The sequence below is a fragment of the Anser brachyrhynchus genome (genome assembly GCF_964034855.1).
Source record: "Anser brachyrhynchus genome assembly, chromosome: 4".
NCBI lineage: Eukaryota > Metazoa > Chordata > Aves > Anseriformes > Anatidae > Anser > Anser brachyrhynchus.
In genome coordinates, this window is record NC_137698.1 from 49,370,495 (window position 1) to 50,523,927 (window position 1,153,433).

At 39.1% G+C, this 1,153,433-nt stretch overlaps 16 protein-coding genes and 7 long non-coding RNA genes across 101 annotated transcripts; 13 read left to right on the forward strand and 10 right to left on the reverse strand.

The window, feature by feature from the left end:
- Nucleotides 1–11,132: 11,132 nt before the first annotated feature.
- ADAMTS3 (ADAM metallopeptidase with thrombospondin type 1 motif 3) lies at nt 11,133–171,329 on the forward strand. 4 transcript variants are annotated; one of them, XM_080591577.1, is made up of 35 exons: nt 11,133–11,774; nt 12,216–12,325; nt 14,075–14,151; nt 15,425–15,580; nt 19,046–19,289; nt 20,656–20,830; nt 22,460–22,581; nt 32,118–32,621; nt 33,319–33,418; nt 34,480–34,654; nt 37,094–37,241; nt 39,252–39,383; nt 44,571–44,634; nt 48,016–48,043; nt 55,991–56,397; nt 88,508–88,664; nt 132,579–132,778; nt 144,828–144,911; nt 146,455–146,611; nt 148,636–148,741; nt 149,520–149,663; nt 150,509–150,641; nt 151,127–151,240; nt 152,334–152,479; nt 152,618–152,701; nt 153,045–153,220; nt 154,322–154,455; nt 154,970–155,093; nt 158,851–158,931; nt 160,540–160,703; nt 161,300–161,465; nt 162,231–162,363; nt 162,632–162,839; nt 163,574–163,691; nt 168,491–171,329. In XM_080591577.1, the coding sequence occupies exons 16-35, from the start codon at nt 88,514–88,516 to the stop codon at nt 169,066–169,068; spliced, it is 3,201 nt and encodes a 1,066-aa protein (XP_080447703.1). In that variant the 5' UTR covers nt 11,133–11,774; nt 12,216–12,325; nt 14,075–14,151; nt 15,425–15,580; nt 19,046–19,289; nt 20,656–20,830; nt 22,460–22,581; nt 32,118–32,621; nt 33,319–33,418; nt 34,480–34,654; nt 37,094–37,241; nt 39,252–39,383; nt 44,571–44,634; nt 48,016–48,043; nt 55,991–56,397; nt 88,508–88,513; the 3' UTR covers nt 169,069–171,329. The 4 variants fall into 4 exon arrangements, with proteins under 4 accessions (XP_080447703.1, XP_080447704.1, XP_080447702.1 ...); XM_080591578.1 differs by lacking the exons at nt 11,133–11,774; nt 12,216–12,325; nt 14,075–14,151; ... (9 more) ...; nt 44,571–44,634; nt 55,991–56,397 and adding an exon at nt 46,927–47,221; XM_080591576.1 differs by lacking the exons at nt 11,133–11,774; nt 12,216–12,325; nt 14,075–14,151; ... (9 more) ...; nt 44,571–44,634; nt 152,618–152,701 and adding an exon at nt 46,928–47,221.
- On the reverse strand, nt 146,502–181,286 carry LOC308194945 (uncharacterized protein). Of its 4 annotated transcripts, XM_080591581.1 has the most exons (11): nt 179,384–181,286; nt 179,103–179,300; nt 178,814–178,977; nt 178,353–178,429; nt 178,097–178,207; nt 177,852–177,901; nt 166,302–166,353; nt 165,502–165,574; nt 162,874–162,994; nt 158,856–159,001; nt 146,502–146,679 (listed from the first exon to the last, which is right to left on the reverse strand). In XM_080591581.1, the coding sequence occupies exons 1-9, from the start codon at nt 179,485–179,487 to the stop codon at nt 162,879–162,881; spliced, it is 945 nt and encodes a 314-aa protein (XP_080447707.1). In that variant the 5' UTR covers nt 179,488–181,286; the 3' UTR covers nt 146,502–146,679; nt 158,856–159,001; nt 162,874–162,878. The 4 variants fall into 4 exon arrangements, with proteins under 4 accessions (XP_080447707.1, XP_080447710.1, XP_080447708.1 ...); XM_080591584.1 differs by lacking the exons at nt 146,502–146,679; nt 158,856–159,001; nt 162,874–162,994; nt 165,502–165,574; nt 166,302–166,353 and adding an exon at nt 170,718–175,135 and having other exon boundaries at nt 177,852–177,890; XM_080591582.1 differs by lacking the exons at nt 146,502–146,679; nt 158,856–159,001; nt 162,874–162,994; nt 165,502–165,574; nt 166,302–166,353 and adding an exon at nt 177,011–177,441 and having other exon boundaries at nt 177,852–177,890.
- A 3,952-nt stretch (nt 181,287–185,238) lies between these two features.
- Nucleotides 185,239–199,034, forward strand: NPFFR2 (neuropeptide FF receptor 2). The gene is made up of 4 exons (XM_080591586.1): nt 185,239–187,547; nt 196,066–196,405; nt 197,167–197,266; nt 197,840–199,034. Exons 2-4 carry the CDS (start codon nt 196,078–196,080, stop codon nt 198,678–198,680), a joined length of 1,269 nt encoding a protein of 422 aa, XP_080447712.1. The 5' UTR covers nt 185,239–187,547; nt 196,066–196,077; the 3' UTR covers nt 198,681–199,034.
- A 65,709-nt stretch (nt 199,035–264,743) lies between these two features.
- Nucleotides 264,744–284,935, forward strand: LOC308194951. Its single transcript, XR_013951092.1, has 3 exons — nt 264,744–264,965; nt 266,047–267,259; nt 283,728–284,935. It is a non-coding gene; the product is annotated as an uncharacterized lncRNA (long non-coding RNA).
- A 35,278-nt stretch (nt 284,936–320,213) lies between these two features.
- Nucleotides 320,214–601,981, forward strand: DLC1 (DLC1 Rho GTPase activating protein). 9 transcript variants are annotated; one of them, XM_080591590.1, is made up of 19 exons: nt 375,040–375,170; nt 375,611–375,648; nt 390,377–391,541; nt 431,752–431,901; nt 434,492–434,632; nt 469,968–470,001; nt 576,018–576,089; nt 578,605–578,686; nt 585,627–585,690; nt 588,552–589,978; nt 591,013–591,189; nt 593,154–593,313; nt 593,571–593,769; nt 596,146–596,359; nt 596,711–596,825; nt 597,977–598,198; nt 598,911–599,128; nt 599,297–599,470; nt 600,037–601,981. In XM_080591590.1, exons 3-19 carry the CDS (start codon nt 390,489–390,491, stop codon nt 600,155–600,157), a joined length of 4,623 nt encoding a protein of 1,540 aa, XP_080447716.1. In that variant the 5' UTR covers nt 375,040–375,170; nt 375,611–375,648; nt 390,377–390,488; the 3' UTR covers nt 600,158–601,981. The 9 variants fall into 9 exon arrangements, with proteins under 9 accessions (XP_080447713.1, XP_080447717.1, XP_080447716.1 ...); XM_080591587.1 differs by lacking the exons at nt 375,040–375,170; nt 375,611–375,648 and adding an exon at nt 320,214–320,712; XM_080591591.1 differs by lacking the exons at nt 375,040–375,170; nt 375,611–375,648 and adding an exon at nt 328,035–328,308.
- Nucleotides 364,292–374,914, reverse strand: LOC308194953. 2 transcript variants are annotated; one of them, XR_013951094.1, is made up of 4 exons: nt 374,733–374,914; nt 374,208–374,368; nt 371,241–371,296; nt 364,292–370,896 (listed from the first exon to the last, which is right to left on the reverse strand). It is a non-coding gene; the product is annotated as an uncharacterized lncRNA (long non-coding RNA). The 2 variants fall into 2 exon arrangements; XR_013951095.1 differs by having other exon boundaries at nt 374,208–374,914.
- LOC308194952 lies at nt 437,398–463,162 on the reverse strand. Its single transcript, XR_013951093.1, has 3 exons — nt 453,266–463,162; nt 442,910–443,016; nt 437,398–441,829 (listed from the first exon to the last, which is right to left on the reverse strand). It is a non-coding gene; the product is annotated as an uncharacterized lncRNA (long non-coding RNA).
- A 19,842-nt stretch (nt 601,982–621,823) lies between the features above and the next one.
- On the reverse strand, nt 621,824–739,093 carry TRMT9B (tRNA methyltransferase 9B (putative)). 8 transcript variants are annotated; one of them, XM_080591600.1, is made up of 6 exons: nt 739,034–739,051; nt 733,414–733,464; nt 655,098–655,258; nt 633,428–633,582; nt 630,097–630,270; nt 621,824–626,759 (listed from the first exon to the last, which is right to left on the reverse strand). In XM_080591600.1, exons 4-6 carry the CDS (start codon nt 633,579–633,581, stop codon nt 625,723–625,725), a joined length of 1,365 nt encoding a protein of 454 aa, XP_080447726.1. In that variant the 5' UTR covers nt 633,582; nt 655,098–655,258; nt 733,414–733,464; nt 739,034–739,051; the 3' UTR covers nt 621,824–625,722. The 8 variants fall into 8 exon arrangements, with proteins under 8 accessions (XP_080447726.1, XP_080447728.1, XP_080447724.1 ...); XM_080591602.1 differs by lacking the exon at nt 733,414–733,464 and having other exon boundaries at nt 739,034–739,093; XM_080591598.1 differs by lacking the exon at nt 739,034–739,051 and having other exon boundaries at nt 733,414–738,998.
- On the forward strand, nt 647,402–655,087 carry LOC308194954. Its single transcript, XR_013951096.1, has 3 exons — nt 647,402–647,525; nt 649,172–649,280; nt 653,193–655,087. It is a non-coding gene; the product is annotated as an uncharacterized lncRNA (long non-coding RNA).
- Nucleotides 701,624–723,150, forward strand: LOC308194955. The gene is made up of 2 exons (XR_013951097.1): nt 701,624–701,689; nt 702,862–723,150. It is a non-coding gene; the product is annotated as an uncharacterized lncRNA (long non-coding RNA).
- A 47-nt stretch (nt 739,094–739,140) lies between the features above and the next one.
- On the forward strand, nt 739,141–755,267 carry LONRF1 (LON peptidase N-terminal domain and ring finger 1). Its single transcript, XM_080591596.1, has 12 exons — nt 739,141–739,843; nt 744,512–744,630; nt 746,960–747,082; nt 747,796–747,942; nt 748,388–748,625; nt 748,715–748,805; nt 749,676–749,790; nt 750,315–750,436; nt 751,559–751,717; nt 751,817–751,979; nt 752,382–752,534; nt 753,993–755,267. The coding sequence occupies exons 1-12, from the start codon at nt 739,156–739,158 to the stop codon at nt 754,149–754,151; spliced, it is 2,277 nt and encodes a 758-aa protein (XP_080447722.1). The 5' UTR covers nt 739,141–739,155; the 3' UTR covers nt 754,152–755,267.
- Nucleotides 755,268–761,260: 5,993 nt separating this feature from the next.
- Nucleotides 761,261–812,699, reverse strand: PAICS (phosphoribosylaminoimidazole carboxylase and phosphoribosylaminoimidazolesuccinocarboxamide synthase). 9 transcript variants are annotated; one of them, XM_080591144.1, is made up of 19 exons: nt 812,501–812,699; nt 801,033–801,432; nt 796,119–796,205; nt 792,316–792,795; nt 791,185–791,274; nt 785,884–785,967; nt 782,567–782,638; nt 781,533–781,934; nt 780,154–780,219; nt 778,751–778,941; nt 769,417–769,468; nt 768,698–768,895; nt 766,483–766,661; nt 765,715–765,894; nt 765,511–765,624; nt 764,667–764,750; nt 764,364–764,544; nt 763,135–763,293; nt 761,261–762,471 (listed from the first exon to the last, which is right to left on the reverse strand). In XM_080591144.1, exons 2-19 carry the CDS (start codon nt 801,418–801,420, stop codon nt 762,305–762,307), a joined length of 3,174 nt encoding a protein of 1,057 aa, XP_080447270.1. In that variant the 5' UTR covers nt 801,421–801,432; nt 812,501–812,699; the 3' UTR covers nt 761,261–762,304. The 9 variants fall into 9 exon arrangements, with proteins under 9 accessions (XP_080447270.1, XP_080447271.1, XP_080447272.1 ...); XM_080591145.1 differs by having other exon boundaries at nt 812,485–812,699; XM_080591146.1 differs by having other exon boundaries at nt 792,316–792,762; nt 812,501–812,697.
- PPAT (phosphoribosyl pyrophosphate amidotransferase) lies at nt 769,680–818,256 on the forward strand. Of its 3 annotated transcripts, none has more exons than XM_080591153.1 (12): nt 769,772–770,038; nt 770,617–770,700; nt 803,158–803,224; nt 806,631–806,837; nt 808,240–808,352; nt 808,444–808,589; nt 809,855–809,927; nt 811,040–811,191; nt 813,499–813,626; nt 813,903–814,124; nt 814,585–814,705; nt 816,135–818,256. In XM_080591153.1, exons 1-12 carry the CDS (start codon nt 769,911–769,913, stop codon nt 816,308–816,310), a joined length of 1,617 nt encoding a protein of 538 aa, XP_080447279.1. In that variant the 5' UTR covers nt 769,772–769,910; the 3' UTR covers nt 816,311–818,256. The 3 variants fall into 3 exon arrangements, with proteins under 3 accessions (XP_080447280.1, XP_080447279.1, XP_080447281.1); XM_080591155.1 differs by having other exon boundaries at nt 813,903–814,032; XM_080591154.1 differs by lacking the exon at nt 770,617–770,700 and having other exon boundaries at nt 769,680–770,038.
- An 8,360-nt stretch (nt 818,257–826,616) lies between these two features.
- Nucleotides 826,617–846,039, forward strand: AASDH (aminoadipate-semialdehyde dehydrogenase). Of its 2 annotated transcripts, XM_080591142.1 has the most exons (15): nt 826,618–826,765; nt 827,880–828,133; nt 830,179–830,299; nt 830,745–831,085; nt 831,913–832,105; nt 833,030–833,271; nt 836,148–836,254; nt 836,709–836,881; nt 837,630–837,822; nt 838,320–838,438; nt 839,745–840,585; nt 841,807–841,970; nt 842,541–842,666; nt 843,672–843,803; nt 844,701–846,039. In XM_080591142.1, the coding sequence occupies exons 2-15, from the start codon at nt 827,904–827,906 to the stop codon at nt 845,106–845,108; spliced, it is 3,390 nt and encodes a 1,129-aa protein (XP_080447268.1). In that variant the 5' UTR covers nt 826,618–826,765; nt 827,880–827,903; the 3' UTR covers nt 845,109–846,039. The 2 variants fall into 2 exon arrangements, with proteins under 2 accessions (XP_080447269.1, XP_080447268.1); XM_080591143.1 differs by lacking the exon at nt 844,701–846,039 and having other exon boundaries at nt 826,617–826,765; nt 843,581–843,719.
- A 368-nt stretch (nt 846,040–846,407) lies between these two features.
- CRACD (capping protein inhibiting regulator of actin dynamics) lies at nt 846,408–976,223 on the reverse strand. Of its 16 annotated transcripts, none has more exons than XM_080591126.1 (14): nt 972,156–976,223; nt 971,514–971,786; nt 955,546–957,147; nt 917,242–917,384; nt 904,104–904,175; nt 887,464–887,632; nt 873,664–873,799; nt 864,432–864,596; nt 862,112–862,180; nt 860,639–860,821; nt 855,585–858,678; nt 853,698–853,888; nt 852,506–852,671; nt 846,408–849,621 (listed from the first exon to the last, which is right to left on the reverse strand). In XM_080591126.1, exons 5-14 carry the CDS (start codon nt 904,126–904,128, stop codon nt 849,461–849,463), a joined length of 4,359 nt encoding a protein of 1,452 aa, XP_080447252.1. In that variant the 5' UTR covers nt 904,129–904,175; nt 917,242–917,384; nt 955,546–957,147; nt 971,514–971,786; nt 972,156–976,223; the 3' UTR covers nt 846,408–849,460. The 16 variants fall into 16 exon arrangements, with proteins under 16 accessions (XP_080447252.1, XP_080447251.1, XP_080447250.1 ...); XM_080591125.1 differs by having other exon boundaries at nt 917,242–917,380; nt 947,509–957,147; XM_080591124.1 differs by having other exon boundaries at nt 947,509–957,147.
- Nucleotides 976,224–976,369: 146 nt separating this feature from the next.
- On the reverse strand, nt 976,370–1,009,080 carry CEP135 (centrosomal protein 135; the record flags this gene model as incomplete). Of its 10 annotated transcripts, none has more annotated exons than XM_080591136.1 (27): nt 1,008,944–1,009,080; nt 1,007,656–1,007,777; nt 1,006,315–1,006,454; nt 1,005,485–1,005,675; nt 1,004,803–1,004,970; nt 1,003,632–1,003,773; nt 1,001,965–1,002,049; nt 1,001,447–1,001,575; nt 999,434–999,649; nt 998,857–998,922; nt 997,692–997,842; nt 996,520–996,713; nt 995,893–996,036; nt 995,184–995,327; nt 994,463–994,540; nt 994,150–994,301; nt 992,310–992,425; nt 992,085–992,239; nt 991,546–991,601; nt 990,271–990,439; nt 987,035–987,145; nt 985,091–985,276; nt 983,986–984,195; nt 982,800–983,002; nt 980,090–980,194; nt 979,550–979,696; nt 976,370–977,865 (listed from the first exon to the last, which is right to left on the reverse strand). In XM_080591136.1, the coding sequence occupies exons 3-27, from the start codon at nt 1,006,425–1,006,427 to the stop codon at nt 977,844–977,846; spliced, it is 3,453 nt and encodes a 1,150-aa protein (XP_080447262.1). In that variant the 5' UTR covers nt 1,006,428–1,006,454; nt 1,007,656–1,007,777; nt 1,008,944–1,009,080. The 10 variants fall into 10 exon arrangements, with proteins under 10 accessions (XP_080447262.1, XP_080447258.1, XP_080447260.1 ...); XM_080591132.1 differs by having other exon boundaries at nt 1,006,315–1,006,479; XM_080591134.1 differs by lacking the exon at nt 1,008,944–1,009,080 and adding an exon at nt 1,008,663–1,008,893 and having other exon boundaries at nt 1,006,315–1,006,479.
- Nucleotides 1,009,081–1,009,252: 172 nt separating this feature from the next.
- On the reverse strand, nt 1,009,253–1,034,228 carry EXOC1 (exocyst complex component 1). 6 transcript variants are annotated; one of them, XM_080588731.1, is made up of 19 exons: nt 1,034,088–1,034,228; nt 1,031,244–1,031,377; nt 1,030,236–1,030,366; nt 1,029,355–1,029,514; nt 1,027,527–1,027,714; nt 1,026,381–1,026,608; nt 1,025,999–1,026,131; nt 1,025,701–1,025,810; nt 1,022,390–1,022,539; nt 1,020,916–1,021,021; nt 1,017,790–1,017,834; nt 1,016,460–1,016,623; nt 1,015,856–1,015,966; nt 1,015,310–1,015,386; nt 1,014,511–1,014,739; nt 1,013,164–1,013,347; nt 1,011,260–1,011,459; nt 1,010,736–1,010,930; nt 1,009,253–1,009,901 (listed from the first exon to the last, which is right to left on the reverse strand). In XM_080588731.1, the coding sequence occupies exons 2-19, from the start codon at nt 1,031,365–1,031,367 to the stop codon at nt 1,009,749–1,009,751; spliced, it is 2,688 nt and encodes an 895-aa protein (XP_080444857.1). In that variant the 5' UTR covers nt 1,031,368–1,031,377; nt 1,034,088–1,034,228; the 3' UTR covers nt 1,009,253–1,009,748. The 6 variants fall into 6 exon arrangements, with proteins under 6 accessions (XP_080444857.1, XP_080444856.1, XP_080444858.1 ...); XM_080588730.1 differs by having other exon boundaries at nt 1,034,035–1,034,171; XM_080588732.1 differs by lacking the exon at nt 1,034,088–1,034,228 and adding an exon at nt 1,033,074–1,033,145.
- LOC308193740 (uncharacterized protein) lies at nt 1,034,157–1,093,372 on the forward strand. 12 transcript variants are annotated; one of them, XM_080588740.1, is made up of 7 exons: nt 1,034,157–1,034,291; nt 1,034,423–1,034,628; nt 1,045,073–1,045,192; nt 1,085,514–1,085,563; nt 1,086,472–1,086,516; nt 1,088,611–1,088,738; nt 1,092,595–1,093,372. In XM_080588740.1, exons 2-7 carry the CDS (start codon nt 1,034,602–1,034,604, stop codon nt 1,092,690–1,092,692), a joined length of 468 nt encoding a protein of 155 aa, XP_080444866.1. In that variant the 5' UTR covers nt 1,034,157–1,034,291; nt 1,034,423–1,034,601; the 3' UTR covers nt 1,092,693–1,093,372. The 12 variants fall into 12 exon arrangements, 9 of the variants coding, with proteins under 9 accessions (XP_080444866.1, XP_080444870.1, XP_080444873.1 ...); XM_080588744.1 differs by lacking the exon at nt 1,034,423–1,034,628 and having other exon boundaries at nt 1,034,282–1,034,408; XR_013949890.1 differs by lacking the exons at nt 1,034,157–1,034,291; nt 1,092,595–1,093,372 and adding an exon at nt 1,087,674–1,087,834 and having other exon boundaries at nt 1,034,390–1,034,628; nt 1,088,611–1,090,955.
- On the reverse strand, nt 1,037,475–1,045,629 carry EXOC1L (exocyst complex component 1 like). Of its 2 annotated transcripts, XM_080588739.1 has the most exons (4): nt 1,045,323–1,045,456; nt 1,042,825–1,042,986; nt 1,041,868–1,041,998; nt 1,037,475–1,039,951 (listed from the first exon to the last, which is right to left on the reverse strand). In XM_080588739.1, the coding sequence occupies exons 3-4, from the start codon at nt 1,041,967–1,041,969 to the stop codon at nt 1,039,688–1,039,690; spliced, it is 366 nt and encodes a 121-aa protein (XP_080444865.1). In that variant the 5' UTR covers nt 1,041,970–1,041,998; nt 1,042,825–1,042,986; nt 1,045,323–1,045,456; the 3' UTR covers nt 1,037,475–1,039,687. The 2 variants fall into 2 exon arrangements, with proteins under 2 accessions (XP_080444865.1, XP_080444864.1); XM_080588738.1 differs by lacking the exon at nt 1,042,825–1,042,986 and having other exon boundaries at nt 1,045,323–1,045,629.
- A 1,040-nt stretch (nt 1,093,373–1,094,412) lies between the features above and the next one.
- Nucleotides 1,094,413–1,111,440, forward strand: LOC308193817. The gene is made up of 6 exons (XR_013949955.1): nt 1,094,413–1,094,790; nt 1,094,880–1,095,972; nt 1,096,070–1,096,142; nt 1,096,916–1,100,165; nt 1,104,635–1,110,050; nt 1,111,314–1,111,440. It is a non-coding gene; the product is annotated as an uncharacterized lncRNA (long non-coding RNA).
- Nucleotides 1,098,618–1,118,314, reverse strand: LOC308193818. Its single transcript, XR_013949956.1, has 3 exons — nt 1,118,012–1,118,314; nt 1,105,304–1,111,764; nt 1,098,618–1,098,743 (listed from the first exon to the last, which is right to left on the reverse strand). It is a non-coding gene; the product is annotated as an uncharacterized lncRNA (long non-coding RNA).
- Nucleotides 1,116,174–1,133,724, forward strand: NMU (neuromedin U). Of its 5 annotated transcripts, XM_080588860.1 has the most exons (11): nt 1,117,329–1,117,393; nt 1,118,323–1,118,407; nt 1,120,288–1,120,346; nt 1,124,044–1,124,091; nt 1,124,188–1,124,247; nt 1,125,185–1,125,214; nt 1,125,321–1,125,371; nt 1,127,407–1,127,481; nt 1,132,357–1,132,410; nt 1,132,949–1,132,988; nt 1,133,538–1,133,724. In XM_080588860.1, the coding sequence occupies exons 2-10, from the start codon at nt 1,118,404–1,118,406 to the stop codon at nt 1,132,982–1,132,984; spliced, it is 417 nt and encodes a 138-aa protein (XP_080444986.1). In that variant the 5' UTR covers nt 1,117,329–1,117,393; nt 1,118,323–1,118,403; the 3' UTR covers nt 1,132,985–1,132,988; nt 1,133,538–1,133,724. The 5 variants fall into 5 exon arrangements, with proteins under 5 accessions (XP_080444984.1, XP_080444983.1, XP_080444986.1 ...); XM_080588857.1 differs by lacking the exon at nt 1,118,323–1,118,407 and having other exon boundaries at nt 1,116,176–1,117,393; XM_080588859.1 differs by lacking the exons at nt 1,117,329–1,117,393; nt 1,118,323–1,118,407 and adding an exon at nt 1,117,501–1,117,765.
- A 1,148-nt stretch (nt 1,133,725–1,134,872) lies between these two features.
- PDCL2 (phosducin like 2) lies at nt 1,134,873–1,147,146 on the forward strand. The gene is made up of 6 exons (XM_080589486.1): nt 1,134,873–1,135,304; nt 1,138,303–1,138,423; nt 1,140,104–1,140,194; nt 1,142,722–1,142,865; nt 1,144,468–1,144,676; nt 1,145,033–1,147,146. Exons 1-6 carry the CDS (start codon nt 1,135,299–1,135,301, stop codon nt 1,145,194–1,145,196), a joined length of 735 nt encoding a protein of 244 aa, XP_080445612.1. The 5' UTR covers nt 1,134,873–1,135,298; the 3' UTR covers nt 1,145,197–1,147,146.
- Nucleotides 1,147,147–1,153,433: the final 6,287 nt, after the last annotated feature.

Genomic DNA, 1,153,433 nt, shown 5'->3' on the forward strand with positions numbered 1-1,153,433 from the left:
TCTTTTTTCTTTCTTTCTTTTCTCTTTTTTTTCCTTTTTTTTTTTTTTTTTAAGCATATTACAGGTCTTGGCAGTAGGGTATTTTTGGCCTTCAAATTACAAAAATACTTTCAGCATAGATTCAGGTATAAATTCTAATATTCTCCAGAATCCATCATTTAAAAACGATACCAATTACAAACAAACAAAAATCTGACCCTCCTTCCAGTCTGGCTAACCAAATTTATGTTATACCCATTTCTTTTCAGACTTAAAAAGCTCTTTCCTTCCATCCTTGTAACATGGAATGTATTCTTTTATTCTTGTTTTGATAGGCATTTGTGATATGTTTCTCCCACAAAATTAGGATGTCATGGTAAAGCAGTATGGGTGGGATTTCCAAAGCACTCAACCTCAGCCTAGTCTTCCTCTCATTCAAGTCAGTGGGATCAGCGTTTGGCTCACACAGGGTGCTTTTGAAACCTTACTGTTACTCAGACAGTTTGTGTTTGTTCATTCATTTCTTATAATACACTTTGCATGAATTGACCTTGAATGCCTTTACTTCATACAGACTTCTCAGCATATATCACTGGACAGTGAACAAAACGAAGACAATATATAGTGTAATACAGTGAATTTTAGGAATTATTGCAGATTTGCTCCTAACTTGTATGAGAAGATCCAAAGCAACTTCTCTTCTCAACACATCTTCGACCTTATTAGGAAAGGTATAGGGAGAAATTCAAGGGGCAGATATTTTAAAAGCTGCCAAACAAGCACATTATTTTTTTGGGGTGGGAGAAATCATCAGATATGAAAAGGCAATCACTGTGAAAATAAAGTTGTTGTTTTTTAATGAGTTATTCTGTGTATACTTAAATAATGCTAATTTATAAACAAGGAGATTTTGTAAAAGCCACAATATTTTTGATAATACAGTTTTAATCAATGTACATTTCCCAAGTTTTATTTTTAAATGAAAAACAGATGCAAAAGTAGCAACTAGGGAGCTGGTCAAACCTGAAAAAGAGCAACTTTGCAGAAAAGGTCTACTTATCCTATCAAGGTCTTCAGGCAACTCCCTCAAGAAATGGTATTTATAAGTGTAAGCCTTCCTCAGATTGGTATGAGAAAATTTGCTGTGTGGTTAGATGCTTGTATAACAGTAGTATTAAAGGTAACAAGAAATCACTCACTTTTAGTAAAAGATTAGATGGGTAAGTGTGATGTGGTGTTTGGGATCTTATGAAATCTGATGTTGCTCTTCTAAATTTCAGTAATTTTCCTTGAGATGATTCATCTTCCTGAAGTTGGTAAAAGTTTAAGTGCTTGGAGTTGTTTTTTCTTTAAAAAAAAAATGTTCATCACTGTTGCATATGTTATTATAAGAATCAGAAAGTCATCATCTTCTCTGTGTGGTGAAGTTCAGTTAAGTGCTGTTCCTGAACGACATAGCTCAACTGTCTGGATGGTGGGAAGAAATGCAGACTCCAAGGAAAATTCTCTATTACTCATGGTTCCATATTTTCTATGTTAAAGCCTATTTTGTCATTAATGGGTTAGTTCTGGATCCCATTTTGTTACGGCAAATTTATGACAGCTTTAAACATGACTCGTGCTCTTCTAACAGGAGTAAACGCTCCCTGAGGGGCACTGCAGCAAGTCTCCTTGCAGGCAGAGGTAATCTCCCTTCAAGCACCCTGACTTAGCAGAAGAACTTGTTATGGGACAGCACTAGCAGGGACTTTGTATATAAAAAGAGCTTTGCCAATAAGAACACTTTTTGTTCAAATTCCTGCTCCTCAGCTATAGGACCTACAGGCCAGTCCCCTAATGCTGCCAATCAGTTTCAGAGAAGGAGGTTTCCTGCTTCTGACCAAATGTCAATAATCTCTAGGATTCATTTTGAACAAGCTTTCAGGAGCAGTTGTAGCAAGACTTAAAATCACAAGGAGATAAAACTTGTATGTCCTAGACTGTTCTTGTTACACTCAGAGCCTCTAGAAGTCCTGAGATCTCCCGTGGTCATTGTGGATCTCCTGTAGTGATTTCTACAGGAGTCTTTAGAGCGGTCTGGCTCTCTCACAGAAATCTCCTGGAGGTAATGTTCCTGCTAACTCGCCTCAGTTGTACCCTCTCATTTCTTGGAAGGACTTCTGAGAAAGTGGCAGCTGACCGACTCTAACAGGATCAGCCCTCCTTCAGTTCTGTAACCACCAGCTAGTTGGTGGTTTGGGGAATTATTTGAGGCCAGGTAGATGAGGACTTGTGAGCAGCACAGTGTTCTTTGTTAGAGCGACTAGAGTTCTGAGTAGTCTTGCTCAATGCTGACTATCTGACTCTGTTGAAAAGGATGCGGGACATAGAGGGAGTGAAAGATTTTTCTTTTTCAGCTGGATGAACTAATTGCTTTCAGTGAGTCCCTGGTTTTGAGGGTTGGTTGCTCTGTCTCCCACAGTGCCTTTTAAATGCAGAGTTTCACAAACTTAAACTTGCTCACCTTGTTTGTTCAGTTACTTTGCTAAGCCTCCAGCAGTGAACTTGAAATTAGAATGCTAATTGTGTTTACAGTGCTTAGCTAATTGTCTTCTTTCCCTGGGTCTTTCATGTAATAATGTGAGCCCTTGGCGTTCCTTCTGTACCCGAGGTGAGTGATTACGTTAGTTCCTCCAAATAAGCAGTGAGATACAAGGAGGATCTCTTGAAAACAGACATTAGCTCCAGTTCCTAGTGTCATCTGTCAGTCCAGACAGCAGTTCCTCTTGTGTCAACATGGGGCTCAGACCTGTGGGCTTTTGACTCACTTTTCATGGCCAGATTTCAAATGTCTGCATTTAACATGGAAGTCTGAGATTTCCCTGCAAGATGTTATATCTACCTCATTATATCTACATCGTTATATCTACCTTCCTCTGCCTTTAGAAAGTTGTGCTGTCCGTTCTGTGTCTGACCTGCAGCATGTGCATTCTCTTCTAAGTGCTTGTGCTGATTGCATGACCTCTAATTACATTAGCCCAGGAACTGAGGTGCTAGGAACAGTACCAAATATTACAGGAGCTGCCAAGAGTAATTTCTTCCAAGCACTGATGCATAATCTCAGTTTATGCTGAAGTCAAGATGTATTTTAGCAGAAATTCTTTCACTCTCAGCTACAGTGTTGTTTGAGTTATGTTCTTTTAACAGGTAAAGTGGAAAATGCTGGAGAAATCACAGAATCACAGAATTGTAGGGGTTGGAAGGGACCTCAAGAGATCACTGGGTCCAACCCCCCTGCCAACGCAGGTTCCCTAGAACAGGTTGCCCAGGTAGGCATCCACACAGGCCTTAAATATCTCCAGAGAAGGAGACTCCACAACCTCCCTGGGCAGCCTGTTCCAGTGCTCCGTCACCCTCACTGTGAAGAAGTTCTTTCGCATGTTGGTGCAGAACTTCCTGTGCTCCATTTTTTGGCCATTGCCCCTAGTCCTGTCCCCAGAAAACACTGAAAAGAGGTTGGCCAAATCCCACTGTCTCCCACACTTAAGATACTTGTAAACATTAATAAGATCCCTTCTCAGTCACATTAATAAGATCCCTTCTCCGTCTTCTCTTCTCAAGGCTGAACAGGCCCAGGTCTCTCAGCCTTTCCTCATAGGGGAGGTGCTCCATCTTTGTTGCCCTCCACTGGACTCTTTCCAGGAGATCCCTGTCTTTTTTGTACCTGGGAGCCCAGAACTGGACACAGTACTCCAGGTGAGGCCTGACCAGGGCAGAGTAGAGGGGGAGGGTCACCTCCCTTGACCTGCTGGCCACGCTCCTTTTAATGCACGCCAGGATCCCATTGGCCATCTTGGCCACCAGGGCACACTGCTGGCTCACGGTCAACCTGTCATCCACCAGGACCACCAGGTCCTTCTTCTCAGAGCTCCTCTCCAGCAGGTCGTCCCCCAGCCTGTACTGATACGTTGGGTTGTTCCTTCCCAGGTGCAGGACTCTACACTTGCTCTTGTTAAACATCATTTTGTTTCTTCCTGCCCATCTCTCCAGCCCGTCCAGGTCTCGCTGAGTGCAGCACAACCTTCTGGCATGTTGGCCACTCCTCCCAGCTTTGTATCATTGGCGTACTTGCTGAGGGTGGGCGCTATTCCCTCATCAAGGTCATTGATGAAGATGTTGAACAAGACCGGACCCAGCACTGACCCCTGGGGAACACCACTAGTCACAGGTCTCCAGCTGGACTCTGCGCCGCTGATCACTACCCTCTGAGCTCGGCCAGTCAGCCAGTTCTCAACTCACCTTACTGTCCACTCTTCTATCCCACACTTTCTCAGCTTTGCTAGCAGGATGTCGTGGGAGACAGTGTCAAAAGCCTTGCTAAAGTCAAGGTAGATGACATCCACTGCTCTCCCCCCGTTTACCCAGCTGGTGATGCCTTCATAGAAGACTACGAGGTCACATTAAAATAGATAACAATAAGATGAAAAATATTGGACTCTTGCATTTTTGTAGAAAGGAGTATATAAAAGACCTAGAACAATAACCCAGCAATAATTCTTTCCCAAATAGCAAAAACAATGATGTAAATAATCAAGTAATGTATACTAACATCACTCTACTAAAGTCAGTGAATTTGTCTTGATGTAGACTAGCTGAGTGTCTTAACAGATGTATCAATTACTTCGATACTTACTGTTTTACTATGTTTTACGAAGAGTCTGTCAAAAATGCAGTGCTGTTGAACTCTTTACTCATCTTAACTTGTATATAATTCCAGTTATCATCAATCCTAGTTCATCAAATTAAATGTGTGACATTATTTTAAAAATTGGTGAACTCTATTGATGACAAAACACAGTTCTTATACTAAGGCAAGTTGTACTTCAGAGATGTACATAATATAAACTCAAGGTAAAAAAAAATGCAATAAAATGTAGAAAAGGCCTTGTCACATGGTTTGAATTTCCCTGTCCTGTAGCCAGCAGCCGTGAATTTGATTTGTATAGCAGCAAGTCACTGGAGACCATAGCATTTGTTTTAAAATGCACTTAACTGTTAAAAAGCAGCATGTACGGATAGCATATGATCAATTACCAGTTTAAATAGAATTACCCTACAAAAATTGCCAAGAAAACTGCTTTATGCATTGATATGTTCTGTTTTGTTGTTTCTTCTTTTTTTCTTTACTTTTCTTGAACTTAACTCAGTGCCTATCCCTAAATCTTCCAAAGTGGAAAAAAGAAGATGTTTTACATCATTGTAATAAAAACTGAAAGACATAGCAACAGAATTAGCCCATTTATTACAAAAAGGCTTTAAGGAATCAATAAATACAATTATTTTAACTAATTCCATAAAGGAAAAAGGCCAGCATGCTGGAAATGATTCATAGGCTCATAGTTCTGACTTATTTCATTACATTCTGCATTGGAGGAACATACAACTGATTTTAATGGAGAAAACACAAGTAGATATTTTTGTTGGAGATGATTTTGTAATTGGTTACCACAGACAAAAACAAATTTCCCAAACAAAACATTAATTTCAATATATTTTCCTTGCTTGTAATAGACAGATGCTTTAAATTTAGATCAGACAGTTCATGTGCAATACTTGTGAAGTGGCAGGGCAGGGAGTGGGAGGATAGAAGGAACGAAGTCAAAAGGGAAATTGCCAGGTGAAACAATGAGATGGAGAAACTGTAAAGGGTTGTTTTTTTTCTCTGACAAAACAACTGCCAAGTAGTTTCTTGACTTAAATATTTTGAAAGGCCAGAGTGAGACACTTTGGGTATATCCATACCTCAGTCCAAACTAGGGTTTAAGAGCAGAGCTGTGCTCAGCAAACTGAAAATATACTACTACGCTTCAGAGACATTGCTGTTTAAAAATTTTGTAAGTTCTAATATATGGACTATGTTTTTCTTTGTTCCAGGAAAAAATATAAGAAATGTAAATAGATGGAATCAGAGTGCAAAAATCTTCCGCCTCAGGATTTCAGGAAATGGTTCTCACTGGTGGGAAGGGAAGAGTGCGTGGAAAGGGAAGGTGATAATCCTCTGTGGTGTGCAAGAGCACAATACCTGTACTGGCAGATAACTCCAGAAATGGAAAAGGGAAAGCAGTAAGTCATGCATACATGGTTTCCACAGTTCTGCCCAGTTTCCTGGTTCAAGCAGGAATGCTGGTGCTCTTGGCAGAGCATCTTGGGGCTGTGATCAAGTTGGGTGCTGTGGTTTGCATTTACAGGCTTCGGTCAGTTCTAGCTTGGCATTTTCTGTGCTCTGCCTTGGAGTTTCTTTTCTTTTACATTTCCGTGCACTGTAATTGTTGTATTTGCACAAGCACTGAATTCATCTTTTGTTTTATTTGGGCAATTCCTCCTCTTACCCATGTTCCTTTCTACCTTGCTATCCCAGGAATTGGTTGCTCTCCTTGGAGCAATGGTGTGAGAACATCAGCCATTCTCCCTCTTGAGTCAGAGGCCTTGGGTGTCCAGAAGCCAATGTTCCCTTATTTTTGTTTTCATACTATCATTTAACACACTCCAAATGCGTGCATCATTTCCACAGGCTGACATTCCTTACTGCATGGTTTAATTTAGATAATGTGAAGGAAAACAAAGCCAGTAGGCACCACTGAAAGCACTGCCTTATCTGTGCAAAATGATAATGCTCTTTCTGAACTGTCTAAATGTGAAGGTGTTTCTGCCCAGCTTCAAAGCCACCCAGATACTATGCATTTGGAAGTCTATTTTCCAGTTCAGAAAGGGTATTGAATTTCACTTAAGAGGGTGACTAGAGTGACACAGATTGAGAAGGGAATAATCTAATGGCAGAAGATGGCAAAAGAGGATAAAAGTGGAGAAGAGAGGGCAACGAACAAGCCTAGGAAAGAAACATACGGAGTGTGAAGAGAAGAGTGTAGGAACTGACAGAAGAAAAATGAGAATCAGGTGCTGCAAGAAAGAAATGGAAAGGGAGAAGCACAAATGGTGGAGAAATTACACGTTTACAATAGTAAAAATTCTAGAAAGGGTGTTTATGTGTGATAACTTCTATTATGGTACTTCCATCTTTCTTACCATCTCAGGCTTCTTCTGAGTTAAACCCTTCTGCCTTTCTGTGCCCCCCCCCCTTCTTTTTTATTTATTTTGAAAGGCAATATGGTGAAGAATCTTCCAAACCTAACAAGCTTAGTCCCTTATCTTAGAATACATCAGAGAGAGGAATCTCTTGGGAAAAAAAATACTTAACATGTTGGTTGCTTAGAGGTGTTTCTTATTTTGTCTATGTCTTCATTGTTAGAACCCTTTTGGAGTTTTGCCCAGGCTTTTAGTAGGAGCACATTTAGACCTATTAAAAGAAAGCAGTAGTATGAAAAAAGAGTAACAGGCAGGAATTGGCCTCTTGGGAAAAGGAATTCCAATTAAGTGCTAAATTTCAGAATATTGTACAGCCGTCCTTAAAATTCGAAAGTTCTAATTTTAAACTGCTGAAACTGGTGAAGATCTTGGCTCTACCTAAGCTGATCAGCTCCCCAAGGGCTCTTTTTCATCCTTCCTGCCTGTTACTTTATGAAATTATTTGATTCTGAGGGGAGACCTTAGTAAAACACCTCTTTGATACATTTATAGTTGGACAGCACAATATTTTTCCAGAAACAAACTGACAACAATTAACAAACAGCAACAGCAGGAGCCTACTTAATTTATGCAGAGCAATAACTCATTTCAGGAGCAGTCAAAATGTAAGGCTGATGATTGAGTTGTTACAGTGGAAAAATGGAGGTGTCACTTCTGCTTTGGCTGTCAGACAAGGAGTGAAATTCTTTGGTACTAATAACGATCAGGACAGAGTCATTTATGTATTAATAGAAAAATATTTTTTTCCTGTCTCATACAGCCACGCATAGCTGTGTTTTGATGCTCAGACCACCCAGGCTCTGAGGTGATTACTGTGGCTGTCTAAATTCACTTCCAGAACATGGCCAAGAGGAGTAAGAGTGACAGAATGAGTTAAAAAGAGAAGTGCAACGAAACCTGTAGAGACTACTACTGTTCTGTATTGCTGGGGTACAGCCAGGAGGGCAGGATTTATAAATACTGAGGAAGAGTGGGTGAAAGAGAATTTAAACATATAATTACCTAGCTGGTCTGGAAAGGATAAATCCTAGATGGGATGTGAATGATACATGTAAAGCAATCCATGCTTACTTCTTTTTTTTTTTTCATCCTTTCCTAGGTGATGAAAACAAAGAGTTACCTGATATAGTAAAAGGACAGTGGGCTTTGAAAAAATGCCCACTAAACATCTTAGGCATGTTGAGGAGCTGACTTAAGTGTCATAGAATAAAAGGAAATGCTGAGGTTAGATTTGCTGACAGGCTACATAGTTTGATGGCTACTAACAATGTCTTTAACATGGTGATACTGAGGACTGTTACATCTCAGATTTATCCTAAGTTTAATTCTAAGGTATGTGTGCCGAAGAGTGGTTGCCTTCTTTTGTCTGGAGTATATAGTGCACAATATTAGTAGCAGCCAGCATTATCAGGGGACTAGGAAAACAAGTTATCTGATTCCGCTTGGCTAATTCCGAGTTAGAGATAATAAAGGACTAGTAGTTAAAAATTTGTTTAATATAGGTGGTTTTGTGTTATTAGTGGGTTGGGAGTTGTGGATGGGATATACGAAGTTTGCTTACAGCTGCTGTAGAGGAGTCATGGAGGGATGTTATCTTGGGACAGAAAGCACTTTGCAGGTTACATAGTAAAATATTTCTGTAAAGTGTAGGACAGTCAGGGCATGTTTATCTTTGTTCCTTTTCCATCCTCAGGCTTCAGCCAGCTCCTGCAAAGGGACACTGCTATTGGCATCATCCCAGGCCCTGCGCAGGAGTTATCTTGTGTCCTTCCACAGCAAGAAATAATCTGTTTTTTGGTTTCTGCCTTCCTTGTGGGAAGAGCAAATGTGGCCAGATTATCTCTGCTTCCCTTTGTTCTGAGCTGATGGAGGCATTAGAGCTTTTCTTTTAAATGATTAACGTAGGAGAAGAAATCGTCGCTGACGATAGAAATGAGAGAAAATCAAATGTGTCTTGTGTTAAGGAAAGAGGTAGGAGCACCAAAGCTGCCTCAGCAACTCTACACAATGTTGATCTATAGTGTACTGTTGTATTGATCGTGCTATCTTTGTCTTCTGACTGGCTTGGGCTGTCTTCCTTTAGTTTATGGCAATACAAAAATATATGCACTATGATATAAAAAGTGATTTACTGGTGCACAAGAGCATGTGTAGTAATAGCGATCTCAGGGTGGAGGAGGCCAGTAGATCTGGGAAAGAAAAAAAAAATCCAGAACTTACTGAAGTTAAGTGGATTGAAGCCAGATTCAGCTATCAGAGTAAGTCAAAATACGGAGAGCCTTGGTAGGAAAAGAGAGGAGGGGAATTGCTCACAATATTGTTTCTCTTTGACTTTTTACCAGTGGAATTCAACCTAGTTTTGCAGAGCTAATGCAAGGATGTCTGAAGTAATCACCCAAATGGGAAGGAAGACAAAGATGTAGTGTACAGCAGGAGCAGTCAGGAATCCATTCATTGACAGTGTGAAACCAAAATTGACAGAAATGACTGTCTTTTATCTGAGTTCTCCAGTATATTAACATACAGCTCTGAGTGTTCATGATTGCAGGTGAACCTCGACGAGTTGCTTTTGTTTAGTTAGGAGAGTGAATCGTTAAAAGCATAAACACTGAAATCTTTATAGAAATAGCAATCCCAATGCCAACCTCCTTTTGCTGTGTTGTGGAGGTGCTTAGTTAATTGAAACTATGACAGTGCTGTGAATCTTTTTTTAAGCAATGCCCAGTTTGAATGATAGGATGTTTTCATTAAATATTCCACTCACTCTGGGTAAGGTTGCAACTAAACATAATATATGACTAAGAAGAAGTGAGCCCTTTCCAGTCTGATGAGAATGAAAGTAGTCTGCTACTGACATATATAGTACACTAATTCAATAGTCCAGTGCTGCCATAAGCAGATCCTGAGAAAAGTGTTGCAAATTTCAGAGTTTTCAGGTATCAAGGTGCAGTAGTGCCTGTGTTTGTTTTGTCTTCTCTAATTTCTTTTGGTCTGGAGTTGCTGAGACAATGTCTATGTTTTAGTGGAATCTGAATGAAGTCAGATGTTGAAGACTTAAGAAAACCCTGCCCATGAATTACAAGTAATGCTGTAGGGGCTATTCAGAAAACTTACATTAAGTTTTAATATTTCCAGTAGAAATAATTTTGGAAGTAACACTTGAATCCATCATAATTTTTGTGTTTCTTGGGCTTTTTATTTTCATCTCCTCATTTTGATTCTTCTTCTCTAATTAAATGTCTCTGCCTTTTCATATTTCACTCCCTGATGTTTCTGTTCCCTTTGATATTCTCTGCTCTTAAACACCCTTCAAAGGGAAGCATGAAAATTCAGTTGTTAGTACTGTAATGATTTTTGTAGTGTGGTTTCAGATCTTAAACTTGAAGCTCTGCCTTGCTTTACTCCTGTTGATAAGTTCTTTCTGATTTTCTGCATTGATCACAAGGTAACTGATTATTTAGCATAACTGTGGAATTGGGTCTTAAATTTTTTTCATTAATCTTGTCGTAGCTGAACTGGATAAAGTCCTGAGCAACTGACTCTAGATGATTCTGCTCTAAGCATGGGGCTGGACTAGAGGCTGGAAGGGACCTCAGGAGATCTCGACTCTGCTGTGATTTTGTGATGATCTAATATTCCACCCAACTCTTCAGCCTACTAAGATAATTTTCTTTTCTGAAAGCTGACATTAAAAAATAGATTTCTCTGCCATTGACCTCCACAAAAGTCAGCATTGAATGCACGCTTTTTCATCCAAATACATCCCTCCTTAGCCAAACTTTTCAAGATTTATTGTCAGTTAAATGTTTGGTCAAATTCTTCACTGATTGCTTTTGGTCAGTGTGCATTCTTAATATATCCAAAATAAACTCCACAGTCTTATCATTTCAGCACACCTCCCCATTGTCTTAATAGGAAAACCCAGCTAAAAGATGACACTTTGACAGTATATAAAAGATATTTTCATTAGGACAATATATACCCTCCTTCAAATGTTTACTTTTTCGTTATATTATATTAATGCAAGTTTTTGGGCTTGTTGTTTTAACAAATGCTTTTTTTTTCTTCTTTTCTTTCTTCTTAAAATTAATAAGATGTCTGTATGGTGTGTTTGTTTAAAATATTTTAAGATGTGAGACCTATACAGATCCAACTTGAGTCTCATTAAAAGAACTTAGCCAAAAATGGAAAGCCTACAGAGGCCTATTACTGTGAATTATAGAAATTAGAAGCATGAATTCTGTCTAACAGCTCAAACTGCTTCAGTTAATCTGGATTTTTCCCAAAACCTGCAAAAATTTAAGGGCCAACTTCTGTCCAGATAAAACACTGTCTTGGCTAAACAATTAACGTTGTTAATAAGTACTCTGGTTTCAGGTTCTTTACAGTCCACAGCACCTCTGTCAACAGCAGAAGTATCAGGTTGGTCCAACACTGCCTACGCTTCTGTAGAAGCAGTGATTGTAAGCACAGACATAAAATTGCTCTGAAGGTGCCAGTGTCTTTCACTATTACAACTGCCATTACAGAAGCATCCAAAGGACCCAACAGTGATTAAGAACCCAATGTTGTCAAACCTGTGCACACTCAGGACAAGAATTCTCTACCTGGCTTCTGCATGCCTGCTTACCAAGACAGAGAACAGCAAAGGAAAGCTAGTGCAGCAAAGGCAAGTGATGTAACTGAGCTTATACATAGAAAAAAAAAAAACACATCTTCATTCCTTGCAGTGCTGTGCTGTCTCTGGTAGATGTATATGCAGAATAACATTAAAAAAAAAAAGCTTAGGTAATAGCAGAAACTATTTTGGCTTTGCTTTAGTTCTGTACATGTGAAATGGTGAATCCTCTGTCTTTTCTCACAGAAACAGGCCTTCTTAGCCTTCCAAGGATAAACCAGAGTTCAATGGGTGCCTTCCTTTAGAAACCACTCTTTTGTGATCTGTTCTTTGGGCGACTCTCTTCTTGGGACAAACAGGCTAAGGAATTCCCCAGGGGAATATAACATTAATTTTAGAAACAGGTTATTTAAGTGTTCAAAGGAAGAGAGAAAAGCTGAATTAAATGCATTAAATTGTTATCGTGTCATGATGAGTTGTTATTCTTCACAGAAAGCTAAGCAAGATACTGAAAAGTTCTTTGAAGAAACAGAGAATTAACATAAACAGATCAAGGTTTTGCATCCCCTCTGAAGAAAAAAATTGTTTCTTCTCCAAGTTTATCAGGTAAGTATTGTGTTTCTTTGCTCTCTGCCTCTCCCAGTCAGCCTGTTCAGCTTTCTCAGGAGTCCATTTTCCCTCTTTAGGTATTTCCTCTTTCATTTATATATTTAAGGAGTTAACTAGCTTGGTCTTATCTACTCCAGGTAGTTCTTAGGTTTTTATATCATAATTAATTAAATAAATTGATTTAGAATTGTGTTATGGCAGTTTTTCAGTATGATACATCCTTGTCTTCAGATAGTTGTCCTCCTGCTGACAGTGGAAGGTTATTTCACAGTTCCAAGCTACTCTGACTTGTTTTAAACAGAAATCATATTTTACGTTATACATCCGAATAATACAGGATAACAGTATTGGTTGAGTATCTTATTTCAGGTCTTTAACAGATAAATTTAAGAGCACAAAAAATCGCTATGTTGTTATTATCTTCTGACCACATTAAAAAAAAAAAAGCACCACTCCTCTTACTTGCTTCCTCTTTTTTCCAGCTTTTCTTCAAGAAGGACTTCAGCAAAGGATGCTCAAAGATCTAAATAATACTCTATTATCTGCTTTCCCCCAAAGTATCTAGGCAAAATGGAGTTGAAATAGTCTTCATTCTCATACATCTTAATTTTCTGTTAAGTCCTAGTTTAACACATCTAGTTGTTTACATTAATTACGTTAATTGTTACACTCACTCTATTTCTAGATCTATTTTCTACAGCAAGATCAAGCTGCTTTTGTCTCTAATAATAAGTATGGCTCAGGAGAAACTGTCCTGTGAGAATAAAACAACAATTGGTAAACATAGAAACTCATAGCTAGTTAGATAGTGGTGATCAGAGAACATTTCTGTTGTTTAATTTGGTTCATTCAAGAGGACAAAGGAAATAGCATTTGCACTTGGATGGTAGCAAATTCTACTTTATGTCACTGGATCCTAAGCAGTGGCATGTGGTTTTCTGGCACATTCAGTTAGGTTTTCTAAAGATCTTGTAGCTATGTTTTCAGGGACTTAACAATTACAGTTGGGGACAGAGTTTTGAAGGCACTGTGTGCAAAGCAGGTTCCACTGGGACAATTCAGCTTGGCTTTTTTGACTTAACTTGGAGGTATCGCCCTCACTGTAGCTAACTTCCTCTGAACCTCCAGCTTTAAGATGTAATTATAAAATATGTGAAGCATTTCATCTTCCTGGAGCAAATCAGCCTCCATGGACACATACGCTCAGAAACCTTTGGTCTCATTACTATTTCTGAAAAAGAACTTTTCTACCTCTAATAATTTCATAGAGGTGAGCAGTGGGAATGTAAAATCCTATCTTAGTCTCCGTGAACTATTCAGGATGATTTAAAGCATAGCAGTGAGGGTCCAAAGGAATATATTTTTTAATTTTGAATGTAGTCTCCCTAGTGTTCCTGGCACAAGGTTTTAGGTAAATGTTCACAAAGAAAAGTGTCGCATTGTGTAAACTATCTATACATTGCTCTTTTTAATTATAAGAGCATCAAGTGGCATTTCCGTGCCCATAAAATTCCTTAGCCCGATATTGCCAGGTGTGGCAATAAATCATGTAGCAGTGAATCAAACGAGGCCCTTCTTTCATAACACTAAAAGCTACAATTCTCAAATAATCTTTGTCATTGCTTCCCCCTCAAAATTAGAAGGTATTGTTATGAGGTGATATGCAAATTTTACTCTCCAGTTCTTTCTCAAATTTTCAGACACTGATAAGCATTTTAAACAGTTGATGTATTACTTGTTTTACAGCACTCATTTGGAGTTAGAACAGCCTGGAGTGGTGCCCTGGAACTGATTCCTGATGTACCGGAACCGTGTCCCTGGCTGTATGTATTAGTCTTCTGGCACCTCCTTCCTTGCAAAATTAGCTATGTTTTTATGATGTTTTACATACTGCATACGTTGATGACATCCATCTGTTGATTTATGGTGATTCTGAGAGCAATAAAAAAATGAATATAAAAGCTGGAAAGGTAACTAATCCTTTTGAAACCCACTTGCAGATTCAAGTGACTTTCCATGTAGGGTTGTTGGATAGAGCAGTTTTTCATTCAAAACTTAACATGGAAGTTCCATTTCTTATTTTCTAAATAAGGAAGTTACCTTCTTGATTCTTCAGTCTGATTCTTCTTGATTCTTCAGATCACATGCATCAGGCTGAACTGTTGTCTTTTGACCAACATGAAAACAAACCCAAACTTTTAAAATATATAAATAATTAGTTTCTTGCAGTGGGAAACTATAGCAAGCATTAGGCCCTCAATCTCTGCCCTTTTGTCAAAGCAGATTGCAGAATGCTTGCTAATACGTGATATTTAAATGTTTCTTTCTTTGCCTTCAGATACATTGGTGTCAGCGGGCAGTGGGGGAAAGTAAAAGAGGAAATTGTTCGTACAGAGGTCAGAGAGATCTTTTGAGTATTAGTTTGACGTCACTGTGTCTCCTGATTTAGAACAAAGACAATGTTTAGTATCCATAGATATTCATATGCACAAGATCAACAACTGAGTGCTTAACTCCATTGCAAAGTAGACTCAACGAATCTGTCAAGGAGGGTGGAGTACTGTGACATATGTTATTGAATGGAACTAGAATAATTCTTGTTCCAGTGTGGACTGTAATTCTTTGTACTGTGGAAAGTTTAAACCACAGTGGGATGCAATGATATAGATTATATCTTCGTCATATTCTGTGACAGGACTTTTTTTTCTTATTCTCTGTGACTAACATTTCCATAAATTTGTCTGTCTCTGGTACCATAGCAATAGACTTTAACTGGTGTTGAAATACTTGGTTGCACTTTTTTATAGGATATAACTGTTGTGATTGAAAGAGCTGATCATGGAACAAGGAAAAGATTGCTACTGCTTATGTGAGAGTAGACACTTGATTTCAGTGCAGAATTGTGTCACTGCAACATCAGAAGTAAAGAAGGAAATAAAAAACTGTAAGAGCATGAAACCACTGCAGATTTTCTGAACTGTGAGAAATGGTTTCAATGGATATCCTGTAGGTGGTTTAGATGCTACCTTTGGGAAAGGTGTACAGCTGCAGATAATTTCTTTAGCTTTTTCTAATCCTATCTTTTCTCTGTTATAGGGCAACTGAGGCGGTTGCATGTGTTTTCTGTGGACTGAGTGCCTGACTTTCTCATTGTCTTTTGCTCATACTGGATTTTTCCTCTTCCTAAAATAACTTGGTCCTGGGAATGAACCATTCAGCAGCCTGGAACTTGAAACTCAAACTGAAAAAAAGGTGGGCACCATCACTTCATACTAGTGGAATAACTGTCCTGAATTTAATGGGGTTAAAATGGTATAAAATTGTTAATGAGAGTAGAATGCAGTTTTAAACATACCAAGTTGAGTGTATTTTAAGTGGTTGTCTTAAAACATTTAAGCAAATGCCTTTTTATTATGCAATTGCATGACAAAACTTTGACATGTTGAGGCTAGGTAGAAAAATATGTTGTATTTTCTATAAATACTGTTTTATACATAAGCTATATATTTGTGAAACCATACCAAGTTAATAGAGGGATTCCTCAATTTTATTACATGCTGGAAATATTGTTCTAAAAATGCTTGAAGTGATTGAAACAATTGATGTACAGACATATGGGAAAGAATAAAGGTGCAGATAAATGTAATAATGTCTTTAGATTGCTGTGCTTAAAAGTAGCATGCTGCCAAGTAGGTTAAATAGCACCATCTTTGAATGAAAAAGCTGCTGAGCAGCTTGAAGCTGCTGATTATAGTGCTTTTGAGAAAGCAATGCCTGTTCATTATAGAGGACGTGCTTTATGAACTATGAATCTTTTTTTATCTCATGCAAAACTATTTTAGATTAAGTCTCTTTCCAATTTGTATTGTTCAAATAATTATACTTAGCTGGGGTCAGAGTTTGGATAATGCATTCCCAGCCCCTAGGTTTATTAACTGGCTCCACAAGCAGACCACAATGTCAAACAGCCCAAAGAGGTTTCCTATTTACTCTGCATTTTGGGTATTTTCAGCTGTGTTGCTCTTTCGTGCTGTGGTCTAATCAATTTAGCCATTTGATAAGTGCTTCTCCATTATGTGACTCACCTCATTTACTGAAGCTTTTCTTTCCAAACAGAAACATACACTTAAAAAATGCATTTAAGACTACATTCTTCAGAATGAACCACTTCTCAGTTCCAAGTAGTAAACCACAGTTAAAACAGGAATAGAAAGATGGTGTACTCAGTGAGGGTCCAATCTGGGGGAACATCTGGGTTTGTTAGTGTGAGCGGTTAAAGTATGCTGAAGTGTTTTATTTAGAGCAGACTTTTCTTTGTGTTTGGCATTTTGGTCACTCTGTGTGCTTGCTTCATCTGAGTAACTTTAATGGGAGGTCCAGGCAGAACAGGGTAGCACAGTAACAGAGCTGAAGTCTGTTGTGGGATTAGAATGAACCTCTGCAAATGCAGTTCTCTCCATATCACAACCAGCATCCTGAAGCAACCTAATGCGTTTGCCTTATTGTTACATCAAGCCTGCTTCATGAAGTGCCCAGATAGTTTCAGTTTTGTCTGAGTCCACGTTTCATTTGAAGACCATTTGCTCAAATAACATATCTTCTTCTGTCCCCTGAAATATGTGAAAATTTTAAAAGAATTTCCCCAGGTCATTTGAGCTGAGAAGAAGGGCTGTTTTCCTCTCCAAAGTTGTATAGTGATGGATCTTAACATCATTGTTCTTCTCATCATTTCTGATAGTTTGGAGCTCTGATTTCAAAAGCAGCCAGAATGTGACAGTGGCTCCTTCACTACTAGTCTGTGGACATTAAGACTCTCATGCAATTAGTATGGCCTTTTGAGGCTCACTTTCCTTTAGATGGTGTGATGAGACGTTGGTCAGTACTTCTTTTACTGTTGATACACTCAGTTCTTCCGGACGCTTGCACTGTCAATCTGTTATCAGTAGTTTCCGAGAATGAGCTGCTGTGACATTTCAGGAAAAGTCACTTGAACTCAGTGTAATTTGCTTTTATTCAGTGACCTGTGTACATGAACTTCCAATGACTGTTCTCTTCCAAGAAATAAAAATTAGAAAATAACATGCTTGGTTTGCCTACTGATAAGACACCCTTCTGGAGGAACAGGAATTGGAAAACCAGATGGATGTGGATTGAGATCTATATTCCTATGCCAACTCCCTGGCACTGGATCACTTAGTTAAACTGTGCATCTCTAATTCCATTTTCTTTCTTTTCTGTGTATTTTACCTCTAAGTTTTGCAGGTCCAGGAGTGTCTCTTTTCACTTGTTTACATACAGTATCTTGCACAATAGAGGCATAGTTTTGGCTCGCACCTCCAACCATGATGCTAATTCAGGTGAATAACCATCTGTTGCTTTCCTCAGACATGGTTAAATCTGTGTTCATATATCTTTGCTATGTTAAAGTAGGTTTCTGATGAACATAAGTTAATTACTGATCAGAACTGGATGCTATGTCATAAGTTGTTCAGAACATCTGTGTTGTCCTGAGGCTAAGCTTTGCACTTTGAATGTTCTTATAGCCTGAGAAGTATCCAGCAGACTGAAAGAAACATGAAGACTATCTCTAAGTTTTGCTATGTCTAAGTGATTCTCATCTCTTTTGGCCTTCTGGTATATGCCATTAACAATTCAGGAGGCCAGCGACTAACATATGGCTATAATTTGTGTTGAAACCAAGGGGTGCAATTATTTGTTACGCAGCAATACGTACCTTCCCATTTGCAGCAGTACTTCTAAACACACACAGAGGAGAGGCTACCACATGTATCATGGCAGGTATTAGGAAAGATTTGTGTACTTTGGTTTAACAGTTTGATTTTATTCTGGAAGTGTTGAATATTAATTAGACTCATTTGCATCATCTGTATAGTGTATAGGGCCCTCCTATTACAAAATATTACTATGAAATACACAGGCTATGTAGTATCCACCTTATTTTGTTGAAATCTACTGCTTGCCGTGCAGTAAGCCACTGTGGAAGTAGATGTCACCTGGCAATTGTAATGATAATGTTGTTATGCTACATATGATTGAGGACAGAAGTAATTTGTTACCCTGCCTTTCTGCAGTACCACAATGAAAGCGTAGAGTCTCTTATCTCCAACAAGGGTTTTGTCCAGAAAGTAGTAGCTGACTCAGCTCTCTGCACTCAACAGCATGTGCTGTTCCCCCATGCTGACAACTTTGAACCTGGAAGCAAAACATAAACGTCTGTTTCACTGGCTACTCCTCGCATTGAGCTGAAATCTGAAGCCTCTTACTGAGCTGTAGAACAGTTTCATGGAGCTGCAGACCGTTACTCATGTAACACTGGTGAATGTGTGCAGCTTTTTCTTCACCCCTGCACAGACCTTAGACAGGGAGGAAAGTAATCTATCACACATGGGCTGGAGGGAGCATTTCTTCAAGTCAACAACCCTGTCTTTAAACTGAACCCTGCTTGGTCTTTTAGGTAGAACTACTTTGCTCTACCTCTTATATGGCAAAGCTACAATTTACCCAACGCATTTAGAGAAATTATTGCTTATTTCCCATACTTAAACTACTTTTTCTACTTTTTCTTTGTGTTTAGATTCAATTTTAGATGTATTTTAAAGTGAGTCTACTGGTGTGTTGCATGTTTGCAACAGTTAAATTAGTCGCTCTGTTTTGTAGTGTTTGCTTGAACTTAAAAATGTTTCTCCCTCTCCCTAGGGCAGAAAGACTAGCAGTGGTTCCATTCCAATTGAGTCACCGACTTCCCTTCAAAGACTGCTTTCAAATTGGTTCAAGTTACAGTAACAATTTTCATGGTAGAAACACAGGTTTGGTGAGAACTGGACTGAATCTTCCAAGTGTCTGTTTGCTCTTCTGTGACTGTATAAGGATGTTTTTTCCACCTGTGATGACTGCTCTTGATTCTTTGTTGGCCTTCTCTGAGTTTTGGTTCTGAGGTGAGGTGAGCATTTGCATTGACTTGGCAAAAACTAACCCTTAAGGGTCGTCTTCTTAAAAGATGGAGATTGGCATTGTGGAATTATACCAGTTCAAGGAATAGAGCAAAAAATCTAGAGTTAAAATCACTGACTGTGTTCATTTGATACAATTCGGTTTTGAATGTTCCCATTAGAGAAGTAAAAGAATAAAACAGCAGGAGATCGTGTCTCTGAGGAAAGCCAAGTTTAATAGTGCATTCTCTGCTTCATTGCTTATTCCCAAGTTATTAAGTTTTGCAATCTTCTTGTGTGCGAGAGTTGAGAAAAGAAAATGATTTTTTATAAATTTGGCTAATATCATGTATTGATGGAGGTTTCAGAGCAACTAAAATCGACTAAGTTGAAAGTTTGCGATGATATTGCATCTCTACAACTTTCCCTTTGCTTATGCAGATTGCTTGCATTTCACTTCTATGCCTAAACACATGACTTGCATCAACTTCCAATTCTTTGTACCCCAGTGCTGCCTAACAGCAGCACACAGGTTCAGTGCTTTCCAGAAAGCAGAAGATTGTGAGTTAAAAACGGGGGGTAGGAGTGTGGGGGAAGGGCTCTGTATGCCTCCATGTTGTTAACAAGGTTGTGAATACAGACTGGTTTCTGAAGGAAGCATTCGAATGAGCAGGATGCATATAAACTTCTGATGGGAAGATGAATATTCTTGTTGTTGAGGTACCCTAATGTTGGGTATCTCAGTTGATTTGGAGGCCCTGGCATGGGCCTTTTTTATGATACAGGTTAAGTCATCCCTCTCTGTATTTCCATTTTCTTTGTGCTAGTAAAGTAAGGGTAATATTTACTTGTAATAAACATCCCCATCATCTGTGTGTGTTTGTCAATTATTTGTCTCTGATGTGCAGTTTTTTGTCATGATTAGGCCATGCTTTCTGTTGAAGACATTCGTTAGTACTGTCATACCAGCAAAATTAAGTATTGTGTGATGTGTCCTCATCCAGAATGTTTATAGTAAAACCTAATTAAGATTTGTTGGAACATTTGTGTTCTCTCTTGCGTTCTATATGCTGGAGCTTTTGTGAGCTTGGGAGTCACATAGAGAATCTTACGCATTTGCCAAAAGATGATAAAAGATAGGCATTGTTTGAGAAATTTTCATTTAGATCTGGTACATTATAGCCTTCCCCTTGCCCCTATAGAGATGCTGTCATCAGTTTCTGTAGTCAAACTGCTGTATTGTACTGAATACAGCCCTTGTATCTGAAAATATGCATCCTCTTCCTAAAAAAACAGAATTCACAGGTTATATTGCTAAGTGACATTTTCTGTAGATGTTTGTACTGTTGAACAATTTGTTTCCTTTCTCCATAAAAGGTTGTAAAATGGGTGAAAAGCATTTCATGTCCAGACATGCAAAAGGGCTTTCAAGTAGCCTCTCCCCCAGGGACAGGAATGTCTTCTGTGGTGGTGAATTGCTAAGTGATGGCTCTTCCTGTGTAATGCTGGAACAGGATGCAGCAGGAAAGTCACATGCACACAAAGTCACCAGGTAAGTTTTTTAATATCTCATTAATCAGTGCAGACACTGTTTTTCCAGTCCATAATGAAGAATCTTGGTTGCACATGAAGGCTTTGGGAGCTTATCCTGGGTACACTACAGCTGCTGACCAAGGTAGAGGAGAAAGGAAGGAGGGAGAACAGAAGGAGAGAGAGAGAGAAGGAAGTTTTGATTTGGGACTGCAGCAATAAAAAAGAAGCAGTGCATCTGACTTGCCTTTTTTTTGCCATTTTTACAGAATAAGTAACCTGAGGGACAAGATTTGTAACACATTTGGAAGTTTTTCAGGCAGAATTGTAATCAGACATGCCTTTGTCCTCTCTTGGTTTCTTCCAGTTTCAGAAAACTATCACCATCTTGACCAAATTAATTCCAGCCATCACTGTTGCTGTTTTTGGAACCACCCTCACAGAGAGACATGAGACAAAATATCTCTCTTGTTACATCCTATCTTTTGTTCTGATAATTGACTGGATAATTGAGTGCCTTTAAAGGCACAACTTGCAGAAGCAGCTGAATCACTTTCACACTGGGCATTAGGTACTTTAAATAATCTCTAGTTTGGTGACAAGTGAAGAAACTTTAGCTCCTGTGGAGAATAAAGTTAGACTCTGATTTGTAGAAAAAGTTTTTTCAAGGATTGGCACCATATCTTTCTGTATTAGTTTCAACAGGAAATTGTGAGGTACTTAACACTGGCAAACGAAGCTGGTTGCTTATGTCTGGCTGGTTGCTATGCCATTTGGTTGACATAAGTCAACGGTTGTCCCCATAAGTTTGTGTGCACCCCTTTATATGCTTGATGTAGGCCAGAAAACCTTAGTCTTGTGTCACATCTTCCTGAATGATGCCTGTTGTGAGTCAGCATAAGGGTCTTGCTGTCACAGCAGTGTAAACCAGGACCATTCATCTTCAAAAAGCAGGCCCTACCAAGACTCCCTAATCCGACTGCTACAATTAATGCCCACTTTTCTAAAGCAGTGTTTTCAACTCAGGATTTTCATAAGTCATGGTTTTAGTACTAAATGTAAATGTGGTAAATTTCATTTCATAGTTTGGATTGCACCCAACATTGTGATTTTATCTCAAGTATTTGACACATCCTATTTTAAAATGCAGAGCTTTTTGTAGTGCACATATGTGAAGTAATGGCAGGCCAGCTTTGCTCTTAAGTGATGAAAACTAGTTTCCTGGAAAGGTAGCTGTAAATTTTATCAGAACTTTTAGGTATAAGAATATTAAAATGTATCACTTACGGACAGGTTTGTATTTGCATTTTCTTTGCAGCTCCTTCTCACTAAATTGTAACCCTAAGTTAGAATTTTAGTCTAAGAGCAAGCTTTGACCAGAATTGAAACTGAAAAAAACATCCAACTCTGTTTTGAAAAAACAATAATATATATATATATATATATATATATATATATGATCAATTCGGAGCCCCTGTTTTAGACACAAAATCACTAGGACAAGATTTCAAGTCAGTAAGACTTAATTGGTTATTTTTTTCTGTATTTTTGCTCCTGGGATATTTGTAAGTGTAAACACATGTTAATTGTATTCATCCTGCTTTCCTTCATCTAGAAAGCTGAAGGAAAATCCTTTTGCTTATCGTTACAGGCAGCTCAGTCTTGAAACACCTACATCAGAGCATAGAGAAGTCTATTAGTGCTTTGCTGGATTTAGTCCCTTCCTGCAGTCTTGTTGCTGTACATTTCCTACACCTACCTCAGGGAACACAGGTCAGTTGACAGTTCTGCCTTCTACTCTTCACTGTTGAAGTAATCACAACGGATTTGGTAATGAACGGTTTAATGACAGGATATAAAAAATGGATGAAAATGTTTAAAGGCTCTGTGATTTGAGAAGAGTTCAGAACCAGCAGATTTATGAAGTCATCAATGTATATCAGGTACATGAAGCTACAGGTGGCTTTCTACATTGAGAAGCAAACATATTTAGCCTGCCTTTAAAGGAAGAACAGGTACAAAAGCTATTGGTTTTACACATAGTGATCTTGATTCTGTGCTGTAGTTTTGAGCTTCCAGTCTAGAACACATACACACATACACTCCTATTCTATACGGAACAGCATATGTTTAACTTTATAACTTCACTAGTCCCATTTTTGACAATATTATCTGCAGATCTAGCTTTGTATTTTCAGATCTTGCAAGTGCCAGCTGCTAGGCACAGATATGGAATTCTGTTTCTTTTGTTTGATCTCAAAATCAAAATTGTGTCTTTAAGAAAACATCTTTTAAAATGGTTAACATTTAAATCATTTTTCTCACTTCCTGTCTTTACGCCGAGTGAGTCTGTATTTGGCATTGAGTTCAAATGATGTGCATGTGAACTAGGTTAGGCCTGCCCCTCAAAGCACTTGAGAATCTTAAAAAATAAGAGTACTCAGATGGAAGTGTATATACTTCAGGTTCTTTACACACTTCCATTATTTTGCTGTAGCATAGGGCTTAAAAGATGCTCAAGGAAAACTTCTGACAAGCATTAGATATAATCTTACTTATCTATCTACAGTGAGTACCTCTAGTATTTAATACAAATTTCTATTCAGGCTCTTATTTAACATTTGTCTGAGAAGTCAAGACACAATCTCTGTAGATTTCATTTAGGAAGTGTTTCTTTGTATGTGGTTTGCATCATTGCTCCACTAAAATATACTAAGTGCTTAGGTTAAACTGTACTGTAGAAATATTAAGCATCTCTCCCAAGATTATCAAAAGTGACTTCTGATTTTAGATGCCTATTTTGAAATACAGTATACGGTAAAGAGCTTGGTTGTAAACTTTCTTTCTAGTGTCCCAAACTGTAGTTATGAATATTCATTTTTCTTCATTACTTCCGAAAGGGGGCCTCCTTTCAGGGCACCTGTGTACGTCTCTTTAGTGAACACATTATGTCATCATATGAACAACATTGTATGTAGGTTAGGTTCTTCCAGCCAGTGTTCAGAGGAGTGGAGTTGAATTCCCATTGCCATGCAAGTCTCCAAAACTTAATGCCAGCTCTGCACTTCAGTTGTGCATTCAGTGTGAATTACAGCAAAGTCCAGAAAAATATGCTGATATTTGTCCTGTGTGGAGTCTTTTTATGCTTACAACGTCACCCTAAAAAACACAGACCTCTACCTGTGTGTTCAGCAAGTTTAGAATTATCCGTCAGAAATAATCATTTTAAAAAAAACTAGGTCTGTTTGGAAAGGCCATTTCCTAATAAGGAGTGGGGTAAAAATGCTACATTCCAACTGACAGCATTTCAAGATTTTAGCTCAGCCTTTTTTTACAAAGCTAACCTTCCCTGCTGTCTAATAAAATGAAATAAGAGTGAAAAGTTCAAATATTAGACTTTCCTGTGGAGCTGGTTTCATGGTAGCCTGACAGCCAACATCAACAGTATGATAGTAGGGAGTTCATGTTTCTGTCTAGTCTGTGGTGGCCTGCTGAGATGGCATATGCCTGGGAGTGAATAAAAGCCCTAATGGGAAAACCTGACTTGTACCTCATGTAGATCTCTAATTCAATGACCGAAGGAGATTTTTCTTTTCTTCTTCAATATCTCAAAGTAGGTATCATTTATTTGTATGCATGGGGGAAAAATGGGAAGCACATCACGGCTCAGAGAAGTGTATTTTAGTTTGTGTAAATAGCTAAGGAAACCTCAGTCTTGGATCCTAAATTCTGTTCTCAGCCAAATTCAGACAGTTGCCTTGAAATCCATAGAGGTGGTTGAGAGAAATGAGAACAGAAGTTTACCCAGGTAGTGCATGTGAGGGAGAATCTCTTGTTGTTGTGATTTTTTTTGTGTGTGTGTGTGTGTTGATGCAATTAAAAAAATAATTTCTTAAACACATAGATTTCTCCCATGGAAAAGAAACAACATTAGATACATTGAATTAGACAAAGTTTAATGTGGACGTTGCTATCTAAAGAAGAAACAACTTAAATCAAGGCTTTAGAATAGAGTGGAAAATAGAGAAAGAAATCTTCGTAGCGTTGTTCAGTTAGAAGGCCTCCACTGGGCCTTTTTTTATGTTTGTGTTGTCGTTAAAGGAGTTAAGCTATATTTTCACTTAGTCTGCTAAAAATAGTGTCTAATCTTCCAATGAAGAAAGTTTCAGGACAAACAGAGTGGCTGAAGATGAGTGATGAAGTATAAGTTTATGTCCTTCTTTGAGCATTTGACTGCAGTACTTGAGTTGTTTATAGCTGTTGTCTTTGTCGTAAACAAGATTTGGCCTCGCCGCATGTGCTGTGAGGATGCAGAAAGATGCTGAAACTGAAAAGATGTGGACATTGTAAGAAAATAATCGTGCCTGTCTTTTATCAACAGAACCTAACGTGCAGGTTTTGTGAAAATGACAGTAAAGGGGAGAGCCTTGTCCTTTTTTTTTGTTGGGTGGTAAATTCAGGAGAAATGTGAAGGAACACAAATTCATAAGCAGAGTTCTGGGGAGTCTCTTGCAGTGTATGAGAAGTAGACTTGTCATTCCTATTCAGCAGTGATGAGCTAAATTAAGTGGACAGTGACTTCTGTTATCTATTATTCAGCTACATAGACGAAACACAGCTGTTCAGGAGAAAAGCAGACAGATACCTCACTAGGCAGCAGACACTCCTCTTTTTCAGTTCATTCCTGAGCTTTTCAAATATGACTGTGGGAGATGGTTCCAGCTTTACACTGGATTTAGCCTGGAATATAATACTTTTTCCTCATGCAGTAGCTACATTGTAGGGAAGAGTTGAATGCTCCTTTTAACAACACTTGAGAAATATAGTTATTGAAAGCACTAAAATTATATTGTTCAGTCGTGATGATCAGGAAAGCCCAGCACAATCTATTATATGATGAGTTACTTTTGCATTCCATTCTCTTGATGTGGTCTCCTGTATCTTCATTTTTTAAGATTACAGACATTCACTGAAATTAAATCCTCCCCCGTAGTGACTAAAATCCAAATGTTAACTTTTTGGGTTTTTAAAATGCAAACAGTAATTCAAGTATCTTCATTATAATTCTAAAGAAAAAGCAGACTGATGATTCTAATTCTTTCAGGAAAGATGATTCAATATGATTTTGAAAACCAATGTAGTAAGTTTTATAAACTCCCATTATAAACTACACTGTACAATCAACGCATACAGTGACTAAAGGATATGATACAGTAAATAAAAAAAGTAACTAAAGTATATTTAAAATTAGCGGTGTGCCCCAGAATCCAATTAGAGGGTTTCTTAAATCTGCATCTGGATCTGCATTAAACAACCACACTGCTTTTAGTTTAGTGATTTTTTTCCTTAAAGTAGGCTGTTGTTTTTCTCTGTGAGGAGTTTATAACTAAGCCTGTAAGTAGAAACAAAAAAGGGAAATTTATGTATATGTAAGAATATATATATATAAATAGGGATACAGTAAGATTTCAGCATAGTGTTTACCTTGAAGCATACTCTGTATCAGGGACATGCAGCCAAATGCTTGAGGATAAACACGACTCACAACCACGGGAAAACTGGCTCACCAGTCGTTCTGTCTGTGAATTTATCATTAATTAAGTAGTTCTGCAAGCATCACAAGCCTGGTGTTCTAACAAATTTTTTGTCTCACTGGTGACTGATTTTGGAGGCTAAGAAGATGCTTGAACTGAAACTTTGCCAGTGGATGGGAGGTTTTAGGACTCCTTTCTCTGTGAGGTGATACTGCAGCTTTTCTTTCAGGACACTTGGTCTTTCTCCTTTACCTTACTGCATATGTTACAAAATTTGCAAGAATATAGTTATCTTGCAGATCTCTATTCATCTGCCAAATTTTGGTTAAAATTGGGTGAGGAGATCAAAACTTATTAAGGAAGCACATATGTACAGACAGTAATAAAATAGGTCCTGCTTCTGTAGTAAATTAGGGGGAAAAAAAGGACTTATCAGTCATTTAGCTTACATGTAATAGATTTCCAAGAGGTCTTAGTTGCCCATATGTTGATTTCCCTTAACCAGCCGGTGGCCATTGTGAAGATGAAGAACTTTCAAATCTAGCCTATAGTGACAGATCTATAGCATGTGGTACTTGTGCCGGACTTACATAGGAGTTTAAGGTGGCTGAGTGACCTCTTCTAGCTAGCTTGAGGCTTCTGCATGACGTGAGTCTGCCCTAATAGCTCAGATTAGAAAAAAGAAAATCTAGAGAATCATTTTGTGTGTCTGTGTTTTGTGTCCATGTTTAATGCCCACACAAGAGCCCGCATGAATGTTAAATAGTGAAAAAGAGAGCCAGGAGAAGGAATGAAGAATTAATGTTGGCAGTGGCATATGGAAAGAGATTAATAGGAATGCAATAACAGCCACCCTTAATGTGAGACAGAGACCTCTCCAATTTAAAATAATGAACAGAAGTAAGTTTTCCCCTTACAAAATGTTGAAGGCAGAAATCATTACTTAGACAAATGCTGGAGCTCTGGGGTTTTAGTACATATGTTTTGAAGTTTTCCAGTCACTGGGAGATACTGGAAAATATTTTCCTAGATATTAATATTGTTCTTGTAAAATATATTCCTAGACAAAGTATTCATTTTAGAGGACTATATCAAGTCTCCGTTTTCATTAAAAACAAACAAACAAACAAAGACCTTTCTTCTATTAACGGCAGATGGTAGGCAAAATGTGAATCTCCAAGAAGAGGAAGGGTCTGGACTCTGCTATAATAATTTCAGAAAAATATACTTTGGGTTGTATGGTAAATGGCAGGAAAGCTTCTCACTTCAATGAGATTCTTTTAAATAAGAGATGAAAGCCAAGAAGGCCAAGTCTTCTTTGTAAGGAGCTGCACCAATCAGCAGAATGTTTTCCAGAATTGTTAGCTTTTTTGAAGGCTTACGGAGAAGTGTTCTTTCCTCCTGTACTTCTTTTCACTCAGTGCCTCTTCTCCTGTTGTTTCTTCTAGCTGCAATAACATTTTTTTAAAAAACTGTTTTGTAGGATGTTGAAGACCTTTATTACCCCTTAGAGGTTCTTACCCCTTGAAGAGGTCAGACACTGCCTGGTAGAAACCCATTGTTTCCTAAGGAACTATGGTAGTGTATACTACCTGAGCTTCTGTCCTTCTCCTGTATAATGGTATACAAAATTTGAATGCTCTGGTTTAGGTATAGTGGTATTAACCTAAATAACCACATGGATACTTGGAAAAGTAATCTGAAAAAGAGCAGTATGTAACTGATGAGTTGCTGACTCATCAAGGGTGGGCAGCTGCAGTTATCAAGGGCCAGCTGGATACAAACAAGTGCAGATGGATAACATCAGTGAAAGCTTAGATGAAAAAAATGCAAGGATGCTGGGCTGGGACAAGAGAAGAACTGTGAATGATATTACAGCACAAATAAAAATGAGAATAAAACATCACTGCACTGTCAGCACTTAAAAGCAATCAAGAAAGTAAGTCGAAGTCCAGGGCAGTTAACAGCCTCCTATTGCCTGCTACAGTCTTTGGACTGGCCCCACCAAGTGGGCTCAATTTGGTTTCCAGCGACTAGGTATAAAGGCAGCTCTTATTCCTCAGTTATTTTAGAGGCTATTTTGGGCAAAAAGACAAATATTTTATTAGACAAACATGATTGTCAGTCCAGAATATTTCAGGATATTTTCAATGCTGGTTTCTTTTTTACTGTAGCTGGTTGAAGGGATAGTGTTTCTGCACACTGTCACAGTTTTTTTATGTTCACCACTTATCTTGATGCCAAACCATAACTTCATTTCTTTGGGGTTTTGACTGGCAGCCGAGTAATTTGGTGCAGCTGAACAGTGTAACTATGTGAAATGCAGGTGGAGACCAAACATGTCAAAGTAAGCAGTACAGTCAAAGCCTTGGTGCAAAGGAAGGAACCACAGGTCTCTCTTCTGAACCATTAAAATGTATTTGCCTACAGGAGGATTTGAGCAACGAGAAGAAAATTAGTACTCTAAGAACTGGGGAGCGGGGTGCTTTTCCAGGAAGATTTAAGGTAGAATTTAATTTTACATGGAGCCTGTCATACTTGAGGTATCCCAAAGTGTTTTATACAGTAAGATGTTAAATATAGAACAGTGACTCGGTAGGCAAAACAGAGCAACCACTAAATCACTTCACACATATGCTATATATGTCCACACATTGGACAGTAATTGAAGGGCTTTAGTAGTAGCAGGACTGTGATTCTTGACCTCTACCAGCTCCTGCTGAGGTGAATTTAAGAGGTTCCTGTTTACTGCTTTCCACTCTGCCCCTTATCAAAGGGAGACAGCTCACTCCTAGCAAAGGAGGCTGAGGAAGGTAACTTTTAAATCATCCCCATGTACCTTGCCAGAGCTTCTGACTGGAGGAGCAGTGTGGTACATATGAACCAAATCATTAAGAAAAGACACCAGCTCCTTTTGGAGGTAAACTGTAATGCTGGACAAGCCAGAGTATTCAAAAGCTGCATTTCTGTTGTTTTTACGGGGGGTAAATTCCAGGTAGTGTCTCATTAAACATCTTGTGTTGTTGCGTCCTTGGTAAAACAACCGAAATGTGAAGATGCAGAGTTGGTAAATAAGAGACTGCTTAGCATAAAGAGAAGGCTGGGGGGATCTTACCAATGTATATAAATACCTGAAAGGGTGGTGTGAAGAAGATGGAACCAGGCTCTTTTCTGTGGTGACCAGTGATAAGAAAAGAGGCAATAGGCACAAACTGAAATACGAGAAGGTCTATCTGAACATCAGGAAACACTTTTTAAATTTTTTATTTTTATTTTTATAAATGGTGTGGATGACAGTGCACAGGCACAGGTTGTCCAGAGAGGTTGTGGAATCTTGTTCCTATCTATCTTAGATGTGGATGAAATTAGGGTAATTGGTCTACCGCTCATGATTTTTTACAAAGCTGACTATCTTTCTTTCTTATAATCTGATGTACTGGTGCCCTCTCCCAGCCCAAGGCAGATACCACCAATGTTTTACAAACCTACTGAAATAGATCTGTCATTTGAGAGAGAAGAAACTTATTCCTTGAGAAGTGTATGAGTATTTTCTTGCCCTCATTTCCTGACCCATTAAACTACAGGTTACTGCTTTCTCAGTTGTACAAAAATGCAAAGTTGCCATCTACGGGCATGTTACATTTATATAGGAGCAGGAAAGAGTTTGGGGAAGGACACTTTGCTATTATTTTTGCTAACAAGCTAAAATTCAAAATCTTGTGGAAATTTACCACTAGGATTCAACAGATGCAAGGGATATTTGTCATAGTGGTCTGGTATTCAGGTGAGCAGTTGTGTACAAATTTGTCTGCTGATTTTGTACTCATATGTTTGGAACCCAAAATTTCATGATCTGTTTTTCAGCCAGTTCTCAAGACTAGTCTTTGGGCAAGCTTTTCAAAGCCAGCATGTTAGTTAACTATGAAAATGTTTGCTTCTTCCATTTTCACTGGTCAGCTGAACATATGGCATCATTTGCTTGGGCATAGGCCAAATTTGCATTTGGACCTTTTATTTTACTATTCTTTTTACACTAGCAGAAGTTGTATTTGTATATCAGACATTTACTGATTCAGTTTGATATACAAAGATTGGCTGAGGAGTCTGTGTGCACAATTTCAAGTTCATCTGGTTGTAAGAGAAATTCTTCGAACATTTGACTCTTCGTATCTCTACAGAATCTGGTTTATGTAAAATGAAATGTTATCCTGCACCACTTGTTGGTAGTAACTAGAACTACACAAAATATTCACAATTAAACCACAAATCATATATATACTGCATTCATATTTCTTTATGGTCTCAACTTAGCAAAGCTTTTTTTAGAAACTTGGTCCAATACTTGAAGACCTTTTAAATGACCTGGGCTGATGAGTGGTTTTGCTGTGTAAATCATATGAAATATGTAGCTCTGCACAGCTGTAAAGCAAAATAGATAAAATCCTGCAGTTTTTGTTATATTTGCTTTTCAGGTGTCAGATTCAGTAGATTCTGAGATTCAAATAAAACTTGAAGCATGCCAACCCATGTGGATCACCACCAAAAGTTGTTTTTTGCATGACTTTTGCATGTTGTAGCAATCTGTAAGACATAAGGGGCTGGTTAGTAGTCTGTTTCCCTAAACCACTGTAATAAGAAATTCTTTGTATGTCTAGAAGGGAATGCATACGCTGTGGTCACAGAATTGACTGCAAGGTATTGTAAAGATTCCTGAGCTGGTTTTAAGCTGGATAACTGTGATGCTCTGAGCAATCTCACTACCACAGTCTGAACCTCAGCTCAGACTGATTTATCTAGTCTTTATATTGCTACAGCTGGACTTCTACCTAAAACGGAGTTAATGTGAAGCTACCTTGGATACAGTGCTGCATTGCATTCATTCTTGTGCATTGAAAAGAGGAGGCATCTTTCTGGTTTCAGTCAGAAAATTGTGTGTGCTCAGGAAACTTCAGGATCAGGGCCATCTGTGAATGGAACCAAAATTATTTACTTTCAAGAAAAGATAAGTGTTTGGAGGCAGCAGGATCAACTTTCAGGAGAAGCATTATTTAATGTCTCAGTTTCTCCAGAACATGCATGTAGTTACAGAAGAGGGAAGAATAAAGGGGAAGAGAGGTGGGGTGAGGTGACGCCAAGTGACAGGACTCTGTTACCTCTAGATAATGGTCTTGCGGAAGTCTGCATTGTATATTAATTCTAGTTAATGAACTCAATTCAAAAGGGCATAATCAATGAATGTGTTATTTTAGCTATGCCCCGAGGTTCACAGATCCTGAGAAATGCAAGGCAAGAAAGGGAGTCAATGACCATGACACTTCTTAGTTATTCCATGAAGTACAGATACTTCTACAGATGTTCACAATGTTCATTCTTTGTGCATTCTATTTCCATTGCCTCTACAAGCAGGAAAGAGCTGGGCTACACTATTGCATGTATAATATCTTGGATTTTTTTGTTTGCTTTCACAAGAGATTTTTTTTTCTTAAAAAAAAAAAAGCAGGCTCAGAAAAAAGCTCAGAGAGAGCCCATAGGAATTACGAAGCAAACGAGTCCATTTGTAGAGTAGAGTTAGCAGAGCTATTGACAGTCATCTCAGACTGAAAAGCTGAGGTGTATGAGGGAGTTTTAAGGTGTTTTTGTTTTGTTTTGTTTTGTGTGTGTGTGTGTGTGTGTATGAGATGGTGTGAAAACTCTTAAAAAGGAAAAGATTCTTGCTTGAATGCTGATCTGTGTAGACCTGCAGTTCCATCAGAGAATCTGCTCTTTGAATTTCAGGTGAACCTTCACCAAGCCACTGCTGCACATTCTGTAGTTTCCCTTGCTGACAAGAGCCCAGATGGTTCCAACTTCAAGTAAGAGTGTTTTGTTTTGTTTTTAAACAAACAAACAAACAAAAAGTTAGGAGTCTTAGCTGATGTTTGAAAAACTGGCCTTACAGCAAGCAAATTAACACATTGGATTAATTTGGCTTGTCAAAAGAAGAGCAAGAGGAGAGTAAATTACAACATGTTTATATGGAAAGCAAATATTTGTCAGAACAAGTCTCTTCAAACTGTGCTACATCAAGATGAGTGGGGAGCTCTGGGAGCTGAAACAATTAAAGATAATTCAGTTGATAATAAGAAAGTTGAACTGAAGATAGAAATTATGATTTTGGAGGTAATTAACTGTTTGACAGCATATCACATGTTGGATTTTCCTTTGCCTTGGAGGACTGTGTGTAAGCTCAAATAATTTGCAAGGATTTGCCAAATTACGAAGGGAATTAAACTACCTATGGTAAGTATGATGTAAAACAAAGTGATGATAGTTATTCATTTTACTTTTGTAATCTAAGCTGGAGGAGAAGAATATGTGATTTAGGACGTTAGGTTCAAGGCTTTGAATCTAAGAATGATGGTATACAAACTTCTTATATTGTCTGCTCCCATGTAGTCCTCCAGAATTGGTCTCCACTGATTTGACATGGCTTTAGTGAAATAAAAGCAGACAAAATGGATTGAAGAAATCACTACTGAAAGAAGAACAAGCTGTTGAGGGAAAGTACTTGGGACGCTTAGAAGCAGTTCTTTACCATTTGCAAAAGACTGGGGACAATGTACCACTGAACTTAAAAGAGAAGTCAGTGAAATGTACAGTTGCTTGAGCCAAAAGGGTTCAAAAACAATCTAAAAAATACTGAGACTAAAACGTACTGAGATGTCCCATCATCTTTTAGAATTCTATGTGCTTGATTTTTAGGCTTTGCAATTATGGGTTTTAAATATTCAAGTTGTAACATGTAAGCCTGAAGTTCAGAAAGTATTTTGATTTTTATCTAAGTAAATTTGAAAGTCTATGCTTGTATTTCATCTAGGACAGTTAGAAACACCATGTCCTGTGAGACTTGCTGACACTGAGATGACTGAAAGGCATGTTGTTTGGTATTTTATATACATCAAGGAAATTTTACAGCAACTGCTCTCTTTATTTCCAGCTAAGACCTCTGCTCTGATGCAGAATGAAAAGGATGCATCAGGTAGCAGTTCCCTTTCACTCAGAAGTGCTAACTCTTCTTGCTTTTCCTGGCTGAGCAAGTAGGTATATGATCGCACCCCCTACCAAACAGACTACTGAAGTATTTGTCTTTCTCTTCCTTCACCATGTACCTGGCTGTCTGTAACCCCTTCTGTCCTTGCTCCCTTCCTTCATTACCTCTTGTCTGTTTGCAATACACTTGCTGGGTAGTCTTGAACATGCTCCAGCAGTTGGAGCTGGACAATCTAATTAGCTAAGTTTGCTCTGATGCTATACGTTACAAAAACAAGACTGAAGGGCTCATATACTTGCCTGGTGTATCCTGCTCTGTGGTTTGTGTAAGTAGTAAGTGAAAGGGAGCATCCTAGATCCTGGTATTGCTAAAATTAAGGAGCATTTTCCACAGAAAGCTAAAACAACAAGGGGAACATTGAAACATATTTTCTGATTTTTTTTGTTATATTTTGTGCTAGTGAAGTTGGATGGTTCTGAAATCTATATTCTTTGTAAGCTTTTCCCCCCAGCCTCACTGTGTGTTTGAGTTAGTTTCATTTCTCTTTGAACAAATAGAAACACAGCAAAAACTATTCCTTAAATACAGAAAACTTGAGAGAGACATTAAGCATTTGGTAGTTCACTGTGGCAGCATTTATTCTGTTTCAAATGTAGAATTGGTGAGTGGCGAGTTCTAGTAGAGTGTAGAATGAAACCCATGAAAAGACAGTGATAGCAAATGTCTCTTCCAACAAAGCAGCAGGGAGCAAATAGCAAATAAATAGAATAGACAAAGGATCATTGTGCATGTTGCAAGCTGTTGATGCTTCAGAAGAATCATTAGATGAGACCTTTCCTATGGTATTTTATATAGAATAGTGATAGGCTAAGCCCTTTTTCTGCCTTTGAGATTTTAAATCTGTTTTTTTTTTTCTTCCTTTAAAACGAAGTTCTTTGCTAATAAGAATCCAAGTTCTTAAAGTCTGATGACTCATATATTCAATAAAGGGCATTATGTTATTGCTCTGGAGATGACAAGGGAAAGCAAGCTAGGTGAATGATGACGGCAGCGAGTGAAACAAACGGATGGCAGCAGTTATTGATATTATTGTAAAGTTGTCTTTAGTTTCCTTAGGTGATGGGCTTATCTGAATGAGGCTGAATACTACACTTGAGTTTTGGACCTCCTCCTGTAATTTGTCCTGAAGTCAAAATCTGCTCGACTGAATGTGGAGCTCAAGAGAAACTGAAGAATGTACACTGGAAAACCTAAGACTTTAAATTTAATGTGGGAAACTGAGGTAAGGAATCATCCGAGGAAGCAGTTTTAACTGTAGCAATATGATTTAATCATACTTTCTTCATTATTACTTAAGAAAGTCCACTAAAAACTGAAGAATGTTTGGGCCCCTTTTGAGCTCATGCTTATTCACGTTCTTCCACAACTTCTGAATTCTTTGGCTGAACCCAGTTGAATCTAATAAATCAATACAGGTATCAGAAGTAATGAAGTTTCTACAAGTGACACAGTGTAAGAGAAAGGCTGCTGTGCAAGTTCACACATAACTGCACACAAGAACGGACTTGAGATAGAGCCTTTTTACATGTACAGTCAAAGGAAAAGCTGCAATCAGTACTCGCAAGCATGTGATGTGAACCTGCAGGAAATCAGGCTTGATTAGTTCCAGTGCTTGGGCAATTACTTGTATTTATTTCCATTCTTTTCTCTCCTGTTTCTCTCATGTTCTCTCAGCAGAGTGGAGAAATAAGAACATTACAAGACAGTTTTTGAGATTAGGACTACATTTAAAAGTGAGGTCTCTTCTTTTTAGTTATTGTAGTAGTGCTTTTAACTTAACCTGCACTTAAATGAAACTGCTAGGAAGAAATGCAGATAAAGTCTAGTGAGTTGTAAGCCTACTGCACTAATGCCTTTGGCATCAGGTAAAAATGCTGCACTGTTTAGATACTGCAAAATTGAGATTTCACTTGTGAAATACTTAAGATCTGAATGGGATTTTATGGAGAAATGTTTATGGAGGTAAGGATCCAGCAAGCTTTTCGTGTATTAGTAACAGGTACATGTTAGCTTTTGATCTCCTCTGAACAGTAAGTCTCCCAGACTTTGTAATCGCTTCCTGCTGTCTGAGTACTGTTTGTGAAATAAAGATGGAAGGAGGACAGATTGATACCCCTTAATTATTGCTGATCTTGAGAGAATGATGTCCTATTAGAAATTATATTGGACATAAGTAAACCTGAAAGTTTTTTTATTCTTCAGATGTTTTGCTATTTTTGATTTTTTTTTTTTTTTTAATTATGCTGCATGTTGCTGAGGCAGACAATGCTGTAGGGCATTTCCTGTAACCAGGGGCCAATAAAAGTAAGTAATCCAGACTGGATGAAAGTGTGCAAAACAAGTTAATGGAGTTAAATGGAGTAAATAACTTTTTTTTGAGGAGGGGTGGGGGGGTTGTTTTTCCATATAGTTATCATATGAAAGGGAATGTGCTGTTCTTTAAAAATCCAGAAAGGGGGGGGGGGGGGGGGGGGGGGCTGAGAGGGGAATAATTCAAGTAAATCTGCATACAGCACTCATCTGATTTTAAAAGGATGCCTCAGAATGTATTCATACTGCTTGACTGTCAGCACAACACTTTTTATATCTGGATTTGATGGTGAAGCTGGACTGGTTTTCATAGCTCCTTTTTTTTTTTTTTTTTTCAGATATTTTCCATCCCTCTTCTTTGGTACATGGGATTGGAACTTCTGCTAGAAATTGCTTAGAAATTCAGCAGAAATATTGGTGTGCGCTTTGCACATGAACTACTGACTGCCTCTGCCTGAGCACTACACTCCCACCGGAGTGTGGGTGTTCAGGCAGGTGAGCCTGTGAGATGTCATACTCAAGTGTAAACGCTGCTTCAGAATCACTCTTTTTTTCACTGCATCTCCTCAGCCTGACAGCTGGGATAGCATTCTCTATATAGATTTGCTCTGTTTATTCAGTCTTCCTTGGTTATTGGACGCTCACAGAGGCAAAATATGGGGCATTTGGTCTCACGTGTTCAGTTGTTCTTATGTTGCCATATTTTTATTTGCCATTTTCTGTTCCTGCATTTAGAATTACATTGCTATCACCGTGCCAGTGAATAGGATTTTCTGTTTCTTTTTTTTTTTTCTCATGATATCTCTCAGAACAGATATGAGGTTCAGAAAATGAAATTTTGTGGGGAGCTCTGCTTTCCTTAGGAACCCTGAACAGCTCTCGCTTTCCTTTAAGCATGTTATTTGCTGTATTTATTATGGACTTACTCAAGTGAATAAATATTAGTTAGATAGAGGTTTAAAAACAGAAGGCCACTGATGAAGGAAGAAGTTTGTCTTCTAAAAAGCTGCTTCTGCATCTCACTGGAGTGCTTCCTTGGTTTAAATGCCAGTAAGGACAGTTGAAGTCCTTTGCTTTAAATCTGTTAAATCCTTATTTGCAGTACTCTTTATCACAGCTTGGTCCTTGTTGGATATGCTCTCGCCTCTACCCTATGTAAATTCATTAGAAACAGGTTGCTGTGGTAGTTTCCCCTCTTAAACAGTATACAAGTTATTGTTTCCTCTTGCAAACCCCTTCTCTTCCTTTTCCCAGAAACAGTGAGCAGCTATATTGAATAGATTTCCCTACAAGGTTATTTTACAGGTCAGGAGGTTAGCTTACTTTTGTCTTTTTACTTCAACTGTTTCAGAAGAAATCCTCTGTGTTCTCCTGAATTGTAAAGGCTGGTAAGAATGAGAAGCCTAAGTCATCCGTTAATCCACAGGCAAAGTACTATTCAAGCAGCAGCAGTGAAAGCTCTCACATGCTGCCCTGGAAATAACCCCAGCCTTGACATGGTAAGACGACCCTAGGTAAGGTCAGAAGCTCAGTTCTCATGGTTTTTAAACAGTATTTGGAGGTGTCCCTTGTGTTTTTGATGATCTCTTAAAGCAGTTGGATCCTTATGAAGAGAAAGTGGAGAAGTGAAGTCCAGAGAGGCTGAGGTTTATTTGCTTAAACATTGCTGCTCTCTCATCTCAACTTCTTGTTGATTTGGCTTAAATATTTAACGACCATGACCCCATGTGAGAGCAGCAAGTGGTATCAGGATTTTAGCTTAAGCTGCTTTGCAGAGACAAAGCACCTGTTTTAATTCCTCCTGGAAATGGAAGTGATTTGGAAGTGTCCCAGCAAATTCAATTAAAGTGGCAATACTTGCCTACTTGTATACTTTCCCATGAAGTGCCATGAATTTGAATGATCTGCTTATACAGTGTAAGAAATGGAAGCTCATGGCTGGGATTTTCAGGAGGGCATAAGGAAGCTGGGTGTCTCTGTCATGATGGCCTCAACACTAACTGAGTATAGCACTTAAATGAGCCTGAGGTCAAACCTCTTTCAACTTCTTTGAAAATCCTGCCTGTGCTAGCCTTCCATGTGCACTGGGGTCAGTGTGCAGTGCAGAATGTGTACTAAAGTGAGTTCAGTGATTTTGTGTATAAAACTGTCTATTTAGATAAAATATGCATCTAATACAGTGCTAGAGATAGACTGTGACTTCACCATCTGGTCTACATAACATTCACAGTGCAATGTCTAAGCTGGCACAAAAACAACGATGAAAAATTCCAAGTGCAAAGTAGCAATTTCTTGTCCTATTATAAGCCTGCCTATATTAGAGAGGGAAAAAAAAATCCAGTAAATCAGCCAGTAGTAGAGGCAGTACTTCTGACTTAAGGCCCGTTATTAGTACAAATAGACTGCTAAGCAGTAAATATGAACACTCATTCCATATTTCAATCGTAAAGATTCAAGAACTTTCAGAAAGACTTGTCTCCGCTGCAAGTTTAAAAGTAAAACTCATCAAGATCTAAGACTGTTGAACTTCAGTAGTCTTAGCAAACTCTTTAGTAACAACACCTAGAAAGTTCTAGCAGTGTTAGAGCCTGTTTGTGAGGCTTTCTGAATAAAAATGATGTATTTCCAATGTAGTCATGTATGGTCCATTGAAAACAGAAGCTTACTAGTATCTTCTGTCAATTATAATAGCTAACAAGAAAGTGATTAGATAGGTGTGTATATGCAACATGTACATATTGTAAAAATAATACTTGCATTTCAACTTTCTGCTTGAATCTACCTATAATATTACTGAAGGTTCTCCTATGCCAACAATATTTACAAAAGTATTTACTCTGATGTGCTGTTTCTAATTTATGCCTAGATTCTGCTAGAAGTGGTCAGATGTGCTAACAGCTCTGAAGCCTTTCTTCTCTTTTACATTTTTCATCCGGTTTTGATCCAGGCTGTGTTCTTGTATGTGAAACTTACTGTATGGGTCAATATCCACAAGATTTACAGCAAGAACTTTGTCTGTGGTTCTGTTATATTTATTTGCACTAGACAATTTTCCTGCTTCCATCCAGAACTGGGGTTGTCCAGAAATAACAGTATTCATCTGCCTCTGCCATTGTATCCATAGTGACAGCTCCTTTATTTTCCACACTCGTTATCACAGGATCCTGGTTCGGCTTTTTACTGGTGTTATTGACTTGAGTATGCATGATGGCATAGATAAGTACTTTAGATGTGATACTTGACTGAAAGAGATTTTAATTCCTCGTTATCTCAATGATTCCTTCTGGAGAGAATTGTAGTTCAAATGTTTAACAGATGAAAGTAGTTTGTGTGTGATACTGGTGAGATGAATGGCATATGCATGTGCAGTAACACGGCTCCTGCCTATTGCACACAGGGAAGAAGTGGGGTGGTTCTTTAATGGAAACTAACCTTAAGCATTTAAAGCACCTGATGGGAAAGCTGACTTTCTCCTGAGCATGCATTTACAAACTTTCACACTGTTCCAGGTGTCAGCTACCCAACACCGCCACCATGCAGCGAGTGGACACATCTGAATTGCTTAACACTGAAAATGTGCTAGCTCTTCAGAGCTCTAGCAGCCCTCCCCAGAACTGCAGGCAATTCTACATTCACTCTAGGTGAGTACTTTATACGCTGAGTCTACGTGGAGGTTATATAGAGAATCATCCATCCTAACTGTGGGGAGAATTAATAGAAAAGAGTTAAAACTGACTTGGAGCTTATTCTAATTTTCTTTCAGCTTTGGAGAGAACAACTAAGATGCAAAATGCATTCAATGCAAAGGTAGCAGCATAAAGTGCTTGCCTCTTTTCTTTGTAAGTGCTGGCATAGTAAACTCTGGAGCTGATGTGTCGGGGACGGGAGATAGCTTGCAACTTCACATGGTCCTAGTTAAAATGCCCTTTGAGCCATTGGCAGTTTACAGGAACAGTGGTGTCTCTTGGGTTCCAACTGTGGTCATTATTAAAATGCTTACAAAAGAAGGCACTACTAGCAACCATCCTCAAGCTGTTATTTTTGTTCTTATGACATAGAATGACCTTTTGTAATAGAATCAAGGAAATGGAAATAACAAAAACTACTGACATGACTGACTTGTAGTGTTTTGTGAGGTAGTAAGATAACATCATAACCCTTTGGCGTAGGCAGCTTCAAATTGGAGCTGAATCAGACATTCTCAGTGGCTTGGTTTAGGAACAGTCTTTTGACAAGATATTATTGATTTTTATATTTCATTTTATTTCTGTGGTGCTGCTTTTGTCTTTTCTGGTTTTAGGGTGAAAAGCTAGAATTATCATTGTGTTTCTGAGAGGTAAGGGAATGCCTAAGTGTGAACCCTCCCTCTCTCCTTATGGAAACTTTTTTTTTTTTTTTTGTGAATCAATGGCAGAAAAGGAATCAGAGTACTAAAAAATGATTCACTTCCTCTCTGTGCAGCTACCCATCTCCCCCAAAATTTCTGTAAGAATGTGACTGAAACCAAAGCACTCATTAACAAGTTATAAGGGAAAAGTGTTGAGTTCATGAAGCCAACAGGAAGGGTACATGCAATAAGGCAAGATGCTGGTCTGGCTATATTCTGGCTAGTCTTATGGTTTTATGGGATTACTCACGAATCAAGGGGCTTGATGGAGTATATGGCCTTTATTGGAAGGTGTTACGGTATCCTTGTTGTCAATCAACAGCATGTCTGGCCTGCCACAAATTAAATTTATGCAGCGTGTACTTTAGGGTTTGGGATTGATTCAAAATAAATTACATGGATGTGCACAAATGATAAGTAAAAAGTTGTGGAAAATGAGAAGCTGCAGTCAGTCCTCTCAGCAGCGTGGTAGGTAGGTGAGTATCTTCCTTCTTCAGTGGGAACAAGTCTTATGTCGATTATTGGTAATGGCTAGGAAAGGGCCAGCACTGTATTCAGCACAGTTGCTTCAGCTGAACACAAATTTCTTGAAAGAAGGAGACATTTGGGGGATTGTCTGTAAATCTCTTGCCCATAAGGAGATTTTAAATTGGGATGTATCTCTGTGGCAGGGTGGACACTACACTCAGAGAACATCTCCCAGCATAATTTTCTTCTGTAGTAAACTAGCATTGATGGCACTGCTTTTCACAGAATTCTTAGAGGACTTTAAAAACCCTTTCATGTCTTCCCCTTCTCTGTCCTCTCTCTTCTTATGGCAAGTTTGTCTTTACCTGCTCCTATACTGAGAATTTATTTCCTGTTCTGTCCAGTGATTGTTTTATGTGCTGTTTTTGTAAAATGCTGCTGATCACCTTTGCTTAAAAATACTAGTATTTTCATATACTCAATGTATGTCTTTTGGGGCAGTACTTGGCTACAGAAGTAATGAATGTTAGTGCCTAAATGCTTATCTTAGGACTGCAACATTTGTCATACTTTCATTACTTATGACCTTCATTGGTTATGAAGCCCTGGGAATTAAATGTTACTGAAATCCAGTTCCTCAAGCCTGGTTGGCTGCCCTAGCAGAAAGGTTTACTTTGATAATTCCAGAAATTTAAACATGCTGTCACACTTTCACTTACAATAAATGGTATGGAAAGAACAGCCACTCTGTGGTCATTATAGTTATAGCATCTCTCACATTTTGCAACGGAGATTTCAAGGAGCGTATTGGACATTTTCTGCGTTACTTAAGTCCTCAGATTGTGCACTTGCCAGTAGAAGGCACTGTTCTGCTCAGTCAGTTGAATATATGAAGGGGAAATGAGGTGGGGGAGGAGGGGTGGGAGAGCAACCTCTGGAAAATATAATCCTTTTTTAAGACCCTGAAGGGCTGATTCCCAGAAGCCAATAACTGCTATTTCTCTCGTGTCAGTGGAAAAATTACTGAGAGTTGTGTGAGTGGCCATCTCAGTGCATCCAGCCAGTGAGGCTGAGCACTATACGTGTATATCATGTCTATATATATAAGGAGATTACACAGCACCCTGCTGTCCACAAGGTAGTATGTATAAAATCATAAATCGGGAATTTCCACAACCGGAAAAATGCTAATGAAAATAAGTATGGATAACACACAACAGTTTCCATACCTCCAGCATACAGGTACAATTTAAGTAAGTAAAACACTTATGTATGGGCAATTCACTAGGGTTTTTAAGGCACAGCACACGCAAACCACGTATTAAATGCACTAACTGTACAGGACGATAAAGTATTTTCCATCTGTATTTTCTTCTGAGGACTTAAGTTAAGCAGAAGTATTTAATGGGCCTTTGGCCCTATCGGAGTCTATACAACTTGTGAGGGTCACTGCCTCAGCACTTCCAGGAACCTCTTGCAACACCAGAACCACAGGTTTCTGTATCAATACCACAGGCCATTGAAAGTTTGGTCTGATTGTTTTTAGCATGATTTATGGGTATTTGTTTATTCATTTCTTTTGAGGATTTGAGGCGGTTTTAATTGCATTTTGTTTGGCACACATCATTTCAAAATGAACCACCTTAAAATAGGAACAATTTTATGGAATGTGTCTAGTATATGAAGTTGTCACAAGTACTGCCTCTTATATTTCTACTACTTCTTATTTTTCATAACATATTTTACAACTGTAATTTTCGTGTCTCACATTTTTCTCTCCAGTTTCCTATGTCCTGTGGTTAAATCTTGACTGTAAATCTTACGCTGCTTTGTTAAAAATAATAGGTCTACTATGCTTCTTCATTTAACAATCTGCTAGATTAATAGTGTATTTAAAACAATTAAATACAGTTGCATGGTTTAATATTCCCAACTGTAATGCACCATGAAGGGGAAACTATAGCCATTTTCATTTATAAAGTGCTTCCATTTCAAGTGCTGTCTGGCAATTCTTGTCTGACACCCTGGTAAACAGACGAAAAGTGTAATATCCAGAAAAGCTTCTTGTGCAGTTTTGGAAATCAGAGCACAGGAGTGGTTGGGTGGCAATTTAGGCTGTAACATTAAATGTAGTATCTCGGCAAAAAGGGCTCTTGCAGCTGTGGGCTGCATGACTAGAGTTGTCATATCAAGGAGCCAGAGAGGAGGTAGTCTTTTGGAATTTAATGTCAATATTAACACTCCTGTGTGATGGTAGTGACAAGCTCTGGAGCTGCTCCTGGCACATTTGTTGTCTGAACGATCCTGACAAATTGCCTGCAGAGCAGAAAAAGATGCTTCAGCTGCAGCTGAGACCTTGCTGCACGAGGACAGTTGTAAGACTAATTGTACAAACCTGCAGCAAGGGATGGGTTTCTGTTTAAGAACGTAAAATTTGGTTCTTGTATACCCCAGGCTTTTGGGGTTTGTACTTTTTGCAGTAGTATGACTACAGTCCTTAGACTGAAAGGTCTTTGTGCGTGGCCTTTTTATTGTGTGCGCTCACAATGCCTGCTACAATGGGGCTCCAGCCCATGAATAGGACCTCAGGCATTACTGAAATGCAAATAGTAACGTATTTTAAAAATGAGGTGCAGGCGTTCTTTTCAGATGTATCCTGTTCTAAGAATGTGATTTATATTGCCTTAGGTTTTGAGATTGCACTTTAGGCCTCCCGTGTCTCTAATTTGACAAAAATAAAAATGAACTCTACTTTTCATTAAGCAAACTGTTAGCACACTGAAAATCTGACCAGGTTGTTGTTGAGCTTGGGGAGGAAAAATGAATCCACACTAACGCTGAGCTTATAAGCGCGAGGGGTGCGGTCTTACTGAGGAGGGCTACAGCTTTTCTCGGTGGGAGAACTGCAGGCTGAGAGCCATGAGAAACCTTGGGAACAAGCACAAGCCGAAGAGGGTGCCCTCCTGCATGCTCTGCAGTCCATTGCCTGTGGCCAGCTCTGCCCACAGCACTTACCCTGGTGCAGGCTACAGAGGAGTTGCACAGACACTCTGGTTCCATGGGAGCACAGTCTGGGGCTCGTCTCCCTGGCTCGCTGAGGATTGTGCTTTGGTTACACGTACATCAGGACATGCCTCACAGTAAAGGAGAACCCAAATTAGGCTTTGACAGAAAAGCTGAATTTCGGCAGAGCTGGTGTTTGGATGTTAAGAGCAAACACTGCTTTTAATGGTAAAGATGGAATGAAAGAGAAAAGTCCAAGCATTGTGTAAGAGTTGTGATCTTTAGGTTGTGGCAGGTGACAAAGAAGGGAAATGAAACTGTAACTACCTTCTCTGGATGGTCTTGTGCCTTTTTTCTGAACCAGCCAGCAATAACATTTGTTCTAGAAAGATGTCCTCCATGGCCCGCTGCTTCTATGAAAATAGGCAACCATCTGCACAATACTTAGAAAATATTTTTAGCTTTCTAAAACAGGCATTCAAAGTAGATGTCTCTGTCACCTTAAATTAAATAAGCAGCTTGTTTTACCTCTGGCTAATTTTTAGTGATGTGTCTATCTTGGAAAGAATAGAATTAATGCTTTCCAAACTGGCCACTACTGAGAGAGGTCGTCAACTTACAGACTGGCAAAGAACATAGTAGGTCAGAAAGTCAATAAATTATAACGGGGAGAAGAACTTTATTCCTAAATTTCAGGAAATGTCACTGCAAAACGGAATATTAATACGTGAGTACATGCTCAGTGAAGAGAAAGTGATTTGTCTAGGTTATGGATTTATTCACAGATGTTATACTCAGGTTTACCAGCGGCTTGTCGCAAAATATGTTAATATTTGGAAGCTGATATTAAACAGGAGTGAAAAAACTATGGTTAATTTCTTGGTTTCATATAGAGAATATTGTTCTTTAAGGTTTCTCTGTTTGAGTTAATGTTCCCAGTAAAACTTGCTTTGAAATTGTTTTGTTGCAGGCTCTTCTGCTGTGAGAAGTAAGGAGATTTCATAGAAACCATGTCTTAGAGCCCTTTTAATCAGGTAATACCACATTTTACTTGCAGCATTGAGTGCTTGCTCCCATAAATATTATTCTTGCTATTCAAATACTGCTGTGCTCTTCACGCTCCAGAATCTGGCCCCATACAAAACTTTTTAGTTTTCTGTTCCTCTTTGCTTCAGGGCCTAACCTCAGATTCATAAAATATTTGTAACTGTCAGTGTAGTGCATCCACAGAAACTGCACAGACGCAGAAAGCCTATCTGATGTAGTGTTAGCAGGAAGAATTTTAGAACTGCAAATACTTAACGGATTTTTAAGATACAAATATGTATGTGCACACATATATAAATACATACTTTTTTTGTGTATACTTTGTCTAATATATGATTTCTTTGATAATGGTATGTCCCAACTGTGTTGTTAGAGATGAAAAATGTCTTTAACAAATTAAGACAATTTTGGGAAGTTGATTTACATTTGTATATTTGTGATACTCAGTCGTATTTCATATTAGAGATATCTGATAAGATGTCATTTTAACACCTTATTGCTGGTCTATTATAAGGCCATTAAACCTTGGTTCTTTGCTCTCAAAAACTGCGGAACAGAATATCTGCTCTGGTCTCCAGATCTGTCTTTGATATATTTTTATGTTTCTTTGGTATTTAGAAATGTTTTGAGCTAATTGGGAAAGGCAAGTGAAACCACCTAGGATACAACACCCAGCTTTATTGAAAGACCGTGTTTAGGATCACATTACAAAATGCCTGAAGTTTGGCTGTTGGTGTGCACTGTGTCGTAGCTTTCTGCTCAGCAGTGCCCCATCCAGCACCTGGGTGACAGGGAGCAGTCAGAACTGGTTCTCCTGCAGAACGAATCACTCACACCAGCTCCTCACAGGTATTCCCCACTATGGGGAGCCTGATCTTGCACATTTGTAAAACTGTCGGAAAGAACCTGGCTTGGAACTTCAGAGTGCTAGATAAAATGGGAGAAAGAGATCCAGTCGGGAATTGCTCCTGTAATTAGCCTAACTGCAAAATAGAGATTGTGCTGGTCCTTAACTTCACCACAGAAAATGGATGGCTTGCAAAGCACTCAGGTATGTTGTGGTGCACATAAACCCACAAGGAAATCAATGCGGTGGTTTTCAGGGTTTGAATAATGTACAATGAGTAAGGCCTGAGGTCACATAACAAACATCAGAGAGGGAAATAAAATGTCAAACAGCCATATGTTAAGGGAATGGCACATAATATTGTGGAGGAAAGAAAGCATTAGCTTGGCATTTCTGAATTGTCAGTTGTGACTGACAATTTTAATGGATAATTATGTAGCTGGCATTTACAGGATCTCAGCTTTCTGACTGTGGTCTTTCCAAAAAGTGGCTCTTCTGCAGTGTGCATGTGCCCAGTTACAGCATGCTGATTGCAGCAGGCTGCTGTGCGTTTCCTCATTTCCTTACATACAGAAATGGTCTTGGTAATAACAGGCATTAGATTTCCAGTTTCTTGGAAAATTGTTTTTTTTTTTCTTTTTTCTTTCTTTCTTTTTTTTTTTTTTTCCTGTATGAGAAAAGTGGGTGCAGTTGGGGAACTGTTTTCTCTGGGGCAGCAGGGCTGCTCCGCAGCCTGGCACAGGCTTGAATTAGTTAAAGGCTGCAGGTCTGGCTCTCTTACATGCTGCTATGAGGCAACTTGGGTTTAGGAGAACCAGCATTTGCTTTCTCATGTAGATGTGACGGATTCTGACAAGCACCTCAACTTAAAATAGATGATTATTATGGTTAGGCTTTCACGCATTTATTCTGAAAACCTTCAGGTAGTGTTGATCTTGATTGTGCTAGCTGGAGGCCAACGGGCTCACTTTGGTCAGTCATGAGTTTCATGTGAGTAGGAAATAGGACTTGTTATCCTAAAGGTCTGTCAGAACAGGATGATTTTAATTTGGATCCAGATGTTCCTGTGTTACCCATCTCTAGTTACAGGAGATAATCCTGAGCCTGGCAAATTTCAGTCCTCCTTTTGAGTACTGCAGGGGTGTTTCATCTTGGCTACTTACAAATAAAAACCGCTTGTAGAGCTTTTGGCCTGTTTCCCCTTGGGGCTCGCTCTCCATGCGGGCTGGGCCGAGCCGTTTTGTGGGGCCGGGGGGGTCCCGCTCCTCAGCGGCGCTGCCGGAGGGGGAGCGGAGCGCGGCCGGGGCCCGCCCGCCTCAGGTACAGCCCGGGGCCGTGCCGAGCCGTGCCGGGGCTGTGGGCCCCGCCGTGGGTGTGCGGGGCCGCGCCGAAGGCGGAGCCGCGCTCGGGGGCCGGTGCGGCTTTATTAGCGCCGCAGGTCGCGATGCGCGGCGCAGGCAGGGCGCAGCGAGCAACAGGAGGCGGCGCGGGCCCGCAGCGCCCAGCCCAGCCCAGCCCAGCCCAGCCCGCCCGGCTGCCGCCGGGGGCCGGCCGAGGCGGGAGCCGGGGGCGAGAGGGGAAGGAGGGGAAGCGGCGCGGAGAGCGAGGAGGCGGCCGGAGGGGGAAGAGCGCGCCGGGCGGCGGGCCGCCGGCTCGTGATGGTGCTCCTGCCCCTGTGGGTAGCGGCAGCCGCGCTCCTGGGGCTCCGCGCTGCAGCCGGCCGGCAGGTGAGTGGCGGCGGGGCGGCGAGCCGAACCGTGCTGAGCCGAGACAGGCGGCGGAGAGCCGGGGGACGCCGCTGGGGTCCGGCGCTTTGCTCCCCTCCTGGGCTCTGCCCGCACCCCGGGGTCCCTCCGGCAGCCCCGGCCGGCCCCAGCCCGGAGGGGCCGCTGGGGAGCGCTTCCTGCCCGGTCTGTCCCTTCTCTCGTCCCGTGCGCGGCTTTTTCCTTCCTCTGCCGTCTACGGCGCGCACCCCGGCTCTCCCCAGCACCCAGCTCGGAGCGGAGCATCCCCAGCGCTGCAGAGAGCAGCTCGTCCCCTGCCGCACCGGAGCTCCGGGGACAGCTCACGGAGCCCTGGGCCCACGCTGGTGGCGGTGGCAGGCTGGTGTCCCTGTCCCTGCTGTTGGCTTTCTCACTCCCCTGGCAAAGTGCCGAAGGAGAAGTGTCAACACGCCTGCCCTGCTGCCCCTCAGGACTTATCCCCTGCATTGACCTTAAAGTCTTTTTTTGGCCACCGAACTTACTTTGCGGCACGGTAGATAGAATGGCTCATTCAGAATCAGGATTCCTTAGCTGCTCGATTTACGCTAAACTTATTAAGGACTCTGTTAATATATTGGTGGAAACAGCTATTTATTCGGCCGAGGAAAAGTGCCATCCCTGAAAACCAAAAGCAGAATTGCAAAAAATGGTGCAATGCAAAGCAAGTAATTTTTCAGCCTTCTAGAACCATTCATCTGTCACACGTTGCGTAGTAATTACACTAACGACTTTGTGCATGTGTCTCTTCTCTTCTGCAGGCTAGTAAAGAGCAACAGATCCAAATAGGTAAGTCTTTTTAACTATTATTGCTGCTACTGACAAAAATATAAATGAAAAAAGTAAGCTCAACAAACTAGTTGATTTTCTGGAGAAATGATCTGTATGCAGGCAAGCGTTCCCTTGTGTATCCCCACACCATTACCACCCAGGAGCATTTGTAGTCTCACACTGCTGTGGCATGACTTGAATTCGCATGCCTCTCATTACAAGCTCTTGCATCCCGATAACTCCGTGCTTCCCTTTTTAAAAATAAAACAACAAAAGTTCAGAATTGCAGCATGCTTAAACTAGTCTTCTGAATGCCATGGCGCTCTGGGTCAGACACTGTTTTCATTTCTGTCTTTCTGAATCAAGGAGGAAATGTCTACTCCATTTGGCCAGGGCAGTCCAAGTCTTTGTACCACTTTTCTTCTGTACTGGAAGTATTTGCTGGAAAAATTTTGTTTAATGCCAAGGTCTCTGTGTATTTTGTTGATGGCAGAGTGTGCTGGCTGCAAGCCCAATGGTGGTAGTTGCTTTATAAACTGATACACACATAAGGAAGTGCATCATAGGCTTTGACATCCATGATGAATGAGGGTACTGAAATGAAACGTGCTCGTCAGTGCCCATGGGGTACTTTGTATTGCAATTTTAAGCCTGACTCTTTCCTAAAAAAAAAAAAAAACAACCAACCAAAAAAAAACCACACCAAAAACAGGAAGCTTCATATAATTAGGAGCACGTGCACACAATTAAATTGCTGTAGATCTGTGTTGATTTAAACTAATAGATAATTTAGTGCTGTGTGGGATGGAAGAGGTTATGGAATGGTGCCGCAGTCAGTGTTCTCTCCCTGAGCATCAGTGTGAGGGTGTGTCATCTCACCTGCCCTGTAGTTCGCCTGGTTGTGCAATGAGCCTCTTCAGCATTTGGCCAAAGTTGTTGTCAAGCGCTAGTGTCTTTACAATGCTCTGGAGCTTTTCAATGAGAGGAGCGGTAGCCATGGGAAGGGACCCTAGGGAATTCTATTTCCAGTTGCCATCAGACTTCCAATTTTGAGGTTTCGGTTCAGGTTTTAATCTGAGGGATTGCTCAGAGAAGAGTTTCAAGTATTTCTCTAAATTTTGGAGGTTTTGTCTCAATTTCAGTTCTGGCACTGCATTCCTTATAGGCTTAGGTTGATTTCCACTGTCATCAGTGAATAATGGGAGTTGAGACAGTTAGGTACATTTAAACCTAGCTGGCAAACAAACTTTTTTTCCAGTGGTATGCTGATCCTGTGTTTTATTTTTGGTCGTTTCCATGAGAAATGGATTGTATTTGAATTTCAGAAACCATAAGCTATACAGGAATGCATCTTTTAAATTATACAGTACATCAGACAAAAATCTTTAACCTGGAAAAGTACTTTTTTTCCTTTGAATCTTTTCTTTCTTTCACGGTTCCAGCATTGCTGTAGTCTGGGAACCTTTGAGGCATGCAGGAACCATGGGAGAGAGGTGACGTTGCACAGCAGAGGATGAATCAGGCCCACAGACAAAGCTCCCAGGGACAGGGACAGGGCTGCATGCTGCCAGTGGGACAGGCTCCAGGCACAGCTCTCAGGGTGCAGCGGAGCCCATGCAGTTGATGCGATCTCACCCTCCTCTGCCTGAGGAGGGGCATCTGGAGATGGGATGGGCATGGGCTGGTGGGTATGTCTGTTCACAGATCCACGGGTCTTTGGACTCAAACGTCCCCTGGTGCGGTTCAGCAGCACAGGGCCTCCTTGGGATGGGTCTCGGTGTTGGTAGGTGCCTGGCAAGAGAGAGCTTGCTGTGTCTCCTCAGCACAACTGCCCAGCATCTCGGTGGCTTTTTGTCCAGTCTAGCACGGCGGAGAGTTCCATATCTTCCAAGACCAGGTTGCCTATGACTAGCACTGCCTTTTGAGCCATTGATAACGTTTTGCTGAGGGAAAATGTGTATTGTGAAGGCAGAACTGTCTACTAAACACAGATGTTGGGATTTGTCCTCCTCTTTGTGTTTTTTAACTGTTAATATTTAAAGTAATGTTTTATCCTGTAAATTTTGATTGAAAAAGCATGGCCTACTCAGTTTAGAGGTTTAATGACTACAGTAAAACCTGCATTAGGATTGCCTCCAAATGGGCCGTCCTACTTTTAAGTCCCTATTAAGTGTCACTTTGCATTGGTGTTGTATATTTTGATTTGGCCCAGGGCTGGCTGCTGTCAGCAGCTAATCTTTTTTTGTAGCCTGGAAAGTCACTTAGGACAAATTAAAGCGTATAGGATTTTTTTTTTAAACTAGTACAGAATGTATTATATAGATAGGGAGTTACCCGAGCTTAATTAACTGCATTAATGCATAATGTACTGCAAATGCCTGGAAACTGTCAAGAGGAAACCTTACTGTTGTCTCTGGTGAAACAGTAAGCCCTGAAGATGCTGGCACTCAAGGTGGTGCTACCTCTTCACTTTTCGTGCCCCTCAGCCTCCCACACAGCAGAGCCTCAGCACTGCTCTGTGCTGCTTTTGGAAGAAAACTCTGATGTCTAACCTGGAAAAAGCAGGGCCAGGCTGCCCTGGAGCCTGGATAAAAGAAGCTCACTGGTGTTGTGCCAAGGGACTTTGCTGTGAAAACATCGTGAAGAATTTCTTGAGTTGCCTGTATTCCTGGGACAAGTTGACAGTGAAGGAAAGGAATGAGGACACCAAAGAGAGGTGTATGCCATGTGAGCCTGTATTCTTGCAGTCCCTTGCTTTTATTCATCCAACTCGCAATGTCTAGCACCGATGTATGCTGCATAGCCTCATCCCTGTTTACGTGCAAAATTGTGGGAAAATCCTCTAGAAGTCCATCCTCCCCCTTTGTCTATCTTTTCTTTTTATTTGGACATTTCTGCCACCTAAAGGCAGTCAAATACAGAGTGAACGATAGCTTGGAATTGATTCTGGTTGTTTGAAGAGAGGGACCAGAACAATTACTTCATTTCTGGAAACCACCAACCAAGGATGAAGGCAGAAAACACTGATGATGAAACCCCTGCTAGAATTGTCTGGTTTTGTTACAGCACTATCCTTTCTTGTTATTGAGCAGCGCTTGGCTAAGTAACTGAAGAAGCTCTGTGCTCATCCCATTACGGTTATCTGTGGAATGGAAGAGTAATCTCTCAAAACATGGGAACTCATGACAGTCTTTTCGTTTAAGTACTGTCCTTTTAATTCCTGCAGTAACAGGTGGTATTTTATGTCCCAGTGCTTCTGTTGGAAAGCTGAATGGTTTTGACAACCAGTCATCCGATTGCAACGAAGTTTTTGAATTGCATTCAGAAGATGAAGGCACAGCGATGCTCTTGAGGTGTTAGGTTAGCTCCAAGCTTTTTGCCAAGGTTGCTGATCTTCCTGACTCTACAACCCATGTTCAGATGGATCCTCCAAGAGAAAAGGGAGCTCTGGAAGCTGACGGTTGCTGTCTCATCATCCCATCTTGTCAGTTTGGGCAAGTCTGGGTCTTGGCATGCAGCCCAGTGTTATCAAGAGTTCCTGCACATTTGTTTCCCTGTGCAGTGCCCAGCCACAGCATCATCTTTGCCAAAACAGTTGTGCTTTTGATATAATTTTGTAGGTTTACGCATTGCTATTTGTGATTGAAATATATCCTAGCAATCTGATGTGGCAGGTAGTTACTGAACATAGCAACTCATCTCATTGCCACGGCACAGAAAATGTTTGGGAAAAAAATTATGCTGCTAGCACTTGAGTTAGTGGACCTGAATTCACAGGTAATGGGTGAAGGAGCCCCTGCAATCAGAAAATTACTTTCTTTGTGGCAGCTGGTCCTCTGCAATGCAGAAGGCTGGAACATGGAGAGTCCAGTTATCCACACTTATTTACATGCAGTGTGAGCAAAAACCCCATCCGAATAATGAATGTTAAATGGCATTTCAGTATTTTGTTAAAAAAAGAGAAGTCATTTCTTCAAAGTTGTGTAGCTGAGTCTAGACATGGAAATAATTTGTCTGGAGTTTCAGAAATTCCTGCTTTTCTGCTGTTTCCACTGATTTCTATTTAGACTAAGCTTTTGAAATCTTGCTTAAGTGGATATTTATGAATTTGGAATTCTGCTGTTGACATCCAAATGCAAAATTTTTGATCAATGTATTTCAAAAATCTTTTGCCAAAAACTGATCTTCTAAATACAGCTGATTAAAAAAAAATAGGGCTTTTGAACCTCAATTATCCAATAGTTTTACAGTGCAGAGACAACTACTGTGAGCCAGTGGTGTTAATTCTTCAGTTTATTGTGTATTTGGGGGAAAAAATTATGGATAGACTTCTTCAGAGGCATTCTCTAACTAATTATGTTTTGGCACACAATGAAAGAATGTGATGTTCTTTCACAAGTGTTTCCTTTCAATTTAAACATTGTGCAACTGGAACAGCACTTAAAAACCAGATGAAAAAAGGAAGAAAACTTGAGGTTAAGTGCTTTTTCTATTTCTCTGTGTTCTTCTCTGGTCATTCCTGTAAATTCTGAATTAGCAGTAGAGAGTGACTGAAATTTTAGCAAAGGAAAGGGAACACCTACAGCTGGCATAGAGTTTCCTAAGACCATAGAGTCTGTGGAAAAAAGAGTAATAGAAGTCAGTGGAGGATTTTAGATGTCTTCAGTCATGTCACATTTAATTTTAATTGCCTTTGAACAAAAAGCATTTCCTTTTTTTGCTTTGCGTTTAGAGACTCTGGACAGGGCTTTTGCTGACTCAAAAGCTTGACAATTCTTATTTTCCACCCTTTGTTCCTACCTTCTTGTGGCTAGCTGTCTGTTCTTGTTATTAGCAAAAATCTTTTTTTTTTTTTTTGTGCCCCTGCAAGAAGAAATCTGTGGATACTGTTGCAAGATGTGCAAAGCAACTTCTGAATTGTACAGTGAACAAAGAATTTGATCACTGGAACTGTGGTCTCTGGCATTGTACATCCTACTTTGAGAAGGGGGGAAAAAAAAGAAAAACTGTGAAGAATCTCAGTGAGGTAAAAGGAGTAATGTCAGTCTGTGAATGAAATCTCATCACTGAAGCTCAGGGAATGTGAGGATCTGGATTTTAGCTTTGACCCAGTTAGGATATACAACCCAGCAGCTCTGTCTCCTGCTCTTGGCCTGATGTCTAATTAATAAAAAAATGAGTGTAGAGTTTTAATTTGGTACCATCTCTAAGGAGGAGGGTTAGCAAGCCCGACTCAGAATTCCCAGTGATTAAAATGGGAATTATCCTAAGGATAATATCCTAATTAGGATACCAGTTTTAGAACCTAATCTTGTAGGTGTATGGCAAAAAAAGATTGAGTTCGCTGCTACTGAGAAACACACTGTGACTGCTAGCAGTGGGACACAGAGTAAGTTTTCAGAACAAGAAACTTAAAAATGATAAAGAACTTTCCACTCACCTGGGATATAGTATTTATGTGTTATATAAAGATTCTTATAGCACAGAAATTTATATGTCTATACCTTCCACTGTAACTACACATTATTTTTCTGTCAAATCCCTCAGTAACTGGAACAAAAGCAAACTGGAAAAAAAACAGCCATATGAAGCCATTAGAGATGTTTTCCTACAAAAGTCTCATAAAATAAGCAGCCACTGCTTCCGGGAGAGATGAATTACCTACCAAGCTTTTTATCTATTAATTTTCAGTTCAAGTGCAATTCACTCTGGGAATGGATAAAATTTAATTCATTTTGTTATTTTTATTGGAGGAATTCTCAGTGGCACTTTGTGGTACCATCTGAGCTACTCAACCCTGGAGTTCTTTAATACAAAAGGTATCAGTAATATCACTCTAATACTGCTTTAGCCACTTCTCTCAGGAAAAGAAGATCTAGGGAATAATTCTGTCCTGAATGTCTTTTTAACTCTCACATAGTGTAATAAAATGTAGTAAGACTTCAGCTTTGGTGCAGCTTTCAGCAGCGTTTTGGTCCACAGCTTGGCCTGGCCTGGGAATGTGTCTCCTTCTCCTTTTACAGGATGAAAATTGGACACCAAATATCCTGATTAATCCCAGGTTACAAAGGTCTCACAGAAAAGATAAACTTGTTTTACAGTGGTGTAAAATTACCTTAGGGCAATGGGAAACGTGTGTATGTCCTCTGATGCGTGATAAGTGATAACAGCAGAAGACCTTTCTCTGACCAAAAGAGATTTCTCTTAAGCACTAAGAATGCTATTTTCAGGATGATGTGGGTAAGGGACTATACAGAAAGACAGAAAGGGGCTTTTTCCCCCCCCCTTTTTTTCTTAAGTATTGTATTCACATATAATATATACACATAGGCAAATTCAGAACCAAATGGAAAGTTTACAAGTCAGCTACTGTTGCTGCTAATTAGATAGGAATCTTGATTTGACCTGTAGTAATCAGGCAAAAATGATAGGAGAGTGATCAGAGGTAATTACAGCAATGCTCTACCCTTGGAAGCGTACCCTGTGTTTAGGGCACATTGCCTTAGCTAAGGGTCATGCCCTTGAGCTACTATAGTATTACCTCAGGATTTCTTTAGGCAGACAACAAGAGTTGTTCTGCAGTTTTTATAGCTTTTTGTGTATTGCAGGAAGATGCAGGATTTAGATAGAAATTTGTAACTTTAAAAAAAATAAAAGCTCATCTGTTGCTTTTGAACTCCATCGCTCAAGTTGCGCAAAGAGGAAGGGCAATAGCAAGTTGCTGGGTACGGAGATTTATCAGAGGAGATCTACAGAGGGAAAAGTTACTGCTTTTACTACTGCTGACCGATATAATTTATCGGTGATATGTGATACCTACTGGATTCTTGTCTCTGTTCCAGTTTTCTGAGACTGCAGAAATGTGTACGCGAATTGCAGTTATATACCAAACATGCCACTTGATTTTCAGCATCTTAATAGAGATCTCAATGCAGGGGCAAACAAGTCCATTTAAGGTGTATGATGGAGTCGCAGGGCATTTCTTACAAGAGAATTCAAAAGGGTTGCTGCCTCTTCTTTGGCTGTAAAGCAAACCTAAACCCCATGAAAATCCCCAGATAAATATAAATGAATATTTCAGGGTTTTCTCTGCAAGTTTTATGAAAATAGAGTCATGAAAGACCTGCTTCTTGAAAAATTTGGCATATGGAGGATATTTTGCATGCGCTTAATGTGTATCCTAGCATCTGTGGTGTGTGTTTATTTGAGGTGTGTACCTGGGCACAGCTTCTTGTGTTCATCCACCTTGGCATGGTCCATGTGCTTTTCCTAAGGTTGAAATGTCCTTCCTGTCTAATTATCACCGTGATAACATGATGATCTGTAAATACACTTCTTTCTTATATCTCCTCTGTGTTTTTATGTGATAGTGCAAAGCATTTTTATGATAACGATTAATGTGTTACAAGTGTTACAGGCCTTGCTGTAAGGTACCCAAGTGAAGATCTTACAAGCTTGAGCGTGGTAAATAAAGAGAGCAGCTACACGTATTTTACATTTGCCTACGTTAGATTGGTTGGTTTATATCCAGACTAACTATCTAGCACACATCATCTAATGCACATTGATGGTGTGGTGACATTGGCTCCCATTGTTTTAAAAATTATGCAAAGGTTTGTATTGGTCTCCAGCTGAACTTGCCAGTGGAGTGCTTTAGAGTAGCTCTAACAGGAATCCTAGATTGGCAATACTGGAAGCGGAGGTATGAGTAGGAGGGGTCCAACATGCATTGCATTTGATGTTAGGCCTAAAAACTCAGTAGTTGTATGTTGTATAATAAATTGGCAGTAGCTGAGTGTTTTCTGCATGAATGTCACCCGTGGCAGTCTGGCTAACGGCTTGTTGCATCCTTGCATCACTCTTTGCTCTATTGGCATACACTTCTGCAGCTCTGTATTCAGTCTTAAGGCTTGTTCCATGTTCTTGTTCTAATTTTAGTTTGTTTTGGGGTATTTCTCTTGGCAGAATTACCAAAAAGCAGACCAAGACCGTATGGGTTAGTGATTCCAATTAGTACCAATGCAGATGGAAGCTATATCTCCAATATACTCTCTGCAAGCCATCAAAGAAGATCAACGCGGGAGGTATCCCAAAGCCCCAAGCAGCTGTATTTTAACGTCACTGCATTTGGAAGGGAATTCCATCTCCGGCTGAAACCCAACACTCATTTAGTGGCTCCCGAGGCGGTAGTGGAGTGGTATGAAGACTCTGTGGAAACTGGAAATGGAAATGATGCTGGTAACGCGAGTCAGACTAGAACTGCTACAGAGAGGTTATGGAAAAGAGAGCCACTGTGGACCAACTGTGCATACGTGGGAGACATAACTGACATCCCCGGAGCTTCTGTTGCAATTAGCAATTGTGATGGTCTGGTAAGGCTTCTTCAGTGGTGTTCATGTCAGGTGTTTTATCACTTTGCACACAGCTTCTATTGCTTTTGAGTACACAGCGCTAATGATACCATTTTAAAAGCTTAATTTCTCAAATCCCTTAGAAAATGCCTCAGTATACATTTATGCATATAGTCTTTTTGCTTTACTCTGGTATAATTGCTCGGAGTTTGATGAACAAAGTCCATAATGTTGCTCGGATAAGAGAGAAAGAAATCAAACCTGCTATTTGTTGGTTTTCCTTTTTACTTTCATGAGGTGTTACAAATGGGAAAATGAATAATGAAGGTATTTTAACACTTAAAATAAGATCTTTTGGTGAGTGAGCATAGAATCTGGTGTCCAAATCACACTGTGTAGTTCTCGGGCAGCAAATTTGCACGCTGCCCTGTAGCCCAAGAATAGCAACAGATTTAAATTCAAAAGGGCTTATTAATAAAATAAACATCCTTTTTTTTTTTTTTACATGCAGTTCTGTTTTTCTCTGAAGGTATCATGAGAATCAACTGGTTCACATCTATAAATGTTTTGTTCTCAAAACTGTGCTGGCCTGACTGCCGTGTTAGTTAAAAATGCGTGATATTTGATTGTGGCTTCAGCAGATGCAGTGACTGCCTTGGTACACAAATCCTATATTGAAAGACTGGGAATATATTGAGTACACATACCATTCGTTAATTCAATCATGCGGTAAAGAAAGCTAACAATACTTACCTTGTACTCTTTAAGTAGCAGGAGCAATGGTGGAACATGACTGCAACATCCAGGAAGATTAATGTAGTGGTTACTCTATTGCTATTCAGGAGAGGAATCATATGAACAAGTCTGCAACAAGAATCCCTTCTTGGAACTAGGTTTCCCCCTTCCTGTCACATGCCAGAGCTGTTAATGATTTGATTCCATTTTATGATAAGTGCTGGCTAGCAAAGCTCCTAGCTTCTGCAGTGTGCCTCTCCTCTGCTGTACATAATTTATTTCAGGTAAAGCACTCACTGTATGAGCATCCACATAAATGTCTCAAACTCCTGATTCAACACTTAGGGCTATGCACAACCAAAACTCCTTGACTTTCCTTACTTGAAGAAAAAAAAAAAAGGTGGTGTTTACATCTGAGGTTATCAGCTACTGGCAGTTTTTCTTTTTTTTCTTTTCTTTTTTTTTTTTTTTTTAGTGGAATCTGTTGACAGTGTGCTGTGTTTACAAAGATCATGCAGACATCTGCCTGGACAGATAGAGCCTCAGATGCTGCTCTCACGATGAATGAGACCATTGGCCCGAGAGCTGTATTTTAGCAGTAATCCTGAATGAAGTTCTTGCGTTAAGTGACAGAGCACTTTAAGACAACAAATTGGATTAAATGGAATTAGATTAAGGGGTACAGCAACATCGGCAGAGATCGCCATGTGGCTGACAAGCTGCTTTGTGGTGTGCTTTCAGTTAACTGAAATGAGGTAGTTACTGTCTTCACAAACCTCCACATATTTAAGAAGAAGCTAACAGGTACCAAAAGGATCCTAAATAAAGAACAGGAGGTTTCTGAGTTGTGTGTCATGTTGCCACAGCACCCAGGAGAAGCCCCTCAGGTGCTTTCCAATGTTTTATGGACTGAACTAGGAGAAAATGTGCTTTTTGTTGAGGAGGAGAGTGTGTAAATGCTTCTGACTCTCTGTTGTTTCTGTTCATCTCAACCCAACCTGTCCTGTACAGTCTTTGTGGGACTTCTTCAAGCCCCTGAGGCACCCACCACACGGCAGGGTTGGAAACCACCATCAGAGCATGGACATAGTGAGTTGTCTGTGGCAAACTGTGTTGCCAGGACTGCTCCCTGACCTGCCTGCTTATGCACCCCTCTTGCCAGGACCAGACCTCAGCTGCCACTTGAGCTGCTGTGCTGCATTTCATGTTGCTGCCAGGGGGCTGCTGGGCTGGCAGAGAGCTGCTGCAGTGGCTTTACTGCTGCCTGTTTTGGACAACTATGAGAACAGCTCATGTGCTGAAAAGTATCTTTTTGGAGAGCTTTTGCTTGCTTACTTCACCTAGCTGTTGTCGCAGTCTTTAGGAGCTCTAAGCAAGTGCGTGTGAAATAAATAATCCTCAAGATTGATGGGATTTCAGTTGGCTTTTTTTCTCCCACCAGCTCCAAGGTTAGCAGAAATAGCTTGAAGTTAGCATTTCTGGCTTCTCTGCTGCTGTACTATGCCTCTCTCAACCAAGCTAGAATATTTGATCCTCAGTGTATCCTGAAGATGTGAAGGGTGAGATGATATGGCTTAACAGAAACTGGAACAACAGTGAGAAATTCTAGGGCCATGTGTCTATTTGAAAGATTTATTTTCGACTTCAGAGGAATTTAGATGCTTGCCAGTGTAGCCAGCTAGGTTGTTACCTTTTGCGAAAAAGAAAAAGGAATCACTATGGTTGCAATTCACACCGCGTGTAGCTTATAAAGCAAGTTTGTTATCATCAGTGACAGATGAAGAGCACTTGGCTTGCCACCAGTTAGCAAAAGCCCTCATAAATTTTATTTTGTGCATGAGGAGATTTTTAATTATGGCTCTTAAGACACTTGCTTATAGTTGGGCAAAATTATGTATTGCATTAACCTATACTTCATAAAGAGTGCTCAGTTTCATATTATTTAGGGTTTGCTCTCAGCACTAGCTGTGTGAGGTTATGAGGAACACAGCAGTGCTCACTTTTGATTCCTTGATTGCAAATACACAGAATTATTGGCATTTACGCTAGTAGAGCAAGGTTTTGTCCATGGTCTCTTCCTGAATCTAAACTTAGGTTTAAAAACCAAAATACATGAACGCTTTTGTTATGAAGCAGTTTACATATCTGCTTTTGCAGTAAAAGTCATCTGCATGCCATAAGTTTTGCAAATTCCAATCTTCACATCTGTTTAATATCCCTTGAAAGTAACTTTGTTACAAAAATCACATGCATGTGCGTGCACTTGTCATAGCAAAAGAACACTTAATTAGTCATGTAGAAGCTGCCCTTTGTTTTCATTACTGCATTTAAAAATGTGTTAGTGAGTAACTGACAAATGCTATGAAATGTGAGCGACAAAATACGATAATAATAAAAGAAACCCTGCAAAGTAGCACTTCCTAGTTTCCATATGTAAAACTCAGGGTGGATAGATTTGTAAAGCTCATTCTAACTTTGATGTTGTAAGGGTAGTGCTGTGCTGTGTTTAAGAAAGCTGGTGTTTCCTCAGGTTTCTAGGGTACATTTCTCCAGTTATTTTCATCACAATTGCAGTACTTGTTGTCAAAGTATGTATAGAGCTTGTCAAATATTTGCCAGAGTTGCAGCAAGACTTGTAACTGAGTTGCAGACATCAAGCAAAATCATCCTTCCCAGAGTCTAGACAGCATGTGGAGGAGTCCTGGCTTGTCTCAGGTCAGGAGGACTGTGTATTTTGTAGCTCACTGCAGTAATTTCATCTCTTCTGTATGAAGCTTGCTCTGCAGTGGCAGCCTTTTGAAGTTAAGATGGTTCTGTTGTCGTGCAGCACTGGTGATCTGGCACTGGGAAGGGAAGAGTGTTGATGAAAAACCTAATGCTTTTCCTAGAAGTTTACTCTTGTGTCATTCTGACATTCATCAGCTGAAAATAACAGCACCCTTTGGCTCTGTGGGCTTGAGAAACTGAAGCCTGTGATCTCTTATCAGAGAAGGGTAAAAGAAGAAAAGCTCTTAATAACTTTGATCTGCAGATGATGAAATCAGTTTCACAGACAGCAGCCTAGATTTAAGTCTACTTGTTGATCCTTTGCCTTTTCTTTATTTGGCTTTGGCTTAGTAAATGTGCAGAGGCAGAACGTGTTGCAGTGATGGAAGGACATACCACTGCAGGGGCTTGGCAAGGCCAGGAAGAAGGCTCCATTTACCCAAACAGCACTTGCGGGGTGTTATCTCCTTCCCTCACACGTTCACAGTTCTTCAGTTCTTGCATTCCTGTTTTTCATTCTGTCTCCTGCCTGCTTTTCCTTTCTTTCAGTGCCTGTACAACATGTCACCTTGGTGCTCTTCTGTCTGTCTCGTCAGACACGGACTTAACAAGGAGAGCCATGGTTATGAAGGGTTATGGCCAGCTCACCTGCACAAGTCGCATGGCCCCCTCCTATTTACATCTGAGCTGCATCTTCCCTTCTGTCCTCCTCATAAAGACCAGATTGTGCACAGTCACAAACAACTTAATATATTCCAGTCAGCTTGACAGGCGGCATTAATGGTGCCTTCTCATCTGGATAACTGTGGGAATGGGTTTTGTGTGTCTCTGTACTAATTTAAATGTTTAATTTAATGTATACACACAAGCAGAGTAGCTGAAGTTAATCTGCTCCCAGGTGAGCATACACAGGGCAGCGTTCCAGTGTCCGACTTAACGGTAAGTTTCCTGTTCTAAGATGCTACAAGGGGCTTAAGGGTTTTGAGTAGTTAACTGCTCAAAAGTTACTGAAGTTTCTGGCCTTGTAATTTTGTTGCTAAGGAAGTATGTTTCTAGAGCAGCATGTGGTTTACAAAAGTGGCAAAATAATTGCAAGATGTTAAAGCAGGTGGAAGTAAATCAGTTCAAAGCAGATTTCACAGAACGCAGTTTTCACATATTGCTTGTGCCTGGTACAGTGCTGCTGCAGAAGATGCAGAAAATGACGAGCTTCAAACAACCACTACAGATGTTTGAGACTGTAAATAAGGAGAACACAGCAGACTTTATGTTTAGAAATAAGAAAGCAGAGACTTTTAAGTAAGTTTCTGCCTTTTGTTGTAAAGAATTACTTGAATTTCTCAATTAGCTTTCTTCCTCTTCTAACAAAATCCTAACAGCTGTTGGTATGTGATACATTAGATTGCACTTACACTGTAGGATCTGTCTTTATGGACATATGTCTACTTGTTTGAGTTATGATCTAGTTTATATTTTCTTTATGTAATGCCAGAAAAGTGTGAATGTCTTTGTTTTGTTACTTGAGCATTAAGCTTACTTGCTTTAAATGAAAGGGCCAGACCCAGTACGCTAGATTTTCGATTGTTGACTACCAAGCAAAATGTCACTTGCTTTATCAGTCAGCCATGGCCTTCGGGTCCAGGGCTGCATACACTCATTTGAAAGAATGACTGTTTGCAAATGAGAGGTCTTCAGCAGTCTACCTGTCTTTTCAAGTGCAGCTGTTGAACAGGGGGAATCCTTAAAGACAGGCAAACTGTCAGGATCTGTCATTATTCGTGACAGATGATTCCTTGCTTATTGTCATCCCTTTTTTGTGAGGATGTCAAAGCATGAAGGAGCTTGTGTATGTCTTTGAAGCTGTTACAAATCAATACTTCTATGCAAGTTTATGTTTAGCTTTTGGTATTTTGGGAGTCTCAGTATATCCTGAGTGTTTGGTTTTGAATATTTGACATTACAATCCCCTAGCACAGATCTCTTGAAAGGAGGAACAACTTAAATGTTAGTCTTTAACTTTGTGCCTGAATTTCACCCTTCATGAAAGGAAGCTAATGGAGGTTTCCTACCCTCAGTGGTTTTGGCATTCTTTATGTTACTGGTTACAAAGTGTTTGAAGTGTTTGAATGGTGGAAGGATGTGCAGAGATGCACACAGTTAGTTTCCTTTGGCAAATGTGCTGGAGATATTCAGGCTAGAGAGACTTGCACAAAGATTTAAGTCTCGTTCAGGAAAACCCATAAAAATATGCATAAGTTAAGGCAGGTGGTTAACTGCATACTTAGATCTAAGCAGTTTCAGTGTTTTGATTTGTTTCAAATGCTTTTTATTACCCATTGTTCCACCAAGTCTTGAGTAAAAGCAGGTTTCTTGTTCACGTATTGGCACTAATGTATTGTCTCAACGTGATTTCCTCCACACTGGTGAGGTTACGTTACTAAATGAAGAACTGGCTTTCTAGGAGCTGGTGATCCTTTACTCTCAGCATATTAGAAAAGCATTTTGGAGGCAAATGAATTACTGAGGAGCATCTGGTTACAGCATGTGGGAAGCTCTTCTGGTTAATACCAGTGTCCTTAAGAAGGATGTTATTAGGGACTCATAATCAAGCAGGGCTGTGTGTGCTGTGTTTGCTGCTGGGATCATGGGAACGCCTTGAGTGCAGAGCCTCAGCACAATGGCGGTGAGCATGTGGTGGGAGGCGTGGGTGTGGGTGCTCTCGGGAGGGTCAGGACGCATCCCCAGGCCCCTCGAGGTCTTTCCTAGCAGTCTCTCCTCTCTGAGGGCAGCATGGGAAGTTGTGCACTTCCGCTGTGGCTGAGTGGACATCTGGTAATCCAGCACCTTCTGGGAGTGCGAAACACAGGGAAACAAAATAAACAGCTACAGGGAGATGGAACCACGCGTTGCTTTGTGCAGACGGCCGCAGTGTCAGACCAACTTAACGTTTTTACATTCGTGCTACCTGCTGTATCGCCTGCTTCCCACAGTAATTACATCCCTGCCGTGAACTCCCTTGACCTGCCATGCCTGTTCTTACCAGTTACATTTTGCTGTACTTGGCAGCCCTGCAGACTTATTAACTGGGCTTGATACGTTGCAGCTGCCTCTTCGGATTGACGGCCGTGGTCTGGTAGCCGCGGTCAGTCCTCCCAGTCTGGGTCAGTCGCCGTCAGGCTGGGTTTGGACCTCGTCCCTGTCACCCCTCCAGTACGTAGCACTTCCCAGAGGCTGATGCAGCCTTTTCAAACACAGTAATCCCCAGTAAAAATGATTTCTCAAAGTTCAGGAACTTGGAAAAATGCAGTGCCATCATGTTGTCCATTCAGGATTTAAGGCTTCTTGCATAAAACACTGAGGGTAGGAGTATCGAGAAGGGAAGTGATAGTGATGGTAGTAAAATGTTGATGTAGTGCAAAGTAATACAGTGTGGAAGATTGTTATATTTCTAGTTTGCCTCTCCTTGAGGCTGTCACTAAAAACAAGCTGATACTTCATCTTTACCATGTGTAATGTAGTCAGAGTTTATGCTGGTGTTTTCTCAAGCTCCATTTACTTCTTGTTTGATTTTATACGTTTTTCTAATGGGGTTGGATTTGGGCCAACAACGGGTTTGCCTCTGCTTCACATAAGATCTGACTCAGCCCATGTGTGTCATCCTCTCCTGTCCTACAGGTGTCCCATTCTTGCTAAGAACAAATTCCCTTTTCCCGTGCAAGACCTACCTTTTTCTTCTTCCAAAGCCCTCAACAAACTCATTTTTGTGAAGCTTCTTCTGTGGCAGGAAAACGCCAAATAAGTGCCTGTATTGTCCTCAGAATGATAGATACCGTAGGTAGATGCATGAATCGCTTGGAGAACATTTGCAAAAAAAGATGGAACCAGATGAGAGAGTGGGGAGGAGACCTGAGGCTTTCCAAGTCCCAGGAATCCCTCTCCGCCTCCCCTCCCTGTACATTGGGACTGTTACCTCAGCCTATTACCAAAGTAAAATTAAACCCAAATAAAATGAAAGCTCTTTTTTTTCGGAGATGCAAGGCTAACTAACCTCTTTGCTTCAGCAGGTAGTTTTGGAAGCCTATTGCTCACACCAACTTCCTGCCTGCCTGTTTGAGGATGGTGAAATGGGGAAACCTCCGTGCTCTGTGCTTACTGTACATAGTAAAAACGGTTGTGCTCAGAGTTTCCACTTGGTTGTATGCTTCATGTTTTCAGGGCTGATTCACCCGCTAAGTCCTCCTCTGAAATGATCATTTTCCTATGGGTTGCAGTTCTCTCTCCCTGTTGTTCCAAGAATTGCGTGGTCATAGGAAAAACTGAATCGACATACAGTAGTATTGCTATGGACTTAATGTAGATCAAGTTAGGCCAGGATATAAGGAGCTGCACAAATATCTTTCATAGCACGGAAATATGTGATCAGTTTGGGTAATAGGTTTTCCAAATGGAAAAAGATGTCGTGTGTTTTTAAAATGGAGCACAAAAGCAAAAGGCCCGACAGTCTCACTGACCTGAAGAAATCCCTCCTGCAAGAGCTGTTTTCCTCCTGCGTGGAAAGGGGCAGAGGCACCCCTATCTGCTTCCTCCGTCCTCTACAAAAGGTGCTGAGAAGAATCCCCCAAAAGAAAAAAACAGGAGTGTGGGCAGATTAGGTTAAAAACAAAATGAAAAAAAACCCACTGAAGTATATTACACATCCCCTGGTCCCTGTCTGTCCAACTGATGATGCAGCAGAAAGAACTGCTGCCATGACAAAGAGAGAGGAGACTGCAGAGGGATCACAGATCTCTTGTGCTTTGGAGGATGAATCAGAACCTTAAAAAAACATTTCTTGTGAGAAAGGGGATCATAGACAAATTTGAGGGTTTTTTTTTTTCCATCTCCTGTAGCCTTCTCCTGTGTGATCTCTCAGGTGGAGAAGGAAAGAGCAAGATCTGGGACTGTAGGCAGACCTGAGTGGGATAGTTGAAGGTTACCTTTGAAGTAACCCAGTCATCCCCCTCATCGCTTTAACTGCAGTTATTCCATGCACAAAACAGGGCCTCGTGATTCCTGACAAAACGCTGGGCTGCTGGTGCCTATGTGGTTCCTACAGAGCCCAAGCCAGGGTCCATGTGCAGCACCACTGTCATTATGGGCACTGGTATTAGTGTCAGCAGTGTACTTGACACTGCTATTTCTTTTTTCCAAGGGTCTTGACAGCCTTCTCTATGAGCTATACAAGCTTAAATGCTTGAAGTTCCTTCTTCGGTTATGCCATGGTGTGAGTGATGCTTGAGCAGGAAAAAGGGGAAGAAAAATCCTATGCTCGCTTAAAAACAGCCAACTTTACAAAGCTGTCTGCTTTAATGGTACTTAAGGTTATTTTTGATTGAGAAAGGAGCTTTTTCATACTTAACAGCACATCCATTTGAAAAGGAATGTATTTATGAATCTTTCCACATTATTAGCCAGGTAAAACATGCCTGAATACATCAGTTACTGCTATATGTATTTGGCTTCAGTGTAGTCCGTTCAGCCACACAAACAAGTTTAAGATAGCAGTTTTAAACTGTGTTTAAACGTACTAGGTAATATTGTGTATGCCTCTGTCTTAATTCTAAAGGAGTTACAGGAGTTAATTCAGCCTGCTTTGATTAAAATCACTTTATATGTTACCAAGATCCTGGGCTTCGTTACATGTTTTTTACATTTAACGCAAGCGTTACATCACAAGCGTGCTTCCTCAACTTCTTGTGGGAGAAAATTCATTGCTTTATCAGAAAATATCCTATTTTAAATACAAATGTATTGCTCAATTTCTGTTCCCATCTTTTGGTGCTTTAATTGTTCTTTAATTCCTTCCCCACTCAATTCTCCTGCCCTGTTCCAGTAAGGCTGTGGTGTCTGGTTTGTGCCCTCTGCTTACTTCCAGCTTCCTTACTGGGGTGTTTGAGGGTGAATGTGTGGGCACATGCTTGCAGATGTGCATGTATGAATATTTTAGAGAGAGAACAACCTTTTTGCTATCTGAGGGCAGCGTAGCAGTAAAACTTGGAAATAGCCTATATTATCTTAGTTTATTAGTTTATTTTTGAATATTTCCATGTGGCATATTAAGGAAAGGAAGTCTGTCTAAAATATATTTTAATTCTGTGTGTACCCATCTGGAGGTGCTGTGTGTGTTATAAAGCAGAATGACTGTGTTCTTATCATCTGTCTTTACTTACTCTTCGTTTCACTGATAGAGTGGCTCACAGAGACGAGAAAGCGGTTAAGGTATGAAAGGGATGCTTGTTTGTGACTATGAATATGTGAAAATAAACATCTCCCGTGCATAATTTGGACAGTTTTGAGTTTATATTCCAACAGCGTGTCCCTACAGAACAGTTATGGTTTTACAGCCCTTCTTGAGCTAAACTTGACAGAAAATAAATTTTGCTAAACTGCTCCTTTGCCCTTACATTTAGAGTATGCATATGCTAGCATTTTTTCGGTATGCGTGCTATGCAGAGAAAAAAAAAAAGGAAAGTTGCCCTTATTTTTGTATAATTAAACAAGAACAGTCTCCCTTCATTTCACCCTCAGAATACCACTGAGTCTGCTCTTGAGTCTGGACTTTCCTTGACTCTGCAGAGACCAGGTGGAGCGTGTGCGGGTGCTGAGCACCTCACATCGGAGGCAGCGGTGGGTGTGATGGAGGTGGCTCACTAGCGCTGACTTCGGTGTCACATCAGTGTCAGGGTCCTCAACTCCCCATTTTGAGTTTCCTCAACCTGGCATTTGCTTTTCTAAATAACCTGTTTTGTGAGTAGCAACCAAGTGAGATTCAGTGCTCGTTTCATCAGTGCTTATTCCATGAGTATCGATCGCTCTAGTAAATAAACTTTTGCTGTCATTTGTGATTAGCTAGTGTATAGCTGAAAGTGAGGTTGGTTTGAGACTTACTTGTGCTGCTTCCAGATATTGCAAGAGGTTCACTTAAGCTTTCAGGGTTTAGCAATGGCTTGCTCTAGCATCCCAAAAGAGACTTTCTAGCCTCCTCAGTACCAGCTTGCAGTCACTCTGTGGCAAAAGTAGCGATGGACGGGTACTGTAGGATGCATGCTTGGGTAGTCTTCCCATGCCATCTTCTACTTTCTGTGACAGAGCAGGACTCAGGGACACATCCCCTCACTGTGGGGAGGTTGCAGCCAAATGAACCAAGTGCTGCAGTGGGAGGCTTTGGCTGCTGGAGCGTGCTGCTGCTATCAGAGGCACTGCCATTAGGAACGACCCATACTTTGCTCACAAAATGAGATAGCTGGGAAACTACGATGATCCTTCATGGTTTGTGTGCAATTCAGGGTCGAAACAAGGAGTATAACAGGCAAGGGCTACGCACGCATGTTCACAGACACCACTGCATGCGTGTCTTGCAGCACCTTTCTGGAAATAGTCCTGTGTCAAGAATACCTTTCCGTCAGCACCCCTGTGCTGGCAGATTGTGATGTCCTGATGATGGCCTTGTGCAGGTTCTGTGTTTCAGGAACTGCTTGCTCACCTGTGATATTTTCTTCTTACGGGACTAAAATAATTCCTTGGCACAACAGGCTTCTTTGGGAGCAGTCATCTGCAAATGGCAGGAATGACTGACAAGGCACTTTTTTTTTTGCAGTATTGACGATAAATTCTAATAAATAACTAAAATAGGTCAAAACGATATTTTTGCCTCTGTATTTCATGTCACCTCAGGGCAGAGGTGGTTAGATGACTTCTGTATTATTTTTCCTGACCCAGAGCTTGACACAGAGACCTGAGGGCCAAGGTTGTCTGAGGTTTGCCCTGTTCTTCCGATGGCACTAGACTGAAAAAATGAGCTCCAGAAGTAGAACAGCCTTGGGAATATCCTGCCTTGTTGGCCTGCTGCCTCCAAACTCTTCTGTTTTCCCTTCCTTCCCTGGAGCTCCTTTCTTCAATCCCGGGCAAAACTCAGAACATAGCAGGGATGGAAACTGTGCAAACTTCTCATGGGACCGTATTGAGAGACTGCATATGTAGTCAGCCCGCTGCTTTCCTTCATCTCCAGCTCCCTCTGAAAGATCACCAGGACAAGTGGGGCTGCGGACAGAGTGATTGTAGGGTATGGTGGTGTACAAGGTGCTGGCATTCGTGTGCTTTTTCCTTGGCAGGCTGAAAGGATATTGTCCTCCTGGGAGTCCTTTCTGCAGATGCTTCCTTGCAGTATGAAAGAAGGTTGGAATGAATAAGGGAACAGTTTCCAGCAGACTGCTTTTCAAGTTACCAACACTTTGAGGTTTTGAGGTGGTGTTGTGCTTCTGCCCAACCCAGCTGTCTCTCTTCTGCCTGTATCTTTTGCAAGAATGTGTTGTTTTATCCATAAGCGACTGTATCAAATATAACTTTATCTAGGGAAAGGCCTTTTTATTTGAATACCTTCCCAAAGTGTTACTGAAAGATTCCATTTCAGATAGAATTATTTTCATCCTTGTACTGCACGGGAAGTTAGGTGCACCAGCAGTGCAGAAGACTGACAGTAGCCTAAGAGAGTAGAGACTGACTGCTTGTGAAACAGGTGTTGGGGGTCTGGCAGAAAAATTAAGGGAAACAGACAGAAAAAAACATTTGTGAATACATAGGGCTTCCTTTATCGCACTGCATCGGTTGCCTTGATTTATGTTCACAATTGCTATTGCTGCCTTTCCATTTGTCTTTTAAAAGTTTCATAAAGTCCACATAAATTGTAATAAATGTCTGTTAAAATGTTTTGACTGCATTTCTGAGCCCCTGCTCTGCTGTGGCTGACCTTAATAAGAACTGAAAGCCTTCACCATCTGCTGGCACCTCAAAGGGGGACAACCCTGAAGCATGACTCCGTTTAGTAAATGCCTAGAGGCTTAGCAGAGCAAATGTGTTTTTCACATGTTAAAGGATCACCCAATTTTAACTGTTAGAAAAGTTTTGGTACCAGCGATCCCTTTGCAGCTGGAGACAAAAAGGATATTTTCTTGGTTGTTAGCAGAGAGAGCCCATCCTGTGGGCAAAGCCTCTTTCCAAATCCGCACAAGTTCAGATTCTTTTCTCACCTAACTGGTAAGCTGCAGTAGCCACTTGGAAGGTCAGTAAGCCTTTCTTCTACCTGAATTGAGAATTTTTATGGATAAGTGCTTCATGCTGAAAATCAGCCTCCTGACCTGCATGGGATCTGCGGCCCTGGCTGCACTCAGAGGAGAAGAGGGAAAAGGTTTCTTCCCTGGTGTCTTAGGAACAAAGTGTTTCCTTTCTGCTACATTCAGGGGAAAGGCTTGCTTTCAGTGTCTTGTTAGTACTATATCATGTATTTCTGTAGGTTTTGGAGAAAGTCAGTTTCCAGAGGTCTTTTGCAGTCTTCTCCCTTCAACTATATCCATTCAAAAAAGGTGAGGGTGGTTTAGCTTTTTTTTTTCATTGGAATGGGCTCATAATGAGGAAGCGTCTATATAGGACGCTTTTTGGAGACTGAAAACAGAGTTTTGATACTTGTCTTACAAAACAAGGTCTCAATTGTCCTGTCAGCAGAAAGCGGCAGCAGGATGTTAAATAATTGAAAGCAAGGCTGAAAGTGGAATCACTCCCTTCTGTTTCACATTTCTGCATAATTCCTCATCCTTCAATTAAGCGTGGATAAGACGACTGGTGCCCAAACTGTTTATTGCTGTGTCTTTTAGGCAATGCTTCACTACCATTGACTTTTTTTAGGCTTTCTGTATGTCTTTTGCCATAGCAGCAGCAGTGAACATAGTGTCCTGCATGAAAGTGTATTTGAAGAGAGTGAAAATAACACTGTTTTATGATACCAAAGAAAAAAGAAAGCAGGTTGGAAGCTAGAAAAACAGCCTTGATTGGAATGCACAGAAAGGCCTAATTGTTAAACTGACTTTGAAGAACATTTCATCTGATTGTAGAAAGTTGCAGTTCCAGGAGGTCTGTGTATAACGAACTGGCAAACCTCTTTGTCTGAGTGCAGAATCTGATGGGAGCAAATGTCTGCATGAGCTGTTGCTGCACCAGGTGATGCAACTCTTACCTTGGCCATGGAATGGGCAGAAGCCTTGACACCAAATGGGCCAAGGAGAGCTCATGTGCTGCAGCACGAGGAGATGCTCTGGTTTTGATAATCCTGAAGATGGAGGTGTCTTCCTCAGATAACCTTCTCTAAAAAGGGATTTAAGAACAGGAATCTGGAGAAAGTGTGCATGAAAAAGCTCCAGCTCTTAATTAAACTAAAACGTCCCAGCTTTGATTGCCAAAACTTCTAGACTTTTACTTCTAGTTTACTTCTGAGTTCGAAAAAATATTCCTTACGGTGGAGCATAGTTTTATGTGTAATTGATAACTTCTAAACAATAGATTTAGGGGCTCAAGCTGCTGTGTGTAAGTCAGTATAATGCTCCCCAGTTTGTCCTATCATGAGACTTAAGAGCAGAAACAGTAACTACTAGGGCAGACTGAAGTGTGCTGTGAAGCTGAAAAATGGGGATTTACATATTGCCCATGTTTGCATCTTCTCTGCTCTAGGTACTGCTGCTTTAGGGATACCTTCTATTTCACATATGAAGACCTACTCAAAAGTCAACAAGGAAGAATATCCAGTACTACATTCTGTATTTAGCATGTAGAAGATAGACCCACGTTTGGGGAGGTGGAGACACACCAGTGAGTGCATCTGAGCTCAGTTAAATGATAGTGTCCTTAGTGTAGGTGGTTAAAAATGGCCTGAAATGAATCAGCGGTGGCTGGTGCTGCTCTGCATATCTGTTTTGTAGCTGTTACTGAATCACACCCTTTAGTCTTGGCTATGTATTTTCACAAAACAGTGTTTTTAAGGCAGTTTGACAAATAATTTCCTTTCTGGATTTTTGCTTTTTGTTACCAGAGTAACATTAGCTTCTTAATTTTTTTTTATTCCTGGAGACTCACAGCTAACAGTTTATAAAATAGCCCAAGCTTATTAAAATTAGTACGTACAACCCTTTTTTATGGTTTCAGTAATAAAAAACAGATTGTGTGACTTCTGTGGACCCTTGATAACACACATAGTATACGTGAATTGGGCACTCATTCACATGCTGCCTTCACATATCACATGCAGTAAAGTGTGTCTCAGTAAAAAAAAAAAAAAAAAGTAAATAGATACTGAAATAGTCAATGTTCTCAAAACTTAATCCTTGTAACCTCTCAAAGTTCTTACTGACTGTAGTATTTGTACTGAATTTGAAACTGCATTTTGTAGAGTAGAGATACAGAAGCCATATTCAGTAATGCCTTTTTTTGATGTTCCTTGTTTATTCAGCACTGTACTTACTTGTATCTGGAATTTGACCTCAGAGCTGCATGGTCTGAGGTTTGCAAAGGCAGTAAGAAGCAAGACAGGACAAAAAATACCATGCAGCATTACTGAAAGAAAAAGGAAGAAGCGGAAAGCAGGCAAGATGGATTTGTCTGCTCTAGGAACTACTCATCTGCATTACAAGTTCTTACCTTAATGTGGAAGGTCATGCTGGAATTCTAGTCATCACTCTCTCATCTAGGCTCTGAAAGAGTTATGGGAATAAAAGTTAGTCACTTTGACCTCCTGACCTCATGCTTCATCGGGAGTTTCTTGAAATGATGGATAAAACTAAATCACTATTGTTCTTGTTAATGGGGCGAAATATTTTCTTCACTTAGATTTATAACTGATACCTAGTTTTCACAGACTACTTTTGCAATTTGCTTGATAACTTTGACTTTTTTTTTTTAAAGCAGCATTGGTGCAGCAGTGAATTAACTTTCTAGCCTCACACAAATCAGTCATTTGCTTTTCATGTTTCATACCTGACTAAATTGCTAATGTTTAAAATTGCTTTTCCTTTGGGAGATTTTAGCATTTTATTTTTTTTTTTCCGAAAAGATGTAGAACCAATTGAAAAGAATGAGCCTGTTGTAAGTATTGCTAGCTTTGGCGTTTCAGTACTTTGAAATGGCACTTCCTAGGTTTTGATCAACCGAGTATTTCCATTCAGAGTAAAATACATCAATTTGCTGTTTCTTCTCTCTGGTTAAAAAAAACAGTAACTGTCTAAGGAGATCTCTGCATTTCACCTTAGTTTTGACAAAATTTTCTATTATCTTGGAGAGCCTTTTATATAGGGACAGTCTTTGTTATCTGTGTTGATAGCTTGCCAGTAGCACTGAGACCCATGTAGCAAAGGACAAGTGAGTGCAGCCAAGCTGACCCTGGTGAAAGGCCAAGTGCTTTGCAAAGCTCATTTATGTGCTTTTTACAACGTACATTAGCAAACCATGTAAGTTGATATTTGTGGAAATGGAAATCATTAAGGTTGAACTAAGCTGTCCAGTGTCTATCCACTTTCTCAGGAGCATGTGAGTTATCAGAGTTCATTACCTTTAGTCTAGTCTAGAGCTATGTAATTATTATTCTATACTGTTTCTGAAAATGACTCATAGAAGAAAACAGATCCATGGGTAGAGAAACTACAGCCAACTGTGCAGAAAGCAGCCCATAGGAAAGTCTCTGTATGAGAATGCATATCTCTAAAATCAGTGAAGATGATGAAAAAAATAAGTTTCTACTTAGTAAATACAGCAGAGAAGAGTCAGGAGAGGTCTGTGAGGTAGTCTGGAGTACCCTTCTGCTGGAATTTGATGGGTGCCGTGTGGGAGATGCGGTCTTACGGATTCATGCTGGGTGTGTGTTAGGGCTTGAGGTACTTCATACCTTAGAAAATCAGAGACATGATGTCAGTGTTGGAGCACCTCAAATGGCTTTGTCTTCCATGGTGTTGAATGCTCTGTGACGTGAAACGCATTGCATGACCTGGGATTTCTCAAGAAGAGGTAAAAGCACGAATTTGCAGGTCTGCAAACACACGTCCAGGTAAGCGGCAGAACAGGCAGACAATGGATGTGATCGCACAGATATCAGTAACAAGAGTGTGTTTGAATCACATCATCAATCCTCCTGAGCCTCCCTAGACAGAGCCAGCAGGCGCAGCGGCCTGTAATGGGGTGCAGGAGAAGAGCTGCCAGATGAGAGCTGGCCCTATCTCTCCCTGCCCCAGGGTGAGAGGGAAATGGCAGTGCGGGACCTGGTCAGCTAACTCATGACTGCTCTGTGGGCAGGTGGACCACACAGATACCTCAGCATTGCTTGCTGCAGTAATTTGTGTGTTACTCTGCATCCAGGATGTTGGTACCCGCTGATAGCTCTGTGGCATCATTCCTGGTTATTGCGTACAGGCAGCAGATAGACAAATATTCCTTGTGTGCGCCACAACAGGCATGTGCTGCTGACCTCAGGTGTCCCCTTTTCCATTCTTCAGATCATGAGATGTTAATATTACGGTGTTCTTTTCATTTTCTTTGTAGTTTTGGAGTATTCAGCACTTGATTGGGAGCTCTTATTTTTCTTTCTTTGAAGGCTATCAAATGTCCTTGCTTTTCATTTTCCTTTCCACTTTTTGAAGGAAGCTATGACTCTCATGTAATCCCATGACTCCAGGAGTGGGGAAAACACCAAATTTACTGCAAGCACTGGCAACCTCGCAGATATAAAACTTACCTGTAGCGATGGGCCTGAGCATCTATTGTCATACACCCACTTCAGGCTGCTTTCACAGAAGTGAATTTTGCCATCGCAAATACCCTTTCACCATAAAATAGTTATTAGCATAGAGCTGTATTTGCCACAAAGATAAAAACTTGTACTCAGTAAATATTTCCACAGAGATATGCTGTGCTCAGGGAGATGCCTGACTGCGCCGAGCGTGTTCCATGCATACTTTTCAGTTTTTAATAACTGATATTTTAAAACCACAATTCCTTCTTTAAGGACAAAGCATTTTGCATGCCAGTTTTGCGCCGTTAAAATGAATCTATGTAGGTTTTCCAAGAACAAAAAATAGAGACATATTTTTCCACATAAAATCAAAGTTTGTTTTTTCTTTTCGCTTTCATATAACTCTTAAGCAGTTCCATTGATTTTTTTTTCTTAGGATTTTTGAAAAGGGGGGAAAAAGAAACCCAACATTTGGATTAAAACCAAGCATGAGAAATTTCAGCATAAAGGAATTTTCCTATGTATGTTTATAGAGGAGACTAAAAGCTTAATTTTAGTCCTGCGCAATGACCCAGTAATATATTGCCATTTTCTTTTCTTCTGTGCAAATTCAGCAGACTATTGGTTAGTTCTGTGGCTCTTCTGAATGTGTTTTCTCCTTATAGCGATACATCAATGAGCGCGTTGAGAGCTTCTGTTCTGCAGAGAAGGATGCAGAAATTGTGGGAAGATTCTGCTCTCACATCAGATGCAGACATAGACATGGAGTAGTTTTAAGCCCCATACGTTTTAAATGTGGTTGCAGATTTCTGTGGGAACATCAGTTCATTTTTACAGTCCAGCCTGGAAGGTCACAGGTGTCATCAAGAGACTCTCACCACCAGCCGAGGCCCCCAATTGCACCAAGCTGTAGGGTTTAGAGACATGTCTGTCTTGGTTCAAACCTACTGTTCCTGTTATGTTTGTCATGGCACTGAATGAGTATCTTATTTTTAAAAACAGTTATGAAAGATGTGTATGATTCTGATCCAAATTCATGCAGCTCAATTCTCTGTCCTCTGTCTTTATTTCTTCCTTCGCTTTATTAATGGACTGTTCAGAGATCATGATCTCTTCCTCTTATTCCTAGTTCTTACTTCTGTACGAAATTGCAAAATGGTCAGTCGTGCATGGCTTTTGTCTATGCTGTTTTTCACAGGACAGCATTAAATTAGATTAGTAAACTTAAAATGATGTTTACATTATTCAGATTACATAGAGTGCCCTAGATGTGTTTAAATGAAGAACATAACGTGTATTTATTGGAAATTAGTTTATTAACCACAGGAAGAACTCCGCTTTTAGTAAAGGAAATTAGTGTATTGTTTCTGGTCAGCTTGACATTTGGTATTTTAGTAAGCATGTTATCTTAATTTCTTATTCCTAAATCATGTCCATTGTTTGCAAGAGGATAGTAAATATTCCTATGTTTTCATCCTGGTTTTGAGTTTTCATCCTGGTATTCAGTTGAACAAGTAATAGTTTTCCTTGTAACTGCAGCAGATGTTTTTGCTTTTGAAAAACTGCTATTAGATGATTAATCAAATAATTCAGCTTGTCGTGATACCTGAGTGGCAGGTACTGTTTGAATATTTAATTTGATTCAAAAGCATCACCAATATTTTAAAAGAAATGCTATCTTACTCTATGAACTAGTTTAATTTAAAAAATCTTACCCTTCTCTTTGCTGTCCGTGTTTAGTAGCCTTCAAGAACCTAGAGCAAAATGATGCAAGAGCTCTTGCTTTAATTCTGAAATGCACTGCCAGGAGTTCTGCAAAGATAAGACTTGATATAACTGTGATTTTATATCACACTGATCGCTGAAAGAGGAAAAATTGCCTGTTGAATTCCTGTTGCTATACGAGAAATAGCTCAAAGGGGGTCAGTCCTGAAGAAGCCAGCAAGTGCGGATGTGTTGCCTCACAGCCTGCCTAGAGCCCAGGAAGCCTCGGAGGGGTATGTGGGGACTGGAGGCCCATCCATGGTGGGAACAGACTTCATGTGCAAACCTCCTCCTTCCTTCCCTCTGTAGGCACCCAGCAATTGTATCAATAACATCTGTTTCTCAAAATGTACAGAGTACTGCCATATTACTTTTTTCCAGCATTCTTCTAATGTGTAGTATTTTTTTATATGCCAAGTATGTCGAGGCCATAAATACTTTAACATGCAGAAGATGTGCAGCAAGAGAAATATGTCCTTTTGGACGGCTTTCCCCCTTCCCTGCCAGCCCCGCGAGACGGACCTCGGCAGGGGCCTGGATCCCCTTACGTGCCCGAGGGCTGGGCTCTGCCAGAGCATGGGTGGCAGCCTGAGCATCGTGCCACCCACTGCAAGTCCCTGGGGCAGCCCATGCCCTCACCAAGGTTGGAAACTTACTGGTCTGTGCTGCCGCCTCGCCTGGGCTCGCTAATTCCTTTGGAGACTGCCTTGATCTGTCTTGCTCCGCTCACAACTGCTGCATGTGGTGGCAGTGTATTTATAGTGGTATTGTCACAATCTCGGTATGTCATGTTTTCACCTGCACCAGCAAATGTTTGATGGAAAGACTTGCTCAATCAGCATGGAAGAGTGAGGCTGTGTATCTAGCTAACATATCAGATCAATACCGTACATTGCAATACAGTAATATGGATCAGTCAGTCTAAATTATTGAGGAATGTCATAAATAGAATAAAAGGTGTGATATTTGATTGCTCTCACTTTATTTTGATAAAGAACTATGTTGATCTATGCAAGCAGTGACTAGAGGTAAAATAAATGGAAAAAGAGCAAGAAGTAGGTAAGTATTAGGGAGATCCCAGTAGCATTATGAACAGAAGGGGAGCTATACGCTGTTTTGCCAGATTTGTTTTGTACATAAGTAATGGGACTCGTGTATGTATTAAGTTACTTAACTCCAACTATCCGCACAAGTCTCACCAAACTGAGATTTATGACTTGTGCTGTAAGGGTGTTAGGAGGATGGCTGAGTTAATCATTTTTGGTACAGAGCACTGCTGTGGACAGAGACTACAAAACAATGATGCTTTGGGAAGGGAGAAAAGGCTTTATCCACAAAATCTTTTATCTAGCAGGAAAATGCATCTGTGCGGTCAGAAATGTATCTGTAGGCATTCTGCCACAGACTTTAGCCCTCGCAGATGATGGACATCCTTTTTTAGTATCAGTCATATGTGATTCTGTGCTAGTTTAATAGATGAGGCCATGGTGCTATACAAATGTGCTTCTATTTGCCTGTCCTCTTTAGTGACAGCATTTATTCTGATACTATTTTTTAAAATTGCTATTACTGTTTTATTTGTATGGCACATTCTTTAGCTAAAATTTGTATCCCTTTTTCCTATGGTGTCAGGACTTGGCTGTGTATGTCAGTGATATGCAGCTGTTCCAGCAAGGGTTAGTGGCTTGTCCTGTATTTATTTAATAGGTGCGATACTTGTTGTGATTGCTTTACACAGCACCTATGATCAGGTAAATCACCTCGCTGAGCTGCCCCACCAAAAGCTGGTGTCAGGAGTGGCCTGCTTGTACTGCAGCACCTCATGCCAGCTGGTCTTTGTCTCTGCTTTTGTCAGGAGCTGGCTGGCCTTTCCCCATGGTCAGCAGTGCATGGCTGTGGTGTGATAGACCAAGCAGACAGAAGGGACTCTTGCAAAAAAGCTAAGGCCAGCCATCAGCACCACATTCACCAGGATTTGTCAGAATCTCAGCCCAATTCCTGCCTCCTTGCAGGAATCCAGAGTCATGCCCACTGACAGAAGCCAGGGGAAGTGAGTCAATTCACAAGCCAGGGGAATTATCCTGCCACGTTGTGTGCGTAGCCCTGATGTATCTATGTGTACGGTTGCACCTTTTTGTGTTTATGTCCTTAAGCTTCTCAAAATTTGATCCTCCCCAGCCTGTCTCCATGCCTGGGCACATGGGTCCCTGTCTGCACAGCAAGGGGTGCACGTGGGCCTCTCAGGTTTGCAGGTTAGCTGGTCTGCCCAAATTTTGAGATCAGGTGCCTGTCTGCAGCAGAGGCTCAAAGAAGACACCACCGGCCATGTACCATGAGGCAACCGCCTGCACTCGTAATGCTGAGCTAGCACAAGGTAATGCGGTGTGATGTGTTTTGTTGTGCGCTCTTACCAAAATAGATGTGTTCGTGGTGCACGAAGACATTCTGGAAAATAACACTTCAGTTGGTAGTTGTGAACTGAAGAGGGACATCATCGGGCGAACTGTGCAACTTGAGAAATGTCTAGAAAATGTCACTCTTCTTACCTTGCTTAAATGTTTTTAAAGAAACCTGGAGGATCAGTTGATTCTTGACAAAATCTGCGTGTCATGTCGCATGAGAAATAATATCCGCACAGTGCACTGAAGGTATAACCCTGGAGCTACACATGTAGGAAACTTATAATCAATTCCCACCTACTGTAGCTCTGTTTTGGTGGAGGCAGGCAAAGGGAAATGTGCTGCAGGCAAAGCATCCTTCTTTGCTTTTATTTTTCTTCCAATAAATCAACCAGTGTTCAGCGCGGCTCCAAAAAGTTTTCATCTTTGGATTAAAAAAGTGAGCAGCAGGTAGCTGTGACGCAGGTTTTGCACAGTCATTGAACTGAACACACCTTAAACTAACAGAGAGGGTGAAAGGTAGTAGTGTTTTTTGCGCTGAATCTGTGTTTTTAGACGAGGCAGCACCTTTTTTATAAAAGCATGTTTATATCGACTCCTTAAGAAGTTTAGACTAGAGGGCTGTCTCCAGAAACTGCCCCCCTCCCCTTTTGCCAAGTCCCATATGTTTGTCTTGGCAGGATGCAGTGTCTGCTTGGCGGGTGCTGGGATATTAAATTGAGGGAACACAGAGCTCTTGATGCTTTTCAATGGGGCTTCTATTTAGTTAGCGGCAGGATAGAGCTGTCAGCCACCTGCAATTGTCCAACCGGGAAAAAGGGAGAAATAAAAGGGGTGGGGGGAGAGCCCTGTAAACATTTTCCAATTTTTTGGATACAATAGTCAGAAGAAAGCATTTTTAAGGTAGCAGCTTTGTGTTGGTTCACTTTTCATTTAGTTCCATATGTGCAACTGTTCTGAGTCCTTCTGCTGTGGTTCTGGCTTCATCGGCATTGGTGGTAAGCGAAACAAATGAGGTCGCTAGCTCAGACTACTTGGGTTGGCACAAGCAATACTCATTTAACTTATCACGTGTGGAGAATGTGTTAAGAGATTTTGTTAAGAGCCGAACAAGCAATTTGTGGCTCGAAGTGAGAATAGATCCAGATGTTCCAATTCTGACACTTATGAATACTGTGCATATTTCTGCATTTCGTTCTGAAGGCATGTGCATGGTGATGGATTCATTTGTTTTACTGCGTAGGAAACCGAAGTGTTGGATTTCCATCTTGGTTACTCTTAGATAATGCTGGTGGAAGGCAAACTAGACTTGGCGTATGTACTGTCCCTTTTTGCTAGATAGCAACACTTTTGGCATTCGTACAAGAGAATGATACTCATCTTCTCTCAGACAAATAAAGCCTCCTTCCTACCCCATCAAATGCTTTGAAGGAAAAAATATAAAGATTTGGAGAAATCTCCAGAGGGAATGGGGAAGGAGTAATTTTTTTGTATTTTTGCACGCTTGAGCAGTATGTCAGCGTTTGTCTTTATTCTTTCTTTGGCTTGCTTTTTGTTGGTATCTTATTTCTCTCTCATTCAATAAGAGGATGTGTGAAGAGTCTGTTTGCCTGTACTGTTCTACTTGAAGAAACACCTTGTTTTTGGAGATGAGAGGCATACAAGGTGAGACAGGAGGGCTGATATGTAGCATTGACTGATACCTTGCCTAAGAGGTTGTGTATTTTTCACGTGAAAGAAGAGTTTCCTTCCCCTGTTTTTAAGGACAGATGTCAGGATGATGGAGGAACTGCCTCCTAAGCAGGTTTGTCAGCTCTTGAAGACAAGCTGCACACTTGATAGCTGTCACGCAGGCTCGCCAAATAGTGAAGTATGTACTTAGGCAGTTCTATAAATATTTGGGCCCTACTCCCCTGACCTTGGGTAGTTAATAGTCCCTTTGCTCCCACTCAGATGACAATTGATCTGAACAGTTGTGGGCTCCAAAGGTCCTATCACACTTTTTACAGACAACACGTCACTGTGTTTCCTGATGTCCCCACAAATGTCCTCACATTGGATTTAGATCTTATTCTTTTAATCAAGCAGATGAGTCATCCTCCTTAGCATGGTCTCCCCAAAAACAGGGGAAGCTGATTGTGCAGGTAGTTTTCCCCTTTCCTGCTGAATTCTTAGCTGTCCTTGGGCTGGAAGGTAACTGTCCTCGCTCTTTTGCACATGGCTGCTTCCCTGTGTGCTGTAGTGAGAGCTGTTACCTTCTCATTTCCACTTCCCTCCTAGGTAGAGTCCAACTGAGTAGCCTCTTCTCGTTACTCCATATTTGCAACTGTAAGCTACCGAAGGGTCCAAAGTTGGAACTTTCCTCCAGAAGGAAGGTGATTTTTGCATCCTCAGATCCCTGTGCTTATGGCTGATCTTTTTCTTCATGGTCTGAGCATTTCTTATCGAGGACTATTACCACAGCCTGATTTCATAGAGGCAGCCTCCTTCTGCTGAGCAACTCCAGCTTGCTTTTTAATCTGCTTCTTTTATTATTGACAGCCCACTCCATTTAGAGATGAAAGCAGGGCCTCAAACATGATGGTAAAATTCAATTTTGTAAGCTTTTAATCTCTTCTTTTTGAAATCTTCACACTACGGACGCAGTATGTGGTATTTCTAAGTTGCTCTTTATATTACAGGAGAGTATAAGTATCCTAAGCTGGATAAAAGATGCCTGTAATACAAATGAAGATTGTTATGTAGCAAAATGCAGTGAAGCTCTATTGATCATGTATCCCTCATGGTGCAGTGTAATCAATTATATATTGGATGACTGACTTTTTTAGATCACAAAGTTTTATGCCTCGGGTACAGATAAAGTAGGTCTGTAATGTGTATTCAGCTGGAGCAGTTGCCATTTTGCTAAAAGCCTATATAATAGTTAGTGGTGAGAAAGCTACACTGAGTAGGTAAACATTTGATTTTAGGATACCAGGAAGGATTTTATCTCTCTGTTCACTGTATTCAGTATAGCGCAAAACTCTGTGTGAAAGTAATTGAAAGCAGACAATAAAGCATTTAATCAAGGAGTGTGAGCTCATACAGAGGAATACAAAGCTAGTCAGCATAGCATGGCATGTGTTTGTGTACTCAGTATCATCACAAGAGAGTGGCATTTGATGTTTATCTGCTGAAGACCCACTTTAGCACCAAGTGCACCACTGAACAGGTATTTGCACCCAGTCTCCAGAGCTAACTCTAACCTATTAGACCTGGTGTATCCAATACAATGCAGTGCTGTTTGTCGTCAACTGGCAAAAAACTTTGACTAAAGATGTAATCCCAATTAACTGCCAGAAGAATACTTACCTATTGCTCCTATCTTCCACTAGGGAGGGGATAAAGGACAAAAAAAAAAAATTATAATAAAAATAGAGGTTTTAAGTCTGGAACAAGCCTGGAGACAAAGGAGTTGGTTAGAAAAGTCTGAATGGAGCACAGAGAGCAGGTATAGTGTGAGAAATACTCTGTCCTTGAGAGGGACATTTAAGAATGTGATCTTTTCTTTCTCACCTAAGTAAAAAAAAAAAAAGTATATATATATATGTATATATTTTTTTTTTTTTAAGAGAGAGAAAGAGAAAGAAAAGAGGGAGAGGGGGAGAGAGAAACCTAATGCGAACAGCCTTCAAAAGCAGCTTGGCAATATCAGTGCTCTTATTCTACACTTGACTCCCACGCATGCCACATTGGTCTGGGAGCAGCCATGTCACAATCTGTAAATACTTCAATATTGTATTTCTGGCTTGCTTAAGGCAGCCTTATACGTTCAGTTCCCTCACTGTTCAAAGCTGGCCTAGGAGAAATAGCTGCTAATTAATGCCTCTGTTCCCCAGAGTATCATGTCAACGTTTTAAAAATTACTTCTGCATAGTACAAAGGCACTAGGGGCAAGTTAAGAACATAAATGGTATATTACCTTTGCTGTGGCTGATTCATTATGTCTTAGATAAAATGCATGCAACTCCAGGGTTTTCAAAATATAGATAACAGCTGAAATCTAATATTGTGAAGGTAAGTAGATACATAGATGAAAATAATAGTAAAACCACAAAAACATGGGGATGAAAGCATTCTTCACTGAAAGTGATCAATGTATTACATATTCACTGTCTTTAAAGTCAATGGAAAAATAGTTAAACTGGTTTGAATTCAGCTATAATTCATTGTCATTCTACTTAAAAATATGTGGTGTTAGTGATATCAAAATGGGCGGCACAAAAACCCCTGAGGCTGAAAGTATGTAGTGCTCCTGGTGATCACGATGCTGGTGTCCAGATGTCTTCCTCAAGAGCAGAGCAGGAAGATGTCCGTGTTACTGGCTTCTATTTCCAGTAGCAACTCATTTACAGACAGTGTCGGGAAATGCATCCTGAACCTTTACAGCCCAAACTGAAAAATGGAAGACTTCTCCCAGTTGTATCCTTTAATATTTCTTTTTGTTTGTTTGTTTGTTTGTTTGTTTTTGTTTTTTTTTTCTCCCCAACTTTGAGCCCTTCTGATTGAAACCTAAAGCTTGCAGGTTTATGTCCTTCAGGAGTCAGCTGTCTCTGCTGAGCATGGCTGGATGGGGGTGCTGCCAATAGCTGGTCTAGCTGGAGATTTGTAGAGAAAAAGCAAGAGTGAACTCTTTCCCAGGAGGGGTTTATGTGACACTCGGTCACTGAAACCTCTGCTCACGCTCTCGGTGATCAATACACTGGTGTTTTCTGATGAGCAGCATAGTACAGTCACCCTGCTCCCCTCTAAGTGTTCCTTGCTGCTTAGGTTAAGTGGTGTGGCCTCTCTAAGGAAACGGAGTTGGAAGGAGCGTGCAGGCAGGCCAGCGCTGCATAGCTATGGTTGTGTTGGCCCTGCTGCTACCAGGGAACCGCTCACCTTCTGCAGCACGGGGTATTGCACCAGGCCTGGGTTCCTGCTTACAAAGCTCCTGGGTTGCTCTAGGGAAGAGGCACCGCATTGTGTTTTGCTTTCCCTGCTCTTTCCCTTGGAGCCCACGGTGGCCACTGCTGTATGAGATCCAGGAAAATCTGTGAACTGGTGCTTGACTGTCCTGGAGCCCGACTCCTTGTACCGACCTCCGTTCATTCACATTCCCAGTTCACCAAATGCTCTGCACTCGGAATTCCATTAGCAAGAAAGCAGTACGTGCTGAAGCTGTTAGAAGATCCGACGGAGGCTGGTAACACAGTATGCCTACTTGGATCTGCTCTAAACATGGACTCCTTGAATCATTTCAGTTGTTTGGTGTTTCCCATTAAAGATTCTGTGCTCTTTCCAAGCATTTATACGTAGATGGTTGTAATACTTGTTTCCTATTGACAGCATGCCTGTAGTGTATTTGGTATAGATCAGCATCTACTGATGGGTCAGGTATCCTTCCATGCTAGACGCTGTAGTGACACAGCACGTGAAGGTAACTCCTGCTTGGAAGAACTTACAGATTTCAGTGAGAGATAGCAGGGAACCAATGCAGGTAGGGCAGGAGGTGGGAACAGTGAGACACTATTGATGAGTACAGCAATAGAGGTCTTAGCACTACAGTAACATAACTTTTGTCCTACATTTTCATGGGCAGTTAGGCAAATGAGTGTTTTGTAGAGGGATCTGTATGAAAAAAAAAGAAGCTGTGGCTTTCATTTTTGGAAACACCATTTCTCCAGTAGATGAGGACAATGAGAAGAAAAAAAGAACCAACTTGCGAACAGAGGTGGGCAGTGGAGACTGGCATCAAGAAGTGAGTGCATTAACTGACCTCTAGGTATTCACCCTGCAATGATAGGTAGGATGGGGATACTGTCACAGGTTTATTTTGTAAAATAAATGCTCTGTAGGTTTTAACAACTCAAAGCATTTCCTACTCTCCGGTAACGCTCAGGAGCGAGTATTAGGAACACTTGATTTGATAATGGCTGATACTGTGACTCGGCTGCCTTGCTGAACAAATGCTTTCACTTTCTGACATTTGAGGGTGGGCTTTTCAAAACACACCTGAGAATTAAACGACTTGCCCTCCTTGCAAACCACTAGAAATGGGGCATTTAACTTCCTAAAATACTTTTGAAAATCCCACCCGTAATGTTTACTCAAATATTGAAGTTAAATGTATCCATTCTTAAGGGTCACTCCACAGTTCTCTGTTGTACTGCTCTGAATGAATGGTTCTTTCCTCTCTTGCAGCTAATACCCTATGCATATTTATACAGAATCATGTTCCCCCTTAAATGCTGTTGATTTTGGCTCAGCGACTCCTTATTTAACCTGCCTTTGTGGGCTAGTTTCTCAAGGCTTTATATCATTTGTAATTCCCTTATTATTATCGTCTGTGTCTTTTTGCATTTGAAAAAAATCCCCCAGTTTTCTAGGTTTTGTTTTATCAGGATCTTCCAGTAAGAACACGTCCTCTGCTGTCCTCTGGGAAATCCTCCTGGGTGGGCTGCCTGTGCCACACTGGATTTGGCCTTGCTCCCAGTCACCTTTTATTACGAACTCAGATGGGACCTGCTCCTGCATCTGCTTAAATCGGCAGAAAGGCTTTCCCTCGATTCGCTATGCACCATTACTTCTGGACTGGGGAGGGCGGCGAGGAGAGTTGCAGGGATGATGTGGGTTACTGGTCAGGAGTCAGCTGAAGACAAAGTTATAGATATTAGGCAGCAGCGGGGGTGCAGAGAAGGTGCTAAACAGAACTTGAGCCCGTTTCCCCTGTAGTACCCTTCAGTGGAGGGGTATTTGCTGCCCTTTTAAAAGTGGGAGAAGTGTCTGGAAAAGGCTGAGAAATTAATCCACTTCCCCAAGTCTCAGTCAGGGTTGAAGTAGTGCTGAGAACAGGCGGGTTTATTTCCAGGCCTTCTCAGTCACTGTGCCACAAAGGCTTCTTTTTGCTTTTGGTAGCTTTGTTGTGTTCTTGTTTTCACATTTTAAGACTAGTGAGGACAGTTCTAGATAAACTTAACAGAAGCACAGATTTCCAACTGCATCCTTCAGTTGATGGAAATGTTGAACATTACTAATTTGTAAGAAAAAGTAGTAAAATTAATAGCATTCCAAGATTTCAGACTGTGCTTTCCTGTATTGCTCCATAAATGTGCTTTTGTGGAAAAAAAAATTCCACTACATACTTCTTTCTTGAAAATCCACCACAATCTTTTCTCCAAGTGAGCCTTTAAAAATATGTGCTCTAAACACCTGCTTGCTTTTCTGGCTGGTAGGGAAGAAAATGCTGGGTTGACAGTAGAGTTTACAGTGAAGATTCACTTGGAAATGTAATACCTGCTTATGTCCCTCTTTCTCCATTCATTTGGAAAACTTGAAACTCTTTATTGATGAAATTTTGGAGAAAAAAACACAGAAGGGAAAGAAAGCTGGATTTTGCATTCACACTTGAGTGTAGGCTGTTAAAATGCACCAAAACTGTTCCTGTTGGTTCTACATTTCATTTTCCAATGAAAGGAAAAAAAAAAAAGGTTATTTATAAAAATGTGTTGTCTGTTGGACACAGAACGTCATTATAGTAATTTTAACTCCTATGTACTCAGTGTCAGACAGAGCGTGTTAATATTTATACTGTTTGTTGTAGTAGTAAAACATAGCAAGGGTGAGTATCTCAAAACTGGGTAAATTCTGTATTCAAAAGTAGATGAAAAAACGTATTGAACTTTCACACAAGTGATAAAAAATCAAACCTGCAAATGAAGCAGAGTATAAAACAAGGCTGAGAAGTGTGGAAGGGATGAGGAAGAAAGTCAGTGAGTTATGTTGTTGAATAAAAACCAAGTGTGTTCCTACTAATATAACTTTTTTTTTTTAAAAAAAAATCCACATTCAGTTTTCCTTCCTCAGCCCTTTAGGTTTGGCCCTCTGACGACAAAGCCACAATTGCCTGCTTTCCACTGTAATTCTTCCTTTCTCTCTTGGGACTGTGGGGAACACCGTTCTTCCAAAAAGCACAACGCTGCATGTGGTAAATGGTCTGTGTATGCTGCCTTCAGCCTCTGCGAGCCATTTGACACTGTGTATTTTTAATTAACTTCCCTGCTGCGCCAGGGGGAGGTTGTGACTTGTACTGGAGGTCAGGTCATTGGCCTTGCTCTGGATCTGTGGGAGTTATCGTTCGCTAGGAAACCCACGTTGCTGATGACCAGTCTGAAATCCGGCCTTTTAGCTCCATTTGCAAATTTTGCAGAGCAATTGCATCATGTTTATTCGTGATTGTGGGCCTGAATCTCCTCAAAGAAGTTCCAATCCACGGAAATTAATGGAGTTATCATCTTCTATGTGACCGAACAACAGGTAGAGATAAGCCATCTGTCTGCATAAATACTCATCTCTAACAACTGGTTAAAAAAAGAAAGTCGGTATGCACTACCCTTTGATTGAAGCGGCATCTAGCTAGGAAAAGGGGCACAACCTGATCCTGTGTGTGATTCCAGATATGTGCCAAGGCAAAAGAGACTGCGCTGCATCTTCTACAGAAAAATGGTGTGTGCTGCAGTAATTGTGCCAGATAACAAGCAGCCCTGTGCTTTGTAGATTTAGATGCTAGTCTCTTCTGCCAGATGCCTTTGCAGGGAAAGGGATCTTTGTGCGTGCTGTTAATCTCAAAATATATACTTCTTCAGTTTGCATTTTTTTCTCATGAACCATGATTAGTTTAGCAGGATTAGGTGAAATAGGTTGTTCACTTGGGGTACTTCTCTTATTAATTAGTAATTAGACTTGTAAAATAGCTACTGTTTCTATCTGATATTAATACAGCAGGGTTACCAGTATCTGTGAAGTTAGTAGGAGTCTTTTCAGGCGTAGATAATGACTTGGAGCTTAAGGGGGGTGCAGTGTCTTAGGTCTGTCAGTGTGTTTTATGGAGAGTTGTAAAAATGGAAACTACTTGATGCTTGCAGATTATTCTTATATTCCTTTCACAGAAAGGCACACCCATTCTCAAAAATATAATTGTGGGCTCTGCAGATTTAACACAGACAAGAAGCATACACATTAAAGCTGGAAAGTGAAGCCAAGCTTCACTTCCTCACTGAGGACTTCGGATAGAACTATGTTCAACTCATAGGCAACAGCTTCATAGAGCACTTTTTTCCTTCTTTTCTTCTTTTTTTTTTTTTAACCAAAAAGTCTTTATGCCAAGATAAGGTCTTATATCAGTAACATAGCAACTGTGCATACAAAACTTAGTTCTGCTTAGAGAAATGCCAAGCAAATAAGCCATTAACATGCTAAGGAGCCTTGTTAATTCCCAGTCTAATTATGTGTACTTACATGAAAAAATGACTTGTGATGCTAACCTGAGTTATTTCTACCAAAGATCTCACTTCTTATTGCTATTCATGTAATGAAAAGAAAGGGAAAATACAGTATTTAGATTTATGCACTTTAGCTAATATTTGAAGAAGTTATTAACTGAAAAAGTACGTAGATGTAAGAAAAAGCATGGAGCATGTAAAGCTTGTGGTGCAGTACCATTTGTGCCATTTTGAATACCTTGATTAAAATATTCATTTTTATACACTGTTACATAGTTTCATAATTCTGTCTACTTGTATCTGACAAATTATGTAAGTTTGTGCAGAAAATGACTCTGGCACCCTGCAGTCCCACTCTGCCCTCAATGCCACCTCCTCTGCCCCTCAGCAGGGAAGAGCCAAAATGGACAGGGACAGGGCTGCAGAATCGTCTCTTCCTGTCCGCTCCCTCGACAAAGGGACAGGCACCCCTGTCAGGAGGATCTGGTGGGGATCAGGGAGAAGTACCCTGGGAGCCATCCCCATATCATCTCCTTGCGAGAACAGCATTGTATAAAAATAAGGCCAGATGGGTAATGCTTGTCAGTAGTTGCTCTGCTGCATTTTATATACAGGTTCATGTTTTGTAAGTTAATCCCTTTGAAAACAGCTTGCAGATTGCTCAAAATGTGTATCCCATTGGTGTTTTCCACTGTCTTCAAATACTCTGTACCTGATTTTCACCCTATGTGATGTTCCCACTTTTACTGGCTGTGTCGGAAGGAGTGCGGTCCTACTGCTCTTAAAGGCAGCTTCAGAATTGAAGGCCTTCACTAAGGGTTTCCCAAGTGACTGTTACCTTGAGCGTGTTGCCAGATTTCCTTCTCCGTTATTTACTGTGATTTATATTCAAATACTGACAAAGAAATTTTCCCTCCTGAGCTTGAGTCTCTTTTCCCTTAGACTGGACTTAGGCAGGTGTGACTACTCTGATGAGTGTAATTGTGGTAATCACCAGGATCAATCTGCCTTCTCTGTAAACCTGTTGCACAGCTTTTTCGGGCGGAAGACATAAAAAGAAAATAGTCTGAAGGATCATCAATGGCTACATGGTTACAGGACGGAGCAATATGCATTTAAGTAGGAAACCATATGGCTTCTACTGATTTTAATGAAGTAAAATGAAGGGTCTGAGCCATGAGAGGTTCAGAATACTTATGAGTTCAGGATTTGCAGCACATAGTGCTCAGCATACTGTACATGGGTTACAAATTAACTGTGTATAATGTGCAAGTGATAAACTCCTCTGTGACTTTGGTCTTGGTTGTGTTTTTGAGGGGGTAATGTCTCATACCCATACAAGATTTTAACTTAATGCCTTTGAACATGGGCCTCAGGCAGATGAACAGCATCAGAATGCAGAGGATATCGCCTCTGGCCAGGAGTCCAGAGGAACTACCAAAGTTCCCAGCAGTAATTTGATTCTTACAGTACAGTAATATGCTGAGTGTTTTATAATTCACTCCTCTTGAGATTTGTTTTTAAAGCATCAGGCCAGGCCTTTGGGCTCTCAAATGACCTATGTGTGTGCTTTCTCTCTTCCTCACCAGGCTGGAATGATAAGAACTGATAAGGATGAATACTTCATTGAGCCTTTGGAAAGAGGAAAACAAATGGAAGAGGAAAAGGGAAGAATCCATATGGTGTACAGGCGATCAGCTGTAGTGCAGCACACTGCTGATATGCTCCCCGATGTCCACACAGAAGGTACAGTACACCTGTGTGCTTGTTTACAAATCTCTTCCAGGTAACTGTAGCCTACTGTAGCTTTTGAAAGAGGCAGTTTTGACTGAGCTGTTTGAAAAGACACTGTTTAAATATTTTGATGAAATACGACATCAGTGTCAGGTACACAGTTTCTCTGCCAAGAGCAGTACTTGTGCATGCATCTAGGAGGTCAGAACCTAGCCATGTGGTGTTCCCTTCAAGAAATGCTGCAAAATGCTTGTGGTTTTTTTTTTTTTTTTTTCTTCCTTAAGCCAAAGTTTGTACAGATTTCAGCTGAAACAAGTCTGAGCTCTGCCTAATTTGTTATGGTGTTGTGGGACATGACATGTTAATAGAAATGCTCACGTGACTTCAGTATTCTAAGTTGTTATTAAGGCTTGCTTGTCTATACAACTTCTGTTTAAAATCTGGGTCTTATTTATTTCCAAGTATAGCTAAATTGTGCCAATGACTGATAACTGTTTTCCTACTACTACTGGCTGCAATTAATACAGTTTGAAAGCAATTGTCTTGATCGAATATATCCTTTGACATATCCAAGAGTTCTGCTGGGTCTTAAAGGTCACATAGTTGATCCACCTGAGAATAATTACCATGTGGTTCAATCCATTCCATGTTTTTTTCCCTTCTTTTTAATATTCTACAAATCCTTACAAGCCATTGCATTGCGAAGTAAATGTTGAATTTCTGGATGCTATGGATTAAAGAGCAGCTCCTCTCCCTTTCAGCAGTTTGTCTTCTTTCAGCATCTCTCAGCTTCTCAGATTCCTCTTTGTACTTCCTTGTGTTCATATGTTCTTGCAACTTAAAAGGGTTTGAGAACAAGTACAACACCAGAATTAGAACTAGATACAAACATTAAACAGAGAGGAGTTAGCACTCCCTCATCGTCAGTCCTCAGGGGCTTAAATTATTTGGTGTGTTTCTGCAGTCCTGTCTCTGAAAAAGTAGGTAGGAATTGCCAGTCATTTCAAATAAAATCCTGTCACGCTTCTGTTACCTTATCAGAAGGCAAGACCACGCTGCTGACAGCAGTATGGCATGACACTGTCACAGCAGGCTCGGAGACCAGCAGCAGTCTGTACCATGCAGGCTAATCGACCTAGCTTTACTCTGAGCTCTGTGCTGCCAAAGGTACTTTGCTTTTGGTACCCAAATGAGGTCATTCAAATGTAGCTCATGCACCTCTGTCATATGATTGACTGAACAATGCCAAAAAAGCTTTTATGGTAGTGACAATGGGTTCAGTGCTACGTTTCTACCTTGAAACCACCTTGTCGGTTAGGCTGGCGGAGTCAGACTGGTCACACCACAGTATGATTTTGATGATGGAGCTTCTGGATGTGCTTCGGTCAACACAACATCTTGTTCCTCTACCATTTTTCATGTGCTCACAGACTTTATATGAACTCATGGAAGCCTTTGCAAATTTCAGGTAGCTATGACACGAGGAAGGTTAGCAGGAACACATGATAGCCGAGGCAAAGTATTCACAGCTCCGTGGAAGAATTTGTAAATTGCAATTCATAATATATGTAGATTAAGGAGACAGTGAATGCTGAGTCCTGCCTGAGAGTCTCTGAATGTTGTTTGGCATGCAGTCAGTGTCTTGAGAGTCTTAATGCTTTCTGGTTTTTGCATTTTCTTCTGTTTGGTCAGTGGGAGCACTTAAGAACAGCAGCTACCTTTTGGCGACTAGTCGTGATCCTCTTAGTTAGTGTCAAAGCCTTGTGTCTGTATCTGATTTCTTGGTGATCAAGAAGTTCAGGCTGTTTCTTGTAGATCACTTTATTCCATCCTTTGGCAAAGGAGATCTGTTTCTATGATGCTGAGCGTTGTTATTTTAGCATTTGTCTGGAAAAGATCTATGCAGTACATAATAGAGCCTTTCTTGGCAAGGGGAACCAAGAACCACAAAGGCAGATGTGGATATCTGGAGGGCATTCAGTGAAAAAGGAGCATCATGAAATGAAGCAGAACTTGATCAAGATACATAGACATGCTTCCCAGACTACGGGAACTTGCTATGCCACCAGACGATTCTGAAAAAGGTACAGCTTTTTGCTTTAAATGGAAATGGAGGATAGGAGAGAAGAGTTGCTTGTGTCTGCCACTGGGGTACAAGGCTTGTCAGTCTTGTACTGAAGTAGCTGAGTGCAGCGTGATGTTTCTGGGAGCACTCTGAAGCCTGGTTGGTGCTGTAGGGAGCTGGGCAGTGCAGACCCTGGGCTACCAACTTGTTCACTCCTGGCAAAAATGAACAAGCTGAAACCTTCGATTATGGTATGATCCAGCAGTCTGTGTTCGTGGTAAATTCTGGTAGGTGCTTTACTGATGTACTACACAAATGCTTCTGTATTTCAGCTTGCCTGATGCAAAGTCGTCTGATGAGGGAGCTCCACCAAAGCTATCGCTTTGTCATTCTTTCTGTGACTGGTATATTAGCGTTTGCTTCCTGGCCATCTGCAAGATACTCTCTTCCCTCTCCTTTCTCCTATAATTTGTAATGCAAAACCAAGGAAAACTGTTTTGTTCGCCCACTGTGTTTGCAAGTGACTTGTTGATTGATGTGTTTTGAATTTGAAGTTCCTAGAAGTAACAGCCACAGATTCCTGGATGACTCACACACGTAACTATACCTAGGTGAAAGTGCCTGGTGATGCCAAGGTATGGTCCGGTCCTGTAGAACATGCAGCTTATTGGGGTAGGAAAAGCGGGGGGGGTGCCTTATAGCAGATCTATTTTAAAATATTTTAAAAAGAGCTTTGTTCCTCTAAGACACCCAGACTATTCCATTCCAAAAAGTTATATTCTGAGGTAACACTTGACCTAACACGAAAGAATTTCCACTACCAAAGAACCAATGTTATATGGACTTCTTAGTTTCCATATGTACAGAATCCACCACAATGTCAGTTTTGCTGATCAATTCCTTTACTGTGAGCTGACTGAAAACATCATGTCCTTATCTGTCCCTGTGAGCTAGAACAAGCTTGCAAGTATTGGTAAAGTGTCTTTACAGTAGACTTTTAGCCTCCTTTCTAATAGGTAATATACACAGAAAAACTCCCCTTGATTTTTGCCCTGCCAGACAGTTCAATGTACTTCCAACACAGCTCATTTGCAGATCCAAAGTGGTCAGAGAACCTCTCGATAGTCCATGTATAAGAACACTGGCTCCCTTGCTAATCCTGGCATAGAAAAGAGAATGACATGCCTGGGCTTTTGTGAGAATGCTGTAGGTGTTTCGGTTGCTATTGGTATCTTGAACTTTCTCCCGAGACGGTTTCTTATGTGTTAAATAAGTTTTCTTCTAGAGGTGAGCTTCCACTGATCTGTAATTTTCAGATCTGTCTAAAGGTTTCCTTTCCATGGTGCCAGGATGTAAGCCACTGTCCAGTCTGCTGTGAAAACTGCAAGTCTGTCCAATCTTTCCTGGTTTTCACTGAAAGATGTTAGATGGAGGCTGCCTAATTTTCCCTCCTGGTTTCTTTTTGGCTGGAATTATTTCTCTGCTTTTAACCACCTTTCAGAATTACTAGCTATACGCAGTTACTGACTATTCCCAATAGGGCCAAGACTGATCCTTATTACACTATTATCCTTAGTTGTATAAGGTAAACTGGAGCCTTGCCTGTACTGTTGTTTCGTAGTTCCGTCTTGGCAGAGAGTAGGCACAAGAAAGCAGTAAGTTATATTGGCTTTACCCTTATGTCTTCAAAATGCTTTTTTGAGATGCAAATACCAAGGTAAAAGCAAGCTGCTGAAGCCTGTGGAGCCTGAGGAAATGTGTGGCCCACATGATTGGTTAATGTAGCAGCTCTTCTAACTAAATAAATAGTAAACATTACTCAAGTTCACGGGAAATCTTTCTCACTTACTTTTGACAGCTTAGAGCTTTTATGCACATTTGAGTTCAGGAAGTACATCTGCATATTATGCCACTGTGAAACAGCCGTGCTTAATCAGTCTAGCTCATACAGATTCATGAAAATTCTTCTCGATCTCTCCTGCCCCTGTCCTCCACTCAGGCCAGAGGCAGAAATGAAAAGTACAGTCTGCTGGCGGTTTAGAAGTTCAGCCACGTCTTTAGCCAACACAGACAAGAGTCCAAGTTTTTAGTAATAGATGACAGATGACTCAACAAACTAGATATTAAGATGAAAAAGTACATAAAATTGTTGTTATCAGTGAAGCGGGAAACGTTGTGTAAAATCCCTCTACCACAATGAAATAGGATATACTGCATTGTGTTCCCTCTAAAAGAAGTCAGTTTTATTTGCAAGATACCATTACCATAAAAGCTTTCAACCCCAGCTATACAGAAGAGGCTTTCAGTCTCACAGGACATCTGGTATTCCTGCAGGATTTTATAACATTTGGGAATTTGTTGGACGGTTTTTCAAAAACAGATAGAATGAGATTAGGAATTCTAAGTCAAGAATATTACCAGCTTAAGATCAAGATATTAGCAGTGATCGCAATGTAGTGGAGTTTTTATCAGTTCGCGTACTGTGTCCTCATATAAACAGATAGACATATATGATCTGTCTACCTCTCTTTCCTGTTTTTATTGCAGTTATTTGTGATAAAAATTCAGTGAGCTTTCTTGGAAAGGAGGGAACCATAAATCTGGCTTTCTGGAGAAGATATTAGGATGCCTCAAGCTATTGGATACTGTGGGGTAGCCTTCCCCCTTATGCAGCAAAGTAATCTTACCCTCGAAGCAGCACCCTGTGCTGATTCCAACTTACCGTATCCATGGCTATCTATAGCCTCTTTAGGGAATGACGTCTGGTGTGCACCACTGTGTTGTTTTCATCATTTGCTTTGTGGAAAGACTGTTTTCAATTCACTGCATTAACTCACAGGTTTAAGGAATGATGTTTATCTGCCATATGGCAGGCAGGTTTTGTTGTTGTTGTATGCTTAGAAAATGCCCCATCTGCCTACACCCTCACCCTGTGATATCAGGGAAATGTGAATAATTTCTCCATTTTTTGACAGCCTGGTGGCAGGAGTGATTATTTTTATTTCACGGAGTGTTAATTTTTATTTCATGGATAATCTGTCTGCTAATTCAATGGGTTTTGTCCTGCTGTATTTCTCAGAACCTGATCTTCCTTCTGCTAACGTGGGGCAATGAAGGCACCTACATGCAAGTTAGTAGAATGACCCCAACAGTTCATGTTAAGATGAGTACAAAAAAAAATCAGAATGAATTGGTACCTGTAGTCTCCACTGCACTGGGTGCGCCAGTTTGCTGGTTTGAAATTCTGAGCCAGTTAATTCTAGTTAGTGCTGTTGGACAGCGGAAGCTCTTCCTCTTCAGCAGGATGGTAGCCAAGGCCTCCCCCGGGAAGTCCCAGCCATTGAAAACCACTTTAACATGGGAGGATGTGATACAGCATCAAGAAACATCAAGCGGATTTCTCCCCTGGGAATAGGAAAGAGGCTTGATTATTCTTCCTTGCGAACAACTGGGTCAGATGAGTTACACAGAAAACCGTGTATAAACTGGTCAGCTCATAATGTTTAATGTAGTCATGACCTGGAACAAGAATTTCCATACCATATATGCAGAATACATCTACTGTCCTGTTTTTTTTTTGTTTGAATTTGAGAAAATGACTGAAAATTTGTATCTGTGCTCAGAAGGGAGGTAGAATCAACCACCGTGCACCTGGTAGCAGAATATGAATGAAGAAGTATATGCTTACAGCTAGTGACAATGAGTTGAGACAGGCTGCTGAGACTACAGAGGACTTCCTCATTAGGCTTAGAAGGAATATGTGGATTTCTGAGTTTCACAGAAATTTCCAGTTAATGCAGCATGTTTTCCTCTCACTTGTGCTAGGGGAAAAAGGCATCCCAGAAATGCATTTATTGACAGTGGGGACTTTATAGCCCAGAATCGTAATGAATCTTTTCGGCTTTAGAAAATGAGATAGATGAACAAAGGGAAAAAGAGGTATGATTTCCACAGCCAGCAGCCTCTGACCATCCATTAGTCTGGCAGGTGGAAAAAGGGGCAGCTCCTAGTTTGAGCTATCATGGGTCACCATCTTTAACTTACCAGTTACTCTTAGGTTGAAATGAACGAGCTGCTTAGAGAATAATTCCGTTCCTAAATATTGCTACTTTGGCATTATCCATGTCTGGTACTTTATCTTGAAGGTGATTTGTGCAAAGCTCCACACTGTTTCTGAAAATACGTAAGTAGTTGATATACTGTAGGAGCCATACGGAAAGCTCTGTGACTTGGTTAATGCAGACGTACCTTGTGGGGCAGTAGTTTGCAGGATGCCACCAAGCACACGTTCTGCTCTAGCATTTGGTTACGCTGCAGGGTCACTGGGGAGCAGAAAATGTTCTGCTTGCTGTGTGAGTGCTGATGCTCAGTCAGAAGTCTGCTGGACCAGTAGGAGGGAGTACGGCTTCTGAAACTTTTTTTAAAGGCACTTGAAGTTTGTTTTTAAGCATTTGAGATGAGCGTCTGGTTAGGTATAGTCTGGAAATCCTATCATAGAACAGGATGATCTCTAGAGTTCTTCATGGGTGTAAATATGCCTGATTGTCTCCTAACGGCTTTTCCATATTAGATTGCCCTGGGATGACATTTTGTAAGCTCCACTTCCCCAGTAATATAAGTCTTGATCCTAAAGATACTGAACATCTGTGATTCTCATTTTAGTTGAATACTACAGGTACTCAAGATCAGTGTTCACGTCATGAGTGTTATTCCCAAATAATGTCTGTTAAAGAAAAAACACTTAAGGGCAAAAATAAACAAAGATAAAAAGATTCTACGTAGGGGGGTGGAGGTTCGGGGGGACAGAGAGAGAGCAAGCTATGCACACAAAACAAACAAACAAAAAAAAACTAAGAATATATGAGACTGTCATGTTAAAACGTTATTTAAATAAATCTTTTAAGATTTTATCACCAAAATACTGTTTCACTTAGGAATGGAAAGAAATGCTCTCTGGACAGGCCTGAGCTGGAAGGCTTTGAAAACATAATAATGATATCATTCTGTCTGGACGGGATGAAAAGAATCTGTCTTCCTTTGTTAATAAGCTGACAAACATCACCGAGATGTGCGATCATTAACCTTGTTCCTTGAAAGCATTCAAGAAACAATAGAAACAAGCAAAGAACTGAAGAGCTAGAATCAAATTTGCACACAGGAGGCCTTCTTTGCAAGCTCTTCTGAATCAGGATCAGGATTATGGTAAAAATAAAATCCAAATCGTATTTCTCAAAAATGTAAAAGCCTGATCCAAGTCCAGTGGAGTCAGTGAGAAGACTCAGATTTACGTCAGTGGGCTGATGAGGCAGGTTTTGGATCATATTCTACTTGAGCTGATCACAAAGAGTTTGATTTATCTTTCCTCCTGTTCATTCATTTATTTTTTCCATGCACTTTCTTTTCATATAGTATAATGATGACAACCAACCTTTTAGCTTGGAATTTACACAGCATGTTAATGTACTCAAAGTTTTCCAATTTTATTTTCCCCTTCACATTGTAGTATTTTTTTTAAATGACAACCTATTCACCCAGAGAGCACTTCAGATTAAAGTATTTTTGTAATTACTTCCTAACAGTGGGAAACAAGGAATAGGAGCCTTTATCTCCCAGCTTCCTTTCAGAATTTTCATTTTCCCTAAAGAACCAAAGTGCTTGTGTGGCTGATGGGGTTGCCATGGCACTGGGTTCAAGTGTCTTTGTCCCAGGTGGGAAACATGTAGGAGGAAGAAATGATTTGGGAATTGCTCCTGGTTGCCGGGGAATGAAACCCTGGAAAAGAAGGTAGAAGAATAGGAAGACTATTGCTTGCTTCAGAGACCTCCCTGAGCACTTCCCCAGGCACATTAGTATTTCTTAGAACCGTTGTTGTGCCAGAAGGTGTCTGAAGCCTTTCTCAGCAGAATTTCTCATGACCTGTGTTCTGATGGAGGATATTTTAGATACCGCACAGCACACAACACAAGCTTGTAGCACAATAATGGGAAAGATGGAACTGATTTCTGTGGAGACTTAGTACAACACATTTTGTAACATGTTACCATATAAGCATTCTTCTGTAAGTGGTATTGGTGGCAATAACCTCTGTATATCTTCATCTGAAGACATCCTTTCTCTTTATCCAGAACTGCTCAGGTAACAGTTGGCTTAATCAAAGGGAAAGTAGTCAACAAAGTAGTTTTTCAAACAGGAGCAGCACAGTGTGGTACAAAGGAAAATGAGTAATGGTGATGGATGCATTTACAATACATGGGGAAAAAAGAGAGAGGATCTGTGGAGGAGGAAGAGTGGGAGGAAAAATAATGAAAAAAGCATCAAGCACATCTAGAAATAGAAGTAGACAAGTAATATCTTTGACTGCAATGGAATTAGAGCCCTCTCCAAGGGTTTGAGTGGGTGTGTTTGCACTGCAGACAGAAGTGTAGTCTCATCCTGCTTAAGCATAACCTGAACTAGATTTAACCTCACTTGCATGGATATAAGTGTCGGTATAAATGTGGAGTCAACTGCTAAGTGCAAATACAACCAAGAAGCTGAGTGTATTACTGGGTTCTACAGGGCCACCATTGCTTTGGTCTCAACCCGGAATGCTCCTGGCGAATATGACCCAGGATGTCCATCCTCTGTATGCTTTCATACTGAGGTATGGGTGTCTAGCCCGTGATTAGGCTTCAGACCTGCTTTCTATGCCCTCAAGGTTCACAGTTGGGCTTGGCCCACTTGTCCTCAGATGGAATTTAGGATTCATCTTGTTCTTGGAAAGTGTCTTGGATTTAGTATTTCCTGTTTTTTCCTCTTTTTTAATGGTATCTGTCATCAGAGACACGTAGGGAAACCAGACAATTGGGTGCAGAGTTGAGTTAGTGAGATGTTTTTCCTCTCAGACTGAGTTAGTGGACTTTGTGTATTTCCACTAATGTGGTGGGCACTGCAATTTAGCATCTAGTTGCCAGAGTTCAGCGATGAACACTCTTGTCTTCATGTGTGCAGGCTATGTACACCTAGCTTCAAAACAAACAAACAAACAAACAAAACAAACAAACAAAAAAAACAAAACAAACAAACAAAAAACCAATTCTTGCTTTAGGTGAAAATCCAAAGTTTGTGATGTGAATGGAGGAAAATTAAGGTGCTTGTTTGTAGGCTGTGCATTAGATGCCTCTCAGTTCCCCTGGTGCGTTTATCTGTTTCTCGTCTGTAGCTCAAAAGTTCATAGGATCAAAGCACAGCAGCTCAGCAATTGTTTCTTTCTTTTTTTTTTTTTTTTTTAAATATCTCCCAGGACGGAGATGCCAAAACCTTTCCAGGACCCTGTTCCAGTGTTTGATTACCCTTGTTACAATTTTTTCCCCTAATATCTAATCGGAGTTTCCCTAATTATGACTAATATTCGCGACCTGTCATCCAACAACAAGTTTTTGAGAAGAAATTATCACTGTGTCTAGAAGTTCAGTACGCAGTGAGGTAGCTGGATGTTTCCTGGTATAGTCACCATCCAGCCTTGCCTTTTCAAAATTGATTTAACAATTGCTATACAATAAAGGTTCTGTTAATATACATAAAGCATTTGCTTGAATTATAATGATATATTAGCAGGGATGAAAAGAGTTTGTAGGTAGTAACTAACTTGCAGAGAAAATTATCTGCTGTAACCAAACAGGAGATTTGTGGCAAAGCTAGGAATAGAAACGTGTACTATAAATATTTTTCCTCATTTTTTAAAGATTGATAAGATGTAGTGAGATGTATTGAAATTGTATTCCAGGTACATTCAAGAAATTATATTAATTAAGTGCACTGCTTTAGAGCTGCCGTTCTGCTTGTCAGCAAGGCTGTGACAAAGAGGCTCAGAGCCACGCACAGCTTGGGGAAAGAGACCTTTCAAGGTAGCAAGATAATTAAGAAAATTATAAATAGTTATATGATCCCTGGTCTCTGCTGTGCAGGCTTGATCCTGTTTGCTCTGAAATGTGTATGAGTGAAAGAAAACCCAGACTTTTCAGAGCTGAATAGAAGCTTGTAAAACTTTGAGAAAGAAAATCTTGAGCAGGAATGGATCAAAAGGTGCTAGAAAGTGACTTATATACTCAGTCTCTATGAGGGAGGTTACGCTTACCTCCTGACGATGGGAGTAGGGACATCCATCTGTTTAAGTCGTCTTCAGTTCTTGGCAATAACAAAGGAAAATTATTCTTAAAACCAAGGATAAAGGCTTGATTCCCACCACAGGCACCCAAAGCCAGAATAGTAAAGCACACACAAATCTGTATGAAGGGAAAAATGAAAAAAAGAGAAAGATCAGTACATGCAGCCATTCCAAGGCTTGTGCAGCTTCCCAATAAAAATTACACATGCACCCAAATTACACAGGAAGAAGATAACATTTGACAAATGGTGGTGGTAACGGACAGCAGAATTTTTTAAATATTCCCTAAACAACAGTTCCCATGTGAGGGGAGCCTGTTTGGATTACAGATGATATTCTCACAGCAATTTCTAAGGTGGAGTCACACCAAAGTAAGAACCACCCTTAGGAAGGGAAGGATAATATTAATATAGATAAACTCTAAATGCTGGACAGCACTGCAGAACCGAGTTCTCTAGTTCAGATGCAAAGTAGCTTGTTTCGATTGAGTTTGATAAGAAAGATGCACATGGGAGAGTTAAAAATGCTTTGAAATTGGCTGGGTAAGATAGCAATGAGAGCAGGGGGGCGAGGGTTGGGCTACCCAGTGGTGTGTGCGGGATTTGTTCTGCCAGCTCTGGCCAGTCATCTGCCCTTCCCCAGCTCCGCTCACCTCGAGCTCTTCAACTGGGTTAAAAAGGAGGAGCTTTGCTGAACCTCAGCGTATGTACCAGGACAGTCCTTGCCTGAGAAAACATGCTAATTGGAAGCAGAAGGGCTGCCTTATCAGGATGAGTTTATGTGAATTAGAGGTCAGGAACATGAGGAAATGAATCCTCCTACAGCTCGCGGGGGCTTATGCTTGTTTATGTGTTTTACATGTGCATCATACAAATTTAGTACTGAAATGGGATACTATGAAAGCACCAAGACCCTCTCCTTCACCCAAAGGAAATGCTCTTTTTTTAATCAGTCTGCGTTCTGCAGGTTGATTTTTCAGCCTATGTCTTTTATGGGACAAATAATGAGAATATAGCAGTTTGTAGTACAATACAAAATTTTACTTTTCATACCACATGACCAGCGCTGGATTTTTTCCCCCTGAAGTTTATGGAGTTATGGCATTTTTTTCCATTGTGAGATATCTCATGTCAGCTGGTTTGTTCCTCAGTATATTCTACAAAGATTTTAGAAATGCAGACGTAAGTAAGAATCCAAACCTAGGGGAAACTAGGCAACTTCAGTTAAAATCTCCAAAAATTTCTGGATATTACATTGTCATGCTTGGTTTATGTTAGATAAGAAGGAAAGCTGATCTCAGGTGTACTTTGAGCAATTTGGATGCTCCCAGAGACTGGCTGGCAGCCGATGCTCCCTGCTCCTCCTCCTTTCAGTAGAACTTTTCCTTTGTGAGGGCCACATGGCGTTCGAGCGCAGTAACTCTTGCAGTATTGTATGTTTAGCATCGATGCCCTTCAGAGTTCACTGAATGCTTCTGTTTGTTCTTCTAAAGCGCTATGTAGATGAGTAAGTAATCTTGTTTGTCTTATGCGGGGTGACACAGCATTGGGCAACTGAAGCTGATCGGAATGCGCACAGAAACGACTAACGTGAGAACATCCTTGCAGTTAATTTTGCTCCCAGTGGACTGAGTTTCTTCAGATCCATTTCTGGTTTACAGAAATGCGTAAATCTTTCCAAAATGCAATAGTAAAACATAGCAAACTAACAGCATGACCCAGCTGTTGTTTGCTGTGAAAACTGTTTTTTTTTTTTTCCAGAATGCCTTGTCTAATAATTCTTCTGAGTATTCCAATAACATGGGATAAGAATGTCAAGATAGGATTCTGGAGGTTACTGAAAGACACACAAATCTGAGTCTGCAGTTTGAGTTGGAAAAGAGAAAATTGCTATCTGAGGGAAGTTGGCTTCTCCTGCAGTAATGACAGGGAGGGGCTGACCTGTGGGAAATCTGGGTTAGACTCTGTCAAATACTGTGTGGTTTGGGAAGAAAGCATGGTGCGTGAGGAAGAGGTTTATTGGCTTGTGCTGTTAGGAATAGCTAAGGAAAGCTTTCTGTTTGTGCGTCTTCCTTTCTAGTATGACTGGCAGTGCCATTTTTTAAAAATTCCCTGGAAAAATGAGAACATTTCTGGAGAGATGCAACTAAAGGCTCTGGTATGTCTCGGTGGGGCTGTTTGTATCCTTTGGAATCTCAGCACTTCCCACAGATAAAACGCAGGCTGCTTTAGCTGCAAAGTTAGTGACACGCATGCCAGAGAGCAGGTTTATCCCAGGCCAGGATAAAGTAGCTAAATGACTCCTGAGACTAATGAAGGTAGAGTTGACACTCACTTTTCTGACCTTGTCTTTCTTATCACCCTCTGTAAGTCGAGGAAGAATAATTGTGCAGGGCTCAGCACATGACACAGTTCAGAGGCCTTTCTCATACTCAAATATTTGCTCATGCATGACTTGTACAAGGAAAAGCTCTCACTTCTGTTGTTAATGGCAAACAACTCAGTCCATCAGGTGGCAAGGAATAGTAAGATTTTCCTTCTTCTCCCATATTTCTGCCTGGCCTACCTAACCAGGTACCTGGATATACTTGGATTCATGCACTTTTATCCTCCAGGGAGAGCAGGGAATGGTGCGATGTGGGTATGGGCTGCACTGAGGGGCTCGTTTAGCTGGGCCAAACAAAAGGACAGACGAAGTACTGCGGGGCCAGTTTGATATCAGTTGTGCTCTGGGAGCAGGGGAAGTGTGGAGGACTCACATGTGCTTCTCCGACACACTGTTCTCTGGTGTGTGTGTTGGGACAGGCGCACTGCCAAAAAAATCTTGCTCAGTTCTTAAACATGTCTTAATGTAACCTAGGCCTTTTGTGTACCTTTACATGCTCTTTTTCTCCCCACCTTCTTTTACAAGAAAGCGTATAGAGAACATGCTGTGTATTAAAGCCTAGTTATCTAAGTACGAGGTGGTGCACCTGCTCATCCACTTCAAACAGTTCCGTAGATCCAATGGTGACTTCAAAACCTTGTTTCTGCTCTTTCTTCACTTTAATGCATAGACAGCTGCTCTGGTGTCTGTTTCTGCTTGGGAACTGATCAGCTATTGCTAAAATTGGACGGATTCTGGCTCTTTTTACTTGCTGCAGGAACAGAACAGATTTTAGATTTTTCCTGAATAAAGCTTTGTTTTTGCTTGCTGATTTTATCCTAATAGACAGCAGGAGAAATTCTGCTCGTGTCTTTGTAAAGGCTGCCAGTAGACTGTGAATCGTGGAGCAGCTAAGCTAAAAAGGGTTATCATTTGCCACAGTCCTGTGTTAATGAAATTGTCTTACAGAATTAAATGTAGTGGTCCAAATTAGTGTGACCTGTGTATTCAAAAGCATTTGAGACCTCCATATAACATGATTGTTTGTTGCCTTGATGGTAGGAATAAGCAATAGAAAGTGCTTTTGTTCAGGAAAAAATGTAGTTGGGCTTTTACTTCCTCAATGATAAATCTGTTAGTAATGTTAAAGAACAGGTAGTAACTCTGTTAATTATTTTCGAAAGTCAAAGAATGGTGTGACGGTCAGAGACAGGTTTGTGGCTGTTTCCTGCCCTGGAGCATCTTATCAATCATGTTGGTGTGAAGTTTTCGGGCTTGTTTTTACCTTTCATGTAAAGGTGGTAATAGTTTACCGATGTAGTAGATACTGTTTCCTTTGATTCCATCTCTTCTGGAATGTGTTTCAAATTTGTGCAAAGTGTTATCCTTCTATTTGAGAGGATCCACACAAGCACATACTCACGGATTTTATTTTTTAGGATGTTGGTTCCGGCAGTCCACCATTTGTGTTTGCAACAATTGACCAAGTGGGAATGAGCTAATGATTCAGGAAAAGCCTTTAGGGCCCAATTTGAACCAGATATGTAGGAGGCGCTGTCCAGCTACCATGCAAAACTGGCCAGACTGCTACTCAGCATGTGCAGGACGACAATAGTTCCAGCTAAGGGCTTGCCTGGCAGCCCAGTACAGAAGCGCTGGGAGCAAATGTTCTCAAAATCGAAGGCTCATTTGTCCAGCAGGGCATGCTGAGTCATATCACCTCTGCCTCTCCCAGCAGCTCAGCCCTTTTGGGAAAGAGAGATCAAAGCACGTAGATTAGAGAAGGCTCTGGGGAACAGCAGCTGCTGCTGAGGAGGTTCCTTGGGAAAAATGAAAGTGGCGTGAGAGAACCACTGTGGATGAATATCGCAGTCCTTGCTGTAAAGAAAGAAGGAAAAAAAAAAAGACCAGCATTGCCAAGAATGATGACTGGCCCTGAGGAAGTTGTGGTTTTGAGGTGGTTTGTCCCTTAAAGAAAAAAAAAAAAAACAACAAAAAACAACTGTTCTGTCAGAGGCAAAGCCTGTCCTTCTGTCCCTCTCTTACTCTTTCAGATAGTTGAATAAAGTCTGATTCTTCACAAACTTTTCATAGCAGGAACTGGCAATGACATGCCTAGGCTCGTTTTCTTCAAGTATGGATCTGGTCTTCACCCTGCTGCCTAGAGCTGTTCTGCTCTCACTACTGAATGCTGCGTAGTGACAGGGTGATTGGGACATTTACTGTCATGTTTTAACATGGGGGAGTTAACCTGGAAAGCTTCTCAGGGGAGAGCAAAGAACGAGTCCCAGAGAAGCCAGTTTCCCAAAGAAGCTCGGATAAATAACATAGTTCCCACTTTATTAACATGTTTTTGAAGTTTAGGTTGTTAAGAAGTGATTTTCCCATAGGGAAGATTTTTGGATCACTGAAAAAAATCATGAAAGTAACAATATCATTTTTTTGAGAATTTGAGAACTTAGGATGTTCACAGCTAAAAGCAGTTGAAAACACAACGTAAAGAACTCATTTTAAATCAAGTCAATGTTACCTTCTTAGAATATAAAACACATTTAGTAATTGATACTTTTTTGTCCCTATTTTTCACATAGGTCTTGGACTTCCTGAGTCCAGCTGGAAATTAGTGTCTTTTGCTGCTTCTGTTGTTGGAAGTAGATTTTCATTTGGCTTTTTCAAGTATCTGTAATTTGATGATAAAGCATCTTCTTTAACTTGCTTAGAATGGAAAGGAGGCCTTCAGCATTTTTTTCTGCAAGATCAGTTCTTTCTGAAGCAATCCTGGAGTAGAACTGGAGTTTTTTATTTCCTCATCTATGTGTATGAACTGTGGTGTGCGTACCACAGCCTACTTGAAAACCTTATGCGCAAGCTACCCAAGCTGGGTTGCACGAGGCTGATCATTCATGAGCACCATCCAGGCCAGAGCTGGGTGCTGCTGCCTCTGCCAGCAATACCTGAGCTAGCAGAGTCTGGGGACACCTGCCAAGGATGGTTAGCAAGCTGCCTCCTGCTTGGAAGAAGACTCCATGCCATAGGGGGAAAAGTATTCAGGTTAAGTCAAACTGCTTCCTGAGCTTTCAAGGGTTAAAGTCAACATTAATATCTTCCAGGTTTTCTCATAACATTGAGTACACATATCAAGCTTAACTTAAAAATCATGTTGTTGAACATTTCCTGATACGTCACGTCCAAAATACTTGGTCCTTTGCACCCGTGTATTTGCAAGAGTCAAATGTCACGCACTTGATTTTCTCCAGATTGTAAATAATGTCTGTTGCTCTCTTTACACACATTACCCTTTTCATATGGAAGCAGTGTTGGTACTGAGCTGATCCGAATTTCAGGTGCCAGATATAGCATGCTTGTAAATTTTCCTTATTGTGTTTCATTCTCACCTGGTGTTTTCTCCTGGTTACCTGTTTTAAGCTTCCTTTATTATTCACCAAAGCTCAGTTTGGCATTTCTGGAAAATTGACCTGGTACTTCTAGACTGAGATTACTTTGAGGTGTGTCAGTTGCTTTAATTTGATCTGTGGCAAAAATCCCTGAAAAATATCTTTAAGCATGCTCAGTATGCTTGGTGGGTTGTAAATACAATATATTTAATATCATCACAGGTTGTATAATTAACAGCATCAGAGCTTTTGTTGATTTTCAGAGAAAACCTTGATTTCTTTCTTAGAGCTGTGATGCAAACAGAATCCCAGTTCACAGAATAATTTATCTGATTTTTTAGTTGTTTTTTTTTAAACTCTCAGTTTTAACCAATGTTCATTAACTATCCAGAAACTATGTAATTAATTACAATAAGTATTTGTCCTTGCCAATGCTGTATAACTCTGTTCTGCTTAGGTTCTTCCAAAGCCAAATAAATGGTTTTTTTTTATTATTATTTATTTATTTTATCACTAATCGCAAGTGAATTTGCAGACAGATGCCTTTGTGCTTTGCTATTTTAATGGTATTTCTCAATTTGCTTTCATGGGGTTGACTCTCAGTTTGTTTCAAGTCCTCTTTCTTAATCAGTTTGCAGAGTTTCCCTGCCAAGAATGAATAATGATATATTTTCATTACTTCCAGCACTTGAGAGATTCCAAGTTTCTGATGCCCAGAACATTAACAACTAGAGGAAAAAAAAATGTCTTCCTGTAGTTAACAGTTGCTCATTAATAGGGAACACAAGGTGAGATAAATCAATTAAAAGAATCTGGTATCAAAGTGACTGGCAGTTCAGTTCTCGTAATGCCACGCAACGTTTTAGTGGGTGATTACGCGCTAACTTAATTGGACAGAGGCCGGTGAAGCTCTGACATCCTCAGATCTGCTTTGTTTGCTTTTTTTGTCAAACATGCTTTTTATTTTTGCTGGCGAGACAGACTCATCGTTCATATTTATTTTTTACATCTGAAATTTGTCAGGCTGCTTGGAAAAATATGACAATGAAAGACATCTGGGCATCCCATCCACTTTTCTATTTGGAAACATCTACATCGTTATTAGGAACTTCTTAGTAGCACTGCAGCGAGCAGATGGATTCTCTTTCCTTCTCCAGGCTAATTGCTGGTAGTGAAAGAAATTCAATAGGCACTAAAAAACAAATCTCTGTTTCTTGGCCAGGCTTTTTAATACCACATAGTTAGGATGCCTTAATGTTTGTTCCTGCGTAAAGAATAAATTTGTGGCATTTGAGGGGGAAGAGGGAGGAAGCAGTAGAGAAAAGCATTGTCTCCCTCAGGTTATTCACTGGCTTTATCTATAGGACTTAAAAAGCTAAGTAGTTGTATTCTTGAATCTTTGCCATGCCAGGTTCATTCACAGCTGTTCATCAGATGTAATGCTCCTTGTAAACCCAGAGTTCTGTCTCGAGCTGCCCTTCCTTCATTTTTAAAGCCTAAGAAGTCTGAATTAACATAAAAAATTCCTTTCTTTTTTTGCTTAATAGGGAAGAACTCCTGAACTGTAGTGGCTACCACTGGAAAACATTGATGAAGCTGGGCTTTCACGGTGATACAGTAACATACACTGAATCATGTATTTACAGGAACATAAGATTGTCCATCCAGAGTTAAAGAGCTGTTCAGTTCAGTAACCTGTCCGTGACATTGGCCAGGAGCTGATGGAAAGACAGTGCATAGGAACAGCATTCAGATGAAGCCATCCTCGGATCCTTCAGCAGTGTTAGGTTTTCCAGGGCGCCGTATATGCCAGCCACCCCTGGATCGTTCCTACCTTCATTTGTTTAATTCTTTCTGACCTTTTCCTGCAACAATGACTTGAACAATTCAGTTAGATGCTGTGGAGCACTTTTGCTCATTTTAACCCTGCTACCTGTCCATTTTATTTGATCCATCCGATTTCTTGTGTTAGGAGAATATTATCATATTGATCTTGCTTATCGCTCCTCATTATCTCTTTACCAGTCCAGAGGAAAATATTTTAGTTTATCTCACAGTTTGCAAGCAGTTCCTTACCTGCGGCTGCTGCTGTCACTTCTTCACAGCTTTTCACCCCTGGAGATGGCAGTACAGATGGACTGTGTGCAGTGCCCACGGTGTGGGCGTGTTGTGGGTTTGTGCAGTGGCATCGTGGTTTGCTTCTGTGCCTTTTTGTAACAATTGGTGCCTTTTCACCTTCTCAGTTGAAAAAAATCATTTTCTGAGAACTCTATGCATTGGGTTTAGCGTCCCTTTTCTGAGACACCATAGGTAATGACACTGCATGTGTATGTTTCACTGAGTGTATTCTCAGCTGTCAGCATTTCCTAATAACTCTGTATTTTGCAATCCATGCAAGTTCTTCATTTAGCTTTAGATGTGACTGCTTTAGTAATCAGAAAACTGCATTGTCTTACTGTCTATTACCTTGTCCAGGTATAAATGAATATCTTGATGTGTGCAGCTCCCAGTATAGATTTGTATGGCCCTTGTAAGAGTGTCTGTTAACATGGGAGGAGTTTTATTAGAATGAATGAATAAAGAGTTGGGGCTTAAGAATGCAAACTCATTATTTAGTTTAAAAAAATTAGAAGGTTTGATAGTGAATAGTGAACATACATAGTACGGTTTGTGGGTAACGTCCCTTTGACCCAGAATGACCTAGAATGACCTCACTTTGTAGACTTTGTTCCTTCCGTAGTAAGACATTGAACTGGCAATGTACTGATTTTCTAAAATTGGACTTGATTTAGACTGGATGGAAAAACTTGTGATGCAACTGATGAAATACATGAGTCTGAGTTTAAAATGTTTGAAATGATGAAAGGGAATCGAATATAGCATTATAACAATGACAAGAAATCCTGTTTAAGGTATGTACCATCAAGAGAGTAAGATATCTCAAGTCACAAAAAAAAAAAAGATTTTTTGTTTTTTCCCAAGCAGTTGTTCATCTCATTTCATTTTTTTTTCCATTTCATTTGGTATTTACTAAATGTATACCACTTACTTCCCACAATAATGTGGATGTCAAAGGTAAGAGGAACAAATGAAATATACTTAATAGATGTCACAAATGCAACCAGTATACCAGAGTACATCATACCGACTAGTGTTGTACTGACCAGTAGAAGCCATTCTTTCAGACTAGGACACTGTATGTTATCCTTATGAGCCTATACAAAGTCCAGTGGAGTTTCTTAGGGAATGGTATTGTGGACACCGCTGGGGTGATGGTAGAGAAATCAGCTTCAGTAAATTCAGACGGACACCAAGCAGAGGGATCCGTTACTGTGGGAGGGCTGCTGTTAAGGGGGCTCTGGACAGGCTGGAGAATTGGGCTGGCAGGAACCTCATGAAGTGTGACAAAGGCAAAAGACAAAACCTGCACCTAGACTGGGCCAACCACATGTACAGGCTACGCTGCCTTGACAGGAAGCAGCTTTGGAGAAGAGGACTTGGGGATTGCTTACAGCAGTCACCAGACTCAGAATTATAGCAGGAACAAATTGAAGCCTGACGGTAACGAGTACAAATAGGCTTCTGAACTCTTCTTCCTTTTCTCTAGTGTTCAGAATTTCTACAACATCTGTAGAAGAAGGTATTCTATTCTTCTTTGTTCTTTAAAGCTCTTTGTGTTACAGTCAAGAAGAAATGTGAAGTGTTGTGTTACTAAGACTGAAGATAGACTTCTGTGGACAAGGCTACCCCGACTGCTGCTTGCTGTTTGGATGAAGTTTTAAAATTTCTGCTGCTTCATGTTAGCTTTTGTCTCCTTGATTCTTTCTGTCCTTCATTAACCTAAGAGAAATGACCTATTGATTTGTGGAATTATTTCATTGCTTGAAGGTTAGTCCTTAATTTGTTAGATGTACGAATAATCTTTGTTTTGGGATTATCCCCTACGAGGGAAGATCAATAAGCAATTACCTCCAGAATTAAGTTTGTCTTGAGGGCTCATAGGTGAGAATTACAAAATGGAGATCTATTTCCAATTGAACATAGAAGTTGCTTCTACTCATCTCTGTGTTTACTGTGGTGTCAACCAGCACCTATGATAGCCAGAAAACCTTTCTTTACCAGGAGACTGCAACATGGTCCAAGTTTTGTCTCAAGTCTCACAAAACAGTCACTGGGTTTGCCTTTTACTTAAAGCAAGTAACACTTGGTGAAGCAAAAGCATGATGTTTACAGGTCCTGTAAATTCTTTTTTTTTTTTTTTTCATTTATTTATTGTTTGTTTGTTTCTCAGTCAAGTGTTCTGTCAGGTAGTGTGCAATTATATATTTTCTTATTTTGTCTACTTTTCACCATTATTCTGCATCACAGTCTGAACAGGCCGCAATAACTTTAGAAACAGCGTGAAAGAACTTAAGTATGTGGAATGACTTTGGAACCACATTTATGTGCCACTGAATTCATTTTTTCTAAATATTTAAACATAAATGCTTTAAGTTACTTTATAAAAACATACCTCCGTCTGATTCACACCATGAGGAATACTAACAGCTGTCATTACAGGCTGTCAACATGTAACCCAGTAGAGCATTTCGAACCCTCTTTGTTTATCCCCATACCTCATGGGGATCACACAGTTTTTGTGACACTCTGGTAGCCGGTGGCACATTCCAGCGGCTTTCCATCTCTATGCTCTACTTGCCTCAAGTCCTTAAGGTCCCTTTTAGGGACAGAATGCGCTATAGAGGACAAGTGGTTGTCCACACACACAGGTGTTCATAGATGTATTCACGCAGTAAATCAAAAGACTGAGATTTTACTCGTTTGGCATAAATAGCAGGGACCTTTGAACCTCAAGTGTTTTCTCTTAGCATTTAAAAAACGTACCGTACCATCCCAGCCCCAGTCCCTATTGATACCGCTGGCTTAGCAGCAGCATATCAACACTCAGAACGGAGAGGCAGGTATGTGTGTGTGAACCTCCGGGACTTGAGTGAGCCGGGGTGTTGGTGAAATGAGAGACAGCAGTAGTAGGAAGATTTTGTTGAGTGACTTTATAAGAAGAAGAAAAAAAAAAAGTACATGTCCAGTGTCTGAGATCTGGTCTTCTTCTAAACAGTACAGCTGTTCTTGGTACATTATCCTTGAGCCAAAAGCATCTGCCTCTCCCTCAGGAGGTGGACATTTGCCCTCCTTTCCATTTTCTACATTAAGCAAACAGTTCCCTGGCCCATTTCAAGCTACTGCAAGGGGGAAAGACAGGATTCTGGCTCTAATGTGAGGGAAACCAAGGCAGCAGCCGGCTTTCTGAAGCAAGGAAAGCCAGCTTCCTAGAAGGAAAGCCAATTTCTTTGCTGGGTGGGGAGCTGTCTCAACAAGGAAAAGGCTTCAGTCATTTTCCTCTTAGCAAGTGTTCCCTATTCCGTATTAGGTCTCTTTTTTTCTTTATAAAAGGAAACTCTCTTTTCCATTTTTCCTTGGAAAAGCTGGACAACAAGTTGGACAAAAAGAGCCTCCATGAAACCGTTTGGTTCCTTGAGACATAATAAGCTGCTCTCACCACCTTCTAAAAAGGTTAATTTAGGATTGTTACAATAATTACACTTCGGGTAGGATTTTCAAGGAACTGCAAATTATTAACGCAGCTTTAGAAGCAGGTAAGTTGATATCCAAGGTCAGGAAGAGACTGCTCCACAATCAGTGGCAGAGCTTAAAACCCAATCCAAATTGCCTGAGTCCCAGGTCCTCCAAATTGCACTGCCTGTCTCACTAATGGTTACATCAGATTTCAGCTGGCATAACTGAGAGCTGATTTTGATACTGTTCTTCAGTTCAGAAATAGAATAATGTTTTTGCTTAGTTGTTTACTGAAGCTTTTTTGTTGTCTTGATTAAGCCCAATAGCTTGCATGTGCAGATCAGCATGTTTTGTTGGTGCACCCCTTTCCTCTTTTTATGTAGTGTTCGAGGAGAATGGCTTCATACACATTTTTGCCGTTATTTTGGACGGTATCATGGTACATATAACGTTTGGAAATAGCTTGGATTTGGAGACATTCGTTGGTCTTGGAATGCTAACTTACATGGAAAAAAAGCAGGAACCAGAGTTCAGCTGCATTCAGTGATAGTTTATAGTTGGAGCTTTTCCTTTATATTTATGCCAATGGAATTTTGAAAAATGGTTAAACTTCCATGTGGCAAGGAAAAGAGGCTTACTATTTGTGACCAACACTTAGATTTTTATTTTTTTTAAATTGGTATTTTTTGCAATTATGCCACTTTTACACTTCTGCTACATTGGCTGATTCTGTTGTTTCATCATTTTAAACAGTTTTTCTTCTAGCTTTGGTTGTTACTCTTACATTACTCATGCTGCCATCTTCTTTTGGGGGTCTAGTGCAACCGCACTATCAAATCTGAATCCAGAGTAGGGATAAACTTGTTTTTGTGTTAGTAATTGAATCCAAGCTGGAGTCTGGATTTTTAGATGACAGTGCTGAAATTATGTGAATTCTTCAAAACAAAGAGCAGAAATGTCATATGGACCTTTTTTAGTTTGTTATCTGCCTTACTCATTCAAGGTAAATATTTTCCAAGATCAAGAATTACCACTTATTAAAGTAACTTTTAAATCAAAACAGAAAAAATGTGTTTACTGTAACTTAGAATCTCAGTTCACTTTTAGATCTAACTAACATTGCTCATCACTCCAAATATAGGCCACCTTTATGGTATATGGTTTGACAGTCCATTGCTTGCATCTATGTTAATATGCAACAGCCTGGAAACACAGGAGATTTTTCATATACCAGTCTATTATTTAGAATTTAATTGAAGATTAAAAACTGGGCTAACATTCCCAGAAGAATTCCTAGAGAAGAGTATATGTGTGTGCAAATTAGAAGGCTTTTTTATTTCTGTGTTTCTCTAAACCCTTGTGAAAAAGTGACTGATTGACATCACTGTTAAATGTACTAGGAGAGGCACAACTCTGCTTTTTCTTCCTCCATTTCACTGCTGGACAGTTGAAAAAGAATCATGCTCCTGTTGTTGGAAGTAACAGTGTAGATACTTGTTAGATGGGATACAGTGCAAGGTAAGACTCTTGCTTTTGCAGTGGTCTCTGCAAATGTAGTAGGGGACTATATCCGAGATGGCTCCGAGTCTGGAAAGGCAATGTGGCAGAGCCCGTGTCAGCACTTGGAAGGTGAGAGAAGGGGGGTTGAAATAGTCAGCTGTTGCATTTTGATAGATCAGGTCTCCAAGTTCCAGTATGAGTCGAGAGATGGAGTGCTCTTATAAGCAAGTAGTGCTGCTGAATGGGGGAAGAGCTGCCCAGTGAAGTGACTGGTAGTGAGAGTCCTACATCTGTACTCTGGGCAATTACATCCAACCAGCTGCAGTGTGGGTGTGTGGACCAAGTACCTGATGCTCAGGCTTCTTTTTGGCTACACACAGCTCACTCCTGTGCATATGTGTTCACTGTGTTCACTTTTCTCCTGTGAGCTACTTTGTAATTATCAGCAGTGAATGTCAGCTGCCAGTATCTGCTTAATCAATGTATGTTACTAGATTCCTCTACAAGTCTTCTATTACTTTTACATGTGACACATGGCTTTTTGTCACTTTACATGTGACACCGTGCTTTACTAACCACAAAATTTATCAGGACTTTCTGCTGTACTGTTAAACACATACAATGATGTAACTCAGTCGCACAGGCTATCAGGATATTTGGCTGTGCAAAAAGAAACTATCCTCTAAATAACCTTGTGTTCTCTTCCAACACCTGCTTCAGCTTTCCATAAACCATGCTGTTCATTTCTTTTGGTGCCTCGGATTGTCTTTGTAGCTCGTATTTGTGAAGTATTTCTGCAAGACAAATAATATTTGACTAAGCATTTTTTCTTTGTAATTTTGTTTAAAAAGCATGAAAAGTTACTGATTAACATTAGCTTAAGAGTTCCTTTTATGTGTCTAAAACTGGCAAAATGAAGACTAAAAACTCAGCACCAAATTTGACTGTAAAACGTGGTCAAATGTGGACCTCCTGTTCCTGCAAGTCAGAGATAATCCTCAGGAGTTTTCCCGTTGATATGGCTTGGGCATCTTAACCGGCCTCATTCAGTTTAGGACTGTTAACAGGCCATCTGATAAAGTGAAACTTATATACTCAAGACCAAGACATAATTTCTGTACACTCTGAAACAGCTCTTGTGATGTGCTAGCCATCTTTATTTCCCTTCTTCACCCCTGCCCACCCCAAGCAGTGTGCACACTGGGGCTTTTTTCTCTATAGCATTCAGTCATTTGTGGCGAGTTGTCCCTTTTTGTCATATGTCTAGTCAGACCCATTGTATATTCTGTGGAAAACTCTTCTAAATCTTCTCCCATCTCAGGTTATCCTTTATTATTATTATTATTATTATTATTTATTTATTATTATTATTTCACTGTCTTTGTTAGCTTTCCACCAGACTGCAGGGCTCATTAAAGCATACTGTACAGGAAATCGAGAGAGGCGCAAGAATGGGACCCTTCTCGCCAAATAGGGAAAGTTGGCAACTCTCCTTTAATAGGGAAATTCCTTGGCTTCAAAGAACAGCTTCACACAGAGGGAGTGCTATTTAAGAGGTATACAGGGCAAGAAATGCTTCTTGAATGCCATTCCACAAATAAATGGCACTGTGGATACTCACGCATTAGGGTGAGATTCCCTCAATATTAATTTGAATGTAACTGTTGGAAATGTATGGTGTTATCCGAGCAGTCTTAAAATCAAACTGCAAGTGTCAGGAGGCAGAAAATCAGTTCTGAGCATAAAAAGTTAACAATGTGTATAGTAATCTCATACAGAATGTGTTTTCAGCATACTTCCCCTCCATTGTTGGACAGCACACGCAGTGCAGAAATGAATTTATCTGAAAAACTCAGTTTAGCTATTGCTTTTTCAAGCAAACGTAGACGGCACTGTCTTTCAGGCCAGAAAGAGGTGGAGGTCAGAACGGGAGAATTTATGGCTCTGTGCTATTTTGGATGGGATTGGGATGGGGGGAAAGAGAGGGGAATGATCAAAATATCCTGTGTGGAAACACTGGGAGTTATATTCATAACACATCTGTGCGAGGTACAGTCAAGGTTGGCTCACTAATAGGAATTTGGTGAGATGGAAAGAAAAAAAAAGTGCCTCTTTGTGTAAGAATCTATATGAAAAAAGGAAAGTATTGAAGGGTAATGAATCCATGATGAAATAACTTCTGTTCCAGTTGCTGAGGCCATGGTGTTTTGGGCCTTGCAGATTTTTCCCTTCCCTGAAAGGAAACAGGAAGGCTAATGGGGGATTCTCTTCTGTTTGTAAACCAGTTTTGTAGTATTACAATCAAAATTAAAATTCATAAGTTGCCTATTTGCTCTTTCTTTACTGACCATACTGGGACATCAGTATGTATGTAATGTCAAGCTGTATGCTTTTTATAAGTATATCACTGTTGGGTTGCACTGTATAATTATAGCCATAGTCAGGCAGGAGAGGTTCTGCTTCATTAGGAATTGTGAGATTTGACAACTGGCTTCTAATTTAGGAGAGCTCCCTCCCCTTTTTAGCCCTTCCAGTTTTTAAGTTTTCTCTTACAGAAAATGAATCTCTTGGGTAGGCTTTCACTAATGTGCCATGGTTTCACAAAATCTGCATTAGTGTGTACGTGTGACATCGGATGTTAGTTTGCAATGAAGAATCAGAACTTTTCAAAAGCCAGAAAGGCTATCTGGAATATATTTATAATCCCCCACCTCATATATTTTTTTCCAAATCAAACCTTACAGTTGCTGTTGAAAAATGATTCAGTCTAAATCATTCCAGCCAGTTCTTGTGTACAAGTTACATTAAAAAAAAGAAAAAAGTATTTCAGCTTGACATAGGGGTTGATGGGCAAATGAAACCATCCTCAGAATCTCCATTTTATACACCTTAATATCTAAACATTATAATCTAACGTATCTCTATGTATGTATTGTGTATATAGGTGTGTGTGTGTATTAGATGGTGCTGTTTAAGAAAGATAACTTCCTTTATATAGTTTCTTTGTTACAATGTGGTAATGATGTGCAGCACTTACTAGAAGATAAGACGGTTCAGATGTTGAAATGCACCACTTTGTATCTTAGGTAGCCCCTGCATGTTTTGATCTGTCATCCAAACACATCAGGAGTCTTTGCATGGAAGTCACCAGGCTGTCAAGTAGATCCACAGCCTTTAATGTTTGCCAAAGTCAGGGTTTGCTGGGGACTTTCAAACAGAAATTGCCACACTCCAGCTGCTGCTGGGAAACCTTTGCCAAGATCATCCCCAGTTGCAATCTGTTGTAATCTTCTGGGGTACATGCTTGGAGCAAACAGTTTTGTGTCCCTTCAGCAGCCTGTCATGCATACAAACCTTTATCTAAATGCTGGCTTCTGATGCTGTCTGGCAGTTGGTTACTAGCAGTGAAGGAACCTTGCCTTGGACTTCAGTTGGTATCGCTGCAGGTGCATGGGCCTGTGGAAAGGCCAGTCTCCAGAAAACCGCTGTTGGGCTTTGTAATGTCAGAAGGCTGGAATCCACTTAGTGACAACTGAGCAATTCAGGACAATTATGCTTTCAGCTACATTAACAAGTAACTCAGTAGTAAGGCACTGGAAGGAAATGACCCATTGTTGAACACTGGAGTAATTTGTGACTCATGGTATCATTGGAAGGGTGTTTGAAGTTCTCTTTGTTTTGGTAATATGGGCCTGTAATATTTTCCCACATTCTTTTCCAGTCATACACACTCAGTTATTCCTTTTATCCGACTGAATACTGTGAATTCCTGTCTTCTGTCTCCTTTAAATGTTTATCTCTACATAAGCCATCTAACAGCTGAGTCTGCCCATTATGTTCACCTCCTTGGCTTTTGGCTGCACTGATGGCTATGTGAGGAAAGCATGCTTAGAGTCATGAAGCGAGTGCTGTTCCCTGAAATGTCCTCTGGAAAAATGCTCTCTGTCCTGGGGCTGTGATTGGTAAAGCAGTGGCACATCTAGCTTTGGGAGATGAAGTTCACTGCTGAGGCAGGAAGTGCCCATCTGTGACCTGGATTTTCCCAGCAAAGCACACTAAATGGTGTCTCAACACTTTTTATAGAATTAATTGAAAAGCAATGAAGAAGGCACAAAGATTGGACAGGAGAGATTTTGAATAAAACCCTATAATGCACTTTCCATGCCATTGTTTTATAGTTTGTCAAATGGATGTTGCGGCTTTTTCTTGCCTTTCCTGTCTTTTTAATAAATTAGCGACTAAGTATCATTAGCAGTTTTTATCTTTAGCAGTAATGCTCTAGCATTTTAACTTTGTCTCTTCAGTTGTTATTGTATCTTGCCTTTAGAATGAATTTTTCATTCACCGTGACTTGAATGCAGCAGTTAAAAGCACTGTTTGCAGTATTTACCTGGGTGTAACTTAACTCCAAGCCGTGGTCACGTTGCATTTTAAAATATGAATTCAAGAAGGTGTTAAGCCAAGCCACGGTGCTTGCTTGTGCTCCTGTGGTCCATATTAGCATAAATTATGAGAACATCTTTTTCAGTATTTAGGTTCAATATTTTGTCCTTTCAGCTCCCGTGATTTAGCTGAATGTTTTTCCCGTTCTTATTTTTCTGAAGAGTAAACAGTTTCTCTTAGAAATGAAGCTGAATCCTTTTCATCGATTTCACTAGCACAAGAACTAAGTGTAAATCTGAAGTGTGATGAAAGTGGAAAGTTATTGGTCAAACATGGTATTTTTTCCTAATCTGTGGTATGATTACCTCCTACACTGCTGGATGGCCATGTAGGCTGTCTGCATGGATGTCATGTATTTGACCTCATTCTTAGTATGATATCACTTCTGCTAGTGCCGATTTGTTAAAAAGCCAACATTAAATATCTCTTCTGAAATAAAATATGAAGTATAATAATACACAACGACACTCATTTATTCTGACCAAGACCTTACATGTATGACCTAATCTACCAAAGCTACCCTTGCAGACAAATCAGCCATTCTGTAAGAAAGGAAGATGAGTGTCATGTCTGTGTGTCTGGGTCAGTATCAGCTGATGCCTGGATACGGTCTGAAGAAAAATTTGCAGCCCTGCATCTGTTGTAGCCACATCAGAAGAGAGACTGAGGATGTTGAAGAATAATTTTCCTTTTTATACCTGTAAAGAGGTTCCTTTAGTTCAGAAGGGAAACAGGCCTAGCTATTCCTTCTACAGCTGTTGTGTGGACACGTGAACATACAAGAGCTAAGAACTTATTTTGATCCCGGTAAGTTGAGAAATCTTTCATTTCGTTATTTGCAAAGCTTCCAGCTTTGGCATTTTGACAGAGCTTCATCTCTTCCCTCTTCCACTTCTCATTCTCATTCAGACTTCAGGTGTTTTATTGCATCAGACTGAAGGTCTGCTACAGCCAGTGTCCTCCAACTGCATTGGCCAGGCTTCATAGCTCTATCTGTACAGGTGGGTAGGCATCAGGGAAGGGTTGTTATGGCAGCAGAGAGTAGAGAATGCTCAGCACTCACAGGTCCTTTCTTAAAAACTTGTGGTGTTAGTGGTTTGTTTGGACTCGGAGGTTCAAGAGAACTTAGAGCAGTGCAAGTCACTGAGAAATGTGTTTATGTTTCTTTCCTTCTACAAAAAAAAAAAAAAGTATATTTTGGGTTTTCCAGTGTGTTGCTGTGTGAAATGTTCTTGTACTTCAGCATTTTTGAAGTAGCAGGTTACCATGCCCCACCTTTTCACAACTGACATTTTTTCCTTGGATTTTTATGATGTGTTTTCACTGTTGGTAATTACATTAATGGAAAAGCTTAGCTGCATCATCTTCAGCTTTTCACAGCTCTCCTCTCCAGCTGGATAGAAATTTTGGCTCAGTCTGTGTTAGTAAGGCATAGCCATGGAGCTCTCCTATTGAAGCATTTTAGTGAGGGAATCATTCCTTCTGCTTCTCTGTGGGCAAGAGAATACAAAAGCTGTCCTGGAAAATGACATAGACTTTTTCCTGAGCTGATGAGAGAGCTTTCCCCTTGCAAGGGGCAAACTGACAGGCTCCCATTACAATGACTTTATGTAATTTGGGAAGCTGGTCACGGCACAGATTCTGAGCTATTTACTTTCAGGTAGACCATTCAATTGCATGTTGGTGGCATATACAAGGCCCTCTAGTTAGTTACCAAGCTCGGCACCTTCCATGAGAGTAATTTGTCTATTTACTACTTCCCTGCTTTTGGCAAGGCGCTCCTCCCCGTTCCAAAGAAGGCCCTATCAAATGGAGCTGATGTCTTGCTGTTCTGTCTGGCCACTGTAGTAGGCTTTGCAGACTTTCAGAGGCTTAAGGCAGATAAAGAGATGATTAGAATGTAATTGTTGTTGACAGTAGACAGTGAGCTTCTCAGTACAGATAATAACTGTGGTTGGGAGTACAGATGAGCACAGGCCACGCCAGGCTCCTGTTACACATTTACTGTTGCAATAACAGGTTCCACATGTTTAGAAACAAATTCCTTTCAAAGCATTTCAAACTAAGCAACTGTATATAAACACATCACCCGCTTCATCGAAGCGAAATGAACAACCAAAGCAGTTAGACGTCCAACAAAAGGGAAGATGTAAGAGCCCCCTTAATGAGGGAAAATGATACATAAGCAAAAATCACAAAGAAAGTCTATTCCAAGAAGAATTGTTAGGCTTTTATGATTAAGGAATTGGTTGGCTTGTTTTTCTGATTTTTGCTTTTCCCCTTTTCATGCCACCTGCAGCTATCTATTTATAAATGGGGTTTACTGCTTTTTTGATTTGTTTTGTTTTAACCTCATGGCAAATTTTTCCTATTATTGCTGCCTTCTGTCACATCAGAGGGTTAGAACTGCCACTGCCTGTAGTGACCTTGGGAGTGATCAGTGGAAGGTCTAAAGCAGCAGTGGTGAGCAGTCCTGATAGGGCTACCTCGTGTCCTTTCATCGATGTGTCAGGTTAGCTTCGATAGTGAGTTAAGTTTACAAGAAAATTGAACATTCCATGGTTGAAATAAAAGAGAATAAATGCCGTTTTGACTTAAGCAGCGTCGAATAATAAATAGGCAGTTCTTACTTCTTCAAAGAGGTTACAGTTCATCCAGAAAGTACTCTCATGTCCCCTGATCTGTCCTGATTCAAGTCTCCAGTTTCAACTCTTGCGCTGGGGTCATTTGTGCAAGTTAAATATCTTAGCTGCCAGCTCTGCTAGGCAATGCCAACAGCCTGCCTGCCATAGTCCAGTGTGCACTGAATGCCTACTAGAAACCATACTCTGACACCAAAGTTTGACTAGCAAAACTACATACATATATTCCTTATCTCATTCTCTGATGAAGGAAACTAAAATGAACTACTGTTTCCTCTCCTAGGGATAATTGCTGTGGGATTTGTCAGTGGATAAATCTCTTCTTTAGTCAGAGCTTCTTTTTTGGAGAGCAGGAGTTTGTTGCTAAGCTTTTAAATGGGGAAGCTACTTTTCTGGAAGGTGACTGGAAGGATCCTGCTGTCGCTTCAGGAAGATGGGAGAACCTTTCTCCATTAGCAGTTTGTTCTGTAGCTGTTGACTCTGTGCCCAGGCACCATAGCTCTACTTCTCTTTCAGGTTATCATGATGGGCAGGCAGAATACGCTTTGCGTGGATACAAAACAACTAAAAATTATTGTTAGTCTAATTAATGTTTTAACAACCTGATCAAAATACAGCTGTTACTTCAAATACAGTAACAATCCTACTACCATGTGCAATTCAAATTATCCAATTATTTTAAAAATGCAACTAAAACTGATACATGGAAGCCTGCAAACATCTGCCCCATTTTTTTTTTTTTCCCTCCCCCTTGCTGTGTTTTGCTGCTCTGAGTTGCAGTGGTGTGAGCTCCTCACTTGGAGGCCTCTGCTCCTGATGGTGGATTTTTTTTCCTTGTTGGTTATGGGCCCGCTTGGTGTCACTGATATAGGTTGTCAAGCAGTCTGCTTCTAACTCTTTGGTACAGGTCTGCAGATAGCGTTATCCCATGATCACTTTGATTTGTTAGCTTTTTTCTATATATAGAATAAGTCTTTATAGTAACAATGAAAGGGGGAAGCTGAAGCTAAAACAATTTATCCATTAATCATCAGACTATTGGATAACTTTACTGTTGCTGTTAGACAAAACAGACAGCAGTCATCTCTTGATGGGCAGTGCGATGTTACAGCTAAAACCAAGCTAAAAATAAGGTCAAGAGCAGATGAGCCAGGGCAAGGCCATACAAGTCCTGAGGTCCATGTTAAGCTAATGCAGAGCTGTGATCTTGTGTTCGTGCTGGCAAGGCAAGGTGCTAATATATTCCCTAGGCCACAGGGCTATACAGAAAGTAGGCTGTGGATTTTTAGCATTACTTCTCCTCTTTGCTGCAGTAGTGGATATGGAGAGTGTCCTTACTGTGCTCTTAAGCTTCTGATTGCCAAAGTAGAAGCCAGCAGTCCTTGAGCAAAGACTGGCAGCATGTTCAAATTGAGCTCAGTTTGATTCTGAGACTTACGCGGCATCTTTTTGACAGCATTTTGCTAAACCCTGAGGTATCTGAGTAGACTTGTATTTCACATCCCAGTGCACCTGTGGCACTTTATTTTTTATTTTTTGCAAGTCTGAGAGCCTGCATAGTGCCGTGTGTGTGTGTCTTTGTGGTATTTCTAACAGCAGATTCGGAGTGGTGACAGCTGTTTTTACTTAAAGCTGTAAAATGTATTGAAGGAGTTTCCAGCATGCGTAAATACCAAACCAGTTTATATCATGTCAGGACTATGGAAGGAAGGCCTTTTGAGAAATGATCTCATAGGCATTCTTTGGTGCAGATCTGGCACATGCCATGGACTTCATTCTTTTCTAAAAACAACTCCTGTCTTTCAAGTTGGCATGCCTCAGATGTATGCCTCCTGCTTGCTTTACATGAACCAGACTCACTCTGGCTCTGCAAGCTAAAGGCTACAGGTTTATTCCATAACTTTTACATCCAATTATTTACGATAGCACTGTGCCTGCCAGCACCCCTCACCCACGAATGTTTTCTAGCTGCTTCTTATCTTAGTATGATTGTAAGTGTTACAACCTCACAGTGATATTTGCATTTCTAGCAACACTTCTTTTATGCTTTCTAAGTCCTAGGGCATGGCAAGTTCACAGATGAATCTAAAATTGCTTTCACCAGGAATCATCTGAACACAGAACTGTTGCAATGTTAGCATATCAAGTGTAAGCTTGCTCTAGCAAACTCACGCTCTCCAGTAGTGAGAACTCTAGAACCAGATGAAGTTCTTCTTTTGGTTTTGGTATTACCAATTTCTGGTCATAGGATGGAAAACAAACAGTTAAAAATTGACTCAAACTGAGACATACTTAATTATAGCTTCCGTAATCCCATTTAATTTCTGGCTTTGTTTTGTGTATGTTTGCTGTCAGGTAAGGATAACCTACATTTCTAGCAAAACCTCGTGCCAAGTAGGGAGTTGATGACAAGAAAATTAGGGGGTAAAATTCTAGCAGATTGCATTGGAAAATTTATCCCAAGCTGGCTCTAAACATAGTCAAATATATACAGAATTTGGTGGTTCTGCATGGCCTCCTGAGTGTGCTGCTGGCATCAATCTGTCACATAAACAAGTGCTAAGAAACATTTTCACTGATGATATGATTCCTGTTGTGTCAGGGCAATGCTGACTCTGCAGAGCTAACAAGGAATATAGTGCAGGAAATCTTCCATCCTTCCTGGAGTTCTGCAACTAGATTTACTAAGGTACCAAAGAAGCAAGTATTTTATGGAGTCAGTCAGCACTTTCATTTTCATTTCTCTTCAAAGTCTAACAATAAAGTAAGATAATAATTTATGTTTGTGGCCCATTGAGCTCATGCAGTTAATGAATAATCCTGCAACCCAGAGATTCAGACCTGCCTTTAATTCCCATTTGTTTGCAATTCTCTGAGCCATTGTCACTCTAAGGATCCCACTGAAGAGGGTATAAACAGAGTTGACGCTCCAAGGGGCAGCTCACTTAGTCATCAGAGGAAGTTGGAAGATAACCAGAATGAATATGAATTTACAGGATTTTTTTCTTGCTTTTTTCCTTGGTTCCTCACTGTGGTTAATGTACTGTGAAAGTGGAGTTGTGTATGAACCTATTAGCTGCTATTTTTATTTCAGAGGATAGTTCATCAGACTAGGTTCACCATTAGCTTGGAAGTGTAAGCAGTCATCCTGTAGGCTGGGAGGTCTCTCTTCCATTTTGTTGGCGTGTCTTTCTCCGAGACTTCCCCTAGGCTCTCCTCACTCCTAAGAGCTCTAAATTACCTATCACTCCATTTTCGTCAAGAAATGCCATAGCATCTTTCTCCTCTGCTAATGGTCCACAAATGCCAGTTCCATTTCCTGTCATGTGATCTGAAGATCTGAGTATTATCAAACTCAGAACAATTGTTTCCAGCATGTACTCTTGAATGATTATTGCTTCTGTTTCAAAAAGCTTGTGTGCTTGCAACGCTGTCAGGATTTTTCAGTTCTGCTAGCTTGCTTTACAAGATGTGACGTTTACCAACAAACCTTGCTTGTCACGTTATTAGATGCTCACTTCAATACATACGTGGTGTATAACATACAGCAGAAAGAACAGCTGATGCGTGGTCATTTCTTTAATTTTGCTTTCCTGTGCCTTCATTTTCTTGGCATCTTCTGGGCAATGTTACTGAGTTTTTCTTCTTAATTCTTTAACTCCTACATATCTTCAGTTAATATTTAAACACTGTATTATTTAATCTGTAAAGTGATACCTATATTTTTGTAGGTTTTCGGTATTTTCAGGCGACTTCTGTGTCTGTGCTGTGTGACCAGCTTTTTATTTTCACCATCCCTTTGGATACCCTCATGTGAAGATTACTTTATGTAAATATATTTCCAGTACCCATTGGCTCTGTTAGGCTTTGGGATGCAAATAAATTCCCTTTCTTTTTTTAAGAGATAAGTATTTTGTAATTTGTATTTTTTGTATTTGCCTTTCCCAGGATTTTTACTTCACTTTTGAATTTAATATAATTTCAGTCAAAAAGTAGCCAAAAAGCCTGGAGGAATTATGTGTTTAAAGATTCTGGGCTATATTTACCGTAGGGTTGCAGCTCTCACATGATGGGCATGGCTTTTCAGCTGTTTTTCTCTGCCTGGCTCTGCCATTGAAAGAAATAGGGCACTTTGAACTTAGTGCTGTGTGGTTTTTGTACAAAACCTGCTGATTTTTGTACACAGATCTTTAGGCTTATCACAGTGCAAACAATAAGACTGTGACCGCTACTTGTTGAGATTTCAAGCCATTTTTTTTAATAGAAAAGGTTCTCACCTTGGTGGTCCCACAGGAGCTCTGTTTTCTTCACTATCCTCTAGTGTACGTCTTGGTGCCTCTGAGACTCGGTCTGCCATTCATGCACAAATCGACCTCCGATGAAGAAAAAGCCTATTGCTCTTCTAAGACTTTTCAGCAGTCTTCCCTCCCATGTCTGACTCTTCCCAGTCCCTCTTCCCACCCATGTCTGACATGGTGCTGACAGCAGCTCTGAAAAGTAGGAAACAACTGAAATCTCACCCATGTACCTTCTTAGCCTGATGATCTGAGGGTGCCTAGCAATTATGACCATTTCATGTTTATTTGGGTAGGACTTAAAAAAGCAAGGTTAATACCTAGCTCCCACTGCAACTTGTTTTAGATGCCTTTGAACACCTGCCTGAACAGTACTATTCAGAATTGACTGAACATGATACCAGCTTCCCATTGGTTTTGTTGGGTGGTTGACAGAGCAGCACAACTGGGAGTCACATCCAGGTAATTTTCTGACAGCTTGCTTTTCTACTATGCCCATCAGTCTTTTTCCAACAAATTTACAGAAGTCTTCAGAGAAGAGGAGGAATGACTTGCAATGGTTATGTCTCCCTTAAGGAAAAGGTTAAATCTGGTTCTCTCCTCTCTGTATCTCCACACTATGTTTCTGCAGTAATAGAACTGCTTTTGTTTAAGTGTTATCAAAATTTAATCGACAATATTTATTGTGACATAACACAGAGGGACACCCTGCAGGGTGTCCTTTGGCTTCTAGAAGCACATACACTACCATGTAATTCTTTTGTCTGACTTGCTTGGTAATACTTGTTGCAGATACGAACTCTTCCTTTTAGCTGAGTCCCCCAAAAACAAACAAGCAGAAGTTTTGGCAACAATTAAGCAGTGAAGAGTAGCAACAAACTTGCACACACATTCCAAAAAGACAATAACAATATTAAGGAACTGGCTCTCGGTGAAGTTTGCAAGTCCCAGTGTATGTGTTTTGTGTGGGAAGGGGGGTTCAGGGCAGTGATGCTTAAGGATGGGCTCTGCATGTGAAAAAAACAGTTGTGATATTGTTAGAAAGTCATTCTAACTCTTCTAGAGTTAATAGGTGATTTCATGCAACTCTTCAAGAAAAGGTAAGGGAGCATGGTTAACGATAGAATTTTTTTTGAAGGACCTAATAAATCAAAGCACACAACTTTCAGCGCATCCCAGAATCTAATGAGAACATCCTGACATAATATTTTCCACATGACAATCTGGGTGGTTTCTTTTGCAAGCACTGATCCCTATTAAATGGACTGTGCCAGCAGTGCCACAAAAAATAAAATAAAATAAAATAAATTGTACATAGTTCCTGGGGAAAATAAGTTAGAAATCATAATTATTTTGGCATCAGCGTTTGACCCAAGTGACAATTCTTTTGTTCCTTGGCTTTTCAAAAGGCAAACTTCAAGATAAGCCTTAACAGACAGAGAAATCACGGGCTTCACAGATTTATTGAAGTGCATATATTGACCTTTGTTATAAATAAGCAGCCTGCTGTTTCTCATGGTAATTATTTGGTAAACTTTCTGCAGAAGCCAACTGGTATTCTTGTATTCCCAGATGAGTCATCACCTCCTGGTATCTCTTGTTTCCTATCTAAAGCATCAGGTCTTTAGAAGGTGCCAACATCTTAGGTTTTTCTGTAGAGGTAGTTGGTAGGGAACAAACCACGTAGTCAGCAAAGTGTGTTGTGCAACTGTTAAAAATCCACTGTAATACTTGAAATTCTTCTAAATCAGGCTGAGTTTCATGTGTGCATTTAAATGGGAGCTGAGCTTTTGTATAAACCAAGTTGCTGAAGACAATCTGTTGTACATGCTGCATAGCTAAAATCTAGATAAAATCTCAGTCTTTAATAGGTTTGAAGCTACTGAATAACTTTTTTATGACATCTTTTTTATGTCTTGAAGGCACTCATGTCTGAGTGCTGTATAGACCCCTGGAAAAAGACAACTAATGTGTAAATATTTGGAAATAACATTAGGTACAGGGGTTATATATATATGGAAGACATCTCAGAAATGGGTAACAAAAGAACAAGAGGCAACAACCACAAGCTGGAACACAGGGAATCAGAGTAAATATTAGGAAAAAATTGTTCCCTGGGAGGGTGGTTCCCTGGATCAGGGCCCAGAGAGGTGCTGGAACCTCCATCCACCAAGAGCTTCAAAATTGCCTGGATGAGTCTCTGGGCAGCCTGCTGGAACTGTGAATTTGGCCCTGCTTCGAGCAGCAGGCTGGACGGAGCAGCCTCCAGAGGGCCTTTCCAACCTGAGCTTTTCAATCATCAGATCTCCCTCTTACTGACCTCGCTCTAAGATCAAAACGGTGAAAGGTTATCTTCAGCTTGTTTCTTCAGTGATCAAGCCCTGGTTTTACCTTTATTTGTTTGGGTTTTTTTTGACATGTTGGTCAAAGATACTGAAGGCCTTCCCTCAAAGTCAGCCAGAAGCTGTAGGTGTTGTTGTCCTGCCTGCAGATGCACCAAGTTCAACAGAGAAAAATAATGCAATTGACTAAGCTCTGTAGCAGCCTGAAAGATTCGAGCATTGAGACAGGGAAAAGGGGTCAGAGAAAAATTTAACTGTGAATGCCTGTCTCCACCCTGCTAGCAAAGGTTTTGAGAGCTGAAGAAAATACAGAGTTTCAAGAAACTCTAACTAGGGGAGAAAGCAATCATGCAAACACATTTGTCCAGCCCTTAACAAGTAGAAAAATGTGCAACGGCTACTTAATGCAACTTTAGAAATGACATTATGAGTTGGCCTGGTTTCCTTTCTTTGAAAATAGCATAATGGATGGATGTTTTTTTGTTGTTGCTGTTGCTACAGAATACAGCTGTCTTGGGGGACATTTTGTGTGTTAACACACCTGTTAAGAAGGGATATACATTGATCCCAATTTGTTCCAAACTGATTTCTCATTTATTTTCATTATGAATTTGTGGAGCCTCCTACACTCCACTGCCAAGTGTATTTTCAGGAAAAGGTTAAATTAGACAAGAGAGTTCTTGCTTCTCCTAAATTTGTCAGTAGGTCCTAATATTTTGGCAAAAAGAAATTCAAACTTATGGGTGACTCTGTGACATCATCCTGCTCCTAGAGTCTAAATGTGTGGCCCATATACCTGCTGTGCAGCAGTGGGTGCGGGGACACAACCGGAGCTCACACACTGGCCTCACACACAGTTTTACCAGTGTGCCCTGACGTACAGCTGTCCTCCTCTGGCACCACTGCTGGGCCTTCACCAAGCTCAGAAGAACCTCACTGAGATGTTTGCAGGCCCCCGATCTCTCCATTCCATCTTCACTCATACTTCCTTTCTCTCCTTAGATCTCATCTCTGTTGACCACTGTTTTCATGCTTAGGATCCTCACTGAAATGCAATTCTTCCTTCTCTGCTCATTTCTCTTTTCCTTTTAAAAGCATTGCTATTAATACTAAGCATTAAACCTATGCCTAAATGGCGTAGGTCACCGTTAAGTTATGACAGTCTTGCCCACTCCATCTGACCATGTCCAGCTCAAGATGCAAGAGTGTCCATATGGGTGGAAGGTGAGCCAGGCTCCTCTCCAGATAGCAGTTAGTGTTTAGGAGTGGAGCACGAGTCCTGTCTTGCTTTGCCACTGTTTCGGGACATTCTCCTTTTTGTGCATGATTGAATTTGATCCACTTGTCTGCTAGCTCAGACACGTTGAGATGAGAGAAGCACCTCCAAAAGAGACAGATTTAGAAGATCATAGAGATCCTCTGTGAGTCTGATGTCCAGGAGAGGTATCACCTCGCTCTTCAGAGCCACATGTGAGTTGAAGTAAATAAGTGCTGTTACCGTGGAGAGGTACGTAGTTATACTGCATTAACCTCTGCCTTCTGCTTATAGAGGTATTTCTTAGAGCCTGCATGTTTCCTTGTTTTTTGAGATGCCTTTGACACGGGAAAGTCAGGGATCAAGCAAGGCTCATCTAATTCTGAAGATAACTCTTCCTGCTGCTGAAGAGCATCTTCCTGCCTTCTTTCTCTTGCCTCAGCTAGCTGAGGTCTCTAGTACTGGTTCAAAATGAGTGAAGTGTTGATATGTCACACTCAGCTCAACTTCACCAAGCGAAATGTGTGTGAATGCAGCATCCAGCTGTGTCTTGTTATTCCTTAGACAAGTATATATAAGGAACATATGTACATGGATACATAAAAGGAATGCTGCTGATTTCAGTGGCATTGCCAGGCAGTGCAAGTATCATACAATTCAGCCCACATATTTTAAAGTATAAAATAATATTGTAAGAGTCTTCCATTTGAAAAACTCTTAGGGTTCTCTCTTGAGGTATAGAGAGGTTTGACTGATAACAGCATTCATTAAATTGGACTTGGGCAGATCACAGCTTTAATTAATATAGTAGGGACACAGCTATAGTTTCACTCTTCTAAGTTATGCTCAAGGAAAAAGTGAACAGATTCCTTCTGTGACCCAGAATATATGTTATTTTTAATATGGGAGAGCATTCAGGAGGGGTACAGTTGTGCCTGACTTTTGACGTAGGTGTTTATGTGAAGTGTCCGGTGTTTCTGAAAGAGGATCTGAAAGGGAGGCAGACTTTATTGGTCTGCAAAGGAGTTGTCTTTTTGAATACACCCCTCTGGGTTCACAGAGAGGCTCTGCAGATATATGCATGCTTGACAGAAACTTACCTTCTGATTCCAGCAGCATGGTTCCAAGTCTCTAGAGGTGGCACAAGGCGAGGCTAGCAGCTGTGGTTTTCAACAAAATACGATGACAAAGCATGTGGGGGTGATTCCCTTTTGGTGTGTTCCTGTTCCATTTCCACTACTTCATTCGCTACATTCACAGAACTCCTCCTGCCTTTTCTTGGCAGAGAAACCCCAGCTGGACTGGAGGAAGATGTCATTCTTTGCTCTCCTCATTTTTGCTGCATGATGCATGGTAGACAGGCTCTGATGTGTCCTGTGGAAAAAACAAAATAAAAATACACACCTGCATATGTGCATGCAATCTTGTATGTTTTGTCTTGCTACCCAAACGTTTACATAACCATTTCACTTGGTGAAAGAGCATGGACTAATCTTTTCCTGACAGGTAAAGTCATGAAGTAAAAGATGCAGGTGACTAGCAGAATAAAAAAGGAAGAGATAATGAACCAGCTAATTCCAGAATGAGATTAGGAAGGATTAGTCTGTCTAGCACAAATCTGCAAACAAACAGACTAGTTTCCTCTGTGCATAACAAAGAATTGCCATCCAACAACAGCCCTGCCTCCTCAGTGTGCTAGACAGTGCATTCAAAGCTGCCCGGTAGGCTTTGTAGATTAACCTGCAGAGGACCTTTGTCTTCAAATGATTAATCTAAATAACTCATTTCAGTAAGAATTGCTGTGATCTCTTCCCACTTGTCATAATAAGGGGGGTTCTTTCTCCCACTTCACTCTGTGTCTGAATTACCTGCTCTGTGCTCTGGAAGAGTTTTGTTAGGAAAGATTTATTTCTGCATTACCTGTTGACAGCAGCTCCAAAGTGCAGATAAGGGGGTGTCCAAAGGCACTCCCCTAGCACTTGGCTAGCAAATCTATAGGGCTACCCTACGTGTTAACTGTTTTATCTCAATGCCAAAACCACCTCTGGTTAGATATATGCAGATGATGTGCTCCCTGCAGTGTAGATATCTTTTGTGTTTGGGGAGAAGGGGTTAGAAAGGAAAAAGGTGGTTGTATTTGTTATTTATTGCAGTATTGATGGGGGCTCTGTGAAAGCTTTGCCAAGCCACAGACAACAATCTTATTTCTGCATTAACCAAGATTTGTGCAAGAAGCCTTCAGGCTGAACTCTGCCCTTGGATTGCCAGTGCGTGTTAGTACCTACAGAAAGAACTGAACGGAGAATGCCGAGGTCTTCCCTGGCTGTAGCAATCATACTGCAGAGTACACAGCTCTATTAACATTTTTCCGTAAGGTTTCCTCCTCCTGCAGCTTCCACAATGACATTTACATCAAAAATTTTCAAAGAACTGTGAATCAGAGGGGCTGTGGCCTTCTAAAAAATCACCTTTCCAACGTAGGGAAGCTCTCAGTAATACTGAGAGGAGATAAAAGATGGTTTTCACTAAAACTTTACTGCAAACATAGGTATTGGCTTTGTCACAGGTCTCATTTGGCACAATGCAATGCATAGACCAAATGTAAACAACTTGGACAACCGTTCTGTTTTCTGTAGAGCAGATCAGATACAAAAATGTAATGTGTTTGTCTCTGCGTCCACCTGCCTGGGAGGTTCCAAATTACATGTGTGTATTTTGTATTTCTAAGAATAACAGTGCTGTCTCCTGAACAGGACACATCTGAGGACACTTTCTGTGCTGCTCAGAAAGGATGTCTACTGACCCTCCTCCCCTTTGTGTCTGCTATAGCTTTTTAGAATTACCCAGAATGAATGATCCAATTATGGTAAAACCCTTCCTGTTGATTGAGGTATTTCAAACAGTCTTCAGTCCCATGCAAAGCTTCACCAAGTCTGAGAGCTCTTCTAAAATTTCCACAAGTGCACTAGTACTCAGCTGAATCATGAATAACAGAGTAGTTTTAATGAGTGGGTTATGGGAACACAGGCATCTTCTCACTTTGTGCTGCCGCTCTCGTGTCATGACATCATCCTATTTGCCTTTGCAGTCTATACAGTGTTTGGCAACAGATGCGGGTTGCAGCATTTGTAAACAGAGCTATCCTTAGTATGTATAAACCAGGCTTTTATCTGGTTGGTTAACTCTTAAGTCACTGGAGTGCTAGACTATGGAAACTAGGCAAACAAGAGAACAGATAAATCATTCGTACTACCCTGGGTTTTTCAGAGAGGGTACAGCACTTCAAAGTGAGCATGTTTAGGGAGATGACTTATGAAATCAGAGAACCATAGAATATCCCAAGCTGCAAGGATCATTGATTCCAGCTCCTGGCTCCATGCAGGACCACCCAAAAATCAGACCATGTGTCTGAGAGTGTTGTCAAAATGCATTTTGAACTCCAGCAGGCTCGGTGCTGTGACCAATTCCCCGGGGAGCCTGTTCCAACGCCCGACCACCCTCTCAGTAAAGAATCTTTTCCAGCTTTGCTTCCCAGCGCAGATGTGAGGAATGGCAACTCAGAGGATGAGGCTAATTAATTATTGGCTGATAAGTAGCTCAGATCAGCTTTAAAGCTGACAGTTGTTGTGCTGCGTTAGCAGTTCTCTGTTAAGGAGTCCTGTACTTAACGGAGAGTCAGGAGCAACAGACAAGAAGTTAAAAACCAGTTAGCACCAGAAAAAAATGTAGAGAGTGTGGGTACTGCTTGATATCCAGAAAAGTCCTGGTGCATTTCATGGAAAGTGCTGCATGCCAGGGTGAGTGAAATGGTGTTGGTTGGTTGGTTGTTTTTATCACTGAGCCCAGTTCGAGGGAGACTGGGGTCTTCTATACAAAGAAGTATGCAAGTTGCATTTTAGGGGGCAGGAGGCTCAATGCTTGAAAATGTTTCTGGTACTTTTTTTTCCCTCCAAATCTGGGCCAAAAATGGTCAATACATTTCTTCCTAGAGTGAGTTTATTTTTTCTTGCTTTGTTGGGATTGCACATGAAAAAATTATCTGGATATGTGTATGGAAAATGTTGGCATATTAAGTGTACCTTTACCTTCTGTGTGCACAAAGTAGCTCCATATTAGAGCGGGGTGGGGGGGGTGGGGGGGAGAGAAATCCTTTCTGACTCCTCCTGCCCACTCACACGTACACAAAAAAGAGATTCTCCTCTTCCTTTGAACCACAAAACCACCTATTTAGTAAGGGAAGTGACAGCCAAACCAAAGGTGCTGCACAGTGCAGATAGTTGGTTCTTTCTGAAGTGATCTCAAGCTATTCCATTCATGCTGCGGGTGTAGTGATATGATGACATTGCTGGTATATTTCCGTTGGACACTGCGCTCCACAGCTTTGCCAGCTGCAGCAATTTTTAGAATTGGAGCTTGTCTATGAATTTCCCACTTGTGTGCTATCACAGGGTTTGCATTCTTGAGTGTGTGAGGACTTGTGGTTGAATTGTAAAGCTGTTTGCAGACCTGGTCTCTCACCCACAGTGACGGGCTAAGCTTCTGAAAACAACTGGGGACAACCTTGCCATTTGATGTGGGGTTTGGGGAGAGTTATTTATGTGTTGCTGTGAACCACTGTGGTACCTGGGAGGGAGAGGCTGCCCAGCTAATTGAGCTGGGTGTTGAATCTGCTCAGGATGAATTACAAATTTCATCGTGGCCACCCAGCACATTTCGCAACATTGGCCCTGGTCCTGCTGTCCTTCCATGAGCAAAACTTGCATGCAGTTTACTGGGAGTCTTGCCTGAAAGTGTGTGAAGGTCTACTTCATGTACTTGCAACTTGGCCTTTCATCAGCTCCAGTGTAGAGAAATAGGGCTTGAAAGCTGTGCCATCATTTGGGGAAATGCCCCCTTCTGATACAAGTCAGTGTTAGTGGACAGCAAAACCTTCCTCTCCTTTCTGTCCTTTTGAAGCTGGTTGCTTTTGCAGGGTTCGTAAAGCAGGAATATCTCTGTGTGTTTAAGGGCTGGATTGTCTGTTTCTCCTGAATGGAAGACCTGGGGGAACGGTGATGCTCCCTGACTCTGTCGCAGAGCCAGAGACTCAAGAATAGTCCAATTCCTAGTGAGGACTGCAGTATTTAGCTAAAGATTTGCAATGTAAGATGTTCCAAACAGACATCTTTATTGTTGTTTATTGCCTAGAGCCTGTTGATGTGTTGGCTTGATTTTTGGAAGAATTAAGCAGCCTACAGCTGTGACTTTTTCCTGACAAAAATCCATGATAACGTTTTGCTTTACTGTGCTAAGGGGAAGAAATAGCTTTTGAGTCTTCAGATACAAGCTACTAAACATATACCCTTAAAAGCCAATTCAAAGTGATTCATCTTAACTCTGCCCATTGATCCATGTCTTCAAGGGATTCTTCTAATAATCTATGATATTCATGGGATAGGGTTTTCAAACATCTGTTTTTTTAAACAATATTAGAAAGAAAAGAAAAAAAAGGAAAAAAAAAAAAAGAGAAATTCTTGCCTAGATGTTCCACGGATTGGGTATGAGGACGCTGAGGCCACAAGTTAATTATTGCACAGGCACTCTGTAACACATGCCTGATGTGTTGCAGAAAAGGAAGGGGGAAATTCTGGGTTAGGAAGTAAAGCATGTGGTCTAACTTGTCCTTAAGGATGTTTTTTATGTTGGAAATGAACTGTGTAGTAAATTATAGAACCATATGGTGATTGATATTTTTCATTGTGTCTCTGATTTCCCCTACCTGTAAGTACATAGAATAATCTCTCCTCTTCCAAGTTCCCGATTTATTTTTTCCAAAGTGGTGACTATATAGGCGAGGATGTTGTACGGGGGGATGTTTCTGAAGTGGAATTGGAGTAGATGTTTATATCTTGCTATTTCATTGTAGAGTCTCTTACTGGGGGCCTTGGAGACCTGAGTTCCCTGTACAGCAGTGTAGAGCAGCAAGTGAATGAAACCCTGAGACGACGCAGGCACGCGGGAGATGATGACTACAACATTGAGGTGCTGCTAGGTGTGGATGACTCTGTCGTCCGGTTCCATGGCAAAGAACATGTTCAAAACTACCTCCTCACCCTCATGAACATAGTGAGTATCTTCCACAGTGCTGCGCTGTTTGTTTTGAAATGTTAAAGGCTTTTTTAAATTCTTGCAGGAATATCTAGGAGACCATGCTTGATACCTATATAAAGATGATAAATTTGTCTGCTCTTGGATTTGCTTTTTTCTTCTCAAGATGCTCAACAGTTTTCTAGGGCACATTCTAGGATAATTCCAAGAATTTGTCATCTTTGACCCTCAGTGAAAGCACAGTCCTTTGTACACCTTACAGAGTCACACAGAATAATTCCACTAACCCATACACTCAAGGTGTGCAAACAGACTCTCTTTAAACTAAAGCTTGATGAATTCTGTGAGACTGTATTAGTATGCATCCTTTTAACATGTAATGTGCTGTGTCACATTCTCCTTCCTTCATAAAATTTGGTTATACAGAACTAAAGAGGGCAGGTACTAACAGTTTTGTTGATGCTTTGGGCAGAAGAGGTTTGGTTAAAAAAAAAAAGAGGGTCATTTAAGAACAGAAACATGCCCATATCCTCTTCCCAAACCTCAAATCAAAAAACAAAACAAAACAAAACAAAAACAAAACAAAACAAAAAAACAGAAAAATGTCTGAATCGTTGGATGATGGCAGATACTGTCCCATACATGAGGCATAGAATTGCCACTCCCAATAAATGGTTTTGGTTGATAGATGCCCTCTGGGTGATGTGAGCTCATACTGGCCAAAATTCCCCGTGTTTTTGAGTGCGTTTGGAAGGAGTTCATGATAGTGATTAAACTGGTAGGCTCTTGGCTTCTACAAGCTTAATTAACTCCTGTGTTAGTTGTGTTATAAACACAGCAATGATATCTAGCAGGCAGTGCTAATCACACTCATCATCACAAGATAGCTTCTATTCTCACACTCTTTCTCTGCTGCTTGGCTAAACAAGAGGGTGTGAATATTCCCTAGCACAACATGAGCCACGTCTGCTGCCATTTAGGAACTCCAGATAGCAAGATGTTTATTCTGTAAATGAGATTTTCTGGGAGCAGGCCAAGCAGACTTGTCAGGAGTGTTCAGTGCTCCTGGGTTTTTTAATTTTCATTCTTATTGCCCAAGCAGAGGAAAGCGGGAGAACTGGGGCAGTGACACCATGCATTTGTGCTCCATTTCTTTAGGAAATGCCTTGGGGACTAGAGTTTTGGCATCCTATGAAATTGCCTTTGTGGGGCAGGTGTTGCCAGGAGAGATTATTCATGCAGGAAGGTTCTGCAAACTTTTTATTTAAAAAAATCTACTACTAGGTCTTTGTATAATACTTAAATGATTTTACAGTAGTAAAAGATTTTAAATTGGAATATGTCAACTTACACGTATCATTGTACTAACAGTGTTGTTGCTTCTGCCAATACTACTAGTTCAAAAAGTAGTAAACTTGCAAAACTATTTTAAAGATTTTGAAGTTTTTTTACCTTTAATTATCCTGTTGACTCAAAGTCAACAAAACTATAGCAAAGGTGTACTTGTCTGACAAATTGCCATTGGTTTCAGGGGGATTTTGTCTGAAAGACCTGGATTAGGACCTCTGGACATGAGTCTGTTCCTACTGTACTTATACAGTGAGAGGATATAGTTGAAAACCACTGGGAAGAAAGAGGTCTTCTAATATCCTCAATAATTCCTAGCTTCTGCTGCAGCACGGTTTTGAAGGAAAACCTGTTTAAAGAATAAACATGCAGAACAAAGAACTGCTCTAAATAGTAAATGGCACTTTAAAAAGAAAGCAAACCCTCTAGTTAAGTCTTTTGCTTAAATGCTGTGGCAATATGAATAGAAACTCCCAATAAAATCTAAAGAAGCAAACTCACATAACTCTTTTATAGTGTATCCTCTAGGGTTAGCAATTATTTTTTGTCTAGATATACATCTCAGGCTGTAAAATCAGTGGCAAGATACTATCAGATTCTATGGAAATGCACAGTACAGAAGAGCACAGTTCACATTGTACATTAGAAGTCACATAGTATACCAGCACTGAACACTAGAATTGTTCAAGCTTTCATGTTTTCTGTTTTTTCCATCTTAGGAAATCTAAAAAATGTATATATGAAATGAATGTAAAGGGAGATGTGTAATCCCTTGCAACATGTGGCCTTTCCTTAATGCATGTCAATGTCAAACCTGTATGGATCCATCTTAGAAGCTATGGGGGTCATAAGGTTTTCCAGGAAAGAAGAAAAGATAAAGACAGGCTTAGGAAAACAGGTTTACAATTAATAATGATTTGATCAATGTAGGAATTAATCAATGTGGTTTTTTTTCACTCACCGTTTTATTTCTGGAAGTCATTTCAAAATGATTTCTTAAGGCATACAGATCCTCTTTACTCTGTGTCACACCAGCCACCATCATTCCTGAGTAAGAGAATTAAATCCTTTCACTGCAAAGCATCAGAAACACCTACTCTCCCGTATCAAAAAAAAAACAATCTCACCTCTCCTTAGTACACATCATTCCACTTCAGGAGGGACAGCCAACGTGAATTTGGCCTTCAGTCCTTGTTTTATGGTTAGTTCATATGCTTGTGCTGATAAATTTTTCTTACACGTTTTCTGCTAATAATTTATTTAATTGCTCCAAACTTAATACCATTTTGACTGCCGTGGCAGGCACTGAAGCTCAGTTACTCTTTTTATGTGCAAGAGCCAAAGAGAAGCTTCAGTGCTTCTCACTTAGTTCTTTTAAGCCTGAATTATGTAAGGGATGACTGGTGATTGCCGGGATAACATGCTCAACTCCACTGCACTAATCAGGCCAGGGGAAAATCTACTCTCAACAAGTTCATGGAAGAGGTGAGATCGGTGACAATGTGAAGTGATTAGAAAGCAAGTGGCAAGACTCAGCACTCTACGCTAGACTTCTCAGGGACACCACCTTCACAGTGGACCTTGTGTAAAACATACAACACAGAAATGATGCACTTAGAATGGTCAAGGCGTTACTTCTCTCCCATGTCCTTTCCCTTTGGTCCAAGCTTTGATTCATGTGTCTTGTATTGTAATATGTCCTGCCCCGAGCACCTTTACAGCTCCCATTTAGTGCACTGTGCAATGGTTGCGTCATATTGCTGCTACTCAAGCATGGAAAGCTGAGGCTGAAAATGTTACCTCTTGTGTTTCAGACTGAAAATGAGCTGCAGTATCTAGAGAATGTCTCTTGGCTCCCTTTATAAGCTCCTCAGTCATCTAAATAAGCTCACTATTCATAATGAACTGTGCTGCCAATAACACAAATCCTACATGTGTGAAAAACTACGCTGCTTAGGTGCAGACGAAATCTCTCAAATACTGTGGAGGAAGTATAGGGCCAGGATCGGAGTGTACCTATTGTTATGCTGTTATTGTCGTAAGACCCCACTTACCTTTTAGATGTTTAGAGCCAGGTGCATTTAAAAAAAGTTCTCAGCACCAGGTACCTGTCACAGTCCAGTCTCAGTTTTCCAAGAGCACCTTTGAAAATCTGCCCCACCTTTTGAGCTCCCAAAATGAGGACCAGCAATTTAAAAATCTAATCCATAGAATTTGACAGGAAAAAAAAATCTCCTTGGTAAGAATTTAAACCAACTGATATCTTTTCCAGTGAAACTCTGTGTAGAACTGTAACAACTCTGTATAGAATTATACTCTGCTATAAATCTAGAATAAGAAACTCCAGACATAACACACACATTGTAACAGAAAAACAGAATTCAGTCTGCTAAGTTTACAACCTGGCGCTTTGTTCAGACTGACGCCTTTCCTACTGTTTCTCTAATTGGGAGCTTAAATGTTTTAGTGGTATTTCAGCATGCATAAGGAATTGCTCTCTAACAATAAGCAAATGGATGCTGTAGAATCTTGATTTGATGAAAAGGGTCTGTTGAGTAATGTCTGTGCATTCGGTTTTGGAGCCCAAGGCATTCAATCATAACTTCCTGCCTTCCTCTGACATGCACACAGAAGGCTTTTGACTCGTGTGTGTTAGGAAGCTGAGTGTTAAGATCTTTGAGGAGAAACAAGCCACTGAACCTGGACTGCTCTGTGGATTACTGCTGAGACAGAAGGAAATTGACAGCAAGGCTTTGGTGGCTGTGAATGCATGTCTAGTAACTGTGTATCTTTGTTGCTAGCAGAAGCTTCTTTTTTAGGCTTGAGGGAATTAGAAAGCACATGAGCAAGCCTTTGCTTGTTCCTAGAAGATCATCAGCCACTAGGACTGCAGCTGTTGCAGTCCAGTGCTGCACTGGTGACATCAACAGATACAATTCAGCACAGCTGAATTTGCATGACATAAATGAACCCGACTTTTGGGTTCAGATTGTTTATGTTTGGATCTAGCAGTGTTAAGTTTCAAGATCTGAACTTTGCATATCTGAACCTGTATCTTTTACTATTCCTAGAAATTGGGGGAAGAAGACAATTTGTGATGTTACTAGCATTCATGGGGATTTTGCAAGGCTGATGGTAACTTGCTGAGTCTAACTTGCCTTCCCAAGCAGGGAAATTAAGGGCTGTTTTGCCATATGTAATGCAGTATGTGCAAGATAGCTCCAGATTAGCTTCAAAATAATATGCACAGGCAGCAAAGGCAACGCTATTTAGCTCAAGTTCAAAAAAGCAGTATTAATTGCATTCATTCAACCCTGTGCCACGACTGGTTATCCTGGGCGCAGTGCCATGCTGACACAACTACACTGCTCTCTATGCCAGAGGTGGCTTGCTGAGAACCAAGCACTGCATGGTCTTGAGATGTCACTGGGAGCTCTAGAGCCAGAGGTTCAGTTTCAGCTAAAGGAATGCCTGAAATGATTCCCTGTATTCAATATTTATGTGTACTCCTGGCTTTAGAAACAGGGAGAAAAAGCCAGCATCAGAGATGCATCTAAAACAGCTGTTAAGGGACAGAACTGGAAGTCAGAAGCCCCAGTGGGCTCATCTACTCCAAAACAAAAAAATCTAGTGTGGTCTCTAGCTCATAGGTGAAGCTGTACCATTATCTCACAGCATAAACTGTTGAAGTCACTTACAGCCTGCTTTCCAGAAGGGCTGATGGCTAAGTCACCCACTTGAGAGAATGTCATTGCCCTGGAGTTGTTTTTGTTAGCTCTGTGGCCTGGCCAGTACTGAGCAGTTTCAGCTGAATTCCTTGAGGTCACACAACTGACATTTATTTTCTTGATCTTACCTTTACCGGGAGCATGTGAGGGGTTCTAGGCTCCATTTCCCAAACCCTGCCATAGCGCCGGTGCCATTCCTAATCCCCAGTCGAGCATCCATTGGAGAACCTGCAGAAGTACAGGGGGAAGCAAATAGAGCGAAGATGGGCAGAGGAGTGGGAAATGGGGTACTGCAGGACTGAGACTGTCCCCTTGCCCTCCTTCCTCTCTCCCTCCATTTGTTCCCCTACCCTGGTCATGCCCCAGAGCCAGGCAGCCTCCCTTGACTCAGTGGGTCCCTCAGGAGCCAGGCCCTGTCTTTGTAAGCTGGAGGGTTTTAGCATTGGTTTTGTTAGATCTGAAATTCAAGGTCTCCTGTATTAGGAAAGTGACCTTTGTTATTCCTTTGGTGCCTACTTAAGACAAAGTTTCCCTGGATTAAAGTATTTAGACCAGAAAGATAGCACAGAGACACCAGGTTATACTCGGGGGTTCTACGCAGGTTTGAACTCGTCAATATTCACATCTTTCCTTTCTTCCTTCTTGAGAATAAACCAAAATTAGCTAGTAGAGTGATAGTTCTATGCATCATTCATTTTCAAATCGCAAGCTGCTTGACAGACTTCTGCTTTTGGCAATCACTACCCACCGAGCACTGCAGGTTTGTGGTACCACCTCCTTCCTAAATAATAATTCTAGATTGTTGCCCATTGACACTGTTTATTGAGCACAGAAAAAATGTCCACATTTAATGTCAATTCTGGTGCAAATACTATTTCAAGGAGGTGAGTGTCAGGACTGCTTAGTGCTCACTTCTGAAGTTGATAGGAGCTTTACGATTAACTTCAGTAGGAAGACAGTGCCAGGTATGTCTCAACCTTCTGCCATAGTTCTCCATGCACACCCTATACCTGGAGCTTTTGATCTATCCACTTTGTCTCACTTAGATTTTTTAGAATAGAAATAGGATAACCATGAATTTTAGTGTCTTTCTCATTCAGAGTGGCTAGAAGTGCATAGTAGGGCCCAAACACATTAACTGAGAGATCTCTTCTGACTTCTGGTTTCTAACATGATCACTTGCCTGGATGTTATTATCTCAGATAAAGGAGAAAAGTCAGATCAGGGCTCATTCTTTTCTTTGCAGTTCAGTGTGGAAACAAGAGCTAATGCTGGCAACTGAGTATAGTATGCATCAAGTAGCAGGTAATCTGCAGCATTTTTCTGTGCAGATCTGCTGGACTGTTCTTACTCGCAGCATTTCAGAAATGCTAATTCCAGATTTTCCCTGAGCAGTCACTTGTGACTACGCTAAACTGCACAGATAATTTATATTGCTGAAGAATGTGAAACAGGAGTTAATGCAGTTTTGGCAAACGTGGAAGTAAGTTAACACTTGAATCCAGAAAGTTTGAGATGAAAAGTTATAATTCCTGTGAGTAACAAAATATCCTTGATACAGTACTTTGCAGGGAATTGTGTTTTTTACCACGTATCTCATGGAACATCAACACAAACATGTTTTTTGAGCAATTGTCTTCTCTTTCTTTTACTGGGAAAGGAATCTTGAAATAAGCAATCACTGAGTGTTGTATTTTGAAGTTGTCATCTCCTCTGTGTCTTTAATTCTAGTTGTTGGCCAACTAATTAATTCTAGTTATTAATTTTAGTTGTTGACCGCTATTGTGGCGGAATTAATAGATACAAGGTATTGTAAAGCGTTGTCTTTATGTTTGTTCTTTGCATGTATCAAAGCAGTGCATTGTTGGCAGGAGATGAACTCCAGAAAATAATCTGTTCTATTGTTTTTCCACTCCGTGGTAAAAATTCATTAAGGAAGATTTCAGAGTATTGGCTTTTTACTCTTAAATCATTTAGCTTTGTAAACAGCAGAACTGATAAACTGAACTGAAGTGCTTTTCTTATACATCAATGGCTCCATCTACTGGGAGTATGTGTCATAAAGAGCAGGTGCAAGCTGAAACACTTCATCCATGAGAAGCTGTAGGTCAATTACAGTAAAGACTGTTACCTTTTTTAGATGTAATGACAATCTAGTCATTTCTGTCAAGATTTTAACTACTTTGGTATGAGACTTAAACAGCACACAGGGAAAACAAGAAATGAGAAGAAAAACGTCATGCAAAATAAAGGCTGGGAAAATAATCTTAAGGGAAAGGTTGCCAGAAAAGCCCAAGTTGATCACTGTTCCTGCCCATTCTTTTGCCTCTGCTGAGTGACATTCCAGGAGGCTTATCTGTATTGCAGACCTACACATCTGAGTGTTTGCAGAGCCCGGACACCTACAAAAATCTCACAACAGGAGTCTCACTGCCGACTTGACCAGGCTGTGGGTTGGGTGTTGAGTTGGAAGAGGAGAATGGGGAGGAGGCAGCTTCTGTTCTCTCATTTGAAACCTTTGAACTGTCATCTCCCAGTCTGGCTTTCTGTGGAAAACAGTTGTGCTAGAGTGGCACAGTTCAGAAGAATCTCTCTGCTTATTTCCTCACGTTTCCACATCACGGTGAGCACTGAAGGATGTTCTTTATGGGCAAATAGCCTGTTTTGTAGATACTGACTTTTTCTTAGGAGTTTGAGAGTCCTTGTCTTGCTTGACATCCAGCTGTTGGGTTACACACTGTGGAGCTAAATTGGGTGGCTTCAAGAATGTCTCAGGCCCTCTCTCTTCATCACAGGACTAAAGAGGCTAAGACAGCCTCTTTCAAAGTCCCACACCTTCTAGTCCTAGAACCGTGAGTGTTAACACACACAGTTTCAGCAGGGTTCTAACTTACTTCAGTGTCTGTCAAGGTTACTAGTTAAAGAGCTATTTCTATAGGATGCACCCATCACATACTCCTCCTATGTATTAGTTTGTTAGTTTTAATCTAATTCTACCCTCAGACTTTGGTAAAGTATAATGGCATGCAAAAGTGTACCAAAAGAGCTCAGCTCATTCCTTGCCTTTTCATCTAGTGGTTTGTACCTGTGGATGGTCTGTAGACCAATAAGGACTTTATTTTCAAGCCATTTTCTTTCCAGTGATGCAAACAGTACAGCAGATGATGGCATTGATCATTACATTCTGAAATACTCGACTCTCCTTCAGTATAGAATGCTAATTAAAAAACTGCACTTTCCTCTGCACAAGTCAGACACAGAAATGTCAGTAGTTTAATCAAGGCAGAAAAAGAGTCACTGAGGCTTTACAGTCTCCAAAACCCAAGGACAGTCACATGAAAGATCTGTTGTAAGCAGAGAAGAGCTTGCTGTGAGTGAGCAGAGGCAGGAAAATACCAGCAGATTGCTGTGTATTAGCCTGCAGCCCCCACCTGCACACCATGGAGGTCAGTCCATGGGCAACCCTGAAAAGGAATCGCATGCTACCACAGAATCTCAGAATATTAGGGATTGGAAGGGACCTTGAAAGATCATCTAGTCCAATCCCCCTGCTGGAGCAGGAACACCTAAATCATGTCACACAGGTACCTGCACAAAAGCTGCTGTGCAGCTGCAGCTTTCTGTCTGTCCCAGATTTGAAAGGCCAGCTACCATGAATGAGCTTGTGCTGCAGGAGGTACTCAGAGGAATCACCCAATGTAACCTGGGGATGTTGGTTGGCTGTAGGTCAAGAGGCAGCAATTTCTGTGTCAAGTAAGAATCCAGCCACATTTCTTTTAGGGAGCACAGTCTGGCTAGGGTGTGTCTTTAATTTCACCTTTGCTGTTTTATGAGTACATCAGTTTGGGAATGTGGGGTCACCCATGACATTGGTACTGTGTAAACATAGGTGAGTTTCCACAGAAACCCTTAAGTCCCTTTGTTTGTGGTTATCTTCCTTTTCCAGTGCTCTCTGCTGCAGCTGTAGGGTTCACTGCCAGGTGCATTTATTTTGTCTGTTTGAATAATTATTTATCCACTCAGTAAACAGATACTAACCCACTTTGTATGTGGAGTCTCCCAGCTGTCACTGCTGTCCCAGTGAGAGTGCTGATTTACTTCTTTGTGTGTATATTACTGTTGAATTCAGTCTAACTACTTTTTTTCTCATAAATACTACACCAGAGGCTACATGGCCAGTTGGAAATCTGTGATGTGTTTCCCAAGTTCACATCAGACAAATCAAGTTTCCTGAGGCGTGATTTATATATGCATTTTGTACCAGTACCAGTATCTTGGAATGCAATTTGTTTTGCCAGTATAACCACAGTGTAGATGCAATTACAGCAATCTGAAAGCGCTGCAGTCTACACTGACAGTTTTCAGCGCTTATTTTGATTTGTGACCTTCTAGCGAGGTTACAGTTTCCAGAATTTCCTGTATCTAGGTCACAAGAGTATATATGAACTTGCTCCTTCCTCGTGGGAATCCTGTGTTGGACCCTTCTGAAGCAGTCCACAGAGAGAGGTGTAAAACAAAAGGTGTTGTGGAGAAATCTTGAAGAAAACTTGAATCTTCAGGTCAATTCCAGGACCCTTTCTGTCTCTATGAAAGTCACTCCTGGGGAGCTTGTTGTTTCTTGGCACAAGGGAAATTGTAAACGTTTTTCTGACATAAACTTTGGTGGGAGCAACAGTATTGCATTACTGAGGAGAAAATATGAGATGAATAATTGAACTTTGGCATAATTGCTTCACAAGGCAGGCAGTCTAAGTTATGTGCTCATTTCTTGTAAAACTATCCTGCTGACAGTCTGTTCTTGGTTGGTCCTAAAAGGGATTGCATTTTTTAAAACCATGGACTGAAGTCATTGTGCCAGGTCCCACAGTCTGGACAACTTAGAATGACCTTTTTCCCTGAGGGGAAGGCGAAAGTTCTGTTTAGCATGACTAAAAAAAAAATTAACCTCTAAATTCTGCTCAAGTATACCATCCTTACTCTGAACAGTGGTATTCATTTTCCACCAATTACCCATCATGTAATATTTATTTTGTTTTGATGGAAATAAGTAACTTCAGTGATGAACTGCAGATGTTTTAGTCCCCTAATTTATACTCTGGTGGAAGGACATTTCTCACCTTCCCAGGCACAAAGAAGGTCCTCAAGAAGAACAATTTCTGGCCCATCTGCACAATTCTGTTTCTTTTTTTTTTTAAAAAAACATAATTTCTACAAATACTCTTTTTAAAATTATGTGTTCACATTTGTACTAATTTATATTTAAAAAATAGGGCATGAGTATTAGCTGCTTCTTAAAGAAAGTCTTCAAAACAACACAGTGAAAAATTTCATCTGTTCAGGGAGCAGTGGAACTGCCATATTTCCTCTGGATTTCTGTCATATGGCTGTGCTCTCTAACAGGATATAAGCTTCTCTCATGCTAGGAGAGTTCAGAAGCTCCTGTGCTTGTGCAACGTCTGGGCTTCCACATGTGTATGTGATAAAGGATATGCAGTCTTTGCTTCCATAGGAGCAGGAATAGCATTGTTATTTCCAATCAGCTGCTTATTTTCGGAAACTTCTACATATTTGATTTCTTTGAGATCTTTATTTGCAACTGTTACTGGAAAGTGGTAAAAAAGGCCAAAATTTATTGGGACACTAGAACTAACAGGAAATTACTATCTAATCTTTATTTATTTGGAAACCAGACTGAAAACATTGAAATAAAAATTCTGTCTTTAAATTATGTGTACAGATCTTACTGTAGACCTCTGCAAACCTAGTTTGGTGCAACGCCACGGACTCTTTTGTGAGGGCACCTTGTGAGCTTTTAATTTTGCTCTTCCTGTGTGTTTTCTGCAGCCCCTGAGGATGAGTTTTGATGTCTCATGAGGTTGTCTTATGTATGGGTGTTTTCTCAGGCTAGCAGTTGTTTTTATTGTACTAAGTCTCTCCAGGTCCCGTAAATGTTACATGCTTTCATGCAGTTGGTGAACTTTTTAAATGGAATGTGTTGACTTGCAGAAATCAAGCGTATTTGGAGATATCATTACTCTGTGAGGTATACTACAGGGTTTATGTCTCTGGCAACGCTGTTGACTGTAAAACTTTCAGATGAGAACTTCCAAAGCATTTCTGGGATTTGGAAACGCTTTGCTCATTAATTTTAAGATTGATTTAGAATCAGGAGTATTATTCAAATCTTTAAAGCTAAACACATGCCTACATGTATGCAGAAATGGAGCCTCATTGATCGTGTCATTGCCTGAATATTCTAGAGCTTCAGAATGCAAAAATGGCTCAAAGCCAAATCCTCAGGTATTTTCTGAGGACAAACCTATGCTCAAGTTAATGGCATATTTCCTTGAGTGAGAGCTAATGGCAGCAGAATCTTTTACAAAATGAAAAATATGCTCTCATTCTCCCCACTAAAATACTCATCCCATGTGTTTAAACTGATTGAAGTGAGACAAATGGTTGACGAAGCAAATAGAAACAGGATTGGGAGTTCATCCAGAGTTACAGTGGCCAGATGGCATAGCAGAGGTGGTGACCATGCGGGCTGGATGGTGATGGCTTTATCTGTTGTTAAAACAAACTCTTATCTGCTTTTAAATCCCACAGTGAATATGAACACACTGCTTTAACCTTGCTTTCAGGAATAGCTTCATTTCCCTCATTATGTTTATCAAACAAGTGAAATCGAGTGTTCAGATAAGTATTTGCAGGGTTTGAGGTCTCTCTTTTCCCAAACAACTCTTCTATTGGCCCTGCTCCAAAGGCCATTATATTTGAGAGGAGTCTTGAAACATGCTTCAGAAAGTTCTCAGTGAGGGGTATATGATGACGGGAAGGGTAGCCTACATTTCTCACTGCATGGAAATGATTTGAGTCTTGAATCCTTCTCTGAGAAGACTGTAGTAATATAAGCACTTGAAATGACAGATACATGGCCTTGGAAGATTCCCTATCATTGGTGATTTTTTCAGTTTTTCCTTTTATTTTTTCAGGTGAATGAAATTTACCATGATGAATCCCTGGGTGTTCATATAAATGTTGTATTGGTCCGAATGATCATGTTGGGGTATGCAAAGGTAAGCAAGCCTCTGACCCAGTTCTTCACATTTACCTTCTTTGTAACCATAGTCCATGGGAGCTACGTGAATGGGTGCAGAGACAGAGGTCTACTGAACCACTAGTTCCAGAGAACTGCATTCCCTGTTTGGCACGTTCTAAATGTGCTTGTGCCCTCATACCTGAGACTGATTATCAGTGTCCCTTCTGTGACGCAAGTGTACAACCGGTTGCAGAGTCACTTTACAGCTGATTTATCAATTAGAAGCTGAAAGACTGCAGCAACCGAATATTTGTCATATCAGATAGATTCAGTCAGGTGGAAAGCTCCTTTTCCAGTGTATTCTTTTCATAATGTCACCAAGTATCTGTGTTTAAATGCAAGGTTGCAGTGACTGGATCTGTCCTGATGATGTACCCCTGATGATGCTATTGAGGGATGGGCATGGGCTGAGAGGAGGTAGGGAGCACCTCGACCCACTGCAGCCCCCACTCCTGGCAGAGCTCAGCCTGCTTGGGTTTGCAGCCTGAATTCTGCCCTCAGGAAGAATTACCTCAGGTAGTGAAATCAGTTTAGTAGAAGCAATTATCTTGACTGACCAACACAACTTGCTGGTGCCCCACCTGCAAGCAGGCTGCTAGGGAAACCATCTCCTTTTCTCATTGTTGTGTACACTCCTTTTACTGGGTCATAGCACACTCCCCTGCTTTTTGCCCTGGACAGTACTAGTTGATTTCGTTGGTAAAATACATTCAGAGAGTTTTCAAACATGCTTGTTAAGTTGTTCAGGATGAGAGGAAAGTGCTAGTGCTCTTTAGTGCTATTGCTGCATATCCCTTCCACTTAGACATTGAATTTGGGCAAGGCAAAAGACCATTATGATGTTGGTCTTGTAATTAAATTCAGTCACTTCCTTTTCAACTACTGAGCTTGTAAGCATGCTCTGTAGCAAAAATCTCACAGAACCAGATGGTTAATCTGTGTTAATCAGTACAGATTTACTGGCGCTACAGGGTTTTGCACCAGTTGTGAGGCATTGTCCTCTGTGTTTATATTATTCACTTCCTCCATACAGGCTGTATGTTGTCACTGTGCTCTCATTTAACTCAGAGTCACGTTGTCTTCTGGCAGTCAAGAATGTAAGCAAGTCCCAACAAAGGAAATAAAAATGTCCTTATTCAATCCTAACATCATGTTGTGTTTTTCTCCTGCACATTACAGGCTATACACAGAAAGGCCATTAGTTTGTAGATGATGTAAATACTCATTATACTGTCTTCAAAAAAATATCCTAAAGATGCACTATTACATATGCACACCCCTTTGGCTCTGCCTGGGGATCAAAGACAATGAGGCCAAGAAGGAATATCGGTCCTGTGTTACAGATCAATGTCCAGCTGTACTTGTTTTCTTTTCTCATAGGAAAGAGGACTACCATTGCTTAGAGTGATAGGGAAATAGGGAAAGAGAAATAGGAACCTGTTTGGTGCTCCAAGAAAATCAAAACTTGTCTGAATTTCCTACCTTTAGGAGCTCCCGGGTCTAATGTGTTTCTTTTTCAGTCCATTAGCTTGATTGAAAGGGGGAATCCCTCGAGAAGCCTGGAAAATGTTTGTCGCTGGGCGTATCAGCAGCAGAAGTCAGACCCCAATCATTCAGAGCACCACGATCATGCCATCTTTTTGACAAGGCAAGATTTTGGGCCTGCTGGTATGCAAGGTAATGCTGCTGACCTGGAGCTTTTTTTTGTTTGCTTGTTTTGTTTTGTTTTGTTTTTTGTCTAGTGCCTGTCCAAAAAAAAAAGGAGAAAAAAAAGAAAATTGCATTGTTATATGATCCTGAGACAATAAGGAGTATTGGCATTGGCTCAGCAAGTACTTAAGTGTTCCATTTTAAAAATATATATTGAAACTTGGTCCTGTTCAGGAAAGCATGTACGCTCACAATAACTTTCAGTTTCCTATCCTAACTTTAGGAAAGGCCCACATAGACAGCCCAAGAATGAACTCATTACTGTGTTTTGGAGAGAAATTATTTCCTCTATTTCATTTTACCTACTTTTTCAAAAGCAAGTAGTCCTTGCCATGATAGACCTTGCTGTTTATATCTAACTGCAGCAGATGATGTTTCTTACCTTACAGATGTAAGTAAATAGCTGTTCACTTCCATCAAACAGTTTGTGGTTTTGTGAGTGCATGCAGGGAATATTAGGAACTCTCAATATACTTTGCATTCAACTTTGCTTTTATTTTGTTACAACAGTGTACCAGCTAGTTTGATACTGCACTACTCCTTATGATTCAAGGAACTAATGATAATGGGAAAGAAATTCCATGTGATTTATGTCAGTGCAGAAAAATAGGAGTCGGGGTGAGGCTTCTGAAATGTTGCTGCTCTGTGCAGCTCTGCAAACCGGTCCCTTTTTTATTTCTTCGTTTCTTATGTAGTTACACTGCAGAATATGCACCTCATAATGATTTATCCAGACCAAACAAGCAATTTCATCACTTGTGCTGTGGTCTGTGGTAGGACCAAGGGTTCCTCTTAACTGAGACATTGTGGTTTTGTGTGCTTCTTACTTTGCTTGCAGGTGGAAAAGAGAACTAGAAAATTGAGCAATATCTGAAACAAAGCTGTCCAGCTAAGTGTAATGGCCTCCACCGCAATAAACGTAGTATTAGACAGTCAAACAGGCCCTCTGTCTTTAATGCCTCAATTTCCACAAGCCCACTAGCAGTACTGCTTCCTCGCTCATGTTCTCTGTGTCAGTCCACAGAGATTGTCATAATAAAATCCTGCAGCTCCTCCTGGTGCCTCAGCCACATGCCCAGCTCCAGTGCTGCAAATGGTTCTTTGGTTCCATTCCTTCTGCCAGCTACTACAGTCCCCTTTAGTGCTTGCTGTGCCTATCTTCTGTGCCTTTGACTCAAATCCTGCAACTTGTCTCAGAAGAAAAGGCCACAATTCATTATCCAGTCATGGAGAAGCAGTGTAATATATATAATTTAATATGGTACCAGTAGTACGTTCAGGTCAAATGTCCAAAGTTTACCAGTCTTTGCTTAGCACATGGTAAGAGTGACATGTTTTCAGTCAGAAATGCCCTTTAGCAAGAAGGTTTTTCAGTTTTATGCTGGTGAACCCTTACTGGTTGACGTACATTTCTGCTTCTCCACATAGTTTTTTGAAAAATGTACCATGTTCTGGCTGTCCAGCTGGAGACGTCTTAAATGTTTGTGTTCAGTTGCTTCACCCTTCAGGATGAGGCAAGGGCACTGAGTCTGCTCTCAAATCTGGACTAGCGTGCCTGGAGGGAAACTGGTTAGGATGAGATGTTAGGCAGAATTCCCTGTCTTCAGAAAGATTTCATCTTTTACTGAGGAAACGGTATGCAATATGCACCAAGCAGAATGCAGATGAAGGTACTACTATGAACACATACTAACAAACAAAAAAACAACCAACCAACCAAAAAAAAAACAGCCTATTGCTCTTCTGTTTAATTGAACAGGAATCGTGTACATTTTTGGTGATAAGAGTATGAGTACGTGAAGTAATCCAGATAATCTGCAGAACCAAACCTAGCTTGTCAGTAATTGCAGACAGTAATTGCAAAGACAGAAGAAAAATTGACAAACAAAGAAAAAGAATTCTAGGTTCTTCTCAGGTAATAAATTTATTGAGGTGTCTAGTTTAAAATAAATATAATGGGTAAAAGAATCAGACATGGTTTCTCTCAATAGGATATGCTCCTGTTACTGGCATGTGTCACCCGGTTCGAAGCTGTACTCTCAACCATGAGGATGGCTTTTCATCAGCTTTTGTTGTTGCTCATGAAACTGGTCACGTGTAAGTCTAACTTATAAAATTAGATTACCAGCAAAATGGTGCTCCATCTTCTTTTTATTTGAAGTGGTTTAATTTTAAAAGGTCTGTACTGATGTGTTAATTTGGCACTTTGTAAAGAATGATAAAATGGGAATAACTGATCAAGCAAAGATCTCTGTTAGCTGCTGGGTGAATTAATGTCAAGCACTGAGGATCTGCTTTTTTGTCCTCCTTAATTAGTGCAGGCTACTTGTTCAGTTCACTCTTCTGTTTTTTTTTTCTGTCAGCATTGAAATAATATAGGAGGAACTTAGATGAATTTGAGATGACCAAGTCATTTCCATGTCAAGCTGCACCAGATGCACACTTCAAAATTTAATGTGTTAACCTAATTAGCTCTTTGGATGTGCAACATGATAACTACGTTAATTCTAAGTATAAATAGGTGCTTTAGATAAGTGAGTATACTAACACGAACAATTCAATGTCTGAATGAACTGACCACTGATAGCAGAACTGTTGTTTTCCTTTATCTGAAATGGAAGCAGAAATCATCATCTAGGTAGTTCATTTCTGGTATTAACAAATAAAATGAAGTATAAATGGAAGAGTATTCAGCGAGTCCTTATAGTCTGGCATCAAAGAAGATCTGTTTGAAATGTAGGTGCTATCTTTAGAACGCAGAGAACAATTTCATTTTGAATGATTACGTGTGCATGAGAAACCGTTTTCTTTACAGCTGTTTTACCATTTGCAAAGCAGAAACTACTGGGGCTCTTATACCCATTCTTTGTTTCAGGCTAGGAATGGAGCATGATGGTCAAGGGAACAGATGTGGGGATGAGACAGCAATGGGGAGCGTTATGGCTCCCTTGGTGCAGGCTGCCTTTCATCGTTACCATTGGTCCAGATGCAGCGGCCAAGAACTCAAAAGATACATACAGTAAGGACCTGTCAGCACTCATCGGTAGTTGTTTTACTAAAGGAAACGGAAGTCTATGCAGTTCCCTGGGATGTGGGGCCAGTGGGGGGCCCTCCATTAGATGGCAAAGAAGAGAGGCCCACCAGGAGCAGACACAACTGTCATAAATGGGACCTCTGTCTGTGAAGTCCCTTTTTATAAACACAGGGGTACGGGGGTTTCCGAGATGCTGGGGAATGGGATCCTCTGGTGGGGGCTGCTCTCTGCTTCCAGACAGGGATTCAGCATTCAAAGGCATTCCAGTAGGCTTCACTGTGACTCACTGCAACAGCAGTACGCCGTAGATTTCAGGGCCTGTTCTCAGACTACTGTCCTGTTTCAAAGCCCCATGAAGTCAGTGGAAAGGCTCCCTTTGACTCCAGCAGGCTTTGTGTTAGCCCTTGTATTAGGACGCGTGCAGTAGTTTGAAGCATACTGAGAAACTGAGCATACTGAGAGACTTTGGCACCGAGAACTGGAAGTGTTTGTTTTCTCCCTCTGGTGACAGGAAAGTAAAGCACAAATTCCGTATGTACTGTTAGGGCAGGGAACAGCAGAAGATGCTGCTCCACAGTTCCTAGCAAATGTGGGGATTTTGCTGTCAGATCTTCCCATCCAGTGCCCAGTCACGTTGTGCTAGGCAATATTCTTACAGAAGGGACTGTCTGCACTTCAGAGAATAATACCCATATATAAATAGGGCAGAAAATAGGTTAGAATAAAGGAATATTGCCAATATTGACATCTAAGAAAAAATACTTGGATATTACTGATCAAAAAAGTGATTATTATTTTCTTGCTATTTTTTTCTGTGCATCTTTCCACAGCTCCTACGACTGTCTTCTCGATGACCCTTTTGAACACGATTGGCCAAAGCTTCCTGAGCTGCCAGGCATCAATTATTCCATGGATGAACAGTGCCGCTTTGATTTTGGTGTTGGCTATAAAATGTGCACAGCGGTATGTCCAGGACAGTCATTGTGGAGACAAACATTCATTCAGCAAGTCGGTGTTTGGCCTTATTTAATAGCTGCAAAATATGCATTTTCTCACAGTTGAAGAGCAGTTAATGCAGTAGTTTAAACAGATATACAAGGAGGAGAGAGAGATTTATGGGTGAAACCCAATCATCTGAGTCATTTGGTTTAATGGTCAGGTGGACAGCAGCACAGTCGACAAGACACAGAGTTGTGGCACGAAGCCTGTGATCCCGAGAAAGAAGGGAAAAAAATCATCTTCCTCCCACTTCTGGGGCCTCCTCCTTCCCTCTTCTTGCCAGTTCAGGACCAGGGTATGCAGGGAATAAGCACTACCCTTCCCCTTCTGAAGATACTTCACTTACTGATAGCTGTGGTAGATTAATTGACTGGGTAGATTGAATCCTTATCCAAAAAGCATCAGTAACCTAATTTTGAGTTTCATCTCATAAATGTCCTCCATTTCAGTTCCGAACGTTTGACCCATGCAAGCAGTTGTGGTGCAGCCATCCAGATAACCCGTACTTCTGTAAGACTAAGAAAGGGCCTCCACTCGATGGGACAGAATGTGCCCCTGGGAAAGTGAGTACTGTGTTTTTGCTATGTTTGTATTAAAAGAAACAAAATCAACTGCGTTCGTTTGGGTCAAAGGGAAAATAGGAAAATAGGAAATTGGCCAGCATCACCTGGGTGGAGCCAGAGGAAAAGCAGGAGCTGTGCTTTCCCACTGTGGTGTTCTGTGAACTGTTCGAAGTTGGTTGTAATACGGACTAAATTTTGGATGTTGAAGACACTGAGCCCTTAGTTCAGGTGTAGTCCACTCCCATCCTCTTCTGTGGCATTTTAGTTACGGGTTTGTTTTTTGGTTTTTTTTTTTTTGATTCTTCTCCCATCTGCAAAGTGCCCATAAAGCGTCATTAAGAATCCCTGGCAGCAGATGATGCTGTCACTGTAGGACAGGAGTATGTAATCCCAAACTCTTCTTAGTGCTTGTGGTCCAGACATCCTGTGGCTAAATGTTTGTGTAGACTTAGGATTGGCTTTTATTTTTGCCTTTTAATATCCCCATTAGTGAATGTCCTGCTGCTAATTCATTTTTAATTATACAATTATACTCAAGCAAATGTTTGTTTAACAAATTCCATGTAAAAGAGAGCCACTTATACTATCTGGATATGCCCTAGCCAGCAGCAAAAAAATACCCTGCCCAGTGACTAGCCCTCTGTTCCAGCTTATTTGCATGAGTGTTTTATTTGGCCAGTACGAGGAAAAAAAGTAAAATAAAAAAACTACTAATCCTGATCAAGAACTTCATCCTGTGATACAGTAATGAGAACATGAAAATTCCTTTAAAAAGATGGTAGCAACTAAGACTCAAACAAAGCAAAGAATTATTTAAATCAAGTGGAAAGAGTATAACATGTTTTGTGCATCTGCCGGTGAAAGGATACAGGCTCAGGTATGGCAGTGCTGCTCATTGGGGAGGGGGATCAGGCACTGCTGGGCCCAGAGTACAGAGACCCTCACCCACTTTGTCCCCAGGAAAGTCTCTGTTTGCAGTCTGTTTTCTGAGGCATCCCTTCTTAGCCCCATGAGCTCACCTCTGTGGACTTTTAACTTTACTGTGATTATACATTTGGTTTGGTTTCTGTTTTCCTTGCCCGATTTCTCTCAGTGGTGCTACAAAGGTCACTGCATGTGGAAGAATGCTAACCAGCTGAAGCAGGATGGCAACTGGGGACCCTGGACAAAATTTGGATCCTGTTCACGAACCTGTGGAACTGGAGTTCGCTTCCGAACACGCCAGTGCAACAATCCAATGTAGGTCCTCTGCCTTGGTGGTAGTTCCAGTGACTGGTAATCATTGTAGGTGTTGGCTGAAATGGCATTTACGTTTTGGGATGGAGTCTGCCAAAATTCACGTTCTGTTCAAGCCCCTTGAAACATGGCTTTTTGCAGGGAGCCAGGATCATTCTTGAAGAATTCAAGAATTTCCAGAGGAAAGCCTGTGGAAAACCATCCCACGAAGGATTTAGCTGATGTGTAAGAGTGAAGAGAACATAGTGTGCAAGCTCAGCAAGCTGCGGGATAAACTATTAGATGATCCCTAACTGTAAATCAACAATTGGCAGCGTATATGTGCACATGCATTGCTACTGCATTTCAGCACATGACTTTGGGATGTTTGGGCAAGCGTGGAGGTTACATTGCAAGTGCGTATCTGTGCAGTGTAACTGCTCTGTTTCCATTTCTGTCAGTTCACACCCCTTTTTTTTTAAATTGTTACTTACAATTGAGTGTGAATTTCACTTTAAGATTGAAGGAAAAAAAAAAAGAAGTAACGTTCAGAGGGCTTTAGAATCTCTTGAATGTTTTCTCCTCACAGGCCGATTAATGGAGGTGAAGATTGTGCTGGTGTCAATTTTGAATTTCAACTCTGCAATACAGAAGAGTGTCCAAAGCACTTTGAGGATTTCAGAGCACAGCAATGTCAGCAACGCAATTCCCACTTTGAGTATCAGAACAGCAAACACCACTGGCTGCCATATGAACACCCTGACTGTAAGTTCTGTTATTTGTGTTTATTACAAGTCAGTCCTCAAATCTTGCAGAGCTTGTGGCAGTCTCGTTCCAGTCACCATGCAGAGACTGGAAATAACTGGGGTATGAGCGAGCGTAGCTGAGACTAAAAAGCAGGAAAAAAGAATGGCCCAAAAAGAAATTTCTGAAATTTCTGTACTTTCTCCAACCCTAGCCCAGCTAGCTTCCCCTAACTTTCATCCTCTTCCTAGTGAGAACACAGTGTGAAAGCTGAGGCTTGCAGCTCTCAGCTGCTGCTGGAATAGTTGGTGGGTGCTCATTGCATTTAATGCCCCTGACTGTTGGGGCCAAGTGTAGAAAGCTGTGTTCAGGTCCTGAAAGACTCTTCCTGCCCTCTCTCCCATACAGCTGTTTGTCTGTTTGAGTGCAAAACATTAATGCTACCACTACTAGTAATTTGCACCAGAAGTAGTATTTTTTTCTAATGGCACTACTGGAGAAGTCCTTTTGTAGTATTTTCCCACTCTTGTATGGGTCCACCTGCCAGAGCCTGATTCTTCACTCCTAACTCTAATCGAACCCAGTAACTACCCTGAGTAATGAGGACAGCTCAAGCACAAAGTTTCTTAGCTCACTGAAAGGTGTTTCAGAGCTGCTTTGAGCTGCTGGCATTTTTTCCTCAGGTATCTCCGGAGAAACCCTTTATATGCTTGTCTAGGGAGTCAGATTCAGATAGTGACCAGGAAATACACATTCAGCTGGTATTTTCCAAAAAGGCTAAAGAAAGTTAAAGACCCATACCCTCTGTTCTCTTCATGTGATATCATTTCCTAAATTCAGCCCTGTTCCCAATAAGATCAAAGTGAAAGCTACTTGCAGAGTATTGGGGAACACAATTCTAGGAGCCTCTTTGGAAGGGAACTGATTTCTTTGAGAATATCTCAAAGTGACAGGCCCATAATTCAGAGAAAAGCAACTTGCTGTTTGTTTGTTTTTCCCCACATCTGTCTGTTTAAGGTCCTTTCTGTCTTATTCTCTGTCTGCCTTTAGTGGGATTTTTTTCTGAAGCTCATCTGGGTTGCCGTTAACTTACGCAGTTACTTCTGTTTCTCTGCTACGCAGCTAATAAGAGATGCCACCTGTACTGCCAATCCAAAGAAACAGGAGATGTTGCTTATATGAAACAGCTGGCACATGATGGGACTCGCTGTTCCTATAAAGATCCCTACAGCATTTGTGTTCGTGGAGAATGTGTGGTGAGTGGCACCTTCCCAAGACCATCACTGAATTTGAACTGTGCTGTTACCTAACAACTCTGTTTAGCAGCAATCAGAACTCTGTAAATAGTGCAGAGATAGACTTTGCAGATGTTTTAAAATTAAATATTTGCAGCATCACATTTCTCATTATTACTTGAAATTTAAATTAAATTAGAGCAATGGCACGGATTTGTTCCATGGAAATACTCCACTTTTCTTCAACTAATGGTTTCATTTGCCTCATTTACACTTAGTTTCCTGTCTGAAAAGAATTTCTTTTTCCATCTTTCCTAGTCTTGATATAGAGTGGATATAACATAAGAATCAATTCTTGTTCTTCACCTAGGAAACATCACGCGGCACCAGGCTTTCAAGTAATTTGTGTTTAAATAAAATAGATCAGTGCTGGGTGGCGATTTCCTGAATGCATTGATTTTGAGATTGCTCCCTCTGTAACTAAAACTTACAGCCTACAATAAAGACATCTCTCTTTTTGCTCTTCTTTCTGCAGAAGGTGGGTTGTGACAAGGAAATTGGCTCCAATAAGGCTGAAGATAAGTGTGGTGTCTGTGGTGGAGATAACTCTCATTGCCGAACTGTGAAAGGAACCTTTACCCGCACTCCCAAAAAGCTTGGTAGGAATAGCATTTTCTTGCCTATAAATGTAGTTTCTGTTTTCTCTGGTATTTCTGTCATGCTTACTGCTTTTGCAGACTGGTCAGAAATTCAACCTACATCAAGGTAGCAAAATAAAAGATTTAAGTGCGAAAATACTTTAGTCTTTGATGAAAAAATTAGATCTTTTAAAACACTGGAATGTTTCTGTCTTTTGAAGGACTGATTAGAAGAAAGTTTGATTAGTCTGGTGTATTCAGAAACACTCACCAGGCAGAACATGTTTAGTTCTTTGTAAATGCTGAAGCCCAAACAGACAATGTTTGTGTTAAGTGGGGATACACCGAGTTCTGCCAAACAAAAATGAACTATTCTTCTTAACAGTGAAATTCAGAAGAAATTGAGGTACTTTACTTGATGCTAAGTGTAACATACTTCCTTTATATGTAGGACGAATAGAAGAAATACTTTTTTTCCCTTTGAAGCTTTTCACAAGTTTTTCTTCTCAAACCTAAACTCAAGTTTTAAGTGGAAGTCTGAACTTGTTTGCATATGAACATGTAGATCCTCCTATCAAATTAGTCTTGTCACAAATTACAGACTTTTAGTCAAATAAACAAATGAAAAATAAATTCAACTTAATTCTGAACCAAATATAAAAATATTTTGGAAGAAACCCTCATTTCTCTCATCTTTCAAGTTGCATAACTGACATCCAGTGAAACATATGAAAGCATTCTGTCAGCTCTGAACTAAGAATGTGCTGGTTAAAATGCTCAGACTAGACTGGAGTACGTTGCAGCACATCTCATCAATAATAATTTAAGATCTCCTTGGACTTCCTCAGAACTTTATATTTAGTCAGTTATTTGTTAAGTCAGGGCAGCATTATCTTGTATATTTCGCTGAGAATATTTTGCATTTCAGGGCTTTCCTATTATTGCTTTTATTTCAGTCTGGGGAAGCTACTCAGGGATATGAGTATGTATGACTGGGAGCTATTTCAGTTATACCTGTTTGATAGAACTAAGTGCTCTAAGACAGAGTGGAGAAAGGCTTAGGGAGAAAGACAGTGTGAATATCTTCTTTAACAGTTCAGAGGCTGGTAATTGCTGCCATGAAGAAAGCTTTGCTGCAGCATCAGTAACTAGTTTTGGACAGTAAGTGAGCAGCCAAACTAAACTTGGACAAAGACAAGTTAATGTGTGAATGGAAATAAAATATATAAAATATTCTGCAGAAAATACTTATTAATTATTACAAATCAACAGGAGAAGGTTACTGATTATAATTATCAAAGCTAGTAGAAAACCTTTCTGAAAGGGATGACGGGGCTGATGGATTAGACACAGAATAATATAAGAATTACTCAAACTTAAGACTATAACTTGAGCCTCATGTATAGACCTGTGTATTTCTTGAGCAGGGAGTTACTATGCTTTTCTGAAAAAAAAACAAAAACAAAAAACAGACCAAACACCTCCTGTAATCATCAGAAATAAGTGCTCAGCCTTCTAAGTGTGCTTCTAATCTTTTTCACTAAGAAAAATGATTGTACTTTGAGGGGCAGGGGAATAGTCATGTCACAACTTTGGATCCAGTCCAGGAAGAGCTTTCTCTAATGAGTCCGGTTTCTATTTTCTATAGCAGTGGTTTGCAGCTCACAGCTTGCAGTCAGTGTTACCTACGCCTGTGGTTTGGCTTACTGCCTGGGAGATAACAGGGCAAATGAGAGGCCAGCAGAGGGCAAAATATGCTATTGACCTCATCATGTTTTGTCTCAGCATTTTTGCCTGGGGGCCCTGAGTAATACTGCATTGTCTTACAGGGTGATAGTGTGTGACTGGATGTTTTCACGATGTTCTCAGTGCCTGGAAAGCACTACAATTCAAAGTGACAGACAGTGCTAGGATATGGTTCAGGAAAGACTGCTGTTAATCAGCCACTTCCAAATGTTAATGAAAGTGATGAAGGTGTTTGTGAAATGTTTATTGTTTTACGGTAACTTTGGCAATCTAGTCATTAAAAGGACTAATTGACCTCTTCCAACAGGAAAACATTTAAGCAAGAGGTGCCAAAAAGAATTCAAGTTTCTGGAAAATGAAATCTGCAAGTATCCAACTTAAAATCACCTACCTGAATTTTCACTGGTCTAATTTTCATTGACTATTAAAATTTGCTAGATGTGTCTAATACTGCTTTAAATGCCTTTGAACCCAGAATGTTAAGTTCTACTTTATATTTGTTAAGACCATCTGGCTGACAATGTAGTCAATGAAATAACAGGACTTGGCTCCCATAACACTAATTACAGACGTTCTATTTAAGGGAAGACAAGAGGAGCATTTACATTGCCCAAAGGAGCTCGCAATATTTCCCTTTCTGAAACAAAGGAGTCTAAAAATACTCTGGGTAAGTTTCAAGTGCTTGCAGAAAGAGCGGCATCCATGGCAACTCGAGAGTTCTTGCTATAGTTCTCATCTTCATCTAGACGTTGATAGATAACACAAAATCAGGCAAAAGTTTTGTGTTTCATATGCTCAAAAGACGGTCAATAAAAAGGTCAGCAAATGCTGCTTTTGCATTCACTCATCAGCCAAGACCACGATTTTACACACTCATAGTTCATTTTCGTCGCTTTGATTATCCAAGCAGCTGTACTATGTCAGACGCATGGCAAACTACACATTTATTGGTTAGTCCTAGAATCCCCCAGATGAAACAGTTACTTAAATGCTAAATCTTCTGTTTGCAATGCACAAATACTACAAGTCTTGTCACGTCTACAGTGCTTTGGTAGCAGGAAATTACATTTTGGAGTAAAAATCAGAGGAAAAACTTATTCAGCTCTTTAAAAATGGATACAAGAAGATTTATCATAATTAAATATGCAGGTGTTATAGGGAAAATAGAGGAATATGAAAATGCTATGAACTCAGAGTTTCACATCCTATCATCCAATTAATTATGCATTCACTTTGGTACCTGTGTAGCTCTTCTTTAAAACCTTAAATAGAAGTGCCTGTTGACAGGTTCTGAAGACGGATTTTAGTCTTCCTAAATTACAATAGTATGTGCTTAACATCACGCTAATTACTTGTGGTTTGGACTGATAAATAATTAAAATTTAAAATAAGAATTCTTGTCTTTGGGAACTGTTTTTTACTCTTAGCTATAGAGAGTTGAGTTCAGCCCTTTCACCTCAGCAGTAATACTTGAATTGATTCATTTTACATTTCACAGTTGTCAATAATTAACTTCCACATAGACAAGACCTTCCTTAAGTGTAGCAACAATACATTCTGTACTAAATCCAACTTTCTCTAGAGTCGTTGATGTCTCAGAAGTAAATAGACACACTTAAGACATAAACGTGTAACAGTACAGAAAGTAAATTCAAATCTAACAGTCTGGCTGATGGGTGATCTGGAAAAAAAAGTCAGGAAGACTTGTTTTTCTCCTTTGTATGCTCAGAAACATAGGAAACATATTTTTGCCTGAATTGTTAATCATTATGGCCTATAGCAGTGTAGCTAATCAAGCGACAAATAGATTTGTAACTGGTTTCTCTTTTCTCCCTGAAAGAGGAAAAGCACAAGGAAGTCCTGCCAAACATGTTACAAAACTATTTGATCAGTTTCTCTCTGGCACTGCTTCTCAGTTGATGGATGCCCTCTTCTGCAAGTAGAAGCTGGATGATGTAGAGCGCTCCTAACCATGGCTATTACTTTTTCTTTCTTCCTCTTCTTTCTCCATTGACTACTACACATGCCAAAGGGTACCTTAAGATGTTTGATATCCCTCCTGGTGCTCGACATGTGTTTATCCAAGAAGACGAGGCTTCTCCTCACTTTCTTGGTAAGTGTTTCTCTCCTCAGGTTTGGCTTTGAGGCATGATGAGAAGCATGGGGCAGTCATGCAAAAGAACCTGAGAAATGAGATAACCAAATTAAAGTATTTAGGGTAAATATGTGCATTCAGAATTGCATGTTAAGGACTGAGTTCAACAGCATAAGCTTAGCAATCAAATTTAATTCTCATCTGAATTCTTCAAAATATTAAACTGATCCCAATTCGCATGCTTACTAATAAAAGACTATCATCACTCATATTTAAACTGGCGCTGCCAGAGTAAAAAAAAGATGCATCCTGTTTTGTGAATGAAATTCACTATCTTTAATTATTCTTATTCGCTGCAGATTGTAAGCAACAGCATTTTTAATGGAAAGAAAGACTGGAGAACTTGTCATATAATTGCAGTCCCTTTCATTTGAGATTTTTCTTATGTAAGAAATACCATATTGTTGTTAATCAGCTTGTATCTTGCTACTTACCACTTTCTAATGCTTAAGAGATTTTTAGCTTACACTAGAGGGGTGAGATCATCCGTTGTTTCTAACATACTTCTAGTCAGCTCTTTCTGTGCTAAGGCACTGTCTGAATTTTAAACTCTTTAGGCAAAGTTAAGTCAGTTACTAAAAAAACCAAAAGAATAAAAAAGAAAAAGAAGAGGCAATAGTTTTGGCTGTGCTCATGTCAGAGAAAAACTCCTGGCTTTTGAGGTCCAAGATCTTCATTTCGACCAAGCACAGCCTGCTAATACCTTTCAGGGGATAGCTTTGATTTGGCAGTAAGTAGTTTCATCACACTTCCAACTAGGTACTGCAGAGCTCCTGCATTTTGATTAATCATAAGAGCATGTGAGATTTCTGCATATATTTTATCATGTTCTATGGTGATTTGCAAAATTTGCACAAAAGAAAAAATGAGAGTCCATCTCTCAGATTTCTAATGTAATGGCTTGTAATCAGAGCGCAATAATAATCCTTGCACTACATGACTTTCAAGGTGTGTTGCAGGAACCCAAAACCAGTAAGTTTCCCGGGGGTTCAAATGCCTCAGCTCTTTGCTTATTGATTTTAGCATCTGGTACTTAAATACATATGCAAAAGACAGTGAAATACAGAAAAAAGCTGTCATTTTTATAACCCGAGGAATATAAGAAATGCATTTAGAGTCTCCTGAAGTGTGTATTCCCAGTGATGCTGGTTTGGTCTTATGCAAATGAGGAGGAAAGGAAACTGAAGATTTGACCTGAGTTTCTTGCTACTACCCATGCTTCCTGGGAAGTAAACCAATATGGAAAATGTGCGTATTATTACACAGGAAGAAGTTTTTCAGTCCATCTCTAGCTCTGTATCTGTATCTAACTCATATGGATAAGGAGGTCCAAAATTGAATCAAACATGCAAATGTGTCTATCATCAGAGTGGAATTTGGAGGCTAAATAAGATGGTCTTGGAGGGCCTTTTTCTGAGAATGCATCTATAGCATTTCCTAGTGTTTGTTTGTTTGTTTTTTTGTAAAAAGCTTTCTGTAATATCTCCGGTCAAGTTTCACATAAGCCACTACGATTGCAGACGCTATGATGGAAGGCACGACTGCCACTCTTTTCAATCCTTTCAGCAATTAAGAACCAGGCTACAGGACACTATATTCTGAATGGGAAGGGGGAGGAGGCCAGATCCCGATCTTTCATCGACCTGGGCGTGGAGTGGGAATACAACATAGAAGACGACATAGAAACTCTTCACACTGATGGGCCTTTGCATGATGCAGTAGTTGTGCTGGTAGGTTGTATGTCAAGCAGTGGGAACGTGATGGTTTTGTCTTTTGTAAAAGTGCACAGTCAGCACGGAGATTGTGCTGAGATAAACTTTGCTGTGTTAATGCCTGTCAGAAACACATATGCTGAGGAGACAGCTGGTAGGCTGAAATCCTTTCCTCACTAGCTGTTACCCTCCCTTGTAAAATGCTGCCTGTTCATGCAGTGGTGAAGTATCAGTCACAAGCCAAATATTGTGGTCTCTGACTTCAGTGGGACACTTTCAGTGGACAAAAAAAGGCATTGCACGTCAAACAGTATTTGAGACCAACCCTGGTCTCCTGCCAAGTAGATGACTGGGCCACTGCATCGTTTCATCCCAAATGATGGTGTCCTACTTGGCCAGCCTAGAAAGCTAGCTTAGAAAGGCATCTCATTTTAAACAGCTCTCTGTTGATCTTACTATTGTTAGTTCTAACTGTGAAGATAAAAGAAGACTTTTTTTTTCCAATTAGCTAACCAGCAGTTTCCACGTGTCCTTAAGAGGCCATAGTTTCTTTACAGTACAGAATAAATAATGGCTCTGGTTTTCTACCACTGTTTGCATTTGATTATTAATAGATCATTCCTCGGGAGAATGACACAAGATCTAGCCTGACTTATAAATACATCATTCACGAGGATTCAGTGCCAACTATCAACAGCAACAACGTCCTACAGGAGGAAATAGATACTTTTGAGTGGGCATTAAAGAGTTGGTCGCAGTGCTCCAAACCCTGTGGTGGAGGTAAACAGATGATGTAGCACCTTCTAGTAATAAATGACAAGTTACCGAAAGTGGAAGAGTAGAAGGTGGGGGAAGTGAATGCTTTAGAAATCTTGGGCTTCCTTTTTTAAAAACAGCTTGTTATTTGTTATTTTGGGTGGCCAAGCTTAAAATATCTGAAATGTGTGATTATTCAAAAGTGTAATGCTTCAGCCTAGAAAGAAAAAGTCCTTTTTAGATGTTTAAATGCAGCACCCAAAGCCTCTTCGGATGTACAAACCCAGCCATTTATGCTACTGAGTGTTCACTTTACTTATGGAATGCACATTACTCCTATACAAATAACGGGAATGTAAATTTCTAAGTAACTTTAAGACTTTTGTACAGCAAATGAGTGGGTGATGTCATCCGGCAGCAGGAACACTAAAATAAGATTTGGGACATGGGTTTATTCCCTTTTTAGTCAGTGACCTGCCACTTGACAATAAGGATGTAATTTCTACCCTCTCTTTGCCAAAATCTGTATGTGCAATACAGATGTTAGACTAAAGGGTCTTAACGGTCCTTTCTGGCCTTGAAAACCTACCGTAGTGCCATGTTTTAAACAACATCCACAGAGCACTCTGCAACAATGTAGTGCCTGGAAACTGAACAAATTGTGAGCATGTTTAAATACCTTGTAAATATCTGTCATGTAAAACCATTTAATAGTACATAAAACTTATATTTAAACCAAAAAATCTAACAGGAACCTGTTTTCCCTGATTTTTCTGAAATATGTTCCAGGGTTCCAGTATACCAAATATGGGTGCCGCAGGAAAAGTGATAACAAAATGGTTCATCGCAGCTTCTGTGAAGCCAGTAAAAAGCCAAAGCCCATTCGTAGAATGTGCAATCTTCAGGAATGCACACAGCCTCTGTAAGTGTGTCTTAGAGATAAGATACAAACGATTGCCTTCTGTGGTAGGTGTGGAAATCAACCCATGCCAGATTTGGGACGCTATCCAATAGCTATCTAGATTGGAGTTCCTGTGTTCTGGATGTTTTTTCCTACCTGTGTAAGACTGGTTACTGAACTGAGCGGTTTCACCACCAAAAAAAATTGCGTGCTAAGGGCTGCCTGAGCTGACAGCAGTTTGGATAACGGGTAAAAGTTCTGATGGCATCTTATTCTTTTTACGCCCCAGGTGGTCAGCAGATGAGTGGGAATACTGCACAAAAACCTGTGGGAATTCAGGCTACCAGATCCGTACTGTGCGTTGCATTCAACCCCTCCATGATGGCGCAAACCGCTCTGTCCACTTCAAGTACTGCAGTGGAGATCGCCCTGAGAGTCGCAGGCCATGCAACCGCGTACCATGCCCCGCACAGTGGAAGGCTGGACCCTGGTCTGAGGTAGGTGAGCAGCAGTCACGAGCAAATAACATACCTCTGCTAACACCTTGTGCCTCCAATGTCAGAGCTGGGCCTGGGGTGAAAGCTCCTGACTGCACTTCGTCGGAGTTCTCCAAGACATGAAACTTGGCAGCAGATAATACCATCCAACTTCTCTAGAAACCAACATGGAAAACATCCACAATATTAGATATACAATCCTGCAAAACAAATATTGAAATTTTGCTTTTCTCCAACTTTCCAATTTTTTATTTCCCTGACTCTGAGGACAACTTTATGGATAGGTGTTTATTTGTTTGTTTGTTTGTTTTACCAACTTGGACTGTGGTAGAATCTCAAAGTTTCTGCAATTGTCAGTATTCTTATGATGTCTTAGGAACAAACAACTGAACTTTACAGCTAACTCAGCAGGCACTGAGTTAGAATTCCATGCCCTTTGTGTTCTCTTTGTTATACTGTCAAGATCAGGAATTGGCTATAGGAAGATGAAGTAGAGATATTCATAATATGCTCTAATAATAAATTTAACATTACAGGAAGGAAGAACTGCAGAAAATACCATCCTCTTTCTTTGCTTATTTTTCCATTATGCCACCCTTCACTAAAGCCTGCTTTCAAAACAAACTGCTGGAATGTATAGCCTAATGTGAAAGACAGCCTTGGGCTATTTTACACACGTTAACTGTTGCACATTGCTGTGAAATATCCTGAATTGTCTTGTGTCTGTCTCATAGTGTTCTGTGACTTGTGGGGAGGGCACCGAGACCCGGCAGATCATATGCCGTGCTGGTGACCATTGTGATGGAGAAAAGCCAGAATCAGTGAGGACTTGTAAACTCGCTCCCTGTAATGGTAAGCGAACAACTTAATATGACTGCATCAGATGAGGGTAACAGTCCCTGTCTCAGGGCAGCATGTCAGGGCATAGCAATGTTCTGGGATAGAGATGGTTAAGACTTTTCATACTCATTAAATTCCAGTGAAAAATACTAGACCTGTATTTAATCCTACCTAAAGCGTCAGATGACAACCACACAACACCATTCACTTCTTGCATTCTAGATAATACATCATTCACTGGAGATCGCCTTGCTGTGTTCCAGCTAGAGGCACCCTGTTGTGTAGTCCAGTCTATTACTGATACCTTAACTCCACGGGATTGGTGTTCCTCACACACCAGGGTTGTTCTCTCTTGTAAACATGCTGAAATAAGGGGGTTTATAGACATGTTAGCCTAAGTTGCATTTGCAAAAACTCGTGCCAAAGGTGAAGGTCAATCCAAAGAAGACCCTGCTTGACCTTTAGATCACAGGAAGAGTTTTACAACTCTGCCAATTGACAGGAAATGAAAATACAATACAATTTTTTTGTTTTTTGTTTTTCAATCTCTCATGATAGTCCTAGTAGAAAAAAATAGAGTAAGAGTTCTTAGAACGTGCAGTATGCTCTCCCACAGGCTCAATCTAACTGCTTGCCACAGGTCTGGTAAAAGTGTCTACTTTGCTCTTTTTCTCTTCTGCTGTTGCCAGTGAAGGAACTCAGGAGAAAACAATTCTCAGAGCAATGAACAGTTAAGAAGTGGTGGGTCCACTAGGTGGGAGCAAATCACTATTTGTGACTTTAAAAACAAAATTATCTATTCATTAAGGACTGATTATTCACTGGTGATAGAAACATTTCCAAAACTAAAATAAATAAGGGTTACATCTTCACAAAACTATTCAGATAAATTTGATCTTGTGCTTTAAGCATTAGGTTAAAGAATCTGTTCTTTAAGCATCACCTGTGATTTTCTGTAATAGACTGTTAAATTCCAGCCATTCAAAATTAAGTATCACGCAGTCTTTTTTCTCCATGTGAGTATTATGTTCTCCCGCAGCAATACTCAGTGCCACTGACCTGCAACACCTAGGATCCACTAATATGGAATGTAAGCAATAGATGGTCTTGTAGAGACCCTCTACAAATTGCAGTTGAATCACCTTGGTTAATACTTGTTTTATTTTTATTTTTTTGGATACTTAATATGGACCCCATCTCACATGCCCTGGTGAATGAAGGATTTCTGTGGTCACATATAGGCACTGGGGGTGCTTAACAGGGTTCTGAAGCCCTAGGCCCATTTTCTCAAGAGAGAGATCTACCTGGCCTTGCTGCAGCAAACCTACAGCACAATGTGGGCTTTATGAAAATGCTTCTAACTACAAGGGCACGAACAGCTGCATCCAGCCAAGTCCTTCATCCTTTTGAAAAAACCACAGGGGCCCTGTGGGTTCTGTTCCTCAGCCAGACTTCATACACCCGACTCTCCTCTTTGAGCACAAACCTCTCTACTCTGCTCAGGGATTAGGGCCATAACTTTTACCAAGCACTGGGATTTTCAACCTCTGCACTAAGTAGCTGCCAGTATTCCTTCAGACCAAGTAGTCTATCTTTTTCACCACACTCTTCTGATGTGGTTTCTACCGCACTCTATGTTTTGGGGGAATACAGCTAATATATAAATAGTGTTCTGTAACATTTATGTAGATAAACCCTTTATGTAATGTGTGGTAGACCTTTATTTTTAAGTCTGTATAGCCTGGATTATTATTTTGATTTTCAGGGCTTTAGACTTAGCAAAACATTAGTCTATATTACATGTTTTTGACCAGTGATTTACCGTATAAATGCACAGTTGCTGAGGATTTCATCTTAATGGAGCTGGGATGGACACGCCATAGCTGGTGTGATTCCTTTTATGTTATGTTATGTTAAAGCTTTTCTGTTTCATTTCATGAAAAAACATGTCTGCATACAGAAGAGTCACCAGCTCTTCCTCAGTGAAGCTGAGTTTTGTAGTGTAGAAAAATGAGGACACCTGCCGTAGATATTTCTCTTACTCTTCTTAAGTATTTGTGACTAGAAGGAAAAAGGAGGCAAGATTTTACCCTTCAGGTTCATAGCAATAATCTGAGCAGCAGTCATGTTTCTGTGGCTGTGCAAATGTTACCATCAAACTTCCTTTTTATCTGTCCCAAATTAAAAAAATGATTTTGTGGCACTGACACGAACTGATGAGCTTCATGTAAGAACCCTGTATGAGGAAGCCTTACTTTGCCAGATGTGATATGGCATGCATGCAGAAGTACCCACCTCCTGTTTTAAATTTTAGAACCTAAATAGCAACTTCCAGCTCAAAGCAAGATTTCTCAATGGGATGTTGTCAGCAAACATCCCATTGGATATACAGTCACCGTGATGCCTTTTTTAAGAGATATGTCAAATCTAGAATCTAATGTGAAAAATTTGAGTTAATTTAAATTCTGTTCTAGTTTCATAGTTTCATGTTCTAGTTTCATCTTCTAAAAAATCCCTAGGGAGCCGATACACTTTCTTGTGTCTTCTACTCTTAGTTACCATGAAGCAAGTAACAAATTGTGAAAAGGAGAATTTTTACCATGAACATCAGCAGAAGAATACAAGCACTTCAGTACTGAATAGGAAATGGTTGACTAGGTTGTGCAGAATTAACCTAAAAAATAAAAAACAGGGATTATGCGAGTATCTAGCTTCAACATTGTACTTACGGAACTTACTGAAAGTAGACAAGTACAAAACCAAATCTTTGCACTACCGTGTGAGTCACAAAATCTAAACCATTGCAAACCAATACCAGAAAAATTAGCCGTGAGAGAACAGGACTAAATGCATTTGTCATTGTGGAATGGCAAAAATAATTCTTGGTACTTTATTTTTGGATTTGTTTGTCATTTTAGCTCATAATGTTTGCTTTCACTTATATATTGATATAAATCACAGTGTGTTAATAAGGTGACTGCCATAATTTTCCAGATCAGGTGCTTTCATTTCCATGAAGGCATAATTACTACTTTATATATGATGCAAAGATTTGTGTTTCAATATTAGCTTTTCTAGTTTAGATGAATTATGAATACAGCCCTTGAATTTCCCATGCTAATTCCTGCTGAAAATAGTCTTATAGTGCCTCCATGGACTACATATGTTCCCAGGCAAAGCTGCAGATTTAATGCTAGGCTTGTCAAGAACCAATAAACACCCGTCCAAGGAAGCACATCAGGACTAGGAGCAAGGAAAAAATTTATATTACGTGCTGAAGTCATATAATTTGCTATTTATAAACAACACCCCACAAGCCCACTGACGTGTGTAATTTTACTGAATTCAGTGGAATTAAGCTGATTTACACTGATTGAGGGGTTGGGCTACAGTTAATATTTTAAAATAGGAAAACTCGGTTGCCTAATGTGCTGTTGACATGTGGTGAGACAGCATCTGTACACCAGTGAGAAAATATCACAGGACAGAAAGCTAATTTAATTTCAGAGTTTAATAAGTGGCAACACATGCCATCTGTTGCTCGTTAAAATGTTGACTACATAATTGCTAACTATGAATTGAGGACTAGACATGGAACAGATATTCTCAATCGTTAGGGTTAGCTTTTGGCCTTTTACATTATAATTTTACATGCTTCTATTTTAAGTAAAATCCATCAATACTATTTCAAGTAAACTGTGATATCTTAGGAAAATTCTGTTAATGGGAATGTTTTGCTGGTCTCTTCCCAAAGTATTTGAATAGTTACTGGATGTACTGAGCAACTCACTTGTCCTCAATGCTGGTTTTCTGTCCTGTGACGTATTACACATTCCTATGTTCCTGGTCTGCTTCTGAACTGCTGCTAGAGCCTCAGCACCAGATTTAGGTACTAGTACAACAGATTAGGAACATAAAATTCTCAACATTGCCACCTACTGATGCGCGTTAGAAACTGTCAGTGTTTGTCCCAGTCCAGGTGTCATTAAAACTTAGAACTTTGCAAATGAGTTCATGTGACAGATCATACTCTGAAGAAGACTGGGTACAGATGTGCTCTTAGCTAAATATAAAAGCCTTATTCTTCCTTTTTCATATTCTTGCAATGACCACTGCATTTCTATGTGTCGAATACAAATATCCAGCAAATGCTCAAAGAAACTGACATTTTTGAGACCCTCCAGTACATCTTTGACTTCTTTAAGATCTTTTCTCTGACTGAAAGGAATGCCATGCACAACTTGAAGGCATCTGAACTATCTGTTAAAAGCTTTCCATCGGTTCTCTAGTTATGTTTAGATCACTGAAAAACTAAGAAATGTATTTAACACTTTATTTTAAGAGATTGTATAAAAGGCATCTCTGAGAATTACTACTTGGGATTTCTTTAAGGGAAAATATAATTGTTTTTAATGTTGCTGATAGACAATGTCCTTAGGCTAGAAGGGAAGGTGATTTGGGGTGGGTAGAACGACAACTAGTGGGGTATTTGGGAGTTATTAGGTTATCATTGGAAATTGCTGTCTGGCCCTCCAGAAATAGAGCATGACTTTCCTCTCCTCATGACTGGTGTGCACAGAATCCAGCATTTTCAGAGTGAACAATGATTTTTTTTTGTTCCCAGCTAGGCCTCTTTGAAGGGGTTGGGTTATTTTTACGGGGTGGGGTTGGTGAGTTCTTTGATGGATGAAGCATCTCAGACTAGCCCATCATTTTGGAAACATGGGCAGAACTTTATCAATGCCCATCTAAATTCCGTCCAGGCACTCTTCAGTGCTGGGTTTGTAATCAGTATTGGATTTGTTTTGCAGATGAACCCTGTATGGGAGACAAATCTATCTTCTGTCAGATGGAAGTGCTTGCACGGTACTGTTCCATCCCTGGCTACAACAAGCTGTGCTGTGAGTCCTGCAGCAAGCGCAGCAGCACCCTCCCACCTCCATTCCTTACCGAGGCTGCTGAAACTGAAGAGGAAGCACTGTTTGATCACAGTGACCTGCCTAGGGCTTTGGCGATGCCAACACCGTCAGTGCCCCGCTACGCAGAGCTCCTGCCTGGGCGAAGTTCTCTGGGCAGGCTTCGCTTCGCAGAAGAGGATGCAGATACACGCGTCTCCCCATCAAACACTAAGCCTAAAGGTGCTGAGTTTCTGCGATGGAGAGTTCCTCAGGCAAGCAAGACTTCTAGGCTGTTTGCTTTTCTACACCAGCCACCTGCCAACAGCAGCAGTCTTGGCCCTCGTAACGCCCTTGCTTTGGCAGCAGCAGTTCCTGTGGTGCCACTTAATAACACCATGGTGGGTGCTCCTTCTCCATCAAGAACATCACGGAAGGGTGAGAAGCACGTTGACAAGGGATGGCCTTCGAGGTCCTCCACTGTGGAAAGATGAACGCGAATGCCATGTGGAGGATAGTAGCAGAAAGAGGCTTTGTTTGGCTTTGTGTTTCAGTTCTTTACTTCTGGACACTATGGTGCATGCTGCTTTCCACGAGCAGGACACTGCAGATCATCAACTCATTTCTTGTAAATACAAAGAACGAGAAGTGCTGGTTCACTTTCTAGTTGCTCCCATCCTCCTCCCATCCTGCGTCACCTGGGTAGCGTGAATGTGTTGGAGGAAAGCACCAAAGAATATTCCTAACAGTGAGAAAAAGTTGCTGAGGGCATTGGTCAAGCTCTAGTACAGGGAAAGCAGCCCTGATGGTCAGCACTCACCTCATTATTTTTGTTTTTAAACACATGTAGAAAACGCCCCACTACAAGAGGTACCAAACGTTTACACTATACAAAATACTTTTGCAGTGGAACAACCGAATCCATAAGACTTGTTTTGCTAATTTATCTATATAAATGGATATTGTATGAGCAAATTTGCAGCTGTTGTGTAAATACTGTATATTGCAGAAAATCAGTATTATTTTTAAGAGTTTTGTGCTGTCAGACAACTGTTTACCTATGTTACGTTCTGGACAATTGTTAGGTGCCTGCCATTGAATACTGCCTTATTTACATTCCACAAGTTGATTTTTTAAGCAGCGTTGTCATAAAAGGAGGAGTTCCATTTTCATATGAATTACATCTACTGACACTAGGAAAGAGTTTGGTTTTTATTAATATCAACAATGTGATGCTTTCTTTTGAAATAGGGGGGAAAAAGTATAATCCTCAAGGTATGAGTCTACTTATTGCCACCTGCCTGTTAAAAGTAGGTTTAGAAATTTTAGTGTAATTCTAGTCACAGGTTGGAAAAACAATTGTATGTGCCTGTGAAATGAACACTGACACCCACGGCCCACGCTGAGCAGGCACTGCTTCAGTTTAGGAGTAGCAGTGCTGTCCCTTCAGACTCCTTTTGCCTACAAGGTCAGACCAGTGTAGGAAACCATGTATATACTGTAAGTACTGTAATATTCACAAGTCAAAAATGAGTTGTGTTTTCCAGACGATCCGGTTGTTTTTTATGAAGCTGAAAAAGCATCACAGTGGTAGAATAGGCACTAATAAGAAATAGCTGTGGCAAGACTTAAAATAGATTTTTTTTTTCCTACTGGAAGCATTGATTTAAAGGTGAGAGAGATATTTATTTTTCAGCATGGTTCACCTCAAAATCTCCACAACCACAATGCATCTGACTGCAATAATGTACTAGTAATTTATGTCAATAACCATCTTGTTCACAGTCCACCCAATCACACTCTCTCCTGTGTGTTGCTGTAAAGTACTTGTATATAGGATTGAGAACTAAAGATATTTATTAAAAGTTGAATTCTTGATAGTATTTTATGTACTAAATATTTACACTAAGGGCAGTTGACTATTCTTTTTGCCATGATAAAATAGAGAGATGTAAGTAGATACCTGTACATGCTATGTCATACGGATAGAACAGAAATTTAAGCTAACTAAACTACTGTAGAGAAATTGTTGATCTTATTCTTAAAAAAAAAAAAAAGTCTTATGACATTTCTTTTTGTTACAGGCATCTTTAATTTCTAAATAGGCTATGAAAGATTCATGTGCAATTTTTGGCTCCCCATAAAAGGTCCTCATGATTGACCCATTTATAAGGACAGTGATTGTGAACCTCTAACATCCTATAAAATAGCAGGACTCCAAATTGGGACTCCAAAGGCTAATTGCTAGATAGTAACTTCCGTAGTGATTATGCAAAATCACTATGATGAAGTAAGGATGAAAACTGTTGTCAGAAGACTTTTAAGGTCGATGAAACTTTTAAGTAGATGAATCCTGTTCAGGGAAGTATAGGGTCACTATGCAAGACGCAGCTTGCATTGTGATGTGCATAATCTAACCCACTAAAGTATTGACTCAACACCTCTAAAGAACTGCTGCTACCTTTCTGCAAGGCTTTTGAAGGTCAAAGAAATTAGTATTAAATAGATTGTGCAGACAATCCCTGAGCCTCAAACAGACAAATAGGGTGTGTTTTGTTCCTTGGAAATTCCCCAAATGTCAAATTCTCTTTCTCTGTCTGTATCTTCTACATATATACAATGTGGGTGTAGATAATCCTTGTACCTTTTTGCTTTCTTTTCTACCAAGCTAATTTCACTTTCATTAAAGTGTACACTACTGATCCTGTTTGTTGTATTGGGGAGCACGTAGCAATAAAATCTTTAACATAACAAATCTTTCTCTGGTTTGCTTCGTATGGGAGAGTCTTTTTTTTTTCATTAGTTTGCCTTTTGCAAAATGAAGGAACACTTACATCCCAAAGCTTCACTCCCTTGAAAATTAAAAATTAAAAAAGAATTAAAATTTTGATTTTTAAAAATACATCCTGTTTTTACCATTATAGAGGAATAAGCGGGGAAACTGGGGGAAAGGAAGGAGTGAACGTCCTGTGATCTGGAGTCTTCCTGGTACATATGTATATGTCCGGATAGCAGCTCCAACCCTTTTCTCGGGAACATGTAACATTTTGGGCTTTGCTGTATGAAGAATGGTATCTAAGAGATTCTGCACCTGCTGAACAGGAGGCATCTGCTCTCCTCTCCTTTAGCTAGAAATGTTTTCTGAGTAGGTGAGAAGACTTCAGCAGCCAGCCACTGAAGACTTAAAAAAAAACAAAACAAAGAAAAACCTCACCCATGTTATTTTAGTACAGGTGCACGTTCTGGCCTTCTGGTCCATCTGTCTTTAAGCAGTTTTGAGACCGTATATCTGCAAGAATGCATCCTTTGATGTAATTGCTGTTTCTCACTTGACAAGTACAGGCTTCCATGTATAGTTAGCATTACCTAACGTCACAACTTCTCTGTGACCAGCAGATGGTGTGATACGGGGCAAGAGGGGATGCTCGATGGGTTTATGTATCTGTGGGCCGGCACACAGTCCCACAGATTCACACCAAAGGTTAAGGAAGTAAAGCTGCCTTGTCCATAGTACCCCATGCTCTGGTTTCACTGCTTGAGGTAGGTCATTTTGGGATTGGCCTAAGAGACTTATGAACATTTTTCTCCATTTCCAGTTGCCCATTTTCAAGAAAAGCAAATCCAAACTAGAACTTCTAGAGTAAAACTAGTTTGATAAGGGAGATCTTAATCTCTACATAGAGACCAGAGAAACTGCCTTCTTAAGCCAGTTGTTTTCAAAACCTCAGTGCTCTCCACAACTTCCTGAGAAGGTGAAGCAGAGAGGGAGGTGCTAGTCTCTTCTCCCTGCTAACTGATAACAGGATGCACAGGAATGTCACAAAGCTGCACCAGAGGAGGTTCACACTGGACATTAGGACAAATTTCTTTACCATGAACGTGGTCAAACACTAGACTAGACTTCCCAGAGAGGTGGTTGATGCCCCAAGCCTGTAAGTGTTTGAGGCATATGGGTAATGCTTTTAATGCTTTAACTTTTCGTTAGCCCTGAAGTGGCTGGGCAGCTGGATTTGATCTTTGTAGGTCCCTTCCGGCTGAATTAGTCCAGTCTTGTCTATGACTTCCAAGTTGCTTTGATTCTTCTTGCATTTTAGTTAAAGGAATTTGCTAGTAATGCACACTACATAAAACTTGCTTAAAAAAAAAAAAGTGGGGGAGGAGACTGCATTTTATTCTTGTCCTATTTTTTTCAGCCCACACAGATGCTGAGCATTTCACTGGGAGATGCATCAATTAGTCCAGGGTGGGGTGAGGGGCTTCTCAGGCTTTTCCACAAACTGTTTCCTTGGGAATCGAGCCAAAAAAACACACACTAGTGATGCTTACAGCACACAGAGTTGCTTGCAATTTTAAAAGAATTTGGCTGGCCTCAAGCTGAGCCAAATTTCAAACCAGGGCGTATGGGTTACAAAGGGGTCACTGAGAGCCACACACCAGAACACAGGACAGAAGTGGAGATATGATGCCTGGGATACTGTCAAAGGAGAGGCAGGTAATACTTCAGAAAGAGTAGGAGCCTTTTCTGTTTGACACCTGGTATTCATTTCACAAATGTACCTTTTCTGTGGGGTTCGATGCAGAATATTTCAGTCTGTTATTTTAGCCTTGCTTCACATTGTAAGTAAAAGGAGAAACACCTTTGAAATCAGAGGGGTGATCAATCTGTGTGCATACATGCAAAGGAAGAAAAGTGACTTACTCTGTGGGGAAGTCTCAGCTCATTTCAGGATGACTGCTTTGCATTGAATGTTCAGATTACATATGGTTGTGATAAGGATAATTACACAGATGCTCATGAAATCAAATTCTCATTGCTTGTTTAAGTAAACGATATACATTTGGGGTGTTTCACATTACTTGGGTCCTGTAGCCAAACAGCAAGTCTTTTACACTATGACTGCTCTCAGCAGGGTACAAGAGGAACTCTCACATTCTTGCACCAATCCCAAATTATTTTACCAGCTCTGCAGAGTTTAAGGCAAGTAATACACAGGGCTTCCTATGCTCAGTTTGTCCCAAGCCACACTCAGATTGCCAGGCCTGAGACAAGAGCACCTCTAGGAGATACTTAGGACTCTTCACACAAAAACTCAAAGACAGCCCAACTCTAAGACTCAACCTCAAGCCACAAGTTGAAGCTGTCCTCCTTTTACTTCCTCAGAAACCTGGTGCCTAGGAACAGGCATACTAGCCCCACATCTTCATTCTGGCTGTAGTCAAAAAGGAACACTTTGAGATAGTCCTTCTTCTCAAAGATTAGTTCTTCTTTAAATAATGACTCTATGCACAAAGAAAGCATCGTCTTTCTGTTCCCTGACGGTCTTTCTGCTCCATGTGTTTTGTCCTCACAACCCCTTACAAAATTTCTGTTATTTACAATTAACAAAACTGAACACGCAGAACTGAGTTCTCATTGCACAGTTGTTTTACACCATGTACTCCACAAATTTAACCTCAGTGCAAGTGGCTCAAGGTATTTCAGTGCCCACTGTGGAAGTTCATGCTTCTTTCTGAAGAAAAGCAATTGCCTTCACCATGTCTTTCTCTGGCAAACAGTTATATTTGACACACTTTCAGGTTCCTGTGACTCGGGAAAAGGGTACTACTAAAAATCACTGACAGTAGGCGAGGAAATCTCTTTAAAATCAGAGTGCTTTCTGAGTCAAAGTAAACACATTTTGAAAGTCCTGAGCAGCTTGCTTAATCTCCCCTGCCATTGAGAATATATTAAACACTTTCAAATGTTTCCAAAGACTCTTGATGCACTTAGGAAGGGGAAAAGGCATTAGCAAGGAGAAACTAAAAGCAATGCTATTAAAAGCAAACTTTCAGATACACATATGCAGCTCGCCCAGGCCTCTGCAGTCACAGGCACATAAAGCATTCTTGGACGTGAAATAAAAAGTATGTTTAAGGCCAAAAATGGATGTACAGGAGCCTTAGCCTTTCCTTTTTGGGTACTACAAAATGCCTTGTACAGCTCTGGCTATCTCCCGACCTCTTCCTGAGACCTTCCTCCAGCTCTGAGCCTGTCCTTCTGGGGACACACACCCTCATCCTCTACACGTTCCATTTCTGCTGAGCTCCATGGAGTGTTCAGATGCATTCATCCCCTTGTATTGCCCCATGCAGGCAGCCAGCGAGCTGGATACACAAATAAGCTATGTTGTACAGTAAGTGCCCAAGAACATAATAAATATTCTTTCTCTCCAAGATCTGTGCATGGGGGGATAGAACAGAGCGGCACTACAAGGCTGTGTTCTCCCTGAGGATGGAGCAGCAAGGATCAAGCAGAGGATCTGACATTGTGAGGGATGATGTGCCAGCCCTCATTGGGAAAGAGAAGTTCATAGTGGGTGCAAAACTGAATGTGGCATCGACCAGACTGGAACACAAAGGAAGAAAAGTGAATAATAACAGGTTTGCTGCTGGCTGCTTTCTCCTTTGAATCAATTCCATGAACTCTGGCATGTTCCTGTCACACAGTGACACATTTGAACTCCATCTGCAAAGAGGTACAGCAAATTCCTGTTCTGGGACAAGCTGAGTTGCTTAAATCATCTAGGAGAGAACAGGACTGGTGACTGAGCAGTCGGTTCCCATCAATTTAGACAATTTCTGCAGAATACAAATCAGCGCATTTCCTCTTCATGGGGACTGCTCTGTGACTGCCGTGCCACAAACTAGTGGAAGAAAAATGTACTGAGGCACTACTCGTTCAGACCTGTAACACTTCAAAAGACCACAATTCCCACTTGCCAGGCTGCTAGATCACACGTCCTCTGCAGTTTGTGGTTAGCCTGTCCTTGTGAGGTGTTTATTCCCCTTGGCTATATGTATGAAGCGTTACATTTACCTTTGCATCATTCTCTTGAAGCAGAGATAATGTATCCATAAACTGTTAGATCTTACCTGCTGATGTGGCACTGTGGGTTAGTTTGATTGTTTATTTATGGAAGGCAGGGTACATGCAGGTGAAAATAACTATGAAATCAACATGTAATTAGTGCAGTCTGTGATACTGGAAGGACGTTCCCTTTCAAATGCTACAATAAAATAAAATTGCTCTGCACTGTGTGCCTGTTTTCCTCACTAACATGTTTAGTTGCCATACAAATATTGAGATATTGCTTGCAGACTATCCATTACTTTTAAAGACATATATTAACTTTCATAAAGCACCCAAAACACACTTAAAAGAACAAGAACCGAAAATATTCCTAACACTGTGAAGACACTGAGGAAAGAATCCCAGTTTGTCTTTCTGGAGAAATGGTTTAAAGAAGAACCGGATGTGATTTCTCTCTCAGAAAAGTCTTAGAAAATTCAAATGCTCTTTGGGGGAAAAACCAGAATCCTATCTGGAGAGATGGAGGGACCTGGGGTTAGAAATACAAGGCAGGCTGAGCTAATTCAGCTCCTCAGACTTTCAGCTGAAAACATTTCCTGCTTCTCCTGCCCATTTTTCTGAGCAGCCCTAGCAAACTTCGAAACAAACACAAATGTAGGGCTCGTCTCTGGTGGGTGTACATCCAAAATGTAATTTCAGAGCTAAATACTGACATCTTACCTTATTTTTTTCTCCCAGGTGAACATCCAGAAAGCATGTTGTCTTTAAAGAGTGAAGGATTATCCTCATTCGTAGTTCCAGTGTCCCTGCAGGCATGGTCTGTGCTCCTGACTCATCACGACTGTTCAGCAAATACTGACAAGGCTTTCAGGTAGAATTTATACCAGAAGGGGCATTCTACACATTTAGGAGCAGTCACCCCCAGCAACGATAGTGCCGGTTCTTCTTTAAACCATTTCTCCAGAAAGTGGTGCTGCGTGGTATTGAGAACAGAGGCCAAATCCCACATTTTGGGGATTCAGAACCAGGTCCATTTTGGTTGTTTTGGTGCTCAGAGAAACAGACCAAGCTGTGTGTTTGGGGCTGGGCAAAGAGCACAGCTGCTGTGCATTGGGCTCGGGGCTGGAGCCTACCTCAGCTGTTCTGGGGCCAGCCGTGCAGGCGGGGCAGACGCGTGCAGGTGGGAGCCGGTGGCTGGGGCCCCCACAGCCCCCTGCAGCTCCCCTGGTGCCTACCTCACAGAGCCACAGCCCCGCGTGTGGGGCGGGGACAGGGCCCATTGGGCTGGTCAGGGGCTCAGAGGCACGGCGCTGGGTGTCTGTGCCAGCCTTTGCCACAGGCCCACTTCCGTGCTCCCCAATGGACCGACCCAGTGCCATGGCTGCAGGGCTCATAACGGCCTCGTTCAGCTGGTTGTGGGGCTCAGAGACGGAGACCGGGTCACTCGGTTTGGGGTGTGCAGCATGGACCAGTTTCTGTGTGGTTGGGCTCAGGAACGGAGACCATGTTGGCTGTTTCTGGGGCAAACCTTGCACCCCAGGGGCTGGGGGGCTGTGAGGGTGGGTTGGAGGGGAGGTGGGAGGGGGGTGGGCTGGGTGCATGGACCCCAACCGGAGGTGGGGGTCTGGTTGTGGCGGTCCCCAAAGTCTGGGATGCTGGCATGCACCAGGCCAAACAAAGTGTTCGAAATAGTCTCTGGGCAAAATGGTGCTTTCCCGCTTCCACTGCTCATTCATTGTACCCAGTGCAGAATGGTTACTCCCTTAATTGTGCAGTATTTAGGCAGTTTCTGGACAACTATGACAGTTCATATTAGTATTCTGATTATGACTGGTTGATTTATAGCTCTGTCAAAAGAGCACCTTTTTTTTTTTTTTTTTTTTAAACAAGCACAAGTTCTAAAGAGCTTGAGCCAGAAACAAGCTGGAGATAGCCAGGAGACTTCAACGGCTGGAAAGATCCAGGAGACATGGGGCTGGAAACTGCAACAAGCTGGAGACAGCCAGAAGACATTGAGCTGGAAAATGGAACAAGCTGAAAATACCCAGGAGACAACCAGGGCTGGAGCCATCCATGAACACAAAGAGCTCATTAACGAAAAAATACAAACCATATACCAAAGCCTATACTTTACACCATACAAACACAACACATGCAGTGTTGAAGCTGTGACAGTGATTGATTTACGACCTTGTCTAAAGCCCACATTGTTGCAACAAGCACAAGCTGAACACGTCAAGGGCTGGACATGTCCACCAACTATAGCCGTGTCCAGGACTAACAGATCAATACAAACTAGGTTGGTCCATGTCTGTACAATGCACAACTGCGCCATTCAATATTAATATTTAAGTTACAAAAGCGATTGATATATGACCTCGTCTAAAGCCCAGATTGGGTTAACAAGCACGAGCTGTGTTTATTTACCTGGAGCAGAAATCCAGCTGGGGCCATCCAGGGCTGGAGCTGCAAACGAGCAGGAGCCATCCACAAGGGGGAGACACAGGGAGACAGAGATGTCCAGGGCCAATTAACCAATAAATACAATGCAAACCAATTAGTCAATACCTAGGCAGTGTACCGTAACATTAAATTCTCACATTCGCAGTACTGATTGATTAACAAACTGGCCTAAAGCCCAGGCTGTTGTAACAAGCACAAGCTGTAATTACCTGGACGCATCCAGGAGACTCCCAGGGCTGGAGACATCCATGAGCTGGGGGTGTCCAGGGCTGGAGCTCCAGGAACCAGAGGCACAGCGAGCTGCAGTTGCCCAGGGTGAGCTGATCAATAAACACAAACTTATTTGTCAATATCCATACAGTGCTCAACTAGGACATTCAATATTAATACTCTGGTTATGACAGCAATTGATTTACGACCTTGTCTACAGCCCAGAGCGCTTCCACAAGCACGGACTGTAATTACCTGGAGCTGGAGACGTCCAGGGCAGAAGCCACGTTCCACGCAGCCTCTAAGGGAGAAGCCCCTGCCACGCAGCCCTGCTGCACACCACAAACAAGAAAGGAGGGAGGAATGAGAGCAGGAGAACAGAAAAGCCGTTTTACTTAGAAGAGCCGATGAGAGGGGATTCTGGTGCAAAAACCTATCTGATCAGCAAAGTTAACAGCACAAAACAGCAGCGAGCAGTCAGCTCTGAAAGCTGTGAAGAAGGAACAAAGGCAGTGTTTGTTCTGGGAGAAGGAAGACCCCGAAGGAAGGTGCCAGGGGGACAGTACTCAGGCACCTCTCCACCAGGCAGGTGCCAGCCCCAGGGGAACCTTCAAGTTTTGGGGCCAGGCCCAGGGACAGGGTCCCCTTCCCTCCCCTGGCACAGAGTCGAGCCCGGAGCCCCTGGCTGGGTTGCTGCAGCACGAAGGGGCTCATACTCATGCTGGGCAGGAAGGTGCACGAGGCCTCTGCAGCATCTCCATGGCTGTAGCAGGCAGCAAAGGACAGGAGCTCCTGGGCTCTGGTGGGAGCTGCCAGCCTCCCCAAGCCAAGCGGCGCCTCCTGATCCACCCACAGGAGCTGAGAGGATCCGTGCCGAAACCTGCATGTGAAGAGCGCAGTGAGCAGGGCCTGGCCCACTGCAGGGGTTGTGCTGGGGACACCTCTGGGGCCGTGGGGGACCTGAAGCCCCACGCACCCCGAGGGGCAGCTGCCCCAGCCCCGCACCGTGGCTGTGCCCTGGGGCTGTGCTGGTGCCAGCCTGCGGCTGGGCAACGCAGAAGCAGGAGCCGGCACCGTGGCCATCGTGGGCACCATGGCCACTGTGGGCTCCTGGTGAGCACCTGACAGCTGAGGGGCAACAGGGTCACACACATGGACAGAAGGTTGCAAGGAGGGACAGGGAGCAGCAGCACCCTGTGTCTCCTGCAGGGAGAGAAAGGCGCTGAGAGTCAGTGTGTGACTCAGGATCAAAGCCCCCAGCTTTAATCTCAGCTCCAACTTCACACCTGAGCTGTAGGCAGTCAGTAACAAGCAGGGGACCTGCAAACAGCCACTTAAACACTGTGGCTAAACAATAGGTTAAGAAAAAGTAACCATCAAGGCATTTCATTCAACCCTTGGGAGCACCAGGGCCTCCTGCTCCTCCCAGGGGACTCCAACAACTGCAGCAACCCCAGACCTGGCTGCTCCTGCCCACCTTCCTGCAGGGGGACATAAATCAGGTCGCAAATTAATTGCCACCACCTGAAGCTGCCAAGTAGTGATTGCCGACCTCCTACCGACAGAGCACAGGTGGAACCCACAGGGGTGTCCCCACCCCTCGGAGGGTCTCCAGGTGCTGCCCACTTCTGGCCTTGAATTTTTGTCAAGTTTTGTACTGACTAAGGGAGAACAAGACACATCCCTCAGAGAAGGATGTGTCCATTCTGCAAACAAGATAAAGATGTACAACCTACAGACTAGTGTTGGTCTGCTTGAAGTGGGGTTAAGTGTAGAAACTCACTGTGGTCGTTCCCCTCTAAGCCTTGGTGAGCAAATAAAGCATCTTTTGTTGTGAGACACAAGGTGGGAACGAATTAACACCTAACACCTTAATAGCCTGGCTGCTTTTTTTTTAATGCTACATGTTGACACGTGCTTAGAAGCATTCGGGACTCCCACGCCTCTGAGACAGTAGCTGAAATCTACTGTCTACTGAAATCCCTGTAGCTCAAATCCTTTTTTCAAGGCTGTCCAGCATAATGTCACAACAGGGTAATGAAGTAAAATGCTAAAGGTCTAAAGGCTCTCAGATTGAACTCGGCTGTTCTGAAATAGCCCCACATCTTACATCCTGAACACACGTGTACACGCACTGCTGAGCCTGCCAGAACTTCTGGCCTCACTTTGCTACATGTACCGCATCATTCCCCCTTAGAGTTTCCTTGCAAATTCTCATCTAATAAAAGATGGCGAGAAAGGGCAGTGAAGCCATACAGAGTTTAAGAGCCAGCCATTCCAGCTTTTGAAATATCATTCAAACAAACCTTTCCACTATGAGCTCTTTTCTCACCTGCACAGGTCAGAGTCTGTTTGCTGACACCCACTGAATATCCCCGTGCCACGATGGCTTCCCAAGAGTCTCACTTCGGGTACTTTTGGCTTCTGTTTTTCCCATGGAAAAGACTTTTAATTTCCTACTGAATTTGCTCATTGCCAGCTTATACCCAACATGTACTTTTTCTATATTTTCTTGTAGGTAAATATCTTCACTGTGTTTCCCACTATTTCCTTCTGAGACTGAAGAACACAGAAAACTGGGATCGTGCCTCAGCACGTGCCGTACAGTCTGCACAACAGGGAGCTCTTTACAGTTTCTCTCCTACAAAGAGTGTCCTCATTCAGTCCTTCAGCAGTACCTCTGTGAGTTTGTTTGATTTTAAATTCACCTTTCCTGGATGCGTGGGTTTTGAGTAATACACACTATCCCACCGCAAGTCTTTCTAATATCCTGGGGATTTCTCAAAGCTACCACCTCCATCAGAAATACTTCCTGTCGTGTTGTCCTAAGATCCTGCTGAGTTAATAATCACTCCTGCTTTCGGTGGGTTTGTAATCCCTGAGCTTCCTTACTCCCTGACATTTCTTCCTGATGAGCTTCCAGACTAAGCAGTCACAAATCGCTGCTACAACTTAAATCATGGCCCCACACTCAGTATGAAGTTTGAAACCATTTTAATGATTTCATCTGCCAGTGACATCCCATCCTCTCAGCCATCCCTCACACAACACGCACTGATTGCACACGTGCCTGGGACACTGTGCTGGAGGGGACAGGCAACCCCCTCTAACGGGTCTGGTGGCAGACCGAAAGCAATCCAGCTGAAGTGTGTGTGCACACACACTGGTATTGGGGAAAAAAAAAAATGCACTTACCCTGAGCTGGATATATTTTGGGAACCATTGCTCTAATATCCCAAGAAGAGAAGACAATTATCCTCTAAGGATATCAAGAGCATCTGCAACCACGTCCCATGCAACAGCAATGTCCCAGGCTGCTTCAGGACCTGCAAAAACAAAGCCACCGCAGAAACTGCAAGCCCAAGCATACCTCGTGTCCTGCATGGCAACTTCCCCTTGACAATGCAAAGGCTTTCAAATTAGGAGAAGAAATTAGATCACACGGTAGCTCCTCAATGCATCAACTCTTCGTGAGCCACTCTGAGGAACAGGCAGCAAACATTCACACCATCGTGTGTGAGCACCTCACCCGGGACACAAACCTGAGAGTGGCACATCTGAGTTAGGCACACACAAAAAACAGCACTTACAGCTGAAGAGGGATGCTTCTATTTTTTGCTAGTGGAACAGGCTTCTTTTGAAAGAGGTCTTTCAAATTTCAGGGGAATTATTTTCTTCCTCAGGTCAGATGGGACTCCTCAACAGTCACAAGCCTCACGATGTATCTATCCTGAGGCGTATAATAAAACATAAACACCTGAGTGTGAGACTGATGCTCCCATCGCCAGGCAGCCTTCTCAGAGACCTTCTCACTTCTGCTGCAGCCAACTATGTTGCTGGCTGCAAATCGCGTCAGCCTGGAGCTTGGGGTGGGACTGGGATCTGGAAAAGCTGAAAAAGTGTCTTCCTTGACCGGCTGTCCCCACTCTTACTGATTGAAATGGTCCCTTCTCATTTCAACTGTTGTTGATTGCCTTGAAGGAAAGCAAGCAAATCAGGTGGTGAGCATTCAGTCCGTAGTCTGTGTTTTCCTACCATCAGGAAAGAAAAGAGGATTGAACTCACCACAGAGATCTTATGACATGTATCACAAAGACCAACGTGTGCAGGGTGTCAGCAGCACATTTACCACACACGTTTCTCACTGCTCGCCCTCACTGTGCATCGCTGCACAGAGGATGCTTCGACCCTCCCTAAACTGGGATGACATTTCCACCTCATCCTTCGGTCCCAAGCATGCTGCCAGCTCGTGTCACCCATGCATTGCCAGGAAACCACCAGGGAGATGTCAGAGCTGCTGGGTTGTGCCTGCTGATCCAGGCCTTCACCCTGACGGCCTCACCTGGGGCCCCCGCTGCCCACACACACCTCCCCATTGGTCCCGGTGCTATATTTAAGCTTTGGCTGGGGGGTCTGACTTCTCACTGCAGTAGAGAGTGTGCTGTGAGTGCTCTTCTGCCTTGTTAGCAGGGATGTTGTAGTGCTGCTCTTCTTTTCTACCTTAGTCTGAGCAACGTTGCTGGGCTGACTTGAGTCCTTGTATGGGTGCTCTGGGGCTACCCCTAGTGGTGGAAGCACTGTTTTTCTTTTGTCTTTAGATTTAACCTTTATTTTTTGTCTTTTTGCAGACCAGTTTTGGTGTGTTCTGTCTCCATTAGTTAAGTACATGTTAGTATGTCACTGAATACTTACTTCCTTTCTGATAGCTTATGTAAATACGGTTGGAACACGTTCATTTCAAAACATGCCTGATAATTCTTGTCATTGTGATTGGTCTCAGAAGTGTTCTACCTTTATTTTGGTAATGGATGTTAGTAGTAAACCTTATCTTTCTGACTTCTGGCAAGGCTTCTATTATCCATTTCAGCTGAGTACAGTGTAAAGGGCACCTTTCTATTACCTGTCCCCGTAGAGTAGCACTCCAGGAACCCCCTGAAAGTTAACAGCAGAGCAGGGGCTTTTATCCCAAGGCTAAGCCAGAACCCTGGAGGTGGATTTCTTGCTCTATGTGCAGAGAGTAAAGGCTAGATCAGAGCCCTCCTTGGCCTTCCTGTGACTTCCTCTGGACTCCCAAGGAAGAAGGCAGCTGTGGTGGTCCTGGGGGGGATGAGTACTGGCACTTTGGCTATGGGGCTCAAGGGCAGTTGAGTTTCCCAGGGAAGGGAATGCAAGAAGTAAAGCTAAAAACTGTAATCCAAAAAGTCCATGTACCAACTAGTTTGACCAGGACAGTACAGGTTACTCTTTTCCCCAATTTCCCACTCTTGATTTAAAAGCTAACCCTGCCTTATCTCTGGGAGGGGGGGGTGGGTGATCTAGATGTTGGAGCTCAGCATGTAGAACAGGAGCCTGTGTGGTGCTGTGCTGAGGAGTGCTCAGTGCATCAGAGATGGCTCTGGATTGCTGCTGCCCCCTCGGGTGTGATGGCTGGGGTGGTAGAGTTAGGTCTGGTACCTGGGGAGAAAATCGTTAGCCCCAGCTCTGCTAAAGAGCTTTCCAAGGGGAAATGATGCCTAAAAAGAACAGGAGGAGGGTCTATAAAGAAGCACGTGCAAGAAGCACAGCCCTGACGTGCCAAGCAGGCACCCCCTCTGCCCCAGGGTAGGGATGGCTGCAGGTGACAGCCCCCTGGCCCCAGGGCTCAGCAGCCTGGCTTTGGGCTGTTCTCTCCAGTCCCTCCTTCTCTCTCTTCCTCCCTGCATCTGCCAGGCACTGCCAGATCTGTTCCCTCTCTGCCGCGCTGAGGCTGCAGCCTTTCTCCTCACAGCGCTGCACCAGTGGCTGCTGTGGAGCTTTCCCTGCTGTAAGTGGGGGATCCTGGGCGAGGAGGGCGGGGGGCTGGCTGTGACTCGGGCTGGGCTGTTCCCCTCTGCTCGGCTGGGAGCTGAGGTGGAGCTGCCAGTGCTGTTAGCAACAGGTCTTGTGTGTGTGTGCAGGGGAACGCTGATCCCGCTGCCTGAGGTGGGAACAGGGCACGGGCTGCGTGGGGTTGCTGGTGGTGCCTGCCTCAGTTGGTCCCAGGGAGGGTGATGCAGCCATCCTGACCAGTTTGTACTGGTCAGCACTGGGACACTGGGGTACAGAGCTTGACAGTGGATGTCTGACACCAACAGCTCTGTATCTCAAAAGGGAGGTGGGGGACACCCATGCGTCCCCCAGCAGGGATGGCTGGGCAGGGGGAGCATCTGTGTAGCTGCTGCTGGAAGTGTATACCTACACGTGGCAGCCACTTAACCCTTGTGCAGAGGTCTGGGGCTTTATGGAGAAAAGCCTGCTCCCAGTAAGAGCACCCCTGGGGAAGAAGGTCAACAGCTAGAGCCATCTGTCTAACTGGACCTGTTATTTTCCCTGACTGACTATATATGACAGCCAGTTTTAAAGGGCTGAAAATATTTCACAGGGCAATTGTCAGTGCTGCTAGCTAACAATTGCTGTGCCGAGTCTAGTCACTCTCGATGCCAGGAATCAGAGGTACACTTTGCTGCGAATGAAGTTGCTGCATGCCTGCTATAGTATTTTGGAGCAAGTTTCTGGTGGTTCTACCTGCACTTGTCCATGCTGCACTGCTGTTAGTGCTACCAGTGTAACTGCATTCAGAGTGAACATCAGGTGTGCAAAAGGATATGGAAAACTCAAGTTTTTTTGGGGGGGAGGGAATCATTTTTTAACTCTGCCTTTTTACAGGTACAACTTACTCTTTAGTGAAGCAGAAGCAATTGTTATATTTCAGTTTCAGTTATCACTTCTCAAACAATTATTTTAAGAGGTAGAGAGGACTCTCAGTCCGTGAGCTCAAGCTAATTCCGATGGAGTTCTCAGTACAGTTGCAAAACATAACAGTTTTAGAGCTCAAAGGGGGAGCTCCAATCACCTGCATGATTAACTTGGATTAGGTATATGTGTTGGTGGTTTCTGGTATCTGTTTTCACTGATGTCTCTGAGTTGTGGTAACTTTCTGAAACAATCCTACACACTAATCAATGTCAAACAAGACATCATTGGGAAAGCAGGGGTGACAAAGCAGGACACCTTACCTTGTCACTAAAACTGCTGGGTGCATTCATGTCACTAGTGCTGCATGCCCTTCTCCTCCAAGGTTGCAGCGCACCTGCAAAACAGCACAGGAAAAGAGGCATGGAGAGGTATCTCAGAAATAGCTTATGTTAGGACAGAAAACCTCAAAAGTTAGGGTTTGAACCCCACAGATTACTGAGGGGCAGGGCAAGTTAGCATGTAAGTGTGTAACATCCCTGTTAGAGGCACCTTCTAATGGCATCCAAGTGAGGCTTAAAATTTGAGTGCTGAGTGTTCAGTACACAATGAAAATCAAATCACTGGGGCAATTTACTGTGTGGAGTTCGAAGGAATAAATGGATTCAAAGGATTAGAGCAAGTCACAGAATGAATCAGGTGTTTAATCTATCAGTGACTATTTACAGTAACTGTAAGACGCACGTTGGTTGCTAACTGAAAGCCAACTGTTAGCAGTGAGAAGGTGTAGGATGACTTCAATTCTTGCCTGTTCTGCAGATTTGTAAATGAACTATGTGTTTGTTGCAGGTAGACTAATTAGACCACCTACATGAGTATTGTATTTAGATAGATCTTTCAGCTACAGGGAAGAAAGGAATAAATTCCCGATATGGGGCTCTGTGTGCTTTCATATCTACTTTATATCATGCAACAGCACATCTATGCAAAAGGAGATTTAAATCAATTATGGCTCTTGCTTGTTTTTCAAAGTAAGTACAGATAATATGGGGCAGGACACCAAGATGATATGCTATTTGCATTAGTATTGCTTTGGTTCAGACTGCTGACTGGCAGCTCACATGTTCTTGGGTGGGAATAAAGCAGGTGGAGAAGTACAAGATGCTTCATTCCACTTCTTAAATTCCAGTTAGAAACCAATTTTCTGGGAAAGTACATACATTAAAAAAATATCTTTTGCATCTTTTCAAGCTGTGTCTTACAACAAGCCATTTATGACCTGATGTAATAAATATGGCTAACTTCTATTGTCCAAGACTTTTGTTTTATAATAAACACTATCCTGTTTAGTTTTAAAAGCTTGTATCTTTGGATTCAACACAGCACTTTCGGAAGCTGCCCCAAGCACTATTTTTGAGTTTATACTTCTTAATTTGTTTGCACAGAGTAAGTGTTTTTGACTTAACACTGCTTTTTACACTGTTTGCCACAGGAAGAGGAACTTGTCAGCTGTCAATCAGATCCTGAGTTTTTTTTTTTTTTACTACAATGTATCAGCACAAAAACTCATCAGGAAAAGGTAGTATTGGACATGGACAGCTGAAAAACTTGTAGAGCAAATCGCTTTTCATTTCTTAGGCTACTGAACTGAGTAGTTAACTTCTTTACTACTCAAAGGCTTCACTTTGAGTACCATGTCATTGCATGGACCAGTGAAACCTGGCTGCAAGAGAAATCTGCCTCCAATACATCTAGGAAGCACACTGTCACCTGCTGTAAACTGTATGCTCGGAAATAGGGAAGATTGCTCTGTGCTGGTATGTCAAGCCCCACATCATCAAGCACAATGTTTTGGACACGGTTCATAATTTCATAATCAAATGTGAGGCAAAACTGGGACCTCTGTCTTTCAACTGCAACACTGTCACTCTGGTATGAGCTGGGAAATGAAGAATTTGATAGGCTGAAGGGGCAAGGAATAGGCCTTAACCAGCACATAAAATGAGATGATTCATCCTTGTGCTTACCATTCAGCCCATATTGAAGGTCTGGGGTTGTTACAAGTCAGCTGCTGTGCCTGACAGTTGGCTATTTAGGAGGCACATCTGACAGTAGCAACATAGTATTGCAAAAAGCCTAGAGGTGAGTATTTATCTGTTTGTACAGCTTAATCCAAAACACTCACCGTTAAGTGCTCAGGGGAGTCTCTTTCCAGTGAAATAGCTCAGACTGGTTCATGTTACTTTTACTGGGTTCCCTAGCCAATTTCCTATCATGGATGGGAAGCTGCTTCCTGAAGATTAGACCTCAGGAGGACTTAAAATAGTTTTATTCTATCAAAAGCTTCTCTACCAGTGTGTTTGAGGTACTTATTTCCCTCTTCTGAGTTCAAGTAATGTCTTAACAAAAATGTGGCAAATGGAGCAAGGTGTGAGGGGAATATTCAGATGGCACCAAGCATATTATGTTTGACGTCTGTCTTGCAGGAGCAGTGGACATTTTTGATCAGTTCTCCTTAACTAAGGAGAAGAGATCAATCCAAAAGGCTTGCTACCTGCTATCACAACACTGTTAACACAACTGCACTTGGTTGCTGTTCGTGCACTGGTGATCAGGGAGAATGTTGCTCTGGCTATAGTAGTCTTTTTCTGCAGCACCTTCTGTGAAGAGCCCCAAAGACCCACTGAATTTAATGAGAATCTCATTACTTCTCTACGAAATGCACATCTCTGAGCAAAGGTAAGGAGTAGTGAGTACACTTCTGCAGTCATGATTTGAATTGCCTTCATTCCTTTCGTAGAGTAAGTCTAACACGCCTGTTGGTAGTGCTAGATGACAGCTGGGGGTGGTGGGAACCCCTCCGAAGGGGTCATCTCTTGGGTGAGAGAGGTGTTTGTACTAAGCACCAGGTAAACTGCAGAAACTTACAAAGGTCTATTTTTCAAATCCTTGTTTTCTGTATAACACTGCATCAAGAAAATGAGAATGCTATCGTGACATAACAGAAGCCACATCAAGTGTGTGCTTTAACTTAGCCTCAATACAAATTGATAGCTTTCAATTAGTTATTGTGCATCTCTTAGGCATATTCTCTCCCATATGTGCTAGGCTTCTGACTCCCTAGCTATCAATGTAGGGCTTGGGCAGAAGTCTTGTTTATCCTAAGCAAGCTATGTCCTGTACTGAATGGGTTATATGACTTCCCTGCAGTTTACTTAATGCGTGCTTACCTGATAAATTTTTTTCCTCCTGTGCTGCTGACAGTAGTGGTAGTGTCATCCTTTTTTCGCATCCTGCTGATGGTGGAGAGGACTAAGGGTAAAAAGACTCCTTAGACTGCTTAGTTGCAAAGAGGCTGCAAATAAATTGAAGACTGAGACTGGGGATATGAGTGGTCTTACGGGAACAGTTGAGAAAATGGCAAAAGCCATTTCCAAGTATAAGAGAGCTAATATATCTCAGGACTTGCTAGGCTTCTTAATGAAGTGGCTGGATAAATGTGCCTGCATGGGGGAAATCTTTCTTTAATCTTGTTTTGGGGAACAGTTGGCTGAGGTTTTAGTTCAGATGTAAGAGAGATGCCTGTGAGACATCAAGAGGAAACACTACAAACTCAGAACCTTAAAGGCTGACTAAGCATTAAGCAACAGAAATATTATAATGAGAAGCAATAGTTAAACTTAGCTCAACTAAACTCTACTTGTCCATCAATTCATGTATGGTAATGTACAGCCATCAAATATAACATGGACACAGAAAACACTTCCTCTGTGTGCCTTTGCTATCAAAGCATTAAGTAATCACACTTTACTGTGTAACCAAGAACCCTATCAGCTAACACAAAAGCCCTGTCACTGTACCTGTGTTTATCCTATTAGTCCCTGTTGTCTCCTGTGTGGCATGGCATGCAGCTTCATGATGGATAAAAAAGCCAAACAAGTTAACTGACCAGCTTTTATCCCAGGTTTGACCTGTACTCTAACTGGGAACTTCACATCTGGAATCTTTCTGGGCAAAGTGGTGGAAGTCACAAGTACGTTTAAAGAGAATGCACGTGGGTGCCTTAAGGTCACCTAATAGCAAAAGGCAGAAAATGGTTAGTTAGAGCGAGGCTTTCTTATGGTAAATTTTCAGCATTCATATTCTTCATTCAGTGTGGCAATAAAAACGTTATTTGATTTAAGCTGTGCAATATTTGAATGCTAGAAACATGAAGCAAAGTGAAAATTTGATGTCCTCAAGACACACAAACTTGCTGTGAATGCCTCACCTGCTATACCATCCTTTGATTTACATTTGAATTTGGCTTTTTGGCAAAGGGTTTTATAATCCTTGCCTAAGTGGATGAGTAATTGACAGTTAAGTTGTTTTGTCTATTACAGCACTCCTACTGATAGCATTGCTCTTTGTAATTAGGGCAGGAAAAGTAAGATGAAAAACAACAATAAGGAAAAAACAACCAACCAATAAATCTTTGACAAAATGTTTCCTTTGGTCCCAAATCAGATTTCCCAGATGACTGTTAGGAGAAGACAGACAGTTCAAGCCCATTCATTAGAGCTCTGCATGGAATCTCAAGCTTGGTATGTCTCCCAGGAATTGTCCACTTATGCAACGAGAAACAAATTTCTCATTTATACTTTTGGTTCCTGGAAGTATATGGCAGTAAGAATCAATTAATTTTCTGTTGCAACTTGATGGTTTTAGTCTTTTCTATCATAGCTTTTTTCTTAGCTGAAAGCCTGCCCTTTCCTTGTGACATACTCAGTATTTAATTTGAGATAAGAAAATCATAGGTATTTTGTACAAATGACCATGAAATTAAGATGTATGAAAAGGTAAAGGAAATGTTAACTTCCAAAGTACTCTATTTGGAATTGCTACGTACAAACTCTAAGGGTATTTATGAATTAAGACTAAGGGTATTTATGAATTAGTACAGACTAAGCATTTCTGCTTGTAGTGGAAAATGACATTAAGTGCAATATCAAGTTAAAACATCCTTTGTAACAAGTTCCAAGAAGTTAATTGTACTCTGTAATGAAATCTTTTCTTGACAAAGACACTTTTGCTTGTGGCATTTAACTTGGCAAATCCAGATGCTCTGTTTTATTGGGAACAGTTTCTGCACTTCTGCCTGTTGCATGCTTCATGAACCTCAGGCTGGAACTTGGTCTCTGGCTGTTGAGGACTTCTTCCTTTTGAAAGAGAAGGGAGAGATGAGTCCTGCTTACAATGTATTGCAGATACATGCCCTTCACATCCAACCTTTTTGAAATGTAAGATGCTACGATGTAGTTCTGAAACCATTAATAAAATGGAAGAATGTGTTGCCATCCCTTTGTAAATGTTTCTTTTTCTTTAGATGAAATGGCCCTATAACTTCCACTGTTTCCCTCTGTTGTACTCTTGAGCCCCTCGATCTTTCCTGTAGCTTTCTTTTAGACTTCCTCCACTTGGTCCAAGTCTGCATTGAATTAAACTGACCAAATCTACATGCAACAGATTAAGTGAGCCCTGGGTAATCAACAACACTGGAGGTATTTCATGTGTTTAGTCAGCTATTGTCACACGTATGCGCTATAGAGTACTTGTTTTGCAGTGTTATGCTGCTACTGCCTGACTTTCAGCTAGTAACTTCCTACAAACCATAGATCCTTGTACCTATATTGACACACAACTAGTTGTTCACATTTTTTTCCTTCTTCACTGAGTATTGCTCTGTAAGTTGCCCTTGTTGAACAGCTTTTTGAATTTAGGCTCTTTTCCATATGAAATGGTAATGTGCAGCCAAAGTGCCTGGTTGGCGATTAGACCTTGTTCCTTGCTGTTGCTTCGATAGGTGTCTTTCCCCTTACTCCAAACATCTTTTTTCATAAAGGCAAAGATCTTACAACCATTTTCCATTCTCACATTCTTTTACAAGCCCCAACTTAATTGTTACAAATAACTACTAATAATGTCCACAATTGACGTTCTCATGATTTTGTAGGCAAGAACAGTTTGGACTTCTGTCAGTAACACTTCTGATCCACTAAGGTATAGGATAACCTGTGCATTAGTCTTTTCTTTGTTTTCAATATACTTATAGAATGAGGTGCTGCTTTTTTTTTTTGCCATCCCACAATGTCTGCATTTTGAAAGGATTTTCTCATTTTTCAGCAGAACAGAGACGCTCTCATTTTCCAGGAAAAAGATCTCCAGGAAATTTCTGCAGTTAACCCATCACTGAGTGTAGAGCTCTGGACAAAGACACAACACTTCTTTTAGAACTTACCACAGTACATTTTCTTTTTCCATTATGTCTGTCTTTAAGTTCTTCAAAGTTTCCTTATCATTGTTTCCTCTTCTGAGCCCCCAGAGGATTCTGTGATGAGATTTCACACGCACAAATTAGGATAACAGAAACAAATAGTTGTACACAGAGGTGAAACAGTATTGGCCGGCTCCCATGGTTTCCAGAATTCTTCTGTGTGGCCAACATAAAAGTAATTACGTTGACTTCATAATTACCTTGAATTGTTATTGTTATATGGGAAAATTAATTTTCCATATTTGATGGCATAAGACTGTCCTGGTTGCACTGATTTAATCCTGCATATTTGTCTACAGACGTTGTTATTGACATTTCACTAGTGTATCAGTCTAGCATGTTTTAAAAACAATGCGTGGGCAGTTTTTCAATAGTTCAGGCTCTTGCTTTATTTTTTTTGCAGATTTTCCTCTGGCATATTAAATAAAGTACTGAGGCCATGCCCTTATCAAATTACCATGTGGAAGCAAATTGCTTTTATTTATCATCTTATGATATTTATGCATTGCATTATTTTTTCCCTTTTCTTAGATGACTTGCGCTGCCATCTTCTGTACGTCGCTCAACTATTTATCACTGTCTGTTTAGCTTGTTAAAACACAATGCACTACCTTCATTTCTTCTTCCAGCCAATCCTATCCCCCTCAGCTTCAATATAATAAAAATTTGTGTATTGTGCCATCTCCTGTAAGATACCGTATTTGTACAGCAAGTTCACTGTATTTGGTACAGCTTCAGTGGTACAAAGTTTAATTTGTGCAACTGTGATCAGTCTGTGTAAGACAAATAGGCACAGCTCCAATTGTGCCTTGAGGTTGTTTGCAGTTTCATCAGTTACAAACAGAAACTATTCCAGAGTTCCTTACTGAAAAGATTGAAAGTGGTTGCTTTATAAACACATTGTCAGAAAGCGACCAAATCCAAGAAAAGCATCCAAAGAATAATATGTAAAGTATTCTAAAATTATGTTTTTAATATGAAAAGGGATAATTTCAGTTGTATTAATGAACGGAATTCAATTGAATTCATTGAAATACTGCCACTGCATAAGAATGACCCACAAAGTTTTGTATTCCTGGGACCAAAGTTTCATATCAGTACTGTGTAGCAACTTGTAAAATGCCCAGCAAAGACCTGTATAGCCTGTGAACTGTTGTGTATATATGGTTCTAAGCAGCAAAAAAATCTGAACCATAGATATTCCTCCTGTTATTACACAGAAGAACATGTTCTTCTACCACAGAATGATAAAGAACCTCTCCCTCAAATAATCAGCAACCCCCAAAAAGCCATACTGCTGGAAGCAAGGAAGGAAAGCCACCCCTACCTCATTGGTAGTGCTGCTTCATGACAGCACAGGTCCTGTCTGTCATGAGGACTGGGAACGCAATGTGAAGCAAACGCAAGCTTCCCCAAACTGGAATATCTTCCTTAAAGCACTACCTCTGGAAGGCAAGGGAATATGGAAGAAAATTAGCTTCCATTTACAGTAAAAATAAATACATTTGTAGCTCTTCTTATTGCAGAGAAATGCTGGAGAGCATGAACTTGGGTGAAACCTCAGAGAAACCAACAAAAAAAGAAGCCAAACATACATCTATTTTTGTTAGATGGCAAGAGGCCTGACTTTTTCCAAACTTCTGGTTGGGTTTGGATGGCTACTCTTTGCCAAACCCAAAAGCTGGGTGTGACACCTACCAAGAGCACTAGTCTCATGCTTGCTCCGTGTAGAGCAGAACTCCCATTTTCTCACACCATTGTATTTACTGTGTGAAATGCAGCAATTAGTCTAGGGGACCTTCATCTGTTGTTTTGTTTCCTCCAAACATATATCAAGTGTCAGATTACTGGCACCGTCTGCTCCATTCCTATTACACCTCCACTGTTAAACCAAACTCTTGCTTACTCTCAGCACTAGCCATCGGATAACAGTGGCTGAACCCAAGAACCCTCGCATTTCTAACTTGATTAATACTGTTGATGGCAGCCTTATAAATGACTTAGAGCTACAGGCCAAATGCTGACATTTTAGACTGCTGGTACGTGTTTGGGCCTCACCCAGAATAGCCATGCCAAGCAGAAAGGTCACCCCACTGCCTTTCCTGGTGAAGGAAGCGCATATGATAAGCACTGCCTCTCATCTAGACTGTCATCTCCCTGGGCACGGAGAGCTTGGCCTCCTGCACTTTACTACCCTAAGAAGCTGTCTGGGGTAGAGGAGCAAAGTGAGCAACAATAAATCTATTTCTTGTCAGGAGCCAAAAGGGAGCACAGGAGATGCTGAGCTTTAAATGGGATTTTAGTGACATAGCACCTCCTGAGATTTATAAAGCACAGCTCCAAATCTGTGATTAAGTGAACGGTGTAAGCTATTGTCTAATTTTTTGAATTCTGCTCTCACTGTTCATCTTGGGCATGTTTGTATGCAACTTCATTAGTAACTGCTTTCTTAAGTGAATAATAAAATTGGCATTAAAAAACCTTCTGCAGTAGCTGACTGATCTCTGTCTAGTTAAAACATCGGATACATTAAATATTTGAATAAAAATATTTTCAGTTGTTTTGAAACTATTTTGAATTTAAAAAAAAAATCAAAAATACAGTCTTTCTGCATAAGAGCAACCAAAAAGAACATACAACTAGTACGGCTAGTTTGTATATACTGATTTGTTAATATATATAAAGAATATATAAAAATACAGACCCACTGCAAACATTGTATTGTTACTGACGTCTAAAAAGACAGAAGATACGATAAAACTCTGTTTTTTTCACTACTCTGCTTGTTCCAAACAAGACTTGTTCTGCATTTGTTACTGGAAGTAAAGCACTTACAGAGGTTTTGATGTTGCTGAATTTCACTGACAAGCAAAATATATATTTAAAAAAAAAAACAAACAACAACAAAAAAACACACAAAAAAATGAATTACTTTCCTGACAAACAGATGTGAATAAATATACCAGGGAAAAACAGGCAGAGACAGAATCTTAATTAGAAAGTCTTCAAGTAAAACCCAGCAAGAAGAATGAAGAAAAATACCCTATCCTTTTGGCAACATTACCTAACACTCATTTTCTTTTTCTGGGGAGAGGTCTGCTCTACTAGAAATGACAGCAGAATATCACCTTCTTTCGTTACTCCATAAATATGGGAAAACCACCTTCAGCATTTGGAATCTGGGGAGGCAGCTGAAACCATAGTTGCACAAAAAAGACCCCGCTCTGAATTTTCCTTCATAAGGAAAGAGATAAAGTCAGCACTTTGTTTCCCTTATGTACAACCTCATCAGGATTTGGATCCTTGTGCCTCAATTTAAATGCAATTTATAGTGAAGAATTTGGGAAGTGTTCTGAAGTCACCTGCACCCACACATTAATTTGGTGCCTTTTGCCAGGAGTTAGTTTTGCTGTTCTTTTATGTCAGGGACAGTTCCTTCCTTCTGCCCCTTTAGGTATCTATATAAATACGCCTGTTTAAGAAATATAACCCCAGAGCCCATTTTAATTAAGTGCCATCCAAAAGCCATCAGCAGATGGAAATGTGATCGTTTTCCCTGCTCCCTTTACCTAAGTTTCAAAGTCTCCAACTGGCAGATAAAATGAACATGGAAAAATATATTTGAATGCTTCTCGCAAGTTATGTTACCTGGTGTCAACTGTAAATATCAAGAAACTGGTGCTGACTTGTTACAGGAGGCTGATACAATTTCTATATATATAATAAACATGTTAAAAGTTTGCCATGGTTAAGATTTGATTTAGAATTTTGGTGCAGTGTCATGTAGAGTTACAGGTTTTACAAGGCAAGAAAATAGTTCGTAGCCTACAAAGTTAAGTTCAGTGAGTTACGTTTGGAAGTTAGTAAGTTCAAGGCACACAAATTCTGTACCTGATAAAGTGATTCTTGCGCCAATACCAAGTGGTCTAATAAAGAGTCTTGTACCCCTTATCTTTGAACCATCCCACCAGTAAAAACATTGCTACTACAACACAAAAGGTATAGATACTTGAGGCTTGAAACAGAGAAGGTATCAATGTCAAGCGAGTTCAGACCTGAAAATAAGTGTCTCCAAGAAAAAGCCTGTAGATTTTGCCAACTGGAATGTAATACTCTAATTTAATAAAATATTTTCTTTACAGAACGAATACCTAATGTGGGAAAAGTATTACCCAGGCTTTTTAACAATTAAACCACAACATGAAGAGATTATGAATTCCCTCAAATCACACAAATTCAGCAGCAGAGATAGAAAACAAATCTTATGCTTCTGTACATTTTAAACCCAGAAGTATTCTATGTTTCCTGACTTTTCTCCTGATCTACACAGATTGTAAGCAGGAAAGGAAAATCAATTGTGGCCTAATATCAGTTGTACATATAAATATCTCCTTTTCAGTTAAATGGGTCTGGATTTGGATACATTCACGCCGAACGTTGGTGCCTTCTGAAAGCTTTAATTTAATTACTGTTTTTAATGGCTCAGCAGCCTCACTGTTACCTAAGCGTTAGATTATTCAAGCTGTTGAATAAATGGATTTCTCAAGAATTCTGATTTTTTTCCCTCAAAATAAACTGTTTAGGTTGTTTCTTTGTTTACTTGACACATCACCATAGGCTTGTTTACATCCTGTCTGGCTTTACTCTTCTTTGTGAAGGGAAGGACTTCATTTATGGAGATTGCAGAAAGAAAAAAAAGACTTTAATAGTCTTACTGATCACTTTTATATGACTGCATTGTAAAATCAAACTAATAATATTTGTTGCTTTTCCTGTCTGGGGAGGATTGGGGTGCAGAACATGGACCATTAAAGTAAGGTGCACAGAGACGAGTATACATACAGCTTTGCATGAATTTCAGCACACTGCATTTCCAAAGTAGTCACATTTCTTCAAATCCATTTCAAACATACTATAACGACCTTTTCAAAAATATGTTTCAAGGAACATTACAACATGAGTAAGAAAATGGACCTAAATTCTTCATTCGACTGGCCTCACTTGCTGAGTTATAATGGAACATACAAGTACCTCTACTTTGAAGGCAATGTCTCCTACGTGGACTTCTACCTTCATCAACCTTCAGTGGCAGCTGTCTTCATCGTCTCATACCTCTTAATCTTTCTGCTTTGTATGGTTGGCAACGGAGTGGTTTGCTATATTGTTCTGAGGAGCAAACACATGCGTACAGTCACAAATCTTTTCATCTTAAACCTGGCTGTCAGCGATTTACTGGTGGGAATCTTCTGCATGCCCACCACCCTCCTGGACAACATCATTGCAGGTATGCCAGCTCACACCACATAGCAAAAAGGGCTTGAGGGGGATTTGCCTTAATTTCTGAGTCCTCCCTGAAGAACCCAAGCGTTAATTGCATGTGACAGTAACCAACATAAATTGTTCTTTTACTCTGTCCCTGGCATTCAGAATCCAAACCCCAGTGAGAAAGCTATGGACAAATGTGAAGCCCTCATTTTGCAGGTTGGGCTCAAGGGGTTCACTATGCAACGTGTTTATTGACAGAGCACGAAGCTCACCTTAAACTGAGACATCACTAGCCCCACTTGCACACTACCATTTCTGAGGGAGCTCCACAGGCATTTCAAGTTAGGGGATGGAACAGGTGAGGAAGACAAGCCTCTAACCCACCTTCTGACTGGGGCTGTCCTTGCTGATTTCCACAACCAGCACCTTTAGCAATGAGTTATCCCACTACTAGGTTATATGTTAGGAAGTCTCAGTGGATGCTATGAGCCACATGAAGAGAGCAATCAACTGTAGTGGTCAATCCCCTTTCTTATCTTGACATCCTGTTTTAATGGGATGTTAAAACACAACGTTGTTTTGCTGCTTTTTGGAACATCAGAAACTTACCTAGACATCTGGCAAAGCATTTGTTTACATAACTTTTAACTTCCTAACTCCTACTATGTCCTGCCAAAGCAAAATAAATGTACTAGTTCTGGGGCAAAAATTTCCTCTTATGCATATAAGAATAGTGCTGCAATGAAATGGAGGCAATTTCAATAGCCTGTTTCCTTCCAGGATGGCCATTTGGGAGCATGGTTTGCAAGATGAGTGGGATGGTCCAAGGAATCTCTGTCTCTGCCTCTGTCTTCACTCTGGTTGCGATTGCTATGGATAGGTAAGATGATGCAGAAATGGCAAACTGTCACTTCCATCTTCCTCAGGCCACACGATCATACTGAGATGGATTCATTAATTCATGCAACCCTGCAATAGATTAAATTGGTTTAGCTCCTAAATCTAGCAAAACAAACAAAAAAAAGTGTGCCAAGGTCTAAAGAGCAGTCGCAGCAATTTGTTCCTCAACTGGTATCTCTTAAAAATGGTACACCTGGGCTATACCTGGCTGCCTAGAGTTGGTTAGCTCCCCAGCTATTAAGCTAATAGAAAAGACAACAGAAGCACTGGTACCTGCTGCCATGGTTAACTGAAGCAGCAGCAGCAGGCTGATAAGGAGACAGATCATAGCAAAGAAATTTTAACAATAAATGTGACTTTTTTTAAGATTGTTTTTCTCAAAAAAACTCTTAAATGGAACAATTAAATGCAACTCCACTGCTTTATGCAGCATGATTCCATCCATACCTCTAAAAAAAATATGCAATTTTAAAACCACGTATGTGTTTGCCTGTTTAATTAAGCCTTCTCTAAACATTTTATCCACATATGCCCCTGGGTGTCTTTGCTGCAGGTTTCGATGCATTGTTTATCCATTTAAACAGAAGCTGACCGTCTCAACTGCAATCATTATTATAACAGTCATCTGGATTTTGGCCATCACAATCATGTGTCCTTCGGCAGTCATGTTGCAGGTACAAGAAGAGAAGCATTTCAGGGTGATCCTTGGCTATGGCAATGAAACCCGCCCTGTATATTGGTGCCGGGAGAACTGGCCTAATGCAGGAATGAGAAAGATCTATACAACGGTTCTGTTTGCCAACATCTATCTTGCTCCCCTGTTGCTCATTGTTATCATGTATGCTAGGATAGGCATTGCTCTCTTTAACACAGCAATGCCCACAGTGGGAAAGCACAGCCAGGAGCAGCCACACAGCGTGTCTAAGAAGAAACAAAAAGTCATCAAAATGCTCATTATCGTAGCTTTGCTTTTCACCCTGTCTTGGCTTCCCCTGTGGACTCTGATGATGCTCTCAGACTACGCCAACCTGTCAGATGTCCAGTTGCAGATCATCAACATTTATATCTATCCTTTTGCTCACTGGCTGGCCTTTTTCAACAGCAGCGTCAACCCCATCATCTATGGTTTCTTTAATGAAAACTTTCGCAGAGGCTTTCAGGCAGCCTTTAAACTTCAGCTCTGCTCTAGGAAGATCATTCACAGGGACACCTATTCCCAGCGAGGCCAAAGCAATTCCATTTTGCCAGCTGCCGCCTACCAGACACCCCAGGATCAAGCTTGTCAACATGCCAAGGTGGAGGGGAAGCCAGTTCGGAAAGGAAATTGGATGAATAACCAGCAAGATTTGATGATGGAGGATCTCGAAGAGCCCTGCAATGATGAGATTAAGTGATACATGCTATGAACTCTCTAAAAGATTCATGCCTAGCAGAATTTCTTTACTGGGATGTGAAATTCATGTTCCGTAAGGGATTTGTAACAAAATAAAAAATGTCAAGGTGTTTCTGTTTAGAAAAAGATATGCAGCTTGCATACTACCTGAACTTTAATACAAGAAAGAAGCAAAATTCAGCCTTCTTTGTCACCAGCTTAAGCCAGGGACAACCCCCCTGCAGTCAGTGATGGCTCACCGCTCTTGAACTGAGCTGCAGCAAAGACCTGATTAAAATGGGATTACCTTCCCTTTACTGCAAAGTAAGAGAAAAAGAGAACTATGTTTATGTACCCTGACACAATTATACCTGATACTCACCAATGGAGAGGAGAACATTCCTTCATTTGCTTCTATGAATTTCTCAGAGTGGCTGAAACTGAGTTGTTTGAACAATATTTATGGTAACATTTCAGCTTGTAAGGCTAGTTGTTACTAATGCCTACAACTTTCTTCTGATCTCAGGCAACAAAAATATCACTGCTGGTGTAGCATCCAGCTAGACCATGGAGCTGGGTAGCCGAGGGGATCATGAGACTTGGCAGGGCCCTGAGCACACGCCCCTTCCTTGGGTTTTGAGTGCCGGGGCTCAGGACAGCTCTGTGCCATGCAGCCAAAGGCATCCCCCTTCCCAATGGTGACCCTGAAGAAAGGCTCTCAGACAGCTGTGGGGACACCACAGCCAGCACCGGGAGCTGCTCTGACACTGCCAGTGTTCATCCTTCACTGAAACTACGGCACTCACTGCATCTCAGCACTGCCTGGGCCTGGCATGGGCCTGAGCGGTCCAGGCACTAACCCCGACCTGCAGACTGACTTCCCGGCCTGATCTCAGACCTGCCTCATCACCATAAACTTCTCTGATGATCTGGACTCTCGGCCAAACCTGGCTTCACATCCAGCTCCCTGACTGGGGGCAGTGGGAAAGGCCCTGGCTGGTGAGAAGCCTGCCCTGCCAGCCCCACAACACCCCTCAGCCTCTGTGGGGAGCACCTGGTCCTCGTGGCACCCAGACCAAACTATTCCCTTAGAATATATTAATTTACTGTTGCATTAAAAATATGTTTATCTATAGACCAAAACACCTCCTAATGAAATTTATAAAAACATCCTCCACTAAAAGCCAAACTAATCCAATAAATCCATTTCTTGATTTACTGTACTCTATTTCTGTTTAGCAATGGACTCTTGGTACTATGCTTTTAGGTGCTTCAGTGAAACATAAGCCTGTTCCTAGAACTTGTCAATTTGTTATTCCATTACACTCAGTAACTCAAATATTGGAGATACAATCTGAAAATCTGAACTTAGCTCACCTGTTCCTAGGTCTTCATGTGGTTGTACTCATATTACTTCCACCTGGACTTTCTGAACACCAACCCAGTTCCTACCAAATGGCAAAAGCATCTTCAGTCACATTCTCTTTACTCACTTTTCTGGTTTCTTCCTTCTTGTCAATTCTGTGATATTAATTGTTGTTGCAGCTTGAGAAATAAATAGGAGTGAAAATTTGAGAAATAAATGATGAAAAATGGCATTTGTGTTACGTTTTTTATGGTTATCTCAATTTGGTTTTGTTTATGATTTGAGGTGGGGAGGAGTATAAATCACCTAAAATATTGCAACTTAATAGTAGCAGGAGAGAAAACGCTGTTAGGGCCTATTCAGTCTGACAGAGCTCAGCACATACAAAAGCAGCCCAAAAGCATCTCAGTGAGGCTCCTGCAATCAAGGAGGCATGCAGGTTAGGGGAAGGATCAGCCTTCGCAGATCTGCCACAAGATTAGATCATCACCGTGTGTTAGCCTGTGAGGATTTCTGGGGACCAATTACCTGGTAAGGTCATTTCCTAGTGCTTAGGAGGCATCCTTGTTCATCTAACTGCAGTCCTTCAAGTAAACTGGAGTACCTTTCTGATCTTGTCAGATTTACAGAGTCAAGGAAAACTGACAACTTCTCAAGGTGTGCTGCCACAAACTTTGTACCTTTTTGAGCTACCATAAAATAAGGAAAATATCCAAGAAGTAATGTGCGAAAAAGCTGCAGCAACAACTCTGATTTTGCAGTTTTTTGTTTATAACGCATTATAGCTAGGCTGGTGTTTTCAAAGGATCTAATCAAATATGGATGCCTCACCCTGCTGTGCTCTGTTGAAAACCCCATTACAAAGGGTTTATGGAATCCTAGGTATTCCACAGCTCCTGCATCTCTTCCATCCAGTCCTTTTTCCTTCACTTGTACTTTAAGAAAATGAGACCCATTTTACCTGTCAAAGTTTGACTTCTCTGGATTCCTGAAGTTTATAGCTATGTCTCCCCACTCTTACGCAAAAGGCTAAACCATATATGGCTCTATCTGGACTGTCATTTTCTTATGGCACAGCTCATATATATGTGATTCAAATGCAGAGATTTCTGGTGAAAAATATCCAGGGTCTCATAACATAATCTGTTCTGCTTTTGGGTTCTAGATCTGAACAACTACCAAATCTCTGAAAGATAGATTGTTTCACTGCAACAAGAAATACAATTTGAATCACATATTTTGTCATGGAAAACTATGCTCTTTAAAAATCAAATTAAATGGATACACCCTGTTGGCTGCTTCATGACATGCAGGTCATGTCATGTATTGGTTGTAGAGTGACATTTAATATGCTAATAATTGAGACAATTTCTTTTTGCAGTATTTTTTTTTCTTTCCCCAAAAGCATTTGCCAAAGATGTTTTCTCATTAAAGCTAAGGATCAAATGGCCTCCGGAGGTCCCTTCTAACCTGTATCTTCCTGTGCTTCTGAATGATTCAGCAAACCGTTGAGAATATTTTTATATATAAGTGTATGCTTGCATTCATCCCAGTTCAGCAAAGCACTGAAAAACGTGCTCAAAATAAATGCCAGGAAGGCATAAAAATGTCCCCAAGTGTTTGTCTGGCTCAAGGTGGTGATTCTCAAGACAGCCTTAGCATTTCACTTTTATGCAAGGATGCTGAAGTATAAGCCATTAAATGGTTTGCCTTCCCTAGACACTCACCTGTGCTAAATGCAGAAGTTATGCTTAAAGACTATTTCAAAACTAAAAAGTTTGCTTTTTTAAAACTGAATTTCAGAATGTTCTCTGAATGCTGCAACAAAAACATCCCACTGACACTGAACTATGCGTAACAAAATGTAAAATGGTGAAAGAAAAAAAGTATTTTAAAAAGCAACATTTCATTCTGCAAACAGTTCCTTATGAAGTAATTAGCCTGTGGGGGAGGAACTGAAAGGATACAGAGAAAAGGCAAAGAAATTTGTACAAGCTGACAGGATTTCATGAGTTATTCCAATTTTGCTAGGAGTACACTTTCTAGTTGAAAATACAGCCATCAACATTTTCCCATTTCCTTTACTTAAAATGCACATTTGTAATCCAATGTCACTGAAGAGACCTCATCCTCCAGATTCCTGATGATTCCTGCCATAATTAGATAATTATTTCATTTACTGTTTTTTCCTCTCTTTCTTTTTTGTTGTTGTGATTCCAGTAGCAATAGTGAGAAGTCCACCTATTTGGTTATGTGTTTCAAAACCACACAGCCATTTAGACATCAAGGTACCTTCAACTGGTAGCTGAGAGTTTAACCATAAAAATCCAAGGCTTACCAAACTGAGTTGTATTCAAGAGATGTTCTTATTTCCTCTCATTTTGTGAACACAGGAAACCCCACATTGGCAGCTATTTAGGACTGGTTTAGAATCTGACCTGCCTTAACCCTGTTGAAGTCTTTTTTATATCTGTTCAAGGCAAGAGGTGCTCTAACAACTGATATATTTCAATAAATGCAGGAGCAGACCTAGGTTTCTTTTTCTTCTACTGTACATGCCCAGAATGCTCACAAGCAGACTTTTTAGGACATACCCAATTGACTTTTTCATCAGCACTAAGTGACTGATTCAAAAGCAAGAGTGTCTAGTACTTAGTTACGGTCTTATTTTTATTACGTAAGATCAGTACAGAGAACTTGGCACCACTTGCTTGTCTTAGCAGTTCGCTGTCCTTGGAACCAGAAGCATTTGTGCATTACAGCTCAGAAGACCACAGACCTCAAAGCACTACTGATACAGTTATCATTTAATCAATGAAAAACCAAATAAGTATATGCCTTCCACTTTCAAAATGAGTTAAAATCAATCATCTTTTGTCAGAAGTAAGGTACTAAGTTTCCATAGTCTAGTGTGTTTTTATACCCTGCATGTAGGGTACGAAAACCTGTTCCTGAACACATTATTCCTACACACTTAAAATCCCCACATATTCATCATCTTTTTGAGCCTAAATTCCATCCATGCTTCTTCTTGTACTACTCTGCTTTTAGCCAAGTGCCTCAAATATTGTTAAATAACTTGGAAATCCAAGTCATCCAATCCAAATCCCTAACTGAAATCTATAAATGTATTTCTTCACCTAAATTTGGGCCAGAGAAGTATTTCTGCTCCAATCTACTAGACAATGCTTACAGGTGTTCAGGACCTGATACCTGTTATCAGCCATTCCTGGCTATTTGATTAACAAGAAATCAAGTCTTCAACCACATGTGCCAGACTAGCAGATGACACATAGAAATAACTCTCTAATCTCCTATTTGGTAGCAATCTGGGGTCTGTTTTTTTGTTTCTTTTTTTCTTTTTTTTTTTCTCTCCACTGAGGAAATAATGAATGTTTCATCTCTCTGGGCATGTGCTTCTAAAGCTGTCAGCACCCTGGCTCCATAAACGAAAGGAAAACATCTCTCCCCATAGCTCAGCCAAGGGCTCCGACTGCATTTTTGGCCATTTTCTTCAGTCCTCATCTGTAGCAAACCGTTTCATGCAGTATTAGAAATGTTCTTCTACCCCATCCTCTAGGCCTTCCACAAACAAAGACGGGCAGTAACAAAGGTCCCATGAAGCTGGTACTGACTGCTTTCTTTAGCTTATGAGGTACAGTTGTACACAGAGTGACAGCACAATTCTGCTGAGAGAACAACCTTCATTTCTTTTGCCCAGGGGACTGCAGGAGCATCAGACACCAGCAGATGCCACAGATGGCAATTCACACCGTTTGCCATTTGTTTGGTGTGCACATGTATTTTTTTCAGCAGCACTGTCATTGTTCCACAGTTACAGCCAAGTAACATGAAGAGATGTGGGAGGGGTGATACAGCAGATCAATCCTCAATCCTTAATATGCCACATCTCTTACACTCTAAATAAAAACATTCTGCTTTGCACTTGTCCTGGATCTAGATGAAGTTCCAAAAGTATGTTTAAGAGCTCAAAATCCAAAAGGCAAATAAAAAGAACACAGTGCTTCTTCATTTTTCAAGTAGAAACAAACTGAAGATTTCTCAATATTTCTCCTTCTTTCTGCACACTCAGGACTGACAATATCAACGTGCTGCTTTGGGCTTTATACCTCTGGTACTCTCTTCACTATTTACCTGTTTGTTGCCTTCCATTGCAATCTTTTGGGTGCAAGGGCTGTTTCTCATTAGGCATCTGTATCTATATGTTGCCTAGTAAAAGGCATCATGCGCGATGTCTGTAGATGTACTGTTAATATTAACAACTGACTCATCACTATACTGCTAAGAATTAAATGACCATTTTGTCTACTTCCAAAACCCGAATATTTCATTGTATGTCTCATTTAAAACATAAATAGAACCTGTCACAGGCATTTATAATAAAATGATTCAAAACCACTTACCAAACACCCTGTAAATCTGGAAACATAATCAAGAAATTCATGGTGCTTCACTTAAGCGTTCACTGCTTTCCCATTCTGCTGAGAATACAAAGCAAACAGATAAAATTTGTGTCATAAGCTAAAAACAATGTTATAGAAAATAAGCTGCTGTTAAAAAAACAAACAAACAAAAAACTAATTTGTAGAATTAAACTGACAAGAAAAGTAAACAATTGCTGAATGGTGGAAAAAAAACAGGTCATTAAAATTAAATGATCCCAAGACAGCAGAATATCAAGGGAGTAAAGCAAATTATGCAGTAATAAATGTGTTAAAATCCCTAGCAAGGCTATCACTGTATTCTGTTTGCTTTTGCATTGCTTGCTTTTGTTTCCCTAATTAAAATTTAAAAGTTCTGCTTTAAGTGATCATTGGACAACAACTATATCTTTACAAGCTCTTAACCTCAAAAGAAAAACATATTCCACTGAAGCCTGGCTTTGTAAGTTGCCCTTATTGATTTTTAAACCCCTTTCTCAAAAACAGTCTTCATAGCCAACAACATATGCAATTGTCACACAATTCCTACAGAGAAGGTGATGACAAAAAGAAGATACAAGCCATGCCACTTAACGTACCCAGATAATAGGCTTTTAGAAAAGCTTAGGCCTTTTTATTAAATGAACATTAGTAATGTGATAGCTCTTGTTAGGACCTCTCTGTCAAGATTCAGTTACATGCTGCACAGGTGTCTTCTCTGAAGGAGACATTACAATCTACCATCCTACCTCCATAAACATTCAGGTGACAGGCCATTTGTGTATTTATGTATTTCCTTTAATGCTAGAGGAATCTGTAACAGTCAACAAATTTATACACCAAGCATTATAGGTTGGGACAGAAGGAGGAGAAGAAACAGCTGCTTTGTCCTGGCTAGGAACCACTCACATACCTGGAAGAGTATTGATAATAAGCTCTATGGTGTTTCAGCTAGACAAGTGCTATCTGCACTTCTGTATCTTTCTTGTAGTTGTTTGCCATCACAATAACCTATTAAAAACTAAATGCCAAGTAATTACCCATTATAGTCAGTTACCAACATAATAACACATGCACATTCATGTCCAAATGTCCTGCCAGAAAAAGATCTCGTGTGTATGTGCATGGATCCAAACACAATCTCACGGGTGCAGAAAGCAAATTTTCTTTCCCATTTGAGCTCTGACTGCGAGTAAAGCTCATTAGCTGACACCAGTCATCTCTGCAGCCATTGCATTTCAGAGGCCAAAACGCAAAAAGAGTCAGCAGGGCAGGCTATCGGCTATATCCTGTTTCTGTATGCATAGGACAAAATCCAAACAACAATGAGCTGTTTTTTATTGAAACCTGCTCTGACTCATTTTGCTTGCTGCCTCTAAAGCGGACTTCTGTTTCATTGGAACGAATAGATACCTACCAGCAGCAAGTCAGACAAAACCAATCAAGAAGAAAGAGAAGGAAAAAGCACCAAGTCTATCTGTGACAGGGGGTTACTAGTACATGTTACATGACACAACTTCGTTTCTGTGACAGAGCATATTTCATTTAAACAAAGAACATTTCGCCAAACACCCAGACCAAAGAAAATGAGTGAGGCATTCTGATGGAAACCTTGCCACTTAGTCTTATTAAGTACAGGTAGAGTGAAGCTGATTTCACAAAAAGAGCTTGGGATTATGGAAAGGATCTAGTAAAGTGGGCAACTCAGTCAGAAGAGCTGCATCCTTTCCAAAATTCAAGGCAAACAACAAAAAACAAATGAAAAATGATACCCCCAAAAAAGTACACTGGAAGTACTCATCCAGGATATTTTTCACAGTAAAAGACACAGAAGAATGTTTCACAGCCTGAATAACCTTCATGCACATGCCGCAACAGTCAAGATCTTCGCATTCTGAAGTCCAGACACATACTAGAGATATTACTATTTTAAGTGCACCTGTTTCAAAAAAGAAAACAGGAAAGTAATGATAATAGTCACTTACAAACACCCAACTCACTACCCAAAAGCACAAGTCCATTTTCAGGAAAGAAAGTCGGAATGGCTTAAAATAATTGGCTTGCTACAATGTGCATTAAACGAATAGAAGAGGAAAGACAAGTGTAAGGCAAACCACAAGCTAGGAGCTGTGGAAATTGATGCAGCAGGTGAAATGACATAAAGAAATGCCTGTACATTCAAAGGCAACGTGGGGGGGGGGGGGGGGGGGGAGTTAAGCTAGGATTTTGGTGCCATACTTATTACTTTATGGCTCTGATGCTTCTTGGAAATCTGAGGACTATTTGCACTGGCAAGAAAGAAAATAGTTTGTGGTCTACACAGTAAGAGGCACCTCTACACGCCCCTAGCTGGCACTGCCCAGACATCTACTCAGATAACTCCATGGTCAAGAAGAGGACAAAAATAGTAATGAAATTGCGTCTTTGAGATGTTTTATGCCTTTTTCAGCAGTGAGGAGGTGGTAGAGCTGGCCCTGCAACCCATCTCACACCCAACACGACTTACCATCACACAGTAGTTTAAAGAACTGCAGCTGAGCAGATTGATGGCCAGGTGCAGCAAGAACATAGCACACTTCCAGAGAGCAGAGAGGGAATTTCATTATCCAAAAGGAGGAAAAAAAAAAAAAAGGTGATTTTACATTTTAAAGTTATTCCATCCAAAACACTTGTTTTTGATTCTTGTTATGGGAATAATGACTGCTGGACACAGGCCATAACAGGTTTTGGTTGCTGAATTTAACACTGACATGCAAATACTTCAGTCCAAATGATGGATTTTTACAAGTAACTGACAAAAGACCTACCTGCCCAGCCAATGCCTCAAACTGGGAGCCGAGTCCCTGGTCAATTTTACCCACTGCCTGATTGCCTCCAGCTCCCTGGCAACTCACAGTCTTGGGAGTTTGCTCTGCTTTACTTCAGCCTCTCCAGAGAGGCTGTTCCTCCACAGCTTTTCAAGCCATGCTCCAATTTAGCTCAACCAGACACCACTGGGTCTGATAAATGAATGATTAAATGATGATTAAGTTATACAGCCTTGAGATAAAGTTATGCAGCCTATACAGACAAAGACAGACTGCATGGTCAAAAGTGTTTCTCTAGCCATAAAAAAATATTTTATTCTCTGAAATTGCTGTCTTGAACAAAAACTGAAATGCAGGAAAATTTGGGCAAAACATTTTTTCTGTGAACTAAATCAAGATTTTAACATGCTCATCATGTATAAGCAGGAAGTTAATGTCTTACATTTACTTACAGTAGTGGATTTTGTGAGTCAATATGAAAAGGAAACATCACAGGTTAAAAAGCATAGTCATACTTGGAAAAGAGTTTCTTTGTCTGCAAGATACTGGCAGATTAATGGGGAAAAATGAAAAAGTCCATTTGCTTGTACTGAGATAAATTCTCTACAAAAATTCCAACTCCACAGATATCTTCTTTGACAGACTCTTTGTTCCTAGAACTGGGCAATTATTTGGCCTAATTCATTATGCATGTTTTGTTAAAATTCAGGTATTTCGTTACAAATTGATGATTTGAATGATGCTCTCTAGGGAAGGACTTGCTGTTTTTCTAAGTGTTTTGCCTGGCTGATTTCTGAGAAGGTAGACCACATTTTAATTCCAATACAATTCAAAAGCAGATTACAAAAATTCAGAAGTTGTTACAAAGTGGAAAATATATTCTCAAATCATCTTGGCCCATGGTTGTGCTACTAATCTGCTTATCTTATTAGTATTTGCAAACGACAATCATGTTTTTCCCTATTTTCCCATTTCTCATTCTGCAAAAATTTAAAACATCAGTTAGGAAAAGAAGCCAGCTATTTATACTTTCAAAATAACCCAAACAATCATCAGAAGACTGTGGAAAGACTTGAAGCAAAACTCTGATATTTGGTGATTTATTTGCAAGTCAGAAAACCTCTTTCAGTGAATAAATACTGCTTCATCTAATAATATTTGGCTAGTCATTTTCGTAGCCTATGTGGATATTGCAATACTTAGGTTGCACATGCAGGCTGATCTGTCAACACTATCTTCTCAAAACAGAATTATGGTCTCCTTTTCAAACTGTCTGTGTAATTTGGTTTTCTCAAAGAGACATTAAGAAATCACTCATAGAAGCTTGGAGATTAAGCTATCATGATTGAAAGTAAAGAATAAATATTCATTTAACAGCCTTTGTGATTTGTTGGACTGAATTTAGAAGTTAAAATTCTGCATTACAAATAGATGAGAATCCCAAATAGAAAACAAAGACTGTGAAGTGGTGCATGAAAGCACCAAAGTTTGACAAAGTGATTTATTTTTTTTTGGTGACTATTCATTCAAACTTTTAATCTGACGAGGCTAAATTTTCAACAACGCTCAGTCCTGTCTGGAAAAATAAGAATATTCACACATATGATGCATTTAAAAGTACATTTTCAAACAGTATAGAAGGGATAAATGTAGGCTTGTATTTCAGGCTGTGAATAGCTGCAAGAAGTAAACAGCTCCCCAAAAGTGAGGTAGCATGGCATTTGCAGTGACAGCAACTCAGTTTGTCTCTGAGTAATAAAGTATTAAGCAGCATGAGCAGAGCACACACAGCATTTAAGTTTCCTGAGGTCTTAAATGTCATGCTGTCCCTTATCCTCAAAGAAAAGCATTCCAGGCCAGAAGGGCATAATCAGGGCTTCTTTTGCTACTCTTCAAAATAACCACATCCAGAGTTGTGAACAGAAAATCTCAGCTGAGTAAATGGGTACAGGATGTATCTAATTAAGTTAGACAGATGCACCAATCCTCCTTGTGAAATAATAGGTTATATTCTTCTACAACGTTTTGTAAGCAGAGTGGTAGACAAGACCCTGACCATAAAGGAGAGCATGGTGTAAAACTGTAGCATGATCAGCTTCATTTTAGTAAAAAATCAGCTTCATCTTTAGCAATGAGAAAGTAATTTAGGCATAATACACAGTATGGCCTTCACTTTTTAAATCTATGCATGAGCAACGAGCTAAGTGACTGTGTGCACAGTATACTCACTCAGTCCATTGGATTTGAATTTGATGAATAACCAGGCGACTTTTTAAACTCGGACTCTGAAAGAGGGAAAAGGGAATATTTCTACCACCTTGATTCACGTCATCAGAGGGTGAAAAGCACCTCTGGAAATAGTCTGGATATTTCAGATTCACAAGGCAGAGAAAAACAAAGCATGGAATATGTTCTTACTCAAGAAGTGTTAAGATAGTATCTCTGATTAAACAGGCTCCCCACATCTCCTAAAGCAGACTTTGAAGTGTTGACTTTCCTTACAGGATAGTAAAGTTTCATCAGTTACTTGCACTTCTAAAGGCTAGACTAGTCAGACTTCATGGTGTCATTAAGGGTAACAGACACAGCGTACTAAGATGCTCAAAGACGTTACAGGAATACTGCTGTCCTCTTTCCTGCAATTACAAAAGTTTGTATGTGGATTATGTATTTTCTGCTGGTAAAAGCACCAGGGAAGGAACGCAGAACACTGGACTTGTGACTGAGTAAGTATTATATGCCACTGGCTTGTAAACTACATCACAATTCCTTCCATCAAAATTGTATGCATATGATATTTCTGCCTATATTGCACTGTGCTGTTGACATCCATAGAAACAGAGATAGGATGAAATAAAGTGGAAAAGACAGAAGCATTTTTCAGGGAAGGAAAATTAAAGCACTGGAGCTACATATACATATTAATGTGCTTTATCACAATGCCTAAGGTATCTTCAGCCTGATGCTCTCCTATCTGCTTTAAAATGCTTGGAGGCCAACTAATGCCTGCCTTAAATCTACATGGATCAGCAAAGTCATGCCAGATATGAATTAGATTCCACAAAGGCTTCTGAATAGCAGAATACCTTGTGGCTAAGATCAACCTGAAGCCTTAAAATTGAGTCCATCTCATTCCTGACGCAGCAGCTATCTGGAAAAATATAATAATTGCAGAGCAGGATGCAGTAAGCTTTCCATTTGTAAACTGCTTAGAAATACACAGTTGAAATCAATTGTATATTTGACTGTCCCTATAGTCACAGAAGTAGGCATATCAATATGGCCCATTCCATTTTATTCTTTGTCCCACAAGCACAAAAAAACTGAGCTAGCAAAAGGAGTTTTGCCTTGTAGTAGACTTTTGGAAGCCGCACATGATCTGTGAAGACTGGTTCAAAAAAAAAAAAATCCTTTAGCTCCAAGTCAAAAATCACAAAATACAATACATTTTGCTGCTCTACAGACTTAACAGTAGATGTTAAGGTTCTAAGAAACAGTTACGCCTTCCCAATGCCTACCTTGGACACCAGAACAGGCTTTTAATTATCTGCCTCACAGATCTATCTTTCTTTAACAGATCAGGAGAGGTTTCTCTGACAAGAGCTGCAGCACTTATTTCCTATGCATTTACAGTTGCTACTGTTATGAGGCAAAGTTCTTGACAGACAGGATTATGTGACACAGCACATGAGAAACCTTCACTTTTTTTTTTTTTTTTTAAAGTGAGCAACACAGGGAAAAAAAGATACTGCTCTTTCAGGGTTAAGACTCGGAGAAAACCATGCTGTCTTCCCTTTCCCACTCTCACACACTGGTATATTTACACATGGGTAAGCTGGATATCATTTCCAATGGATCTTCAAAATGCTTTGGAGTTTGGCCAGCAGATGCATCACTCAGGGTTGCTAAACAAACAATGTGGAAAAAAGGAAAACGACAGGGACAGAGAGAGACAGAGATGGACCAAGCATGAGGTTCTTCTTCTCAGGTAAGAGGAGATGTCACCCAACTCTAAAACTACTTCTCAAGTCACCTTGCACCGGGGCACTCTTCAGCAAGCTGAGCCTTAGGAAATCAGCTGTGCAGGCAGGAACTGGTGCTGTGCCCATTGCAGTGCTGGGAAGCATCACAGCATTAGCAACACACTGCCAGGAAAGCAGAGAGGTGGTTAATCTCTGGAGATGCCGCGACTGCCCTGTGAAATGTGGTACCAGGCTCAGCAGGAGCACTGAGGGACTGCAGGAAGGCTGCATCTCTCACCAGAAAAAGGAAGCACGACATGAGCACGTCCTTCCACTAGGCTCTTTACAGTTGATCCACACTTCAATCACTGCACGAACTTCACTGCACGAACTCCTGCAAGGAACAAGGTCTGTATCGTCTCAGATGAGAGTTGTTATTTTGTCTCTGCCAGAGCCGCTTTGCTGACCCCCATGCAGACATAACCCCGAGGCTCACTCTTCACATCCTGACATTGCTGGCGCTATAAAACATCATGGGAAGTTCAACGCCCCTCTTCCCACTGCCATCAATTTTCCCTCAGTGATTTTTTCCATTGTTCAGAACTCCTTGCAGCAGTCAGACTATGGACCTGTGGCATATTTTCCTCTCTATGCTAATTTTATCAGCTGACACAGCTCACCTGTATGTGGCAAAAGTTATCAAAGACAATTTCCTCACAAAGGTAAAAACACATTACCTAACAAGCCCCAAAAGCTCACAAAAAGCCCTACGAAGAGAGAGGAAAAAAAGGAGTCAATTCCTTCACCACCCTGTGGGTGGTTTATAAACTTGTCATGCATGGTGGGCAAATAAGAATGTAAGTACAGCTAGAACAAGAAAAGAAAATCCATTAATGAGAAACATGCTGAGCATGTTAGCAGTGCAAAGTAGAAAATCAAACAGATGCTGTTACTCGGAACTCTGTACTACAACACTAATGTGAATTCAACAACTCCTCAACAGTTAATAGTCCTTCTAAAGTACTGAATAAATGGTACATAATTTTTCACAAAGATTGTTTTGTAGCTAACGGTCACATTCTTCATCCTGAGAGAGCTACACTATTTGTGATGAGAGCTGATGAGAATTGGTCCTGAACACTGAAACTGTGAGCCCTTCTGGGTTCTCCATTTCCAAAAGACATACAGAAAACATTATGAAACTCTTCAGTGCTTTTACTCACTGCTTACTCTCAGCCAGCCACCTTCAGTGGAACTCTTGGTACCCGATATTCAACCTACTCTAATACTGACAGCACTGAGCAATACTGTCACACAGAAACTTTTCTTAAACAAGCAGTCAAACCCCCATCACAACAGTTACATCAGCAAAGGTGAAAAGCCAGCTCTAATTGTATCATCTCACACGTCACTTTCTGTGGTTAGCCTTCCCTGGGTTCTGTGGGGGAGGAAGATCATGCCGTTGTGAGGAAGGTGGCCTGAGGTTCTCTACAGTTGAGTTCACAGCTTTTCCTCTCCTGCAAGTGGAACTAGCCACTGCCAGGCACAGAGTAGGGGTCTGAAAGGGTCATTATGCACTCAGGCATGGGACTGTCTGTAGACAGCTGCTTTATTGTCTTCCCAAAGGCAAACACACATGCACATACACATTTGCAAAGCACTTGTGGCCTATGTAAATAATGGGCAGCCCAAAGACCCTGTCCCATGTGAACAAACCTTGAGGGTTCAGAACCCCTCTTATTCCATCCATTCCTGCCTTTGTACATACCTCCCATCCTCCCCGGCGTACCTTTTATTCTTCCAGTGTCCGTAACAGCCCAGGCTTCTCATTGGCCAAAATTTCCACTATAACATGTACATAATCACATTAGCCTTATTAACATGAAAATTATTCTGCACCAAGTATTACTACAAGAAAGAGAGCAATTCTCATGCATGAAAGTGCACACAAGATACATAATCAAATTCAAAGGTGTATCCATCATATACATCCATGACTAAGTCCAAACATGTTGAACCGTGTAGGTGCCTTGCTCCTGATGTCAAATTAACCCTACTGACAAGACACTGCCTTTCCTTAGCTACCTTTCATGAAGCAGGCACAAAGATCTCAAAAACCTCTGGGTATCCGGAAACCACAGGCTTCTTCAGTCACCACTCTACAATTAAAAAGCTTGTGTTTTTTTTTTCTTTTTTTCAGCAAGGTCCATTCAAATTCTTAAAGTTCTTTAGAATGGTACTTTGGAAAAGTAGAAATAATCATCTCAGTTTTACTGTTGTAGAACTCAAGTGCTAGATACTAATGTGTACACACTGATATCCATGCCAGAACATCAACAAAATGTACAGGGCATTCAACTCCAATGATAAACCCTTCTCAAAAGGGCAGGAAAAAAAGAAGGAACACAAGAGCGGAAAGAATATTTCAGTGGAAAATACCCCCAGTATTATTCATCACCTCTGCAGTCCCTGCCACATTCTGTAGCTGCTTTTTGAAAAGTGTCTTCTCATGATCTGGGCCGTTCAGCACCAGCCCAACAGTATCACAGAGAAGCCTTGTACCACACATGCACACAGGAAAGCAGATGGGACTCCATACATTGCACCTCTGCACACAAAGTCAGCTCAGTCTGCTGATTTCACATGCAAAACCTGGAACCTTCTTCCAACATGAGAGAGCAGTTTAACCAGAGCTGTCACACCTTGAACAGTGAAGTGATTTTGTGCTTGGGGCCTTCCTCATCTGTGCAACATGTTTCAAACCCATGTGGTCTGAAGAAGGCTGAAAACTTGTCCCCGCTGCGAAGAGCATGACTTGCCTGAGCCCTGTTTACAGTAACAGTCATGGCATGCAGGATGCATTCTTAGGTGACAATCCCCTGGTCACTGGAAGATGGAGTATGACGGGCAGGCAAGCTGCAACGGCTTGCATCAACTCCCTACCCTTCAAGTTGCCTGCGTCAGCCTGGGCTAGTGATTCACGCACCAACCTGTTATGTTTCCTTGAGCTGCCAGCTCCTTGGAGCAGGGGCTCTTTTCAAGCCTGCGGACATGCAGTGCCAATGCAACGTCTCTCATATCTAAGACTATGCAGAAGGTGCACTGACATCGGCTGGAGTTTTTGCCTCAGCTGGAAACGTAATTACCCTCCCACTGCCTGGGAAGCGGTTTCTGCAACTCAGCCTGGGCACTGCTGAGTAGCTGATCTGCAGGTGTTCCTGTAATGACAGCCAGGGTTGAGCTGCAAGACTGATACCCTCTGTAGTGTCTTCCCAGGCAGTTCAGATCAACTTATTTGCAAAAAATAAGCAAGCACATAAATCAGCACAGTTTTAACAAGCCTACTTCCTTACCCTGCAATCAATATATGTTCTGTACTCTTTTTTTTTTGCTACTTTCCTCACAAATGATGTAAATATTTATCTCCTCAGTAAGAGGCCTCACAGAAAGCCTATACTTTGAATAATGAAATTTTCATTTAATCGAAATGTGTGCTAATGCTTTTGTGCTCCTTTGCGCACAATAGCCCAAAGGTTCAGATCTTTGAGAGATGGTATTTATTTTCTATTTCAGCATCAAGCAATTAAAAGAAAGAAAATTTCTACACAATGTATTTTTCAAACTGATGAACATGATACTGTAATTCTCCTAATGACATTCTACATTAGACCTTAAGGTAACTGCTTAATAAAAAAAAACACATTAATGGGCTTGATTTTCAGAGAAGTTAATGAGAGCTAGCTTTACTCAAAAGAATCTATGATGACACTCTCAACAGCAAATTACTGAGCATATAAATCTCACTCTGGGCAGCATTGGCTGGTGAGTATTTGGTCTGAGAAAACACTACGAAGGAAGGCAGCACAAGGAGTTTCCCATGTACCGTAGCAGTGTAGTTCCCTGCACTGTAGCAATGACCTCCAAAATAGGGATTACTGCAGCATCTGTTCAACTTCTGACACGGTTTCTAGGCCAAGTTTACCTTGAACTCATCCAACCACCACCTTCAAGATTTCAAGGCTCAAGTCATAAACTTTCCTTCAAAGGAAAACTGAAATATTTCCCTACCCTCCAAACAGCTCATGGGTTGCAGTCCTCAGTGTATGGAATACTTGTGCCTTAGGAGTGCTGCCCTGCACTCAAGCCTGCTATTCTATCCCATTTGTGGTGTTTGAAATCAGGCTCTCATCTCCCCAGGATTAATGGTCGGTAGGTTTTCTGGTTAAATGGTTTCTGGCTTATTTAGACATCAGGGATGGGTTTTGGCTTATTTTGTCAATGAAGAGAAGGAGTAGTTGCCCCAGAGTGATCCTCCCACAGCGAGAGGAACGCTTCCTGGATGTGCGCAGAAAGTAGGGAAAATAAGTTCACATACCTGACTATGGTAAAGCCTTCTCCTTCCTGACACATGAACTCATGCATATGAAGTCTCCACAGAGCATCAGTCAAATATAAGATGATAAAGAGCACAGGAAAAGGAAATACACCTGTAATTTATAAGCAGATCTGGGAATAGAAAGAACAGCATCCCTATTTGTAGCAAAATCTGTTACAGGGTGCGTCTAACCACATTTATTAACCCGCAATTCAGGGGAAAGGTTTCATCTGCAAACGGTGGTTTGCGCATACCTAACTGGCACTCAGTGTACAAAATACTCTTTCCTGATTTTGTTGGAATCACACAAAGTCAGCAAAATCAAGGAGTGGACCACCCCTAATAATTGAGTATGGTCTCTCTTTATATGTACCATAATCCTACTTACTGCCACAAATCTGGGTTATTTTCTTTGCCATGTTCAGTGCACAGAGTATTTCTCCATAATATCCTTTTTTTTTTTCCTGATAGTAATTTTTGCAGTACATGGCATCAGGTCTGCTTTTCTGCCCACCATTACAAAATCTGCTTTGAATATTGAGGTGTCCATTTTCTTGCCATCTTTCTGATAGTATGAGCACCACACCATCCAACTGGTCCATAATAATTAATCATTTCATGTTCATAAAAATATTTTATAGTTTAGGAGCCAAAGCACAGTGGTAGCTTTGAGATATTAGATATACATATATATATATTAGGTATTTGATAAACACACTTGTTTCAGCATCCAGAGTGAAGTGTCTGTGCTCTTTTTCTTTGGAGAACTTGTTACTGTTCTTTTAGCAGTTTAGACAGAGCATATCCACTAGCTTTCAGCTGTGACTGTCCTCCACAGCTGTCAATCAGACCACAGAATATTTGCTCAGGCACCTAGCAAATGCAAAGTGGGTCATCACTGAACACCTGCAATATTAACACAACTTGTCCAACATCAGATAAAGACTGCAACAAGAACACAGTCTATTTTTTCATCCCAATCATTTTCTGCCTTCTGTAAGAACAAGGCGGAACAAGGTACAGCATACGCATCCCTTGCTGTTTTGGGGACAGCACCAGAATGTTCCTTTACCCGAGGAAGAAAAAGCCAAATTCTGCACAGCTACCTTCAAATCATTTGGGCTTTTTCTCTCCACTATTTTGCTTTGTCACTTGAATTCCTAGCATCTTTTTTCTATTACAACGTTCTCTGCCGGTTTTTACTTTAAATATAGGAAGCATTAGGTTCTTGTGCTTACAGGCATCAGCACACACATTAAGAAACAGATAAATGGTTTGATAACAGTAATTGCACAATGTCTTCAAAGTGACATCTTGAAAGATGCCCTGAGAAAAAGCGTTAATTCTGGAAAAGCAGATCATCAGCTGTCTTCTAGTACCTCAGCTGACACAGTAATTGCAACACCATCTACTATGCCCATTCCTGTAGAGCAGACATTTGACTTCTAACACAATAGTCAAGAGGAACCTGACAGCTACTTGAGTATAAATATTTTCCTTTTCTGTACTTGTACAATTAAAATTGAAAAGTTGTAAGGGAAAAATATAGTGCTGCAACACATCTTTACTGATAATTACTAGGAGTATGAATTGCAAGAAGTATTTTATCACCGAGATATAAATGCATGTTTCAGCCTAGCTATGACAAAAGCTATCTGATATGTACCTTTATCAGATACTTACCAATACTAGCTTGCACCTTTTGCCCTGCCACGGCAGCAGCTATCTTCCTTTCAACATTTGCCACTTCCTTACTAGCCTCATCTACAGAAATTTCTTTAATGGCTCACAAAGAGAAGTCAGTATCTGCATTTTTCAGTGTGTTTCACTTCATTTTACTGTGTCAGCTGATGCACCGAATAACATCCCTTAAATATGTGCCCACAATATCTGGCCCTTTGGATGCAGACAGAGAGAAGCCACAGCTGCGTCAATGCTTACTGGCTCTGGTGACAGACAGAGGCACGGTCAGATAGTTCTGCCCTGACCCCTTCACATTGACCAAAGGTCACCAGAAATGAGAAGCATAAAGGGCAAGTCCAGGACTACTCAGATCAACAGGATCTCAACTCATTTGTCAGTCTGAGGTGGGGATGAGAAGTGCATCTGCGGCAGGAGTTGAGCGCATCTTGCCAGACTGCCCAGATTACAACCAAGACTGACCCAATGCCTAATGTAACCTGTAACGGGGAAAAACAGGGCTGGTTGCAGGCCAGTGCAGTTAATATATCACCCAGTCAATTCACATTAAAGCATTCAACTGATGCCTTTTCTGGGACAGTGAAAATAAACATTCTATGCGTAAGAGGACATATATTTCCCTTTCCTTGTATACCAAGCATAAAACAACCGGGATTTGCTTTCTTCAAATATGTAACTGAACTTAACAAGATCTCCCCTGCAATTTTTCCCCAGTGTTGTTTAAGCTGGTGAACTTTAAAAGCAAATCTAATGATAATCAGGGAATATGCTAACTTCCACTTTTGGACATAATAAAGCATTGCTATTTCCATCTCATTTTTAGGGTTTCCAGGGCTTGTTAAAGCAAACTGCCTGAGGTGGATGCTAATCGTGACAATAGGAAATCCTGAAGTATCCAATTTAATGGCAGAGAAAGCCTTACAAGTCGTCCTCTTTTCCAGATAGGAAAATTTAAAGATTTGTTCTCTTCATTCCCTGCAGAATTTTACTAGCAGCTTTTCCTGTGGAGGAATTGCAGATAGGAAAAAAATGCAGACTCATTCTGGGGCATTTAATTACATTTAGGAGCCCATCAGTAACCCCGGCTCACAATTAATAAGTACACAATTAAGAAGAAGTGCCGTGTGATGGAAGTTACAGCTCAAATGCTTTGCCTGACTTTTGCAAGTCTTCCACGAAAGACAAAAAAAACCTTGTGGGTTTGGGTGCTAGTGCTGAAAAGTATAATTTGGAACCACATTTGGAAGAGGACTTGGATTTTGAGAATATTGCCCAAATCCACCATTCAGTAGCAGAGAATTTTTTTACTTTGCAGCCTACCCTTCTTCCCAATTCTCTTTAACACAAACAGATTTGGAATTTGCCTCTCAAAAAAATACATCATAGTGAAGAATTCTGTATAGAGGACAGAATTTCTTTGTTTCAGACAGGTTTGATTTTCCTCTGAGAATGCTTGATGCTCTTTTTTTTCTGATAGCTGTTTTTAACTTTTTTATTTTTCAGCAGTACCTTTTGCCATTTTTTTTTTCCAGAACAAATTGCCCACAGACAACAAAATAGCAGAGAAAAACGCCAGCAACACCCACGCAATGTCCAGGTTTACGTCCTGTTTGCTCAGATGCAAACATCCTCCTCCACAACAGCTACATGTCAGGAGGAAATCTCAGGGTGAGGGAGAAAATCCCAGGATGTAACAAAATGCAGCTGTCCATCCTTGACTCAGCTTCTCCATTAAAAAGCAATCTCTGACTGAATCCAGAAGACAAGAAACAAATTCTCATCCTTATCCTTCACAGAATAAGGAGGAAAAAAAATAAATAAAAAAGAGGAAGCACATCTGTACAAATCCTACAGTTTCTACAGTTTGGGAAGAGTGTAAACATCAACCTGGCAGCTAAGGTATACCATACATAGTCCATGCAGCACAACAATCCAAAGGAAGAAGGGAACTGATCCCTGTCTGCCACGGTGTTATTGTACATTAGCTGGAGTCTAGTCTATGATAGACACGTTTGTCATGTGTTATGTCAAATGAGAAGCAATGTCTCTCCTTGGTCTCAAATGTTGAAAGGCTCTATTATTTCCTAATTTTGTTTCCCCTGATTTTCTGACTTACAAAGCAACGATGTGGTTAATGCCACTTGTCCTAATTCTGGTCCAAATCAGCATGTAGACCCAAACCTTAAATTTCAAGTTAAACACTAACCCTTACCTGATTCAGTTTTAATTACAGCACAGTCAATTCTATCAACACAAACCTTTCACTACTCATATACAAACACAGAGCCCACAGGATCTACATATTTCTTCTAGTGGAAGCCTTTCTGTGCCTAAGCAAGGTTCCTCAGATCCTGCTGAAATAAAACCTAACCCTATCCTTTAAACTGATCCTAGGCTTACAACCTGGCCAGTCTGCACACAGCCCACCTGAAACATTCAGCTCCATCTCTATCCAGAAAGAGCAAAAACCTAACACCAATCTCTATGCATACCTGCAGCCCTGTGACCCTAAAGACGCTCCAAGAGATTGCACCAAATTAATTATAATAAAGACCACTTTGTTAAGTGTTATCCTTTGGCTTTACAGGCTGCAGCAACCAAGGCACTTCAGCCTGTATAGCCTGAAACCAGAAGAAATCTCTAAACTGAAATTCTGCACTAACAACATCCCAGTAACAACCGAGAAAAGAAAATATCAGAAACCAACCGCCTCTGCAGCTACTACTTCAGCTTAATGGCATAGATCCTGCAACATTTAGCAACAAAGTTCTTCAGCTCCACTTACCATGAAACCTATTTCTGATTCCAAGTGTGACCCAAGTATTTAATTAAAAAATGTGCTGAAATACCCCCAGAAAAACAGAAAACAGGGAGCCCTGTGTTTAGCACTGTAGCTTTGAAAGCTCTACTAGAGCAAATGCTATCTTTTAGTAACAGCAAACCCCACCAGCAAGCTTGCTGCACTTTCATCAAGATGTCTAACATGTACCCAGCAAAAAGCAATAACAATTTTGTGTTACTTTTACAAGGCCTCATCTCAGCCTTTTAAAAAGCAAGAACTTCGTGGTCCCTGCTCTTCAGAACGTGCTAACCAGAAAGATGACCAGAAGGCATTAAGCTTTACTGATAAAAAAAAACTCAACTGATTTTCTGCAATTTGAGCAAGATCCAGCTAGAAATGGCGCTCTTGAAATATACTTGAAAATTTTCTATCATTATACCTTTAAAATAACAAGATAGCTCCAAACTGCAACAACTCTTGTTACAACTCAGTAACTGGAAGAGTCTTTTTCCCAGTCCTGCAAGACTTAAAATACACACTCATAAACAAATAAGTGGTCATCCAGTCCTTGCTTTCAGAATTCCTAGTCCAAAGCCTTGACTTTACTTGCCTTTTCTGCCCATAGCTGCAGTAAAATCTGAAATAATAAACAACTGTTGCTATTATATGAGGGCAGTCATCTCTAGAGTCATTCGGGTTTTGTAGCGTACTGTTTCCAAACCCCAAATTCTAAACCGAAATCCAGATTTCTACAGTTAAACAATGTACATGCACCCCATAATCTGCCCTGAATTACATAACGTCACAAAAATGATTTTGACTTTGCAAGAGGTACTGGAGGACAGCATGCCCAAGCTCTAGGGTTCACAGCCACTAACCCCAATTCCAAAACAAGATCCAGTGATGGCAGAGTAGATGGGACCTTGGCATGACCCAGAGTCTCTCTGAACACTACAGGCATTACAAGACGTAACAGTAATGGCAATCTTCACTTCTTGATTTTAGAACATAAAGCATGCTTGCAGAAGTGTTCCAACTGTTCTCTTGTAAGGCTTTAGAATAAACAGAAACACTTAGTGGAGAAAGAGTTTCATGCCAACATTCAGGTTAATTTTTTTTCCTCATTATTTTAATGTTACTACAACCAAGTAAGTGCAACAAATGAAGAAGCAGCAGCTGTTGTGAGAGCTTTTGACCAGAAGCACATTTCTTACCATACCACCAGAGAGCTATGCCAACAATGCCTCGTAAAGAAAGCACTGACTTTTTCATTCAAGAATCTTCATAGTAAATCATATAATTAAAAGACTGCACAATGAGGAAAAACACTTCTTCCATTTCAATTAGTTGGTGTGTCTGAAAACCAAAAATAAATAAATAAATAAATAAATAAAACTGAACGTAAGAATAACAGTAGTTCTCTAATATGAAGTTACCATGTTTCACAGAAAGGTCGGAGAAATCATGATCTTGTTGGCCCTGGAAAACATAGAGATTTAACTCATTATATTTTTGACAATAACTTCCTAAATTTACAAATTAACAAACACCCTTGGGTGATCCAGAGATCCACTGACTGCACTGAATTAACAGAAATACTGCCGTGACACCAGAGCTGGGCAATGCTTCCCAAATTGCTTCCAAATGCTTTGGTGTGGCAGGGTGAAAGTCACAAAATCAGAGGAAATGGAGAAATGGCTTAGTGACAATCCTTCCTTCCCTTCTCCACCTCCAAAGGATAGGAAGAGATAACTCTTTTTCCTGCTCAAAGGAAGCAGATGGCAAAATTGCAAGTAGAACGGCAGCGCCAAGAGACTGGTGGGAGGTAATTCATGATTTTAATGAGATCGCTATATTTGATATCTTGTTTCTTATTAGAACCCTGACTGTACACCACCTTTCACAGTTTCAGGGCATTCATTTTCTTTCTCCCTTGGTTAGCTTCTGTTCCTTTCTTTCCTCAAAAGCCTCAAACTGTAGGAGCGACTCTTTGCAGTCAAGCGGCAACAGGGTTATTATTAATACTTAAGTCTCGAGCACTGTAATTACTCGGACAACTCTGCTAGCACTGAGCTACTTGCTATGCCTTGAGTGATTATCGTGAGGAGTGAGATAGTGGCCTACTTCCATTTGGGAAGAGTCAAAATAATCAAAAATAATTTCATTTATCTCTACCTAACCCCATAATCAAAGTAGTCATGGCATGACATAGACTAATCATGGAAGAAAATATTAAAAACTTGCAGAAATATCTAGAAAAACACCAGAATATCAATTTGTTTAAAACAGCATAAATCAAATGAAAACAACACAAGATAAATTAATTTGTCAGATTAATTAATTAAAAATTTAATTATCTTTGCACACAAATACCAATGATAGACACTTATGTTCCAAATACCATGCTCAGCTCAAGCTCGTCACCTAGCAGGAGCTGACAAAGCCAATCTAAAGCTAATGGACTCCGTGCAAAGTCTGCTATGTATAATACTAGCCAACGTTTTGCTGCTGTCTGCAGCTGAGCTGCTGAAACTGAGCACGTGCAGGACACCAAACCAACTTGTAAAAAGTTGTGTTCAACAGTAATATCTTCAATGATAAACTTTTGCAGGAATAGGGGATGCAGATTTTTCACTGCTTATAAATAACTCAGACTTCCAGAATCCCCAAAGTCTCAATTCAGTTGGGGAAAAAAAAAAAAAAAGTGAAAAATCTGTGCTTCCTACTTAACATGAGCATACAGAACACATTTAAGCCAGAGGAGAAATGATGAACCAGAAAAAAGGCAAGAAAAAAATGAGGGGGAAAAGGGAAAGAAAAAAAAATGAAAACAGATAGAGTGCCTCAAGAAAACAACATTGTTTTGCCAGAATTATTTTGCCACAGTCTTCCTAACAGCTCCTTTTAAAGTTGATTCAAACATTCTGTGTAAAAATTCTTTTTTTGTTGTTGTTGAAAATTACAAAGGAAATTAGCTATGTAGCAAAAATGATCACTAATAGTTTATTTTTGTTGTTGTTTTGTTTTTTAAATGAATAACATGGCTTTCTGTTCTCTTTTGACAAATCCAAATGGATGTGGTTTCTGTTTGTTTTTTGTTTTTTTTTAATCATGTAGCCACTGCTAAATGATTAGGTTCAGCTCCTGCATACCTTTGTCATACAGGAGCTCTCTAAAGGAGCAGCACGCAGGTTTAATTGCTCCAAAGCCAGCAGACAGGAAAAACAGAGCAGTGGGTTCACCAGCAAGACCAGCCCTGCCTGACAAAAGCCCATATTCATTTTGACCCCACCACACCATTTATCAGCGAGCCTCCTACACCGGACAGCTGGATAACAACTGTGGTTATGGCACAGCAGTGCAGATCCTTCTCCCAGAGGCACTGCCAAGTCATGCAATGAGCAGATACACTCCATCCCTTGTTCCCAAACAACCTCTCTGCAGCCCCAGTCCAATTTCTCACAGACACAAACTAAATGAGCATAAGGCAATTCTTCGATCAGCCCCTGGAATTAAGAGCACCCTGTTACCTTGATTGCTCATTGAAAAACCTCATAGCAATCTTGACAACAGTTAAGAGATGTCTGAAGGAAAACACTACCTGGTATGACAGTTCTGGCACCAGATTTTGTCTTATTTCTGGTGTCATGAAAATGCAATGATAAATATAGTTCCTCGGGCCTGGACAACTCCTGTCTGACCAGGCCTACAGTCAACTCCCAGGAGCTTTGCATCTTTGTCAGACCATAACCCTAATCTCAGCCTTCACCCCTCCTTGCTGTTCAGTGATTTGTCCTTACATCAAAACCAATACCACTCTGAAGGTTCAGCCAGCAGGGTATGCCCTTCACAAAGCTTTGGCTGGAGAACAGAGAGGGTAGGTTCAGTCAGCAACCCGTGGGACATACCTGCTTGTGGTGGACATTTCAGGGAGATGCTGAAAGTCCCAAGTCTAACAAAGCAAGGAAAGAGAGGGTCCTCTGAGCCTGAAAGTTGTACCTGAGGACCCTTGACCTGGTTCAAGAAGGTATCACAAAGTAAAATTATCATCACTGGGAAGAGAATTAGTGTGATGCTACCATTAATTTCACTAAGACCCTTCATTATCTCATGACTAACGACCTGTGTTGCCTGAATTTGACCTAAACACCCACCAAGAAACTTAAAAGAATCACTCTGTGAAACTGATGCAAAGCAGACTCCATCTCAGGCCACATCGGGTCTGCAGAACTGAAGAATGGAAAAGCAATTAGGTAAAATTTCTACATCACCCCAGCAGGTATAGCGCGATTATGTAATAGGTACATATATATGGAACATGGTCAAAATAGACACATGTTGAGCATTCACAAAGAGGAAGCAAAGTCCTGCTATTATGCAAACAAGTACTATTGACAGGAAGAACAAAGACTGTTTCTTAATGTTCTGGACACATAGCTCAGTGTAATATTACCTAATTTTAACTCCTAAATTTTTCTCGCACATAAAATATTCAGAAAAGTTCTGAAGTCATTTTGTTCTTGAAATCTTTCCACTCAGTGTCATCTTCCGGGCAGAAATGATAGAGTCAGGAAAACTGTTGTGCAAATCCTGTTACTGCTGAATCCTTCATCCATAAATGAGCAGTCTCGATCAAAATGCAAAGAACAATGCAGCTCTGACCTCATTACTCTCAGTGTGTCCGTGATATTTCTTTTATAGCTGCTATTTCTGAGATCTCTAAACCATCCTCCAGGCGATGGTTTGGAACAAGACGTACGGTAAGTTTTATGCAATTTGTAGGCTTTTTTCAATACTCAGCTGTAGGTGGGGAAGGGAAACAGCAGAGAAACTCAAAATGCAAACAGTGGTGCAAGCAAGATGGGAATGGAAGAGGAGAGAAATGCTCATTTGGGGTGGTGGTACCATCCCAGTGAATACATTTTGAGGCTGATCAGCTCACATAAATGATCTCGACTCCATTAAAATAATGATGTTACAAACATAAGAACAAAGGGTCTATCCCTCTGTTTCTAAGCTACAAACATGCACAAGACAACACATCCATAAATTTGTCTTGACTTAATGAGCAAAGCACACTTTTCTGTTAAACTGTTTCAACACTATTAATCACAAATTTAACTTTGTCATGTGCAAGTCCTCTCTCTAGTAAAACACAAACACAAAACCAAACAACACTCTTTCTGTAGATGCTGTCAAACCTTTGAAAACACCCACATTTGATCTCTGCCTGTTGGTCACAGACCAGTGCAAGAAACACCACACTGCAAGTATTTTCCCCTCCTTCTGCAGAGATTGTTCAGTCAGGGGGCTTCCATGTCATCATATCATTTGGCAGTAATGGAACAAAAACACTCTCTCAGTGAGACTGGTGGTGATGATGCATGTCTTTACAACCAATGCGTTTACGAAATGTCCCAGACTTTTTGGATTGAACCTTTCCTGCCTCAAACATGCAAGACCACAAGGGCAAGCAGAAAATACAAGAAAAATACCTCCAATGGAATCTAGCTACATGGAGTATAGGGGGGGGAACCATGAAGAGAAATACCTCAAAAGCATGACAAAGAAAGATTTCAAGATGTTTCAGAAAACAGAAATATAGTGATGTCTTGTCAGTCCACGCTAACTCTATGTCAATGTGTCTGATTTGTGCAGTTAAGGCAAATGCTCATATTTATCTTGGGTAAATACTGCATAACCTTATCTGGATGCTAATCCAGGACAGCAAACATAAAGAGCTTTTTTAATGCAAAGTTGAAATTGCCATTCCTGTTTGAAAAAGTGTGTTCATGATTAGCCTTTCAGAAATTTTGGACTAGTTTAACAACATCAATTTATATAATAAGAGGCTAATCATGTCCCTCCAGCCCAACTGATAACAGAAAACTAAATGAAATGCATGTAAACCAGGCCTGTTATTGGCACTTATTTTCTATAAGGACTTCTCTAAAGTTGGATGCTCTTTGCTTCATTAAATTGATTCATCACTGTGTTGTGATCAAATTAGCTATTATACTGAAGTAGTTCTTTGCTTCTCTCTCTAAAGGATGGTGCTAAGGCCCATGAATAAAGGAGAAAATTATTAATCAAAACAAGGGCAATGATTGTGCCCTAGATACATTTAATAGGGCACATTTTCAAAGCATCACATTACTAACCAAGTCAGGCCGAATACACTCATGCTTTCTTCTTATACCAACATGGAGTAATCAGGGAAAAACACCTATCTATTAACATTCTTGAATTCTTTCCTTATGTCTTCCCTAATATTATGCTCTAATATAACTAATACACCTAATCACCCAATATAACACTCTAAGACAACGCACCGGAGGTCTGATTTGCACACCAGCAACTATCTATATAACTATATATCTATCTATAACTATAATCATTTTAGCTTGCCATCTTTTTCTTCATCGTGTGCTGGTTATAGCTAATAAAAAAGGAGCCTGAGATTTTTACTGGAGAACTTGGGCAGCTACAACACCATTCTTTTTTTTTTTGGGGGGGGGGAGGGGGTCAAAAAGATAAAAATGTATCACCGACTCCAGATTCAGTTAAGTAACAGCATGGGAAGAACAATATAAACTGTTAATACAGTAGCTTGTAAACGCCTTCCGTTATGTGAATGCTTTCACTGGATTGAGTGAGGATATGAACCCAAAGATTATTTATGCTCCTTGCTGTTTTGGAATTAAACCTTAACGCTAACGCCAATAAAAACAGCACAAACAGGAAAAACTGCTCTGGGAAGAAGAAGCAGCTGACAAGCAAAACATGTCCTTACGCTTAGTGCTTGTAATGTTCCCAATGTTTAGCTTTTTGTACAATACTAAGGAGACTGGTGAGCACCCTAAGTTACACCTTTTCTGAAAGCTGCTGCCTTTGTTCAGTGCTGAACTTGCCTGAAGCAGTGCTACTTTCCTAACACAGATTAAATGACCATGTGGTCTTAACCCTAGTACAAACAAACAAAAAAAAGCACTATTAAATCATCCCTTGACTCTCATTTACTTAAAACGCCATAACTGTTCCTCATCCTGTTTCACTTGATGTAGTGAACTACAGACTCATTTATCAAGATGCTGTATTGTCAAAAGAGTCATGTCTTCCTTATATATTTTTGGTCTCTTCTACTCCGTGCAGCCCTTGAGCTGGTATTTTACCAGTTACCCAAGAACTGGGATAGTTCAACAGCTCAGATTAGCCATTTTGACACACCAGAATAATACTAGTTTCTCTCCCTCCTAGGAAATAGAAAGGAAACAGCTTCTTAGTAGAAACTTCACTCTGATGACCAGGGTTAATACTTTTATTCTCAATTAGAAAGGGTTGTTTTTAATCCCACCTCTGGTGAGAACAAGGTAAACTGAAAGCATTGAAATTTATGTGCAGGAAGATAAATTTCAAGTAAGGGAGTTTGTTTTATTACACAAGAAATCACTCACAGTAAGCACTGAATTTGACTTTATTAAGCTGCAACAGTGATATTCAGAACAGGATACTGGATGAGTTTAAGACCACAAAAACAGCATCTGGGAGTTCGGAGATCTTATCAGGTTAAGGAGGCAGAGAACAACATCTGGGAAAAAGGCCTTGCTGTCTGGAAAGGAGCTGTGTAGTGCGGCTAACCCAAGGGCTGTACTTGGTCTGCAGCATGAATTCCTGCACAGCCAGTAAGTAAATCCAGACAATTTGACAACAGCAGGAGCGGGATTTTCTACCTCTTATTCAAATGTTACCGAGGGCTGAAGCTGAAGTTACTACATCTTGCAAGACCCTCAACCTTTTACCAGACTGAACTAGTACTTGCATATCTGTGCCAGCCAGGCTGAATACTGGAAAAGTAAGACATCAGCAGAAAGAAAGAAAGAAAGAAAGACGACACAGCCCTCTGGAAAACATATCAGAAAGCAACCACTTTGCTTGCTGTAAGCACACTTGCATCCCAGTTATGTCTATTGGTCTAATTTTCATTCTTTCACCACAACTGTTCTGGCAAGGGACCTTTTAAGCAAGTCTAAGACAGTAGCCAAATACGTCTGGAAACTAATCAAGAATTTATTTACACAAAAAAATTATTTCGAAGTTTAAGGAGTTTTAAACTAAGAATCTATAAAATGCAAGCTTGATGGATGATCTGGAGTTACAAAAAAGCACCTGAGTTTAAGATTGTAAACGAAATAGCAGTATACAGCTTCCTCTGCTTGTCACTTGCCATTATAGCAGGAAATAGAGCTTTCCTATAATTTGACATCAAGTGTATCACTGAGCTAAGCAAAGGGTGAACAAAGAAATCAGTAGTTTAAAATGCATCTTCTTTGTTCTTCAAGGAGCAAAGACCTAGCAGGAGTCATTAGAATCAAAGGGTAGATCTAAAAAGCCATCTTCCTGCCTGGTGCTTTCTACACATTTTCTTCAGGTAGCATACACATGCCATTCAGAGGCAAGAAAATGGCCTTTCAATTCATTACAAAAACTGTTTTAGAACAACAACTGGTACTGGAGCTTGACTTACTTGTTTCTGTTCAAGCATGTTTTACTTTTGTCTTCCATTGCTCGGATTCTTTTCTGCCAAGCTTGTTTCTATATTTTCATCAAGAAAAAAATTCCAGCAAAGGTTAGTTTCTGTGGTAACAGTAATTGTCATCTGGAGAAACAAGTAATCCTCAACCATTAGCTGTTTAACATGAATTAGGTCTAATCTGTTGAAAAAAAACTATTTATGCTGTGAGTACATTTCATCGGCTTGTAATTAGCTAGGACAACTGAGGAATACAAACCTCATCAGGTTGCCTTTATTTCACAGATCTAAGTGTAGTTTTTCATTAGGAAAGTTTCATCTTTTTCTTCCTGTGCTAATCTTTGAGTTCTCTGGTGCTAGCCCTCACCTACACTTCCTACTCCCCTTCTGGAAAAAAAAAAAGTTTCCTTTCAGTTTCTCCTAGCTACCATATCCCATTTACTTTATCTATCTTGGACCATTTTGCTATCATTTCAGAAAACCATATATTAATCTGAGCAACTATGGCCTGTTCTGTAAGCCCAGCAAAACACACAATGGAACGTAACCATTAGATCATGTTTCTGAAGCCAGAACTGGCCTTCCTTCATAAGTTGGTGCCTAGACAATTAAGCCCCTTTCAGTGCTTTGCAAGCACCAACCAGAAAATTAAAGATAACGGTCTCATCGGAGAGAGGGCTGTCAGTGCCACACAAAGGATTCCAAGGCAAGCCTGCCACTGGTAACCTTTCATTTCTGAGCACCAATCCAACTGGATGAAACATTGTACAATATGACTCTAAGGTCAACTAGAAAGATCACTTGACCAAAGCAGAGCTGTGGAAGGCCCATTTCAAGGTTCTAGAGGGTACAGAACAGAGAAAATGCTCTTGTTGTAAAGTGGTATAAACCTTGCATTCACCAGTGAATGTCAATGCAGGAATACTGGTTTTAGAAATACCTCAAGTCATCTAGAAGGTAACACTGGAATTGAACTATTTCTCATGACTTGTATGGTAGACTAACAAAACTATGACCTTTACAGATAGAAAAAAAGCATTTATTCATCCAGTAACAGCTCAAATAACAGTACTGAGTAAATACCTCAAACCTACATTAAAAGAAAAGTCAACACCTCTGGAAGCACTTAATTTTTGGAGTAATTTCTAAAGCAGAACATCATAAATGCTTTTCAGAAGCATGGGAAAGGTCATCCTATTTTATTTTTAGAATAGCTGGGACTTAATTTCAACCTCTTGATGCTCATTACTCACTGTTAATTTGCACAAAGCCCTCAGCATTACAGCTAGTACTGCAAATATTAAATACAAATAGTTTGCCTACAACCTGCCATTCCAGCATTTCTGATGAGTATTAACTAATCCAAGTGTGGATTTTTAAGTCTCACGGCTATAGACGGAAGACTGGATATGACAATACCAAATGCCAAGCAAAGAGAAGACCACAGCTAAATTCAGCAGCATTCCCATCAGTAGTCCATGCACTATCGGACTTCATTTGCCAGATACGTAGGGAATAAGGATCACACCTTCTCTTGACTAGCATCAACCCCAAATTAACACATTAGCCCCAGACCTACTATGAGGAAGATGTGCAGCCATGCTTTCAGGCTTTAAATCTCTGATCAGGCATAATTTGGTATTAAAGGAGGCAAATGCTGAGAAGGAGACAGCAGGTGGAACTTTTGCAACCGCAAAGCCATTTCTAGGAGTCACTGCCATATACCTGAAAGCAGTAACTGTTGCACAGACAGTCCAGGGCATATATAGGCACTGCAAAGCTTAGAAAACAGTAGTAAGCTCTTTATTACAGTATCAAGGAAACGAAAGTATCAGCAAGTACTCATGTCAATGAGCAAGTCTACCATTCTGTAACATTTTATCCCAGTTAATAGCCATTTGAACGCAATACTCAAGATATGTCTTAACACTGCTCTCTAAATTAGTTTCACAGCAGTTGAGGGTACTTACCTGTACAGAATGACGACACCTGATGTCCTGTATTTGTGTTTCAAGTTTCAACAGCATGAGCAGCATTAAGCATACCCTTCCTCTAAATATACTTGTATTATTCAGCCTTTTTAAGGCTGAAGAAAAGCATCCCAAGTTAGTTTTACTTTCTATTTGCAAGCTCTCAAAACCAAAAAATTAAGCTCAAAAGCATTAACCTCTTCGGATGCCTCAAGACAAAAGAATTGGTTCTCATTGACTTCTTACAGTCACACAGAATGCTTTATCTCTTTGCAGAGAGAAGCAATGTAAACAAAGTTTCTACCCTAATTACTCTCAGTTTTGCCTTAGGCATTAATTTAAAGCAGTTCATTTTCACCAGGAGGGGCAATGACAGCTGTCTTAAGGAGACTACAGATGTCAAGGTTGGCTGGGCTGAGTACACAGCAAGCACAGCCAGTGCAGCTCACCCCCTGCTTACCAGCCAGACCATCACTAATTTTGAGAGGGCTTTAAGATTGTCTCACTGACTCCTCTATTTTGGATGTACCAAAATACATTTCCATAGTAAGCACAGCTCAGTCTACTTAAATGCAGAACATGCTGCCTATGCAAGGAGACAACACATTCAGTGTTGAAGAGCTCACAGCATACCACCTGTGCACTCCCCCATCAGAGGTCTTTCCCCATATTGACTAGCAACTTGACCCCTCTTTTTCCAAGCAGTTCTGCCTGGCACTGAGAAACGGTTCAAGAATTTCCTAATAAATACAGATATTTGAGCAAAAACGTCCCTCCATAACATATTGGTACCTTGCCCTCTGTTATTTCATAACACCATCCAGCCTGGGGCCCCAGCTGAAACACTCAGCTCAGCTATGTAGCTTCAGGACATTCATTTCCCCACTCTATTTGTTATTGGAAGCGTGTTCACAGAAACAACATTTTAGCAAGATATGACAAGAAAAACCCTTTGACAACATCTTTCAGCAAGTAATTCACAGTTCTTTCTACTCAAGTCCTGGTAACTCATTTCAATGGCATATTACAAATCCGGCAATCCAGTGTGCAGGTTTTCCCTGCTACTTTATTATTCTGCAGGTGGTGTTATTTCAAGGGTGTTGAGCTGTACAGGATGCAGTTCAGGATGCAGTTGAATATGCTTTCTAGTAGATTTCCACTAGAGCACAAACACTGGGACCCACGAAGCCAAAATTTTTCATAAATAAATATTTTTGTAGTCAAAGCATTTAATAGCTGCTGAGCAGTCTATGTTAAAAAAAAAAAACAAAACAAAAACAAACACAACAAAACCCTATTAGGTGCTCAAGCTGCCCAGACTATTTAAGACATTCATCCTCTAAGCTCATCTTCTAATGAACAACTTGTTCATGCTCCCCAAGAATGAACATGTAGAATAAAACAATGCACTTCCAAATCCACCCTTCCAAGTCTACTAGTAAGCAGTGCCAAGGAGCAAAACAAGATTTTTGACAAGTACCATATTTTTCTTTATGCTGCATTTTTGCAAAAAATCAAAAATCCCTTCCAAGGATGTCTACTAACACCTGCTTTCCAGTGGATTCAGCTTTGATTTTACAGAGCTTTTCTAAGTACTGCAGTTCCAAGTGTCTATTCATAGCATCTTACATGTGCTAAATTGTAGTTGAAGGGACACTGCTACTGTCAGGGTCTCACAAGAGTTGTTAAGAAACAGACCTCAACCCTGTGAGGTCACCCCAACAAGATGACCATAGCCATTTTCCCCTCTGTATTGTGGGAAAAGATCTTGCAAAACATTAACTTATCTTTTCCTTATTGAGCTCCCACACTACACATACACCACAATCATACCATGGCTTGGATTCAAAGAGACCTTAAAGATCATCTGCCATCACTAACTTTGTAGGGCTAAAACTCGAGTCTTACTACACTTCACATCTATGATGTGGACTACCAATTATCGAAATATTATGGCCATGTGGAGCTGGTTGCAATTGCCCACCCATATTTTGCTAATAGAATTATAACAGAAACTGTCCAATATCAATTGGTTTCTGCAACAACTGAAGTAAAGTCAAATTACAAAAAGCAACCAGTCAGTGTGATTATTTCTGAAAAAACACTATTTCTGGAACAACCCACATCAAATGTTTATTCAAAGCAGTGGAACCACTTTTATGTGACAAGGGAGCAATTAACTGAAGTATTAACATAGCTGGTCAGGTTTAAAGTTGGGTAATATAGTACTGAGATAATTAAGAAGCATCCACCATACAAGTCCAGTATTGAATCAATTACCTTGAATAAGGAAAAGTTCCCACATAGAAAGAAGGCACTACGTTAAATGCAAAGACTCAAAAAAAATTTTTAATAAATGGCAGAAACATAATGACCCCATGCATAGTGCAGGACTGTGTCCAAGACCCAGTAAGAATGTTGGCTTTCTGTTATGAAAGCAGCAAGCACTCCTTCTAGTATGAAAAAAAACACCTTACCTTTTAATTAAATTGTCTTGACTTTGTAGATTGCAATAAGCAGACAGGTTTTGAAGCCAATACTCAAATGTTTTCTAAGAACACTGGACTTTTATCTGTAAGAAGAAAAATGTTTCAGATATCCAGTTCCATGAAAAAACTTTGGAGTAGTTCTTAGTTGAAGACACGAAAAAGAATAAGTCTCAATAATCTGCTAATGTAATTGAATAGGTAACTAATACAGATACCTGCTTAAGGTATATTTTTCAGCTTGACTCCCAACAGTGACCTAGTATAGATGTGATTTGATATATGTATGATTTACTTCCTGCAAGGTTGAAAAGAAAGCTATGTATAAGACACTGATTTCTCCAATGTCGGTTACTAAGACATAGCACTGAAGTGCAACAGAGCTGTCTTTAGCATCTCCTGCCTGAGTACTGCTCAGATAGAAAGTTATTGATGTAAAACCAAAGGACAGCATATGCAGCCTTGATCCCACCTGCTATTCCACCTGAAGCCCTCAAGATACATCAGAGGTACACAAAGCCTTCAAAGGAATCTACACTCCTTGGAACATACTATGCATCATCAAAATTCATCTTACTGCTTCCTTCCTGATGGAGGACACTAAGAAGAAATCAAAGCATTAAGGATCCAGATGTCTGAAAAATTACACCAAAAGTTCCATAAAGACTATAGCCACCTGGGCATATGCCTCAATTTAAATTCAAGTTGGACTTCACATTTTTATTAATTTAGCTCAAAAAAATTACTCAGGCAATACTAAACCCCATAGGATGCTGCTTGATCTTAGACTTGCTTGAGCTTAGAGACTCAATTAACACCTCTGATCTGAGCAGTTTTAAGGCTAGTCATTAAAAAAAGCAATGGTTCACTCTAGTTTTCTTCAGCAAACACCACAAAGTAGTGCACTTTTCCATCACCACAGTATTTTCACTGCATACAAAAATAGCTCTCATTAGGTGGCTTTCCAAGAAAAGGCAGTTTCACTTTTCGCTTTAAAATGAAGCTACCACTCTTGCTGTCAGAATCCCATCAGTCATCTTCAGTGGACAGCCACATTGCAGTACTAATGCCATTTTATTCCTGAGACTCTGAGACAACTATGAGAACTCTATTGAATCAAAGCTAAAATTAAACTACAAATTCAGAATGCTTGCCACTCCTAAACATTTCTTTTCTTTAGACCTTTGATTTCTACAAGTGAGAAGAGTTTTATTAACTAATGAAAGGCTTTTTATTTACCTGCTACTCTCTATGCTAAGAAACATAGGTCTTTTCAGGTACAACTCCAAAGTCTCCATCACAGTCAGGTTCTCAGGAACACACCTCAGACACCTGAAACACAAGAAGGTAAGGATAAAAGGATAAAAATATTTGATGGATGACCTATAGCCTGCAAACTCTTGAATCTTGCAGATTGAACTGTATCAATCCTTTCTGCTGTCTACAGTACGTTCTTACTTCTGTTCCTAAAATAAATTACACAGAAAAACAACTGTAAAGCTGCACTTGTGACAAAAACCTTTTCAACTCACTGAAAAGAATAGGGCTGTGTGACATTTTAAACATTCCAATTCTACACTAAACATCAAGCTCCTATGGATTATCCGAACAGAAAATTAAGTAAGCTGTGAACAGCTCCCACTCAAAGGCTTATGTTTACAACATAAAACAGGCAGATGAACAGCTTTGCACCAGCAACTTTCACAGAATACTTTTGACTAGAAAGAAAGCTTACAGACAAAAGCTGCTTCTTCAGGGCTGTCTTTGTGCCAGTCACCATAGAGAGGGTCATCGGGATTTCTCTGGGACATTGGTGACTCTGTGAGGGGTCTCAATTAAGTCCATGGAGTCCACATTACACTGCCTGCAGTGAAGGGTACCATCTTTCCCTATAATCCAGAGAGAATTCTGAGGACACTAACTGCTGTCCAGAAGCTTCTTTCTTTCCACCCCTCCGCTGTTGCGCTTACCTTCAACTACACCTGTTCGTTCAAAGGTCATTGACATTAACTAGGAAGTAAGTTATTCCAAGCTGTCAAATCCTTTGGCAAAAAAGGCATGATATACCATCTTCCCCCTTTACTGTCCACCAGAGGACATAAGGCATCTTGCTCTTCAGTTGTCTTCATCACATCAAAGTTCACATGTAAAAAACACTAAAAGGGTACACACTACACAGCTTTTATTGAATCTCTTTGAAACTCCTAAAATTGTTTGGTCCCAGGCTTCCATTACTTTGACCATCCATGACTTGTTGATAGACCTAGGGTCTCCAGTGTCATCCTGTGATCCTTTTGCTACCAGCCCTCAACCGCACACTACATTACGTGCCTTATCTATCAGTACTTCCGCTATCACAGTAGACTAGTCTCCCACACTACAGCATGAAGTACCACGAATCTCATTACACAGTAACAAATAACTATTCCACAGCCTAAATACAAATTACTGTTATACTTCAGTTCTAAAATAATACAGATATTAATCAGCTTAGGCAACAGCACAAGATTGGCTACTACAAGGTTGTCATCTGCCTACTACCCATCCCATTTCATATTCCCTTTGAAGTCAAAATTAGTTTCACCTTGATCCTTATGATTCTGTACAGCTCCATATTTCCGCAAGTGCATGGTGAACACAGGACTGGTGTCTATAACAAGAGCTGGTGAAGTAGATGGAGCAGTGAGGCTCACACCAGTGCTGAAACATCTTAGGGCTGTCTTCTACTGGCTGTGCAAGAAGTGTCTGAGCAGGCCTGCTTCCTTTTCACTAGGAGTAAATAGAAAGCATCAGTTTGAGGTAAGAAGAAATCTATCACAGCAAGCCTTTGCTTCAGTCCAACTGCTTCCTTATCAATATCAAACACCAAATGCAAGCATCTTCAACACACCCCTCCCTTCTGCCCTGGACCACTGTGAACTACAGAGATATGGTGCCACCTATGCATTAAATAGCCATAACCCCATAAGGCCACATTGTTCATAATGAACCCCATAAGGTTCACACTGTTATTGTGAACCTAAGGGTCTTTTCTCCTCCCACTTTGCACAGCGAGACCTACTCACTTTAGCATCTAGAGGTCATGTGAATCTAGTCCTGGACTGCGTAACAAGAAAATGACAAGGAAGTCCTGAAAATCATCCCTGCCTTAAGGGCACCCAAGGCCTGGGAGAAAGTCCTTCTCAACCCGTTTGCGTTTTCCTTCCCTTCCCTGACACTTAACCCTTCTCCTATTTCCAGAAATGTTTTTTCCTGAGGCTACATTACATTATTAAGTTCAGTGTAGACATCTGGTGGTCAAAATGGCAATGGCAACTGAACATCAGTGATGCAGTCTGACCAGCGACCAATAGACACATGTCCATTGACTACTTAAGAAGAGTTTGTGAGCTTGTTGCTGCAGGGATGCAGAATCAATTCTTTTGTGGCCTTACCAAAGAGTAGAGAAAGAGGCTTATGCAGTAAGGATGTTGCCTAATCTTCCTTCTTAAACCACACAACTCATTTCATACTCAGGCTTCAGAGACCTGCTACTGCTGGGTCATCAGAGGAAAAAGTTAAGTGGTTAATATACCTTGTAAATGCATATCCACCCAGAGAGGAAAACAGGCTTGGATTTCATCTGTATACCAAACAATGCATTCCCAAGCAACATTAGCTTCTTAGAAGCTCCATATTGAAATAACTGCCTCAGTCAAAACCATATGGGGGGGGGGGGGGGGCAAATTAGTGGTTTTTTTTTTTTTTCCTTCCTCTAAGTGATGGGGGAAAATTAGCTATGAGTAATCAGTGTTCTCAGCTAACAGCCCTCATGGGCAGCCACATTCCTACTAAAGATAATGCCTTGCCCTATTATTGTAGGCTACTGCAAGCCCTGTGGTACTAGGATTTAACAACTAAGCTCAGGGCAGCAAAATGTAGCTGTCACAACTTACTGAATTAACTAAGAGACACTGAAGTGTTTCTAAGTGCATAAAAACCTAAAAGGAAAAGGTGCCAAGCACAATGGAGCAGAAGACAAATCAAGCACAGGGTCTCCCTACTGGGGAAACTACTGGGAAACTGTCTTGAATTCACAGTCCCAAGGACCTTCTGCACTTCTGGGGTAGCTATAATTTCTGGCTATATCAGGAATAAAGTAGCTATTTGTCCTTACCTTGAACACACTTTGTGACCAAAAGAACTGGAAAGGTGTGCAGCAGTCGCTTGCTCTGGAACTCATGTCACTTAAGTCATTTTGCGAGACATATAGCAAATAACTGAGATGCACGTGGACAAGCATGAAAAGCTGCTAGACAGTCATCATCTTGGCATAAGCATACTACTGGAATAAGCGAGAGAACACAGCAGGAAAAGAGATACCATGACACCATTTATCTTCCTAAGTGCTTTTTAAGTAGAGCATTAACACTATTTCATTGTTGCCCTGAGTGCTTCAAAGGAAAGGAAAAACATATTAAGCCATCAACCAAAACGTTGAGTTTATTACACTCCTGTCAGAAATGCTCCCAAGCAAGTTTTCTGCGGTAACCTTAACAGTTCCAACTGAAACAAAAACATATTTACCTGAGCTGTCTGAAAAGCTACACGTTACTGTAAAGCAGTCACTGGCATAGGAAGCTGACACCACATGCATTCGTCTGGGTGTCTGCTGTCTGCAGTTTCAACTCATTTGAAACCATTCTTGGAAAGCAGATGAGGTCATGCAGTGACAGAACAGCACTACATCAGGAGCACCAAGACTCTCCAGAATATATTTTCTATAGACCATCCATTCCCCTCTCTACCATCGTGAGCAGCCTCTCACTTTTAGCTATCCAGCCCTTCATGATTACAAATTTTTAGATTAGAAATAACGTCGTTCCTTTGACTGCTCTTACCAGAAGCAAACTGCCATGTGGAGGGCTACTGCCTGCTGACAGAGCTGTAACAAGGACAGATGCTTAACTGAAATACTTCAACAGCACTGTGAAGATCAGACACATTATCAGTGTTTCATTTTTTAATCTTAATTCCTAAAGGGATTCCAAAAATCCATATATACATCCTAAATGGCCTCTATAACACGTAAAGACCACTAAATCCATTCAGATAAACAGAGCTCCTTAATTACATTTCCAAGTGCTCTCAATCAAACAAGATCCACATTCCTAGTGTAGGATGGGCTTCAGCACTTTCTTAAAGAGACGATACCAATTTGCTTTAGATAATTTTGCCATAAATAGAAGATGACATTTGGACAGCCCTGGAAAATTAGTCTCTCCTTACCCCTGGAAGCATGACACTTTATACCTCACCTGTACTGACTCAAGATGCTCCCCATACCACAGGCATCATCAGCTTTCCCCCTTATTGCACAGCATTCATGGCACAGCTCTGCAATAACTCAGAAGCAAAGTACAGACTTAACTCAAGAGCAAAAATTCATGCAGGGGCTCAGAAACAGAAGCAAAGTGTCACTGACAGCAAAGCACAAGACAAATCCTACCTGACAAAAAAGCTGAAGTAGGTCTCAGCTTTTTTGGTCTATTTTCCAGCCAATCTGCTTGGCAAGCCAATGATGTACTCATGCTCTAAGCCTCAACCTGGCTGAAAAGCAGCACATTACAAATAAAGCTAATTTTAACCTGAAAAAGAATCATCTTGCAAGGTAACATTAACCCAGAAGTTTCAGTGGATCAACTCTGTACATGACCTCAAAAACTGCAGTTTTATTATTGTATGAGGATAACCGCATTGTGTCTAAGATCTGTTTCTAACTAGTGCTACCTACATTACCCACTTATTTCACAAGTATTCATTCTAAATAGATGGTTAAAAGCAAGTAACCTGAAGCAGATCTGGTCAAGGGTAAGAAGCTTTAATATCAGCTGTGTAGAGGCCATTGCTGAAACCAGTATTTGTGTTCTGACATGCTTCTGCATCTGCATCTGTTCCCACACTGCTCTAGGTAAATGGGAAGCTTCACCAGTCTCAGGAACAAGTTCTGCGTAACACGTGATGTATAAAGTCAAATTTAAGACTTCTTACCTGCATACAGAAGGTAATAGAAAGCCAGCTGCATATATTACACATGCTACCTTAGTTTTAAGTTGTCAATACAGTGAATCTGCATTTAAGTGTATCTGATAAAGATACTAAATTAGATGACTGAATAACCATACTTGTATCTCCCAGGGCACTACCAGTGAAGATACTCCCAAACCAAAGTGCCTAGATAATTCACACAGACTGCCTCCTGTGGTGGTTTCACCCTGCTGGGCAGCTAAACTCCACACCACTCACTCACCCTCCTCAGAAGTACAGGGGAAGAAAATTCAACGAAAAAGGGCTCGAGAGTTAAGATAAGGACAGGGAGATCAGTCACCAATTACCATCACAGGCCAAACAGACTCAACAGAGACACAGTCCTTCCTGAAGTGATCCTGCATGGGCTTCCCACAGGCTGCAGCTCTTAAGAGCTGCTCTAATATGGGTCCCTACCACAGGGTCCATCCATCAGGAGCAAATCGCTCCAATATAGGTCCCCCACAAGCAGCAGCTCCCCCCATTATCACCTGTTCTTGCGTGGGCTCCTCTCCACAGTCTGCAGCTCGGGCCTGGGTCCTGCTGCTGCAGGGACTTTCCACAGGCCACAGCCTCCTTCAGGCCACATCCACCTGGTCCACCATGGGCCTCTACACAGGCTGCAGGGGAACTTCTCCTCCAAGCAACTGGAGCACCTCTTCCCCTCCTTTACTGACCTTTGTGTCTGCAGGGCTGTTTCTCTCTACATTTTCTTACTCCTCTCTCCCAGCTGCTGTTCCACAGTATTTCTTTCCATTCTTAAGTCTGCTCTCACCAAAGTGCAGCATTGCTCATTGCCACAGTCTTGGCCAGTAGCAGGACTCTTCTGGTGCCAGCTGGAACTGGTTCTTATCCAACATGGGGCAGCTTCTGGGCTTTTCTCAGAGAAAAAAATGTCTTTCATCTAGAAACTAGTCAGAAAAAGAATCAGGCACATGTACACCCATGACAGAGCTCAGGCAATCTCCAGGGAGTCATTTAAACCCAAGATTTAATGGTGCTCCTAGCCAACAGGCAGAGCTAGTGAGTAAAGGCACCAGGTAAGGCTTCTTAGGCCACTTAAGGCTTCTTAATGCCATCAGAGCTCCTACAAACTCAACTCCCAAGCTTTTCTGGCTCTTGTGAGGGTGTCTAGTGTGTGAACTACATAGGTCTGCTATACCCAGTCACTCAAAGAGCTATCAAGTGTCTAATGAAAGGAATCCTTTAAGGAAATGTTTTCACTATTTTGAGTGAAAAGAAATTAAAATCCTCAAACAGCACCTCATCACACCTCACAATACATGTTGCTAAAGAACATCCACAGACCCGTGTGATAAAACAACCAAGCAGACACTCAAAGCACATACTATTATGAATGTTTACATGCATTTACACTTTAAGCACATTTTGCCTTTGCAATTAAAAGCAGAATTACCTTGGCATCCAAAAGTGGGACTGACAAGAAGTTTTAGGTGCACATGACTGAAGTGCAGTATATTGAATACTTTCAGTTTTGAATATACATGTGTGTGAGCAAGTGATTTTGGATATTCTGCTCAGTAGAGTGCATTTTTCCAAGGAAATAAACCAAACAAATAAACAAACCCAACCCAGCATATGTAGTATTGTTAAAAGTAGAAAACATGTATCTTGCTCTTGACATAGCTCTGTCTTGAGGAAAGGTACTTGGGCTATACTATTCAGCACTATTAAGATTTGACTGTCTTACAGGCTAACTGTGCAGTTGGAGTAAGTGTTGACCAGAGCCCTCCAAGCAAAAGTAAAATACCCCATGACTCAGTGCCAGTCATTCAGCACACCTGACTGATACTGTCACCATCACACGACTTCACAAGTTTCAAGTCCACCTTGATTTAATACCCTGCCACTGGGCCCTAGGATAAGGTGTGCTGGGAGCAGTACCAGCCAAAGAGCCATTATGCATTGCGTTAGTCACCTCTGCTTGTCAAAGAACCCCCCTCACCTCAGCGAAGAAAGGCAGCGCTGTGACTTGCAGGTTTTGTGAGGGGGCGTGCGGCCATGGCAGGAAGGTCTGTATTAGTCACATGAGACGAGCAACGCATGGAGCAGCACACTGCACACAGAGCACAAGCAAGCGAAGTGGTCAGGAGGGAAGGCCATTGGCCGCGGCCCAAAACATCCCCTGCTGCGATGCAGGCACTGCCCTGCCTCCCAGGAGAACTCCCTGTGCACATAGGAAAGGTCCTGCGGCTGCTTCCCGGGGCACAGCCACCTGCGGGGAGGTGAGATGCGGTCCTGGGCTCTCACCTGGTCAGGAGCTGCACAGCATTGCAGTGCATCTGAGGCATATCCACAGATGGCCACACTCCGTGCCTCCACAGCACCCCCTGACACCTCTCGTCCAGGCATCTCCTCAGCACTTGTTCCAGGGAAGCGCAGTAGAGTCTGGAAAAAAAAAAAAAAAAAAAGAAATCTCTCATTGTGGCAAGGAAGCAGGATGCAATGAGGAGGGCCCTGAATATTTCCACATGCGTTTTTTTCTGTGAATCCAAAGTTTTCAGATAAAAATAAAGTCCACGAGGGTCATTTATAGTCCCCCGAAAAGGAAAAAAACCTTCTAGTTCCAGAAGCTAGTGACATTTGCTTCAGCGGTGAAAATCAAGTGCCTAAACGGGGCCTACAGGGAAGCTGGGAGGCACTCCGTAACAGGGAGTGTAGCGTTAGTACAATGAATAATGGCTTTAAACTGAAAGAGGGTTGATTTAGGTTAGGTATAAGGAAAAATGTCTTTACTGTGAGGGTGCTGAGGCACCGGCACAGGCTGCCCAGAGAAGCTGTGGATGCCCCATCCCTGGAGGTGCTCAAGGCCAAGCTGGATGGGGCTTTGGGCAACCTGGTCTGGGAGGAGGTGTCCCTGCTCGTGGCAGGGCAGTGGAACTGGAAGAGCTTTAAGATCCCTCCCTACTCAACCCCTTCTGTGATTTACAAACAGAGCCCCCCTGCCCAGCAGGGTAGACCTCGGCAGGCTCCAGGCCACCTCTGCCGGAGCCGCAGCGACCTGCCAGCCTGCCCAGAACTGAGCTCACGGCGCGCCCCCAGCCCGCGACGCTTTTCTCCCCGCTACCAAGTCCCTGCCGCGGCCACGGTGCAGCTGTGTGCCGCCGACGACCGCCAGAGGCCGCTCCCGGCCCAGGCCCAGCCCCCTGACAGAAGCCCTCGGCAGGGCCGGGAGCGGGACGCGGCAGCGCGGGCCGGGCACGCGGCGGCCGGCGGCCATTTTGTGTTCCCGCCCCGAGGGCCGCTGGCGAGGGCCGGGAGGGAGCTAAAATGGCGGCGAGGCAGCCCGGGGCACGCGGTCCCAGCGCCGACGAGCAGCGGTTGAGGAGGGGTGGCAGTAGTGTATCCTGAAACGGATACAGAAGTACAAAATAAAAAGAGGAAATAGAAACACTACTCGTCTCCTCTTAATATTAACCTTTTCCATTGCTGTATTTCAGAGTAAGTGAATGTTTACATAAAAACCTTCATCATGGTCGGATTACAAAGATCCACTTTTAAGCCATGTTTTAGTGGGATGACATTTTCTTCTAGGTTGTTTGGTGAACTCCAGACCACGCTGTCCCATTCCGATTGCTCTGAGGGATGTTTGCCATCCACCCCAAGATGCAAACAACATCAAACACTGTCCACCAGTTTATTATTTTTGTATTTAAAAAAAGGAAAAAAACAGGAGTTAAGGGAGAGTGGTAGAAAAAGTTATCAAAATACAACCAGAGATGTCTTATGGATTGCAAAAGATACTCACCACCGCAAACCCAGGCAGTAGCCCATCACCTTCGAAGGCGCAGCAGACAGTCCCCCACGTCCTGGCCAGCACTGTCTTTCTATAGTGGCCCTGTTTTTTTTTTTGCCTGGTTTCCACGGTAACGGCACATGGGCATTTCAGCACTATGCATGTTCTTACAGCGTTTGGTTGAGACCGCTGTCACAGTGCAGGGGGCCGCCCAGCACGCAGCTGGCACAGGCAGTGTGCTCCCGTCTGGCCTTCTGGCCTGGTCTGGCCCCAGCCATCAGTGAAGGGATGCGCTAGCTGTAGGATAGGGCTGTGTTGCTAGGCAGGGAACTCTGCAAACAATATGGGAGACAATAAATACTGTCTTCCCCACACAGTAATATGAAATTAATGACATCATTATGCCTCAATTAAATCTCTTGGGCTTCCAGGAACATCTTTAGTTCTTCTAAAAGGTGACATCTCCCAACAACATTTCTTGGCCAAAGTTATGGGAAATAGCATGAATATGTTAACGATTTCTTGAAAATCTGATGAATATGTATGTTTTGATTGTATATGACCCCCATAGCTTAAACAACTCAGCGTGCATACTAAGGTGGAGTGATCCCATGTGTGTCTGGTGCTGCAATTAAGGAATTCCTGCTTTCTAAAACTCCAAATTGAGTTTTAGAGAGTTTCTTTGACCCACTTTCACGGTAACACCCCCACCCTGCTAGGAAGGCCTCAGCAAAACTGCCATCAAAACAAATGATGGTTAGTAAAACAGTCTTTTTGTAACAATAGACAAGGTTAATGCAGTTTGGAGATCTTGATTTTCAATACTCACACTCCCATACTCGGAGATTAATCTTCCTTTATCTCTTTACTTTGCCATTATGATGTCGATCTTTCCTTGCTGCCACTGCATTTGCCCTTCTTTTCTTCCTCTGTACTCATATCACCACATGCGTAGGTGTTTACACAAAGGATGTCCTCCTGTCCTCCAAAAGGACAGAAAAGAGCCCAGATATGCTTGTTGTTTAAGAAGACAACATACACACGTCTGATCCAAGGGCATCAAATAATAGACAAACCCAGTGAAAGCTTTCATGCACTTCCAGTTCTTAACTGATGTCACTATTAACAGCTGTTATTTTTCATTAACATTTATTTTAAATCTAAAAGTCCTGTCGTCCTAGCCTAAATCAAAGTGCTTTCACCCCCACCCCAATGTAGTTACTTCTACATTACTGCCAAATCACATCTCAATCAACTTCATGTTTGGCTGAACAAGTTGAATCCCACTTTAAGACCCCATGGATATAATCAGAACTTGAAAAAGTAGCATTCCTTGTTAATGCATTTGTGACAATAAAATAGTAGTGTGCTTGATAATTATTTTTGTTTTACAGCAAGGCTCTGAAACATTCTGAGACAGCGATACCTGAAGATGAAGTTGGGCACAGTTTCCTCTCAGCATCAGTGGGATTGTCTTGAAGATGAAAAATTCCCAGACAAGCTCTGCTGTCACTCCTTGCCCCACACACCTTCTGAGGCAATTAACCAGCAAACCCCCTAACTGTAGGAAAGGGATAGGGAAGACTATCCAGGCTAAGCTTGTTAAAAGTAAAATTGTTCCATGCCTTGTTCTTTCCAAACATTAGTTAATGCCATGAATTCAGTTCATCAAAATGACACAATGCTTCACATCAGTCTAAGCACAGAGCAAAACAGGAGGAATCCCAAACATGACTGGATCCAAGAGGTGCTCTAGGAATGCAGATGATGGAACAGGTACAGGAACAATGAATTCTAAGCGGAGTTGGTCTACAAAAGAAAGAGCGGGAAAAATGGTTTAGTAATACAGCTGATGAGCAGCAAGGTAGACTCTGTAGAACTGTTAGCTGATTTGGTATTGCTGAGCTGGGGAGGCTGTCTGATAAGAAGATGCTGCTTCTATTTCAACTTGATGCCATTTTGGGAATATTTCAGGATGTGCATTACCATGTACCAAAAAAGAGGATTTAACTTCTTTAAAGCTAGAAAGCTGCCTGGGAGGGAAGGAGGGAATTAACAGAAAGAGCAGCTGGTCTATTGGAAGTCTCCAAGTCTTTTTCAGTGCTTGAGCTCTCTCTTTTCTGCAGTGTGCTGTGATCTGGACTATAAGAGAAGAACTGGGAGCCACTATCTCAAGTTCTGGGGAGTTCTATGGATTATGCTTTGAGAAGTGCGAAAGGGGTGTTCAGCAGAGAGCTTTCGATGTTACTGGGCTATTGCACGCAGTCCTGTGATGACAGAGGTCTCGAGCCAGCGGTGAGTTTGGCCTCTCTTGCTCCTTTATTGCTGGCAGTGATCCACACAGCCAGTCCCATCTCCTGTACTGTGTTAGGACTCCAAGCACATGCCAGTAGCTAAACAACTGTCTTGCTGGGAGGGGGGAAGGTGTGTGTACAATGGAGATACTTGGCATTAAGATGCTACCTACAAGGCAGTGTAGAAAGTTTGTTATATTGATGACCCCTGCCCTAGGGATTTTACATGTCTGGCTGTGCTGTTCCCTACAATTTCCTTATGCTGAACACTGATAGTGATGTCAAGAGCTGTTGTATAAGCATGGAAGTGCACTGCAAATTTCAAAATCATCTTCACTCTTAAAAAGGCATCAAGAGCTTTTCAGTCTCCAATTCAAGGCAGTAATGTTATTCTAGAAACACAATTCAGATGAAAAGCAAATGCTATGTTATCTTAACTTTTACAGACTTGAGGTATTTTCAAGTATCTCATGCAAAGAAGAACACTTCCATAATCACATAAAACACTTCCCAGATCCATTTTAGTATGCTCAGAAATAAATAAACAGTTGACTGCTCTGTGGAATCGTGTTCCAGGCGAAAAAATCCGGGGACCCGGAGCTCCAGGGCTCCCCTTGCCTTTTGGGACAGCAACTGTCTTCTCAACCCCCTTTTTCCCCATTAGTTTTTGTTGTTTGTTTTGTTTTTGTAACTCACTTACCTGTGAGTCTAGTTTCGACGTGGATTTTCTATCCTTTTTCCTGATATCCTCTTCGTGCTGACATTGCGCCAGCCACGGGGTGCCATGGGCTGTGTACCCAATCTGTCATCTTCCTTGCACAGAAAGACGCTTACCCCAATACCTCAGACACTGGTTTGTACAGGTTGGGAGGAATCTAAGTTCTCTAATTTGGTGGACCTCTTCCAGAGGTTTTTCCACAGGAAAGATGCAGGCCTGTAGGGAAGAGGAGAGACTTTCTTCATACTGCCAGGGTTTTTTAACTTATTCATCCACCCTGGGTTTCTCATGGTCTTTCCAGTGGAGTTGCCCCGCTCTAGATGCTCGTAACTACCCTGCCTCAGGACAGATCTCTGGATGACACTCTTGAGTATTTGTTTAACCTTAGACAAAACCTGAAGTGTATTCAGGAGACATAACGATAAGTACATGCTGGTCTGAACATCTCAAGGGGAGTCAAAGTTTTGGAAAGCTACCATAACACTCCTGGAGGACAAGAAGGGGAGAGCAAACAAGTGGGAAAAAAACACCTTCCTGTAACCCTACCTCAGAAACTATTAACAACTACACCTTTCACACTTTCTTCAGGGAGCCAGTCTACAGAGGGGTTGGGGTAAACATCCAACAATAGTTTCTTTCTTTAAAGTTATCTCCTTGAAGCTATAACTTCTGGTAATCTAAAGGCTTCTGACTTGCATATTGTGAAAACGGCATTTCTTTTATGAACAGCACATTCTCACAATTTCCACTTAGTGAAAGTAACAATAGTGCCACCAGTATTTATCCAAATCTGTTTCTATTACCACTAGACATAATTTGAGTTCACATTAAGGCACCTTTTTCACACAGCCTGTTGTTCAGTTTTAACAAATACTTAAGAACATTCTTCAAAGTCAGGCTCACCTGTAAGCACTGGAGCTTCTGAGATTTTTTTTTATATTATTATTATTATTTTATTTTTAAGGGCTGGAAGGAGAGCTTAGTATCCACGTAAGTAATTTCACTGAAAACAGACAAAGTGAAGGAAGTACTCAAACTCCTCAACATTAAACAACTGTAGAACCCAGGAACACTTACCTGCCAGCTTCTGAACTTGAGTCACTTCTAAACTACTTCACAGTAAAGTCGTGCCACCAGGGTTTTACTGTACTGAGAAGGCACCACCAACATAGCTAGCTCATAGAGTCACTAAAACTATTTCACAGAGGTAGTAGAAAACACAAAGAAAAAGCAGCCTACTGAGCCCATTTCACCACAGTAGAAAAGCACCGTAGATAACCCAAACCTCAAACTCCCCTGGGGATACAATTCCCTATCCCTCCTCATGCTTCCTATATAGCAAAGGTCAAATGATCCACACCTGGCAGATTTCACTTAACAAGGCTGGAGCCAAGAGACCTTGTGGAATAGGCTCATCTACCTGACTTCAGTCTTTTAAGGCCAATTGCTCCTTATCAGTAATAGAAATAACTTGACAAGGGGCTTAGTGGTTAGAGTTGACCTAATGAATTAACTACAAAAGGTGCGCAAGGGTCATGTTTCTGTTAGTCATTCTGTGAGGAGAATTAGTACAGAGCCTGTTAAAATAAATAAATAAATAAATACAAGAAATACAAGAGAAAAGAAAATGACCTTAAAGGCAAAATTGCTATCATAGATTTTCATCTGTCTAGTCACGACAGGTAAAGACTATAGCAATCAGAATTACTTTTCTTGACATTAATGTTATTTAAATTTGTTTTTCTGAGATCTCTTCTTTATGTTGGACTTTTCAAAATTTAGCCCCGTGACCTCTGACTACACTATTTACTTTGGCTGCGTATAAGCTATCACGTATAAATGCCAGGTTCCAGATCCTCACTCACTGTTCAGATCAAGGCCTGGGCTGAAGGTTTGGGCTTTAATTTGGTTACATGCCTACATTGCTGTTTCCTGGCAGGTCATGGGAAGAAGATCGGCTGGCTTGGGGGAGCTTATGTACACATGGCTTTTAGGCTGCAGCCAAAGTGTTCCTCTAGATCTGGAAGTTTGAGGAGGGTTGCAGTCTCCAAGCTCAGATACAACCACATATTAGTCTGGCGCAACTGATTTTTGTGTTCCTTGCACTAGCTGTTCCTTCACCTCCTCTTCAGAGACAAGGACATGCGTCTCTTTCGTGCTCCTTTGTTAGTAAACAAACTGGGATAGATTAAAGCCTCTTTCTTCAAGGCAGTAAGATACTGGGCTATAAAGATGGTGAAGGGCCTAGAGGGGAAGACGTATGAGGAGCGGCTGAGGTCACTTGGCCTATTCAGCCTGCAAAAGGGGAGGCTGAGGGGAGACCTCATCACGGTCTACAGCTTCCTCACGAGGGGGAGTGGAGGGGCAGGCGCTGATCTATTCTCTTTAATCACCAGTGACAGGACCCACGGGAATGGTGTCAAGCTGAGGCAGCGAGGTTTAGGCTAGACATCAGGAAGAGGTTCTTCACTGAGAGGGTGGTTGCACACTGGAACAGGCTCCCCAGGGAAGTAGTCACTGCACCAAGCCTCTTGGAGTTTAAGAAGCATTTGGACTGTGCACTTAGTCACATGGTCTGAATTTTTGGGTAGACCTGTGTGGTGCCAGAAGCTGGACTTGATGATCCTTACGGGACCATTCCAGCTCAGGCTATTCTATGATTCTATACCCGCCTTTGGTTTCAGCGAGAATTCAGGCCCTCACAACTGAAGTTTCTTCCGGATGGTGCTTCTTCTGAATAAGATAATTTCATTTCCCATTTGAAGACTTACAAGGATGTAATAACAAAAGCAAAGGCATGAAACAGTACCTGAGGCATAGGCTACTTTTCAGCCTGCAACAGGCTATAGGTATGATATTATCATTTTGGACAAATATGATCTACGTAATGTGAAGTGTTCCGGCATGCTTACAGTCTGCCAAAGGCCAGAAAATGGGACCTTCATTTTAAGACTGTATGGAAAAGAAAACAAAAACAACAGCAACGGAGAAGGAACTTTTCCTTCATCTAAATTTTATTATTATTTTGCAACTCCTTCAGGTGTCCACGAGGAATTTTGCCCCTCCCCCCCCCCCAAAAAAAAAACATATTGGCATAGAAGTATAATTTCAGATTTCAGTTCACACCAGAAGACATTCTTCTCACTGAAGTACAGTTAAGCCCCACAAAGTGCCAAAAATCCTGCCCAAAAGTAATGTATTTACAAGTTAGTTTTACATGTTGGCGTTATTTACTTGTCTTGTCTTGCATTCAGGGCTTGATCTATCTGGGGGGTATAATGGGATATGCTGTGCAAGATTGTTTGGTTGTATGACTGACAACATGACTTGAAAATTTTGAACTGTTTGTATAGAAGCAAAATACAGAAGAGTACACTATCCCCAAGGGAAACGTAGAAACTACCTGTTGCTTCTCAGATTTAAAGTTTAAAGGTGTAAGCATCTGTTAAGGTGTAAGAAAAAGTGTAATCAGCTGTTTGAGCACAATTCTTATGTATACATGAACATTTTCCTCTCCACTTTCCAACTTGGAGTGCAACATTTTTCATCGTACTCTTAGATGAGGATTCTGATTCTAACACTGGTTCCTAGTGCAAATTTCCAGAGAAGAGAGAAGCAAACCAGTCCTGACTGCTTTGAATGAGATGGAGATCACAAACAAATGTAAATGAAGAAAATAAACCTGTTGGAATGTTTTCAACTAATTGTCATTGTCTAAAAGCTTTAAATTGGTTGAATCCTTGAAAGTTAATTACTGTAAACTCCGGTTGCATCACTGAATTTGAAGTAGTAAGATAGACTTGCACCACTGCAGAGCCTCGGTCACAGTTTAAATCGGCACTGCCTCTAACTTCACAAGAATGAAGGAGAAAAGCACATCTTTCTACCTTGTCAGCTACTGGCAGACCTAGAGAAAGAAAAAACAAAAGTGGTTAAAATTAAAAAGTAATTTTTTTTTTTAGGACATTTCACCGAATATGTAATGTGGAGTAGTAACCAGACAACAAATGAAAGGGAAGATGAAACAGTAGAAGGTACTTGCATGGCCTTAATTTACATGGCAATTGACAACAACCACAATCTGCAATGATTTCTAAGTGCCTTACACCATTCACCCCTGAGACAGAAAAATGGGATTCCCATACCATGTAAGGGGAGTGCAATCCCTCTGAAAATACGAGAGTCTGGGGTACGCAACTGAATACTGAAAACCTTAAGACTAGGCAGCACCAAAGTCAACTGAGAAGGGAGGATGAGTCTCTCTGGATGTTTACATAACAGAAAGGAAAGTCAGATTTTAGGCCAAAGCAACTGTTTTTAGAGACAGGCTGGGAACTAGTTCTTTTCAAGCCAGGGACAATTTCAGCATCCTCAAAGCTAAAGAAGCAGTTGACTGCTCTGTGGAATCGTGTTCCAAGCGAAAAAATCCTAGGGACCAGATCTGGGGACCAATTTATCCACTGTGGAGCCAATTCATCCACTGTGGATTCCTCGTGGTCTTTCCAGTGGAGCTGTCCCCTCTCTAGATGCCTGCCCATATCCTCCCACTCTCCCTGCCACTCCCAACTACCCTGCCTCAGGACAGATCTCTGGATGACACTCTTGAGTATTTGTTTAACCTTAGACAAAACCTGAAGTGTATTCAGGAGACATAACGATAAGAACATGCTGGTCTGAACATCCCAAGGATAGTCGAAGTTTTTAAAAGCTACCATAACACTCCTGGAGGAGAAGAAAGGGAGAGTGAACCTTGTGTATTTAATATATAAAAAGATGGGAATTATTTTCTTATGGATACTATGCAATATGTTTGTAAAACTGCAATATTACCAAAATTACAAAAGCTGTGCTTTTCTACTCTGTTGCTTTATGTATAACAAATCTTTTTTCTATTTAACAGATTGTCTGTCTTATAATTGTAGATAACATTATTCAAAAGCAGTACACTGAAACTTTAAGATTTTTTATTTCATTTTCCTTGGATTTTTTATTTTATGCTAATAATAGCAAGGTTTTGGAAGTTTGAAATTTTTTTCCTTTGGAAGACAGAAATTTTACAACGTGTAATTAACATAGTCCGTTTGAAATCTCTCCGTCTTTCTTTCATTTGATTGTAGCATATTCACCTGGTGCTACTATATAACGACAAATAAATGTGATCTATAAAATAGGAAACATAATCAGAACTCATTTCAAGAATAATTGAATGGAAAACTTTCCATTCCTCCAAGAGTGAGAGGAAGATGTAGGATAGCTGATGAAAAGTGTTAGTTTTTCTGTATATTTATATTTATTTTTTGCATTCTTCTATCTACATTAGGTGTATGGTAATGGCTTTTCTTTTCACGTTTTTCTCCTCACACACAATATTTATTTTATTAAAGTTTTATAGCAAAAGTATTTTTGAAAACAGAAATGTATACTGTTGTGAAGAAAACCAAAATCTGAAGACATATAGGTTTTATTTCTGCATCAGCTTTACTAAAGTTAAGACTTAGAGTCCTGTATCTCATGGACTGTAAAAGTATATTACACTGCTCAGGTTCCTTTGTACCCTGCCAGAATAAACATAAGCTGTATGTTTAAACTGCACCAATTTACAAGCCACTTGGCAATTACACAGTCATGTAAAAGGTCTTGTAGTGATCTCATCAATGTGAACAAATCCTACCTACATTTAAATTGTATAGTGTGATTCTGCTAATCATGTAGCCTTGCATATACCTCTAGCAAAAAGCAGAGTAAGCATGTGGGTGGTTTGTTCGCACTAAGCTACTTGATGCCATGTTATGATTTTAGCAATATCCACAGTAGCCAAAGGATAGCTAGCTGATAATGCCTAAAAAATTGTATTTTCTGTACAAGAGCAGTGGTGTAGACCTATGCAGGTCCTGCTAAGCCTCATGTGACTAATACACAATAGCTGATACAGCAAGAGAAATTACTCTTAGCCATTTTATTCAGGATTGGACAAGCCCAACCCAGGAAGAGCTAAATGACACACACACACACACACACACACTCACACACACAAACACACACACACACACAAATAATGGAAAGTTTAGTGAAGAAAAAAACCATAAACATTATGTTGATTCAACACAGTCCATATTGAGACTACAATTTAATACAATTTATTTTTTTTGTGTAAAAATAAGGTCTCCTTTGGAACTTTGATCTTTAACCAATACATTTCTTATACAGGCCAGAACCAGGACAAGTTTCGGAACAGCCAAGGAAAAAGCATATATTCTGTGCTTGGTCTGATTCAAGTCAGTGTTACATATACTACCAATAAGACTAACCTAGTTATCTGAGGGAAAAAAATGGAATAAGAAAGTTTCCGTCAGTTTTGAGAAAACTTTTAAACATTAAATCTTTTAAGGGCATCTTTTAAGTTGACCCTCTGAAGGAATGTCCTGCTCTTCCAATTTCTCTAGTTCTGAAGTGTTTAAGTACTTAGGCCATTTATATTATCAAAAAAGTCTGGCCTTTGGCTTAGCCAAATTCACTGAATGCATGACTTGATCTGAGAAAAAAAGGTGCCTTTTTATCACATGTATACTTCAGTGTTGTTGAGACCTGTGAGGGAGAAATTCAGCTTCCAGCATAATCTAGAGCATATTAAAGAGTAGGACTTATGCATAAGAGAATCATTCCTTAAAATCAGATATCATATTTTCTGTGCTTAATGTACTTTGGGAGCTTGCATAGTCATTCTGCAACCCTGAGAGATCTTCATTCTAGCACAATAACCTATTTCTGAGTATTCTGTTTCAGAACTGTTCCGAAAAATGCATTATTGTTTTCTTTCCAGGTGATATTTATTCAGTTTTCTTACCTAAAATTCTGCAGCAGTTAGTGAAAGCAAAATCCTCCCCCTTGGCCGCCACCAACTCATACCTTTTCAGCTGAGCTCCAGCAGTTCCCCTTAGCCTCCTTCTTTCTTCCCAAACCACAAAAGTATAGGCACCAGAAAGGATTTTGCTAAGTCTCTTTATCAGGTTCCTGTGTAACTTACTGGAACTGTATCAAAGGGGAAATTTATATCAAATAGGAAGATTATTTGCTTAGTGTAAACATAAGTTATATAAGAAGGAAACAAACACAGGTAAATACCAATTTTAGCTCAACTTACTAGAGTGAATAGTGAAAGATTTGGGATTACAAAGTCCTTAGTATTTTTTTTTATTTATTTCAAATAACGTTTATCATTTAATGAATGTATTTAAAATACCATAAAAGAAATATGCAAACCATACTATCCTATTAACATTTTCATTTTTTGAAAATACAACAGAGAAGTAATCACTGAACTCATTGTTTCCCCTCTCTACTAATGTATTCATTTACTTCAACAAATTTGAGTGAATAAATACAACCTAAAATGTTACATAGTGAAAATCTAACTATTAAAAAAAATACTAGAACCAGAAGATATTGTTCTTATAGGTCACGGGTGACATTCTCATTCATCCTAGGTTCTTTTACAACAGCATGCTTTTCTGTTGTTTTGTGTGATCTTTGGGAGATTGGGAGCCCCTGATGATGAAGGAAATACAGTGTCTATGTAGTAGCAGAACCAGCTGTGGTAGCATCTCCCACACTTACGATGGCACTGAACAAAATGTGGGAGCACATGCACTTACGTGAGCAGGGAGGGCCTCCTAGGTTTAGCTTTGTGAAGTCAACAGTCAGGATGCTTTCCAGCCCTGTATTCACCAGAGTGAATAAGAGATGACATTGCAATGACTTGGGACAGACTGGCAGTGTTGTATTTCTTCTGCATAGGAATGGTAGAACAGTGATACAGATGTAGTGAAGCCAAACTGCCCAAGTTGCAACAGTACAAAAAAAGAAATATAATTGAAAACTGGATTATTTTGTTTAGGTGAAAAAGCAGTCACTAGATTTCCCTAGGCCTAATAATAACTGAGAAAAATGGACAGAAAGTCAGGTGGAGGTGAATCACTTTTATGTCTTTATATCCATGGAACTTTCCCTTTACTTTCTTTTCCTGAATCTTTTTAAAAACACCATTGGAAAGGAGAAAAGCATAAAAAGGTATAAATTTTGTACTTCTCAAATAGAAGGTGACAGTGAACTCTCTGTGTATAAGTGTCTGTGGTTATGGCAGAAAGAGCTGAAAATAGCCCAGTACACGAGGGTGGATTCAGACACTGTTAAAGGGAGTAGGAACACTGACAAATTCCATGTCTTTAGATTAAGCTTTAAATGTTCATTAAAGCTTGTGCAAAAAAAAAAAAAAAAAAAAAAATCATGTTCCATGATTTTTTATACTGCATTTCTAAAATATGTCATTAACATTAATATGACTTTCCCTCTGAATATTGTTCCTACTTCTAGCTGCAGGTGCGCTACTTTGACTCCCACACATAGAGAGCTCTAAACTGAATGTGTAGTCTTCATTCATTTGTTAAAATCAAATTAACAAATTATAAGATGTCCAAGACAAGTCATAAAAGGAAATGGAAAAAAAAAAAAAACAGAGAAGGAGCATAGAAAGAGAATAAAGGTGTGTGCAAAAGAGACAGAGTGGTATTAGAAGACATTTACAATTTAAAGGAGAAGATAATAATTTGGTGTTAAAATTTCTCCTTATTTCTCTGACCTAGACAATTATGTCATGCCCTAAGCACGAGCAAAGCTTCAGGATACCATTGGTTCAGAAATCATTTCCAAGACCAAAAATATGCTATTCATAACAGACAATACCACCAAACCTCTGTTGCTACTCTGGCCATGATGAGAGGTGCAGCTTTGGACCCTGTATGGAAGCTACGTAGAGGACAGAAGGCTGTATGTACAAAAAGACAGTCCTGGGCAGAGAAGGTAGTCACCGAGGCATATATTAGCCTAAAGTAGTGCAGAAGGAAAACAACTGGAGCAAGAGTTAGAAAATGGAGACCTGTCTGTTGAATATTTATTTATTTATTTATTTTGAGGTAAGAATCTGGACGGTAGGGTATTTTCTCTATTAGACTTTTTTTTTTTTTTTTAACAGCATCTAGGGGAAGTGTTAATTTCTACTGAGATTTGTTTCACAGCAGACAAGAAATGCATATGCATACCTATAAATATATAAGAAATTAGGCCTACTTTGAAAGCATTTTAGAGATAACAGCAGCTTTCTTTTGTTATGGAAGTTAGACACACCAGCTAAAGAACTGGGCTGCTGAAAGATTTTGTTTGTAGTTTTTTTGTTTGTTTGTTTGTTGACACACAATACTTTTATATCTACACACATGACATTTCACAACTCTAAAGCCCAGATGAGTCCTCTTACAACACTTTGTAAGGAAATAGTTTCTCTCTCTAGTTACGAGTTAGATCATATACAGTGCAAATTTTACGTAAGAGTATCTATTCTCCATGATGACTATTGCCACCTCGTCTTCATGTGTCCTAGTATCAACTGCTAGATTATGGTAGACCTACTAAAATTCTGATATTAAACTACTGTTACTTCTAGTTTTTTGGGGGAAAGTCTAGGACACTGTACCAGCCCCTTCTTTGATAATAGCCATGTCTTCTCATGCATGTTAGCATACATTTGTGAGTAAGTCACCACGTGATTAACCAGATTATGGAGCTGCTTCCTAGAATGATTTGGTTATTTAACTCCAGTTTCCAAAATCTTGCATGGCTTTAATATAATGTGGGTTTTATCTTTTTGTTTAACTGTAGTACATTACATACTTTTTAAGAGATTTAAATTATATATCTAAACCACAAAACTTTATTAATGGCCATATGTTTCTGAGAACTGAAAGGGAAAAATACATTTAAATCACATTGTCTCAGATTTTACAGAACAGTATAATTTCAGTTGATTTAGGCAATTTTCCTATCTATTTTTAGGACACCTAGCAAGCAAACATTTAATTAAATTTGACCCTGTATGGTTTGCCAAACAAATACCACTTCAGTTAGACTATTGTGATGACAAAGTATTTACATTCCAAAGAAAAATTTCTAAATGGTGTATTATTCCCTTTTAGAAGTATATAATGTATTATCATGTTGTGACATATGACAAGTTAAGTTATATCGATTTTTAAATAAACGTAAATAAAAATCTTTAGTATAAACTTCTGTGAAATGTGCACCTTCAATTTATTGAACTTTTCTATTAACATAGTTTATCCAGAAGTTACATTAAGCTACATGTTAAGCTATGTACATACTTTTCATGTTTTATGTTGCTTTCCATTCTTTCACCTATCCTTTGTAAGAGTGGGTTATGCTTATTAATGTTTGCAGTATTTTTGTGTGCAAACTTCATATATTTTTGCTCTATTACTTAATGTAGTATCAATTTATCCTTTGTATTTATTTATCCTGAACACTATTTTGTCACTACACTTAACATTTAGGTTAAGCTCCCTCAAAGCTTTGCACATGTATTTAACTAGAATATGTGAGTCCCTCCAGTAAGCTTAATGGAACTTCTGAAGTTTGAAGTTGGGAGCATGTTAATTTTTTTTTCTTGATCAGTCTTCATAAATCAAGCACAGTAAGGCAATACCTTGCAGAGCTAAAAATTACTTACTATAAAATAGCAAAGGTGAAAAACTCTTCTGAATATTACAGTGTTTCACTTTTGCTTAGTTTAGCTGAGTAAAGCCACTGTTGAGAAGATACATTAATCAATATTTCCTTTTTCAGATGTTTGACTTCAGCACACTGTTTGTCTGCATCATACCCATTTTTACTTTCGATTTGAATTATATCAGCATCTATTATGTTCAAAGTGTTCTGTGCAAGTCCTAAAAAACCCTGCTGACTTTATATGAACATACTCTATTGTGTCTTTGAGGATAAGTGCCATCAATCAGCAAAGTGAATCAGTGGCATTTGGCTATGTTTCACATATACAGATCTAGAATTTTTCTGTGTTTGAAATCTGAAAACATGGATAAAACCTTTACCCTGCACAAAAAGGGTAAAGGCGGCTTGATTCACAGTTCATCTGCCAGTGCAGTTTGTTCATGCTGATGGTCTCATGCTAAAATTGTCTTCCCAGCTCCATTGGATAGTGTGAATGCACATCATCAGGCAATGAGCACCCCTTAACTCCGCATGCTAGGCTGAAGAAAATCAATTTGAACTCTCAAAAGATGAAGGTAGTACAGATGGCCACTGTATGTTGCCAGCTGTTCCACAACACTGGAGTCTTGGAGAGGGATTTAAAAAAAAAAAAAACAAACAAGAAATTGGTTTGTAAATTGTAGCAAGCTATTGAGCTGCATTGCTGCCCTAATTATCACGGGACACTGAAGAGCTCAGACAAGTGGAGAAAAGAGTTTTCTTCACACCTGCAATAATCAGTAATCACGGTATGGTGGAAGGGAGAAGAGGATGTAAATACCAAGTTTCACAGCCTTGCCCCCATGAAAATGTCAGCTCTATAGTATAAGATTTCATGTGGAAAGATCTGGCTATCAGCTGTGTAAGAATTGACTATATCTTGTCAGCTGTACTGCAGGGATAACAATTTTCTGAACAAAATTTTGGTTATGTATTTTCAATCATTTTAATTACTCTGCTTGTGCCTTCTCTTTTTCTGCTCTTTAGTCTAGTAACTCCTTAGGACTCTTTCTTTAAGAGTCTGTAGTAAATACTAATATTGTGAAAGTTCTGCAGGCTAATGGGCTTACCTTGTCAAGTTTAGTAGAAACAGTGCACAGAAGTGATGTTTCATTTTACAAGCCAAATTTAAAGGTCTTGCCATAATTCTGAATCAAACAATCCTAACCGCCCCCTGAATGAAATACCTTTGATATCACACTGAGTAGTTTTCCTGTTAGCATTTCCATTGCTAACAGAGTTCTGTGGACTCTGGAGAACCAATGCCCAAGTCTAGGTCAGACCAGTCTCTGATAGTGGCAGCAGGGGATGGTATTTAGGGACTGCATATGAGTGCCCAAGTTACACAGCACCTTCCCCACAGACTCCCCTAGTAGCCACAGTTGTATTCCCCACCCGTACCTATAGTGTCTGTTCATGGCTCTGTTGTCTGTGAGTTTCTCTAATTCTTTTGCAAAGCTGCTGGCACAGCTGCCTTTTTTTTTGGCAGCAAGTTCCTAATATTCATCACCTGCTGCTTAGAGAAGTGCTTTCTTTCATCACCTTTAAACTGATCTACAGATAATTTTATACAGGGCCCCTATTTTTGATATTGTGGGATTTGATGAAGAATAGCTCTGCAGCCACTTTAACCACCACCTCCATGATACCATAGAGGTTAAACACATCACCTTCAAGCTTTTCCAAAGGCTCTTCAAATTCAAGAGTCTTAATCTTCTCCTCAGTTTCTTCTTATAACACTCCAGAACTCTCAGATAAATCCCATCCAGTCCTGGTCACTTGCTAACACCTAATTTATTGGGTCTAATCCTTCTTCTACATTTACTCCCCAGTGACCTAGCCCTTATGACTTAACTGCTACAGAGAATGTGCTCACTGCTTGTAGGACCCTGGTACCATCAGCAGTTAAGGTCTTTCTGTCCCTATCCTTTGTGCTGGGCTTGTGGCCCTGGTGAAGAAGGACTTGTAAATTTTGCCCTTGCTCTCTTGTTTGACATTGCACAAGCCAGTTGGCCTGGCTGGCTGGCAGGCTGGTTTGTCTACTCTATTTATTGTGAATTTGATGTTTATTCCCTCCTGGCCTTTCAGAGACACATTGAACATTAACTGCATCCTCTCAGGGGTCATGTGAGTCTGAACCAGGTGCTCTTATGTGCCTGTTGGCTTTCACCCAGCTCCTAGCATACTCTTCTACAACCTTTTTAATTTTCAGTGCTAGCAGACTGGCTCCATTTTGATTAAAGTACAGTCTTAATAGGACCACTGAGAGTTTTTAAAATCTATTACTCTCAAAGTGTTGGTGCAAAGGGTACATGTGTTCCTCCAGCATTGTTCATCTCTCCTGACAGCAAGGGTCATGCACATTCCGGGGTTCCAGAGGTTCTGCAGAAGCTTGTAGCCACCCTTCTCAAAGCACGTGAATCAAGTTTTGCTGGAAATCTAGAAAAATATGGACTTAGAGCACTCTTCAGAGCTTTTGCTCTCTTTTTCCCAACCTGTGTTAAAAGCACATTGGTGAAGCAGCATTTTTAGTTTTGTTTGACCATTTTGTAGTTTAGCAAAATCTGGTTTAAAATAACTTCTGATAACTTCCTCCTTTCTTAGTAATTACTTTTCTAATTTTAGTCTGCTTATCTTCATATTCTTAAAATGTTTATGGCAATAAAAATGACAATTATAAAAGCTGTCACATATATTGAGTTGGCATATAAATTATGTTCCTTTCTGAACAGTCAGCAAGTTAAGACTTTTTTTTTTTCTGGTGTGGGGATGAAGGGGATTTTTAAAAAATGATACATTTAGAGGACATTAAATGGCATTTAGGGAATATTAGAGGAAATTCTGCATTCTGGGCAGCTTGATGAACTTCTCTTTTTCCAAGTGCCTGACAAAGGACTCATAGTGGGATTTATCCAGTATGGTTTCCAGCCCCATTGGTCTTGTGGAAGGTTGTGTTTTTTTTTTTAACTTGGGCAGTAAAGGATATGACAACATAGTGCTGAGTATCAGAAAACAAAGAACTTCGGTCATATAAATAGGCAAAATCCATCTTGGTTTCATTTGCATTTTTCTCTAAACCTAGACCAAAAAAAAAAAAAATCCCAGGTTTGTCTCTACTATGATGTATATACGAAGAAGAATAGAAAAATATTTAGATATATAAACAATAACAAAATAGGAATGACATTGTTTTATCTGTTAGGAAATCTTGCCAACTATCTTCTCTTCTCTCTCCCTAGTATGATCTGTCAATATCATTTCTGCAAGTGTTTCCATAATGTAATTCACACACATTTCCAGGCAAGTTCTTTATGTCCTATGTATTGTTAGAGCACAATTTATTTTTCTTTGAAAAGAATATAAAAATGGTACCATATGGGGAGAAAAGCAAAGCACAAAATAGATCTACAGCTATACCTTCTGTCTGGTATCAAACTGCACGAACAACCTGCTAGCAAGCAGGAAAATGAAGAAGAGGCCTAGAGGTCACATCACAGTTTAGCTTTTTACTCATCATTGAATGGTCCTGTGGGAACCCACTGGATCACGAAAGACAGCTAGCAGTTCAAGGTGTCAGGTTAGAAAGGAAGACAAATATGAAAGCTGGGTAAAAAGCTCTAAGATTCTTGCAGGAGATGTAACAGCTGCATAGAGAAGATACAGGATAAAAGACATGTCTTTGAAAATAAATAAATTGGAAATCTTAGACCACACAAAACTGCAAAAGTTACAGGGTAGTCACTAATTCTACCTGTAAGAATGACATGTTTTGTTCAGAAATAATATATTAGAGATGTGCATTTTTTACAGTAACTTTTATAGTGCAAGTGTACTCTATGGAATAAATTACATAGGCTTATAGATACTTTGTGATGAGTGAATTGAGGCAGGCGTTTTTAAGACCAGGGCAGAGAGGGGTAGCAAAAAGACATACCTCAAATGGAGATTTTAAAAAACTGTCTGATTTACAGAGCAGAGAGATTGTAAAAGGCTGCAGGAGGTGGCATCTTCTTGGGAAAAAACTTTCATGCTTTGCTGCCCTGCCCTCTCTCCCCTGTGAAAAATGGAGGATGGGTTGCAGAAGTTGTTAAAAACTGGTAATATTTTTGAAAGACTTTTTACTTGGCTAGTCAATGAGTCTTGAATGCACCTGCTGAATGACAGAAAGGGATGCAGCTGTGGCCAAATAAATGACTGTGTTGTGCAAGGTGCACCAAAAAAGCCAAAAGCACAGTGTTCTGGAATCAGACATGCACCAATTAAAGCATACATTGCATATCAGCTAAGATATGAAGAAAATTGTTAGGTGCCCCAGCAGCACTGAGATGCTCTAATTCTTTGTTTATTTTAGTGAAACTGTAGTGATACGGTGTTCGGTTCTGGGACAAATAGGTGCAAACAGTATGTTTAACCTTTCAAAGGCATGAGTTGTACTCACTCTGAACCCAGGCTGGACTGGAGCTTACAGCTTCATGATTTCTTCCCCAGGCTTATGATACTGTTTTTCAGGAAAGAGTCTGAACCAACCAATCTGAGCAAGAAATAAAGTGGAAGAACCTAGCCCTTCAAAAATGGTCACAAGATGTTTGATGTTCAAAATCAGTAGGGAGAATGAAATATTATTTTCAAGGCTGTAAGGTTTTCAGTAGTGCAGATGTACGTACTGCGAAGAACAGAATGAGCACAAAGCTATTTGCTGCAGGGTGAAAAACTTTGACAATACATTTGCATAATGTATTCTCAGAATCTTATATGGCTTCATATTACTTATGCATTGTACTGAATTTCTCCCTTCTTGAGTTTTTATTCTTTTTCCCCCACAACATACAAATAAAGCAACATATGTTGTGCTGATATTTACACAAGAACATTTTCATGTGTATGCATGCTGTATACAAATCTTTTTCTTTAGTAGTAGTATTTTTTTATTTCTAACATTCATGTATTATTCTCTTGTCCATAGTAAAATAAATGTTGATATTTTGGTTTGCTTAGCTGATTTCTCTTTCCAACAGGTGGCTAAGTAGCTGGCACCTCAGCTACCTCAGATGTGCTATGGCTACATCTCACATTGGTAATAGGGTCAGACGTGAGCGCTGCAGGAAAGAATGCATATTGCTTAAAGAATGTACATTGTGGATTTGGTAGATACGGTTCGGGCTGTTGATAGAGCTCCTGTACATGAACTTGAATGTGGCAAGACACAGGTTTGAACGAGATTGTTCTTAAGATGGAACATAAGCTTACATATTTTTGCTGGAGTGGAAGTGTGAGCCTGCCTGTCTTGGACATATTTTAATTTAATATTTCTCTGGTTTCAGTTACTTATTTTTCATTGTTTCCGATGCTGTCTTTTAGCACTAAGCAGTTTTCTTTTCTGTGCCACTCATCACTATGTCATAAAGATGGATAGAAAGATTCCTGTATTTAGTCTGAAGGTCTTCAAGACTAACTTTGAGGAAATCCAGCATAGAGACAGAACAACATAGATTGGCCATGATGTTGCCATTTTTTCAGAGGTGTGCTGCTTCTCCATTACGACTTTGGTATAGCTACAATCTGAGCTTCAGGGGCTGATGCAAGAGCACAGATTCACCTACATTATTAATTTATATATATTCAATTATTGTTCTTTTGGCTATAACCTTCCTGATTAGGCTAGCTGCCTGTTATTGAAATGAGAAAATGTATCCTTCTCCCCTCAACCTATGAGATTAACCGTGCTAAAACCAAAAACAAACTAACAAACAAACAAAAAATGGAAAACAAAAAAAGATCTGAGAAGGAAAGATGGAGAAAGTGTCATCATTATTTCTTTAAACTTTTTTCTTTCCCAGAGCAATGCTCAGAGCATCACTTTCCCCTGCTGGTGGCAGGGCTTGGTGAGGAAGGAGAGAAACCACCAAGAACAATCCTGGTAGCATCTGTGCCAGGTTTGAAAGATTCTCCTGTCACTGACCAGAAGGAAGACTTCTGAGCTTCTCATCAGCAGTAACCAGACACACAGGAGGAGTGCAGGTTTAGCCTCCACTGTGGCTACACTTCTAGAGAAGGCAAGCAGAGCCGTTTGAAGTTTCCTGATTTCTAATTAAAATCAGTAGATAAGGAAACCAAACATACAGAATGCTTTGTTCTATAGTGAGATGGTCTCTAAACAGGTGTGCAGAGGTGTTAGGTTTGGGGGCTTTTGATCTTTTTAGTTTGGCTGGTTTGGTGTTGTTTTTTTCATTATTATTATTCTCCTTTGCCCATTTGGTTGACATTGGATTGATATTGCCCCAGATATATTCTCCAGTGAATCAAGAGAGTGATCAAGAGAGTGGGCTGGCTTTACATATCAAGAAAGGTTATGCACATGGCCTTTTCAAAAGAATGCAGTAAAACAAACTATGAGCGTTTATGTTGGTGTCCTGCTTAGATGGATAAAAATATAGTTCCATATATTTCAGAAACAGTTATTTTAAAGACTTTTTTTAGTCTAAGTGATGAAAACTTTTTTTTTAAGGATAGTAGAGGGGCTTTGATCCTCATAGAATAGACGGTAATCTGCTTGTGATAAGATACATCTGTGATGGACAGATTTATATATTTAGTGGTGGGTTTTGGAGCAAAGTGAGCTCTGTTCAGCTCTTGGGATGCTATAGGTCAGGACTGGGGATGCAAAGAGAACAGCTTCAAACTGAACTGCCATGCCCTAATCAAAATATCAGTTCCTTGACATGTTTTATCTTTTTCTGTTCATTTTTAAAATTAATCTGTTAGTCATAAAAACAGCTGGACTTGGCAGCATTGTAAAGCAAACATTGCTGTAAACCCAGTGCAGGCATGCCAAGCAGCGCAATACGAGTAGCACAAGTTTCCCTGCAGCTGTCCAGTTTTTGAAAAGTCTCACAGAATTAATCTTAACTTAATCTACAGAAACTGAATGGAGACTCAGGACACCTCTTTCTCTATGAGTGATTACAAGATTAGTGGCTACTTGATATCCACCAAACAAGAGAAATATATCATCTCTTAAAGTCACTTGCAGCACAAGAATGAAACCAGATTGAAACTACTGATGCTATTCAAACAGAAATTTTAATATGCATTCTATAGGTCACTCGGATCATCTAGCTCAGTTTTAGACAGTGAGTTAATTTTAATCTTTGTTGCCTGTCTGGCAAAATCATGTTGGTCAGAGCATTGCAGAGACTGCACCATCTTCTTTAAAAGAGAGCACACTTCTCCAGTTTTCAAGTTTCCAGTTTTTCAAGTTTGACTTTATTAGAAAACAAGCAAAAATAAAGCAGCTCTGAAAGCAGAGTAACAAACAAACAGATCTTCTAAAAGACAATGCAATTCTAAATGGTTTGTAAACAAGAGGACCCACAACCTTCAGGCATGGATTCTCCTTCTGCCTCATTGGAGTTAAGCTTGTGAGCAGGAAACTTTACCCTCCACTGCCAAGAAACATCATTTTTTAAAAAGAACGTGACTTTCGGCAATATATAATAAACCACGAACAAACGAAGGAATTATAGCATCCCTCAGACCCTGGAAAGTACTGGTGTAGAATCTCAGCTTACTGAGCTATAGCACTGGCATTTGTGGGTGCTTGTCTGCATCTTTCTTCTGGTTGTACTGAATATCCTTGCTAAACTGTGATAATCAATGTGAACAGAGCATTTTTTTCAGTGAACATCTGAACTCCCATATACAAGTATTTGTGTCAATTTAAATCGCATTTTGTATCTCTGCTTTGACTCATAATCACATTCCCAGACAAGGATAATTTTTTAAAGATATTCTAGTGTTGACAGAATTAGATGCTGTTTTTATTTCAGTTACAAAATAGAACTCAAATAGCTTCTTTTTCACAATTAAGAAGTGCAATGTGTATATTTGATTATATTAAAATGTATCTACAGAAGTTCTCCTATTGGATTTTGATATTATGAATACCAACTGATTACAGCAGAATATTTTGTAGAATTCTTTTTCTCTCTCTCCCCCTTTTCTCTCTCTCCCCCTCCTCTTTCCTTTTTTCTTTTGCAAAATCAACTTTGTACTCACTGCTTGCTTTTCTTATCAGGCTGACCCCATATAACTTCCCTGATGTTGATTGGGAGATTAGATAAGTGTTGAACCTTTCTGCTGAGGTTTAACCACAAAGGAATATGAGAGAGCATATTGCTTTATCCCAGTTTAAAAGTCTCCCGTTGGCAATGGTTGATCCTAGAATGCAGATTATCTGTACATTGAAGTCCTCTGGATTTATAAGACCTTAATCTGCTACAGCTATGTTGCCATGACCTGGGAGTTTATCAGCGCAAGAGAATGAAATAATGGTTAACCATTACCAGTGGTTAAATAGGGGGCTTTCATGGAAGATTTCTGTCAAAGTGTTAGAGCTTCTCTCAGCTGGAGGAGTTTACTGGGATGAAGCTGGCAGCAGGTATATTTAGATCATACAGTTATGAATTCTCTTTCCTATGGAAGAATTTTCATGTTCCTATAATAACCTATCAAAGCAATTGAACAATTCTAGCTGATGACCATGAAGCAGCCTCTAGCCCTTTAACATATGAAAAGTCTATGCTCCTCATATGCTACAGAGCTGAGGAACTATCTCAGTGAAATTACATGGTTCTTATATATGTTAACCCTAAAACTGTAGACAAGGTTTTGGCTGATCTCAAGAAGCTATTGAAACTCATATGAGAACAAGATAGCTTCACCAATGCAGTACTGCACAGGCACTCCCTGCAAGTCAGGGTACAGCTCCTTGCCAGTGCTTTAAGTATGCTATGCTAGCAGTATCTCTGCCTGTGCAACAGCAGTGCATCTTGCATATACATTAAGCTATATATAATCACCTTGGCATGCACCTGCAGACTCCCAGAAGTCTGGATTCTTCAAATCAAGTTTCTGACTACTGACCTCATGAGACTTTGCAGGTTGCATTATGCAGATTCGGGGTACGTAGAAACAATAATGACAATAATTTCAGCCTTGTAATATGAAGGAGATATTAATTGCCTGCAATGTATTATTCAATATTAACACTGCAGTGTATTATTCAATGGCTCACACTTTGGTCTGTTAGAAAAATAAAGTTGGATATGGATAGTATTATGAGTAAGCTATAAGAAAACAAAAATACGTTTTCTTTTACATGACTGTTCAAAATCTTGTATTGAAAATTGTTGAATGTTGTGGTGTTTTGTTTTTTCTCTAGATATAAGACTTGTATGAAAATGTATGAAATATATGAATCCAAGATATAAGTGTAAATCAACATATGCTCACCCATCAGTGCACTCTAGTAATTACATGAAGGAATTATTATTGGAAGTGTTTTTCAGGCAAGCTTCCAAAAGCAGAGCGGTGCTAATAATGTCATTTAAAGTCAGGGTTACCTTTATGGATCCCAGTGATACATATTTCTGAGTAGCTAATAATTCATTACTGTCATTTCATGGCTAAAATACAGAATGGTATTTGACCTTCTGCTCTATAACTTCATTCCATTACAGACACACTGGCGTTATTTGGCCAGGTTATAGTTGTGTGTGTTTAGCAGACTGTCAGTGGAAACCAGGCAATGAAAGGATTAACTGTCAGACTTCTGAAAACTACAAGCAAGGCTTTCTTGCTGCAGGTCAGAGACTGGAATAAGGTGTCATTCAGACTGGAGCTTCTTTCAAGGTAAAAAATAAAAATTACATTTTATACTAAGGGTTGTAAGGAAAGAAAGGGTTCTTGCTGCTTAGATGTGATTTACATTGAGTTTGAACAAACATTATAAAGGAACAAGAATATTTGTCAGGAAGCCTTTTTTTATTATATAAATCACAGGTTATTTAAAAAATGCACAAGCTGTTGGATTTGGGATGAGACCAGCCTGACCAACGCAAGGTGAAAAAGAAAAAGGTATTTTCATATTTTCATATATAAACTTCGTATATTTGACTTGCAAAGAGTGAAAAAAAAATATCTGCTAGTACGTTATATTCTGGTACAGCTTGATATCAAAGCACAGCCCTATGGTTGATTTGCTTATACAGCATAAGTTGCAATTGAGTTGGAGAGCTGATCTGTTATTATGCAATGAGGTGGCTAGGAAATTGTCTTGCCTATAATGTGTTGCTGATCAGCTGAGGTAGGCATGCAAAATGATGAGTCAGGACAGAAGGAGACAGGAGGTGTAAACAGCAATTTATTGACATACACAAAAAAAATTAATAGTGGTTTATGGCTTCCTAAATTTCAGATGCACTGAGGCAATCAAATTCATTACTGGAGAAAGCAAAAATGGGCCTGAAATCAGTGAAGGTGCACCTGATTGTACAGCAAAATCCTGTTGCCTTGTGACTTCATTACCTGAGAGCTGAATCCCATATGCTCACCATTTACAGCAGCAGTTTCTGGTTTTGTGCATTCATGACTCCTTGAATTAGCTACAGCTGGCCTAGCTTGGGGCCCAGTAGCTTCCAATTTTCAGGAAACAGCTGACACATTTAGTCTCTTTTTGTAAATCACGCTGGTAAGGGGAACAATTGCCTGTCTGTTTCCTCTCTTTCAAATGTGAGTGTCCTTACCATCAAAAGTTAGCAAAAAAAAGGGAGGGGAGAAATTAAGCAGAGGCTCTTTCATATTTAGGACATGCTAGCCATTTCTTGCTGTATTCAATGTTAATTTTGCTGAGATACAACTTTGTTGCAGCTATCTACTTATGTCCTGAAATAGGTAAGTGAAATGTTAAAAGTTAATTTTCTTTTTCCTGTAGAGAAGGCTTTACAAAATATGAAACTTTACAAGGGTCATACAGCAAGTAGCCACCTTCAAGTATATGATGGTATGGTTTAAAGCCCTCAGCTAAAATCAGGTATGATTTGTTAGACCAGCTTGAACAAAAAAATGGTAAAAGTGATGAAGAAAAAATGAATGGTTTTTTGGAAAGAAACTGTGAATATAATCTGAGTATACAGAATCCCAGTTGAAAGTTACCTGTAGTAGTCTAGATAATTTTTTATTAACATCTGTGTCACTTGCTTAGGCTAAGTGAACTGAAAGGCTTATTGTATGGGAAAACTCTAGTAACCTAATTTGTTGACTAAGCTGCAAAATGAAGATAAAGTACTGTTAAATTATGGTCTCTCTGACTAATTAGTTACATACAATGTTAATGTTGCAATAACAACTTAATTGTGATAATATCACAAGAGTTAATGTATGTTTGATAAAACCCTAAACAAGTGGTTGAGTACCCAGCAAGACATAGGTAAACAAATACATTAAATGGAAATTGTGAGGAATGCTTAAACTGTTTTAAACCTTAAAATAAGTTAGTGGATATTAGTTTTAGAACTTTCTTCTAAGCTTTACTGATACTCGACAATCCTGCTAGATGCATTTTGTGGACAAATTTGCAAGTGTGACAAACTCCTGGTATGAAGAGTAATTCAAATTCATCTAAAATGAGGCAAACCTGAGATCAAATTCATCTAAAATGAGGCAAACCTGAGATTAAATAACTTAAATAATTTAAATATCTGTCACAGAGAAGAAGAAACTGTGAAACTGTTGTTTTCCTTGGGAAGCTCAAAATACTCCGCATCATTTGATTATTACTGTCTTTCACTCAGTTATGAAGTGGCTCTTGTGCTCTTTTCGTTATAGCTGGTTTCTAAGTGTTTCTCTTACTTTTGAGTTCTGGCAGTTTGTCATAGATTTATAGAAAAATAGGGTAGAAATGTCATTTTTGAACTTATTAGTTGGGCCTACTGGATAAGTGATCTAAGCACAAAACAGTTCAACCCTAGTAGTCTAGACCATGCTATGCGGTCCATCAACCACAACTCTGCAGGTGAAACAATTGAGTTAATTTCCTTTTTCATTTTTAATATCACATTCAGGTATAAATATGGGGAATGACAATATTCTGCTTATTACTGTAATTATTACAGCTTTTATCATTGAATGTTTGTTTGTGGCTTGGTTCTTTAATTGTATGGTCATTAGTGATATGGGAAAGGTCTGGGTTAGACAGGTGCTGCCAACTTTGTGATGGAGGAGAAAAATGCTGATTTCTTTATTGAGCTGTTCAAATCAGTAGTGAAAGCAAAGATATTATCATCTTCCAAAAATTTTAAATCCTGGAAAATAAAATGATTGTTTACACATTCCATGTTACAGTAAATGAGTAAAATGGTATTTTAAATTGTTATGCAGCAGCTGAAGAAAAGCAAGAGAGTTTGTGGCTTTCCTGTTGTCATCAGGCTTCATTGGCTCTTTCTTAAAGAGGGATTGTTTGAAGAGAGATACTTGCTATCAAAAGTAGCATACGTGTTTTTTAACTGCTAACATGATAGAGTGATAAAACATCAGTTTTGTTCTCTGCTGACATTGTCTTGTAAGGTCATCTTGCCTGTATTTGAAATGTACCTACTGCAGAATGCTGTGGGTATACTTATAAAGGACTTCTGCGAAGCCACTACTAATATGTTAGCAGTGAAGTCTCTTACTCAAATGCAGAAATGATTGATTGGGAAAGAAGTACAAATACAGTAACACATACAAACCCTTTTATGTTGAGAATTTCAGTAGATCTTAATGTCTTCTCAAACTTAGAGTACCCCAGTATCAAAATCAGTTCAATTTCTGAAACACTTAGCATTAAACATCGCAGCTAAACAGAAGTTCTATGAATTGCTCATGAAATGCTTTACTTATTTAATTTAGATTAGTACATTAAATCTTTATCTACAGTATCATAATGACTTTCATTCCTGATAAAGTTGCTTAAGCTCTGTAGTATGGTGTTAAAAAGGCTGGTAGTTGTTTCATCAAATAAAAAATGTAACAAGACTATACCTTTAAAATTGCTGAAATGATTGTGATTTCTAAAATACGCATTAAATCTGCTTTGTGAGTATCAGTAACTTTCAGAGTAAAGCAACTCAATTTAAATTGTAGGAGTCGGCCACTCTTTATAGGAGTTATTTTTATAGCTCTTGCAAAATGTACTAATATCTGGTTGACCACATTTATGGAGTGTAAAATTCTCCTTTAACATTGAGTTCCATGAATTTAACTGTGTTTTTATCTGAAAAAAAAGACCAAAAAAAAAAATGCATGTATATACCACATCTTACCATATTATTTTTTACTTAGAAGTATGTTCGAGCTATAAAAATTTAAAAATGAATGGAAGATATGGTAAAGTAATTTATAATTAAAATTTTAGTAAATTACTGTTTCTATTCTTACCTTCTCTTTTAATAATATTCTGGCTCTGTTGTTAATGGCCTGGTTAATCATTAGCTGCTTCTGAAAGAACACTCTAAAGTGAGTTATAGTCCTATAAAGCCTTCTAGCCTATAGCATATTCAGCAAAATCATGTTAAAGGCTACAAGTTAAATTCTTTACCATTGCTGCTAATGCTTCTGATAAATGATTTTCAAAAGAAGTTTCCAGAAACTAAGCTCTTCAATGTAAAGATAAATTATTTTAAAACATTACAAAGTCTACAGCAAAATGGTATTTCTCTTGATTGGTTGACATCTAGAAGTTACTGCAGATCATTCATTTCCATAGTACATCTAATTGGAGATGGGAAAATATCTGTTCCAGATGCATATATGATGCATAGAGTTAAGCATGCTGAATGATTTTTTCCTTCACCCTTAGAATCTGTTTTCTGTAGAGGCAAAGATGGCAAGAAATAAGTCTCCCCCTTTTACAGCAGAGGACCAGACAACAGTTCAGCATGACTGACCAACATTGTCCATAACAGGTCAGGAGTATCAATGAGTACTGTAGTTTGTATTGACAATAGGCTGATATGTGGCTTTCAAGCTAAAGAGGTCAGGATCATTCATTCTGAATTTACCCTTTTAATTCTTAGTGACATTTCCTAGCTGTAGCACAGTGGAAGCTGTCTCTTACTTCAAGTAATATTTGGTGAGGTATAAGAACTTTCAAGTAAATAAAATATTGCAATATCATGTTGTCTAATTTCTTTGTGACAAACAGGATTAAAATACTGCAAACAGCCCTCAAGGCTGTCAAAGTCCATTGGTGCTTTTTACCACCCTGTATGTCAGAACTTTCCTGGACATTCAGAGTCACCAAAACAATTTTTTTCCCTCTACAGATCCTTGTGATGCACACTTATAAACAAGGAACGCACACCTTCTATGTAGGCTGTTGGAACTCCTGGGCAGTTAATATAGTCCATAGATTTGCCTTACCTTTAGGTAAGGAATACCTCATGTAAGTCCAGGTGAAATCATGCTTAAGTCAAGGCGGGTTAAAAATATATACTATCTTTTGTTTCTTGCAATCACAGAGTTTGCCCAGTTATAAATCTTCAGAGGAGATTTTTCTAAAAACAAAACAAAAGCCTGTGCTTACATATTTTTCCTTCCCCAAGATCAGATCTGACTTGCCGTGGATGTTTGGTTCATTCACTTCATCAGTGTTTCTCATGTCTGAATGTATCTCATCTGAGGTTGTAGTCATAAGGCAGACTGCACTCCTGTAGCCTTTGCAGCAAATCCATTTCCTGGAGTTCTGCAGGGTTTCCATTTAAAATGATTTTTTTTCCCACACTGTCTTAGCTTATCAACACCTTACTTAGCAAATGCCTCTGACAGTTCTCTTGTCAAAAAATGCTGTCATCTAAGGTTTTATCATGCGCTGACATCTACATCTGATAGCTGGCCAAAGAATACTAGCTAATATTCCACTAGCTTAGAAACAGCTTTTCCATTCAAGCAAAGCAGCTGCTACTTTTCTTCTTTTCCTTTCCTATGACCAGCATATTTATACTGATATGAGGTGATAGTCACTGGGACTTATTTGTCAATATAAGGCATGATATAAAAGATACATTTGCTAGGATCATCTAAATGTGATTAATGCATTAATCTCTCTATCCAGTTAAGACTGATTTAAAAATCACTTTTTTTCCCCCTTTAAGAAATAACATAAAGTAGGCCTTTAGACACTTGCTTTCCATTTATCTTATGATACCCTTGCTGATCTTCAGGCTCCAGTGAGAAATTTAATCCCTTTTAAACATGTAAGATGCTCTTGGTGACAGTTATTTCTTCCTTCCCTGAGTTCTGGGGATGATATGGATATGTATGTGGATATCATAACTTTTTCCCCCACCACAAATCATATTTGCATGCTTGAATGGCACCAGCTTTGGGTGAGAATTGCAGATTGATAATCTTCATTTTCTTAAGCAATAAGCCAAAATTCAAATTTGTATTCAATTAGACGGACTTACAAAATATAGTTTGAGACTGAGGTAAGTTAGCATAAAATATTGATCATTTTTTAAATGTATTTTTTTCAACTTTTTAAAGGAAAATCATTGCAGGTTATAAAACTTCACTTTTTCATAAACATCTAGGGCAGTAAAAAAAAAACACGCAGTTGTCTTTTAAACAGTTAAGTCCAATAATTTTAGATTCAGAAGTGCTTTTTGCGTTGTCCTCTGGAAGTTAATTACACTTACAAAGACTGTTTGTCAGTAATGTGGATTTAGGCATCCAATTACTCTAAAATTTTGCAAAACACTTCATACTGTAAAAGCTTGCTGCTATAAAATAAAACAAAATACATTATAGGGAGCATAATGTGAGAGGTTTTCTAATGGGTTTCCAGTTATCCTGTCTGAAAGACTTAATGTCACCTCTTGAAGTATCCAAATTGTTCTGTAATGAAAAGTGAAATCTTGGTGTTACAAACACTACTAGTTATTGACAACACGAGCAGATATTCATTAACTTTAATGGAGTTTTATCTACTTGCAAAAGGACTGAACTTATGCCTAGAATGTTTAGACTAGATCACCTATGCAAAAGCTTGATGTGGTTACTCAACCATCAGGAACTGTAAAGTGTTGAATATTGGAAAGAATTTATGGGACTTTCAGAAAAAGAAGTTTTAGACATCACTTAAATCCTGAAATCATCTATTTGTTAGGACTTTGTGAACTACCTTGAATAATTGCTCTAATTATAATGTACCAAAAATTTAATGTGATTTATCATAAAATCTTCATAAGCAAAAACTTCTTTAGAATAAATTCTGCTTCCAGAAAGGGAAATGCTATTAAAAATATCACTTTCATTATGAACATCAGGAAAATCCACACTAGAGAAGTCACTGAATAATTATTTCATTAACCAGCACTTGCATACTGCAATCACTTCTTTTACTTGTAGAAACAGAATAGCATTTTAGTAACAAATGGAAAATTTCATTTTGTAGAAAACTTAGTTTTGTAATTAAAAGCAGCTAAGAGGAAGAAAACAAACTGAGAGCATCTATGCTACACTAATGTATAAGGTGGAAAAATAGTAAGAACTCTTGCATTTTTTCCCTGACAACCTATCTGAAAATTTCAGTTTTAAACCCTTTAAAAAATCTGACTAATATCTATATCAGTTACTAAAGCAATAATACAATTTTTTTCACTGACACTTTAGTGTTGAACTGACAGTCAAATACATGGATAACCAACATGAAAGACTTACCTTGATCAAAGATGCCCCAAACTTGATTTATTTTTTCCACGAACTAGAAAGTTCACCATGGGCACTTGAAGGTAACCTCACAATAGAAGCAAAGTAAAATGATGTTCTACAAAGAAGTGTTTGAAGTTAAATAGATGACAGTCTGATGAAGGCTTTTTGTGAGAAGTGTAACTCCATAAATTGTTTTATTCCTTTTATCAGCATGATGCTCTAGCTGTTGACAGTCTAGATTTATTTGTAGTTGTGACCTTTCTGACTGAGGAATGTTGCTCTACAGGGATCAGAGAAATAGCTCAAATATGAGAAATATTCTCTTCAAATTTTTTGTTTTAACAGTCCTTCAATATTTGTTTCAAATATTGTAGCAAATGTTGCAAAACCTGTTTCCTCTGAAAAAAATACATTATTGTTAAATAACATTTCTGTATTTTTTGTGAAATAAAGTGGAGTAATCTCAAGCAGAGTCTATGATATCACTAAAGACAGGAGAAAAATGTTTTCTTAGGTACTTAAGTGGATCCCATCACAATAATAGACAGGCACTAGAGATTTATATAGTTTTCCAGATCCTGTGATGACCTTGTGCTTGTTGTCTCACAGCACTGTGCCCTCTGCTTTTTGCAATGGGCAAATTGCTTTTTTGTTTTGTTCTGTTTGTTTGGTTTTGTTCTTGTTGTTGTGGGGGGGGAGGGGGGACGACTGGGTCTTAGAAGGGAAAGACACAATCTATAGCCCCGTTTCTTATTCTGTCTTCTCTTTGTTTACAAACTATCTGATATAAACTGGTGAAATGACAGGTAATTTAACTCTACATTAATAAGGAATTGTCAAGTGGCAAAATCAGCTCAACCACATTATGCTAATGAGAGCAGCGAATGAATTTAGGCTACTAGCTGCTTTAACTTCTTAATGTGATGGTGCCATTAGTGATTCATATTCCATCAACCTCAGTTCCAAGGTATTCATTTTGTCATATCTTGCTGTCTACCCTCATCTCCTTCCCCAAGGGAGACTTGGCTTACTTACACAGATCAGCTGAACTGTTTCTTTTGTGGCTTGCTACTCTTGATTACCTGTTTTAGCTGTCAAATTAGGTAATGGAGTCTAATTGATATTTAACTGGAACAACTGAGGCATTAGGTGTACTGGTACAAAATTCCATTGTTGCTGAAGACAGATCAAAACTAACCGGAGAGAGTCTGAAATACTGAACAGTCTTCAGGAGATAATCAAATTAAAAATATGTATTTCAGGAGACTTAAAAATAAAAAATAAAATAAAAAAATCCAAGCAATTAAAAATAACTTTTTGATAAAATGTCTGTTCTTGAAATCAACCTTTGTTTTTGCCCAGTTTTTCTGTTAATTCTTTAAAAACTTAAAACATAAATGCTTTATTATTCATCTACCTTTCCGAGAAAAAAAATAGCTTTGCTTTTAACATTTACTCGTACACAGCACAAGCAATGAGTGAGTGAACAAGGACATGAGTAAATATGAGATGAAATTATTTCTGACTTCCATATATAAAAGCAAGTTGTTGGATATTTTTAATCTTGTCAAATCATAATTCACTGGGGTATGGGAATGAGTGGGCGTGGAAGGGGGATTCTGCTTGAATTAGAACTGTTTATGTACTCAGTATTTGTTATTAGAGGACTCATAACACAAATTGATCTGCAAACCATGAGTGCAAATACATAGATATAAATTCATATTTGTATGAATTCAACTATTTAGATTCAGTCACTGCTACACCTTTGTTTAATCTACTAACATCTGTTTAAAATTGAATGATCTTTTGTGTGTAACTTATAATATTATGTCACTTTTCCTTTAAACTTTAGTGTAAAAACATTAAAGTACCAATTTGAAATTCTTTTCTTAAAGATTTTGAACTTTGTCAGTTATGATTCAAGTAAGGAATTTTTTTCCAAGTTATTTTTGAGCAATGAACACTGTAAATATAAATAAATTCAGACTCACTAAAGCTCATTTATGGGATAGATCAGCACTTAGACAACATTGCAGTGATGTCTGTCTGACAAGATATAGTCAAGTTATTAACTATGTACAGTTGTAATCTCTGCTAAATACCATATAACTTTCCATTCACATTAAATTTCTATATACAGTTCAGGTGCATTTTAAATGTTATTGAGAAGAATCTTATGAATTATTCGTGAAATTGTGTGTACTGATTTTTTTTTTGAGAACGAGTGAAATCTTGCTTAAGAAGAGGAAGCTGGCTACAGAATACCATTACCCCAATGGAGATAGTCATTTCCTGTCTCCATTGGCAATTTGGGTTTTTACCTGCTGTTAGACAGTGTTTTTTTCATGAATTTCTATTAAAAAAAAAAAAACCAAAAAAAACACAAATCTTTAAATATCTTTCAGTGATACCTTGTCCAACTGGAGAATGGGCTGGTTTAAAACAACTCTTCACTTTGGAGTTTTGGTTGGGTCATTGGGTGTTCTTTCTGAGTCAGGTGGTAGTGTTTAGGAGAAGCTCTCTGTCCATCATTGAAAACCCACAGAAAGAACTAGAGACCCTAGTGATCAAAGCCCTGTGACCGCGAGTAACTATGGGACATGGCCTCAAATACATACCAGTATTCAGGAGATTCAGCAAAAGGTCATCGGAAGGACTGCAGAGAACTTTGGTACTCACCAAAGTACTGGTTACCTTTACCAATGGGCAAGTCAATGATAATTGCTGAAAGTTGAAAAAGCCAAGCATGGATTCAGAGCTCCCTGAGGTTCAAATAGTGTGTTATTTTTTTAAAAATCTATTATTTCATTTCTAACTTTCAGAAATAACCCAGCCTAGTAATTTGCACATCACTGTTTTCAGTACTATTTGCTTTAGAGGACATACAAATTGTTTGTAAAGAAATTAGATGTCAACACAATGGGGAGGCCTTTAAGGACTGAGTAATCAGACAGTCTCAAGATGCCAGCAAGGAGTTCGTAAGGGTTACTCAGTTATTGTAAACTGGAAGTACATATAGACAATGAAATTGTATATGCATGCTTTAGCAACGAAGGTAATTCAATGGGTTGGATAGTGGTTGTTGGGAAGGAAAAATAACATACCAGTACCTCATATATATTAGCTGATCATATTTGGATGGCAGCGTTGCTTTGTCACAAAACTCCACCCCCCCCCCCCCCCATTCCTAAGTGCTTTGGAAGGATCTATATGCTTCATTTGTCTTGATATATCAGATGCCAAGACTGAGGCTTGACTGTTTCAGTGACCAACAAAGCTTTTCTTCATGTTGAAAGTAGGCATTCAAGACGCATTTTACCTGCAGTTGAATTCAATTTTAAAATGCTGCAAATGTCTTGAAATATCTGATGGTTTGGGGATTTGGGGGGGGGGGTGGAATTCTGTATTTTGATGGCTCTGAGGTGCCACTTTCTTTTTATACAATGACAATGCCAGCATCACAGGACTGCATTAACTTCCATATCAATACAATAGCCTGAGTTTTTATATACTTTTGTTTTCTCTTTCAACTCCTAAGGCACCTTTCTTTAACAAACCATTAATTTTCACAACATCTTGCAAGGTTTTGCTGTTGGCTTGCTTCTATCTCTTATAATTTGCAGAAATGTAAACTGAATCCAAAATGTTGTGTGCTATCCTTCATAAAGAACCAGAGCTATATTTATATTGGAAAATGTAAGTTGAGAGACGAAATGTTGAAAGACATGTTCTTCTTTTTTGTGTATCCCAATAGCAGCTTTAACACTTTGAACTTATCACTTGACAATATTGTAATCTAACTGTTGTTGTCTTATATCACCAAAATTACCTTTGCAGAATTTTACATAAAATCAGTTAGAACTGATATCTATCTATATTTTATTGCTTTATATATTCTTAAGTGTATTAATAAAATAAAAAAAAATAGATTTGATTCTAAGTAAGTGTAGCAGAATAAAAAGGCTCACTTTTTAATACTATTACACCGAAGGAATAGACTAGATCCTTCCACAACTGAGGAATTCAGCTCTGTTCATCTGGAACACTGCTCTTTTGCAAGACAGAAAAGAAACAACAACAAATACCAACAGAAAATGAATTTCCAATACACATCTCTCTTTTCAGCAATAAAAGATGGTCTACATTAGTGTTCTTTTGGCTTGAGAAAAATTGGGTTGGATTTTATGCCCTTTTTTGAGTTTGTCCATAAGACCTTACTAGGAATGGAAGAGTTAATGAATGTAATGCTAACTTAAAAAAATAATAATAATAAGCAGAAAAAAAAATTCACGTCCAATTGACAGGCATAGTGGGATAAAATACACAAAGCAGATCAGAGCTGCAAGCTACATCAAATAACTCTCTGTCCTCTTGTCAGGATTCAGCTAGTATGCTCCATCCAGTGGAGGGCACTGCATTTCTAGTACAGATGTGAACCAGCTGAGAATGTCTAGTATAATGTAAGAATAATCAAAGTTCTTGTTTTTTTAGACAGTATAAGAAAAGCCTGGAAACTCTAAAAGTAACTTAAAAAATCAGTATGAAAGAAAAATGTAGGGGAAGAATGCAAGTCTCATAATAGACCAGAGCTCTGTGTTAGCTCTTCTGAACTCAGTCTCTCTGCTCTGTAGGAATGTTTTGTGCCAATTTTCTTGGGAGGGGAGAGGGTTAAACACAAAAATAAAACCGAAGAACTATAATTTCTTATGTTAAAGAAATTCTTTTTAAATCGGCTGTTCTCTGGAGAAGTAGAAAAGAGCCAGCCCATCCAGGTGCTAGGGGAATAAGGAGACATTTCTTTATGTCTTCCATTTACAGTGATGTAGGTTCACCATGAGCAATATGTGTTTGTACTATATTTCTTTCTCATGTGCTAGAGCTAGGTTGCAGAGACGTTTGGAAGAAACTTCATCGCAGCATGCACAGCCCTTTTCAGTGTCCCTTTGCCATATATGCTGTTGGAACTTGCGTCCCTTAACTAGCTCATAACTAGATCTTTATAGGATAACATTATTTCTATCTGTGCTATTTGCAGCGACCTCCTGTGTTCCAACTTGATCCTGTATCAGATGTACAGTTCTACTCAAAAAATAGCTTAATCCAGAGTAGGACCATTAATAACTGTATTGTTGACTCCAGGATCAAATTTGTGAATTAGAAGATTAATCTAGTGCAATTAAAATAGCTTTCTCTCTTTCTGCTGACAGCGTGTAGTCTCTGAGGAGGCGTGCTCTCAGTTTATATCACCTACCTTCAAGTTTGCTTCTCAGTAAAGCATGTAAAATCCTATTAACTTCAGAGTTGCTTCATCATCCCCTCTATCCAATTTAAATTAGTGCTGCATTCAGATCATCAGACCTTCATCAAGCTCATAAAGGGGAGTGGATAGACATTTAAAATAACTATGAGCTAGATTATTCATTGTTCTAATGTCTTTAAGCCCTCTTGTATAATTGCATGGGAAGTATGGATGCTCAGCAGAAGCCAGACAATTTAATGTGGCATAGGTTACCCATTGTACATTGTTTTTATAGAAAACCAGCTACCTAAATGTTTACTTTATTGGTGTTTAATATCTATTTAAGTAAATCAGTTTTCTGAAATACTGACTTTAATTAATAAATCATGTTTTACATCTAAGTACTTCTTTATATATGTCTATTTTTTTTGAATCAAATACTATCAATCTTATTCTCATGAGTGCTTCTGCAAGTCTTGTGATGTAAAATGGGGGGGGGCAGGTGTGGAATCTCCTCTTGCACCTGTATACAAATCTTTTTAGGTGTATGTATAAGACTTTTATCTTTAACTTCAGTGCAGAAATTCACAAATCTAACTGACAGCACTCCTATTAATTCCAGGTTATTACAGTGTGTTTATTGTATTTGCTGAAGTACATGCTGTTGGGAAAAATAGTTGAGCAGCAATCAGTGGGTGGATATAAATGGGATGGTAACAAAAAAAAATAGTGGCCCGATTTGAAGAAAGCAATGGTTTTTGCCAGCAAACTGTTGTATTGTAGTTTACACTGCATTATGATTAGAGAGTAATAAGGAAAAAAATACAGTAACTCATAGAACTATAATTTTCTTCAGATAAACATCTTCAAAGCAGGCTAGATGAGAACAATTGTTTTCTACGTAGGAATTTATACTAAAAGTAGGAAATGCAGACATAATTTTCAAAGACATTGCTAAACTTGGGAAGGAAGAGGATAGGATTATCTCATTCTTGAAGCCTCTTCAGGCATTCCTAGAACTTCTCATTCATTAATGTTGAACTTCCTATAAGTTTGGGGAAATTATTGAGCATCTGCTTTAAAATAAATAAAAACAGGAAGAAAAAAGAAACTAATCCAGAATCTCTACCCACCTTGTAGGATCTCTTAAGCTAGACAGAAAATTGCAACAAAATCTGTATTTTGAAAATATTTATATATGTATCAAGCCATATGGTGGAGTGTCCAGATTTGGGGAGTGGAGGGTAACAAAGGATAAGCAAAATGAACCAGATATAAATAAAATAATTTTCACTCTTATCCCACTTTGTTCTTCCTGCAATTACTAGCTCCTTCCTTTCTCTTTATCTGTGTTAGTGTATGTATATATATATTTCTTACTCATAATGATAGAATTATGCGATTTTGTACTCATGCGATTTATTACTGAAACTGTTACAGCATGAGTCTCCTTCACTAGCAGATAATGTAAGTGAACAGGTGAAAGACTGAATTTCTTCCTGCAGTAAGTGTGAATTATTCTGTCTGGAAGCTAGTTAATCGACGTTTATTCTTTGGTCTGATCAAAACTCTATTCAAGTGCTCTACCATTTCAAATCAAGCATCTTGGATACTAAGAAACTAGATTGTGTCATAATCCTACTCTCAGAATTAGAACTCAAGTATCAGGTTCAAGGGGAAGAAGAAAGAGTAACAAGAACTAGAGCTGTCAAGGACTTAAGCACAAGCTGTTACTTTAGTTGTATTGCTGAGTTCCAGAGTACAAGAGTACAATGCTTGACTAAGCATTAAATGTGAAGTTCAGACACATCTACAGAACTCATCTACAATGTTTTTACATCTCTCTCCTTCCAACAGATGTATAAATGGGCTTAGAAGCCTTGTTCTTTCATGTTCTTTCATGTTCTTTGTGAAATCAACGATCTCCTTTTCATATATACTATACCATATTATAAATAGTTCTTCTATGTTAAGATTATCTCTGAATTTAAATAATACTTCCCTTTCTGTATTGCTTAATGTCACAATTTTAAAGAAGACACATCTTTAGATTGTCATCTTCCTTTTTGGTCTTAGTTTTGCTGGAATAATCGAAATACGTATATTTTAGCCTTCTATTCTAAGACAGGTCACCTGTCCCACAGATGATTTTTTGCCTATTTCCACATTTATCTCACACTGTTCTGCTACCTAAAATGATTAATTCTTTACTTTATGCATCTATTTTGCCTCAGCCAATTACATCGTCTTCCTATAAATGTTTCAACAATGCTCTTTGATTGACCAAGATACACAAATCTTTCTCTAGCTTTCCACTGGACTAGCTCATTTCATAACAGAAATTCTTCTTTTCCCTGAGTGCATGACCTCTATGCTTTTAAGTTTCTTATTTCCTTACGTCATTAATATTTAATGAAAACCCACCATTTTTTGCTCTCATAGCCAGCAGCCCTAACTGCAATACGTATGTTCCAAGATGATTACTGTTCTGAATTTTCTATTACCCCTGACTTGAAATCAGACAGATTCTCGCTCCCACGCTTTGAAACTGTGACTTCAATTAGTATGTCAACTTTGGAGCTAATTATTTCTAATGTCGTTAGTACTCTGTTTTGTATCAAAACCTTTTGTAAACCAAACTGTATTATGCAAGTTGTTTCTACCAATTTTGAAGTATATTTTCCTCTTAAAAAGAAATAAAATACTATTAGAGTAAATTTTACTTCCTAGTGGCAGCAATTGCCATAAGGTGAAATCTTTCTTTGTTCATAGGTCGTTTTATGTGTCCTTCCCATAGAGAAACAATCCCTTCTCAACACTGGTAAAAATATAATAATAATTAAAAAAAAAAAAACTTTTAAGGCTGCAAACATTACCAAATGAAAATGGGAAGATAAATACTTCAAGCAAAAAGGCACTAAACGTGGAAGGTTATTAACATCCTAACAGCAAAAAGCTCAGACAACTTAATATTTCACTTGGTTTATGACTAGCGTCTTGCTCCTTATGTCAGAAGCTGTGATAGTCTTGGAGGCATTTATAGCTCAGACTCATTTGTATTTGAAATTATGTAAGTTTGGCAAAGAACAGTCTAAGTCTATAATTGTCAAATTCTGAAACAGATATGTCTTTAACTTAAATCAACATAACAAAGTGTGTGCCTAGGTATGAAAAATTATGGGTATATATGTCAACAGATATATATGCTTCAAGTATGTATATATATATATATATAAACTTTTAGCATATTGTAGAACTCGTAGTTGGCCGATTCATGCAACATATGAGAAGCTCATTATAATCATTTTTATACAGGAATGAAAATTTTGTGTCCAAGATAGCTGAAAGAATGTTTACAATTCAATCCAAAGTAATGAGGTAAGAAATGTATTTTATCTGTCCTCTTCTCTTCCCACATCTAAGTTCTATGTATGTTCAGTGCCTTGTTTCTGTGGGTGCTGAGGTGAACATTCCTTCTCTCTTCCAGAATAGTGTCGTATACTAGAGTTTGGGATATAAAAGTCTACTTGCAGCCAGAAGTCCATAATTTAAAACATGAAGGTCTCTGCACATCTCTTATCTTTTTCTCTGCCATTTCATGTCCCCCCAGCCCCACCAAATGTTTTTACTATAGATGAGAGAGAGAAACAAATTCTATAGTCTATAGATTTTACTCAAGATGCTTCTGAATGCTTTTTATCTGCATGTCACAGAATATCTGTAAATTTATCCCAAAATAACTTAATCCAAAACCAATAAAGGACATTGCTCTGATAACAATACATTTATTTTTAGCCTAAAGAAAGAAAAAAACCTGCTTCTGAAGAACTCAGATAATGGAACAGTTCCGATACCTTAAGTACCTGAACTAGAATTAGACCTTGGGCATCCTAAATGGTATTTATCTGAAGAATTAAGGTTCTTCAGACCTAAATACAATACTCACAATACCTTTCTGGGCAACAAAACATCTACATGAAGATTCTAATTTTTTCTCTACTGAAATGTTAAAAGACTAGCCCCATCTGACTGTGTTAATTAAATCCTACTTAGTTAGTTCTAAGATTTTATTTTATTTTTTTATACCTATTCTTAACAGTTTTCTCTTAAATGTTTTTTATTTAGTTTAAATGTTTTAATGAAAGCACACTTTCCTAAACATTCAGAAAAATCAAGAACTGTTTTGTCAATAGGTTCAAAGTTTTTCAAAAACCTTCTGTTAATGAAAACGTGAACAGCAACTACACTATTACGGTGTAGTCGAAAAATTCTGCTTTGTAGATGTCAAGTGATGCCACACACACACACAAAGTATTGCCTCAGGACATTCGGCTCTAGTGCATTAATTTTCTTTTCCACATTCTAGAAGATGTCTTAACTAAAAGTTATGAGAATATGCCACAGACAGTGCAAAACAAGCCCCAAATAGCAGGCACTGCACAATAAATCAATATGGTACTGTGAAATCATCAGAAGAGAAAGCTGAATATTTAAAGCACAGATTATGTTCTAGACTTTAGTATGATGAAAGTAAAAACAGTGACTAGTTTGTAATAAATGGCATAGAAAATTGACTATGTTCAACAAAAATTGAAACAGGACTAACAAGCAAAACCTTTTGCGAGGTAGCAATTATTTTTTTTGCTGTTTGTGTTGTTGTTGTTTTTGTTTTGGTTTTTGTACTTTACTGTCACAACACTGAAACTGCCTGTTCTTTGCCTGTACGTATTTGCTTTGTAGTAACACTAAAGCCAAAGACCAAATAAGACCAGAGCTCAAATTGAGTCTCCAAAACCATATATATAAATATTTTTCATCTGCTGCTTTCAGCTGGTGAGGCAGTATCTGCTGGCAAAATTTCTTTGCATGTTACTTCTTAAATGTGTTACTTCAAAGTTAATGAATTTTATCTTGTTTCTATTTCTCTGTTTTATAAAAGCAATCCAGTGTTATCTGGCTATTTTACTCCTTTCTGAGATCTTTGAGATCATAATGACTCCCAAATATTGTGCTGTCACTGATCAATCAACATCACTGATTTGGTATCCAAACCTTCTTGTTAGAAGACATTAATGATATTACGCGTTGTTCCTTATATAGACCCAGGAATACCTCCCTTAATAAACTGCCTCCAGTCTTGTATTTCCCCTTTCAACATTAATGCCTTGGTTTTGAGTGGTATTTCTCTCCTAGAAGGTATTTACTACACATTTAGAGCAGATTTAGTAGACCGATTGAAGGAAAAAAAAAATGGACACTTTTAAAATATACTGAATTCAAGTGTCTAATGAGATAGCAAATCTGTACCTAAATATATAAATTAGTCCAATTTTTTAGAATGCTGCTCAAAATTCTGATTTCCATCAAAATGTACAACTGTTCAGATGTTCAGAATGTAATGAACCAAATATATCTTTTGAAATTCAGCTTTTTTGCAGCTCCAGATACTCCGGATACTGAGACTGGACAAGATAACTTCCGTGACTGAAAACAACGGATGACATTACTCCTCATCAAGGAATTTATCCAGGACTAGGTGTTTCATCTGAAAACGTTTGAAGATTTGGCATATACATTTATATCCAGAAGAGAAGAATCCATCAAAATGGATTATGGCTAAAGGAAACTGTCTTTGTGTCTTCTACCTTATGTAGAACTCTCAGATTACTTTACATATACAAAGTAGAAATTCAGATTATAGAAACAGAATTGCAAAGGACAACTTGGTGGTAGAATCCAGTCTAACAGGCATTTACATGTGGCCATGTTACATCATCCCTCTCACTAAAAGTCAGAGTTAGCTTAAAACTTCAGTTTAAGACTACCATTGTAGTGGGTTGTATTCCTCGTTATCTCTATTGCAATGCTACATCAGAAACACCCTCACTTTTGCATTGTCCAGTGTCTTTTTTTCATTCTCATTTTATTGTTATTAACACTTGTTCTCAAGCTATTTCCTAAGCATGAACGTTTCTTCTGATTTACACCTTTAACTCCCATCTTTATTTTAACAACACAACTCTTACGGGCCCTCTTTATCCAGCTTTGGACAGTGTGAATATATCTTCCTTACACATATTTCTCACAGGTGGGTGACAGGTATTACACATAATTATACGTATGCCTTTATATTCATACAAAGTGTTTTATAATGGCACTACTACCAAATGAATGTTGTTAATTGTTTAGTTGTAAAACCTTAAAGTATATCAGCATTTTTGCTGTTAACATACTTTATGTTGTGGTACTCCAAGCTGAACCAAAATTCCTGTATCAAGTGCTGCAAGTGCACTTGGGCAAACTCATAGTTGAATCAATTGTAGCTTCTTTTCTCTGAAGGAGAGAAAATTCAGGTCCAAAGTTATAAAACTTTCATCAAGGAGGTTTATTGTCTCAGCATTGTTGTTGTAAGGTAGCAGTAGTATTATTTTATCGCTTACCTTCAAACACTGAATTCTACTAAAGCTGTATAAAGCTTCAAGTATCTGCAGTTTCTAAAATACAACATTTGTTCTGACTGGAAATGAATTGCAGGAATAACAATCTTTTTTGTTGTTTGGTTGGTTGTTTTGTTTTTTTCATCAGTAGGAAGCACTGAATGTTGTTCAATATTATCCTTACAACAGTCACAGAGCCAACTTATTTTGTTAGTTATAGCAGAATAATTGCATGTCAGGCATATAATGCTTCGCATGTACATCGTCTTGGTATTTGGAAGGCAATAATATGAAACAGTGCCAAATAGTAAGAGACTGACAACGAAGCTGTGTTCTGGCTTTCAAAGTAGGTAATGTTAAATTAAACACTTGCATATGGTACCTAATGCAACAACAAGTGCTATATGTGAGATTTTTATTCTCTTTGAGCAGCTGGTTTTAAACCTATTGCTCATGGATAAACCTATTGCTTACTGGATAATCTGTCAGAATTTTCTAGATCTTCTTTTCAGTGAAGTAGATAAATAATGTTTATTTTTGAGATTACTGAGGCATTGTGATATCTACAAGGGCATGCAGAAATGGGAAAACAGCTCAGCTTCAGTAATTTACTGCCTCTCAAAAAATGATTAAGTCTATTTTTAAAATACAGATAAATTTAAATTCTTCTTTTTTTAATGAATAAAAAATCTTCCACAAACATAAAAGAGCTTGTTTTCTGTAATGGTGTTTGCATTTGTTTCCTTTATCATAAAAACAACTACACATGTCACATATTTCAAATATGTGAAATATCTGGAAGCTTAGTAGTATACAAATACCAATGTTGAATACAAGGAAAGCTCCCTTGTGTATTCCGTGAAACTGCTGTAAACCCTGCAGATAACAGAATCCCTCTAACTCAACAATTGATTGATGGTTGGTATTTCTAGTTGGCCAATAGGTATATTGAGAATATGTTGTGGCTACTGCTCCTAGCACAGGGTAAGGGTGATGGTTCCTATTTTCAGGACAGGACACGTCTCCATGCCACCCACTCCAGGTGCTCAGCTCTCGGAAAGGTCAAGAATTCATGGACCTGGCAGGTTCAGTGTTTTCGCAGTAAGTTCCTATTGAATTTATTATTTTCTGGCCCAGGTGCACACTGGACTGTTCCTTTATGCCATGTGGAAAAGGGCAGATGACGATGTCTTTTTAACTTATATCTCATTTTCTAGGTATCTTTGTTCCTGCAATTTCTGTCTTTCTCCTGAGTCTGTTACCCAGCTTGATGTTGCAGCTATCTTAGAAATAATCAGAAAAGCTTGATTATCGTGTTATGCCACTGGAAAACAATAAGAGATGTGTAATTAGAATAAGACCGAAGTTAACGTAAGTATCAGTATGTTCAGTGTTCTACTTTTTCTTTAGTTTCCAAAGTTCTAAAGTGATGTTGAAGTCACAGCACGCTGGTAAATAAAACAAGGATGTCTTGAAGTATAAACTGTTTTTCCAGCATGCAACATACAATTTCTTTTTAAGGGGCAAATAAACATTCGATGACTAACAGCTTTGTTTTACTACATGTTAAAACTGACCTTGGTTATAAATTATTTAAATGATCAGTGGTGAGGTGCAAATAATTACAGTAGTATCATTTATGGATGCTGCAAATTACAGTGCAGCATTTTTTAAAAGGAAATTTTTTTTAAAAAAAATCTATTATCTTCTTTCCCTATTTCCCTTGTTTCCATCAGCTCTTGAACTTTATTTTTATTTTTTGCCACTTGACTGCATCCAAAGTCAGGCAGAATGAGAGACAATCTTAAAACAGATAAGAGGTGATTGCAAATGCATTCAAAACCAAATAATAAAATCATCTGTTGGTGGTGGTGAAGGAGATGTTACCTAAACAGAAATTATGCTGTAAGTAATTCTTTTTTGTCTGTAATTTCAATCACTTCTGAATACTTAATAAATATTAGGAAGATATTAATTGGAAGAAAAGATGAAATATAAAAATAATGCCAGGGCTTGACAGATTGCTTAAACTGAAAAGATGTGTCAATTCATGAATTACCACAACGATGTAATTCACTAGCTAAACTGCTCTGTTATAAGAAATAACACTAAACTGAGTATAACTTTTATGGCCATATGTACTGACTTTTAATGAAGAAATTGTTTTGTGAACAAGTATGTAATTCTAGATAAAAAAATATTTGTAGAAATTTTGATTGAAAAAAAAATTCTGCTCATGATTAAAAAAATACAAAAAGATTTAAAAAGAAATAAAAAATATACAAGAAACTCACCAGCAAATAATGGAGTTACATAACAGTTTGATAGACTGAGGGTTTGCTAGAAAATTATTTGTGAGTTAACATATTTCAACATAATTTAATTTACATCATCTACTTTATTCCAGTGCACAGAACGGAGACATGTAATAAGGCAGAACTGCAGTGGGTATGGGTATCACAATACTGATGTTTTCTAACTCCCAAATGTTTACCTTTGCAGCCTAATATTACAGTAAATCGCTTTCATATTAGCCAAAAAAAAAAAAGTGAGTTAGAAATAGAGGCTGACCATAAAGTCTCTTTGATAGTGTAAAGCTTTCTTAAAAGAGCTGATGGATTTGACAAGGTCACCCAACTGACCCTCCTTCCCAGGATGCCCATACTGCTGTGGTCTCTGAGAGAGCCACACTGGTTTTACATGGGAGATAAAAGAATAGGCACTAATTAGTCCTGCTGGAAAAACTTTGAAATCAAAGCTAATATAGTAGGTAAGCACAGAGTTAACTTATCTATCTATACTGCTACTAGTTTTGCAAACTACTTTGTTCATAACTAACTTGGAAATAGGAGACTGTACTACGCAGTTGTTATGCTCCACAACTGTCAAAGTAGGTTCTGTGGATCTGTTTCTTTTTTTTTTTTTGCTCTTAGTTCCCTCTTGTAAATGTGACATAATGACCTAACCTATCTCTAGTGTCAGAGCACCTGACATTATTCCTGGTAATGCCACAAGTCATCTCTTAAAATTAGATGCTTAATGAGCTTCAAATTGACAAAGGGGAGGACATTGCCTCTAGTTTTGTTTCAATCATAGCTAGATTGGCTTGTTACTGTTGCAGATCCTTATAATTCATAAAATTATGATTAGCTTCAACTTCATGCGTGAGCACATGCAAGAGAGCATCACACATCTGTATGAATCTGAACATGATGGAAGGAGCAAGCTATTTTAACAGATTACTGTAACATCATTCAGCAGTTTTCAGGGAGAAGGTAATTGCAGACTATAACTGCACGACAAAAAATACTTCGTGTTGTAAATTGTTGTGCTCACCTTTGGTCTGGTTCCATGGCCCCACAGTAGAAGCCAGCTTTATGTCCCCTTCTTCAGACACCAGTAACAGCTTGGCCACAGCAAGCAGCCCAGACTTCATCCTGAGCTTAGTGTTGTTCTTGCATGTTCTGTGCAGAATTTGCAACCCATGTCAAATCATAACATCATAAAAGCCCTGTTGGCCAGGCTGCTAGTCCACCACATTTGCTGCTATGCTTCCAACAGGACAAGAGGAAATGGTATTTAAGGAGAATACCTGAGCCTGGCCTCTAGCTACAGGTCATTCCCTTCACAGTCCCCAGTGCAATTGACTACAAAATCCATGTATTACCTGTTTATAGACTTGTTGTCTATATATTTCTCCTTTTTTTTCTGATTCTGTTAATACCATCTGCTTCCACGACCCCGTTGCAGATAGTTCCAGAAGTTCACTATTTGCTGTGTAATACAGTACTTCCTTTTGTCTGTTTTAAACCTACATGACACCAGTTTTATCAAGTGACCTCTAATTTTAGTATTAAAGGTTTAGTGAAGGGCACTTACCTTTTCGCCACCATTCTGACTTTGTGCACCTCTTTCATAACCCACCCACTTTGCTCTCCAAAGTGAAAAGAGGGCAGAAGAAAATGCTGAGAGTTAAGACAGCTACCCTTTCAATCATTCCAGTTGCCCTTCACTGTTTCTTGTTCAAGTACTCCCCTCTTGAGATGCAGAGCACAGCATTACTCATATTCTTAGTATGTGTACAGTCTAATTTAAAGCTGGATCGGTAATGTAAAAGGAGACTAGGAAAAATAAACACATTTTAGATGGTATACCTTCAGAGTGACACTTCAAACTGATGCATCAATTGAACCAACAGATAACAAAGCATAAAAGCCTTTTGTAAAGCTGATACAAGACCCAGTGTTTTACTTCTAAAATTTCTATAGGAATTGCACATAAAACTGCTACAGAAACTCTTATGTAAATGGCTGCTTAATCACTAGAAAGGTATAACACAACTGATGAATGTATCAGATAGGTAAAGATAGAAATGCAATGACTGTTTTCAGTAGTACAAAACTAAGTAGACTTATTTTCTTGGATATGGAGTTTTATCACTTAGACATATATTACCAGAGAATGGAATAAATCTATGTCATTCTTAAAATGTTATTTAATTTTCTCATGTCTACACCTATGGTCTCTTTTTAATGGGCTGCTTATGTCAAAGGTTGTCACATAAATAGATAACCTTCAGCTTGCATGCTCAGCTCCTTTTTTGATTTGTATTACAGCAAGTATACCAACCTGTAGGCTGATCATAAAATAATACTTTTATTTCAGTGGTGGAAGAGAATTTGGATGTCTTTTTAATTATGTGGCGGTTTTTTTTCTTAATAGCTATTATAAAACAAAGATTGCACATTTTTCCTTGAGAGAATGAGACACAAATACCTGTGTATTTTTAGTAAAAAATACTCTCTCTTTTTTCATTGTTTTTGTTTGGTTGTCTGTTTGTTTGCCTGGAAATATTATGTATTCACGATTAAGTATTTGTTTTAAGTATTCAATAGTAACTGCAGGCAGAATACAACCATCAGTGTGCTAAGTGAAGGCTGAGGTCTATCCTGCTTCTGTGGGCTAGATTCATTCCTGTCCTTCTTGGATACACCTGTAATGGAACTAAAAACAGAATCAGTGGAGTTACATGGGTGTAATACTGGTATAATGAGACAGTGAAACAGTCATGTATTAGATATTCCCAGAAAGCTTTTAAACAAATGCTGTGGTGTTGCTTTTAAAGAGGTTATTGATGAAATCTACTAAACATCATTTTTTTATAACACTTCTTAAGTACAGTTTGGTGGTCCCCTCAGGGATGCATTTGTTTAGCCAAGTGCAAAAATATAGGTTGCAGCAGATACTTTTAAATATCATGCCTGACAGCTTGACGATAAAACAGGCACAATATTTAAGTGCTTCATATTACAGAGGGACAGGATGAGCTGCTTTCAAAACTCAAGGTTCATTTTCCATTGCAAAATATGTACATGCAGCCATGAATAAGCAAAGGCAGACAATAGGCATTGAGTCTCAACTGAACACTGTTTCCTCCAGAATATTTCTCTTCCAAATTTCTCTTTCTCTTTCAGGCTGAGAGTATGGCCCTTTGCAGAGGCTTACATCTTTGTGTAGCTTACAGCGTGTTTGCACACTCTTTGGAGGCTGACCCGCGCTTGCTCCTCCTGGTCTCTAAGGTAAATGGATGTACGCCAGCGCTGATGCAAAGGCAGCATGCCTGAGCCAATACCATAATCTCTGCTGAGAGCACAGTGGTTTTGGATTGGAGCTGGTGGGCGTCCAGCCAGCTGGAAGGGAAGGTGGAGCAAGGGCAGGTCTGCCTGCCAAAGACAGTGATTACAAACCTGTAGGCTAAAATTAGCTGGTCCTCAGGATGAAAAAAAAAAAAAAGGCCTGAGTCTAGTTGGAGATCAAAACTTGGGTCACAGCTCTTGATCAAGCAATGTTTAAGTGCAAGTCTGCCATCCGCAAGGAGCATGCACATTTTAGAAACTTATTTTAGGCAAGGACACTTAATAATTTAGTGAGTGTTATTTGGAGAAGTTTACACTTTCAAATCTAAGTTGACATGATTTTATATTTATATATGTGTCCAAAAGGAGAAAACAGCTTTACTCTAACTTGTCCATTGCACAAAATGAGAAGCAATATATGATATCCACTTTGCAGTAGGCTCAATGGCTATGTAAGGGGAACACTAAACTGAAATTAGGCTGCTTTATTTGGCGAACAATTTTTAAAAGGAGAATGAAAGGAATATCTTAGAATCAAGTCAAGGGTACCCAGGTAATTGAATGTTATTAACACATGGGTTGTTTTGAGTGAGGTTATATTTTTTTCATTAAAAAAGAAAAAAAGTGAGAAGATATTGTCTGAAGAAGCTGAAAACTACCTTGTCTTGACCTAGGAACATGACTAGGAATAACAGATAATTTGAAAGATTCAACTGCTTTTTTAAAGCAGACAAATGACTTTTGTTCAACACAATAAAAAATTAAATATCCTTTTATTCTTGTTTTTGGCTACAATAACTTGAACCACCCCTTGCTGGATGATGAAGATCAGTTAAAACACTTATTTGGATCACTTACTCAAGTGAAAAGTATGTATAAAAAATACCTAAAATATTCTAACTGTTAATCTTGATTAGGCTGCTTCATATTAAATATATTCACATAACAATAGAAGTATCTTTTTTTTTCTTTTTTTAGAAACAAGTTACTGTACTTTACTAAAACAGTCTGGAAGTGACAGGAGATCAAATCTGGCATTGCATGTTGTGGGTTTGCAACAGTCAAACTATCCATTCAATGCAATGGTTGCAGCTCCAAAAAAAAAAAAAAAAAAAAAAAACAAACAAACAAACAAAAAAACCAGACTGAGTATTTTTAGATGTACAGAACATATTAACATTTCATCTGAAAGATTTTTTTTCTTAAAATTGCTCTGTCTTTAATGTAAGCCTTGGGTTATGGACAAAAGAGCCTCCTACATGTTTATGTGCATGTACACACACACATTAGCACACAATTGTATTTCTTCAAAGTTTTTTTCCAAGTAAATCTAAGACAGGCTGCAGAATACTGACAGATAATTACAGGGAATACAGTACATCAGCTTTTCTGTCAGTGGAGTGAAGAACTATGCTATAGATCAACTGCAGCAATGTAACTAATTAGTTTGTAATATGTAGTGGTGTAGGTTTACAATGGAAAGAACGATTCAGTAGAGGTGAATAACCTGTGCGTAAATGCAAGAGGTATGCATGGAAGGAAGCAAAGGCATGACAAAATTGCCCACGTAAAAAATAAATAAAAGTAAAATTAAAAAAATAATAATAATAAAGCCAATGCAATAAACTTTTAAAGATTTCTGGGGACTGGGGTAAAAGCTGTTTTTAGATAAAACAGATGGGGCATGCTGGAAGGAAGGGAAGCCATCCAGAGGGACCTAGACAGGCTGGAGAGGTGGGCCTGTGTGAACCTCATGAAGTTCAAAAAGGCCAAGTGCAAGGTCCTGCACCTGGGCCGGGGCAATCCCAAGCACAAATACAGGCTGGACAAAGAATGCATTAAGAGCAGCCCTGAGGAGAAGGAATTGGGACTGTTAGATGAGAAGCTCAACATGAGCTGGCAATGTGAGCTTGAAGCCCAGAAAGCCAACTGTATCCTGGGCTGCATTAAAAGAAGTGTGCCCAGCAGGCTGAGGGAGGGGAATCTCCCCTTCTACTCTGCACTTGTGAGACCCCTCCTTGTATTTCTGTTGTTCATTTGTGCAGATTCTACAGCTCGGTTTAGACCAATGGAGAAATTTAGTAACTTTGCTAATGGGGCAGGTGTCTCCAGCCCCATATATTTCTAAGCCATTTTATCACTAAGGCACTTTCACTGTGATTTGTATGAATATTAATTTTAATTTAATATTCTCAATGCAGTTCTTGCTGAAGAATTTGTTAGATCCATTGCCTTTTTAATACACCATGATCACGCTTGGAAAGCATATGCTATTAATCAAAGAAATCTTGTCCAGATTATAAAATCCTGGCCACTTTGCATTCCTTACATATATGGTTTAGCATCACTTGCTTTCTGTTTAAACTTAACAGTGAATAGTAATAAAATGAAAATGGCCTAACTATTTGAAGTACTGTCTCCTTACTACTTTTGGTGTTTATTACTATTATTATTTATTAATTCTGTTGTCTTCAAATTATATTCCTGCTTCTTATGTACATATGTTTGTTTGAAAGTTAGCATCTCTGATGTGGATAGAATTTAAAGTTGAAAAAGGGTAGTTGTGATCTAAAGTTGTTCGGCTAGTTCTAAACACGTTCACAAAACAGAGCACGTATCCTAGACAGGCTAGAAAATAGGTAGGTAGCCAGTAATCGTGTGGAAGACACAGTAAGTTATATAAAATGAAACTGAAATTTTAAGATGTCCTATTTATTATAGAATAACAATAATTTCACGGTGGACTATTATTTGGGAATCAAACTTTTTAATTTAATAATGTAATTTTTTAATGTAATTTAAACAAAATATGTATTGTTCACAATGATTTTACATGAAGTTTGTTTTTTTTAGAAATGCTCTTTTGTCAACACAAGTGGAAACAAATTGATCCAATATTTTTTCCAATTGAATTTTAACGTCAGTATTCCTGATTCACATTCACATATTCTGATTTTTTTTTAAGAAAATTAATAAAATAGAATCAGGAATAGATTTTTAAGGGAAGTCATCTTACCTTTTAATTTTCAGACTATTGCATAAAATGATACATAAAGACAGTATAACGATGTTGGTATATCTCATGGGTATATTTAAATGACATACTACTGTTAAGACTTGTATTTGAGTCATTTGCATATAAATCAGAGAGACATGTTCAAGTTGCTATAATTTCAGTCACAGAATACCTAATTAAACTGCCTTTTTTTTTCCCCATAAAATAACTTCCTAGCTCCTTTTCTCCCCTCATAGCCATATAAAAATAAAGCCTCAGATGGCTCTTCTGGTGTGTCCCAAAAAGGGCTGAAAGCAACGTTTTAACTTATCAACAAAATAAAGAGTTATGCAGACACAGTGTTTTTCCGTAAAGCTTTGATTTTGTTCTGAAGCAAGGGTAGATTCTGTACCTATTTTTAGCAGTATGGAATTTCAAATTGTTGAATTGCATTCAAGACAAATACACAGTTACATGTAGTATAGTACATAGTTATGAGGTGTAAATCTTGTAGAGCATTTTTACTGCTACTGTTAGCTTAAATATTACTTAACTTGTTCTTTAATGATCTGGAAAAAAGCAGAAATAACAATTATATTTCATTCTTGGCTCTTAAAAAAAAAATAAATCAGGGGGTATACAGAAATGCCAAAGTAAAGTGTAATTTGGGGAGTGATCCTTTTCTATTTATGAATTGTGACAACTATTTTACTGCCTGGGAGCACCCGTAAGGAAATAATAGTTATGTCTCTGTATTTGGGTAATAAAATAAAAAGAATTTATTGCTCATATCTCATTTTAAACAGTCAAGAAATGTCTCAGTCACCGGGAGGCCAAAGAGGGGGACAATCACTCTTGGCACCTGTTTTCTGTGAGAAAAATGTCTGTGAAAGAATGACTTAAAGTAAAGAGGATGCTCAAATAAGCAGATGTGTACTTGTGTATGACACAAAATCTAGGGAGAAAGCATGCCTCAGGGAGTAAGGAGATGTCTTAGGCAAGCATGGGGAAAAGAGCCCTTCTGTCCCATACGGACAGAATTGATTGCCTGCATGGTAGAGATGCCTTAGTCTGTAGAATCATTTCTCTTCTATAGAGACTGTAAGTGCTTGGTGGCAATTTTTGGAAGAGATATTAAAAATGTATTTGCATACAGCTATGTACTGAAGTGTGCACGCTTGCAAGTTTCCATGACTAATCACATCGTAACAGGCTTTTGTGTTCCCACAGAGCATCTGTGACAACTTCTGTGCTACATTTGGGAGTCCATTCTGATGAGGAGTTTTACAAGGATTTCTATGGATCTTTTGCATCCTCTTCTGCTGTCCTGTGTTCTGAGACGGGTCTCATTTCCACCAACAGATAGAATTTTGCATAACACAAAAAGGAACTAAGGTCAGAGCAATTTCACCAAGTGTTATCTTCTTTTCACTCTTTTCTTTTTGAAATTTTATTTCTTTTCATGTGTGCCTTTGAAAGACAGTCTAATTTTAATTCAAAAGACACTCTTCAGTGAACTTATGGCATACTGGGTGTAATAAGAGATAAAATATTTGATATTAAGTGTAACCACTGAGAAATATAGGCATTTTAGAAATCATAGCTGACAAGGAGTTTCAGACTGTCTAATACCTTATGTGCAGGCACCAAACAATTCCCTCGGGGGATGAAATGATCAATACAGAAATAGATTTTATGGTATGTAAAAGTGGTATGTAAAATGGTTCAAAGAAGGTCTTTGAAACTCTGTTATGCAGAAGCAGTTGAAAGAGGAGATGGATTGGAAAAGTGACCTGATTCAAAAAGCTATGCTACACTAAAAAAATACACAAAAACTCATATATATATGACCAAAAGGAATACATTTTAAACTAAAAATTGTGATTCACCCAGTCATTATTAAAAAAAAATAAACAAAAAACTTTCAGGTATAAAGTAACAATAAATGTGCCATAATTTCTATGCTTGCTAATTTTTTTCTGGAACTTCTGGCAGTGGCTTTTGAATATGACTTCAAAGAGGCTTTCTTATGAAACAGGAGATAGCAAAACTAAGAATCAGTCCAGAAGGCTTTTAGTATTAGTAGAAGTGGTTATAATATCATAAAAAGGATAGAAAGCACAAGTCATGACTCAAACTTTGAGTCGGTGTTTTTGGATATCCTTGTCTCACATATTAGAGAAGTGGGCTCAGAATGCAAAATTTCTATTTTTGCTTCAAATGCACTAAGTGTAAGAAGCTGTTACCCTAGTTTGTATTAGAGTACTTTGGATTTTGTGAAATATAGCTAGGTTAATATGCTTTTGGATTTCTTCTGTAGATGGAGTAGCTCCTGAGAGTTACTTTGTGCCGACAGACAATTTTAAGTTCACATTTGTAAGGTTTATTATATGAAGCAGTAGTGCTGGACCCAATGAAATTCTTGGGTGACTTACACTAAAGTAGTTACTTCTACCGCAAGTAGATGAACGTCTGAGTTACTGCAGCTTTTCACATGCTCTTTTTTCATGTATCATATGTCTATGTCAGAAGAGGTTTAATGCCAAGTACAGAAAGAGGAGGAAAGAAAAGGAGATAAAATGATCTACTGGAAGGAATAGAGAAGAAGGAAAGCTTGCTTTCTCATTCAGCTCTTCAAGCCAAGACTTGGCAAAGGAAGGACAGTGCTGTACAAGGTTGGTAAAATGAGGAAACCTAGCTTGAAGTGTAAGCAGTTCTAAAATTCAGCAGGGAGACTAAGCAGTTATAACCAGAAAGCGGAACATCAGTCCCCAGACTGGGAATCCAATGCCAGGGGATGGGAAGCAGATTAGGTGCTGCGTAACTGAGAAGGGTAGAGTGGGCAAGAATTTCCAAAACTTTGCCTGTGCCAAGTCATTTTCCTTTCATGGTGTGCCCTGGACCATGTCCTGACTGCAGTCTTGCACGTGTCCAGGACACAAAGGAAGCCAGCAGGATGTTCCCCATAGTTAAGCTTCAAAGCTAAGTAGGAGGGTAAGCTGTTTTACATTTTCTGTCTCTCCTGCCACATTCTAGTTTCAGTATTACAATCACAGGTGCAGAAAGATTAATGCTAGAAATGTTCATTAGACCAACTAGTCTGGATTTGTGTATCTTAGACTGTTTAAATTTCACATGATATTTCAGAGCCCAAGAATTAGTTTGCATTTGACCTAAATGATCTTTCAGAAGAGCGGCCAAGCTGAAGAGATGAAGAAACTACCAAAGTTCTTAGAAGCTTTTTCTAATAGTTCCTACTTTTTCCTGAAAATAAAATGTCTTCTCTAGCATCACATTTCAGCAATTTGTTCTTGTTATCCCTTAGAAACAGAAGCCAGATAGTACTTACTTTAGGCAGTGTTTTGTTGTGTTTTTTTGTTGTTGTTGGTTTGTTTGTTTGTTTGTTTCCCTCTGAAGTGGTACACTGCAAGTAGATCTCCTTTCAGACCTCTCTTCAGAAGTTAAATACGTTCCTCTCTTTAAATGCTTGTCTTTGAGCCATGGGGTTTATTTGAGAGCCAATTCTCCATACTTCGTAGCTCCCAAATTTTATATCTTGCCATTAAAATTATTTTCACCATTTTTTTCTAAATTATACATGACATCTACCTTTCACTACTGTGATAGGCCTTGAGGTCAAAGTATTCCTCTTTATTGAATGTGGAAACTTTTGTTTTTGGGAGGTAAAACCATTCTCAAAATATTTCTGATTTTTAGTATTCATTTCTATCCAGCTCTTTCATTTAATTTATTGCAGATGGAAAGGGAAAACAAAAAACACAGAAAAAAAATCATTTTCAATTAATGGGAAGTAGTCAGTGTAAAGTTAAGACAAAGAATCAAGCTATATAAATACATGTAGCATTAAACACAGGAAAAATGAACAGTATATCAAGATGTATACTGATTCGATACAGACTGTAAGATTTCTCCCAGCAGTTTTCGATAGGGTCTTAGATCTTCCATAGAAATAATAATTGTGTTCCAGGTTTTAACTCAGCTTAGATATCGATAATGATAAAAAAAAAAAAATTGATTACAAAATATTCAGAATATGAGAAAATAAACTCGGGGGGGGTGGGGGCGGCTGGAACGTAAATATTAATATAGTAGATCTCATGGTACTCAAACAAGGGTTGATATTTTCACTTAATCTCCAAGTCCTTAACACAAGTCTCAATGCCAGCACATCCCACAGTCTCTTCATTCTCCTGCCTGAATTACTACCTAAACATTCTCCCATGTGTGGAAAACAACCTCATTGCCAAAGAGCAGAAGTGGTAGCTATGGTGGGATCTCCATCAAAGGCAGACATGACAAGGAGGCCCCAGGGACATTACCAGCTGCCACTCTTCAGAGAGAGAAGAGGGCTATGAACACAGGGAGCAGCAGAAAAAGGGAGGTTTCAGAAATCTTTAGGTTCAAAGATTTTCATCATGAAAAACAAATCATGGAGAAGAAAGGGATGACCACAGCCTGACCTCATCAAAGAGGGAGCTATTGTTTTCCCAACTGGAAAAGGGGGAGGAGAGGAATAAGACACTGAATCAAAAAGAAGACAAGCATGGACAAAGCAGAGCTAAAAGATATCCTGTATGACTTTGAAAAAATGCTATGTCCTAAGAAACGTGCTAGTTTTTTTAAAAAAGGAAGTGAAAATAGAGTTGACTGAAATAAATTTGATACCTGGATTCTGACTGTGTTTGAAATACATCACAACATCAAAGATGAATCCATAGGGTCAGCAGAAAGGTATCATCCTAGGGAGTTCAGCCAAAGACAAATGGCACTTCCGAAAGAGAACATTTTGAAATGGAAAGAGAGGAAAAGCACTATGCAACAAGCTTTAGCACTGTGGGACAGCTCATTTGCTGAAGTAGATCCACACAGCAGGATAAAAACAACAGCATGTTGTCATAAAAAATGCATATAAAAGGAAAATAATATTGGAAAAGGAACTAGAAAATAAATTACAACAGTAAAATCTTTGGATTAAAAGTTGAAATTTACTTCCTGATGGAAATACAGAAAGTTTAAAAAAAATAATCTTGCAAGTGCTTCAATTACATTGCCCCTGGGAGCCAGGGACCACTGAACCTTGCTCTAAGCCAATTAATTTTATTTTTTATTGAGGTGAACTTTCTGATATGTGGAAAGAGCAACCATTGCCAAGACAGCTCAGGGAGCAGGATCCCTATCTCAGACAGAGACTTTCCCATCGCTGTTTTAGAGTAGCTACCGGCTGTTCAGAGGTTCCTCAAACCTGAGAGGTTCAGTGTGTCAATCGAAGCTGGAGAACAAATGGCAAAGCATCTTTCTCCTCCTATCCCCAATCAAAAATGTCTGTTTCCAGCTGGCCATAACAAACAGATCTGCTGCTGCTGCATCTGAGGGAATCTGTTGTTACTCCTCTCAACTGGGAGATTCTAAAAAGCTTGGGTGCTCTGGGGTGTGTACATGTGGAGAGCACTTGTGCTCCATAAATGATGTTACGAACAAGAAAACCCCTCAGAGACAGTATTACCCAGCTGGATGCACAGTGTCAGGTTTCTGTTGGTAAGCAGTTAAAAGGTGTTAAATTAGTCTACAGCCAGGAACACTTTTGAGAACCTTAAATGAATAACTTAGCACCAATAGTAGATGTACAGTAAACATTAGATAGATAAGCACTGGAAAAAGCATTGTAATATTCTTAAGGTTCCCCATTCTGACAATACAAAAGGCTGGTGGAATCAGCTGTTAAAATACAGCAAACCTTAATTCACCATACTTACATCAATGTATATATTTTATAGTTATGAATTTCATATATTTATATGTTTAATGTTATTTGTGCTTTAGTATATTTCACATTAATATATTTATATTTGTGTGTATAACATAATCTGTTTCTATATTTATTTATATACTTACCCTACTGGTGAACATTAATAATAAGTCAAATGATTTTCCTCATTGATATTTGTGCAGAATACCAAAAATCAGTCTGTTTTCTCAGCATTACTGCCCCATTTGTGTCCTCATTCCCTGCTTCTGCCATTCATCACTACAGCTTTACTTCTGGACATGGGCACAGGTCCCCAACAGTTCACCATCTTCTTTGCCTGCTTTTCCCTCTCACCTTGTTTGCAAGGTTCTCATTTTGGAAGCTCCCTCTTTCATTTCACTCTCAAAATTTGCTACCTTGCCCTCTATTTTTATAAGGGCAAACTTACTCATTTCTATACCACAATCAGGTGCTTCATTAAGCTCATCAAGATGTACTGATCTTTTTCCTTTCAGTCTGCTTTTTGATCGGTTTGTTTCTTTTGCATTGAATTTATGGAACTAATTCCTTTTTTTGTGTAAACACCTTCATATTTTCCTTTCCGTTGCGCTTTGTTTTCCATTCTTAAAACTTCACTGAAGCTCTCATTTCATTTTCTTTTAATTATTTTTCCCTTTTTTTAATTATTGTAAATCTGAAAATCTTCAAATCATTTGTAAGTATATTCGAGAATAAAACTGCTTCCCAGCCAAGCCCTACAAGTATAAATTCCTTCCCATTTCTTCTGATAGGAGTATATATAGAAATATCCTATTTTTATATATAAGTCCAGTTCTTAATGGACCTCAAAAACAATAACTATCTGCTTTTTATTCAAAGAATAGTATCAAAAAAAAAAATAAATTTGAGCTGTGAGTCACCACTGCATGTAATAGCTTCTTATCACTAACATGCTGTTTGTGAGATCCCACCAGTAACTTAACTAGTCTGTGATCTCTGGATAATAGCTACAGTGTACAGAATCTGACTTTTTAGTTACCAATGTTTTTTAATTCCATGTTTTATACATAAATCAACTATTCCTATCTATTTATCAACATTTTTATATGCATTTAGACAATATGTATTCTTAATCCGTTCTTTTAATTGTTTTAATTTGCCATGATATGCAGGGGATCAGACAAGTATTAAACCTGTAGTCCTCTTCTGCTAAGACCTTTTAAAATTCAAAGGCAGACATGATTGCTAATTCAGAAAGGGTATAAGATTTGGTCTATCTCAGCTTTTGTTATGCATATATTTTTACTTGAAAAGTCCTGTTTGCTGTTCCTTTAAGAACTCTTACTCTCTCAAATTCTTTCACTTAAGACAGGTTTGTGCTTTCCAAAGTCATCTTTCTTTTAGATAAAGAAATCTCAACAACTTTAACAGTAATAGTAATACTAATTCTAACAATGTATTAACACTTGTGATCAGAGATAATCTTATGAAAGACTGTAATGAAGAAGGTAGCTTATGCTGCTTATAAATATTATATTAATATATATATTATATATTAATATGCATTTCTATATTCTAAATGTATCATAAATCAGCTCTGTTTAATGGTTACATTCAGTATATCTATTACAGATTCCTCTGTGACAATAAGCTCTCTTCAAAGCCACACAACAAAACTCCCAATAAAAAGAAATTCTGTCAGGTATTTTGCTAGTGCATTCACAGACATAGCTAGTTGGCTTTGCCAGCTTAGATGTATAGTGTTATCTGCAGAAGCCTAGGGAATTTTGTCTTTATCAACTACAGATTAAATAGAAACCTATGTCCTCTGAATATCCTATAATTCTACAGAATGCTGTGTCTGTAAAACAGTGATTGAGAAGACAATTTTCCCCTAGCATTAATCACGCGGCTTATGGAAGTACTCCCATGCCTGGTAAAACTAGATCAGTACATTAAGGCATCCTGTCAAATACTGGCTGTTTAACGTTCTTTACAATCCACTGGTAGGCTCCAAGGCTGCCTATGAGGATTAAGATCATGGTCCTCCTTTGCTCACCTTTTTTTTTTTTTTTAGATTATTTTTGTACATCTGCTCTTCTGGCTTAATCATTCAACCAAGTAAATATTCATACCTTCTTTCAAAATGAGAGAAAAAAAGTTTTATATAGTTATTACTCTGGTAGGAAATAACTAATAACATAAAACATAAAGCATATATTGCATTTGCAGGTAGCTAATACTATGTCAAATCAATATGATTCTGTCTATCCCTTTTGCCATGACCTGAAGGAAGACGACTTATGACTTAATATTTACAGATCTCATACAGGGAGTGTGATTTGTGTAAGGCAGCAGTGTTCTTCATCATTACATTTTGATTATATCTTTTTTTGGAGCTTTGTGTTGCATAGTTTTTAAGTACCCTGCATTGTTAGGACTGTCAGATCTGGTGTTCCTTGTCATATGACTGTGAAGTCTACTAACAGATTATTTTTCACCTTTATTCCAGTTAACATTAGCTGCATCTACCTTATCATTTTGGTTCAGAGCAGTAGTCCAGGTTTGGCATCCTTAGTTAGTGCACACTGGCTGCGTGGACAGAATGGTTCTGGTACTCGATAGGTACGTCCTCTTCTGAGGAAAGTAAGTCTGCAGTTCCATAATAGGCACATACTAAATATGATACTCAATATACTACATGAAGTGTTGAACCAGTGACTGATCAGCTTCACAGCACGTGTATGGGGAGAAAATTTGGCTCAGAGGACCCAACCAAAGCTAATGCTAAACACCCAAACTACATACAGGCTGGTTGCAGAGCTTCCAACCCCAGCTGCTTCAATCCAGTGATCTTCCCCTATCTTGCTAAATTACACACTAGCATAGATGTAGTTATATTCTCTCAAAAACACTAGGTTTTTCTCCTTTTGTTTTAGCCTGAAGTGTGAAAGTATTGCAATAAAAGGCTACTGAAAAAAGTGTTCTGTTTGAAGGTTCCTAAAATTTTTTAACCATTAAGAGTGATTTCCACATTTCACAAAGAAAAAATAATGTAATATATACTACAATAGTTTACAAAATCTCCTCCATAGCTTTAAATATAGATCATCTACATTTAGTTGTTTAAATAAATTGAAAACTGCTGTCTCCAGCATAACATCTGGAAAGAGGTGAAGGACTGCTTCTTTATGTTTCAGTAACTGAGCGTGGCAGCCTAATCTCAGGACTAAATACAGGCTGCAGTCTTCACAAATGCAGAATAACTTTATTATTTATGTGACTTGCTTTTTGCAGTTCAGTATTAAGACCATTAATTCCCCCTGCCCTGGGGAGCCTGTCCCAGTGCCTGACCACCCTCTGGGTGCAGAACCTTTCCCTAACCCCCAGCCTGACCCTCCCCTGTCCCAGCTCCATGACGTTCCCTCGGGTCCTGTCGCTGTCCCCAGAGAGCAGAGCTCAGCACCTGCCCCTCCGCTCCCCTCATGAGGGAGTTGCAGGCTGCCATAAGGCCTCCCCTCGGCCTGCTCTTCTCTGGGCTGAAATTATATTTTAAACTTCAATACTGGATTGGAATACTGTTCTTCCTTGGCAGACATACCACGTCTTTGCTTATCAATGTAACTACTCTTTTGAAACCTTACAGAGAGCATTGGTTATTCTCAGAGAGCTCAGCGCCTGCCCCTCTGCTCCCCTCGTGAGGGAGCTGCAGGCCGCCATGAGGCCTCCCCTCAGCCTGCTCTGCTCTGGGCTGAACACATCAAGGGACCTCAGCTTCTACTCATATCAGAATACCCTTCACCATCTTCATAGCCCTCCATTAGACACTCTAATAGTTTTATGTTCTTCTTTTATTGTGGTGCCCAAAACTGCACACTGTACTTGAGGTAAGGCCACACCAGCACAGAGTAGAGCAGTAAAGTGTCCACATATGACTCCACAACCAAGAAGCTGTTGACTCACAAATGTACGTTGCATGTTAAATCCGTACTCTGCGCTAACAATATGCATAGGAGAGCTTTTCATTAGCTATTCTCTGAAGGTGCTATTAAATCTGTGCTCCAGTGTGGCTAACAACTTTCAGTGAGGAAAAACCTTGTGGGGATTATTATAACCACACAGCTGTAAATAGGCGGATAGATAAAGGTCACTCAGAAAAGGTAAATAATACACACACATGCATCATGCTCCAGTGTAGAACTAAATCACAGTAGTATAATGCTGTTTTCTAATACAAAATCATGTTCTTTTTTAGGTAAAGTACCATAGGACCACTGTAAAAATTCTTACTGGAAAGCATAGGCAAAACACGTGCACATATTATGTTTTGAACTGGATTTTAAAACTGAGGTAGTGTTGCCCCAAATGGACTTCTTCTTTTCTACTTTTTTTTCCACTTCAAAATTTCATAATCTTGTTAAAAATGATAATAAACTACAGAAATAATTATTTAATTAAAAAATTCTGGCATTCCAAAAAGAGTGAGAAATCTGTAGGGCAGTCATTATGTCCATAATGTAATCATTATAACCAACATGCAATAAAACAAACTACCATAATATTTGTAACTTAGTTTACATATTCATAAGCACATGGTTGAAGAAATCACAGATCTCTTATCTGGATTTTTTTCCTTCTTTCATCTGCCTTGTAGAGGCTGGCATTTTCTTTTGACTTTTTCCTGCTTTATTATGTCTGAATTTAACTCCTTCCCATATCATTCTTCTGCCTCGTCTCTTCACAAAGCCTGGAATAAGAAAGGCATAATCCTTTATAAACTTTTTTTCATATGAGCAGTGGGGCTGCACTAGTGGAATCTACATTCTGATTTGTTATTATAATGTAACAGAATAATTTGTTTTCATATAAATCTATTCATGTTATGCCATTAAAGTCAGTATGGAATTTGAGGGAAGGAATTAGTAGAAGAAAATTTCATTGAGTCTATGAAAAAAATAAAGACAAGGACAACACAGTAAGGATTTACTGCAGGCCTCCTGTTTAGGAGAATGTAGATGAGGATATTTGAAAGCAACTAAAACTTCCAGAGGGTTTGACATAGTAGAGCAGTTCAAAACTTCTTGAAACATTCCTGGCACAATATTCCATTGGAAGTTATTCAAAAATTTTAATGCAGAAGAAAAAGAATTGTGATGATTTGAAGTAAGTTTTAGTAAGCAGTCTGTGAATGATTAAGAAATAAGTTTTACAGAAAGAGAATCACAAGAACAGCAGACTTCAAAAAACACTTCAATAGACTCACGAACACAATAGGTAAGTCTCAACAAAAATTGTCAGAGGCAGAAGGAAGAACATAGAAGCACTGACATCTTCTAAAGAAGACATCGTCTATGAATAGCCAAAATGTATAGTATGCAGGAAAAGATTAGAAGAAGACAAACACATCTATAAGGCCTTCCTATAATGACTTCCAAGTAGGGAACCAAAAATGGGAATAGCACAAAAAATACAGAGTAATTTCGGAACAGTGAAGCTGCAAGGTAACTTAACATTACCAAAGAACATAGAATAGGAACAAGAAATGTTATCTGTGTTTCTACGCAAACATGTACATATCAGGGACTGTAGTGATAGGACAAGTAATAATGGCTTTAAACCAAACGAGGGTAGATTTAGATTAGATATAAGGAAAAAATTCTTCATGATTAGAGTGGTGAGGCACTGGAACAGGTTGCCCAGAGAAGCTGTGGATGATGCATTCCTGGCAGTGTTCAAGGCAGGTTGGATGGGGCTTTGGGCAACCTGGTCTAGTGTAAGGTGTCCCTGCCCATGGCAAGGGGTTGGAATCAGATGGTCTTTAAGGTCCCTTCAAACCCAAACCATTCAACAAATCTATGATATCTATGTTAGAAGGGAAAGAAAATAAATGCATTTATTCTGTACTTAGGCAGACAGAATTGTAAGTAAGGGATTAATGAAATACAGAAGAGTGAAAGTGTCTTTTTTCATCTATTAATAAAAAATATTAATCATTAAAATGACATTTTCAAAACAGAATAGAAGTGTGGATAAGAAAAAAAGAAACGAGGTTGGAGAATACTTAGATGCTCAACTTCAGAGGTCTTGACTAATTCACCTGATATTGCCACAAGAACAGGTTACAACTGTTTAGCTATGCTATACCATGCTAGTTGCCATTAGCAGTAGCAGACGGGGAAGGGGGAGAGTAATGCAGCAGCTCTCTGTAAAGAACAGCGAGCGTGAGGGGAAGAAACTGGGGACAATCCTGTTCCAGCCAGTCCAGCTTCATTTTTTGAAGAACACAAGCTCATAAAACAGCCCATTTGTGTGTATTTAGCAAACAGTGAGACAACATTAGAATAGTGTGAACCTGTCAAGAACGTGTCCTGTCAAAAACTATTCTGATTTCTTTCATTGACAAGGTAACTGAACTAGCAGATAAAAGGGAATCCATGGTTATGTTGCACCTTGACAACAAGGTGCAACAATAAGGCTTATGACACTGCTTCTCATGACATGTTCATAGGATTAGTGTTAACAACCTGGTTCACAGAACTGAGAGTATACTTATTAAATTTAATGGTGACACCAAGCTGGGAATATTTGCAAGCTCTTTGGAGGACAGAATACAAAATCCAAATGATCTTGAAAAAGTGAACAACTTGCGTAAAAACGTCAACAATCAAATTCAGTACCAAGTACAGCAATTCACTCAACTGACTAATAGAAAAGAGAATCCTAAGAAAGAACATGGTGTAGCAAGGCCTTCAATATGTAAAATAGTTACAAAGAAGATATAAAGTATTGTTCTTGTTGGTTCTGCATGGTAAATATAAGGGGAAAAATGGCTTATTTTAAAGTAAAGAAAATATGCTAAATAATAATTTGCATTTTTGAGGAAAGTATTCTAACTGCAGCAGTCCTCTTCCTCGACTATGGTGGTGCTTTTAAAGAGTATCATAGGTAAATATCCAGTGGGGATGATGTAGGAATATTTTATTGTGTGCCAAAAAACAAGTATGGACTGGATATTCCTGAGACATCCCTCCCTGTTGTTCCATCATTTCCACTGTAAAATATGAATGTAAGTGTATTGCTAGATAAGATATTATTGCTGAAAAGAGCCTGAGTGGAGACAAATCATCTTAAGATCTCTATCATATCTCGTTCTTGTTAAGGTAGAAATACCATGACAGCACATTTGCTTGCATTTTTTTTTCATACTTGGCCATCAGACCAGAACCAGTGAATGTAGGAAAAAAAAAAAAAAGTTTAAAACATGTTTTTTAAATATTCTGTTGAATGTTTTGAAACTTGCTGAGCTTTCCTTCTATTCCAGTTTTGGGTTATTTACTTTTTTTATCACCATTACTTCTTCCTAGAGTTAACATCTTATTTAAACAGCTTCTCTGATGTCTTCCCTGGTATACTGTATTAGAGAAGAGATTATTTCACAGAAAAACTAAGACTGCAAGATTCGTATCTGGGCATGCATCCAGGTAGTTTGGGGAGGATTTTCCAGAATATTATTAAGCTGTCTGTATATTTCCTTTCTACTCTTGCTTATTTTTCTCATGAATAGAAATGGGAGAGATGGGGAGAACTAAGGTAGAATTTGGAACAAAACAAATCAGACATGTGTAATGCAGTTTTCTTGTGGTCACTCTAGTCATAGGAAGATAGAACAAACACACCTAGAAAAGCTCAGACAAGTTGTTTCCTTTTTTATTTTTTTTATTTTTTAAAGAGAATACTGCTTTCTGATTTATTTTATTTTATTTTGTGCAAAATCAAATGACTCCTCTGAGCGAGAAAACTTGGATTAAAATTAATAAAATTAACAGTGTTTTCTAAGGAAAAAAGTGTAATGATTTGGTTTGGGAAATAAAGGATTTGCCATGAGCTAAATCTATATGTTACCTTAACAGGTAGTATTTAGTTAAACATAATAGAAATAAGGAATCTGCCAAGGCATACAAATGATAAATGGAAATTTCTATCATGGTTATTATAATTCTGAATAACATTTGCCAAGAATACTGCACTTGAAGTCCTTTCCCATTTAATAAAATAAGGAAACACATTTTAAAAGACTTTAATGGAAAATGAATTTTCAAAAATGCCAGTATTAAAATGCACTTTCAAAATTCAATAAATAGACATAATAATAATAACTGATTTGTCATTGACAAATGTGGATCTCTGTCAAGTATAAGCCTCTGGCTATGTTGCAAAGTAAAACCGGGTCCCTCACAGCTTATTACAAGCACCTCACTACTCCAAAATTTTGTTTAAGTACAGTTGAGAGGGCCAGCAATAGTGCTGTGCTAAGGCTTTTTTTTTTTTTTCAATAACCAAACCTAGTGTTTTAGTCACTGCACAATGCACAGACAGGACTTTGGAGGTACGTGAACTTTATCAGCACTGGGTTACGATTCTCTGTAGTGGACTGACTAGGGTGAATTAGATGCATCCTTATCAAGGTTATTGGGAAATTAGTGATTGGCAGCTTAGAACACCGGGCACCTGGGGGAGCCATTTTGGGCCTTGCTACAAATGAGAAACAAATTCAAAGAGGGGTGTTACCTTATTTCAGGTAGGAGTTTATTTGTCTGTGATTAAATTCAGTGCATATAAAAAATTCAGGATGTTTTCTTAATAAATTGGGAAAACTCTGAAGTGAATGCAGAAGTTTATAAACTTTGAAAGATACTGTGGAGTTCAGAAGGGACTGTGAAGTAATCCCTCTTCAGGGATTGCAATGCTGCAGGTCAGTTTCTTGGGTTATCGCTCTCTCTTGGTTAATTTTATAACATCTATACCCTGAAAACACAAACTCTGAATTACAGACAAGCTTTCTTTTCAAGCCCTGCTAAGCCTGGACTGCCACACAGAAAAGCAGCCAAACCTCCTATCACTCCTGGCCTCCTACTCCCACTTTATTATGGCCTTTCTCGGGTGTTCCTAAAAGCATTTGGTTGCACAGTGAACACAATCCAGGAATGAAGCTATTAAATAATCAAAATAATGATTTTTATGTATTTATTTATTTATTAAAACCTTTCTCCAGCCTGGCTTACTGTGAGGCCTGCATTGTTCTACCATGAGGAGAAGGTCAGGAATTGCTTTGTGGCAGCAGCAGCTAACCAAAAACACGCTCCAAACCTACAGCTAAAAGGCCTTCAAAGCATTACATGGTTTACAAGTACAGCCTGTCCCTTTATGTTTGTGCAAAGATGTCCATAGGGAACCTGCTGGCTCCATAAACAACACTGCTGTTGCCTTCCTCTCCTAGCCTGCAGCCTTTGTCTGGGAATCCATACAGCGGCCATGAATGCCTGTGCTTTAGACACTCCCCTCTCTGTGCTAAAAAGCCAAGGGGAAGAGAAAGAAAAAAAAAAAGTAAATGGGAAGTATTCTTTCAGAATATGAACAAAGGATTGGAACAAAATTTGTATTTGTTTTTTCTTGTGTTACTGGAATTTAGCTTTCCAGTTTATGCATAATCATGCACATTCCAAAATTAGAAAACAAGGTAAGCAATTAGGTTAATAAATGAGCCTGCAGGCACATATGCAGTTAAGATAAAATTCACTCAAACCAAGCCTGCAAGAAAGGCACCTCAGCCACGCTGCCTAAGCCTTAGGGAGGAAGGGACAGTGTAAGAAGGGACTGTTCACACTCAAACTCATTGTCAGGGGTAATTACAGGATGAGCTGCCCAGATCTTGGGCATGTTCTGTAAATATTATCTGCCATGACAGCCAAGTTGTAGTTTGATCTTTCTTGAAGCTAAGTCAGTCACACCAAAACTCTTAATTTGGAAACATCAGTACCAGGACCGATGTGTCCGTTGGTATCAATTAGACATTTTTCAAAAAAAAATAAATGCACTGGGACCTAACTTTGAATTAGAAAAATTCCTATTAGTTTTAGAGTGTGATACTGTATTTTACTCATAGACAGAAAAAGAAAATAAGGAAATATTTATTCATTATATTTACGTATATTTAACTAGCAGATTCAAACAAAATTCAAGCAGAAGCAGTAATTCTTCTGTCTTCAACTTTGTAATTTTATGTTATGTTTCACCTGAACATCACTTCACTTTTTAATATAAGTTATATATATAATATATATGTCTTATATATTATAAGACATAAAGTAGCTTCTTCAAAATTTTAAAGTGTTTTTCTGCTGATGTTTTTGTAATGGTATGGCAAAGTAGCTTCTAATTCAGGCCCATCTACAGCAATCTGTTTTATTTATAATTACAATATTTGAAAAAATATTGACTTCAGTGCAAGTGCCTACTCACAGACCTCAGAAGCTCTTTAGAGGTAGTGGCATAAGTAATTAACATTAAAAAAAAAAGTTTCATGAATGATTTGGTATTGAGTTAATCAAAAGATAAGCAAAAAAACCCCAAACATGTTGGAATGCATTCCTCCATTGTCATTTCTCTTAGATGAGTGCAGCTTTTTTATTTTTTTTAAGTATACATGAAAACCTACTGTAGTTCTGTAATGATTTTTTAAAAACAGATAATTAAGTATTTACTTTACTTCTCAGTTTGCAGTTTCAACAATCATACAGACATCTGTTGGTACTTTCCTTATTAAATTCCTTAGAAATTCTGACATATTAGTAGGATGCTGTTGCTGTCACACTACCACCTCTGGCGTGTTCCTTTTACTTTTGCCCTACATTGTTTATTTGTCATCACTTCTCTGATTAATATTCAAATATTAATCAAATATCCAGTTGCTGGGAATCTGTTTCTTGCCAAACACATAGAGTTCAATTAACTTTCTGGAGGTTGTAACCTCTCAGTTCTTTGGAAAATTAGTTCATTTATTTACAGTGATCACTGTTTAAAAATCAATAGCATCTGCAGTGTGGGGGTTATTAGAAACAAAAGTTAACCCAAGATAACACTTGAATTGCACATCTAGTTGCAGTGTGATGCCTTATATGTCAAAATACTTCCCAGATTTTGAAATCTTAAACCAAAGACTGCCTCTTTTATATAATTTCATAAGAAGTTCACGAAGGAGGAAACTGACTTCAACAGTTTGAGTGGCCTAAACCATAGGAAAACGAAACAAAACAAAACAAAAAAACTAGCTTGTTATTCAAGGGAAAAACCTGATTCAACTATGTTCCAGAAAGCTGCACACTGTGAAGCTTCATAGGTACAGAAAGGCAGTCTCATTAATAAAGCTCATGGGACTTTGAATTATTTCAATTAGTTGAAGAGCACCAAAATATTTTTATACTTCTCAATTTTAACGGTGAACAGTAATGCTGAGAAATGGTAGGATCCCAAATCATTTAAAGAACATAAGGAAACCATTAAATGATGTTTGTATTAAATATGCAGCTAGCTTCAGCTGTTTTCACAACTACCTGGGTGCAGTATCGTGCTCAGAAACTACTCTCTTATACTGTAGTGTTGTCAAGTATTACTAAAAGGGGAAAAAAATCATGATAAATCATCTTTAATTGCTAACATTTATTTTTTTCAAATTTAGGATTTTTAAAGCTATTTGAGTCATCTTTAAGTATTCATGTAAGACAGCCTGGTGTCTTACATGACACCCTCAGGAGAGGATGGTTTTCACAGATTCCTTATCCTTTGCTTCTGATGCATTGTTCTTAACTGTGTTGCCTTCAGATCCTGTGACGTTTTATATAGGAGTAAACAAAAACATGGCAAATTGAGAAAAGTAACTTGTAATTGCTGTGACATAAATTACAGTAAGAGATTCAGTAAACTCCCATCTCCAAAATCACCTTCTAGAGAACTGGGACTTGTATCTCCTAAGAACTGAAGGAAACACTGGAAAGATTTTCAGTTCAGTTGTCATTCAAAATCAAATTGGAAAGATCTGGTGCAAAATATATAAGATGTTTAAGTCACTGCTGGCAGTGTAAAGACTCAGTAAAACTGCAGATTAAAAAAAAAAAAAAGTATTTCAAGTCTAAAATGAACATTCTTTCAAAAAAGAACTTATGATTGTTCACATGCACTGGGCCAGGGAAAGCCTCAGAATTACCCTTCTTCTTTAGAAGAAAGGTAGCCTACAATGCCCCAAAGCTGGTAGTCATTCACACAAACCAAAATGAAGACCCACAATTGTCGAATTTCAGATTTAATTGGTCCAATTTTGGATTTAATTCTGGATTAAATTAAACTAATTCTGGATTGAATTAAACTAATTAGAGTAAATATAGCATCTAGATGCTCACAGTCAAACAGGAGATTGGCATGTTCCCTCTCTTAAAACTTCTTCCCTATTAAAAAAAAAAAAAAAAGAGAGATTCAATTTTGTTTTATATAATACTGTCTTTGAAAAGCTAGAACAGGAACAAAGCCCAGTGATTTGGGTATGAATGCACACTAGGGAATCTTCAAACTCTGGTGTTAAGCACAGCAGGGACTAAATGCAGCACACCTTGCTAGCTAAACAGTGGCATTCACATCCTGATTTACCAGGATCCCTGTAGTTGGAGGGCAAACAGCAAGTTTCCTGAAGAAATCAATCAGAATTTTGCAGTCAGAGCCTGCTCAAGCATATGGTTTTTCACTCATCAGGCATATCCAAATCACGCTTTTGCCTAACTCGCTCTTACTATACTCTGTCTAGACTAAGTCTATCCCTGAGTGTCCTGCCTAGCAGGCGGAGGTTGGCCCTGAGAATATGGACAAGGACAGGATGTAGTGGAGTTTGAAAGCAACTTTTGCACCAGACCTAGTCTTTTCTGAGTAGGCTGGAAAATATGTTCCTCCCCATTCACTGGGAACCTCCTCTCTTGCTCATGACAACAGCCCTTTATCTGGTAAGCTTAACTGGGTGATCAGCATCCTTTATGAGGGAAAGTTTTAGTCTTTCTGATGACATAGTGTCTTCCATTTTGTCCACAAAACAAACAAACAAACAAACAAACAAAAAACTTTTTGGTAACTTTCAATAATGGATTAACTAAAAGGATATAATTTGACATGGATTTTTTTTTGTTATATAATGCTTGGTTTGTACTGAATAATCAGTTTATTTTTGTGTGATAGTGTTACTGAAAAATATGTTTTGTATGGTAGCACATAAAACAACAAAACAGATTTTAGTTGGTGTATTATAGGATGTGCTGCATAGAACATCTCTCCTTAGACCGAACCTGCTAATAGTGCTCATTCTTTATCTGGGTAAGGATGCTTGCTTATGCTTTAAAACAATTTTGACAAAAGTAATTTTATAGAGATTGCTTTCAGAGATAAGTGTATTTAAAACGTTAGACTACTAATTTAGATCTCTTTTAGAAAAATGACTAGCATTTATTTTAGTGTCTGATCTACATTATCAGTAAGTTGGGAAATACTATTTTGAACTTATAACATGAACATTTTTCAGGCAAAATACCAGTTATGTTTTCCTCAGAATACAGATGATAGCTCTTCTGATAACACAAGAGTGTTAAGCTGTCATAGGTTAAAGAAGCACAATTTTGTCACCTAAACCCAAGAGAATTTGCTGTCTTTTTTATAAATAAATTCTAAAGGCTGTAAGTTTCAGAACCTAAAGGTGGGACAGGAAGCATGTGAAACTGCTTCTTAAAGCACTGCTTGCTTCTTTCTACATCATTTATGCTCTAGAACTTTTTATTCATACACTTCAGAGGGCTAATTTCAACATGCTTTAGAGTTGTCTGCCACCTGCTGGGGCTCTGCCCTTGTTTCTTTTTTAAGGAGGTCTTGAAGGGGCAAGGGGATGTGGGCTTTGTACTTTAATTTCATAAAGACTTTAATATAAGTTGTGGGTGCCTAAATATATGAATTTAGGAATAAATGACTTTAAAACAGAAAGTAAATGTCCATACCTGGTGAAATATGTTTAAAAGGAAATAAAAATCATCCCCTCTGGTGCTTGTCAGATGTGGGGCTACTATTTGCTGAATCAGCAAAAAAGATGTCCAAGCTACTGAATAACCTCCCCTAAGGCAATACGAAACAGCCAAAAGATCCATTCCTTTTACCAGCAAGAGGAAGCTATATATAAAATCATCTATAATTCAAAACAATTTACTTTAACAACTATAAAAGCTCTGCATTGCAATGAGATTGCAAGAAATTTACCCAAGAGCATCTCAGCAGTTAATGAAGACAGGATACACTATATCTTATAAAGTGCTCCTGCTTGTGGACAGTGGTACCAAGAGCATCAGCAAAACTATCAAATGCCCAGCACCTTGTAGAATCATGGCCATAATTATGGACAAGAAATTCTTTTTTATTGTATGAAGTCAATTATCTAATATCCCTGCAGTTTGCAATGCCAGTGTGAGACCCTATAAGTCCTTCTCCTACCAGACCCTTTGCATTCTTGAGAAGTAGGAGGAGGACAATTAAATCACGGTTTAAAACCCCAAATTACTGGCTTTTAATGGTAAACACAGCTATCTCAGCTCACCAACCCTATCCCACCACTGCCGCCTTCTGGTCATCTGCGTGTAACTGATGTGCTGTCAGTGTCATTGCCTGAAAAGCTGACCTTGTGGGTTAAAGTTACAGTCAACTGTTTCAGTCAGCCTGTTGGAGAAACCCTTTACAGGATGACAGAGCACTGCCCTCACCTGAGAATCGGTCTCTTAAGCTGCAGGCTCAGTGAATGCTCTTACTATGTAAAGACAGCCCTTAAGAAATGAAATAAATCTTCCCTAAGCTAATTAATGATCTGCTCAATGAAGAGAGAGGCAGAACTCAAGAAATAATGTTCCACACCTTTCTCTTGATTAATAAAGACTCATCCATACTACAAATTTTGAGTGCTTTCAGCTCTCAGTGGACAGAAGTAAAAATCTGGTATCCAGGTGCTCTACCTAGATTACCTGAGCTCAGTTTCCAGGTGTGGGTTTTAAGGAAAAGTTGGACCTGGCACTTAGGGACGTGGTTTAGTGGGCAACATTGGCAGTAGGGTGATGGTTGGACCAGATGATCTTGGAGGTCTTTTCCAACCCTAGTGATTCTATGATTCTATGATTCATCCCAGCCACAGCTGGGCTCCACTGCAGAGAAAGACCTCCCTGTGTAGGAGCCTCATCTCATCCTCCTTTTCTAAGAGTCACCAGTCTGCCAGGGAATCACAATGTGCCAGGAAGATACATTTCCGTTTGGTCTATCTAGAGGAACATTTCAGTTTAGAACCGCTTTTTGCTAGGTTTTATAAATACAGAAGTTGTAAAGTAGTGCTGATGGTTACGCTGTAATTAGTGACACCTCGTCACTGTTACAGAGCTCCTTGAACTGGAGCTACGCAGAGTGAGGAGGGATTTTTTGGTCCCTGAGGTGCAGGAGGTATTTGCATGCGTTGGTTCAAAAGTGAGATGAGACAATATTATGAAACATTATTTTGGCCTGAGGGGTTACAAGGTTCAGCAAAAAACAGATGAATTGTATTACCAGGAACAGTGAAATAACTTAGGGGAATCAGGAGCAGATAGAGCATGCATTCCTAGTGACTGCGTGTTTCAGCTTCGTATCTTTGGTCCATCACTGCAGAATTTTTAAGGACTATGAAAAAGAAAATGTTATGAATCCATTGAAGTAAGTTAGTACAGTAAGTCTTACCGAGATTAAAATAAATAAAACAAAGCAAAACAAAAAACGCAAGAAAAAAGATGAAGGGATGCATGACACGGACTCCTGATGGCTCTTGAACAGCAGACGTTTATTGCCCTTTTTCACTACTACATATAGTTTCCCCGTAGCCCCACGCGCTGTCCACGCACCCGAATCTGTCTTACAATTGGTTAGAGACCCTCAGACACGTGCCTCAAGCCAGCCAGCAAGTGGCCACTGCCCAAAGCTCATCTTTAACACTGTAGCCAATTTACTTTATCTTGACCTTGCTCAAGTTTTTGGTTCTACTGCTGTTTTCCTCATTAACTCAGGGATGTGTGAAACAGCACAAAGCTCCCTGCGAATTCCTTTCCCACAAAAAGACACACACAAAAATATATCGTGTTTCCTTATGCTACCATTAAAATATAATAGTTCAGAATTAAAAGGGCAGCAAACATTGGAAAGCTCCTCTTGGAGCAAAACCTAGACTTGAGCCCACTAACTGCCCCTCCTACTGTTTGGTTCAAATCTAACAAGCGTCCAGCTGCTAGTACATACCTTGTGAACAGATGAACACATCAGTGTGTGTACTACCCTATGAGCAGATGGTGTATTATCACGTGTAACTGAGGCAGTACACTGAGGCTGTCGCTTAGACATCTCGCAAAAAAGCTTGCAGGCAGTGGCCTGCCAGGCAGAAATGTCCACAACAGCACTGCACGACCTCAGTACGGGCAGAGAGCAGGACAGTTGTCTTGTCAAGTTGCGGGCTGTGGGGCCAGGCTGTCCCTCAGGAACCAGACTGGTGGTGCTCTTCCCCTGCACGGTGCAGGGCCCACTGAGGGAGAGCTAGCTCCCTCTCCCACATGCCAAGGAGGTGGGCCGTGCAAATATTCACTTCCAGTCTGCAGCTCTGCTCTTCCTGTCCTTCTTTTCTCTTTCCTCCTCTCCCTTCGTCCACCTTCTTTTGTAACGTTCACTTCTGAAAGACTAGTCTTGGGACCAAAGTGAATATTCATGGCTTCAGTCTTTGCAGCAGGTTAGCAGGACTCCTCTTCCAAGGGTACAGTAACACCATATCAGCTCCTTTCAGCAGCCTTCCTTTATAGTCTTTTGTCATGTATCCTGAGATATATTTTTATCTGCTAAGCAAAGATGACATACATTAACTATATCTCTCAGTGCAATGTCACATACATTGTTGTATTACACTGCCAAGTAATTCTTACCAAAAAAAAAAAAAAGTAGCACTAAGGGTTAGAAGAAAAGCCATGTTGTCAGCTTGGCTAGATGTTTTTATAATTTCTTCTTCACTCAGAAGGTACCTATGCAGCTTTAGTCCAGAGATAGATATCACATCTTATCTTGTCAATGAATTTACAGTTGTAATAATATTTAAGCAAGTATCCTTTATTGCTGCCCAGAGGTTTTGTTTGTTTTTGTTTTGTTAAATATACCTTTTTCCTTGAAATTCTTTGCAGATAGCATTTTCCATACTAAAGGCATGTTGACACTGCAGTTTGCAGCAGAAGTTCTCAAACAAGTTTCAGACAGCCCAGCAGCAGCAACACAGAGTAACTCATGAAATAATCTTCTTTTCATGCTAATATTTAAATAGCCTGATATTCTAATTTTATTTAAAACTCTGTAGCAGAGACATGCCTTTAGAGTTGTGATGGCAGTCACATTCAGGGACATAGCTGTGCTTGCGGCAAGTTAAAAAGCAGCTAGCGATCTAGGCATGCAAACAAACTCTAATTCTATGAACTTCTTACTTTATGAGTGTTTTTTCACATTTGAGGAAAACATCTGAAATTATCATAAACCTCCTCTTCCAGTGTGAGTTTGTGACTTGTATCTGCTTACCTATTGTGTGCACAATAATTTTTCTTGTAGTCAGTTAGCTAACCTGTCTGACAAATGAGGATATTTTTAGTAGAAGTAGGTAGCAAGTAATTGATTATTTTCACCTCTGCAGTCTTTGACTAAAATCAGTGTGCTTAGGGGGGAAAGTCAACAATCATTCCTAAACATATACAAGTATTTAATTGTGGCAATTAATTTATCTATACAACTCAGTGTACTTTTTAAAAGCTTCTTGCCTGAGACTGAATGCCTCATCAGTCTTATATAATATAACTGCCTGAAAGAACAAGTCAGTAGAATAACAAACAGTACTGCAGAAAACGCAGGCATTTGCAGGAAACAAAAAGATATTTTCAACTCTGCAAAGCAAAATTGTGAAGAATTTGACAAATAAAGGCAGCAGAAGGATAATCAACAGGTAGAACCACAAAAATGAAGTAGATCATTGTTTATATTGCCATGTAAAGGAAATGGAGAAGTAAAAGAGTCTTGAGTTGTAATTACTAAAGTGATTTTGTAGGGGAGTTTGAAGAATGCAGTAGTTACGGATACCAGTTTTATAAACGTCATGTTCCCCATCAGTTTATCTGTTCACTACAAATGAGTATGACCGTCAGGATCAAATCAAAGAAGACAGCTAATAGAAAACAAATGTCTGGAGAATGGCAGTAAAGATGGATAAGTGGCTTCTGAGAAATCATTGTGACAATGGCTGTGCCATTGGTTAGGAAGAGCAGACAAGCCTTTGCAAGCCTGCATGCTTCACCCTTCCTAAAGACGACATCCTAAATAGGTACCAAATATCCTGTGAGTGTGGATCAGCATGAAAATGGGCTGCATTTCTGATATCTCACATTGAAGTTGCTGAAAAATAGAATTTCATCTAGAAACTAATGTAACCACCTATGAAGTATACCCAGGAGAGACTAAAAGGGTCTGAGACATAGCTCAGTGATAAAGGTACTCCTGCACAAACAACTCTATTTCAGCAGGATTTACTGCACAGCTTAGATCTTTTCTTTTTCCTCACAGGAAGAAGAGATGGAGACCAAGAGACAACGACAAGGAGGTAAAAAATACAAACTGCATGTTTTATTAACTATTTGTACGTTTCCTCTAGCTCCACTGAACTCCTTGATATTCACTGTTAGTCAAGTGTAAGAGGTAATGCCTGTGACGTTAGTACCAATTAGTATCAATTTTCCTCACATAATCAGACATATATAGAGACAATCTATTAGGAAGCATACCTTAGATGTCAGCCATGTATATAGCCATTTTTATCTTTCACAGTTTTTTGAGGTAGCATGATTTTACTGTGTATTTTTGAGAGACACAATAGCATTCAAATTCTTTTAGAAGACAATTCTAGGCTTTTCCAGGATTTTTTCAAAAATTGAATCTAAAATGTTTAGATAAGACCTTGCAACTTCTTTTGATGTTTGTTATCAGAAATAAGCATTTCAGCAAGTGAATTCCAGGATTATTTATTTATTTATTTATTTGTTTGTTTGTTAATGAAGGAGAATGCTTGAATGGTTTTTGTTTGCTGTACTGTAGATATTCATGTATATTTGTAGTCTTCTTTTTCTTTCCATTGATATCAGTCATTAATATTTACAACATCTGTTGTAAATATCCAAGGAAATTCTTAGGATTCCCTGAGGAGAAAGAGAAAAAGGGAAGTATTTTTTCCCGCATGAGACAGAACTGCTGGTGCAGACAGCTGGCTGAAATTGTTCCCACAATCTTCTGAAGAGCGGCCAGTCTCAAGATGAATCCCGTCACCTGATCCAAACATGATGTAGTTCCAGGTTGAACAGATGACTTCAGATTTCCTTGAAACAATACAAAAATTCAAGATTCCTGAGTGTGAAGTGCAGACTTCATTGATAATTCCTCAGTCCCTTTTTATATTTTATTCCCATAGTCTTTGCTAGCACGCTGAAAAAGATTAATATGTTGGGGTTTTCATTCCTTTATGTCATCAGTGTTTAAGTACAGACCTAATGGTCCCTGTCATTGCAAGCTCTAACAGTATGCCAGAAGGTAATAAATGTGCTTGACAAGAACAAGGAAGGTCTCCGGAGGGCACAAATTCATGTTCATGTGAAGGTGCAGAGCTAGCACAGTTGATGGTGGAACTAGCCATAATAATGACAGTGTAGATATAGTACATTAACATAAGTGAAGAGAAGCACTACAGAGCTCTGAATGCATCTTTGATGAGAATTGGGAACTACAATCAGAACTACTACAATTGGGAATTACTAGGCAGATCAGATGCAGTAGGGTTTTTGTCTGGTTTTGCTACACACGACAGGAGAAAAAATGTTTTAGAAAAAAAAAAATCAATGCGAGAAGCAGTAGCCTTATTTGTTATATTCCAGGCAGGCTGGTGAATGATGATGAATGGCAGAAGAAATTAAATGTTTCAGTTATTTCACTGGATGTACAGGCAGGTGTCCAGAGCTTTCATTTTACTTGTTCTTCTGGATCTACTTGTACATAAACCATACTATTGAAGGGGATTCTGAGTCAATTAACCATTAACGAGATCATTAGCCAAAGATTAAAAAAAAAAAAAAAGTAAAAAAAAAACTAATAGAATACTGGCACACAATTTAACTTGGCCTTGTACCAAATATTAAGTATTGCACTAATAATGGAGTACTGAAAATTCAGCAATGAATAGAGAAGATATACAAAAGAAATTTAGTAGAGAAGAACAACCATTCCATTTCTTATATCAGGAAAGATGCAGATACAGCATTTATTAAACTGGCAATGAGAAAATCAAACACTGAATGGATGTTTTCTTTTTTTGTGAGTGAAAATAGATGTCTGATCTAATGGGCTGAGATCAAGAAAACAGCAAAAGAAACGTGTACAACTGAGTGAAAGAAAAGAACAGGATTTAGATCATGTTTAGAATAGGGCAAAACAAAAATAGCTCTTCTGAAATCTATAAAAGTGGGCAATATAAAATAGGTGATAAGGAAATTATTATCCATTAGCCAAAGCAAAGCAAAACAAATGGTAACATGGCAACTTATTTTATGAAAATAACCTGTAATTAGTAATTTCATGGTGTCTTTAAAATGTGGCCTTATTCTCTAGAATAATTTCCACCACTTAAATTATTTTACAGAGAAATTATTCATATTGTTTGATAAAGATATTTTTCTGCTTGCTTTAGATTTTAAACCATGCCTGAATTTCTGGAACACATTGATGTAGATTACAGGCATATCTTTCTTTTTTCAACACGGTTAATATTAAAACAATAAAAGCTTTTTTTCCTTATGTTCTGCAAAATTTTTGGTCCTTAATACTCTCTACTTTAATTTTCTGTAGTTGTGCTGCAAATTTTTTGCAAATATATCCTCTTCATAGAATTATTCCTCTACCCAGGCTGAAAGCAAAATAACAGAATTTGCTTATGAAGTCTTGAGAGAGGAAGATACAAACATCCCAGACCTTAGAAGAGTTAACCAGATACACAAAATAATTTTAAAAAATAGTGAGCTCCTAGCACCTGGAGAGCTGCCAGGTGCAATTAAAGGTTGGTCTCAGCTGTGACTGGTTATTAATAAAGGGCTTTTGTAGGAAGTGAAGTTTTGAGTCCCCATAGGAGGTCTTAGTGTTGTGGAGAGAGTGGTTGGTTGGTTATATTATTTTTGTTATTGATGTTAGAGAAGGTTGGAGGAATGGTGGTAATGTTTGTGGTAGTGATAAGGTCATAAAGAGAGGTGTTTCTGAGCAGGTGTTCTTCCTAGATATAGTTCAGAGAAACTGCAAGGCTTATGGGAGGATTCATCTTGATTGTGAAGGTGTCTCTGAGTCTGAACCCAAACTTGGATTCCAGTTTTAGATGCTAGGAAAATTCAAGTTCTTCTTGAGGACTCTGGGGAGAGTGAAATGAAGTTACTAAACTCTGTGTCTGAGGTTGAAGAGTTGGTGTGAGACTTTGGACTTCCTGCATGTGAAAAAACTTGCATCAGAAGTCAGCTATGGTTCCACAGACAACGAGAGAAGAAAAGAGTTGTTGATGAGTGGCTGCTAAGGGAAGAGCTTGTCTTTGTTACGTCCAGCTATCATAACGCATATGGTAAGTTTACCTTGCATGAACCTAGGTGCATTTGCTATAAAAGCTGTGAAAATTCATGTCTTTTATAATGTTACGAGAGTAACATCGAAGGTTCTTAAGACACTTACTCTGTAAGTGTGCAGAGATGATGAAATAATGGACCCAAACCATGGCCTTGCACTTTCAGAGAAGCACATTTACCTAATTTTATTTCCCCATACTATCTGCAATAAGACTAGTAGCTCTGCTGTGTGGATGCCTCCTCTTGTTGCGTCCTTTAGTTATCAATCTTCTAGGCAATTCTTAGCCAAAATCAAACCACAATTGTACCCTTATCCTTATGGGTAAGGCAGCACCCGCTGGATTCTGCTGTCTGCAAGGGAATACCAATTTTTATTCCTGAAAACTGGTGAAATGATTAAAACTGTAAGGAGACTGAGGGTTTGTAAATATTATGCTGAGGGAGGAAAGGAGTAGGGGGAGAATGTACGTTTAGGTTTCCTCCTCTTCTACTATTAAATTGCTGCTAAGCTAGTTAGCAAGCAGTAAGTACTTACCTAAAGCAGCACCTTTTTTTTGGGTGATGTAAAGCAGGTGAAGCCAGACAAGAAGGGCTCTTCTTGAGAAGAAGCCTCTACTCCTACTAAAACATTGGGTTACAAGTAATGAGTAGACAGGGTTGCCAGAAAAACTAGTCATAAACTCATGCTATACAGTTGTGGTACTCTATAGTCTATTCATATTTTTAAGCTAGCAGAAAGATGGATGGGAAAAAAAATTGGAGATCCTTCTTGCAAGATTAGTCTTCCTAGTTCTTGAGAAAAATGTATTGCTCTCACTATAAGTGAATAGGAATGAAAAGAATATCGCTATTCCATAAGTAAATTAATATATTCCATGCACATAATATATTTCCTTTCATAAAACATGTTGCTAAAAAGGAATTGTGTTCATGCTTATGTTAATCATAACTGAATTTTGGAGCTTGTAGTTTCAAGCTGAATGATGCTCGAGTTTTTGACTTTACCATGTGAAAGAGCTGCCACGGAACTGAACTGCATCATTACATCTCTTAATGCTGTTCCTGATGGTTGTAGAAATAAGCAAAATTATTTCACAAGTGCTGTTACAAAAGTAGGTATAAGTATTTCTTTTAATGTTTTAGTTGCTAGTGAAGATTTTATAGATAGGAATTGATAACCTCTGAAAGCCAGCTGAAGGTGTAATATTGAATATATTTCTATCAGCTCTTTATTAATGGTTGTCTGTGATCCATGTTCTGGTGCTGTAGTGTTGACAGTTGTCCAAAATTGATGCTGGTTTGTGTAAAGGAAGCAAACTTTAGTATAGGAGAAAAGTCATGGGAAATCTGTAAGGGGCTGGGAGGTCAAACTTAATTCTGGTTGCTTCCAGCTGGCTTCCCACTGTGTGATCTGCTGTGAGAAATGTTCCAAGGAGGATGAAGTTTGGGACAAAATAGAACTCTGTATGTCTAATAGGCACAAGTCTTTCCATGCATACGTGGTAATTTAGATCAGAATACAGATAGGAAAAAAGATAGGAAACAGCTGGCCCATATGGTATGACTAATTTTGGGTATCTGCTTTGCAAAAACTAAGAGATTAAAAGTTCAGTGCAAAATGATGGTCTTATCATGTGCACAGACCTTGTGGTGCTTATTTCTTAATAACAAGATATGTGAAGCTTTTATGGCATGGATTTTGGAGATGAGTGAATTAGTACCTTTAGGCACTGAAACACCTGAGAAGAAATAGAAAAAGATATAGTTCAGCTTTGTGAAGAACTGTTACCCTGGAAGCTTTAACCTTATTATTTGGAGAAATTTTTGTGTGTTTAAAAAAAAAAAAAAAAGGAAGTCTTCAGTGTCATTTTACCTCTTCCATGAAGAGATGGTTTGCTTAACATATAATTGAAGTTTGACAAGTCTTTTATGCAGAGCATGTGTAGCTCATTTTAGATAAGCCTCTAGAATTGCTAGATTTCTAATGTTTTCAGAAGTACTGTGCAAACCAATCTCTAAACCAAGTGCTGTTTTGAAAATAGCATTGTCAACACAAGCATCTTAATGTTTGTACTCAAGTAGATGCTAATTTGAATTATAAAGGATCTATTTGCAATGCATAGTATTAGTGTAAAAGGCAAAATAACTCTGGAATTTAGAAGCAGTCAATATTCTTACTGAGTTCTCATTAGCAACATTTCGTTGCAGTTGTTAGAATACACTTTGTTCTTGGGGAATGTCATCATTCCTGAACAACGATGTTGTCCCTTCTGCTAGTGGTATCTGGCTTGACAAATCCCTGGCATGACAAGATGATATGACAGTGAGGATTAAGCATGGAAGTTGGGGGGGGACTGTCGGCATGAATTTAAGGTCAATTTAAGGTTTTCTTCTGTGTGTTTCTAGAACTACAGAAACCTAGAAGAAGCAGGGTAAAATCAGATTCTCTTCATTGTCTCACTTCTGGTTAAGTTGACACAATAATTAGGAAATTAAATGAAGCTTGTCACTGTCTGTCTTAGGAGCTCACATTACTCAGTAGTGAGCTGGGGGAAGGATGCGCTAACCAGCATTTCCATGGAGAACTGTAAGGATGTGAGAAACACAGGTCTACACAATATATGGCCTTCCGATCCATGGGAGAAAATAGCACTGCAGAGGAGAAATAACTCTATGGACAATGTAGCTGGTTGGACCTAAAATATTCTATTTGTTTCATGCAGTGTATGAATACTCTAAAGGTAAGCTAAGTGTCTTGGCTTCTATTGACAAATACTGAAAGCATAGCATCCTATCACGCAATATGAAATCGTCTTTGGCTTCACTCTGGGAAGTTGTGTCACATGTCTGCTAATATCACGTTCTCGTTAGTCTATTTGACCTTTCTTTTTCCTCCCTTGTCCCGTTTGGTGTTCAGAAAAGCATTGATGAAGTATTCTTTCTAGCCTGGTTCTTGTGCTTTCCTTAAAATAGCTTGTGTGCATGCCCTCTAGAAAACACAGATAAAAATTCATAGCTTGCAGCTAGCAAATATGGTGATACTGGGGGCAGAAGAGCAGATCCATCACTAGCAAATATATTGTCAAAATCCAGCTGTGTACATGCTGTGAAATACCGAGAAAATATCTTGTCTAAGACCTGTGGACTGCATGAATAAACCCTTTTTAACTCCTGTGCTGTGAATTAATAAAAATCCCCTATGTGTTACCATTCCTTAGGCACAGTATGATTCTGCAGTCCTAGGAAGTACAAGCTGTCGTTCTTCTGTCTTGAAGTCACTAACTACCCACCTGGGTATTATGTTCTAGGAGATTTCAAGCTATAAATATGGCACGTGGCACTTGTCACGCTGGCTAAGTACCTGACAGAAAACAAAAGCAGTTAACTCTGTGGAGTATTTCCTAGAAAGAAACTAGACTAAAAATAGTAAACTTCTATCTCATTTCATAGATAACTGCTTGAAGAATAGGACTGTCTCTGTAAGGTAGCTCATTTTGCGTGTTTTAAGACCAAGCTTAGAGCAGTGCTAAACATTGTTCACAATAGTGGTGTCATTTGGAGAAGACTTTTCTCCAGGACCGAAAGGGAGAGAGCAAAGTAATTACAATTTCAAGAACTTTAGCTCACTGGTAACTTCCTAAGAGGGCAAGCAGAGTTTGATGGAACATTCAAGTGGCTTACATGTATTCTTTTTTTACCACAGAAAATAGCTTTTCCATGACATTAGTGATGTTATGTGTTCAGAAAAGACTGTTTTATAAATGTTCTAAATACTGGCTGGGCTTTCTGTTAGGGTGTTTTTAAAGTCACTACTTAAGCTTGTTCCTAATCTGAATTGTGGCTTGTTAATTCTTCTAACCTCCCTTAAGAATACTTTCCAATGAAAACACTGAAGATTCAAACACAAGGAAGACCACAAGTAGTGCTTCTGCTTTACTTATGCTGATTTAAATATTAATAATTACAGCCCTTAAAAATGGGCTGTTGCAAGATATTTCTAATAGGGACTCTGAGAAGTGTATTGTAGGAATCTTGCCACTCGGTGGCACTGTTTGTTTTACTTTTATTGTGGTACGCTCTTAACACAAGAGTTGATTCAGACGTTGACATACCCATGCCACTAATAGTATGAGTTACTCTCAAGTGGTGTGCAAAACATAGGGAAGGTGGACGCGATTAAATCTATTGATTAGGGAGAAAGGAGGTTTTCTTTCTTATCTTCCTGTCCACCTGAAGAGTCAGGAGCTGTTTCTGATTCGTCCTCTGGTACAACACAATTCTGTCCCTGCTCCTAGTCAGCGCAAAACTACAGGTCTTCATTCCAAAATCACGTATTTTTTTGTTTTTACATAGTCTACAATAACCAGAAGGTACACAGTTTACGTATTCACAGAGAAATAATACGCAAAATTACATTACTAACTACTTCTCCCTTGACATGGTGGACACCTGGTATCTGGAAATTTAGGCTCTTCCTGGTTTGCCTGTGACTCTGCTGTTTGCCAGAGAAGGTCAGAATTGAAAATGTGTTCTGCTGTTTCTTAGGTGTTACATGTAGGTGAAGTGCCTTTCCACTGGAGTGCTGTTACAGGAAATGCTTAAGAATTAAAACAAATATGAATTAATAACTAAAACACTTTTACTTCTGAAGAAGTTTGGGCATCTAGCTCTTCTCTTAAATAATAGTGCTTGTAAACAAATATGCTCTTACAGTTTATATCTATTTAATTAACCTAATCTTACCTAGACAGGAGAACTATCTAGAGAAACTGTGGAGGGGAGCCTAATAGCTCCCAGCTGATTTAAGCTTGCATACTTCTGTGCTCTTTTGTAACTCAATAAAAGCTCTGAGCCTTCATTAAGGAATCACAATATAGAGCTTCATAGCTTTCAATGTTTGTATCAACTATTAATGTAATAATGAGATGGTCAGAAAAGAAATAGTATTTTATGAACTACTATACTTTGTCAGTTAAGAAATATTAAGTCTTCTGATGTCTTTCAGTTTCCAGGGTCCTAGTGGAATAAAGTGTACGTAATATCATTTGATCAGAATAACGTCTGATGCGATTTGCCAACCTAAATGGAGTTATTTTACTTGTGAGGCTTCTTAAGTTACTGAACAAAATGTCTTGTAAGAAAATGTTTTTCAAAACCTTTCTGTAATGAATCCCTACAACAAATTCTGTATGCAGGAAAATCTTGGAAACGCTTGTTTCCATAGAATATGGTCAAGTCATAGGTAACTGCTGAAACTGTAACTGCTGTAAATGTAACCTGTAACTGCTGAAAGTGATAACATAACAAACTTCAGTAGAAATAATCCTTTTTATTGGTCTCTTGGACTATACAAACATGTATCGGACTAAATTGTTTTGTCCTAGATTATTCAACTTGGCCATTTGTGAAATTTCCTGAGGTTAAGCTTTGTAGTAATGAAAAATACAAATACTTACTTGTATAGACTGTGCATGGTGGATAACATAAAAAGTATTTTTTTTTGTTTATGTATGTTCTTAATGACAGCTTGGAAATGGTCATACAGTCTTACAGAATTGCATTAATGCAGTATAGTAAGCATCCACCTGCTGAGCTGCAGTAACTCTATCTGGATGCTTCTAGACTGTAGCCTGCAAAATGTGACACACTAGCTTAGTGTCTTACTGCTGTATTTCACAGCAGAAGGTGTGAAGTTCTCTTCATTGCCGCTATTTGGGTGGCTTGTACTGAATGCCGTTCAAGTGTGCATTCACATCTGCATGATGGACAATTGTGTTCTACAGTATTACTCCACAGTGAAAACAGTCTTGAGACTTTTGATAACTTCAAAAACTTCTTTATTTTGGCCAAAGAAAGATTATGAAGTTAGAAGATCACGTCTGATATTGCCAATATGATAGGACGATGATGATATCTAATTTCTAGATGACTTCTAGTACAGCATACTCTGCACAGTTACCTTTTTTTAACTAGAATTGGGTGAAGACATGTACAAACATCAATCAAGTCAGTTGAACTAACTGCCAGAGATGTTCTGTGAATGCTTTGGTGTGAGATCACCCATGCTTTGACATAAAAACACTGTGCTGGAATTCTTTGAGTAAAAAGAATACCTGCACTACTTCTCACTTTTTAACGTTCAATTTCAGAAGGATTTTAACAAAATATACACTAATCAGGTAGCAATGGAAGAAACAGTTGTGAGAACTGTTGCTCACAGTTCGTTGAACGTGGGATTGGCATCTCAATTGCAGGAGCAAGTCATGGGCATGACCTGACTGGCACCATGAGTTTCCCTTTGGTTATTTAAGTTCTGCTTGAAAGGCTTGTTTCCCTTCTCTTGAACCAGAGTACTTGGCTTACAGTGTAATAGTTAGAGGAAAATTTTTTTTCTAACCAAGGACCTAATGAGTGGGAATGCCTCAGGATGCCACTGCGTAATAGGAATGTGCGCTCTCACTTCAGAGGAGTGAGCCTAGAAATATTTGGAAGATGATGATTAACCTTTTAACCACAACAGATGGGGACAAGTACTCAAATTATTTAGCTGTAACTTATTTCCTGGATGACTTACTGACAAAGAATAGGAAGATCAATAAGGAAGGAAATTCAATAGAAACAGGCTTTCCACTCATCTGCCCATCTATGTAGGTACATATTGATCTTTCTGCTAGGACAGAAGGAGAAATGTGGCTTCAATCTGAGTAATATGTCTAGAATCACAAAACTGTCTTGTATTAACAGCAAGCTTGGTTTTACATGGAAGAACTAATCTTTACTTGGTGATCTAGCAGGAGGATTTCTCACTTCCATATTATGAGATGACTAGCAATACATGGCCAGTGTCTTGTATAATGCAAGCATTAAAGCTATAAAAACTGAGAGTTAGTACTGATAGTTACAAGCAATTTTGCATGTTGATATAATGTCCCTTTTAAAAAGAAAAGGTATATGTTGCTCAAAAATATAGTTAGATCAACAGCAAAAGTTTGAATGCAAGTAGTAAACAAACATGATTTTGTTGTCCCCTTTGGCAGCTGAAACAAAATGATATAGTCAGTTCTGCCTTACATGTCCCAAGTCACGTGTTATTTGTGACTCATCTCATTTCTACAACCAGCTCTATTGTTCTGTAGAACACAACAGAATGAAGTGATGCCAATTGAAATGCAAGAAACAAGCATTGCGTTGTTAGAAGGAAAAAAATTGTTTTAAAGCCATTCATGACTTCATCTTTAGAGATATAAGACGATGAAACTGTTCTTCTAAGAGTTGCTTCTCTTGTTTCTGGTGAGGATGGAAAATACAAATCTATATTTTGACGTTGGTTGTAACCATTCCCACTTTAACTTCATCCTTAGATATAACTGCAGGTGTAGCAGTTCATAAGGGAAGGGAGGTGGGCCACACTGTTTTTATCATCAGCTTTTTTCTATAAAAGCACTACTAATGTAATGGAACACTGAAGTGACGATATAGAAGAGGACTTTCTTGTCTGGTGCTGCAGAGGAAGAACCACATCTCTGCCCTGACTTCTACTAGGTGTTCTACACTTTTGGTCAGAAACAAGAAACTTTCAGGGGTGGGACGCTGAGGTGAGCTTGGTTTATATATTCCTTCATACTTTTTCAAATATATATTTCTAAAGAATTTGGCAGAATATTGTCCATTTTAAGTAGCAATTGCTTGCTTATTTGTTATTTAACACTCAGAATTGTTGAGTTTAGTTTGATGTAACTGGTGGTAGTTGGCCATCAAAGGATGATTAAGTTGGTGTTCAAGTAACAAAGCTGCCTGGCCAATATCAAAAGATTAACAGGATCAGAGTATGTCCTGCATTGTTAATGCTAATATATGAAGGATGCTAAGGTGCCATTGTTTTTTTTTTTTTGCAATGGTGATTGTGTACAATAGCTGTAAATAAATGCTTTAAGAAGGGGTGCTGTGAAAATGACAGCTGTGTGATTGCTCTGTGTGGGATCTATTTCTGGGAACTGGAGTGTCAGGTACTGTCTACCCTCGTATTTCAGTTAGCGTATCTGTCAGGTGTCAGTGGGTGTCTTGAAAATGCTCTTTGTGTCCTGACACAAGGATCACTGATTACAGAGTGTGGATCAAGCACTGCGTATCACTGTTGTTTTCCACTGCGTACAAGACTTGAGGATTTAAACTGTTCTATGGAAATGAAGATAAGGGGCTATAGCAGGGCTGGGCATAAGGATAAATTTTTCATGGTTTGTTTCTTAAACCTTGTCTTAGTACTGTAAAAGGGCGTTTTAACGTCTCTAACTTTTTAAGTCCTTTATGTGTTGCTGGAGTCTGTCCAAGTGTATTTGATGTTTGTTGTTATGGTCTGCGTAGATGGCTGCTCTTGTCTATTTTCATTGAGTGGCCTTTCAAAGACGTTTAATAACAATGGTTAACATTTTGACTGCCTTCTCTTAAAATGTGTCTACCAGGATGTTATAAACTTCACTGGGCAATAGCGCTGTCTAACTGGGGCTCAACAGATATAAGTAAGGCAACAATATTTCTTGCATTGTGTGACTCCAAGCTAAGAAGGAAACTGATAGGATGAAGAAATACTAGCATTAAAATGAAGTGTAAAATGTGATACGTTTGGAATATTCTGTGTAGCCAAGAGAGCTGAATAGGGCTTAGGCCCTATTAAATTACATTCCAGTATGCATAGTTTTAAATTAATAACCAATGTAACTATAAGTTTATATCCCTGAATCACTACATGAAAGTGATGCAAGATAAATCTTCTTAGATACTTGGCAGGACATATCTAAGATGAATTAAAAAAAATAAAATAAGAAATCCAGCAGCTGAACCATCTCAAGTTATTGCTAAAAAATACTTCTTGCATTTCTCTTCTAAACAAACTCCTTTTCTCCAGGGTAGCATATTTACAGTAGCTAATTTTTAATGAAGCTAAACTTCGAGATGTATTAACAGCATTAATTGATATTATTCTAATTTATTTTGACTTTTTTAATTCTTTAGAAAAAAAATTCTTCCAGCCTGTGTATCTATGTTCATAGTCTCAAAAGAAATACCATGCAAGTTCAACCCCTTTAATTTTGAGATCCTGAAAGGTATATTCTCATGCAACTGAAAGATCTTTTCTAGGGACAAGAAGGTAAGGTACGATGTCCTGGGATAGAAGCTTAAAAGATCTAAAAGTATCATCACAAGTGACATGTGGAACACTAGAACAACTTTTTCCTTTCTGAGATGTAGTCATAGTGTTCTAATAAGAAAAATACACATCAGTAACTTTGTTTCATCTCTTCCTTCAGAATCCCTTAACAGGAACACAACTGTGTGGTAATACTTAAATTCAGTTTCTAATTCTTGAAAACAGAGTTGTGGAAAAACTACTGAAATCTAAGCATGGTGTGTACATGTAAATACCATCTGGTAGGAACAACTCCCTTGGGAAGAGGAAATGCTCTACAGAGCTATGTGAAAATAAACTTGGAATAAATAGCAGGACAAGTAACAATGCGGTCGAATGGACAAAGTCCAGATGTGCGTTTGCAACAAATCTCTGACAAAATTATAATTAGAATATGCAGGCTGAATAAATGCTGAATCAATCTTATTACAGTTCTTGTCACTAAATAAAAGCACTTCCTTTCATTTCTGTGTCCACTTAGGTTCTTTATCTTGCTTGCTTCATCTATTTTCTTAGTCTTGCAAGCTCTGAAGTTACATGTCAAATTACCATGGAGTTCACCATAGGGCACCTGAAATTGTACTTTTAAAAAAATGAATAGATAATTCTTCTGAGCAGTGCTGTGAAATGATTGAATTGAGGTCAAGAAATAAATAGGGAGTAAAAACAAATGAGAAAACCAGACCTCCTATTTCTAGCCCAAAGCTTGGTTTCCTAGCATATATAACAGGAATTTAAACTTTGTTTTGACTTCTTAATAAAGTCTTTTACTCATCTATTTAAACAACAGTGAGAATAACAAGGATAATATCATAGTACAATACTTATGAGGTAGCTACTTGTGATTAGCTGTAACTAATGTGGGATCATGTTGTTATATTTTACCACCATGTTACAGCTCTGATTATCTCTTTCCCTAGGCAAAATGGGCTGTGAATATGGAAATATGGAAGGAAGAAACGCTGTTGTGTTTCCTTTCTGTGAGGTGTCACTCATGCATGCTCTGTCCTTGCGCCCTTTGCAGCTTTGGGGCTGGAGTGCAGAGCATCTGTTCAGCCTTTCAGCACGGTTTCTCTGGCAGTGGATTTACATAGATCAATAGTTTGAACTTCAAGGCTTACCTTGGCTACATAGGTAGCCTATGTAATAGCCTTACATAGGCTAATGTTGTGCTCTCATAACTGTGAGACTTCAGGACATCTCTACCTAATTTCTTTTTTGTTGTTTTTTATCCAAGCTCAGAACTTCAACACTAGCAGCTACGTAATGATTCTTTGCTGGGGGAGGGAAGCAAGGGGTAGGAAGCAGCAGAACAAAAGATCTGATCCTGAATTTTACCCTAGTGCTTTTTATCTATTTATTTATTTATTTTAGTATTGAGGGGAAAAAATAACACTGATTTCAGATCAGCTCCATTACAAAAAAAAAGTCCAGGACACAATTAAAACTTAAAGTTCCCATACCCGCAAGCAAATGCGAGTGGAAGAGAGAACAGGAGAGAATAACAATATATGAAAAATAAATTTAATATAATTCTTGTTTGAGTTGCAAGTTTTCATAATGAACCCCCCCCCCCCCCCGAATTTTGTCCTTGGGTTTTTCTCAGAAATGCCATGTTGATATTTTGTTTTTTAAAAATCTTGCTGCAATTGGATGCAAATGTATGAAACTTCTGCCCGTTTACTGTCATTCCCTTCTCTCCCTTAAAACTGGAGAGAGAGGTGATAGCTTGCCACATGTCTCTGCCATAGTAATATATTCTCTCACTACTTATTGAGGTAACTGCCTTCTGGAATATTTGTTTGCTTTAACTTTAAAAGAAAATGTGGTGAAAGCCCATTGACACTTCTGTCTTGACTGGTGAGAGTGTGTTACATGAAGATCTTGTAAGACTTGATCTCCAGTCTTATAATCTATGCAGGGAATAAGTTAGGTCCTAGTCTTTTATTTTCTTCACTTAAGGGGTAAATTATAAATTATACCTATTGCATGTTTGTTAGTTTCAAAGTAGTTATGTCAATGCTAACATTGATCCCCTATATTGCTTTGATGTCAATACCTTACAGGGAAAATTTGGTGTTGTAATTAGTCGTGATAAATAACTTAAAGTAGTATTTAACATTGAAGAATGACTGAAATTGTTTGGAAATCTTGACAATTGTTCCTCTGTGGAAAGGGAGCATTATTCAATTTTTGCCACGGAAGCCAGTGGAAGTGACCTGCCAATGTCAACCAAAACCACGCTGCATACTAAGCATTACCTTTATTTTTTAAATAACTAGTAGAAGTCTTGTTCTGCCACACACCACTTGAAATGAAGAAACAAATACTACATGTTAAGGAGACACTTATCTAGATGAGAAACTGGATGAGTTTCCCTGTCTGGCATCAGGTTTCATTAAGAACATTGCCTTGGCACATTTCTAAGAAATAATGAAGGTTGTATAGAAGCAATTTTCTCTGTTACTTATGGCCCTCCCTAATCTATGTCAAACTTTATCAGAAATAGTAGTTATCTTTATTTAAACTTCAATGTACTCACCCCTGTTACTTTTGCTTACTTTCTACCCTTTAGCATAGTAGATGAAGTTTAGTTCAAGTGGTAAATCTGATGGAAGTCTCTTGTTTTCTATGGTTATATTAGCAGCTGGTGTAGAACTTTGTCACTTCCTTGGTCCATTTTGGTCTGTTGGTTGTTCTCCCTCTTTGCAGTCTTGTAGGCACATAACTATTGCTGGGGCAAGGGTACGTGGCTGACTCTTTCTCAACTTGCTTTCTAGTTATGCCCTTGGGTTCTCCTCAGCTGCCAGATCAGTCTGCAGCTGGCCTCTACTTTGCAATGCATGCAGTTGCTCTGTGGTTGTCCCCTGGGCACACAACTTCTGATTTCTTTGAACATCAGGAGGTTGTTCTTGAACTGGTCCTCCAGGGTACTTGAGTACTAAGAAGCAGTCCTGCTCTCCTCCAGTGTATCAGCCAACTTCCCCATGCTGAACCTCATGATAGTGTCCTTTTTAAGTTTTATGACTTAAAAATAGTTCTAACCTCATTACTATCTTCAAGGAGATGCCACTTGCAACCAGCTGTTAGACCAAACTGCTGACAGCTCAACTGAGTCATTCGGGCTAGTTCCAAGGAGGCAGATTTGCTCCAGAGGTGTTTCTTCCTGCAGAATGTCATGGCAGCAAGTCATGCATCTGAGAATTTTAAACTTGAGCATGAGAACAATTTCACTAAAATGGCAATTATGTGCATTGTGGTTGTCTGCACCAGGGACAGATGAGAAGTTGGGGAACTAACTATGATGGCCCAGATCTTACTGAGTTCTTATGTGCTTGTAGATCTTGAAGTTAATAGATGCACTTCTAGAAACTTCAGCTTTGAGAGAATTACCCAGTGTGAAAAGCAGCTCTGAAGTAAGGATGTTCTTGAATCTGTTTACTTGACACAACACATACCTTGGAGACTGTCCCTGCCTCTGTGCAGGAAGATTTGTTTTATTTAAATAACCTCAAGTTGCTGGAGAAATCCAGGAAGATCCTGCTTAAAAGAGAAGGTTGTAAAGGGGAGCTTTAAATCATGGGAAATCGTGCACAACAAATTTTTAAGTGAGCTTTTCTTAAACAAACAATCTTATATTAAAAGGGGAGTGAAGATTTTACTTCTATATTTGTTTTGACATCTTTTTTCTAAAAGGATGTTTACAAGGGGAAGAAAAACTGAAACACCTCTATCCTACTCTTGCAGTTACCATTGACCCTGGCTTCTGCCACCCTGAAATCTCCTCAAGCCAAGAGAGGGAACCTGGAAAAGACCACCTATGGGGTAAATGAAGACCTCAGCGGGGGCACAGGGGGACTATTCTCTTTGAGCTTAAGGGACTGACTGCTTATCTTTTCATTTTTGAGACTATGGGACCCAGCTGCCACGCCACCAAACTGTTTTTCATTTTGGCAGCTGTTTCCAAGTGCTGTTAATTTTACAGGAGAAGCATCAGTAGCCCCTCCAAAAAGCAGCAACCATAGAACCCGTGTCTTTCAGAAGAGATCTCTAGGGTCATTGGGGTGGGGGTGGGGAGGAGTACTATAGGTTTAAGAGGATACTCTGAACATCCTTTTTCAGTTTATCCCATGATACGCTCAGTAAGTGACTGGTGCAATCTAATAGACGATTCAGAAACAAAATGCTTTCATATTTACCTACTTTCAGAGTATCAAAAGCTAATGGCTAGACAAATGTAGATGTTTAGTAGCAACTGTGCTTTCATATAAGGAAAGTTAATCTGCAGTCCATTCACAGAATATTTACACCCTGCTCCAGGCCTGGAAATCTTCAACTATGAAGAAGCTATCCCTGGACATTTCTTGTTTTAGGTAAATAGATCAGGCTTCTTTCAGCCCCATTGACTTTACCCTTTAGTCACTACATCATGTTGAACACTCAAGTTTAGTTATTCTCTGATTCCCTGTCAGCACATGGTATGAATTTTTATATTTTCTGTAGATATCTTACTGCTACTTGGAAGATTGCTGTAGCACACTGGAAAAATACTACTTTACCAGTTACACAACTAAAGCAACTGAAGACAAATAAGACAACTAAAAGCAAGTAATCCAGCCCTCTGTAATTTACCATTTCTGTATGAAGCTCTCCAAATATTTGTTAAATCTTGACTTCTAAGCAAGGCAAAACAGTTCATCTAAATATGAAAAGATGAAGCTAATTCCCAAATAAGCATGGGAAAAAGGGGGGAGGGGGAGTAAGGGAATGGAAGAACAACAGAATGGTCTCTAAATACCAGTCTTAAGTCTGCTTTTGGCTTTGTTCATTTTCACAGAAACCAGGAGAGGTGGAAAAAAAAAAAAAAACCCTTCTGAAAGGTCACTGAAAAGATTTGAGATGGAAATCATGGGAAACAGGAAACTCAGAAATGTTACAGTATTTTGATATCAGTCTATGAATATCAAAGTGAAAGTATCTACTTAGTTATTCATAAGAAATGCAGTAACTTCTGCACTATCAAGCGTGAGGAACACTTTCCATTGTCTTTGAAGCATGATAGAAAAATTGTAGTCTGCTCTTACTTCAGCCACAGTGGTCACATGGGTTTAGATTTAATCCATGAGATTAAATTCAGTTTACCTGTGTCTCAGGTGGTGTTGCTTTTTTGGAGGAGGGGAAGGATGAGGTGGGTTTGTTTCTTTAAAAATAAGTACTTAATTTGTAGCATGATGGCTGAAAACCTGGAGCTATTCAAATTAGTGACAAGGCCTTTGTCAGTATTATGGGGTCATGATTTTATTCAATAATTAGTTCTTCATCTTTAGTTATACTGCCTGTAGATGTATGAAAAGTGGAGCTTGACTTCAGAAAAAAAGATGGGCTCTCCTGAGTTTAATTTGTCTATCTCTCCACATTATATCTGGTCTGTTTTTCCCCTACTTCTGTCTGAAGATTCATTTTGCTAGATGATCTGGACTTCAGTCTACACTCTGCATCATGATGTGCATCTAGATATTGTGTAACTCAGCAAAGATTTTTAGCGATTTTCACCTAGGAAATGTAAACTGGGAAAGAAACAGCCTGAGAAAAATTTTTTTTTCCTCTGTGGAAAGGGTGATATGTCTTGGCTGACTCTATCCCTGATCAGATAGAGCTGTAGTCTGTAAAGTGTATGTCTCAAACTCATTAGAGTTAGGAGTTTTTCTCACCTGAAGAATAAGATCAGACAGTTGTTTTTTTAAAAAAAAATGGAAGATCCCTCTGGAGGTAATCTAGTTATCTAGTTGAACATGATTCTTGAATAGAATTCTTTATCCAGAAGGCTTGAAAACTTCAAGGATGGGAACTATGCAGTGTCCTTGGGTAACCTGCTCCAGTGTTCACCACCCTCTTGGAGGAAGCCTTTTTTCTGAATTCCAGTTCGAACCTCCCAAACCTTGATTTGTGGCTGTGACAGATCCCTCTTACTACATTCAGTGCCTCTTGCCTGAAAAAATTCTTAGTCTATGCTCTTCAGCCTTGATGAAAGGAAAACAGGAAACCTACGTTCTGATGCCTATCTAAACTGTATCCTTTGATCTGGAGTCTCCACTACTAAAAGTTTTAATTTCTAGACTTGTAAATGTTCTGAAATAAGTTTTTGTCTAACATTGGTCTTTAAAAAATACTGCTATATATGAAATTGCTTTTTTCCTGTACCTGGCAATCTTCAGCTGAGTTCTGGTTTCTGTTCTAATGAAAAAATAACTTCAAAAAATAGAAGTAAACATGAGATTTAGCATTCCCTGTTGTTTTTCCTTTCCTACCTTATTCACCAGAATGTACTACATAGATTGTGGTAGTAAGGATGATTTCCTGGAAGCTACTTTTGGAACATTTTGAAGGTGATCCTCCTTAGTGCCAAGAGAAGCAAAGCAGTTCCGTGTTGAAATGTTGAGTGATTATAATCAAAGAAAATACATCCAGTGTAACTAAATGTCAGCTTTGTGCAAATAATGTAAGCAACTTAACCACTCAAATTCAGAGTTCTTAATAAGTAAGGATATTTTTAACTCTTCCATATTTTATCTATTATATTATTGCAGTGTGCTATTTAAGACATAGCAGTGTTTTCTGTTATTTTTCTACTAGTCTGACACCTAATGTGCTTTTCTTTGGGTTGGTAGAAAAAGATGATTTCAACGGCAATTCACACTTAAAAGAAGAAAAGCTGTCCTTCATTTTAATGACTATTGAACCACATTATGCCTTTTAATTAAACAAAAGATTTTGAGTTTCCTCTAATGACACTGGAGACTAAACTCCTCTGTAGAAAGAAGTGTCAGTAAAGTGTATTGTGTGGCTTCCATTTTAGTCCCTAGCTTTCAGAAGGGGTGTTAATTTTTATTCTTGCAATACAAATAGAATGCCAGTGCAATGTTCTTGGTGCTGGCAAAAACTGATGCTGCCTTTGAAGTACTACACGTGATCAGTAGAGAGGAAGTACTGCCAACGCATGCAGGGCAAAAAGTTTAAAGTAACTTTTTAGTCAATAGGAAAAATGGGTGTCCTTAGAAATATGCATAAGTGATCTCATCTGTGAGCTGTAAATGAACTGATCATACCAACAGGCATGCATTAAGGGTTGTATTGATACTGCAAAATTTTGGCTTAAAAACTGCATAATAAATGTTGAGGAAGTGGTTTGTGTTCAGCAGTATGCTAGTGCAGTGATGCATCTCCAGGAAAATGCTGTACAAAGCAAAGCATGTCTTTAACTTGAGGAAATTTCTAAGAATCTTAGACTGGCAGTAACTAATAATCCTACACAGTTGTGTAAGTCATCTGTAAAACGCTGAGGTCTATGCTAGCCTTCTCTGCAGCAGCTTATATAAATCTCTGCAGCCTCTTTTCTTAAAGTAAGACCAAGTCAGCAGAGTATGGCTTCTTAATTTAAAAAAGAAAAAAGATTTCTCTGAACAGAGTAAATATGCACAGTGGTATTAAATGTTTCCCTGTATAATACTGGTATCAATCTTTGTATTCCAGTGTACATATAGTGAATACACCTGTCTTGCAGTCCCTTCATTTTCCTTCCTATAGTTATGACTTTCTGAAATTGTTTTAACAGAAAACATGTTTATGGTAACTGTTAGTATAACAAGCTGCCTAGGGAAGTAGTTAGGTCACCATCCCTGGAGGTCTTCAAAGAAAAAAAAAGTAAAGATATAGAGCTTAGTGATGTGGTTTAATGGTGGACTTGGCAGTGCTAGGTTGAAGGTTGAACCAGATGATTTCAGGTCTTTTCCAACCTAAATGATTCTGTGATTCTTTCTGTCCCCTCCAGACTTCATTAGTTAGGCTAGGCATACTATGTAGCCAAACTTCTGCAGAGAAAATATCTTTTTTTTTTTTCAAGGTACTTCTGCTGTAGAACAAGACGTTTGTTTGGTTTTTGAATAAGCTTTTTCAAGAAGACTCAAGTGTGGTTCTGCAATCTCATTAGTTAGAAACACCAAGGTGACTGCACAGACTCCTCTAACTTACTTTCTGAGAGCCCTTGCTACAAGGAAATCTGAAGTGGGCTCTTCACAAATACCAGCACTCTCTTTCCCAGGGAAGTGGAGAGAGTTCTACTGTCTTCCTACTGATAGACTGTATGGGGTTTACACATAGTCAAAGTGGAGTGACAGAAACACACCATCAATATTTTATTTAAATTGAGTCCACAGGAGCTTCGTCTAGGGTGTGAGTCTCTCACATTGTCTGTACGTCAGCTTGGAAAAGTAAAGAAAACTGTCAAACATCTTGCATGTTTTCTATAGGTGCATATTCAGCTCCTCTCCTGACTGATAAGGGGAAAAGAGCAGATAAGCCTTCTCCTGTGTTATCTTTGGTGTTGTTAAATGCTACTGAACAACAACTCTATTCGAATTTGCTTCTGACAGCAGGAGTCTCTCTTTACAGCTTCTAGATGAAATGCACTTTCCAGTAACTGAAGTGCTTTGTGTCATTCACTGAAGCATTCATTGGTTTGATGCTGTGCAGGTATTGCTCAACAGTGGTTACATTTCTCCAATATAATACCTGTAAATCAAATCTGTGTTCGCAGAAAAATGTGTTTTATGAAATTTAATTTTCTGTATCTAAGGAAACATTCCACTTACAAAATGCTACAATCAACAAACAGCTATAGAGGGGACTTGTATCCTTTACTGACTAGTAACAAAGACCAAAAGTGTAACTGAAAATTTGGATATCCAATAGTAACAAGGAGACTGCATTCCTTTCCTTTTTTTCCTTAAAGGACAATGCCTGTGCTGTCTGGGGTCACTTTTTCTACAAAGTAATCTGTAAAGTAGATGAAAACCAGTTGGACAGTAATTTAATACAAGCAATGCACAAGCCAGAAGGTGAAATAGCATTTCAACTGTATAGTAGATCAATAAAAGAAGGTCTTAACTAAAATCAGTCTGTTAAGTCAGAATAATTAAGTTCTAGGATCTACCGGGGTTCAATTACTTTGTACAAAGAGCAGAATAAAAATACTGCACCTGACATGAAGATTTTCTTCCCAGAGCTATGGGAATCAGTCCAGGAATCAGAGTCCAGGTTTCTATATACAATTGAGAAAAGAACAAGGTTAATTTAGGTAAGCTTCATTTTTTAGCTATTTTAAAGTGAAGGTAAATGCTTTTGAATAAATGAAGCAAGCATATTAAAAGCAATATGACACCAGTTTATCATTTTATCTTAAGCTTATCAGCAGGGTGATACTCATACAGATGATTCTTCTGAAATTTTTTTTACTAGTTAAAAAATTTTATACTTCATTTTTATTGAAAATAATTTTATCCATTCTTTGTTGTTGCATGCTAAGTACTCAAACTTGTACTGAAACCTCTGTGTAGAATGGAAAACCAATTGCACCCAGATTGTTTGTGATCATTTTGTTCACTATGTTCTTAAATGTTCCCCATCAAACTACAGACAGACCACAGAGTCCGTCATTACTGGTGGATCCACAAATATGTATTGGAAAAAAGTCTTCCTGCAACTTAAACCCCTTCCTTGTCATCTAATCTGCTCTAAGGATGGGAACAAAATATTCCTTTTACTGTGTTCTGGCTTTTGACATAGCTCAGTATGTTCTCTTCCTTCCCTGCTCCTTCTTCAATTTTTGCTCTATGATTCAAGTAACTGTAAACTCCTTCCACTTCTCTTGAAATAAAATCCTCAAAACTCAACTCTACCTCTAGGTGAGGTCCTTACCTGCTTGAGCGTATGCTCACGTTCAAACTTTCTAGTATGTGGTTTATTCTTTTGGTTTGTCTTAAAACTCGAGAATCTGAGCCACTTGAATCTCTGTTTGGGCAGTTTCAAAAGACGGTGTGGTAGACACTCAGACCTCTTCATGACTTGATGGTAAGGGCACTTGCACAGAGCTGGGAAGTGCATGTTGGAGTTGAAGGCAGGGGAGCTGAATTTGTTTTCTGCACCTTGAATGAATATTGTACTGGAGGAATTGATACAGAAGAAAGGTATGATTGTTAGTACCTGTTTTGATGTAACAAACAAGAAAACTATGATGGGCACTTGAAGGTTTTAGGGAAAGCTATCTTCTGGTCCACCTCCACATTTTGGAAGAACTATTTGGTAAAACTCTTAACCTTGTCATCCACCAAACATCCATGAATCTAGAGTTATATAGGCAACTTTAATGTAGTTATATTACGTTGTTTAGAGGTTTTCCTGATTTAGACATTAGCAAAGATTGTGGATGGGAATTGATTTTAATTTGGGTGTATTAAAATCTATGCAAGTCCAATTTTTAACTTCTTTTTTTTAGACATACATTTTGCTTTGTTTTGCTTTTGTAGCTTTTGTAATCGTAAATGAGATGAGAGAAATGTTAGATGATTTTAACTTAATAAAGACGGATATGCTCATTTAGTCCATAATGGGTTCATATGACCTTTTTATTTAGAGCTTCACTAAAGTGGCTGGCTGAATACTGGGACCTTTGTCACATTCACTGCTGTAACCTTGCCAGATACATCTCTCTCTCAGCAGTCATATACGTCTGCTCTCACATGTTTGTCGTCTGTTCTAATTGACCACACGTACTCTCCACGGTTATTTGCTCATAGATCTTAATCTTAAATCTTAATAGTAATAACCATAACCCATTATAGGTTTTCTTCATTAGATCTGTGCTGCCACTGTACAGGGGAAATTGGTGATTGCCAGTGGGCGGATGTGCATCTGCTTTTCATGCAGCTCATCATTTAGGATTAAGAAATATTAAAATAAGTTTTAAAGTATGAATTTGCATTTGAAAGTATGTTTTTTAGTTTCTGCTTCTCAGATTAAATGGTTAGAAATACTAATCATGCCAGTCATATTGGTATACGACATCCATACAGACTAGATGAGCAATTTTCTAACTTACTTTGTGTGTATATACACATATGCACACATTTCCCTGTAAAGCATAATGCATTTTTAACATGTCAGTGTTACTATATACAAAATACTTGATTCTGCATAACTATATGTACGTACGTGTACTTGCTCCCTGTGTCTTAACCTAATCATCCAAAAGCTCATGACAGCAAATGTAGAGTGGTTTCCTTGTCTGCAGCAGTGTTCTCTGAACAGGAAGATTCCCTGGTGAATTCATTATTACACAGAAGTCCCACCCCTATGAAACTGCTGTAGACACATAACAGGATTACTGTTCAAGAGTTTACTAGGATGCAAGTAAAATTGTTTCAGTCAGAAGCAAGCATCTTTGACTAAGGTAGGAGCATGATTTTTATACACCTTGTAACAAAATAAGAAAGCATTTCTCATTTATTTTTCTGTAAATAATATTCCTTTAGATATTGCATTATCAGTTCAGTTCTTATGAAAAGAGGACCTCTTTAAAACTCTAAACCTACATTTACTTAAAAAAAAATCTTGTTTGAATTATTATATTTCCAATTCAAACAACCAATAAATGTGAAGATTGTTTTACTGTTTGGAGAAGTATGTTCAAAAACATATAAGAATGCTGGAGATTGCTTTTGTACTTCATAAGCTATTTTTTTATGATTCTGAGAGTGTACTTAAGGGGTTTTTGTTGCTCAACATTGCTTCCTCAGTTTGTATTTCTATCTTGTAATTTCAGAGCAGCATTAAAATGACAATTTTCAGTTTTAAAATACTGTTCATTGTATGTTACCTCAAAAATGCAAGTACTTTTTACATCAGTATTTTAATAATAGTAATTTGTTATATGTATAAAAAGAGGTTGATGTGAATCTTCAACTTTCTTAATCAGCTAATGTGCAGGATGTATTCATGTAAATCTAAGAAAACAAATTAGCCAGATCTAATAACCTAATGGCATAGCAGCTCTCTCAAAATGCAGAGCTGCCTAATCGATGTGGTGACAAATGAAATGATCTGTGGCCTTCAAGGCTGGAAGCTAATTGAATGAACGGACAGCATTTTTTTTAAACAGCTGCTCATATATTCCTAATGGAGAGTTTGGTTTTATTCTTCCTTAAAGTAATTGCACATTCATCCTTAATTGAAATTCCCTGGTTTTATCCAGCACGGTGCTTTTAGACAGGGCAAGGGTCTTTGACATTTATACTTTGGAGATTTAAGTTGTCAATATGATGTATAGCGCACCTACTTATAACTGTAAGAGACTTGAAGATCGTTTTAACCTGCGCTTGAAATGTTCCCCTATTCACAAATTCTAAAAGCTGAGCGAGTGGATGCTGGGAAGTATCTCAATTTATTAAATATGTTCCATGTTTCAGACACTGCTTGCTGTATGAGGGGAAAATACAGGTTTTATTAGTGAAGCAGGTTTCTTTGTGTACGTAATCAGCTGAAGTGTATATGACTTCATTGCCAGTTATGTATAGAAGGCTATGTAATAAGATCTAGACACTTACAAATTAGTTTTCTTGTTAGGATTCTGACATGAGAAATGTTTTAACAATTAATGTTCATGTGATCCATGTCCCCAAAAAGTTTGGAAAGGCAGCTGCCTTTCCTGTACTTCCTCCAGCTACCCTGTCTCTTATTAGTGATTAGAAGCACCTTCATTTTCAGCTGTTAACCTTGCACAATCACTTGGCGAGAGCCTGTATCTGTCACTCAGTTCTGGCCCATGTCATGGCTTCTCAGTGCTGCTCCTCCACCCTGAAAGTCTGGATGCAACCTCTTCTCAGAGTGGGGAAAGGAGAGAAACAGATTCAGAAAAGACTGCTGTTCAGCTGCAGAAGCATAGATGGAGTCACTAACTCATGTTCAAATGTCACAACCAATGTCCAGTGAAATGCAAAATGATAGCCATGAGAAATAGCAAGGAACTGCATGCTGCCAGTGGTCCAGCTGCTTATGTTATGATCTGAACAGGCATTTGGCATGAGGTAACAGTGACCTCCTTTACCTCAGGTTGGTGATACACTGAAGAAGCAGAAGACACCATGATAGCAGCAAGTATGAACCTCTGCCCAAAACAGATACAATTGTAATATAGAGATCTGAATGAGACTATAAGGAAATGGACTTAAACTGATAAGGGCCTTTTAGGCCCTTAAAGGGCCTGGACCTAAAGCCAAGTGGTCTCTAGTACTCAACAGCAACAGAGCTCCAGAAATTCTTAGGGCTTGCTGTAATATGGATGTGTTACTGTGTTAAAAGTTAATGCTGTGATATCATCGACTCTTTCCTGAAGACACAGTCTGGGGTGCAAGTTAATTGTTATGATTTTTGGCAGTTTTCCTTCAGTGTCTCTTCAAAGCATGGTGGGGATTGTCTTGGTGGCAGACATGTTTCATGACAATCAAAGCCACAAAACAGTTCGGCAGCCCTAGTTTCACCCCTGAAACCTAGCACCTTTTCTGGACCAATCCAAACATGTTGTTGTTCAGAGCGTGCAGAGGCATAAAGCATGTGCCAGACAGCCTGTGATTGGTAGGTTAGCTTTGCTGCCTGTTTTTTTAGATATTAATTTATACCAAATCCAGAAAATAGTTCATCATTGGTATACTACAGCTCTCTGATTAAAAACAAAAAAAATCACTTTATCAGTTTAAATATTCCATAGGACACAATATTGATAAGGACCTAGTAACTGTTTCTTTTGTAACACCAAAATTCAATTCAGAAAATGGCTATTGGCACAGGAATTTTGAGCATGTTTTGGGGTTGTACGTATTTTAGATAAAAACAAACAAAAACCTCAATATTACTATTGCCAGATCTAACTCTGCCTCCTGGGCTCTTGATCATGGGTGGAATACATTTCAGCTACTTATTTTCAGAGAGATACCAGTCGAGAGCATGGTATGTATTTCTGCGTCATACAGAATCTGATATTAATAGGGCTGCCCCTTAGCATATGCAAGCAGGTATTCTTTGTTTCTTAATTATGTAGAGTTTTGGACGTATTTGACACCAACAGGATTGCCTGCTGGCCTTAGCAGGCTTTATCCTGCAATCGTGGTTTGTCTGTTCCCAAAATCACTTTATTTTTCTTAGACTTTACCCCATGGGTCCTATAGCTCATTGTAGTATACTCTAGTGCTTAGCACAGCTGTGACTGGGCAGGTTCCCACCGTTCCTGTATCTTGTAAGAAAGCTTTGGGAATGTTTATCTCACAGTTCTGCTGTGGAATAAAAACTCTTCCTGGAAATTTGCCAATGATTAGTAACCTGTCCTTTGCTTTTCACACTTCAATGCCATCCATATCCAAAATTTGTGAGAAGTTTATACATTTTTTGCCTTATTCTCTAGATTTTCTCCACTCTCCTCTCTGGAACAAAGCAGACAACACATAAGTGCCTTGCACATTTTGGACCAGAGATGGCTTTCCAGCATAACGAACAGAAGGGGTGGGGGGGGTGGGGGAGGAGGAAACAGCAGAAGTCAAAGGAAGAGGCTTCTTGTGGCTCGTACCCACAAATGAAGTTATCCCGTTTATGAATAACTCTTTTTTTTTTCCAAGCTGTTAAAATGTGAGTTCCTACATACCTGCTTCCACATCTTTTGCTAGCCTTTGCTCTGGCCAAAAACAGTTACTGTAAAGTGAAAAGACAAGTTCTGTGACTTCATGGGGGTATGCAAACATTTTGCATGGAGAGTGAGAAATCTTTCTACCCTTTCCATGCTCGGTAAGAAAGAACCTGTTGCTAGTTTTGTTGCATGAAAAGTGGAGATGCTGGGGGAAATTATAGTAGTAATTGATGTAGTTCATGTGCAGAGCCTTGAGGGCACGCAGTTTTAAGAAAATATATTGATGGTGGTATCTTAACACATCTCAGTTTCTACCAAACTGGTTGGTTGATGGCTAACAAGGCTATTAACTTCCTGACATTGATAAAGGCACCTCAGTGAATGAGGGAACTCTCATAATGGTATTTGGCCTTGCAAATATGTTTATTCCAGGCCACCAGAAAAAAATCCATTTGTTATGCTGAATATTCTGGATTCCATTTTATATATCTGAAATTACTATACAATCCTTTCCCAAAACTCATTTTTTTGTAAAGAAATTAAGATAGAAGTTACTCTGGGATTCAAAAAAAAAAACTTTTTGGAGCATTTTGCTCTTGTTCCAGCTCTGTCTTGTTGTTTACTACCATATGCCCTTCACTTGATTCATCTTCAGAGAGAAAATAATGCAATTACATTATTATATATTATTTAAGCAAAGATAGAGCTGAAAGTACTTGTAAATGCAGTGATTAGCTACTGGATGCCTGGGCACTTCCCAGACCCATGTCAAGTAAATCTGCACAAGTGTGGAATATTTATTTTAAATGTGCACAAGTTTCAGTGCACAAATATGGAGTATTTTTTTCATGCCTGGCTGCCTTGAAACAGGGTCTATCTTTGAAATGCAGTGGGTTTTCTCATATAGAAACCATCCCCTAATGCCAAAGGAGACTAGTAATGTAGAAGAGCATGTTATAATAGTATAGCATGTAGTTAAATCACACTTTGGGGAATCCTTCTCCTTTGAAAGTGGAAATATTTAGTAAAATAAGACATAATCCTGTAGTTGACTACTGCATGTAGTGTCATAAGTAGGCAGCAGCGAGGAAAATACAAATGGAGTTTGACCCAACTTCCTCCTACTTCAGGTATCTACTTCCACTCCTTTCTTTGTTTTGCATGAGCTAACTTCCTACCAGTTAGTTTGAAGCAATAATTCTGAAGTATTTTCCTTTTAAGAAAGTTTTCTTGTGTGATGAAAAACTTTCATATAGTACAAGTATGTGCATATGTATCAAGAGACTCAACATGTTACTTGAGTTCTAACAACTTCAACCAAAGAAAATCTCTTCTTGCTTTGGGATGGAAGGGCTAAATTTTCTATTATACGTGATTTATTTTCACTGAAAATTAAAGGACTGGGAAAGTTTACAACAGGATTTTGCACTTGTTTTTCTTACTAGTCGTCTGTAAGCTAATGAGCTACTTGTCTCCTAAGCTTTATTAATCCTTGTATGTAATATAAATATATAAATAGGTGTGCTTTGGCAAACTTAGAAGCAGTTGTATGCTATTTAAAACATATACAAATGTATTTAGATTTCTAGTTTGTTTTCACAGTGCAAACATTAGCATAGGAAAGTATGAAGCGATGAATTCAGGTATCAATTCATGTTTCTATGGAAAATTCTGATTTTATATATGATAATTTTCATGTGTTTACATAAAGTAAGAATAAACCTTAAGTCTTTTGAAATGCAAAGATGTCCTTGAAATGCAATGCTTAAGTGCTGCTTAAGTAAGATGTGCTTTTGAAAGGATATTTAATGTATCACAATCTGTATTGATGCATGCAGGAGCAATGAGCTAGCTATTCATTATGTACATAATGCACTTAGCGTACTTGCAGCCTTTCACCCATATTTTTATTTACTTTATGAATAACTTCCCTGTGGTAAAGTCTTCTCAAAAGACTTCTAATAGTTTTAACAGTCATTTTTACAGAATCGCTATGGATAAGGTATCTACACTGTTAATTCTATTTTGGCTTCCACATTGCACCTTGAAGTTATCCCTTAGTGCTACTGAGAAACATCCACCTTTATAGGAGCTTACATTCTGTAAATTGAGAGCTCTATTGATATCAACAAAGTCACATAAATGTAAAAATGTAATTAGGTATATCTCACTAGAAACTGGAATAAACTAGGGCAATATTTTTCAGCCAACTCTGATACTGATGTTGTGCCAGAATTTTATACCTGTGAAAGTGCTTGATCTCAGGCATGTGGTGGGTGGTCCCAAGGGTGTCCTGCCTGACCAGAAGGGAGGTGAATTTCCTAGAAAGTTTGATACTTTTTGACATCGAGAAGAGCAGTAGATGCCTAGGTGTAAGTAACTGAATCTCAAGTTCCTTTATCTAGAGGTTTTCAGTAAATGAACACACTTGCCAGCATGGCTGCTTTGCTCATAAATTTAATCTGAGGTGGCTCTGTGCCTCAACCTCATTTTCTTATTCTAATTTGGAAGCCTCCAAAAGTTTCAGTAATGTAAACATAACTTATACTCTCCATTCTCTCTGTAATAGCTGTTGACAATAGAACTCTTGAGTGCTACAGAAGATGTAGCTATGTGTAAGATGAAGTTGGTGGTTTGAGGCTATTAAATATAATGCTATAATTTACTGGATTTTATGCATTTGCTAGTCATGTTATTTATGAGTTTTATCAAGCATGCAATTACCAGATTTTGCTCGACAAAGCTGTAGCACAACATGGGCTTACTCCTGGCGCTTTCTTATGTTGACATTTCAGTATTAAGGTCTCCCCTCAGAGTTTTTCTTTTGGCTCAGCTTGGTACAGAGCTTTGATCAGGCTGAGTGGGCAATACTTTGGGCACGTTGCTAAATGTCAAATGTTACAAATGCATTTCCTACCATTAGTTAGGAAGTACTCTGGGTCTGCCCTTGCTGCTTCAGCATTCCTTCTGTCACCCAAGCTGAGCTTCGAGGGCTCTGCCCCAGTTAGGACTCACAGGCCAGACAGGCACCCGGATTACTGTAAATTAACTGTGGGTAGTGCTGCTAACTAGCACATATCTACAGTTCTATAGTGCCTCTTTCTGAAAGATGTGGCTATCACACTTTTTAAAAGTTAATAAATTCACAAATCAAAAGCAGATTCCAGCCTTTGTGGGTCTGGAATTGTTCTTGGCAACTAAATTCTGCTTGAACTAGAATGCCTAGTGTGTGCAAAAACTGGAGACATTGTAAAGCAAAAAAGTTGGGAGAAACTTCTGTAGCTATTTTCGTATGTCACAATAAGAGAGCATTTACCTGAGTTGTCTTTGTCAAGACTGGGAAAAAGGATTGTGAAGGGAGTGAAACCGTAAGAATGATGATTTTGATTTTTGAAATAAATGAAGGAAAATAATATGCTGTTAAGGTACTATGTAGATCTTTTTCTATTCCCCTTGATTTCAAGATTCAGATCTGACACAAAAGAGAAGCATTTTCTTTCTTTCTCCTGCCAAGAGTCATCAAGTAAATCTGTCAGGTGAATCTCAAGCTTGCAGAAAAGCAGTTCCTGTAAGAAGCATCCAATTAGCCTACTTATGTCACTTAGTACTCTGTGCTTCAGTGTTCTTTGACTATAGCTTAGTTTCTGTGCTCTAATTCCTGCCATTAATATTCACCCACCATAAGCTTGCTTCACTATGCATTATTTATCAAGTTTAGAAAGTGTTATAACTTCTAACTAGGAAACAGACAAAAATATTGTCAATTTTTTTTAACTTAAACAAGAAGAAATATGAAAAATACTATTAAAAATAGTGCAACTGGTATACAGGTACAATGTCATGCTGCTACTTTTTATCTATCCATGTAGCCAGGTGTTTTCTTAATCTTAGTTCTGTTCTTAAAATTTATATTGACCCTGATTTGGAAAACTGGGAGAAAAAAAATCAAAACTTTACCGAAGAATCTTCCTTACCAAAAGAGAAATCAACCAACTAACAGTTAAAGGAGTCCTTATAGATGCTTCTGTAGACTTCTGTGCAAAATACAATCAGATCCTGTAGCTAACGAATGTAAATCTATCAGTTGGTCTTTGCTGTCATTCACTGAATTACATTCATTGTTTTGACAATGTACCTGGAATTAGCTTAGAACAGAAAATTATAAGAACTTCTATGTTTATGAAGAATGTTTGGATTGGGTGCGAGAACAGAGGTGTGCAAAATTCTCCCGGGGAGTACAAACTTTTGCAAGGATTAGGATAAGGCCAGTCACTAGTTTTGATGAGAACATGTGAAAGCTGCCTCAGTTAATGTGTGTTTTGGAGCTTGTTAAAACTCAATTCAATTTAGCAGTCATTGAAAACACAGGGAAACAAACATTGGACTTCTACTTCTATGTATTTCATGGGACTTCTGTGGCAGCCCCCTCTCAAAAATGCAGTGGAAGACTAGGCGCAGTTAGTTAAGTGAATTTAAGATAAATAAATTGATTCCTTGGATGTGATTTAAGTGAAATATTTATTTGATTATTCAACTAAATGTGTCTAATTCCATTAAATACATCGCCAATGGGCTTATTGCATCAAGTATCTGTTATATGTTATGTTAAGAGCAAGCTAGATGTATGAATGTGGGAAAGCAGTTCAGAAGAATTTGATTAATTTTTTCATATCTAAAGGAGTGATATGGTTTTATATATATATATATATGAATATATACATATAAGCACAGACAAAAAGATGTAACCTGCAGGTATGTGAATAGAAATCAGGATGTTGCGTTAAACATCTAGAAAAAGTGGTATTTAAACATTTGAGGAAGAAACGTTCAGGAGAAGCTGTCAAAGCTATGCTTAAGGTATAACTGGTGAGGACATAATGAATAGCCTGTTAAAGCAATAAAGTATTAAGTCGAATATTTGTGTTCTGCCTCATTTCTGTCTCATTTCAAGCAGAAGGCTATTAGATATCTACAACAGTTATAGCTCTTAGTACCCCTTGGTACCTGCATTTTTTTGAGCTTTGTAGTACATTGTGTTGATCAGAGACACTACTGAAGGTTTTACCACCATCCATATATTCTTAGTCTTCAAATTTCTGTAGCTTACATTGAAAAAGAATGGTTTTGAGCTGAAGCTACAGTGGAAATTGGACCCACCATAGCTCTAATTCTAATATGTTTGCTTTGACTTAAAAAATATTTCTGTCATTCAGAATATCTGGCACTTAGGATTTGGAGCAGAAATATGTGATTTGGAGAAAGTGAATAGATTTCTGGTCATTAGTTAAGCTTTAAGCTCCTATAGGAATATCTTAGAGCTGATGTAATGCGTGAGTTGAGGGAAATTATAAATTGCTGGAGGATATTGTCATAGACTTATCCGCAGTTGTGGTTTAAGAATACATCTAATGTTGACTTTGAAAAGCTGGTTGGTTTTTATGAGTCATTTTTAAGGCACTTCATATTCATATGAAAGTGAATTGAAATTTTACTGACTGACTTCTCTATAAGGGAAAAAATTGCTTTCTTAGCAAATCAGTAATTTGCTATTCTATTACAGTTGATAATACAACATGTAGCCCCAAAACGTGGTTTTGAAATTATAAAAAATTATTTTGGATTTCTGTGTACCTGACAGTACAATGCCCTACAAATGAAGCAAGGCATAATGATAATATACTATTGCACCTCTAAACCAATCAAGAAATTAGAAGGTTTGTGTTATTTCATTTACAAAGATTTTGTTCTGTGCAGAAACACAGCTTATTCTATTTCTGCCATGAAACATCTGCTTTAAAGGTTTGTGAAGCTTCTTTAAATACAGTGTTTAATGCTTCAGCTTTTCAAAATCTAAATCTTTAAAAGCTTTAGCTGTATCGTCGGGCAGCACAAATAAAAACAAACTGATGATGCCTGGAAATGAAAAGCAGTGTGCTTCCCTGTATCCTGCAGTGCACCCTGTGAATCAGTCATGCTTTCCAAGCATTGAACTCAGAATTTATGTAAAATATATCCTGTTACTATGTTTCAAACAGTAAAAAAATGTTTTTTTATTTTTCTTGCAATGTTGCCATAACTAACGACAATGCTAGAATTAAAAGGGGAGGAAGGACTCTACCTGAGCTGGAAACAAACTCTGTAGGTATGAGCCCTATTAGCTGAAACTTTCTTATTTCCAAGGAATGTCTCTAATTATTCCCTCAACACTCACATCTGTCATAATAGGTGATCATGATTCAGTGATATGAAACCAAATTCTGCTATTTTTCTTGTCATCTCTTTAATATCTTGTGTGATAGGATATTTCCATCTCTGTTCATAGCTGGCAGCCTAGAAGTTTTGAAGTTCTAATCTTGTTTTCTTCATGGGACACCTAAATTACTCCGTAGCCTCAGTGGTGAGGAGGAGGCTAACTCAGCATTTGAGAAAATCCTTTGCTTTTCAATGGATTACTCTATCCTATGCAATGTTCAACACTGTTCTGGATGCAGAAGAGTTAAGCAGTATGCCTGGGAAGATGATGAGCATTGGTTTCAATGCTGTTTCCAATTATGTTTGATAAAGAATTATATACAAGAGAAACAGTCAAGGGCAATGGGGAGCTGCTTTAGAAGAAAGAACAGATGTTGAAGATGACAGATTTATGCTCCAGGTGATTGGTATAATAAGCTAGAGGAAGTAATGCAGCAGAAAGCAAAGCATTTTAAACAATGTTCGTTTTTTTTTCTGTGCTTTCTCTGCATGGGCTGCATTATTCTGTGAAACATCTGATATGCTGCAGTTCTGAATGTACCTACACCTATTCTGGGTGGGAAGCTGCAGTTGACCCAAGTCACTTGAGTATTAGCGTGTGTTAGATACCAAAATAAGGAATGCATTTCTTGCTCCATTACTGCTTTTTATTCTTATGGCCAAGTTGAGAATTCAAGGCAATCTTCTTTTAAAGATATTTTTGCATCTTTCATTATTAATTTTTCTACTTTTAAGACCTGCCAAAAAGCATGGAACCAATTCCTACTGTCTACCTCTGCTCTGCTAAAAGCTACTCAATGGAGTGGGGCTGGATAAATATCTGGGAAATTGGGGATGATCTAATTAGCAGTAGGTTAACGGCTGTGGGTTAGGAATAGGAATAGGCTGTTGATCCATGGAAACTGATGAATTAGACAAATGTAATGTTATGTTTAGGGAACTTACTGATAAAAGCTGAGTGCACAAACAAAGTAAAATAAGGAATTAATTCCTTACTTCCCATCAGCAGGCAGATGTTCAGCCACTTCCTAGACAGCAGCACATCTAATGGTTAGTAGGGAAGATAAATGCTATCATGACAAGTGTCCACCCTTCCTTCTACTTTCTGCAACTTTTTATTCCTGAATGTGTCATGTGGCATGGAATATTCCTTTGGCCAATTCAGGTCAGATGTCCCAGCTGTGTCCCCTCCTAACTTTTTGTGTACCCCCAGTTATTCACTGTGAAGGCAAGTGGGGGAAAAAGAAAATCTCAGTGCTGTGAAAGCACTGCTCAGCAACAGCCAAAACACTGGTGTATTATCAGCCCAGTTTTAGTCACAAATCTAAAATACAGCAACATATGGTCTGCTGTGAAGAAAACTAACTCCATCCCAGCCAGACCCACCACAGGAGGTTTAGGTTTGTCTTTTTGTTTGTTTTAAATCTTGCTTTTAGAAATACAAGTAGTTGGTATACTGTGCAGTAACATTGTTGAGCATGAGGGCTCACAGGAGTTACAGGGTTTCCTAATGTCAAATGGACAGGCAGTTCAATGCTCCTTTATATGTGAGGCAGTAGTAGATGTGATGGATGATTACCACTTGATAGAATAGTTCTCTAACATCTGTGCTGTGTAAAGATGCTCTACTTTGCCAAATAAGATAAAAGCCATGGCAGAGTGAACTACTTAGGTGTGGATCCTATGTAAGGTGAGAAAAATAATTACCATGAATTACTCTGTTTAACAGTTTTCTCCTCAGCCTTAAGATGTCACATAACAATTTCCTAATGGTGAGAAACTGAAAGCAATATGTTGCTTTCCATGTGCTTTCAATCTCTGGTGCAGTAAATTCTGTATATAACCTCTAGATGTCTGAGTTTTGACTGTCTGTCTTTTGTAAGCTATCGATACAGTGCTGGTCAGTTTGTCTGCATCTCCTAACAGCTCCTTGGCAAGAGTTTTGTTTGAGGAAGGGAGAACAGGGACTGGATTTTGTACAGTCCTTGGCAAACTCGGGTTAAAAGAAACGACTATTTCACCAAGAAGTTAAACTTCAACAGGAGTTTTCAAGAGTTGATGACAAGATACTTGAAGATTTATTGAGATATGTGGAAGGCTGAACAGAGCTTCACAGAAAATACATTGAAGTAGACATTGGGTCCTAGTGATGATTTTTATGTTTAGAAGGGCATCACAATCTATTTGAAGTAATGAAAAAAATCCCTAACATGCTCATTGGTGCTTTTTGAGTGTAATGCATAAATTTATCTCTTACAACAATCACAATACATTGGTGAAATCTGAGAGCAATACGTGAACTGCGTTATTTCAGACATTTGGAGTTTCGTGCAACCAGATCTTACAGTTCTAAGCAGGTTTCTTAAGCAGAGTTTTATTAGAAATATAATGTAAATGCAAGTTCTGTACTTGGAACTGGGGTGGAGAGAGATCATACAGCTGAAATGTTTCAATTATAGCATGCAGGAAAAAATACTTAGAGAGATTCTGTCATGGTTCTAGTATATTGTAAAATGTTAATTCCCAAGCCCACTACATAAAATTGGGTTTTGCTCTGCACAAAACATATCTTGTGGTCCTCAGTTTGAGTAGATGCAACAAAAAGATGGTGTAACTGTGAGCTTGCTGATAAAAACAAAGGGATGGATAGGATATACACTGCAGTAAGAAATAATTACTATGAAGTTGTTTAGTGAGAAAGTGGGAGCACGGCAGAATTGCTGTAGAAATGACAGGAAAACAGGTAAGAAAAGATTAGCAAGCTTTATAATGCTGACTTTTATTTCAGGCAGAGGCATTGGTGTACACAGGAAGAACTACATTCTATATAAATCTTGCAATCGAGTTGTTATTTTTACCATGTGGAATCCAATGTGGTAATTCTCAAAGTATAAACTGGAAAAGTAAATGAGAGGCATTCCCTTAGCAGAGGATACCACTTACTTATTATAAAGTCTATTAAATCAAAAGATAAATAGCTACTAGCTGACACATCCAGGAAACTGGGTAGTCATGTCCACTTTGGGCTATATGGTACAGTCTCATGCATAGCAAAGAAGTCTTGGCCGTTAGTCAACTTTTCCTCTTCAGAGTCAGCAGAAGCTGTCTTCGTCTTTTCTTCCTTTGCCTAAATTGGTAATATCTGCCCAAACCTCAACCTGCAGTGTGTCTCACAGCAAAATCTTAATGTGGGTGGATTGTGTGAACGTTTTTAAGGCTAGATTCTCATCCTTGTTCAAATTGTTGCTTTTGATTTGGCAATAAATTATAACCTGGTTGTGACTCCATCCTTTTAGCAGTTCTCTCAATCTATCGTGGTTGTTCTGTTTCATTTCAGGAGCTTACTGAATCTGACTGTTCTTAGGCTGTGTGGAAATTTATCTGCAGTTAAGTATACAAAGTGCAGTTGCAGAGTAATCTGAAGCCTTATGCTTGCTTTTGGAGCAGGTACCCTCATTGCTTTTTTGTCCTGACTGTAGACAAGCAGGTGATATCCAAATATATTGATTCCCAAACAGCAGAGACTACACTGGTATGTAGATTAATCCATTCCACAGGGATGTAAAGAACCATTGGAAGACAGATGCAGTATGTGCAAACATCAATTCATCCCAATTTCATATGTTTCCTCCACTTTTAGATACTCAGATTTATTAATGGATGTTAACTGTGATACCTGAACTGAAGGTAATCTGGGTGGCACACACCTGACTGTCTAAACATTCATGTTAATTTAATATAATTAAATATATTCTAGACTGTTTTTCCTGTGTGATTTCTGGTTGTGGGATGTAGTTGCAGAGCAGCTGAAGTGTTATGGCATACATATGGAGAATCAGTTTGAGCTTTCTGCTGATCTCAGGGTAATTCAGCTTCAAATGCCAACTGCATCATTACAACAGCATTGACTGTGGCATGTCATAGTAGGCTGTCTAGTTTTAGAATGAAGCTTTGTATTTTTCTATTTTTATTTATTAATCATAGATGTCTTTCTGTCTATTCCTGGCTTCCATCTTTCTTGAGGTCATCACCTTTATTAATAAATTGACTTATAAATAATTAAATCATTGTGGAATAGGCCCTTATGCTTTCTTAGCTTTTTGTTGCTAGTATTTATAGATATCTACGTTATTCATGCATTTGTCATGTAGCAAAGATACATATTATGATTTCCTCATAATATTTCAAGTTACCTTTGCTATTTTTACCTTTTTTCTCTGAATTCCCTTCAATTTGCAAACAGTTTTTGGACAAAAAATACTAAAATAGTGCTACTCTCCGCTACTTTGATTGTATGACTGAGAAGAAGGGTTATCAAGAAAGAGTAAGCTATGCAGGAACATGCTTAGTGTCTGATTTTTTTTGTTTTTTTTTGGTGGTTTCCACTTTTCTATGCTGACCACATGGACTCTGACCAGTCAGACTGAAATCTCTTTGAATGAGCTAGAAACTGCCTGTATCTTAGTCATACTGACTGGCCACCCACAAATCCTCAACAAAATCTTCATCTACCGTTTTTATTGTCCTGGGTCCAACAAATAGAATGACCTGGATATTAGTCACAGATGTATGTGCTGCTTTGTGGTGAGCAGGGGCACTGCCCATGTTTTGCTTGTACAAGAGCTTTCTGGGCTCCTGTAGTACAAATTGCAGGAGGACTTGGGGGGGGATGAATATATATATATATATATATACACATATATATATATATAAAGCTCATGTGTGAGTGAGCTCATCATCCAGTATTTTTCAGTGACTGGCTTTGGGAAGATTTACTGAAGCAGTTATATTTAGGTATGTTTAACTTTTTGTGAGCATACAGACAAATATTTGCAATAGCTCTATTTCACCTTTCACATACTATAGTATATTAAACCACAAAACCACACTGGCATAGTTAAAGGGTGGATATTTAATATTAAAGCTCTTCTTGGAATAAATGTGCTGATGGGAGCAGGGGTTGTTTTCTGTGTGCTTTTTTTTGCATGTGTGCTTTTTTCCCTCTCAACTGTGTGCATGCCTGATAGTAGCTACTCTTCATCATAATGTTAAAATTTCACCGCTAGTCATGCACCACAATTTAGATGTTCGATCACAGCGGACAAAACTATAAAACTGCATATTAATCTTTTTTATAGTCATTTTAATGATTGACAGTGCATCAAAACTGTCTCACAATGCAAGTTTAATGCAAAAAAAAATGCACCATTCCATAATTACTTTCAAAACTATTGGATGTGAACATTGTTCATAAGAAATCATCATGAATAATCTGAAAAAATAGCAGGATTCAGTATAGTCTATATTACTGTTGGCAACATTAGTACAGTTGGTACTAATTGGGACCAATGTTAGTAATGTGTATTTGGAGTTGCCCTAGAAATTTTGATAGGAAATATGAACGGAAGAATTGAACCAAGTATTAATTGCTGTTTTTTGCAATTTGTATCTTTGACTTCTGCTTCTTGAGTCAAGCATCTCTTGGATTTCCCCGTTTATTAAAGAAGAGGAGTTAGCATCTATTGAGAGAGACCTTTTATCAAACAGGTGTTTCCTGAAACCCTTCTACTTTTGCCTCAAGACCAAACACTTTTTGCATGAGTTCACTTGGTTTTGCTTTTGTGGCTGCTGCATTCTTCTGGCACTCTTACTCTCAAATCTTTTCCTCATCAAACTCTTATGCTTCCTTAACGTACAGAAATACCAGTTGACGCTATCCAAGTTTTCATTTAGGATCAGAGTCACTGACTCCTGTTGTCACAGATCTCAGTCAGCAAAGCTTTACCAGGAAACTCATCAAATACTAAGCTCTAACTCAGGGGCAGAGTTACAGAACATTATTCTATATATTGTACTCATTTGTTATATATGTTGTTTTTTGTGTGATTAAAAAGCACAGGTCATGGAGATAAGCTTGTGAAGACACAATTTTAGTTAATTCGTCTATGCATGTCCTTTTATGATTCCAATAATAACTAATTCATTTTCCTGAATGGCACAGGAACATACTCTTCCACAGACAATTTCAGTTGAATAAGAAAGATGCATGAAACTTCTACTGTAGATCTTTAGCGTAATTAAACTTTATAATAGGAAAATGTTTGCTTTTGAAGTTACCTTATTAGGCCTGAATCATTGCTAACAGTATCTTCTTCTACCTGGTTATTGTTCTTACCTCTCTAAAAGCTCTAGTAATAGAACGAACTATGCAGCTAGACGCAACACTGAATGTCGTGCTATCACTGAACTCTGTAGATTTTGTTTAGCTCCCAAACTGGTAATGATATCTTATTTGTATTCCTAAACTTGTATTTTGAACAATAATGAAGACTTTGTGAAAATGTCATGAAAATATATTATAAGATATGACACAAGTGCAACCTATGCAGTGATCTATTAAAGTGCATAATATGTAATTACTTACACTGTTGCATTGTGTTCTTTTCATAAGGTGTTTACCTTTTGAAATGTTACCCCTTCGCATCCTCTTTGCTGAATATGTGCCAAACTGACAACTGATTACCAAAAAAATCATAAACCTCACTGGAAATGTGGGATTGATGTCACTGAATCACTCTAAAATGTCTTTTTCTAGTAACAAGAGAACCTGCAACAAGAATATTTGTAAGTGAAAAGAGATGATTTTTTCCACTAATATACAAAGTATGTACTTATAGTCTTGTTAGTATTGTGGTTGTGCCCCTGATAAGAAACCAGAAGATTCTTTCAAACAAAATAATTATCAGGCAGCACTGGGGAATTGGTCTCTGCTCCTTTAACAGGTTGATCCTTTGTGTTCTGGAGATGATCACCTGATCAAAGATTCTTGGTTTTGTATAGAGTTTTACCCATTTTTAGGTCAGTATTGTTCCTATTCAATCCTTAAGCTGCTAACTAGCAAAACAATTATGCTTCTGAGTTTAGTTTTTCATGTCTTGCATGGCTCCAATTTATGCACTTTCTCATACAGCTGCTACTTACATACTTGTGCTTTAATAATTTCTTCAGTAAAATTGGGCCAGCATCACAGCTGTTCTGCGCCACATTAGGCCCTGAATTACAAATGAAAGCCCAGTCTCAGGTTTACACCTCATTCGATTTAAAAAAAAAAAAAAAAAAAAAAAAATTAAAAATTACCCTAGGAATCTGCATTTATTATTGCGTATAATCCAACATACCTCTGCATAGTTTATGTTCCTCTAAGTTTGCTGGGTGGCTACAGCACCCACCCTTTAGGATGTGTGAATGTAGCATGCTGTACCAATATGAATTTTGGATCTTGGAACAAGTCAATAATTCCAAGGCATGACTGTTAGATGGGTAAAAAGTTATGGTGAGGGGATGTACGTTTGGTATCTGTTTCCACTAATTATGGTTTGGTGTGTTTAGGCTTTCCTTCCTCCATCTGTTTGCAGTATAAAATAAATGGTATAAATAATGACTAGAGGAAATTATAATCTGTAGACGCATCTGATGTGGGTGATTGACCCCATGCCCTATCCTCTGCAGTGTGTCTCATTAATCCTTGAGTGTCCACAAAGAGCAGAGCTTCTGTCTTTGCCCCTTCATTGTTAATTAACCCTGAGGACTGGAGGCGCTTCCTTAATGTTCCCATACTGTTTCCTTGTTCTGCTTAACTTCTGCGCTGACCCAGCATCTTGATTTGTCAGGCTGCAGAAGTCAAGTCACCGATGGAGAAAGATCTCCATCTATTCTGGTCTCGGCCTGCATGTGCAAGAAGAGAGACAAGCAGCTTTGACTAATGAGAGGGAGGAGAGTGTAAGGGCCTCTTTGAACTGGATAAAAGAAGCAAGGAAGAAAACGGCAGAGTATTTTCATGACTAAACTTTAATTCTTAGAAGAAGCAGAGGCTTAACCTTCCAAACAGTGACTAGCAGTATCTGGAACCTACAAAGAAAAGAGATCAAGGTGGAAAAAACCTTTCAGAATGGAAGCTCTCCCAGAAATTGCCGTTTGTCAAGAGAAAGTGTTGGGAGTTCATTTTAACTTCTGTATATCAGTCAGGATGAATCTCCAAGTCTTCCAGAAGTTTCCCATTATGAACAGGCTTTATACGTGCTGAATTCCATTTCAGATCCCATTGGAATGGGGAAATTCTACTGCAGTGTGAGTAAAAGCTCATGAGCTGAGAAATTTTGGCCTCAGTCGCTGAGCTTGTAACAAATCAGTTCTCAAAAATCTTTGTCCTGCAAACCAGCTCATTTTTCAGGTTGTCTGAGACCACATATGATAGATGATTGCTTCCATCTGTTTATGAGTTTAAATTTCTGAACTGTAAGTGTACAAGGATAAATTCAGTTAAGCATGTTGTTAACTGAATAAGTCTACTTAAAAATGTTTTGGATTTGTTTTTAAAACATTTTTTGTGAGTAGTAGTCCCTGTAAATCTTTTACTGCATTAATTTATAACTGTGATATAAATATAGTATAAGACTGCGTTCTTTCTAGATTTTAAAATTATCTATTGTGTTATCAGAAATGATAAAGGGGCTACATCTGTGTGAGGGGAATCTTCCAAGCATTATGGTACTTGATGACAACTGCTGAGCTGACTCTTAAGAAGGTTTTTCTGTTTCTCCCTTACTAAAGAACATAGCTTAAAGTTCTAAGACTGACAAATCTCAGGATTTGTGTTATTTGGAATGCTTACCTAAAAAAAAAAAAGTTTCAGATTTTTCAATTTTCCATGAATTACTAAATCATAAAAAACACATTCTAATGGTGTAAATAGTTGAGCTTTGATTATTAGCACTGGAGTTGGTAACAAAGGGAAATGTAAAAAAAAAAAAAAAAAACAAAAAAAAAAAAACATTTAATGTAGGTTGTGTTTAACAAGAAGGCTATTACTGAGATGCTGCAATATTTCACCTGTTTAGTTGGAATGGACCTTCTTTTGAAACATTACATTTTCTTTTCAGAAGAACTTCTCTTTCCTTCATATGCCACTCTTAAGTACTTTTTCTGGTTGTCCTCCAGTAGGAAACTTACTTTCAGTAGCTATAGAGCTCTGTATCAGACTTGGCTGTGATGATTTGCAGATCTTCCCTTCAGTCCTTTGGAATAAAGATTTTCTTCCCTTGCTCCCTGAAGTTTAGTTAGGAAGCATGGGAATATAGCAAGGATGTCCAAGGAGGCTTAGGGCTGACTAAAGTGAACAGTTCTTTATCAACCTTTCATGTTGATAAGATGCTTATGTCACTTGCAAGGTTTACGTTACCTTATAAATCACAGCAAGAATTACATCCATTGTATACAAACATAAATTTGGCATTGCTAACTCATCACAGAGCCTGCATGTAATCCAATAATACAGGCAATACATTCAGCATTTTTGTTGAAGAAAGGAAGAGGAAAAATTAAGGCTTGAAGGTTTTGTGGTGTAACAGCTAGCGCACTGGTGAAGAATTTGTCTTCATGAGTTTTCTCAAACTATTCTAATCATGAGGGTTATAATGTATCAAGAACACCTCTCCAAAAGACAAAATTTTATGAGGAGGACAGTAACAGTTAGATGTTCTTTATAACTCTAAGATGGGAAGAGGATCAAAACTGATTTGATCTTTGGGAATTATACATAACGAACCTCGTGGGTAACTTAGATATGCAGAAAAGCAAACTTCAGTGTTTCCACTCACATTCTGCTTTGAGCCTCCCCTAGATTAGTGCAACAACCCCTGCTAAGCGCTTTACTTTTGCTTTTAGGTATCTTTTAGGTAATTATAGCAGGTAGTGCTGAATCATTGTGTATTTTCTTGAATGATAATGAAGGAAGAGTATCCCTCCTTAACAAGCAAAGGGAACTGACTCACTGGGAATTTACCATAGTATAAAGAAGTACAGCTTCTTTAAAGCTATGCTGATAAATGTCAGAAGGCTGAGTTCTCTGAAAACAGGGTGCTTGTCAGCCTAGCCAAGACAAATAATCCAGCCATTGATCTTGGTTAGAAGGACAAGTGTCCCTGTCCAGTGTGCAATGCTGGCTTTTTCTAATTCAAAATTTGATTTATTAAGAACAACAGAAAGCATTGTAGAATTCAGCATATATGAAGGTGTTTGATATCTCATACTCTGATAGATATGTGTATGTGAATAAACATGAGAATGGATGAAACACATTCGTTATAGCCCTAATCTGTATACCTGTGCAAAGTTTAGTATCGGAGCATAAATGACTCCCCCTTTTTTTTTCCCCAGACATATGATTCATTAGCATGTGTTCTAGGACAAACCCAGAAATGCGGTTGTGTTGAGAAAAGGAACATCCCACTGCTCCCTCAGGCGATTATGTTTGATCTAAGTGAAACATAGAGTTTTTAAGGAAAGAGATTTACATCTTAAAAATTCAAGAACTTCCCAACTTGCAATAAAAGCTTCATGTGAAGTCATACAATGCATGTCTTTGCTATATTTATCATTTTGAGCAAATAGAAATTTTGTTTGAAAAACTTATGATGTCCGGAAAACATTCCTGATGTCTGCCTCTCTCCCAGAAAACTGTTTTTAATCTATTTTTTCTTTAGTTTGTAGAGGGTGTGGGCCCACTTCAGTGGGGAACTAAGCCATAAGATTTCAACTAATTTTAAAAATCTAGTATGGGGCATGAAAGTAGACCTATCAAACCAATAATCTTGCTTTATTCTTCTTTAACTACCTGGTTGACAAAAACTTGTCTAAAATTGTCCTTTTGGTTAAATTTAACTTATGGGTAAAGCATATCATATTTTTGATGTTTCTTTTAACCATTGGTTTGCTATGGCAGGCAGGGTGAAAATAGTTTCATTGCTTTACCTTGAATATGTCATCAGCTGAATCTTCAGGTTGCGTTCAGGCCAGTTTTAGGTTAGCACAACTCCTGGTGAAGTCCTCAGATTTTAACACAGAATGCTCCTTCTCTCTTCCTTTCTGTTTTACCAACGTCTAGGTTCTTTTTAAAAACATGTAACTGTAATCTTTTCCCCTATGTGTTGCTAGTTGTTGATCATCCTTCAAAATATCTGATGTGTAATTCTTTACCGTTTCTCAGATATCTTTTCATTATCTTCTCCCAAACCACATGATACAATCTTTATTTTCCCCACTTTCACAGCATGATGTGTTTTCCTTTCCTAGAGTCTCCTTGCTTGTTTTGTCCTTTAGAGAAATCTAATTAGTAAAGAAGCTAATGATAGGCTATATAAAATAAAATAGAATTTTGCAAGCAATGCTGAGTTGCACTGTGTGCCAGTGTCATTTTGTTCTAAATCTGGATTGTTTTATCAATATAAACTTCTGTTTGAAAGACCAAATTCTACAGTTATCAAAGTAGCTGAGCTGGGAGGTTCATTGCAATGTAAACATTAATGTTTATATAGAAAAACTAATTGGAGTTGCTATTATAAATGATGGAGTATAGAAGTAGAACAGATATTTCTGCTATCTATCTGAAGTTTCCGTTGCCTTCAAATCTCTGAATAGTTTCATTCTTTTAACGAGAAATAAATTGATAAATTGGAGACAATGCTATTAAATTGGAGACAATGCTATTATTTTCTCCAATGTTTTATTTATTTTCCCCTCGTATTTTGAGATCAATCCTCTCTGAGGAAGAGTCATTTTTTCCTCAAGTATTACAGAAACTCAAAACCTGCTGTTGTGATTATCCTGGTTTTGCTTAAGTTAAACATACGGTCTTGGAAAAAAAAAAAAAAGCTGTGAAAACAGTCTTTATCATTGTCAGTTTTGCCATATCTAGAAGGACTAGCAGCTGGGAAGCTCTGAACAATAATGGTAGCCAGAGTAAGAAAAGTAGGAAATCTGAGAGAGGGGGAAAAAATGTCTTATTAAGCTAAATTTGGAGAAATATGCTCTATTTTAAAATACCATGCAAGAACCAAATATTGCCAATGAAAATATCAAGAATGGAAAGAGGAAGAAAGCATCAGCAAAGGATGAATAGAATATTTGTTCCACAAAAATGGAAGCAGAAACTCTTCAAGACTAAAGCAGTATGTGATATTTTCTACAGAGAATCAGCAATACAATTTTAGTGAAGAACTGTTATAATGGTAATTATAATGGTTTCAATTAGTTGCATCTTGAAAGTCAGATTAGCAAATCACCCTAGTGTCTAATCAAGATCAACAAGGGTAAGCTCTTTCCTCCCCGAACAAGAACAAGTCTTCCCTTGAGACAGTTTATTTCAGAAATTCCCTTACTGAGTTTTCTTGATCTTCTTTCTTTCCAAGCACCTCCCACTTCTGGTGCATCTACATTAGCAGGTTAGTGCAAATCAGGAGCATAATTTGATGCAAATCTTCCAGTCATCCTTATTCACAACGTTTTAGGTTGCATTACAGAGCAGACTCAAGGAGTATCTCACACTTGGAGATGATACTAAACTGCACTGCATGGAGCATACCTAATAAATTCAGCCCAGGGCACCCGACCGGCACTAGTTCAAAGAAACAAACCTCTGAAATGTGTGTAATGTAAACCTCACTTTCTCAGCTATTTTCCTCTACAGGTTTACGTTTTATTGGTCGACACTACTTACCAATGTAGACATAAGCACTGTGGTCCAAGACCAGACTAAATAGACCACAAGATCAAGTACACACTGGTACAGCAAGTGCTGCATTGAAAGCTCTGTGAATAGCTGATGGTTTTAGCTCAGTGGCGGTTTTGAAAAGAAAAAGGAAAGAGGACCTGTATGGGTGTAACACTTTTTATATGAATGGAATCAAAACATCTCTAGTGTTTTACATTATTACCAGTTAAAGATAAATAATAAGGAAGGATGCTTTAAAAGTAAGATCAATTGGAGTAAAAAATCCTAATGTTCATTTTAGAAAAACATGGATGAAATTTTCTTTCAGCTTTTTTTCTGACACTATCAATGCATTTCTGCTGTTTAATCTTCATTGTTTTTTTCAAAAACAACTTGTATAGGCCTAGCTTTTCATTCAAGTTCCTTTCTATTTAAGGTCAGTTTCTTAAATAAGCAAGATGTGTGCAACTTTGACTAAGTCTGTCTTGTGTAACTTTTGAATCTACTGGTTAGTTGCTGACAGTTTAGGAATACGAGTCTCAAAGCAACTTGAATGAGAGCAAATGCTGCTGAGAGATGGTTCTATGGCAGCTCAAATCCTTAGACAGTGAGAGTCTAACTATAAGGAAATGAAAATCAGACTTAATTATCCATGCTGTTCATGGAGCAACTTGCCATTTGGGAGAATTAGTGAACTAGCTAAATGCTATGCAGAAATGATAAATTCTGAGTTATCAGCATTTTCAGCAGTTACATTTCATATTTTGTTTTGGATCATGAAGACATTATTTGCATTTTATTTTCATAATGAGATCTGGGAGCAGATTAATGTGGAAACCACCAAATTCTCTAGTTTTCATTTAAAATGTTTTTTTGTGTGTTTTGTAAAAAAAAAAAAAAAAAAAAAGCTATTCTAAGAAATACATAGTTCAAAATACATAGTTCAACATAAGCTGAGATGTATGCAATGTGGTTGCACTGGTATGCAATGTATGGCTGTGATCTCCCAACCCACTTGGCATTCATGTTGCAGATATAACTATCCTCATATCTATTATAGTGAGTGTATGTCCTGATCCTCTTACAGAATCTTCATTAAGTGATTGCACTGTCCCTGTAGAGCCCTGTCCCATTCCTTGATGGAAGATATTTGAAAAAAAAACTGCTGCAGCTATTGATGGCCTCTTTCTTTTCATCACAGTGTCCTTCTAATTGCCATCTGACAACTAGAAGGACTATGATAATATTTTCACACTTGAGTCATTGCTTTCTGTGCTTCTGGCACACTCGTATTTTGAAACACCTCTTAGATTACCTCAAACAGTGCTGTAGGGAGGTAGTGGGGTATACGAAGCAAATGGGTTTGCCCGTGATGGGTTTCTGATGCCCATCATTCTGAGGTTTCAGTATTAACCACCAGTTGTGATGAGAGATATTTCTTCAGTTAGGTGCACTGTAATACTTGCTGGAGTTAGGGGAAGGAGAAGGAGGAAAAAAAAGCCAGATATTTTTCTTCTAGCATCATCTAGCTCCACGGTCTGTGGATCAGATTCTGTCATAGAATCACAGAATGATTTGTGTTGCGAGGGACCTTAAAGACCACCCAGTTCCAATTCCCTGGCATGGGCAGGGACACCTCCCACCTGACCAGGTTTCTGCCAGGGATGGGGCATCCACAGCTTCTCTGGGCAACCTGTGCCAGGGCCTCACCACCCTCACAGCAAACATTTTTTTCCTTATGTCTAATCTAAATCTACCCTCTTTTAATTTAAAGCCCTTATCCCTTGTCCTGTCACTCCACTCCCTGACAGAGAGTCCCTCCCCAACTTTCCTGTAGGCCCCCTTTAGGTACAGGAAGGCTACTATAAGGTCTCCCCAGAGCCTTCTCTTCTCCAGGCTGAACAACCCCAACTCCCTCAGCCTGTGTTCACAGGAGAGGTGCTCCTCTAGACCTGCTCCAACATGTGCATGTTCTTCTTGTGCTGGGGGTCCTAGACCTGAACGCACTATTCTAGGTGGGGTCTCAGAGGAGCAGAGACAAGACTAGAGGAAGCCTTTCCCAGGAAGTGTCATGAATCGAATGACGAAATTGTCATGCAAAAACATTAATCCTTTTAATCTTTTAATCCTAAATCCTACTTTATTTCCAAAATAATTCAATTTATCTTTATCATTACCCTTTCCTATGTATTTTTAATATTTGTACCCATGGAATTCCTAATAAAAACAAAAAGCATGCATCTACACCACACTTTTATTTTTTCAGTAATTCTTTCTCATTCCTCTTTCCTATGTGAAATCTAGCCCATGTCTTGTAGAATGTCAATCTTTGTCCATCTTTTGTAATTGGTATAATCTCAAAACTAAGCATGGTGCTAAGAGCAATTTTATACACAGCTGGGAACCCTCATCTATAAATAGTAGCAATTCTTGGAACCAAATCTGTGCTTATTTATATGGCTGTTGATTTGGATTTTCTTTCTTGGACACCGTGAGTAGTAAGTCTTGGAATACTGCAAAAAATACTTATAAAAACAAATATTAAAATTATCATTAGGGAATTAAATGGCATTTCTGAGACTTGTATTTGTCTTCTGGAATCTCTATATCTGCATGCTTACCAGAGTTTCATGTTGAAGCAAATTTTGGAAAATTCTTATTCTGCCTCTCTTCATGTAAGTAAAAACTGTACATAAAAAATGTCAAAAAATGGTGTTAGCAAAGAAGGGATCATCCTTCATCAGAAAGTCATAGTTGAAAGTAGCTTAAAGATTAGAAAACACAGATGTTATGGAATCTAAAATGCTATCCAGATCAATGTCTGAAATGCTTAAATTACTTTTGTTTGCTCCTATTATCTGAGCTCACTTGCTATTTTCTTCTATTCTCTGATCTACACCAAATTTTCCAAAACCAAACCAAGTCTCTGAAGGATGGAGAACTCTGTTTTCATTGAGTGCTCTGGAAAGCTGTGGCCTGAGGGGGGGGCCAGGACAGTGTGAGACAATGTGCTTTCACTAGGGTACATGGACAGGGCTTTGGACTCGCACCTGGTGTGGGGATGCAGTCAGCAAATTCCTTTTTGTTTCCATAACTAAAACTCAGTATGAGGCAACACCCCACACTGCGTGTACCTGAAGTACCACAATGACAAGCTTTGGACCTACCTCCAGAATTAACTTGCTTCCCATTCAAATCTATGGGTTCTCATACACTGAGACTTCACTGGAATAATGTGGCCAAATTTCATCCATGTTCCACATGCCTCATCAATCTGCCTAGCTTCAAGGCAGATTCTGATCTATGGTTTAACATCAATATGTTCTTGGTATTAAAAGGACATTTGTTTATGAATTCTTTACAGCCATTATATTTCTCAATTGGTAATTTAGCAATTATTTCTTTAATTAGTAGAGTTGTTTTTTTAACTGAAATAGCCAAAAAACATATGTCTCAATGCACTGTGTTGTGAAGTGACTTGCCTGCTGGCTGTACATCTACTTTAGTTGCTGTTATACCACTAATTTTCTGAGAAATTTCCATTTTAGCTAAAATGCCCCAAAACATTTTATTTAAATATTTACTCCTCTTGGACAAAGACCAGCACGTTCTCTGTCACTTAAAGTTCTTAAGATTGAATAGATTTAGGATCTTTGCATTCTTACCAGTTTTCAGAGCCTATATGGCTACTCACAAAACCACTAAAAACAGAGAACATTTTCTTCTTTTTGTGTAAAATCCTGATAAAGTTTATAGTCATGCACAGACTCTAGTTGTCTTGTATCAAGCTCATATTAAAGTCTAGCAATGTTATAACAGGGATTTTAATATTGTGATGTTTTGTTGAGAAGTTGCTGTCTTTGATTAATCAATAGTACGTTTCATAAAAAGAATGAAATTAAAAAAGCATACCTTTATAATATCTATCAGTTAGGGAAATGCAACATCTTAACTTTTTTCAAATCTTTTTTTGTTAACATAAAGAATTACCCTGTCCACATGATAGCAGAAAAATAAAGTACTGAAAGTACTTTTAGTGCACAGAAATTAGAATGACTACTGCTTTGTCAAAACAAACTCTTTGTGTCCATACAGATACCACTTTCTTTATAAATTTTAAGCTTGGTACCATAGCTATCTGAAGGCTCATCTACATTATATCGTTCTTTTAAATGGAAAGAAATGCTAGCTTAGACTTCTTGGGTTTTGTGAACCCTTGCTCAAATTTTGTGGTTTTGTTCATCTCTTTTAGCTGTTAAGCTAATTTAAAACTAGACAAAATTTCTGTGGCTCTTTTCAGTCCCTAAGTTTGGTGGTGGTATGTGAGTATATTGCACAATTTATTTAGGATTCTGATATCTTTTCCAATCTTTTTTTTCTGATACCTTGGGAGCTGCTTTTTTGATACTCAGCTTCGGACATTGGAAGGTCTTTGGTATACTCCTTTCTCCAGTGGTAGTTTAGATTTAGTTTAAAATAAAAATCACATCCATGTTTTCTACGTTCTGAGGTATGTTCAACTATATAAAATCAACATTCATCTCAAATCTTAACTAAATACCAGATTAAGAATCACATATTTTGGTGTGTTTCCAAAAAACATAGAAATCTTCATCTCTGAGGCAGTAACTCCAAAACCTGAGTCCATAAGGCCAGCGTTAAAAGCTATAAATATATTAAAGCTATAAATGTATTTGGCCTGAATTGAATGTATTTCTGGAATGTAAGTTTATCTAGTACTTTTGGAAGCCTGCATCTCTTGCTGAATGCACCCATGCAGTTCTTGCTGTTTTCAAAGGAGTCTTACAATTTTGAGCTGAATGAATGCTTTTGTTTTGTATAGATCGATTGTTCAGTCATCATATATGATGATTTATATTGTCATGCAAATGAATACTTATTAAATAATGTATTTACTTTGATGATTATACAAACTGATTTAAGTCAGCCCAGTACAGCTAAAGCTAATGATGCTAAATAAAATGACACCAGGAAGGAATCTGTCTGAGGTAATCCAATAATTCCCTATTGTTTTGGAAGTCTGAATTTATTTTGAGTAATCATTGGTTTCTACAAGAAAACAGTGATAATTATATTTATGTCTCCCAAGTATTTTCTCAGGAAAAAGACAAACAGCCTTGCTTGGTTTAAGAACACACACAGTACCACTCTAAGTATTTTCTTGTTGACTCTGAAGATGAAATGAAATAAAATGAAATATGATACTAAGAGAGCAAATCTTTAGGGTGTTTTGCAAAAGAGAAAATAAAGGCAGAGTTTGCACAAACTTTCATAGGTTCAGTAGGAATTTCGAATACTGTGTACATATCCAAATGCAAAATAAACAGGGCCTTGTCATTTTGTGCTGTACAGGATGAAAACTGACAATACCACTGCATATTAAATTAGGTGTGCATCTTAAAATCATGAGCTTCGTTGCATTTAGAAATAATCTGGAAAGCAGATTAACACTATCAAAGGCATAAAAAAGTGCTCAGTGAAATATCAGCTCTTATCATCAACATGTCAGTCATCGTTGTCAAATGTCTTATCAATGACAGCATCGTTTGTTTTAATGGGATATTTGGCACAACTTCAACTAGTGAAAAGTACTCTCTAGACATTCCAGTAAAATGCATGTTTCCCTGTGAATATGTAGGGTTAGTATATGTATAATATTCTTCATAACAGCAGTGTTGAAATAATAAATATATTAAGATACTGCCATTCACAGATCAGGCTAAGGGCTAAAAACATGCATAAAAGTGTTGGTCCTTACAATCCTGTTTCTTTCTGGAAATAGCTTTCTGGAAACAGCTGTGTGTTTTTATTATCCTTATGCGTGTAGAAAACTTTTATGTAACATCTAAAGAGCAACTGATTACATTATTGGTTAACATCATCAGAAGACAATACTATAAACAATCGTAGTGTAAGAGTTTTACATTTTCATATTGTGTTAGAAAAACAAAAACAACAACAATTGAATAGTGTTTTTCCTGTGTGTTCATAATCCTTTTTTTTTTTTTTTTTTTTTTACAAATAGTCTACAGGTTGATGGAGTTTGGTTTTCTTATCCATTCCCTTTAATGCAGCAGTGGCAATAATTTTTCTAATGTATATTTTTGTATCCTGGAACTGACTAACACTGAATATACCTGTCTGAACTGGATTTGAACTAATAGCTCATAAGGCTTTTCATTGAGCATGTCTTGTACTTGTTGCTCAAGTAATTTTTTAGATCAATTCTTAGGAGAAAGTCCACTGGTATAATTTCTCACTGCAAGCACTACAAGAAGTTTAGGGCAGTGGTCTTTGGGTTTCCCTGTTCACTCACTGCAAACTTAGATGTTACTACAATGAGAAGGGAAGATAAGCTGCCTGGATGTTATTGAATGCTCTTGTGGATCCCAACCACAGAAAGAGTGTTTAGAAAGGGGATCAACAGCTTTTATATTCTTAGATTCCACTTTGAGTAAGTGAACAAAAATAAAATAACCATCACTTAATACAAATACACAGAGAAAATGACAAAAAAATCAGTAGAGATATGAAAGGTCTCATGTAGGTTATACTGAACAGACAAAGCCAGTGGGGAGGCTACATCATTCCACAGGTCTGAAAGCAATTAGGAAGGCTTCAAATTGCTTCCAAAAGCATGGAACAAATGGACCACATCCTCAACTGCTGTAAATTGAAGTATCTCCCCTGAGTTTACTGCAACTATTTTGATCATATCACAAGAACAACGACAGCAGGAAAACGTGACTTGTAAAGTAAATGTACTTCAGTGTCCTTCCAAGAACATTCATATGCTAAATGACAGGGAAAGAATTGTCTTCACCCAGTTGAGAAAACCTGACTGTATATTGTCTTCTCATACGCAATAGTTAATGGTGCTATTCTTAATATTAACCATATGTAAGCATGTATTTTGCTCTATCAGGGTCTAAGCTTTACAGAAATAAAATATGCCACTCACACCCATGCAATTACTTTTAACTTGGCTTACAAACTCAGTGATTTTGTGTAGTACTTGAAAACAGAGTGAAGTTACTTGCATCTTTATGCTTTAATCTTGCTTGAAATTTAAAGTCTTTGAAACAAGAATTGTGTTCACAGTGGCTAGATTTAGAAATTCATAATTGTTTGAAAGACATCCCCAGAATAGAAAATAGAGTTTTTGCAACAGAAAGTGTAAGATACAGTTCAACAATACACAGCATTCTGAGTTTCTTGCCAAGTTATGACAGATACACTGATTGATTACTAAAAGGTAGAAGGAAGGCCAAAATCTGGATAGGATATTCCACTGAGACTGGAACCACTTATTCTTCGATTAGCTCTTGAAACTGAGGTTTAACTTCAGTTTACATCATCATATAACTGTTTCAACCAAATAGCTTTGCAATGTCTTGCTGAACTTTAGCATTGCCTATCTAGAAACTTGAAGCTGTAGATTGTGACGGTTTTTTATTTCCATAAGGACCACAGTAATTTTACTCTTAGACTTTTTGTCATCAGTTTGCTTCAGTGCTCCAACAAAAGCAGAAGAGTATGATCATGAACCAGCATGTTCAGTAACAGGTACACTGGAGAGCTAATCTGAGGACAGTTTCATTGCCCTTAGGACACTTAATTGCATCCATCTTTGGTGGTTTTAAAAATGCTTCCATGTAATAAAATAGAGTATCCTGAAAGGATATCATACGAAGATTAATGAATAAAAGTTTTAAAAATACTAAGACAAATTCCGACTGATATTTGAAGCTTGCAAAGGAGATTTTTTTTGGATCAATGGCTAACAATCCATGCCAGGGGAAATATAACCAAACCTGACAAATGCACTTTAAGTAGACATGTATTATAAACAAAGTCCTTCTGATAATTGAAAACTGGGGTTTTGAGTCGTAAGCAGGAAATAGAACAAACTATTAAAATGGGTAATCTACATAAAGATTCTCATCTACCCATTTTGGAAGTCATTTAATTCTTTCAATGTTAATCATCATTTGGCATATTATTTTGGTGCTCGTACCTGCCTCAGGAGAAGCTTCAGATTTCTGAGTTTATCTTCTATGGAAAAACACGTATCTTTGAATTAAAAAAAAAAAAAAAAAGGCTTTAACTTTCTTCTTTCCCTTTGATGGCTTGATGATAATCCTTTTTAGCATGTCACTGAGAAAAGGAAGGTAAATAAGCAAGTGCAAGACTAAAGGCATCTAAGAAACAATCTAAATATTTCCACATAAATTATTCAGAACTTCAGGTTCTTTAACAGTTAGAATCCAGTATTTCTAAATGTAGAAGTGTAATTAACAAATTCCAAATGAACAGTTTATTTACAATTATTTTGATTTGGTATTAAAAAAATGATATATTATTTCTTGTACTGATACACTTTGACATTCTCACTCTACTTGGTGAGCTTCTGTCCTGAGAAGCGTCTATTTGTGTTCTAATATCTAAAGGTTGATGAGGATATTTGTCAAGTATTTCCAGTTATACCCCATTCAAAGAGTTTTGAAGGTGAAGAGTTCTGCCTATAGATGTGGCTTGAACACTTTCAAATCAATTTGATTGTGCTGAAATAACCATTTGTAAATTTGCTGAAACTATGAAATTGTACAGAGCCATTTTTAGACTTCTTCATGCAATCCGTTTACACTGTAACCCAGTGGATTGGAACCTAGCAAGGATATAGGAGACATGCTCATGTCCCTGAACAGAGCAAGTATCTGCATTCTGGAGATCTCTCATACCTGGCCACTGCCCCTACCTCCTGATTATAATCATGTCTGTATGCCTGGTGAATGCCCCTCTTTCCTTCTCTCCCTTGCTCCTTCTTGTGTTTTACAAATAGTGATTTCATCAAAACCAAAACTTCTTGATGAAATGTCTTGACACCAGCCAAATAATAATTCATTCAGTATGAAATGCAAAAGCGTGAAATATTTCATGAAATCTGGTGGTTCCACTGTGAAGCAAAAGCAAATATTGAAACTCTGAAAGTGGTTAAAAAAACAGGTCTATCTTGTACTTTCCGCAGTTGCTGAGTGTATTTAAACAAAACACTTGTTTTTTACTTGAGGAAAATATCTCAGGTTTAATTGTATATGTGCTTCTTAAGGAAAGAGAAAAGAAAAAAGATGTCAGCAAAAGCCATTATATTTTTCTACCAGGCAAAATAAGATTAAGATTTCAGGTGCTCTTCTTTTCTCTCTCGCTTTTTAAAATATGTATTACTTCCTCAGCAGGATTGCTTTTTAAGCATGAAAACAGATTGGGTAAGTCCACAAACACTGATTTTCTTTCAGTGAATCACTCTGAATTTTGCATGCAATAAACCACAGCTATATTGAGTGCTAATGATTTTCTATAAACCATCTGCATGATTTGGACAAATTCTCATTAATTTAAGTTGCATAGTTGATTGAGCAAGAACTAAGTTATGGAAGAGCACTAGCACCATATGTAACTAATCTTAGGTCTAGAAAGAACAGTCACATATTCAGACAAAGTGTGGCTGAAACTATATATATTTGATTCAGACTGATATCTGCATATAGCTACAACAGAGTTGCTCGAGCACTTTGATTTTTTTCTTATTTTTGAATGGTTTTGGTAGATCATTTAACACAGGATGATATAAATTGGTTTCTCTTTCCATAATAAGTCATGGGGCGTAATCAGCTTAAACTAGCATGACAAAAAATATTTTATATTATGGATAAATAACCTTATAGACATATATGTTAATGATTTTCTACATTATTCTCATTTTATAATTAATTTAGAAATACATAGAAATATAACCTAGTTAGAATATTAGAATTCATTATCTAACATTACCTAAATTGAAATTAGACTTGTCTGAAGACCTGATTTATATAGCCTAGCTTTGAGCCATATGCTTTTCTGAGCTACAGAGGTAACAACAACAAAAAAATTACCTTTGTGTTTGATGTAAGTTTGGGCATAGCAAGGAACTAAATTCTAGAATTTTAATGTTCCTAGGCTGACTGCAATTGAAGTGCATTTTACCACTGCATATAAAGTACTATTAGATTGTGTCCCATTAGACTTATCTTGTTTCTCATTCCTTTCAACTTTCTTTAGTTCTGTTGATTGTCCAAGACCCAACAGAATTATTAAAATGTTCAAACTTAGGTGTTCTGACTTCTCATGTTCTTTCTTCTACTTTTTCACCATAAAATATCGCTATGTGCTTTTTATTGTTATCATTATGAAGATCTATCAAAGCAGCTTTAATCAAGCATTCATATTCTGGTTATTCTCCTCCTTTCTGTAGATGTAAAACAGGAAAAGGTATGTAGGAGACAGTCCATCCCCAGGTTTCTCAGATGGATAGGAAATGGACAGACATCATCTATGATGTCCCTCTTTTCTTTGGTTTAGTTATTCAGCAGGTGCTGGAATAAAATCAAGCTGTCTTTGTTAAACTGTTTCACAGAGCAGACCATGTTCTAATAATTTCATAACCTATAAATATGTCCTCACTCATTTTTTATTCTTATTCTTGTGACCAGCTTCTTAAAAAAAAAAAACTTTTTTGAAATCAAAGTTTACTGATGATCAATGTTAAGTGAACTTTAGCTGAAGAAAAATAATTAGTTTTAAAAAAAAAAATTGTCCTGAACTGGGTTTATTGTTTTGGAACACTGTGTTACAATTTCTCATCACATTTTTTTTTTTTTGGTATTGTCTAAAAAAACATTCTTAGGAACTTTTAACTGTAAGGAAACTAACAGCTTTTTGTTTTTATTTTGATTCCCATAAAAACAAATTTCATAATTGTGTAGTTTGTGCAACTGCATAATTGCAAGCAAAATGTGTCCCTTCACAGCCTGTAATTTATTCACTGAATTCCAAGCTGGAAATCTTTCAGGAAAATAGTATAAATCACAATTTAGATTGCAGTAAATGTTTTGCATTTGGATCCCCAACCAAATACAGCTAAAAATTATTCTGCAAAGTTACTTACCTTTAGCTGCACTTCTGACTGTTTACCATCCAAGTTTACTACCACATATGCCATTTCCTTGCATGGGCTTCAAAGTCTTCTGTCTTTGAAGATGCAGAGGTTAGGCTGGTAAGTCATTTCACTTAAGGCTGTCTACCTCCACTACGCACGTACATTTAAAGCTACTGGGAAAAAATTCAAACCCACTTCCATTCAGGCCTGCATAATTTTGCAACTAACTTTTAAAGTTAATACTGTAATTTTAAGGCTGAAAAATGCATATATAAAATTACACGGATGACAATGAAGACCACATTCGGCAAATTTAGCAGACTTTAGCACAAAGTTCCACATGCTGAGGAACTGAAACTTAACAAATTAGCTCCAGATATGGCCGTATTAGCGAGACCCAGAGTCAACCTTACAGAGCTGGCTTTTCTTTAACTGAAGAAATGCCCTCCAGAAGACTTGCTTCAGCTAGTGAAGGCATTATATAAACAGTTAAAAGGCAGTTGTAGGCTGCTGGTAGAAAGAACATATACCCACAGTTAGTAATTATGAAGGCTTCCTATCTTCTTTCAGGATAAATATCCCGTCCCAGTTGTGACAGGCCCCCTGAGCAGAGACTTTCTGGTCACTATATGTTGAGGCACTATTTTGTGTAAGTTATGTGATGTCTTACTGCTGCATCTCTCGCTCCCTCTCAAGGTCAAACAAAGGCCAAAGATGCCAATCAATGATTCAATCAGTAATGGTAATATCAATTAATCAGAGTGATAATTAATAAAGAGGGTTTGCAACAGCTGAAAGAGTTGCCAGAAGGTAAATGATGCATGACCAACCCACCTGGGAAGACAACTAAACTTATCAACACCACTTCTTTTATTCAAGAAGAGGGAAAAAACTGTTGGCTTTGCCCTGTGGTTTGGAAATCATACCTGGTAATTACCATTATGATTCATGCCGAATTAAATTAAATAAAATGTAAGTAAATTATTTCACCTAAATATGAGACTTGTGACCAAACATGTAGTTTTTGTGTTTTTATTAGTAGCTTTTGTTATATGAATAACTGGCGTTTATTATTAATTGATACCCTAATTAAAGCCATACTAGTCATTTCCATTAGCTTACTCAAACTTCTACAGAGCTGTCCGTCTGGTTTTAATCAAAACCAAATGGTAATCCAAGTTCTCAGGCTGGAACAGCTAAGAGGAAGTCATTCAGAGGAGGCAGAAGAAAGCAGAAAAGATAAACAGATGATATTCACTAAATTTGTATAGAGCAAAGGATGTAGATGCTGTGGGTTTCTCTGGAGACGTGATTCAGGCACCCTGTCAAACTGGAACGAAGTAGTTACAAGTGTTTTATGTCAGCAAAATACTAATATGATCAAGATGGAGTCTGTCCTTTTGCTTTCACAGAGCTGGATTTGTGTGACTCTGGAGGATTCTCGGAAAAGGTAAAGCAACATATACTATTGCCTGTGCTATGCCTGCGCCTAAATTGTAGCATTCATTTTCTCAGATCCTGCTAATTCTCTCGAGTAGGGATATAATTTTAGCATACACGTGTATGTGGTATCATCTAACTGTGCGTAGTTGCTGGTCAGACTAGTACTAGACCCTTTGTAAATGTGATGTGTTAGTTGAATTTAAATCGGGTTGCTCTCTGCCTGCTCCCTACTACCTGGTGCCAAAGATCAGGCGTCTCGCAGCCGTTCTTCTGTTGCTCTGGATGACTGTTGTCTTTGCACGTACACTGGAGACGTATGAAATTTATATTGTTCTAAGGAAAAGAAAACAGGGCGGGGTTTGAAAACATGTTTGCATTATGTAACTGTAGCACAGACCTTCCAGTTTGACAGAAATACCTCAGCAGTGTGTTAAGCTGAATGTCTTGAAATGCTCAGGCTGGCTGGCTTTTTCCCTTTCCCCCCTCTCTGCGCGCTCTCTCCCTTTCTCTGCCTCATGCACGCACACACACGCGCGCTCTCTCTCTCTCTGTCTTTCTCCCTCTCTCTCAAAGGCAGGAAATACTTTTCAGGCAATCTGGGCCTGGTTGTTGAGGCCCCTTTTACAAAACATCAGTCTGAATTTAGTAGACAGAAGTCACTGGGAAAAGCTTGACAGGCTCATGCTTAGCTAAGGCTCCCTCCAGCTGCAGAGGGTGTTTTTGTTAGAATCACACATTGAGCAAAACTGCTTAGAATAGAGCAATGATCTCAGTAGCGAAATCTGAACTTTTATGCTAGCAGGAGCTAACTGGGACTGTGCTCTTTTGTTTGTTGGGGTTTTGCTCCTTTTTTAAAATTTTGTATTTTTATTTTTGCTTTTTTACCAAAGACTTCAGGGAGTTCATGTCCGAGCTCCACATTTTCTTCATCTAGGTATGGCTGTCTTGGAATCTTCCTATACTTTAAAATAGCACAAAATACAAACATTTAGAAAATAATAATAGAAAGAAAAGAAAAAACAGCAGAGAAACAAGCAGCATCCAGCACTGGAGCTTTCAGCGTTCAGGATCTCAGCACTAAAATTAGAGGTAAATAAATAATAATCGTTACAAATGTACATTTAGTTGTAGGCTCTGTGCCAATTCTGTTTATCAAAATGTGCCAGATCTATAACAAAATCTTGTGCGTTTTACTTAATCTTTTAAAAGTATGCTTGATACGCTGAACTTTGTTTATTTTCATTCATATAAATAGAGCTGCATCGTCTTGCTTGCGTATTTTTAATAGACATTAAATAGGAAAGCTAGAAGTGTGAATGATATCTTTTTTCACCTCATTTGCCAACAGGGAGGGCGTTTAGGGCTATGTTTTGTGTCCCCCTCTCCTCCCCCACCTTCCCTCGCCTCCCCTCCCCTCCCGCAGTAATGAAGTTGAGAAGAGTTCTAGGTAGATATATATCTGTTACACCTCTGTGGGTCTTGGTCTCTAGCTTTTTCTTAGTTCTAGATGAAGTTTGTGGCATAACTGACAATACGGTCTTAAATATGTACACTCTAAATGTGTAATTTCAAGGTAACCTTCTTGGTGTTTGCTAAAGTAGGTTATTTTTAGTAACCTTTAATTAGATAAGCAGTTTGGGGTGTGCTGCGCTAGCATTCAGATGAGGGAAAGCAAGATTCACTGAACGTCAGCTGACTGCATAACTTTTGGTGAACATGTATGAATTTACTCAGTCTTCTTTAACCTTCCTTAACCTAGTTAACATTTAAGTATTAAAAGTTATTACAAGAATCTGCTGCTGAAGTGTTTAGGGGAAAATTCGGGATAGCACTTTTATTGTGTGAATAGAGCTGTGGCTATTTTATGTAAGGTAGTGTTTTAGTTATGAAATTGTTACAGACATCAAGCATTTTTCAGGGCAGTTCTTTGTCATTCTGAAAATCTAAGGGACAGCTATTACAGCTATTATTTATAAGAAATGTAAGAGGTTCTTTCTTGCTTCTGTGCATTATTAAGACTCCATATAGTTATTGGCTAGTTTGATAACAAAACAGAAATCATCTGTTTGCATACATTGGAGAGAATTTCATGAATTTTTAATTGCATTTTTACTGAATATTGTTTCAAAGCAGTTGGTGAGTAATTAAATTATTTTGTGGTCTGAAAAGAAGGGAAGGTCCGATATCTCTTCTGCATTAGATTGAGAATGTGTGCTTTACTGCCCAACCCATTTGGACAGAAGAAAGCTGTTCATGATGGTCAGAAGCTCTGGACTGTGAAGAGCATGGGTCTGAAGATAATAGAGAACAGCTGGCAGGCAGCAAGTTATTCCTGGGAATATCCTGGGGTGAATTTTAGAGTAGTAGTCACTGTTGCTTATGCACAGCCTTCTGCAGTTCTTTGCCCTGGGCTGGGAGAGCTGTGGTAGGTAGTTGGTGGGACTAAGAAGTTCAGAAAGGAATCTGACCGGCTGAGTCTGTGTCACTCCCAAGAAATTTGTGTTGGAACTTTGATGTCCCAAGGGATTTGGCATTAGTGCCTTTTAATGCATTCTATTTCCATACTTGCCCCTACAAGTCTGCATATATGTACTGAATATTAGCCAGGACTCTAGATAAACAGGATAAAATATCAAATGATAAAAATAACTGTACACATCAAGGGGTACCTTCTGCAGTATCTTCTTCCGGGTTTTAAAGGGTATAATGACCTCGTTTGACTTCACTTGCAAATAAAGGTATCTGACACCTGAGACAGTTGAACTATAAGGTAGACAACAGAATAAAACCCAGAGAATATTTTCCATAAGAAAATGTAAAACAGATAGATACCCTACTTTTTCATTTAGAAGGTTTATTGAAAAGTTCTGGAGACAAATCACTATTATTCCTGGTTCTACTTATTCTAAATTCTGTGTTACACTATGCTATTTTCTTATATATTGTTGTTAAAAAAAAAAAAAGTGTCTAAAAAACCTCTGGATATTACATTATATATAGCAATAATGAACATGGGATACATAGGATACAATCTCACACTGAGCATCTAAAGTTTTTGACGTACTCTTCCTTCAGAAATGTTAATATTCTTAACTTGAAACACACATACAGACAAAATAGTTATAGATGACTCCTTTGAACAATTAAGCACATGAATTAACATCTGCAGACTTGAAGAAAACTAATGCAAGTGACCACATTCTTATAACAGAAATGATTCAAAGAGCTCTGCTTTGCTATAAACTTATATCCCTGCAAATTCTTTTGAACCAAGGTTCCTGTTGAACTCCAAGTTAAATTCTATAATCAGTGCATGTGAACAAAATTAGTTGTGATATTTGGGTCTAATCCATGAAGATCATTGTGATTGACAAATTTTAATTCCTTCCAAAAGAAAATGAAAAACATAATTAGTGTGGTAGGCAATTTTTGAATAGGCAAGACTTAAAGTAATTTTTGTGAACTGCTGAGCTTAAAATCTGTTTTTAAGTCATACTTTAATGTGGTGGGAAAAATAGAAGGAATATCCATTTTGCCTTTTTCATCTAACTTTTTGATTGTTATGCTGAATTTTCTAACATAATTTTCTGTTGTACTTAAAATGAAATTTGTTGCTGAAAAGTATCATCTTCAATATAAAGCTTCCCTGAGGAGGGCAGTAGCAGAAGCAGGAAGAGAACTTAGGAACATTTTTCTCTTTTCTCAGATAGGAGATATATTTTAGAACATTTGCCTTTTTTCTTTTAGTCATCTGGTTCCATTTTCTGTTGTTTGTTTGTCTGGAGAAAAAAAAAATATTTTTTTTTAATGTCAGTGTCCTGTACTTTTACAAAAGAAAAAGGGAAAAGACAAAAATGGAATAAGAGCAATTGAAATAGCATAGCCAGAAGAGCTAGATCTTGATCTCCTTCCTAATATCAGGTAGATTGGAAGGAACTTCTGGAGGTCTCTGGTCCTACTCCTCACTCAAAGGAGAGTCAACTACATCAGGTTGCCTTGTCCACTTGAGTTTTGAATATCTCCAAAGATGGTAAGTGTGAATACTTAGGAAGGACTTTAAACTTCTCTGTATATACAGGTATATAAAGGTATGCACATTTTTGTGTGTGTGTGCATTTATATATATGTGTGTGTACATGTATACTTGCATGTATGTATATATAAAATTCATGTCCCAAAACAAATGTATATAAAATTTTCATGTGCAAACCCTATGTAAAATAGGATTGCCTATATGATTTTATTTTGGAAAAAATTACCAATATTGAATTTGAATATGTTATTAGGCTGCTGACTGCATTTCAAAATTTTCTTCTATTTCATCATTTACCATTGGTATTTATGAATGCTTTTAGAAATGGCTTATTTTAAGAGCAGTTTTTGGTGGAGAATTTCAAATCCATTATTATCATAATTGCTTGTTTCTCATGAAAGTCTCTTATGTTGAAATTACAAATGTGTGGAGTTTTATCTGCCATATTGTACATCAGCCACTGAACACAAATCTGCCTTAGTCTCTATGTATCTACATTAAAACTGATTTAACGTACAATCGATTCTGTACTTCTAGTCTTCACTTTCCTGTAGGCTGTCCTTTCTCTTACTCTGAGTTGTGATATTTCCTGTTTGCTATTTTATTTTATTATGTCTTGTGTCAAATTCCAGTAAGATTAGATTGAATGTTGTTGAACTTCAGGAAAGTTTGTAAACAACTTCTGTTACTTCTAAATATCTGATTCTTCTCCCACCCTCTAGCTCTCTATCAGCTGTAGGCTTTCCAGGGTAGGTACTATGTCTTATCAGTGAGAGTATTGTAGTCTGTTGTACTAGACCTCATCAGCTGCAAGTACTATTTAATGCACATCTGCATAAATAAATCTTCCAAGTTGAACATCGCTGTATTTGTGTAAAGTTTGCATCAGGATCCGAAGTTTCATTTGGATAAGGGGGAGTTGGTGTCAAGATTCAAAAAGATAATGTCATTATAATGGGAAGTGCTGAAAATCTATAGCAGTAGGGAAGATCACTACAGAGTGTTACTTTGCTTAGGGGGAGCTAAGTAAAAATGGAATAGGCAAGATGAACCAGTAAGAAAGTTGCCTAGCCAAAGCCCTTGGTATTATATTGGTACAGCTGTATAACTGCAGCTTATTAAAGAGCATCCAACAACCTCAAGTTTGTTTGGCGATTTTTGTTGGGACCATCACAAAATTTGAAGTTGTTTTCTTCTCCTGTTCTGAATTTTCTTCTGCAGGACAGAGATGGAAGGCAGCTTTACAGGCATGGGAGACTTACTTTGGATTCTCTGATTCAGTCTGGAGCATTGACGCCTCCACTTCTGAGCAGCTCTGAAAGGCTCGACACACTGAAAGTTGTAGTGTTAGATTCATTACACTTTTTTTTCCCTCCTGCAGGTAAATGGCAAATATCCCTTTCCATTTTGCTTGATTGGACATCATCAGATAATACTGTTTTATCAGAGAGGTAGAAACTATCAATAATGTACTAAAATAAGAAGAATTTCCTGAAAAGATGGTCTCAGAGTTGCACCCCCCATGATAGAAGCTGCGCTTGGAGGGCTCCATGTACAAAGAGAAATCCACCAAATCCAATTCAGTTAAATATTTGTGTGCAGGAGATGTCAGTGCCTTCCTGGCAACTTCCAAACCTGGAATCAGTTTCAGCTCATTTGGGTATATAACTAAAGATTTTTGAAAAGGTTTTACATGTCATGTGAGGATTGGTAGGTGATAAAGGAAATAGATCCAAATTAATCTTCAAACTGGGGGAGGATGTCTGTGTGAGTTCAAGATTAATCTGTAGTAATGTACTTGGAAGAAGTAACTTACAGGGCTGAGTTTGTCTTCCCAGACAGGCTATGGGTGCTGAATAGGGGAGTATCAGCATCCAAGTGGGAGACAAGCTAATGTTTGGAGTTGAGGTCTCTCTGGAAAATCATTTTCAATGTTTTATTTATGAAGGATAAGTATAATAGTGACAAAAATACTTGGTAGTCCTTTGCACAGCCATGATGAAAACATGCTAGTGGTCCAGCTGAGTATGAGAGGGCATTTACTCTGAGTGTGACAGAGCACTGGCACAGGTAGCCCAGAGAGGTTGTGGAGTCTCCTTCTCTGGAGATATTCAAAACCCGCCTGGATGCCATGCTGTGCAATGTGCTCTAGGTAATCCTGCTTGGCAGGGGCGTTGAACTAGATGATCTTCAGAGGTCCCTTCCAACCTCAGCCATTCTGTGATTCTGTTATTCTATTCAGTAAGGGCAATGGTTTCTAACAGTCATTGTCTATAGTGTCTTGGGATTCATAGGCTGTAACAAGCACTACCAACTCTTCTTTATATGGAAGCACTCTATTAGAACCTTAAATTTAAAAGGCAACAGGAATACAATCTGGTTAATGTAGTGTTTTCCAAAGGACCTCCTGTAGCTAGAAAATTATTTATTTTTTTTTCACGAGAGCTGGCTAGAAAATGGCATTTCTTCCACCCCAAAAAAAAATAGTGGGGGTGGGTGGGAAAAAATTGTCCTAATTCAGGACCAGAAAAATAGCCACAGCTTTCTGGTTTGACATGTCCTATGAGATGGCTATATTTACTTCTTGTCTTTTTTTTTTTTTTTACTGTCTTGTCTTGTCAATTTGCTTCTCGCCAAGAGAAGCATGAATGGAGGTGTTAAATAATCTGCCAATGATGTGGTTTTTTTTCTGCTCTCCAAGGGTGGATAGCAGAAAGAATTTGGCGAGACGATTGGTAGGGCAGACATGAAAGCACAAAAACAAGATTTTCTTATAGGAGACCTCACTTCTGAAAATGGAATTTTTATGTTAAAACCTTATTTTTTCTAGTGGACAGTTTTAAATTTGATGGCTGTTTTCACTCTGAAATAAGGTGATGGGGAACATTCAATTATCATTAATAGTTAATAAGAATTTAATGCTGATCATTAAATATATTGAAATATATTAAAACAGCATTAATATGAATTAGAATAATTACACAATAAATACTTAAAATATTCTTTCATTTTTGTCTTGACTTTTCATCAATGTCAAATAGCACAAAACTACAAATTTGGGTATTTTTAATTGCTGTTTAGATTGGTTTTGATTTGATAATTAAATTGGGTGTAAATAATATAGATCTTAAGTAAGCATGGATAACTGTGGATCAGCTTGGATCCTGTCATTTCCCCTTTCTCATCCTTGAGGAAGAGGCTCAGCTGATCTGAGGCTCAGTGCTGGAAATGTACCAAATACAAATGCAACCAAGCTAAACCCCAGTGTAATCACATGTTGGCTACAAGTAAAAGCCCTCTTTGTATGACAATGAGCACTGGTAATGCAGCTCCTTTTTGTGGAGTAACAAAAAGAAAAGTAACTCAACACTGTTTTGTTTTTTAACAGTAAATAAAGGCATCTGACAAATTTTGGGTTCATATCTTAGGGTTCATATCTTAAGAACCAATAATATTTGCACTAAACAAATGAGACTTCAGATGTGTCTGAATGAACAACTTGCCAACCTCCTGATGTAATTTAAGGCATCTACTATAATGAGTTCTTATAATACTGCTGGATAGTACTACAATATTCTGTAATATGTTAAATGACATTTACGGAATGGATTTAATCAGACTTAAAAGTATTATGTTTTCATAGACATTAAACTGTAATGAGTATATCTGACATGTCAGAATCTGTAAAGGACAACAGAAATTAATTTGTTAAAAGGATAATGAAACTGATCACTACTGGAGAGAGGAAATCCTTATCAAGTCACAAATGTACAGGTACATCACTTGATTAAATTTTTTTGTGTGTTTTTATTTCAATTAGAAATCGTGAACGTTTTGCAGTGTATAACTTATATTTACTATTCATTTTAACTTCTATTTCCTTATGTGGCAAAGCAAAAAAATAAATCTGGTTTGATACTTCTGCTTGCTATTTCTACTTTGATCTTCTGCAAATTCCTGCAGCGTGGGCATGGTGAATATTCTCCATTATACTGTTGATGTCTTATGTGGCTCTGAATTACCTCTTTCCCAGGCAGGAAATCTTAAGTCTGTTTCATGGCCCCTCAAACAGAAGCTATACCATACTTTTCATCCTCTTTATTGCTTTTTGCTACACCTTTTCCTGCTCTATTTCTCTCTGAGATGAAAACATCATTTTGTAACTTTATGCTCAGTCTCTGTTTTTCCTACTGTGTTACATACTTTCTAATTTTGACTAAACTTTGTGATTCCATTCCAGATTATCAGCCACAGCCTTTCTTAGATCTTTTATTCGGATTGGTAGCAGATAACATAGAGGTTATTATTATGCATTTATAGTTGGAGTTATTTTTTCCTATCTGCATTCTGTTGTATTTATTGACAGGAAATTTCATACACCACTTCATTTCCTAACTGTTCACTATTGGGTCCCTCTGTAGTTCTTCTGTCAATTTTCTGAATAAACGCTGCTGTGTCACTAACAAACTTTGCCATTTCACTTCTTTTCTCCTTCTGAATAAACTAAACAGCACAAGTTGTAATATTGAAAATTACAAATCTATTGATTATTTCCCTTTGGTTTTTTTAAAAAATAAATCTAATATTCTTTTTTCTTTTTTTTTTTTATTTTTAATTTTCACTCTTCATTAGATTTTTCAGCTAATTTTGTGTACAGAGATCAGACTTGTAAGTATATAGTTCAGGACCAAGTTGATTTGATTTGACTTGGTTTTGAAACCAGCTTTTGGCACACTCCTGCATTGATCCCAGCACCTCAAAGCTGTTTGCTGGGCAACTCTTCCTGTTCCTCCAACTTTCTCGTTTTGAGGAGATACAATCCATGAGGCTTAGTAAGAAGATGGAAATGTCTGGGCCAGAAGTCCCTCTGCTTCTCCTCCTTCTTCATGATCAGTGAAAAGAGTGCAAGAGTCTTTCTTGCCCCCCAAAGGCTGTACTTCTCACACCTGAGCCCTGGTCAGGATCCCCTCTACCTCTGCTCACGTAAAACTCATCTCCGACTACAAACACGCTTTCCATTAGCTTAAAAGCATATCCATCTTGCAGTTCCCCAGTTTTTCCCCCCTCTGGCTTGCAATCATCATAACTGTCCCCTTCCAATTCCCATGTGCATAGTGGGTAACTATCAGAGTTATGCGACATTTTTTGTTCTTTTTTTTTTTTAAGTTTACAAGTGATTTCTTATTTGAGTATTGTTACGCAGCTCAACCATTTTGTTCCTGATCTCTTTGTTTTCTTGTCCTGAAAACTCTTCTGACTGATGTTTCAACCCAAGTCAGTTCCTCAGACTTATCTCTGTGGGTTGTTAGCTTTTGATCTGAGGGTTGTGATCTGTTGACTTTTTTTTCCTACTTGATTTATAGCTGGCCGGCAATTGGTGGTGCATTGAAACAGTCTATTTTTAAAACCCTATATTATGTGCTGGTAGGAATTATTGCATATTGCACTTAGATCATACCTCTGTAATAAATGGCAATACTAAAGCCACACTGTCCACTGCAGGGCATCTATCTGGTGCATATTAAAGGCACAATTCAATATCATTCTAATATTAGTCTTTGAGAGAGTTGTGTGATTTTTTTAGTATTGCATGTTATTTTTTTCAAGTATTTTGTCACAAAGTGAGGAACAAGAATAATTCAAGAAAATACTTGTTTCATATGCTAGAATGTTTTGGTTTGTTTTGTAAAATAAAATGGCTGTATGTTGCGCATAACTGTTATTCATTCTCTCTTCAACTGTTATGGGACATGAGTATCAACAAAAACTTAGCCAATGGCTTGTAGTAATCCAAAATAATGCAATGTATCCTTCAGTTCTTATGCACCTACCATTGTATTATAGCTACATCAGAAAATCCCTGTCTGTCCGGCTTTGTATGCAAAAATATTAAGAATACTAAGTCACTGAAACTTTTCCATTTGGATAATTCTTGTCAAGACAAACTTAGCAGAGTTCATATCAGTTATCTCACAGGTGACAGCAACTTCTTTAGGGTTTGTGAGATAGGCTATGGTCCTAAATGTTATATATGCAACATAGCTGCTAATGTTAATTTTTCAGCATAAAAATACATTGACAAAGAAAATGTAAGGAGAAAGGTAGATTAGAATTTTTATTTTTGACACTTTCACTTTCAATAGTTTTTGTTTTGAAAAAACAGAGGCAGAAGGGGAAAGTTTTAGGTGGGCACTGTCTAATAAGCTATATTTTCTCTATACTTATATTGCATTAATTATTGAGTCCTTTAAAAATAATATGCAGTGTACCAGAGTCAGTTTTAATATTCTTGCTTACCTTGGTATAGGTAAGTCTTCTTCAGCTTTTATATATATATATATATATATATATATATAAAATCAAGTATGCATCACATACTTTCTGGAAAAAAAAGCTGTTAAAATAGCCATAGCCTTTTACTATTATTTACTTTCAATAATTTTAATTTTTGCAGCTACATGATTATCTTCTACATTTAAAAGAAAATAAGGGAATTGCATCAGGTATTCACTAGACGGATACCCTGCAACAAATATTCCTTATATTTATATTCCAGGAAATCAGTTTAGAATGATCTACACAAATGCACCACAAAGCCTGTTTATTTAGCAACTGCAGACAAGGTGAGCCCCCGCTTCAGTGAAATCCAATGAGTGGTATGTATCCAGGAAATAAGAGAGGGAAGGACTGTAAATTCTAAAACAGAAGATATGTTAAAATAACTAGCTGAGCGAAGACCTAGAGGGTTATGTTTTATCTCAAATTATTTGTAAACAACATTCTGTCTCAGAGCTTGGTATGGAGTTACTGAAAGAGCTGAATGTAAGCCAGACCAGGAAGATGTGAGATGAGTTTATAGGAAACAGACCCTGTTCACTCAGACTTCCTTAAACAAAGTTTGCTGACCGGGGTCACAGACCAACAAAGATAAAATAATGATAACCAAATAAATATTTCTGCTTGATCTCAGTTGCTTACATGTGCCTGCTACGTAAAAAATTTAATGAAACAGCCTTTCATCTCAGTGTAAGTTTTTAAGCCAACACTTAGCCTTACTCTTTTGCAACAAAGATTTGCATCATGTGCAAATAACTAGCAAAAACTGAATTTCACTTGGTGTGGTAGGGGTTGTACTGCCAGGGATGCATTCAGGGTGTCCCCCTGCATGGTGATGGCTCACTGTGCCTGCCTTGCCGTAGCTGGCCTGTCCTGTGCCACTGTGGGGTGGCGGTTGCTGAGGGGCTCCACACTTCTTCCCTCACCACTTTCTCCACCATGGAAAAAAAAAAAAACCAGGGTGGGCTCCTGTCTTGTGTCCTGGGAGGCTGAGGAGGACCAGAGAGGGACCAGAGAGTCCTGGCTGTGTGTCCCAGCCTCCCCTGTGTGGAATATCATGAGATAAAGAGAGGACACTTCTCTGTCCCAATTTCAAAAGCCTCCTTGAAACAGTTTAATTTGAGCTGCTGCAGAAAAATCATAAGAAACCTTCTTAAAGGAAAATATTAGACAATCTACTTATAGGATAGCCTACCAGTTCATCTCATACAGGTTTTTACTCCGTGCTTTGTCTATTGCAAAGTAACTATAAGTTCCATGAGACTTTATGCAAAGCTTCCAAAACTGAACGCACAGAATGTTGTCCTGCTTTTCGTTTCCGTTACGATTTACATTGAACAGAAAGGGGCTGCACATCAATAAAAAGGTAGGCAACAATAACAGGAAAAAAAGTAGGAACCCTTTCTTCTGCAAAGAGGCAGCACTCTTTTCTCTCTGGCAGAGAAAGGAGCACAGTCATGAATCTTGTTCAGAGGTCTGGAGTGGTGGACCTTCCCAAGCACAGCTTATGTGAGTGCAAAGGAAATAAGTTACCCTCGTGTGGAGGTGGAAAAGAGAGAAAAGCTTATTGTTGACCCATAACTATTGCACAATTGTAGCAGGGAAAGAATTTCTAAGCTGAATTGTAGCAGATAATGCAGCCTTTGGGGAGTGGAGGAGGGAGCTGAAGGGAAGTGAGCTTCCATCAAACTGGGGGCTCTCCACGTGCCAAGGGAATGAGGGGGCTCTGGTGACTCGGAGCTGCCCAGATAGCAGGCGTGTGTAAGGTAATTTTTTCATACTCGGCATTAACATAAGCTGATATTTTTAGAGAACAATGAAAGTGCCCTTGTCATATATTTATTTGTCTTGCATTTCAGGCAAGGAATTGAGTATTCTCCTTTTTAATCATTTTTTTTTTCTGCAGTCTACTAGGCACCCAAAACTAGTGATAGCACAAGTAAAACAGAAAGGTTCCTCAAGTAAAATTTATTTGTTTTTCATCCCCCATGAAATATAACTCTCTACATCCAAAAAATGAAAAACAGTAAGGGATCTGTTCTCCTCTTTCTGTACACGTGTAACTCCATTTAACAGCAGCAAGATTAACACACGCCCTTTAACTCTCTGAATGCCTGCATGCTGCACACCACAAGCAGCCTAAATCTGAAGGAGGTGGATGCATGAATGCCATTAGGAAGTTGCCTTTTTTAACTTCTCACACTAGTCTTTTTTCTTGATATATATATATTTTTGTCAGAAATTCCCATGTGTGGCTGTAGCAACTCGCTGTAGCAACTTTTTTTTTTATATAACTTTTTTTAAGGGAGTTGGAGCTTAAGCAGAGCTTCTAGTAGGGGCGGAAGACAGAGGGAAGCTGCAAATGAATTGCACCCAGGTGCGACTCTTAGCAGTGCTAATGGAGGACAGCAGAAACCATAGAGCACCTTTTAGTAAACTTTAGTAAACCTTCAGAGGTCAAAACAAAGCACTGTTGTCAAACCAATTAAATTGTTTCTGGAGAGCTTTATGGTCACTCAGAGAAAGGTACAAGAGAAGTTAAATTTTAATTATGGATCTGTAGTAATTTTGGACCATGCACAGTTAAATAGTAGGAAAATATAAATATGAAGTCAGAATAAGAGTGCAAATGCACTGCAAATTTATGCAGTAATCTGACTTTACACATCAATATTTAAGCTTGCTCTCATATTCAACCAGGAAAGAAAAGAGAAACTTAAAGCTGAATTAACTTCTTACTACCAAATTTTGCCTCTGAAAGCAGATCATTTTTTTTGGCCTGGCTGCGTGTGTTACTTTCCGTTTTCCTCTGCCTCCCACACGCTAATGACTTGTGCATGGAATTCTCTTACCCTATGAATATATTTTCTTTTTAAGCACAGTCTCCACAGAGGTGGAAAATGTGAATGTGAAACAAAACTTGCCATCCTCAGAGAAGGTTAAAAATCTAAGAGTGTGTACAACTCAGTCCTAAAAGTCACTCTGTCAAGACATAATTTACAGAGGTTTGGTTGCACAGGCATAATTCTGCATTTCCTTGAAGATGAATACTTTTATACATTCGGGCGTGTGATTTGTCAACACAGCTTTGTAGCCTGGTGGGCAATCAGAATTTGTCTTAGTGGACTGAAATGACCCAGAACAAACTTAGTACTTAATCTTCTTTATTGCTGAAATCAATAAGCAGATCCGAGTGCTGACAGTTCTTATGTAGGGAGTGTAAAGTAGAAGCACCTGCTCCTTGAACCTCTGATATTTTATGGGCCGGAAGTTCTGCTTTGTTATTTGACAAAGAACGTCTTATAATGCATAAATTAATATGAGGTCTTTTCTTTGTGTTAATTTGAACAAGCAATGTGACAAGATTAATGTATCTCAAATGTTATCATCTGGAAGTCAATGAAAAATACCTGTACAGTTGGGTGGGGACAGTGGGCTGTGGCAGACCCTGACAGTCCAGGCGAGATGCATGGTTGTGGCTGACCATGCTGGCTTACAAGTTACCGTTCTGGAGACCCCCATACTAAAGAAGGGTTTAATCCCTTCCTTACATTAGTAGATCCTGAATATATTCACCAAGGTTGTCTTTGGTTTGGTTTGGTTTTAGTTTTTCCTTTTTTTTTTTTTTTCCTCTGGGTTTTATGATGTTTTTGAGGTAAGGAATATGCTCAAACCTTAAATTAGTTTTCCTAGAGTTGTATTTTTTTCTATCACACAACAACTACTACTTCCTGCAGTTTCATGTAACATTTGTAACTATAACTTGTCCTGAAGAGAATGAAATGATCATTAAAATGAGAGCCTCTGAATGGCAAAAATTCTGGCCCAAAGCTACTCATAAGTGGAGTGGTTATAACTTTGGTAAGATTTAGAATAACCCTCAAGTTTTGCCCTTTTTCTTTGTGAAACTGCCAAAGTACTTCTCCGGAGGGGTAACCCTGAATGAAGAAGAAATACAAAGTAACTGTGTGCGCAAAGCAATCATAAGACATAATGCAATTTATATCCATGGAAATTAATATCTTATGACAGACGTAGTGAAGAGAGTCGTCAGAATTTGGCTCTTGAGCTACTTGCATATCCATGTGCCTATTTATAACATTTTTGTTTACTTGATAATGGAGAATAATCAGAAAAAAGCTCTACTGAATTATGAGTACTGTCAGGTCTTGTATGAAAAGTATTAAAACTTTAAACAAAACGGTCTTCTAAATTCCTGTCCTTCTGGTCCCACAGACTTATCTTGCTTTTACACTTTTGTTTAAACTGTTCTTTCCCTCTTTTTCTTTTTCTTTTTAAATTTGGAGTTGATTCAATAACCTAGTCTTTTTTTCTTTTTCCTTATTTATTTTTTCATTTCTTGCAGATGTTAAAACAATGAAACCCTCTCTCCTTCTGGAGCAGCGCACAGCAGCCATGACATCTCCTTTGGTCCTCCATGGAAGGTACGCTGTAGCCTGCTGCTGAACTGTTATGACATGTCTCTAGCAATCAGAAAGAAAAGCTGGGAAGAGCATGTGACCCAGTGGATGGGATTGGCTTTAGAGTCTGTGGAGTATAATACAGCATGTCGTCACGGACTCGTAGCTGATAACTTGCAGACAAGTATGGAAAAAGATGAGGTTTTGAGTGTGGACCGGAAAGAAAAATGCGCTTCGTTTCCAGAATGCTGTCACAGTGGAGAGCCGATTGGCTTCCCTGCAAAGCAGCTTGGAAATGTTTCAAAGGAGGTGGATGAAAATGATAACCATGAAGATGAGGAGCATTTTCTGGAGGCCAGCACAGAAACTCTAGTCCATGTGTCTGATGACGATGATGACTATTCGACACTCAACCTGGATAGTGTTAACTACCACATCACTGCTGTTGGAAGGGAACCAGAAGCTGAAGAAAAGAATTTAAATGGAGCAGGCTCCTTAGCACAGATGGTACCAATGATGGAGGGTAACAAGGAAACTGAAGCATCTGGTATAATTGGGGATATTAGTAAGAAACCTGGTTGTGACATAGTTCCTAAAGAGGAGATGGAAGAAGACACTTGTGGCAGTATTGGAAAAAGCCTGGAGCTTTGTAATTATGAAGGCTTAAATGAAGTAGTAAGTGTAGAGAAAGAAAATCTTTCTAATTCTCCAAATGTGAAAGAAATTATTATGCCTGGGAAACAGCTGCTTCATACTGCTGTAATTGCACAACAGCGCAGGAAATCTGATGCTTTTAAAGATGGGCTTGGAAAGTCTGAGTGTAATGTGGTAGAAAGTGGGATTTCTTCTGATTCATGCACCAGCAGTGATAGACAACCATGTTCATCAGTGGAATCCAGCGACTGCCTTATGCAATCTTCTCCTTGCTCTCACATCGCAGCAGTGGAAAATGGTCTGGATGAAAGTGGTTTCACAGAACCTCAAGCGGCCCCTGAAAACAAATGCCTTTCAAATGTCAGTTCAGCAGAAGATATTCAGTGTTTACATTTAAGGAATCATTTGACCACACAAGAATATTCAGACAGTCAAGTGAAACTGCGCAAAAGAAAGGTAGGATGCTTGTAAACTGCAGAGGTTGTTTCCAATGTTTTCCCCCAGTTTCTTACAAACATGATTCTGTGACTTACTGATTGGAAATAAAATGTATTTTTCAGCCTTTTTTTTTTTATTGTCAGATTTTTCTTCAAATAGTTTTGAGAAAAATGTGGCTACAGGTTTGAGTTTCAGAAACTTTTAAGGTTTGAGAATGGTTGAGCTGTGAATTTGGAAATTCCTTTATGTTCACTTCATTGTGTTTATATATATATTTATATGTTGCTCAGGGCTAAATGGATCAGCATCTTCAGTGGGTTTGGGTTTATTGTTATTATTTCGGTTGCTATCAAGTATCATTAGCTGTTTTAGGAAAGAGATTGTGCCTAGAGGTTTGGAAATCTTATTCAAAAAGAACAGGGGAAAAAGTGGAACAAAAGTGCAAGAGGAAAAAAGGACATGGAAAAATTTTACAGTAGTTCTTCAGTTTTCAGGTCAGCCCTATGAACAAAAACAACTATTTCTGAGTTTGAAACAATGTAATTTTAAAGCAACCTGAGAGTTACCCTTTCTACACAAAGTAAGGAAGAGTATCATTCCAAAACTTTTAATGGCCAGATTCCCCAGCAATAAAGCTCCCATTGGCTTTCATGGAAGGAGTTTTGCTGGCTGTGGCACTACAGGATTCATCCTGAAGTCTGGCTTTCCGAGCTATCCTGCTAATTCTTCCTAATAACCAGCGTCTAATTGTTTACTCCTCCTTGCCTTTTTTCATTTGACATAATACATTTTTTGTCTGTTTTTTATAAATCTGTTCTCTGTTAATTCTGGTGTTGTTTGTTGGTTCTGTTTTTCTTTTTTCTTTTTTTTTTTAATCAGTTGTAGCGCCTCAGTAGTTGTTTCACTGAACCACAAATCCTAGAGCACAAACTCATATGTTCTAAAGTACTGTATGCCAACACAGCATCCTGAGTAGCTGGTCCTTGCTCCCTTGCATAATCCCTTTACTAAAGTTAACAGTAAAGTGATATGGTTGGAAACTGTTTGTGACTTTTGCAAAAGGTTTCAGAAGCTCTTAAAGCCTGTCTTCCCTTAGTAGTTCATGCAATCACAGTTAATGTGCCAACTGTTTGACTGACCTTGCAGTAGCTATGACTCCGAGTTACAACTAAAAAAACAGGATTAACCACATGATTAGCAGTACCAGAAATGCTAAACACCCATCTGTAGGTAAAATTTCAATTTTTATTTTTTTAATTAATAGATATTGTATTGGAAAACTAATTGATTATGATAACCATAGTCTCAACTGCTTTTTCTGCATCTCCTTTTTTACTAAGCATAGTTGCTTATATTGATACAAACATGTCATATTGTTAGCAAGATTAATTTTTATAGTGTAGTTTCAAAACCTCATTCAAAAATACAGATTCAGTTTCTTTTTGTTATGTACAATCACTGCGCAGTGACTCTGCCCACATTAGCTTTCAGTGTAATATATACTTTGACTAGCTTTGATAATGCTGGTTCCTATGTATCTTCTTATTTCTTGTTTTGAGGTCATGCACTCATATTTTAAATGTAAGCTCAGAATTATATTTGAGAATATATTTGTGCTTTGTGTTTGTGTCATTAAATACTTAAATAAACAAAATATATAGGTTCCAGGGAGACTGTAACAGTGAGAAAAACTAAGAGAGCAAGTGAGCATAGAAAGAAGCAAAAAAAAAAAAAAAAAAAAAAAGTTGCTTCAGTGAAGGTTGAGAGTTACATGGCTGTAGCAACTGCGAAGCCATGTTTGTAGTCAAGGGGGACAAATTCGGAAGGAGCAGATCTGAAGGAGTCACTTCATAATGCTTTGGTTTAAAGAACTCAACCAACAACTGCTTGGCAAAAGGGGAGAGAGATCTGTTGCATCTGGTATTATTTATCTCTAAGTTTGCAGGACACTTCTACAAACAATGTTCCTGCTTGTGGGATTTTATCACTTATATTTAATCATTCACTTTTACAAAAGGCTGTCTGTGTTGGTTATAATCTGTAATGAAAAATGTGCCTATGTTTACAAACTTTCCCTGAAAGCCACTTTTATAACTTTAACAAAACATTAAAAAAACAACAGACTTGAAACTGAATCCATCCATAAATGTCAAGTATTTGCTTTGCAGTGACGGGAAGACCTAAGGAATTGGGAATGGTATATAAAACCTTTTCTCTCAAGGTCAGCAGTTCACACAGTGCAGTCAAGGCCTAAAACACACCACTGTCTGATTAATGCTCAGTGTCAATTATAGTTGCACATAAATATGTGCTCGTAGAGGTCAGAATACTGGAAGAGGCAAATGGAGATGAATTGCTAAAGGTATCGGGGCACCCACACCTCAAGGTGGCACCCTGGGGGACCACAGAAAAGTGCTGAACTCAGGTACTTTGATGACAGCTAAGATCTTAGGACCTCTGAGTCAACATCACTTTGCTCTTGCTGGTACTAAATTCTTCTGAAAACCTGTTCCTCGTTAACATATTTTAAACTGCTTTTAATTGTGGCAACAGTGCATGACCTCTCCTCTTATCTTGTGATCTGCTGCCTTCAGACTGAAGCTGAGGTGAGACAGTGTGAATCTGTTGTGCTTGCTCTGCAGATGAATGTAGGTTTGGGGGCTTAAGGGCTTAAGTTTAGCAACTTTGACCAACACTAGCTCCATTTCAGTAAATTGGTTTAGTCATGATGGATGTACTGACACTGCGGATGCTTTTTGCAGTCAGGTCCAGCTGTTACAGCATTCTTTGCTTCTTCAAGTCACCAGGGTTCAGATAGTTGAGGCACAGTGCTGTCTTCTCCTTTGCTTTCTGAGAAAGACTTCTTAAGCTTCAGAAGTAGGAAGAGCCTGAATTTAATTGTGATAAATTAATGATGATAAGTCTAAATGAAAAATCCCACAGTAATCAAACTTTCCTTTTTTTGTGTGTGTATGTGTTGACTAAAAGTCAATTCTGTTTATCTATAACATAAAGCTGATGGTTATTAATGACACACAGTAGCAAAAGCATAAATGGATTTATTAAATGTGGTTACACCAACTAGTCCCTACTGCATGCTGTCCCGGATTATATAAATTTTAGATTTAAAGCAATGACAATCGTACATTCTGATTTTCCAGAGATTTGAATAATCTTTGGAACAAATGAGCTCTAACGTTTTTAGCTCAGGGGAATACCGATAGCTCACATGTATGTTCATGTGTATAGTGCAATGGAGGTTTTAGAGAACAACTTTATGCAAAACCAGAAAGTATTGATTATTTATTCTCAAGGGCATACCACCAAAAGGAGAAAGTTTAGTTACTATAGGTTGATTGTAAAATGGGAAGAAAATAGCTATTACCCTGTAAAGAGCTTTGCAAATTTTTGCTTGTGCTCTGTTTTACACTTTCTCCAAGCTGCTCGTTTCATCAAGATTAGGGATAGGAAGCAAAATCTTTGGTGGGGACTACTGAGTAGGTGCACAAGTGCACCAGAACTGTAAAATGTTAGCTAAAATAGTTTTTCAACACAAAATAGCAAGTGGGTTAAGGCACACAGTTAAGAACCTCTCCTATGAAGAGGTGCACACAATTAAGAACAGTTTACTGAAAATCTGTAATTCATTGCAATAATTTAATACTTTTCAGTCTGCCATATTTTGTGTTCTAGACTGTAATGATATAAGAAAATATAAATTTGCTGCTTTGAAAGCAGCCTTTTCCTCAGGCATCTCAAACCAATGTTCTTTTGCAGTGCTTAATAATGTTGTTATTTTCATAAACCTGTGGAAGAAACAGAGAAAGACAGTATTTTTTGAGAACTCCATAGAAAGAGCTTTCAAGTAAATCTTCTAAAAATAGGCTCTCTAGGACTTCTAAGTCATGTTTAAGATAGTTCAGATAAACTTTGGATCAGAGGATGAACTTTTGGTTGCTTATCTAAATTAAGTATTATTTCTGAAACTTTTGGGGTTCTCTTCTAATGTGAAACTTCTGTTTTACTATGGAGATACTTGAGCATCTTTATCACTCAAGTGGTAAAGAGTAGTAATAAATTTTTGTAAGATTAATGGTGATAAAGTGCTGGCTGAACTTTACTGCGCATAGTGCAGTGAAATTAGAAATCAATATGTAATTGATTTCAGGAAATGTTATGGATGTATTGTGCCTGATTTGAAAGTTATGTCAGCTCTATTCCTTCAAAGAAAAGATATAGCCTGGGATATTCCTTCAGGGAGAGCTAATTCGGTTATCAAAATAACTGGAGTATATTTGATTTTTTGTTAGTTTCTCTTCACATGTAATCTCAGACTGGATTAAGTTCATGAAGAGATTTTGGTTATGTGACGCTGAAAAAAAAAATGAAGTAACCAATCTTTTCAGTGCATGAATCCCACATTACTCTTTTATGGGACTTCTACATTTAGTGTTATCTACTCATAACTCTTTCTGGTGGCCACCTTAGAAGCTTTCCAATTTCAAATAGTTTATATTATCTCTAAGTCAGTCTGAAAAGACTGGAGAGTATAACAATTAGGGCTATTCCCTAATGCTCACTATTATTGTTACTATTTTAAGCCACGTATCTAGATTAAATGCTATGTGTTCTGCAAAGGACACAGCCAGTATCAGTCGGTGTCAACAAGATGCAAATTAATTTAAAGAAAAGATAATAAGGATGGCAGTAAATGAAGAAAGAAACCCAGGTAGAAAGGTAGAAACCCATTTCTGTATAGCTGTGCCTCTTCCCCACACTAAAACTTTTGTGGTTCTTAAAGTTAGATTTATCGTTTTCTGTACTGATGCAATAAAGGTTGTTCCATTATTTCATCATTTACTGTTATATTAACATTAACAAAAAAAAATGCTTAGCTAAATTCAGTCCTTTCCATCCATATTTGCTACTTGAGTATTAGTCTTTGTCCATGAGATGTGAAGGATGATTCTTCCGTTATAATCTGTAATATATTCGGTATTACAAGGTTAAAACTATGCTATTTATGGAGAGTTAGAAAGTTAGTTTCTTCCACAAGCTTCTGCTTGTATCACCCTGCAAAATGACTTCAGAGGAAGCTTCCATAACCTTGCCTGCTGGCTTCATCATCCCAGTAAGGTACCTGGGGGAGAGGTGGTAGGAATGCTTCCAAAAAATTCATAAAAGAGGTACCTATTTTACTTCAATGATTTCCTTACAAGCCTTTTCACTGCTGTCTCTACTATTCATAGCACATGATCCTTTTCCATTGAGTAGTCAGTTGTCAGCACTAGATTCTTCTTGAAAAAATAATGCGAACCTGTTTTGAACAATTGTATCCAACATTTTTAGATCTATTTCTTATTTTATTGCCATAAAAATACCAGCCATTAGGTTTCCAGACCTGTCACAAGTATGTCTTTCTGGTGTCTTAATCCCCACTTACCTTGATCCTGTCTTTGTTTACTGGTATAATTTAATTTAAAAAATAAAAAACTATATTATTAATAATAAGCTGAATTAATTTAAGTTGATTTAAATTTCCATTTTCATACCAGTCTTCAATTTCTTTTTTTTTTAATTTAGCATAGCTCTTAGTGTATTTCTGTATAGAAACTGGTTTAGTAGGGATCCCAGACTAAATTATTAGTACATAGGTAATAATGGCAGATGTGGACTGGTTCGGGATACACCCTTGCTAGGGTTGCATTGTAGCAGTAACTCAGGTCAGCCTAGGAAAGACACGCACAGATGATAAAAGTACAAATATAAATGAAAGGAGTATGCAGGAACACAATTAAAAATGAGAATATGACTTATGCTATAGCCTGATTTGGCCATAGGGAATTGAATTTACCTTATCATGAGATTTAGTCTGCAAATGTGGTTCAGCTAGAGCAAGATGACAGCTGTAAAGGTTAGTGATTTTTAAAGTCAATTATTTTTATTTACATCTTTACAAAAAAAAAAAGTGATGTATAAATGCATTCATTTTTCACAGTTTTTCTCAGTATGTATTTTTTTAATAATTCTCTTGCAAATATTCTAGTGGAGCAATCCAACATGCAGAACATGATCTCCTACATTCTCCAGTTATTATGATAATTAGAAATTCTGAAAATTTGGATAACAATGGTCATAAGAGACCAAGGTTCTGCAGGTTAAATCCAGACATTAAAAAAGCATTAATGTATGTCAGTGGAACTGCTGTGTTTTTTGGATGTGTTTAAGTGCCTTGCTGAACTTGGGTGTTGTAGTAATTTGTAACCTTAGAGACCACAGAAGCTAGTAACTGTAGAAGCAGCTATCGCAGCAAAATTACTTTGAAATTATTGTTCTTTAACTATATTTCCTGTATAATTCAGATATGCAGTTATGCCAGAATAGATTTGTTTTCATACATGGAGATGAATAATATCATCTTGGCATCTAGCGAATGTTTTTTTCTGAGTTTTGTGAAGGACAGTGGGAAATACAAATTGTGGAAATCTGGTATCTCTGTTCACAAAATGGTCATTCAAACAATGGAAATCTTTTTTTTTTTTCATGTAAAGAATCTAAATTTGCTATTGTTCCACTTCCACATCTCTTTTCATTTTCAGACCTACTTTTTAAAAGTTTTAGGAAAGTATGTATATATGTTTTTCCAAAGCTATAACGTTAATATGAGTGCTATCAAAAACTGATGAGAGATCCGAAGCCACAAGAGCTTTTGAAAGGCTAGTTGTAAGCCACATGTCTCAGAGCTACAGTCTGTAGTATTAGTACAGTGGGCAACTGAAATCAACAGTTGCTTCACCACAAAGAATTTGCTGTATTTGCACATTGCTACTAAATGGTCATAATTTTCAAGGCATCAGGAAGAATCTGGCAAGAGCTGCAAGTAAAGCAAAACGAATAGTATGATTTCTTTAAAAACAAAACAAACTTAAACCATCTTGGCTGTCATGAATATTTCTCTTTTCTGCATTGAGAAGTTACTTCCTAAATTTACCGTTTAACAATGAAGATATAGGACAAAAATATAAATCGACTAAAACAGTTGATTTTTTTTAATTATGCATATTATCTATGGTAATTAGTAGAAAGTGGTGATCATAAAGCATTTCTGTTAATGTGATTAGATGACCATGAATTTACTCTGTTCCTCTCATGAAAATATGTATCTTAAATATTATCTCCATCTGGGAAGCTAAAGAATGCTTTCCCACAGACTTCCTTTGTGTTTGGACTGAAGTATGATGTATTTCAAACAATCTGAAAAGTATTTAAAACAAGCTCAGTACAGGATGGGATGATTGCCAGGCCATTACAGTATAACCTTTATGCAAATTTTAATTTGACACATTTTTGTGACAGTATTCAGCAATAAATTTTAGAGGCTGCCAGCGTTGTCTAGACTGCAAACCAAGAGACTGTTGCACATCAAGTTATGCATTAGTTGGATTTCAGCTACCTAAAATGGTCATGAAAGTATTTGTATTTATATATGGTTCATAGTCACACACGATCACTCCACCAAAGCGATATTAGACACCTCTAGGGATCAATGCAGAGAACTTTAGTTTCATGCAGTAATACTCAGAAATTTCTAATCTTGTCTGGGTTCAAAATAATTCAATGAAAACTTTTAAAAAAAATTTTCTTGTTTTTAAAATTAATTTTTAAGAAGTTGTGAACGGTAAAGGGCAATTATTTGCTGTTTGTAGACTATAAATTGCCAGTTTGAAGTCATAATAAATGAATGGACCAATGACCAACTTCCTAAAATGGCACGAGAATAGCACACCACATTTTTGAGGGAACTAAGCTAAGAAATGAGAAAGGAGTGGGCTTAGTAGACAAAAATAAATGTATAGCTTCTGGAAATGTGAAGCAGAATGAAACCACTTCGGCAAAGCCTTCTGGAGTACATGGGGCATCACCACTGTCCACAATACATTTTTCCATTGGTAAAAGCAAAATATAAGAAAAGGAGTTTGCTTCCTGGAACTGTTCATCCTGCCTTTTCACCACCACGATGTTCACTTTGAATTAACAACTGAGAGAGAACAGAGATCTGAGGGGCGTATGGAGATACAGCTTCCATCAAAACCCAGGCAGTGGAGCAGTAACCTGGAAAGTCAGTATCAGAGCACTCCCTCTGTCTGTACTAGTAAGCCTTTGAAGCTGTAGCAAGAGCACAGCAGTTTTTTCAGCACACCTGTCTGTTGCAGACCTGCCCCGTGCTAAAACCAAAAGCTCCTCTGTTAGCAGTGCTGTGCCTGGGGAGCAGGCAGAGAAGAGCAGCCCACCCTGGCCAGCCCTGGGAGCTGAGGCTTTGCAGCAGTGGCATCTTTGCCACTGCTGTTGAGGAGTATTTGGCCACATCAGTATGGTGGTGGGTAAGTCCGCAGGCATCTGACCAATTCCAGTAATTAAAAGCAAAGAAAGCAATGAAGCCCCCACGGGTTGAACTGCAGCAGGGTGGGAACAATCTGCAAAATGTTTTCTGCAGGTTTTCTTATGCTTACTTCCCACCTTGGTAGTACCTTTGCTCAAAAGCTACCTAAAAATGTGTTGCTCATGCTCGTGTCATTCTACCGCACTCTCTCTCTCTTAATGACACTGTAGGAGGTTTGTGGAGACGAGGGGGTCTATGCCACAGATAGGGTGTATTGAACATTTTACGAAACGAAACAATACTGTTTCTGCTGCCAAAAAACATTCCAGACTCTGAAGGATATGGCCTAAAATGGTTATGAATTCAAATTCAGATGGATATTCTTTCTCCTGGGAAAAAAAAATGTGAGCAGCAATACAGCTCTCTGTATGTATGCATGACTGTGTGCATGTGCTGGGGTAAATGTATGACAAATGTAAACCAGATCCTTGGTCTCCTTCATAAGTCTGTCTTAGCTGATGTCTCGTGCTTTTACAACAGTAGAACACAATGAACTTGGCTTATACACACAGAGTTAATGAAAAATTGGCTCACTGTAACGTGAGGATGTCCTTCAATAATGTGCCCTGTTACAGCAATAACTTTCATATCTTAAGTTTCACATTGTTTTTGCAGTCTCACCTTACGTAAGAGTTAAAATAGCAAATGCAATACGTAAAATATTTATGTTAAATGGAAGTTTGTTTATCCTTTCCCGTGGGATGCCTCCTTCCCAAACATTTTTGCACATAGCAGATTCAATTAAACAAAGGTTCCTATTTGGATATCCTGAGTGTCTTACTCATTTGGGTAGCTTTTTTTTAGCCTAAAATATATTATCTAATATATCTACTTTAATAATAATAACAAAACCTTTAAGGAGCTGATTCTGTTGTACTACAAGTTTTAATCTCTTGGCTGGTATTATCATTCTCCTTAAAAAGGTTTACACACACTGATGATATCATGCACATTGATATGTGTGATTCATGGCTGTATGGTATGAGGGCATGAAATACATAAAAAATAAGCAGTGCTAAAGCTTATGGCTTGTGCAGCACGTAACTTTGAATATATTTTGGAATAAAAATTGACATTTTTCACTGTGATGAAAATGAAAGAGCATGGCCACAAGCAAAAATTTGGGAATGTAAACTAAGCTACTTTCCTACACCCAGATTTTCTGAAACCATCCACTTTTCTTCTGGTAAATGCCAAGCTGTATTTATCTCACACAAATTTCATGGTAACTGTATGTGTACATCACACCTCACTGCATCCACTGAATTCATTCCAGCACTGTAAACTCACCTATTTACAAAAATTCCCTACTGCTTGATAGATGGTGACAAGCTGCTGTGGTAGATGAGCATAGTATCCTGTTCAGGCTTTACACTTATATAGAAGGTAAAATAGCAAGGGAGTGGAGAAGAGAAGAAATAGGACAAACAGGACAGAAATACGGAGAGACTGTTATATAGGTGGGGGAAAACTGGAAATTGAGTAGGTGAAAATTAGTTGATTTTCCCACATAGTGTTCAACTCTTAGCTGCACAAAGCTTTCTCAGCTCACAGAAGTACCTCCTGAATGATCTGCCTTCCTCAATACTGGCAGTAGTAGTCACAAACAATTTGGGGAGAAATTCCTCCATAGCTGTTCCTTGATTAAGGTTCTTGTGGATAAATATTCTGCGGAAGTTGTAATTTAGCAAATTTCACAAACATTCTAATAAGCCTTTAGAAAAGTCATATTGCAACTGCAGGTTCTTTTGCAATGTGTGTTTTAAATCAGTAGTGTTTTTGCAGACCGAAGTCTATGAATAGTTATGACTGTGGGGGACTCAGCTTTAATCAGATTCAGAAGAAAAACATATATTCCTGAATCCTGCTGTCTTGGGGATAGTAACAAAAGCCTAAGATTAGAACGTCAATTAATTTTTTTCTAGGTCATCCACACTTTCAGTCAGACAAAAATGTTATTCTTTATCTTATCTGTACTCTTCTTGTCAGCATGTTAAGATCACTAATTCTTCCCTTTCACTCCTGCCTTTTCAGAAACTCTTCGATTAATTTTTTTCTTCATTTCACACCTTCATCTCTGTGTGGCAGTATTAACCTCATAGAGCTTGTTTCTCCTCATGTATGTGAGTGAAAGATCACTCAGTGACTTGAGAATACTGTATATTTTTCTCCTCATGAGCATCATCATTTTATAGGGTTTCTTTGCAGACCTAAGGCAGCAGCAACGCAGAGTCGTGGAGTCCCGTGAACAGGTTAGGAAGGGAATATAAAGTTGCCGGAAGAAAAGATGAGCAACTTCCATGACTTGTACTCTGCCTTGGTATGATGGATAGAGCTATTCCAGACATCATTAAGAGTAAGATTCGTAGTCCCTTTGCCCAGCCATCACTTTAACATTTGGGCCAAATCTCTACCAAGTCCTCTTATGAGGCTGTCTAAGATGACCTGACACACACACCAAAAAAAAAAAAAAAAAGTGTCTTCTCACGACTTCATCAGCAGGGATAGCCTGTAGTGTCTTGGTCCCTAGTTTTGGACTAGTCCTTTCCATTACAGTTAGTGATGCTTGCACCCCGAGAAAACACTTCCTGGAGGACAACCTGTCCATGTCAACAGCATTGCCTCATGGAGCATAATGATGAAGGTTTAAATGTCAGCAGGGATGATTGCCTTAGGGTTTAAATAGAAGCTTTATTTTCTAACCCTAGCGTTCAGCAGGAGTGTTTACCAGCAGCAAAGCATAATTGCGGAGCTTTGATCTTTGCTTTGAAACATCTTTTAAAGTGTAAAGAAAACTCATCTATGCTGAGAACGGCATTAGAGGCTATTTCTGGAGTTAGACCAGGATTCTGAAGGTGAAAGGACACTTCTGCAGTTCTCTCAACAAGTCCCTGGGAAAGTTAAAAATAAGTCTTGCTGTTTAAAAAAAAAAAAAAAAATTGGCACTTGTTATTTGAGAAAATTTCTTTATTCCAGGAACTGCCTCATGTAGCAGAAATTTATTTACCATCTGTGTAGACTTGAAAAATTTTCCATCTTACCAGATACACAACTGAAATAGAAACAGATTTTCCGTCCCTATGCTTTCCACCGACCTCTGCTTTAAGAGAGTGTCGTTTTGAAAACTTAAGGCATTTTTGTGTTGACCGAAGTGGGATAGTGCAATTATAGCCAATCTGTCAAACCCTGAAGTTCTGCTGGTGACCTCAAGGGAAGTCACCTTACTGTTGCTAAGGCACATCATTTGGGGGAGGGAAAGGAGGAGTTTGCAGAGCCAGTCGCTGAAAATATGTTCTTGTTTTAATTACTGTTACAGCTGTTTTAATTACTATTACAGTACTGACTTCTAATCAAAAAATAGTCATTTGAGAAACGAATTGTTTTCATTTGGGTACAGATGTACTTCCTTAATTTCAGAGCTCTGCAACTGCAGGGGGAGGGGAAAAAAAAAAGGTTAAAACAATAATTGCTGAATCTGAAGTAACTCGTCCTTTAAAATGCAGAGCAACCTGTCTGTTTGTACCTCTGCATATCACTCCTGAGTGCTCACATGAATACTCAGGCCAGAAACGATCACAAGCAATTCCTAAGGGAGAGGGGAAAAAAAAAAGTCACTGAGGAGCCGATGTCAGAGTAGGCAACTGTAACTTTTATTTGCAATTCCTGCTTTTTTTTTTTTCCTTTCGGTTATTCTGTGGGTACGTTTTACTTCTGTGTTTATACGCGCTGAGGATTCTCAAGGACCACAGTGGCTGATTCTTATTTGAGGCTGAGATGTCTTTTGATCTCATCTACTGAAATAATACTTGTGTGAGGAACAAGCTTGATGTGAAAGGCAGGTGTAAAAATTTCCTCTTTGAAGTTCAGTGTGTTGATTTGATCAAGTATAAACTATCTGTTATTATATTATATGTTATCTATTATCACATTTTTTTCTGCCTTACCTATTTTTACCATCCTCAGTATTCACTAGGGCTGGCTGAAGGGACTTAACCTATATTGGCCCATCACAGATGCTTTTGCTCTCATTATTCTGAGCCTTTGAACTAGTAAAATTGTATGAGATATGACATTGCTTTAACTGCAAGTATTTATTACCCAACCCTTTAATCCAACAGTTTTATAAAATACTGTAGTCAGTATTTTAAACTACAATCTCTTTTTTGGACTTTTATATAACATTACTACTTGACTGCTCATGGTTAGGTAAGCTATGTTATATTTAAGCAAATTTATCATATAATGGTTAAAATGAACGTTTGAATTGTAAGCCATTCTATGTTCTTTCCTGTTGCTTATAAGTAACCTACCATCCCAAAATGAGGAAACTAGAATTTATATTCTCAGCGTGCAATGGCATGTAAAATTCAACAACCTCAATGGTAAAGTGTGAGTTGCAGTTCCTAAAGGAGCAGTTTTTCTCAATGTTTTCAGTTAGGTTTGTGCTAGTGGGTTAGGGCACGTATCTATTGTAGTGTTTTATACTGGGCCAGGAGCACGTTTTTGAAGTGAGTTTGCTGATTGATGTGATATAAAGTGTGATAGATGATGATGTGGAGCAGGCTCAGAACATGCAAACTGGATTCCTTTTGGTGGTCCACTTTAGTATCTTGCATTAGCTTCATGGCTGAGTTGACTGATGGTAATGCAGTGCTCCACAAAGAAAAAGATGTATTTTAATATGGCCATTAGCCAGGGAAAATTCTTCAGATATTAGAAAGAAAAAAAGGACCTCAAAGGGTAGCAGATGCACGTCTGCACACTGCAGCAGGTATAGGTTTAAAGAAGGAAATGTGAAAGCCCTGCTCCATTCTCAGTACTGGTCACAGTATCATACACCCGCTGTTTGTGGTATGAGGGTATTGCAAAGCTTTCCAGTCTGTCCTCCATTCCTGGCAAAACTGGCTGCAAAACATGCAGCTGTTATGACTGGACAAAGTTAACTACCAACAAATCTTCTCAAGACAGATTTTTTAAAAGAGGTCAGTATGCTGCAGTTTCCTTTTAGATGCATCTGATAAATATTCCCTGGTAGAAAAATATGGGTTCATGACTCAAGATTAAAATTTAGCCCCTAAGCAAACTTGTCAGTCTCTTGAGGTTTTTATACTACAGTTTTTGTTTCAGCTGTCTGAAATGCATCAGATCCAATGTAAAACTAGAGAAGAATATTTTCCCCCTGTGCTTGTGCTTTCTAGTTCTCTCGCTAATTCCCAGTAGTCTTGTGGTAATTTGTTCATTCTGTTGGCCAGCTGTTCAGCTCTCCATGAATGCATCCTCCTGATGTGCGTTTCCCAGAGTTTTACAAGTCAGTGTCCTACTGCACTTCAACATAAAACATTGTCAAAAACAAAACTATATACTGCAGATGATCTAGACAGGGAACATAATGCAAGTATAATCAAACTCAATCTGAAGAAGTGATGAGTGAGAAAGGAACGAGCATTACATAGTGTAAATGCTTAATTGATTTTAATATGTCTGAAATGGAAATAGAGAGGCTAGGTCTTATATACTAGCTTTCTTTTACTTTCTTAATTACTGCCTGTAGGAGAAGGGAGCTATTTGCTCATCTATTACTATTCTGTAGGCCCTTGATAGTAGGACTCTACGGAAAGGTAGTTAATAGCCCCCACCGTTGCCATAAAGATTAGCTCCAGTCTTTGGTAAGGACAGAATTGTGCGCTACAAAGGTGTGGTTTGGTTGTACAAGGGAAAGAGAAAGTGTGTGAGCAGACTGAAACAGAAATAGCTAATTTGTTCCCTAATACTCATGGAACACATTTTTCACCAAAAATGGCTTGTGGGATTACTAAACACTAAGTGTTAAGGGAGCTGAAAACAGGGATGGTTTTACCCCTGGTATTACCCCAGGATCTTCAAGACAAAAGAGAAGTTCAATAGCTAGAGTTTATTGCTCTCTCCTGGTTATCTCAAGGCTTTTTTATTTTCTTTGGTATCAAATATGCAAAGGAAATACTTGTGTACAGTTTTGTTTTAAGACTCATGTTTATTGTGAGCCCTAACATTTGATTCAGTGGTATACAGTGCTTGGATTCAATTTGAAATATAATTCTGTACAGATGGGGAAAAAAAAAAACACTCTTGTGTATAGAATTGTGTAATGGTAAATATGGTTTATAGTGGATATTTTGGATTTGGGCTATTTATCTAGTTAGGATGCTCTTTTATTTAACACTGCCAAAGATTTACACCCAGATCATAATGCCAGCAAGCATAGCAATGTGATCTGTGACTTAACCCAGTAATGCACAAGGATCCTCCATGTGTCGGGAGGAATCTCTGGCATCTACTTCATTACCTTGTCAGTCATTGTGTGCCTGAATGGTTCCCATTACTCCATGACAAATAGTGAGATTTGTCTTCTCTACCATGACAAAAGCATAAAATCTTCTCTCTTTCTCTGGGAGCCTCCATGTTGTGTGCATATGTATTACATGGCAGTGGTTTTGATCATTTTTGGCAGTGTGGAACAGTTGCTTTGTGATTATATCACTTTGCATGCTCTGTAGGGAAATAAGATAAGCATTCATTTGTTCTAGTTCAGTCTGTCCTCTAGAAATGATCTCCATCTGCATCTTACTTCTGTCTTTTAAAAGGCAGTATGAGAGTTTCTAGAAATATTCATTATAGAAGCTTTTTGTTAAAAACTGTATATCATTTTTATCACATAATCTCCAGTAAACATCCTACCTTGTTGATTTGTTGTTTAGAGAGACTCTAGCTCAAACTTAGCACACTGGGAGAAGAATTACTGATAGCAACATCAGTGCAATCATGAACAAATCAAAACAGGGAAGTCCTGTTATTTATTCTGAATCAAAGGCGCTGGTGTGTTAGGGATGGAGAGTTCTTTGAATTCCAATACATCTTTAAACCTTGAGGGTATACCATGTAGTCAAAATGGGCATTTATGTGTATTTTCACTTATTATGACGGTAGAATCCTATTAATTACATAACTTATAAAAGTATTATCCCAGTCATAATAATACAATGCATGGAAAATAAGGCAAAAAATAGAGAAAGAATTTGGCAATATCATGGGTATTTTTGTGAACCTAAGCCTGTGACTTACCTTTGGTAGCCAGGAATTTTGAACTCTCAGGGAAATCTGTTAATAAATAACCATTTAATTGTTTTTTTTTTTTTTTTAATTGAAAGCTTCCTCTGGAATAAAATAGTAGTGTTCCTATCAGGACATGTGATCTTTTAGGAGTGTTCTGATTACTTCTGCCAGATATTTTAAGGAAGTTGTTTTGATAGTCACCAGAGCCATCCACATTTCCTTGTTTCCTAGAATGTCAGAAAAGATGCTTCCTCATTAGTGATGGAGATATTTTTGCTGAGCTGTATCCACTGTCAAATGAACTGCCTCACCTGGGACAGGATATGGCCAGTCCTGTGGGGAGGCAGCAGCAGCACAAGGGCTGGGTATTTTGGCTAGGAGGAGACAGAAAAATGACAAATCTGGAAAGTTGCATATTTGTCTGTCACTTACTGCTGTACCCTCACTATCCATATCCATGGAAGTTACACGGAAGAATCCTATTCTTTGTTACCTGCTGCACTCGTGCATGACAATTGCCCTACCACCTGTTTATAAAAACACTGAAAGGGTTTAGTGACTATGTGAAAATATACTGCTAGCAGGCCAGAGAAAAATTCCCAACAAGAAAGAGATCTCTAATGTTAACATTTCACTTAAAAGCACTGCTTTATGGGAGCCAGGGCTCCTACAATTAGACAGTCTCTGCTAAGTTATGCTGCAACGGAATTTACTAACCGGAAAGATAATGCTTTTTCCTTGAAAGAAAAACTCAAAAGATTTGATAATTAGCCCTCAGAGGAGTCCATTGGTTGTTTCACAGCTGTGGAAAAAACCAGTAGAGACCTTATTTATTGACCTAGCTATCTGATAAATCGGGAAGAGATCAGTGTCATGGAATCTTTTTGAACAGACCACCTCCTGACACTGGGAAAGATCCAGATGAGGTCAAAACCCTCAGCTTCCTGTCTCAGAGAGGAAAAGGGGAAAAAAAATCTGATAAACATAAAGCTACACAGAGCTGCTTTGGAAGTCTCTGGAGATGAAGAGAGGTGGGGGCAGAACATTTAAAAAAACCCCACTTGTTAAATTTATCAAGAAAGTACGTGCATTCAACAAATATCAAGAAAACTCTCATTTACATTTTTCCGGTTTGATTACGCTGTCAGAACGGAGCCTGAAACATGAGAACCAGTAATACAACATCCCCCACAGACACAGTCATAGCGAACACAGTTCTTACCCCACTAACCAGAGCATTCAATACACTTCCAAATGTTATCACTCCAGGGATACATCAGAGAAGCAGGATTAAAAACAGAGGGGAACTTAGTCCAGCGGCCAGCACTGTTGCTTAGCTTCAAGTCCTGGTATAGCCTTAGGAGAAGCACTTCTCCTGGCTATCATTTTCACAACCTTAAAATGGAATTAAAATCATTTTCCCTTGTCACAGAGTACTGGGTGGTTAAATATATTAAGAAGACGCACAGAAACGTTGTAGTAATAGGAGCCATACAATTATCTGAGACACATTGGTAGAATTTCCTTAGAAGTTTTGAAAGCTGATTTTCAGTGTTGCAGTATTGCTTCTGCTTGTTGTACTCCCTCACATTCCATATTAAAATTCACACTTTGATCCCTGTGAGGACAAGTCTTGTATTTTTGATGCAACTGTGCATCAAATCATACTTAGATGAACTTCTGATTCTTGCACAGTCCCACACAAAGTAACCTGTAGGTGTGCTCTTACACATTTGCACGTGCTTCCTGAGGTCTCCAAACAGCAGTTTGAGGAAAATACGTTGCAATTTTTCCAATGCCTTTTTCTGCAATTCTTCTCTGTAAGCAAACGTTCATCTCAGCTCTCTATTCATCTCTTTTATTTTCAGGAATTGAATAAAAGCCTAGCCTTTTCTGATGGTATATACATATCAATACGACTATTGAACTTAATTGCACATTTAGAGACATTTATCCTCCTAGGCATAAACACCTCTAGTGGCAGCAGAGTCTAGCATGAAGTCAGAACCATTCCTTTAAAACAGGAAAATAAGCCCTGGAAAACAGAAAAAGAAACTCTTGGAATGAAAATGCCTCTCCTGTGCGTGCTTGTCCTGGACGATACACACAACAGACGGATAGAAATCACCTAGTTGAAATCCTAATTTTGTTGCTAGCAAACTCCTGGTTACTTAAAAAAGCCTCAGATTTCATCTACAGTCATCTAGTAATTTAGCTTGATGATAAGCTCTATTATCTCATTTTTTAAAATGCAGAGGAGCCAAATGGTATTTTGCTTGTGTTAATAAACACACTTAGTGAAACAGACGTATTGGCATTTGTGTCCCGTTGATATGAGTCAGAGGAAGCAGGATTTAACTCAAATAACAGTGGAACTAAAGTTTATAAATATTTTATTGAAAATTGTAGTTATCCATTTATCTTTCTTCAACGCGTAGACGGACGTGTTTGATAACAATGACGTTTATTTTAACATTAAATTGCAATACAGTAAGAAATATTTTGAGATTCCACATGCCCTGTTCTTCAAACCCAGCAATCCCTGGTCCAGGACTGTTGCTATAATTTCTCCGAATGTTCCTCAAGTCTGCAGTGTTCTTACTGCCGTCCTTCCTTTGGGAGGCCAGCTGGTGCTGCCTATAAATTCACTATAGTTTTCCCTGGCACTGGCTGTGGAATGGGACAGGATCTTTCCCCAGACATGTATTTCTCTGCATTTCTGAGGCTGTGGTTTCATGCTTTTGGCCTCACCTGTGAATCAGTAGCTGGAGCTTTCATGCGATGTTACTTTCTTCCCGAGTGGATTCTGCCATGGTACGTCTTCTGTTAAGCCGATAAAAGTTGGCATACACCATAGATAAAAATCAAGCCCAATAACCTGATATTAAATATATGTATAAAATAGTGTAGGGTTGGTAATTCTTCAATTCCACTGGGATAATGTAGTCATATCTCATGAGATAATGCTTGATTAAATTGAAAAAAAAATACTGGAGTACACTTAAATGCTCTCAAGCTAGTTATCTCAAGTTCTCTAATAGAAACATTTTGATTGTATGAGGACATAGGCTAATCTGTGCCAGCTGCGCTGTCATTAACTATTCCAAAAGCCTCATTCTCCCTCCTCGAGCAATTTTTTTTTTTCTCTGCAGACATATTTCATGCAAAAGCTATGCCGGCCTTTAAAGATGTTTTAGGCTTTTGTCACAAGATGCGGTGGCAATGTTTATTTTTTTTGATATTAGGAAACCCTACATCTCAAAGGTTTTTAAAAGAGTAGCCAAACATCTTATTATTTCCTTCTTTATGAATTTAGATACCGATACGGTTGTATGGTTATTATAGGACACAGAGAGAAATGTAGAGGACAGAGTAATGTTAATGCTTCATCATACAGAAGATCAACTATTATTTTTAAAGAAGATAGTAAAGTTTCAATGAAGCATGAGTCTATTAATTTATTTGCTTGCCACGTTTGCCAGTTAACTGGAGATGATATCCCATTACCAAAAGTCGCTGTTTGTGTTGCACCGGGGGAGTCTTCCAAGATGAACAATTTCTGAAGTGTGAATCGTAGTAAAACCAGTTGGACTTTAATTCTGAAAAGCAAAGGATCAAGTCTAAAATGAAGATTTGCATTTCATTCTGTTGTTAGCAAAAGAACTTTAATTTATGAAAGAAGCAAATTAAGGTTAAAAATATACATATTAATGCTTCCATTTAGGGCAGATTTTGAAACAAACATTTTTACTCCGTGCTTTGGTGGTTTTATACTTTTTGCTTGAGGACATGCTATTGTTACTACATCATGGTTTTATGATTCATTAAACTTCTTCTCTGTATATGTAAGCGGACACGTCTTAGTGACATACCATAGGCTGCACATTGCATACTCGCAAAGGGGAATGAGTCACCTGGAAAAGAAGCCTGCCCAGCTGGAAACTGTGGAGCCAGTCCAGCTGAAATAGAAGTGTGCAAATTTCATTTTTATTTTGCTTAATAAAAAAAGCCTAACAGTTACATGGCATGTGCTTATGCATCTTAAGAGACTGAAAAACTTAGCCTGATCAGATATTTCCATACATAAGAGTACATAAGAGTACATACATAAGAGTACCCAGAATTGTGGACTTATTGATTTATATGAGCATAGCAGTTTGGCTAAAAGATTTAGCATTTAAAGTGTGCTTTTCTGGAATCCAGCTAAATTGGTATAAACAGATGTGGACATGGGAAACATTAATGCATACAATCTGCTTCCTAACTCTTTCTGATTCTTTATTATCCATTGGTTTTATCCATTTAGTTTACCAGCGCTCCCTGAATCTTGATATTTCTCCTTCCCCCACTTTTTTTTCAAGCCCTACAAATAGGTGTTTTCTATGTGGGTGGCCTACAGGAAAGCTGGGGAGGGACTCCTTATCAGGTAGTGTAGCGACAGGGTAAGAGGTAATGGTTTTAAACTGAAAGAGGGGAGATTTAGATGAGATGTTAGGAGGAAATTCTTCACTCAGAGGATGGTGAGGCACTGGCACGGGTTCCCCAGAGAAGCTGTGGACGCCCCATCCCTGGAAGTGCTCAAGGCCAGATTGGATGGGGCTTTGGAAAACCTGGTGGAAGGTGTCTCTGCCCATGGCAGGAGTTGGAATTATATGGTCTTTAAGGTCCCTTCCAACCCAAATCATTCTATGAGTCTACATTTTTGCAGAACAGTTTGGCTGTTAACAAGTCTGTCTGGCTTGTTAACAGATGGATTCTACCAACCTGAAATTGATTCACTAAATCTTATGTGGAGATTCAGTAACACCAATTGTGAAGAAAGGACCAGTTAATTATTTTACTCTCTTAACTTGAAAACTGGAACTACTGAAAATGAAGCTGAGATTTGTGAAGCTGAGGATTTGTGAAAATCAGGTCAGGCCAATTTCTGGGCTTTCTCTTTACACTCTGATCTCATAAGGTCAATTAGAGTATCAGACTCTTGACTTAAACAATTAAGTGTCCAACAGGCACAATCCTTAATCTTGTTAAACCCAAGAATTAAAATAGTTTCACTACTTTCACTTAGCACCAGTCTCTAAATGCACTGAATTTCTATAGCACCATCATTGTTACTGAATGATAACGCAGCATAGACCCACTAATGTGCCTAGCTGATCCAAAAATAACACTATGAATTCTTGGAGCTTATATTTGGATTTCAAAGACCTGTCAGAAGCCTTCCCATGGTGCTCGCTAACAGTAGAGAGATTACTTTTGTTATATTTTAAGTGTATAATTTGTCGTATCTACTAATGATCTGTCCCATCCCTTTGTAGTTAAGATTGCAGTAACTTGAATTATTTGAAACTGAAGTAATACAGCAGTAGTCTATGACTCACTAAATATCATTGGGCTAACTATACCATACTCATTCCCACAGCTGTACTCACTGATATTCCACTCAGTCTTTACTTGGGTGAAGCTTAACTCAGAAACTAACTTTTAGATGCATGAGTGTTATGATTCCTTCAATAGGTCCATCTTGCTGAGCATGAATTTATATGTTACCCTACTTGCATAACCTGAAAATCACTTAGAATCATTTCATTTAGGTTGGGAAAGACCTCTAAGATCATCTGGTCCAACCCTGAACCTAACGATACCAAGTCCACCATTAAATCATGTCAGTAAGCACTAAAAGCTACTGTTCAAGTGCAATTCAAGAGTTTTCTATTACCTAGAGACTAAATTACGCCTTATCCTCTCTAACTGGCAAATCTTGGGAATTTGGGGTTATTTTCATTTTATTTTTTTCATAGAAATTCTGCATCAAGGTAGGGTGACATCACTGAAAAGATAGATTTACCTAGTTAGGCAATCATTTCTGGTTATTTCATAAACTGTGTTCTGTCTGCAGCCACAGATGTGTCATAGGGGATATTGACTTTGTTCTCTGTTCTTACTGTGGCTTAGTGGTTACAACCAGGTGTTTTATACTGCTTGGTTATTAAAGTTTTTGCAATTTTAATAGCCTATGTTGTTTGTTTCCTTTTGTCTGTGTTTATGCTCTTTTTTTGGATCAAAGATGCAGAGCCAGACATAACATGCCCCACAGCTGCTCTGCTATTCCCCTACTTCCTCAATATATGCTCATTGTTCATTGCAAATGTGATTGTGCTACCAATTTTTTAACTCAACCATTAGTAAACCACAAATGTCAGAATCATATATTCAATGACACAATACAGACTAACACTCCATGTAACTGGAAAAAATAGGTACTTGTGGCTCAGGGAGACAGACAAAAAAAAACAAGCAGAAACAAGATTTTCCTCCAACACTCCTGAAGGCAATGCTTTCCAAATTTGGAGAGATAAAGATATGCTTCAAGACAAACATATATTTTAGAGAAACTAACTTTAATATTTCAAGCTGAGGAACTTAAAGGAAACTTCACTCTGCCATTTGCAATCCTTATGTTTGTGATCTCTTCCTTAAAAATTCACTTGAGGGTAGAAAGGTTGAATTAGAGAGCCATGATTTGTGATCATTGCCTCTTAACCCTAGACTTTGGAAACTACATCACTGCCGGACCAGTTGACCCTTCTGCAAGATTGTGTGGATCATTGATGATCCATTTAGTGGCCCCAGATCAGTTGAACTAACAGAATTGGTTCATGTCAGGTAAGCCCATTTCAAAGCCACAGAAGTTGGTTCAGATTTTTCCAGTGGCCTGATGCAGGGTGAGTTAGGCAAAGGGCAAGCTAGCGTTTCTGAAAATACTTGAATAAATTAAGTAATCTGCTGTGTCTATTTCTCTTGAATCTGAACTGTTGATATTGCTCTCATGCCATTAGGAAATGACAATCACACTATGCTGAGATTCTCAAAGATATACAATTAAATCTAGGTGAATGTTTTCCCTGCAATATATCCAAGCTAACAACTTTTTCAAATACCTTCTCAAAATGGTGATATTCAACACTTTAAAAATATTCCTTGCTAGTCGCTGTTCATATCTGAACTTTCTACGCTACATTGACCACATGAAACTTCAGGCTGCTTGTGAAGAATAACAGAAGACCCCAAAATCTCAATTTCATATTGTCTTCAGGGTTATTTCTTTTTTATGTTATTTGTTTTTCCTGTCCTGAATACTACTTTTTCCAAGGCTCTTTGTACCCTATTTTCTTGGCATGCGTGAGTTTTATTCCATCTGCTTTTTTACAATGCAGCTTGTTCATTGTTAGTAACATCCTGCTTGAGTGTTTATAATGGTGTGTTCGTCCAGTTAAAATCCACCAGAAGTATATTGCCGAGATCATAGCAAGGTGCTGATTGACAATACTGTTGTTTTTTTTTTTCCAGTCTGGAGCAAGTTTGAATTTCTTATTCTTTCCTTTCAGATCCTTCTCTTTCCTTATTCATGGTGATAATGAGTTTTCCTTTCCTGTGTTCTTTTTTACATCTCTTACTAGCTAAATTGTTGGCCAGAGTTTTTTACATTTTCATTCAAAAAGTCTTTTCAATGTCAATCTTACTACAACTATAGAATGCTTAAAAATGTTATATTTAGTTTAAAAACTGACTGTGTCATGTTCTGAGATTTTGTAATATTTCTAGCCACAATTACTAGAATTCTCCAGTTAAATTTGTTAAACATTAGTTAAAGCATGTGATTTAATGCTGGCTCTGTCATTTTTGTCTGTTTTATCCTACCTCCTTTTTGAGAAAACTCTTCAACTTAAACCTCCAATTTGGCAGAGCCACAGATGGAATAAATAATAAATTTGCATCCATTTTTTTCCTATATATTTGTGTATATATACTATGTATGCAGGTATACATTCATATACATATATATTAATCTCCTACATCACTGTTATCATATTTAAAATGTAGATACATTGAGTCTCAGGATTTACTGCCAGCTTCATCTACCACTCAAACTTCCAAGCTCTTGACTAGAGGTTACTGGGCCCTTTGTGGATGCACACACTGACACAGGCTGACTGACTGAACTCGAATTGAGCAGCATGTCATTTCTGAGATAAGCACTTCTCCCCTTCTGTTCCTGAAAGGCAGCAGCTGCAGAGGGAAACTATCAGTCATCAGCTCCCCAAAACAGAGATGTGCAGGCACATAATTGCACTTCAGGCTGGACTGGGTGGCAGGAGTTCACCTCTCAGCTGGCACCAGCACAGAGCACAATGCTTTTCCTTCCTCCTGATCTAGACCATCAGAGCTGAGCACTGATGCCATTACCTGCTAAACCCCGAACGGAATTCACAGAAACAAAAACGAAAATGCTGCAGACGCAGCCCAGCCTCAGACGGACTCAAGGCCAGCTATTGCATCGCTAGTTACCTCTTCATTGGCTGTGGAGGCCCACATTTCATTTCAGGCTGTCATTTACTGCTTATTACTGCCTTGATCTTCAGTGTAAACACAGCCTGTAGATAAATGTGTTGAGAATTCAGGTATGACAATTGTGCAGTAATCTGTCATGTCAATATTTCTAATGATTTATTTATTTATTTATTGGAACAGCTTATTTCTTCAGTGTCTTACTGTACAAGAAAATATAGAAGTAGATAAATAAGCAGGGGGGAACGATAAAATCTAGACCTGGTTTTCCATCTAATACCTGGGCATACAATTTGGGGATATAGTATTTTTGCTCTTGCTGACAGAGTAAGCAAAAATCCTCAGCCAGCCCTGGTATAAGTCACACAATGCCCATCATGGCTGTTATGAAATGATGTGAAAGAAAACTATATAGTGATATCCCAGTAGAATACTATTGGAGCTGAACTTTCTCTTTAGTTGCAATAATTTTGGGGTGTTTTTAAAAAGAATGTACAGTGCTATTTAGTTACTAATCTATTTCTCTTACTTCCTAAAGGAGATTAGTTATCATATAATAGCAATTAGTTTATGGATGGGCTTGGTTCCAGGGTATGACTGGCAAGTATTTTGTGTAAGGCTGTATACAAAAGCAGCAATACATATCCAACAACAGTACTAACACTAAGTTGAAATGCAGTAGAGTGGTAAATCATTGAGCAAAATGCTTAGCTGCATTCAGTAATAGTAACTATACTTTCTGCCTAATCTTGCTTTACTAGTAATTTTAGGAGATAATAGTTTACTTAGTTTCCACCAAGTAATGGAGAAACTAAGGACAACATTAACAATTGGTTGGAAATGACTTTGGGAGGTCCTTTGTCTAGCCTCCTGCTCAAACAGGGCTAGTTGTGAGGTCAGACCAGGTTGCTCAAGACTTTGCACACTTGGGTCTTGAAAACCTCTAAGGATGTGCAGCCTCTCTGGGTGACCTGCTCCACTGCTGGACTCTCCTAGGTGAAAAGTTTTCACTTATATACACCCTGATCCTCTCTTGTTTCAACATTTGTACCTTTGCACTTGTGTCATAGCCCCGTGCACCTTTGGGAAAGTTCTGGCTCCATCCTCATCGGTTCTGGGGGCTGCGGGGAGGGTGGCCTGAGGCCTTGCAGCGCTGAGGCTTAGGCCTATGCCATCTTGTAGCCACAGAAGGCAGGGAGCAGAAGCACAGGAGAAGGCTGGAGCAATTGCTGCCTGCTAATCCCACAGCCTACAAGATTAGCCATCTTTCTGACAAGCATTCATCTCACCTGCCTCTTGTTAACCATGGTAATTGATGACTGTTTACTGCCTTGAGGTCTCAGTGTGCTGCCAGTAGGTTTCACCTCACAAATGCTGGGAGGTGAAATGGCTTCCAAATGACTTTTATTTGCTTCGCAACAGAATGATGCCCTGAAAATACCAGGCCCTTCGGCATACTGGGCCTTTCTCTTGCTAGTGATGAACTTTTACTACGGGTGAAGCCTATGTAGAAGGTAAAGGGTTTTGCAAGTTGCTTATCAGCAGGAGAGTCTAGGAGAAGCTGAGGAGAGTTGTGAGGGTGGCCATAGATGGAAAAAAAGCAGCTCCTGCCATTGCAGAGTAGTGGAGAAAGATTTGGCCTAAATGAGAGACTAGGGGGACTATCATACCATCTCCAAGGGGGAGGGAAAAAAAATAAAAAGTCTGTCACAAAGAGTGAAAATTGGCAAAAATAAGAATTAACGAGTTCAAGCTAAAGAAAGATTGTGATTCCACATTAGAACTGTTTTTTTTTTTAGTGCTGAGGAAGGTAGCACTGGAATAAAACCTCCTTTGCTTGGGGCATATGTGGTGGTTTGTAAGAGGAGCCGAAGGGCCATCTGTCAAGTATGACAGTGCTGTCATTGAGAGGGAGACAGATGACATTGCATTTCAAGATCTCTTCGAGTTGTATTTTTAATAGATTTATGACTTTCTATTGTTAGCTCATTAATAGTGTATATAAATGTGTGATGTTTGCTATTGTATAGTAATGCAGTTGGAATCCATTTTGTTGATGGTTTCAGATAAAAATGATCAGTAGACTTGGGAAGCTGAACTTGCTGTTGAAAAAGCAATGAATGCTTAAAAATAAGTAAACAAAATATACTCATTTAAATGTTTATGGGAAATTGCTTTAGTGGCCATCATGGGGAGCATCTTTGGGTGTGGAGTTTGGATAGAAATGCTAAAGGAAAATGAGTATTTAAAGTGGATGACAGAGAAAAATCTAAGAAAATAAATTTTTAAGTGGTAAATAAATTCAAGGATTCAGAAAGGTAGCTACAGAAGAATGAGGCTTTCAAAATAACTGTCTTCTGTTTGTGTGTTACATTGGCTATGTCCTTTGATGTGAGTGGATAGCCCACCCTAGGGGCTAGTTTACAGGCCAGCGTATGTGTCTGAGTGAGTCCTCAATGCCATGCACTGTGCACAGATCAGTCCGATTAAGAAATATTTTATAGCTAGAATAATTCCAGTGTGCATACACATATTTCAAAGGCATACACGAAATAGCTGAATATATTATAAAGGAGAGCTGAATAACTTGTCTGAACCACAGACTTTTACAAAATTCCAGTCAACCACTTACCACATGATCAGACACTTAGCTTTGATGAATTTCAGACAACAATATGCAGAAGACAGATGATATTAAGTGGTGTCTGAGGTAAACAAAGTTTTTTGGTTCTTTTTACCCAATTTGGGACATTATCAGCCCCGCAGAAGCAATCTTGTAATTGCTGTAGAATTTCAAAGAAGCTGGCTTGACTGCAGCATCTTGGCTATTTAATGCAGGAAATATCTTAGCTGTAAAATACAGAGCAGGCCATATAAAGGATGATCCAGCTTCCTTTGATTCTGTAATTTCTCAAAACCTCTGATTGCCATTTATTACAATTTTCTAAGAATTCAGAGTTGAACAGAGAGCATGCACTATAAAGGCTTTCAGAGCTATCTAGAATCTCCTCATGTGGCTGAAAAGAAATAACTGTTCACTTGATCGACAGTTTCCACTCCCCACATATTTGTTCTCAGTCACAGTTTGGGGGGCTTGATTTACGTATGACTAGGCTTTCATGTAGTTAAGTTTACAAGGCTGAAACGAAAATCTGATTTTGCAACCCTTTTGTTGAAATGGCTTTGCTGAAGTGAGATCTGAATATTTAAGGTTGTTGAGTATTAACCCAAACCTGAACTCTAACTTTGTTTCAGTCTTATTCAGAAACAGAAATTTTATCATTCTTCGAGACCAAGATTTTTACCTCCAGCTGCTCAGTCACCAATAATGGTTCTTATAAATAAAAATGTGCTGCAGGTTGTGACACAAAACTACCCTTAGTTCAAATCTTACTGTGCAGAAGTAATTTAATAACAAAGTAATTGTCACTGGGACAATCTAATTTTCACATGGGAAAGAATGAGTTCTTTTCCAAGAAAACAAGGCACTTAGAATCCTTTCACTGCATATAAAATATTAGCTATGGATTTTCTCATGCTATCATATTCTCCTACAGGCTTGTTACAAAAAAAAAAATGTATTTCTGGGTTTTCATCAGCTATATAGACTGGCAAAGCTAAAGAAGGATGCATGTGTGAATTGAGGGGCAGCGTACAGAAACTGACTGCTCTTTTTTTTTTTTTTGACAGTACTCTCTTTCAAACTCTCCCCAGCTATTCTAGAATGTTGAGATTCCCCTAAGTTCTTTGTGGTGGTGTCCTGAAGAAAAACATTGGAGAAACCCTCAGAGTCTTCAATGCCTGTAAAGTTAGAGTAACCTCATCCTTAAAAATAAGGTTACACTTATATGATCACTTAGCACCAACATAAATCCAAGCTGTTGGAAGAAATAAAAATCAGTGCCGCTTTTTGTCCCTCCTCTTTGGCCTGGACTGATATTTGCATGGTTACAGAGATCCTTCCACGCTGGGGAACTGATCCTGCTCGACACTGCCCATTTCCCAGGGACAGCGTTCAGATGAATCCCTGCTGGCTCTCTACTGGAGACTTGTGCTGGCAAAAGGGAGGTGAGGGGTGGCCAGGGAGAGAAGACAAGGGAACTGCAACTAATAGTAAAACTATGAATTCTGGAAAAATTGAAGCAATCATGGCCTATATCAGATCATGGTTCAGATATCCATTTTATACAACCAAGTTTGGGCAGAGCTATAAACAGGACAAAGTTACTAAACAAGTTAGTCCTCATCACGGTGATATATATGAATCTTGAAATACTAAACTCTTACTAATATCATGTAAGGTAAAAGAAAAGGCAAAAGTATATTTTAAATTATTGACTACTGTAAGGTTTAACAGTGGATTTACTACATAATAGTAAACATCCATTAGAGTTCGTCTTCATACTAAAAAGAATGTTTGAAAAGAAGAAATGAGCAGTGTTTGAAATCCATGGAGCAGTACAGCCATCTCATTGCTAGAGTCAAAATCAAGTGCACTTGTATAGTCTTACGTAGGGTCAGTCTAAATATAGTAAATATAGAGAAGCTGAGCAGAACACTTAGAGTAACAGAAAAGCACCAGTCTTGCAGCAGCATGGGGAGGCAAAACTGAAAGGCAAGCAAGTAGATCTTTGAGTTTGGGGGCTTTCAAAGTGTTTGACCACAACTCTTTCCATTTCTGAACATAGTCCTTAATTGTACGAAGAGCCAATTTTGGAGATGCATGTGCCATAGTAAATACTCTCATTGTTACAATGATATTATGGGACTTCACACTGGTTAAGCCCTGCAGGAAAAAGGTAATTCAGTTTTATAAATGTTTTTTCGATAGGCTGATAACTAAATCAATAGTGTCATGCAAGTCACATGCAATCATAGGTAGCATTCTGAGAATCTGTTCCACTGTTTTTATTTCAGAGAACAAATTGACTCAAAAAGAAACAGTTTTATTTTGAAGTTCAATGTATCTAAGCGAGTTCAGTCTTACTAGAAAAGAGTTTAAATTCTCAGCTTCCCCCCCCTATTTGTCACAAAATGCTTGCACTAGAAAAATATGACTGATACAACTTCTGGAACTTTGTTCCCTTGCCCCTACATCTGCCATAGCAGTAAGTGTAAGAAAATCTTTAAACAATTCTTTCAGGTCACTTGCATGACTTTCAAAATCTTCAGTCAGTGCATTTTTTCTGATGAAATGAACCAGAAGTAACACCAAAATATTGCAAAAGATTTCCAGACAGTACCCTTTGCTTATAAGGGTGGTCTGTGCAAAAACAGAATATTAACAGTGTAGGAAAAGTTTTGTATATTGCAAAGCTTCTGTGATGTTTGTCCTTCTACATTTGCACAAAATAACTCCGCTCTAACATTTTTGTTGTTTTCTTTGATTTTTGTTGATCTCCAGTGCTCCACTTTAGTGCTACTGAATAACACAACTAAGAAGAGGTGTAGAATAGTACAATGAACTTGTATACACTTTTCCCTATCTTGGTGACTGGGCAAAAAGACTGTAAGTAGGTCTTGTCACAGCACATGTAGAACATCCCACATCACATCACCCCTTTCAACCTGTAACCTTAAACTTCTTGTTTTAATAGGGTTAGCATTTTAACCATCTAAGGCACTTTTATTTCTCACCTGGAATAAGTTGAGTGGTTTATGGAGTTTGATTCTTTTGTGATGCTGTGATACTTTCCTTACTGCATAAATTAAGTCCATCCTGTAGCAGATTAACTGGTGACTCATTTAAAATAGGCATCATGCAGTTGGTTTCATACTTTTTGTGCCTTGATCCTGCTGTTTTTTTAGACATGGAGTTGTCTGGACTCCCTGAGGGCCGCTGTGGTCAATACATACCCGTTGATATCGTATAAATTTCTGTACAAGACTCTAGGTCTTCTGTCAACAGTGATTCCCCAAACTCAGTCTTTCCATACCCTCAGCTCTGAAGTTTCTTATTTTCTTTGTTCTCTCTTTACAGAGGTCTCCATGATCTCTCCCAGAATAATGTGAATAGTATTCTTTGCTGGATATACCTTATCTTAGTTTTCCTCGATTCCCTTTCTCTCTTAATGGCCTTCCCCAGATACAAGAGGCATCACAAACTGTTTGTGTTTGGTGGACAGACCTAGTAAATTTCCCACGTAAATTGCTAACTTGAGCAAGATTACAGAAAAGAGAATGATAAATGCAGATTCTTCTGTCTCTATCTAGATATATAAATACATGACTGGATTCTCAGAAGCCATAAGCACTGGACTCATTTCAGGGAGCTGCAGGTTATTACAAAATGTTCCTACATTTTGTCATTCAAGATATACAAATTCTCAGGCAAATCTTGGTAATGAGCTAGTGCAATCTAGTTTTTTTTAATAGTCTCTCCAGGTAAATATTTGTAATATTTGTTTCTATATTTAGAGAAGAATGCCAAATTTAAACCTATCATCAATGTACAAATTCTCTTTGCTTTGCAAATCAGAGTGTATGCATGTATGTGTGTGTGTGTTTATGTGACTGTGTATACAAAGAAATATAAATAGACCCACAGGACTCAGAAGAGCAATATAAAACTAAAATGAAAGGTAGAAGCAGTTAAATATTTATATTTTTACCCCCCAAAATTAGAAAAAAGGTGAATGATAACTTGGAATTCTTCAAGCTAAGCCCTCATGTGGCAAAACTTACAAGATTAAGTAACTAGATAAACCTGCTCCCTTCATCTGATAATTTGTTATAGTTTTTGTATAACAGCACATTTCTTCCATAGTGCCTTCTAGTTTTGCATAAGCATTTTTCTCAGAAAGAAAAGCAAATATAGTGAAAATATTCACTGCAGGCTTTTAAGTTACCAGAACTTCATACACTGAATAGAAACTCATCTCCTTCCACACAAAAAAAATAGGGAGTTTGATTAAGATATTATTAGCAAGTGGATTGTGTTGTGTTTGTTTGTTCTTTTTAATAGGTTGTTTTTTTTCATTTACTGAAATCTCATTCATATTAATGAACAGATAACTTACCTAAAAAGACTGAGTTGATGGTGCAACCTGTATTCTCAGAACTCTTAGCACGGTTAGCATGATAATCATCTAAGGCACTTCTGTTTCTCACCTGGAAAAAGTCAGAGTGTAATATGATTTTATGTTTTTTAATACTTATTTCTGTCTTAAGCCTGATTCAAAGCCCATTGCAATCAGTGGAAAGAGTACCATTAATTTTAGGAGACTGCTCAGTACTATAATTGCAATATCTTCAGGTATTGTGGTATAGTATCACTAACAGACTTCATATAAGTATTATCTGGTTTCTAATATTTTCATTGTTAAATTGAAGGACAAACTAGGTGTTATATTCATACCTCTTCCCCTGTTTCTTTGAACTGTCTTCAGTGCAGTGTAAAACTGAAAGCATTAGGTTCACTTTCTGTTCATAAATAATTCCTTATGTCCAGGTTTAGGCACCATCTATGCCTAAAAGATATTACAGCGAAGCTAAAATAGTATCAACCTAACAATGTCAATATATTCATTATGAATAGAAAGTTTTATTGCACATAGTAGTCAAGACCTGTTGTGGCTGAGTCTGTATTTCATTTCTAAGAAACACCTGTATTAAATTTTACAATCACTTTAGGTATATTCACTTCAATTTCACTTCATCATTATAAGGAACAAATTAAAACTTCTACTTAGTATCAAGAGATGTCAGAATTTATTTTCTTTCAGAAGTGACTGACTTTTCTTGAATACCAGTGGGACTTTTTTTTTATTATTTTAAATTGTGCTTACTCCCACAACATTAAGAAGGGTGGTCAGTTGGTCCACCCCCTGCCCCTCCTCCCCCCCCCCCCCCATTGTTCACACTTTTTCCTTGCAATATTTAGAATTGCTATTTAATCTTAATACATAGTTTGTGAGAAAAAGAACAAACATTAGAAATGGGTGTAAGTCTTTCCATGGTAACTCTTTGCATTTCAAAGGGTAGAATTCTGGTATAACATTTTTAAAACATTATAAAACAATACAAATTATCGTAATAGATAAACTTGAAGATATTCACAATGATTTATGATTACTTAAATTTTCTCACATGTTGTTCCTTGTAGCTGATATAATTTGGAGTTTGGACCATGCACAGTCTCGTAGATCTGATTCCTAATTCGATTTCACTAGATATGAGGACCCATGTGAATGATCATTGGCATCAATTCTTGATTTACCTGAACTATCTAGTTTGATAAGTCAAAGAAAAATAAGTGTAAATAAAATTGCAAAGACCAGAACAGGTTTCCTGAAGGACAAACCCTTCCTCTGATTTAACTGCAAAAATAAGACCGTTCTCCTCCTATCAACCTACAAAATAGACATGTAATATATAAATGTGCAAATATATAAATGCACAAACATATTTGTTTATTTGTAAAACATACACCAACAACAGATATATATCCAAGCAAAATTTCATAATGTCAGTACTCGGGTTTAATTTCTGACAATTAAAATGAAGTCACTATTTTGCCTTGTGGTATGGCCCTGCTTGATTTTCAGCATAATATGAAAGCAGTAAGATGTTCACTGAAGTAGTTTGTTTTTGACTTTGCACAAAATAACCAAACCAGAGGTATTTTTTGCAATATCAAGAATGCAGCATCTGTCATCTTTCACTTGTGAGGTTCTATATAACTGCAATATTTTTCCAGTCTGATAATAAGTACTCAGATTACTGTCATAATATTCTCCACAAAGCACAAGTCTTTCCCCTTGTAGCAAGCAGAAGTGGGGTCCAGTAAAGGTAAAAACTTGTCTTTTGCTTAGTTTGTCAGTCATAGCCAGCATGACTCTTAGAACGCATATAGTGCCAATTTACAAAATATGAAGAAGTAAATCAGAAAGTAACTGAATATTGTCTATGCTGAAAAGAGCACGATTAATGATTTTATGTTTTCACTATATTTTTCACCCATTGAAGACCAATAATGTTCATGTTGTACTCTGTACCCTTGTGCGATTTGATTTTGGCAAATTTTCATAGTCATAATGCTGACATGATCCTAAATCAGGAATGACTACTGGGAGTTCAGTGTCATCAGACCAGCTACTGTAAACAAGTGTAACTGCAAAGAAAGAGAGCTGGATTTCATCCTCTGTTTTTTTTTTAAACACTATTTTATAAATCTTATACTTTAGATTATTTGTTAGTTAAAACTGGTTGTTAATTTTAGGTACCTTCTGTTGATTACCTGAATTAGCTCCACCAATTATTCTTTCCATTACTATTGCAGGAGAATAGATATAATGTTAACGCAGTAATGACAGACTGTGTAGTCTATGTTTTCCATTCCAGTATCTACCCATGGTAATATGATGTTAGCTAGAGACTGACCCTGCTTGACTTAGTTGTACAGTGCAGAGCTGTTGTGTTTCAAGAGCAACCACTTCATGCATAACTACTGCCTGCAGTCCCTGATGAGTTTACACAGCCAAGTAATAATAATTCCTCAGATTATTCTGTCACAAGATTTTTGAGTGACTTTCCATTTCATCAATAGTGAATTGCTGAATTTCACTATTAAAATAACATCTCTGCTAGATGGTTTATTTGGCCAACATGAAACATGGAGAACTACATTCAAATCTGTCTCATCCAATATAGAGTACAGCCTACAGGCTGAGCATGTGTTTAGGCAAAAATGTCTGTAGAAAGGAAGTTACTAGGCTTTTGTTTAGGTTAAATTAGTTTAGAACATGAAAGATGGCAAGTTTATGCAGTGGAAATCAGGTGAAATTCAGGAGACCTTATTTGTGAAAAGCACACAGGTTTGAAAGATCTTGGGAAAGGTTGGGGAAGTGGAGAAGCTTCACCTCACTTCTAGTCCTGAAATCTTTGAGTTCCTGGGATTTTCCAGCTTGGGTAGATTTGGATTTTATGTTCTGTATCATTTTTCAGTGCTTTTTCCTCTCTTTCTAGAGAATACAGCACTATTGTTGAAGGAAGAAGCCATTTATTTTTGTCTGGAACTGTAAACAGCGTGCATTTTATTAAAAGGTTGTGTCTTTCAGAGGTAGATTTTCAGATGCTATTGTATTTATTAACTTTCTTTTCCAGAAGGATATGGTTGTGAAAGTCACAATTTCTACATTATATAGAAATCAAGTGCCTCTGAAGTCTTCACTTCTGCAAATATAACTCATTTATAGGTTTAATGGGAATTAAAAAGTGCATGTTATGGAGGGAACTGTAAACCAGTGCTACAGAATGCATTATGTTTGGAAATATTTAGTCAGCTATTTAAATTGCTTATGAGAAGAATCAGAAAAAAAGTTACTTTCCCAAAAATGTGTGTGAATGTGTGTTGACATCTGCATGCATGAGCACACCTGTGCATGTGTACATCAGTGTATGTTTATGTTATTTGTTCCATTTTCAGTCTATTCTAAATATTTGTTCAAAATATGATTTACAATAGTAACCTTACTGTGATCTTTGCTGGTGTCTTGGACTTGTGTCTTGTGTCAAAAAGGAGTGAAGTGCTTTAGTTTTCTTATTGAATTTTAATATTCTCCACTCAGAACACTCCCCTAATATAATGGAGAATAGGACTCCAATATGGAACTGTAAAGTATGAGTGTAAAATTTAGAGAAAGATAACATTTTTAGGTAGTTTTCAAAGCCTGTGACCTGAACACTGCAGTGTAGAAGGACTGAAATTACACCTTGGCTGGTCTCTTTTGTTTCTGAGTAGGTTACAATCATCATATTGTACTGATAACATGCATATAAAAGTTGCAATCTTAAATTAAAAAAAAAAAAGAGGTATTTTGTATTTTTAGAAATACTCTACGTCAGTTGCCGTCTATCCACGAAACATTCAAAATCAGAAATATAACATTTTGCACAAAGAACTTTATATGCAGACGTTGCCAGGTGTTAGTGCAGAGTGTTATTGCTGTAGTGACACCTATTTAAACAACCTCAGTTTGCAAATTTAAGCACAAAGGAGCTTAGTAGCAAAAAGACAAACAAACATTTGAAGACATAGGAGTACTTAGGGGGAAAAAATAGTGTTATTCTTTTCAATGACAATATAAACTCCAAAATGGCAAAAGCGTCTAAAAAGAGGCTGAATCTCATCTGTAGCCACATTTCCCAAAATATTTTCATTGTATTAGCATTGTATGCTGATGCTAGTAACAGGGCTTGTGAAATGTTTTCCTTGTAAAAATGTTTGGATTTCTTTTAATATGAACTTAACTTTGGGGATGAAATACTTAATTTAGGAGTAATTCTAGCTTGTTTCATTCTGGGAATGACTACAATACAATGTTCTACAATGTTCTAAACATATGAATACATTCAAATTCAACTAACTCCTTTTTCACAGCAGGGAGTATACAAATTGAAAGAACTATTGCTTTTTCCAGTTTGTGACCTAAAGCGATTCCTCATTTTGTGCAGATGTTGAAAATAAAATCTCCAGACAAGTTTCAAGTTTAACCTACCCTGTGTGTTCATCATACATTCTTGAACTGCCCAGTACAAATGCCTGAAGGCAGAAATTAAGGTTTTAAGGGTCATTTTCAAACAGTTACCTTCTAATACTTAAGTTCTGATTTCATAATGCTAAAGGTAGAATTTCTGTTTAATTCTATAAATATCATTTATATGATTGTATACTAATTTGGAAAGTAACTAACTGCCAGAGTAGGAAAATGTGAGAGACTGGATGCAAAGGATGTTTTCAAATGAAAACGAATTGCTAATGTCTTGCTGGCTTTAGATCATATCACACTTTGGTAATAAAATCTCAGAATATACACACAAGGGAGATATAGAAAAGACAAATAAGCTATAAAGCTCTTGGAAATTTATTAAATAATATCAAGGCTAAAAATGTCTAAACATAAATTAATCTCCTAATAATATTTATTTAGTCTGTTGTATTGAATCTCCAACTCAAGATTAGCCTTCTTTTATTTGTATATGTTTTTTTCGGTATAATTTTTAGGCTTATATGTACACAATTTAATAGCAACATGGCCAAACAGAAGGAGATTATTGTGCTATTCAGTAAAATGTGAAAACAAGCTATAGTTAAAATGTTGAAACTTCTCATGACAAGGTTGATGTCAACAGCAGTCAAAACCACAAACCATTGCTAGGACTACTGAACAGAATAGCTGAATACCATACTAATATTATTGTTTCCGAAAGAGGTGCTTGCTTGCAAAGCCAGCCGGTTGTGTCAAGCCTGAATATCACTTTGAGCAATATTTTGCCACCTCTTCATTTCAGCAGATTCTTTTCTAGCATTCTCAGTCTGCTACATGCAGAGCAAGCTTATAGGTTGTTTGGCAGGAAGAGTCAAACAATTTGCTTGGAGAAAACTCCATTTGTGTTTTTTCATTTTATTTTTCTTTGTGTAAAATACCTACTATCTCTGCAATCTGGAAAAACAAAACAAAGCACAACAAAACAAAAACATCCATTCACCACCACTCATTTTGTTGTGGTAGGGCAATTAGTTTTGTCTATCAGTCAATTATGAATTTTATGTTGATTACCCTTTCCAGTGTTGTATTTCCAATCAGACTTAAATGGGGTGAAATCCAGCTAGCAACCGCTCATAAGTGGTGTTCCCCAGGGGTCGCTGTTGGGGCCCATCCTCTTTAATATCTTGGATGAGGGAATTGAGTGCACCCTTGGTAAGATTTCAGATGACACCAAGCTGGGGGGAAGTGTCAATCTGCCAGAGAGTAGGAAGGCCCTGCAGAGGGGCCTGGACAGGATGGGTCAATGGGCAGAGGCCAGTGGGATGAACTTCAATGTGGCTAAGTTCTGGGTCCTGCACTTTGGCTACAACAATGCCATGCAATGCTACAGGCTTGGGGGAGAGTGGCTTGAAAGCTGTGCAGAGGAAAAGGACCTGGGGCTGCTGATTGATGCTCCCCTGAGCATGAGGCAGCAGTGTGCCCAGGTGGCCAAGAAGGCCAATGGCATCCTGGCTTGTATCAGGAATAGTGTAGTCAGCAGGACCAGGGAGGTGATCATCCCCTTGTACTCTTCTCTAGTGAAGCTGCACCTCAAGTGCTGTGTTCATCTTGGGGCCCCTCACTACAAGAAGGACATCGAGGCCCTGGAGCATGTCCAGAGAAGGGCTACGAAGCTGATGAAGGACCTGGAACACAAGTCCTATGAGGAGCGGCTGAGGGAAGTGGAGTTGTTTAGTTTGGAGAAGAGGAGGCTCGGGGAGACCTTATAAGCAGCAACTGGTTCTCTCTAGATTGTGACTTTGCTGTGCACGCTTTACAGAATCACAGAATCGTCTAGGTTGGAAGAGACCTCCAAGATCATCTAGTCCAACCTCTGCCCTAACACTAACAAGTCCTCCACTAAACCATGTCACTAAGGGCTACATCTAAACGTCTTTTAAAGACCTCCAGGGATGGTGACTCAACCACCTCCCTGGGCAGCCCATTCCAATGCCTAACAACCCTTTCAGTAAAGAAGTTCTTCCTAACATCCAACCTAAACCTCCCCTGGCGCAACTTTAGCCCATTCCCCCTCGTCCTGTCACCAGGCACGTGGGAGAATAGACCAACCCCCACCTCTCTACAGCCTCCTTTAAGGTACCTATAGAGAGTGATGAGGTCTCCCCTGAGCCTCCTCTTCTCCAGGCTGAACAAGCCCAGCTCCCTCAGCTGCTCCTCGTAAGACTTGTTCTCCAGACCCCTCACCAGCTTCGTTGCCCTTCTCTGGACTCTCTCGAGCACCTCCATGCCCTTCCTGTAGCGAGGGGCCCAAAACTGAACACAGTACTCGAGGTGCGGCCTCACCAGAGCTGAGTACAGGGGGACAATCACCTCCTTAGACCTGCTGGCCACACTGCTTCTTATGCAAGCCAGGATGCTGTTGGCCTTCTTGGCCACCTGAGCACACTGCTGGCTCATATTCAGCTGACTATCAACCAATACTCCCAGGTCCTTCTCTGTCAGGCAGCTTTCCAGCCACTCATCTCCCAGCCTGTAGCGCTGCTTGGGGTTGTTACGCCCCAGATACAGGACCTGGCACTTGGCCTTGTTGAACTTCATGCAGCTGACCTCAGCCCATCGCTCCAGCCTATCCAGATCCTCCTGCAGAGCTTTCCTCCCTCGAGCAGATCGACACACGCACCTAACTTGGTGTCATCTGCAAACTTACTGAGGGTGCACTCGATCCCCTCATCCAGGTCATCGATAAAGATATTAAAGAGGACCGGCCCCAGCTCTGAGCCCTGGGGGACTCCACTAGTAACCGGCCTCCAACTGGATTTGGCTCCATTCACCACAACTCTTTGGGCCCGGCCATCCAGCCAGTTTTTAACCCAACAAAGCATACGCCAGTCCAAGCCACGAGCAGCCAGTTTCTTGAGGAGAATGTTGTGGGAAACAGTGTCAAAAGCCTTACTGAAGTCAAGGTAGATCACATCCACAGCCTTCCCCTCATCCACCAAGCGCGTCACTTGGTCATAGAGGGAGATCAGGTTCGTCAAGCAGGATCTACCTTTCATAAACCCATGCTGACTGGGCCTGATCGCCTGGTTGCCCTGCAAGTTGCCCTTACAACAAGAGCAAACTGGCTACCACATCACCCAGCATGGGGAGTATAAATCCACAGCACAAAGGAAGGTCCTCTCTCTTTCATTAGCAGACTCTGCTGTGTGTTCTGCACCTGTGTGGATTAGATGAAGTAACTGTTCTGACTATTATAAACTTTGAACATCAATTTAAATCAGTTAAAATGATGATGCATGGTGTTTCAATGAATCATTTGGGACACGGTTTTCAGTTTGAAAGAAAGTGAAATTTAAACCCAGTCACTGACTGCTACGTCATTTTGAGGTAATATTCTTACAGGATCATTCTAAACTCAGTTCGGGTTCATCAGGATGTCCTGCAAACATGTAAGCTTTTTCAGCAACCCAATCCAAAATATCATGTTCTAATGAAAAATGAAACGCAGTCTTCTTGGGTTTGGCCTTTGCTATGAACATTACACATAACTCTGCTATGGACTGAGAGATCTGTATTTCTGCTTTTCTAAGATTTGGTTAAGTAACATTTGGTCAACTCTGTCTTCACATATAGACCATGTAGACCATGTTTTATAAAACTGTTTTATCCATACTGTTCCTTAAATTCTAACTGGAGACATTTAATTCATGTTTAGCAAAGTCTTTGAAGCAGTCTATAAAAAACTGCTATCAGTTTTATTACTGCTAACTAAATGGAGAAATCTCTGTATAACGGGAAAAACAGTTCAGTAACTATCAGAACTGGCTAATTTAGGCATTTATATTCCCTACTTCTGGGACACAATGAAGCAATTATAACATCTTTGTTTCCTTTTCTCAAGAAGGATTTGTAAAAATATTATTTCAAGTGAGTTAATAGAACTTCCCATTTTCTAATTTCCTATTGTGGAAATCCATACAGGAACCAGTGGAGGTTTTCATATTCCTGAATTTTGAGGCAGGCTAGCTGGCTAACTTTTGTTATAACACTCTATATAAAAGAAAAAGACAGGGAGGAGCTCCTTGGGAACATTATTTACTCCATCTAATTGAAGACCTTGCTTTGAGTTGCCCTTTTGAAGATCATTTTTGTCTCCATTTGCTACAAATGGAGCACAGGAAAATAAACTGCATAAACTAGATGTTCAAAGTTGTCATTTTAACATCCCTCATCCCTCTCCCCAGTCAAAGTATCTACTATGCTGTGTTTTCTATAGAGGTAATGTATCTTGTGTGTATTGAGAATTTCCAACCAAAAAAAAAAATTGAGCAGAAAAGAGTTCAGCAAAAAACTACAAAGCATAGTTATGCTGATGTGCTCCAGAAGGAAAAGTAGTTGCAGTTATCCTCTGCCAGACAATGATTTCTTTGAACTTCCTTCTCTCCCATTTCAATCATATATTAACTATTATAATTTTAATATGTACAAACAATTTAATTAACTTGGGGTGAAATGTTGGAGGAAAGTTTAGAATCTGTAACTCTTTATAGAGTATGTGTACTAAGGAAATGGCAATGATGTCTTTGTATCAAACAAGTGGGCGATTTTTTTAATTTTAATTTCTGTTATGTATATTAAATGTTAATATAAAATGTTTTCCAGCAGTAAATCAATTCTTAGTGAATTGATGTTACAAAACTCCTTTCCCTGGCTAAAAAATAGAGAGTTTTCTTATTATTATTTAATGTATTTTCATGCCAAATTAAGAAACAGGGTTATTTATTCTTTTCAAGTAATAGGCATTTTATTCTTTTCAAGTAATATCACTTGAGATTTAGCAATTGTATGTTTTGTTCCTTAGGAAATAACAGAAGATCGGGATCGACCACGACTGGATTCAATGGTGCTGTTAATTATGAAACTGGACCAGCTGGATCAGGATATTGAAAATGCTCTCAGTGCAGGCTCTTCTCCATCCAGCACCCCAACATACAAACGGAGGCATATACCTGTGAGCTTAATCTTTCTTATTGTTCTAAGTAAAATCTCTTTTTACTTCACATTTTTATTTATTTATTTATTATTTCACTCCTCACATTTATCAGCCCCTTGGTTTCAGAACTAAAGCTCTGTTTGTAAAAAATTTGTCTCGTGTTTTTGTTTGTGCATGTTTTGAAGGCAGTGGTAGTGGCATCCAGTATTTCCTTTTTGGCATCCTTTTGTAAATGAGCACTTCAGAGGTTCCCCAGATGAAAGAAAAGGAGGTCATCAAGATCCAGAAAATATCTAGCTCTCTTACTATCACTTACTGTAAACACAGTCTCATCACCGAGTCAGGATCACACCAGTCTCAGAGCATATGTGTACATGTAATTTGACATTAAATTAGATCTGAAAGTAAACATGAGCTACAGGTCTTGCTTTTCCACCAGTTAGAAGGTCCAGGAAATTTTTGGCAGAGATACACTTATGAAATCCTCTCTCATTTTAAGAAAGATTCTGGTCATGCACTTTAATTAGTTTAATTAGTTTAATTATTTGATTTATTTAAATGAGAGAATTCCTTGCTGAGAGTAATCAGAAGGGAGATTACACAGGTCACAAATGTGATTGATGCATTCTTTTTTTCTGAAAAATGTTTACACGTGTAACTGTGAAGAACATGAAATGACTGACCCAAGGTGTTCTCATGCAGGCTTCCTGTTAATTTTACCCATATGTGTTGCAGCTGTTTTTCAATTTAAGAAACCTGAGAAATACTGCCCCAAAATGTCTCGGCTAACATTCAGGTTGTTTGTTTTTGTTGGTGGTATTTTGTTTTAAAATATGAGGGATTTTTCCAATTAAAACCAGACTTCATTATTGCTATGTAGTCTAGTAAGTGGTCTGTAGGTGAGAAAAGATGTATTTACGTTTCAGTGGGTTTGGTCAGCTGAATATTAAATAATATATCATTTTTATAGGATGCAACATAATTACACCTTTAATAGTTAAACCTTTTCCTTCTGGATTTCAGTGTATTCACAGTATCTCCTTGGGCACTGATGAGAGGGGAAGGCTATAATACGATGGTAACATCTTTTCTCCATATCTCACCAATGAGTGCCAGCATTTTAGCTAATTTCTTATAGCAATATAGGGAGTTGGGGCAATCTGTATGAGTAAGCCTGCAATATAATCAGGGCCGGTACCTGTTTCCATGCTGGAAAACAGTCCCTATGAAGGACAGCTTGCAACAAATATGGTATATATGGTGTGTGTGTATATATATATATATATATGTATATATACAGATTTTCTAGGAATTTTTGAGCCTTTGAGTAGTATGAATCAGAAGATTAAAAGGTTTGGTCTTCAGAACACTTGTGCATTGTGTTCGGTCTCATTAATGCACATTTGAATATGATACAAGAATGTGGGTATTAGGACAGGCAGCATGGTTCTGCACCAAGGCAGTACAGCTCCACCGAACAGGAGCTTCTAAGACCAGCTGTTCCCAAACTGTCTTCTGCAGAGGTATTTCTGTGGCTCTGCTGCATTTCCCGGCACTTCATGTTGCAGAGGACATGCTGGCAGGAACAGCCTGGCTTGAATGCATAGTCCCACCTAGAGCACAGCCTTGTTTCTAGTTAATAACCCTTTCCAGAAAATAGCACGCTTAGGTACTTGGTGCAGAGGCACCTGTCTAATTGGCAGTTCAGGACCAAACCCCTGAGATATCTCTGCCCGATATTTCAGCTATTCTAGGAAGGTGGTATTAGGAAACTGAGGCTTTATCTGCAGAGTTGGATGGGGTTAATAGTTCAGGCTTTTCTGCATGCACTGTATTTGCAGGCTGCACCTCAGCTAATAATCCTGACAGTATATGGCTGGTCCTACACATAGCCAGCTCTTTGCCAGATATGTGTCACAATTTATCTGCAAGCAATATAATCCCCTACCCTCACTCTACGCAGTAAATCAACCACATGCTATATTTTTACTTCCTCAAAAATAAAATGTCCTATATTTCTTCTTCTTTTTATTCTCAAATAAGGAATGTAACCAGTGTCATTAAAAGTAAGGGCATTCTAACCAGAAATAACATTTGGCTGATAAGTGTTTGCTGATTCCAAAAAATGAGGGAGCTGTACCTCTGAATTGTATAAACTGCTGCGTGGTGATGTCATTTCAGCTGTGTAATGGTTTACAGATGTTCACAGAGCTTGCAGTGCTGCCGGAGACAAAAGGTGGGAGCCCACAGGAAATGCTGAACATCAGAGAAAAATGTCAGACTTCTCCAGCCCTGAACTGATTTTTCTTACCCTGCATTCTACTATTTAGGGGAATTATAGCTTTGAAGTTAGTGGTGATTTATAATTTCATAACAGCAACTAATGCAAACCACCACATTGAAAAGGAAAGCAAGAGAATGTGTAGGTGATGGAAAAGAATAAAGCGAATTACAGAGAAGAATAAGGGGAATATAGAGAATTAGGCATATAAGTTTGAGTGGTCCTATTTAAACATTTCTGTTACTTAGAAGATGTAGATTTTTGTTTCATATTCATATTTACTGAAAAGACTTGCAACTTTTTTTTTCTTTTTTTTTTTTTTAACAGGATGTTGAATCTGGTTCTGAAAGTGGAGTGGATGTTGCTTCAGTAAGTCACTCACAAACAAACTTATCTCCTAACATTCAGACTCCTGACCCAGCACCATCCTGTTCAGCAGCCAGTTCTGGAGCTAAACCAAAGGCTGGGGTGAGTATAAAGATTATGTTTTAACATCAGTCATGATACTTGGTTGGAAATGAAATAGTTATTTTATACTAATCACTACTTTGATTGTACAGAAGTAAGTGTGTGACATGGAAAAAAATGGACAAGTAATGCTACTTGTGTCAAGGTGCTTTTTGAGTGGCAAAGAATCCTTAGGCAAAGTAAAAGTTTGACATTTAGAAACATAGGGTGATGATTATAATAAGCTAAGTTTTTATGTGGGAAAATAGATTAATGGAGCTATTCCATTTTACTTTGGAAGATAATGTTTCCTGAAACGGTGTCACTTGGAACATTTCCTAAATCTCTTGGAGGATGCAGCCAGTGAAAAAGACAGTTGAACCACATAGCTTGATTTATGATGCCTAAACCCGGTCATCCTAGTCATCTTGAAAGGCTAAACCGTTGTGTACTGAAAGCAGAGGTATTACACGGCTGAAGGGGGAATGTCATTCTAAGGACAAATTTGGCAAGCAGCTTCACACGTTTGGCATCAAAGGGAAGCCTCTGAGCATGCAGATCCTTTCCTGCAGGTGCCAGTACACACAGCAGTGATACATTTCCTGAGACACAAGCCTGAGAGCTCAGAGATGGCAAAGAGCTTTCCTCAAGCTGTTAAAAAAGTTAAAGTGCCTTTTTGTAAAGACTGGTGCCAGCCTTGAGCGACGCACTCAAAAGGAAGCATTTCTTATTATGCAGTACACGGGCAGGTCCTCCAGGTGTCATTTCCACCTTTGCAGTGAAATTCTTGTAAGCAGCCAATCGGGCTGCTGTGCATACTTTTTCTGTACATAGTTGATGCACTTGTATGTTACACCACTGACTTTTGGGAAACAGATTTCCCAAGCAACCTGCTTTGCTTGGGAGAAAAAAAAAATAGTTTACTCCTCAGATTGGAGACAATGGAGCTCTCAGCCTTCTGTATCCATTCATAGCTATCAGGAGCATGATCCTGCCTTTTGCTGCCATTGTCCATCTACTGAAGAATCTTTCTCATAACAGTTCAGCCATCAGTGTGCACAGAAAAGCTTGGATGTTGAAGAAACTCCTGACGTACTTTGTTTCCACTTGCACTTGCTCTTTATGCTCCCTCAAAAAGCTGAGAAATCTAAACTTTTCTAAACTTTGGCTGAGAAGTCTTAGCATAATGACTGCTTCATCTGTTCTATTCTACCACTGCTGGTAACTGGACCAGCAGAAAATCTAGGATAAAATATTAAAATATAAAGTGTGGTTAGCATAAATATATATGTTTATAACAAGTTTATAAAAAGTAAAATAGAGACAAACTGTCACTTACTATACTGCAATAATAGCAAGTTAATTAATGCCTTCGACTGAGGCAGTAACAAAAGTTCTAATAAACATTTACATTTAGGATTGTTCACTTGTACAAAAATAAATTCACTTGTAATTTATCATCAGTGCATAACTATAGCAAATAGAGAGCTCTGCACTCTGTCACTGCATACAAAGAAGCACAAATTCTCAAATAAGTACATATGTTATGCTGGAAGGTGATATCCCATTTTGCCAGATCCTCAGAAGGGCGAAGACACTCTCTAAGGTATTAAACATCCCTTTTTAAATTTGGGTTTCTCTGTTAACATTTGGGGAACTCTTATCACCTGGCTTTGTAGAGGTGTGGGTCACTTCCTTTGAAGTTAAACAGTATGTGTTAATTCACTTTTAATAAGTATTTATTCTTTGACTTTCACTGTGCTGGATATATCATGCTGAACACTTCTGGGAATATTGTTCTATGATATACTTTTGAATGCATGTTTAATGTATGTGACTCTGAAGAGATCCTTTTTTTTTTTTCTTACTTTGTAGAGCAACTTTGAATATTCAAAAAAAAAAAAAAACTCTGCTATTTTGTGTGTTGTGCAGCTACAGTCCAGAGTCCACTTTTATTAATATTGATGATAAGTGAATCCAAATTTCCTCTAAACAATCTCTTTTTCCTGAAGTTTTGCATGCTGCAATTTACCACACGCTATAGTGGGATTTGGGGGTGGGCTTTTCTTTTTTTTACTGTTTTCAGACAAAGACCATATTTTCATTTTTCTCACAGTGGGTTTGATAAGTACAAAAATGTCTATCATTCTTACTTGAATGTAACTCTCCTACAAACTGGGAAAAACAAGATCCTCTCAGATATCTTTTAAAATCATCCTCAGTCCTTACCCTTGTACGTCTCTAGCCCCGTTGTTCATCCGGTCTACATGGCTAGATAGCCTGCTGCTTGGTGCTGGACTGTGATCCCACCCCATACTGGTAGAAAAGAAGCTCCTGTACTCTTCTGGTCATGTTTAGCGTTGGGCTCTACACAGAATGAGTTTTTAAAAAGAGTGTGGTGAATGGCATTGCCATGAAACACTGCCCAGAACAGACATTAGGGATGCCTCTGTGCCAGTGATTTCCACGTAGAGATCACCCATGAAAATCCTCAAAGTGTTGCGTTCTATCTGTAATGGAGACTCTTGTCATAGTTGTCATCTTTCTTTTTTTTTCCTTTTTTTTTTTTTTTTGTCAAAGTAAGTGGTCTAGGAATAGGATTATTCTGCACTGCAAACTCAACAAGCTACTTTTTAATCCCAGTGGACTGTTTCAATGGTTTTACTTCCTTTTTGCTGCAGACAACTGCATATCTTCAAGGACTCCAGATGCTTAGTCTCCAAGGACAACTTATTTTGTTGTGTTTATTAATAATATGTAAACAGGAGTGCAACTGCAATTAGTTATATTATGGAATGATATGTGGTATTTTTAAACAAACTACAGCAAACTCTTGACTGCATGAAAAGCAGAATGTACAATCAAAACAAGGCATCTTGTGCAGACTGGGGTTGTTGAGGGTGGGAATAATAAGGCAGGAAGGGTTCAAATCTAGTCCTTGCTGAATAACTCGGAAAACATATTAACTTCACAAGACCTTATCTTACAGATAGGAAAATTGAGTAAAGACCAACTATATTTATTCAGAATTATTAATTTTTATATGGATTTAAAAATTAAAAAATATATATTCTAACAATGCCACACTGTGCTGGAATATCTGGAAGCAGAATTCGGTGTGATAGTTCTGGTAGAAATGATTCACTGATTGATTAATGAAAAAGCAGGACATTTAAAATTTTCATGGGCAGATTTCATGAAATCTTAACCTTTCCAGTTGCAGAGGTTTTTAAAATTTTAAAATGTTTTTTAAAATTCAGTAGCAATTAAAACTTTCTCTGCAAATTGATAGTAAATACTCTTTTTAAAGAAAAATGTGTGTGTATATGCATGCACAAGTTCTTTAACATTTCTTAAAAATGCACTTATGAATAGTTAAACCCATTCTTATGTGTAATGTACACACATTCACACTGACAAACATAAACGTAGACATGCAGGAACACACGTGTGCACAGAGCGCTCCTTACTCTTTGCACAGAGACGTGACAAGGAAGAACAGGATTCTCCCCAGAGCATTATAGAAATGTATTTCTATGCAAAGTTATTCCTATGATTCTGCAGGGTGCAGCATGAAAGCCTTTACAGTGCAGATATATTTGGTACGTTACATGGGATTTGGGTCTTATGAGAAGTGTATGGTTGAATAATCTTCACCCTAAGTTGATGAATCTGCCACTATTATATTTCATGATCAGAGTAATAGAGTATGATGTGATCAATAGAGTTTGGTCCACAATATAACAACTAAAATGTTCATATTCAGCAAGGTGCATAAGTGGATAGTCCTTGTGAAATATGGATTCATGTGACTGAATAGGTGCATTTCCCAAATCATTTAGGACTGGATAATAAGAAATGTTTCTGGCATCTTTATATTATTTATGTTTACATAGTGAAGAATGTTCATGCATCTATAATTAGCACGTGCCTATGTTCTGGGGTTTTTATGCACCAGTCTCCAAAATAGACAATGATTTTTTTAATATTAACTGCACACTTGGCAAGCATATGTCACATGGGAGTTGAAATCAGCTTAAAAAAATATGAAATCAACATGCTTTTGCCCCAGTGGTCATGAGAAACACTGAAAAATAGGAGTGTCTGGTCTGGATTTGGAGAGCAAGGAATGTAAATATCCTATATGTCATTGCCTTCTGCAAACTAATGCCGTGCATCTGGGCACTTATAATATTGTTCAACAGTAAAGATCAGAAATGACGGAGTTCTAAATTTGTCTTGATTATTATAAAAACAATATGTGGTTACAGAACTTCAGCATATTTTAATAACAAAAGATAAGTTACAATAGCCTTCTCCAGTGTGCAGTTAAAAGTTAACTAATTAAGGAATAAGAAAAGTTGGCTAAAAGACAATAGAAACTCAGGCCTAAAAGTTGTGGTCAAATTTTTGTCCTTGAACATCTGCTCTGCAAAGCCTGTCTATTCTCTGATCAGGTGAAAAAAAACAGCCGTGATTATTTCCTACTGCTTTTCTTGGCTGTCCTATCCTACTTGCTTCAACAATGTCCAACCTAGCCTTAATCATGCTGTGCAAAGTAATCAGAAATCTATTATCACCAGAAAAGCTGGTATCTAGGAGAAGATTGTTTTTCAGATTAGCTGTAATGACTCATTTAAAATGCATTCATTTCTCAAAGTGATTTTAGGCACAGTTGTGCCTGCAAGTACAAAATGACCTAGTCTGGCTAAGCACTAGAATGGGACTCAGGTGCAGCTACTGATTTCAGTGAAACCCTGGATGAGCTCGTAAATCCACTTTCACAAATCCTGTTACTGGATTGAGAAAGAGGTTCTGTTATTTAGATGACAGTTTCGCAAACTGTTCATTTATATGTAATAAAATAATAGCCTTTCACATATGCTTTTGATTCATATTATATTTTAAAACTACAGCTGTTTAGAGAAAGCCAAATCATTCCGTGAATAATAATTTATAGCTTTGTAGATTGAAAAATAGAGTTCATGTTTCTTGCTGCTTTACTGCACAAAATTAAACTAAAATTTATGGTAAGTACAAGGAAACCTTGATTTCATAATTAAATATCCCTAAAGAAGAATTATCGGGGAAGTCACTGCTTGAAGCGTTTACATCTCCCACTGTATTACGTTTTATACTAAATTCGATGAACTATGAGTTGTGTAACCACATGCAGAATATTTTAGTGAAATCATGCAGAGTGGGTTATGCCGCATGAAAGGTGATAGATTTTCGTCTCCCCGAATCATACCTTTGTTTAATATATACTTACTTATTTATTAACTGTGGTGTTCCTTGTGTTATTCATTTATTCCTTCAGGCAAAATGGGAAGTCATTCTTGTAGGCATTAGAGAGAAAGACTCAATGTGCAACATTATTCAAAGTATTGTTTCTTTAAAACTTAAGAATTTTCATGAGTAAAAGATGGAAAAGCACTTCAGGATATGACCATGTTAATTAAGTTAGTATTGCCTGCCAGCTTTCATTTCAATGTTTAAAAAAGTGTTTTAGAAGACAGGGTTAGGCAGTTTTGAAAGTGAATTTTAAAATGATCGTATTTTCATTTGGATTCTAACAGCCTGTTTTTTCATCCCATAAAGTTTTTATCCAAAGAATAAATCACCATGAATCTACATTTGCCATTCTTGTAGTAGATAACCACAGGATTATGCTATGTTTGTTACATGAACCTCTAAAAATCTTTCTTTGACTCTTTCTTTCTCCAGCTTGGCCCCCAAAGGAATTCATATTCTGAGTGTAACTTCCTATGTTAACTCCAAATGTATTTTATTTTTTTCTCTAATGAACAAAGAAACAAAATGCAAATGGTAGAGGTGCTTTTTGCTCTATGAAGGTTTCTAAGCACTACAAGTCCTAAAAGGTGAACACTCTTTGCAATGAGAGTTATCAGCTGATAGAATTTAAACCAAGAACACTGACTCCAGATATTACATCACTGACAGTGCTGCACTGGTCAGGGACAGTCTCTCAGTCCATCAGTATTGATTTCTCAGTGACCAAAGTGAACCAAAATTCATACTGCAATAAAACATTTGCCATTTTATTTAACTGCAGTATCACCCAGGAAATATATATATTAGGCTGCCCACTTTTGTTTCCAAGTTTGATCCTAACACAGTATCAGAAATCTAAATACTTATCTTGCATGTTGCTAAGCATGAAGACTTCTGGGTGCTTTCCATGACATCAAGATGCATGTCTATATTTCTGTCTCTTCTTGCAACCTGTTTATAACAGCTATGCTTACTTAGTTTTTTTTTTTTTTTCTCATGTCCTCCAACTTTCTGGAGTGTTGCTGATACTGTCTTTAGCAGTGTGTCAGTCTGGTTATGTACAATAACTGTCTTTTTTTGTTGTTGTTGTTTATACACAGAAGGAAAAAATTACGACTTAAGCAGTAACTTTTCTAATTGTATTTTTATAGCGTTTTTTTTTTAAAAAAAATCGCTGTGTTCTGCCATCTGCTGTCTGAATCTTGTAAATGCAATGAAAAGGGGACATAGGTCACTAAACCCGTTACAGACAAGCAGGCTGAATAGAACGTTTTATAACAAACGTATAGATTGTATCATGTTTCAAAAGCTTTTCATCTTGTACAGAAGTATTCTAAATATTGATAAGATATGATAAACTAAAGGTGGATATTTTTCTTTGGGAGTTAAATTTTAATGGAAATGATAGTGGGTGGGGAGACTTTAGAAATGCTTAAAAAAAACCGCTTAGTCCTAAACAGAATTAATTTTACAATGAGGGAGGAAAAAATTATCTGTTAATGGACATAAGATGTTTGGAAGGTTTTTAGATGCATTCCTTGAACTTTAAGTTTCGTATAAGGAATTCCACATTTTATATTCATACATGCAATAATTTATTTGTACATTAAGTGCTAGTATCCGTAAAAATCATATCCTGTTTTCAGTCTTCTACATGATAGCTGACACAATATAATATCACATTTACATGTGTATCACCATAGGAGGCATGTGGGTTTGACAGCACTGTTATACTGAAGTGCGATGGTTCCTTGGCATGTTGCTTTTTGCTTGAAGCAGACCCAATTGTGAGGAAAAAATAGTGAGCAATGAACAGGCTTCTAAGAAGATAGTCTCTGTTTGTTTTGCAAAATCCAGAAGGGTTTTCATTTTTCTCATTTCATCCAAGCCTTTTGTGATTGAGAATGGGAAACGTCATCTTCTCTGTAAGAAAAAATTACATTAAGCTAAAAATCGATCATACCTGAAGTTGTGGATATTCAAGTAGCTCAGTAGAAAAGCATGTGTATTTACATTGAAATATATCACGTTTACATGTTTTACAGATGAAAGTTTCGTGGTTATGTCTGTCTGTAAATGTAATTGGCAAAAAGTTCAAAATTCTTCAAAATCTGCTCAGACCTGTGAACACAACTTACATCTTTTCTGCATGAGCAAAAAGGCTGAGGGTATTACCATTTCTGGTCACTTATGGGAATGCTGCTGTGGTAGGGAACCTAGAAACTGCAGTCTGGACTCTCTGATGTTCTGTTTGCATTTGGGTCTGGGCAAGACAATCCCTAAACCCCTCGGAAAGGAAGGGCATCTCATTCTTTGCACTCCTTTTTCTTCACTGCAGTTTTGGCTTACTGACACTTGGAATCAAATCTGTTATGTTCTTGCACACCAGCATTGTGTTTATGAGTATTGCTCTGTCTAAGGTAGACAAATGGAAACTGAAATCTTTGCATTTTATTGTGTAGCTCTCAGGACCAATATCCTTCTATGTAGTTCAAATTTAAGTACCCAAGGCTTAAAAGCAGGAAGTCATCTGTGTTGTTGTTAGATGATCATGAGCAGATGCAGAAAAAGAGAGCTTTCCAGGTTCTCCAAGAACAAATTATCTGAACTTTAATCATGTGAGTCATAAGAAGTCAAACAATTAAAAATTTCAGCCACGATTTAGTTTGTGTCTTTAAACCTCATTTTGCAATCAGTTAAATGTATTTTCTCACAGGAGTAAGTCTGTTTAAATAAACAAGGTCGTGCATATCAGAAATTACACATGAATCAGTATACGGATGTATTTTTCTTTTTCAGAATTAAGGCCTGTCTCAGAGCTAAAAGATTTATTGACCAGAATAAATTACCACAAGGATGCAGAATACTCCTTTCAAATGCTACGTGCTGTCTTATGTCACTTTTCCCATGCTTCAGGAAGCTTGTTTCATGCCTACTATCACTATATTCAAAGCGTTAAGTCATGCCCCATTGATTAATAAATATGGTTATTTAGACACTTACCATAGGGCAGCCTGAATTTGCATTCAGGCTCATGACATAAATGAGAGTTGTATGTCCTCCAGTTCCAAATGAATGTCTGATGCCTAGAAGCATTGTTGGTATCCCATCTTATAAAAATCAAGAGAGTAGTCAGTGCCATGCTTCAATTATCTGACTGCCATAACATTTCTCTAAGATAACATTATGACTTCAGGCCTGCCAAGGACCATGATCCAAAAACTGTGTCAAGTTTCTGCACAAAAACAATGTTAGGCTGATTTTCAGTCAAGAAAGTGTCTGGAATAGAGGAATTCCCTGAGAGCTAGAATGTGAAATACAAGGGTTCAGGCTGGTAATCTAAATTACTATGAAGCTGGAGTGGGAAAGAGCATTTTCTATTTAGCTTACGAGTAAAGATGTCCTGGAAAACATACATGTAATAAAGAATAAATTGCTCAGAAAATTGATTTCAGTACTTTTGATTTCAGTACTTTTTCAAAGCTAATGATTTTGATAGCCAACAAATAACCCACTCCACCAGCTTATGTTTCTGCCTCTGACTTGCTGCTATGCATCCCAGAAGTGTGTAGGAAACAGCTGAGGCTCATTCCAGCAATGGTTAGACATCGTTATTTAAAAAAAAAAAAGAAGTGGGGGAGGATGTGGAATTGTAATATCACTATTAGTTAATTTTACCACTATTTTTAAATATACATTGTGGTGCAAAATTAAGTGTATTAGATGATTTAAGTATAGCAAAAAGCATTTGTGACTATAGGTTTGTATTCTGAATAACATAGTTCAATCCTTGTTATTTAAATACTGCTAGTAATGAAGATTCACGTGATAGATTACTGACTCAGTTTTTAGGGGACTGACAGTTCTATATTATATCAAACAAAAAGATTGGTATGCATAAATAAATCAGCTTTTAATTAGTTGTTAGTCTATTTCTCAGTCAATATTTAGAAGTGACACAGTGGGACTTTGATAGCTGGATGTTTTAACCAAAAATTAAGTGTAAGTGAATATTTATAAGTGACTTGCTGACTAGCATGTTTTCCCAAATTTTTTTTATATTGTGAAAGGAAAGAAATATGAAGATATCAATTTGCAAGCAATTATCATTGAGAAAATATAGTTGGTCTATCCATTATTCACAGATCAACCTGTTTAGTTATTCACACTCCTTTCAATCAAATTTTAGAGAGGCTTGTACTGACACTGTGTTGAATATTTAGTTTTATCAGGAATAGGCAGGTTTTGCAGACTAGCAATGTTGAGGACTAGTAAGGATTCAGCCTGCTTTATTAGATATAAACCTGTGAAGGAAGCAAGCAAAAGTATACTTTCTGTAAACTTCATTGATTTACATGAAGAAATGAGGAAGGAAAGTCCTGTTAAAGCTTATCTAAAAATGTTATTCTTCAGAAGTATATCTTTCTTTCAGATGAAATCAGTAGGAACAGTCTCACTTTCTCTAACCATTCAGAAATGGTAGTTTAATAGAATGACAGGATATTAATGTCTTTTTTAACTTAAACAGTTTTGCTATGAAGCTGGTTTAGTTTGAACTTTTCAGAACTTGTTGGGCTTTTCTTTCCATGGCAATATGTTCTGAATGTCAGACACTATGTGAAATGTTACCATTTGTTCTCCATTTTTATAGCCTCATAAGTTTATTGTGAGTCTCTCTTCTGTGCTCTTCCATATGGACTCAGTTGAATCAATACCAAGTTTCCCCTTTTTTTCTTGAAGTTACTTGAATATGTTTAGCTGTATGTTAGTATGAAATTTTAACTCTTCTTCAGCACTAAGAAAATCTTACGTGACATTTATGTCATTGTTTAAAAAAAAAAACAACTTTCTCTGTCAGCATGTAATTCATATAGTGCATATTTGCATCAAAGAACTTGAATCCCATAATCCACCTCTGAATTGCCGTTGCATGCATAAGAAAATATGGGAAATAATTTTAAATCATTCTAAGTTAGAAGCCTATGTGTGGAAAACTGCTGAAAAGATGTGAAATCATTTGTAATGTCTACAGTGTAAAAAATTTATTTTCCCTGGAAAAAAGCAAAAGTCTACTATGTATGGAAGTGCACTCTTATTCAATTAATTACATTTTGTTTGTTTGTTTGCTTAAATTGCTATAATGGAGAGGTTTATACATCTGAATGTTGTTGCATGGATTTTGGCATGACCCAACACTTGCAAAAGAGATAACTGAAGGAGGTGAATGGTATAGGTGAGGTACATAGGGAATAATTACTTATTAAAACAAAGGGCAATAATATTTGTTAAGGGTTAATTTTGTGGAACTTGCTGATATTTTTGAAGGTAAAAATAAATTGTCTCAAAATTGCTTAGACATTCTTATGGAGAAAAAAAAATACAACCCATAAAAAGGTGTTCAAATGAAGATATCTTCTGCATGTTACCATTACAGTCTTACATGTGATGAAATCCTACTGCAGGAGTTGCATTTTACTCAAGAGCCGCAGGTTGCCAACCTCATCTGCTGGGCGTAGTGTTTGCAGTACATGCATGCTCTACAGCTGCCATGCTTATATACACATTCTGTAATCTACTGCAAGTCTCAGTCAGGGAGAGAAAACTAGGCTAGACTGATCTAGTACAATCACAGATGTTCTCTTAACCGTAGACAGCTGGGCATGGAACCCCTTACAAGGGCTGTTTCTCTTATGTGGATGCTATTTCTCTTGCATAGCACTTTATCTCAATATAACTTGTTCTAGTGAAACATGCCATCTCTGTTTAATGTCTGATTTCAGAGCAAGTAATAAATTCCAAACATTACTGGGAAAGTCTGTTGAAAAGGTGGAATCTGAAATCTCCTATTAAAATGAAGGATGTATTGCATCAGTTTTTACATCTATACATCTCACCATTTTTGGAATTTTGTCATTGAAAGAAAATAATTGGAAGATATGTCAGAGAATAAATTTCACCACATGCAGAGTACATACATAAGGATTTTTAATGATGTAAGTCCATAGGATAGCTCTGAACAAAAACTTACTACATCAAGTTGAGCAGACTATATTCTCCATTAAAGACTAATAAACAGCATGAAAATAGAAATATTCATAGATGTATAACTGTTTCCATCCTGTTCAGTAACAACAACATATCTCAAAATGTCCAGAACAAAAGAAAAAGGGTACCAGAAAAGGTCAGCAGGTCCCCTTGCTGGTTAATATGGAGTGAAAAGGAAGAGCTACTTAGAGCCTTGCTGCAGAAAGCTGGCTTGCAGTTTTTCTGGGAACTGGGGCTAAGGGGCTTCAATACTGTGAAAGAACTTGAGCTTTTTGCCAGTAGAAGACCAATAGGTGACAAAAAGCTGCAACTTTATTCAGTCCAACAGTGTTGCACAAGACTGTCAGCTAGGATAAACTGTTGTTAGATACTGAATTGTTGGTTAACTTGTAATTTGCCAAGGGCAACTCCCATTTTGGTTTTGGATAGCTCTATGAAGAAATCCACTGTTTCTCTATCAGACTTTATGAGTGATTATTACATCTTGCTAGGAATTAGTGTCATGGGACAGCAGCAGTCAAACTAAATAGCACAAACTGAAGATCATCCTGTGGACTGAGAGCCACCAGCCCCTTAACCTGCCCCTCAGCAATTCAAAAGAAGAGAGAGCACCAAGTGGTTTAAAGATGGAAAAAACTGTGTGATCTCAGGAGTTCATTTGTAAGACTGCTGGTTCAGAGGTGCAGTTGTGTCCCAGGCAGTACCACATCCTTTCTTGTCCTCATGTGAAGTTCCTACAAGGAGGCAATTCAGATTATCCAGTTTTCCCATGCTAGTCCTGTCAAGTGGAGCACATGGGATGCACTCTGGTTGCAGGTACAGCAATCACACTTGAGCTACTTAGATACTACCAAGAAACCTATTGCCTTAAGCATCAACCCTGCTAACATCCAAAGTAAAAATAACTATTAGTGCCCATTTAAATTGATATTGTTGTCTTGACATGATTAGAATTGTTCTATTTATTGTACAGTGTTTTCAACTAATCTCCTCATATACATATGCAAACGTTTAGTGCTTGAGACTTTGACCCCTGTTGGGATGTTATGAAAATGGAATGCCTCTGGCAAGTGTGTGTGTTCTTGATGAGGATGATTTTTAAAATGATGCTTTACTTTAGGTTAGCTATGAATCTTTGAAGTGGTCTTTTTTCTGTTTTTGTGTTGTTTTTCTCTTTTCCTCTTTTTTTTGCCTCTTTTTTGTCTATTTTTTCTTCCTTTTATTTTGTCTTTTGTTTCTTTTTTGTTCCAATTTTTCATCTGTTTGTGTCTTCTTTTTTGTTCTCCTTTTTTTTTTCTCTTCTTTTCTTTGACTTTTCCATCCTCTTAACTTCTATTCTGGATTTGCGTCTTGCATTAAAGTTAATTAATTAATACAATTTTCTACCCTGTTCTACAGTACACACTGTCTTCCCCATGGTCTGTGGCTTTCACCAGTCCTGGCAGTGGTTGTGCGTACACAGTTTTGCCTATCCCTCTGAGCTTTCAAATTACTTCTCTTCCTTTTATATGCAACTGGATAGTGTGTTTGACTGTGACTAGAGCAAGGTGGAAGAACTGTCAGCATTTATAGCAAAGATAGGTATTAGATGTTTTCCAGGCCATGGAGTGAAGACCAGTGCCTTTGGGGGAAAAGTACATCACTAATAATTGCTGTTTATATTGTCAGTCTTGTTAGTACTGAATTCAGCCCCCATGAATCCATGCCTCCACTTGCAGCTATGGTTATTTTAAGTGTGCTGTCAGCTTAGTGTTGGGTTTTTGTTTTGTTTTTTTGCTTGGTGGCTGTTGTTTTGGGGGCGGGAGGGTGATGTCTGAAATAATATGCATTGAGCTGAAGAGAGAATATGCAAAGCCCCAAGAAAGAAAAGCAGTCCTAAAGGGGAAAGAAACAATGTCATATGTAAATAAGCCTTTTGGTGAGAATTTCCTGTGAGTTTTATCTAAGAAAGAATTTCAGGCTTGGGTCCAAGACAAGTAAGGGAGCACAGAACAAGGGGACAAAGACACAGAATGTGAGCTGAAACAGTAGCAGCAATAGCTTAATCTCTCTACAAGTAGATGGAGAGCACAGGAAAAGTAGAAGCATGCACATGAAGAAGTAGGAAAAGATCTTTGCATTAGCATCTCGAAGGGGGTGAGAAATGTAAGAAGAAAAAAGCAAGGGGGGGGGTGGATTACAGCATGGGAGGAAATTGGAAAAACTGGATTTTAAAAGGTAAAGAGGAAATGATAGTACCTAAATTATCAGCTCACTCAAATCGGCTTGGTTGTAGTTAATAAATATCTATATTATTTTCTTTCATGCCTTGCATACGGTATTCTTTACTCCTGGAACATGGTTTGAAAACGTGGCAGGAATAGTTTGCATTACTGGAATGGAAGAAATCCATGTCTGCCTTTTCAAACACTTTTCCAGACACAGACATGCTGTGAGTGACATCATGGAAAACCATTTCTTCTTGTCCTTTACATACGCCTCTCTCATAAGGAATTTGCTTGCTCCTGCGCTCTCTTTCTCTCTCTCCCTTGCCTTCTGTGTGTCTCACTCTCTGTCTCACTTTATATTTTCTGTCTCTTTTTCCTTTCTTTTTTCTCTTTATTATTTATTTATTTATTTTTGCCTTCAAAGTCAGGGTGGAAGCAAGGGAGTTGGTTAGCGTCTCTGTTTGAAAGTTGAAAGAGTTTGGTTTGGGGTTTTTTAATGCACAAAATTCCTCTCAGTGAGACATGCCACACATTCTGATCTCTCCCCTTCAGGCAGTTACACACTATTAAATATGGGGTTGGAAATGACACGCGTCTGGAAATACAGAAATGAAACAGCCTGCCATTTTCTGCAGTGCACTATACAAGGAAGGTGTTGTAAATTGTTAATTGAATTGCATGAGCTTCTAGTTTGTTGGGCTTTCTATACATAGAAACTGTACATTCCAGCATGTTGCCACTTTTTATTTTCTTCAGATTAACTACCGCACTTTGAACCTTTTTGTGTTCTAATACAGAGAATAGCAAAGTTTTTAGTTTTTTGTTTTGTTTTGTTTTTCCCCTAAAGCATAGAGTATGCTCTGAACTTTTGTTCTATTTACCTTCTTTTACCAAGCCATCTATGTGGTGTTTTGGTACTAGCATTATTTTAAAAGAGAAATAAAATGCAAGTAACCAAAATTGGTTCTTCAGGTATTCCCTATATGCTACCTCACAATAAATACTGAAATAATACTGCATGGATTATGTAGAGATTAATGGTTAATGCATTGCAATACAGAATGGCAGGTACTGCTCAGGAATGAAAGTAGGAAGATTGTCCAGTCTTCATTCTGAAGTCTGAGGTTCCTGCTCTGAGAAAACTATGTTTAGCACTGGTCTAAGAAGTTTATTGTTCCTTAGTAATCTATTAGGTAAAAAACAAACAAACAAACAAAAAAAACCAAACACATGAGAAGCAGTCACTGACGAATTTCAGGCCACTAAGTCTAAAGACTGAAATGTAACCAAATAGGATTTCATCTCAGAGAAGGGAGAGAAGTAGATGACATTTAATCTCTCAATAACCCATGATCCTGTAGCGTGCTAGCACTGTATTCAAAAAGATGTAACTCTCAGACCAGAATATTTCATATTGCAATAGTACGGTCTTAGGAATGCTCAAGGCACCTTTTGAGTACTGATGAGTAGACACAAGATTAGATAAATGCGAGATTAAATATACTGTTTCTTTAAAATGTGATGAGTTTCAAAGCACCTCAAATGATTGGCAAAGTTATGTCTCCTTAAAAACCTGAAGGAACTTTAATACAAGCTAACAATATTTGAAATTCTGTATTCTCTGCAAAATGGCAGAGAGGTTTGTCTAGAAAAAGTAAAATTATGTATAGACCTTTCAGCTGAACAGGAGAGATGAGTTTATTTTCACAAACTTATATGGTTGATATGATGAATGAACAAAAAGTTCCGGAATTCAGTATGTCATTGGAGAATTAGTGGTGTGGTAGGGATAAAGCAGATAGCAAAAATGTAACAAAGTACCACAGCTAGTTTTATATCCAGCTTCCAAACTGTTAAAATTGAACTGTGCTGGCTCATTGTGGAGCTTTGCTACACAGTCACATGCAATTTTTCTTTCTAATTCTTCTTTTGCTCCTTTGCCAATACAAAAGTAGTTCAAGAAAGATCCAGTTTTGCAGTTGCCAACACACTGAGTGAGGTTTCAACATGCCTAGGGATTTCAGAGTGCTTTGGGACTCTGTATTGTGCTCTGTATTCTTATGAGAGGGGAAAAATATCTTTAATGAGTTTCTCATATTGTTTAGAATATCCTGTGAATAATCTTTTGGAATTACAGAAGTTGTAAGTGGGTAAAATCAGAGCACATGAAAAGTTAGACTCAATATTAAAAAAAAAAAAAAAAGAGATTTAAGAAATGTTTTTAAAATTCAGAAATTCTGGGTACGCAGAAGGCATTCTTCTTCCTTCATGTTGAAGAAGACCTTCAGGAGGTCCTGTAATTGTTCAGATTTTTATTTTTTTTTCTTAATTGAGACACTATTTTACAGTTTCTGAAAACTATTAGAAGGGCAGAAGTACATGAATTTTAACAACAGCATGTGCCAGATTCTGAACCTGAGATGGGTTATCCATCATTATATGTGCAGACTGGGTGACAAGAGGCTGGAGAGCAGCCCCACAGAAAGGCATCTGGGGGTTTCTGGTGAACAGCAAGTTGAACATGAGCCAGCAGTGTGCCCTGGCAGCCAGGAGGGGCAGATGTACCCTGGGGTGCATGAAGCACTGCACTACCAGCTGGGCGAGGGAAGAGATTGTCCTTCAAGGCAAAAGAATGAAATTATTTCTATAATCATTTTCTTACTTGGTCCTGAGAGCTTAGAGAAAGGGCAGGGAGAGAGGGAAGGGAGAACAGCTGTTAAAATACACACTACAAGTAGGAACTACCTGCTTGCAGGTAAAGACCAGGGCAGAAGCACTAGGACTATTTAGCTGAATCTGATTAGGTTTACATCTCAAAGTATGCTGAAAGATGTATCAGGTCTCATAGCAAGTACTTGACTATGGAGAGCTTTTGTTATTTGAAATGAGGTGCCTCTTTCCAAGAAACAGGGGACATTCTTAATATTTTTCTACGCCTTTTTTATTTGTATATCTTCCTATGTCCACCTTTCGCTGAAGGCCTTAATTCAAGTATTCTTTTGCAGCACTGAGGCCACCTCAATGACAGAAAGAAACATTTCCAAGAAAAAAGGAGTACAAGGAGTTATATGTTCTCCTCCTTGTACTTTTGAGGAGGAAGAAGTTACGACTCCTGCCAAATGCCTAAGTTGTGCCATGCATGAAAATAAAATTTGAAGGAAAACAAAACAGGAATCTAAGTGACTTTATGTTGAAAGTTCTGTTTCATAGGCAGCTTGGACATTTGGGAGTCAGTGATGTTAGGCTTATAAGCACTTTTGCAAGTGGGTAGCTCCTCTTCTTTTCTTATATTTCTTCCCATATTCCAAAGTTATTTGAACTTTTCTGAAGTAGTTCTTCCCTTCTTCTTCCCACCTCAAAGCAGTACTTAGTACTAGGTTCAAAGAGGGAGTGTTTTCTCAGTTGCAGGTTAAAGTTTGTACACATGCAGGTAGTTTTGCCAAAGTGCTACCTTAGAGACTCTGATCCGTGTTTCCGTACAGCTCTTGATATTTATAGACTTTTTTGTTGTCATTGGTCCCTTTGACACACCTATTGGAAAATGTTAGCTGATAGATGAGATTATTTGCCAAAGGAATTCTGAAGACCGAGGACATTTGAAGAGCAAGACCTTGAGTCAGAACCGATCTGTCTTGTAACTTTAGTCAGAATTTCACAATCCTTGCTAAACTGCAAGATAAGGGCCAAAGGCAACAAACCAGCAGGAGCCGACTCAGAATGTGCCAAAGTTCATAGCACAGTTGCTTCAGGCTGAAGTTTGTTGACCTTTAATCGCTCGGGGTCATCGGTGGTTCTGCTGCAGGGCCCTGCAGAACGTGAGTCTGCTCAGATCGCCTGCTGCTGCTGCCCAGGCTGCCAGCAGCGGGGAAAGCCAGGATGCATGAATTCCAAAGGGGCATTTCACGGGTGTCTGCCTGTCAGCCTGCTCTTTCGGACTGCCATAGTTGTATAACACATGTATTTTCTAATTCTGAACTTCCTCAATCTCTTGCAAATGGGGTAGGTGGAGTTTATCAAAATATGCAAAGAAGATTCCTTCAAGTTTGCATACCTTTTACACTTTCAGTGTTGTGTTTTGTCATTAATTGATTTAGTGTAAGCAGTTGCTTACACTAATAGCAATTAGTGTAAAGAAATAGAATAGAATAGTGTATAGAAATTAGTGAAAGAAATGCCTTTTTCCTGTTAAGTCTCCTTTGACTATTGGTATTACTTTTAATGACCTAGTTGCTATGAGTATGCTGGACTGCTGTAAAGCTGTAGTGTGAAAGATTGGTGTGGGGAAATAAATAGTGTTTTGGACTCTAATCTTGCAACAAATTCAGCGTGTAAGCATGCAGTGACATAAACATGCTTCAGTCCTGTGATCCATGGCTTGTAAAGAGTAATAGCTATTAAGGAATATTAACTTATTTAATGATGATATCATTCGTGGCATAATAAAATCTTTAATGCATATTTTTATGGGCTGTCATAGATTTGGGCAGCTCACAAATTTTTATGTGTCATCTTATGGCAATGATAGAGCTTTAGAAAATATCTCATTCGTACACACTCAAAGAGGGATTTTAGTACAGCCCTTCCAGCACATGAAGTACATTAACATGTTTTGTAAATTCCTGAACAGTCTTCAAAAGCTCCAGAATTGTCACTGTTTCTCGTAATCTTCTTAGATATGAAGGAGGCAAAGGAAACAGGAGCCATAAGGGTGTATTGGCCTCTGGAGCAGCTGTATGCCGCAGGGGCTGAGGGTTGGGAATCTTCAGAACTGGATGATCCTCTTTGAGAGGAAACTAGAAGTGGGAGGAAAGGATAATGACAGTTCGTGTTTCACAGCAGATGGAAGGAGGAAACAGTTTACAAAGAATATAATCTGGTTGTTGCTGTGACTTTTAGAGATTTCAAGAAAGGAAATGAACATACCTTTGGAAAGAATCTGTATGTATTACTGTGCGCTTTTTTTTTTTTAAGAACATATATTCTAGATTTTAGAAGTATTCTAGATTCCATGTATTTTTAGGATTATGAAATTCTAATACTTCAGAAAAACACTCATAGGGTAACATTCACAATTTCAGGTAAACGTGGAATACTAGAGACTACATACCTTCACATTTTTCCTCCTTAGGAGCCTCCTCACATACACCAGCAAAGTTATCTCATTGACTGTTCCCCATGCCTTCTTTAGTGTACGATTTTTCTGGGGTATCTGAAACAGTTTGAAATCAGTCACAATCACCGTGTTCTCAGACTACTCAAAACACACATACTCCCACATCAGTCTGCATGAGGATTCTTGCTTTATACTAATTGCATTCTTTTTGGTGTATGGGTAATTCTTTTGCCCTGTTTGTACAGGATCTTGCACAATGAGGTTGTGGTCCAAGTCTGTGGGTTTTGAGTGCTTCAGTAATACAAATAATGTTGTCACCACTTAAAAATAGGTTTGTGAAGTGTAAGCATGGCTGATCTTATGAGAATGAAAGGAAACATATTAACAAACTACCACTATCATCATTATTTTTTTTTAATTACTGCAAGTATGCTCTGAAATTTCAGTAACAGTCCTGTCTGAAGCAGTTTTCAGTTTAATGACCAAGGTAAGACAGTGCACACTAGGAAACAGCTAAAAAAAAAAATTTACAGAATGATCAGCAAGTAAAACCTTTTCTAAAACATTTTCTTATTGACTTACTTGTCTTCAAATAACAATGGACTAGGGACAGCATTTGATGAGGGAAGGGAAGCTTAGAAGTGTTGGGGGGAAAACAGAGCAGTTCAGGGAAATCTGAAATATTGAATGATTGGCAAACCGGCATTTGTAATTCACTCTATACAAATAGAGAAAAACATGAAAAAGCTAGTGGACCGGGTACTATGATCATCTTTGTCTTCCTGGAAAGAAGGCACACTGGGAGAAAGAAAGAAAGAAACAACCAAACAAATCAGTGGGATCAAAATCAGCCTCAGAGTAAAGATCAGAAGCAAGGAACAAAAGATGTAGGAAAGATACTGCTTTGGACAGTGTTAGGTAAAATCTGATGATGATGAATGAGAATTTCTATTTGAAATTGGTGAGTCTTGACCATCTGTACAAATGAAGATGAAAACAGTTTCAGACAGCAAATACAGCAAATAGTTTGTATTTTGAAATATGGAAATTGCATGACAAAAGTATTACTCTAGGCCAGGAACATATAAAGTACATCACTATAGAAAGGAAAGCATCAATGAGGAATCAACTAGGAAATTTAAATAAAAGGCTGATATTATTGATACAAAACAGACAGGAATTTTAAAAAATGTCTGCATGTATTTTTTGCCTAGTTTGATCTTTCTTTGTAAAGATTCTCTCTTTCCTAACTACTAAATACTGGCCTTTTGTTGTTGTTCTGCATGAATAAATTATACTTTTATGTTTGTTACTTTTATGTTATACTTATGTTTCAAAAACCCACACATCATTGTTATCAGCTAACAGATAATTTTTAAGATTTACTGCAAAAAAAATGGCATGTTTTTGCATTCCCTGCTGTTTTGTGGTCTGACGGTATTATTAGCCAATTCTACCCAAAAAAACGCAATCAGTATCACCTTCCAAAATGAGAAATGAACTCAGTTCTTCCAACCAGTTGATCACCATACTGCATGAATCCACGTGGCATATGTAACTTGTTCCATAAAATGCATGGGAAATTCTTTCCTAATTCCTGTTGAGTTCCGTGTGGTTATCTGAAGTTCCCACAGAAGCAATTCTAGCTATTCAATCTCTCCTTATTGTTTTCACTGAAGTTCTAGTAGCTCAGCTCCTCAAACTAGTAATTATGCTGTTTCCATGTTTTTGTCTCATGGGCTTTGTATGGGCATGTATGAAGTTTCCACTGTTGCAAGCATCGGTGCAGTTCAAACATAAAGTTTAGCACTGGCAGCTCCGGTGTTTAAAAAAGCATTTGTATTTCCATCACTGCTTCAAACAGATATGCTCTGACTGTCAGATTCTGGATACTCTGGAACTGATTCTCACTCAGCTGAGCAAATGTGTTCCCAAATAGTAGTTATCCTTCCATTAAAAGGCAGTACTTGAGGAAAATTGTATCAGTTCCTTCTGTGACTCTTCCAAGTCTTGGCACAATCAGCTGCTCATTAAAACTGTTCCCACTGCATTAAAGAGCTGCTCTTCACCTGGAAGACGAACTCATCCAGTTGAGAGAGACTAACAGAGCATTTTGTTAGAGTATCCATGCTCTACTGCCTATCTAAGTAACTAAAAAAAAAAAAAAAAGAGGTTTCATACATAGGTAATAATAAAGTTGTTCATCACAAAGTCTGTATAACCCAGAATATTTCCATGAAATAAGGACTTATGTTACTTTGAGAAAATTATTTTCAAGCATTACAGTACTGAGTTAAATAACAAATAATTTAGTTATTATAGGCTGCATCATATTAGAAGATACTTGAACAAACTTTCAAGATTCTTGTTTATATGGCTCCTCTAACCAAACACTAGAGGAGAAAGCAAAAGTCTTGTCCCCTTCTATTCTACTCTTAATACCTGGGGAGTAGTGGAGGGTAATCGCTTTCAGACTTCTTTCTATAGTTGGCAGCGGGATGCGGGCTTTGTGTTATCAGTGGATTTGTGAATGAGGTGACAGAAGGCCCTCTGAGCATGAGGCAGCTCTACAGCTCACCTCCTTCCTCTGGGAGGTACAACATGCCCTGGTGGGACTTTCTTAAAAATGTACGCTCGGTTCACAGGTACCAACTCTTGCAAGCTTTATCTCAGTTGCAGACTGTAAAGCTGATCGGGCCACTGAAGCACCTCCTGAAGGTGAAATTGAATTGCCCAAAGGAACATCAAGTGCCTTTGTGTTTGAAGTCAGAAGAGATCAGGTGAAAAGCTAGTCTTCGTTGATGTAGGATCCAGTTCAGTGTTTGCCAAAGTTGAGGAAGGCTTGCCATTGATTTCTTTTAAATTTAATTGGTGTTTATTCTTACCAAATTTCTTGTGGCAGGGCTGTAACAGTGTTCAGGGATCATGCCCAGTGCTTACTTCTGGAAAACATAATTTATCCACAGGTAATTCAAATTAAATAAACACACATATGTAGAACTGGGGTTAATATTGTCACTTCTAGCCAAGTCTGACACTTCAGAAGTGAGTACTTTGATAGCATATCATATCTTCAGTTCCTGGTAAGCACTTAGGAATCAGCCCAAAGGATAATGAGTGGTTTGATAATTCTATGTAGGAATGTGGAAAAGATATCAAAGAGTGGATGGCTTTTAAGTCTTGCCAGCAAAGGCATAAGAAGATTCATTTTCTACAGAATGCAATTGAAGTTCAACCTTGCAATAACATTCACTTTCATAGCAAAAAGATAGTTAATAGTTGATATGGCTTACTAGAGGAGGTTGCAGATTTAAATTAAATCTTTAAAACAAACTAGCTTAATGCCTACATAAGGTGTGACATGGTTGCAGAGGTCTGTCTTGTTCCAATAGTTTCCATGCACAATCATTTTTTCACTAGGTTATGAGAAGATCAAAATTATTTACCTTCAAGCAGTGTGCCTGAAACTTTCTTGTTTTAGTTCTTCAGCAAAGTAGGAAATAAAATAAAACCTTGCACTTGATTTGATCACCCCTAGGCATCAGAACAGAGTGATTTCCCCTGACTTGTAAGGGATATTCAGAGAACAAAGGACCAGCTGTACTTTTCTCTGAAGCACTCATCAGAAATGGAGATAGCATACAGGGCAGAGATGGCCAGTGATGGCCAGGAACTCTTCTCCTCTCCTGTTTACCATATACTCCTGTACTAAGCCAATTTTCAGGAGGAATCTCTGGACACAACTGGCAGAAATACTGATAGCATACTCTGTTCCTGATTTGTGTCATGAAACTTCTGTAATATTGGGTCCAGGCATATAAAAGCTGAAAATACTCAGGTGGAAATTTTGAGCAAGACCAGACAAGACCAAAAAAGACAATTTAGGAGAAAAGATAACTACATTATTGAAATTCTTTTACTTAGAAGACTTACGTTAAGCAACTTGCAATAGAAATAGGAATAACATCAAGTCATACTTTTCACTACTTTGTAATTACTGATGGTCTTAACAGATTTTAATTGCTATCAGAACATTGAGATTTTCAACAGCAGACAGAAATTGTAGCTGAAAAAGATTTTATACACCTTCTTGAGGGTTCTAAAGGATAGAGGCTGTCTGCAAATACACTTTATAGTAACAAAATACTAAAGCATTCTCTTGTGACTTATTTACCTTAGCCTCACCTTCATCATAACTTGTTTGTGTATCAGTATCTCTGTGTTCAGGACTGCACAAGGTTACTGTGAGTCAGTTAGGGACTTACAGGTTTCATAAGACATAGAGCAATGAGGAGAGCAAGTTCTGAAATCTGTGGTACTTTGTGTGGTGTTTATTAAGCTGAAAGTTTAGGTTATTTACTCCTGTTCAAATGCAGCTTTGAAGTTACATGCACTTGTAAATGCTGTCACATTCTCACAATCACAGACTGAGTTTGTTCAGACCTCTTGGAAACACATGAAAGTTTGTTATTAATGCTTACAGCAACACCATCTCCTGTTACTGCCATTACTTGCCTTCCTGACGTCCACTGAGAGAAGTTCTCCAAGACAAGCTGTCATATATCTGTAAGGGTATGCTTTAAGCCAACATCTTTTTCCTGCTTGGATTTCAATTTTTGAAATGATGCCTTTTTATGATGTTTTCACAAGACATTCATACACTTCGTTGTCATATAAGCCAAGCTCAGCACACACAGCAGGGAGTTTAATTCAGCTTCCACAAGTGCCTATGTTTCACCATCTCCATCCTCATTATTTCGTGGACTCTGTGAAATGTCCCTGATTCTCCCTTCACAGAAGTTCATCTGTTCCTCAGACTAAGTGCTGAGGTGCTCTTCTGTGTTCAGGAATGTTTGTCATTATCTTCTCAACGATATTGTCCTGCCTTTAAAAGAGATGCCAATAGGAGCTTAGTTGCAAAGTTCTGTCCTCATGCTAAAAACTCTGAAAAATACGCCAGTTTTGATCTGGATATGCTAACTGAAGTTGTCTGTTTGAATGGTTTGACAGTTTTGAATTATGTTAGCCAGTCAATTTTAAACCCGTGTTACTGTCTGCATTTCCAGTCCGTGCTTTCTCAGCTTATAAATGAGACTGCTTTGGAAGACAATGCACAAAGTCTTACTAAAGTCAAGGTACATTACATCTACTGCTCTCTTCTTGTCCATGTAGCCAGTGATTTCATTGTGGAAAGCAAATCAGGTTGATGACTTGCTCCTAGTAAATTAGTGTTGGCTGCTCCTGATTGCCTTCTTTTTACTCATGTGTTTGGAATAGTGTACTCCATGATCTTTCCCTGGACTGAGGCGAGCTGGCAAGTGTGGAGATCATTTCCTCTTTGCCTCTTTTGAACATGGGTGTGTAAGTCTTTTTCCGGCCATCACAGTCATAATTTTTCACAGATGTTAGTGGGCCTGCAACCACATCAGTCATCTGTTTCAGCATGCTTGGGTAGATTTTATTTAGCCTCACAGGTTGGAATACATGCAGCTTCTATAAATAGTACCTAACCTGTTGGGTCCTTACTTCTCCTTTCTCTCTCTAAATCATCCTAAACCCAGATGGCAGGGAGTAGGATTTGGGAGTAGGATTTGCCTAACAGAAGTGAATCAGAATGGTCTATTTTTCACAAGATTAGAAGTACAAAATAGAGATGAGTATAAAGAGGCAGACTATAAAAGTCTTGATCTAATGTAGGTTGGCTTATTTCTTTCTTTCACTCTCCTTGGCACCAACTACTAAAGGCTGAGGTTTTTTTTCAGTGACCTCAAGGTGATGAGTACCCCCCAACTCCTATCACCACTTTTATTTTCAAATCAAAACACAGTAAAATATAAAATAGAACTTTCATTCTAAACTTCTGTCTTGAGAGACATTTTATAACTTGCTGCAAACACACTATATTCTTTCCTCATTGAGTTCAGCATGCAAATATTGAGTTTAGAAGGTCTTAAGTACATGGGTGGTCAAGGGTAATGCATTGTTGTGTTCTTTCCAATGAAAAACAGGCACCAGTTTCCTGGTAGAAGGACTTGTATAGTGTTGTTTTGTTTGTTGGGTTTTCACTAAGACATGTTTTTGTTTGCTTAGCTGCCAAGACACAAACAACGAATCCTTAAAAGAAAACAACAACAACAAAAAACTACCCTTTCTGTGGCAGATTCGTAATTTAAATTTACATACAAAACTAGGAAGTAACGTGGCTGGATTTAAACTTTACATTTATTCTACCTGTATAATTCATTAATTCATTTCACAAATTCTTTTTTTCATATGAAATACATCTATTTTGCCAGAAATCTACTTTGCCAGTCTGCAGACTATCTGCTTGCAAAAAACACCTACTCTTTTCATGTGGTGAAACAGGATTTGTGGCTTTCTGGTGTTCTTTGCACCATTGTTAATGGCCAGGAATATTTTTAAATGCTTGTGAAATATTGGTTCTAGGAGAGTTGAGTGTGAACATGAGATTCAGTCAGAAGTGTTTTTGCAGAAAATGTTTCATACTTGTAATAGTCCCTCTTAACTAAAATATGGAATAAGTCAAACTCTCCTCAGGGGACTGGTATTAGTATGAAAGCCAAGAGTGTGCTTGGACTCTTGTGTGCTGTTTCCCGCTGGAAAGTTTTGAAAGCTTAGAAACTGTGAACTACATTTTTGTACTATGCCACACAAAGTTTGGGAAAGTTGAAACAATTCAGAAAGAAACTGTTCTGTTAGGGTATGATCCTGGGGAAACACAAAAAAATGCCCAGCACTTCACAGAATTGGACCCACTTATTACTCTCAGGATCTGCAGTGCATCTGTTTGCAAGCCCGAGTGAGATTTTCATGGGAATAGCGTGGGAACACAAATGTTGATGAGATACTTCTTTGCTTAGTGCCTGCAGAAACCAAAAATAAAATTCAAAACAAAATAAATAAATAAAATGACCTTGAAAGAAGACCAATTTTGAAACTTCTGGAAAAGGAAGGATCTTAGAAAGACTGTCTTCATAGTAAATGTAGTGATTAGTAAAAGGCTTGATACAAATCCTTACTTTTAGTGGTGGATATAAATTTCTGTGCAGATATGCACACACACAACTGTGTCTTTCAAAAGGGAATGGAGACAACATAAATGAGAAGGTTTTGAGTTAGGCAGTGTCAACTTGAGGCTTCGCTTACTGGTGTAATTGGCAAATATCTGACTGACTTTAGCAGAAATCTGTTCTGTATCTGTACTAATTTGTCTTTTTTCTTTTTTTCCCCACTAATTAGAAAGATATCATCAAAATGGAAATTCTTTTATAGAAAATAATATTGCTTGAAACTTGTATTAGGTAAATGAATGCCAATGTTGAATATACCCAACTTTTAAGTATCCCATAAAAGGAGTTTATAAGATAAAGGATTTGCAGACAGAACGTATTCTTCACAAGCTGTTGTTAGCTGTTGTTTGAATATAAAAAGATCATACCTGTTAATTAAGAAAAAATATAGTGCCATTTCTATGGTTGAACCTTAAGGTGGTGAATGGAATCTAGAGTTCACTACAGTTGACTGCAAAACAACTCCCAGGTGTAAAATATGTCTTCCTTCCTCCCAGACATGGAAAATGTCAGCAGCATGAGAAGTTTTATAGACATGAGCACTTCTATTGGTTTCTGGATTTTTATGACATCAAAGATTCTAGCTTGACAGATAGTACCTGGGAATAAAATGGCATTACTGCACAGAGATGGAAGATATGTAGCATGTGTGTTCTCTGTGCCTGTGTCTGTTCATGTAGGTATGGACTACGAAAAGTTTGCTCAGGCATTACTGAGTTAAGCAAGGAGCTGCAAGATCCTAAAGAAATGTAATAGGAGAAGAAATGTACACCAGACCTGGAGCACTGCTTATGCTGGTAATAATTCCAGCTGAGGAAACTATATGGAAGATGAAATATGTATTTGTCTGGTTTATTAACCATACCAGGGGAACCAAGCTTTTGGCTATACGAGCAAAGGAAACTTGATACTCAGTTTGAGCAGAGTTTTGGTATTAAAGCAGAAATGGTTATATATTTCTTTCCTCAAACAAAAGAACAAGGATTTGGTTACAAGCATTTTAGCATAAAACAGCTGTGCAGATGAATGTTTTGTTTTCCAAAGAGAGTTTTCATGGGATTGGAGTATTTTTTAGAAGTTTCATTGTTATATTTGGATTAAAAAAACTACTGTGCGTCATCTCCTTAGGCCCTTTTAGGAGACATCGCTCCTGTTTCTTTTCTCAGTGATAAAGAACTTCTCATCTTTCCTTGTTACATATTTTTGCTTTTTTTTCCCCTCTCCTTTCCCTAATGGAAAAAGGGGAGTTATTTTCATATAAACAATACATTTCCTACTCAAAAAAAAAATCTTGAAAGAAACGGAAGTTCTTGAATGAACTGGAAAGCGGTTTTCTTACTTTTTCACTCACAAGATGTCTTTTTGTTTTACTGTATCTGTCACCCCCAACCTTGAAAAGCGCTTAAAGGCTAGCACACTGCATATGCAGAATACCCCAAGAACCTCTATTTCCTTTCAGCTATCCTTCTCTTCTATGACTTAGAGAAATAGTGTAAGGCCGCAGTAGCGTTTGGTGATTTTTAAACTCACACTCACTATGAGTTGGAGCATGAACAAAATGAGATACCAAGAATATGATCAAATAGACAAACAAGATCCAGATAGCATATTTGAGAATTTATTCCCTTTCCTTCAACTTCCCCCTCTTCCCCAAGACAAAGCTACTGTGGTTATGTGCTTCTACTTCTTGTCATTTCCTTTCTACTTGTAAAAGCAAACAGGGTCATTTATTTTAATCGATTTTGCTTCACATTTTAGTAAACCAAGAAGATGTGGCAATTATCACACCTAGCTGTCTCAATAATAACTTAAGGAAATACATTAACTTTGCACTTATGCTCTTATGATCACCTCTAATACCTGCCAAAGTCTGATGCTCTTTATTCCAGAATAAAATCTCCCAGTGGCTCTCCCAGAACTATTGCTGATTCTGTCTGGCATGCTACCCACCTCCTCTCTCCATCACCTTATGATTAGCATTGCTATTATGTGACCCTTCAGCTCCTGTGCAAAGAGCTGTGATCTTCTGTAGAAAGTAAGGGTTTCATCATGATAGAAGAGATACAGCTTTTGTAGGAATTTAATCTTCTATGCCTGAATGAAGTTCAAGATCAAGAGCCTCTGTAGGGATCTGCTTTTGTTCCTTTCCCACCTGGTTGAACAAATGTACTATCATAGTCACTGAATTCACATGAGATTATTAACATAAAGATTTGTGCCAAAGCATACATAGCAGGTTTTAAAAATTAGTTTCTTGGGGATTGCTTTTTTATTTTGAGAGAAAGGAGGAGGGAAAAAAAAAAGGCAGCCTGCAGCTGCTGACAATGAGAAGAGTAGCCAGCTGGGGTTACCTGCAGAGATTCAAGAGCAAACTCAAACAGGATCAGAGTGTGAGTAAGTGTCAACAGTTTGCTTCCCTCCCAGTAATTATCAATTGCTACAATGCTCTACATCTGATTTTCTTTTTCAGAATATAAAGGTTAACATAGTAAGATCTTCCCTGAGTAGCATAAATACCAATCCGTCATATTTCAAGAAACTCGAATAAGAAGATATTCCTGCTAACCCCAGAGAGATCCAGGAGACTAATTTTAGCGAATTTTAAAAACGTAGATAGCAATCAATTAGTAGATTTGGGCTGACCTCATGGAAAGAGCACTAGAATCAGATTGCTCATTTACATATCTGATGATTTATATTGCTAATCTGCTCTCAGTTACCTCATGAACATACAGCTTCCGAATTTCTGTAGACTGACACTTGCTGGAATGGGACAAGCTTACTGATTTTCACATCTACAGCCTTCAAAATTAGTAAGAATGACTTTCTTTTCTTGGGATGAAGGGTAGGAGTTGTTCCTTTATTTTCTCTGAGCATTCTTGGAATGGTAAAATGATGTTTTTAATTTCCTCTTTTACTCTGGAAGTAGGTACTCAAAGTATTACGTAACTTAGTCATCGTGTAACATTTCACTTTCTATCATGGCATGACTGAAAGATTTTTTTATTTACATGAAGCATGGACATATTCTAAGGTTGTAAGTCTCATACATAAAGAGATGAGAAAAGAGTAAAATCACCTGGGATTTTTGTCAGCCATGCGGAAGCATTTTCCAGATTTAAGGGCTTTAAGGCAAAATCACATTTGTAGACGTTATACGATGTTGAAACAAATGGGAAACATGAGATTTTAATCATCTCTTACTGCTGCCTTAGAGCTGGGTGCCCTTTGGTTCTCAAGTAGTTCAGCTTTGCCAATGTTTCAGGGTTTATTGATGTGTTTGTTATTGTAAAAGGTTTTATAAGATAAACATTAGCTAAACAAATGACTTCTGAGCTTGGGAAAAAGCTCTGTATGTGTAAATGAACCCTAATAGAACCTCTGTTGATTGATGAAAGGCATGAGTACTCTTGGGGCTGCTCCAGTTCTAGAGGTAGTGTGTCACATCTCAGCTTTGGTGTTAACATTCAAGTTATATTTCCTTTAGGGAAGAGATGTGTATGTTTGGTGGAACTGGAGGGAAGCACACAGTGTTACTATCAGAAGCTATATAAAAGTTCCTTAACATTAAACTAAAATTTAACTGACCCCTCGTTTAAGGGCTGTATGTCCAGCTCAGGATTTAAAGAGCAGCTCAAGTGGAAACAGAGTTCCTCATCTAGAGAAGTTCTGGGAAGTATCAAAACCAAGTTTATTTTACGCATTTGTTTTTATTTCAAGACCTGATATGCAAATGATGTGAGATCTGACAACTGCTACTTAATTAGTGATTGTTAGGGTGTGTGGGTGTGTTGGTTTTCTTATTTTTTTCCCCACAAATGTGTGGTGAAGACTCTCAGGGTACTGAGAAATTCCCAGCTGCTGCTCTGAAGGCTAAAGTCTTCAGAAGCACCCCTAAAGAGACAGGACTTTATTCTATACTATGGCCAAATTCTACTTAATGGAGGACAAGCTGCAGACAGGCTGTTGCTGTTATCTGTCATATAAACCAGCTGTATGTGATCCTGACAGACTTCAGAGTGCTGGAAGCTTACCGTGATCTATGGCAAGCCCATCGTAACACCAAACACAGTGCAAGACAGTGATCCTGCATCTTTGTTTTTGCACTTGCAATCCAGCAAGAGTCACGCTATGCCAGCTGAATGACGAAGATGTAGGAAGCTACCAGACCACCCCAAGCGCGTGCTCTTGGCAAGTGGCTCAGGGAGGGAGAACTGCCAACCATCCAGCACTAACTAGAAGGGGTCTCTGTGCATGACCTCAGTGGCATAAAGAGGCTCAAACAAACAGAAATACCTAGGCAGCAAAAAAGTGGCTGGGGAGAGGCATGCAACTGGCTGAAGGAGAACATATGCAGGCAAGCATACGGCTTTGTACTTCTACTAGAACAAAATTCATAGACTTGTCATAAATTTAGCCAGACTTCTGAATGTGATGTTAGTTCCGTTTTAAAATTCAGTTAATTAATTCATGCAGCTTTATTATTGGGTGGATTTTAATTGCCTTCTGCTCTACTTTTAGTAATTGCAATCTTCAGTAAGATGAAAGACCACAAAGAAGAAAGACCTAAGCAGAATTCCACTTCTAAAGCTGGTCTGTCCTGAAAGTTGGTGGTGTTTTTTCTCTTTTCTCTTTCTGTATCCAGATGAAAATAATAACCAAAGGGTAAAAACTGCAGAGAGCTGAAAACTTGCTTAAAATAATTTTTGTGAAACTTGTGGAAAATTAATAATTCTGAATTATAAGCCAATATTTCTTTTCTCCGACATTATTGCTATGACTTCAGTTAAATGCTAGTGTTTAGGTTTTTTAACATGTTTGCTTTCCAAATCGAGTTCATTAACACTAAAGGATTTGGCTTACGCTTTTCCAGTGGAGATATTAATTCAATACTTTGTAATGAAGATATAACTGAGGAAACTCCAGGTTATGAACTGCAGTATTTCCCTAATTTTAAGCCATCTGAGTGATCATGGATTTTTCTTCCATAAAATAACCCAGTTAAAATTAACTACTAGTTATTTGAATTAAGAAAACTAGAGTATACCTTCTAAATAAAATAAAACAACTATTTAAGGGCTCCAGGTGATACAGAACGTACAATATTTGAGAAGTTATATAATGCTTAAAATTTGCTTTCTATCTGAGTATTGATGACATCAACTTTCTAGTACAAGATTGTCCATTTTCTCTGGAAGAGAGAATTGTCTGTCATTTGGTTCCCCAGTCCTTCCTTGGTAATAGTATATTGTGTTGATGTCACCTAACTAACTGTCTTGTGAGACACTAAGCAGATTCTTTTTTAAAATTCTTTAGAGAATTTTGATTTTTTTGAGTGTTTTGATCATTTGAGCATAAGGAAGACAACAGATGTATTTCAACCTACATAATTGTTGCTGGTCTCAAAATCAGTTCACTTAAAAACAAAAAATGTTAGAAGCTGGTCTTTCTTTGCTCTTAATGCAATATTCGATTTCCAGATTTCTAGAAAAAGAACACGATGATTTGTTTTTAAAGCAAATCATTTAACATAGGTCTTACTGCTACTTTTGCATGTTAGCATCCAGTAAGGTGAAAATTTAGACCATGATTTTTAATTGCAGCAATAACGGGTGATCACCATAGAAGTGCTTCCAAAAGATAAGGTGGTGGATTTGCAAGAGCCTAAGCTCAGCAACGGAGGCAACTGCCCACAATTATATAAAGGTTGGATTTTTCTCTTTCTAGTGGAATCCCAGTGTAGTAATGGATTTTTCTCTTTCTAGTGGAATCCCAGTGTAGTAATGGATTTTTCTCTTTCTAGTCGAATCCCAGTGTAGTAATGGATATCCTGGAGTCTTCCTTTCACTCTGGGCAGTAGAAGATATTACCCCCACAGGCAAAACTCTCTGGTCTAACCGTGTTTTAGATGAGGGAAATCTTTGAGATCACTTTTGAACCTAACCTTTCCATGAGCCATTGATAACTGGCAGGAAACATTCTATTAACTTCTACCTAATTGTCTATTCAAATACATGCATGAAAAAAGATTGGATAGCTGACAGTTTTTAGTGATGGAAGGGCCTTGTCAAATATTCATCATGGATGTTTGGCAGTACTGAAAATGTGATTCATGTAGTGCCAAATGTACTTTCTCTATTATTGTTGTAACAGAACATAAATTTAGACCTATTATTCAGGGAGTAGGGAGTGTGACTTAAGTCACTTTTTAAAATAAAGAATCTCATTTGGAAAATTGAAGTTTATTGCTAGGTTATATAAAAACTTTCCTATCTACTGTAGCCTTTTGCAGATGATTCAGTCATGATACAGCTGTTTATGTTTAGTGAATACAAGGAAACAAAAAGATAGTTACCTTAATTCATAATGGTTTTGTCTGCAGATTTTGGATCAGTATTTAAAAAAAAAAAAGTATGGTTTTGCACTATAGTTATGGGACAGTCAAGTTGCATTCAGGTTCCTGCTGTTCCCAAATACACTCGCTCTTCTCTGCAGATAACACCTTCCCCTTTTAAAACTGAGGCACTGCATGAATCTACTGACTGTACTGCTTCTGTTATAGAAACCTACAGTGCTAAGTATTTTTGCTGAATTCAGTCAAAATTCAGCCTCTGTTATAGAAGGAAGCTAACAGGGTCGGGGGATTTTTTTATTTTTTTTCCTCTTTCAGTAGTGAAAAACTGTAGACAATGTTGGGTGCAGTTCATATTGCTGTACAGAATTGCTTGTTCAAACATCCAGTATCCCTGGTCTTTCCTCCACTTTGTCTGAAAACAGACAAAAAAAGTATTTTGTGTCAACCTGTCCATGATGAATCTCTCATGGTCACCATTTGCAATGACAGGTTTTTTTACATATTTATTTCTATTTCCTGTTTAAAATACTCTTAAGAGCTCAAAAACCAGATATTCCAGAGCTTTGGTCAAACAAAGCTTTTCATGTGAGCAAAATCTTGATTTTAAGTTTAAATCTACTAGAATTTTCCACCATTTTGTTTGTAACCAGATGACAGTCTTCTACCAAACTTCTAATAAAATTCAAAGGAAATGGTTGTTCAACCCAGTGTAGCACATGTTCATTTATATCTGAGCAAAGCAACTGCAATTTTAGATTAAAATGTCCCATCAATATAGTTTACTCTCTTTACAGTCGTATTTGCAGACAATGCATTTACAGGGAATCAGTTGCAGTAGAGCAAGGATGCATACAGAAATATTAAATATGGCATTTGAAGTAAGTTTTAACTAGGGTAAAATCCTGCTATTTAGTGTAAAACAAAGTCTTAGGTATATTTCAACAATGATCTGATAAGCAAGTCATACCTGGTTAGTCCTCTAGAGGGATTTCCTTCCCCTCCTTCCCCCCAACCTTGGCTTGGTGCTGCTAAGGGCACATGCTATTAAAAATATAGAAAGAAGTCTGACTCTGGGGGGTGTTGATATCTGAGGGAATATAAAAAGAGCATATAGCTGGCTTTTGGGGTTGTTGTGGGGGGGGGGGGGCAGTTTTATTTAAAAAAAAAAAAAAAAAAAAAAGGTTCCCTAATCACGTGGAAATTGTTAGTGAAGTTCTTCAGCTCTCTGAGCAGTGAAAAATAATGTGAAGTTACAGTGAACCCATCTGGCCAAGCAGGAAAATCTGGCTTAATTGCTCCATTGCCAGAAATGTTAAATCACTTCCTGGGAATGCAATTCATTTGGACCATATGGAACTCATTGGAGGAAGGTCCCAAGAGAATTCAAAACTGTACTGGAGATGAGAGCGTTTCTCATAAGTAACAACCACGTTCTCCCACTGGGCAGCATGTAAGCAGCATATGTAGCTGTATTAACAAAAAACTAAACCAATAATAGGGTCTGAGATGGTGTTGGATGAGATCCACTCACTGTTTACATTAGTTAAAAGTTTCAAGAAATGTTATGTTCATTTAGGATTTTGTTCTCAGCTTTTAAGTGGCAATAGAACATTCTGTCAGAATTTTTAGCTCATTCTACTTCTTTGCCAAGAACAGAATAATAATAATTAAAAAAAAAAAAAGCATCTTGATTCAGTAGAATTACACTCTGTTTAGAAAATATACATTTCGGACAATGCTTTCAAGTATGTATCTTTGTGGAAAAAGATTAGAGAAAAAAAAGATATTAAAAATCAGGGCCTTTACATTTACAATATTTTAATAAAATAGGAAAACTTACAATTTTCTGTAAACTAAGCAAATCTAAACCTTTGACTAAAAATGACATAAATTCTTAATTAATGAGTAAGGCTTGTTTATATACATGACTTTAGGAAAAACATCATTTTATCTCACTGTTTTAATGGATTTGGAATTTATAAGTGTGCTACAATAACATGTTCTAAGTCAAACATTCATGTTATTTGCTTGCTTGCAACTAAAAGAATCAATATTCCTTAGGAAAAAAATGATTCCTGTTCTGTTCTAAAGAATATATTTTATTTTCATTTTTTTTCATGCTGATATTTTATGCTTCTTCATCCTAAGTAACAGAAGTACTAACTTTGTGACTTACACGTCTGTCCTGAGGCATTATGATTCTGTGTATTTCCAGCTACTTCTTACCTGAACTAAACCCACTTAAAGTCTTTAACAACATTTAGACCTAACATCTAAAAAACTTACAAAAAATTATGTCTGGTTGTAAATTAATGTGTTTTGGTGATCATCAATTAAAAAACTAATATTTGGGGGAAATAACTGGAAGAAACAAATGACAAGGTCAACGATGTTTTAAAAACAAAGTTTGCTGCCTGCTAATATGAATAACAGTAGAGCTGATTATCACTTTCTCTTTTATGGCTATAGAAATTCAGAAGTAATCATTCAGGCCAAAGGCACTACAGAAGTAATCATTCAGGTCAAAGCCACTACTGGTGACTCACACTGCAGTTATAGACAACATTATTAAAGTCCATTTAAGTTTGTCATAAAACCACCAGAGAAATTATCTTCTGTACTCACCACTCTGTCATATCCCCATTGAGTTCTATAATTGCTTTCTGCCAGTCCACTGAATCACAGCAGTTCATCTTGGGCTTGCATTTTCAACCCTACAAAGGCCTTCCCCATCAAACCATTGTCTCTTTCCACAGATTATGATTTCAGTGCTGACACTGTTTGATGCCACACCTCAACGGTCAATGACTGGTTATCTGAATTTTGTCTTCTAAGCTTATCTTAAAGAATGCCTTCATATCTTGTTTTGTTTTGGCTAAGAAAGCTTAAAATTAAAAAGTGATCGTAGCCTGTTCCCATCTTTCCTTCTCTTGTCCTGACTGCTCTGTTCTGTTTATACTTAATTCACTCATTCTTTACTTCCTCTGTTTGGTTGTCTTTCCTGTTCTAGCGCAAGTCCTGATTTCATGAACTCAATGGCAGAATTATTCTTGACTTCCTCAGGAGAAAGATTTTTGTGTTTATTTCATCTTCTTTTTTCACTCCTTCAGAATTACTCAGTAATTTCCCAATGGAATTTTTTGGGCATGTTTTCTGGGATGATTATTCAAAACGCAATCATTGGAATATCATCTTAACTACATCTCTTACCTTCTTTCCTAATTCTTTTTTATTTTTTTTCCCCCTTCAGGCTATGCCAGTTATTTCAGAGAAGGAGAAGGCTGGTGAGTAAATATTTACTTTTTTCTTGTTTCCTTGTATTTGTTTCCTGGAATACAGCATTACTTAACTAAGTGGTAAAAGTCTCTTTGTCCTTGGGGTTTTGAAGGTATACGTTTACAGACCCGAGAAATGTCTGTAAATGTTATTCATTGCTTCCTGAATAGGATATTCTCTCTTTCTGAGAAGATGTCCACCTTTCTGTGAGATGCTAATAAAGCTGTTTGATGTTATCCTACAAAGCACCTGGTTGAACTGCAGCTGTACCTAACATGTTAGTTGTCCTCTAGATGCTAACTTCTTCCTTGGTGTTAAAGCCTATTGTGACTTATTTGGTGTCTTGATTTAAAAACACAGATGCAAATGGGTTTGTTCAGGTCAGTGAGATTTGATGATTTCTTGTGAACTTTGCTGGCTATAAGTATGACAGGAAGCTTTGGTTTTTCTGGAGTATTTTGCTGTAGATGTGAATTTATTTATTTTTTTTTTTTGAGAAAATTCTCCCACAAAATTAAAAGGTGGTTTTTCTATTCTTGTCTGTTATATGTGGTCTGTGAATACTATGTGTACCTTGGTGTTGGTACGTGAAATATATTAGTGAGCTTAGTGAAAAACATAAGCAAACATTGTCGAATGGATATGGTGTTGTGATGAATGCTTGAGAACACTCCAGCTCTTAGTTCTATAGCTCTCTAGTGTTTTGGTTGGTTTCTTAGTCATGTATTTTAATTGATAGCTTGCTGCTAGACCTTCACAGTTGCCTCAAAATATCCATATACCACTCGGCATTCTGACCTATGTCTGAGTATGTATTTAGTTATTTTTATTTATTGTATTATCCTGGTTCGGCTTATTTCTTTTCTTTTGCTTGTTAAGTGAGAGGATGAGGTCAAATAATTCCCAAACCAAGGCCCATGTTTAAGAAGCATTTTCTTTATAGATTTCATAGGTGGTATTATTTTTGTATTTCTTCTGAGGTGGGTCTCATTTAGCTATGTCCTTTAAATTATGTCCATGCATGCAAACTGGCGTACTTTGTAAGTGACAATGGCAGTATATGGCACTACTATGTGTAGCTAATTTCAAATTTGTTGTCCAGCAGGCATCCAGCACTCTGTTTTTGTACATCTTTAGCAATATTTACCACTCAAGATAAGATATCTGAAAGTCATTTAAAAAAATCTCCAGGGCGTAAAGGTGTAACAACTTCAATTTCATATTGCAGGAATAAAGCCAGAATGAATGTTTGCCATTGTCATAGCTAATATCTTGCAGAATCAAAAATAAAATTCATAGCTCTATGCTTAATTTTTCAATGTCTACAAACATTAAGTAGAACTTCATGCCATGTGGAATTAGTTTGCTTACATTTCCCTGTACTTGAGCACAAACTGGATTTTGAATGGTAATGTGGTTGCCTTTTTTATCAGTTTTAGCTTTTGTTTTACTCTTTTGCAGCTCAGGAGCTCATGAGGTTATGATGTTTTTTGGAAATACTGAGCATGCATTAGGGAGGTGATTGTTTAGATCAGATCCATTGACTGAAATCACATGTCCGATTGTAGCTCGTGCTGTTTTTGTCGAATGTAAATGTATCTTGACTCAGACATTCAGGTCTCATGTTCTGTGATCTAAACAGTGTTTGTTTGATTGCTGCTGCTTACAGTTCACCAAATAAATGACATTACGCAAAACGAATGAAAGACAAAGACATTAAGTATGGTGTGAAGGCCTTCACAAAATAATTAAGTATTTGTATCTCTAAGAGAACAAAACAAATACTAATCTTGTTATTTGTTTGAAAACACTAGCAATCAAACTCTTTTTAGTTTATATTATTACAAACAGAATAAAGTGCATTACAGAACAAAAAGAAAGGGCTGTTTTGTTTTACTTCTAACACTGCTAAGAGCGCAAGGATAAAAAGTTTGGATTGTGACATATTAAAATTGTTTTTTAAAGTTCACTCAAAATGCCTGGTCAAACATCTTTTCTTATTTTGAGAATTTAAAGCAATAGTTCCCTCCTTCCTACGTAATACTATTTAGCTTCATCTAGGACTGGAATGAGAAGTACAAGAAAATAGGCTGTTTATTTCAATGTTTCTGGTTGAGAAATTCTAGATATTAAAAAAAAAAAAAACAAAAACTGTTTTTACAAGACTTAGTATTCTGTAGATTCCAGAAACTTTCAATGATTTTCCAATAGACAACCAAATATTTAGACCTTATATAGACCAAGCTGCTTAAGCAGCTTAGAAGTTCACACATTGCTGACTGTTTATAGCAGTTCTTAACGCTCAAAATTAATCAACCTTATATATTTTCCATCCCGAAGTATATTTAGGGTATGTTAGATGCAAGTTTTAAGGTGGTGTACTTTTTTTTAAGACAAAAACCTAACATTAAATTTAGAGCAAAGCCAAATATAATCCAAAAACATTGCTGCTTTGTCAATTAATAACTCAAGAGTTGCATAATGAGGTTTTTGTTTTTGTGTTTTTTTTTTTCCTCCCATGGAAAGTGCAGTAAAACCTGCAATTGCAGAGTCCCCTTGGCAAAAATCTATAAATGACCCATGTATTGAGCAGAACATCAGTCATGCCTGACCATGTATACTATTGCTTCAAGTTGTGTGAATTAGGGCATTGCAAATGACGTACTGGTCATCAGTTATTAGTCAGAAATGCCTTTTAATGCCTTTTTTTTTTTTTAAAGAAGTCTCAATGTTGTTGAAACTTCCGTTAATGGTGGGAAAAAATAATCTTTCAGAGAGCTCTTTTAAGGTAGAAGATCAAGCAACATGCACAGTTGGGCAAAGTGGTGGTTCAAGCCAAAGATCACTCTGGGCTGGGATTATTAGCACCTAAATCAAGGATGCAGGCCGGCAACCAGGTTCAAAACACTTCTCAGATGCAGATTTCTTTCTTTTGGGTAATTTATGTATTCCCATATCTTTACTTGTCTTGCTGACTGTTGTAGTTTTTATCACAGCTCATGGCCGGAATTTGAGAATGAAATTTAAGAGAGAGAGGTTTCATTTCACCTGTCCGTAATAAAGGGGTCTGTGTCAGAAGTAGTGGTCCTAGTTCAATTTTTAGACTTTAAAAATAATCAACATAGAAACCCTTGGTTCCCCTGTCTAAATGTGATTCACATCAGTGAATCAAATGCTGACACTTCAGACTTTATGATGTTATTTGTTAGCTCTCCACTAACTAACTGTAGAGTCAGGATGGGTCCTTTGACAGATACCAATATTCATTACAGTGAATGAACTGTGAGGCCCCAAAGTCAGAGCTAACTTAACTTCTGGAGCCATATTCACAAACAAAAGTGAAGTAACTCTAAGTATTGCCTGGTCTATTTCTCTTCGTGAACCTACTTCATGATTTCCCAATTTATCCTCAAATATTTGTAGGGAACAGTGAACTCTGTCTGTGACTTACAAATATTACTGCTCCAACAGAGCCAGCAGGAGGGGCAGAGTGAATATCCACATCTGGTCAGGGACTGACACAGCTTATTTCTCTTCAGGTGATGAAACTATGTGCTATCACATAAACAGGGCAGAGAGTTTAGTCTAGCCCTAAATAAATATTAACACCATTGCTCCATTATGTTCAGTATTATAATAAATATTTTTTCCTGTGCATAAGAAAACTGCCCTGTGGTATTCTGGTTGAACAGACTTTTAGAAGAGTTGCTGCTCTAAAAATAAAAGTACTAAGTTTTAGCTATTAAATACACACTAGGATCAATTCAAAAACACAGAACAGAACTCATAAAAGTGCAAGTGGCACTACTCATCTATAACAGTGAAGTCCATAGCAGAATAGCAAGTGAAAGAGATTATTAAGAGTCTAACTGATTCTGCCAGTGTATATTCCCTCCTGCTTTTAAGAGGTACTATGGAAAAAGTACACAACCTCTTTGGGTGAATCTCATCACGTACCCTTTCACCAATGCACTACTCATTTAGAGAGGTCTACTTTTGCATAAATAAGTGCCAGTCTTTGATATGGAGTAGAACAGATTGGATGGCCCATTTCTTGCCCCTGTTTCTGTGACCAGCAAGCAAGAGGGTAAGGTATTAACCATGCTCAAAGATAGTAGCCACATCAAATCTCTGGTTGATATGAGGTGTTAGAAAGTTTCTTGATATTAGTATTACAATATGGGCCTAGCAGTGAACAAGTTTTTTCTACATCTCCTTTAGATTTGTAGTAAAGATACTATTTAATAAAGTACAGACCCAATGTTTTTTGGTGTTAATTCCCCTGGTTTCCTTTGATTCGCAAGGAAAAAAAATACACAGATGATAAAAGAGTCCTTAACTGCAGGGCATTTCCTCTAGCAGACTCTAATTACTGGAGTCAGGCAGCTGCGGACATGTGGTGCTCAGCCCCTCAGTGAGGTGAGCGGCAGGACATGGCGTGATGGAGCAATGACAAGGCGAGTCGGGTCTGCAGCAGGAGGACATTGAACATTCGGTAGTGACAGGTTCACTGTCAGGAAGCAAAGGACTTAAAAGACCAACTGCTTGGCACTCTAGATAGAGCTTTTTTAATTAAATTTAGCTGCAGCTCTAATCTAAAAGGAAAAAAAAGATCTCCACTGGCTCTTACAAGCATGCTCTAGATTTATAGACTGGTATTACCCACCTGCAGCTCGTCGTGAGTGAGAGTATGATTTTTGGTGTAGTGGTTTTTGGTTTTTGTTTCCTCCTATCCATGGATTCAGGTTTTAACACTACTGTTTTCTTCTAAGCTGCATTAAATCAATTCTCTCTATCAGCAGTACCTACTGGATGCTCTGTTTTCATAAAGTCATTAAAGGTTCATTCGTACCTAACTTATTTCAAAACTAGATCAAACTTAGGTGTGAAATTTTTTTTTGTTTTTAAATGAATCTTACTGGCCATGAGATATCAGTTTCCATTTACACTGGACAGAAATACAAGTCAGTTGGCACAGTTACTAGTTTTCTGGTTGCTTTATCATATCTCTAGCCAGTATTGTAGAATAAACTGGAAAATGAACTATTAGTTTTTCCTTCTCATAAGTATTGTATCTGGTTTTAGTACAGCAGTCTTATATTATTTACTGTTTTTGTGAGACCTTAATATGAAGTACCAGTTCTCAGCTAGGTAATCCCTCTCTTACTGTTGATATTGCAACAGTTATAATTTGTTTTAGCTGAGTGCTTGCTTTCTAAATAAAAACGTCAGGTGAGCACTTGCACTTCAATCTGTCATACTAAAAAACAGATTCAGAAATCCTGCCAGAGTATGCGTGGATGTCTGCCAAGCACTAATAGATGCTAATAGATATATTTCTATTTCACCGTCATTTATTTCATTACTAGAAAAAAAAAAGTTTGTGATACCAATGGATACTGAAAGCTGACATTTCATTCTCAGATCCCTGATAATTAGTTGCTGGATTTTTATTTTTTTTTCCTAAAGACAGCAAAATAGGTGATGTTATGATCTTTGGAAGCTGATTTTTAGCAGCTTTTTAACTGCACGCTACCATAGTTGTTATTCTGAATAAATTACTTCATTTTAAGTCATGCATGCCATATTCACTGCATGCATGTGCATATAAGCACATAAACTTTTAAAATATACTGTAGCGGAGCCAAAGACTCATTAATCTTAAGGTTCCATGGCAATTTCCCTTAGGCTTCAGAGGGGATGGTAGATCCTGGGACCAAATCTTTCCTCTGAAAGTCCATTTAAAGCCATGCTAAAGGTAATGGAAGCAGCATGGTCCCTAAAGCTCCTCATGGTTGTCTGTTGCGTATTACTTTCTTGAGACTTAAGAAGAAGTGGTGTAATGTCATGTGGCATGAATGTGCTTTAAGGGGGAGCCAGCAGTCAAGAAGGCTGTGTACCGTTGAAAAAGGGCAGCTCACACCTTCAAGGCCTGATCCTGAATGGGCAATGGGGAAAGGAAAAGGAGATCAGTGTTGATAGTATGACTGTCAGTTATCAGACCAGTTAGGTTAATTTTGATCTTTCGCCTCTTTTCAAGCACTGAAATGAATTTTAAAAATCCACATTAGTGGTTTTTATTGTACTGGAATTTCCCAAGTGATAATTATTGGAAATTTGTTTTTTTTTTCTGCATCTGCAACCTCTTACAGTGCAAAATAACAATAGTAAATAGGGATCAGAAAAACAGTGGTTCCTGTAAGACCTTAAAATGAATTCCACCAAAGCACTGCATTAATAATAATGTACACTTGCAGTATCTGAAAACTAGCAGAATGTGTCATATATTAGATACTCAGGAAAATAATAATAAATTTAACCAGCTTCTGTTTTCTTATTCCGCTTGTATTAGTATGGACCTTCAGTTTGGGCATGTTTTTATATTTCTTTGGAAAAACTTTTAAAATCAAAATATATTGTTATTATCATTAAAGATGTTTAATTTTGTTAATTTCTTTAACACGGTCTCATCTATTTAAACCTGGGAAGGGGAAAAAAAACTTAGAAAAGCTTAACTAAATTATTTTAGGCCTATGAAATGGATAGGCCATTATTTCTACATCATGTTGTTACATATCAAGCATTTTAATGCTTTTGTAGCTAGACTATTTTTCTAGGTTGTTTGATTGTGTTCAATTACGTTAAATACCTATCTACAAATACTCAAATGTAGATATTTCCCTGATAGAAATAAAGATGTATGTAGCTCTAGCTGAGTGATCACTGCTGCCGGTCATTGTGCTAAATCTTTCAGCTGTCCTTTTGCTGTCCAATTCAATGTGTTTCTAAGGCTATGCATACTTTCCTTGTTATGGCAAGTCATTTTTGTCCCAGAAACTATTTGATTAGAGGAAAAAAAAAAAGGTATTAGCATTGAAGTTTCTTAAACATATTTTGAAAGTAACAATATAAGTTTCATCACAGATTGACAATCTGTAAGTCTGTCTCTCATAAGACTTCATCACCTATTAGTTAAATACAGGTAAACAAGGGATAACTCAGGACAGCCCTTTTGGAAGGGATCTTCAGAAGTACCTCATCCAACCTCCTGCTCGAGCAGGGTGAGCTCTTAGGTTGGACGAGGCTGCTCAGGACTTTACCCCATCTGTTCTTGAAAACCTCCGAGGATGGAGCCTGCGTGTTCTGTAGGCAACTTGTTCTACTGCTAGACTGTCCACATGGAGGGAAAGGTTTTCCTTCTATCCAATCTGACCCTCTTTGGTTTCATTTTCCGCCTGTTGTCGCTTGTCTTCTTTACATGCACAATGTGCTGTCTTCATCTTCTTGGTACCCACTTGTGAGGTCCTGGGGGCTGCTGCTAGCTCCCCTGAAGCCATCTCTTCAGACTGAACAACTCCTGCAGCCTCAGCTCACCAGCTAAGCGACCCAGCCCTTGACCAGCTTGGTGGCCCTCTCCTGGTCTTTTTCCCTTTTATTGATGCCATTCTTCTGTTGGAGGGAATCCCCAAACTGGATGCAGGATTGCAGACATGGTCTAACAAGCAATGAGGAGGATAGTCCCTTCCCTCCCTCCACAGCCCATGTTCCTATTGATACAGTCCAGGATGTTGCCAGGCCTCTTTGCTGCCAGGGCACACCACTGGCTCATGTTCAGCTCGCAGTCTGCCAAGGCCCCCAGGGTGTTTTCCACAGAGCTGCTCTCCAGTCAGATTTTTATCACATACTTATCCACCCTTTCAGACTATAAAATCCCAACTTGCAAACAAAAATATTGTGGGAAACAGTGTTTTATGATTGATCTCTTTGTTGTCACAGCAGAAAATACAGCAGAAGAATTATGAATTTGTTACTTTCAGCAAATTCTCTTTACAATTAGTTTTAGTATAAAATTAATGTGCACCACCATGCAGACTGCAAACTGGCATTCACTGTACTCTGGCTAGTATAGTATGTTTAATTCTAATCAAGTTGCTTTTCTGTATAAAATTAGTTATCCTTTGCACAGTGGTCCATTAGTTTTTATACTACTCAGCCCAATTTGTGGTCTCTTCTTGTACTGGACACTAAGAGTCCCTGGCCAAAAATAATGCTTAAATTAAAGTGAACTTGAACAAGTTGTTCTTCCTTTCCTTTTTTTTGGCTGGAGCAAGAATAACAGAGAATGGTTATACCTAGTTAATCAAGTTATTTCCAGCTTAGTTTTGTTCAGACTAGGTTCTTGGTAAAGACTAGTGTTGATTCAGATTAAATATAAACTAGTTCACTTGGACTAACGGATACTGACAAATAATCATTAGGCCATGGTTTCCAAAATAGTGATGTGACTGGTGGTTTGGGAATCACATGATCAGCTTGCTTTCTCAGTGTCCAAAAATAGACTCAACTTCTGAAAAGCACAGGTGTCCAGAACCAAATTTTAAAATGAACTTTTAAAATGAATCAGTACACAGCACAGAACTATGAAGATACCTAGTCAGTTCTGGGGGAAAAAAATAAAAATAAGTTCCTATTTACCACTCCAGGTTTCTAGATAACATTTAAAATATCTGTAAAATCATGTTATGCTCCTGTTATCAGATTTGAAAATGGGACTTGAATGGCTGAGCTGTGTTATGTGAACATTTAAGGAAGTTCAGCAACTTTTCAGTGTCTGTTAAAGCTGAAGGATAAGGAAGTTTCAATCAATCCCAGATCACCTAGGACATGGGTTTTACTCCACAAAACCAGCATAGGGTTTTGTTGTTTATAAATTAGGTGTTTACATGCACACTTTAAACTCCTCTCTTATTAGAATAAAAAGCTCCATTTCACAAGTCCTTAGGGAAAAGAAAGAGCTCTTCGATGTTTGATGAGAAGTCATGCTTATTTACATTCCTCTAAGGACATGCTGAAAACTCAGGTGAGAGACACCAAAAAGCACACTTTGGATTAGGCACGCCTGGAGGCAAAGTGTTTTTCTGTTGTGGATCCATCCTCAGCAGTGCAATGATATGGCTTTATGTAATTGCAGCAGCACAGGTTGCTGAGACTCGTTAGAGTTGTTGACTTGTGCTCTGAATGGCTTCTGGTATAGTAAGTGATGCTTGTCAGAATTGCTTTATGCAGATGTGGTATGTTCAGCTTAAGTGACTAGATCTCTTATTGTCTGTGAACTCAAAGATACTACACATCTCAGAAAAGATGCTTCCGTTATCTTGTAGATATTGAAATACCTTATAGCATCTAGCTATCAACCGTAAGTATTGCCTCACCTCCTTTGCCATTGCTTGTGTAAAATTAGATTGCCGCTTCCTGATATTTGCAATAAAACAATCAAATCAAGAGCTTATTCTCTGGCATAGGGTAGATACCATAGAATCAGTGTACGATTCTAATATGCAGTTAGTTGTCTTATGAGATTGCTGTATTACCATCTTCAGTCTAAATTTCTGTTGATTTTTGGCTATTAGTGAATCTCTTTTCCATGATGATTTAGGAAAAAATCAGGTAATGTCAATAAAAGGATTAATACACCTGAAGTCTTTTCTTTGTTTTACCTCTTGAATTTAATTGAAATTGCATGATAAGAATAATAAAACACAATATTGAATGCATCTTAAATAATTTCACAACATTACCTTGAAATAATTGTTAGCTTCAGGAATCTTTCAACAGTTTACCATATCGTTCTAGCAATTTTTAAGTTTCCAAACTGCATAAAATTTTTGCTTAATTTGTATGTATTATAATTAAAGAAAAAACGGAAAACCAACTTTAGTGATGGACACAACTGCCAAATGTGCTATAAACTATAAATCGACAGGTAATCATTTTAGTCACATGAGTTTGGACTAACTTTGTAAGTTGAAGTTTGTTAAATCCAAGTCTAAAAGGATTTCTGCAAAAGTCTGTTGAGTGAATAGCCTCTTCTAGTTCAATTACTCGGTATTAATTTCAGTTGGATTCAATTGCACCTGCTGCTGCACTTAGGACTAAGACAAGAGTAGATATATTTATTTTAAAGAAAAGAAATAAATAAAATTAATTGAGGTATGTCATCCCTCTGTAATCATATGTAAGCAGAATTGAAAGACAAAGAGGAAAATAACCAGGGATTTTAATGTACACGAAACTACAGGTCTGAAATTAGAGAAGAACAGTAGTCAAAACATCTGTTAAAAGGCAAGAAAATAAATAAATAAACACGCCTCCAGGCAGACTGCCTAATTTACAATTTCATTCTGGAATGAGTGTTTCTTCATGTTACAAAGAAGAAAAAGATAGACTTCTGTCAAGACTTTCTGTCTGTCAGTTGAGCACTGGTTATAGAACAAATCCAATGTCTACTATTAAAACCATTTTGCTCTTGTATTTGCCATGGGAAGCTCTCAAAATAGAGATGAAAATCCAAAACATTCAGAGTGCCAAGGACTTATTTTGGCACTACAGCTCATACTATTTCTTTGAGTGGAGTAAGACGTATCATCCAAAAAAAACTTTTTTGTGACAGCATGAGTGTGTCTTCAGCAGGGCTCTATTTCACATTCATACCTGATCTGGCAAAAACTTTAAAGGGTATATCAAATTATTTTTATCAGCTATAATTTTGTCATTATAAGGTCATGTGTGGCTGGAAACTGATTGGAAAGTTGAAAGAAACTCATGGGGAAAAAACCTCTACATTTTCCTAAAACTTCTTTCAGCTGTTTAGAGGAAGACCTCAGGCTTCTATATCAGCCTTACAACTTCACTATGAGGCTGATGCCATGTTTTGAATAATGGGTCAGGCAAGCATTGGTAGGAAAAATGTCTTTTAGCAGCTATTCAAATAACTGTGGCAAGATCAGACTATAGCAGTGGGTCAAGAAGAACAGTGTTTTTGGCACATGGGTTAGAGTAGTAAAGGTTTTTGCAAATTTTTTGGTCATCTCTCAGCACAGTATCCACGTTTGATTACTCTGTGTTGATAACCACTTGTTGTTTAGATACAATTACTTTTCTCTTCCTGTAAAAGAATGAGGGGACATCAAATGAAGGTAACAGGTGCAAAACAAGCAGGGTGAGGCATTTCTCCACACATTCTAAAACTAAACTACAGGGTTCCTTGCCTGAATATATTGTGGATGCTAAAGGTTTATGTGTGTTCAGAAGTCTAGACAAACTAATGACAAAGACTGACAGGTATAATCCATTCCTCACTGAAATTAACGATAGTCCTACCACTGATTTCACAAGATTTACCCAAATTGTAACCCTCTAATGTACCAGTTCAAAACTTGCACAACATGTCAAATCGGGATTGCAGTAGGTGAGTCACTATCCAAATCCGAAATATTTTTTTAAAATATCAGTGGTATATTGTAGTTTAAAAAAAAAAAGTGTTGAATGTTCAGCCCAAGTTGAATGTAATTACTGAATGTAATTTTATTTTATGAGTGTTTCTTAAGTTTTGTAAAACATGTATTTTCTTCCAGAAAACAATATCAACTATCTATCATCAAATCTAGAATACTATGTAACTTATACGGCAGAAGTCCTCTACATGTTAGGGAAGTTTTTAGCAGTAGTTACAGGTATCTCAGACTTTGCAAACATCAATCAGTGGCCAGAATACAGGAAGTGGAGGCAATTCATCAGCAGAATAAACAGCAAAGGGAAAAAAATGCATAAAAATCTATGAATATAAAAACACAAGTATAACCAAAAGTTGTACTAACAACTGTAAAAATGTATATATTAAGCACTGTTTTGTTTTTAATGACTAAGTATAGCTGGTGGAAAAACTAGCCAAAAAAAAAAAGTTCTAATCTCAGAAGCTGCTGCATATATTAACTTTTACAGTACATTTCTAAGGTGTTTCCAGAGAGGCAATGTATGCCACACTAGACAAACTAAGAGGAATAAGAAACAGACATCTCATAAAGCAAATCTAGATAAAATCTTCAGCAAAGTAAACTGCATTTAATTAAATTAAAAGAGTGAGAGATAAGAAATGAGACTTTCTTTTTTTTTTTTTTCCTCCTAGTATAATCATTATAGCCTAAGTAAGTTGAGCTAACTCTACTGATCCATAGAAAGAGTTCCACATCTGGAAAGTCTTTGCTACATCTGTGTTGGGGTTTCATGCTTTTTGGTGCTTTGTCCACCAGTTTTCATGACTCAAGCTTAAACCTGTCTTATTTTCTTTGCAGCAAACTGTGTTATTTAAGTACATTCCTGTTCAACTAAAGACGTAGTGATCACTTCATTTCCTGAGATGTTATTTAAGCTTCCTTACCTGTTTTCCATAAACAAAGCAAAATAAATGCTTAAAAATAAAGCAACATAAAATAAGACAAAATAAGTTATCTTGTAATGTTCTGCATTATGGACAAAAGTTTTAATAGATTGAAGTGAGATGGAGAACTGTAATTGCTTGTCTGTTATCTTTGACAAATGTGTTGTCATTGTAAACTTCCAGCAGCAGCAAGCACAACACTACTAGGTGAGAGAGAAACTCCAGCACAAAAACTCCCTCTCTGCCATGTGCTATGCAGGAGCAGCACTGCTTAAAATCTTAACTGTATTGGCCAAACCAATACAGCATAGACAAACAGAGCAGTGAAGACAAAGAGAAGAGGGTTGTCTCCAATATTCCTTTATAGTTGTTTTCTATATAGCACTATGCAATTGCTTACAAGTGCTCTTTCCATCTCCATTTAGAAATCAAGGAGATGGATGGACAAAGTTCTTCCCAATATTGGGAGTGTCCACCCCTTGGGGGGGGGGGTGGGAGGAGAGTGCTAGGCTGAGTCATATAGGAATGTAAGTTAAGTAATGGTCAAACTTGGAGTCCATATATCCAGCAGTTAGTCGTACAGCAGCATCTGAACAAGAAAACTAGACAGGACGCGGGCTCAAGCCCTGGCATGCAGTTATCCAGCTTGTTTACTTCTATCATGCTTGCTGTTGTAGTTTTGTCCCAGGACATCTGGCACTTTTCTAGACAAGACCCCTGAACGCATTGGGACCAGGGACTGTTTGATACCAACAGCGGTAGGAGTTGTAATGAGCTGCTCTCATGGCATGATTTTCTTCAAAAAGATCAATCACATTAATTCATTTTGATATCCTTTGTCTATCACTGGTTTCTCCAAGTTTAGTCCTTGCTTGAAGGATTCAAGCATGAATTTATGAGCAAGTCACTTTCTCAGTGGAAACACCTTTAGCCTTGCGTCTCTCAGCTAAGGTTTGGGAAGGGCCATATATCTTGTAATACATGGAAAAATTGCCCCAGTGTGTATTCTAGCATAGAGATTTAAGCCACTGCTTTCTAACCACTAACTTATCCCTCCACTTCCCCTCTTTCTGACAGATTCTCTTCCAGGTTGTAATTTGTATTTTTACTAATAAGGAGATTCTGGAAATTAATAATTTTGGTTATACATGAATGGGTCCAGCGATTCTGCGCTTTTGCCTTTTAATAGTCTAGCTGTCACCCAACAGTAACTAATGCAGGAGGGAGAAAGGAAAAACAGCCAGAAAACTCGCTGTCCAGCTGCTGTATTATGCATAGCTGGGGTGTGGGACACAAATGACTTTCAGCTGCTTCCTTCAATTCCAGTGTCAGGTACTCCCTGGCATGGCTGTAGAGAAGGGGGGTGGCAGACTGTGATCTGGCAGGAAACATAGGCTAGCCCATCTCATGCCTGCTGGAGGGCAGCTCCTTGCACCAGACAATGCTGTCCCAGCACTCCCCCTCCTCTGGGACAAGCCTTCGGTGTGGACAGAGCTATGCCAAGCTGCTTCTAGCACTTTGCTGCTCATGTACCAATACCAAGCGTATTTTGGGTGGTGTGCCAAGTTGTTAGTAGTGGTAAATGGAAGTCACTGTAGCCATAATTATAGCCTGAACACCAAGTTATTATCTCCGTGAGCACTCACTCTACAAGCAACCTAACTACAAATTGATGAAGCTAAAGAAAACCTCGCATCAGTGAGACAAAGAATAAAGAACCTCAGGAACTGGGCTCCAAGTTAATCTGGGAGAAAACCAGCCCTGTTTAACATCCCAAACCTATCCGCACTGAGCAAGAATTGCCCTACCAGTGTCCTCACACAGCAGGAGTCAGGATTTGCTTTTATTCCTGATGGACCTTTGAACAGCAGATTGGGCTGATAAGGAACAGCAGATTTCATTGATTCAGTCAAGTGAACTCAAAGACCCGATACTTTCCTGAGAGGAACAGCAGATTTCATTGATTCAGTCAAGTGAACTCAAAGACCCGATACTTTCCTGAGCCTGCAGCAATTAGACACTTACCCATTAATAAAACAGCCCTTAAAGAAACAAGGAAACCGTGGTGTGTTCTAAGCAACTCTGGTTCATGCTCTAAATAGCACAAATTTCAGAGTACACTTTTACCATAGAATCAGGATGTTCTTTTTCCTCTCTTACAATTTTTAAAGCATTTCCGTTTTCAGGAGGTTTAAGGAATTACATAGCCTGTAGCAAGAATGTTCTGGTCATTGTGCTTAAAAAAAAAAAAAAATCATTAAATATCGGTCTTTGTTACTGAGTAATTTTTATTTTTTGGAGCAAAAATTGGAGTTGTGAATCATAGTAGGAATTGAGGTGGACTGTAGCTTAATTCATGAAGTGCTAATGGCCTTCATCTTTTATTAAATGAACGACTAAGTTCCCTCATCAAGAAAAGGGTAATTCATATTGCCAAACAAAATCCCTACATTTATGTGGAGAAAATGTACCAACTGATGCTACATATCTGTAACTAAGGGATAAAACACATTCCATAAGAGCAGTTATCACACCAAAAAAAAATTTAAGCTGCCAAAATTTAAATTAAGGGTTACTCTTAAGTAGCATCCAAGTAGATTAAGGTAAGAATTTTCGTAATTCTGATCTGCAGTGTTGTTAATAAAATAAATAAAATAGATGCAGTGTTATGATTAAACTATCATCACATCTGTAATACCTGATTATAGTTAACTGATTTGGAAAGGCAATGCAAATTTTATTCTTTCTTTAATTGCGAGCTCTGGCTCTCTGGAGAGAAACACAGTGCTAACTTGCAGACCCAAGTGAATACATTGCTTCTACATCTAGCCCTAGGGACCATATGCTGCTCTGTAGCTGAGACAGTAATGCTTCCTGTTGAGAGTAGTATAAACTAATGAAGAAATGTGCCAAACCTTATAGGTCACAGATTCATTTTTAATGAGACTCAGTTAAGTTTCCCGTGCACTCTTCTTTTACTGGATATTATGGAGCTTCCCAGATTTAATAACCATATGAGTTTCGTTAGTTTCATTAAAAGTAGGGACTCCATCCCCTGTTTCAACAGCACTTATGAGGGTTGACATGGATTCTACCCTACTGTGCCCTTCAACTTCCCTCTAAGCCCTTCTACTTTCATTGCCCTGCCCCCAAAATTTTCTGCATGTATTTTCTGGGCTCTTCCAATGAAGACCTGTATAGCTTTAAGCTTCCAGGTCCAGACTGGACCCCAACTAGCTTGCCATACCACTGGTCATCAGCTCATGGCTTCATTTTGATCCACCATTTAATTCTTCTACGGCACTTTTTTTTTTTTTTTGTAATCTGAGTAGTTTTGCACAGTGTTTTTTGTTTGTTTTGATAATGTTTCTTTTAGCATAATTACTTAACGAACACAAAAATAACAAATACAAAATTATTTTTCCTGTGTGTTTCCTCACTGTACTGGTACACAGCGTTTGGTCATCTTGATCTCGGATAACTTAGGCTCTTATCATAGGTCATGTCATGTCCTCTCACTAGGAGAGTCTTTCCAGCTCATTTTCCAGAGCATTTTCCTATTCAACAGCATAATCAGCAGAAAATGATGACTCAGTCCGCAACAAACTGTGAAACTAAGTTCATCGCTATCACCTTCTGCTAAAACTTCCTTGACACCTATTCAATAATTAATTTCCTTCATTGTTCCTCTTTGATAAATTTCCACTTCTTGAAGCTTTTTCCTCACGAATAGGAAGGAACTCTAGTTTTCCCAGTGCTGTTTGTCACAAACTATCCACACCACAAGAGCTGACCAAAAAGCAAAGTGACAGTCTGAGTCAAAGCCTGGAATGAAGCAGGATTATTCAGTAGCACCTACGAGGACCCACAAGCAATGTGCACATTCCTCTGTTAGCATATATACCAACTAATACGTTCTACTGTTTCTTGTGAACTGTATATCTTAGCTCAGTATAATTGTGTCCCTTGTCTTTCTCTCTTGTATGCGAATATATTTTTTCATTGTTCTTTTAAAGTACTCATTCAATATGTAGCCAGGGGGACGTGATTAACTATCTCATATTTCATAAGGAAAAGCTCCCCAATTGCAGAACAAAGCAGGCCTTCAGTGGGAATGGAGTACTTTCACCACATTCTTATTGTGTCTATACTTCATTTTTCATTTCTTGGCATTACAGCAGTGAGCTGTAGTATGCTCAGCCACCTGTATGAAATCTGCCTACCTGAATTGTTGAGAGAGGGATGTGAATCCCCTAAAAATTGTAGAAATTATCTAGCTGTGGACCTCAACATGGATTTGTGCTCAAATGCATGCTGTCAATTTTTAAAAGTGATTTATAGCCTGGCTTACAGGCAATAATTCCTGGTTTTCATTCTGAATGAATCTGCTATGCTTGCAAAATATATATCCTTCTTCATGTATTCTGTGGGCCAGCCAGTGATTCACCTTTGCACAGATAGATTGAAAGCTGGAATTGCCTGAGAGAACTTTGTGTCGAAGGTGAGTCACTCTCTTGTTGCACCAAGCTGTAGTTCGCTGCCTTCCAAGTTCAGGAATCCCAGCATTTTCTGTAAACTAGATCACTGAAATGATTCACATCAAGCCTATCTATTTTTTAACCTCTGCTGTCTTAGCTGGCTTTCAGCAAGCTGTACAGACAGTTGCCCTGGAACAAAATGAGAGAACAGTGAAGTGGACACGGCCAAATAAGCTCTGAAGAAAGAAACGGGACATTTCCTGTAGCAGCTTTGTCCTGCTAGTGTCTTAGGAAATGCCTTACAGAGACAGTGCAACATGAAGACAGGCATAGAGAATTTGGCATAGCAGATTTATTTAAATGCTAAGAAGGTGTAATTCTAACGGACCTAGAATTAGGTCTTAAAGTGGCCACATAGCCATTCAAGACTACTACGACAGTCTCTGGTATTTAAGAGCACCTATGGACTCCCTTCAGAGATTTGAGACTGTTACAGACTATCTATTTACAGATTAAACATCTCCCTTTCCACCTTTGTGTTTGCTGTGGTAGCATCTTCAGGAGATATCCTCTACGTAGCGATCCCCATCTGGACGTCCCTGGTACGAGGCACATAACTCGCTTCAATTCTGCCTCCATTTGGGTCTGTCCCACCTGTACAATTTCCATTGCATTAGTCCCCTAAACTTTTCTGGGTAGACTGAATTTTCTGTGGATCCCTTATCAGTTCCAAAAATATGTCACATATGTCTTTGTGCATAGATTGTTGACACATTACCATGCTCTAGTCCTTTGTCTTCTTCCTAAGCGCCGCTGTTCGTAACAGAGGCCCCACCATTACCATCTTTTATTTCCTGCCAGGAATATAAGGATCGTGTCACCTCAGTGAAGATAGAGCTCTGCTGGGAACTGTAAAAGCAGCATATGTTTACAGTAATTTCAGAATAAGCCATCGTTTTTTGCCCGAGAGGTGTCCAGCATGTTGGTTCTCAAGCAAGGACAAGCAGAATGGACCTGAGGTCAACATGTGCTTGCTGTTAGCGCGATGGATTTTGTGAGCATACACAATTCCAGCTGACCCCTACACGTACTCGTCTGAGAGCAGCCTTTCTATTTAAATCCATTCAAAGCTCAGTTCTTTGTTTCAAGCTTTAGCCTCACACTTGCCTAGCCTTTTTTGAATTTCCTTGCTTGGTAGATATTAGGAGTTAACAGCTGGTCTCCCATTATTTTTCTGAGAGCTCCTTTCATAGGGTGATTGTCACTGATAATCTAAATACAAAAATTCGAAATGTGTGCGTGACTCTCACTGCATTCCACACATCCGTTCTTGCCTTTACACACCATGCACAAAAATGTGAAAGTCACAAAGAGAAAAAGTCACTTTTTTCCATAAAATGATGCAGAAACATCTAACCTTCTCCATGATATGAAACTTTGCAACAAGCATGAAATTAAACATGACAAATTAGCAGGGCTTTGTAGGGAAGGATTTTAAGAAGTCATGATATGTCGAAAACTGAAGATAACCTAGACTTTCTTGGTAAAATAGCAAAGATTTCAGTTGGGATATATTTGACCTTACTTTGCACTGCGGCATAGCAAAAAAAAAAAAAACCACAAACATGAATGCTGAGGATTCAATATAGAGAGGAGATTTGGGTGAAGTATATGTTTAGTATTTCACAGTTAGATAAGAAAACTATATGTATACACCATGTTTTGGTTGGTGATCAGTAGTGCTTTACTGAAGACAGTGTAGCAAGAGCTTGTGCATAGATGCCTATAAAGATCTTGACTTGAAAGTAGAATGAAAATACTTCTTCATTAGTCTTCTCACCTGCAAGGCATGGTAAGGTTTGAAAAGGGTGTGTTTTCCCCAGGTGAAGACTAATACAAAATCTTTAATCTTGCACATCCAGGATCTAGCTAAGGTAATTTTATCTAAATTAATTTTCAATATCTGTCAATAACATGTATTTTAAAGTTTATTTAAATTCTACATCATTATAAATCTATCTGCCAAAATTTATTCTTTAGTAATTTTACCATCCAAGTACTGAAACCTTCCAGGGGAGAGGAGACGTTTTGCTATTTTTTTTTATTATTATTATTATTTTAAGTTTTCAACATAAAATAACTAGGTCATTCTGGCTGAAATGAGGTTAATTAGGTAATTGAATCTAATCCAATTAATTGAAAGTCAGAGATGCCAAGACTTTGTAAAGACAGAGACTTTCGAAGCTTTTTTAATATCAAAGGGCTTATGTTAAAGCCTGTTTTTTAATTTCCCATTTGGTCTTCATTATGTATTTTCGCATACAATATAGACTTAAGTTTTGACCATTCAAAATGTACCTGTACTTCATTTCTGATTTTTATGACCAGTTAGCCAAGTTCAGATTTGTTAGCTGTATGCTGACAGCTGTATTCCACAATAAACTCCAAACTTCAATCAAACAGTCTAGGATCAATCATCTTTTAAGAAGCATGCAAGAGTACTTATTGTATGAGAGTACAACATTTTCTCCTATAACCTATGGTGGAAGTCTTCATTGATATTAAGTATTTTATTTTGACTTGTATAGGTAATCTTTTCTAGTATTTCACTAAAAAACACTTATCAGCATCCTTGTAAAAATGCCACCTTTTTTATCCTTTCTGAAGAACTTTAAAGTTTCTCTTTAATTTGGTTCCATATGCATAAAGTGTTGTGGTGTCCCTGACTTATGAAAAAAATCTGGTTTTCCTTCAGCTGTCACCTAAACACACTCATTCTATAGCAGTGCCTTCAGAAAGCTGCCAACATGAGCAAACAGGGCTGAGCTGATGCAGACTGTGAAAAAGCATCCAATGGGTGTCTGCTGTCTCTCTTTCTGTGGTTTGTTTTGTAGAGGCAATGATACCCGTGTTTAACCATAAGACATTGATTGGTATGTGAGTACCAAGACTTAGTACAGCAGGTAACCTATCTAACCCTATTTCAGTTATACTGTGTCAATATTTGATGTATCAAATACCATATTTGATATGACAAATTTTTCATCTGAGTACCAGCTCCTTTTCCACAGGGGGGGATATTAGGGTTTTAAGGGGTACAAGGTCATTAAGCAGTTGTGCAACTTACTGAGCAAAGAAAACTTACTTTCAGGGTCGGTTCTTTCTAAAGATAGTATGAATACTGATATATACTTTCTACAGTATTACATTCTGCTTGTGTAAAATATTAGATCTTGTTATTTCAATTTTGATCTTGCTAACTTGCATGTTTCAATTTCTGCTATGCTGAGGACTTATGCCATAGCTGATATATGAATCCTTCAGTTTCACATTTGCCTTGATTCCTTGATTTTGTACTCATGTATTTTATCTTGTCCTTATGTAAGCTCCACAAGTGAATTAGTCCTGTTTTGGAGGAAAAACACACAAACAACAATCTCTTCAATGTCAGTTCAGTATTTTGAAACCTTTGTACCACCTTAAAATGCTTCCACCCTTTTATTGGTGTTCTTACGCTTTAAATACTTGTAAGGTGTTATCATTACTCTCCCTTTGCATTATTAGCTGTCACTTGGCTAAGAAGAACATGTTTTAATCTTTTCTTGTAAATCAAACTCTTCAGCTCCTTAATCATTTATGTTGCTGTTATCTGAATTCCTTCAAAACGTGTTGACATCTTTGTGGTACTGGAAAGGCTAAAACTACATGCTGCGTTTGTGAAAAGATTCATTTGTGCCAAATAGAGTATATCTGCTTGTTCTTTATGGACATGCTGAGAATGTAAATTGTTGTTCTTTCTATTATTTAGGTGAACAAAAAATTTAGTATTATGATTAAAACATCAGGAATAGTAAAAAAAAAAAAAAAAAAAAAAAAAAAGAAATACCTTACATTTCTACCACGTTTCTTTTTCCAGAAAAGTACTTGAGGAATACACCTTTCATCATTAATTTAATACTTTATTTGTAATAAATATTCCTTAAAAACATTACTTTAACCTATCAATCTGAGATGTGATATTTGTCTTCTTCTTTGTTAGCTTCCTTGTCTTCTTTGGGGAGTGTTTTATTCCATTTGTCCAATTACTGTATTTTTCCTAGGAATTTCTACATCATCTATTAATAAATACGAAATACTTTCTCCATTATTTCACTATCTCTTTAATTGTTTCCCTCACCCCTTCTGTTATGAAGTATTTAGAAAGACATTTGTACTTACCTTGCTTCTAATGTACATAAAGATTCGTAGGTAGTTTTTCCATGTATGTTTTGCTGATGCTATTTTAGATATTCAGGGTTTGTTTATTTGTTTGTTTTTCAAGGCTTAATTTTGATTAGTAGAGAGACATTACTGTTTTGCATTGAAACTGAGGGCAAGACTTGCATTTCTTTTTTTTTTTCTTTAATTACTTGATCAGTTCAGTAGTTCAATGGCAGCTCTGAAAACTGAATGTTTAAGTTCATAGAAAATAATGTCACTCATAAACAGAATTTTAATTCTCTCCTGTGTAACCCACCACATCATCTAGACATCTTTTTAGCAGCAAATGACTACAGTATTTTTTAGATTGAAGAAGATCTGAGCAGATAATCCTCATTTCAAAACCAGTTAATGTGCAAAAGCCACCATATATCTCTTTTTACCTTTGGAAAAACTTACTTGAAATGACCGTAAAACATTATTAGGTCAGGTGCAGAGCCATAGCAAAACAAAGGTCAGGGTGTCATTCCTACAAACATAACGTAAGTTACATATTTTTACCTTGCTCTTCAGCCTCTAGAGTGCACAATTAGCTGAGCACCTAATAACAAAATGTCCTCCTGAGATAAATTAAAGGAACTTGCCAGCCAGTAGCTAGTCTCAAGACCCAGAGGTTAGGCAAAGCACTGCTGTGTCCTGTCACCGTTCTGGTCTCCAAACAACCAGTCCAAGCTCACTATCCTTGAGGCAGCCCTCAATCCCTCTGCAGTAACTTGAACCTAAGGGAAGATTTTCCATGGAGCGTAGTGATGTTCCAGAGGGCAGATATGCCTTGTCTGAAACCAGATGCCAGCAGGAACAACAAAGTGAATGCAGCAGCAAATTTAGTTGATTGCCTGTGAAGTAAATTAAGGATAGATATGAAGAAATCCAATTCCTGGAATAGCAAACCAGACTGTGTCATTAAAACCTCATTTAATAGCATTGTTAACTTCATGGAGTAAATATGAAACATTAGCATCTAATGATAACCTTAGTTTCAGTTTTAGATTTCCTTTGTATTTGTTTAAGGTATACTGCGTGTACATTCATTACTCACAGAAACTTTATTATGGATAACAGAATATATCTTCCAGTTGATGACTGCTTTAATCTTCTGGATAATTAGGTTTGACACTCCCCATAAAGCTTTAACTTGTGTCTGTGATACATTAAGCTTACAAAAGGTGAAGTGAAACACTAGATTCTTTATCTCTGAAAGATTAGGCATTAGAACCTGCAATCAGCAGTTACTGCAAGACTTCAGCTGAAATAACAAACCCCAGAAGAAAGTCAAAATAGTGTGCAATTCTTCATAAGGTATCATGTTTTTTTTTTTCTCCTTTATTACATAATAATAATAATATAATTGTAGCCAATACCTTGACAAAAGAATCTGAGGTAGAAAAGACCCCGAGAATGTGTAGTCTTCTATTCAGAGCAAAGAGGACAATTGTTTAAAGTGTTTTCAATCCACCAGAGCAGTACATAAGAAAAGTTTTTGGTAGCTATGTAATAGCAGAATTTTAGTTGTCAAATGGAGGCATGCAAGTAAAACTACAGTATATGGCAGATACACCTGCCCTCTTCTCCCCTCGCCTCCCTCTCCCTCTTCCTGCCTCTGCTTCACAAAGCTGTGCATATACCAAGCCCAGCACAACTCTCTCATGCCTGATTACATATGATGAGGGACCATCTTCCACCCTGCTGTGAGATGAAGCAGTGGGGTTGGTAAAAACCCAGGGTTCTCTCATTCATACCACCTGCTGCAGGGCTGGCAGCAGCCCAGGGCTGTGCTTGCAGAGAGTTCCCAGGCTGCATGTACCCCAGGTGAGAAAAACATCTCATGGTCTGTTGGCAGCTAACTCCAATGCTGCTGAACTGCTGTGAAACAGTTTCGTAGAGACTTGTCAATGGCTATGCCAAATGGACTTTCAGAAAGATGAAAAAAGACTCTCTCTACAAATTCCTGTACCAAAACATAATCAAGCACTTAAGAAAAGCTGGCCTGAATTTTTCAATGTTGGGAAGCTAGCGTATTCTTTCATTCTTTTTCCTCTAAACACTGGAATTAAAATAAACACATAAATGAAGCATCTCAAAGATGTTATGTCACAGACAGCTCCAGGACAAACAAAGCATGGCAGATAACAGGATCTGAAATCAGGAGTCTGAGGAAGTGAGACAGTGTCAAAAACAAATCAACAATCTACCTATACAAATAAATATTTGCACTAAAATATGGAGCAAGGAAAAATTACCATTCACGAACTGCTCAGCAGTGCTTTAATTAGTGAAATCTCAAAACCTACTGAGAGTCCATATATTGTAAAGCTTTGATTCAGTTTGGATCCTACTTCCTTATGCAAATGGCATCACTTCTCATGAAGATATCTGATTTTCTCCCATTTTCTCTGTCAGCGAAGTCACAAATGTTCAGGCAGGGTTACATCCTGCTTGTCTTCACGTGACAAACAAACCTTCTGCAGAGGCTGCATTTCAGAGACTGCCACAGTGGCAGCAGCAGGGACAAGAAGGGAGGAGGACAGCTCAGCCTCTTTACATTGTTTAATAAAACACGCATTACACAGAGCGGTACTAATGAAGCAGACTTAACATGAGTGCCCTAAACCTCACTAAATCTTGGGAATGAGCCTTTTCCATCTTATCCTCCAAGCACTAGGACTTTTTCTTTGGTTTAAAGTTTCTTGTTGCTCTTTGATCTCTCTGTTCAGGTTGATCTCTGTCTGCAGTCTGAATTATATCCCTGCTCACCCTCTGGCTGAGATGAATCTGGCTCACATAACACACCCCGTGCTCCCAGTCTTGTCACTGCTATGTACACAGTCACCAGCCAGCCACTGTTACAGTATTTTAAATTCATGGAACCATGTTTTAGAAAGGTTTAAATAATTCTATTAAATTATAATTATTTATAATTAATTATAAATAATTATATAAATATATATATTAATTAATTATATAAAAATAAATATAAATAATTAATTATAATTTAATTATTCTATTAAATAATTCTATTAAAGCCAGAAAAATGGCTTTATTCACCATCACTGTTTGTGCTAGTTATTGCAGACAAGCTCAAAGATTTTATTGCTATTATATATATTTTTAGATTGTGCCATTTTGTGTAAGGGTTGTATAAACAGGAATACATTTAACCCAAGGAACTCGCCACCTTAGAATGACAGGATAGACTTGAACAGGAGAGAACATAAGACAAGGAAGGAAAGCTGCTAATTGCAAAAGAAGATCATACAGACTGATTATAACAGGGAGTAACAACAAGGATTTGTTTGAGAAATGCTGGGCTGCTTGGGCTCTTTTTTCTTTTTCCCTTCCTTTCTCTTTTTTCCCTTTCCCTTTTCCCTTTCCCTTTGTGGAGCATGCAATTTGCTATTATTGCAGCTTTGTATATAGCTACATTTCCACCCCCACTGGAAAGAAAGGACTAACTTAGACCACATATCTTGATCTATAAAACTGTATTCATCCTGCCCTAATCCCACAGATAGGACACCTCAAGCTGTAATGTATTACTCAGCTGACAGAAAGATACTTTGGTATGGCCCATTTCCATGACAGGTCACTGTGATGGAGGAAGAAGCAATGCTACTTGATACTATTTTGCTTTGGTAAAGCACAGCAGATGGCTAATGCTGAAAACTTGTCTTAGTTCACAGCCTATTGCTGTCAGCTGTTCAGTATCAGCACCTCAAGTTAGGTAAAAGGAGGTGTTTGGACACCCCTATAGGTTAATGCTTCCATAAACTTCACTAGGCAGGTGCCTCACATATGGCTAAACAGAGTGAAGCTTTAACACTTCATTTCTGATCTGAATTTTAAACTATGGCACCAGTGTTCACTAAATGTCCTCATTAATATGCAGTATTTCAAAAAGCAGTTGACAGCAGGGACAAGGTTGGATTTTCTGATAACGTAAGGATAGTTTAGTTACATTAAAAAAGCAGGTTGATATGGACCAATGTACTACGGAAACTGGAAGTACATCTTCTTGCACGTTATTCAGTTGTTTCATATTATTTTGTATTTATGGCTGTGATTAGAAATGTTTTCTACTTTCCTACATTAGATTATTTATCATTTGTGGAGCACACTGTGATAGTGAGATAGCAGTCCAGAAACAGCCAGATAAACTTACACTTTGAAGCACAAAAATCTCTAATTAAGCTATGGGACTGTTTGTAAAGCAGGGCCATAATCACACCATGAGGTTTGCTAAATAGTGTTTATTTGGGATCATGTTTAATTTGAAACTCGTAAAAGTATAATAGAAGGCCTATGCTACTCTACTGGGTTTGTGTAAACCCACCAGCATGTATTTATCAGACAACAGAAGGCAACAAAGGTAGATATTTCAACAAGATCTTCTCAGTGTTTCACCAAAATAAGTCTAATTGTTTAGACACTGAAAAGTCCATGAAAGCAACATGCTCCTATCCATGCAGGCAGCTCAGGAAACTTTCTCTATCAGTTGCATGGTTTATTGTCTCTTCTCCAGATTTCATCCATTTAGCTCCAAGACTGTTTAGAGGTTAACTATAGGGTGTTGACATGTGGCACAGGACACTTTTCCGAGAGCAAAGTTTTTTGTGTGACATGCAGTAATATGGGGCTGAGTTGTGCACTCCCATTTTCAGCACCTTTGCAACAACCACCACTCAAACATTTATTATCTCAGGTGCAGCTCCAACGGAGCTCAGGACACAGAGCAACTCCAGCCTGTCATGTCCAGGGGGGAGTGAAGGGAACAGTGTGGAGCAGAGCAGCCAGCAATAGGAAGTAGAGGTCGGATGGTGGAGAAGGAGGTAGTCAGGGCAGGGGTGGGGAGGAAAACGTCCAAAGCATGATGGAGCAGGATTTCAAAGGTAGAAGAGAAAAACAGCAGCAAGAAATAACTTGTAAAGGAGCAGGGAGCTTAGAAAGGATAAAAAGAAATGGAGAGGCTGAAAAGAAGAGAACATCATGCTCAAATCAGCAGAAAAATCCAGTGTGTGGGGTGACCTCTTCTACACTTTCTTCCTTCAACAAATAAACTTAATTTTTCCTTTCTTTTATCTGTATCATGCAGTGACTCTTGATGCATGAAGGAATCCTAATGTTCTCCCTCAGTACCATATACGTAGGAGGTTGAAACGTGGGAGGAGAGAATAGTGTTCGTCACTATGGTCCCTACACTTCTATTCTTCCTCCCAGATCTCAAGGCCTGGGCTTCCATAACATGCTAATTTTCACTCTTACTGCAAGAAATGAGAAAATAATGTCCTTCTGACATTTTTATTCTCAATTCGGAGAAAAAAAAAAAAGTGTAAAACTTTCCATGGCTTTTTTTCATTAAAATGTCTGTTTAGAAATATCACAACATTGCATACCCACCCCGCTCCTGCCTATAATGGGAGGGAGGAACTGATGATGACAGGAGTTGCTGCCACTGCTGGGTCAAGTCCTTCCACCTGCAGCCTGCTCCCAGGACTACTCCCTAAAAAGGTGTGGGAAAAGCTGAGCACCAGCAAGCAGTCCATGGGATAGATAAGCTGCCAAGCTGTTCCACCCTTATAAAAAGGTACCTATATGCTAAATTAAATTTCTAACTATTTTTGCCTTATCTGACTGAAGAACGGAGATCTTTTCTAAAACTGAATCAAATTGAACAAAGATGTGGCTTTGTCATATAGGGCATTTTTTTGAGATTTGTCAAGCTTCTATTGAAAGAAACTTCTGTTTCAACAAAGTACATTTTATTTGCATGTCTTTCTATAGGAATTTCTCTAAATCTTTACAGTTTGCTCTGATTGGTAGCTGCTGCTTGTCTAAAGATCTGATATGTATCAGATCTCTCAGATGCTGCATATGTTGCAGTGCCAGATTTTCTTTTGGAAAGCAACATATGTAAAAGCCCAAATTCAAAGGGCTCCTTTCCCAGTCTGGTCTCCTAGATAGCATTTAGAGACATCTGCTGAGAGATGAAACAATGACACATGCTATGTGCCCAGCAGACGTTTTTTATTAGACCTAAAATTTATTCTGAATTATTCTTTTGTTTTGTGATACTTTTGGAGAGTTATGGCATTACCTTTCTGGTTCTGTAACATGGGGAAAGGTGGTTTCATGCATTAGATCAGGGAAGCTGCACAGACCACCCAAGGAAGATGGTCTGAATTTGCCATATCAATTGTTGCAGCCCACACTGAAGTCACAGAAAAGCTCAAGCTGGCAGCACATTTTAAAAAATGACGTGTTTCTGACTGGCTGTGCATATTTTGGATGCATACAGCCTTCCAGACTCAAGAGGCCAGAATCACATAGATGAACCAGAGATAAACATAAGAATTTGCCCATTCGTAAACACTCAGAAGGGAAGTTGATGCATTTTGAGCAAGCCTGAAGAGAGCAAGACTTGCATAACTGTTTACTTCCTAGAAGCTGGATGCTGCCAGAACTCAAAAATGAGATCACCATTCCTGACCATCCCAGTACCTGATGCATTTGTGTCTGCTCTTTGCCCTGAGGAGAAAAAAAGTATGTTTAGTATTATCTATCTTTGCAGACTGAAGTAAGGACAGAACCACTAAAGGAGCAGAAAACATATATGTTCGGCAAGATGAGATCCTCCAGCTTGAACTGTTGAGGAGTGGTAAAGTTAGAAGGCATTACCTTCTGCCTTCTGCCCCCAGATGGTTTACAAACTATGTGTTTAAGAATGACGAGCAGCGCTTTACAAGTATATCCAGCCTCCAGAGGAAGATTAGAGAAGCACAACGTTGCCTTTATTAAAAAGGCATTTCAAAAAAAATTCTGAAAAGTGGAAGACATCAGGTGACTACAGCCCAGGGGCAGGCTGGCAGGGTGAGAGCAGAGACGGCAGACTGGGAGAAGCAGTCATGGGGCCGTTCCTGGCTGGAGGGCTGGGCAGGCAGGTAGGGAGCTGGCCCGTATAAATATTTGCCTCTGGAATTCCACAGAAGCTGTTCCCGGGCATGCATGCTGCTCTGCACGTGTGTGCCACAGCCTCTTTCCTCAGGGTGTGCTGTAGCCTTTCTTCCAAACGCTGGCTACTGCATTCCTCTCCTGTCAGCAGCAGACCCCTTTCCTTCGGATTCCCTTCACATTATGTTTAGTCGAGCACACATGTTGTTGGCGCATCCAGTTTACCTTTTGACTATAATTATTTCTTCATTTTCTTCATCTTATTTCATCTTTTTGTCTTATTAAGCAGAAAAAATAAAATAATTCTGGTGGATAGCTGGAGTACTAACTGTACTATGGCTGTGATCGCCATGAGTGCTATTCAGAAAAAAAAGAAGAAAAAAAAAAGGAAAGAAAAGAAAAGTGCCTGCTGCTGGTTTTCCATAAGTTTCCAGGCACAGTGAAGCAAAGACACAGAGCTGCATCATACATTTTATCTAGATCTTGACTGGGGGGTTTGGAACTTGCTTTTTTTTTGGATACATTTGGCTGTATTACCTGTGTACAGATAATTGAATTGTGGATGTAACATACAGCAGGGTGCATAGGCCATTTCCTAGCTAAAGCAGGATATTTGTTTTCCAGATCTTCTCCAGTACGTTTTTGAATACAACAGTCAAATGTTTTGCCATTTCCTTTAAAAACTTTTTCTTTGCTACTCTGTAAATCTCACCATTAAAACCCTTTTTTCTTTCATGTCATTCCCAGTGATCCAGTTTAACTGCTTGGTTTAACAGCTTTCCCCATAAATTAATCTAAAACATTCACGTTGACTTACACCAGAGATTCACCAGCTGAGGTCTGTATGCATGTACTTGGCACCAGCGGCATCCTCTCTCAGCTCAGACTGTGAGCATGAGTTTGCTGGAGTAATGGAGTAAGCTTTCCCACCCAAACAACCTGAAGTTCACTGCAGGCATGATGTGATTCAGGCAGATGCCTCCCCCAGACAGCTGCATTTGTGAGGAGAGAGAGAATATGTGTAAGTTGAAAAGGAGGATATCTCTACATGGGCAGTTATCATTTAGGCAGGGCCTGGCTTTGTGCAGTTCCAGTAGTTTTTCTCCAAAGACAGAGCCACGTTTGGGAATGTGGTGTGGAGGAGCTTGCCTGAGACGCAGCCTAGAGCTCTCAGTAAAGTGGAAAGGAGCCATCAGATAAAGGCACAGCAGCAGTGGCAGCTCATCAGCTTTCCTCTATGTGCATGGGTGTTTCGCAGTGCAGATCTAAGAGCTCCCACCATCGCGACCCTGCTGCCACCAACTTCTGGTTTCCCAGCACATTTGGTTTTGTGGATGTGGTTCAGCATTTTTGAATATTGAGAGCTCCAGATCAGAACCGAGTGCCTTGTTCCTCTAGGAGTGTTCCTTAAATAATGTAGCGATAGAGGCTGAGACACAGCTCTGCTTTGATGCCTCCTTCCAACAGGATTTAAAAGCCACTTTATGCTTTCACATTGCACAGCAAACTCGTAGCTCGTTTTATGGCCATAGTGAATGTCATGCATCTCAAATTTCCTTCTTTGGTTGTATAAACTTTCTTTTAACTATTTTCCCTGCTACATCCCTCAGTCTACTCTTTTCTAAAATGAATACACTTTTATTTCCTATCCATATTTCTAGCCTGTCTACACCTAATTCTTTTCCTGTACGTGGCTCATTAAGAATTTTCTGACATGGAATTAAATTCTTTACACAATCTTGCTTAGATTATCCATTTACATGTCAAGTAACATCAGACAAGCAGACTCCCTTAACCATCTTCCTCCCTATTTGTTACAGTTTATCTTTACTCCTCCTTTGTCCTTTGTGGGGTCATTCTGACATTTTCCTGTCCATTTAATTGAACTGGTTGCACAGCTTTAAATGTTTTGAGCTATGACACGCCTACATGCGTAAGAGAACCGACAAAAGCACTCAAAGAATTAAACCCTGATCAGCAATATCCATTGCTCTTCTGTTGGTTTAGCTGCTAAAATGAATACCGGTGGATGTGTTTTTATTGGCATTTTAGCCTGGACCAGGAGCATGTCTTTGACAAGAATCTCCCCAATACCATGCTTTGGTTCATATCTCTAAGAAGTCGTGGAGCATGGGAATTCAGATTTTCAGATGAAGTTAGGTCAGAAGACACATGCTGGTAATGCACCAGTGACCTCCTAGAGAGGATTCGCTCAGTCCACGACACCCAGGTAGGCCTAGTTCAAAGTAACCCACGCAAGGTGTGTCAGAACTGTGGTAATATCTCTTTCGCTATGTAATCCGCTCTTTGTAGGACACATTGCTGGTTATGTAGACATAGCCACTGGTAGCAAAAAACCTGCTGAGACTGCCTTCTCCCTCATTGCCTTCTGTTGTCCTCTGGCAGTGGTGTTCAGCTGAAATACAGAGGTACCCATGTTGAGTGCCAGATGTAGATAGTGCTCCTTCTCCTCCAGCTTACTGTAACCTCATTTAAAAATGAACCAGTGATCTTCTGAGCTAGTCACTAACAGAAGCAATGGAAGATGTCACCTGAACGGGGGGTATGTGTTTTCTAAGTTTCCAGGTAGACAGATTACACTGTGGTCATAATGTCTGCATTTGCCGATGTACGCATTGTCACTCGATCTACAAGGAAGTTTTGCCAGAATAGAAAGAAAAAAAATAAAAAAGTATTTAAGGAGTGTGTAATCATGTTGGATTTCTCTAGAGAGTTGGCTGCTTCCTTCTCCATCCGGCCTCTGAAAGTAGGAGGGGTATAATGGGGAAAGCAATTGCAAACTTTAGAGATCCCTTGCTGCTGTTGGTTTTCTTCAAAGATGCACATAGGACATTAGTGTTTGCAGATGCTCTGTAAAGATAAAAGACAAAGGCCTAGATGGGAATAAATTATGATCTGCATTAAGTAGATGGTGAGCCAATTCTTCCCTCAGTTACACTATTGCAAATCCTGTAAATTTCTTTGTATTGTCAGAATGAGATCATGATTTGTCTTAGAGGAAATTAGGACTAGGGAAAATGAAGGGAACTTAGAAGGCAATGGAAAAGTTGCAACAAACAAGAAAATGTAAAATAAATTATCTAGTATAGAATTAAAAGAAAAAAAGTGTTTTGTTCTTAAGAGCGAATGGAAAGGGAGTGGAAATCCACAGGCTGGAACTTGCTATTCTGAACTTTGATCTCTGTGTGCCAACCTTGTGGAAACTTAATCAATCAATTTAATGATAACATAATCCTTCACAAGAAAGTAATGGTATCTGACTTGAAAATGTAGTTGCTGCTTTAAAAAAAAAAAAAAAAAAAAAGCCTCCACCTTGAATTAACATGAGGACAACTTTATTCTTCAGTAGTCCTTGCTTTCCTGATGTCAAATGGGATTAGTTTTTTAGGGTGGGATCTCTCACCTCTTCAAACATTAGGACAGGCATCTCATACATACTAAGAAGGAAAAGAAAAGTTTCAGCTACCCCTTTATTCCTTTCTTCCTCTCTCAGGGAAGTCACAGGACGCAGTAGTCAATTAAAAAGGTCAAAATAAGCAAGGGCAAATGGCTTCTTTTGCTGTGACTATGCATCTGAGTTACCTAATGAACTTTTTACACATGGGATCTTATCTTTAACAGAGATGTGGATGTCTAGTTCTCCCTTCCTTTCTTCTCCTTTCCTGTTTTCCTCCCAATTTTGTATTTCTATCACTTTGTTACTGTATAGGCATAGAGTAGTACATACAAGGAACTCAGAATCAGGCCCAATTCTGTGCCACAGATAGGGTGATATGCAGGAAAAATGGGGTAAAAAAAAAAACCTCAAACCACAGATATTTAAAATGACTGTAGATCTTTTTCTATTTCTTACCTTTTTCTTGTCAAAATATGAAAGATTACCTGAAATATCAATTAAGCAGGGGAATATTATCCTAATAAATGAGCATGCGAGTATGTGCCCAGTAAGTTATTTGATTAAACAGGAAGCTAGAATCCTATAGATATCCACAAATAAAGCCCCAAATCTAAATGACTGTATCGTTAGCTCATTTGTAAACTGTTCCAGATGTAAGATTTTGGCAGCTTTCCAGTAGGCTGGCTGCAGTCTGAGCTTTCCTGCATCCGCAGTGAGAACTGCAATGCCTGACTCTTCAAGGAAAAGCTCCACGGGGCTGACGACAAATTATATGAAGTAACAACCTGCCTGCCTGGTGGAGAGAGATTCAGACAGATCCCCGGGCAAAGGATGCCCTTTTTCCTGGGGCCAAGCTGCAGCCGTTTGCCTATGGATGTGTGATCGATCTGCATTATGAATCAGGTAGCGAAAGCCCCTCTGAGAAGATCATTCAGTGATCACATCAGGGACTCCACTGCCAGAGCCTTGGATGTTATCTGGAAAAACACACGAGACAGACGGCTGGCAGGTGAGAGGGGCATATTAAATAAGCATGCTTTAAGACTCACAAGAGACCGGAATCAATAATGGTAATTAGTATCGTTTGCATAATGTGTCAGTCGCCTCTGAGCGTTTCTCCAGCGTTTTGTTTCTGTGTCACGTTACTTGGGTGCTACGCCTACGGCGGGATGTGCGGGCTGCTCTAATGAGATGTGATAAACATCAGCTAAAAGAAAAGGAGCAGACAATTTTGGTCTGCTCTTGTGGTGCAAACTCCTCAGCCCTGAAGCGTGCTGAAGTGTTTTATTTTGCTGCTAGGTCAGAGCCGGTGCTGTGATGTGCTTCGGTGCGCTGCTTTCGGGCGTTTCGTAGCCAAGGCATGTGTCAGTCAGGATATCTGGGCTGCGCGCTGAGCCATCGCTGGTATTTCCTCTGGCAAGGGCTTCAGCGCCGCAAGCTCCAAGTGAGTGTCAGGTATGCCAGAGCTGGGCTTCTGAGACGTAAATTAAGCACCAACTATACGGTCACAAATTGTGTTTTTATTTTGACTTGCTAGGACTCAAAAACCTGAGGCAAACCATAACTGAGGGCTGGAGGAGAAAGATAATTTAACTAATTTGATTTTCCTCCTCTTTTGTTGTCTGTCTGCTAGCTTGAATGCTTCTCATTCACCCTGCTGGGGCTGTTACTTTTATTATCATGGCATTTAGAGGCTTGAGAAAAAGGCAGCAGAACTGCACGGTGGGTGTGACGTGCCGGAGGTTTGTTTGTATACTTACAGTGGGGGCGGTTTGTCCCACAGGAGGGAAGGAGGGAGGAGAAATGTGAGCCACGATAAGATCGAGGATGAGATGACCAAGAGGCAGACGTTAGGGCTCACTAATGTAAACTGAACTTTTACATCATTCTCCCGCACTTTATGTTTTGGAGGAATAAGGGCAGCTAAGTACGTCACAGATGCTTGCGATGGCGTGCTGATCTCAAAGCTGATTACATCAGGTAATTAGGCAAGGAGTGACCATGGCCTGTTAGGAGAAACAGGGCCAGAAACATGCTTTGAGTTAGTGCAACTTGTAAAAACCTTGTTCTGTGCAGTGTGTTAGTGGCTGGATGCTTTCTGTGCCTGGTCCCACAGATGGTAAGGGACAGTGAGTTTCCTGGAGAGAAGACCTCAGCTTCACTGCTCTTCCAGTAATGCCTCGTGGACGGGTGTCAGAGGAGATGGGAACACCACTGATTTACTTCAGTGCTCAGAAGTTAGTCACCAACATGCCAGTGTTGTGAAAGTGCTGGGCATTAACCTCTTCCATGACAAACTAAACTGGGCAGGTTGTCTGATTCTTGGCTCAGAGGCAGGTTAGAGTTAGAAAATTAGGTCCTGCTGCTTGGGACATTCCTGAAACTCCAGTGGAAGGTGCACCGAGTGGAAAGAAAGTCTGAATAAAAAGGCATGGATGTTGCACAAATCTATAAAAGGGAAGCTGGTGGGGCCAAGTGAGCTGTTGTTTAATCTGCATGTTGCCTGGTCAGCTGGACACTTGTTTACCCTGGCATGTGCTTCCATTCCACCTGCTTGAGATGTTTATATGACTGCTTTGAAGTGAGCTTTTTTAATTTATAGTTGCGTTCAGGATGGCATTTACATCAACAAATTCCAAGTACCTCTGGCCTGTGTCCACAGAAGTCAGCTACTACAACCACTGTCTTCTGTAAAATTGTTTCCCTCTTGTCAGTTCACATAGGAAAGCATAAACTGATGTGTACCTTATACCTTTTGTACGTGACCTACATATGGAAATATGTAGGTTTTATCAGGATACGAAAAGACCTTGATAAATGTATATATTTAACCTTGAATGTTTGGGGGATAGACAACTGCTAATTATATTTCTTGAGACTCTGTCACATTCCTAGAAATGAGGAGTGAACATGAACCCTTCAGCCTCTTTAACTGCGCTGATAAGGGGCGGCATGTTTTTATTCTACTTGGCAGATGGTTATGAGCCATCACAGTTTTTATCAAAACAAGGCTTAGATGTTAGAGGACCCTTAGAGTAGTGACAGTTTCATTTTCCAGGCTCTGCTGGTGATGTAGGGTTGTCAGGCCACTAGTATATTTGGGCAGAAAATCATCAGGCTGAACACCCAATAAGCAGTACAGTAGGCAACTGGAGTGGAGGTAGCAGGGTGTATTCCTGAAAGTACTTCATAAAAAACAGAGACTGAGGAAGAGAAAGAAAACAGCAACAAACCGTGTTGCTGTTCTGTTTGCTCTCTGGGATATCAGCAGTTTAAACTGCTGACTACGAAAAAATGGCAAAGAAGGGTCATGACACTGAAATAAGAAATCCACTTAGATCAGCAATTTGTGTTATCAGGACACACCTTCAAAAAAGAACTTGATATGAGCAAAAGAAAGAAGAAAATGTGAAATATGCATTCTTAATGGAATATTCAAGAAAAAGTAATCCGAAAAATGTGTGGCCTTTAAAAAAAGCTGCTAGCCTGTGCACAGGAATAGCAAATCATGCAATATAATCTGATATAATCATCAAACAGGCAGTACTATCTAGCCCTATAAATACCCTGGGAAAATATAATGGAATATTTTCTGATACATCTTTTCCATTAGATAATGTAATCTGAACAATAAAATGGAAAGAGCATTATTCTTGCACAAAAAGTATGCAAGAGGCTATTAACATTGCACAGAACCAAAAGATTTCAGCGAAAAACCTCTTGGTTTCAAGCTGGTGTGGTAAAGGGATGCAAATGAACAGGGACTGTCTTTTCAAGTCACCACTGCATGCTGTCCCACCACGGCCATGATGGAGTAATGCAGAGCAGCACCCTCACATCACATTTGAACCCTAATACCAGGGCTGAGATCCTGTCTGTGCCTCTCCTCATGTGGCCAAATGGCCTCTGCTTCAGCAAGCCTGGGCCAAGCATGCTTGTATAATTATGATAAGGCACTGGAGTAGAGTGGCAAAATACCTTTCCTGAGCAGCAGATGAGTTGCAGTTCAGTGTGGTCATGTCATGGTCAGACTTTGATGGCAGCTCATGGTTTTCCACTTGGTGTCTTTTCTTCGCAGTTTGCACAAAGAAAATCTAGACACATGTTTATAGTCATGTCTGGTGATCTTAAAATGTGGAAAATGAATCACTAAATAAATCACTAAACACAATGGAAGCATTTTCAATTGCAGGGAAATCAAATATGCCCAGTAGAGATGGGATATAATTTGGGGCAATGGAATGAGCAGCAAAGAATCAGAGGACAGAATGAGACTCAAGTTGCCAGGTTCTCTAAGTGGGTGATACAAAAATCATAACTTTTCATGTTACTACATTCATGAGAAATAGAAACAAGTCCTTGGGAATTCCAAATGCAGTTTGTTCCCCATACTGATGTCAGACCACATCCTCAGCAGGGAAGGGAAGCACACTCCGGTTCATTTAGCAGACAGACCTCCCAGTAAGGACCAGGACTGTATGTGCAAGAAGGGCAGCAGCAGAGGGTGAGCTTCCCCAGTGCTGGTTTGCAGTACTCTCAGCTCTGAACCACGCATATCCTCAAAACATCATAGTCAGATTTCTCCTAGTGCTGCCACTGTTGGCTGAATTATCTGTGTAATAGACTGTAGGTGACCCAACGGAGCATTTTTCTGCACTGTATTGGACTTATCATATGTCCATCATATGACATCATCCTGTTTTTTTCCATTTTCACCAGCATTTTTTAGCAGTCATGGTCAGACACTGAGTACAACTGACTATTCATGTACCTTTTTTTTTTCTTTTGATGATGAGAAAGCTAAATTGTGCTCTGAAACATCTGATATTACAGATAAAAAATAATGTACAGATAGTCTAGGATTTTGTGAATTATTGTCGGTTTTGCTGTGTTGGCTTAGTCAGTCAAAGTCCTGAAAAAGAAATCATTTATTTGATATTTTAAAAAGTAAACCTTCAACTTTTCTATTCAAAATAATATTAGCATTTACTTAGCTACTTATCTTTTATTATATTTGTCATTCTTTTCTTAAACCTCTCTAAAAGCTCTCAATGTCATTCACCCCAGAATTAATTTTCTTTTGTATCTTTTCATTCACTAGAAAATTTTCATTTTAGATTAAACTAAAGATGAAATGGGCTCTTCCCATTCTTGTTTTTCATTGTTTTGTTTTGTGTTAAATGCAGAATAAATGAAAAATTACTCATTTGCAAAGATCTGTTACAGATCACTTCTCATTATGCCTACTTTAACAGAATTTGAATCATCTGGAAAGATTTTATATGACCTCACAAGTTCTTCCTAAAGTTATAGCCACAGAAAGATATCTGGGACTGCAGAAAAAGTAATTACATTAAATTATTCTCCATTTAGATTCCTTTCAGAAGACTGTCAGTTAACTTTCGTCTAGGTTTTATGCATTTAATGAAGGCTGGCTTAATTTGAATCTACTTATGAAGCTTTTGCTTGCAGGTTCCTTTGAGTAGACCTTTTATTTTTAATTTTTGATAACTGGTTATCATTGCATAGTTTTTCTTCCTACTGGCCATATCATCTGAGACAGACTATTGACTCTTTCTGATGGTTAATTTGTTCTCCATTTGAAGCATTCCCGTACTTCCATTACTTGCTGCTTTCATTTATACTTTTCCCTTAACTATGATGTCTTAAAACACACCTTTTTGTAGATTGCAAAATCTGTGAGTATAGAACTTCCTCATTCTTAAAGCTATTCCTTATACTCCCAGGTGTGTGTATATATATATATACGTATATATACAAATAGGCATAGATATAGATGTACAGGCATATATAGGAAGTAAAGGAAGTCAATAAGGGAATTGTCATTCTTGGGAAACTATTAAAGTTCCAGGTTAACGTAAAGTTTTTCTGCATTACATTTCATGTATCCATAAAATTTATACTTGTGCAGAAGACATATTACTACCTTAAGTGTTTGTTTTGTTCTAAGATTGCTTTACAGTGTGTTTAGGTGAAATAAAAATTTAGAAAATGGTATCTTGTAGAACCTGAGACCACCTGATATATAGCCTTAGACATGTCACTTTGGCTATATGAACATTTTTTGGAAAAGACTGACTCCTGATCTGGAGACAACTTCCTATAGGTTTGATATTTCATTGGGGCTATTATGTAAATATTAAAAATAGCCACTCACCATGAGGTAAACAGTGATTAAATATTGATTTGATATGTACTTGTAAATAGACTGTAATTTACAGAAAGCAAACAGGAAAACAGTATGCAGGAGTTGCCTGATAACAGAAGAAGCCATTTGTATAATAAAGCAGAGGTAGCATATTCAGTGCAAAACACAGTAATAATTTATTTTGGTTGAATGGTTAAATACTTTTTATCATGTTAAAGTTTCCTGCCTTTGACAGCCCTCAAACGCTTTGTTGTTATCCATGGAATTACTAAACAAGCTTTTAGCAAAGGCAATTCTTGGAGAAAACACCTATTTCATTGATGCGATTCATGATTCTTTACATCTTTAAAATTCAAATAAAAAATATAATATGAAATAATACATTTCAGATATAGCATACATTTGTCTGTTGCTACACTAAATTTCAATAAGATATATGAAAATATAGTATTATCTGCCTCTTTTAGCACTAGTGTTTTATTGTGGGATGACTGGCATTTATTTAAAGCAAAGTTTTTCAGTGGAAATCCTCATTCAAAATGGCATTCAGAATTAAATGCATTGTCAAGTTGTTATTCCATGCTCTATTTTTTAATTCGTTACTCTCCATATAAATATGTAGAGAAGTATTAGAAAGTTCGTAGCTGCTTGTAGCATGATTCTGGTGTTGTTTGTTTTCAGCTCTTGGTATGTCTTGTTTCCAACACACTCATGCTTCTAATTTCAAGTTTGATACCAACGGCGGTTGAAGAACTGAGAGAGAAAAGAAAGTGCGCATAGTCTCTTGCCTTGGGTATTTGTAATGGGTATTTCCTTGTGGCAGCCCTCAGTTACAGTGTTGGTGGACTGAACAATCAGGAAATTTTATTTATGAATTTTGCATTTTCCTCCATTAGTGAAACTTAAAATATTTATTTCATGGGGTTCCACTGTCATTTCTGGAATCCAAGTACAACAATGGAAATGTTTTGTCCAAGTTTACAATGAGAAGTACACAGTATGCTAAGCATATTATAAAAGTGGGTTGCTACAGAACCCTTATGCATTCAAGTTGCAACAGCTGGAGGGGATTATGGAAATACACCCTTTTTTCAGCACTCTGGTTTTCCACAGTCATCTTAGCCAATTCTAGGGCTGCAGCAAACAGCCAGCAATCCCACGTCCTGTCCTGCGCCTGAGATGTTAGGGATGTGTATAGGAGGAATTCAGTCCCAGGACACTTCAGCAATTAGGAATTTTTAAAAATTACTTTGATGGTTTCTTGGGGGCTCCAAGCGGATTCTTTATAAGCACAGACCAAGGAGGGAGGGAGCATGCCCAGGGCAGCCCGCAAAACATGTCTGGGAGAAACTGAGCGGCAATGTCACTCCATAATCAGAGAAGGGGCACCCAAATGTGGAAAATGTCATTGGTCTGCCAGGACACTTGAACATGAGGGGAAAGAAAAAACGCAATACACCTGGCAGCCACCTGTTAGGAAACTAACCTCATCATTTATACCTTTCACCATGGAAGGCTTGTATGAGGTATAGGTTGTCAGACAGGGATTAAAAATGAGTGAGAAAGATGAAAATTATAGCCTGCTCTCTCTGGAACCAGTTTCGTAATTCATCATTGTGGATATTGTTAAGCTCTAGCGTTAAATGCTGGATAGTGCAGGATGAGCATTATGTCTCTGCTAGAAGTGTCTCCTTGTGACAGACAACCAAGAGGCCGCATGGTCTCCTGCTCTTTGAACACACACGTGCGCCTCCCAAAAGTGAGGGCTTCTGAGTCCCAGACACAGCTCCCTGGACTCCATCTTCTTTCGGCACCGAGCAGACGTTTCACACATCTGAAAGACCATTATATATTTGAAACATTCCCTAAAAACTGCTGAAAGTGCTGAACTGCTCTGCATCTGATTGCTTGGAAGAGCCTTGCTCAAAAAATATTTCAACTGCTACATTTCTGCTAACATCTGGACATCTTCCTGACGTCAGAGGGGGATGATGAGATCCAGATGCCATGACTTACTGATGTTTTCATTAACTTCTTAGCAGTTTTGTCTTTGTTTTGTTTACCAACTGCAACTTCTTGACTCCAACTCTCATATGTGAGCATTACTGGGGGGAGAGCAGGGAGAAGATCTGGAAAGGAGGGGCAGCCAGAGAAATGAAATTAGTGCTTGGCAGAGACCCAAGGTAACTGATTTCTCTTATTACCATGTGCTGTTCCAGGATATGCAGCCTGTGGGAAGGTCAGCCCCAGATGATAGGAAACATTTTGCCGAGTTGCTATTTTCAGTAAAAATGAGCTATATGATTTGCTAATTATGTTCCAATTTAACAGTAAACATGTTAAGCTAGAAGACAGCAGGAAATAAGGACGTAAGATAATATTAATGGCAACCTCCTGAACTTTGCATTTACAATCATGCCTAAACCTAATTGCCATACAGATAATATTTATTACTCTGAAGGAATGCCACTATTGCAGCAGACACAGGGGGGAGACCAGTTGTATTGCAGGTTACACATTAGGAACTTTCTGAATATTTCTTTTAAGGAAATGTTGGCAATAAATGGAGTACGAAAAAAATACAAGTCCAACCATCTGTATAGTATCTCTGTAGCAATAAATGTTTTATTCGTTTGCTAATTTTATATGATAGAATTCCACTTATAAGAATTTCAGCAATTTCCAAAGGTTAGTCCCATCAGATTTTTCGCACTGAAAACAGACTTCGTGCTGGCAGAACAGCTTCCCTGGCAGACCACATCTCATTAAGAGGCAGAATCGGATTTTTAAAAACTGAGACTGAACATGCATTTTGCATTTTATGTAGCTACACAGTAAATTCTGGTGAAGGAGATGGAAGAGAAAAAAGCAACACTGATGATGATTTATATTATTATTCACGAAATATAGCAACGTGCTTAGCACTGTGTAAGAAAATGAGATCAAGAAAGTCCTGTTTAGATGGGATTATAATCTGTAAAACAATGTCAGTGCTCAGTGGGAGGAGATAAATTCAGAAGCCATACAAATGCATTTATTATGTAACCAAAACATGCAGTGGTCTCTCAGAGTAGCAAAGGCAGAGAATTTTCGAGTCCCCTGAGTTCTTCCTGCAGTGCCCAGTTTACCAGTTTGCAGGGGCACAAGGGGCTGGAGCTGTGTGGAGGAATAGAGGAGAGACAAAATGAGCCAAGTTCTTCTAATGCAGAAAACATCTCCCAGAGGTTGTTCGTTGGTATCAATATTTCCAGACAGTGAGAAGGTGAACTGGCAGTATAGTTTATTTTTGAAGTATGGCTCTGTTTGAGTGTGCTCAATGTGCACCTATCTGTGTCAATCTTATACAAAAGCATATAATAAAAATAACGGGAGAGGAATATTTAGGCAGATTCTGTTTCCAAAGGGTAAATCAAACATCCAAAGAAGAATGAACAAAGTAATGGAAAGCAGCTAGCCGGTCAGCAGAAAAAATACTAGTGTGGCACAAGTGGGTAGTAAGATCTGATAAAGTATTTTCAATGTAATATATTACAAAGTCATGACCAGATGTGCATAGAGGCTGCAAGGTATTATTTTTGTGGTATTATATTTTTCTTCACTCCCCATCTCTCATGTGATTTGAATTCAGTTGCATCTTTATTTTCTCATGTTCTCCTGTGTGATAATAGAATAGAGCCCATCCATGACTGGAGCTTTTCAATTGCACTATAGAATAAATTAGAGCATTTTATATTTTGCAGTTTCTGGCAAGCAGGGATGAGAGTTTAACACATTCCTTTGCGGGAACTTACCCAATGGAAAGACTACTGCTGAAAAGGCATAGGGACAAAGGAAAATCTGCATTCTGCTTTTCTCTTGTGCTTTCACTTTTTATTTTTCAGGTCTGTATTGTGTACCATTACAGCTGCATTTAGCAGAGGAGATAACCTAAACTGAATACAGAGTCTGGTGTTGGTTAACTGTCTCTTTCTCTCTGTTAATGCTCCAAAAGGCTTCCAGCCTCTATCAGTATTCTGAAAAGCTCATGGTAAAACGTCTCAGCATCCTTTCAGAGTTTATGCCATGTTACTCTTGCTACTTGATGCTCTGAGGCTGCATTTTAGCAGATAACCTACAGTAGCAAAGTGTCTGCCACCTGAGCTGAAGTAAAACTGGCCAGCCCTGGTTAGCCACAGACAAGAAGGGTTTGGCACGTGCCTTTGCCTGTTGCTGCCAGTCATGGCAGAAAATCTCCAGGCATTGAACTGACTCTGGTCTATAAGAATGAGGAAAATGGAAATGTGTGTTTTGTGGTGTATACTTCATATAACATTAAATGTATGAGATTGGCTGTTGGCATTTACTTGGTTCATTAGTCTGATATTCTTCAGGGCAGCTGCTAGCTATTAAAGAGAGTTGCAGTTTGAAAGGCTAGGTTAAGCAGTTCTGTTACAGTGATGTTTTTTACATGACATATCTTCTTATCCACACATATGCCATTTGCACATCTTTGCTGCCAGTGTTCAGAGCTGAGGGACTGAGACAGGAGTGTGAAGTGTTCCCAGAAGGCTCGTACAAATGAAGCCTGGCCTTAGTTTTTGTCTTTTCTCCATATCTGGACATAAAACTGTTAACGAGTGTCCAAAGGATGGCTATGAAGATGGTGAAGGGCCTAGAGGGCAAGATGCATGAGGAGCGGCTGAGGTCCCTTGGCTTGTTCAGCCCAGAGCAGAGCAGCCCGAGGGGAGGCCTCATGGCGGCCTGCAGCTCCCTCACGAGGGGAGCGGAGGGGCAGGCGCTGAGCTCTGCTCTCTGGGGACAGCGACAGGACCCGAGGGAACGGCATGGAGCTGGGACAGGGGAGGGTCAGGCTGGGGGTTAGGGAAAGGTTCTGCACCCAGAGGGTGGTTGGGCACTGGGACAGGGTCCCCAGGGCAGTGGTCACGGCATCAAGCCTGCCAGAGTTCAAGCAATGTTTGGACGACACTCTCAAGACACATGGTCTGTTTTTTGGGTGGTCCTGTGTGGAGCCAGGAGCTGGATTCAGTGGTCCTTGTGCGTCCCTTCCCACTTGGAATATTTACGATTCTATGATCTTTATTTTGCCCTCAGACAGGTACACAGCTTTCTGGTACATTGTGCTTGCCTTGATATACCAACTCTAGCCATACCTCCTACTTTTCATCCTGAAACCTTTCATTAAAAAATGGTAAATTAAAGCTTCAAGTAAATTAAAGCTTCATTTGCCATGATGTTTCTGCTGATCAGTAGTTCTGTAAATATTTCTGGGTTTTGTTGAACCCCACACAGAGCTGAACTCCAGAGAGCCCTGGCATATACAACCATGTACTAAAGTGGCTACATAGCATGACATTTTTCGGTGCGAATGAAAACACCATCTTTCCTGAGCAGTGTGGCATGGAGAAGTTTGTTTTGTTCTCAACTAGATTTTTAAGGAGTAATCAGTAATTTGAAAAAAAAAAAACAAAAACAAAAAAGTGATCTCGCTGAAAGGAGTAGGGGACAAACTCAAACGCTTGGTTTCAAAAGTGAGTCAAGAAGCCTTGGACAGACATTTTGAGAATATTTGCAGAAGTCAAGCATAGCACTGATTTTATCTCCTCCTGCTTTTAACCATTGATGCAGCGGCAGAGATTCATGCAACAGATTCAAAGAAGAACTCTAATCTTGTTCCTAAAAATCTCTTGCTCTGCAGAACCAGATGAAACCAGACTGCAACCAGGCATTTATGTTGATGAATTTGTTTGTTTGTCTGCTGTAAGAATATGCTGAATGGACATATTGACAATTCTAGCTCTTTATTATGAAAGCGCTGACTACATTCTGCTGCACACCACATATTTTAGAAACCTAGGAACCTAATGAGATGTACGCTATTGGTAGAATCCTGACATTTAGTCTTGTAGCTAGCATCAGAGATTTTTCTTATGATTTTATCAAGTAAGAAAAGGAAGATGATTTTTCTGTCTGATTTGTTCTTGTTCTAGTATATATTAGTGTATATAATACACACATACACAAATACATGTATGACTCTTGCTCTGTTGATCAGCTTTTGCTTTTCTATAAAAGGGTGAAGTGAATGAGATAAGAAGCATTCTTAAGCAAAAATAACCCTGTGGTTGGAATATTTAAGGTTCTCTCCTGCTGATTCTTCCTTACCTTTAGATGTAATTTAGAGATATTCTAGAATCCACTGAGAGCTCCTTGTTGGTAGATTGCGAGTTCATCTTTTTGCCTCTCAGATTGTATGGAACAGCCATAGTTCATTTTCTAAGGCTAAAAAGACTATCATGATCAACAACTCTAACCTTCTGCGTTATAAATGCCCTAAAATCTCACACAATAACTTGCACAGTATTTGAGAAGCCTATGTATTTGATTTAAAGAGCTCAGATATCTATCTTCTAAATCTTCATATACTAGTAATAGCTTCTATAATTTGATTTCTTTGAGTCTTCTGTTCTTTGGAAGATAAAATTTTCTGTGGTCAGTTGAGACCCTCAAGCTAGCACTCAGATACTTCCAGCAGGAGGGAAAATGACTGCACAAATATTTATCGCTGGCATCTGCACAAGTATTATGGAAACACAGACTCCTTGGATTATTTCCCAGCCATGGCAGTTTTAAGAGAACTTGAAGCCACTTTTCAATTTGAATTCTTTGAAAGTACTTGGTAAAATCTGTTCCATTTCTTATGGGCATATGTTGTCATTTGTAGGCTTTAAAGGTTTGGCCTGCAACTTGGCATAGTAAAACATTAAACATCTTCTCTTTGTCTCATTATGAAAGAAACTTTCTTTGGTACCTGTAAGAAATGTAGAAGTGTCATGAATTATATGCATGGTTTTGTTTCATGGTATTTTAACCTTACTGAAGTGTGCATCATGTTGCACCTTACTGAGTGTTGATCAGTGTGCATCAATGGTATATTATCTGGATATTTATTTTTCTTTGACTGGCCAGATACACAGAACAGCTGAAAGGATGGACAGTCAGTGAAACTGAAAAAGAGAGAGAGATTAGATTAGAAATGAACCATCTGGATTTGTTGATTGAAATTGTTGACTTGAACTTAGCTTGGGAAGTTTTTGAATTATCTTGTAATAGCCTATTGGATTGGAAGCAATAAAGTTAGATGATCTCAAATGGAAATACTTTTTCATTGCATTGAAGTTAAATAGCTTGTCTTACTAGGAGCAAGGAATTTTGCTGATGTGAAAGCAATAATAACTTCGCTAAGGAAAGAATGTAGTCCAGCAGAAGAACATGAACAAGTTGAAGATAGGCATTTTGATGAGATTTCAAAGATCAATAAAAAGATAGTCTGCATTTCTCAATCTTTGCAACTACCATGAGAAGAAGAAATAGTTCAGCAAGCCTACATAAAAAAAGCTTGTAAGTTGTACCCTTGCACTGAACTGTCATTGTAGACTTTATGGGTGACTATAAAATCTAATTCCATTTCCACTATCCTATCATCTGAATTCCTGTATTGTTCTCACTATCTTCCCATCAGATCTATGTATTTAAGAGCAGAAATAGCAACAATATCCTTTCATCATTTTTCCTCAGACTGCAAAAAGCAAATATGATTACCAAGAAACTTGTTTTACTTCTGCTTTCACAAGTCCATATTCTTCTTCTATATTTCAATTTATGGTATTTATAATACTTCTTTTGCTTATAAGACATCTTATATTGTAATGTCACAGGGGTTAGCATCCTCAGACAGCCCATTTGAAAGTTGAAACCAGTAGTTTCTGATCCCTGAGCCCACCACTGCTTTTCATAAGATCTACTGAAGCTGTTAGGAATTAAAGGTCATTACAGCTTTGTGTATATTTGGGCTATTTGGCAAAATTAGCTTACCATGGTGGCCTGATGGGTAATGATGATCACATCTGGTTCCATTTCTTTGGAGCTGCCACAGCAAGATGTAATTTCAAACATGAGGTTTCAGTATCCACCACCTGGGGAAATCTCCACAGGGATTTAACTCTTCTCTGCCCCTTGTATTTAAGATCATTCACTCCAGTGCTCCCTTTGTCCTCAGTGCATCACATCATTTCATTCCCATCATTTCAGTTTTCTGCCAGGGGCCAATTCACAATATTAGCTACAAAATTGTTCGAGACAAGGACTGACAACAGCCATATGTTCGTGCAGAGCCTGGAACAGGTGCTGAGCACCCTTTAACTAACGCAGCTCTGCATACAGTGACAGTGCTATAGATGAAGATTTATTTGAGGAGAGAGGGTTCATAGCGATGAGCAAAGCCAGCATTTTTTTTTCCCGAATAGGAGAAATTCTTTATACTGTATAATGTGTTGTAAACAAGAAATCATAACTAGACCAGAAAGAAAATCTATCTTGTATTTAAGCAAATTAAGCTAAGTAAATTTAGCAAATTTACTAAGTAAATTTAGCAAATTTAGCTAAGTAAAAATGTTAGAAACAATTGTATATATGCATTATATGTCTATGGGTCTGCATTTTAAAAAAAAAGTGCAGTACAGTACAGTTAAACATCAATTTCAGTGGCACAGTTGGCATAGAAAAAAAAAAACAGATAACCACAAGCATATTTTGATGTCTTTTTCTTAGTGCTTAAAAATTTGATTACTTCTATTAAAATTAATGTTCTGAAAAAAGCATCAAATTTAAGATATGACTAAGACTACTGTTCTGTACATCTTAAACGTCTCTGTTATTTTGTTGTTATTTGTTTTACTGGTCACAGTTCATTGAATTAAAAGGGCTTGGGTAGGAATGAAGGGGAGCGTATGTCTGGCTAACTACCTGTGGGAGTACACAAGAGTTTCCATTGATATTTTTCATGTGCTTTCAAAGCAGATTAGGCTTGAATACACACCTGCCCATTTTATCTTAAATGCTTAGTAGAAAACATGAAACATATAACAAGATATTATTCAGGAAAAATAGGAGGAAACTAGAAAAAAAAATCGAGTCACTTTATGGGACCAGAAAAAAAAAATACACCAGTTCTTGAAAAACAGTCTGCATTTTACACCCAGCAAGTGGGGGCTTTTTATCTTCCGTTTCAATTCTTTCCGCATTTGTAAATCACCGTCAGAGCTGGTGTATGGCTTCTCCTGTATATTAGGCAACAGAAATAGTCTCCACATGGATTCTCTTCTTCCTATTTGTGTGACTGCTGGCATATCATTAAGTTAAAGGAAAGGGGAAGACGTGCACATTGGAACATTTACTCTTGAAGAAAGTGAGAAGGTTCATGATCGCTCTTATGGGAAATCCCATAAAAATGTATTTGCAAATTTCATGTTGTTAATTGCCATCAGCTGTCTCTTACTGTGCATTAAAAGCCCTCTGTCTGCTGCTGGGCTATGGCAAAAGCATGGTGCTTCAATGGGAAGGTGCCTCAGCACAGGGTTGTGAAGGAAGCCAGAAGAACAGAGGACTGATGACTCTCAGAAAAAGAAGAAATGGAAATCAAATTCCAACACTGAGACTGGCTCTCATCTGCCTGATGGAGGTATACTCTCTCATTTACCCAAAACTTTTCCAAAAAATTCTCATGTAGCATTTGCAACCTCTCAAAAAAACTACAGTCGTAGAGGAATTTGTTGAAGTCATCCTGAAAACAGTGCTTCTGACCAAAATAAAGCAGTGTACTGGAACTAACTTTTAACCAGAAAAAAAATAAATTCCACTTTTTTTCTCTCTCTCTCTTTGTTAAATTTGTTTTTCTGGATGCATTTGTTCCATCAAAAGGCCTGATATGTTATATACAAGTACCTATTTTATGGATATAGGACAATTATTGCCTGGAATTGGTAAATTAGTGTATGCAGGAAATATGCTTAAAATAGCCTTTCCATAACGGAGACAACAATTTCAATCATATTTTAATTTTCTACAACAATAAGGAGATAATATTAAAATTTGCAAGTTAACTGAGGATGAGAATACCAAGCATCCTAATATATCATACTGGATATTGCAGAAATGTCCTGCTCCAAAATATTTTTCATTTTGTCCCACACTGAGTCTGGAGCATGCTATACACCAAACTGGCAGAACTGGATTCTTCATCAAAGAGAGCATCACTAGTTTTAATAACACTAGAAAAGGCCCAAAATACATGAGCAAGTTTTCCTTACTTCTTTTTCAGAATCAAAATAGAAAGTCCTTTCGTGTTTGAAGCTCCATGTGTGTATCTGCTGCCGTTCCAGTACTCTACACATGTGCACAGAAAAAAACAATCCCAACTTTGAAATGCAGCTGTCCATGGAAAAGAAAAGAAGAAAAATCTGCACATCCAGCACTTTTGACCTCCTAAAGCTAACATCAAACTGCCCTTTCTGGAAAAGTGTCATGTGGTGTTCACTTAGGACAGCAGGATCTCATTTCTTAATGCTTTTCAGCAACGTGTATGTGCAGTGACGTCCTTCCAGAGTTCTCCCAGCTCCAATCAGCTCCTGGTGGAAGTGCAGTGCTTGAGCATGGCCACAGCTCCAGAGCACTGGTGGTCTCAGATGGGGGTAGAGGAAATTTTCTTACTGCTTATGTGTAACTCCATTCTTAGTCACTGGCAGTTACACAAACTAATTCAGAGAAATTTTTGATGTGATATATGTATGTGTGTTTGTGTTTGTGATAGTGAAAGGTTTCAAAAAGTATTCTCTCTTGCGTGTGAACAGTTTAACAGTGCCTTGGGAAGATTCAGCTTTTTTGAAGTCCCTTTAAATTCAGTGTGAGGGTATAAATAGCAAAAAAAACTTTAGCAACCCTGCATCTCTTTGCCCACGGTGAGGATGAGTGCCGTAGTGGTGGCAGTGGCTGAAGGCACACTACTAACCACTGAATTTTGGGCAGTGTGGCTCCTTTCATGAAGAGAGGACAACTGCTAAGCCCCCCCAGCCGCTCACACACGTGCTCAGCTGGCAGCAAGCACACTGCAGCACACCCAGCTCTAATTTTTTGACCTACATATTTTGCAGGCGGGGTTTCAGGTTTTCCCCCACAAACTCAGCATGAGCAGAGAGGGGTTAGCACTGAATTTCTTAGCCCCAAATGCATGTATCCACGCTCCACTGGGTATAAGCACATATGAGAAATTAAAGGTGGGAAATAATCTTGCATAAAAAGGTAGATCGGGGCTGAAAATCAAGTTTGCTAGCCAGAATTCCATTATGAGGCAATATGATTAAACTTCCAGGAGAATTAAGATCTGTTTTCTGAGTTATATAAATCCTTTGCCATTTGTAGCTTAATTTGAACTGGAGGTTTGCTTTAAATATTACTGCTGCATTAGAGAAATTGTAGCAAACTGAAATGTCACTACGGATAAACACATAAAAGTACAAACTGTGCTGAAACGTATGTATTCAGTAGACAGGTTTATAAATTAAGAGTATAGAGGGAAATTAAAGAGAGAAGCTCAACATGGCATGCACAGGAACACAAGGTACTTTAAAAAAAGTGATGCTGTGTGACATTCATTGGAGGACAATGAAAGGAGCTCACTATTTAACTTTTTACTTTCTGTAAAGCCTTGTGAAATAGCAATAAAACTGAGAATCTAAATAATCCAGTATTTCAGCAACATCTAGTAAACTAGATAAGCAACAGTGTAAATTAATCTTATTTTACCAGTTTTTGGCACACCTCTTCACAGATACTTACCAGCTGCTACAGTAAATAACACATATGAGAGATTAGCCTTTAAAGCTCTGCAAGCATCTTTAAAATTCTGAATTTTAAAATTAGCAGGATTTAGGCACTTTGTTTTCAAAAAGCATTTTGTATGCATGTCAGGACTGTCACGAATATGAGACACTGTGCAATCAGTATAGTTCTTATTAATTTGCATAATCAGGTGAGCTAAATACATGCAATATATTCAATAACTGATCTTGTAATAGGAGTAAATATAAACTCCTTGACTTCTTCAAATAAGACATCATTATTTTATTTAGCCATCTGTTCTGACTTTTGTAAGTGTTTTTAAGTAAACTAGAAATCATACTCACTTTGGTCAACTTACCAAAATTATTTTGGTAGATTTTTCTGCAAATTGATTCTGAAGAACTTGCACTCATTCAGAGGAACAATTTCTTTCTTCCCCCACCTGAGTTCATTCCTTACAGATAAGCAAGTATCAGCTCATCTAACAGTGCATTACCTTTGTTCCTTCCCACCATTCACAGTCTCATTATTATCACATTCACATACCATTAAGCAGTCATACCAACTATTTACAAATGTATCCTACTTATGGCAATAAGTGACATGAGTGCTTTATGGCTCTGTATTAACAAGATATCAAAGTGGTTTCTTACAGAGCAGTGCAATTTCCCTCCTGCTCTGGGCACATGAAATCAGTGAACCTAATAAACTAGAAAAGCCTTATTAATGGAAGCAACTGTCCTTTGTAAGTGAGCAGCAGAAGCCAGCAGTAGATCAAAGGTGCCCTGTTTCCTTCAGCAGTGTCTGCACATCTGTTTTCTTTATATCGAATGTGCGATTAAGCTTGCTGGTTGACAACAATAAAGCTTTTTGCTATTATTATTTTTCTAAGCTATACTGACTTCAGTTTTCAACCCATCTTTGTCTAAAACAATTCAAGGGTTTTAACATGCAGTTACGGGTCTGATTGATATAGGCTGTGTCTAAGTTTAAACACAGTGTTGAGAGATGGGGTACTGCTTATCTGCCTATTCTAGATGTAAATGAAAAGATCAGATAGCACTGTCCTAGAGTTAACTTTCCTTCAAAATAACACTAAAAGCTGAGATTTTTTGCAACTATATCCAGCTGCAAACAAGCCTGGGACTGGATCTTCTATTATAACAGTAGGTGTGCTCTCACTTTTGAAAAAGAGAGGTAAATTTTAAAGAAGGGCATAATTTTTGTGCAGTTTAAGAAAACCTAAATAGAATCATCATTTTATGAGATCATCGTTAGCTGGGACCAAATTCAAAAAGCTAGGTATTACTTGGCCAAAAAGTCTTATTGATTTCCATTGTTTGGAATCAAGAGAACCAATTTAAATATTGAAATGTTTTGAAAACAGTTCTTTTAAAATAACCTCTAAGAGATGTGCTTTTTTTCTAGTTTTTATCAAATAGAAAAAAAAATGGTATTGAATTAAAGAACTGCTTACCTAACACCATTCTTACTCTATTATGTATATTATTCCACATAAGATTTTGCAATAGATTTCTTTTTTTTTTTTTTTTTCCTTTTATTGTGGTAGTTTGGGCTTTACTTATTTGGCTATGAAGACTCCTGTGTTAACACGCTAAGATGCCTTAGGATGGCATGTGCACCTGGATGCATAGTGAAAGGAGTTTTGAAATGCTAAGAAACCAGCAGTCTCATATATCTGGCTAGACAGATGCCACATTGTCATGGGTATCACTGAGAAGGAACAATAGGAGGCAGATGTTTCAAGCCCAGGAGGAGTCTTAGCCTCAGTATGTGCTGTCTCTATGCCATAAGCACAGACTGCCACACGGTAGTTGGCTGGCAAACAGAAAATTTACCAGAAGTTACTCTGTAGGCAAATCTGTACTGAAAGTGGCCTTATACATGTGGCTGAGCAGCCCATCAAAACTGTAAGATCACTTCTGGTTGTGATGAACGGTAATTGTGATGAACGGTAATTGTGATGAACAGTGACAGAAAATGAGAGATCGGCTATGCCAGTGATGCTTGAGGACAGTAACAGGAAAAGAGGGAAATCCTTTCCCTACCTCCCATCTGGCATGCAGAACTGAGGAAGTTAATCAAATGAAATGAAAAATGCCACATATCTTTGCGTAGTAATGCACAAAAGCGATCAGTGACGGTGCTTGGCACCTGGTGCTGGTATGGCCTGTTGGAGGCCAGCTCTTTCCTCCTGCTCTGGCAGACGGGTACAGCAGTACTTACAGGAGGGTGAAATGTTGCTCTGGGACCTTATGATCGGGCTTCGCAGTGTATTTATTCTGAGTAATTGCAGCACTCATGAAAAGGATTCGCATTTACTTGTGAGAATACGGGAGAAATCTGAATAATTTGAGAAAAATAAATCTCTTATGTAAAACATGTCAAGAAACCTTTCTGTCTAATCAGGAAGGAAAACAGATAATTTTAATTCTAGTGTTTCTATTTGTAACCTAATATATTTCTTCAGCTAAAGAGGACAAGCAGTAACTTTAAATAGGTCTCCTTGTTTCCTCTTGTCTATATCACTCTCCAAAGTGCTCTCCACCCTATCCTTGTTTGAGAGATATCCTTATTCATTCTTATTTATGAAGGTTAGGTCTCCAATTTTGTAACAAAGTACACATGACAAGTTAACTAGGGCTTTAGACCAACAGCGAATGTTACATATCGTATGCCCTAAGTACAAACTGTGAACAGTCTAAAAATAGCATAAACACCTATTAAATTGTACAGGGGAAATGGATGCATGAAGAATGCTCATTTGTTTGTTTATATAGCTCTCTTTTGTTCACATATTCATTGTTTCACACATTCAAGAAAACTATACAACTGTTCACTTAGTGCTGACTTTGGATAGCAGAGTGAATATGTATACATAGAGTTGAATTTACCTTCCAAAGATTGAAATGACAACCAAAGACCTCCCTAATGGAAAACGTTTTGTAGATCTTGCAAAATGTATTCTTTGCACTATGAACCAAGCATTGAAGCTACAGGCATGCAAGCTTAAATTTTGCAAGCAGTGATTCTAACTGTACTTCATTTTATATGTCTGTCTCTTAACAAGTCCAGAAGGGGTTGGGTTGCATGAATCTAAATATATAATTTAGGGTAGTGTTTTGTCCTACAAAGCTTGTCCTACAAATGAATTTGAGCACATTCTGTATGTAAAAGGTTGCTCACAAACAGTGCAATTAAATTTGTTGGCATAATCAAACCAGAACTGGAAAAAATGAGGTGAAGTCAACTGGTAGTCTATATACTGAAAGTACAAAGTCTATGTCACCCAATAAAATTAGTTGTTTCTCTTCAGCTATATCATCAGTATTACTTTAAATCTGTGATATTTCTGTAACCTATGTTTTCTCTTTGGAACTGATTGTTCTTACTTAATCTTATATGATGGCACTAATGGGTATTTTGTCCTTGGAACAGACTAACAAATAGCAAGATATTATTGTCATAAGGCTTTTGATGTCATTGTTTTTTATGCAATTTAAGCTACTAATCCCCATGACAGATTAGCAGTCTGCCTTGCATAGCAACGTAATCATAAATGAGAAACAAAAGGTGAAGTCAGGTCGACCTTTGGCAACTCATGACACCTCTGTTAGGCACAGCCTGTAATCCATAAATACTACCTTATGTCTCTTGTTATTTCAAATAGAAAGAGGGCTCTGTGTTCGTGGTAGAGTAAGACTTCATGAATGTCACTGAGTTGACTTTGTTAAAGGAAAAGTTCCTAAATCCATACTGCTGGGCCACGTGTGCAAAAGGAGGTGTGCAGCTTTTTGGGGTAGTGCTTGAGTATTGCTCTGAAGAAGCTTGTGCTCCTGCGTTGGTACTTAGGCCGCAGCTTGAGAACTTCTGTCTTGGAGATTTCCTTTTTTCTTATGATCTTGAGAGAACTGAAAAGTAAGAATGAAATCTGAGGGGGATCCTAAGTCACATACATTTGGTGATTCTGCGAATGTTTTGAGAAAGCATCAAGAAAAAGCGTCAGTATTGAAGTCCATTATCTGTGTTCCTCTCTCCACTTGATTTGGTGAACCTCAAGGTGTGTGTCCTTTAAGATAAATACTTACAAGTTTTTGCTGAGGGCATAAGCCTAATACTGTGGTGGTTATGGCAAAGAAGGATTTGACTACATTTCATTTAACACGCTTTGAGATAATAAGGCATTTAGTTGCCATGCTGTCACACTAACACTCAGAGGTTTAATACTTGCATTAAATGGATGTGAACAGTCAGACCTTTTAAAGTTCAGGCAATGAGAAAATTGTGACAAGCAATCACGACTGGCTAAAGTGTCTCTTGGTGGTTATATAGAGAGCATGTCTGTCAACGCTTTCTGCCGGCGTTTCAATGGCCTGAATGTTTGCTCACAAACAGTGCAATTAAATTTGTTGGCATAATCAAACCAGAACCGGAAAAAATGAGATTAAGTCAACTGGTAGTCTACATATTGAAAGTACAAAATCTATGTCACCAATCAATGTACTGAAAAGTGTAGGGGACTTACCTGAGATGTGGCAACTCAGAACTATTGACTGGGTTTTTGAGAGCTGATATATGATTGTACAGACTGAATGTAGACAAAAAACGTTGTTTTGGTTGTCTCTTTAACCATAATTACGTTTCTCAGTTAGGGAAAACAATTGCTGGTATCTAGGACAGAGTGGATATGTAGAACTGACAAATCATCTGTTGACTTGCACCTTTGTTTTTATTTGTAAAATAGCTATGACCAAGTAATGGATTTCTGAAATACAGTTGTTTCTTGAAGGTTTATGACAAGTATCCTCTAGGTTTGTTGGTCCCATATTTTGTGAAAATATGTTGTTGTTTGTTTGTTTTCCCAACAAAAGATGAGTGATTAGCCACTGTGCTGGTCTTGCTAAGAGAGAATTTGGTAGTGGCATGTGGCTGTTCCAGTGTCCCAGTGCTCGCTCATCCTTCTCTGGGAAATATTATTCAAAGATTGTTTAGTCCAGGATTTATTTTATATCTGCCAGCCTTGACATCACCTGACAACACTGATTTTACACACTGAAAATTTCTACTCTTTCTCTAATGAAACACTTCATGTGAAACCCTGTTGCATTGAAGGAAGTGGGAATTTTGCCAGGACTTCATCCTATCTGCTCTCTGAGACTCCCCATGAAAATGTGCTATGTCACATGACATTCTTAGCAGAGTGTTGGGTCGGGTATATCCTGCAGAAAGACATCTCTTGTAAACAAGATTTAGCAATCTTGGAGGGAATTTCCTGCTGTTGGTCAGATTGTTTTGAACACCATTGACCTTGCAGCAGATTTCTATTCTAAGAGCAGCTATTCATCTGCATCCTAGGATCAGTTGCTTTGATGACAGTAACTGCTGGGGAGGTGGATAAGGAAATCTAGAGACAGTCGTTCCAGTTGTGAGGCCTGCTGATAACCAGCCCAGACTGTGCTCTGGCTAGCCTATACCAATTTAAACACTGTTTGGAAGGAAATAGCTTCACTGAGGAAGGAAGCGAGGGAATGCGGAAAACAAACCAAAAAAATTCCAAGTATAGCATTAACCTAGACCACATCATGTTGCCATCATACTACCAATACTGCACAACAAAACACATGTCAAGCACGCTTCAGCTTGCACCAAAAATATATTTCTAAAATGCACTTGCATTTGTAGCATTCGCAGACTCTCTTCAGACTGCCAGTCCTTGTTAAGCAGATGAATTTGCACCATTTGTTTCTACTTTGCAAAGAATGTCACATTCCTCAACAAGAAAAAATATTCCATACGCTTGGGATTGTAAATGACTGATTCATGGGCACTTTTTTTCTGAACACAAGGAGGAGAGCTAAGTGCAAATGCCAAAACATAGGGAGAAAACCAATTTATTTAGTTATCTTCATGTCTTCTAAGTCAAAAACTTTTCTAGGTTTTAAATCTCTCCTCTGTAACAACATGATATTTATATAAGAATTGTGTTTTAGTGGATTTAAACAATTTCCAGAAAGTAATTTTTCCATGGTCTGTTTGGATGGTCTGACTTCACAGTCCCCAAGATATTTGTAACATAAGGTAGTTTTCATGTGTCAAGTAACTCATAGCCCTCACAGTCTGAAGCCCTTCCAAAAAAGTGCCTAATCAGATCATGGAAATCTAAGGTAAAACACAGACAATCAAAAATTGCTTCTTGATCATATTGCATGAAGAACATCTTCTTAGTAGGTTGATTTCTCCAGACAGTCTCAACTTTTAATAGGAAATCTTTCTGTTTTCTGTCTATATTGTACTATATAATAAAGAGTAGGCTCTGACTACATAATAAAGAACAGACATAGTCTGAAATATTCTGAAATTATTAGAAACGTTAAAAAAATCAGTCTGCATAATGAGGATCAACCTTTTATTTACAGTTAATATTCAGTATCATCGTTCGATACAGAAATTATCAAGTTTATGGCATCATTTTCAATAATTTAGATTCTTATCTGAAGAATAAAAAAAAAAAGGGGGGGGGGAGGGGGAGAGTTAAACAGTGATTCAGTGATTTACCAAACACTTTTAAAAGGTTTTAAAAGGTCAGAATGGGTGCTCAAGGTGTCAGTTTATGTAGGTGTTCGGACCTGCAGTTCAGAGTCATATAAACTAAACTCTAATTTAGGATTTTTCCTTTATTATGTGTAGTGAACCACTGAATGTAAATATTTCAGTAAGTCCTTGGTGGCGATTCTGGATTTCAACAAAAGTATATTTCTAATTATATATTCAAATGGCTGTGATTTTTAGCAGTAAAACTTGTAATGTCTTCAGAAACCCTCCACCAACAGTCATGAAATGACAACCCAGCTTTAATTACACATCATGTAATGTCTGGTTCGAAGGCTAAGTAAAATCATTAAGAATCTTCTCATGGACCCAGTCTTCAGCTACTGGCAAGGCTGTGTCCTAGGTCTGTCTGCCCATGCAAGTCCATCTGAAACTGAACTAGCATTCCTCACAAAATTATGTATGTTCCCAACAGATGGCCATATCTGAAATGAAAAGGAAATGATACAAACAAAACAGCTTAGACATAGCTTGAAACTGATAGGGTACGGCACGCAAAAGCAGGAAAAGAGAAACCACATTTGATATTCTTCTTGAAACGCTGTATGCTAAGTACACAAGGATAAGGATAAAATATTATCTGAAAGATAAAGGAGAATATCCTTTTATTGAAAGCAAGTAGGATTTATAACGGGGACTTTTTATTCTTCTTTCACACATAAGAACGTCACAGGAAATATAAAACATGAACTCATGATCCAAATGAGGACATGATCCAGAGGACAGCGATGGAGATGCAGAGGTAAAGGACAGCACAAAGGCACGCTCTGCCTCTTCCATTGCCTCCTTAGTATTTCAGCTAAGAGCCCAACATCCAGGCTGTACAACATTCTCCAGTTTTGCTTGGGAGAGTGAGAACCAGGTTTAAACCTGTATCATAGATGTCCCAGATGTTAAACAAACATATTCAGGAAAAAACTAGTCTGAAGAACTCCTTTTGGATGCAGTACAGATTTTTATCTTGGGTCAGAAGAATACCCAGTGCCGAACACAACTAAGCTTTCCACAGCCATGAACTGCTTGCTCAATGAGTGAGCATAACTTCTGTCTACACAAGTTAGTGGAAGTTAGGCCTGACAGAGAAATCATCGGGTAAGATTTTGGTCTACATTTTTTAAAAGATCTGACTACACAGTCTGAGGTGTTCCTTTATAATCCCAGACTATTGATTTATTTTTTTTTCCACAGAAAACTGCACTGTCCTATTGTAGATACAAGAGGTGACTACTGTATGATTTTCCTGGTTAGTGTTTGGAAAATCTGATTATTTTCCACCATTTTTCATATATTTCCCTGAACAGAGGCTGAACCTGATGATAGCATATTGGCCATGTGTTTAGCTGTTGTTCTATTGTTTTTCATAGCATACGTTGAGGTTAATTTAATCTGAAAGAAGTGCCTGTACACCCCTCAGATGTAACTGTATGAAGCAGATTCCCTTCCCACCACTCTCTTATTTTGGTCAAATCTGATCCTCCCTGCGTTATCGCAGGATTTTGAAACACAATGTCCGTTTTTGCAATGCCTTTATACTAACAATAAATGGCTTTCCAAACATCTGTGCTTTAAGGAACCTTCTTTATGTCAGGCTTATGAACATTCAACCTATTTTGAAATATCTTCTGCTGTTAGCGTTCTGCATGTGTGCAACAGAAAAACCAAAAGAAACTCACTGCACTTTCTTCTGTGACATTTCTGCCCTGATACAGTGCTCTCTATTAGGCTTACATGGTAATCAGCTATCACCTTTCCATGGGTTTCTGCGTTTCATCACTCAGCTTCCTTCTGGTCTTGCTGACACTCTCCGGCACACCTTCCTTGCAGTCACTTGTGTGTCAGTCAGCAGCTGCATTCTCACACAGTCCAGCCCCGCTGACCAGCTTGTGAAGTACTAGCAGACAGTGCTTTTATTATTTTTTTTTTCAGCTTTTATATAGTTTAGAAAGAAATTTAGTAATTTTATCAGTCAGAGGTTGACCAGAAAACTCATACATGAATGCAATGTTCATTGTTTCATTGAATTACTCATAAATTAGTCTATGTAAAGAATGCAGGGTGTCATTCCTGTACCATCATTAGGGGGAGAAAAAGATGAAAAATATGAAACCTCAAATTCTCTGCAGTAATACTGAGAGATGTTTCTGATTTTGGAGGAGCAAATCTGAACATTGACTAGATTTGATGATTTTGATACAAGCAAAAGGAATAAGAGGTCACAAGTTTCAGTCTAATATTTCTTGGTATTTTTCCTGATATTATTAATAATAGTATTTCCTGGTATTGTTATTTGTCTTTAAAGTTTTCATCTGAGGAAAGTATGTGCATAAAACATAAATAACTAGGTCAGTGAGGACAAAGGGTTTGGGTCTTGGTTTTAGTACATAAGGGGCTTGTTCACCTCACACGTCTTTAGGCACTTCAAGTCACATAACTTACCCAGCTGGAACCTTCAGTGTCCCATACTCCGAAGAGGCAGAGATGCTCCTCCAAAGGCTCATTTGTGCCACCTGTGTGAGGCTTATCCCCTAGAACTTGGAGATGTGCCTGTCTCCATTTGCATTCAACACCTCCGAGTCACTAAATGCTCATTTGAGGACCACCTCCTCTTCCCACTTTCCTTTTCAAAACCTTTTCTATTGCACTTACGGCTGTCTTGCTTAAACTTTTCCCTCAGTGCTGCACAGTTTCTGGTCTCAAGAAAGGACTGTTTTCTTAACATATATGTATATATTTTTATATTTGTTATCATGCTATTATTAATTCTCTGTTGAGTTGTACCTCATAATTCCAGGAAGAATGAGAACATTTCACACCAAAGTTTACTAAAAAATTCCATTGGCTTGTCAAATTTGTAATCAAATGTAATCCAGCCAACACAGTTTCTCACTGATCATTCTCCCCTATCTATTTATTATTCCTGCTGCTCTTGTTATGTTTAACATAACAAGATTCTGACTTTTCCTTTAAAATATTTCCTTTAATAAATACCAACTGTTTCAGAACTCTAGTCAGAATGACCAGTCTTGCATGATGTTTCCTCAAATTCCTCTTCCTAAAAGTCTGTCAGGGCATCTGCATATCCCCTCACTTCAGCACAGATTAAAAATTGTTATTTCTGCTGAATGAACTGTTATGATGAGGCCAGAACTGGCAGCTGAAAATGGCACACCGGTGCACATATGCTTTTGCAGAGGGAAGCCACCATCTGCCTGAAATGCAGCCAAGATACTTCCTGGTTCCATCTGCAGGTGAGAGGAGATAATAGTGGAAGCAGCTGGTATGAAATCAGAATACGTAATCTTGCAAGATGTTGACCTGAAACAAAGAGGCATATGTTTATGTATTTCATTTTGTTCATATTCATTATGTTTATGTATTTCATTTTCACTGGCTTTCACATTATCAGCAGATACTTATTTTGTTAGTCCTCTGAAAAATACCATAATGATGGTGGGCATTCTTGTAAGACCTAAGTTGTTGCATTCTGCGCTGTATTTGAGTATAGCTCTTTTGAGAAACCTAGTAGATTACAAAATTACAGGTTTTCAAGGTAACAGTTGTAAAGTTTAGTGACTACTTCTGTAGGAGGACGTAAAAGGAACTAGGAAGTAATATTTACGGAAATAAATTAAAAATATTAATCAAGAATGTTTAAGGAAGCAAAAGGGGAGCAGCATGACAGTCTCTTGAATTACATCCTAATATATCCTAATGACAAATGGCAGAAGATATGGGAGGCATAGCTTTTGTAATAGAAGGAGAAGAGTTGCTAGCCATTACAGCTCGGGGAAAGAGAGAAGAGGAAGGAGGATCTTATATTTCTGTGTCCATCAAGGAACCTTTCATGACAGAAAGAAGAAAGATGTATTTCTAAAATAGCCTAAAATCTAAGACAGTGTGGGAAGGATAAGTGGATCGCTTTACAAGCTAACAGATATGCTGAAGTGGTTAAAGAAGATCTTAACTGATAAACATAATCCAGGGCGGTTTTACTGTTGCAAATTCACATGCTTTCTTGGCTGGTGTTAGCTGGAGGAGCAGGAAAGTGAAGAAATGGCCTATAACTCACCCCTGACTTGACATGCTGTGCTTCTTCAGAGTCCATTGACTTGGAAGATTAGTAACAGTGGTAAATCAAGGGATGCATCCTTCCCATCCCTGCCTTTGTGCTGCCATAGTGACCGTGCTGCCAGGTGCTGAGCTGGAGCAGGAAAATGAGTGAGGTGAAAATCAGTGTGTGTATTTGGAGGCAGGGTTGAATTGGTTTTTGTTTGTTTGTTTGTTGGCAGATTAATTTTCAGCCCTGGTGATTCCTGATCCAAGTCATTGTGTGGCCTTGTGAACTTTCGTGGCAGAACAAAGGCAGGAATAGGAGTGCATAGGTGGGGATGGAAAGCAGAGGAAGGAGGCAACATTTTGGTCCCAGATCTCATTTATATCAGCTTTAAATGGCCATGAAGCCACATCCGCCTTTATACAGGTAAAAAAAAAAAAAAAAAAAAAAAAAAAAAAAAAAGTAGTGCAGGACATGAGCACCATTGAGATGTTAAAACATCTGGTCAGAAGTACAAATGAAGTATCCCCTCCCTTCCCTGGCGTCACTGCTACCAAAGGATCTGCAGCAGGATTTGTTATAATGAAGGAGCAGGAACTCCCGTGCTCCGTATCATGTTCTTCATTAATGTTGCCCCTATACATGCATTACTCAGCACCTCCGTTACAAAAGGTAAAGGCTTCACTGCGAGCTGATCCACAATTTCATTGCCTTGCAGTTAAAGCATTCAAAGTGCATGTTGGCCGTTCTGGTGCAAAGCTCTTCACAATGGATTTTGCAATGTAACACAATACATGAGACCTGCTGTCAGGCAGCTATGAGCCCTGTCATATGAGCCAAGGATTTTTTTTGATATGATCTATGCTTTAAAATGTTCTTTCTCAAATAAACAAAACAAATAGCTCGTTTCCCTTTGAGACTCCTCAGAAGTCATCATCATTTTTAAGATAATTTGCCAGGCGAAAAGGATGATGTAAGTAGATACAAAATGAAATACTCATTATTGCAATCCCCACCTCCCAAAAGTGGCCATTAATCAGTTGTCTGGTACACAAGCATTCTCTGCTTATATTACTGAAAATGTTGCCAAAGATCTTCTTCCAACACTCAACAAGTAGTACAAGGCATTTTAGCTTTAGTAAATCTGCATACACAAACACACTTGCTATACCAGGATAGGAGGCCTGGAGTATTTGAGACACGGTGGCAGTGCCACACAATGGTGTAGCTTGTGTTGCTGGCAGTACTGGCATACCACTAGCCAGGACTTCAAAAGTGTCCAAAAGACCAAAGAAACGGCTGCAAACAGAGAGCAACTTGAAATGGCCATAGAGTACTTTGAAGTGACTATTAACAATGCGTCCCATAGCCCAAGGCATGCAAGAAGTACGTCTGCACACCAAGCTGCTGAACGGAACAGGATTTGTTTATCAGTCGGGACCGCAGAGGCTTGTCTGAAACAATTTATTCTTTTCTGCTCCTGCAGCTCCATGTGCCCAGGGCATTTTCTGTGGGACGGAATCAGCTAGCAAAGGATCACTCTGGCAGCGGTAGTAAGTCCTGTCTGGAGAAAGCTCTGAGCTCTCTTCCACACAGTGAGTGGAAAGCCCAAAGACAACCTAACTCCTGTGTTTGTGTTCCCCTCCTTGCAGCACTGCTTTGAGGTTTGGTGGCCAGATACAGCTTCCATACACACTGCTGCCTCCCTGGCTGTTGTGGAAGAACCAGGAGAGATCATCTGAGCAGCACAGGGCTTCCACGAATGGCTGTGAGACGGGTGCAAACCATTTCCCTTCTGCAGGCTTCTGGTTTCCTGCTCAGCTTTCACAGTTTTACTCCTGTCATGCATGCCCAGATCATGCCTCCATCATTTGTCTGGATGCTCACTCTCTTCCCGGTAGCCAGACAAAAGGCTTTCTGGGGCATGAATGGCTTTTTTGTTTCCCCTCTCTGAAGGGGTCTTAGGCAAATATAGTTAAGCTCCAAGATTTTATTATTTGTTGTTGTTGTTTGTTTTTTTGTTTGTTTGTTTGTTTGTTTTAAAAAGAGAGAGAGTGAGAATTCTGACCAGGTTTCTAGCCCTCAAAACCACAGGTGAATATTTTGAAGTAAGAATAGGATTTTGCTCCAGATCTTCTGTTCTCTGCAAAGAAATGACTTCAGGTTTGTGGCTAGGAAGTAATAGTCCAGCATGAAATAAGAAAATGACTACAGAAATGATGACTGAGGATCTCACTCAAAGGGAACATAACCCATTTTAAGGGTCAGTGAATAAAAGAGTGAATAACAGAAACAGGATTTATACCAGAGGCTGAAGTATAAAATACTCATTAATGGCCAACTCTGTTTTTGTATGCATCTTGAATATGCATTCATAGCCCTGTTGCAGTATGGACAGATATTGTATTAAGATATTTTTGGCTAAAAGATACAACAAAGCCACACAGTTGCACTGCAGATTTCAGGAGAAGGGGAGCTGGCTGCATTTAGCTTGCAGAGTTTGCGTCTTTATTCTTTAAGACTTACTTACTTGGATAAAACAGAACCATGACTTTTACTAGCAAATTCTAACTTCAGCTATTTCCCATCTATTTCCATGTATTTCCAAGAGAATTGAATAGAAAATGTTTCACCTCTTCCTTTTTTTATTTTTTATTTTTAAATAGGAGAAGTTTACTTAATTAAGTAAACAATTTTCCTGTTTTCAGCTGTGCTGCTACATGGCATTCTAAACTACCTGAAAGGATTAGACAAAATAAAATGTCAGCATCTGATTTTGTTCACTGGATACGAGCGAACATTTAGGAGTTTAAATTGATTTCAGATGGGAATGTCAGCTGCATGCCTTGGCTAGAAATGAAGCTCTGACTCAAAGGGGAGAAAAGATATGATAATCAAAATTTCTCAAATTCATTTCTTCCAAGTAGGGGAGTGACACCAGGGTGGAACTCATCCTGTATCCATTGCAATATTTTCTTCTACCCCAAATAACTGCTCATTAGCAGCGTACACCATTGTGAAGTCTTTCTCCTCACACTGTTCTTCTCATGCCTAGCCTAAAATCATCCCACACCACTTTTTCCAGTGTTTCCCACAACCCTGAAGACTTGTATGATTTTTAACCACCAAAGCAAAGCAGCAGGGGAATGGATTTTGAATGAAACAAATTAAGAGTCTGGGGAGAAATATGTTTTATGCTAAAACAGAAAAACGTTTTCCACTTAGAATCAGGAAACAATTTTGTTTCTGGTGTAGACATTTTTAACCATGCTAGTAAAAACTTCATTTTAGGCATCAATCACAAGAAGAAAGCAGAACAGGAGACAGCAGTGGTGTTACTCCAGAGTGCTTTCAGTCAGTAGCTCAGTAGTTATGGTATTAATCCAAGATAATTCAGATGTACATGCAGCTCCTTCCACTGTGCCATGTACATATAGTAGCTGAGGCCAGCATTGCTCACGTCTCTGCATCACCTCCCAGTTGCACTTCATTAACTCCCAACCTATTGAGTAGAACACAGATAGATGATAGTATTTCAGAGACATGTTTTACTTGTTTTGTGCAAGTTTAGTGTTTGTGTGGATAATGGCAAAACTCAAGCTCACCGATGTTACTGTTGAAAGGTATAGGTCCTAACCTCTTCAGGTGGCATGGAGAGAATGAGTGAGTAAGTTGAGACACATTCAGGCCAAATCCATTGCAATGGTGGAGATGGGTGTAGACAAGTACTGCTGGGTTGTGTTGGGTTTTTTGCACCTCAGTGCGGAATATTGTTTAAATATTCTTTCCTGAGATGTGGAGGACTAGTTATTGTTTTTTTCAAATCAATAATTTCACGTGGTCTATGACTTGGGTTTACAGGGAATCTGCAGCAGCTATAAATGCTGTGTTGTGACTTTCCTATTTTATGTTGAGGCTGGCTGTTTTTCCTTTGAAGATGGGTATTGGGCAAGTAGCAATCTCTAGGCTTTATCTGTAGCTCAAAACCAGGCAAATCTAATACCAAGCTCTAAGCAGAGTTTGGTCATCTATTCACTTGCTTATTCCCCAGTTCCCAATCTGTTGCAAGTCTCATCCCAAACTTAGCTCCTTATGAAGCCTCTGTTCCCTTGAGTGGCATTGCTTTTATTGTTGGCTGAAGTGTGGCTCTCACTCTGCTAAATGATTAACCAGCACAAGGTTTCTTCATATGAACGTAATGTGTGGATCCTCTCAAAGGGCGTCCAAGTCTACTTGGTTCTCAGGACAAACCCTCAAGGTCCAAGTAGTGTCCAAGTCACCAAGAGATGTTTTTGTCTTTCCTTCCCCACCCTTTTCCTTTTTTTTTTTTTGCCTGTTCTAAGCAACCATAAAATATCTGCTACACACTTCTGTGATGCAGAGAGAATAATAATCTGTCCTGGGCCAAGTCACGTACAGAAGCAATAGAAGAGCATTTTCACTGAGCAGGAATGTTATTTATCTCTACACTACTTACGTTTTACTGTGTTTAAAAAAATAATAATAATCCTCTTCTTTTGACCAAAACAAACCTCCAAACACAGATGTTCACTAAGTATCCAAATATGAATAAAAGATTCAGAGAAATTTGGGGGAAAATACTCAGAACCTAAATCCCAAAATCCTTATGCAGATTTTATTCCCTCAGATCTCTCACTTAATTAATTGAGGTTAAACAACAATGGGTAAAGCTTTCAGAATTTAACCATTTCATTACATAACTGTTTTTTTTTTAAATCAGGCTGTGCAATTCTTATGCTTTTATATAGCATTGCACCAGCAAAATCACAAACTATAAATGATCTCCGAAAAGCAGTGAAATTGAAGCCAAGAGCTTTTCACTAACTTGAAATTTGCTGCTGCAAGGGATAAATGTGCCAGATTCCAGTATGTGGGTCACTTGTTTTGCCAGACTATCCAGTCTATTAATGGACTTGTCTCTCTTATCCTGAAGAGGGAACAAAATAAATATTTTGACCATTTGCAGCTTTTTTGTGTTTATGGGCAAATGTGTACTAATGCTGGTAAACTGGCCATGTAAACTGGGCTATGGAATGAATTGTATTTAGGTGATGGCTGTGAATTTGCTCTTTCTTACTATCGGTGCTGTCAGATTCCACCCTAACAGTTTGGTATGCACGTTACAACATCTACCTACTGCAAGAACAGGCACTAATTGGCTGAAGAGGTATGGATCGGTGAATTGAGTTACTGCCAAAGCCCATCAAAACAGAGTAAAAGACTATTTGCAGGGCATTTTGAACAAACATGCATTGCCATTGCCCCTGCTTTTCCTCTCCTGTCAGCAAATACAGTAATTCAGATACCAAAGCTCTCAATAAATTTCACAATAAATTTCACAACTGAAGAAAAAATAAATGTTTTTAATTACTGTTCTCTCCATGCATCATTCTAGCCATCATCCAATCTTTGCAAAAAAAAAAAAAAAAAAAATCCTTAGCATTGTAAATCACCATTCTGTAATTCTGTCAGTCAATAATGGCATTTCTTACTCTTGTGATATGGGAACATATCACATAATGATATACTCTGGAAAGTGTATTCTATAAATCTAGGAGAGCACAATCAAATCAAACACTTTAGGAGAGCAAGAAAGTAAAACTTATGGAAGAATCTATTTACTGTAATCAAATAACAATATATGCCGTGCAAAAGATAGATGAAGTTCTGTGTAGTTAAGCATATTCTTGTAGCTGGTTTTCTATTTTATGCTTTGTTTGAGTGAGCTTGTCCCTTATTGCCTATCATGCACAGGACAGCTGTTCAGATTAGTAGTTTTTAGGCTGTGTTATTCAGATATGCAAGGTTTTTTGTTTTTAACTGCAGCATTTCTGTGCTATGGCTTTCCAGTGTGCAACATGTGATCTTTGTTAAAACCCTGCTGTGGAATGCTGACATGCACACAGGATTATTTTCCCTGCCAGGAGTTCATATAGGTTTATATGAAGTTTTAAAAAATGCAGACTCAACTTTTATTTTCCATTCAGAAAGAAACACAGCTGTCATGTTGGTGACAAATAGCTTTTAATTTTAAACTTTTGGATGAAAGGAATAGACATCTTTCCTGACCACACTGTGGCAGGATGTAACTACATCTTCTGAGTTGAGAACCACATACAGTGTCTGTAGGTAAATGAACATAACATTTTGCCAACTTCTGTAGAAAGAGCTATTGCTAAATTCAGCTTCCTTAAAAAAAGAAAAGAAAAAAAAAAAAACAGGCCATGGAATCTGCTTTCTCCTACAGTTGGGATAAACCGCATTTCTGAACCTGAGATTTCCACCTACGAGCACAAAGCAAAAAGAAAGATATCACTTCCCAGATGGATGGAGGTACAGTAGGGAAGAAATAAAGATTTGTGCAAAGATTGGAAAGCATACATAGGTGTTTTTGTAAGAAGCTAGTAGCGAACACTTTGTTGACAAAGAAATTCCAAGCTGAGACACTGGCAGTAGGAACATTTAACTGGATACATGTCCAAGGGAAGGAATCCCTTTTTCAAACTGTGGATTGATTGCAGGGCCAGTCAACAAGCCCTGCAGAGAATGGTCTCTGTGGCAGCATATACCCTTCCTGGATTAACTGACAGGATTTCTCTAGTAATCCCCTCAAATCTTACAGGGTTTGCACCTGTAGAGTGCCATATTTCCTTCTCGTTTCTTCTTTTTACCCCACTTGCTCAGACAATGCAGTGACGAGACAGCTATGGCACGGCACTGGGGCATGGAGGTAGAAAACATGTGTGCACCATCTGTGGGGCACTCGACACCCCAACATCTGCTACCCACATTCCTGGGTCGTATGGCCAGATCGTCTCCTGGGGTCCACCAGCCAGCTGTGCTGCCTTTCCTTGCAGAGAGAGGGGAGCACCACTGCTGCTGGCATTCTTGGAGCTGGATGAGATATTTCTTCCCTTCCCACCACAGGGAAACATTGCCTTTGGTAGTTGGTGTTGTTTTCCTTTTTGTGGTATAAACCCCACTTTGATGTGGTTGCAGAGTGACCACACCAGGAGTGTCTCTGGCTGGGTGGTTCTTGGGGGCCCAGAGAAAGGAGGGACAGCTGGGCATCAGCCTTACAACTTTGCAAGAAGAAGCCTTGTTGGGGTTTTCTCTCTCCAACAAGGGAGAGAAATCTTAACAAATCTCTCAGTATTGTTAAAGGGAAGATTTGCCTGCATGCCCACCTTCACCTGCACTCGGTTTCTCTTGCTGGTGAAGGAAATCAAAGAGATTTCCTGGCTCAGAAAGTCAATCATTATAAATAAATGTGTTTTCTTTTATGATGCTGGCACCTGGCCAGTTCACAGCAGCTGAGATCTGAGCCTACTACTCAAGACAGATACAAATGTTTACACAGTCTTTTCCCAGGCTGAGATTTTAAAACACAAAATGAGTTCTGAATACGTTAAAAATCGGGTGCGAGAGAGGGGTTGCAGGGAGTTTTTCCTGCATTGAGTAGAACAGATCGGTCTCTCAAAGTTGTAAATACTATTTTCTTGTGCAGTGTTATAGATTATTCCTGACTGATGAATAAACGTAATGCTATTAATGAATATGGAATCCACAAAGCATACCTAATAGCACTTTAAAATCTTTCAAATTTTCTAAAATCCCATTTTCCAGAAATTTTGTTTTAGTTGTATTCTATCCATAATGGAATAAGAGCTTCAAATCTTTATATCCTTCATGTACTAAACTGTTTTATTAGTTCTAAGACCTTATTCAAGTATCTATGATGAGAGGAAAATACTGCTCTGAACTTACTGCATCTCTATCTGTATATTTCTAGGTAAAAAGTCAACAGAAAGGAGTTTGAGCTCTACCCTATCTAAACTTATCTGCAAAATATACTCAGATGTAGTTTGAAAGACAGAGACAAATAGTGTGTTTAACCTTAGGAGTTGCTTGGGTTTTCCCTAATCTCGACCTGCCACATAGCTGAAAGTGGAAGCCTTTGAAAAGTTTTTACAAAAATATTTACTTTTTATTAAAATTAGGAATGAAGAAGATTAACAAAGCTTTTCCTCTCCCTTTCTTTTTAACCTTGCAAACAGTTTAGTCATGAACCTCTGCAGGTCGGCATGTTCTGTTGTGTTTATCTGATAGTGACAGAACAAACTTCAAATATCTCAAGGGCTCAGCTTAATCTGTTGAGCATAGAGCAGCCTTTTTTTCTAAAGATATCTAATTAATAGACCACTCATTCAACAATGAGCTCTGCATCATGTTAATTTCTGTGGGAATTTTTCATGACAATTATGCATTAAAAAAAAAAAAAAAGGAAAAGAAAAGAAACAGAGGGGAAATGTACACAGGGAGTCAAAGCTGCAGAATTTGGACATCCTGGAATCATTTGCTGCTCAAAGTCTGAATGTTAGATATGTTGTCCATCTGCTTCTCGTACCAATTTATTGACTAGCCCTGTGAGCTTTTTGTGTTGAACATTGGGCTACAGATATTGGGAAAAGAACCAAGCACCCAATCTGGCAGTCTCAACCATACAGAGCTGTCTTTTCATGACACTGTAGATTTGCTACCAAAGTCCAGCAATGACTGGAAGGGTGAAACCCCCAAAACTGCAAATGGTAGTCATCTTGGTAAAGAGTAAATTGGAGTTCGTATTCAGGTATTAGGTAACTGGATGAAAGAGTAAGGGTTTCAGCATTGGCGTACAAGCTGGTACAGACTGCAAGACTGCTTCTTTGTAAGAGAAATATACTGAGAAAGGGAGGAAGGCATTTCCTTTTTTCTTTAAAGGAAGCAAAATCTATTGAAAGCAGAATAAAACAGAAATTTGACATCAGTCCCATTTCATCTTAATATACAATAAGCACACCACAAATTAATGGTGCATTGAATATTTTTAGCGCTTTCAGTTCTTTTTCATAGCCCTACTGACATTTCCATAAGCCTCTCAGCAGCAGAATGAACTTTTCTACTCTCATTTGGCCCAGTTTAAGAGTATACTGTCCTGCTTCTACTCATCCATAATCTCCTATAACCCTCGCTTATTATATAAATCTCCCAGTTAGCATTACCTGCTGAGGACAGTGCATAATCTGTGACATCTCCATGCTTTTCCTACGTTCAAAAGTCATGCCATGTCCTAACCAAAACAGCACATATTAAAGTTACTGACTTAGAGACAATTAAGGAAAGGGAGGTTTTGATACTTGGATAGACAAATGAACTTCGAAGCTGTGGAGGAAAGCTTGAAATTTCTAAACAAGCTCACTCAGTTTATTTTATTTGACATTCTTCTCTGTTTTAATTCCTAATGCTACATAATGATATAACTCTTTGTGAAAAAAGAAAAAAAATGTGTGAGGCTGTGAGGCTTACTTTTCCACAGAAAAAAACTTGATTCTCAGTTCCATGAAGAACATGCAGGTGGCTTGTGATTCACTTGGAAGCGCTGTTAAGTTGGCCCATGTTTCTCCAAGGACCCTTGACCCAAAGACTCCCTGCTCCAGCAGTTTCAGAAGGAATGCATTTTCTAATGCTGTTTTGCTAGTGTTCATTTTGTTGATGCGGCTGTTGAATTATGGAAGACAACTTGCACTGCAAGTCAGCCGTGGAAATGCTTGTTTTAAACATGTTAACTCATTCCCACAGTCTTGACAAAAGCCCAAGCCAGCTGCTAATCTGTATTAAATAAAGAAAAGACAGGTGCTTGGGGCTCAAGTTCGATTTATTTATTAGTTTACTATGTGGCTTGAAAATCTGAGATGAAATTTTTAAAGGTTTTGTCTCAATTACATGGATTGTAATACTAAATACATTTCTTTCAACCAATAATAGCAATCATGAAATGTTTTTAAGCTTTTTCCACATGCTACTTATACAAAATATATTAAAATGAAACCAGTTAGTCTGGCCAAACACAGAAATGAGCATGAATTCTGCCGTATGTCATAGCAGCAACAGCACCATTAAGATTTAATCAACCGTTATTTGGACAGAAGGCTGTGGATGCCAATGGAAATATTAGGCATATACTTTTTCAACACAGTTTTCTAAAGGAATGAGGCTTATGACATAATATTGCCCCTTCATTCAACCATCTTCACCCTTTCCTCCCATCTTTAACTGAATTGGATTATGAGGCAGATATTTCTGAGATACTAGAGGAGGCTCTTGAACCTTATGGGGGAAGATAAATGTTTTTATATGGTGGAGACTCAAACAAGTACCCACAAATGAAAAAGAGTATGAGTAAAGCAGCAACCTTGGCTTAGCATCTTGCCAGAATAGGTGCTGTCTGTTCCCTGGGTGGTTATGAGGAGATCTAGGAGCAAACTGAGGTAAATGGAAGTGGAGAGGAAGCAATAGATGTCATGGGGATGTGGATGAAATACATAGTTCTCTGAAGACGCTTATTGCTGTGGCAAACAATTAATCTAGTCTAGCTGCATTTGTAAATCAAGGATAGGTCTTCCTGTGGAGGTATATCAGTGTTGGTACCAAGTTTGACCAGATAAGGATTGATTAAAAAAAAACAAATGCCCTTTTAAAAATGAGGTTGTAGAGCCTGATCCTCCTTTATGTCCTATCCATTCCTTCTCCCTTTCTTTACTGTAGTCTACATGCATACGATTTCTCCCCTGGTGTGTCTCTAAGGGATTAGAATGGCTAAATGAGGAATTTGGCTAAATAAATACTCTAGGCTGAGTACAGAATCCTAAACCTCTTCCTCAGGCAGTTTGGGCACAGCGTTGCCGAAGATTTTCCACTGTCAGGTGCACATGGTATCTCGTAGTTGCCTGTTTGTGTATGCCACACACATTCATTCATTCATTCATACCCTCAGAATTAGGGTCAGTACTTGGATGAAGGACTTCCAGACAGTACATAACCTATTATTCGAGGATTGTTGTGGATTTGGTGCATAGTAATAAACCAATGACAGGGCAAGGTCTTAGAGGATCCATAGTGTTAGGAAAACAAGGTTTTAAGCAAGACACAATGAGATAATCTTGATACAATGATTAGGAGGCATACAGCTGTGTTTTAACTGGTAGGATATTAAGCTCACAGTTTACGTTCATTTGTATATCCAGTATTTTCTATATTTAAGAAGACAGTGTTTTGTGTTTTGACTCATCCTTAGGCATACCTTCTCTCTCTGCATTAGCTTTCTACTCCTCATTGTGGTCTCTAGTGAAAATGATAGTCCATTTTGACAGGTTATTTACAAACGTTAAGAAATGGTTCCTGTTCCAAAGAGCTTACATTGGGCAAGACAATGGAAAAGAGAAATAGTGCAATATTATGACTTTCTCAAAGTTACGCGTTATTCCAGGGGTGAGATGGAAAGTGAAGCCAAGCCTCCTGATTCTGTGGACGCTGCTGTCTTTTAATGCTTTTGTATGCCAACACATCAGATGAGTAACAGTCTTAGAGAATTAGATGTCTTTGTCACTTTGTTTGAAATGTTTCTTAGGAAATAGCATGGCCAATACTGCATTTGAAGAAACCCCATAGAAGCTGTGGTATGTTTGTCTGGAAATCTAAATCAAAGTTGGACTTTTATTTTTAAAGGAGCTGCATTGTGTTATTTTGGATAAGTAGGTGATTTCTTTCTGCACTTGTGATATCAATTTGCTCTGTTTTTTAATTAATTCTGTTTTGCAACATTAAATAATAGATGACATTCATGAAGAGCTCCCAATTCTCTATTGGCTTTGAAATTTGGAGAGCTCCATCAACATATTGGTCTAGTTCCCAGTGTGACCAATTAAGTGGGAGGATACAACAGTGGGAAGATACAGAGGTTACTTGAGCAGTTTCCTTCAGGCATTGGGCAGAGTTTATTTGGCAACCTCTCTTACTGCATGAGGAGAAAGTTGGAAAAACTTGGCAACTGTGTGCCAATAAACAAAGAAAAGTTTAGCGGCTGCTTCTGGTAATGGTTGGCTGTGGAAGAACACAGAGCTCAGCATTTCCAAACCAGTCTACAAGCAAAATATCTGCTGGTAATAGCTAGGTCATAGCTCTGGAGCAGGCTGAGCTTATTTGCAAATAAATAATGCTGCCCATCCCTCCACACTGCAACAAAGATGTTTTCAGAGGGGTTTGTATAACCTGCACACTGACATTGCTAGTGCTACTGCGCTATAGCCTGCATTGATATACTTTTGTGGAGGTTGGCAGCAATTTTATTTTAAGGTCAGAAAGCCTACACAATTTTGTGGACATTTTGTTTCCTTGTTGTGGAGGAAAGATAAATTCCTCAGTTAAAATTCTGTTTCTGCTTTGTGCATACTAAGAAATCACGCAAAAAGCATGGGCCTAGCCCTGCAAGCCATTATTCATGTAAGTTCCTTCCTTAGCTTTATTAAATTACTCATATGAACACATCTTTGCAAAATATGGTCATTCTATTGTTGAGTGAATAACGCTAATTAAAAAATAAATAAAATACTTTTTCTTGCCCCTACCCAAATAAAAGAGTTAATTTGTAATTTTAACACTGAATATAATTCTCATAAGAAAGATTAAAGTTTTACTTAAAGCAAGAAGTGGTTTTATTTTCTTACTGCATATCTTTGGGGAAAAGAGAAAGCTTTAGGTCATGAAAATCCCTATAGTATCTTGCATTAAAAGTGTTAAAACCTGAATTAGAGAACATAATTCAGATCGAGTTCTGGCGCCTGTGCCAAAAATGACATCGCTGGCTGCTGGCTGCCTCCAGATTTTTGGAGCAGGTGTGTTGACTCGCTCACTGAGAAGCACGAGGAGAAACGCTGGCCTTGCTCCAGTCCTGTAACGTGGGGTGAACCCAGCTCCACAGCTGCCCTGGGACTAACCACCACTGCCACGCAGAGCGACCTGCATGGAGATGCAGAGTGTTGCTTTAGCATCATGTGCCAGGGAGATCGGTGATGCTCCATCTGAAGGCTGGGGGACCATTGGTAGCCATGCATTTATATATCCCGCTACCGCAGCTTTTTGTGGGGTTGTTGTGATTGCAAAAACATCAGGCCCTCTGACGGCGCTTTTTCCTGGGAAAGTTGCTGGATGCTTGGCCTGCAGCTCCTGACTGGTTTTGGAAAACACATGCCTTTTCCAGCACATTTTGAACATTGTTGCAATTTTTTTCTGGAGTCTGTGGATACTTGCTTTAGCATTTAGCATCATGGCTTTTGTAATCCTGTCGGTTGCTTCCTGGTTACCCCTTTTTTCCCAAACCATTTGCATTATTGGACATTTATAGAATTACATTTTAAATGGACTATTAATGATGAGAGAATAATGATTTTACTTTATGGTGCATTTCTGTTTAGTAAACACATATGTTTTAGTAGTCTGAGGGTGGGTTGGTGCAGCAAGACAGTGAGCTCAGAGGAAATGTCTGTCTACTCCTTCCTCCTGTCCCTTTCGTCCTTTCTTAAAGTCTCCCAACAAAGTTTGGAAAAAAATATGGGCTTTGCAGAGATACCTCAAAAATTATCCAAGCTCTTGAGAGCATGGAAAGGGAGATGCTTTAGTGGAGAGCTCTTTTCCTACAGCTCCCACGTGATTAAATGCAATGCTTAATACTGTCACTGCCTTAATTATTTTAAATAATAGCAGTTGCATCTAACAGAAGTGCTAGTGTTTGAGATGTCCAGTGTCATAGCAATTAAAACCTCGAAGGTTAAATGAGCACTTCCAGTTGCACACAGAAGTCATGTGGAAACCACACAATCGCTCCTGGCCCAGTTGAAGTTCATGGAATATATTTCTGGCACTTGGAAAATACAGTCAGATAGCAATGAAAGTCCACAACACAAGGTTTACGTTTCTCTGTAGGCAACAAATGCATTTATTTTGTGGCCAGTAGCAGAATGAAATTGGGACTTTAACCAGCAGCTCTCACGTTTACTGATAGCAGTAGATGGCAGTTTTGTTGCTGGCATAAAATGTTGGAAGGAGGCTGGGTTTGCTCCTAAGGATCACTGCAAATTTGGAGCACCTCGGTGGAAGTCAGTAGAATGGTGGCAGCCTAAGAACTACATTTGCTTTGAATAGCAGAACCCATTTCTGGCAGCCTCATGATAGTGACTGGTTAGGACTGGGTTTTCTGGGGTGGCTTACGTAGCCCTCCCAAATCTTCAGGTGAGAAAACAGGACTCCTGTCCTGAAAACAGATCCCTAGTCTTGATTATAAAATATAAAAGCTTCTGCAAATACATCACTGTAATCTGCTGTCATTCATTTTGAGAGTTTTGAATTTCATAGTGGAAATTGTCCTTGGAAATATATTTTTATCTGCTGAATACCTGTGATTGTTTTCTTCAAGGCATCTGTTTGTTTAAGGAATGCTTTCCTATAACGTTTTGTATTTTTTGTAAAGCCACATAAATTGAAAAATGTATTTATTTAACAGGCTGACTCTATATTAGGTTAACCTTAAATGCTGGTTCTGACGCTCCTCTCTTTTGCTCCCTTTTTCTTCCACAACTCATTTTCTAAACTTGACAGGGATATTTGAAATGGGAAATCAAGATGTGAAGGAAGATGCTTGGTGTGGTTATTGCATGGCAGCACACATTCCAGCTCACAGCTAATTACAGGCAATGCTGACATCTGAGAGCTGGGAACAAACTGGGATGTTAAATCTGCTTATTTGTACAGTAAAATCTTTTCCACAAAGTATTATTTTACTTCGTGGAGCCAAGGGCAATCTCCAACATCAATGTTAGTAGAAGTTTAATGTTGTGTTAATAAGGGAGAGTAAAAGACGATGTAGCTTTGTTAACTTAGCATAGAGATAGACCATGGACCAAAACATTAATCATAAGCATTCCTCTATTGATCTCCCGAAGGGCCAGACTCCTCCAGCTAGGCTTATTAATCCCCACGGGAATAATAATATCCCATTTCAACAGTGAGAACGAAACACTTGTCTTGGTTTTAGTTGATGGATGGGCTAACTATTTTTATTTTTTATTTCTTCAAGAGAAATATCATCCTTTTTGAGATCAGGCAGCATGGTAACAGGCAGAGTCTGAGAATCTGCACTGGGTGGGATCGCTGGTGATGTACTAAGTACTCCCTCTCATAAATACCAAGTTTTTTTTCTCTGGGCAGTTTCTTTTCATGACGCTATTTCCAACATATGGAAAGTTCATTTCTTAATATAATATGGCCAGTGTTTGCCTCTTCTGTATGTTGCATCCAAAAGTGACCTAAACACAGCGAAATAATAACCCCACATTTATTAATATCGTAAGACTATCAGCCAGCTGCAGCAGATTTTCCAGAGGGTATATTGACAACTTGTATGTGCATTTGCAAATGTACTGTTTTCAGCTTCTCTAATTTATGTGTGTTCATGGCTAAAGCTTGTCAGGAAAATATTCATGGCCTACTTCTTTTTCCCATTGCATAAAAGGAGAGTCCTTGGATGTAAAACAAGAACTGGGCTCTGCTTCCTCTGGAGTATTTACCAATATATCAGCAAGGAAGAGGCTGGCACAGCTCTTAAGAAACTCATTTTCATTCCACTTTTTTCCAGCATCTGTCTGTTTCATAAGATAAGAAAGCAGAGCTGTGGAAAAGGGATATGTGCTGAAGTATTTCCCATCTCAGTTATTCATTAAAACAGTTTCCTTGTTTGCTTTCTGGGATCTGTATCCCAGAAAAATAAATTCTTTGTTCGTTTGTCTGTTCCTGCTAAATGTTTCTGTTTGGTCTTATAAAATAGTAAAACTGAACATAAGCTACAGAGTAATACTAAGGTCAACCTTTTCTATTAGCAATTGCATTCATTTCTCTCTTTTGGAGACAAGTAAAAACAGTATGAGCTGGATCCTCTCCAAAACCAGTGGGACATAAAAGGAGTAAAACTAAATCCCTTAATTCTGGACTTTATTAGGATAAATTACAATAGTTAGTAAGCCCATGTGCATTTTGCTGTAGCCACCAGGAGCCCACGTCAGTGTGATTCAGCAAATAAAACTGGCTGCAGGAGATTTCTTCTCTTTCCCTGCTCTGTTGCCAATTCAGTTCCTAATTTCTGGCCATTTCTTGTCCTGTGACAAGGGTTCAGTGGCCTTTCCCAGTGCTTAAAAAAAAAAAAAAAAAATACTTTTGATTTGGATTGAATTTAGGGGTTGAGTGGAATAGAGAGCTCAGGGGCAGAACCCCGAGTGTTACTCTGAATAACCACAGCACGTACTTTCTTCACTCTTCCTTTTCCCACTCTGTTATGTATATGCCCAATGCTGCTAAACCTAATTGGAGAACAGGCACAGTTGTATTGATTTTCATGTATCACCTCCCACACAAGCCCAGCTGTGCACCAGTCCCAGGAGAGAGCTCTTAATTCTGTTCTCTTCTTAAGCAAGAGGCAACATTTGAACGAAGTATTTAGCTAGGTTCCACGAAATGACTTCATGGAAATTGCATGGCTTCAGATATACAACCCTGAGCACATACACGGTAAGGGAGAAAGGCATTCCTCCTACAAGCCAAGTTTTGGGAGGGTGGAGAGCGAAGACTGGGAGGTACGAGTCCAAGATCAGTAAGTCCAGGCTTCGTAAATCAGTCGGCTGTGCACCGTCTCTCCCTTCTTCCTTTGCAAGTCTTCTGGCTGCTGAAGTACCCAGACCTAGCGTGGGTCAGAGGACCCCATGCAATGATACAGGCTGCCCCACGGGCTCAGTTGGAATTGCAGGCTTTCAACAAAACCTGCTTGGAAAACAAGACAGAGTGCAAATAAGTCATTCTACCTCTGGCAAGGGAGAAGTCCAGAAAGAGAGGAGATTTTTCCAGCAGTTGGGGCGGGAGAAAACTTGATGGAGATGGATTAGAAAGCAAACTTGGTTGGTAGGCAGGGCCTGGAGGTGAGGGAGTTTGAGCTTGGAGCAAATTAAAAGTCAGGATCTGTCATGGTAGATCATAGAGGCGATGGAGGCAGAGCTGCTTATTCCCTACGGAATTTGAAGGTAAAGAGTGAAAGCGTTAGCAAAGAAACTCTGGTCTGCCTGCCCTTACGCTGCACGGGTTTACAGTACGCTTAGCAATGACAGGGGAAAATGAACAACACGTTTAACCGCCCCAGTGGCTTTTTCTTCTGAGTGCCTTGTGCACGTGCTTAGTGCAGGTGCCTGCCTGCAGAAAGCGTTGTGCAGGCAACGTGCGTGACCGTTCTCATGGATGACCCTCGTACACAGTCCCCACAGTCAGTGCAACTGCGATAGGAAGCCTCTTCCTCTGCTTGTGCTACAGGAAATGCCTTCAGCATGCTTCCTAATGTCCTTCAAGCCTTCATCTACAATTCCTTCTGCTGCTTCCATCACGCCTTTACCCTTTCTAGCACCCTATAGGGTTTCTGCAGTATTTGCTCTGGGTGCTGCATTTATGTTTCAGCACTGTATTAGACCGGTGGTTTCTTTTGTTACTCCATGGCTGTTGATGCTTTTTAGCAGTTCAGTTCCAAGAAAAAAAAAATAATTATTTGCAACTTCACTTAAATTTATGCAGTTTCTTCACTGATTTATTCGCATGAGACTGGCCCTGCCAAATATTGTAGGACTAAAGGAAGTAAAAGTGGTTCTCCCTGGAAACCTTACAGAAAAATCAAGTCATACACTAACTCCTTGAGCAAAATAACAGCTGCAAAAAGCAAATGACACAGACTTTAAAATGTTACTATTGCAAAATTATGAGGAAATAGTAATTTTATAATATTTAATTATCTTCCATTGGGAGAAAAAAAAAAAGGCTATGCAGCATTTCAGATGTAATTGCCTCAGTAAAGATTTTTTTGTGAGCATCAAAATGTCAATTATACATTCATACACCTGTGATGAAGAACCAGTTTATCTATGCTTAGTCATTAAAGATGGTGCACTATCTGTCCATGCGAAGGAGATAAAATCAGTCAAAACAGATGAAATTGTTTGGCTGTCCCACACTTGCAAAATGGAACAATTCCCATTTTCCTAATATTTGATACCTCTGATGTTGTTATTAAAAAATAAATCTACTTTTGCAGCCTGTGTTTCTCCCAGTTGGCATGAGTGAATAGTACAGCAAAGGAAGTTTTTTGTGACTTTAAAGACTTCTTCAAGCAGACCCCAAATGAAGTCCCTTCTCTTCAGTTGTCCTCCTGAGAAATATTATCATCAGGGTAAATTTGAAATCTGTATGTCTCAGACAATCCTTATTTTATTTTCCAAGAAATCTTTGGCATCAGACTACTTATGCAGGTATAAATGAAAGATGCAGCTCTTTCAGCTGCACTCAGAGCAGTTATGTGGAAGTTGCTGAGACAAAACTCCATCCCAAATTTGTAAACAGCAGCAAATACAGAAGGTGAAAAACTAGGCAGAGAAGGGAAAAAGGAAAATGAAAAAGAAGGGAAATTTTCTGTTCATTTCAAACTGAACCAGGACAGTTCTAAAAAATATGAAAAAGTTTTTTTTTCTCTCACATTTCTCTTGCTGGTACCACTGCTCCAAATAGATAACTAGCCTGGTTTTGTAGTCTGAGAAAACTGAGCTCCAGGAATCTGAGTTCTGGATATTTAGCTTAATCTACATGGACCTCCAAACCATTTGGAGGTTTACCCATCACTTAATGCCAGAAAATATGAAAGTGATCTGTCTTGGAGTACTTTGTGTTCCTGACAGGGAGTTCTGGGGACTCACTGTCTTATTGCATAATGTTGGACACAAGGAGCAAAACATCTGTTAGCTGTGAATGCAAGCTGCAGATAACTGTAGTATTAAAATGACAAAGAAATACATATCCTTGGATACTTTAAATTACTTTGGTAAAGTGGTACAGAATGGTATAGCTACGCTGGCAAGATTATGTCTTGCATCAAGAACTTCAAATAACATAATCACAAAAGTTATTCCTAGACAAGAAGACCATGAATAAGGTGACAAGTGATAAGGTAAAAGTAAACCACATGGGATGCGTACCTGAACACATACCATACACCAAAGGCAAGTCTATACATCAAATGCAATCTGTATTCGCCTTCCTCTCCGAAACAACACAGAACTTAAAGCCTTCCATGGCATCCGAGAAATAACCAGTACATTTAAGTGCACCCTCAAGACACTGACTCGTATTAGGAGCAATGTGCAGTGACTCAGGTGAGCTCTCCTCTCCAAGACAAGGAATATACTCCCTTTTCTGGGCCTGTGTGGCCCTGGAAGTGTGGTAGAAGTCTGATGGCTGCCCAGGACCTTCCATCAATCTTGGGTCTTGTGCCAAGACTTTTTGATCTTTTTACTCTTGTGACAAATGAGCAAAAACAAGGCATAAGCCAGCTGTGTCCTGGAGAGTTATAGGGCACTGTGAGTGGTTCCTAAGGGTAAACCCCTAAAAAGGGGAAAAGACTTCCAGGTTTTGTTCACAGTTTTCTCAGCCAGTTCAGAATGTAGCTGTGGAAATGCCTACGTGGAAATGCCTATCCCCTCCATGTGTTTCAGTTTCTCTAACCGTAAAGTGAAAGCTTATGCATTGAAACTACTGGGGGACTAAATACATTGTTTGCAGCATGCTTTGCAAACCTCAGCTGAAAGGTATCACAGTAATGCAGACGAGTGTGTTTCTTTGTACAATTTTGTAGGCTCTGTAGTCCACTAATAGTGCTGATAGAAATAGTGCTTTTCATTGTCTTTTGTAAATTCAAAATTTACACTCAAATACAGAACTACTCTATTTTCCAATTTCAAGCTATAGCTATAAACCAAACTAGATTATTTTAAATTTTTATTTTATTTTTCTTTTCCCTAGGAAAGCTGTAAAATACTTAGGTAGATTATAGCAGTTTGGTGGTTAATGATCTCTAAGAAATTACTGGCAGTAATTAAAAATGAATGCTTTCCTGTATCATATAATCAGTAATCAGAAACTGCTGGGAAAAACTGTGGTGATGTGAAATCAGTCACCATAATGTGTTTTGACAAGTCTCCTCATTAAGAAAATAATTACCCAAACCACTAAGTATGTAGGAAAAATATAACTTGCAAGTCTGGCAGATGATGAACATGTTCCTTCTATTTCTCATCATTTTTTTCTATGAAATGGAAGAATCTTCTGCAACATATCTGTAATTGTAGCTAAACCTCCAAAGGGAGGTATCCAAGACTAATTTCAAGTGCCAAAACAAAACAGATAGTTGGCAACCAAAGCACACCCACCCATAAAGTACATTTTGGTCAAAAGTAGGCAATTCCATTTTGACTCTAAGGCTTGCATCCCATCCTTAGCTCATCACAGATGGGAGCCTCATCACTCACAGCTGTCTGATGTTTCAGGCACAACCGGGAGTGATGAGATTGCATTGTTTGCTGATCAGTGTGACCTTGCTTTTGATGATATCTATTTCCTACCTTCACTTGCACAAAATACTGACCTAATTTCCAGTGTTATTCAGGATCCCCTTTTAAATCTGTATTGGGAGATAATCTCTTACTTTCAATACAGAATGAGTCTCCAAACAAGAGAAGATCGTCCATGTGGTTTAGAAATCCTTTGTACCACTCTTTCACCTCTTCCTTCTTCCCCACATTATTCTTCACTTCTTGCCATCTTGAAAAATCAAAGGGTTTATAATGAGCTGGGTTAATTTTGTCTTTGAGTTGTCCATGGGATCAGGAATGAGTAAGATAGAGATCAATACTAGTTAATAAAATAGAATTCAATATTAACTTGGAGCTGTTCGTCTCCCAACTGGAAATGCTGTCAGTCATCTATAACCACCCTTAGCCAGTTTCATAAGCTCTTTTATGTGCACAGATGTGACGTTTCACCAGATCTGCCTCTTGTTTTCTTCTGCTAGCACCTGGCTCAACCATGAAAGCACACAGCAGCCCTACCCTGAAGCCTTTATCTGATCTCCCATTCCTAGCAAATTCATGTTAGTAAAGAAGGGCTGCAAAACCTGAAACCCCACAAACAAAATTTAAAAAGTAACAAATTGGAAGATAATAAGAACTGGTAAAAAAAAAAAAAAAAAAGAAAAAAAAGCTGTTTCTAACAAGATGAGATGTCTATGTCCAAGTGTGGAATAAACATATTCCACCCAAGGCAACGATAGCTAACGGGTGGAGCATAAGCCTATGCCAGACCCTTGGGAAATGCATAGCAGTTCCTCTGATATGGATGGCCTCTGGCAGCCCTAAGGATATCCTGCTTGCTGTTGCTATGAGGGTTATGGTACTACACACATATTTTAACACACTTTCCTGCTGGCTTGGTAGGGGGAAAGAAGGTTATAATCAAGGTGTGTCACTTGCATGACTTGCATTTATACACTTTTCATATTGACTGTATTTAAAAGTGTTGATGGGTGACAAATTTGCTGAAGTTAGAGATGGAAAAGACCTACGACATTATCCTTTCCATTCTCCCAGTGGTGCAGAACCATCTCTCTTGCTCATTTCCTAGCGACTTACCAGGCATCTTGTCCAAAAAGTGGTCCTTCCACTTTCTTTGTGGGTTTATTCCACGTTTGAGTGATTATCCCTGTCTAGGAAGTCAAAGTGAACTCAAATTGAACCAAGCAAAACTTTTTCTTAGGGCTCAAAATAGTTCGTTTGTTTTGTTTTTCTTTAATTTCCATGCATCTGTAACTTGCTGATATCTTCCAGGAGCAGAAGTTCCAAATTTACTTCTGAAGAGTCTTTTCCTGGTCCACCAAAAGCAGAAGATACAGGAAATTGCATGGGAAATGTCCGTGTAGCTGTCAACATGATTTCCAGGGTAGAAAATGAGAAGAAACTTCATATAAGTTTTCAGAAAATTGAGTTGTTTCTCTGAACAGATTCTTCTCAGTCTTATGCATGAAAATGATATTCTAAGTAGTCTTGTGTCTTTTGCAGTTAAATGTTACAAAGGGCTACTTTGACATTTTTATGGTCTGTTTTAATTAACTGAAGCAAAATCTGCTCTTCTGAGTGATTCATTTATCCTATCAACCTTTCTATTTTTGTAAGATTAAATCAGGAAGTTCGCATTAAGCTTCCTTTCCTGGAATTCCAGTTGAACATTATTACCCTTTGTTTAGACTGCATCACTTATTCAGCTGATAAGGGCAGAGAATACTCCACTGGAGATACAAAGATTCAGCAATTTAGATCACTTAAGAAGAATTATGTATTTTCCAATAAAAGATTATGGATCTACGTGCTGCAGGGAGTTGCTAAAATTGACATTTTTTAAATCTGCAGGCACAAAACCATATACTATTACAAAGATATGTCTCAGGGAAGCATAGGTAATCTTTTTGGCCTTGACATTGGGAGGTATACTGTAGCTTTGCATCGTGTAGTTCTTATTACATTGCCAGCTTGATCATGATCTTAAGCATGCTATAAAAGAACCTGAGCTGGAAGACAAAGGCATGAAAGGATCAAAAGGCTAGGTCCTGATTCTATGAGAATCATAGAATTTGATTTGAATTAGGGATCCAAATCTGTAATTTGGAATATGTCACGCATTTTAAGCTCTGAAGTATTTCTCACATTTTAAACTTTGAACCAATTTATTTGAAATCTTGAAATCAAGGTATGTTCCTAGGGGAGGCACTGTAAAATACCGGAGATACAACTTGAAGCATGAATCCTGAGAAAGATGTGTAGCTTAGGTGATTGCAATGATCCTTAAAATCTATCAGTTAACAATGATATAAAACTATACATACACTCTTTAGTTTTGGATATATGTTTTGAAAGTACAGTGTATTATATATGACATATATATATGTATGACATATGTATTATATATGTTTATACATAAACACATTGTTTGCATTCTTTGGACATTACATTTGTTTTAGTCTGTAGTATCCTGGCTCTTTATCATATGTGTGAAAAAAGACTAGATTTACAATGTTTTTAGCTTCTTAGATCATTGCAATTAATTTTATTTACCTTCACTAGGAGGTTTTTATTTGTTTGTTTGTTTGACTAGAACAAAATCTGGCTTTGCAAACAATGAAAAACCCATTTTAAGCTTATATCTGAATTCCTTCTTATGCTTGCACCAGAAGGAGTTAACACTGTGGGTTCTGCTTCTCACATACTCCAGCTGAAGCCCAAATTCTTTTTTCCCACCATTTCCTTTAGTGACTGGATCTAATTTGTCTTCTAGCATGAACTAGACTTGTTAGTCTGCTCCCCTCTGCAGCCACAGGTACCTGACATTATACTTACCTATATACTCATGAGAGGGGGCACATATCTATAGCCTTATGTAGGGGACAGATTTTTCAAACAATCTAAAGTATATAGGTGGGCAGTGTGATTGGTATACATAAACTGACACATCTCCCCCAAATTTTAGATATATAGATCTTGATATATTTGTATGAGACAGACAGGCAGAAAATAGATAGATATAGAGATCTTTACGTGTTTCCATATGTCTTTATTTTTATGTATTCACATATTTGTAAAGTGAAGCAAAATTAAATCTGCAGGAAATACTTCTCATCTTCTCCAAGTCTGCCAATATTTAGTTCATTTGGATATTAGGTAAAATCTCCATAAATAAAAATAAATTATAAAAAAGTTAATTAATGTGGTTGTTTGTAGAAAACAACTCATTAAATTAGAAGGACGTAAACCTAAAAGAGTTCATAAAATAACTTAGTGTCTAACCGTAATTATTGCAAGCAAAGATCAAAAGACGGGCTTATCAAAAGTGGAGACGGTTTATTTCCATCTTGGAACAAAGGACAAAAGACACAGTGTCTTGTCCTTTCCTTTGAGGTTTCTCTGTCTGCTCCTTTCCACTCCCTTTCCTGATAGGCTGAAATGTCTTGCTGGCTGATCTGTTGACTGAAACACAATAATCAATTCTGGGGAACATGTCAGCTACTTATTTTTATAACAGGAACAATGGAAATAGCATCACATTGTTAATAGAGGTAAAAGTGATTAAAAATACCCTCTTGAGTTTTCCTTTCTAGCTCCCATAGTCACAATGCACTGGAATTGGTCCAGGACAAACTATGACGGTAGAGGCACACAATTTTACGGCAATCAGAGAACTTTGATTCATCTTTAGCCTGTGAAGGAATGCTTTTAAAAATGCTGCTGTATGAACCCAGAAAAACTAATGAGCCTTTTAATGCACACATTTATTTTTTAAGATTACTACTTCAAATCTAAAGCAAAATAGAGGAATTCATTTCTAAATCAATTTTCTTGTCTATATTTGATTCTTTACAGTCTGTGTCTTACTACTACAAAGAAATCTGACTGAGAGGCTTTATTTGTTAATACTGCAAACTGCAGAGCCACATTCACACCAAATTTGTAGCATCACATCGAGTTTGCATAGTTGTATATTCTGAAAATTATACCAAGTAAGTTTAGAATGGAAAGGACACTTATAGGTAACATCTTTACAAAAATACACTAAACTTGTGCAAAGAGAAGGTTGCATAATATTTGCCTGGCTTAATAAATAAATAAATAAATAAATACTTTCACTAGCACAAAATTTCCAGAATTTTCAACAGGCACAGAAAATTTTGTTCACTGTCCAACAAAGAAGCGCTATTAAGCACACCAGTGCCAATATCACTAGTGTGTTTGTATTTCTTTAATTAAAAAGAATTCCTCTGTTGATTTTGGGGTTATCATATCCAGTATAAGCTTCTTGATATGAAGATGGCTAAGGCAAAGATAATTCAAATAGGTTAAACCTATTTCAGTGTTACAAAGATCAGATAAACAGTGCTTGGTGAACTCATTTGAGACAAGCCACTCATTCAGTGCCAAGTATTATTAGAAATTCATTTTCTTAGCTGACACATGGACTTTTCATGCAGAGAGACCACTATGAAAAGCCTTGCTGTTCTGAGAATCTGTACTTTGATTTTTGGCATTATCAGCCAGATCAGAAATAGTAGGTACAAGTGGCCAGAGGATAAAGCATCAGCTTTTCATTCTTGGGAAACTGCTGTTAATGGAATGAGTATAAGAATTTCAAATGAAGTGTGGTTAAGATCACAAAAATAGTCTGTGAAAGAGCTTGAAAATCCATCATGAAAAAAATAAGGCCATGATCCTGTAGCATTTTTGTATTCAGATTTCTATACACCCTTCAACTCCAAAAGAGTTGCGTACACGATTTTGTAGGAACAAGGTTTAAATTCCTTTTTATCCTAAAACAAACAAAGCCCTTCTAATCAAGAAAAAAAGATCATGCAAGATGAGAAATACTATTTCAAAACAAGTAAACCAGCCCATCTTATTTTCTGAGCTTTCCATTATGTTGTGGATTGTGTTATAGAGTAGCTATAAAATGGCAGGTAGCTCTCAAATTTCTTAACATTGTGCTCTATGTGCTCTGTCACAATTTCCACTAAAAAAACTAATTGCTTTATAGAGTAATTCTAGCAAACATTCAGCAAGATGCATGGAGACCGTTCTCCTTCCTGTTTCTTTTACTACATCTGCTCCTATCCGAAGGTTCCAAGCATTGGCTATCAACTGGAACAATTAAATTAATTGTTAGATTTGCATTAGCTGTACAATTGCAGATATGTTCACTTAATCTACCAGTGACCTCATGTCTCTCAGTCTTTTCTTACATTTCCCTTTTGAGTTCTAGATTCCCAGTTACTCCTAGGCATTACCTATATTCTTCTTTTGGCTTGTGTGCCTTTCCCTTTTCCTTCTTTGGGGAACATCTTCAACAGCCCTGGATCTAATGGTTCACCTGCTCTTCTCTTGCTTGGGAAAAGGAAGAGGAGATGAGGAAAAGAACTAAGGAGGGCTCTTCCACCTTCTGTAATTGCTATTGTAGCAGCCAGTTATGAGGAGGGAAAGACGACAAAGAGAGAAAGAGAAGGAAAATAAATGGAAGACATGAAGAAACTGGGAAAGAAATACCCAGCACAGGTGCTACAGGCATAAAGATGAGAAACTCTTATTGTTTCAGGTGCACAGCTCTTTACATGGCTTAGGGGAAAAAGGTGTTACCGAAACAAACAGCTGGAAGCCATGCTGCCCTTTGGAAAGAGATGGAGTACCCAAGGACCCTAGGTTAGCTAAAAGCCAGCCCTGGTGGGCAATGTCTTGCTACTTCAGAAGCAAAGCTGCAGATGAATTATCCTTGTTCTCATTCTGTACACTAGGCAGGAAGTTTCCCATGTAGCTCAAATCTCATGATGAAGTCAGTCAACTTCCTGAAAAGCAATAGAAATAGCAATAGCAGATAAGCAACTGAACTCTTCAGATACCTCTCAAATATAGAGCTGAACAGCAGACTGGAGGTTTGACTCAGTTTTTACATATTGGTAATAGCTTAAAATTCATGTCTTTGGTATAAAAACAGAAAGTTTGAAAAATGTATGTTTAAAACTTCTTATTTTCAAGGTATAGTCTATGATTTGGGATACCTGGCTTATAATTTTTTGACACATGGGATTCACAGTATCTAAATGTTACATGTACCTTAAGCCAAGTGGGATATGGCTTTTATTTCCAAACAGTTTCTAAAGAATCCTATTCATCAGCTGAGAAATTCCATATTCTGACTTGTTAGAATCTAAGTTTTCAGGATGTTTCAGAATGTTTATTGTTATCTTATAGGGCTTTTTCTTAGTTCTGTCACTGATTTACATTATGGAGCTGAGAGGCAAGCATGTGGTTTCTTAAAGCTCAGGTAATTAAGTTTGTAAGGTCAATATGACATGCATGACAGATTCTAACGAGCTACGGGTAAATCAGATGGAAAGTTCTGCATGTACACCTTTCAAGTCATTGTTTATACTTCCTGACTAAAAATCAGATGCCAGGAGCACTGTTAATCTCGAGGTTTAATAGACCTTCTGTATCTGGAAAAAATAAAGATTCCTCAGCAAAGAAAATAGACACTATTTCTGTACTCTAATGCTGCTCACAAGAAACATAATTCTACTGAGTGATGCAAAGGCTCTTGTTTCAAAGGAGAGAAGGTCCTGGTTTGAGCATGAAAGGTGCAGAATGCCCTATCACTGTTAATCACTTGCCCCATTGATCCTAGCATAGGTATGCCCCCAGCTGCCCTGAACTCTCTGAAGCTGTGATCAAACAAAAAGCAGGTTAGCTGAATCAGACGTCTTCTTTTCCTGTGTTACTTTTCTCAGAAGAGATCCTTCTCATTTTAGAAGTACGCGACCAGAAAACAGCCATACCCATGTTGGCACCACGTCCTATAAATAATGCTGTTCATACATTTAGCTGGGCCCCATGAAAAATAATTAGGTTTTATTATCGATTTAATGCTGACCAGAAGGCACCCACTATGTTTTACGCCATGTATCATATATGTTAATAATTCTTCAGAAAAACTGTCAGAAGCAAAAGATTCAAAGAATCCAATGGCATAAAGGTTTGAAAAACGTGAGGGGTGTGTCTGTTCTCTGTATGCAATTTGTCAGATCCCCACAGACCACATCACATTTGCAAGGCAGCTGGACACTTGGTGGTGGTGGAGGGAGAAGGGGTTCCTTCAGGGTGCATTTGTTGATATATTAAAAGTGTTAGATAAAATTGTGAACAGTTGGCTATAGTATGAGTAAGCCTGTTATCTGGAAGCCAAATCTGCATTATTCTGGAATTAATTTTCTTTTAAAGAGTTACAAGGTCAGATTCTTGGTTCTTGCAAATTATTGTCCAAATACAGGCTTCTGAAATGACCATCTGCACCACCAGAGAATCTGCTTCCTTGCATTTTGGGTTTAAAATAATAGAAAGTCAGTGAAGGGTTTGCTCTGTTGCTTTACTGAACCAACTATTATAAAGTTTAAAAAAAACAGTCAGGTGAGCTCGATTTGTCAGGTGTACTAGACAAAGAAGAAAAGCATTCTCCAGTCACTACTACCTGTGTTTACATTTTGAAGTCTGATGAAAAAAGTGGCATTTCAGAATATGAGAGGACCCTCTCAAGAATCCCTTTTATTTTTATTTTTTCCACCTAACTCAGATTTAGATGTTTAAAAACTAGGATGGTGTGTTTTTTTTTTTTTTTTTTTGGACTAGGGTTAGATAGAAGAGATTTGCTTTCTCAGGAACAAACTCATTTACCATGTCTCTTTGTAAAATGATATCAAGGCCAAACTAAAACCTCAGAAAAAAAGCAAGCTAAAAGAGGTAGCCCATCATGAGGTGACAGTGCTGAAATATTAAAGCAAACCAACCACTTTGCATGTTTCTTTTTCTTGTGGTCATGTAACAGAATATGCATCTTTGTTTTTAAAACTTGCAAGCTCCTATTAACCTGTCAGTCACTTCTGTGCATTGTATCGTGTTCACAAATGGTACTATCACTCTCTGTAACACACAGGCATGAAAAGAGAAATGTAGCATGGGGAAGGAGGAATAAGCATTTTTTCAGCTGAACTGGCCATCCATTTAGAATTCATAATCTTACATTCTGGAGCGAAGAATGAACACCCCAACAATTCTATTACTCCTCCTAATCCCCGCCAGGTCTCCAGTCTGTTGACGAAGGCCAAACAGCCACTTCTTTCTGTCTGACCCTCTCCCCTTGCTATTGCTGGCTCTCATTCAAGTCAGGATCACATTCATCTGGGTAATATACACCTAATAAATCTTGTCCAACTCAGTTTGTTCTTACTGGCAAGACAGCTAGCTTCCCCCTCCACTTCTCTCGTCTTTCCTCAGACATCATTATGGGTGTTGACACTCCAGCGAGTTACTTAAGGTGCCCTTAAGTAACCGTCTGCATGTGTGCATCTACCTCACCTCCCACTACAACGCAAAGTAATTGCTGCTGTAAGCTGTTTTTCAGTTACAATAAGCAAGAACATGGGCACGGACAATGAAAGAAGCAGTCAAACTGGCAATCTGCAAGAGCATTTTTATTAAGCACAGTATCAGCATAATAATCTCATTACAGCACTTTCCATTGTACATTTTAAGGGCTTTGCAAAAGAGGCACGTATTATGCTCCTGAGTTATCTGTGGGAAAAATGAAGTATGAGAAAGGGAACAGATAGACCAAGGTTGCCCAATAAGTTAAAAGAGGACAAGACTGCAGATGCTTTGAGTCTCAGTCTAGCGTTCTGTCACAAACAGGGCTGAGAAGGATTATGATCTGTCCTGACTTACACCAGGCCTGACTTTGTTCACCGGGCATCTTAACATGTGTTTTCCCTCTTCCTTTCTCTGTAGCTTCACATTACATTAACAATAGCTACTCTCCAGGCTATAGTATCAAGCCAGTACCTCCCCTGATGAACGCTGAGGTGCAATTAGGCATCACAGTGTATGTGTTCCAGTTGCCATAGTTATCGTGCTTTATTGAGTCATGGGTTTAAAATGATTTCCTGAGTCCTGGAGATTCCCCAAGGCTAAAACAGCAGCAGTCTTTCACATAATGGGTCAACTGGTCCAGGTGGTTGCATGTGCCTATTTCCTCCAGAGGAAATAAGTTTAATGAATATAGAGTTCATTTAACTAAAAAGCCTTGGATCACACAAGATGGTAGATGGAAGTAAGAAAAACATTGTTTCTGAAAGGAATTTTTTCATTGTTCATAATGTTTTTAGATACTATGAACTAAAAAGAAAGAAAGCTTTTTTTTTTTTTTTTTTTCCCTTCCCTTCTGCTCCTTTTAGCCCCAGCAGGGCACTGCATGGCTGACATGATCTGTTCAGGGGACCCTGCTGAAAAGACTAGCATCTCATATGTATTATAACAACACAGTTGCTTCATAGACCGTTTTTTAACCACTGTTTTGACATATTTAAGGCAGCAGTCTTTCAATTTTCACTTAGCTTAGTGGACAATTTGCATCTTACATCTTGTTTTAGTGCAGGGTATTGTTGTCTGTGTGAAAGCTGACCTTTTTTCTTCATCAGACTGGATGTCATGCATGAACACAATGAGACAGAAAAAAAAACACATCTTACCATTGAAAAGCCTGTGACACCAGTGGTTTTAAAGGTGGAAGGTAAAGTCTGTTTACTTAAAAAATGAAGACGGGAGAGATGGTTAATTTATTAATGATATAGCTGCTGTCACAAGAACACGAAGAGTGAAAATAAGAGCCTTGGTCTGAAATAAACATGTCTCAGGCAACACAAAACTCGGGTATATAACCTGTCTCCATCATCAAACCATTCATCTTTTGATCATTCTTTAATATTTATGTTGAGTAAAAGCATCCCTTTGCACTGTCTCCCTCTCCCAGCTGACTGCACACAGTGACTTGTATGCACAGAGGAGGAGGAGCAGGTGTGGGGACCCAGGCACAGTCTCTGCCATTCGACTGACACATGAAGAGGGAAGGGTCGCGGATGGCTCCTGGTGTCACAGAGCACTGGTGCCACAAGGCCACCAAGGCAGCTCCCACATCATAGGCCTAGGGCTCGTGCCTTGGCAGAGGGAAAATTTTGTTACAGCTTTCTCTAACCAATTGTGTCAGAGCAGGTCCCCTGTGACCTGCACACCCATTAGGTCTCGCTGACATGACCACTTCTACCACATAGATGCAGAAGTGGCCTGAAATCCCGATTTCAGGCCTTAGGTTTTAGTCTTGATAACTTCAGATTCAGCAGTGATCGATTATGGATGCTGTCTTTATTAGTAAATTAATGGGTTTGTACTTTAAAGCTAATCAATATATCTTTAGACTCATAAACAGTAGAAAATTCTTCAACCTTCAAAAATAAATCATCACCAGTGACAATGTCTCAAAAACAATATGAAAAAGACACTCTAGATCTCTAGTAATTTCTGTAAACCAGCGGTATTCCATGTATGCTAAGGAGCTGACCCTCTTTTTGAAATGAAGTGAAAGTATTTATTTTCCTTCCTGGTCATTTTTCAGTTTATCTTTATTTATACTTTACCAAATTATGTCTCTTTGTCAAACTACATCATCACTGTAATTTTTATTTCTTATCCTTTTCTGCATCCATACAACAGAGCCTTTCTTAAGTACAGCGTGGACCTGCTGATTTCATTTGCAGCCTGAACTGTTGAACTCATGGTGTTTGAGGGCATTAGAAGCAGACAGAAATATAGAGCACACTGATCCCTCCTTTAAAAATAGTCAGTTACATGCATAAGAAAGATTAAGTGAAGGTTACTTTTTTATTATTATTATTTACTGGTAAAATAAAGGAAAAAAAATACCCAAAGTGTTTTCTGGGATCAAACATAAGTAACAGCTCCCCATACATGATGAGGTGAGAATATTTCTAAAACTAGTTATTTCCAGGTGAAGATTTCTAAAATGGAGATCCCATCAGTTACAGGCAGCAGAGCAGCACCTATATTTATGTAGTATGCACTTTACTATGTAATTTGTTAAAAAGTGCCGTGGAAAGATACTTTCTTTTATGTTGTGATTCTCTTGTATGTAAAACAATAGCTTTCCTCCCCTAAAAGCCAGGAGCACATAATGCTGCTTATCTCTGAGAAGTGATAGTGCAAACACTTTTTGTCAAGAGGCTCGAACAATTACAGATGCCTTTAAATAATTACTTTTCAGTAAAGTCAAGTGCTAGAAAATGCAAACTTAATTATTTCCCTGACAATGGTTGGAACAGGGAGGTCCTTGGAACTGGGGAAATGCTACACACAAAAACCCCAGCCAACAGTGAGTCCAAGCCCAGAGCCAGAGGCCTGGAAACTCAAGCTGAAATCGCTCTATAATCTATCATGCTGCTGCTAAGAGGATATTAATACCAGCGTTCAGAATGGCCATCATGCGTCTGACAATCCTGCGTTTGTACGAGCAGGTCAGTTGACTAATTGCGAGCGGGATGTCTCTGTGTACTGCGCTGTTCAGACGCAAAGGGATGACAAGGGTACAGTTAACTATTAAGGCATTCGGGCCTTGGAGGGAAAACAGAGGACAATCAAGCCCTTATTATGAGATGCTGTCCTGCGATTCGCTCCCTTATGCAGTTACAACAGAAGGAGAATTCACCTTTTAAAGTGAATAATTGTGCCTGTCGGGCAAGCCTTTACAATTACTTTACCATCCAGCAAGAGCTCATTGATTGCATTAAGGATAACAGTGCTCCACAGAAACAATCCTCTTAGGCAGGCTGCGTATAATCCCGTGTCTCTGTCAGGCAGCTGCCTGCTTGTTGAATAGCCAGAGAGTTAAAGAAATAAAAATATTAAAGGCCAAAGCTCTACTGATTTCACAATGCTCTTTAAAGCCGAATGAGTGATTAGGGTGGTTGCCGCCTGCTAAACACCCATGCCTCAGGTGGAATGCTCCTTGGAGCACGTTTTACAGCTAATGCCAGACTGGTGCCTTGCTTTTCAGCTCTGAAAATACGCCTGCTTAAGCAGCCCCATAGAATTCCAAGTTAAAATGCAAGCCAGAGAGACTGCATGTCTTCAAGGGTTGATAACAACCTAGAATCAAAGCCTTTCTCCTTCAGATTACCAGCAAGAATCTAATCCAGGTCAGTGATAATCCTCCAGCATCTATTTAGCGATGATCCCAGCAGACAGACTGCTCCATCACAGAAGTCACTGGCTCTGACATTACTGTGAGCATCCACAAAGACCAAAGGAGCATGGAGATTCCCCTTTTGCTGTGGGAGCTGATTAGCTTTGCAAGCAGGACAGGAGGGCTGAACCAAAGCACAAAGCATTTTATCATCATTATCATTCATTTGCTGTTTTACAAAGCTGTGGAGGTGAGACTGATAACCCTTGGTTGAACTACTAAGAGCTTCCCAATTTCTGTGTCTCTGCCACATCTGCCCTGTGTTCACGATCTCTGCGCTCACCCCATTCAGAATCATCAAACAAAACTCTCCAGCTTCAAATTCTTGTTTTGGCCTCCATCACACAACCCTCGCACTTCATATTTTCCTTCACTGCCATGCACATCTCCTCCTCTCATTCCAAGCTGTTTTCAGTTTCCTTTCATACTGCCTAGTCCTCCAGGCCCTCCCCATTTTATGTATATATATATATATATATTATTATTATTATTATTTTACAAAGTAAAAGTCCATTCCTTCCTTCTTCAAAAGCTTCCTGCGGGTCCTGAACAAAACCTTCCTATACAGAGATGCAGGCTTGGTCCAGGAAGCAGTCTAGGCAGTCAGTGTTTACAATAATAAACCCTGCTTTTTACCAAGGGTATTAACTTGACATACTGTGGGTTTCTGGTTCCAGCATTATCTCTGTGATGGAAACACCTTAGCACCACCAGCATGCTTTCCCACGTTTTGGACAGTTTGGTTTTGTTCTGTTATTTTTTTTTATTTCCTTTTGAGGATGCTTATTGGAGGTATAGCTTAATTTCTTTCTTTTTTTTTTTTTTTTTGGTTTTGCTGGAATTCAGACCCTGAAAAATCCCACACAATTCGCGACCAGCCTTTTCCATCTCTTGTCATGACTATTCTGTCACTTCCTAGTCTACCAAGTGCCTAAAAGTAGAGACAATGCAGACATAAAGCCAATTAGGCTGGGATTACCTTGTCTGTTCAACAGATGGGACTTAGCGTGTGTCTGCCTTCCTGTGTTAGGGTAAAGAATTCACATTTTATGGGTCTGACCTACCTTGTCAACATCCAACCTGCTGCCTTACAAGAAGCACTGAAAAATGCAGGTAAACCTAATGATGCCAAAAAGAGCTGGAGTGAGTCGAGATACGAAGAGGTAATTGATTAAGCGGGTAACGTGTACAGTCACGCTTGAAGATATAGTACAGCTCCGTCCTCTTCTGGGCTATTAAAGTAAATTAATGACCTGGAGTCGTGTAGGGGTTTCCAGAAACAACACTGTAATAGCCAACTGGCCACAGTTTGCAGCCTATAGAAGGGGAGATGTTTATTCTTCAGCAAATTGCCTGCTCAGGCACCACACTATATATACTCTATATCTGACAGATCATAGCACAGAAACAACAACTGAAACTTAGAATAACAACAGTGCGTCTAAAATATGAGGCTGTCTTGGAAGAAAACGAACCAATCGTAATCTTTGATGGGCCCCAGCTATTTCCAAAATCTCACAGTACTCTTTTCCACGCTGATAGTTTGGCAGCTGCTCAAAAGGCGCTGTGCGGACTCGGTGCCATTTTCAAGCCCTGAGCATCAGTCAAGGAATAACCGTTCAAACAATCTTGAGGAAACATACAGGGGGGTTAAATATAGACATACAGGGTTTGGGAGTGTGTGCAGGGATATGAAGACAGCCAAGCAGTGTCTATCTGCACACCATGCCTAGCGTCATGCCGCAGTCCCCGTAGGGAAAACCCTTGTGGGCTTCCATCCAGGTCCAAACTGAGGCTTTGGTGCTGTGCAGGCATTTTTGGCACGTCACAGCATCCCTTGACCACCCTACCATGCCCGAGGCTCCACGTCTGTGGTGCTAAGGGATGCTTTGGTCACCTCCTGCCTTCCCTAACAGCACCCCTCTGCTTTTTCCTGAAAAAAAAAAAAAAAAAAAGACACTTCCAGCTTTTCCGTCGGAAAATCCCGCTAGCCAAAAAGCCCCCCACAAGGCCACCCCGGTGGCTGACGACCTCGAACCCCAGGTGGGGTTGGCACTCCGGGGCCTGGGCGGGACGGGGGCCTCGGGGCGGGTCCCGGCGGCGGGGGCGGCCGAAGGGGGCCGGCCGGGGGCGGTGGCGGTGTGGCGGTGTGGCGGTGGCGGTGTGGCGGTGTGGCGGTGGCGGTGCCAGCTGCGAGCCGCCGCCGCGGAGGCAGGCAGCGAGGGAGGCCGGGGCCCCGCGGAGGCTCGGCGGGAGACCATGATCCTCACGCGTAAGCGCGGCCGCCCCGCGGGCTCCGCCGAGGGGTGGCTTTGGGGAATTTGGGGACTGGGGGGCTGGGAGGACGGGGAGGCTGCGGGGGTCTCCGACCCTGGCAGCACCGGGGGGAGGCCGGCTGGGCTCGGCGCGGTGCGGCAGCCCCAGGTGGGACGGCGCAGCCCCGAGCGCCTTTGGGCGCTGCCCGCGGGGCGCGGAGGAGCCGCGGTGAGGGCGGCCGCTGTCAGGGCAGCGCCGTGCATCCCCTCGGCCACGCTTCTTCCCCCTCTCTTTTTTTATTTATTTTATTTTTTTCTCCTTCCCGGGAGTGGGAGCCGCCGCCTTGGCGTTGAAGCGGGGCACAAGGATCCCGACGGCCGCCGCAGCCCGCACCCCCGGCTCCGGTCGGGGTCCCCCCTGCCCAAGGCACCGAAGTACTGAACTAATAACTACACGTGAGCCCTGCGCGGGGCTGGGTCGGAAGGGTTTGCCTGGTGTGTCACAGTACTTAAAACGTGTGGATTAAAAGAGTGCGGGGTGTAGTTTTATCTTAATCCTCAGTTGTAGATGCTTTTATTTCTTAGAGGTGTGTGATCGGTTTGAATTACCCTGACGAGACATTCCCAGAACCAGAGGCGCAGCTCTTTACTGGGTTATATTTTAATGCTGTTTGTAGGGAACTATAGGGACAGGCAGGCAGATTTCATCCTCCGAGCAGGAATCCATCAGCGGTTCAGCGCAGGCCTGATCCAGTGCCCAGTTGGCAGCCAGGCTCATGCTGGCCGATGGCATGCAGGGTTTGGTACCAGGTGCCAGCAGCCTCCTGTCTCGGCTTCCAGGTGCCCCATCTGCTCCCCAGCACAAGCAGCATGAAAAGAGGGAGGCTGAGGTGGCCAGGAAGCGGGGCTGCCGTCTCTCTGACAAACGGGTTCAGGTTTCTGCTCCGGTTTGCCTCTGAGGTCCTGATTAGGGCTGAGGTTCTTTGATTGTGGAGCACGGCATAGCCCAAAGAAAATGTTTGGGGAAAACTCCTTTCATCTACAAGGTCACAGGAATCTAAGCGTTTGGTGCTACCTTTGTAACCTCTAGGACTTCTGATCTCTTTATCTTCTGTTAAAACAACTTGGTTAATTGAGTTTTTAGGAAGCGGAAGTGCAGATACATTGTTTTAGACTACACAGAGCTGATGTTAACTATTACTTAGAAATGGAATTTAAAAGCAAGAAGATATCCTACCATGTTATTATTTGTTTTGTTTTTTTAAATCTCAGTTGCATAGATTCAGTCTAGGATGTTTTAATTCTTGAGTCGGGGTCTTCCCAGCCAGTTCTGCTGCTGCTGGGCCAGAGAGGAAGGCTGCTACTGGTCACAGAAACTCCTAAGGACCCTGTGTACTTTGCCTCTGGGGGGGGAGGAACAAGGTACCCCAGTTGTCCTTACTGGCTAATCTCAACTGTTTATATTAGGATTCCTAGAAGAAGGAGATGAGAGGTGATTTGGTTTTACTTTTCTGGTTCTTCTTATCCATTACATTCTAGGCAATGGTTTGTTTGAGGCATGAGAATTTATGAGTTCTGCAAATATTTAGAGATGCAGTTTGCATGATAAAGTGCCTTTTTTTTTTTTCCTGGTCTGAATACCACAGTATGCTATGTTTGGGTTTCTTCAGAGATTCAGATTACTCTCATAATTCTCCTTTGATTGGAGTTTTTCTGTTGGTTTCAGTATAAACACAACTGCACCTTTGGCTAGTTAAAAGGACACAGAGGAAGAGAACTCATGTGCTTAACAGGATGGTCCTGTACTGTAAACAAGCGCTTTTCATGCTTAACTATCCTTCCTAGCAACAGGAAGAAGGAAATGAGGCTATGCAAAAGGACCCTGACACATTTCAGACAATGCCAGACCCACCCTAGCATTCATACAGTATAGTCAGAAGACTTGGGGAAATAAAAATAACTTCAGATGTTTCCCCTTCCTTCCTGTGCATATTGTAGAAATACTGTAATTGAATGATCTGCAGTTCACAGAAGACTTGATGGTTTGATCTCCACAAAGTTAAGAGATGATGTCCCCATATAATTTTTGGCTATCATATTGTTTGGCATACAGTGTGATTCTCGGTGTCTCATGAAGTACAGAATGCTGTATCCTGTCTAGCTCTGTAGTGAGCGCAGAAGTACAGTAATTCTGGTAATTTCAGCAGTTCCAGGGGCATATTTCTTGCTTGCTCCTGTGCCATAGGTAATTCTGACTGGTGCAAGATATCATGGTTGTCTTGCTTTGTGCTTTGATTTCTGAACCGACGAATGGAGTTAAATGTGAATGTGTTGCCTTTGCAGTGGAAACTAACTGAATTAGTGGAGTGTATAATATTGTGGAGGACAGGGATTCAGATACAACCTTTAACTTGTTCTTGTTTCCTGCTATTAATACCTTTTTCTCTGGTTTAAGAAAAAAAAGAAAGTGTGTCTGAAATGATACATTTTTTTTCCTTTTTATTTTCTTTTCTATTGCTTCCCCTTCTCCTGTTTTAAGGAAAAATACATAGTCTGTGTTACAACAGTGGTGAGCAAGTCCATGAAAGGGGCACAGGGCTGGAACTGTGATTGGAGTCTCTTTGCTGGACACTTATTCTGCTGTGCTTGCTTATACTGAGCACTACCATGTCCTACACAGCACATCTTTGAAATTGGTAGGTTTGTTATCACAATATGTCATTTGACATAACCAGTAGCATTAAAGTCATTCTCGACTTATCTAGTTGGCTGCAATTCTCTGAGGTCAGTTATCTGACAGATGCTGGTAATACTACACACCTTTCTGAAGTATGTCAGTGTCTACAAGAGTGTGCTGAGCACTGTTGGTTTTGAGGAGGAATATTCTTTCAAATACTGTCAAGTATTTGTTTCCCTTGGGAAGCACTGTGCTAAAGACAGGATCAGGAAAAATGTTATCCGTTCTCTCTTCTAATGAAGACACAATATGATGGCCCTCTTATTGCTGGTGGGGAATTAGTTATTTAAGTCCAAATGGTGCAGAATTCCTTAGACTTGGTCTTAAATGTATTTTATTTATACATATATATATATATATAACTCTCCATTCACATGCTCTTCTCAATCTGTGCAAAGAATACTTCCTGAGAAGATGCATTAAAGACATTTGCCGAAGCCAGCAGTGGACAGTTTGACCTTCCCGAACCTAGTCTTGTTCTCTACTGGAGACTTGGAATTCAGAAAAATATAGTCCTCGCATCCTTGCATTTTGGGGAAGTTCCTTCTGTGACCCTGATGGGTCTGGATGCCCTCATGGCCAGCCTTCCCTCTGCTCTCCACATGCATTTCTCATTAACAGATTTCCTGTGCATCTTAAGATGCAAGAAACTTTCCAGCATAAAGCTTCATGGTGTGTGTTAAGGTCTCCTTTCCTGCCTTTCCATACTCTCTGCTTTCTTCTGCAGCGCTGCAATGGCTCTGCTGTATATAGACCATTCTCTTACCCCTGAGGTTCAAGTTGCAAGGTGTGACCAGATACTGAGAAGAGCATTTTCAAGTATGCTGCATCACAAACAGAATGCTATAGCTCTCTGTAATACCTGGAAGTAGAAAGTACATAGTAATAATTGTTTTCGGAAAATCCAGGTTTGCACCTTTTATTCTTATTTGGGGAAATAAGCAGTCAGCTGGGACTCCTGGAGCTTTGAGCTGATCTGTTTTGCTGCCACTGGGGTTTCTGACCTGTTGTATCTGGTGTTGTATCACCCCCACAGGGTGCAGGATGGGGACTGGTCATCAGTGAGGTAAGCACCAAGTGCTTATGATGCAAAGGTAGTCCTCCCATACGGTTCTTCTGATGTGTGCTGACGGTTTTGACATAGAATCTTCGCAAGTTAGAAGTAACTGTATAAATCCCATTTTCTTGTCTGAGCCATTGGGGCAGCTCAGATCATCCCTTATACCATTACGATTTCCTAGATCTGAACAAGTGACCCAAACTTTGGGAATTTTAAGAGGTGTCTGTCATGCTGGACCTACTCACTTTTGCCTCCCTCCAGAGCTCAACAAGCGCATGATTTGGGCTTTGCATACAGTCCGCAAGCGTACTGGCTTGCAGGCAGGGTGCCGTGGGAGAGTGCTAATGCTGGCTTTGGGAGTCGTAGTGGTTAATGTCTGCCCCTCAGTCCCTGTTCAAAGGTTGCTCTAACCAAGCCATCTCTGAGAGAAGTGGTTAAAGTCATCTTCTGTTTCCCAATCTTTGGAGGAGGATTCGTTTCTCACTCTGGAATCTGTCAACATGACCTCCTTCAGAGGATTTGACTAAATGCTTTCTCTGCCCCAAATAATCCTCCTCCAAGACCACCCTGTGTTAATCAGGCCAGACAAATAACCCACATGCCCAATTATTTCTAAAGTGTGTTTTTTTTTTTTTTAAGTCACTTGACATCTTGTTCCTCTTCATCTCTGAATCTTCTTAAAAGTGAATGGGAGAAGACCATCTTTAACCTATAAAAAGAGTTGTTCTATGGCAGGAAAACTGCCTTATGAGGCTTTAGTTTTGTTTAAGCACCATTTTTAATTTTAGATTACTTTTTTATATGGTTTTCTTGATCTTCCTCTATATACTAAAAACGCAAAAATAATTTAAAAATAAATTACAATCCTGATTTGCAGTTTACAGTCCTGGTTTAGAGTGTACTTGATGGTGAGCTATGTGGCAGCAGTTGTGTCCTCTCTGCTCTCCTGCCATGGGGCACTACCATTCCTCTTGCTCTGATGAAAACCTGGGCCGCTCCCTGGGCTGGGGATGTGGCTGACAGCACAGCTGGACTTGGAGAAGGCAGAAGTCTAAATTTAAATATTTTTGTTACTGTTAAAAATAACAAGGAGGACTGTGAGCCTCATTTCAATATGCTGAAGACTATGAAAAGGAGATTCAAGTTAATTAGGTTTTGATTCACAAAAGAGTCCTTGTGTTTCCTGTGCTGGCCAAGAGGATTGATGTGCATGCAGTAGGAGCTACTACATTATGTAACCTGGTACACTTGGTGGGGGGAGAATTAAATTAGCCAACATACAACTATGCAGATATTTTGGAAAGCAGTCATACTTATATATGTAAAATATGTATATTTTAAGTTAGCTTTCATCATTAAGGGAATAAATAAATTTAAAACCTCATCAGTGGAGTTAAGCCATTTGTTCTTTCTAAAAGCTCAGCTGAAAAAATGGTGTTCAAGCTTTCTGATTTTTTTTTTTCAAAGAAGGTATCAATATGTGATCTTAAACATCTGTTTCCTTACTCCTTCTTCATCTGTTCCCACACAAATTCCAAACATATTCTGTTTCTTCTCCCAGTGTCCTGTGGTTTATACATAACATCAGCAGCATAGTTACTGTTTTGCTGCAAGGCTCCGTAACTTGAAAAAACCATTCCCATGTTTAACCCAAAGCCAGCCGTAACACAAGGAGAGTGTTTCTTTGGTCGTCATCACATAGTTGAGAGATATTTGAGTAACATTCCCCATCACCACCTCTTTCAAGGGTTTCTGTGACTAGAAAGCAGCATATATATTTGGTGCCATATAAGGTTTCTTTCAAGAACTTGCTTTTTTCCTTCCAGAAACTTTTTGGTAAGAAATTTGTTCTTTATATTTTGTGTTCAGTCATATTTGCTTGAATTGAGCATTGAGGTTAAGTGGAGATTACAGCATGTGTCATTTGACTGTAGAAGGTAAATTGAAGCACAGAGAGGTAGAGGAGCATACAGAAAGAGGTGGCCACTCTTGCAAAGTGCAAATTGAGCTTTAAAGGCAAAAAGGAAGAAGGGACCCTCTTGGGAAGGTGGTTAGCTTACACTTCAAAACCTGCAAGCTTGTCAAAAGTTCAAAAGCCATGCCTATTATGTATTTTCCATGACTCACTGGTTCTTCAAGAAATGAAACCTTCATGGATTGAATGTGTCTGACTAATATTTTAGAGTAGTGGTGTAATTATATAGAACAAGAAGAAATTCTAAATGTGTTAGAAATTTGCAAGGAACCTTCAATAGGATTTTCAGAGTTCTCTGGCTTTCAGCGGTTGAGTATTTACTGACAAATTTACCAAGCTACAGTATTTGTTTTAAGGTCATTATCCTCGTAGAATGCTGTTTTTCATTAATTACTTTCTTTAGGCCCTGTTAGGTGCTAGTTTCCTGAAAGGTGTGGAGCAATAGGTTAATAATACCTCCTAAGGAATATATAGCTATATTGGCTAGAGTAAAAACAGACTTACGAAAAAGCATTGAATTATATTCAAAGCTACAGTTGCACATCTTCAAACTGAAAACCATCTGAGGCCACGGATGCGTAACAGGCTAAGTCGTAGGAAATCATACTGTCCCAATTTTAAAGGGCTGCAGGCATATGACAAATTACACAGAGCTGATTCACCATGTTCATTTTTAGACAGCTGCCATAGTACCGTTTGTTCTGGGTTTATCTCAGATTTCACATCCATGTTCATGTAGCTATGGTCTGAGTGGTTGGAATAGTTTGATCAAGTCTAGTGTTGGGACCACAATTCACATGTCAGGGATGTAATTCAAGCACTTGGAAAAATGATTGCTTATGCTTCAGCAGTGGAATTCTACCCAGGGAAGAACATTTCTCATATCTGAGCCACAGCTGGCCTTAAAAAAATATGATCCTGAATGGTCTCAGGCTTCTTAATAGCTTTGGACCGTGTTTCAGAATTGAACATAGATTTTGTGAAACACCTGAAATTTCAGAGGGCCGGGAGATATAGGAACATGTAGTTTCTGATACAGACAGAAAAAGAGGACAAGCTTCTAAGGATAAAAGCCCTTTTGCAACCATTAAATGGGAGCATTAGTCCCAGATGAGCAAACTCCTCTGTGTTCCATCCGTGCCTTAGAAAACAAGCAAACAGTTGATGGAGTTTAATGCGTTGCTGCAAGGAGCATGTGGTTTCTTCTCTAGCATTCATGGTAAGAAATCAGATTCTCTGCATTGCATAGGAGGGAGTTTCTCCTGCAAGCCAAAGCATGAAGGTGATTTTGTATTCAAATTTTACCAAATAAATATATTTTTTTCTTTTCTGGAAAAGAAAAACCGTTAATTTCAACTATAATAACCTGGTCAAATATGAAGACCAATAAGAACCCCAAACTGGTTGTTAGGTATGGCACTGGAGTGGGACCTTCAGCAATGGAAGTCCATTTTGGCTGAGATTACATTTTAACATCATTGATTTGACCAGTCTCGCTACAGAATTTTACAATCCACTCTCTTCAGAGAGCCAAAAGGTGAGATGAGTAGAACTGGTGTGTGGAGGTGTTAATATGGTCATAAAGGTGTCTGAGTTGAGGCAAGAGGAAACCATCTGCTCGGAAGAACTGTTCATACAATGTTTAGCACTTAGGTGAAAATGGAGCCAATGCATGACTGTACAAAGATACATCTGGTTTGCACCTTTCTGAAGAACCTGAAGGAGCTGTTGTTTAAGTTGTGTGTTGTTCTGCCTTGCTTTTTGCTTCCATTAAATGAAGGGGGAAAAAAATCCAGCTTTTGAGTAGATCTTACTCATAGCTAGACTGCTATGATTTTATTTTATTTTTTCTGAAAGGACATTATTGTATTGTTTTTTATTTTCTATGGGAAGGAAGGTGTCCAACGGAAGATGATACGCATCCTACAGTTTTTCCCTTCTGCAGTTGCAGTATCAAGACTTGAATTATTTTTGCTATGAAGCTTTAAATCTGCAAATCTGAAGTGTCAGGAACCGAGATTAACCAAAGTTAAGCAAAAAGGAAGTTAGAAGTTCCCATTTTCACTCATTAGTTTGAGGAAGAATTGGGTCATCCTAACCCCCCAGGAAGTGGGTAAATAAGGACTAATGGTTCCCAACCATACACAAAAGGAACTCCTACCCTTGATTTGAAGATGGAGTCCAGCTTTGTGAAGCAGACTAACAAATAAAGCTGTTTCCAATAAAAATTTCCTGTTTCCTCTTTAACACGTTTGCCTGCTGTTTGCTTACACGACACCAAGAATAAAGACTTCATTGTACTCCTTTTTTTGTTTTATTTTACTTTCTAAGAGAATTTCTTGTGCATCAGGACATTTAGAAATAATAGCGCAATTTCTTTCTTGCGGGCAGTTCTTTGTACCAGAACCTCCTGCTGTTGGAGGAGAGAGGCAGCATAGGACATAGGCCTGAAAAGCTGCGCATACGTTTCTTGTGGGGGATGTATACCGATTTGTAGTTTATTGTAAAGGTTTAAATGACGTGGGTATTTGATTCAGTTGTCGTGGCCAGCATTAGAAAGGAAGCGGCCCCACAGGGGTGGAACAGTGAGGAGGGAGTGAGACCAGTCCCTTGCCCATAGCAAGTTGTATCAGCTCGTGTGAAGCTTTGAATGAAGACTGCCAGGTCTTCATCTAAAGTACACACATGGTGGGAAATCGCTTTGTACATCGTGGTTGATTAATTAGAGCTGAAGTGGGGTTTCCCTGGAATGGGTTGGAAAGCGGTGTGTGGTTCCTGCACAGGTTGCCTGTCCTCCTGGCGGCTCTCAGCTGGCAGTGGCCAAGCACATGCTGTGCTGGGCAGTGAGTTTGTACCTCAAGTAATGATCTGTAATGAATACTGCTGGGTGTCCTGTCACTTCTGAAACTTTGCCAGGGCAGAAGCAGAGGAAAAATCTAGCTTCAGAAGCTCTGTTCATCCCTCTTGTCCCTCATTGACCTGGTCGCTGTTGATCCAGATGACAAGGACATGCACATACTGCCCGTGTCCACCTGTGTGTGAAACCAAGGCAGCTGGCCAACCAAGACTTGTAGAGCTGATGCTGCCAAGCTGAAGAAAAGCCGATATCTGGAAGTGTGGCCAACTGGCGTTGGACTAGAGGGGCTGCTTTTTAGGTCCTGACTCGTTTCCCTCCACTACGGTGCTCTACAGTCGCCCACACCCTTCTCTGGCCTGTGCTTTGTGGGGACGGAGGTGACATGGAGGAAGCCTTGGCCATGGGGGACGCCCTGGCCTCTTCTTCTAGACAGCTTTTGAAACTCCTTATGCTTCTGAGGACTTGCAGCAGGGGCTAGAGCTCTGCCTTTCCCAAAATGAGCTCAAAAGGAGGCAAATTAATTGCGCTTTTATACCCTGGGTGCTGTCCCTAACCCTAGGCACTTACCTAGCCTAGCTGATGGACAGGTGCACTGGCTTTTTATTACTCTGCAATTCTTGTGGCCAGCCAGGAGGAACTCGGGTATTTCGTTGCCTACATGGACTTCTTGGGGGATTCTCAAAGGTATTTTGAAAGCAAATATGTTCTGAAACATCCCCAAGGCAACTGACACCAGGATGCCCATAAAATATGACTTCCACGTAACTTGCAGATATATTTGGAGAAAAGATACACAACGCTTCTACAGAGAACCATTAAAAAAAAAAAGTCTTATAATTACATATTCATAATTTTCTAGCTTTAGAAATACTCTGCAGGTCATACACCTGGGGTGCTTGGTAAAGGACCTATGAACAAATATTTGAATACTTTAAAGAGTCCCTGTAGTAGTAAGGAATCTGATGCTTTTTTCAGTCGCACTACAAGCATATACTTGCATTTTTAGGCAAATGCGATTATCAGGAATCACTTATTCAGGTTTTTAATCAAGTTAAATTCTCTTTCAATCCAGCAGCTTCTGCTTGATGTGACCTGTAAAATTTTGCATTTTATTATAAGAACTCTTAAAATTACTTTAAGATTTTTTTTACTTTAATATTTTCATTGCATCTGATATAATAGTATTCTGTTGTCTGTTATTACTGTTAGCAGTGCAAGTTTTAAATACATTTTAGTTTCCTTTTTTTTTAAAAAACCTTTATTACCTTTCCCAGCTACTTCCTGGGGGGTGGCAAAATTAAAATAAAACTTTAAGCAAAACTTAAGAATTCCTAGCAACTGGACTTGAAGAATGTAAAGAGTAGCTAAGTCAATCTGTCTGTACGTGCTTGTTCTCATGTGGTCCCATAACCCAAAGGTGAAGCAAACACAAGCTACACAAATGCCTGCTTGTGCTGACTTCAGTGAGAGTGGATTTTTAGCTGTTTATTTATCTGGAATGTTGTGCTTTGGCTCACCTTAACCCCTTGATTTGGATATGTGTCTTAGCAAAGCAGTCTGGCAAAGCACAAATATTTTAACCCTGTTGTAGCTGTTTGGAAAATCAGGGGGGATTGCAGGCATTTTGGAGACCCTAAAAGGTGTCTGCTCTTTCATCTGATTTTGGTTGTGTATCTATGTCTCCCAGGGAATATTTTGTAACATGCCAAAATCTTGAGATATTTTGCTTATGTTATGTTTGGCTCTTCACCTATGTGCAGTGACTTGTTTTCTGAGCAATTGTACTGGACTCTTTGTGGATGGTTTCTGCAGCAGGTAGCAATAGTATCCTCTCTAAGTAGGTGGCAAAATTGTCTACTCAGTTGGACATAATGAAGCTTTTCTTTTCTGGTCCATCAAGAAGAGTGAATATAATCAAAGCCAGATGAACATAAAGAGTTTCTGATTGTTCACTGTCTGTTTGATCAGTTCTAAGCAGGGAGCTAAATTCCCAGTAGCATTTTCTTGAATTCTTAGAACAGAATTAACCAAGTCTGATTCCTGAAAACTTGGCGAGTATCCTAAATAACCTCTACATTTTCCTGATTTGTGAGCTAATGAGAAAACATTTTCTTTATTTCTGTATCTATTAGGTAACAAATGAATTCATGTACAATTTATTCACAGACTAATATAGCCCATGTTCAGAATGTTTCCTTTCTTTTGCTGTTATATATATGTAAGTGAATAATTTCATTTTGCGGCATGCTGTTTTGGGCAGTGAGAGGAAAAGTTAGCTGAATTTCCTGTAATATACCAAGGAACTCATAAATGCCTTGACGACCTCCAGTGAAACCGAGTTCTTGTTGGGTAGTAAATACCTGCTTGAGTGAGCTGCAATACAGTGTGTCAGTTGTTCCTGGTCTTGGGTCTGTCAGTACAATCTACAAGATGTTAAAGCACACAGTATTATTAGCTCTGCTAGGAATTTCTGTCAAGACAGAATAGTTGTGCCACGAGGATCGTAAGATTTGTTGAACAAAACCTCATGTTGATTGCAGTGCCGGTTTCTTTAGTGTTAAGAAAACCTGTGCAGAGTGATATGTAAATCCTATAGTTTTCATCTGTGTTTGATGAGGTCTTGATAAATCACAGGTGAATGCTAGGATATGTTTGACAATGAGACAAGAAGCAAGCTGAGATGAGCAAATTTGAGTTTCAGTTCAAAGTAGCTGAATGCATCTTTATTTTTGTAACAGGAATAACAGAAGAGCTGTTAGAAAGGAGGGAGCTTTTGCTTTGCAGGTCACTAATCTGACAGTGTTTTGTTTCTGTCCTCTTCTAGAAATCGAAGCCAAGGAAGCTTGTGACTGGCTGCGGGCTGCCGGCTTCCCGCAGTATGCACAGCTCTATGAAGGTAGGCACCAGGGCTGTTCCCATCAGCACCCCAGCCTGCAAGGTGATCGTTCACGGCATCAATATGAAACAAACGTGCAGCTTCATTTTTGGACAATAAGGCATAATATTCACCATTAAAAGAGGTTTGGGGGCACACCTGAATGGTGGCGCATAAGATAAATTTTGGAGACTAGGTTGCTTTCTGCTACCCTCCATGCACATAGACATACCAAAACCAATGAGATTGAAACACTCTTGGAGTTTCAAATTTTCTTCAGGTTTCTGCTTTAGTCTGAGTAATCCTTTTAATTTTTTTTTGTCCTTTTTTTTTTTACAAAGGTTTTCCTCAAGCAAAAGGAAACTTTTCTCCTGTCTTCCTCTCTGACCTGCTAGGAACTTGCAGTTTTGGCAGACTACTCTTAAGCTCTGATGCAAAATGACATACATAAGTTTGTTTTAAAGAATGACATCTTAGAGGTCCTTTTTAATACGTGTTATTTTCAGAGGGTTTTTTTCCTCCTACTTAAAATTACTTGCACCGTGGTGAAACTATTCTGTACTTACTTATTTGCCTCTTCTTTTTTATAAAGCAAACTCCAGCTGCTGCTTGTAAGAATGAGCACAGAAAGTCCATTATTTACAGTGAATAACCATTGGAAATTACAGCAAATGCTGAGCTGACCTTCTTGAAAAATGATCTAGTTGAGCTTTGATTTGCAGCTGCATTGGCAATGTGAGATGATAATAGCACTTTCAAAAGCAGCACTTAGCAAAAATGTCCTTTGCCTGTTCAGAAATGATTTTTTTTCCTTTTTTTTTCTTTTTTTTTTTCTTTTTTTTTGGGTGGGTGAGGGGTGTGATACTAATGGAAATGCCAAGATTTTCTTGGGATGCAGATCGGGGACTGTGGTTCAAGTCTTTGTTAAAACCAGGGACAACACTGCCAGCAGAATATGTGGGCTTGTGGGTTTCCTGCTGTGCTGAACTGTAAATCTCCTAAGAAATTACTTGCATTCAAAAAACATGCCCTACCTGTGGTTGCAATTGTCCTACCTAGAAACTCTAAACTTTTATTAAGTTTCTAATTTAGGACCATGTTCTTGCCTAACGTCAAAAGGACCACAGAGGTGAGAGCAAGATGTGAGAGCAAGGCCAGCCATTCCCATTGAAAAGCCAGCTGTCCTTATATGAAAACAATATGCCATTGTCCTTTCCAGGCCCTTTTGGCAGCAGCAACATCAACAAAAACAGCATAAATTAAGCATAACAAAAAATGGATTTGTGCAGACCATCGACATCTTGTCACCCATCTCACTTAGCGTGCCCACAAGAAAACATCTGGGAGAACGTAAGATACAAGCCCTCTCAGAGGAAAAACTTAGATCAGCACTGTTGAAAAGTACCGACTGAATGTGCTCACTTCCTTTGCTTGCACTTTGGACTTAAAATAGTGAAGGAGAAAACTATGGATCAGTTTAGTATAATATGAGAAGTCACCTTTAGGCAGTACACATTTAAAATGGAGATTAATCTGTGAAACTTCATAGTTGCTCTGCCTTCTAAAACTGCAATTTTCTGTTGAAAAGCCAGGATTTCTTGTATTTCACAGACTATGTCATCATAAGAATATTATATACCTTTCAATAAATTAACACCAGGTCTATTCTTTTCATCATTTCAGCTCACTCTTGTCTCTGGAGATTTAAAACATTTTATAGACAATCACTTGGACCAGAAAAGTTGTATGTAACTGCAGCAGTACGTTGAGAGTTTGTCCTTGTATTGCAGCATGCCCTGAACACCCAGGGGCTTTGGTGGGAGTTTTGGTTTTGCAAGGAATGCCAGATCAGGACCTATATGACAGTCAGGAATCCGTGGAGGACAGTAAATAATATATATGTAGTCACTGCTTCAGAGCTGAAGTAAATTTTCAGCTCTCTGCCAACATTGTTTCTTCCCCCTCACTCTCCCAGTTGTTTATCTAAATAATCTTTTAAGGGAAGGAGGCAGTATGCGTTCCACGCAGCTTGGCGCTCTTTCATTTCAGCCCATATCTCATTAATGTTATAACAGAGTCAAGCATTTAAATTGCTTGATTAACAGCCAAGGAGATTCTGTTTTTCATTCCAGAGATTTGGGTTTTACTGACCTTTTTTCTTTAATGTGAGATACTAGTACTTTGATGGAGATTGTATATTTATTTTAAATAAAGCCAGCCTGAATTAGTTTCAGCTTCTGATGTTGGATAGGAAGTTCACATTTGCCTTGTTTCCTCTCCTGTTGTTTCATCTTTGCTTTGCTCATTTTTTCCCCATTATGCATATCAGCTTTCAGTTATCAAAGCTGCACGCCAAAAGCTTATAGACAGGCAGTAAGCATCTCTGGCATTTGAGCTGGTAAGATGCATGTTTATCTGAGAAGTGCCAATCACTTGCATCTTGGTTAGCTCATCTGAAGGCAGCTGGTGGTTTTGAAACAATTCACTGCTGGGAATAACTGCTTTTTTGATTCTTTACCTGTCTCTGTTCCTACAGATCTCCTCTTTCCAATTGACATTGCTCTAGTCAAGCGAGAGCATGACTTCCTGGACAGAGATGCTATTGAGGCCCTATGCAGGTAGGTGGGAAAAAATCACACTGCATCTTGTAACAAAACTCTTCCCGTGTAATGGAAAATGTAACCCAGGAAAAGCATAACCACAACTGAATTATGTATTATAGGGTTAATCATTGTTTTGAGGCCTTTTGATTATCCATTATTGGTATGCATTTTTAATCAAAACAGTATATTGGGCTAAGTAATGTTTGGGGATCTTATTTGCATCAAAGCTGGGAGGAAAATGGCAGTAGTCTTTGTGACAAGAGTCTTTAGTAAGTATTTAGTATAGCTATATATTTTATTATTATTCATTCTTTACTTGCTTTTATTATTGATTCCCAAATTAGCAAGCCGTGTGAAAGCAGAGCTGTGTAGGCGACAGCAATCTGTACATACAACTATAGCATCAGTTCCCATGCAGGAATTATATTTTTGGGAGCAGTATTCGCAAAGCTGTGCTGCTGCATTCTCTTACCCTCCTGTCTGATAATGGTGAGGAGCCATGTGTATAAAAAGTCATGCTGACCTCAGGGTACTACCCTGTGTACACTATGATCACTGAAGTGAATGTGGATGGCTGTAAAGGATAATGGGAGTGAATCTAAAGGGTTTACCACCACCGCCAAGGCTGGCCTGCCCTCAGCTGTGTGCTCCCATAGCTTGTCTTAATTGTTTATGGGCTCCTACAACAAACCGATTCAACTTGCTTACCCAGCTAAAAAAGCCTCAGTAGTCCTTGCTGGGTTAGGAAATTGGATCAGCACATGGAAAGGAGTAATGGACTCTGGGGGGGTGCAGAGGATGACCACAGAGCTAACTGCAAGGGCAGGACACAAGGGGTGGGCAGAAAAAGAGAGAGCAAGACTTGCCTGTGTGGGGCAGCTTGTTTTTACAGAACTACAGCCCCAGCATTACCAATTCTATCATATAAGCAATTACTTTGGCCCCATTTTACACTTATCCATCCATTATGGATGGGTACTCCTCTAGCGCAAGTTCATAATCTAAATTGCAAAAAAAAAATGCAATAATTTTTCATATCTTCTATTACCTAGAAATAAGTGCAGTTTTCTCCCTTTGTCCTTCATTATGGCAACTTTCCAAATTGTCTTCTGAATGAATGCTTTGGATACTACATGCCTGATGGCCGCAACTCTAAATGTCAATAATTCTAATGAATTACAAAACCCTTTTAAGAAAGGCTTTAAGTTTATAGTGTCCTCTTGCCATCACTACCATGCTTGGAAGGGAAAGAGAGAAACTGGAATTTGAAGTTCCTCAGAAATATTTACAGCATTTTTAAACTAAGGAAACAGATTTGTTGCTCACTCATTGAGAGGGGAAAAATTTTATTCACGGTAAATTCACAATCAAGATGCAGTAAGGCGCCTACTCCGTCAGCATTAAAATGTGATACATTGGTCTGCTTATTTGTGTGCTCTGGAGCTTGTGAAGCCATTGAACAGAAAGTACAGCGATGTGAATAAATGCTGGTTCCCAGAAGCACGGTATTCCCTTGCCAGGAAAACAGAATACAGTCAAGCCAGCATATTTTGGATCTAGTGCTCTCTTGCAAGACTACTTTTTAACCTGGGCTTATTTAGGTAGATGGGGGAAAAAGACAACAGACTGTTTCTTACTGGTAAAAGTAAGAATATGTCCTCCATATATCTTTGAGACTTGCCACTAATAAAAACAGTTACCAATTTTATTGAACTTAGAGGATAGCAAAAAGATCTGTCCTAAAAATGGAATCTTATTTTTTAAGCCTTCTAATAAAGGTAACCAAGCCAAAATGATGTGGGTATATACACATTTTGTGAAACTAGGACACACAAGTCTGCTAATTGTAAAATCACCTGTTCACTTCCATCTTCAAATTGTTTTCTGTGTAGTGTGCATAAGAAGTGTGCATCTTCCTGTAGCTTGTGACAGATTTTAAAGGCAAAACTATATCATTCTGAAGTCTGTGGCTTATCTTTTACAAAATAATTTTAAAACTGAAGCTAAAATTTCTCCAGAAGCATTCAGATCCTACCTTAACATAAAACTGAAAATCATCTTGGATGTCTGAATTTGGCCTTTTGTCATGTGTATTAAACAAAAGCAGTTCATTATCACAACATTTCCACCTTTAGATTTTTTTTCACATCTCCCTGTTTAATTTTGTAAAGCTCATTAAAAAACATGGAGAGGCTACGTCATGTGGAATGCTGTGTTTCTTCCTGAAACCTAGGTTTATTTTGACTCATGCCATGGTCAGTGTGTAAACAGTAGAGGATTTTGCTCAGTAAAGGAGTTAGAGCTGTTTCACAACCATAAGTCTATCTAAAAATCAGAGTAGTTTTGGAATTATTTGCATTTTCAGCATAGAGCTAAATGAATGCTGTATGCAGTCGATGGTAACAAAATAGTTAGTCCTCTGTGCTGAGAATCTGCTTTTCAGTATAACCAGGAGTCTTTTCTCAGCGGTTTTAATCACCTTGCTCTAATTACTGCACATGGAAAAATATAATTTTAAAAAAGACTGTAGAAATCACAATGACAGGGATTTTTTTTAAGTTTGAAGCATTTAAAACATCTGAACAGTACTGTCAATTACTGTTCAATAAGATTATTAACTTAAACAGGAATAATAATGTAACTTTAACAGTTTAATAATAATGCTTTGCAAAATTCATTTCTAAATGGAAATGGTTTCAGTGGCCACCCCATTAAGGGTTTTCTTGAAAAATTTTAAGTAAAAAGCAAGTTGAGTCTTGAATTACAGAGATAGCATATGGTACTTGGTAACAGTAGAAGATAAATGGTTAAGAAATGTCATTTAGTGATTGTATCACGAAATGTAGGGTTAAAAATGTAAGTCATGATTCTGCTTTAATTTGCTGGGATGCTTCACGTAGAGACTGTGTGTGAAGTGCTGCTGGCCTTGGTTTTGTAAGCCTCTGTGTAGATTAATGGTTGGGAATTTATCTTGAGAGGGCAGCTGCCTGCATAATGCGCTCATGAAGCTAAGTACTGAAACATGCTTATCCTAGAGGCTGTAGTTGCTAAGTGCGAATTACATAGCAAGCTGTGATGGAAATCCTATTTAATCTCTTTACATGTAACTAGAAAACTGCCACACTGTATACACAAGAGATTTCTTAAATCTTGTACCATCAGGATTTCTCATCCAAGAAACTGATTGTAATGGATTAGCACGAGCAGCAGTTACTGGTCGTATGGCTTGGTTTGTGAAGAGCTGGCCTCCCTTGCAGGTTATAACATGCAGATGAACCCCGTGAGCCAGCACAGGGACTGTCCACTGCGGTGAGACACGAAAGCCCTTGTATCATCAATTAGTTACAGGTATAATGGAGCTGGAGTTTGCCCTGTAGTAAGGAATGAAGAATTTAAATCCATTAGGAAAATATTTTAAACTGAAGTTCAAAGCTAGATCATACACTTACTGAGATGGAAAATTCTAGTTTAAAATCATAAAATGCTTTTATCTGATGCACTGTACTGCTCCCACTATTCTTGAGTGTGTGGGATGAGAATTTTCTGCTGTTAATGACCACAGAGTGAATTACCAAGTGGTTATAGCTGATATAGAACTTATTGGTTCTTAGGTTAACAAAGACTTCCTATTACAAGGCCATAGTTTAATTTATAAAATAACTGAAGTTAGCCATGCAAGTTGAAATTTTTGGTAGTGTGCATGTTACCCAGATTGCATTTCTTAAAAAATAAAATAAAAATTGAAGTAAAACTAGTTTGGCCATTTCTGAGAAGATGACTGGGAAGAGCACGTTGTTTGCTGATTTCCTGGAGAAGCTCTGGTGCCTCGTGTTTGGGGTCCAGCTGGTACAGGTTTCCACGGTAGCCCTGGGCTGTTATGGGCCAGTCACAGTTTGGGGACTGGGACCGAAAGGCAGGCTCTGTCACATTTGTCACCACTAGGAAGAAAGGCTTTGCAGAGCCCAGGTAAGGGTTCTGGGTGTGTGGAGGACAAGGAGAAGGGATGCAGTGGAGGTGTAACACAGGAGCTCTCCTCCACAGTGTGATACCCCCTGGATGTGCAGACCTACAGAGAGAAGGCCGACCCAAAGATAATTACCTAAATGATGGGAAAGAACATTATCTTGTCATCCAGGCAGTCATTCAGAAAGACAGTGGACAGGGTAGGAGGCATTGCAGAAATGGAGATTGAGATAGCAAGGCAGTGTAAGTGGCTGCAACCACTGTCTGCAGCAATCCTGCCCCGTCACCCTGTCTCCTCTAGAAGTCCGCATGAAGGTGTCATTGAGACAGGTTTGGGCAGAATAAGACAGAGCTAAAGAATGAGAATCTGCTGCCTGTCAGCGGAGAAATGATGAGCTGAGTTTGTACCTGGGAGCAGAATTATCTGGAGAGAAGGTCCAGAGCCAGAAGAGAAAATTGGGGTTCATTAACAAGTACCAATTTGATGAGATCTGTAGAAAATGAATGTGTGCTTGCATGCTTAAAAAGTATTGCAAAGTGAAGTGAATGTTAGTGACAGTTGTACGGGTAACTCTCATCTTGGCAAAGCCCGAACCTTTCTTGCTTAGCTTTGCGGACTCGATAGCTTGTTTGGAAGGCAGCTCTGCATACCATGCTGTGCTTTCAGGGTCCTATAGCTCCAGGAACTGGGCACCATTGAACTCACGTAAAAGCTAAAGCAGGATGTGTGATGTATATAATTAAACTTACAGACCTGAGGCAGTCGCTGCAGAGCATTTGGATTTTAAAAGGGAAACTGCTTTTATAATGAAATCATGTCAGATGTGTAAGGGAGCCTTTATTTGCCTTGCTGCTCTTGTGTTTAACCTTGCTCATAGGGGGTTACATTATCTTGCCTTCATACTCATTTTTGTGAGGTATGTGCTGGGGGATTTTTTTTTTCTCAAAGTCCCTATTTTTCACCTATTTCAGGGTTTTAAGTTAGGTAGGAGGAAAGTCTGTGGATGTAATCTTTGTGAAATCAGAGATCGCCTTTATTAGCGATTAGATAGGCTGCAGCAAGATAAAGCCTGATGCAGGGATTCAGTGATAGCTTCTCCCCACGTAAGTCAAAGGTTGCCACAGTGTGAAATTTGTAAATTATTGCACAGTAAAGGACTGAAAGCAATGCAGTATTCCCTGCCATTGAGGTCTGGCAGTTTGGAAGGAGAATGTTTGTGAAGCAGGGGAAGGGAAGCAGCTTTCTGCTGCTGTGTGGCCTCTTAGAAACCAAATACTTGGGTAGCATGTACATGGGGCAGTCACTCCTCACCCATGCCATAAACACAACTGCTGGGAAGGTCACGCACCCACCAGTAGCAGCGGGAAGGATTGTGCCTGCAGTAAGTCAGAGCAGAGGTGAAAATGGAGAGATCTGGTTAACTTTCCTACTCTGCCACTGGCCTACCATTTGACCCGTGGCAATTCTTCCTGTTTCTCTTCTTTTCTGCTGTGTTGTGGCTGGGTCTAATTATAGATCAAACTGTCCTTTTTTACCTCACGACTGCAGCAAGAGCACCAGTAGGAGCTTTTCCATTTTCTTTGATGGCCTCAGGATCAAGCCCTGTGTAAATACCATCTGCAACCAATCCTGTGCATGAAAGGAAAGAGGAAAGAGAGGAAACTAGTAATCCTTCCTGTGCACACATTTTCTAGATTCAAGTTACAAGTTTCAGGAATCTGAAAAGACTCATCTGAAGCAACAGGACAAGTCAGCATTTTTTTTTTTCTTCTTTTAATTCTTTTATCCAAGTTTTTCAAAGCTACCAGTACAGCTTCTTTACATTTCTTGAATGATGTAGGTGAAAATTACACTGCTTCCTTCAGAATGAAGCAGACTTTTTAAACCTCAGCCTTACCCCTGTTCAATTTGCATGAAAGGGGCAATTCTTCTCCTCTGCTTCCCCCCTTCACATGCTACCATTTATGTGGCTCAGGGAGCTGACATGGGCAAAATTCAACCCCCAAAAAAATGGAAAAATGAATTTTCAGCTCCTCTAGACCACAGTACAGCCTCGCAAGTGGAAGCTTTCCATGAGGGAGGCAGGAAGAGTGGGGACAGAAGGAGGGCAGAGAGGTTTCTTTGGATGTGATGCTTCCCATGACTGTCAGACAGAATGGACAGTTCTGGGGGACAGGGGATAAGAAAGAGAGCTTAGTTTATTTTAGGGATGCTGGATCACAAGCTCATCAGAGAACAGAGGGATGCTTATATACATTCATACAGTACTTTGAGATGTGCATGCAGAGTGCTCTTGCATGTTTTAGGGAGGCTGGTTAATTCTTGTTGCTGCAGCAATTTATTTTCATTGTCTAAATTTTAGTCCTCAAGACCAACATTATTACACATAAAAGAAACTTTAGTTTGGGAAGGAAAAATCAGGTATGTGGCTTTTTAAAAACTGATAGTTGTGTTGTCCCAGGATTGTATTGAGAATAATTACATTACACTTCTCACAAACAAAATGGGCCCCTAAGAAGTGGAAAATAAGTTTTCCTGTTTGAGCTTTCAGCTTATAAAGTATAATTTTAAAGTGGTGTGCTGTTTTGTACAGATGTGTACAGTGTCAAATACGAAGCCTATTCTCTTATTTTTAGTCTGTTGAGGTTGATTGTTTCAGGGTTTGAATGTTTGATATTTAAATAAATGTAATTATTACAATTCATTGATTACAATGCGCTTCTTAACTTACTCTAAGTTTCTGTTTACTTTTCCTTACTTTGATTCAGGTAATAGTGACAAATAGTCATCCATCCCTCCCTCTGAAGTTAGAATACTGCCAAATGTAATGGTTTAATGGTTAAGTATAATTAGGGCTCTAATTGAAACTCTGCTTGTGGCTATTTGTATGCAAAGCAGTTTGGGGATAGCCTTCACAAGAGCTTTTGAACTGAAATAGCCTGTGCCAAAACACTGGAGTTTTCTCTTAATATGGTTTCCTTTGCTTTGCAGGCGCTTAAATACTTTAAACAAATGTGCAGTGATGAAGCTAGAAATCAGTCCCCACAGGAAAAGGGTAAGTACCTTTAACATCTTCTGTTACAGCATTGTGTGTTAATAAAACTGAAAAAAAAAATAATAGCAGATTGTTTAGCTGTAGTGTAGGATGACAGCTGAGTTGAACCTGCCAATGACTCATAGTCAAAACTCTGCTTATATTTCATCTTATGTTCTCACTTAGTGAAAACTGCAGGGCTTGGCCCTGCATAAAGGTTATTTGTCTAGCTAACTCTTCCATGGGATGCTGCTCTCAGCCTGAAAAACACTGGGATTCTCTGCCTGCCAGTGGAGTTGTTTGTGTTGTAGCTTATTACTTGCTCTTAGGCAGGATTGTAATTAGTAGGCATGACAGAGGGGATCCTGACCAGCCACAATGAGCTGACCTGAATGTTAGAACATCGTCCTTGATGTAATCTTCACAGTTTTGGTTCTTTGCCATCACATTGGAATTGTATTCTTTTATTACTATATAGGCAGCGTGACTCTGCCTGCCATGCAAAAGAGACGACCATTTGTAGGATTTGACATGTTGTTTCCGTGTTGTTTTTTTTTTAATTACAGCTCAAATTTAAAGCAAAATATTTAAAGAATATATTGACTACCTTTTTAGAAAGTTTACACATCTCCAGGGTGTTTAGCGGGCGTTAAAAGGGTTTCTTGGTTGTTCGTGATCCCTGTGGAGCGTAGTGAGAAAGAAGAGAGGACCTACTGTAACTTCAGTAAGGTAGTACAGACAGAAAGCTGAGCTGCTGGATTTTGCTAGTAAGGTACCACTTGATAGCTGTCTTAAAACTATGTGGGTGTCCTAGGAGGGATCAGTAGTTGATACTGTCCCCTGGGATATGACGACTGCAGATAAAGATGACTGAACTAAGGCAATACAATGCTGCCCTGCCCTTAGGAAGAATGCATACAAATGCTCTGAGGTTGTTTACCAGGAATTAATCCCCTCTTTCCCTATCTGTTTGTGGTATGCTGGAAACAGCACCCAAGTTCCAGAAGATAACAGTCTGAGGCAGCATATATATGAACTTTTTAAAAGTAGGGGTAGACCCCTGGCTTGCCTGTTTACAGCCACCAGAAGATTTCTCCTCCTTGTTTTTCAATCCTGCTAACACTGGAATGATCAGTATTGCTGCTAGATGTCAGACCAGACCCAACGTCTTCCAGAGTCTGGATGTTACGTTTTGTTTCAGTCCTTCTTGATTTTCACTCACCACTCATATTCTGGTGGATGGACTTTGATACCATTCCTGTTTGTTGTTGAATTCATTAGAATTCTTAGCCTTTAAAGTTTTTTAATACTCGGGGAAAAATTGTGCTGACAGAAACATATGCTTGCTTATGTTGCATTGTCTCTTTGCCAATTAAGATTGCTTTACTGTTCCTTTTTCCCATTCAAACCATGTTTATTATCATTATTATCTATTGACAGTTTCAGGTGACACTTTTCCTCCGGAAAACTTTAAATAAGCAAGCCAGTCCTCTTAGGTTTTCTTCTGAGTCAGGGGCAGAAACACCGGTAGTAGTAGCTGGGAAACAAAGAGAATGACACTTGCTCTTTTTCCTATGTGTATTTGGTTATGAAAAATAAATACGATGTTTCACATATCTTCCTGAGATGATGAAATGTGCTAAGAGGAAAAAAAAAAAACCACACTAGGAGAGGATCAGGAGCTAAAATAAGCATAAATAAAATACTTGAAATATGAATAACTTACTAATTTTTCAGACTGAGTGTTTATGTTCCTGGCACACAAATAGTTACAGTTTGAGGCGTGCATGTGTACTTGTTTTTAAATTAAAGCAATCTAAACAAATTAAGTGAAACTTCAGCACCCATGGAGCTGTGTGGCAATTAGTCTTCCCTACTCTGAACACCAAAGGTTATTGTGTGGTTTCATGGTGTCACACTCAAATATCTCTCATTGGCTTCATTCTTCCAACTGTGTGCAACATGAAATTTTCCAGATACTTGGAAGAACAAAAATGCCATTTCCAGGATCATTCCCTTTCAGGATTTAGATGAAAAGATTTAGACGTAAGTGATGTACAGGTAATTGTGCCCTCAAGCATTCGTCATGCATCAAACATAATCAGAGAAGATGCTATTTGCAATTTACTTACGTGCTATACTGTGAGTGAGCTTTTGCTGCTCACTATCTATGAGTGTTAAAGTTTGCCTGGAGCAAGACTGAAGTAGAAACTTCACAGGACATTCTTAAAATGTTAGCTGCTAGCCTGTGGGAGGAAGAGTGGACCAGGTAGGAGCCTGGAGGCATCAGACTGTAGCAGTGCAAGAGTTTCTTTTGCTGCCTCATTAGTCACAGTGAGGAGACCTTTTAAACTTCCAGAATGGGTAAGGAATTAAGCTGCAACAATTCACAACGTATGAGAAACATCTCTTAATTGCAAAGAGGAGTATAAACACAGAGCCACTATCAAAAAAGTGTAACTTTGGAGAGAGTCCAAAGGGACCCCAACCCCGGACTGACTCCAGTTTAAAATTTTATGCATGCCAGGAATTTCCATTGATCTGAGGGCTATCCACTGTGACCAATTAATTAAAAGTCAATGGATACTAAGGTTTTCAGAAAAGAGCAATTTAAAGCAGATTGCATTGTTTGTTTCTTTTTACGAAGCATATATCCTTTGTATTTAAAAACTGTTAAAAAGTATTGTCTGTCCCCTGTAATCTTTTCTTGAGATGGGCTTTATGGCCTAAACTTCCTCTCCCTGAAGAGACTGTTTTTGCTTTAAATTCATGAGAACAAGGTCATGCTTAAATCAGTTTGGTGGGCATTGCATTTAAACGCAACTGCCTTTGCAATGTTGGCAGTTTGCAAGCATTATTTTCAGGGTTCTTTTTCTTTGCAGAGTGAAGATTCAGATGAAGATGAACCATGTGCAATAAGTGGCAAATGGACTTTTCAAAGGGACAGCAAGAGGTGGTCGAGGCTTGAGGAGTTCGATGTGTTCCCTCCAAAGCCAGACTTGAATACCCCCTCCCCAGAAGCTCCCCACCTTACAAACGCAGCAAGCCGTGAGAGCGTGCTCACAGACCTCAGCGAGCGGCAGGAGGTGGCTTCAATTCTCAGCATCAGCAGCACCAGCAGCCACCAACCAACCCTGCAGAGCGAGGCATCTACCACCAGGACAAATTCCGTTGTGAGCGTTTGTTCGTCGAGCAATTTCGTAGCAAATGATGACTCATTCAGCAGCCTGCCCTCACCCAGGGAGCTGAATAGCTTCAGCTTCAACACAAAAGCAAACGAGAAGAACACCAAATCTAAAACAAAGAGCCTGCTTAAGAGAATGGAGAGCCTGAAAATCAAGAGCTCTCACCATGGCAAGAACAAAGCTCCTTCAAAGCTTGGTCTTATTATTAGTGGGCCCATCCTGCAAGAGGGCATGGATGAAGATAAGCTGAAGCAACTTAACTGTGTGGAGATTTCTGCCCTCAATGGCAACCACATCAGCCTCCCCATGGTACGAAAAAGGAGCGTCTCCAATTCCACCCAGACAAGCAGCAGCAGCAGTCAGTCTGAGACGAGCAGTGCCGTCAGCACACCCAGCCCTGTCACGCGAACGCGCAGCCTCAGTGCGTACAATAAAAGGGTGGGCATGTACCTGGAAGGCTTTGACCCCTTCAACCAGTCAACCTTCAGTGATGTGATGGAGCAGAACTTCAAGAACAGGGGAAGCTTTGCAGAAGACACCGTGTTTTTTATCCCAGAAGATCATAAGCCCGGCACTTTTCCCAAAGCACTCTCCAATGGCAACTTCTCCCCAACAGAAAGCAATGCTTCCGTGAACTGGAGGACGGGGAGTTTCCATGGCCATGGCCATCTCACCCTCCGGAGGGAAAACAGTGGAGACAGCTCCAAAGAGCTGAGCATGGGAAAACGGCGCAACTCCGCTAGCTCATTGAGCAGCCGCCTGAGTATTTATGACAACGTGCCAGGCTCGATCCTGTATTCCAGTACGAGCGACTTGGCCGACCTTGAAAACGAGGACATATTCCCAGAGCTAGACGACATCCTGTACCATGTGAAAGGGATGCAGAGAATAGTAAACCAGTGGTCAGAGAAGTTCTCGGACGAAGGGGACTCTGACTCAGCGCTCGACTCCATCTCCCCCTGTCCTTCCTCCCCAAAGCAGATCCACCTCGACGTAGATAACGATCGAACAACACCGAGTGACCTTGACAGCACAGGGAATTCACTTAATGAAACAGAAGAGCCTTCAGGGATGCAGGACAGAAGGGACTCTGGGGTGGGCGCGTCTCTGACACGGTCCAGCAGGTGAGCTCATGAGTGCTGGGACTTGGGTTGGCCCCAGTAAGGCCTCCTCCAGACCCACTGGTTCTGCAGTAGCTGCACCACACTTGGTTAAGGCATTCCTGTAATAGAAATTAGGGCCACTGAAGCACACATGTGCCGTTCCCATCACTTCCAAAAACAATTATAGCCGAGGGAAGTATTTGTACAACACTTGTAGATAAGTGATTCCCACAATTCATAGCTATATGTTTATATGTTCAGCTCAAGTCGTCACTGAAAAACAGCCTGCTCAGCAAGTCAGCGTTTGGAGCAATGTTAAGGCAGGTTTGGGGGATGGGAATTCTTCAAACCGAAATGGTGTGTGGGAGGGAGAAGGACCTCAAGTAGTGCTATTCACTTTTCAGATTGGCTAGGAAAGCCAGTGGAAGTATGGTCTGTTTTGTGTCAGTGTATAGTAAAAGCCTGGACTTTTAGACTGTCTCAAAAAATTGCACTTTCAGTAGCAGGCTGTTTCTTAATAGCATGCTAGGTCACTAACTCTGCAGGGAAGATGGGGCTTGTTTACTTTTTCTTGATCACTGTAGCACAGTGGGGGCTTGGGGGAGCTCCAGAGGCTTCCCAGTTTCTGTTGGGAGTTTCACCATGTATTTTATATTGTGAGTAGAGCATGGGGCTGAACTCTTTCTAGCGTTGTTTCCAGTTTTCCTTTAAAACTGGTGCAAATCATTTTGGGCCCAGTTTCTGCTGTCATTTAGTTGCCTACAGCTGCTTGTATAAACTTAATGGGACTTTTAGAAAAGCTTAGTTCCCGTTTGATGTGTCTTGAAATTTGAGGCCTTTTTTTTTCTTAATGGAGTTGTTTGATTCTGACTGACTTGATACTGGAAGGGTTTCTGGAAAAAAAAACAAAAGTTGTTGGAGCCCTCTGAGAATGTCTGATAGCACAAGGCCACGTAGGTCAGCTTAGAGTGCATGTTCCCATCGACACAGGTTGCAGGGAGTGAGGCGAATGTCTCAGTGACCTGTCCTTGCTCTGTTCCCTGTCATTTCTGCAGGCACAGGCTGAGGTGGCACAGCTTCCAGAGCTCCCACCGGCCCAGCCTCAGCTCGGCGTCTCTGCAGATCAACTGTCAGTCCGTGGCACAGATGAACCTGCTGCAGAAGTACTCACTCCTCAAGTTAACCGCTCTGCTGGAGAAGTACACACCTTCCAACAAGCATGGTTTCAGCTGGTAAGGGCACAGTGCCAGGTGTAGACAGGCCATCTGTCCAAGCACAACAGTTTCACTAGTCCTAAGTAACTTCTGGAAACATGCAACAAATCCCTTCATCCCTCTTTTTTCCATATTTGCACTTCTTCCTCCAGCCTGCGCTGACAATGATTTGTGGTTTCTTAAGACAGTGCTAACTAACATCACTAACCCTTTATGTAAACGTAATCTCAGTAGGATTGAGGACTATGTTCAAGGAGGCATGTGAGGGAGTAAAAGCAATCATGTACAGGCCAGCTGGCCAGCTGTCTGTGTGGCAAGATGTCCACTATCTCTAGCAAAAGAAGGACAAGTGGTATATTGAGTGAGTTAGTGACTGGTGGCACAGAGCTCAGTAGATCTGAAGATGCTTCAGTTATTCTTAATTTTTTTGCATAGCTTTCTCTATGTAATCATGTCATTAAATAACATAGATGTCCTTTAGTTCTAGTGTCTTGTTATCCAACAACTATCTCCCCTCTTTAAAGGACTATAAATCCAGCACTATAAATCCAGTTAACTTGAAAAACAAAAAGGGGGAGGGGGAATGGAGGTTGGGAGAATCATTATTTTTTCTGTAGGCAGCAATATCTGCTCTGGCCAGGTGTTTGTAACTAAGTTGTTGTTTTGTTTGTTTGTTTGGATTTTGTTGGAAGAATGAAATAGAAAGCTCCTTTATTACTGTATCTGCAGTACAGCCTGTGTAACCTTCAGGATGCAAAAGACGCAATAAAATTTTTCTTCTCCCCACCACAGGCCAGCCTCCTCCCTTCCCCAGGAGTCATAGAGAGTATTTAGCTTCAGCATCAAAGTACCTCCTGTTCAAAGGCTGTTATTATGTCAGCCTTTCTAAATACAGAAGTTGTTTGTTCTGAAAGACAGAAATAAGTATTGACCAGTTATCCCTGCATGCTTCAGATTCTCGGTGGAGATCGCAATGTGTTTTTTCACATTCCATTGGCATGTTTTTTGACAAAGCAAGTATTATTCATGCATATATCAATAATGCCCTAAACTTAACTATATGGCAATACAAATTGGTTCTGTTTTCCTATGTAACAGATTAGTCAGCTGTAAATCTAATGCACTGTTTGTATAGCTGTACTGTATATATCGAAATGCTAAATAGGTCTCCCTGTTCTCCAGTGTTACTGTGTCCTACTAGCTGTTGTACCATACATTAGCTTTTTTCCTTGTTTAAGAAAATGATCTCAATATTTTCACATTTTAATAGCTTTTTTTCCTTTATGAAAGCAACACTTGGGGACCTAGGGGTAAATCATTCTTTTGTATTTAGTAACTTTTTCCTTGGAGTCAAAAGCAAATGGAAAGGCCTCTCATTGAAACTGGAGTGGGAGGTAGGGGTAACAACAGTAACTGCCTGACAAGGAGGGGGGTCCCTGAAAGGGGTTGTTTATAGAGCTGAAGTTTTTAGCTGACAATCTCAAATGTATTACATCAGTTTCCTGCTGTTATGCACACTGGTGGGTGGTGGACCCAGTTTGAGGACTTTGCAGAACAAGTAGTTGACATACAAAAGCTCATTGTTCAAATGCCCATCTTTCCTGAAACCTAAAGAAGCAGTGTTATAAGGGGTCACTGACCACAGGATTTATTTTGACTCCATTGCAGTTCGGTCTGGCTCCTGCAGTTTTTCCCTGTAGCTTTTGTCCTACTAATATTGATAGAGTAGCACCACATTAATAATTACAGGCAGCATACTGCTCTGAATGTTAAGCCTTTCTCTTAGAGAAACTGTTTTCTGTCCTCTCTCCCCTCCCATCCCTGAATGAATTAGCTTATTTGTATTCTCACTACTTTTCATGTTATTCAGCATACTAAAATGTTTCACTTATTTTCACTTACTTCATGAGTTACTGGAAATCCATAAGACAAATGGTTGCCAGAGGTTTAATCTAATTTTGTCATTCCCTTTGCTTAAATAGGGCAGTACCAAAATTTATGAAAAGGATAAAGGTGCCAGACTATAAGGACCGAAATGTATTTGGAGTACCACTGCAAGTCAATGTTCAGCGCACTGGGCAGCCTCTTCCACAGAGCATTCAACAAGCCATGCGGTACCTTCGCAACCACTGCCTGGATCAGGTGGGTTTTGCTCCGTTCTGATCCCATTCTCATTCAGTACTCGAAGCCCAGCCTTCCATTAAGATTTTTTGTTGTTGTTGTTTCTGGGTCAGATTGAAAAAGCAGACAGAACAAAATGAATAATTCAAGGAAAGCTTTCCATTAAATTAGCCATGAAATTAGAATTCATACATAAGAGGCTAAAGAACATACTTAGATTTCAATTTTGCTATACTGAATGTAAACGTGTTTACTTTTCCATATACAATTACACTTAGGTTGGACTGTTTAGGAAATCTGGAGTCAAATCAAGAATTCAGGCTTTACGTCAAATGAATGAGAGTTCAGCAGACAGCGTCAACTACGAAGGCCAGTCTGCTTACGATGTAGCAGACATGTTAAAGCAATTCTTCCGTGACCTACCTGAGCCCCTCATGACCAACAAACTCTCTGAAACCTTCTTACAGATATACCAGTGTAAGTACTGAGATTTCTAAAGCTAAATGGCTAATTGTCATTTGTGTAGCAAGGGTGAGAGTTTCTAACACCGCTCCTTTGGGCACTACGCATGTTGCATGTGTTGGTCTTTCTCTTTCTCTAGCAGCCATTATATTTCAGGCTTCCACATAAGGAACTGATTTTTGATATTCTGACTGTATAACAATTCATAGGACAGGACAAGTTCTTTTAATTTCACCTTTCCCTCAAGTTTGGGAACAAATAAATCCTCCATCACTTGCTGTAGTTTCCTCTCTTCTTTGAGCATACTTGATACTACGGTTTGAAGATAAACTGTGTCTGATGTGGCTAAGTAGAGGGCTTGTGCAAACAGTATGTTCACAGAGTTTTGGACTTTTGAGGGGATTGAAATCCACTGAATAACTGAGGTGGGTTTTTTGTTTGTTTTTGGTTTAAAGAGCAAGATTGCCAAAGGAATTGTATTTTCTTAAGATTCATATTATTCTATCTCTCACCACAACTTTTGAAAGCAACCTTTTAAGTTGAAAACTTTTCTGTTACTAGTTTTTAGCTACTTTACTGGTAGGTGCCATAAACAGAATGTGCTTAGAATAAATAACATCAAAACATGAATTTATCAACACACCTCAAAAGAAAGAATTCATGTTGCTGGGATGTCAGGTTCAACTCCAGCTAGGGATACATTCTCTATTGTGAGTTAGATAAATCAAGTTCTGTATACATGGTTATTTTGTGCTGGATCTTTCCAAACAAGTTGCCCTTCAAAAGTTTTTTATCTTTGTTTCATTAGGAATACCTACATGCTTTATAAAAGCACTTTATTAAACTGCCAAAGATGAATTAATGTTTGGTGACCAGAAAACCCCAAAGCTTTTTGAAATATTCATGGAGGTCCAAACTCATGCACTATGGGCACTTTGATCCTCTAATACCACCCCATGTATTCTTCCCATGGTAGCACAGCTACAACACAGTTTGATAGAAAAATACTTTGTTTGAGCTATTACTGGTTTTGTGCCTTCCCTATGATGATGCAAATGCTCTATCCAGGAAATTCCTTCAGATCTCTGTAGGTGGAGGTGACAGTTTAAAATAAGAACATATGTACTGTTATTTCAGAGCACATTTTTTTGTTTGTTTGTTTCAATTCCCAAGAAAGTTTACGGAAAAAATGAATCAGACTCTCCACTTCCTTGCATATTAAACAGCAACTCTTTCTGATTTAGTGCCAGAAAAAGTTTGACACAGTATTGTAGAAGTATATTTTCCTTTCCCTTCCCTTCACAGCCGGTAGGTCTGAGGAGTCCCCAGAGGTGGTCGGGAAGTATTATCTCTGTGCAAAGCAAAGAGCCTTAAAGCAGCTGTAAATTTTGCTTCCCTGCAAAGGACAAAATTTCTCTTTGCTTTAGAGTTATGCACCAGGCATGGAATTGCCCATACAAGGCTTAAATGTGCTTTGAGCTGAGTGAGGGGAGTGAGCAGAGAACTGTAGATTTCTGCTTAAAATTGCTTTCTAAACTCACTTGCCAGCCTTATGAAATTGCTGAAGCCCAAAGCAAATACCAGTTAAATATCTGGTTAGCAACGCATGTATTATGAGCCATGCAGCCAGGGCAGTGTGGTGCTAATGATGATATAAATGCTCCAGGAGTCAGACTCTCATGTTGTATTCAGGGATGGCCTGTTGGAAATCCCTTTATAAGAAGCAGATCTGGTCTGGGTTATTTCGCTATTTGTTCCCTTCAAGTTTGGAGGAGAAGGCCTTATATAAAGACACACGTCAAATTTTTCCAATGGATGTTTGTTGTTAGTAACCAAGGAGCTGTTTAATGGTATGGGGCTTCACAGCATTGACTTTCTTTTTCCACTGCATGACTTTGAATGATCTGCTCAATAAAGCAACCCTGTGTGTTTGGTAAAGCACTTTCTGGCTATTTTATGACATCATTGTTAAAAAGATCTGCTAGCCAATTTATTTAATTAATTCACCTCTTCTCAAATGCATTTGTTTTCAATTTCTTTGAAAGCCAAAGAATTTCTAAATTGGCTGGACTGTGTTTGCTTGTTCGCTGCCTGAATCCAGGATTCTGTCATTTTAGTGCAAGTAGCTGTTGAAATTAAATCTAAAATTAACTCTGGCCTAGGCACAACTTCTTCTTGCTTGCATTTCTTGTGAGGCAGGAAATAACTGAGGGCAGTTAAACTAGTGGGTTAAAAAAAATCCTTCATGTTTCCTACGAATGGTATGCATCCTGAAGGAAATCACTTCAAACTCAAGTCAAATATTTGAAGCTGGAGTTTGCTTTGGGATGTATTCATGCTGTGTGTGTGGAAAATCAATGGGCTGATGAGAGTATTACTAATATTATGCAGATGTGCCAAAGGATCAGCGTCTCCAGGCAATCAAGGCTGCCATTATGCTTTTACCTGATGAGAACAGGGAGGTCCTCCAGATTCTTCTCTATTTCCTGAGTGATGTCACAGCTGCAGTGAAGGAGAACCAGATGACACCAACAAACCTGGCGGTGTGCTTAGCACCTTCCCTCTTCCACTTAAACACTCTCAAAAGAGAGAATTCCTCCCCAAGGTACGTCTACAGAGAGCACAGCTCATTGCTGGTGGTCTTGTTGACTCTGCCACTTTTGATCCCATTGAACACTCAGAAGGCACCAGGTGCAGAATGGTTACGTGACCCCACTTTTTTAACAGATATGTTAAAATGTTAGCTCACAAAAGGGAAGGAATGGGGGGACTCCATAGAAGTTTAGTATGAGTAGCAAAAGAAGTCGGTAACAGCATGCCAAGATCTGGTCCCAAGCAGCACTGCTCTAAATCACCAGCAGCTTCTGGAATCCTACTGTTTTCTTACTAAATGTCTCTCTTGCTCTGTGTTGCATAACTGAATTTGTGTGTGTGTACGCTCTTCTTCCCTGTGAAGGGTGATGCAACGAAAACCAAGCCTGGGAAAACCTGATCAGAAAGACCTAAATGAAAATTTGGCTGCAACCCAAGGGCTAGCCCATATGATTGCTGAATGCAAGAAGCTCTTCCAGGTAAAACACGTATCTGCAAAACCGATGAATGCAATGTTGGCCAACATGACTTAGCTTTCCATTATACAGCAGACCTAGGAACGTCTCTTCATTTTAATAAAGAGTAGTATATGATAAATAGCTTTTTAAAAAAACTTTGCATCCTTATCTGAGTGCATGCATGAATTTGAAGTGGTGCCCGATTTGTTTTGTTGACACTGGCACTCAGAAGTCATGAAGAAGTTGTGGGGTCTGGGGCATTTTTGTGACATCCTAGCTACATTTGAAATGTGTGTTCAAACTTCTGTTGTGCAGCCATGAGGATCTGTGAGCTTCAGCTCTAATTACAAAGCAAGAAGCTATTTCCAAGAATTTCAGTGCTCGCTTTATACTTAAATTCCCAAGGGAAAGCAAGACTAGGCCACAAAAGCATCCTGAACGTGACACTATCAGACTGTTGGCTGAAGGCTCCATAACAACTAAAGCACGCTCCCTCTAGAGCCCAGCATGGAGAACCAGACAAGTCTGCATCCTGGTTTTCCTCACTGTCATCAGATCTTTTCAGCACCCACAACTGAAGGCATGCCTGTCTCTCTTCTTGCAGCTGACAGCTGGCCTCTCCTTCAGTCAGTCTGCAGGATAAGCTTTGCTATGGGAATGAGTCTGAGCTGTGGAGCAAAGAAGGGATACACCACAGAAAAACTAAAAACCAAAAGACACATTGTAACTGAGGGACTAATCTGTGTCAAATCAAGGTCCCAAAGACACAAACTTTGGTATTTCTTCACATTGAGTGCTTGACCTGACAAATATATCTTTTAGAATACCATTTGCATACTAGCTCAGGTAACTTAGAGATGTAATTCCACAGGCATACCTACACATAAACATCTCTAGGCATCTCATTTTCTACCAGAGGATGTGACTACTGCCAACTTCAGAGTGAAGGAAGTAGGCAGTGAGCATCTTATCAACAGGAGAGTGCTGCAGTCTCAAGATGGTGTTTAAAAAAAAAAAAAAAAGAAAGAATAGCTGCACGTTAAAGAGCTGCAGGTGCCCCACAGCTTGCAAAACTAGTGTACCCATCTTACAGTGACTGTGAAGCTGCTAGACTAACTCTGGGATTTGGGGAGAGAGCTGCAAGAGGATGATTTGTCCTTGTCACCCCTCAGATACCTGAAGAAATGAGCCGGGGCCGAAACTCGTACACGGAGCAGGACCTGCGTCCCCTCAGCCTGGAGGAGCTCAGGGGCAACAGCAGCACCACGGAGCCCTCCGACTACCACTGCTACCTCCAGGACTGCGTGGATGACTTGCTGAAGGAAATGAAGGAGAAGTTTAAAGGCTGGGTCAGCTGTTCCACCTCAGAGCAAGCAGAACTGGCCTACAAGAAGGTATGCATCCTGTAACACTGTCCACTACTCTGGTTTTTACCTTATCTTCCCTTAATGCAAGCCACCTTTAGATGTGCGATATTACAGAAGGATATTACACCTTTATTTTCTGGATAGATTTAAGAAAAAATAATGATCTTTTGACATAGTTGCGCACTGTCTAAAAACAACATGTCTTTCAGCAGTAGTCAGAAAACATGCATTGAATTGAGTTGTCGTGTTTATCCAGCCCAGGAATGCTCACTGCGTTGCATTTACACGCCCTCGCTCACTTGTGCAAAGCCTTGACAGGCTAACTGAAGCCTCCAAGCACTTTTGTTATGCAGGCAGCAGGGATGAAGTTTCTCTGCTCTAATCTTCCCTTGATTCACAGTTCAGAGCTAGCAAAGGGAGAAGTGTTTCATTGAAATTTGAGCTAGGATATTTTAAAAAATTAATTTGGAAAATGAGGACATTTTTCTGCAGCATCACAATTTAATAGCGGTTCATGCTGGAGAACGTAACTATAATGTAAAAACCATTTGGAAGTCAGTGTGCAGATGCCTTTGGCTATTACGAAAACAACCTCAGTCTGAACTTACGACAGCCTTAGTACAATATATGTGTGTATTTGTGTGTGTATGTGTACGTGTATTTAATTTGCCGTTTTTATCCAATAATATAAAATACAAAGAAAATGCTGAACTGAGGACTCTGTGCTGATTTTCCCCAGGCATGTGAAGGTCCCCCACTCCGGTTATGGAAAACTACCATTGAAATTGCTGCCACACCAGAGGAAGTTTTAAATCGTTTACTTAAGGAGCAGCATCTTTGGGATGAAGATCTTATAGATTCAAAAGTAATTGAACCTTTGGACAGCCAGACAGATATCTACCAGTATGTCCAGAACAGCATGGCACCTCATCCAGCCAGGGACTTTGTAGTCTTAAGGTAAGACTTTTATATGCTGTAGTTTTAATATCTCCCCCCAGCAGCCTTGCTTACAGAATAGCAAGCAAGTTATGTAGGTAAAAATCTATTTATGCATGACTTGAAGTCTATTAGATGTTTGAATTCCTGTTTTTCAAAGATGAGACTTTTTTCTTCTTTTTTTCATAGAACATGGAGAACAAACTTTCCCAAAGGAGCTTGTGTGCTTTTAGCAACTTCAGTGGATCATGACCGTGCTCCAGTGGCAGGTGTCAGAGTCAATGTGCTCCTGTCTAGGTACCTGATTGAGCCCTGCGGGTCAGGAAAATCTAAGCTTACCTACATGTGCAGAATTGATTTAAGGTATGTATTTCCATTTTGTCCTTTTGTGATAGTAACTTGTCTTTTATAGTGCAAAATTTAGACAGTTCAGAAGGCTATAGCTTAGGCAGTAGTACATAGTTCTCAAATGCAAACACACAGGACTCTGAGATGTCATAAAATCATAGAATCATGGAATATCTGAGTCGGAAGGGACCCACAAGGATCAAAATTGCCTTCAGTGCATGTCTAACAATGAGGATGGTTTGTTACATTAGAAGCCCCCGATAACGTGTTCCACCACAGGTACTGGTGTGTAATCCCACCCCTTCGTCTGACAGATGTATTAGATGCAAGGACTTTCTAAGTTTAATGTTAGGTTAATGAAGCAGACCAAGTTCTCAAAAACTTCAAATAAATTTGCTGCAGTGAGGAAAAGGTTGGTTTTGAGCAAGTCTATGTATTATTAAGGCCGAGCTGAACAGTAAGCAGTAATAAAGAGATTTCCCAGTTGGGCATTTAACCAACTATATATCTATTTGATTCTAAGCTAATGCGTGCAATGTTACTGATACTTGTTTCTTTGCTACTTTTTCACCACCCATCAGGGGCCACATGCCAGACTGGTACACCAAGTCTTTTGGACACTTGTGTGCATCTGAAGTAGTTAAGATACGAGACTCTTTCACTCATCAGAGTCTTGAGAGCAAGGAAGTAAAATCCAGGTGACTACTGAAGAGGAACAGCCGTGCGCTCCACACCTCAGCAACACAGATGTTACCCAAAACTGAGGCTCATCTGCTGCAGACCATCTGAAAGTCATGTCATGAAGGGATGACAGCATGAGAACTTGACTGTGAGCATTACCATAGGACTGTGGCCATACCATACACTTTAAAGCTGCTTCCTGTCTGTGTAAGGCCTATAGTGTAGGCCTCGACTGGAATACATAGGAGGACTGTGCAAAGAAATAAGTATTGTACTATTAGATGGTTTGATTTGCTTCTGAGAAGCAAAATTCTTTAAATGCAAAATATATTATGAAATATGGTGAAGGCTCATCATTCCCATGTGAAATACTTAGCTTTATGTACATACCCATATCATTTTATTTGTAGTGCGTTGAGGGACTGGTGTATCCACTGGAATAGTTGGTACTCTTCAATGTGTTCTCACTGAGATAAGCAGAGAAAGGTTTGCACAGAGATTAAAGTGTGAATGAGTGTGTTGATGGTTGAAAGGATAGCAGAAGTTGAACTTGAAATGTGTCTGGTACACTGATAGGCAGCCAGGATGGATTTTAGTATACTGGATACAGTTGAACCTAGAATTTGACTCCTCCGTGGACCATGAGTTGCCATCCTTCCCATTTGCCAGTTCTGCATTTTCCTCAGCTCTAATGTTGTTAAAACCCCTACGCAGATGTTACAATAGGCTTGCTCTGGTTAGTGTTCACTCCTTATCCAGATGATCTTTTGGGAGTGATTAGCAATTCTATAGCAATTTTAAGTAAATATACTTTCAAGCAACACCGCAGCTTAGAACTGAAATGCTTATGCAATGGTCAAGAGAGCCAGTAATCTCAATTGTTATATTGCCTAAAAAATGTTTGTTGCTTTTACTCCTATCTGTGTTAACTATATGTGTTTTAATGAGCTTTTATGTATATTACTGTCTTCTAACACTCAAGAGGAAAAAGTAAACACTGGAGTCCTGGTGTTGGGATGTGGCAGGACTCCTGCAGCAGCAGGCAGAGTGTGGTGGGCAGGAAGGGAAGATTTGTAAGAGTTTGTTCCCTTTCTCTCTCTCCTGTGCTTGTTTTTCTATAAGCTGCACGTTAATGTGAACAGAACCTGAATGTTAGTAATTTGGAGGGTTGTATTTGGGGGCAGAGAGGAAGGTGGGACTTTTTTCTTGTTTTTGTTTGTTTTTAAACCCTTTGGGATGTTCTCCCCTCTGCGACAATCAAACTACATGAACTGTAGGAAGTCTTGAGGTCCTCTGGAAAGGTGTCTTTATGTAGGTTTTACTGTAAAGGTAAGGATTTGCGTTCGAGGTGCAGTATTAAGTGATAAATGTATTTTGTGGCTAGGGTATGAATGAGTTGCAAGATGGAATTTTGACTGAGACTTTGTTACCATTGTCAGTATTATTTTAAGCTTTTTGAAGAAGATTTTTTTTATTATGGCAAATAATGTAGTACTTCCAGTAACAATGTTCCTCATGAGTAGGAAAGCCTTGTATATTCTTCTACATCAAACACTTTTGAATTTGTAAAATTGTATGTTGTACATACCATTCTATTGTAAACATGTATACTTGCCCACAGTGTACTGTCAAACATAGATAAAGCATGATAAAGATTATTTAAAATATACCTGTATTTATACCTCAGATATTCTTTTTGGGTTTTTGTACCTCAAGTATGTTTTCTATTGTAAATGTGCTTTACATGACTATGATCTAAGTGAGAGAAAGGAAAATGTTTAACTTGCTATAGATGTCTGTACAGAATATACTCAATAAGTGCACTATTAAATGTTTAAAATTGGAGAAGTGTAATATTTTTATTTTTTTCTGCATCCTTCCGTCCCCTCTCATGTCTACAGCCTGTTTCTGAGAGCAGAACCAACACCCTCAGTGATTTCTCCAGTCTTACCTGCATCCCCAGCCTAGGCTCAAAGCCTGCAAAGGGCAGTTCACACCAATGGGAGTCACTTTGAGATGGCATAATAAGATGCTCTTAAGTGTTTTGACAAAGCACAAAGTTCCTTAAAACTTTAACGATGACGGGTTAAAGGGAAAACCTTCCTCGGTGAGGCCCATTTGGGAAAGTTTGCTGTCTTCACATATCAAAAACTGACCTGCACCTATATCCAAACTTCTAGCCTGCTGCGTCTTTCCACAGTAGGCCTTTTGTACTTAATGAGCTGTAGGCACCAGGGTGCAGCTTCATGTGGGTCATTAACATGGCTAGCAAAGTACATCAAAATCATTTAAAAAGTAGCAATCAGTAACCTTAAAGGAACTGATATTTTTAAAGAAGAATGATGAATGAGAAAAGTATCTTTGATTTCAGAGAAGTCTGTTCTTTATTGGGGTGGTTCATGTTCTTTATCTGGCTTTTCATGGTTAGGAAAGGCACTTTGCTTGCTGTTGATTCTTTAGATACTGCTGGCAAATTCCGAGCTCCTCTGCCCTCTCCCAGACCACTATTTTTGATTGCTAAAGGCAGTTACCTGCATAATTTTAAAAGTTTCGGAAGACACACCTCCATGATGGTGGACAGCTGGACAAAAATGGTCCCTGGTCAACAGATTTGTGTGTGTAATTTAAAAGCAGAAGGAAACCTGTTTTGCCGCTGTTGTATAGCAAGGCACTCTTGGATTTAACGGGAAGCAAAGTAAACTAGTTGATAAACTAGTATATGTAATACTAGTATAGTAATAGCATATGTAATGCTGAAAAATAATTCACCACTCTCCTATTTCTTACAGTGAGAAAGTGGGCAAGGAGATTTCTGCAGTCATGGGTTCTTGTAAAAAAAAAAAAAAAATTCAAGTGTGAAAGTAATTGGAGAAAGTGAAATGAAGCCAAAAAGAAGGCCAGGAGGATATACAAACAACTGACTAAGGTGAAAAATGGAGCCAAAGACAGCTGTTAATTCAAGCAACTTTAGAAAGTTTTTAAAGTCTTAGCCAACAGAAATATAATTTGGGCATCCGAAAGAGGATTTTGATTTGTGAGGCTTGTCTGACACAGTAACGGGAATGAGACTGCTGCTTTTCAGTCAGCAATGCCATCGTACTCTTTCTCTACCTGAGCATCCTGAAGTCCAGATCACTGCCAGTTCCCCCTCTTCTGCTGCAGGAGCAGTGGAAGACTGCTTCCCAGTCTGGCAAAAAATAAACCCCTTGCTGTCATGGCACTGCTTCTCACACACCAGAGAGTCTTTTAGAGAGCCTTCCTGATAAGGGACTGGAATTTGTTTGGCTGTTACAGGATCTCTTTTCCTTCTCAAGTCCAAACTAAAAATAAATTAAAAAAAACAACCTGCACTTTTTTTAAAGCCACATCTTTCTTTACAGTCCTGGATCCTTGGAGCAAGAAGAGCAAGGACATACCCAAAAAAAGTCATCATTATACAGAAAAATAAATTTTTAAGCACACTAGTGCGCTGCATAGTCCTCAGGCAAGTTAATACTCTGCATTATGATTAAAATGTGCTTAGGTTACTTTCAAATTTCCATTTACCTAAATGTCTAAAACATAAGTTAATTTTGACTTATCTAAATAGCTTCAAGCTCCTGAAAGTTTTGGGTATTTGGGGGAATATTTTTGCAGATGTCCACGCTGCAGTTGGACAATCTTAAGTCAAATTTCTGTGGCTGTGTTTTTTGCCAGGTGTCCCTCACACTGGCTCTTGCTCGGACAGTCCCCTGCATGAAGCAGCACTTGCTGCAGGGTGAGCACAGGCTGGGTCCCAGTTCACTTCTGGCAGATGGCTGGTGCAGCCGATGGCACACACAGAGTCCCACAAGTGGCACGGATCCAGCCTGCTGCGTGCTTCCTTACTTTGATATTCAGCACTGCTTTCTGAAAAAAACGAAATGGGAAAAGTCATCTTTTCACTGTCATTCATTCCTCGTCATTCCTCAAGTATTGCACTCCACAGTTAAATATTTATAAAGCTGTAAATAATCACTGGCAATGTCACTAATACACACACACAGTCTGGGACCAAAGTGAGTCTTAGAAATGATTCAAAACAGTACCATCAAGACCTTAGAGAGAGCAGGACCTACTATACATCTATCCACAATAGTCTGTGCAAGGGGGTAGTCAGTATGCAACCCATGCAATCCATGACTCCATAATCCAGGCTACGTAATCAAAGGTAGATGCTTCTGCTTAATACATATGAAAATTAAATGCTATACACAGATCTTACTGCTAAGTGCCAGAAGCGAAGTGCCCTACAGTCATATGAAACCAGGATAATGGTTTAATAGACCAATGCATTAAATTTGCAAAGACAAAATGCTAATTCCTTTATGTTATACCATTACTCGTCAATGCAGCCATTGACTGCATCCATTATAGGAGGAAATACTAAATATTTCTGAAAAATTACTTTTGGGTATTTCTCATCTGTCAGTCCAGAGCTATTTCATTTCTCTAGAAATAAATAAATAAATAAATAAATAAATAAAACCAATGTCTAAAATGATGACTAGCGTAGCACTAGAGATGAAGTGCTGTTCTTGTTATTGATGATAATATGCAGTTTTGCATCTGTGCTTCTTTTGCATTGAGCACTATCTCAGACACTTCAGGCTTGCACAATTTCCCCTCCCCTCCCTACCACCCTACTCTATTTTTCTGATTGCCTGAGGCTTCCAGAGTGCTTGCAAGAAATGAATTTCCAAGCTGAGGCCAGGGACTGTAAAGAGCAGTGAAGGATGGGAAAGGATTCAAAGAAGAAGAAAAAAATCCATCAAAAGAGATTAAGGCATTGAAGGGGTACATTTATACAGAAAGATTCAATACACATAATCTGGCCACTAGACAAGAGGGATGTAGTAAATGTCTACTCGCACTGGAAGGTCATAAAAACATAGAGGAAGAGTTCAGACTGGCTGAGTGGGTGTACAAGTTGGGATAAAAATTTCTTAATGGAAAATCTGAGGCAGAAGGAAAGGAAAAGACATTTTCCACACAGCAAGAGGTCTTTGAGGCTGTGGGACAATTTCTCCCTGAGAAGCAAGAGCATAAGTCATTTAAAGCGTCACAGGCTACTACCCTGGAATCATTCTTGTGCTAATTTCCATAAAGCATCATGAACACCTAAAAGAGAGCCTCTTCTCACCATTTGACACGATTACAGGATTTACAGACCACTGGTTTCCATCCGCAAGTGTCAGGTAATGCTGCCCTCCCAAGCAGGAAACAACATGGTGTCAAAAACAAAGTCACCATGAAGTAAACCAATTATTTAAGAAGCTGCTAATGAGCAAGTCTTTCTGTACAAGTTACATTGGAGGCTGTGGCTTGCAGTGTGCTTATGTTTTGCAGAAGTGCCTCTTTGTTTAAATAAGAAGATACAATGCCTCCATGCTATGTCAAGAACGTGAAGATTGGCATGGGACTTGGTAGATCTGGATGATGGTTGGCCTTGATGATCTTGAAGGTCTTGTCCATCCTCTATAAATGTGTGATTCGGTGGGGACGTTGCCTGAGAACTGGGACAGTCTTTGCTTTTCTAACATTTACTCAAAACCCAGCCCAGGTAGGAAGCTGTGCTAGCATGCTTTGTTCATACCCACTACAGGCCAATTATCTTTGTTCGACAGCTCACACTGAGCTACGGAGGCAGTAGGTGTCATCCCACCCTGGTTTATTCAGGGCTGAACAGAAATCTCTCCACTGTGGCTCAGCTTAGTGGGATGGTGCACACAGCAACTAGAAAGAGGGAGTCCGTCCCTCTCTATAACGCTCTCCTTCCTGCAGTCTGGCAGCGAGGGAGAGGGGAGGTGAACGAGGTAGGGTAGGTGTGGGAAAAGGAGCTAAAATCAGGAGCTGAAAGTCAGCAGGAAGACCCATAACTAATAAGCACAATCTCCCTAGAACAGTGGGTATTAAATCCATTATTCCATAGGCTCGATCTTTGGTTTTGTTATTAAAAGGAGAAGAAAAAGCCTATCAGTAGGTGCATACCCTTCTCCAGACACACGTCTTCATTAGCTCAAGTAATAAAAGAGTGATGTGATGGGTCTGAACACCATCGTTGCTTCTGACCCATTTCTTAAGATTTTGTAATAATAAAAAGGGAGAAGTCCCCTCGGAGCAGAATTCTTCCTGCCATCCCCACATTAAAAGAATATTGCTATTCCAAAAATCAAATATAAAGAAGCAGTGTTTAAAGTGCCAGTGCAATTGACTTATGTTCCTCATGTTCCAGGGAGCTCAATTAAATAATATTTTCCATGATGTGACAGCCAGTCTCCACAAGTTGTTGAGATAAGCCTGTTGCAAGAATGAATGCAGGATGATATAGCAGAGATGGTTAAGGTTTGAGGGGGCTTGGGCCTCAATTACTGGAGAAGGTGGAAGACCACTAGCAAGTGAAATGAGAATTTGAGGAAAATGTGGCTTCAGTTAAATCACTTAAATGTCACTTTAGAGGACTGATACCTTTTAAATAAGCCAGCTAGTAGCAAAAACAGATCATGTTCATAGCACAGCCCAGACTAAGATGGTGTGCAGAGTGTCAGCAATAGCAGAAGCGCTTTTCTAAAAGGAAGATGAGGAGTCAGTTGGCTAAACATTGCTGACATTTCTAGCATCCCATTAAGTGGCACAGCAGTCTGGAATATCTATTCATAACAAACCACAGGTCACCTGGTCAGAATTCACCATTGTTTCAAAAAACAAAAAAGCCTACAAAGCTGGAACTAAATTAAAAGCAGTACTTAAGTAAAAGCAAGAAAATGGTGAAATTTTGCAACCCATCAACAATTTTGTTCACCAGCAGATATCAGTGAAAATTGCTTTGTGATGCATTGAAAAACAATTTTGAAAGCCTTATTAGTCTTTCTTGAAGAGAGAAGGAGGTCCATTGAGGTAATGTGTCTGGAAAACAGCACCTGCTCTCCCTCTACATACCATTACATGGCCAATACCTATTACCTGAGAGGAGCATATGCCAAATAATGAAATGAGAAATCCTACCTCTGTGCCACGCTCCTCATTGGATCAAATGCTACATGCAGCATAGAAACACATATTTCTGATGGCATTGTATAAGTATTCAATTAAAGTGCAAATAAACCACATTTAGAAGGGGGCATAACTGCTCATGGATTCCAGGGCCGTAACAAAGTGCTCAGCAGCACTGATGTTACACACTGCTTGGTCTTCAGCCTCCCTGATTTGGCTTTGGAGGCCTCAGCAAACACAGCAAACTGTGTTTGGAGGCCTTTTAAGAATGACCTTGAGCAAGTAGAAAAGTAGAGAAGTTTTCTTGATTAGTGCCTGAACCATAGACTAAAAAAAAATATAATTAAAAAAAAATAAAATATCATATTTGATCTTTTCCCCTTTCCAGTCTACAAGAATAAATGTCGTATATAAAAATAGCATCCAACTTCTAGGTAGAGCACATGCCTCACGGTGTTAAGTACGAACTGCGTCAGGCAGAAGTGTTAACAAACTACGTTCAATTGTCAGACTTACTGAGACAGGGAGAGAAGAGAGGCTGGGCCCCAGGCACCTTCCCCAAAAAGGCAGGACAGATGAGGGCAGGGATGGCCCATCCATGGTGGTGATCCAGTTCAGAGGCCCCGCCACTGAAAGCTTCAGGGATTTCAGCAGGCCAGACATGGCTAACAGACTGTTAGCATCTATTTGAGAAAAACACGAGCAACTGGCAGGCCTAGGAGAGTTTGAAGCATCTAAAGTTTTAGACTTAGTTAGAACCACCCCAACCCCCATTTAGTGCTAGGGGCAGAGCCCAGAAGCACAGAGTCAGAGCTTCACCAACTCATCTCAGCAACAAAGGCAACATAAGCTGATTTCTGGAAAGGTCAGCCGTCAGCTCTGCTACAGCAGTAATTATTTTCAGAACATCATTAACGCTTGTCATTCACTATTTAAGTCTTCAGAGGTGGTGGTTTGTTTTAGGATTGTTTTTTTCAGAGCTTGGAGACAAATACATTTAAGGAAGTTCCTCCTTCTTTTTTCATGCTTCATTTTCTGCACCCACCACTAATTTCTTGCGCTTACCTATGAACACATTCTTCACAGGAGGCCTCAGGAGCATTCCTGTGCTGTGTTCTGAAGTGGTTTGCAATGGTCACTGTCAGAGACAGGGCTGGTCTGAGCCGATGGGCAGCATGGCCTGGGACAGGACAGGATACATACTGTGCTCCTGCTTGTAATGCAGTGTGCACAAAGGCTGCTTTTCCTTTTAATTTCTTGATAACTGATATATATATGTATTTACCATTTATACACCATATGTTTACTGATTTAGAAGTTTGTTTTGTTGTTGTTGTTGTTGTTTTTTTAGTCTTTGTGCAACTATTTTATTTAAGCTTCTTTCCTGTGCCTCCTCTTCCTCTTTGCTAAATGGCTAAAACATTTTCCAGAGCCAGACACTCCATGCAGTGGTTTGCTGACTTCTGGTGAAAGAGCTGCTGCCAAATTTTATAAAGAATGTTCCTCGGGGCACAGGGGGGCGGGAAGTATCCTTCATGGCCTCTGTTTTCTTCCCATATTGTTTAACAAACAAGCAAGCTGCCCTGCAGTCGCTCTGACCCCTATTTAGACACATCCCTTTCAAGCAGCAACACAAATGTACTAGGAAGGAAGTGCCGTCACGGCCCTTAGAAAAGATGGAGGGACATAAAGGCAAACATTGTGTAGCTAAACAAACAGGCTTGCTCTTCTGTCCTTCTCTTCTGCCCAGTTCTTACAGGAATCATTCCCAGGAGTTTGGGCACTCAAAACTCCAGTATTTCCCAGGTTTTGCAGCACTCGGTTCCCCACCAGTTCCTGTTCCTACTGCTCTGCCACACATTTCTGAGTTAAATATGAATGAATAACCCCATTTATTAGCATAAATGGGAACCCAGCCCAGGCTCCAGGCTTAAGCCCGTCCCTCAGTCTGGTTTCCCAGGTGGACCTCAAGTCCTGCTGTGCCTCAGTTTCCCTACTTAGACTTGTCCAGCTTTTCAAGGCATAAAAAAAAATACATTTTTTGCTTCGGTAATCATGAGTAAAAACTTCAGGTTTTACAAGAAGTTGGAACAAAAATACCTAGAGGCCAAGCTGAGAAGAAGGTTTCCTTTGAGCTGCTTCTCGCCTATGCACAACTCCAAAAGATTTCTAAATCAAATTACTTTTGATAGACACGAGATGAAACAGATATGCTATTAACCCCATTGGGAAGCTCGAGCATAAAGGTAAAGGTTTGCGAACTACGGATGCAACTATGCTATTTGAAAAACAACCTCAATATTGCACGTTAATCACAGGAACAAGTTGTGACACATCAGAGCTGACAAACCTGGTTTAAAAAATGCTTAAATGAACCAGGGGAAAAAAAGAAAATATGGTAATTCAGAAGATTATGAGGATGATTTTTAAAGTATTTCCCCGTTTGTTTGGTAACTTCCATTCACAGTACTCCCAGCTTGGTAAAACCACAGGTGGATGTTTACCTCGAAGCAGTTACTGAGCCTGAAGGCAGCAGGTTGCAGCAGGAGCAGGGCCCAAGGCTAAGCCCCTTGGGCCGCTGTGGGTGCCCTCTGCCCATCAGGCCTGTCACGGCATACCAACCCTCAGGGCTGCTTCCCAACAGCCAAAAGAAAGCAGGGGAGGTTTAGGTTGGAAATGAGGAGACATTTCTTCTCAGAAAGAGCAGTCAGGCATTGGAACGGGTTGTCCAGGGAAGTGGTGGAGTCACCGTCCCTGGGGGTGTTCAAGGAAAGGTTGGGCCTGGTGCTTGGGGACATGGCTTAGTGGGTGACATTGGCGGGAGGGGGACCAGATGACCTGGAGGTCTTTTCCAACCTTAATGATTCTGTGATTCTAAGGGAAATCCCACTGTCAGCAAAGCCCTGGCCTGGCTGTAAGAGCACGGTCCTGTTTGCAGTCTCCACTCAGGCCCTGCAGCCAGCCCAGCCCAGGTTTCTCGACTTTGTTTAAAACTTGCACAGGAGAGCAGCCCAAGCATTTGCAGAGGATTTGTCAAGAGCATTGCTCTGCCCTCGCTTGTAGCTCTGTGTCGTAGCGCCATGCAGGAGAGCAGACAGAAAGCAGAGCTGGGTCTGGTCGTCATCAGGCGCAGACGGCGATACGTGCGCATCTGTGCCTGAGGAACCACCCATCACCGCTGATGGATGGCATCGTGTCCAGCTAGCTCCTTAAAGAGATAAGGCCCAGTATATTTTTGTTATCAGCTGTGCTCAGATTTGTACTGCTAAAAAAAATAAAAATGGGGGGAAATAATATTTTTAAGAAAATCAGGTTATTATTTTATACCTATTATCATGATCCGGGGATCATAAATTAGGATAGAAAATGTACATACTGTCTGAAATTGTTTCAAGTCATGAAACAGAATAGGCTACAAGACAATCTTTGTAAGGAGATGTTTCTTAGGGTGCTGCTCCTTAGGGCTCACCACTCTAAAAATACTATTTTTGTTCTTTACCTTAACTGTTGATCAAGCATGCTTTATGTGATTTTGGGATGTACACTTGACAAAACACCAACAACCCCCCAAAGCTTTCAAATGACACACACACAAAATAAAAATAAAAATAAAATCTCCAGTTGACCTCTGTAAAACATAGCAGCCGCAGGCAGAAAGCTGAACAGCAATGGCTCCTGAAATCATTTGCTGCCACAGCCCTGCTATTTTCTACTTTGGCACTTTTTGTCCTTGTAGAGCCTGTGAGCTCTCTTTTTGGGACAGTTTCCTGCTGCTCACGTGCTTTGCCTGTTTGTGATGATCCTTGCAGAGCCAGCACTGCAGCTGGTCCAGGCTCAGTCCTTGGTACCTCACACCCTTCTCCTGCCCCAGTGTGATGCAAAACCTTCCACAGACACTCGCAGAGCTCAGTCTAGGTGGCCTCGTTTGCTTATAGACTGGATTGTGTTTAGCAGTACTTGGAGGTAAGGGTCCTGTCATCACCCTCTTGGAAAGCTTGAGTTCCCCACAGCCATCCTCTCCCCTGAAATGCAAGAGTTTCTGCTGGAGGGGGAATTGTCCAGAAGTTTCCCTGGCTGTGACAAGAGGAGAACTCGATCAGAACCTGATCAGAAATTACATATAAGCCTTGCTAGTTATTCTCAAGCACAGAGATTTAAGTTACTAAACAAGGCACCCACAAATTTAGGGTCATTAGAAAGTATTTTTCTGTTCTAAGATATTTGACAATTTTTGCCCAAAAGCAATAAAACCTTTAGCTTCTGATGTGCCCTATCCCATGATTCAGCTGCTCCTGGTGAACTGGGACCCACTCAGGAAAGAACTATTGTTCTCAATTCATTTATAAGGTTTTAAGAGGGCAAGTACACAGAGAATGAACTACAACAGCACAGCATTTCTCCAGAGCTGCTTCCCACTGATACCACATGCCCAAGTGTTTCAGAAGTGCTTGAGAAAGCAAATGAGGCAGCCTTACTTGACCACTTATCCTCTGAGGAGTCAGCCACTACTCAACATGGCATTTCTGTGTCTGGTAAAAATAAATTAGACATTCAGAAACATGTTTTTGTCTGACATTTCCCATGATACAGCTATGACAGAGGGAAAAGATTTACTTTCTTTCTCAGTAAACATGAACAAGCCTGGACCTACAGCTTCATGGATGGAGATAATCTTTCTTTTGGTAATTGCATGGACTGTCCAAATTGGCTCATCCTGTGTTTTTGGTAGACACCCATCAAGGTCCTGCAGTGACTTCAGAAGAACAGTGACAGTACTGATCCCTTTCTGAGGCTTTTCAACAGCTAAATTTAACACAGTCCTGTGTATGTACTAATAATGCTGCACCTTAGGATTCAGTCCCAGTGCCTTTAAAATGAGGGGAAAAACACATGATAGGACATTTAGCACCAGCAACTCTCCTCTGAGTACTCTGCAAGAGCCGACCCCATGTTAAGTTTACCTTGTACTCTCAGAACCTCACAGCAATTTCTAACTTTCTTTAATCGAACGGATATGTACACACCCAGATTGCACATTTTGCACCACTTCCCTGCTCTCTTCCAACACAGAAGACATATCAGCAAGTTGAGCAGGTGCCTGGCTTCAGCTAAAAGCCGATCTACCATCACCAGATCCTTCCTTCTGCTTTGCAATGGCATGGGGGTTGCGGATAATCAGGGGCAGCTTTATCAGGATTTAACTGAGAAGATTTATTATATAAAACTGGATGCATTCAGTGACAAAGGAACATGGCTGCTACTTCATCTCCTGCCCTCCCCGCAGCTCCCAGGTGACACTTTGCCCCAAGGGGCTCTCTGTCCCCTGGCTGTCAGCTCTGGGACAGCTGCAGGCTCTCCGAGGAGGACAGAATAACGATGGAGGAAGCTGCTCATTAAAGATAACCCAAACTCTCCCTTGGTCATTTTTCCTCATCACTGCTCCACAGACGATAAGAAATATACCCCCTTGAGAGAGTCACATGCAACACCTATAAATTAATCCCAGTCCAGATAAACCCACTGAACTAGCTCAGAGGGTATTTATAGCTGAGACATGGCTTCCTCAGGGGATTACAGACACCAAATCAGTGCAGTTGTTCTAAAAAATCAGAGAAAACTGTTTCTTTCTCCTTCTCCTCAAGTGTAGTGAGCTCCTTTCACCACCAAATTGCAAGTATGAAATTCCCTGTCAAATGCAACCGGCTGGCTGAAATAACTTCTTGTTTGTGTAGCTGCGAGGCCATGTCCAGAAATCCTGATGCTCACTAACGACACAGGCATATTCACATGATAAAAATACAGTAGCATTAATAACTTGTGCTGGCATGCCCGCACCATCACCAGGGCTTCACATAAATACATAACTCACTCTATAGATTTGTTTCGGAGTCTTTTTCTATCTGATTATGTCTCCAGGCAGATCATTGTCTGTACAGACACAGTAATTAAGGATCGGTAATTCTGTCCTGTGGCCAATATTCCCTACAGGAAGAGGCATGGGATGGGTTTTCAGCCACTTGGCATTTCAGAGGCTCACTGGAAGCTACTAGAAAGCTATCGAAGGAGAACAGCCAGCAAGCATTCCCATCGCAGCATCTCCACAGGAGAAAGTGGCTGCCTTGAAGACCTCTATACGAAACAGTTTTATTTACACAGCTCCACAGAGGCAAATGGAAATGTGCAGCTCCCATCTGCTGAACCGGGGACGAACGGTGGGAGCCAGAACTTCCCTCATGCCTCCTTCTCAAACAAGTATGTTGCTGCTCCGTTTCTTGGGAACGAGCTGGATACACACAGGAAAACAAAGGAGGGTTCTCGAATCTCTGAGGTACGTGTCATAGAAATAGCAAATAAATAAAACTTCATAAATAAAAATATCTTTCTGGAATGATTTCACAGAGGTGAGAATTTGAACGGTGAAACAAAACTGACTGCCAGAGATCCTGAGTTTTAGTCCCATATATAAGAGCCAAGGTTTCTGTCAGCTGGGAAGAAATCGTGGATGTTTGTGAACAGCAGGAGGAGAGCACAACCTCAGAGCAGCACAGATTCCAGCACCAGACATCACTCTTTAGTAGAGTTACTATTTTAATCACTTACTTACAACTTTAACACAATCAGCTAGTTTTGTTGAGTTTGGGTTCCTGTAGTTTTCTTAAAAGCGAAGCCACACATGGCAGCGTAGGCATGATGTCCCCCGTGGGTGCTCCTGGCTCATCCTGAGAGCATCAGCCACTTCCTCCAGCCCCACAGTACCACAAAAAATACCTCTTTGTAAATAAGCTCTAAGAACTTTTTGACTGAAAAAAATATAAGGGTTTGGTTTGAAACACATCAGACTAAGGAACAAAAGCATAAGGCTTGAAGGAGGGGTAGGCAAGAGCTACTTAGCTTAGGTAAGTAACTAAATAACTGAGGGGCAGAGGGAAAGGTAGTGAACCAGAGTCTCTCCTCCCCTTGGCAATCGCTTTAGGTTTATCCTGCTGCACCCTTCCTGCACTCTCAGACCTCTCCCAAGAACATTTCCATGCCTTGCACTGTCTTAAAGGGTGCTCTCTTTTCTTTAATGCAGTGGCAGTTCAAAGGCTTGATGTTTTGAGCTCCCTTGAAAATTGTTGGAGTTGGCTTTCCATTGCAACAAGCGGTAGCTGAGGCATCCTCCCCGTGAAGAGGTCAGATCCTGCTGCTGCTGGCTCAGGACTGACATTAAATTACAAAATGGAGACTCTGCAGACCACGCCAGCCCGCTCCTGCTCTTCCTCCCTGCTTTCTGGTTTCCCAGAACTGCTTGCTCATGGATGGACTGAACCAGGCTTGGAGTTTGTGGGGTTTCTCTTGACTGCTGCTAAATGAAAAATGTAAAGCAAATAAGAAAACACAGAGGCACAAGTAAAATAAAAAAATCATCTATTCAGTCTCAGTCTTTCAAAATACTTCTGGTTGGTGGCTCACAAAAGTAACTATTTTTGGAGTACTTCTACATCTGCATTTTGCTCTCAATTTTTGTCTGCAGACAGCCCTTACTTACCCAAAGAAATAGATTGACTGACACCTAGTGGAAAACTGAAGCTTTCTTTTCTCGTATTCTGCTGAGTGGAACATTTTAGGCAGTATTTAAATGGACTCAGTATATATTACCATTATTGTAGAAAACAATAACATTACCACCTGCATTTTACCTTTATTTTATTAGCGTATACAGATATTCAGTATAATCACAGGCAGGACAATCAACAGCAATTCATTTAAAATACACACAGGCACTTTGATTAAGGACTGAGCCTGGTATGACACCACAGCACAACCCATCCTTGTACTGAGCGCGCAGACCAGTAACACATAGCTCTGAGAGCCCCTAAAGTGCTAACCAATAAACATAAATTTATTCTCAAAACTGTCGGTCTTCTGGAGTTGTTTTTTCTACTAAACTGGAATTATTGATTCCTTTATTAATGTTTTATACATAAACATTTAAGAAATGAAAGGTATTTTTTGCCTAAATTTTTATTTTTAATGACCTTAGAGAAGTTAATTGTACGGTATAATTTACTCCAACTAATGATAAGAATGTGAAGACAATTTTGCCTTGTTGTTAGGATTTGTACATGCTTTAGACTCTTGTCTCAGTGGTCGCCTAATGTTCAGCATCTGTGAAGGGATTTTGCAACGCAAAACAAATGCCAAACATAGCTTAGCTGACTGCAGAGTTCCCACAGCCTGATGTAGGTACCATCACCCATATGTGCTTGTGACTAATAGATTTGATTGGTGCAATGCTGTGCTTCGCAGGCCTTGCTGAGAAATCACTTTACAAGGTCCAGCTGGAGGAGAATTAAACAGTAGGGATTCTCTTGCAGACAAAATCTCTAAATATAATTCCATGGCACTGAGAGGCTTTGGTTTGAGCTTCCTTAGAACAGCACGTCCATTCTTCTAGCACCTCTGCCCACAATTTCTGATGTCATCTAAACTGTCAGATTCTGACCCAGAAAGTCCCTGTTCCTGTGAGCTGGTCCCTCTGTCTCAGCCAATGTGTGCATTTAGGGGTGATCTTACAAGTCATTTTTGGAGAAGACTCGGTTTTACAGTAACTCATTGAGAATATAACTTGATACTACCAACAGTGTCATTCACACCCAAATCCCAAAGGTCTGAATATTAGGTTTGAAGCAATGATCTAGAGGAAACCAACATATAAAAAATACAACGATTGATCTGAATAGTCAGATCTTAATATATAACTAGGGCCTGAGACCTGATTTATAAGCCAAGCCTGCTAAAGGCGGTGCTACCCAAAAGGTAATTTTCCTACCAAAAAATCCCAGACTAATTTCCCCATAAAAGCTTCTGCTCTCCAGCCACAGTGATGTAGATCTTACTTCTAGTTTTACCTATCAAAATAGTTAAATAATCACATTACATTATAGAATCAGTCTTCACATTCTCATTCTGGTTTTCCAAGTACAATTTTAATAAATTCAAAGAGCTGTATTGAGTCACATATTAAAAAAATTAATAGTTGCTTAAAAGAGCATTAAACGCTTCTGAGTATTTATGTTCCTACAAGGAAAAGAAAGGACTTCAGATCACAGCTGTAGATCCTGTGTTTGCATTCTGTCTTTCATAATACTTAGCTACTTTCAAGTTGGCCTCTAACTGGATATGGGAAAGTCATCTTTTTCTGCATGGTTTTGAGTTTTTTTTCAGTTTGGCTCATTTACGACCTCTGATTTTCCTCTGTCCCTAGTTTTGGTCTCTGGGAACAGCAGAAACCACAAAATGTTTTTGATTATCCACTTAATCCCCTCAGGCGGTGTAGTGTCGTTAGTCTAGACTTTAGTGAAACTACATTTATTTGTTGAGCTTTTAGTTCTCAATTAAAAAATAAAAAATAAAAAAATCTTGAGAAACTTCCTGTGGTTCCTTGTACAGACTCTTGGCCAGGTCATACAAGAAAAACACTGCCTTATGTTTCATATTCATACTTTTATTCCTCTCCCTTAATACTTTTCAAAAACTAGTTCTATTTCATTTTTGTTGGTTTTTTTTTTTCTCATTTGTGACATTCTCCAGCACGCTTAGGAATATTCCTCTCTCTTGCTTTGCCATCTTCTCTATTCCATTTCTGAATCCTTCCGATTTACTCATTCAGACCTTTGCACTTGTTCTGAAGGGAAGCTGGCACACAAACACAGGAGACTGCTATGATGTTGTTAGCAATGACCTTGGCCTCAGCAGAAAAATGTTACGGCATACATTCTCTGTGCACACCCAGCCAATGCAGGGAAGGCCAGCTTTGGTATATGCAAACTGATGGGAGCAAACCAGCTGCCACTTACTCCAGACTGTGTGCTGGTATTTCACTGCATGTTACCTTTCTCTACCACTTGTATTTCGGAAAAAAAAAAAAAAAAAACAGGTCTGTAGAGATGAGAGGTTGCAGCAATGATTTTCATACTGTGAATGCAAGCTAACCAACGTGCTCTTTGGTGAACTCTCATCTCGGAGGAGCACAGACTATTGAATATCCCTTGGCAAGGATGTGTTTCAGTTATGGACCATGCCAATTCGTTCCTCAGGAAATGAGAAGGGGACCGTGAGTGTTTCACAGCTGAGCCATTCACCAAGAGTGACATCTCTCTAGCTGTGCCTGGTGGGTTGAGGCTAACAGATGCCATTGTTTTCTTGTTTGTTTATTTGTTTTTCCACTCAGGTTGGAAAGAAGTCTTAAGTATCCTGGACTGGTGGACAGCCCAGCTCAAGCACACCGGGGCTCCCAGGCAGGGGCACCACCAGACTCTTTGCATCTGTCCCAGAGCTCCTGAAATGTCCCCCCGTCAGCTATCTGCATAGTGTTTGGGAAGGTGCATGCCTCTCCCCCTTGCTTGACCCTCCTGCCATCCCATGATTTCATGTAGGCATCCTGTAGCCTGTTCTACATAGGCAACAACCCAAGTGTGCAAAGACACAACCTCCCCATACAACTACTCCATCCAACAGCGGTCTGTAGTCATCTCTGAAATCTTCACATTTATTATCAAGTGGCTATCCATGCACATGGCTTTTTCTTTATTTCAAACTTCGTTGTAGGAATGTGAAAGCAGTTTATATAACCACTGTATTAAATCTGTTTTTGGTATTTATCCACTTAAATGTGTTTTTTGATGGTCTGTCTCCAGTGAGCTCTCATTTATGCTTCTTTACTCTCAATAAGCCAGAGCCTAATATGTTACCACAGAGACATGATCCGGCACAGACTGAAGTGCTCATGTGAGTAACCTGCTCAGAGACACTAATGGTTTGTTTAATATTTCATAGATATGTCAATTATAAATTCAGCTCATATTTGGAAGGCTTCTCTGCACAGCACTAAATCACTTCATGTTTCCTGTAAACTCTTTGTCTGAACTGAAAGGCAAAGGTGAATCTGAGGACATGCAAGGTTACATACAGACATTTCCCTACACTGGCCAAAAAAAAAAAAAAGTTTTTTTGTTTTCTGTTATAATGTGGTTCTCCTAGGACCCTCTCCTTCCTTCCTGCTACCCCATCCAAACAAGACCTGGCTGGTAGTTCATTCACACCCATGCCTTCGTCCTTTCTTCCTTATAATCAAATGAGTTTGCCCTTCAAAAGTTGCACCAAGCACTAGTTTCCATTGCATTGTAAAGTAGGTAAAACGTATTTTTTTTTCCCTGCATGTATTAAAACAGAAAAAAGGTTGTATCAAAATATTACATAAACATGTATTTTTGAATAAAACAGTTAAATAAATAAACAATAAAACATAATAGCAGTTTCTTATTTAAAACCGTTAGGAGTTCAAATAACCTTTAAAGTGTTACAATGGCCAATGGTGGCACAATCTTCTTAAAACAGACAGGGCCGGATCCCAGGAGGCTGTGAGCATTCTTGATCATTATTAATACCGATGGGAGCCGCTACTGCTCACTATAGGCAATGCCCTCATCAGGCTATGCCACTGACTAAAGCATCCATTTAGAGCAGCCTGGAGATGCTGGGTGACCTGCTCTCTATCAATGCTCTCACCGTCTTACCTCTGGCATTCTCTTGTGTATGCTGGAAAGTGGCTTTGGCCAGTGATCCACAAAACTGTCTGTTTCCCCTCATTTTGAGCAGAGATTTAACCCGGTATTGAAAGGCTGTGCTTTCTCTGCAACAAAGCACTTCTGTCCAGGTGGTTAATTCCTCCTGTCAAAGGAAACACTATTTTGCCCTCCAGATTGTTCATAATTAAATGTCAGTCTATGGTAAGGAAACGAAGTAGTGATGGGTCAATTTGTTCTCAGTAATTCTGACACGTAGCACACAGTCTCTTATATAAAGACGCAGAAAGAGACACAGAAAAGAACACCCAAAAGACTCCCCCGGATGACTCTTATTTTTATCTTGTGGAAGAGGAAACACCAGTTTTCAATCTGACTGTGCACACAGACGTCTTTGTTAGCACACTGATATGGTAGAGATATTTTCAGCTAGATCATCTGCTTGTTTATGTCCCCCTTCTTTATCTCTTTTACTCATGAAAACTTCAAAATGCCCGAGGGTCATAGAGCACTCTGATATTCCAGGGAAATGAATTTTAGATGCCGTACAAAGAGTAGAAAGCAGTTTATATTCTGCAGGAGTCAACCTACCTTGTCACAACAGAAGAGGGCAACCTTATACCATCTCACAGCTCCCACGGTCGGGGTCCCATCCACACACCCCTCCTCAAAGCAGAGTATTGCACCTGGTCAACAGTGACACATGGGGTGAAGAACTTAGATCCAAGAATCTTTTCAAAGCTAGGAGCACCACTCATAATATCCATATTTTCTTTCCTTCTCCCACATTTCCGCTTCAGTTAGGACATGATCACAACTGCTGAAGCTCCTCCTGCTCATTTTTTGGTTTATAGAATCATAAAATTATAGCATGGTTTGGGGTGGAAGGGGCCTTAAAGATCATCTAGTTCCAATGCCCCTGCCATGTTTTGTTTGTTTGCTTGTTTAAACAGATTATTTGGATTCTGTTTAAGAGAACTTTTCTCTGAAGGAGTGGCTTTGGGAGAAGCAGCAGGTGCAGGTGCTGCAGGCTTGTCTAGAATCAACACTGAAGATGCAGGCATAACCTAAAGAGCTCAGAAGGTACCCAAGCAAAGACAATCATGGATAAACTACAGCTGACAAAAGAAAAGGGGGAAGAGGGAATTATGTGTAGATGATACCATCATTTGTTGCACTATTGGAGATGTAAATTGTCCTTAATCCTGTAAATTAGTCCCTGTTAATAAGGTTTGCTATAGCACTTTGAGGCATTAAGGAGTCATCTTCTCATTTTTGTCTTCCACTGTCAGAGGCATAAGTATGAGAGCACCCTAAAAGTGTCATCATAAATGGAGATTTAAGGGTAAAAATGAAACATACATATTTGTGGTATCCTGAGGTGCTACTGCTGTGTTTTTTGTTTGTCTCTCTCTGAATAGAAAAGACGCAGGCTGAACTGGAGAGTCTTTGAAGGGAATGCTCAGAACAAAGAAAGTAAGTGAAATTAGAGATAGAAAGAAATAGAAATGAAATAAACAGGGATAGTGGAGCCCTTGATTACTAGTTTAGCAAAGGGGAACTGTGCAATCACATGCATGTGAATGCAGAATGCTAAGTATATTTACTACCATAGTAGCAAACGGAGAATCTAGGGATTCACTCGTGGCAGATTTGGAAAATTATCTAACTATCCAAGATGCCTGGAGCAGTCAGTCTTCTACAGCACACACATACCTGTTTTGTTAAGGGGGAGTCTCAGAGCAATCCTTTCTTTACTTGGGATAATATGCTTCAGTTACTGTACAGGTAATAACAGCAAGAGGCTGGTATCCCTCAACAACTGAAATTATGTCCCTTTTTGTGCCTTAATGCTTTTTTAATCTGTCTTTATATTTATTTCTAAAAGAAAAGCTCGTACCAGTGCAAATATATTGGTAGAAGAGAAAAATAAATGCAACCCCATGTTGTGGGGTATAGTTTACTCTAGGTCATAGTGAATGAACTGAAACAAAGCATGCTGCAATGTAGATAAAAAGGTAGGGAAAATTGTTATCCCTAACAATCTTCCTCTGCAAATGCCTAGCCTTGACAGTGCACAAGTACTGAACTCAAAGTGGTGGGAAAAAGGTGCATTGGTGCATTGCTTCTTCTGCATGTGCTCTTGAGTAAAGACAGCAGGAAGATATCAACCAGACCCTCTGAAATGTAAGATCAATCAAAACAGCGACCTCTGCTTACCCGAGGAATACCTAGCAGTGCTGATTGTGCCTTCTCTGCTGTGACTGCTCTCACCTTTGCCATTCCCCTTCATTTCTCTGTCTACTTCCTATCTTTGCTTTTTTCTCCTTAGCCCTTCTCAACACTGCATCAGATTTCACTCATTCTTTCTTCAAAGACACCACTCTGTATCCCACTAAAACTATATTTGTTACCATCCCATTGCCCAGTCTGTGCTCACACGACTTTCCCACAAGCTAAGCACGGTTAGGCTACATGCTCTGTACTGCTAGGCGTGTATGACTGCTTACCTGGATAGTGCTTAATTACTAGTAAGTCCTTAGTCACTAGAATGACAAACATATCGGTACAATAAGTGATCACTGCAATTGTAAAAGCACAATTGATGATCACAGTACCTGTAAAACCACTTTTAACTCAGTATAGCTGTAACCTCACCAGGAAATTGCATAATTTTGATTATATTATTTTTCTATTCTGATTTAAATTGGGGTAAAAAGACTGCAAACAATCCCAAAGAAATACTTCAGCGTTATCTTATGCCCCAGAGCACAGTCCTGGAGTACAGTAAATAGTTCGGAAGGGCAGGAAGTGCAGCTCTGTAGCAGATAACCCTGCCGGACCATCAGGTACACCCTTTTCTATCATCAGCATGACGCATAGTACTGAAGTGGCTGAAAATCACATTTCATCACCTTTATTTACCTAGTTCAAATGAGCACATTTACGGCTAGGCTGCCTATGAACATCTAAAGCAAAGGCAGAGTCCCTAGCTTCATAGCAAATCCCATTGTGCCCCATGTGGTCTACCTGTTACTGAGCAAATGGCACTGACAGAGTCTGCTCAAATTTAACATTCATCAAGAACTTTCCCAGACACAGAGTTTCCAGTGGCTAATATATTTATTAACTAATCTTAAAGCACAGAAGTTCTGTAGGAAATAATATTTTAACCAAGTAGGATTTATTTTCTGTCAAATAATAGATAATAGGTTCCATGTACGGACAAAGAGCTGATTACAGAGCAGTATCTATGCATGATTTTGACAAGGAGGTCAGAAGATAAAATCACGGGTAGCTGCCAGCATTAATATACTTCAAGAATAAGAAATGCTGATCTCACAAAATAGATATACGACTGCATATATTTAACACTGACATACTTCATTTTCCCGGAATACTAAAACAGCCACAAATCCTGTCAAAGTGCTGAGCAAGAAAATGGCTAGACCACTAGGTTCAACACAATGTCGATACTAATACAGCCCAATGGTGACACGAATGCATCTTGACGGAGACACAACTCGGGAGAGGCCCAGGGTCAGAGCCATTATTCCTATTCAGAATCCACCCAGGTGGTTCACTACAACTGTTCTGCTGGTGTAACATACACAGCTCTTCACTGGGTATGATTTTAAAGTGTGCACATAAGTAACTTGTATACCGATATGTACCAGAAAAAAAATCTGCTAGAATATTTACAGCTTTCATACCTCACCTGTGCTTTACGAGTTCCTACACCACAAGCTGGGAAGAAAGTAAATCAGTTGCCATTAGGAGGAAAAAAAAAGCATCTGCACTTCTAATATAAATATTTTATGTATTAAAAAAAAAAAAGTGAAATGTCATTTATCAAAAGTTGCAATTGTATTAGTCCTTCAGAAATAGCTCTGTTCAACTGCACCCTTTTGATTGCAATTGCGCATTTGGATTACAGTGCATAAGAGTTAACATAGTAGCAGCTTTTGTTCAGCCAGTTCAGACTGATGGCAATATTGGTAAATTAAATTGTAAAAAAAAACAAAACACAGGGCATCTCTTCTCATGTAATCGAGACATCTCCGTGTGCCACTTAAGGGCAGATGAGCAGCTTAGGAGCAATCCTAGCCCACTAAAGTCAGTATCGGGCTTGATATTGCCATAAACAGGGTGAGAATTTTGACTATAAGTCAGACAAGAAATACAAGAATACGTTTGCCCGTTACCTTACAGCAGTAAGATCCTGTAGTTTGGGCACCGCTGAGCACGTAGGGACAGCTGGATTTTATTTATATATTCATTCATTTGTTATGGACTTTTCAATTGCATACACACCTCTCTGAAGACATTAAGGATGTATGCAAGCTATTGAAGATTGGCATTGCATGGATTCTTCTGGGAATTACATTTTGCTTAAGATGGGTCTCATCAAAAGGGAAACCCATCAGAAGAGACAGTCACCATGCTCTGAGTGATGTACTCTGGTTTCTTATGAGATGATGAAGCTGTTACAGAGCTAGGTGGCTTCTGTGGGTAGATGGGAGACTGAACATGTGAATAAAGGCCTGACATGCTTGCTGGGCAGACCTGAGGTTCATGACCTCAGCTGCCTGTTCCCTATCTTCAAAAACTGTGTTACTTGGTGACTATATATTCTCAGAGGAAAACGGGAAATTTACAAATAGAGCAGAACAGAACGGTTCAGTTAGAAGGACTTAGAAAGATCACCCAGTCCAACAGCAAAAAGAAAAAGAAAGCAGTTTACACCCACCCCACCCAGGAATTTATGACAACACAGTCCAAACTTTCATGTAATATGATTTGGTGACATCAGCTCAGAACAGGAGAAGTGGAAATATAGAAACAAATAACTGTGAAAACTATCCCCAGTCAAGAATCTCAAACCAAACTATGCAGGGAAAGTCTACAAACACAAAAGCACTTTAAAGTACCTTAGTGGCTTTGAGGTGACAGGTCTTATTCATACAGCTGATACAGCATGAAGTTTTTAGTAGAGCCTGAAACACAGAGTCAGCCTTTTACAGGGACAGAACGTCTCTGTTATAAAGAGAATGGAAGCCTTTTTTTCCTTAATTTACCCCAAATTTTATCAGCCTGCTTATTTACACACTCAATACTATACAGGTAGAATGTAGATGTACAGATAACAAAATTTAATGTTGGTTCTCCCAGTTAAATAAACCTGTCAGTTTAGATTAATAATTTTCAATAGAAATTTTCATATATGCTTGGAATGGAGATTCTGCATGTTGGAGTTTAAGAACAAACTTTCAGAATTGGATGCAGGATGATCAGCAACTACCTCCTTCCTACATATGGCCCAGATTCCAGGGGTGCTGAATATCCCCTACCACATCTAATCTGGAGGCAACTGAGTTTGCTTCTAAATCCTCAATCTCCTCCAAAAATATCCAGCAAATGAGGTAAACCTCACTGTTCAGACATGAGGACGTTGCAGATGAGGTGTGGAGCTGAGCACAACCCATACTGACTCTGCAATATGCCTGCATGGGCATTTTCACACTGTGCTTCTAAAACGGGAGCTTGAAGATGCAGCAGGACCAGCCCCTGAGCTGTGCACAGGGAGCAGCTGGACCCAGTGATGTAGGGAATATTGCCACTGCTCTGAAGTAAGGCTCAGACACAGTGGAATAATATTTCAGAAGTGTCCAATACACAGTTCTTTGACCACATTTTTGTGGTCAAAAGACAGTGGGGAATGCAAGGATTTGCCCCTGGCACTTGGTAGAGACCTGGGAAGGATAAAGCACAAGGATCCCAAGCTATGAGGAAGACAAAAATGATTGTTCTACAGGCAACAATCCAGTAAATAAATCTATAATACATTACCATGCAGTAATTACTCCTCGGCAGCTACATCTAAAAATAGTCAGTATCATTAGGATTTTCTACTGAAAAAAAAAAATCCATCTACCAATATCCATCCAATCCAAAATTCCATCCAAAACCCATCTACTTACACAACATAGCCTGGAAATGTTATATTTTAGATACAAACTTGACTTGTATCCTCTTCCTATCTACATTATTTGACATGCCATTGAGTATGTATTCTCATGTCAGTGAATGAGCAGAGCAAATATGACAGTTGACCAGATGTGCACTGGGATTTTATTAATCTTATCAAGTACTATTTATCTTAGCTACCCAGGCTTATCAAAAAGATATATGTATCTCAAATATTTGATATTTTGTAACCTTTACATAATACTGCTACTCTCACTAATCCCTCTGACTCCTATATATAAATAACCAGCAAAGACCTGCAGCAAAGGAAATTAAGATAAAGTATTTGTGAGACCTAACGTGCAAAACTTAACCTGCATCTGATACACAAATTAAATTGTTTTCAAAACAAAAGTCCAAATTATTGTTCAAAATCCATTCTGTCATCTGCTCCAAAATACAAACCACAAATAAGAGAACATGCAATAAGAGCTTATTTGTACATGGCTTTTGCCCATTAACAACTCTACTCCAAACTAAGTAGCACTGGGACTATGTTTGCTCCCAGTTATGCAGCATGCATTCAAGCAGTATACAGTCAAGTGTGTTTTAAAATGTGCCTATGTCTCTATTTATAGGACTTTAAGAACAGGGAGTAATGTGACATGTTTTAAGCATTCCAAGAACAAAGCATAAATGTCCTACGAAGAGGCTATTTCTCATAAAAGATGCCCTGGTCCTTTCCTTGTCTTATAAAAAGTTTTATTTTTCAATATAAAAGTATATTTAAAAACACAATTATTTGCTAAAAGCAATATAAAACTCTCCATTTTTAACTTCATAAAAGTTTAACAAAACATAAATATCATTTGCCACTTACATTCCTATATACAAGCCTTGCATCAGATAGTTACATAGATAGGAAACGGATGGCACGTGACTACAAGGGATTCAAATTCCACATCAAATTGCACAATCACAGGAACACAAGGAGCAGCTTAAAATCCTCAGTCATTGAATTCTGTTTTGTTCTGTTTATAGTTATTTTCCTCTTTTCTCTGCAATAATGCACCAGTTTCCATGGTCATAGCAGGAAGAAAGTATCAGAAGCTCAGGCACATTCTCTTCTATCAGAGAGCACAGCTCCCCTTCCCGGAAAACATGATAATAACGCATGAAGGCTTTTGTATCCAATGCGTCAACAGTTTGGTCCCCAACAGATACTGCAGAATCCAAAGCAGAATCAGTGGAATCAGTTGTTGAAGTTCTTTTGAAAAACTTGCTGGTGGTAGACTTAACAGTATCATCTTTATTACAAATGCAGCTGAAGTCCCTGTCTTCCACTGAACCATTTATAAAAGCAGCTTCTTCACTCTTGCTTTGAGCTACGCTTTGGTGTCCTCCATTTAAACTCAAATCCTTCAGTGCATCTGTGGCTGGTGACCATGGTGGCTTTTTGATAGGCGAGCTTTCTACAAACACATCATCATCATCTAAACTTTGTTCTTTCAACAGTGCCCCATGGTGACCTAAGTCCAAACTGCAGTGCCGTGAATGCTGAATGGGCATGGTACTGTTTGTCCATTCTCCTTCATTCTTTGGAGGCTTCAGTTTTTCAGTTTGCTTCCTCATGGCTGATTCATCAAGAGATCTGGAGAAAAACCATGACCGGAAAGATCTTCCTAGAGCACTGTAAAATCTATTTTCTTCTTCCGAAATTTTCATGCAGCAGGCTCTGGATAAGCAATGGTCCGTATTTTGGGAATGTTTTGAATTAGTTTCTGGCTGCAGAGTTGTTTGGTAGCTGCAATCAGAGATGACTAGCTCTGCATGGTGTATATCTTGGCTTTTCACAGCATGCACAAACTCACCCTTATCTCCAGATTGATTTGATTCTGAAAAATGCCGTGAGCACAAGGCCTTGTTCCAGGGAACAAATACGTCTTGTTTCTCAAAGCGACGATTCTTTTGTTCCATAGCCCAAACATAAACCATCATCTGGCCTCCAGACATCAATACCCTTGCCATTTCCTTTATTGCTTTGATTCTTCTTTGTTTAGTTGAGAAATGATGGATCACTATGAAAAAGGAAAGGCATCATGTATTGAATATTAGTATGGGAATAGCATTTTCTTCTTCAACCTGCTCTATGTGTTTAACCACTTTAGTAGTCATATCACGATTCTCACACACTGAAGTCAGCAACAATGCAGAATTTATCGGTACCACAGTGCAAGTTTACCCCAGAATGTTCTCTTTTACATTTACATTCAATGGATAAAAACAGGCAAATCCCAAAGGAGGAAATTCATCTCATCACAAGGTACGGATTTGAGAAAGTCAGGCACATAAACTGGAGGTTACTGGTTTTCTGCATAACCCATAAAAGAAAATAATAACTAGCTCTCAGTCAGTTTTCAAAAGAACTAGTGAGAAAAATTAGACAGAAATATTTTCCAGTGTATTAATTCTCTAGAAAGGTGTTGCCTTTATAGAATGTTTACTGTGGAGGAAAAAAATGAGAAGAAAGTGACTTGGCCTACATTTTCATATCTGAGAATCATGATTTGCATTTTTTCTTTACGTTATGTTATGGTATTAAAAAAAAAAAGTCAGTCAAAATAAAACCATTGATCACTATAGTTGAATTTTCTTTCCAAGATAATTTCCACATTTTTAAATTTCACTGTGATGTGGAATGAAGCTATGTTTCAAGATTTCCAGTCTATTTACAGATTCCTACTCACCTGAAGGAAACAATTTTAAAAACCAAAGAATAGCTAAGTCAGCTGCTTTCTCTCTGAACTCTGAAAAATGTTAACTTGGACTGAGATTGGTCATGTCAGTCATGTTGGTCTCTCTATCATCAGTACTAAATTTGATTTGAATCAATGATGGACTGATTCCATAATTTGATCCAGATGGACTTGAAACCAGCCCATTCTACACACAGAACATTCCATGTAACCAAATAGCAACATATAATAATCGTATATGTTGTTAGCTGAAGACTTCTCAATTTATTAAGAAAAATAATTATTTTTATATGTGCTGCTTGACAGCAGCCAATTCTACTTGTTGAAAGATTGTTATTTCAACATAGCAGTTATGAAAGACTGTCCAGCAAGCCTTGACTTTATTCTAAACAATGATAAGTTACCAAGGGGAAAAAAATGTAGTGTTTTTACCACAGGACAGGAAAAAAGTTTCTTGGCAATTGATATTAACTAGGTCCTCAGAAGCATCTGAGAACACAAGACAGAAAACTCTGGGAAGAGTTTCCCTGTCTGTATGGTCAATGTTTCTTTCCAGCTCCTCCTAATTCTTGTCAATATTTTCTTGAACTTTGGAAAAAACAACCAACCAACAAACCAAAATAAACCCACCACAAAACAAAACAAAAACTATTTCCATTTCTTAAACAAGATGGGGCGAAAGGAACAGATATTTTCTCTCATAATGGAGGCAGGCTGTATGACACCACTGAACCTCCTGTAAACTGGTGTCAAAACTGACAGCATAAGCATGTGAGCTTAGTTCACCAGAAAGAAGTGCTAACCAACCAAGAAAATCTGTACAAACTCTAAACAATTCAATGGGTGAAATATTCTTCATGGTTAAAATTACTTAGTCATTCTGGTGTTTCTACAGAAATATAAATCCTATAAACAGGAATATACCAGCAAAGCCAAGAAGAGCATTTGATTCTGCACACAAATATTTGCCATGCTCTGGAATGGAATGAAAACCACTTCATTTAGAATTAGATGGAGACAGACATACCACGTCTCTGTTCAAGAGGGATTAAAATCCACTATTGTTAAATGTACAAAAATACCAGCCAAACTTTTGATCTTATCATAGAATGGCTTGGGTTGGAAGGGACCTTAAAGATCATCCAGTTCCAACCCCCCTGCCATGGGAAGGGATGCCACCCACTAGATCAAGTTGCCCAGGGCCTCATCTAACCTGGCCTTGAACACTGCCAGGGATGGGGCATCCACAGCTTCCCTTGGCAACATGTGCCAGTTCCTCATCACCCTCTGAGTGAAGAATTATTTGACCGAGCAAAAAGTTGCTTTCCATCTTTTTTATAAGTCCCCTTTAAGTACCGAAAAGCTGCAAGCTGAAATTACATCTCCCCAGAGCCTTCTCTTCTCCAGGCTGAACATCCCCACCTCTCCCAGCCTTTCTTCATAGTAGAGGTGCTCCAGCCCTCTGATCATCCTTGTAGCTCTCCTCTGGACCCGCTCTAACAGATCCACATCTTTCTTTTGCTGGGAGCCCCAGAGCTGAATGGAGGACACCAGGTGGGGCCTCAGAAGGGCAGAACAGAGGGGGACATCACCTCCCTCGACCTGCTGGCCACTCCTCTGTTGATGCAGCCCAGGATGCAGTTGGCCTTCTAGACTGCAAGTGTGCACTGCTGGCTCGTGTCAGGCCTTTTATTTAATTTAAATATTAGATAGGTAGGCTATCCTTGAAAGTCAGCTGATCTAATAGAACTGAAATTATGCTACAGGACCTAATATATGGATAGAGTTCACTGGTTAACTAGTTAATACGAAAGCAATTTTATATAAATACCACTTGCATATTACCCACCCTTTTCTCCCTTTAAAATTTTGTTCACCAGTGAAAAAAAGATTTTAAGATACATTTTGGTCATAGATTGAGTAGTTCGTTGATTGCTACCAGTAATAATTTTCATGTTTTATATTTTTGCTGATACAGTCAAACAGTCTGAAAGGAGTTTAAGATAAGAACTGAAATTAAAATGTAGACCGTAACTGAGTAGTCTAACTATTCTTCTTCATCTATTCTTTTCCAGTTTTTACTTCTCAAATTATGAGCAATTTTTTTCAACAAGATAGGTCAGAGGAGTCAAGATGCTGAGATTCTTCACTCAGAAAACAGGCACTTGAACACTTCTAAATTCTTATTGCATGTCTAGTCTAAGAGAAATTTGTGTTCTTAATACATAATAGTTGACATAAGTTTTGAGCTCTTCTGTAGAGAAAGCAAGTTTTCTCCCTTTCAATGCTTTTGCTGGTCAAAACAGATCCTAAGGAGGAACCCAAAGTTTATCTTGACCATGCAATGTGTTTAAACTACCAGCAGCCATGTTTATACTAGTTGTTACTTGTTTAAAATGCATACTGGAAGGAAATCTTTTATCCACAGGGTGCACAAGACCACATATAAACAAACAAATGATCCACATACTTCCCTGGTCAACAGCATATCTGTGCAATGGACCTATTTTTTTTTTAATTTTACTACATTCGTTTCAGCAATATGTGCTGCGTTTCTCAGATAATTATTTCAAAACAAATTTAATTGAAATGAAGATCCATGGAAAAAAAAAACCAATTTGGATATGCTGTGGGACAGAATGTAGGTTTGTTGTCTTACCTCCAATGGAAATGACTGCATTGAAGCACTGGTCCCTAAAGGGAAGGTTAAGGTTGTCACATACCAGAACTTCATCGCCTCTCTTCCTTGCAATTTCTACCAACGGTCCACAGTAATCACAGCCAAGAGTATACACCTGACTGTTGACACTGAGATACTTTCCGGTTCCACAACCTAAAGAAAAGAATATTCTTTACTAGATTAGAAGTCGTATGTTCTGTACACTAGCTATTCCTCTCAAAGTACTGAAAACAATGGGAAATGGTTCAGGGGGTGGGTTGTCTTTCCTAGTTCTAAGACTTCCTGGAAAACAAAATGTGTGTTTGCTCCTACTAGCCTAACTCCTGCAGGACTCATTTGGACTGTTATTATATGTTCACACTATTAGGAACGTAACAGTACCAATATCACCAGTAAAAATACTCATTGCACAGCCCTGTGCAACACCAGGTTATGTTCTTTGGGGAAGAAGGGTAAGTGCAGGTGGGAGGAGGAAGGAGTGGTCCTCTGTAGCCATTATTGCACATCTCAGAGCAATGCACAGTATCAAGCAGCATACCGAGCCTTTATATAGCCTGGTAACCTGTTTCAAACAATGAGTAAAAATGGGTACCTGATAAAGAGTAAGGATGGGGTAAGTCTGATGACCCTTTTCCTCAATACTCTTCCAGCTTCCAACTACTTTCTGCTCAGAGGATTTCCTGAAGATAGGGTGCTTTGTCTTTTTAGTGACTTACAATAGATCTCTCTTTCAAGTTCCTCCCCAGTCTCTGCTAAATCCCACACAGTACCTCTCCAGAACGTCCCCACTTCCAGGGAGAAATACTAGAGAAGAGGATGCATTGGCCCAGACCCAGATCTTCACTCTGAAGCCATCGTAAGCCATGTTAACCACCCCACCAAGATCTACAGCCAGCAAGGTCTCTGTGACTGCATAGCAGAGGAAAGGATCTCTCTCCAAGAAATCCCAAACCACAGCTGTCACTGACACAAGGCAGGGAGGAAAATTTTAACTTGAGATACAGATTTGAAAATAACTGATTCATAAAATTCCTGCCATGTTGCAGGCACTTTCTCTTTCTATCTTTGTTCTGACACATTGTAACACATGTAAATGTAATGAACAGTCACAGAATGTATTCTACCTAAAAGTATGTCTACTAAGGGCCTGTGCTATACTAAATTGAAATCTTTCAGAGTGTTCTTCAATACTGTATGCATAACAGGCACTTTTCAAAATTAGATTAGGAAACATTCACTGCAGTTATGGGTCAGTAGTGAAGAATAATTTCTGAAAGTTGACAGCCAAGCAACTGGGTAGCAGCTTGGCAAAGAGAGCCATCTCAGTATTGGTAATTCAATTTAAAGGCCTGGAGTTATCTTTAGAAACATCACTGCTTCTTGCAGCGCTGCTGCTGTTGTTGATGTTAATGTGCACCATTATCTAGAGAGACAGCACAGGAACTGCTGGAGAACAGCACAACACTTCCATGCTGAAAAAAGAGCATCTTTCTAAAGCAAAACTCAAGCATTACCCTTTGAAATGACACTTAAGAGAAATGGAAAAGATGAATATTATTAATACAGATCAAGGAATATATGCAATAAAACATGAAGCTCTTCATGTTGGGTAGAAAGTGTAAGCTTTAAAATTAGGATAAAGTATTATCGGTTACTGTGTTCGTAGAAGGAACACATTTAGTCAAATGTATATTAATTTAGAAGATTCAGTTGCTTAATACATGTTTTTTGGTGGAGTGCTTTGTAATCACAGTGAGTTTTCTGAAGTACATGGTCTTCTCTGGAATGAAGCCAAATAATGATAACACTCTTGGTACTCTAAAAATCTACATTTGCAGGAGATTCACTTTTAAATGAGTCATCAGGAGGGTGGATTCCTTCATGAAGCTGTTAACAACCGCCACACCATTGCCATTTATTCTCATGAATGAACAATAATAAGACAATTAGACAAAATGCTATTTTCTTCTGCTACTATTATCATGCTTCATGCAAAGCTAGCAAACAAAAATATTTTAATAAAAGGTGGTATTAAACAGAAAAAGAGATTATCAATTGAACATCTCATTTTGAAAAATATGGTGCCACTAGGCAACCCTCCCACCAAAATGCCTACTGAAAATAAACACTGCGGTCAGATTCCTGTAGGTCTTATTAAACCCCATAAAAGGAGGTACTTCATGTGCCTTGATGGGAATATTTTTATTGGCAACTGTAAGCATTTACCTTCTGTCCAGATGCATCACGTGTGTTTAAATTATTTCATCTGAAACAGTAATGGAGTGATCTTTCAGCAACCACTGTGATATCTGCTTTTAAAGCCTCAAAGAACTTCAGAAAAGCTTCAGATGACTTTTATTGAGGTGACAAAAAATGTTGGCTGAGAAATACCATGTTAAGATGACTATTGAATGAGTAGATGCCACAGGATATTTCCTGGGATTATTTGTGAAAATGGTGCAGAAATATAAAAGATGCATATCCAAAATAATAGGAGTCCAGTGTTTTTCTGAGAACTACTTGACAACAGCAAAACTGTATATTATCTTTTGATTTTGGTCTATAAGATCTTCAGAGATGCTTTTCTCTGATAGGATAAGGCAGGAACATAATTTATTTTGTACATCTGTACACCATGCTGTGTAAACACATTTTACTAGTCTAAACAGTGGGGAAAATGCAATGATGCAAAGGAGCACCCAGTTTGCAATGATGCACTGCTTAGGGCTGAATGCATAATACAAACACAAAGCAAACACACCAGGACCTGGAAACCCCTACAATGCCTGCAAGTGCAACAGAAAATCAAGGTATAAATTGAACATGCAGAGAAGACAAGGCCATAGCAGAAAAATGAGGTTTTGGTGTCCAAACCTCACTTAGGATAATGGGGAGATTCTCATATAACATATATGTATATATATATATGTAATTTTTTAACACCCAATATGTCAGAATATTTCTCTGAAGTTAAAGCCTTAATAGTAAGAGTTTTAGAACAAATGAAAAGCAACAAATTGTGCAGACCAGCAGTACTGAGAGATCTAAAGAAATTGAAATATAAAATAACTGAGCTATTAACAGCATTCTTTTCAAAAAAGTGCACCAGGGGAATGACAGACCACTGCCCAATACACTGTCAAAGAAATAAAATAAATTACATATGACATCTAATACTGTTTAAAAACAGTTTTCAAACAATCTCTAAACAAATTTAGAAGATTTTTTGCTCTAGAGGATACATATGATTAATGTATAAACTAATAAGGTTTATAGACAATATTTCATGCTACCACAGGGAGAGGCTTACCTATGTCAGCAATGAGACTGCCAGGCTTTTGCTCCAACAGAAAGTTTCTAACACGAGGCCATGCTTTGCTCTGCAGATCGTTAAAGTAGGCAGCTGTATTTTCATACACCCTGTGCACATGCTGCTTTTCTAGCTGGGTAGCCTCATGTTCCATCCTGAAAACATAATGAAGAAAGATTATATATAGCCAAACAGAAACTGTTGTAGACTACATTTTATAGACATGCATAATTCATGACCTTGTAAGCTTACTTTTATAAAATCATTACACCCATCTAATAGGCATCATATTTATAAAATGCTTTTTAATCAAAGAATCTGTTTTTATTTCATGAAAGTCAAAAAAAAAATTGTATGTATCTCCTGTCTTGAAGAGCATTACATGACTGCATGTACTATTCAGTAACATGCATATTCCTACGGAATTTCACCAGCATAGTAAGAGCTTATCTGGTGCAAGAAAGAGCATGAATGCATCAGGAAAAGAGAATGATTAAGAAAAGGAAGTTAAGAATAGAATTTTCAGTTATGGCTAAGGTGAATAGGTAGACAAAATAGTATTATGTTATTTGAAATAAAGCCTGTACCCTGAAACCAAAGTCCCTACATCAAGACTAAATTATTTTTGGTTTATCTACCCTCTAGATGTAATGAGGTGGTTGCATTTTTCAATAACAACAACAAAAAATAAATAAAAATAAAGATCAGGATTTCACCATCTTCATTTCATTCTAAACACCTGTCCAACAAACACAATCTTTTTAATTTATAAAATGGGAATTAGTCCCAATGGTCCATTCTGGCTGTAGCATCTTTGAATATCTCTCTTCAAAGCATTTATATTCAACCTTTTCATAATCCCTACTTTCATTTTTTTTTTCTGGCACAATTCAGTCTTCTTTTATGAATAATTAGTTCAGCTTTTACTAGCTCAATATATATGTGTATATATATGTGTGCGTGTGTATGAAATTCATTAACAGAATAGTAAATTCCCACTGACATTATCAGCGTCATCCTGAGGGGTGGAAACCTCTGACAGCCTGAACAAGAGAAGTAGATATTATTGAAATATAGACTCGAAATGATATCACATGCCATAAATTACTCAATCAGAGCTTTTCTCAGAATGCCATTTCAAGTTATGTTGTCAAATAGCACGGGTTATTTGCAGTAGTTTCAGGTAACTATTTCTTAGAGTCTAAAACCCAGTTTTTTTTTCTTATTTGACCCTTAAAACAGATTGGGTGTTTCATGCCTGCAGCTATATTTCTTCTCTACCTCAAAACATACTCTATTTGTTGCCCAGAAATTCTCTATTTGCAAGTAGAAATTCCAAAGACTAAAAATGATTTGTTTTCCTTTGTCATCCAGTATGCTCCTTGCTCTATTTTATATTTCACAACTGATTACTATGTGGTTTAGTGTTTCCAAGTGTTTTTATCCTTCCACTTGAAATTGTTTGTTTAGACTTTGCAGTTAAAAAACAAAAACAAAAACAACAACAAAAACAAAGTGATGGAGAATGTTTTCAGCCATTCATACTGAATTCCAAATGCTACAGAAATTTCAGTTTATGCCAGCTACAGAAGTAGCTGTCTGAACTGCAGCTTAATTTAGATATGTTACATACACACAAAAGCCAATTTGGACTTGACAGAAAATGGTAAGTTTCCCATTGATACAATATTGTATTACGCTTTTCCTAAAATGTCTTTATTAAATTCCAATGTAGTCTGAACTTTTGCTTTGTTTTCTACTGAATCACAAACCCATTAAGTTTTTGCCTTTAACTTTCTCATTCACTGGGATTGGTACTGAGTCTCCTGCTATATACTGGACAGGTGAGAGATCCACAACACTGCATTAGAGGTTATTATTTTTAGCTACACAATCACTATTAAGACAACATTATCAAGAAATTGATATATTGACATTATCAAAAATAACGTTATCAAGATAACATTACCAAGAAACATTATCAAGATAATAATCTAGTTATAATCTTAGGGTAATAGTAGTATACAAAACCGAACATTATTTCATTTTTCATTTACCCTTTTATTACAATTTCCATTCCCCATGAGAATGTGTATTTTGCAAGTAATTAAGTCACATGATAAAATTAGACTTGCCAGTTTGACTTTCCAGTCAAAAACCATAACATTGACATGACTTACTTTGCAGCACAGCAGGGAAAGGGCCTAGCAATAAACCTCTTCATTTTAATGTTTACAGAAGGCAAGAAATCTGTGGAGTCTGACTTGGCCTGCAGTTGTACAAGTTTCACACAAGCCTGATGTCACTGAAAACATCAGAAACTTAGAACTGAACAGAAACTTTGTAAGCCAAACAAAATACCTCTATTTTTCAACCGCAGTTATAACTCTTTTGCCTTAAAAAATATCAGACAGAATCTCTGTTGCACATAAGTTGTAGAAAATATTCAGTTCATCCAAATTCTGGATTGTGACTTCCAGGATAATGGGAAAGTCTGTTTTGCAAAGGAGGTAAGGAAAATGTAAGATGCCCAGAAATCCCACTGCTTCAGCATCTGCTCCAGTTCTTGCTTACGTTACCTGGAAGCTGTCCAATTAGCTAGAGAAGAGAAGAAGAGCAGAAGAAGGTAATTATGGGCATACTTTCCCCATGCTCAGTTCTCTCTCCCTCTCTTTCTGTGTGTGTGTGTGTGGTAGCTTATGCTCCCATCCAAGGGCTCAGAGCAGTGAGCGCACCATGAATTGGCAGCCTGCTGTTCAGTGACTGCACCAAGTCTTGACAAGTCCCTAAAATGGGGAAGCAGCTTAAGAAACATAAGACTCCTGCAAACAAGCTGTTTGGATAACAAGTGAAGAGCAGGATTCCCTTCCCTCTTAATGCTTCCTGGTTCACCTATGTTAGTTCATGAGACAACAAAAAGCCTTTGTTGTGGATGATCTATGAAGTGAGATAATGGGATGAAAGTTGTAGTGTTATTATTGCTGATCTTACAGGGAAATGGATCACCACTCCATCACATGAAACTGTGGCGTATTAACAATAATGTTTGAAAGTAAATAGGTTACAGTCCATTGACTCTTGGAGCAAACCATCACTGTTTTGCTTTCTCATTAAAAAAAAAAAAAAGCAAAATAAAAAATAAAGAATTACAGCTTCCCAGGAGGTAAAATGAATTCATGTTAGTATCATCATGTTAGTACTCAGCAAGTTTGCTGATGACACCAAGCTGTGTGGTGCAGTTGACACGCAGGAGGGAAGGGATGCCATCCAGGGGGACCTGAACAGGCTGGAGATGTGGGCCTGTGCGAACCTCATGAGGTTCATCAAGGCCAAGTGCCAGGTCCTGCACTTGGGCCAGGGCAATCCCAAGCACAAATACAGGCTGGGAGGAGAATGGATTGAGAGCAACCGTGAGGAGAAAGACCTGCGGGTGCTGGTTGATGAGAAGCTCAAAATGAGCCGGCCATGTGTGCTTGCGGCCCAGAAAGCCAGCTGTATCCTGGGCTGCATCAAAAGAAGCGTGGCCAGTAGGGCGAGGGAGGGGATTGTCCCTCTCTACTCTGCTCTTGTGAGGCCCCTCCTGCAGTGATGCATTCAGTTCTGGGGCTCCCAGCACAAGAAGGGTGTGGACCTGTTGGGTGCAAGTCCAGAAGAGGGCCATGAAGATGATGAAAGGGCTAGAGCACCTCTCCTATAAAGTCAGGCTGAGGGGCTTGGGGTTGTTCAGACTGGAAAAGAGAAGGCTCCGGGGAGACCTTATAGCAGCCTTCCAGTACTTAAAGGGGGCCTACAGGAAAGCTGAAGGACTTTTTACAAGGCCAAGTAGTGACAGGGCAAGGGGTAATGGCTTTAAACTAAAAGAGGGTAAGTTTACATCAGATATAAGGAAGAAATTCTTCACTCAGAGGGTGGTGAGGCACTGGCACAGGTTGCCCAGAGAAGCTGTGGATGCTCCATTCCTGGAAGTGCTCAAGGCCAGGTTGGATGGGGCTTTGAGCAACCTGGTCTAGGGGAAGATATCCCTGCCCATGGCAGGGGGGTGGAATTAGATTGTCTTTAAGGTCCCTTCCAACCCAGAGCATTCTATGATTCTATGATTCTATTACCATATATTTTTATAGCTACACATCTCACTAAAAGTTCCCTGAGTCCAAGGGAATCTAATTTAATCTTTTGCCATTAACATTTTGAAACCTTTTAGATAATTAACTTTCAAGGGTACTGCTTTTAAAAAAAAAAAAGAGTTGCTTGGACTTTTCCTGTTGCGGCTGAAGTAAGAAATGCATTTAACTGTGTGACCTTGAAATGACAACAGCCAAAAATTAATAATCCTAGTTTCCAAAATGTTAAAAAGTCAGGATTCTCACCCTGTACACCCATCCCTCACCCCTCCATGCCATATTTTTTTGCCAGTTTTGGACATGATTTGGCCGACTGCACTAAATACCTTTGCCTAAAGAGGTCAAAACAGTTGCTGGCTACCAGATTCAAGGGGTGCCCTAATGCTGAAAAGCAGGAGATAGTGTTCAGTCCAAAAACTCCGCCTCTACCACAGCCTACCCTAAGTTTTCTATACCTTACTTTCTTCTGAATCCCTTGTAGCCCTCCTCATCCACTTCAAGTTCCACTTAAACCAAAGATTTTCACATCTTCCTCCGTGTACCTTAGCACATACCATGTCACCACCACTATTTTAGTTTGATTCATAATACTGTGAAGTCTTGAACTGGCTAAGCTCAGTTCCTCCTGCGACTGCCTCTACTGCCAGGCCAGTTACAATACCCAGAACATGTTCCAAACTTTTTGTCAATAGCCTCTTGGAAGCACCCTGTGATTTTCACAGTAGTCATCAAACCCTGCATCACTTCTATTTCTCTTCAAATCAATTGCCCTTGATTAATTTGAGCCATTGGCTTTCCTTTTCTCTTCTCTCTTGCAACTGCCTGTTTTCGCTAACCCTTTGATGAGCAGCAGGAACTTACTCAACTCAGCTTGAGAGTCAGATAGGCAAGATTTCAGTCTCTTAATGAGGGCTCCTCTTAGTTAAATTCTTCACATGCCAACAGGAATTCTCAATCCCATTTTGAATTAGAAGACTTCCTACTTCAAAGATCTATGAAATTCAGCACAGTTGTGTCTCTTCATGTTGCTACAGCAACATAAATCTTGGTTACACATGCATCTTCAGCTATGGATGTAATAATCTAATCACTGGTCTTAAATTGAACAGTATAACCGCAAGGGCCAGGTCTATGTCCCACAATACCCTGCTCTCCAGCTATAACAACAGCAGCTATAGAAACATAGAATCATAAAATATCATGAGGTGGAAGGGACCAACAAGGACCATTGAGTCCAACTCCTGGTTCTACACAGGACCACACAAAAATCAGACCATGTGTCTGACAGCACTGCCCAAATGCTTCTTGAACTCCAGCAGGCTCAGTGTCATGACCACTGCCCTGGGGAGCCTGTCCCAGTGCCCGACCACCCTCTGGGTGCAGAACCTTTCCCTAACCCCCAGCCTGACCCTCCCCTGTCCCAGCCCCATGCCGTTCCCTCGGGTCCTGTCGCTGTCCCCAGAGAGCAGAGCTCAGCGCCTGCCCCTCCGCTCCCCTCGTGAGGCCGCCATGAGGCCTCCCCTCAGCCTCCTCTGCTCAGGGCTGAACAAACCAAGGGACCTCAGCCGCTCCTCATACTTCTTGCCCTCTAGACCCTTCAGCATCTTTGTAGTCCTCCTTTGGACACTCTCTAATGGTTTTATATCCTCATACTGTGGCACCCCAAACTGCACACAGTGCTCAAGGAGAGGCCACACCAGCACAGAGCAGAGCAGGACAATCCCTTCCCTTTCCTGACTGCCAGTGCTGGGCCTGATGCACCCCAGGGTCGGTTGGCCCTCCTGGATGCCGGGACACACTGCTGGCTCGTGTTCAACTGCTGTTGACAAAAACCCTCAGACCCCTTTCCAAAACCAGTATAGCCAATACTAACAGCTAGGTAAAAAGTGAGGTAGTCCTATTGCTTTCTCTACCTTCACCTATGGAATGGGGATAACATACAGTGAGCAATGTAAAGTCTATACAGTGAGCAATACTTCTAGTTCACTTACAGTTTGCTTAAGACCTACCAGTCTTTTCACTTAAAAATAAGTAGCTATGTGTACACCTGTAATGGTCACCTATAAACTATAGCTTTTTTTCCAAGCAAATACAAATTTATAAATCACACTGACAATATCTGTTCTGGTTGACAGTGCTCTATTTCATTAATAAAAGCAACAAATAGGGGTATGATTCCAGATGCGAATCATTATGTAAAAAAACTTTACCAGTAAATAAAGGATAATGAAACAGAGTATTAGGAATCCTGCTGTGAATAGTTAAACTAGCTGCAATTCAAGTTAAGCAAAAGGATCCAGTAGGAGTTTTCTTACATAAGGATAACAAATCTGGCAATTAATTTCACCCATGCATGAACTGTAACAATCCCACAAAAATACACAACCTGAAATGAGAGCAAGGGGAAGTCCATACAATATATCTAAAACCTTGCTGAACTAAAGCTCTAATTCAGAAGCATTGCTCCAGTAAAATATGGCAAACTCTGAAGTGAAAAACAAAGAGCCAAGCTTACCAAGAGTCACTGTTATTCAAAATGCTCAATGTGAACCTAGAATTTTAAATAACATCATTATTTGAAATAAAGTTACTATCATTATACTTTCTTTTACTGAAAAATAGACAGAATCTTGCCTTAATGAAAGATTGAAAGCATACAGGCTGTTCTTTCAGGATCTTGGACTAAAGAAAAGTTTATGGTTCAAGCTCAGGTTACTGAAAATGACAACCTTTCACTATCACGTTTATTTTCTGTCAGTTTTATTCTCCAGTCAAGACTTAGCACTGTTCACTGCACATCTTATTCTTAGATCAGTTATTCATTTAATATTCCCCTTGCACTTTTGCATTTAGGGTCATAATGTACATAGCTGAAAGGTTGCATCATAAGCAGATTTATTTCACTAAGTATAAACTATTCTGTAGATAGGTAACATTCAGTGGAGATGACAATGCACAAACATGAACCTTTTGCCATTTAAAAACACTGAAAGAAGGAGCAGACTCATGCAAAAATCCCATTAAGTGTCTGTTCATCTTTACTACCACAGGAAAATGCATACCCCAGCTTCCAGCCAGGGAGGTGCGTTCCTACTGGGATCCCAAATCCCTTTTGCTATATTTGCACTGATGCGTATCTTCAGACCACTGATGCGTATCTTCCAGGGCACATCAGCACACAACCCACTCCCCAGCTGGAGAGAACACAGTCCCTCTTGCCTAGGACAATCCAAGCACTGCTTCCAGCTTTTCCGCAGGCACAGACCACAGTAAGGGGAACAGCATGTAGAAGGTTAAAGCAGAGGTAAGAGAGGTAATAGAATTACAGCTTGGAAAGCAAAACTTGGAAGCATTTTCACTTCACTGTAATTTTGCAGGAAAGTGTATGATGTTCTGAGCTTGTATTTTTTTTTACTGATTTTGAAGGTAAATGCAAATTGCCTTGTAATCTTTCTTTCTTTGTGGATATATCTCAGCCCAGGGCTGTCTATGAAACAGAAGTACACCAGTTCTCTCTCCTGTGATAATAAACACTGGACTGAAGAGTATTTTTGCAAACAACCAATAAAGTAACTTGTATAATGCACACTTTTAAGTCTATTAATCAATGTATATATTGTAAACTGTAAAATACAGTAAAAGACCAATACTGTAAAAGACCAACATAAAGCCACAAAGCCTAACATCCAACCAGTTCTTGAAGACAAATTATGTAACTTTGTCTTACACGAAATGAAGAAGCAATAAAAAGGATTTTTTCTCCCAGAATTGTCTGAAACATGGGAAGGAATATTGTGAATGTGGAGGTAGAAGGCAACTTGAATGAAGATCATGAAATAAGAGTCCATTAGTCTTATGAGTATAATGAAAGATACAAGCAAAATCATACAAAATGTGGAAATTAATGAAAATTAATGAGTATTGAATAACATACATATGAAAAAAATGAAAAAGCTAAGGCCTAGAATGAGAAACTAACTGTCACAGAAGACAAAGAGTAATGAGAAGTTCTCTGTACAGACATTAGAAAAGAAAGGAGGACCTGGAAAGATTAGGTCTACTACTTAGCAGGATGAAAAATCTAATAATAAGGGATGCCAAGAAGGCCAAAGTATTTAGTATCTTTTATTCTTCATCTTCATTTTCCAGGTCAATTATTGACAATAAATTAATACTGTTAACAACAGTGACAAAGGGAAAAGAACTTAGGTTTGAATGGGAAAAGAATAGGTTTGAGCTTCTAAAACAAGTTTGGGGTTTTGAAAACTGGGTTTTGAAAACAACTAGCGTAATAAACAGTACCTAGGGAATTGGTTGCACCAACCTCAGATTAGCCAGTCTTGGAGCCACCAGAAATTAGTTTTGAGAGACTGTGAGCAATGGGTGCAAGTCCCTGGTTTCATGACATTCTCATAAAAAAATTAGGCACAGTTGGTTTAGATTAAATTGCGGTATACTTTGATACTGGTTGGAAGAGAGTATTTGGAGTGTAGTTACCAACAATTCAATATTACACTGGAAGGATACCCTGAGCAAATCTGTTCAGGAGTGTGTTTTGAATACTGCTCAGTAATTTCTTTGCATGGTGGATTAGAGTAGCATCCCATCTGCAGATGGACCAAACTGATGGGGGTTCAAATGGATTGGGTGACAGTACTAGATAGAATTCAAGTGTTTTGACAGACTGAGAAAGATGAAAGCAAAGTATTCCATTTAGATAAGAATAATCAACTGCAAAAACGAAGGCTAAGGGAGGCAGGAAGGAAAGACTGGCAGCAGATCTACAGAAGTGGATCTAGGCACTATGACATTTCACAGATTTAGCACCATGCATGCAATAGTGTTATGGTGTTTTCTGCAACATACTGTTGCAAAAAGAAAAAAAAAAGAAAAAGAAAAAAAATACTAGCACGCAGAACACACAGAAAGAGGGCAGATACTTGCAAGTTACATAAAATAACCCTTCTACATTTAGCACTGCTGATGTATCACTTTGAGTATTATGTCCAATTTTGAGCAAGAACAATGTGGAATCATCGGAAATACTGCAGAAGAGAACAAGGATCAGAGATCATTGTAAATCCCTAAGAGATCAGAAATCAATTAAACCTCTGGGGAAAACAGTCGCTTTAAATTGTTTGTTCAGAACAAAAGAGAACAAAGGAGAACATAAAACCATCTTCTCATACAAGAAGGACTATTTCAAAGAGGGAAGGGAATAATCTGTTCTTCACAACAAAGGGTAGATGAAATATAGTGCGCTTAAACTACAGCAAGGAAAATACAAATAAGATAAAAGGATTGAAACTCACTGGAAATGATTCTGAATTGGGTGGGCCATGGTGCCTCCATCAATGAGGTCTTAAAAACATAAGTTAGTTAAGGACCTGTCAGGAAATACATTGATATAATAGATGCAGCTTTGGGGGAGAGACACAATGCCCCAACATCTAGCTCTGTGACTCCGTGTGTCTATAATTTCTGATATTTGCAAGTATAAAACTTGAATTTTTCAAGTTATAAGCAAGATTTCAGTTAACTGCTGTAGAAAAACAAAAATGAAAGGCTGAAAGGATGCTTCACAATGTTTATTACTCTTTAACACAGGGGTTGTTTTTCCAACTAAATTAGTAAAGATATTAAACTAATTTCCTCTTGAGTTACAGTTGGTTTGTTTGTTTCCTAAGAGCTCTGCATCAGTATCTCACTCCCCCGTCATGCTACACTACTTCTAAGCTTTAAATGTAACTATTTTCTCTTCCTGGTCACTGTATCTCTCAAATACTTGTAAACAGTTATCTTGTCTTCTCTCCCTTATTTACCAGGAGTTAACCAGGCATTAAATATTTAATTCTTTTCACTCTTCCTGATGAATCAATCTAGGTGGTCATTTCTGAGTATTGTTGTCATTCTCTGTATCCTATCCATATGTTTCCATTCTTCATGCTAAACTGCATTCACAGAAAGATTTGATTTCCTAATGTCATCCCACAATTCTGGAATTATAGCCTTCTAAATTCCTTCTGTTTCTGCACACTCTGGGTTTGCATTTAGAGTAGTATTTCCAGATGGATTAGTTTTAATTTATGCAGCATAATTCTCCATTTCTTCCTGTCCATAATGTTCATCACTGTTGGTATTTAAACTGTACTTGGTGCTACACACAAAGCCTCCCAAATTAAAACAATTTACAAACTGATTTAAGACATTCAATTACTTGGAGATACTTGTTCTGCTGAAACCTAGTATCTTAGAGACAGAAAGATAAGCAGCACATTACCAGCTAGGATCTCAAATTAAGGCCATCAATGGTTGGTTACCTTTGATCCTAAAATTAAATATAAAATATTGCCTAATTAATTACAGTAATTACAGAACTACTAAGTGGATTCTCTTGATTTTTTTAAAAATAAATTACTCCTGATTATTGCTCGCTAATTATAACTGACTATATGATTTCGTATCTTAAAATATCCATATTTGTATTCAGTAAACAAATGTATTCAGTATTCATTACATTGTCTATATACAGTTTCTTATAGCAGAAAAAGCTTTAGGTATTAAGTTAGCCTTAATTGATGACCATCAGAATGAGAGCAAAGACAGCATCACACTTTTGTTATTCTACAGTGCTCAAAAATCTGACTGATTAGCTTTTTTTCTTTCTTTCTTTCTAACTGTTAGGAAGTCATGTGCTTATATTTGCTTTCTTGAAAAAGAAAAAGTGTCATTTATGAGTTTAAGGCTAGTGCTCCAAGATAAAAGAGTACCTTAAGCACAATCTAATAGTATTTGGGTGCTTATGTAGTGGACAAAGACATCTGAAGATAGAACAGTAATCCTATCAGGACTCAGAGGTAGGCCCATAGGAAGAAAATTTGTGTTCTGTTGTTACTGTAAGGTCAAGGTGTAACCCCCCGTAAGGTGTCTGGCCAGTGTCACAGACACAGGTTCTTCTAGTAGAAGCTGTAGGAGACTGGGAAGTGTGAAGGCTTAACATCCCAGCATGCAAAATCCTTAGATGAGATCCTTCATTTCCATAAATCACCAGAGTTTTTGTGGAAGATTGTTCCATTTTAAATGCCTTACAGTATGAGTGATACCTTTTTACAGAGCTTGGTATTTCTAAGCCTTCTATTCTAATGTAAAAAAATGCATTTACACAAAGCAATTTTTTCCCATTCAGCATGGAAAGGAAAAACTGTGGTGATCCCTGAGGGAGCTGAAATTTCATATACACAATACTAAAATTCTCCATTAGGAAAATATTTGAATATCATTTGTCTTTCTAGATGCAAATGATCCTATTTTTCTTAAAAACATATTTTTTTTGAAATTATTTTATGACAGAGAAGAAGAGTTAATATCTACAAAAATCATCATCTAGAACACCACTAGAAATATTTTCTTACAAGAACTTTGGTCCATAAATAATTTATTTTTCTGAAATGATTACATGTAGATCTGACTGCAAAGTTTTCTTCAAAATGAAATATTTTTCAATAGCTAAACAGAAACCAAAATATACAGTGCCTTTAGCCCAATTGTATTATGTCGAAACTTTAACGGAAAAAAAAAACAGGCAGGACTCTGTGTCCATGAATTTTAGTCAATGACATAAAGTTATGGTGCAAATATTAATTTTCTTTTTCAATAGTTAGACTTCTTTTTTTTTTTTCCCCAGTAATTCATTTTATATTTCCATCTCCTTTTATGAAGGAACATACATTAAGTTTTATGAAGAACCAGTGTCTCCACTGTTAAGCACTTCTAAACAAAAGTTCATTTTTCATTTTAAAAATGATTGAAAATTATTCCATAAGCATATAAAAGTCAGAAGGACTTTTTCAGTGTCTTAAATCTTTACAAATTAAAGAACCATACAGACCTCCAGCCATGGTTTTCAGCCACACTGGGTTATTCTGTATCTATCATTACTTATAAACATGTCCATGTAGGTCCTGGTACTGCAGACACGGATATCTGCTTAACCTCATGCACTGTAAATCATCTCACTGACCTCAGGTAGCCTGTTAATAATAGCTAAAGGTAGGAATGTGCACGCAACTTTTTGCAGGACTGAGCCTTATGCTGTTTGTGCCGTCCCATATTCTTCTGGTTCATCCATCCAGAACGGATGGCAGAATACCTGCAAACCAGAATGTTTGCATGGGAAGTGTTTGTCATCTGTCCCTTCACACAGGGCTGATTTCAAACTCCGAACTGACTTTATAACCTCATTTGTGGATTTATGTTTGTTTTATCTCAGAAAAATGTTGAAAATGAGGATGAGTTATTTGTATTTTTTTCTTCTCAACCAGTTCAGTTTAGCATTATATATATATCCAAAAATATTTTATCCTTTTGAAGGTCTCCTTGCCAGAGGCAATAAACTGCACAGCCGCAGCTACCTACATGTATCTAATTTGCCCAAAATGCACATCTCCATAAGTTACACAGCAGCAGCACCACTGAAATATCTGTGTGCAATCCATTGCAAAATCATGATGTGAGAAAGGAGACAGTAAATAAAAATGCACTGCTTCGAAGAGGCGCTCTATAAATAGCATATATGACTGAAATAAATATATTGATATACTAGACTGAAAATAAATTACAAAAATGAAACCCGATCCCCCCATGGGCTCCATTACAGGGCATTAAAAAGTCCCAAGAGGACCTTTTTGGTTGATGATGCAGAGACTGCTCCATGTTTTTCCTCTCTCTTTCTCAAGTTTCTGCTCAAAATCATCAACTCCAGAAGCACACATCACCCGAACAACTGTACCAGCAGGGAACGGCATGCCGTGCTGTACAACAACGCAGCAGTATTGTTGGAATAATTCTGCTCCTGCTTTCTTTGCACAAGAAAAGGAGCGGATGACCTGACTCCCGGAGCACTGGCTGCTCCCACTGGCATTCGGTGCAGATGAAAATCCCTTTACAAACATTCTTTAAACGGTGAACAACACTAAGGGCTCTTCGTGGGTTTACAAAGGCAATGCTTAGGTATTTCCAATATTATGGGAGAAGAGAATACGATAAACTATTAAGACTCAGGATTGCTCGAGATCATTGCTTAGGACTGTTTGCCAATTCGCAGTGCATACTTCATTTTTAATTAACCAGGCAACCACAGAGAAACTTATTATTTCTGTTGCAAATTCCCCGCACGTCTCCTGAAAACTACCCTTCCCAACTGCTGCTGCCAAATTCAGCGCCAGCAGCCGTGCTAGATCCTAGCACTGACTGCAAGCCACGGCCCCACTCAGTTAAAATGGGGAGGATGGAGGATGAGGGGGGGTAAGTTAAATCTCGAAACCCTTCCGTCCCGGGGTGGGCCAGCTGCTCGGCAGGCAGCGTTTTAAGAGGACCACCTCAACGCCCCAAACCTGAGATGCCAGCAATCGGGGCGCTATTTTCTTATTTATTTTTTAATATTTTTTTTATTATTATTATTATTTGGTCCCCTCATCCTCCCTTTTCTCCTACCCCGAGGCCAGCCTCTGTGGGGATGGAGCGGGGGGGCTGCCCTCCGTGCTCCGAGCATCCCCCCCCACACACACCGGCTCCTTACCTGCACCCGCGGGGCGGCGGCGGCTGCATCCCGCCGCGGAGGCGGCGCTTGGCCGGGCCGGGCCGAGCCGGGCCGGGCCGGGGGGGTTTGGGGGAGCCCCGGTTCTCTCCCCCGGCACGGCCCCGCTCCCCCTTCCCCGCCCTCCCCCGGCATAACAGATATTAACTCTTCTCTTTACGGTCTCATCTCCCAGGCGCCTTCCTGCAGAGGCACAGAGGAGGGTGGTGCTGATGGAGAGGGAGGTGGGGACGGGGGGAAGCCGCCCGGGGATAACACGCCATCAGCCCTTGCTGGGGTGAAGGTTAAGCTCGGGGTAACCTTTCCGAGTGCCCTCAAGGTTTTCCCATCCCGAGAGTCTCTCCCGGCACCGACGCCTGTTCCAGGAGTTGAAAAATGGCAGGTTGGGTCCATACTTTCAGATATTTAGCCACATCCAGCCCCGTGCCCAGCATCCCAATGGTTTTAATACTACAAGGCAAACAGCTAGACCTGTCCCGGGAACTTATCATTTCTGTATAAGAGGTTACGGATGAATATAGAGAGAGGAGCACAAAAATAATATGAGCCACTCTTACAGGCAGGGTACATGGCGCAGCACCACACCAAGTACCAAAGGCACTGAAGTATTATTTTATTTTGACAAGCCCACCTGAACCAAAAAAAAACACTAGCAGTTGAAGAGTATAAGAAAAAGCTGAGAAAAACTACACTGAAGACATATGAAGCTAATATTCTATTCAATATACCAAAGCCACAGAGAAACCTTTAAGTTCATGGTCTCTGTTATTAAGATATTCAACAGTCAGGGCAATCAGCTAAATCACAGTTAACCTACTTAACTCCTCCAAAGAGCTTTGACTGATTTATAAGGCATGACTGTCCTTTACAAAGATTGTGTTGACTTGCACCCTGTTGTTCCATGCCTGCTAATGTTATCCTGTAATGCAGTGTCAGCTAAACTGACTGGTATGGACAAATTAGGGTCTGCCATTCCCCAGTTCCCTCAGAGGCCCTTTTTGCAAGATGCCATCATATTTGTTGTATTTCTGCTTTCAGGTACCACAGCTGATTTCAGGAAAAGGCCACATAGTTCAGTACCTCCAGTAAATTCATAGCCAAGTTTCCTAAAAATTCCTCAAGTGTGAATACAATTTGGTCCATGTAATATATTGACATAATTATTTACTGGTTTTAAAACCTCTTTGGTCTGAAAAAAACTGCCTTTTAGAAAAAGATTCTGATGTAGACTTTCCTAAAACTCCTCCATAGTGAATTCATGCATCCTTTCCCCTCAGGATCTTATCTTTTCTGGGCACTCTTTAAAACCATGATTATCTGCTGGTCCTATAGACTCTCTGGCAGACTTCCTGCTTCTGATGCATTTGAATTAGATGTTAGTCATGTAGCTTAATGCACTTTAGGAAAAAAAAAAAGAAAAAAAAAAAAGAAAAAGAAGCACACAGGTATTATGGACTCAGCATAGTACACAAATATATGCGGAATAAAAATAGAATACTTTTTCCTTCGAAGTAGTAGGCATCTATAATTGTACAAGAAATTGTACTCCTTAACAACCCCTCCTCCCTAAACAGTTACAAGATCTCATCAAAATCATTTTTTTCTATATTAAAAAAGATTTAGGTCACTAAATTAAGTGGCCAAAGGTCAGGAAAGCCAGAAGGCTACCCACAAAACCTTAATTCAGACCTCTTGTGCATGTGCATTGCAACTCTGTACTTAATTATGAGCTTGTCTGCAGAACACCAGGCTCCATTTGGAGCATTTGAAAATATGTAGTGGCAAGCATGTGAGACTGGCTAATTAGGCCTCCTCCTGTGTTCCATCCATTTATTCCTTTGCTTTCTAGGGTCTCTTTTCTGCTCATCCCTTGTCATCTCTCATGTGGAAATGTCTCTTTGCCTCATCTGCCTGAAAGTCTTACCCTTAGTTAAGCACTTTACTAGAGAATCAGGCAACAATTTTTACTTGGGGTCTCAGAGATTGCTAATTATTCCTTCAAAGGTTACTTGTCATTTTTCTCCAAAGGCAGAAAAAGAAATGAAGACAAAAGGAAGGAGAACAGAGGGAGGAAGAAACAGAGTGGAAAACAAATAAAAGTTTACAGGCTGGAGCAGAAGGAAAATAAGGAATTGAGGTCAGTCTACACATTATCATAGAACTGCTTTCTTCCAAGGTACCAGCTCTCAAATTACCAGCTTTACAGACAGAGACAGTTGTAGATGAAAGCAAAAGGAAGGCATTCAGCTCCCTGCTGTCTTTGAGGGGAAGGATCACACTGTATTTATAAATAATGTCACATTGACTCAGTAGACATCCTGACAAATTGCTGAACTTTTGTTTTAATTTGTGACAAGATGTTGATATCAACAAATAGTCAGTTGACAGCTATATTGATAATCAGTTGATATCTGGCTCTCTTGCCATTAGGCCTTGACAATGAAAGCCATTGTTTCCTTTCTGTGCTAGGCATTACAAAGGCTTTTCACTTTTCAGAGGCTTACTTTTAATTGAGATACTTGACATGCAGCCACAAGCTAATAACTTACACCTTTGGCAGGTGTATTTGGCCTTCACACAAAATTATAATGTTATCTTCAAATCGTAATGTTGTTTAAAAGAGTTTTCCAGTAGATCTAACGAAGACTGGAACCAATGGCATTTGTGATATTATCAGATGTAGTAAGTTAGCATTATTGCTGCGGAGTAAAAGCAGTATTTCCACTTCACTGGAAATTTTTGGCCTGAAAGAAACTAAAGCAATAACGATCCAATATTCTTTATCTTGCACACGAAAATTAAAAGAAAATTTGTTCTAGTAAAGTATACTGTTTCCTAAATGAAGAGGAGTCTCTGAAGCCTTAAGTTCCCTTAAGCTTTAAAATAAGCATAAGTTTGCCAGTCAATCCCGATAACACAAGACTCACATTTTCAGAAATGGTACTTACTGTCCTGAGAGCATCAGTATTTAGAGGCTTCCTGGCCCTTTCCCGTGAGTTTTCTTTGCAATCATTAGCACTAGAAACTTGATATCTTGGATAAAAATTATGACTCTCTGCTTGTTTGCTTCCAGGAGTTTTAATAATAATAATATCATTAAATTTGTGGCAATACTGTGTGCTGGGTCACAATGCAGAGTATAAGAAAGCAGAACTAATTTATTGAAAGCAGAGCATGTAACTGTGTTACAGCCCAGTAAAATTAAACACTCATGACTTCAGGGACATAACTATGCAGATATTTTTTCACATATACTTAGTATGCAGGCAAGCTCATATTGTGGGAGATTTTCAATGTGTGGCCTTCATAACGTACCACACAGAGTTGCTGTGGGTATTAACTAGTTAAGATTTGTAAAGTGCTTTGAAGATTATCAAGCATTAAGTTGCATAAGTGCTAAGTACCATTATTTAATACTCAAGTATTATAACCAAGCTTTACAGGCCAGCTCATGTTCACCTTACTAGCACGAGTCTTTGTGATTTCAATATAGATGTTGCAAGAGGTAAAGCAAGCAGAACTGACCACAAGAGAATTTCCTTTCTTGTTTCACATTCAGAGACTGATGTAAGATACAACTGCAAAGGTGTTACAGAGAGACTAATCAAAAAATTAATATGAAAGGCAACAGTAGATCCAAGAAATACACATAACAATGCAGTGTTCCTTAAGGTGCCAGTTCCTCACTTCCTGTGTCCTATCTTACCCGAGAAGACCTACTAAGTATTTTCCAGGAAGCACAGTTCCAGACCTCAAATCCATAAATAGATCAAATACGCTGATATCAGCTGAAAACATTGCCAAGTGACAGTAAGGATGTGCAAAATCTACGCACCGATAAGTTGTACTGCATACATATTGTAGCTTTGACTTAAACCAATTATAGAACTAGTTAAGTCAAAATTTTGGAAGAACAATGAACACAGGAAATAAATTTTTTTATCAATCATATTGAGAACATCTTCTTCGATGCATGTTTTTTGTTGAATTTTGTTTTGGTATCATCCTTCCTCTCCCTTGTTTTGTAATGTCAGTTTTCAGCAGCAGAAGTTTGAGAAGTTTGGGTGGGTTTTCTGGTGTTTTTTTGTCTCTTTGTTTGTTTTTGTTTTGTGAATATATATGTGTGTGTGTGGTATCAAAGGGACAGAGAATTTGTTAATAAAATAACAACGCCAATCAGAAACAACATGAAATAATTTTGTGCCTAACTATGCTGGACACAGATGAACACAAGTGTTTCAGGACTGCTGACGTCCCCACACCATAGATGTTGGGGTGGCATGTTGTCAGACACTGAGCTGCATTCCAATATCCTGAAGCAATAAAATCCTACTTGGCAGGCAGGGAAGAAGAGTTGGATTTATTTACCTTATAAGGACTAATTACTATTCAATGGCAGTCTCTTTACAAGACAAAACACTCTGCTTAAATTCCTTGCCTCTGCAAAAAGTGACATTTCACAAGGACAGCCTTTTCAAGCATTTGCATTTGTGTGGCTAAGAATAAAGATTACTTTCCTGTAGTGTTTTGACATTTTGATCTGAATTGAAGCATATAATAAAAATGCACTTCACTGAATGTTCATGTATGAACTGAAATTCAGTTCCAGAGAAAAATAAAGGTAAAAGAAGGCAAACAGAGAGCGAAAAGTGCACTTCTGTAGTAGATGCAGATCCTTGTCCTTTCCTGGGTCAAGGAAGTTGCAGGCCTCTAATGCTCCTACTATTCTTTGGAAAACAAACTCTGCTTCCTGCATTAATATATTAACAATCATCATGTCACAGGAGATCAAATTATTTGTCCCCAAACACAGAAAAAGTTCACGAAAAAGCCCCAGAACTCAACTTAATGTTCTAGATGCTGACCTCCATCCCAGACTGTTTTAGCTTTTCAGCCTAGAAACAACTTAAGCAGACTAGAACAAAGGGTAAACATCATTCAGAGAAAAAAAAACGGTACGTATGGTGGCAAATTTTACTCTACAACCTTAATTAACAGGGTCTTGCCAATCTTTTGACTGGATATCCCAGTAGATGCGGGAAACCAGATTTTGTATTCTCTGCTGATTAAGCTTACGGAGAGATTTAGGGGATCTTTGTTCTGCTCAGGACTTGCAGGTTTTCCAGTGCTTTATGTAAGACTCCACTCACCTCCGCAGTTGCTCTCTTGTCTCAGTATCACAGCTAAGCAAGAAAAGCAACTCAGCTGTAATGTTCCTTTTTTTTTGTCTTTTCAATAACCTTTTTTTTTTTGTATTTCCTTATTACTTTCTTTTTTATTTAGAGAGTCTTAAATCATACAACGGCAGCTACTCATTATTCATTTTGGATGCAAATTATGGGTTACTTATGCTGTTGCTCATACCAACAGCAAACTGCTTGACCTATATTAGTATTCTTAATGCTCATTTTGACAGAAGTAAAATTTCTGTGTTTCTGAAAGGTTACCAGGTGCATTACAAATCTAGTTAGAATTTGAACAAAATACATCTGGGTCTTTTGACAACTGAGTTACTGGGTTTGAAAGATACAATGACTGCTATCAATTTCACATACAGTGTGGCCCATGATGCTCACATTTTGGAAATACGTGTATGTGGCTCAGCTGTCGTGTGGTTTTAGTATATTGAGGAAGATTGAAACACTGCAGAAACAGAACCATCAACAAGTGTTTTTGAATGTTGCTTAAAACCAGCATCTATTATACAGGACAGAAATAAAGTCTTTTCTGGTAAGCTGTCACTATGGCATTTATGAGGAATGTTATTGTTCAAATACACCACTGGGAACAAAGATGGTGTTTTATCAGTTACCTAATTTGTCTGTTCTTGTTTTACTATCCACCAAGCAAAAAACAAACAGTGGATGCTTGTCTTAAAAATTATTTGGTAGCAAACACTGGAGTTGCTTAGTGTAAATTATGAAACAATCTTTGGTAAAACTGACCAGACAAGGCAAACAAATTCCTAAGATTAAACTAAAGCAGGTTTTCTGTGTTGTCTGTGACATCACACCAACTGTAGCTGTATTACTACTTCTGCTTCATTTAGAAAATTGTGGTGATTATGAGAATGATATTAGCCACAATGGATCACCACTCCAGCCTGGTACATGAAGTAATCCCCTGCTGCTGTGTGCAAAAGAACTTGCCTCCTTACTGCCTAGGATGTAATTCTTCAGTCTTCATGGTGCCACTCCAACAGGAAAATATAAGAATTTTTTGATAGAAATTAAATAACTTACATTATCAACCATTTGAATCTTATGGATAAAAGCTGCAAACATGCCTCTTAATGTTAATGCAATGGCAACAAGATTCAAGGCAACAATATAAGAAGGACTTACACTTTTTTTTTCTCAAAACTCATTTGTCTTTTCTTTTACTATACATAAACTTTAAGGTTGGATATCCATATATGAATATAAGACTTTTCCTAAATTTGGAAGGATTTTACATAGACTATGAAAATTTTTGTGGGATAGACAGACCTTCTGTCTGGGCCAATTTTAAGAAAATTCTGTCTGCAAAAAGCAAATAGCTTTTTTACAAGCACTCAAGAATAGTTCTATTGTTTTGAAAAGCAGATTTTCTCCTCCTCAAGAAAATATCACGTATGACTAACAAATGCTAGTTCATCCATGATGGATTTGGAAATTGTTCTACAGAATTATTTTAGCCAATACGTATTAAAATCATTGAGGTTTTAAGGAGACACCATAATTAACTCTAGCAGGATTACACTGTGCACTCAGTAGATATTGCTGACTGTATTGTGCTGCATCTATCTTTTGAAACTGGTCATTTTAAGTCTACAATAACAACAGACCTGATCTCCAGTGCAGTTCCACAGTCATTTAGGGCTTGATTTAGTTGTCTAGAGCTGCACGTCTATTGCCAGCAGAGATGACATACAGTATTTGTTTTGGGTTCATGTAATTTTGGAGTTGAGGAGTGGCCGCAGCAGTTTGTGCCTGCCTAGCCAGGTATCATCCAGAACTCAGAACTGGTGCTTATGCAGAGACTTCTGGAAGTACTGCTTTCCTCCCATGATTATGGCACTGCTTACATGCTGAAATGGGAAGACCTCAATGAAAGCATTACAAATATCTGTACAGCTGTGCAAAAGCTTCAGGTGTTCTTAGAACAAGGAACGAGCGCACATCCCATCAGCCCCTCCATGCAATGGATCATGCACCACGAAGAGCCAGAGCAAATATGTCATGCTGGTAGTAGCAACATGCAGCTACACAGTGGACGCTACTGAAAGATGTCATCTTCACAGCATCCCAATGTTCACATTACACCAAGATCCATTACACAAAGACCATGTGCATCTTTTTCAGTGTTCATAATACGCTGGGCCTTAAATACTGTCTTTCACTACTGAACTCTCTACCAGAAGTACTACAAATATGACAGACACCTTAGCTACTTCTGCTGCCCTTAGCTCCCAGCAGAACTACTTTCCTGGAAGTGTCGAGTCCTCTTTCTTTTCTTCTTACTCACTGGGACTCCTATCCTTCCCATCCTATCACTGTCAGGAACAAAGAAACCAAAATGCTCATCTCAGCCCAGTGCATTAGGCTCTGTTTTCCCATACATCAATGTATTTCAGTGGTGGTAGGGGGGTTAGTCTCACTGAATTCCTTCTGATCATCAAGAAGCAGAAAATATACACAACACACCCCAGTTAGACCCTTCTGTCCAAACTGCATGACAGCTAGGAAAGAAGTATTGTGTTAACTTCCTGTGTGTATATTCCATGTGTAAGCACCATAATAACACACCCCAGTCTATATCTAGATAGGGACCTTGAAAATTTACCTTCTTTATTTTACTAAAGTTATAAGTTCACTTTCCCGTGTCTCTATTAGTTCATAATACCAGCAAGATCCCCCAAAATGCATAATAGAATTTTAACAGGCTTTCAAATTGTCAGCCATTTTATACTTACCCATACAGCTCACTTTCTAAGGACTTTCAGATGTCTCTTTTGGAAGCAAAATGTTGTCACACTCAATGCCACCGGACAGGAGGGGAAGTTAACATGATTCTCTGTGGATCTCACTTGGAGCTTCTAGGCCTGGAGAGAATGACCATTGACAAGAAAGGCACCTGGCATGAGGAAAAGAAAGATGTGGTTAAAATGTAGTCCCCCAAAAATCTTTGAACCAAACCGATGTTTAAAATATTTTTCTTGGGCACTAGGACGCTTTAGGTTAGCACCTCTATATTTTGACAGGAACTGTGAGAAAGATCTGAAGGGAAATGACTGATCTGTAACCAGGAGGGACAGAAGTTAGAGGACTGTGGTCTGCTATGCTACATTCCAACCCTAACGATCCTATGATGATTCTATGAAATCCTAACCAGTATGCACCAAAATATTGCAGAAAGTATGCTAACAGCTAAACAGTTTGTACAATTGGGGCATAGTAGTTGAGCCCAGGTCCCTGATTTTATTTATTTTCTTCATTGCCAGTGTAGATGTAGAGCTAGGTCCCATTTACTCGAAAAGATTCCTATGCCCTGTTTCCAGTAGCAGTAACTTCTCTGATTGAGTTTGAGCTTAGGCATGCCCACCCCACACAAACTAAAGCCGTGTAAGTCTTGTTATAAAATAGAATTTTCTTTCCAGATGCAGCAGATACTACTGAGGCAATTGCTAATGGCCTTAAAGAGAGGTGAAAAGCTCTGAAAGCTGCTCACTTACGGAAAGCAATGAGTTAGCTGAAAGCCAGGTGGAGAAAATGGAGGTGGATTAAAGACATTGCTTTGTGCATAGAAGAACAGCATAGCAAGAAGAACATTCCAGTTTCCTTTTTTCTACAGATAGAAAGTGTGTTTCTGTTTGTATACCATTATGATCATGTATCATTCACTATCCTCACAGCTATTTCATCACTGTCTTACTAGCGGAATGCAACACTTACCTCCTCCGGATATGCTTACACAAAAAGTGTTTGGTTTGCTTCTACCAGTTTAACTACTGGCAGTCATACCTGCCGTGTGGCTGTGCACTAGTTCTGCACCCACAGTGAAGTTTTTTAGAACCTGATAAGCACATCCCTGCTCTAACACTTGGACAATTATACCGTTCCCCCTAAATCAGACATATTGATGATGCCAAGCCATCTGTTTGACGATATGTTTAGTTACACAAGTTGCACTACAAGTATTTCCTCACAGATTAAGAAATCTCTGTGTAGGTGGCTACACAGTGGGACCTGTGTACCTGAAATATCCCCACAAGCCTGGAAAATACAATGCAGGAACTGTACAGCAGCAGCCCGTGGGTGCCTGGCAGGATCCACAAGGTCATCACAAATGGCATTAAAGTTAGACCACTAAACTTAGACCACCGGACTGAGCCTTACTATCTTCAGTTGAGTGTCTAAGATCTCTTTAGTGAATATGAGATCTACTCAGATTCATTCAGCTAGAGTTCAGAAAACAGATCAGATGACAAAATATAGGAATGCTTAGATTTATTAGCCCTATCCTTTCCAGAAAAAAAAAAAAGTGTTTTTTGTTGTTGTTGTTGATTCAGGGTAAGAATTGCAAGAACAGACTCCATCCCCAAGTTTGCACATGCTACTAATGTAAGGTGCCCATTGAGATTTTTCCACTGCCTTAATAAATGCTTACACCCAACTAGAAACTTGACTTGCTTTGTTCAGTATACTACATATACTGAACATATATATATATATATACATATATACATATAAATTTAAATACTTGTGGAAGCGTGTTTTTTGTTGGGTTTTAACACAATTGTAGCCATCTCTACTGCAGCATTATTAGTTCTCTTGTATTACTGCACAGTTTGCTTTAAAGCCTTTGTTCATTTATAATAGTGGAAACATTCATCAGAAATTATCAGTGCTCTTCTCCCAGAGACATGATATTTTGCCTAGTTTCTGTTTGGTATTGTTGGAAATAAAATGTTTTTGTTTTTTATACCTGCCTTGCTTGTTTATTTTACTGTTTTCCTGTTCTAAAAAGATTCTCAACCTGTACTCATCATCTAAGCATCTGAACCACTGCTGAAACACATGATTAGTAGGAGGGGTATAGCATCTGTCAAAGTCCCATAATTCTGCCTTGCCTATTTTGCTGTGCCCTTGCACCCCAATCTCATAACTGATGCTGGAGATGAGTTTAGTGGACACCCCAGCCCAATTGTCCACTTGATGTAGCAGCTGGATTCAACACTACGACTGGAAAGTTTGGTGTGTCACCCCTCTTAAACATATCCTAAAGATTCTAAAGCCTTTCCATGAGCATGGGTGACCTTATTCAGGAGTCTTGCAACAAAGTGGGTCTCTTGTGGAGGAAGAGCATGCAAACGAACCTTTCAGGAGACTAGTTGTCAAGATCATAGGATCATCCTATGATCAAAAATGACTGACGGGTTGGTCTGAATGAAGGCAGCTTATTTCTGAGGTGAATAGTCACAAGGAAATGGAAACAGGTTTCTTCACTACACCTCCAAGCCCCAGGAGTTTTCTGTTTTCTGTTTTACTTCTGAGGATTTTCAGGGCTCTGAGTAGAAGATGTAGCAAGTTTTGAAAGTAATTGCTTCACTCAGGAAGAATATTATTGGTCCGAAACACAAATGCTTGTTTGAGGATGGTGGGCATATTCTTCATGCAACATTTTCTGCACTTAGTGACCATTATCCTGATAGGTGATTACTGATTGCCAGAGAGCAGTGCCATTCTCAGATCAAGACTGCCAATTTTGTAGGATATGAAAGATAAGGAGAGATAGGGACGAGATTTTCACTCATGGAGATGCCCTTCTAATCAACACTGTAGCCTTTATAACATTTTCATAATGGAAGATACAGCCAGCAAATTTTGATTTCAGCTGCTGGGAAGTTTTATCCACCCGGTCACTGTTTGGCCAGTAATATGCCACTGTTGTGTTGCTTCACTGATTACCCTTGCTTCCATAAAGGAAAAGTAAGTGAAAGTGCTCATATCTAACCGAGCCTCCTGCCAGAGATAACAGGGCTCCATGGAGAGGAAGACGACAGAGGGAAAGCACAAGTTCATCAGCTAGGAGGAGAACTACCAGTCCTGTAACACCCACAGCACCTTCTCCAAGGCACAATATCTGACACCGCCATCTGTCTGCATCTTCTTACACAAGTCGTACCTTCACAGCAGAGGATGCCTTAAATCAGCAGGCAGCCAAGGACAAGCCATGAAGTATAAAATTATATTACAGAACTGGGTGCATTCGTTTCTACCTATGCACATACTTGTGATGATCATGCTAAATTCTGCAACAAGGAGCAACTCCTTACCACCTGGAATCAGGCAAACAAATAATTTAAAAATCTTTGAATATTTGACATTTTGTACAAAGTCTGTCAGAGAGCATTTGAAACATATACATTTATATTACACATATATCAATTACTGCTTTCTCTCTTTTTTGTAAGAAAGCCTTGTTTGTAAATATTTTCATTTTTCTTTCTCTCAGCTTTTCAAAACTGTAACACCTCTTTATTGGAAGACTCTCTCCCTAGAATTCCTAATTTAAATACAATGAAGAAAATATAACCCTTTGTCTTTTATTCCATCCCACACAAATTCTCAAGGCTAATGCTTAAAGAGCTGTTCCTTTTGGCAACATCAAAGCATTTCAGTTTATTAGCCTTCTCATTCCAGGAACTTCAGAGAAGTGACTTCAGCAAACTAAATCCAATAAGCACATATCAAAAGATATTTGATTTGCCATCTTGATAGAAGTTTTAAATGATGAATGGAGCCCTCTGTCTAGTTCTATTGTCAATAACTTTAACTTACTGAAATTTTAAGAGAATACTCGCAGATTCTTTCCCTAGCAGTTTAATTACCAACATTTTGTTAATATACAAAAGAAGGACTTTATAAATTCTCATTCCATTTCTCAGTGAAAAAAAAAAAAAGATCTCTCTCATGGATCCATCTCTCTTCACTTGGTACCTAAAGCTACTTATGGTTGTCTTATAGACAGAAAAGAGATAAAGAAACAGACAGACAGACAGCTCCACAAGGCAGTTAGTTCCGTTCTAAAAAAGTTGGGATGACTTGCCTTCCAGGATCGCCTAATGCCGTCTGCTAAAAGGCTAATTTACCGGACTAAACTGGAGCACGTGCATAACACTCAGCAGCCTGGTCAGGTAAGAGGAATATAGCCCCACCAAAATAATGTTATTTGACTAAAAGAGATGATCAAGGGCAAGACAACTGTGTGATACTTCTTTCAAAACCTGGAAGATAGCAAAGAGGAAATGCAAAGTCCAATTTCACTACCACTAATATTGAGTAGTGCTTTCTAGTTGACGTAACTTGTTACTGGCTACCAGTCCAAACCTGCCTGAAGAAATTTAGTGTAAGTAAGTTGGGCAAAAGCAAGCTATTTGAGAGTGAACATAAATTGCTGGCATGTTCTGTCTTTGGATGATTAAAAGGAGAGATCAAGGTATTTATCCAAGGACCAAATTTAGACTCCGAGTTGACTATATAACACACCTGATGATCTGGACATAAGTCCCAAGTCTCCCTTGCTGGGTATAGAGATATATATCTGCCTGTTTACAAGCTTTAAGAAGTGTTTTTAGCTAGTTCAGATACTTAAATTTTAAATTTAATGTTCATATGAATTTTTAATGTGCCATGAAAACCTGAGGTTCATAAACCATTTATAGTAACACATGAAGGCGCTCTTTGTTATCTCGGACTGATTCGTCCCTCAGAACAACAGAAATCCTTTTAGAACCTTAAGATAAAATAAAATATATGCCTTTGTAAAATATGCCTTCTTAAAGATCCAGAAGAGCTGGCTCTGCTCCTTAAGAAAAACTTATGGCAGTACATATATACTTCTTATCAAGGACCATCTGAAATAAGAAGATCTAACAACCATAACGGCTAGACATAGGAGGTTATTTTTCTAGTCCATAAGAAGGATGCTTCTGCCTGACCTGACAGTCTTTGCTGTCATTACTGTTTGTGTAGCAAGTTTACCCCATTTTTTTTTTGGAACGGAAAAAATGTGACCAACAGATTTTTCTGTTTATGAAGAAGAGGTATCTAGGGAAATATCACATTCTTTGGTCATTATTGTTCAAAGCAGTTTAATGAGAAAGATTAAAAAAAGCACCTATAAAAAAAAAAGCACCTAAAAAAAGCACCTATAAAGCTATCTGAAAATGCAAGAGCAATTTCAACATAGGCAGCTATGTTCGTTAAATATAAAGGCATCAGTGAAAAACAAGAAAACAGTGTGTGAGTTTTCGCAACTTTTAGCAAGTTCCCACACTTCTTTAGGAGTTTTCAGAAACATTTCTGGAAACAGAAGAAATTTCAGTTGCAGTTGTTAGTAAAAATGCCTGGTTTTAGGCTCTGACCGTTCTAACTTCCCCTCCTTCTCATGGTTTCCGAGGGATAACCTCTTGTTCTACAGTCCCAGGATGCTTTTTCAGCCTCTGCCTCCTACCCCAAATGCACAAAGCTGCAATTTCAGGAACGGTCACTGCCGTTGGGATCCAAGTCATTTGTTTTTACCTTGCCTGCCTGTTGATATATTTGCCAGTCCATAATGGCTCTGACATCAGTATCTAACCTCTTTGCTCACCGTCTTGAGTGGAATTTCAATACAGGGGTCTTAACTGACTTACCAAAGAGATCCACATTTAGAGGTATACCACATGCAACACAAGTTAGCTCACTTAAACCCTCATTTAGGTAACTTTGTGCTGAGTCTCAGAAGGCTCTACAGACATCCACGACACTTTCTTTACAGCTCCCTGGGCCAAGAAGAGCACTGAAAATCAGTTTTATTGAATCCCCAAATTTCTGATTTTTTTAAAGGAATTAGGCTTTTCCAGGAGTTGCATGCAGATAAAGTGCCAAATAGTTCATATTTGGAGAACTAACTCCTGGGGAAAGGTAGAATCTTTTTCTGAAACCACACAACCCTTAATTCAAATCCTCCAGTGGCTAGCTGAAGACAATTAATGTGTGCTATCTTCTCCAAATGCCATTCTCATGTGCTTAAATCTCACCATATGTATGAGCTTTGGCAGAGGCTGGACTATTAATGCCATCAGACAGATGAATGTCTGAAAGAGTGGGACTTTCAATGCTGAGCACTGTGACATCTACATCTGTTTCAAGGAAGCAACCCCTCTGTATTCTTAGCCAGTCAATTTGTTCAGGGACATTGCCTTGATTTGACATTGTCTTGATTTCACACCACTCTCTGCCAGTGGATTAGTCTAAATTTCTTGTCTTGCCCTGTTACATAAAATTCCCCTTCCTTAAAGTTGACCAGAGCTTCTTAGATAAAGATACACCTTTTTACAATTGATATCCAGCCATTTGAGTTCTACAATTTAGTCTCATTTTTGTAATTTCTGTAACAGTATTTGAAAGGGTTAATAATATTAAAATATTTAAATCAAATAGAAAGCATTAATTATCTACCTTATTTTATGCTACAAATTATGCATATAATTACAATGGAAAATTATCTAACATTGTACCTGAGTCATTCCCCATGATGTTATCAAAGTTAGTAACAGCCTTACTAAGTGTCCAGGGAATAAGAAATGCTAATTATACTGTCTGTTTCTGACTGGTCTGGTAGTACTTCAAAAAGTAGAAAGCTATTGTATGAAGCCTATTTAAATCTAACATAATTGGGTTCCATGAAAAGAAGTTCAGAAAAACCATAGAGTGGGGTTTGCTATTTAAAGAATCTTGCTGGCTAATTCAAATGAAAAATCTTTTCAAAATCATTTTGAATTTTTGTTCAAGCTTTCCTGATTGATTTGGCATGCAAGAGAGTAATCTAATTCTAAGAACTGTGATGAAGCTGCTCTGAGCAGAAACTGACATTCCTGATAAATCTTTTTGCTTTTTAGTTTTTTTCTTAATTTCCAACAGATTTGAACATAAATATGTAATTAACTGCAGAAGAAATGGAAGTCCTTGAATCTTTCTATGAGACTAACCTGGAACTGACAGGCTAATGGGAGTAATGTTTTATTTTTCCTTAAACAGAAGAGAAAATCGTAACTTATTTATCATCTGCCATTCAAGCCAATATTTTCCTTGCCTTGTCTCAACCAAAACAGTTAGAATTCCTAATCTGACTAATTTTCCTTGATAGCCTATATTTTCACAGGAGTGAAGCAATGAGGAAGATTTTAATTGCAATATTTCATGTCTTTGCATACCAGCATCGAGCAGGATGGCCTTATTTAGGGACACCCAAAATTTCTTGATATAATTCTTCATGAATGAATTCTTCTTGATATAACTCTTCAATTACTAAATAAATACAGCAACTGTTTCTGAAACTGAGGGGAAGGGTCTCAACAGGCTGTACCCCCAAATCCTCTGAAACTCAGAGAATGATGAGGTAAAGAAAGCTATAAATACAGAAGGTTATGAGGAGCTAGGTCTCAATATCTATACCATACCTCAGGTATGAGCTATACATTCCTGTTTCCTGGCAACTGATGATCTGCTGGAATCTTGCTAGCAATGAAGACTACAATTCAATTCTTTTATGAAAATATGTCATAGCAGGAAAGATGCCAGTCTGGCTGTGGATTATATCTGAAAGTTCTTTATAGTATTCAAAAGGCTTTTTACAATATTTCATCCTGTTCTCTGTGCACTATTTTGATTTTAAGAAATCCTATAGTTCTCTCCCTTTGGAATTTGGCTGGGAGTTACTAACAGGTTATTATCAGTTGTTTTTTGTTTGTTTTAGTTTTTTTTTTTTTTTTTTTTTTTAATAACATACCCTAGAGGTTTAGTGAAAGTCCTGAAGAAAACTTGGCAATGCTCAAGACAAGCAGCAAGGAAAACATATAACAGCTGTGTATTACAGCCTCAGTGCTCACCTAGTGCCTTACCTGCACTTTCTCCAGTCTCTAAAAATGTAAAGAAACCCAGGGGCAACAGGGTCTCCACTGGAGCCAAGCTGAGCTCATTCAAAAACATCTTTGTGTCTCTGTGCTGCACCTCCCAGTATACCTGGCTTTGAGAAGATGTTTGACTAGCATGGAGCCAGCTAGCATCCAGCTGTACCTCACAGCTCAGGCTCTGCTCCAGCTGAAAGCATCTGCTCTGCTCCAGATGAGCTGTACCTCGAAGCAGAACAGCTGTATTCCTGTGATAATTATCTCAGCTTAAGTGCTTGCACAGATACACAGCAAGCCAATCTGCCAATGAATAACAGTCAGTTATAATGCATCATGTCATCCCAACTCCCTACTGTCACTGACACGTTTCTGATGTATAGATTTAAAAAAAAAAAAAAGGCCTCAGGCTACCTTATGCGATTCAGGTCCCATTTCAGCTTCTGTCTAGACACATTCATACACAGATAGTAGGCTCTCACGACCTCTCTCAGAAATGTATACGTCACACAGTACTGTGTTTCCTCCCACTGATCCAAGAAAAGCCTCCCAGTCAAAGGGAGGGAACTCACAGATTGAAACGAAACACTATAGTAGGTTTCAGAACGCCCTCATTCAAGAAGTGGGTAGGAAGCATCAAATTCCTTTCCACTGCTTCTCTGAGACATCACTCTACGCTCCTGATAAACGTATTGCAGTCCTACTATATGGACACAAGGTCACACTCAGAGAAAAGAGAAGAACACTGTATTCCAAAGTCAAAATAGATCAACAGGTACTTTGCTGCTTTTTGTACTTGGAGGTATTAAGGAGTAGAATTAAACTTTGAAAGTTTAGATGTACTCTCTGTTCAAAACCCCTGAAGTCACCACTACCCACCCTGAGGAAAAAACTACCAACTTTAAAGAAATAAAAAGTTTCAGTCGTGATCTTGGCTCTCTAACTGTTGAATAACAGTCACTGTTCAAGTGAAGCAACCCACGTGCACGAAGATTTTCACGTGTGTGCATTTTGCAGAATCCCTGTTTATTGAGTGAGACGTCACAGTGAATAAGCACCTCCTGCTAAAATCCTTGTTAAGCAGCTGTGTGAGTGGCTGTTCACATGATTAGAGGACAATTCCTCCATGACTTATCTTCACTGTTCTGGAAAATAGAAATGATATTACAAGAAGACAGTAAGAATATTGTGAAAATGAATCATTAGACCTACTGCTGCAGGTGATATTCACTAAGAAACCTTTTGATTTATTTCTAAAGGGTGCATCATGATTACTGCTGCCTGCTCAGGGGAAAAGGTGATTCTTGTACAATAATTACAAATACAAGAATCTTAAAGTTACTGGTTCTTACATTACTGCAATTCTCCCACATGAGCTTTGAAAATACCCAATATTCTAGTCAGTTATATAAAATTCCCTTTTAGATGGCAATCCTTAAAAGATTTCAAAGGAAGAGGGTGTTTCTGATGTCTACTTACAAGCGTGAAAAATGTTTTGCCTCAAAGCCCTCCCTTAGCCCTGCTGCTTAATTTCAGGGCTCAGTGCCGCTATTATCAACTAAATTACATATTGTATCTACTTTAATAAAACAAATAAACCTTCTGGAATGGAGATATCCAAGCACCTCAGAATTATCTAGGGTCTTTCTTCTCGTTATACTCACATGGTTCCCTTAGGCCCCCAAGTACTGAGAAGAAATGAAGCCTAATGTCTCGATTTCTTTGAATTGCTCCTGTGCGTACAGCACCTGAATCTCTACCTATCCCACTGTAAAGCAGAAGGAACTGCACTGAGACCAGTGGGCTAGAGTCAGACCTTCCACTGCTTCTATTCCATCTGTGAGGTTAATTAAGAATTTACCTTCTGAGGGAAAAAGTCTCTATGTCTGATCCACAGGTATTTTTCCTTTGCCTTAATACCCAATACAATTTACACAAATGCATGTTCTGAACTGTAGATGAATAAACATTGTTGAGCTGCTGTCACTTTAAAAGCCCCTGAATTCCATAACAAAAACTATCAAGAGACACCCAGTGCACAGCAGTTTCTCTGTACTGCAGCTGACAGAAAGTTAATTGTCTTCAGCTCCTTTACTGGCAAAATGATTCAGTTATTTTCATTGATGTACCTAAGAATCTTTGATAATCATCATAAATCCTTGAAATCCTCAAGGCTTCTCTGAAAGTTTGTAATTTTCATGTGTGATAATATTGATGATACCTGTAAATACAAAAATCATCAAGTAGAACCCAGAATAATGTTTGATTTTTGTGAACAGCTTAACGAATGAGCTCACTTTCAGCAGACTTCCAAGGAGAAATTTAATGAACAGAATGCTTCCGGACACCGCAAGCGTTGGTGACAAATGCCAATTTAAATTGAGGTATCACTCAGTCCTACCCTACCGTAGGTCCTTGGCTGGCATAAAACTAATGGTTCCATGACCAGATTGGAATTTGGAGACTTCCCTGACACTTGTCAGGTTTACAACATTTCTCTAAAATAGATTAATATACAGAATGTATATTAGAATAAGATACATTTTGGTAAAATTCTCTCAGACTGCACAACCCTTACACTGAGATCAACAATATTTCTAAACATGTTTTGAATAACAGTAGTAGAAATTGTATCAAATATAAGGATTGAAAATTATTTTAGCTCGGAAGGGTCATTATCTGGCAGAAGCAAACTGCATCTGCAATGCAAATCTACAGCACTTGAGGTTCAGAAACTGGCTTTCTGTGAACGGCACGGACAGCTGGATTTGTCCATAACAGTTGGAGAAATAATGGAGATACTAGAGTCGAAAGGAAAGAGCTGAAAAACTGAAAGAAGCGATTTAGCTAATATCCCTTTAACATCAGAACATCATGAGTATTTTGTTATAGTATCACAAGCCCTGGGCTTCTGTTCAAATGTGAGAGTTGATGATAGCTGCGCTAGCCAAGAGACTGTATCAGAAACCTAGGATTAGATTGTTTCATACAGAGCACAATTTGTAACACCACTTATCATGTGATTCCCTATTCTCAATTTAAAAGCTCCCCCCACCCAAAAAAAAAAAAAAGAAAAAAGAGACAAGCTCTATTTCAAAACAAAATCCTTTGTAAGTTACCTTTAAGTCCGTCATCAACTGTTGTTGGAGGTTCATGTAAGCTTAGCTTCTATCAGCTTTCCTAAGTAAGTTCACCTTTAAAACACCCTTAGAAATCTTTTTTGACATAGTCTTAAGACACCACAAGGAGTAATCTGATCTTGCCTTTGTGTAAATCACAACCTAAATAATTCTGTCTCTACTTTTCTAGGAAGACCAGTTACTCATGTTTCACAAGTCTCATACTTCACGAAGCATCCAGATTGTTCCAACAGTTTATCATCAACACTAGTAGAAATGTGATTGTGCATCTGATTACAGCTTTGCTTAGTTTGCATTCATAGATCATGGCTTTTATGATGCTATTTTTTTTAGATTGGAAGAGTGTATTACTACCTGATGATATTTTCCTGGCAGTTATGTGCCATAATCAAGTCACCTTTCAGTTACTTTAAGTTCCTTAATTACTCTATTATAAGACATTTTCTCTAATTTTCAAATAATTTTGGCAATTCTTCCCTGGGGCCTCACTACTTTTTCCCTGTGTAAACACTGTAATTCTGTTATCAGTTTACAATTGCTTTACCTGCTTGTCAGACAGAGTTGTTGACTTTACCTACTTGAAAATGTGCAAAAATGTGTGGCAAAGAAACAAAATAATGTATGTGCAGTAGATCAGATGAAACGGGATATTAAGATAACATAACTCAGCAACATTAAGTAGGTAGAAGAAAGGCTGAATGTAAGTGCTCCAGTATGACTACTCTTCAGGAAGAAGCGTTCATGACTAAGACTCATTACATAGAATTCAAATCCCTCTTTCCTTTGTGGGAAGTAACAAATGTCACACACAGAAGTCATATCACCTCTCTATTCCTACTCACTAGTTTACTACTCTAAAACTACTAGTAGTCTTTTTTCCACAGCATCAGAATTGAAGTATTCATTGTATTGCTTTTCTACTACATCTTTTTAAGTGTTATTATTTTTCACACTGTCATCGTCTAGAGAAGGTCAGTAGTGTTTGTGCCTAGTTATATGATCTTGCGTTTTGTTGCATTAAATGTTTATTTTTCTTGAATAGCCCTCTTGAGAAAATAATTAATACTGTTTTACACTAATTATTGTGATATCTGCTAGTTTCATGAGTATTGATTTGCGTATCACTGATGATAATATTGAGTGGTCTATTACCCTTAAGGAAACACGGTAGGAACAAAAACAATTCAGTAGTGGTTGCTGCTAGAGGCAGCTGAAGCCAGTAACCTTCGTGATGCAGGGGATGTCTCCTATCCCAGCCCACCAGATGTGAGGTTGCTGCTGGAGGCACTCAGACTGCATCTCCTGAGGCCCAGATCCCAGTCTCCCCCAGCTGCTGGTCCTGGTGCCACCCCAGCAGCTGGCAGTCAGGCCCCTTCTCCTACTTGCTGGCTGGTCCAGCATGCAGCTCCCTAGTGTGTGCACACAGGCTCAGGACAGAGAGCGCACACATACAAGAGAGTCCGCAGTAAGATCGATGAGAAGTTAGGTCAGACTGAGGTGGTCAAGTCCAGGGCTCAGTCAGACATGCCTACGGAGCACCTGCCCACTTGACTGTCCCATTAGATGTCATTTTCCCTCCCATTTACTACATTTGTTCTTCTGCAGCCCACCTTGAGCACTCCCTTCCCACGCGTTCAATCTTTACCCTAAACAACCCCAAAGATGTTTCACACATTCCTACAATTGCCATAAAACATATGTTTCATGTCACCCATACATTCTCTCCCCCTACATCCCACAGCAAGTCCCATAGTCTGTTTTAGGCAATTGTTCACTTTGCATGGCTTTTGAGGAGGAGATTTTCTTCCTAGAAGACCATCTCCTTTGACGGTCTTTAGATAGTAGCTGATGCAGGATGCTGTTTCCACTGATCTGCACATTAGGACTCCTTCAGCCATCATTGTTTCTCTCATCCTTCCTGCATTTTCCTATTCAATGTTATTAGGCTTTAGTCAGACAACCTGAAAACTCCTATTTGTAGATGATCACTGCCACAATTACTACTACGTTTTGAGTTTTATGTTATGAAAATACTTTTCCAATTTACTCCCATTTAGTCCAGTGACCTCCAAGGTCACTGATTTTCTGCCAAATTGGCTTATTGATTCTACTCTTTTCTGTATGTGTGTGTGTTTTGTGTGTTTTGTTTTGTTTTGTTTTCCCTAGAAACTCTATAAGATTTCCCATTGGAAGAGAATAGCAATAGCTGGAATTTAAATAAATAAATAAAGAGATAAATAGATAGATAAGATGATTTTTAGTCTTATGGATTTTATTTCAGGCTTTTCTACTGCTTTATGAACTTGTCACAGCTAATAATGTTTTGATTTACAAGTAACAATGGATCCATTTCTGTCCCACATTTCAGACTGAAAAGACAGTATGAAATTATATGAAATTATAGACTGCCAATGAAATCCCTAACCATTTTATTTTGAACAAAAATTGTATCAGGGCAGACTAACAAAGATGGGTGAAGTAGCTGGGTGAAGAGACATATTCTGAGAGGTATTTTTAAATATGCAGCTTTGTCACACTGTAGAAAAGCAGGAATAACATGAAAAGCAGACTGTGGTTTAGATTTTGTTGCCTTAGGCTTTTAGCAAACTTTAAGAAAATGGGGTAACTTAAAAGTAAGGCTGAAATACAAGGTATTGTTTTTTGCTAAGAGCATCAATATATAAAACGGAAAAAAATGGAATGCAGATAAGCAGGAGGAGGAAGTTAGTCTCTGTTCTCCTGCAACACTTGCAGGTAATCAAGAAAAAGAATGTTTTTGGACTTACTGTTCCATTTCAAAAGATAATTTTTGCTTGTTCCAATACCCCCCAAATTCATAGTCTCTTCCTCTCTACCTTTTAAAACCCTTCTCCTGTTTCTATTTACCTTTGTTTTGCCTTTTTCTTTTCCTGCCATTCTTTTCTCCCATTATCCTCATGCTCTTTCCTTCTTCTGTCTCCTTCTCCTACATTGCATAGCTCAACAGAGCAGAGCAAGGAGGTACTGAACCTCATCCTTCCCCTTCTCTACATCTCATGAAAGTGGCAAGGCTTTTTACTTCAGAAATCCTTCCACATCTCGGATTTGATATATGCACCAGCATCTGGAGAAAATGCCAGTAGAAACACTGGATTGATACTCTGGAGGGGAGCTGTATTAGTAGGCCACTCGTGAGATAGGTAACTTGTCAACTCATGGTAATTGGTCTGTGCCTCAGTTTCCCCATCTGTAAAATCTGCATAAGAGTACTTCCTGTCTACAGTGAACTTTCAGATGAAAAGCACTGTACTTATAAAAAAGTGATCACTTACATCTTCTCTAGATCTCCCTCTATTACCACTTTGCATATCATAGCACAGAATGTAATAAGAGGTGATTAAGGAAAAGAAATACATGCACACAGGCAAACAACTTTGTTCCTTTTCAGGACTATCATAAAATCATGTAATTTTCCCACTCATACTTAAAAACATGTAAGAAGGTACAGAATTTGTCTACAGACAAACTAAGAAGTACATACATCCTACAAAATGTTTTCTATGCAATTTTTAAACATAAGTCAAAAACATTCAACATCAGAGCTGATCATGTGTTGACCATTGCAGTCCATGTGCCTGTCATTTTAACAGCACCAGTAAATATTTAGTGTCCCAAAAGCTTTTAGCTACCATGTCCCATATTGTGAAATTAATGCTACTCACATAGTTGAAGACTTGTCTTGAATTTGTCCTTGTAACATTTTGTTGGTCTCCCTCTTATTTTAAGGTCATGGGACATAGTTTTGGCAATCTGTCTTTTGACATATGTACCTGCATAGTTAACAGATGGCCTAACCTCAATGAGCCTGCTGGAGCATTAATTTTATGCTGAGTATTTAACAATGCCCTAAGATTTTACTGTTCAGGATTTTATTTTGCTAGCAATAGACAATTCAGCAGCACACTTTGCTTATTCCCAGTAAGACAGAGGGGCAAATCCTTTTAGAAGGCAAGCTTGTGACTACAGAGCATTAGATTTTGCTCTGATCTAGAACGATGGCATTACTTGCTCAGAGGGCATTACCTTCCAAAATTAACTTATCGTCTCCTGGCAACCAAACTGCTCTCGCTAGAGTGCCAAAGAGCCTTCTGCAGTGACCTGACAGAGTAGGTGATGCTAATTCTCTTTATTTCCATCTTGAAATAAGGCCAGTGGGAATACTGTAACTACTTCCCCAATTCTTTTGCTTATAAAAGAAATTGTTAAAAGTGTTACACAGATTCTGCTGGATTGTAATGCAGAGGAAGAGATCTTACCCCTGTTGCTCTGTATCTAAAGATGTGATGTAATATCACTAATTGTGTATAACTGTGTGTAGCTCAGTGTGTAACGCATTAACCTTGTCAGCACCTGCTATGACACAGGATAAAGCTTGCTGTTTTCTGTCCTACTTGCCTTCAAGCTGACATTCAGCATATGTGCAGGTTCTCTATTCCTCCCCACAGACGCTGGCATCACCCATCTAGTGAGAATATCCTATCTACTGGAAAGAAAGCAAATCAGATCACTAGTAGACCTGGAAGACCAGGTAAAAGTTGCTGAGTGGCAGGCAGATGCTCCCTTGAGTGAAGGAGGAGGGCAGAGAGAAGCAGCTTCCCTGCTGATTCTTCTGAGGGTCATCCTGAAACATTGCTGGATTTTTGGTTGGTCATTTTGGATACCCCCCCTCTACCCCCCTGCATTGTGTTCTTCTATTAACAGCTGTGGTATTAAATATACAAAGGATATCAGAGCCTTTCTGCTGCTGTACAAAGTCTTAGAGGAACAAAGCAAACTGGTGAATATGTCAGTAGTGTTTAGTTATACAATTTCATTTCATTGCCAAGAATTAGACTTGAGCTTTTTATTAATCTCACAGGCCTACACCCTGAATATTTTTCTCACGTTGGTAAAAAGAGGGGAATTGCCAAAGTTTTTCTACAACAAAAACTTAAATATACATGCACATACACACACAAAATACAACAAAACCTAAGAAGCTAATATATCCTGGACAAAAGCCAGAATTACCGGAACTGAGCAAGTGGTTGCATAATTTTCTGAGAACAGCTCTGTAGAGCTCATACCCTGAGGCTATGCCAGATATCACAGCAGCCGGAGATAAGGTGCTACGGATCAGAATAAAACTCTCAGTATCAATATTAAACTTTTCTCTGTTTATCTCTCATATATAAAAATAGCAGCAGCTTCCAGGGCTGCCTTAATAGCTCTGTCAAAGGACTGTTCTCACTTTCCAACAATGCTATTAATATGGAAAACATTGAATTCTATTGCTAAGTAACTGGATGTACATCTGATGAAAACATAACGCCTCTGCTACAAAAGATAAACATCAGAATATATATTAGAGTGTGATAGAAATAAATATATGATTTAACAAATATTTTCCACAAAGGAACATCTACTAAAAGGCCCAGAAGGTTATTTGTATAACTTGCCTTTATGAGTTCATTATCAAAACCCAATGTCTATTGCCAAGCTTCCTTTGCTTTTGCAGTAAACAAATGAACTGAAAAAACACACGGAAATCCTAAGGATCTTTGAAAGTCCAGTTCATTTTCAGGGGCCTATATACTGACTATAAACTTCCACATACCTGAAAATATTTGTTTGCAATGTCAGTAGGAAATTATAGCTAACCTTCAATTCCCCAGGAATCCAACATGGAGTATTGAAGACTACTTCAAGGATCAGCTTCTACTATTATATTTACTTAAGCCCTGTCATCATTAAGAACAACCAAGAACATTTGTAAGGCACAAACATTTACTCAATTGGCATGGCCCAAATTACAATTTGGGGACTTCTTTCACAGTGCATGAAGGTGTTATCCAAGCCTGTGTTAGGCTGCACACCTGCACAAGTAGTGCCAGAAACCTGCACAGGCTGGGCGATCAGCAGGAATGGGAGGAAGCAGTCAGTTTTTAGGGTAGCATGAAATGCCAAAATGGCTATTCCCTGTCTCCTCTGAGGGAAAGGCAACAGCTCACCAGCCAGACTATGCTGACCTACAATAGCCAGTAAAAAAGGTTATTGAAATAGCCACTGCTGAGTACAAGACAGGAGCAATTTAAAATGTGACATCCTTTTTGGTGCACTGTTCACATGACTATGCCGTTGTCAAATACTGCACTGCTAGCTGAGGTTGCCTTCTACCAGCGGGACCCCAGGCAGCATGGCCATGTCACATTACTGCCATGCAGCATGGGAGATGCCATGAAACACCTGACCAGGCAGGCATGGCCAGAATGTGTCCATAACACAGAGAAAAACCTACAAGCTTGTTACGTGTCAGGTGTCCCAAACTGAAGTGTATTTGCAAAACTGTCACTCACAGAAACAGATTAATCACTTGAAGAGCAAATCTTTGGGAAGCTACGTTAAGCCATTTAAAAGACAAGATGTTCTATTTTTTTATTAGTAGTTAAAAGTGAATTTGGAGAGATGAACACTACAACCTTCCATTACCTGCAGTTGTCAAGGTAACAGCTGCTTTAGGATTAATGCCCACAAGACAGTTTTAGTCTTTCATCACAAACACTACAAATGCTACATGTGTTAGCTGGCTACTTGCCAGTCCTTTCTTTCTTGGTGCTCTTCCCACAACAGTTATTCTATTAGCTTTTGGAGAGCAGCATAGTACTGGCCCCAAATCAGGAGGGAGTTTTTTAATTGCATGTTTATACATTATTTATTTATTTATTCTTGAGCAGACATGGAATAATTGCCAATTCAGTTCACATCTCAATTTCCTCATCCAGAATGGTTTGTTTCTCTTCACAGATAAATGTATCACCTCTCAAATTCAATTCTGTGAAAATACATTGTTTCTCTCTATCTTGAGAAATTTTAATGAACTTTTTCTGTATTCCTACAACATCTGGTGTCTTTTTGTTTGTTTGTTTGCTTGTTTTTTCTTCTCATTTTATACCCCTAAAAGAGAGCACTATATCTTTCCCTAAAGCAGGACAGATTTTCCCCAAGAAAGGATTCCTGGCACTGAGAACTTAGACTTGCTGCTAGGTTTTCCAAGCATTCTACAGGGCATGGCCCTGAAGACTGAACAGAGATTTAGAGGAAATTGCCTTGGAAACAATGAACTCATTTCTGTATAAATATTAAAAGGACACCTCTGGAGCATAGTCTTTGGTGTGCAATCATTCATTAGACACATTGGCAGTTGGTGGAAACTCTGCTGACAAAAAAGGCAGTTTCTAGGGACTTCGGTGCATTTGTTTTAGGCATTTGAAAAATATACTATTTTTCTTCTCTTTATTTCTCTCCTGTAAGGGACTCTATTAGTCTTGAACAGCACTGTCATTTTGTGCCATAAAAATTATCAGTGTTAACCAATGATGCAACTCGGTGTTTCTGTGACCTTGATTCTTGCTACACAGCCTCAAAAGAACTCACTAGACTTGATCTATAGACACTATCATCCGATATCACTCTTCAAGTAATGGATCACCACCTTTTTTTTTCTAAGTATACAGGCAGGAGAAAGACATTAACTTCTTAAAGCCAAAATAAGAGGTGCTAAAGGAATGTATTTAACAAGAACATTCCAGTCATGGGAAACATCAGACTTGGCACAGAAGGCATTTTTTCCTCTTCCAGGCAAGTATCACGCATTAATTGTTCCTTTCAACACCCAGCTGAGAAAAGTATGTGTTCAGGAGATCCTGGCATTTAGTCTCATCATTCCACACTCGGACCATTCTGTGTAAGCTGAAATATTGCATTCACCTGGCAGTTACTGTTTCAGAGTCAAAAAGTCAATGACTAATGACAGGTCTCCACTGAATGCTCCACTGGAAATATCTCATGTAATCCCCCTAAATGATCTTAGCAAAAGCCGGGATGTCACGGGTATCCTTCAGACACAAAGCATTGCTCTTAAAGCGTCTTCTCTTTTCCTTCTCCTCGTGAATGAAAAGAAAAGCTGAACCTGCAAGAATATATTATTTTTTAATCTAATTGCTCAGATGAGCTCTAGTAGTTTGGACAGAGCTCATTTCTCTTTCCTGCTACACCGCCTTTGTAACCATCATGTTGACATAAATTTATGTAAGAGATGGCAACAATTACAATGTCCCTAATATGCATAAAATTAATTAGCTCTTTTATCATTAATCATATTAATGTGATGTCTCAAACAACACCTTGAAAGGACTATGCTTATCTCTCAGGATATAAAACTAGTTTGTAAACAATGGTAAGTAAATCTTGGTGACATACTGACAACATTCTGAAAAGCATGCCAAATTATTATGAATTAAATTTGAGGATATGACATCAATACTTATAATGGTTAGAACTACTTGAAATAATATAATTAATAATCCCCTCTTTCACTTTTCTTAAAATTTGATGTTAAAGAACAAGTATTGTGGAAGCTAATTAGATCAGAAAACTCACTGGATGAATTCCACAATGAGGAAAAGACGGGAAATGTTTTAGGCTATGTTTTAGCTGTCCCAAATGTCAATCTGCTTGGGAAGTTAACCTTCACAGCTTAGTTTACCTTTCTGTTGTAACTCTTCCGTTTAGATTACCTTGGAGTGCACTGAAAAAATGACTGCATGAAATAGCACTTTTAGTAATTTATTCTCGGAGTTAACACTTTAAGTTACTTACTCTCAGAGTTACTATTGTTCCAACGGGAACATAACACATGAGTATGTGAGCACTACAACATCCAAGCTAGCCTGCTGTGCTGAGGTGTGTGCTAGGCTAATACCATTGGTGTTGGGCTCTGATTTTAGCAAGAAACAACTCATTTACTATGTTGAAAGTCATTATAAGAAGATCTTCCATTTTCAAGACAGCCTTCGATGTTAAACAGATATACAAATCCTGCAGTTACAAATTCTACCTAAACCTCTAGTTAAGCAAAATTTTACTCCTTTTATGTTAGTTTATTATAAGCATCAAAATTCCTCTTTATTTCCTGCATTAGAAATAACATCTCTATGTTCACAGCTGTTTTATCTGGAGCACTAAGGAAAAAAAAATCCAATCCCTTATCATCAAATTGACATGACTTCTGAATATGCCCCTGGGTGATGCATTTAACAAAACAAGGACAAGACGTATGGAATTATCCTTCACAGGGCATTCCCCATTAAGCTAGTTCAAATAAATCAAGTACTGAGATCCACATGGCACAACCCAGTGCTGCTTTAAAACCAGGAAGCAGATGCCTAGCCATAAATTTAAGTCTTCATTGTATTGGCTTGCTGTCACTGAAGAGGTCTAAGTATGGAAGTACGTTCCTATTGAATAGGTACACTACCTTTACAAGCTACACCTATCACAGAATAGCATTTACGCTGGCATGGGGCAATATCACATACTTTTGAAAGTAAAAGAGGGGCCAGAGGGGAGGAAAAGAGGGCTGCACAATGATGTGTTGTCACTTCACCCACAAGTGCAGCCAATTAACTGATCTTTCTCACTTATTGCATGTAGTACAATATATTTACATCACATTCTCTTAAAATGATATAATGTCACCTTACAAAAGAGAATAGTCAAAGGTTGGGAAAAAAAAAAAGAAGAAAAAGAACGTTTTTAAAATGAAACACAATATTAGTTATTGAAAAAGAGCACTCAGAAAGAGTTCTCCCAAAAAGAACTGATCCCTGGACAAGTGTATTTCAGGGCAGATTTGAGGGAGAAGAGATGTGAGTAAAACTTGGAAAGGAAATTGGAGAACAAAAAAAAAAAAAAGGATTAAGGACAGCACACCAGGAGACACAAAATCAAGATCACTAAAAAAGCAGATGAAAGAAACTCCTCCAACTATGAGGAAATTCAGCCCAATGTGTTTACCCTGATTTGAATAGTGGTTATGTCAACACTGCAGAGCATGCCTTCACCTGAGTCCTAGGATATGCCTAGTCTGTTAACAGATTTCCTGTTTTAAGGTCTTGCACAAATAATTTTAGGTTCAGTATTTCTGTCCTATGGGGACATCCCATGGTGTTTTGCACTGTTATGTTCAAGTATCTTACCTGGCAAGTTAAGTCAGCAATATGAGATCTTTTTTGTCCATCTGGAAAAATGGTGGGAAGGTTGTTGGAGGATTTGCAGATTTTTATGTAAGGTAATCTTTTAGCCTGAGTTAACAAACAGCATTGTATAGCCCCACTGGAGTAATTTAAACAACACTGACAGTATTTCAATGTAGATAAGACCTTAAAAAAGGGACACAGTTTTAGAATCAACAGCTTGTGTGTGACAAGTAAGGACGCAGCATGACATATGCATAAACAAAAAATATTTGATTAACTGTTATTTAAAAACAATATTTTTACCATTATTGCTTACATATTATCATTACCCTTTAATTAATATATAGCTGCTTCCTTTTTCTGATCTTTATGAGTGCCGTGCTGCCCATCTCAAATTGAATTTTCTGCTGCAGTGCCAATGATCTTAGAGATTTCCTGTTACTAAAGAACAAGAAACAAAGCACACAGGATGAGACCCTAACAACACTGCATTTGGCTGCTCACATCAGTGGAAGGACAACATTTTGCCTTTGTCTTAATAATAGTTTCTAAAACACTAGACGCAGCCTCAAAGAGTGGAGAGTAGATGACAACAACCCTGAGTATACCTGCTATCAAAATTTCTTGGGTCAGTTGACTCTATCCTTGGCTGAAAGCTGAATGCTGGGCAATAGCTGTAGTAAACAAGCAGGGAGCTCATGGGGGACCTTACACAACCTATGTAGGTCAGTCCTGATTAGCAATCTGGCAATTGCAAAAATATCTTATTTCCTTCCACTTTACTCTGGACACAAAAGAAGAAAGTATGTGATACAGAAGATGCTAAAAAAGCATAAGCAATATCATTGTTCAGTTTCCTGCTACATGTATCACCCTGGCCATCCTGAGCATAGAATTCTTCATAGAAAAATTGTGATTATGTACTTTATAGTGAAAATGATTTTTATACAGTGACACATTAAATCTCTAAACTGGAAGAGGGGGTAGTAAGTACAAAAGTTTGCTTTCTGCTTTTAATAATAACTACCAGGCAGATTATTACCGTTCTCAACCCCAGAAGAAATTTTACCACTATGACAGTGAAAGAATGCTGAAAAATCTCAGGAAGATCACTGTGACTCCGTACATCAAGAATTATTTCATTCTGAAATGTGAATGCCCTAAAGGATTATATGTTTGGAGTTTGCAGGTCACTGGTGATGAAAAGGATAAACAGAAGTGACATTAGACACACACACTCTTCTACTCAGTTGCTAACAAATACATTATCAGGACAATCCAGACTGTAATTTGATGTTATTCAAATCTTTGCCCACCAAAGCAAAGTGCAATTTATAAGCTTAATATCATCTTGCTACTTTTGTTTCTAACTTCATACTAATAATAGTCTTCCACACTAAACATTAACTGACATCAATGACATTTTTAAATGTCCATGCTGATATTCCTAACAGCCTTGTAGGCTATTGTTCCCTAATAAATCAGATTGCCATAGAAGCCAAAGGGCCTAATTAAGATCAAGAGCCCTTTTGTGCTAGGCACGGACCAAACACATCCTCTTCTGAAGAATGTATAAGCTAAAAAATGAGAGATGCTTCATGAGTGTCGATGAAAGAAAGGTATAACCTAATGTTTACAAATTATTACTGGTACATTAAACAGCTGCAAAATATTAACATCTGCTCCTCTAGACTCCTCTAGAGTCTACCATTCATTAAAACAGAAACATTTGTAAAACAGCTTGTCGGTTTTTTTTGCTGCTGTTGTTGTTGTTTTTCTTTTTCTTTTTTTTTTCTTTTTGTCCTATGTGATATTGGTTCATTTGGTATTCTTCAATTTGATTAAAAAAGATTAACTGCTCAATCATATTATTGCTTTGGCACAATGCTGTTCCGTCTTTCTGTCTAGTGCACGACAGCATAAAAATCAGTTCATTAAAAATATTTTCATCAAAACATAAAGAGCACACTTGGAAGATATTTATATACATAACAGTGAAATGAACCCAAAGTGACTGCTATTTGACTTTAGCAAAAAGTAAAACATTTGAGTATTTGGCTGAATTAGAACCTTAACATTACACAATTATAAATTAACAAATTAATCCACAAATGCCAGCTGGATCCATATTCCTTTTTCTTTCTATCAATGCAAACGTAAGGTCCCCTCACATTGCCCAAATCTCTATACCAGAACAACTGTTCTGGGACTGATATGACAAATCAGATCATTGAACTTTAAGGTGTTTTTTCATTATTATTATTATTTGTAAGGTTATTTTTCACTTTGGTCAGCTCACTTCTTGTCTTTAAGAGGAATGATACGATCAATTGCATTCCTCAACAGATCTATGAATCTATAGTATTTTCTGTATACCAAATGCAGTACATAACCGCTACCGGTGGCTGCAAAACTACAAATTGATTTCCACAATAGATTTCCAGTTCCTATATTATGCAAACACCACTTTCACTTTTTTAGGCACTCAGAAGATGAAATGCAGTTTTTATTATTGGTTGATGACTAAGTAATTCTCCGAGGAGTGTAGTGTCATTTCTAAATTATTTTTCGAGATGTTTTTCCTCATTGGAGTAAAACAGAAACTTGCACTTATCCCTGATTAGCAAACCTGCAATGTTTGGATTTAAAAATAATAAGATTTAAAAGATTTTATAAACTTAAAATAATTAATATGCTGTTTGTTTACATATGTCATCTATGATTATATGATAATAATTACTGCAATAATGATATTTTATACTTTGCAAGTTTATATTAATTAATAACATAATATGTGGTGATCTCACTACATTATTAATTTTCTGTGTGAACATGAGGCTCCTTTATCTGGGCTGGTGGTGGTGTGGTGGTGCCTCTGCAGGGCTCTGGAGGATGCTCTGGTGGCTGGACTGTCGAGCCTCTTACGGCAGGCTCCAGCTCCAGCACAGTACAGGCCAATGCCATGGTGTAGTGCTTGTGAGGCCTAATCACCAGCACTCACTGGCGGGTCCATTATCATTCTGCAGCTGAGGAATAACCACTACTGGGACATTAATATCCGAATGCATACGGCCAATCGCATGGTCCTGAGGGATGAGGTGGCAGTACATCTTGTGCTGCAGCACACTCACTTTTACATATCCGCCCTGTCCCATAAGTGGGTCAGATGGATGTCTTGAAACCTTTTTATACCACTCACCTGAACCCATGGCAGAAACAGCTTTGTGTCAGTAAATGCACTGCCAGGATCATCACTGTGGAGCTGTGTGAAGCAGTATACCATCTGGGTACATCTTGTCTGGGGTCTTAAACATCAGAGCCTTCAGGCCAATTCATATGCCTAAATACGCCAAGATCATCAAGAAGACCCACTCCCAAGCCAGTTTTCCCTGGAAGGGGGCTTCACTTACCACAGCCAATCAAAGTAATGCTCCCTTATTTTCCACAGTATCGATGACCACTGTAAATACAGTACAAGGGCCATCTTCCTGGGGCTTGGAAGCTTATAGGCTTGCCCACAGCCCAATACCTGACATGGAGCACAGCCTCAGCTATTGCAGCTCTGAGGATGGAAGGTGATGTGCAACACCACATGTATGTGCTTTTTCAGAGTTAAATTACAGTTTGGCATTGCAGCTCTGAGCGCTATCTAGGTCTGCTTCTCCTTCACTGCACAACTGGGGGTTATGTCTATACCAGTCAATTAGAAGTACCCTTGACTGTTCCCTGAAAAATGTCCAACTGACACTGAATGACCCTCTGTTGCTAATGTCTCATCCTCTCCAAAAATGTAGAAAATGGGCAAAGGAGGAAAAAAAAAAAAAAGAAAAAAAGAAAAAAAAAAGAAAAGCAGCAGTTTGGAAAGAGAAAGTGAGGAGAGCAGTCAATATGCTGAAAGTTATGGCTGCTATTTAGAGGGATCTTGACAGGCTGAAGAAATGGCCTGGCAGGACCTCGTGGGCCTGAACAATGAAAAATGGGAAGTTCCTCACCTGGAGAGGAATATCTCATGCAGTAGTACAGCCTGGGGGTCAGCTGGCTAGAAAGCAGCTCTGCAGTAAAAGACTTGGGATCCTGGTGGACAAGAAGTTGAATCGAAATGAGCAGTGTGCCCTTGTAGCAATAAACGGTAATAAAATAACTATGCCTTAATAGTGTAGCCAACAAGTGAGGGAACTAATTAGCCTCTGCTATTTGTCACTTGTGAGATAGCACCTGAAGTAATGCACCCAAGTGGGGATCCCTGGTTGTTAAGACATTGGCAATGCTGGCAACAGGCCCAGCAAAAATAGGTACAGGCAGCAGTGCTTGACGTACAGGGAGAGGCAGAGAGAGCAGTGCCTGTTCAGCTTCAAGAAAAGAAGGTTAGGGGGGATCTCATCGCTGTCCTCAACTACCATTAGGTAGTTTTTGTGAAGGTGTTTTAGGGTGTTTCAGTGCAGACAGACAGACTTTTCTCAGAGATGCACAGTGAAACAACAAAAGGCAGAAGCCACGTCTCAGTAAGGAAAATACTGGTTAGACACACAGAGAAAAGAATTCATGCTGACTGTTTTAATTGGCAATAAATTAAGTTAAATTCCTGATGTCAAGTCTGCTTTGCCCATGACAGCAGTTGATAAGTGATTTCCCTGTCTCTATTTGGATCAACAAGTTTTCTTGTCCCTGTTTTTTCTGTTTTCTCAGCCCACCCTGCTAGGGGTGGGGGAGAGCAGTGAGGGGCTACGTGGGTGCCTGGCTGCAAGCTAGGGCCAACCCATCACACCCACTTATGCCACGAGTGGCAAGTTCCAGGCTACTGGGTTTCTGGCAAGACCTCTGCACCATGCTGAGTCCAAGCTTGTTACCTACCCAAAATTTTTGAGGAATGTAACAGAAAAACTTTGAAACAACGAGAGGTTCTTGGACACATATCAGGTAACAGGGAACAATCAAGCTGAGACAGGTTTCCCTGAAACAAGACAGGGCTCAGTATAACTTCACTAATGATCACAGCAAAGTATGGTGAACTTAAAAGTTAAGATGGGCTTCGGTGTAACTTTGCTAACCCTACATGAATATATTTGGCATCACTTGAGGCAAGACAACAACTAACCAAATGGTTGGTCACAACTGCAAGACCTTAGTGTTTCTGCAAAACCACAGAGGAACTGCTGAACTAAAATAAATCAATTTAACAAATTACTGATCTAACACCATTAATAAAATAGAGGAAAATACTGGAATAACAGTGCAGTTAAGACAGCTGTAGAATGAGGGCAAAGGAGTGGTTTTATGGAATCAGCACTGCAGGGAACCAGCTGCAGGACGAGGACACGTTGACCAAAGGAAACAGTGACCAGTTCTCTTAAATTGAATTTACTCAACAGAAATAATGAATAAACCCTCTGAGAATGCAAAGAACAGAATGTTCTTTGATGCCACAGCATCTAGGGGGGATAAAAAGACAACTTAAAGACACCATGGTGGGATGAGCAAAAAAGGATCTGAAGATCCCAGAATCTAAAAATCAGCTATTACAGAGAGGAACAGCCACCCAGGCCTCTCAACTTACCAAGTGGGGCATCCCTGGGAACCTTGTTCCAGGAGTGTGGGCTCTAAGGGCCAAGAGAGGGGTACTGCGGACCTTAGTGGATTGGGAAAACTCGTGGATTTGCTGCCATAACCACAACACTATGCTGCTAATGGCTCCGTTACTAATGCTGCTAATGTTTGTTATAGCTATCCACTGCCATTATCATAGTCATTTCATAAATTGCTATAGTTATTCAATGTCATTATCATTGTTTTCTCACAGTTATCTCATTTGTTCTCTCTTAAGTATCACATAGTTAAATACTGCTAAGACATAATTGCATCTGCTCCTGCCATGCTTGAGTTACCATCCTTATACATTACAGTCTACAAAAGCTGTTAAAAATCATACATATAGAATACAGACACAGTCTCTTTCCTCTCTGGATATCACTGCTGCATGCTCCTGTTCTTCCCCAGTAACAAGGAAGCACCAACACACAAAAGAATGTGGGTGCTGGTGCATGTAAAGGTGTTCTCAGCTATGCTGTGTGGACAGCTGAGGTAGGTAGGTGCTAGAAGAATGGACATTCGAGGTGAAAGCATTTATGAATGCAGATCATGAGCACCACACATATATGAGCCCTGGAAGGCATATTAAGGACTAAATATACTTGAAAGAATATCAGGTGGGTGCTCTCATGAAAAAAAAAAAAAAAAAAAAGATGTTCTTGTGACTAAAACATTTGGAGAGTCAAGGAACTTGGCCTTAAAGTACAGATAAGGCTATAGCCCTACAGAAGAGGATAGCTGCACACCTCATTTAGCATAAAGAAATTCCATTCCAGTAAGTTTACATCAAATATTCAAGAGAACCATTTTTCTAAATAGATGTATTTTCACGCAGTTACTATTTCATGAAAGCCAGTCTTCCTTTGTTTTCATGAATCTGCTTGTCCAACATTCCTATTTTAGTATCAGTTAATTTCCATTTATTATACAGCCAGTTATCCCACACAGCTGTTTTTCACCACACTCTGTGCAGTATGAGCCAACATTGATAGAAAGGCAGCACGTGTGTGGATGAAGGAGCAATGAAATACTTCTGACATCTGCTAACGAGAACAGAAAATAGAGCAGTTTATGTAGGCAGCTTAGTGAAGCTGATTTTTCTAAGAACATTTGTTTTGGATCCAACCCTGGCTAAGAGTAACTAGAAGTTACTGCCACCCAATGGCTCTGCTGTAATCCACATGTGGCAAAGTATTGACTTCTGATGAGTTATTTCCAAAGTATAGGGAAAAAAGGGAAAATTTTGAGTGGGATTCTAGCTCCAGAATCTATTATTCTTTAGGGTAATTTCTCTGAATTGTACATAAGCCTTAAATAGCTTTGTATTATGTCATTTTGTCTGTTAAATACATTTTTCTGTGAAAATTCCCAGTATTTTTATTTGTCCTGTGTTAATGGAAAACCTGAGTACTGATAGAAAATCTATTCATTTCTGGGAAAGTCTTATTACACTGGTAGACACTGACAGTTCCCAATAGCTTGGGGTTCTCATTGCCTTTCTAGTTCATGTTGCCTTACTATTTCTTAAATATGGAATGGCTGTTTGTTTCTATTACTGATTAAAGAAAGTTACATGAGTCTCAGGAAGATGGAGAGAGAACACAAAGCTAATCAGGAAATTATCTTTAGAAAAATTGTTCCGGGTTGTTCCATTAAAAGTTAATTGTGTCATTTCAAAGAAATTCTCCTTCAGAAAATAAAAGAATTCTTTGTACTTTCATTCTGGGTTAAATTTTAAAACTTTCCAGTTAAAAACTTTTCAGTTTTAAAACTTTTTAAAACACAAACAAACAAAACACAGCATTCTTGACCACTGAGGTAGTTGTAGGATATCAGTTATAGAAAGTGGGAACTGAGAATGAGTTTAACTAGGAAGCAGATTCTTTTTCATTTGAATGCCTCCAATGGCTAGTAAGCCATAATTTAGAGATCATTTTCAAAGACACAACCATGGTATAAGACTGGTGGGTAGTACTATGGTATCCAGGCAATAGACCCCAGGCGATAACCTGGATTCAGGTAGTACAAATTCAGTCACCTTTCTATCACAGGTTTTCTTGTGTGACTGTGTGCAAGTTATTGACATTTCTCAGTTCTAAGTACCAAAAGTGTAACATACAACACAACGAGGGATGGGATGAGGGAAATACACTAATGACTGTGAGAAATTGGGGAAAAATCCATACAGAAATTGATGGCTATGTGGCACATACTTACTACAAATATCTTTAAGAAGCTTTTTCTGATGAAATTCATGCTTTCAGCACAATAGAAATGTGTTACCTTAAATATTACTAAGCCTTAACATATAAAAGAAACATACTGATTATCTACATACAGACAGCAATACCCTATGTACAAGTCTGAATGACTGACATAAAAACTAAGCTTGTGACACTTAAACATGTTAAAACATAAATAGCCCATGAAGCGATAAAATTAGTCTCCACCTACTTACTTACAGAGCTGTTTTTCTGCCCAAATTCATTTTTGAGAACTAACACAAACTGAGCTGTGCAGCTTGTTTAACATTTAAACTAGAAAAATCCAGCCTTGTTTACTCCTTCTGTTGGTTGTTTATGGACTCACTGAGCTCTGAAAAGGTGTGAACTGATTATGTACCTTAGGGAAAAATGCACCCTTAGGTCTCAAACTCTGGATGTCTGGGTTCTGTTGTAAAGACACCAGAAATATATTTTTATATAAATACACACACACATATATATCTAAGTTTATCTTGAATAAAATTATTTTAATGATATAGCAGTATGAAAGATGGCTTCTGTCATTGAATGTGGATGACAACAAAAATATAAAGATCATTTGAAAAGGTGGTCTCCGGGTAAGTATTTCTGTTTTTGTTTTTTTTTAAGCCTGAGGAAACTGATCTATCCCGCAGCTTGTCAGAATACCACTGAATACTGATATGAGTATTTCTGTTCATTTAAACAGCATAAATGAATAAACATGTGAAGGGAATGAGCTGAGCTGAAGAAAAATTATACATTATTCATGCAGCTAACAACACTTACTCACGCCTAGTATAAATTGAAACCTAAAGTGCAAATCTAGGACACTGAGAAGATTTTCAGTCATGCTGAGTTATATTTAAATTTAATCTATGCCAGAAGTTCTGAGGTTATTTCATGTTTTGACATCACTACAGAAGCATTTCGCACTGTAAAACTTCCTCTCACTGGCTGCGCTTTGAGAAACAGCCTTCTCCCATAAATTATGAATGTAGCAGTTTTTGCGAATGAATAGAATGAAAAAAAAATGCTAGGCTGGCTTAACTTGAGGTGTTACGAACACAAAGTGAAGTGTATAGAGCTGGTGACTAGTTTAATTCCATCTGACATGCTTCTGAAGAAAAGCATTTAAATCAAAATAAAACTGAAATATGAGCAAGTTCTCCAAAAGAGAAAAAATAAGGTTGCATTTGCAGTTCTATTTTCTTTAATGAAACATTTGTATAACATTGTTAATGATATGCTCTGTTAACTGAAAGCTGTGCAGGGAAGACAATAATTTCTAGAACGTAATACCTGTTTTTTGCAGAAAATCTTTTCTGTTTTGCAGAGTCAGGCCTCTATAACAATGCCTTTCCCAAAGATACCTAAAAGCTTCACCCACAAACTTCACTTGGTTTTAATTACCCACATAAGATATGGCTGGAAAAAAAAAAAAAAAAAGAAAAAAAAAAGATGAAAACAGATACAGCTACTGACTTGAAAGAAAAGTTTCATTCAGTGGGAGAATCTGGATCTACAAATTAGGGCAAGTAATTTCACCTCTAATTTTGCTTCTTTCTATCCCTGTTGGATTTTCTTAACTGGACCATACAAGAGGACTAAGCTCTCACATGAACTATCATTACCTCTGTAAGAAAGGGAGAATATGTATTTGCAGTGTATTTTTTCCATTGATCAAACTTTATAGAATTGCCATTAAGAAATAATCCTGCCAATAAAAATTTGCATACAGATCCAAAAGGAGCGTTATCAGACTCGATTTTTTTTTCTCTGATATTTTCCAGTTCTTAGAGAGGAAAGCAGTTGTAGCTGAGAAATTAATTTATGTACTACTACACTGCCCTTCTAAGGATTAAACAAGAACTTGGAAATATCATGGGTGAGACTGGGACTCCTGAGGCAGCTAAGGATTCAAACTCTGCTCTGGAAGACTTTGCATTTGAAGTTGGTTACAATTTGTCTCCCAACAGAGAGTGTTAGACAAAAGGCCTGAGTCAGAAAATGCGTTATAGTTCCAGAACAGTGAAGCAGACAATAGCCATATTTAAACACCTTACTGTGTATAAGAGTCATTTACAGCTCATGTGACTGTACACTGGTATGCTACTCATCTTCAGTAGCAAAACTATTACAGAATCACAAAATTCCAGTAGATATCAGAGGGCCTGCAAACATGAAGCTCCTTCCAGTTGTCTAAAGAAGGTCCTCATCTACTTCTTCCTGATCAGGTGTTCTCTAGCAGCCAGTCACCACACTGTCACCCGTGTTGCTCTGTCCTTAATCCTTACCCATAAACTCTCATCTGGCTCATCATTCACCCCAAAGCAGAGCTCCATGCATTCCAGCTACTCTTTCACATAAAGGGAAGCTCTCCCTCCATACAAAAAAAGAGCATGGACAGGCAACTCTGAACTTCTCTTGTACGGACAATTCCTACATTAACGAGACCCATTTCTGAACCTGGATTGGAAAGGATGTGGTGAAAATATCATGCCAGGTTTTGCTTTCTGAATAGCTCCTACACTGAATGTAGCCCAACCAGAGACAGTCTGTTCATAAGAGCAAATAGAACACTAGTGGATCTCAGCTTAAGGCTTTACAGCTTCCTTCTGTCCAAAGAAAAGCACATACTGTGGTAATATGATTACGGAACTTCCAGCAGCTAGCACAGCATTCAGACAAGCACGTTATTGGCAGCAGCTGCTCAAACAAGTACTCACCTCACTGTGCTCACCATATCCCAGCAATTGAAGGAGTGAGAAATTATGTCAATGACATCAGTCTTTTCTGAAAACTTGCACAGTGTGCTTCCATATCAATCCAGCTGCTCACTGAGCAATTAAAAATGCCAGCTTGACAAACTGTTTAAAGGTTACTTAAATATATCATGGTTATTTGATCGTTGGAAAGAAAATATTTTAATAATCTGTATATTACCAAGTTAGCACTTAAATAACTAACCTGACAATCTACTGGGCGTTTCACTAAATGAATGTTATCATCTGACCAAAAATTGGTGAAGATTGCAGGTGTAAAATGTTAAATAAGGCTTTTATCTTATTAGTATGCCAAAATTTAATTGAAAGAAAAAAATAAAAAACACAGAAGAAAACAAAGCCTAACAAAGCAGAGACTCAGCAGCTTCTCCCAGGGAGCTTTCTCTAAGGCCATTTCACTTGTTTTTTCCTTGATTGGGTATCTTTTTCATCTTCCTGCCTTAAAAAAGATTTATATTTGTTGACCTGCTTTTCTAGCATGTCAAGGATTACAATCTAAAGCATCTCAAGATTGTATCAATAAATTACACAATAAAAATCAAATGTACTTGAATGGATTAGAAGTTCCAGTAATAATATCAAAATTCTTTTTATAGAGAACCACAAATAAGAAAAAAGAGGGTCATAAAAATGCATCAAATTACCTGAAAGACCACACTTAGATTTGATAAAATAGTTTCATTGTCACAACTTTTAAAAACAAACTGCTATATGAGAATTACAAATACATAGATTATTACATATTAGTGAATTCTGGACATCTGACATTAATTTGCCATTTATTGTATCAGCTAAATGTAATTTACAACATTTGACTTCTAATCTGGGCTCTTTTCATCCCTGCACTAGAGGGAAAAGGAAAAATACAAAACCACCATTTGTGTGGTGTTTTTTTTTTCATAGCTATCGATAATAGACATAGCATAGAAAAACTTGAAAATCACAATACCCTTCTACCTTTGCACATTCCTATCTTGTAATGACAATGCACATATATCTATACAATTTCCTAATCCTCATTTCCCATTCTACAAATACCCATGCTGATATATTCCAGAAATTATTTGAAATCTGATCTCAGTTTTGATGCAGCTTCCTTAATAAAGTTATGCTAGATCAGAAAAAGCTGTTTATAAGTTATTTATGAAAATGGTCAATGGAATTTCAAAATACTGTTATCCTCTGAGATATTCACTTAGAGCCAATATGTTCCCAGGAAGTCAACGCAGCTGTTCATTAATATCACCTAAAGATCTGACTAACCCTTACAACAACTATGAAAATTTTGTAGGTCTAAACATATACCTCACCTCTACATTGTTCATGGCCCTTACATGTACTAAGTGCCATGATTCTACTGGACCATCATGACAAGGCTTCATAGAAAACATTCACATATGGCATTCCTCAATCAAATTACCACTGTGGAGATGCAAGAATAATGGCCAAAAGAGAAAAATGGCTATGGCAATACTTTCATTGACAGTTTCAGTGGCCAGCAAGGTATATAGTTAGTTCTGTTGGATCACTTGGAAACCTCAAGCCAATACTTAAGGTATTTTTGACGCCAAAATAAATCTTCAAACTAAAATGGAAAAAAAAAAAGTCAAATTAAAAAATCCCTCCCTCTTTCCTCTTTTTACCAGTCTCCATAATAGGCAATTAGATTAGGTCAATCCAAATTTTAAACTGAGAATTTTGTCAGTACTTCTGAGTCTTGACCATTTTTCATTATAATTAACATTAAAACACTTTTCAAAGCAGTAATATTGTAAAGAAACTGAAAATTAAAGAGGTCTAAAGCAAAAACAATTCAGCAGAACCATTCTCTTTCAGAACAAGCTTTTGTTCTTATGAGTTAATATTATCTAGTGGAAAAGTATTTGCCACAGAATTCTGTGTGACAGGAATTTTCTATAATGCAGTTCTGCCATTGCAGATGAAAATCTGGAATGATTGGAATGCAAATAAAAAAACTTCTAAGACACCTTGTAAGTTATTATGGGGATCAGTTTCTTTTTAATCAATGGGTGATGATATCTTAAAATTGATAAGCAGATAAACAAGAAAATTAGAATGTCACCCTGCTGCTCATGTTATTTTTTTATTTTTTTTGCATAAATGTATGCACATATAGATCATTTAAACATTTAAGTCTAAATCATCCGTTTATCTCGAAAAAGAACCAGCTGCCAGCATTGTATGTTGGCTAGATATGCAGAGTGCATCCAACATAACCAACATTCTTCTGCTTCAGCAGTAGCCAAATTACTTTATTAAATTTTCCTGGCAAGAGTTTACTATGTATGAAAAATGGATGTACTTGATGCACTTCCAAGTCTTTAACCAACTGACACGTTCTCTAAAAGGTTTCAGAGGACAAATATAGAGCATGGATCTTGAGATCAAATAACCAGCAGATTTTTTGACTAGGCTGTCTTTGTTGAGTAAAACATTTTACCATAGATAATTCTAGAGTCTGGGCATATCGCTTGCTTGTCGGATGAAGACATAGAGTTGGCCTATTTGGCTTGGGGGAGATAAAAAAGTGTCCTCTGCTCGCAACAAGTGACAGCTAATAAATTAGCACACTGGCTTTATATATATATATATAAAAAAAAATACTGTGTAAATATTTCCAAGTTCCATTTCCATTGGATGTATTTCACACAGAGCTTTTTTTTTTTTGTTGGGGGGGTGGGGAGGGGGGAGAGGGTGTCTTATTACTCCTTCAAGCAATAACAAAATTAGCAGAGGTAAGCCTATAACTAATGCAAAAATGTTCATGCCTGTACTTTACTAGACTGAGGTGCTGTTATCATTTTATGTTAGAAGAAAAGTTAAATTATAATTTGAAATCCTAGTTGGAAAATTTGTTAGATTTACATTTCATTTAATACGAATTTGAAAGCAGGTAAGCATGAATCTCCTAACTCTTTCTGACATTGTCTAGAATAAGGAAACTGCACAGTCACATCTTTAACAATCTTTGTCAATATAAGTATCTAAGCTGCAGCTGAAAGGTCAAACCTTGAAAATCGTGTGCAGGCTAATCACGTAAATCATTCAGGACAGAAGGTTTTAGCAGAATAATTTTCAGCTAGTTGTGTATATGCTTGTACATTACACAGATATCTAAAAACACTACACCCAACCAATAGCTCATGATTCTGACTCCAAAAAGAACTTCAGTTTTAGCATGGTTTCTCACGTACAGATTATGCTAAGTGGAAAAGTAATGAAGAAAGCAATGTATGGAACATTTATGATTGGGGAAAAAATCAACAAAAATCAACAAAAACAAATTTACATATACATTAAGATGATTGACTTAAGAGTAGATTGACTACAAAGATGTACAAACAGCATTACACATACAGAAACTGATTTCAGGAACTCAAATTGACAGCTTCCTTTCCTGGATTTTTGAAAACAAGATCCAGTAATTAGTCTGGGATCTAATCAGTTACAAAGTTCCCCTAAAAATAGAGCTGATCAGCACTTCAAATTTCCACTTCACAGGAAACAAAGGCACATCAAAAATCAGACCTCATTCCATTTCAGAACAAATCTGAGTACTCTCAATGTTTCCTATGAAATAAAATGCTGTGTTAAAACTGATTTTTTCATGCTTATACTTAATATTTTTCTCCTACTCTACTACAGATACATACTATATATGGTAGTGAATGTTGTCATAGCTTAATATGATTCGGCTATAATTATGAGTATGTCAAGTTGCCATACTGTATCATGATATACCAAGTTATACAGGCCTGAGACAAATTCATTGTTCAGGTTGGACAGTTCACAGGCCAGCAGTTCAGTAACTTTGCTGCAAATCAGATTGTTTTTTATTCATGCTGCAATGAGCCAGTAAGATACTTTAATGCAATATGTATTGTTTTACTTTCAGTGCCTAACAGCATTATGAAGAAAACAAGCTTTTGATTTTTCTGAATATTCCCTTAGGATATTTTTAATATCCTAGTCTTCATGAAGTTATCTGTTATTTTGTCAGGTGTTCTTTATTAATCAGCCCTTGCACCCGCAGATTAAGAAAAGATTAGAGGTATTTCTCACAGTTGAAATACATGCATACCAGATAATCAGAGCAATACATGGGGTTCATTTAAATCATCAAATGATACAAGCTCTCAGCTTGTCCCTTGATTACTCATACTGCATGCATCTGACTTTTGCCTAGGGTCTCATTTGGAGCAAATTAACTAGTTCCTCTAAGGTAATGACTGCATGCAGTCCAGAGATATATTTTTCCAAGGACTTTAACCTAAATGTTTTATGGACAAGATGACACCAGGGCTGCCTCTTTCTTCCATTCACAGTCCTCCAACAGTATCCCAACAGACTCATCCTCAGTAGACCTCAAACATCACTACCCTCAAACTCCGTACTCCTTGCATGCAGTACATAACCCTGGTATCATCTTACGAATGTCACACTAGCAGCCACAACATAACCCTTACATGACAGCACACATTTTCAGTAGAAAAAGCACAAATTAAAAAAATTAAAAAAATGTGCCTAGAGGTACTCCACATGTAGCCAGTCAGATCCAGGATGAACTTTTTTTGACATGGATGTGAACAGTCCTGTCTAATGGAAATCACCATTAGCCCCATATTCACTATTTTTGGCTTAGAGGACACAGGCTTTCTTCCAGAGATATTAATCTTTATACATCTGTCATCATGTTACCTATTCAAAGCCTGATTTTTCCTGCTCTAATACGAATGAGTTTGATTTTGCAGGTACAGTGAGATATGAAAGATGCTCTGTTCTGGCAGATCAATGAGTCTGAACAGTAGGTACTGGAAGACTGTCATCTCTACTGGGAAACAGCATTTTCTGTGAAAGGCAATGGTAATTCTTGCAGAGAGGAATAGGTCTTGAATAAAAGAGGAATTTAGATTACAGGAAGGTTATGTAAAATCTCATTAAATTAAGGGGACCTTTTCTGGATATTGCTTCAGTGAGAGGAAGGTATTAAAAAAGAACGCAGCTTTAGAAGTATAAGGGGAAAGTAACATCACAATGCATTTATAAAAAGCATTCAGGTTGCAATTCCATTCCTGCCTTGTTTCTGCTGCCCCCAGCTGCTTATTCCTATCTGCATCTTCGTTGCAAGCCATGTACACAGCTTAAAAAAAAAAAAAAGAGGGTGGGGAATTGTACAGAAGGGCAAGAACCCTTTGGGGGGGTTTCCCACAAAAAAAAAAAAAAAAAAAGATTTCTGTTAAAACTGTGCTGTCATAGAATTATCATAAGAAATGACATTTTTTAACTTAATTGTTGACTGAAATTCTTGGTATGCTTAAGAATGAGTTTTTCTTCTTGTGAGTAAGGAAACAGGTATGCTTTTTTTTTTCCCCCTTAATTCTTTGCCAATAAATGGGGGGATTGCCTTTAACAAACATGATTTCACGTTTTTCCTGACAGAGACAACCCGCATGGACCAGAATTTTGCTTAAAATAAGGGATAGCTAATACTGTTTGATGCATCAGCCTTTTATTTTCTTGCTTTTTGCATCCAGGTTAAGCATATAATATATAGAGGAACCTTATTTTCACCAGAGAATAGTGTATTTTGTGAATGAGAACCTATATTTAAATGTACTTTGGCTATAAGAGATTATCTTCAACTTTTCATTAATGCAAAAGCAGTTCTGTAACATCTTTAATGAATAGCTTTGTTGATTGCTATTTTCAGTATATTCTATAAAATAATGCAAAACATAATACATAATATATATATAAAAATACAAAAGCTTCTTTTATGGATAATTTCAACAAGAATAACAGAAGCAGCTCTGCTTTTCTGGGTATGTCTATATTTTGTATATGCTCCTGAGCTAGCTCAGTTTTATGTAAACATGTCAATAATAGAAGGATAGTGCAGAAACCTGAATTGAGGCTACATTTGCAATTCCAAAACTGAAAAAATGATATAAGTCATTTCTAAGTGCAACAAAATCAACTTCACCGTGAATGAACGTGCTAGAAAATTTTAACTATTTCTGTGTCAGTTGACTCAGCCTCACCTTTCTTGCTACTGGTTTGATGTGGAATTTGTAAATGTTGCCCCTCAATGTTAACTCCTTTAATAGACTTAGGTATAAGATACCGATATGCATAGCAGCTTAGTAAAGCAACAAGTCTATCAATTAATTTTAACTATGCTAACAGAAAATAAGATGACCAAAACCAGTCAGAGGCACAAAGACTCAACAGAAAGAAATGAGCCACAGCTTTCCACACGAAGAGGCCGAAAGCCAGCTTGTTTGCAGATGTTCTGTACAAGACAGCAAATACATATATTGACTCAGGTATCTACTTGTAACACAATTTACATCTAAATATTTTCATGATCAATCAAAATAATTCACTATTAATTACATCCTTTTTTTCAGAATGCTTTTAATGTTTTTAATCCCGACAATGTTCACTTCCATGTTTCTAAAACCATTATGACAGTTTTGCTGACAAAATGATTACTGTCTGTAGTTATCAGGAATACTGGGATGTCCTTAAAGGAAAGACAAATTAATAAATAAATAAGGCATTAACTACTATTCATCTTCATTAGCTTTTTTCTGAAGTTTTTTTCTTACAGAGCAAGGCTGGTTATAGCAGAGCTGAGGACAACTTCCATCCCTGTTTACAAATCACTTACTGATATTTCAGTTTTGGGTTTCTTCATACCATATCCATAATTACTGTCCTTCTAATGTTCCATGCAATCTAATGCTTGGGCTTGAGCTAAAAAAAAGTCAAGCACAGATGATGAATTTGAGGATCTACAATTTCACACACAACCTCTTATTACTTCTACATTTTTTCCTTCATCTCCTTTTATTCCATTTACTTGCTTCAGCCAATTTGCTGGGAAATAGAAAGGGGAAATAGAAATTTTATGCAAAGAAAGATTCCAGCTTTTAACAACAGAGCAATTTGGAGAATAAATGTGGATTAATTCTCACTGAGTAATGAATCCAGCGGTAGCTGGAGCGACAACAGGAACACCACTCCATGATTTTACTGAAGTGTATGACCAGCATGTTCACCAAAGGGCTGTACTACCACCTATATGAAAAAATGAAACAGCTTTTCCATTCAGATATATATGGGGCAAAATGCATGTATAGTCTGCGAGACAGAAAAGACAAAATGGGTGTCTTCAAATTCCTGTACCAAGCCTACAGAAAACAATTGATTGCTATTGCTGCAAGCGGTAATTACAAAGGGTAGGTATGAATCATAAATATTTTCACTTGGTCTGCTCAGAAAGACTCTTCAATAAGAAACTGACAACTAGTGACTACAGATAATTGAATCAGTGCATCACTGTTAACTTGGGGCCTATGGACCTACTGGAATGCTTAACTTAAAAAGAGAATCCCAGACATATTTCTTTTTTTTTTTTCCTTATTGGGTTTTCTTCGCAAGCCCACACTTCTGGTGCAGCCTAACCCAAAGTCTCCTGTGAAAAAAGACCAACCTAGGAGGAAGTGGAAGCAATCAGGAGACAATGGCACATCCCTGTGCTCTCCTGCCTTTTATTGCTGATGGCTCTGATTCTCTCAGGTATGGTGTCAAAATTTGCAACCTGTAGAACCCAAAGCCAGCGTCTTATGCTCTAGATCTAGTAAATACTCTCTGAACTATAGAAAGAAAATACAACAACTTCAATGTATATTGCATTTCAAACTTCAAAAAAATCTCAGCTGTTGCCCATGAAGATTGCCTTTCTTAAAACATCAGAAGCAGCCAAGTGTCTAACCTGGAGAAGGTAAATGAACTGCTAAAGGCTCCTCCCCTCTTTTAGTGTCCCTTGGCGCAGACTCCTGAAAGGACTGGGTAAATATAATAAGGATTTTACTCCTAACTATGCCAGCATTTGTATACATTCCCTAGAAAGAGCTGAATGGAAATGAATACAGCAGTACATCAAGAAAGGTGTTCAACTAAAAGGATTGCTCCTGTCACTATCAGAAATTGTATTTAATTGAAACAGGAAATAAAGATGCACCAATAACATCAGTATTCCTGTGACAAGATTTTGTTTATATTTTAGTGGAAGACCAATATAATCTCCAACAAACATGTTTGCTTTATCACATGCCATTTCCCATCGGATATATTTCATTAGCTTATTTCATTGGTTTAAACTCACCATGCCCCGATCCAATGTGTACTTCCTTCCAGTAGCCTTCAAGATGGAGAGCTTACTAGTGCCAAATTACCTGGGGGGCAGCGCAAGTAGTGGGTAGACAAGGCAATTACTGATGAAATATCATTTTTAATAGGAAGTATATTTGCAGAAAGACAGAACGTCCCAGAAATGTTTTGGTAGAAGTTCTAATCTAGCAGAGAAAGCCTTCCTTTGCTCTGCCCACCAACATGAATTTTAATCAATGCTAAAAAGCTGCTATTGATGTTTCTAGTTTTTATGATATTGTAGGAAAATGTTCAGGACATGGTATATCCCCTGAATATTGAGAGAGAGATGAGCAAGCCACCCACAGCAATTTTTAAATCCTAAAAATGGCCTGCAGCGCTGAATTGCTTCTGGTCACTGAAGCTCTGAAATACTGGCTGGATTCCAAAGCAAGTGCCAAAAGACCAACTGGAATTACTTTTGGATCATTATTAAACTCAGAAAGCATTTACAGAATTCCCATTGCTTGATCAACAGCAATTTTGCTTCTCTTGATAATAAAACAACTGAGAGCATAGATCTTATGCAATATGTGACATAATTGGCTGAAAATATAATAGAATAGAATAAGTAATTCATTCACTTAAAAGAACAACAAAAACAAACAAAAAAAGCAACCAAAAAAATATATTTTTTTTAATAAAAAAGAGAAAGGCAAAAGCCCATAGCAGGTTAGATCCATTTTGGATTTAATATGAAAAAGCTGACAAATGGCAAAGCATGAAGCAAAATATTTTTCTCTGTGGCAATCAAAGAAGCCTGAAAATTCTGAAACTGCTTTAGTGCTTAAGCAACTGCAGAATATTGTAGTGGCAACCAGACGAGAATCTAACCTGGTCCTGTTACAGCAATGTTACTGAGCTCTGAAACGGAGAGCACAAACGATATTTAAGAAAAAAAGTCTGGAAATCAATAAAAATTAGCATCAATTGTTATCGGGTGTTCTGATAGTTGAATTCTTCTGACTTTCATGCTGAATACCAAATGCAGCTATGAGCGCATGCTATTTTGGGCAGTAATACGTTTGTGAGTGATTGGATAAAGATGACTCAGTATTTTCATGCTTTATTTAGCTATCTTAAGGTCCTGCACGTTCTCGTAGCTAAATAATTGGTATAAATCAAACAGAAAGTAAGTCAGAAGAACAAATTAAAAATAAAATACTTGGAAAATAGGTAACACAGTAGCATTTCTGGCTTAGACAAAGCTGCCAAATAACTTTAGACAAAACTGTGGATAAACTACATTTGCAATTTACAATGTAGTTAGACTACTCTGTAATGCTACCAATAAAATTGAAATGTCTACTGGCTGAAAGATAATCAATGAGATATATCTCATACATAACTCAAGTTTTACCAGAAAGGCCCTTCTGTTTTACAGGATCCAGTAACCATACTTGGACTGACCTCTAAATGACTTCTCATTTTCTCAGTAATATCCTTTTGGATTCCCAGACCCAATATTCCAACCCTACAGTAAGCATGCTTTCAAAAGAACGAAATAATTCTGGAAATCTATACAGGTTTCTAGAATTTGTTCAGAATAGTGGTGTAATTTAATGGGAAATTTAATGACAGAGGGAATTTAATGCAAACGAGCAAACATTCTGGTTATCCATCAGTCAAGATCTGGAAAGTAAGTAAGAGCTACAAACAAGTTATAAATTGTTGTGTGGACTAATTTTGCTACTATTCTTTCTGAGAAAATTTATGAGGTTGGATAAAGGATATTAAGAGAGAAGCACAGGGCAAGGAATGGAAAGAATATAACGCTACCTCACGTAACTGCTCTTGATATATCCTATTTTTCTGTCTTCTGGTAAGCGTATTTTCCCCAACTAAAGCAGATAATTTTGATTATGGAATGCCAGCAGCCCATATTCAAATTCTACTTGTTGCATGCATAGAAGGAAAAAATAATCATTCTTTACAAAGCTGTAAATAGTCTCTGCCTGTGTTATACAATTAAGAGAAAAAATGTAAATCATAAAATGGATGAATCTTAGAATGAGGGAACTGCCTATTCCCCAGTTGCAACACACTGGTCCATTATGTTTGTTACATTCAGGGAAACATGCAGCTTGTGCTAAGATTCAAATTTCAGAAATCACAGCTATCTGAAATAGAGTTGTGGATGCCCCATCCCTGGAGATGTTCAAGGCTAGGCTGGATGGGGCCTTGGCCAACCTGATCTACTGGGTAGTATCCCTGCCCATGGCAGGGAGGTTGGAGTTAGATGATTTTTAAGGTCCCAGGTGATCTTTAAGGTCCCTTCCAACCCAAGCCATTCTACAATTCTATGAAATTTCAACTTTAGGCTAATTTCAGCTCTTCTTCTCCACCCCTATCTGCCCCGCCACCCTCCCCCCCCCCCAAAAAAAAAAGGAAGCCATAGTTAAAAACCATGCTTTTAACATAAAGATGTGTTATTTTCAGCACTTTTGTCTGACACTTTAATTAACCAAGATAAATTCATGCACACTCTTACTAATTCTTTCTGTTGAGAATTCAAATTATTTCCTTTATATTTAAAATACTAGGACAATTTCCATCTTACTCAGTTCTCTCACCAAATCAACTCTTGTATAACACTGGACAATCCAAAAAAACTAAGATTTCATTAAATGAAAAAATTTAAAGCTTATACATCTCAAGGAAAAAGGAAAGCCTTAGTAAAAATATTAAATGACTGCATGTTTTATGCTATCTGGAAAGGAGCTCAGTCATGCTAAAAAAAAATATTTAGAAAAGTAATAAATTCATTTCGGAGACAATGGGAAAAAAGAAAAAAATCCATCATATTCAGTGTTTCAGAAAATTCTTTATTATTTTATGAGAGCAATACAAAATAAATTATGTAATTAGTTTCTGTAATGAACAATTCAGAAAAAAAAATGTACATAATCTTTACGCACATGTTTGTTTTAGGAAACATTGCATGGTCTTCTTAATTTGGGGTTGAAGTTGGAGTTGAAGAAAAGCCCCAGTTTTATGAAAAATTACTTATCAACAAATCCTCATCTTCAAGTGTCACAGGTGTACATATAATATCAAAAGTGACAACCTAGATATCCAGAAAAGGTGTAATTTAAACTATTGGTTCAACCAAACTTTGTACTAACCACAGTCAATATTATCTGAGTCAAAACTGAAGAGTACCTTGTTATTCGCTGCTCACAAGTACTTAATCCTGACACTAATATATCTATATATTTATCATTTAGTGATATGGATCATTAATTTGATTTTATGATCTCTAACAGCAGAAGTTCTACAGATATCTCATTGTTCCTGAAAGACAGTATCAGTGCATCAGCACTGTGATGTGCTTCGAAAGCCTCTCTCATTTCTGCAAACACAGAAATGATTCAAATACCCAGCCCACAAGGTGCAGAGAGGGGGACACCACTAAATGTCCTGCATGGTTGGCAGCTTCTGGCAAGTGAAAAAATGTCGTTTCTGAGAGTGAACAAACTCCTGTAAAGAGTTAGAAGGTTCCTTTGCCAAAATTTAGCCTTGAGCTAGCATATAATATTGTTATGGGTCAAAAAAAATGTCATATGTAGGAAACATATAGTGTCATATATAGGGAATAGAGATGTCCATGTCTCCAATTATCAATTATTATGTAAGCAATCCTTGAAGCTGCTGCTGCTGTAGTTACCATTATCTCAGTTCTGCTCAGGATGACTATTTATTTCACCACTCTCTAAAATAGACCTGTCCAACTACCCTAAATTTAAAAGTAGATGAATAGCATAAAGTTTTTAGGGTAAAATCACCATCATAAAATAGATTTTTTTAAGTACAAAATTTTAGAATGTAGAGCAATCAAGAAAACTGCTAAGAATAAGCCGTTGGGGTGGTAATTGCCAGCAAGGAGGTGGCAATGTGCAGCTGGGAGGGGGCCAGGGCTAGTATCTGGATCAGCCACTAGTAAAATCAGGCGTAAAGCCACATCCTTAGGCTGACAGAAAGCAAACAACAACATCCAGAAAAAGTCACGGTTATCAAAAGGCAGAAGAGAAAGCAGAAACAGAAAAATAAGATCATAAAGTGACAAAGATGTCAGAAACACTCAAGCCTGTATCCCATACGTTTTAAAAGTCACTCTTGTGACTCGAGATTTATTGATTTGCTGTTTATATTGAATTAACATGAGAAAAAACAACATGCTAGTGCTGTAGCCACTGGGTGTCCTTTTCCCAAGGATACGTAAAGTAATGGAATAATCTATTGCTGAGTAGGAAAAAGCTCATGCGACAGAATGATTGAAAAGTGAAGCCTTTCCTTCTATTTCTAGCAAATCATTTGCTTTTTTAATCGGTCCACAGCCTGCTAGCGGTCCCCGGCAGCCCCCTGCAGCCACCCCACGGCTCGCAGCTTTCCTGAGCACCACGCCGTGGCAGGATCGCAGTAGCGCAGCTTCCCACGGCGAACTAGGCACAGCTGGCGTCTGTGCGCTTGGATTTCTTTCGCTCGTTTTCCGCCTCTTATCTCCTTGTGAGCGGCTTCTTCCACTGCTTTTTAAATAACAGCAGCAACTACATTTATTCAAAACGCGTTGTTTCAACCTCTGTCTTCCAACCACGGCATCCGTTACCTGCACCGTGCGATTTGCAAAAGCACCGTACCCAGAAAGGCCCCCCTGACACACAGGATGCTCCTGATCGCCTTTCCCCCGCCCAAGAAGAACAGCCTGCTGAGGCGTGCACACCTGTATGTCTGTGCTTCGGGCTGGGGGCTGCAGAGCCCTCTTGTCCCCACTCTGCACCAGTGAGTCAGGACACACCAAAACTGCGCAAGAAGTCCTAGCAGTGTCAGCGGCGCTCTGTGTGAGTACTAAAGTTCTGATCTCTTGCACCGAGATGTAATGGATTACTACACCCAGCACCTGAAGCATTTATTGTGGAGAGCAGTAAGTCAGCACCCACCCAGCTCCATCTTGGACTCTCCTACTCATATGCTGAGAAAATTTTAAACTCTGCCTGACAGACTGAAATGAGGACAAAAAGCTCATTTCAGTAGAAACTGAAAATGTTATTTCCATTAAATGAAAAATTCAATAATTTACCTGCTAGCCTTCACCTCTGCTTTAGTTAGCCTCCAGAAATGGAGATAAAGGACAGTAACTTACTTTTTACAGCAAGCTCCTTCAAGAAAAAAGGATTCACTCACCCAGATAGCTATGCTGGATTGTATTCTATTGTCATTTTACTCTTTATTAGATCACAGCTTCAGAGAAAACAGACTCATCCTGCAGGGAATTAGATTTCCCAGGCTTTACTTGTATAGAAATATTCCTTCTTAGTTTCCAGAAAAATCTACCGTTCATCTTCGTATCTGTCTCTTCCCATAACAATTCACATAACAAGAGGGAGTCCTGGATGCCTGTAACAGAAGCCCATATCTGAGGTAGAGGATATGACTGTGAAATTTGATAAAGACACAACAGCTGAAACATTGAAAGCAATAAACTAGAAGATTGCTAAAGGCTGCTAATTAAAGCCTGGCTGTTAATAATTACAGTATCTAATACTTTGTATATAGCCTGTATCTTAGCCTAGATAACTTTTTAAAGCAAACAAACATTTAAAATGTCTTTGATAATAAACAGTAAAAAGCCACAAAGCTTGCATACATGCTGGCATTAAAAAGATGTGCTTCTTTGTATTAAATCACTTGCATCCTAATAAAACAATCTAAAGAGTAATTAAAGCCTAAAACATTTCTAAGAGCCACTGTGCTGCAATGAGGCCAGTGCCCAGTCAAATCTTAGTCTACAAGCTATGGGAGCTTCCAGCAGAATGCTCCATACCAATGTGCCTGGATTTTGCAATACTTTCACTGCAGTTTCAAAACACGTTGACCTTCAGCGCATGCTTTCAAGCTCATCTGTTTGCTCCGGAGTTGAGAGGGACCGAGGCAGCTGGGTAAATGGGAGGGCAGAAGAAGGTCTCAGATCTGCCTGGCATTGTCATGCCATAGGGTGGGCTCGTTGCTACCGTCAAAGCATACATTAACTGATAGACTTTTCATACAGAGGAGTGGTATTTTGTATTTATACATGGCTAAAGTGGACAGATTTGAATAAGAAGCCTTTTGCAAATGAAATATCACCAGCCCAAATATACACCACTCTCAAAAAATGCTGCTACTGCAACAACGACAAAAGAGAAAGCATCGATCTAAACACTTAATAAAGCTCCATAATCGTTAACGTAGCACTTGTCAGACAAGCCCACGGCTGTTGTCAGACGAGTTGCACCTGGCTCCTGCACAGTTTCAGAAAACATCCCCAGCCTCCCTGGCACCCAGCGCCGCCTGGGCCCCGATCCCAGCCCCATGGCGGCGTGAGGAGGCCCGGGGAAAATGGCCGCTCACCTCACAGCGCCAGCGGGCGGCAGCACCTACACGGCAACCGGCCGGCTACCTTCGGGGCGGTGAGCAATCACTGCCGCTGCCGAGTGGCTGGCTTAATTAAAACGTGCCAAGGTTCGTTATGAAGTTCCCTCCTTCTCTACGATTCTATCCTCTTGCTGCGGTTCCAGCAGGAAACGCGTAAGATGCGTAATCGTGCATGCTGATTAACTGAAAGCTTCAATATTTTTTTCCTCCACTAAGAAAACTAACCTCGCAATGAACAGGAACCAACACACACCACCAGTAATCTGGGTAACACCACCAAAGGCATGTTTTCAGTTACAAGGCAACATCTCACAAGAAAAAACAGACACACCTCCACAACAGGTATTTTAATTGCATGGAAGCGATCCTGTTGCTATTTACCTTGCAAACAAAATACACAACTCAATACTACTCCATAAGAGATGGAGAGAGACCTTCTGAGACAGCAGGCTCCAGATAAACTGGAGCAACAAACAAATTTCTAGTATTTCTATTGCTTCAGTAGATTCAGCAGCCATTATTTAAAATTTAATGGTGTTAGTGAAATACATAAATACATACATAGCATATATAGTTTCAGTATATGTACATAAAAAGCACAAAATGAAGCATTTCCTTGTTCAAATTCCAGGAAACGCTTATATGCATACACATGTATACACATACACTTTTAATTTAGAACAAGCCTGAAACAGACATGAAATGTGTGTCATTTATATACATTTCTAGGCATTTGTAATCCTTTAATCACTAGCAAGTTTAAGAGGAACATTTTCTTTGCACTGTAAACCTGCCCTGGCCTTTCTATAAGTATCTGAATTGCTGAATCTAAAACTAACTTATTTTCAAATGTGATTAAAGCTATTTTCTTATATATGCAATACAAATTAATTGCAACACACCAAAAATCAAGCAATTATATCAAAAACTTAATTTGTAAGCTACTTACCTGAACATATGCTGTAGTCACTGCTAGGCACCCTACTGATAAGTTCAGCAAAACAAAAAAGCCCAAGGACCAAGCTCCCTCACTCACATATGGCATGGTTATCCCCCCCCGTCTTAGCTATCGATCCTCTTCTCAAACGCCATTTTGAATAATTCCCCTAATTCTTATTCAAGCCTTCCCAGTCAAAAGAGGCTACTCCAGATCTTAAGGAAAATCCTCAAAACAGAAACGTGGCTTAGCCACAAGCATAAGCTGTGAGCCTTTCCAGATTTACCATTGGCTACAAGGCTAACAGACAGGGAAAATAATTAGTTAGGTGCAGACTTTTGATTTTGAAATCGTCAGAGTGCTAACAAAAATGTGTTCCATTTTGCAGCAAGGGAAGGATTCACCCATCAAAAGAGACTGGCTGTCAGAGATGAGAGTCCCAGCTGTTTTATGGTCCAGGCCTGCAAGCCAACAGACACGTAGCCCTTGCATGGACTTCAAAAAATTATTTAGTCTATCCCCCTGCATGGTACACTGAAAAAGGACTACCTAACCATCCCCAGCAGACCTAGGTGAATGCAGTGAGGTAAGACAGGAGTACAGAGCATAGACAAGTTGAGCGCAGCATGTTCTGGGCTTTATTGCACTCATTATTTGGAGGAACACTGTGAGAAGAAAGGAAGTGAGGTCTACCTGCTTTGGCTAGGCTTTGGACACTGTGTTTGGAGACCCAGCCCTCCACCTGACTGTACATCCTGAAGCAAGTAGGTTCAGTTCCCTAGGATCCCATGCTGAGATTGCACACTTTCATTCCAGGAATCCTAAAACCAGAGACTGCAAAGAGGCTAGAAACTTTTGGCACAAGAATTGCTTCTGCTTGTGACTGTGGGATCTTCTGTGAGAGACCTGCATCCCCCACCTTCTTCTCAACTACCAGTTCTGCAGGGATGCTAAATTAGCTTCTGCCTCTAAGCCTGCCTGCAAGCCTCCCCTTGCCTCCCTCATCTCTGCTCCACCAAACTGTGGAGATGACAATGTCCTTCTGTCCCACTGTTGGGTGCTCACAGATGACTTGTCTAGCCTTCAACACCATAAACAGTCTGAACAGAAGCTCAGCTGCCAAAAAGAGGTAGTTTGCTCTCTCCAGAAGGTTAGTTTCCCACAGGACTTCCCTGATCGTCTTCCGCTGAATGAGGATAAAGAACCATATTGTTTGACTCTTGATACTGCTCAGCAGATTAATCGCTGTTTGGTTAGCCCTTCTGTAATTCCTGCAGTAAAGCAGAAGTTTTGGGGACCTGGTGGCAATGGTGCCCTGGTGGCAATATCATCTCTCTGGCAAAATTTCCTGGTGAGAAGGAGTAGTTTCACCATAGCACCAGATATGAGTGATAAACCTTCAGGGGTCCTCTTTTTCCCTGAGCTCTGGGAAAGGTCACACTCATGCTATGAGATGTCAAAGGCTGACTGCACAGGGAATCCTCAAAGATAGCTGTTACAAGACAGTGGGATCCCTTGACTTTAGGCATTGGGCTTTCTCCTCCATGCCAGTTAGTTGAACAGAGTAACCTGTGAACAAGGCATCACTGGATGGCCAAAAGACCCCTGCAGCCATGGTGGAGAACAGATCCAGAGCTTCCAGAGTATCTGTGCATGGGGCAGAAGAGCACACAAGGAAGGAGACCCAGCTCATACAGAACGTACATTTCAGAGGAGAAAAACTGTTGCTAAAAGAGGAGGTCAGAACCATGATAAATGACACAGCTTTTAATTTTGAGAAAAAATAAAGGAAAGCACTTCAAGTTTCATCAGCCTCAGTGAAGCAATTCAGTGGGAATCTAATTTTATTTTTGAAGATGGACCTTTCAATTGTATGTGGTGGGAACTGTATACACATTGTTGTAATTATTATTAAAATAACATGGAATTTGTGAATGTTTCATTCCTAATTACTATCAAAACATAATTACTTCCATGCTGTAAAAGCTTAAGCTGGCACTGATTTAATTGTTTTCATTGTTTTCCAACCACATACAAAACAAGGAGCCATCCTCTATGATTACACTACACCAGTTTCACCAAATGTTTTGTAGACTATTTCTCCAAATCACGAACTCATTTAACATCCCCTGTTAATCATCTTCTGATTCCCCTAGTACACATTTCATAGTAATGAAACTGCCAAATGTTCCAGATATCACACATTGCTAATAGTTCTGACTTTTGAAGAGTTATTAGTAGTAGGGGGAAAAAAAAAAAAAAGACTCTTGCCTATTACACCTTAAAAAGAAATTTTCATCTTCTCCATTCTTGTTGCCATAGTTATAGTAGAAAACTAATCCACTGTCAACTCTACAGAATTACTGTTAACTAAGATAAGCCATAAATATGCGCTAAACTGAAAATTGGTTTAACTATTTACTTTGGAAAAGTAATCCATTTGATCTGATTCTCTAGCTGTAGTACACCAAGTCTGCACAGGGCCTTACAGGTCTCCAAATACCTCATTAAGACGACAGTTAACTAATTAACACTAGCAGCTGAAAGAGAAGGAGGGAAAGAACCAAAAATTCATGACAGACAGTAATGAGTTCCTCTTAAGTTTAGGTGTGGTAAAAACGATCTGGATGGAAGTTGGTATCTTTCATCCTTAAGTTTCTGATACACAAAGAAATGGAAATGTATGCGCAATGGAGCAGACACTGCTGGTCCAAATATTCTGCTCTTGAGCAAGGCATAGGTGTCGGTAACCATTTTTTACTATTCTTCCACAAATGCCAGAGAAATGTGACAATCTATGTGAAATAAATCGTTGAAGTTCAAATTCAGGAATCAAAAGGAATCAAAACGACAAAACTATTTGGGTGAGCTACAGCTTTGTGTGTGGACAATGCAGACTATATTGGTTAAGAAGTATTTTTGAATATGTTTCTATAGCTATGTTTTTTTATCCATGTGTTTCTATGGATAAAAAACATGACTACAAAAATGTTAATCCACAAATCGCTGTACATGCTGGTACTGGCAGATGCATTATCTTCTTAAAGGAATTATCAGCAATGTGGGAAAAAAGGACACAGCTGTATAATTACACGATACTGAAGGACATATAGATAAAATCCTCACTGTGGTCTTTCCTATCTTACTCTCCACAAATCTAATAACGGCTAGCCCTACAGAAATTTGAGATTAGATTTTTAAATCTCCATGGGACTGTGCCATAGACCCTTTTGCATCCCCATCCAGTGGTTTTGAACCACATTTTCTAGAATTTGTGTATGGTAGAACAAGGAGGGGAGGATATGGAGGAAGCACAGGAACAGAGGGAAATGTTTCACTGCTAAGCCTCCTTTTTATCATGGGGCAATTTAAAAGACTGAGTATCAAGCAAAGATTTCATGGATTTCTTTGCCTGTTTGATGGCAGCTTGTTACAGCTACAAGGAAATCTTCAGTCAAAGAAAATATTTTATTTAGCTTGGTTAATATTAAGAAAGCAGTTAAATTTTAAAATATGTACTTTTTAAGAAGAAAACCACCTTGTCATAAGATCCAATAAACCGTAATTTTCTATTGGTTTCTATCTGCAGTATGTTGGACTTCCCTTGAAGTTTCTCATTGCAATTCCACAAAGAATTTCAAACAAATCTCTGTCTGTCACAAACAATAAATATGGCACTCTCTAAGTCTTTCCTTCTCAGGAGTGTCAAAAAAATTTTCAGGGGTGCCAATCCCTTTCTTCAGGGCATAGATACTAGAAGAAGGAGAGTCCAGTCTTTTTATTTTGACTTCCATCCAAACAAATGCCTGAAAATGACAATGATATGATAATGTAGAATTAAAAAACAGAAAGTTTTTGTCATTCTTTACTGTACCATATGACAGCATCGCAGAATTGTCTGCATCATATGAACTTGGAAATTTACTTTGCTTTTTCTAGTAATGATTTCAATTAATCTTTAAATATAATTTAATGTACAATTTTAACATTTTTTCAAATTAAAAACTACACCACATATTCATGAAAGCAGAATATCTGCTAAACTATGATAAATAGAGATTAAGTATGACAGTACAAGAGGAAACTATGACAATACAAGAGGATTTGGCAGTCTGAAAAATTTTCTGTCAGTTTAGAGGGATCTTCACAATGCTTGGCAGAATACAGGCTTGTAAAATCCCATCTGACCTCTTCCTTATGACAAGCATTATGGAAGATGAATGTGTTTTAGGATCGATCCTGTTTGCAATATTTTGTGCAGAAGCATCAGATGGAGTTGTGTGTGACCTTAAAGAAATCTTCATGATTCATTTTGCGCTGCAGGAGAATATTTAACCTTTCCATAATATTGGATATAAATGACCACATAATGGTGGACAGGGCCCTCCAGACCACACTGTGGGGAGGCCTCCACCAGGGCTGACTGCCCTTTCCCATGAAAGATGCTTTTAAGCTGAGTCACAAGCATATGTCTCCCAGATGAGCCATGGATCCTGCCGCATCATAGCCATGCCTGCGCCTGGCCATCAGCCCTGTAGAGTCACATCCTGATGCTGACACGCAGCCCCGCCTCATCACTGTGGACCTACCTGGCCATGCTCAGCTTCTGGCTCACCTTCCACCGTGGAGAAGCCAGCCAGCCCTGGTCTGACACACTCATTAATTGAGAGAGTATGCCAAATTGACGAGTCACAAGGTTACTCAGGATGCCAAACTTTATTAATGGTAGGACACTTAATGGGTGGGAAGTCAGGGAAGGGGCTGCGTAACAAAATTTATAGCGGAGAATCACCATAGTCCTTGTTAACCCTAGAAGAGGCATTGCTATTTTTGTTGTTGTTGTCATAAAACTAGTAAGTAAGGCTGGAGAAGCAGCTGAGGCCTGGAACGTTGTACATCCAATCTCAGGATGATATTTCTTCTCAGATACACTGCTTCTGCCTCTTGACATTCACAGCTTGCACCCTGAGAGGACCCACACAACTAAGACAGTCACAGCACTGCCTTTGTCCCTGTCCTGACAATGACCACAGCTAAAGGCTTGAAGAATGTCTGTTTCAAGAAACCCTGCTTAATAGGTCTATGAAAAATATCATTTTGCGGTTTTTGAGTTTTGTTTTTGTGTGTGTGTGTTTTACAGATAAATATCCTAAAGGGCTATCAACTGTGACATAAAAGAGGCTACAGAGCATAATTGCTCACTGACCCTGAACTGAACTTTGCAATGGTATCACTAAATGTGCTTTCTGAAGATAGAATTTCATCTTTAACAAAATTTCTAATTTACATTTTATAAATTTTTCAGCTTCCTATTAAAAACTGATAACAAGTAATAACTAAAGCCTATTTACATCCCTTAAAAACATTGTAAAGAACATACATAGAATGTTAATGTAATATACATCACCAAACTAGTTTGAGAGTTTGAAAGCAACTGTACATCTCAAAAAGATCAAACAGGTTTTTTTATTAGGTGACTATGATCCCTTTTCATCTATATTAAGATTTACCTGATGTCTCAAGTGAACAAAGAGAACTGAAGGGATAACACATGGTACTATTAATACACAAGCTGTTCATATAGCTTGACTTTAGATGTTTCTTCTTGTGTTTTTTTTTGTTTGTTTGTTGTTTTTTGTTGTTGTTGTTTTCCCTCCTCACTTTATTCTCTGATCCTGTTAGCCAGTCAACTTTTGCACTTGTTAGGGTGTGGAAAAGATTATATGCATAAACCAATTAGAAGATTGGAAGTGCTTTCTTTCTATAAGCTGGAAAACTAGTTTACTAGTGGTGAATGAGCTAATTGAGTACTAGCAAGGTGGCAAGCTTTTTATATACCACCAGAGACAACCAGAATCGTCAGGCAGAGAATTTAATCTATTACATAAGCATTATGCAAGGACATTAACTGGTTTCTTCCTGCAGCAATGCCAAATTTAATTCAGATATGCTCTAGGTTCCATTCTGTCACATCCTTTGTTAGCAGTTAATATGCAAGGCATAACTGACACATGTTATATTTTAAGTTCTTATGCCAAGGAAAGCATATTTATGAAGCAGCTGTCAAGGTACTAAGAGTTAACATTGTAGTTCAACTACAATTTGCATGAGGTTTAAAAAAAGACTATGAATACCGGACTTCCTCTACTAAATCTTTATTAGTGTATTTACTCAAACGTTGCAAAAAGCAATAAATACTGTTCTAGAAATTACTGAACCTCAAAAGATTGAGCAACTTAGTTTAGATTGGAGCTTACTGTCAAAGATTAGCTGATGTATCAAGCTCCCACTTAGCTCCTGCCTGAAATGAATCTTGCTGTGATACGTCACCAGTATATTAAAAAGTAGCTCTTGCACAAACGCTCCCCCTTGACCTTTCCTAAGCCCTGCTTATCCCTGGAGCATGTTCCTGATGACAAGGTTGAGCAGCTGAACAAATTATGCATCTGTTTTTCCATTTAAATGGAAAGGTTTTCAAAGAAAAAAATCAAATAGTAAGGCAACCTGCACTTGCAGAGTATGTTTTTCTGAAATATGTGGGATAAAATCCTGACTCTATCAGTGTCAAAGGCAGGGCTGCCTTGACAAAAAATAATAATAAAAATAGCAGGGACCATGGCAGATTGGCAGATTCCAAGAAAGGAGAGCAAACAGCCTCCTAACTTTGTCGTGATATCAGTGAAAAAGATACATTTTCCACCATCTGTATATTGTCTTTGCAAAGTCCTAGTTCCTTTGGAGTTATTCTGAATAAATTGGGTAATCACACTTTGAGGGAGACCAAAACTCCCAGATGGGAGCAGAAATGGTAACTGGGCTTACTTTTGCCTTTCTTTCTTTCATCATGTGTGATTTTAATCCAAGAAATTTACCAATCAGGCTTCCAAATGAAAAATTAAAAACATTAATTGTTAATAGTGCACTGCTCAGAGTGAACATTAGAGTTGATTAATGGTGGAAAAATGCTCTTGTATTCATTCTAACTACAGGGACTTGTGCGTCTCATCTTCATTTGGTGTTATAAATTAGATCAAATAAGGACCTGAGATCCACAAAACTTTCTGGCAAAAGAGAATGGGAGAAAAAAAACAGGCAAACCAGAGCTCCAACTTAGCCCCAACAGCCAAACAATTTAAACAGTACTAGAAGAAAAGCAAGGCTAAAAGCACAGAATGCTGAAAGGAAAGCACTACAGTGAGTCAAGGACAGAACAAGCAGTAACCAGGGGTATGCTGTTAAGCCAGACTCAGCAGTAGGCATCAGCCTGGTTCCTTAAAGAGTGTGGCCATTTTGGCTAAAGGCAGCAACAACAGAAATGGCCACATTAGCTAACCTCTTTCTTGAATGACAATCACGCTGGATAAGCAAATCCTAGTGATTACACCTGGTTTAGATCAACAGTAAGAAACAAAGGAATACCCTGGTGTATCTAATGGGATGTGCATGAGAGGGCATAATCCATTCCAGAAGCCTTACTTTTCAATAAAAAAGTAAGTGTCACGCCACACCGCAGTGTGATTTTTGAGAAGGCATAATCTTACTCACACAGCAAAATAAAGGTGAATCAGCAAATAGTTCCTGAGCAGCCCTGTACAGTCTAATCCTGCACTGTGATTAAGGGATGATGAAAAGAAGTATTCACACAAACAAGACAGCACATTGGGCTGAGGGATAAGCAATTAGAAAATTCCCAAATGATCTAGTACTCCAGAGACAGATAGGAACATGATTCTCCAAAGTCACTGTATAAAGAAACACCTTCTTCTGAAGATGCTCAGATACAAGAGGAAAAATATTATCGAATGTCTAGAAACAGCACCTCCCTTAATGAGCACAAGCACAAACGGATCCAGAAAGGAAGCTATAACATTTAACGAACAAAAGAAATAGAAGAACAAGATAATCCCCGTAGTATTACAGACAGTTACAGCTAAAGGTTTTGTTTAGCAAGTGACCTGCCATACCAGAAACACAGGTAAAAAAACAGGTACATTGCAGTCTGCTTGTGTAAGCACCCAGCAGAAGCTCAAAATTTACATTGCATTTTACTTCAGTCATGAAGGGTGTTCTGTAAGAACTATGTCACTTTGGAAAATATAACTTAGATGACAAATCAAAATCGATTATAGAGCTGTGAGAGAAGAATCTTTCCAAAGAAAAACAAAAGTGCCAACACTACCAAGCCAAAGCAGATAATGAAACTATCCATCAAATCTGAGATTAGAAATCTGGATGTTCTACAGTTGGAAGACTACAATATATCCTAAAAGATTCATACATACTGTGGGTGCTTTAGCAGGATGTTGAACAATCAAAATGCTAAGCACTAGTGCAAGGTGAGTATCAGCAGAGATTGCTTTTAAACCAGGATGAGGTTTCCAAAATTACTCTTACATTTGTGGGCACTAGAGGAAAAATTAAAGCAACACCTTTTGTGCAATCATCATGAAGCAATGACTCTGTCCACTACTGCTAGAATAAAAACTACCCATGTGAACCAAACATACTAAGTTTCCTTAAGAGGGAAATTAAATTTTGTATGCAAGCATGGTAGTAGTCACAACAGTAAATTGTAACATTCAGGACTGTGTTGAAGCAAAGTTAGCTAGGCTTTCTGAAACAGCAAGCAATGCCTGCATATTATGCTAGTTCTGAACTTATTAAACTTATTAAAAGAAAAAAAAAAGTACAATTTGTGCTGATCCTTCACACTACAAACTTTGGGTATTGTCTAGCTGGACAGTAGCATATTCCTCACCAACGCTCTTAAAAGACAGCAGCACTGAGCACAAATAGAAAAAGCAGTTAAATTACACTCCGTGTTTCAGGCAGTTTCTGGTAGGCACTGAATTTCACAGAGACTGACCTCAGACTACCAGTCACTCTCCCACATTCAAAATCATAGGCAACTCATGACATGAGAAAACCCATATTCACAACAGATGAGGTTTCAGCTCTCAGTTATTTATTTGTCTAAAAAGAACCTCACCACAGCTGATAAACTCTCCACCTCCGACTGTAGACACTTTGCAAGAAATAGAGTAAGAAATAATTGTTCGTGGAAGACATGATATGCATTACTTACATTAACCTCACACAACAGGAAAATGCTTACAATTTAAAAAAAGAAAAGAAAAAAGAAAGTTGGGGGGGGGGGGGCGGGGACGAGGGTCAATGCAGTATTGAGCCAAGTCTTAAACAACTGAAAAAAAAGGCAGGACAAAGATAATGACAACAATAAAGGACTTTCAGAACCAGTTCTGAAAATACATGGGCCAATTCACTGGCCAAACTATAAACTGCAAGGAGGGACTTAAACACTGTCAGTGGCCTAGGCTAAACCAAGAACAGTAAGAAAGAATTAGGAAGTTTGATGACTTTGTTCTCAGAAGAGTCAGTGTAATGGAATTGTTACCAGCATTCTCTCAGGCCATGGCAAGAAGTGAAGATTGATTTTTTATCTATCTTGGCTATCACACTGAATTTTGATCATAATTAATATTTTAAGACTAAAAATAAACAAAAATTGAAAGGTGCAGCAATCAGGCTGTTCAACACTGTTGATAGTGCGGTATTAATAATGAGTGTCTTTTTTTTTTTTTTCTAGTCTTAGGTCTCAAGAGCACTAAGGTTTTGAGAGTGTTCTTTAATTTTCCTCTTAGACCTCTGATTTTACATATGCCACATCTAATCAACTTCTCTGAGTACATTCAGTAGATAAAGACAATGAAAGGCAACAGGATTATCTATAAATTCTCATATTCTCATTTTGCCCTGTTGCCTTTCTACCTAGGTACTGACTTCCTCACTCCTAAAATGAGAAGGAAGATGGACATTTGAGGGAAAGACAGAAAAAAATACAGAGTAGAAGTAATGACTTTGTCATCCTTGATTAACAAGCAAATGAGAATTATCTATTAGAACAGGCATTGCTTTGAGGTATCCTCAGACAGATTTTCAATTCCTCTCTCTCCCATGATTAGGTTGGTAGGCAACATCTCACCTGCCCACACATAACCACCAGCATGTCCTCCAGACCCACTCCTGGTAAGCAGATATCCTGCTAAAGAGAAATGGCCTCCCACATTCTTGTTGGTCTATCCACAATCCTGACAAGTAGGTGATTTTGATGGACAAAGTTTTATGCAGTCTACACAAAGTTTTGGAAGGCCATTGGTTTTGTGTCAATCTTCAGCATTTCATTATTTTTTCATCAAAACAATAAATAAATAGGCATTAACCAGGAATGTGTAACATCAGCATGGATTTATGAAGGGGAAGTGCTGCTTAACCAATCTGATACACTTCTACAGTGAGATGACTAACTTGCTGGATGAGGGGAGAGCAGTTGATGCTGTTTACCTCGACTTTAGTACAGCTCACCCTGTAACATCCTCATAGACGAGATGACAAAGTAAAGATTACATAATTACACAGTGAGATGGACTGAAAATTGATGGAATGGCCAGGCGTGGAGGGTTGTGATCAGCAGTACTAAGTCCAATTGGAGGCAAGTCACTAGTGGTGTAACCCACGGGTTGATACTGGGGCTAATTCTGTTTAACATCTTCATTAATGACCTAGATGATGTGATAGAGTGCAGCCCAGCAAGCTCACAGATAAATCAAACTGGAAGGAGTGGCTGATACACTTCGTGGTTGTGCTGCCCTTCAGAGGGACCTTAACAAGGGGAAATGCAAAGCCCTGAACCTGGAGAGGAATAACCCCATACACCAGTATACACTGGGGGCCAACCAGGTGGAAAGTGGTTCTGCAGAGAAGACCCCTGGGGTCCAAGTGGTCAAGAAGCTGACCATCAACCAGCAATGCACTCTTGTGGCAAAGAAGGTCAGCTTCATACTGGGCTGCATTATGAGGAGCACTGTCCACAGGTCAAGAGAAGCAATCCTTCCCCTCCTCTCATCACTAGTGAGGTCACACCTGCAGTACTGTATCCAGTTCTGGGCTCCCCAGTACAAGGCAGACATCAATGTAATGCAGTGAGCCCAGCACAGGGCAACGAGGGTGATTAGGGGACTGGACCATCTCTCGTATGAGGAGAGGCTGGGAGAGCTGGGACTGTTCAGCCTGGAGAAGATTCACGGGGATCTCATCAATGGATTTACAAATACCTGATGAGAGGGAACAAATATGAAGGATATCTTGATATCCATTAAGACTAGGAATAGATTTTGCAAGTGAAAGGCAGTACAATCCCTAGTACAAGGGAGATCAGTTGCCAGAACAGACTCTTTTCAACCTGCATATTTGACGTACAAATGTAAATGAAAAAGTGAGCTTGATGAGCCAAAGAATGTTTATTCTTTAGATGTATTCAGATAAACCCTAGAGCTATTGTCCCTGCTTATATGAAAAAGAGATCAGTAAGGACACACTTTGTAGAGCTGTATTACAGTCCTCACAGTGGATGATTATATAAGTTGTATACTGCACTACTGCATTTTTAATAGGGAACAGACTGTCACCACCATCTTTTTAGGCAGCAGATTACAATCCCCAGGCAAGATACAATCTGCTGTTCCCACCAAGTTTCTGCAGGCATTGTGGAGCAATCCGACTTGGAAACTGCTGCCTAGTGCCTAGAGGAAGGTAATTCTTTCAGCTTGCTTTACAGGTCTGATAGGAACGGTGCTGAAACTTGGGAGGAGCCAGAACCCACTAATTTGCAGATGTGTTATCTTGCCAATTTGCTTTATGCTTATGCCTTGTCAGCAAGGCAGCAGGGTTTAAAATCATATCCAGCTTCTTTTCCAAGCCTTCCAGAACTGTGACTTTGATACTCTGGGTTTTGGCAAGACTGAAAAACAGACAAAATGCTTGACAAATGCTTGATATCTTAACTCCAAAATGTTATCTCTGCATAATCTAGAGTATGACTTTATAAAAGGCTAGCTGTTATATGTTATGCAACTCTCACCCTATACTTAACAGAATTTAAGGAAGTTGCAGGCAGTAAGGAGGTACAAACTAACTGAGGCTTACCTGTACAAGTAGGCTTTACAGCTAAGCAGCTGATGTACTACAAGCCCATACCCTAGATTCTCACTTAATAATTAAACAAATAATTGCTGCCAGAATATTGCAATACTTGTCTGATCATTTGTCATCTGCTGTTTTACCAATGATGATGACAAAGTTATCCAACAACCATCATTAATTGAGGGTGTTTAGGAGTAGGTCAATTTCAAACAGTCAGAAGGGATTTCACAATTAATGTATTTAGAGATGTAAATGAATCCTGACACTTCAAAAATTCTAAATGATGCACATAGGAAAAGTTGCGTGCATGCACATTGTATGCACAGGCGATGAGGTGCTCTCTTTTTACATAAAAATAATGCTGAAAAACTGAAGATTACATAAACGGATTAGAGAAACTGTAGATTCTTCTCCCATCTGCTTTGTTAGCAGATTCTACAATGCCTTTATGTTACAGTAATAAATCAGAATGATTCTGTTTAGCCTAATTACCTTCTCTTGCAAGGACAAATCTTTGTTAACTGTCCCTACACAGGGCAGAACAGAGCAAAGCACCACTACAGCAAAGTATCAAGATAAGGGATGGATGATTTAATACAAGCTGTACAGTCTGGCAGGAACTTCCAGTGTCTGGAGTTCCATTTTTCACTTTCAGCGTGACACAGAACACACTGCCCTGGTTCTGAAACACCCATTTAACTTGTGCTATGGAGCGCCAATATCAGAACAAGCTGTCAACCACAGTTGTAAAACCACTGTATTTAAAAAGTCATGTAACATGAATTCCACTTTGACTTCAGAATTGCAAAATACAAGAAGTCTTATTTCCTCCTTACAAGGCAACAGAATAGTTTAGGTCATGACATTTCTCTACATACACAGCACATGCTAGAAGGAACTGTATGGAACCTAACTTAGGCACAAAGTGCTCTACAACAACATGCTATGCCACAATCCATAATATCGCCTGTTAAGAAATCTGTTATCATGGCAAAACACATGTTGTAAAATAGTGACCAAGAAAGTGACAAGAAACACGGAGAGACAGATTTTTTTTCATAATTACTTTCGCTTGAAAAGGTGCAAAGATATCATCAGAGAAATACTGATTACAGTACCAGTCATTCCCCCACGTTTTTTACTCTGAGTTCATTCATGTTTTAGTCCCGACCCAAAGGAAGAGGTAGTAAAGAAATCATGAGAAGGAAAACAACAGCTGCAACAGCCCCTAAGCCCACATAGCTGGGTGGTAGGGAAGGGGCATAGTGGCACAAGCTAGACAGTGACAGCAAGATTTTAAATATGATATTTGGAAATATAATATCATTTTACTTTCTGATTTTTTTTTTTACACTTAGCTTTTCTTCCAAACCAATTTCTGTAGATTCATTATTAAGAAACTCTGTGCGACACAGAATTTAAATCATAAGCCCTCCAGCCTTCCAAACACAGGTAAGATAAGATGCTGTCATGGAGTAATTCTTCCCTGTATGTAACTGTCATTACATTTAGTGCTACATATGTAATGTGTAAAGGAATGTTTATGAGTTGAACAGAAACAGTTCATCAAAGGTAGAATTTAATTAGAAGTCAAGTTTTGAAGAGAATACAAATTCTCCTTGCTGTTACTAGATCACCAACTAAAAGGCATGTCTACTATGCAGGGAAGTGGTGGGATCTGGGGGCATTATAGCCCACTTAGCCACTCTAGTTTATCTGTAAACAGATCAAGAAAGTTAAATTATAACACACAATGATCTCTCTACATATACTAAAGTTTATTTCTGATGGGGTGAATTAAACCTCTTGAGCATCTCTGCTGCCACAGCTGGAGCACTCCAGATCATGAACTGTTTTATTTCAAGCTAATTTAGGTACTATACACTACATTGCCTTCTGGCATAATTTATAAAGCAGATAATAATAACAGTCATACACCCTCAGCCTATGCACAGCACTTAGTGAAAATGTCAGCAGTTAGTTACTATAGAAACAGAAAGCAAACTCTTTCACATGTGAAAAATGTTCAAGTCACAGCCCACAGCAGTAAGGTTGTAACGTGGCTTACCTACAGGATACTTCAGTGGCATGATTAAAATGGTGCAAATCACGCTCAGCATTAGCACAGGTTCATCTAACATAGAATCATGCTCATGTCCAGGGTTGCCCCGACCCAGGTGCAGCACCTTGCACTTAGACTTGTTGAACCTCATTAGGTTCACATGGGCCCATTTCTCAAGCTTGGCCAGGTCCCTTTGGATGGCTTCCCTTCCTTGTGCACCATTCAGCTTGGTGTCACCTGCAAACTTGCTGACCAAAACATATCCTCACAGCAGAACCACTGCATTGCATTCCTTCAAAGTATCTGATGGATGTCAGTGTCGCATGAACACTAATAATTTATCACAACTAAATATATGCCCAACATCCCTTCCTTTCCCTCGGTTGGTGACTGATTCAAACTAAGACCATATACTGGAGCTGAATGCCCTATGACAACACAGCACTTTAGGTCAGCTCTTTGCAAAAGGCAGCTACATCCTTGGCCGCTACACAAGGGAATGCCCGGAAAGGACTCCTGTTATGGTTCTATAGGACCTTTGCCGCTTTTTAATGTGTTCTTGCATCATGTCCACTCTGTATCACCTGAGAAAGGATTTCACAGGCACTATCATAAAATATAGAGCTGTATTTACAGCTCTTTATAACATCTTGTGGTTTTGTACCTAATTTCCCTCAGCTGTTCTACTAATAAGGGAAGCGTGTATCTTGGAAACTCTGCCAAAGCATATTTCTTTAGAAAGAGCCCAAAGTAATTTATAGTGTATGCAAAATGTGTTGAATGTTTCTTATGCCAAGGCAAGATAGTTGTACTTAAAGGATGTGACAGTTACTTAACTTCACAAGCATCAGTACAGGCCAACTGGATAGCAAAGACATTTTAAGTTTGTAGTATTTAACTCTCCAGGTATGAATGTAGTCAGCAGACCCAGATTTGAACATTTAAACTTAAACATAGCTAAATTTTACTACTAATAATTCCACACATACCAAACAGGTCATCCAAATGAAAACTGTTATTACTCTTTGCTAATTATTAAGTTTCCAAGTGACCACAGTATTTCACCATAAAAAACAGTAATAATGAATTCTCTCAGGTTAAAATATGCTTTATATGTGGAAGTATATCAGAGTTTATTGTCATTGAGATTTTTTCTAAATTACACAGTAACTCCTTATATTTCATACACCGTTCTCTCTTTAGAGCTTTACAGAGCCTCTTCAGAAATAGTTTTGTGATTGTATTTGTTCTGTCTGTTGAAGACATTGTCCAGTTTTTAACAGATGGACTGAGATAATGTTGACAACATGACATCTGAAATTAGCAAAGAATTGTAAATCTGAACCACAAGATGAAAGAAATGGGAGTTGCAGATATAGGAAGTATGGATAAGCTGGGCAAATAATTAATAATTAAATAGAATAATAATGAAACTGTCCTCAGAGACCCAGACCATTTAGCTGTCAGTGGAACTTATGGTACTAACAGAGACATCACTACCAATTAAATTATCTGATCATTTTTGATTAATCAGACAGAGCATCACTGATCTACTGAAATAAAAAGTGAATAGTTCTTAAAATTGATATTAAAAAGTTATGCCTGCTATGCGGTATGCCTCCCACAGCAGTCTAAGTGTTTTCTGTAATAAGCAGGGAAATTCAGTTTAATTTAGTAGGGTAGCATGCCCTGAGGGGAGCGAAAGTATTTTCAACAAAGAGAAAACATCTGGAAAGACACTTATTTATAGAGGCATGTGAGAAACAGGCTCATGTGCTCATGAAGTTAAAAAAGAATAACATTCTTTCCTGATGAATTAACAAAGTTACCATGTATCACGATTTAATTAATCTGAGTTTCAGGATTTCTTATTTATGTATTTGTTCTGTTTTCTTTTACTTCTGTATATCAATTTTGTCCGTGTTGTAACACAATTCAGGCTTGAGAAGCAGTCAGCTGCTTTTTAAATTTCCAGTACAAGTAAACTAAGCTTCATTAACAAGTAGACTTTCTTCGGTGTAGCACTTTTCAATAAAAGGTTACAAAGGTTATCGTTAGAATAATCTAGGCTGTCAGAGGAATGAAAATCAACAAATTGCTTTTTTTTTTTTATTTTCTTACGTAAGTATGATGGCTGAGATCCAGTTCTCCAATTCTGAAAGCTACTCTGAGTCAACAAAGCAGTAGACAGGAGAAGTTACAAACTACAAATATAAATTCTTATTGATGCTTTTGATGCCTCACAAGAAGGTTCTGGTTTGAAATTTTTTTCACCAAAATTACTTCAGAAAATGACTTGTGAAACCAGAATACTAATGAAATATGCTTTTTCCTTTGACCTTTTTGGACATCAAATATACTGTCAGAATGCAACTGTCTGAGCAACTAGCAGGGTCATAAATGTTTGCAGAGAAAACATTTAGAATTGTAGGCAGGAAAATAACAAGAAGAATTCAGTAAAAATAAGATTAATAATTCTTAGTCTGAAAAAACATTTATTTTCATATGTTTTTGGACTTTGGCTAAGGGATGTTTCTCAAGGAAACTGCAACCCTCATCCTGGTACATTTAAAACTCAAAAGCTGAACTCCAACTCAGTGCCTTGCACTGGTAGAGATGCTGGGCCTGAAAAGGGGCATCTGTCCCCCATGACTGTATAGCAGAGAGTTACTAGATACTAACTCCCACTCATCTTCCAAGTTTAACAGAGAATTCTAACCGGCTCTTATGCAACCACTAGCTCTTTTAGTCACGTTTTTTCAGCCATATTTTAGTTATGCCACAGCATTGGTGAACACAAATCACTTGACAGGTAAATAAGGTACGGTTTGTTGGACAAGTACTATGTCTGCAAGACCACCTGATGTAGCTGGAAGAAAAGAGCACACAATTATTTGTTCAGCTTTGGAATGGAAACAGAAACTTCAGGATTTGAACAAATTGTTCCCAGTTTATCTTACTTTTTTATTTTATTTTATTTCATTTTATTATTATTTTTTAATTAGGCAATTTGAAAGAAAAAGGTAGTTCCCCTTTGGCAAGGCAGAGCCATTGTCATTAACAGGGCAAAGAATGACACTGAGACAGTACTGCTACTGACAATATAGCTGTTCCTGTGAAAGACTGTGATGATGTCAAAATGATTAAAGATCTTAAATAAATAAATAAATAAAGCATTTATATAACCAGGATGGAATTCAAATGTTATCAGGAAAAGAAAAAGACAAAGAGAAAAGGACAGAGAAAAAGAAAGAAAAAGAAAGAAAGAAAAGAAAAGAAAAATAAAAAGATTACTGATTCCAAAAAAAATACCAAGAGAAATAATTTTCTTGGTAATTCCAGCTGAAAAAGTGACATAATAATACTAAATAACTGTACAAAAGTCAAGCCCTGAAACCACTCAGTAAATCATTCAACAGTTTGACAGATAGTATCAGGAAATATTTGTAAAAAGTTCCTCCACCCCAAGACACAAATCACTGCATTATGAGTCTGAAATAATAAAAGCCTGCTAGCTTTATTTGTTGTAAATGTGATTAAATTTCAAATTGTTCAAACTTTTTATACATTTTAACTTTACAACTTGTAATCTCCTTATTTTCTTACTTATTTTTCCCAGACTTCATTAGTTGACTGTGTACCCAACTAAAGGACCAAGCATGTGAAGAAAGGTGTGGCAGGAAGGGATATAAGTAATTCATGAGGTAATCTCTGATCCTCTACTCAATTAGCGTCAGAGTGATATTTCTATTAGAATACTATTTCAGAAAGCAGCATTCTTCATATGAAAAAATCTTGCTCTAACAATTTCCGTAAGTTTTAATGAGTTTTTGGAAGAGATGTCCATTGCAATGCGAAGAATTGAATCTCATGTAAAGATTTATTTTTTGCCTCTCAAGGCACTGCACTGGAATATCAATTAGACATTGCTCTTCCTGTCCTAACAAGTCACACTGTGGCCATAGAGCAGGTTTTCCACCCAAGAACGGGGGCAAAAAACCTCCTGTGCTTCAAAAATTATTTACTAAGTATATTTTGAGATGAAAGGTACATACAAAATGCAAGATGAATATGAAGTGTAAAATTTAGTCAAGAATTTCCAGTATGTACTGATATGATACAAGCATAACCAAAGTCCTAGCTATGTCTTCAAAGACTGAGGTCACACCAACACAATTCCAGAAAGTCCTTTTGCACTATTGCTGAAAGCTGTACGATGGGAGTCTTCACAGCAAATAATGTATGAGTTGAACAGGGAGATTTCTTATTTGAAGGAATGTGCCTCAGATATTTTGAGATAGGGAGATTTATGATCCAAAAATTATTAAAGCCAGAAATAACTCTGGTACTCATCGGTCTTTTTATCAGGACCATTCTATGTAATATGTGATATAATTTAAATACATTTTGAAACACAGGTATTCTTCATGGTAAATCTTACTTTTATTACTTTGTAAAGGCAGAATTGTTTAATGTTGCTCTTACCAGTGTTATGAAGAGGGAATATGCTAATGCCATTTGATATCTTCTGGTTTTGAAAGCATTTAGTACGTGCTAAAGCAGCAAGAAACAGCTAAACAGCACAAAAATCAGGAAGGACTCTTTCCAAACATCTCACTTTGTTTCCACCATGTACTCATCTTATAATGTGAACTGTGACTGTATATATATTTTGTTGCCATAAACAGCTTTCATTTATTTGACATGAAAAACTGAAGTTTTTCTGTGATTATTCTCTTTCCACAGAGCTTCTCTGACAGCCATTGGTCTAGTACTAAAATTATTCCACTGAAACCACATTATCAAGGCATAAGCAAGAATGGCCAGAAAGTGTACCTTTGCACAGAGGCTTTGGACTTCTGGATAATGCATTCTAGCTTTCTACAGCCCTTAGGGAAATTTGTGAATAGGCTTTTTTATATGGGAAGCCATTGCACAAAGGAGCTCACTCAGTGAGCCAAAACTTACAAGCTGCTACATCTGAGGTAGCAAATGCTTTTTGAGAATACCTAGCTCTAGGCTTTACCCATATGAGCAAAGCTAATATTAAATTAGATAAAATAGCTTTGCTAATTTACTTTGCCTTCTTTGAGGGATAGCTTAACTATGATAACTATTTTATTATGATAAAGTATGTTTATGTTTTATAGATTATATAAGATTTCTTACAAGTATAGAATACATATTCATATTATTTAAACACAACACAAATAAGGTTATTTCCCTTACTGAAAGCAGGTTAGATGTACTGTAAGGTTTTCATAAAACACTAGGGATATACCTCAACATCTTAATTCTTCTCTTTATTCTCTTCAAATTCTTCTCTGAAATGCTCCTGCATAACATTCTTCTACTTGCCATCATTCTTTTTTTTTTTTTTAATTATACATTTTCAGCTTGTACATCTCCGTGTAATTGATATACTGGTTGCTAATACATACTTACTAATTTGGCAGGGATGGACAGAGTTGCATTTTATAAGCTCCTGGAAAGCTGTGGGGTTTTGATGACCCAGACTTTCATCAAAGACCTATACTTCTTTCGGCATCAGCTCTCTAATCATAACTTGCTGGATAGGTTTCCAACAGGCAGAATGAATTAACATTGCAGAGATCACCCTGAAATTTGTGCTTAGTAGTTTCCATATAATATGCGCTGGAGTAGACATGAGTAGACGTGGTGAAAATAGCTTACTCATTTGACATAAAAAAAATATGATAACACCATTCATCAGAAAAATGTACAGATGGCTTTGGATTGTCTCGGCAAGGGTTCATATTCTGTATTCTTTCCTTCAAGAAGAGCTGTCTTGCTTGTTTTTCATGGTGATTCACCTGATGCTGCCTAGTGGGCAACTACAGTGCTAAAAGCCTAGTGAGGACAGTGAATGAAGCTTAGCAGGCATTCCAGTACTTCTCTGATGTCCAAATTTTTACTTTGAGTTAAGGCTAACACATTTCCAAATCTATTCTCACCTACTCTGACTTCCTTTCCTGAGACCTCTGTGACATCTTTCAATCTACTGTCATCTGGAAACATCTTATGCTTCTGTTTGAACATCAGTTCACGAATCTCTTTTGAAACAAGGATCATTCTGAAAGCAATTCTTGAATTCACTATATCCAGTCTCTTATTTTGTGTATGTTCAGTATGTGATCAGAAGAATCTGTAAGACTGACAGACTGAAAAATTCCACCTAATTAGTACTCACCACATTTAGCCAAGTTTCTTCAGCACTTCAAGCAATGTTCTACTAACGTATTATCTTGCTTTTCTAATTCTAAATACCTGAAGATTTGCATGAGTCAAAGAGATTAATTCAATAGTGTTATGTATCTCACCAAGTTTAAAGTTTCAAACCTGAAATGAAAAAGAAATGTGATATAAACTGGAAAAAAACAACAACAAGCAGGAGGTAAGAAAGAATGGATGAGCAAGAATAATATTATGGAATGTAGTTTTCATTTCAGATACTACCTTGGAAGAAAAACAGTCTTTGAGAGATTATTACTCATTAAAAAAAAAATCTACCACACCATACAAATAAATGTCCTATTTAAGATAAATTCACTTAAAAAGTGGCACTGGAGAAATTAAAAAAAAAAAAAAAACAAAGAAACATTTACAGAGACTTTTTCCCAGTTAGTTCCACCAAGAGATTTTCTCCATAAAACAGAGATACTTGCAAACAAAATTATTTTAATACACTACATCTCCAAGCTGTGCAGCAAATACAAGATGTACCTACTAACCACCCTTCCAATGCTGTATTGTATATCAAACATACATAACCACAATATACTTGTTATGGTTAAGACAAACTGAGCCACAAAACTGGCTTGTCCCTTACGATATAAAAGGCCTACAGGAAAGGCAGGAATAAAACTCATTTCTCGCAAGCCCCTGTTTTAACCATATCATCCCACATAAGAATTCCCTGCAGTAAATAAATTTGATACAGATCTTTTTTCTTTTCCAAAAGAAGCTCTAAAGTGAGACCAACACTGATCTCTGATTTTTTGAAGTGCTTTCAATATTTATGCTGGCCTGAATGTGAACAGAAGTTCCCTATAAGTTTTAGAAATATTTGGCTAGACACCAAACACTGCACTTACATAAGGCCATACAATCACCTGACACTTGTAGCTGCCTTGCCGATTTTCCAAGAATTTTAATCTTCTTTTCTTGAAACTATCCCTTTAGTGAGCGAATATATTTAGTCTATTATTTGAATGGTTGTTTTGGAAACAAAAAGTTTGATTTATCAAACAAGAAAATATTTTCCACTCCCAAACATCAGAAATCAAAAGAAATTTATTTGTACAGCAAAGTACAAAGTGCAGCTTGTCATATAAGAGGGCCCATTCCTCAACTGAGCACTCCCAGGCTGCTTCTACGCATTTAAAAGCCTTTCTACAGAATAATAATGAAGCTTCACAGTTCTTCCTTCCTGCCAAACAGATGGATCATCATGCCAGCGAGTAATGCACATAGTTGGTGCACAGCAATTACTACACCATGCAAAAAGCAGATCAGAGATAGATACTTGATGTTTGGAGGCAGCGGTAACATGAACTTCCCACTATCATAGATTTTGCTTTTATAACATGCTTTAATATACAACTAGCCTATTCAATTTGCTTTAGTTCATATTTTGTAGCAGATATAAAATTAAATGGTTCAAATCCCTACCCTCCTGAAGTCAATGGAAGTTTTAACTACAGACTTCAAAGAAATCAAAATCTGTCTCATCGGTACTCAAAATTGTTCTATTTACTGACTACACAACTAGAGCTATCTATTAGTAATGATTTTTGGTGTCTGTTTTTTTGCATGTGTAGTTTACACTTACAACCCTTGTAATAATTAACGGTCACTAATGGGACAACAGATTATATTAAGAAGGCTCTGAACCACAAACTGCAGGAGGCCAGAACAATACACTACAGAATTACTACTTTGTGTGCAGTCTTCCACTTTAAAAAGGATTACTGCATGCTCCTCTTACAACAACAGAATTGTTGAGATTGGAAGGTACCACTGGAGGTATTTGGTCCTCCCCCTGCTCAAAGGAGTGTCAACTACATCAGGTTGCTCAAGGCCTTGCCCTCTCAGGTTTTTATTATTTTCAAGGATGGAGACAACACAACCACTCTGGGCAACCTGTCCCAGGGTATGACCACCCTTGCAAGTGAAAGATTTTTCTTATGTTTAAGTATTTCAGTTTGTGCCTCTTGTCCTGTCACTTTTTTTGCAGTGATGTTACATACATTGTGGGAATATCTGGAGATCTCCACTGCTGCAAACCCACCAGTGTAACTCTACTTCAGCTGTACAGAAGATCATTCAAAACATCATTCACTATCAATCACTAGCATGTCAAAGCAAATTTAAATTCCTACTATACTCCTACATAAGCACTTCCTACTACTAATCCTGCAAGCAGTTTTTTTTTTCTCTCAAAAACACCATGATTGTCTCTATATCTTTTGAGGTTCCAGAAAGGGCTTGTCATACAGAAGGGATGGAGGCTGGGTGAGGAAGTGAGCTATGCACAGAAAGCAAGAGCAAATTTTTTAGAAAAAGTTTTATTTGTGTAGCAGCATGATCCATTAAGTAGGATGAAAACAGAGGAGGGCATGAAATTAGTGGCTGGGAAGTCACTGACAAATCTTCTAGCAACTATTGTTTTGTGCTCTCCAACACTTTCCTGTCTTATCATTAGCAAAGCAGCAAGAGGAGGGGGCAGCACGGTGCACACAGTCGTGCAGCTCCAACACAGATCACAGAATCGTCTAGGTTGGAAAAGTCCTTCAAGATCACCAAGTCCAACCTCACCTACCAAGTCCCATCACTAAACCGTGTCCTTTAGTGCAATGTCCACAGCTCTCTTAAATACCTGCAGGGATGGGGACTCCATCACTGCCCTGGGCAGCCCGTTTCAATGCTTGATGACCCTCTCCATGAAGAAATTCTTCCTAATGTCCAATCTAAACCTCCGCTGGCACAACTTGGGGTTGTTTCCTTGTGTCCTATCACTTGTCACCTGAGGAAAGAAACTGACACTCTGCTGCAACCTCCTTTCAGGTACCTGCAGAGAGCAAGGTCGTCTCCCCTCAGCCTCCTCTTCTCCAGACTGAACAACCCCAGTTCCCTCAGTCACTTCTCATAATTCATCCTCTATTCCCTTCACCAGCTTCATTGCTCTTCTCCGCACACAATCCAGCAACTCAGTATCTTTCTTGCAGTGATGGGCCCCAAACTGAACACAGTAGTCAAGGTGCGGTCTCACCAGTGCATGAACAAGGGGACAATCCCTTCCCCAGTCCTGCTGGCCACACTACTGCTGATGCAGGCCAGGATGCTGTCGGCCTTCCGGACCACCTGGGCCACTGCTGGCTCATGTTCAGCCACCTGCTGACCAGAGCCCCAAGGTCCTTTTCTGCTGGGCAGCTTTCCAGCCACTTTTCCCCAAGCCTATACTGCTGCATGGGGTTGTTATGACCCAAGTGACAGCAACTGCTCCTAGCAGGCTCACACATATCCTTGGCATCTGCTTACTTTGCCTGTGCCCAAAGACAGTCTTCAGTGGCAATTTCTCTAGTCTAAAACCTACTGGAAGTTTGTGGCTATACCAGGCATTGCATTGTTCTAGCACTGGTGCAGATATACCAGCTGAGGTAAGAGGAGAGCAAAAAGATCTAAACAGAGCAAAAATTGCTACCTCATTCCATTTGATCCCGACACAACACTACTGTAGGCTCCCAAAGGATGGAACATGTAAGGACAAAAGTCAAACACTTAAAAGCAAGTACAACCACAGGTACACTCCTCTGCATGATTATAGAAGTTTCTATACTCGTGCCTAACGGCTGACATGTCCACACCAACAAAGCTTTGGTGACCCAGAGCTCAGCTGCCTTCCAAGGGGATTATGCAACTTAAGGGGAATGATCCTGTGGTACACATGAAATTCAAACTCTGACAACAGACCAAAAGGAATGAAATGTATAGCTGCAGTTACTTATTAAAATTCATGATGGAATGAAAGGTCTAAAATGATTTTCCCTGTTATTAAGTTATTTTTTGTAATTTTCAATAATGACACTATTCCACTGAAAACCAAATCCCATCAATAAAAAAATGCAGTTTTTAAAAACATTACTATCGAACTTACAGTAAATTATTTGAATCGTTGGCAGTAGTCTCCGTATTTGTCTTTATCTTCATTTTCCTAAAAGTGCAGTTCTTTTACATCCAAACATATATTGCTTATGGGATGCATTAAGTATGATAGGAAGTAATTAGAAAACTGCTTAAAATCTTAGACCATCAGTTTCATGAAAATAGAGCTGACTTCAGTTCCTTGCTTGAAAGAGTTTTTGACATACAATGCAGTTTGTTAAATGTCAGTTTCCTAATGGGAAAACTAAACAATTTTAAACTATAATTTGTTTTCTTCATCTCAACTGAAACGTTGTTTCAAACTAATTTATTAAACACTGAATGTATCTCCATGTCAGCACATTTACCAATTTAAATTGGAATTCAAACCTCCATTCCTTCTAAGAGCCAAGTCTGCAGGAAAACATCTGCCTGGAGATCTGTGAATTTTTCTCAGCATCGTGGGAAGTAATTTCTGGCCAGAGAATGCAGCCTGTATAGCAGAATGGGCACATAGAGCCCCTGTAAAATTCCCATGTGGTACTGACCCAAAATGGAAAATGCTGAGAGATGAATTTACATGAAAACAAACTATGACTGTTTAAAAAAAAAAAAAAAGAAAATAAATCTAATTTTACGGACACATGTGTGTGTCCATTTGTATCCATCTCCACTGAGTGGGGAAAAATTAAACTTCAAAAGTAAAAAAAACCCTTTTATTCTATTTGGGATGAAAGCACAACAACAAAAAAAATCAAGACTTTGAATATTGCTTTAAGAAAAAAAAAGCCTCCTATTTTCATTTAGCACTACCTGCCACCTTCCATCATTTTACTTCTATCACAAACTTGCTTCACAATTTTAACTGCTCTTGAACATCTTCAGAGACTTTTTCATAAGGCCTGCTCCTAACTCCAAGGTGTAAGCAGAATTTTGTATTTCCACTACAGCATAGTGTCTCTACTATAGAAGAAATAACAGCAGCTTCTCAAAGTAATACATATGATTTGACAGAGCGGTGCTGGCAGTTTGAAATATGGAGTAAAGCAGAAATGCAGGCATGCACAGTAAGGCTTACAAATGAAACTAATGCTGATTTCTTTGGAGGGAAGCTCAAACATGTTATAAACAGTTTTAAACATCTATTTATTTCCTTTAACATGTATTAAGCTGCAGTGATCCTGACCAGACGTCCATTGTGCAGTGAGGAGTTGGCGATCCACAGAGCAGTTACCCTGTGCTGCAGCCTGGCCTTTAGGCCTGTGCTGTGCTGCACGTATGCCTTGGCTGCGGGACAAGCTTAGCCAGCTCACTGCAACAGGCAGCTCCCACTGGTACCAGCGATTACACCACCTGTGTGGCCTTGCCTTTATCTAAAAGTGCAGCAAGGCACTCTCATGCGAACATCCTTCCTGCTTGACAGTAGAAATGATTAATTGAGCTGTTTACATGTAAGAAAAGCCCATAATAGCTCAAATGACCAAAATGAGCTAACTTTTTCTGAGACAGGACCCGCGCAGCACGTTGATCACAGGGAAGATAAACTATTGAAATTTTTGGAATGCGGAAAAGCACACTACCACTTTTACAGACAATTAGGAACACGGACAAAAGTAGTTATTTTTTTTTTTCATTCAGTAATATGCATTACTCTTTATTTAAAACTATCTCTACTTGTTTCAGAAAACACCAAGCCTTACAAAAGCTAATGCAAAACTGTTTTTAGAAGGGCTGTAAATACTTTGTTCACAGGTGTGTATATACATATTCACAATTCACAATTTTTTAATTTTAGTAGTTATTATAATTATATAGGAATTGTAGGAACGAAGCATGCAGTAGAAACAACAGTGGAACCTAAGGTAAAACCCAGTGTTCAGAAAAACAAAATTTTCAAACAAATCAACTGACTAAATCTAGACAATGACATTGTACAAATGCTTATTAAAAACAATGACCAATCATTCTGTAGTCATTATTTATTACATGAAGCGAGATTTTTTAAAATAGTCATTCTGGGTAGAAACTGTGATTTGCAGTAAGAACTGATGAAAGCATTGTGACTTTCTACTGAGATCTGTGGAAATCTATCATCAGCTTAAAATGAAGCATTATAAAGACTGGAGACTTATTTCAGATTTACTACAGCACGTTATCATTCATATTCCTCTGAGGCAAGAGAGGAAGGATCAGAAATTCCTTCCACGTACCACTGTGCTCCCAAAACTCTGTGGACACAGGGAAATCTGAGCTTTGGTACAATCTGAATACAGCCTGTATTTTGCTTCAGGTGACACCAGCAAGCAGAAAAGTAGCCATGTCTGTGACTTGCCAGCTTTCTGTCATCTGGAAAGAGGTGATTTCAGTGAGAAGAGGGACGCCTCAGGCCCACTAGTATATTTAGGAATCCCTTTTATCATGTAATATAAAACACAGCTATCCTTCCCTTTTGTTTCCACCCTCTTCCCAATAAGATTTATTCTACCTAAACTTCACTCTTAAAATGTCTGATATTTCTCTCACAACATAAGCTTTTCTCAGTGAGAAAGCCATCCAGATAAAAGACAGCAGGCTGCCTTCTTCTTTGCTCACATTTTACTGTCCTTGACATGCCAACTCTGATATACTGTTATACATCAGCATACAGCTTCTTCAGAAACCTTTCATTCTGATGTGTTATGGTTTACATAACCTAAATGGTCTACTTAATTTAGGTATATTGCCTAAGATAATAATCAGCCCTAGAATCAGTTCAAGCTGCTTTTGCGCCTGGAATCAATTAGTGACCTGACTATTAATTTTGTTAATACTGCAGAACTTACAAATTCTGAAAGTCTGTTAGGCCCTAGGCATCAGTACTGTATGTGTGTATCAGAGTATTCTGCTCACAATTTTTATGAAGGTAATAAGGGCATCACCTCAGAAAATATTTTAAAATAAATATTTAAATAAAGAAAATGTTGCACTTTTTATTTATACAATTAAGAATTAGTACTTACATCTAGTCTACATAGTTGACTTTTGGCTTAGATTTGTGACAGGGAATCGGTGTGTTAAAGCAGTACCAGTGGCAAGAAGAAATACTACAAGAATGATGAAAGTTGACAGTGAATGAACCCTACATCAAATCTTCACAACTGAGAGCTGCAAAACACAACCCAGTACTTCATAATGAGATGAAACTGCAATGTGTCACAAATGAAAATGATGACAACAGCCTGTCAGGTTTTCACCTCTTCAGTGAAGAACAGGAACGAACTGGACGTGAGGTAGTGCACTCAGGCGATCTAACAACACCCGCCCCAGCTGGCTTACTTTCTCCCTCAGCTGAGGAATCAGAGCATGCAGTAAGGTCCTGTGTCAGCACAGTTCCACTGCCAGACATGAGATTCTACCTTTTAATGCATATGCCAGCAGTTCGAATCAAGTGTTATTGCTAAATTTGCTGCGTAGCATCAAAAATAAAAATCAGCTGATCTCTACAAGCTTCAGTTTATCCATTTATGAAACACACAACAATGATAATTTACCTAAGTGCTCAGACAACTATTTTAACATGCTTTTTGATACGCTAATAAAGAATCTAATGTAGAACAGGGAACAAATACGATGATCAAATGCGAGAACTTGGCTGTATTTAGCTGCTTTAACTGAAAACAGTTTTTACAGGAGGATTGAAACCTCAATCCTGTTCCTACATTCATCGCTACGGTACTATATTTATGTATTGTCGATTCCTTGTTGTCTAGGCATCAGCCATAGTACATTTTAAATGAGATGGAAAATTCTTTTATTCTCTGTGTATCCTGGTCCTCTGAAGGAATAGAGAGAACACCAGTGTGCTACGATTAAGTCTTATGAAGACTGACTTGTTTAAACCATCACTATCTGAGATATATCTATGCCACTTGGCCAACTAAGCCCTTGCTCTTTCCAGATAATTTCCTTGCTATTTTCAGATAACTGAAACCTGAATATATTTGCTATTAAACATGTAGTTAATTTAATGAAACCAGAATGACAATATTTACGTGGGTTAGAGACATTAAATACTATTAGCCAGATATTACCCTTCTTATGACCCACAGCAAAGATAACCTGTTTGCATGCCGTATTAGGAGAGGTACATTAGAAATACTGAGTGATGGAAGAGCTGCATAGAGATAACGTACTATTTGGTTTTAAATTGCTTCAAGAGGAAAAACAAGTGTGTATCTCATCACTCATTCAAAATTACAGAGCTATCCACATCTTGGGGATACTGTTTTAATTCAGTTACTTTAACACACAATTAATTCCATGAAATATTAAGCCAAGTAACTAACTGGCATTCAAACATTTTCAAAAGGATTTGAGGATCCTTCTTAATTACCATTTGCATAGACACATTACTGCTAATTACTGTTGCCTGGATAGAGTGTGGGACCTCCTCTGAAATCTGTATACACAAGGATGAAAAATTTATGATTCTGAAAATCATTTTTCATTCAGGCAGTACTTATCTGTGTAAACTGATCTGAACTTCCCACGTGTCAACTAGAAGTACTTAAATGATCCAAGTTTTCATGACTGGACTCTCAAAACTTTAGAAGAATAAGAATATAACTTTTAAAATTCCTATTAAAAAAAAAAACTTGCTTGCTTTCTCTCATTTTCTCCATTCATATATGGGAAATAAAATCAACCATCCAAAAGAAACATTGCAAAAGTGCACAGTCAAAGAAAACAGAAATTTACTTCTGCAGGGGAGCAGGGAAAAAAATCCCAGTCCTGTTCAATTTTAGGCATTTGAAAACCTGTAATATACCTCTTCATTCTTTTTACTGCTGCACTTCTCTCCTTTATGATCTAGTACTCTGCTGAAAAAAAACTAATGATCTCTGAATTCAAACCTGCCACCAGCTGTCTTTGGCAGAAGTGATATAAAAGTGCACTTTCCCTGCATTGTGCTTGTAGGAAAAGGCTGAAAAGATGTGGGTGTGATAACCCAGCTTACAGTGCACAATGTGCTGTGTGATGCTACTCATCTTCGAGAAGCAAGGAGGACATAAGTAATAGCAAAGGGCTACAAGCCAAAGTAGAAAGGGGACATTAAACAGCCAAAAACTACAAAATTCGTCTTGCTGTTAAGAGGTAAATTGCTGCCAATTAGGCCATTTAATTGAATAAATGTTTTCTGCCACCATAATAAAGGTCAAAGTAATCCCTTTTCATCCAGTTCATTTTCTTCACATAACACTACATTTAGTAACAAGCACTGCTCATAGACTTTGAAGAGGATTCACATATTGTCTGTTCTCATTGACTGGAAATAGTTGCCCAGTGTTACAAAACCTCTGAAGTAGGGGCACTCATTAGATAAAGGAAAAGCAGATATACATGCAAATTCTATAAATCTCTATGCTTGACAAATATCTAGTAAGGAGCAGTTGCTCCTCTGATCCTAAAGAGTTAATCTAAGAAGAATAAGTAAATCCAAGTTTTGTAACTGTGTCAACTCCTTTTCAATTTTCAGACCAGTAGCTTTATCATTAAACACCTGGAAACTCAATAACTTATGCAGTACTAGCAGCACCGATGTACACTGTCCGGTTGTAGGCAAAGGTATTGACAGTCCAAGTCGATAGTATTACACCTCATTCCAGCCTGAGTACAGTAGTAACAAATCAAAAATGTGTTTTTTCACCACTTACAACTGTGAGTAGATTGCAAAGTATTTTCTGATTTATATAGTAGTATACAATAATCTAAAAATTTCCTAGAAGCAGTTTTAACTGACAAACTCTGAGTTTAATTCCATATTTATTACTGACTACTCAAAAATGAAAGATTATTTTCTAGAGGCTGGATATCAAGTATGTCAAGCTTTCTTCTGTCCTTTTCCTTTGTTTTAAGATTTTTTTACCATATTAGCTTATTTTTAATGCAAATATGATATAATGAATAAGTTGTTTTTTCTTTAATTGTGTAAGAATGAACAGCAATAATCATTAGAAATTAAAACAGTACTCTCCTATTTGACAAAATATATTCAAAAATAAATATATGCAATATAATTTATCTCAGACGATGATCATAAGTGGATGCAAAACATCCATCTTGATACCAAAGGATATTAGAGAGAAAGAACAAGGAACATATTAGAGAGTATTTAAACAGATACCAGAATAAACTGTTGTTTAAGTATCAAATTGTAGCACAGAACACAAACCCTAATCATTATCTACAGCTTTGCTCTACATTCTTTTTGCAAATAACCTTCTGGTCCTTTTTCTTTGATGTGAACTCCTCACATCCAGAAAACAAAAAATCTTTAGTATATGCAATACAATCATTAGCCAGCAACTTTCACCTAAAAGGAAGCACCCTGATAAACTGAAAATAAATGCTGTCTGACTTGCTTTTCTTGAACTCTTAGTGAGCAATTTTTATTAAATGCATTCCTTTGTTAATGTAAAACCATTTTTAGTACTACTTTAACTACTCTGCCTTTTGTTCATTCTTTAGTTACAGTCCTTCGTTAGAGCACTTTAACTTCAGGAATCAATATAACTGATTATTCAATGCTCTGCATCTCTCTAAACTTAGTATTTAAAGTTATAAGTGCATTGATATTTGAATCGTTGCAACGTATATTAATAGGAACAAAAATAAGCTTTTCCACTGAATATTTAGCTATTTTGTAAATCTGTTGATTTTGTGCGACTCTCCTACCGGGCAACAATGGCAGAAGGAAGAAGTCCCATCAGTCCAAGGATTCTCTTCCTAAAGAGAAGACAAACATGACTCATATCACATCTGGAGCTAAATTAGTTCTTTAAACTGGAGAAGCTTAAAATAAAAACCTTATTGATCACATTTAGAAGTGTCTTGTCCTGCACATTCAGCTATCTTTTGGAATGTGCTACCTTACATAATCAAACATGGGAAAAAACAACAAATGGGAGAACAGGGCAGTGAGTGACTCAAATTGGTGTCTTCAGGACAATGTATTTTCACAATTCCAAAGTATATTCATCAGATTACTGAACCCCACTCATTAACAGCAGTTGATATCAATATATATATATATAAGCGTATCTAAATACTGATGTGTTCAGCTATATGAAGTGTGACAACTGCGTATCATTTTCAAAGGGGATACATTAAATGCTGGTACAAGCAAAGGAATGAGTTACCTTGGCACACAAAAAGTATGTGACTGCAAACTGTTTTTCCGTTTCCCCTTCCCAACAAAGGATCTAGAACGCCACATGAAACACCCAGCTATGCTACAGGGTTATGTATGATGAGGTTTGGTACCACCCTGAGGCATCACAGCATCTAATGCTAGTCTGCAGGAAATGCAGCAGTATTGTTACAAATCCTTAGAAACTTAGGCCAAGACACTGATGCCTCAGAGTGCTTGTAATTCACAGCCCAGAGTCCTCTCTCAACAGTACGATCCAACTACCAGCCTAAGAAATGTTTTGCTGTATCCTGTTAAATCATAGCCAGGGTAACAGAAGGAAGCGAGAAAACAAACACCTCATAGAGCAACCTATTGTTGCTCTGTGCCCCCCATTAAACCAAAAAGATTCAGATCAGTATGTGGCAGAAAAGCGATCCTACCCAACAAGAGACAGGGCTACTGCAAACAAAGATGACTGCTCCATTCCTGTTAAAGCTGTTGCTACTGTGTAGGAAAGAACTCAGTATATGTAGGGACAGAAATGATGTGCACGATTTATCCCAAGGAATATGGCATTCAGCAAGGACTGACATCCTCATCTCTAATTCATGCTCCCAAGACAATTTAAACTCATGCAGTCACCCTTTAAGAGAAATTACTTGGAGAGATGGTTTTTAATATTCTTGGGCAGAATCAAACTGAATCTTCCAATTCATGTCAGTAATCTAAAAGGTTGCTAACGTAAAGGTTATTCGACCTCCTCATCATTCAGGTACACCAAACTAAGGATCTCTGCGTACGATTGTGTGCTTGGCATGGCCTGAAAATACTGACAGAGCAGAGCCACTTGGACACAACTGGAAGCCTGTAATGGGCTGGATGGTAAATAGGTGCTACACTACTCGAGCTGCCACACACTGTGCACAGAAGTAAAATCCTTACACTGCAGGGATGTAAATTCGAGTCTTCTGATTTTAAGCATCTTCTGAATTAGGCAGGAGCTGTGGGAGAGTTCTTATATCACCTTTTTGGACTTTGGCACCTGAATTCTTCCTACATCTCGCTTTGGGTATGCAAGTATTTTCTTGGCTTTTGCCAAGAAACAAGCTTTCTCTCTTTGTCTTTATCTGTTAAGTATTTTAGATCCTTTAATGTTTTAACTCCCTTTTATTTTGAATAAAATAAAATAGAGATCCTTATCTCTCTAACATGTAGTTAACCACTCATCCTACGTGTAGTTGCTTTTCTATATTCACAATTGCATATGTGATTAAATAATTTAGTAGGGGACCTATTGCAGCTGTACTGAGAGCCCCCAGCTCCTTTCCTCAGAGGGAGTTAATGTTCCTTGACAAACCCACACTGCAATACTGTACAAAAATGCCAGAGACAGCGGCAGCAGCCGAGCCCCGTGCAGCTCACCTTAGCTAACTTTTGAGACCAAGCTGCGAGTCTTTGTGTCACCTCATACCTAAAAAAGTGTTCGAAACCAACTTCTGCCCAACGCTATCACGCAAACAAAGGCTTGTGTATTTGTTTTCCTGCAGTGATGCTGAACATTTTTCGAATGGAAGTCTGCCTGCTGGAGCTACCTCACTAAAGCCCACAAAAGTCTACCAAGCACAAAGAATAAACTGAAACAAAACAAAACCAAGTGGATTCTGAGGCTTCATTACCCCTTAGCCACAGTGAAGTGACTCAAACATCACTGGCTAAGGTCTTCAAAAGCCATGCCATTCAAGATTTTTGTTTTTATAAAGATAGTTTGAGATACCCTTTACCTTTTTTTTTCTTTTTCTTAAGAAAAGGCATTAATAGTTTCTTAGAACATTTAGTTCTTAGGAACAGTAAGTTTTAAAAATAAAGTACGAATATTATTTGCCTAATCTAATATTTCTCCAACGTATTTTATTTTCCCTTTGCTGCATGTATCTTGGCAAAAAAGCAACAACAGCTGGACAGCTTGCTAGCTACCTTTAAAGAAAGAGAGGGGAAAACAGCCAGAAAGCCATTACGCATTTCTCAAAGAATATAACTGCTTTCTTTGGGTTAGCTGCTTTTCCTTGGGATGCGTGCCAAGAGAGGCTATAAAAATGGGGCTTAGCTCCAGATTTCCAGTATGCAGGTATTAGTTTTTAGGTTCACTGCCTGCCACTCCCTGTTCCCTCAGCCTGGATTGCTTTTGCTTCGTTTTGTTTACACTGCTGTTTATTTCTGAAGATCCTGAATCAGGATAATTTACCTGAAGCATGGTCAAATACAATTTGAAACACTATTTCCTTGTCAATTTGTGTTTAATTGGGTTGCGCACACTGTTTATACAAGGAATTGCTTACAGAAACATCAGATCACCAACTTAAAAAGCATGAGGAACTTCTACCTCACCGTACAGAGGTCACGATGCTTTGTCTGAATGAGGACCCCCAAGACTTGCCCAAGCAGTTGTAAAATACTGCTCTAAAGACAGAAGGGGAAGGACGATCCCTGGAGTCTCACTTAGAAAGGCCCAGGCAAACTGTGCAACTGCAGGGATTGGTGGTGGTGGTGTTTTAATGTAGTGTTTATCTGACCCTACAACAGTAAAAAACTTTTCTGTGTGTGTTATTTATAATCAAGCAGTGGTGGAGCTGTGTGTGTTATCTAATCTCTTACATAACTATCATATCCCGATGGTAACACAGTGAAATATTAGAAAATTGAGTTTTTTCTTGTTTAGTTAAATATGCTGGGGTCAAGTGCTGCACCAAAACCCATGATTGATGAAACAACTATAGCTTAAAGATGAAAGAATGACCACACTGGGCAATACCAAGGTCCAACTAGGCCCAGTATCCTGCTTCCAACCGTGATCAAAAATGAATGTCTGAAAAATTTAGGACAAGGTGAACATACAGTCAAATTTGTCCTCAATCTGTCAGGTTCCAGAGCCTCGTGTCTCAAGGATTTCCTGCTACAAAAGTGATTAATTTTACATACGGGATTCTTTCTTATGAACTTCTCCTAACACATCTTGAGCCCAGCCCTAGCATGCCATGCTCTGAAATTACTCGATACCCAGAGGTTTCCCTACCTGCATATGCCTGCAGCACACCACTGACATATTTAAAAATAAAGACTTCAAATATGTTCTTAATCTAATGAAATGCTTCAGTGTCTTTCTACAACGACACAGAACATACATAAGCAAAAAAACCACATTGTCTAAACCTACAGTATTTTGGATGCTTGAAGTCCTGAGTTTCTAATAGAAACAAGGACAGCTATGAATGTGGAGAACAGCACGTGTCACAAGCATTAGCAGACAGTAGAGGTGCTTACATTGACAGTAAGCACTGCTCACACAAAGAGCAAGCTCTGAAGAAAGGTACTAATTAAAGATAGATGTCTAAAACTGGTGGGAACAGTATAAAATGTCAGACTCCCTATCCAACCAGTCATCCACCCTATCAAAGTTCTCTTCTTTCACTGTTTTTGTTTTGAAATGAAGGATGATGGGAAAATCCTCAACTCTTCTGCTCCAAGACACCCCAGCTGGCAAAGCCATGAGTACTTTATTCCCGTACACTTGGAATTCTGAAAGAAATAGCTGGTTGCATCTGACAATATTGTTTGAATCATCAGTATGAATGTTAACTTCAGCATGAGCTTTTAAGAGATTCATTGGACATGGCAATGGTGGAAAGAAAAGGAGTTTCATTTCTACTTTTTAATTGTTCCTGCAGAGGACAATCTCATCATCCTAACTCCAGTTTTTCAAGGAAGTTCCACAACCCCCCTGAACATTATCCTGCTTTTATTTCCTTTTCTGTGGGTAATCTAATCTGAAAGGAAAAACAAACTACTGCTCTTTTTGGTGATGGCTCACAATAATTTGAGTTTTACTTCTGTCCAAAATCTCTGCTCGTCTCCCTGGTACTTTGTCAGCTCATACTTGTCATGCCTAAAATAGAATCTATAACCTACTGAAACCATTCATAACAAATCAAACCATTTTACCGTATTCCACCACTGTTCAAGCTCATGCTACAAGCCTCTTTTACTTTGCTCTTTCCTTAGCTGTCACTTCCTAACTGATGTTGTTTTTAATGAATAATTACTCAGACTCATCTCTTCACATTTAACATGTCTGCATGCTCCCCCCGATAGTTCAAATACCATCTTTTTCATTTGGCTTTAGGAAGTTGAAAGGCACTATAAATGCAAAGGATGGGTTTTAGAGGGGATGAGTTCAGACAAAAGCCTGGCTGTAATTCCAGATGCATTTGGTTGTTTGTGGTCGTGGCATCTTTGCCACTAGACTTAACAGCCCCCAGTGTCCTCCTCCAGCCTGTAACACATGAAATACAGCTGAAGACAAACATAGCTTTGTTCCTTTTGCAATTCCTTCTCCTGATATGGAAGTCTTGCCTGGGAGGTTTTAGAGGAACTGTTACATCTGTCTGAGATTTTTTTTTAATTACAGGATTGTCATAAATTGAGGAGAGAAAGAAGAAACCATCATAGCTACTGCAAATGCATAGCAGTTATGCAACGGACTTCAAGCTTTCTTTAGAGAAAGATGTATAATTGAAAAAGCTAATCATTTCCCCACGAAAGTGCAGTGATGACTTAGTTTAGGCCAAGAAGATGCCCAAAAGCCCCGGACTTATTATTTTCTGCTCCTGGCAAGCCTGGCATTTGCTGCCCCGCCAGGCTGTTACAGCACGGCGGTGCAAACGAGAGCATCAGCGCCCATCCCGCCGGGGCGTTACACGATAAGGCAGCGACACTCAATTAAAGACGGAAACACACAACCCCCAAGCGCAAATAACTTTTTCTTAACCCTGCGGCTTTTACGCTGACAACAAGACCTAACACCCGTGCCCAGAAGGGACCACCGCGAGCAGCAGCCGCCGGGGGGCTGCGGGCAGAGCCCCCAGGACCCCCCAACCCCCTGTCCCCGGTCCCCACGGGTCCTTCCTGCCCGGCTCAGCTCCCTCCGTGCCCCTCCAGCACCGCCGCAGGAGCCCAGCCCGCGGCGCTCCCGCTCCCTCCCTCAGCCCGGGGCTCCCCTCAGGGCAGGCGGGGGGGGGGCGGGGCGCTGAGGGGCGCTAACGGCCGCGCGCGCGCGCCCCAACCGCCGGCCGGGCCCTTCCCGCGCGAGCCCGCCCCCGCGTGACTCACGCCCTGGCCGCGCGGCACCAGCCCCGCCCTCACAGCGAGCACAAAGCGGGCGGGCGCGCGCGGGGCGCTTTTAACCCCTCCCTCCCCCTTTTCCACCAATAGGGACGCGCCGGTAGGGTCACATGACGGCGGCGCTTTATGTAAAGGAAGGTGGGGCACGTGAGCGCCCCGCCCCGCCCCACCGGGCGCCGTGCGCAGAGCCCGGCTGGGCGCCGCCACAGTCACACCCCCTCGGCGCAGCCGGGCAGCCCATGGCGACCTCCGCTCCCGCGGGCTCCTCCGGGGCGCTGCCGCCGGAGCCGGGAGGCAGCGGGCGGCCGGCTGGGGAGGACGAGGCGGTGCCGACCCGGCCGAAGGAGGCGGCGGGCGCCTCTTTGGCGTCGCTGTGCTTCGGCCCGCCGGGCGGCCGCCTGCTGGAGTGCCTGCTGCTCAACTACCACCTGCGCCTGGGGCTCGCCCGCGGCCGCGCCGCCGCCGCTCCGGAGGGCTCGGGGGCAGCCGAGGGGCCGCTGCGGTGCTGCGGCTGCCGCCGCTTCCTGGGCGAGCCGGTGACGGTGCCGTGCGGGCACACCTACTGCCGCCGCTGCCTGCGCAGGGAGCTGCGGGCGCGCTGCCGCCGCTGCCGGGCTCGGCTGGCGCCGGGGGGCGGCGGTGCCCCGCCGCGGCCCAGCGTGGTGCTGAGCCAGCTGGCCGAGAAGTGGTTCCCGGCCGAGTGCGAGAGGGCCAGGGCCGGCAGCCGCCTGGAGGAGCTGCTGGCGCAGGGCCGCTTCCGAGAGGCGCTGGGCGCCGCCGGGCAGGCGCTGCGGGCAGGTAAGGCCGGGGCCCACCTCGGCGAACGGAGCCCCCCCGGGCTCGGCGAGGCGTGCCGGGGGCCGGTTGCATAACGGGCGGGCGCGGAGGGGCCGCGTTGTGTAACGGGCTGACATCACGCGGGCGCGGCTCGGCACCACCTGCGGGAGCGGAGATCGGCGGCACCGGCCCCCCCCCCCGCCGCCCGCCCCGGTGCCCGCAGCGGGACGCGGGGTGGTGGTGGTGGTGCCCCGGTCGGCTGCCGGGTGGGGGGACGGGGCGAGAAAGCTTGTGTAAGTCTAATCCTTCCGATCCGGCTCTCGGGTCTAGCTCCTGAATAAGCTGTTTGCGCGCGGTAGGGTGACATCTCCGGGCCGTTCTGCCTTTTGGGAGCCTCCTCTGTTCACTTGGGTGCGCTCAGCTATGATCTTCAGTCTTGTGTTAGCGGCCAGAGTGCTGGCAAAGCGTAGGGTGTGGGGATAGATGTGACCAGAGTCCGATCTGTTTTAAATATCAGAACTGTCAGAGGAGGACTTGTGTTTCCTCTGTGTATTCTGAAGAACAGCACTGACTCGTGCAGGACATAAAGAAATAGAGCTCAGAATACAAACCAAGGACTCCAGTATTAGTCACAAATGCTTACAGCGATCCCTCATTAATGGTTCGAGACCCGTTTTTGAAAAAATAAAAGATAACATTAATAACTAACACTGATTCTCTAGGCTCTAGTTAATCTTTTGTGCATTTAGCAACACCATAGGACTTTGTATAGCTACGATAAAAGAATTTTGATTACTTTTTTATTGTGAAGATACATCTTAAAGTCTGGTTTTCAGAATGGCTCTAAGATCTGAGGATAGTTACGAGCTGTGATGCTTATCCATAACTATTACTTAAATCCAGTGCGTGTGCTAGAAGCTCCATTTAAGCTCTTTTATGTAACTATTTCCTGTCCTTCCAGTCCTGAGAACGAGCGACATTCCAACTATATCCAAAGCATTCTGGTAACGTTAGTAAAGAGCTTCATGAATCAGAGGGCAGAGACACATGAAATGTGAATTTAGAGGGCTGACTCGCAGCTACAGATTGGAGGTGGTTTCAGTCCGGTAGAGAAGTGGTTAATAGCTGCTGGTACAGTTTCTGCTTTCCTCCAGAATGAGAGATTTTGCAAGCACTCAAGAGGTGAAGAAGACACAGCGTAAGAAATGTACTCTTATTCAAAATCGTTATCGCTCTGTTTCAGCTTCCTCACTGCTAGTTCATCTCTTTCTTTTCTTACTAGTGCAGATACAGAATTAAAAATTGTGATAAACATAGACCTAATGCCCTGAATAAAGCATTTGATGCTAAACCTTTACTCAAACAGCATTCCTTTATAACTTTCTCACACTTCTTGAGAAATGTGAAAGAAATTACTGCTGTTTGTCATGGTGTAGAAGTTAATTTTGAAAGACGCGAGGAATGTTAACATTCACATGGACAATACGTACCTCACAGGGGTTGGAATGAAATAGCTTATTTAAAGGAAGTCTGTTGAATTAAAATCCAAGTACAGCATGTCTTTAATCCGGAAACACACGGCTGATAGATGGTTGATAGATGGTTGAGAGCAATCAGACCCCCCCCCCCCCCTTGCTGGAGGGGGCCTGAGGAAGTCTGCTGACCAGTCTTCTGTTCAAAGCAGAATAAACAATGAGCTCAGAGCAGTTTGCTTAAGGTTTTTGTCCAGCTGGGTAATAAAAACCTACAAGGATGAAGATTCTGCTGCTTTTCAGGGCAACCTGTTCAAAGGTTAATTGCCCTCATAGTGATTAATTTTCTACTTATTTAAAGGCAGAACTACGCTTGTTTCAGTTTATAACCACTGTCTCTTGGTTCCCTGAGCACTTCAGGAAGGAGTCTGTGTCTGTGTTCTGGGTAGCTTCTTCTTGGATTCTGGAACGCCGTAAGGTTCTCCTGATGCTCTTGGTGTTTTCTCGTTAAATGAGAGCAGTTATCTCAGCCTCTTCTCTTATGTTCCAACCCCTGATGATCGGAATGACCCTGTATTACTGCCTTCATAAATATTGTGCCATACAGTTTTTCTGCACACTGGTACAGAAGAGATGTGCGGACTACATGGGTGTTTTTTTTATAAAACTTTGTATTTTTAAGCACCAGGTAAAAAGCATGCAGGACCATACCAGGGATGCTTCATTTGTTGGTATGCTCATGCTGACAGTAGCCAGGAGCAGATGCTTTGAAAGTACATTAAAAAAAATAAAAGCATACTAAGTGCTTTTTGTATAAATCTTTGTACAGTTTCCAGTTAATGATATCTGGTACACACGATTCTGCACTGAAAGTATTCAGTATCTTTTTTTATTAAAATCATTTCTCTTTGAATGTGCTAGAAGTGAGTGATTTCAGTATTTATAATGTAACAGGTTGTTAAAATTGAAAATCCAAGCACAAATTACTTCTGCTTTGTTTAGCCTCGGGTCTAAGGAATTGAAACAGTTTTACATCCTCCTGCTAGGTGGCAAACATCAAAATGTGTTCTGAAACATTGCAAAACAGAGTTAGCATAATTACAAAACCCAGGAATTAAATTCATGCTACTAAATTAAATATGTAAATTTAGGTCTTCCTGTCTTGAAAATAGAGACAGTTTGTAATCTGTATTGATCATTCAGGCACTGGGTCAGGCTCCCCAGAGCAGTGGTCAGAGCACCGAGCCTGCCAGAATTCAAGAAGTGTTTGGACAATGCTCTCAGACACATGGTCTGATTTTTGGGTGGTCCTGTGTGGAGCCAGGAGTTGGACTCGATGGTCCTTGAGTCCTCCTTCCTGCTCGGGATATTCAATGATTTTGTGATTCATTGGCAGTTTTGGTGTAGCAGCACAATGCAGTCAGAAGTTGGGGTCCTAATTAAGCTGCTTGGTTTAGCTCTTTGTTTTGTACCAGTTCCATTGAAACCATACTTTCCTCTTTGAAAAACAAACAAACTGACCACCTGCTCTAGACTTGAACACACATCTTTGTCTCCAAACTACCTGTCACCACCAACCCTAGAAAAGAAGCTTGGAGTTCCTCAGGTCATTGTTTTACATTTGAAAGTCTGAAAAAGATGAGCTCCCTCTGATCATGTGCATACAGGTGGCTTATTAGAGGACAAAGACCCACACTTGCTGCTGCCCACAAGGAAAAGAATTTGGATTGATATTGATTCTGCTGGACACCGAAGAGTCAAATACAGCAAAGAACTGTCTGAAGTGATCTGAGCTCCTGCCTTACTGGGCTGTAGTAGTGACAAAACTCAAAGCCCCAGGAAAGCAGATGTTAGAGGTCTTACGCTTGCAGAATTCCACATTTAAGTTAGATAAAGACAGTTTCACAGACTTCTGTTAAATGTCTAAAATAGAAAAGGAGATGTGGGAATATTTGCTTTTGAAGGGAAACTGTCAACTCAAAATGTAACCAAATCAGAAAGAGCTTCAGTTACAGCCATGAAAGCCCTTGTCAGTTTTGATTTCCCTAACCTTTTATTTTCTGTTAAGGTCTTCTACCTGTAGTATTGCCTAAACACAAAGCAGTTGGTACTTTGAGAGGTCTGGCTTTCTGCTGAAGCAGATTTGAATGTAAAACAAGCTAATGCTGGAAATTATGCAAATGTAAACAAGGCATTTAGAATAGACCGAGGTAGAATATTGAATTGAAATGATTCCTCCACATCCCTCCAAGGAGATCTTGTTGAAGCAAGCTTAGAGAACTTAATTTGAGAGTTGTTTACAATAGACCAATGTTTAACTTGTTTATTTCTTTCAGTGAAAAGCACAGGTGTATTTAAAAAAGTCAACAACAAAGTGATGTACTGGCACTTTTCCAAGTAATGACTGCAATTAGTTGCATTATGAAAATCACAGGTTAAATGGCACTGAGATGGGTGTGCTTCTGATTCAGAGGTTGCTCTACTGGGAGTCCAAAGTGCTGTATTTTGGAGACAAGAACTTGTTTTTACTGTATGCGCTAATGTTTTCCCTTTGTAGAGGTTTTTCTAGTACAGCTTCTTACAACAGGGCTGCCAGCTGGTGCTACTGGCTTTCTGGTAGCAGCCATCTCTGCATTCCACGAGGGGATAAAGAGTACTTCTGGTACTAGATGGTACCATCGTGGATGTGCTAGGACTCTCTCTAGCTGTAGCTGGTAGTGGGTGGATGCTACAAAAACAAAGGACAGGCTAAATAAACACTTGAACATTTGAAAGCAAACTTCATATTACTTAGACTTTTTAATCCTTGGAATTTACTGCACTTGTAAAAATCTCAGATTTGGTGTTTTTGAATGGGTGTACTGTGAAACTAAAATCTACGTAGTCCTCTACTTCTGTTGTCACAGCAGTACTGAGCAATATTTTGTTTTCAGTATCAGTGGTAGGTCTCTTTAAAACATATTTTCTTGTTGCTGCGTGATGCATTAGAGGGTTCAAAAGTTAATCTTTATCTTGAAAGGTGTAAGCTTGGAATTATTGCTGCTTTTATCTTTTTTAATCGAATACTGGGAGGAAGGTGGGAGGAAATCTACTCCAGGTATTTTAAGATTTACAGAAGTGTATTATTTTCAAGTAGTGTGGTTTAGACATACCGCTATAAGAACATCTAATTAAAAAAATACAAATTAATAAAAATGCTACTTAATTTTGTTTTCAGATTCCAGTAACCTGATGCTAAGAATTTATAGAGCTGAGTCATATGCTGGCCTCAAAGAGTATAAAACAGCCATAGAAGATCTAAATTTTGTTATTTCTAAAATGCCAAGTTGGCCAGAGGTATGTTGATATAAACTTATTTTTCAAAATCTGTTTATCTATAAAATCAATGTGTTCTGCATTATACTTGCATCAAATTAAGAACTGAGATCAGATGCCTTAAACACTTGATTTCCTTGTCTTACCTCATTGGACATGCAAAGTGCTAAAAGGTATCTTTAAGAAGTTATTTATATGAGACTGGCTATGGGTGAGCACTGCAGGTTAGAGTAGGCTGAAGAATCCAATTAGAACAGTTAATTTAGCCTTCATCAAAATCTTTGGGTATTTTTATTTCCTCTCACAACATGAGATAGTGATTCTGGATGCAGGGTTAAACGGAGCGGAACTGACTTCTTGGCATGTATTGTGAAGAACTTCTGTGCTGTTTACAGTTACTTGTTAGAACAACACTTCTGTGTGTTCTCTTAAGAAAATTTTTAAAATTTTTTACAAACTTTAGCTGAATATCATGTGACTGCGTGGCTGGCTGAAATTGTGCTGTCAGATTTAATTGCTTAAAACCAGAACTAATGCCTATACATTTGGTTCACTGATGTAATTGGCATTTGAAATTTCTTATACTATGTGAAGGCTAGTCCTCTTAAAGCTCCCCCGAAGTGTTTATACTTTGACCATTGTCCAAATTGAGAGCATTTTAAGCGTTATCTGTTACTTGAACATCATGTGAGTGAGCTGAGTGAGCATTGTTGCCAGTCAGGACTAGGATCTTTGGCTCTGTTAAGTAGACTTTTTTTTTGAGTTTCATTGGTAAAACATTTTGCTGTGTGAATAGGGCAGCACAGCTTTCTTTCCCAAATGCTGCCAAAGAATCAAAAAAAAAAAGTGTGAGCAATAAATCCTTTTGCAATAGTATTTGTAATAGTAAAAAAAATAAATAAGCATTTGAGGCCATTTTTTACTGGCTCCAGTACTTGGAATTGGAATAGTTTGTGGTGATGTAACCTTTAATGGCTGTCTTTTTTTTTTTTTTTTAGAAGAATAATTTGCTCTTTTAGCTGGGAAAGTTTTTTTGGAAAAGCTCAGAGAAACTCAGTGGAAACTGAGCTTTGCAAACACTGCAGGCAGCTGAGGGGTCACTGGCTTTCAGAACTGTTACAGCTTATTGCAGTAACATTACTGCAACACCATCTGAACTTTGAGCACAGCAGGGCAGCAAGATCTTCCTGCACCTGGGAGGACAGATAACTGCTTCTGTCTTGATCTCTCCTATGTTCAGCAATGGTGTGGCTGCTGCAAATTCAGAGAGCACTTTTGTCTTTGTTTCTCAATGTTGCTGGTAGTTCTCTTTATATATGTTTGGAAAGAAACTTTGCTTAACTGAGCTTGTTTTGATAGCTGTTCCAACAACTCTCATCTCTGTAGGATGATGAATTTATCTGTAAGAGGAGGATTAGCATACTTTCTGTCTTCAGGATCTATTTTAATGAATCTGACCAAATCTATCAAAAAAGATGCACACCCCATCTGACAGCCTTGTTTAACAGACTACTCCTTAATACTGGCAATCAATACACAGAAAATGTATTCAGTGTTTTTTGTGGTGGTGGTGTATTTTTCCAGTTCAATCTTCTGGTCCATTATTTAAAATCTAGCGTATAAACTAGATTTTGCTGTTTTACTGAACTTGTGTTTATATTACTGCAAACACAGCTTCTTTAAATTGAGATGTGTTGTATAAGGGACCTCTAAGTTCCAACACCATATTGTTATAGATTCATCAAAATTCTGTAGTCTTTCTTTTTTTCCTCCTCCCACCCCAGTTAAAAAAAAAAATATTTTTCCTGGCTGCTATCTAGTGTTCAAGAATAAATTAAAGTTGGAGGAAACAATTCCAAAAGTGCATTGTTTTCAATCAAGAATATATTAAAATGCGTGTAAGGGATGCATGGTTGTGTGGATTGTTTTGTTTGTAGTTTTTTCCCACGGGCTAGAACCATAAGACTTTTAATGAAACTGAGGGCGAAAAGGGTGTCCTCTGAAAACTGCTTTACCATGATACGTGTGCCCCTCTTCACCCTCACAGAAGGGTGAAATTAAGGCATTGTGTAATTTCAGTACTGGTCTGGATTTTAACCTTTCGTGTAAGCCAAAAGAAAATAACTGGAAGGAGACTAACACCAACTTACCTCATGGTTATTTTCAGCATAGGGAATTAGGTTAAACAAGGTGTATAGATCATACATGCTGTGCACAGCTCAAGTTTGCTGAAGAGGTGCATTCTTTTATCATGGAGGGCTCTAACTCTAAGTTGGTTGTAATGTCTGTAAGATGAATACTACGGTTCTACATACTCACTAGAGGTGTTTTCATGTTATCTGTTTCTCAGGTCTACTTCCGGAAAGGAAAAGTGCTGCATGACTCTGGCTTTGTAGGTGATGCCTTACAACTGTTTCTACAGTGCTTAGCCCTTGATGAGGATTTTCTTCCAGCCAAGCTCGAAGTAGAAAGGGTAACTTGATCTATCAAATTGGATTACTACCTCTGTCTTGATTACTTCATAAAGTTCCCATTATGTTAGACATTGACCACCTAAAAATCTTTAACGCATACAGAGATGGTTCAAGTGACAGACACTTTGATTGCTTCCTGTCAAGACGTATCATGCTGTCTCAGAGAGTGCTAATCTACAGGTTTTAAAAAGAACATGTCTCAAAGTATTTATGCTTCTGAAGTAGATGCTAAATGAAAACCTAGATGACTGGAAAGCAAACAGCAACATGAATATTGTAAATTGAACTCTTTCACATCCCTATCACAACAGTTTTTCTTCAATAATAAAAAAAACACATTGAAAAAGCTATGTGATGCTGAATTGATAACGGCTAACTCTGAAGAAGTCACTTCTAGTGGAAAAAATTCTAGGTAAATTTTCAATAATAAAAAATTATCTTCATCATACAGCTTTTTCAGTGTAATGTCTAACTGTTTGAAGAGATCACTTCTAGCAGAAATGATTTCTAGATAAATTCTGCTCAGTTATACAGATTTGTAGGTTTCTGCTTATTCTCAATTGTTCTTTCTCAATTATTGCTTAAATAAAGCCCTATTTGTGGGGATAACTTCATATAGATTGAATTCTTGGTTTTGGTATTTAGGCTTATAATAAAACTATACCCAGATTCTTTTTACAGTGTTATGAACACTCGGCTGTTTGTTTTCTAGACACTGTGTGATGTGCTGTCACCTGAGAAGTTAGGGGAGAGTCTGAAGGAGTCTGCTTGGAATTCACCACATATTCGAAATAAACCTTTTATACTTGGTTCTGAGGTGGCTGAGTCTCACTGCAATTTGCAACTTTGTCCTGAGCAGGTAACAAAAACTGTGGGATAGTTTTTCTTCTTTGGCTAATACACAAACATCTGACATTCTCATATCCTATTTGGCATACTTATCCTCCAGTCTAAATGCTGCCTTTCTGTAACTGGCTAAATTTGAAGAATTGTGATTTGGGACTAATGTGTTTTCATTTTGAATGTTAGACATCTCATTACGGTGAACTACCAATTAGAAAGTACTGAGAATTGATATTAGTAACTTAAATAATAAAATAAATTTAAAAACATAAAAAATACAATTGTTCTCTTTGAAGCAAATCAAGACTAAGTTGTTCATGCTAAGCAAATTTGTGTACTCTCTTGGCTTACCAAATTCCTCTAGCTAACTGATGAACTAACTGTGGGAACCTTTGCATGTTCACATCTTGTGTACCTGGATTTGTGTTTTGCTTTAAGTACAGTTCATTTGTCTTTTGTAGAGTTTAGGAGGGTCAGAAGTACTGGAGCCTGTCAGTGGAAGCCTAAATCGGGCACAATCTGCCCATGCTCTTAACTCACCAAAAGACCTCACCAAGGAAGATGTCTTAAAGAGAGTATCTTCTGAACCCCTTCTCTCTGGCCAAGAAAAAGGTGCTTTGTTGAAAAGGAAGCTTTCCTTTTCAGAACAGGATACGGTTGTATGTGAAGATGGAAGAAACAAGCACAAAAAGCAAGGAGGTAAACAATCATTTAGTTTTAAACTTTTTAAGTATTTGCTCTCCTGTGCCTTTCTTTGAAAGGAGTATTTTTGTCTTGCTGTTCCTTAGAAAGTACAAAAAGGGATACGACACTGGCTTATGGAACAATTCCAGGGAATTTGATTGATGTATCGGATTTTGAGTGTTCTCTATGTATGAGGTAAGATTTATCTCTCTGGTTCATTATTTCTATTATAGGTGTTTGGCCACGTAACTTTTGCACATGTGTAAAACTGAGGTATTTATAGGTTGTAATGAGTTCTAATGCTAGTTAAAAGTAATTTTCAGCCTTCCTATATCCCAGCAGTTAAATACTTATTTTAATCTGTTACTTGCTGTAGCATTGTATAGTACATCATCAATTTATCAGATTGTCTTTTAAATTAGATTTGGTGGTGTTAACTGGTAACTCAAACAGGAGAGGATCTTTTGTAGCTAAATATTAGGGTGTTGTTTTTTTGTTGTTTTTTTTTAAACAATAAAGCTAGTTTGTTTTGCTGTGGGAAAACTAAGGCTTAGGAATATTGCCTGTGTGTCTCAGATTTGTCTAGGAAATGACTGTAGAATGTAGATGTAGTTGTAGTTGATGTATTTGAGAGTTCTTATTGAGTTGTCCTGGTTTTCAGAATAAGAATCTTAAAGCATGTTGTATGTAGTAAATTGTCCATGGCTATGTTAATAGAATGGAAATAGAATAGAAACTGCTTTTAAAGCAACTTAGCTCTTTAAAGTATCACTTAATTTGTGTATTCTGAACCTCAGTAGTAAGATCAAAATCTTTGTATTAGAATAAATGTTTAAATATTTAGAGCTGAAATCTGCTCAGATTGATCAGAATGTACAAAGACACTGGGGGTGTGGTGGTAGAGGTAAACAAACTGCATTATAGGGGAAAAAAATGTAAGGAGCCGTAGGATTAATTTTCTCTGCTTTAGTATTAGTTTTAAAAATTAGAAGTTGATCACTGACTCTTTTTTGTAGCAAGACAAAAACTTGGCATGGTATCTAACTTTTAATAACTTTTTTTCAGGCTGTTCTTTGAGCCAGTGACAACCCCTTGTGGGCACACTTTTTGCAAAGGTTGCTTGCAACGGTGCTTGGACCATGCTCCTCAGTGTCCGCTCTGTAAGGAGAGTTTGAAAGAGGTACTGTTTCTCAGTAGAGCTCCTGTAGACAAACACTTGATCATTTTAAAGGCTGCTTAAATACAACAACTTGGATTCATTTGGGTTATGACTTGCTGCTGCAAAGAAAAAAACTTCATGCAAACATAATACAAGTTGACTAGGTTTGTCTCAGGACCTAAAAGGTTTTATGTTTCTATGATCACCTACTTTATTGGTATAATTACATCCTGAGTGTTTGTAAACTTGGGTAACTATTCAGTAAGGCTTGCCTGTGATTTCTGTACACTTTCCTTATTTATATGGCAGTATAATCTAGACAGTCAATTCTGTATGTGTTAAGTATAGAAGTATAAACAGAATCAGATACTAAAGTTGTGAGAACTAAAAGAGAATTTTCAAATAGAGTAATTTTAGATGCTAAGAAATAAGAACTTGAGCTCTAAGATGTCATTTGTGACACATCTCTTGTATCTTGGTGTTAAATAAAAGCTGAATTTTCTCAAGTCTTCTCCTAATACATATGATTATTTCTTTCCTTACAGTACCTGGCAAGCAGAAAATACTGCATCACAGAACTGCTTGAGGAATTAATAATGAAATATTTGTCTGATGAATTATATGAGAGAAAAAGAATTCATGCTGAAGAAACTGCTGAACACTCAAAGTAAGCTTTCTGTCTCCTATCTAGAAAACTTGAGAGATTAGTATTGAAATCCATTTTAGAAACATCTTATTTGTGGATATTAATAATGGCACGTTATGGATATATGAAGGAATATAAAGACATCTTAAGTATTTCAGCAAATAAGCATTGTTTTAATACTGTGGAAATAAATTCATGCTTTGAGAGTAGCAATGTATAAATTCACTCTTACTACTAACTTGAGGCTCTTAAGCCCTCTACAAAACATTTGCCTGTTTCTGAGTGCACTTTTGTGGAACTTCAGTTTTAGCTTTGCTGCTGTTAATGGAACTGTCCTCTTGAGTTGCCTCCAGAGTCTCAGATACTTGAATTTCTTTCAAAGCAGTTCACGATAGAGATTAATAGTATAAAGAAAGGTATGATGAAAATAAGTCTTTTTTATCTTGCTGTTTATCTGTAGTAGAGTTCTTTAGATATATAAAGAATCATGTATTGTAGATATGTGTGTTGGAAAACCAAAACTGGTTTATACAAATTACAGAATTACATTTTTATAGTCTGAAAGGTAGTGAAATTGAAAACCTGCTAATGTTACCTTATTTGTATCAACTGTGTATACTTCACAAAACAGCTTGAAGAAAATGGATTTTTTTCAGCCAGGCCTTGCTGAGACATTGCAAGGGTAAAAATCATATGCCAGGTTGTATCATCGAACATGGTCTAAATGGTGACCTAGTTACTATGTAGATACTGCCGCATCTTTTTAGCGTAAGGAAAACAGTGCATCTAAGGGCATAATGGCTTTCTGTCATAGTTTATAGGGCTCAAACTAAACCAAAAAGGGAAACAAAAAAAAACCAACCCCACCCTGTCCTCAAAGAGAAGCCCTATATTCACTGACTTAAATAACTTAGCTCACTAACTAGACTACTGTGAGGCTTACTGTCCATTATGTATTCAAATCATTGTGTAGATGTTCAGTCACTGTTCTTACTGTTTATGAAAATTGTTATGTGGTTATTATTAAAGTTTGTAATAAGTGCTTTATGACCTCAAATACATACTGCAAAAAAAAAGTATTGTAATGGAACAGTTCATTGATTAGATTTTAAGCCACATATTTCTTTTGTTATTCTTTTGAAGCTTGACCAAGAATGTTCCAATGTTTGTTTGCACTATGGCATATCCTACTGTGCCTTGCCCTCTACATGTGTTTGAGCCAAGATATCGACTAATGATTCGCAGAAGTATGGAAACTGGGACTAAACAGTTTGGGATGTGTATAAGTGATTCTCAAAATGGGTAGGTCTGCGTTCTGATACCAAGCTTCTTCTGTCTTTTTCTAATCAAGTGTCCTCGTAAAAGTGTGTAGTTAACTTACTGACAAGGTCTGTTTTCTAGTTTTGCAGATTATGGATGCATGCTGCAAATTAGGAATGTTCACTTTCTACCTGATGGACGGTCTGTTGTCGATACTGTTGGTGGAAAGAGATTTCGAGTTTTACGGAGAGGGATGAAAGATGGTTATTGTACTGCAGACATTGAGTATTTGGAAGATGTTAAGGTATCCAGAACGCTGTCCAAATATTTCTACTATTAGCTAGTATCTTAATTTTACTTCATTTGTTTTGAGGGCTCTGTCAATTTTTTAGGTCCATAGATTGCCTGGAGGATACAGTGCCAGCATGTAGAAGAAATGGAAGCCAGCTTAGTCCTTCATTATTATGAAATAACAAATACTGTGCTTTCTATTAGAACAACAGTTCATGAAGCTGTAACTCTTTTTAAATATCACAGGACTTTTTTTTTTTTTTTTACTATTCAGCCATTAGGAATCAAGGCTTAGGAGAATGCAAGAAATGTAACTAATGACTTAAATAGAGTTGAAATCAAATAAGTTTGTTTATGCTAGTTTAAGAACTGTAGTGATTCTTTATATGTAATAATGTTAATGTTCCTCCACTAGGTTGTTGATGAAAAGGAACTAAAGAAACTGAGGGAACTTCATAATTTTGTTTACAATCAGGCCTGTAATTGGTTCCAAAACTTAAGAAACAAATTCCGCACTCAAATTCTTCAGCACTTTGGGCCAATGCCTGACCGGGAGGAAAATATACAGGTGAGACATTTAATATCAATTAAGTCTTTACTATAGCAGGGGGTAGGGGAACAACATTAAAATTATCAACTGCTAAATATGAAAAGGAAAAGACTTTTTTTTCTCAATTTGAAAGGAAGTTGGGCTACGTCTTGTTTCTCTTACGAAGAGCAACAGAAGACAATTCTGTCACTAATAAACCGTTTTTTTCAAGAAAGGATGATATGCTGCTCTGTAGATAAAACTACTAACCTGAGAACACTAAGTTCCAGTAACACTTTAAACTGTTGGTTTGTATAAAGCAGTTAGAATTCAAATGAAAAAAAATGGTAAATCTTTCAGTATTTCCTTTCCTGTGATGTGTGTAGGCAGTAATCTGTGATAAAAAGGTAATCATAAATAACACTTTCTTCCTTTCTGAACTAGTGCTGTACACTGCTGCTGCTCTGATGACTTGACAAATGCTTACTTTAAGTCTAAGAAACTAGCTGCAGCCATCTGGTTGGTTATTGTAAGCAATTGGTGAAGGGCAGAGAGATCCGGAAAGAGTGGAGGCTGGAGAAAGCCATCACCTATCTGCTACGTATCTTTGAGACCATACTGACTGATCTGGGAGGACTGTAGATGCTTCGGAGGCCAGTGTATTAATTCAAAAGTTACTTTAGAACACCTTTTTTTCAGAAAAAGGTTTAAAACAATGTGTAAGAAAGAAGACTAAGTGCACTAGGATAACTATCTGGACAGCAAGGCTGAGGGTACGTACTTGAGACTTAAGTGTCAACTGTGTGATAGAGAAGAAAGGGAGGAATGTCGTATGTCATTCTGGAGTGTACCACTACAAAGACTGTTTTTGCAAGTCTATTGAGATAAATCTGCTATGCAGTGTGACATGGCCTCTATTGAGAGGAGTGTTGTGTCCTGGGCATGACAGCTCAGGTTTGATGTAGGAAATTGAATGAAGTACAGGGAAAAGTTACAAAATATGTTTTATAAACTTAGAAGAAACAGATGAAGTTGTCCTGCTCTGTTTAGGAGGTAATGAGATGAGAGTGGAATGGGGCAGTGATAGAAGAGTCCTTTAAATACAGTAAAGATGAGTACAATGAATGTGCTAGGCATCAAGAATACTCAATCTTCAAGAATAGCACGGCAAGTAATGGATTTAGTTTGCGTTACAGAGGTTTGTTATTATGTGACTGTCCTATATTTAGCCATCTTTTCCTGAGGAATCTCTGAGCTTCCTTTGTCTTAAAAATAACCCATTGCTTTATGAACCTTAGCTTAAGTGTACTTTGTTTGACTTCCAAGTTGAGGATAGATCAGAAGAGATCCATTCAGAACCCTCCTGATCTTACGCATTTGTAATTCTCTAGTTGGTATCGAACTTTAAACAAGACTGACAACTTTCTTTTATGTCTCCTTGTCATATTAGTCATCTATACTACATTGTTCCTCAGTAACTAATTTTTTTTTTTATAGGCAATGCCCAATGGCCCTGCTTGGTGTTGGTGGCTTCTAGCTGTTCTCCCAGTAGACCCCAGATATCAGCTGTCAGTTCTCTCTATGATGTCTTTGAAAGACCGTCTGATAAAAATCCAGCATATACTCACCTATTTTTCTAGAGACCAGTCCAAGTGACTAACCGCCTGGGTCTTCCTGAAAAGATACTCCATTCTGGTTGTAGTTGCAGCTGGAATTTTTGCTGCCTTTGCACATCTAGCACTGGTTTGAGAAGTGTAACGGAACTGCTTTTTCTCTCTCCTTCCTGCCCTCCCAGCTTCCTGAACCCATGTGGTTCTTTGAATGCACACTTTCTTCAACTATGAGAGAAGACCACTCATGATTGCACAAAGTCAATCCAGCTAGATATGTTTTTCACATTATCTATGTTACAATTTGCACTATGTAGAGGAGAACATTTTTGAGACTTGATAATTTTAGCCACTGACTTTTTAAAGCTGTGGTAAGTGCAGGACTTAAGGCTGACAGTCCAAGTTTACAACATTGAAGAGGTATTAAAGGTTTTGCAAATAAGTTTGCCTCATACAACTGTTCTTTTGCTGTTTGCACAAATATTTGAAATATAGTATTGAATGTCACTGTTGGATATTACTACTCTTGATGATTTATCTTGACTATGAACATGGCACAGACTTTTAAGTTATCTTGTAAATGTAAGCATCACAAAACAAGTGACATTATGAACTGTATGCTGAACTGAGAGCCAATTTTAAGGAACAAATGCAAAAAAAAAAGGTACTTCTGTCTAAAAATACTTAAACTGTGAATATGGTTTACATACCTAGGCCTGTACATGTTAAAGAAGAACTGAAAATTAAATGCTAGTACCAGTTACATTTCTACTGGGCTTTTCAGGCTGGCTGTTCTTCCAGAGCACACAGTTTATAGAGCTTACAAGAAGAAATCTTAGAGTGTGCGCGTGTGTGTATTGGGGATTGTGCATCCAGGATTTAAAAGCTTAAAGTTTTATTTGAACTTTTTTAGTTGGTGCAAATGTGAGTTCTATGCCTTATATCAACAGTAGAGCACACTGCAGTGGCAAGGTAAGCATCATGCTGCCAATAGGTACTTTTTGTAATTAAAGGTTTGCATATTTGTGAATATGTCTGATACTGGCTTTCTTGTATGTAAATGATTTGTAAAATATTTCTTAAATCTTGCTTTTGCTAATATATTTAATTTTCAATAAAAGCTAAAAGTTTGTAATATTTTAACTTTATCAGAAACTAAAAATCACTTTAATTTTCCATGTGCTTCTATTCTGGGAAGCTTCTATCGGGGCAGTTGTTTAACCTCGATCAAGGTTGTAGGCACTTTGTGATGTTAAGTGGTACGTACGTAATCTCTTTCTGCTTGTAGTACCTCTTGCAGACTGATTATCAGTCAGAAAAGTTTGTTGCTGGTGTCCTGCTTTTGTAGCTACTGTACTTAATTAAGGTGGCTTGAAATAGGAATTCTTCATTTCACGAAATTTGAAAGCTAAAATTACAGTGAAACAGATGGGTATTTCACAAGCTTGCTAGTCAGGTCCTCTGACTCTGTCTCTTCTGACACATAAGGCTTGAGATATTACAGGCAAACCAGAATCTGCTGGATCAGTTTTAATGTGGGCTTCTATCCAGGATAAATTTTGTCTTTATTGTGTGAGTAAAGTTCTGGGTTGGTATTTGGGAATACTACTTCATTTGTGTAATAGAAGAAAGAGGATCCTCCCTTTCTCTGCTGCAGTATGTTAACAACCTTAAAAGCTTAATCTTTGTATTACTGTGATCTTAGGAATGCAGATGACAGGATTTTTTTTTTTTTTACAGGAAAATGACCAATCTAGTGGAAGATTTTTTTCCCTTGCAGGGACCTTTAATTTTGAAATGAGTATTCCGTAGTATGCTGGAAGATGTGGCTTCTAGCTGTTCTATATTCCCATGAATTTTTAACAAAATAAAAAATGCGATGAGAACAGATGAGGAAGTGTCAGATGGCTGGCACTGTCCTGTGCTCGTGTAAGCTCTACCTCTGGAATTGGGGAAAAAATGTAAGAACTTCAAAGAACAGCAACAAAAAAGCAAAATTACTGTGATAAATACATGCTGCATTAAGAGTAAGTACTACTGACTAATAGCTATTCCACAAACCTGATGATAGAAGGTGCCATTGGGAACGATATAAAATTGAGAATGAGGAGGAAAAATTTTTAAGAGGCCTCATAAGTTGGGATTTTCTCAGGTGTTAGGTTGTGGATCAGACTTTGTCACTTCATGCAGTTGGGATGGGACGAGATACTGGAGAGCAGCCCCGCAGAGAGGGATTTGGGGGTTGTAGTTGACAGCAAGTTGAATCTGAGCCAGCAGTGTGCCCTGGCAGCCAGGAGGGGCAACCGTATCCTGGGGTGCATCAAGCAGAGCATTGCTAGTCGGTCGAGGGAAGTGACTGGAGAAGAGGAGGCTCAGGGGTGACCTTATCGCTCTCTACAGTTACCTGAAAGGAGGCTGTAGAGAGGTGGGGGTTGGTCTATTCTCCCACGTGCCTGGTGACAGGACGAGGGAGAATGGGCTAAAGTTGCGACAGGGGAGTTTTAGGTTGGATGTTAGGAAGTACTTCTTTACCGAAAGGGTTATTAAGCATTGGAACGGGCTGCCCAGGGAGGTGGTGGAGTCACCATCCCTGGAGGTCTTTAAAAGACGTTTAGATGTAGAGCTTAGGGATATGGTTTAGTGGAGTACTTAGTGTTAGGTCGGAGGTTGGACTCGATGATCTTGAGGTCTCTTCCAACCTAGAAAAATCTGTGAATCTGTGAATCTGTGACTGTCCCGCTCTACTCTGCGCTGGTGCGGCCTCACCTCGAGTACTGTGTGCAGTTCTGGGCACCACAGTACAACAAGGACATTAAGCTGTTGGAGAGTGTCCAGAGGAGGGCGACAAAGATGGTGAAGGGCCTAGAGGGGAAGACACAGGAGGAGTGGCTGAGGTCACTGGGCCTGTTCAGCCTGGAGAAGAGGAGGCTGAGGGGGGACCTCATTGCAGTCTACAACTTCCTTGTGAGGGGGAGTGGAGAGGCAGGAGACCTATTCTCTGTTATCACCAGTGACAGGACCCGTGGGAACGGTGTGAAGCTGAGGCAGGGGAAGTTTAGGCTGGACATCAGGAAGAGGCTCTTCACCGAGAGGGTGGTTGCACACTGGAGCAGGCTCCCCAGTGAAGTAGTCACTGCACCAAGCCTGTCTGAATTTAAGAAGAGGTTGGACTGTGCACTTAGTCACATGGTCTGAACTTTTGGGCAGACCTGTGTGGTGCCAGGAGTTGGACTTGAGGATCCTTATGGGTCCCTTCCAACTCGGGATATTCTATGAATGTTGGCACAGGTCTTTTAGTCTATATCTTGAAGACATATACCATGCTATACTTGGTACATAATGTTTTGAATTCTGGAAGTCCTTCTTTATTCTTCTGGTATTGTTTGCCACTCTGCACTGGAAGCATGGGAAAAAGGTTGTTCCAGTTAGTGAGTAGATATGAGGTATCTTTTAAAGGATAATTGTAAGGATAACTGTACCCATACCACTTGATTATGTTACTGAAATCTCTCCATAACCTTGTCATTTAGTGCTTTTCTACAGTTAAAAAAGCTGCAAAATGTTTAACGCTAACACTTTTTGAAGGCCTTTACCCAAAAGAAAGTAAAATAAAATGTCCCGTGAGATTTGAGCCTTGATTCTTATTGAAGATACACTTTTGTGGCCGCTATTCATGAAAGCGGTTGCAGTCAATAAAGGTCTATAAAAAGTATTTCACCATGAATTTGAAAGTATAATTGCATTAGTGATACTATGAGTGTAGTTCAAGTGTAGTCAGACACGCCTGTGAGGTTGTGGCAAGCTCACCAGGCAGGAGAAAGACAGGAAGAAGTAGGTGAAGCCTTTATACTTCCAGTTGAAGACTTATGTTTTGGTAAAGAATGGTTTGGTGAAAGAATGTCTTGTATTGGAAACAGTTTTTAAAACAGGCTGAGTATGAACTTGTAGCTAGGAAGCAATCATGTACTAGATGTTTAGATAATTAGAAATTGATATAATGGGAAATCAGGGCCGTGGAGCTGTGCTGTATTAAGACAAATATAGTCACTGTCCAATCAAAATAGAACTTCTCTGGAACTTGGCATCTTGAAAAATTTCTTAATTAAATCTGTTTGTGTGAGTGTTGGTTCCATGTATCAAGAGCTTCCTAATTTGTCAGCTAGGAAAACTTCTTTTTATCAGCATGGAGCTATACAATGTGCTTGGCAAAGTGGGCTAGCTTTTCCCTGACACCACTAAGTTTTATTTTGTTTCATTATCCCCTTTCCCCCCCCCTCTTTTTCATCCTCCTCCTCCTTGCATCAGACCATACTTCATTATGACTACTTGTTGGGGCTACCAGTCCATCTTCTTCCATATGTTGGTCAACATCTGTTCAGCAGATGCTTCAACCTACTGTCCTCTGCTGGGTGGAATTCTGGCATTTTGTAGAAGCTCTGAGTTCCCGTAAGTGACAACTTAATCCTTTCCATGAAAAACTCAGTCCTTGAAAAGACTCAGACTTGATATTCTCAAGTATCTGTTGTGGTTTGGCAACATGTTTGCTGTTTTTCTATGAAGATATCATCCTACTTGTGATGACATCTGTCATCAGAAAGAGGGAGGGGGAGAGAGAAGCTGTTATTGTTGGTTCTTCTACTGAGTTCCATGCAAATGTATCTTAATTCCTTCTTCAGGAACTTCTGAATTTTACCTTCCATAGGGAATGAGAAGTCTTCTGTCTTCAAGTTTTAAGATCTTTACACTCGGGGCATACTCTTCCAGAGTTAAATCCTTGAGAATTCACACTACAATTGAACTGATATTTCGAAGTCATAATCAGCTGCAGCCTTGTGATGACCTAACCCCTGTTGCAGTCATTTAAGGAAACAAATTGAAATAGCCCTAAAAGGGAAGGATTTTCCCCTCCTATAGACCTTCTAAATGCCCATGGTAGTTAAAGCACCCTTCTAAGGGAAAACTTGAGTTTTGTCCCTTTTTCCCAGTAGAGAAGGGATTAATTTGCTTATAACCTGGGTGACTGTTCTAACTTGGAAGGCGTCTCATGTTTTGTTTGAGGGGGTAAGCTTTGTGATTCTGGCTGTAATACTGATTTTGTGTATCCTGATGAGATTTAGATGAGTAAGAGGCTTAGCTGTTGTGTCCTGTCAAGACCTAAGATGCTTCTGCAAAAGGACAACAGCAGATGCTTAAGGGGTAGGGAAATGTAATTACAGAAAATGAAACTAGAGGCATCAGGTCTCTCTGATCCTGCAGCGAGCAGTTGCACAGTTCTGAAGATTTTGTTTCAAATGCACATACTTAGATCTGAAATAGGGATTGGGACTGCAACCCAACTGTAGAAGTACTTAAGCTCGGCGGGAACTTCAGGTGTGGGGTTTCTGCTGTTTTGTGTTTTTTTAATCAACTCTCTATGCTTTCTCTTGTGAGCATACAGATATGCTTTTTCTTTGGGTATGAATTATTTCAGCAGCTTTTAAAAGAAGCATCAGAAACAGTACCTTTATGCTATCATCCCCATAAAAGTAAGATCATTGCTCCTAGGACTTCAATTCACTTTTTACAACTCTGCATGCTGAGGATACTAACTGTTACCTTCAGAGTCTTGGGGAATGTTTTTTAAAATCTTGAGTTAAAGATGGAGGATATCAATGGAAGCAGTGACTTGAGTTTTCACAGAATGGGGTTTGGCTTTTTTCTTGACTGAAGAGAACTTATTAAAGGCTGAACATCAGCTTCCATTTACCCATACTTGAAGCAGTCTAGGATGTAAAATGAGTCCTGCCCTGAGTACTTCCTTGTGTTAATTCCAAACAGCTGCTTGCCAATATCTTCTAAGAACTTCCGCAGTTCAGCAGGTAACTGCTAATTAGGACATGATCTAATCTAGGGTCCTTAAGCAGCTGCTTAAAAATATATTTTTATTACAGGTATTCCCACTCTATTTAAAAAATACAATGTATTTGTAATTTTGGGGAAGATAAATGCACTTAATTTCTTGGGATAGTTTTTTTTTAAACTGGACAAAAACACAAGTGCTACAGCAGCAAGTGCTGGCTGAAGAAATGCTCAAGTTATTGCATCAGTGGAATGCTGAAAAAAAGGGGGCGCAAACTTTGGGAAGAACTTCCTGGTAACACTTCTGCCTCTAGGACAACTACAAGTCTAACATCCTTGCAGTATTAAGCCACTACAAGTCTCACCACTGTACCACACATGCTAACTGCCCTGTCTTAGTACTTTTGTCTCTTCTTTGCAAGACAATGGCATAAACTTTTGCTTGTGAGGAATTAGTACAGACTACAACAAAGAAAAACACCCAAAAGCTTAAGCATGACCTTCCCCATGGCAACTGAAGCACTTGGCAGGCTCATGCCTAACATAAGGTGGCAGATTTCTAACAAATGAAGTTAGTATCATCGGGGTGCAAGCAATTTGAGAAACTACAGCTAGTACAGAATATGCCAGGCTTGAACAATCAAAACTACTGAGTATTACTAGTTTTTATTGCACAGGTAGAAGACTATGCAGACAGCACTATACCACTGCCATGGGGGTGAGGGGGATGCAAAGGTCTGTTTGCAGTTGTATCATGATGGTACTATCTGGGATGGCTGGGTGACTGACAAGCTCATCAGGTTGATTAACCATCACAGCTAGTACCCAGTCTAGGTGTGTTGGGTAGGGAGAACAGTAAGAAATGCCACATTCAGCTTATAAATAACTTCATTCTTCTGCTGGTACTAGGGTGAAGTGCTACACTCCCCGTTGCTTGCTCTGGTGCTGGTCTGATCACAAGATAAGAGGATTTGATCAGTTTAAAAAGATTGCACTTCAGAAGACAGCACTACTTAGAGTTATGCCACACAGAGAGAAGCTGTGATCCCTTCCTGTGAACAAGAAGGCCAGCAGAAAGTAATCTGCTTCCCCTCACTAAGGGGTGTGCCCCATTACACAGTAATAGAAGGGTATATTTTATGAGCAAAGCAATACAGCTTTTTGTAACAGGAGCAATGTTGTCTACTACTTGACCTTGCAGAAACCCCCTTTGTGCAAAGTTAGTGCATAAACAAGTTTTACCTATTTAAGATCCTGAAGTTATATACCACAGGTGATGACTAATTCATATGTGCTTATCAAGTCTCCACGAACAGCTTTGAACTCAGTTTATTTAATTATAAAAGCATGAATGTTACATACATTGAATAATTGCATATTTCTTAGAATCAGTACCTATTTAGAAGAATGGTATGTGCAAAGACAAGACAATCATGCTTAGATTTCCCCCAGTAGTTTGGTGCTTTACCATTTGTTCCCACCTTCAGTTCAGTACAATTCCCATAGAAACAATGAGTGAGGAAATATACATACATAAAGCAAGAGTTACTGAAGTGTGAGGATAGTTTGACAACACCACGTAGGTCCTTTAGAGATTGGCCTAGTATTTAAAAGGGCAAAGACTTGACTAGTCAAGGGTTACAGCAAGTAGGCAACAAGCCTAGTTACAGTTCTATTCAGAGCTATAGCTTGTGAACAACAGAACTGGTGTTAACTTCATCACAGCATTCGAGATGATAGTGATAGGATGTATATGTGCATACATACACACATGAAAAATAATGGATGTTTGTGGTTTTTAAATAAGGCAGGTATTTCTTTCAGGCTCTTATATTTTTCCAGATTATTTTCTTATTAATACAGCATATGTTGCCATTTTATTGCTAAAGGAAAGCATACCATCATTGCAAGCAGAACAGTATCAGTACTCGTTTTAGTTAGTCCTGGTGAGTTAATAAGGTTCAGGACATACATTATTACTATGGAAGAATATTACTGTTACAGAAACAGAAAAAAAGGGGATTTCTATTTGAATCACCAAATCATTATCTTGACATGAACATCAGCTGTAGTTAACAGTCTACACTGAAAAGCAGAACAGCATTATTTTGGAGCAGCAGAAAGGTAACTAAAATACTATTTTCCCCATCTTTTACTAAGTTATATTAAAAAACCTAAAACCAAAAAAATACAGAAGAGAGGGATGAAGACACAGCAGACTTCATCTACTGCTCTAAAGATGCTTTCTTCTGTCAGAAAAGATGCATAATTTCTCAGCTCATCCAACTGAGAACCCTAATACAAATGAATGTACACGCCATTAGTTTTGTGTAGCTATAAAAAGTTACTCATTAGTTTGACTTACAAGGTGCACTCTCGAAGCTTTTTGTCAGCCTGCTTCAAGGAGATCCATGTATTTAACATGCTTGATCGCAGTTTGGCCCACACCAAGTGGTTGTTTAACCCAAATATCTGGGCAGCAAACTGAGCAGCTCCTTCAGGTGACAGAGTAGTAGGACAGCCAAGACCTGCAAAGAAAGGAGAATGTCACCTACCAAAACATGTTTTCTAGGCACAAGCAAAACACTGCCTCTAAATAACAGCTTAAGACAACGCTTGTTTCAGTAGTCAGGAGCTGCATGATCTAGTTGTAAAGCTACTGAAGTGTCATATGTTCATTACTTCTCTCTTCATGGCATTTGAAACCAAAAGCCAGCATAGCAAATGACTCTCCTCATTCAGAGGTAACAGACTTCTGGGCCTTTGTGCTGTCAAATATCCATTCTAGTCACTAACAAAAATTAAAATCCATGCAGGTAGTAATGCGCTGTTATCAGAGGATCAAGCTGATTGTAGAAGGGTTTTTCCGTTTTGATCTTTGATCATAGTAAAATGCAGCTCTCTAAGTAGAACAAAAAGAAAGTTCCCATTCATACCAATTCCAGCTTTAAATTCAGATGTTCAGTAAGGATAAGCAAAGGATTGTATCTTTCAAAGGGTATTTGTATGTAATCTTTGCTCTACTGATTTGATTGCAAAAAGCCCAGGGGAAAAAAAGAAAGAAAATGTGTGCAAGAGATTTCTAAAGACTTTGTTCGGTACTGATCCAGCTACCAGTGTGTGCACGCACATGTGTATGCTAGAACAAGTAGTGCTGTCAGTACAACAGCACTGGCTGAAGATTGTCTTACCACTGGGTAGTCTGAGAGAAGACCACACATCCTGAGCACCCCAGTCAGCTGAGAGTGGAGGACAGTTGACAACTGGGTAAGCAGTGTTACCCGACATTACTGGCCCCAAACCATTGCTTCTGCCAGCCACTGCAACGAACACTGTTGGGATTCCATCTCCTTGGGAGGGGGAAAAAAAGCAAACAAATCAGATAAGCAATCTACCTTGTTTCCTCCCACTTGCTTTTGTGGGTGCTTTATCTGAGTATACAGCTCTTCTGTTTGCAGTTAATTTTGTTGATTCTGCTACATAGCGCTTAAGTTTTATCTTGAATTTCTCCCCTGCAAAAATAAGTCAAATCTTGGAGCCTTAAAATCCAGATATTGCTTACTGTAACTGAAGATAGCATGCCTTACTCTGCATCTGAGGAAAAGCATCATTATCAGATGAGTAAGTGCTGCTTAGCTTTTGAAAAGAGCAGTATTTAAAGATACTGAAGACTTAGTTGGCTATATTCTTGCTCAAATGTTAAGCTATGTTTCTATTCTGTAAGGTCTTAATTCACCTCAAAACAAGTGCCTTTTAACTGTAGTTACCACATCTGTACTGTCATTGAGTCTTAAACTGCTTCCCCTCATACCCCATCTGTCAGTTTTTCCTCTGGAGGAAGTACACTACTCCTATAAGGATAAGTAGTTAATTCGTCTCTCTCCTCCGGCAACCTACACACCCTTTCAAAGAGATACCTAGTTTTCTTGGTAGAAATATGAATTTAAATTACATTTTTTTCATGGCATCTAAAATTATTAAGTGTGTTTTCAATAAACAGGTAGGATGACGGCAGCAACATCTGCCTTGTAAGTAACATATAAAAACATTTACGGTCCGCTAGAGAAGTCACCACTCTTCCCCATTTCAGAAATACATTTCCTGCAGCATCTTGCCACTGATGCTGGTATTAATATCATCAAGGCCTGGGCAAAGCAGTTCAGGTACTGGATTAAAAGCAGAATTCAGGCTTTTGAGTAATGGAAGCTGTGTCTGGGCTGTGGGACAATACATTACTCCATAATTGCTTAGTGCAGCCTATAACCTATCATTATGTAATTAGCAAATGAAGTACATTGTAACAGCTTAGTCATGTTCAAACAAAATTTGGAAGAGACACCCACACAAATCCTTAAAATTGACAAATAATTTTTGTACATGATATTGTTTCAATCTAACTCAGTAGTTCTTTGGCACTTACCTTCGTATTCTGCTTTGATCCTCAGAGTTTCATCTGGCCCTTTGTGGGCAGAGGTTACTCTTAACTCACAAGGAATTCCAAAGGTTGCGCATGCCTTCTTTATTTTTTCACAGTGACTGAGGTCAGAAGGAGATCCCATCAATACCACAACTCTACCTTGGCTCTTTGTTTTCAGAAGCAGCTAGGGAGAAGGGGGTGGGGGCAGGAGAAGGAAAAACAGTCAGGATTCTAGATACATTTTTCATTAGAAGAGAAAACCAACCGACCAACCCAAAACCAAACAAGAAAACTGCACACAGATACCTCTACTCTTTCTGCAACCCATTCAAAGTTTCTCTTAACCATTTGCAGTGCTTCGGGAGTCACTTCTTTCAGGTCCCGGTAGGACTGAAAAAGAAAAAAAAGAACAAAAACAAATGTTAAAATTGATGTTGTGCTTTGGGTACACAAAGCACTCATTTTGCTACCGTAATTAAGAATATCCCAATTTAAATATTTATGCCATTTCTAACACGGAAGAGAGCTTCTAAAGTGAGTCCTTTTCTTTGCATAGAATATGAAGTGGAAAGAGCCAAGTTTTTTATCATATCAGATTAAGGGCTGAAATGGATGTGATTATTTCTTTTATACATGGATATGGAAGCAAGGAAGAACTAATGAACAACTACCTCAGTAAACAACCATCTATGTTATAATTCATAACCATTTGTTAACATGGAAGGCTTCTAGCCATGGGAGTATCGAGGTTTTGCTAACTTCACAACAGGTAAGCTTAAGAAAACACAACTAGTTTATTTTAATTGGAATTAATTAAATTAATTACTTTAAAGTTGGAATTTGTAGTGACATGATGGCCTGCAGCAGCATTGCACTAGGCAGCCTAGGTTCTGCACGACATTACGGTGTACCTCACTTTAAACAGATGAACAAAAAGCACAGAGCAATTCACTCAAACATGCTACTACATGATTCAGGTAAACAACTGAGTAGTTCTGTTTCCTGATTTAAGTTCAACTACAGAGTAATAGCCCTGCTTCCTGCTATCCGGGAAAAAAGGCTCTCCGAAAGCACGTACTTAACTGTAGGGTTTACTTTTTTCCTTTCTCCTTTCCAAAAGGCTTGGAAGATAAAAAGAACAGAATGTTACCTGTTTATCCTTCTGCTGGCTTCTGTCTCCTGATGGCCACAGTCTCCATGAATCATTATCAATAACATCAGCAAGAACAATTTCTTTTGTCAAAATATTAACACCAAATTCAATCTAAAAAGACAACAAGAATCCTATCTTAGGAACCACACAACGATATATTTCCTGTCAGAACTAGGATTACGAGAAGTCAGACTTTCATACCTTCAGGTCTACCAGAGTGCAGTTTTGGGGCTGCCATGATTTTTCCAGGATCTCAAAAATAGCTTGAGTAGAACGAGCCATAATATCTACTTCTGTCTGACCAATAGTGAGTCCAGCAAAACAGAATTTTGCTTCAATTAGCTGCTCTTCAGACCACTGTGGATCATTGTTAGCATCATCCTATTAAGAAAACCAAAACAGGAAAGAGCATGTAAGTTAAGTTCGCTATGATGGAAAAATAACCATTAGGAGACAGTATGCTAGGGCTTAAAATAATAAAAAATATATATATACACACACACACAGTCTTGTAACTAGAATTTTATAATTTGTACTTAAAAAAAGAGAAGAGCAGCATTAAACACACTTGTAACACTAACATTTTTCAGAACACTTGAAGTTTGGACAGCACCCCAAGAGCAACAGAGTATGCAAAAACAAAACAAACAAACCACAAAACATTAAATACATGCTCTTTAGGTGATAGTTCACAAGACACTTTCTAATATATCCAGGATGAGTTGTATCTCCTTTACATCCCATTTGGCTTGTTACTCTTTCATGCCCCCGTGAGCCACTATTGCATTGTATGTGCTTTGGACAAAACAGCTCTTGGATGAGAATACAAGAAAGCTTCAAGATAGCGATACTACCAACCCTAAAAGAAGGTCAATTGCTAGTGCAACCTGTTATTCATCAGCATTTTTAGGAAGATGTTATAGAGTTCTAGCTCTAAGTTTGATTCATACCACAGGAGAGGAAACTTACCTTGAAAAACATCTCAATTTTGGGTGGGTAAAACTTATAGCCTTCTTTGACACCAGGGTTTCTTTTGAGGAAGGAGCCAGTAGCAATTCTTCTGCACACCCATTCAATCGGGATCATTTCACAGTGAGCTGCTATGAATGCTGTGTCACTGTGTTTTCTGACAAAAGCCGTTTTGATTCCTAAATATAAAGATTAGTTCCATTACTAGGCAAACTCCACAACTGAAACAAGACTCAAAAGCATCTTTAAGTTTAAGCACAACCCAACCTTATTCTTCTCTGGACTTCAGGGATGCACTGAATTTCCTCAAGGTATTTTAAGCGTAACAAGAGGGTTTCATTTTTGCCTTGTAAAAGGCCTTCGCTGCCATTATTTTCCTACAGGTCAGTAGTTTGCCAGTTTTATCATACTATGTTCACCTGTTGCTCAGAACCTTCTGCTGTGGTCAGAAATCCAATTGTCGCAAATCCTTCCCTCATGATGTTTTTTTAAAACAAAAGTTAGCAGCAACAGTATCCAAATATACCCTCTGGTGGAAGATCTATGGACTGTAACACCATACATTGAAGGGCAACTGGAGTTAGCAAAAGACAGCAAAATATAAGGTAGCTTTTGCTACTTCATTCACAAAGGAAGATGGAGCAAGGGCAAGAATGACTTGTTTTTTTAATGAAAGGGAGGTCTAGTATTTATTTAGGGCACTAGATCATTGTGATTTGTTGGATAACAGACATTAAGACGCGGCAATACATATGCATATGAATCTCCTCCAGCATATCTTACATAATTTTAAGATGCAAGAACATATTAAACATTGACAGCCAATAGCTGCCGATAGCCATTTTAAGTGCAATATGGCTCTTTTCTCATCTCGCTCCTAGGGAAAGTTCCACATTTCCTCCCTAGAGCAGGACAAATGTCAAACCCAACTAGCATCTGCCAGAAACAAGAGGACAAAGGAGCTGCAATCAATCAGTTCAAGAAGTAGCTCTATTCCATTCCACCTTCAGCAACAGTGGAAGAAGAACCTAAAAATACAGTACTGAAATCACAACTTCATAGTTTATTGCAAGGCCCTCAAGAACAATGATTAAAAGAAACTGTGCACCAAGTGACTTCTAAATCCAGGCATTAAATCCCCCTCATAGCTTTTTTTTTTTTTTACTACAGTTTTCAATCAGGGCAGATGTGTGCTTTTGAAAGGTTGACATTGGCTCTACTTTAAGTGGGAGAGAAACTTTAACAGAATTCTTTGTATATCACCACCTTTGATAAAGTAGGTTAAGAAGAGTTGCGAAAAAGCAAACAAACTACTTCTACAATAAGGCACTCGTGTTATCTGCAATTTATGCCTGTCAAATAATCAAACCAGAGCAGAACCCTGAAACTTCTTTTGTTGCTTTAAACTGCAGCTGCAATTTACTCTGCATATTGTTCCAGGGCACCTGAAGCTACTAAGTGAAAGCCATTTAAGGGTCTTTAAGGCAGCTCCTTAGCTTTTTGAATTCATACACTGCATCTGTAGGGTATTAAAATTAGTAGCTTAATTATTGGCCATATAGAATTAGGCAAAAACATGTAATTCATTGCTTCTAAATTAGAACCAATATTTTTAATCAACTGCAAAAATAAATGGAAAGACCCCAGAGACTTCTTTGTACCATATCAAGAACAGGCTTCCTAGGAAAGCCAGTGATTGAGGATCATACTTAACAGCTTGATTAACTCTTCTTTCTCCACCAATCCATTAACAAAAGGCCTTAACCTCCACCTGTACTTGAAGAACTACTTGCACAGAAGTAGAGGTTGATATAACTACACAGAAAACTCCTTTCTCTCCTTCACATACGAAACACGCTGACTTTACTGTTTGATTGAGATCTATCAATTTATAACACATAATACAACTTTTAGAGCAACTGGTACTCAGCTGGGACTTTGTAGCAGAGGGGAGGGTTAGGGGTATGTCCAGACAAATGGGAGAAACTATAGTGGTGGATTAGATTACTACACATACTCTCATGGTCCAAATGACTAAGTCACCCACCCAGATCTGTAGTACCAGAAGGAAAAAAGCAGACCCATAAATTAATGAAAAAGAAAGACAAAACCAAAAAGCATCAGAGCCTCAGGGCAGGATAAATCAGTAGAGAAACAGTGTTTTGCAACACCATCTGCAATATGCAGGCATTTATTCTGCCTTCAAAACACTTACCAGCTTCTTGGAGCAGCTGAAACACACAGCTCGTCGTTGTGTTGGAAATGGCAGCCTTCCCCTCCATTCGGTCCTTCCTGGCCGCATTTCCCGCTGTTATTTGGTCTTTCGACTGCATCAGAACACATCCCGGGATATCTGGCAGCTCGTAAACTTCTTTTGTTTTACCTTCGTTCACTTTTTTACCAAGTTTCAGCTCTGCAGAACAACAAAAAGAATTTGAGATCGAAAGAGGTTTCCTACTCCCCCAGACCAGCGCACCGAGCCTGCCTACCCGAGCAGCTCCGTGCCCAGCAGCATCCCCGCTCCCACTCCAGGAGGAGCGGGCTAACTTTCCTCAGCCAGCTTCCACACGCAGCCGCTGCCTCAGGGGGTGCGAGTATAACCGTGGTGGGCTACTTTTACTACTTTTTATTTAGTTATTTCTTTTTAAAACTACTTTTTAACCGCCTGAGCGGTTTAACCGCTGCACTTGGGCTCTGAGGGGGAGCTCCCGCGCCTCGCCTCGGGGGCGCGGAGATCATCGTGTCCCCCCCCCCCCCCCAATCGAAATAACAAAATAAAATAAAATAAAAATTAAAAAAAAAAAGTTTTGTGACGAAAAGCTTTACTTCAAGCCGCCAGAGCCCACAGGTGGCGGCGCGGCTCCCGCTCCCCCCCCCCCCCCCCCCAACACCCTCCCCGGCCGTTACCGGCCCCCTCAGCGCCCCAGCGGTTACCTGAGCCGGCGGGGGCCATGGCGATGGCAGCGGGAGCGGTGGCGGCAGGCACCTAGGGCACAGGACACGGGCTTCAGCGCACACCGCCGGGCCCCGGCGCCGCGGTAAGAAGGGGCCGGCGGAAGGGGCGGGCAGGCGGGGCGGCGGGCAGCGCCAATCGCGGCCACCCCGCGCCCCTCCGGGTGCCCCCCCCCCCCCCTCCGCCCCCGTTCGCCAGCCACCCCCAGCCCTCCGCCCCCCCATCCACCGGACGCCCCCGAGCCCCCCGGTGGGGCAGCGGGACAGGGGGCGGCGTGCGGGGCCGGAGCCCCCCCGTATGTAAATGAGGGAGGCCGCCGCGGCAGGCTACCGGCGGCCCCGCGCGGCGCGGCGCTGTTGGCTGCGTGAGGCGGCGGCAGGAGGGAGAGCGGGAGGGGAGCCGCCACGCGCCGCTGCCCGGTGCCCGCTGCCCGGTGCCCCCTGCCCCGCCGCCACCACCACGTGCCGGCGGCGCCATGGAGCTGGAGGAGCTGGGCATCCGGGAGGAGTGCGGCGTGTTCGGCTGCATCGCCTCCGGCGTGTGGCCCACCGAGCTGGACGTGCCCCATGTCATCACGCTGGGGCTGGTGGGGCTGCAGCACAGGTAAGGGGGGCACCCGGAGGCCGCTTGGGCACGGGGGGGGGGGGGGACCCTTCCTCGCCGGCGGCCGGGGAAGGAGCGGCGTGGCCGGGGCCCTGCCCGCACCCAGCCGTCCCGTCCCCGCTCCGAGCGCCGCAGCATCCCGCGGGGGCTGCCCGCAGGAGCAGCAGCCTGGGGGCACGCTCCGGACCTCGGCTGCGGCCAGCTAAGTCGCGTGTCCCCCGCCTCGTGTCCCCGTTGCCGTCCCCCTCTGGCGGCGGCTCGTCCCGGTGCAGCGAGGCCCTGCCCGAGATGCTGCTGTTCAAACGCAGCCCCGCCGAGGGGAGGCTGCGGAAACGGAAAAGGGTTCTCAAAGGTCTCTGGGGCTCCTCGCAGCCACAAGCGGTAAGGTCTAGCATCGTGGGGCAGTGAAACTCGCCTGCTACCTGAGAGGTTTGTGGCCACGTAAAACAAAACTATTCACCATGATCGACCGTGGATGAGGAGCTGTAAAATGAAGTTTTGATTCTGCTCTCGTTTGGTATTTCAAAGTTATGCTGTTACACGCAAACATACATTAATCGTTATTTCATCGGTGCCAGCGAGGTCTGTCTGCCTCGTGGGAGCACATGCACAGGCATACACGCACGTGCTAGCTTTGGCTCTGCACTGCAAACGCCTATGTGGTAAGTCTGGCTTCACGTTGGTGAAAAGTGGGTGAAACAATCACATGCATGACAGTCCAGGGAGGTGAGCTTCTCTAGGCACACATGCACTGAAGAAGGAAAAAAAAGGGGGGGTTGGTCACTGTATTTTTGAGGTCACAGACATGTAAGGGTTGCTCCAAAGCTGTTTTGGACCAACAGTATGAAATAGTTTACGTCCAGCTTTTCTATTTATTACAGCCAAGTTTCATATACTTTTACTGGTTAAATGGTGCATCCCTACATCAGCTCAGGTACTACTGTTTGTTTGGATTGCAGGTGTATCATTCATAAGCTACGTATATTTGCCAGTGTCCATCAAAATCACTTTTATTGGGAATGATAAAGCTACAGAATCCAAGGAATGAAGCCGGGTAATCAATCAATGGCCTTATTTTAGGTTGAGACACTTCTCTGTAAAGAGGCTGGAAAAAAATCTGATCTCATTTATGCCTGCACAGTTACACTAGTGGACCTGGATGGAGTTTCTTAGTTGGAAATAAAATGACTGCTGTATTTTTCATCATTTTGCAGCTTACTAGCTCAACTTCCACTGCAACCTTATTTCATGATTTTCAATACACAGTGTGTTTTTTTCTCTCTTTTCTGATGGGCACTTGACAAGTATATTTGATTTCCATGAGTTCTTTAATATCAAATGACCCCTGTGGAGCCTTACGTGAGACAACTGTAGCCAGTAATGCTAATGTTGTGACTAAAAGTGGAAGCAACTTGCAAGTTCTAAAAAATCACAGAATACGTACCTAATGGCATACATACACTACCTCTGATTCTGATTTCCTTACTCAGTAACTAAATAAAAATCTAAGGGATGCTTTCTTAGAGACATAAACCTTATTGCATCTGTAAAATCAAACTTGTTTACTTTCACTGTGAAGTTAAACAGCCCATTCAATTAGGTATAGCTTTCAAACAGGCAATAAAATTCTATTAAATAGCTGAGATTTAAATGTTCCCATTTCCTTCTTTAATGTTTCTCTCTAACCTCTTTGAATTTTTCCTTAGTATTCTACTATAAGGTGTAGTAAAAGGCAGCGGCATCCCTATCAGGAGGTGATAAGGTAGCACCTGTTCCTGTTGGAACATCTCTTGAAAACCAGGATTGTTTTAGCATTAACTGTATCAGTAAATTACACTAAGCACGTCCTTTTAAACTGAAAAGGTAAGAAGCATCTCTTTAACCATATTCCTTTCAAGGTATGTAAATATGGGAGAGAAGTATGGTAAGTAACAATGGATAGTCCCAAGCAGGCCCTGAGTGACCATCAGAAGTTTGATTGTCCATTGGGAAATAAGTCCTTAGAGCTCCCATTGAAATTAATAAGGATGTGTAGGTAATGACTACTGGCCATAGATAGTCATAGTCATGATTCTTCTATTGCTAATTAGTCCTGTGCAATAAGTCAAATGTCAGAATTTGGCCCTTAATTCATCTCAGATTTTAAAAATTAGAATATTCAAGCGTGGCAGTGCATTGAGCTGCATTCTTGAGATGACTGATCTACAAAGTAGAGAAAGCTGTTGAGAACACATTATAATTTCTAATCCTTGAAATCATATCTGTATGCATAAACATAGAGTGCTTGTTACAACCCACAAAAACATATGGCATGAATTCTTTGTGCTCTCTGTTCTGATACAGGCATTTGCAGCAGTGTGAAAAGGCTTTGCTTTCTGTGATAAATGGCCTGAAGAGCTGATAGTTGTTTTTTTTTTTTACAGTGTTAGAAAGATATTCAGGCACTTTGGAGAACTTTACTTCAGTGAGGATATTTGCAACTGAAAGCTTGAAACTCAGTACACTGCATCAATCAAACAGAATATTTTAGCATGTATTTGAGTGGTTTTCTTTGTATCACTGAAACTATTCTGCATGAAGTCAGGTGTATTTGTAAGCTGGGTTCTGCAGTGGGCCCACAAGCAGACACACCAGGAAAGGGTGACTTGGAATCTCACTTTATTGTCATATAAGTAACAATTTCTAAAAGCTTTTTCCCTTTTTCTTTTTTTAATTGAAATACAGCTGCTCAAATGTCAAGGCCTAAATTCACACTCCTTTGTAGCAGAAGGCAGAATATGGCTTTTTATTGGCTTTTACTTAATACTGGTGAATTGTGAATTAAAACAAAAAATGCGTGTATTCCTACTAACAGCGCTTCCATGCGCTAAGAACATTGTACCAATTTAACTTAAGGCCGTTTGTTAGTGATTTTCATCTGGTTTTGATGCATTTTATAGCTATGTTAGCAGTGAATTTCATTATGTTTGAAACTTTAAAGATAAAACTGTTACTTTGGGTTTAACATTTATAAAGTGGGTATTCTAAGTCATCTTTACAAACTGTAAGCCAGGGAACAAAATCACTATAAAATCCACTGACAGCCTGCCAAAATAAAGTCAAGGGATATTGGTAAGAAGAGGACTTTCTTGGGGGCAGTGAGGGAGGGAGGAGGAGTACTGCGAGTTACAAATCTATTAAACGTCATTTGAGTCCTTGACCAGTACAAATTTGCAACCTTAATCTTGGAACAAGTGTGACTTCTGTTAACTTTTTGCAAAGTTCTTTCGAAAATATTTTTGGCAGTAATGCCATGTACTGAAACCTGGGATTCAGCTTTGTACTGATTTTTTAATAGGATCTTTAAAAGGCCTTTTCTGTGCAGGTGGAAATCCGGTTAAAACAGGGATTATTTTTCAGCTCAGCTGGGTCTATGTATGGGATTGGTTATGAGAATCGAAGTACATGGAGAGGACGCTTGGCAGGCATGCTTTTCTGATACCTTCCCTGTTACTGTCCACTACTAAAACTCGCACTACCATGCCAAAATAATCACCAGTGTAAGCTAGGATTTTAACTTTGCTTTCTATCCAGTATAATTGCTAGTTGTTTCCAATTAGCCCCTTTTCTGAATGTCTACAGTCAGTATAGCATATTGAATAGGATTATCTACCTTTTATATACAATCTCTTGGCTGCAAGATAGATTTTTATAACACTTTTTAGTAAGCTATTGGTATCCTGTCTTACCCTGTCAGTCTTACCTGAGCAAATTGGACCAAATGGATGGAAATGTTCTGCGGAACATGGATATGCTGCAGGTAATGATCCTCACAATTTGGTGTAACCTTTTCTTTTCATCTTAAGAACCCAGTATGGGCTTAGCAAATCCTCCATCCCCAGATGCAAAAGCAGCAGTTAATGTTTTAACTGTCTAAATGCCAAATGTTTTAATTAATCATACTTGTATATACATTCCCTATGGAACATACTGGATAAAATGTTTGTCAAGCTAATAATTTGAGCCTGTATGGTGTTTTACCAGCACATTTATGCTGTACATGCTGGTAAAAGATTCTTGAGTACTTTCAGAGACTCTTACGGCATGTAGATAATAGTAATACTTTATCCTTAGTTAGGTACTGGTTTAAGTTTATAGGTTATTCTGTGCTGCTAGGTGCTGACAGTTTAATTAGACACCACACCACTCACTACTGCAGGAAGAGAAGTGAGGAGGGAGGCCTTTTGGCTCACTTTTGGCTGTGCTGAGCTGTTACATCCGCTCAGCTTTCACGTAATTTCCTGCATGGTGATTTCCTGAAAGCGAAGACAAGCCAGATTTACATTCTAACCAAGTTCAAATCCCTGAACTATAATGTATATTCCACAAACTGCAGTCCAGCCTTAGCTCTTCTCTCTGGATGTGGAATTATGAATTGGAATAAGATAACATAAGAAGGAGGGGGAAAACCAGCAGAGAAGTGGTACTAAAAGGTGTATTAAAAGAGGATGTTTCAGAGATAGCTATTACATTTATTGTGGCCAACAGAGTTTAATTCCATCACATTAACCTAGCTGTGGAGTGGGGATGAGACTTAATTTTTCTTCAAATTGACTTTAGTCATCCATGTAGACATGATACAGCTCTCGAGTTATTTCCAGAGGATTGCTTTTTGTTGCCTTGTCTGCCCATCCCTTAAATTTGAGTCTGATGCATGGAGTGAGGGTTGTACACAGCACAGGAGGTTGGTTCACGATGGGTGGTGTAGGTCAAATAAACTGTCCTGGCTGCTCTTTTTGCCATGTCTCTAACGCCCTTTCTTGAACTTTAAAATAAACAAAAAAACAGGGGTGTTTGGAGGGGCTTGTTATTAAGTTAGAACTTCAATAAGTTCTGGTGGGTGGATAACCATTTGAGCACGAGTGCTGGTGCCAGAGCAACAGAGACTATCTGCAGAAGAGTGGGAGTCTGGAGGGGGTGCTTTTAAGCCAACAGTGATGACTGGATTCCTGGACTCCAGGAATGCAAGTACCTCTGCTCAGTGAAGCCCATTCTCCAGGCATGTGGCCCAAATACAGTTTGGGCTACCAGGAAATAAACTAAATGAGGCATTCAGAGGATTTTCCAGGGTAACAGCCCTATCAAAGACATGTAAAGTGACCCATTCATCTCCATGAATAAGTGTGCTTTAGAGGTGAATGGAATATAGATCGGAGTGGTGATTTTTCCATTTATCTGCTACATCTCAGAAATTTCAGTACCCTCCTTGGCAAACTGGGGAGGAGACAGAGACTTGTCCTAATGCTAACCTGAATGGCCCCCTGCTAATAGTGCAGATATTTGAGGAGGAGGGAGAAAAACAAAGACTTTTTTATAGGATTGCTGCTGTTCCCATCATTACTTGATGCTGGTGTGGATTTTTAAGCTGGATCATTTCTGTGATGTAATTTATACTAGATTCTCAGGAGCAGTTGTATGGAAACAACCTGGTCTGGCCTTACTGCTTAAAAGGAACCATATTGTGGTTCTTTTCAGATTCTTTGAGTCTTACTGTAGTGTTCTCACACATAACAGATAGTTAGTGTCAGATATGTCCCAGGTTGCATTTAACTTGCCTATGTGTGTGCCTAGGCTAAATATTGTGTGACTGTAACACGTTTAGAGCAGAGCCTCAGCACAAGTTCAAGCGTGTGTAGAAATACTCTGGAAGGATGAGTTGGCTTAACTAAATGCTGTATTTGAAGGGACTTTTTGGAGAAATCCTCTATTTTAGTGATACTCGATTTAGCCCATTGTCACCACCCCAGGAGATACTGTCAAAGGCGGCAGACCATAGCTCTAGACAACTGGAATTCTGAATGCAGCCTTCATGGTATTTTGTCCCTAAGCAATAAGTGATGTTGTATCACAGCCACAACTGCAGTGAAGAAGGGTTGTCCTGATGCCACTTCGATTTATCTATCTAAGCTTCGTACACATTCAAGTAAATATTTGTTACAAAGAAGTGTGAGTAGTATATAAGTATTAGATGGTGCCAAATGCTCCCCTACACTTGACTTCTCTTATCGCTATTGGCCAAAAATAAATATGAATGGTAGAAAAGAAGGGGATAGCTTTCTGTCAAAATAATTTTTAAAAGCATGCTATACTTTCTAGCCACAAAGCAGAATAGAAGTGGAATCTCACACAAAGGGAAGTCCACCTTCTTTGCACATTGTTTGTTAGGTAAATCCTGCTCTCTGGTAAGTGCAGGCATGTTTTCTGAGGAAAACAAACGAACAAACAAGTAGAAAGCCACACCTGCTTTTTTTTTTTTTTTGGCCTGTCAGTTCTTGCTTCATGCCTACCCTCTAGTGTCGATATGAACAGTTTCCAAATAGAGATTGCGTGTGTGCTCTGCAATTGCGTGTGTGCTCTGACCTTCTAAGAATTTAGACAGTCCTTTGCCTGAGTACTGCTGTACAGTTCTCACCTGAACAACAGCATTTAATACAGATGCGTATTTCTTGAGCTTGTTTTAATGAATAAAATAAGTTTTTTTTGTATTCTGGGAGAAGAGAAAATTTTTTGGGGGGGGAGCAGGCAGGGGCATTGTACTGAATAACAGCAAAGCTTTGGAGAGACTGCAGTCCTCATGCATCACTCAGAATTTTAAGTGAAGTTTGTCTTCTTTGAGATGCTAACTGCCTTCCTCAAGTTAGCCTTTCTTCCCTGAGGGCAATCACATTGCAACAAAGACAACCTTTGAGCTGCTCCAAGTTAGGGCTAGCACACCTGAGGATTTGCTGGGCTGCTTCAACTCACTAACTGCACAGAAATATATATATATATTTTTTTTCAGCTGGGCTAGTCTGGTGTCAGACTATCAAAATGAGCTGGTTTATGGGTGATCCAGCAGGAATAAAGAAGAGATCTTCATGTTGCAATGAGTTATCAAACTGCAGCTAGTTTATGCAACTTCAGCCTTGCACTCACAGAATAGAGTACAGTTATCTTAAAAACTTCATCTACATCTGAATTGATCTCAACTGTTTACATAAACTGGAGTGAATTAGAGTGGGAACACTTTTTTTTTCTGGCCCATATGTGGAAGGACTAACCTGTGATTTTAGTGCTGCTAGGAATGGGAAACTCTTCAGCTAGCTCAGCATATTCTAGAAGGACACCTGACCATGAAGCAGGGATAGGGACAGATTCCTTGTCCTACCAAAGGTTGCAGTTCTGTAATATAATAGATGTAAGTTCAAGGATGTGTACTGAAACCAAAGCAATTTTAAAGGAGAGAAGAAAGGAAAGTTTTTTGTTGTTGTTTTTTAGCTAACGATGATTAGTATTACAATTGTCTCATTATAAGCTAAAGATTTTCAAATTTACATTGGTTTACACTAAGAAACCAATGTAATTGTGAAAAATGGTCACTACACTGGCACGACTACATGTCTGTCACTGTATAAACGAATGTAATCAAAAAATGATGTTTTTCTAGGGATATTTCTCTGACTTCTCAGAATTGTTTTTAAAGTGTTAGTCAAATAACAGATCAAGTCTACCATTGTGGAAAGGTAATGAGTATAATTTGAAGATAAATAATACCTTCATATAATCTCTCATAAAAGAATTAACAAGAAAAGAAGTAACCAGAGTGGGAAACAAAGCACTAGATCCACTAAGATCTTTGTGTAAAATTTAGCGAAGAGGGATTGGGTGGAATTTAGGCCCCTGGGTATTTAAAAATAAAACAAAACTCGTTGCTGCTGCTTCTGCAATGAGTACTTGACTGTTTGACTTCACTTGAGTCTTTGTGTGTGCCCAGAACTAACCTAGCTTTGGCAGGGCTGTGCAGGTCTATGCACAAACATGACAGATCCACAAATGAGTTGTTATTCTGCTTGAATACACTCAAAGGAAAACCTTGCAAATGCATGCCTTGCAGGCAGGATAGGCTGTAAAGTACTTGCTTAGCAATCACAAAGTATTGGCTAGTAGGTTTCTGCACAGTTACTTACTTACTTATGGTGTTTGTCATTTATCATCTCATTGTCCCCTGCACACTGTCTATGTTTTCTCTGCTTCATTTGGTTACTGGACAGGGCAGATCCCTTAAAACAAGGACCGGAACCCATTTTTTCCCCTTCTAGGTGGGCACCAACTTTCTGGTTCACTGAATTCTCCAGTTCATTACTGCACAGCACCATACCTTCTGCAGTCAGATAGGGATGGTTCCCTACCTTAGCAGGTGACAAGACTAGCAGGGTAAAAGGAATTAAGTGTTGTTTTTTCCCCACCTAGCCTTGTCTAACCAAAAAGAAAATATCTGTTCACTTAACTGTTCACTTAATTGCAGAAGACTAATTTGCTAGGATGGTTATAGATATAGTAATTGAACATGATAGGTTGAAATTTTTAAGTGTAGATGTTTTCTTTGATCAAAGTATTTTTTTCTTTCAATTAACGCTGTCATTTGTGTCATGTAGGTGACCCAAGGCACGTAGGAAGAAGTTTTATCATTTATTAGACTAACTGATGCCACTTCTAAAAGTTCATTGTTAAAGATTATGATGGAAATTCATACCTTCTTTTTTTTAGTTCAGATGACTGAAGGTGAATAAATTAAAGGGGAGCAACCATGTACTCATGTGGGTGACCTACTCTCACAAATAAGTCTGTTTAATTTCTTACCATCTGAAAGAATCATTTTGCATGCTAATTTGGTAGAAAGTTCATTAAACCAACCTGTTGTATGGCTGATGGATCAGCATACAGCTGAGTTCTGTTGAGGTCTTGCATTTCTTCCTGCTTACAAAGCTTTTCTAACAGTAACTTTTTGCCTTCTGTTACTGTGTGCACTCTCTCTGTTAACAGTTTTTGAAACTGGAGTATGGTGTTTTCAGAAGCACTTTTCTTAAGTGGAACAGGTGACATCTCTGTGAATAAAGCAAAGTATGTACTTAGAGTGTACAAGTCAATGAACTGCTGACTGAAGTCTAGCACATGCCACAAAATTTTCCTAAGGCCGTCCTTCTATTACCCTCTTTTGGCAGGCATTGTCTGGTGTTGTGTAAGGGGTCATTGTATAATGACCAGTAGGAATGAAGTAGACCTTGTAAAAATCATTCGGGCTGCTCTCTCATATTTGAACTCTCAGGCTTTGCCTGACTACTGCTTTCTGCAAGACAGTTATCTAATTGGAAATAAAAGAAATAATATTTAATTACATAGAGTTAGTCCTGTTAATGCAATTTCTAACAATGTACTGAACAGAAATGGTGTGGTGTTTGGATGTGTTTGTGTTCATCTGTCTACAGACAAGACATAATTTTAGTATTAAAAGTAAAGGGGAGTCTCCTAAAAACTAATGTTGTTATCCCTCATTTTTGGACTTTTTGATTATTTAGGTCCTGCCAATTTTGATAGGAACAAGAATAGCTCCTGACCTTTCCTCTCAGATTGCATTCCACATATTTCTGTCCATTCCTTCATTTTTCTCTCAGTGCTTCTTTAACATATCATCGCTTTGATAATAGATCTTAACTTGTTTTTCTCTTGTGCAGTTTTAAGCACATAACTTCTCATTTACTGATGCGTGGTATAATATGAAGAAATCACAACCATGACTGTGATACTGTCCATATTTTCCTCTGAGCAAGACAGGATATTAAACAGCTTCTTCCTTTAAAAATGTTAATGTTTTCCTTACATTTGACTCTCATAAATTAAATAATTATTTCTTTAATATATATCCATATATAATGGATATGTAATATATATCCGGATTGGATGGGGCCTTGGCCAACCTGATCTAGTGGGTAGCATCCCTGTCTATGGCAGGGGGATTGGAACTAGATGATCTTTGAGGTTCCTTCCAACCCGAGGCATTCTATGATTTCCTGATGCCTCCCTCATTTTTACTTATTTATTTTTTGTCAGAGATGAAGATTCAAATAAAGAAATTGCACATTTTCCCTTAGGCCCACATTTTAATCTGGAGGCTTCTTTTGCAGATTGTTAATAGTGCAAGAACAATGTTAGTTTGGAGGTTGGTGTTAAATTATAGGATTTTTTTAAACTGTAAACTAGTATATGGCATCCAATTTAACAGTAATGTGTAGATGCTTTAAAAAGTCAGAGGCTCTTACCATCATTCCATGTTTTTCTTTTGATACCCAAGGATCCTGTGTTTGCTGTAACATCTCCCACTGAAACTTAAAAGAGAGAAGCAAGGTGACTAAGTATTTTGCAGAGATTCTAAAAGCATAGTCAGTCACAAACCAAAATGCTTTATCCTACAAAAGCAAATGCATTGTGACAACTGACTTGGAGCAGTAGGAATCTTCTAGAGAAGTTAGGTGCTGGACTGGCACACGGAGTCAGGGTGGAGACAAACGTTTGCTTGACAGATGCCTCAGGCAAGCTAATAATTAAAGCCTCTTTTATGAAAGGTTATTGTTTTCCTGTATCCTGCCTGCATCAGCATTCACAACACAGATAACACGGCCCTTTTCTGGCATGCTAAAATGTAAAGCTGCCATGTCAGCTCAAATATTCTTGGTGTTGAAAAATTCCATTTACAGAGAGCAGAAGTGAGCAGTAATATCTTCAGTTTCTGGATTTGGAAGAAAATGGATGTCTTAAGAATGTCATCTAGCATAAGAATGAGGTAGGTGGGAAGCAGCACTGTCATCTCATGGCCACCAGCCTCACCCAATGGCACTACCGCAGGGTGCTGCTGGACACTGCGTTATGGCTCTGATTCACGAGTAAGGACAGCTGCCTTAAGGATTGCTCCAGCAGCTTCTGCTCAAGCTGTCCATCTGACCTCTGCTGCCAAACTGGTTCAAGTCCTCAACTGTTTGTGGCATTGGTAATTATTATCTAGTGTTTAGAAAAAACAGAATTAGACCTGGTTTACCATAATTCACTGAGCTGTAAGCTGCAGTGGTGAAGTTGCTTCTACATGAGTGTCTGATCCACCTGACTGCTCTGCCTCTCAGGAGCAGCTGCCTCTGCTCCAGGCAGATTATAATTACAAGTGCTCAAATACACATTGCAGCCCTGGATTTTTTTTTTCTCTATTGACTGTGATATGAATTTAATTAATAAACTTTGCTTTTTTGGAGTCTTTGCACTTTTCTTGACTGTTACACAGTTCTAATTGGTATGAGCTTGCAGCTCTGTATCCATAATGCTTTACATGCCTGTTGGATCACCTCTAAGGCCTTTCCTCTTTCTCTAGCACCATTTCACTGTATCTCACTTAGGCTTCCAAAAGTACAAAGACTTTCTAATAACATTGAGCACGTTGGGTGCTTTTCTTTTTGTTGTTTTTCTCACTTCTAAACTCCTCCAAAGACCACTGCTGTTCTCTGAGCATTGCCTGTCTGACCATGCAGATAGAGGTTCTGCAGTTATCCCTCCCTCCTCATTTCAGCCTTGTATTTCACCCCAGGAGCATGGGTCAACAGGCAACTTTAACTTTTGTTTTAATCGCTGTATCTCATTACTGAAATTTTAGTACCTGATAGGAGGCTTGAACTTTCATATCGCCAGCTTGATGGAACTAGAGGCTGTCTTTTTAAGATATCATCAATTTCTTCATAAAATCTCATTTTTCTCCTGGGATTACCAAGGTGTTCATTTTCTTTCTGTAGTGCACGGTATTCATATTTTAGGTTCTTGTACTTTGTGCGACATTGTTTCCAGTCTCTGTCTATTCCATGTTTCATTAACCTTCTGGCAATTTCCTCAAATATTTCTTTATTTCTCGTGGCCCCTTCAAGCATTTGCTGTATCTTTTCATCTGACCATATGTTTATCAGAGCTCTGACTTCATTATCGCTCCAGTGTCTTCCTGCTCCAGTATCATTAATTGTAATAACTTTAAAGTGATTTCGTGCTTCTTCCAAGGGAATATGATTATCTGAAAATATAATGAAAAAACTGAGTATTGCTGAGTATACGTATATTAAAGTGTAATTGTAGCTAATGATTAAGTAACAAGCTGAAGGATTAATTAATGTTTATAATAATCTCTGGTTACAAAAATCTTTTAATTTTACAATGTTAACACCCATTTGTGATTGCATTTCTCTTAAGTATGCAAAATACGTAATCTCTTGTCTCTGGAAGCCATCTAAAATTCCACATTTCATCAGTGTATCTTTCTTGCTGTTGTCAAATTAAAGACATGTCAGGGTGCTACATACAGGAGAGCAATGGGATTTAAGCATTAGAAGCAACGTTGTATCAGCAGTAATAAGAAAATGGCGTTCCAGGGTCAAATTAGAATGACAAGAAGAAATATCATGCAAGTGAAAATGCTTCCATGGGTTTGATACAAGAAAAAAATCTTACAATCTAGATATTTAGAAGGCTGATGCTGCTCTTAGTCAGTCTGAAACTAATTTTTAGGTTTAGTGATAACACCATACTGGAGTCAAAAGCAGATAAAGTTAGAGCCATGTTTACAGTAGAGATTTGGTTGCTCCAGCTTTGTACAGAAATTCCAATGCAACTTTCTTTCAGAATAAATGCATGGAAATTAATACTCACCTGCCCCAACTATCCGTTTTGCTACTGGCGTACAAGATCTGTCTTCTGAGGTAGTACTTATAGAATCATCATCTATAGAAACATGCAAGTTTAAATAAAACGGATTTAGGAAAATAAATTGCTAATATTATTCCCCTCTTCTGCAGGTAACACCTATCTTCAATTAAAAATGTCATAACCCACTACTAAGAGGGTTACAACAAGTTTTCTGCCACTTGCTTCTTAATTTATTTATTAGCTTATCTCATAAGCTTTATCTTTCTTCCTGCCCCCACATTCCCCAGAGGTAGCTGTGGATGCTGCACAGAAATTTAAAATACCTGACTGAGCATGTAGGCGTACGTGGCAGGTTTGTGTCTCACATGTAAGTAGATTTGCATAACACGTTTGTGCACATTGACTGGCATGGGTGTGCCATCCATTGTTTGGGTGCCATTTGTAAGGGCACGCTCCTGTGGATTCACTCACAGCCAGTAGGGCTCGAACTGCAGCGCTTTCCCTGGCAGAGTCATTCATGTTCACTGGCTGTTGCCACGAAATGAGCAGGGACTGCTCCAGAAGTCCCGCTGTCAAGTTTGGGAACTGCACGTGATTCAGCTGTGATTAGGAGGTGCATCAGGCACAGGCACCTGTACACAGACCTGCACGCAGTGGCATTGCTAAAGCTTCATTTCATACCGCTGAGTGTGGGTTTTCTGAGATCCTTGAGTACGAGAAAGCAGTTGAAAACAGGCCTTTGCTCCTTATTACTAGTTCTCCTCTACTTGGGTTTTCTTTTTGCCACAGAAAAGTGGTGTCGAGTCCATTTTACTAAGCTACTGTGGTGGGTTTCAAGTCTGGGCTTTCAGGTGTACCTGTCCCCCATTCCAGAAAGGAGACAAGGAACAGATGCTCCATTTTGTGGGGCAGGTTGCAAGCTTTTGCTCCCAGTTAGGAGGTAACCATGTTTGTTTACTTTGGGGTGAAAGGCTAGCCTCTGTTACAGAGCTGATGTAATGGAGATAGCATAAGCAGTAGAAAAATTGGAAAGTAAACAATTTGTTAAAGCTTTTGTGGAAATCTTATTGCCTAAATTGCACTTTCTACATGCAGGGATGGCTCAATCTGAAACTATTCTATGCAGCTTAAATGACAAAACAGGGAAGACATGAGAAGTATTTTTTATTCTACTCGCATCAGAGCTCTCTTCAAAATTCCATTGCTAACAGGATAGAGACATCGTTCTTTTTCTACACATCTACATGCCATTTTTTTTCTTCCTTGGCAAAGCTGAGGCTACAAGAGCTTTGCACTCTTTCACAGCATAAAAACTACAGTTTCAAAAATAAAACTCTGGTTGGACAGGAGCCCTCAGAGTTCTTGAAGCCATCTATGGACGTCAAAACCCAGCTCTGCTGACTCTGGGCTTGCTTTCTCATGCTTAGACTTCTTTGAGGCTGAAAGTTCAATTTGTGAGGTATTACTTGTTGGGTTGGGAGGGGGAGAAAGATTAGTTCTTATAGTTTTAGAGGGGGATGTCACAGACCTAGTATGTTCAACGAAGTTTTCAGGAAATGGTGGAAGTAAATATTCCTTATATGTTTGAAAAACTGAGTGAATGGTTTAGATACTTAGACATAAGAGATAGTTGGTAAATTAGTGTTCGTTTGATATACTTTCTATAATGGTGCTTGCTAATTTATGCAGAGTAGTATTTGGAATTCATATTTTCTTTGCAACGTGCTTTATCTTAAATATTTGGTAAATATTTTTCACAAGCCATATGCAGGAATTAACGTCACACCTATGGAAAACTTAGAATCAGAAATTACATTCTTACAATCGTGTGTGTGATTTACTTGAGGTGCTAACAGAAAAAAAATTTTCATAAACATCTATTTCATAATTAGGTTTCCCCATAACTCTTAACAAAATTCTTGCATCTGCAGCTATTGGAAATGCAGCCTTGAACTAGGAAGGAGCAATAGTTCTGATCCTGGGCTCTCGAGTGATTTTTTTTGTTTTGTTTTTTATTTTTTGAACTATGATCCAAAAACCATGGCTTTCCCTTCATCAGGCGCTCATTCTTTCAACCATGCTTGTTCTCTGATCTTTCTGCCTTTGGCAGTGGCATTTGTGTACTGCTGACCAGGGTGACTGCTATCCTAAGATGGACGTTATATGACAGGAACAGGGAAATTTTTTATGTATAAAGCAGTCAGTTGATTTGCATAACATTTATTCTGTCATTGTGTATGAACTCTTCTTTGCATTGGTGTGACCTTGCTATGTCTCTGAACTTTCAGGGACACAGTCTTACTTTATCCTTAATGGAATTTGTGTTTTCTGTGTCATTGCTGTGATTACTCTGATGTTGTCCTCAGTGTCATACTCCTTACAGTTATCTTCCATAATCAAGAACAACCTATGTAAACACTTTTAAAAGCTGTGCTGGATAGAGAGTCTGAACACCCAACTTCAAATAACACAATTGCCAAGAAGACAGCACCTTGCCTGCATCACAGAAATACTGATGCAAACAATACTTACTGTAGAAACTTTCAGGGTACAAGGGCAAAGAATTTGTCATTCACAGAATCATAATAGAATTTTTTATTCTTTCCATTAACTTCTGAGTATAAACAGTAATACCATAAGAGTATAATTTGATCCAGGATGTCAGGCCAATAGATTTCAATGTCATTGTTATTTCCTCTAATGTCTTTTTTTCATGACCATCCATGGTTTCTATGTTCAGTTATTCCAGAAGATTATTATCCCTAGTGTATTCTAATGTCAATTTTAAACGATTTTAGTAAAACAAATTTCCTGAATACTTGTCATTGTTGTCAACTTACAACTTCTGCATATTGCTGAGGCCTCTGATTTCAGTTTTACATGTAAAATAATGCAGAATATTTATGGTAATTGTTGGATAGTGATAGTCTGAAATTGAATGGACTGTCATGGAATAGTTTGGAAAGACAGACAAGGCATAAAATGTTCAGTGTTTACAAGACAGCTATTTAGTCTTCCAGTTCATCCTCTCTAGTAGATTTGTATGAAAAAGAACAGTATTTTTGTCACAATTAAATGCATATTTATCACAAATAGCAAAATAGGAAGTATGTTGTCAGGAGAAATAAGATCTTTTTATCAATAAGGGGAAGGACAAGCTTATGCATTTTTTGCACTATGAAATCAAACAAAACCAGATTTTATAACCCAGAAGTAGCTTGAGTATGATGTGTAAGAGTAAGACACAAATCTTAGGAATCTGCAGTTCCCAGTAAAGTAGAGTGTGCTGTTATAACCATCAGGCTACAATCTTCACCTACCTACGTCAATTGTCTCCTTCTTTATTTGTGTAGCTTCCAGAGCTGCCAAGGAGGAATTGTTGAAGTCCTCATCTTCAAGGATTTCTGCACCAAAAAAAATTAGAACTCTTATTAAGTAAACAGGCCTTAAGTTCATAGTATCATAGAATGGTTTGTATTGGAAGGGACCTAAGGGATTATCTAATTCCAGCCCCACTGCCATAGGCAGGGATGCCACCCACTAGATCAGGTTGCTCAAAGCCCCATCCAGTCTGGCCTTAAACATTTTCAGGGATGGGGCATCTACAACATTCACAAATTACATCTGTAGGATCACCAACTTGAGAATGTCTGTAACAATAACAATTGTTAGAGATTTCATCTCTAAATAAATTAAACTGTCACTTTCTGGAACAGTGGGCTTTATGAGCCTAGTGTAAGCAATTATAAAATAAATACAGAAGACCATGTAACAACTGCTCAGTGTAAGTTTATGGATGAAATGTACGAACTCCTATGGTATTAAAACCTGAATTAGAATTAGTTGAATCGTTCTCTGATCATGGTTGTAAGTCATGTAGTACAAGGCAAACCTGTATGCAGCAGAACAAGCAAGATGGTGACTTCCATAAGGGCTTCCATACACACTGAAATTATTGCAAGGCTCTCAGGTGACTGATGTTAGGAGTCACTGAATTAGACCCAGCTGGAGCAAGGGGCCTTTCACTGACATCATGGTGCTCTGCCTGGATGACTGATCTGCAGGACTGCTTGCTTGCTTGATGGAGACAAAATACTAAATTCTTGTCATCAGAGTGTCACCCCTGGTGCAGGATACGGGAGGGTTTACATCAACGCTGCCCGGGCTCTGGGCACCCTGACAGCTGTGACAGCAGGAGAGTCACGGGGAGGAGAGCTCAGCACCTCTGTCATTGGTCCTCTCTTGTTTAACGGAGAACGCCACCCCTGTGCCCTGGGACAGGCTGGCAGATGATGCAAGTGGTCTCTCCAACCCTCATTTCCAGGTGAGGAAACTGGTGTACAGAGGTTACAGGCTGAAGGCCACGCTGGATCAATGGCAGCAGTTTCTGGCTCCCAGCCTGTTCTCAGTCCATTCAAGAATATTGCCCCCAAACATTGGGCAATAACGCATGATCTATAGCCATTTTATTAAAAATTACCACTGAATCGATAAGGACTTGTTTGCATCAGGCGTTCTTTATGATGTGACCAGCATCATGTGCTTTTTTTCCCTTTTTTCTGGTGAGCCAAGAATGCGGGTAGATAGCCTGGCTTTTTTTCTGAGCTGCTTGTCTGAGTGTTTTGGGGGAGGGCATGAGGAGAGCAAGAGGGAGCCAAACAGAACAAACCATTGACAGTTTCTGGCATGGATAAAAGAAATTGGCTCCAGCCACATTGTTTAGTCAAGCTATAGACAGTTGCCAGCAAATATGCTTAATCTCTACTTTGTATTTGAAGCATTGTTCACAAGGCCACCAGACCAATGCTGTAGCAATCTTTTCCTTTTACTCCCTTGGAATGATAGAGCTATGTTCTCTTTTGGCACCGTGCTCACTATTGCTATTAATCTTGTGTTCTGGCTCACAAGGCAAGATCAGTAATTTGTCTCCTAATCCTTACCCTCATGTGTGTCATGTATAGTATAAAAGGGGAAGGGGGAGGAGGATTTTTCAATGTGTGGCCGATGTTAACTCTCCAACAGGCTGCAAAGTTGCTGCCATGCAGATTGGCATGTCGCTCTGCCATGCAGAGCTGTGAAACTGATGTAGACTACTCTGGAGTTAGTGTCTGCAGACTGAGTATGCCCTAGGCTAAGCCAGTGAATAATCAAGAACCATTGCTTTTGCACTTCTCTGAAACATCTACTTCATACCAGCCTGGAGCATATGTATTAAAACATTCTCTTTTGATTTTATATCTGTACCTTTAAAAATTCCATGCACGCAGCAGCCAGCATTCAGAAGAAGCCAACATAAGTGCCTGAGTGTGTACTGACTTAAGATCCTAACTTTAAACAACCATTAAAGAAAACAAAAACCTTTGCTTAGCAATGCACCTTGGCAGTGTCACAACTTAGTCTGAATTTGTCCTGAGACAGACATATAGTAAAGTATGCAGGGCACCAAAAAATCTAAAGAATGACAAGAAAAGTAATTTGATGGGAACAAAACACCTGCTGTTGATATTTTTTAAGAACTTTGGGCTACCAGCATTCCACAGAGTTATGTTTTTGTCTCCACTGTTGCTTCCCACAGTACCTGAAATTTAATCAAATACCTCAAATTTAATTAAACACCTGTACACAGTCTGTGGTGATGCTGCAAAGTCTGACATGTTTGGAACATACACATATGCGGAGTTTGAACTGACTGATCACCGTGTGTACAAACTGAAGCAATTTGGCTCTTCTAAATAGATTTCCAGAAATAGCTGCCCTTAAACATGATCCCATGAAATATAAAACAGCAGTCAAAATGACTAAGTAAGGTTTTATTTCCAGATTGATTTAATATAGATGGGTGTTAGCAGGAAAGGGAAAATTTAGTGACCCTAGGCTCTCTCTACTGGTTTTGTGACTGATACAATACTCTTGCACCCTCTGCTGGCCAGTCTGTTGAGAAAGTTCCTCCAGTACAATGCTGTGAGATAAACTTTCAATGAAGTTGCAGTCTGTACGAGAACATGTAAGGATTTATTTACCTCTGTCTGTTCCTTCTCAGGTGCACATTGGCTACTCTTTAAGTAGCAAATACATTTGTGCAGAGGTGAAAAAATGCAATGAAACAGGAAATAACTAGGCATTTCCCTGTGACTGGTACATTTGTCTTTTAACTAATACCATCTGAGTCTTTTTCCTTGCTGGCGTATGGCAAACCCGACTGGACAGTTTATAGATTAGCAGTGGAGATGATGTTACTATGGCTGATAACACAGATACACCTGTAAGAGCGTGAGAATCACGTGTACTTTGGAGGAAGCTGGTGCAACTCTGCACATCTATGCTACTGCAGTTGCCAGAAAGCAGATGTCTGCCCAGGCTTGCTAATATGTAGAGACAAATGTGCACTTAACTCTGACTGCAGAGTACATTAACTCCATGTACAAATTAGGAAGATGACCCAACATGAAAACCCAGTGAAAGGTTCACTGAATTTCTTAATTTTTTATTACAATTCTTTAAAAAATGTTAAATGTATATATATTATGATTACATGTTTGTTGAGAAGCAGTTTTCTATGAAAGTCCTGCTGAATAGGTAATAGTCCTTAAGAAGCCACATGCTAAAAGCTATTGACTGTCAGAGATCTACTAATATCAAAGAACCCACATAACATGGTATATCTGCCTGATTGCCTTTTTCATTATTTATCTTCAAATGAATTTATGAATACAAAGGTACATACAATCTCTTTAACAGTTTTCTTACTTTAAATTCATTTGAACTATCAGAGAAAGGCATGTACCACATTAGAGAATAAAGGGTGTCCACGATATTGCAATGTAAAAAGTGTGCACCTGTTCTCTGCTTTATATAATACCTAATTATGTTACTATAAACAATACAAAACTCTCAAGTGTTCTTTACCACTTGTGGTAAAATGATTTGAGCCTGTACTGTGCATTTGGGAATGAGGGAAATAATTTTGGAAGCTGAAACTGCATCTTTTTAAGAAGGAGTGCTGTTTTTTGCCTTTTTTTTTTCCCTTCAAAGTTTGAACAGTAGTCTTCTGAATGAGCAGGCTGAGCCAGAGAAACTTAATGAAACACTTGATATTTTAATCCCTGCCCACAAAATCATACTGCAATTGCAATTACCCAGAAACAAACAAACAATGCTGTTAAATACATATATTTGAGAAGGGAAATGGTAACCACTGTAAACTATAGATATCTAACAGCTACACATATCCTGACATAATATTAAAAAATTTAAAAAAATGAATACTCAAAACTGTACTGGAAGTATACAGCTAACTTTTTCTTCAGTAACCGATTTGGAAGCTTGTGATCCAAAACGTTTTCAGTATTGCATAGCTGCAAGCAGCTGATAACTATGCCAGATGACAGTTTAATGTCACTGCTGAATCTATGTATTATTACAGTGTCTTGCCTACTGCTCATATACATGTAGTATTATTACTTGTTGATGGGAGGAAATGGAAGTTGATGCATTTTACAAATTGTCTTAACTGGATCCCACAGAGTGCAGGTTATGATTTCTTACATATTTTGTCTCTTTTAAAGGGAAGTCCCTGTAGGAAATGCACTTTCCATGACAACCTATTTTTCCCTAATGAATGCCTCTGTGCTTATGGTGATCTGCTAAAAGGCCAGTTATGCATTTCTTTGTGAGTAAATTTAAATTAATAAATGTAATTATACTTGAGTGGTGAGGCAAGAACACCACTGTCCAGTATACCTCGTATTACCTCTCATCATCAACCATGTCTTTACTTACTTGTCATAGCTGTTTCTTTCCTTATATGCAGAGCTGCCAGATTCTCTGCAGAAGTATTTACTGTAACATCATGTGTCAGAAGATTTTTAATTTGACATTAAAACCTTTCAGGTTCACATTAGACCACTTAAAATTCTGTCAGAGTACTCCTTTACACCTAATTTATGAGCACATTCTACCTCATGCTACAGAAGGAGACCGTGAGGTGCTCTCTACTGTGGAGAGACACATCTGTCAGTCTTCCAGGCTTTCATACGTGCTTCTAGCTGGATGTTGAATTCCCACTTCTCCTGAAAGTTACGCTGTCAGACATAAGCCATAATATTTCTTTGTAAAGAGCATATGACCTTCATTTTTTAGCAGCCACCATGAAATGGAGAGTGATACTCTGAAATGAAATTTCTACCTCAACATGAGTGTTTACAGAATTATATTAAGTACTGATCTAATTATGTTGTGAAAAAGAGAATACCGTGTTAACCTTTGCACAGGAGACTGAACAATTCTGTTCCTTGGGGACTTACAGCTTAAGTAAAAGTAAATGCAGTAATACATTACACTCAACTTGCTTAAATCAGTAGTTTCTTCTTTATGTCTTGCACCCTGAATCTTCAAAAAGATTATTTACTAGACTGTTTTTACCAAATTTAGCAGAGCATTGAGAATGTGCACATGTATGTCTGTATTCATTAAAAGTATGGTTACTATTATTATGTTATTTCCTCCTTAAAAGTTTTTAGGCCTCTGCATTTTCTGTCATTACAATGCACACTCATTTTAGAAATCAATCTGAACTTACTAAATTTAGGAATTTGTATAAAATAGAAGACTTTTCAGTTTACCTGAGTCAGAAACTTTCTTTACATCTGCAATCTGTAGGTCTTCTGACATACTACTAACAGAGTCCTCTTCACCTGTGTCTCCAGGCATTTCTGTGTAAATAATGCTATGTTAATCAGGGCACCACATTTGTGTACTACATAAGAACAGCTGTGCTGTGTCAAATCAAATGAGCCGTCCAACCTAGGATCCTCCTTATGCCAGCCCTCAGTAGTAGATGTATAAGTAAAGAGTCTACAAACAGCAACTGAAGACTGAAACTTCCCCAAAAACACTTTCATAATTTTGGGGCAGAGAATGTACGCTCATCTTTGTGTTACATTTTTCTTCATTGACTTCTTCCATTCTTCCATTAACCTACTAGCTTCTAGACTTATATTTAGCCACCATAATACCCACTGTGTAGGATTCTTACTGTGTAACGATCACTTTAATTTTGTTATTAAACAACAGGCCTCTTCCTGGCTGTACATTAATAAATAAATAAATAATAAATAACTCTTATGCAGTGTAGGTTCATCAGTCTCCTAATTCTGCGTTAATCCAGCCAGTACCAAGTTATCCATCAATAAGCACACAAAAATAAAGGCCAGTTCTGACAGCATTCTTTGTGCTGGTGACCACATTTTGCTATTTTCACAATAGCTGTCCCATGACTGGGGAGTGCTCCAAAGGCCAGTAAAACTGGACTTATTGGGGACTATAAGAGAAAGACAGGTTAAAATGTTAATTTTTAACTGATGTAAGTACAGACTTCTTTTGGTCAGTGTCTTCATTTTTCCAGTAACAGTCTGACCACCTCTCAGATCCATTTTTTACCTATGCTGGGAACAGTCCCTTCAGATATGATTTTGATCGGAGTGGTCTCTCTGTATCTTTGTCTTACCCTACATCTCCCTCTTATCTTTCTCTTTTTGTTTTCCAGTTATATAAAAAAATGTCTGGGGCAATCACACAATAATATTCATTGAACTACTGGACAAAACAATAAATTTCCGTTCTGGGTTCCCCACCTACCCCACCCAGCAAACTGGTTAATCTAGCTGCTTGGTTTCTTTGGTTCTTTTAAGGTCTCTGTAGTGCTGGAAAAAATAAAACTTTTAAATGACACATGGGTAGCTGAAGTAACTTACCTATGCAGTCCTTTTCTGATTTTCCTTCTGTCCATTCTGGAGGCCTCCCACTCTCCTCATTATCTGATTTACTTTCTTGTTCCATGGTACTGTGCCCCAGAATAGCATCCAGTTCATTAAAAAACTTCATACTTTTACTTGTACTCCCCGAGCCTTGGGCATTTTTTACACTCCTGTATTCATGTTTCAGATTTTTACATTTTGTCCTGCACTGCTTCCAGTCCCTGACAATTCCGAACTTTCGAAGTCTAGCGGCAACATGTTCAAATATTCTTTTATTTCTCACTGTCCCCTCCAGTTGTTGCTGGATATTTTTGTCTGACCATATGTGTATTAGAGCTCTGACTTCATCAACAGTCCAGTGTTTTCCTCCTTCGTTTGCTACTGTTGGAATAAAAGCCGGAGTTTTAGAAGCCTCTACTGCTGACGGTGGATTACCTGCATCGTCTGGGGTAGGGGAGAGACACAGACACGGGTTACCTGCATTAGGTAGGTGGGGTGGGGAAAGGAAAGGAAAGGACAGAGAGAATGAGAATGAAGCATGCTGGTTCCTGACAAGTTTTCTCTCCACAGAAAGATGGAGCAGAGGTGACGTTAAAATCAAGGTACTGGTTATTAATTTGCCAACTTTCTGTTGTGACATCATTTTTGTCTTTTCTTGAAAGCCTGTGTTAAGGTAGTGCATGTACATTTAATTAATCTGAGAAGAACACTTCTGCTCCCTAGTATGTTTAACTTTTACTCGTAAGACCCTTGAGAACAACCTATTAACTTTTGTTGAGACATAGGTCAGGAGGAGAGAACTGTCTGAATGGCACAAAGTGCTGTATTATTAACACAGTAACAGGTTGGGTCCCTAGTCACTGACACTAGCATAAAGACTTAACTTTATGCATTCATCTCATGCCTCTGGTTTTACACACATTCAGAACATCAAACTGGGTAAGGAGCTGAAGAATCTGATTCTTAACTCTGAACAAAGCACCCCTTTTTTGGGGAGTGGGGAAATGGAGGCTCCTGCCTTGAGTTACACAAGAACATTGGTGTGATACTGAGGCCAGCTCTCCTGAACATCTCCCTTTCTCAGTATGGACCACTATAAACATTAATGCTGTTTGTTTTTGGTTTTTAATAAAAATTAAAATTTGAGTTATCTTACTCTGCAATAAGATGATTTTTTTTTTTTACTTTTTCCAGTCTCCAACTTTTTTTTTTAATATTAAGAGATAAAAGGAGATGCCATGCGATTACTGAAAACACTGAAATACAATCTCTTGCAAATTTAAAAAAATGTTTCCTTATTTGCAATTAAGAATTTGCTTAAGGACTTGATTTTGATTATCAAATTAGTTTGCAAAGTTGTTTCTCATGTATTTTCCAAATCTTTACAAAAAAAAAAACAAAACAAAACAAAAAAACAACTCTTTTAAAAACATCCCCAGTGCTTTATCAAAGAGAACAGGAAAGTGCACAGTAACTGACTCTGTTTTCTGCAGTCATGCTGAAGTGATAAAAGCCACTGCAAGTGCCTTATTCTAAAAGGGCAAGTCAAGCTATGGGGGTGGGTACTTTATAGTCACTGGGCTTTGTTTGACGGCAAAAATATCTGACCTTTGCTTGCACATACAGCTGCAGTAGAGCATGCTTGTGTATAATAACCTGTCTGGGGACAAACTTGTCCTAGATACAGGCATTCTTTGCTTGTCTTATTCCAGTGGTAAAAGCTGTGCTGAGATACCAATATTTTTCCTGTTAGTCCTGTGTTAATTGGAACTCCCCAGCAGTCAGCTGACTGACGTGTTGCTGAGAAGGGTAATTTTCAGGTGACATATCAATTATGCTTTCTTCATTTCTTCCTGAGGGATAATGCTTGTTTACAGGTGAATGCAACCATAGGAATCGCCATGGTTGACAACTGCCAACATTAGGTAAGCTTTATGTAGTCTCTGCTCAGTAGTACTGGGAGCATTGCAACTATCTGTGTTTGCAGATGGGTTCACTCATCACTATCAGAGAGCACCATGGAGACTGGAGGGAAAAACCCCAGAGGAAGAACAGAAGGTGCTTCCTCCACTGGCTCTGCGTTTCTCAGTTAAAGCCATACAGTAGTATGCGTAGTTTGAGAGGGAAACAGTTTCTGTAGTTCTTGTGTAAGTCATTAACAAATTCATTTACAGCTGAGCTCACTTTCAGTTGTGAACATCAGTTTCAATGAGTTCTGCTGACTTGGTGGATTGCTCATTCATTCTTCTATATGCAGAGCAGGTAGAGCAGAGTGGAAAATGGTTGCTAGGTTTGTTCCTCCTTCCCTTTAAAAATCTTGTTATTCAAAATATTTTACCAATAAGCACAGCTTTGAGACAGAGTTGTTGTAGTCACTGTAAAATTTTATGTCTCAACTGTATTTTAGCTCAAATTTGTTTAAAATGACTTACAAAATCATTAAGACAGGGTACCAGAATTTTCTAATCCAGAAGATGTCTTTATGCCATATTTGACATTTTTCTAAGCTTCTTCAACATGAAAAAAGTGAGCAATCTGCTGAAATGAAACCAAAATATTAAGCAATATAGGTATGAAGGGCTCAATATTTTTTCAGTGGTGTTTGAAATAGTACCTGAAATCTAAAAACTAAGAGAAGCGCTAGAGAAGACTTCTCAGTATCAATACATACTTGAGAGCCCATACAATTTAAGTTATTTTGCTGGCTTTGTAGACAGCTTTCCCAGAACTAAAGTGCTCTAGCAGGTCAAACAAATGCGTTTGGCAGTGTGCTACAAGAGCAGTGATGAATAACACAGACCTATTCCCATAAACTTTGATTCAGATACAGCAAGAAAAGTTTTGTTTTTATATGTATGTATACAGTTGCGTGTAAATTTCTTGTCTCTTCTTTAATTTCTTGTTATGCTGGGCAAAAGGAGTTTAGTTTGCGCTCTAGAACCTGTAAGTTTAGCTGGGGCCTTATTTTCTCTCTGAGTATCGCACCTTGGAGTTTATTCTCTAGTGAAAGTTGTGACTGGATTGTGGGACTGGGATGTATGCTGGGGCATAGAGAGCATGTCAGAAATGGAAAGAGCACTTGGGATATTCAGGACAGCACATCCAGGCAAGGAATGAGCTCACTAGTTCTCTCTGATTCTCCCTGAAATGCATTCAGGTTTCTCCATGCCCTTTATCAGCCCCTTGAAGGGGCTTACACCTAGGATTTTCTCCCTCCTGGCTTGCCAGATTTACGTCTTTGCTCTGTAATGACTTCCCTTAGCAAAACTGCTAGAGTAGGGCAGTTTCCAGATGTGTTGTTCTAGCCTTGGTTGGGCTGAAGCTTTGCTCACCAACCTTTGCTTGGAGACATTTGCTGTGAAGCCCATTGCAAATCGGGATTACTCAGTGGGAGAGGTCTGACCCTGCATCTCTCTCCTGGCTCAGGCCATTCACTCATGCTGCCTTAAGCAGAAATTTACATGAGTTGGAGAGAATCCACAAGCTGACGTGTGTATCACACGCTACCATGTGGCACTTAACAAAATGAATGTGGTTAATGTGGTTAATTTGATTACGCTATAGCATGAGATGTGTTTTGAGTGTGAACGGTGGTCAAGCAGGAGGCACATCGTGTGGACAGTATCTAGTGAAGCACGGGACTGCTAAGCACTAAAACTGGGAATGAGATGGTGCACAAGTGTGGCGGTTTTAAAGCTATGCTGATGAGAAATGGAACAATGGCATATTCAAGCTATCAGAAAGCACGTTGACAGCAATGCTGCTTTTTAGTTTTTGGTCTCTGCACCATCATACTATACCTAGTTGAACTGGTCTGACCCGTGACATAAAAAGTAGTGGATCTCCTGAAGCATCCTCATCATCTTCTAAAGAAACTGATATTTCACCTGGGAAGGAAAGAGTTTTCAGATAAAAATAGGTATGGACAAAATTAGCTTATATATGTTTTAGTGAAAATGTCCATACACAATGAGATTATTAACTTTGCAGTTTCCACACTCAATCTGTAGTCAATTTAAAGGGCCAGGAGTTATAGGAGGTAAATTAAATTATTTTACATCTTAAATATGAAGCTTGTCAGAAATATTCTTTATTTTAAAATTCTTGTAGAAACTGACTAGATTCTAGTGACCAGGATGCTTTTCTGACTCTCAGTATTCAGAGCGGACAGCACATGTAAAGTTGGAAAGTAGAGAATGTAAAGTAATAGATGGTAAAAGAGCAGACTTTGCACATTGTTCAGATAAACACAAACCCATTTATATAACCAATTTCCAGGAAGAATATTTAAAGAGTAGGAAGAAAATAAGAACGTTCTACAAAGGGTTCTGGAAATCTCTGAGATTCATTAATGGCATAGAGAAAACAGGGAACTACATTGACTAGAGATCAGACATATATTTGGAGCCGACTGGTTTCAATCTAGGTTTTTTACAGTATTGTATTCCTTACAATCCTTTAAAAAGCAGCATTATAGCAATTGCTGCCTAAGTTTGGAAAGCAGCATACATAAGTCAGGTTATGAATCAGCCTAATGTTCACAGAGCACTTTCAAATTGTGGTGTATTCAACACATCTTGTTGACAGGAGGTATGAAATGCTGATTTCATAAGCATGCTGAGTGAGCTGCTGTCCTTCCCAGCCCGGCAGGTGACGGGGAGCGAAGCTACCTGTTCAGCGGTACCGCACTCGTTTGTAACACAGGGCCGTAACGAGGCGCGGTCATAGTAGTGGAACGGGGCGTCCCTGACGCCGCTCAAATTGAGAACTGCATTTACAGTCGTTTGAAAACACCATCCTAAATCCTTCTGACTTTCAGCAAGACTCAGAATGACTCATATTCACCACGGCCTGATCTCTAGCTGCTCCCAGCTGGCCACCTTGTTTCCCCCTGCGGTGGGTGGGCAGAAGGAAAGGTGTGCTTCTGCCTCCATCACTAGTGCCAGGGCTCAGCTCTGTCCGCCTGAGAGCTGCCCAGTGAACTACAGAGAGGGGAGAGAAATCCTTTGTTGGGACGCTGCTGAATGGGGCATCTGTGGGCATGGGGATGAGAAACCTTTCTTCACACTCTGCTATTTAAAAAGAAACTATTTAATGTCATAAGTAAATAAGAACACAACATAAAGTGTTATATTTGAAAGAAATAATATTTGATGGGAGAAAAAAGTATTTGTTGAGCAAAAACGTTCATATGCGTATATTGCATACCCTTATTAAAAAACCTACATATATAGAATATTTGTAAATGACATGTTTAATGTTGAAAACCAGACATGGAAAACTACGAGTGCCATTTTCAAGTCGGCATTTATAAAGGAGCTTTTTGCGTGTCTAGTAGCTGTGTAAGTTTAGTACCTACAATAATATTTTCGCTGCTAGTGCACTTCTGTTCTGACTTGATAATTTTTCTATAGATGCTGTTGTAAAGCAAAGGGCAATATTAACTATGTTAATATTTAAACATAAAGCAAGAAATACAAGAGATCGTAAATTACAGGAATTACGAGGTGAGCTTTGCTTTTGTAAATCAAGTGCTCGATTTGTTAATACTTGTTCTAACTTGAAATAATCCAAACTGGATAACAAAATGAGAAGGTCAGTTATTTGAACTTTGATGAATTATACCTTTTTAAATGATTATTTAAGCTATAGCTATGTCTTTGCCCTGAAACAGTGTGTTTTGGGAAGACAACATGAACATCATGGGCCTGCACTGCTGCATGTGCTTTGTGGAAAGTGTCATCTTTCCATGAATGAGCTGGGAATTGGTGTGTGTTGCTAGTGAGTTTGGCCTCAGACACTGTTCTCTTAGATTTGATTGTAATTTTAATTATTACTTTCTTCAATTACACTTCCAAGAGAAAACCGCTTTTACAAGATATGAAAAACACCTCAGGGAAACGCTATAGAAATACCACTCAGTCCCATAAAAGTAGTCTTTTTTTTTTCCCTCCTTCTCTTTCCTCCTCCCCCACCCAGCAGTCTCCCAGTATTTGAGAGAATCAAAGAAATCAGACACAAAAACTTGATTTGTAGCTTTACATGAAGGATGGGTATGAGTATTTAGACTGAGGCTAAGTACAATGGTAAAAATAAAGTATTTTCTTTGGGAGCATGCACTGTCCTGTGTCATGCATTTAAAAGAATGAATTAGTACAGCTACTAAGTTCTCCAAATGAAAGAAGAAATGCATACCGAACATTGTTATTTGGCACAGGTTTTAATTTACTGATAGCCTTTTTTACTTCCTGTGCCTCCTATCCAAGGCAGAAGCTTAAGCATCCTTGGTTCCTCCAGCACTGCCAAAATAAGGCTTCTCAGCCGCTTTTGAAAGAGGGGAGGGAACATACCTCCCTCCTCTCCTGTGCTTGAACAGGAGAAACTCAGGAGGACGTCTGCAATGACGCAGATGTACTTCGATATTTTTTGCCTTACAGAGGGCACCCACAGTCCCATTCTTCCCCAAGGCAGCAGAGGAGCTGTGAGGCTCATTGCTGGGTAGGCACATGGGCTGTGCCGAGTCCTGTTTCAACCTATGCGAGTGCTACCTTCAGATCTGCCCCCACAAGAAGGCTTCTGACCATCACAGAGCCACAAATGCCACTTCAGCCTCACAACTGCCCTTCAACGTACTAAGCTCGGCAGCTCCTCCTTTCACAGACACTGCAACTCTGACTGCGGTGGGAAAGGACCGAGCCCCTAAAGGAGCATCACTTGCTCGACTTGTGTCCTTAAATGAAGAAAGTTAATGTTCTCAGGGGTATGCTCTCTGTCCTTTCGTGCGGGTGTACGTACATATGGGTATGACCCCCCAAGAAAGGATAGCTAAAGCATGCTATGTTCTTAATTTTTTTAATCGGTGGACAGAAGAAGTTATTGATCCTTAAACATACCCTGGTGTTCGTGTGGTTACTACACCACACGTACACTGCATAGCTGCAGGATGCTTTATACCTTAGGATGTTGCTATTATGGCTGAATTACAGTTGTGGGAAGCTTTGCATTTAAATTCTTACCATTAATGTTATTACAGTTAGTTGCATTTAATTTGCATTTATCCATAAAGTAATTGTTGTTTTTTTTTTTTTCCCTAAAGCAAGTAAGAGAAATGCTTGGGCACTTAAGAGGGTATTTAATCGTACCACCATTAAAACCAGATTGTGCCAATGCTTCAAAATGAAGTGTGTCTCACCCAGGGGGCAAAGATGTTTGTTTGTGTTTTGTTTTATTCCAGTTTGGGATTCACAACTACTATTAACCTTTTCTGGTTTAAACTTCCTAGAGGCCTAAAGCAGGTGAGAATTAGGATTAACATTTGGTGCAAACTGCATCAAAATACAGAGGATAATCTAAGTCCAGATCCTGAGAAGAAGGACATTCACTATCTTAGCTTCACATAGTCCTCAGGAGCTAACAGTTGTATTAGCCAAAGATCTGGTTCTCAGTTCTGCATGTTTAAAAATAAAAATGGAATGTAGTAGTAATATATAGTGCAGAAAGCACACGTTAAAATAGTATAAAATTGCTGTTTCATTTTAAGTGACTTGTGAAAGACTAGAGACTTTCTGCTAATGATGACAAATTAAGGTCAAGCTTTTACCTAAGGTAAAGAATGGCAAGAGAAATGTTAATTCCTTTTTCTCAGACCTGTACCACAACATAGTAGAGGGAGTCTTGGAAGAGTACAAGGGCAAGCTCCATGTCCAGCACCTTTCTGTGCGTTTAGCAATCTCCCCTGATACTAATTCCATGTTGTTGTTTTTCTTAAAAATGATTCACAGTCTTAAGTAACGTAAACGGGTACATACTATGGGCACAAATGGAGCTAAGGTTTGTATTTCTCTTTTTAGCCTTATTATTTTGACACTCAGAACTATTATTGGGGCTTGTGCTATGGTGACATTCAGAATGTGATGAGGAGATTTGAGTGCTGTCAAATAGCAGATTGACCCTATTGAAATGTTAAGCACAGCTTAAATGCATATGTAGAGAGGGCTCAATAAAACAAGAGATGCAGCTAATTTGGTAAGAAACCCTTCAGAATAAAAGCAGTGGAATTTACTTGTTTTGCCTCTGAATATTCTGGTAAACACAAAGATTTTTACTTTCCTCACTATATGGCAATTTTTCATGTGAAGTTATTAAACATCCTTTGTTTCTCAAAAAAAAAAAAGTTAATTGCTTACAAAAATAATTTAATTTACCTTTAGTTGTCATATCTGAAATTTCATTTACAGAGAAATAGGAGTAAAAATCAGAAGTTTCAGTTCTACCACAGAAAACAGTTCATGACATTTTCCACGTTAGCTTTTATTTTCCTCTAAGTTTATGTCTGAGCAGGAGCTCTACTGAACCCGACTCCAAAGTATTGCGAATAAATGTCAAAGGGAAAAACAAAACCAAAACCAGCCAGTTTTCCTTAATTTAGGGTTTGAACTCGGCGCTGGAGCCTTAACACCAGCGAGTACTTGCCAAGGCTTTAATGTTAGCATGATTTGGTGAGAATTAGGCTGTATTTACAGGCTTCGACACTGGTGGGTGCTAACATTTTTCTGCCCTGCACCAGGAGCGCATCCAGTCAGTCGCTGCTCGCAGCGCTGCCGGGGCTGGGCAGCCTCAGCCGTAAACTTGGGCTTCGGGTCTGTTTGCCCTGGCTCGTTTGTGCGTTTGTTTGGCTTTAAGCAAAGAGAGGAAATAGCAAAGAGTTTTTTTACCTTGGGTGCTGTCTGTGGTGGGGCTGGCGTTCAGCCGCGCCTCGGTCGCGGAGCACCTGCCGTTTTCTGCCGCGCCTAACTGCAGGACAGGTTCATATCGCAATATGGCATCCAGGTCGTGGAAAAACTTCATGGTTTTAGTGGCATCCCCGGAGTTGTGGGCGTATTTAACCGTTCTGTATTCATACTTGAGGTTTTTGTACTTTGCCCGGCACTGCTTCCAATCCCTGCAAACTCCTAACTCCTGCAGCCTTTTGGCAATGTAGATGAATATCCCTTTATTCCTCAGGGTGCCGCGGAGCTGCTTCCTGATGCTTTTCTCGGACCAGACGCTTAGCAAGGCTTTAACCTCCTCCTCAGTCCAGTGCTTCCCCACTCCACACTCCATGTTGAAAGTGACCTGGAAATGATTCACTATTTCTAGCCAAGATCTGGTTCCCTAGGCAACCAGGCGCCTGGTTGTCAGCGCCGCGCTCCGCCGCGCCGCCCCGAGCCGCTGCGGGGCCCGAGCACGGGCGGCCCTTCGGCCTGCGGGCAGCCGGACCCCCACGGAGCCCACCCGAGCCCCTCGGCGGCCATGTCGCCCTCAGGAGACCGCGGGTCTCCCCGGCCTCACGCGAGAAACCGTGCCGGCATCGCCACCGCGTCGCCATCGGGGCGAAAAGCACGGGTGTTTCTGGCTTCCTCTGAGGAGGAACAGCACCCGTGTGGAAAAACGGGCCGGGGAGAGGCTGTGTGGGCGTCCTGCGTGGGCACCGCCGCGGCTCCTCATGAGGCTGCCGCCCGGGCCACAGTGCGTGTGGGTGGCAGGTTTCCAGAGGCGGTGTGGCAGCAACGTGGGCATGATTCAAGTCTTCCTGCGTGGGGGTTGTTTTAAAACTGGGGGCCGCCTACGCGCATTGTTAATTTTCATTAATTATGAGCGATGATTTAATAAAACGCTCGCCTGCGTAGAATTTGCCGAAGTGGCAAAATTGCATAAGCTTTGCACTTCCCTTCTGCTTGTGCTTACTTTTCTGCCATTAGCACTACAAAAAAGATGTAAGCTGCCTGCCTGGAAAGGCCTTTCATTCGGGATGTTTGCTTCTCTCACCCATTTGATTTGGGAGACGTTTAAAGGGACAGCATCGATTTTGAAATGGAAATCGTCTGTCAAACTGAATTGAAAGTCGCTGGATGCGGTGTATCAGTTAGTTTTAATGCCAGTCTTTGTGTTTATAGATGGGGCAATCTTCCTGAGTTAAAATAAGTGTGTTTAAGAATGCCCTCGTTGTGGCGAAACGACCACACGGACACCAGGGTATGTGTAGGGATCAATAACTTCAACCTCGTTTATTGAGGACAGGCTCCCTTCCTACACATTAGCCCTACAAGCGGTACTTTCCCACCAGCTATTCATCGGTTAACAACTTTGCCCGGCAACAGCAAACATTCAGCAACTCCCATGTCTTAAGGGCTGGAGAACAAGCAGTTGGAGACAGCAAGGCGTCTCCTGAATCACCCTTCTTTGTTCTTTCTAACTTCTTTACATTCCTCAGGGCCTCATCGTCACCAGCCCGATGTTATCGCCAGCCGCGGGGCCTGTCGACCCCCATGGCGATCCTCCCACGGTTAGCTGTGCAAATGCCTGCTTGATTGCTTAAGTGCAAGAGTTCAAAAGCTTTTCCACAGGTGATCAGTGACAGAGACAATGCATTCCCTTAAGCAAAAGCAGCAGTTTAAGCCAAAGCGCCCCAAACACCGACAGAAATGCAGTAATGCTGGAGAGCCTACTGCTGGAGCCTGGAGTACCAGCACTGCAAAGTGGCTTGGCAGATTAAGCATCTGCTGTTATTTTATGCCCACACTGAAATTGGACTGCAGTGAGAGGCTGAGCCAGTGCTTATTAGTGGAAAGATTCCCACTGAATTCAGTGGGCTTAGGCACAAACCTTATGTGATTGTTTTTAAATAAAGCATAACACGGGCAAGAAACCACTGTTTTGATTACAAGCATGTAAAATGAAACTATAAATAAACTTGCATTAAAATTTCATCTTGTAAAGAAAGAGGAAAACCCACCAATTTATAGTATGGTACAGCGTTTCATTCTAAGCATTTCATATTTAATTGTATTTTGTCCATAGGGGCCAGGAGAGTGCTGGAATTGTGACAAGTGATGGAGAGTCATCCCAGGCATTCAAAGTGCACAAGGTAAAATGTAAATGCTTTCTGGATTCCCAGCTGAGATGCATGACAGTTTGTTTCAGTGAGGAAACTGAATAATTAGAAAGAGGGGAAACAACATGTTTTGATTAATTGTTTTGGTTTGTCAGAGTGCTGATATTTAATTCTGTTATTTGTGCAATTTCTGACCTAAGTACATGTTTAAAACAGATATGCCAACATTATCCCTGCTGGTTGTATCCATGCACACAGTGGCAGACACACAGAATGTCCAGATCAGGCTATTGTTTTCCTAAAAAGTAGTTACCAAAGTCACCCTGCAGCTAAAGTGTTAACTCCAGAGATTTGGAAGAGTTCATCGACACAGCTTGAGAAAGAGAAAAGAAAAATAGTTACAGGTTCTGCACAAGCAAGTGGATGACATTCTTAGCTTTTAGAGAATCAAGGAAGTGGCAGCTACTGTACCCATAAGTGAAAATGAACAGAATAAATGATTGAATGGAGACCTGAGAAGGTCACTCAGTCTTTCTGAAGCTGAGAGAATCCCCAGGGATGTTAAAAGACATGAAACAGCCACAGCCTCTGACGTATTATGCCAGGAGAATCCCTGCATTTTCTGAGACTGGTTTTGCTCATTCTGTTTTGAATAGTAATAAGGAAAAAATAATCATCAGCCTGTTAAACCCTGGAAGAGCAGTGTATATAGGAAATAAAACTATTTCAGCAGACAAAACACCACAGGGCAATTCTTGATGCCAGTGTGCTCTCTGACCACAGTCCGAAAGCAATTTGGCTTCGTGTTCAGGGGTCTCTGAGGAAGATTGATTAAGCTGTTCAAATCATTGTAAGAGTAAGAACCGTTTTGTTGCAGCAGCGTGTATATCAATGCATGACTGCTGAATGCCTCGTGCACAGTCTTGTCTCTTGAGCGTCATGTTTGTCGCCTCTCCTGGAATTTCCCCCCCTCCTATCTGTTACTTGCAGCCTGATCCTTCCCCCTACACACTTTTAAATGCCAGTTTTCTGAACTACTGCACTGTGTTGTCTGTTCTTCATTCCTGCTCCTGCTTGGGTTTCAGCTTTCCTTAAGGTTTACAGAAATTGCAACTTCCTTTTAAAGTGAGCTTTAAAAGATAAATCCTGTAGTAAATGATACTTCTCAGAATGAACTTGTAGCAGGCAATACAATAAGCAGTAGAGTTTCCACATTAGTGAGCTGACATACTTGGCTGTCATGCTAAGAATTTAATTGACTATCATCATATCAGTTTTGATATTTTAAGAGTTGGAAAGCGTGTGATGGTTTCTCGTATACTTGAAATACCTTTCTCAGCTACATCACCTTTAAAAACCATCATAACCACGGTGTAATAAAGAGCCTGTGGAGTACAATAGATATGATGTGTAATCCTAGAAGTAATGCCAATGTAACAAGCATTTGGGTCTGTTACGCCAGTGGAAATAAGTTTACTAGTCTGACTTGTAAACTAGATCAAAAAAAAAAAAACACAAAACAGTTAAGATGCTACTGTGTCCATTTGTCCTCCAAACCCCAGCTGACTATTCTTAGCAGAGACAACAGAAAGGAAAAGGTGCCTGCTGCTCACTGCATCGATTTACAACCCAGTACGTTAGTGCAAACTCACCTTTGTCAACAGCTTAAGCCAATGCACGTATTAAGAGTACGAACTGTACTGCCTATGGCACGGGTATGTGCTCCTTTCTGATTGTTACTGGCCTTTGACAACAGATTTATAGCCCTTGACAAAGGCTATTAATCCATTGTTTTAAACTCTCCCAGAAGACTCATCCAGATTTGTCTGTTGGAGCCTTTCAGCTAGACTTGTGTAAGGAAACATTAGTGTCATAGCTGCATTGGCTCAGGATGTGGAAAAACTTAAATCTCTTGTATAGGTGTAGCGATGTCAATAGCAGAAAGGCTTTGTCTGACTTTTGCATGCTTGAATATGCAGAAAAATCTATACTGAAGTAGCTGCATTATCATGTTCTGGTATGTACCAGGCTTCATGTAATACAGACATCAAATCATCTTCACTGGGAATTTTTTATACTGGTGCAATTCACATTTACTGTCCCACACCAGCACAATCTAAATCAGCAAAATATTTCAAGTTGCATTTTAAAGATTATGTACTCGTGTCAGCAATGCTGTTTTAAAATAGCATTGCTTGTTTAAGCTATAGCAATGCTTCAAATAGCCACGTCCATTGACACTGGACCTGTGAAATGCCAGATCTCCTGTCAGGATACAACTGGCCAAAGTAAAAAAAGAGCGTGACTGTATTTCTGTACATGGTACAGACTCTAGGCAAGCTTCATGTCATCTGTGAGACAACAGATGATATTTGATCTGGCATAAAGTTTGCTGAACCATTCAAGTAAACCTGTACTAGTTTGACTGTTTGAGGCAATAACTTTTTAACATGACAGTTAAGTATCCTAAAACCACATGTGCAAACACAGCCTTTTAGTATTCTGACTCTATACCAGTCACAGAAGAAAATACCCTAAAGCTTGGCTTTCTTTAAGCTGCTTTGATTGAGCTCTGAAAACATATTTCCTTCCTCTCTGTCTCATCCCACTGTCTTGTTGTACCCACAGCACAGGCTGTGAACCATTCATGACTTTCCAGTCTCTCCCGTATATCTGTGCAGATCCTAAGAGTGTTGTTACCATGTGTGATTTCATGTATATCACAATTACTACGCATGATAGGGAAATCGAGGCTTAGAAGGATGTAAATATTTTCCACAGGCAGCATAAGAAGTAGGGGGTTGTAGGAGGGTTTGGAATCCAGGCTTGATTTCCTCTGTGTGTACAGTTATTTTTTCAGACTATTCTTGCTGCTAAATTGTGTTTCTTGCCAAAAGAAGCTCCTGATGGCTGACTAAAAAGCCTTGACGCATTTCTGCTTTAGATAGAAGGCAACCTGGATGTATGAAAAGTTTGTTTCAAGTAAACAGAAAAACAGCTCTAGAAAAAAAGCTTTGTTTCTAATATTGTCAGGAATGACTGCAATCTGATAAATGTTGTCATATACCCAGTATAAAAATAAATCAAATATACTGCTAACTTGTAAATAGTATTCTCTAAGTAGGATTTCCTTCTTGCAACTTTTTTTTCTTTAAACACCACAACAGTTCAGTAGTGTTTTTCAGAAAATGTATTTTTAGTCAGGGAATAGATTGTTCTGTGAAAATCCTCAGCACAACAATGTATAATGCTTTGTTTAAAAACAGGAGTAATGGGATCTGACATAGCACTGTGATACCTACTCAGCTTCTTTCCTGTGGCTTTCAGGTTATTTCCCCTTCTCACAGAGTTTTAATGCAGTACCAAAACCAAACACAAGAAGTGAGCCAATTGCCAGAAAAACAAAACAGAACAATTTTTTTTTCTTTTTCTCCCAAAGGGAATGGGTCTTATAAATCACGTGTTCAATGCAGACAGCCTGAAGAAGCTGTATGTTTCAAACCTTGGTATTGGGCACACCAGGTACTCTACCTCCGGGATCTCTGAGCTGCAGAACTGCCAGCCTTTTGTCGTAGAAACTCTTCATGGCAAGATCGCTGTGGCACACAACGGTGAACTAACAAATGCAGTGCGACTGAGGAGGAAGGTCAGTATCTCCCCTGGGAAACTCCAGCATCATTTATGTCTGAGTATGAGGCAGCAATGAGCAAAAACTTTGCTATGATGCATACTTAATACCAAACTACTTGGTGTAGTGAAGGAGCACCATAATCAAAATAATTTGGGGGAAAAAACTCCTGGAGAGAGGAGGCATTTGTAACCGTCACAGGGGAAAACTCACCAGTCCTCTAGACTGATGGTCACATTCCTGTAGGACAAGTGATAAAACTACCTCAGCCGTAACAGGGGATCCTGGCTTGAAGCTCTCCTTATTTATTATGGCTGACAGAGGCAGAAAATCATATGCTTGGAGTTAGGAGAGGCATAATAATAAGGTGAAGTAATTGTAATATGAAATGTTCTTGTTTGGAATATTGTCTTTATTTGTATTTCTGGCTTGCAAAATTCATCATGAGCACTGTTAGGACATAAACACATAAGGAGATCATCAAACACCAGATTTTGTAGTGTGTTTGGCTGCAAGGGTATGTGTTAAAGAACCTGTTTAAAATCTAGCAGATGTTTCATTGTGAAATCTGTTCTGTCATAAGTTCTATCCAAAAGCTAGAGGACATACTTTTGCTTTGCAGCAAGGCAAACAAATGACATGCCTAAAGTAACCTACCCCATCTTTAATCAGATTAACAAGTGTATTTAATGGATGAGAGAAAAAAACAGTGGGGAGGAAATGTAGATGGAAAGTGGAGAATCCAGGTTACTTGAGAGTTAGAATGATATCTAAAGATAAAATCCAGTAACTGTAGTGCATACAGAACTGAACGGGCTGTAATAGTTGGCTGAATACACTGCAGATTCTCATCTTCCTTAGAAGCATAAATACAGCAGGACAGAACAATTTGACTGACCAGGTCTAGAAAACCCTAGCAAAAAAAAGGGGATTTCAGCTTTTTAATTCCACTCTGCCTTCCTTCACACCTGTATTATTTTTGCTTAGTGCCCTGACCACCATTCTGTCTTGGCGTCTCTCTTCTCTTTCTGTATCTTCTATAGGTAATTTCATATTTTCCCCCATGCATATTTTACCTCTCTTCCCAGAGTAAGCAGAAACAAGCTGATTAAATGGCCCAAACATGACGTTATGACCTAAATGTTGGTGAATGAATAGTTATGGCTGTGCATGAAGCAAAGGAATGATATAGAAAGGGAGAAATGCAGTTCCAGACATAGATGATTGTACCAGTTCATTTTACATATTTGGTTTGTTGGAATAAAGTTGACTTTCTGATGATCTAATTGTCTGAAGCACTGATATGTTTGAAAACATTTGCTCATTGTACAAAGGTATTGTTAAAGTAAAACACAAGCAGTGTTATGTGAGATCATTTTTTTTTTAGTGCTGGTAACACTTTTGTTTTGTGTCTTAAAAGCTTATGCGGCATGGTGTAGGACTGTCGACCAGTTCTGACAGTGAATTGATCACCCAGCTGCTGGCTTTCACACCTCCTCTAGAAAATGATGACACTGCTGATTGGGTAGCAAGGTGAGGAGGACAGGTTTCAGAATCAAGAACAGCAATCTGTTCTCAGCATGGCATGCAACACATGATTATGTTCACTTATGTCTCCTTGCAGAATAAAAAATTTAATGAATGAAACTCCAACTTCTTATTCGTTGCTAATTATGCATAAAGACATAATTTATGCAGTACGTGATCCGTATGGAAATCGTCCACTCTGCATTGGTCGCCTTATTCCAGTAGGGGACATGAATGGAAAAGGTAAACCATACATATATATTCATATTTGTACACACACATATATATATATATACATTTAAATATATGTACAGTTTGTGCATTAAGTCATCAATATAAATAATTACAGCTGCATTTACTGAGGTGCAAGTAGGAATATTTGCTGCAAAAGTCAGTTTTTAAAATTCAAAACAAAAGTGGTGTAAGGAAAAAATCATTTGTAGGAAGTTGGCAAACATCTTTTCTGTTCCCAGCAAAAGTGAATTTGTGTTGCCTGCTGACAGTGTCAGAATTAGGCAGGCCAACTGTTATAGAATATTTTTGAAAACCTAACTAAATTCGTACCATCTCAATGGGAAAGCAAGGATGAACAGAATCACAGCTGGGGTTGGAAGGCACCTTGGAGATGACCTGCTCCATCCTGCCTGCTCAAGCAGAGCCACCTGGAGCTATTTGCCCAGGACTATATCCAGCCCAGAAACAAGTCTGTTTTCCTCCTTTCTGCTGTGATAAGAAGGTGAAAAAGTGTTGGATTACTGGCAATGTATTTCTAATTTCCAAGCACTGCTAGTCACACTTAGTTTGGTAATGGAACACTATCAGATCAATTGATGGGAAAACATCCTTGGAGCTCTTGTTTAGCCTGCAAATCAACACGTTCCCTGAAGTGAGATTAAAATGTGTTCATTTGTTTGAAAATAAAATAAGTCAAAGGCAAACAAATAAATGCTTTCATAGCTTCAGAAAACTCGGTAAATTAAACCAAAATAAAAATTACCAAGATTATTATCAAACACTAATACCCTGTTTTGTGGTTTGATCTATCCTGTGCCTATACTCTTCATACTGGAGTTCAATCCAGTATCCATTGTAGTCAAAAGGATCTATACGTTGATGCATTTAACATAGGAACAGGAATTTCTTGTCCAAACAAAAGTAATTATGTATATCTAAAGCAATTGAACTAGAATCGAGCAAGTCTGAAATACTGCAGAAACATCTGAACTTTCTCTCTTTGTGAAGCATGAATATGATGCTGATTCTGCCTAGAACAAGTTTATGATGCTTACTTTTTTTTTTTAATAATACTAAAGAAACTTCTTATTATTTAATAATACTAAAGAAATACTAAACCTTATAGTTAGAACTCACAACAATTTGTAATTGTGCACTTGGCAACCTAAACTGTAGCAAGCCAGGTACTGCATTAGATATGCAATGTGTGTAGTGGTAATGTAATGGTAGCGAGAATTGTGGAATCTAACAATAACTGAAATATTTTATTTCAGGAAAGGATAACAGTGAAACAGAAGGATGGGTAGTCTCCTCTGAATCCTGTAGCTTTTTATCTATTGGTGCAGAGTAAGTGCTCCGATTCTCACTTTATCTGAAAGTGCTCCTCAGGCAGCAATTCAACATTAAACCTCAAACTGCCAAATATCATAATCTTTAACAAGGTGAAAGACATGAAGACATAGTTTGTTGAGCTGTTTGGAGTTTTTTTGCCAATTGTCTTTTGTCAGTTTATTTTCTTGATTGGATTAATGTAAAGAAAGCTAAATAATTATCTGTTCAGAAAGTAATGGTAAAGACAACTTCAAGGATGCTTCTTACTTGTTGCATTACATCTAGTTATCCATATACTTCTTAATTTTAGCCTAGTTAGCAGCAGAATTCTTGTATTATAAAGTAATCCTTCAGCTACAGAAAAGGCTGCATTGGTAGCTCACAGGTTGCACTCACCTGAGATGCAGCATGTGCTGCCTGACAAGCCTCATTTTAAAAAAGTGACAGGCACTTGAAATTATTTCCATGTATGGAAACTCATGTTAGAGCCAACACAAGAGATGACATTCACATTACCTCCCCAGCTAAGACACTCTGAAAAGAAAGGTGGGATACTCACTGGAAGATGTCAAACAAGTCTTAGGAAGTTTGGAATAGAAGACAGTTGTGAAATAAACATAAGTAAAGGAAGAATAATTATGAGGAAGTATATTTAATTTCCTAATCAAACATAAAAAAGTGCATTTGGGTACAACACTAATAAGTACATTTGGATCCTCTAAAGCATTGAAAAACTGCATTAAGACCACAAGCACTGAATAAAAAGAGATGTAAAGCAAAACCAGGAAACAATGTGACTGCGCTTTACTAGTCTTTTATTCCATTCTGTGGTGTTTTATTGTAGGCGTGTTGTTTTGTGTTCTTTGTAGTGGCCTACATCTCACATATGGGAAGAATACCATAATTCTGTTGTACTAGTTAGAGTATTAATTTACTGTTTTCTGGTATTTATTCAGGCTGTTTTGTCTTAGCATGTTGGTCTTAAACAGTCTAGATCAAATCCTAAGATAGAAGAAAAATACCATGTTAGGATGTTCAAAAGCAATTTTCCTGTCAATAGAGTTTATATTTTAAAACTATTAGTCAGGTTCGGGACATTTCTAAATGCTGTGTATTTCTCTTTCAAGGTACTACCGTGAAGTCCTTCCTGGAGAGATTGTGAAAATATCCAGGTATGATGTTCAAACGCTGGATGTGGTACCAAGACCTGAAGGAGATCCGTCAGCGTTCTGCATATTTGAATATGTTTATTTTGCAAGACCAGACAGTATCTTTGAAGGTAAGAAGATGTAACATACAAAGCCACTGCCTCCCAAATAATGGGAGATTACATTCTCAAGGACAATTGATTCTACAAAGGATTGGGGATCATAGCAGGGTGACACTGACCGTGAATTTCCAGAGCAGGGCTGGGACAGGGTAGGCTTGCACAGTTCTTGAGGACAAAAAACCCCACTGTTCCTGACTGTGTATACAGCTACAGTCAGGCCTGCCTGCATAGCCTTATGGAATGGATGAAAAGAGCCAGAAACATGGCTAAGGTAGAGGAAATAACCCTTAAATTTGAGAGACTTAAGGAAGGAACTGTATTAGTTCTTGGAAAACCTTTTAAAAATCAGACCTGTGAAATAAAATCTGCAAAACAACTTCTTTTTGGTGTTTTCTATGCAAGAAAGGGTTATTTCAGGAAGATGCTTTTAATATAACTGAAATCTATGCTTTACGCAAGTACTTGAGGCTGTCAGTCTAATGCCTTTATTACTATTTCAGTAGAAGCCCCTGAAAATTGCCTTAGTGATAAGATATTAGCAAAGGTGCTCATACCTAGCACTGTCCTCACTTCTCTCATGTTCCCTAGTACTATCCTCTGTAATCTTTACCTTGCGTCATCTCACAATGCCTCCAGTTCCCTCTCCTGGTCCCAGACTTTTAGGACCTTAAAAGCTCCTGAGGCCTCTTTTGGGAGGATCGCCATGGGGGTCAACAAGCCCCCTGGTTGTTGAAAACATCGGACTCCTGAGGACGAAGCCATGAGGAATGTAAACAAGTTACAAGAACAAAGAAGGGTGATTCAGAAAACGCCTTGCTGTCTCAAACAGCTTGTTCTCTGACTCTTAAAACATGGGAGTTGCTGAATGTTTGCTGTTGCCGGGCAAAATTGTTAACCGATGAATAGCTGGTGGGAAAGTACTGCTGTAGAGCTAATGGTATAAGAAGGGAGCCTGTCTTCAATAAGGTTATTGAAGTTATTGATCCCTACACATACCCTGATGTTCGTGTGGTCATTACGCCACAAATGGCGCCCAAACAGGGACCTGAAGAACAGGGACCTGACTAACAGGGACTGGCTAACAGAACAGGAACAGGGACTAGCTAACAGAACAGGGACAAAACCAAAAAATGAACTAATAGGGACAGGCTAACGGAACAGAGACAGGCCAACAGAACAGGGACAGGGACACTGATCGCCTCACGAAGATACGTTTGGCTGAACCCAGCAAGCTGAAAGGAAGCGCACGCGAGCTGAAAGGAAGGTCAAGCTGAGAGAAGTGTTATGCTGAGAGAAACATACCCGCGTACACAGTTACCTCTCACTGGCCGAAGGAGCTGGTCCAGGATGGGTGTCAGCACGATGGGTCCGTCCGTCTCGACATCTGCCTCAACATGATCACAGCACTCTCCTCAGCGCTTTAGATTTCAGCTCAACCAAAGAACAACGTATGGGAGGGTCCTGCTGGCATACGCAGGACCCACAAACAGGGGCTCCAGGAGCTGGAGGGGCAGCCAGAGCCCCCCGCTGGGCAGCATTCAGTGCCTGCCTCTCCCAGGGATGTGGTTACAAAGTTTGCTAAAGATAGGATTAGTATGCCTGATAGTTTTTCTCTGTGTCTTAATTTGTGTTAATCGTGCTTTCTTTGTTAATAAAAAAGGGGGAGATGTGGGAGTATCGCCATAGGGGTCGACAAGCTCTGTGGCTGGTGATAACATCGGACTCCTGACTATGAAGTCATGAGGAATGTAAACAACTTAGGAGGAACAAAGAAGGGTGATTCAGGAGACGCCTTGCTGTCTCAAACTGCTTGTTCTCCAGCCGTTAAGGTTGTTGAAGTTATTGATCCCAAAACATACCCTGGCGTCCATGTGGTCATTACGCCACAGCCTCTGCCCGCCTTCCTGAATGTGGGGTGAACTTCACCGACTGGCTCAAAGTTGTAACAGTACAGGCAAGATGGCATGACTGCACAAACTTTGCTTAAGAAAACAGCTAAAAATAGGATATGCACACTGTGAAAGTTGCAGGAATAATTTTATTTTTCGTTCCTCCTGTAACATCCACAGGACTTTTAGTTACCTGGTAAGGGCAAAATAGATTTTAACTTTATGTAGTGGTATGAATGTGAATGTTAAAATAGAATATGACATTATGGGAAGAACTAAAAAATTACCTCACGTGAATGACTGCTTCCTATTTCTGGAGCTTTTCTCACTGACTTCTATGCCTGCAACTTGCCACAGAAATGTATACAGCAAATGAGAGGAAATCTGAATTATGAATACTAGGAAAAACTCTTCTTGCTGTTCTTAGGTCAAATGGTGTATTCAGTCAGGAGGAGATGCGGTCAGCAACTTGCTATTGAAGCACCTGTGGAAGCAGACCTGGTCAGCACCGTTCCAGAGTCTGCAACCCCAGCAGCTCTGGGCTACGCTCAAAAGGTTTGTGTTTGCATTTTTTTCAAGCACATTTACACATATCTCCTTTTTAATGGAGTATTCCAGTAAGGGCCACTAGAGTTTGGTACTGATAAAGTTTTGTTTCTACTGAGTCATCTGCACTTGTTTTTTGTCATTATTCCACTATATTAAGGTATTCCAAAGTTTTTTGGTTAACTGTGAAGTCCTTACTAAATCCAAAGGTTGCTTCAAAATACATTAACTGAGAATAACCAGTTTCATAGATACTAATTCTGTTTAACCATCTCCTGTTCATAGTGTGGACTGCCATATGTTGAAGTACTCTGTAAAAATCGGTATGTAGGAAGAACGTTTATCCAGCCAAATATGAGGTTACGGCAACTTGGTGTTGCAAAGAAGTTTGGCGTTCTGTCTGACAATTTTAAAGGCAAGCGAGTTGTTATCATTGACGATTCAATTGTGCGGGGCAATACCATTTCACCCATAATAAAACTATTACGGGAATCAGGAGCTAAGGAGGTAAGTTCATTTTCAGTCAGTACAGTACAGATGTAAATACAAGATTGATGGGAGGGTCTCAGATTTTTTAACCGAAATAGACTGTGCAAGTCTGTCCATGTGTTTGCTCCATGTCTGTCAGCATGGAGCAAGCAATGTCCATGTTAGTGGAGCAAAAATATTTTGTGTGATGTTTGATTTTGTAAACTGAAACATTTGCATCAAGGATAGAATGCCACAGAAAAGAAGCAAAGTCTTATCCTAATATTAGGAAATACTGTAACAATACATTCTAAAATGGTCTTTCTCTGTCTTCCTGCACTGGCATCTGAAAAAAAATGTTATTTTAACTCTTCCATGACTTCAGTCTAGTGCTGTGTTCCTTTCTTCATAATTATTTTGCAGAACTTGGACTTATATTTATTTATGATCTGCTGACCTTCACTTCATAGAATTGTTTTGAAACTGTATTTTTATTCAGGTACACATCCGTGTGGCTTCACCTCCCATAAGATTTCCTTGTTACATGGGAATAAACATTCCAACAAAAGAAGAACTGATTGCCAACAGACCTGAGTTTCACGACCTTGCAAACTACATAGGTAAAGTTTTTGTTTTGTTTTGTTTGTTTCTTTGTTTTGAGAGTTTTCACTTGTAGGAATTTATTGGCTGCATCAAAATAAAGTACAACACATTGAGGCGAGAGTGGCAAAACTGGACAAAAAAATCATAACAGTTGACACATTAAATCTCTGCATTGTATGTTCCCTACGGATCAAAACAACTTAGTCGTGTATTTTTTAACACAATTAGTACGTTATATTTCTCTGAACAATATAAAGCATTAGAATAATTTCCTAAGTTACAAATAAAGTATAACACAGCTTTCTGATACGTATCACTCCTTCTGGGAAAATTTATAACACAGAGCTACTGTAGGCAAAATATCAGAAAGAAAATAAATGGTGAAAACCTGTTGTATAATGAAAAACTAATGTAGTTTCACTTCTATGGCATTCATAAAAATATGTTCTGACTTTGTAAATACCCACCGATTTTTCTACAAGTTTAAATTTATGCAAATAATTTTAACTGCATTACACGATACTTTACTTTGAAAGAAATGGCATTTGAAACTAATCAAAGAATGTTAATTAAATACATTTTCAAATCTCTAGAATGAGTCATGTTTGCAGCAGAACAAAGAAGAACCAACAGCTTATGTTCTTGTGATGTGTGGTAAATAATGTGCTCTTCATGGGGATATCAGTAATAGAAATCATGTGAAGGTCTGCGAGTGAGAAGATCTACTCTATAGCTTCTTGTGCTGCAAAATATTTTTAAAATGTTTTAAGAACATAGCTGTGGTTAGAAACTTTAAAATTTCTTGTGTAAATACTTTGTCTAATCTTGCAATGACTTCTTTTCCCCCAATTTATTGTCATGAAGGCATGTTGAAATACTTCAAGTTTGTATTATCTCTTATTTAAGTATCTCATATTCATTCACAAAATACGTGAGTGTAACTGATAAGGTAATGATCTGAGTAGGCTGTCGTCTATCTTTCCTACTGCTGTAACATGAGCTGCATGCTGTTTTTCATGAGCTGCATGCTGTTTTTATTTTGTTTTGTTTTGTTTTGTTTCACATGATGCTCTTCTGCTCCTCCAAGTTCCGACGAGTATATAAATCCTAGGTGTTTAGACTGGGAAGCACGAGCCACACGTCCACTATAGGGAGTTCAGAGAGTCTTAATACACACTCTGGATTCTGCTTGAATTTTTGCAGTATGTTTCGCTAACAGGTCCCAACTCAGAACCTTCTGTCTAAATTTCAATGAATCTGCTCCCTGTGCAAATAATTTGAGAGGGCAAGGCTTGTTACGGTCTTGTAATTTTTCAGAACCATTCTCTAGGTGAGGTGATTCACCTTGCATGATAATTGATACAATAATGCGACTGCATTTCCTAGGAGCATTGCATTTGGTACACTAGCGCAGCTTTTAACAGATGAATTATTTATTTCCTCTAGGGGCAGACAGTGTTGTCTACCTTTCTGTGGAAGGGCTGGTATCATCTGTGCAAGAAAGCATCAGAGCAAGACAAGAGAATGAGAACAGCCTTAAAACCCAGAAATCGCGTGTTGGAAAGATTGGTCATTGCACAGCATGTCTCACTGGAGAATATCCTGTAGAGCTAGAATGGTGAATTTTTAGTGGATGCACTTGGGTTCATCATTGCTGAATGTACTTTTTGCAAAGATGCCTTCTTGCTAATAATAGCCTTCTTACATTTAGGTAATATGTAAAGCTTATTATAGTTGACTGATTACTGTTAGTAAAATACATCTTTATTGGTAAAGACTTAGAGAAAGTCTGTACTGAAGAAAACTATGTAGGCAGATTGAAATACAAAATCATATAGTTTTGATGCACGGTTGTGCCTTCTATTTTCTCATAAAATATTGTAAAAACCAAAGTGTTTATAATTATGTAACAATTCCATAGCTTTTTGTTTCAGTCTTACCCCGAATGTGAGATATCCCTGTCAGACTTGTTCACAAAGTACAAATTATGAATCACGTGGTGTAACTTCAAATTAATCTAAATCTTTAAGCAAAAAGAATGTGAAGCTTGCTTTTCTGTTTTGGAAAAAAACCACCAGATTCTGAAGTCTTCTTTTTTCCTCAGCAGTTCTTGCTTAGATTTCTTAAAAAATAGAAGTACCTGACTTTTGCATATATAACTATATGGTCATTATTAATCAAGCCCTTTGTAACTAAGTTTCCAGATTCTATAAATGTAAGGTCTAGCACATGATTTTAAAAAACGAAGACTCAGGGAAATGCTCAGCCAAAAGCTTTCTGGGTTTATAACTTCAAAATTCTTTTTTGAATTCCACTGTAAATCACAGAACTATAGAATGGTTTGGGTTGGAAGGGACCTTAAAGACCATCTAATTTCAACCCCCCACTATGGGCAGGGACACCTCCCACCAGACCAGGCTGCTGAAAGCCCCATCCAGCCTGGCCTTGAGCACCTCCAGGGACGGGGCATCCACAGCTTCTCTGGGCAACCTGTGCCACTGCCTCCCCACCCTCACAGTAAAGAATTTCCTTGTAAAATCTAATCTAAATCTTCCCCTTTAGTTTTATAAAGCATTCCCCCTTGTCCTATCACTATGTGCCTGTGTAAAAAGTCACTATCTTTTTTATACACCTCCTTTTATAAGCCCCCTGGAAGGTTGCTGTAAGGTCTCCTTGGAGCCAGGCTCACAGCCCCAGCTCTCAGCCTGTCTTCGTAGGAGAGGTGCTCCAGCCCTTTCATCATCTTCGTGGCCCTCCTCTGGACATGCTCCAACAGGTCCTTGTCCTTCTTGTGCTGGGGGCCCCAGAGCTGATCACAGCACTCCAGGTCCGGTCTCACAAGGGTGGAGCAGAGGGGCTCAATCTCCCCCCTTCTCCTGCTGGCTGTGCCTCCCTTGATGCAGCCCAGAATGCAGTTGGCCTCTGGGTTGCAAGTGCACACCGTCAGCTCATTTCCAGGGTTTTGTCCACCAATCTTCAGGTGCTTTCACCAGATCGCAATAGGATGTGGAAGGAGAAAAATATTTGGCAGTGCCATTTTTTTTATTTTGTTTCACATCTTGTTTTCTCCAGGACAAATCCTGACAACTTCTAAAGTCTGAGCTGTTTGTGCTTTCTAGATGTCAGTGTCCAAACTTAACTCAAAAATAAAGTCGTTTTCTTAACAGTGAGAATGATAGATCAACTGAAGGTTATGAGATGTTTTGAGTATACTCTTATTTTCCTACATTACTACTGTTATTATAAATGTAATGTTTTAAAAGAAAGTTTTGAAGAACCATTAGGTATTGAATGCCTTGTATGTTTTAATTGGTAACAATTACAGTTACTTGTATACATAAAGATCACAATGAACCACTAGCTGAAAGGGAAAAGCACCTTTCAAAAATATTGCAAATTTACGCACAATTGTAAAAATATTTTGTATACCTCGTTTTTTTCACTGAATACCAGCAATTTAATTTTAGATTTTCTATTTAATGTTGTATATTTTGGCCTTACAATTGTTTGTGACACTGTTACAACAACAAAGAAAAATAAAAGTTTAAGAGATTCTTCCTTCCCCATCTTACACATAGTGGAGAATTACAGCACTGGTCATTAAATTCAGAAGAGAACTTTCTTACTAGGATTTGTAGCAACTGTGCCTGATACACAATGACAAATCAAAAGTCCCAATTCAAGAAAGCATGTAAGTACATTTTGTGGAAGTCAAGACTGAATCTTGTGCAATCAGAACCTACATGCAGTCAAGCTAATGGGAAAATCTTTCACCGTGAGAATCACGCCCTTCACCAAAGCCCAGATCCCCATATTGGGAGAGATATTTGGATTTCACCTCATTAGCAAGCTTGTTTGTTTTTTAACAGTCCCATAACCTGGACAGTAAATTGAGAAAACAGAACTGGGTGCAGTCACTCTGACCTCCCCTCTTCTAGATTAGCAGCGAGAAGTGTGAGAAAACATAAAAACTTATCATTTATCACCTTTCTTCTTTCCTGCCCTCAAAAAAGCAAACATTTTTAAAAGAAGGGGCAAGATGAGCTCTTGTGTTAGAGGCACGTGAGGAGCCCTTTCTATGTGACATACAAGTGTAGGTGAACAGTTTAACAAGGAGAAGCAAGCAGAATTCAATCAGTATCTCTGAAGTCACCTGTAAAAGATTTTAAATGAAACTTGTGCAAATTAGTTTCATTTATTTTACACATTTTAAAGTGCCTTTTAAGACATTTTCAAAAAGAAAAAAAAGTATTTTTACATGTGGAAATAACTTCTTAAATGTGATTTGTGTGTTAGGTGGCATAATTCTGATTTCGTTAAGTGTCCCAATACCTTTTTTCCCTCTACATAATGCATGTGAAATTATAAGGAAGGTCTGCTACTGCAAGCACTGTGATCTTTAGTAATGGTACACGCCTAATCTTTAGTATTTAAGACCTTAAAGTGGAGAAACTTTTCAAGTGTCACTTTATTCATGGACAACTGGAAGTGTGCTTCAGGATACCAGGCCCCCCCTTTTTTTTTTTTTCCATACGGTGGGATACATATATGTTTTGAGTGGAAACAAACAAACCTTCAGTTCTAGGTGTTGCCATTTGTATTATTTCAATGTCTCACCGTTGTTATATATTAACTTAGACAACATTTTAGTTTTATCAATTGCAGGGTTTTATTTGATTGTCGAGCAAGCGGCGGCAAGTAAAACAGCGCTGGGCGGCCGGGCAGTCTCAGCTCCACCAATGCTGCGCGCCTAAAACTCGCCAGTCCCGATTTATAACCCAGTAGTTCCGGGGTTAGGTGGCACAGCCTGGCGTCTTCCACGGCTGCGCGGCCTGTGGCTAGGGGGTCTCCGCCAGCCCTCTGGTGGTCGCGGGGATGAGGATCATCGTCTTCCTCTGCGTTGGGGTTCATGAGCTTGCTGCGGTATGCGTGCTTTCATGAGAGAGGGATGTCATTTTGCCCTTACTTGGAGTTGGTTTCTGCTGCAATTGTTAACTTAACAAGAAGTTACCATTCTGGTTTATTCAACAGGATATTGTGGGTAAAGGCAACCAACTGTCGAAACCTTCATCAGCAATGTTTTAATGAACAAACAAGACTTCACTCATTACAATCCCCCCTTTTTCTCTGTATCATTTTGTTCATTAAATCTATTCAGTTCCAATTGACTCAGGATTAATGTTTCCTCCAATACGGGTCTATCATTTATTGATTCGTACTTTATCCTCATAAGCATTAGATGAGCAGCCTCCAGTCTACCTTTTACAATAGCTATGACTCTGTTAAGGATACAAGGACCAAACGTCAGTCGTAGGGTTAATAAAATCAGGGGGCCAGCTATTGTCAATAACAAAGTGGTGAGCCACAGAGAGTGATTAAACCAGGACTCATACCAACTTTGCTGGGCCTCCCGCTCTCTTTTTCTCCTTTCCAACCCTTCTCTAAGTTTGGTCATGGTATCCCTCACAATTCCAGTATGATCAGCATAAACACAGCATTCCTCCCTGAGAGCGGCGCACAATCCCCCTTGTTGTAAATACAATAAATCTAGTCCTCTGCGATTCTGTAATACCACTTCGGATAACGACCTTATAGATTTTTCTAAAGCACTGATAGATTTCTCCATTCTGGCTAAATAGATTTCTCCATTCTGGCTAAATCTTCATCCACAGCTGCTCTTAGAGAGGTGAACTCTCTTCCTTGTTTGATTAGTGAAGCAACTCCTGTGCCTACCCCTGCACCCCCCAAAACCATTAGGGTAGCCACTGTCAGTGTGGAAATTGGTTCCCATTTTGTCAAATGGTGTTCTTGATTGATCTGATTGTCATACATAAAATTCTCTGGGTGGTAGAGTATCTTTGGGATGGTTATTACTTGAACACAGAATTCTACAGACCCATTGAACAAGTCCAGGGATAAACAAGGGCTAACTCCTATCTTTGAGCATACCCACCTAGCATCCTTTGCTGGTAATAACCATTCTGCCGGTTTCTTTGTACTTCCGATGTTAGTTTGATTTGCACACAAGTGCATTTTATCGGGTGGGACTTGTCCCACGCATCTCCCCTTCCCAGTCACTTGGGTCAGCGTTATGCCCTGACCCTCTTTCCCCCACGTACATTGTGAGGGATTGGATCCATTTACCCGTCGGGCCTTCTCATTGACCCCCACAGCTTCAGGTTAGGGTTGGTAGCATTTAACAGCTGGTAGCTTACTTGCATCAATTTCCACAGGGAACTTTTCCCATTGTCATTTCTGGGATTCCGGATGATGGTGTCATTGCTAACAGTAAAATTTCCAGTATTTTTCTCGATACCCTCTTCATCCAAGCTTGGGTTCAATACCGGGTTGGGTCCCACCAATTCAGGAGGATCCAGTGGTGCGACCTCCTTTTTTATAAATATGAAGCCTCCTCTATCGGCTCCAGGTTCCCAGAACCTTACACCCCAGGTTCTCCCTCTCTCCCATCCTCGATCGTTAGGTTGTAATACTGTAACCCTCAGAGATCTACAAGTTCCGGCGTTGTTTACGCTACCGTCATAACTGTAAGTAGGCTCACGGCAACCTTCCGGTATCCAAGTAACATTGAGATACTTATCGGGAGGGTGACTCCACCACCTCGGAGTAGCTATGGTTTCACAGCCCCAGTATGCGCAAAAATAGTGCCCTGAATAGTTACAATAACTTTTTCCCGGGTTTGAGCTAGGACACCAATAGGTAGCCTTCGCATTGGAAGCCCCCCAGGAGTATTGTCTCAGGGGACTACACAGGTGGTGTTCCGTATTTCCTCCATATCCTAGTACCGTCCCGAGTAATTCGCAATTGGTTATGTTGAAAGAAGGTGCGCCTGCCGTAATATTAGTTTTGAGGATCTTCAAGTCATCCCAGCTACCCAGGGTCCACTTAAAGGGCTGGTGCGAATATCCCTCATCGGCCCCAGCCGGACAGGGGATATTCAGTAGGAGAGGTAGCGCCAACATACACCAGAAGGGCAACGTCCTTCTATAATTCTGGGGAGGCGGCTTCGAGCTATGGTGGGTACTAGGGCAGTTTATTTGGCCGGACTCCATCATCTCAAATAGGGGTGGGTACCAAGTAATTCTCCCCACTGTTGTACCCCTCTGCCTCACCTGCCTACTTGGTTGCTTCAAGCAGCAGGGTTCACGTTCCTCACGGCAGCAAGGGTAATTTTCAGGAGCCTAGGTACCGATTTCCCTGTTCCAGCCACTCCCAGTCCCAGTTATTCACTCCTCCTTAGGCGCGTTACCCTTCTGATGTATGGGTCTTGGTACATTAAGGAATTTCCCTTCCCCTACTTCCCAGTTTCGTTTACAATGAACCTATTATTCCTTAGAGAGGGTTACCGATCATACAATTACGAATTCACTCATCAGTCCCTTTTCGCAGGGTCAGCCTCAAGTCTCCGGGTTGGCTGGTCACTCTCCACCGTTCCTCCGGTATTGGTCCTTTAACTCGGCTGGCGTGAGTCCATCCTTTCTCGGCTGTCCGGACAGCTGTGTCTGTGGTAAGTAGAACAAGGTAGGGTCCTTCCCAACGAGGAGTTAAAGAGGTCTCTTTCCAGGATTTTATCAGAACCTGGTCCCCTGGTTTGATCCTGTGTATGGCCATCTCTAGAGGGGGGCGTTGTACTACTAATCCCTTTTCGCGCAACTGCTTCCTTCTGATCATAAGTGGTACTACATATGATTGTATTTGTGACTCCTCCAGCTGAGGATGATCAGTTGGGAGCTCTAAGTCATACGGCATCCCGTATAACATCTCAAAAGGGGAGATTCCTACATCTGTTCGGGGCTGGGTTCTTATGTTTAGTAAAGCCAATGGGAGGCATTTTACCCATGTTGTTTTTGTTTCTATCATGAATTTGGTTAATTGTTTTTTTATTTCTCCATTCATCCTTTCTACCTTTCCCGAGCTTTGTGGATGCCACGAGATGTGATATTAACTTGATACTTTCTCTCCTGACTGCCTCCTGACTCTCTCCTGCTAACAGCAAATCATCCACATATTGGACTAAGGTTATTTCAGGATTTGGTTCATAGTTCTCTAATACTTGTTCTAATGCCTGACCGAATAGATTTGGTGATTCCTTGAATCCTTGGGGAAGCACAGTCCATCTTAATTGTTGTTTCCGATGGGTTGTGGGATCTTCCCACTCAAAGGCGAAATAATCCCTGCATTCCCTTTTTAAAGGACATGCCCAAAATGCATCTTTTAGGTCTATGACACTATACCATTTCTGTGTTGGGGACATCTGGCTTAGCAAGGTATGTGGGTTAGCTACTACGGGAAATCTGGTTATTGTTCTTTTGTTGACCTACCTCAAGTCTTGGACTAGCAGATAACAGCCATCAGATTTCTTGATAGGCAATATAGGAGTGTTATGGGGTGACATGCAAGGCTCCAGTAACCCCTGTTGTAGTAGCCTCTCGATTACTGGTTGCAGCCCCTCCCTGCCTTCTTGAGACACTGGGTATTGTTTTACCCTGATAGGGATCTCGGATTCCTGATAGTGACTTCAAAGGGACTAATATCTAAACGGCCTACTGATTCGGGAGAATACCACACCTCAGGGTTTATTTTTGCCTCGTCCTCTACTGTGAGGGTGTATAATTTAACCTCAATTCCTCTATTTTTCACCTCCAAATTAATTTTTAACTTAACCATTAAGTCTCTTCCCAACAGGTTATATTCAGCTTCTGGTACTAATAAGAAGGATCCTGTGCAACTTTGGGCTGGGGTCTCTATTTCCACCCCCTTTATTACTGAGACCCTAAAGGGCTCTCCTTTTGCCCCTATCACTTGTAATTTCTCCAAGGAAGGTTGACATCCCCGGGGTACCATTTGGACAGTAGATCTTTCTGCCCTTGAGTCCACAAGGAACTCTCCACTTCTTGATACTGGGGACCTAGCTTCAATTTTATCAAGGGCTCCGTTGTATCAGAAGTCCCCAGCAGATAGAGCCCCCGACCCCCCCCAATCCTCTTTAAACATTCGCTCATCCTGTAAGCGTTTTCTGCAGTCCTTTTTCATGTGTCCCTTCCTTTGGCAATAAAAACATGCTACCTGCCTTAGATCCCTCTGATCACTCTGGCTCCTCAGAGGCCTTTCTCTTGGTAGCGGAACACCTGTTCCCCTCGGGCGAGGGGGGGGCCCTTTTTGTCCTTCCTGGACCGCTGCCACCAATATCCTGGCCTGCCTCTTCTGAGTCTCTTCTTCACTTCACACATACACCTTCTGAGCTTCTCTCAGCAACTCATCCATCCCTCTATCCTGCCAATCCTCTAACTTCTCTAACTTCTGCCTGATGTCCACCCATGATTTTGCCACAAATTGTGTTTTTAACAAGGCCTGTCCCACTGGTGTACCGGGGTCCAGTCCCGAATAAAGCTGGAGGTTCTTTCTTAATCTCTCCAGCCACTCTGTGGGAGTTTCGTCCTTCTTCTGATGTTCACTAAAGGTCTTGTTTATATTTTGTCCCCTAGGGACTGACTCCCTTATCCCCTGTACAATAATAGTCCTTAAGTCCTGCATATGACCCCTATCTTGTTCATTTTGGTTATTCCAATTAGGCCTCCGTAGGGGCCATTTAAGATCTCCCGCAGGACCCTGCTGATGTTGCTGGTCCCAAATTCTCATTCCAGCCCTCCGGATCATGTTCCTTTCTTCTGCAGTGAATAATATACCTAAAATGGCCTGGAGTTCTTCCCAGGTGTAAACATTAGGCCCCAAAAATTGGTCTACTCGCTCAGAGACTCCAAGAGGATCTTCTAAGAGATTTCCCATTTCCTTCTTGAATTCTCTGACGTCTCCCATATTTAGGGGGATGGAGACGTATCCCATACCGGGTTGGGGCCCTCCCATTGCAACCTCTCTTAGGGGATATAGTCTACCCTCACCCTCTCGATTTCTAGTTTGGCTCCGAGTTACCCGTCTAGTTCCCCGAGGGGTGTCCACAGCCGAATCAGAGTCAGTATGGTAACCCGGAGCCGGGGGGGGGGGGGCTGGAGGTTGCGGAGGAGGGGGGTATATGGGGGGGGTGGGTGAAAGTGAGACTTCTTCCTCATTCCGTTCATTCTTTTTCCTCCCCCCTCTCTCTCTTAATGGGTATAAGTTGGCTCGGGTCTCAGATCCTATCCGTAAGTGTGCATACTCACTCTCCTCCAGGCTGAAAGGCTCCTTTGAATTCACATCATTATGTTTAGAGCCTGACAGATCCATTCCTCAAAGGACCCAAACACGGGCCAATATAATGGGTCACTCCTAATTTGCTTCCCACCCCAGACTTCCATACAATAATGTATCATCTTAACTTTATCCTTATCCCGCCTAGAGGGGTAATCGTTCCAATGTTTAATCATTAACCCTAACGGGCTCTCCGGTGGTATCAGAGGCAACCTAGCCTTGGGTTCCGACCCACCCACGGGACCAGAAGACTTGCTCTTCTTCTGTCCCATCGTCCAGAGTGCCTTCACACACACACACACACACACACACAGAGTCTTCGCCTCCCGTTCGTGGCCCAGTCCCTCGCGGGAGGTGGGAACCGCAGTACCAGGGAGTCTGCACCCGCTTCGTCCTGGACTGGACGTCTCACACAGGCACACTCCGGGCTGCCCAACCCCAACCGAACGGATAACCGGCCTATACTTACTCACTCCTAAGTCTTCGTTCGGGTCTTCGTGCACAAAGATTACAGGGTTTGCCGGCTTTTATTTACTTCTCGCCACAGTTTTGGGTTCGTCGGTAGAGGTATGTGGCCGAGAGGTCTCCAAACAGGGGCCGCTACATCAGCGGGGCGCCTCCGCTGCGAGGCCTCGCCAAATTACCCCTATCCGGGTCACGGCACCAACTTGTTATATATTAATTTAGACAACATTTTAGTTTTATCAATTGCAGGGTTTTATTTGATTGTCGAGCAAGCGGCGGCAAGCAAAACAGCGCTGGGCGGCCGGGCAGCCTCAGCTCCACCAATGCTGCGCGCCTAACACCCGCCAGTCCCGATTTATAACCCAGTAGTTCCGGGGTTAGGTGGCACAGCCTGGCGTCTTCCACGGCTGCGCGGCTGTGGCTAGGGGGTCTCCGCCAGCCCTCTGGTGGTCGCGGGGATGAGGATCATCGTCTTCCTCTGCGTTGGGGTTCATGAGCATGCTGCGGTATGCGTGCTTTCATGCGAGAGGGGTGTCATTTTGCCCTTACTTGGAGTTGGTTTCTGCTGCAATTGTTAACGAGAAGTTACCATTCTGGTTTATTCAACAGGATATTGTGGGTAAAGGCTATCAACCGTCGAAACCTTCATCAGCAATGTTTAATGAACAAACAAGGCTTCACTCATTACACCGTGAAACTCTATTACCAGCGTGGAACCGTGCTACGTTATTTTAAAAATGGGACAAAACAGTGGAGCGCTGACGCATTAACTCCTCCCATGCACGACATTAAAAACGACGAACTGCTTTTGTCGTCATCTCTCCGCGCCGCCTTTGCGGCAGCACGCGTCGAATTTGTCCTTAATAAACTCCCCGTGAAACAAATCATCTGGGGCCAGCCGCCGGACTCCCCTGCCCGGCCCCGCCGCCCCTCCGCACATACAGCCCCCCCAGCAGCCCCCTCCCCCCCACCGCCCCTGCAGAAAATGGCGGCCGCGCCTTTCCCGCCACCGTAGCGCCCCCGGCCGCCCGTACCATCTTCTGCATGGGCGGGGGGGGGGACACGAGCGGTGTGTGAGTGGCGAGGCCTGGCTGCTCCGCACCCCTCAGCCCGCCCTCCGCCCCGAACGCCTCTGCATGTCTTTTTGCCCTTTTCTCATCGCTGAGGAGGCGCTGCCGGGGAGGGCCGGCAGGGCTGCGGCGCACTCACAGTTGTCCCCCCCCCAGGGGACAAAATGGCGCCACCCCGCTCAGGCCGGGCGCCGCTTTCGGATGCCTGAACAGTGCGACAGACACTGACCAATGACAGCGCGCGTTACTGGGGAGTCGTCCAGCACTATAATTGCCCCACCAATCAGAAGCGCTGTCTTTCGGTTGCTAGGAGGTGGCGAACGGCGGCTGCTGGCTGAGGTGGGAGCCGGGGGCGCTGGGACTGGCGGCACCCGTCCCGCGGCGGCCGCTGGGCTGGGGGCGGGCTGGGGGGAGCTTGGGGCGTGCCGGGGTGCGGCGGGGGACGCTGCGGGGGCCTTAGTGCGGTGCCGTCCGCTCCGCGGCTGGGCCGGGCCGGGCAGGAGGGCCCCGTGGTACAGGGACGCGCATCTGCGCGGGCAGCGCTGGTAAAGCCTTAGGAGTCGTCTGTTGGGATCCCTGCGTAAGCCGTATTTCCCTGTGCTGTTAAAGCTGGCGGTCAGTTTAAGGCATTGAGGCCCTGGAGCGTGTCCAGAGAAGGACTGCGAAGCTGGTGAGGGGCCTGGGTCACAAGTCCTGTGAGGAGCGGCTGAGGGAACTGGGGGTGTTCAGTCTGGAGAAGAGGAGGCTCAGGGGAGACCTTGTTGCTCTCTACAACGAGCTGAAAGGAAGGTGTGGGGAGCTGGGGGTCAGCCTCTTCTCACAGGTAACTAGTGATAGGTCCTGAGGGAGTGGCCGCAAGTTGTGCCAGGGGAGGTTCGGATGGGAAGTTACGAGACATTTCTTCTCAGAAATTGGAACGGGTTGCCCAGGGAGGTGGTGGAGTCACCGTCCCTGGGGGTGTTCAGGGAAAGGTTGGGCATGGTGCTTAGGGACATGGTTTAGTGGGTGGTATTGGTGGTAGGGGGTGGTTGGATGAGATGATCTAGGAGGTCTTTCACAGCCTTAATGATTCTATGAATTGCTAAAGTTAATATTTTAGTTCTGTACAGCTTTAAAAATAAAGGTGTAATAAGGAGCAAACTAGGTCTGTAATTAAATCTAAGTGAATTACCATGCTCCTAAGCATGAGACCCATAGTAAACGATTAAAATATTAAGCTTTATGTTCTAGCAGTATAAGGTGTTGTAAAAAACACAGTGAAGCACTGTGTTTTCTGTTAACTGAGAAGTTTGTTGGTTTTTTTTCCCGGTTGGTACTGTTTTGTGTATTTATGTCATTTGACTAATATACATCTCTCTCTCTCTCTCTCTCTCTCTCTCTCTCTCTCTTTCTCTCTCTCTCTCTATATATATAAAAATAGGAGATGACAATGTAGTCTTTGTTAATCTTCCAGGGCTACTGAAGAAATGCAGCTGGGATGACTCTTCAGGAGATGGTGAACCAGGCAGCTAGCCTGTACTCAGATAGAAAAGCAGTTTGGTTTGATCAGTGCAATGATGAACCTCCAACTTTCTACACATACGCAACAGTGGTTAAACTTGCCACGGAGTTAACAGCTTTCCTTCAAAAGCACTGCAGTCACCAAGGAAAATGTGAAATAGGCCTTTACTGCTATCCAGGAATAAACTTACCCTCTTGGATCTTAGGGTAATGGTTTGAATTCTGTATTGTATTTTTAATGGTCAACTCTATTAAGTAAATTTTCAGTCTGTTTATGTTTTTAATATCAACAAAAATGTAGTAATACCATAAGCAATACCTACTAGTTGGTCTTGCTGCTGCTGAAATGCTTGCTTTTTTTTCTTTATAGCATTCCTTAACAGTCTAGAGGCACTCTGATTCTTGCAATCTTAAAGGGAAAAGATTGCAGTATTGCAGTTTAGTCGTTGAAAAGTCTATGCCAAAGTTTATTGAATCTTAGGTTCCTTGATCTAAAATGTATGTAATTCTTTTTAATGTACGGTTAAGTATATTTATAGAAATATCAGCAATTACTGACTATCTTTGTACTTGTTTAAAAATGGGCTTGATTAACAGAATAAATATATTCAAAAACAAGTATACATTTTTTAACGCATTCTTCTTGTCTTGCTAGCCGAAAATAAAGTCTTGAAAACAAATGTCATGTTTTAAGCTAAATGAGTCTGTAGGTACAGTTCTATTACAGGAACGTTGCAGGAGAAGTTAATTAGCAATGCAGCACTACAGAGACATTGATTATTTAATGGCTAGGAAATAGAAATGTTTATCTCAGCACTCATGTTAATTCAGCAATTTTTATAACTTACCATTACTGATGAATTAGAATGCTTGTATCCTTTTACCTATTATATTTATGATGTAACATAGTATCTTAGCATCCCAAGCATATTTTCTTCAGTTGGCGTATACTGCAGCAGCTTTGCTTGTGAGGTCTATGTTGATATTTCCTGCTGTCACACTGCACCTAAAATACACAGTAGCATCAGAAGATGCATCACAGTTGACTATAAGGATCTCTATCAAGTGGGTGCTGTGATCATGAACCTTCCAGAAGTGCTGAGGAGCTTCCTCAATAATAGGGAAACACATTTTCCTCAGTCCAGCAGTGGAGCAGGTTGCCTAGAGAGGTTGTGCAGGCTCTGTCCTTAAAGACTTTCAAGATCTGACTGGACAAAGTCCTGCACAACGGCCTCAGGGCTGACCCCACTGGAGCAGCAGGTTGTACGGGGCAGCCTGTAGTCCCATCCATCCTGGCTTATCCTGTGTCCTAATGCCCTGAGCAGCAACACAGATTTCTTTTGTTATATGCCTGGGAACTGGCAGGGCATTTTAATTACTCAGCAAAGATAGCTGTAAAAAATCAACTGCTGTATGTAATGCAGGGCAGGCTTAAGTGGGTATTGATTCCAGTAGGCAGAACACTGCAGTTTCCAAGCCTTTGTTCAGGATCTTGTCATTATTACAGTGATAAATCACTTGCACAATGAGGAATTTTAGCTAATTGGACACGGGAACCCAGCCTAAGATGAAATGAGAAGATTTAGGGAAACTTCATATTTTAGTTACCGATTTTTTTTTTTCCTGTGGAGTTAATAAATTCAAGTGTTAGCCTTTTATCAAATTAAGCCACTAGAGGGAGCGTTTGCAGTAAACAACGGTTGAAGAAACTACAACATAAAGCACTGTGAATGAGAGCAGAATGACACTTACTGTTCCTCTGTTTATTTCTTAGGGAAAAAAGTTCTGATATGTGCTCAGAATTTTCTTATACTGGACTGTTTACTGAGAATAGGAACTGTATTCAGTGTGCAGACTTTTTTTTTTTTTAAATGTTGCAGGTGTATAAATGAATGCTTGTATTTCTGTCCAGAGTCTATAGCTGAAGTTTTGAAATCATGGTGCTGTTATGTCAGTGTTACCCTTGTCATCACCAATCTGCTTGGCCAAGGAAAATTTCGATTTTTTTTTTTATTTAGCTCTAACATTTTTCCTTGCTGTAAAATGCCAAAAGGCAACACTGATTATAATTTGTTTCATACTTCGTTTCTAATAAAATATTTAAAAGTCAGGTTATAACTAAATTTTCTGGCTCTGGGTACAAATTACAGTTAAAAAAAAATCTTAGTTAAATTCAAATGGATTTTCCTAGAGTTTTCTTCATTTCTCTGTGGGTTTTTATTTATTTATTTAAAATGTTTTTGTCTTGTTAGAATCCTTCAGGTTCCAGCTGCTTACTCTCCTATTGATCCAGATGCACCACCAGTGTTATCTACATACTTCATTAGGAAATGCAATCTTCGATATATTCTTGTTGAGAATGACAAAATAAAGGTAAGTGTTCAGGCTTCTACAGAAGCATTAAAGTGCAATTTAAAAATGTGTAGCTATTCAGATTGTATTCTGTTTCTATAAGCTTGGTTGGGCTTGTTTTGTTTTTTTCATGACAAGAGGCTTTCATTCAGAAAAGTATATCTTTAAAATTAGCAGTACAAAGTGCTTCTCCCCTGTTCAGAAAAATTCTTTGTCCTCTGTATGTTTTCCCTTTTAATTATTTGCTCAGGTAGGTGTTTATTTCTCATTTATAAAGTCTGTGTTTACTCATAGTTAATATACAAACATATATGAGCTTAAAACTGTCTGGTGTAAATCCTCCAAAATAGAGGGGTGAAAAATCACAGGTAATTTGTGAAAAATGTTGTTTCATGTTTCATTACATATGGTAGAACAACAGAGCATCGTGAGTTCTGCTATTTAAAGTGTTTGTTTTATTTTACAGAAATTCCAGATGTCCCACGTTGGTTGGTTTTCTCGCAATTCTTCTGCAGTAGAACATATGGGTTTAACTCTCTTCCAAACAAGCTGGAGCCACACCGATGTAAATTCACAAGCAGACAATGTAAACAGTAAATATGAACCTTTCAAGGCTATGGGTAACTCACAGCCAGGAAATACTGTTTGCCCAGAACAACTCAAAGTAAAAACATCAGGAGGAGGATACATGGATGTTGGCCAGAAATGCTCTTTAGCATACGTCTTGCATACATCAGGAACTACTGGGACCCCCAAAATTGTCCGAGTACCTCATAAATGTATAGTGCCAAATATTCATCATCTTAAGTAAGTGTGGTTTCCAGTTTTTCCTTTAAAAGCTTTTACAAATTTGATATTTAGGGACTCTCTAAGCACTTCAGAGGGTTGTACATTGGGTCTTTGCTAGCACTGTTTCACTTCTTCCTCCTTCCCTTGCATTTCGGATTTCTTTGTGGGTGTTTCTGTTGTTTCAAAATAGTACCACAAAGTTTTGTTTCTCTTGGTGTCATTTTTGATACTTACTTTTTAAAATTATTATTATTAAAGTAAGTTTATAATGATTTTTAAAAATTATGTTTTATAATATGTTTTACTCATTTTTTATGGGTGTACTTGAAATAATATGCTGTTGTTGTAAGTATTGTATTGCTGGTTTGCTGCTTAAAAGAAATAGATAACAAAGTTAATTGTTCATTCACAATTATATTTAAATGTTTTTTGTAGTTTTTAAATCCTAATTCCTTTTTAGTCTCCTTGGGTTTCTTTCTGTTCTATTTAATAATTTCTAGAAAATCTATTTATGGAAAATAACAGTTGTGTTTTTTTTTTTTTTTTAAAATGAGCACCCATTAGTTGAAATACGTCTTTCAGCATGCTGTATTGGTGTGTAATGTGGTAGATGAACTTGTAAAAGGACCTCATTAGTTTATATTAATAGTTACAGTCTCGATACAGGAGCTTTTGCTGAAATTGTCTGGTCTGAATATTCTGGCAACATGCCTACATATTCAGGGTAGTCTGTAACCCCTTGGCGTTGCTAAAGTGGGGAATCTCTTTAGTGCTGCTCTTCTAGTTTGGAGTTGATTTTTTAACAACATGCATCAGGTTTGTAATTCCTGGCTTTCTTGTTTCAGATCCATATTTGAGGTCACACAGGATGACGTGCTATTCCTGGCTTCTCCTCTAACATTTGACCCATCTGTGGTTGAATTGTTCATTGCGCTGACCAGTGGAGCCTCGATTCTAGTAGTTCCAAACACCGTTAAAATGATGCCTTTGGAGCTGTCTGCTGCTCTGTTTCGCCATCACCATGTGACAGTGCTGCAGGTAGGCAACACCTAAGATGACTGCTTTCAGTCTTTCACTTCTCACCTTTCCTAACGTGTGTTACTTTTTCATCAGTCTAAACAGTAACGACAGTAGCGTTCTTCCTGGAGAGAGGAGGTCATGCTATCCTTTTTCTGTAAAATGTTAGCTCATCGGCAAATTACTGTTTGTAGGGAGCGTCATACAGTTTGCAACACAAAGCAATGAACTGAAGATAAAACCAACATCCATCTTGAGGATCCATTAATTCTTCAGAATTAACTAAATTATGGAGTAAGCTGTTAGAAACATGTTAGCCCTGTGTAATAGACTAGATCTTGGAGCCTTTCCTCAAACAATTTTTGAATTTTAGTGGTAGTCTCTGTTCTGAAAATACAATTGAAATAGTGCCATTGGTAGGATGATAAAACGTTAGTAAATTATTGTCTTTTAACAATAATGAGAGAAATAGAATAATTGATTCCCCAGCAACGCTTCTTGTTTTCAGGCCATCTGCTTATATGAGCCTTCATTTGTTCCTTCTGTGTTGGAATAGGTCATCTCGTTTTTAATAGCTTTAAAATTCATTTTTGGAAAATTTACTTGAAGTTATGAGCATCAAGCGTGGTTGAATAATCCTGGCCTTTTACCTGGCAGTGTAACAAAGTATTTCGTAAAGCTAGGTAAAGCAGAAACTCTGCAGAAGAATGTAAATTGGTGCTGATAGTACTCATGAAAGGCTTCACACAATATACAAAACCTTGCAAAACAGCAGCACAGTCTATACTAACATTTGATGGTTGATGCCATCTACTGTACAGAGATAATGGTTAAATAGATCCACAACGTAAATATGGTAGTAGATATAAAGCAAGAAGAGGTACGCATATGGAAAAAAAAAAGTAACAGGTATTTCTCTTTCTTTTTTTAACATGAATCATTCAGGCAACACCAACACTTCTCAGAAGGTTTGGAGCTCACATTATTAAGTCAACAGTGTTGTCTGCAGATACTTCACTCCGAGTCTTAGCTCTTGGTGGTGAAACCTTTCCCATACTGAGTCTCCTGAAAAGTTGGAAGCACCAGGAGAACAGAACAAGTATTTTTAATCTATACGGTATCACCGAAGTGTCAAGCTGGGCCACTTGCTACAAGATTCCTGAAGAGGTTTTTAGTGCTGATTTTAGGTAGGAAATTTCATTGTTTTCATGGCTTGGTATGTGAATGCTAAAAATCAGTAGAAATGAAACCCAGGTCTCCTGTTTCCAGGGCTACTTGAGTCCTCATCAGTGTTTATGCCAGTAGAAGTTACACGTCTTTTACGTAGAAATAGGCAAATCTGACCGTTTTCTCATGTTGTTACAACCCCCCCAAGTAAAAGTTGGTGAGTGATTGTTGAACCGTAAAACTTCGGTCTGAAATCCTGCATGCTTGTGGCACTGCTTCACACAGTGTGTCGTGATGGGTTCTGTTTTGGTCATCTCTCTATCTAGACTTCTTCCTCATCCCAGCCTGCCTTCCCACTGGTGGACCTGGACTGGCCTAGTCCAGGGTGCGCTGTCTCTGTGTGCTGGTACTGGCTTGGTGTTGCACTTCTGCAGGCAAATAGCTCCTACCCAATTTGTTAGTAACTTCAGTTAGCCCTACTCTTGCTCCTCGTGAAGCTTTTCCAGTGAGATCTTGCATATTCGAACAGAAGAAGCCTAATAGAGCTGTCGGTGGGAGTAGAAAAATGAGGCTCTTTAAGTCTCAATCATAGCCTCTGAACAAAGACACCTTCATAGCTTAGTTAGAAAGTTAGAAGAAACTTAGAAAGTTGCTTCTGAGATTTACTTATTTGAAGCGAAAATACTCAGAGACGACTTTCAAATGTAATCAATAGATATGAGTGGTTCTTACTGCTACAGTGCTTTTACCTACAGTTTTAAAACTCCACAAACGAAGTGGAGACTAGTTTCTGATTTTTTTCTGATATTGGATAATACACTGTTCAGCAAATGATCCCACTGATGTCACTTGACAAGTACAGATGGCAGAAATTTGTACAAAGTGGCTCACCCAAGGTTTCATGGTCCTTTTGGTTGGACTTCCAGAAGTACTTCCTTTTCATCATTTAGCACTCTGCTATTTTCACTCAGTTAAAGACTTTTTTTGTTCATTGAATTTCATAAAGAGAGTTGCAGGAGTGTCAAGGCCATGAGAGGTTCTTTGAGTTAGCTCAGTGTTTTGTTTGCTCTCTGAAATGTCTAATTATTCCCTGGCATGGTGTTACACGTGTGACTTCAGTTAGACACGTCCTATGGAATGGGATGTGTCAGACAAATGGTGTGATATATTAACCTGGTGCTTTAACAACTGAAGACTGAAAATGGTGGATGGTCATAAACTGTTGACAAATTCTCCTGGAAAACTCCTACAGCACAAGCAAGGACTCTTCTAGATGTGGCCTGTTATTAGGTACCTGTTCTGCAGAAAATGTGAGATCTTTTACAGCACTGAAATTTTCTGATTCTAATGTTTCATTGTGGTTTCTCTGAGTTCAAACATTGTCTTCTCGTCAGTGAAGCTGTTTTTTCTACTCAAAGTTTTTGTGCTCCCGAGATAATCTGTTGTTTTTCAGTTCAAACTAAGGTGCAGTTGGAACGCTGAAAATTTTTATAGTCTGTGACTATTGTCTCTCGCTCTTCACATCGCAGCCTGTTCCCTCTAAGTGTCACTGCACAGGGAATTACAGTTCCTTTGCAGTAAACAAGTAAGCAGCCCAGGATCAAAAACAGGACAGATAGTTTTATGTCTTCTTCACTTTTAGTATTGGTAGGACAATTGGAGTGCAGTGGTCTGTTATTCTTGCTATCTAAATGATAAAAACTGGCACAGTTTCTAGAGAATACTAGAATATCAAAAAATCAGCAGAAAAGTTAGTGCGTTATTGGTCTGTCTCCCCTCTGTTTTTTAGATATGTTTGGCAAAATTAAACATCTAATCTCAAGTCTCTTAAAAATAATGTCAAAATGAGTTGTTGTTTTTTTCTTTTAATTTTGCTGTTTTATAATATATGTAGTAATCTTGTTTTGTTTGTAGCTGCTATATTTTACTTTTTTTTTATTTATTTATTTCTGTTGGGACTTTTCCATGGTGTGGGGTAAACATGCTGAATATCAGGGATGCTTCCTCTTGTCTATTTGCCAAGTCATTGTATTTTGAAAAAACAAACATTTTTTTTGGCAAAAAATACAAAATTTGAGTGCATTTTGGCTAACACAGGATAAAGCATTCATTGACTGATCAGAAAAAAGAAGAGGTTTCAACAGCCTAAATAGCAGGGATTGAGCAAGAGTATTAGGTTCAAATATGAGACTTTAAGATCAGAGCTGAGTTGATACACATGCCTAACTTGATATATTACCAAAATTATTTCAAGTTACTTTTTTTTAATTTACTGAAAAAATATATTATTCTTTACTTTCACTCAGAAGTAGTGTCTGTATTCAGTGAATGAGGTTTTGCAAAGTGCTTGCAAAAGGGAAAGGAATGAGTTGGTCTGCAGCTCAGTGGAAGAATTCTGTAATAAGATACATGATATTGAAATTACTGTTCCTTTTATTGCAGGTTTTTCTGGAAGAGTCACCTGTATTCATTGACACAATATCAGTAACCCACAAGAATAAAAGCTCAAACTAGGGTAGGGAAAGAATGAATTAGAAAGTGTTTGTATGTGTTTAAAATGGTTGAACTTGATAGAGGTTCAACCTGGGGGACTTAAAAGCTGGCAGAAACTCAGGGGACTCTCAGGGGATTTCATAATCCATTAAGCCTTATTTTCTGTCATTGTCTGGGTGGTTTTTTTTGTATCTGATAATGAAACCCATGCACATTGACGAAGTTTTTAATTTTGAACAAATAGAGCAGTTTTTTAAGAAGAAATATTTGTAGAAAGAATCCCCAGCTATCTACTCTTGCCCTGATACTGATCTTTTAAAAGGCTGAATGTTAAATAATGCCTGTAATCGTTTTGTGTTCAGAAGGAAAAGATTTTTACTGCTTCTCTCTTCAATATCTTTAGAACTGATTTCTCTGTACCTTTGGGATCACCGCTCCTTGGAACAACAGTTGAGGTCAGAGGCGACAATGGTTCCGCAGTTCTAGAAGGCGAGGGACAAGTATTTATAGGTTATTTTATATTTTTTGTTCTTCTAAGATACTTTTCCTAATTGGGTTTTAGTAATATGTTGATTTTTTTTTACTTGGTGCCTACCTCTAATAAACACATTAATGTAACATTGTAAATTCCCATTGGGCTGGGAACCTTGATGGCATTTTAGGTTGTTGGAATGATGGACAGGAAATTATCACCATTTTATCTGCATGCTGCTTTCATTATACTGATTATCTTTTTTTTCCTGCTTGCAATTTTGATGCTCAGCTGTAATAATTTACATGTTGTAACTGAATTAACTGTATGGGCCAATTGATACAGTGTAGAAGTTTAGACATTGGCAATAAACGTTTACTCTTTATAATGCTTGCTAGCATTTAGGAGAATTTAATAAAACACTCAGTATTTTCATAATAATTTCATTTACAGTTAGCCATTTAATAATGACCACAGTCTTTTCTTGTGTAGGTGGTGAAGAACGAATCTGCTTTCTTGATGATGAGATAACTGTACCCCCGGGCACAATGAGAGAAACAGGGGATTTTGTAAGAGTGCAGAATGCACAGATGGTCTTCTTGGGTCGGAAAGACAATCAGATTAAACGTCATGGCAAACGTTTTAATATTGAATGTTTGCAGCAGGTAATGTAACATCTAATGTTATGCAGAGTGGCCGAGGCAGCTGAGGTTGTTTAGCCTGGAGAAAAGGCTTGGGAGAGACCTTACTGCTCTCTCCAATTACCTTAAAGGAGGCTATAGTGAGGTGGGGATTTGGCTCTTCTCCTGAGCACTAAGTGATAAGAGGAAATGGCCTTAAGTTGCACCAGGGGAGATTTAGACTGGATATTAGGAAAAAGTTCTTCACTGAAAGGGTTGTGAAGTATTGGAACAGGCTGCCTGGGGAAGTGCTTGAGTCACCATCCCTGGAGGTCTTCAAAAAACGTGTAGATGTAGAGCTTAGCCACATGGTTCAATGGTGGGCTTGGCAGTGCTAGGTTAAAGGTTGGACTGGATGATCTTAGAGGTCTTTTCCAACCTAAATGGTTCTGTGGTTCTATGATTCTAATGAGTGTGCCAGTACAGAAGAGCAGGGATAATGCTCGTGCATCATTACCACCAGAAATCTGTATGTACTCATTTTCAGATGATTTTTAGAAGCTTTGAAGAAATTAGGAGGATGTATTATCAAAAATCTAGTCATGTAATATAGGTACCTAGAAGGGAGGAGTTCGGTTTTGCGTTCTTAGAAATCTATTTTATTGTATGTTTTATTCCAACAGAATTGAAAACTGTTTATGCAGATGAAAATTTTCAAATGGTGCACTGCAGTGCTTGCATGGTCTTTTGATAAACTGCATTTCAAAACATAAATAATGTTTTTTAATTATAGGCTGCTGAAGATCTTTGTCAGGTAGAAGCTTGTGCAGTGACCTGGTATCAGCAGGAAAAACTTATCCTATTTGTTGTGCTCAGTGGTGATTTAGAAGAGAGAGAAACTCTTCAAGAACTTCAAAAATGTCTGCCAGCTCACGCAATTCCTGATGAGCTTGTGCGGATTAAATCTTTGCCTTTAACATCACATGGTAGGTGAAACTATAAGTACCCTTGCCACTTACTTTAATGGTCTCCATTCTTTTTTTTTTTAATTGACCCAAATCTCATCATGCTTTTGAAACACACAGATCAGATAACTAACACCTACTAGGAAATCTTGACCATGTATTATGTGTGCTTGATAATGTTTCATTCAAGATTCAAAATGTAGCAGTAAAATCAATTTAGTACTAAAACTGCACTTTTTTTTTCTCTGTCACTTCTGTTGCAGTCTGTGACAGAACCCTGACTTCTCTCAGGGAAAGATCAGGCACTGAAAGTGGGATTATGCGGGAGGCTAGAGTAAGTTTTCAAAAACCTTATTGGGTTCTGTTGAGTGTAGCTGATTGACTGGAATAAAAAAAAAAAAAAAGTGCAGTTGAGTGGAAGCCTGTAAAAGAGTAAGATAACTATTTGGGGAGAGCAAGCTTTGGAAGTGTAAATGCTGAAAAGCAATGAAAAAAATCATACTTTATTTTCTACAAAGGCAAAGTTGATATATCTGAACTGAACAAGATTTACCACAACCATCTAAACTCCAGAAGGCGTGACAGTAAGCTGAATGGCGCAGAGGAATTGTGGGAAAGATTGCAGTATTTATGGAAGGTAGTATTTTGAGCTGCCTTTTTATCTTTGCAAGTGGATCATTATACATGTGTCAGGAATTAAACAGTTTTAAGAAGTATGACTAATGCAGCCAGAACATTCTTGCTGCCTATACATTCAAGTATTACAGCTCTTTCTGTTCAGTTAATACTTAAATATAGTTGCTCTGTAATGGCCAGGAGGGACTCAGTTATGTTTCTGTATCAGATAAAGCTGCAGACTGTGAAGGTATAAGCAATTAGTATAGGAAGGATGTAATCTGTCAGTAGCTTTTTGAATACTGCTTCACTTGCCAAGTAAGGTATCCCTAAGGGAAACAAGGAACTGGGACGTGGAAATTTTGTACAAAATAGCTACTGTGTTAGTAGAGTTTCTTATTTCTAAAGGTAATTACAAATTGAAGAGTCTTTTTTAAATAGGTGGCACAGTTGCGTAATTATCTCTTGGACAGTCTCACTGTATTGTTTCTAAACTTCTGTGGTAAAGGCTTGTTTTTCAAAGTACTCAAATGTGATGCCCAACAGTATTAGATTTTTTTGAAAGGTATACTTCTAAGTTTCACCTGAAAGTGGGATTTGCTGAATACATACATGCAGAAGGAAGCTGGTGATGCAGTTTGCAGTGCCTTTGCTGATACTTAACTGTGTTGGTGGCTATAGAAATGATAACCAAGGGGATGGGACGTGCCCTAGATCTAGTCTGAACAGTAGAATGCAGCCTCCAAAACCAGAGGGTTTGGGATTTCATAACTATACTTAAGAAGCAGGGAGTGCAGTGACAGGAGACATGCAGTAATTGCTCTTTGTTGTAATAACAATGCTGAATCCGTAATCCTTTATGAATTGGAAGGGGTTATAGCTTCAACAGTAGGTAGATAAATAGGTTACTTAAATCATTCAAAAGCAAAAGATACTGTTTTATATAAATCTTACTAAAAACCAATTTTATCTAAAGGCATCTATATTTTATCTGAGAAATAGTGTAGGTGTCATTAGTAAATGGTATCGAGATTGAAAACGGCCAACAAAAATACAGCACTTTCTGCTTCCGTTCCTTAGACTGCAGAATTGGAAATGAACAAAAAAATGTGTAGTACTGAACTAGTAGCTCCCTGTTCCCACGTTCCTCCCCAGCTCGTGTTCTGTCAGTATCTCTGCAAAGTTTCAGAGGGAACTGACTTTCCTCAGTTCCTGTTAATTTTTAGTGGGACTTCTGGGTATTTATTAGGATATTACCTGACTTAAGTTTTTCTGTGTGATGTGGTGGAAGACTGATGAACTGTTACTTCTTTCCTTCTTTTCTCTAGTCTGTTCTGGGTTTCCTAGGTGATTCCAGTGGAATTTCTAGAGACGCAGTATTTCTTCACAGTGGTGGAGACTCCTTAAAGGCTCTTCAATTTTATGATGAAATTGAGATGCTAGTAGGCAGAGCTGTGCCTGGACTCCTGGAAGTTATTCTCAGCCGCACGATCGAACAGGTTTATACACATATTCTTAAAACCGTGTTTCCGGATGAAGACCAACTAATAAATAATGACAATGCTTTGAAAAGAAAACTAAGTGGGAACAATGGAGAGGAAATCCATGGAAAATATGGTAAACTGAAATCTGAAAGAAATCTTGAGGTTGTTCCAGGATTAATTTCATTTCTTGCGCTGAGCAGAGGAAATCATTTTCTTTCTATGAATTTCACCAAGTCTTTAATGCAACCCCATAATACAGCACAGGTCAGAGTGGAACCACTACAACAACCATCCCTTCTGCATTTAGCAACTCCAAATATAATGAAAAGCCATGTGCAAGGGCATGAAATGGAGAAAAACAGAATTTTAACAGTTACCAACAATGCAAATAAAACTGACTGGAGCTCTGTACAGCAACTCCAAGCAGAATGTAGTCACGTAACAACAGCAGAGTTGACATTATGCATAAGATGGAAGTCAAACACAAGAAAATGTGTTGATGCATCGCCGTTGGTTATAATACCTTTTAAAGATGAAATATCTGCATCTGTATATGTTGGCTCTCACTCTCACACAATGCAGGCCATTGATCTAGATTTGGGAGAAATAAAGTGGGAGAAGACCCTTGGAGATCGTATTGAATCTTCTGCCTGCATATCTAGGTGTGGGAATTTCGTCATCGTCGGTATGTCTTTTGGTTTAGCCTTCATTTCAGAGTCATTTTTCTGCTAAATATGAAATGAGTAACGTAGAACCTTATTTCTTACCTCGGAATGACTTCCATCTATACTTACCCATAAACTTACGTGTCTGCTTCAGGACTAGTTTATTGTAAAACAGAATGGGAAGAAGGAATAAGTAATTCAAGTTTCATGATAACCTGTGATGGAGATTACTTAACATACTGTTCAGTTGTGGGTGATGATATGTGAATTTATTAGAAAGGCCTTGTTAAGGAATAAGCAGTAGGTACAGTTTCTTTTCAGTTACACTGTGTTTAAAAAAAAGTATAGAAAGGTGATACAGTCTTAAAATGTCTTTGAATATTAATAGACACAGAGGTCAGCATGTGGTGCCTCAGATAATTAAACTGTGAAAAATTATCTCCTTCGACTATATATTTGTAAATATAAGTGACGTGAAAATGTTTGGATAGCTTTTTGTTTTTAAACATGAGTTTGGGAAAGGAAGATTTTAATCCATCATTGTGTGTGAATTTTAAGGACTGTTGGCTGTTGATGTGTAGCACTGACTTGATATAAAACTTTTTCTGTTAGGACCAGTGTGCTCTATTTTTTATCAGATCTGTTGCCAACAGAGTTACCGTTATTTGTCTTAGTGTTATCTTTTTTTCTAGAGTGCATAGATCACTGGTGAGCACAGATGTCCAGATGATGAGTTTTTTATGCAAAGCTGATGTTGCCATTTTTTTGCAACTATTTTGATTGCTGTTTACTCTGACAACAAAGTTGAATGTTTTCTTAAGACCAAAAGTTTCTATAACTACAGTTTTCATTAGAAAACATACAAACTTTATTCTTTCAGCATCTTTGTTTTCATAAAGGAAAATTAGAGAGAGAGGTCATTAAAAACATTTTCTCCCTTTTCCGCAACTCTACTTGTCTTCTAATATTATTATTGTAAAGTTTGGTAGAAAGGCAATGAAATAATTATATTCTAAATGTCACCTGGAAAGAACACACAGAATGATCAACTTTGAGTGTATAATTATCACCAAAGACTTGGGGCTAAAAGAGGAGGAGCAGCTTTGGAAAAAATTTTGAAACTCTATCTCCTAAGTCATCTTATTTCTTTCCAGCAATGGTGCAGCTAAAAGCGTAAATGACAGCATAATTACAAATATTTATTATACTTTTTTTTCGTGGTTGTGTTTTGTTTGATACAGGCTGTTATGACGGCTTAGTGTACGTGCTCCAAAGCAGTGATGGAGAAACCCACTGGACTTTTGTCACAGAAGATACTGTGAAAAGCTCTGCAGTTGTAGATCCTTCCAGCGGGCTAGTCTACATAGGATCTCATGACCAACATCTGTATGCTTTGGATATTTATGTAAGTACGCTGGCTGACCTTTCTGTATAGAAGAGCCAATATCCGAATTAGACCCTATCTGTAGTACACCAAATGAATACTCCACTAGTGTTTGTTTTCTCACCACTCCACCCTAAAACTTTAGAGCAAGTTTTGCCTGCTTGAAGAGTGGGCTTAGGATTATGTGGTAGTAATAGATTGAGTGGTGTTCTCCTGCTCCTGGTCCTGGGTGAAACCACATCTTGAGCTTCTCAGTTACTGAATGCTCTGAGGGTGTTTCAGAATAGGGTGCCCAGCTAGAAATAACGCTGTGGCTTAGTCGTGGAAAGCGAGTCTTACATTTCGAAAGAGCAGATTGGAGGAGAAGGAAAACAAGGGGGGGAGATACTACTGGTTGGTTAGCATGTTTTCTCGTATTTACTAGAAAAGAAAGTGGCCAATGACATGAGTTGCTACAACAGCATGTGAATTATATCTTAAATTTCCTAACTAGTAAGTAAACAAACTGTTTAATAAGCTTTGGCTTTAGAAGGTCTTTGTAAACATTCTGAGCTTGATCTCCAACTGTAATTTTTTTTCTTGTGCTTACAGAAAAAGGTGTGTATATGGAAATTGCATTGTGAAGGTGGAGCTGTGTTTTCCTCTCCTTGTCTAAGTTCTTTTCCACATCATGTTTATGTTGCTACACTAGGAGGACTCTTACTGGCTGTAAACCCGGTATGTATATTTGCCTGCTTGTCTTTGATCCCAATCTCAAATTTAGGTTAAACCAAAACGCATTTCTGAAGTTAAGAGCACTTTTCTGATGAAGGAAATCACATGATCTTATGTTACTATGAAATTTTTTCCACATGAGAGCCTTATTATTTTACACAAGGTCACTATAACAATTCCTGTATTGCAGAAAAGGATCTAGTAACAAAGGGAGTTGAAGTGACTTGCTTGAATTTGCATGTTAACTGTAGGCCGAAGTTGGAATCAGTGTCTTCTGATCCCACACGCTACATTATTAGTTAAACCAGTGTTTGTGGTGTTCAGCTCTCACAACCCCACATCGGTCCTGGCTATCCTTACCTCCCCCTGCTGCAGATTTCCTCAGTAGTACCTAAGTGGTCCCTCTGTCTGCCTCTAGTGTTAGAAGACAAGTCTGTTGTTTTGCAGCTCTAGTGGGCTGTAGATAAGAAAATATTTTTTTTCCTAATTCTGAGTAAGAGGTAGTTGAGAACCCCAGCTGTAACTCCAAGTGATTATTTATAACAATAGGAGCTCATTGTGACAATCATGGATTGTGGGTTGCAGCATTTCCTACAGTATTTATAGTTTATAATAATGCAAGTCATAATTCATACAGCTTATTTTCAAGATATTCTCACCTTTACTGACACTTTTCACATACTGAGGAGCTGGGAATGGAACTAAAAAATGAATCTGTCATTCTTGAAACTGCTACTACTACTACTTTGTTATTAATATTACTGTTTTGCCTAGGGGAAGGAAGAGAAAGGTGGAATAGGGGGCAATGAGTATCCCAGGGAATGCGCTAAACATTTTGTTTGAATAGTATTTGAAGAGGAGGTTTGCTTCTGGTGTGCATTCTGGTTGGAAGAGGCCTTTTTTCTTTCTTTCTTAAGGGCTGGGTCAAGCTGTGAAGGAAGGGTCATTTTGTGCAGCTGCTTACAGTTGTGTTGTTAAGCATCAGATACTGCACACTGCCATTTACAGGTGACGGGGAATAAGATTTGGAAAAGCTTCCTGGGAAAACCACTTTTCTCCTCTCCTCACTGCAATGAGAAGTGTGTTTGTATTGGGTGCGTGGATGGAAACTTGTATTGTTACACTCATTCTGGAGAAAAGGTAAAAGCTGCTACTGTTGGCCTTTTTGTGCTTTTTTAATGTTCATCACAAAACACTGCATGAGATGCTTTATTAATGCTCTTTTGTGAGGTTTAATGATTACCACATACCTTTTTGTGAACCAAATACAAGAATGTATTTATTTTTATAGAGAGGAGAAAGCAGAAAATCAGTAGTATGTATTTCTACAGTAGTAGTATTTCTGTGTCATGGCTGAGACAGAAATAACCCCCTGACTCCCGAGGTGCTTGATGGAGTAACAGAAATTCTAGTTGAGCTTGCACCAAGAGCAAATTGTAGTGCCAGGGCAGTGTCAACAAATAAAATGGTCTACTTTTGGTTTTGAAGTTTTTCAGGAATGTTTAAAGCATTTCTTTACAGCTGGTGGCCGTTCAGAAGTAAAGGTTTCTTAGAATGTTTGTTTGTTTATCAAACAATTCTGGCATCGCGGCAGAGATGCTGCAAATCATAATTCTGGCAAGATATATCAGTCTTCACATTCAATTAAATGAGAATATTTTTTAGTTCCTCCATGACGAGTATGGGTTGGTACCATACTGTGGTTATGGCGTGGTAACAGAATTCATAAATTCATAAAGTTCATCACTAATTTGGTTACGATGGGCCTAGAATATTCTTTTCCCAAGTTGGCCATTTTCTGTGTGCCTCACGGAAGGTAGCAACTCTTGCATATCTGTTTTATGAGTCTTTTATCACTTACTGTGTGTAAAGCTTAACTTGTAATGTGACAAGTATTTACCAGCCCTCACCAAAACCTCGTATGCTCTTGAAATAACATGCTCTCCTGTCAACAACTAGTTACTCAAAAAATCAGAGTTGCTGTCATACTGAAAATGTGACCGACCTGTGCTGATGGTGGTTATGTTATTTCTGTAGGTTTGGCAGTTTCCCACTAATGGACCGGTGTTTTCATCTCCATGCATCTCAACTTCAACTAAGCAAGAAATATTTTTTGGCTCCCATGATCGCTTTATCTACTGTTGTAATACGGAGGGTAATTTACTGTGGAAATTTGAAGGTACTTCAAGCGTTTATGGAACACCATTTGTTTTCCAAAGCGATGACTTAAAGAACAAAATCCTTTTGGCAGCAGTATCTACAGATGGCACAGTGTGGATCCTGAATGCCAAGAGCGGAACAGCAGAAGGAGTAGCTAAGCTTCCAGGAGAAGTTTTCTCTTCCCCTGTAGTATGGGGAAGAAAGCTTGTTGTTGGCTGTAGAAATGATTATGTTTATTGCCTAGATTTGTGTATAATGGGAGAAAAAGAACAACAAGGATGTTAGGCCGCTACCTTTGTGTTGTTTACATGTGTACATTAAGAACTCACAGGTGCTGTCTACCTCTCCGCCTGTTTTGCTGAAGACAAGAGATGCTCTTTGCAGACTTCTCAGGTAGCATTTTGCACCACGACAACAGCCAGAGCAGGTAAGTGATGCTCGTTGACTTGCTGTACTGACTGAAGGCTGGCTGCTCAGCACCTAGCCCAAAGTTTCACTGTCCCTCCCTCACTTCCCAGCTCAGGTTCATGAACGAAATGGTTTCAAATGGTTTGGATATGAGTGTTGTGCTTTTTACAGGTATAGTAAGAAATTAATAGGTAGTAGTTTGGCTTCAAGCACTTAGACAATTGGGAGAAACTGGGGTAAGGTGCAGTACTGTGCAACTTGAATTAACACGCTTGTCTCGGTGAGGGAGGAGCATGTTCTTTCCTAGGATCCAGACTAACTTCTCCCCTGGGTGCCTTTCAGCCCAGCCTGTGCCTAGCTCTTCCATGTGTCAGGCTGCTGTTTGTCTGGTTTGAATGGGTTTCTATTCCGTGGCAAGGTAATGAAAGTCCTTTGCTGATTCTAACTTTTAAGATGATTTCTGAGGACATATCCTGCATTCCATGGACTTGGGAGTAATGACTTTTTGTTATAGTTTGTATAAACTACATAATTAATCTTTTGCAAGCCTGAGCCCTCCATGGCTTCAGTTCAGCCAGGCATATACTTTTAAACTCCATTAAAGTCAGCACGAGTTACTTCCTCTATTCTGAAGTGGAAAGGTACTTTGCTGTGTGTATTTATTATGTTGCAATGCCAAGTTACTGTATGAGTTCCAAGGTGAAGGGTGTAGTGTTCAAGTCAATGCTTGCCAAATCATTTTTGAAGAAATTTGAATTAATGCTCTTTACACTGTATTTACAGAGAACTATTAATAAAGGATTGTGTAGATTTTTGTGGTTGTCCTTAACCCCTTAAAAAGAATTAGTGCCAGTAATGCAGATTGAGTATTTACAGACAAAAGTACACTTAAACTCTGAGTGTCTTCCTGATTACGAGTCATCTAAAAGAACTCTTGTGGAAGCTATTATTTCCTTCTCATGAGCCATCTACTTTAAATTCTAACAGCCTGAGTTAACTTAGCCTCCTCAAATTCTAATTTACTTTTTACTTCATCATGTCTTGTTCCTCTATGTTATTGTTAACAGAAATGCATAGGCAAGACACTTGTGGCACTACAAGGTCTATTATAAAGCAAACCTGAACTACAGAGATACCAAAAGAAGACACAGAATTGATATACCCTTGCTTAGATAATTTTGACTGGGTTATAGTTTAATAAGAATTAAAATGACATAAGTATAATAAACAATTGCACTTTAAAACATTTGAAAAATTAAAAAAGTACACAACAAATACCCCACAATTATACATCTTATAGTTTTTATACATTACTATATGAACATAGAGGTTAATCATATATAACCTTGTCAGAAGAAATGGTATTTCATGTGTTTAAGTTACAAAAAGTTGAGACAATATACTACATAGTGGTTTGTTCGGTTCTTAAAACATTTTTTTCTGTCTTAAAGTCAGTAGTAATGTTTTGGTGGTTTGTTGTTTTTTTGTGTTTTTTTTTTTTTCTTCTTACAGATTTCCAACACTTTATCAGTAATGGTTGCAACAAAGATAAGCAAAGTAACACTTCACTTCATTGGTATTTAGTGCAAATTTTTGTTAATTTAACATGAAATGTCACTGTTAAACATGTACACTTTAGAAATGTTTCCACCAAGTACTGTACAGAATACAGTTTCCATTATTACACTAGATACCTTTATGGTTGAAAACAACTTCTGCTTTGAAGCTTTAGATTAAGACCATCCTTAATGAAAGCTCTATTCTATGTGCTAGAAGTGTATTGTATTGGAAAATTGCATCATCACGTCATGCACAATAGCACCTAATTATGCTATGCTTTTTCGAATACTTTAATCCTGATTTACTTCACCTTCTCTGTATTTCTGCCTGGATCCCTGTCCCAAGAAATAATCGTGAAGATGGGTTTCAGGCAGTTTAGTTCTTGTAATTACAAGTAGTGCAGGCTTATAAACTCAGAAAAAAAAGTGTAAATCGAACTTAAGCAGCACTAATTCATGGTGCTTGCAGAGCAAAACCAGTTATGGGCCCAATTCTTTCTCAGATAAGCTTGCAGAGATTTTTACTTTGAAGACGTTAAGTATTTTTTTCCAAATATTTGAGAACAACATTGCCCCATCTTTGTACAAAACATTTAAAATACTTATATTAAGAGAAAAAAAAGTTACTTTAGAGATTTTGGTTTTAAATATAAAACAGTAAAACTGATGGCTTAAAAGAGACCCAAGAAAAAAACGTCCTGCTGCTGCACAGCTACTCAATCTAATGCATCCTTTGTGTTTGTGCTGTTGTAACCATGATACTGAACCTTTGTTTTTGCTTTGATAGGAAATAGAGTATTCAGTAATGACTTTTGTGGACAAGCCCTTTTTGATTTTTGGAATGGGAGGCTATGGCAGGTTTCACTCTGTTTTCTGCATAATTTAAAGTGCTGCTACTCATGCTGCATACAGCAGTTTGGCTAAAATACTTCCATGAAATGTCTGTGAATCTATAATGATGCAACTTATCTCATGAAAATATCGTCCTTTAAAATGTTTTAGGCTTAAAGGTTCCTTTGAGCCTTATCATTACAAAGAGATGTTCAAATTTAAAGACTTCCCTTTAAAAACAACTTGGGGGTGTTACAATTATATTTACTAGGATGACTGTAAAAATGTAGACACAGATATTTCTGTGGGATAGTAAGGATAGTAAAATTATGGGCTTTTCCCATTTTCGTAATAGGGTGGGAATGAACACTTCTATTTTAGGTACAAAGAAGTAACAAAGAATCTGCCACAACAGATACCCGAGATGGGGGGGTAAGTAAGCACTTACTTGGGAGAGGTACAAAAACACTTTCTGAAGTCTGCTGGCTGTGTTGGTCAAAGTATGGTAAGTTATCTGAACCACCTAAAGCTGCACATGAAGTAAAATCAGGAAGAATGCAGAGTTAAAACTGTAGAGATACCACTGACTGAGCTTTCAGTTTTCAGTTAAATTCAGTCATAAAATCTTATTCGTGTGGGAACTTGATGAGACTAATTCTGTAAGTACAGGAGCACAGGAATAGTTCTACGTACTTCAGTCCCAGATGATTGATTTCAAGTTTTAATCTGCAATCACTGTCTGTATGCATCTTAAACATGGCCAAGCACACAAACAGTGCTGCGCTAAACGACCTGAATAAACACTGCCTCTGGCTTACAGAGTCATCCAGGTTGGAAAAGACCCTCCAGGTCACCAAGTCCAACCACCAACCTGACCTACCAAGTCCTACCATTAAACCGTGTCCCTTCGTGCCATGTCCACACATCTCTTAAATACCTCCAGGGATGAGGACTCCATCAGAGCCCTGGGCAGCCCGTTCCAGTGCTTGACTACCCTCTCTGTGAAGAAGTTCTTCCTAATGACCAATCTAAACCTCCCCTGGCACAACAGAGACTGTTTCCTTATATACTATCATTTGTCACCTGAGGAAAAAGACCAACACCTTCCTTACTGCGGCCTCCGTTCAGGTAGTTGTAAAAAATAGAGGCTTCTTTCTGAAAACTTTCTGACTTCTGTTTAACTAGTAATTTTTATGAAGTTGGATAAATTGTTTGTTTTTTTTTTTCCTAGGAGTGAGAGAATATAGACATAATATGTTAATGCTATGATGAAAGAAATTACCTCAGCATTTGGATGGTCCTTCTTATTTATCATTTGCAGGTGGAAAGATGTCTCCCAAAGTTCATTAGGTAAGAAGCTTCCAAATAGCAGGTAGAACTGACAGTTCATACAGTTTAACACTTAAGAAAATTTAGGAATAAGAGAAGGGAACATGCATCTTGCATAAATTTTCAACAATGGAGTGTTGAAAAGCTTTTCTGAGATCTCCACTTAACAGTAGAGATCTAAAATCGCAGAACCAAATACTCAGAGAATTTAAGGAGCTTCTTAAGTTCTGCCCCTTATGATGATACTGGCTAAAATTGACATCCAGTATCTGAGCATTCCTGAATTTTTGAGAGAGGCTGGCTCTGAAATTTGCATGTGACCTCATTTAGCTATTTGTCAAAGCAATGGAATATGTGACTTGAGTACACTTTACAGTGAGCTAGAGCAAAATGGTATCAGTTCAGTTTTCAGTTCTTCAATACATGCATTTTCAGTTTTGTCATGTGTAAAAAGCTGAATAAATAAAAAGAAAGCAATTAATAGGCAGCAATAAGACGTAATGTTATAGTTTACTTTATGATCTGTGGACAGTCACTCCAGGCTTTTGCTTTCCTTTTGGCTAACGCAAGCCAGGCTGGTTCTGTTGACACAGGGTTAGCATCAGGCGTGGAGAATCTCTTGGCCACCTCTTTTGCCAGCGGGTTTGATGGAACAGAATCGGAAATCTCCACTGTTTTTGACAGAGTGGGGAGAGAGAGACAAAACAAACATTACTTACACCCAGTATTTTGTCACAGTTACAGAGATTTCTTTTCTATGGAAGATGTTCTGTTTTAACACAGTACTTTCCAACCCTCTAAATCATACTATTTACTAACTTATTAGTCTCTTATCCATTTCTTTTTAAGCCAAAAAGCTTTTTTGTTAAATGTATTTAGTACAAATTACTTGAAGTTGTGTTTCACTTCTAGGTTTTGAATGCTTTAAAAAGCCTTAAAATTTCATGCACGGCAAAAATTTTTTTTTTCTTTTTAGTGATGTATTTAATGATGTATTTTTAACTAACTAGTAAATGAACAGTAGCAGCAGCTACTATTGTAGACAGACACTTTGAAAAGCTAATAATTTTAAAGGTTATGGTAATTTATGCTATTTTAATGGCTATACCCTCTTAACAGTTCCTGTTGCACAAGATTTATGTGCAAGTCGGAAACACACCAACTTTTTCAAAAAAAAATTTAAAGGTCCTTAGAGGAGATCTCAGCAAACTTATTCTAAACATGTTCTAGCCTGGTCTTCTGTTTTAAATGCTCTCCTAATTGTGGGAAACCTAAATCAATGCTATCATCCATAGTAAAGAAACACTGGCTTACATTATACTGTGCTGTTGATAATGGCTACCTGACTCCAAGTGTCACTGTTTCCTTTAGAGCCAACAGTTATGCTTTCACGTTAACATAATTGGCGATTCCTCTTGAATTTCCTCATGAAATTCATATCCTAGTGCAGACAGACCTTCCAAGGCTAATTTTTTGTTCCTGGTCTTTCTTTAATCTAATTTTGGATCATCTATTGTGCTAGAGTTTTTGTGCTAGAGCTGACAACATATTACAGTATAACATACCTCAGCACTGCATCTTTCCAGGTAGGGCTGCAGTACAGCCCTGTGACAGCTTGTGGGAGGAATGCTGTAAAGCTTTTCCAGCTGCCTGCCTCCAAAGCCAGTTTGGGTGCTGGAAGCAAGCTAACAGGTAACTTGAAAGTTTGGGGCAATCTGTGTAAGATGTTGCAAACAAAAGAAGTTCTCAGGCATATCTGCATGGGCACACAGCTGCGCTGTGGACATGCTGCATCTAAGCCAACTGAATACAGGTTTGCCTGGTGCCCCTTCATGTTCTGCGTAGAACAGTCTGTGACATGGGATGGCGCTGCTTTAGCCTTTACTGTTACGAAGCTAAGGTCGCTGTAATACCTCACTGCTTTCATAGTTACATTCCATAATTCTTGGCTCGGAAAGGGATACTGAATAGACGCAGCTGATACGCATGTATTTAGAGTCAGATAATCATCCAGGTTGGAAAAGACCTCTGATCTCATCTGGCCCAACCTTTAACCTAATACTAAAGTCCACCATTAAACCATGCTACTAAGTTCCAAATCTACATGTTTCTTGAAGACTTTGAGAGATGGTGACTCAACCACTTCCCTGGGCAGCTTATTCCAATCCTGCACAACCCTTTCAGTAAAGAAATTTCTCCCAGTATCCAATCTAAACCTCCCCTGGTGCAACTTGAGGCCATTTTCCCCTGTCACTTGGTGCTTGGGAGAAAAGCCTGATCCCCACCTTGCTATAGCCTCCTTTAAGGTAATTGCACTGCGTGATAAGGTCTCCCCTGAGCCTCTTTTTCACAAGGCTAAACAAGCCCAGTTCCCGCAGCTGTTCCTCACAGGACTTGTGTTCCAGGCCCTTCACCAGCTTTGTAGCCCTTCTCTGGACACGCTCTAGGGCCTCGATGTCCTTCTGGTAGTGAGTGGCCCAAAACTGAACACAGCACTCAAGGTGCGGCCTCACCAGAGCTGTGTACAGAGGGGCAAGCACTTCCCTGGTAGTGCTGGCCATGCTATTTCTGATACAAGCCAGCACACTGTTGGCCTTTTTGGCCAACAAGCATCTTTACAAGCATTGTTGATGCTTGGCCAACAAGCATCAACACTTTACTTTCAAAACAGTCTAGCCTGTAAAATGGTTACTTCATTATTTATCCATACTCTTCTTCAAAACCTTTTGCCCGTAACTAATGTTGGCTAGAGAAATATTACACAAACCTCAAATTTAAACAGTCACCCCAAATGCCATGACCTTTGAGGAAGCATTTATTTTCATGTTTCTGCCTTCTGAATATGTAATGTATGAATATTATTTATGAATATTCATTTTATCCAAGTGACAAGTCCAGTAGTGGGTTCTGGTTCCAACTGTCTAAACTAGATACTAGACTGGGAGGGAGAAATCCTAAATTCAAAGTGATAGGCTACCTTCAATTTAATGTAATTATTTTTTTGTGGTTTTGAATGGAACAAATCCTCATTCCAAATATTCTGGGGAGAGAATTTCTCCTCTCCAAAGAGGGAGGTGTGAGGACATAACATGCCCTATTTCCCACACAGGTACATCTTGTAGGCTTTCAGCGCCATTGCTGCTCTGTGCTGACCCTCAACCTAAAGCAAATCAGCACTGCAGTTGCAATTTGCAGTAAACCAAATGCCCTTAAATTCAGTAGACTTGTTCAAAAAATACTTGTTGGATATGGCTTGGGGAGACAGCCTAATTTGTTTTTAGTTTTTAACTTGAACTGGGGCAATTATGAACAGACATAGTTCTGCAACTTTAATGATCTGGGGAACCTAGCAAAAACTGATTAAAATGATGTACTTCCAGCATAACGGCCAGCACATGAGACTGGGCCAAGGTGTATTGCTCCTGCTGAAAGCAAATGCATTCTTAATTCTAGGGGTAATATGAGAGAGAGAAAATCATTCAGTTTCTCAAAAACATGCAATACCATTTCTAAAAGTGCATTATTCTCAGAGGAAATGAGAATCTCTCACTGTACCTGTCACAGAAGTTGGAAGGGTATTAGACTTTTTCAGCTGCTCCCTTCTTTCTAGTCTTGACACAGCAGTCTCAATTTTCTTCTCCCCTTCTTGAGGCGTAGATTTCTGCAGTGTGCTTGTTTTGCTGCTGCTGCTTTTGTTATCTGACTGATTACTCACAGCCGCCTAGAACAGAGAAGAAAAATTGGTAAATGAGGACCAGCCTGTCCTGTAGTGGCTACCAGTAAGAGGTAGCACACTTGATGCTTTTGTTCATCACCTGTCCCTTCCTTAACCTTCCTTTTGGGCAAAGAATCTCAACACTCCAATTCTTCTAAAACTTAGAGTTCGTAAAGCTTGTAAAAGAAGACAGCAAAATTAAATTCATCATTTCAGTCAAAATTTTGGGCAGTTTGACCCAGCCCAACCTGTTACACACAGTACAGAAGAGTGTGCATCTGTGGGCAGCTTCACACCCACTGCTTTCTTCCACCAGTTACGTATGTCTCTATATATCTGTCCATCAGAAATTTGGGTCCCATAACAAACATCAAAATAGGCTTCATTATTCACACAGCTTCCCTTTTTACCATCTGTGGTACCTATATACAGCATCGCTGCTTGGATAGCGTCACTGCTGTACTGTAAGGGGAAATGGTTTTCTTGCTAATAGAAAAATACCTACTCAGAGAACAGGAGAGATGCAATACTTGAATTCATTGCCTGCTTTAAGTGTTTGAATGTTTTGTATTAGTCTATTTCTTTCACTCATCTACGTTTTATCCTAATAGTACATGCTATGATAAAAATAAATTCAAGTTTACTAATATTCACCTATATTCACCTGTTAATGAATCTTCCGGCTGTTATATCCCGAGCACTGATGTTCTCTCAAGCTCTGAAGGACAGATGTTCCATACAACTTTTCTGTTGCACCACCTGCACAGGGGTCATGCTTATGATTGCTATTAACTACCCTCTGATATTAAGGCATCAGATTTTGTCCTTAAAATTGTCACACTATTGCACATTATTTCCTTCTGGAGATTTGCAAAATGGAACCCTGGACTTTCAGACTACTTTTTACTCACCTTTATCTTGGCTTTTATGATGTCTTACAGACCAACCACAACAAGAAAAGGAATCCCTTCCACAAAATAAAACTAGCCAGTAGTTGCAATGATCACATCAGTATTTCTAAGGATTACTTACATTTTCTTTAGCCAGCTTCTCTGCTTGCTTTGCTTCTCTGGCTTGTCTCCTCTCTTCCCTAGTAGCTTGCTGTTCACGAAATCCCTTTTGCTTTTGTAGCGCCAATGTAATCCAAAGTGGTTGTGAAGTTTCAACTTTTTCCATCAATTTAGAGCCATCTAAAGAGTGCCTGCTCTGGAGGACTGGTTTTTCTGTAAGAAACCATGAAAAGAATTGGTTGAGTAATGCACATCCCTTGCTCAAGCAAATCAGTACAACTTACCTGCTGTGTCAAACTCCAGAGCTAAGCTTATTGACTTCTGTGCCACGCGCAGATCTTCATGAACTGTATGTCAAAACCTGAAACAGTTTTAATGCCTCAAGAATAAGACCCAATTCAGCGCTCTCATACAGCTATACAAATTTATCTTTTTGTTGTTGTTAAAAAGCCTGTCCCCTAGAATTCTAGCCTAATTTACTACATATACTCCCCCACTACCTAGGAGACATTTGAGTGAAAGTGATACATATTCAATGATTGTTTGCACCTTTGATGAAAGGAAAGGGGTTCAGCCACTAGATACTGCAGTTTCCTGGTCTTCCAGCCACATTTAAGGGAGCAGTGTCCAAACTTCAGCTAAAAAAGGGTGCTGAAAATTAATTATAACTGCAGCCCCTCTTAAAAAGTGTTGTTTTTTTTTTTAAATTGCCACTTGAGCATTGGTTGTTTTCTCATTCAGTGCAGTGATTCAAGAGCAATAAAGGGTGGATGTAACCTTCTCTAATGGTTGATGCCTTTGGCTACTCCCAGAAAGAAATCAGACTTTATTTGAGCAGTTATTTGAAAAGTCTCATTGGAGCTAGCAACCAAAACACCTATAATCTGATCTTACATACCTTTAAATATCTGTACTGATGTTTGCAAGTAGTATTTGAGGCTAAAAGCATCTCTGACAACAAGCTAGAGATTTTCTGCATCTTGAACAACATTGGGGCTTGCAGCCAGCGTAGAGCTGTGAGAGGCAGGGAGCAGCTCTGTGGGTGTAAAGGTTCCTGCAGAGCACAGAAACCTTCAGAGGCACCAGTCCCTGTTCTCCCAAGGTGGCAGCCATGCCTCCAACTATTTCCATAAATCCTCATTTAAAAATGAAAGAAAAAAGGGTATTCGTGCTCACAGACTGTAAAAATATGTAGTGGTTCCACTGAGATATGGCTTTAGAAGTGTCTTGATGCTTACAAAAACTAAGTATGAAAAAAAAAAGGGATTTCCCAAATAAATGCTGAATTCTTGCCTTGCTCTTTGAGTGCCCTTATGCTGACAGGGGACTTTTTCCATTTGTACAGAACGCTATTTCAGGACACAGGCACTTTCAGCCTTCCTCTGAAGAGTCACTATGACTACTGAGGTTGCTTGTACTACTGCAGAGTGCTTCTGAAATGCAGGCTTGTGTGCCCACGTATAGGTAGGTAGAGAATTTGCCCAAGACAGGCACTATAAGAGCAACTGCATCTTATTTTCTTTGTAAGCTAGATACTGTTCCCCTAAAAATATACCCAATATGACATAAATTATAACAATGACTCCCTCTGCTCCAATGATGCCATTACACATGGAACACGAAGTCCATCGTTTGACTAACTCAGAAAACACACACACTTCAGTTACCTCCTAGAAAGTAATTTACTTAAGCAGGTCATACTGGTCACGTTGATTTTGTGTGTATCTAAATCAAACTGTGGGGATGGAAAGTCTCACTCAGACAACCCTAAGCAAAGTAGCGGCACTCCATAATTAATGTGCCAATAATGTGTACAATTATAGCTTAAGACCTGTTTTCTTCCTCTGGACTTCAGTATCTCGTTTTGGAAATGCAGACAATAGTTAAATGAGTTTTTCAAAGTACATACCTTTCTTCAACGGCTCAGGCTTTTTGTCATTCTTTTCTCTCCAGGGAATACTTAGAGATGGGAAAAATGACTTCTTTTCTCTGATTTCTTCCTCTTCATTTTTGTTCTCACTCAGTGCTGTGGGGGGCACCGCTCTGTCTTCCCTTCTCCAGCTACTGTCCGATTCAGCTTTAACAAACCTCTGCCCCAGCGTATCAGCCAGGTTCGAGCGGTTCATTTTCGAGAGAGGAGACGACGGCGGCGTCTGGCTGGCAGGCTTTGGAGCTAGCGCAGGCTTCTGCGGGGCCAGTGATTTGCATGCTGGTTTCTCGTGAGGAGGTAAAGTGCCCTGGCTGAGGGCTGGCAGTGGTGTGCCCGCTGGCTGTGAAAGCTCTACCACGGTAACTGCAGAGCCTTTGGAGTCTTTTAAATGCCCACGGACATTGGCTCTTCCCATGCCAGGGGACGTGCTCTCTTGTGGAGCAAAAACAGTGGGTTCTTTTTCACCTTCTGTCGTAAGCAGAGGGTCAGGCACACCATCAAAACTGTCTCCTGCACTGTATCTTTTCTTCTTCCTTTGCTCTGCCTGTTGATCATAATGGAAACGTAAGGAATAGTTTGTCCTCCGTAACTTTATCCCAAAAGGAGAAACATTTTCTTCTCCGTTTGGTGCTGGTTTATCACTTCTTTTGGTGCTGTTACCCTGCTGATTTTCCAGTGCACCTGGAGGTTCTGATTGGGGTAATTCTTTACCCGGAGGATGAGGAAAGCTTGGAACAAGGAAAGATGGAAGATCTTTTGCAAATTTACAGCCTTCCGTGTTGTCTGTAATTTCACTGCGGGTTTCCAGTTTCTCTTTAGCCGTTTCAGCTAAGCTGTCCTTAAAAGTGGGTGCCACCTCCCCAGCCAGGTCAGCAGGTGAGCCAGTGGTTCTTCCCACAGCCACTGTTTCACTGCCTTTCGCTGCACTCACGTTCTCAGTGTCCAAATTGGCTTTTGAAGCTTCTGAAAACTTCTGCCATGCTGGTGTTATCGAGAACTTGGCATTTGCAGATAGGGTTTTCCTCAAGTTACCATGGGGAGCACCTCGCCCTCGGGGCGTCCAGTCATCGCTGTGCCTGCAGCCACTTACTCTGTCTTTCTCGTTGTATTTGCTGTTTTCTTTGTTCTTTAGGATTCTGGAGCGGATAGAGGCCCACTCAGCTAGCGTGGCTTGGTCCAGTGTCTCTTGTGCGTATTTCATTTTACTGTTGGTGGGTTTGGTACCTGCCTTTTTTTCCTGGGCCTTCTCTGGTGAAGGAATATCCACGTTTTTTCTCTCTTCTGTTAAGCCCAGTAATGACTTACAAGCCGTGTCCTTTATCTGGTTCAGGTTAACTGCTGTGCCACACAGCTGCGCTCCAGTAACCAAAATAGCTGTGTGGGGCACACACACAGATGAGGGCAGTGTGTGGGAGCCCTTGCTGGAGGTGTGCACCCTGCAGTCTTTGAGGGAAGGGGAAGAGAGTCCTGCTCCCTTGACAGGCATGACTGGACTCAAATTTACTTTCTGAAATATGATCTGTTTATCTCCAGAAGACACCTGGAATGTGAAGGGTCTGGATGCAGTTTGTCTTTCATCTACCTCCTGCCACTTGAGTTCTTCCCCTATTCGCTTTTGTTCCTGAGCATCAACATCTCTCTTCAGCTTCTGGGCTAGGATTTCTTCTGCTGTTTTATTCCCTTTTTCTGTCTGCTTGAGTTTTGGGGGTCTTGGTCTTTCTTGGAGCTTGTCCTCCACTGGATGCCTGTCAGCCCCTCCAGAACGCAGCTGATCCTTGTCCTGTTGCTGCTCCAAGGATTTTTCTTGTTGCTTTTGCTGAAGATCTTTTCCTTCCGGTTCTGTCTTCTGCTCTTGCAGCTTGCTCCACTCTTTTTCATTTTGTTCCTTTTGTTGCTTCAGTTCATCTTGTTGCATAATATCTGTACTTTCCAAGTGCATTTGTTTTGTGAGCTTATGTTTTCTCTGCTCTTCCCGCTTCTGTTTCTTCTCCAGTAATTGCTGGGGTTGTTCCTCCTCTGTCTTTTCTCCTTTCTCCTTCAAGAGCTGCCTTTGTTCCTCCTGTTTCTTCTGTTGCTTGAGACTCTCAAGTTCCTTCTCCTGCTTCAGTTTTATTTCACCTTCTTGAAGTTCTTTCTCCTCTAGCTCTTGTCTCTGTTTTTCTTCCTTCTTTTGTTCCTTGAGTTCTTTTTGTTCCTCCAGCTGATTTCTTTCCTCTTCCTCTTGACGCTGTTTTTCAGTCTCATGTTGCCTTTGTTCTTCCAGCTCTAGCCTCTTCTGCTCCTCTAGCTCTCGTCTCTGTTGCTCCTTCAGCTCCTTGTGCCTCTGCTCTTCCCATTCCTGGTGCTCCTGCTCCTCTAGCTCTTGCCTCTTCTGCTCCTCCAACTGCTGGCATCTCTGTTCCTCCTGTTCCTGGAACTTCTGCTGCTCTAGCTCTTGGCTCTGCTCCTCCTCTTCCTGGTGCTTCCGTTCCTCCAGCTCTCGTCTCTTTTGCTCCTCCTGTTCCTGGTGTTTGTGCTCCTCCAGCTCCTGTCTCTGTTGCTCATCCCATTCCCTGTGCTTCTGTTCCTCCAGCTCCTGTCTCTCTTGCTCGTCCCATTCCCTGTGCTTCTGCTGCTCCACCTCTTGTCTCTGTTGCTCTTCCAACTCCTTCTGCCTCTGCTCCTCCAGCTCTTGCCTCTTTTCTGCCTCCAGCAGTCTTCTCTCTTCTTCCTGGCATGCTTGCTCTTCTGTTTTCAAAGATGTCTCTCCTTCAAGGAGATTCTGCCCACTCTCCTCTTCACAGTCCCTCCTCTCCTGCTCTTTCTGCATCTGCTCACGCTCTTGGCACCTTTGTTCTTCCATTTCTCTTTGTTCTTCCATTTCCACAATCTGCCTTATCCTTTCGGCCTCAAGGATCCCCCAGTGATCTTCAATTCTTTTCTGCTCTGCCAGTGGAAGCTGCTTTGGCTCATCTCTGTTCTGGATTAGCTTGTCTGCTGTGAAGTGGCCGTTATAACCGGGGTATCTGTCTGCATACAGCTCAGTTTCTAGATCCTCTGGCTCAAATTCTGTTATCGTTAAACTTTGTGATCCCTGAAATGGGGAGACAAGCATGGAGTTATTAATATTGCCTACTGGCTTGTTATTTACAGTGAAAAAACTATCACTTGCAAATGCAAAATTACTTTTTTTCTTTAAAAACAATGATTCACATCCACAGCCAACACACACCAATTTATGGTTACCATCATCATATAATCCATGCCTCTCACCTGCACAGATGATAGCCTTTATAAGAAAGAAAACATCCCAACAGTAATAACAGTATAATGCTAAATATTCAGTCACCCCTTGGTGTACATGAGTTAATCCAGACTAAGACTTGGCATTTCAAATTTACAGTAGCCTGAGGAATAGGGAGAATGCGTTTTGTATCCCTCTTTTGTTACTTAGAGCTCCATTCTAAAAGCTTGAAATAATTAGCACCAGCCTAAGGGCAGTTGTTTTGCTGGCTTTTTCGTAGCAAATCTGCATGTTAGCTGAGACAGAAGCTGTTACCCGCCTGAAAGAGCTCTGCAGTGCAATCCAGGAAAGAGCACTGCTCAGGGAAACAATCTGGTTACTTTTCACAAATCCTGAACTGGAATACCTTCACAGTCAGCCGAGCCTCTAGCTCTACTGCTGGGCCACTGACAAAACCTAGAGCTCCCTCGCAAAGCCGCGCTGTCCAGCACGTGCCAACTGCTGCCTATTTCTGTGCGCTGCCCCTCGGCGCTGGCAGGTAGGTGCAATGCCTGCAGCACACCGAGGGCAGATCTGCACAGCCTGCTCCTTGTCTCTGCAGTGACGTGGTCTGAAGACGAGCTGCGCCCGAACAGTGCTGCCCAGCACTTCCCATGAGGAAAAGAGCACAGTTAATGCCCTGTCCAGCTATCGCTTGTCTGGTCATCATTTGGCTCCAGTTAAACAAAACCACTCTGCATAAACAAAAGGCTTAAGTTTAATTTCTCATTGCAAGAGTGACATTGAAGTACAATGGTGTGGAAGTGGGCTCTCCTGTATGCTGTATTACTTCAACAGTCCCATTTACAAACGCTGGTAAGATGTCAAGATAAAAGCCATGCAGTAAGCATATGGACCTAGGATTTGATAATTCACTTTAAAAGCTGTTGAAAGAGCTCTGTTACTCAAGTCTTGTTCTTTCATGTAAGACAATGATATCACCGCTCTCAGAATCCACGCCATTTTAAGAAAAGCTGTTTTTTTCCCCCCAATTTATACTACCTGATCACTTGTACAAGAGCAGCATTACCAGTGGCAGATATTCTTCAGACCATTGACTTTTTTTAAAAAAAACTAGAATAGCAAGAATCAGAAAGCTCTAGCTGGAATACCTCAGATTTAAGTAGCATTTGCTTCAACTACATATATTAGCTATATCTAACGTATTAGCTAGCATCCAGGTCTGCGGCCCCCAGCACAAGAAGGACAAGGACCTGTTGGAGCGGGTCCAGAGGAGGGCCATGAGGATGATCAGAGGGCTGGAGGACCTCTCCTGTGAAGACAGGCTGAGAGAGCTGGGGATGTTCAAATTCTTCACTCAGAGGGTGGTGAGGCACTGGCACAGGTTGCCCAGAGAAACTGCGGATGGCCCATCCCTGGCAGTGTTCAAGGCTAGGCTGGATGGGGCTTTGGGAAACCTGATCTAGTGGGTGGCATCCCTGCCCATGGCAGGGGGTTGGAACTGGATGGTCTTTAAGGTCCTTTCCACCCCAAGCCATTCTATGATTCTGTGATTAAAACTTTTTTGCATCGTCTGTCCAGCGTAGGTTTCATCTTTAGGTCTTTATCTTGATTTCAAAACAAAACAAGCATCCATTTTGTTTTGCCCTGGAGACACAAGATTTGTCCAAGCTTCAGTATCTACCTCTAATGGTATTAATTACATGTTGAGGCAGTCTTCTGTCTATTGCTACTCCTGGTGCACTCATTTGTGGTTACACAGCTTAACAAGTACCCCCTCCCTCTCATTATTTCACCAGTGGTTCAATACCTTTGTTAATCTCTTGTGCTTTCTTGACATCCTCTGCTTTTTTGGCTTTACTGACAGCTTGTGTTTAGCTGCACTGTTGTCTAGACGAGCAACAGCCTGGGGAACTGCATCCAGATTGATTGTTTCAATCGTGCCAGAACAGGAAAATTGTCTTTTTGGCCGCGATGGTCTGACTGGAGTGACCTGTTCGTATCACAAACACAAGAAGTTTTTATTAAACTATTTGTTCCATTTAAAAATATTCATACAACAAACAAACAAAAATACGCAAAAACAACAACAGCAGAACAAAAACCAATCCCCACAAAACTTTGCAGTTTTGAATTCAAAGCAATTATTAATTCATAACTAGTTTATAAACTAATTAGTTTATTTCAAACCCTGTTTTTCCACTACAGAAATTATGAACTTCACCCAGCTGTAACATTTTCCTTTTCCCAGTATCACACATTTTCATACTTCTAATTTAAAAATTACTTGGAATGTTCTAATTTTTTTTTCACAGTTTAGTTCCGTGCAGAAGCTGTTGGAAATGGGAGGGGCAGAGGCAGAGTTTTCAGCAACATCCCTCGGAACATTTTAAAGTTTGCTTAATGAAAAATAGGTGCATCTTTAAATCATTTAGATGATAGACTTTAGGCAAGAGTAAATCAGAATGACTTATCTAAGCATTAGAACAGAACAGCTACAGAGCCGTACTGTTTGCGTGGGAGACGACTGAGATATTGGGTCTCAGACCAGCCCAGTGCCTCCAGAAAAGCTTCCTGCCACAGCCATGGGGAGTTGTCCAAGCTAGCACCAAAGCACAGGAAAAAAAAATAAAAAATAAATACTGTCTTTGGTGCTTTTCCTCTTGCATTTCAAATATTTAGGTTCAGAAACTGCAAATACAAACAAAGTGATTTAGTGAAACAACTTGTGTGAATAAACAGAGTGGAGCTGTATGTCTAGACCTGTGAGAGTGCCTGTAATCACAGCCTCTCCTGTAAATCACTGACCCATCATCCTGAGTCTGGTATTTGGCTCAACCCCAGTGGAAAAAGAAGACATAAGAAGGGAGAAAACATCTATAAGGAAAGAATCCCATACATTGTTTTCCAGACAGCTCTGCAATCTTCCAAGGTTAAACACATGCTAATGAGGGAACCAATTACTTAAGAACTGATGGAACATTTTGCATACACTTATTGAATTACACGTAGACATAACAAAGTAGTAGAAGTACTTAGGAAAATTGTGTCTCTGTGATTAATGCATCAATGCAGGAATGCTGCAGGACTGGCAGAGACTGAGTTCTGCCATCAACTCTCACTGTAGAAACAGATTTCTCAATCTCAGTGAGTGCTTATTTACAAAGTCTTGGACGATAATGAAACAAAGAAATGTGTATTAAAGCAAAAACTGACTGACAGGCTTCTAGTAACTAAAACCAGCAAGTAATTCAGTGCAATCTGAGTATAAAAGTTTTGGTACCTTTTCTTCCACTTCATGTCCTGCTCCGGGCAAATTCATTGTTCTCAACAGATCTGGAACGTCAGTTGACTAGAAAACAAGAAGATTACCAGAGCTAGATAGTAAAACATAAAGGATCTAATAAATATGGGTAGAAGGACTTGTGAAATCAGGCAAGTTACAGTAGTCATTTATTTTTTCATTTCGTGTCGCTGCAGGATTGATAGATAAACAATTCTGATTTCTAAATACTAAAATTTTCTCTTTGTTGCTCCTTCAATCACCACTGTCTGTAAGAAGCAGTCGAGCACAGCTTTGCAGGATTTCAGGCAGCTCATACTACCTTTATTTTCTCCTGAGCTAGGCCTAACCACAGCTAAGAACCTGGTCCCTACCCAGTGAGGCATTGCCTCTGCTGCAACAAGTTGCAACCCAAGGCTCCCGACGGCTCCTCTTCTCACAAAGCACGTCAGCCCCGCTGCGATCTGAGCCTATCGGTCACTAGGACTCCTTAGCTACTGTCCCCCTTGAAGCCATCTCCCAAAGGGAATTTTAAGGCACAGGGGCTGAAGCAGCATTCATCGCATCCAGAAACATTTCTTTACTTCTTATATCACAGTATTAGTTCATAACCTGGTGGATGCTGGCATCCTGTTACACCAGGTGCACATGAAAAAGTACAGCCTTCCCTTCTAAACAGGTTATTAGCACAAAGAATCAGCTTGACAAACACGAGTTAAATGAAACCTAGAACTCCTGCTGGCGATCCAGCTTGCTGAGGAAACCCAGCAGCCACAAGCCAGCAGAGGACACATGAAATATTGCAGTGCTGCGTGGGCCCAGCCACCAGGTCCTGCCAGAAGCCACCCCATGCCCCCAGCCCATGCAGATGAACACACGGAGCTGTTACACGGCCAACAGCAGAGGTGAGCAGGAACCAAGCAAGCTGCCATGCACCAGGAAGTCTCCGATAAAGCAGGTAGTGAGTAGTGCACAGTAAGAGAAAAACAAAGTGCTGAGTGCTCTTGCATTTCAGCATTGATTTGTTGGTATCTACCTGGGCACTTTGAACTGCAATCTCCTTGTAAAAGCAACGTTTACTCCTTCAGCATTCAGAAAAAGAATTGTGCAAAGTAGCATTAATCCTGTTTTCAAAACACAGCGTTTGAAAGAGCAGGTGGTAAGGACTGAACCTCTCCCTCCTTAATATCCAGGGGTACTCCCCTGATTTAGTGACTGAATTACTTGTGCTTTCAGGCTGGAGGTCACCAGGTGACGTTCTGGTCTCTTGAAGCAGGAAGGCTGCAGAGAATGTATGCCAGCATCAAACACAACCTGCTCCTAGTACCAAGGTACGCAGCTAAAACGTGCCCCAATTCCACTATGCTCTGTGGTGTGCCGGGTGCTGAGGGGAGCTACGTTGCCCCTTGAAGACCGGTGAAGATTTTTGGCCACCTCAGCCATAAATCTCTCCCTGCTGTACGTTTGGCACGAGCTGCAGAGGACGCTTGCTCTCATTACCTTTCATGCAGCCAGAGCTAGCACTAGCGACCACGAGCTCACGCCCTGGTCCCCCTCCAGGATTTGATGGGTGCATGAGCAGTGAGGGTGCTGTGTGCCTGCCCCAAGGGTACCCAGGCACAAAGGCAGCCTCCTCCAGGCAGGGAAATGGATGTCCCTTTGTCCCCCGTGTTCCTTTCACTCACTACAACATGACACAGAGCCAGTCTCGCCTTAGAGGATTTCCAGAGAGCTCCTGTCACTCTCTGTGCTTCCTCACTGTCAGAACAAGCCCCTTCCAGATACTGAATGCCTCCAGTTCCTGCTATCAATGAAGAATTAGGACAATTATTTGAATTGCACTGGACATTGGGCTTATAGACCATTCGCAAAATGTTTCTCCACCACATCTGCCTTCATCTCCTGTCTGCGAGGAACATGGATGTTTACCCCAAGACCAAGGGTTTTATGGATCTTATTTTGGAGTGATTTTCATTTTTGCCATAGTTGCTGTACACAGCTTTCCACAGGGGAGAAGCCATATTTCAAGACATTTTCTGTTTTAGAAAAAATCCAGTCTTGTAGCTACGCTGTGAGCAATGCCTGTTTCGCTGAGGTTCAGAGCAGACGTTCAAGTTGGTGATGCTGTGGGACCTGGCTCGGGATGCCAAGAGCACACGCTTCGCACCAGTCCAAGAAGCACAAGCTGAGAGATGCCACCCACATACAACAGCCCGCTGAGCTCAGCGATGCCTCACTGGAGACATCTGTTACTCCCCAGTGAACTTTACTGCCGTAGTACCACCGTAATGCCAAAAATACATCGATTTAAAGTGCTTACTTTATTGCCACTCTCTGAGAGCACTGTGTCCTGCTGAGTGTCAGTCTCCATGGGGCTACTGAGCAATACATCCTCTTCTACACTAGCACTTGCCTCCCCCATTGTCCTCCCAGAAATTGTCATTTGTGGAGGCTGCCCAAATTTTATATTCTTGGCCAACTGTTGCTGAAAAACAAAATGAAGGGAAAAAAAAGGTATTTATATTATGAGCAAAACAAGTCAAGTCTAGCACGTGCCTGTTCTCCACATGGAAGCTGCACAGAAATACTCAGGACAACTTCTGGCTCTGGACAACAACAACAAAAATTAACTTGAGGCTCACGTTGCTGCAACATGAGAGCCATCCCATCTCCATTCTCCCCACAAAGTGACCAAGGTCAGGAATTCACTGCATCACTTCTCATTTCGGGTGATCAACTTGAGCTCTCACCGGTGCTGCCAACTTTTGCAAATTTATTGTGAATTTTGCAACATTCCTTCTGTTTTCTTAATCTGTGTCCCAGGTTAAGGCTTTGATTATAAAAGCTAATTACCAAGCCTTACTGCCATAAAGAAATGATAACATCATGATCCACGTGTACCCTGAGAAGTTAAAACTGCCCCAAAAGGCAGCTTCTTTCTTCTCCAGCCCCCAAACCCTGTATGCCACGCAACTGTAGTTTTAAAGATATCCTAATTGTGAGGACCAGTTTTAAGTTTTAATATCTTAAGGATCTGGCATAACTCTGTGCTAGGGGAGGCAAATTCTCAAAGGAGAGAAAACCCAGCTTCTTTTAGATGCTTGCTGTCAAGGAACAGTGCACAAACTCGTGTAAGTTCATGCTCATATGCACTGCCCCATCACCAGCCTTTACGCGAGAAAAGTTTATGCACAGAAGATACAGTAAACCAAAAGGTAAAGGAGCTTTCCAATCATTTACTTTCTTTGTTGAAGTAATCTTTTCTCTAGTGTTACAAGAAAGTACTCCTGAATTATATCAAGGATAAGGTAAGCAAAATAAGTAGCATATAATATCTATCCTCTGGTGGGATGAATTGGGCAAGTTGCAGCTCTGGCTACTGCAGACACATGTACCATGCAGTCTTTGAAAGTGAAGTTTTTAGTAACAGTGAAGAAATTCTCTTGAAGAAGGAATAAATAGGATTAAGGAACACTAAATGATAGATTTTCTTCCTGAAATATTTCAGCAAATCATTTTCAGTTAGGAAGGAAGGGAGCAAGTAGTTATTTTCCTGCCTTACCATCTTTCAAAGACAGAAAATTCTCCGGAGACCTCCCATCTCTGGCTTTCATTACTGCAAACACCTACAGCTCAGTGGTGCTCAATTCAACTGTGCAACTTGTATTCAGTGTGATGTCAGGTACCTGCACGGACCCATGATACGAGTTTGACTGAGAAATACGGAAGGTTAGAGGAGGTATCACAGAAAACAAGGGCATATCTTATTTCCATACCACAGAATCATCAATGTAGGTCTGGTGAACAGCTGCCAAGGGAAGACACCCTTTAATAGCGGGAGGTAGACTCTAAAAGGATTCAGGTCAGAGCAGTCTTACTTTCATCATCGCTCAGTGGACTTAATTTTACCCATATTAACTGCTAAACATTACCTTAGTATTTTGATACAGAAACCTGGTAAAATACATGTAGAGACTCCTCAGAATCAGGTTACTGAAATAGAATAGTTTATGTCCAGCTGAATTTTGATGGAAAATAATTAAATTCATCTAGTACAGCATTCTGAAACAGTGGGCAGTTTTGTATAGTGGAGGTTTATTCCCACCTAGATTACTGCCGGTGCACCCATCATCTAATAGCAAGGGTTGCACAAAATCCTTCAAGGTTTTCGTGTTATAAATGCAGCTCTCTGACTTGAAGTCTTACAAGTTTCCACTGTGCAAATGGGAGCTGGAGAGAGCAAACATGCCTGTATTCAGTAGTGTGAAGGCTGCGACCGTGCTCTGTTCCTGCAGCTCCTCTGACACCAGTAGAAACCAGCTCCAGAACAGATTCTTAATTTGATAACGTATTGTATAAATTGAGGCTGCTCTTTGCTTCATCTTAAAGTCATATTCCTAGACAGGAAAAATGCTGTAAAAATGTGCATTTGTTTTTAAATGCTGTTTTCCTGTTATTTTCAGGAAATATAATATTGCCAATATTTCTGGACTGTACACAGTTATTTAAATTACTTTGAAGTTTAAAAAGATTTATTTGCTCAGACTTGCATAAATCATTTTGAAGACTGAAAAAAATTGAGTAGCCCTCACATTCCTTATAGGACAGAAAGTTCTTTTTTTTTTTTTTTTTTTGCATTTACTTATTGACTTTGTGGAGAAAAAAAAAAAGAATAAACTCGATTAATAGTTTTCCATTGGCCAGTTGCTTTCAGTACACTGCAATCTCCAAAACTGATGCTGAATACTCAAATAGCTTATTGTTACCACTAAGCAAATTTATTCTGACTGCTTTCAAAAAACGACATAAAATGTGCTCCTTATTCTTTTTGAAAACGTGTTTGTACTGTAACTGTGGTGCAATTATTCTCTCAAATTCGTACACATACATTCTCTACCTGGTCAATTATAAAAAAAAAATAAAAAAAAAATAATTTGCATCATCCCTGAAAGAAAAAAAGTGCACAAATTTTACTTGAAAGAATAAACACAAATAGTGCAATCCAGAGATGGAGAGATAAATATATTTAAGCTTCAAGGCCATTGAAGAGAGACCATGTTCCCTGAAAAGAAGGGAGTTAGAGACGTATTCATGGACACAGAAGAACTATAAACCCTTCCTTACTTGAGAATTCCCTCTGCTGAGGGCACGTGGGTACCCGAGAAGGATTATTTGCAACTCCAGTTGTTAGCAGTTGCAGGCGTGACATTTTGTTGTTCTGCCATTGTGCAGTCACACGCAAGATGCTTAAATACTCCTTGGAAATGCCCACAGATGCATACTGGTCTCAGTTAAACATACCTGGTCTCTTCTGGTTTGTGCAAAAGGCTTGTAGTTCAGCAGCCAGAAATCACCATCCTGTACCCCAGTCTCATCAGTCAGAAACAGAAGGAAAGAGACGAACATCTCCTGTCTGTACCTTCCACTTCAGTCCTACCAGCCCCAAGGCGGATGGGTATTTCCACGGGACTTACACATCGTTCACAGTACAGCTACCACGCTGACCATGAAAGGGGTTGGTGGGACCACACACACACAGACGGGAGCTTCTGAACCGGATCATCAAACTGCTGCAGCGCAGGGCTCATCTCATCCCCACGTTTTCTGAGATTAAAGTGAGGGGCAGGGCTGCGCACGGGACACTGCCGCTGCCACCACCTCGTGCCTGCAGGACAGGAACCCCCCCGGCTGGGGCTGCTGGCCACTGGATGCCCCCTCCTCTTCCTGCTTGCCCTCGCCCACCGGCCAGCTTTACAGATGGGAGATGTGGCCTTGGCCCTTCGACCTGACTGCCACGGGCAGGAACAGACCCTTACAGGCTGCAAGGGGCAGGTCTGCTGCCACGATGGGTGAGAACAGAACAGTATTTAGCAAAACCACAGCCCTGGGGTTATGGTCTCACTGCTCTAAGATATTCAGTGCTGCAGCTGTAAATAATGTATTCGTCTAATAAAGGCAAAGAAATATTGGGAATTTAGAAAAAAAATAAACATTTGCACTCATCCCATTTAAAAATCTTCCTCGGTAACTGGACCGTGACACAGACCCACTTATTTCATGCCAAATAATTTGCTATAACATGCAGTTTAACTGACATCTTTACACCAGCTTAACATTAATGACTTCAGAAATAAAATTCCCAAGTGAAATTGCTCTGCATTACTTGGTGCCTGCAGAGAATTAAAAAGCTTCAACTTTCAAAGCACTCTTTGTGTTTGCATAGGAAATGCCACAGAACAAACCTTCCATATTAACCGGCAGCGAGCCCAGATTGGGCTGTGCATCTCCTCTTTCACTCGGATTTGGCTCCTCTTCTGTGTACATGCCTGCCTGCATGCATGTTGGAGTCAGCCCCCCGAAACCACATCATTCTTATTGAGGCTCTGTGCCTGGGCCGAATCCAAAACCAGATCCTGAGAGCTACTTTCACTGTTCCATTTAAAATCAATAAAATAGCACCATTTTAACTGGTTCTATTTGAACAATTCTTAGAAGAAGTGCTGATGATATTTTGCCTTCAGCTCAAATACCTTTTTCATGTCTGTCTGCAATGCCCACAGATATAAATAAGTTATGGTTTGTAGCTATATGTTATTGTGAAATCATGAGTTCATCAATAGTACTTGTCCTAGGAACAGTCACAACACTGAAATACCTCTTGGCCCTCTACAGTCTATCACAGTGACCCCAAAAATCAAATGACTCAGGAACGTATAAGAACAGGGTGAGCCCATACAAAGATTTCTCTTAAAAATGCTCCAATGATTTGTGGCATCTGAGCACTTCTGAGTCAACAGTAATTTGGGAACTTTTATGAATGTGTCGTTGCTTTTTGAGCTTTTATAAATATTTCAGCAACAACACTGCGCGACAAGGAGCTGTACAGTCCAGCTATGCATAAAGAAATATTTGTTTTGGATTGGAAATGGAACTAGCTTCAACTGATGCTCCTATGTTCTCACACTGCGACAGACTGAGTAATTGTCCTCTATTCACTTTCCCAACTCTATCCATGAATTCACGCATCTCTATCATATTCTCTCCCTTGTCATTTCTTTTCTAGGCTGAAGAAACTCTCTACCTAATTGTCCATTTTACGGAAATGAGTCCACCTCTTTATCCATACAAGAAAATCTGCAGCATATCTGAACAGGCAAAACACCTTACATATGCTTTTTTTTTTTCCAAGAGAAAATAAAATGGAAAGCACCAAGTTATTTTGGTATAATGGGAGACTATAGCAAGTAAATAAAATGTAAAATTAACAGGATAAACCTAGTGAAAGGGAGGAAACAAAGAATTATTACCACAGGTATTGGATATAATATTCAGGGAAGGAACTATTCCACTCTCCATTGCTGGAGCAGCATGCCTGCTTTGGGACATTACAGTTCAAGGAAGATTTTTGGGGAGTCTAAAATGGAAGAATGGTAAAGAATCAAACCGTATATGAAATCGCAGAGGATCCGTTGAGATCCTATGTATTTGCCGCAAATCCAGACGCAAATGAATATTTCAGTACGAAGAAGTAATGGATCACTTACAGATGTGCATGTTAGAGCAAGTCCTTCTGGAGAAGCGTGAAGACACCTAGAGGATCTGTGGTATTCATCACCTGAGTCTCCCCTGGCAGTGCACCAAAACTACGGGGGGCTGCAGGAAAGCAGGAGAGGGACTCTTTGTCAGGGAGTGAGTGACAGGACAAGGGGTAGTGGCTTTAAACTGAAAGAGGGTAGGTTTACATTAGGTATGAGGAAGCAATTCTTCACTCAGAGGGTGGTGAGACACTAGCACAGGCTGCCCAGAGAAGCTGTGGGTGCCCCATCCCTGGAGGTGCTCAAGGCCAGGCTGGATGGGGCTTTGGGCAGCCTGGTCTGGGGGGAGGTGTCCCTACCCATGGCAGGGGGGTGGGACTGGGTGGGCTTTAAGGTCCCTTCCAACCCAAACCATCCAGTGATTCTGTGATCCTAAAAGCAGAGCAGATAAAAGGAAAACAGAAGCTAATTTTCCAGGGTGTAATATGATAAGAAAAAGGGGGTGTGCCACAGAAATACAAGAATGATTAGGAAAAGGTGATAAATTCAGTTTATAAAGGGAAAACGACTGTCAAATTTGAAGAAAATAATTAGGATGCAGCGGTACTAGAAAATATTGGCACCAATGAAATGAATTGTAAGAAATACAAAGCTGGGCAGTCACTCAGTGAAAACTCATTCCCAGTTCCATAAAATGAAGAGCATCAAGTTAAACGATAATAGCTCTGAGGTTTAACAAGCAGCTTTGTAGCCTTGTTGAGATCTGGACAATATAAAACACAAAGAGCAATGGGAACGTCTGGCAGAATGCAGATGTGCAATGCACAGCGGGGGAAGCACTGGCTTGATCATTAGCTATGATATGTTAATGACTACAAGAAAGGGTTCCAAAAGTGAACAGCCATCAGGTCTGACAGCAAAAAGGAAAAAATAAATCAGAATTTGACCAAGAAGTCTGGATTCCCAAAACATGTTTTTGTCATAATTAAGCACTGTGCAATAAATGGTGTTTTACAGCAGATGATTTGTTTGTTTTAAAGCACATGGCCACATGAAACAGAAAAAATACCGCCCAGCAACTCCTAGATGCAATAAGCCATAAACTGTACTCAACCTTTAGCATTTCTTGCAGCCAACTGCCGCTGCCTGTGGGATGCCAGATGACCCGAGGTACGCTCAGTGAAGGCAGGAGGCAGAGAACAAGCTGTCCTCCTGTCTGCAGCAGTGCCACGCTGCAGCATTTGTGCAGCAAAGGGGAGATAGTGGCACAGATGCACCAAGATCAAAACACTCAAACCAAGCATCCATTTTACTTGGTGAAGCTTCTGGTGGTTCTGAAACAGGAACTGTCCTTTGCTCATTTTTTTAACCTTTTCTGGCAAATAGCAGCAGCAAGAACAACAGTCGCAGCTGCAAAATGTGAGGAGGTTGATCTAACATACCTTGAAGAAAGGAAAAATAAAACACCAGCCTATGAAAGGCAAGCCCATAAAGACAAGCTCCCAGAGTTTCTTTCAGACTTGCCCTGATACACCACTAGATTTAGGCTTTAACCACTCCTGAGGTCTCATTCACAGCCTTGCACAAGAAGCAGAGCACTAGACCCCGAGGAGCTAAATGCATTATCAGTACCAGGGTACTGGCGCTCTGTGGGGGCAGGATCATGCTGGCTTTTTACGCTGCATCTTAGAAACTAGGTAATGGTAAACCTCAGCAGATCCAAAGTAGGAGGAAAAGACTGCTTTTACAACAATAGATGGCTTGAACCAACACAAAGTAGCAGCTTCAGGATACACAAAGCCTATCTGAAGTTAAAAAGAAGCCAGGCTTTTCTCAGCCAGACTTCCAGCATGCAGTAAAACCTTAGAACATGACCAAATCTGTTTATGGAGAGCCTGATAAGATGAATGCTGCCAATCTGAAAATCAATAAAAAGAAATGAGAGCTGTTCCAGAAAGAACCAGTTTACCTTGAACACACAATCAAGCAGGAAGAATTTCTACAATAAGAAACCGAACCAGTGCACGCTCTGGCCACCTGCCCAGGCTGATACATTGAACCAGTCTTGCACCATTTTTTGTGGGTTCATCAAGACTCCAGAGATGGCAGAAATGCAAGGTGAGAATGGGGAAATAAGAACGTTTCGAGAACCTTTACTGTATCTCCATCCACAAATTCCTGAAAATGGATAAAATCTACAGAGCTTTTGGTCTCTACTTGGAATATGGCAAGTTCAGAGTCAGCACTGGGCTCTGAATCCTGGCAACACTCCTTCACCAAGGAGCATTTTGCCATGCAAAAAAAAAGATGAGGTGCGAGGTGGTAACTGCATGAAACCTTCAGAAATAACTGGTTAGACCTGAGACCCAACCCTAAGGTCAACCTAAAAACATGCAACAGGATTTTGGCATGATCTTGTCCTAAAATTCAGGGAACAGCTGTGGAAATCATGGCTGGGGAAATGAGGACTGTCATGTCCTGGACAGCAGATTTTACAGGTGCAGGATGTGGCCCCCAGGCTCATTTATAAGGAGCCTTTGTGTAGGGTTATGAAAAAGAAAAATATCCATGGACATTTAGATTGATACATAACTTCTGCATAAGATGTAAACAGCTGAAAGAGTCATTTACAATATATTATGCGTTTTCTTCCTGTTTGCATGGGTTGCTCTGGATGTCACCGTTACCAGCAGAGTGGGAAAAACTGCATCAGGGATATTGTTCCAGGCTGAGTTGCAAGAAGAAAAGGTATTCACAGAAAAGCTAACATACTGAAGCCCAGACAACAGATCCAACAGGTAGGGAGGGCACAGCTCCCTGCTGAAGTCAGTGGTCTTTGTGTCCCAAGGACACTCAAGCATTCTGCAGGTCAGTTCCAGCTACCTCACATCTTTGCCCAGAGCCAGTAGTCATTTAAAATATGATGACTTCTAGCCCGACAAGTAGTGTGCGTTGATTCTACCTGACCCGCGGAAATTTAAGCTGAAAAAACAACACAGAGAAATTGGAGCTGTCCTAGTGGGGTTTCTGCTTCAAAGTTTATCCATAGTCAGCACAGTCAGCGCCACTCGGTGCTGTGTCGGCTGATAGCTCTGTGCAGGAAAAAGGAACAATTACATCCTGAAAGTCTCCTTAGCCTACCACGCAAGATATCTCCCTCACCAGGAAAGATGGATCCAGACTGGGTGCTGTGGAGGTAAAAGAAGTCACTACTATTTTACTTGTTGTCTACAGGGTAATGGCACTCACAGCATTAAAAATTTACCAGCGTTTTGACAGAGCATGCCAGCAATCCCGAGCAATAAACTGAGAGGTGCTTCTGAAGGACAGCTCTGTCAAGGTCTAGATAAGCATAAGCTTGAATCTTACAGACATAAAAAACAAGTAAAGCAAAAAATTAGGTAGAGCACTAATGGGACAGAATTCTGGAAAGCAAGGGAAAGCAGGTCATGTGAAGCTCTTTCAAAGCAAATACCCAACTGAATTGGGTATGTAGCTACTTATCGACTGTTTGCTTTGGAGAGTTAAACATATCTGCCTTTCCTGAGAACCACTCAAAGACCAGGGAGGAAAAGACTGAGGAAAAATGCAGTAAGTACAAAACAATAATGAAATGAGCTTTGCTAAGAAGTCTCACTTTGTATGCCATTCATTGTCACCTGAACCCCAATTTTTACTATTCTTTTCCACTCAGTGCCACATCTGTAGGTCTCAGACATAAGGATCAGACATGCTAACACCATGAGTTCAATTCATATGAGTTCCACAAGATGCAGACACGTATGCAGGTTTGCTTGCAGCATCCCTGTCGTACCTTTCAAGACCAGAACCTAGACTTTCTGCAGGTTATCCAAATTGTCGATGTGGCTGTTGGCTAGACAACTTACATGGCTGAGAAACAGCCCCCAGGCCACTGAACAAGCAACCCACCTTTATTCACACTTAACATGTTCTGGAGCTCCAGAAAACATTTTCCACCACACTTTAAATTAATTTTCCCCGCTTGTAATTTCTTACCTGTAGTGTTTTGACTTTTCCTAAAACGTTCTCCTGTGACATTGCTTGGACGGTCTGTTCACTCTCTGTTCTCCCATCAGGTATAAAAATACTGTCATGGGAGAAAGCTCGACTGCCCATATAATAATGGGAAGACCTGGAAAAACAGGTAATAAGTACAACAATTAATTTATGAGAGTGGCCCTTCATATCATAGCTGCACTGCTGTACAGATTTTCCCTCCCTCCTGTCCATATGAGAGCTTTGAACATTCTCAGAAGAGAGATATCCAAACATTTTCTGTTATCAAAAGATTAATGATTCCTTTGTGTGCAGTTTTCCTCCTTGGAAGAACATTAAGTGAGAAGTTTTTAATAGGAAGTTTGAAAAAGTTCAATCAATTTTCCTTAGAAGGCCCAGGGCTAAATAGTACTTTTAGGATACAGGGTAGATGATGATGATGCATACATTACCAGACTCCATATTTAAAAAATATAAAATATTATAATTAAAAATATATAAAATAACTGCTTAGCCGGACTAAGGGTCAAAATACAGACAGCAGGTCCAAAGCAAAAGTAAGCACTCAAACACAGAAAGAGGTAATACACTGTTGAGCTAATTACATACCCGTTTCTATCACCATGAACGTGGTCACACTGACAATTAAATGTTATCCTCAACCCACTGAATTACACAAAGCATATTAGATGGGTTTGATTGGCAACAAACAGTGAGACATGCCCATGGGCGAGGAGCCCAAATGCCAAGGAAGGGAGTGCATCACAAATGACCTACTTATATGGCTGCTGTAAATCCACAGGCAAAGGGATTAAACCAAAAGTGTTTTAATTTACTAGAGATTTTAAAGGCTCTTCAAGAAAAGTGAGATTTTTTTTTCTTTTAAAGGATGCTCTGAGTTATTTTAGTTTTTCGGGGGCAGCTTGGGGGAAAATATTTGAGTTTGAAAATTGCATTTTGTCCAGCCTAGAATATTTGATGGTAACTAGGAAGCCATGAAATACAAACATGATGAAAGTCACAGCAGAAGAAACTGAACAACTGAGAGGCCTTAGATCTCTTTTTAATAACCTATTGGTGACTCTACAGAAGCCATTTACAGCTTCAGTAAATTTACAGTCCAGAGAAGGAAAAACAAAACTTTTTTTATACCAACCTAACCAAGACAACCTTTTAAATATGTTAGGAAACATTATAAAAGAAATTATTCAGCAAAATCAAGGAAGGTGGATCCTTCCAGAGAGAGGGGTAAGTAAAATATCATGAAAAACTAACCCCTCACATGTTTAAGAAAATCTGTATATTTCTCTTTTTCTCCATCTAAAAATGTGCCTGTAGTTTATAAAGTGTTCAGAATAGTTCTATTCATAATTTGAAAAATACCTCTAGAAAGTATTTAACACATATTCATCTCCCCCCCTCCCCCCAGTGGTGTGAACTTTTTTAAAAATAAAAATGATAATCTTTCTTACCAAGTATGAATTTTACATACGATTAATATAACCCCATATAATTGGTTAAATTATAAGATATTATTGACTTTTCTAACAAAATTTCTTACAGATAACCTGACAATAATAGAAAAAAGAGCTCCCCATAACCTCCCTGTCTCTCTAGTTTATATATAGAATAAGTTTGCATTTAAAATAAATCATCCAAGGTTTTGTGGAGAAGACACAGAGCTCCCTATATCACTTCATCCTCCACACAAGCATACTCAACTGTAAAATTATTTTTTATCCAAAAGTAATATTTGAACAACACACTTCATTTAAAACAAACCAGCATGCAATCAAGCAAAGAGCTATTCAACATCTCACAGCATTTTTAGCCATCAAAGAGGGAAAACATTTAACTGATGCTGTATTTTATTCTAGATTTATTTATTTATTTTAAATAAAAACCACAAGTTGATTGCCTGCTAAGGGTAATACACCTTATTTTAGAAACCTTTTATTAGAGGAAACCAGAACAGTATATTTTTAAACCTTCTTCTAAAAAGGGTCTGGACTGAATCATCCTGACTCAGCCCATACACAGAGCTATGGGAACACTGCGTGGCCTTGCAGTACATGACAGAAAGCTTCCTTGGCCACCCAGGAAGCAGCCCATCAACCAGAGTTTTGGAAATGCCCCTTAACCAGCGACAAAATCCTAGAATGTCCTGCTTGCAAGATGAGTGGTGTGACATGAAGCTCACTGAGAGCTGGTTTTTAATACAACCATTTCAGCAAGTTTGAACTGAAAACTCCAGCACTGCCTTCAACAGAGTAAAAGTCTGTGTATTCACAGAGCTCCCTCTGTGACCAAAACTGAGGGAAGATGCAAATTTTGACAAACTGACCCATGCCATCCACTCCTTCTTTTGCATGGGTCGGTATGTGCAGAAGGCAAGGCCAGGGGAATTTATAGTTTACCTTAGAGCAGAGAGATCTGCTGAAGACGCACAGCCCAGTTCATACTGTGCTCCCCACAGGATCCTCTCTCAAAGACTCTTCTAGCTGTGCTGTGGCACAGACACTTCCAGCTTTGTCCCACAGCTGCTCCTCGTGCATCTGGCACTTCTGCCCTTTGACTGACCAGTGGGCTGGCGTTCTCTTTACAGAGAAGTTTTGTTACTGCACACTTGAAATTAAAACTGTTACGTTTATCTCTATCCTCTCCCCTTTGAACTGAAGAGGGGTCACTAGCAGGTCCAAACTTCAGCAGCACATTTTGGTTTTATAGAGCTGATGCCAAACTTGTATTTAGAAAACTTTTGTTTTTAACTCACTGCCAAAACAAACATACTCCAAATTGTCAGAACATGTGAAACACTTTCATGAAACTCCACAGTGAATTAACGCAGGACCTCTTGCTACTGTATCCCCTCAAAGCCAGGGGATATCCAAATCCAAATACTGGACCTTTCAGAACTGCATATCTGAGAAATTTTGGCAGCCCCATCTCCCATAATCAGTAAAATGGCTTCATTTTTTTTTTTCTTAAATGTCTATCCAGGCTAAAGCACATTGGAAAAAGCATATTCATATATTGTAGTAACCCAGTTTCTTTTACAGGTGAGTCTAAATAGCATTTAAGGCAATTTCTAGGCTACTTCAACTTTCTGAAAGGTCTCTTATTTTATTCACTTGGAGCCTATGATCCTTTCAAATCCTCCCAGCTGTGAGTTTGACAGATTAGATCACAAAGGTCCTTTTTCCACCCTTTTTTCCCCACTCTCCTCATGTTCTACTGTCAGAAAGACTGAATTCCTTTGAAGTCATCATACAATAGGAATAATCGAGCTTCCTTCACTGGTACTACCATTCTTATCTCCGAAGACTTTCTCAGAAGCCTTTACACAATTGGATCCTCACAATCCACATCTACAGACTAGTACAGAAAGCCCTCCCTTCAATTAAAAGGCATGTGTGCACCAGAAACAGCTCTGGATAGATTCCCTGTGTGTCAGAGGCACGGGTTATAGTTGGAGCCAGTTGAAGTTGTTGCTCAGTTCCCAACTGCTGTATCACTTCCAAGAGATCTGGGAAAACAGGGGCACCAATTTATAAGTACTTGTGTTGATAACACTGACAGTGACACTTCTGAGGCTGTTTGTGCTGAAAATAATTGAATCACAATCTGACTCACTTCTAAACACCTGACTGAATTAAATAAATTACGGATGAGCTATTCCAAAATACAAAGCACGTATAGCAAATCCTTAAAGACTTGATTTCTGAAGATGGGTTGCTACCCAAGTATTGTGCTCCAGTTTCACTTCCAATACACAAATTTTCGAAAGTCATTTTCATATAGTCGGAGCAAAGTTTGAATGTAAATTTCATTCATTCTCAAAGTTTTCTTTGCTACAGCTTTGTCCCACTTCAAATTCCCGAAGACATGAAAAATATTCAACTTCTCAGCAAATCTAAGAGCACAGTTTTCACCTTTTGATTGTTGGGATGAAATACCTGCTACATTTTGAGAACGTAGTAGGGGTTCTTTGATACACATGGCCTTTGGCACAAAGAATATACCAGAATATGCCTTTATCTTGAGGGTACCCCAAGAGGGTCCAGCAGTCCCAAACACTCCACAGGACTTCTACAAATAATGAGGACAGAAGTGTCAAATGGGGGGAAGAGAGCAAGATATAGAGGACCACATCGCATCTTAACCATGGATGAGGACTTGACCATAACATGGGCTCTGAATCCAGGTCTCACTATATTTAATTATAAAAACAGTTGCCTCAGGTGCATTTTGTCCCTAACTAGCTTTCTTCAGCTCAAAATGAATATGTTTCTCAGACTCTTTGTTTAACTCAGTGCTGAGTTAATTCATTCCTCTGGAAAGGGAGAACAACTTCTGATAGTATTTTAGACTTCTGGAAGAATCCCAGAAAAGCACAGGTAAAACAGATTACGTATATGTTGATAGCATCATAAACCTAATGTATCATGAACCTAATGTATACCTGAATTTGACTTGCAAAAAACTCTGTGCAGTAAATCCTCTTTCCATTACTCACTCTTGCTAAGGTGTCTGTGCACTAAGAAACTAGGAAATGTGAAATGAATGCTTCATGGCAGAATAGGACCACCCTGAGCCTACAAGAAAAGTCTTACTTCTCCTCAATGAAAACAGACAGATTTTTCTTCAGATGCCCATCAGTCATCCTTGGCTACACACCTGTGTCTGTTTAGGATGGGATCTTACATCAGGTCTAGCTCCTCCACACTAGGACTGGGTGAAGTATTACCCTTTCTCCTTTTACCTTCCTCCCCACGCGTTCCTGTCACCTCTTTTGTGCCTGCTTAGTGGTTCATGTGAAACAATTGAAAGAACTGATTTGGGTGAATAAATAACTAGAGAAAACAAACAACAAAAAAACCCTCACAATTTCCTGGTTTGGCTGAGTGGAGATTGGCAAAAGCACCCGTGCCAGCTGGGGGAGGCGTGCCCAGAGAGCTGCTGGAAAGAGTCGGACGACTGCAGCCTGGACTTCGATCCGTTTATACTGCTGTGGGACTGAACCTTTAAGTCCACCAGGGTATATACAGGGGTAATGCTGCACAGAATACAAGGCTAAGTTTACCTCATTTCCTCTGGAGCTACTTTTCTTCTCAAAGGCAAATGTGCATTCTTTAGAAAGTTTTGCCAGCAGGTTAACACTCTGCTCTCAGCTCTTGCATAATCGTGCATCAACGCGTTACTGTGGTACAGAAACCTCGTATCACCAATTGCCTCTTCAGCATCTCATAAGTGTTCCTCCCACGCTGATATTAAGAAGTTAGAAATAGAAATTGGAAAATAAAGGGAAAGAAGGCGGTGTTCTGTTCTTCCATGTTCATAGAGACTGACTCAAAAACAGTCTCATGACTTCCACTCTTCTAGATTTCCGATAGAAACCAGTTCCACAGAATGAACCAAGAACCACCAACTTTTTAACATACAGCCATTTTCAACACTAAAAATTCATAAAGTATACAAAGCAAGAACAAATGTGTTTTAGCCAGGTATTGACCCTTAATATAATCCCTTCAAAGACATCTGAGAGTCACCTCCCAGAATAGTGCTACAAGGAAATGACAGGCACAGCGATAGCTTGCCTTTACTTAATGCTTTGTTTTAAAAAAAGAAATTTGATTCCAACTCCTTTCCTCTCTCATGAATGTCCCCAGGGCAGCTAGAGATGAAAAACACAAATTGTGTTTTCTAGTCATACCAGAGATGCATTAATACTTTAATAGATGAAAATAGACTGTAATACTGAGCTGTATTTTTAGCTATTTTCTTTCATCTGTTTACATTGTGCTGGAATGTGAGTTTTAGTTCTAAATAATGCCTGGATGGGGAATATTGTCTGTGCTGCGAGGGCTGTGAGTTACAACTGTGCTTAGACTGCATGTTACTCCACTGTTTTAACAAGCCCATAAACATGGTCCTTGCAAGCTAAACAGCCAAGAGGGAGATATTTCAGCAGGGTAGTTGAAGGATTCTTTCTCATAAAGTCAGCTTAGGGATCATTTCTCTGCTCAGTCTAAAGATGTGTCCGTGTCGCCTTCAAAAGCTGCTGGACCTCAGGACACGAACTCTGAGGAAACTGCACAATCCTGTTATTATAACCCAACAGAGTCCCACTGATGTCAAGGACCTGTTTTTACAGAGTCTGTTTAAGTAGCCCTGCTTATTTCAAAAGGCATCGTGCAACATTATGCTGCACAAAGCTTCAGCATGGTGTCACCAGGAGACCTGTAACCTATGAACTTACCATAAATTATCCCTTAAAAGTAGGGATCGAGACTAGTTTTGAGTAGCTGATGCATCATTAATACATGCTAGTAATGTAACCAACATCTTGGGCAGTAAGGGCACAGAAATTAATCTTGAGAAGCGTCAGGGCCCTGAATGCCCTCATAAACCTTAACATCCCTGACCAGCCTCACCTGGGACCTCTACCTACACACATGGTCTGGGAGCAATATTTGTGATCACACCTGGCAGCTTTGGTTGCTGCCTGAGCTGTGCTGGAGGAGTGCTGGCTCCAGCTCGGCCACAGCCATGTCCGGCCATGAAGGCCCTTGATCCACACCTCAGTTTGCAGACTGACTTCCTGGCTTGTCCTGCCCTCTCACTGGGGACCTACCTGCCTGGTGATCACTGGACCTGATCCTGACCTACAAACTGATTTCCTGGCTCAGCCTGGAACCTGTCCTATCATCCAGATATTGCCTTATCTGCACACAGGTTCAACTTGGCCACCATCCCACAATCTGTCCCTGCTATCCTTGCTTAGGTACTGTGGGACTGGGCCCGGGGCAGCAAGGCAGTGTACATGATGGAAGAAGTGAAGACTAGAGTAGAAGTAGTTCTGGAATTACTGAGGTGAAAAATAAACTAGTCATGATCAGGGTTGAGGATGAAAGATAAGGAAAAAGAAGACAGAGATTGGGACCTGCTCAAACGTTGAGGACCACTGCAGTGTGGAAGGGTACTGAAGAGATTGTGATCTTATACAAATTATGGTGTATGTAATGAGGTGGTTTTACACTCAAACGGTGGCTGAAAAAAATAAAGGAATGACAGGATGATGGCATTTACTGCAAATCACTAGTAAGTGCTAGAATTGCAACAAGTGGTAAAAAAAAATCCTAGCTCACATACTTTAGAACAAAGCTTCTGGAGCTTTGTCAAATTGGTAATAGAGAGGAGGAAGACAAGATCTGAGGTGTCAGAGTGCTGCTAACATGAAGGCTCCAGGAGAAGGTGCATACCAAGCACCACTGCTCCCAGGCATCCCACTGGAGGCAGGAAAGCACTCACAAGAGAAATTAGGAAACTGACAAAAGCCAATTGGAGTAATCAGGCTAATAAGAAAAGAAAAATTGCCCAATCAACAAAAAATGGATATGACAGAGGGAAGGCATTTTGGGAGCTCTTTGAAGCTGCTAGAAGGTAGAGATCAGTTTTTAACTGGTAGTCTAGATTGCTTCATACAGAGCTACCCACTGCTACATCCTAATGGAAATGTGTCAAAACAGTGGCAGGAATTGTCCAAGAAGGAACTGGGACACTCTACTGCACCCAAAACACAAGAGCTTGTGACTGTCCAGAGTCTGGTTATTTTCATGTTTAGTCAGCACCTTCATGTCATAGGGATTTATGAATGTATAAATATACTAAGAGCTAATAAACCGATACATTAAATAAAGTTGTCTTATTCTTCCTATTTTAACAAAAGCAGATTCCTCTAAATTAGCAGTTATAGGTTGTTGGGTTTCCCTCCTCCCCACTCTCAAATTTAGAAATTCAACAGCTGAGCTGTTGGTGAATCATTTTCATGAGATCAAATGCTCTAATAGTCATGCAGGGAAAAAAATACACAGCCATTAAAAGCTTATATATTAGGCTTACAAATTTGAGTTGGAGGTAGAAGCAAAACTTTACTTTATGAAAATCTGAAAATATCATGAGCTGCTTCTGGAAATTTGGGGACAGACTGCATGCCTACAAGTACTTTGGTATGTCTGAAGGTTCTGCCTAAACGAGACGCTGAATACAGACTGCCTGAACTTGGGATGAAGTCCCTGGAGTGGCCTGGAGCAGGAACATGAACCTTTGTGTCCTGGTGATTGTCACCTGCACCAAATCTGGTCTGAACAGGTAGTAAAGGTCAACACTAAGAAAAGAAGATGACAGTGCTTGTCCTACTCTTTCACTATGCCCCGCAAAGTAACATGGGAGGTACTCTTCACATAAACTGCATCACCCATCAAAATGTTGTGGAAATGTGAGCTGCAAGGTGAACATCGGAGCAGGGACTTGGCTTGCTCAAGAGGCAATATCAAGTCCAGAAAGAGACAGAGCAGGTTCTCCCAGTCATTAGTTTTTGCCTTATTTAATCAATCACCAGTCAATCAATCAATATTATTTTAAAGTACATGCCAAGTAATTACCTGAGCAATAATAAAGAGTCACTAGAGGAATGAGGAAAATACAATTACATTCATTTTTCAGGTCAGTCTCTATGACAACAAGAGTGAACGCCATTGATCAGCAGTTAGTAACCAAGGCCACATTTGACGTAGATGAGTTGTTCTCATTCACATGAAATGCAAAATTATAATTAAATATTCAGATGCTAAAATGGAGATACGAGAGATGAGTAACAGTGAATAAATGGTATCACACCCTAGACCTAACTTATATAATACTCTGCTATTGGAGAAGACCACAATTACCTGCAGAAATTCCCAAGCTGAGCACCCTGTTTACAAAACCAGATGAATAATTTTGTTTTCTTTTGAGGAAATTGCCAGCTGGGAACAAGCACAGAAAGGGTGGCTGAGCACTGAACAAGCCTCTCCTATCTCTAACTTCTGTGAGAATAAGCACAAGAATACAGGTCCCATTCTGCACCTGCCAGAAGGACCTGCATTTTATTTGGAGGACTTACTCTCTCAAATTTGTGATATTCCTGCTGTGTGTGCATAAACTCAATATAAACTGCACTCATAGGAACAAAGTTCACATAGGCTAAAAACAGACACAATACTGAAAGCCCAATTAGTGCTGCTCCCCTCCCTTTTTTCTTTCTTCCTTTTTTTTTTTTGCTTTTTGTACTGAAGAAAAAGGTTAAAAAGGGACTGAATCATTGTGGCTTTCTTGGCATCAGTTGTTGCCATTGTTCCCTCCTCGCTTACAGTGGAAGGAACTCTTTGCTTAGTCTTCAGTCCATCAGTAAAGAATCCATGAAATGACTCCTCCTTATCCTTTACATCACTCTGGAATTCATCACTTGTTCCTACTGACTGTGGGCTTCTTTCTTAAATTTCAGTCCATCGAAGAGATCACGATTTATCCATGTAGATATCTCTATGCTTCCTGTTCTTGAAAATTTTTTCTGCTTGAAAATTTGTGCTTGTGCCATTTGTGCCCATTCAGGCACAAAACTGAAAAGTAACGTAAAGTTAAAATTTATCCTTTACAGGTCAGATACATCTTCAGTAAATAATAACAGCTATCTGGAATTGACTAAGATACCACAATTGAACTGACTGATCAAATCTTGATCAGATTATTTTCCCTCTCAAAATAAGTTGAATAAGGCCAGTAGTGGTCAAGTTTCTAGAAGAGTCGTGCTGTGTAGACACCCTGTGTGTCCATCACTGGCGTTCTTTCCATCACTGCCCTTGGCCTCTCTGAAGTAGAGAGAAGCCAAATTTGCACTACAAGAAGCTGCTGACTGGGATGAAGCCACCAGCACCTTTCTACCTTCAGGCTGTCTGTAGCATTTGGACGTAGGTGTAAGTGACCACTGACATGGCCCAACCCACAAGAACTCCGACAAAAATTATCTTTAGCAAATTGCTAACTGAAGGTCTCCTACGACAACAATAAAACACATTTTTTGTCCTCTCCCCAGACCTTCCTCTGCTCTTTTTGAACAAAGAGATTTACCCCTGGTGCTGGCAGCTGGATTGTCAGGAGAAATTAGGGAGATTTCTGCTCCTCTCAGGAGCCTGCCACTCATGCAGCTTGCAGCTCTGTGCAGATGTATGGCCTTGGCTCGCACTGTATCTTGGCTCTGTGTCCCAGTTTATCACCGTAGGGTGTCCCTCCTGGGAACTTCCAGTCACAAGCTATAAAACTCCTGACACAGCATGGGAACACAGCATGCTCCCTGCCCCAGCTCTGGTCCATAAACCCTTTATTGCTTATTTTGCTTATCTATATGGCCTAATGATGAAACCTGTGCAAAATACTTGCCTTAAGCCTTAAATCTACATGAAGCATGTCTTCAAGTGCAGACACTGGGCAAATATCACCAAAAGTATCAAAAGATTTTCCTTAGGTCCTGCAAGCATCCAGTTCACATCTCCCGACTTGAAGTGTCCTGACAAGATGTCAGGACAATTCGCAAGGAAAGATAATTCTGAAGTTCTACCACTAAGACTGTCAGAAAACAAGCTTTGTATTTGCAAGGGAATGCTTATGGCTTCCACAGTCATGGATGTGAAATAATGCAATTACATGATCACTGAATTATCTGATTAAGTGCAACAGGGATACATCTTGAAAAGCAAACAGCAAGGTTGTTTGCCAAAATGCAACATTTTCACAGAGCTAATACATTCCCAGAAACCACGCTGCTTATGCACACAGTCCCCACAAGCAGAAAAGGAGCTGAATTCATTAGGTGAGCACTAACTGCTGCGCAGTTCTGCACAGCTCTATTAGGGCAAAGAGCTGGGTGATTCAGGTCCAGTCCCAACAGCGGTTCTTGCTGACTAAAGTTCAGCAAAAACTAGGCAAAGTTGTTTACAAGACAATAAATCTGTCACACCTTCTTCTTCACAGGCAGTACTCCACAGCATACAGAAAGAATTGAGATCTTTCAGCAATTCCTGCTTAATTAAGATGACTCTATGAAGGTGATGTGAGAACAGTTTTATGGGGATTATGGGGAAATTGATGGGGATTTACAAATAAAGAGGCTGAATTTCATGGCCACGCACATTCAACAGACTGAAGAATCCCAGGAGACTTTTCCCTGGAAGATCAATATTGTCCCACTTGAGTTTTACAGAGCTGACAGGTTATTACCATGTCCTTTGGAATATTGCACTCAGCCCAAGTAAAGGCACTGCCATAGTCTCTACAAGTAAAATGTAATTCCCCAGCTGCCTCTGCACATTAACCCAAAACCACAACCTTTTCAGATCTTTCCTCACAAGGCTTGCTTAGTGTCCTTCACGAAAAATAATACAACAAATACTAAATGTTATAAAATGTCTGACAGTCTCAGAACAGAAGCTTCTAGAGACTTCAGCGAAGCACCACAAATGCGATTTAACTTGTCATGTGATAAGCACTTCTATCTCCTAGCTCTTATGCTTAGGACAGAAAGTTAATGGATACAGTTTTAACTTTGTAAACTTGAGAAGGGCAATATAAGAGTAGGCAAAGTAATTCCAGTCTCTCAGAAGGCAGGGCAAGACACATTGCAGTAACAAACCTCCTGCCTGGGAATTGCAAAACAACGCAGATGAATATAGGGGTTGAAGAGTGCATACATCAGGTTACCAAGAGTGTTATTTGCATCCGATGAGTCCAAGAAGTTGCTGTGAGAAGGGGTGGACAGGAGGAGCTCCCAGCCTGCTTCCAACTCAGCTGGTGAAGCTATACCGCATGCAGATTACCTGAATTTCTCATGGTGTGTCTGCATCGCCTGGTTGGTGCATTCTCCATTCAGGCACTTGCTCTGAGCAGGCTTGTAAGCCAATGCAGCACACAGTGAAATACTAGCTTAGGTCTCAGAAGCGATATTGATGTCTTATTTAGCCTACACTTACTTCTTTTCTTGTTTTTACCTTCCTGAAGCAGCTTACTTATCTTTTCAAAACAGCAAATCGCTCCTCCCCTAAACAAAAACTCCACATGAAATGTCTGCAAGCAACAAATCAATGTACTTTAAAGGCTAATTAAGAAATGTAGCTCCATTCAGGGAATGTAAGCATCCCTCCCTTTTTTTAAATTTTTTTATTTTTGCAAAATTTGACCTTTTATTACTATTATTTTTAAACATGTCATCTTTCTACATTCTTAAAGAGTTTGAAGCAGAGGAGTTTTTAAAACTATTCAGGAATTTAGTTATATATAAATACACTACTAGTTATTTATATTCCCTTTGGTTCATTTCTGTATGAATAATGAAAGGTATGGTAATGCATTTACTGGCAGACAACTTGTAAACAACTGTGTATGTTAGTTTACTTAAATAGCTTATCTCTGCATTTAATTCATAAACATTTGAAGTTATACTACAGGCAAAAAAAATAATGGATGAAAGCCACGCTGCTGAAAGCTGAAAAGGCTGGCCAAGCTAAGCTCCCAAAAGTGCTTTAATGCACCGCACTAAACATCTATGCACGTTGTGGGATGGGTAAATGTGGCAGACGCTACCTGCAAACTGAAAATTGTTATCAAATCCCACCTACATTTGTACCATGAAGTCTGACAGGGAAAGAAGAGTTCTGCAAGAGAGAATTTCTAGCAGGCTAACGCAGAAGTAGCTCTCATGATTCACTTGCGCAGAAAGAAACATCCCACTTGAGACTTGGGACCCTCCGTATTTGATCACCCCTGTGATTTACATCATGCAAACTGATTTATTCCACTAGGGACTTAATTTTAATGCCTTCATTAATTAGAAAAAGAAGTTGCCCATGTTTAAAAACGCCAGCATTTAACAGCCTCAGGAGGGTCTGCCACCCCTTCACTTCGCTGTTGTGGAGTGAGGCAAGCTCCTCCATCACTATCTGTGTCTGAGCACAGCACTGTATTTTCATTTACACAGAATGGAAAATTCTTGGGAGCAAGATGATGCCCTTTGTTTTGCTCTTACTCACTAGTCTGCTCTTGAGGCAAAAGATACGGTGACTTCCTACAGCCGCTCAGCATCCTGCATGCAAGTAATGCAGTGCCACAGCAGCCAGCCACATCCCCCATCTACAACACAGCTACCTTCAGTCTTCATTGTCTGAAAAGTTGGGACAGCCGGAAGAGGCATACAAGATTGCATTGCAGAAACCAAAGGGGAAACCAAGAACTTACAGAACGAAAAAAAATTATATAAAAGTTTCTAGATACCTTACGTTTTCACAGCTGTGATTCTGCATCATTGAAAATAATGTGGAGGGTCATGTTTCTGACATACTAATCCCTCCCCCCATCATTTCTGCAGCAAATTCTTGTGTTCTCTTCCCATCGCTTCTTGTCACCGGAATACACCTGATTACCAGGTGTCCCTCTCCCCTCTCTTCCCCCTTTTACTCCACATTCAAATAGGATCAGAATAAGAGCAGTCTGTTTGTTGACCCTAATTACAATGCAAAAACTGTACAGGTGTGGACCAGAAGAGGACATTTCCATCCGGACCCAGAAATATCACCTTGCAGGGAAAAGCATGCAATAAAGCATCCGTAGCAGCCAGTTCAAGATTCCCTTTCCCCAATTTTAAAAGCAGAGATGCCATTAATACGACTGCTCAGGGATCCTAAATCACAGAGCAGGATTAAAATTCTTTTCTGCTTTCATTTCTTTTTTGTACACCGGCACATGCTCCCAACAAGCAGCGTGTGCAAGCAGCGAGACCTTGGTTTCTACAGCAGCAGGTGTCATGTTCAGAAAGGATGCACGCACTTCCTCACAACCAGCGTACAACTTTCTACCACCAAGCCCTGCCCCTTAAAAGCAGGGGCAGTGAGCCTCGTGTTTGCACGGGCCCCCAGCTGTCCGGTGCGCTCCTACCTCAGACCACCGTTGGGCTCTTCATCGGAGGAGAAGGCACCGTTGCAGACGTTCCCGAAGGAGTGGCTCGGCTTCAGTTTGGCTTCCTCGCAGTCTGAGGCAGGCTCCCTTTTCTTCCGCTTGCCGAAGAGCTTCTTGAAAGGCTGGAATTTGCCTGCTTTTTTCTTGTCTGCGGATTACAAGGCAAACACAGGCAGGGCTGAGGGAAGCGGCCCCCGGCGCAACTCGCCAGCACTCACCGCATTACCACGTTCAAAGGAAGAATGAGGTCAAAGAGCAAAGCACCAGCCCGAAGCAGCCCAGCGCCTGCGATGTAAATGCTGGGCTGCAACTCCCTGCTGACGTACAGCATCGACAGAGCAAAACTAAGAGCATTAAAACATCTGCTCTTAGGTTTAAGGGTCTGCTTGGAGGCATCAGCTGAACATTTGGATAAGGGGAAAGGATAATTTTGCTGAGCCAGAACGTAACGTTGGGGATCGCTTTTAGGCTTATGCCATGCTTTTGTTTTGGCCTTTACACCGAAAGACAAGCACTGCTTTGATTTCCCCACTCAAGCAGGTGCAGGATCCTCTGCCTTCAGTTGAAAGCAATTGAAAGTAACCTGCTGTACTTTACTTACGGGGCCTCACAACCAGACAAGTAGATTTGCAAATGAGCAAAGGGAACAGGACAAAGTTCTGTTGGTTTGCTGGTGAGTTACTTCAATAAACATTTTTCTGAGCCCCCAAAGTAACTGCGAACAGGACAGAATTTGACCAAGCACTTCTTCCTTGAGATATTTCAATTTTTAAAAGCGTCACCAAAAAAAAAGCACAGCAAAAAGACAAAGCAGACATGAAGACAGGACCAAGAAATAAAACAAGTTAACCAGAAGTGATTTTTTTTCCCTCCACAAAAGTTTGAAGAAAATAAATGTAGCTTCAAACTACTTTTCTCTCAACATGTATTGAAGCAAAAAGCACCAAGAGTTTCTTGCTACCCACTGCCAAGAAGAGGTTAATTTCTCTGGGCTGGGATGCACCAAAGAATTTCTAAAACTGCCAAAAAACTTGATTTCTTTTCTACCTCTGCGTAATTTTGCAGTGAATCTACTTAAAACAAAATTGTGGCTTTTAAAAAACCTTTCAGCCTCCCGTCATAGCCCAGCTGGAGAAGCATCCTGTTGTACTGGTGACACAGAGTTTCATAACCTCTTTATATCCCTACATGCACTCTTCTCCCAGGCTGCGTGCAGACAGCGTGCCCATGTGCATGCTCTGCCCTTCCCCAGGAGCTTCAGCTCAGCAGAAGGCAGCAGCTGGATTACACAGTACAGGGAGGCCCCCGGAGGAAGGTCTGACCAGGAAACATGAAAGATTTCCCTCCTGCAGCAGCACTCGGCAGTGCCACGTCAGGTTTCATGCTCCACTCTGCCATACCTGTGTATGGCGAAGCCATATCTGGGTGACTCCCCAGAGCAGCTGCCGGAGGCATAACGGCAGAGTACTGGGGAGAGAAAAGACGCCGAAGCACATTGCCACCTGGCTGCTTCCAGTGATGGGGGGTTTCCAAGCCAGCGGGGTGCCAACCAGCCCCAGCTGAACCCAGGGGTGGGGACAAACTTGTACGAAGAGCAAGAAAGCTGTAGGAGGCTCCTCATGAATCTGAGGGCATCCATACCTGATTACAGATGAAGCAAGAAACCTAGATCAAAGTAAGAAGTCAAAGATGCAATAGATACTAATGCCACATTTCCTTTACAAATCCCTAAGAGGGTTACACAGCATCACCTTCTCGTTCAGCAGTAAAGATTCACGGCATTTGCGCAACTTCATTAGGACAACACAGCATCCCAGCAGCAGCGTAAAGATAAAAAGATGAACTGCTGGATTATACACCTCAAAAACAGATTAGGGAAACAATCACTGCCAAAGCTGCACAATTTTACTAACATGACAGCACCCCAGAAGGAAAATGGGGACAGAAGTTTGCTTCCCCCTGTCCCTTAGCTCTGCTTTCCGTGCACCAGCCAACTCACATCTCCAGCCAGACAACTGCTCGCTGCTCAATTCCAGCTTTAGAGACATGTGTCGGTACACAAAGCCCCAAACAGGCAGGCAGAGAGAGACAAGTTATTGCTTTAGGCCATGGCTGCCCCAACCCTTCACGCGCTTCAGAGACCGCCTGCAAAAACTCATAAATCAACTGACAGCACAGACAGGAGGGAAAGGGCCGGTACCAGACCCAGGAGTGGGGAAAGGACTGCTTCTGCACAGCTCCCACACTGCCCGCTCCTCAGCCTCCTTTGGAAGGGAAGGCTATGCGATGCTGTTTCTGCTGGGTAATGTAATCTACTGTATAAATCGATTCGGCGGCAGCATTTTTTACAAAAGGTTCTCACTGTGTTAGTCACCCCCCGTCCCCTTGTCCCCTCCTCTTCTAGAGGTGCTTTACCTCATCAGCTCCAAACCTACCCCGCTGATTCAGCTGTGAGTCCGGGTGTTGAACAAGACAGACCAACACAGCTCTCATCTCAAGACGGGTAAAAGCCAACGTGGTTATCTCCAACTGAGGTCTGTTTTTCTCCATGTGATTCAACACATCCCTTGGCTGTTTCCCACTCCACCCAGCATCATCACAGTTGTCACATTGCTATGCATGAATTCTTTAAATCAGGCTTCCTGAGTCACTGCAAAACCAACTAACAGCCATCCCTGCAAGGACTGCACGCACCATTCCCGGTCCTGACAGCGCAGACACAAGGAGCAGCCAGCCCTAACCGCTAAAGCAAAGTCTAGCATGCAAATTTGTCATGAGATTTTATAGAGGAAGACATGGGATGATATCACCTACGGGTTAAAATCCATCCCGTAACAGGAAAACAATTACACAAAAAAAAGGAACCGAAACATTGGCAGTGCAGCAGTAAACACCCTGTGCGAAATCCTTCCAAGTCTCTGATGCTCGAGCTCAACCATGACTCATCCCTCTCGCCTATCTATGCTTCAAAAAGGAAAAACGGGACAGATAAGGCTGAAGGTTGGGGTACCCAATGCTGTCAGCTTGTACCAAGGGCAACTGCTGACAGAGCCAGGAAGGCTCATGCGGGCCATTTCCTCCTCTCCTTAATCCTTCAAACACGATTCCTACAAATCCAGCCCTGGGAGAACATGGGAGACCAGCAATTAAGCCTGTTTCTGCCTGTTATACAGGGCTCTCTTGTTCAAACCACTGTAAGCAGTTAGCAGCAAGTCAGTTTGGAATCACAGCAAAACACGAGGTGTGAAGGCGACAGATAAACAGAGTTGGATACGCTAGCTGAATAACACAGCGCATATGGTCGATGCTCCCTTCCCAACTTATTCCAGAAGAGTAGCAGAGCAAATTAGAATAATCTTTACACTGTCACATAATTTGTCAGCTGCACAAAGACATGCACGGCCTAACACAGAGCCAGGTAAAGTGGAGAGCAGCAGCATCATGAAGGCAGCTGGTGATCCCTCCCCACTCCTGGTGACAGACAGGAGACCAAGAGGAAGAGCTACTCCCCTTGCACCATCTCTTTCACTCTGAGGCTCTCTGCTATAAACATTAAGGCAGGTGTAATGGATTTCATTACCTGTAAATCAGGCACAGCCTTTGGACTTCAGCTGGCAAAGCGTTAGCAACTGCACCAGCCAGCAAATCCCTGTCAGATAGCTTGTAGTTAAACTACTCAAATGTCACCCAAAATTCATTGTCATTCCTCTGTTGTGATGCCTTTCAAAAACTGCACAGAGCCCTCAGCACAAGCACTGGTGGGCCAAAATTCAACTGTTACAGTGGGAAGAGATTTAAAAGAGTGGAAAGAGAGGAAGCAATGTACCCCAAACAGCAGGAGCACTGCACAGCTGAGGCTGCAGAAACTGGTATGTGGATGGCACAGAGGAGATGCCAACACCACTGAAATAATGTGAAAAATAATTTTTAAGTGAAATGAGCCTAACACAATCACAGAGAGAGACCTAATAAGTACAAAGGCGTTGGTTCCTTGCAGCTTGTCCTCCTTGCTGTGGTGCTGGGGCACCCAGAGTGGGGAGAGAGAGAAAACTTGCAGGGAAGAGGTCTCTCCAAGCAGAACTGACCCAGCAAGGACATCAGCTGATAGGCAGAACCATGGTGGTTCAGAGGAAAAATAAAAGCAGGATTTGTAGTGACTTTTTAAAATGGAAGTTATCGTGGCCAAGATTTTTCAAGCCTCAATCTTGCAGGTGGGTTTGTGGAGGTTTCCCAGATATTTGTTCATATGTGAAGTGCAGCACCTGCCTGTAAGGCCTGTCTGTAACATGAGGCACTGCACAGGGGCTGTGTCCAAAATAACAGAATTCCTTTTCAGGGGGTGTAATGACCAGAAAATGTGCTGTAATAGAATAGATTAATGAAGATATGAATTATTAAATTCAGAGAATGGAAATCTACACACGTGACATTATGAACCACATGGCAGGGAGAGGGCATGAGAGATACCGAGCTGCAGGCACAGTGTAGCAGTTGAGGAGAAAAAGAACCAAAATATCGTGGTAAGAGGGAAAGTTGATGGACATCTCTAACCACATCTCGTCAGTGAAAAACAAGTCTGTGATGACTTTGGTTTTTGCTGATGCACTTGTGTTCAGACCCAGGAGCAGCGCTCCCCAGAGAGGTGTCTTTACTCCTCCAGGAGTGGGAACCAAACCATTTGGAAACAAGGAAGGAGGAGGGCAGGCTCCGCTCTGCTTGGTCATGTTCCCAAGTTTTAAGATGAGCTCCTCTACCTATTGGGGTTCATCAGATTTCAGTGGGAAAGTTGTTTCCTGGATGTTTTTTACCCCCCATGATCTTCCCTCAGCCCATTGCCCTCTCTTCCATCTGTAGCAAAACCCACCCAACCAAACATAAAACCAACTAGGGGTGTCAGATGGACACAGCCCAGATATACAAAGCAGATGCTAACACCAAAGAGCCTGAGGAAATGTTTAAGCTACCACAGAGGGAATAAAGATCGACATGAAAGAGGCTGGCATTTGGGCTCAGTGACATGGCTTCCCAGCAAGGAGGTCAAGTCCCAGCTGTGAGACATTTAGCGTTAGAGCGTAAGCAGACAGTAAGCGACAGTCCCATGGTGACAGAGATGAGACAACATAACCAGAGATGAAATCAATACTTGAGAAATGTTAAATGACAACATGATTGGGAGGGATCAAAGGCAACAAATTGGTGCAGACGCAATAGTCTCAGAAAACACCTAGGCAAAGCTAAGGAAAAATAGCCTGCCAATGCTTGTGTGTTTTTCCAAGAGTATCAAGTGATCTTATAAGAGATACTATTTCTTGCAAACCTTGCCCCACAGAGAGGATGAGGTATTCTTGGATTACCTGATATAAACTAGTAATACTACCTAAAGGATCCATAACACAACAAGAACCAATCTTGCTTTCCAGAAACGTCTTCCCTTGCCACCTGGAGAAGCAAGAACATTTCCATAAACAGACTGTTTTGTGATTTCCTTCCTCCCAGAGACTGTACCTGCCAAAGAAAATGCATGCAGCTGAAACAGATGTTAGGAAACGTGAATCAGCATAATAGATCCTATTAAAGTTCAAACAAGCACCATAAAATATACTTTAGCACCCAGACCAAAGAAAGCTACTTCAACACTTCTCTTTACGTAACAAGGAAATAACAGGGAAAGTAAAACCTTATCTTACTCACTTCAAGGTAAAAGGACTCAACCTCTGCTGCACGAGGACTGCCACAGTTACTGGTAATGGCAAGGAAGAGAGATTAATGCAGGAGGAAAGTGAAGAGCAGTGCTTATGTGTTTAGCTGACAGTAAACAGAAGAACTAAAGCCAAGTAGATACTGCTCCTTTCCACTTCTTCACTCTAGCAGGTGTCTTACCTCCCTCCATTGTAAGCCTTTCCAGCCAGCTGTGTTACTTGTGTGCCTTTTTTTTTTTACTGAGAACCAGAGTGAGCACTCCTGGAGGTCACAAAGCCTCACGTTCCTCATCCCTCCTTTCATTTCACCACCGACATCCTGTCCCCCGATCCAGCACACCAGCAGCACCTCCGGACCCAGAAGGAGGAAGATGCTCTCTCCTGACCAAGGCAGCACAGAAAAGCCCAGCCAAGCCTGGAGTAGGCAGGCCACTTTGGGAACATGTGGGATAGGCTGGGGACTGTGGCAGGGAAGAAGTGCGAGGAACTTGGTGTAAATTTCAGTAGCAGCCAGGGAGTTTCCTCCTTCTTTCCCCATCTTCCAGGGGAGATGCCCCAGTACAGGTTACAACAGTGATTAGCAGTCAAGGGATTTAAGTAAGGCCATGTGGGATATGCACCCTGAGCACAGTGACAGCAGCTAGTGGAGTTTGTACATGTCAGGACATTTACAAAAGGGTTAAGAAAATGCAAGAGATGTTACCGAGGCATGGGGCTGCATATGGGAGCACACGGGGTAAGACAAAGCCTGCTTATAATAGCTCTGCATTCTGCAGTGCATGTGAGATGCTTAGAAAGGAAGAGACCGCAATAGCTTCTGATTCACCGCTACAGCATCCATCCGTTATGTAAGAGGAGGGAGAAAGATTCATTTTACTAGGAATGGAAGACCCCTTTGGTATTCTGGGTTTTATCTGAGGTTTCTTGACATGCATTAAGCACATGATGTCAACATAGTAGAGGTATTGGCTAATTGTTTCCTTCTCAGTGAAAAAAATATTCTGTAGAACTTGGGCCTGAGGCCCCACTGCAGAGCAGTGCAAAGTCCGAGGAGCACAACCCTGGGTGGCCAGACACCTCCCTGCTGCCTCTCCCCAGCTTTCAGCAGTCATTTACACCCAAATCACTATTAATAAAGATCATTCTCACTGAGCATTATGTTATGTGAAATCTTTTTCCTTGCCCCTCCAGCCCTTAGAGCAAGTCCTGTACTGCACCAGTAAAAACTTCTGTATCGTGCCAATTGCAATTTTTCCCCACTGGTGAGAGGAGGAGCATTTCTTCCTCACAGAAACTACCTGCTTATGATATAAAATAAAGCTGGCATCTGTTGCCAAGACAAAGCTGAGAGATCTCCTGAGCACAAAGGAGAACCAGAATGCTGTGCCCGAAGTTGGTGGCTTGAGGACTGGGCCAGCAGAGAGGAGAGGCAATACTGAAGTATCATACACAAACTCATTCATTTTGTGCATTTTGCTGGGATGTCCTTTAGTAACTTGGCCCTGATCAGCTAGATATGGGAGAGAAGACAAACCTGGCCACACCAGCAGGTCACAGCACAAATGTAAGCCAGCACTGAGGTGCCACTACAAAAAAAATGAAATGTCAGCCGATGGGAAGGGCTCCTGGAACAGGTAGGGGGGTCTCTCTGAGAGAAGGGGGGAGAGCCAACTGCCTTAGGGGGAGAAAGAGCTCAGCTAATAAATCAAGGCTGAAAGCAAGCAGGTACTTCCAACGTCTTTTAGACTGGGATTTGATTTTTTCCCTCTTTTATATGCGTATAACTGAAAGAACAAATAAATATATTGCTGAGGCATTTTGACACAGCACAAGTGTTCTTTCCTGAATGCCACTCATACAGGGTCTTATTGGATAAGAGTTTCTCATTGCAGTGAAAAATTCAGACACGGCATTTCTGCTTCTGTTGCCTAACACAAGCTGAAAACACCAAAGATATATACTGTGAGATAGAGAAGCTGAAAACACTAAAACTAGCAATTTATGGAGTGCCTTCAAAGTGGTGTCACTACTCAGATCAACAGGAACTCATTAATGAAGGAAACCAGCAGACAAAAATGTTTTGTTTCATTGTGATAGGCAAGCATCTAAGAAAAAGCTTGATTTATTTTTTTTTAATTTTTGCAGTTTCAGTTTAATGCACTTTTATAATGACAAATTTATAAAAGAATTGTACCCTTGCGATGCAGGTGAGGTGAAAAATATTTTAAATAGGCCAGATGAAATTAAGAGAGTCAGTTTTTCATTTTATGAACTTGCCTGGTCCCCAGTCATAGGGATAATTTGGTATTTTTTTGGAATCTATCAATACTCCTTTTGAGTTAGAGTAGCTCCATGGATAACAAGGAAAAAATACAGCGTATATTCTATGAAAAAGAATTACTTTTTTTAAAAAAAGTTCAGATATAGTTCTACAAGTAACTGTAGCCTGGCAAAAAGGGGGAAAAACCCACAACTACTTTATGCCTCTGTTGTTTTTCAGATTTCTAAGAGTTATAAGGTGAAATGGAAAAGCCAAGAACTAAAGGAGTCCTATTCCAAGCAAATTATCAACCACAGCAGTGCATTATTTTAGTAATCACCTCATTAAATTTAGAAAGGTAAATCTGACCAGAGGGCAGCAAATCCATCTGCCCTCCCCAAGCTTAGGGAGTTGAAACCTCAGAACCATCTCTAAATTTTGCAATGAGTCTTAAAAACCAACCAAACAAAAAACCAACTCATATCTGAGTGGCACGGAACCCAAGTCCAACCTGAACTCAGGATGAATGCATCTAAAAGAACTAAAACACTTGTGACCATCTCTGATTTCACAGAATTAAAATGCTGTTGCAGTTTACAACTGCATAGCAATGTAAAGAAAATGACAAAATCTCTTATTTTCTGAAGAGAAGAACTGTATGAACCATGGCATTCAGAAATCCTCCTGCCAATCTTGGTTTAAAAAAAAAAAAGAGCAAAGATGGAAGTGGATGCTTCCATGGTGAAACCAACAGTGAAAAGAACTAGGGAACTCAGAAGGCTTTGGTTTTGTCCTTTTGCTAAATCCAACCTCAGCCACCTTATTCTGATGGGCAAGGTGGCCAGAAGGAATTGTGGCGCTCCTTCCCCAAACTGGCAAATCATCAAATCATCCTTGGAAATAACATTGGCCAAGTGCATGGAGGATGCAGGGCCCGCTCTGTGCTCCTTTCCTCAAGACGCAGTGCTCTTGCAAGGAGCTGCCTCTTCTGCTGGGGCCCTGTAGAGCCAGACCAGAGGCACCTTCCCCTTCTCATGGTGAGCTCCTCCGGTGCATTTCTGCTGCATGCTCACTTCTCAAGGCTCACTTATTTCTTCTAATAAACACACCATCTTTGCAGAAATTTACAATAGTTGTGGCCAGATTAAGACTCCGGACGGGTGGCCTGAGTCTATAGATTTGCCTATTTATCCTACAGCCATTTTTTTCTTTCTCTGAGCAGCTTTCACTACATACATTGAACACGAGCCCAGATCGTCTCCTCCTCAGTAAAAAGCAGGTAATTGTTAGGCTCCACTGAGACATCCTCCGCTCTGTTCAGGGACAAGTTCCATCTCCTGGACACACAAGGAAGACCCTCAGATCACCTAAATATTCCAGACCTGGGCAGACCCCGCTGCAACTCAGAGATGCTTTTCCCCTACAGCTTACAACTCCTCCTGCTCCCCTGCACCTTCAGCAGCACCGAGTACACCTGCTTTCACCCTGCTGCTGACACGCTGTTATTCTAGCCTGCAGTGGATGGATGTCCCTGCTGAGTGCCCAGGTTAGACGCTCATTTCAGCCTTTTTCTGAAATTGCTCATTTTTGTAGACCACTGTCCACTTAAGGATGAAATTGGTATCGCGGAACTGACTTGAATGGTATGAAGAGAAAAGCTCCAGCTGACCCTGCAGCTACCCAACACCATCACATCAGTTGGAGTAATGTGGTTTTGAGCAGCTAGACCTTGGAGATGAAATAAAAAGTTAATCATTAGTATTAAACCCTAATTATACTGGTATTGTATTTCAAACACCAAAGAGTTTTGCAATCCTTCACTAATTGCTCCTTATTCATCACCTGTCCCTCTGTGGTAAGCAGGTAACATGCTGCTACCTTTAAAGAAAAAAGTTCAGACAACTTTTTCACAGAGCAGAGACCACACAGGGAGCTCTGGGCTGCTTTTGGCACCTGAGCCATCAGCCTGGGCTGCCTCCACCCTGTACCAAGCACTGACACGAGATGTGTGTAAGACATTTGTGCGGTGGGAGGATGACTACAGGTCTTAGTGCTGAAGTTTGGGCAACTACCTCTTTAGAAAAGGAGCTTAAAATCGACTCAGTTCCTCTTCTTGTCATCACCGTAATAAAATATACAGAATATAAAAATATTTCCCTGTTGTTATTTATTAAGGAAGAAAGAAGAGGTCAGAGCACAGACCAAAAGCAGTACCTGATTAGTATGTTTTCAGTGGGGCCTTTGCAGTTTGGAGGCAGCTGAAAGATTAAGGTGATTATGTCTTTTTCTTCCAGAATTAAAATAAAGAAACAGGACATCACTTGAAACACTTATTGACTAGTAACCTCAGAAACATCCTATGAAATTTTACAGCTCAGACTTCCTTACAAATACCTAAGAAATACAAAACCTCTTCAATATTTTTCTTTGCATCTTTGCAAACCTAATATCATTGACTTCATAAAATACTCAGATAGATGTACTTTGTCATCACATTTATTTGGCTGATGCCAAGTACATTTATTAAAAACCACTTAGAAGTAGAAGCAGTATTGTATTAAATGTTAGCCAAATAAGATATCAGTACGTATACTACAAAATGAAATATCAGTAAAGGGTTCTTTGTAAGATCTGTACCATCAAACTAGAAAAAATAAACAGCTATTACTGTGATGCTCAGTGAAATCTCCCATTCCCCTGTCCATTCTGTTTTATGATAGAAGAAAATTAATTCCTTATGAGACATAAAATTTGAAGAGAAGAGGAGCAGCCAACAGAGATACTCGAGCATTTATAAATCTAAACATTTTAAAAACGTCTATAATAATTCATTTTATAAGGAGGCAGTTGAGCAATTCTTTCTCCCTGAACTAGGGCAACTAGACATTTCTTTTTAAAATATCTCCTTGGGTTTTCTTTCCTTTAGGCAGTAGAAACAAAGGAGGAAACTATTTCATGCTGGTTTGGTTCCAGGCAGGATTTGCCACTGTGACCACCCGTGCTCATCACACGCTGCCTCCCAGCGCTGAGATTACAAACCATTATCACCACCGACCTGGTGAAATACATAAAATTTAGCCACACAAGTTGGGCACAATTAAATTTCACTGGCAAAGGAGATAGTGTTTTTTCTGCAAAACCACCTGGCCACATTGAAATTTATGTCATTTACTGTGTCCCAGAATGAAACAGAACAGAAGAGACTCAGATGGCCAGGTAGGGAATAGAGACCTCCTGTGCTGGTAAGGATAATTACACATAATTACGGCCAAGGAAAATGAATGCATTGTAGTTCCAGGGATACGACATCAGGATGGACCCTAGATTGAAAAATATTCCAAAAGGCAATTTATGAGCCCTGGAAGGATGCTGGGAGTGCCGGCTGTGTCTGCCATACTCTGAGCGGGCACAGCAGCCAGCCAAGCCACCTGCTCCATCTACTGTGACAGCATCTTTCCAGAAAATAGTGCTACACGGGGCACCTCCTGGCAGACCGGACATTCTCCAGCTGTTCGAATGCAGCAACAAGAGCAGGAAACCGAAATTGTGCCCTGGGTCCGGGCACTGATTAACTGCAGGGCCTGCTTGTCAAGCCCGGGGGGAAGCGGGAGAGCACTGTGGCAGCTCCAAGCACTCGCTTCCCAGGTGCTACCACAGCCGGTGGCTCTCTGCAGGCAGCTTGGTGCAGGAACTGCTACTCTCTCTGTCCAGCTAAGGGCAAATAAGGGAAGCTCAGAATCAGATTCAGAGAAAGCCCACTCTGAACAAACCACGTTTAGCTCCCTCCCCTAATGTTTCTGCTGGCACCATAGGCTTCCTGCCACCCTGCACAAAACACTTTCACCTGATACCTCTGCTCCACTTACAGCAATTGCTCTTAGCCTTGAGTTGTGTAAAAGAAATGCCAGAGAACAAATGCAGGAAAGGGGTGGGGACAGAGGAGAGAGGTGTGTACTCATCTATTTACATCCTTTTCACTCGCTTCACATCTTTTCTTAACTTAGTAAAAACCTGTAGTCTGTGTACCTGAAACAGTATTTTTCCACTCCTGTAAAGCATTACCCAGCAGCACACTGATTTTGCAAGAATAATAAAGTAAAAATAATAAAGTAGCCCAAATAAAAGCTTATAAAAATAATCAGTTTATTTTATGGGACCAACTAGCATCAAGAGATGTACACACCTCTCTCCCTACTGCATTCTGAAGCTGCAAAGCATCTCAAAGGAAATCAGGTCACGCCTCTTAAAATCTTTACCGCGGGACCATTTTTGAATGATCTGTCAGCTGCGAGTATGGAAACAACAGTGGCTGTTGCTTTGCATCATGGCACACACAAGGGGAAAATTAACATTTACAGCAAGAAGTCCTAACCAAAGAGAACAATCATCCCAGTGCTGTGTTAGCCCGCTGTCAGACCCCGCTACCAGATTTTCCACTGCATGTTCAGAAATGTCCTGATGCCCTACATGACTGTGCAAATCTTGATACTTCCTTAAACAGCAGAACTAAAGGCCAGAAGCCATATGCACAGTAACACCCACCAAGGACAGTCAGGGAAAAAAACCCCACAAAATATTTAAGTCAGATATGTGAAATGACAGCACTGTCAGTCACACAGGGTAGCTTTTCACAATGTCCAAGTTAAGCTCATGCTTCTCCCACCTCTTTGTCCCCTTCTTCAGTTTTTACAAGTAAGTTTTTCACATTATATGGAAGGAAAATGACATTCACCAGCTGTGAGGCAGGAACATACTGCAATGCCAACGCAGAACAACATTTTCTCCAGTATTTTTCTTCAGAGGGTATGCCTCAATCTGAAGGGAAAGCATTTACCCCTATTTTATTTAAACAAAGCATTCAGAGTGAAGTGGAAAGGGCAGAAGCTGGGACAGGTTATCTACGTGTAACTTTGCGTCTTTGAGGTCTCTTGGTGGTGGGTACACGTATGCAACCAACACCCATCTGCAAGCCTTGCTGGCTGGTGAAGGTTTCAGCCTGGCAGCACATTCCTACATGGCCATCACACGCTTTGCAGATCACCACAAAGAGGCCAAAAGCCTCTCAACAGAAGGACTGCAGATTTAGCCAGGATCAATGACAAGGGCAGAAAGGAAGGCTGTGAAAACACTTGCTGAACCTTATGTCTCAGAAGAACAACAAGAGGTAGGCAACCCACATTAGTTTCTTGGAATATGGAATTTTTCTTTAGTTATGTGTGATTACAACTACTGTACTACTAAAATGTCCTGAGAAAGTCCTCATATACCCCAAATGAAGCAAACTCTCTCTTTGCAACCTTGGTGGAAACACAACATTTACTCACACCATGGTAGAAATCCCAAGCAGCAGCTCCAGAGACACCAGTCCTGGGTAATTCATGGAGAGGAGTCACTGCATTGCTTGTCTCCTAGCAGAATGGGCCCAAACTGAAGAGAGGTTGTGTTGTTTTTTTTTTTTTTTTTTAACTAACCAAAATTGTCATAGCTTTTTTTCTAAGATCAACCATGGTTAAAACCAAGGCAGCTTTAAACCTCTCAAGGGGCTGAAGGACAAGTAAAGAACTTCCAAAGCAGCCTCAGAGGACTCCGCTTTCTTCTGCTGATACAGGCTTTGTGCCAGAGCTGGTATATTTTGAGGACGTGACCTTGCTGTGGATAGCTGTGCTTCTCTGCCCTGCCCTCCTGGACCATGCTATCAGACTGGTAAGGTTTGTCTGTACCTGTTTTCCAGGATAACCCAAGCACCCTCCATGCAGTCATCCTCTTATTATCCTCCAGCACCTGAGTAGTCAGCCGGGTCAAATGTAGCCACAGAGCACCTGGTCATCCTCGCTTTAGGCTATGTTACGAAATGGGACAAGCACTCTCCTTTTTAGGCTAGAGAGAACATGTCATTTAGAGAAACAACATACCAGAATAAGAATTAAATACAGTCTGCTACGGAAGAAGAAAAACATGAAGAGATTGCATCTTTGCAGTAAGGAGACAAGGTTGTGATCTCACTGTTTAATAAGAAACAAATAAAGTAGAGAACAGAAGTCTCCCAACTGCACTGGGCAGAGATCTGTAATTAGTTCACCAAGTATTTTACTGAAAGTATATTTTTATCTGTGTATCAAAGCAAAAGGTGCTGATTAATTGCAGCTCATTAAGTGTAAGTTGTTTTTTAAGTAGGAAAAATTAATACAGGCATGGCGAGGTTGATTCAGACAAGAGTCCCACCTAGTTTACTGCCGCATTTCTGATAGCAGCAAGCCTGCTTATACTACAGAGGAGTAATTTAAAAGCCAGTCCTGAGCCATGGGGACAGGCAGCCTGACCACGCATTCTGACTTGTCTGAAAGAGCACTAGGAAGAAATCTTATCAAACAAACATAATGAATGCCTCTGCTACAAATGACTGTGTTACCCAGTTAGTGGCTGTCTCCACCCATGAGGTATTAAAACTTCATGTTCCATGTATAAAAAGCATTGCTATGCTACCTACATTACTTGTGGATGTATACACCATGTTCATTTTTTAGAATTCGTTTAATACTTATGCATATTTCTTATGCAAATTGTATGCTTCTAAGTGGATCAGAAACAAACAAATATCCCAAGTAAGACATTACCAACCAGATTTTAATAGCACATATTAAATTTTCTCTTTACCCATTTGGGAGATAAAGCTTGCTTGGCATGAAAAAGTTCTAAAACAACTGCACTCACTAACATAGAAAAGGGACAGAAAATGGAAGCAAAATAAAGCCCTAGCACTGCAGCACTTTCTGAGAACAAGACCAACAGTACACAATTATCACCACTCACCTCAGCTAGAAAAGACTGGCAAACTGCAGATTTTCTCTACCTTTCTACTTCTAATCCCATCCATGGAACTCAGGTACCCACAGAGAAACTGAATCTGTTGACATTGTTCACATCAGACTTGTTCCCCACAGCTGGCTGCCAGAGATTTTTCAGTCCTTACAGTGATACCATCCAATGATTAACCCCAGCATCCCACAGTATGTCAAGACAATGATATACCATTTATTTGGTGGTAATACTATAGGAAATGTTTTTCAGCAAAAGTAGGCACTAGGTTCCAGGAAAGTCTGGGTTAGGAATTTGCAACTTAGTTATTACATATTAATAACAGCTAACACAAGTGTAAACGCCACATGAGAGAAACAGTTTCATTCTCCCAATGCCACTGGTGAAGTTGCCTACAAATAAAAATAAAAATAAAAATAAAAAAAATAAAAATAAAAAATAAAGATGTCTGAAAACTTCACCCAAGTAAATTCTTTTCTTTGTACTGAATGGACATGCTGTACTCCCACTCCTTCACAAAGGAAGTTAAGAGTTTCTTTATATTTCAAGCCTACTCTGTTTTTCTCAGCAAAATACAAATGAAAAGGCCCATGTGAGTTATTAACAGACAACAAGAGAGAGCTAGCCAGGTATTTCAAACACTTCTGTCTCTTCTTCCTACATGAATTCCTCAACTGTGCATGCAAAATATGTCTTCTTGCTTCTTCCATCCTTTAAATCCATAATTAGAGCTGTTTAAATAGCTTGTTGAGGAGTAAAGACTTTTTCACATTCCTTCCTCCCTCTTTTCTTTCCCTGGCAAAACATTTGACCTTTTCCCCTCTTGACACCTTTTCAGTAGCACAAGCTCATGTGGAGCATCATAAAACCCAGTGGAAACAGAGATATTATTTAATTCTGAATAGAAATAGACATAGAATCACAAAACCCGAAAACAGACTAAAGCTTGTCACATCAAGATGTTAAGCGCTGGCTCAAGTTGAAAGCAAATCCCGTTCATTATAAACATTTTGGACAACCGCTTTCCCCCCACCCCCAAGTAACCCCCTCAACGTAGCCAACACAGAGGTGAACAGAAGGACGCCACATTGATCCAGCACCACTGCTTCAGAGCATGCTTGCTATTTACACATACGTACAAATTTAATACTGCTTCAGTCCATTTACATCATTTAACTCAAATTCTGAATTTGGCAATTAATCACTGCAAATCCAATGAAAGAAATAAAAATGAAATAATGCAAGTTAGTATCAGTGCAACTGGAAGATGATAATATTTGACAACTAATACAGAAAGAAACTATTGGAATTAGAACTACATTAGCAAGCTTTAAAAATAGCAAACTTTTTGACAACTGTACAAAAGATTCAAGATGATCCTAAATGAACACATGCTTTTCTATTTACTTCAAAATTTAAAACCATAAATTCTAAACTTTCATAAATCAGGACCATCTCAAAAGGTAAGGTAAAGCACAGCATCTGACACAGCATAAACTGGGGGAGTCACGTGTGTGATAGCTCCCAGTGATGCCACAGGGAATTACCTGCAAAAATATCAACCAGAATAACCTCTCTGGTTTGGATTTGACTCCACTGCACACATATGCTGTTTATTATGACTTCCATAAAAATGGACAAAAGCAGCACATACAGCAGCAGCAGCTCCTGCTTAAAAACAATAAGCACAGCACATTATCCCATCAGCCAGCTCCCCGCTGAAAATACTTCAAACTAAGCCACAAAAAAATAAAATAATAATAATAAAAAAACATCTAACAGTGAGCTTTTGAACGACAGGACATCGTGTGCTCCATAAGCTACAGAACAAGTCAAGTACTTACAAGGTTTCTTAAACAAATTGATCATCCCTACAATTTCAGACGAAGTCAGAGAAACTCCAGACTTGATCTTCTCTGAGGAAGAAACAAAAGCCATGAAATCACCAGAGAGAAGGGTTTGGCTTTTTTTTTTGTTCTGTTTGCTTTTAAGAGAACTCTGAAGGACAAATTCTAAGGTGAGAGGAACCTTATAGGAACAGCCTTGCAAATCGAGTGGAGCACATATTTCAGCACTCTTTGTATTTAACACTCTTCCTACTATAAAGTCCTTCTGAAACAGTGGAAAATGTTTCTTTCATGGAGGTTTTAACTAGCCAAGGTGATTTCAGATTGATAGCTAGGACCTCCTGACTGATCTTTCATGTAAAATTCACTTGCTACATTAGTTTATATAACTGCTTTTTGCTCAATCTTCCCCAGCTACAAAGCTCAAAATAGCTTACCTTTTCCACAAGGGCAATAAGGTACGGGTGCTATAAGTAACGCCAGCAGTTTTTAAGAAGTCAGAAAAATCTTGGAATTACTCTGTCATCCATGTTTTTAGTTTTACAAGAATAGTTAAATGTCATAAACTACCATGAAATCTGGAAGGTGCATTTTCCAAGAAAAATTGTGCTAGACGCTAGTATTTTCTGAAGCATCCTGTAATACCATAAAATGGAGGCAAGCGTTGAACAGTCCATATTATCGTCATAAAGGAAGAAACAATGATGCAGATCCCTCTTGGAAAGCAACAAAATCATCAATATAAAACCTACAAAAGACTTCATCACACAGTTCTCAATCAACCCAGTCTAAGCCAGAGATTGCTACAGTACTTCTCTGTACTCTGGATAAAACTTTGCATGGCTCAAGTAGCTCCTTTTGCAGAGGTGCAAGTCTTCCACAAATAGATCTTTACAACCAGGATTTAAGCAAAAATAAGCACCATAAAGCCAGGCTCTCAGATCTGTTATTTGCTGTAAACACGGGTGGTCTACTTTTCAAATCTCCTGGGCCTCAAGTAGCTTCTAGTGCAGTAAAATTCCTCGAATTCTACAGGAAATTCCTGTTTTAATGTTGTCTTTTCAATTCTTGCATGAGGTTTGTTTAAAATCATGACTTACAAGTTTTACCCAAAGACCAGCAACAGTAAGTGGTTAAGGTTACGCCTTCACATCCCAAAGGTGTTTAGATCGAAGTGTTTCTCATAAAACTCAGGGTCTAGAGAAAGACTGTACTTTCTCATTGTGAAAACAAAGAAGTTTATGGTCACTTTCTGGTTTAAACTGAGGTCCTTAGCACTTCAACAATAGCAGAGACTTTTGAGGTCAGTAAGATATAGCCTTTAACAGAGGAGAATTTTAATTAAACTATTGTACATATTAGATTCAATGAGATCTGATTTCTTAAATCTCCCTGTGTAAAGTCAATTAAACACACATTATTAGTTTATTTGGAGAAGCATTTAAGAATCCCAAGCTGCTTAGCATCTTCATTTTGCTAATCAGTGGAAACACAGACACACAGACAATCACTTTCCCAAAATACAGGCGGACAAATGGGATTGAACCAAAAATGAAAGAAGATGAAAAATGTTGGAGTAATATCCCCCTTGTCCCTCTCTTCTTTCAGATTTCTCACATGGATTTTTTGGTAGATATATCAAGACTTATGTGTAACAATGGCTTTAGTGACTTTTTTTCTTTAGGGACACATTTTATTTCATTAATGAAACATTCTCAGGAGCCTAGAGAATGACTTTCACCCAATTTCATTTTTAATTAAAAATAGCTGAAAGAGAGAGAAAGAAAAAGCTATTCTGGTCTAACAAAATGCATGGCTTTTTGACCCATCTAAAAATGGATGCTCCCTCCACCCCAGCATCTGTCAGAACAAGATTCCCTGAAGCAAATAAATTGCTCCACCTAGCCCCCTCAAGCCTTCCTCCCAAAGCACTATGCTGTATCTAGCATCCTGCCCAGTAGCCAGCAAGCCGAGATTAATTCAGACCATGAGAGCTTACAGTAAGGCTCAGGAGCATCAGAGAGGCTCCCTGGCTACCTGAGCAATCACTCTGTGCATCACACTGCAGTCACTCCCCTGGACACGTTCTGCAGCTGTTCGAGTCCTTTGCAGTTTTATCATTTCAAACACCGTGACTGAGATCCAGTTGGAGACCAAGAGATGAACATTACAATATTGAAAAGCCCAGGCATCAAAAGATAGCTTTTAGAATGACTTCTTAATCTGGCGTCAAAGCTGGAGATGGATGAATGACCATGAAACAAGCTCCTGGCCAAAGACTATTAGTACAGTGTTTAATCATCACACAAGGCTGTCAAAGGACTTTCATAACTGCAGCTGAGGAACAGCATCACTCAGACAACAAGCATGACGTGGTGGACAATCCTTCTGTGATGAAGAGGTGGAAACCAGTCTCCCTGTAACTTCCTAATATCATCATTATCTCAGTCACACACAAACTACCTGTCACCAGTGCCACAGCTGTTTTCCAATGAGGTGTTTAAGCAGGTATGAAAACTGAAACACAAGCTTTTCTGATGTATCAAAACATTAAATGCAAGAGGATTGAAAGGTGAAGTGACAAAATTAAACTCTGCATAGTCAAAGTTAAAAAAGAAAAATAAAACTTTTTTTTTCCATTGACTTACATGAAAGTAGGTTTTAATAGTTGAAGAATGTAATGCAGTAGACATTTAAAAGTACTATTTATTCCCCAAAACAAGTCCAATTCATGTTAAATCCAACAAAAATTTAGGCCCAGTAAATGTTTTGTTATTACATTTTCTTTTGTGGAGAATAATTGCATAATTCACATCACTGAATTGGCAACAATACCATTCGCTGATAGCAAAGTAAAATATTTTCCCCCCATCTCACCAGCTCAGCTGTCATCATATTGCATCTGGACGTATTTTGGATGTGAGAGGAAACTGAGGCAGGTTTGTTAACACCTTAGCATATGTAATTGCAGATATCAATTTTTATTTCTTGCTTTATTGCAACGAACCCTGCATCTTTTTGTCTTCTGTTATCACTACCTTAAGTCGGAGGTAATAGAGGTTATTACTGCAAGCTTAGATTTGGCATGGGCTCTAGACCTTTAACCTGGGAAACACGTTTGCTCAGAAAACTTACCTGCTGGTTACAAAAAGAACCCACAGATTACCAACTCAGTCAAATGCGCCAAGCTATGTGCAGTCAATGGACAATACTGAAGCTAGAAAGAGAAATCAAGTAAAAAAGAGTGACAGACAATGAGCCAGACAAAAGTCACTTCACTGGAAGTTTTTGAACGGTAACTAACAATACAAAAGAGAGGATGCATCATTTGGACAAAACACATCCCATGGGAACTACTCTCCGGCAACAAAGGGAGCTCTCAAGCAACATAGTTGGACTCTCATCTCTGTCCCTTAGATGCTGGAAGTCCAAATGCAAAAACTCTCGAGTCAACGTAAGTCATTTGATAATATATGGCATTTGCAATGAATGTACAGTCACCTCCTTCTAATCTGCTTCTTCAAACAAGCTCTACTTGGTAACACCCAGCAAAGCTGCCTGGCACCGACTGAGTGAACTTTGAGGACTGATTGTCCAGTTTCCTTGCTACTGGACTTTTCCAGCTTAACAGTCCCAAGAGCAGGGTCCTCAGCAGCAGCACAAATGCAGAGGACTGACTGGAGCAGACTGTGCCTGGGGACATGCACCTTTGCCCAGGAGTGAGCACTGACTGAAAAGCACTCTGCACGAAGGGAAACTGAACTTAATTTGCTGGAATTTTTAATACAACGTTGCTCTGAAGCCCTGACTTAGTGCAAGCAAAGACAAAATGGTGATTTTTGAATGTTTTTAGCAGAACTCTCAGTTGGAGAGAAACAGCTCTCATATTAATCAATGTCCTTGTGCCAGAGGAAAACCTGGCAAGTGTCACTTCTTACCTTATTAAGCCACAAACCTTGTTTAATTTTACTCCATCATTGTCTTACCGGGGAGCAGCTACATTTCAACTAACTTCTGTTTCCATGATTTTGACATTTCAAAGATTCTGTTACACAACCAGAGCAGAAATAATAACACTAGAGCAGCTGAAAGAGTAGAACTGAATAAAACGTGCTACAAAACAGGAACAGATTTAGGAACAATGAGGTCACCTCACACCTCAACACACATGAAGTTATTCTATTCACCGAAATAACTTCACGTTCAGTAGTATTCACAGCACAAAGTACCACGCCATTTTAAAGAGACAGAAGCATTTTCAATACTTTGGCCAATTAGAAAACATGAACAGAGACCCATACTATGTGTTACCCTTACAGCTTTCTCCTAGTTTTATAGATCAAGAGAGAATTCAAGAGGGAAAAAACTATTCCCTCTCTTCCTCTGAAGAGTGGTGGGAGGCAGGATGGACAGAAGGCAGCCAAGTGGATATTCAGGTGCCTGAAAATGAATGGACAGATGATAAGGGGACAGGAAAAGAAGAGGAAGACAAGTGAGGGATCAACAAAAGATTAAAGCAGGCTGGATCTTCATGGATTGGTAGTATCCGTGCAGCCAAGAGCTGTTCTTTTTTATTATTTTAAAAAAAAAGGGAGTGGGATTTTTAGGAGCAGAGGGTATTTAAAAAAAAAAAAGACCCCAGAGACCATGCTTTACTGAAAGGAAGAGAAGGGTGAAACAGTCAATATCTAATAAAAGAAAGTTCTAGGTGTCAAAATCTCTCACGAAGCATGACAGCCCACTGAGCTAAAGCATGATATTGCTATCCCTAAAAGGGAATTGGTGTCTAAGTAGGTACAGATTGGAATCACTGACTCATCCACTCTGGGACTTCAAGGCAAACTGACAGAGAATGAAGAGCTGACAGAGGGAAGAGATGGGGGAGGAAAATAAGGAGGCAGAGGGATTGAAACAAGATTAGCTAGATGTGAATCCTAAATAAAGATTAAAATCACTGCCTCATTTGGGGACTTCTGAAAGTCAAGGTCATGAAATTAACAGAAAACTGGCAGTTCATGAGCTCATGTGATGACATTCATGGGAGCAACCTTCAGCAGTATTTTACCTCTTAATAGTTGCCATTGAACAGTTCTTCCAAGCTTCTTAAAACCACGATTTTCATTAACTGCAAGCATCTAAAAATCCCTGCTCCCATCCCATAATTAGATCAACCATCTCTTTGAATACAAACAAGAAAATCTTCCCCACAAAAATTTTTCTATTATTTATACACCCTGCTGCTGCCAAAAGAGCCAGACACTCATAAGAAAGGTCAATAGCCTGGGTCTCTTCTGTTGCACTAACAGGATAAATGTCATTGGTGGAATTGGACCTAACTTTTAATTAGATGATATAGATTACAAATCCTTTAAAGCAATAGAAAGCAGTGTTAACTTCTGCTTCTGTAACCAGTGCTCAGCACAGGTCAGATTTCTTTGCAGATTAAGAGTTATGTCAGTCTTTTTATGAATTTATGTTTTTTAATTAAAATTTCCATAAGAGCGTTCAGTATTCCTTCACTCAAACAAATTCATATTCTGTTTCAACTGACTGAACTGTAGGCTCTTCCAATTACAACTTTGTATAGACATAATTTCCTCTATGTACTTAATATACCTTATATACCTTTTATTTTGCTGTGATAATCTTTTTGGTGTATTGTCTGCTTTGTTGATTCTAAAATTGCTGGGCCCGTTTCCTTGGAAAGGTGCAACTTCCCCTGAAGGCAGCCAGGGACATGACTTGGGAAAAAGCACAAGATGTCTTCAGCCTATTTAATACAACTTCAGGAAAAGTAAAGCATACAGATATTACTGTTTTCACTAATCATTTATACAACTAAGAAACCAAAACCCCAACTTAAGAAATCAGTTGAATTTATCCTCAAGCAACTTCCTGAAGTGGAACCTAAAGGAATTGTTCTCTTTATGATGTGGTTTTCTGAAATTCCTTTCCATGTTTCCATCTCTGGAGATTTCCTTAAGGCAGCTTCCTTTTTATAGAGGAAGGTATGGGGCTAGAAAAGACTATATTTTTAATCCTGAAAGATAGTTCCATCATACAGAAATAAACTTTCATTTTTGTGGCACAACTGTAGAGGAATGAAAGGAGTAGGGTTGTTTAGGAAGCTTTAAGTGTTCTCTAGGATAAAATGTAGAAGAAGTTCAGGTTTAGTACCTAGGAAAGTTTAGGTTTAGTATCAGGAAAAGTTTCTCAATATAGTATATTAAACAACTGGACACGTGAAGTGCAAGAACTTTCACCTTGACAAGGTACTCAGAAATATAATAAAATGAACAGCCCTACTCTTAAAAGAGGAAAGACAAAATAAACTGACTATAGTATTGCTTCTTAAAGCCAGGTTCTAGGACTTTCATTTACAGAATACTAGAATGAAGCTGAACATTGCTACAGCTTGAAATAATGGAGAAAAATTAAAAAAGAAAGGGAAGCAAAAGAAACAATACTAACTCAAATCCTGCCATAAAAAAAAAAACAACTGTAACTTAGACTCCCTATACAAATGTTTGGAACTTGCTAGTCTGAGTAATCAAATATGCTCCAAACAGTGTAAGAAAGACACTGGGAGACCCATCTGCAGTAAGAAGAAACTGCAGGACCAGCCTGGTTAAATCCACAGCTTTCAGACACAGGCAGAAACAGATTCCTTGCAATAATTTATGAGGAAGAAAGAAGTTTCCTCTATAAATAAAATGAAAATATATTCTGTCTCTTTAATATACAACCAAAATGCCGATCTATTTTTACAGTACCTGAATCGTCAATAACCAGTACCTCAGAGTGAACATTTTGGTTAGTATTCCTTTCAGCTGCAGCCATATTTGGGGGGGTTTGCTTTTTGCTTTTTTTTTCAATTATTACTGTAAGAAGAAGTACAGCACAACACATTTACATAGTCACGGAGTTTATGAAATCAAACATGACTTTAAGCTTTCCCTATTTTTAAATCGCCATTCTTCTTGCAGTAAAATGTCTTACATTTTAGGCTCCTTTAGAACTACACAACAGCTGTACCTTTGTGAGGGTACGGGAGTTGTTACACTATTAGATCTTTAATAAATGAAATTATAGCTGTGTTTCATAACAAAATGCAGTAGCACCAGTAAGTCATACCTCCAATGAATCGCAGAGCCCTGTAATAAGAAAGTCACATAGTGAAGAACGTGTTTTCCATCTTACTGTCTGTACTTCTTCCTCTGACCACTAATAGCGACAACTAATAGTATTATTTATTTATGGAACATGTAATATATGCTTCTATTATATGTAATAAATATGTAATATTTTAATAGTATAATAATTAATTTTAAATAGTATATCCAAGATTTCTATTTAACACAATAAATACAGTGTTGTTCATGAACACTAGACTAAACAGTGGTTTTGAACAGTAGTGTTGAACAGTGTTATAGTATAAAACACTGTATTGACTACCTAAATGCTGTAGAACTGCAAAGAAACCTTCTAACAGAAAATTATTTTCTTCAAATTACATTCTCTATTTAGGTGTTTTCCATACTTTAAGTTTCACCAAGGAGATAGCAACTACATTAACAGGCTCAATAAGAGGTACTTTACTGCCTATGTTACATAGGAGTATTATAATGGTACATTATATCTTCCAGATCTAACAAGATAACCATTAAAAACTGCAGCATTGTCCTTCTCAAAAAATACAGTCATACTATAATAACACCTTGAAAGGTCTTGAAGAGCTTCCCTAGACAAGCTTGCCTACTGGCTGGATATTTTTTCTTACTTTTGCTTCATCTCCATAACAGTTCTCTTTTGAGTAAGTCTTTCTTTATACAGTAACATATGTCATATGGAAAAACACTGATACAAAACAGCACTATATTATATTGTTTTATCCTTAATTGTATCAACAAAAATTAGCAATCTCAGCAGTACCTTGCAGTGAAAAACATTACCCAGTCACACCAGGAGAGTTCTGCTCCCATTTCTACTTAACAATACAGATGATGGAGCTGAAGAAAGATCTTGTCTTGAAGACACCTTTGCCCACTGCCAGTTCAGGGCATTGCAGATCTCCAAGATCAAAGAGTGAAGTGAAACAGGAAGGAAAAATAGCAAAGGATGCAAGGGCATTTCAAAAGTCATGCAAGTCTCTGAGCTGCATTTCAGCTGGGAGATTCATTCAGATGGAAGGGAGAAGGCCACGGGGAATTTTAAGTAAAAATTTAAATTCATAGACATGTAGTCTGTATCTAAGCATATAGACCAGATAGTGAGTCAATAACCAGTACTGAATTTAATAAACCTTATCATAATTACCTCTGATATATACATGGATGTCTTTTCCTTTTAGAATTTCCTGAAGTTTTACCACTCTCCATCCTAGTCAGTCACCAAAGCCCAGGGCCACAGTGAGCTTCCAGCTCAAGGAAGCAATAAATCACATTAAAACTAATCATATGATTCTCTTTTTTCCTGAATTAGAACTTCCAAAATTATTTAGCCAACTGGATGCACCACAAACAGATATACCCCATTAGTGAAATCAAACCAGGATTTATGTCAGCTTTTGCCTGTTCCAAAACTATAAATTTTAATTCCCGAGTATTCTTAAAATCCAAATCTGAACTTTAAAACTTTAACTTAGGGGCAGCAATACAAAAAAACAACAACAACAACAACAAACAAACAAACAAAAACATATATATCTGTAAACAATTTTTTCACTGATTCAGTTCTGAAAGTACTAGAGAAGCATAATTCACCTCTTGCCCTCATTTAATTTTGCCTGCAGAATTCTTCCTTGCTATTCTCTCAGAATTCAGCAAAAGAACATATAACTAACTAATCCTGGAATAATTGCATAAGAAGGCTTCCCTCATCGACAGGACCACAAAAATAAAAATCCAAACAGAAACTGATCTGAATTTTCTGAACGTGACTTCTGACCTTGTGAAAATTTGACTAAGAAAATTTGAACTCATTGAAAAAGAATCAAGCACCAGTCAAGCCTCATGGTTTGGGACCCATTTTAAGACACAAACTGACCCAAAATACTTGTAGTGAGCACGGAAATCTTACCATGTACTATTGAATGTAAGTACGAACAAAAAACCTCGATTCCAGTTATAACTTGGTAATTAAAATAAAGAAATGAATTTAATTAGAACCTAGCAACACTACTGCCAGCAAATCATTTCACAAAAATTAGATTTGCCTTTGAAGCTATTATATTCATTTTTCTAAAACTCTATATTAAGCACAAAGACTCAATAACATACAGGCATCTACAGGCTGAACATAAATACTGCTCTGATTTTTGACATATATATATATATATATATGTACCATCCACCATATCCAAGGGAAGTAAAGGTAGAACAAACAATTCTTGCACCTACACAAGTTTTTTGCATTCTGGAAAGCTTCCTAGGGAAACACGACAGACGAGAAAGTTAATTAGTGAAGTTCTACATTGAGAGTTTTAAAGAACGTGAAAACCACGATATGGTAACTTGTTATGTTTATAGATGTGCTACCATTACTTCAAAGCAAATTGATCACAAATAACTCTGTTCTCCACGCTGACAGTATCACTTGTAAGAGGAAATTTTTGTAAAGCAGCCTGTGCCATATGCTTTGCTTTCTCTAGGTTCTCCTGGGAATCTTAAAATTCACAGAGGCCGGTGTAGCTTCTGCATTACAGCAGACCTTCCTATTGCCTTCCCACTTCCCTGCCAATAATAATTACAAAATAGACACAACCAGTACATTACCCAAATGAAATATGAAACAATTATTTGATATTTACAGCATACTTTTCAGATCGTCAAAATCTTCAGGATTTTACTGTGCAAGTCCTGTATTCATCACCCTACCATCAGCAGATGAATTTAACCACACGAGTTTTCAACTCCTGCTGCACAGTTCTGTGTAGTGCTGCAGGCTCTGAACTCACCAGTTAATTGCATATTCAAAAATACTTTTCATAGAAGTGTAATCATTATTTCATATTGCTGTGACTCTCGGATAATCTTCTTGCTTTTTCTTCCTCAGTCATGGAAGGGACAAACCAGCTGATTCTTTCTAAGCAGGACACACACTGCGGAGGGCCACGTGGTGGGCAGACATGGCTGTAGTAAGCACAGCTGACTTTTCTAGATACTTTTTCCATCTGGTGAAAGCATGGAGCAACCCAGCTGAGCTCTACAGCATGATACCTTGGGTTCCAACCATGGCCAAAGGCACTGTATGAGCACACCACAGATTAAATGAGAAGCTTCCTCCAGTGTGCAAGGATGACTCCTGCACTGTGCTATAATGAGGATATGACTTTGTTCTGCACAAAAGCAAGCCAAGGCCGAGTTGCAGAAGAGCATGAAATCAGAGTCTGTTTACAGTGAAAAACTTCCTGTCTGTTTTTGCTATATTAAATTTGAGAAGACAAGCAATTCATTCACATTCCACAGATTTTCACATTGAGGCTTATTTTAATTATCATTAAAATTCATTGCAAGTGTAACAAAAAGAAGCCTGGAAATTTAGAAAATGAATCACGAACAGATGCTGCAACATAATGTTGACTAAACCAAGACCTCTTGGCAGGACCTCTTCTGCAGGGAGGCGGTGGAGTCACCGTCCCTGGGGGTGTTTAAGGAAAGATTGGACGTGGTGCTTAGGGACATGGTCTAGTGGGTGATACTGGTGGTAGGAGGATGGTTGGACCAGATGATCTTGAAGGTCTTTTCCAACCTTAATGATTCTATGATTCATTAAAATAAGGAAATAGATTATTCACATAGTTGGTTATTACACAGTGATTCATTTTATAAAATCCTTGTAGTTTGTACTTCCGCTAAAGTGACTGAAAGATTACAATCAAGTGCAAACATAGTAATCAGTTACAGTAAGTAAGAAATCTTAATTGGGTAAACATAAAGAACAAGCAATCCAAAAGAAAGAAAACAAATTAACAGAATAAAGGGAAAAACAATTTAGAATGATACAAATGAAATCAGAAACTTCAATAGAGCAGAAAAGAACAAAGGTTTTTCTATTCTGCATGAAGAATGAAAACAAAAAGCACATCGTGAAGGAAAATCGAAGCCCTTGGAGAACCAGGAGAGGATAAATATGTATCTGAAGCTGTAAGCATTTTAACCTAGAAAATGTGAAATTGTAGAAGGAGCTATAGAAAATGTATGTATTAAATATTAGATTTCAACAAACTCGTTCAGGAATTTACAAATCATTTACAAAAAAATGACTCAGATAAGCAAAACATCTACTCATAGTACAAATTATTTCCTATTAAAGTTTTGCTTCTGTTTTCTGCAGTAAAAAATAATATTCTAACAATGTGGGGGAGAGGATTAGGAAAGAACACTGGGTACATTGTAGGAAAAAAGCTAGCTTTAATTCGCTTGGAACAAGAATTACATGCAAATTCTATACAGAAATGTATGTCTTGTATACTTTATTTATGAAATTCATTTTAGCCAATCTGAAGATGATACTGTAACTTACCACTCGCATGCTGCTCTCTGAATATCCATCTGTTATTGTACTGAGGCTCAGCAAAGTGAAAAATGTGCTATTTGAAAACTGCCATATTGCATGAATAAATGAAGTCTATTAAAAAGGAACAAAAGAAAGGTCAGAACCTACCATCCTTACACACAACTGTCATGGAAAGTTGAGGTTAGAGAGAGCAGGCAGGAAGCATCCTGCATTTACAAAGCACCTTCCATTGGTCGTGGCACACTTCATATCTTCCTGTTTTTAAAAAAAATAAAAAATGTCCTACCCATATTACAGTAACAGAAAACGATTTTGTGTGTGGCCTCACCAGAGGCGAAGGTTTCTATGAAAGAAAAAATATTCTCATGACTACGACTATCTCAAGAAAACAGCACTTTTTTCCCATGAAATCACGCCATAGCATTCCAGCTGATCATTAAAGAAAAGTTGACAATATCAGCCTATGATTCATTCTCTTTCCACATACCACACCAGTCAAACATACATTTTAGCATGATAGTCAAAAGTAAGGTAGGGCTCTTAGATAACAACAGTCCTTGTTAATTTACTGGGTAACATTGGTTAGAGAGAACAGATTCCCCAAATGACATGAATAACTGTGAAAAACAGAACCATATATATAAATGTATTTTTTTTTCCTGAAAAAACAAAGACAGCATCTCTACATCAGGTAAACACTGAATCCCAGTTTTATAGAAATGCAGAGTGCATTAACAGCACATGGTGAATGCTAAGACAGACAGTAGTCCTGCAAGCAAATTTTGACTGTAGGCTAAAGCAAACTGAGTAGGCATTCACAGATAAAGTCATTGATGAACATGTCTGCCCTAGGACTATATTCCAGAATGGATGCTCTATGAATAAGTCATTACCTATCATAACTCCAATATTTCTCACAGACAAAAACTAAATAAAATAAAATCTGAATGGACAAAATCCTTTTCTGCTGTCATTCCACTTTCAGAGGAAACTCACACAATTCGGTATGTTTCAGCTGTTTTCAGCTTTGTCCAATACTCATTAGAACTGAAGCATCTAAGGAAGCAGGGTTGTAAACATTTCACAGATAAGCAATCAATCAAAAACCTTGCAGAAAGGAAAACAGCACAGATCCGTTCTGATAAAAGCCTAAATGGTGGACAATTACTTAACACTAATTCCCAGTGGCAGCATTCTGCAAACATGCCATATTTCTGCCTTGGCAAAATTAGAGTTGCTCGGTAGACTGGAGACTACATAAACCTTTACATGGGTAAGAATAACTTCAGAGGTCAAAATGAAATAAAGTATTTGATGTCATGTGCAGTACTTATTGGTTTGTTTATTTTTCTCAAAAAAATGCACAAAAGCTACACAAAAAAATAGTTCCAAGTACAATAATACATGCATTACATTCTTCTTTTAGTATGAAAATGCTCTTTGTTGTTTATAAATTAGAACGTGCAGGTTAAAATCAGTGCTTTAGTATTCATTATCTGCATTTTTATTTCGTTCAACTTAACCAGTCGTTAAATGAAGATATCACTTACAGTGATCAGCAGAAAATCTATTGAAAAAAAACACCACTACAGGATCAGCAGAAAAAGTGATTCCTTACCTTTTCTAAGATGGAGTGTGTTGTTCTCTACTTTCACACAGTCTTTCTCTCTCTCTCAGATGGGGATTTTTCTTTAAGATAAGCAATCAGGAAGCAGAATACAATCCTAGGGACCAGTGGTTAGCATTCTTCTCCCAGACTGTCTAGGCATAAGGGGGAAAGAAAGAATTTTAGTTCATCTTTTCAAGACTAGACTAAGAGTTTGCATTTTTATTTTTTTTCTTTCTCTCTTTCCAGGGTGTGGAGCAACTCCAGACTTATCACATCTCTTGTAAATGGTTTAAGGTGTTTGCAGTCCAAAGAAAGAAAGAAAGAAAGAAAATATATTGCAACCAGAGAAACTCTCATTAGCTTCAGATTTCCCTCTGAGAGTTTCATACAAAGTGGTCTTTCTTTACTCTTTCTAACTAGTGAAATAGCAAACACTTTCTTATTTTTCCTTCCAAACAGCCATATCCTGCAATTCTAAATCGATTATATCTCAAGAAAAATATGTCACTGTTTTTACTGTAGTTTTGGCTGAATTAAAAATGTGGTATTTGACTCTGGTTTCTCAAAAAAAAAAAAAAGCAACTTCTGAAAATTAAATTAAGAGCTTATCATAACTTTAATATTCCTTCAACTACAGCATTTAAAAATAAAGTTTTAAATACTTTTCTGGCAAAAAGAATGGAATGCCTTTTTTAATAAAGCTTCCTACTTTAAAAGCAAAAACAAAAAAAAAACGCCTACAACAAGATCAAACTATATTAATCTATCTGAATAAACTACAAAAGAGGAAAATTTTAAATGGGTGAAAACAAACTATAAAATTGGACAAAGCAACTGAACTAGTACTTTCACCAATTCTTCTTTTGTTTTCACAAGACTTATGTTTTACTTTAAAAAAATTGAAACTAACTTTGCAAGTTTGAAAAAGAACATGATGTAGGAGTTTCCTTAAAAGTTTTTTGACTTGTCTTAGGGCATTTTGAAACTTCAATTTGTATGTAACTAAAAATAAATGTGTACCAAACACGTTTTGTAGCATCTATCCTATTTCCATACCGTAACACATACAAAATAGCATTTGTTATATTCATTCACACAATCACTTGTATTTTCAGGGAGCTACAAATATGAGTGTTTTGTAGGAACAATGTAATCAGGGAATCAGCACAACCATGCTCCATTTGGCAAGACAGGGATAAGTATGGTCTTCAACCATTGGGAATCCAAAGAGAACAGCTTGCCATCAGTTTGCAGGCATTAAATTGTGGGATTCTTAGCCCCAGGACTCAGCTGCTGCTGAAGTTCATGGGCGAAGTGCTGGTGGGTGCTCTCAGGCTGCCAGAACACAGATAAAGGATTGGTGGTGATCCCAGAAAATGCACCTGGGGGGAGGCAAGGTCAGTTCAAGCTGAGAAATGGCACATTAGCACAAAGTTGACTCTTCACTACTTATAACACTCAGGATGTCTCCAAGGTGTGAACGAAACATGAAAAAGTAATATGAAAACATCCTGAGCTCATCAGTTGCAATTAAAAAAAAAAAAAAAAAAAAAAGGAAGGTACTCATACGCTGTGACAAACTGCAAGTCTTGATCTGCTGGTAGCTGTGAGTAACTGGGAACTCCAGATGTTAAAAATCTCATACAGGCACATCGATCTCAGATCTAGTTTTCACACATCGACTCAGCACTACCCTCTTGTTTGTGGACAGTACTGAAAAGCACGTGCAGCCGTTAGGGCATGGACAGTTTGTGACCTGCAAGAGGATACCAGGTCATGTTCTAGCAAAACAGGCATAAATGCATTCCCCTTTTGATCAAAAAAGCCCCCATACTCCCATTAATCGTCAGTTCAAGGAACTCTATTAGTTCATACCTGTAAATCCTACGTGCAATCAAAAGCCATTTCCAGTCCAGTCTCTCTGACAGTCCCTGCCCTGCAGACATCAGGTAGCTGGCAGAGCAGAGTCGCTCTCAGGGGGACTGGCTGCTAATTTCACATTTTTCTGCCCTTCCTGCACCTGACTTATTTCTGCTGATGGCTCTGGCAATGCAGGCACCAGGAGTTCAACGCACCTGCAGGAAAGAGCCTGCTGTAAGCAAGAGACTTGGGGTCTATCGCCTTGCATGCATCCCAGAGGAGTGGTAAATCTACCAGTGGCTGTCAGTATGCAGAATCAGTTTTCAATCTGCTGGTTAAGGTTTTGGGGCATGTGAGCGATGGACCAATCTCTGATTTAGTTCAGTATTCTTGAAAATTAGAATCTGAAGGACTTTGAAATCCTGGGTATAATACGGACTTCCACTGCTCAAGGTGCAAGAAGAAGAAACTTAAAGCATGGTCAGTGTTCACTTGTAAGCTCATGAAGCATTCCAGCAACTGCTCTGGCAGTAATAAGCAAATAAAAAGTGTCTTCCTTCTGTTTAGTAGCATTCTTTTTCCTCTCAGGGGAAAGTGGATGCAGGTGGATAGGGAAACATTTTGATGAAAAGGAAATTCCAGCAGGCAGGCCAGAATGGAAGACTTGGTGCCTGAAAGATTATTTCAGGAAACCACTCTATATCTTTTCTTTCCAAATCAGCCATAAAATGCAGTGTGGTGTTAGAAATATAAATTTTCAGCGTAAAAAGCTAAGCAGATGCATACTCTGCATACGCTTGGGGAAAGTTACTGCATCCCACAGTAATAAGTAGCACCCAGTAAGTAATTAAAAAAAGTAAGTAACTGCTATTACCCTAGCAGTAATAAGTATGCCAGGCCCCAGAGCCCATGAAACACCTAACCAGAATGAAAATCAGGAAAGAAAAAGCTGCTTTATTTTCTCAGGCTGTTGTAGGACAGATAGCATCGTATTCTGCATTTCACCTTCTCACAATCTACACTCTACCTCAAGAAATAATAATAGTACAAATCTTCAGAAATGAAAAAAAAAAGTTATAAAAGCAGCTCCCTGAAAATAGCTGCCACAGTACTAGAGTTACGAGTGGTAAATTACCGACTGGTCTATTTCCAGCTCCTCAGACAACAGTCATTCTTGTACATAGGCCAAGGAGTTGTTATTTTGCCATGCACCACAAGACCGGTAGGCAACTCAGCATGGCAAATCATCAAAAATTGTATCAGTGAAGGGCCCTCCTGTATCTTTCCCCCCCGTCTCTAAATGTCCATTCATCTCGACAGATCCTGTTTTTCCAAGAGCATGCTTCAACTTCTCAGGATGGCTGAGGAAAACTCCAAAAGGAAAATAATGTGCCTAGCATTGCACAGGTAAATATAAGCGTCCTTAGCATAGAATCATTCCAGTTGGAAAAGAGCTCTAAGATCCTCTAGTCCAACCTTAACCTTACTACTCACAGAATACTTTCTTTCCCATGCAAAGGAAGACTCTGATTTAAAGAAGAAGAAAAAAAAAAAGTGTTTCCCGTCAGACAGAGAAAGCCAGTATCAACAACTCCTGAAAAAAGCAGTAGAGCACAGAGATATCTTTCAGTTTAAATACCGAAAGCTGTGACTCAGTGTTTCTTATCACAAGCAAGCAGATGATCCCTCTACGAAATGCATGTTTTCTTTAGAAGCTGGTAGGTCATTCTGCACTAGAAACAGCGTTACAACATTTAAAAACTGTAATCTTCAAATTAATTTTCATCATGCAATGCTCGCACACAAATTAATTAATTAAAGTATTTGACGCACCTATAAATTACAGAATATCAGTAAATAAGGCATTTTTTTCAGGCTACTTACCCAATAAAAGCTTGCCATGAGATGTTCATCATAACTGCAAACAGCAAAGAGAATAAATCATCTCTGGAGATCGTATTTCCCTTGCATGATGGTGCCAAACTTGAGTTTGACTCCCTAGTCCATTTGGGGCCACCTCCTGAAAGGAGCACAATCCCCAGACATTCACGGGTGCATGTGCCTACACACACGCAGAGCCATGGAAACAAGGTGCTCACCCAGCAGCACACATTTTTCCCACGTGGGCTGAAATGGCAGGTTCGGTTTATCTGACATTGTTTCCTTCCCAAAGTCTGGGGTTTGGACTGGCCAAGTGGAATGAATCCCCTCACTCTGATTACCAGGATGCATTTAGAGAAAAATAATATGCCAGCAGATACAATCTGACCTGCATTTTCCTAGCTTTCTGCAAGTTACAGGGGTTTGAACAAAAACGCTTAAGAAAAGTATCAGAGGGAATTTAATTTCAAAAGGGGCTGCCAACATACTAATGAGCACCCTTCTCTTATCCATCCAAACTTCATGGGCAAATTGTGGGTTTGCTCCATATGCAGAAAAAAATAACCAAACAAGGTTTTGTTAACCAAACTCTCCCTCCTCAGCCAAAATTACATTCATTGTAAACTTTCTTGAAAGACAAGAAAGAAGCTAAGGATTCAGAGCTAGTATTTAAAAACACTACAAATAGAAAAAAATGTAAGTCACGGCTAGTAAATAATATCTTGAAAAGAAGCACATGAATCATAGGATAAGAAAACTTGACAACTTAGCACATCTATTACCACTGATATGTATCATGTCCTGGAACTCTAAGATCTCACAAAATATCATTTAATTCATATAGCTGCTAGGTGCTTGGGGTAAAAACAAGCAGTTGAAATGCTCAAATCTCAGTTTTCAATAGTGGTAGAGGTCAGCGGGTGGACCCCAGATCTCCTTCCTCTGTTATTTTCAGAAATCCTCTTTTGAGGTGCAAACCCAAGTAAAAGGTAAAGGAAAAACAAACAAACAAACAAACAAAAACAAAAACAACACAACCCACCAACCAAAACCAGACTGTGTGGCTCAACAATACCTAAAAAGGCACATAATAACCTAGGAAGAAGTGTAATAAGATAGGTCCAGCCTCTTTTCAATGGTGCCCAGTGAGAGGATAAGAGGCAGTGGACACAAACTGAAACACGGGAGGTGCCCCCTGAACATCAGGAAACATTTTGACTGTGGGGGTGACAGAGCCCTGGCACAGGCAGCCCAGAGAGGCTGTGGAGTGTCCTCCTTGGAGATCTTCAGAAGCCGCCTGGACGTGGTGCTGGGCAGCCAGCTCTGGGTGGCCCTGCTGGAGCAGGGCTGGGACCAGGTGGGCTCCAGAGGGCCCTGCCAGCCTCAGCCGTGCTGTGGCTCTGTGAAAATGGAAGGGAAGAAACCTGGAAGGTAATTTCCAGGTCTAGGAAACAAAAGTAGGAAAACTTTCCTATTTTTTCTCACGTACAAGCCTATTTATCACAAGCCAACAAATGACATAAGTAAACAGGATAAAATTGGATTAACCTTGTCAGACCTGCTGAGCCATTGCTGTTGACGCTGTAATTTTTCTGGGTCAGACTGACACCATTAAAAAGCATCTCCCCAGTAATGTCGTACAGATAAAATTCAAACGCATGCAAAAGGCAGAGTCAGAAGGAAGCTTTGATCTCCCAAACTGAAAGGCAGGAACAGTCTTCTCAGAAAACCCTGTTAGGCCTTGACATGAAAAATGCAGATTTTGCAGGGCTAACCATCCCCCTGCACGCACACGCTTCGCAGCTGCATGCCCACTCACCTCTGCACTCTCTCACTTCACTCCAGCACAGGGAGGGGCAGCAAAGGTTAATTACATTTGCACTGGCGAGCAGCACAGCTGCATCTAGAGACACTGGGGGACATAGGGATGGGTAAATGAAACCGTTTGACCTGCACTATCTGACTGCTGCTGAGGCATGGAACAGGGAAAACTCACCTGGGTGTAGAGGAGCTTGGTAGCTTTGCAGTAAGGGCTGGGGATAGTTTTGGAAAGCATCAACGCGCAGCAATGCTGCAGCATAGCCACAAAGCATGCTGCAGTTCTGCCTTACCTGATGATGAACAGCAACTAAATAAAACTGCAATTTTACCCGGGATGTGCTGTGTTAGGGAGAACTCCTCTGAGTAACCATCCCGCAGAGCTCTTCACACTTGGCTAGCATCAGCCAGGGGAGGTATTCAGGTGTGAATCAAAGCACACTTTATTGCGGTGTTTAGCTACACTTAGGCTGCCAGAATTGAAGTGCAAAGTGTCAAGAAATAAATGCGAATCCAAACTTTCCCTTGGCTGAGGCTTCCCTTCTGCACAGCTTATACATAGCACTGCCTTCAGAAAAGGTGGGTGCCTTTTCCTTTTACAACAATATATCATGTTCTTTCTCAAGGACCACAAACATCTTCGATTAGAAATGCTTCTAACACGCTCTGAAAGTGACAAATGTGAAACATGACCGTTTCTTCACTTCACTGCTAAGATTGACAATTTTAGTTCTCTTTAGGGTGCCAATTATAACTCTAATGTCCAGAAGAAAATATATTATTGCTTCTCTTGCATTGCTTTAAATGATAAAGCGGGTCATCAGCTGATGCAAGAATCCTTTTTCATTGGTTTTGAAGGTAAAATTCCTTCGGTTCTTTTCTGCCCATTTAAAGTGCAAATAAAAACACTGTTCTATGGCTAAAAAAAAAATCATTCCTAAGTATATACCCACAATATTTCCAAACACAGCTAGAAAAATTGTTATTTCCAATACTATGTGACCAGATTCTAATACCTTTATTTGATCTAAATTGAATTCTGTGCTACAGGCTGACTTAAATGAGGTTATAAAATTGCCTGTGGAGTAGGATCCTGCTCCACATCAGTGAGAGTAAAAGACTCAGGCCTTGCTACTTATTTTCAAAACTGTCAAAAGACCTTGAAAGTAGAAAAAAAGGGAACAGAAAAGCCTGAGAAACTCCTTCTTGAGGAATCTCGTATCACAAAGTGCACAGAGAGCAGATGCCTCATGGATTAATTATGCCTAACCCTAACTTACACCCAAGAATAGAGGGGAAAGCGTGAAATTTCATCTATCTATCTCCTCAATCTGTAACAAAACCATTAACAACCTGTTTCAGCTACTTTCTGGTGCAGAAATAAATTTGCCAGCAGCCTTAGAAGCCCTCTGAAGAACACACTATATAAACATAAATCATTAATGAACTGAGTGACCTCACCTTTGGGTAACTAGAGACGCACAAAAACAACTCTCTAGAAGCAGAAAGTAGTCAGCAATGCCATGCACCAGCAGGCAGCAAACGCAAGCATCCTGATGCTGTAGCAGATTCCTTTTGACAGGCTTTGTGTTTTTATCACAGCCACCACAGGTCATCCATGGCAAAAAGCAAAAACTTCTGAGGACAAACCAGCGAAGGGTTCAATAATTAAGAGGGGGATCCCTGCCTCATCTCTTCATTTCATCCAAGGCTTGCCTGAAATGAAGCATTTGACAGGAGCAAAAATGCATTTTGCTACCTTTAACAATACCAAAGTAGTCATTGTGTCTAAGCTGGTAAATGATGCAAAGCTCTTAACACAGACTGCCATGGTCCAACTTGGGGCTTGCAGCAACATCCTGGGGAAAAAGGGGACCAAATGTTCAAACACCCTATTCAAGTAACCATCCAGTTCCTTCGGCCCCACAGAGCACTGAGAACTACCTCATGGGTAAAGCTGCTGCTACACAAAATCGGGCATACACGTAGGTCCAAAGCACCCAGATCCAGGCCCTGTGAGTTCAAGATTGTGGTGCTTGATAGAGACTTTTGCAGTCTGTAATACAAAAAAATCATTTACAATTTAAATGAGGACAGGATGGTGACTTTGCAAGACCAGTGAAGTTGTTCAATGCACAAGCATCACAATCGAGGGAAACAAAGGCAAGGATTTCTGTGAAAAAAGAAAAAAAATAAAAAAACACAAGACGTTTGTAAATCTGGCAGAGCATGAGCAGAGATGTTGTCTCTGGTAAAGTGAATAGAATGAGACGATGCCTCACTGGAGAATTCTTTGGGGCCACCAGCTCTGTGAATGGCATACTGGGCTTTTTCTTCTCTGTAGGGAGAAGTGTCAAAGGGAGCACTTCACTGGCAGTCCCCCTCCTGCTAACAGCAGTACATGGGGAGAAACTCACAGCTGAGAGTTGTGTCAGGTCTGTGCAATCGTTTTAGCTGACAACTGGTCTAAGCTGCCTCCTTTGCTGTGCATTTAAGAATTTGTTTTCTAACTAGCTATAGAAGCAAATTAAACATGGTATTTTTACAGCTGGTTCTAGACAGTTTTTCAACTTGTTCTAATAAGATAATTTGACCCTGAAACTGTGGCCATTGTTTACTGGCAACCCAGTACCTTCATCCTGATGGATGTTTTCACTTGCTGTCACCTTGCGATTCATATCTACCTCACATTGATGTATCATGGCTGGCTTAGATGGTAACATGTGGTGCAGAAGGGTTTGTACTTTTCCCCTCTTGTAAATCTGTTACCTGTAAACTAAGAAGTAGGATTGAACTGACTTGCATCTTCTCCCTTCAAGAAATCTGTATGCAAAAAACTATGTTATCCAGACAAGATTAATACAACTTCATGGTAATCAATAGTTTCATCCCTGAAGAGTTTTTAACCTTCAAAACTTTCTCTCTCATATAAAAAGAAAAGGCAGAAAATTGAGTGGTGAGGGACAATAGTTTCCCTAATTCCTTCTAGCTATCCTAAGGATGTAAAACATGAGGTGCAGAAACCTCCAGAGATGAGAGGCTGGGGTGGGGGAAAAAGAAACTTTCCTGTATGAAAATGACAGTCTTCTACCACGATATAGTTTCTTGCTCAGGCCTCTCAATGTTTGTTGTGTTTATTTAATAAAACGCCATGTTTATTGAAAGACAAACTCAACTGGTGATTATGTATCTAGTTCTATAAAACTATAATAAAAGCAAAAGGCTCAAACAAAGGAAGAAAAGTCACTTAAAAGGACTGGAGAGCATTCATTGTATTTCAGTTGTTATTTGTGTGTATCACGACTTTCTAGTTTATCCTCCTCTTGAAACAACCCACACAGATTACTAGAGAACAATTTTTCTTTCAATTCCAGGACATTTCAAGGAATAAAATATATAACCTTTCCAGCAAGCACATTAATAACCGTTCATTTGACAGGTGGAACTGCCCCTTACCAGCAGCCAGGTTCCCAAGCCTTCTACCAACACTAGTAAGTAATACCCAAGGTAAAACAGATACATGCATATAAACATACACATACACACACAAACATAATCTTCAGGTTTTTATAATACATTAAAGAAAGCTTCGAAATTCAAACAACTTTACTTGCCTTTCCCAACTTGATCTAAATAAATAGATCTGAAAATAAATAGAAAAATCCTCAGCATTAGCCAGTGGAATTAAATGAAACAGATAATAAGGTACCCTTTACACAGGTTAAAACTAATTAATATCTATTTAAATATCAGATAAGGACTGATAAGAAATAACATTTCTGTTAGAAATTTTGTCTTTTTCCCCCTTCATCTAAGTAGAGGAGATATTTCAGAACGTACTTGGAAATTGCCAATTTGGCATTTGTAGTTTTGTTGAATAAACAAAAAATAATTTTAAAAGCTTTTTTTGGTTTTCAAACTATAATGCCTTCTTGCTAGGTTGTTTTTCACCTCAAGGAAACATGGTGAATTTTATACAGTTATTCAAAAAATCGTCTTTTGATAACTGTAATGGGCTACAACTCCAGTTCCTAGAAAAGATTAATGTGCCCATTTTATTATTCAGCGTCATACCTTCTCTTCACTTAAATAGCTCTGTTTCTCAATAGTGAAGCAATAGATGAATATCTTTACTGTGTTTATTTTTCAAATTGGAAAATGCATCTTCTGCAGAAGCTATTCCTTGCAATAAGAAATACATATTAGATGTAGAATCCCTTTTAAAAAGCAACTGTTTGTAAAACGAGTTATTGTTTATTTGAATAGGAATTTATTAATATAATCTATATTATAATATTTAATGGATTCTTATTGGATGTTGCTTGCAATGATAAATTCTCAGAAATATTTCTCTGTATGACAGATGTTGTAAACACTGCACGTTACATCAAGTCAGTTACATTTTATAGCAATTTAGATACCCCTTTGCAGGTATGCCTGGCTGTGTAACCCATCACCGCCTCCAACGTGACAGACAGAAAATATATGTAGAGTGGAAGAGTGAAATATATGTAGCTGAGAAAGTACGGCATAGCAACAGCAGCATGTTTGTCTTTGCTTTTTTATTTCAGCACACTGAGTAATTTTTCACTCTAGCAGATATTTTCACTCACCTGGAAACCTTCCTGTTTTCTCTCTGTCTCCACGTCAAAAAAGCATGGATTAGGAAGCCTTCCTATGCTATTTTTGAATTCCCAAGGTATGATTGCTCTAATGATATGGTTTCCATGTTCTTCTGGACAAGCATTAAATCTCTCTGTAAGTTGGAGAAGCGTCCAACACATTTTTGGAACTGCTGCTACCCCAGCAATAAATAACAACTTCTGACAATCCTATAGATCGGTGCTATTTTTCTTTCTTTTCTGCAACAACCTTAAAAGGGCATCTTCACCAGCAAGGTAGCAGGAGATAAATATGTCAACTGTCAGGCGCAGAGATACTTAAACGCACCCACTTTCTCTCAGTGAGAAAATGCCTAAGGCAGGAAACAGCCAGAAATCTGAAAGAAAGCCAGTTCAAGCAGCAGGCACCAAAGGGAGATGAAAGGAACACACAACGGGAGTCTACCCCATGCCAGACACAGCTGATTCCAGCTGGTTTCAGTCAGTTCAAACTGGTTCCGGCTGGTTCCAAACAGTTCCAGGTGGTTCCAGAGGTTCCAGACAGTTCCAGGCGGTTCCAGCTGGTTCCAGATGGTTCCAGATGGTTCCAGACAGTTCCAAGGGAGCCACCAGTGGGCACAGTTGAGCCCCTCAGTGAAGCTGGTGGTGCTTCTGGGAATATAATAACGGACAAAAAGCTGCACAAAAAGCTGTGAGGGAAAAGCCTTGCAGACAGTAACATCAAAGAAGAAGGAGGTGCTTCAGGCACCCTGCAGCCTGTGGAGTGCCCAACATCGGAGCAGATAACCACGATACAGCCTGTGGAGGGAATGTGGTGGAGCTCATGGAGGGCCCCAGGTCCGAGCAGGATATACCCTGAAGGAACTGTGGCCTGTGGAGAGCCCACGCAGGAATAGGTTTATCCTGGGGGACTGCGTCCAGTGGGAGGGACCCCACCATGCACATGGGGAAAAGCATGAGGAGGAAAAAGTGGCAGAGAAGGAATCGTTAGGGGCTGGCAACAGCCCGCCATTTTCGTGCCTCTCAGGGACCAGGGGAGACAGGAGTCAGGCATGAGGGAGGGAAGTTGATTGAGCCTCGGAAGAAGGTGGACTGGCAGGAAGGTAGTTTAAGTTTTTGTTTCTCACCATCCAACTCTATTTTTAATTGGCAATAAAAGGAGATTCAACCTCCCTCTCATAAAACTTTCGTTGCACTGATCTGGTACTTGTTTGTATCTTTGTTTTCTCCCTTTTCTCAGAGTAACGCAGAGATTATTCAACACCATCATTTCTCTAAGTAAGCATTACTAAATGAAAGTGATATTGGGCATCAAAAAAGACCAAGTTACTAAGCATTTTTCTGGATGTTTAGAAATGGTTCATCAGCTAATATCACAGATCAAAAAATAAAAATTGTTGCAATAACTTCCCGCATTATTTCACTTCCGTATTTCAATATTTATATGCCCAGTGTTAACTAAAACCATTACTTCAATTGTTTTATAACCAGTATATAACTGGTTTATAACTATTATAAACTATTTATATATAATATAACCATTTCTAAACATCCAGAAAAATGCTTAGTAACTTGGTCTTTTTTGATGCCCAATATCACTTTCATTTAGTAATGCTTACTTAGAGAAATGATGGTGTTGAATAATCTCTGCGTTACTCTGAGAAAAGGGAGAAAACAAAGATACAAACAAGTACCAGATCAGTGCAACGAAAGTTTTATGAGAGGGAGGTTGAATCTCCTTTTATTGCCAATTAAAAATAGAGTTGGATGGTGAGAAACAAAAACTTAAACTACCTTCCTGCCAGTCCACCTTCTTCCGAGGCTCAATCAACTTCCCTCCCTCATGCCTGACTATATAATTATATAACTATTATAAACCAGTGGTGCTGGAATGACCAAGTGCTCACAAGGAATTATGAAATTCAGATGATGCAAATAGTTAGATTTGAGAGAACTCTATAGGAAATAAAAAATTAAACAAATTGTTCAAACAAATGAGCAGGAAGGTAAAACTAAATAGAACTGAATGCCAGCTATAGAAGCTGTATGTGTATGCCAACAACAGGAAACATGGGGCTCAGCTATGGAAACAAAAGCAGGTGAGCAGAGTACAAGTGTTGATACCCCACTGCAAGCGGATGAATCATTTGGCTAAAATTGGGAATGTTCTTTTCAACATCTATTTTTAAATAAAATGTCTAAAAAGCTTTCACAAGATTTCTGTAATTTCTATTTCAGTTTCCAAGAAGTACCAAAATACTACCAGAAATGTTTGTCCCAGAGCACTGCTGCCAGGATCTCAGAATAAATTTCCCCAAAATTTTACATGAAAGCACAATGAGAATGTTTCCAGCTTGTTCTGTCTATGTTTTAGGTTCAAGGAGCCTAAATAATTAGTCTAGCTTGCATGTCAATGACAAATGTAACTTCAAATCTTTGATAAATCCATCTTCTCTTAAAAAAAAAGATTCTCTGTGCTGAAAAGAACAAATACTGGAAAATACTCAAACCTTTACCAAAAAACAGATTGAGAGGGAGAAAAGTTCACTTCTTTGAAACAAAAAAATCTGAAAACTGCTAAGTTTCCCTGGGTTTCTTTAGCTGATTGTTTTCAACGGCAACACAGATTACAAAAAAAGAAATGCTGATAAAAGAAAAAATATGGCCTTCCCCAGCTGTCAGTTTGGCTGTTTTCTACTTGAGAAGTAGAAAGCATTAGAATTTGTCCACATCTAACTGTACATTAAAACAGATAGTATTGTTTTACATAGCAGGAAAAAAATAGAATTCTTAGTTTACAGAATAAACCCTATATATTTTATTAGTATTGACAAATGCTACAACTTATGTCATACTAAAACTAAAAGATTATAGAATTGCAACCGCCTGGCCAAGTTTACTGCATTAATTTTATTTCGAGTCAAATTACATTGCATTAAATTGTGTTACGTTGTGTAAAATTGCAATTACACTTAGTGGTTTGGTTTAAATGGAACCACTGGATTTGCTACGTGCTAGTCACAGGCAGGACAGGGACACTTTGCTTGCATGGAGATAACCAATATCACATATCCTTCTACCCAATATTAATCTTCATTTTTTACCATTATTGCTCAGTATAATCTTTTCCATGCTATTAGGGACTTCCTAATAGTGTTCTGTCAATTATGTCAATATTTGTGATTAGTGGACATCAAAATGAAAAAGATGAATCTGTATGGCTGAAAGCCTTTCACAAAATGAATGTGACACAGGTAGCAGAAGCAGGATCCCTCCCTGCACTTAACAGATCTGGGACTTCTCAGCTTATACAACAATTAATTTCACAGGTCTCCTGTAACCTTCCTCCTTTACGGATATTCTTACAAGGAGTGCTGACTCCATCCTCTAATGAATGCCAACACTTGTCTTCCAAGATTTGAACGGAACCAACAAATCGTGTCATGCTTACCAAATATATTATAGTATCAAAAATAATGGCATGCAACTCTTCTAGGTAAATGCCAATGTATTCCCTATAGAGTTCTTAGGTTTTCTGCTTACACTTTAATAGGTAACCTTCAAGAAATAAGCAATCAGAAAGGGTGCCAGACCCTCTTAAATTTAACAGGTCTTAGAGTCGCTTTTACAGAAAGTTACTACATGCCTACATACTTCTGTTTCATGCTATTAAATTCTTAGGGTTTTTGCTTGTTTGTTTGTTTATCCAGAAAGGAGAATACTTCACTGAACTACATTTTGGTCAGGACAACAAGAGATTTCTCAATTATATTAAAAAGGCAAAACCTTCTTACTAGGTCATGAAGCTTCCACTATTTTTGTAAGAAAGATTCTCTATTGATTTTATGAGAAAAGTTTCCTCCTACAAAGGTCAAGTGTTTCATTCTAGCCAAAGCCAATCATCACTGAATGATCACAGTGCTTTAAATTCAACCTTGGTGCTGGATTAAAGTGTTAACTTCCTTACAGGAAGCGAGTCTGCCATGTTTCAAACATACACCGTCACTGTGAAAACAGGGAATCATTAATAAAGTACAAAGGTGAAGCCCAACAAATGTGTTCAACCTGGAGCATGTTAAGACTTCTGAACTGGGGAAAAATGGTGATGTGGCATGAGTTTTAGTGGCATACACATCCTCAGGTGACAAATCCCTACCTCTGCCCTGGAGCACTGAGAACTAGGATCCAATAGTTGCAACCTTGTTTACTAATTATAACAGGACAAAGACATCCCCTCTGATGCATACAGGGTCTATACATAAGTTAGGGAGATTTCAGATTTTTCACTAATAACAACCTATACCAAAAGAGAAGAAGAAATGTAAACATGCATGCACCGGGGCTGATGTACCCACAGAATTCAGACAGAAGCTGGATTGCACAAGTCCATTGCAGTAGTCTGATTTGGAGCTAATATGTGAAAATATACGTTTATATATAACATATATATATGCTTAATATATGAGTGCCCAGTTTTAGCCTCATTAAAAAAAAAAAAAAACCTACTAATACCTCTCATGTGCTTTCTGCAATAGACATAAAAGAGAAAGCATTCAAAATATTCACAAATGCCAGGCACACAGCTGTATCTTATACCTGAACAAGAAGTTACTCCCTTAGGTGTCTTTAATTTATAAATTGCAGCCTCCTGGTTGTATGGAATATCTTCTCTTGGCATAGGGATATTAACAGAGACAGGACTTTGAAGAAGTGCATTAGAAAGCTTCCTCGCCCCTGAAGACTTCTCCTAGGGGATTGCACCAATCAAATGCATTAAGAAAAGAGTCAAGTATTCTCCAAATATAACCTGCACTTTCTGAAAGAATTTAGCTGCAGCCAGAGTATTTTAGTTTGAGTTCCTTGTGCCAGAAAAGCTTCGTCTCCTTGTCAGAATTAGCCACCTAATTCTGGAAAGCTCACTGCTAAAACAAAGGGAACGTGTGAAACTGCAAAGGAGGTGTTATCACCTCTATTCAACAATAACAGGCTGTGATAGATGCCTTCTCGCCAAATTACTGTAGCTTTGTACAGAATTTTAATTCTGATGCAGCTAGGTTTAGCAATTTGGAGCCTACGGGCAAGCAGGATTTAGAATTGCAAATCTATGAGACTCTGAACAAGTCTCAAATGTCAGTAAGCTACATAGAAAAGACTTCTCTGCTAAGGCTAGTCATGTTAGACTTTTTCATTGTTTTATCTTGTCAAAATACACACCATAGATGCTTTTCAGAGTATAGTGAAATAACTCCAAACAAGGCAAGTGATACAAGAGCAGATAGTTGCAATGCCTAAACCTAGGTTGTTAGGATGTCATTCAGTTATTACTTATTTTGGCATATGATAACTGCCTAATCTTTTCTTGCCTTTAACAGGTCCATTCTCTCCTCCCTCACCAGCTGCTCACTTCTACCCTGGCAGACTTGATGCCTCCCTTCAGCTGGAGTATGACCAAGCAGGTAGACAACCTCCAGCACAGAGATGGCGACAAACTGCAGGGCCAGGAGGAGCCCAAAGAGAACACCAGGAACATTCAATTATTTAAAATTTTTTCCTGTCTCCCCTCCAAACCAGTTACCATAGTGCTTACAAGGCAAACTGCACAACTCTTACTTAATTGCTGACCTAGGTTGTTGGTTTTTTTTGTGTATAAACGAGGGAAAGAGATGAGCAGTTCCATGGACACAGTTGAGGGAACATGTCACAGATGTGCAGGTGAGGAGGTAGGTTTGATATTTGAAAAGGAGCCCTAGGTCTATGCAGTTGAAAACTCCTCAGAGGAACGCCACTGTCCAGCACTACATCACACCATTAATACTCTAGCAACCTGAGGGCTCTAACATGAAGGGTGCTTGTTTTAAAGTGCTCATTTTTATTCTCATTATTCAGCGTGGTGCTTGTGTATCACTCACTACATAGAATCCAGTCTAGAGAAAATCATTCATTCCAGACTCACTTCATTCATTCTGCAAATTTGCCTGCAGTGCTCCTCAAAAATTAAAACAAAATGAAACATAACTTAAGTTCTGCTCTAATCCCTCTCAATTTTGAAATGAAAAAGAGCCAAAGTTACGATAGGATTTCATTTTGTAAACTTTTTTAAAACAAAACAAAACCAACAAAAATAGATCTATATTCCATTTTACCTAGTGCTTGAAGATTGGTGGGGAGGGAAGGCCAAGGGAAAGGAAAAGAAAGGACACTAGAGGTCAAAATGTCTCTATCTATTCATACAAGATGAACCCCTCTCTGCTTTCTGAGCTAAATCTTTTCCAAAACATTTACTGTTGCTAAAGTACTTACCATTCCACTGTTTTCCTAAGTGCTTTAAGTTTGACTTATTTCCAGTTCTAAGTAAGAGTAATTAATTTTTTCGTATAAAATAATTCCCATGAGTTTCCATCGCCTTCAACTCTAGAGGTTACAAGCTCACCTTGGCAGGATGGAGATATCAATGTTCCTATTTTGGTCCAGAAGCAAGGCACCTTTGTCACCTCATCTTGAATTAATTTTAACTATCATGATAGCTATGCCTGAAAGCAGCTGTCTGGGCAGAAGTCCCCAGTTGTACTAATAATTTTAAGGAATTTGCACAATCGCATTCATCATTATTACTGGAAACACAGTAGGAACCACAGCACTTAAAAACAACACCTATGTAAGAGTGCTTAAACTAGAATAGCTCCCAAATTAAATATTTCATGCTCACATGAGCTGCATGCCTACAAATCAAACACAGCCCACTGAACCATCTGCTTTCACAAGCACTTCCAGTCTGTCCTCACTGCAATGCTGTGTGGGCTGTGCTGCTCCCAGAAAGGATTTGGATTGAGCTGGATCAGATAAGGAGGGCCTTTAGCTTCCGATAAATTTAAAAGTGTCTCTAAACTGTGTGTCAAAAACCTGTCAAATGACTGTGTGCTGTAATTGAAATTAATAATGTGAGAAATATACCAGGTAAATGCTTGGGATATGATTTGTAGGTTACTGTAAAGCTTGCTTCTGATGAGAAAGTCAATTCTTTCTGTGACTGAAATAAATCACTCTCCTATCTTCATTACTGATGTGATCTTGTACAGCTTGGGCAACAGGGCATTTATTTCATCACCCCCATGGTAACACTGTGGAAAATATAACACAGAAACATCTTGAGCTGAATCTTGTGCTGTGTCAGATGAACGGAGGAAGCATCAAGCTGCCTTTCAGCTTTGGTGGAGCCTAGCAGAGGACTAATGAAACTTGGTGACTTTACAAGGTACTTGCACACTCTTCTGAAGAGGTCCTCAGCCAAGAGTTGCCCTCAAATCGCAAGGTGTGACACTGGCAACTCCTGCACAAGGCTGTTTCAAAGGTGGTAAGATCACCAAGATCACCTCTGAACCGCTCTGACAGACGGCAGTTCATTACTGTGGAGTACCACAGCTCGTATGAGATGCTGAATGGCAATAAAAGGATGTCAAGGACCAGAAGAACCAGGATGTGTACCATACTGGAGGCAGGAAGCAGTCACAGCACTGCAAGAAGTGAAGCATGTCATGATCAAAGTCTTCTCGTTCCAAATGTTCAGCTCTGTATCATGAGCTGTAAGGTATTACAACTTTCAGAAAGCACCTAAGTTCAGAAAGGTATAAAAAGTACCTAATGTCAGAAAACATGGGGAAATTTATCTCTGGTGAGATTATCTAAATCACAAATAACCGTTCACGCCTAATTACAAGCTAGATATTGGCCTCTACTAGGTGCTCAGCTATCTTGTAGTGAAGTTGCTGAACTTCTGATGAGTATAGACTTTAGCATGCTATTTCTTCTCTCGTAACACTCCGGACACTCTCTGGTGTCTGAAGGATCCGTTATCGAGACAGAATTAGAATGGCAAACCTTTGACCCTTTAGCATTAAATATTAAAAGGGTACTAGGATGTAGTGAGTCACCTTAGATGCCTTCGGTGCTATATATAGGTTAATAATGATTAACCTATGCCTACGCATTTCAGCAGGAAACCATTTTTAGAAGCCTCTACATTTTCTTCTGACATATTAATTACCACTAAAGATTCAGGACTTCCTCCTAGACGAAAGCAAATCTTTTATATGAGCCAGCAATCAACAATTCTAACAGAGCAACATAGAAATAAAAGCAGAACAGCGTTCATGAATGGGTCCGTTACAGTGCATTAAAGAGAAAGTAATATTCTTCATCTAGGTGCTGCATTTTAGATTGTATTTGTGCTATGAAGTTTGCCACTTCTAAGAAACAAGAATAACATCTACTCCCCTAGGCTGTGATACAGATAAAGCCTTGCCTTGCTGTAGTACTGTCATCATTTTGGGGGAAGGCAGGGCAAAAACAAATTTCCCAATAGTTTCCCCCAGTAGCTTCCAACCACCTACAGATAGTTTGATAATAGAAAAATAAATGCAACAGACCTGCTACTCTCAAAGAGGATTCTTAACTGTCTTGGTGGCTAGCAGCCAGCAAACAGGCAGTTTGCAGATCAGGAAAATAACATTTCCAAATGGTAAGACCTTTTTCAGGATGCTGAGCAAGTTTTTAATCACTTGCCCAAAAGACATCAGAAGAAGCATTACACCCAGATCTCCACATCTCAGAGGCGGTGGTTTCATCCTGGTGGGCAGCTAAATTTCCACCACACTTTTCTCTCACTCTCCCTTCCTCAAAGGAAAAGGGGGAGAAAATGTGATGGAAAGGGCTCAAGGGTTGGGATAAGGACAGGGAGGTCACTCACCAATTATTGTCACTGGCAAAACAGACTCAGCATGGGCAGGTGAATATAATTTATTGCCTATCACTAGCAGACTAGAACAGTGAGAAACTAAAAGCAAACTAAAACCACCTCCCTCCCATCCACCATCTTCTGCCTCCTCCCCCCAAGCAGCACAGGGGAATGGGGGCTGCGATCAGTCCCTGTCACTTTGTCTCCGCCGCTCCTTCACGGTCACTCTGCCCCTCCACCAGGGACCTCTCCACAGGCTGCAGGGGAGCTGCTGCTACGTGCCTGGAGCACCTCCTGCCCTCCTTCTGCACTCTGCAGGGCTGGTTCTCTCACATTTTCTCACTCCTCTCTCCCAGCTGCTGTTGCACAGCAGTTTTTCCCTTTGTTAAATCTGCTCTCCCAGAGGCCCACCCAGCATCGCTCCCTGGCTCAGCTCTGGCCAGCAGCGGGTCCCTTTTGGAGCTGGCTCTGATCTGACATGGGGCAGCTGCTGGGCTCTGCTCACAGAGGCCACCCCTGCAGCCCCCCGCTACCAAACCCTTGCCACGTAAACCCAATACAAATGCTCAGGATTTGTACTTTTTGGCAAACCACTAATTCGGTTGACTCATTACATTTTAAAACTAACACACCACCTTCTGCCAAGAGTACAAATAATAACAGATTTCAGATGTCATTAGAATGTTAATACATTATACTGCTTCTATACTAACACCTAGCAAATGTCTGCACTCACGTGCGTATTTCCATCTTGAGTCATGTATTAACATCTCCTTTTCTGAGATAGATCAGTGTTCCCAAACAGTGGTCCCTGAGCCTTCTGATGACGCTTGTGGCCAAAGACAGCTGTTGACAGTAAGTAAGAAATATAAAGCATGTGTAGCAACACTGAGTTTCTTTGCTCACAAGCCAGTGAACCACAGACCTTCTTAAAGCACTTCCGACTTTTCAATGAAACACTTGTTAGATAGCATTACCTCTTATCCCCTTCACAAACAACGTGGAAATGAACTGCCCCAAACTGTGCTGGTTCCATGTCTCTCCATAAGCTGCTGGACGCGAGGACATTATTGCAGTAGTATTTCTTTGCATAACAGCATACAGCTCTGATATGGTGTATCTGTGTTTTTCTACATAAATGAATCTAGCATGTTGTTGAGAAGAGCCTGAAATGTCAGCCTTTCCTGGGCTTCCCAAGACTTCTGGAGTCTGAGGGCTTGCAGTGCCACTGATGGCCAAACAGCAATAGGGGAAACCCTCCATTAAAATCTAAGTAACTTCTCGAGCAGAAAGATGGTTATGCAGGAGCTGTATTTGGTTTTTGTGCATCCAGTTCCATTCTCCTTTGCTCTCTTGAGCACATTTTAAATAGATTCTGCACATTCCCTGTCATCTACGTAAAGTCTGTACGCAAATAAAGCTGAACCCACGTCTTGTGCAATGAACAGCCCTTTAAAAGAATAATGCATTTTCTTTGATTCTTGGGATTCTGAGCAGTGTGAAGCAAGACTATCTTAAGCATTTTTACTGCCCAAATGAATGAACTCCAGGAAATTTTCAGCTGTTCAGCTGCAGCTATTAAAGGCAGAGGCTGAATACCCCAAACTGTGGGAGGTTTGAGGGTCTGGGATTTGCTCATGAGAAGAATCAAAGACTGTGATCTAGAAATTGGGAATGAACCCGAACTTTGGATCAAACTTCACCTCTCCCTTAAGCAGGATCCCCTAGTTGAGAGAGTTTCATCAGTTCATCTGTTCTGAAACAGCCACTGACTGGGCATTTTCTCTAGTGGCAGACACTATATTTTAAAAGAGAAAGAAGGAAAAAACAACAGTGGAGGAACAGATTCCTGGCTGAGTGGGTGGCAGCGCACAAGCAATACAGGCTTCTGCTTTGGGAGAGAACAGAGTGATCTTGTAGCAGTTAAAGATGTTCTGCTTGTATATGTTGTCACGAGCTGCAAGAACACATTGGATGTGATCTCCAAATCCTGGTGCTGTTGTCCCGTACACGAGCTTTAACTGCTGCGTGCTCACAGCTTTAAGCACTGCTTAGCAAATCATTCAGGTTAGCAGCAGTTCGTGTTCAGCTATGAAACTCCAGTGTGGCCACACCACTAATCCTTAAATTGCAAGGAAGGATTACTAGCCACAATGGACTTAAGCATTTAAAAGGCGATGCAGCAAGAAAGGAAGCAAACCTCTTCTTCATATTAGCGGCCTAATTATTTTCAGGAGAATATATCCTCAAGCTGCTGCTGTGTCTCCTGCATGGATACACCACCTCACATCCTAAAAGCAGAGTTGCATCAGCACAGCCATATGCTCTCAGTAAGGCTTGTCAGCTGAGGCGCAGAGCTGCTGCTGTAGGTTCTGGAGTGGGATAACTCAGTGCCAGCCAAAATCTTTATGTATATGTCTGTTCTGCACTGCACAGTGGGACAACAGCACAGGAATCCCAGATTCTGTCTGGTAAAACTAAAGCAAAAAGGGGGAAAGTTTTCTCTAGAAATACATCAGAGATGTAAATGGCATTAAAAAAAAAAAAAAAAATAAGATAACAGGCAGAGTTTGAATAAGAACCAATTGGTTTCCAATGTTCGGTAGGACCCAGTGGCTGTGGGGAAAATAGAAACAAAATTTTCCCTCCAACCTACAAAAATATAAGAATTTGTGGGAGAGAGGGGGATGACAACAACAAAAACAACAATAAAACCCACACAATAACTAGAAGCAAGATGCCTGTGACCATTTTCAAGGATACAATATGATATGTTCATGAAAGCAATACATGGCTTAAATACCCATCAAAGGAGAGGGCTACAACTCAAAGGCTAAGGAAGGCAAAATGCCACTCATATTGAAACCCAAATTATTCCTACATAGTAGTATCTGAGTCATGCATTGAAAACATGAAGCTTAGAGGAAAAAAAAAAGAAACAAACACCAGAAAATACAAGTATAGATGTCTTCTAGCAAAGGCTGGAATTCGAACAGCTTTGTAAAAGAATCACCAGTAATCCCAACTATATTACTATATTGAATAAACATGTACCATTTTCTTGGCAAACACGCCCAAACTGGCAAAATGATGGATCATGTTGCCAGTCATATAGCAGGGCAAAAGGCCAAAACTCCCCTGTATGTGACAGCCCAATGCTTCCCTGAGCAGCAAGAAAATCCCTTCTACAGTTGACCACTCTGCCTTCAGACTTTTACCGTCCATTGCACACAACTAAACCAACTCATATCCTTTGCATATGCACTTACTGCAAGGTAGAATGTCTTAGTCTTGCTCTGATGCATATTTTGAACCTCAGAAGTAACTTATTCAGACAGTTTTTCTGTTCTCTTACCAAGTAAGCCAAGTAATATGATTCTTAGCTGCTCCACCAGAACCTGGTCAGGGAAACTAGACTCTTCCCATCTCCTGGGGCTCTGTATCAAGCCAATCCAGCGTTCCCTATAATGTTCTGTTATTTGCTGTAATAACATGAAAGAGAGGAAATGCATGCAGGAGAAAAAAATTCACAGAATACAGTCATCACGCGCAAAATCTATATTCTTCTCTATTTGTTTGAAGGCTAGAAAGTCAAGCTATTTTAGAGTGATAATTGACTTCTATTTCAGCACCATAAAGAAAAGAAATGTCATCCACTGTGGGTAATTAATTGCATTACATATTCACATACACCCACATTCGCTTGGAGAAGGAAAATACAACTCTGTGACAGCGATGCTTTCCTAAAAAATAAAAACCCAACAGATATTTTTAGTGATTCCAGATCATGCAAAAGAAACCAAATTTTAATTTTATGTTACTGATTTCAATATTGGAGACAATAACCTTTACCTAAGAGTTTTCTTCAGAAAAGCAATCTATTGATGAGCACAAGCCAGTTCTTGTTTCCTCACTTCATATAGTTCAGCGTTTACTTATCTTCTGTTTTCAATGTCACTGAGGTCCTTGCACTTCAGTCAAGAATAACATGTCATCTTCCTGTTTCTGGGGCTTTCCATCTGCAGTTCATCTGAAGGAACTGCCATGAAGCAGATAAAACAGAGGCTTTCACGCCCAGAGTGATGCAGCTCTCCTTTGAGCACTGTCAGTGGGGAATCCCACTGTTCTGTCCCAGCTTGGGGCAGAACAAATTTTTAAAGCATTTGATATGCTTTTTAAAATCCAGCCTCTTGGAAAGGTCCTTCAGTTTGGACCTGATGGACCCCTCCCCTCTTAAGTGTTTCTTATGGTTAGAAAAGAAGGTTAGAAATAGAAATATCAGTTAAGACATAGGTAAATAAACAACATCAATTGTTATTACGAAGTTAAACCCCCATAGCACCCTGTCACATCTTCTTAACCCTTTTTTCCTTTCTACAGGGTGAGCAGCAAACAATTGCAGATTCTCCCTGGCCACCACTGCAGGCATCTAAAACGTGCTGAAAGATTTACGCTCAGAAGCAGGAGCACCCATCTTTCTAACACTACTTCCTTAAAATTCTTTCTTTCTATGAATCAAGTCATTCTTCCCTTTATGGAAAAGGAGGGCAGCCATTTAGTCTTTCATCTCATCCCTACTGCAGCTGGATCTCGAAGGTCATGGTGGATCCAGACAGCATTCTCCAGAGTGGCAGAGCTGGACAATGTCCTGGGCAATACCAACACATCGATCACTGTTTCCTGCCCGGATTCCCTGCCACTGCGCCTCTGTGTTGCATTTCCCAAGTCTGCTAGGGCACAGATCACCCTTTGTTTGCCTGCCTAAAGGAACCTCGCATGCCAGCTTACATATAGAGAGTCCCTTCTCTAATTCCTGGAAGTCCAAAGCACATTAGATGAAAACGAAGTAGGATGTTACGGAAAAAGAAAGGCAGTATCTCAAGGAAGGCAAAATCCTCTGTCTTAATATGAGGTTGAGGCCCACAGAACAACATTCCCAAGTAAGATATGCAGATCTATTTTTGCAGTTCAGCGAGATCAGTGTTTTGGGGACAACTGTAATGCACCATAGAGACCCAGTGCTCAACACAAGAAGTACAGCATCGTTTGGAACAAGTTCCTTGAGAAGTGGGAAATGAATCTGTCACTGAGATAAGTGCATTTTAAAATGCATTTCAGGAGACAGATACATGCAGACTGGAAGTGTCAGATTTGAACAGAAGCCCCACACAAGAGTTAAAAGGATACTTGCTCAGTCATCTGCTTGTTCTTGTTGCCACTGAAATGAGTTGCAGAGCTTCCGGCAGAACAGAACTGGGTGGAAGCTTCAAGACAGCTTATGACATAATAACCAGGATCAGAGCATCACATGGGAGAGATGCAATGACTGTCGCTTGACTAAAACCATTTGTGGGTACAGCCTTGCAAGCAAAAGGACGCTGGCCAGGGAAGCAGCAGGGAAATGAAGACTGTGTAGTATTTAGTTGCTGGCCACTGTTGGTTTACAATGCCAAAAGCCCACGAGTTTTAAGGGCAAAGCCTCAGGAGGGCTTAATCTGTGTTTGTCAATTTCTTTATTTAAGAAAAGAGTGCTAAGTTTCATATCTATTTAAACACACGCTAAATTATTGCTACACAATGTCCCTAGCCAAACACACCCCCATTTAGATGATTTTTTCTGCTCATAATGTTCCACTTAAGCAGTAGTGGTTTCCGTTCAGGCTCAGCCTAAACAGTATCTCTGGAAGATAGCCCAATTAAACAGATTTTCTTATTAAGCATGCCCCAATTAAGTGAGGTACATTACTATTGGCTTGGCTTCTATGTGATTTTTACATACAGAGCAGAATACCATGAGCATTTTACATCGTTTTTAAGCTGGTTGGTCCTTGCAGAAACAAAGTACATTTTTACCTTAATTTTAACCAAACAATATCAACAGTATGAAATCTAAGATGGGAGGATTTCTGCTGTAGTTTTTTGTGGAGTTTTGGGAAGAAACTACCTGATCTTTCTTTGAAGCATCTTATAAGTAAAGTAAATCTTAAAGTAAGTCTCAAGAGTACTCAAGAGTAGCGCATCTGTATCAAGGTGGGAAGGGGCTCTGCTCTTCCTGGGCTTCTGGAAACCAACTTCATAAGTCAATCTGTACATTACTACATCATATATCTGGTTTTAGATTAATCATGGAGCCTCCGGGGCAAAGAGATTCAGTGACAGTCCCCCTAGTCATTGCTTAAGGTTAAATTTCTGGCACGTGGCGAGGAAGCTGAAACAAATCCTGGGCACGTGCCTTATTTTTACAAGATGACTACACTTAAAATCAATAACCCTCAAGCATTTTGTTGCATTAAAAACTAGCTCATCTGGGGTAGTAAAATCAAAATACACGTGCAAAGCAGAAATTAATTAAAAGCTGTTGTACTTGCTGACCTTACGCCTTTATGCACTGTTTCAGTACAAAACATTACTTTCTAAATCTGTTACAGCCAAGCAACTGGCATCACTTTGCAATCCATGTCTATACTTAAAACAAAACAAAACAAAACAAACAAACAAACAAAACATACTTTGGAAATGCTCAATCAGTTGTCCCGTAAAATGATCTTCTGACTTGATTTGTCTGTCAATGGCAAGCAACACATTACCAGGGACAAAAACCTGACTGTCACTGTGAATTGTCTTTGTTTTCTGAAGTGGCTAATAGTTTCCAATTTAACATCATTACTTTGCCATATTAGTCCACTTTCCCCATTTTATTATAATAGTTCAAGCTTTAAGTCCGGACATTATTTCCCAGCTTGAAAAGACGCAGGACTAGTGCCAGAAAGTTAAATGAATTACTTTTGTACCGTCAGAGGTTTAAACGCAACCATCTGGTCCACCAAAATTGCTCCGAATTTTTCAGTATTCTTTAAATGGCACATGCTGAGAAAAATCCTGGTCCAACTGAAGTAAGTGGCAAAACTCCCACCAATTTAAATGAAGGCAGGACTTCATCCAACATATCCCAGGGAGAATATTTCACATTGACGGTCTATGCACAGATTTTGTGCTGGCTATAACTATGTTGGATGGACAAGAGTCATTTTTTTTTCCCTTTTCTACAGAAGCAATAAAGTCAGCATTATGAAATACTGAAGAAATATTCAATGGGGACAGAAAAAAAATAATTTAAAAAAAAGCAATGGCAAGCAACACGCTTTTTTTTTTTTCTGGGATAAGTTTTGTGCACACCAGGAGATGGAGAATTATTCTACCATATGTATGGTGAAAGGAATAGTCAATTTTTATTTTTGTCAAGTCCAAAGTACTTCCAAAACAGAGAAAAGTCCTTTCTTGGTGTAATATAATATCTCATTGACTGTCAGCAATGCACAGACTTCTATGAAAGTTTCCTGAATTGGACAACGAGCACACTATACTTCTGGTAACACATTTCTTTTAAAATGTACACACAGACACCCACTAATCACCAAAGGACCACAGCCTCCAAAAACAAATTATACATGCTAGAGTAAAACAATGAAGTTTCACAAGAAATAATTTGCTAAAGAGCAATGCTTGCAGTTTTTTTTCAGATCATTTAACTTGGCTTTACTTTATTTCCACAGACAATGCTCAGCCTTAGAAGTAACAAAGGTGATGCCAGCGATGGCTTCGCACACAGTGCCACCATTTGCAGAAAGCTGATCTTGTGCTTCCCAGCGAGGTGGCAGAGTCAGGCAGCCAAGTTGGCACAAAATTCTCTTTTTCATATCACAATAAACAGATGAAGACAGAAACCTGTGCTCTCTGTGGTCAGTTATGGTTTTTGGCCAAATAAAAGGGCTATTTAAAGATAACTTGTTTTGGTGTTTATACTAGAAATTAGGTAGCAGCTACTTAAATGTATATACGCGTGCATACACACATTTAAAAGTATATTTACACAAACGTGATTGCTTTGGAAATAAGGCTACTCTGAATATTTTTAGATGCAAATCAATTCTGTTTTCCACTCTACCTGCAGGATTAAATTTCTGACATCGCTGAAATCCAAAGACACCAAATTTAACCTGGTGATTCTCGAATGATTCATAATGAAACCCTTCTTTCTCATAGCAGTGGGGTGCCACATATTTTTTTGTGTTTTATGCTGAACACAGGCATGAGAGCGTCCCCATGCTGAGTGGTAACAGCAGTTAAATTTTAGTAGACCTACCAGATGAGATGATCATGCTCCAGCTATGCTGAAGGGGAAGGTGGAGAGGTTAGAACTTGTGGCCACGGGACTGCACACCTATTGCAGAAGTACGATGTGAAAAAGCTGATTTTTACATGCACTCCTTTTTGATGTTGCTAATTTCTAAACAAACAGTTCAGTGATTTTTTTAGAGAAGGGATTTTTTTTAGAGAAGAAACTTGTGGAAACAAGTACTCAACAATAATTTCCCTCAAGGAAAAAATAGAAATACATATGCTGCGTTTTGACATGTAATCTGACTTTTCCTCACAGTAGTTTTATTTTTAATAAAGACTTCTAATTCCTATTGCATGTTTGGAAATTTTTGACTTACATTTAACAGAGTGACAAGGATCCACAGGCATCAATGGAGAGCCTCTTAATGAATATGCCTACCATTACCTAGCAAGCATGAGAATGTGGAACATCTGTATGTCATCAAACACATAAAGCTGTTAATTACATTAATTTTCTGTTGTCGCATTTTAATATTTTTATTTAGGACTTCTATGCACTAGCAGTAAACACTTACTGGAATTTTTACTTCCTTGCTGAAAATTAAAAACACACGAATTTTCCTCAACAAGCCAGCTAAAGTCTGGCTTAAAATGCTTTCCTTTAGAGACAAAGTTAAAACTGAGTTAAACAGATACTTCCATGAACAACTTTAATTAAAATAGCTGACAGTTATTTTTCCTGCTAGTCTTATATTTCAGCATCATCACATTTCTTCACGTAGTTTAGGTGATGCTTCTGGTATTAGAAAATTTAATTGTAATCATAGAAACCAAAGGTGTCCAGTATTTTGCCTCCCCCTACAATAATAAACCCTTTGTATTAATTTGTATGAATGTATGTTACAATTATTTATACTATATATTAATGTGTATATATAGTATCATATAAATTCCACACCCCTTTTTTAGGATCTGAAGTTGTACAAAGTAGTGCACAGTGTATTAGACCAGTTTCCTGTGCTTAAACTAGCTACACAAGAATATCTTCTCATGTAAAATATATGGCACTTCTGAATAATTTACAAAGGCTCAAATGCTCTGATGTCTTTGATATCTAGATATTCCCTGTCAGAGGAAAATACAAAGAACACCTCTTCCCTGCTTTGAAATTAATATATATATATATATATATATATTTGGTGGAAACACAATTCTATTTCAACCATGTATAAGCAATTTGAGGGAGAGAAGAAAGGGGGAGCTGCTCAGTCATATTGTGGTTATTCCCCAAAGAAGCATTACTCTCCCAGACCTTTATGGGCAACCACATTAAGACCAAGACACAGATATCTCTACCCTGAAATAACACATCAACAAGAAAAACAAGATGTATTTAAATCAGTGCTTGCATTCATAGGTTAAGTTCCATTTGCAGGTAGACTTAAAATACTATATATTTTCTTTTTTACTGTCTTGCACAGCATTCTATCTTTTTCAAGGTATTCACTTCAATCTCAATTTCTACAGTTTTTCATAACTGAATATCACTATTTTTTTAAAGGAGTTCATTTGGGATGTGTGCGTTAAACTTGTAAGAATAATTACTGAAATTATGGATTATTGAAAGTTAACAACCCATCATCCTCCCACCCAAAAACTTGATAACCTGAAGAGATAAGAACAAGTTTAAGAAAGCGATTTAAGTGATTTTGAAGTACTGTCACCTTCAAACTTTTTCTCCTCTCCTACTTCTCATTCTATTTGTGAATTAAAATGGCAAAACACAATTAAAGTTAATTTGGTTCCAATTAGTTCTGTACCAAGATGAAGCTAAAGGAATCTACTTGAGAGTCATTTAGAGCTCGAAACAAAAGCTGAACTGATCAGCACTGTTGTGCCACGTAGTATCATTTGATTTTTTTCAGGCAGTCAGTAGGCTGCTTGAAGCACTGTGTTAACAAGATCAATTAATTTGTACTCTTTTTAAAAGTAATGTTTTTGAATGACCAATGTAACAGCATCATTTGTATTATTCATTTTTCTTGCTGGAGATATATGCTGATCTAAGGAGAGCTGCAATGTCCACATAAGGCTCAGGAATATTAGATAATAAACTAAAGCATGAATATACAACTGTTAAATTAAACATTTCATTACAGCATAAGAAGGTAGAGGACGGAAATGCTTTTACTGGTTTAAAAACAGCCACAACACAAACTGATTTACTTCTAGAAGTAGTGGCAAAGTATTCTGAACTGTTTGTTTGTTTGTTTTGGAGGATGTTTTGTTTGTTTGTTTTGGGATAGAAACTCTTAGATGAATTGGGCTCTGAAATCAAAGCAATTTTCTAATTCTGTTTAAGGATGAGAAATTGGGTGAGCATTGTTTTGGTGATGAGGGGAGGGCCAGACAATGTTCAAAACCCATTACAGCATTATCTGCATAAGCCTTTAAATTATCAAATTCTAACATTTTTCAGAGACAAAAAGCAACAAAAGCCTTCACACACAACTACCGAAAGCCAATGGAGACTTCTCTGGGAAAATATTTAGAAAAGGAAATTTAGGGGAAAAAAAAAAAAAGGAAAGAAAAGAAAAAAAGAAAGAAAGAAAAGAAATATGCTAATCCTTAAAAACCCTATCTCCCACCTACTGTACCACACTCATCCCCTCTGCCTCCCAAGCAAAACAGAACTCGCTATAAAGACACTTCACGTATTTCTAGCAGTTTGTGAAAGTTTTAAAAACATCCTGAGAAACAGGTTGGATAAGGATTCAACCAGGGGTTTACATTAAAACATACCGACATCCTAAAAGCTTAGAAAAGCCTTTACTGGAGGGGTAAAACATAGAAGAAATGCTTTCTACAACTTAACTGTATCATGTGCAAATACTAACTTGCAATCTAATAAATTGTTAAGCAGACATAATTGGAGAGGGAACCTGCAGCCTAACAAGCTAAAACTCCTATCTTTAGTGCAGTAGGTGTATCACATTTGTTGGCTAGGAGCCAGATGCATTCTCATGTTTGTTACAGATTCCAGTTAAAATGATCTTATTTAGCTATCTGAGTTGGTAACATGTGCATGTTCCGAGCTTGCATAAATTTTATTCGGACCTGCTGAAAATCCAGGATCAAAACTTTCTCAGTTCTGTGTAAGCAATAAAGAGGTAAATTTAAAATGCATCTGACTCCAGCCTCTCATTTCTACCTCCCAGCTGTATCCAATGCCAGAACTATTACCTGCATGGCTGCATGCTCAGGGAATGGGAACCAGACACATTTTTTCTCCACATTTCACCCAGTTCTAGCCTTGTCTTTCCAAGAGAAAAAACAAAACAAAACAAAACAAACACTCCACAGCTGGTTATGCTTGAGAGATAAAATTGGTCACTATTGCTAAGTCAGAATCTCACTCATCATTCCACCTGGCACAGTGGAGCTGGAGCCTCATTGACTTCAGCTGTTCATGCACTTCCTGCACAGCCTGAACACAAAGTAAATCTGTGACCAATTCAACTCTTTCTGGGTATTTTTGATTTAGCTGACATATTCCTCAAAACATACATTGCCTTATATTTAAGATTCAAGCTGAGGCACGCCCTGAGAAGTGATGAATTTTGGAATTCTGTAGAGCAAGACCTGAAGGGCTGTTCAGTCCTTCGCTCCCAGGATGACAACGTGGCAGATGGAGATGGACACTCTGCTCTGCTGCTCAAAGGCTTGACGGGTCTCTGATTCAACCCTCAGACAGAAGAAATCTTGTCCAAAAACCAACAAGAATACAGCCTCTCACATCCCAGCTTTCAGTTCTACAAGTTCCCTGATCATAAAAGCTAAGTTAAAGAACATTAAGCTTACTTAAGTTTACCTAAACAGCTAGAACGTTAAATGCAATTCAATCACTTCGCTCCCAGGGTTGCCTCTCAGCTTAATTAATGCAATTTAATTAAAAATGACAACTTTCAGCAGAAAGATGCTATGAAAGGCCAAACATTTACTATTCTATAGTAACAAGAGCAGTAAGCATTTCCCCCCAAGACAAGACTAATCCCTGCCCAGCATTTTCTCAGCTCTGTGCCCATCTAGCCCCAGCAATGACATTCTCAGTGTATCTCTGGGGAAGATGAGCAGACACCATACCAATACAGCCCTGGTACAGTCTTCCAGCTTTTAATGACCACGGATTTCCCAAACCTGAAATAGTATCTTCGTTTTCAAAGTTCCTGACAGATTTAGACATAACATCTCAGACTGAATACAGTGCATAAGCTTAAAAATACGTTAAGGACAAAATGAAGTCCATATATATACCTTCAACAATTTGGACTTGCCTTCCGAAACACCCCACATTCAGTTCTGTTTGCAGAGCAGCCTGGAGTTAGTGTGCCTGGTGCAGGATGCCACAAATTTGGGGTCAAGGTCTGCCCCGTATTACACAGCGGCTGTCACGTCTTCCTCTAGAGCCACATTCAGTGTTACACTTCTCATTTTTTGCTCAGCAGATGGGTATCTAAAAGCTAAATGTGTGCATGAATACTGATGCCTTTGCACATACAGAGAAAAAAAAATGCAAGATACATACCATTCGCACTCAAGACTGCAGAACTTCAAAACATCTTAAAAGCATGAAAAATGGGTGAACTAGGAACTCAGGAAACCTTATTTTCCAGAAGTCAACATTTTTGATGAGCTTTTGGCTACAGAGCTGCCTTTATGTCAGCGAAAATGTAGACAACAAGGTTAAACCATTCACTCATCACTGATGCCTGTTTACTTCTAATGGCTCCTTCCAGAACAGACAAAAAGCTCTTCTGTTTGGATTAAATAAATAGTTCTATCAATCCTTAAAGAGCATTTAGTTCAAATATTTATTTGAATATATGTATCTCAAATATATTTAGAATGTAGTGCACAGTGTGGTACAGACCTTGATGCAGTACTCAGGAAAAAACAAGTTGCTTTTTGTCCCAGTTACCTATCTGAATACAGACAGGAATGCAGTGATAAAAACTGTATAAAATGCAGGCACATTTCAACGCACATTACTCAATCTAGACTCATCTCAAAGAAACAGAGGTGCTGTGGAGGATACCGACAGGAAAATAACTGACCACATATTTTTCTCCTTTTTCTATAAATTTATCAGTTACATGATTGTATAGTAGTTTCTCACCCAACTTCTAAAAAAAAAAAAAACAAGTGCTACAACACTTCCCCAATATTGCAAATTTGTATTCACTTTAGGAGCTGTAGATTTTGCGGAGGTGACTTTGCACAGACCTTTTCTAATGCAAGAGACTTTAGTAAAAAATAGATTGATTTCTTTACACATGGTAAGCAAAATTATATACAGATTGTTGATTAATAATGTTAAATACATGCAATGCATCATCACTAAAGAAATTTCACAGAATCGTTGAAAAGCTGGCTGGAAATTAACACTTAAATATAAATTAGAGATGAAAAATTTGTGCATTCGATACCTAAATTCTTCCTCTTGATACATAGCTATTGAAGTGATATGTCCTGTAATATTAGTAAAGATCTTAATAAGGAGGTTTGCAACTTGTTACCCAGCCAGGTGAGTGGGTTCAGCCAGAAACTTCCACACTAGGCACATGCTAAAGGCAAGGTGGTTAGCTCAATGCTCTGAACAGCCTAGTTGTGATCACAGAAATACCACACCCCAATCATTAATCTGACTGATGCACACGTGGGTAAGATTATTACCCTTCTTTAAAAAATAATGCCGCCAGGGTTTTGTCTAACACCAGTTTGAGTTGTACTGTTGTGGGAGAAATATGTGGCTCTAATTCATGGACAAAAACAACTTTGTTCCCTGAAGACAGATTCTTAATTTTATTTAAATATAGGTTTGATTTCAGTTTCCTTTGCATTGGGAAGAAGAGGAGCAAGTATTGCCTTCTTACTGATTAATTAAACAGAAAAGTTATGGCCACAATATTTAAGTACAGCACATTTTACATACACAACATTTAGCTCCATACAGAGCACCCTTGGGACCCTTTTCTCCAAATATTTGTGAAACTTGTAAAAAAGTTTAAGTGCAACAAAGTATATTGTGCAACATAACATTCTGCTCTTGCAAAGCATAATGCCTGTTTTCCTGCTTGCACAAGTGTGAGAAGTTGAAGTTTTGTCCATTTTTTTTTTAAGGAGAAACAATGGAGAAGCAGGGAGTGCCACGTTCAGGGAAAGCACAGCAGACAGAAATAATGGCTAGCTCTACAGCTCTGACTGCCACTGAGATGCAGAACAGTGCTGGGAGAGCAGAAGTACTGAAAATTGTCTAATGAATGCTTAAGCATTAATGCTTAATGCTCTTTTGATTGGTATTGTGAACATCACGCACACATTGCAAGAGCCATGGGGGGTTTAGATGGCACTTGAGTGTAGAATAGACTTACACTTGGGTGGAAAATCTGCTTCAGTTTATAGGACAAGCCTGGATGATCCCAAAATGATATTCTTCACGAAGAACCAAGCTCTCAGCACAGTGGTAGCAAGGTGGTGCACTGAGCTGAGAAACCATGAGAAACCATCCCTGGAAACACAGGGACTGGGAAGGTAGGACCCACAGACGTTAATGGGACATTTTGTAGGCTGAACGTTAGCTGTGCCCACCTACAGTTCAGGATCAGCTAGGACAAGCACTTGACAGCTCCCTTCATCCCGAGCCAAGGGCGGATGTAGGATGGATCCATCACTTTGGTCTGCACTTCTGAGGCCGAATGGTTGTCAGCAAAGAGGAAGCTTTCACGTATTAAATGTGACGGACAGCCACCAGCAACAGGCAGTCCCATTCAGCCTGACTTCAGGATCCCAAGGTGTGAGATATTGTCAGCTCTCCCAGTGACAGAAAGCCCCGCCAGGGACAGCTTTGTCATGGCAGAGTGCATACAGACCTCGTGCTGCTTCCAACAGAAGATGATTCCTGGAAGTGACTGCTATTCAAGCTACAATGAATGAAGTATTACATCTAAATAAAAAGGCTAGTCTAGCAGATAGGGATGGGGGGCCAGAGGGGGGATCTAATACAAGGCTGCATTAGCCAGCTCTTCCAGAAGTATGAGAGATGAGAGACTGGATGTGTCCCTCTCTGCCTGAGATGAGAACCAGGGGTAGCTGGGGTTTTATACTTCGTTGGGATGGGAAGGGGAAAAGAAAAGAAAATGGGAAGAACAGCACTGTGGGCTCCATTTTCCAGAGAAAGTGAGAACCTGGATCCTGTGAGCACGAATAAACACCATTCAAAGCCTGCCCCAAAGTAGGATCTGCAGATGGGCTTTGCTAACGCCTCCAATTAATCTCCTAACACTTTATCATAATTAGATCATGAAAGCCACCAACTTAGCTGGCCCGTCCTGCTTGTCTGCATCTTCCTTCTGCGTCATCATTCTTTCATTTAAGACAGACATCAGGGAAAAGGCAATGAGGTGTTATATTTTTGTGAGCAAATACTTCAAATCAGGACTTTGGAATATAGTCCAATAGATAGTTGTGCTTATGTGCTGCATTTTCTACCAAATAATAATCCTAAAAAGATGATTTCTTCAAGGTGAATTTCTTCAGGTTTCTGGACAGTTAGCTGATCTTCCTATAGTCATTACTGTGGTAAGCCTCTACTTTCAGAAAAGGGAATAACGTTGCAACATTAAAACTTTTCAAAGTCCAGGCAGGCAGATTCCTGTGCATCTAGTCTAACAGCATCTCTAAACCTCTAAACCTGTGAGCCTCCAGATTTACTCTGTATCCTGCACAGACAAGACTGCTGCTGCAGGTAATTAAAACTAACAGTGGGATGCCACCGGGTAGCGTGACATCCTGCGTGCATTTATGGTCCTGGTGAGGACCCATCACTCCGATAATTACATTTCACATTTGGAAACAAAATCAGATATGACTTTGGACAAGATCATAATGAATTCATAAATCTTCAAAAGAGAGATTTCCCTAGCGAATCAAAAATAATCTGCTTTTTCTAATCCAAAAGACCAAAATACCACACAGCACTTTTTTAAATAAAGGTTTTCCTACTTGGGCCTGTTTCTGTGTGCAAGGATGTGTTACACTAATCAAACATGAGGAAGAGTCAGGATACCTGATCAGCCCAGAACAAGACGCAAACGACTCACTTCTGTTGCATATTTGTATACTTTAAGTGGATTTTAAAGCTTTTTTAAATTTTCAGTAGCTTGCTCTGGAAGAGCATCATTCTGATAACACAGCAATTATATAAAGAAACAAAGTAGTTATTTAAAGATTTTTGTTTTACCATACATTGAAAAAGGGCTTCTGTATGCACAGAAGGTGTTACCTGGAGTTAGCACATCCTAGCATGCCTCAAGCATAAGGAAAAAGAAAAGTTGTTTCAAGAACATTAACATTCCAGTTTTGGAATGAGGTATAATCTAAGAGCAAGAACTGCCTCTAAGGTACTAAACTTAACTAAGCATTCATTTGAAAACTTTCTCCTGGCGGACACATTAACGCTGATAAAAACAATTCACTGCTTATGAGAAGGGAGACATGGCAACATGCAGCAATATTCAGCAAGGCAATGTGACAGTCTGGGAAGCATGCTGTCTGGAAAAGGACTTCCATGCCCTGTTTGTACCGCTGACTGCTCAACAGCACTGGGCAAGTCTTATTTTTATGGCACCCCCCTGTCCTGATGGATACGTGGATAAAGTATTCATGATGAGGTATTCCCAGCCATGCCAGTATATTAAGGACTCGCTATTTATCACTTACATAACACCAGGGTTTTGTTGTTGATGCTGTTGTTTTGTTTTTAAGAGGATTATTAATCCTTGTAATAAAGGATTAACATTCTTCAAAACAGAAAGTAGATGCAGTAGAAGAGGGGTTAGAGACAGGCTGGTGGGCTGATCAAACCATTCTGCCTAAAGTGCCGTTATAAATCACTCAAACACAGTCAGCACTGAGTAAGCTGTGACTAAAGAAAAGGGCAGGAGGAAACCGTTGCGAAAGATTTAAAGTCTACCTGCTCTACTAAAACAAATAATTCAATAAAAACAATAACAACAACGACAGTAAATCAGTGAAACGTTGACACTGTTTTCTTCAGCCTCCACTGATGCCATTAAATGTAAAGCAGATGAGAGAGAGCTTGCTTAATAAAACACCTTAAAACCACTTGTTGGGCCGTGGGTAGTTATTCCAGCATCCTTCTGTGTCGTGGTGCCTGCACCTCCCAGGACCTTGAGCAGACAGGTTAGCACCGCAGTGCAAAAGCACTCCAAATTCTTGCTGCACACAACATCCCAGCCCTGGGGAGGGGGGAAAAGCTCCTCGCAGTGTTGGCATCCCCCCCTCGGGGGCATATCAATATTTTAGGGTGATAAAATAGCTTCATTAAGTATCAAGCATCTGTTCCGAAGGAACGGCCCATTATTTACAGAAAATCTTTGTGTCATTCTGCAAAATGAATGCTTTCTAAGCTAGCAGCATTGCAGAGGAAGAGCTTTGTCAGGCTGGATTCATACAAACAACGGCACTTGCTTTACTTTCTTAATGAAAAACTTTCATCGCCAGACTGACTGTAGTAGGAAAATTACAATGTAGTGCTACACCACGGTTAAAAATCCTTTTGGCCTCTGATGTTTGATGTAAAAATTGTTCTAAGCATAAAAGAACAGATGCTGACAGCCATAGCAACTCTCCGCGTTCATGCCAGTGAGCCATATTTGCTTGAAAAGGCTATTCATAACTTGAATAGTGCTTCATCTGAGGAGAACTCTATTATGCAATCTGGTATGTATTTGCAGCAAAAGGGACCCCCCCACATGCCCCCACTGATTTTTTTTTTCTTTTATCCAGCTTTACTTGTTCTGCAACATCTTTTTGTTATATTATCCGCTTCACTGCTCTGAACACTTCTTGTTTATGCATCTGGTGCTTGAAACAACAAACAAATGCTAAGCAGTTCACAATGTAATTGGGGAAATGTATCCTCAGATTCGTTTAAGAATTCCAGAAATGCAAAGGTTTAGAGGATAAAATTCTGAGAAACCTGATCGGTATATCATTTTATAATCTGGTTTTCTCCCTGAAAAATCCATGATTGCTGTCCCTCTGTGGCCGGCAAAAGGCGCCTCAGCTGTAGCACTGGTATAAATAGACTGCTGGAGTCTCGACGCAGCTTTTTTAGTCTGGGTGTCCAGCTAGACTAGACAGCAATGACAAAAATATCAGATCTGCTCAACCTAGAAAGAAAACAAATCATCTCCAAGTACCTTCTCATTAGAGGGGGTATCCTGCACTCTGTGCGAAGCAGGACCACGCTCTTTATTACCGAGCTATGTCAGCTGCATCTTAGCTGTGGAAGACACTCCTCACTCTCTGAAAGGAGGTAACTTCCCTGTTACACTGACAGAGAAAAGCTCCTGCAATGCCATATTGCCATCAGCTGGCAACCTGCGCAGGTGGCCATGGAGCAAACCAACTGGGCTTGGTCATTTTTGCCATGCACATACTGGTTTATAGGACTTTCAGTAGTTTAGGAGGGTAACTCCAAGCTTGGATGCTCCAGCAGCTCTTCCCTAGCCAAAGCTACTTCTCTTACTCCCATTCTCATCCTACGCTTAAAACATGACTACCAGCACTCAAGCTAACCACACTGCAATGAGGGCTGCATTGAGCCCATTTACATTTATCCTTGAAATACCTGGCTCACGACAAATGACGTCAGCTACTGACACTGTGAAAAATACGCAAATATCAACTATAATTTCAGGAATAGCCATTTCAGCCTATTAATATGTTCATGAATTTATTATTTAAAAAACAGCGGATGAAAATCTTGCTTATCTGGATAGAAAATTGAAGATACTGGCAAATTGTTGAGTAAGGCCAAACATACTTTGAAAAGCTGTCAGGCAAACACAAGGTTTCAACTACCTAACTGCTCACCACGAGCAGAATAAGGACTGTGATATCACACGTATTTGATGCCTGCAATGATTCCCTGTTCCAGCATGCAGTCTGGATAAATGGCATAGTGGCTTTTCCTTGGGGTGACTGAATACATTGAATTAGATCCCAGCTTGTCACACGGTGCAGAGTCTCATGCCCCGGAGCGACTTACTCTGTTGTCAAGTGTAGCACAATAGCTGCTTTCAGCGCAGAAACTGGTTTCTGACATTATGTATTGTCAACTCCATTTGCAAATAGCTGACTTGAAATGATGGAAAGCAGGCACAGCAAAGTGGAGCTGCCTGACAGCAAGCCTACCTTGGACAGTTGGGTCACGGATTCACTGCCAAATTTTGTAGTTCATCACGTCTAATCTGTAGCAAGCACAGCAAATCACTGAAGCACAAAGACCGTCATGTAAAACCAGTAGTGGCTTATGATGCGAATTACAAAGTGTGCTGATTCCCCCTGCTACTTTGAAAGCTCTTCATTTGCAACAGTCAGCTGAGACTATGCGACTCTGCTCGTTTGCTGTCTTGCACTGTTTTCTCCTTACACCTTTGTCTTGTTCATGACGTAAACGAGATGCTTGCCTCATGCATTAGAAAACACAAATCGGTGTTACCCTGGTCCAGCACTGTTAGATGCATCACACCTGTGAAAAGCAGCTCTTTATCCCTAACAGCAGCGCTGCTCCACTGAAGTTGTGGGGAGCATCACAATCCATTTCAGAGCAGAATGAGGTCCTTGGAGATCAGGCTAAAGCACAGATGTTTCCATTAATCTTCCAGTGACTGGAAATTCTTGAGGGGAAAAAAAATAATCATTGTTAACAGTGTTCAGAGTCCAAGGCAAGGCTTACTGATCCTTAAAGTAAGACAGAATATTGTACAGACAGGAAAATATATCAGAGACGTTAATGAAGATATGAAGAGAAGATGCCTGCTTCCACACAAAAATTAATGAATAAGCGAGCTAGGGATTTGTTTTTGCAAATCCTGATGCTCCTCTGAACTGAAGGCCCAACTCTGGTGCTCCAGGGTTTGTGCTTTAACCCAGGTTTGTCTACCCAACTCATGAATCCTTCAGAAAGTTGAGAGTAGAGTTTCTCTGGAGTCTTGGCTCTTCTGTTTCCTCTTTGCAGAGTCAGCCTGAAGTCCACATAACTAAAACCGACCCTTTGCTCCCAGGCATAGTGCTGTGACCTCTTATTTATTTTAGACAGAAAATTTAACCACTGTTTTGGGCTGTCATAACTAAGTTGTCACTTCTAGCAAGGAACATATCTCTCTTCGTCTGCAAAACCGGAATTATTGTCGTTGAGCTTCCTTATCTTTCATGCTGACTGGAGAAACTTGTTTTTTGCTGGCCTGGCACAACGGACTTGCAGCCTCATTGCTGCTGCTGGCAGTGCTGCTTCTGAACATGATCATGACAGATGTGCCGGGTATATTAAACGCATGCATGGGCAGGCATTTACACACGTGTAATCAAAAATGAAAGAACATCTTTAGAATCTTCTTTGTATGGGTTCAAGAGCAATGTATTCCTGTGGACTCTGGTTATACACCACAAACTTATCACTTTGTTCAGTCTGGAAGCACAAAAGCATTAAACGAAGTAATAACCATACCGCCAAATTAGCAGATGAAGTAATACTGCATGCACTTGCACAGGCAATCAAGCAGAGGAACACAGTGGTTAATTCCATATTTTAAAATTACAAAAGGTGTGGAAACCAAAACTACAATAAAGGTGTTTGACTCTAACACAAGGTTCAGCCTTTCAGCAGTCGTTGGTCATGGCCAACCTGGTATTCCTCCTTCATCAACGTAACGTCCGTAGTCATTTTCCATCCCACATTAGGCATTAAATCACTCTGCATTGCTGTTCTTGAATCTACACATAGATAAGCTTTGTCTGCATGAAATGAAAAAAAAAATATCAATAAACAGTACATGGACTTTAATTTTGCTTTGACCCAGATCAGTTACAGAACAAATTCAGTAAGCTGAGCTAAAACAGAAATGAAAAATATTCACAACACCTTTCAATTAAGTCAGCTTTAAAATATCTTCTCAGATCCAACTGTCCCCAACCTTTCTGAAAGCCTTTTTTTAAAGCAGGAGATGATAGAACTGGGGAGCATTATTCTTCGGAGTGCTGCAGCAATTAGCAGTTGAAGAAAAAAATACGACTCTTGTCTGAGACAGTAGAGCTATTTCATGGGATATCCATTTCATTTTTCCCTTTCTTAATGAGGATATAGCTTTTTTTTCAGGAAGCCTACAGCTATCAGGAGATCTGCATCCCAGTATTAAAAAAACTCAATATACTTCCTGGTCATAGTGGTTGATAATAGTAAAGCAAAAGGCTATTGTCTAGAAAACAGCTCTTCATGCACACACATCAGCATAAGAGGAACCCAGCTTCGCTGTTAATAATATATAAGAGAATTTTGCATAATTTTGTATTTTTTAATGCACTGAAAAATGCAAAAACAAATGGCTGCTCCCAGTCACCCAGAATCAGGGACGGCATGATGCCAACCAGCGCTGATCCAAAACATGCTCCGACCCTTAGCACAGCGCCTGTGGCCTGAAGCGGTAAGCCCAGATCCTGAGGATGACTGGGAAGAAGCCACACGATTTTTGGACAGTAGCTGTTTCGTGTGCCCTGCCAACCTGGAGAGCAGCTGGAGTTCACACTGGCATCCAGGAAACTGCAAATAATCTCAAAGGTTTAATTATCATCTCACCTTCAATAGCAGTGAAAATGTGCTTTAGATTGATGGGGAAAATGTTCTTATATTGTTTCTTTTGCATGATGACAGTGACTGGCATGACACTAATGCTATATTAAACTGTTCATAGTTAAAAACAGATATAGATGTAGGAAGACTAAGCATAAAGCAAACAAACCATCTGTTACTTTTGGGAAAAAAAAGGAAAATCTGAATACCTAGGGTTTACTTGATTTTTGAAGGAAGTTTATGAAACTTGGCAAAAAAAGGTTTTCATACAGTATAATTGAAAAAATCTTTGAGAAACAAACAGACCTAAACAGACATAAATACATAGACTCAAAGAATTACATAAAAGGCATGTATTTATTTTACAAGACACGGTAATGGTGTAGGCGATGAGGAAACCAGTCCCAGAAAGCAATGCTGACCAGTGCCTTTGGTAGGTAAGTCTGCTACACATTATCCTGACAACTATATGGGACTGTTAAAGCCAGGGCTGTGTCTTAACTAACCAGTGTTGACCTTCGTGTCCTTCAGATATGAAAGCACTCTGCTAAGGATTCATTCTAAATGGCTTTTTGAACAGAAGAGCTGTCACAGTGCATGAAATATTAAAATAGAAATATAAAGTTAGTTTCCCCTTAGCAGACATTAGAATTTATAGAGAAAAAAAATATTTTTCCTGAAGGAAAATATTCTTCTCTACTAAGCTGTTATTTGATATAACGTGCTAGAGTGACAAACGTCAGACCACTGCCGTATGCATTAACCTCTGAACCACTTCTTGCTATAATTTTAAGAAGCCACAGTACCTGTATTAAGGATGGCATTAAGTAATAGCTGAGCAAAAATACAGGCACTAGACAGGTAATCAATTAGTTAGATTTGCCTTAGGTGCTAATTATGCTTTATTACATTATCTTCCAAAGCGTTTTCATACAAAGAACAAATAATCTATGTAGTGTAAACGTTACATGTCATGAACCAGCTTTGCATTCTCCCTTTAGATACGGTTTAAAAAAATAAAATAAAAAGTAATAAAAAGTATCTACTTTGTAAACAGATAAGTGTTTGTAAGAACCCTGATGCACGCTGTGCAGCCTGCTGTCAGGCAGAGTCTGCTTGCACCCCAAAGCAGAGCAGAGAACCCAAGTTTCACAGAGTCAGTCCCAATGTTGCCTCCATTAGAAATATGATTTGATTGTAAATCAGTCCATCTCCCTAGGCACTGAACAGATGTACACATCGGCAATACCACGTACTAACGGGCAAGTTCATATGGGAGAATTAGGGTCTGCTGATGAACATTAGTTCCTCAAATATTTTTAAAAAATAAGGAATCTTTTGCAAGGCAAATGAGGCACTGTTCTTTGTTGGTAAATAAAAATTATTAATGATGTTGAACATCATGACACTGGAGTCCCAAGGAAAATGCAAAATATTAGTGCAGCTTGTAGATGAAGAACTGAAAATTTGAGTACCAATGATATTTCAAGAAAATTCCGTGCCAAATAAGATGAGGTTGTATGAAAACTGAAAGAATAAGGCAATATGTACCACACCTCTGCAAAATTCTAGGCATTACATCATCAGAAAAAAAAAGGTACGTTACAAAAATGGCAGCAATGCAGAGAAAGACCAGAAGTACCATGGCTAGGTGAAGAGAGCATATGCTACTGACAAGAACTCAAATATATGTGTAGTGAAGTGCTGAATCTCCTTTTAATCTTTTATGAACTTAACAGAGCATTTTACAGCCAGAGTAAAAACCAGTGACCGGTGGAGTTATTCAAGCAGCACTGCTTCACTTATTTGTTCTCAGAAGGCAGGTCGGGGAACTGGGCTAACAGCTGCTTGCACCAGGACCAGGGGATGTTCACAAGGACAGAAGCATAACCCATGCATTATGTGTAAATCAGATTTTTTTGCCATCTAAGTAAGACAGCCGTCATTTCATCAATTGTGAGCTTGCACGGTGAGGATTCCCTCCCTATTTTTTAAACTATCTCACCAGTTCATGTATTTATTTCTGGCATTATTTTAGGACAACTAACCAAGTGGGCTTCCAGCTCTTGCTGAAGGATAAAAAAGCCCTGCAAAAAAACTATCTAGGAGCACACTCCCTACCCAAGCGCAAAGTGTCCCTCCAACTGGGTTCGTGAGACACCCGCTGAGGAGTTAAAGCTAAAGGTCCCAGCTGCTGCCGGTCCAACCACCACCACCCCTGTCTAGGATCCTTGCATGCAAGCTGTCATGCTTGACGGCAATCAGCTCTGATGGGTGATTTATGCAAAATAAATAAGAAAGAATAATAATAATAAAAAAACTCTAGCAGAAGTAATTATAGAGAAAACAAAACAAAACAAAAACATTGCACTGCTTATGAGGCATTGAAATTTCTTTCTTTGGAAAAGAGTGAAAGGGTCAAAATGGAAGCTGGAAAGGGGTGCTAAAATAAGTAAGGAACCAGCTAGTCTGAGTCTTCTTACATTCTTCACTTTAGCGGTGTTCTGAAATTCATACGGCATGAACATCCTTCCTGGCAATGTCACTTGCAGAGAGTGACAATTGTGTTTTGCTGTCCTGCGGATCAGATTTGTGATCAGACATTCATCCCTCTGCTAAAACCCAAAACAGCACATATATAAAACATATAGCCACCTAATCCATAACTTCACCACAAAGCTACACAACTTCTTGTTGTGCCTTCTTTCCTGCTCTAAAAAAACAACCAAGCACCAAACAAAAAAAAAAAAACCAACACAAGAATTAATCAGAAGTCAAGGGCTGACTATTAGATACCTGCAGGTATTTGCAATCATCTGTACTTGTTTCCTACATTGTAGAGGCTCTCTGGTGGTGTTTAACAGAAATATCAAAGGTAAACGTTGCTGGAATGTTTTTGGAGGGCAACCTTTGAACATTAAATGAAGAAACTAGGTTGCTTTCTCCAGCTACAAAAATTACAAGGTGCCAGCACATGGTGTAGTCGTTCATTGGGTGCAATGAAAAGCCTGAAAACAGCCATTGATCTTTTATTCCTCATGTTTTCATGGAGACAGAAGCTTCCCATCCCCACGCAGTGAGAAGTTATAAAAATAAAACGTACTTAAATAAGTCTCTCATTAATAAAATGAATTACTTCACGTTGTTAACTGCCCAGTAAAACAGCCTCATGTTAGTTACTTGCTTACCTGTCTCACATTAACCACTACATGATGCTAATCGATGTGGTTCATCACTCACATTGCAACACCACTGAATATTTTAATTCTTGAAATTTGATAGCGGGTTGTAACAAGGAATTTCACCTGCAACTTTAAAAGATTGTTTTGAAAAGCAGCCCGAACTGCCTCTTGGCTGCTGAGCAGTACAGACAGTGCGTAGTCCTACAGATGTAATTGACAGGGCTTGGAAAGTTACCCTCACAGTCAGGAACGGGCATAAAACAGAAATCCATGTGGCCACTTTGTCTGCAGGCTGACAAGTTAAAATCACAAGAGACATCTGAAACTTTTAAGTGATAAGAGAACAGTGGGTAATTGTAATTAATTGCTGAGAAGTGCGAAGGTGACACCGCCATCCCTGCAGACGCAGAAATCAACACAAGATCCATCTGTGGAGCAGTAAGACCAAAAGCAAACACACACAGTGGCACGCACGAATGTCACTGCATAGCAACTTGAATGATAAGATGCTACCAGAGACAAATGTCCTGAAGCACGTTTGTCCTGCTGCCATTTGCAGGTCTACTTGTGATGGTACAGCTATGCTTAACAAACATATTATTACACAATTTAGTATGCCCTGATACTGAGAACCACAGATGTAGACTCTAAATTGGGAAAAATACTACTAGTGCTACAATCCTTTCTGCATTTGTATCTTTGTTATGAATAAAAAGAATGAATCAACAACACAAAAAGGCAGGGTTCTTGGGAGGGGTTGTTTGTTCATTTGGAAGAGAGGAAAGAAGGGAATTAAACTTATGAAATGACAAAACTCGAAGTCACGCCAAAGAGTTTTCAAGACTGTTCCCCCTGTTTCCCCTATTCTCCTTCCATACCACTGTGGAGGAAGCAACTTCATAGATTGCAAGTTCTGAACTTACAGTGTTCTGATGCTTTAAAATATTAATTCAGTATTCTATCTTAAATCATACAGCACTGCCAAAATGAAGAGAATGTTAAAAACAAACAAACAAACAAACAACTAGTCAATGGTTTTCATGGATTTTTTTCCACTTACTAGAAAACAAGATTGACATTTATTTCTTGTTTCAAAAAATGCTTTTTCTTTAGGAATCTAGTCCAATTTCCTTCAAGTTCAATTACTAATCTAGAATTTAAAAAAAAACAAAAACAAAAAAAACACACCAATAACTTAAAATGAAGTTTCTCTGAAAATCCTAAGCACATGCCAATTTAGGTATTTAGAACATTAGGTGTCTCTCAGAAAATATCTGTATTTTGGCTAAATCATTCTGAGGTTTGAGTCCTCCGTGGCCCAAGTAAAGACAACACAGAGGATGAAGAGGACAGTAAAGCAAATTGTAGACAGTAGGTATAAAGAATGGAAAACATCTACCTGACAACCTCAGATCAACCAGAAAAACTAATCTAATGATACACAAACACACGTAATATTACACCCAAAACATTACTCAGAATCATTATCATTCATGGGACAAGCACTAATAGGTTAGAGAATAGAAAAACTGAAACTGACTTAATAGACAGTTAAGCAACATTTTTCTTCTTGTTTAGAAACAAAGGCTTGATTTGATATTTTGTCTCTTTGTGAACTTCTCTAGTGCAGTCTTGTACTATCCCATGCTTCATGCAGGCTCTAGCTATGCTAAAGCAAATCTATACCATACAAATATTTACAATTTATATATAAAATATATGAAATTAGGTAAACTAATATAGCTGTGCAACTGAAGCACAGAAGGGCAAGCTTAAGAATGTCACCTTCCAATAGTAGGCCAACATGAAAAGATGATACGGCACTACTAGCATAGAGAACATGCATTAGTAGTTAGCATATGGCAAAAGTAATTAGTTGAAATTTGTCAGAGCTACACAATAGAAGATCATAACCAAGAGCAGAGTGGAAGTTACAATCTTAAATAACTGATGGTAAAGAAGGAGAGCCATTGCTTGGACCTTAGACAGTTGGACTCCATGCATAAGCATCATGTGATATGGTTATGAATCCCACACACCATGAAGTTCTGCAAAAAGAACTATGCATGACAAATTCAAGATGAAACAGAGTTGTGTAGCTGGGCAAAACTGAAGGAGTCTGGTCCCCTGAAGACATGGGATGAGGCACCTGCAGTCAGTTGCGGCCTGTGCCGTGAGGGAGTAGTGACAACAAACAGTGTCAACCTCAGAAAGCCAGTGGTTTCTGAATATCAAAAGCCTCCAGTGAGATAGACTGGTCACTGGGACAAACAAATCTTGATGGAAACAGTCAACACTGCAGAGCACCTTGGAAATAAGGATGATGTCTACATCCTATTTGGCAGAAGTAGAAACATACATGAAATTATAGTAAAAATACATTTTATTTTAATAATACATAATAAAATACTATTTTGGGGTGCCCAATTCAAAACATCTATGCTTGCTTTTTATAGACTTTTTATAAGGCTCAGGCTGGGTGTTAGGGAAAGGTTCTGCACCCAGAGGGTGGTCAGGCACTGGGACAGGCTCCCTAGGGCAGTGGTCACAGCACCGAGCCTGCTGGAGTTCAAGAAGTGTTTGGACAACGCTTTCAGACACAGGGTCTGATTTTTGGGTGGTCCTGTGTGGAGCCAGGAGTTAGGCTCAATGATCTTTTTGAGTCCCTTCCCACTTGGGATATTCTATGAGTAATAATAATAATAATAATAATAATAATAATTGGACTTCAAAATCCTGAGATACCTACAAACTGAGGAACGCAGAATTTAGGACCACATGTGAGCAGGTTAGGTTAAGTGATGCAGAGATACACAGAAAATGCATGGAAGTGGAAAGGGAAGTCACTTGCCAATAAGTGGAGTTTCTACAAGGTAAATAGTCTTACATGCACATTCACATACTTAGTGTACATATGTAAACAAACACTTCAGTTAAAAAAAAAAACAAAAAAACCACACCTTTGATTCCAGCATTAACCATGGGCAACACACTCCTGTGTCTTCATGGGAAACAAGACTGACTTTAAAGCTCTGTTCCAAAAACTAATTCTTAAAGTGCTGTCCTACTCGAGGTAGGTCCATTGGCTTGAAGCGATTCAGATTGCCTGCTGGACTACCACGGACTTGGGAAACAAAAGTTCCTGTTTGACAAATCCGATGCTGCCCATCAGTTATAAACAGGTCTTCACTTTCTCTTTTGCTCTTTTTGACAATATAAAATAGATCCACAAAAACATCTAGGTGGAGAAACAAATATTTCAGTGATGTTTCTGGTTTGTAGCCTAGCTGCTTCTTACTGACACAGCCTCTGCTTGGAGCAGTCTTTAACTGACAGAAAGGGTGTCACAGCACTTGGGTGCTCCGAAGCTTATCTACTTTTTTTTTTCTTCCCCAGATGCATTGGTAGGAATGACAAAAGCTACTACATAACCTCCATAAATCTCACCCTGCTATCACCCTTTGACCAAGGCTGCTATACCAGTGCCACTCCTCCTGCATCCACAGCAGCTTGTAATCCAAACCGGGCATCCAGGAGGCCCTTCATCCCATCTCAGGAAACACAATCACCCAAAGTATAAAGCTTATCAAATATCAGGTGCTGGGATCAGGATACAAACCTAATAACTCATGACAGCGTTCAGCAGGCTGTGTGGGTGCTTGAAAGATTAACCTACTGCCAGGAAAAACTTAGCAGGGTTGCTTTGTACAACCCACCCTTGCACTGGCAACAGGAAGAATTGGAACAGGGTGGTTCGAAATAATACCAAAACCCCTGTGTGCAATCTGAGGGTGCCTGCCACCCCTCCAAACCTGAGCAGCACGTGAAGCATCGAGTGGCAGAGCTTCTGGGCTAGGAGCATCATTATATTCCCCCAGATGGGCCAGCACAGGCTACTGCAAAATATCTACCAGGCTTGGAAGAGGATTTTTGAAAGAACAAGAAAAATCAGGCACACTTTTTCTTTCTTAGCAACTTATAAGGTTCTGACAGCTCTGTGAAGGCTGATGACATGATTTCTCCTCAAGAAAGGTACGAAAAGTGCCTTGTTTGCCACTAGAAGCAGAAATGGAAAGCAAAGGCTTTTTTTGATCTTGCCATAAGATGCCGCTCCTTTTCATGTCATTTGCAGGGTTGGGGACGTACTAACTAATGCTTCACGCTGGGCTAGGTGAGAATTAGGGTCTGATGTTTATCTACATCACTATCTCTATTACCCACTGAAGTCTAGGAAAAAAAAAAAAAAAAACAAAAACAACGAACACAAATATTTGAAAAAGTCAGAATTGCAATAGCAAGCCTTAATTAGTTTTTGGTGCCGTTAGCTAAGCTTTTAATTCAAGTGCATGAAAATGTTTTAATTAAGCCAGCTTCTAACTCAATTTCTTCAGATATCTTCCTGCTTCTGCAACAAATGACACAGATGCCAGAGACCATAGCTTCTGTCAGTACACAGCCCTGACTCGCTCTCAGAGCAGATCCACCCTGTGCACTTGGTAAAGCTCTTGGTTATGTGGGTAAAACAAAATTCAGTAATATCCTTAAAGATTAAATTCAAATAAATGCATTCGAAGAGTCTGAATCTTTACAAGGGAGCTTTAGTTCAGGCACTTCCTTTCTTTCACATGCAAACTTGGTAATCCCCTTTGTCAAAAATAAATAAATAAATAAATAAATAAAAGATTGATTTTTTTTTTTCATCTTTTATTTTGCACACACAACCAGGAGCTGCATGGTGCAGTACAGGCTTTACATCCATGGCTCTGACCTCTGTTATGTGAGCTATCAGAATAGCTGATTGCAGCAACAGATGGTTGTTCTCCACATGATGAGACCAAGGAATCAGTTATGATGGATTTCCGCAAGTACAAATGCCAAGACACAACCGTGGGCTCTCAGCTAAGGTTTAGAAGTCTGCATAATCTTAAGACAGACTCTGCCGGTTTCCTCCAGCCTTTAATTATTCGTGTCCCACAGCCCCCAACATGACTTTCCCAGTCACATAATTTCACCTCGCTTGGCTCCTTGTCCTATTCTCCTTACGCGTGCAATCCCAGTTTGTGCTTCTCAAGGCTGCTGGTATATTGGCTGTCTGCACCACCAACCTAACTTTCCACCTACTGGCTCACAACAATTTTTATCCTACTCCTTGCCACGTCCCTGTCATCTGCAGCAAAGTCTTAGTCCTCCCTTCACGTTCTTCATGTCCTGTGTTCATCTCCTACTCATCACACAGGCCAGTTTCTTGTGAAATTTGTACCTACGCTCTCCAATTCCTTTCTCCTTCCTTCTGCTACCTGGATCTCAGGTTCCTCCCAAAGCCACCCTCACACTTTCTGTCCATGCACCAGCAGAGGAGCCGCTATGAAAAAACAGAGGAGTGGATGGGAGATTTGATCCTAAAAGAGGAATTGCAAGGAAAGTCTGGAGCCTCTCTGCTTACACATCTGCTCTCTTCGGAGATGTCACAGACAGACACTCCTGCCAAGCATGGCATTTTTGAGGGGACAACATACAATCTGGTCGACACCAGGAAGCACAGATGTTGAGGATTCACAGGGCTAAGGAAGACCTCAAAGAGCAACTCCAGAAAGAACCAATACATTTATGTTGTTCTTGACTAACATTAAAACAATTTTAATGTTTCTAAAACACTCAAAATCCCAATTCAAGGATCTATTCCTTTGTTTCAGTTTCACTAATGCCAAACCCGATACATACCAACTGGTCCAGCTCAGGCACGGAGAACTTTGCTTCACACCAGCTTTGTGACATCCGAAGGCTGGCATGTCTCGTTCACCCTGCCACTCTTCTTTGCTGGGAGCCTCAAACAACCTCATATGTCCATTCAACCTTTCTTCATAGTCCATATTTTCTAAATCTTCAATTACTTTCATTCCTCTCCTTTAACTCATCTCCATCTCTCTCAAAGTGTACACCGCAACTGGATACAAGGTTAAAGATGAGGAAGACTATTACACGGTATGGAAATACCACTTCTTTTGTCTTCCATGCTGGTCTTCTCTTTGCATGACACGATACCACGCTTGTCTTTATTGCAGCAGTGTGATTTTATTTAGCACCACAGCCCATCATGTAAGCTACCACAAACCACAGCTCTCCTAAAGAATTACCACTCAGTCCCAGCTGATTCTAACGATGATATCTTTGTCCTATTGAATAACTTAAGTTTAGTTCCATCTCCACTAATTGACAGTCCCTCTCCAACTATATATCAACTGCAGATGTAGCAAGCACCATTAAAGTCACTGCTGCAAACACTCTGCAGTACTGAGTGCTAAATAAACATGAATATCTCACTAAAGTGTCCACAGGTGAATGTGTAAGACTGCAATATTCTGAAAACCTACATCGGAAAATACTGTCAGGTTTTCATGTACATGGTAAAAATGCAGATCTTTGAGAATAGGACACTGCCTTGGCAGAACCTGGAGCCTAGATGCAAACCAGAATGACGCTACCGTGTTGTTTTTTTTTTTCTTTTTAAACAGGACGAAAACATTAGTCTAATTCTCAATTGATCATTCGGCTGAATTAAAACAAAAATTAGCCTGAGTCATAAAGACATGTGATGAACTACAGCCCACGTGGTTTAGACTTGGCAAAGTTTTACGCAACAGCAATCAGGGTTTTCAATGGGGAAGATGGCTCGATTTTGTTGGCGGATGGTCCCACAGCCTAACTACATCACTTGTGCACCAAAACATACCCACAGATACTAGGGATTTACATGGGCTTCAGTCAATGTTTTTCTTTCTCTTCTGTGTTGCACCAAACCGTTCCAAAGACCACTGTAGTTGTGCCTTTAATTTTCTTCGCTAAATAGCTTCAAACATGAATTTATTAAAGGTCAGAGAAAGACTGCATGCTACTTTGAAAAAAAATCAGCTTTCTTTGAAGAACCCCAGGAAAGCACCCTGTTCAATTCTTTTCATCACACCCGCTCCACGTTTCAAGTTAACAGTAAAGGTAATCTCTGCCATGCAGCACCCTGCCACAGCAACCTCACCACACGCTGCTGGATTCAGCCGCTTTGTTCAGTTGCCCCCAAGTCCGACTGCTGACTTTCAAAATACGCTGAGCAGTGAAAAAAGATGTTCAAGCAGGTCAGCAATGTGCAGAGCATTTGGCACACCTGAGCACGAGAGTGTGAGGAAAGCTTTTACTTATTCAGATTGTTTTCATATAGTTTTTTCTTAAGGCAATGAGCTTGAAGAAAATAAAGCTAGATAGGTGTTATCACTAAAATGATAAGCAATCATTTCAAAGCATGCTGGGGGTATGAAGTGTTTGACTTCACTGATTTTTCTGCATAAGTATTGGTTACCAAAAATGAAGGTAGTCGATAGAAAGGTCACAATTACACATATGTAGCTACCTCACCTGGGCCCTTGAACTAAAATCAGCTGATTATGGCAGTTATTTTCTCAAATGGGCTTGTCACAGGCATGAAACTTGTATTTCTGTAATTCAGCATAGAGCATGAATACAAAGGGGAAATTAAATGGTGTTTAAAAATGCGTGGATGTATTTCATACTTTTATAGTGGCATTTGAATTATATTCACTTAATGTGTTGTGCAACTGCAGCATAAGCCATTTCTCCAGGATAACACACAGCAAGACCTTTACATTTTTCTTCCTACCAAACTTAATTAACAAATCACTGTGATTCAGTTCATGTAACACGCTGGCTCTTGAATATTATTAATTAAAAGTGATTTGTTACAAGTCAATTTTATTTCTTTGTAGGACTTCATCAATGTAAATGCTGAATGTAAACTAAATGCAAATGCTGTAAGCTTCTGACAAAATATATTTTTGTTCTTAAACAAAGTAATCGTGTCATATGCAATACAGAGAAGCAAAAGGAGGGAAAGTCCCTTCAGGAGGCGATATGAAACAATAAGAGCAAGGTCTACACAGCAACTCATTGTTCCCGAAAGACAGAACTCACAGAATCGCCACAGAAACAAAAATACTTTTTATCCGTCCCTGACTGAATAGATAGTAAAACAGAATTTGGCCTGCCCAGCGGTAGCACTAATGTGATTGAAGTTCGCACTGTAACATTATATGGCCTTCTGTCACATTATGGGAAACCAATGAATCCTATTCTCACACACGTTTCGTACCACTTTATCCAATCTTACTCAAATACACAGGATCGATGATAATATATAGGTGGTTAGGGCATCTCCACATCTATATCACACTAAAGGAAGTTTTTATGCAACTATATTGCCCTAGGCTGTTGATGCCAAAAAAATCGACTGTACTTTTCTAACATGCCAGTAGAAGGCTTGTCCATATTTGATGTAATTCTCTTTTTGGGGCCTTTACAGAACAAAGAGCGTGCATTGATTTTTTTGTAAGGGAATAGAAAAATCCCTCCTAACCATCAGTGTCAGCTATTTTCAAATATAAGCAATTCAGATTCTGAAAAAAAAAAAAAAATTCTTGTCCTGGCTTATGAGGAAAAAAGTCAAGTTATGGACATTTAAGCACATGCTGTCTACATAAGAATTATGTTTATGTTAGACATAAAACAACCAAGTATATTAATGTTCATAAATTCATCATCACATTTCATTCTGCGCTTACTATGCCATGTATTTCTTATTTTAAAAGAGCTTACCTGACACATCTACAGCGGGATTATATTGAAATAAGACTAAGCTCTACTACTCACACTGACATATCAATTTTTAGTGACTGAGATAACTGGCAAAACAGTATCCAGAATTACTAAGAGGTAAAGCAGAAAGAACCTCAAAGCTTCAGCATTCTTATTGCTGTAATCAGAAGGGGGGAACTAAAAATGCAGCTTTTTATTATCTGCAATTAAAATGAAATGTTACAGCCAACATAACAGTCCCTCTTAAAAGTAAACCTATTCTGTTTAAGTGTGCGGGAACTGGATGCTAAAAACATACATATTTTACCTAATAGATTAACAATTCACCCCTGCTAAAACCTGCATAACCTCACAAGACAACAAGCCAAAATGACCTATAAGAAATAAACTTTTTAAAAAAAAAAAAGTTAACAGCACAGAACACAGCAAGACATTCCTAATTTTCATCAAGTGTGCGTGCCACCAGTGTGCTGTTATAAATTGCATTATACAGCATATAACGAAAAAATATTTGTGTCTCATACTTGTGACTAATTTCTCCCTAAAATGCAGGATTGTCCAAATGGGTATTTGAAAAGAGCCCATATTTTTAGAAGAGGATGACCTGAGATACATTTTGCTATTAGAGAAGAAAGAGCCAATAGCAATGAGCAGCTATTTCTTTGCTAAGTGCCATATTTATTAATAAAGATTTCTGGGTAATTCTCATAATGATTATCAAACTGGGGCATTAATAAATACCCAAAGCACTTTTGCATAAAGTTTTGATACACCTCACGGTGTTCAATTTAGGTGCAGGGAACTGGAATGAGAAATTCAAAACCAAACACAACCAAACACAAAAAAGATGAATTCCTGACCTGGATTCAAACCACATAAAGTAAGCAATATGCAGAACTGCTCATTACTGCCCGTTTTAAAAGATATCAATGGCTTTGTTGAAGAAACTCACAGTATCATTTATGCCCACCGATTAATGCTCTGATACAGACCTAATTGTCCATGCAAGGTGCGACTGGAATTATTTTGGTGATGGGAATTTCTTCTGCATGCATTACTAAATATCAAATAAAAATCAGTCCCAACCCAATTTATTGTCTTTAATCTGTTAAAATATAGGACCTGCTACGTGTTACTGCTATCAGGTAGCTTAAATAGCTTGGTTTCTAAGCCAAGAGCAATTCTCATACAATTACTACACACTGTCCAGGGAAGGTACACAAAATTTGTTCAGGAATACAGTGAATTTGAATAATCCATGGAATACTTACGATTAGGGCTGCGGTTGTAAATTACTCTCCCCTTTCCCCGTGCGCCATCCCCCAGCCACCCAGCAGCAGCTCACTTTCAGTGCCATTATTGTCAGGCACATTACATTTCCAGGCTGCACAGTTGTGCTTTCCAGGTCGCTATTCACCCCTTGAACCGGGTTTTACGGGGTGGTTTTACACTGAAAATGACAGAGCGGAGGCACAATGCTGCTTTTTTTGGGTAACTACAGATACACAGACCTGCGATTCGCTCGTGTTAACACCAGCAAAATTAATTGGGGGAAAAAAAATGTGTTATTCACCGAAGAAGCTCTTTATGAGATAGAGAAGAGGCGAGTAACTGGTATTTCTGCCTCCTGAGCAGAGCCAGGGGCTGTGCAGGGAGGCAGCTTCCCAAGCCGGGCAGCGTGACCTCGGGCTTACCTGCGGGAAGCGGCGCAGCACTGCCCTTCAGCCGTGACAGGCAGCAGATCTCGATCCCGGAGCTCTCCGGGCGATCCCAGAGCCCTTCAGGGGATCCCAAGGCCCTTCGGGGGATCCCCCAGCCCGCCGAAAGGCGACGGCAGCTCCCTGCTGAATGGCTCACGGCAGCTTGAACAAAGCGATGCAGCCCCGGCGAAGCGCGGCGCGGCACGAAGTCATCTCTCCTGTCAGGCTCGGCGAAACCGGGAGACGGCGGGACTCGCTGGGAAAACGCTAACAAAGGAAAAAAGGGAAAAACCCTCAAGGGCTCGGGAAGAGCCACAGCCCGGCCCCGGGCGGCGCTGGAGCAGCCCCTCCCGCAAGCCCACCGAAATCCCCCTCCCTGCCGTGGCACAAAGGCGGCTTCGCCTCGCCTCGCCTCCCCTTCCCTCCCCTCAGCCTCCCCGCCCCGGCCGCCGCCTCACGGCACGCCTCGCCTCGCCTCGCCGCCGCCCCCGGCCCCGGGGGAGCCCCCCGGGGGGCTGCCCAGCTCCGGCCCTCAGCAGGGGCAGCCCCCTGGCGTGAGGTGGCCGTGAGGGGAGGCTGAGCCCCCCCGGCCCCCAGCCCGCCCCCGTGAGCGTGAGGGAGGCGGCGGGCTCCTACCTCTCCCCGCTGCCGGCCACCCCTCCGAGGCTGAGCCCTGCCCTCAGCTTCTCTCAGGAGGGGGATTCCGGCCCTGGCAGCCCCCCGAAGCCTGCAGGCAGCGGCCGGCTCGCTGGGTGTGCAAAGGGTTGATCGGCCCCCCGTCGTTTACTGGGGAGTGGGAGGAACTACGAGGAGCAAAATGAAATTCAGCTGTGGAGCAGCCTGCTTTCTCCTCTCCATCCTTAAAGTCCGTGTCGGTGTCCCCAGTCTTCCACCTCAGCCACCTGCACCGAGGTTTTACCCGGGCTGGTTGCCCCAGGAGGGCACAGCAAAACCAGAGGCTGCAATTAGCTCCGGTGCCACTTGCTGGACCATAATTGATCGTGTGAGCCATGGTCCTCCACCTCTAAGAAAGAAAATGTGGTTTTTCAGTCAGCTCTCCCCAGCTTCAGGCGTTCCCTGGGGAAAAATGCCATGCTGTTGAGGATCCAGCCTGCTCCTTAACTTTTTGGCCTAGCCACGAGTGTTCCTTCTGCTCCTGTTAAAGGGAACAGGGTCTTACAGAAAAGCAACACCCATGCTGGGTCACCCCAAAGGGCCATCTCACATGTTTTTCCGCCTCTGTGTCCAATACCAGGATAATTAAAAGGAAGAACATTAAGTTTAGGCATGCATTTACTGATACTCCCACTCCTTAATGATTTGCAGCTCAGAGAATTCCTCCGTCAAAGGAGGTATTTGTGCAAAACCAAAGCTGGCTGTTTGACTCTGGGATAAATACAAAATCACTTTTTTATCTGCACTGTTCTAGGGTCATATAAGCCCCAAGAGTTACAGTCCGTTCCCTTTTCAGTCCCTTCACAACCAAAGTCACAGAATACGTGGCATGATCTCTTTACCTGATTAATCAAAAATGAAACCTAGGTACAAGATCTGGTATTTGGAGGCCTGATAAGCATATTGAGTGTTACCTTTGCATTAGAAATTCCATATATATATTTGTATCCAAAATATGTGGCTACAAACCACCTCAATTATCAGAGGTGAACTTTGCAGCACTCCTTTGAAGGATTCTTTTTTTTTTTCTTTGCTGTGTTCTGTTTTGCTGCTATTGCAGCACTTACGCTTTATTTCTATGATTTTGCTCAGTTACATGAGATTGTTGTTGGCAAAGGTCAATGTTAGTGCTTGCATGGAGAAGCTGTAAGCTAGAGTGACATTTATTTTTTTCTTAAGAACTGACACTTACTGGAAAGTGATGCAGCTGTAAACCTCTCTAGCAAAGTGTTGGATGGCCTTCAGGAACACAGGGCTTTATAAATAATTGTGTCACTTTGAATTTATTGGATGTATCTAGAATTGCCATGGAACAATCTAAATCTGCCAAGCATGTGCCACAGTTGCGAGGAAAGGCAGAGGTCCACTAGATGGCACAAACACACCACTTAGAAGCAGGCCAGGGTGGGGAAGTCTACCTCCCATTCTATATGTTTTATTTATGGAAAGCAAATGGGTATAGATAGAAACTGCACACACAGCTGTAGTCCAGTAACCACACATCTGTTTTCAAACAAACGAATCAGATGTCAACTTAATTAAAGGCTCAATGAAAAACTTCCCAAACAGCAGTACCTGCTCCTGCAGATCTTGGCTTACAAACAGCAGAATAATCACCTTGAACGCAACTCCTTTCTGTCTGCATTCAGGAAAACACAGCTGTCCCTACTCAGCAGTATTAAAACCGGGTAGAAAAAAAACCACTGGCATTCTCACTTTTTCCCCACACTCCCCTACTTCCCATCATGCTAACACCATCACCTTGAAATGACAAAGGACGCACCACTGACAAACCTGTGGTGGAGCAGCTCTGCTCAGATTATGCTGAGCTAGCCCTACACATGGGTGGGGTAGGCAAATATAACATGATAAATACCAAAACCCACCATCTGCCTCAGATCAAATGTAGATAAGTCTAATATTGAGAGAAAGTAATTATTTTTAATATTTTTTTCACCTGGACCAGGTTGTCCAGGACTGCATCCTGTCAGGTTTTGACTATCTTCATGGCTGGGGGAACTCCACAACCTCTCCAGTCAGCCTGCTTCACCCTTTGCACACCCTCACAGGAGAAGAAAAATAAAACAAACAAACAACAAAAACAAAAAATCACACAACCAACAAAACCCCACCTTGTTCTTACATTTACATGGAATTTCTTGTATTTCAATTTGTGCCCCTTGTCTTTTGCCCTTTCCATGGATACCACTTAGAAGAGTCTGTCTTGATCTTTTCACTCCCCTTGCATAAGGTAGTTAGACAGAATCACAGAATCATTAAGATTGGAGAAGACCTCTAAAATCACCTGGTCCAGCCATCCCCCTACCACCAATAAAGGTCCCTTGTGAGCCTTCTCTTCTCCAGGCTGAACACCGCCAGCTTGCTCCGCCTCTCCTCAGATACCCCAACGCCTTCACCATCCTACTGATCCTTTGCTGGAATCACCAGGCACATCCATGTCCTTGTTGCACTGAGAGCCTTACAGAAGACATTGCACTGCGGGAGTTAGCGACCTTGGCCACGTCAAAGCTCCATTGGGTCCTGCTCTCAAGGCTTGAGCCGCGGAGTCCAGGCCTGGGCCCAGCCCTCCGGCTGCAGCCTCACCAGCGCCGAGCAGGCCCACCACCACGACCCCTCCATCTTCTTCCTTGCCACAACGGCACAGTTCTGCCTTGTGATGGGCTTTACTCCAAGGTCAAGGGCCTCCAGGCTGTGCTGGTACCTGTGGTTATTCACCCCCCAGGTGCAGGACTAGAGAACTGGTTTCTTGCAGTAAACAGAATAAAAAGAAGTGTAAAAATTCTGCCCCAGGGAACAGCTTTAAAAAAAAAGGCCTGGGGTCATATGGCTTCATGTGAAAAATGGCATTTGAATAGTTCAGCCTTCCCACACATGCACCAATTTTTTGTATGATGTATTTTACATCAGATGGAAGCCCTAATCTTAACCCTTTTTATAATTAGCATCACATGGGAATCACAATGTTTCTCAGATTCAGGATGAAATTGCACTTTCCAAATGAAGCCTAGAATTGCTTATTTAAGTTAATTTAAATTTGATTTTAGGGACACAGTGGAGGATGCAAAAAATTAATTCTAAGAAACTCTCAAAAGACATACAAGTTTAATTGAGCAATTTGGGTTTTGATAAATTGGTAAATACCATCCTTTTATTCTCTCCTGATTCCTCTCCTTCTGACAGTACAGTTCTCCTGTTTCATAGAAAAAACACACTCAACAATTAGTGCCTCTTCTTTATTATTTTTGTAATGTTTTACCTCCATTCCCAAGTGCAGATAACAGAAGACAGACAAATATTTGGACTTCTCCCACGTTTTAACGTCTGCCCCACTCTGCTTTCAACTCACTCCCTACCTAGGTAAGGATTGAATCAGCACAGAAACTTCTTTGAACAGTGTCCATCATTCTAATATCCTTGACTTACATTACACTAGTTTCATACATGACAGTCCACTGATTTAGGTCTTCTACAAATTTTGGCTTGTTTTCTACTTTCCCCAATAAAATATTTTATTTTAATGCAAACTTATATAATTCTTACGTTCCTTTTATTCTAGCTGCTTACAAAAATGTATACAAAATAATACTAACAAGGAAAACGATAGCTGTACTACAGTCTGAATATCAGTACTGTTTCAGTTTTAGAAAGCTGCTCTGGCTTTAGTCGCTGAGATGATACTAGTTTTATTACAACAGCTGTGCTTGATGATCCACTAATTTTTCACAGTTGACATTCATGTAAGAAGTATTATTAATATGTTATGGTTTTAATAGTAAGGGCAAAATATACTTTTTTTGGAAAGAAGAAATATTTTCAATACAACTTCTTTAATTTAGATCCCAACTGAAAAGATTTTATATACAAAATACGATGTTTAGAAGTCACTATTGAAAACATCAAGAGCAGAAAATGAGTTTGTTTCTCATTCTTACTGAATTGCTTCACCCTGTATAATTAAATATGAATTACTGTCAAGAAACTACTGACTTAATTACAAACAGTATTAAACAATACCTAAGAGACAGCGACCTCCCCATTTGTGTAACCAGCAAATGAGAGACCTCAAATGAGATACACCCATTTTTAAATAAACAAGTCCTTCCAACGTCTCAGAAGCCTAATGAGATACAAGTATTTTCAGATGCTTCTCAATGTGTGTTCTAAGTTGTTTTTAATTAATAAAATTTAATACATACATAGACACTAAATAACAAAACTAGCAAAATACAGTATATGAAAAATAAAATATATCTATATAGCTTACAAGCAACATTATCTCCAAATATGAGACAGTATTTCCAGTTAACAGAACATTGTTTGTAATTTACAACTGTAACAATCTTAGTGCGATGTAGACAAATTCTAAACGCAAAATAAAATTATTTCATGTCATTTAATATTCTGTTTACACCTTAGGGATTCATGCTATATTAGCTGGTAATCACAGGGGTTTTTTTTATTCAACATAGAGAAGCATAACGCTGTCCGTTGGTCAATGGAAGGATGCAAAACAGTAAATTCTCCCACTTCTAGTCCTCTGCATGATACCTCTGAATACACATCATATCAACCTGAATGGCATGTAATTATTAGAAAACATACATTCTGGAGTAGAACAATGATACAATTATTTGCACAGATGGACTTTAAGAGGTTATCATTAGATTCTGATTGCTAATTGCATCTTACTTCACAGTTTAAATTTGCAATGTTCCTCTGCTAAATACACTGAGTATTTTAAAGATTAGTTCTTACTGTTTCTATCTAATATGCATCATAAAATAAAGACCTGTGTTACCTCTCTAACAGCTTGAGCTGAGCTGTGTGAAGGATTCCAGACTTTATGCTCTTTCAAAAAGAAAATTTGAGAAATATTTCCCAATGATTCAGAAATCTGAATATAAAATACTTCTGAATTAGTTTTATAATATTTAATGTATTTCAATACATCTTTCAAAATATCAGTTTTCATTTTTTTAAATATTGGAATATTTAAAAATGCAACTTTACACAAGCATTAAAGAAAAGGAGGTGAGTAGTTACATGACAAAACCAATAAAGAATAACTGATATTTTTTATTGAGAAAAATGTTCAGTTAGCAAAATACATTCACAAAATATATAGACATTCTTCACAATATTTAAAAGCATTAAGAAAACACTTGTTAAAAAACCAAACACACAGAATATCATCAGTACAAAAGATATACTGGCTCAGCATTTTTAAGACAATCATGTATGTTATTCTCCTATCTTAGCTCACAGTACGATGAACAAACTTCCATAACCATATGAGATAAGCAAATAGAAATAAAATAGCAAAAGAAAACAAGAGATTGTCTGTCATATCATATACTTGTTTCTTTCATACAATTATATTATGGTTACCAAATAAACACAAAACCTAGCCAGCCTTGATACAAACCCCATCAAAATAGCCCACAAAAATCTAGTCATCCCAGAGAGCTGGGAGAGTGGAATTTTGCAGAGTTGATTACTTCATAGGTTTTTAGAAATTTCAAAAGTAATCACTGATTTGAAAACAGAGGTAGAATGCAAGTCATCCTTCATAATTTTCAAAAAACAAGTCCTTATAACACAGTAATGTTTTGATTGCTCAAGTTCTGGTTATTCCTTGAAGCTCACATTTCTGGTGGAGAAAAGAAATTTCAAAATAATGCTATTATATTTTACTAATGAAAATTAGGATAAAAAGTAATAATTACAGTTAGCCTCATATTCTCTTCTGTTATTCCTAAATACCAACCATTAGCATATTGTCTAAAACTCTACATTCAGGTCACTGACTCGTTGCTCAAGTGCTTAACAAAGTAAATGTGAGCTGAGGAGGAAAGAATTTCTTGAAAAGATTAAATTAGATCAGAGAAATAAGACAGTTATGGAACAATGTAATTACAGACTACACTTTACTGTGGTAAGCTCCCAGGAAGGAATAACTAAGTAGACTGAAAGATGATAGAAATACAGAGATTTTTCTAAGGCAACATTCCACCAATACATTTCTAAGGCAAGACAGTAAAAAGTTAGTCTGCATATCAATTCAGTTGATCAGATACTTTCTTTAAAAACGCGTACTTCATGAAATTGGGACATTTTCTGATAGGATATGGTACAGAGCTGTCATTGGTAAAACCAACTACACAAATAGTAGGATAAAATAGTTCACTATATAGTATTCTTCAAGTACAGCATCTGGACTATTTTTATTGCACTCACTATGAAGCAAGAAAGATTAAGGACAACAATCTACTAATTATACTCATTCCGAGAAACATGTTGTTTACCATTATCTTAAGAATGAAAAAAAAAAAATGATCCAGAGATTACTGGGCAAAATCTTGATTTGCAGCGTAACAGGGTTTGCCTAAAGGCTCACCAATAAAGCAAAAAAAGTCACAATACTCTTTCCTCCTCCTTATTAATACAGGAAATAGGTCTTTATATTAACAAAAGCAAGCCTACGAACGGGCCATATGTATTTACCCACATAAATAGTTTAAACTGTTATCAGTTTGGAATTCTGTCTTTTGGATTGAGCAGTTAGATTCATAAGCTTTTACTGCTAAATATGCTCTTTCCCAAACAACCACTGCTTCTCTCTCCCTAACCTTCCACTCTTCACTGCAAAGTATTACACAGTATGACAGAGACAGGATATAAAGTCAACTAATCAGGCCTGTAACATGTAACAGACATCACCTAAACCAATGACCTCTAAAAGAATAAAACCGTCAGTGAAAATGAATGAGGCTGATTATGACTTTTTAATTTTTTTTTTTATGGACTCTGGTGACCATGATCTTAGACATTCATAGCTTCCGAGCACTAACAATGAAAAATACAGTGCTAATTTTTAAGCACTTTTGGAGACTGTTTCATCTAATGTGTTGGGGACTTTCTCCTACGTGCTATCTTTCCATCATTGTTGTACTTGACAGAATCTCATGATGTTTCTCTTAATATGAATCATTCATTGTTTGGGGATAACTATTAACAGCAATAAATTGGCAATATATATTTGGACGTAATTAATGGCAATAATAAGAAGGCAATATATTTGGGAGCTGTCAGATGATGCAAGACCATTAACAAAAACAGGAATGGGAATCCATTACGGCATATGGTCTTTGGAGAGCACTTTGCATCTATTGTTTCCAATCAATATTTTATAGTAGGAGAGTCAACAAAAGAAGAATAAGTACCACCTAAGGTGTTGGAGAACTTTGTAAAATTAAAAAAGTATTAGTTAGAAACAGTTTAAATCTAATTCTTATATGGAAACAATCTGAAAGAAAAATAATCAAAACATTTACTTTTCAGCTGCCGCTTCTTCAACTGTCCTTACAGCTGCACGTTCTGGAGACTGAGAGGGAGACCTTAAAGTAGAACTGAGAGGAGGTGAAGCACGTAATGATGATGTAGAGAGACCGTGTCGACGCATTTCTTGAATTGCACGCTCCCTACCAAAAGATACTAATTTCAGTTACAAAACACTTTGGTACTGCAGGATGTTAGAGCATAAAAAATATTTTTTTTTTACATATTTTTATTTAGCGATTTTCACAATAGTTTGCAAAGAGCTTTGTTTTCTTGTAAAGAAATTTTTCTTGTTGTTTTTTAGGTGAATGGATTTATTTTTTTTAATGCAATGCTAAATTCACAAAATTTAGGTGGGAATTCAGAAACAGCATAAGGTGTTTTTTTTTTTAATTAAGCAGTTTTCAGGTTGAGAATATTAGGTTTTACATGCAAGTAGGAACACAATTTTCCATAAAAGTGCCCCCATATTGAAAAAAACAGTTTTAAAATGAGCGAGAGGAACCACCTCAATATGAAAAAAAACAGCCTCTTACCGTTCAAATCGTTCGGTTGTTAGCTGTCTTTTTAAAACATCATAGTCAGTCTGCAGCTGTGCAACTTTACTTCGAAGTAAGGAAACCTCTCTATTATGACTGCTTCTAAAAAAAATCATGAGAAGCAACAAAGTTTGCTTTGTACACTGACAGGTGGGAGCTTAGAGGAATTAGAACTAGTCAACAAAACAAAAACAGATTCTCAACATGTTGTTTCACACAAACCAAATCAAAGAGAGAATTCAGAAGCAGTGAGAGCCAAATGAATCCAATGGCATGTTGCTGGAAGGAACCTAAGGTGAGAAAGCTGTGAGAAGCCGGCAAGTCTCTCAATACATCCTTACTACAATAGATCATGTTCTTTTTCAGACAAAGGCAAGCAGAAATATGTTTTATAAAAACAGACAAAATAATTACATGATTATTTTATTGATTTACTATCTTCTGTTGCAACGTGAAGCTGGTTATGTGTACAGTTAAAAAGAAGAACGAAATAGTAAGTATTGTCTTGTCTGTGGACAAGAAACAGAGGTGGTTTCAGTAGAAAGTATATTAAGCAGGCTCGAAGTACCTGTCTAGAAACGAAAACAGCTGAATAACATCTAAATAAAACCAGTATTAATGCAAACTCAGACCAGCAAAGCCCAGTTCCTGAAGGCCTGTCAAATACACCCTTGTGTTTGGGACCAACTGTTTCAACCACAAGAATCAGAAAGAAAAGCAGCCTTGAAAAATCTTGAGTGACATAATTAAATATGTTACTCAGCAAATCATCAGCTTGGACAACTCAATGCTTGGTTGCAAAACGCCCTGAATTGCATTAGAGAGTAAGCAAAAAAGTCGTTACTTGGGTGTAAAATAAGTCATCTAAACCAGAATCTAAACAGCTACAGTATTCCACAGAATCTTTAAAGTCAGTATGAAGTTGAGTGCTCAAAAGTCAGTTCCGGAGAAGGAAAGATGAACTAGTTTATTGCTTAAGCACTGAACTTGAATCCTGAAAAAAACAAGTTCCATTCCTAGCTCAGTCACAGACTTCGTGTCTGAGCACCTGTTGTTCTCTGACTCCAGGGAGATGTGAAATAATCCAGAGATTTGATTCCCCCAAAATGCAGAGTAGTCACTATTCTTCCAGAACATCTTCCCTCTTCCTACTAGATCTTATTCTATTAACAATGCAAGTATTGACATTTGCAATGAATAGGAAAGGAACCCCACAATTTGGGTGGAAGAAATCTTGTGAAAACATTACCATTAAGTCACTTAAATACAGTTTTAATGTTTGTACAGAGCAAGCTAAATTTATGGTAAACAAAAAACTCATTCTTTCCTTTTCTTGTAATTTTAGTGTTTTATTTCACTCAGGACATTCCATTAGTTTATGTTCTTTGTATGCGATTAAAGTTCTTTTAATAATAATAATAATAAAAAAATCCCACACTCTTCTAGTACCCGCATTTGATATTAAAAAAACCCTCTCTACTCTTAACTTTATTCCTCCAAAAAGATCCATCTTTTCTCTGTAAAAAAATTGAGGCAGAATCTCGGCACATGCACAGCATGAGAAGTTGCAGCTATTCTATTGAGAACATTTGTATAGGTGCACATTTGCATAGGTGCTAGTTTCAGCTCAGTATTTAAAAGCAACAATACATCACAGAATCACAGAATAGCTGATGTTGGAAGAAGCCTCTGGAGGTCCTCTCGTCCAACACCCCTGCTCAAGCAGGGCCACCTACAGCAGGTTGTCCAGGACCATGTCCACGTGAGTTTTGAGCATCTCCAAGGAGGGGACTCCACAACCCCTTTGGACAACCTGTGCCAATGTTTGCTCACTGGCAGTCAAAAAGTGCTTCCTGATGTTCAGAGGGAACCTCCTGTGTTCCAGTTTGTGCTCACTGTCCCTTGTCTCGTCACTGGCACGACGGAACAGTCTGGCTCCATCTTCTTCACACCTTCCCTTCAGGTATCTACATACACCAGTATGATTCCCCTGAGTGTTCTCTTCTCCAAGATAAACAGTCCCAATTCTTTCAGCCTTTTCTCATATGAGAGATGCTCCAGTCCCTTAATCATCTTCGTAGCCCTTCGTTGGACTCTCCAGTAGCTCCGTGTCCCTCTTGTACTGGGGAACCTAGAACTGGACACAGCACTCCAGGTGTGGCCTCACCAGTGCTGAGTAGAGGGGAAGGATCACCTCCCTTGATCTCGAAGGAAAGGATTTTAGTGATTGCACTGAAAAGATGGAAGAGTTATATCAGACAAGTAAACTTCAGGAAAGGTGTAGCCTCCTGTACCTGACTTTGACGTGAGAAAATCTGATGTGAGGAGTCACGAGCAGCAGAGAAAGTAAAGCAAACATTCTGAAGTCAACACTGCGCACAGTGAAAGAAATTCAGTGCTTATTCTCAAGACTGAAAAAAAAAATAAACAGGGTGCACCTTTCCTTTTAGAGTAGGTCTCCTTTGGAACTCCTGTTTGAGTTCAATGCTAAACTAATGTCCACCACAGTGGTGATTAATCAAAGTGATATGACAGATGCAAAGAGAAATTTTCAGTAAACAATGTCACAATAGGCCGAAAGGCTTTACTGCAAAAATCCACTCAGCCCACCAAACTAAACATCAAGAATTTGACTATGTGAGTTAAGTGTTGCCACAAAGAAAAAGTTTCATTGTAACCCATATAACACATGTAACTTAGGACTTACAGTTTGCCCTCTGCAAGTGTTAGCTTGTCTTTCAGTAGCTGAATTTCTGAATCTTTCTCGTGGGATGTTAAATGGTTCTGAAATTCTTTATCTCTACTGGTAGCCAGCAATGTTTCAAGATTCTGAATTGTAAGTCTCTCACTGGATAACTGCTTTTTCAGCAATTCTGCTTCTGATTTCATATCTTCTAATTCACCTAGAACCTAGGGCACAAATTTTATTATTTATTTATACGCTGTGTTTACAAACAACACAATGCGCTTTCCTGACAAGTTGTAAAAACCAAACGGATTGGAAGTTTCTTAAAAATAGAAAGAAAACTGAGCTCGAAAAAACACATTAAAACCTAAAATTATTTAAAGCTATATTTAATTAAGAAATATTCAAATATCTGTCAAAGTTCTACCAAGAACTGGAGTGCTGGAAATGTTTGGGTAAATACCTGGAACACTAACTGGCTTTAATGGTGTAGGCTTTTGCACAGGTACAAAAAATCATATATACTGTGCTTCATTCCATTTGACTAGGTCAGCTCAATTAGCTTCTCAACTTTTGCCAAAATTGTAGAAATGTTTGTTTTCCTCATCAACTTCATTTATTATAAAGAAATCCTGTGGGGATTAGACCTCCTGTTCTCAAGGTCTTGAATAACCAGTAGCGGAAAGCTCCATCAAATCACTAAGTAAAGACATGACTTCATTAATAACCACTTCAAAAGAAAAAAGTTCAGGTATTATGAGCATTTAGAAGTGTTTAAACTATTTCAAAATATTTAACACTTTTCAGCTGTATCTAAAATTTCAATTTAATTGAGAAAATCCATTAGGGAAAAGTCTTTAATATATAAATAAGTGCAGCATTCACCTTGTATAAAAGAAAATATGTAAATCAGAATAAATTACAATACAGTAAATAAAACCAAATGACTATAATTTGCCTTCGCAGTTAACAAAAACTATTGCTGCCACATTTTTTAACGGTAATGAATGAAATTCTTTCTGTACATAAAAACAGATATAGATCTGGATAGAGCAAAATTTGTAAGACAATTCACACAAATAAATGCAAAACTACTGATGTAAATTAATTTACTTTGCTCTCCAAAGTAATTTATTCTTTTTTTCAAAAACCATTAAAAGCAGAAGATGTTTTATTATAACAAAGTAAATTTGCCTTTGTTGCTTACCCGTTCATAATCCATGCTTTTGGAAGCAAGCTGTCGAGATAAAAGTTCTTTGCTAGCCTCAAGTTTAACACAGAGTTCTCTCACAGAAGCCAGGTCAGCCAACACAGAAGACTTATCCTGATTTTCACGTTTAATGTCCTCTTCCAATTTGGACATATTTTTTGTAATGGAGGAGATCTGAGATTCGTATGCTTGTGCCGCCATAATATGCTAAACAAAGACAAATATGGATATCTCTTCAGTGTTGAATGTTAACGGTTCTCTTGTAACGAATTTTTTTTTCCTTTATCCTTCAAAATTAGCTTTCCCTATAAAACTACCATCAGATTACATTATTTTCTTCTTCTCTTTCTAAATCACAGCCAGGAAGACCTGATAAATGATCTCTGCAATTTTTAATTCACCATCTTAAAGGGCTATACAGGTATTATACAAAAGTGGAAGGAGGCTGGACTGCAGCATCAGAAAAGAATTAAAGTTTTAAACCCACAAAATATGATCTATTTCTTTAGTTGGCTTACATTATTAAGTCTCTTACTCTTCTTTTGGTTAATTAAAAGCATGAGACAGAATATGGTCAGTCTGGAACTGTTATACTCTAAATTTTCCTTTTAATGCTATTGGTCCAGCTTTCTGTACTATGTAATCCTGAATCTGGATTTGGACACTACTACTACCACCACCAAATTTCGGCCTTTACTCCAGCCACCAATGCTTCAAATACTTCATTCAAAGCTTCAAAAGAAATTTAAGAACGAAACTTAGACAATACTCATAAAGCTACATGCAAATATTCTGAAGCAGCTAAATAAAAGTTTCTTATAGAGACAGCTTAATAACCATGATCACCCAACAGAAGAGTTCTTAAAATACGTGCATATTCTGATTTTGGGATATTGGGCAAAGGAGGTTAGAGAAGGAAAACACAAGTAATCAGAACCAGTTACTGTTTCAAAAACTGTCCATATTTGAAACAGTCATGAATAGGAATTAACTTCTGTTCAAGCATTAAAAAAAAAAAAAAAAAAAAGTATGTTGACTTTATTACAAACCACTTGAACATATCTCATTTTCCCTGACAGAACTACATTGTGCAAGTTATTACCTCCTGGATTTCTTTTTCCAGAAGTTCTACTCTCTCACGAAGATGTCTCCGATCTGTATCCACACAAAGGAGTTCAAGTCGTATTGAGCTGCTTTCCCCTTCAGCTTGGTGAGCCTTGATTTCCCAGCCTTCAGCTTGTGTATGGACCATTCGGAACTTCTCTAACAAATCTTGGTTTTCTTTTTCCTAGATGAAACAGTAAAATACTGCAATGACTAGCATAACTTGACATTTTTTAACGCCTACTACTTATATTTTTTTAGAAGAAAGTAGGAAGTTTCTCCATTTTCTTAATCTTATTGTCTTGTCAGTTACTAAATTGCATCATCTCTTTTGCAAGTCCAAATAAAAAGTGCAAATAACTACAGTGGCGGCACTGAGTTTTACTAAATAGGAATATTTACATTTAGCGGTTGCTAATAAGTTTCAAGGCTCCAAAGAGAGGGGTTCTTTTGGACCTCTGAGTTGTCAGTGGTCACATTAAGGCGTTGTACTGATCCTTAGTGGTCTATCCAAGAAATTCCAGCAGTAGTCTATTTTTAGCCCTTTTACTTACTGCACTCTTACTAATATTTACATTACAGCAGTGTCTGAAAGACTGATAACCCATTTGGGCATACACACTGAGCAGTCTGTCATAAAAGTACAAAACTGCAGACTTTAGTGCTGGCAAGGTATGCAGTAATAGAAAAAATCCTGCTTGTGAATTTTAGCTTCGCCAACTACAAATGCATATTATAAGGCAGTGCTTAATTTCTCTTCTTTATTTAGCTACATTTCTTTCTTCCCCTGTTCATTCAGTGCACAGCATGATGAGCATACTGCTAATATGAATCAGATTTATCTAGTGAGGAAGGCTACTGCTTGTGAAATTCCTTCCTGCAGAACAGAATGAGGGGCATTAGGAAGCAGAAACTCAGCTGAAGACTGTGCAGAAAAGTAAATCCTTGTCTCCACAGAAAACATTCATATGTAATATTGGACAAATCCCTGAAACCAAACTTTCATAATTCGCCACTAGCTTCTTGGTACCAGACTTGAATGACTGGACTCCCATCTAGCCACATATGTAGCTGAAGTGCTTTGGACATATGACAGATAATTATAATCACTCTTAACAACTAAGCTCCATGTGTTTTAAACTGAAAGTTCAAGGCTAACATATACTACCTACCTTTATTTTTCCCTATGCTTTAGTTTCCACTTGTATAAAGTGTTTGAATTTGCAATGATTCAGCTAGCACAGGAAAGCTAAAGTCAGACAAAAACTCATTCTTTCCTAACCAAAGTCACATAACAAATTTACTAGTTCATGTTGTCTTGAAATAATAGTTTAAAATAAATAGAATCTATAAGATTTAGTTCACATATTTAACACTTTTGAATCCAAGCATCAGGATGAAATACATTTATCAAGAGCACTGTTTTGTCAGTAAAGCAAGAAGTCTGAAATCTTATTAATCATAGAGAAAACATTACAATGTCCTACAGCAGAACTACAGCTAAAATTTCATTTTAAAAATTGTCAAACATTAAAAACTATAGTTTAAGCTTGCATGTTGTCTAGTACCAGATATTTTACTAGTTGTGTTGTTAAAACTCACAAAACTCAAAAAGTAAAACAATATTCAAACATATGCCTGTCATTCTGCAGTGTTACGGACAACTGAAATTTTATCAATGGAACCGTGATGCGCCAGAATGTAATCAAAGCTTCAGATCTAGTAAGGCTTTGTATAAATTGACTAGGAACTTGAAAATACTGCAGATAAAAGTATATGAAAACTAAAAGAAGAAAAAAGGGGAGAGGAGATGGGGAGAGAACAGGACACAAAACCTCACATTCCTTAATTCGTTTATAGTACCCTAACAGGAGCATGTTATACTCTAATCCCAATAACATTACTGAAAACAGCAATGAGTGCCTACACATTTTATCTTTACCTTTAAAGCCATCAGGCTCTCAAATCTCGAAACTTCAGTTATATAATTATGAACCCTAGTTTTCATTTCTTCTTTTTCACGTATTGCATCTTCAAGCTCAGTACTGACAGCCTAAAAAGATTACAGAAAGGCAAAACAGTGCATTAGAGTAAATTAATCACCATATATTACTCTATCAGACAATCAAAGTAATTACATATGCCCTAGATTTTATTCTATTCTACTTTTAAGTAATTTAGTCAAATTCCCTTAGGTTTTGTAGGGTTCAAAAAATATCCCCTATTACCTTAGCGACACAAAAGAGTTCTCCAGGTAAGAATATCACAGAACAAATGTGAAACAATGAATATCATACCAGTTCACAAAATCTACAGATTCCCTGATGACACACCCGACTGATCTTTGGAAAAGTCAATATATGCATATTTGGGGGCTGGGATTTTTTTTTTTTTAAGATTCACTGTCCCTGATAAATTAATTTTGGTGTGCCAAATAACTACAAAAAACAACTTTAAAATAAACGTTCTGATGTTAGAAAGTTAAGCTGCAAGATAAGACCATATTTAAACATAAAAAATGCTCCATGGAATTTGAGATGTTGGAACTGCTAAATCTGGCCCTCTCTCAGGTTCAGCAATTCCCTTCATCCATTGTGTCCTCAAGCGAGGAGAGACAAAAAGGCAAGTATGTTCCATCCCCATTATGTACGTTCCACCACGTGGGGGAAATGGAGGATATTTCTTTTCCTTCGTCTTTTCATGGTATGTTAATATTCATTAACAGCAGCCTTTCCACTCTGTGCCTTACTTAGCTTATGCTGAATTCAGGTCTTCCAAAGCACACTGGGAAAGCTTTAGTCATCGTATTATGATAATATTTAACACTTCATCATATTAGATACCTGTGAATGGCATTTCTAATCTCAATGATGCACCTGTATGTTTATGTATTGTACCATACCTTTTACAAAAATGATTCAGGGTACTACATCACTTACAACATCTTGAACATTTTAGTGTCAGACTCAGCTGAATTGATGGAATGGAAATACATGGATTAACAAACACGTCTTTCATTATTTCTAGGGCTGACATTTACAATGAATTCAAACAAGCATTTGTATCTCAGCATCAAAACTGTACAAAGCCTTTGAATCTCATGAAGCTGGCAATAGCTGTATTTGTTTGAATAGGCAGTAAAGAGTTGCAACAAAACTCTGGGCTAGCTCTTTAAATCACAGTCACATATGCTTTAACTAGTTTTTCTACTGTTTAATCCAATAAAACAATGTTACTTACCCTACAAACACTGGGCATTTTTGCTATACAACATCCATGTGCACATTCTACTGCATCTATTGTATCCACTTCGTGCACTTGGAACTGGGAGACTCTTGGCCAGCAGTAACCAACTGGTCCACAAAACCATCTCATTATTCCTGAACACCTTACATGAGGGATTAACGAGACTGCATGCACTTCAGGCACTCCCAGCCCCAAAGAATTCCAAGTAAGAACAGATGGAGCAATGCTGATTGGAAGCATGCAGATGGACATGAACTATATATGCTGCTTGTGCTCTTTGAAAGAACTAGCCTTACACAACAGTGGTGGTTTCAACCTGTGAACCCTGGGGAACTCTTCAGGATGAAGATGCTACAACAGTAACAGTGATGGTGATAATCTCACAGTTCAATTAACTGAACCTCTCAACTACTTCTATTTTAGAGTTTTCATTTAACCTACACTAAACCATCAGCTTGAAACAGCCCATTTTTCTACAAAATATTCAATGATACCCTAAAGAAATAGACAATTCCTCAAGACATTAAGGATGTTATTTCAACTTCAATTCTATAACTGATGTAAGTTTAACTCATGCATTTACAGCATGCCCTTTTCAAGTATTCAGCCATCAGCAACTGAAAGAGACTGCATGCCTCTCCACTGGTAAGGTGACCACTAGTACACATGAACCAACACTCTGAGCCCACCAGGCAATCAGAAACCACTTCCCACCTACTTTTTGGCCTAAAGCTACTGACTGTCAACCTGTTAGTAAGGAATTATGTCATGACTCTCAACTAGTGAGAGCTACGAAAAGATGAAATCATATAAAACAAATATAAATAAGTAAAATAAAACTCTGCAAGCAGTCAAAGTACCTGCACAGAATCACCAGGGAAAAAAAAAAGCTGCAATGCACAGCTGAACTGATACCACCTCAGCAGACACCTACCTTACCAATGTAAAGACAACCCAATAAGAACATTTCTCCAGGCACCTTTGAATTCACCATCTAAAAATCCCACACAACCTTGACATAATGGAAAGGGAACCCCTCCTATTCCCATCGACTCTGCATCCTTATCCATTCCTGAAATCAGGAAACAAATTCACACTATTCATGACTACCATAACTTAAAATAAGTTTTCTTCGATCCCTCTACCCCGTAGCTTTTAAACTCTGTTGTATTTTCTCCCTCAAAATTGACTTTTCCCAATTTATCAGTGAAAGCAGAGTTCGGGCAGAACAACGCACAGAAATGGAAACTGACCTTACCAGAACTGGAGATTAAACACCTGACAACTCTTTTTTTTTTTTTTTACAGCCACCATTACCAAGACTCAAAGAAAAAAATCTACATTCCAAAACATGCTGATCACAAGTGTGGCATAATTCACCCAATACATCCAATGCTTCATGGAAACTACATGGATAAAACTAAAAAATCACTACGTACTAGAATATATTTGGATGTACTAACAACCTTTTTTTTTTTTCCTCTCTCCCTATTTATGAACCAATTAATAACCTGACATTTGCTTTTACAATGTGTTGCTCTCTCAATATCCTCTCTGTTCCACAGGTAATAAATACTTTTTTTTTTTTAAACCAATTAACTACCAAGTGATATAACCAAGTTACAAATTCATTATAGGATAAAACAGTTGTGTCATCTATTTATTTTATTTAAATTTATTTTTTAATCTGGGGAAGAGTGACTAAACTGAAAGCTTGTTTATTTTTCCCCCACTGTACTGGCTATGCATATAAAAATACCCAGAATAATTGCTTTTACAGTTTTTTCCCTGTCACTGTTAATAGCTCAGTGTTCAAGAAATGCCAATAATTAATCATACTCAATCAAAACTCAGGATGTAGCAGTTTTGATGTTCCATTATATGCAAGCAAACAATAAATTAATTCTTCAATAGTATGTACTGCCTTCATACCTGGTTTTCTCTGGTCATTGTAGCTAGGTCATCTTGTAATCGTCTATTTTCTTTCAGAGCCATTTCCTTTACTCTTCCTGTTTCTGCAAGCTCCATGTGGGATGCATCAAGCTGGCGATGTAAGCTAGATATCTCACGGTCTCTGCTGCTCAGCATGTCCTTTAGCTGGCTATCAAGTGAAGGATTTTGAAAAAACTTATTTAAGATGTCCCTTCTCACACTATATTGCATACTGCTGAAAATTATCAAACGTGGACTTCATATATACACAAAAGGCTGTGGTTTTTTTGCTTTTTTTTTTGTTTGTTTTTTACAAGGTACAATTCTTGCTCTCTGAAGGCTGACAAACACAAGCATAAACTAAACATAAACGTAAGTTAAGGTTGTAACATGTTAGTACGTAGAAATAATATGGACTTACTCTTCACCTTTGAAGATATGATATGAAAAAAGTCACACATTTATTAAGCAAACAGCAATTACAGATACTTGTGTTTACCTGTGTCTGTTAGTGATTACAGTATATCAGCACTTGCATGTTAATACCATAAAGGAAAAAGACTTAGTTCCCTGGATACCTTAGACTTAAAAGGCATCAAGCAAAACAGTAAGGAAGAGGTTACACAGAAAACTAGAAATATAAATATGAGAATTTCAGCAGACATTTGCCCTACTTTTTTTTTGCTGCAGATAATTTATGTATCAAGGTACCAAATACTCAGTTATACTGGCATTGAGATGTTATATATTGCTGTTTAAGTATTTTGTTTTTAAAAGCTATAGGTTTAAAAGTGATGCTTAAAAGGAGGCAAGAAAGAAAGATCAGACAAAACCCAGCTAAAAACTAAAGATACTTTAATAAGGAGCACTGGTAGCATAAACTAGAAGAATTAATTTGCCAATAATTAGAATTCAGCTCTTGACTTATACCTGAGTAAATCTAATAATATCTAGTGGCATAATTAGAATACTAAATAACCACTTCTTAATTGAGAATTAAGAAATGTTAACAATTTGGGAAAATAAAAATAGAAAAACAATCGTTAATTGTTAATTGCTGCGTTAACAGTACCCTAGCAGCATGCAATTAATTGCATGGGAAGTCTCTTCAAGAATTATATGTATCTTTCTCTACAATGTATGCTCCTTTACTTGACTTAAACAGAATGAAACCCCTTTCAACAAAATAACTAAAATTGCCATCTACTTTAAGATCACTGAAGATATTTATTGGGGAAAAAAATCACTGAATGAACTGATCTAGCCGTTACTCACTCTGTTGATGACTCCAGCTCAGAAAGAGTTAGACGTAAATGAGTAATTGTTTTTTCCTATGAAAATAAAAGCAAAAATTGTACTAGGTATTATTATAGTGCAACACTCCAGGATAGTTCAAGTTAAATAATTTTATGTTTAAACCTTTATTTCAACTCTTCATCTGTAAGTATTTACATCTTTGCACATTCAAATTTCCAAGCTTCTTTACTGAGACAGGATTGTCTTGTCAAAAATAGATGGAAGTCTGCAAAGGATTCTGCCAACTCAAGCTGGAACCATGTATCTCAGTACAAACCTCCAAGTGGAAAATGGGAAGAATACTTTTATATTTTCTTGGAGTGTATAGGGAACACACTAACAATCATAATTAAAATTTATTGAGTTGGCAAATGACTTTGTATTGCCTAGGTCCAAACACAGAGTTCATGTGATGCCTAGAGTTCTGCCCATGTTTTGTTATCAAGGCAAAATGTCTCCCTAAAATCTAATGGCTTTACAAATCCCCAGATGGAGGGCGAAGTAGTTACGGTACATACCTTGTTAGCTAAGTTGTCATCTAAGCATGCAATTCTTTCTGTTTTTTCATCTACAGTTTCTTGAAGACTGTCCTTTTCTTTGTCCAAAACAGTAATGGTACTTCTAAGCACATTGACTGCTTCATCATGTGAAGTGCTCTTCTGGTTTAACCTATCTATAAGTAAAGCAGTAAGTACTCTTGATTTTAAAAATAGGAAATAAAAGTAAAAATAACTAGTGATCACCTATTTCCTCCTCTAGCTTTATAATTTCTTCTCGAGCTGACTGCAGTTCATCCTTTTTGAGAGACAATCGGTGCTGTAAGTCTTCAATAGACCTCTGGAGTTGTTCATTTAAGAGCCTGGAAAATCAGTACACAGTTGAAAGAAGTTTGGGAACTAACTCAGGATCTTCAACTTGTGGCTCTTGAGCTGCTTGAAATGCTGGAACAGTTCCGGTGTAACCTCACGATAGGACTGTGCCATACTAACCAATCCTCTCCCTCCTAGACAGGGAGGGAGAGGACTATTAAAGACTGCTAAGGCCAACATCACCTGGTTGCTCTGGACCCCTGTGGCAAGTCCACCTTAACATCATTTCAAAATGGTGCTATGGAATAAGCATGATAATCCAAAACACTCATGCCCTCTGATTTTTGTTACTAGAAAAGCTAGAGAAACTTTCCCTTTTTTCAGTCCAGAATATCATGCATCGGCAGGTGAAGATCACTCTCATTCGATTAATTCAATTCTAATTCTAACTCTAATTCGATTAAACTTTAGAGGTAAAAAGGAGCCCTAAACACAGCAATAGCAAAATGTCACGGTGCATGAAGTGAAACCAAATGCTAAATGGATTGCAGCCCTGTTCCTCATCTCCTGCATTTTATAAGCACTGATACTTTCTTCTAATACTGAAAAGAATCTATCAAGATACTCCACTCCTATGAATGGTGTCACAATTTTACAAACAAATACACCAATGATTTTACCAACAAGTAGCCTTTGTACAATTTGGAGTGTTGGATGAACTGAGCCTTGCTTCTGAGCTTCAGCTCTTCACAGTTATCTACCCCTGCTACTGTACTGTATAACAGTACAGAAATATAGCACAGAATAGTACCATTTTGCTATATATATATTTTGGGAGTGTGGAGTGGGATGTGGGGTGGGACATGACATCTCATTTACAGCGTTACCTATCCTGTAGTGCATCTTGTATCCAATGTTCTCATTTCTACCTATATCAAAAGCCAGATTTCCAAATCTCTGCCCAGATTTATTCAGTTATCCATTTCCACATTCTCTAGGGCCTCTTTTTGTCCCACCACATTTAGATACCTGATGGGAGCTCTAAAACAACTTTAAGGGCCAGCATTGAGCCTGCAAGTTTAAATAGGCCTTAAAAATAAGTGGGTATACTTAATCCTACACTTCTAAGCAAGTTGGTCAAATCCCTGCAGACTGGGCCTATGGATCTTAAGATGCTAACTTGCAAAACTGTAGTATGCTTGTGATAGTGCTAGCACATGACAGAGGCTGACAGAAAAAAACAGCTCAAATGAGATGTCATTACAGACTGGCTCTCCATGAACCACTCGACTGTCAAGTATCAATGATGCTTGGCATAAAATCTTCAGTATTATTGACACCTCCACAAAACAAGCACAATTTGATCCCACTGCTGCAGTTTGTAAAGGCATCTGTCTTCATTTTAACAAACAGTACTCCTTTTAGAAATTTTCTGTTCTGCTACATTCATAAGCAGAGTACATGGTTGTTGAAGGAAACAGTTCAAGAAGGAGAAGAAATTTTTCATTCACTATTAGCCACAAAAAGCATCAATGTATCTGGTCATCAAATATGTCCAGGAGGAGTTCACTGTGAAAAGCTACCACAGCACTTTCCTTACTCCAATTTACTTTTCCTTAAGACAAAAACAGTACCAAGGGATATATATATAAAAAATATTTTATAGTCTTTCCCAACAAAAATATCTCTATCTATATCTCTGCTATATGTTTATAGAAGAAACAAAATTATGTTAGCATCTGTGAAAGAAAATTACATTTTGCATTAGACTTACTGAAGTGAGCAAAGCTCAGCTTTAAATTGAGAAGAATCATCAGATGTCTGGGCGAGTTTATTGGACTTCAATTTTAATTCATTTTCCAAAGAGTTTATTCTTTCTTTCAGGATAGAGATTGTACTCTTTAGTTCACACCTTTCCATTTCAAGCTACAATTAAAAAAAAGGCATGTTATTGTTGAAGAAAACTATCACAACTTGTTTTTTAAATAAATCTAAATTGAAAACAGCTAGCAAAATTAATTGCTTGAAATGTCTATCCTATTCCAGAATAAAGGATTGCTTGGTAAAAAAAAAAAGAATGTACTTACTTCATGAATATTATTTTCCAGTTCTGAAATATCACGCTGCATCTTTGATTTTTCAAGGTTAGCTGTTTCTTGCTGAATCTGAGGTAGAAATATGGGACTACATGTAATAAGATACATTATGCTTAAATGTAAATATCTGTAAGAAAACACTGTTCTACTTCTTAGATGCATAACCTAATGCAAAGTTCTCTATAAAACCAGAGAGCAATAGCTGAAAATACATTGCTCCAGTTCAATATACGTATAAACAATAAAAAAAAAATACTGAATCAGAGTTCTGTTAAAGGAAGCATATATTTATATTTGGTCCCAATTGAATTAATACTTGTGAGTTGCTGCAGAAAGATTACAGAGCTACAGGGCAACAGAAAGGGTCACAAGCACGTGTAGCTTAGCATTAGAAGAACATCTTCAAAGTAGTACATACACATAAAAATATTCTGTGGTTGGAGCTTCATATCTAGACTCTACGCATAAGGGGATGCCATGTTTGCTTGCAGACACTTCAAGCGTGTTCCTCTACCCCACCCCCACTTAGCAACTGAGTTTACAATGATAACTCAGAAAACTCATCCAGCTCTCTCAAGTGATTTTGAAATGAGACAAGTTGAAAAGTTACTGAAAAGTGGAACTGACTGACAGCCAGACACAAACACAGCAAAATTTCTAAGTCTTTCCCATATACCCCCTTACTGCAAGCAATGCAGCTAAAAAAACTCACCTTTATTTTTTCTTTTAGGCTTTCCTTTTCTGCCATTAGTCTTCTAAAGTCAGTCAGTGCAACGTCTCTTTCTTCTTCCACATGACTCTGAGAAACTAAATTATGTTTTGCTTCTCTTCTCAGCCTGTTTAATTCACTCTGAGACTTAAAAAAGTTATCATAGTTAGCATACATGGATTGGAATTAATATAGCCTACATGCTGACAGAAGGTTTCAATGCTGTTATTACAATAGAAGTACTATTATAGTCCTATTTTTCCCTAGATAATCAAAGTCTATTTCAAGTCACACAGTGTCACGACAACTTACGCTGCCAACATACTTGGCATTCCTCTACTGTTCCAAGTATAGACTAACTTCACTCTGTTTTCTCATCATTTAAGTACTACTACTACTTTTTTTTTTTCCCAGCCTGTATACTTACCCAACTTTCTCATGCATTCTTTTGATTTTTTCCTGATCTTTCTCATTTCCAAATGCCAGTAGAAAGTTAGAATGACTTTGAAGTTAATACACAAACATTGGAACGCATGATTTTATTAACAATTTTAAAAAATAGGTACATTTTTTATTGTTCTTAGTTATTTTCCAGTAGGTCTATACTCCTCAAGTTCTATTATAGAGTGGATTTTTTTCTTTTTAAACAAGCAGTAGTAAGATAAGTGCTAATCAGTTATTTCAATGCCAATGATAAAGAATCTCTTCTTACCTGTTCATAAAGAATACTTAATCTGTCTCTTTCTGCAGTCAATAATTTGACATTGGATTGAATTTCTATCATATGTTTTTCAAATCTGTCTAACATGGACTGTAGCTCATCTCTTTCTCTGGTGATCAATCTAAGATCTTCACTCTGCAAAGTGATTAATAAAATTTAGGTTCAAATATACTAATTAAAATATTTGGATAATTAAGCAATGCAAGAAAAAAAGAACTCATACAATTAATAATACATGAAAAATATATGTCTAATGAATTTTAATTCCCAGCAATGCCAGGCTTCTTGTATTATCTAACAATGAGAACTAACTGCTAAAGACAAAAAGCAAACCAGCTAACAATAAAATTTCAAACTTTTTTTTTCTGTATCATCTAATTCTATTTATTTTAAACAAACTGATCAATAGTGAATTAATGTTACTGTAAAATGTGAATAGGGAAATAAAAACAAGTTCATTGAAGTTACTCACAGTTAATTTTTTATGCTAAGAACATAATTAAAAAAAAAACTGCTACACATTTACTGCTACTGAAAATATATTTGAAAGCTCCCTTAATTTATTCTACAATGTTTCTGCATTATTTTTCCAGCCTGTGTTGACCATAAAATGATTACCTTTTCTGGAGTCCTACGGCTTGGGCTAGGCCTTCGTTTTATCATTTTCTGAAGATATTCTAATTCTCGCTTATAATAATCTCTGTCATCTTCTAAAGTTTTTACAAACGCATCCAGACGAGATGGAGATTTGTCTCCTAGGGCTATACCATATTCTAATCTCATTCTTTCTATTTCTAGGACAAGCTCTCGTTCTGCAGAAACAGAAATAAAACAACCGTACATAAGACTTATATAAAACAACCATATAGGAACCGTAAGAATTTCACCAGAGACATTTGCATTTGGAATGGACTAACACCCAGCAGCTGCCTTGGCACCAGAAGTCCTGGCTCACTGTTGTCTACACACGTCGGTAGTTTATTTTGCAACCAACTGAGACCTAACGGTATATTGGGGCTGTGTCAGTGTACATGCAGACTGAGGGATGTGATTATTCCCTTTTACTTACATTAGACCACATTTACAATATTGAATCCAGTTTTGTTTCCCTAGTACAAGAAAGATGTTGAGCAAGTCCAAGCTAGTTCTAAGAGCAGAATACTTGCCCTGTAAGGAATGGCTGAAGGAGCTGGGCTTGTTCTGATTAGAAAAGAGACAGCTTGTGGGGGACCTAAGAGAAGTATGACAATACCAAGAGGAGTTTATAAATAAGATGGAGCCATTTTCTTCACAGATGTGCACAGTGGGTAAATGAGAAACAATGGTGAAAAATTGCTACAGGCAATAGAAGGAAAACATTTTTACTCTGAGCATAAATAAACATTGTAATGGGTTGCCTAGAGAGACTGAGAAATCTCCATCCTTGAAGGTTTTTAAAGTACAACTGGAAAAAGTCTTAAACACAGTCTGAAGTCATTCACTCAGAAAGAGTGAATAAAAACGGTTTGGGATGAAATAAATTATTTTGTAAGAAACTGCCATATTATCGTTATTAGGATGTTGAGTGGGATCAGAATTCAGCTGCAGAAGTTCAGCTTTTGGTTCTCAAAAACAGAATGAAACATGCTTTTGAGACAAAATATTTCACTTAACTTATGATTCAAGAATTTCAGTCTTCTTTTTAGTTGATATATTAGCATTATTAGTCTCTGAGTATTATTAACTGTAAGATTTTCTGTTTCAAAATTTAAAGGAACATAATTTATAGGTATCTACATTTAATCACTTACCTTTTATTTCAAAGTTTTCTGTTTTTTCTGTCAGTCTTTGTTTCTCTTGTTCAAGCTGATTTAACAGTACTTCCAGATTTTCTTTGTCATCTGTTTTTCCAAAGAGTTCTTCATTCAGCCTCTCGTTCTGTCTACGACATGAGCACAAGTCCTGCAGTAACAAGTATTATTGCAAAAAAAACATTAGAAGTGCCAATAGATACATTTGGAAAAAGTTATTTAACATTTTGTTAAGCTTCTAGTATTCAACACTGTGTTCTTCTATTTAGCCCACATGTTTTATGTTGTAATATTTGTTAATTTGGCAATCATTCTTTATACTACTTTATGTTAAATCAATGTGAGCATTACTTCCTACACAGTTTGCAATCAGCAATGAAACAAGAAAGATTCACCCTTGCTTAATTCAACTCCTACTTCAAGAAAAAAATAGGAGCACAGTGAAATGTAAACATGGAAAAAAGTAGCAACTACAGAAACAAATACTTTTAAATGCCATTTAGAAACACTGCTGGTGTTAAAACAGATGACAGTATTGCATCTCAGTCAACTCAATCTTACAGCTTAGCAAATGCTGTTTGGTATATATTTCCTATAATTTTGTGCCCGGAAAATATTTTCATATTTTCAAGTTCATTAGAAATACTAAAACAAAACACCGTATGCAACTAGTACACAACTTGCTATATGCTAAACAGAGTTTGATCTTCAAGAAATTGGTAATGCTGTTATTTTTCATCTGGGCTACTAAACTTTGTTTCTATGTATGCAAGTAGCGCATAATTATTCATATGCTGGTGAAGAGCCAAAGTAGTTCCTACATTAAGAAAATCCTCTGGGATGTCATTATTAGTTTGTGGTAAAAATGATTATGTCAAGGAAGTTACAACTTTGGATAGCAGAAATAATAATAGCAAAAGGTATAATAAGGTCACAGGGAAGCATACTGTCTACAGAGCTTTCTTTAAGCTTAATTTTTGAAACAATATGATGTGGCTTCTTTAGCTTTTACATTTTTTACATTAGTTTAAGAGAATTTGGGGATACTATTAAAGTTTTCCTTTAAAAAAGCATTGTTGAATTTTATAATAAATGAAAGAAACGTGGATTACAGAATGATAAAAATACTACAAAGAATACTTGAATAGAAAGCATTTTTACTTACTGATTTAAGCCTTGCTATTGTTTCTTCAAGATCCTGTATTTCACCGTCTTTTCTTTCAATTTCTTTCTACAAACCAAAATTAACTTTTATGTTAAAAGTTACATATCCAAAATAACAATTCCTTTGTTATAAAAAATTAAGCAAATGGATACATTTTTTAAGAAATAAAGTATTATTATCTCCTTGCAATTTGCCAAAATTTATGTTCACATATCCACTAAAGCTCCTATGAACGGCAAGTACATAAAACTTGCAGCATATACACTCATTTTGAGCACAACTAATAAATGAATTGTTGCATGACTCTTAGAAGAAAAAAACACCCTCCAAACACAGGCATCACTCTTGCAAATGTCTGTTACCTATCAACAGTTTAAGGTATCTCAGAATTTTGTTTCATACTGAACTAACAGAAGAAGGAAGACAGACTGCCTCTTAACTAAGTTAATCTCACCCAATACAGTAATGAGACAAAATTGCTGTGATTCGTCTTCCTTTAGCCAATAACTTGTTGCAATTTTAAAAAAGTCACCCGAAAGCTAAGCAGATCCTACTCTTGTAAAATGTCATTGATTACCTTTGCTTCTCCTATTTCTTTATCTGCAGTCTCAAGTACAATTTCCTTGTGTCTTTCCAACTGCTGTGCCAGATGGTCTATTTCATTCAGTTCTTGACACAGTTCTTCATTTTTATTGCTTAAGTGCACAACCTCGCTAGTCACATTTTGTTTGGTGTCCAAGAGGTCTTGAATGCGATTTTCAAGTTCTTTGTTTGTTTGCTGAAGATATTCAACCTAAAAGATATTTTTCATTAAAATGTTAATGTGTTGTTAAAATGGACAGCAAAAGCTCCTCCCAGTCTTCTGAAATGCAGTATTTCTATATCCATGGTATAAAAGGGATATCCTGTTAAAAAAGACTGATTTTCTATTCTTAGAAATTAATAAATATCAACATGAAAAGAATATGATTTTACAGGTGTGCAAGGTGAAGGAATTCATTACTATACTGTTCTTTACATAGGTTCCAAACCCTGAGTTTTACTCTAAAAACAAAACATTAAAAAGCAGAGATCAGTATAGAAACCTGTCTTGGGCATCAGTCTGGTAGACACAGTGCACTTAATGTTTCCCTGAATTTCACAAGATGTGAAAACAGTTTCTGCTGTCCACCTTTCCAGTATATTTGCTAGGCTTAATTTCGCTGTTACTCCTTCACAAAAACGAAGCTTTACAGATCAGATTCCCCAAATCTAGCTTGCCTCCAACATAGGTCTGCACCTTAAACACAACATTCCAGAAATCCTGCTCTAGAGACATTTTTTTTCCCAGTATACCTTTCCCTGCAAGTACAGGGAAGAGAGGCAGAGACACAGAGTAGGAAAAAAACCCATATAAACAATAAATTACACTGTGTGGGGAAATGGGAGCCTGAAATACCTTGAAAAACATAAAAAAGTGCTGCACTTCCATCTCCACACAACTTTCCTCAAAACTCCAGAAAGAAGTGTTGCTGTAGGCCCAGAAGACAGTCTGAGCCTTCCCATAGCCATAAATGCTACTATGCAGAAATATCCATCTGTTTATACTCAGAGAGTAAAAGTGGTATGTTGGCACCGAGCCTGAACAAATAGCCTCAATGGCCCAAAATCAGCTCTGTGAAGCTCTGGAAATACAGCATAGACACCTGGGCTCACTCTTGTTACAATCAATATGTCATCAGCACAACTTACTAATTCAGGATCACTTTCCTGCTTTGGCAGGGGGGTTGGACCTGATGATCTCTTGAGGTCCCTTCCAACCCCTACAATTCTGTGAATACAGCAGTACTGCTTCCAAGTCATTGCTCATACCATATTTTTGCAGCACTTCTAATAAGCTCCACAGCCTGGCTCTGCGTGTCACTGTACACTATATACAAACAGTATACAAATGGTATACAGATGGTATAAATCCAGAGATGGACTATACTTGATCTGTATTCCTGCCTGCCTTGTATTTGTTTTGGAAATTCTCATTTTGAGACCAATATCAAATGCATGCTAATACACACATTAAATACAAACATCTTTATTTAAGCTCATCCTTTCCTTGCAAGTCTATGTTGGAGTAAAGGTGAGGACCATTTGAGTTAAAGATGATTCCTTGCTATCCGATGGGATTACTTGCAGGACTACTCCTCTTCATAAGTACGTATACCAATGTTAGTTCCTAAAAACATAAATGGAATGTACGCACATACAAAAAAAATTCCTAAAGAGAATAAGGACTTTTAAATTTAGTCAAAACAGTGTATCAAACAAATCTCCTGAATACTCTCAGATTAGAATTACTATACACAGATGTGAATTCATAGAATTATTTACAAAAAAGAAACAGGCTTTTAAAACAAGAAATGAAATTTATTTAGAGAAGGAAGACTACCACCTGAAAAGTAACATGAGTTAAATTGGTTGATTTTATACCTAATAGTGATTTTCTTAAAAAATGACCTAGAAGTTGTTGGGTTTTGTTCTGTTGTTGTTTTTTTTGTCTTTTAGACTGCTTGTATTTTGTGAAGTTTTGACTAACCAACAGTAATTAATCCATTACCTGCAAATTTAAATGGGCAATAAGCTTCTCATTACATTTACTTCTCGATTCCAGAGAGATAACCTCATGAGAACGACCACCATCCAATGCTAGCATTAGGCGTTCTATTTCTTTGTCTCTAAGCTCAACCTTCAAGGAAAAAAGAAAATCTGTATTATCTTCTACAGCATTTAACAGAACCTTTGTTCTGATAAACACCCATGTAACATTCAGTGAGATGCCCCTAATAAGGATTTTTTTTTAATTTAACATTCAATTTTCTTGTATTATGGATTTTTGTGAACAAAGTGACTTCTCTGACATAAGACTAAATGAATTAAACTATATTTGTGCGGAAAAAAAATTTGAAACAAGTCCTAGCAGAGGAAAGAAACATCTCAATTTGTGCAAGTTAGAATAGTAGTATTTCACAACCCCTACAATGCTTTAACAATGAGGTTAAAATAAAAATAAAATCAACATCATTTCGAGGGCTACTACAGCCAAATAATTATTAAAAAACACAACTGTAAACATACCTGCTTGCTGTAGTTTTTCATTCCACTTTCAGATATCTCCAGTTTTTCCTGTAGCTCTGTTACTTCTGACTGAAGTTCATGAATTCTGAAATGTAGCAATATACTGTTTATGTGGATTCACGGGATAATCACACACGCACACAAATTCAATACTAGTATTTTCTCTTTGCTCCTGAATGGAAAAATTTCACTAAAAGAAAACAAAACAAAAAAAAAGGAGGAAATTCTTCACTCAAAGGGTGGTGAGGCACTAGAACAGGTTGCCCAGAGGTTGTGGATGCCTCATCCCTGGAGGTGTTCAAGGCCAGGCTGGATGGGGCCCTGGGCAACCTGGTCTGGTGGCTGGCATCCCTGCCCATGGCAGGGGGTTGGAACTGGATAGTCTTTAAGGTCCCTTCCAATCCGAGCCATTCTATGATTCTACAAAAATAGTTTTGTTGATTTAAAATGTTAATTCTGAAGCTGTTGTTTGAGATACTGTGGCAGGTTGAACTTGCTTGGCTGTCAGACGCCCAACCAGCTCTTCTGTCACTCCCCCTCCTGAACAGGATAGGGGGAGAAAATAAGATGAAAATAAAAGGTCATGGGCTGAGATAAAGGCAGGCCCATCGCTTATGAATTACTGCAAAACAGACTCAACTTGGGGAAGATTAATTTAATTTACTACAAATCAAAATAGAGTAGGATGCTGAAAAACAAAGACAAACCAAAACCACTTCTCCTACCACCAGTTCCTCCTAGACTCAACTTCACTCGTTCATTCCTGACTATTCTACCTCCTCCCGTCCTCAAGCAGTTGAAAATGGGAGTTGTGGTCAGTTCACAATGCTTGGTCTCCGCAGCTCATTCCTCATCACACTTTTCCCCTGCTCTGGCATGGTGCCCCTCCTATGGGATACCGCTCTTCAAAACCTGCTCCAGTGTGGGTTCCTCTTCATGGGCCACAAGTCCTGCCAGGTGTCTGCTCCTGCATGGGCTCTCCCTCCACAGGCTGTAGCTTCCTTCAGGGCATATCAGCCTGCTCTGGTGTTGTGTCCTCCATGGGCTAACACCATGAATATCTGCTCCAGTGTGGCCCTCTGTGGGCAGCAGGGGGACAGCCTGCTCCATCGCGGTTTTCTCCATGGGCTTCAGAGGAATCTCTGCTCCAGCACTTGGAGCACTGTCTCCTCCTCCTTCTTCACTGACCTTGGTGTCAGGATTGTTTCTCACATTCTTCTCACTCCTCTCTCTAACAGGCACTGTGATTTTTTTTTAACCTGTTCTTGAATATATTCTCACAGAAACACCGTTAGATTGGCTGGTGGGCTCAGCTTTGGCCAGCAGTGGCTTCATTTTGCAGCCAGTTTGCTCCTATACAAAACATTACATCTGGCTTTTTTCCAAGATCCCTCATTTAAAATTCAGTATAAGAGTAGAACTAGTGTAGAAATTTAAGAGAAATCCTTTATGGAAATAAGTAGCTTATTAAATATCCTTGCAAATTCACCATAGGCAGCACAGTCAATCATTAAGTAAAATCCTAGTTAAGAACTATAGTGTTATTAAAATATCTTGAAATACCATTTTTTCCCCAGACAGAATTTTAAATGCAGAAAAGGATGCAGAAATCCCAGCAGCACATATTTCATGTCTATGCTTCAAGATTTAAAAATTCTTTAGCTCACCGATTATCTGCCACCTGAAGAAGGTCTGCGATGTAAGGATCCTCTGGCTGAGGAACTGGGTAGGCACTAACGCCCGATGGGGGGACAGGTTGGTCTATCTGCATGCGCTGACGCCTGAATGGAATGTTTCTTTTTCTGCCACCTAAAAAAGTCCAAACACGGATGCCTATTACTTGGAGTTTACAAGGGAGTCTTCTCCTTTTATACTAAATGAAATGTCATATTTATTCCACTGCTTCTAACTGGCACAAATGCAAGACTGTAATCTTTAGTGTAATAAGTTGATGAAATTTGCACATTTGAGACAACACAACTCTTGCAGGTTAGTATCAGTTTTGAAATAAGGAAACACACAAAGTCCGCTATAAGTAATTTTCCCCAGTGTGTAAGTCCCTAAATACTCTACAGCTCAAACTTCTTCAATCTGTTACTGGTTTACCTTCCCTCCAGATTAGACAGTAACTATAAGCATTAAGGGTCTTTAATAAGAATTATGCAGAGAAAGACTTTGACTCTTTAAAGAAAATAAACACCTGCTCAGCAACACAGAAAAAAGCAAGAAGACAGAGAACAGGAAAAGTAAGGAAAGAAAGACAGGAACAGGTTTATTAACAAAAGAGGGGATACCCAGGTGGCGGTCATTTTGTATTGTTAAGTAGTTCCACTAACAGTTAAAGAAAGCAACTAAAAAAGCTAAGTTAAAACAACACAGAAGGAAACCATTTTGTCTTCACATTTAAGAACTATTTTATGACTGAATAAACTTCTGCATTGTTTACAATGTTTTCTTTCCTTCTATCCTATTGTCATTGAGTACATGAATAAACTTCTATCAGGCAGAGTGGGTTCTTTGCTTGCAGGTTAATGTTATATTAAAAACAAAGCAAAACAGTATTGCCAGAGGGAAAAATTACTCTTTGTTATACAATTAAATAAGAATGTACAGTATTTGATGATGCAGTATGGAAAAATCCTAGAAGAGTGGTGAATCCTAGAAGAGTGGTGAAGCATACTTCACCACTGCAGAAAGACAGACAAAAGCGTCTTTAAGGGGAAGGACTTGAAATGCAGAAAGGTATGAAAAACAGAGTTACTATGAAAAGATTATGTTCTAAAGAGACAAAAAAAAGCCTAGAGGAAAGTTAAAGTATTTATGATTATTTACACGCACCAGGTGTTTGCACCACTGCTTGCAGATTCTTCTCCTGAAGCTGCTGAATTTTTTCAGTCTTGGATTTGTTCTCTTTTTCCAGACTTTTAATTTTATGCACATACTGGTTATTCAGAAATCTTAAGTCAGCTGTTTCATGTTCAACCCTCCTTAAGTTGGCTTTCAAGTCTTTAAAGGAAAGAAAGAGCAATTTTATCTTTCTTATTCATTATTATTTTTCCTAGTAGCACCAAAATAGGTATTAAAACTAAGCTTATATTCTTCTTCTATAACATGAAGTTTCCAAATACGTGTTTTTCCAAATTCCAATTCACGTGTTTATGTATATATACAAACACAAATATATGTTTAAACATACAAAAAACCCTTTGTAGAATAAAAGCAAATTTAACAACAGTATTTATTTACTTTAAATTAAAAAGTAGCATTTCAAAGTATGAAAGCGTATATTAGAAAGTTCTAACAGTTTCATGTTTGATTAAAATAATGACTTGCTGGACCTCAGAAGCTTTTTAATCACAAAGAAATATCTGCATATGAGCCTTAATTTAGTAAAGGCACTAAAGTCAATAACCACTCACAAGCATAAGAACAGATATGTGAATCTGCAGATTTGTCCACCATTTTATTTTGACACTGATGGATTAGAAAAAGTATCTTTTTTTAAAATTATTATTATTACCTTTAACGTGACGATCAGATTGCTCTTTCAGTTTTAGTATTTCCAAATGTAGTTCATTATTTTCCCTGGTAAGTTTAGCATTCTCTGTCTTATAAGGTTCTAAAATAGCATCATAATTGCTGAACTCTTTTTCGATTTTTCCAGCAGATAATTTTGCACTGCGCAGGCTCTCTGTTGTATGAACAAGATCACTAGAATCAAGGAGCATCGGACATGTTAGGAATGTTGTCAGCCTCTAAACCGCAGATTCAAATATTTATTAGGAGCTTAGAAACAAAACCTGTTGCCCAAGACCACTGTAAAGCACTGGTCTTAGGCAACACGGTTCTTAAGCGTAGAACAAATGGGTTCCAAGAAGGGCAAAGAGAACATTCACGTAAGAAAAACTGAAAGATGGGAATCATCCACTAGGAAAGAACAGGACAAATATAAAAAATAAAGCTATGGGGAAAGCGTATCAGGAGTTTACATGTGATGATTCAAAAGTCTGTTTTCTACATAAAGTGAGAAATTCACAGCTGTCCAAATAACTCCAAACACTATGTACATAGTAGCACTTGAACCACAGAAGAAAGCTATAGTCGAGAATTAAAAAGATCAGAAGGTTACTAGTATTTATAGATTGTTGAGATAATTACAGAGATTACCAGTAAGTAGATATAAAAACTTCTGTGAACATCAAATTAGGGGATAGAGTCTAAACCCATCTACTAGACACCAGAATGAGACAAATAGCGTTTAGATTAAGCATTTTCCCTCATGTCAAAAATTAAACAATGCCTCCTATATGATTACGATATTTTTTTTTTAACAGAGTCTTCTTTGAATACCTGAAAAGCTTTTCCACCAAAGGTAAGCTCTCCAGTCCCAGTGGCTGCCGATAGCCCAGCTGATCTAGACGTTTCCTGAGATTAACGAACTTCCTCTCTGCTGCTGTAGTCATTGTAAACACACCTCCAAAGTGGCTTTTCTAACACCCAGGAAAAATAGGACACCTGTGAAACATCGTCTGTTACAGCATTTCTTCTTTACAGCAGGAATAATGCAGAAAATATTAATGAAAAGTAATTTATTGCATACTAAATACAGCATTTAAGCATGTTCTGAAAACTTAGGTAAACCAAAGCAGAATTACTGGGCATCTAAAAAGCTTTCATAATATTTATATCTTTCTTTTAAAATTAATATTTGCCGTGGCAATTAATTATCTCTTTCTGAGCATTTCCTAACATCTTAAGAGTCCAAACATGGACTTCTCTTTCCAGAACTGAACTCAGAAAAGATCCTTCCGTGGAAATGTGGGAAGACTAAGAAGTAGATTCTGATTTTTTGAATCATCACAGTATCTTTTACAATCCAAATTGACACATTACCCCCAAAAACCCATATACTACAATTCATGGATCAGGTTGGTTGGTTTTGTTTTTTTGACTGATTAGTTTTTTGTTCATTTGTTTATTATTGATATGATCTAAAAGGGGTCTAGATCAACACTACGGTATCTGAATCCAGAGGAATTTTTTTGCCATAGGCATTTGAAGAAGGAAGTAGTTTTACATTGTTAAATACTTCTGAATTCAGGGATATAGTAAGAAATTGAAGACTAAAGTTGATGCTTCTCAAATACATGAAAACATCTCCTCAGTAGTTAGAAATATTAATGATGTCCATAAAACACTTCCCCTTATGTTTCTTCAGAAGATTCATTATTAGCTTACTCTTCACACAGGTGAACACCTGAGCAGCCAAACTGCCAATCAGAGGAAGCATTATTTGCATTTTGTATGAAGGGGAAAGAAAACTGTTATTTAAAACATGCTGTTTCACAATTCCCCATTTTTAAAAAGATACTAAACAGATATAACAGAGTATTTGAAAATAAAAGTATTAATGGATAATAAAATGAGAAAACATGCAATTTTCTCTCATGTTTGAGGCAGAAAAGTAAAATCTCATCATTTCATAACAGATTAAATAGGTCTAGGAAGAGGACAAAATTTGCCAGGTATCCTCAACGAGTGAGAGAAAAATCACCACTCTTAGGAGCATCTGTTCCAGGTACTACTAAACCGAAGTGCTTCATTCAGGACCTTGAGGAGGCAAGAGCAGGGAAAACAACACCTCATTACACGTTGTACTGGGATGGTTAGAGGAGGAGGAGGCACACTTACTTCCTCTAAGTGGTAACTGTTAGTGAGAAGTCATTCTTGTAAATACTCTTTGTTCTCCTTTGACAGCCAAAGATTAAACTGAAAGTGACGATCTTGGTGTTTCAGCAACAATGTTGAGCATTCTGTGTTGAATTCAGGAAAGCAGTGACTGTTATTGTATCTAGATATATTCTCACAAATCCATCTTTCTTACTAGAGAAGCAAGCTGATAACTCTTGAGCACATCTTTTCCTTTAGAAGAACCTTATCAGTTGAAAAGATCAGTCAAAGTGGTTAATCAGACTTGAATTAATAGCTCATGTTTGGGAAAAAGAAAGGGTTTTTCCATTAATCACATTAGGAGAGCTTTACAGAAGAAACACAGCAAAGATGAGGCTTGGTAGCAGAAGACATAATATGGTCATGGAAACATAGAAGAAAGAGAAGACAACATGGCTGGCAATGGGACACTAAGAAATTAGCATGGGTAAGTATATATGCTATGAAATTAAATTCTTTGTTGGGTCAGCAACACTAACATCAAGAATGATGAACTAGAGTTTCCAGTCTTGGTTCCGAGAAATACCAAAATTCGCTTTCCATTCATCAGAACAAAGACGCTGAAGACATTTCTGCTGTGAAAGATGTTCACAAAGAAATCTGTTCCTGTACTGTAACTGTCACAGAGCTCATTCTGCTATAAAGACCTAGTTATGTTTTCACGCAAGTAAAATGGGCGCCATGGGGACCAAGCAGAGAATCATAGAATCATTAGGGTTGGAAAAGACCTCCAAGACCGTCTGGTCCAACCATCCCCCTACCAGCAATGTCACCCACTAAACCATGTCCCCAAGCACCACGTCCAGCCTCTCCTTGAACACCCCCAGGGACGGTGACTCCACCACCTCCCTGGGCAACCCGTCCCAGTGCCTGACTGCTCTTTCTGAGAAGAAATGTCTTCTAACTTCCCATCTGAACCTCCCCTGGCACAACTTGAGGCCATTCCCTCTAGGCCTATCATTAATTACCCGTGAGAAGAGGCCGACCCCCAGCTCCCCACACCTTCCTTTCAGCTGGTTGTAGAGAGCAACAAGGTCTCCCCTGAGCCTCCTCTTCTCCAGACTGAACAACCCCAGTTCCCTCAGCCGCTCCTCACAGGACTTGTGCTCCAGGCCCTTCACTGGCTTCGCAGCCCTGCTCTGGACGCGCTCCAGGGCCTGGATTCTCCATTCAAGAGCTCCCAGCAGCCGCCCCCCAGCGGGAGGAGCCCTCACGCCGCCGCCCCGTTACCCAAACCCCGGCCCCGTACCGTTACGGCCGAGCCGCGCCGGGGCAGCTCCCGGTTTGAAAATGGCGCGCGGAGCACCCGCCGCTTCCGCCCCGTCACCGCGGCAACGCGGCACGCGCCCCCGCCCCCGCCGCCGGCCCGGCCAACCGCCGCCCGCCCCGCCCCTTCCCGCGATACCGGCAGCTCTCGCGCTGGGAGGGGACGGGGCCCTGCCCCGCGGGGTGAGCCCCCCGGGCCCGCCCTGCCCCTTTTACCTCAGCACCCGCAGCTGTAACAATGGAAATCGCTCCCCATTTTTTCCCTTTTTTAAACAACACACCACATAAATAAAGCATATGATGAACACAGTTTAATTGAGAGTTATAGCCACGACCACGTTATATCTCAGAACATGAATACCTTCTGCAGTACAGAAGGGAAAACGGTGTGGTAGTCTTTAATGCCAACATAATTCCCAAGATGCACAACATTAGTGAAGAGAGTAGTACCCCTTTTGTGTACTACAAAGGTAGTGCTTGGTGCTTTCAGAGAAAAAAAAAAAAAGCTTTTAAATAACAGTATCTGAACACTAAGGGAGGGGAAAAACTATATCCAAAGTGTTTCACAGAATTAATGCTTTCAAATGGTACTTCAAGGCAGTTGAAGAGCAACAAATTACCAAACGTTTCATTTTGCCCTGAAAGATTGTTGAAGCAGGAGACTGACATGATGTATATGACAATTAGTTATGCATACATACGGAAATCCACCTTTTAAAAACAAACAGCAGTTATAGTGTTTGATTCCCTTATAACACAGGCACAAACTTTGCTAGCTTCTTTTTCACTTAATGAGACTGTGCAATACTGGAGCAGTAGTCTAAAATATCCTGTATAGTGAATTCCATAGTGATTCCTGATCCAGGATAGCAGCGAGCTATCAGCCCTTCAAAGTGCTTGTACTGTCGTATAAACTCATCTTGCATAGAATGCCACACAACCTGCCAAAAAAAAGGCAAACTTTAGGAAATGTCAACTGGCACGCTAAATGTGAACTACAAGACATAGGCTCATTAACTTATTCTCAGTTGATGTGTCATTTGAAACTAAAGCTTGTCAAAAGCAAAGTTCAGTAAAGTTGCTGCATTAAAAAAAATGGTTGAAGATTTTTACCCATTAAGTTACTTACAAGTCTTTAATATTTACATCGCTACCACCAAATCTACAGAGCAAAGCAGAAAATGAAGATGAGGAGGGTGTGTTTATGTATTTAGAAGGAATACCTAAAATAGGTATTGTTTTTGTCTTTAAAGAGAACACTCCAAACTAGACTAGTGTTACTAATTCACATTCAGGCTTTAAAAAGCTCTTAGTGTATGCTTAACTCTTAAATCTCCTTTTCTTATAGCCCAGTGAGAAAGTTTACAGAATGTACTAAAAGACCTCAGTAATATACCACCAGAAAAGGTCTAACTGAAAGCATATTCTGCTATAGTGTACAAGCTAAGTTTCATATCAGGTTAACAGTTCATTTAAATCTATTTCTTTCTACTCCAGTGTATTTTGCAGAATAGAGATCACTCACTAATGGAGAGCTTGGGAATCATAAAGGAACCTTCTTCCAGAAATCTCTCCCTACCAATCATAGTTCAAATGAATTCGTTACACCAAACAGAATCAGAGCAGGATTATCAAAAAAAAAGTCTCAGCTCAAAATTCAAGGGTTTTCAGAATTTTGCTGAAACTAGGTGTGTCTCACAGAATATATAAGTAAAAGACAATAAAAGTCTTTCTGTAAACAATACAAGATGTTTTTAAACTATGATTTAGTTTACCTGAAGTAAATTTTCTTCTTCACAGAGATGTTTGTCTACCTTCTTGTAAAGATTATCCAATCCCTTCTTGACTTCCTTACCAGGATATTCCTTTATGACTTTACGAAGCTCTTGTTTATTAAAAGCCAGTTGATAGCTTACTTCTTCTTCTCGTATACCTTGGGCCACACGAGCTTCGACACCTTCAAAGAAATGCTAAAAAATAATAATAGTATTAATGATTATCATAGACCACAGCCTGGGAAAGCACATTTTTGGATGAAAATAACCAGATTTTTCATGGCAATGTATAGTACTGACCATACACCAGTTGTGTCTTAAACAAATGGTTTTGGGGAAGGAAAAAAAAAGTGAGGAGAAAAGTAAGGTACTCTTGGCAGCCGTGCTTGAGTCTAAAATAGTAAGATGGTGATTATTATAGATGCAGTGACAAAAATACCAGACATTACAGACTAAGCACCTAAGAGGAAGTGTTGATACTCCATATTATTTAAAACTATATAGCTAAACTCAAACATACTTACATTTAATTTCTCAAGAGGCTGTCCAAGCGAGTAGATGACATAAGACTGAAGATGATCGGTGTATTTCTGTTTGGCTTCTTTCTTCTCAGCCTCAAGACAAGAAATTTTCAGTCGAGAAAGTGTTGCAAAAATATGATGGAAATTCTCCATCATGACCACATCTCTGGGTGTTTTCTGGCTTTCATTAGCTACTTTCTCAACTGAAAGGAAGCAAAATACTTAAAATACTAAAAGAGCAACCAAATTCAGAAAAATATAACTGATAACCGTAACATTGCCAGAACAGGAATTTTGGATTTTATCAGAAATATAACCATTTGTATGAATTACTACCATAGCAGTCACAAAATAAACAAATATTTGAGTGCCTTCAAAAGTAGTTCTGGATATCTACAGGCCCTAAGGCTATGTAATTTGTATGCAAAAAAAAATAAATCACTTATCAACAGACATAAAATAGAGACTACATATGGTCAACTTACATAACTGATAAACTACCACCACATTCTGGGGAGGCTTTTGTTAAGCATGCTTTCATTATCCTTTATAAATTTAACGTGACGTATCTATTAAAAAAATGCTCACTCCCCTCTTTGCTAAAGTAAAATTCTTCAGTAACAACTCCAACAATTTTTTTCCCCTCCTTTCTTTCTTCATCTACTTCTCATTTTTTTATTTTTTTGCTTATCTTATCAGTTTTGTGGACAGAATTACTGTTGCTTTCTAAACTTGGTAATAAAAATGGATGGACCTTTATATAGGTCTCTTACTTTTTAACCCCACAAAAACCCCCGGGCAGATGAAAGAAATTTTACCCATCTCCTCCTTACTACATCTAAAGCAGGCTGGAAGAGTACTCCCACAACCAAGAATACAATTAAATCTCTATGCCCATCCATCTGCTAATTGTTTTGCTGATACTACCAAAAACGGTGCCCACCACAAAAGATGATCTTTTATAAAACGTGTTCTTGGGCACCCAAGTATCAACATAGATCACCAATTCATTTCAGTGAGATCACTGAAGTGCCAAATAGGAAAAGTCTGCTCCTGCCAGTTTTGGTTGTCCTATATTATATGCTTATTTACCACTAATCTCTCCTCCTTCTCAACCTCCCCCTAAAGAAGAGGTAAATCTCAGTGGCTGGGAAGTGCTATGGCTGGAGTTGTTTCAAAGTATGCAGATAAATCAGCATAGAGAGGTTTCTCCCCCATTTTAAAAGGTAATGACATTTTTTCTGGAGTTCCGTGCATTTCTCTTACCCCCCACCCTGGCTTTTTTTTTTTTTTAATAATAAACAACAACAGCAGAACAAGAGCGTTCCGGTTTTCTGGACTGGAGTAGGAAAACTAGGGAGGACTAGAAAGACGTTCTGCTCTGTAAGGCTAGGACACAAAGGACCTCATCTGCCAAGAAAGGGTCAAATCCATAGCCAGAACTCAAGGCTGCATTAGGACTGAATTAGACAACTGTGAAGGCTGTGAAGATGAACAGCACTAGGTCCAAATGAAAGAGATTCCACCCAGACTTATCTCCTCATTTAAGCTACACTGGGGCAGAAGAGGCAGGAAACCACTTCAGACCAGGCATGTAGAGTACCTGGGCACGCAGCATTGCTCCTCTCTCCTTCCAGAGCCCTTAACCACTTCCCCCATCACAACTAAGTTACTCTGCAAATAGGCACAAAGGGAAATACCTAGTCAGCTTTTAAAGAGTACATTATATCAGAAGGTTTACACTTGTTCTCCTACTGGTAATAGAGATAACCAAAATGTCAGCACAGTGTTGGTCACGTGGTTTGCAATAAAGGGTCTTAAAAAATAACATTATTGGTTAACTGGAGCAATATATATATAAGAGAAAATAATTATTTTAGTAATTATGACCACCTCAGAACACCTACCACTGACAAAAACAGCTCTAATAAGTTTTATGTAAGCTTTATCTAGATCTCCTCGTCGTTCTGCGTTTTTGAAAATTGATTCAGCAAGGGCTGCAAACTCTTCAAATTCAGCAACAAATGGAAGGATCCCAACTTTACTCTTCTTTGAGATTTTTACTTCATCCATCTGTTTCATTTGATTACTCTTAAATTTAAAACAAAAAAAACAGATGTTAGCCTCTAGTATACAACTCCAGACCCTGTAACAACTAGCAAAAGAACAAAAAAATGCCGACACTGAAAAAGTTAACATTTATTCAAACGAGGGAAATCATTATCTTTTAATCTGAGTTTTCCTCCCTTCTTATCCTCACAAGTTTGCTACAAGAAATAACTGAAGGAAAAAGGAAGATGGGCAAGTAAGATCTTCTGGCTTTTATGTTCCTTTGCTTGCTTACTTAGTATTAAGAAAAGATGACTACTTATCCACCAGAAGCAATTAGCAACTGATAGTTGGATTTTCATTCCACAATCTAAAACAAGGAACTTTGCTTTTCAGAATCAACTGAGCAAGCAATTCATTTTGCCACAGAAAGCTTTACTGATCTTCTACTGAAATTTTATTTCTGAGTATAATCCAAAAGAGTCAGTTTCAAAATATTTTAAGCATTAAGCTGATCATGAATGACAAGTCTTGTTACACTGGCCTAGTGTCAAATTACATTTATAACAATTTAAAAAAACTAGTTATACCAACAAACATTTTCACTAAACTTGCCATATTTCATATAATGGTCACGTTGTATTAACAAAGGCAAATTTCCTTGACAGTAGAAGCTGTCTCTCCTACTGCCAAAAGATTTGCCACTTTAATATTCAACAAAAAACTGGTTTAGATAGATAAAGATAGCTGAATACGTGGAAGAGATGTCTATTTGGCAAATGATGCAGGTTTTGCTTTTCCCTTGTGAGCCTAAGCCCATGAGGGTTTGGTTGTTTGTTTTTTTTTTTAAATAAGAAAAAGCCAGAGAGCTATATTTTACTTGACTGACTTCAGTAAGATTACAAGTTTAAAACAACTAAAACAGTCATCTAGCTCACAGAAGTAAGATCTTAAGAATGAGTGGTCATATTTCTTACAAATAGCTAATTATTCAAGAAAAGTGGAATGGAGAGGGGGAAAAAACCACAACCACCAATTAATCTTTTTTTAAAAAAAATTGGCCAATATAATAGCAGTGAAGTTACTCATTTTCATTTCAAATTATAGCAAAAAGTCTAACTATAAAAATGCAAAATCAAACACGATAGAAGTGGGCTTCCTATACTATTATAGTTAACTTAAATCAGAATAACTAAAGAACTTACAATGCATTTATCAAAGTTCCTTTTGACAGTCACCAAAACATTTCCAAGTGTTGTGCTGAGAAAGGAAGCTGGGTCCACATTTTGTGCTGTCCATACATGATGACTCATCTTAACTAACATATAAAGGGAATTAAAGCTATCAATCTTGTCCCCCAGCGCTATAAGATTATTCAGCTCAGGCTCAATACAACGAAATATTTTTGTCATCATTTGTCGGATCATGTCCTTCCTAGTAAAAATGCACAAGAGAAATATTACTCTGACAGTTTACTGGGCTATTTTACATGTTCTTTGATACATATTTTTAGGATAAATTTATTGGATCCAAGTCCAATTTTCATCCAACAAGTCTCATGATTTTCAGAATGCTGCTAAGTGAAGGATAAAATGCCAACGCCTCACAGTAAAAAAACAAACAAACAAAAAAAACCAAACAAAAAACACATGTCACAGGTACGAGATACTCCAACAAAATACTTCCTGTGTAGAAGCTGCCACACACTTAAATTCATAATTTTGCTAAGCATAGTTCGCAAAGCTTATTTTACATATTATAAAACCTAGTTTCACTTTGAAATTACACATCTTTATTCTACTGTAGACAAAAACATTAATTCTATATGTAAAATTATTATTATTTTTAATATTTGCTGACATATTAAGTGTCTAGTTACAAATTCAGAGTTCACTATTGATTTTCACTAGAAGGGAAAAATTTAATATAGAGAAAAAAGTTTTATACTCCAAAGAAGTTCTTAAGCCTACATGTGAACTAAGAATAAACAACATCAGCACATACTCAGATGATATTGTTTGTGGAACACCAGAAGGGTATGAACGAGATAGATTTCCCCCATCCATTTCCTCCGCTTCATTCTGTAAGAACAAAATGTGTATATACAGGAAGCTGAAAGTTTATCTCAAATTCTATATTTAACTGATAAGCATGTCTGACAAAAACAGTACAATCATCAGGTATTTTTTTTCAAAGCAAATACAATGGTTTGCAGGGTTCTGGTAGACGATCTCTGGTCATGCTTCTCAATGCTGTATACAATTACTTCCCATTGCCTTCCTACGTAATGTCATGAAACAGCATGCTTAGTGTGCGCTTATGAGAAAACAATGCAATGGCAAAAGAAACAGTTTTGGTTCTTTCTTCTTTTTTAATAGATTTTGTATCGGTAAGCCAAAAAACCAAAGATTCTGCCAGCTAATAGAGAAAAAAAATCACTGATCACCCGGATCACATAATTGCCAGATAAATTCCAAAGTTATATTTTAAACAGGCCTCACAAGGCTTGTTCAGCATTTAAGTTCTGTCACTGAAGCAAGAGAGCCATACCGTTGTTGATCCTGAGATACCCTGATGTTGCTGTAGTTTGAAAAATTTACTAATGAAGTCCTGTTCGGCCAGACACAGAGGCTCCAGTTCACTTAGAACTTGCTCAAAAATCTAAAGACAAACAAATATTTTAATCAACACATTGAATATTCTGAACAGCTAGAAATACTCATTTTAATTGTTTATTGCCTAGGATTTCACTGTCCATCTTCAGTAAAGTTTAGAAGGCTGATTTCTACTTAATAGAAATGCAAACAGTTCAGATTTTAATCTTCAGAAGTGTTACCTGCATCTTCAACAACATTCTTTTCTTGTTTTCTCAACAACATTCATTTCTTTCTTATACAGGCATATAATATTTCCTCCCAGAAAACAGACAAACAAGAAGACCAATGATTTGAAGAGAGTAGAATAAAAATACTTGTTTCCATCAAAAGAATTAATGGAGAACATGAAAATTATTTTTTAATCTCTCATTCCGAGGGAGAGCCATTCCTTTCCCCCTTACTCCAAAAACATGTACTTTTTTTATACTTGAGAAGGATATGCAAGACAGTTCTAATCCAAAATTTAGTAGGATTCCTAAGCAACATTTTTGTTTTACCTTATCAAATTTTGTTCTGTCAGCCACATCAAGATCAGAGGCAGACATATTTCCCATATCCAACAGTGAGGATGACTGAGATCTACGATTTCCTGAACTCTGAACAGAGAGTTTATTTAGGCTAGAAGTAGACCCAGTCAATTTTCCAGAGCTTCCATGAAGACCTGTTAAATACAGAAATCATGAAAGAGGGATGCAAAAGTAGAATAAAATACTCAAGAACAGGTTCATTACAGAATGTAGGGCCACTAGCAACTTTTGATCTTGTACATTAAAAAAAAAAAAACTCACTTTTCATCTAAGCTGAAAATGCTTTTGCTATAAACCAACTTTTTCCTCATTAAAAAGTAACTGAAGTACTTCAAGTTTCAAAGTTGAGTACAATGCAGATATATAAGCCCACATTGTAAAATTATGAAAAGGGTATAAAAGGCACAAAATTGTCAAATAAAGGAACACTAGGATAAATATTGTCCTTGAAAGCAAAGATCAGCTACGATCTTTGTGAATATATGCTTTGGACAAAGGCCACCATAAGAAGTGGAATTAATCCAAAAGAGGGGAATAATAAAAAGTTTTATAGACACCATCCATCTTGAACTTGATCTTTCTACTGTTAATGTCCTTTTGGCTACATAGGTATACTTTGCCTGATGTACAATCCCGGGTGAACTCTGCTGCTACCCCCATCCCTTTGATCATAACTAACATTCAGACATTTCTTCCTGATATTCTGTGGCCTTCACATAGGTGAGGTGCATTTTTATTTCTTTTTGTTTGAAATTTTCAGATATGTTGAAACAGGATGGAGAAAGTCAGAAATCAAAAATAAAAAAAACACCACAAGAAGTCACCTGTATTTGACCCACATGTAAACTTCTCACATCTCAACCATAAAGGCACTTAAAAGCAATCCTGCACATTTAATTTAATTGCTATATTGGTATCTTGACGTAACTGCCCAGGTCTAAGGGCACAAACAAGACAAAGTCTATATATCTAATAAAAGCTGTTATCTCAACCTTCTAGAAGAGTTGGAAAACTAAGACAAGCAAGCTCTCAGGCACAAACTTTTTTTTTTTTTAGATCAACTACTAGCATGGGAAAAGTAACAGATGTTGCCTTTACCTGCAAAACTTCTCAACTTCTATGTTGGGCAATTTTTGCTGTACTTCACTTTTGCCTTGCAAAAACAATGATTCTGCTAATGCTTATTTCATTCTGAACAAAATGCTTTCATGTTAGGTTGATTTTCCATGATGCAGTGCTACATCTTTACATTGACACACATGCATTGACAATACCAACTAATGCAACTAGTTATACTCACTCTCAGTTTCCTGTTTGACAGCACTTTCTTTTCGAGGCAGTGTAGCTGGGATGGATTAGGTTGCAAGCATCAAAGACAAAGACAAGTTAAAATGCAGTTTGCACAAACCATGCACAAGATGCAAGTTAAGCTCTAACTGGAAAGAAACATGCAGAGAACTATAAGCAGCAAGTAACTACATTGCAAACACATTTAGTTAGAGAGGTACTATTCTAGAAATTGAGAATCTAAGCTACATGGAAAACAGTAAGTTTTTCGGTATTAAACTTCACTTTTTTCCTATATAGTGTGATTAAAGAACGTTTTTAGTAACACGTATTTAAGTTCTCACAAATTGAGAAGTCCATTAATTAGGGGTTTATTTATAAGAGTTAATATTGCAAAAGACTCAGGTTCCAAGACCAATCATATCGATACTATTCATGAAGAAATTTAAATGCATTTATGTAGCTTTGTACTGAGTCAGATATTTTTCACCTCTTAAATTTAAGAAAAAAACACAAAAACAATACTACAAAATTATTTGTATTAACAGTAAGACTGGCTAACCACTTCTGTTGTTAGCAAATCAGGATGTTTACATAAAGAATATGATCCGTATTCATGCTGCATCAAAAACTGATGACTGCAAATTTGGAAAGGATGAAAACAATGAATTTGTAGTAAAAAAATTAAAAGATTCCTTTTTTTTTTCCTGGTTTGTGCAGAATAAACCAATTTCTGCAAGTGGACTTCGATGTGAGATTTTGAATAAACGGGCATGGTAAAGTTTCCTTACGTTTGTGGTACATACAGAATACCTAACCAGTAAAAGGCATTCGCATACATACAGTAAAAGCGATATGTGGTATTAAGAAGATCTTGATGAGGATGGATGCTACAAGGCCCCCAGAATGGAGCAGGCAAGCAGAACCTACTGTAATAGAATGAGTAAATACTTCTAAATGCCACAAACATGTCTTAAATACCAAATGTTTTCAAGTAGCCACCACCACTGACAATTCTAATGTCAAACTCCAATTTAATTCCAGCCTAGTTTTTAAATCTTGGGTTTTGTGCAGTTTTGGAATAAAGAGGTTTATGGCAGATATGTTAAGCATATGCACCTGCCCCGCATTTGTCCCACTTCTTCACAGTCCTCAATTTCCAAATGCATGGGACTGTATTACAAAATGCAGAGAACCTACAGGCAAAGATTGGACAATCAGAAGCATCACAGTGGCCTTCAAGAAGCCACGTCGTATAGACATACGACAGCAGTAGCACTCTTTCCCACACTTGATTTTATGGTATTTAAGTATCAAAGTCTTCAAAAGAAAAAAAAGACTACTGAAGACAAGTGTGAATGTGATTATTTTTTTTGCCATAAAAATGCAGACAAAGAACCTTGCACTAGCATAGAATGCCAGAATTCTCCCAGCATCCCCGCTGCGTTTGAGGCATTCATATAGCAGTGCTATTCCCAAAGCACAAAAAAAGGCAGGAACAAACACCAACACAGCTCGGAAACAGGTCATCCTCAGCGTCTGAGTACAACTGTAGCATTATGCACCTACGCTATTTCTTAAATAAGTTTACTACTAAGAAGTGATATATTTTGAATTAGTGCAACCGGTAGCATTACAATCACTACCTTCAACATAGAAGCCTTTGAAATTACGTATCGTTATAAACTGTTATAAAAAACACACAATTTGATATTAAAATAAAGTGAAACCATAATAGATTTTTAAACGTACATAATTTACTTTCCCTGCTTTGTAAATGGTACTAATAAGAACATGATTAGTACTGAGGAGTGAAGTTTTCTTGATCTAATTCACTGGCAAATTTTCTTGCGGCCTCATGACATGGTCACTGATAACAATTACTTAATGGCCTAATTACCATTCATGATATTACGAATTCTGGGAGCATCCTCACTTCTTCCAGTCTTGGCTTTGTAATTGGTGCCTACCGATTTGCAGAAGACTGCAGACCTGGGTCAAGTTTTGTATGTAAACCAGTCACCAGCAAAACTCAAACATAAACATACTTTTTGTATGATTGAAAACTAACTTGACAAGAAAAATCAAATGAACAGAAGCGGTCAAAAATTCTTTGCTACTTTCCTCGTAGACTACCCTGTGCAAACATGTTTGGAGCTCACACAAACACACAGCAGAAGCCTTCTGGAAGTGCAGCAATTACACTGGTTAATTGGAGGACCTCTTTCTCCAAAATGTAACATCACAACACTTACAGATATCAGGAATATAATTGCTACAAAAACTGTCTCATCACAAACGCAGATCACAAATGAATTGCCAGGATATAATGTTTTAAGTCAGTTTATATTATGATAAAGTATTTTGTTCTTCCAGTAAGATAGCTTATCAAGATTTAGGAATCTAACTGTTCTGACAATGAACGTTACAGCACCACCTGCTCTCCACATCCAACAGCTTGAACATACTAATCCTTCCTGCTTCCCCTTCCTTTTAATCAAAGCCTCAACACTCTCCTGCTTCCTTACTCTCATCCCCTTTTTCTGCTCTCCACCACGAACAGAACCCAAAACAGGTATGACAGAATGTACAAGTTCAAGCTGCACCTCACTTAGAATTTAGAATTTGGAATTTACAATTTGGTAACTGGTAAACTATGACAAATACCCTAAACATTTTGAAACAGTGTACTTGAAAATACAGAATACCCAAAATATAAATATTCCTATATAACTGTAGCTTTCTAACTATTCAGGTTATTTATTTAAAAGCTTTACTTCCATACTCATACTAGACATTTTACTCCTATCAGTAATACCAACTCCCTTAAATGGGAAGGTCTACAAGTTAACCAAGTGTATCTACTCTCAGACTACAAAGCAAATCTCAAGTTTCCTCACACAGAGCTGGCATTAAGAGTAGCTTCGTCAAAACCCAATTGAATTTCACTATATTTCAGTTGTGCTACTTTGGCCTTGGGGAAGTCAGAAGTCTTGTCAATCATATTTTTACCCAACTTTCACCTTGCCAAAAGTGAGCGGTTTTAGACCATTAAAAAACTGATGTAGGTGTTATGATGAGTGTTTTTATAGACAAATAATAAAATTCAAAGAAAGATAGACGCCTCCTGGAAGCTTACCAAACTTTTTTCCTTCTTTGGTTGTGCCTGTCATCTTGATCTTGGCAACTTCAAAGAAATCTTTTATTTCCCTTTCATACAGTCGCGATAAATAATCCATGTAATTCTTAAATTAAAAATGTAAAGTTAGTTAACAGGTACACATACTGACTTATTTTGATTACAGCTAAATAGATCTCAGAAACAGCATGTAAATAAGTAACAGTGAACTGTTTCACAATGTATTTGTATATATGTATGTAACATGCATAAAAATGTACTCATGACATTTGAGTAGGTTTTATTCATTGTCTTAGTGGGTCCATTGAGCACTAAAAACCACTACTCCTCCTCCATAAGGAAACATTTACAATGTGATACATACAAATAGGATTACAGGTGACAGCATTATGGAATTGAATTCAGGATTAGAATGGAGGGAATTCAGCACCGTTGTTCACAGTCTCACCTCTTCCTGAATATGGTGTCCTTAATTACACCTTCAGCAGGAAAACAAAATGCCTGAAAACTATGGGATGCAGAAGCTTACTTGTGTGCTTACTACAAGATTCAATGAATCCCAAATTAATTTGTCTGCAACACTGCCAAAAATAAGCTTGAATTTTAAGAAGACAATTGGCACAATGACTGAAAGAAGTTGCAAATTATCACTTGTTTAGATTTTTAGTACAAAGGTTATAATTTTTTACTCATGGGCAAAAATCACCCAAGATCTTTCTTCCCTTGTTTACCTCAGAATTTTGTTACTTAGCACACACACTAAAAAAAAAAAAAAAAGATTTATTGAAGACCACCTCAAAGGTGTCAGCCATTTAACATTTGCAAAAGAATAAGTGTTTAAAAGCCATTTTAGGACTCCAATTTAAAATCTTCCATGGTTGAGATTTAGGAATGGTAGTACTTCAAAAAAAGATTTGTTCTGTTACGGAACAACTGTCCCAACTTCTATTCAAACTTTTTCTTCCACTTCATGTCAGTTTTAAGCAAGACAGTTAATTACACATATACAAAGCCAAAACGTTTTTATTTGATCTGCGTTAAAAGAGACCTCTGAAGTTTGATAGTCAAGTGAAATGAAGAAAATGAGGTCTGAAATGAAGAGATTGAAGTTTGCCGAAATAAAAACATCATAAGGGTAAACAAGCACATCAACATAAAAGTAACTTAATTTTTAATACTAGATTGTAAAATGGTAAACTTGTTTAAAGTAAAGGTTAATATGACATTAATATATTAACCTTTACTTCACGTCATCCTTCAGAACAGAGACATAGATAGTATCTTGAAAACAACAAAAAAAACAGGACAAAAAAGAGACCAAAAATGAAGTTTCCTATTCCAAAGAGAAGATCAGTGAGTTAAATTTAATAAAGGAATATTAAAAGAATATGCACACAGATTCAAACAATTCTTTTGACTCTCAAAAATAGTCCATTATGTAAATTCTGTAGCATCATTTAAGCACTTCACGTACCTTTGTTAGCCCTTCATATTTTCCATAATCTGTGTTCTTAAGCCACTCCATGAGTTTTGCATATCGAAGTAAATCTCTGTGAAATGGATGGTGATTGGGTAACGTCAATTCAACAGAGTGCTGGGCAAGGGTAGAACTCTGATCGTGACCCTTGATAAGAAATAGTATTAAAATAAATCAGGAAACACTATACATACAAGAAGTTTCCTCAAAAACTTTACCAAATAGACAAATTCATACAAATAGAAAAGCATCAAAATATCTTGCATAGAAAAAATGTCTACAGACCTAGACTGAAGAGATATCTAACATAATGCAAACACTGAGTTTGGAAGACAATGCATCTTAGTAAGCTTGTTCATTGCAAGGCTCTTGCAGTTTACAGCACTGCCTTCAGAGTGAGTCAACTTGGCATTATTTTGCACAAGAATGCAAGGTATACCTCAGTGAAGATTTAATGACAAGTGTTCAACTGTTTTTGAAAAAAATCCAAGGTTATTACATGGTTTCTCTAAAAATTACAAAAAACCATAGCTACTTCTTCTTAGGCTCTTATTCCCATATACTGTAAGACACTTCAAATTGATGAACAGGTGACCTGGGTGTTAATTATAAGCTCCTCTGAAAATCTGATGAAGTTCAAACCACTTGAGCTGTATCTTAAAAAGATCAGTTGGCACATATTCTATCACTTGGTCTCCTGCACTCACACACATGCTTTCAGTAACCATACACTAGAGTTAAGCAATTTAGGACATGCAGCATAAAACAATCCACTTAACAGCAAGCTACTAAGTTTACACTCCTCCTTTTCTCTAGGCTATCTCCTGAAAAACATAATATCCTTTAAATGAAGATTACATCGTGTTCCTTGAACAACGTAATATCTGGCTTATTTACGCTTTCACGTGCTTGAAGTCACAAGCTTCCTGTGCAATTCAAGAAGCAAGATGACGCTGCAGTTCAGCCATGTAGCAGAATGCTCATACATTTGCTCAGTGTTAGAGCAGAGGGCTTAATGTCAAAATGGCTTTAACACCTTCTGAAAAACCTTTTTTTTAAACCAGGCTTGTAAGGAATACAGCAACAGAACTTGATCTTAAGTATTAATCTATGCCCTAACAACACAAAAAGATTGCCCAATTAATCTCTGGTTACTGTAGCATAATAATATACAGGTGTTTTAGAAAGGTCAGACAAATTATTCCTAATTTTTCAAGTATATATTACAAGTTTATACTACATAAGTTTATAAAAAAGAACAATTTTATACTTCTAAACTAATATATTTAAGTTAACATGTTGGTGAAACTTTGTTTTTTCATCTATTGAAATCTGAGTCAAAGTATGTCTCGCTTGTATTAGCAGCTGCTTGTACAACCTATCTTAATTTGCCATTTCAATTTAGAAATGTGTCTTTAGATTTCTCCTTCAGTACTTTTTTTTTCTCAAATAAACATTCTAAACAATGCACGCTCTTCAGACGTTAAAGTATTCCAGTTCCTTTCCAAAAATATGGGACTGAGAACTAGCTCAGCAGTTCAGAACAGTCTGTTCATCGGCCTAACAGAACCATATCATTTTAAGTAAGATAACACAGAAATCTGTTATACCTGCAACGCTTGAATCCATACCTCAAAATGAGGTACACACACTTTCTTTTTTCTTTAATCTCCACAGAAAGCCTAATGCAGAGGCTCATGTACCACAGTTAATGAACTCTTCCTGCTTAATCTTGCAGTGAGGCTGTATTTTTACCTGCTGATTAATCCCAGGCAGCTACCAGTAGGCCACAACTTTTCAGAGGGTGAGTTTATACAAAAGCCAACATGAGGCCACAGTTAGTATCAGAATTAATATCAAACTGCAAATTTGCAATGTTACTCATTCTCAATAGCACTGAGAAGTCTCTTTAAAAGTATTTCATCTAATACACATAGTATTACATAGCAATAAGAATCTCTTACCATTTTTAATAATAAAATCCTCAACACAGAACATCAGAAAAGGCATTGCGTTAAACAGCCACTTTGACATGTGATTCCAATATTCAAACTTTGTTTATGACTGCACTTATGTAGGCCAATTCTCACTTGCTCATTTAGAGGCCAGAAGAGATGGCCTGTGTTCAGTTTTTCAAAACACAAGTGATAGGAGAAGCACACCTTCCCAAGAACAGAAGCTAAAGACAGAAATTTTAACATGCTGGAGAACTCAAATTCTTCTGCAAAGCAAAGAAAATGTAGGAAATGCTTCTCTGCCATAAAAACAGGCTTGTATCCGCAAATGCCATTATCCGGCATAACTCTATTCCATGTCCTGTATACCCAACTAATATATAAAAAAACCAAGGACTTCTAAAACATTTACTGTACTATGTATAAAAAATGAGTTATCTTTTTATTTACAAATATTACAGTTTAACACAACCGTAGAATCTGTATAGTTGCACAGATATTACAATTTTCTGAAAATATTTTTTCCAGCATACATCTAAATCTGTGTCTCGTTGCAAACTCTGTAGATAGATCAGAGGAATGTTGTCGAACAAGCAGATCAACAAAGCTTGAGAGGTGATGGAAATACTGGAATTGAGAAGGGATGCAAGTCTGATGTTCTGCAACCAATAAGGATTTCTTATTTGTAAAGCCAAAGATGCAGCTGCTAGTTTGGTAAGTCAAGCTCAAAAAAATTAGTTGGAAAAGCTTGTATCAAACCTGATGTACTCACTGGAACTGAAAGATAGTAGGGCTTGTTATAGAGTTGAAGGAGGGTCTGAGTAAACTAATTGGAGATAAAAAATACAGCAATAAAAAGATTGATGCTAAAGAAAGACATCTAGTCTTTAGGAAACCAAACTCAGGACAGTGATCTCTGAATATTTCAAGTTAAGGCTCAAAAAACAAGGTTTAAAATTCTTACTTCTATATGTCTTTTTCTACAGCCATTGAAGTTCAGAGAGCAAGAACTCTGATCTTCTCAGTCCCTAAGATCCTTTAAACTCAATGCTTTTTTTCCCCCCTCTCAATTAATCAAGCCTCACAACTAAAATATATGTTCATATATCACATGATTTGCTCAATTAGGACAGCAAACTCTCTACGGAGAATTTATTTATTTGTTTATTTAAATAAGAGATTCCTCTAGTCGCTACAGTTTGGAATGTTTAGTAATTCCTCTGCTTGAAGTGCCTCTAGCAGTACATTCAATTACCAGTTAGATTGCAGAAAATGCTTAATTATAGTTTGATTGCTTTTCTTTTCAGGAGGAGTTTGGGATCAAAAATTTTATAAAATAGTAAGAAATAATACCTGCTGAACAAATACACTGTTCAAATGACTGGCAAGTCTCCGTGCAAATTGCTCACGCAAGTCACTAAACCGCTGCTGTTGCTGTTTGACTGCATGAAGCATATCGTGTCCTAAAAACAAAGAGAACACAGTTCAAAACATACAGTAACATATTGTACGTGGGCACCAGAAGGACCACTAATCACAGTTCCTTCAGTGTATGGAAGCAGCATTTGAGTCTGATCGGAAAGGCACATAAAATGGAAGCACTACCGTAACAAATTTGGTATTTTAGACTGTAGTCTAACAAAAACAATACCTGGACGAAGAGCTACATTCATACACTGCAGAAGGGCATCCGCTGCGTTAGTGCAGGCCTCAATGCCTCGAGAAGATGTCAGATCTCCCTCCTGAAGGGCTTTTATATGACCTTTAGCCAAATCCATGTGATTCTACAAAATAATGGATAGTACCATCCATAAGCCAAAAGAAGGTTACAGCTTGCTACTCTGATGAACCAAGAATGATAATGCAAATCCAATGCTATAAAAATTTACTGACATTAGTGCAATAATAAAACTGAAAAATAAACTGTCATTGTTATAAACAAACTTCATACATGGTTACCATAGAGGGTAATAACCTGGAAAAAATGTATACCCAATGCGAATAGTGATACTAAAGACCATAAAAATGCTTACCACTAAGAACTCTATCTCTGACAGCAGCTTCACATTATTGGTGTTGCTGAGATGGATTAGGTGGTTACTTTCTGAAATCTGATCCATTTGCTCTTTTACACTCTGAAGCATTTCTTCATAACTGCTCAATTTTATCTCAATTTGGTCAACTTCCTTTAGAGCTTCATCCAGCAACTTCATCAAGATATTCACCTGTTTCTCTGAGGCCATAATTGACTGGATATTTGCCTGTACAGAAAATTAAGCCATAAGATTTTAAGAAACATTCTTTGTATCTCAAAAGCATTTTGTATCTCCATTACTGTCACAAGGACACTTTTCAAAATGCTTGATGAAAGAGACAAAGCAATATAAGCTTACAGTACTTCTCATTTATAGTGTTACTTGAACACAGCAGTCTCTCATTCTATGACGCTTCCTTATTTTATAAAGGAAAGATACAAAACCAAAACTTTCATCAAGTTCTTAGAATTAAATTAAATTAAATGCACAAAAATAAAAATCCAGTAATAACCCCTACTATCTTGAAACATTTATTTGCAGAAAAAGAGCTTAGGTGATAAGGTTGCATTTTTTGTTTCAAGAACAATGATCTCTGTAACAGCCATTTTCAAAGTGTAAGAAAAACCATACATCTTGGCAATTTGAGGAGTTTGTACACCATTTTCTCAAGACTGTTTCATCCCCTACATCTCCTCTTTTTTTTTTTTTTTCTCCTTAAGTGACCTCTGGAGTGTTGGTCTGTTTTAAGAAGCAGAATAGCAAAGATTATGGTACTGTTACACAGAGATCTCAATACTGCAATGTTATCAGATTAAACCAAGTTCCTAATTACAATGAGGGTAATATTTTAGGCATAAAAGTTCACATCTACTGACATAAATATGAATGACTCTACTCTCTCTCCTTGTACCTCCACCTTCATAAACCATACATTCAGAATGCCTCCTTTTTTGAAAGCCTAAAATTCGCTCCAGAATAAGATCTTTAAAAGCTGGTAACAGACAGGATGTAGTTCAGCTTAGGAGCAGATATATTTAAATACAAAGCAGAACATGATAACTACCTTTCCAAAGAACACAGCGTAGTCAGTATCAATGAAAACAACTCAATATGCTAACACCATACATTAGAAGAAATGTTTACCCCATCTAGCACTTGTAGCTCTCTAGACAGCTTCTCTGCAAAGGCTTCAGCATTAGAGATAGCATATTCACACCCTTCCATCATTATTTCAATATCCTGTTCCTCTCTTGCATTTAATTCCTGGTATTCATCCACAGCCTCTTCATCACCTCCTGCTACACTTTGATTCTCTCCACTTGGAACTGATTCTTGCATAGATAAAGGAAATAATAGAACATTACCAAGAGCAGAAAAGTCAGCTTAAATACTCTTAAAATATTTTTAAGTTCAACTATGTAAGTAAGTGAATCACTTTCATAAAGAGCATCTGCTACGTGTACACACTTTTATCAAGTCTTCCATGGGTTTCATGATTTCCAGAACTAGTTACAGTGATGCTTTCCAAATTATGCAACATAAAAAAAAAAAAATGGTCAACTTCTTCTATTGCATGTACAAAGGGACATACCGTCTCTGTTCATTCACCTCTCACACTGGTAATCAGCATCAGAACTTACTACAATATTATTCTAGAATTGTTAGCAGAAGACTGGTAGAAGTTAAAGTCCCCATTTTAGTAGACAGAGCATAAAGTAGACATACTAAAGAACTTAAGAAATACATAATTAAATAAAACAAAACTTGTCTTGATGCTCAAGTTTCACAATAGCGAAACGAGTACTGAGCTAAATAAGAATTACATAACAGTGTTTTTTCAGAATTGATTTCTCATTGCAGCATTTAATTCAAAAAGCCAGTCAGTGACTGAAAAGCAATTTACAGAATGTTAGTGTAGTCCATGCAGAAGCTATTTACAACACTTGAGACGTCTCATCTCTAGCAACTTTGTAAGCTATTTAAGGCCCTATTTACAAAAAAGAGAAACAGAAAAAGCATATTATTTGAGACAAATTGCTTACAAAGCAGAATAAAGGAAAAAGGTGTTACGCACCTTCTGCAACTTTAGGTAGTTCTGAAGAATTAAAAGGTATGGAAAAGCAGAGGAAAGGAAGCAGAGAATGTTAGCAGGCAAAGCATGAACAGTGTGTGTATTTTTAAGTGGCAGTAAGTATGTATGTCTTAACATTGTAAGAACTTGAAAAGTTAGAGGTCAGTTAAAAACAGTTTCAGTCACCACCAAAATACAGAAACTCTACCCTCTGTTTCTACACTTCTATTTCAAGTTCTTCTGCTCAAACCACTCTAGTATTTAATAACAACCTACGATTTAGCCACTTCTGACAGATGTAAGATACATCTACTCACTAGACTTTACTAGTAGGTTTTAACTATTAAAAGATAATGGGAATGTAAAAATATTTAATACAACATGAGCAAACAAGATGTTAAGCCTTCTTAGCATCCAGTCAGTCAGCTGTAATGGATCCAGCTGAATTTAACACAATTCACCACATATAAACTCGAAACCAGATGAAAAACCTCATCTAAACGTTAGAATGCTATTGAAGTATCACTTTTTAAAGCATCTTTGTAATTCATGGCAAGTGAGAACCAGAACAAAAGCAGATTTATTACTCATTTAGACCTACCAAATCCTGCAGGTAGATTTTATTTTGTTCAGAAAGAAAATACCTTAGGAATACAATAAATGTATCAATATTTAGAATTTCATTAATAAAATATTTTGACTCAGTTAACAGATTTCTGTTACCTAATTTTCCAATAAAAATCTGTTATCTAGTTACCTTATTTATCTGAAGACTTTAAAACTATGAAATTGAATCGGAAAAAAAGAAGTCAGGGTTAGGATTTTGGTTCTTTTTAGCACATCTACTTTACATCAGTAATTACTCAACTTTATGCTGAACATGCAGTTGCAGAAACTTACCTTCCAAAAGTTGTGAACTGACATTGGTAAAGTCAATTTTTTTCCTAAGATATCTCTGATTGAGTTTCCAGATACATGAAATGAAAGTGTTCTTTTCCACTGTGCTGCTTGCAACCCATTTGTACACTTTGTCAAAATGCAAATCAAATTCAGGATTTTCCTGCAAAAGACATGATATGTTACAGGCTTAACAGTTAAATGAATAAATAATCTCTGCAGCTCAGAAAATCATTTACTTACTGAGATGGTAGAATAAAATGAAATTACACAAATGACAACCTTCAGCTGAGGCACTGATACTGGCACCCTGATGTGCCTTAATGAAAAAGCTAAAACACTGGAAGTGAAAAAGCAAAATTTATGCTATGAATATAGTATTTTGTCAAGGCAAATGATGCAACAATAACGTTGTAGAGATCTGTGACAGTTTCAAGAAACATTTGAGAGAGCCGTCTGTCCCGAGACACTGACCCCAAAACGTCTAATGCCTTGTGTTAGCCTTCTGATGACAAAAATGGTAGCTGGAATTACTGACAACATACACAACACAACCAAGGAGACTTAGGGGAGCAGGCAAGGGAAGAAGACTATGAACACACACACACACAGTATTATATCTTTATCATATATATATATGAGATAATATTCAATACCACAAAACAGGATAGAAAAGATTATTTGGTACTTTAACGGTTCTAGGTAAAAAGCTACTATAGGAAGTTTTTCAACTAGATTTATTCCTTGATGAGACACAGCTTTGGTAACATTTGATTAAAATAAATGTTTTCCTTTCTACAGATGCTTGAGAACTCAGCATGGCCTGTAATTTGATAAAAGGGTGTTACGATCATATTCTAGGCACTCTATAAAGTTGCACATACTTTAACAGCATCTTTGGCATCGACAACAGCAAGATCTCGAAGTGCCCATGCAGTCTGCCTTTTGTAGAAATCACCCTTGTCAGATTTTTTCACTTTCACCACATTTACTTGCACTGGTCGTTCTGTTGTCACTGTAAAATGAAGTACAAGAGTAATTTAAAAATGTACAAACTACTTTAATATCTGTTTCTGCTATATTTCAACTTCTGAAATGAGTTATTTGTAGGGGAGATTTGATAATTTTTATTAGATGAAAAGATACTCCTTTAAACAGGTTTCATCCACAATATCTACAGCTCAGTTGAAATCTCAGTCATCTACATGCGCATCTTTATACAGCTCCTGAAGTACTGAACCCAGTTTACAGGTGTTTGATATAGCAGGACTATGGCCACATAACTGACAGCACAAGAGTCATTGGAGATTACCATCCAAATAAAAAAAAAATCTGTGATTCCTCAGTTAAAAAAAAAAACAAAAACAAAAAAAAAAAAAAAACAAAACAAAAAAACAACTAACAGGATAATTCATTGATGGATTGGACCAAAGCACCAGCTATATATAATAATATATAATAAAATACACATACTCAAAAGAACATCACAACTCAGTTCAGTTCCTATGCCTTTCCACAGCCCTCTGCCTTGAACTCTAACTGGCATTCCTTTTTGCGTCTTATTTAGGTTGATCAGCACACATGTCTACTAAATCCCCCTTCTGAGCACTAGATAAAGCCTGTTTCAAAAGCCCACCAATCCCACACAAATAAATTTGTATCTTTCATCCCAAATTATAGATCTAGGTGTAAAAGTACAAGAGTTTTGTTTCTTAAAAGAAGTGATAATGCACGTATAAGCTACAACTGATATTCTCCATTAGAAACGGAAACACTTGTCTCATATGGGCAAGAATTAATATCATAATTTATTGTAAATAAACCTAAGAGAAATTCAACTGAATAATAAAAAAAACTGGTGAAAACAAAAAATATGATGTGGTATTACATACCTGTTGCACACAAAAAGCAGTTTCTCTTCTTTTTGCCTGCTTTGCATACGTTCACAATGCTCAATAAGCGTTCATCGTTGGGAGTGAAAATATCCCTCTGTAAAGCATGCTTGATTGCAGTCATTTTCTCTCAACTGAAAGATTTTAAGAAGTCATAATACATTCAGGGACATTTAACACACAAATTGTTTAACACGCAAAACATCTATGGAAACAGATCTCTGCACATCTAGAAACAGGGCTAAGGGTTTCTTTTTTGTTGTTTTTTAAAATGTTTTGCAAAGACCTGTTTCACTGTTCTCCCCAGCTAGCACATGCTATTAAATGTGACAGGCTGTTCTTACTCCTCTTTATCCTCAGGAGGGTTAGTGAATTGTTACAGTAACGTAGAAGAACAAAATGCATCTTTGTAGCTGGTAGAAAGTTTGATTTGAAAACACTGTAAACCCATTATGACTAGCTTGCCATTATGTTTGACTTGTTTGCAACCTTTTGTTTGGTACATAGACAGAGCTCAGAAATGGAAATGGAATTTGGTCTTTATTTACGGAGTTTTTCATCTAGCAAGGGAGCAAAAGCATATTTCATTAAAAGAGAAAGAAAATACGTATGCCTAGGAATAAATCAAGAGATTTCTTCCAGGAATCAGGCGGTGACCTTGAACCTCCTACTCTACAAACAAATGCTAGAAAACAAAGACTTCTGCTTAAAGATACCGAACAGACATCATATATTCATTCTCACAGCCTGTAGCAGTGCACACAGGAGACTGCAGAAGGAAGGTCATCAGGGACTGCCCTTTACATCTTCTTGTACAGTGGCAGATGCAGCTTTAAAATCAATGATGTAGTCACATACAAAACCAGGCCATCAGACTGCACGTGTGAGGTGCGTTGCCATTAACAGCACAGGAACTTTCCTAACAGCACCTTACAGTTTGCTCACTAGTTTTTTCTCCTCATTAAGAATATGGCTTCCAGGTGATTTGGGGGATGTAAAGGGGCAGACAAGAAGGTAGAAAGATTTGGGGGGAGGGAGCACTTTGCAGGATTTGCAGAGGTAAAATAACACTAAACTAACCGTGCAGTATACAAGAATAAAATCCTGAGAAAGTCACAAATTTCTGAAAGAGACTTTCAGCATAATCACCTGGTTCTCCAGCAAAGTATGGTCTAAACCCCACAAAATTCTAAGAAAATGGGGTGACAGGGATAATAAGCTAAAAAGAAAAAAACTCCCTAAAATTAAGGGATTAATAGTATTTACCAGATTCAGAAGAGGTCCTCACGCTACAGAGGTTGCTCTAGATTGACTAAGAAGAGCAACACACAGACATCATGGTTCAGTGTTTTTATTTCAGTAGAGGAGCTCCAATATTACTCTCAACTTGCGCCTTAAAATTCTACGGAGTGCTACAAACATGATCAATATACATCACATGCTGCGCTGCCTGATCACAGCCTGATGCTGAAACAATATGTGGAGCTAAATTCTAGGTTGTGTTTTCCTGTTGGAAATACATGGGTTGCTTTCTGTAACAAACACCCAACGAACAAAAAGAGTTCCCTCAGCACGTGAAACAGAAAAGGCACCGATTTTGCTTTTAGTCTTTTACGACCCATGATGCCTGAGCTCCGCTGCCCACCACATCTCAGCTTAAAGAATTTGAAGATCACTAATCCAAAGGCTTTGGGAAAACAAAGGTCAATCTACCAAGCTGCAATTAATTCTGCCAAGCGTACAGAGCTCAGAGCACTCAAAGCAATGCTGTTTACACGACACCCCTGTGTAACACTCCATTGTTAGCAGTTATCCAACAGCCTTCCTCACCCTTCATCCAATGCTAGGCCTAGCTTCTGTTTCCAAATTGCATCAGGACGTGCTTCTGTTATTCTGCAGCAGGTGCCTAAGACGAGCACAGGAAGCACTGACAACCTGACCCATTTTACCCATACCACCTTTCCTTCCCAATTTAGGTTTTACCTTCTGGTCTAAACCACATTCAGATTGCTGCAACCCGCTAACTCTCCCGTTTCAATGCCAACACAAGCTGTCGGGGCTGTGAAGAATACACCTTTCCCATAAAACAGAAGACATTAAACCTAAGCTCAAAGACTTACTCCGACACATAGTCCAACCTGCATTGTAAATTCAACCCTCAGTCAAAACTCTCACGATGGGTCAGAAGCAAGCGCATCACTGTGTTCTTCATACACAAATCGCTGCATGATTTGGGTTGGATGGGGTTGTTTTAAGGATCACCTGGTTCCACCCCCCTGCCATAGGCAGGGACACCTCCCACCAGACCAGGCTGCCCAAAGCCCCATCCAGCCTGGCCTTGAACGCCTCCAGGGATGGGGCATCCCAAATGACCCCAGAACTAAAGGTGAGGAGCTGGAGATAAAGCTGCTTCCTCAGAAAAAAATGCTTTAAGATAACTGTAAGACAGCCTAATAAATCCCTTCCAACACTGCTGCATTTCTTCCCCAGACACGTTACAAACAACTCCTCTCTTACAAGAAACCTATCCAAGACACCACCACCCCACTGAGGGAGCCAGCCCAGGAAACACACGATAAAGACTCCATCGGACCAAACGACCAGCCATTTGACACAAAAACCCTAACGGGGGGGGTTGCGTAGATACTACTGAGCGGCCGTTTAACAACAAAACCCTAACGGGGGGGTTGTGTAAACGCCAAGGGCTGGCTTACAGCAGCGGCAGCCCACCCGCCCCCGGCGCCAGGAGGCGGCCGCGACCGCGACGCCCCGCTCCCGCCGCGGCTCCTACCCGAGCCCAAGGCCCCGGGCGGAGCGGAGGGGAAGAGGCCGACGGTGCCTCACCAGGGCTGGAGAAGAAGGGGAACGGGAAGGCGGCGGCACCTCCGCCGCTTCCTCTCATGTGATCCTGGCAGCAGCGGAACGGGCAGGGCCGAGTAGGGAGCGGGGAGCGGGCCGGCGCTGCACCGCCTCCCTCCGGGCGGGCCTGGTGCTAGAGGGCGGTCCTGGAGCTCTGTGGTGTGTCTGGGTGCCTCGGCTCGCCCGCAGGCGGGCTGGCTCAGCTCCGCGAGGGAAAGGAGCTGGAAAACCTCTGCCGAGCTAAGGAGGGGCAAGGAGCCCGCTCCAGAGCTGCTGGGAGAGGTTAGCTGTTCTGTCAAAACTTTGGTATGTAATTACAGGTCGTGAAGAGCAAGAAAATAACGCCAGTGTGATCTCCCAGTGTTGCGACCAGTGGGGGTATGATGAGGGAGCTCTCGCCCTGAAAGACCTGGTGAGCCCGTCAGCTGGCTCCTGGTGTCCCTGTGTCCTCGGCAGACCTCATGGCAGGGTGGTGAAGAAGTTATGCAGCTTGTAGGAGATGAGAGCATTCGCTGAAGAAGTGCAGGTACACCCAGTGTTAACAGATGAAGACAATACAATGTATTGTAAAATCTTAGGATTTCAAGTGAGAAAGCATTCCATCTGAGCACAGCTGCAAGGGAACCATCATAATTCAGTTAGGCCACAGCACCAGATTAATGTATCTTCTGTGAGAAACATTCAGATTTTACCTTTATCCCTTAGCAGAAGCATCCTTAAGTAACTGAGAGGCTTTGGTGCACACCACACCAAACTTCTCTGAGGAAGAAGTTAATCTGACTAGTAGGTGTGACATCCAGGATGTGGAATCTCACCCAGAGAAATGACATCCACATTTGGCCTTGGCCACTGTTGAATTTGGTGAATTACAGTTCAAACTTCGCCACGATGGAGGTTCTCCACATGATCAATATACTTCATTCATCTTTAGTATTATTCATGTAAATTAATACAGTATTTTTTAAGTCTTACGTGCACAGTTAAGAGAAGGCTGCAATCATTACAGATTACTTGAACTGTATGATTAATTCACAGTAATACGTCAGTATGTCTTGAAGGTAGGGTTGATAAAACGTATTACCCAGGTCATTACCAATTAGGAAAAACAGAAAACATTCAAGTTAATGATATAAATTACCAAAATGTGGCCTTTTAGCATGTAAAATTGTGATCTCATTTTACCTATATTATCTTTCTACTTGATGGAAAATATTTAACCATTACTGACCAACACTGTCTTGCTGAATGTACTTCAATTTTCTGACTTATAAAACAGCATGCTGTGTAATTCTGTAATATATCATTCATGAGGGCCAAGGTTAAAAGAGAAGTTTCAGTTTGGTAATTCCTCGGTTTCACCACAAAATGTAACTGTCTCTCTCTAGATCTATAAAGACTGGACAAGGCTGCCATAAAAAAATTGGATAGGGTTTCATAAAGCTTTTGTTGTTATTAGTCAAAGCCCTTCTAGTTGTCTGTCTTTATCTGTTAATTCTGCTTCAGGGCAGAAAAAGAAACAAAGCATTGTTTGTTAATGCTACATGTGTTTACACATGTTAAAACAGACATGAGATCATCTTACAGGATGCACAGTGCCATTCTCTCCCTTCCTATTTTAGCTTCCACAGATGCTTTGAGAAAGGGCCTTTCTCTTCCAATCCTAACTTTAACTCAGGAGAAAATATTCTGAAGTTGCATATTACTAATTATGTAATACAATCCCCCATTTTACAGGGAAAAGATAAATTTATATTCTGAGAGTGACAAAGTAAAGTATTGGGGTAGATGACAAGGAAAGAAGTAATATAGGCTTTCGCTGGGAAGACGTGGGTATGTATGACTCCAATATACAAAGGAGAACAAGAAAGAGAAATAACACAGGAGGCACAGTTCAGAATACGCTCCCCTCCCAGGTCTGCTTCACTTCCCAAATGTTTTAAAAAATCTGCCTTGATCAAAGACTGCACTTTACTGGTTTTAGACCTGTCAGCCGGGGGCAAGAAGGAATAGAAAGTTAAGTCACCAAATTAATGACAAGTAACTGCTTATACTATCTGTTTGTTTAACTTAAGATGCTGGAAAAGATTAGTAATCAGTGAAAGATGAACAAACAGGAAAAGAGTTTGTCTGCTTAAATACAAGGTTATGAGTCTTAGATGGTAAAAATTATCTGAAATCCATGAACTCCAGTGGAACCTCACCAGTATATTTTTTGTTGATACAGAACAATCTTATCTGAATGATATTATTACTTTTTTTTAATGTATGGAAAAAGAAGACAAATAGATATTGATAAAAGCTACATACAAAATATGAATTCTTTTGTCACAGGTTTCTCTGTGTTCTTAATCCTGATATTATTTGAAGAATTAATAATACACTTAGGACAAAGAACATCACACGTCTTTTATGACAGGCTATGTTCTCTCTCTGCCTCTTAAACAAGTACGCATGAAGTTTCCTTTGCTCATTATCTTCTTCATTTTCAGGTTGCCTTTTTTTTTTCCTTTTTTTTTTTTTCCCCCTCTGGAACAGATCTGGCTGGTAACAATTCCTGTGTTCTGAACGTGAAGTCCACTTTATATCCACAATCTCAAGTATTAATTCACTTCACAGTTTGGTTGAAACCTTTTATAAGAAAGCTACAAATGCATTTGTGATAATCCTTTACTCCTGTAAGTTTCTTCCTAATCAATTTTGGAAAAGTCTTCCAGGAGAAGCAGATGAATCCCCAGATATTATATTTCAAACTGCATTCTGTATATCCAATGTCAGGAAATGTGATGTAGGAAACAATTTTGCCTTAATTGAAAGATGGGCTATTTAGCCTGTCAGGTCTTTTCCATTTATAATTTAGCATAGTCTTTATCTCCTGTGGTGCAGCTGTGCTGTACTAACCACAGAGTGACAGTCTCCAGCACTTGAGGACAAAGACTTTCCATAGCGTGACTAGGTCAGTCTAGCACTTGCACAGTGCCTTGATATTTGGCATTATATGAAGAATTGTGGAAATGCAAAAAGGCCCTAGATTAGGTCCACAAAGATCTCTATCAATATTTTTTCCTTTTGATGCTACCTGAAATCATTTATATAGACAGTGAGTGTTCCTTTTTTCTCCTTTCTGATCACTTAGTAAAGAATATCTGAATTAGGATGTTATTGGACAGAAGAAATGGCAAAAAGATCTGAGTTATATATTATTCCACATAAAATGCAGGCTTATTTGTCTTCTGATATAATCAATTTAATGTTTATACAGTAACAAGAACAGGAAGATATGAACTACTTACACAAGTCCATTAAATATGTTTGAACATTATAGTCATTTTTAGCTAATCAGTTTCTAACATGATACAGGACAATTATTGGTCAGGAAGTCACCACCTGTAGTTTATTTCAACAAAAAAGTGAGGTGTTTTTTATTAGAGGTTCTATATATTTTATTACAAGACCAACGATGGGAGCTTTTCCACCCAGAGAAGAATTTTTTGCACCTGTTAAGCAAAGAACTTGTAAACATTACTGAAAATATTGTGATCTTTACAATAATACAGAGCCCAAACAAAACAATGTGTCATATATAACAGTATTCTGAATTATACTTGCCCTTAAAATGTTTTTGTGGAGCCTGGGCATTGGGCAAATACTTTTTGTAGCGATGGATCAAGTGTTAAAACACACGTACTTGGACTGGATTATACCAAAGACATTCTGCAAAGAACAACTACATTTCATAAATTATTACTATAAATGCAGCCCTTCTCTTTAACAATATTTAGGTGACAAATAAAAGACTTAAGTCCTTCAAAACTGCAGAAGATTTGTATTAACCCATAGAAACTGCCATCATGACGGTCAAGATATACACAAATACTTTGTATGAGAATGTATGCAATTTACATCACACGCCTAGAATAAATATATAACTTCTTAAGATTAGGTAATCAAATATATAGCCTTTCTATATACAAGCACTAGGTTAACACTTAAAAAGTAAAGGAGAAAGCTGTACATTTTATACAGTTTTTCAAATATATTCTCACTTACTTGATTTTATTTCAATTTTGAATCTGAAGTACATTTAGATGTTTTTAAAAGTGGGAGTCCATGTGAAAGGCAACAGTGAATTCCAAGTCGTGGTATCCTTGCCCACTTTACAGTGCCAGGTACTCGGAGAAGGCAGTAACCAACTTGTGATTTTCTGGGAGCTATTTACGTTCGTCAGCTTTAGGTACTTAGCTGGTTTAGTCCAGAGCTAGTTTCTCTGTGCTCTGTAGGCTGCCAAAGGAGAAAAGTTTTCTCCTGCTGGAAGTTCTGACCAAAAGTTTCTCAGAATCACCTTTTGGTTTGGCATTTCTTTCTCTGTTGACTATGGGAGAAGCAGCCAGCTAGCTTAGCTGACTGACACGGAGCAATATCACCATGCTGCTTTTTGGCAGTGTTGTTCTTCTGCAGCTCTTGGTCAATACAGCTTTAATTCATCTTCTGTTTCTACTGTAATATAATACTGTCAGCTGTTGTTTTTGTTGTTGTTTTGTTTTTGTTTGTTTGTTTGTTTGTTTTTTTGTTATGGGTGAGATCTTCCCAACCACTCAGTAGAATCCACCCCACATTAAATGCAACTGTAAGTACTAATAGACATTTAAGTAGTACACTGAATATGCTAACACATAGCTAGAAACTGCTGAAAATTACTCTCGTTATTCCATGAATTTTGAAAAGTCTTATCACTTGCCCATAAAGTAACTGTAACTAATTGCCAACAACTACTGTTTACATAGGATATCCTGTAGTGTTTTGTTAACTCTTGGTCCTGAGGCAGAGAAGAGACATAAACAATCAGTTTCTGTTCCATAACCAGGTCTGTTCATGCACATAAAACAACAAATTGCAAGAAAGAAGACATTAATGATATAAAACAAAAAAGGCCTGAAAGGTCTGACAAAAAACAGTTCTGGTTAAGAACATCCATTTTATGTTTCTATGACAGCATCACAAAAAATGGAAAGACCAAACGGAATACTAGATGTTCTGGGGGGAAAATAATTAAGTGAAAAGCTGGTCCCTGGTACCTGAATGCAAAACTCCAATTCATAAGGATGAGTATTTGTATTTGTCTATTTATGTAGGTGTGATCTCTTTAACAGAGTTCTGTATTTCAACATATTTGAAAATGGAAATGTGCATCGTTCTTGTACAGAACTCATTTGTTTGCTTTATTTTTCTACTTCCAGGAGGTATACGAACTGTTAATGCTCTTAAAATATTTTAAAAAAATATTTATAGCAATTCATGAAGAATAATTTATAACTCCATAAACAATGAGCAAATGCTGAACTCTGCTTACATAAGAATCACTGTCCCTTTGTTGAGTCACATATATTTGTACTTGCCAGTAAGGCCCTGCTAACATAAGCAATTGACCATTCATTTATATATCTAAAAAGTATGTTCCATTTTGGACTTAGATACATAAATTAAGAAGCAGATGCTGCACATCACTTGCTGTCTTTTTCAACAGATGATTTACGAAATGCTGGTCAGTGAAAATCAACCAGTCACCTTTAACATTACAAAATGCATCTTCAGGACAAGGGACACAGGGAGAGACATAAAAGGTTGGAAGCATAGAAGCATATCCTCATAAGTACTAAGCAATCCCTATTGTTGGATGACCAGATTGAATCATCATTTAGGTAGGTGTCATCAAAGTTCACAATCTTCAAGTCCTTTTTAAGGTACATTTCATTCAGTTTGTTTAGCGTTCGAGCAAAGGTATATTTAGATGCACAACTATATGCCTCCAAACTGTAGACTTTGTGGAAGTGCATATCAAAATATGGATTATCCTAAAAAATGGAGAGAGAACGAAGTTATTACATGCATTACAGACATTAGAATGGCAATTGTTCTCTGCTCAGATACCTTCAGTCCTTTTTCTCAGTTTGATGGATACTAAAAAGTATTAGCTATGCACTTTGCATATTTCTGCCATTCATACTAAAGGGTCTTTTAAAACTTTACAAAGTAGCAGTTTATAATTAGCTGCTATTCTTTGCCATTAGGAATTTTGCCTGAGTGAAACTTTCAGAGTTTGGCCAAATGATACCCTGCACTTTATTGGGATTATACAAGGTTGTTTTGAAATGAACTGATTTGTCATGTTGCCTAAAACACTATATGAAAAGCACTTGCCTTGGACTATAACTATATATGCCTGTCAGAAGAAGAATATTGATTCCCCTTCCTGCCTAAATTGTTATTCTGTGTGCTTTCAGGCTCCTTGGCACAATTAATACTAGCAGCAGCTAAATTCTATTAAATTCTATAGATATGAATAGCAATATTATGAATATTTATAGCAGTGTCAATCACTCTATAATCAGGAGTTTAAGGTTCATTTAGGCTTTTCTATAACCAAAAATAAGATTTTGATCATCCAAGTTGTGGAAGGCTGAATCATCTCTGAAGGGTATTTTAGTACAAAACATTTCAAAAAAAGGCTGAAATAAATTCATGTACACAAGTGATAAGGAAATCTGCTGTCTGCCTTGGCTGGGGAAGGGACAGGAACATTTCCAGATGCAAGATAATTTGGAGAGAGGACATAAAGGATTACTAGTTTTAGCTACTTTGAACCTGAGCTCACCTCCACCATCTCCCAGGTTCCTAGTTTCAGACTTCAGGACAACATGCAGAGGACCACAGACTACTGGAGAGCTCGCCTGGCTCCCCATGCAAGAGCTGTGGGAGACTTTTTTCGAAGGGGAACAGTCATCAGGATAGAATGAGTACAACTAGAGTCTCTCATTTTCCTTAGATCAAGACTGTGAAACCTTTCTTGTGGGCTCTTGATATCAGAATAATCTGAATTCTATTTTATGTTCATTTGAAAGCTCTTTCGGGGTAAAAAAAAAAAAAAAAAGTAATCTTTCCCTGTACTACATTTTTATGCATGGATGACTGTTAAAATATCTTACCTACAGTAAGATATTCTCCTCAGCAAATTCTTCTAGCTTCTATAAGATTTAATTCTACTTTTGGTGTTGGCTTGTATTGTACTACTGCAGCCTCATTTTACCCTTCTGTAATTTTATCTGAGAGATTATGAGTTTTTTTTTTTTTTACAAGTAAAATCATGCAAATCTAGCTGAAGTTTTTAGCAGTCTGATCACACAAATCTAGCCAAATACAAATATTTAATTGATCCAAGTAATGGGAATGAGATGTAAGTTAAATGAAAGAGGCACAATTTCCTAAGCTGGTACACCAAATGCCGCACTTACACGATGTTTTACATATTGACACAAATCCTCTTTGCCACACAAAGAACAGGTTCATAAATTCAAATAGCAGGGGCACAGCCTCCATAAAAATATTTAACTAAATATTATTTTCTAATACACATTAAATTGGATTAATCCAAATTTATACTGGGAGCTGCAGTGGAGAACTTTTATCCCAAGTTATGAGAGCAAATTAGAAAACATCCAGCTTGTCCTTCAGATGTCAACAAGAGAGATGAAGATTACAACAAACAAAAAAAAATCTCTCCTGCCCTGCCCAAAAAGTGCAAATGTAATCTGTACCCTCTCCCACACAATAGACACAAAATTCCATGGAGGTTTTTTTGTTGTTTTGTTTTTTAGACAGATTTTTTTTTTTTAGATAATGCACTCCAATTGCATTTCAATACTTGTATTCCAAATTGCAACACAAGAAAAGTATATTCTAATACATGTATTTAATAATAGATAACACTTACAGTATCTGCTTCTTTTCCATCAATCATCTCCAGATCTTTCAGAAACCACTTTTCAACTACTTCGTATTTCTCCTCTCGATCTACTCGAAAGTGTTTTACCATACATATTTCTACTTCTTCACTTTTAGTCACTGCAAGACAAAAATATTTTAGATATGCAAGCACACGCTTCCCAAGAGTTCTGATAATAAAAGACTTACAGTACATTTTAAATAATAATTTAAAGGATGATGTGCAGGGCGGTATAGTGCTATGCTGGACTTAATAGTTTTATTATGCAATTAGCAGAAATAGCCCAGTGTTCTCAGCCTATGAAACCTCTCAGCATTCAGTAGATTTAGGATTTACCTTCCCCTCCCCGTGAAAAGACAGTCTTGGCTGCGCAAAAGCCTTTCATTTGAATTCACTAGCAGTGCAATGAAGACCAGTCCTGGCACTGGATCTATGTGGATAATCCACTTATCCTACTTACTTTGAGGGGAAATCTTTCTGGGGTGCTGGAGTAAAAAAAATGCAGAATCACTATGAAGGCTCTGTATTTACAAGACTCGTGCTACACTTCCTGTTCTGGGGTTCTCTTATATATCCATCACTTCTTAAACAAAACTCTTGTTTCCTTATAAAATACGTAAGTACGTCACTTAACAGAAGCAACATTGAAAATATTTCTTAAAGCTTCAAGTTGCCCAGTGCTATCTTTGTAGAAATTACTATTTTCCAATTCAGGCAGGAAATTAGAATGAAAAGAGCATGAGGATATTATTTATAATAACTACCATTATTAATTGATTACATTGAGTGCTGTGTAGGAGATCAGACTTCTGTAACACACAATAATTAGGGTGAAAAGCATTGGAGCCTGAAACATCTGCACATCCAGCATAACAACTGCAGGGCAGACCAACTTCCCCAAGCCATCTTGTAGCCCAAGGTAAGTAAATGCTAGATGTCACCTACATTTGGCAGGAACATTTTGACATCATAACGTGATACTACAGATGAAGGACCAAAGTTCTTTTATTTCTAAATGCTGCCTGAATTTTTGAAAAATCCATTCTGAAACTTGACTATTTTATTCCTGTTACGATGTCCTTGACTTCTCACTTGTTTATAAGATGGCTACAAAGTAAAGACAAATAAAGGATTACGTTAGAGATGGAGCTTCTTTCCATTACAGAGAAAAGTAAAGAAAAAAATATAAACTGATTGTAATTCTCTCAGCCTATAGCTTCCCAAACAGCCTGCTGGGAAAAACCAACCACTTGCTTTTATATCTTTCTGGTCCTATCAGTAATAATTACTCAATGATTTTTAATCACAGGACCTCTGGTGTATTATCTCTATGGAGAAGTTACAGCGGTTTTCATTTGCAAGCACATCTGTTAGGCTACTCTTAGAAAGTTCTCTTCTTACTTCCAGTTTTATCCCATTTTGTCTACTTTCTTGTGAAGGAGTATGTGGTCTCCCTCAGCGCTGAAAGAAAACAAATCCAACCCCAAAAGCTCAGAGTCCTTTCAGAAATACAAGTGGACATCCTAGGCACCTCCAGGACCCACAGACTGCCACTCCTCCATCTCTTGTGTAGGAACAGAGATTGTATGAAATGAGGATAGAGAACAGATGTTAAGAAACTGCTCCAATAAGCACAATGAAGCCAGGGCCATGTTTTGTCCAGTGGTGAAACCTGGCTGGACAATTTTCACCTACAACATTGTTCTTTTCCTGCATTTTTGATGTATTGCTTGTTCTTGCACTCAGTTCACATAGTTAAAGAAAATTTTATTTTTGATATACAGCATGATCTCAGATCTACCATTTCACTCATTAAATTCTCACAGCTTTTCCTGTGGAGGGCATTGATATGGCAATGCCTTCATAGAGCACAAATTATTTCTTAATGTCTTCCATGGACTGAACTTGTTTTTAGAGTCTCTCTATGCAACTGGATGATATGAGGTTAGCCCTGCCGCCCTTCCCAGGCATACTGATACAGAGTTGTGAAAATTCCTGAATATGGCTGCATTTCAGCTTTACGTTCTTCCAGCGTTTATAAAGCATTTAGCAAAAGGAACTATATTCTTCATACAAGAACTGAGACTTGCTACTGTCGAAAAGGAAGGGAAATAAGGTTGGTCTATGGCACACACATAAGATTGTTCTGTTATCCACACCGAGATTTTATTTTAATGCAGATTTCAAAAGGTATAGACTTCTAAAGTTTTGCCTTTATATAGTCTGACTGATTTTTCTTAGTTATGGTAAGTTGAAATTCACAGGAGTATACTCAGGATGTATTGTGGGGATAAGATTTTAGACAGCGTGATTTGCTCCAGAGAATCACAGCGGATTACAGTAGCTGCTGGCAGACGGATGAAACCCATCTTTCAGCATCAGGTGTCCACTCTGCTCACCGCTTACTTGACTATGCCTGAATATGTTAAGAGAGTTTAATATTGGATACTGGAGAGATCCCACTCTCAATACTCCACATAAATTTTCCTTTATGTCTTCAGTGACATCCAATCAGTTAATCTGATTAGAGGCTTTCTATAGTAGCTTGTTCTTCTCGACCTTAAAAAGAAATGTTTAGTAAAGATTTTGAAGGTAGAGCATGTTATTTCTCCTCTTTGGAAGTTTCACAACAGTGAACTGTTAGTTCAGCCACTCACATCTAAATATACCAGATTGTTTTATAAACTATGAATCAGGTTGCTATTCTTTTACATTTAGAAGCTCTACAATGCTCAGGAATCCATTTCTTAAAACTATTTTTACAGTTTTAAAGTGCAAAGTCTCTTCTACTAAAATTACGTGGGTGCAGGAAACAAAGCTTGCTCAGTATTTCCAGTAATCTGTACAATGAAATTATTCAAAGACTTCAGATGTTTACAAACATGAGAACCACAGAATATGGTTGGCATCAGCCCATATTGCCAAGAAAAGTCTCAAATACATACATTATTTCTACCTGCTATGTGCGTTTTGAACATCAAGAGGAAACAGACTGCAAAAAGCATTCACTTCGATTTAACTACTTATGGATGAGAGTACTCCTCTTTTTCAGTGTTGCAAAACTAATACAAAAATAATTCAGGCTTCTCTGAAACCACATTCTAAAAACGTTCAGAAACAGATGCACTTGAAATCAGATTTAGCAAACAGCCGGCTAATTAATTTTATCCCCACACTCTTGTTTTAATTACAGTTCTCACTATTCCCGATCGAGTTAAACCACAGTTACTTCGGCAACTGGGACAGCATGAGGACTTCACAACCCAACGAGGGATCGTGCAAAAGCTCCCCAAATCCCATTAAAACCCCTAAGGTACCCGTTATGCTTTCTTACAACACCTGTCCTATGCACACAGCGGATCCCCTGACCCCATGGAGATCCCCCAGCCCCATGGGGATCCCCCAGCCCCATGCACCCCCCGGCCCCATGTCCCCCCGGGTACCTGCAGCGCACAGGTAGCAGCGCCCCGCTCCCGAGCCCTCCACCTCGATGAACTCCTGCAGCCGCAGCCGCCGGGGCCCGAAGAGCCGCTTGGCCAGGTCCTCCTTCACCAGCGAGGACATGGTCCCCGACCTGCCTCAGCCTCCTCCTCCTCCTCCACCTCCGCCGCCTCCCGGCCGCGCCGGCCTGCGCAGCCCCGGGGCTCGGGGCAGACATCGCTGAGAGCCGCGGCCCCGGCCCCACAGCCGCCCGTTTGCGCGCCGGGACCCGGCTGCGGATCGCCCATCCCCGCCCCGTGGATCTCCCACCCCGCGGATCCCCGTCCCCGCCCCGCGGATCCCCCCGCCCCGTGGATCTCCATCCCCGCCCCGTAGTGTCTGGAGCGCGCGGCAGCCTGTACCAGCCTTTTCCTGCTGGGATAACTTGTGGCTGCACGGAGTAGTTGGGCATTAAAAAAAATAAGGTGTTGCAAATATTAGAAGAAGGGATTGGTGCCATAAATGTACATGGTGCTTTACTGGCATGGAGTGAAATGAAATCGGGTAGAATTGTGTAGATGTAACGTTAGGGAGAATTGCCCTCTGCTATAGCCAGTAAGCATATTGTCTAGGTGAGTGGGAAAAAGATAGAAAAGAAACTAGAAGATTTTTTTTTCCATGTATTTGCAAAAACAGTTGTGATTCTTAAAGCTCTTAAAGAATTTTCATCCCCACTGTGGGAAAGCAAAGTTCCGCTAAGCTTCAGGTTTAGGATGTATTTTATCAATACAAGACACAAGGACACGTTTCATCACTTCTCTTTAAAGAGTATATATGCACAACAGCTTATCTTGGGAAAAGAGCATGACACCCTCTTCCAAACTTTATTTTTCACAGTTTGATCAAACTGTAAGTCATTTTGCCTCAGTTTTCGTAGGAGCGTTTTGAGCAGGGGCTCCTGCTGCTCAGGGATGGGATGGGCATCAGTCAAAGGGTGGCGACCAGTTGCATTGTGCATCACTTATTTTGTATATCCCTTTATCATCATCATCATCTTTATTAGTTTCCTTTGCTTTTCTGTCCTATTAAACAGTCTTTATCACAACCCACAAGTTTTACCTTTTTTCCGATTCTCTCCCCCATCCCATGGGAGGAGTGAGTGAACAGCTGCGTGGTGCTGAGCTGCCAGCTGGGTTAAACCACAGCAAGCATGCACTCTTAAAGCACAGTCATTGTTCTGAAAGATAAGCTACAGTTTTCATATTTGGAAATCTTTTGGAAAAGAAGCAAAATATTTTGATAGCTTATATAGTAATGTAATCATTTCTACCTGTTAGATACAACTGAGCAAAAAAATAGAAAGCAGATGTGTAGGCTCTGGTAAGAGATTCCTCTGGATTTGTTTCTGAGCTGTGGTATATGCAGATAGCACTTGGAAGATCGTGTCCTGTGATGTAACTATTTTCTGCATAGCTCCTCTTAAACCAAATTACATTGCAAAAAAATATTATAGAGATTAAATTACTTCTGCAATATCCTTTAATGCATTCTCAAATGCTACATTAAGCAACCACTCTGAGTATATGCATAAAAGGTATAATGGTGAATTTAATGTTGAATGTTTTAATAAGAAACAGAAAAAATTGTAGTTCGCTATTTTCTTGAATTGTTTCATTCTTGGTTCATCCGTCCTCTCTTAGAGTGTAGCAGGACAGCGTTCACAGAATCATAGCACAGAATTAATCATAGCACAGTGTTGGTGCAGCTGGTAATGGAATTACCTGCAGCAGTTTTTGTTTTTTTTGTATTTACCTTACACTTCATAGTCTTTTCTCTATCATTAGATTACACTGAGGAGAAAAGACCATCCTATTTTGGAGGTGACTTGCAAAATAATTTTTTTCCCTCCAATTACTCTACTACTATACCGACTTGGGTGGAATGGAAATAAGACTTGGTAGGCTTTAGAATCTTCCTCTACAGGAATACAGAAAGCCAATTTTTATGTCTCCATGCTTGGTTGTATATTGATATATTTAATATTTTGAAGAATGATTCTTACAGTAGGTAAAGAGCATCTGCAGTGCCTACACAGAGCTTCTTGCCTACTTATAATTTATTCTATCATCTGTTTCCTTGTTCTGTTTCACCCTTTTGCTTTTCTTCTGGTATTATTTCTGTTCTCTTTTTTTTCTTTTTCTTTTCTTTTTTTTTTCCCCTTTCATCTTCTGAAACATATACTTTTTAAGGATCAAGAGGCTCTTTTTAGATGACTCATGCAAAAAATAACACATTTCATACACAAAGCTAAAGTTTAGCTGAGAGCAGGTAAGTACCACTATACATGTGTAAGCATGTATGAAGAAGCGTACACAACTCAGTACTATCGTAGGAAATCCCTCTGTTCTGCAATTTGAAACTCTCCAATTGACTCAGATTTAATCCCACTCAGAACCTGCCATTAAAAGTTTCTGCATTAATATACCTCCTAGCTGGTATTATTATTACTGAATAGAAAAGGACACGCTGCAACAGTTTCCTAGAGGCTAAGCAGGTGATTTGAGCTATGAGATTTCAGTTCCACTACAATACTATAAGCCAAAATCCTGACAATTCATGACTCAGAGCCAACAGTGAGGCAGTAATTTGCCCAGCCAGCAGGGACACACTAACGATGGTCCAGGACCAACTTCCCATTCTGGCGTCAAGCATCCCGTCAGAACTTCCCTACCTCACCTAATCCCACCCGTGAATGTGTCATACACACATAAACCAGAACAAATCAAACTTATTGTTACCAGAGCCACAAACAAATTTAAATCAAAACTTAATTTGGAGTTCTCTGCATCTGTCAAGGTAGATTAATTACACATATTTCTGAAGGCTGTGCACCCCATACCCCAGGCTCACAGTGGTCTACAAAGGACCTCTTTACAAGTGAAGTATTCACCAGGGAAGTGTCTTAGACCTTTCTGCCAAATACTAATTATTTCTGTTCCTTTCTGTGTCCTGTCTTTCCTTCAAATCTCCATATGAAAATACAGTTTTCCTTACTGTATTCAGATGTAGGACTCCGAATAGGATAACTCTCTCTACTTCTAATCTTTATTGTTTCTCAGACACACTGTTCTCGGAAAAAGCAATTCAACAGTTTTGGAAATGATATTTATGATGAGTCCTTATACTCCTTTGGATCTACCGATGTGCATTAGTATATACATCAGACTGATTACTTTGGGGCTTGATCCAAAACCCATTTAGTCAGTAACAAGATTTCATTTTATTTTGGTGGGCTTCAGAGTAGTCGTTACTGCAACAGCAGGACAGTCACCAGGTTCAGGCATCTTTCTGTCCTCAGAAATGAAGATATTACCAATGGTGCCTGTGACTATTTTTAATGAATAAATATCTAGCATTTAAAACACAGTCTTAGAACTTAAATAATTACTGGGCTAAGTCAATGCAGAAGAGACTAATTTGTTGCCTTCTGCTAAGGAAGGAAAAATCCTACTGTCACCAGCAGCAGTGGGGCTGCTGCCCTAGGAAGGGCAACCCAGGAGCTGAAGGTGACCCTGGCGTAGGCATTGCCCTCTCCGGCACGGCACTGGGACAGTAGAGCAGGACTGTGAAAATAGCAGGTTCCAGCTGCAGCCCTGTTGTCACCAGGCAAATACAAGGTGACAAAGCAGGTCCAAGAGAAGAACAGCAGGGACAGGACAGGGCAAAGGGCTCAGGCAGGGGCTGGGGCCAGTTCACCTGGGGCACTGGCAGCTGTGGGAGGTGGGAGTCACAGATGGGGCTGGACTGGACAAGTAAACCTACCGGTGGTCTGAAGGGCCCTCCACCTACATTCAGTTATTAAACCAAGCACATTGACTAGGTCCTGCTAACTGGGATAAGGCACAGAGAAGAGATCACTTGCTCTGCTTGAGACAGGTGGGAACTCAGTGTGTTCTGTATGCTGAAGTACTCTGGATGCCGTAACTTTACTCTCACATCTCAAATTCCCAGCAAGAACCACACCCTTATAAAGCACTGTTCACCAGAGCATCTTTCCCCTCGTTCCTTACTTGACAATGTTATGAAGCAAAAAGAAGGAAGGAAAATAAAACGTGCAGAATAATCTCTCACAGCTGCAGAGGATCCCTATGGGTTGAAAAACGTAATTTACCATTTTATTGAAATGAGGATTTACATTGCTATAGCTGTTTCTGTTTGAGGTTTCAGCCAGGCATGGCTTTCTCACTTAACACTTAGTTCATTGTCCGTAAGTATTCTTCAGAGCTTTAGGGCTCTGGTCTGCTTGTTTAACATCTGAGACGAGGTTTTAGAGTATAAAATGGAAATCTTGAAAAAAACATTCTTCAGTGACCTGGCTGTGTCTGTTTCTGAGCTGACTTCAAAAAACTAATTCCGAACAATCATTACTTTACATTGTATTAATGATTTACTTTTCTCAGGCATGCTTTCCTGCTGACATTTATAGATGATCTGACTCCTCATTATGGCAAGTTATTCACGTTTTGATAGCTATGTCAATAAAATTCACTGTGCAGTGAAGCATAAAAGTAGTTAAGTTGTACTGAAAACTGTAAGAGGCAATAGAGATAACAGTTTCATGCAGAAGGGCTATTTGGTGATGTATGGCTTGAGTTGTTTACTCAGTTTTCAAGTAGAAGCATAGAAATACATGCTGGAGAGACATCAGTTGGTTAAAATGTATTTGCAGATCTACTTTTCTCCTGAATTCCTTTTGGGATCCCATTAAAAGAGTGCTGTACCAGCTTCAGAGTACATGGATGCTCAGACAGGGGATGACTTAAGATCTCATCGGTTCTGGTAAAGAGCACTAAAACTGAAACATCATTGGTTTCTCTAGTGGTAAAATGTAATTACCCAATTTAGAGAAAGTAGTACTATTCTTTTCTTAGAATGAAGGAGAAGAAGGAGTTTATTTGAGATTTTATTTGACTAAAGCTCAAATTTGCCAAGTTTTTACAGAGCATTGAGCTTTATCATCCTCAAACTGTAGTTGTGACCATCATTTGGATAAATGATAGCACAGCATGCCACCATTCCAGCCAAAGCTTTCCTTTAAACAGAAACTGCATACCTGTTTATCATAGAACAGTAACCAGATGCTGGTTTATGGATGAAATTTAAAAACGTTTTGAAACATAAAACATACATAGGAAGTAATTCTATAAAGAATTTACAAATGTTAATTTTTACATATGTATGAACTAAAAAATAGGACTTCAAGGAAGTTAACTTACATAATAAGTTTAGGTTTGTGTTCAGCAAAGCGCATAATAATGCATTAATGAATTGAAGCCATATTTAATTAACAGAGTGATGGATTCCACTCTTTGTTACTCAGATGTAATCCATTCAGTGTCATACAGTTTTCTTTGTGGAGGTGAAATCCTAAAGACAGTAGTAAAGTACAAAAAAAAAATAGTAGTAAAAAAAGTAAAAAGAAAAATCTTATTCAAGTCTAGGCATACAAACAATTGTGAAACGTCAGAGAGGTGGAAGTTTTTGAAAGCTTAGCTCAGGATTTTGACAGTTGTGTTAAAAACAGCAACTCTTGGTAGGATGTCTTATAAAAGTTCGGGGTAGAAGGCACAGTAGAGAGATATGTTGACCAAGAAGTCAGTAAGCATCTTGATAAATACATTTGAAGGAAATTAGGTTGTGAAGCCAACCCAATTGGCCTTTTATGTTCTCCTGTGCTTGAAATTTTTTTGAAAAAAAAAAACCAGCTTTCTTGAGGAGTTACCTAGAGCAACTGCAATAGATATTCTTTCAAAAGCCTCTTCGTACTTTTTAATAGTGATTTTCATCTCTACCTTTGTAGTCTCTAGTAATAAATTTCATTTGTCTTGGCACAAGAACCATTCTCTTCCCTCATGAAAATTGAACATTATTATTAATGTAGATAGTCAATTACTTCAGATTAACGTGGATTTATATTTAAAATCAATACACCAACGTGATGCAAAGCACTCTTAAAACACTATAAGCTTCTGCTGGATATCTAATCCATTTTTTAAAAATTCATAAAGAGTCGGGAATCTATACAAATGCATAATTTGTGTGGATGTTGTATCTAGGGGATGAGCATATCTGACAGTTGTGTGGCTTAAAATAAATTTTATTCTATATAGATATTTATAAATTCTTATTCTGTCAGTTACTCAAAAAGATTCGTGTCAAATACATTTAGAGTAGAAATAAAATACAAAAATGTTGAGAGCGAATTTAATTCATCATGTGAAAAAGCTGGTAAAGGAATGATAGACACATCCCCAAATACTTTCAAAGGGGGCTAGCATTGTCAAAGAGTAATTTTGGTCAATTACAAAGTGTAGGTTTTCAGTGTAAGGATGATTAACTGAAATGTAATGACCCAGCATTTGCAGATTACATGATCTGTTCGTAAACTGGTTTCCAGCTTCCTCTCTGTGGAGCCAAAATAATTTGTTAGGATGAAGGCAAGTGACAGTTCTGTGTTGTCCTGTTTAGTTGGAGTCCTGGGCATGGAAGAAACTACTCAGGTCCCAAAGAAACCTCACGAGGGTAGTAGATCATTTGCCCTTTTCAAGGCAGGATCAACCCGATCTAGGCCATTTGTCTGGTCTGCTCCTAGTCATAGCTACAACTTCCCACAGTGGGCATAACGTCTCGTATCTTGCATACCAAATTGCAGCACTTAAAGAACTCAATCCCCTGCTGTTTGCCTTCCCCACCTGACCTCTTCAGTGCTCTCTGGGTGCATGAAATGAGCATGATTTGATGCAGGGCATCCGAGAAAATAATAGGTAGGTGTCCAGGGCAAAATTCTCAATTTTTGACTTAGGAGCATTTGTTGATGAAAGCTTCGATTCATTATATGTTTTTCCTGGTCTTTAATTCTTATGTTTCACCCCGTAATTAGAAACCTGCATGCTAATGGTAAGTTCAATAAAATAAAACTACACGGAGTTTCATCTCTTTTCTTGTCAGAATTTTCATGTAGATCTAGAGATTATGGCACAAAGATCAGAAAAGTGTGGGCCAACCCCTTTCTGTCTCTGCCATGCCTCGGTTCACAACCTGGGTTACACTTGCACCAGCTACCCCATTTCCTTTCTCACGGCAGGGAGAGGTGTTGACTGCCTGAGCAATACTTTTCAGTCAGCTAATGCCACTTACATCTATAGCTAGCATTTTCCTATTTTTATGTTTCATAGTCTCCTTTCCTCTCATTCTGTAAACAGCCATCACAATACCATTAATTGTTTTCCTTCCCGTTAGCATCTTGGTAAAGATCTGGATGAAGACTTTGAAGACATAGCAAGATCCTAGCCCCACAGAAGTGCAGACTAGGCCCCTGCCCATGCTTTGGCATGGTTCATTTCTGCCGGTGAGTGGACATTGCTGATGGCATTGAACCAAATCAGTCAGTGACGCACTGATGGCCCAGTGCTGTGATCAGAAAATCACAAGTCCTGTCCATCGGAAGGTCTGTTGCACCTGCAGCATTTGCCGTGTGAAAATAGAGATATCTGTGAAATCACTGTTCAGGAGGAACTTCTCTTCTCCAAACATATTTTATACTGCTATTGGAAAGTTTCTGCAAAAGTTGGGCAACTTTTCCTACAGAGTAGTCCAAACTACAGAGCTTTAGAGATCTGTCCTTCGGGAACCAAATAATACCAAATAGTTACAGCCACAGCTCGGGGTTCTCTAGCAAAGACCATTAAAACTTCATCTGTTTTTGCTAAGAGATGTCTTAAAAGGCCCAGCTAGTTTCATGTAGCATCTTCATGAAAGCTGTTAATTATGCTGTAATTACTTTGTTTCCATCAGAGCAAGTACATCAGTAAGAATTAAAATTAGAAAAATACAAACAGGGTCATCTTTTCTGTAAGAAGCCTGAACTTCCAATTTGGTAGTTAAACAGTTATCTCACTTCTGTAATCTTTATTTCAAGTATATTCAAGTGAATATCATTATTATGGATGGGAACAGACTTGTTGGCCATGTTAGTTTGAACAATTACATCAGGCTTTCTACCTTTTTTCCTTAGTGTGTACAAGTCGCATTTGATGTCATATGTTAACTTATTCAAATTCAGGTCATTAATATCGTTGCTAATGTTCTTCTGGTTTGCTGTCTAAAACCAGTCATACAGAATAACACGCGTAATATCCTTTCTGTGTTGCTGATGTTTAATATTTGGTGAACTCAAGTGTTCCCCTTTCCGCTACCAGAAAATAAGAGCTTGAAAAGGTTCTATGCTTTTCCGCTCCCTGATTTATACACCAAATCCTGGAATAAACATAGGCTTATTTTGATAACACTGGCAGTGGGAAATCCAGGTGCTGTACTGCTAAGGGGCAATGATACCTCTGTTCCTACCACAAGCAGTATATGCTGAAAGTCTGGTGCCTGGATTTATGGTAATGTCTTTTCTAAACACCAGTTTGTGTGGACTTTTTGAGTTAGTTGTTATCTAAATGAAATTTTAGAAACAACTGGCATGGGTCTTTCAAGTTGAAAATATGAGTGCAAAGTGACACAGCAAAATGCTATATGAAAATTGCAAATAAATGTTTTATATGCTAAAATTTAATGCTAATGTTTTATTGTGTAAAAAGCAGTGATTGAATCATGAGGCAATAGCACAAAATCTGAACACTGTGGCTGTATGAGTAATTGGTACAGAAGCCTAGTAAAACTTGTATCCAGAATGCATTAGGGTTATAAATACAGTTGTTCTGTTACTCTGCCTCTTGAGAATCAAAACTGTTCAAGTTTGTCACCTTTAAAAATGTTTTCACCAAAGGATAAATGGGTAAAAAGGGCAGACAATATCTTTCATTCCAGTGCAGTACTTCACAAAAATGCATCACTTATATTTGTCACGAGGTATAAATTATCCATAAATTTGTCATTTTGATTAGAAGACCCATTCAATTTCACTGTTTAGTCAATCCAAGCTAGAGACTACCAACTTTTTTTTTTTTTAATTTTATTACATTTAGTACATTTTTCCAATAGTCTGGAAACAACAGTGATCAAAAATAACAAATGCATTCCTTACCTACCCTCCCACAATTTAAACACATTGCAACAGGATAGTGAAATTTCACAGTGTCTGCTAAATATATAAACATTTCAGAATCAAGTCATTCCACTGAACTAATTAAATAATTAATTCAATCTGGAACTAATTAAACTTGGTTTCCAAAGAGCTCCTGCTTGACGTCTGCTTGGTTTTGTAACAGAGCTGCACTAGAGCTGTGTGGAAGCTATTCCCTGCTTAGACATCAGACCAAGCTGATGAGAGCTGCTGTGAATTTCCTAACCACAGGAAAAGTTTTGATTGTAATTAATGTCTTATTGGACACCAGAGAATCCACACCTCAGTTTTATTTTATTCTGGAGCAGTGCTCTGATAGAGCTTGAACTGAAGCTTTTACTGGTGTGGGTGCATTCTCTCTTGCATAGATTTTCAAATGTCTAAAATATTTGCCTGCATATTTCCTCCAGGGGACCATTTATGTCTTTAGCTGCCTGTTTTCATGAATTTTGAGTTACTCAATGCCCCTTGGGGACAGCTGCTTTGCATCGGTTTTCAGTAATATTAACCAACAGATGGAAAAATTAGATGTGTGGGAATAGTGATTGCTTGCACTTGCACATGTGCATTTTGTACAATTGCAGATGCCATGTTTTCTAGGCTAGAATGTTGCAGATTATTATGAGGACTTAAATTATAAATGTACATTTTAAATTATGTACACACAGCAACACATGTGCTACTGTTTCCTTGGTGTATATTAGCTTTTCATTGCTTTGCTTGGGTCCCCTCCAGCTGCTTACCTTTGAAGTTTATGAATAATCTCGTTGGATTAACTGTTCTTGTATATAAAATGAAGCACATACATAAATGTTCAAGCCTTTCCTTTCATTTGAGTATTGACTTTTTGCACACCTTTTGTTTTCTGGATACATTGGTAGGAGTCTAACAGTGCGATGGACAATGTTCAACCTAGACTGTTTCATGCTGGAAGAGATCTATTATTCAATACCAGTGATTATTTTACAGGTAACCTGGCTGATATTTTAATGTCTATGTATTCTCCATAGCAAGGATACATAGTACATACTATCAGTAGCTCTAATACCAGGAAGATAAAACAGCCATAGTAGACCAAAATTGAGATTTCCCCTGATTTTCAGTATCCTGCCTTGATTGCGACACAGAATATCATTACAGAAAAACATTAAAAAGTTGGGCATGTGTACAGTGATCTTTTCTAAACTCAGCTAGCTCTTGGCAATCAATGTCTTAGAGGCTTTCTAAGCCTGAGGCTGTGTTCAGTCCATTATGTTTAGTAGCCATCAGAACTATCTTCTATGAAATCATCTAATTTCATTTTTAAATGATTTATACTTTTGGCCTCCCTAGCATCCTGTGGGCAGTGAGTTCTGTAATTCAGTTAGTATGTTGGATAAAAAAAGTATTCCCTTTTGTTCATTTTAAATCTGCTATCTGATAACATCTTTGGACATCCCCTAGTTTTTGTATTATAAGTAATAGAGAATAGTTACTTTCTAATTCCAAACTGGTTTTGATTTTATAGGCTTTTATCAGATTTTGCCTCTTAATTATTTAATTTACAAACCGAAAGACCATAATCTGCTTAACCTCTTTTAGTATCTGTGATCGGTTTTGCCACATTTCTCTTTTTTTTTCTTGTTCTACCAGCAGTCCATCAAAATTCCACCTGTTTGTCACTCACTGTCAGCTGTAGATTTGACCAATCTGAAAAATAATAGTATCGTCAGTAAATTTTGTTAGCTCATTATTCACTCCATTTTTTCCAGTTCATTTGTCCATATTTTGGACAGTCTAGGTCCCTATGAAGATCCCTGAAGGACCAGAAGTGGCTTTTTCTTTATGAAAGCTGACCATTTGTTTCTGCTTTTTGCTCTCTGACTTTTCTCTAGTCATCAGTTCATGAGAGGAACTTCCTTTTTACCTTTTGTCAAGCCTTAGACATGTCCGTTTCTCTATTTCTAGTCTCCTTTGAGGCTTTATACATTGAGATAATTGAGACTTTATTGAGGACTTGTAGAAATCTCTTGGAAATCTGTGCACACTCCATCAGCTGGGCAATGTGTCAATATGATTATTGACTCTTTCAGGACACTTTAATACAGGTACGACCATGACTTACCTCTGCACGGCATATGATTTCTTCCCTAATAGACTGCTTCACCTCTGTGACTTCTTATCCTGTTAAATATTATAATTCCTACCAATTATTGTGGTATGTAATGTCAGACACAAAATTTTATTAGTGTGTTGCCTGTTCATGGAGACTTATTATTCTCTATTTTACCCATTCATTCCTCAACTTTGCTGCAGTCTGCCTACATGTGTTGACCCTGTGCATATGTATAGCCTTCCCTTACAGGAGATCAAGTCAGATGTAATGATCTGCCTGGGTGGATCATTTCACATTCTTCCTACCTTTTCCTGTATTCATGAAAGAAAAAAGAATATTTTATCAGAGTATATGTGCAAGAAAATATATCAGGTAATGTTTTTATTGAACTCCTAGTGAGAACTTATAGTACTGTAAAATGCCTATCTTTGTCTTAGTTAGAATTGTTTGTAATTATACAGTCCCATGACTGTAAAGCAGTAACACAGTCTGTGGAAAACAATTTTCAGTTAGGGTAATTGAAAATACAATTACTTGGTTACTTTAAGTCAAGAGCCTAACTACCTCTACTATAGGGAAAGAAAAAAAAAAAGAAAAAAAAGAAAAAAAGGTGTTTTCAACTAGTCATTTCTCCTAGTCTTTCACTGGTACCAGAAAACTCAACACCTTTCAGACTCCATAGTAGACCAAGCAAATAAGGAATTAACTTCTGTACAGAGCAGAAACTTACAATGGAAGTTTGTAGCTGTTGTCTCGTTTTTACTTGTAGAAGGTGGCATTCAATAAAACTATGTTAAATATTTCACAATCTGTACATTATAGTACTGTATAAGGAATTTGTTTTCTAAATTATGGTGTATTTCAGTACTTTTTCTGAAGCAAAGTAAGTTCATATCTCATATGTTTCCTCATGACTCCTGTAAAAATCTTAAGTACCAATGCAGAAAGATGGGATACAATTCACATAATCACGTAGGGCAGTATTTGCATGTTCTGTTTGTTTCAAAATGAAAATTTTGAAAAGCTTAAGTATTTGCCGAATAGTTGCTCAGAGCAAAGAAGCCAGGAGGACTGCAAGCAGGTAAGTAAAATAGATTTATGCTGATAAATAATTTATCCAGTAATACTGGGGCCCCATATACATAACCATGGCATTTATGCAAATATCATTTAGGAGAAGAAAGAGCATTTGCTTGCAGTGTGCAACATTAATAATGGCTCTGACATTTCAGACTATTTCTCTTGAAGCTGTCGTTCCTGCCTTGAGTATGAGTGCTAATCTAGCTGATATCAGTTTCCTGATCTTGAGGGACCTGCACTTGGCAGTCTTTACTGTGGTATGAAAAGAGAGCAGATGACAGTATCGAACACTGGCAATATGTATACTCCGGGGAAACTTGGCCCTTCAATATATATTATTAAGCATAAATACTACAGTACTAAAATATGCTGGTACATTGAGATAATTGTGACTGCTTATATTGAAGTAGCAAAGTAGCTTGAGCATTTGCTCTTATTTTACTGGGAAAAGCATTCTGCAGAGGGAAAAGAGAAAGAACAAAGTTCAAATGAGATAATTAAGGATGTATGAAAACAGTTCTTTGATACCAGGGCAATGAATATTCAAGATGGAAGATTTGTTTCAGAATACATGAGGGTTTTTTAGACTTTGTAACTAGTTCAAAGACAATCTCTAGAGGGTTGTTGACTTTTTTCTCCCAATTAGGCAGGACAAGAAGGACATAAAGGGACAAATGTTTATCTGCACTGTAAGTTTTAATATCCTTATACAAATGGAGTAATCCTCTTATACAATAATGAGCAAAGAAGTCTAGATTCCATTTTTTTTTTAGTATACACAAAGTAAACAAACTTTTTAGGGCTAACAGATTTTTGTTTAGTTGCGTTAATAGGATAAACCTTTTCTATAAACATGAGGCTTGGTCTATAGCATTTGGCAAATACTGACAATTTTTGCCTCCCTTAGGAGACTGCAGCATCAGCTGTCTCACTCATCAGGAAGGTGATAAACTAAATATTGCTCCCATAATGCCTCCAGTTTTGAATTTTTGCAAGCCATTTTTCTTTCAGTTCATTGAGTTGACAGTATAATTACTGTCCTACCAAACATTTCTTAATTTGGCAAATGTGTTCATGAAGAGAAGTCCACTATATAGCTCACATTGATAAGGTAATTTCCAGTTTAACTCTTGGTGTGTTAGTGGTAGGTTGCTCCTAGGGACCATTTAGACTTTCAGACCCACAAACACCCTTCTGGCCTCTTTACCATCAGTATCTGCCACCTGTCACCTGTACTGACAACCATCTTAATTTCCACAGTCGCAGCCCTACCAGTTTCTTCCTCAGATCTTGGAGAGGCTGAGCCTTACTCCACTTTCTTCCTCCAAGAGCCAGGCAGGGCTGGAATCATTTCTTGTTCCTCTGCTTAGTTAACGTGAAGGTTGCAACCCTCTTCCCTCTCTTTTTACCAGAAGGTGGTGGGATGGAACTGTAGTACTGCCTGCACTTTGATGAGGTTTAGCAAATTATAGGCCAATTGGCAATGAAGTGGGCATGGCAGAGGATGCCATGCTTTTTTCCCTGTCCCTTTTCACTTCAGATGTGAGAGAAGCCCTCTGGTGGGGTCCTGAATCAGCAATGGTCAAAGATAAACAACTTGACTAGAAGACTTAGAAGGATAGGACATATAGAGATTATTATGCTTCCTGGGTGAGGGTGGTGAAGGAATAAATGGCAAATGAGACTTTGAAGCAAGGAGAAGAGTTTACTTCCTTGTGCAGTGTCTGATCTAACAAGGGGGAAAAAATAAGATGCTTAATGATAAAACCAAACTAACTCTAACTTTGTAGAGGAAGTCAAGTGCTGCTGTGCCTGAGCCAACAAAAGCATTGCTTGGAATCTTTTTTGCCAGTGAGTGCTTGCCAGCAGGGTTTGACTTCACCATCACCACAGTGTACCTTGAGGTGTGTCTTATGCATTCTGTCAGCTTCCATGAGCCCTTTATTAATCAAATTTTGAGGGTTTTTTTTTTCTTTTTTAAGATACAAAGAATTCTGTAGGAAAGCAGAACATTTCAGTATTTATCTAGTAAAACACAACTCCAGCTTTGCCAAGCTGTAATTTATCAAAGTTTAAGAACGTTGTACCATTCTTCGAACAAAAGCATTTTCAAATAAAACCAAAACAAAAGGTCTCATAATGAAATGTTAATAATACCTCAAACTCTTGGCCTTGCAAAATAAAAAATTGACAAATATCTTCTTGGCATTTTGCAATTTAAGCCACAGAACCATCTGTTTTCAAAGTACTTAAGAAATAAACGTCCACTGTAGCAAAAACAATGTTATGGAATATAGCAAAAAGTGTGCTATATAAAAGGATGTTCTTCAAAATGTTAAAGTCAATTATTTAAATTTAAAATTCTTTCAAGTGTTCAAGAAATTTACCAGCCTCAAGTAGGTTATCCAACTATCTCCCACTTACCTCCAAAACCTACTCTAACTTTCAGAGGGTTGCCTTGTTCGAGGCCTATAATGTGGACAGAAGCCTATGAATATGGGGCAAAACCAGGCCTTGTCTGTTAATAAGCACCAGGAACATGCTAATAAGTCTTCAGATCTCTTTTGTGCTCCTTTCTTTTGTATTTTGGGATAATATAACTTAACTGAGAATAGGTTAGCCCAAAGTAATTTGAAATGGGGTGTTCACACATGAAATGAAGAATAGCAGCTCCACTTCACATTCATTTCCTAATTTTATCTGAATTAGTTTCATTGTAGAGATTAGCTATTTAGAGATGAAAGGCAGCCTTTTTGCGATAGAAATTATCTGACAAAATTGGGAATAGACTCCCTGACTCTTCCAGGGGTTTTTAAGCAACTGTGATACATTTTGATGAAGTAGATGATTGAATTGCTTAATTCCACTAAGTCATTTTGAATTTGACTTTGGATCATAGTGTTAGGTTCTGTCCTTCTTCTTTTGTTTCCCATAATCAAATAGAGTGAAAGCTTTCCATTGTAGAACACATTTATGTGTAAGCTGTGGTGAGGGTACATCAAGGCTTTTAGAGGCTGACCATATGAAACTGTCAGGCTTGCCCTACCTTCACACCTAGTTAGTTATTTAACATTGGACATTTTGGATAGCATTCAAGATCCAAGGCATTGTAGGGAAACGGGTGGGGAGCACTCCACCAGTTGTTAACAAATAGCTGTTATTAGTATTTCGTGTGTCATAAGCACATATAATAGTGTAATTATTAGCAGTGAATCAGCCTGTATCTACTATTTCAGGAGTCCTTATGAAAATAAATATATTGGTATACATGTTTAAAGGGTGCATGTACATGTCTACTGATGAGGTCAAAGGGTGTTGAGTGGTTCAACTGCTTTGGAAAAGTGCAGTACCTCCATGTTTCTGAGGACCTAGTAGAAAGAAAGTAGAAAGATCTTCTCCTAGACCTAGGAGATTTTCTCCTTTGTAAACATTTCTGTAGGGGTGGCTTGAATATGCCAGCATAACTGGATTTTGCAATTACTTTGCAATTTCCTTTTTCAGGTTTTTAAAAGATCTTGCAGATCAATACCTTAGTTCAACAAAACTCAGACTTTTAGAATGCTGTCTGTGATGTTTTTGTGTGAAAATTGTGTGTACCTACTATGTAAGTATGATTGAAGAGTTGAAGAACCGCTGAAGTAACTCTTTATGCAAATTATTAATCAAGTGTTTTGGTGTTGATTAATTGTACAGGAGAGGTGTACATGACAGTGACTTTGTGGGTTCTGACCCTAGTATGGTACTAATATGGCCTTGTTAGCCATATAATACTTTAGAAAGCCCTAATTAGTTAGGGAATCTTACGGTTGGTTTTGTAAAAAATGTTCTATGTCTACATTTTTCTGCCAACTTTTTATCCGTATTGGTGCTGACATTGCATCATATTTAGATTTTTGTTTTTTATTTATGTGGTTTTTAGGTGTGAAGTTGGAACCTTTATTATACTGCAAGGGCATGCACCAGGTGAATGCTATTTAATACTGTTTGGAAATTTCAGAGTCAGTGGAAATTTCAACGCTCAGACTTTCACCTCTGAAATATTATGTGAAGCTGAAGAAGGAGGCTTGAAGAAGGAAATGGCAGGCTGGACCAGACTTTGTGCATGGAGAAAAAGGTTTGAGTTTTTCCAATAAGAGGAGGTAGTGGTATATAAATGACTGATGTTATAGCAGACAAGTTATTAGATCTAGTTAGTATGGAAATTGCACTACAATTTTGACGTGGAAGTCTTTTTAGAGATAAGGCTGAAGATTTTATTTTTTATGTATACTACAAATAAGAAACAAGTTCTGTTGTCTATTTTAGGATTCTTTCTGTATTTCAAAGTCACCTAGTATTCATTCGAAGGATGAATCCCTGAGGACAGAAGTCACTCTAAGTAGATTTCTGCTGCAGTTTACCAACTGTATTCTTGTTCTAATGAAAGCAGTAGTTTTTATATCATGATGTGCCAGGTTCTGGAGTTAATTGATTATATTTTCTGTAGGGAACTTCGAAGTAAGAAACCTGATTCGTCTCTGTTGAGAATGGAGAAATGGGGGAACTTACTGACACTATTAGAACATGGCAGAATATCTGTAGTATACTTTGTGGTATTCAGTGATAGCCCAGAAGTGCTTTTGGTTGTTGCTGTGTTTAATGACATGCACAGGAAGGCAAGGAGAGACTTCACAGAATTATATAATGGAATCAAATAATGGTTCTAGATGGGTATAAAAAGTTAAGTATTTTTAATCAGACTCTTTTGTCAATGCTAAGCAAATAAAAGTCAATATTTAATATTTGCAAAGATAAATCAAGCTCCAAATAATGGCTAAGATACACTACAATAATGTGACTCAATTTGAAAATGTCAAAAGAAACTTTCTGCAAGTTTTAGAAAAGTGTGTTTGTTCATGATTTTCATGGTTTTGTGGTTTTTAAAATTGTTTTAAAGAGAATTTAGCCAAAAAATAGAAATCTAGTTTCTTGTTCTTGCAAAAACTGTGAAAGTAGTAAATGTGATACAGTAATCTTTTGTGCTGCAGAATACCCCATGAATGAGGTATTGTTCTATATTTAAATATTGTAGACAGGGATGGAGAATAAGGAACAAAATTTACTCATTGACTTTTCTTCACTGAGAAGGATAATCAGCCACTAGTGAAGACAATAAACGAAATGGTGCTGATGTGTGTTATGTGTGAGTTTTCCTAGACAGTGTTATTACTTGGCCTTATCAAAAGATTTGCACTCAGTTTTAACAGGCGTTTATAAGCACAAAGAGCTAGTATTGCATATATAGATTTCACGTTTCTTACATTGGGAGACTTCATGGTATTCCTAGCAAGTGGTGGTTCATATAGCGGCTCAATGTATGAGTATTTCTTCTCTTCTCACTTTTCATGTATTCAGCAGAGGAGTTCACATTTTTTTCAGTGCTGTTAATTTGTGTGTGTGTGTGTGAATATGTATGGGAAGGAAAGAAATAAGTAGATGCTGAAACAGAAAAATCAGCTGCATCCAGGGAGTGGAAAAGCTTGAGGAAAATACAGAAGAGATCATGAAAATTTTGTAAAGACCTTGAGGCACAAATCAAGTAAACTGTCTTTTTCCTTCCCTCACTTTTTTTTTTTTTAAAGAGAATTTGCATTTTGAGGACTATCATGCTTACTAAACCAGAAGAAATTGTTCAGTGTTTTGTTCTAAGATTCAAAGCTGTTGGATTAATTTCTGATTTAAAAAGGCTGTTTGAGACACAGCTGCTCAAAGGAGCAGAGGATGAAGAATCATTCCATGTAAACATGTAATAAGAATGAGCATGAGAGAGCATCCTGTCTCCTGAGACACAGGATCATATTGTTATCGATTGACTCCCTTAGTATTAGCTGTTTTAAAGGTGGATTAAATTTCTCATTCTATGGTCTGAATGCCAAAGTGTGTGTGTGATCATCCATGGAAAGAAACATCTCATACTTTGGAAAACTGGGTAGCGACTGAGAAAATAATCCAGAAGACAACAATATTTGCACAGCTTTCCTTTGCAGGTGAAGAGGGTAGGCAAACATCTGATCTCATGTAATGCACCACAGTTAACACTGAAAGTGCCTAGGGGCTCACTGCCTCCACGACCTTTCACCTTTCTTACAATATTGTAGCTCCCAGGAGGAAGCTGCCTTGAGTGGTTTGGGAACCACATAGTAGCTGAAAAGCCAAGATATTGGCCCACATGTAACTGGAAATCAGTTTCCACTAAGGGCAAAGTCTGTATTTACATTTGGAAGATAAATATGATTTGATGTCTGTGGATGTCTGTTTCACACTAAATATATCTAGAAGGAAATACATCTCCTCAACATCTCCATCTTCTATTTACCACACATTTATTTCATTCTGGCTTTAAAGACATCTGTATTCTGAGTGGCTCCTTCTGGAGCAGTGACTATCTTCCAGAACCTTTAAACCCTCTATCCTTGCAGCTCTCATGATGTTGACAGATACATTAAATGGCCTCGAGAAAAATATCACATTTTTGCAATACCGATTTTGTTACATTTGCAAGACGTTTAATATGCCCATAGTTAGACAGTGGTAGCCTAGCCATTTTAAAGGATGCTCCTCCTGCTTTCCTTGCTCCTTCTGAATTTCATTATACATATTTTGACTGTGGAAAAGCCCTCCAGAACAGAGACAATGATGTCTCCCTCTCACATTGCTCCTTGTCATGCCCCTGGGCACCACTGAAAAAAGGCTGGCTCCCTCCTCTTTGCACCCTCTCTCCAGGTATTATATAGATTGATAAGATCCCCTGGAGCTGTCTCTTCTCCAGACCAAACAGTCCCAGCTCCCTCAGCCTTCCCTCATAGGAGAGGTGCTCCAGTCCCTTCAGCCTCTTTGTGGCCCTTTGCTGGACTCTCTCCAGTGGCTCCGTGTCCCTCTTGTACTGGGGAGCCCAGAACTGGACAAGGTGCTCCAGGTGAGGAGTACACGGGTGTTCCCAGTGCTGAGTAGGGGTGAAACATCACCTCCCTCGACTTGCTGGCAGTGCTTTGCCTCATACAGCCCAGGATACCATTAGCCTTCTTTGCAGTAAGGGCACGTTGCTGCCTCACCTTCAAATTGGTGTCCACCAGGACTCCTGGGCCTTTTTTGCAGAGCTGCTTCCCAGCCGGGTGGCCCTCAGCCTGTACTGGTGTGGGGTGTTGTTCCTCCCCAGCTGTAAGGCTTTACACTTCTCCTTGTTTGACTTCATGAGGCTCCTGTTAGTCCATTTCTCCTGCCAGTCAAGGTCCCTGTAGATGACAGCACAACCCTCCGGTATATCAGCCATTCCTCCCAGTTTTGTCTTCTGCAGACTTGCTGAGGGCATGCTTTGCCCCATCCAGGCTTTGCAGATAGTACCTTAAATTTTAAACATTATTATTATTATTATTATTATTACAGTTCATGTTAGCAAGGCTATAGACAAATATACCAACTCATTATGCAGCTGCTTTTTTTCACATACCACAGTAGTTTCTTCTGTGTGTTGCACCTCTCACTAGCAACGCTGACTAAAAATCTCTGCTTGAGAAAACAGTGTGTGCAGAGGACACACCAGTATAGTAGAGAAAATGATGCTATGTAGATGCACATGGTTCAGAAATAAATGTGTAGCAAAGGTTGGGGGACTGGTTTCTTCATGTGTGTAGTCTTAATTCTGCTCTTTCGTAATTTTTCTTCACAAATTTCTCCATAGTGTGAGGAGAGCATTATGTAAAGGTCTCTAAATTTACTGTATTATGAGAAATTACTAGGGATATATTATTATTATTATGCAATTATAATATAATGATTATTATAGTTAAAGGTCCTAAACCATCAGTAGAATAGATCAGATTTTTGATTCACTTTAATGGAAGTTGGATCTAGCCCAAAGTACCTAGGAGAAGTATATTCAATGCAGTTAAAGAATTGCCTGATAAATTGCAGCTGAAAGATGCAAAAATCAAAGTAGCATGGATATTACACCTTCCTTCTTTACTATACAGCATTTGTACTTTGGAGGGTTTTTTTTTTTTTTCAGAAGTCCCTAAAGCCTAGACACTGTTGGGCACTTGTATAGAAATCTTCAGCCCTAGCCCTGTGTCTGTGAGCCATACACTGTCTGCAAGGAGAAAGCTTTAGTGCCTAAGAACGGGATTAAGAGAGTCACTGAGATGTGTAAAATCAGCAAGAGGTGACTAAGGAGGGAATACCTTAAATGTCATCTTAATTTGGGTTTTAGGGAGGATAAGCACACAAAGAATGTCCTTTCCTCAGCTGTGATACACAAATCCTGAAGGCTTTCCTGGACTAACAGGTACTAACAAGTACCTGGAGCACACCGTGTAGTTTGGGGTCCACATTTTAAGAATAGGAAGGAGGAATACTGAAGGTCAGCAACACTAGCATTAGAGATTTAGAAATTCAGATGTTGAGGAGAAAATTTGCTTCACCCTCTTGTAGTTCTTCAGTAGTATAAACAAAACTGTCACTGTCTAAAAGCTTTCTATGAAGACGAAGGTGATTAAATTGTTCTTCACGTTGTAGCTACAATGGACAAAATAAAACGTGTAGCAAGAAGTTTTTCATTAGATCTTAGAAACTCATTACTGAAACTCATTAGAAAGATAGTGAAGCACAAGAACTCAATCCTAGGAAAGGTTTTGGATCCACTTTCACTGGATTTTTTTACTCATAGGTAAGACAAAATGGTCAGAGTGGGCCAGCACCCTAACTTGCTGTCAGAGCTGTGGTACTCACCATACTGTGATAGTGTGACTTTTTTTCTTGCCCTTTGGGCTGATGCCCAGAATTTCTGGATTATTTACGATTCTAGGTGCCAAAGTACTGACCCCAGTACCCCTTCAGGGTGGTCTGCCTCCTACTCCCAAAGGCAACCCTTTAACTCCTTGTCAAAGCACTCTCCAGGATATGGGGCAATCTTCTAAAGGGATTTCAAACCAGCATCTCTTTTTTCTTGTGAAAATGCTGTGAAATACTTAGGGTGAGTTAGTGGGACGGGATCCTCAAGGTGTCCCACGCTGTTGCTGTTACACTTTATGTAAGACAAATAATTTTTTGTTGTTGTTGTTTTTTTGTTTTGTTTTGTTTTGTACCAGGGAAGATGTTAAAAGTAATCGTGGCTCTTCACCCAGGTGTTTATGTTAGAGAGGAGGTAATCCTAGCTCCAGCCAGCCCTGTGCTCACTGTAACTTGTCAGGTGCTGAAAGCCCAGTCACCCTGCCCTGCTCCGGTGTGTCCTGGTCACGAGGCTGGGGAGTCATGCCCACTTTGGCAGTCAGGATGTGGTTGTTCTATGTCTGCTGTTCCCACTCGGGGCTCTGTGGGTATTTCTAGGTCTGTGAAGTGCAATTAGATAAAAAGAGATTACTGGAAGTCGGCTGAAATTTTATGTTCAGCTGGGCTGTACATGAACTGGAAAAAATACATAAGTCTGCAGAACAGCAAAGGTGGAAAATCATTTCTGCGCACAAAGATGAAGATCTTTGATAGCAAACATACAAAATTATTTTCTGCTCTTTGAAATTGCACGCGTTTGGTGGTGCTTAACACGGTTCTTCAAAGGGATATTGGAGAAGTGAATTGCCTAAGGCAGAGCTGCTCACAGAGAGAAGTGGGTGAGTAAAGCAGCATCACCGTTTCCTCCTACAACTGTTCTGTGAAAGAGGGACTGAAGTGTTCCCTCTTCATTGTCAGGGGGAGAGAAAGGGCTTTGGAGGTTGCTCCCAAAGAAACAGCCATGAGTGGGAAGGAAGCACCTAACTTCTGAGCAGAAGAATTTTTCAGACGCACAGCCACATTTCCCTTTGGCTGGTTTGGGTGGATGTCTGCATAGATACCAATATTTCTTAATCCTATTCCTACCCAAATGTTCTCTAAAGAAATTATGCGCCTAGCCTGGATTCTGCTTTAAGGCACATAAAGATCAGGCAGCGTCTGTCTTTAGTGCTAAGTGTCAATCTTCTGTAGTTTTAATTGGCTCATTGTTCTTATTGCTTTTAAATGTAGTAAGTAGAGCTCTATAATCAGGTTGCATTGGCAGTTAGTTACTGCAGTGGGTCTTATACCAGTTTATTAACCAGCCTTGTAGATTGCTGATGTACACAGATGTCTTATGTCTTATGTCAATGTCTTTCACAGCTGTCTCATGATTTGTTAAAATAAAACTCTACCATGCTGACTTAAAATCTAGTTATGTTTTAAAGACATATTACAAATATGAAATCTGTCATTTTCATGTTTCTAATCTCAGTTATAAAGGAATTTCTGGGCCATACTGTCACCTTTACATACAGTGAGTGTTACTTATCTACTGACATATCTTACTAAGTAATTAGGTAACTGACTAGATAAATAAGTCTCTTTTCAGTTTTGGTGTTGATAAAAAATATCAGTATTTAGCTTAGTTTCTGAATCAAAATATATTATTTTTTACTGTCAGTCTTGAAAGTTCTCTTGGAAATCTGTACATAAAATAACTTTGTTGTTGTTGCTATAACTGGCCCAATTAAGTTATATTGGGCATAATTACGACAAATATCTATCCATATGTCTTACAGACATACACACCTCATGATAGGAAAATGCGCATTTGGAATTTATTTTAAAATATGAACAGGTTTACCCAAAAAACGCGTCTTTTATATTCTTCTGAAACCGGGTTCATTCTGTGGTACTAAAAGGAGTCAAACTTGTTGCCTTTGTACCTATACTAATAAGAAAAAAAAATGTGATGTAGCAGTTTATATCGGTATATAAGATTGGTATTGTGGGATGTGAAGGTGTCGTTCTTACACAGCCACTCTTCTGACCATAACCACACTTCAAGCAGTTCACCATTTGCTGGAAATATTGCGGTAATGTGCTTTCATCAAGTGGCTTTGAGCTAGACAGCACATTACTACATTTGCCTTTGTTAAAATTAACTCTGATGCAATTCTTGCTCTTGTTACCAGAAGAAGTGAAACGTTAAATCATTATAGGAACCCCTTTGGTTCTATTCTCAGCTGCCTGTTCTGCGGAAAAGGAATTCCCCCTGCGCTTCTTTCTGGGCCTGACTCTATGAAGGAGGAATGTGCATGGTACTTTTCAACCATCATTAGTTTCAGTGGGAATTGAGAGTTCAATGCTTTACAGAGCTGGCGAGCTTTTCTCAAAGTATGCCAATCCTTTGCCATGTTTTTTGCAGAGAAGGATTTAAATAGGATTTAAAATTCCAGCCCATTGTATGCGTACTTGGAAAAATTATATTTTAGAATATTATCCAGTGGTGGGTGGAATAAGGGATGACAAAATATCCTGTAGCATGTAACAGGTAGGATAATGGCTAGAGAGAAGTCTGCACTTGAGATGCATGAAATATGGTGGTCCTTAAAACCTAGGACAACAACAGCAGTGTGTGAGCTGAAGAAGTGGATCCTTTTGAAAGCTGGTAGCAGTATTTAAAGATGGTGGTGAGTTTCAAAAGTGAGAATTTTATTATATACCTTCTAATCCAAAGCATTCATTTCCTTTAATGCCCAGATTTCTATTTTTTAGCTTGGATTGAATAATATAATTGAGCTGTAACTACTTCAGTTGCTTTTTTACCCAGATGCTAAGTATTCTGGTGTAGTTTTTGTTGTTGTTGTTTTGTGGTTGATGTTTAAAGGTTACCTATCTGAGGAAACGTAACACTCGTTTCCAGTTTAAAATTCACTGCCTAGGAGGAGGGAGTGCATCTGATTCCCTGGTTCTCAGCTGAAGAACCCAGGTAGCTTGCAATTTTTGTATGCGGCTGCAGAGCCAGCAAGGTTTAAGCTCTCTTTCTCTGAAACATCTGCCTCTTCTTTCATTGCCAAAATGCTACTGACTCCCCATGTTCTGGAAGGTAAAGTTCAAATGCAGAGGGAAGCAGAAAGTTATTTGTGATAATCGGTGATTCTTCTCTTCATAAACTGCAGACAAACTCTGCTGGGGTGTGAGGAAACACCAAAAATAACCCAGCAACAGGGAATTTTGCAAGAAAGCAAACCTAAGTAACGCAGGAAGTAAATGCAGCATAGAAACTTATACCCAAAAATCACTGGATAAAAAGAGTTTTCACTCTAAAAGATAAGTAAAGCCCAAATCTCCATAAAGTGTTTTTTTTTTTTTTTTTAATTTTTATTTGTTCCTGCTCTTGATTCAGTGTTGAAGATATTTGAGTGCTAGCACTCTGACTAAAAGACATCCTGTGGAACCCTGTCTCACAGCTTTGCCTTGGTAACACTTATAGACACAAAATAGGAGTCTCTTCCTTAGTTCTTATGCTGCTTTTGCTTAATTCTGCCAAGTCTAAAAGTGAATTTAACAAATTACATATCTAGCTCAAAGTACTTAACTTTAGACTTACAATCTTCGCTCTGAAATCTAACATTTTGTGATGAGTTTAAAGACAGGATGCCAGAGAGCATTTTCTCTCTTACAAAGTAGGAACCTTCAATAATACATTTTTAAGAGAGCAATTTGTTTAATCCTGAGAGACAGTTGCAATAATCTAAGGTCATTTAAGTGAAAAGAAGCTGCAGAGAAAGTCAGTGCAGCGCCACCTGGGTCAGGACAAACATTTAAAGAAGTAGCGTGTTAATACTTAAAGAATTTATTCATGCATTTTTTATAACTTCTAGCTTTTGTAGTTGAATGTAATGAATGGATCTCCAAGAGGTTGAGTCATCATGCCCGGAGCTGATGCCAGTTTCCAGGCATTAACTTTAATTATTGATGCTTTCCCTAATAGGCCTGATGGCACATTTTTAAAGTAAAGGTTCTGTCTTACTAAAGGCATGCCCTGCTGCCGGGCACAGTGGCTGTCACTGGCAGAGGTAAATAAGGAGTTTCCACTTGGTCTTTACATTAAGGCTTTGTTTCTCAGGTTTTGTTCCTTAATTACTCTGTGCAGTGCTTTCACCTCTAGGCTAGGTTTTCTTTGAATCAATTTATAACTGGAAAAGCAAATGAAGCGTTTTGAGGGGTCTTTCAAAACCTGTGAAATTGCTCCAGGACTTCAGAAGGCAGCATGATCCTTTGGTTATTGTTTCATTAGATTATTGGGGAACAGTTTCCAGACTGACACGTGCTCTAGGTACTTTCAGTGACAATGTTTTGTGCTTCATAGTACCTCACATTTTCAGTCTCAGGGTTTTCCTGCACAAAACCTATTTAGGCAGGTATTTGGGTATTCCTTTCATTAGATGGAACAAAGGAGCAATGAAAAGTGCAATGACTTAGATATCAGAGGTAAATTCTGAGTTAAAGAACTCCTGACGCAAGTTGAAACCAAAATTATACATTAATTTATAATTTTACTCAAATCAGTGCAAACTCACCTGTAAATCCTCCATTCTGCACCAGTGGGGGAGGTAAGGAGGTGGGAGAGAGACGGTGCAGGCTTCTTTATGGCTCTAAATAAGAAAATGGCCTGACAACAAATGGCTTAATGAAATAGCTGTTTAATAATACATAGCAAATAGAAGAATGTGGAGGGTGAGTAAATCACCTTCAGATGTTGGGCACCCCATATTTGTGAAGCAAAATGATTGAACAAAAAAATTGTACAGATGGACCCCAAATGGATTTTTCCACGGCATGCTTTCTGATCATTCAAGCTATTATATAATTTTCCTAAAAAATAAAATAAAATAAAATAAAATAAAATAAAATAAAATAAAATAAAATAAAATAAAATAAATAATAATTAAAAAAAAAACACAAAAAACCAAAAACTTCGAAGAGGATGCTCACTTGAGGACTTCTTTCTGGACTTTTGGATGAAGGCAAGGCCATGCAGTTGATGCAATTGCTGGCACCAAGAGGGAGCAGTGTGAAGGCTTCTCTGTTGCAATGAGCTGCCTGGGGTTTCATGCAGCTGAGGGATATGTGCGGGTGCAGCTGGTGAAATTCCTAGCCAGGTAATCAGTTATGTGGATAGCTAACAGTCTATGTACAGCCGTCTCCTGGTGAGGATCAATGCCCCCTCCTGTCTGGAACAGGTCCTCTTTTGATTCCAGAGTGAATGACTACACACAAACTTTTGTCATCTTCAACAAGCCTTTTAGTACCGTGTGTCTGTTCCCTTTCAGTACTGTGTGTCTGTTTCATCTTCTGTAACAGGAAGTAACTAGGGTTCTTCTTTGTGAAAATTGACCATTTCTTACAAACCCTTCCTAAGTACATCTAGTCTGGATGGTGGCTACCCAGTGCTTGGTCTCCACAACATCATCTAGTCCAGAACTCATAACACACACTGAAAATAACTGCCCTATTTGTCCCTGATGGCACATCTAGAGAAGTTTGAACAGAAGGAGCTGGGTTTATAGTGTAGACTGTTGCACAGCAGATTCTTGACCTTTCTCATCCTTCTCATTCCAGCTACGATATTGACCTTGCACAATTTGAGTTGCTTTCATGTAACAATGGTATGTTTCTTATGTCTTGAAAAACATTTGAGTCTTTCTGGATGTTTTTTTTTTAATCCACAAGAAGTTAGAGAATTAGCTTAAAGGAGATGTGTGGTGTTTTCTCACACTATATTGTTATTTGTTTTTACTAGTTAAGCACTGATTGTTGTATAGGAGACAAATACTGACCTGGTGTCTAGATCATCATATATGATAAAATGAATACGACATCACAGAAGTCCATATGTACACGTAGAACATGTAGAAAATCTAAGAAGTACTATTTTTTTGAAGAAACTATAAGGGTAAAGGATAGAATTCATGGATAAATATGACATACTGGAGATGTATCGGTGTGATTTTTGTAAAAGCAAGTCCTGCCCCACAGGAGTCTTGGAGTTCTCTGGAGGGGTCAGTAGGCACACAGATAAACATCATCTAGCTGAAGTAACCTCAGCTTTCAGAGGCTTTTGACACACAAACCTAGGAGTAGAGTTTGCAAAGGTACGTGGGGGTTAAATGTACATTTTAAAAATTCTGCTAGCTACCCGTTTACCTCTCCAGATTCCTCAATACTGTCAAGAACTGGCTTTATGATTTTACAGTATCATCATCTTTGAACAACCAACCTTTAAACTAATTAAGACATCCCAGAAAGCTGGCACCAGGTTTTCTATCATCTGATAGATTTCTGTGTTGTTTGTTTGTTTGTTTGTTTTTCTTGAAGTTTCTTACTCTGTATTTTATTTTTCCAGGCTATAGCTTTTATTCTTTTCTTGCAGAATTTCAGTCATGTTCTTGCATATTTGCTATATGAAAAATAGTGCACAATATGCAACTTTCTAAGATAAAGTTTTCTTTAAATATCTGATTTAAATCAGTTAAACAGTCCAGACGTATTACAGATAAGATGATCTATCTGTCTTTGTTCAGTTTCTTTGGATTTTGTTTAGCTTATTTTTTGTATTCATTAGTGAAAATTAGGACTTATTCATTAGGTCTAAAACCTGCTGATATTAACAGAAGTTCTTTAGTTGACTTTTGGGTTCTGCATCAGGCCATAATAAACAGACAGCTGCAGGGTGCTGATAAATGCTCTTGTACAGTGAGCCAGATTCAGCTCTAATTTAACTGTGTCCTTTCCACAGAGATGCAGCAAATAAATTAATTTGTGGTATTAGCAACAGGATTGATTTAATGACAAATACGTTTGATTTGGAAAATGGAGATAAAAGGCAGGGTAGTGAAACCTGCACCAATTAAATGATAAATATCATAACAGATGCACAAAAGAGACGCATATCAGAGAAAACTATAAAGATTTGTTCCAAATATTTCACTTTTCTATTATGCCTATCTATTGTACCATTTCTTGTCACAGTCACTCTTTTACTTTTCTACTTCTTTTTTTATTTGTTTCTATATACATTTATTTATGTCAATATCAAGACAGTTGCCTTTAATATATGAAAGAAAGCACACAATAGTCATGAGCTGAGGCTAATGCAAGATACATGGGGGCATGCTCGTTACTAATTGGAATTGCAGGGCTAGCTGGTTGCAAACAAAAATAAAATAGATGTATTAGGTCCAATTTACAAATGATAATCACGTGGAATTGTAATTTGGTTTAATGACACTTTTATTAAACTGGTACAAACTGTTGGAGGAGAAACTTCGCTTGCTTTTAAGATGTATTTATGCTCCTAAAGTTATCAGAAGAAGAAAAGGCAGTTTTAAACTGAAGAGGTCTCTAAAGCCAGATCAGGGACGTCAGCTGTGGTTACCGCACTGAGGGGAAGGTTTTTCCTGAGCAAGTTTATGCCCCAGCTGCTCCCTCCGGCCTTCAGCCTGTGCAGGTAGTTGCTGCTGTTTGGTTCCCAGGCACACAGGGAACTGCATCAACAGGCATGCTTTCATATCCTAGTCTAGGGTCTCCTTGCTTATTGTATAAACACAAAAGAGTTATGGGTTTTCTAAACATGCAAGACACTTCCAAACATTGCTCAAGAACTGTTTCCTGACAATTTTTCTTTTCCCAGATCTGCCTTCTCCTTTTGATTTGACTGGCCTTCTTTCAGCCTTCTTGAAGTTCACGATACGTTTTGGGGATTCTTCTGGCAACCTCAGACAGAAACGTGGCTGCTGAAGGGCATAAATCCTGTCCATCCATAATGCTTAATGTGCCATTACCACATTTGCTGTTTATTTTTGCTTTTAGGTTTAAGCCCATTATTAATGTATACTTGTAGTTAGAGTCCCAGTGTGACGTGGACTTACTTTTTAAAGAAACTCAGTCAGCCTTGGCTGAGGGAAAAGGATATGTTCTGGGCACTATTTTCAGAAATGTGCTATGTTGAAACCTATTTTTAGAATATATATATATATTTTTTCTTCAACTAGTTACATTTTTCTTAATAAGACTGAAATATGTCAGGCACTTTTGGCAGTAATTTGTAACTGAACTGTTTATTTAATATTCCTTTTTTTAAAGACAAAAGATTGATCAAATAATATTCTCATTCATGAATATAATGTCATAAAAATGTACATTTTATATTAGAAGTAAGATTTTTGAAGCACAAGCTTTATATTTTCATTCCAGGGATAGGTGGCCTTTTTCTTGGTACAAATGATGAAGGAAACTAGAAGAGACACAGAGAGAGATGTCGTGTGGACTTGCTACTGTTATTGATCCATGTCATCCCGTCCAAATTCCATATGTTTCCTAGTTTGTTACCAGTATTATTATCCATGCACAGGGAATTGGTTTTCCCGTCTCCACAATGCAAGGAATGAGAGAGGACAATTTTTAATTTTTTAAAATTTGCATTATATTTTATTTCAGCGTTATGGTTATTTTAACAACATGGTTTACATCCTAGTAGTAGGGTACTACCTCTGATGAGACAGGAACAAAAGCGTTCTCCTCCCACTGTCCTAAAGCAAAAAGCCTCTACTGCATTTCAGTAGCTGGAGGCCCTGCTTAGTTCGTGGTGATGTAAGTGCCAGAACCATTGTCATTGCCTTGAAGAAATCCTATCTACGCACAATGCCTATTCACTTTTAATCTCCAGATTAAAATCTCTTCTTTCAAGTCATCTATAATTTGGGCTATTCTTGCATATAACCTTAATTAAACACCATGGAGAGCAACTTCATTAATGAGATTTCCTAAATGACAAGATGGGTTAGAAAGAGTTTTCCTCAGGCGTAAGAGTGAAGACACTGAGAAACACTGTAACGTTTTGCTTTCTCTCCAAATGTAGAAGCATGGTCTCAGCAAGAATATAGAGAGCAGTCATTTAATGTTTGGTGACAACTGGGTTTCTCCAGAACTGATTACAGGATTTAGCAGTCCTGGGCTGTGGCATTTCATTACTAGAGAGCTGATACCCCATCAGATGTGGCTCATAGCTGCTGAGGTGAGTGCTGTTTGGCTCTGCTGGGTAATACCAGTGATATATGCTTGTCAAATGCCTGGGAAACATCAGGCACAGAGTCCTTCACACATCCATCTTCTGTGAAACTCACATACACTTATACATATTTAGGTTTATTTGGCTCTATGTTAAGGGCCAGCCTGTGAATGGGATGATCATGAGGTCTGTGTTCAATGGTGTTTATGAGATGGATGAGCCCAATAGGCAAAATAATAAAGTGTTACATGTTGGGGCATGGTTAGGGAAAGCCTTTAACTCAGCCTAAGCTGGTGTCACTGTTGGGCAGAAGCAGTTGTATGTCCCTTCATCCTTGGTCACTCCAGTACCAAAGACTGCCTTGTGCTAGCACAAGAGTTTGTGTGGCTGGGTGGGAAATGGAACTGGGGACTTAGTCCTAGCTGAAACTGATCCAACAGAAGCAAATAGAGATGAGCTCACCGGCCCCATTTGGCCTCATAATTGCTTTTGCCAACAAAAGGAGAAGTTGAGGTAGGTTTAGGAGCAAGAAGCAGCAGGACAAGGTAGAGCAACTGGCTTATTTGACCTTAAAATAAAGCTCTGGTGAACTATCAAGACCCCAGAAATAGGGTCCTGGGGGCAAAATCTTCCTTGTCAATTTGCATAGTACTCCAGCACAAGATTCCTGATGCTTTTAGTTGCTTCTCGTTAATGCAAATAAGTAATATCTTTTGACAGTTTACTTTTTCTAACTACTTTTCCAGTGTTGCCAATGCTTCTGTCCTGCACCCTTCTAAATACTTTAGGTTTAGTCTCCGTATTATTGCAGAAAGAAAAGTGATTGTAAGGGGATTTTGTGGACATTGAATATTATATTCCCATGTGAGTAGCAAAACAATATTTAGCAGGGCTCAGCATCTTTACAGTGCCTAAAAAAGTTGTGGAGTCCTCAACAGTTGAGTGGTTTCTTTCCACAAAGTCATAATTTTTAGTTAGGCAGCTGATGACATCTGGTGCCAAGATTACAGAAAGGGTTTTCAATGGTAGATGAAAACTGGTATCTATGCCATAGTTAGATGATGGAACTAGCTCAGGACTAGAATTATGCTTGCACTTTAGAGAACATATGCATTCCTTGCTAACTTTGAGATGCAATATCTTGTAAACTATAAGAGGAAACATTCCTTTTTTTTTTCTCTTTTTTTTTCTTTTTTTTTTCTTTTCTTTTTTTTTCTTTTATTTTTTTTCCCCCTTTGCATTAATAATAGTAGTCATTTAACCACCACTTTGCATGGTTGTACCTCTTTGCAGAAAGTGGAGTAAATTCTATGACTTTAAGTCAACCTAAGTATTTTGAAATAACACTGGGAAACTGAAGAAAAAATTGCTTTTACTTAATTCATCTAAAACATGTACACAGAAACAAAGAAGTTAAGTAACTATCCAAGAGACATGTTGGGAACTAGTATCAGTCAAGATTAGAGTTCATAAGACTCCTCGATCTCACACAGACCTCAGCAAATTCTGCTCTGCCTTCACTTGCTTGTCAAGTTATTTCAGAAAAGAATCCGGTATCATCGGCAGAGAAGTGCCCACCAGATGGTGCTGCATGATATCTAATGGACCCATGCCCCAGCAGGGAAGAAGAATAAAACCACCTGGTTTGGCTTTCGAGGTCCTATTAAAAGGACTGCTGATAAGAAAGTTATCAAGTAATTGGAGCAGCACCCGGAATAATTGCTGAAGTGAACTATTTTTCTTAGAACTAGTGTAGTATTGTATAAGCAAATAGCTTTCTTCAGTTTTCCGTTGGTTTTGCCTATAGTCATAAGTCTGCTGAAACATGTAAATAAAAATGACAATTCTATTGAATAATGTATTTTAAAGATATTTACACATATATAAGCACACAAAAATCTATATTCAATATTACATCTCATATCTAACAACTGCAGTCAGGTACTGCTATTTTAGTAGGAGACAGTTTCCTTAAAAAATGTGGCCCATAACTGTTGATAAAAATTCCTCACATGATTTAGCCATTAACCATTTCAGTATGATAACTTGGACTTGTAAAATCCTGACGATTTTGTATTTAAATACAGATGTTTGTAATAATAGCAGAAACCACTGCTGTTGCTGCAGGAAGTCTGGTGTAATATATGACCTCGGCATGAACCTTATAATGTTGCACTTTGCACTTGTGATGAAAGATGCTGGCTAATGTGGCATATGCTACAATAATCTTATAAGGATGTGAACAAAAAAAAGAACAGCTTGTGGCTCCATAGCTTGTTGAAAATGAAAGAAAGGTGTCCAGACTATTATTGAGAAGTAACTACCTGGCAATAAATCCACAGCTGTAAATACAACCTGTCTCCAGAGTTTTAGATGGAAGTAACCTTAAGTGCACATTCAGGTACATTTCTGATCTGATCTTTTGTTTGTGCTTCCTAGCCTGCTAAAATTCCTTATTTTGGACAAATTTTATTGTGGATTTTGAAAGATTTTCAGTTGAAACACTCTTACTGATGGAGACCTCAAGTGGTGGCTGCCACTCAGGCTTCACCTACAGTGATGTTGGAGGGGAAAAAAGGCCCACCTGGGAGAGAACCATCTTTTCCTGCTTTACCATGAGCCTCGGACAGTCTCTGGTTAAAAACACAGACTTTTTTTTTTTTTTTTTTATGAAAGTGGCAAGAATGTCAGCTGAGGGGACTTGCTATTCATTTGTCCCTTTCAAATTTTCACTCACACACACTTACTCATGTCCTTGCGCTTCAAATGTGTGGTTATTTTATGCTTTTACAAAGCTTCACTTTGAAAAGTCAGGTGTAGGTAGCATTATACATCTCACTAAAAGCCAGCTTGCTGAGCTGTACCCCATCTCATTCTTTGTTTGTAAAGGCCTCATAGAGGAATAGGAAGCCATTGAAAGTTTTGTGATCTCTTGGCAGTAAATGAACTTGAAATATGTAGGCTTGTGGATCTTTGTAGTTGTTGTCGTTCCAAAGAAGAGGGGATAAACCTCACCAATCTTAGACTTCAACATTTTAAAAACTGATTTTGCAAAATTTCCTCCTTTTCCCAGTGGACATTCACCATGGCATGGTGGATTCCTTCATTTTTTTTGGATTCTCCCTTAGTTTTTCTTGCTGAAAGGCATATATATATATATTTGCATGTCTTTTTGTCACTGATTTTCTAAGACGTGCTTATCGCTGTCTCTTCTCAGGAGAGAAAATATTTTCATTTCACTGTAGTATTATTTGACCTTTTCTCAACTCCCATTGCTAAATGGACAGGCTTTCTTTGTATCCATGTCTACTTTCACCAACATTTTTCTACCAATTGAGATTTTCTAGTGGTTCTCAACAAACACAAAAAAGGAAAGATTTTGATTGTAAGAGGATATCAATATCTCACAAAATACTGACAATTGGTGTTATGCTGTGTGTTCCTTTTTTGTCAAACCTTTGCCTTGATGAATATGCCAGTCATCTCCTTTCCAATCTATCAAACGGAAAGGCTGCAAAGTTTATCCGTCATCTAGTATATCTATTTGAGTGGAAGTAAACTTAAGTGTCCAAAACTCGATCTGCACTAAATAATATATCTGGGGAAAGACTGTTATAATTTAAGCATTTGTTTCATTCATATCCTAAGACATATCACCATATTTTCCACTCCAACTCTGAATTTTTAAGAGATTGTTCATTTTTTTTCCAAAATTTTAAAGTAAAAAGGAGGAAATCTCACAAAACTGAACTTATTTTGAAAGTTAATCTGTTGGTTTTAGCTAAGTTGAAATCAAAGATTCGTTTTAGTTTGTTTGTTTCTCTCAGATGTCCTACTTGGCCAGTCACCATGGAAATGTGATTATTCACACTCTCACCAGTATCTTTTTGCTTTTAGCACTCTTATGTTCCCTTCACTTTTTTCTTTACAATGCATCTTTGGTTTCCTCTTCATCATCCTGTGACTATTTCATTCTCTACCACTAGGCATCAGCATTGCTCTCACTATTTTTAGCATATCTCCTAGCTAAGAAATTCTACTGTTTAACTTTAGCCTCAGCAAGGAAATGGTTCACTGGTAGAGTCCAAGACTTCGGTCTGTTTTTCTGTAACGAATGCTCTTGAACACCCTGAGACCAATGTTTTAAAGAAAATTCAAGGTGAATAATTACCTGATGTCTGCTAGATATGCGTATGGCCTGTGTGATGAACATACAAAAGAACAGTAGTACTTGGTGGTTTACAAGGAACAGTTTGCAAAAGCTTAAAAACCAAGTGTAAGCAAATTTAGGTATGGAGAGGATTGGAATAAAATGAGAAAATTTGGAACTAAGTATGGTTTACAAGATGCCAAATCCACAATTCTGTGTTTTAAAAAAATAAGGTTCTCCAGGCACATTGCACAAGATCATGAAGTAAGAGTTAAGAAACATCTGAAAAATCAGGGAACATTTCTGAAAATGCAAAAAAAAACCACAAAGGGAACAAGTCTGAAAATGTAGTTATCTGAATTGTCTTACAATGGTTCTGGACCACTTTAGGTGCAGTTGGTTTAATGCTTAATAGTAATCTAGAAAAGATGCGATTTCTTATTACTTATTTCTGTTCTCTTTCACAGAAAATTTCAGTTGATGGAGGCCATACCTTCTGTGATGATGCAGAAATACTTTTCGTTCTTGGAGTAATTAGGAGGAATTTTAAAAGAATATTGCCTTGTAGCCTCACAGTAGATGTCTTTGGACAGCTAGTGTTGACTGAACAAATGCTAGCTTACTGTAAGAGACTCAAAGGGAGTCTCTAGGTTAATAAACAAAAGCATCATATATGATGTAACCACAGCCTATAGATACTTATACAAGAAACAGAACATTTGAAACTTAGCTGACAAGACTAGTTAGCCTGCTGGGAGTAACCGGAGACCAGGATACCCCAGAGATAAGGAAAAATGAAATGAGCCCTTGAAGTGTCTGAGCCTGAGCCTGCTGTTTGTCTCAGGCTGGCTCCCTGCAGAGCCACTTTTGGTGGCTCTGCATCTGCAGCGCAGGTGACCTGCACCTGGGCAACCTGGTGTTGAGCACAGTTGTGAGCCACCTGTGAGAAATGTTCCAGTGACCAGAAACTGAAACTAGACAAATTCAAGTAAAAATGTGATGTGTTTCTAAAAACTGAGTGCTGTTAACCGTTGAAACTACCTCATTGAACTAGCTTCTCTGTCAGTGGAAATATTTCTAGTAGGGTTAGATTTTTATTTTTATTTTTATTTTCCCTGAAAGAAAGCTGCTATTTGAGGCAGGAATTAATTCAAGGGAATCAGTGACCTGTGGTGTGCAGAAAGGCAGAGCAGATGATCAAAATGTCCTCGTCTGACTTTGCAGGTTACGAATCCTTCCCGATAGTTTCTTTGGGCAGGTGTTTTTCTATTGCAGTTCTTGTTCATTTTGAAAAGCAATGAAAGCACTTTAAGTGATTCTTTGAAAATTTAAAATATTTGCCCTGTAATTCGTTTCTAAATGAAAAAAAGGCTTTGTTTTCAAAAATTAGTCTGATTATTCTTTTACCGGGTATAACTAGTGAATGCAAAAAGTAGTTATATTCTCAAGCACGATATCTGTTTATCATTAAATTTATTCTGCTATTCTTTTTTAAAAAAAAAGTGTTTCTATTTTATGTAAAATATGTTTATGATAAGATTTTTATACTAGTTCCACTGTGTTATTTCATATATATTGAAGTGTAAGGTTTTATGTAATAGCATATTTAACAACTTCAAAAACTATTTCACTAAGAAACCAATATCTCATATGGTTGTTATACTCTGTCATGTCAGTGGTTTTTTAGTAATTTTTTACACGATGATTTATCATTTAAAATGATGGAATAACTTTAAGTGTAGAAATGCTTAAAATCCTTGACTGTATGCAGAAAACTACCTACACATGACAGCTGTCCAAGGACAAGCACCATTCCCTGGTAAATATACAGCCCATTGAATATATTTTATTTGGAAATAACCTTAATGCTTGAATGGTCCATGGGTCACTTTGAAGTGTTCATGATAACCATATTTATGAAAATGTTAGGAAGTGTGGAACATCTAGCCTTAGGGAATAATGAGCTTGTCTGTAGGAACTGATACAGGAACTCATGCTTTCAACCCAACACACCCTCCACGTTGCTCTGACATGTCCTGCCTCTGCAGGATGGTAGCTGCCTGTGTTAGCAGAGCCCTGGGCCTGAGTGCATGTCTCCCTTGCAGGCGCAGCCAGTGCTAATGCAGTTACGTGGCTTCTGGACTGCTGTTTGCACGCAGCTGCCTTGAAGCATGGGCAGAGTAAACACACAGTTGCACCCATCTGGATAGATTTGCCCTGTGGTACCGAAAAGGGAGGTACCAGAGCAGTCTTACAATAGCAGCCAAGTCCATCCGTCCACCCTTTGGTGTTCTCCCTCCTCCCCCCAGCTTCTGACTTTGCTCTGATTCATATGGAACTTGTAAAGCTGATGATTGAAATTATATAATATTGCTTCCTGATACAGCAGGAGACTGATCTTGATGACGGAAAACATCCCTTGTCTTTTGTCCTACAGGATTTGTTGCTATGACTTAGCCAATGTCAGTGTGCTCAAATGTAGTTAGAAGAAAGCCTTGGTATTTTTGTTGGCACCCACACGCGTCACAGACCCCCTGCCACATGAGCAAACACAGCTTTGAGCGTGCTGGTGCCTCGCTGGAAGTTGGGAAGGTCTTTCAGGGTAACCTCACAGCAACTTATCAAGGACGTGCAAGCCTCCAAATAGTTGCAGTTACCCACCTAATTGAATAAAATGCGTGTTTTTTGATCTGTGTGTTACAGAAGAAACTGTGGGTAACTGTGTGAGTGCGTATGTGTGTGAGAAAGAAAATGAATTTTGCTGCAAACGTATGCTTTGAGCTATTCTTTCACAGCAGGGACTTCAAATTCACTTGGTCCACTTACTACTGAACTGGCCATGAAAGTAAAAAAATAAAATTACTTCAGTTTAGTAGTCTTGCAGACGCAATGGCCTCCTCCAGGGTTGGCTTTGTATCCCACCATGCGAAGGGTGCCTAGGATCACCCTCTCTCTGCGTGCTGCTTGGAAATCATTTGCTGTTCTTCATTCCAAAGTACAAGGCCTCCATATTGCCCTATCCCACTCTCACCTGGCTTTTGTCTTTTGTTTTTGGGGAGGGGGGAGAAAACTGATTGACTGGAAGGGAGGGGATCTTTTCTCACCTGACATTCCTGAGCTTCTGATGGCGGCACCTTAAAAAAAAGTCACAGGTTCACTTGCCTCTCCAGAGGCTCCTTCTTTATCCTTTTTATAGGAGAAGGATTGCCATGTTATCAAGCTTTGATGATTCCCTTTTGTTCTAAAGGCCCATACCTCGAGAAAGTCAATTGTGAGGATTGACACCAGGAAAATTATCAGATTGAGTTGTCATCGCTTTGCAATGCAATCCAGTTTTGTTTAGCTGAGCATCAGATGTATCATGAAATTAGACTTCATAAAGCATTTATCAGGTCATTTCTAACGTTATTCCATAGCTGTCTAATCTTTATAGGGAGATTTTCTTCCTCTCCCTGGGTCCAATTTAATTAAACACAAAAATAGTCTGGATTTTGTAGGACAGAAGCCCTAAAAATTTAATTTTTTAGGGCTTCTGGACATTAAAAAAAATTGAATCAGGCACCTCATGAGTGCATTGGTCCTTCCTCTGCAGATCTCCTTAAATTCGTCAGATGACAGCATAATTTCCAGTTACTGCTGCTTGGTTGGAAAAGGGTAGGTCACACAGAAAATTGATATAGGTACAATTACTAAGATACAGAATATCACTGTGACACAATTATGAACTTTTAATTACAGCAAAACAGATAGGTTTAGCAAATGCACACCAGTGGAATGTAGCATATTATGCACACAAACCTTCTGCTGTCCTCCCCTTCCTCTGATGCTGTACTCATCTTTCCACTGCCACTTTTTGTCCTCATGTAGATGGTTTCAGTACCAGGCATGGCTACATGAAGTCATCAGATACTGGGTCCTGAGTGGAGAGGGGTGTGGTGATGATGGTTTCTTCTTTCTCACTTTAGGACCTTCTTGGCCTCATTTCTGCATGTTTGTTAATGTGCTGTGCACTGTGCTCTTTCCTCAGTGGTTCACAAGCCCAATTTGTGTTTGAATTTGATGTATATGAAGCATGCTATGTTTTGGACACTTGTTGTCTGCTCACATTGTTAACCCTAAAACTGTTTCTGCTGAACTCCCAGGATTTGCTGAACTCCCAAGGCTGCATTCATCTGACTCCAGTAACTGGGGGCAGCTGTTTATAGCCCTGGGATCTCCTGTGACACCTTTCCCTGCCTCCACTGCTTCAGGGTGGTCTCTGCTTCCATGGGTCTTGTGCTTGTACCTTGTAAATGCTTTTCACATCTTTGAGCGTAGATCTAATAGCATGTGTGGCAAGAGACCTGACCCTGGGTCTACACTGATTTTGTCACTGCTGTGTTAAGCTCAGTTTTCGTTGTTACTTTCTTTATGCATTGCTGAAAGACCTAAAGACACCAATTAAAAACAGTAATACACTTCTATTTCAGTAAAAATGTAATTTCCTCTGAATGTGTTGTGTTAAAGGGTAAAGAAGGTTGGCTGGGCCTAGGTTCTGAGTGAGGCCCAACTCAGCACTGTAAGTTTGGTCACATTCGATCTATTCAATAAGCATGGTCATGGATGCACGAATAACACAATATACCTTCACTCTAGTGTATTAATGAACTGTTTTTATACTATTTTCTTACTTTTTGGTGGAATTTGAGTGACTCTAGTCATACGTACCCTCATTATGATTGGTATAAAACGTTCTCACTTTTGCCTTAAAGGTATGGGCTTAGGGCAATTCAGAGTGAGAGGTGGTCGCACATTGAGGGAAGGTAGCCCTTGGGATGGAGGTGTGTCTTGGCATTATAAAGAGATTTACATGAGCAAAGTTCACCCCGAGGACATGATTTTGTTATCAGTTTGGCTCAGGGCTGGCTGTGCAGTTTATAAACTCTGTAGTACATCAAGATCCACGTTCCTGTGGTGGTATCACCGGGCCGGCCACGGTGTCTCCACCCCACTCCGCCTCTGTGCTTTTTCTCTCAGAGTCAGCACACCAAGCTCCCCTGGTGCTGCCAAAACCTCAGGTTGCAGGAGATGTTTCCAAGGGGACTATCACAGAGCAGATTCCTTGCATATCTGCCACATCTGACCTTGGAAGTTTCTTCAGCACTGAACCCTCTCTTAAGATGTGGCCATAGCTTCAGTCTCAGTAAGCCGCCTTCAGCAATTATTCCACAGAATGCTTCAGAGCAGAGTAGGAAGTTTATTAACAAGCATAATGCCCGTTTTTGTTTTTCAACAGGAGATTCATTGTGCCCTTTTCACAGCCAGCAGACAAAAACAGAATCTCTCATTCAATGCTCCCTGTGGAGATATACAGACACTTGCTAGTAAAATGTAACATAACCAAATATTAAAAAAGAATACATTTTCTTGAAAAAGTAAGGAGAATTTGTTAATAACTAGGCACAATTATAGCCAGCTCTAATAGTTCAGAAAATCATTGCTTTGCAGGATTATTTGTCTGCCTTTTTATGCTGCCATAATATTGCTAGCATCCTCCTGATCTACACTGGGATGGGTGCTAGCAGATTCTGGCTGCCTGAGTTCAGCAGTGCTGCTGGCTTACTTTGCTCCAGAGAATGGGGAATGGACTCTTAAATGCTCCTGCTGTAACTAAAACATTAAACACAGCTTCTAACCCTGCTACACAAATAACAATGGTATGATTCTATTCATGAGACTTTAAATTTCTCCACTGACTAAGAAGTATGTTAAAAAAGTAGTTTTCAAGTCAACTTTAGGCTGTTACAAAGCACACCTCTATGTCATGGAATTTTGCTAAGAGATTCTTGATATTGCTGTCACTGAGGGCTTTGCTTCCAAGTTTGGTGAGATGAAGCTGTATTTTTTCTACCTTCTTTAGGACAGGAACAACAGTTATCCCAGAAAGCACCAATGGTCACTGTACTATCCGTAAGTATATTAAAAATGCCTGCTTTCCAGAAGGTATATCTAAGCCATTACAAGGAGTAGTATTGAGGATTGCTGTGAGGATACTAATGAAAATTCTGACAGCCATGAATCTGAAGTACATAATATCTGAATACAGCAAGCAGTGGAATAGTTGCATATTTCAAATGACATGACACTCATTGAAGAGCTTTTCTTCTGTTTGGAAACAGGATAAAATGCTGTATGCTTGCTCTGGAATTTGGGCTCTGAACAGGGACTGTGAGTTGGAGCATTCACAAAGTGCATGGATAGTTTTTGAGGAAAGAAAAATGACAAATAAAACTTTCTAATCCTTCTACACCTCTAGTAATAATCTCTATCCATTTCTAGGGGCAAAGAAAAATAGCAATGCAACTCACTTTAGAGATTTTTTTTCATGCTTCAGAGAAAGGTGGATTTTCTACAATTTCTATAATAATTTTAAAATGGTATCGTCGCTAGAAGAAAAAGATTTTAGTCAGCAAATGAGAAAAGTTTTGCAGACTTTCTCAGCTGTGAGCTAGCTCTCTTTTCATGTAATTTATGCTCTGAATATGAGGGGGGATTTTCAGAGGAGCTTATTGTCTGGGTGCCAGACTACCCATTTACTTAGTTTTTGGGTTCCCTCTGCCAAGTGCAGCCCCAGCGTAGGGTCCTGAAACCCTCCATAAAACGTCCTGTAAATTAAATACCTGAAAGTGACCAGGCTGAGAACAAGGCAATAGGGAGTGATGAGAATTGTGGTGAGTTTGCTACTCCTTTCAGGCATCATAATAAAGTATTTTAAAGAGCCAGAGAGTTGGCAAAGCCTGTGCATCTGTGTTCTGTTCCTGAGTACACATGGAATCTGCTCTGTGTGGACTTTTAAAGTTGTGGCTTTTGTTTTACAGTAGAACTAAACTTCTACAGCTGCTAGAACTATTCTCTGGTCCATGGTGAGTGGATGCAGGGTGAGTGGATATGCCCTTTCCCTCTGTCTCTCCCTCCTCCCCTGCACAATTAACCATTGCATTGTTGCTTTTTATTGTGGGGGTCTGAAATCTAGGTGAGCCCACCAGTCATGTAGTGTAGACCACCCTCCAAACTGTGATTTGGGTGCTCTCCTAGACTGCAGGAGATACAGGTTTAAAGATTCCTAGGCTAAAAAGGTCTCCCCCTTTTTACACATTAGTGCTTGAATGTAAAGCAGCCTCTGCATAGCTCTATGCAGTCAGGATGCATGTTTTGGCCCATCTATCCAAACATAAAACCACAGGTACATAGGAAAAGTGCCAGCAAGTGGCTACATATTGCTACCTAGACTTGAAGCACTCACTGAAAATTGGAAGTAATTTTAACATCTCAATAATCAATCATCAGAGGTTTTTAACTAAGAAGACTCTTTTGAGGCAGGGAAGATGATTGATGTTACCTCAAGAGCCATCTGAGAACCACTGTGGATTTCTAGAGTCAAGACTTATGGCTAAGATTTCATATTTTGATTAAAGGCTGATTAAAGAATCCAGAGGATGTGAAAGGGAGTGTTGCTTCTAAAAACTTTTAAGTTGTGGCTAATGAGAATAAGCACAGAATATGTTGCTGGTATTTACGTGCTAATACTGTAGCTCGAGTTAACTTTATTCTCTTCTTGATTTAATTTGTTGAAAAAAAAAATCTATATTCCTTAAAGCAGAACTGTATGGATGCCTGCAGTTATCAGAATTCCTACACTTCACAGAGCAGAGCATTTCCTTGTCTAGTTCAGCATTTATCTTAATAAAATGACAGAAAGATAACCTCTCCAAATTTCATTATGGTGTTCTTTTAATTTTATTCTGAGGTTCATGTAATAAAATGCATCATATCAGCTTCAGTACTACAATCACTACTGCTTCAGGGCCTGCTGAACTTCCAGAGGCTTCTTATTTAGCTTCTCATGAAATGATACTTCCTATGGGACTGAAGCCTCAAGCAGGGTGCCCAGTTCTTGATTTAGGACTTACTTTTTCTTAGAAGTGCTTGGGAAGAAAGAGATGATTGATGTGAAGCCATAGCAAGGCATGTAATGTCAGTTGCTTGCTTTTCTCCTGCTCTTTCCTCTCTCCTGTCTCAGGGCAGCCAGAGATGCTCCTGAGCCTCTGGTGGTCACCTCGAAATGAGGTATGTACCAAAACAACAGATTTACCTGTTCTTAAATGACATGTGGAACATAAGTGGAAAAAAAAATAAAAATATTTAAAAGCCTTGTGCTGTTTTCTGATTGGGAACTCAACCGTAAGTCAGGAAGTTATTTGTTTTAAGAATTACTAACAGAGCATTAGGCTGACTTTCTTGCATGTTGCTGCATAAATACTGATAAAGCACATAATTATAATAAACATGTTTTACTAAGCTCTAACCTGGTGCTAATGCTAGTAGTTTGATTGATTTGATCAGGAAGCTAGTCTAGTCTGGTATTGCTGAAAAAATGGCCCTTTATTATGATGATTGCTTTTTATTTGTTTGTTTATTTATTCATTTAGAGCTGACGTTGCACACATGGCTGGATGGTGAAAATGTCTACGAAATGAAATTAATCAATTGATACTTGCATGTTTTAGTTTGGTATGGAAGAATTGTAACTGCGCTTTCAATTAAAGTCACTTACACTTAAAGCTACTAATAAATCTTTAGGCAAAACTGAAAAAAAGCAATTATTTGTAAAAGAAAAACATGACTTGAGAAGTCACAGGATTGTTTGGGATTAATTGCACTAATGTTTTTGCTTCAATGTACTCATCCTATCCTGGTGCAGTATTGCACAGAGTGAAACAAGGACATCGTGCCTAATTGGAAAACTCATGCCAGAATATATCTTATTAGAAGTGAATTAAAAATGTCAGAGAAAATGAATCATTTCCTAAATTAATTATTGTATCACTTGCTAACTGTCATTAAAATCTTGTTTACTTGATCCAGCGACAAAGCTAATGAAGAAGAAATATGTGCTTCTAAGACTAATGAATATTTTAAGCACTTTGTTCCTTTAACATCTTTCTCTATTGGTTTAGCAGACAACTGCAGCATCATGCCATTCTCTCCCGGACGGAGAAGCCTTTGGTGACCCAGCACAGAGCAGAAAGACAGTCACAGCTCTGTCGGAAAGCTGGAGGGCGAGGGCAGGTTTTCCTCATTGCTGGTACATGGCTAAAGCCACAGATTAGTAGCAAATTGGAACAATCAGTTACTAACTTAAATACAAGTCCAACACTATGGAAATAGCAAAAGTCCTATCTCCATGCTTGCCTATTTAAAATGTTCTTATTCCAGGATATGCAATGTCAATGCCAACTCTTTCAACAGGTGTGTTTTCACAGGGGGAAAATAGTTATTGTGACACTTATTTTTCCACTCTGTGTAGTATAAAGAAGGTGTCCTGAAAAAAAAAAACCACCACACTCACAGTGGGGAGGTGGGCAGAAGAAATTCAAATGCCAGCAGTCACCTCTTTTTTGTTATAAACAAGTTCCTTTCCTGTGCCCATCCTTATCCTCTCTGATTGCCTTGTAAAATATTCCTTTTGCCAGTCAAATCGTACAGTCTCTTTCAGGATATTTTGTCCATATTTTGGGTGGAGATTTTAGTCTGCTAATTTATCTATATTTGATTATTTTCATAAGATTTTAGACTTTTTTTTTTTTAATCACAAAAATAGGTGTAGCAAGGAAGATCTCTTTACATCCAGTTCTGCAGTGTATCCAAACATAAATAACGCAGCCCTTAAAGCAACCTGACTTACCCTTTATTACATTTGCAGAATCATTTAAAAGCACATTCTGTTACTATTCCTTGTTCTTTTCCGAAACCCTCCCCCCTCCAAAAAAAAAAGTCATGCAACCCCTCTCTCCTCAGCCTTACAGGTACTACTTATTGCTTTCTGAATCATTTTTAAAAGATTGGTTGTTATTTTGAGCCTGGTGGTCAAACTAAAGGTGTTCTTCACACTAATTTTTGTAAGAATAATTTAAAGTATTTTTTACCTAAGAGATTATTTCTGTACCACACACCTTTCATCTTTTAAGTATCTTTCGTGTTTAGTGCAAATGTCTTCATCAACACTGGCTCTGATGCTTTTCATTTGGTGAAGATCTTACCGTAAATTTTGTACATGTTTGTGGACGTATTGTGAAGTTGAATTTGAAGAGAACAATGTAATATGAAGCAAGAATATTGTAGGCTGTTCATTATCAAGATAAGAATTGCAAATCAGTGTAGGTGTTGCACACTGAAAAACAGAAACTTTGGTCATTACTTATAGTACAACAGGAAGGAGATCCTCATGATATAAGTACAACGCAGTAACTAATGGGATCTGAAGCGCCTGCATTGTCTGTGCCATAGGGTTGGGGTATGGAAATGTCTGGCAAATTAAAGAATCATGGCCCTTTTTGATGTGTCTCACCAGATAAACCTAGAAGTTATACTCAGAGATGTAGCTGCTTTCAGAATCAAGGAATCAAGAGAACGGCTTACAAAGCCAAGAGCAGCACCCAATCAGGCTTTCATCTGATGGCAATCACAGTCTGCCCTCTCCTGAGAGCCTCGCAATGCTGTGCTTGCATGTGAGGACAGAGACAGCTAATGAGCACTGTGGAAGAAGTAGGGCTTGAACTGTAGGAGCATTCAAGGTTTGAACTACAAAGCGTATTACAGGCTATTTCTACATTGGTTTCAGAGAGCAGTGGTTTTTATCCCATTCGCTTTCTATATTCCACTGTGCAGCATTTTTATAAGCCTCTAGGATGTTACCAAGATTGCTGTAACCCAGAACTTGTGGGATTTTCAGGTTGAAAGCAATTTTTGTTTTATTGAATAAATGAGAATAACAGAATGCTTTTCCCTGTGAAGCTTGTCAACATGCATTTACACAAATTAGTTTGGAAATTTCTTTGCTCATTAATGGAATGGAAAAATTGTTTTAAAGTGCTCAGCTTTTCATTAATCTGGGGAACGTACTGTTTTGGTTTTTTTTTTGTTTTTTTTTGGATTTTTTGTATGTCATCATCTTGACTGCTTTCAGTAAAACAAATGCAGAATTGAAGAGCAGAGTTTTAGAGATGTCTATGTACTGTCCCCAGAGGCTTTAAATGGAGCTCTGGCTGCTTGATATAGCTGAGAACGGCCACTTAATCGTGCTTCAGAGACTGATACTTCTGCATGAAATTTGAAAAAAAAGAGACTGGGGGTCTTAATATTTACTAGTGAAAAACAGTCTCTTAATAGCATTTGTACATGCACAGAAGCACACGCACAAATATGCTCCGTTCACAATGACCAGAGTGAAAGCTAGTAACATAGTCCATATTTTAGTAAGTATAAAATAGCAGAGAACAATCCCTTGAATGAGAAATAAAAATTGTAAACAAGAGTAATATTAATTAAATGATTAACATTGCGTGTATGTAAGTGTAGAAAGCAGCTTGGTGCCCAGCTAACATTAAGTGATTACTGTGTCAACCAGTATTATTCCTTAGCTCCCTTCTCCCTGAGTCTCATTTGGATTGATGCAAACTATCACTTTCAAAGTGGAAGCCTTTCATTTCCAACAAACCAGCAGTTTCCAACCAAAAGGAAATATTCCATCCACAGGAAAATTGTGTCCTTTCTGATGGCAAACATTTCAGACATAGCCCTTATTTGTTTGATGTTTGTACTACGCCTTGGTAAAAAGGATTGATCCCTCATCAACAAATATTGCTGCAGGACTGAAGTAATGACAGTGCATTGAGAGACTTTCCTAGGTCCTCCTACGTGGGCTGTGGAGTGACTTTCTGAGCTATTCACCATGGTTTTGCTACCAGTTGTATCAGCACAGGACACTTTGTGTTGTACTGTTAAAAATACGAGTTAGTATCCACAGTCTCTGGTAGACACTGCAGACAGATTGCATGGGGCCACACAACAGTTCAGAAACTTGTGCATTTTTGTCTCACTTAGAGAGGAGACTTCCCCACACGTCTACCCCACAAAGCCATGTTCCTGAAATTGGAAATGTGAGGATATGCCACAAGGTAGCTGGAGGTGCAGCCTGCACTTTCCACATGTGCTGCATTCATTCCTCCCAAGTGCAGCGTTTCGTAAAATGTCACGGAGATATTTGAAAAATACCATGCTATTGCATATATCTCATCAGATACTGGTTTGGGAAGACTAATAATTCTCTGTAATTAACTGCAATTGAAGCTACAACAGCTTCTCTTTAAACCCTGTGTAAGTTTGTCTAGCAAAATTGAAGTGGCCTGAAATCTGACAGCTCGGCAGAATATATTTAATTTCCCTATCATTTCTACGCAAAGCAATTGCTCTAATCACATCAGCAAAATGTCTGTGCAGAATATGGATGATAATCTCATTTGATTTTACTTGAACCCATCTCTAAATGCATACTTGTACCTTGCAGATTTTGTTGAGATCACAATGAACCCATTGTTTTCTAGAGAGAAAGAAAATGTTATTCTGAATGGCAGTGTACTTCACCTTTCCTATCTGCTGTCCATAGGCATTTCATGGAAAACTTAGTTCTTGCACATTGTAAACTCTCTCATTGGATTTGACCACAATTTGGGATCTGATATTTGTGGTAAATACAGATTGCATGGGGAAAAATGCACATGCATATTTAAGCACTATTTGGAATCAACAATGCCTGGGAACATCTAGGATTCTTGTATTGCTAAGAAGCTACTATTGTTATGTTTCCTTTTATGCCTTCCACAGATTAGTGAGGCAGCTGAGTACACTTTTATTCCCAAAAAGAGATCCTGGAAAAGCACTATCAAATCCAGATGAGTGGCACTTTATGTGGTAAACAGCCACCCAACAGAGAGCACGATTAGTGAAGAGTATACTAGTCCAAAAGTTCAGAGCATGCTAAAGACCAAACCCATCAGAGAACAGCTGGGGAGATGCACAAGGCCCTTTTCACCTCAATTTTCTTTCTGAAAGAATTGAATGGCAATTATTTAGTTGTTGAATAAATGTTCTTTTTTTTTCAGTGAACGAAATGTTGATGATACTCTGGTGCACACTCATGGGAAACCTTCTACTTGTAGATGTACAGGGCCATGGAGACATACGATGTGCACATGAATAGAGATGGTTCTGCAGATTATGATCCCTCTCCACCAAATGCTACGGGGAAGGTATGGACAGCTGATCTTCAAATATCACAGCCTGCTGCTGGCTGGACAGCCTGCCAGCCTGCCAGGCACCATCTCGCGTGCCTCCTGTAGAAGAAGGCTAGATCCGTTCTCCAGGGAAGATGAGTTTGGTTTGATGTAAACAATATCATACCTGTTCCAAAATTGAAACATCCTTCTTTACACAGTCCTAAATTGTTAGGGGGGGAAAAAAAAAAAAAAGTACTTGTCAAATGCCTAACGGTCTGTATAAGAGTATTGAAAGGAAGTATAAGCAGGAATTAGTTTGAAAACATTGCCTCTATAATGGCATTAAGCCTAGACAGGCCAAATGTAGTTGGAAGCCCTTTGAAGTGGAAGGAAAAGTCCTCTGAGCTTCTGTTGCCTTAGGACCGGCCACAGAACGGGGAAGTCAGAGCCCACTGCACTGGAAGATTGCAAATGTCTCATTTACTCTCCGCTCATTACATCCACTACTGAATGTTGAAAGTCTCCACTGAGAGCAGGCAGTTAATTTCTTGGAAAAGCCCGAACTGCCCATTTCTATTTATAAATCCCTAGCAGACTCCAGGAGTGAGAGGAGGCGAGCCCGAGCTCTCATTTTTTATAGTTCCTCTATTACAATTTGCGCCAGATGAGGCTCTGTCTCCCCTTGGGAAAGCAGCCCGACTTTCTACTTTTGGTTGCGTACTGCAAAATTTCCTTGGTTTTCTATCAGAGGAAGCTGCTTGCTTAAACAAGGGCTATTTAGGACCAAAGACAGGACCACCACTGAAGATGCTGCAGTACCAAGAAAGGGATGTCACCCTGTATGAAATACCGTGGCTCTCATGACACAGTGCTCTGCTCTTTGGCTGTAAAGCTCTGGAAAGCATATCTTTCCAGAGAGAAAGAAAGGTTTAAGTGCATCTGGAAAGCAGAACTGCTGAGGAGGTGGTGGGCAAAAAGCAGCCTCCAGAAAAGAAGAGATTCAGGAACATGCCCGAGCTCCTGCCTCTCTGCAGCTGGGACACCTGATGGGAAGTCAGGAGCACCAAAGCCATTGAATGGGTAAAGAGCCAACTAAAGGGAGAAATAGTAAATGAACCAGCAGCGACCAGTGCCACATCTAGGGAATGATGTGGTTCAAACTGGTGTCTGGCACCGCATTCTGCCCAGTTTCACTGGTTTCGGTTCATCTGAAATGCACGTGGAGAAAGCCACTAGTGGAAGGCCCTTGACTTTTAGACGGTTTCTTCTGAAAAGTCCAACAAGTATGAATCGATACTTCCTATACAGCTCATATCTAACATTTACAAGTCTGCCACAAAGAGTGTTTATCATATTAAGCTACAACTTTTTGAGAAGGGAAACTTTTATTTTATTTATTTTTACATAAGAGTCTTAACTCTTACCTCTTTAAATAAGAGTACAATTTAAGCATCAGTTAGTGAGATGATTAATTATGAAGCTGGTTTGGTACCATGTAAAAAAAAAAAAGGGCACTAACGCAAGCACCACAGAACTGTTTGCTTCTAATATAAGAAAAGACTTACACATAGGTATGATACCAAACCCTGCTACTGGGAAGACTCAAGAGTTGTTATTCTGGGGACTTCGCAGTATTAATTAGGAAATGTCTATTCATGAATATGGTAAGTTATAAACCTGTTGAAGCAAAATGATATTACTTGTGGGGTTTTGTTGCCTACTGGTATGGAATTTCACAGTTTTGCCAGTAGTATTTACCAATATCTGCCAATAGCCCATGTCTGTTTTTTTTTCTACCCGTATTTCCAGTAACAGAATTAGAGCAAATTCTTCTGCCCTGTTTGTCTCTTTCAATGTCTCTCCTTCAAAGACAGCCTTCACGGCTTGATGTGTCCAAACGCCCTGGGACTTGGTGCATGTGAGGAGGGAGCAGGCAAGCCTGGCAGGCGGCCAGGGAACTTACAGGGTGGAAGGAAGTCTTTCCTGGAGGCCCAAGGGAGCTCTCTGCAGAAATCTTGGCAGCTGCCGAGCTCAACTGAAAGCTGACTTGAGAGAAAGGGTATCTTCGCTCAAGGGGGAGAGGTTTGCAAGCCCACTTTATTTCTTGTTATTTTGTGTTTTTTCTGTTCTAAAACGTTAATTTGTCATTTCTGGTTTTGTTTATATCCTAGCAAAACCTGGCTTTGGAGTTCAAAAGTTGTTTTGACTTTTTTTCAAGCACACACGGTAATGAGAAGGTCCAGCTTGGCCCAAAACTCCACCTCGGATCTCCGGCTGGCTTAAAGGTCATACTTCCCATCACAAACAAGATGAGCTCGTTCAAGGAAAAAAGGCAAAACTGAGAAAGAGAAGTGGGTTGTCACGTTCTGCCCACTGAAGCTCTGGGTTCCTGACAGCTCACCACCAGCCTATTCAAATAAGATTAAATAAAGCTCAATTAGTGCTTGTTATTTTTGATAGATTTAGTGCTGAAATCTCACAGACAATTACATAGAAACTTGCATTATTCATCTTTTTCTTTTTTTTTTTTTTTAAATCTAATACTTGTTATTGCTAAAATCAAACCTCATCCATCTCAGCAGAGCAACAGCAAAATGAAGCATGGTGCTCAGAAATACCACTTGGAGAAATATTTCTAGCTGTTCATGTATCTTTAAAACTCATTTCTCTGCTTTATAGACTTCATAGAGAAGTATTGACTGTGCTGTACTTTTGTTATCCTGATTCTTACTGACCACATATATCACTGACATCAAACTTGCATTGCTACATGTCATTATGACAACATGGGCTAAATTGCCTAAAACAAGTTTTGCACACAATCCAAATGTTCTAATCTAACAACAACAAAAAAATTGTCTTTTATTTTTGTTTCTATTTAACAAACATGATCAGTATAACTTCCTGGGAAATTAGGTTTCAGTATTTTCAGCTTTCCCACAGTTCAGAATAAGGCAAGCATTAGCAAATTAGCACAGGACAATTTCAATATACAAGTTTAATAAAGTTTAAATGCAGATTTTATCCTGACAGATAGCTGTTAAATTAACAACAAATTACAGATATGTGAAATCATTAATGAATTATTTCATGTTAATATTTTAAAGGCAGTAAAACAAAGGATACAGATGATTGACTGTACATATGCTTCCTACAGGTGACAGCTGCTAGCTGTGCACACATATCACAAAACCAGAACAGGCCACTTGAGACATGTGTCAGATCCTGCATTTCTCTGAGCTTGTAGCATGCCAGAAGCACGCGGTAGGGCTTCAAAAGAGGTCTTTTTCTGGAAAAGTCACTTCAATTTTTTTCATTTTTTTTTCCCCAGTATAATGATTCTATTTATTTGCCTCAGCAGTTCCTGTAGGTTGGAAGGTTATCCAGCTAGCTTGTGTGTCCGAGCCCTGATGGTCGTCCCCTGCATGGGAGTTGTAAGTTGTTATACATATGTTGGGTGGTGCTGACATCTGCATGGTTAGTATATGGAATGTAAATACATGATGTAGTGTCAGATGCTCTGGGTTGCTCGATGGCTGGCCTGGCCCCTTGCTCTCAGTTCATACCTGTCAAAGAGAGTCTCTCTGGAGGCTTGCGCTGCAAGCTGAAGACTGAGCGTGAACCATGACTTCTGGATTCCTGTTGTAGCTGTCTCCACATCTTTATGTACCTTTGAGACTCCTTTTTCCTCCTCTGCATTGTGGATAACTGACTGCTCATCCAATTAATGTGGGAAGGGAAATTAGGAACCATCCAACTTCAAAACAACTCTTTGTTTCCACTTCATCCAGCATTAACCTAGCCTACCTCTGTAGGGAGCCATAATGCTTTCCTAACCACAACGCTTACTTAGAGTAGCTTGCAGTGCTGGTTTAACATCTCAGATGTTCCATGTGCACTTTGAGACTTCTGTGAAGCTATGTACAGGATTTCTGAGTCATTTGCTACTTGGCAGGTAAAAATTATTTTGCAATTGTATCTTGTTTGCTATTTTATATTACCAGACATAAAATATTTTTGTAGGTCCCTCCCAACTGAACTACTCTAATTTCTAATAATTTCTAATTTCTAATTCTTAATTCCTAATTTCTAAGTGTATTATAGCCTTCTGTCTTCACTGACTCTGTCTTCCTCAGACTGTATTCTTACATTCAGACTCTTCATGTTACGATTTATTTTAAAGCAGCACTGTGGGAATCTGTTTCAGGGAGTCACTGGACCATCCTGCCAGAACAAATTGTCACCACAACGGGGGGTGAATCTGACTTGCTGAAGCCAGCACTGTTTGAAGTGGATTGGGCTTTGATTAAAAGCAGTTGGCTGAAGTTTCTGTAAACGAACCCATGGAAGCATAGAAATTGTAAACTGTGATATGTACATATGAACTATGGGAAAAAAACGTGCATTTTCTCCCAGAATACCCATGTTATGTTCAAATACTCATAAAATACTCGTAACTGGGAACCGAAAATTCTTTCCAATGTAGAAAGTGAGATATTTCTGAAAAATAGCTTAACATTGTTTTCTGGGAGAACACAAGGAAAACTGAAGAGGTACGGAGAAGAGTTTGATGTTAATACTAGCAGTCGCAGTATTAACAGGATGAAAATGGAAATTGTAACAAACTGTTGTGGAGAGACCATGTAGGATTTGTTAAGACCTTGTGATAAATGGCTCCCAGACTCAGTGGAGAGGTGCATGTTTTGCCATCTCCTTCTTCCTAGAGTAGAGACACCAGCTTTACTTGGTTTAGGTGGAAAAGTGATTCATTTTCCTTGAGTTGCACCTTGGCTGTATAAAGCACCAGAAACTTCACACTGAAAGATATGAGAGCTAACCAACGAGTTTACCCACCAGTCTGCAGAGATGTGACTCTTCTGCCCTTTTCCTCCTTGTACTGAGCCCACAGTCAGCCAACTCCAGCTCTGCGCTGCATTAACACTGTGGAACAGTCTTTACCAACTAACAGGAGTGAAGAAAAAAGGATTTCACAAACTTAGTAAAAGGATTTTCAAAATCTTTAGGACAAGGACAGGAATCCTCATTCCCCACTGCTATGGCAGTCCTTTAACTGGTGGCAATATTGACTTGTCTCCTGTGTAAGCAAAGAATTTAGGAAAGGAAAGCCTGTGAAGTCGGTCTGGATTCTTGCAGTCTGCTTTCCCTTTGAGCTGCTCCACAGGACTGCTCACTGCGGAGACAACTGACGCATAATTCTAGCAGAGTTCAGAGCTGAGCTAAGAAAACGCAAGGCACCAAGAGTTCCCACATGCCATGTAATTGTCGCGTATCCCAAGAGCTGGGCAGTGTAATTGGTTTGAAGAATGACAGAACAAGACACCGAACAACCAGCTTCTGACGGCTACAGCGCCGCGCTCCTGGCTTACTGCCCAGATTGCCGGTAGAGCCCACAGCTCCTCCTAGATAACCCTGGAAACAAAATGCCGTTTAGTGTTGGGTCATTTGCGAGCAAAGCCCCATGCTCTGCTCCTGTTTCCGGATTCTATTGTGTCTTTCTATTGTTTGGTGGCTTCTGGTACTCCTTGGGCTCGTTGTTTGGCAGCAGTCTGTAGGTTAAGGTTGTGCTTGGAAGCTTGTCTTTAAATAAGGATGATGTATCTTCCAGTCCAGGGTGGGAAAGGGTCCTGGTCCATCGTGGTGAATGTGAGCACCTGCCTTAGATCAACCATGGAGGGGGGCTGAATCCTTCACTGCCACAGTCCAAACTGCTCCAGGCCATGGTTTGTTAAGGAATTAAACAGCAAGGATAGCCCTCACAATAGTCATTTGTCTTCTAAAAGAGTCTTGGGAAACCTATCTATCTAGTTAATTTGCTGCAAAATATTTTTATATCTCTAGAGGCGCAATACTGCAGGTTCAAAGAGTTAAGGTAACAGAAAAAAGAAATTGTTTGTCTTCCTAGTCATGTACTGTTGGTCACGGTTTGAATTAAGGCTTAATTCTGAATGAAATTTCTGTCCTTACAGCTCCATTTCCACTAAGGCCAGAGGTGTAAATTCTTAAACACATCGTATCTGGGAAGCATATATTGAAACAGATTAAGTTTGCAGGAGGAGAAAAGAACAAAAGTCAAATATATGCTCTAGTTGTATATTGGAAAGACTTGACAGAGCACTGTTTAGTATCAGGTAGAGATTTCCAGAATATTATTACTACCTTAATTATGCTTCAGAGCAGAGCCATATATTCTGCTTTTTAAGGGCATGGGGAAGATGGATACACAATGAATCAAACATCTCTCTTCTTTTTCCTGACCAACACTTCCAAAAGAGGAAATCAGAACTTTGTATAAAAATCTGTTGTCATACAAATGAAGTAAGTACTTGAATTAGATTTTGTTGTATAATGCAGATACACTAGAATTTTTGCATACTTCTGTTGTATTGTCTATTTATGCTATTTTCATGAATATTATATTTGTCTTTTTTTTTTACTGTTTGTTTTTCTGTTTTATTTTCAGTGAATCATCTGCAACTATTGTGTTTATTTTTTTCAGTGAACCATCTGCAACTTTTTTTCCTATTATTAGCAGCTTGAATTGGACTATAAAGACTCCCATTCTTGGCAGTTGTCTACCTCCATATATAGAACATGTATGTATATATATATTCAGTGCAAGATTTAGGTTATGTTTATAGTAAGGTGAAAATTCACCCTCATAAATTATCAGCAAAGAAGCTGTGTGGGATTCTTTTAATATTTTTTGCATAAGCTGTTATTTCAAATAACTTGCATGTATGAGCTGAATACATTGCCCAAATGCCTTACCATTTTCAAAATAATCTTAATTTTTCTGCTTAGGTGCCCCGAGACTGGGGCAGAGATGCACAACCTTAAACTGGCAGCAGGTTTTCGCCTCTTTGGTCTTCATTTCCAGTATTGCTAAGTCTGTATAACAGAGACAACTTTTCTCTATTCCTAGATTATTTTTTTTGGAAGTTGGGTAAATATGAACATCTCATATTTCCTTTTATAAAAGCATTTCTCATAAATTGCCTGGATACAAATAAGTGCTGGAGAACATGAAGATTTTTTCTTTGAAAATAAAAGGCAATAGATTTTTTGTCAGTTATGAATTTTAAGCCAACATTGTGATTCTGGAGCATGTGCTGAAACAATGTTAATAGGTTGCCTGCACAATGGCACCTTCCCTAAAATGCAGTCTTAAAAAAATAGACTCAAGTGGCATGTCTTGTGTCTCAAAATCCTGTGTACATGCACATACATAAAGATCCTTCCTGGGCTAAGAAGGTACATACAGCTTTAATTTTTCTAATACCCTCTGAAAGAATGAAATAAGCTGCTACCCTGGTGATAGGACGCATGTGAAACCAAATTATTTTTTTTAATAAGTCAGGACAGCAGGACAGAGAAGAGAAAAATTCAATTTTCTTCACTGTGAATCAGTCTCTAAAGGCTATTAGCACCTGAGGAAGGTGACTGAAACTCTTTACAATTTGCTGCCATTAACAGCTACTTTATTGCCACATCTTATGTAATGAAACAAGCACTACTGAGGCTGGAAATGCAGATCCCTTTCCCTTGTGATTCCCAGTCAATAAATACTGAGCTGCAGTTTTGGGCTTCCTAGGCTTCCTACTATGAGAGACAGGGCAAAAGAAAAATTCCTGTCAAGATATTTTAATGTGCCCCCAAAGATGCCAGTATCACTGAAAATATCACTAAATAAGGCCAAATTACTTTTTTTTTTTTTCCAATGAGGCCTTTTAAGAGACACTTGAAGAAATGGACTTAAGGAGTCTAATTCTTTGACAATGTGCCTCTAGAAGTAGGAGGTGCCTCTTGAAACTTGTCAAATTTTTAAAATCAGACTTACCATTAAAAATATCCCAGAAAATCATGCCTGGAATAACAATCAGAAGAGACTGATTGATTAGTGCTATAGCTACTACAGTATAGTAGGAAAAGCTGCAAGGGTTTTGTTCAGGACAGCTTTCATACCCTGATAGGAACCAACCTCCTGCTTCATTTTTCTGATTTTTAGTATTTAGTGGCTGTGGGCCATGTTCTGCGCTTAGCTGTTGCAGAAAAAAAAAAATATTAAAAAAATGCCAAACCAAGCACAGAGTGAACTGAGGACAGACAATTTGCTCTGGACCCTCTGTGTGTGAAGCTGACTCTTTGTATACTGTATTTCAAGGCATTTTGCTAGGTACCTTTTTGGAGAGAGGCCATTTGTGACATGTTATGCATGCATGTGTGCATATGCAAGACATAGCTGCATTTACAAAAAGCATGGTTAAAACAGCAAATCAAGCATTCCCTAATTGGGCCACTCCAGGTTTATTCTCCAAGCTGCATGCCTGGAAAGGCCTTGATATCACGAATTTCTATACTAATTGTACTAGGGGCTCTGCTAAATTCTCCAAATCCAATCACTGTTATAGGGAGCCTGGCCCTTTGGGGCCTAAGTGCCAAAAGCTCACTAAAAACCAGCAGCCCTACAGATGTCCATAGCAGTGGACCTTGAAATATGTCCCCATTTAACAGATCCCACCTTGAGAGTCCCAGGAGCTCCTCTCCTCCTTCCCCCAAAAGGCTTTGTATGCTTTTATTAATTTATGCTCTCTGGAAACATATTGGGGCAAGACCTTTAGCTTATGGGCCCCAACTCCACCACTGTGTTCACAAGGCTACCCTCCTCATGATGCCGTTCCCATTGCCGGTTTTTCTTTCCAAAAACTGTAGCTGTGTCTACATTAGTGAGTAACATCCAACAGGACCAGATCTGTGGGGAACCAGAAGATACTTCAGGGGGTTTCTTCTGTTTCAGATGGGCTCTGCTCTGGTCCCGTGGAGAGAACACCTGCCTGCGACCTACCTTTGAGCCTGGGATATAAGCTGCCAACCACGTCAGTGTGGGGATACCATGGCTTTAGGTTGTATCCCTACAGAGTCGTGGCACTGCTTGGGCAGGCACAAAGGCACTTTCTCTTTCTTCTTCATGCAGCTGTGCTGTTTTACAGCTGTCCCCAGCCCTGGAATACAAACCTCCAGGAGGGAGGAAGCTTCAGGCCCAGGCATCAGCCTCTGTTCGAATGTTTCAAAGCAAATGTTTTGTAGCTGTTCAAACCAACACCTCTGCAGTGTTAGGATTATTGTCTCAGTCTGATTACGATCTTATGCCAATACCTCAAATTTTAGTGGGAATTGCTATATATTGCAGACTACCATTGACAAAGTATTAAGTAGAGAATTGAAGAGGCTACATAAACCACCTCAGGATGTTGCCTCCAACTGCCCTTTCACAGGGTATATCAAATCTTCCCTGGGTTTGTGGCGGAATGACACTTTATTACACTTTCCTCTCCATGTAAATCTGTGTTCATTTCATCATCTACAATTTAGGAGATCCTTACAACCATTAGAACAGTGTCTGAATATGGTGGAAGTTATTTAGAGGTTTCAGTGTGGGATTATATCTTTAGGATGAAAAGTTCTTTACGAGCCTCTCATAAATTAGGCAGGGCCAAATTTCTAGTCCTTTTTAACTGCTTGCCATGTCCAGGGCTACTCCAAAGGTGGTCCAAATTAAAACCAAACAAACCAAACAAAAAACAACCAACAAACTTTTCCTGTAAGAATCTGGTTGATACTTAAGGGATTAGGCAACACTTGCAGTGTCACCATTTTGTATATATCATATATAGATTCCTTGAAGTCATTTATTGGTGAACTCTATCGCTTGCACCTAAACAGGTTCAGAAAAATAATAAAAGAGCACATACACTAGTATAACAACTTCAATAGGAAATATGTAGTGAGTTAGGTTTACAACCACTTTGAATACCTGAACCCAGACACCTGACATGGCATTTTATAGTGAAGTGGAGCTTGGCACATTGCAGAGACAGTCATTTTAGGAGGGGCAAAGTTCAAGTATTGGCTGATATTAAAAACCTGTGTCTAAGGTGCTTGTGGTACAACTGCAGGAAATGTTTTGTAACAGTCTGATTACCTTTGAAGTGAAATTGTACTTAACTAGCTGGAAAAAAAAAAAGAAAAAGGAAAAAGAAAAAATGAAAAGAAAACCCAAAGAAAATTTAGAAAATAACAGTAATTAAGGCAGCCTGACATCTGTTGTCATTCATGTGGGAAAACTGTCTGATTGAAACTTGGCCTTTGGAGACGTATGGAAACCTGCTATTGGAGTTACTGTGCAGATGAAATTTTTATCTGTTGTCCTTATTAATGATACACAACTGCCACTGCCACACTGTATAACAAAAATAAAAAGGTCTTAGCCAAGTGAAGAGAAATTAAATTGACCCATTCTATACTTTTGGTCATAGTATCATTAAATATTTAGCAGTTTGATTCAGTGTTATATTAGTCTGTGGAGTTGTAATGATAGTAATGATAGTTCTGAGATGTTCTTTAGTGTCCTACAGTTCCAAGCCTTAATGACTTAAGTAGTTTAAAATGTAAATGAGCTATTGTTAAAATTTGAATGTGTTGTTGATATTATGAAGGAAAGGAATTCAAAACAGTCCAAAAATGGTTATTACTTCTATTTAGATTCATTATTAGTACTAGTAAATCCTACAAATAGCTATATTGACAGCCACTTCAAGGTTTGTTCTGCATTACCTAATTTGTAAATCTTCTCCTAACTGAGCAAGGTAAAGCACACGTACCTTTCTTTTCCTTGACAGTTAACCAAAAACCAGCATGAAGCCTTGTAGTAGGTAATTCTGGTTTGCAACATATTGTTTTGTGACATTTGGTTAGAAAAGAGAGGGAAAGCAAGGGGTGCTAGAGAAAAAAGATGGCTATTCTAACAGTATGGAGTTATTCACCTTTTAAAAGTGTCTTTTGTCAGCACAATGTAGCTGTTGTAGGCTGATGCTCTTCAGAGTCCACCATTTACATGCAGGTTAACATGAAGTAACTACTGCAGTACTGAGATACCAGCAAAACAGTGTGGTAGCCTTGTCTCTACTGCATAATCAGAGCTGATGCATGTTGGTCATCTACTGGTGACCAGTACAAGCATCTCAAACTATCTCTACTTTCTATTGCTAACATAAAACCAAGATTGTGTGTACCTAGGCTATTCAGTTCTAGTCTGTTCTATTTGACCTTCTGTAGTCCAGTGCATTGGCCCCTGTTGATCAAGGCATTGCACAAGCTATTGTCTTTGGAAATGATCTGGGTTGAAAGTGGAAGATTATAGGGCAATATTATTAAAACAGCTTTGGCTTTGACAATGAACTGCATTTGGGTCTGGTATAAAGGTGTAAGATCAAATACCGGGGTGTCCACACTTAGACGATTCATAAATTTAGACCACCAGCTCAAGATTTTTCTTAACAATACTAATGCAGCCTCCTTGAAGCTGGAAACTTTCACAGCCTGCTGTTATAAATATTGTTACCTAAAACCCAGTCTGACTCAAAGCCACAGTTTTCTTTATGTCTTAAAATACATATCAGTTATTTCAACATATGGAATTCAGTAAAGATGGGGTAAAGCGTTGAGGTTTTCAACAGCCACCTGATTTTGGAGGCAGCAGCAGAGAAACCTGTATAATCAATTCAAATTCACACGCTTTTCCAAAAAAACAACCATGTTTTTCCTCATTTTCTTCCTCCCCAAAGGTGATTCATATTTCTTAAAATTCATTTTCTTTTTAGCCAAAAAAAAAAAAAGAAAAAGGTTTGTGTTCAAGGTATTAGCAATAAAAATCTCATCAGGCACAATATTTTGAAGGCTCACTGAACAGTTTACTTAGGACTATACTGAGAATCTGAAAGAAAATAGTTTCATGTTTGTAATAGGTGTGTGGGGTGTTCTCTAGACTGAAATAAAGAGATCACTCTTCTCTAACAATGTATCAATGCATATCATCATAACCTTGAGTACCATCTTTTTCTCCCCGCAGGTTATTACTTGTGTACCTGAAAATATAACCGGAGTTGAAAACCTCAATTTAGAGCCCTACTGCACATCACTGGCCTACGGACCTTGCATTTAAATGGTTTGAACACAGCTTTTTGTTCCAGTTCTTTATTTCAAAGACTGTTCTTTAAAAAAAAATAAAATTTAAAAAGGCTTGTTTTCAGATAGTGAAAATGTTTGTCATACCTATTCTAGGATATATTATCCTAGATATGATTAAGGATGAATCAAGACCAGTAAACTAAAATGGATACAGAAGTTGCACAAATCTCTTAAAGCTTTTACCTACTATATATGGGACAAGTTTTAGCTACAGAAGACTGACTATATGCTAGTTAATTGATTGCATGTGATAAGGCACCAGCGCAATATTAATGCATCTGCTTAAGTAGAAAGGTGTAAATCCAGGAGTGCTCATGAGGTTAAGACATTTGTGACTTTCTATCTACTCCACATTTAGGAGGTCAGAACAGGCATAGAAATATCTTGCAGCTAGCAGTATTTTAATTAAGGTTCATGATCAGTAAATATATAATATCAAGTGAAATAGGAGGATTTCTATCAAATATGAAATTAAGTATATGTGGGGGAAAAAAAAAAACAAAACCAGAAACAAAACAAAACAAAACAAAACAAACAGATCAGTTCCTACCAAAATATGAGGGAAAAACAGGTGGGCGTATTCACAGCCACTGTCTTTGGGATGCTGCCCTCCAGTCTTGAAATGACACCTAAGGGCAAACCAGACATATGAATTAGACACCCAACTCCAAATCACTGTTGAGAGAAGTTCATAACTGAAGCTTTAGCATTTATTTAGATTTTGTGAATATTCTGCACCTTAGACATCTTCAAGAGGTCTGTAAATTCAGGTATCCCATGTCCATATAAGACAGTGATTTTTCTGAAATCATGTTTTCTGGAATTAAGTTTCACTAGCCTTGAAAGTGCATTCAGAGCTAACTGAGGGAGAACATACAACAAGTCCAGTTTATAACAAACCAGGTTCCCAGTATAGTTTGAGTACACTGGTGTTAGGAAGGCAGGAGTCACGTAAAGAGAGCTACTAAAGGAAAAATATTAAAAAAAAATCAACTAGAACATTTTAATAAAATGAACATTAATGACTAATATGGAAAAGACTGATCTTAGATGGTTGGATTTACAATCTGAACAGATGGAGGTCTTTTCTTCAGCTCTCTGGTAACATTTTTTCATACGGATTAGTGGATCAAATGGTTTAGTTATGCTGTGGGTTTGCAAAAAAGGCCTTTGAGCTGCAATCTTGGCTTCATTAATGTCAATGGAAAGATTGTGTGACGAGCACAATTTTTCTTATGTAGCTGTGGACATCCTAAAAGGAATCCCAAAGAGAAGGTTCGTTTGCTTGGGACTGCAGAAATGGATGCTGTCAAAATAAGGGAGAAGGTGGAAATAAAACAAAAGAAATTAAGTAAGGAACCTTATGATTATTCTTAATTTTCAAAGAATAAATGTATCATAAAACAACATTCCTAGTTTTAGATACTCCACCTATTGCACAAGTGTAACACAAATATTGCAGTCGCTTTATGGCAGTCATCAATACATACGCTCAAAAAAGGAGAAAGAAAAAGGAAAAAAACAATAAGAGTTTTGAGTCATCCCAGTATATGGAATTAAGCCCGTTTCAGCGTTAAGAATTCTTAAGTGTCCTTCGGCTGGGGAAGGTGGTAAGTCTGTCTAAAGTATAGAAGCACTTACAATTTTTCAGAACTTTAATCTGGAAATGTGCAATGTGATATAAATCAATTCAAAATGACTGGACTGTGTCAATTTTTGTGGAAGATAATATCCCAACTGCCACTTCTGAATCAAACTTAAAAAATACATATAAAAAGCAGCACTTCAGTCCCGAAACACACCAAAAGATTCAGACTGACAGTCATGAAATTAAGCCCTCTGAAAGGAGAAAATTGCAAATGACAGTGATCAGTCATTCTGCATAAGCAGCCAGGGCATATTCATCACTTGATATTACCAAGAGTTTCTCATAAGTGCTGCCTTCCCTTCAAATCAGGTCGGAAGCAATAAAGAGAAGGGTCTGCTCCTCTTCTTCCATCTAGGAGCCTCGTGACCGTGCACAGAGCCTTGTACTGATGGAAGGAGGGAGCTTTGCATCCCTTGTCTCATTTTTGTCTGCCCATTGGTTATAGCTGTGCCCTGGTTTGATTTACTGCCTTTCTGTCCTCTGGTAGCTGCGAGGGGTTCGCTGGTGGCAGGTGGATGTGCATTTATCTTCTCCTTGTAGCAAATGGGCGAAGAGTAGATGCCTCCACGTATTGAAATAGGAACCAGGGAAGTCAAACCTGAGATGGCTATCTTTGGGACCTTTGACAAATACTTTCTATACATATATTCTATTCTATATAGTCTCCATATCTATGAAAAGTACGTAATACCTACCCTGTTCACCTTCCTTCTTGGGGGATGTTGGGAATAAGGACTCATGGCTGTAAAAGTACTGTCCTGTACAAAATATGTTTGTCCATGGGGCTGAAAAACGTACACAAAATGTCAGAAAAACAGTCTAGAAAAGGAAGCAGAGCATGGCACTGTGTTCTTATTCTTTCTTTGAGTGTGTTTAGATTGAAACCAAACTCCTATTTAGGTAATACATTGTTAAAAAAGCTTATAAAACTGTCAAATATGTACCATAATTCCTTTATAAAGGGCTGTTCTTAGTCTTCCCTCAAATCATCGTATTTACCTGAAACCTGTTTCCCATGCTTGGTTGCTCTTTGTAGGCTGATCCCAACTCCTGTTATTGTTGTATTGTGTATTGTACTTGTAATCTTTTAATTAAAAGATTAGATTTGCAAATGAGTATAAATTAATGACAACAGATATTTTCCCAGGTAATTCAACCACGGACTATTTCCTTTCAGCTTCCTTTTCTTTTTTGTAGGTGAAAAATAACATTTTTAATTTCACAAGTGTGCAGAGTTTAAAAGAGGAGCAGGGTGGGCACCTGAGAATGGAAACCACCATAATAACCCTGCCTGGTCATTGGGGCAAAAGGGAATTCAGTCCAAAGACTTCTGGGGCTATTTGGGAAGAAGATGAAATAAAACTATATACGCAGTACAGAATATCACATATAAAATAGTCTATGCACAAATTTTTAGCCCAGAGCTACTAGGTAACAAGATTGTCCAAAGCAAAACTTCAGCAGGTGAACGTTCAGATAACTTCACTGATAACTCCCCTCCTCATCATAACTCTATGGTTCTTTCCTCATTTAAACCTTTTGAAAAGTCAGAAGCTGTCTCTGAATTCAGAATTTTTATCACAAAGGGCTAATGACAGAAATGTCAGGTCATGTGTGTCTAGTGAAGTGTTAGCTCTCCAGCCCCGACATACACTGAAGTGGTGGCTTTAAAATAAAAATTTCTAAAACAGACACTAAATATATTGACAACTGGTTGGGCTTCATCAACTGTTATATCAGTTTAAAGCTGGTACATCTCTGTTGTTTCACCTGTGTCAAACCAGGGTAGCAGAGCAGGAGTCCTTCTTTCACCAGGGACTGACCAACAGATGAACCAGTGCATATATTTTATATCTAACTTAGCAATGTAGCTATTCAGGTGGCAATTTTATTTCCATTAAAAAGTCCGTTGCTATACGATTCTGAAATAAATACGTTTTCACAAATTGCAACCCTCAATCTCTTTCTTTTACTTCTATCCCCTTTTCCTCCCCTTTTCCTTGGTGACATTTTTTCTTGTCATGGAAAGGTCGTGACATTTCAAGGTGTTCACTTCCCGAAGCATGACTCCTTGGAGTAATGAGATTCAGCTGATCTGTCAGTAAAAATCTGCCACCAGGGAAGACAAGCGCAGCAAAAGCAGAGCTCAGAAGCATCCACTCGTGGTCACTGCGATGGCCGATGATGTTGATGATGATGTTGATGGCCGCCCATGATCTCGGTGTTGTTACTGGGTTGTCCACAAAGGACACAAGATACATGATTCTGTGTCATTGAGTGTTGTTATTAGCTTAACCTCTGTTTTCAAGCATCCTGTTAATTTACATAGTGATTCAAACTCAGACTAACTTTGTGTTGTTTTAACCTTAAACAAGGTTGTGTCAAAATTCACCGTAGAGTTTTTTGGTTCCTTGGAGAGTATAATTAGACTTCAGACCACAAGAGTCATCTTGATCTTTCCTGACTGAAATTTGTAGGCCTTTTTATAGGTGGAGCAAGACGTGAGCTCTCGCCTTCTTAACCCCCACAGATCCTGCCAGCCAACAACATCAGCTGAACGATCCTTGTCCAGAATTTTCTGCGGCTCTTGGGGGAAGAAGAGATGCAATTTGACCACATACATACTATAGTCTTCTGGCCTACTGTATAGTATTACAAAGTATTATATAGCCAGCTTCCCTTTTAGCTGCTGTTGTGCTTTAGGCTGATAGTTTTTCTTTTGAAAAATTCCCTTCATTTTATAGCCCATTTAAAAATAACCAATATATTTTTAATATATAAATTAATATAAAAATTGATTAATTATTATATGGTATAATTATTAAAATTAGACTGTCTTAATATATGCTAATAATATATCAATACGATTATGTTAAACAATTAATGTTTATTAATGTATATTATATACGATACATAGTTTAAGCATGCGCTGTTTGAATTAATTTTTTATTTTGTCACCGAACTCCCAGCTTCATAGTTTGATTGGAGTCTTTCTGACACTCTTGCTTTCCGAGTCTTTATTTCTGATATTTACCAGAAGAAACAAATGATAACTTTTTACTCATGTCATCAATAAAACTTTTTTATTTACATAGATTATATGTGTGTTTGAGGAGCTCTTTCAGCGGAGAAGACAGCAATATAAAATCTGAAGTTAAAGAATTTAGGAAGGAAAATCTCATTACTGTAGGTTGAATTGATCTTTCCCTGAAGGCTATGACACCTTATGCTCTTCCTGACTTTTCTGTCCTAAGCTTCCAAGAATATTTACAAGAAACAGAGAAAAGCATGTTTTTCTCCTGGTTGTCATCTTTATGATTTTTACCTGCTAGGATATGATCACCCACTTTATTCTGCTTTGTTCCCAGTCTTTGGCAGACAGCAGGTCTGTTACGTGGGCTCCTCAGCACCCAGCCCACCAGGACGCTGGGCTTGAAGGCACAGAGTGACCCTCACATCAGTGAACAACACGAAAGCTCACGAGGGAATGAAGCTGACAAAAATGCTGGTGTAATGGCGAATGTCCTGACAGCAGTTTCCAGCATCTCTTCCACTTTGCAGCAGTGATTTCCCAGTGACAGAATCGTGCTCTACATAACCCCAGCTCCAGCCCAAGCAGAAAGAGGGGCAGCTAAAGCACAGGATGCTGGTGAGTGCACACCCCAGCAGGCAGACGTGCTTGTTGGGAGCTGATTATCCCTCTGAGAAGTGATGCTGGAGTCTGACCTTGCTAAGTCGGACTCAGCCTGGCAAACTAACAGAGCTGACTGAGTGAGCAGGAACCTGATGCATTTTACCGCTCTTGTCTGCCCAAACGCAGGCTGCCTGGTGCTACTTGCTTCCCTGTGACGCAGGGGAACAGCAGCCTGGAGGTCTAAAAGACAGGATGGTGTGCTCCTGACACACAGCGTGACTCCTGCAAGCATGTGGGCGTCCTCTACCAGAAATTACATTCATTTTATTTCATCTGATGTAAAGGACAAAAAAAGAAATAAATATAAAGGTTTCCTACTGTCTTTATGAAACCTATTTAAACTGGCTAGATTTCTGTTAGACTTATTGAATTAGCAAAAAAATAGTGTAAGGTATGAGAATACTGAAGGATTTCTTTTTGTGTGTCTGTGTATTATACAGACATATATACAGGTATATTATGTCCACATGAAAGAAAGTAGTAAGCCTGCTTTTCCACTTCCAGTCTAAGTTGTTCATACAAAATGTCTCTAGAAGTCTGAAAATAAAAGTTCCCTCCTAATGATTTTGTCTTTTTCCATCTGCCTCCTATTGATTTTTCTTCATTTTGTTTTGGCCAGGTATGAAGTAACAGTACCTGCTTTTCCTTGATTTTCTTAGTATTGTGTCAAAGAATATTTGTTTCTGTACCAGAAAAATCAGTTTTGCAATGGCTTTGGTAACAGAAATATTAATCATTATTCCACATCCAGGCAACTGTGTTCAGTGTAAATATGTTCCACTAAAACTTCACTTATTAAAAAGTAATGATCTCAATAGTAAAACACTTTCTTAAAAAGAAAACTAGTTATCTAACTACGTGTTCCTGTAAAAATATACTTCCATGCTCCTAATTCAAATTGTGCTGTGAAATCTTCTAGGCAAGAACCGATTTTTTCAAAACTTTTTAAAACTTTGTATGAAAACTGATACCTCTAAATTTGTATTCTTTACGTAGCCTCCATACTAAGAGTAACAAACAATGAACCTGACAACTGCAGGGCTACCACTCGAGAAGCAGAGTGCACCAGCAGTGCAGAGGGTTTGGGTTTATTTGCTGTTGCAGGGAGAACAGCCACTCATGGTAGTAGTTGGAAAAGTCTGTATTTTTCTGTATTTGTAAACGCTTCTGCATGCTAAGTAGCATTTTTCATAAGAAAGTCGCCTGCTGTTTTTCCAGAAGGCCCCTGTGTGACCCACCACACGCTATGAGTGGATGAGCTCTTAAGGAGGAAAATAGACCGTGGTTGCCGTAGCTTACATTTGGACAGTTTTCTCGGTGGATTCATTCCTACTACTCATACACTGTCAGTAGTTACGTATATAGCTGTGTGAATATTTATGCAGGTGCCAAATGTCAGGTAATTATACAGAGAAAATGTTGCTTTTGTCATCCAAGGCATAAGAACTTCCACACAGAGTCAGTCCAGCAGCTCTGCTGGTTCAGCATTCACAGTTTTTGGATGCTTTTGAGTAGAGCCAGAAATAAGGTTACAGCTTTGCAGTGTCAAGGAGCTTGGGACATCTCGAGCTGGTTGGGTTCTTCGTTTTCCTTGGATGACAGAGGAAAGAGTTGACTTAAAGTTGTTCCTTACTGCATCTTCCCAATCTGTGCATGTGCAATACAGAACCTAAAGAAATATTAAAAATCAGTAGTGTGGTACAGCAAAGAAAGCAATAACTAAGCATGAGGTCGCTGCTACCCTGTACTTGATACATAAATATAATGACAGCGTGATGCCTGAGCCATGAATCAAAGCAGTTTTGATCTCAAGTGCCTCAACTACCAAGTCCAGGGCATGCTGTTTGCTAACATCAGCTCAGAGGGCTGCCTCAACCTCTCCCAAGTTGGTCTTGCTCTTTTCCATGTAGCTCTTATTTCTTCTCAATGACTCCTGGTAAATGCTGGGACATTTACAATGTCCCTTGTAAATTCTGGGCTCCCCAGCACAGGTTCTGGATAGTGCCTGGGTCGAAGCACAAAGCTCCCATGGCATTCGGCATGGGGTGAGGTTCCCAAGGCTTGAGGCCTTAAAGACAAGCGCGTGTTCCTGGTGGGTAGACACCAGAGGCGTATAGGGCTGGGAGGAGCCATGGGGATCAGCGTGTTCAGTACATAAGCAATCATTGATGTGCAGCATTTTGCAGGATTTAAGTTGATGTGAAGTGAAGCTGGTGACAGCCTGAAGCTCAAAATCTGGCAAAGAGCGAGCAAGGGACGGTGAGCTGACCATCAGTGACATATTTGAGCAGTCTCTTCAGAATTCCATTCAACTTTTAAGATAATCAAAAATGTGATGTGTATAAAGGTTTTAGTTCTGAGTTCTGAGTTCTGAGTTGCGGGTTATCACTACAAAGCCACTGAAAAGTTCATGTGGCAGATCATGCTGTCTGGGATTAGGTAGGTAAGACACATTACAAAACTCTCCTTATGATACTTAATTTTTCAAGACATTGCCACCTAGGCTAATGACTGCAGCTCGGTTGATCTCAAGAGAAGTGAAAGGAAGAGTTTGTCTCCCAAAATCCAGCTTTACAAAGAAAAATGTTTTATCTATTAAACTTCAGAGATAGCATGAGCAATCTCACAGACTCCAAAAATCTAAAAGCAAGTAAAGAGAAATTTATTTAATTTTGAGAATTGGAGGGCAGGGCTGAAGGGCTGAAGACTCTATGGATGATGTTTGGTGGTTTTTTTTTTTAACTCTTCAGCATTCCATGATTGGTTTAATAAAAAAAAAAAAAAAGTTGTACGCAGTGTATCCACAAATAATATCCTGCCAGGTAAGCTGCCACACAGATTAACCCACAGCAAGAGCAGCTTTGTAGTGCTGCTAAATTGGATTGCTAGAATTGATTTTTTTTTACCATTATTTTGACATAACAAAATCTATTAATTATTCATCTGTTTCCTGATCTATTAACAAATATGATTTCTAAGTAAAATTGACATCTCCTGAGTTCTCTGTTCTTAGGAGGAGAGCGAACAAATTAGCAGGGGAAACAGCAGCCTGCAAGGATCCCTCTTGCCCAGCACTTTAGGCAGAGAATCACTGAATGATTCAGGCTGGAAGAGGGAGGGTTGTTCAGTTTTTCTGCTCACAGCAGTCAACACTGAATTAAAACTGGGTTGCCTGAGCCTTTGTCCAGCTGGGTCTTGAGGATGGAGATGTCACCTCTCCAACCAACCTGTTCCAGTCCCTTCAGACTACTGACCTAATCCTGACATGTGGCTTCTGTGCAAAGATGTCCTCCAGTAGGCATTAGTCGTACCTCACAAGCAAGCTGGGAGGAAACACGGTGATTTTGAGGAAGTTCTCAGATAAGATTAAAAAAATAAAAGGAAACATTCAAGAGTGTTTACATCCCTTCGTTTTCTTTTTCTTTCTTTCTTTCTTTCTTTCTTTCTTTCTTTCTTTCTTTCTTTCTTTCTTTCTTTCTTTCTTTCTTTCTTTCTTTCTTTCTTTCTTTCTTTCTTTCTTCCTATTGCTGCATAGTTACAATGAGGGAAGCATAGGTACAATTTTTGAAAGATTATTGTGTTTTCGATTAATTTAGCCACTGTCATTTGTTGGGCAAATTTCCTTTAGTCGTTAAAGAGCTCAACAATCTGTCTTTTATGGAAGAACATTTTATATAAAACAGGCTGGGTCTTTTGAAGGCAGCCCTGAACATTTGCTGCTAGCATTCCTATCACTCTTTCCTAATGTAGTCCTCTCCTGGCCCAGGGGCTGGGGTCTCTCTCTTCATTTCCAGCAATTCACACAAGTTATCCTCAATAGTTCATTATAGACTCCTAAGGCCATTTAAATGTTACTTACTCATAAGGGAAGAGCTGAGAAACTATCTTAGCTAAAATAAGAAAAGAATATTCGGAGAAAATACAAGCCCTATTATACCTTATATGGCTTGGTGGTGGTTGTTGTTTGTCTCCTACTTGTAGGGAGATAGCTCTAAATACTTCTATGAAGTGAAAGTCTTTTGGGGTTAAGTCAATATTGTAATGAAAGCCTATTCAGGGAGGCTGATTTTTGAACTGAGTCCCTAGAGACTTTACTTCATGGATCTTTGTTCCAGGACAAGCTTCCTGTGCAATATTAGTCACTAATATATGGAGAGAATGCCTTGAAGAAGTGCAATACCTAAGCAGGTATTAATTGATGATTGAGACTTGCCTCCACAAAGTTTAATTCTCTGGAGCTTAAACAAGAAGAAAAGCCATGTATGCAACTTTTTCATTGTACAGAAGAGGGAAGATATTAATGGGCCCATCTGGACTTGTGAGAGACATCAGTACACGTCAGCACACACTGACCCGCTTCAAGCAGTCTCCAGAAAGTTTTGAATAATTTGTTGAAGAAAGTGCAGTACAAACCAAAACTCTCTTGGTGCTTAAATTCAGGTGCAGACAGAATGATTTCTCATATTTTTTAATAAATTAACGTTACAGAAAAAACAGCATGCACTGACCTCTTCTCAGCCTGTGTACATGTGCACAGCAAGGGAGTGGATTCAGTGACATGCCTCCTGACCTTGACTTCTCCGAAGACAGAGAAGATGGTGGTTTCACATGCTCAGCTGTTTGATTTCCTTTCCACTAGCCATAATTAACATTTATTCAAGCAACATTAGGAAGAAAATAAATATTTCAAAGCAGCTAATTACAGCATCCAAAACATCCTCCAAGCTATTCTTTTAATGAGGATGTGCTTTGTTCCTGCAATAGTGTAATATTAATTTCATCAAGCAATTAAACAAACCAAAAACAGATACAATACAGAAAGGCGTATTTTTTTCTCCTGTTTACAAGAATGCTCACTTGCATTTCAATGAGTTACTTGTGTAAAGTTGATCATTTTAATCTGTGTAAACCTAATATAAATTGAGATCCAAGCTTGGAGAACTTGCTCTGACCAAATTTTTACAGATTTCAGTAGAAATTTTGTCTGGGTATAAACCTGAGTTTGGGCTTAACGCAAATATGCTCTTTTGTTGAAGTGTATTAGTCTGTACTTTTAACAAAGGATTAGTTATGTTTACTTTACCCATATACGAGGAAATGCAAAACTACACTGATGCTATTCAGGAAAAAGGCATAATCTAAAATGAAAAGCAGTTCATACCGGGTTGGAAGTACTGGAAGACTCCAGCCTGCTGGGGTTCAGCTAATGTAACTCAGGGCACAAAGAGGATGACATGTTTAATGGTTGCTGCTTTTGCTCAACAGCAGCAATCAGTCAAAAATAAAATTCAGGTTTCAGGTGAGAGATGATGGAGCAATACAAATCAAAGCACAGAGAGAAGTATTAGATGGTTATTTTCTGGTAAATGGTAAACCAGAATTCATCTACCTGGAAAATTTTCTCATTATCTTCAAAATCTGTTTTAATAAGTGTTCGTGCAAGTGGATTCAGCAAAATATTTCAGTCTGCAATATTGAAATAGATATCATATAAATTCAATTTCTGCACTAATCTGAACTCCTTCAGCTGAAAATAATGTTTAATTCAAGAGGTATCATCTTTTCACTATACATAAAACATTCTGTGCACCACTTAACAGGGGAAGAATGTTTACAGGTATTTAACTTTCAAATTTATAAAATACTGTAATTTATTTTGTCACACAACCTCTTAAATATTTAAAAATAAAGTATTGATTAACAAAATGTATGACAGATTAAATCCTTCTGTAGGCCAAGGCTTGGGACACTGATTTATGTATTTGAATCAAGATAGATTAGCGACATATTTTTCAGCACTGGTGTCTTCCAATTTACGATAATGTCTTCTAAATAAATATTTTCTGTTTTTATTAACAGAAAACAGAACCAAATGCAGTTCCTTGTTTTGGATTGTTTTAAAACAACTCGTTTAATTAGGTAGATACAAATACAATAATAAATACAAAAAATATATGTCTTTAATGTCTGTACTGTTCTTTCTGATGACTGGCTTTCCACTGACACAAGGATTAACTCTGTACCCAGACATATTAAAGAAAGCTTTGCTATTAAATCTGGTAGAGAAGATCCTTCTATTACTGAGAGAATTTCATAGCATCCTTGCGTGCTGGCTGGGAAAGCTTGCGGAGTTTTGATGGCCTGTCAAAGTGTGCCTGGTGGCAGAGCACAATTTGTAGCACACATGACTGATAAGGGCAAGGGCAAAGAGCAGGCACAAATCTATTGTTATAAATCAAAGTTGTCTTTTGTTTTGCAGTAGCATCCACTGCTCTTGTCAGGCAGGTTTTTGTTTGTTTGTTTGTTTGTTTTCCACCACCCACCATTCACTCCACATCAAAACCCGCCAAGATGGTCAAAAAGAACTTCACGCTGCTTTGGGAAGATAACAGTCCCTAATATTGTACCAATGTCTCATTGCTGGATCATTGTGTAGTATTTCCTTTGCAAGTCAGAAAGAAACAACCAAGTAAATACTATGAGAGAGTGGAAAAACAAAACCTGGGAAACAGATTGTAAAGCTAGACTGTGACTTGTGAGATGCTGCCCCAAAATGCACATTTGGAGAAAGCCAGCCCCTGCTGCTTGGCTGACTGTGAGGGGCCGCAGGTCTGCTAAGCCCTGTATTAAGTTTTTAATCCCCAAATGCCACCATATTACTGAGTTTTGCTTCATGGTGTAGCACTGTGTGTGTGTTCTTTCCTGCGTCCTAGGGGCCACTCAGCTTCATGTTACGAAGCTGGTTTCCATGCTGACAACCCGTTTTGAATTGCCCCCAGCTTCCTCTACCACCATGCTGGAGATGAAAAGCATCAGCAGGCTGTCTTTTCAGTGAATTCTCTTTTCCATTCACATTTGAGTGATCTGCAGTTCTGCTCTGGAACATGCATACATGGGGAAGAAGAGGTGGCCACAGCTCACACCCGTGCTTCACCGGTGGCTTCCTCACAAACTGGGTTCGTCCTTCTCTAGATCAGAAGGTGCCCACACCTCTGGGGCCACCAGGTGGGATGCCCCAGTGTTAAATTGTGCCCCTTCTCCCCAGCACACTGGGGCTGGGCAGTGCCCGAAGGCCCACCTTCGCCACCCCAAGCCATCACCCTCAACTTCCAAGCACGGTGAGGGGGCAGCAGCCATTTTGTGCTCCATCACGAGGCTGCCACCACAGCTGGGGGGCTTTTACACACCTTTTTTAAGGCATAGATCTTTCTCTAAGAGGGGGGTTGTGAAGAAAGGGCCTAGAGGCTGCCCAGCCCCGTGTCTGGAGGCCAAGCAGGGCCACGCACCCGTCGCAGCAGGTTTGGGAACAGATCTGCCCCCGAGGTGGGAGCGGGGCTGAGTCACCGGCGGAGATGAGGAGGGTCTGGGCCTGGGTGGGTGGGTGGCGGGGAGACGGGCAGGGGCGGGCAGGGCGGGTGACGTGTCCTCCGTGAGTCAAGCTGATGCTGGTCCACGTGTCAGGGAGACTTAAAAAGTTTGGGAAGGGAGCGAGGGCATGGCCAGCCGGCGGGGAGGCAGAGCAGAGGGCACCGCGGTCATGGGACAGCTCTGCCACCAGCAGCCCCCCACGACCACCCCGCCGCGCAGCCTGGGGAACAGCGGGGGGCTGCCGGGGGCCCCGCTGCTCCTGCTCCTCCTCCTCCTCGCCTCCTCCATGTGTGCGTGCAAAGGTGAGGAGCATCCCCCCGCAACCCCTTCCTGCACGGCCACCGCTGCAAATCCGGGGGCTGGAGGGGTGACCCCATCATGCCTCCAGCCTCGCGAGGGGGCTGAGAAATCCTAGCCCAACAGAATCCCCGCAGTGCTCTGCTGCGGAGCCGGGGTGGGATCGGATGCTGCCGCGAGAGATGCGGAGATGCTCGGGAGACGGCAGGCTGGGAGGGTAAGGGGGCCGGGGCTGGGACGGGGGGGCTCACCTCAGCAGCACGTTTTGGGGTGGGGAGGTGGGGGGCTCCTTGCCCTACCCGGCAGGATTGCCCCGTCCTGCCCAAACCGCGCTCCGGCAGCTGGGGGAAGCGGCTTTTGTTCCAAGCGAAGTCACTAAAGGGTTAAGTGGGGAAGGACAGAGTTGGCAGGCTGCTTTAGACACAGAGCCTGATTACCTTTGATTTAATTGGGAATGCTGAGTTACACCTGAAAGTTGCTATTTTTGCTTTGTGAAGCAAGTGCAGCTAACAGGCATTACAATAAAATGCACCGTCTTCCCTAGTCTATTTCCTCCCTCCAGACGCATTAAATCCTTACACCCTGTGAAGCAGCGCAGCACAGCAAGTTGCTGTGCAATGAGTAGTTCTGCTGTGCATCTATTATGAGTGAGTTACTTTCACTGGGAGCTTTCATTCTGAATTTTTGATATTTTCCTTAATTGATTTTTTTTTTTTTTGATATCAAGAAGCAAAGAAATCTAAGTAGAGTATACTTCATACTGTGTTCAAAATATATTCTGGAGATGTGGAAGAAGGGAGGGAAGGAAAATGAAGGCAAAGAATGGCAGTGGCACACAGTATTTTAGCATCGTTTGTATAGAAATGATGGCAAGGAGCTTGTGTATGGAGAGCAGTGGTGGGGAGAGAAGACTTAAGAGGTGGATCCCAGGTTGAAAAGTGACTGAAACTGTGCACCTGGCAGTCTGCTGCCTTGCAAGAAGTTTGGTTTTTCAAAGCTGGCAGAACTGAAGTGAACAGATATGTCACTGTGTCAATTTTGTAGGAGGGCTTCCTCCTCTATGTTACTTTTGAATGGGACTGCTTTCCTCCTGCCATGGATATTTTGTGTATCTTACCAGATAACTTCATCTTTCCTTGTTCGTGCCGGTGTGTGTGTGTGTGTGTGTGTGTAAATTAATGAATTCCCTCCAGGCTGCAGCAGTGTTCTGGATGGGGCGATGTGGGGATGCTGCTTGGCACTGGAGGGCACACAGTCCTTGCTGTGAGCACAAAACAGAGGGATCAGCACATGAAATAAGAGTTTTGTGAATAAGTGCAGAAGGGTTAAGGAAACTTATGAGCTGGTGAAATAATTGCATCTCCTCTGTTCAAAAGTTTATGCTCTGGGCAAAAAAGCCCCACAAGTGCCATATTTAGGCTTCCTTGCCTGCTGCTCCAGGCCTTAGGGACTGCTGGGTTTCTTCTGTTTTCCCCCTGGAAAGCCTTGGGAGCCAGGCATGGCAGGAGCTGCCATCAGTAATGGCCAGGCAAAGATTTAACGGTGCAGTGACTTCACGAGTTGCCCTGTTCCACTCCTGGCAACCTAGACACCAGCCCCAGGGAATACTCCACCATGATCATACTAACTTGGGAATAGAAAACAAAACAAAACTAAAAAAAAAAAAAAAAAGGGAGTTGTAGCACCTTTAATTTTTTGGGAGTTTCTCCTTGAACTAAAGCAAACATCAAAAAGCATTTTTTTTTTCCACTGGACAGCAGTTTTCTTTTCATGTAAATCTTCCAGAGATTTCAAAAACCCACTCCTACACAGGATGAAATCAAGACCTGCTCTATAATTCTTTTTCTGGGGAGAACAAGCATCCATAATAATTAGCCATCTTAAGTTTGTGCCAGTACCAAAATGTGGTTTTGGAATTTACTCTTTCATGCCTGGAAGTTACTCCTATTGTTATCTGTGGTACTTGTAAAACAGGTGGGCACGATGAGCTTTCACATCCTGCTCACCTGGCCATTCTAGCTATGTCTAGCTTCAGCATTTTTGTGTTTAATTTGGTGCAATTCTTTGGAAAAAAATAAAAAATAAACAGCAATCACAGTTAATAATAGACTGCCTGGGAGGTTATAAAAACTGTTCACCTGAGGTGTGTTAGAACAATGTATAGAGCTGTCAGGCATGGATCCTGGGCAGTAACTTTAGGAGAAATTGGTCAGGGTTTCCTCTCCAGCACCGGCCCCCTCCTGGGTGAGACGGAGTCTCTGGTAACACAATATTACTAGGATTATGCCGCCAGATAAAATATCACTGCTTATCACTGAGAACAAACCAATGCCAGCCTGACTCGTGATGAAAGAAGCAGTGTGGCTTCCACACTGCTTCTTGCTCAGAGATGTGAGTCTCCGTATTTTGGCTTTGCAGGTTCTGGGGACCATGTCACACTCAGAGCTTTTATTTACACCACTGACATGGGGTACTTACAAGATGACCCCTGCTGTACAGTATTGCTAAGCAGTGTTTGTGCTTCCAGGTGCACCGATGCCATCCCAAGCACTCGAGGCAGATCAGGATTTGCAGCTGTGGAAGGAGGTGAGCATCGCGGGCAAGCTGGTTCAGCCATGCCTGGGAAAAGCCTTGGCTGTGGGGTGAGAGCTAGGAATGTCTGTGACAATTTATTGCTACTAGAGCAGGGATACAAGATCAAAAATTTTTCTGTTCCAGTCCTTACTGTGGTCACACCTCACTCTCCACTATTTCTCTTGCATGGAGTTCAGGTCCTTCTTCTTCCAGTCTTACTTCTCCTGTACAGACCCTGTCCCTGGAAGCAATACTGTGTCCTGCCTGGTATTTTTGTAGTCTGTGCATGACAGGCAGTAGTTGTTTCAACTCGTCCAATCCACCTCTTGCTTCTGTTCTGCACCCAGGGCTGGGACACTGCATTTAATCATATCCTAGCATCTTAATTTACTAGATAGAGGATAACATCCTGTTGCAGTTTGCACCTTTAACATTTTTATACCAATTGCAACTATAACTTCCATTCCCATCTTTGAACTTTGCATTTTTTTGATTCTAGGATGTTACATGTGTGTCAACATGGGCTTTTTTGTGCCCTTTTGGAACAGACAGAACAGCAGGGCATAACAGAGAGGGTTCATCCTGCAAGATGCATGCCCTGGCATTGCCGTAATCTTCAAGTGTGCTGCTGACATTAATTTTGTACCTCCTGATAACATTAGAAAGCAAGTGACTCACCATGGGTGCAGATGCACGGAGTAAATTTCTTCAAATTGAGGCCATTACAGAACACGCTGCCTTTTTTGTCAGCCCGTTTCGGAAGTATTGACTCAAACACTGACTTGTTCCTATACTGGCACTTGCACAAGCCCTGGTGGTACTTTCCTCCTGGGAGAAAGTGATCTCTTGGGAAGCAAGATCCTAATAGCTAGAAGGAGTTTATGAAAATGAGTTATTTAAATTCCAGATTAAATATATGCTTTTTTAAAATATATATATTTCTGAACTTATTGCTAGGATTTGCTATTTATGATATAGGATTCACCCCTATGCTTACTGGAGGCAAACGCAAGGTTCCTGTTGATTTCGGTGAACAAAAAAGTATGCATGACATACTAAATTCTGTGCAAAACTATATAACACAAACAGTGTAAAACTCAATTCTGTAACAGGAATAATACAGGACTGGAGAGGATCTAAGAACTAAAAAAAGAGAATTAGATGTGTAGGTATATACTTTAAATCAGCCTGGCTACAAAACCGGGAGTTTCTTAATGTTCTTCCCTGCTTGTTACTTTATTAGCTGATCACTCAGGAGAAGCACTGCCTCAAAATTAAACAAGTATTTTCCAGGAATGATTCCAATTTTAGAAATATAGGAGCTTTCTAACATCCTTTCATTTCTTTACGTTATTTAACCAACCCCAAATAACTGACAGGCTCCCACCCTCAGGCCACACTTCTGAGGAAAGAGAAGATTACTGAAAAGAAGCATCAAGCACTATAGGAATTATTAAATTAAATATATATATATTTTTAATTTGAAAAGAAGGAATCAACAGAAACTGTGGCTTTTCTCTGGTCCTTGCTTTTTCCATGCAGGTTTTAACTGAGAGATGCATTGCTTTGGACTGTGTTGAACACAAAGCAGTCTCTGGTTTGTCCTGCCGTTGAGCTACAGTAGATCTCTGGTTGACATCTCCAACTAAAAAACAAGCAGATAAGCCAACAAATGAACAACCACAAGTAACAGGACATTTTTAACTTAGGCTTCCAAAATGACTTAAGCTTGGTTTATGTCATTCACTGCTGACTTCTACCTCTACATTTTCTTATCCTGGAAGTAGTGAAGCTGAACAAATATACCCAGAGACAATCAAATGCAAGATGAAGGGAAAAGAGACCGGGGAGGTTGTGTTACCAATAAAAACTATTTGAGGGGGAATCTTGTGAGCTATTAGCTTTCCCGCTATCTCTGCTAATGCTTTCTCGTAGGTTGTCTCTAGAGAAATGAATCACCCCTTGTCTTGGAGTACTCAGATATGCATTATTTGTTTATTGCTTTTTTCAGTTAATGTTTTCTTTGCTAAAGACTGCTGTTTAGGGCTTTGTACCTATAATAAAATCATAACACCTGTTGCATTGCCCACTCTTTATTTTAAAACAAAATATTTTGATGCAGTCTGTGAACGTAATAATGATTGGCAAAGCTTTGTGGCACCTAGAATAACAGTATCAAATATTCAATGGAAAAAATGGTGCATACCAATGCAGATTGCAATTGATACAATTTGAAAACTGTCTTTTTTTTTTGTTGTTGTTGTTATTATTAAACTGTGTAGCTTCTGTTGGAGCACTGGAGATTTTTCCTCTTCCTTACAGAATACTTTGAGCTCTCAGCACCTGTAAAATTACTTCCATGAATTCAAATATTCTTTATTCCACTTCTCCCTACCTGATCGATAATTCCATCAAAACTGATTCAGTACTATGAGACTCCTTCATCTTGGAAAAGAGACAATAGAAATAAGATATGATTGTCCATACAATGTCATGAACAGTAGGGAGAGGATGGGTATGAATCACTTATTTGTTACTTCTTCCAAGACAAGATCATGATAGCACTGAATGAAGATAGCTTTGGAAGGACTGATCAAGACAAACAGAAATATTATTTCATGTGGTGTTCAGGAACCCCTTACCACAGGATGATGTGGATGCTAAAAGTTTACAGCATGTCACACAGAGACTGTTCAAGTTCACCAAACAGAAATCCTCTGAGCTTCATGAGAAACGAACTCATTCCATCTCAAAGTGTTTGCACTACAGTTTGCTGGTGGTTGGAAGGCATGGACCTTATTAAACCATGGTTTTCTTCTTAGATTCTCTCCCAAGTGCTGATTTTTTTTTATTTAATTTTATTTTTTTTAGGGATAAGCCACACAGCTAAACAGACAGGGTCTTCTTGGTTTGTTTTGTGGATTTTTTTTTTTATTATTATTTATGTGTGCTTGTGTGTATGTCTACACACCTCATGTTCCTCTCTTTGCTGATGAGTTTAAACTCAATGACAGCATCTTCTTCAACAGTGCACTTTGAGTTTAGATACCTTGAAATATATCGAATGTATTTCTTACTAGCATTGTAAATTGGGAACCATCTCCTCTAAACAAAATATTGTAAGGCCCCTCATGTGCCAAAGAAATCAGTGCAAACCTCAGATATTGGCTGCCAGGTGACTCACACAAATTGAGTAGCATGCATAAGATGTGCTGGCACATATCATAATCACTCAAGAGATGTGTGGGTCATACACCTGCAGGGAAGCTCAAATACAATTTGCAGAGTAGTGTTTGAGGACTGTGTATTGAATCATTTGCTTTAGTTTTGTCATTTTCTTTGCAGTTTCATGTAATCCAATGATAGCATAGAAAATACTTACGTTCATAGCCCATGCCTCAGATGCTTACAATCATTATTTAAAATATGACTTACTTGGAGACAGTTTCAATTAGCAGGGATATGAATGGTATAAAAGAATAAAGGACACACATGACATATATGTGGTTGTTGAGATCAAGCGTATATAAAATTGCTTTTTTTTTCCCCCTTGCATTCAAAATATTTCATGAATGTTCCTATAAGCATTCCTTCTGGTGAACAAGCTTGCCATGCCCCTGGCTGCACCAAACTACTTTTGAGAATATAGATATTTAACTTCTTTATATTAATGCGCATTTTAAAAAAAGGATCGTGTCAACTTTTACAGATAGACGATGCATGTTCCACCTACCTGTCCACAGATTCTCAGCCTCAGGTGAGTCAGACAGAGGTTGCTTTACTATTTATGGTGTTTGTCGTATGCAGTAGGTTTGGTAGTGCGATACCTGAGTTCATGTTTTCTTTTCATTAGGTGTCCAGCGCACTGGAAGAACTTTGTTTTTTGGTCATGGGATTTCTCCAGAAACCACAGGTAACACACATGAAAGGCTCCTTAGCATTTCTGAAGCCTGATCTCTCAGTGTGCCAGTGCCTACAGTGAGTTCTGAGGACCCCGTACCTGAAGTGCCCATCAGTGCTGGAAGTAGTATGTCAGTTCTTAGGCTGAAATGCTGTGTGTCCTAATCCAATGCCTATTAAGGACAACTGGGAGAGTCCAATGTTGGAAAATAATCTCCAACTTGGAGACAAGGTTTCAGTTCTTATAAGTTTTCTAATCTAGAGCAATAAGAGCTCTCAATGGAGTAAGAAATGTACTGAAGAGAATCTGTTGCTGCCACTGCTAGGGAGATACAAAGGAACATCCACTAACCCCATCAGTTCTTCTAGTAGAGAATAACCAATGCTCTCTGCAAGGTTTCAAAAGAGTAGTTACATTGATAAGCAAAGACACGGTATATCTGTCAAGGAAGGACAATATTTCAATCCAGTATTGAAGTTTAAAATGTAATTTCAGCCCAGAGCAGAGCAGGCTGAGGGGAGGCCTCATGGCGGCCTCACGAGGGGAGCGGAGGGGCAGGCGCTGAGCTCTGCTCTCTGGGGACAGCGACAGGACCCGAGGGGACGGCATGGGGCTGGGACAGGGGAGGGTCAGGCTGGGTGTTAGGGAAAGGTTCTGCACCCAGAGGGTGGTCGGGCACTGGGACAGGGTCCCCAGGGCAGTGGTTATGGCGCTGAGCCTGCCGGAGTTCAAGAAGCATTTGGACAACACTTTCAGACACAGGGTCTGCTTTTTGGGTGGTCCTGTGTGAGGCCAGGAGTTGGACTCCATGGTCCTTCCAAGGTGGGTCCCTTACAGATCAGGATATGCTATGATTCTATGAATTAAAACTGTCCAATATATATATATATATATATGCATATATATATTTAATAAATAAAAGCCTCTCTACTGATTATTATTCCCACAGGGTTTAGATGAAAAAGACAACACCAAAAGGGTAAGACTTCTAAGTATGTTTTATGATCACTTTAAAATTGTCAAGAAAATCCTAACTCCCTTGCCTTGTTTTGTAGTAAAACCCCACTTTTAATTTTTTTGAACAGTTCTTATTTCATTATTCTAAGACTCATGACTCAGGCAACTCAGACATCATGGTAAGTGGCATAGCACCTCCTTGTGAATACGTGTGCCTGTCCATAGAAGCAAGATGTTCCTTTCTGCAGTAATCGCTCCATCTGTGAAGCTCGGCATTTGGTGTTTCATGTTTAAAATACAGAATGTGTTTTAATAACACGGAGAGGATCATCAATGATGTACAAGTGTGGAAATGGAAAACAACATTTAGGGAATCCCAACTGCATCTTAGTCTTGTAGTTTCAACATTTAAGAATAAAATCAAATGCTTGCTTCTGGAACATAACACATGCAGTGGAACAATTCTGATTTATAGAAGTTGAGCACATGACCCTAAATATTAAAAACTCTCAATGCATCTTTATTAATTCTTAATTAAAAGGTAGCTATTTGTGCATGTCACAAATATCAGGCAAAAGAGATCACTCAGACTTTGGAGTATATTATAAATGAGAAATACCATTATTTTAAACAGAGCCTAGTATTTTTGCTATAAAAATATTCTCATAGCCAACAAATAAACTATGTGTGATCCACCCTTGCTTTTAAAGTGAAGACATAATCTGCTATTTCTGTGCATCTATTTATTTTTTTTTCTGTGCACCACAGGACTTTGAGAAAGTTAAACCTGTTCATGTCTTCTCATTTCTTAACAGTCATTTTTATATGTTTATGTCCATTACTGCCTTGTTGCTTAAATTTCTTAAGAAATATGCTGTATATTTCTTAGAAAGTGATACTGTTTTCCAGGCCTCCTGAGAATACTGCTGATGTTGCAGTCAAAATTTTCACAATAGAGTTGCTCTAGAGCTTTTCATGGTAATCAGGGCACAGGAAAATTAGCTATTTCTGCTGCTGCTTCTGCTTAAGAGGTTACTGCAGCCCCTTCTTCCCCATGCTGAACACCTTTGCCCCTGCCTGCCCACAGAGATTACTGCTTTCTCACTTCTTCTGGTTTAGCTATTTGGGTTATCTTCTAGCCCATTTCTCAGAGACAGTAACCTAGATGTGCTAAATAATTTTTTGGCTTCCTTAATCTCTCTCCACTAAGTGCAAAACAGAGCCCAGCTGGCGAGCTGGGGTGCTCTTTAATATGTCAGACTTTTACTTCAGATATTATGGTGCTTCGTTGAATACCTTAGGCAGACAGTGCAAAATTGACTCCAAGTGGGCAAGTTCATTTTACCTATCAAATATAACTTCAGTGACTCTAGTTATTCCATAACTTGCATTTCTCTTTGCTGCATTACTTTTCTAAGAATTATTGTATCAAAAATGCATTATCTTTTAATTATAAGTAATTCACAAGAGTTGAAGGTTTGAATTAGTTGATGGCACATAGGTTTTTCTACTTTCTCTCTCACTGTGGGCCTCTCTCTACAGGCCCACAAGGTTCTGTTTTGCTAGTCACTGCCTGGGGCAGTGCACACAATCTTGCTGCACTCACCCAGGCTGTGTGTGAGCATACAGTCTTGTCAAGCATGAGAAATGTCAGGATTGGAGTTTGTCTCTTAGGGACAGTGACCAGTGTCATGGTTACAAATTTTACTTCAGGATGGATCCCTCCTTTGAACTGTTTTCCAGTAATAAATAAATAAATAAATAAATTTTCTTTCTTCTTAAAATTAAAGTAAAATTAACTTTTCAGTACAATGGAGATTGAAGATGTTAACTTCCATAGCAGATGATCACAGAAAAGTCAGTAAGCACAGTGTATGGGAATGTTCTCTGTGCCATGTGCAGAGGCTGATCAAGGTCTGAACAATTGCAGTTACCTGGGTAGGAAGACTAAAAAGTTCTTTCAGTGAGTAAAAGTGAGGATGCATATTTTGTCCCTCCATCACTGTGTGAGCCACATTCATATTGTAAATATAAATGTTGGTACCTGCTTATTGTCAATTCAGAATGTTCAGAAACAAGTTTCTCAACTAACATCTTCAGTCCTTTCTTGGTACATGATTGGTCTATAAGCCAATACTGCAGGAATAGACATTTTTTGCGTCATGAGGTCAGAATTTCATTGTTGCTCATGTGTCTGTGTTCGTGTCCTCTCAGTCCTCTGTCCTGCATCCTTTGCTGCAACTCGTTCCCCAGCTTAATGAGAGAAGACTGAAGAGACACAAAGTGGACGTATGTAATATTAAACTATGCATGCTTGCATTCTCATGTTTGGTGATTCATTAGCACATCTAAAATGTCCGTGTAGACCTTTCTGCTCATGGCACTTTTATTTTCGGAGTTTAATGTCACACTGATGTGTTTCCATTGGAAATGTGCATTGTTTTTTCTATTCCTTAATTAATGAAAGATAATCCTGCTCATCTTTAACATTTAAAACTCTGAAGTAATATATGCTTAACATAGAACACTGGTAGAGCCTAGATATCAAAATGGACCTGTCAGTTGCTTTTAAAAAAAAATATTTTCAAATTTATCAGTACCATTATATTGCAGTTGAATTATATTTTCTAGGGGTGGGTTCTTTTTTTTCTCTCCAGATGGAATCCAAACCATATTTACTCCTTAAACACATTATTTATGACTTATAGCACTAAGACTTTCCAAGCAATTTATAATCAATGTCACTATTTAATTTAAGGTGCAGATAAGAAAGTTCTTTCTTTGTTACAGTTTTTGCCCAGAGTGTTTTAGCTTTCTGAAGAAAAAGCTATAGAAATGAGCCCTTTGAGAATATAATGACATCTCTTTCTACGGAGCTTTTATTTCTATTTGTTCTCATCAACCTTTAAGGGATGTTAAATTACCATTTAATTATCTTATTACCTGATTTAGTATCTGCAGAAACAAAACGTAAGAAAATAAATATATCTTCTCACTTTGAGTATCATAGACGGAGATAAACTTTTGAATTGAAGACTTTTTTTTTTTTAGAATAAAATAGGCATTAATCAGAGGGGCACAAAACTTGGAACATCTTTTATTTTGGAGTTTTCAGTTTGGGAATAAAGAGTGAGTGCTCGCCGGCTGTTTAGCAGATGTAAAAGCTCTGAATTTAAGGTATTTTTCTAAAACTATTAGGTACACAATTTGAACCCTATTTTAAAAGGTGCAGAATAACTTCATACTGTCATGAATATAGCTAAGTAGCTCAGTGCTTTGTAAAGTCTAACTCTTTCATACTTACATATTATTGATCTCTGGAGGCATTGTAAAACTAATTTTTCATAGAAAAGTAGTGTGTTTGGGAGCAAAACTTTCCCATACACTGAAATAGACCCATTGTTTCCAAAATATCATCAAATTTGGGTATTTTTGCAGCAAATACACTTTCCAATTTCAAAAATCAAAAAGCAGAGGGATATTAATGCTCTTTGCATGGATGCAGCACCACACCATAGCATGCATTTTATTGTCATTGTGTAAGAAGAGTGGTAAAAGGTATGTATGCACACAGAGCCATCTTTTGTATACAAATAGCTGGCTTTTCTTCTTGCAAGTATGATTTCAGTTACTTAACACTCTCCCTGATTCCAGCCTTTTCAGACTATGAAAAAACAAACAAACAAACAAACAAACAACCTGCATCCTTCTTAGGTTTCTTTAGCTCATGAAGTTCAACTAAGGCAGAATGGATATTTAAAAAAAGTAAAATCAACAGCAACAACAACAAAAAATCTTCATTATTTTAAAGGTGATATGGAGGAAAAAACTGTCACGGAAAAGAAAAAGGCAATACTAGAATTTATGCAGAGACTTATGTTTTCAGTACTGACACAGCCCATGTCACAGCAGCACAGAATGAAACCTCAGGAAAAGCCCTGCCAGTGGAAAAGTGAAACTGTGAGCTGAGCTTTGAAGAGCCAAGGTTACTGGAAATAGAAGCTGGGAAGGAGCTGAAGGAGGGAAATGTAGTCACGATTGGGATAAGCACAGATGCTTCAGGTCTCTTTGATGAGGAACCAGCAAGAAGAAGAATGGTTCTGGCTAGCAAGGACAGTGAGAACTAGTGGGCAAGGCAATAAAGAGGCACACACAGTTGACCTTAAATCTGGCATTTCACAACTTCTGAGGGGTTGATTTAGGGTTTAAAGAGTACGTAAAGAGATAAAGAGCAGTTCCTGGTTTAAGGACAGTGAGTTATTTCAGAAATTCTTTATTCCACCTATTAAATGTTTCTGGTCCAGTCTGACCTCTGAAAGGAGAAATAGTCTTGTTTGATATTGCTCTGATTTTCTGGGTCCTTCAGAGTTTCCCAGTCCATGACGTGGGTCTCTGCTGATCTTATGTCTTAAGACATAAAAAACTTCGTGAAACAAAAACATTTTTTTAAATCTTCTAGAATCTAACATGGAAACAAACAGAAAGGGGTGGAAGTAATAGAGGTAGTAAATGAAATTCAAAGCTTAGACTAACTTTTATTTGATTGTAAATATAAACCACTGTGGCGACAGGTAAATGTTTTGATTATTTTCAACAAGGTTAAATGCTTCTGCAATTTCTTTTCAACACGATTAGGTGAATCATTGATTAAAAAATAGAAAGCTAAGAAACGGTGATACATGGCATGATCAAATTCCTTGATATTTTAAGTGTTTGGTGCCAGAGTTTCAAGTGAAATAAAAATCTCTGTAATTGCTACTCTTAGTCAGACTTTTCCCATTACGACATTGAGTGAAAGGGGGTTAGTTTTTTTTCCTTTCAGTATCTTCCTATGTACAGGAACAGGACACAGCCGTCCTCAGGGGATAGCTGCTCACTCTGTAGTTGAATGTAGTTCTGCTTTTCCTCATGTGGGTGAGGAGGAGGAACAGGGTAATATTGGGCCAGAGGTCCTCATGAGCAGTTGCAGCCAAATTATAAAATAAAATAATAATAATAATAATAAATCAAACTAAATTTGTATTATCAAATTTGTCTAGAAAAATAGCATAACATGGATGTCCTTAACAGTGCAGTTATATATACACATATATCTAACCCACCAAACAGTAGAGGACAAAATGCAGTAAAAGGCAGGTAAAAATATGATCCAATTTATGAAGCAGCCCCTACTACTTTTATAGGTGTAGTATTCTTCCTGACTTCTACAGCATTTTAAATGAGGAGGAACTGTGTAAAAACTAGACACATTTTTCTTACCATTTATGTCAGTCCGGTGACAGAACCTGGCTACATATAAGAACTTTAAGAGTTGGCACATCTACTCATGAAACACTCGGCAAGGACTAAAATTGTTATGAAAAAAAAATCAATTTCTCATCTAATTGGAAAATACAGGGTAAAATTTACCCTCTGCTGTTAGACCTTCATACTGTCAGAGAATATTCTTAGAGCTGATGTTTTTGCTTTCAGAATAACCATATATGCTAAATAAGACAAAGAATGGGAAGGACAGCATAAATGCAAGAACACAAAATTACTATAGGTGAAAACAATCTAGCTTTTAAATCCATCAAGGTCCTTTTGCTAGAATACTTCAATATCCTGAATGTGCTTCCATTGAGGATGGTGGCACAATTCATAGAAACGGGATGAATGCACTAATTAAAAGACAACAACCTAAAAGTCATAGCATATTTGGCACACTCTAACATAGTTCAGCTTCTTCAGGACACTTGTATTTTTAGTGGAGAGTTTCTCACCTGAGCTCAAATAAGAAACTACAAGGATATTTTTCCAAATAATAATAATACAAGTAGAAAAATAATGAAATATAAATACTGTAAGACACTCCAAGTATCTGAAAAGACAGAATATGGCAATGTAGAAAGCTCCACTAACAGACAGTAAAATAAAATTTAAAAACCTATAATATTTAATGGATTGTAGATGTGAGATGGGCATTTCAAACTCAGGTAACATCAGAATGAGGTGGACAATATAAATAAAAATCATACAGATGTTTTACATACAGCAAAGAAACTGTGTATAATGGCATACCTGATGAACTGAAGTCAAAATTAAAAGCAAGACTCAAAAATTATTTATAGTTTAAGCCCTGCTTCCTTTGAAAGTTTTCTTGGATTGGAGATATTCCCGTGTTTGGAAATGATGGGCGCCATCCTGTTTTACATTATTCTTACAGCATTAGAATAGAGCATGAAGTGAATTCTCCCTATGACAACTCTGGTTATTATTATTACCCAAGAGATTTCATGACCTCAGTTTTTAGTTGAGAAACTATCGTTGCTAAGGGAGCATACAGTAAATATATTCCATCTAAATTTTATGTTCTGCTAAGCACAAGATTTGAAGTATTTGATTTCTGAATTGGCCTATGTCTCCCTCTACTGGACAGACACTTCACTGTCTTGTAACGTAGAGGATGAAAATACTGTGATTAAGTTTACGTCTTGTCTAATCATGAAGGTCTCATTAAAACAGATGGATACTTCATTCTCTGTACTTGCTACATTTAAACGGAATTTCTGTTTTCTTCACTGATCTTTTTTTGCTCCTTTCCGTGTAGATCAGCAGACAGTTGTTTCTCAGTGTGTGCAACATGAGTAGGATAGAATACCATAAGCACTGGTCTTTGAAAAAAATTATTTCTCATGATAATTCTGAGATGGGTGATCAGGATAGATCTCTGAGATCAGTCTGGGATCTCATTCCTTGGCTGGGGCCAATATATTTACATTTTTTAAGCTTTACATTGTTGTCATTCTGTAAGGTGCAAAGACCAACTCTATTTTGTATGTAGAGACTCCATTACTACAGAGACTGGTTGTATTTGAGTGATGAAACCTGGAAAGTCAAAGGCAAAGACTGCTTATCATTACTAGCATAATTCTAAAGCAATCTGAACTGATGTAAAACCTTAGGTGGATTTTGGCCCTCGTTCATGTGTTTTCTGCAATTCCTACACGAAGATATGAACTTCCTTGTTACTGACATGGAGGAACACATACTGTATGCCTTAAGGGGGCAAGACTATATAGTAGTACTGAAGAAATACTTATAATAAGTACATAAGCAACCTTTCTGTATGGATTCATTCACAAGAGTAGATATGATTTAAAATACTATTATTTTTTTTTCCAGGAGGACCTTCAAGGAGCTGGAGGGATTCAAAGTAGAGGCTACTTTTTCTTCAGGGTATGGTTTATTCTCCTTTTTTTTTTTTTTCTCCACGCTGAGTATTACCAAACATAGAGAAAATTAGAGTAAGAATTGCTCTTACATTTGCAGTCAGAGCTCCTTGTTGTAAGCAATTCCACTAGAATTGTTCGCTTTCTTTGTAAATAATGAGAAATACTCATCCAATGACTTCAGGTACATTTTGTATAGCACAGAATCTGTCCTTGCAAAGTAATCAGAATAGCTGGGCTAGTTTGAAACTTCTTGGTGAAACTGAAGTATCAAAAATGTATTAGGAAAACAAAAGAGATTAACTATTGATACTTTGTATTGAACCCATATTCTAAGATATCTTACATCAAAATAACAATTTCTTAAGTATTTAGAAATTGATTTTTTAGAAGAGTGCTTAACCACTGTATTAGACTGATGAAGATTTTCAGTCTTCCCTGGTAATATAGATCTTGAAACGAGGTTAGACATGCCAAGTTGCATGGGGCTTTGTTACTGAGCCCAGTCAGTTTTATGCAGTGCTTATTGAATATTTGTCTTTCAGCCACGCAACGGAAAGAGATCAGTGGATTTTCGCTAAGGAGGTATTTATTTAATGCTTTTAATCGTGACCTATACAGAAATTACTTTATTCTTATGCAAATATTCCACAGTACTTATGTTTAGAAGTAGAATTCTGGAGACAAACTTCTAGCAGATGTGTTAAATTCACTTGTCTTTGACTAAAGTGAGTAGAAGCTGTAGCTACTCAGTTCCTAGAACAGAGAACACAAGGGTGTTTCAGGCAGCAAGAAATGGAATAGATCCCAGATTTGTAGACAGTTTGGAAAGTTACCAATGATGATAGGTGTACATCAGGAAAAACTGATTCAACCTCCTGCCAAATACATACTGAGAAGTAAACTGATGACCTGGTGGTAATCCTACTATTCTTACATAGAAGAAGAACCACCCTCACATTGAAATTAATTATGGATTTAATTTCAAATCATGCAAGTCTATGGACAGAAAAAATAATAAATCTGTGCCAATATTATGAAATTCTGTTTTGTAATATATCTTACACCTCTGTCATATTTTAAGTATTTTGTGCTATACCATGCCAATAGCTAAAACTTTTTCTTATTTTGCAGGATTTTAGACTCCTGACCTAGAACTTATGCTGCAGGAATGCTGGGCATGGTGTTTTCCTTACAGAAATAATTCCTTACTAATGTACAATTAAAAATCACTACAATGTAAATGTTCTTACATTAGATTCAGTAAAAAATTCAAATGTTTCTTTACTTCCTTGATTATATTAAAAGCATATCAAAATTATTTGTTTCTTAGTGTTATGATGTTTATAACTGTGTGTAATGAGACTGTAAAATATCTCAATGTATGCATGCAACTGACATTGCCTCTAACAACATTGCTATGTATGTTTATTTGCCTTTATAAATAAAGGCCCTGAGAGGATTGTTTTAATGGGAATGTTTGCAGTGTGGACTATTGCTTTTTTTCAGAATATTTTGCAAGTGGCTTGCGTAGTCTTCAGAATCGCAGCATAATTTACTTCTATTGTATTTGCAAGGTCCTTTTTGATAATTATGCACATTTATGTAGCCAAAGTGTTACATTTGCATATGATTGTTCTCACATTTATTGGAAACTCATCCTTTCATTATCTCAATATGAGTAAACTCAGTCATACAAAAAAGTCATACATTGAAGCCAAGCTTTCATATACCTGCTTGATAAAATAGTACAGTAAGTCTAGTTCATGTGTTATACTTTTCTCTGCTGTAACAGCACACAATACCACCTCACAACAAAATTAAGGGAACAGAGAATGAAAACCCATGAGAAAATACTACACGTCAAAAAAAAAAATCAGCAAAGAAAAATATATGCAGCTAGAACCTTTTCATAAGCAGTTTCTATAAAGGCTAAGCAAAAAGCGTGGTTTGCTTTTCAAGATGACATCCTCTGCCCCTGCACTTACTTCACGATTGCCTGTGGACTTCTGGCAGCCTGTAGAGCCAAGGTAAGTGGTCTGCAGGTGGTCTACTGAATTGCACTGATGATAAAGGGGTCTGGCAGTTCAGAGCATGTCTTAATGGTAATAATGCTGAAATTGGCTGAAAAAAACTGAGAATCTCTATTCTCTTAACTAAAGGAAACTGAATAAACAGTATGTTTTGAAGAAATACCTCGACTTTAACTCAACTAAAATATAATGGCTTTTTTTTTAACTTATTAAGAACACTGATACACTATGGTTCTGATTCAGAAGACTTAATTGCATTACTTGCATTCTTCCAGATTTAAGATCTGTTTGAAAACTCAGCTGGTTCTGATGTAGTTTTAAAGAAGTTCTTCTCAGAAGAGTAAGTTAGCCTCACAGTCTTCCAAGCTTCTTGCTCTGAGTTTGCTTTCACACCAGAGTTGTGTTGAAATATTTGAGGGTATAATTATATTGACAGTAACTAATAATCCTGTGTAGAAATGGATTGTTGTTTCTAATACAGTACCGGCTGGCCACAGTTTGAAGTGACCTCAGCCCTACTCCTTGTGCTTGCAAGCATGGGTGAGCAGCTGGGACAGCTTTTGTGATCCGAGGATCCAGCTTTGTACCAGCTGCCTCCTGTGGAGGTATATTGAAGCTGGGTCATCATTAGACTGTGCTTCAAGATCTCTTCTACAAGGACGAGGGGCAGCTGGGGCGGGAAGGCTGCCTCGTGGGCTGCAGGTCCTGCCTGTCATGGAGGCAGCACGGAGTCAGCAGTAGGCACCGTGTGGGCCCAAGTGGCCCAGTGTGGCTGTTAGAACTGGTGGTGCCCGGTCCCAACAGCCACTGGTGGGTCAAGATAACGGCCTCTACAAGGAAAGGCAGGGCAGCAGGGGGAGCCATGCAGGTGGGCACAGAGACCGAGGGCGATGGGAGAGTTGGGGCTGGGGACTGCAGGGAAAATGGGGAGGCGGAGGGGTGGTGAGCGGTTGGGCCAGGAGAAGTCCTGGGCAAGCAGTTCCTTTGTGCAGATGCACCTCTGAGTTTCTAGTGGTTAGGAACTAACCCTCGTATATGCCCTTTAAGAATAATAAAAGACTGCGCTTTGTTGAAGTTATCTACCCAGAGCATTCCCAAACTTAATACACGTACCATTCCTGTCAGAGCTAGTGGTAACCAACATTATCATTGGCAACAGTGAGAAGATTTTATTTTATTTTTTGCTTGGTATTGTGGCCTGCTAGTTGAGTAATACCGCTTCACACCAAGACCAATTTATCCTGGATCATTTTTGCCATTGTGGGGTTCCTTTGCATTTCTACCTTTATATCTTGGGAAGTTTTTGACACATTTTCATTTATTTAATCTGTAACTATTACAGCAAGCTTGAATGAGTAGCTTAATGCCAAGTTTTGGAACGCTGGTTTAACTCAATTTGTTAAGAATTGTTGAAGGTTTGCTAGTTTCTGATCTTCTCTTGCTTGAGACTGGAGCTGAGGTATTATGAGACCTATTTCTGGTACGTTTACCGTGACTGAGGATTCCTGATCCAATTTCCAAGAGGTTGTATCTAAACACCAGGCAGCACTTCATGGTGCCAGGTGACGGAACCCTGGCACAGGCAGCCCAGGGAGGCTGTGGAGTCTCCTCCTTGGAGATCTTCAGAAGCCGCCTGGACGTGGTGCTGGGCAGCCAGCTCTGGGTGGCCCTGCTGGAGCAGGGCTGGGACCAGGTGGCCTCCAGAGGGCCCTGCCAGCCTCAGCTGTGCTGTGGTTCTGTTATGATAATGATTTTAGTTTAGTTTTGTTTTTTAATGCCTCATAATTCTTTGCAGTCCTGACACCACGTAGAAGGATTTGCATTCTGTGAAGCAGGGAAAACTGGTAGTGACTTAAGACTGCAAATCATACACTAAAGCATTTGCGTGGAGGCCAAATTACTTGTGTGTTACCCATGTTTCTTCAGTGGTACCCATGAAGAAGTAGTCCTCTTAGTTCTGTGGGCCTTTTGATACCCTCACTGTATTTAAGTTAAAATTGTCAAATTCTTATTCAGTGAAGGGTTGAAAACTTGCAGTAAGACTGATTGTAAGTTTTTATTATTATTACTATTATTATTATTATTCATTTACTTAATGCTGGGGAATTACACTATAGCGAAATCTTCGTTTGGTTTTTTCCTATTCTAGACCCCTTAGTGGCTATCTAAGTCATATAATCTTACATGGAACTTTTATTTTATTCAGTGGGTTATTTCAACTATTTTTCAGTCAAGAAGAAAACATCACTTATTTCTTATATTTTCATATGTGAATAAAGTTAAAATAAGTTTGATGGTATATTTGAAAGACATTGATAAAATAACCTTGTTTTTAGCAGTAGAATTCTACAGAAAATAATTTTCCAAATAATGTCACTAATTATTTACAGTGGAGTTGTCATTCCTTGTTCAAAATGTGGATCTCAGAGCTTTGCAGAAGGAATCAATTGAAGTATTCAGATATAAAATCTATTTTATCTTAGCAATAAGGTGCTAAATGTTTGCAAAGCCAGAATGCTCCACTAGTAGTGAATATCGGTAGCAGTAGCAGTGCCTACGGTTTGCTGAGCCCGTGCAGGAACTGTCAGAAACTGCTGCCACTTCCTTTCCACTCCAACCCTGCAACACCTCACTTTCTCACTCATGCCAGGAGAACTGGAAGAGGTAAAAGTCTTCTTGCAAACCCACGGTACTTGACTGCCTCATGAGTAATAGCATGATTCTATGCTCTCTGGGGGTTTTATAAGTATGTTTACATCCAAAATGCAAAAGGGCTTACTTTGTCTTTATGAAATTCCTGGAGGCATGTATATCTTAGCATTTGGTCTGTGGGATCTCCATTAGAATTGTGTTGTTATACCCACGCTATGTTCTGTGTGAGAGGTCTGTTGAATAAAAGCAAGGCAGCCGCTGGCTCAAAAGGCAAATGTAGCACTCGTGGGCATGGTAGCACTCTAATGCAAATCCTGTAAGTTTCCTCAGGTAAAATTTTTGTAATGCACCTTTTATTCATTTGATGCAGCGTTATTATGAATATTAAGTATTTCTGATATATAAATGTCTGTACAGTGTTTTCTTTATGGATGTTTTCAAACAAATTGTTATTTCATGGCAAAAAAAATACCACACTTTGATTAACAACCTGTTTTAAAATCTGTTTTAGTACTTCTAATCCATATGAAAGGCCTCCTAACGTGTTGCAGTCCAGTTAAATAAACAGATTCTTTTTATGTGATAATTTCAGAGTAGATGCAGTCTCTTTATCTTAACTGCTTAATTAAAATTATGACAAATGTAGACATAATACCTACAAAAGCCCTATGTTATAAATAGACATGGTGTATCAAGTAGCTTATGTTGACACATTCATGTTAATCATTCCTTTAAAATAAAAGGTCTTTTTTCTCTGACTCTTAAGTATGCTTTTGCATGTTTATTCAAACTCTCTATTCTTAGTAGTAATATAAAAATATTGATACAAAAATCTTCCCATATTTCTTTAAGTGTGTTTAAGTGGTTGGTAGTCCTGGGTTTCTGAAGTAGGTTTCCGTGCATCTTTTAGAAAATTTTTAGCTGATGTGTCTTGGAGAGTGATTTGTTTGCTTACATATTGAGGGTTTTTTCTCTCCTATTTTCTTACAGTTGTCTGTTTAGAACTGAAAAATGACAAATTGAAATTCATGGTAGAGCATGGTCCATAAAAGTATTGCAACCTTTTATTTGTTACATTTTGTATGGTTGTTATATCCTTAATATATGCCTAAGTAAAAAAAGGTGCTTTTTTCTTTTGTCATTGTTGTTTTGTTTTAAAAATGTCACGAAAGACTGATTTGTCAATTTAGTTTTGTTCCATAATATCAAAACAGGATCCAAATGAAGATACTGAATGGAATGAGATACTGAGAAATTTTGGAATTCTTCCTCCTAAAGAAAAACCGAAAGATGAAATTGAAGAAATGGTTTTATGCTTGCAGAAGGAAGCAGAAGGCAAGTAAAATTAAAAATATATGACATTAGTACAACAAGATTTGAAAAGCTGAAGTGTGTAGTGCAAGGTCCAGCTCCGGAGTGGGAATCTTCCCCAGTACAAGAGCCATTCTTTGCCATCTCCTTACATTCAAAATTAAGAGATTTTCATAGATCACAGACTGAACAGAAACAGGAATGGAAAGAACATAATCTAATAATCTAGTTTATTTTGCCTTAATACAGGATACATACCTAAGTCTTAACAAATGCTCATTTAATCATTTTTTTAAAACTTTTTTCACAGAAAGCATGAAGAAAAATGTATTCTCATTTTTTTTGCAGTTACCTCTAAGTACTAGAAAATTACTACTGTGGCTTTCTGTAAGTTCCATTTGAAGAAGAGAAAGCATGAAGTTGTAGTCGCAAACATGGTAGGAACTAGAAGTTGCACATCTAAAACTGTACCTCTTGGTACCCACTATTTTCCTGAAGGCAAACAGTTTTGCATAGAGCAACTAAGGCTCTTGCTTAAATATGTTCTAGTAATTCTCATTTTCTGACAAGTGCCAGACTTACAAATTCAAAGGCATGTTACAGCTAGTTCAGGAGTCTTCAGATTCTGCTGAGTTCTCTAGATTATTCCAGAACAGAGGAAAATATATCATCTTTGTGTCTTCAGTAGTAGCTTCTGCCAAATTCTTGCAGACAGTGTTGATCAGGATATTTTTTTTTTACGTAAAAATAAAGTTAAAATACACCAGAATATTAAAAAAGATGATAGCATTGCAAACCGCTGCATATGGCACCATTTTAATTACCGTTAGAATCATAGGATGGTTTGGGTTGGAAGTGACCTTAAAGCCCATCCAGTTCCAATCCCCTACCATAGGCGGGGACACCTCCCACCAGACCAGGTTGCCCAAAGCCCCATCCAGCCTGGCCTTGAGCACCTCCAGGGATGGGGCATCCACAGCTTCTCTGGGCAACCTGTGCCAGTGCCTCACCACTCTCTGGGTGAAAAATTTCCTCCTAACCTCTCATCCTTATCACCGCTCTTTTAGTTTAAAACCATTTACCCTTGTCCTGTCACTGCAGGCCCTGGTAAAAAGTCTTTCCCCATCTTTATTATAATCCCCCTTTACATATTGAAAGGCTGCAATAAAGTCTCCTTGGAGCCTTCTCTTCTCTTCTCTAGGCTGAACAAACCCAACTCTCTCAGCCTTTCTTCATAAGAGTTGTTCCAAACCACTGATCATTTTTGTGGTCTTCCTCTTAACTTGATCTAACAGGTCCTTTGTTTTGCTAACAACTTTGGGTTTTTAAGACTTAGTTTTAACTCCTGTTTTCTAATTCTTCTATCGTTCCTTTGCTATCATCTAGACTCTTATGGATTGCTTTGGGCAAACTGGTGGAGCTGACAGGCGTAGGACAGAATTTGAACCCAGTACAGGTGTAGTTAGATCCATAGAAACAGTAATGGCAAGTAACTATGCAAGCAAGTATCTAAGTAACCAAGTATGGTTAAATAGATTCATTTTTTAATTCTCTCTCTTACCAGTTACCCAAAGTTGACTGCTTTCTGAAATCAGTATGTATTTTCCTTTCATTAGTTCCATGTCTGAGTAATAATTTTCATACATTTAAAACATGTGCAGGCACTCCAGAGAACACGAGGTGACCAATTTTGTTTGTTTCTAGTGAAACCGTATGAAAGAATGAGTCTTAAAGAATTAAAGGAAGCTGAAGATGACTTTGATGAGGCTGATAGGAAGGCTGTTGAAATGTACAGGTATAGTGAGATATTCCTGGCCAAATTAACAGTGGTGTCACTATTGTACATTCTGAAACATAAACTCAGAATCTTTTGAATAGTAATGTCTGCTGACACAACTTCTACCTTTTACCTTCTGTTCTTTTGCTGATAGCACTGATGTTACTGTCCTACATCTTCCCAATAGCCACTGACAAAGAGAGGCAGTTCACACCATACTTTGCTTTGAGGTTTTCTTAGAATCAAATTATTCCCCTTTTAAAATATTAAATTTAGCCTCAAAGCTGCATATTTAAAGGAAAATAGAAGGGGCCACAGTGGAAACCACTGTTACACATTCTCAGTTCAGCTGTACCATGCCGCTGCATGCAGAGAAGTGTTGTATATTTGAAGTGTTGTGTAGTCAACAATTTACAAAAGTGTCTCTTTGGTTAAACTATGACCCTCACCCTACCACTCTGAAGATACAGGAGTTAGAGCAATGCTGATAAATATTTGGAGAAAGGAGAAGTTCTAGAGCCCATTTTCCCTCTTTTTCTGCATAACATTTCCTGTATAACATTTTCTGTGGATTTCAAACTGGGAGGAAATGTAGAGTTGGTCATGGGTATGCTTTGTCTATAATATTACAGAAGAACATTAAGGGAAAAACAAAGTCCCAACGTACATGGTTCCAACATACATGGCCCCATCTTTGTGAAAGAGGTTTTTTGCACATGGGTTTTTGCATATGAAGTGCATGCTACCTATAAAGGGACTTTTACTTCAGGACAGCATGCCATTAAAGAAGAAAAATGTATTTCAGTGCTGTACTCTAACTGCTCAGTATTTATAGTTGAAAACTAACTAATTAATCTGAGTATTATGAGTGAAACACTTCTCTGCCTTTTGGATAGTACTCATTTCTGGTACAGTAGGCTTTCTAAACATATTGAAATAAAAATGCAGTGTGAAGTTTATTAGAAATTACAGCTTCATTGTATCATATTTTGTAATGCTGACAACTGATAAACTTTCTGTTTAAAGTAAAAGAAAGTCAACTGTGGGCCTCTTATACATAACTATTGTGTTTTGACTTTTATGGAAGATTAATTTTAATGGCCTTTCTATTTTTTACTACATGAAAACATTCTTTTGAAGTTTGTATAGAAGAGAAGGCTCAAGGGAGAGCTCATCAATGTATATAAATACCTGAAGGGAAGAAATAAAGAATGCAGAGCCAGGCTGTTTTTGGTGGTGTCCAGTGCCAGGGCAAGAGGCAGCAGGCACAAACTGAAACACAGAGGGTTCCCTCTAAACATCAGGAAACACTTCTTGACTGCAAAGGTGTCTGGGCACTAGTACAGGTTGCCCAGAGATGATGTAGAGTCTCATTCCTTGGAGATCTTCAAAAGCCACCTGGACAGCCTGCTCTGAGTGTCCTGGCTTGAACAGATGACTTGGCTTGGGCCAGATGACTTCCAGAGATGACTGCTGACCTCATCTGTAGTTCTGTGACATACCATGTAATGTTCTTAGACATAAGTGTAATACAACCCAGGTTCTCGTCCAACTGTTAATAGACGTACACCAATATGATTACCATACCATGCAGTGTCAATACATTTTATGACTTCGGGTTCAGAAAATCTCAGCAGCTTGTATGGAGACTTAGTAATTCCAGCTGTGTGGGACATTCACGTGTTTATTTTTGAAAATATTTTTCAAAGTACTCTGCTATGTTCTGCAGAGCTTAGTACTGTAACTAAGAAAAATGAGACATAAGCAGTTTAGATAGAATAAAAGTGGTTATGTGATCAGAACATTTTCTCTGCCTAGATTCTACCTGTACTTCCTGCTTTTGCAGTGTTGAAATGACTAAAATAATTATAGCCCTAACACTGAATCTAGTACTGTATTCCCATAGAAAGGTAATCCTTCACATAATTAAGTGAAAGCTGTGAATGTAAATTATCATGTATTGCTGCTAGAGTATAATAACGTTGTGCGTATATTTAGTCTTGCCAATTTTATAGTGGTTTTCGATCAGTAAAATTAATAGCTGCTTGTAGTTCAACCCACCTCAGTAAGGCATTTTCACTTTCTATGTTGCGATTATTTTTGAGATGAAGACCGCCATCTACTGGTTTTACATTTCATGAATTATTTTAATATTAAATTGCGTAACATTAGCACTTTAAGTACTGGTAGTTCTTCCTCAAACTACTAATGTTCAGAATTACAGAAACGATTTGTACCTTGTAAAATTTTCTTGCTTTGTCTCAAATGATCAAGACACTTGTTTAGTGTTTTTTTACTTAAGTTTCCCAGATCTGATACTGATATGTAAGCATAAAACTACGAAGATGTATTTTAATGTTATCTTACAGAACAGAGATTAGTATAGCAGCCTTTCTAACTATGAAATGATACAAAAAGACCTTGAGCTAGAGTATTTCTCAAAATATTTTTTTAAAAGGATTTGAGAGAAATGCAGTAGATATTATTAAAAGATGCATTTTAAATGTTCCAAATGTGCTTATTTTTATTATTGCTTTTTAATTAGGCAGCAGCGCTTGCAAGAATTGAAATGTCTTCAGAGGAGGCAAAAGTATGGGGAGCTAAGAGAAATTAGTGGAGATCAATATGTAAAGGAAGTTACAAATGCTCCTAAGGATGTTTGGGTCATAATTCATCTTTATCGGTCAAGGTAATTACTTTCTAGTATAAGGTGTTAAGTACTTCAAAACAGAGAATTCAACTGGTAATTAAAAAGCAATACCAAGAAAAATGAAATATGATAGACTATTGAAATAGCAATTGTTTGGAGGCAGTGGAACAGACAGCACGGAGCACGGGACCTTCTTGATTTGTTAATTCACTTTAATTAGTTTGTCTTTGATCATTTGTATTAAAGATTTCTTTTGCTGTGTATGCCCCTGTGCTCTGTGTGCTTATGTGCTGAATCTCACTGAGATTTCTGAATTTCACTGAGAAACTGTTGTTGACTGTCTAGGCTAACACAAGTTCCTTTGAAGACTCATAGCTCAACAGGAGTCCTTTAACAGATTTTTTTCTACCTTTGTTTCTCCTTTAACAAGTAAAAAGCCCAGCAGGGAAAGTCTCAGCTCTGAAAATCAAGGACTGCTAAGGGAATTTGTTAGTTTATTGGTTTCCCTATATTGGTTCTCTAATGGTAGCAGGAGTTGTGACAGAATCCAGCAGAAATGTCAAAGAAAACTACCATGATTAGCCCACATACATTAGCAACTCTAGCATGTTCTTCAAAAGCACTGAGAATTAATATGGAATGTTTCATGTTGTTTAAATTCAGACTAGATTTCTCTTTTCCATCTTTTTAAGCATGTGGGAAGGAAGTTTCTTTGATTCTTTTCAATTGTCAGGAATCGAGCATTATTTCCAGGGGGAAGGAGTAAGTCAATCAAATGAAATTGTTCAAATTACAGTAATTTAAATTTACAGACTTGAAAGAAAATAGCATGTTTTCTTCCTTCTCATTGTTTTTGTTTACTGGAGAATCAATTCTGTACTGGATCATCATGTACGTACGAGTCTGTGAGAAACCTCATAATTCCCTAGGAATGAATAGTTCTGTTCCAGAACTGTAACCTCACCTGCCTTTGGCCACCAGAGGGTGCTGGTGGAGCTCTTTGACGGTATATAGGTTAAATCCTCTTCAGTCTCAACAAAAATCTGAACATCGCAAAGGTTAACAGACAAGAGGGGAACAAGCTACGAATTTTGTTGTTTTTACAGAGGCTTATATGGTGATTGTGCTGCAAATACTAGCTATGAAAGTAATGAACAGGCCTATGGTGGCAATATGACTACATAAAGATTTCCCTGACACTATTTAGATTTTACTAAAGAATTAAGAGGTAATTCAGTGTTAAATTCAACACCCATTCAAATAAATTCGAGTGAAATGTATGTTAGAGATCTAAAGTCTCTTGTGAAGTCTACAATAAATGGACAAAATGAGCTTTAAAATCTTAGTGGATAACAAAATTGAGGTACAATGCTTGCTTGAGTCATCTGGTAGCTTTACAGACATGCTTCATAAACCGTGCCTATTATATGCATTGACAGTTTTTATTTGGACAGCTCTTTAAATCAAATGATCTTAGAAGAATCTACAAAAAATCTGTGGTGAAAACCTCATTACAAATTAAAATAGAAACAGAGGCAATGGAAAGGTATGTTTATTCTTCAAAGGCTCAGTTTTAAATAACATTAGTTCCACAAGTCATGTACACTGGAAGTATGATCATACTCTCTTATCCTTTCCTAGCATCCCAATGTGTTTACTAGTTAATGAACATCTCAGCCAGCTAGCCAGAAAGTTTCCAGAAGCCAAGTTTGTCAAAGCCATTGTGAACAGCTGCATTCAGGATTACGATGATACATGTTTACCCACAATACTTGTATATAAATCTGGTGAAATAAAAGGCAGATTCATAGGAGTAGCTGAATGTGGGGGGATATATCTTAAAGTGGAAGGTAAGAGAAATGCTTTTGAATAATTCACTTTATAGAAAAGTTTATGCTGTTTGTAATCATCAGATCTAAAGATCGCTGCTTAAATATTTAAATATTTAATAAATATTTAAATATTTTAATAGAAAAAAAAGACACAAAAAGCAAAGAATGACTTGTGTAATCCTACAGTGATAAGAATATATAGTAAGCAAAGATATTTTGCAGTTTCAGTTTAGATGTTTTACTGGGATACAGCTGGGTTGTCTAAGGCTCTGTTTTTCTTGTTGAGATGAAGCCTAATATTTAATAAAAAATCTTTTATTCTTAACTGAGAATTTATAGCAATTATTAGCATAAATTATCATTTGTTATTACAGAGCTTGAATGGAAACTAGCAGAAGTTGGAGCAATTGAAACTGACTTAGAAGAAAACCCCAAAAAGGAAATTATAAATATGATGACATTGTCAAAGCAAAATACTTCTGCTCGTGAAAACACCAATACAAAAAGCAGCGATGTGCTGAAACCACATATTACTTGAGAAGAAATTTTTAATGTGGATAATCTGTTCCAATTTAAAGTAGCTCAAATATAGCCTTTAAATTCCCTTTGTAAACCTGAAACAATAAAAGAGAGCTGTTCTTCCACTTGTGTATATTTGTGATTTTTAGAAGAAAATGAATGTAGTAAACAAAAGCCCTACTTATCTTCTGGAAACAGAGATGGCTCCTATTGACAAGAGAGCCTGAATTCTTCTTTTCATACAACCTGCTTAAATGGAAAAGGAAGGAGTGGTATTAGCTGTGGGGCTGTAATCTATACTTCCTTATTTTATCCAGCAGAGGTGCAAGTTTAACACCTGTAACTCTCAGTGAAATGACTAGTGGGACTCTGCTCTAAGAAATTTTTCAGTTCCTGCCATTGGGAAGCTGAATAATGTGTACAGTGGTATGAAAACAGTATTTAGCCCTGAATCTATTGACTAATACTTTTGCTTGTTTGACACGTATACGAGCGTTTTCTCCAGTGTCAAGGATAATCTTCCCACTCTTTTCTAATGCTGATGGCTGGATCAGTTGTTCCTTCCCAGCAAAAATAAGTCCATCCCTAGCAAAACAGTTTACAGTCCATGTGTATATAAGCACAACAAAACTACACGAGTGAATTAAGAGATCACACTCCTGATTCAGCATTTTTATTATTAGTGAATCAAATTGCATAGTATTTATGTTATTTTTCCAGTGACTTGACTAAAAAAATAAGTTTTAACATGCTAACGAGGATTATACACACTTGACATGGTTTACTGCATCAGGATGCAGAAACAAAACAGAAATGGTTCACTTAACTCTTGGCACTTAGGTACCTAAGGAAAACAAGAAAACGAACATTAGCTTGTTTATATTTTTTTAACCAGGAGTATAAAGTAGATATGTACTGACAGACAGCTGTACTAGAAGCTTTTATTTCGCGGATTCAAAGAGAACTGGTAGATGTACTTCGAGTTAATGCCTCATCTGCCACTTAAAACTCGAAGGCTAACTAATATAAGTTTTAAATGTAGATAGGTCATCAGTAACTTGGGATATGACTCCCCCATCGCTTCAGGTGAATACCAGTGTTGGTGTGAAAGGGGCACTACCACTCACTTGCTCTTTGCAGCAAACCTCCTTCCTGCCATTGTGGCTGCAGTGAGTTACAGGAGCACAAGCCCAATACTCACTGCTTATAATTTGGCAATGTCTGAACATTATGTTGCCCCCCAAGGAACCATCAGAGGGAACTCACGTTGACAGTAAGATTCAAGAACACAGTATTTCTAGAAGGAAATAATTTCACAATACTACTATTCAATTTCTAAGCTTTCTGTCCTGTTCTTTCAGAAGCCCTTAAAGTACTTTAAAAGAAGAAGATGCATTAAAAAACATTGCCTCAGTTAGGCTATAACCTTGGCGCAAACAAAAGTGTATGTGATCTGCCCAGGTGTGTTGCCTGCTTTGATCTTGACAGATCCCAAAAGGTAAGGGATTTGCAAGCTTCCAGGAGCAATTTGGTGCTGCGGCACTGCAGAAGGTTGGTGTTGCTCCCCCATACCTACAAGGTATACTTTGGGTCAAAAGATAAGTTGTAGTATCTCTGCTGTGTTTTTCTGAAGAATTACTACTGGTGACTAAAGATCCTGTGGCAAATTTTATACATACAGCTTGATGCTAATTTTAGCCTCAGCGTTTCTTGGCCACATTCTATTCCTGGCAATTATGTATTTTTGTTGAAGACGTTTCTGCATTTTCTCCTTCGAGTTTCCATCCCTGCTGTGTTATCCTTACTGCATTTCATCATAGCAGCATTACTCCTTTCCCTAAGTAATTACATGATTAGCTTCATTTATGTCAATATTCCTCAACTGAAGGCTAGAAATAGAGTATTATATATCAGTAAATATCAAAACTCAAGTGTTTTTTACTGATGCTTTTCACAGTTTTTCCTGCAGAAAAAATCTGGCTCGTGGTTAATTCTTTGGCAGCATTACAGCTAAAAAAGGTTTGTGTCCCCACACTACCTTTGTGTATGGTCACAAGGTGAATCAAACAGGGAAACTGAGCTACCTGAAAAGTAATCCAGAAAGGAAGATCTATGAGATTTTGGCAGCCAAATCAAGTTCTTGCTTCATTCCAGACACAAACACAAGTTACACTTCTATAGATACATATTGGTAATTATAGTTTTAGATATATCACTGGAAGATCAACTGAAAAATAAACATCCTTGGAACTGAGAAAAATGGGAAAAGTTACATACTTCTGCCACTAAGCAATGTTTTATTTTACAGAAGGTAGTTTGTTATGCATGCAGAACAGGTTTATGCTAGAATAATCACTGTGCATTTTAAGCATCTTCCAGTCCCACAGCAGGCAGTGCGGAATACCGTCTGGAACATGTTACAGTTATACGTAAAGCCTGTGTAGTATCAGCTAGTTATCTGTTTGATTAACTGTGGCACCGTTTGCATTTATTGGCCGGACCATGTTTCACAACTTAGTCTGCAAAGTCTGTAAGATAGCCACATCTTGCAGTTTGTATACGTTTTTAAAACACACAGCTACACAAAGACAGGGATGCCAACTTTTATTAACAGACCCTCCTGCAAACTCTTATTACAGCTGTATCTTCCTGTGTGCATCTTCCCGGGGGCCACGGCCGGGTTTTCCCGTCAGGCCGTCTCCCCCAGCCGGCATTAGGAGCGCCGTGCCCCGCAGGGGCCCGCCAGCCCCGCACTCCTCCCCCGTCAGGCTCCAGCAGCGCCCGCCCGCCATTTTCCCCTCCGTGAGGTGAGCCCGGGCGAGGTGAGCCCAGGTCAGGGCCCCGCGGCTCCCACCGCGCCTGCGCGCTCCGCTCCCCTCCCCGCGGGCCTGCGCGGGATCCCCTTTCCCCACACCCTCTCTGCCTCCCTCCCTCCGCGCATGCGCAGGCGGCGGCTGTGGCGGGGGGTGCGCTGCGGCTGGCAGTGCGCGGCGGCGCAGGCGCGGTGGGGGCAGTGGCGGGCCCGGCGGCTGCGGAGGCGGCGGGAGGAGGAGGAGGAGGAGGAGGAGGAAGGAGGAGAAGGGAGGAGGAAGGAGGAGGACGGCGAGCGGCAGCCCGGTACGTGAGGGGCCGTGAGGGGCCGGCAGGGCGGCCCCGGGGGCGTTGCGGTGCGGGGGGCAGCGCTAGGCCCGGTGACCCACTTTGCTCCCGTCACGGCGCCCCGGGCGGGCCTCAGGGGGCGGCGGGGCCCCCGCCGCAGGTGTGAATTGGGAAAAACGTTGTTGTCTTCCCCTAACCGACCGTATGCACCCTAACGCCTTCATAACCGTGCTGTTCTCACGTAAAACCAGACCGACTGCGAGGAACAGGCGAAGTGAGGTGCAGTTCAAGCCGCGACGTGAAGCGACAGCCAGGCGCAGAGCACCTGAGCGCAGCCCCGAGCCCCCAGCCCCGCGCAGCACGGGGCTTGTCGGTGACACGCTTTGACAGGCGGTGCTTCTGGGGGCACTGGTGGCTCGAACAGGCCCGGCTGCTCCTTGCTCCCTGCGCTCACCTCGTTGCTGCCCCCCTCAGCTGTGCCAGCACAGCGGTTCGTGGAACTGTGTCCCATAACTAGGTTGGGGAAGTGATCCAGGTTAAAATTAACTACCTTTTTTTTTTTTTTTTTTTTTTTAATGGGGTTATATTTAACCTAGATCATTGCTCCGGGTGACAGGTGTGCCAGAAGGCAAGAGGATTGTTTAAGCAAACACTCTGGTGAAAGAAATGCTTGAGAAACACAGCTCAACTCTAGTAGCCCTGGCAAAGTGCAGTGTGAGCAGCTGTGTCACTCTCTTCGGTCACACAGGAACAAAATTGATAATGTCTATGAATATTTAGGGTTTGGGGGCTGTTATTGTAGACAGTATCTGGTTGTTAGAATAGAGGAATTTTATTCAACAGGATGAGATACTTTGCAATTTATTTTTTTTTAAGAAGCTACCGATTTTCATATATATCAATTTAAGATACTTTCTCAAAATCATGGAAGACTTTGTTTTCAGATATACCAAATATTAAATGTTTGTGTTCGGGTTTTTTGTGTGGACCTGAGTGCTAGTGCTTTTAAGGGGTAAGAGTTCTGTTGGTTGGGCAAGATTTATCTCTTTCTAAGAAACAGTCCTAACAGCAAAAAAATAACCCCCAGGTTGATACTAATATTTTAAGATCTCTTCCAGGCATGTCTTTTTCTCTTTGTTTGTTCTGCTTCACGTTCTTATATTAAAAAGTTTAACAAATGTAGGTAAAATAAAAGGATGTGAGGAAAGCAATGAGTGGTTTTTTATTAATGCTTTAAGGAGACTGTAAACCCCCTCTTTTCCACTTTTTACACTCAACAATTTAAAAATTGGTAATTACTTTTAATTTGTAGTGTGGCTAATTATCTTATTAGTATAGAATTTCATTTAAATCTTCATAGCTTGGTCTTCTCAGGGAAGTTGTTGCTTCCAAGAAGTTCAAGCTTTTGCTGTCTTCTGGACAAAAAGTTGAAGATGCATATTAGCAATAGAGATATCAATAAGCCCCTGCCCCCCAGCATGTTCTTTTTATGAAATGATTGTATCAACTTGAAAGGTTTTGAATTTTTTGGTAAACAACAGACTTCTCCCCCCCCCCCCCCCCCCCCCCCCCCCCGGTGTAATTTCATGTGTTTGAAAACAGCCCCTCTTTAGCTATGCACCCTTGTGGGGAGAGATGCATGGTTTGCTGTCTGGAATCTTATAGCTTCTGTGTGATTTTGTAATTTAAAGAATATAGATATTCCCTCTCTTAGAATATAAAATTAGTACCCTAGTATGTTTTTAATGCAAACCACACCATATAGGTATGAAGAAATGGGGTCATAGCTAAGGTGTCTTCATTTTCAGCACATTATAATGAGCTAGTTTTTCTTGAGTAGAAGACTGGTAGATGTTTGAAGAGGTTTGAAGTAAAGAAAAGTGCATTTTTGCGTTTCAGCCTTCTTGAAGTACTCATTTCTGTATGAACGCTCGAAATTGCAAAGGCCAGGTGATAAAGCAGGTCTAGGAATGTTTCCTTAGTTAGATGGTATGAGTAGGTAGTTGGGTAGCAAAGACAGTAGTAGTTCCTGCCCTTCTTGCCTTCTCCTTACTTATGTTGCAGAGTGTTTTTATCCGTTCTTTGTTAATCGAGCTGGGTGACCCTGTAAGGAGCTGCACTGGTGGCACAGGAACAGGAGTGAGTTGCCAGGGTGCTGGGAGAGCAGGAACTCTTCTAAGGTGGCTTTGTCTCTGCAGGGGAAAAGACGGCTCTGTGAGACTGCAGCCAAACGGCAGCCAGACCATTCAGCTGCCTCTCGTCTCCTGCTGGTCCTGCATTACTGGCAGTAGCATTGTTATTCCGAATTTGGTAGTGTTTCAAGATAGCAAGAGGTGTAAGAAGGGCACCTTTGGTCACATCGCAGAGCTTGAAGGGGAAGATGTCGGTGAACTGGCACAGGGAAATACAGCTATATCTGTTGGGAAGATGCTCATCTTGCTAGCTCAGTGAATGGGGTTCTGTGGGAATTGGAAACTCGGACGTTCCCCCGTTCATTTGTTGTAGGAGTTAAAGATGTGAAATGCAGAATTCTGGCAGAGGAAAGAAACTTAAGGTTAATACAGCTGGGTGCTGCCCTGAAGGATTGAATTCTCAACCCCTACTGCTGCCACAAAATTCCTTTGTAATGCAAAGGCCGCTTTAATTTTGGCATGCCTCATGCCTGAGTGTTTAATTTTATAGCCTTAATATTCTCTCACCGTACTTTTTGGGTATAATATAAATTCTTAATTATAACCGCTTTCAGAATATATAATCATATATTTAAAAAGTTTCCGTGCTCTGCAGTTCCCATATATTTCATATTATGTGGAAGCAGCGAGGTTTCATTTGTGCTTAGATTCTTGCCTCAGTTTAGTCATTTGCACGCTTTGGAGTCTTTCCAACTGTTACATTTTGTCATTAACATCACTGAATTAGTTTCCTTATTTTGCAGTGATGTTCAGAGGAACAATGCTGAGTATATCATAAAATCATGTCCAGTATTAATATTTTATTAAATATAGATCCATAAAAAGTAGATACACCATTAAGATTCAAGAGTGGTAAAGACTTGTGTTTAGAGTTAATCTCATGAAAATTAGCAGATACTGTGGGCATTCCTCAACTTCAACATAAAAACGTAGCTAAATTAGGCATAAAAGTAGCTGCATAAATGCTTTGTCCTTTTAACTGTCTTTAATAATCTCAAAATATGTGAGAAAGCTTCAGAACTGAAACTGAAGTCATTTTACTACTTATGACAGCCTGCTACCACAGAATAAATGGGATTGGAATAACATCCCTGTGTTAAAACAGAATGAAACCGTTCCTGGAGTAAGATCTATTTTAAGTGGCTTTTAAAATAACTATACCTGGCCTTGTTCAATAGAGGTCCTTCTAGAGTCCCATTAAAACGGATATTTGCAGGTGTCAGTGATGCATGTTATTTTGGTGTATGGCCAAATCCATACAGAATACAGAGGAGTCAAAGTTGTGATGTAGATGGATTCTGGATATCCAGTCCAAACTAAAATTGTAGCGGTATGTTGGCTATATTTTAAGGGCCTCTGTTTAGTAAAGTTTTCCAAGCACTTTGAAGTTTTATTCTCACTGAGATCCTTCACAGTCTTGTCAAAACCGAGCATCTTGGCATGTAAATCTGTTTAGCATTCATAAATTAAGCAATCTGTAAATTAGGCATTCACTTGTCCAAAGGCATGTTGAAACCACACCTCAGGCACACCTATGGGATTGGACTTGGACCAACGTGGTGACTCTCCCTTTTGTTCAGGAGCACAAAGCAGGGAGGAGGAAGAGAGGGTTTTTGATGTCTGCCTCCTGAAAAAAAAACAAGAGGAACCCCAACCAACCCCAAACCAAAAAACCACGCAAAACACTCCCAACAAAAACAGCACCCAGACACTACAAATCCACTTTTCAATGTGTATAAGGTGATTAAAGTTTAATTGGACTGAAGAGAGATACTATGCCACTTGTTTTCTCGGAGATGGGGAAAAAGGAGATGGGCAGCTGTGCTGTGGCCTGTTCCAGGAGCGATGCAGTCTTTTCTTCCACTTAAAATTTTTAATGCTGTTAGGGATTTGAAGCCAGAACTCATCTCTCTGATTTGGGTGCCCTTCTCCCTAGAGGTATGCACACTGCTGGTTCTGCTCTGTCCAGCAAAGCTTCTTTTTTTTTTTTTTTTCTCTCATGCTCTGAGGAATGCTGCTGAAAAGAGAGGTTAGGAGTTGGTCCGGCTTCCAGTGCAGCATGGTGTGTGCAGAGAGGTTAGGATCTGAACCCCTTCTGAAGACTGGCTCTCAGATCTGTTTGGGGTCACTGTGCTGTAACTCGGTCTGCTGGACAAAATGAGAACACGTCTTTTGCCTCCTGCTAGTGTGTTTTGATAGGAAAAGCTCAGCTGTGTGTGTCCAGGGCTGTGAGTACTCGCCTTGCCTGTGTCCCAGGCCTTCAGAGACGCGTGATGGGAAAGGCACTAACATCACAGGGTACTGGTGGAGCTCTGGGACATTTGGAAGAGGTGTGATACCTGGGAACAGGCTGACCATCCAGCACGATGTCTGAATTTTAGATGCTTTGTAGTAGGGTGCACTATTGTTAACAACGTAGTGCTGCTAACATTGTAGATAAAATTTACAAGAGCTTTTAGCTTGCAGCTCCTTCAGCATGTGAATGTGTCTCAGGTGTTTGCAGAAGGCTGGTCTCAGATCCCATAGGCATCCCATTAACTGCTGACCTGCTAGTTATAAGTGTTTGTGAACGTATGAGAGACAGTCCTGCAACAAGTGGTCGTTGGTAGAAAGAGGAATAATAATTTCTGGATTTCCTAAAATAGGCATTTTTAAAAAAAAAACAACAAAATACATGAGAAACATACATTTTTACATATTAAATGATGATCTCGGAGAATGTATGAGATACTAAAATGCATAATAAAAAATAAAGAACACTTCAAAGTAAATTGTATGAGTACAGCTAATTTCATATTTCCAATTCTAAGGCTGCTGCTGCTGTGGTAAATAAAACATAAGGTATAATTTTTACATTTTGTGAATTACATCCAGCATGATAAAAGTTTGTAATGATCTAGTAAACGTGTGTTTCTGGCATTTAAAAGCATTTGATGTTTTTGGTGATGTTTCTCTGGTGCAGTGG

Coding starts and splice junctions, on each gene's coding strand:
- TRMT9B (XM_080591597.1), bottom strand. CDS start 647,154: ATGCAGCCGCCGCCGCCCCGCGGGTGCAG. Junction 633,583..647,125: donor CCGCCGCCCCGCGGGTGCAG/GTAAGGAGCCGG, acceptor TTATGTTTTCAG/GATGGAACATGAGGCTACCC. Junction 626,760..630,096: donor TGCAGTCATTTCCATTGGAG/GTAAGACAACAA, acceptor CCTTTTTCATAG/TGATCCATCATTTCTCAACT.
- PDCL2 (XM_080589486.1), top strand. Junction 1,140,195..1,142,721: donor AAGGCTGTTGAAATGTACAG/GTATAGTGAGAT, acceptor CTTTTTAATTAG/GCAGCAGCGCTTGCAAGAAT. Junction 1,142,866..1,144,467: donor ATTCATCTTTATCGGTCAAG/GTAATTACTTTC, acceptor ATCCTTTCCTAG/CATCCCAATGTGTTTACTAG.
- ADAMTS3 (XM_080591576.1), top strand. CDS start 47,153: ATGGTGCTCCTGCCCCTGTGGGTAGCGGCAGCCGCGCTCCTGGGGCTC. Junction 162,840..163,573: donor AGGCTGGACCCTGGTCTGAG/GTAGGTGAGCAG, acceptor TCTGTCTCATAG/TGTTCTGTGACTTGTGGGGA. Junction 163,692..168,490: donor TAAACTCGCTCCCTGTAATG/GTAAGCGAACAA, acceptor TTTGTTTTGCAG/ATGAACCCTGTATGGGAGAC.
- CRACD (XM_080591122.1), bottom strand. CDS start 890,034: ATGGAGAAAAACAGACCTCAGTTGGAGATAACCACGTTGGCTTTTACC. Junction 858,679..860,638: donor AGCACAAGAGATTAACAAAG/GTATTGAACCAC, acceptor TCCCCATTTCAG/GGATCACAAAGTTTAACGAT. Junction 853,889..855,584: donor GCCTGAGCCGTTGAAGAAAG/GTATGTACTTTG, acceptor GGTTTCTTACAG/AAAAACCAGTCCTCCAGAGC.
- EXOC1L (XM_080588738.1), bottom strand. CDS start 1,045,443: ATGTCCTCGCTGGTGAAGGAGGACCTGGCCAAGCGGCTCTTCGGGCCC. Junction 1,041,999..1,045,322: donor CTGCTACCTGTGCGCTGCAG/GTACCCGGGGGG, acceptor TTTGTCTTGCAG/TGACTAAAAGTGAAGAAGTA. Junction 1,039,952..1,041,867: donor ATGGAAAAGAAGCAGATACT/GTAAGTGTTATC, acceptor TCCATTTTTTAG/GATAATCCATATTTTGATAT.
- NMU (XM_080588857.1), top strand. CDS start 1,116,988: ATGGGGAAGAAGAGGTGGCCACAGCTCACACCCGTGCTTCACCGGTGG. Junction 1,117,394..1,120,287: donor CCACGCACCCGTCGCAGCAG/GTTTGGGAACAG, acceptor TTGTGCTTCCAG/GTGCACCGATGCCATCCCAA. Junction 1,125,372..1,127,406: donor CAGGCAACTCAGACATCATG/GTAAGTGGCATA, acceptor GTGTCCTCTCAG/TCCTCTGTCCTGCATCCTTT.
- LOC308194945 (XM_080591581.1), bottom strand. CDS start 179,487: ATGAAATGCCTTGATGGTTACTTTTTCTTAACCTATTGTTTAGCCACA. Junction 178,978..179,102: donor AGCCCCAGGGCACAGCCACG/GTGCGGGGCTGG, acceptor CTTCACATGCAG/GTTTCGGCACGGATCCTCTC. Junction 177,902..178,096: donor AGTCTCCTGGATGCGTCCAG/GTAATTACAGCT, acceptor GGATGGCTCCTG/CTCGTTTGCAGCTCCAGCCC.
- PAICS (XM_080591144.1), bottom strand. CDS start 801,420: ATGGAGTGTGGAGTGGGGAAGCACTGGACTGAGGAGGAGGTTAAAGCC. Junction 769,469..778,750: donor ATCCATCAGCCATACAACAG/GTTGGTTTAATG, acceptor CCTGTGCCCTAG/GTGCCTGCCGCCACCGCTCC. Junction 762,472..763,134: donor TTCTCTCAGACTACCCAGTG/GTAAGACAATCT, acceptor CTTTCTTTGCAG/GTCTTGGCTGTCCTACTACT.
- LONRF1 (XM_080591596.1), top strand. CDS start 739,156: ATGACGGCGGCGCTTTATGTAAAGGAAGGTGGGGCACGTGAGCGCCCC. Junction 744,631..746,959: donor AAATGCCAAGTTGGCCAGAG/GTATGTTGATAT, acceptor TCTGTTTCTCAG/GTCTACTTCCGGAAAGGAAA. Junction 750,437..751,558: donor GAAACTGCTGAACACTCAAA/GTAAGCTTTCTG, acceptor ATTCTTTTGAAG/CTTGACCAAGAATGTTCCAA.
- DLC1 (XM_080591587.1), top strand. CDS start 390,489: ATGTCTCTAGCAATCAGAAAGAAAAGCTGGGAAGAGCATGTGACCCAG. Junction 593,770..596,145: donor CTTCTTACAGATATACCAGT/GTAAGTACTGAG, acceptor AATATTATGCAG/ATGTGCCAAAGGATCAGCGT. Junction 596,826..597,976: donor AATGCAAGAAGCTCTTCCAG/GTAAAACACGTA, acceptor GTCACCCCTCAG/ATACCTGAAGAAATGAGCCG.
- PPAT (XM_080591153.1), top strand. CDS start 769,911: ATGGAGCTGGAGGAGCTGGGCATCCGGGAGGAGTGCGGCGTGTTCGGC. Junction 808,353..808,443: donor ACTGCTGATTGGGTAGCAAG/GTGAGGAGGACA, acceptor GTCTCCTTGCAG/AATAAAAAATTTAATGAATG. Junction 814,706..816,134: donor CGACCTTGCAAACTACATAG/GTAAAGTTTTTG, acceptor TATTTCCTCTAG/GGGCAGACAGTGTTGTCTAC.
- EXOC1 (XM_080588731.1), bottom strand. CDS start 1,031,367: ATGACTGCAATCAAGCATGCTTTACAGAGGGATATTTTCACTCCCAAC. Junction 1,029,515..1,030,235: donor ATGCCAAAGATGCTGTTAAA/GTATGTGCAACT, acceptor TGTCTTTTGCAG/GAAAATCCTGAATTTGATTT. Junction 1,011,460..1,013,163: donor TAGAGCTGTTTTTGTCAGTG/GTAGGTGTTCTG, acceptor GCTTCCTTTCAG/TTGAGAAAGTAGCTAATGAA.
- NPFFR2 (XM_080591586.1), top strand. CDS start 196,078: ATGAGTAAGAAAATGGACCTAAATTCTTCATTCGACTGGCCTCACTTG. Junction 196,406..197,166: donor CCTGGACAACATCATTGCAG/GTATGCCAGCTC, acceptor GTTTCCTTCCAG/GATGGCCATTTGGGAGCATG. Junction 197,267..197,839: donor GTTGCGATTGCTATGGATAG/GTAAGATGATGC, acceptor TCTTTGCTGCAG/GTTTCGATGCATTGTTTATC.
- LOC308193740 (XM_080588740.1), top strand. CDS start 1,034,602: ATGAGAGCATTCGCTGAAGAAGTGCAG. Junction 1,034,629..1,045,072: donor CATTCGCTGAAGAAGTGCAG/GTACACCCAGTG, acceptor TTTTAATTACAG/TTCTCACTATTCCCGATCGA. Junction 1,045,193..1,085,513: donor ATCCCATTAAAACCCCTAAG/GTACCCGTTATG, acceptor TACCTTCTTTAG/GACAGGAACAACAGTTATCC.
- AASDH (XM_080591142.1), top strand. CDS start 827,904: ATGACTCTTCAGGAGATGGTGAACCAGGCAGCTAGCCTGTACTCAGAT. Junction 836,882..837,629: donor ATATTGAATGTTTGCAGCAG/GTAATGTAACAT, acceptor TTTTAATTATAG/GCTGCTGAAGATCTTTGTCA. Junction 843,804..844,700: donor ACACTCATTCTGGAGAAAAG/GTAAAAGCTGCT, acceptor TTATTTCTGTAG/GTTTGGCAGTTTCCCACTAA.